Genomic DNA, 1,153,433 nt, shown 5'->3' with positions numbered 1-1,153,433 from the left:
TCTTTAGCAGAAAGCTTTGTCTTATTGAATCTGCAGGCAGAAAAGGAAAATCCTTCACATCTTGAGATGTGGTGAGTGTATAAATTGATATGCAGGTGCCATGTCCCTGGCCTGCTGACTGCTGGGTCAACAAAGTCTTCTGCCTGCATTTTTATGACTCTGGTTTTGGTGGTAAAAGGATGGTCTCTCACAACCTAAGACCTTTCTTTCGGCCAAAACACTGACCAAAGTTACATCATTCATCCACATTTATTATATGTTTAATTATGTCTTGCAAAAAAAGATGTCTTGGAATTCTAATCCCAGTACCTTAGAATGTGACCTCATTTGGAAGTAAGATCTTTAGAGAGGTTTTCAAATTAAAATGAGGTCATTAGGGTGAGCTCTAACCCAACTGGACAAATCCTTTAGACAAAGGGGGATATGTGGACACTGAGATAGACACAGAGAATGCTGTGTGAAGACTGGAGTTATGGTGCCACAAGGCAAGGAATTACCAGAAGCTAGAAGAGAAGCCTGGAATTGATCCTTCCCTAACAGCTTTCAGAGGTAGAACAGCCTTGCTAAACTAGGTCTTCTAGCTTCCAGAACTGTGAGACAATAAATATTTGTTGTTTAAGTCACTCGGTTTGTGGCACTTTGTTAAGGCATCCCTAGCAATTTAATACAACTTCCCAGATTAGAGAATTTGTAAGTAATATTTTGCATTCTTACAGCTAAACAATTTTTAATTATTTGCAAAGGGCAAAACATACAGTATCAAATTACTAGCTCTCAGGAAATGGTGTTTGATGCTATTGGCCTTGAAGGATCAATGGGAGTTCAAAAGTCAAAGACTCTGGGGTGGGGGCGAGGCAAGGAAACAAGAGAAACAAAGATGTACAAGTAAATGTAGAACGTACTGCAGAAATAAAAATAATAAACTTTATTTGGAGTGTACATGTAAGTGCTCGGGAGCATTGAGAGAAAACACTGTAGAGTAATGCTACCATCACACTGACAAGGGCCTTGAACACCAGATAGAAGGTTTTGTGCACATGGGCGCCTGGATGGCTCAGTTGGCTGAGCATCTGACTTTGGCTCAGGTCATGATCTCACCATTTGTGAGCTCAAGCCCAGTATTGGGCTCTCTACTGTCAGCATGGAACCCAATTTGGATCTTCTGTCCCCCTCTCTCTTTGCCCCTCCCCCACTCACGTGCACCTCTCTCAAAAATAATAAATAAGCATTTTTTTTTTCAAAAGGTTTTGTGCACAAACTGGCACTTAGCAGGCCGCTGGCAGATGACTGTTCTTAAGCAAGGGTGTTACAATACCAGAAATGTGTCTGAAGAGGCACCTCTAACAGCATGTTCTGGAATAGATTAGTCTGGGGGAAAGACTGGAAGCAGAGACTGAGCTGAGAAGTGATTGAAATAGCCCAGGGAAGTGATGGTGGGGGGTGATTCCATTGGGGACAGAAAGAATGAGGCTCCAGAAGCATTACCACAAGGGAAGAGAGATATGCAGGAACTTCAGGCATGTGACAGACTTGATGTGGAAATGTTTTTAGGCATGTGGGATTTTCTGGCCTATTACATCACACACCTCAGTGTACCTGGGCATAAATAAAGCTGGCCTGAAGAGGTTCTGCAGTTACAAAGAGAATCAGGATTCTTACCCACCAGGATTCAAGTGGGAAACCCCCAATGATATTTATAACCTGGGGCATTCAGGAAATGTGACAAGGGACATGGCACTGTGTGAAACCAGTCAAGCAGCTGTGCTTAACACATCGATATCATAAGGTATGCACACATGAGCAAGAGCATCTAGAATCTTTCAATTCTACCCAAAGGCATCTGCTACACTGACCACTTATACAATCTAGTCAGGAGTCACCTGACATATGCCTGAAGTATCATCTAAGTTATTTCCCTTCTGTACAAAACAGCCATTTGTTAGTTTTCACACTTCAATCATCTTTTTATCACTTTCTCCCCCCAGCCAAAATAAACCCACAGCAAAGCAGGACAACTCTCTTTGGAAATACAGAAAAGTCACAGGTCTCATCAATGACTGGAGCTTTCCTCATCTACAGTGCATGACAGCTGCCTAATCTGCTTGGGCAGCTCAGTGCTCACAGGTAAGTTAGATGTGACAGTGCCAACTGGATGGATTATAGTGTTCAACATCAGGTCACCCTTTCACTTGAAACTCTTTGTGAATATGGACAAGTCTGGAGCCACAGAAGCAGTGTAATCCTTCGCCCTGGGCTCTGCAGGCTGAGCCAGCTCTATATGGCTGCCTGGCTCCCTCCTCCAGGCATTAGACATCACTCACCTGGTTTCTAAGTCCTGTCCTGAGGACATAGCTTTTGTCTGCTGATAGGAAAGTCCAAGTGTGGGAGTCCCGTATTAGAGGATACTAGGGGCTATGAGCTGCTGTTCTGAGGAGCTACCATCACTGAGGGGAAGACAGCAGCTCCCTCAGCTACCCTGTAAGGCAATCTGGAATCCTAGTTGCTCACAGAGCTGAATTCTGCATCTGGTTCGTACCTTCCTAACAAATGCATAAGAACAAGACCTTAGCTTATTTCCACTGCCATCATCGTAACCTCAAAAATGCAGAGCTGAAGCATTTTTTAACAAAAGCAATTTGCACAAAGGATAAAGGATTTGATGATCATGAATAAAATAACATATATTCTACTGTTTCTCAGGGGTCCATTGGAAGGCAGTCCCAAAGTAAAGTTCAGAAAATGATTAAATATGTGAATGTAGTGAACCAGGCACACATTTACCCTTGTAGCAAACAACAGATCCTATCTCTGATAACCTTGGGAGTTGTGAAATTCACAACACACTACCGCTAATGAATGTATTGTGTATGTGTGTGTGTGTGTTCGGGAGGAGGAGAAGGAAGAAGGGAGGGAGGAAGGGAGGGAAGAGAGAGAGAGAGAGAAGAATGAGACAGGCAGAGAAAACAGTGGTAACAGATGGAGACAGATTCCTCCTGGCTTTGCAGTTTTTGGTTCTAGCAATTTGTGAATCTTTACTTCATTGCTGCCCTTGTATCCTAAAACATACCCTTGTATCCTTTTGTGATTTCCCCCTTTTGTTTTGGCTAGCTCAAGTAGGTTTCAGTTGTTTACAGTCCAAGAGTCTTAGCATGTTGTGGGTGTTTCTCATGGTGGACCAAGCTAATTTTCACTAAAATATAATTACAGCAGCCTTTTTTCAAATTCTCTGAAAAAATGTAACTTAATGAACGATCTTGATTTTACGTTTTTCTCTCATAATTTATTTCTCAAACCACTGGCACTTGTGACGTCTTGCCTGGTTGTGAGCACTAGCAGATGACAAAATGAACAAGCTGAGAAATGTTAATAGGAAAACTGAGAAATAGTCCCTTGTTCTTAGTGTACGACTTGTTTCACCAGATGGTAAAAATAATTCTGTATTGTGTATATGTATTTACATGTACACATAAAATTTATGTCTGTAACACGGTCTGATCTTCTGCTGGTAAAGTAGATCCCAGCTTATATGTTAGAATTAAACAGACCAATAGGGGTTTTTGGCACCTGACCAAGTTTGGGAACCGCTGCCTTAGATTAACCTAAATCTCCCGTTTCCTTCATTCTCACCTCTCTGAGGGCACTGCAGAGTCATATGGGCTCCAATCTGTCTCTCCCACGACTGTTTTATCCCCTGCCGGCCCAATCTTGAGGCTTTCACTATGGGAGCATCCTCATAATGCACACTGGCACTGCACATGCACAGGGTGTCTGTTGTGTATGGTGGAGAGGAACAGAGCCTCGATGCATGTTTAATTGGGAAAGGAGCTGTTCCTCACAATGACCTTGGGGGTTGGAGTCCACACTGGAAGAAGAGCTATAGCATAGATATCTCAGAGGTTTGCTCAACCTTGGGTCAGTCTCTATGAAGAACACCTACTCATTAGACTGTTTCTTTGTCTTGCTTAGAGATGCCAGTATTTTTTGTTAGGATTGTAGATGGGGTTTAGGGTGTCTTATTAAATATAATACAATTTTTCATATCAATTAAACATAGGGCTCACTCATTAGATGCTTTTTATAAAATGTCTATTGAACTTCCCATACTGTTCTGATAATAAAGGATAATTTTTATGTTTGTGGAATTTAAGACTATGTTGATTTTTTTCTTACTATTCATATGTTTTAATGAAGAGTTAAATGCTAATTATCGAATCTCCCTTTTTGTGAAGATCTCTGTTGCTCATGTAGATAACTGGCAAGTTCAATATTAATGAAGCTTAGTTTCCATAAATAAGGAAATCTGGCAATTATAACTCTATTTGCTAAAATTTCAAAGGAGCCAGTTTTCCCATGGGAAGGTCATTTATTTATTCATTCTAATTTGGCATTTAAAATGCTGTTGTTTATTGGATCTTCCTCATAGTTCTTGTGGTTTAGAAAATCACACTGCTCTAAACGGAGTCCCTTTCTTTTATTTGGTATTTTTAGACAGCATTCAGTTAGACAAAACCTTTATCTTTAAAACTAATTTTCCCCTAAGTTCTCTGCTACATTAATATATTTGAGAATTTTGTTTTTGTAGAGCTAGTATGTTAGGGTAAACATGAAATATTTTAATAAAATCTTTATATTAAATGTTGATTTCTAGACATAAATTTAGCATATGTTATTTTGGCTTGTAGTTTTCATTTTTCCCTCTCTGACTCCCTACTCTGTTACCTCTAGTTATTCTGGGCCTTTCCCCTAGTGGGCCTGCTCTTCTCCCTAGTGGTTCCCTCCTGTCTAAAGCTTCTCTGTGCTAATGGGAGGATAAAGGATAAGGATGGAGTGGACAAGCACCATTCAGGAGTTATTCAAAGTGATCATGCCTGGACCCAGCCTCAGATATTTGATTCAGGTGGTCTGGGGTGATACCCAACATGCATATTCATAAAAAGCTCTCCAGGTAATTCTTACATACTCCCCTAGTTTGGAATTATTGCTCTCACGACTCCCTCTGTTATTGGTATAGCCACCCAGTATCTTTTTTCTTTTCAATTTCTACAATTAAAACTTATAGAACTATTTATACATAGGGCTTATGTAAGTTCTATCTAGTATTTCCTAATGCCAATTCACTTAATATACTGCATTCAAGTGAATTTTATTAAAATACTTTGTATTTATTCTTATTGTAAAGTAGTATCTATCATAAAATTTTCAAAACTCAGAAGTATAAATATGATATGTAAAGCGAAGTTACTTATAATCATATCCCCAGATCTAACCAGACCTAATCAGGAAAATAGAAACCACATGGCTATTTAAAATAGAAGGAGTGGGGCACCTGGCTGGTTTAGTCCACAGACCATGCAACTCTTGATCTCAGGCTTGTGAGTTTGAACCCCATGTTGTGTGTAAAGATTACTTAAAAAATAAGACTTTTTTAAAACAATAAAATAAAGGAACTTAATGCAGGTACTTCATTATAGCAGTAATGGAAGAGGATGAGAAGTTTACTAGGGCTCAGTGAGGTAACTCAGTGATTAGTGCTTTCAGGAAGTTACTAAGGTCCCAAACTGAGAGAAAAAGGAAGAGGCAGTGCTACCACTGCCTCAGGGGCCAGGGTCACCTAGGGGGAGCTAAGAAGAGATGCCAAAGAAGTGAGGTAGCTGTTGTGGGAGAAATCTAAGGAAAAAAAGTGGAGAAAACACCTGGCTTTTCTTTCCACCCACTCTTCAGTCTTACATGCCGAATCCAGCCTGTGGGATTAGCCCCACTATGATACTGAGCAGGGAAAAGGCATACAAAATGGGTGTGAGGGCAAAAAGGCATTACCACTATTCACAGTTTTCTGTACGAGTGATTATTTCAAAGTATGGTTCTGATTACACAACTACACATTAATAACTGCTCTTTGGCTTTGCATTAATGCCTATATAAAACCAAATTCATAGATCTTCCAAAGTATGGTATTTTCCAAACTTCATAATCTTCTCTCCTCTTCTTAAATATGCACCATGTTTTGTTCATGGCATCCTCTCTTTCAAAAAGGTCTCCCTGACCCTGCCTCAATTACCTATATTTTCTTTTAGACCCACTTAAAGTCTTATCTCCCATATGAAGTATCTTCTAATCACCAGAGCTCTTTGTGAATATTTCTTTCACAGAACTATATTTGTTGCTGGTCTTGCTCATTTAGCATATTGCAAAATCTATTTTTATCACATTGTATGAGTTTTTTAGGTATCTGTCCTATTTCTACAACTAGTTTTTTAATGACCTTGGAGGCAAAGACTGTCCATATAGCTTTTTGCATTCCCAGAATATAGTTCAATGCCCATAACATGGTGAATATTCAATACGTTTACATTGTGGTTGATACTTTTATTCCAACTGCAACTGTGATTGGAAGAATTTTTGGAACTTTTTCAAGTATACAGAGACAGTCATTTTTATGTCTCTCAATAAAGTTCTAATGTACAAATAGCCAGATGGAAATGATAAACTTCAATCAATTCAGGGAATTATGTTAATCACAGATGAAATCAATCTAACTAAAGCTGTGACCCAACCCCACCTAAAGTTGACTGTAGGAGAAATCTAAACTACTAATACTTTATCTTATTGTAACTACCATACAATTATCATACAGAGAAAAAGGAAATAAACAATATAAAATACTAAGATAATTGGTCTCCAACAAGATTTTGTTTTACATAATGTTCAGAATACAAGAAGGAGGAAAGTATGACGTATAATCAAGAGAAAATATAGCAAATGGAAGCAGATACATGATGACTCAGTTTTAAGAATTAAACACTTAAAAAATATTATGAATGTATTCAAGAATTTATAAGGAATACAGGATGATAGGTGGGGTATTTTAGGAAACAAAACTATTAAAAAAGAACCAAATGGAAATTCTTTAGTTGAAAAATTCAATATATATATACATACATATAACACATACATACGCACATATATATACATACATATAATACACACATATATAACATACATATATATAATAAAATAAAATCAGTGAGTATGCTAATAGCATTTTGGATGTTACATAAGAAAGAACAGACTTCAAGATAGATCAATAGGAATTACTCAAGCTGAAACAGAGTAAGATTTAAAAAAAAGAACTAATCATCAATAACGTGTGAGAAAATATGAAGAGGTCGAACATACATACAATTGGAGTTCTGAAAAGTGAGGAAAGAATGAGACAGAAATATACTTGAATAAATACTTGCTGAAATTTCTCCAAATAACAAAATACCATAGACTTGGTGACTTAAACAACAGAAATGTATTTCCCACAATTCTGGAAGCTGGGAAGTCCAATATCAAGAAGATTCTGACCAATTCAATCCTGATAATAGCTTACTTCCTGGCTTGTAAACAACTGCCTTCTCACTTTATCCTCACATAGACTTTCCTTGGTGCTTGTATTCAGAGAGGGAGAGATCTCTTTCTTCCTCTTCTTTTTCGATTTTTTAAATTTTTTTATTAAAAAAATTTTCTTTTAACGTTTATCTATTTTTGAGACAGAGAGAGACAGAGCATGAGCAAGGGAGGGGCAGAGAGAGAGGGAGACACAGAATCTGAAACAGGCTCCAGGCTCTGAGCTGTCAGCACAGAGCCCAACGCAGGGCTCAGACTCATGGACTGTGAGATCATGACCTGAGCTGAAGTTGGATGCTTAATTGACTGAGCCACCCAGATGCCCCTTCTTTTTTTTTTTTTTTTTTTTAATTTTTTTAAGTTTATTTATTTTGAGAAAGCGAGACAACCAGCACGGGAGGGGCAGGGAGAGAGGGGACAGATGATCCGAACCAGTCTCCGCACTGACAGCAGAGAGACTGATGCGGGGCTGGAACTCACAAACCGTGAGACCATGACTTGAGCTGAAATCGGATGCTTAACCACAAAGCCACCCAGGTGCCCCTTTCTTCCTCTTCTTATAAGGACACCAATCCTATTACATTAGGACTCTACCCTTATGACCTCATTTAACCTGAATTACCTCCTAAAGGCCCTTTCTCCAAAAACTACAACAATGGGTATTAGCATTTCAACATATGAACTTTGAGGGACACAATTCAGTCCATAGCAGGTATATTCATCCAACAGAATACTACAAACAATAAAAAGGAAAGAATTACTGATTTTCACAGACATTATGAGTGAAAGAAGCCACATATGAAGGAGTAAGTATATTTTATTCCATTTAGATGGTGACAGAAATCAAAGAGTATTTGACTATGAGTGTTGGGGGTGGGGTGGGTGGTTAACTGGGAAGGGGGCACAAGGGAAACTTCTGGGGTAATGGCAATGCTATGTCTGAATTGGGGTGATAGTTACATGGGTGTATATATTTGTCAAAATATATGACTGTACACTTAATACCTGTGTATTTTATTGCATGTATATTCCATCTTAAAAAAAAAAAAAAGGCAACTAAGAACAAATAGCTGTGTTAAGTTCTACCTGAACAAGAAAGGCAATCTTCTTTGGTGAGTTTGATGTACTCCTAGGTTAGGAAGTGCTATCCATACAGATTTTTCCATTTTAAATGTTTTTACAAATGATGAAGGAGTTAGGGTTTTCAGATCAATACATATTTAGTGTGTGCCTATATACAATAGATTCTCCAATTCACAGATGCAAATGTGAGGAAGGGACTTGTTCCAGGGCACATTACCAACCAATTATGGGATGGACACCCCATTTCTAGTTTCCAAGTTTAGACTATTTGGTATTTTTTTAAGTCTATTAATTTAGAGAGAGAGAGTGTGAGAGAGAGAACAGGGGAGTGGGGGAGAGAGAGAAAGAGAGAGAGAGAGAGAGAGAGAGAGAGAGAGAGAGAGAATCCCAAAAAGGCTCTGCACTGCCAGTGCAGAGCCTGACGTGGGGCTTGGACTCACAAACCATAAGATCATGACCTGAGGTGAAATCAAGAGTTGGATGCTTAACCAGCTGAGCCACCCAGGTACCCCAAGACTATTTGCTATTAAAGAAAAAAAATAGTATAGCACATCAAGTAGGTATAAAGAGGTTCAGAGACTTGCTGTCTCTCAGGATATAATCCTAAAGTGACATTTGAGTTGTGAGGAACAATTTAGGAACGGATTTTCTGTGGTGCTGAAAAAGGCTTGTGCTGACCACACAGAGGCAAGGAATGTGATCTCAGCAGAAAGTGTCTCCAACCTTCAGCACCCCTCTCTGTCCTGTAATTCTACCCGGGTATTTCTGAGACTCTCAAGTCTTTCCTTCTACAGAAGGGCTTTTTCAAGCTTAACCTCTGAAGCACCAGATCCACCATTAGCATATTCCTTTCTAAGACGTTTGTTTTCAAAGACGTTTCACCACACATCTTTGAATTCTTTGGGGGCAGGGATCACGGCTCATACAACTAGCATAACAGTGGGGGCTGAATGTTTGTGGCATCACTGTAGGTATTTAACAACAAAGAGTCTGTCCTCATTTCCATCAGCGGCAGCTTGCACTGTTACGCAAGCACTTTGACGCAGCTTCATGAACTGCAGAATTAAATCTGCAACCACAAAAAAAAGACGCTGATTTCTCATGGCCCTTTTGTAACTTCAGGAAGATTTTGAGAAGTCTCTAAATTAAATTTAACTGTTGAGCACAGGGTGAACTTAAAACCCTCATCTGTTTTAAGTCATTCCCTTCCTCCCATACGCTGTACACTCATACAGGGTCTGAATCGTAAGTGTTTTGGCTGAAGACATATGCTCTGTGTGAAAGGCCAAGGAACCCAAGGGGCTGAAATTACTTTACTGCCTGCATCACCACATTCCTTTTCTTTGAATTCACTCCGATGAAAACCACTGAGTAGATGTAGAATGTCCTGCACAGAGCAGTGGGGTCCCATCAGGCCACAAAGGTGGGCGGAAAGAGCACAGCCCCACAAGGAATGTTTGGCATTATTATTCAGGAAGGAAAACAGGAACACGGTAAGAAAAACATATTTCTCAACAACAATATGCTAAAAATCTACTTCGAAATGAGGGTGTAATTGACATCTACCTTGAAGCCAAACCCCATGGTGATTAATTTTTAAAATTTGTGTTCTGGTATTGACTGTACCAATTATCTCACTGGTACTCACTGAACCTTCCTGGACACAAGGGAAATACATTTGTTAAACAGGATAACTGCTGTAACAAGCCACTGATATTTGGGTAGAGGGGATGTCTGTGATAAGGAGAGTTCATATCTTGCTCATATCACAGTCTAATGAGGGTAAGGAGGGAATAGGAAGTTATACGCCAGAGGTTTATGGGCTAGGTCTAGCAGTATCTGACATCATTTCTGCCCACATTCTGCTGGCCATAACTGAGTCATATGGCTTCAACCAACTTCAGAGGAAGCTGGAAAATGTGGTTTAGTTTTAGGCCTAGAAGAAAAAAGAGTCTTCATGAACATACAGCATTGCTTCCACCATATTACACAATAGTAGGTGGAAATAAGATAAATGATATCCTTACTAAGATACTTAAACATCTACTGACAAGTGGGAAAAAGAGCATGTTACATTCTAATCTTCTCATTCTAGTAAGGTGGATTCTGGGGATATCGATTGCAGACAATGGCCCAGTCACTCTTGTACCACCTTCATGACCAATGCCTATTCCTGAACCTACAATTTGACAACTGGCATTGATTATATAATGGTTGCACAGAACAGACGTTTGCTGCAGTACTAAAATCATATTTTGAGAGCTGTGCAAATCCTTTAGCTGATCAGAAGACAGGACAGTGGACTTCATCACAGGATTTCTGAACTCTTGTTGTATTCCTCTACTTTCTAATATTATACCACTAAAGCAGAGTTATTAGTCAATTTATACCACTGTAATTAAAACTGGAGATAGTAAAGATCAGTAAGAAAATAACACCTTCAAATTTCTGTTTTACTAGTTAAATGGTAGCAGTTCCAAAACTAAGTCAGAAGCACATGTTAGGAATGAGGTCCTCAACAGGTGCAGGTGCACATGATAGGAGACAGAAAGAAAAGTAGGTCCAGATCTAGAAGTCTGGGCAGAAAAGAAAGACATGGCTGAAAGCCCTTAGCAGCATGGGAGGAGCCTGAGGGTATAGGGATCCCTGGAAAAGTTGGAAGTAGGGAGAAAGTTCCATAAGCAAAGTTCTTAGGTGTTATTTTAGGTGTCTGAAGGCAGGTACCATAGGCATTTCCAACTTGACTGACCTCCCTTGATCTCAATGCAATATATGGGCTAAGGACTAATGAATTCCTTATACTCATCCCTCAACTGGATTCTCATGGCTGATCAGGCAGTCAAAATGTATGGGCACTGTTTTAGGCCATGCTTCAAACCATCTTGAAGTTTCCTTGGAGGTTCTTTATCAAAGACCTGGCATGGAGCTGCAGGATTATAGTAGTCACACTGGTGATAACTAGAAATCTAGGTCATCATCTCTTCCTGCCAGAGCTGTCACTCCCAGGAAAGTCATGATTTCATTTCCTAATAAGATGTAGCATTCTGTTCCAAGGGCATTTTTAGTTCTCACTGCTCTGTATGTTGTACTATGCACTGACTAAATAATTGTAAGAGGTCTTGGCCTGCACATTCCCATGTGGTTAATTGCAACAGCATGTGGCAGAAGCCCTTACTGAATATGTAATCTGATGCCACTAATGTGATGGTGTCAGGTGCATAAAATGCTCCAGATAGTTGGATTTTTTTTCCTGTGGAATAAATTACTTCATTGGGAGTTTGGAAACTTGCCCAATAGTTTTTGAGAACAGGGGAAAGTTCTTTCTTTGCCATTAAAGCCCTTAGGACTTCTTGCAAATAAAAGCCCCTCTATGGGCACCTGGCTGGCTCAGTTGGTAGAGCATGCAACTCTTTTTTTACATTTTTTAAAATGTTATTTATTTCTGAGACAGGGAGAGACAGAGCATGAGTGGGAGAGGGGCAGAGAGAGAGAGAGAGACACAGAATCAGAAGCAGGGTCCAGGCTCTGAGCTGTTAGCACAGAGCCCAACGCGGGGCTTGAACACACAAGCTGTGAGATCATGACCTGAGCCGAAATTGGTCACTCAACTGACTGAGCCACCCAGGCACCCCAAGCATGCAACTCTTGGTCTTGGAGTTGTGAGTTTAAGTCCCATATTGGGGGTAGAGTTTACTTTAAAAAACTCAATGAAATTGAAAAAAAAAAACACACACACACATACACACAAAATGGAAAAAAATCAATAAAAGCCCCTCTAATATGGGCCTGTATGAGAGAATGTTCCACTGCACAAATATGTTCTCTGCACTTTGTTTATTAAAATTTTTTTAAGTTTATTTATTTTGAGAGAAACACAGAAGAGAGCAAGCGGGGAAGGGACAGAGAGAGAGGGAAAGAGAGAGTCCCAAGCAGGCTCTGGGCTGTCAGCACAGAGCCCGACATGCGGGCTTGAACTCACAAACCATGACATCATGACCTGAGCTGAAACCAAGAGTTGAATGCTTAACTGACTGAGCCACTCAGATGCCCCTGCACTTTATGTAGGCAGAAGGAAGAGAAGGATGGAAGGAAGGTGTCTGGAAACCCCACACGGGTGATGAAGATAAAAGTGTGATTGAGAGAAAAGAGCAAGAGAAGAGGAAAGGCTAGTAGGCCTCACAAGCAGGGAGGAGAAAGTAACATACAGAGAGCCACTTTGAGAGAAAGGGCTAAGTGCATTTCATTCACTTGAAATGAATGTAAGAAATGTAAAAATCACTCCACAAATATGAAGCCCGAAGTCAGAAAAGGAATTCCTTATCAGATGCCATAAGTTAGACCAACACAGAGATATCATCATTACCAGTGGGTAAGTCACACAGCCTCCCTCGGTTTCAATTACCTCATATGCAAGATGGGGGCAATAACAGAATCTACCTAAGAGAATTATTGTGAGATTTCCAAGAGATAATATATGTGAAGACCTTAGCACAGAACTTGTCACAGGTGGGGAGTTAAATCCAGTTTAGTGATGATAACAGTGATGTTGATAAAAATGATGGAAGGCACTGAAGAAGATGCCAAAAGAGTCAAGCCAATGAATTCTACTTTAAACCAATGAAATGCATTACTGGGACATGTCCAGCCCCACACAAAAAGCTATATGGTAGCTATAGCTACAGTTTATTTGCAGATTTTCCACCTCCATTGCAATCCCACAATCCTGAACACATGGAGAAAGGAGGACATAAAAAGAGAAATGCCAGCACCTGCATGTTTGGAATATACAGTTACAGTGATGGAGGAAACATCAAAAAAATAATCTTTTACGGAGAATTGCATTTAAACATCCATGACAGATGAGTGTCTACCCTGTTCTTATGGACTTCTAAAGGTGTGCCTTTTCTTTTTAATAGCTGGGTTCTAATTATCTAGATGTTTAACTTAAACACCATTTAAATCTGGTTCTGATCTCCCTGGCAATGTACAACAGCTGGAATTCTAGAAAATAATCCATGACCCATAGGGTTAGAAGATAGGAATAACATCCATACTATAACCTAGCTGTGCTAAACCAGGCTTAACACAGATTCCTAAAGGTGAGCTTAAGGTCAGGTGTCATCTGCCTTCAATCAGGGATGTTTGTGGGGGAAACGAGAAGCGTGTCATGCCACAATGCAGTCCAGATGTCTGAAGAACCTCCAGGGAAGAGAACAAGAGGCAATAATTCAAAGCAGGTGGAGTTCAAGGTGACTCATGTGGGCAGCTCTGGATTGGTCCATGCTGACACCAAAATGGTCAGAAAAGAGTAGAAGTCCCATAGTGGAGGCTGTGTCTGGACAGTCCCTTTGGGACTCTTTTGAGGAACATGCTTTGATCCATGGTAGAGCTGAACATGAATTCAGCTATGAGGGGGCCTACTGTTGCTTCCATGAACTCCTTCAGAGTTCTCTTTTGCAGGCCTTCCTCACCTCTATGGACCTCCACCAGATTCTCCCTGGGGTCTCCATCCACCTCTGAAATCAAGAAAAACAAATCTGAACGCTGGGCTATAATCAGAGTCTGACTCATGGTACATGCAGCCCAAGGATGTCTCTTCAGGTGTTACATACCACATGTCCTGATAATCTACCAGCAATCCTCCCCACAAAACAAACAAACAAACAAACAAGAACAGTTTCCCTGACTCATATTCATATGTTCCAACATGTGGATCTTTTCTAATTACTTGAATCTCTCATTATTTCTGTTTTAGTTGTATCGTTTTCTGGGGGTCCTTAAACATATAATTTGTATCTGGCTAGGGAAAGAGAGTCCACGTATCTTTTATTTTTTTTCTCCATTGCCTTAAACCGTACTAACACCGTAAGTGAATGGCAAATGCTTGTTGAGCCCATGAATGAATGAGGCATTTAAAAAAAGCTTCTACCTTTTTCTTACACTTATTTTTATTTCAGATTCCAGACCAGGGCTTTAATTCACCAATATGCTTTCACACAGCTGGATGCAATACCCTTGGTTTCCTGGTACCATCTGCTGGCTAAGTCATCCCCTAAAGGCCAAAAAACACAAAACAAAAGGAGCATTGGAAAAGGGGGAAGGAGATATGGAAAGTGGACAGGAAGAGGTGTTTAAGGGAAATGGTGTACATTAGTAGATGTCACAGAGATTTATTTCTTTTTCTATGGGGATTTACTCTAGTAACCAAACTCTGCTTTCAGGATTTTTTTCCAAAAACTGCCTGGAGCATTTATCATTTGCAATGAGGACTGCTTAATTGGCAAAACTTTCCTTCTGAGATTTGGATTCAGACTTTAGACTTGAAACATTAAGAGGAGCAACACCTTGGCATTGCGTGGAGAATGCTTAGGGTGGAGGAGGGAGTTCAAAATAATTTGTCTTGATACCTTTCACAAAAGCATTGTTTCTCCCACTTCTCATCCCTGGAGCAACCACATCAAGGAAGCGTAAGGGGTGAAGGCCTTAGACCCTCTGTGTGGTGGGGAAATGCAAGAGATCTGAGCTCTTGGCATGTGTTTTAGGCCACATTTTGGGACCAGTGCCCAGACAACAGGTCCTGTAGTGTTCTTGAGGGTACACCCTCAGTGTGAAGGCTCCCAGGATTGCCAACCAGCAGTGAAACACTTGCACGAGCTATACTCTTAGGAGACAATAAATCCTCTCTGATTAATTCCAGACCACCACTCCTTTGCCAGTCGGAGATGTAATTTTCGTCAAAAATATTTTTGAAGATGGAAAGTGCTTTGAAGAATTTAAAAAAGGTAAGTCATTAAAAAACTTTTTTTGCAGGGTATCTATTTATTCTATAAATAAGTATGCCATAAAGGTGATTTTATGACCTTTTTGTTTGGATACCATCAATAAAAATATAGGATAGTAATTATCATAACCTTAAAGTAGAGGAAAATCAAATGATACAAAGGAGGTTATTGAGAAATTTAGCAAAACACAAGTCTGTGAGTTAGTAAACAAGCATTTATAGAGATTTCACAAGAAATGAAAGAAATCTGAATTCTATTCTCCAATAAAAAATATTCATCTTAGTTAGGGTACCACTAGCTGCTATAATCCACAAACACCACAATTTCACTAGCTTTCATAAGAAACATTGTTTTTGCTCATGTCCAATATTGTGGCTATTACTCAACAGAGCAGAGGGTGAAAGGTGCGATTGTTATTCAGGGATCCAGGCTCAGATGATCTGCTATATTCAAAACATACCTTCTGAGGATGCCCTGGATACCAACACAAGCCAATGGATGGGGAAAGAGAGATCACAGAAGGAATATGTGCTTCTGACATGTAACACTTCTGCTCAGATTCTACTGGTTAGTTCTCATCACAGGCCCCACCCAAATGGGCATAGGGCTGAGAGCATAGTCCCTGGCTAGGCAGCCAACTCCTTGCCAAAACTGTCTATTCTGGAAAGGGGAGTTAAAATTCACTGGAAGACAGTTAGGCAACTCTTCCATGAGAAGAATTAGGAAATGTGTTGAAATAGAGGAAGCAATGAAGTCAAGTTTTTAAAAACTATTTTAGAGTTCTTGCTCTGCCAACCATTGCCCTCCCATCTGTCCCCCACCCCTCTGGAAGATTTAGTCTCCTTGGTCAACAGTCCTCATTTACGAAGTCAAGATCACAATAACAGCTCAGAGGATGGCAGTGAGGCCTAAATATAACATTAAATGTGTGAGTCTTTGTGAACAAGAAAGGGCTACCTGGTGCTCCTGCAGCTATGGGTAAGCAGAGCTGATTTTTTAAAATTAGATTTGCTACATATTTTTGAAGGCTTACTATTCAAGCCATTGGCTAATTCATGACTAAAGAAAAATAGGTTTCTGCAGCTTATATGATGTTTCTTAATTATTACATGAGAAAAGACAGTGAATTTTAAGAAGTACAATTTGGAAATTTGGGGTTGGGTAATGGAAAGGAAGTCTAGTTTCTAATTGCAGCTCTGACACTGGCCAGCTGACTGACTGCAAGCTGGCCACTTCATCTGTCTGGGCTTGAATTTCCTCAGAGGCAAAAAGAGAGTGGTTAGCTAAATGGTCCTTTCCAGATCATGAATGAGATATTCTGAAGAGGAAACTCATCTAAATGACTCACTCACATTATCAAATCACAATCATGAGGAGGTCAGCAGAGAAAAAATACCCAAATTATGTCAATTTAGGGGTAGTATTTTTACAACTTGAGGAAAAAAAACAATTCATTTTCTAATCTCTTAGTGGAATGACTTAATTACTATATTTAGACAGGTCAAGTGTTTCAAAACTTTGTTGTATCATCTGCCCCCAAACTTTCTTTCTGGTTTTGCTTTTACATGTTTCTTGAGCTAATATGGGGCAAAAAGTACGTAAAATATAGATATGACTGTGTAGACATGATTTCAATGGCATGTGAGCATAAAACTTTGACAAAAAAAATTCCCCCTTCATAAATTAGATATAATGATTTGGAAAGAGAGATTTAGACCAGATAGACATCTTATGTGATTGAACTGATATCCATGTTAAGAAAAGAATGTTCACACATGCTTAATTTCTTCTGTAGACACTGATGCAAAACTTCTGGTTCATAAGTTAATACTCAAGGCAGCTCTGTGATCCTAGTAGATACCGAACAGTTGATAAAGATAATGAAATACATCAGCAATTAACAACTACTAGTGATACTTTCTTTTAGTTCTTGTTTTTCTAAACTGTTAATCATGGCCATCTAATTACTTAAGACATTTTATTCATTACATGCATAATCATTCTTATTAAACTAGCAGTATAGCCTGGGCTTGGTATAGCAGTATAGCCTCTCTGACTCTCAACTTCTTTATCTGTAAAATGGGGATAGTTTTTTTTCTTTTGGAGTTATTGTACTACTGTTTGAATTAGAGATAGTATATATAAAATGCCTGGTACAGGTCTGGTACATGGAAGAGGATCAATAAATGGCAATTATTAACTACTTTTATTATATAAACTATGATCACCTATCTTGTGCTGTTTGTACTATGCAAATAAAGGTTAAAAGAGAGCCAAGAAATGGTCCTAGGGTGTACAGTCTAGATGGAGAGACAGGGCAGGCTAATAAACACACAGGCTGCCATTTGCCAAGTGCCAAACTTCTCTTAATAATGATGCCCTTATTATAGAGACAGCCAGTGTGACTGGCAGGTATTTCATAATGTAGTCATCATACCTAAATAACAGCCATTACCCAAATTTTATTTCTGGATGGCCCTTTTATTTGCATAAAATTTTGTTGGTGCTTTGTAACATGCTCTATGGTAACAATGGGGGACCAGTCAATTTTCTTCCATTTTACAGAGTGAGAACTGAGCTGGAAAATATCCAATATTTTTGTAAGATTATGAATGAGGGGCTTTGCAGATAGAGAATCAGAAAGCAGATGTGTTGATACCTATGCGTGTGTTCATCTTTCTGTCCCACTGGAGTTCAGAGGACTAAGATTCACTTAAGAACGGAGCCTTATTTTTCTGTCTCTTAAAATTCATTGCATTTACTCTAAAAACACTGATGGTTCTAATGAACACTGGAAACTGCCTCCACCTTTCATCTCCTTGAAATCATGCCAGAAAAAGCCTCCAGCATGCTCAACTCTAGTTTACGTTTTCTAAAGTTTCTTCCTCCCTGGATGATGATAGTGAGAATCATCACTTGTTAACACACAGATGACTCCAGAAATTTCTGCACTTCAAAGTGAATCCTTTATTCACCTGAGTGTTTAACTGTGTCAATGTGCTCTCATTATCAGATTTAATTGAATAATTCAACAAGGAAATGTGCCCAGTGCACACATTATACAGATGTGTTTGCCAAAGTTATCTTGGCTTGTGGGAGAGAACAACCCTCTGATGCCCTGAGTTATTCAGAAAGGCCATCACAGATGTCAACATATGATGGAGACAGACACCCATGGCAATATGTGAATATCAAAATCATCCCTAGTTTATTCTCCCATCACATTGATGGTATGCTGCTCTTGTGCTGGAGTTACAGAAGTGAACAGCTGGTCACAAGGAAGTTGTACTTATTCTCTCACTGGATGGTATGTTATTCTTAGTCAACATAAAGCTTGTCAAGAGGAGCTGTTCACTAAGGTCAAGTAGGAAGCCTTGCATGTGGGAAGACCTTGTTAGGTTCTTGACTTGCAAGTAGAAACCAACTAAAACATTTCTGACCTAATGGGAAGATATAGATATATTTCCATTGCATTTACCCAAGTGTGGTTGTAAAAACTATACAATGCAAAGTGTTTTTCTTTGCTAATTCATATAGAGACTTGATTAAACTGGACAATCAGATATATCTAAGTTTAATTAAACCTATTATATACCACATAAAATAGAGAACATACAAAAATCATTTACTATAAGACCACTGTATTAATCAGCTTTTTGCTGCAATAATGGTATGTAACAAACAGCCCCCTATATTTCAGTTGACCTTTTAACAACAGACATTAAACAACAAACATTTCTTGCTTATAGGTCTGTGGCTACGTTACAGCTCAGCTAGACTTGGTTGGCCTGGCTTTGGCTGCACTTGGTACCAGGATGTGGGTTGGATTCAGGTCTATTCCATATGTTTCTTCATTCTGGGACTCAGAATGAAGAAACTGGCTCCCTGGGACAATATCTTTTCATTGTGGATGGCAAGAATACAAGAGGGCAAACCTAACCACACATCACATTAGAAGTCTAGTTGAATGTAGTTCCCATTATGTCCTCTTACATTTTATTGGCGAAAGCAAATCACCTGGCCAAACTCCAAGCTATTGACATTGGGAAGCATCTCTGCTAAAAATATGTCCAGGTTGAGGGGGACAGAAAGAATGGTGAAGAAATAATATAATTTATCATACCTGGTTATTGTAAGCTGCTGAATGAAGTTTAGGTCAACTGAACCACAAGGAAATTCAACCAATCAGAATCAATGGTGATTTTTTTTTAAAAAAAGGTATTTTTAATTCCCTTTAAATCATTATGGCATGTGATTTCCTTTCCATGAATCAACAGCTTTCAGGGATTCAGAGCCAGAAGATATGTATCTTAGAACAATAAATCATTGCTCAGCCTCAAATTAGGCTTTTTGAATCTCTCATAAGATAATAATTTTAAAGGTCAGATTTTGTGGAAGAGAAAACAGTTTTCCAAATTCCAAAAAATCCTCTTTAACATACCAAAAACAGAGCTTGGGAATCTGAATGTCATTTTTTTTTTTAAGATACGGGTAGAAAGTGCTTACGATAAGACAAAAAGGAAATTCCTAACTGCCAGGGAGGAAATGGCACCTCTGGGTCTTAGGGGTGGGAGATTGAAGACGGGCAAATCATCATACAGGTAGGGCCTGGCAAGCCCTCCTGGATAAGGGGCAGAATTAACATATTCAGATAGGTGGGGAAATTTTGAAAACAGTGAAGCTTGTCCCCAGTGCACAACACTATTATCTCGAGCCCTTTTTGAGAAGCTTCCTGTTCAGCCTAATGCTAGAGCAATACTTCTTTCAGGAAGTAGATATATACATATATGAATTTATATATGTGTGTGTATAAAGAGATTTTATTCAAGGAATTTCAACTGGCAGGTTCAATTGAAAGGCAGACTGGAATGCTGAATATTTCTCAGGTAGGAGTTGATGCTGTAGTCTTGAGGAGGCAGAATTTCTTCTTCCTCAGTGAAACCTTAATGTTGCTTTTAATGTCTTTCAATTTATTGGATGAAGCCCATCCAAATTATTGAAGATAATTTCCTTTCCTTGAAGTCAACAGACTGTAGATCTACAAAATACCTTCACCATAACACCAAGATTAGTATTTGAATAACTGGGAACAATGCTTAGCCAAGCTGACACATAAAACTAACCATCACAAGCAACAGCTGAACGAAATCTTTGATGTCTAGGTAGGAATTCCTAGCACTCCTGCTTTCACATGGTCTGTATTTGGTATATAAGAATCCAGAAATTCCCAACTAAGACTGTTCTAAGAGATGAAAGATGATGGCATAAAGTCCCATTTAAATTCTCTGAGCATCATTTCTAAGGCCTCCATTTGCTCAAATTTCTTTCTTTCTACATTTCTTAAAATATTTATTTTTAAGAAAGAGAGACAGAGTGTGAGTGGGGGAGGGGTAGAGGGAGGGAGACACAGAGCTTGAAGCAGGCTCCAGGCTCTGCGCTGTCAGCACAGAGCCTGATATGGGGCTCAAACTCGCAAACCCAGAGATCATAACCAGAGCCGAAGTCGGACACTTAACTGACTAAGCCATCCAGGTACCCCTCAAATTTCTTAGGACTAGTGTAGATAACAGAGGAGACAGGCTTGAGTTTTTCTAGAGGTCCAAGTGTGTGGTCAAGACCACATTAATTTCATCTCTAAACTATCAGGCTTCTCTGCAAGATCAGGCTGTTATAGGTGAGTTTTGTTGGTTTATGAATCTATTTTCCATTTAGGATTTAGAATAGAAATGTCAACATAGGACTTTCTAGTTTAAGAGTATAGTTGAACAATCATGTTTTAATATATAGTGTGGGGTTTCTTCTGCTTGGACTTTATAGTAATAAGATGCAATCAATATGGGACACTGTCTATAATTTTATTTATTAGCACTTATATAAATGATACCATAATTACATAATTTTTGTATCTTATATATATTGAAGCAATTGCCCCATTTGATTTTAGCATATATTATATTTAATTATGATCATACAAGTTTGTGAGTATAATTTTAAAATAAATGGGGACTGTTTCCATCAAGCCTCACTGATGGAACTGTCATCAGCATTCTTTTAAAATGCAAAAATGTACAGGGGTGCCTGTGTGACTCAGTCGGTTAGGCATCCAACTTCAGCTCAGGTCATGATCTCACGGTTTGTGAGTTCGAGCCCCACATCAGGCTCCACACTGACAGTTTAGAGCTTGGAGCCTTCTTCAGATTCTGTGTCTCTATCTTTATCAGCCCTTCCCCACCTTGCTCTCTCTCTCTCAATAATAAATAAACATTAAAAATTTTTTTAAATAAATAAAATGCAAAAATGAGTCAAATATCACTGTATATAGAATTGATGAAAAAAGGCTTCAAAAGGATGAAAATGAACATTTCAAATAGATTTTTATTCATTTTTAGTTTTTTTTAAGTTTATTTATTTTGGGAGTGGGGGAGGGGCAGAGAGAAAGAGAAAGAGAGAGAGGGAGGGAAGGGAAGAGGGAGAGGGAGAGGGAGAGGGAGAGGGAGAGGGAGAGGGAGAGGGAGAGGGAGAGGGAGAGGGAGAACCCTAAGCAGGTTCTGTGCTGTCAGCATGGAGTTCAATTCAGGGCACGATCCCATAAACCACAAGATCATTATCTGAGCTGAAATCAGTCACTTAACTGACTGAGCCACTCAGCTGCCCCTCTGATTGATTTTTAAAAAGCAAACTGTAAAGAAAATATAACAGCCATGGACATTTTTTTCTTAATAAAAATTTTTGAATAAAGCAAAAATTAGTAGAACTAGGTAGATTGGACCTTATCAAAATGGAAAAAAATTGTGTTTCAAAGGACACCATCAAGAAAGTGAAAAGATAACTTACAGAATGGGAGATAATATTTGTAAGTCATATAACTTATAATGGGCTGGTATCTAGAATGTACAAATACCTCTAAAAACTCAATAATAAAAAAACTAATTTAGAATTAGGCAAATAATTTAAATAGCCATTTCTCCAAATATATACAAATTGCCAATAAGCACATTAAAAAGATAATAAATATTATTAGTCATTAAGGAAATGTAAATTAAAACCACAGTGATACCACTTCACACCCACCAGCATATATGTGGCTAAAATATATATATAGCCAAGAAGACAGAAAATAACAAGTGTTGGTGAGGATGTGGAAAAATTAGAACCCTCACTTACTGATGATGGGAATGTAACATGGTGCAATCACTTTGAAAAAGAGTTTGGCATTTACTCAAAATGTTACATATACAGCTACCATGTGACCTAGAAATTCCAGTCCTACTATATACCCAAGAGAAACAAAAGCATGTATCTATACAAAAACATATACACGAAGATTCATAAAAGCCTACTCATTACAGCTAAAAAGGAGAAACAACACAAGTGTCTACCAACTGAGGAATGCAGTGTATCCATATAATGAAATATTATTTGGCAATAAAAAGAATGAAATACTGATACATGCTACAACACAGATGGTCCTTGGAAACATAATGATAAGTGAAAGAACCCAGGCAGAAAAGTCCATGTACTGTATTCTCCATTTATAGAAAAAGAGAGTAGATCAGTGATTATCAGGGTTTGGGGAGAGGAGAGAGAATGGGCAGTGACCACTAATGGGTATGGGGTTTCTTTGGGGTGGAAATAGTCTGGAATTAGAATGGCACAATATCTAAATACCCTAAAACTCTCTGAATTATATACTTTATGGTATGAGAATAGTATGCAAATAAAAAAATAACTTGTAGAACTATAAGGATATAAAACCAATAATGATAAAGGAAAACTCTATCTCACTTTGTTTACAGATTGGCAGATCAAGAAGATAATAAGAATAAAGAATATTGAAATGGCATAATCAACAAGCTTGAGTTGACTGATTTCTTTTTAACTTTGTGCACCCTAGAAAAGATAATTTATATTATTTCCAAATACATACAGAATCATATACAATGATTCACTAATACAAGATTAATCATGTATTAGTAGAAATATGAAATAAAAATTGCAAGAGCTTATCACATATAGCCACATTCACTGGTAACAATACAGTAAGATTAGAAATCAATGAATTAACTGGATTTAAAAGAATGATCTGTACACTGGAAAAACACTTCTAAATAACTCTTGGTTCAAGAAAAATAAAAATTAAGCTACAAAATATTTTGTAACTAAATAGCAGCAAAAATAATTTATACCAAATCTTAGAGGAAGCAGCCAAATAGAGAATTAACAAAAATTTTAAAATCTTAAATGTAATTTTATTTGAGGATATAGGAAGTAATGAAAAGAAACTAAGTTTTAAATTAAAGGAAAGAGAAGGAAGGAATTATTAAAGAGAAATGTTAAGGGAACCCAAATGGAAACATAATGAGCAAAGATAATCACAAAATTAAATCTCATTATTTGGAAATATTCATAGTCAAACACCAAAAGATAGACATTCACAGGAATCAAAGAAAAAAACAGCTACCCAAATAACAAGATTAGGAACAAAAATGGAATATACCTAGGGGAATAAAATATTATAAGAAGGAACACCAATAAATGTGAATATCAATGAAATGGACACTTTTTTAAAAAATTAATTAATTTATGTTTTATTTAACTCCAAGTTAGTTAACATACAGTGTAATACCGCTTCAGGAATAGAATTTAGTGATTCATTACTTACATACAACACCCAGTGCTCATCCCAACAAGTGCCCATCAACCGTTTAGCCCATTCTCCTACGCAACACCCCTCCAGCCACCCTTACAGTTTGTTCTCTGTATTTAAGAGTCTCTTATGGGGGCGCCTGGGTAGCTCAGTCGGTTAAGCGTCCGACTTCGGCTCAGGTCACGATCTCACGGTCCGTGAGTTCGAGCCTCGTGTCGGGCTCTGGGCTGATGGCCCAGAGCCTGGAGCCTGCTTCCGATTCTGTGTCTCCCTCTCTCTCTGCCCCTCCCCTGTTCATGCTCTGTCTCTGTCTCAAAAATAAATAAACGTTAAAAAAAAAATTAAAAAAAAAAAAGAGTCTCTTATGGTCTGCCTCCCTCTCTGTTTTTATCTTATTTTTCCCTCCCTTCCCCTATGTTCATCTATTTTGTTTCTTAAATTACACATATGAGTAAAATCATATGATACTTGTCTTTCTCTGAATGACTTATTTTGCTTAGCATAATACATTCTAGTTCCATCCACTGTTGCAAATGGCAAGATTTCATTCTTTTTGATTACCAAGTAATATTCCATTGTATGTATGTATACCATACTTTCTTTCTCCATTCATCAGTAGACGGACATTTGGGCTTTTCCCATAATTTAGCTACTGCTGATAGTGCTGCTATAAAGATCAGGGTGCATGTGCCCCTTAGAATCAGCATTTTTGTATCCTCCGGATAAATACTTTGTAGCGCAATTGGTAGGTCATAGGGTAGCTCTATTTTTAATTTTTTGAGGAATCTCCATACTGTTCTCCAAAATGGTTGTACCAATTTGCATTCCCACTGTGCAAAAGGGTTCCCCTTCTCTGCATCCTTGCCAACATCTGTTATTTCCTGAGTTGTTAATTTTAGCCATTATGACAAGTGTGAGATGGTTTTGATTTGTAATTCCCTGATGATGAGTGATGTTGAGCATTTTTTCATGTGTCTATTAGCCATCTAGATGTCTTCTTTGGAAAAAGTGTCTGTTCAAGTCCTTTTCCCATTTCTTCACTGGATTATTTACTTTTCTGAGTATTGAGTTCGATAAATTCTTTATATATTTTGGATACTAACCGTTTATCTGATATGTCATTTGCAAATATCTTCTCCCATTCCATTGGTTGCCTTTAGTTTTCTTGATTATTTCCTTTGCTGTGCAGAAGTTTTTTTTATCTTGATGAAGTCTCATGTTTGATTTTGTTTCCCTTGCCTCTGGAGACATGTCTAGTAAGAAATTGCTGTGGCTGAGGTCAAAGAGGTTGCTGCCTATTTTCTCCTCTAGGATTTTGATGGTTTCCTGTCTTACATTCAGGTCTTACATCTACTTTGAGTTTATTTTTGTGTATGGTCTAAGAAAGGGGTCCAGATTCATTCTTCTGCATGTTGCTGTCCAGTTTTCCCAACACCATTTGCTGAAGATACTGTCTTTTTTCCATTGGGTATTCTTTTCCTGCTTTGTGGAAAATTAATTGGCCATACATTCTGACACATTAATTCAGCAAAGTTGTAGGCTATAAAATCAATGTAAATAAATCAGTTGCATTTATATACAAAAATGAAGGAGCAGAAAGAGAAATCAAGTTATCGATCTCATTAACAATTACACCAAAAACCAGAAGATACTTAGGAATAAACCTAACCAAAGAGGTAAAAGATCTGTACACTGAAAACTGTAGAAAGCTTATGAAAGAAATTGAAGAAAACACAAAGAAATGGAAAAACGTTCCATGCTCATGGATTGGAAGAACAAATATTGTTAAAATGTCTATACTACCCAGAGCAATCTACACATTCAATGCAATCTCTATCAAAATAACACCAGCATTCTTCACAGAGGTAGAACAAATAATTCTAAAATTTATGGAACCAGAAAGACCCCAAATAGCCAAGTAACAATGAAAAAGAAAACCAAAGCTGGAGGCATCACAATTCTGGGCTTCAAGCTGTATTAAAAATCTGTAATCATCAAGACAGTATGGTACTGGCACAAAAACAGACACATAGATCAATGGAACAGAAAAGAGAACCCAGAAAAGAATACTTTTTGAGAAAATGTAAATTATAGGGGCACCTGGGTGTTTCAGTTGGTTAAGCCAACTTCAGCTCAGGTCATGATCTCATAGTTTGTGGGTTTGATCCCTGTGTCGGGCTCTGTGCTGACAGCTCAGAGCCTGGAGCCCGCTTCAGATTCTGTGTCTCCCTCTCTCTCTGATCCTCCCCCGCTCACACTCTGTCTCTTTCTGTCTCGCAAAAATGAGTAAATGTTAAAAAAAATTTTTTTACAGTGAATTACAAAGACTGGCCCAGTAAGATACTTGAATAGACCAAGACCAGAAAAAAAATCAGAATAGTTACTGATGTGTCTTTGCCAATGGCACTACGGTATCTGCTGTCAACTCTTCAAACAATACATACAGTCAACTCTTATTATTTGTGGTAGTAATGCTCTGTAAAGTTACTACTAACTGAATTAATGAATTCTGAATCATTGAAGGGGAAATACAGAATTAGATTCCTGTGAGCCTCTGGCCACAACATTTTCATCAAGTGATCAATACATAGTTTTGTTTTATGTATTTTTTCTTTTTAAAGACACTTTTTAAAATATTTATTGTTAATTCACTAACACTGAACTCATGGCCAACAGCACAAAAACTTAGGCCTGAACAAAACTTATTTAACATACACATCACAGTCTTCTTGTACTAAGAACAATAGACAACATGCCAGCACCACGCTTGGGGGCCATTTTAAACCAAAAAATCACCAACATAAAAAAAGCACAAAAATGCAAAAAACATGGCACTAAGTAAACTACAGAAAAGACACTTGATCACAGTATTAGAGCTAAAACAAGAAGGCAGGGCATTGCCTTGTTCAACTTCCACTGGAAATGTGCATGTAGGGCGACTCAAATTTTTTACCTCTCTATGTTTGCAAAAGACTATGAAATCAATGTAAGTACTGGTTTTGGGGTTACAAATCAATTTTAGTCTGTAGGTAAATTCACAAATACAGAATGCACAAATAATGAGGATCAACTGTAAATTCTCATGTATCAAATTGCTCCAAGACAGAAAAATGAGGAATTATGCCACTCAGCTAAACCCTGATGCCAAATAGGGCTGAGGACCACACAAGAAAAGAAAATTATAGGCTCACTGTGTTATAAACAAAGAATCTAAAATGTTATATAAAATATTACTAAATTGAATCCAGTGGGAGATTAAAAGAACAAAATATTAGTAATATGTTTAGCTAAAGAATCCAAGGATGGTTCAAAACCAGAAAATATATTGGTATATTAATTAATACTTTAAAGAAATAAAACAGCACTAACTCAATAGGTGCAGAAAAAGTACTGATAATTTTAACATTCAATCATGACGAAAAATTTTCTACAAATTTCTTAGCAAAACAGGACTTGCTGTAACACTTGGCCAACAGCTTGAAGATAAGGTCAACATAGAAGTATATAACAAAGCAAAGAGACTTTCAAAGCAGAGCTGGAATTTGACATGCTGTACCTGTTGCCACTCTAACTTGGAATTTCCTGGAATGTAAAATAATACATTCTTATATTATTCAAGCTAATTTTAGTCATGTGTTTTGGTAACTTCCTAATATGAAAAGCAAGACCTAAAACAGTCAATAATTTCAGATGATATGATTACCTACCTAAAAAAAAAAAGAATCTCATATCATAACTACTGGAACCAATAAGAAGATTTCATAAAGTGGCCACACATAGGAATGATATCTAATAATCAATAGCTTGAGCATCATCATAAACTTTGAGCAAATTTTTAAAAAATTTATCAAAAAGGCAATAACCATAAAGAAAAATAATAGATTATACTAAAATAAAAGAAATAGTGAGTCCTCAGTGAGAGAAAATATTGGCAATAGATATACCCAAGATATACAAAGAGCTCCTATAAAGCAATAAGAATAATACAGACAACACAAAAGAAAAATGAACAAAAGGCTTAAAAAGGTACTTCACAAATGATATCCAAATGATCAATGCACACTTGGAAATATATCTGGCTTTATCAGTCATCAGAGAAGAGTAAAATTAAATCTATGGTATGACAGTACTACACACTTTACACTAAATTGCTATAACGAAAAGGGTACAGAATACCAAGTATTGGCAGGGGTGCAAAATAATATCGATGGGTTATGTACTAAATGAAACTGGAACTTTCATACACTGATAGTAGAACTATAAATCTGGTCAACCACTGTAAACATCTGTTTGACAGTATCTATTAAATTTATGACTAAGCCATACCCTCCCAGGCATGTAACCAACAAAAATGCATAAGTAAGTTCAAGTGTACAAGACATGTTTATAGAATGCTTCTAGAAGTACTATTTGTAATAGCCCCAAACTACCCAATGACCATAAAAATAGGGTGGATAAATAAATTGTGATACATTAACAACTAAAAAATACTACTAAGCAATAAGAATGTACAAATACCAGCTACACATAATAAGGCTGAATCTTGCAAACATAATATGGGATGAGAGAAGCCAGACATGAAAGAGTTCACAATGTCTGAGTTGATTTAAATGAAATTCAAAAACATGTAAAATTTTCCATGGTGTTAGAAATTAGGATATTGGTTACCCTTGGTGTGGAGGCAGTGGTAGAAAGGGGGCATGAAGGAGGCATCTTTTCGTAACCTGAGTGTTATAGTGAATTTGTGAAACTGTAATAAACTATATACTCTCAGGAAGATAAACTTTTCTTCAATAAAACTATCCCCCAAAGACTACTGCAATAAAACAAAACAAAAACCAAGAACTTTCCTATGCACAATCAATAATCAGTTAGTAAATATATTAGAAGAAAATATCTCATTCAAAATAGGAATACAAATATGACATACCTAGTAACAAATCTATAGGAAATTTTATACACACCTTTGAAAACAATTTTTTTTAGTAAATAAAGATATATATACTATGTTCATAGATGAGAAAACTCCCTGTAGTTCAATAGCTCAGTCATGCCTGCAGAAATCTGGCTGCAATGAGAACAACGCTTCTGCTATTCCCCTCAACATGTACGTCTCTGAGATGAGAGATGGATTATTGCCAGCTCTGAGACTTAGAACAGTTCAGATTATTGAAGAATCTCACATTTAATGGAAGGTCAAGAAGAGAAGAAAATATATGGATGTTACCTAACATTCTACTTGACAAAAAATAAAGAGAAATTGAAACTTTCTAACCAGTACCTGTGTCCTGGTATGTAATTTCCATTTCAATGTATCTATAAAAAGATCAAAATTTGTGTAGTCCAGAAAGGATAAATAGCTCTAATTCTGGCATCTGCAAAGATAATACAAATCTGCAAATAATACATATTCTGCTAGATATTAAGGCACACTAGAGAACTCTAGAAGTTTAAACAGTGTGGAATTATCACAGGAATAGGCAAATTAACCAATGGAATAGAGAATTAGTAAAAAGACTCACATAATCACACTCAAACCTATGCTTAGTAGGACTAACTGACTTAATTGATCACTAACTAAATTGAATTGAATGCTATCAACTAAATGAGATATAACATTATTATGGGTCACCCACATTGTTTCTCTATAACTGCTTTACCTCTGAATTCTAGTTTTAGAACAGATTCAACTGAAGCAAACTATACTGAATACTATGCCTCATTATAAATGTTCAAGTGATATTAAATAAAATATTTATTATTGTCCCTAAACACTATTTTTCTATATTCCATTTTTAATTGGTTTGTGTTCCTTAAAAATGAAAAAAAAATCACAATTTCTAAGAAAGATCATAAAAATCAATCTTATTATACAAACTATCTTTGTGGTAGAAACTGACATGAGTGAATACTAATGGGTTGAGTATTAAAGAGCTGTGGGTTGGTAGGGGCATCAGTCCATAGGTAGGTGGGGCTCTTGGTTTGCTACTGCCCTCACCAGTTGATACACAGACAATCAGAGAGGACCCTATGCTGGCCGCACGGCTGGATTCTGCTCCCTGTGCCTGTTTGATTCTCAACTCTGCAGGGAATCATTAGAAACATGAATTCACAAAATTCATTGAGCCTAATACATGTAGGGCACTGGAATATGTTTGAGGAAATGTTTCTGACTGTGAAAATATCCACAATTTAATCAAAGGGGATAAAGACAAACAAAAAAAAAATTGCAACTGGAAGCCCTGCTTCCAACAGTGTAAGTCACAAGTATCCTCTGGAATTTGGATAAAGCCAGGCCATTTTAATCTGGCCCTGCAGCTGGGAGAAGTTTGCAATTATTCCCTAATTAGCCCTGAGATGTTATATATTGACTTTTTTTTTCCTTCTCAAATTGAATATGCAATGCCATTACTATTTGTAATAAAATAGATCTAAATTACAGTTAATACACATAAGAAATTCCTGCTTGTGGCCAAGAGGAGAGCATACTGCACACACAAAAATGAGGAAGGTCCATCACTTAGCTAAATGCTGTGGAAAACTAGAAAAGGCAGCATAGTGGGTAAGGGACTTGCAGAAAGGTGAGATCCTATTCTCTGAGAACAAAGCTAGTGAGAAACAGGATGCAAGGCTTAGAAATGTCAGGGGGCATGTGGAACTGATTCCTTTTGAGAAATTTAAAATGTTTTGCAAACATAGATTATGTTATTATTTTTTAATATGGACTTTTTTTTTTTTTTTTTACCTTGCCCACTGAGTGGCATCTTATATTATAGTAAATAATGAAAAGAGTGATGTCAGTTCCCCTGTTCTCTGTTCTGTGATGGGGCAAAACAGTTCTCAAGCTTATGTAATAAGATGATCCATATGTGGTACTGATGTCAGAAATAAAAAAGGCAAAAGGAGCCTCTTCTTGCTTTTCCATTGCCAGTTAAGTACATATCTTATGATTTGATTTACATTTTATGACGAGTTTTTCCTTACCACGTTTACAGATGACTTTGAGATAATAAAAGTTTCCTTATATTAGAACAAAGACAAAGCTTCAGAGAGAAAATGTATCTGGATGTTTCATTCCCATAACATTTCTACCCTTGAAACTAATCTAAATGCAAAACTGGATTTCCAACAATGTAAAGGAAAGCAAGCACTGCTGAGAGCCCAAAAGAGCCCCAAATTGTCAAAGAGAGGAAATTCCTTTCTTTTCCATAGAGGATCAATCATCTTGAAATGCCTGCTCCTAATACTGGTAGCAGTGAAATAATCATTCACCTGATATAGTGTTTCTTAATGCTAGGGTATGTGCACTTTCTTCCTGAAGTCTAAGTTGTCTAAACTATAAATCACATCAAAGAGAAATCAGGGCAGTAGCTAAATATTCTGATAGAAAATCCTTCAAAAGTCTACATTATATAATAATTTTGTTGAAATTTGCCTGTCTTATGCATACAATATTTTGCAAGTTTTAGATAATCTCTATTTCCCTTTTCTTTGTCTGCTTGTTTTGGTGACTTTAGGTTAAAAATAAAACAAAAACAGAAGAAATAATTGTATCCAAAGCCATATGTCTAATTATTTTCTCATGATAGTACTTATTTTTCATTAAATTTCATTTTTCATTAAATTTCAAAGTCACTCAAGTAATCCATATTCATTGGGATAAATTAGAAAACACAGATAAACAGAAAGAAAAAAATAAGCATATCAAATAATATCAAAAGTCATCAACTAAAGATAATAGACATTTTGCTACAATCTATTCAGATGCTTTTCTATTCATGTAAATTTCTGTATGAGGGATTTCAGTGGGCTTCTTCTAGACACAGCTACATTTTTTCAGCTGGCCTTTTTCTTTAAAAAAAAAATTTTTTTTTTTAACATTTTCTTATTTTTGAGAGAGAGTGAGTCAGAGTGCGACCGGGGGAGGGACAGAGATAGAGGGAGACACAGAATCCAAAACAGGCTCCAGGCCCGGAGCTGTCAGTACAGAGCCAACATGGGGCTTGAACTGCGAGACCATGACCTGAGCTAAAGTCGGACACTTAACCAACGAAACCACCCAGGCGCCCCAGCCTTTTTCTTTTTAAATTTGATATAAGTATCTTTCCAGGTCAATACATATACTTTTAACATTAGTTTTAATAGTTTTATTTAATCCTTTAGAGTCCTCTATTTCATTTTTATTTTCATTCAACTAAGTATTTTATGTCCATATAATTTCTTCTTTAATCCATTGGTTAGTTAAGAGTGTGTTGTTTAATTTCTGTATATTTACAAATTACAGTTTTCCTTCTGTTACTGATTTCTAGTTTCATTCTATTGTGGTCTGAGAAGATACTTTGTATAATTTCAATCTTTTAAAATTTGTTGAGACTCCTTTTGTGACCTAATATATATTCTAATTTGGAGAATGTTCCAAGTGCACTTGAGAAGAATGTGTACAATGTTCTGTATATGTCTTTTGGATCTAGTTGGTCTATAATATTGTTCCAGTCCTCTTTTTTCCTTATTAAAATTCTGTCTAGTTATTTTATCTATTATTGTAAGTGGCATATGTAAGTCTCCAACTATTAATCTATAACTACTCATTGCTTCCTTCAATTCTGTCAATTTTTGCTTCATTTATGTTAGGGCTCTGTTAGGTGTGTATATAATTATTATGCCTTCTTAATATATTGACCCTTTTGTCAATTTATAATACCTTTGTGTAATAATTTTTGACATAAAATCTATTTTATCTGATATTAGTATAACAACCCCAGCTTTCTTTTGGTTACTATTTCCATGGAATATATATTTTCCATTCCTTTACATTCAATCTATTTGTGTCTTTGGATCTAAGGTGAGTCTATTATACACAGTATATAGTTGGATCATTTTAACCCATTCTGTCAACCTTTGTCTTTTAATTGGAGAGTTTAATCCATTTACATACAAAGTGACTAACTCTCTGGGAATTAAGTTCTTATCTCTGTCCCTATCAGCACCAGGAATCCACACCAAGGATGTGGGCTATTGTCCTCAAGGTTGTTGTTGTGCCAGGGAAGGCAGGGTGGGACAAAGTTAAGTTAAAACACCACAAAACTTTCCCACTGGTTTCAGTTGCCCCTTTCTTAAGCATTTAAATGGCTGCTGTAAATCTTCGATTATCTTCCATAGTTCTGACAAAATTGATTCTGACAGTTCTTCTAGCCAGGATTTCTGTTGAGGGATGGGCCCTTGGGGTTCCCCATTCTGCCATTTTTGCTGTCATTCTTTTAAAATATTCTTTCCCATTATATGTTATTCTAACCTTAACTTATTTAACAAATATCATATTTGTGGATATTTATGATGACTTAAAATTAGGGCTATTATAAATAACACTATGGTGAACACTTTTATAGCCAGAATTTATATATATTATTTCTCTATGATAATTCCTATATGAGAAATGCTATATTTTAGGAATAAAATGATATAAATTTAGAATCTTATTAGATAGATGACATTTAACATTAGCATAGAGGGAAAAAGTCCCAGAGTCCTATTAATATATCAGGAGTCAAATCTTATCCCTGTTAGGGCATTATGGTGAGGCATTTGAGTGAATTAGTATTTATTCAATTGCAACTTGTTTGACTCTTTCCTTAAAATAACCAATTTCAAATATGAGTTGTTGTGCATGAGTCAGATCTCTAGTGCTCTAGTGGAGGCTGAAGTTGTACACTAACACTAAAGACCCTGCTGTGCATTAAAGACAAGAGAGGGAATAGAACCCATGAACTCCAGACGATTTCTAATCGAAAGGTGATTTCCAGCCACCCAGAGGCAAGAGGCCTGAATGCCTAGGTTAATTCATCTACAGAGCACCATCAGAAAGGCCCACTCAAAATACCATTTAAAAAACCAAAATGTTACAAAGCATAAGGTGAACTGTGTCTATAAACAATTATACCTCTGAATAATTTATGCTTAAAATATTAATACAGTATCTGTAGTAAACTCGTAGAAGGTATTCAATAAATTCAATACATCCTTCTTTCCTTCCTGATAATCCTCTGCTGAGTCCCTTCAACCTCTCCTTCCTACTAGCAATGACAAGCTCTATATCTATCTATAGAGCAAAACCATTTTGTCACTCACATGTTATTCTATAATTGGAAACTCTAGCCATATAGTAGTCTACCTTTTTTTATATACTGCAGCTATTTATATTTTATTCTCTTGTTCCTTACTGGACAAAACCAATCACAAACATAACTTGGATTGGAGGATTCATTCCTATGGGTAACCATGCTTGAGTTTTGACACTCAAGATTCATTATATTTTTCCATCTTCTTACTTTAACATGATATAATTTGTCTTTTAATTGATTTTAACAACAAAGAGAATATTTTTGAGTAGGAAGTCAAAGTGAAAGAAAAGTATATTCCTTTCTCCTATGTGTTGAGTGGGATCTGGGATTTTACATCCTACTTCTGGTCAAAATCCCCTTCACACCAATGGAATTCTGCAAATGGGGAGAGTCAGATATGCTGGGCAAACATTACCCCAGAAAACCTTTTGGCTGTTGGTGACGTTAGAAATCTTTTGCAAACCTGCAAAAATCATTCTACTTTTGGATGTAGTATGGTGCTGATTCAACTCCAAAATGCTATGGATCAAAGTATTTCAAGACCAATTTTCAAATTCCAGAGAAGGCTTACAGTATAGGCTTTTGAAGAGGAGGTTAAAGAAGTTGTCTTTTCTATTATTAATCTCCTGTTATATTTTCCCCCAGAATTACTGTAGAGACAAATTATGAATTAGAAATAGGAAATGAATTTAATTAAATTCTGTCTAGCACCTGTTTGCATCCTTCCACCTATTTCTTCTAACTTGTACTTGACCATAAGCATCATTATCATTTTTTCAAGGGTGCTCTGTATGAGAATAAATGGTTATGTCTCCCAAGAGAAGGAAAGCATCATTTATCAAACAGCCTAAACTCTATTCCTATTTGTTCTTCCATTCATTATTTATGAATTGTCCTGTGTACATTAGGACCTAAGCTACATGGTGATGGAAGAGGTATGTATAATTTTCAAAGAATTAATGTTATATCAGAAATTCAGGGTCAGCATGCTATTTCTGCCAGATACCATGGAAATATCCAAGGTAATGTTTAACCTTTCACACTTTATAATTAAATTCAATGAAAATTAAAACGCACAAATTTGAATTCATTCAGATTGTACTGTGAATAACTGTTAAAACTTGTTTTAATTTTCACTTTTCATCCAGTTATTTGGGAAAGGTTTACTTCAGCTTCAGTCTGAAATGTGGAAGCAAAGTGGCTTAGATGTGCTGCTTGAGAGTGAAAGTATCTTATTCATGTGTAAAAGTCTCTTTTCTAGTGGGTCAGGTGTTAAAACAAATAATTACTCAATGAAATATGTACTTATTGATAATTTTTTATGGATAACAATTAAGAAATGTTGACAGTATCTTCCTTTAATTTTCCAATTTCTGACAGGGGTACCAAAACGTTCAAGGAGGGTTTATATAATCACAGCTCAACTAGAAAAAGGAAGCACTATAATTCCTCCTAGGAAACAGTATTCTTGCTGATCCAGGAAATTTCAAAATTTGGCTCTTTGCATTTGTACCAAAACATTACAGAGATTTTTGGAATCAAGTTGCTAAAACCTTGGGTGGCTCATTCATCTTCAGTAATAACATCGAGATTTACTGAATGAGCTAGCCAGAAGCAGTAGGAAGAAATTGCCCACAATTCGGTACAGCATTTTTGTAACAGACAAAATGTCAAGTTAAAAAAAAAAAACTGTCGGTTATGAAATTGCAGCACACTTTTCCTCCACAAATAAAGCCCAGTGTGACATTTTATATAAGTTGCATTTCAGAAAACAAGGAAATGGCATCTTTTATCTCTAACTAGGCTCTGGAATTAATTTGCTCTTTTTTACTTGCATCAATATATTTGTCCTCCAATGGCATATGTTTCATCAGGGCAACCATGTGGAAAACTCATATACAAAGAAGTAATTGTTTCTTGCAAGGGCAGGGTGAACAGGGCATTAATGTAATTTTGATGACAGAAAAAGTACTTTGTTATAACAGAGAGCATAATAATGAAGAGACTTATAGAGGACCTGGGTTTGTCGGTCTATGGATTTCTTCCATGGTAGAGTAGTAAAGTTGGCTCAACCATTTTAAACAGCTAAGTACAGTACGAATATTTCTTATTACTTCTTCCCTCTGAATGGAGTAGCTTACAGCAATTTTAGGAGGTTTTAAAGATTTTATAAAGGTTTTGTAATGCAGACTTGGTCCAATCGGGTAACAATGACATGCAGTTGTTTGTATCTTCAGTGGTTTTTAAGTGTGTAAGAGACATACTCCATAATGAAGTTCATCAGCCTTTGGGATACAGGATAAACCTATTGAATAATTTGTAGCAACACTAAAGAGAAATTATATCTAGAAATGGGGATTTATGTGGTGATTGAGTTCTTATGGATATAGTACAAGAAAATAAAGATGAAGATATTGACAATATTTTAATAGAAATGAGTGAGGTTATAAGGGCTAATCCATACATATTTCAGGATTGTAAGAAAATAAAAATGGTGGAGAGGGAAGCTCAGTGGAGGAACAATCAGGAGACTGGATTCTAATGCCAATTTAGCAACTGAGCCACCTAGAGCAAGTGACCGATGGTGGGGATAATAATGCTTGTCCAAGTTATTTCATATAGCAGTTACAACATGAGCCATGTGTTAAATAATAATAAAGTTCTTTGAAATTTAGAAATTACCCATCAGTTATTTCAGAGCAAGTTTAACAACCAGAGGTAGACAGACAGATCTTGCCTAAAAAAAAAAAAAAAAAAAAAAAAAAAAAAAGACAAAGGTGTACCTTCAATAATTTAGCATTCCATTAAAATCTAAGTTGTATCACCTATTAAATCTCGATCTGTTTCCTGAGGTAACATGGGTTTCCATGTTAAACTTCAGCTTTAACATACCCTTTTATGCAGTATATGGCATCACAACTTCATTGTAGGTCTCTGGCAAGGATGATTGAGAGTTGTTGATGGAGGCTCAAAATGTACATTAAGGGAAAATGTATGTCTTCTAGTGTACTCTCTTTGTGAATTCAGCTTCAGGGTAATGTGGGGATTTTAGAAAGATCTTTACTATCAAGTGGATTTCTGAAAGCTGACTGGCTATGTGTTGGGCAGAATCAGACCCCCCCCGGCTAACATAGTCCTAAATGGAAAGACATACAAATGGAATGAGTTAAATAGAATTATTTTCTAATACAATATGATTACTTCCTGAGAAGATAGTTCAATTCAAAGTCTTTATGGATCAGGTCAGAGTAATCATTATTAACCAAAAATGGATTAATCAAAATGTTGCCAAGTTGAGCTTTGGTGGGTCCACCTTATTAGGAAATGATTAATTTATAATCAGCTTACTAATTTTCATTTCTTTGTGTTCAAAGAAAGGTTTTGTTGGTTAAACATAATTGCATGAAATCTTAGCTTGATTATGAATTTTCTTAAACTTCTACCTTGCTTCTGCTGACTTATCCTAAGTCCAAATAGTGGAATTCAAAGCTCTTTTCATAAGCTGTGAAACCTCAGAATTTTGGAAATTTAATGCATCATTGTATTTTATTCCTCCAAAACTTAATTCTGTGATTTCCTCTTCCCTTTCAATTTAGAAAGAGAATTACTTAAGAACCAAGAGAAAGATCGTTTGACAATACTTCAGTCCAACAGGAAGTTCTGTAAATATCCAAAGAAACCTCACTCGTCAAATATTGCCAAGTTTTTTTGCAGACTCAAGATATTGTGATAGTCATAATCAGCTCAATTCCCTCCTCCTTTGCCATTTAGAGTTCCCACTGTCAAAAATAAAATTAAAAATAATTTGAAAAAGTAGGAAAAGAGAAATCATGAATCATTAGTTGGGGTTGGAACACGTCAGTTGTTTATCCTCTATAATTTTATTTTCCTTGAATGGTTGGGTGGGGACAATAGATTGAAAGACCATTTAGAGTCAAGATTCCGGGTTATACTTTTATTTCTGTGTTCTTCCATCGAGTTGAATTTCCCTATCAACCAAATACTGAGATTCTGAGTGTACTGTTAGACAAATGTTTATATAGGCTTAAGATTCTTGGATTAAAGATGCTATAAAGGAAAAGAATATTATTGTTATTACTCATGAGAAATAGTTTTAGTGCTGATTTTGGCAGAGTCTGGCTGCCTTCATGTTGGCTAACAAAGAAAAGTCAACACAAATTCTTCAAGCACATTTCTCTGCACTAGGTACTAACAGCATAAGAGCTATCAGGCTGGGAATTAAAAACATTTCCTTTAGAAATATGTAACTGAATAAAAGCAGTCTTTCTCATGAAAATAACACAAGTAATTTGCCTACTCTTGATTAACTATCTGGTAGATTGTTGGGCACTAGCAGATACTCAAAAAAGACTTTTTGATGAATTCCTACCCACTCCACCCCCAACCTGGTTAATTTTATCCTTTAACCAACCCACCTGAAATAAGCAGATTATCCAGAAAGAGTCTTTTAATAATAATAAAGTATTATTATTATATTTCTCTACTTTGAGATCCACATTTCCTTCCAGAGAAATTTATAAGGAATGGCCATATATCAGTAAAACCACAAGCTTTGAAACATTCTCACAGAAATGAGAGTGTGAGGATGGATTATCAATTATTAAGAGTTTATGTCACTCAAATTTTTAATTAGGATACTTTCAGCTACAGGTTAACAGAAAACTTCTATTAAGCAGGTTAAAATAATTTATTATTTTCCAGAAACACAGTTTCTCAGGGTTTTAACTCCACCTCTCTAACATCTCCCTTAGCTCTGCAATGCTTACATATGGATTCCTTCTCAAGTAGACGTCAAGATGCCTGTAGCAGTTTTGGGCATCACATCTAAACATAACTCTGTCCAGAGGAAGAAAAAAGGCCATGTCTTCTTTCTGAAATTTTGGGAGCAAGAAAATCCTTCCCAGAAACCTCAGTTCTTCCTAGCAGACCTTCCCCCATCAATCATTGGCTAGAATCAGGTCACATGCCTTTCCTAAACCACACAATAGCAAGGTGAAAGGGATGATCATTATTGGTAAGCTAACAGAGAAGCATTTATGCTGGAAGACTCCCGCCATGATACCTTTACCTGAGTATTTAATTCCAATCTCTATAACGTAAATCCTCTTAAGTACGTATTCCATAATTTATCAATCCAGAATACACTCTAATTTGAGTATGTTTTTGAGTATATTGAAGTTGCCAACTTTAATAACCAAGACATTAAAATCATCTAGTATTAAGAGTTTCTCTTCACATAATCTATTTTATGGATTCTACAAGAATAAAACTAAGGATATAATAAAAAAGATACAAAGTGTCCTTAGCTTTAAGTATCTTCACTACAGGCTCTGGGACTTCTCAACCATTGTGACTTCTCAAATGCCAAGACAAAGAAGCAGATAGGAAGGGCAGGGGAAAATGATTATCCCTATATTAAGACCTTAAACCCCTGTATGCCAAAATAATTTTTACTGGTCAAATTAATTACACTAGAATAATAATAACAGCACTGGACAGGGAGAGACATGGGGAACATCTAGCATTGCCGTAGGCAGATGTATTTTCTTATAACCAAAGAACTTTGCTCTATTGGACCTTATTCTTAGGAATAACAAGAGGTTCTGCGCTGGAGTCTCCAATGCTCCTTTTACCCTAAAAAAACATGACATTGTGTCCTTTAATATCTGCTATCTTTCCTTGAAAGGAGCTACTAACAAGAAGAGAAATTGCTTCCAAGCAGATAACCTTAGAGAAAACAATCCCAAATGAACAGGACTCAGCTTGATCATCTCTGAAATAATTGGGTACAGCCTCTCTGAATGACCCCATGACCAAAAGCATTGTTATTTATAAGGTCCAGAAGAAATACAGTGTCTCGATCTCAAATACCTTTATCAGTATGTACACAGTAGAGGACAGAGGAAAAGGAAGAATCTTTTATGGGAAAATATAAATAAGATAATATGGAAAACACTGCATTTTTCAACTCTTTTTAATTTATGAAGCATTTCTATTTGCTCATCGGATCTTCACCACAATCTGATGAGACAGAAAGAAGATATGTTATGGTCTTCATATTACAATTGAAGAATGAGACTCAGCCCAGAAATATAAAGTTATACTGGCAGAGCAACAGAGTTGGTTCTTTTCAATACAGAACTATCTCTAGGGAATTTTACCTATTTTTTAAACCATTAAGGAGCTCTTTTTTTTTTTTTTTTTTTTTTTTTTTTGTAAGATGCTTTTAACTATAGGAACTGTTATACAAACAACTTCTACAAAGTATTGATTGGTTGGGATTCTCATTTATTCTGACTACCTTACCATGTGCCATGGATGCTTAATTATGTCTCCATACTGAAGTATGTTTATTCATATCTCCTGGATCTTCCCTCTAATTTGAAGATTTTTCTGGTTGTGAGATATTTTGATCTTGAGTTTAAATCTCTTCTTTAGATTTAGAGTTAAATGATTATTCTAATCTTTCTAATTCTATGCCTTTAAAACAGGAAATAGAATAACCTAAGAGTTTAAGAGCAAGGCATTTGCCCCATTCCCCACTTAATGCCTTCTTGGCAGGCTACCTAATAGAGTTTTTCACAAAACTACCTGCATAATCAGAGACAGAAATAATTTATGTTACTCCAAGGACTTTCCAGTTACTACACTATTTAGCTATAAAATTTCCAGGACAGATGAACACTGCTTTTTAAAGGCACCTTAAATACCACTATTCTTAATCTTTTAACGTGTTATCAGTTGGGCTAAGTAAATTCACCAATTTGAATTATTATGAATCCATGCTCATGCCAGGCACTTAAGGAGAAAAAGAACTTTCAGAAATGGTAATTTAACCACTCCGCTTTTTTGGTGATTTAACCCTCTTGGTGCAAGAAAAGAAATGCCAATATGGAGGATGGAAACAAGTCCTGGCAGGTAACAGTCAAACCAATGTTTTCTCCACAGACCATGATGATACTTGTAATTACTGTCACCTAAATCAAAATGATTAAAGTAAAATCATGTCCTTCCAGATGCTCAGCATACACTTCCTCACAGTAAATTAAAGTCACCATTAAGCATATGAAATGCCTATAATTTGAACCACAGCTGCAAGAAAAGTCACTCAGTTGTGAATTTGTTAGACCATATGTTATTGTACCAGTGTGGGTTTTCTTTCCCAAGACCCCAATTGCCTCCACTGGGATAATTTCTAAAAGACTGACATTGACTTGTACTCACAACTACTCCATGACTAAGAGGTAGCAAATTAAATGTAACAACAACAAAAAAACTCCTTTGGAAAATAGAAACTTTTAAAAATAGAATTAGTCCCATGTTTCAGGTTTGAACTGCTGAAAAGAGTCTACTGTTTACCATAAACCTATCTCCCCCCCCCCCCACCCCAACATACATCAATAGCATCAAGATGTGGATAGCTTGTTATAGATGATTTTAGGATAATTCTAAAAACCACTGTTTAAAACACCATTTCCATTTTTTCCCACAAATAGAGCTATTTGCCAAATATACAGATTTAACTATGACATGGTTTCTCGCAAGTGTCCAAGTTTCTCTTCCAATGGAGAAATAGGCAAATGGTAGTCAAACAATCAAAGAAAGAAGTGAGACAGGGCAGCTGGAAAGTCCACAAAGAGAAGAATCATTCTTTGAATTACTAAATTGGATCTCCCTGTTGACTAGCTTCAAAATGTTAGAGAAACTCATGAGTCTTCTTGGATGATTCACTAAGAACTAGCATAGAAGGTTCTTCTATAGATGCCTCAATCATTTTAAGAGCCTAGAAATTAAACTGTCTCTTGAACAGCCTATCAAGAAAGCACTTCCTACCAGTTAATTGTATAAAATGATATATAAAAATGGAAATTTGAACTAGTAAAAATTCAAAATTTGAAAATTGAAGTATATTCTGATTATCGTATAAGGTACTTTCTATAAACCAGGTAATGTATCTTTTATATGCACTTTAGTCTGGGATAATGATGGAGAAAGCTGGGACTGGTTATTGAATATATATTCTTCAAATGACTCTCCATTTGGTATTTTGGCAATATGTATGTCACGTATTCTATCTTTCTAGGCATCTTTTCCAACATTTTTGCAATTTCTAAGTCATAGTCTAATAATCAATAATGCTATTCTTACAGACTGGAGACCAATTTCCATGTAGATAAAATTGCATACTTCTCCTTCTATAAAGCTCTGATTCTCACACCAATACATGTTAGAATCAGTTAAGAAGTTTCTGTAAGAAAAAAATGCCAGCACTTGAGCCTAACATTAAGGACAATTAAAATGACAATCTTTGGGCATGTAACCCGATTATCAGTACGTTTTAAAAGCTTTCCAGGTGACGCTAATGTGCAGCCAGGGTTGGGAACCTCCAATTTGGTCTAACCCATTACTTTATAGATGGGAATATGGGAGTTCAGAGAAGTGTGTTGTTCTAGGTAATAAAGCTTAGTTAATGTCAGAGTTAAGATTAATACCTCTGTCTGCCTATATGTGCAGCCAAGTTTTTATGTCATGTGTAATATCACCTAGCATGTTTAACTTTATTATTAACTCTTTGCAAATTTACATACAATAAAATGTATACATTTTAATATGCAGTTTGATGAGTTTTGTTTTATTGTCTATAACTATGTAATCACCTCCCTAATCAAGATATGGAACATTTCCAGCACCCCACAAAGTTTCCTTATGCATCTTTGCAGTCAATTCTACTCTACCTCCTGCCATAGGAACCCTAATTCTATTACTACAGATTTTAGTTTCACTTGTTTTATATCTTTATGTAAATGGAGTGGGGTGAGGAAAATGCAGTATGTGTTCTTTTGTCTGCCTTCTTTTACTTAAATGTTTTTGAGATTCATCCGTGTTGTTGCTTGTATTAATAATTCTTCCTTTTTATTGTTAAGTAATATTTTTTGTATGAGTATACCAAAATATATAAATACCCATTTATCTGTAGACGTATTTTTAAGTTGTTTTTAGTTTGGGGTTATTATAAATAAAACTGCTATGAATACTCATGTAAAAGACTTTCTATGGACATGTTTTCTTTTCTGGGTAAATGCTCAAGAGTTGACTTACTGAGTCACATGTTAAGTTTATATTTAACTATATAAAAAATTGTCACATTTTTTAAAAAAATTTTTTTAATGTTTATTTATTCTTGAGGGAGAGAGAAACAGAGTGTGAATGTGGGAGGGGCAGAGAGAGAGAGGAAGTCACAGAATCTGAAGGAGGCTCCAGGCTCTGAGCTGTCAGCACAGAGCACAACACAGGGCTCAAACCCACGAACTATGAGATCATAACCTGAGGTGAAGTCAGACACTCAACTGACTGAGCCACCCAGGTGTCCCTTGTCACACTGTTTTCTAAAGGGGTTGTACCATTCTACATTCCCACTAGAAACTATAAGAATTCCAGTTGCTACATATTCTCTCCAACACTTGGTATTAGTTTTCTACTACTGCCATAATAATTTGCCACAAGGTTGGAGGGTAAAGCAATGCAAATTTATTATCTTCTAGTTCTGTAAAGCCAGAATTCTGACATAGATCTCACTGAGCTAAAACCAAAGAGTTGGCAAGGCTCTGTTTCTTTCTCAGGGCTCTGGGGGAGAACCAATTACCTACTCATTCAGGGTGCTGGCAGAACTCAGTTACTTGATGTTGTAGGATCAAGATTCTCATTTTCTCACTCACTGTACACTGAGGATTGTTCTTTTCTAGAGGTTCCTCAATTCCTCGGCTTACAGCCATCTTCCTCTGTCTTCAAAGCCAGGAACCACCAGTGAGTTGAGATCGTTTCCCATCATATTTCTCTGACCCATTATTCTGCCTCACTTTTAAGAGTTTATAGGATTAGATTGAATCTGTTCAAATAATCCAGGATGATCTCCCTATTTCAATTCCATCTGTGACCTTCATTCTTTTTTGCTATACAATATAACATATTCACAAGTCCCAGATATTAGGATATGGAAATCTTTGTGAGACCACATTCTGTCTGCTGTACTCCCACCCCAGACCTTGAGGCTATTATTGTCATTCCTTTAACTTCTATATCTATTACAAACTCCACTTAACAATATTATTAATTTTTCTTTAAAATCAGTTGTCTTTCGGGGCGCCTGGGTGGCGCAGTCGGTTAAGCATCCGACTTCAGCCAGGTCACGATCTCGCGGTCCATGAGTTTGAGCCCCGCGTCAGGCTCTGGGCTGATGGCTCAGAGCCTGGAGCCCGTTTCCGATTCTGTGTCTCCCTCTCTCTCTGCCCCTCCCCCGTTCATGCTCTGTCTCTCTCTGTCCCAAAAATAAATAAACGTTGAAAAAATAAAATTAAAAAAAAAAATAAAATCAGTTGTCTTTCATAAAAGGCCACAGATTGTATAATTTCATTTACATTAGATGTGAGAATAGGCAAATTGAGAGACACAGAAAATAGCTTAGTGCTTTCAAGGGGCTGGGTGAATGAGTGGAGGATGGGGAGGACTGCTAGTGGGTACAGCACCACTTTTCAAGGTGATGAAATGTTCTGGGATTAGACAGTGGTGATAGTTTCACAACCTTGTGAACGTATTTGAAACTACTGTACACTAGGGGTGCCTGGGTGGCTCAGTTGGTTGACAGTCCAACTTCAGCTCAGGTCATGATCTCACAGCTTGTGAGTTCAAGCCCCGCATCGGGCTCTGTGCTCAGAGCCTGCAGCCTGCTTTGGATTCTGTGTCTCCCTCTCTCTCTGCCCCTCCCCTGCTCTCACTCTGTTTCTCTCTGTCTCTCAAAAATAAATAAACATTAAAAAAAAATTTTAAAAACCCTACTGTACACTACACTTTAAAAGGGTGAACTTTATGGTATGCAAATTATATCTTAACTGGAAAAAGAGAGAGAAAAACACTTGTCTTAGAAGGAAATTATGAGGAGAAAAACAGCTTTTTTACCAGTCTCTCTCTACAAGGAATCAGCCCAACTGCCCTGTTTCTGGCACTGCCACATACTGTACTGGAAGCTATAGTGAGCAATCCTGGTAACAGGAAGTATAAATACCTGACTGGAGGTTAAACTATAGATACAAGCCCAGTTCAAAAAGAATAATGAAGTTAATATTTGAAGATAACTCCATTACTTCTTTTTAGTTTAAGGTTAAGCCATATATATATATATATGATAAAAATATATGTAGTGTATAAGGTACATTAATCTCTAACATATAGCTTAATATATTTTTACATATACCATTATGGCTTCTTTTTCTTTCACTGTAGCACTGACTAAACCTCAAATAAAATACTGAAGAGAAATGGTAATAGTATATACATCCTTGTCTTATTCCTGACCTCAAAGGGAAAGCATTCAATATTTCACCTGTAAGGGTAATGTTAGTTACAGATATTTATTTATTTATTTGTTTATCTATTTATTTAAGAGTGTGTGCAAAAGAGCATGGGAGGGGCAAGGGAAGAGAGAAAGATCTTATGCAGAGTCCCACACAAGGCTCGATCTCACAACCATGAGATCATGACCTGAGCTGAAATCAAGAGTTGGGCATTTAATTGCCCCAGGTATAGGCTTTTTTTAGTTTTTAGTCTATCAGGTTAAGAAAGCATCTTTCTATTCCTAGCTTGCTCTTTGTTTAGTTTTTAATAATCTTAATAACTTATTACCATGTAGAAACAAATCCACAGTGTCTTAGATATAGCATAAAACTTAATCACTTAATAAATATTAACTTCAGGAAAATAAGATACAGTCCTTGACCTGTACCACCTCATGGTCAAAATGTTGTGGGATTAATGACGAGACAGAAACTGACTTTAATAGAAAGGAATCAAGGACGGATTCAGAGAAAGTATCTGAGCCAAATCTTGCAGGCAGACAAGGTGAGGAAAGGACATTCTGGATAGAAGTCATAGCTTGAAGATGTGAAAGAACATGGGACTATGAAAGCCATCAAAATATTTTAGAAAGATCATTCTGCTGACAGGGCAGGTGGTGAAATACATAATGGATGATTACAGTTGAAAAGCTAATTAGGAAGCCAATGGTGAGGATCTGAAATAAGGGAGATATGCTCAAGAGAAAAGGGTATTATATAGTGAGCTTTAGGGAGTAGGAACAACTCACCTGATGGTCTTCGAGGTAGAGAATGAGGGAGAGGAGGAAATCAGTGTTTCCTTCCCAGTTACCTAGGTGACTGGTGATCTAAACTAAACCTACAGAGGATTTCAAAAGGTTCAGTTCTGGATATGCTGAATCTGAGAAAGGCCACCAAGTGGGATGTCTAAAAGGAAGCTGAAAATGTTGGCCTCACACTCCTGATTATGATTTAGGATCAGTCCTGGTGAAGTCTCTGATCCAGAAGATGGATTACTAAAATAAATCCAGGATTGGTGCTAATAATTTGAGGGATTTACAGCAAACTATAGATCTAGAAGGGCTGTCAGGCACCATGCTTTCCCCCATTTAGTAGTTAGGATCTTTAACCCACATGCAGTCTGGCCATTGGAGGGTTCCAAGCCCCCTTACATCACTCTTTTCTGGGCCTTGGTCGTGAATTATTTTCATCATTGTCCTTTGGCCCTTAATTTATTTTGACCTCTGACCCAGCTATCCTGGCCTGTACCTAACTTTAACACAAATATGGAAGAACCCTCTTGAGGACGGATTCTACTCCAATACAACCAAACAAAAACTCAAATGCAATTCTAGGAGACATAGAAGAGCTCTGTGGATGACCTCTGAAGGCATTCTTGAATGAGTGGCATGGGACTTAAACAGTGTATCACATACCCAAATAACTTAAAATTTCTCTTTGCCATTCATCACTTTAAAGACTACATCAATACATCAACTGCCTAAAAATCTCTAAAAATCTCTTCTCTTTCCCTCTCTCACATTTTCTCAATACTCACTGCTGTAGTCTATTCCCTGCTACTTTGGTCTCCATTTCTACATGGATAGTGTATATATAAATATAAACACAAATATAAATATATTAAATAAGATAAACACACACACCATGAATCATTACTGATCCCCAAATCTCTTCCCAGGGGAAGGATGAGAAGAAATAGGAATACATTAGGTATCTGTGTGCTTAGTTGAAATGTGGTAACTAAATGCAGATCAGCACTTGGCTAACAACCACTGGAGAAAGTAGGGGGTCTTGCATGGAAAATTCACCAAGGTTTGGGATTAAAGAAGGCAGGCTGCTGGGAGTGGGAAGTGAAGGTGAGCAGGAAGAAGATAGCCATGCCAAATAGCACAGCTGGAATGTTAGACTTTGTAGGACGGAAAGGTTTACAAAGCACACCAAGGAAGAACTCTAGACATAACTGTTGACTGATAGAGCCCATTCTTGTCTCTCTTACAATGGGCTGTGGGAGGAAATAAGGAAATTCCATCCTGCTTGGTGAAGTAGTCTCAGCCATAAGGGCTTATGGTTTCCCTGTAGAGATCATCAATGTGCGGGAACATGTGTATTTGGTGGGGTGGCCAGGAAACCCCTTACAGAGTGATTGGGAAATCATGACCTTTCTTGTCTTAAACACTCCCTGCCTGGCTAGGCTTCCCCAGACCAAATACAAACACCAAAATTTAATGAAAGAATGCACATTCCTTTTAGAAAAGGTCAGGAAGTTCTCAATGAGCAGTATCACCTGGAAACACCAGATATTGTTTCCCTACTACCACAAAAGGGTGTGATGGGCACTTACAGACTGATCTTCAGAAGGAAGGTGTACTCCACATGGATTATCCCTCTTTTCTAACCCCTTTTCACTTTCCCCAATTTCCTCTCCTGTTGTCTTATAGCTCTTCTAGACCCCTAGTCCAGTGTCCACATCCACCTTTCATGAATCTTCACTGGAGTTTCCTCCCCTCTGTTCTTTCTGGTGTAATAAAATCAAGCTTTTCAGGCTTTGGAGACTCCAAAGAGAAAGAAGCATGATCTGAATTTACCCAATGAAGAGAGAGAAAGTGTCTTGATTCAATTTCCTTACCAGCCGACTTCCTCTGGCTCTAAGAAGCGAGCATATTCATCAATGCAAGCATTCATTTTCACTCACCACACACTCCCTCCAACCCCACCCCAAAGGCCTCACAGACTATCTCATATGAAGAAAGCATATTTCATGTAATGCTGACATCATCATGCTAAGGAGCATTTGGCCCCCACCAATAGGAGAGTCACAACTTGAGTATGAATGACTCCATTTATTATGAATGGCTCCATCTGCAGGTGGCTTTCACTCCAATTAGGCTCTTCTTTCATGAAGGAAATAGACCAGCACACATGTGTTAGGTCTCAGTCCATTTTGCAACAATAGCTGCCATTTATTGATATGTAATTCACTTTGCCACTTAATCCTATGTGATCCTCACAGTGACCCAGCAAGGTTCATATTGTTAAATACTTCATGAAGAAACTGAGGCTCAAAGATTTAGAAAATTGTCCAAGGTCTCATACATGGTGAACAATGAAGCTGGTATTTGAGCCCAGATCTAGCTGTCTCCAAAATCCATGATCATAACACTGTATTGTGCTACCTCTTAGCATGAGGTGAGCAGAGATGAAACCAAAGGAAATATCACAGGACTCTGGACTTTTAAAACAGATGCCTATGTGCTTGTTAGCTTTTTAGGGGGAAAAGTGAAGCAGAATCCTTTACTCTTCCCTTCCTCCCTTTCTCTCTTCCTTTCATTATAAAAGGCTGAAAGTAAACACAGAAGAATCAGAAATAATGGTGTAAAACTGCTTCAAACCAATCTCTGGGTAAATAGCTATGAAAATATTCAGTTGCTTTATGATCCCATTTAGAGTTAACATTATATTTATAGCCTTTTCCCTGAATACACATTAAGGTAATATTGAACTTTTGGTAAAAATTATATCATACATCTGTGCTGACAGCTTGTTTCCTGAACACAAATCTTTATCTACTACTTTCAGCTTTCAATATTTTCTCCAAAGATGTAAGTTAGGACATTAAAAGGTCCAGAAATAAACGTAAAACAGATGGGATTAGATTTCTGTGGGGAATGACAGCCATACTGAATTTAATGGAAACCAAGCTAGAAAGAGGTCTGAGAGGAAAACCCATGAAGCATACATAGGAAGGACCGTGGCTTGGGATGGAATCTCAAGAGTGTACATCTGACTTATAATTGCAAGTTGCCCTTGAAGTTGGGTGTTCTTTAAGATGTAATTAAGCGATTGGTCATGGGACCTTACTATGATACAGGGCAAATATTTTCAGTCACTGAACTGATGAATAGCCAAGCACTGACATTTTGTGAGTTTAGTATTTATTTCTTTCATTTCCCTTCTTAAGCAAGTGAAGAGCCTGGGGCTCTCATGAAGAAAGAGGTCCCAAGATCTGTGGCTAAGGCACTGGATGTGCCTGTGGTCATGGAGCAAAGGGGAAGTACTGGACTGAACTGAACTCAGGGAACAAAAGCCCACTGAAGTTTGAAGGATCAGCAAAAGGCTTGGCCTTTCTGGTTCAGGAGACTGAACTTGGAGGCTAATGCAAGGTAGATAGAGGGACTCTTTTCTGGAGTCTTAGCTAATAGCCAAGAAGAAAGGTACAGGGGGAGTCTACAATTAGTACAGGATGGTTATGGGCAACAGCATACATCCTAAGACAATACAAGTGAACTTTTTTCTTTCCTGTTTATTCAATCCCTACCTCTCAATTGTATTATTGCCACAAATATTTAAATATCCTCTGGCCTCTATTTAATAAGAAAAGAATTCCTATTTAATGTTGTTTTCCTTTCATCCACGATCCCTCCCTTTTTTCTTCATAATGAAATTTGTCAAAACTCTATATCCTCACATTTCCTCATATTCCATTAACGATCCATTTCATTGGATGGCCTTTGTTCCTCCACTCTAACAAAATGGCTCTTTCTAGACTTACCTGTGACCATGATACTGCTAAATTCATCAGAAAAATTTTAGCTCTCATCCTGTTTGGTACTCAGCAGCATTAACCCCCACCCCTTTACCAGTGATCACTCTATCCATCTTGAAACACCCTCTTCCCTTGGCTTCTAGTCCCCTCCTCCCCTTACCCACTCTTCAGGTTTTCCTGTACCTCTCTGGCTGCTCTTAATCAGCTTTGTTGCCAGCTTATTCTCCTCCAATCACTAAATGTTAGAGTTGGCTAGAGGTCAGTGTCAGACCCTCTTTTTTTCATGTTTTACTCTTCTGCTAGGCCATCTCATCCCTTCCTATGACCTGAATATCCAGTGCTAATAGACCTCTTCTCTGAGTCCTAGATGGATATCTGCTTATGCCATATCTTCTCTTGGATCTAAGGTATATTATGTGTAAGCCTAAATTCACTATCTTTTATTTCACATGTGGTTTTCTCAATGAATGGCATTGCTATTTACCCAGTTGCTTAAAAGCTATGTGGAAGTCATTCTTGACACTTCCTCCTTCCTTGCACCACATACCCCCAATTCATTAACAAGTAATACAGACTTTTATGTCTTAAATGCATCCTCAATCCTTTCATTTCCATTCTCCTTTATCTACACAGTCAATATGATTTCTCACCATGGATCAATGCAATAGCATCTCAACCTCACTTTTACTAATCCCTCTCATCCAGTCTATGTATCTTTTCAAAAAATAAATCTGACCACATTCTTACGTTCCTACCTTCATGTGTGGTTAAAGCCATTCAAAAGCCATCTTTTGCTTTGGGGTTAAAGAGCCATATCCTTAACATACTCTATAAAGCCATCCATAATCTGGCCTCTACTTACCTTGCTCCTCTTCTAACTCCACTCTTCCCTCATATTCTTCAGCACATGACCTTCTTTTTATTTCTTGATCCCTCCATGTTTTCTCTTCCTGAAGAAAGAGACACACATATTTTCCCCTTGTCCTAGAACACTCTCCAATCACCCTTCATTTGTCCATAGCAGACTCTTGCAGAAGACCAGTATGCCCTTGCAATTAATACTTTGAAGAAGTAAAATGCTGACCTACTTTCTAAGTCTGTTGCACTGAGTGAACCCTAAGTAGATCCACATGCTTTTAATAATGCTCACGTCATTTTCATTCCTCAGATAAGCCAAAAATTTTTAAAAAGGCAACATAAAACAATAAAATTTCCTTGGAGTTTACTGATTTCTTTATATTTAACAGACTATTGCAGATTAGCAAAGATTTAAGTTGGGTAATTCTTAACTAGATAACTAGAAAGGTTTAAGCAAAGACTAGTTGCTCAGAGATATGAAACGATTCTATATTTTATAGCAACATTTGCAATAAATGTTATTTCCTTAGCATACACTTTAAAATGATATTGACCAGAAGCAAGTAAAAGAAAACCCTCAGCCTCTGGCCCTCTTGGTATCAAACAAGTTGAAATAATAGCTCTTGGTCCTAAGAAAAGGCTGTCTAAGCAGACAAGGAGAACGAGTTAATGAGATCCTGTAATCTGATCCCCAGCAGTCATGGACAGCTACTCTCAAGGCACTAATGAACCCTACACCTTTACAGATCATGGATCTACAGAATCTAACCCCAGTGGGTGCAGGCAAGTCTCGACCATCGAAATGGTTTTGCTGGTGTAAATAACAGGGATCTGTTATCATGAGATTACCTGTCTTTAAAATGCCTATTTATCTTCATTATGTTGCTTTTCAGGGGAAGAAGGAAAGGGTGAGTGTTGGTGTGTAAGATAATGGAGTTAGGACAGGAAAATGGCATCTCTGACCCAAAGTGAACACTGCTTTAACTCAGTGGGTTTTTTCAACAGCCAGACGGAGTCCATAATGTTGACTGTCAGTGTTGTATTTTCTTTAGTACTATAAGTATTCAGCAAAATACAACAAAGATGAATTCATACCTGGGATTTCAACGTCATAGTTTGTGCAAGAGAATAAGATGTCAATTTCAATCTGGTCATTTTCATTCACTCATGCACTCATCTAGTCATCCATTCACCAAATACCTCAGTAACTACATGCCTAGCCCTATGCAAGATAAATTATTAAAATAAAAGTGACTAAAAACATAATATATACTACAAAGTGGAAGTAAAAGTTACCACAAAGAAAAATAAAAGGAACAACCTGCTTCAGAGACAGACAGATGGCTTTTACACCAACATGTGAAGAATAAAATGGAGCCAGCCATTCAAAGTAGGAGATGCAATGGGGTTAGGTGATCAATTTCATTTTTTTTATCTTGATTTTAATATGAAATTTAAATATGAAAGGAAATATAATTATGAAATACTCTTTTAATCAAAATCAAATACTTCCAAAATATATAAAGAAAAAAGTGGGGGAGGAGCCATGATGGTGGAACAGCATGGAAGTTTTTTGTGTGTCTCGAGTCCATGAAATACAGCCAGACCAACACTAAACCATCCTGCACACCTAGAAAACTGATTGGAGGATTAACACAACATCTGCACAACCTGAACCACAGAATTCAGGACCTACATGGTGAGGAGAGATGACCTTGGGGAGAGAGAAGACGCAGAGGACAGGGAGCTGCTTTTGCATGGGGAGGGAGGACAGAGACTAGGGGTGGGGGGTTGGGGAGAATATGGGAAAAGCACCCCTCCCCAAAAACAGCTGGAGAGAAAGTGGAAAATTGGAAACAGCCACAGGGACTGAACTAAAAAGGGAGAAAGGAGAGGGTTTAAATTCCATTAAGACTGTAAACAGGAAGAATGCAGAGTCTGAAACTCTGCAGCTCAATACCTAGCAGTGCTCTGGTGGGAAGGGTGAATCCCCAGGAACAGAGTGGGGTCCAGGAAGTTCTCAGGCCACACAGGGAGAAGCGGTTCCACTGCTGGAAGGACACTTGGTAGAGCAGACCCCAGAGAATGGCCACACTTGCTGGTGCTGGTACAAGGTCACTGTGGGGTGAAGCCTGGTACCAGATGTGTGTTGTGATTTTCCATAATCCCTGAGGCACTAGTGCTACACTGTCTCGCGAACTTTTTCTGGGGTGGGCTGGCACCTAGCCTCAGTCTCTGGGCACTGGCAGCAGCACGGTCCCACAAGTGTTCCTGGGTGCAGCTGGCACCTGGCCATTGCTCTGTGAGACCCTCTGCAGAGGGGCTTATTAGGTCAAAGCCACAGTCCCTCAGAAGTTGGGGGCTGGGGAAGACAGCCACATTTGAGACAAAACTCAGGAGGGAGGTGCTGTCTCAGGCTTGGTTACGGAGTGTGTGGAAGCGGGGAGTGGACAGAAGCCGAAGATGAAAGATGGTTACGTGACTGCTGATTGGGGAGAGCAGAGTTCTGATACTAGAGACTGAGTAGCTGGGAGACACCATTTTCACCGCTCCTGCACATGCGTATGCGCACCTACAAGTGCCACAACAATCCACCCCAGCAGGCTAGAAGCGCCATCTAGTGGAGAACAGAGCCGTTACACTAAGCCCCGCCCAACTGGGCCAACCTTGCTCTTCAAGAAAACAAGACTCACCACCTGCTTAGTTTATGGACTACAAAGCCCTTCATAGTTTGACTTCTAGGGGAAAACAAAGTAATTTCAGTCCTACTTCAGTCTGTTAGCTGGTCCATTTATTCAATTTTCTTTCTTTCTTTCTTTTTTCCCTTTCATTTCTTTTCTTTTTCTTGAATACAGAAAGAGAAAAAATTCATTTTTATTTTCAATTTTTATAAAAATATTTTTAATTTTTTTCTACTATATTTTTTACTTTTGTGTAAGTTTTTTCAAATTCTATTTCACTTCCATCATTTCATTGTAGTCTACTTCAGTGTATTCATTTTTTCAAACTTTCAAATGATTTCTTTTTTTTCCCCCTTTTTTCTCTAATCTATCAAGCCACTTTCAACACCCAGACCAAAACACACCTAGGATTTAGGATGATTTATTTGATTTTAATTTTGTGTGTGCGTGTCTGTTTTTAATTTTTTAATTTTTATTTTTTTAATTTTAATTTTGTCTACCTCATCAATTCCTTTTCTCCCTTCAAAATGACAAAACAAAGGAATTCACCCCAAAAGAAAGAGCATGAAGAAATGACAGCCAGGGATTTAACCAACACAGATACAAGCAAGATGTCTGACCAGAATTTAAGAATACTAGCTGGAGTCAAAAACAGATTAGAATCCCTTTCTGCAGAGATAAAACAAGTAAAAGCTAGTAAGGATGAAATAAATGCTATAACTGAGCTGCAATCTCGAATGGATGCTGCAGTGGCAAGGACAGTGAGGGAGAACAGAGAATCAGTGATATAGAGGACAAACTTATAGAGAATAATGAAGCAGAAAAAAAGAGGGAGATTAAGGCAAAAGAGCATGATTTAAGAATTAGAGAAATCAGCGACTCATTAAAAAGGAACAACATCAGAATCATAGGGGTCCCAGAAGAGGAAGAGAGAGATTTAGGGGTAGAAGGGTTATGTGAGCCAATCATAGCGGAAAACTTTCCTAACCTGGGAAAGACACAGACATCAAAATCCAGGAAGCACAGAGGACTCCCATTAGATTCCACAAAAACTGACCATCAACAAGGTATATCATAGTCAAATTAATAAAATACTCAGGCAAGGAGAGAATCATGAAAGCAGCAAGGGAAAAAAAAGTCAACCTACAAGGGAAGACAGATCAGGTTTGCAGCAGACCTATCCACAGAAACTTGGCAGGCCAGAAAGGAGTGGCAGGATATATTCACTGTGCTGAATCAGAAAAATATGCAGCCAAGAATTCTTTATCCAGCAAGACTCATTCAAAATAGAAGGAGAGATAAAAAGTTTCCCAGACAAACAAAAATTAAAGGAGTCTGTGACCACTAAACCAGCCCTGCAAGAAATTTTAAGGGGGACTCTCTGAGGGGACAAAAGATGGAAAAAAAAAGTAAATAAATAAATAAATACCAAAAGCAACAAAGATTAGAAAGGACCAGAGAACACCACCAGAAACTCCAACTCTACAAGCAACATAATGGCAATAAATTCGTATCTTTCAGTTCTCACTCTAAACGCCAATGGACTCAATGCTCCAATCAAAAGGCATAGGGTAACAGAATGGATAAAAAAATGAGATCCATCTATATTCTGTTCACAGGAGACCCACTTTAGACCTAAAGACACCTTCAGATTGAAAGTAAGGGGATGGAGAACCCTCTATCATGCTAATGGTCTCCAAAAGAAAGCCAGAGTAGCCATACTTATATCAGACAATCTAGACTTTAAAACAAAGACTGTATCAAGAGATGATGAAGGGCATTATATAATAATTAAGGGGTCTACTCACCAAGAAGACCTAACAATTGTAAACATTTCTTTGCCAAATGTGAAAGCATCCAAATATATAAATCAATTAATCACAAACATAAAGAAACTAACTGCTAATAATACCACAATAGTAGGAGACTTCAACACCCCACTCACAACAATGGACAGATCATCTAATCAAAAAATCAACAAGGAAACAATGGCTTTGAATGACACACTGGACCAGATAGACTTAACAGATATATTCAGAACATTTCATCCTAAAGCAGCGAAATACACATTCTTCTCCAGTGCACATGGAACATTCTCCAGAATAGACCACATACTGGGACACAAATTAGCCCTCAGCAAGTACAAAAAGACTGAGATCACACCATGCATATTTTCAGACCACAACGCTATGAACTCGAGATCAACCACAAGAACAAATTTGGAAAGGTAACAAATACTTGGAGACTGAACAACATCCTACTAACGAATGAATGGGTCAACCAAGAAGTTAAAGAGGAAATTAAAAAGTATATGGAAGCCAATAAAAGTGGTAACACCACAACCCAAAACCTCCGAGATGCAGCAAAGGCGGTCATAAGAGGAAAGTAGATAGCAATCCAGGCCTTCCTAAAGAAGGAAGATCTCAGATACACAACCTAACCTCATGCCTTAAAGAGCTGGTAAAAGAACAGCAAATAAAACCCCAAACCAGCAGAAGGCGGGAAATAATAAGGATTAGAGCAGAAATTACTGCTATTGAAACAAAAAAAACAGTAGAACAGACCAATGAAACCAGAAGCTTGTTCTTTGAAAGAATTAACAAAACTGATAAACCATTAGCCAGTTTGATCAAAAAGAAAAAGGAAAGGACCCAAATAAATAAAATCAAGAATGGAAGAGGAGAGATCACAATTAACACAGCAGAAATAAAAAAAATAATAAGAGAATATTATGAGAAACTATGTGCCAATAAAATGGGCAATCTGGAAGACATGGAAAAATTCCTAGAAACATATACACTACAAAAACTGAAACAGGAAGAAACAGAAAATTTGAACAGACCCATAACCAGTAAAGAAATCGAATTAGTAATCAAAAATTTGCCAAAAACAAGAGTCCAGGGCCAAATGGCTTTCCAGGGGAATTCTACCAAACATTTAAGGAAGAATTAACACCTATTCTCTTGAAGCTGTTCCCAAAAATAGAAATGGAAGGAAAACTTCCAAACTCTGTGAGGCCAGCATTACCTTGATTCCAAAACCAGACAGAGACCCCACTAAAAAGGAGAACTATAGACCAATTTCTCTGATGAACATGGATGCAAAAATCCTCAACAAGATATTAGCCAACTGGATCCAACAATACATTAAAACAATTATTCAAAATGACCCAGTGGGATTTATACCTGGGATGCAGGGCTGGTTCAATATCCACAGAACAATTAACGTGATTCATCACATCAATAAAAGAAAGGACAAGAACCACATGATCCTCTCAATAGATGCAGAGAAAGAATTTGACAAAATACAGCATCCTTTCTCGATAAAAACCCTCAAACAGTAGGGATAGAAGGATCATACCTCCAGATCATAAAAGCCATGTATGAATGACCCAATGCTAATACCATCCTCAATAGGGAAAACTGAGAGCTTTCCCCCTAAGGTCAGGAACAAGACAGGGATGTCCACTCTCGCCACTGTTATTTAACATAGCATTGGAAGTCATAGCCTCTGCAATCAGACAACACAAAGAAATAAAAGGCATCCAAATCGGCCAGGAGGAGGTCAAACTTTCACTCTTGCCAGATCATGATACTCTATATGGAAAACCCAAAAGATTCCACCAAAAAACTGCTAGAATTGATTCATGAATTCAGCAAAGTTGCAGGATATAAAAACAATGCACAGAAATCAGTTGCATTCCCATACACCAACAATGAAGCGACAGAAAGAGAAATTAAGGAATTGATCCCATTTACAGTTGCACAAAAACCCATAAGACACCTAGGAATAAATCTAACCAAAGAGGTGAAAAATCTATACACTGAAAACTACAGAAAACTTATGAAAGAAATTGAAGAAGGCACACAATAAAAATGGAAAAAGATTCCATGCTCCTGGATAGGAAGAACAAGTATTGTTAAAATGTCAATACTACCCAAAGCAATCTACGTATTCAATGCAATCCATATCAAAATAACACCAGCATTCTTCACAGAGCTAGAACAAATAATCCTAAAATTTGTATGGAACCAGAAAAGACCCCGAATAGCCAAAGCAATCTTGAAAAGGAAAACCAAACCAGGAAGCATCACAATCCCAGACTTCAAGCTATACTACAAAGCTGTAATTATCAAGACAGTATGGTACTGGCACAAAAACAGACCCTCAGATCAATGGAACAGAACAGAGAACCCAGAAATAGACCCACAAACATATGGCCAACTAATCTTTGACAAAGCAGCAAAGAATACCCAATGGAATAAAGACAGTCTCTTCAGCAAGTCATGCTGGGAAAAACTGGACAGTAACATGCAGAAGAATGAACCTGGACCACTTTCTTACACCATACACAAAAATACACTCAAATGGATGAAAGACCTAAATGTAAGACAGGAAGCCATCAAAATCCTTGAGGAGAAAGCAGGCAAAAACCTCTCTGATCTTGGCTGCAGCAACTTCTTACTCAACACGTCTCTGGAGGCAAGGGAAACAAAAGCAAAAATGAGCTACTGGGACCTTATCAAAATAAAAAGCTTCTGCACTGGGAAGGAAACAGTCAGCAAAACTAAAAGACAACTGACAGAATGGGAGAAGATATTTGCAAACGACATATCAGATAAAGGGTTAGTATCCAAAATCTATATAGAACTTACCAAACTCAACACCCAAAAAACAGAATCCAGTGAAGAAACCGGCAAAAGACATGCATAGACACTTCTCCAAAGAAGATATCCAGATGGCCAACCGACACATGAAAAAATGTTCAACATCACTCATCATCCAGGAAATACACATCAAAACCACAATGAGATACCACCCCTCACCTGTCAGAATGGCTAACATGAACAACTCAGGCAACAACAGATGTTGACAAGGAAGCAGAGAAAGAGGATCTCTTTTGTACTGCTGGTGGGAATGCAAACTGGTGCAGCTACTCTGGAAAACAGTATGGAGGTTTCTCAGAAAATTAAAAGCAGAACTACCCTATGACCCAGCAATTGCACTACTAGGTATTTATCCAAGGGATACAGGGATGCTGTTTCGAAGGGACACATGCACCCCCATGTTTATAGCAGCACTATCAACAATAGCCAAAGTATGGAAAGAGCCCAAATGTCCACTGATGGATGAATGGTTAAAGAAGATGTGGCATATATATACAATGGAGTATTACTCGGCAATCAAAAAGAATGAAATCTTGCCATTTGCAACTATGTGGATGGAACTGGAGAATATTATGCTAAGCGAAATTAGCCAGAGAAAGACAAATATATGACTTCACTCATATAAGGACTTTAAGACACAGAACAGATGAACATAAGGGAATGGAATCAAAAATAATATAAAAAGAGGGAGGGGGACAAAACATAAGAGACTTTTAAATATGGATAACAGAGGGTTACTGGAGGGGTTGTGGGAGGGGGGATGGGCTAAATGGGTAAGGGGCACTAAGGAATCTACTCCTGAAATCATTGTTGCGCTATATTCTAACTAATTTGGATGTAAATTAAAAAAATTTTTTAAGTGAAAAAGAAAATAAAAAGTGACTGCTTTTTGCCTGTCTACCTACAAAAATTCCATTCTCTAGAAGGAAGTATGGTTAACAGGTGGGGTGTATTTGAAGAATTCTTACCCGATCATTTCCCATCTGGAAGTATACGAACTGTTAGGCTCTTTCTTCGGAAACAATGAACAGACTGAGTGTAAAGTAACAAAGAAAGCATATTACTGATATCAGAATATCTTTGCAGTATCTTAGTATGCTTCCAATTGCATGATAATTTGCATCTGTGAATAATCAGGGGACATAAAGTTCTGTACAATCTGCATTCTGATAATCATGTTTCCAGATCTTTCAGAAACTTACTTGAAATAAAGTTTATAAACTGTTATCTTTCTGAAACTCACTAGAGCTAGTAAAAATTTTTACTGCTTATTTTGGCAGCTCAAATCTCAGTTTGGGGTCATTCAAGTTGCCTTTGCTTTAGCTCACATTTGATTGATTTTGCAATGTTGGTAAATAAGAAATTTTTTTTAAAAAGCCCCCAAAGTGGACATAAAGGCCTATCACATTACTAAATGATAACAAACAGATGACACTCAGAATATCTAATCAATAGTACTCTGTATTTCACTAGATCAAAAATATACTTCAAAACAGACTTGATTCATTTTAAAAGTAGAGTAAAAGATAAAAGTCAATTAGAGACTCATGATATATCCCCTGAGGAGAAATAAATCCAAATTTCTAAAATCGAGGATGTTGAGCTAGCTCAGTTTCATGTGAACTGCAAAGTATCTCAGGACCAAGAGGTATTTATTTCCTAACATGAAGTGTTATATGCAGTGAACCTGAATTATAAGGAGTTCTGGGCCTCAGAGGAAGCCCAACCACAGGGAAAGGAAATTCATGGTCCAAAGACACATCTCCTTGACCTACCAAGAAAAGGTACACAAAATAATATCTAACTTATTTTTTAACTATCTACAGAATTGTTAAATATCTCACATGTAGAAAAGTGATAAAATTTAAATATGTGTTTAATAAGTGTCACCTATATGACTATAAACCAGATCAAGAAACCATTACCAATATCCCTACAGAAAACAAACTGACGGTTGCCAGAGGGGAGGAGGTGGAGGATTGGCAAAATGGGTGAAGCGGAGATACATGCTTCCAGCTATTGAATAATAGATCATGGGAATAAAGGGAACAGCATAAGGATAATAATCAATGGTATTATAATAGTGTTGTATGGTAGCTACTATCTACACTTGTGATGAAAATAGCAAAACGCATAAGTTTATCTAATCACTATGTTCTATACCTGAAACTAATGTAACGTGTGTCAACTATACTCAAAAAAAAAAAAAAAAAAAAGAAACTATTACCAATAGCCCAAAAGCTCCCCTGGGATCCCTTCCCAATCCCAATCTCCTTCCTTCCCTCAAAGGCTACCATTTCCTGACTTTTCTAGTTATCACCACTTCTCTTAATACTTTTGCCACTGAATTATATATCCCTAAACTCTAGAGTGTAATGATGTCTGTTTGTGAATTTTATATAAATAGATTGATACTATAAGTGTTCTTTTGTGTCTCATTATCTAGTAAGGCATGTCATTTGTCTAGATTCTACTAAAGTTAGAGCCATTTTCTCCTTCTAGACAATACTGCACTTTGATTCTTTTTAAAAACATAATGGGGTATAAATTATATGACATTAAGATACAGACACTGATCAGAGAATTTTACTTTCCCTTTATGTCTTATCAAGTAGAATGCCAGGGAGTATCCATATTTTATAGTTGTCTCCAACTCTCTGCTAAATGTGAGATTCTTCTACAGACTGACTCTGACCTACTCTGAGTCCTAGAGCTGGCACTGTTCTCCCATGATAGAATGGACCACAGATGGCTGGTTCACACTTCCAGCCAAGTTTCTGTAAGCATGACTGTAAGCTACTGAATTGCAGGGAGTTCTTTTTGTCTATGAACATTGTATACATCTTCATTTATTCAAAAAAATCTTATTTTCAGACATGTCTTGAAAAATTTTTATAGGAATGTTCTTTAGTGTTCAAACTTTTTATAATACTATAAGCATGATCTTTTCTTCTATTACATATTATTTGTGCTGTTACTTATTTTTATTGCATCAAATTTTTGGGAGGGCATTCACTGAAGAAAAATATATTGCTATAGACTGAATATTTGTATCTTATCTAAATTCATATGCTGAAACCTAATTCCCCAATGTGATGATATGTGGATGTGAGACTTTTGGGAGGTGATTAGCTCATGAATGGGATTAGTGACCCTATAAAAGAGACATCAATGATAGAACATGATCCACATTACAAACACTGGCTCCTGTTAGTCTAGTTTGGGAACAATGATGGGAGCACTAATGGAGAACAGCTGGGTTTCACTGGTATTTTCCTCCTCTCCTATCCCAGGCAGCCCTCTGCTCACCTTCTGAGACATCAACATTTCCCTTAGTGATATATGTGGGGGAAAATGTAGTTAGAGACTCCTAGGGAACCACTCTGTTGTCAAAGTTATAAAAACAAAAAACAAAACAAAACAAAAAACTACTGTCTTAATCATGTCCTTCTCTTGCATGCCTCCCATAAGGATGTTTCAGTGCTTTGAACAAAAGCTGGTCTGAATACAAATGCTATTATGGGAATCTTTACAAATCTACCACAATTTGGGCAAGAATTCTTCCAAATCTCTCACAATCACAGTAAGGCAACGGGCTTATGGTTCTTCAATTGATTTTCAATATCTTCTCTGTATCTTTCAAGTTAGTATTCAAAAGTTGTCTTTTTTAAAGTAGTATCTTTGGGGCGCCTGGGTGGCGCAGTCGGTTGGGCGTCCGACTTCAGCCAGGTCACGATCTCGCGGTCCGTGAGTTCGAGCCCCGCGTCAGGCTCTGGGCTGATGGCTCAGAGCCTGGAGCCTGTTTCCGATTCTGTGTCTCCCTCTCTCTCTGCCCCTCCCCCGTTCATGCTCTGTCTCTCTCTGTCCCAAATAAATAAATAAACGTTGAAAAAAAAATTAAAAAAAAATAAATAAAGTAGTATCTTTGTTAAGGAAAGCTTTTCATTAAAGGTACCAGAGAGTTATTAAAGATCTCTGAGGTAATAATGGGTGACTGAATGAGGCTGCCCATAAAAACCCTATAAATCTTTTTATCTAAGGGATTTGTCTCTTCAGTTTCCAAACTATTCAATCTATGTTGCCTTTATGAAGAACTTTCATTAAGTTGGTCTCTACCTGCAGTACCACTGAAAATAAACCACTGTAGTGTTTCTGCAGTGAAATCATTGGCATCCCATTCATTTCTAAGCCTTACACTATTTGTCACCTTTTCAAGCTACCAGACAGACACTCAAAACTCATTTTTATGTGAGCACATTCTATTACTCTCTTCTTGTCAAGTGATGCTTCTGTTTCTTCCTCGGGAAACTGAGTGCCGGGAGCCCAAATATAGGGTCCTATTATAAACCATACTACCCAACTGCAACTATGCTTTGCTTTGCTATGAAATAAAGGAAAACAAAGCCAGCCACTTGTACTAAGAGATTTAAGTATCTGTTCCATCATCTTATGATCATGGATTTCCTCTTGACTAGGTTTCAGTCAAGAGACAGATAAGCCAATCAAACATATAGTGAATATTAGAATCCAGAAGCTAAATGATGATGAAGAGATAAATCGCCCTGTTGGGCTCATATAGCCAGGTCTCATGAAGCAGATAGATCTCAGAATAATCATTAGAAGTAATCACAGGGAGAGATAATGGGAGACATTGTCCTGACATCCTTCTTTCTAGCCAAGGTTTACATGTAACGTTTTTTTTATAAGCAGTCTGTCGTTGTGACCTTCTGAGTAACACATTGTTGGCACCTGGGTCATGGCAACAATCAGACACTTTGATCATTGGTTGGCCAAATAAAATCGCAACATTCTGCAGTGATTTTCTTTTTTTAAAATAATTTTTAAATGTTTATTTATTTTGAGAGAGAGAGAAAGAGAGAGTGAGGAGGGGAGGGGCAGAGAGAGAGGGAGACACAGAATCTGAAGCAGGCTTCGGGCTGTGAGCGGTCAGCAATCGAGCCCAATACAGGGTTCGAACTCATGAGTCATAAGATCATGACCTGAGCCGAAGTAGGACACTCAACAGACTGAGCCACCCAGGTGCCCCTGCAGTGATTTTATTCTAAGCCCATTCTAAGCCCATATGGGATAGGTATTTTGCCATATTCTCTTGAGCAGTACAAAACACTGAGAACCTATCAGCATCTTAAATCTAGTACAATGCATGGCATGCAGTTGAAACAACAAATGTTTATTGAATTAATGTGACTGAATGACACAGTGAATTTGATTCTCCCCCAAAGATCTTCTAGTCTTCAGTTTGCTGTTACAGGACTGACCTCTTGTCTGAGGAAGGGAATTTAAAATCAGAGTTCTCTGAGAAGTTTCCACTCTACTCCCCTAACTGTTTGGTCTTAGCCAGAAGACCCCAATTCCCAATTACAAATGGGATAAGAGCCAACACAACCCCCAGGGCTAGTCTGATGGAAGGAGCTCTGTTCAGAACTGTGAGAATTCCAAAGTCAGGGAAATGGGTCAAACTCAGAGTTGCTGGGGGCAGTCTATGGATTAGTTTCTAATAATGCAGAAAGAGGAATCAGAATAGATACCCCACACCCAGAGTCAGGAGAGGATGTGGGAGGCCAGGAAAAAGATCAAGAAAAGATGGGGATCAAGAAACCAGAGAGTCAAGAAAAAGGCAGAGCTTGGTGAGTAAGTGGAGGTCATATATGGTTACCTAAGTTCTTTGCATGTCTGTGGCAGGTGGTGTGGGAAGGGCTACTAGGCCTGGCAAGCTAAGGACAGTGGGGCAGGGCAGACACATCCTGGAACACTATATACTCACCACCTGGTTTTTAGTAACTTGAATGGTGAGCCTAGGCTCAGTCTACAGGTCAGTGGACTTGGACTTGGTGGGCTTTTAGATCTAGGACCAAGATGTAGCAAAAAACTTGTCCTTCATTTCTTCATGAAGCCTTAGGGAAAAGGACATGGGTGAATGTAAGTCGAGAGAAGAGAATGAGCTATTAGTGCCTAAGATGACTCAGTAATAATAAAGCCAGGCTTATAGCTCCAGATTTTTTTAAATTAAGCTTCAAAAATCAACATACTGTATTTCTCAAGAGGAAAAGACAATGAAAATTACCTATCTAGTAGTTTTCCTAAATTAATTCACTACTTGGAAACTAATAGCTCTATGATTAATTTTTCTGACTAAATCTCGATTTCTTCCATGCAAATCTGCCCATCAAGTTACTATGACGCCCAACCAGTATGTAATATAAAATATAATACAATATTAGAATGGGGGTTCTAATTACTATTTAGAAGTGCCAGTCAGAAAATAATCATGCTTATAGCCATCATCTTGTGGAAAAAGAAAAATCCCTCAAGTATTAGCAATAAATAAGTTGTCTTTTCACCTCTTTGTGAGAAATCTTGGCTTGGGACATTCCAAGACTCAAATGAAGATGCCCCTTCCTCTCCTGGGGCCTTTTCCTTCAGTCACTGGGGGCAGCTGGCGGCACAGCTGGGGGCAGCTGGGGGCACACCCAGCACTGACAGTATCTCTAGTACCTTTATGTGGCACTCTCCTCTAGGACCCTGGGATTTTTTGAGCCAGATGGGACTAACTCAGCATCTCTTTAGGGGAAGAGGAGCTTCCAATTTCCATCTTCTTTTGCCTTGCTCCTCAGTGCACCAGAGCCCAGTAAGAAAATGAAACTGCCTAACTATGTTTGACTCTGTTATTGAAATGTGAAATGTGTGAATAGAGTAAGAAGCTCCATTTGTTTAATTAATATCCCGAACTACACTGTGCCTTGTTAATTTCCATGTTGATAATGCTACAGTTGGCAGACACATCTTTGTTTTTTTCCTTTTTCCCTAGACCTGTTCTTTTTCTTCTTTTCTTTGTGTAAAGGGTATGTACTGGCTTTGTGAAATCCCTGTAGCAAGTTGTGAATGATGTATGAAGTGAAAAGTCTTTACTCAGGGCACAGTCGGAAGACAGAAAGTGCTGTGCATTCACTGCTGGGCTGAGTTTTTGACTGTGTGCTGGAGTCAGAAGATATCCCACATTCATCCTACACTGCCTCAAAATCCCAGGAGTTCTCAACTGGGTGGCATGGGGCATAGTCCTACAGAAAGGCAGAGAGATGAATTTATTGACCTCCAAAGGTCCTTCTTGGCACTGTGATTCTGCATGCACTCCAGGTAGGTTTTTTCCCAGTATTTTAAACAAAAGAACAAGAATAGGAATCCAGAGTCTGAGTCCAGAGTGTAGAAAATTAACCCATTCCCTGGCCTGTGAAACAGGAAGATGGAGAAGGAGGTTGGTAATTATCAACTTTCCACAAGCTAATATCACTTGGAGAGCATATGTTTCTATACCTCAGCTTGAGAGAAAGTATTTTTATGCCCTGTGGGGCCAAAAAAAAAAGAGCTAGCCTTGTAGTTTATGCACTATTTTCCTTTCAAGGAATCAGAACTCTATGAGAGTTATCACAATTTTCTTGTGAGCTGAGTGTCACATTGGTGCATGATCTAAAATTATCCCATGTTTCAAAACTAGATACCTAATTATCTGACAAACATAGAATCAATTTGACGTTATCCACAGTTGACTTATAGATTCATGGATTAACTATGGTTCAGGTGCAGCAGGGATGTGGGGGCACAGACCTATGGGGAAGGGGAGCTGAATAATTAGTCACTGGCTAATTATTGCTAACTGTAACTTCCTTGAAGACAAACAGAAGGGGTTAGGAGATCAGCTCTGTTTGCAAGGAATCGAAGCAGAAAAGACAAGGTCCTCCCACTCAGTCTCTTACTCATTTCTTCCTCCTAACAGCAAGCCCAGAAATCTCAAGCCTTGAGTCCTCTCTTTTAGGTAGGGGGGGGGAGGCAGGGAGAAGAAGCAAACAACTATTCCTTAAGTGTTAAGCAATTTTTGGGAGTGAGCCAGTTGTAGATCATGTTGTTCCTTAACAACATTTATGACAATACTGAATGACTAAGCTATAACTCTAGTTTTGTTTCTATGCTTAAGTTTTCACTTTACATGACTACCCTTCCATTCCTCTCTCAATCTCATTTACCTAGTCCAATGAGGGTTGACTACTTTACCTCTCTCATCTCAGAAGATGGGCAATTATTATCCAAGCTGACAGAAACACGGACTTTCAAAATTTCACTCTTTCCCAAACTCCTCAGGAATTAATGATTAGGTTTTACACATTCCATTCAAAGTCAGACTATCTTTAGATACATGACTGAAGAAAGGATAAACTGGTGGCCTACCATTCTCTCAGCCTTGTATTTGAGTGACACATCCTGTACCTGCATTCACAACGAGTGTAGTGAACCTAGGAAAGACCCATGAGGAAGCAAGTGGCCTTAAATAAAGTATAGTTAAACTTGAGAGAAAATATTTTTACGCCTTGTGGGGCCAAAAAAAGAGCTAGCCTTGTGGGTCCTTTAATCCTGAAGACAAGAAAACAGAGACACGGCAATAGTTTTCAAGATAAGAGATTCCAGAGAATATGGGGAGCAGTGGTATTGAAATAATTCTGGAAAGAAGGAATGAGCTCAATGAACAGCCGGGAGATTTGTGTGAGAGTCATGATAAATCATTCACCTAACTCTTACCAGCTCTTGCCTTTGATTATGAAGAGGTTTCATTTTATTCTTTGGATCAGTTATTCCTGGGTACTTATAATAATAGAAAATTCTCAGAAGGGGAATATCTTGTAAAATAGTTAGGGGTAGAAACTTTTGAGGACTTAAAGGAATATTATTGCCCATAAGAACAGAAAGCAGATATTACTTACAGCTCCAAACAGTGTGGTGAATCTGTTTGGGGAAAATAGGTAGTCTGTATTCATGCATGATTTTCTGTGTTGTGGTAAAATGGTATTAGGGCTTTTCAAGTCCCCATTTCATAATTTTTCTTGTTCCATGCCATTTGCCCTTACCTCCTTTCCAAATGGATCTTGGTGTCTGCAAGCTTCTTGCACATACCTCTGAATTCTATTTCAAAATTTCTCCCTCTATCACTTTTGAAGACTGTTAAGTGCTATTTATCCATCAACTAACTGCCTGCCAACATTCCAGCCATCAAATGACTAAACCAAAAGAGGGGGTGATAGTAGAGGAAACTGACCTGACATTTAAGTTAAAACAATCCATTGTATCTCCAAGAGGAAGATACAATCTTAGGGCTCCTGTATGGCTGGAATATATTTTCTTACTGAGACTTTTATTCATTTTAAGTAGCACGGAAAATAACTGGTCCAGAGAATAAAATGAAACCTCTCTGTAAAAAAAGCAAGTGCCTTAAGCAAAGGTGGTAACAAACCTTGAGACACAGGTTTGTCTGCACTCAAAATTCAGCAGGGTTCTATCACTGAGCACATCATGAAAATATGAATTAAATTTTACAAATAAAGACTGTAGGCTCTGGGTCCATTAGAAGCATATTTAACTGTCAAGATACAAAACACTTTTCTCTCTAGTAGTAAAGATCAAACAGAAAATGTTTGATCCTGAATGCAAATCCTGAGTGCAAATTTACCCTCTCTCTTTACCAATAGATCATTTCCAACAACAAAACAAACGCATAAGGAAGCAGTTGAAAGCCTCACAGCCTTACAGTCACGCCTCGATGGCAGGAATAGACAGACCTGTCATAATGCCACTGCTTGGGCTCATCAATGGCAGGCACAGGCAATGAATTTCACTGAGTTTATTTCTAGCATCATTCTTAAAACATTCAACACACAAATCACATCCTCCGAACAGTAGTACTTGATGGAAGCACAACTTATTCACACCCTCAGCAGCGAGAGATCGTGCCAGTCCATGACTTGGGAGATTGTAGAGTGCTCCTCCAAGCTTCACGCCAGCCCTCAGTGATTTCTTACAGATATTTACTTTTGCACATGGCATATAGAACATTAAAAGGGTTTTGAAAAATCCCTCAGTTTTTTAAGTTCTGAAGGATTATTAACTTCAAAGTCTGAAGAAATGTCGCCCTTCTATCTTTGGAAATGCCAGGAGCCTTTGCATATCCCTACCACAGTACCAAGCAACCCCCAGCAGAGAAGAACGATTACTGCCTCGGTGGCGAGAGGATGGCTTTTGATCTCTTAACATATTGGAAATTACTTAAAGGTAAGCCATCTGCTAGCTGAGGAACAAAAACAGATTACATCACACCCTGCTAGAAAGATTGTGTTAAATCCTGTATATCAAGGCTTTTAATAATTCTATATTAAGTCAGCTAATAGGATTAGGTACACATTTTCTTTAGGCTTATTTCCTCAACTATTAAAAAAAACTTTTTGTGTGTGTTTGACGATCTGCAAAATTCAAGAGTATTCCACTGTGAATAAAAAGGGTTCTTTCAAGAGGAAGCATTTCTTTGGATCACCACTGCTCTCCAAAGAGATGTACAGCAGAAGTGCCTTTCCAGAGCAGTTTTTTTTTTTTGGGGGGGGAGGGTAAATCAGTTCATTTCTGTTATTGCTAATATGATTTATTGCCTGTGTACTACAAACCTTCATACCTCCATTATTTTTCAGCTGGTCAGGGGTAGGATCCAGGATCATGGGTGAGGTAAGGTCCCCTCAATACTAGCAATTAGTGGTAACAGTGGTTGACCATGGTGTGCCACCAGCACTGAGGGTGATAAAGGAATAAGCCTTGGTTAATAAGAGTTTAAAGCATCTATAAGACTGGACAGTCCAAGCCTTGAACTCTAAAGTTATGCAACACAAGAAATTCTGTATTCTAAAATTACACGCAGCCCAAACCAAACATACTGTCTTCCCTGTCTGTGGTAAACTCCAGGTCATGGGACTATTAGAATATATTCACTTGGTGACATGTGGGGAATAAAAAGAAAGGGCCTTCTTCATCCTTTGGCCCTTCTTTCATTAATTTGGCTAGTGTTATTCTACAATCTGAGAGCATTAAATATGCACATGACATAAATTAACCTCCATTCATTGCATCTAAATCTTTCATAAGAGGTTCATTTACTCCCTCTGTGATACTGAGAGTTACATAAAGTTTTCACAGTGAAAGCAACAAATACCTTTACCTGTCAGTGGTTCTTAAAGTAGTTCTTTAAAACAAAAAAAAAAAGGTCTCTCTTCTAAGAAAAGGTAGTTCTTATCTTGATGACAAAAGGTTACAAATTATTATTGAGAGCTGAATACAGGATTAAACATATTTAGAAACCAACTTAATGTGTTGCATATTTAAAACACTTGAGAAGATTTCATTGTTACATTTCCAAAAGATTACTAGAAATAATTGCCATGATTTTGTCTTAATTATTGAATCAAACAGGGTAATATGAATTTAATGAGAAAGGAAACCATAAAATCAATAGCCCATTTAGTTACTGTATATTATACCTTGCTGAAATGGTCTAAGCTTTCTTTGTGCACTCTTTACAAATAAAATAAGCACAATTAATAATAAATCTGGTGTGCCTGTGTGGCTCAGTTGGTTCATTCCACTCTTGATCTCAGCTCAGGTCATGATGTCACCCTGAGATCAAGCCCTGCATTGGTCTCTATGCTGGGCATGAAGCCTGCTTAAGATTCTTTCCCTCTCTCTCTCTGCCCTTCCCCTGATCTCTCCCTCTTTGCTCTCTGCCCTTCCCCTGATCTCTCTCTCTCTCAAAATAAATAAATAAGTAAATCTAGCACTAGCTACCATATATTGAGGTATTTTGTTTGTTAGCACTTTGAAAATATTGCCAGTAATCCTAGTAGGGTTTTCTGAGAGGTGAATGTTATCACTTTCTGTTTACTGGTGAGAAAACAGAAACTCAAAGTGGTTTAAAAGTACCTGCAGCAATTAAGGAATAAGGAACCAAATTAGGGTTTGATACCAAAATCTATATCCTTTCTGTCAACATCTGGTTGATCTCAGACTGACAGGTGCCAAGAGGTCAGACATAATCTTGCTTTTTACACTGTGACTTGATTCAGCTTTGTGTCTAATCTCTGAATGAATGGACAGAATGATGCCATGTCCTTTGAGATGCTTAGGATTCAGTCAGGGGATCTCACATTATGCTCCTTCAGGCCAGTCTCTACTATGCTTCTTCAGGATACTGATGTTCCTTCCATTAGTTTGAGGTACCCAAACGAAATACTGGAAGTCTTTTCCCAGGCCACAGAATTTCTGTCATTAGCCATCAGCTTCTGAACTAAGAATTACCTTTAGAATCAAAATATAGATCTATTAATTTCATTCAGATTTAAATACTTGCCCCAGACTACTACATGTATTAGACTGCTAAAAAATAGAGGAATTACCACAAGCATAATGCCATTCTGATTTGATGACTACTACTAAAACATGAGAACTCCTTCTAAAAATGCCATTTATTCTTGTATTAACATTTTCTTATTTTTCACAGCTCTAACCTCTAATATAACTCAAGCACCAGGAACTCACTTAGCATGTGTTCAATGGCCTTCTATGGTTGACTACACATCTCTCACATTGCTTGATAAAGATTATGGCCCCAATATAGTGAATCAACTCTATTTTTTGTTGCTGTTATTATTGATTCAACCATGGCCTTAATCATAGTTACCCATCACTCCAAAAATGTGGTTTAATCCTACTCTGCAACACGCCGTCTGGGAATATGAAGGATTTTATTAAAGTCTGCCCTTGCTTAGTTAGACTCCTAGAAATAAATCAGCAGCCATGTTGTATAAGGGAAAAAGCAGAAAAGAGCCTTGTTGATTTCCTATCTCAGCCTTCATTTGAAGCAAGTTACTTATTCCCTTTGAGCCTCAGTTTCCTCATGTAGAAAGTGAGAACAGCATCTACCTTCCAGAGTTCCAAGTACAGCAATTTATATTAAAAAGAACCAGAATATAGTAGGCACTGAACAAAGGTAGTTACTGTCATCATCTTTCATAATAATGACTGATGGTTCATAGTGCTAGCATTCATAATAAAAATTATAATCATCATGCAGTTTTGTTTCCTATTAGATACACTACATAAGAAAACCTAACATTCAGTGGTAACACCATAACAGAATCTAAGTAGAGTGCAAGTTTTCCCAGCCTCCTGCTGTTATCTAGCTTCCTATCGAACAGATATAACCCTGGGGACAGATGACCATCAGAGGCCATGCCAGCTAAAAGCTTGGCTACCACTTTCACCTCCATTTGCATTGGATCAAGTCAATGTGCTTTCAGCTTCCACAAGTATAAAAAGCCAGCAAACCAATAAAGCTCTTATAGTCTCACACAGTCTTATTAAGTATCTAATCTATTTCAATACCTGCCAGCAGGTATGGAATATTAGAATGTGCATACCAGGAATCCACTGCAGTCTTGAATCAGTGACCTTGACTCAGAAATGACATTTTGTATATCAAAATAGACTGGTGTATAACATTCTAAAAGACAGGAATGGCCTTCAGCTAATACAGATCAATTTCCACTCAGCTTCAGCCACCATCTAATTACTGCTGACTTCTTTAACCTTTCTCACTTCCTTTATGGATTATATTTCTCTCCACTCTACCGCCATTTGCTTTATTTGGTGACATATCAAACTTAAAATTATATGATAAGGTTTCACATTTTTCTTCTTATGTTTTTTATTGTGCTGAATTTATTTAGAAACAAATTATTTTCTGAAGGAGAAGAACTTTTAATGAACTGACTTTTTTCTTTACCTCTATATTCACTTCTTACATCTTGATTTGTTAAAAAGAATACTCTGATTTCCTCCATCACATGTTTCACAATGATGGAACCCTACCACTGTCTTTAACATTACCATAGTATATTAGCCTGTATAGAAGTATATTGTATACTAAAGTATACAATATAATAAATATATTAGCCTGTATAGAAGTATATTGTATACTAAAGTATACAATATAATAAATTGTATATAAGTATACAAGTATAATAAATTGCACATTAAAAGGAAAAACTAAACCTTAAAGTGAAAACAAACCACTAGTATTGCAAAGGGGGTTACTGGAGTGACAGAAGGAATTGTCTTCTTTCTGAATCCTCACTTTTATCATCACTGATTTAGGCACTGAACTTGAACTTTAATTTTTTTTTTAACGTTTATTTATTTTTTAGACAGAGAGAGATAGAGCATGAATGGGGGAGGGTCAGAGAGAGAGGGAGACACAGAATCTGAAACAGGCTCCAGGCTCTGAGCTGTCCGCACAGAGCCCGATGCAGGGCTCAAACCCACGAACTGTGAGATCGTGACCTGAGCTGAAGTCGGAGGCTTAGCCGACTGAGCCACCCAGGCGCCCCATGAACTTGAACTTTAGACTCAGACACTTCTTGGGCCAAAACCTGGCTTTGCTACTCATAAGCTGTAGGTTCTTTGGCAAGATGCTTAAACCATCTCCCTAACTGGAAAATAGAAATAATTATTTGACCTCTAAAGATCATCATGATGATTAAATAAAATGAAATTATGTAAAGTGCCTGGCATATAAATTCTCTCTCAGCAAATAAGTACATTTGAAACCTACCAGTGGGACAGCAGCCTGGACTAGGGTCTCCTGAAAGGGGAGCCTGAGGCAAAAGCTTCTGTATTACTACTTTTCTGGCTTGCAAGGAGCAAGAGTGGGGGGGGGGGGCGGCAAGAGGAATGAAGCAGAGAATAAGTATGCAAAATCAAGAGAACTGCCACTAAGGTAGTCTTCCTGATACTGGATATACTCCTTCATGGTCATATTCTGGAGCAGGAGCTCTAGCTCCACATAGTCATCAAGACTGTCTACAACTGCCTATACAACAACTCCCTTATTTGCTGCTGGCTCACTAGCATGAAGAGTCCACACTGTGGTAGTTCACAGTTCAAGTTCAGTGGAACTTTTTCTGTGTACCTGGTAGAAGTGGCCCTCCCACTTCTTCACCCCATAGTAGAAACCAGAACCTTAAGTTTGTAGGGACAGAAAGTACAAATTTCACAAGGGAGTTGCTGTCCTTACAGTGTGGATATAAGCTGCCTTTGATCTTTCCTCCTTATGGGCATTGAGGATAACACATTCACCAGTTTCACTGTCTCATACCTAGTACCAGAGGCCCTTTTAATCCAATTGAAAGAAAGATAACCACATCTGGCACAGTAGATGTGACTAGGGCCACCACCTGGTTAACTTTATGACGGTTCTATATCATTCTTCATGATTCCCTCAGGATTATTCAGGGCCAGACAGGTAAATTGAACCAGGAATATGATGGTGACTATCACATTTGTATCCTTCAAGTCTGATAGTGACATTAAGCTCTGCAATTCCTCCTGGAATGCAGTGCTGTTTCTGTTCTACAATCTTGGCCAGGGATAGCAGTTTCAGAGGCTTCTACTAGGCCCTTCCTACCAGCTGATGTATTATCCCAATGATATACTCAGAATATAAGAAATAACCTCAAGATGGGTGTGTGAATACTTTGCACCCACCGTGAGACAACCGTGGGCCAAAACTCCACTGTGATGATGTAGCTCCAATGAGCTCCCACTCTTACTGGAGATGCCTGGTGGCACTTCAGATCCCTTGGTATCATTTCAGCCCTGATTCTTTAACAGACTTTAAAGGTCCTGAGTTTTCCCCTTCAACAGTGCAAGAGTTACTCTAACAAATGGCCACAGGTCATTTGGGGGAAAAATCAGAGAAATATTTCCTGTATATACTTATGGTTACATTGAAGAGTCTTTCCTCAAGGGATTCTGGGCTTCCCACTAATCACTGAACTATGGCTCCATGAATGGATTTAGATCTGGAAATTGAGTGATGGGCTTTCTACCACAATTGTTGATATTAGCATTCTTTTCACCAAGCTTCAAGACACATCTCAACAGACTATTACAGCTGCTTCCTGGGCTTCTTTTGTAGGATATCAAATCCAAAACATGGATGGGTAACCCACACCAGTATATTTTCCTCTATCCTTGAGTTGAAGACCCTCAAACTCCATTCCTACACATGTAGTATCTATTCTTAGCAGGTCACATTAGCAAATTTCTGCAATTGTTTTGGTATGTAAGCTATTCCCTCCAGGAGTAGAGCTTGGGCTGGGTTGAGACTTTACCTTGGTCAACAGTTTAGAGGTTGTAAAGAATGCTAGGGGCATATCTTAAGGAGAAAAATTATCGTTTTATGAGGCATTTGCTTTAGGGTAAGTCTTAGCCCTGGCTCCTCAGAAAGTAGAGCTTGAACAAAAGTCTTACATCATACAACTTTGTTAAGAAGTATAATTCAGAAGGAGGAATATGGAGTATCAAGCAGAGGAGGACGGAGGAAAATACAAGAATGCTGATCAAACCAGCTATTGCTATGTTCAACTTACTGCTTGGTGTTGCAAGACCATCTCTGAGAAGCCCGATAACAGCTTCTTAGGACAATCTCTCTGGGAGCCAAGGGGGAAATAAAACAATTCATGGGGTCCTATTACCTATTGGTCAAATTTTTATCCCATGGGGTGCTACCCGCTTTGCATTTCTAGGTTGTATTTGCCTGGGTGCCTAGCAGGGTCCTGTGGCATTCTAAGTGTCTGCATTAACCTTTGGCAGGAAGTGCAAAGTAAGGGTATAGAGCATATCACTGTCAGGTTGAGCCTGAAATTACGTAAAACTAGTCACTACAGTAGCAGCTAGAATTACAGACAGGAAAGACAGAAAAAACTGGAAGTGGTGCATGCCAGGTGTGTGATACAAGAGTGTTTCCAGATTCCTTGGGTAAGAAGTCACTTAGCATTACAGAAGCACTCTCCCTGTTTCCATATTATCTCAAACAAACAAATAAAGAAAATAGCTGGGGTTCCTGGGCAGCTCAGTTGGTTAGGCATCTGACTCTTGTTTTTGGCTCAGGCCATGATCTCAGGTTGTGAGATCAAGCCCTGCATCAGGCTCCATGCTGGGCGAGGAGGCTGCTTAAGATTCTCTCTCTCTCTACATCTACCCACTCAACTCCCATTTGCACACATGTGAGCACATACATATACTCCCTCTAAAAAAAAAAAAAAAAAAAAGAAAGAAAGAAAGAAAAGAAAAAGAAAAAGAAAAAAAGGAAAAGGAAATAGTTAGACAGAAAGTAAGTAAAAGTTAATGGCCTATGAGCTCACTCAGTTTTCCCTCCAAAAATAATCTGGTTATGGAGTAACCTATGGCTCCTTTTACTCCCCTATCAGGGTGGGTAGTGTTAGTCCTATAAGAAGAAAACTGAAGCTCAGACAGGCTGTGCTTTACAGAGTTAACAGAGCAAGTAAGTGGCAGATCTGGAGCCATAATCTAATTTATTTACCCAGAAAGTATTTGTTTTGGTGAACCATAGAGCCAATTCATCTTTTCTCTCCTCTCTAGAAATTCTTTCTCATGACTTTCAGCTTTGTAAGTATGCTCCCATAAGACTTGTTTGTATACTAAAATGAGTCTTGAAGCTAGGGTACTAAAATAAGTTGGACTTTAAAACATTATCTGTGGTGTTCTATCTTCAATTTTATCTTCCTCAGTTTGTTTGCTGGTTTTCAGTGTGGAAGAAACTTGAGTGGAGGTAACAAATGAGGATGGTCCAAACTGGTAGCAACACATCAACCACGTCTATATGACAGCAAGTCCTGTTCTGCTATTTGTATTTAGTCCATTACTTCTGAATGAATCTAACCTGCCCTGCAGGGTTAATGCCATCTAACCCTGCATTTCTCTCAGCCTCTAGGTGGTTACCCAGACATAGCAGCTGCTCCATGAAACTTTGTTGAAAGAATACAGAAAAAGCCCTCCCTAAACATATGAGGAAGCATCCTCCTTTTCCCCCTCAGGGCTAAGGCAAGCTCTGCAGGCCACATATTTTATAAAATACCCTTTGCTAAATGAAGTAATTTTCAACTGAGTAGAGTAACCTTAGACATTAGGAAGACAATTAGTAAGGACTTTGTACAAAAGGATTATTATATAACCCTCCTGAGGATTTCATGACATCTCGAGCTTCTTTTTAAAATATCAAGTACACATATGATGGTACAAGGCAGCTAAGAAAATATAAAGATTCAACTGTCTTTTTTCTAAAAGCTCTACTAGTTTTGTAGCAGCACTAAAAGAGTCCTTGGAAGGGTACGTGTAATTTACCTCTGGGCTTGGGAATGTGAGACTGGTGTCATTAGCCAGTTCTTCCCTGGGTGACTTGTAACCATTTCTGTACAGTCACCTCCTTTGTGGTTAATGAGCCCCAGGAGTGGGAGCTGTTAAATACACTTACCAAGAGTTAAACTCCACTGTGCTTCCTGCCTCTACTGCAGTAGTCAGTGCTGAGCAGGGGAAAACAGGAGTCTTGACTTTTTTCCAAGGGTTGAGTCACCCACAATGAGACACTGCTTTCATCAGAACCTTTGATGCTATTGCTGTTTTCACTTTTTCTGTAGATATTTTCCAAGACTTCCCATCAGTAATGGAGAACCCTCAAAATCAGTGGGAACCAGCTGATTTTTCCTAATTTATTCTGAGTTTTTGGAACCTTCAGCACCATTCCCAAACCAATGCAAGGTGTATTGGTATAGTGATGGGGTTACAGTGATGGGGCCTGGAGCCTGGCTGCCTGTGTTGAAATCTGCTTCTGCCACTTACTGATTGTGTGACAGTGGATTTGTTACTTACCCTTTCCATACCTTAGTTTTCTTCTCTATAAAATGTAGACATAAATAGGGTGCACCTAATAGGATCATTGTTAAGACATAAACAGATAAATATAGGTAAAACACATAGCTCAGCACCTGACACATGGTAAGTGCTCAATTAACAGGAGTTATTACTCTTAGACACTGTAAGCTCGAATCACTTCCCAATGCCTTCTGTGAGTGCATTTGAGAAATGGATCACAAGAAACAGCTTCCCTGAAAAGATTTGGTTGTGAAAAGAACACATTCCTAGAATTGGTTTGAATTTTTCAGGTCTCATATCTTTTCCTCTTATGAAAAAGGAGGTCAATATTCCTTTAAGACGGGCAGGTACTGTTCATCACAAATCAGAGAGAATTTAAGTGAATATTCCTTCCTGCATATTTCCTCAAAGGATCAGTTCTTCTTTGGGGTAAGTACCAGACTCCATCTAAGAAACCTTATTCACATGGGGCCACCCTCTCTCCACCCTGAATTGGCAGTGTATACAATGCAGTCACTCTAGGCTTTCACCACAGTGTGAATTATTTTCTCAAAGAGGAAAGCAACAAGAGGATAGGGTCAACATTGTTCAGCAGAATGGTCTTTAGTAATAGTCCTTAGTAACTCTGTTATTAAAGGGAATTCACCATTTGAGCCAACCAAACCATTTCTTTCTTTGGGCAGCATCTCTCTTGCAGTCCACATTTATGACCACTGAATCAAACCCAGCATAAGGTGGTGTATCTAAAACATAAGTAAAAATAGATTTATACACAAACACTCATATATAAAATACTTCTAGGTATGTAGGTACACGTATGGTAGATATGTATATATAACGTATATGCCTTTTTATATAGAGAGAGGCTTGGTCTTTTATTTTGCTTGCAGCAAGTTCTTATCTACCCTTGGTCTAATAATTAAACAATTAAGGTTCATTTACAATAATTAAACATTACAACAAAGCAGTAAGTAGGCATTAACTCACTTGAGAAATATGTTCTATTTTAGAGCCAGCACAACAACATAGTAGCCAAAGTCAGAAAAGCATTCGAATTTGGCTCATGGCTCAGTGTTAGTTAGCATCCTTGGAGACAGACAAGTCTCCAGTTACTACACCAGAAATATGAAAGGCCCCACAATCAGTCTGAACCAGTAGGAATGTTATCACCACTATGCTTAGTTTCAATTGTAAGTAGTTCAGGAGATGCCAATTCTTGTGCCATCTTGAAGATTAGGAAGAGGGTGTGCATTTGCCCAGCTTTTCGCCAAGCATTAATTAGGATTCTTCATTTATCTTAAACTCCATTGTGTGAAATATTAAGACTGCTGGGCTTCAATTAGAGGAAGGAAAATCTTGGTCTTCTTATCTGCTCATCCAACATGAGCTCAAAGATACCTTACAAATTTCAGCTTCGGAACCCGAGAAGTTTAGGGTTGCACTGCCCATATGGCTCCTGAGAGGAGAGAAGTGAGAAACTTAAAGTGACCACACTCGAGCCCAAATCACCTGGCCAGTTCTTTGTCTGCTGTGTGCTGCCCCAGCCCTGCCTGCAGCTGTGACTGATTAGGGCTGGGTGAAGATCATACCAGTTATAAGTTGCTGCTGCTGCTATTGATGACAGTTACAATATAATAATTGTTATGCTTGATTAGACAACTATTATTTACAATATAATGTTTCTGGTATTACAGTTTGACTTTAAAGCATATACTCTTAAGGGCTATATTAAATTGCCCATGTAACCTTATCATGTTCCAGTGTATTAAATCCCTTACTGGTTATCTATAAGATCTTGAGGAAAAGGAACACATAATATTAAAGTTTGCTAAGATAAATGATCTGTCAAAATACAGAGTTTTTGTAACAGAGGTGGGGTGATGTTAGTGAGAGGAGCTATTTATGAAGGTCAAACACTAATCAGATGCTACTATGAGGGTGCTATTAGCCATTCAGCAACAAAAATGATAAGGGGGTGTCCAAGAAATAAGATATAGGGATGAAAGGTCCTCACAGACTGAAATTTTCCATAGACAGAAATTGCTTGGGTTGCAGCTTCACCCCAACTATTGGGGTTCAATTTGAAGCCCTAGTCCAAACCTGCCTGGGAAGAAGACACTATTTTTTGATTAATTCTAGTAGTTTTAGTAATATTAGATAGGTTTATTTTATACAACAACTTCATAAATAAATCAGGGCAAATATTCTAAGGGTGCAAAGTCATTGTCAGTGCTACAGTTACCAGACAACTTGTATTACATCTCTCAGCTGTAATCAGGGTATGAAAAGGACTTGTGAAAGCTTAAGAGATAAAGTGGAAAAGCAGAATTCTCAAACATGGGTTTTGTTCTCTAAAAATCATCATGTTTTCTATACTAGGGTTCCTACTCAATACCAAAGAGGTTATGGGTAATCATACTCCCATACCCACAACTTTGTCAATGACTACCATCAACACCAGCTGACATAAGTTGGTGATGAATCAAATATGGCTGGCCATGGACTGGTTGCCAATTAAACACTGTAAAACTCTTAGTCTTTGCCCAGGTTCCTTGTCACTAATAACAGAAACCAGAGCAAGAAGATGTCTGTCTTTCTCTGGTGTGAAACTGGAATTCCGGAGGAAAGACTTTTCTCATCTGCCTCCTCCAGAAAAGATATCAGAAATAGCACTGTGGTGAAAGCAGAAAACAAAGTAGAGGTGTTGGGGTCTGAAGAATGCATGAAAGTTACTACTTGACCCTTTGTCTGCAGACTAAGGCAATTTGGTTTGAAATAACCAGGATTTTTTAAATGCCTCTCTAGAGCCAAAATATGCCACCATATCAAATGTTAAATCATAAGATTGGAACACAGAGGCATGCAAACTCTTTTTTAAAGTTGGCATTATATAATGCCATATATATATATATATATATATATATATATATATATATATGAACCTTTTGTTCTTTAACAAACAGTTCTCACCAACATTCAGAAATAATTTAAAGCTGACCAGTTGCACAAGGGAAAATGAGAAGGGGAAATGGATGGTGGTACAGAGAAGTGTGAAGGGAGACAAGTCCTACTATAAGCTCACAGTCTAGAGCCTCAGGTTTATAGGCCTTCCAGAATTAAGAGAAGGTTCCACATCTTTTGAATCAAGTCAGACCAAGGGACAACTCAGTCACTCCATTCTCAGTTTAAGGTCTTCAAAAATCCTTTTTTTAAGCTCTGATTTTTTAAATTAATTAGTTAATTTTTTAATTTACACCCAAGTTAGTAAGCATATAGTGCAACAATGATTACAGGAGTAGATTCCTTAATGCCCCTTACCCATTTAGCACACCCCCCACAACCCCTCCAGCAACCCTCTGTTTGTTCTCTATATTTGAGTCTCTATATTTTCGTCCCCCTCCCTGTTTTTATATTATTTTTGCTTCCCTTCTCTCATATTCATCTGTTTTATATCTTACAGTCCTCATATAAGTGAAGTCATATGATATTTGTCTGCTCTAATTTCACTTAGCATAATACTCTCTAGTTCCATTCACGTAGTTGCAAATGGCAAGATTTCATTCCTTTTGATTGCTGAGTAATACTCCATTGTATATATATACCACATCTTCTTTAACCATTCATCCATTGATGGACATTTGGGCTCTTTCCATACTTTGGCTATTGTTGATAGTGCTTCTATAAACATTGGGGTGCATATGTCCCTTCGAAACAGCACACCTGTATCCCCTGGATAAATACCTAGTAGTGCAATTGCTGGGTCATAGGGTAGTTCTATTTTTAATTTTTTGAGGAACCTCCATACTGTTTTCCAGAGTGGCTGCACCAGTGTGCATTCCACCAGCAGTGCAAAAGAGATCCTCTTTCTCCGCATCCTTGTCAACATCTATTGTTGCCTGAGTTGTTAATGTTAGCTATTCTGACAGGTGGTATCTCATGGTGGTTTTGATTTGTAGTTCCCTGATGATGAGTGATGTTGAGCATTTTTTCATGTGTCTGTTAGCTATCTGCATGTCTTCTTTGGAGAAGTGTCTATTCATGTCTTTTGCCCATTTCTTCACTGGGTTATTTGTTTTTTGGGTGTTGAGTTTGATAAGTTCTTTATAGATTTTAGATACTAACCCTTTATCTGATATGTCGTTTGCAAATATCTTCTCCCATTCTGTCAGTTGCCTTTTAGTTTTGCTGACTGTTTCCTTCCCAGTGCAGAAGCTTTTTATTTTGATGAGGTCCCAGTAGTTCATTTTTGCTTTTGTTTCCCTTGCCTCCAGAGATATGTTGAGTAAGAAGTTGCTGCAGCCGAGGTCAAAGAGGTTTTTGCCTGTTAAAGCTCTGATTTTTAACGTCCAGCTGACATTTTTATTGTGATTTAACATTCCATTCTTCAAAATGTTTTCAGGAAATTAATGTTTGGCCTACTTGATAGATTGCCAATTTGCGGCAGGGCTGCAAGGATGATGGCCACTGTGTTTCCCTTTAATTCTTTCCAATACCAAAGATGTCATGTGGAGACGGTTATTTACCATGATTCTAGTCCCAACAACAGTGAGAGATCTCCTTAACAGAATCAAGTGAGAAGGCTATGGGGTAGTTACCCAGGAGCCTGTGCTCATAGCTTTTTTCCAAAGAGGCCTCAGTTTCCTCATATGTAAAAGGACAGGAATAGCTTTCTTGTGATCCCTTTCCAACTCTAATGTGAAGTCTTTACAAAGAGTTAGTCTATTCCCCTGAATGTCTATAGTACCTTACTTCTTGAGGTGCTCAAAACATAGTTTCTCATTCATTTCTGCCACGTAAGACATGTAAGACTAACCACATAACTTTAGTTTAAGGAGTTAAAAGTGAGAGCTAGAAACTTTTTTTTTCATGTGACAGTAAAAATAAGAGACAGGACCAAAATGCTAAGTAACTCAGTGTTAGTCCTGAGTGAAAGTGATTCAGGAAAGTCCATCTTTGGCCTGTACTCAAATCCCACTTATGACTGTTCCTTGTTACCTACAGAAAGGTTATTATTCTCTGTTATAGTAGTGATTTTTTAAAACCATTCTCAGGTTTTAAATACACTGTATTTGAATAGAGTCTAAAAAGTGAAAAAAAATTGTCATGATCCTAAGGTAAATCTTAGGAAAGATAGGTACTTTGAGCAGAGAGTCTGACCTACTAACAAATGCATAGGCTACCACGCTCTGCCTTCATGTCTCCACTCACCTTCATGAATAAAATCCAGAGACAGTGATTGGAAGTAAACAAAATACAAAAGTCTTCCCTTCCTTCCTATAACAGCCTCTCCAGGTTGGCAACTCCTTTTTCCCAGAAATCATCACAACAAGGAAATGGGTACCATAACCCAGACCTTTCTGTCTCCTCATGTACTTCTGCATCCATCCCTCAAAATTCTTTCAAGGTTTTCTGATTGTCTCTTACTTGCTGCTTCTCTAAGAAGAAACTATGCCCAATAGTAACCTAAGCTATATCTGATCAGTGCAAACGTTATTAATTTCATTAATCTACTTCTAACTGCCTTTCCTATATATGAAGGGAAAATCAAAGCTCTGGGAAATAAACTACAAATAGCCCCACAATAGTAGCAGGATGGCATTTCAAAAGAAGGCATCAAAGAAAGCTCACCAACAGTGATACTTTTTCCTAATGGTTCTGGAAGGATAATTAAGTTGTTTATCACCTTTGATGCTTATAACCCTAACACAGGTGTTCCCTAGAAACCAATTAAAAATACTTACAGCTGATAAAGAGTGCCTCTTAGCTCAACAAATTTACTAATAATTCCAATCCCATTTGGAAAAAAAATCTTGTCAGGTCTTTTGACACCAAAAGGCAACTTTCACACTCATTTACACTTCAGTGCCCATAGTGATAAGCACACACAGGGTATTTACTCAGTCTCCCTTGATCTCAATAGTGGAGTCCTCCAGAAAGCTTCCCTTGGCTATTGAATGACAACTTTAGTTTCAAAGTATGAATTGTGCTCAGTAGCTTGCAATTTCCTTTGAAAGGAAATAGACTAGGATTTCTCAGATGATACCTTTGCCTAATTGTCAGGAAATAATGGTGCCTTGAATCTATTGCTCTCACTTTGTAACTTTCATGGACACCAACTTGATTATTTTTAATTTCAAGGACTCATGAAAGAGGAAAATGGTAATAGATTATTTCTGTGGCCAACTCATAAAAGGTGGCTCTCAGTGGACAGTATGGTCAGGACACATGTGTTTCCCTATATGACAGCAGTTGGTCTGCCAAGCCCCCAACCCTGGTGCCATCCATATCCATTGACTAGTATGTTGGAACCTGTCTATAGTAGGCCTTTCAGACACAATTGAAAAGTTCATTGAGAAAGTCCCCAATTCTTGTGTTTGGAGGTTCACTGGTTCTCTTGTGGGCAGTTTTCTGGTTGACTGGTGGACTACTTTTTAACTCCCTTCATCTGCTTCAGCCTCATTCTGATCGAGTCCTCCATGCTTTTGGAACTACAGTAATTCTCAGGTCATTTTCTTTCTCATTATTCTCTCTCCAGTTGGGCAAGAAGTGTGACTCTGGATGGAGGCACTCCCTCCTACCTCTGCCATTAAATAACTGTGTGACTTTGGTCATTTCCTTCTTCTCTCTGAACACTCACTTCCTTATTTGAAGGGAGAGAATTAGACCAGATGATATGTGAAGGACCTTTTAGCTCTCAATTTTTATATGATGTTTTTGGCAGATGGTAGATGGCTGATGGCAGATTTTCATACAAAACATTATTTCTTAATAATCATCTTGCAAACTTGTTATTTTGTTATCAGTTTCTCATCTAGCCCTCCTGAATATAGAGTTGCATTTAAGAAGCCCATTCCTGGCCAGCACTGATGCAGTTGAGAAAATGAGGAAGACAACAGCATGAGATAAAACTGGAAAGAGAGAAAAAATGGAGACAAACCAAGAAATAGACTCTTAACTATAGAGAACAAACTGATAGTTACCAGAGGGAAGGTTGGAGGGAGAATGGGTGAAAGAGATGGTGTGGATTAAGGAGTACGTGATGAGCACGGGTGTTGTATGGATGGAAGTGTTGAATCAGTAGATTGTATACCTGAAACTAATATAACATTGTATGTTAACTCTACTGGAATTAATTTTTTTTTTTAAGACTCGAAAGAGAGGTTGGAGCCTCCTATGGAACCAATGAAGAATTTTCAACAGGTAGAAAAGTCACTTTAGATGTAAATGTGGAAAACAGATTAGAAGGAGGCCTGAGTTAGTAAATGTAGCTCTTTTGGTTAAGAAGCCACAGCAGTGCTCTAGCAAAAGGTAATACTCCTTTGTAGTAAGTGACTATGGAAATAGAAAGAAATGAATGGATTCAAGAGCTATTTGGGAGGTGAGATTTACAGGAGTTGAGGATGACAACTAGTTTTCAGGTTTATGCCATTAGATGCATGGAGGGGTCATTCACCCAAGATGTGGAACAACAGTAGAGGACTAAGAGTAGGGTAGCAGAGATGTCTTAAAATCAGTCTTAGACAACTGACTTTGAGATCACTTTTGGACATCCTATGGAGATGCCAACTAGGCAACTGGATATATAGGTCTAGAACTAAGAGGCATTTTAGGCTGGATGTACAAATTTGGGAGTCATCAGCAAATAAATGGTCATTGAAGCCCTGGGCATAGATGAAATTACTTGGGAGAGAGAACATTGAGAGAAGAAGCACTAGACTAACTCCAAATTTCAATGGCCAGGTAGGGAAGGATCAACTGGCAATGGAATGATTATGGAGGTAGAGGAAAACCAGGAAAGTGCAGTTCCTGTGAAATAAAGGGCTTATTTCATGAAGCAAGGAGTGGTCAATAACATTAACTCTTGTTGAGAGATTAGGTAGGGGTAAAAAATGTTAATGTGATTTAATGACATGAAGTAACTGGTGACCTTAGAGCTGTTTTGGTGGAATAAGACTAGAGCCAGACTGGAGTGGGAAGAGGAGGAACTAAGAGATAAAGTCACAGGGACAAGTTTTAAGACCTCTTACAAAAGCTGGTTCTGAGAACCAGAGAGATGAAGAGAGTTGGTAAGAGAGATAAAGGAGTAGATCTAGGGTGACTGTGGGTTGACAATTACTTTAAAAGAAGAGAGACTCAAGCATATTTTTATTCAATAAACATTCATAGGACACACCTAGTGCTAAGCCCTGTTTTAGGCAATAGGGATGCAGCAAAGAATTTGAAAATCCCTGCTGCTATGGAATCTACATGCTAGTGAGAAGACAGAGGAACAGGCAATAAACAAACATATGAGTATATAATACACTCAGTGGTGATAATGTATGCAGAAAAATAAAGGAAGGTGACAGAAACTATCTGGAGGAGGGAGTACTATTTACACAGTGGATGGTTAAGAAAGAACTCTGATGTACGGTTGTCAGATTTACCAAATATAGATACAGGATTCCCAGTTACATTAGAATTTCAGGTAAACCACAAATACATTTTCAGTATAAGTATATTCAATGCAATATTTGGAACATACTGATACTAAAATATTACTTATCGTTTATCCTGTATTTAATCTGGCAAGCCCACTCCGGTGGGATGACATTTTCAACATTTAATGTCAGTTTGGGAACTCTCTGGTTAAAAGGATCAGTTGACTATAAAGGAGAGAAAGGAGGCTTTACTCAAGAGTGGTATAAAGTCCGTGAGGATCATTAAGGGATGGATCCAAAGCCCAGGTGGAAGGGGTTACCCTAGACAAGAGTAGGAAGAGGGGATGCATACGTATGGGCAATGGTTTATGAGCATGGTAGGAGGAAGGGGAAGGCTTCCTGGGTGAACACATTAGAAAAGCAGGGGCTGAGAGGGAGAGATGTGTGGGAAAGGGAATAGACTGTAGGGTGAAGAGAACTGAGACATGAAAAGAGGAAGAACATGAGTTGGTCTGACAGGATGCTCTAAGGCCATGAATGAAGTTGATTACTTGGTCTCCATCACCATTTACTGAGCACACTGAAGGTGGGATCTACCCTGAAGTTCAATCTACTCTCCCCATCACACTCCCCACCTCTACCCCCAGACCCCCCACTCTCAGTGACAGAACTTGCTAAATACTTACTCCCAGCATCTTTGCCTTAGGGGTTCTGCAGAGAATTGGGCCCATTAAGCATTTAAGCTATTTTCCTTTAGTTGGAAAGATTGCTGCCACTGTAGAAGCAACTTTAATAGCCCTACTTAGGAATGGAGATAAATTTGAAGATAACATCAAAAGAGCCATTTATGAAGCGTTTAATTTTGACACTAACTTCATCTACACAGCCTGAAGTAAACTGGAGATTTGGCAATTAACCCACTAATTTGAACAATATTGACAGTCAGTCTGCATAAATAACACAGGGGACTTGACTTTTTGGTTTTTAGCTTTGTCTCTGTTGTGTTTAGGTCTCCGCCTTTTACATGGTCCTTCAATGTGGCATCTTTCCTTGTTTTATTTGTACACATTGCATTTAAGGGGCAAATCATTTTGAACAAGTTGAAACGTATTTTATTCATTATTAACACTCTACATTTCAAAATCATATTGTTGCATTCTTAACAAGCATAATAATTGCTTTGCATTATTTCATTTATATGCAGAACATTTTTACAACATGTGCTTTCATGTTTCATAAACACGAGGCTGAATACAGAACTCCTTTCCAGAGTGAGAGTAACGAATGTAACCTTTCGTGTGAAGATTGGCTTCCATGGACCATTACAGTGCTCCCATCCGTGCAAATCAAGAGCTCAGCAGGCAGCAGCATTTAGTGACATTTCCCTCCCACCTACAAACACTAGAGTGCACGTGAGATCAGTGTTCAACAGGAGACGTATAAAAGTTCACCAATCGAGAAAAGATCTATTTGGGGTGGAGGTAATTCAGTGCAAAGAGCTTCACTCTTCCCTTCTTTCAGGGTAAGCACAACACTGGGAACTTTCAGAGGCATATTTTAGAACTGTGTCTGGATGAGTTTAAATAGAAGGGACTATCAGAAAACTTTAATCAGTGACCTACAACCAAAAATTGGGGGGGGGGGGGGGGCAGGATGGGTAAATTTGATATTCAAATATTTGATATTTGGCCTTGTCGGCTTCCTGGGGTCCTGTTCTCTGTGGATCTTTCCCTGGATGCACTTTTACATCATGTAGAACTGGGTTTCCACACTGTTTGTAACCATCGCATACAAATGCAGCTTTAAGCAAAAGCCAGTCTTCCAGAGTTTGCAGAGGGAGCGGGGAGGATAGAAAACTTTTCTCCTGGCCACATTAGGAAATGTTGTCTTGTACATGTGGGAGAGAAGGACTGGGGCTGAGCTAGCCTTCTGGATGTTTCTATAAAAAATCACTGTGGTTGATCAAAATCCTATGAGAAACTGCTGCCTGGCTGTGGCTGGGATCGTATCTTCCACTGAGTTGAGAATTCAGATGTGAAAGAGAACAGTTCATCTTGTCCACTTGTCCCCTAAGCTGTTGCACTGGGCCACACTGGTGAGTCGCAATCACTTGGGAACAAAGTGCCAAAGTTTTACACATCCAGAGATTAAAGATGATCCCTAATGTCAATGTCATTTTCCCTCACTTGTATTCCCTTGTGTTTTCTTGACTGGGATACAAAGTGAAGTTGCCACTTCTTACAGCTTTTGTATGTCGTGACTGCGAGCTGTGTGTGAACGATATCCACCATGAAAGATATGTAGGAATAAAAGCTGAAAATGATCGTCACCGTTAGTAGAAGGCTGCGTCATGTCCAGAGCCTGCTGGTGGGGGTCTAGGTTCTGCTGCAACACCCCTTCCATTTGGGGGACATGACCTCAGAGATCTAACAGGCAACCTATGATTTTGTACTTTTACCAGAGTGGTGGGTACTAGCAGAGGCCACCTACCCTTGAACCTCTGTTTTTCAGCCCTTGGAAAAGAAAAAAAGCTGCGTTTTTTGTTTGTTTGTTTGTTTTTTGTTTTTGGAGATTGCAAACCAAATATCCCAACTCTATCTTTAGGAGAGGGCCCCATTAAGTGTCACTGCTTTCCCTAAGTCCTGGGAATAAGACAAATTCTGTTGTATACCACCTTTCATGTTTGCCCAGAGAAAATTATGTGGAAAATGCTCCAATTAATCTATGTTAATTAGCTCACACGAGGAACTAGGAAAATTAAGGCCACGACACACATATTCCTCTTATAAGCAGACTTGTGGCCCTAATACACAGGTAAGAACTTTATTGCTCCATTTTGTTTTAAATTTGTAGATAGTATATCAGAGATAGAAAATTCAGCTTCCATTTTCCTAGAAAAAAATTCCAATTCTGTCCCCTAACCAAAAGACCTCCTGATATTCCACTTCTACTACAGAGGCAATTTAAAACAAAATAAAACAAATATAACATAGACACATATACAAAGCAAACAAAATGTTCATCTTGATTCCATGTATCAGATGATATCAATACATCTTTCTTTCACATACTTCATGGTTTTTAACCTTCAGTTCTGTTTTACTTACAAGAAAGGTGTAGGATTTTAAAAACTTATTTCAGAATATATGTTGTCAACTGAATAAATGGAGGCTACTCATTAGATAAAAACAGATTTCCCCCTTTGAGAGAACCCATTAGACATTGCATTGTACATTCAATTATGAACAGAGAGACTATCACTTCTTTTTATATATACTTCAAAAAGTACAGTTAAATTATGGGTGGCTGAACTATTTTGTGTTTTTCTACAGTTTTCAAATGAAAAACTTTCAAAAATATTGTCTTCATTTTAAGGATGAAAAATCAAGGCTCAGAAATTTAAAATGACTTTTGCAAAGTCATGCAACTTACTCCTAGAATCCAAGCCTCCTGGTTCTCCAGCTGCTGCTTTGGCTACCATATCCCAGAACAGAGCAGCTGAACTGTACAGTAGATTGGGGAATATCACACGCTTCAAACTACCCTTTGGTGTTAAGACTTCTTGGTCTACACTGGTGGTGTTTTAGCCTAGTTAATATATAAAAATATAAAAGTTGTTAAATGCCTGTATTTTCTCCTTCTGGGAAGAAGGTAGCCTAGTTGACTGTGTCCAGATGGAAATTCAGAAGTTTGTGTTCCTACCGAAGTTGCATGTGTTGGGTAAGCCACTGAACACTGTATCTCAGTTTCCTCACCTGTGAAAATATTGTGCTGACCTACTTTCTAGGGATAGCTGGGTGAGCTATTTCATGATTCAACACTGCTTTGAAAATACAAAGCTCCATTGAAATTGTTTGTCAAGAGTTCCTCCTGTCTTACCCCTTCCTTCTCATGCCCTTCTCTGGCATGTAAGCCCTGCAGACTTGGTATTTTTCTAGGTCTGAACTAAAAGTCTACAAAATTAACCAGTAATTTTCAAATTGGAAATATGTCGTTTGGTATTTGGCTCAAGTAAGAATGGAGTCATTATTTTTCCCAAACGTGAATGCAAAATGTGTGTGTGTGTGTGTGTGTGTGTGTGTGTGTGTGTGTGTGTAACCCAACCAGGTAGGAGCCCACTGGGCCTAAAGGCACTTTCATAGGGGCACTTTCCCTGGCTTCATTTGACACTGTGAGGCTTAACATCACCTGGACAGTAAGAATTAGTGGTACAGCCTAAAGTGGGAAGACAGCTTTGTCTTCTGTCTCCCCTCATTCACTTCCCCTGCTTCTCTGTCAGTGGGAGGGGAAGTAGAGACAAAGTATCAACAAAGAACCATGGAAATAAAGAAGAAAAGGAGATCAGGGAAGGTAAGCCAAGAGTTTGCATGAGCTGTTTTCAACAACTAAAATATCGTTGAGTGAAAGGAAAAGCCTCCACCAAGAACAGTTTCTTCTTCTTCCACCCCACCTCAAACCCTGACAGTGCTGACAGATGATGAAAAGGCGATGTGGGTGGTCACATTATAGGCTCACACCCGTGAAATGCTAAAACCCAGGTATGACATGGATTGGAGGGATCCCAGCCTTCTAAGTTACATCTGGAATCCTCTTCACTTTCTCTCCCTTCTTTCATATTTGAATATTTTCAAAAATCTCTCAATGTTGATCTTGAGTTTTTGGTTAGTGAAAATGTTTTTTCTCCATATATTTCACTTTCCTTGGGCCATAAACATCTTGTAACTCTCCCAATACCTACAACAGTATTCTGTGTATAACAGGCAATTGTGAACGACTAATAAAAATAGTTCTAGAAGTTATCCAGTGTATGCCAATTGTTCTGTGATTCTGGGATTACATCTACAGCTTACTCTGGCAATGTGTATACTTTTGTTTATGGGGATTTCTTTGGTTAATAATCATACCTAGCATACTTGTGAAGATCCTATAAAAACAGTCTTAAGAAAACAGAATTAATCCTTCTTTTCTGACATGCTCTCATATTCTTTTAAGTTGTTCTCTCAGATTTTTGAGGAAGAAAGAAACCCCTATGGTCTTCTAGTCCAGTTGCCCACTGGGTTTCCATAGTCCTTCCTCAACTTCTCCCTGAGATGGGCTCCCAGTCTCTGGTTGAAGCCCTCCAGGGACAGGGGCCACAATACCTCCTGAGTCAGTCCTTTCCCTCTTTGAACAGCTCTATCTCATAGAAAGGTCTCTACTACATTGAGTGGAAATATGCCCACCCTCGATTTCTGCCTCATGTAACCAGGGAGAGTAAGCCTAATGACTCTCATGTGTCTCCTCCATCTCATACACCACCCCCAAGTCTTCTCTCCTCCTAGCTAAACAGTCTTGCTTCCTTCCAGCAAACAGCTGCTTGGCTCCAACAGGTGTCACGCCCTGTGGGACAGAGATGAAATCCTATGACTCCTAGAACCCTGGAACAGGCATATTTATGGAATAAATGTGAGTATTATACATCTCCTCTCCTCTGCACTCAATGAGCCCATACCCAGTACTTCTGCTGAGGGCAGGAACTCCAAGTGTGTGCCCAGGCAACTTTTTAAAAAAAATTTTTTTTAATATTTATTTTTGAGAGAGAGAGAGAGAGTGAGCGCACAAGCAGGTAAAGGGCAGAGAGAGAGGAAAACACAGAATCAGAATCCAAAGCAGACTCCAGGCTCTGAGCTGTCAGCACAGAGCCTGACACGGGGCTCAAACTCACGAACTGTGAGATCAGGACCTGAGCTGAAGTTGGACACCTAACCAACTGAGCCAACTAGGTGCCCCCCAGGCAACTTATTACACTACAGCCTCTACCCTAGGAGCTTATAATTCAAAGTATGAGGAGAAGCACATTTTCCTCTAATGTAAGATCCAGGTTTAATTTAACTAGTAATGGTAAATACAAGTCACCTAAATGTTTTGGGATATGGTACACAACATGGTGAGAGACCATCAAAGTTCTTCATCATTGGAGATGACATAAAGACAGCCAGAGAAAACAAACCAAGTCTGAATAAAGCCAGGCTAGTGAGGGTTTTGTTTCTTGTTTTGTTTTAAAGTTAGTCATAGAATTATGGCCTATAGAGGCTAAAATACTTAACACATCACCAACTCCATTCCTTAACTAATGAAGGCAAAATAATTAGGTAGTATCTTCTGTTCTCTTAGGGCTCATGCAGAAAATGTTTCGACTTAGGACAGCTTGGTTAAAACTACACTAGACATATTTAAGTGTAACTTTACATGAACTATCCTATAATCTCTGATCCTGGGGGAAATAACCGTAAGAATAAATGGCAACAAATGACCTCCAACATACAAATGCACGACAAATAAAACTCAAAAATGTAGTACAGGGTCCTCTGCCTTTGGTACATTTCCTTCCCTCCTCTCTCTACCAGGCATTGGGCTAGGCACTGGGGATACAGAGTGAACAAGCTCTGGTATCTGCCTCGACCTCAGAGTCGAGATGGGGTAAAGAATCAGCTGTGAAAATGCAGTGTGCTGACTGCTGGAATGGAGGGTACTGAGGCATATAGAGGAGGAGAGGAGGGACAAAGGTCTAGGGTGATGAGGGTGGGATGGAAGCTTTAAGACACACCTGGTTCTTAAACCGAATTTAGCAAGATGAGTAGGAGGCAGCCTGATAGTTGAAGGAAAGAAGGGCATTAAGGGCAGAAGGAACAGCACATCCGGGAGGTAGCAGGTAGGAGAAAATCAAGAAGGAGAGAATGTCAAATGGCACAAATGTTTAAAAACATGTTCTTAAAAACAAATCCTTGCGTAAGTGCCAAGAATGCTCATGGAATAGGGATGCCTGGGTGGCTCAGTCAGCTTAAAGAGTCCAACTCTTGGTTTTAGTTCAGGTCATGATCTGGTGGTTCATGAGTTCGAGTTCCGAGTCAGGCTCTGACTGATAGTGCAGAGCCTGCTTGGGAGTCTCTTGCTCTCTGCCCCTCCCCTGCTTGCTCTCTGCTCTCTTTATAGCAGGACTGAAACGTGTTCCCTGACTACTGACAGGCCCCAAGGCTCCTGTCTCTGCAACAAGCCTATAGCAATTGGAGCATCAATTGTATGAAATTGCACATGGGAGACCTAGGAGACCCTCAAATTCAGCCTTCTTCCCAATGTGGGAAGCTTTCTATGGCCTTCTAATTGGGGACATTCAGTCTAAGGTTGGTCACTTCCAGAGTCAAGGAACCATACCAAATCTCACCAGTTTCAGTGCTTAACCAATTAACTGGCCACCAATTTCAGTGGCCAACCCAATTTCAGTGGTTAGCATGTTTTTCTTTACAGAGAGAGAGAGATTGGGACCTGATATTTGAGAAAAGATACCCCTGATTCTACGTACCTTAACTTCAGAATGTGGCTTTCCCTACTTGTTGGAATTGTTCTCCACTTCATCTTGGGCCTGCAGTACCCGGTAACTCACAACAGCTACTATATATTGAACACCGAGTATGTGTCAGACTCTAGATTAGTGTCAGGGGCTTCATGTATACTTCCTCAGTTAATCCTCTCAGCAACCCTTATTAAGATACCCTTATACAGATACAGTTCTTTGTTTTTGTAAACCACAGAAACTGATTCAGCTAACTTATGCAGGAACACAATCTATTGGAAAAACATAGGGTAGCTCATAGAATTCAAGAAGCTCAAAAACCAGGCCCCAAGAAGGAACAGCAACCTGATGGCTCAGGAAATGTGGGCGGCTGATGGACAGTCCCTTCATAAAGTCATCCTCAGAAGCAATCAGGTTCAAATGTTTTCCATGCTTGGATCACCCTACTCAGGATTATAATTCCAGGGAGGCAAAATTTGACTGTCCAGGGGTAGTCAGGCTACAGTGACTGACACCATGACTCTACCTGACTTGGGGAAAATGGAGATGCTTTTATTAGAACAGGGAAAGGGAAATATGATTGGACATAAATGACAGCTCTTCATTAGTATAGGTGATGAGGTGATGTTTTTTCCCTTACGCAGATCAGAAAGCTGCAACTCAGAGAAGCCAAGCAACTCTCCCAAGATTACATAGACAATAAGTGACATGCCCAGGATTTCAACCAAGGCCTTCCAGACTCCGAAGTCCATTTACCTCCCTTTCTTTCTGGCTGCCTGTTTGCCTAGTAGGCTGAAACTTTGCTATTGGTCCTAGAGCTGGGGCAGTCTCCTCAGTTCTCATCCCAGTTCCTAGGTGATGGTTCCAGAAACATCTTTCTGTCCTTACATAAGCTTATCTTGCTGTGAGGAAATAACCATGCTCTGCTACCATAATGGGAGACAAGAGAAACTACAGTATGTCTCTCCAATGTCTATCCATTGACTGTTTTGCCTTGGGAGCAACATATAATACTCCCTTCTCCATATGCTGACCTTCCAAATATGTGAAAAGAGCTATCTGTCCCACCCAGATCTTCTCTTCATAAAGCTAAATATCCCTGTTCCTTTAATGATTCCTAATACTGCTATCCCATAAAACCACATGGGGATAATTTCCATATGTTGGCTAATTCTCCAAGACTTACATCAGATGAGAATCTGGCCCTGAATGAAAAGAAACCATTTCCTCTTGCTTTCTCTTTCTGATTCATTAGATTTCATATAAACCTTTCTGATGACTACCTGCTGTTTTCAGATTCAGCTGCAACCCAATATGACTCACGAGGCAAAATTCTCATTCTTCAGTCTTCATTTATCTTTTCCCACCAACCCTGGGCCCCCAAAAATACCCTTCAGAAACCACAGTGAATGGGCAATAATTGTCCATGAAAAACACCAAGTCTGATTCCTTTCCATGTTTTTAGTTTGTATGTAGTCATATGACATTTTAAAACCAAGGTTATTGTTGAACAGAAATAATTTCAAGTTTGAACAGCTGTAATCACATCCTCCAGAGAAAATACCCTGAAGGGCTGTTGAAGGTGTTGTATGCCAGATCCTCCCCCCAAATCTCTTCAATTGTTCTTTCCATTAAAAAAAAAGTAGAGACTGAAAATTATTTTGAAGTGTTGAGTTTTTGTAAAGCATTTCCTCACAAAGATATTAGTTGTATTGTTTCTGAAACAAAGTATCTGATTATAGAAACAGTCATGGAACCTCAAAGCTTGAGCTGGAAGAAAGAGAAAAAAAGAACTGCAAATGTAGGGAAATAAGGTCAGGATTTTTCTGGTCAGAGTCTTAGAGCCAGACAACTCAGAAGACTGGAGCTGTCCTGGTCTAGAATTAAATAAGTACTGAAAGAGCTGCACTGAATGAAACCATGTCCTAGGCTCAGCATGTGATCAGCCAGAGTCAAATACTTCCATCCTTTTGCTCTTCAGAAGATGATTCAAAATCCACTATTTATGATCTACACATCACAGAAAATGAACTGAACTCAAACAGTGACATTTATTGTCTGGGCTCTGCCATCAACGAACTATGTATCTTTGGACAAATTACTATGTGATTTTGAAGATCCCTTCCCCCACACCATTGGTCAGTGACCATTTCTCTAGGGAGATGATCTTTAAGAATGAGTCTGCGGGGGCGCCTGGGTGGCGCAGTCGGTTGGGCGTCCGACTTCAGCCAGGTCACGATCTCGCGGTCCGTGAGTTCGAGCCCCGCGTCAGGCTCTGGGCTGATGGCTCAGAGCCTGGAGCCTGTTTCCGATTCTGTGTCTCCCTCTCTCTCTGCCCCTCCCCCGTTCATGCTCTGTCTCTCTCTGTCCCAAAAATAAATAAACGTTGAAAAAAAAAATTAAAAAAAAAAAAAAAAAAGAATGAGTCTGCGGTGGGGCGCCTGGGTGGCGCAGTCGGTTAAGCGTCCGACTTCAGCCAGGTCACGATCTCGCGGTCCATGAGTTCGAGCCCCGCGTCAGGCTCTGGGCTGATGGCTCAGAGCCTGGAGCCTGTTTCCGATTCTGTGTCTCCTTCTCTCTCTGCCCCTCCCCCATTCATGCTCTGTCTCTCTCTGTCCCAAAAATAAATAAACGTTGAAAAAAAAAAAAAAAAAAGAATGAGTCTGCGGTAAGAAGAAGGGACAGTTTCTATTTCTACATTGTGCTGTTCCATCTAGAATAGAGGGACAGAGAGTTTCTCCCAGCTCTCTCTTTGACTAGACTTAGTATGTGCCGGCTGAAGAATAAATTGCTAAATGGAGCTGGTTGCTTCTGTGGTCACTGGCCATCAGGTTTATGGAATGATGAACCTCAGAATTGGAAGGCTCATTAGAAGTCATCTTGTACAAACCTTTGCCTGATGCAAAAATGCCTTCACAAGACCACTGAGCAGTGGTGTTTAATATAGTGGGTACTTCAACACATTGGGGTAGGGCTCCTACGACTTCCAAAGAAGCTCAGTTGGTTCTAAGATGGTTCTAAATGTTACACCTTTTCTATATTGAACATAAATCCACCATCTGTTGGTCTAGAGTCAAGGAGAATAATATTTGCAATGTCCCTAAACTTTCCAGTATCTTTCAACTGCTATTCTTATCACATAATTCCCAGACTTTTCAATTCCTTGGTCACTTTTTTAGCACACAGCTCACTTTGTTGAAATCCCTCATGTATAATTAGAATCTAATCCTTCCACTGGGTAAGCATCCCAGTCATGTAGAAGTCTAGAGTTTAAGCTTTATGAAGGCAAGAGCTGTATTTGTTTCATCAGCAACTAATAATGCCTAAAACACTGAAGGTAAACAAAAAATATTCTCTGGGGGTGCCTGAGTGACTCAGTTAAGTGTCTGACTTCTGTTTTCAGCTCAGGTCTGATCTCATGGTCAAAAGATCGAGCCCCACATCAGGCTCTGCACTAAGCAAGGGAGACTGTTTGTGATTCTCTTTCTCCCTCTCTCTGCCTCTCCCCTACTCATGTGTGCATGCACAAAATAAACATTTTAAAAGATTCTCCAAATGAATGACTCTTTGACCTTCTATACAAGGAATGTCAAAAGTCCATTTTCCCCCTAATGAATGGGAAATCATGCCCTTTGTGTTTTAATTTGAATAAAAGAATAGCTCTAGGAGGTAGAGCCAGATTAGACTTGCTGGAAGGCTGATAGCTTATTATACTTTAAAATGTTAAACTACATGGAAACATCAATACCAGAGAATAATTCAAACATTGGGCAACTTTGCCTCAACTTGTGTTGTACTGATATTTGCCAGTACCTTTGTGATTCATACAACTTTCTAGGATCTTTTGATTAACAAGAGAAAAATTCATAAATCAGCAAGAAGAACTACTTTGAAATTGTGCCTTACTTGGAATATTAAGAAATCACCTAAATTTGCAGAAGACCACCCCTGGTACCTGGCTACATAGCTGAACTGGGTAATTCACTAATTGCATCGCTGTGTACCCCTCTAAGTGACTTTGGGATGGGTGTTTGTGTAAGTGATTCCACTGGAATGAACTATAGCTGTCAAATTTTTTATGTCCACTTGAAAAGCACAGAACACAAAAGCCCTGTGAGTTCATCTCAACATTTCCAGGCTCCATGAACAGACTTTGGCTTGTCCTAGACCAAGAGGAGATTCAGGTCTTGTCTCCACCACACCCAAATGCAATACAGGACTTAACTCTCTGGGAAGTGCTGTCAATCAGCAGGCACCTCCCAGTGAGGGCAAGAAAATAACCTATTAATGGGATTTACTATCCCTCCTACCACTTCCAGTTTTAGTAAAATTAAGTTAATGTGAACATATTTTTCGGTAGTACACTCACAGTGGGCTTGCTCTCACCAGATTTCTGTGTGTATCCGTGTGTGTACATGTGCACTTAGTTTCGTTTTACAATTTCACAAATAGCAAGGAGACTGCAGAAGGCATGGTCAATCAGTCCTCCAGTTCTGGCAAAGAATTACAAACCAAAGGAAATTAGCTTAAAAGCTTTTTTGGCCCCTCATATTATTATTAAGCTAAGCCTAATGAGGATATGGGGGGCGGGGGGGGGGGAAGGAGACAGTATACCATCCAAAAAAATGAACTTGAAACTATTTAGAGACATGGTATATATAGTTTCTATTTAAAAAAGTGAGTTCTCAATACCTTCTTCTTTTCCTAAGGTTTGAAATAATCCTTAAAGCCAATATAATTACAGCATTTATTTCTAGTCAACATTTCTTTTGTTAGCTTTCTCCAACCTCAACCTTGTATATCCTCCAACACTAGAAACCACCTCATTTAAACTAAAAAAAAAAAAAAAATACTGTAAAACAAAAAGAAAAAAACCCTTAATCATATATGGTTCTAATTTTTAGTGAAGACCAACGGTTTATTATAGAAAACAGAAACTAAGTAACTAACAACAAAATCTGTTCTCTACTTGGTGATCCTGGGCTGACCCTTTCCTAACATGACTTCTATTGTTGTAACTGAGAAGCAATACCTATTGAGGGACAGGATTCTGTCCATAAAGAAATTATCATAATTCACAGTGAAGATTAAATGTTTACTAACAAGCTTTTCACTTTTCCTAAACTTCCTAGACCAAAACTTCACTAGACTCTATCTCTGCAATGTCCACAGAAGGATTTCACCAAGAGTTTTGGCTGTCTTTCTTCCAGTTCCTATTGCTGTTGGTTGGAATTCTCCAAGGCAGTCTGACTCACTCTAGAGACTGAGAATAATGGCTTCTGCATTGTGAAGTTCAAGGCTTCTATAAAACAAGGCCAGACAGTGTAACCACAACTGGTTAAATAAAGGCCCAGAGGAAAGGGCAAAATAATTATGGGGAAAACTCCCCAGTTTTATGCAGGACTTGTTGATTTCAGTTTTCTTTTTTGCTTTTATTCAAATAAAAGGTTTAGTGTAAGGTGTTTACATGTGCCTTCTTGACCTTCCAAGTGATTACTGAAATGTATGCAGTGGGAAGACTTTAATCCCAAACTATCTATCTCTACAGCATCAGATCATTACAATTTTTTGGTACACGGAGGACAAGCAAAGAGCAAAACACTCCATTGTAACGGTATTTACTTGTTTATAAGTATGTCTCTCCTACTCAGCTGGAAACTTTATCAAAGGCAAGAACTGTGCCCTTTGTTTCTTTTATCCCCAAAGCCTTGTTGAATGCCTGGTACATAGCCAATAAATATTTGTCGAATTAATCCACAAAGGTAAATTGAAAGTACACCATTAGCGTTAATTGTTATTACTGGCAAGACCTTCTGTAGGCAAGAAAATGGGCCCACTATGGCTCTGGTAACCACTGTGTCTTTTGAGGTCCAACATTAAGCCCTGTTTCATTCTTCTTGCCAAGCATGGAGCCTAAGAAGGCCTCAGTTTGATTTCCATATTTGGATCATGCTGAGTGCAGACCCCAATTCTATAATCCATTTCCTTCTGAGGCTGTTGGCATCTCTGGAGTCAGGAAGTAACATCTGCTTCAGTGAGCTGATTACCAATGAGAAAAAAGAGGTAAAGGCCAGCATTAGGTGGGGTCTGGCTTAGCTTCAAAGCAGGCATATGGCTTGTATCTTAATGAGAGAGTTTACATATTCAGGAAAGATACATCTGAAGGGCAAATTAACTGGTTCAAGACCAAGTGCATAAATAAAATGTTGCTGATTAGATTTCTCTAAGTCAATGGCAAACTATCTAGTAAAATCCCTCATTTCTCTGTTTCTCTCAGTTTCCGCTGCATCACTTTAGTTGGGGCTTTGGTTGCCTCAAGGCTGGATTACTACAGTGGTTCCTCACGTGATCTACTTCTGCTGGATGTCTCTTTGCACCAAATCTGATCCACAAACCATAATGTTAATCTCCCTAAAACACCATTTTCATCTGCTCAAAAACCATCAAGGTTTTCCCTCTAGTCTTGGCATTCAGGTATTCTCTTGAGGGTCTGGTCTTAATCCACATTTTCATTCTCCCTCACAACAGAGTTCCAATCCAGATCTCCATCCCACCAGCCTGGTTTGTCCACACATTCATACACAGTCTCCTGATGCCTTTCTGCTATCTTTGTCTTATTTGCTTACAAAGTCCTACTTACATTGCTTTACTTTTCCAAGTGCTTCCCACCCTTCTAGGCTCAGTTCCAGCCCCATCTATTCCACAAGGCCTTCTGCCATCATTCCAGCCATCAACAATACTTCCATCTCTGAACAATTAAAGAACTACAGAACACTGGGAAGGGACTAATGTGTATCTACATTTTAAAGATCCCTTTTCAAATATCCTTTATTCAAACATAATTCAGTGGGGTAAAAGCCTAGGTTCTTTAGAAACCTCAGTGTTCAATGTGGAGACCTCCTGTGATACAAAGAAGAGACTCAACCTAATCAGATAAAACTAGTATGGCTGGATGGGATGCTCTACCCACTTCATCCTCTTTGTCCCTTCCCATTGTTGTCCCTTTTAATTATAACACTGCATTAAATAAGTGAGTGGTATCAGAAAAAGGCTTTAGTCTCGGAGAATTCTACTCTGAAATATGGGAGGTTCCAGGTAAAAAGGTTCTGCTAATTTGGATCTGGATGGCAATAGCTTGAAATGGAACTAATGGTTTGATATAGGGAGTGGTGGCAGCATGAAGCTGAGTTCCCCAAAGAGAAATGCAAAGAAAAACATGGAGAAGGGAATCCCAAGGGAAAAGGTATTCCCAGGCATCCATGCAAGGCAGAGACAACACAGCAGAGGGTGGCTTGAGGAATACAACAATGACAACAAAAATCTGCCCTATCCTTTGAACTCTATATTGATTTATGGGCAGCTATGAGTGAGACTGGATTATTCCTGGTGGTGGACGGATCAGGTACTCATTTTCAGGAGATGTAGAGAATACTCAAGCCTGTAAAGGACTAGAGCTGTGGGCTTTGTCAAAGAGATTCTCCTATGGAAACAGGAGGGGGAGGTGGTCTGGTGGCGGTAGAGATGAACATGACATGAGAGGAAAATCCAGCTGAATGGTTCATGCAGCCATAAGAGAATGGAAGAACATTTATCTAATGGCAGCTACATATATTTTAGTGGAAATGCCTAGAAGAAAATATCCTCAAAAGTGCTAGACCAGGGTGCCTGGGTGTCTCAGTCAGTTGAGCATCCAACTCTCAGTTTCAGCTCAGGTCATGATGTTGGGGTTGATAGGATCAAGCCCCACGCCAGGTTCTGTGCTGACAGCATGGAGCCTGCTTGGGATTTTCTCTCTCTGCCCCTTCCCCTAGTGTGTGCTCTCACATGTGCTTTCACTCTCTCTCTCTCAAAATAAATGAACTTAAACATTTTTTTGTAAAAAGTGCCAGACTTAAACCTAAAGTCTAACCCTTGTCACTTATTCCATGAGCATTTTTTTAAAGTTTATTTATTTATTTTGAGAGAGAGATAGAGAGCAAGCGGGGGAGGGGCAGAGAGCAAGAGACTCCCAAGCAGGCTCTGCACTATCAGTCAGAGCCTGACTCGGAACTCGAACTCATGAACCACCAGATCATGACCTGAACTAAAACCAAGAGTTGGACTCTTTAAGCTGACTGAGCCACCCAGGCATCCCTATTCCATGAGCATTCTTGGCACTTACGCAAGGATTTGTTTTTAAGAACACGTTTTTAAAACATTTTTGATGGCTACCCAAACTAAAAAATATCTTACACAAGCTAATGATTAATGAAAAAAAAAATACTAAGGTAAATACTATGCATTTTGATTATTTTCTAATCTGATAAGGTCTTTTCAACTTAAAAAATGCTGATCAAAACCTATCTCCCTCTCGCTCTCCCTCTCTCTCTCTTCCTCTGGAGAAGAGGAAGTGGCTTCATGACCCACTAAGGAGAAAACTATGTTAGAGCATTTATGCACGGCTGACTTTGAAGACCATAAGACAAGAGTTGAGAGAGACTGAGACCTAGTTCCAAGAATGCTCTAAGGAATTGCCAGGAATACCATTGGTGGATGGTTGTAAAGTCTTCTTATAACTTAAAACAATTTTTTTTTAATTTTAATTTGAGAGAGAGAGAGAGAGAGCGCGCACATGTACTCAAGTGGGGGAGGAGCAGAGAGAGAGGGAGAGACAGAATCCCATGCAGGCTCTGTGCTGTCAGTGAGGAGCTTGACATGGGCATCAATCCAATGACCCTAGGATCATGACCTGAGCCAAAATCTAGAGTGGGACGCTTACCCAACTGAACTACCCAGCTGCCCCTTATAACTGTTAAACTATATCCTTTATTGCTTTGACCCTGTAGGTGGAGGCAAACTCCTTGAGAAACTACACAAGGGTGGAGGGACTGATTAGGGACATGGGAGTAACCTAGAATCTGAGAGTCTGCATTTCATGCCACAGTGGTCCTTGGAGGGAGAATAGATGTTCATAGCAGACCAAAGCTCACTCTCAGAAGGCAGGACCATGTCTTTGTATCCTCTTTAGCACTCAATATGTTCCTATTCACTTTACATAGTAAAATGACCATGCATTTTGAGATTAATATATTCTAGAATACTGGCTTTTAAATTTTAAAAAAGTGCTCTTTCTCATGATAAACATGTGCTCACATTTCTGATCATACACCCTAGACTTTCTCTTATCTACCTTTCCATTGGTGATTACCTGATCTAGAATATTAATAGAAGAGGAAACGAGCATTTGTTAAAAATCATTAAGCTTTAAGCATCAGTGGGGTGCCTGGGTGGCTCAGTCAGTTAAGAATCTGACTTTGGCTTAGGTCATGCATGATCTCATGGCTCATGGGTTTGAACCCCACGTTGAGCTCTGTGCTGATAGCTCAGAGCCTGGAGCCTGCTTCGGATTCTGTGTCTCCCTCCACCACTTGCACTCTGTCTCATTCTCAAAAATAAACAAACATTAAAAAAAAGATACTATAAAGAGCTTCAAGCATATAGTACAATTGAACTCCTTCGAATTGTTCAGCAATTTTATGAAATAGGGACTATTTTCCCCATTTTAGATGAAAAACTGGAACTCTGTGAGGGTAGGAGATTTAATGATTAAGGACCCAGCACGAGGATAATTCAGAGCCAGGTTCTGAACCCACATCTGGATGATTCTGAAGCCTATGTTCTTTCCAGACCTTCAGAACAAGTAATATAAGGAAATCAGGACTTAATGGTCTGGTGAGATAAATACTGATCTGGATACAGGGATTAGCTCTCTCAAAGTTCTCCTTGTAACCTGGGCATATTGGTCAACCTCCTTGAGTCTTGGCTTTTCCATTTCTAAAATGGGGATCATGCTCTCCTCACAATAGGAACACTGTGATGATTAAATGAGACAATTTACATGAATTATAAACTGTGGACTATTTTATAAAAGATACCATTTAATGCCATGTCTTTCTATAGGGAGTGATGATAAATGTCATAACTTTTGAAAATTATCTAGCAGCCTGCCTAAAAAATGATATATGCTCAATAAATATTTGTTTCTTTTTCTTCTTTCTTAAGACATTATGTGAGAAATCCACACTGAAGCAACCCAATACAACCATGTAGGTTATTTTGGCAAGATCCAAGGCAAACATACCAAGTGGTACCCACTTGGGGCAGGGAGAAGCAGAGCTTGAAAGCCCAACTTTAGAACATACATGCTCACTGATTTACTTCTACTTTGGAATCCTGTCTAAAGATTACATGAGTGACACCCAATGGTGAAGGTTTAAGTTCAGGTTGCCTAGCAGCAATTTCAGAAAGGACTTCTTTGCATTTGGAAAATAAATGGGATCCTGGCTCAAGCAGCAATTCCATTCCTGTTCATCTTGGGTAAACCTAGCATTATGCATTAACTTGGGGGAAGATCAAGGGACAGGAGATAGCTTTGTTCCTATTCAAATTAAGGGTTATTACAGATATTAAACTGATTTCCAGTATTAGTAGGTGTCATCTTCTTCAAATGTCTCCCTGTTCTCCTGATGCCTCAACTCCTCCTCACTACCACAGTATACGATAGTGTATTACAGATTTCACAACTAGACTCTCTTGGTCACCTGGAAATCAGAGGGCCAAGGGAATGAAGGCCTGCTCTTTCAAATCCTCTATCTTGTCCAGCATTTCTGCCATCACTGCTGGATTTCCAAGATAATCACTTATAAGTCACATTCCTTTTTCCTGTCACTTCTTAAGTTCATTTCATAGGTGTCTTCCTCTATTTATGTACTCTGTTCCCAAGTTCATACAGAAGCTCTGCTTGAGAGTATTGCTGAAGAGAATTCTTAGCCCTGGCTCACATGAAACAGAATAGAAGAAATCTGTTCAACTCCCTGCTAAGGGCCAATTTCAAGATGGGGTAGAGAGAACATTTTACTGTTTGAGACGAAATGGATCCTCTGCCACTGAAAAGATCCCATGGGCAAGGCTGGAAGGTCTAATGTTCTCTCTCTCAGGGTTGTGAGAAACAGGTGAGCTACTAGAGGTAAACACACCTTGTAAATCATAAAATATTTTACAAATGCAAGAGAGGTTTTGTGACAGAGAGTAGAGAGCCCAAGACTCATTCCTCTCCTTTCCTATGCTCTGACTGGCAGAGAATAGATGTAAAGATAATAAATCAAAAAGAACCAAGTGTAGACTTTGCAAATGACAGAGAAAACACCCAACATGCCTCAAAATACAGGGATTGGTAATATCTGCATTAGAGAACACAATGTGGGCCTGAGGTCAACATGGAATTACTCTAACACTGTCTTGAATCCAGGCCATTAGATTTACCTGACTGGCGACTCAGTCTATAGAACAGGCTCTAAACCCATTTACCCAATCAGCTGTGGACCTGGGAGCAGAAAAGAGGACTTCATCAACTACAGTGGGGAGAGAATCTACCACCAAAAAAGAAAAGAAAAAAAAAAAAACCAAACCACAGCCCATAAATGATATGGGTTCTGACCAATCATCTCACTTTCTCCTATTGGGAGGAGGGACCTGGGTGAGTGAAGAAAGGTCCCTAACAGTCCTCAAGGGAAGAGAGGGGAGAGGCAAATGGAAATATAGTGGGTGGAGTGGGAGATAAATGTTCTCTCTTTCTCAACATTCCTTGCAAGGGACAAGCATCATGATTTATATTTCTCCGTGCAAAGCAAAGAGATTCATAATTCATTTGGGTAACTAACTTTTCTGTTGCATCTTAGTCTTTCAATTATCCTCCCTAGATTTGATTCACTATGATTAGTTTGGAACTGTACTGTAACTAAAAGTACAAGTTCAGTAGCAAAAGTGATAAAGATCAAGAAGTTCCTAATGGGTGGGTAAGAGAGAGGTAAAGAGCATTTAGGTTGTTTTAATGAGTTATGGTTACCCAATATATTATATCCACTTGCAGTAACAAAAGACCCTAAGAGCGATTAAAAAGCCTTATTCTTAAAATTCTTATCGAAAAATAATTTTGTTATGATCTTAAATTTGATAGCCACAACCCCCTTTTCTCATTGAAACAACTTTTTTTTTGTAACACAGGTTTTCTCAGGGAGACAATAATCATATTATAGCTGACTATATTTTGTTCATCGAATATTTGCTATGTATCTGCCATGTGTTAGACACCATGAGGGATTCAGAATTGAACAAAATACAGTTTATGCTCTAAATAGCCATTAGGAGAGGAAATGGAAAGCCAATAATAATGTGAGCTAAGTATATAGAGCTATAAATCAGATTAGAATGGGTAAGTGCTCAGAGGAGGGTATATTAAGTAATTGGGTGATTAGTAATTTGGGTAGGACTTTGGGAAGAACAGAAAGATCAAGCGAGGCCTTCAGGGAGGAGGGAGCATTTGAGCTGTCTTTGAAAGGGGGGTATTATTTAGACATATAAAGAGAATAAGTAGATGTGATAGGGGAAAGGAGTAGTGAGAAAGGCCCTGAATGGCATGTAAATCATAAAGAGAGAGTAGCTCTGGCTGACTAGATAGTGGGGCTCACCAAGGGAAACATGATATAAAAAGCTAAGTGGAAACAATATAGAGGAGAACCCTCCAGCCCGGCCAGGGAGTTTGGACTACACCTTTCCCACTGGCAGTGGGGCTTTGTAACAAACCTGGGAGCAAACTTCAGGATCTCTTGCCTGTTTGGTATGGATAAACCTTGGCTTTTCCCCCAAAGGACTGGAGGTGGAGGGAGGCTCTTTGGAAGGCTATCATAATTGTCCAGGCAGGTTTTATGTTTGCCTGACCTAGGGTGGTAGATGTGAGGACCACAAGTAGGGAATGAATGGGAAATGTAGTGTTCAGAGAGAACACGTGATGGGATTTGATACACTTGATGTCAACCCAGAAAATGCCATGACCCATTTACTTTAACAGAGAGTCCCCTCAGCAATGTACTTTGTAAATCATTTTTTTTTAACGTTTATTTATTATTGAAAGACAGACAGAGTCAGAGCGTGAGCAGGGGAGGGGCAGAGAGAGAGGGAGACACAGAATCTGAAGTAGGCTCCAGGCTCTGAGCTGTCAGCACAGAGCCCGACTCAGGGCTTGAACTCACAGATCGCAAGATCATGACCTGAGCCGAAATCGGATGCTTAACCAACTAAGCCACTCAGGAGCCCCTATAAATCAGTTTTTATTGAGAATAAAAATAAAATTATTTCACTAAATACAAACTGACTTCAACCCACTGATTTTCAAGCACTGCTTACTGTGCTGCCCATTTTCAGAGATACAGAACACTGTAGACAGCAACTCGCCAGGAGTTTGAAACCTGGCTCTCCAACTCAGCTTGCCCCCAAGCTGCCCTTGTTTCACCCTTTCACATAGAGGGCTGCCAGTGCCATTTCCTTTGCACAAAGGGTCTCATGGCTATAAAATAGTTTGAGAATCACTAACTAATCCAAACTTCACAAATGAAGAAACTCCAAGGACACCACAATTTCTGGACTTTAGGTCAGATCACAAAAGAAATAGATAATAAATCCCCATTCAATATGCTGAATTCTCAATTTTGCTTTCAATGCTGTAATTCCTGCTGTGTCATTATTATTCTGTTTTTCATCTTGGCACAATATTAACATAAGAGCTGGTTATAGATTTATCAGTGTTCAGATGTGGAAAAATCAATCATTTACAAAAATAATGCCAGCGTCTAGATAGAAAGCTGCAGAGCCACTACTGTAGAAAAGAAGGAGAAATTCTTTCCTGGATGTTCTCTATCTTGTTTAATTATTTGTGTGCAGTATCTTTTTACCCAAATAGCTAATATTCCATTAACAATTCACATTACTGAGTCAGGTAATTATGAATTTCTGTTTGTGGCTGGGAAAGTTTTTTTTTTTAAATAATTATAACCCACTAATCCTCATGGGAGGTTGTTGGCATAATCAAGAGATAATTTAGAAATCCAAAAATGGGTCTGAAAGGTCAAAGAGAGAAGATAAGTAAAATGTATTATCCTTTTAACAAACTCATGGCCCTGAAGATATCTGAAAATGCTAATAGTATTACACAAATTATTAAATTTATAAAGAGGATTAATGGAATGCAGCTTTGGCAAAATTTAGTTGAGCTCTTTTGGTATGTCTCACATTTTGTGATGACACTAATGTGTGTTTTAGCCTCCCTTCTCACACCGTACTAGGGTTTCTCAAACTCTAATGCACATACAGATCAGCAGGGTATCTTGTCAAAATGCAGACTGTGATTTAGTAGGTGTAGATGGGACCTGGGTTTCGGATGATGCAGCTAGCCCAGGGACTACATTTCAAGTAGTAAGTCTGTAGATACTGCTCCATTCTGACCCTATGGAGTCTGGCCATTTACACTGGACTTCTTACATCCACACTGCAGACAATTTTTTCTCAAAAAAGTGCTCCTAAAATTCTAGGAAATAGTGGTTACTGCTGAGGGGATATGGTAGGGTCAAGAAATAGACTCAAACATGGCTAGGACACTGTACCACTCACTCTGCAGTTTCATTTCTATGGGTTTGACATATAGACTATTGTATGAACAAAGAGCTCCAATGCTTGAAAGGGAAAAATATCTGGAAATGATGGCTCTAGACTTTTCCATATTCTCTTCTCTTCAAAGAAAGCTAATATTTTCTGAGAATTTATAGTGTACCAGGTCTATGCAAAGGAATTGCCCAAGGTCACATATATGAGAAACAGTGCAGAAGACAGGATGGGATCCGTGAGCTGTCTCATTTTACCTAAGCCTATGCTATTCCACATGCACCATGCTTCCCTTCCATTCTGCTTCTATGTTGCATCCTAGCCTCAAGGAGCCTAGAGCTCTGCTTTCTCTGGTAAGAGCTAAACATTATGAGAAACTATTCAATACTTGCTAGTGGATTCTATAAAGAAACAGTGGGGATGAAATTCAACACACAAATATCAATGGTATTTATATATATATAAATAATGAAAAATTGGAAGCTAAAATTAAAAAATATATAATTTAAAATAGCTCCAAAAATGGAAACACTTAATTATAAATCTAACAACTGTAACTATGTAACAACTATAACTAACATGCTCAGTTGTTCCATGTTCAGGTACAAAATGCTGTCAAAAGAAATCGAGGAAGACCTGCATAAATGAAAAGACATACTGTGTACATGTTTTGGAAGATTCAACAGAGCAAATATGTTGGTTTTCCCAAAGTACATTATAGCTTTAAACAATATCAATAAAAATCCCAGCAGAACTATTTTGTAGATATAGACAAGCTGATTCTAAAATTTATATGGAAGAGAAAACGAATTAGAAGAACTAAAATAATTTTGAAAAAGAAGAATAAAGTTGTACCTCTTTGGTGTCAGATGTTTAGAATTTACTATAAAGCTATAGTAATTAAGGGGTGCCTGGGAGGCTCAGTCAGTTAAGCGTCCAACCTCGGCTCAGGTCATGATCTCATGGTTCATGGGTTCGAGCCCCATGTTGGGCTCTCTGCCGACAGCTCGGAGCCTGGGGCCTGCTTCGGATTCTGTGTCTCCCTCTCTGCCCCTCCCCTGCTTGTGCTCTGTCTGTCTCTCAAAAATAAGTAAATGTTAAAAAAAAAAAAACTACAGTAATTAAGATGGTTTGAAATTGGCAAGGAGATAGATACACTTGAATCAAGGGAACAAAACAGAGTCCAGAAATAGACATATATAAATACAGCTATTTGATTTCTGACAAAATCAACTGACAAAAGCAATTCAATTTTCAACAAATGGTTTGGGACAATTGGCCTTTCATATGTAAAAATATGACTTGACCCAAACCTCACACCTTATGCAAAATGGATCATAGATTTAAATGTGAAACATTAAACTACTAAAGTTTGAGAAGAAAATATAAGAGAAAATTTTCATGACCTGGAGGTAGATGCTAAGTTCTTACAAATGACACCAAAAATACCGTCCATGTAATAAAAATGTGATAAACTAGCCCTCACCAAAATTTAGAGAACTTTTGCTGTGTCAAAGACACTGTCAAGAGAATAAAAAGACAAGCTGCAGGGCAGAAAAAATATTCGCAAATCACATGACAAAGGACTTGTATGACAAAGGACTTGTATGCAGCATATATAAACAACCTCAGAACTCAATAAAAAGACAACAGAAACTCAAATTAAAAATGGGTAAAGGAGTTCAACAGACACTTCACTAAAGGATAAAAGGATGATAGGGATGCCTGGGTGGCTCAGTTGGTTAAGCATCCAACTTCAGCTCAGGTCATGATCTCACAGTTCATGGGTTCCAGCCCCCGTGTCGGGCTCTGTGCTGACAACTCAGAGCCTGGAGCTTGCTTCAGATTCTGTGTCTCCCTCTCCCTCTACCCCTCCCCTGCTTGTGCTGTCTCCCCCTGTCTCTCAAAAATAAACATTAAAAGGGGTGCCTGGGTGGCGCAGTCGGTTGAGCGTCCGACTTCAGCCAGGTCACGATCTCGCAGTCCGTGAGTTCGAGCCCCGCGTCAGGCTCTGGGCTGATGGCTCAGAGCCTGGAGCCTGTTTCCGATTCTGTGTCTCCCTCTCTCTCTGCCCCTCCCCCGTTCATGCTCTGTCTCTCTGTGTCCCAAAAATAAATAAACGTTGAAAAAAAAAATAAACATTAAAAAAAATTTAAAGGATATAAGGATGATGAATAAGCACATGAGAGATGTTAAGCGTTATTACCCAGTAAAGAGATGCAAATTCAAATCATGATTCAAAACTGCTGCATACCTGTTAGAATGGCTTAAAATAAAACTACTTGGAATAGCAAGTACTGACAAAGATACAGAGCAAGTGAGATTCTCATACATTGCTGGTGGGAATGCAAAATGATATAACCACTCCAGACGGTGGTCTTGGTAGTTTCTTACAAAAGTACTATATGACTCAGCTCTTTTATTCCTGGGTACTGAGAGAAATGAAAACATATCCACACAAAGACCTTTATAAAAAAAAGCTCATAGCTGTTTTACTAATAACAGCCAAGGCCTGAAAATCACCCAAATGTTCTATCTTTCAGCAGATGAAGGCCTAAATTGTGATAAATCTATACAAAGGAATACTACTAAGCAATAAAAAGCAATAGACTATTGATAAATGCAACAAGTTCAATGAATCTCAAAGACAGCATACTGAGAAAAGAAACTATTTCAAAAAGGTTATATACTGTATGATTCCATTTACATGACCTTTTTTTAAAGTTTATTTCTTTATTTTGAGAGGGAGAGCGAGAGAGAGCACGTGGAAGGGGCAGAGAGAGAGGGAGAGAGAGAATCCCAAGTAGGCTCTGCACTGTCAGCACAGAACCTGACACAGGTTCAGGTCATGAGATCGTGACCTGAATCAAAATCAAGAGTCGGATGCTTAACTGACTGAGCCACCCAGGGGCCCCTGTATGACATTCTTGAAAAGACAAAACTACAAAGATGGAGAACAGATCAGTGGTTAAGGGTAGGAGAAAATGTGACTATAAAGGGATAGCATGGGGAGCTTTTGGGGGGTGATGGAACGGTTCTGGATGCTGTTTATGGTGGTGGCTACATAATCTATACATGTGTTAAAATTCATAGAAATGCACACCAAAAGGAAAGAAACTCAAATTTAAGGAATGATAATTTAAAAAATAATACTAATTTAAAAAGAAACAGTGGTATGAAATAAATTTCAAAAACTTTCTTGTTCTGGTAACAGTATTTGTAGAGGTCAAACTAGTTCTGCTGAAAGTAGTTTTTCAACTATGAAATCATAGGGGAAAATGGAAATTTTATGTTCTGTGGGATTTTTTTGTTCTAATTATGCAATAAATGGATATAGCAAAGAAAGTCTCCCCTGAAGAACACAATAGACAGAGAGAGTAGGAGACCAAGAGATCTCAGAATACTCTCAACTTTTTTTATTTGGTTTGTGAGTCCAGATGAGTATTCTAACATTCAGATTTGCAAGTGTAAAGGGGCTGAAAGAATTGAGTACATTAGTGGCTGGCCCATTAGACCAGTAGAGAACAAAATGTGTTACTCTTTGAGGACTGGAAATTTTGTGGATGAGCAAAGGTGAAGGCATTCTAATTTTCAATTACTTATTATAGTATTTATATCCTTTCTCATTAATCATATCTCTCAATACTATTACATCAACATAGGCAAATAGAGAATACTATCTCTTTATGGGAATACTTTAATGAAAAGTAATATATTTAAAGACAGAGATCAGGTTGTTAATCCATTCCATTTCCCTGGTACCCCCAAAACTGGGGGAGTAGAGGCTTGGCAATTTGATACCACTGGACCCTATTGTGAGTTGTGAGAACTGTAGGCATAACAAACTTCTATATCTGGGATCAGCAAACTATGCTTTATGGCCCACAAGCTAAAAAATTTTTTTTTTTGTATTTTAAAAGGCTTGTACAAAAAAAAATAAAAATAGGGACGCCAGGTTGGCTCAGCTGGTTGAGTGTCCAACTTTGACTTGGGTCATGATCTTGCAGTTCCTCGATTCAAGCCCCATGTCGGGCTCTGCGCTGACAGCTTGGAGCCTGTAGCCTGCTTCAGAGTCTGTGTCTCCCTCCTTTTTTTGTCTCTCCCCTGCTCACACTCTGTCTCTCTCAAAAATAAACCTTAAGAAAATTTTTTAAATAAAAATAATGAGGAATATATGACACAAACAATGTATATCTTAGAAAGTTTAAATTATTATTTGCCCCTTTAGAAAAAGAATGCTGATTCCTGCTCCATTCCTGATTTAAATTTTTTTTTTTTTCAGCGTTTATTTATTTTTTGGGACAGAGAGAGACAGAGCATGAATGGGGGAGGGGCGGGGAGGGGCAGAGAGAGTGAGAGACACAGAATCGGAAACAGGCTCCAGGTTCTGAGCCATCAGCCCAGAGCCTGACGCGGGGCTCAAACTCACGGACCGCAAGATCGTGACCTGGCTGAAGTCGGACGCTTAACCGACTGCGCCACCCAGGCGCCCCAGCCATTCCTGATTTAAAATCAAACCAAATCAACTCAGCCAGAACTCAGTCAACTCTGCCTACTTAGTCAGAAGTAGGACTAGATGGGTGTTTTTTCAACCTTTTAAAGTGTATCTATAAAAAATCTACAAGTAACATCATACCAAATTGTGAAAATCTGAATGTTTTCCCTCTAACATCAGAAAAAGGGCATGGATGTCCATTATTCCTACTTCTATTCAGTATTGTACCAGAAGTTCCTGTCAGTTAAATAAGGCAAAGAAAAAAAAAATTAAAGGCACACAGATTGGAAAGGAAGAAATAAATCTGTCTTTAGTCACAGATGACATTAGAATCTAACTAGAAAATTCTATGGAATCTACCAAAAACCTTTAATAAGCAAGTTTAGAACAGTTACAAGACTCCAAATATAAAAATTAATTGTATGTCAATGTATTAGCAAAAACAATTAGAACTTCAATTTTAAAATTTTCAGTAACATCAAAATATGAATACTTAGGGACCAACTACACAAAACATGAAACATGGAAGAAGGAGACTAAAGAAGACTTAAATACTTAGCTATAATGTGCCCATGAATCAATATTATTAAAATGTCAATTTTACCTAAATTGATTTCTAGATTCGATGCAAACCAAACTGAAATTCCATCAGGCTCTTTTGGACAGCCTGAGAAACTGCTTATGGTATATATGAAAATGCAAAGGTTCCTGATAGCCAAGGTACCTTTTTAAAAGGATAGAGTTGGCTGAGTTATACTACCTGCTAAATATTTTTAAAAACAAACAAAAAAACCTATGAAAGCAAACCAAGAAAGGTAATGACCCTCATCACACTTTGCAATTATGAGGGTATATTGAAATAGGTTTTTCAGTTCTGGTACTGCATTTTAAGACACACGCTACAAACATAAAGATGGGTGATGTATCTAAATATCACACCATTTTAGAAACTGTTGAAGTAACTAGTAATATCTAACATGGAAAAGAAAATTATTTATTAAGGAGACCCCATAACTATATTAAAAAAAATACAGGTCCATCAAAATAGGAGATATATTTTACTACTTCTGTGCAGCTCCAGAGGAAACAGCCTGAAGATACAGGAGTCAGAGGGTAGACTTAAGCTCAGAACAATAAGAACTTTCTAAAATGGAATGGGCTGCTTCGTAAGGTGGTGAGCTCACCATGGCTGGCATATAAGCAGATGGTGAAAGACATTTGTCATGTATGATCTGTGGAAACTAAACCAATGTTTCTCAAAGTACAGTCTGAGGTACACTTCCACAGTAAGTTTGCTAAAAGCTTAGATAGATTCTTAGGTCCTGTTGCAGATGGTAAATGCTATTCTCTAGGGAACAGACCTGGACTCTACACTTTAACAACCTCTGCAGGTGATTTTTATGTTCATTAAATTTGGAAATAGCTGGCTGAGATGACAGACAGGGATCCTTCATTTTGTTGGGTTAATAGCAGAGTCTTCCTATAATTTGTAATTAATTCTGCACCCTAAACAAATCCATGTCAAATGAAACTTTGGGAAATGTTGAATAGTGGGATGACTCAATGTATTGTCATAAGTATGATGGTTATCATGCTGGAGCATCATGACTGCATACTGACTGCTATCTCTGCTTTTATGCCAGGGTTTTAGCACTCTATGGAACCATTTGTAGCCTGACATCCAGAAAAAAACACCAAGGGAATGGCTTCACCACAGGGTACATTATGGCTGTGACACAGACTACCTTGGGCTGTTGACTCAGCTTATTTTCAAAGTCACAACTCCTGGCTAGAGTAGTCTGCAAAGAAGATCCCTAAATATAGTTCATGAACTTAGGGTTACATCCATAAAAACAGTAACGTTTTTCATTTTCAAGTTAAAAAAGAACAAACAATTACCACCTGAAATCTAAATATAGTCTCATGGCAGAAAGAAACATACCATTTAGCTACATTGCACATACAATTATACTCCCTGTAAACACTATTTAAAACATCTCTATCCTCACATCATTCCTGAGTATACAGCAGCCACAAAAAGCACAGAAGTTCTCTCACAAAAAAATAGGGGACAATTTTGCTAATCAATTTTATACGCAGTTTAATTAGTAGATGTTTACATATTTACCATTGTTGGGTCTCTGGATTAATTGGTTATTTTTATCATTATGAAATGACCTTTACCTCTGGTAATATTCTAGCTTGAAGTCAACTTTATCTGATATTAATATGGTTACCAACTTTTTTTATACTTAGTATGCACAGGGTGTATCTTTTTCCACCCTTTAACTTTCAACCCTGTATCTCTATATTTAAAGTACCTCTCCTCTAAACAGCATATATTTGGGTCTCGGTTGTTACATTGCTTTGTTTTTCACAGTCTAACAATCTCTGCCTCCTAACTGCAGTGCTTAATCCATCTACAGTTCGTCTAATTATTGATATAATTGGCTTTAAGCCTACCATCTTTATTTGTCCCCCTTCTGTTGTTTCTCTATTCCTGTGTTTTGTGGTAAACAAGTAATGTTTAGGATTTCATTCCATATTCTCCTCTACTGACTTTTTATCTATGCCTCTTTATATATTTTTCTAGGAATTACACATGCTTAATCTATCACAGTCTATGTTGAATTAATATTTTACTTACGGATATGTACTTTATGGATAATGTAAACACTTTACAAAAGTATAATTCCACTTATACCCTGGCCCTTATTTTGTGCTATTCTTTTCATATATTTTATTCCTACATATAACTTTCTGCAATAAATTATTTGCTTTAATTACTAGTTGGCTTATAAAGATTTTTTAAAAAGGAAAAATAGTATCTTATAATTCCCCACATATTTACTATTACTCATATTCTTTCTTCCTATAGATGTAAATTTCCAACTTCTATCATTTCCCCTTTGAAGAATTTTTAGCACTTTTAGATTTAAAAAAATTTTAAGTTTTAGACATTTGGAACCATTAGCAGTTTTTTTAGTCAGTTTTGCTGGTGCAAATGTTCTCAACTTTGACCTGTCTAAAAATGTCTCTATTTCACTTTAATTTTTAAGATATTTCACTAGATATAAAATTTTAGATGATAAGTTTTAAATTTCTCATTCCATTGTCTTCTGGCTTCCATTGCTTTTGAAGTCAGCAGTTATTATAACCACTGCCCTCCATATTTAATGAGTCATCTTCTCTGTGTAAAGATTTTTTTTAATCATTTTTTTCAGCAGCTTGTCTATGATGTTCCTAGATGTGGTTATCTTTATATTTATCCTGCTGGGGTTCTTAATGTTAATCTATTGGGGTTCATTCAACATCTCTGATCCATGGGATGCTGGGTTTATTTTTTTAATCAACTTTAAAAATACTGAACCATTATTTAACTATTTTTTCTTTTTCTATTCTTTCTCTCCTCTCCTTCTGAAAATCAATTTAAACCTAGATGAGGTCACCTAATACAGACCCACATATCATCGAGACTTCATTTTTCTCCCAATGTTATTTCTCTCTGCATTTCATTTTGGATAATTTCTATTGATCTGCCTTCAAGTTCCCTGATATTTTTTTATGTTTTCTTTATATGGTGTTGATTCCATTTAATGATTTTTTTAAAATGTCAGATAACATATCTTTCAGTTTTAGGATTTCAATTTGGTTCCTTTCCAATCTTTAAACCTCTCCTAAAATTCCTAACTCATAATTCCAATAGCTGGGTCGCTTGTCCATCTGCTTCTAATTGATTTTTCTCTTGACTATGCATCACAATAAAAAAATGTTTGCATGTCTAGTAATTTTTAATTATTGAAATTATATATTATACAGACTATTCTGTGATCTTCTGATCTTGTTTGTTCAAGCAAGCATTAAAATTACTAACTTTACCATTAACTTCTGGAGGCCTGGTTTTATCCTTTACTGCATCTATTTTTCATCTTTCCTTAGTTCTGGGGCGAACCCATTAGTTATGTGTTCTTTACTCTAAAGGTCTCTCTGGTATTTCAATGAGAATTCCAAAAAGTTTACCACACTCTTTTAACTTTTCAAGACTCAAACTCCAAACTGTTTCCTCTGTGGTGCCAGATGCTACAATCTTCCCTCAGCTCTTTCAGCCACCTAGATGTCATTTTCTCATTGGGATATCTGGAATTGCACTCATGCCTGTACTGCTCAGAAGTTGGTTAAGGATTTGAATGGATTTTATATGCAGAATTTAGGCCCCTCCTCACCATGGCTTCTTCCCTTCTGTGATCCCCACCCTCAATTTCCAGCCATTCTGTCTACCCCACACTCTATTCTCTGATCCTTCAGACCAAAAACAAACTAGCAAACAACAAAAACAAGCAAACAAACAAACAAACCCCTGAGTTTTTTTGCTTGAGTTCTAGCACACCATGTAGCATACAGCCTGGAAATCTCCTCAGGGGATAAACTCCCTTCTGTCATGGGAGTCACAGGAATCAAACTCCCTTCTGTCATGTCAGTGTTTCTGCCTACTTCTGGTCCTTGTCCAGGGCCTTAAAATATATTTCTTTTTCTCTCCAGTATCTACAAGAGCACTAGTCTCAATACAAGTTATTCTTCCCCTGAAGGAATTGGGACCCCAACACACAATTTTGATCTCAATTACCTCAATTCCTTCACAGTATCTTTTTCTAGGGACCATTTCCTAGCCCTGGTTTAGCGATTTCCATCTAATGATGTATGCAACTGCTCCAAACTCCTTGTAACTCTCAAAACGATTATCCTCTGCTATAAACAGCCAATCCAATTAAAGGTTTATCACTTTAATCATCTTCTGTTTTTATTTTAAAGGAATTTATTATATAACAAAACTCAGAACATATGTCTAAAACAAAGCTCCAACAAATCAGTGTAACTATCTTTAGGCACAAAATAACTCCTTCTTCGTATAATTTGCCACTGAATATTTTTCAAGAATGTTCTCCAGTTCTTATTTCCTATCTTTTACGTTTCAGATCAGACATTCCTCCTTTAGAAACTTCCTCTGATCCTCTTCTCCTCCACAATAGCTTTGTCTAGCTTTATCATCATAGTTACCATACTGTTTTAATAAATGCAAATTTAAGGCCATGCTGGCGTCCCACAAGTTTTTCTAGGTAGTGTTTTGTGGTCATTCAGTTCTAAATATTTCATAAGTTCCATTATTACTTCTTCTCTGATTCATGAATATTTATAAGATAATTTTCATATCCAAATATATGGGTTTGGGGGGCTCTTTTGTTGTTGATGTCTAATATTATTGCATTGTAGAAAGTGAATGTGTTCGGTGTTACTGACTGGTATTTCTTAGGGATTTTTTTGTAGTCAATGTTTTCAATGTGTACTTGAAAAAATGTGAATTCTTTATTTGAGGAATATAGGCTTCTATATAGGTCTTCTTTAAGCTGGCCCGTTCCTTATGTCATTTAAAATATCCATATCTTTACCAAATTTTTATTTTTTCATCAGTTTATCAAAGGGGCATGCCAAAGTATTGCCCTTTAAGATAAACTGGTTTAATTTATTTTGTAAGTTAGGAGCCTGTCTTATTTATTTGGAACACACAAATTCAGCACTGCCATTGCTTCCTTGTGAACAGCTCTTCAGTTATTAAATTATGACCTTCTTTATTCCAAATGATGCTTTTTGGCCTTAGTATTGCTTCTCCAGCAAAATTAGTCTTTATCTGTTTCATCTTTTCTCATCCCTTTCAATCTATAAGCATCCTCATGTTTTAGGTATATCTCTTGTAAACAGCACATACATGGACTGTTTCTTAAAAATAATCTAACTTCATCTGTCTACATTTAATGAATTTACAATGCATCTAAGATTTTTCTGCTATTTTTTCTACTTATTATGTCTTTTCTTATTTATTATGTCTTTGCTTATTTCTTCCCTGCTTATTAGATCACTCTAGTGTTTTTTAATCCTTTCTATGTACTTGTTTAAATTATACATCTTTTCTTTTCCTATTCTTTGAGTGTTACTCTTAAATTTGCTCAAAGTCTAGAATAAGTCTATCTCTATCTTCCTCCTAAATAATACCAGGAATGTGAAGTTTATAATTTCAGTCTCTCCCACCCTCTTTGTACATGTTATCTAGCATTTTAGTTTATTAACTGAACAACTCCTTAATTGACCTTTTCTTTAAAAAAAGAAAAAAAAAAACAGTGCTTCTTTAGATTTACAAACACATTTACAAATTTCTTTACTCATCATCCTTTCTTGATTTTTTTTACTTAGGGCACAAAATTCCTATTTCTTGAAGGATATTCATTAATAGTCATTTTGGAAAGGGTTTAAAGTTGGTAAACTCGCTCAATCTGTTTCTCTGAAAATGCTTTTTGTTTTTATTTCATCCTACACTGAATAATAATCAAGTTTGGTATATTATTCTAAATTAATACTTACTTCCTCTCAGGATCTTGAATATATTATTCTGTTATTCTGTGATATCTATTGTTGGTAATGAGGAGCCTACTGTCAGTTTATTTTGCAGTTCCTATATAGATAATCACACACTATTTTACAAAGTTTCATATTCTTTTATTCCACACATCCCTCAAAACAGTGCTACTTAAATTTTTTTTAGACGAGGGAGGGTTTACACAGTTTTGTGAGTATCTGATGGCAGAAGTCACTCCTACATTCCCTTCCATACAAAATCAAAAGATTCAGAGATCCTTTGAAGTTTATCTTTGAATACTATTATGAATCTCTGCCTAAAACTGCCCTAAAACAAGAGAGTCCTCAATAAATAGATGTTAAACTAATTAATTAATGGATGCAAGTCTGGATGAGTGAAGCAATGAATCCTGAGTAATCCCAGGAAATGCCATTATTTCCAACATTCTTGTCAGTTATTCCTGTTAACATTTCTGAGAAGGATTCTTTCTTTGCCCATTAATGTGAATGTTATCATTTGAATAGAAAAATGGAACAAATATCACTTCTTAGAGATACATTTCTACTTTAAAATATTTTGATTATTAATATAAAATAGATATGAAAAAGATATAAAAGGTTAAAAAAAGCCAAGGTTTGCTTTTTAAAGTTTCCAAAGCATTTCTATATATATTGCTTTAATTCATTGGTCATCAAATAAACCCAGTGAATTAAGAATTGCTGTCTTCATTTTTTGCAGCTGAGGCAACCAAAGCTGGAAGATAATTTGAGCCACTTGCTTAAAGTTATACAACCAGATAGCTGGATTCAACTCAGATTTTCATTCTGTTCTCTGATTTCTTTTTGCCTGCTCTTTACTTTTCATCCTTCATTCTCCTTGCCACAGAATGGCTAGATACCAGTGTTAAGCATATGTGTACCTCAGCAAGGGCAGCCATAATAAGAGGGAGGGCATCCCCAAGCCTCCACAGTGGAGCTTCAGCCCTGAGAAGCCCTTGAGTGTGTGCCACATGGACTAAAGAGAAAAGGGAGAAAGGCCTGAGCTATTCTCCAGAACCATGCTGTGTGCTACAAAACACTGGATGATAAACATCCACAGAGACTTTTCCCACCCACAAGATGACCTTGAATATGACCTCTTCCTCCAACCCTAACCTTTCCTCCCAAGGCCTATTACTGGAGTCCTTTCCATTAGACCTATTGTTCTCTCTTCCTTACTTTGTACCACCCTTTATTTTTTTAATATAATTTATTGTCAACTTGGCTAACATACAGTGTATATAGTATGTTCTTGGTTTTGGGAGTAGGTTCCTGTGGTTTAATGCTTACATACAATACCCAGTGCTCATCCCAACAAGTGCCCTCCACTGCACTGCCCTTTAAAATTTAGCAGGCATCAGTTACAATTCTTTCAAACATTCATCCATAGTGCTTTCCTCTAGTGGCTGATAGGAGTGCAAACTGGTACAACTGTTCAAGGAAACTGGCAGTATCTACTAAAGTTAAAGATACACACATCCTACCACCCAGAACTTCCCCTTGTACATACTATAGATCTAAGTGAAATGTGTGTATGCATTTACCAAGATAGGTGTAAAATGTTTACTATCAGCTTTATTCGTAACATCCCTGAACTAGAAACTATTAAAACACCTACCAACAGTAGAATGATAAACAGATTGTAGTGTATTCACCCAATGGGATACCATACAGCAATGAGAATGGACAAACTGCAACAATACAGATGAATTTTACAAACATGAAAGCAGCTAGGCACAAAAGGACACACACTGTATGATTTCATTCAAATTTAGTATAAAACAGGTATAATTCATCTCCGTTGATAGAAGTCAGGATAGTAGCTACCCTTGGAGGGAGTAGAAATTGGAAGGGAGACAAATGAGGTTTCTGGGGTCCCAGAGATATTCTTTCTTTGCTTTGGGTACTGGTTATATGAGATCATTCACTTGTAAACTGTACAATTATGATATTTGTACTTCTCTATATGTATATTATAAATCAAGTTAAAATATTAACCTTTACCCATACTAGACAATTTAAATATACACGTCCAAGACTTAGATACACTATACAAATGTATATACTAGTTATATGCTTGTCCATTATGGATGGATTTCAAGGCCCTAATCCATTCCTCTAAAAAAAAAGTCAAAGTAAGTCACTAGCTGAAACCAGAGCTGTGACTTTAACTTGTTCATTTCATGAAATATTATATTAGCGGCCTCCCACCAAACCACACCAAGATCAGTAAAGGAATTATGTAAATACAATAGCCAGCCCTGATGAAACAGCAATTATATATCTTAGCAGCTGTGTACTTCTGTTCACGTTAGATAATTAGCCAGAAAATTGTTTGCATAATTATTTTATGGAGCATTTGGTGATTTAACCATTTAACTCTGAAGACTTATCCAGAAGTCATTAAGCCATTTAAAGTGGTAGAGATCACAGTTGGTGCTATTTCAGCACACAAAACAAAACCCAAATGGCTTCAGAATTCCATGGATCTCTTCTGTGTAACCAATCATTGCAGTTGGCAGGTCCAAGATGGCTTTTGCTTTTTAAATTTTATTATTTTCTCTCTAAAGGACATATGCGTCAACTCTTTTAAAATGATACACAACCAAAATGAGTTCTAGGGCCTGCCACTGCTCTTTCTGATTAGATGAAAGTGTACATGAATCACTGCCTTGGTTATTAAATCCATGTGCTTCGTTCCCTATTTGTGAATAGGAAACACTGAAAAAGAGAAATCAAGAGAGGTTGCAAAGGGAGGCAAAAGGAGAGAAGGGAAAACTGACCCTGGAGGTAGGTTTTAAAAATAGTTCTTGGGGCACATGGGTGGCTCAGTCAGTTGAGCGCTGGATTCTTGATTTTGGCTCAGGTCATGATCCCAGGGTCGTGGGATTGAGCCCCGCATCAGCGTGGAGCCTGCTTATGATTCTCTCCCTCCCTCTCTCCCTTCCTCCCTCTCTCCCTCCCTCTCTCCCTCCCTCTCTCTCCCTCTGTCCCTGTCCTCCACTCATGCTGTCTCTAAAAAAAAGTACTTCTGGTCCACCAAAAGTGCAGCCAACCTTATAACATTTTGGGAACTGTTCTGCACACTATTAATGTCACAGTAACAATATATTTGGTGATATGAAGCTTCAATAGGGAGTATTTCCTCTCCTTCCCCCCACCACCCTGGTTTTTTTGGTCAAGATGGGAGTGTTGGTTTACCTGAATAACTTGCTTCTGTATACCTGGCAACATATTAAACTAAGTCATTGATGGAGGCATGCTGCCTTATTATAGCATTGAGCTTGGGGTCCAAATACTTGCATGCAAGTTCTAACTAGTTCCTCTCATAATGTGTAACTTCTCAAAGCCTCAGTCCTTGCTTCTGAAATGGGAATACTGGAGTCAATTAAAGTGGTGCTTAGAGTTCAAATTGGAATCAAACTGCATATGCTCATATCTCAGCCCTGCCCTTACTAGCTCTATAAACTTGAGCTTGTCATCATTTAAACTCTCTCCAGTTCTGGATAATTTTAACAGAGCCTTCTCTCACATGGTGGCTAAGTATTAGATGAGTTACTGCATGTATGTGAACCACTTAGAACTGCCAGGTACAGAAAAAGCACTTTGTAAGTGAATTCCGTTGTTATTTTTACTTCTAATTGTTGTTTGGCAGAATGAAATAATATTGTATATATGAAAAGTGCTACTAAAACCATAAATCCTAGAAAAAAAATGACTCCCACAGCCATGACATTTCCTAAGAATAACCCACTCACTATTCTCCAGGGAACAAGTCAGAAGAAACTCAAAATCAAAATTTACTAAGCACAAGTTCAGGTTAGTACTCCCTAGGGAAGGAAACCCAACTGCATGACTGTGAGCAATTAATTAAGTCTTCTCAGAGAACCCACCTCAAGTGTAGCTCATCTGGAAGATAGTGACTGAAAAGTTAAGCCCAGAAAAAAAGAACAAATGACGGGCAACTATTGCTCACAAGACAGAGTCTGGCGTTTTTAAAACCACCCCTTGAGAGTTACTGCTAATGGGTACGGGAATTTCCTTTTTGGGGTGATATAAAGATTCTAAAATTGATTGTAGTGATGGTTGCACAACTCTGAATATGCTACTACTAAACTGTACACTTTAATTGGGCAGAATGTATGGCATGTGGACTACGTCTCAATAAATCTGTTATATGGGGAGAATACCCAACTCCTCCTTGTATTGCAACTCATATCATGGATTTGTTAAAAGAGACAGAGAGACAGAGAGAAATATGAATGCATTTGGCTTCCCCTGGAATGGAGTGTGGCTGCCAGTGCCACAGCTGGGCTCAGCAGTTGCAGTCTGGGCCATCGAAATGACCAAGGCAGGTACTGCAGACCGTAGCAGCCTCAAATCCCCAGTAGATCCTGGGCGGACAGAAAAGAATGCCAATTTCTTTCTTTAAAAAATTTCCCCCATCTGTTTCTAAATAATAAAGTAGGATCTGAAAGGAAAAGGCCAACCCCACAGGTGAGTTCTGTCAGACAGAATGGTGGACTCTCCCAAGGGTGACTCAGAGAGAGAGGAGCAGGGTGAGCACCCATGGTGAGAAGACGTGCCATCAGGGCAGGGCCTCCTCCTGGACAGGTGTCTGCAGAGCTGAAGGGACAGCTCTCAAGCTGTCTGCATTGTCATAGGGTCTTCTGAGGGAGAGAGAGACTGAGCTCTCACATGGTGGCTTCTTGCCCTTCTGACAGGCTCCCAACGGGTCACCACTTCAGTTCAGAAGTGGGGCTCAAAGCTTAGGCCCCTGCCAGAAGCAAAAGTTAACAATTTCCAAAGTAAACAATATGAAGGCATCATAAAGAGATCCACAGACATGAAAAAACAAAAGCTCCGCAAAAAGCTCCCAGAACAAACCACCAGACTGCAGTCTCAGGGATGGGAGGAAGATGGTATAAGAGGTTCTCTGGGGACTGGCAGGGGGCCAGTTTGTCCCAGTGCCAGCTTGGAGGACTGTGTGGAAGAGTTCTCTCCCAGAGTAAGTGGAAGGAATTGTTAAACACGAAGTGAGTTTCAGAGACACCCAGAGAGAACAAGTCCGGTCTTGAGGAATCCAGGCCCTGTCACGGGGCTGCTTCAATGCCTTAAAGTGCACCCTTCTTACACATGGCTTTGTGGAGAGAAGAACTTTAATAGTATGCCTTTGTTATTTTTAGCCAAAGGTTACAAGAAGTAGCAAGTTCCAAACTATTTTTAAAGGTGAAACTACTGGGTAGAAGTTTGAGGAGAAACACAATATTTAAATGGTCTCAAAGTATCTCCCCAAAAGGTTAGTATTATTACAAAGAGAACAATAGCATCACAGGATGGTGTAATAGGACAAGTTGACATCAGATCATTTCTGGTACCAAACATTGAGAAAAAGCTAACATATCTTCTATAATATTCCTGCCAATTATGTACAACCTGAAAACAGTTATAAGGAAACATTAGACAAATCCAAATTAAGGGCCATTCTACAAAATCAGTGGCCTATATACTCTTCAAAAATGTCAAAGTACTAACAGACCAGGAAAGAAAGAGGAAGAGTTCAAGATTAAAGAAAACTAAAGAGACCAAAGACAATGCCTGCTTCTGGATTGAATTCCTTTGTCAGAAAGGACAAATGATGGTATTTGAAGAAGGTCTAAGGATTAGATAATTGTGTAGTAACAGTGTTAATTTCATGATCATAATAATTTTACTGTGTTTATGTAAGAAAATACCCTTGTTTTTAGAAAGAACACTGAAGTATGTGGGGGCAGAGAGGCTTCGTATCTGCAACTTGTTCTCAAATGATTTTAGAAAATAGTAATGATAATAATCACATATAATTAGATAATAAAACAACTGCACAAAATGTTAACACTTGAGGAATTTGTGTGAAAGGTACATTAGATCCTTTGTACTATCATTGTACCCCTTGTGAGTTTGAAATATTTCAAAATAAGCAGTTTTTAAAATACATTGAATTTACCAGGAGAAAAAAATGAAATAAATCCTACATGGCCCTGCTGAACTGAGTTTTGTCTGTAGACTCCAAACGGAGGATGCAGATTTGGATAAAGTGCTTCTCATGGAGGCTCCACAGGCTGCACTGTATTCCTGGTGGAGCCCTGGAATTCCAGAGAAGTCTTTTCCAGGAGGCTGCTCTGTGGATTGCTAAACTCATCCCTTCCCCCAAAGGGAGCCAAATGGTTTTAATGGTTAGGAGAATGTGAAACACTCCCTTGACACTCAACATTTGGAAATAATATCTAATGTGATAGAGAGGCCGGGGACCTTGTCCAAGGAAATTATTTCCCATCCTCCCTCTGTGTGAGGCATCGAAGGGCTGTTGTTTTGGATTATTAAGAATAATGAGATGCAGATGAGAACTTGAATTACAAAGCTATAGACTCCTGAAATATTTTCTTACTGTATCTCAGCTACCTCCTCCTCCTCCTTGTCCAATTTTCTTTTTGTCTGTTTTATGTTTATGAGTTCATTAAATGCTATCCCCAAGACAATGTAGAAAGAACCTAAGGACTTTGTAATTCATCATTTGCCAAATGCTTTTAGGAACGTCAATATAACATTTTCCTTCCACCCGCTGCCCTCACCCCCTGCAAGTTGTATTTTTAACTGGTAAAAGGAATAAAACAGAAAGGAAGGGAATATATTTAACAAGTGATTTACACCAGTATCTCATTTAAGCCTCTCACAGTCTTAGAAGGTAGGTGAAAACATTCATCAACCAATGGAAATGGAAACCATTTAGCCTCAGAGAGGGTAAGAAGAGGCTAACACCACACAAATGATAAGGAACAGAGCAGGGATTCAATAGCCAGCTTTGTTTAACTGAGGCCTATGCTGTTTCCACTTCACTGTTTAATACCAAGAAAATCTGACTTGGTCATTTCTCTTTAAAAATAGCATTTTTTTTCTAATTCTAGGGCAATCATATACTAAAAACATGGGAAATGTAGAGAACATAGAAAACAACAGTAAAAAAATTCTAGCATTATTACTCACAGTTAATCTACATGGTTTGGAAATCAAGGCTAATTAAAAATAGCACTACATTTATCAACAATTTGTATTAACAATCTAAATCTGATATTGGGTATCTTTGCTTATTTAAGTAAATCAAGTTTCAGAAAAATATGCATTTTACGTAATGCTGACTGAAACTTTCCTTTTTAGTTATGAGATCTCCTCCATCTGGCAGGGATATGAAAACATCAACTTTCTGAACAAAGAAGTTGGACTACATGATCTGAAAGAACCCCTTTACCTCTAAGGGGACTTAACAAGGGCTGTGTTTATGTATATATGTTTCACCTTTGCTGTTAACCTGGCTTTCTAACTGGATAGTCACAGTGTTTCTATATCTAAGGCAGTATTGGAAACGTCTACCCAATGACAAAAAGACATTTTGAATATGACACCAATCCATCAGTCCTTTCTAAATCTGTCTGAACAGCATACAGAGTGGTTAAGAAAATGTGCTTCAGAGTCAGACACTCCTGCAACCCAGTTTGAGTTCTACTACTTTATAGTTGTAAAATGCTGGGCAAGTTATTAAATCTCTCTAGGTCTCCTTCTCTCTTCCATAAAATGGAGGTAATCAGAAAGAATAATTGAAGGTAATTCAATGAGAAAATGTATATATATAGGTCTTGGCATAGTTCCCAACACACAGGAAGTACCTAGCAAATATTTCCTATTATCAATAAATGCTGAGATTAAGGTGAGTAGGTAGCATCCCGAAGTGAAATAAGTGTCATTTCTGAAGTAAGATAGGAAGAGGTCAAATTCTGGCATGGTTTTCCTACTTACAAGCTATGTGATCTTGGTCAAATAAAAGACTTTACATGCTTCAGTTTCATCATGTGTCAAATATGGTAATAGTGGCTCAAATCCAGGTCAGTTTGACTCACAAGCTCATGGTTTCAACTACTACACTGCAGTGGTAAAACTGACTCCTGCAGGGTTGATGTTTGTGTAGCACTCCGTAGTGAAAGTGATACCTAGATTAATTCAGTATCAGCAGACATGGTATTGACAGAAGTAGTAGTCATTGTTGTAGTCACAATCTTATTCACCATCACCATCATTCAGTGGTATAGGATCGTATTGAGAAATGAGTGATTGAGGTTGAACAAACTGACAGGATCCAGCCGGTCACAACCACTCCAGCTCCAGTTTTCCACCCATTTATTGAAGAAAACATTGGGGGAGAGTAGGATCATAGGTTTGTTTCTGTGTAGCCACCCCCCAAGGAGAAGTGACTGAAAACCATTTGAAATCTACCTTTCAAATTCTGAAACTGATGAAATCCTTTAGGATACCCTGGTTCTGAGCCACTTAACTTCTCTGACCCTGTTTTCCTACATCCCCAACTCCTGGCAGGGGCCACTTCCCCCTGTGTACCCTGAATACCTAGGACAGTGCTTGACCCTAGAATAAGGATGTATGTCTGTGCTTGAATACTGAAGAAACAGAGGAAAATAGATCCCCACCAATGCATCTACCCTCTTACTATTAATCAAAAACACTGAGCAGAGGTCACTCACCAGCTCTATTCTTGCAGCTCCTCACAGAGTAGAGAATGCCAAGGTTGTTCCACACCATTAGGTATAGACGAAATTGGCCAATAAATCTGAAAATGATGCAAAAACGCAGAATCTCTGAATTCCCATGGGAAAGCCAGCTCAGCCTCCCTCCTGTGCTCACAGGACTGGAACGTGATATCCATGAGGAAGCATTTAGCTTGACCATGTTGGTGAAGCCTAGCCCCCTCAAATGTTTCTCCATGCTGCCCACCAGACAACCACTGGGGATATTTTTTAGCATCAATGGTCTCACGGTAGCCCCTAGTTTTGTGCCTGTGTATCACATTATCCCTTTCTCCTCAATTCATATCATTATCATCATCATCATCACTATCCATTGCCTTTATTAAGGACCCATCTTTGGGCACTGGGATGTCTACACAGTTGATCAGCTCCATTCCTGCTCTAACATGATACAAAAATGCTTCCCACACATCCCAGTCCCCAGGTGTCTTCACCACCTGTTTTATCTGGTTACACACACACACACACACACACACACACACACACACCCCACTCACTCACAACTCACTATTTTCAACCAAGAGGTAGAGAGCTAGTTAATATACAAACGTCACCAGAGATTGGGAGCCCATTGAAGCCATTTCAGTCCAGATTCTCCTGTCAATTCTTTGGGGTTGGGGGATTTAGAAGCAGACACTTGCAATATGTTAGGTTGGAAGGGGGAAGGCTGAGTGAGATAAAGGTCTGGAACAAGGAGCAGGCCTAGAATACACCACTGTGGGAGGACTTGGGGGAAGGCAAGTGTCTTCAAAGTCACACTTTATGCAGACCCAGCCTGCTGCTGCCCCCAAGATATTTGGAATAGGACCCAGATAGTCATCCCCCAAACTGGGCTCAAATGGAAAAGACACTGAAAATGAAGTCAATGTGAGTGACAGCATTTCTTCAGGCAAAATCTTCCACACCAGATGGGAGAATGTGTGTCGCCATTAGCAGAGGCCAAAATTTCTCAGGGCCACATAGAATCAAGGCTTGGGTATGGCTATGGAGGGACAGTTCTCAGAGTCTTAACCTATAGGTCTGTCCACACTTCACAGTGTACTTAGAGACAGCCCCAAAGGAGGTGCAGTCTAAAAGGGCTCCTCCTGCTGGCTGAACTTCACACACCCAACACCTTGCAGTAGCACCAGGACTGGAAAGGTAGGGAAAAGCAAAATTGGTGAGGAGAAAATATCTTTATTCTTGTAGGAAGAAAGATTTTCTGTTGAACTGCTCTTAGGGTGTCAGCAATCTCGTTATTGATTTCCCCTGGCAAAGACTTAGGTCACAAGGCTATTGTTTCTAATGCAGCCAGCCTCATGGTCCTCTCAGACCACCTTCATCTGGGTGGATGGCAGTGCCATCTTAACCCTGATTTCCTGATGGCATATTTCCTGTCCTTGCTCTTGTGTGAAATAATAGTTCTCTTTTTGGCTGGGTTTCCAAGAAGCCGGAAATGCTGCTGTCTGACTTCTTGAACTAACGAGTTCACTATTGGGACAGCATAACTAAAAACTGGTGCTTGGGATATCTTGGCTCACTCTCGAAGGGTGTTGTTTATGAGACTGCCTTAAACAGTGATCAGAGAAAGACAGCAGAAGAGCTATAAAAAGAACTACGAATAGTCATTGGGGTGGAGGGATGGAAAAAACTTTAATCTTACTGAGGAGTCCCTAAACAACATTACTAAACTTCAAAAGTGCAAAGACACTTCAAGAGGTTGTTGTTTTAAAGTCAAAGGAAAACCAAACAGAAACTAATATGGGAAAGTGTTTGAATGAAGAGGTGCTGTACCTGACTTGCAGGAATGACTTTCAAGGTCCCAAAGATAGGGAGAGTGGGAATTGCTCTTTTTAAGATTTTAGAAATTTTCATCTTGCTGTTCTTGTAAAGGGAAAGCAAGTCTGTCCTTGAGAGAACTTGTAAGACAGCCTTCTCTTTAAAAAAATGCTCTGAAAACAGTTAAGTGCCACAAAACTTTGAAAGAACTGAGATCAACTTGGTGTTTGACAAAGCTAATATAAGAATGGTAATCAATCCCTTGGCAATGGAAATTTTAAATTTAAAATAAGCTTCAACAAAGCCTTTGAACCTTCAAACATTTTATCCTTAAGAAATTAATGGGTCCCTGAAGAAGTCACATTTCCTTTTCTGTTTCTGTAATATATACTTCAATTACATTAATCAACAATGCAGCAAAATAACTGACACCAACCAACTTCCAAGTCGCATTTCCAAATGCTCCTTTTCTTCAGCAGAGACTTGGCATTTGAAGATAGCTAATTGAGGTTTATATAAGCATGAATAAATATTTGGTGAAACTGGATTTTCCCATCCGTTGTCACCTTTGCTCACCCCAGAATGGTTTCCCATCCTTATTTCCCTTTTGCTGTCATTTCTGTTGAGTGTGATAAACTATCTTACTGAAAGAGATATTATGTTAAAATCTTCCTTCTGCAGTATCTGTAAAACACTCATCAGATGTGTCTCTCTTTTTTTTTAACTTATTGGCAAGTTGGCTAACATACAGTGTAGTCTTGGCTTCAGGAGTAGATTCCCGTGATTCATCACTTACATACAACACCCAGTGCTCACCCCAACAAGTGTCCTCCTCAATGCCCATCACCCACCTCTCCCACCCCCTCAACCACCACCCCAGTCAACTCTCAGTTTGTTCTCTGTATTTAAGAGTTTCTTATGGTTTGCCTCCCTCTCTGTTTATAACTTACTTTTCTTTCCCTTCACCTATGGTCTTCTGTTAAGTTTCTCAAATTCCACATATTAGTGAAATCATATGATGTCTTTCTCTGACTTATTTCACTTAGCATAATACTCTCCAGTTCCATCCACGTTGTTGTAAATGGCAAGATTCCATTCTTTTTCATAGCCAAGTAATATTCCATTATATATCTATACCACCAGATGTGTCTCCTTTTAAAGCAAATAGAATTGTGAGACATTTTGTTTTTCCCCACTGAAAAATCAGCTGACATTTTCCGAGTTCCCTGTGCTTTCCTCTGCTCTGGACAAAACAAAACACCAAGTTTCATGACAGTCATCTTTTTGGATGTGATGTTCCTTGAAAATTGCTTTTCCCCACCTACCCTCAAGTCTATCCCTAGTAGAGTTTTGGCTTCATAACTTTCCTCAAAGAAAGTGACTCCAAGGGCTCCAAAGAAAGTGACTCCAAGTGACTCCAAGGGCTTCATAACTTTCCTCAAAGAAAGTGACTCCAATTTTGGTGTTCTCTTTCTTCTCTAAGAAATAGAAACCTTAAAAACAAAAGTCTCTAAGTATTAGTTCTACTAGTGTAGTATTTTATACATATACACACACACAAAAGAACTTTAATTTTCCATGTGGGTATATGCCTTTCTATTTGGGAATAATCACTATCTTCCATCTTCCAGTGGAAGGTCATTTCTCCTTTTTGCTAACGACCTGTAAGAAAACAGCTCCTGACACTGTGCATGCTGCAAAGACAGTCAGCCTTGCTTTGGAGTTTTTTCAGCCACTGTTGGACATTTCCACATCTACCATCTCCTCTCTCAAGTCATGGATACTGAGTTCATTTTACTAAGACCCGGGCCTTATCCATCATCTTCAAAAACAATCTGATAAATTGGCCCTTCCTAAGGTGAATTACCTCTCCCAGGGACTTCTGAATTTTAATGGGAAACCTCCTGAGGGAAAAAAAAATTAGTTTCTAAGGTGGAATTAGCTTCATAGGGCAGTATAAGAGATTTTTTAATAGGTCATGGAATAAGTTAGACCCTTGAGTCACATCAACTCAGCAGCTTAAACTCATATTCACAGGCTGGCTTATCCTTTATAAAAATAATTATGGATTATCAACTATTTCATAAGTTCTATTATTCACAGTTCAATACACTATGAGAGAATTCCACATAACAGATCTGATGCATGGTTGATACTTCAATGGTTACTCATTTTGTTTTTAATCTTCTAGTCACTGAAGAACAAATCAGAACATGTGGAACCACACAAACAAATCAGCCGTACATGTGGTTGGATTTTTCACTTTCCCCATGGGTGTTTTTGTCGAACAGCTAAAGAGACATGGAAATCTGCAATTTAGTTGTCACTGTTGAGAGATCTCTCTATGGTCTTATCTTGCTATTCTTTGCTTCGCTGGAATCAAGAGACTTGAGTCTCTTCCCTCTTGTTCCTAGGGAGGGAGAAGGGCTTTTCATGTGATCTTTTATTTCAAGCCTAAAATACCACTTTTGTTGTTACATACCTGTGTTTTGGTTACTTTATATATAGAATATATATATATATATATATATATATATATATATATATATAATGGCAATACATGTAAACAGACCAAGCTGGATAAGACTATTTGCCTACAAAATTGCACGCAAAGAGAAACTGTTCTGATGCAAATCTGCACTGGAATTGGAAACTGGAATTCAACTGCAGGCTTCTATGTGCAGAGGTAGGTTCAGACCATCCCCAGAATTTGCCTATCAGCGAAGGAAATACTGCACATTCAGCTACCTAACTTGGCCACAAGCAAAGCTCAACACTTCCAGAATCTCTGGGAAAATGAGATGGTACATATTCTTAGCAGGAGCTGACAATTAAGCAGAGTGAACAATCATACGAGGCAGGGGAGAGGGTGTTCATGCTGCTTAGCCACATGCCTCAGGTGCCGGGAGTGTGAGGCCAAGGGCCAAATGCTTTCAACCACCCAAGAAGCCAGGGATCCTGAAATCTGTAACCCTATGGCATGTTATTCTGTTTGTTATCATAGAGACTGCCCTATTCCTTCCAACTATTTCCTCTGGCATGATAAGGATTTTGTGAGGTGCCAGGGGAGATATAATTCATTAGAATCAAGTAATGATTTGTAACATTTAAACTATTCCATTAAACCAGGAAGCAGGTCAGAAACTAACCTTTAAATATAGCCAAGGGAGAAAGTCAGCCCAGCAGCTTAAAATATATATCTTTTGCAGGAAGCAAGGAGCATATAATTAGCTGTAATTTCTGCAACTGCAGTCAGGAAGCTTTATTTTTTGGCTGATAGGCAGTGTTATCTCCTGATGGCCTGGGAAACCAAATCCTAGGGTTACAATCCTGGCTCCCGCATGGACCCTTGTGGGTGGCTTCTGGGGTGAAATGGCAAAGGAGCAAAAGAAAGGAATGGGCAGGGTGGGGTCAGGAGCTGGAGAAATTACAGCAAAGGATCTGGGTGATAGCCACTCTGATTCTTCTGCAAGGAGTCTGAATTTTGTGAATTATATTTAAACATATTCTGATTTCCAATGCTATCATTACCCTAAGATATTTCTAAGGCTTAATATATTGGGTAAAAGCTATACTTTTTGGCTCCTGCTGGTAGTTGTGGAAAAGTTAAATGTGCTACTGTTAGAGGATCACTTTTATTTTTGATGGTTTCCACAAGGATAGATTTTTTTTTTTCCAGTGGACAAGTCTCAGCCTAGTAGAGGCATTAAAAATTAGTAAAGGTGGAAATGCTTTGAAACATTTGATCTCTTCTCAAGGAAGCTGAGCAGAGGGGCGGGGAGTCCCTCAGGAAGCCTTGCTGTGTGGAAGCATATACACCAACAATGAGATTTTCTTCAATACCTCCTATGGCCTTGTTTCTCCCTTCTAAGCCAGGGAAAAAATTCCAGCTCTCCTCTCTGACATTTGATGTAAATCTGAAGTCTCAGGGGAGGCCATGGAGGCTCAGATAGGGGGCAACAGAGCAAAAACAGCAACATGTCAGTAAATAAATCTGACTTTTGTCCATTCTGGCTAATCCTGGTTTGGTTTGCTGGGAAGTGAGTGCCGTTGCTTTTGTTTTTCTGTAAATTGTCAAATCCTGCCAACCTTGCCCTCTGAACCAGATCAACCAATGAATCATCCAACAAATACTTGAACTAACAGTAATCCACCCTGTCCTTAACCAAAGAACCAATGACAGTAACTGTCATTAAAAAAAATTATATCATTTATATAACATATCTCCCAGTTATTTATCAGGATTCTGCAGTGTATTAAACCTCTTTTCTAATTATTTATAAAAAGAATTCTGCAGTCCACTTGGGAAAGAAGAGATATAATTTTAAATGATTTAAATCTCTAAGAATAGTGTAGGCTTAGGGTAGCACCAGAAAAGCCCTAAATACCATTTCTCTCTTCTGCTTCCTGGGATGAGCTCCCTTTGATGGGGATCACGTTCAGATGTGTATTGTACTGATATTCCCCAGATAACACATCTTGAATTACAAACTCAAGCATCTTCTGGATACCGAGAAAGGAAGGATAAAGCAATAAGGTGAACAAACACTCATTAGATGAGAAATGGAAAAGCAAGGGTGCATCTTTCCAGGGACCTCCATTGCCAGCATTTATCCTACAACACCCACAGTATACAAATAATTGCCTCCGATCTCTGATGTAGTCAGATAAATCTGCTCACAACCCCTCAGAAACAGCTGAGACTGTTTCTCAGATGGCTCCCATTTCTTCCACAGCAGCTGCTCGTCTGCTCATCTAGAATGTAACAGTTCTGTGCTGTCCTCCAGAGTACAGCGGCATTGTCTCAGCTATGAATAAATCATTAACCTTATTTTATTAATAAGGCAAAGCTAACAATACTTCCAACCTGGCCCTGCTCTTCCTTTCCAGCAGTGCCTCAGAAATGAGAGGCACACTGTTCTTCCCGTGCATGTGGGGAAGGGCTGTAAGCTTCCAGGATGCAGCTTACAAGATCTGGGGGAAAAGCATGAGCCAGCTGCGGACAGATGAAGCCTAACTCTAAAGGCTCAGAGGTCTGCAACTGAAGAGAGAGTTGCTTTAAAGAGAGACAGTTACCCTGGGACATCCACTGCTTCCCTGGGACCATGGGAGGGGAGGGAGCTCTTCAGTGTCATGGGAGAGAGTTTGGGGAAGGAGGCAGAGCAGAGGAACAACTTACCTCAGTGTTGTTTTTATAAATAATTGAGTTTTTTACATTTTTGCTTAATAAGTAATATTTTAATATCATAACCCTGTCTTAATACAACTTCAAATTGTCTCCACACCCTGAAACAGGTGAAACTAGACTCTAGGCTTTGTTTTAAAAAAGTCTATCAATTTATAAAAGACCTTGCTATGTCATCAGTTCAGTTATACTGTTTACTATATTTCTTATTGTACACAGGCCTCTTTTGGAGACAAACGATAGAAACCTCACTTACTAAATTTAAGCAAAAAAAAAAAAAAAAGAGAGAAAGAGAGAGAGAGAGAAGCTGTTGACTTAGGTAATGAAAACTTAAAGAGGTGGCACAGATGTTAAGCATGGGCTAAATCCAGGAGTTCAAAGAATGTCATCAGATTGTTCTCTTTCTTTAGACTCCATTTTCAGGCAGACTCTCCCTCATGGTGACCACCATTGGGAGACTGTTGAGGTTTTTGGACACGCAGCTGCCCTCTGGACTAGCAGAGAAAAGGACTTTAATACTTGACATTTCCATGTGAGCTCTGATAAGGAGCTCAATCTTGGAAACTTCTCAGAACCCCCAAACTGCTCTTCCTCAAGTCTCCTCACTCAGCAAATAACCCACACCCTGACCTAGGGCCCCACCACGATCCTTAGAGCCATTCTTGGTTCCTCTTTCCTTTATTGCCATTCCAAACCATCAGCAAGTCCTATCAGATCTTCAAAATGTTTATGGGCCAAACTGCCTGTCACCATTTCTGTCACTACCACCTTCTGAGTCACAAATATCTCTTATCTGGACCAGTGAGGAAGTCAAAAGGTAGTGACCTGTCTCTTTACCGACACTCTTGACCCACTAAAATCCATTGTCCATGCTTAACTATAATGATAGTTTTCAAAACCATGTCCTCATCTTCTTAAAATGTTCTAGATTTATTTTCTCACTGTTCTGAAGGCTACAATTCTGAAATCAAGATGTTGATAAGGTTGCTTCTTTCTGGAAACTCTATTTCGCATCTCTCTCCTGGCTTCTCAAGGATAACAGCCATCCTTAGTGCTCCTAGGTTTGGAGTGCATCATTCCAATCTCTTCCTGACTCCATCATCACATAGATTTCTCTCTGTGTCTCTGTGTCCAATCTCCCCCCTATGAGAACACCAGTCATTAAATTAGGGCCCACATAAGCCAGTATGACCTCATCTCAGCTTGATTACATCTATAAAGATCCTATTGCCGACTAAGGTCACATTCACAGGCACCAGGGGCTAAGATGGAGAATATCTTTGGGGAGACACAATTCAACAGTATACCCTCTAGCCTCCTTAAAATTCACATCTGTCCCATAAGCAAAATACATTTTCTTCCTCCCCAAATCCTTAAAAGTCTTAACCTATTCTAACATCTACTCTAAATCTAAAATCCCATCTAAATGTAATCTACTCAAAAAGTCCCAATCTCATCCCCTAAATCAACTCAATCAGATAGAGATGAGACTCTGGGCATGGTCCATACTGGAGCCATATTACTCTCCATCTGTGGATCTGTGAAACTTAGAAAGCAAGTTATCTGCTTCCAAATTACAATGGTGGGACACTTTAGGTATTCCCATTCCAAAGGGTGGAAATTGGGAGGAAAAAAAGGAAACAGTTTCCAAATAAGCCAGAAAGCCTGCAGGAAAAATTCCAATAGGTTTCAAGGGCCAGGCTTCCTTGGAAATGAGACTGAAGGGAGGTTAGCATGTACTAAAAGGAGAAAATGAAACCCATCTGAAAACAAACTACTAATTTTTACATGTTGCTGAGGATGAAACCTGAGGAGGGTCCCTTGGACTGGCTTCAGCTACACCTACAGCTGCAAATACTCTGGCAGCCCCAGAGCTGCCCTCAAGGCCAGCAGAAGGTAAGGAAGGAGAAAGTCCTGCAGCAGGTAAACTGTTTATACTTGAGATTAGGGGATAAGCAAGGCTGACTTCATAGGTGTGCAACCTGTATCATTCACAAGGCCCCACACTTAGAAGGGCCCCAAAATTGGCTGAATGTTCTTCTGTAAGCATCTTGAAATTTAAGAATTTCAAATATTAAGATACTTGAATGATGATCCCCATATTCTTTTTTTACACTGCCCCCCCCAAATTGTGTGCCTGGTCCAGTGTAATCACTGCCCCCAAGCTTTCTTATGACAATTTTTTTAATACAGAAGAGGAAAAAATGAAATCTATCAGATTATTGACACAATTATTTCTGAGATTAAGGTAATTTTTCATTTTCTTCTTTTTGATTAATGAATATGCCTTACTCATATAAGAAAAAAATATCTAATTTTGTAAATATTGAGGGGCACCTGGGTGGCTCAGTTGGTTGAGCGTCTGACTCTTGATTTCGGCTCAGGTCATGATCCCAGGGTTGTGGGATCCACATCAGGCTTCATGTTGAGTGTGGGGCCTTCTCGGGATTCATTCTCTCTCACTCTCTCTCTCTCCCTCCCTCCCTCCCTCTCCCTCTGCCCATCTCCCCTGCTTGCACTTGTTTTCTCTCTCTAAAGAAAAAAAATGTAATTATTGATATGGAAATACCACAGAAATAAATTTTCTTCTAAAGTATCTTTTCCATCTTGAGTTCAACTAGAATGAGTCCTATAAGCCTTGTTTTCCATGCAGAGTTCATTGGGAAGAAGTCACCTGTTGGAAGGAAGTTGTGCCAGGCAAGAAAACTCCCCTTGGAGACATCAGATGCATGGAGGGTCCAAGAAAGTTATGCCTGCAAGATCCTCAAGCTGTCTCCACATAGTGTTCTCTGAAGAAAGGAAAGATAAACATACCTCCAAACACTTGCAACCTGTTTCTTTATGAAGACCTAACCACTGAATTGTCTCTGTCCCAAATTGCAAAAGTGTTGTAAAGGAAAATCATATACCTCTGCCAATGGGCCTTGCTACATGCTTTTAAGTCCAGTATCAGCTGGGCCTAGTGCTCTGCAGCATACCAGATCCCTTTATTTGGAAACAGTTACCATTTTCCACAGCACATGCCAAACTTAACTCTGCCCTTCTCCACCTTGAGTAAATAATCATTCTTCTAACTACCCCAAGAAAATGAAGAGCATTCTGCATGAATTGCACAGCCTCTCCTTCAAGTTTTTCTTTACTTTAAAATGTTTCCTTCTCCTCTGGCTCCTACATCTTAACTTCCAAATAAATAAGGTTCTGTTTCTCTTTTCATATAATAACATAATGCCATCCTTACCTAAAGTACATTTTCAGTATAAGAAACCCAAGGTCACCTTCAATTCTTTGCCACATGTCTGCAGGATTAAAGAAAAAAAATCCCTATTCATCTGTGGCTATCTTTTCATCCTTTGGGGGTAACTGATGCTTATATATATGCAAGTTAACATGCTTTAATCTATTTATGAATTAGCTGTTTTTGTCTAAGGGCAGAGCTCACTTTCCCGATTTTTTTTGTCACTGGTGTTACTCTGGCTGTCTATGGCAGCCAGTCTCTAGGATGGCCCTCAATGAACCACACCTCTCAGTACTCACAGCATTGTGTGGTAAGTCTTTTAAATCTGGGCTGACGCTGTCATTTGCTTTAAACAACAGAATATGATGACAGTAACACTGTGCCAGCTAGGTCTAAGACTTCAAGAGACCTAGTAGCTTTTGCTTTTGATCTCTTGAGATTCAGATATCAGAAGCCCATTTAAAGAAGGTCAAGCTAGCAGCACAGTGAGATGAACATGGAGATAGAAAGATGTCTCAGATGTCTGCCAATGTCTGAGATGAATGGAGTCATCTTGGATGATCCAGTCCAAGTCACCTTCTCTCACCACATGAGAGACTGAGAGAAGAACTGCCCAGCTGAGCCCAGTCAACTAACAGAATTGTAAGAGATAATAAAATTGTTGTTTTAAGTTCCTAAATTTTGGGATGGCTTTGCTAATCAGTAGAAAATAACTGCTCTCTTTAGCAATCTCCTCCAGGTAGCTAGCTTCTCAACACTCCCATCACCTATTACCTAGTCTATGCCAGGTAGCCATAAGCAGTCCACATACTGAATAAATGAATTCCAAGTGGATGGAATTCCAAAATATATCTTTGCTTATACAGCTTGAATTACTTTTGAGAAGCTCCTTTTCAACATTTTAAGGCCCAACCCTGGGCTGCCATTCAAACATTCGCCAATGATCTTATAATTTTGGCAGTTGTATTTTGCCTGACATTTCTGTGGGCATAATTTATATTTAAACTATTTCAGTACGGATATAGTCGTTGTCTAAAACATATAACATCGTTTACAATTAATGTGTTATGATTGCTGTGAATGCCTCATCTGATACTGAGGTAATTCATAAATGATAGGATGTAACCATTATCCTACGGTTCAGGCTGTTCTATAAGCATATTATTTCTAGCAATGTGTTGCAGGCTTTTGAAAGTAATAATCTACAGTGCATGCCAGGGGAAAATGCCAATTTGGAGGCTTGAAAGAAAAATGTAACCAACTACCATATTTGTTAGCATTTTCAGATACCAAAATCTTAGTGAAATTTCAAATACCATCCATTTCTTCAGGCCTCTACATACCAATAGACTAACATTATAAATTTGCAGGTTCTTGCCTGAATATTAGGAATATCTAGGGAGTCTGCAGTAAGGATCTCACGTCCACTCTAGCAGACATTCCTACTTCTCCACCATCTTTCCCCAGGCATCTAATGGCACTCCGCCATAATCTCCCAGAACAGATGTTTCTCCTCAGCTGAGGCACCAGAACCCTCTACATGCCAAACCATTCAGTGTTCTGTTTCATTTCACATTCTGTTAAGTAGATGCATAGCTATGCTCCTTGGGCATAAAATTTTTTTAAATTTTCCTAAAACAAATTTCTAAATTTTCCTCACTGCTTCCTTACCTACCAAAGAACTCCCATTTAAATTCATTAGGCATCAGAGAAGATTCATCTTCAAGGACACAAAGTGACCGACACCATTCTGTTCTTGGGGCTGCTCCCCACCCCCATCACCCTGAAGTTCCATTACCAGGTCACACTTTTCAAGCCTCCTCTTTCCTTCAGAATAGGTTCTCCCTCTTCTGAAACAATCTTCTGGCAGAGCTACCCTACCAGCTCAGAAATGCCCAGCGGGCCTGAATCAAAATCATATGCCAACTTAGGTTCAGAGGAAGCCTCCCACTGCAAAAACATGGTAAATAACTGCATGAGACACTGAAGACCCAAAACGTAGGCATAGTTCACCAACATTCCCCTAGGGGGAATGCAGAAGCATGGAAGAGGGAGACTAGAGGCTAGATGTATTCCCAACTTACTCACTCACTTGTTGGATAACTCAGGCAAGTTAGTGAACTCCTCTCAGTCTCAGTTCCTCAATGATACCAGTGATATCAGCCCATAACTTGGTCTAAGGATTAAGCAGACATAGTTTTCCTTCTTTATGTGCAGATAACACCCATTCTGGAGAGAGATGTAGACTTTGATGAACCACAGCAGGTTCCCTTCTCAGCAAAGCACATGATGTAATGATGTAGCAAGAACAGGTGGGTAGACTAGGCCTTAGAAGATAGGCATGCAAACAGCAAAGCAACAAAATGCAAGTGCAGGACAGAGAACTGTGGCTTTCTTTGGTAAGACAAGGTACATGAAAAAGAAACATTCCATGGAAGATATCAAAAATAACTTCTCCTGAACTTCCTAGGGGGCTATGATAGGAGTTTTTTTCTGGGGGGGGGGGCTGGGATTAAGATGGAAAAAAAATTATTCCCTTGGATGGTATGAACTGAAGGTATCCTCTTAAGACCAAAGTCCGGTTTGTCTTCCTAAGACCAGATGGGCTCTATCTAATAAAAACAGCAACTACTATATGGAGCATTTACTACATGCCAGATGCTGAGCTAAGCATTTTATATGTATTAATGTATTAAGTGTAGTACATTTAATCATGGCATCAACCCCCTAATATTACCATTGTCATTCCCATTTTAATGACGAGAAACCTGAAGTATCAAAGGATAAGCATCTTGCCCAAGATCCATAGCTGGTGAGGTGCAGAAGTAGGATTGAAATTTAAATGATCTGGGCAATCCACACACACACACACACACACACATGAACCATGAGTGCTGTTTCCTGTTAGTGATGTTCTACCCTCACCTCTGAACTCTGATTCCATCCACAGCATCCAAATCCCATATTTCTTCCCCACAGAAACTTATACCTGACATCACCTACCTGCACTCCATCTCCTTCACCAAAACAGCACATTTACAGTCATGTGTGCAGTTTGTATTATCTTCTGACTGATGTCTGGTTCTCCTGACAGACTGTGAGCTTCTTTTTTTTTTTTTTTTTTTTTTAATTTTTTTTTTCAACGTTTATTTATTTTTGGGACAGAGAGAGACAGAGCATGAACGGGGGAGGGGCAGAGAGAGAGGGAGACACAGAATCGGAAACGGGCTCCAGGCTCTGAGCCATCAGCCCAGAGCCTGACGCGGGGCTCGAACTCAAGGACCGCGAGATCGTGACCTGGCTGAAGTCGGACGCTTAACCGACTGCGCCACCCAGGCGCCCCCAGACTGTGAGCTTCTTGAGAGGAGGGATTAAATGTTATTGGTTGTCTTTGTATCTCCAGTAGCCAGCACTGGGCTCAAAAATATTTGTTGAATGAATAAAAGAATTATTTAAATGAATAATCCAAGAGCACTTAAATCATGTGGCTACAAAGTTTCTCAACCCCCACACTCATGACATTTTGACCTGGATAACTCTTTGTTGTGGGGGATTGGCCTGTGCATTATAGGATGTTTAGCTACATCCCTTACCTCTACCCACCATATGCCAGTAGCACCCCCCCAGTTGAGACAATCAAAAACATTTCCAGACATGTCAAAATCCTCCTCTATTGAGAACCACTGTTTGGTATTAAGTCCCCACAGACTGAATGGCCACTATCACAGCTCTGACCAGCAGTTACTGTCCCTAGATTTCTTGAGATTATAAAATATGCTATGTGGAAACATTAAACCTAATATAGGTATAATGTTTAGGAAAGCTTCATGCACATAGCAAGCACTACTGTAATTTTTAGTTATTGGTGCTCTTTTTGTTGCTATCATCATAACAGGAAAGGCAGGTTGAAGGGAATGGTGGTGTGGACAACTAAAGATTTAGGGAGAGAGTCTCCTGATTTTAGATAATCAAAACCGGGACTCCGCTGTATAAGGTCCAGTCGTCAGTGACCAACTCCAGTAGCCATGGCCAGCAGTAGGAGCTTTGTAAACACAGTCAAAACATGAGTCTTGTCCAGGCAGCAAATAAAATCATCCGGAAAAAATTAATTGCTCTCACTGAGTTTCTATTAAAAAGCCATTCTGAGTATGTGATAACTTTCCTATTCTTGTAATTAATCCTTTTCACTGTAGTCTCGGGTGTCTCCTGCCTTGATGCAATGGAGCCACTGGGCTTACTGAAGAACACATCTCATGTCAAACAGGCTGTGGCGTGAGAAAGAAAAAATAGGTCTGCATGAGAGCAGGAAAAAAGTTCAGGAGGAAGTGCAAAAGGCCCAAACTGTAAAAAGAATCATCTGTTTTGTTGCCCAATTTCTCATAATGAGTCAACAAGTAGGCACATCTTTTCTGATGACTGAGTAAAAAACAGTAAGTCATAGAAACTGAAGTGCTAACACCTATGTGCAGTAAACACTGGGACTCATTCCAGAAACAACCACAAAGGACTTTCAGGTGACATGGAGACACTAAGATGCTACGGTACTCGCTGAGACAGACTGTGAACTGCTAGGTAAAATCCAAGACTGACAGACAGTCAGGGTTCAATGGCATCAGATACTTTAAACCAAGAAATGTTAAAAATTCAGGGAACAAGAGAACATAGGGCTCGCAAAGAGATTTTGCTACTCTCATTAAAAGCATCGTGTCAGCTTGGTAATGCTTACAGACTTAGTAAGGCCACATTGGGGTTTCATAGGTCAGAGCTGTGAAGAAATCCACTCACAGCAGTGAAAGGACCACTTTTTTTTATATGCCCACTTAACTTGCCTGTGTCTCAGTTTCTGAAATCACAGCTGTGTTACATATGGTTTTACCTTTTTTGCATATGATACTTATTTTCGTTTAGAGAGGTGGGTATTATTGTCCTTAATTAATAGGTAAAATTGAGGGTCTCAGAGGCTAAGTTATTTGTCTCAAGTCCCATAAATAGACATAGGTACAACAGGCTATTTCAAGTCCTGTACTCTTTCTAAAATCCTGCTGAAAACCAGAGACTGGCTTTCTGAGGCCTCTTTCAGCTCCAAAATTCCATGACTTTATGGGTTCTCTATTTTTGAAAGCATATCTGGTCCTTAATGTTTTCCTTCCTTCATCCTGGAAGGGGTTTAAATTATCAGAGGCAGAGAGGCTCTGTTTCTCCCTACCACTGCTTGTTCCTTTTTGGTTCCAACCAGTTTAGAAGACCTGGAGATGGGCCCAAATGCCTGTTCCAGACGAAAGTATAGATTGAAAAGCTTGCCTCAGAGAAAAGTGCCACAGAGGGTAAGTTAGCTGTGCGAAAGGACAATCTAGATTGACATCAAAAGAGGCCAGAGCTGACTAGAGACAGTCTAGACCTTGTGGCCTTTTATGGGTGAATGGGGAGAACAATCTGAGTTTGCAAGCTCAATGAGATGATACTCCCTTCAGAACAGCTGGAAAGAGGCCACCCCAGTATCTTCCACATCCAACCAGTCCTTCACACACAAGCCAGATGAGCTCCCAAAAAAATACACCATGTTGCTTCCTGGCTGAAACAACCGCATGGGGTTTGGGCAACTTTTAGCAAAATCCAAAATCCCTAGCACAGCCTCTAAGCTCCTCCAGAAACGTATTCCTTGTTCTTTCTCCAGCACTAACTTCTCCCATGTGCCTTATATTCAGATTGCATTGGAATTCTTGCTCTTCTTCCAACAAGGTATTGGCTGCTGACTGTTGGTTCCTCTCCATCATGTGAAATGCCCCTAGCCAGCAAGATCCAGACCAAAGTCATCTCCTGTGTGAGCACTTTGAGTACTTGGATTCTACTTATGGAAAGATCAACTACTTTGGATTATCATTCTATTTCTTTCTCTCCACCCTTAGTCCATATCTTGTTTGTGTTATCATGTCGCTGAGCTTGAAGGAGGTGCTCAATAAGTCTATGAGTAAATGCAAAAGTGATAGAAAGAGTTGATCAAATGAAGTAAGAAGAAATCAGAGCATACTCTCTGATTGTACCTTGTCTTCTTTGCCTCTGTCCTCAACCCTGTATTTTGGTATTGCTTCATTTGTATTAGAATGAATTAATAATATTGGTCGACTTATATTAGAATTTATTAATTACTTTAGGTTCCCTATGAATGAGGGACTATCAAGTCTATCTACAAAGCCCCTTGCACAAGCAAGTAATCAGGAAACTGTTTTGTTTTTAATTTTTTTAATGTTTACTTATTTTTGAGAGGGCGGGTGCAGAGAGGGAGACACAGAATTGGAAGCAGGCTCCAGGCTCTGAACTGTCAGCACAGAACCCAACATGGGGCAAGAACCCAAAAACTGTGAGATCATGGCCTGAGCCGAAGTCGGACGCTCAACCAACTGAGCCACCCAGGTGCCCATCAAGAAACTGCTTTTTCCTTTAAAACTCTAAACGAGGATTCCAGAATCACAATAATTGTAATGTCTGGCACCCACGTCATGCCCTTCCAAGTGTCCATCAACAAAGTGCTGCATTCTGCAATCTAACAACCTCTCCTCCCTTAATTTTCTCCTCCTAACCTAAAGTGAACGTTCAGGGATGGTTTCTTAAACTGAGAGGCTCTGTGGCCAGTCTCTAGAGGTTCAACCTCTAAATGATTTCCAATGGGATCACTTGTCACTGGGGATAAGACATAACCCCATAAGACATAAGACAATGGTCTTAATCCCTACCATGCTCAGGACCTTTTCCTCCCTTACAGGTTGCACTTTCCCATGGCAGCTTTCTGGAATTAATTCCTTGACTTTTACTTTTCTGCCCTTGATACAGGATTAGACAATGCACACTCAAAGCTAGACTAGCTGAGGAAGAACACAGATGATGAGATTTATGCATTAAATACGAAGCAGGGTATATTCTGACAGGCTGGAAAAGAACCATGGATAGTGATGGGTCCAATGTGCACACACATTGCACATTGCTCAGCAGGAGCCTTCATATTCCACGCAGCCTAGGTGCACAGTTAGGTACATTACTAGGCAGACATGAACGTGAAATGTTATTTTCAGAGAGCACAATTTGCTTCCTTTATTTAAAGAAAAGTATATATGGAGTAATCAAATAGAACTGTGTTTGAGTTCAGGCTCCACAATTTTCTATGAGACTGTGAGAGAATCATCCAATTTTTTCAGGTCTCGGTTTCCTCATACGTGAAATGGGTACATACCTTATTGGATAACACAAGCAAAGCACTTACCATAAAGTTTAGAGTTCTCAGTAAATTCAACCATCATTGTCATTATCATCGTCATTATTATGATGCTTAAATTTCAAATTAGGGCAAGTAACTTCAAAAGAAAAATTTTAAGCCAGGAAAACATTCCCTGCTCTCTTTTTTTCAAGGTTAGTGAAAGCATAATGTTTCTCTTGAAATATATCTGGACTATTTCATAATTAGGGGGCACTATTCACTAAATTGTGGCTACCATGAAGAACAACTGGTATCCCAATTCTGCCTGCCACTGTTCTGTGGGAAGGCAGCTAATATTTACACAGAATCTTCTCTTTTGTGTCATCTCATCTGGTCTAGCTATGAATGTGTATTGCCTAATGTTATATTTGGGGGGCAACCGAGTGATGTAATTTGGACTAGAAGCTCTGGATGCTCTCCTAAGGCTAAAGTCAAGACATTATACTTCTCTTGCACCCCTTATGATGCAGAGCACAGAAGGGACACAAATAGGTAAGAACTGTATTTTATAACAAGGTATGAATGACATTCTGTTACAAAGACCCTGGGCCATATTTCTGTAACACTGCCTTCTATGATGCCAAGAATAAACAAGAAACCCCAAGCACTCTGCTACTTTCACAGGTAGCTCAGGGAAAAATCACATCACTTTGGTGTCATGCTAATCTGAATATGAATCCTTCCCCACCAAGAATTAGTACAACTCAGATAATTTAGCCACTCTGGAGCTGGATGATACAGTAGGCTATGGTATTGAATTATGTGACATATGTAATTAGTACATTGCTTGGCACATAATAGGTGCTCAGCTAATTACAGGATTTTTTTTTTTTTAAACCCCTTCCTTCTGCATAAGAAAACAAGACATCATGAGAGAAAAGGAAAATTATCCTTATGGGATGCAGTTCAAAAAGGACCATTCAGATAGGGAGAGGAGCCAAAATTGTCTACAAGATTATTTTAGAACAGGTCATGGGTTCTCAATTCAGAAAAAAAAAATGAACTTTTAAAGCCATATAGCCAACTTAAGGCACATTTTTTTTGTATTTGCAAACATTAAAAAATTTTTGCTTTCACACATTAAAAGCCAAGATTAAACTATTCTGAGTATAGGATTTGTTCCCTGAGTTATGGAGGGGTCTATGCTTAGTCTATGGCTCCATAAATATTAATGAACGGCCCAGATACCAGATGATAATGGCAGTGGAGCTGGGCTAGTTCTCACGCCTTATGTTTGCACCCGGAGGGGCTGGCTATGATTCCATGTTTAAAGAACTGAGCTTGACGATACAAAATATCAGGCTGTGTGATGAATGTCTTCCCACTACTAAACAACAAACTCTATGAAAACTCATAACCATACACAGACACATGCACTTAAATCATTAAAAATCAACTGGTTGAATTTACACAAGTGTAAACCGTGCCAGAATTTCAGTTTTGCTAGTGGGACTATGCTTTTTTTGCCTTAATCTGATTATTTTGCTGATGTCTAAAAAGCCTACATAAGGTGGTTTCTCTGAAAAGTGGCTACTGTCCCTAATTTTCCCCACCTTATAGCAATGTGTCCCATACTTTTCTGTCACAATAACTCCTTCTCCATCTCTCCCTGCATCCACACATGACATTTATTCATAAGACTATGGATATGTTTCGTTAGCAACAGGCTAAGAAACTTTGAACCTATAGCTGCATGTGTCTTCATGACATACACCTTCACATGTGCATGGCCTGAATACACATGCCGCCTGATGTGGGTCAGTTTTCAGATGGAATGGGGATGAGCCACTCGATGCCTCTGTCTTGCATACACATTACACTGTCCATAGGAATCATCTGTTTTGCAGTTTAAACTCTGAAGCAAATCTAACATATATGCCTGCCTACAAACTACCCCAAATTCACCATGCCCACACAGAATGATAAGATTGAAATCACAAAATTACAACTGAAAACCACAAAGAAACTTGAAGAGATGACCATTCACAATATTACTTTTTAACAACAAATAACTAAAACCCAGGAACTATAAAAGGACAATGAATTTGACAAAATACTCATCTGTCTATAGAATGGCTTTTCCTTCTAGAAAAGTCTTACATCATAATCAGATATTTTTTTCTGTGCCATAGAAAGGGAGGAAATAAATTTATAAGCATTACTTGAAAATAGAAAAAACCCACAATGGATGCATCCATGATACTTACCATTAATAAGACTTTCTAGAAGACAACATGAGAACACATAACCAAACTTCAAACATTCACAATTTTCAAATCAACAAGTCCACTTATAGTAATTTATCCTAAAGATGTCATAAAATGTGCAAAGATATACCCACCAGTACTTTATAATAATGAGAAAGAAACCATATAATTAACACTAAGAAGTCATTTGAGAGAATGACATAAAACATAGTCATAGGCATGGGAATTTGGCTATGATATGTTTCTAAAAGAAAAATTTGATTTTTGAAAAAAATATGCATGCTTGTTTATGCTTTTGTGTGTCTACGCATATACATGGATAGAAAAATATCTAGAAAGATACTTATGAAAGTATTATGTGGGCTATCACTGGATAGTACGATTAGAAGTTATTTTCACTTCTTTATACCTTTTGCATTGTATAAACTGCTTGGAAAGAGAACAAAATTAAAACTATTTAAATTTGGGGGGAAACACATAACAATACGGACTACACAATTATTACTGCCAAACTGAATATGTTAAAGTCAACCAGAAAAATATATACCACAGAATTTGGAGGGCTTAGTGTAGCAACCAGCCATGCCCAGTGACATGGTGAGGATTTGAGGAAATCACGAGTGTAGAAAAGACCTGGAGTTTTCCTATTTGTGTCACTCGACATATAGCCTTGTCTCATTAGTGACTTCATATTTGCCACCTCCCTCCACCTTCCCCTATACTTATGGGCAGGCTGCTGGTGATTGATGGTCTCTCTATTGCCAGAAAGATGAGCTGAGCTGTCAGGGGAATGGAGGTGAAAAGGAAGAGGAGAGTGTTCCACAAGGGAGATGACATCCAGGAAAGTATGCCCACGTACCATATGCCTACTTCATCCAGAAATGCATTAACTCATTAGGACACATCCAGGTAAAACATCTAATACAGGCCAATTAGTGTTCCACTGCAACAAAACAAAACAAATAAACAACAGGCACAGAAACTAAATCTAACCTTTGTTTTTTTCTCTTTTTTCTATTCCTTTCTTCTCCCCCCCTCCCCCATCTCTCCATTTGTCTCTCTCTTTCTCTCTGCCAAATTTCAAACACCCTGTATAATCTGCCATATGGGCCAAGCCATCCCTGGAGAGAGATGCTAAGCCTTTCCTAGTGTCAGATTGTCATATTTAAATATAAAAGTTTCTTTTCCCCCTGCATTCTGGTGCTGGAACTGGAGTAAGTCCATTTTGCACACCCCTGGCCACAGTCATGACTAGCATGCAATCTGTGCCTCCCAACCCTTCTACAAGCATCTCTAATCTGATGTGCTGCCTTATATCCAACCTGCTTTGGTCTCAGACACTCTGCCAGGCATATGATGGGTCAGTTAAAGCTGCACCCCCAGCAGAGACAGAGCATGTAGATTTTATTTAAAAGTAACGGCTATCCATTCAAGAGGTAATGTTGTCATCCTGGCCAGGCCTGGATCCAATGTGTGTTGGAGAACATGAAAGGACCCCCGGCTACAACAACGAATCATCACACACTAATATAACCCAGTCAGGTACACTGCTATTTCTTGCCATTTCTTTTTCTCATATGAAAGTTGCCATCATTTCCACACATTTTGCAATGATAAAAGTAGTCCCATTACTGCCTATCTTGTAGGGATGGAGGAGCATTTTATAACTTGGTTTAGACAACTTTGAAGTTACTTCCACAAATCTCTCTCCACCCCAAATCTATCCTTTTTTTTTTCTTTAAAAATAAGTATTATGTCCTTTTCTGTGTCAAACAAACAAAGTCTTGACAAATAGCCAAGGCGTTATGGGCTCTGCTTCATTTTTAATTTTGAAAATGGAATTAGGAAACTCAAACCATGACTCTTTCAAAGCAATTTGGAGGCAAGCCATTACCAGATTAATTGGATGTAGTCAAAGCAACAACTCATTCAAAATAGAAGGAACCAGAGTTAGGTAGAGACCCTACAGCCCCATGTCTCTGGAATTTCCACCACTCATGGATCCAGAGAAGTCTAGACCACTTGCTTTCAGACCTGGAACACAAGAGCCAGTGTAAAGAGGGATCAGGGTTCATATGTTGTTAAGTTTGTTGTTGTTGTGTACTTTAACAATACAGCTAATAATTAGGTTTCTTTATGAAATGTTCATTTCCCCCTGTGTGATTCTCACAAGACTCAGAGGTGAAAGGGAAACAATCAAATATGCAGTAACTACATATACTGTTGGATTTTACAGACTTTCTCCTCTCCTTTCAGGAGTTTCTATTACTTTCACCTCTCAGGTACATTATACTGTGTTTGAGAAATAAAAAGGGGAAAGAATAAAGTGTTTGCCATCAACTAATCCAGCAATAGTAATTGGTAATAACATTCATAGATATTAACCTACAGCGCTGGGCCACACAGAAATGAGTGAGATTAGCCCCATTTCAGTTACAATAACAACAGGAACCAGGCCCGTGTGTTTAGATCTTAGTGGAAGCACAGTACAGATAGCAAAGCAAGTTTAGATTCAATGATCAGAAAGGAATGGAGCCCTCCTCCCCGCCCCCCCCCCCAAAAAAAATGAAATGATTGCCAGTGGTGGCTTGCCCTTGGTTCTAACAGTTAGGAGGCAAGTATTTTTGCAAAAAGAATCTTGGGAAGCAAAATGAAAATAAATTACTACAGTTCTAGGCATTCCTTCTGCCTGGGCAATGGTGCTCTTCTACATAATCCTCAGAAGAATGGATGGCTCAAAAACAAAACAGAACATATTAGAGGGGGGCCTGGGTGGCTCAGTCAGTTAAGCATCCAACTTCGTCTCAGGTCATGATCTCCCAGTTCACAGGTTCAAGCTCCACGTGGGTGGGGCTCTGTGCTGACAGCTCAGAGCCTGGAGACTGCTTCAGATTCTGTGTCTCCCTCTTGCTCTGCCCCTCCCCCATTTGTGTGTGCTGTCTCTCTCTCTCAAAAATAAATAAAACATTTAAAAAATTTAAAAAAAATAGAACATGTTAGAGGGTCATATTTGCATGGCCCTGAATGAAATAATTTAGGTCTCCCAAACTGGTGTCTAAGGTGTAATAAAGGCTTTAGAAACTACCTTGCAATATTTCTAGTCCTTTCTCTCTACAATTTAGTCACAACACAAAAACTCAAGTTGTAATAGAATTCTCTAAAATAAACTACACTGGAAAGTGGAAATCAATACTGGGAACTTAAAAGAAAATAAATGTCTATTTAGCTTTTATACCACCCTGAAAAAAGCAACCCTGAAGAAATCTGTTCACTTGGATTTGAGAATCTGAAATCTACATTTTCTTACCTCTGCCAAGTTAATCCCATCCCTCCCCTCCACTCCCACTCACAGTCCTTTATGATTTCCTCCTTCCTTTACACCCAAAGGCAGAAGTGAAGTGTGAAAAACTGTTTAAGTACCCTTAACTTACCCAGAGAGGAAACTATCTGACCGGTTTTTTTATTCCATGATATTAAAGTAATTCATCTGAGTTTGTGCTAATGACAGTAAATCTCTTGTGCTGACAAGCTGTGGTCAATTATCCTTTCTACAGCCTTTTAAATCCAAAGCACTAGGAAATGCGTCAGTGTTGGAAACTTGTGGCTTGCTAATTCAAAGGAAACAGCCAACCCGCTTGGGCAGCCCTCTAGGTGTACCACCGTGTTCCTCGCCCCTAAACAGCTCCCTTAGGAGCCTGCAAATGCTGAGGCACTTCCACTGGAATTTACATGGACGGAGGAAACGGTTTAAATCAAGTGGTGTGTTATTTATCTCTATAATGAGTGGTTTAACAGTGACAATTAGGAAGGAAATTCTACAAGCCTGAACTCCAGTTACTTATTACTGCCACTGAAAGTCAATTAAAGTGTCCAAGTAATTACAGGGATTGGGATCATCTGTCATCTGGTAAATCACATTAGAGGGAAGAGGTACTTGGTTTGTTTTGAAAGCGTGTGATCTAGTCACCATCATGTTGGTTAATTTTCGGACAAGGGAATGTGTGAGGGAACTTGCCCCTCACATCTGCAGATCCGATCACCTGGAAAGCAACAGAAGTGTTCGCTGGATTTCCATCCAGGCTCAGTGGCTGTGCAAAGGAGCGAGTAGGCCAGGAGGTGGGTGTGGAGGGGCCAGCTCTTCCACACAAGTCATCCAGGACAATGTTCTTCAACTTAGAATCTTCACGTGGCACCCTCTTCTTTCTCATGCTCCTGCTATATCAAGACCTTATTCTCTTGCCCCCTTCAGGCCCACCTGCTCTCCCACCATCTCTAATGCCTCTTCTGTCATCTCAATCAGTTCACTGTATCACAAACATTCCCATCACGATTTAAACCACTTCTGTGCCTTCTCCACTTGCTATGTAAGATGCATTCCCCTCCTCTCTACTGTCTGTCCAAACCCTCTTCACCCTTCAAAGCTCAGCCAGAGTCTTCACTCCTCCTTCATGTAGAATACAATACCAGACCTCTCCTTTTATGAATTGCCTATGGAATTTTTTTTTAATAAAGGGCTGTTTAAAAATGTTTGTTTATTTTTGAGAGAGACAGAGCACAAGCATGGGAAGAGGAGAGAGAGAAGACACAGGCTCCAGATTCCATACTGTCAGCACAGAGCCTGATGTGGGGCTTGAACTCACAAACTGAGAGATCATGACCTGAGCCAAAGTCAGACACTGAACCGAATGAGCCACCCAGGTGCCCCTTGCCTATGGAATTCTAAGTTTATCGTTCAGTGGTCCTCAGACTGTGAACACCCAGCAGGGTCTACAGCTTCAGTCTCCACTTTTTGCACAGCATCTGTGATACACTTCCACTCCCAAGTGGGAACTCCCTGATCCTTGGTTCCTTACGTTGCTGAGTTTGTTGAAATGGCCAGGCCTAGCTGGCATTCCTTCAATTGTTCATCCTTCCTTTATTATTCAGAAGCATGCTTTGAAGGGCTGTTTAGAGCAGGACACCAGAACTATGGCTCCTAAGTTTGAATCCAGTGCTTCCTCTCCCACCACATTGCCTCGATGGAAAACTGCGTTTGCTCACACCACCCTGCACAAATTAAGGAGTCTCTCAATGCTCATCATTCCTTCCTTGGCCAACATTTGCAGGAAAATGATCATAAAAGCACACATAAATATAGAAAAAATGAATTCTCTCTCCTGTGGGTCTACACGGCTCCCCTCAGAGCATTCTTAGATCAACCAGGAGACAGAGAGAGGAAAATATTTTCAAATGATCTTCCAAATGAGCTCAAGGCTTCCACAGGGTTCAAGTTTGGTTCAGGGGATAGGCAAAACTTGGGCCAGCCAGCTATGTTTAGGGTCAGCCAGGCTTTGGGGTCAGCTGGCTATGTTCGGGTTGAGTCAAGAACACTTGCTGCTCTTCACATCCCAAGACAGATATTGGAATTTTAACCTTCCTTCTTGCAGCCTCTTTATGTTTTACAAGTTCATTTCATCTCAGAGTAAGGCTCCCCAGAGGATCTATTTTCTCATCCTTCCCTTCCATGGCATGTCTTTCAGTAGCTCCTGTTCAGCACCTGTGGTGTTTAGAATTCATAATTCCACTAGCATTTGCTCCCAAAATGTTGTTTAAAAATGAAAATACTGCATATATCCAGAGAAACTGACCAGGAGGAATCAAGAAGTCTGACCAATGGGAAAAATCCGTACAACGTTTTCTTTAAAGCTTGTCAATATTTTCTACAAGAAATACTTCCCATAACAAAGCACTGAAAATAAAATGTTCTTGGACATCAAACATAAAGGCAGGACTGACAAGCTCAATGGCATCAGATGGTATCAAAGGACTCTTACAACCTTTTAATGGCTCAAGTTCCCTGACACTCATCAGCACATAGTACTGAAACTATCGAACCAGCCTCGCAACACCCACATCACCAATTAGAGCATCTAAGTTCAGCACAGGCCAGGGTTGTGTTGTGTCTCCTCATTGGGTAGCACAGTGACTGGCACACAGTGGGCCCACCATAAATTTGCACAATAAATATTTAGTCACTATTGGGTTATATAAACAGCGTGCTAGGTGTGGGGATTTAAAAATACCAAGATACACAGTTCCCATCTTCAAGAAGTTCAAACCCTGGCATGTGATTCCCAAACCTGAGTGAGCATCAGAATTGTTCAGGAAGCTATAAAACTAAAGAAATCCAGACATTGCCTTCAGAGATTCTAATTCTGTAGGTCTGGGTAGGGGCCCAGAATTCCTTATTTTTAATAAGCTTCCAAGACACCTTTGATGAGTAGCCAAATTGGTAACTCTTAGTCTACTGGGTGGATAATAAAGCCTTATGTTTTTACATCTCTTTTCCTACATATGAAGTGTTTTCATATCCATTATCTCACTTGATTCCTACTCTGAGTAGAGTAACATACCCTGAAGTTTACAAATGAGGATGTGAAGCTTACAAAGTTCAAAAAGTGGCAAAGTCAGAGCCTGGATTTGAACCCAGGACTTCTATCCACAAACTCATCAGTGTTTCCTTCTCACCAACTTCCCTTTGAGAAGAATGGCCCAAGTTAGCTCTGTCAGGTAAAGAACAGCAAACCTTAGGTCAATGCACAGCTAGGATGTTGAGATCTCTTCTTAGGCTTTTTGGAAGAAACAGAAAAATATTGCCTTCTCCACCTACCCACCTACCTCAGCCTCAGCTGAAACATCCCTTGGCCTGGATTCTGCTGTTAAGCTTTAAAATCTGTGAAGGCACACAGACCAATTATCTGAAGAGGGCGCTGGACACAGTGAACCCTTCTAAATAGTGACTCCAATGGATTAAGTATTCTTTTTTAGTGTCAGCTTTAACTTGCTCATCTCATCTTTTTAAAGAGAGGCAAGATATGCCTGCCTGTTAATGATATCACTGGTATTTTGAGTGCCTTCCTTAAAAACATCGTTGGGACATCAGGATTGCATGCCTTTAAATATATTCATTTAGTCTAGCAAGATGCCATGTCTTTCTGATAAGATGAAAAAATGAATGTAATCTAATATTCTTTTTTCTCTAATATTCTTAACAACAATGAATAGTTTAACCTGTAAAAATGATTAGCTAACTGGTGAAAGTATGTCCCAAAGAAATGGAAATCTGATAAGTTTTTCAGAAACAAATTTAATAAAACATTATTCATAATTTTACTACAAAATGAGTTTGAGGGGTGCCTGGGTAGCTCAGTTGGTTGAGCTTCTCACTCTTGATTTTGGCTGAAGTCATGATCTCATGGTTCATGGGATCAAGCCCCACATCAGGCTCTGCTCTGACAGTAGGAAGTCTGCTAAGGATTCTCTCTCTCCTCCCCGCCTCTCTCTGCCCCTCCCCCACCTCAAATCAAACATTAAAAAAAAAAAAAAAAAAGAAAAATGAGTTTGAATTTGGGAACAGACCTGAAAGTGACATTGCTCTCTTGAATAATATTCTCTAGACACAGCTATCTTAAAGATTTCACTAATTTGGATCAAGAAAAGTTAATTTTCTTGTTTTTAGATAATGGCAGTTAACTGAAATGACCTTAGAATGTGGCTAGCTTCTCTTTTGATTAACATGGAATTACTGTATATAGATTTTATGTCTTGATTCCTCCATGAAGAATTAATGTATTAATTTCAAATGTAAAAAATGTCTTATTTCTTTATTGTCAAAAATAAAAAGACATGTCCTTGTACTGGGGTACTGGTCAAGCAACCTACTAAGCAAATAAAAGTAGAACTTTTTTCAAAACACTGTTATAAATTTTTGTTTGTTAGTGTGATTTTGAAAATAGTCTGATATGATGTGGAACCAGATCTGTTAGATAGAGTGGTTTAATACTTTTAATAACATTTTATAGTAATATTTTGGGTGACTTACAACTATAGTGAAGAGACAAATTTCCTTTTTGGCTCAGAGATAACTCTACTAAAGAGAAATTTTTTAATGTTTGGAGAAAAGGTAGTACCAGCAGAAGACACAAAACGTGGGTACTTATGCATGACTGCCTTCAGGCAGCTGTCATCTGAACTTAAAGATTATGAGATGTTCACTTACAAATCATTGGTTCAAGAACAGGATAGGAGAGCTCATGTTTAAAATCTCTAATGTTTAATATATCTGGTCATAAAGGATGAGAAGTTTTATTAAGAAAATAAAAGCACTTTTTTCCCTTTTTGCAAACAATACCAGAGTGAAATTATTCTAAGTTCATATCTTAGGCAAAGAATCTTAAGTGCTTTTTATTTTCCAGGTTTAAAAAAAATCTATACCCCACAACCCAACATTTCTTTCTATGCCTAAGAAATTAATTTCTCACCACTCACCAAAGTCATTCCAGGGTTTGTCAAAAATTTTAATGCAAGGGATATATGATATAGGAACACTGGCATATACATGCTACAATTAGTTAAGAAGTATTTTCTTTGTATATAAGTAACTGAGCTGTCCATTAAAAACTATAAAAAAGAAAGCCTGAAAATTTGATAGTCTTTGATTTAAAAGAAGTTGATGTTAGCTGTCTTCATTATTAGTATACTTATCTGTTAAGGTTCATCAAAAGAAACTCTGAATATTTCCATTTTTATAACTTTATTGTGCATATAATGGACCTAAAATAAGCTGCATATATTTAAGTGTATAATTTAATAAATTTTGTCATAGGTAAACATCCATGAGACTGTCACCACAATCAGTATAATGAACATAGCCATCACCCCCAAAAGCTTCCTCATGCCCATTTGTAATCCCTCCCTCCTCAGACAACCCACTAACTTGCTTTCAGAAATGATAGTTCTGTTTATAGCCCAAAGTTCCCTACTATTATTGTATTACTATCAATTATTTCCGTTATGTTTGTTATTAGCTGTTTTGTGTATTTGAGTACTTTCATGTTGGGTGCACAAATATTTACAACTGTTTTATCTTCTTGTTGGATTGTTCCACTTATGATTATATAACGTCCTTTGTCTCTCATTACAGTCTTTGTTTTAAAGTCTAATTTGCCCATGGGGTGCCTGGGTGGCACAGATGGTTGAGCCTCTGACTTCGGCTCAGGTCATGATCTCATGGCTCATGAGTTTGAGCCCTGCATCGGGCTCTGTGCTGACAGCTCAGAGCCTGGAGCCTGCTTCAGATTCTGTGTCTCCCTCTCTCTGTCTGCCCCTAATCCACTCGCATTCTGTCTGTCTCTCTCAAAAGTAAAAAAAAAATATTTAAAAAAATGTTAAGTCTAATTTGTCCAATACTCAGCTTTCTTTTCACTTTCATTTGTCTGATAAATGCTTTTCCATTCTTTCACTTTCAATCTGCATGTGTATTTAAGTCTGAAATGAGTCTCTTGTAGGCAGCATAGAGATGGGTCTTGCTTTTTCCTTCATCCTATGTCTTTTGATGGGAGCATTTAGACGATTTACATTCAAAGAAATTGTTGATAGGTATGTACTTATTGCCATTTTGTTACTTGCTTTATGGTTATTGTTGTAGTTCTCTGTTCCTTTCTTGCTCTCTTCCTCACAGTTTGCAGGCTTGAATTAGTGTTATACCTGTATTCTTTTCTCTTTACTTTTTGCATATCTATTACTGGTTTTTTTTGTTTGTGCTTACCCTTAGGTTTATATATAACATCTTATGCATATAATAGTCTATATTAAGTTGATGGTCGTTTAAGTTTGAACCCATTCTTTACTTTTCTCCTCCCACATTTTTAGGTATATGGTGTTGTACTTTACATCCTTTCATTTTGTGAATCCCTGAAACGTTTCTTTTTTTACAGATACACTTAATTGTATTGCTTTTGTGCTTCCTACTTTTCTTACTCCTACTTATGGTCTTTCCTTTCCATCAAAAAAGTGCCTTTTAACATTTCTTCTTATGGGTGGGGGGGAAGAGAGAGGGAAGCAAACCATAAGAGACTCTTAATAGGGAACTGAGGGTTGATGGATAGAGGTGGGTGGGGGATGGGCTAGATGGGTGATGGGTATTAAGGAGAGCAGTTGTTACGATGAGCACTGAGTGTTACATGTAAGTGATGAATCACCGACTTCTACTCCTGAAACCAATATGGCACTGTATGTTAACTAGAATTGAAATAAAAATTTAATAAATAATAAATGAAAATTTTTTAAAAAAGAATTTTTTTCTTGCAGGGTTGGTTTAGTGATCATTAATTCCTTTTACTTTTTGTTTGTCTGGGAAACTCTATCTCTCTATTCTCAATGAATTTGGTGCTTCAGGGGTATCTCCTATGTGTGTTGCATGCATCCTACTGATGTGGCTGAGCTGTATTTGCCTTTAGTGCTGTCACCTGCAAGGGCTTGCTTTGCCTGTTGTGAGCAGAGTTTGCTCCCTGTGTTCTCAGTGGGCCAGTCTGGGGCTGCCTTAGGCTTGCATTGAGTCAGACCAGATGTTTGCCAGAGGTGCAACAGCACCAAACTGCAGGACGCCCTCCCTGTGTTGTCCCCTGAGAAGTTTTAGATGATGGGTAGGGCCTGCAGTCAGACAGAGGTCTTCCTCCAGTAGGGCAAGAGTCTTTCTGCAGTGGTGCTGGCTCCTGTTGGGGCTGCCTCCACAATGCCAGGTTTGTGGCACTGCTTTGGATGGACTCCTACCAAGGGTGTGTTGGAGGGAATGGGTCTGCAAGAGAATGCAGGTGTGGGGCATCATTGTCACCAAAGTTTGCAGCAGTCTGCTACAGGAGGGGACCTGAAGCCACTGGAATACTCCTGTCCAGGCCCGGGTTGAGGGGTTGGTCCACAGAAGAGTGGGGGGTGGGGGAGGAAGGGCACACTGTTAGCAAGATAGATGTACAGTGCTTGCACAGCAGTGGCTCCCACTGCTGTCCACGGATCTAGGTTAGGGAGAAGGGAGAGAAATGGGACCCACCAGCTCCTTTGTTCCTATTCCTGGAGAATTCTCCAAAGATCCCTGCCCCTCCAGCACACCTCAGAGACTGGTAAACAAATCTCCTTCCCATATGCCCCAGGCATTTTTCAAACTGTTGCAGCTGTGTCTCAGCAGAGCTGTTTGTTGTGCTGTCTCTTTAAAGGCAGGGACTCAGTTTCCTCTTGCTCTCTAGCTCTCCCAGAGCCAAAGTTGTTGATTTTTAAAGTTCCAGGTGTTAAGCTCCAATGATTGTAAGAACTCAAGAAGTTAGGGTCCTCTGGTATTCAAAGCCAAATGTTAAGGGGATTTGTCTTCCCAGTGTGGGTCCCCTGTGCCTGGGGTGGGTTCTGTTCCTCTTCCTCTCTCTGCACCCACTGCATCCTTTCATCCCTACAGACAGTCTCACAGGTCCATACCCTCTTCAGTGTAGCCTCTTCTCTAAATTTAGCTGTGGTGAGTCAGTTCTGACAGTCTTCAGGTCCTTTTCTGGGTTATTTACACTGATGTAGATATTATCCAGGTGTATCCATGGGACCAAGTGAGCTTAGAATCCTCCTACTCCACCATCTTCCCTGGAATTCCCAGATATTCCATTTATTCATTGAAATTCATTATGTGGATATACCAGATTTTTAAAAAATCCATTCACCTGTTGATGACCATCTCAAAAATCTGAGCTATTTCTAATTTTTATTTTTATTAATAAGGTTGCTCAAACACTTATATATAAATCTATGTATAAATATATGCTTTCTTTTCTCTTGGGTCATAGATAAGTGTATGTTTAATTTTTTAAGAAACTGCCAAACTGTTTTCCAAAACAGATGTACCATTTTACATTCCCACCAGCACTGTTTAAGATTTCTGGTTACTGTACATCCTCTAGAACACTTGGTAGTCAGGTTTTTCCAATTTTAGAATTTTAGCCACTCTAATGGGTGCAAAGTGATATCTCATTATGGTTTTGATTTGCATTTCCAAATGGCTAATGATGTTGAGCATCTTTTCATGGGTTGTTTTTTTTTTTTTTGGCATCTGTATTTCTTTTTTAGTAAAGTGTCTGTTTAAATCCCACCAAATTTTATTGGTTTATCTCACTAATTATTTGTAAGATACACACACACGTATCTGTACATACATATATACATACATCTGTACATACATACACACATATATATACATACATACATATTCTTACATATATACATATATACATGTTTGTCAGATGTATATTTTGCAAGTATTTTCTTCTAAGCAATGGCTTTTTTTCATAACAATGTTGTTTAAAAAGCAAAAGGTTTTAATTTATTGATTTTTATTTTGGGTTTTGGACTTTTAGTGTCATGTTTAAGAAGTCTTTTACCAAATCCAAGGTCACTAAGATTTTCGCCTATATTTTCTTCTAGAAGTTTTATACCTTTAACTCTTATATTTTGGACTATGAGCCATTTTGAGTTAAATTTTGTATATGACATGAGTTAAAGGTCAAGGTGTATTTTATTTTTGCATAAAGCTACCCAACTGTTCCAGCACCATTTACTGAAAAGATGATCATTTCTCCATTAAATTGCCTTATCTACTTTATCCAAAATCAACTGACTACATAGACACTCTCTACTGAAGAGAAAGTCCCTATTAAGTAGAGTCTACTGCACTGATCTATGTTTACACCAATACTATACTAAATACTATACTAACTTTTTACTATGTAAAAAATCCTACAAAATCTCCAATTTAGTGTAGGAAGGATCCACTGATCTATGTTTACACCAATACTATACCAAATACTATACTAATTTTTTACTATGTAAAAAATCCTACAAAATCTCCAATTTAGTGTAGGAAGGATCCACTGATCTATGTTTACACCAATACTATACCAAATACTATACTAATTTTTTACTATGTAAAAAATCCTACAAAATCTCCAATTTAGTGTAGGAAGGATCCACTGATCTATGTTTACACCAATACTATACCAAATACTATACTAATTTTTTACTATGTAAAAAATCCTACAAAATCTCCAATTTAGTGTGGGAAGGATGGATGACTTAATAAATTGATTAGTATAATTGTTTAATAAAGAAGAAATATAGTGAACTCCTTATCTCAAGCTGTATACAAAAAGCAATTCCAAATGGAATAATACCTAAAGAAAAGCAAAATTTCTAAGTTTTCAGGGAAAATAAAGGAGTATTTTTATGACCATGGGATAAGGAATAATTCCATAAATAATTCCACAAAGCCACAAACCATAATAAAAAAATCCCTGACAAATGCAACTACATTAAAATGACAACTTTTTGTATGACAAAAGATGCTATAAAAATAAAATATAAACCACAGATTTATGCAGTTACATGCAACACACAGAACTGACCAAGTATTTATAACCAGAATATGTAAAGAATGCTTATAAATCAATAAGAAAAAAACAACCCAATAGAAAAATAAGCAATGGGTATAAAGATGCATTCACAGAAGAATAAAAGTGTCATTTCACATATTAAAAGATGTCAACCTCAATTTTAATCAGACAGAAAAGCTCAGGTTAAAACAATATCATTGTATTTTTCAGTAATCAGATCAGCAAAAATTCGAAAGCTTAATCATCTAACATACTGGTTCCATCACCTCCAGGAATTTGGGTCCATATGTTAGAGAAAATCTCATCATCTTCACCAGGACAGTCCAAAAACAGTATTATAAAAATTTTCCTAGCTGAACACATTTGGATCTATAGTAGGTGAGAGGAACATTCCAATGCTGGTTGAGCAAAGGCTTTGGATCCTTTTTTTTTTTTTTTAAGTTTATTTTTTATTTGAGAAAGAGATAGTGCAAGTTGGGGAGGGGCAGAAAGAGGGGGATACAGAGAATCCCAAGCAGGCTCCATGCTGTCAGCACAGAGTCCAAGTGGGGGAAGAGAGGTGGCTCAAACCCACAAACCATGAGATCATGGCCTTAGCCAAAACCAAGAGTCAGACACTTAACCGACTGAGCCACCCAGGTGCCTATCTCTGGTTTTTTTTTTTTTTTTTTTTTAAATAAATAAATTTATTCACTGCCTTCTAAAAAAGACATAGATTTCCCCCATCCCAATTTTCCTCCCTTAAATTCTCTCTGGTTCTTCATTCTCCTCAGTTCTTGTGAAATTTTCCATGGATTTCTCTAAAAGGCAAAACCAAGCAAGCAAAGAATATACCTTCTTTAATAAGTTTTATTTCCCTACTCTCTATTAAGTTTTATATTTCACCATGGGCAGATGTATTAACCAGCTTGAGTGTGTGGCTTCTTTGATACGTAAACTGAGATGCCCTGATTTTTTGGCTTAGCATTTGATGTAGATAACCCTGACAGACACATGGCAAACAAAAAAATAGATTTTTTTTTTTTGGAAACAGGCTATTTCCACTCCCTTTCTATCCTAATAGTCTTATATTCCTCCATTCTTCCTCCCAACTCCAATCTTCCCTGAGTTCCATCTCTAAGCTCATCACATATTACCCCAAGAATAATTCTTCTCCCTTCATTCTTTTCTGTACTCTCATCTCTCACCAGGTCTATTCTCCTCCCCCCCCCCCATCCACTTGCTCCCTCAGACAAAGATTTTGACACCTCTCCCTTTCCCCTCAGTGAGAGACATAGAGTACTACACAAGAGACAATGTAATAGTATGAAGGCACAGACTTCAGACTCTGGATTCAAATCTGGGCTCTATATTCATAGACTCTTGAAAGTTTAGTGCTAGAAAGACTTGCAGAGCTTATCTCATCCAACCCTCTCCTTTCAAGATGGAGAAAATGAAATCCAGAGATCTTAGATTATTCACTCAAGATCACTCACCAGGATGAATGCAGAGATGGGATAGAATCCAATCCCTTAACCCTCATCGCAGCTCTTGCCAATCACTACTTGAGAGTGGGCGGCAAACTTGTCCAGAGTCAAAATCACTCCATGTATTGTAAGAGACAGTTTTAAAAGAAATATATAGTAATTTCCTCATAAAATTATTCCTAACCACATCTAGTAGCCTAAAAATGTTAGCATACAATCTTCTCACCAATAAAATGAAATTCTTATAGGTAACTATTACAATATTTGGGAGTAAATATTTGGGAGTAAATTTGGGAGTAGATTCACAACATTATTGAGTTTTCAAAACAAAAGAGGAAAATATTTATATATTTGGCTATGTGAAAACTAAAATTTTGGTCTGGCAGAAGACATTGTACATTAGAATTTTTTTTAAATGAGACAAATTAGGAAAAAATGACAGGCTATATGACAGGCAGTGAATTGATATGATTCACTTGATATATAACAAGCTACTACAAATTACCAGGAAAAACAAGATGACCCTGGAAGAAAATAGGGAAGGGGATGTACAAGCATGTCCCAGATAAAGAAACACACATAACCATTAAGCAGAAGGAAAGAGTTTCAACCCACTAATATTTAAAGAATCACATCTTAAAACAATGAAATCTATATTTACCTCAGAGACTGACAAATGTTTGAAAAATAACATCCCACACCTTGGTTAGGCTGTGGAAAAAGGGGTCCTTTCATATTTGTTGTTGCTGTGAGCCTAGTACTGACACAACTTTCCTGGAGACCAATTTGGCAATTTCTATGAAAATTCTATGAAATTTTTGACCCAGAAATGCCTTTGCCATGAACTTATTTTACAAAAATATCTACCCAAATGCCTAAACATACTGTTACAAAGATGTACACTACAGGCTAGGTGGTGATATCAAAAATGGGGAAATAAACTGGGAAATGTCCACCCATCAATGAATAGTTTAAAAATAAACACAACTATACTCTGCTGTTTTAAAAAGAATGAGGTTACTCTAAATATACTACCCGGAAAAGTGCCAATGACATATTAAGTGAAAAGGCTAGGGTAAGGCAATATGCATAGAATGATCCTATTTTGTAAAAGTGGGGAAGGGGGCAATAGGTGTTTAAATGTACACGGAAGAAAGTTTTACTCACAATCTTTAGTTTAAATGACAGAACTGAGGGGCGCTTGGGTGGCTCAGTTGGTTGAGTGTCCGACTTCGGCTCCAGTCATAATCTTGCAGTTCATGAGTTCGAGCCCCACGTTGGGCTCTGTGCTGACAGCTCAGAGCCTGGAGACTGCTTTGGATTCTGTGTCTCCCTCTCTGCCCCTCCCCTGCTCGTGCTCTGTCTCTCTCCCTCTCTCAAAAATAAATATTTTAAAAAATTTAAAACAATAAAAATAAAAATAAATGACAGAACTGAGCAGAATAAGCATAAGCTAAAAAGGGGGGTTTGGCTCATATCACTATGAACCTGTAAGTAGAACTGGCCCAAGAAGTAGCTGGATCTGGGAGTTCAGGCAATGTCCTCAGTTTCTCCACTGATTCTGCCTCCCTCCATGTTTTGTCCTCATTCTTTTTCATCCCACATAGCCGTCTCCCTCACATAGTTAAAAAATATGGCCATTGGCAATCTAACTTCAGATCTTCCTGAGAGAATCATCTGCAAGAACAGGAGATAGAATTTCCTGCCAGCTATCACAAAAAACCTCAGGGAGGGCTCTGAAAGTTTGCTCCCAAGCCAGTGAGGGATCAAACTCTTTCTGGGAGCAATGACTAGAGCCAGAGTCAGGACTCATTCTCAATGAGAAGTGAGGCTCCTGATTCCATCTTTGGGAGCAGTGGCGGCACAGAGTGTCAGCGGTTCCCCACAGAAGAAATTCTGGTAAACAACCTCTGTGTCTACTACACAATGGACATCATTAATAACAATAACTTTAGGAAGTTGGTTACTATTGTAATTGAAAAATGCAAAGGCTGGAATTACAGAAAATAGGATTTGAAAAATCCTCAGCAAACCAGTAGTCCTATCTCACCCCTGATCAGGTGGGCTTTTAAGATTTATAAGAAGAAAATACACACACACACACACACACACACACACACACACACACACACACACATTTTCCATTAGCTTTTCCATTATTTAGGCAAAATCAAAATGTACCCTACGTCTTTCTTGGCAACAAAGTAGTTAATTTCTTCTGGGAAGATACCAGAAAAGGAATTCTTATTGAAGAGGCTGATTCAACCTTTTCTGCGAGCACAGGCTTATATTTTGTGAGATAAGCAGCAGGAAGGCACAGGCTTGGGGTGAGTGCTGAGACGGCTCTGTGTGTGCTTGTCCTAGAGCCCCCCTCAGGGCAGGAGGACTGAGGGCAGGACCAGCCTCACTGCTCTCCTACAGCCCCTGGGCCTTCAGACAGCTTCTGAACCAGCTGTAAATGTCCCCAGAATAGATTTTTCTCTCCAGAAACCAGTTAGTGCCCTCTCTCTACACACTGGCAGCTGAATGCCTCTTTCCCCCACTTCAGCTCCCACTATAGGCACGTTAAAAAAAAAAAACCAGGAATGCAAGACCTAATAGTTAAACTCATTAGTCTAGATTCCACAAATCCAGCATTTGAGATAAATCAGATAGGAACTATAATGAATTTCCTGTATTTATTATCTCTGAATAAAAGATTTATTTTGCAAATTATAGTATGAATAAGACTGCAGAGGAATGGAGAAAGCCACTTTTCAAGCATCCTTCACTATTTCAGAAGTATACAACAGGTAATTAACCGATAAACCAATGACTAATTATAAATCATGGCTGTCTATTCAATCAAAAAAAGTGTTTTTTAATCTTCTCCTGGATACATTGTAGCCTGGTTCCTAGTTCTACATATCATCAAAAATAATAAAACAAGATATAATTCAGAATGTTTTACGAATTCAGATTACTGGACAGTTTTTATTATAGGATGGCTAAGACTAATTTTCAGATGTGATATCTGGCATAGTTACAGTGTTAAGACTTTTGAGTCAAATAGGTCTGACTTAAGTTTGGGTTCTACCCTTTAAGAACACTGTGGGCAAGTTGCTTGCCTCTCTGAACCTTGGCTTGCTCATTTGTATGATGGGATAATAACACCTACGTTATAGAATTACGTGAGTATTCAATGGCAAACTTGGCACATAGTAATTCATTGAGAAGTATTAGCCTTTAATATTTTCAGTCACATATTTTATTTATTTATTAAGTTTATTTATTTATTTTGAGAGAGACAGAGACAGCATGAGTAGGGGAGGGGCAGAGAGAGAGGGAAACAGAGAATCCCACGCAGCCTGCACACTGTCAGCAGGGAGTGCAATGTTGGGCTCAAACCCACGAAACCAAAACCATAAGATCCTGCCCTGAGCCAAAACCAAGAGTCAAATACTTAAATCAACTGAGCCACCCAGGCACCCCAGTCGCATATTTTTTTTAAATGTACCTGACTCTCAGGGTGCCTGGCTGGCTCAGTCAGAGGAACATGTGACTCTTATTCTCAGGGTTAGGAGTTCAAGCCCCATGCTGGGTATAGAGATTAAATAAATAAAACTTAAAAATAACAAATAAATGAATTAATTAATGAATGTACCTGACTCTCCTAGATCCCTAAGACATTTCCTTTTTAAAATTTTGGTTTAGTGAGAACAGAATAGTGTGAGTACAGAATAGAGCTGGCCCTAAAGACACATAGGCCAAGTGCTCAACTGAACACTTCTTTGTTTAGTATAACAGGCCATGTAATATCTGAAGGCAAAAACCTATCCTCTGACTCAATCTCTCAATATCTCAGTTCATTGATTTTACAGGATCTGTGGATTCTTTTCTTAAGAAAGCAACCTTCCCTATTATCTGTACAAAGTCTTCTCCATAGAATTAGGCAGTACAGGTATCCCCAACTTTTTGAAAGTTCATTACACCAATTCACTTTTACAAAAGACCTACATTAGTACCTGATTTGCTAATCGAAAGAAATCCAAAGAGAATTTTTGCTTTTATGAAAAAAAGGAGAAAAGCAAAAAATGAGCATTCAGTGTTTGTTTTGCAGAACTGTTGTAGATGCAGCGCACACTTTGAGCGGCAGTAAGTGGCCCCGTCAAGCTCCTTCCCTGGGAACTATACTCACTATCTCAGCATCAAGCCTCCATAGCTTTGAACTGTGTCTGTGAGCATCTGTGCTTTATCTGAATTTATTTTATGTACCAGTTAGCAAGATGTGTCCTCAAGTACTAGAAAAGTTATGTTTTAGATTTAGGAACCCTCAAAAACTTTCCCATATAAATTAATGGTAATTGCTTCTGTGCTTTATGCCTTTTCAGCTTAGAAAAGTTTTCATAATAATGCTCTACTTTCAGATAACAGGAAAAACCTGTATTTTAATCTCTTCAAGACCACCAGCATAGATTGTTCCCATTTCAACAATATCCTACTGTGTGGCATGGGTAAGCACATGACAACACTGAGTGATGGGTTAGGAAATCATGAGGAGATCAAGCAACCCCAATAAAGTGGAATAAGTGGCAAGAAAGTAAAATGACAAGTGACAAATTGGGAAAAAAGATTTGGCACATACATAACAAGTAAAGGCTATAAAGTACTAATATCAGAATGTAAAAGAGACCTTACAAATCAATCAGAAATATCAAACAATGCAACAACAGATGAATGAATTTAGGTTATCTCCTGCCACGGCACAAAAGAAATTCAAAGGCTCAAGAACATATGAAAAGAAGCCAAGCCTCATCAAGAATCAGGAAATGGAAATGAAAGCACCAGTGGCTCACCACTTTTGACTACCAGATTTACAAAAGTTAAAACTACTGATAAATAGCTAATGTTAAGAATTTCAAGAAATGGGTATTCTTGTAAATGAATATTTGTTTTCTATTACTGCAGTAACAAATTGCTATAAACTTACTTAAAACAACATGAAGGTATTATCTTACAGTTCTGTAAGTCAGAAGGCCAATACATGTCTCACTGGGCTAACATCAAGGGGTCAACTGGGCTGCATTCCTTTCTGAAAGAGGCTCTAGGACAGGGATGCATTTCCTTGCCTCTTCAGCTTCTGAAGGACACCAGCATACCTGGCCTCCTTCATCCATTTTTAAAGCCAACAATATTATATCCCTCTGATCATTCTTCTATAGCCACATGACCCTTTCTGACCATAGCTGGGAAAGATTCACTGCTTATTTAAGGAATCTGGTAATTAGATTGGGCCCAATAAAATAATCCAGAACAATCTCCCCATTTCAAGGTCCTTAACCTTTTTTGTTTTTTTAGTTTTTTTAATGTTTATTTATTTTTGAAAGAGAGAAAGAGTTAGCGGGGGAGGGGCAGAGAGAGAGAGAGAGAGAGAGAGAGAGGGAGACACAGGATCTGAAGCAGGCTCCAGGCTCTTAGCGGTCAGTACAGAGCCCCACGAGGGGCTTGAACTCAGCGGCTGTGAGATCATGACCTCAGCAGAAGTCAGACACTTAAGCAACTGAGCCACCCAGGTGCCCCTCAAGGTCCTTAATCTTAATCACATCTACAAAGTTCCTTTTGCCAAGTAAAGTAACATAGTCACAGGTTCTCAGAATTAGGAAATGAACATCTTTGAAAGGAGGCATTTTCTGCCTGTCATACTAATAGTGATAGTATAGTCTATTTGCATGACAGTTTGGCAATATATGCATACCCATTGACCAGCAATTTGACATTTGAATATCTATCCTACAGAAACAATACACATTTGCATAAAATGTATGTCCAAAGATGTTCATTACAGCATCATTTGTGAAAGCTAGAGATTAAAACAAATACCATTCAAAAAAGGATATTTAAGTAAATTATGATACGTCCATATTACGCTACTAGGTAGCAGTTAAAAATACAGGTAGATATGTGCCGATACTAAAAGATCTCTAAAACATATTGTCAAGTGAAAAAAAAGAAAAACAAGTTGAAGATATATTAAAATAAAAATCTTAATTTAGGGGCGCCTGAGTGGCGCAGTCGGTTAAGTGTCCGACTTCGGCTCAGGTCACGATCTCGCGGTCCGTGAGTTCGAGCCCCGCGTCAGGCTCTGGGCTGATGGCTCGGAGCCTGGAGCCTGTTTCCGATTCTGTGTCTCCCTCTCTCTCTGCCCCTCCCCCGTTCATGCTCTGTCTCTCTCTGTCCCAAAAATAAATAAACGTTGAAAAAAAAATTAAAAAAAAAAAATTTTAATTTAAACTTAAAGAATTTGAAAAGTGTCTAGGAGGATCCCCATCAAAACTTTGAGGAGAATGGATTTGAGGATAGGGGGTGAACTTTTTCTGAGAGAGCAACAGACAGAGATGGGTACCTATATCTCTATATATCTAATGGTCAAATTTTCCTAGGATTATATTCATATATTGTATTTTAAAAAATATTTAATTGCTTAAAAAACAAAGAGTGGGCTGGACTATGTGACTTGAGCTTATTCACTTTATCCCTCTAGGCTTGTATTAACCAGTCTGTAAATTTAAGGGGTTAAACACCGGTCTTCTAATTTCCAACTTTAGATTTTATAAGTAGACTCAGCAAAAAAATAAAATTAACTCAAATTGGTTGCATTTTGGTCATTTGTGAAAAGGAAAACAGTAATTTATTTATTGATTTTTCAAATCATGTTCTAAATCTTCTGGAATGGTCTTGACTTTAAATATTTTAAGCTTTGATTCTATAAATATATTAATGCTTGTCAAATTATATGATTCCATTAGGATTCAGGAAATATTATCTCCACAGGCATTCTAATGCACTGCTGGTGGTAATTTAAATTAGTACATCCTTTCTGAAAAAGCAAATCACAACAGATGAAAGCTTTAAAGCAGTTTAATCTTTGACTTAGAATAAAGTTAAAGGTGTGGGATTACTAAGAAGAAAATTAGAAGCAACTCTAAATATCCAAAATAGGGAAATGGTTCAATAAATTAAGCTGTTTGTGCAGGGGATATTATTACACAGTCACTGAATATATCTCAAATAAATGTTAACAGAGAAATTTACAATAAAATTTGAGTGAAAAAATAGATGTGTATGTATTTCCTGTCCATTATAGAAGTTTTATGCATATGGTCTTAAAATAAAGATGGGAAGGGAGTGTACCAAAATGTTAATGATGGTTAACCCTAGCTTGTGATTTTTAAGATACTTTGAGGAAATTTTCCAATCAGAAAGATTAGAACTGAACTAGTGTTACTTTTATAATAATAAAATTTTGAATGGTCTCTCTACTTATAAATTACAATAAGCTCTTCAAATGAAACTTTTCACTACGCGGTTATAGAAGAATTCACTATTTCTCAACATTTGGAAAATCATCTCTTTTTCTTCCTTCTTTCTGCTTGCTTTGGGTTTATGCTTCTTTTCTACTTTCTTAAGGTAGAAAGTTGTTATTGACTTGAGATCTTTCTTTTTAAATATAGGTTGTTAGAGCTATAAATTTCCTTCTAAGCACCAATATAGCTGTACCCTACAGTTTTTAATATGATGGGCATGTTCTCACAGTACTTTCTAACTTCCCCTTTTGATTTCTTCTCTGACCCGTTGGTTACCTAGAATCGTTTGCTTGTTTTAACTTGCACATAATTGTGAATTTTCCATGTTTTCTTTTGGTATTTTTTTCTAATTCAATATTGCTGTGGTCAGAAAATACATTTTGTGTGATTTCAGTCCTCTTTAATGTACTGAGACTCGTTCTGTGGCTAAAATATGGTCTATCCTGGAGGCTATTCCATGTGAATTTGAGAAGAATGTGTATGTTGCTGCTGTTGACTGAAGTGTTCTATAGATGTCTGGTAGGTCTAGTTGGTTTATAGTGTTGCTCAAGTCTTCCATTTCCATATTGATCTTCTGCCTCATCTTTCTTTTATTGAAAATGGGATACTGAGTTCTCCAGCTATGATTGCTGAATTGTCTATTGCTCCTTTCAATTCAGTTTTTGCTTTATGTACTTTGCCTTCTGTTGTAAGACACATATGTTTGCAATTGCTATGTCTTGATTTCCTTTACATGGACTCTTTTATCATTATAAAATGATCTTTTTTTAATCTCTAGTGACAATTTTTGTCTTAAAGTCTATTTTTTCTTATATTAGTGTATCACTCCAGCTTTCTATTGGTTATTGCTTGTATAGTATACTTTCCTATCCTTTTTGCATTCAACTTATTTGCATCTTTGAATATAAAGTGTGTCTCTGGTAGGCAGAAGGTAGTAGGATCATTTTTTAAATCTATCCTGCCAATCTCTGGCTTCTTAAGCAGGGATCACAGCAGCTCCATTTCACATAGGAGGTTTTGAAGAAGGCATCCCCATTCACTGAGTTTCCCCAGTTTTCATTTGGCAGCTCATAAGGTGATTTTATGTGCAACTGAAGAAATGTAAAACCGTTTCCCACAGTGTTTTAAACAAGCTATAATGCATTTTCAGATAAAAAGGGCTATGGGGAGATTTCCTGACAAGCTTGAATAAAGGTAGAAATTTCAATTTTTTATGAGATTCTTTAAGCACTGACTTTAAGGAGGCAGCAGCAGGCTCACTCTTGCTAGCTATGAGTACACTGTAACTCCCAAGCTAAAGGGGGGTAAATGAGCATTCCAGGGTCTGCAAAAATGAAAAAAAATATATGTGCAATTTGTGTGCCACAGAAGAAATTATTCAAGTTTTATCAGTAAATGGGAAAGGCAAATCATCTTGTATATACACATTTACACATACACACACACTTACGTAAGGTATAATACATCATCTTGTAGTACAATGATATTTGGTCATGGGCTGAAATGGAAAGTATGGCTGACATGTGGTAGTTTCTATATGGTTTTCCAAACCATATGTATCAGTTTGATTAAAAATAGCTTGGTGTTGGTGTTAGGCAGACCTGAACTTGAGTCATGGTGTGGCCACTTACTCTCAATGTGACTTGATAACTTCGTCTTTTAATCATTTTATCTCTCTGTGCCTCAATTTCTTCAACTGAAAAATAGATTTAAATTTGGCACCCACCTCAGAGCAACTGACAAAATGAATCAATGGGATTAGCTATTGCTAGTAATACAGATATTAATAAAAAGTGGTAGCAGCAACTATTTTGAGCACCTGCTACTAGGGCCTACAGACAAATGGTAAATGGAATATAGTGAACCCATTTGATTCAAATGTGCTTCAATATAAGTCTGAGAAATGAGGGATAATGACATACAGAATTCTGATGCAGATCAAAGCAAATCTCATTGGAATTTTTAGACGAATTGGGGACAATAGGATTAAAGTAGAAATAGAATTGGGAGTTGGAATGTGTCTAGTTACAGTTTTCAACATACTATAAAGAAAATGGCTTTTTAAATTTTTTTTTGCAAATATCCACTGTACTTGTACTTTCTTCAATACCCTAAAGAAATTCTATTAATATTAGTTGGTCTTTCAATTCAAAAAAAGATTACCTCCATTTTTTACAACAAAAGTTTCTTTAAAATTATATGTAAAAATATTTGTAAAATAAATTATGTTTTAAATGGTTCTGAATGAGCTTTGTGCTTTTTAGTCATCATGTTTTGTTAACTTCACTTCCTACTTAAAATATGTTCCCATCTCTTCTCTGTCAGCTCAAATCCTATCCTCAAAAATGTTTCAGGATCACCACCAACACCACTTCTCTGAACCTTCTCTAAGATCATCCCAATCCTCAGCTTTTTCCCTCTCACGTGAATTACTATAGAATCTGCATTTAATTACACAAATTCAACAAGCAACTGTTGACCAATTACAATCAGTGAGGCAATGGAATTGGTGCTGGAGACATAAATATGAACAAGACAGTCCCTGCCCTCCTCTTAGGGAATACAGACTCCAGTCGCAGGAGATAGACATACTGAAATAATTATTACTCCAAGGAATATTTTTATAAAATGAAGGGCACATTTGCAGAGAAATACTTCAACAGAAAAAAATTAGCAATTAATTTGTCTTTTTGATAAATCTGGGTTTTCATCTGAAGCACAGAGCTTTTATTTTATTTTTTTTCAGAGATAGGAAAGTGGTCATTTAAAAGTAAGTAGTTTTGGGTTTTCTGTTTCTACTGAGGGAGAAAAACACCTTTATATGAAAACTTCTCTTTTTATTTTGAGAAAGCATTTTAACATGCATTTTGATTATGCAAAGGTAAAGTTAAAATGCTATTCTGGAACAGGGACAGGAGGGACTATAAGTAGCCAACTACTTTGCATAAAGATGCAAATATTTGACTTTACCATGGAAAGAGTAACATCTTGTATAAATTAGCTTTTGCCACAATAATGGTGCATAACAAACAACCTCAAAATGCAGGGACTGAAAAAAATTATTTTCACAGATCTGTGACTCAGCTGGGCTGATTTTGCTTCACATTGCAGGTCTGCAGATCTAGGTCTTTCCCACATGTCTTTCATCCTCCTTGGTCCCAGTGGGCTATTCAGGACACATTCTTCTCATGGTGATGGCAAAGGCACATCAAGGGGCAAGCCCAACCACATAAGCACTTTTCCAGCTGAATTTTGCATTGCAGCTGCTAACATACCATTAACCAAAGTAAAACACATGGCTGAGCCTATAGTCAAGAGACAAGGAAATACACACTACCTTCAGTAGGAGAGAATACCAAACTACAAGGCAAAAGGTATGGATACAGGAAATGATGAAAAACTGGGTACAATAATTCAATCTATCAGACATCTTCATAAAGATATTGCCTGAAATGTGTTTCACACTGAGGGAAAGAGTTGGGGCTTAGAGCTCCTCTTGTTAGACCAGAGTCTTTGAGAGATACAGCAAAGACATGTCTGGAACAGAAGATAAACAATCATCACAAAGCAAGAGCAGGCAGGAACTAACAAGTGTTGGCTGTGGCCATTTCGCTACACCCAAGTTCCTTGGTAGAGTTCGTTAAATGCTACTATTTGATACTAGCTGGGCTTGGGGTAGTTATGACAGGCCCATGAACAAAGCAAAGTCAGGAACATTGAACAGACAACCTATTTTTGGAATGATTATAGCATTCAACTACAGTAAGATGCCTGGTCAAGAAGACAAGCAACAAGAATGGACTGTGGGAAACATGAGATTTCTTCCAGGGTTTTTAGAAATATTCCAGGCAGAGAACACTAGACTTTCTGCTAATAAGAGTCTGTCTATGCACAAAGCGTCTGCCTATGCAATATCACATTTGAGTAATAACTATGAAGCAGGACATAATAGGGTCTGCCTACTTCAAGCAGCTTTATTAGTGACATTATTAATTAAAACTTGTCTGTTTTAGACTAGTGTAAGTTTTAGTCAATTCCTGAGCCTCTTAGCCAAAACTCATTTGTTTGGATACAAAAGTAACACTTCCTGTAGGCTTAGGTCCCACATCACATAATCACTTGTATCTCTTATCATTTATTCAGTCTGTAAATATGAAACTCAAACTATACACAAGATAAAGTTATGTTAAGACAAAGTCTCTAATTTTAAATTATCAGTCCATATAAGGTGATAACACTGTAAGACAGAAGATGCAAAGTGTGTAAGTGTTTTGAAAGCAGAGGCACACTATATAATGAAAATACTGATCTATAAAAATCTAAAACAAACCTGATCATAGTAACAAATATCTTATGTTTTTAAATGGAGTGTGGCAATCAGTAAATAGCTGGCTTAATATTCAGCTATGCTTAGCATGTGTCATCTAAATGTTGGAATCCATCATGAAACTCCCAATGAAGAATATACCACAGAAACCCAAAGAATTATTATTCATTTGCATATATTTGTTCAAAAGCCAATCAGAGAGTTCTTACTATGTGCCAGACACGCACGTGCACACGCGCGCGCGCGCGCGCACACACACACACACACACACACACACACAAAGGAAACAGCCGTGAACAAAATGCACAAGAGCTCTGACTTCCAGTTGGTTGAGGGAGGAGACAAAAAAAATTACCAAGCAAACAAATAAAATGAAGAAATACATTTTAGAAAAACCTAATTGCTACAAAGAAATTTAAAAACGGGTGCTATGATGGAGCACAGTGGGAAGAGCTACTTTCTACCAGGTTGTCAGAGAAGCCCTCTCTGAAGAGGTACACTTTGATTGAATTGTGACCTAAATGGAGCTAATTGTGCAAAGATGATCTGCCACAAAAGCACTACAAGCACAAGGAATAGCAACTGCAAAGGGTTTTAAATGGATATGACATTGGCAATTGGAAACATTAGCTCTTAACATTTATTTCCTTTTATTTCTTGCTTAGTTTAATAAAATCAGTTTGCAATCACTTATAATAATGGAGAGAGCCAATGACTGTTTTAGCCCACGACTCGTTTATATTTATCAGTATTTTTAGATTTGTAGATTTGGTAGACACTAGAAAAAGACTGACATTTTTTTAAGTTTAATACATTCTTAAAGTACAAAATATATAAAGAACTCCTACAACTCAACAGCAAAACAACCCAAATGATCTGATTTTAGAATGGGCAGAAGAGAGGCACCTGAGTGCCTCAGTCAGTTAAGCATTGGACTTCGGCTCAGGTCATGATCTCACAGTTTGTGAGCTGGAGCCCTACATCAAGCTCTCTGCTGTCAACGCAGAGCCTGCTTCTGATCCTCCTTCTCTCTCTCTGCCCCTCCTCCACTCATGCTCGCCCTCTCTCAAAAATAAATAAACATTAAAAAATTAAAAAATAAAATAAAATGGGCAGACGATCTGAGTAGACATTTTTCCAAAGACATACAGATGGCCAACGAGTACATGAAAAGGTGCTCAACATCACTAATCATCAGGGAAATGCAAATCAAAACCACAATGAAGTATCACCTCACACCTGTCAGAATGCCTAATATCAAAAAGACAAAAGATAACAAGTGTTGGTAAGGATGTGGAGAAAAAGGAACCCATGTGTACTGTTGGTGGGAATGTAAACTGATGCAGCCACTAGGGAAAACAGTGGGGAGGTTCCTCAAAAAATTAAAAAGACAAATACCATAAGATCCAGCAGTTCCACTTCTAGGTATTTATCCAAAGGAGAAAAAACCTCACTAATTCAAAAAGATATATGTGCCCCCATGTACGTTGCTGCATTATTTACAATAGCCGAGACAATGGAAATAACCAAAGTGTTCGTGGTAAGTGAAGTCAGAGAACAGCAAATACTGTATAATCTCATATGCAGAATCTTAAAAAAACAAAACAAAAAAATGAAAAAAACCCCACAAAAAACTGAACTCATAGGCGTAGAGAATCGATTGATGGTTGCTAGAAGTAGGGGGTGGGTGTGGGGGTTCAAAATGGATAAGGGGGTCAAAAGGCACAAACTTCCAGTTAGAAAATAGGTTGTCAGCATGTAATGTGACCACAGTTAATAACACCGTATCGTATACTTCAAAGTTGCTAAAAGAACAAATCTTAAAAGTTCCCATCACAAGCACAAGAAAAAAATTTTTGTAAGTATGCATGAGGGTGGATGCTAAGTAGACTTATTGTGGTGATCATTTTACAATATATACAAATAATGAATCATGTTGTACACCTGAAACCAATACAATGTTCTGTCCTTTGTACCCCAATAAAAATATTTTTATTTTAAAAGAATAAAACCGTAGCATGAAACGCCAACTCTGAGAAAAATGGGGAAGCTGTCCAACTACCCCACCTGGTTTTACCCTTTTGCTTTACAGTTTATCACTTCACACTTGAGGGAGGCAAAATCGCCTCTTCACCCATGAAAACTAGCCCAGCAGAACCTTCCGTCCTTCACTTTCTCTAAACTTGCTCCTCAGAGCACCTTCCTGAAGTGCTGAAGACTTCTCAGTGATGGGAAGAACAAAGTAGCAGACGAAGGTAAAAAAAATTCTTTGGAAATGTTCACTTACCCCAGTGGTGAGGATGGATGCCAAATCTTCCCGTCCAGTTTCCCAAAGACTGCGGGCTGCTGAAAAGAGCTTCCATCAGGTGCCGAGCCGCGTCTCCCTCACAAGGTGGAAAATGGCCCACAGCTGACTAGTTTTTTGCCCTAGCCCGATGGGTGAGAGCTAAGAGCTCTGCACTTATGAAGCCACAATGCAGACACCAGATTTCAAGTGTGAAAGGATTTCAGCCTAAAATCGGACGAGACACCACGAATTTGAGAATTCCACCTAGGCGCCCTCGAATATACTAAAGTATCCGGTGGCTGATTCTCGTTAAGGCCTGATTTACGAAAAGCTGGAACCTGTTTCCTGACCAATGAGCATCCGCGAAGCACCTCTTCCGTCATCCTCAAACCAATGAGCTTATTGCTTACATCTGGCTGACTTCCACACCCTTTGCACTCTTTGCCCATAAAAACAGCCTGCTCCAAATTTCAAGGGCTTCTCTGTAGCTTGTTACAGTTCACGTTTCGTGAATTGCAATTTTTCTGCTAGTCCGAATAAACTCAATTTCTGGTAACTTACCCCAGTTTATCTCTTTATTTAGGTTGACACTCGATAACTGATTGTAAACTGTCTTTGTATCTATAGCAAACATCTGTTAAAGTAATGAATGAATAAGTGACCACATAACTCTATAGGTGAGTGAAGAAAAGTTCAAATAAAACATGGGACAATAATAAATATCCCCAATGTTTTTATTGTTCAAGATTTATTTTTGCAACCTAAGAGTATGGCCAAGCTAGTTTCTGTCTTATACCAAATTTCCTGGCTCCATCCCACTCTATTTAGGACCAACTCCATCAAGCTGAAATAGGTGGTTTAAACCACAACATGTCAAAAGAAAATCCATAGCACTTTAAAGAAAAGTTCTTCCTCCATCAGGCAAACATTTTAAGAGTGTTAATTGGAACAAATTTTATATTGCAATCTTTTGTCATGTTGTAAAATAATACTTAACCTACTGCAGAGACTTTGGTGTTGAGAAGGCATTGTAGTTGGCAAAATGTAGGTGAAAAGAGAATAATGGTTGTGTTCCTTTTTTAAGGGAACTTAATTGATTCTTGCGTATGTAAAAAGATGACAGAGTCTAAAAACTGTTATGCAGATTTAAAATTCAGATATTTCCAAACTAAAGTTGGCAAAATGGTAGCCTAAGAGATCATGCTATTCTCCTTGACAGATTCATTTACTGTGTAAAGAAAATGCATAATCTTAATGTGTTAGATCCTAGTAAGTTTTGGAGACTTGATTTCACACCAGACCCTCTGATTGCAATTTAAATAAATAAGAAATCCAGGTCCCCTAGGTGGCTCAGTCGGGTAAGCTTCCGACTTCAGCTCAGGTCATGATCTCACGGTTTGTGAGTTCAAGCCCCGTGTCAGGCTCTGTGCTGACAGCTCAGAGCCTGGAGCCTGTTTCAGATTCTGTGTCTCCCTCTCTCTCTGACCCTCCCCCGTTCATGCTCTGTCTCTCTCTGTCTCAAAAATAAATAAACGTTAAAATTTTTTTTAAATAAATAAATAAATTAGAAATCCATACCAGTTAGTTCCCCAACTCAAGAGCCAATTGTTAAAATTTCAGGAATTTTGTGAACCAGTTGTAAAAACACCCATAATTTTAAATAAAATTATATAAACTTACAATAAATAAAAAATAAGACAAAGGTAATACTCAAAACTCATTTCCTAGTAATTTACTACATTTAACTATTATTTGTGCTCTCAAGGTTATATGCATCCATTATGTCTGTATGGAGAAAACATATATAAAAGCATGTTCAATAGAATATCACATTAAAATTAACCATTGTGAGAGGTGCTTGGGTGGCTTAATCTGTTGAGAATCCGACTCTTGATATCAGCTCAGGTCTTGATCTCAGGGTTGTGAGTTCAAGCCCCTTATTGGGCTCCATGCTGGGCACTGGATGTGGAGCCTACTTAAAATTTAAAAAAATATGCCCATAGTGGGAGTACTAACTCAAGGAAATTAGAGAGCACTTTAAATCAGGGCTTAATTTGCTGTCTTCTTGATTGTCCAGACCCCGCCCCCCGCCCCACCAAAAAAAAGTAATGAGAAGATAGTATGGAATGAACTTAAAAGTATGTCTGATGAATACATTGGAGAGTCAGTTGTTAGTTACCAGAATACACTGTAGGGATTCAAGATTTTCAGGGTTCTTTGCTGTTCCCTCTGCTTAGAATGTTCTTCCTTCCCATGACTTAAGGCCTCCTTCTTTTTAGATCTTGGCTCAAAAGTTTCCTTCTCTATAGAGCATTGTTTGAGCATGCTATTGAAAATTGCAGTGTTTCCCCCCAATATACACATATCCTAGCATTCTCTACCTCTCTTTCCTCACCTGTCACTTCGCTCTGTGCCCCCTGGCTACCTATTGCCTTTCTGAGGTCTGAGCAACCTTGTTGTGGCATTGGTAAAACACTTCTTTTACTTTCTTTTCCCCAACAAGTATATTCCCACAGCAATACTAAGAAATGAGAATGGCTACTGCTCAGTTTGTCCATCCCCCACTTCTAACCCATCCAACCCTCTCACCCTCGCCACCAAATGATAAAGTAATTTTTCTCAACACTGGAAAGCAACTGAGAAAAAAAACTAATAGGAAACTCTGATTAAAGCACATGAGGAGAAAATGATTTTAAGCGGCTGGAGCTGTGTGCTCACAAACAACTGGCTCTCTATGAGGCAGTTTTGCTTCCCTCTTCTGCAAGAACCTGCTTTCCTTAGCAAAATCTTCTCCGGGTAGGTCAAGCCTTATTTCTGAGGGCTCCTTGACTAATGCAGGTGTTTGTTTAATGGTTGTAACGCCTGTCTCCCCGGCTGGATTCGCATGCTTTCATACTTGAAAAGGGTCTCTTTAAATCTTTTCAATCTGTTTTTCCCAGCAGATTAGTAGGAGCATGAGCTCAGGCTCTGGAACATGGGGTAGGGAAGAAGTTTAAGCAAACTTCTTACAGTTCAGCTCTCCATGTAAGTTAAAAACCAACACAATATTTCAGATCTGAGGAAAAGAGAAATGACATCTTTTCTATGCTATGCAGTAAGTGCACATCACAGTTTTCTCAGTCAAAAAAACACAGGCATTTCCAACATGTAACTATAGGCATGGCCATTTACAAGAGTTGGATACATGATGCCTTTTCTGGCACATCTATTTTCCTTCCACTTGACTTTCCACTTCCTTTTCACAGCCAACCCCCCACCATGCCCATTCCAACACACACTGTCCTCCATGCTCCAATTGACAAATTAAAGTGTTTCTGCTGGGAGCTATATATTCCACTGGATGACAGGAGTTCACCATTGGAGTTCATGCAGCTGAAATATCCAGATGGTTGTCATAATTCTTCACTTTACTTTTCAGTACCTTGCTATTCTTTCTCATTTTATCTATCATCAAAACAGTTTTAAAAGCCATCTTCTCCAAAGAATGGAAAAGTGTAGCTTCAAGTAAGGCATTATAAACCAAAACTGGAAATTGTACTTGACTTTAGAAAGCAATTTCTTTAAAACAAATATTGACTAAAGAAAGGAAGTTAACATATCTCTTAAAATGTTTGCCTTTTCTCTATGAATGGGCTTATTTATTAAAGGTTTTGAATAAATATTTATGGAACACCTACTATGTGTCAGACATTTTTCTTGGCACTTAGTATATCTAAAGAAGTAAACTGAAGACCCTGACACTGTGAGAATATACATTTCAGATAGGAATGATGATAATAAACACAAACATAATAAAATAAGTGAATTGCATAGATTATTAGAAGCTTCCTACATGATACGGGAAGCTTTCCCAAATGATGGGGGGAAAGAAGAATGAGAAGACACAGTAAAGAGGATCAGGAGAACAGGAGATGTTGGGGGTGCATTATAAAATAGGGTTACCAGGCAGGCTCTATTGAGAAGGTAACATTCATAAAATGAGTAGAAGAGCTTTTCAGGCTAAAGTAACAGCCAGCACAAAGGCCCTAAGGTGGGAATTTGCCTGGCATATTTGAGGAACATCATGGAGACCAATGTGACTGCAGTGGAGTGAATTCAGAGAGAGGAAAAGAAGAAGTCTCAGATACGGAACTGAGGTCAGGACACACAGGGCCTAATATACTGTTGTAAGGATTTTGGCTTTCACTCTGAGTGAACTGGAGATGCTTTAGAAGATTCTGAGCAAAGATATAATCTGATCACATTTAGATTTAAAAGATGCACTCTGGTTTCTGTGCTGAGAGTAGATGGTGGGAGAGACAAGGATGGAAACATCAAAATAGGTTAGGAAACTGGTAATGGTGGTTCAGACCAAGGTGGTAACAGAGGTGGTATTGAGAAATGGTCAAGCTCTAGGTATATGATGAAGACAGAACAAGAACTTTTCTGATGAACTGGATATACAGTGTGAGAAAAGATAAAGGTCAAAGTTGATGCCAAAGTTGTGGCCTCAGCCCCAGGAAGATGGTGTTGCCATCAACTGAGACAGGGACAGCTGTAGGAGGTGCTAGTGCAGGGGCCATATCAGGTGTTCAGTTTTTGACATGTTCAATCTGAGACAACCAAAGGAAGATATGATAGGCCATTACATGTGACCCTGGATATCAGGAGAGAGGTCTGGGATGAAGAGATAAACTCAGGAGTCTTAGGCATTTAAGTGGTATTTAGAGTCATGAGTTTAGATGCAATCACCACCGAAGTAAGTATCGGCAGAGAAGAGAGGAGGACCAAGGCCTGAGACACAGGAGACCTCCAACTTTAAGAGATCAGGTAGGAGAGGAAAAACCAGTGAGACTGAGAAGAAGCAACTAGTAAGTTTGGAGGAAATCCCAGAGAGTGTGATATTCCAGAAGACAAATGAAGAAAGGTTAAGTATATGAGAAGTGAGAATTCACCATTGGATTTAGCAGTGGGTAAGTCTTTAATGAGCTTGACAAGCACGTTTCAGTGAAGTAGTGGAAAGAGGCAAAAATTTGATTGAAGAGTATTCAAGAGAGAAAAGAAGGAAAAAAATCAGAAATGGCAAGTAGAGGCATCTCTTTCAACAAATTATGCTGTAAAGAACCCAAGGGAATGGGTGATGGCTTAAGGGAAAGATGGGAGAATACCTGCATGTTTGGGTGCTACTGGAAATGATCCAGTAGAAAATGAACATTTTAATGATATAAGAAAGAGAAGGATAACTGCTAAAGCAAGTGGGTGAGAAGGGATGGGATTGGGTACACAGCTGGAAAGGCTGGCTTTTGCTAGGAGCATGGATGCTCATCTTTGACAGCAGGTAGGGTACTGGCATATGGGGGGAAGATGTGAGTGTGGAGAGGTGATTGTAAGGGTCAGTGGAAGTTCTCTTCTAATTGCTTCAGTTCTCTAGGGAAAACAGGATGTAATATCATCATCCAAGATGATAAAGATTTGGGGAAGAGAGATTGGCGATTTGAGGGGAGAGAAGAAGGTAGCAAATAGTCAATGAGTAGGGAAGCAAATGGACTAGAGAGGTATAGAACAGTTACTATGAGCACTAAGGATTGATTGGGTTTGTGCTGATGAATTTAAAGCGAGGGACGCCTGGATGGCTCAGTTGATTGAGCACCCAACTCTTGATTTCAGCTCAACTCATGATCCCACATGCTGAGCATGGAGCCTGCTTTAGATCCTCTCTCTTTCTCCCTCTGCCACTCCCCCACTTACATGCACTCTCACTCTCTCTCTAAAATAAAAAAAGAAACAAAGTGAGAACAATCAGCTTTGTTGTATTCTCTAGCCATGTTAGTTACCCAGGTGTAGGTACAGAGGAGGCAAAGAGTTGGATTTAAGCAGCATTGCAGTTTCGCCAAACAAACACTACAAAGCAGGAATGGAGAGCAAAATTGAAGGTGTGTACATGGTTGAATGTTGTAGATGAAATTCAGCTGGTTGAAGGGGTGCCAGGACAGGAAGGGAGCAAGAGGTAGTGAAGAAGTGGTAAAATTGGAGGTCCTGGTAGAGTCAAAGAATTATAGTCAGAACACTAGAGGGGGTGATCTGGAAAGTCAGGAGATGTTGGTCAGGGTAGGATATGTGATACTGAGAGAGTGAGAGTGACATGTTTTCACAGGGGTTTCCCATGGGAATGGTTGACTACAGAAGGGTAGGGCAATGCCACTAGGGAAAAAGAGATCAGAGGTTTGAGAACCCTAGACCTTGAAAGGAACATTCACTGTGTATTGAAATCATTAAGGTAACATCCCCAGTGGAAAATTAAGGTAAACAAAGTTATGGAACAACTGTGCAATGAAATATTATGCAGTTGTAGAAACAGAATTTTGGAAAAATATTTATTTTTTAATATTGATTTATTTTCAATGAGAGAGAGAGAGTGGGGTGCCTGGGTGGCTCAGTCGGTTAAGCATCTGACTTCGGCTCAGGTCATGATCTCACAGCTCATGAGTTCGAGCCCCATGTTGGTCTCTGTGCTAATAGCTCAGAGCCTGGAACCTGCTTCAGATTCTGTGCCTCCCTCTCTCTCTCTGCCCTTCCAATGCTTGTTCACTGTCTCTCCCTCTCTTTCTCAAGTATAAAATAAACATTAAAAAATTTCTTTAGGGGTGTCCGGGTGGCTTGGTCAGTTAAGCGTCCGACTTCGGCTCAGGTCATGATCTCACAGTCCGTGAGTTCAAGCCCCGCGTCGGGCTCTGTGCTGACAGCTCAGAGCCTGGAGCCTGTTTCAGATTCTGTGTCTCCCTCTCTCTCTGCCCCTCCCCTGTTCATGCTCTGTCTCTCTCTGTCTCAAAAATAAATAAATGTTTAAAAAATTTTTTTTCTTTAAAAAATGAGAGAGAGGGAGGGAGAGAGAGAGAGAGAGCATAGGAGGGGCAGAGAGAGAGGGAGAGAGAGAATCCCAAGCAGGCTCCTCACTGTCAGCACAGAGCCCAACGTGCGGCTTGATCGCACAGCTGTGAGATCATAACCTGGGCCGAAATCAAGAGTCAGATGCTTAACCAAATGAACTACCCAAGCACCCCAGAAAAATATTTAAAGATATTACAAAATGATGAAAGAATATTAAGGGGGGGAAGCCAAGATACATGATTCTATATGCAGTACAATCTCATTACTTTAATAGATATCTTTATGCTTAAAGAAAAGACTAGAGAGAGATAAAGTCAAATGTCAAGGAGGGTTATCTCTATGTGAAATTCATTTTTTCTTTTTTCTTAAGTTTATTTATTTATTTTGAGAGAGACAGAGACAGTGCAAATGGGGGAGGAGCAGAGAAAGGGAGAGAGAATCCCAAGCAGGCTCCACACCACCAGCACAGAGCCCAGTGTGGGGCTCAAACCCATGAAGCTGTGAGATCATGACCTCAGCCAAAACCAAGAGTCAGATGCTCAACTGACTGAGCCACCCAGGCCCTTCATTTTTTTCTTTATATTTCTTGTGATTTTCTAAATTTCTACCAAAAAAGCAAAAAAAAAAAAAAAAGTATAGTGACAAAAAGCAACAAAATGGAGTAAACATTATAGTTCTAATGCATTAAATTTCCTAGGAGCATTTTCCAAAATTAAAAAAAAAAAATTAGCCTGACCTCCACATTTCCCACTATCTTCTCAATGGTAGTTTACATAGGTTATGTGAAATATGACACGATTTAGTGACAAATGTTTGAATTTTCTTTCATCTTCAGAGGAAGTTTTTTTATATGATAGAATTTTTTTTCAGTCAATTGGGACTCCGGGAATTTGCTTTTCTGTCCAAAAGTTCTATAAATGGATGTTCAAATTTGAAATGATCTTTCCTTCTAGATAGGACAAATGGCTTTTACAGAAGATATGGGAACACAGTAGCTCTGTTTTGAAAGCTTTGAGCATCTAGATCTGGCATGGAGAGCCAGAATGGTTGTAATTTAGGTTACTTCTGCTGCCATTCAAGGCTAAGCTGGGAAACAAGGCTTTTAATGGAGGGATGGAGGGATCTTTGTCCCTTATTAAGCCACATTCTGGCTGGACATTTTTAGAGAGAATGCAGTTAATTTTAAATTTGTAAGAAAGTCTGGCTTAAAGTACAGGCGCACACACACACACACACACACTCACACTCACCTTCCCACAAGAATGAGTAATTGTCTGTTTGTAAGCCTAGTGATTGTCTTAATATCGTTTCACTTTTACTTCCAGCTTTTTCCAAAGAATTTGTTTCCTGACCTATTAAAAGAAACTACAGGGGAAAAGAAAAAGACTTCCTTTTGACTCTCAGTTGAATAGATTTCAACCAATCCTTATCTCTAACACCCTCTGTGGTGTCATGTGGACAACAGGGTAATAGGTTAGGGAAGATATTATAAGAAAAGATTTAGGGTTGAACTAAATGACATAATCTCATACTGACTCAGCCTGAGAAACAAATCCTGTTTACCATTTTAAAGATTTATTTTTAATATGTAAGTTTAAAGAAGAAAACTTTTATTTTTACTTTAAAGCAATTTATAATACAGTTGACAAGAAAAAACTAAAAGGCAAAGATGATTGAACTTTACCATTAAAAGTTTGTGTGTCCAATCTTTTCCCACAGAAAAGTCTCTGGGGGTAATTTTGAGGGGAAAAACAGCATTTTCTAAAATCTGAAAAAATATCAGTTTTAAACATGAAATTTCATAAATCATAAAGGTCTAGAATCACACTGCTGTTTCCCCATTTCCTTTAAATCTTTGGCATCCTTGTTCAAAAACCTAGTGCCTACAGCCTGGCCAGGGAGGGAGATGGGGATGATCACCTGTAAAAGACTGCCCACATCTCATTTTGCCATTCCCTCTATCCCTAACTAAAAACCAAGGCAAGTGAAAGTGAAAACCCCTATTTTTATATCATTTATATTAGACCTTCCATTCAAAAAACCAAGTTTCAAGTGTCTAGGCAACTTACAGCCCTTCTCATATTAATTCCACTTTTTTTTCATTACACTTTTCTGGTAGCATAAATAGTTTAAAAGGAAGGAAGATCTGAGAATGTAGAGCCCAATCTCACAGAGTAGGAATGCACGTGACTTACCCAAGGTCATGAGGCTGAATAGGAACACTTAAATGAAACCCAAAAATTCTCTTCTGTGCAAGTATCTACAATATACATTCTCCCCTTACACACACACACACGTACACACACACACACACACACACACACAGTCCTTTGCAAAGTCTTCAAGTGGCTCTACATTAAGAATTGAAAGAAGCAAAAACTAAAAACTTAGTTATAGTTACTGGCTCAACCATTTGCCCTTTATAAACCGCAGTTCTTTATTATTTATTTAAATGTAACATTTCAATTGCATGAGTTCAGACACTTTGTATTCTGAGCAATCCTAAATGTACAAATATTTTTAAATTATATGTTAAGTAAAAAAATCTTGTCTTTGATGTATTAACATTGAATTTTTCTATTTCTTCCCATGCCCATTCATAATATTTCTACTGATTCTAAGTGGAGTAAGAACTTGGTTGTAAAATCCAAAAATGCCAAGAACCTCTGGCTTGTATGATCTAAGATAAATGGAAGTTTGTGCAACTAACATGATTTTGGCAAAAACCTAATTTTTTAACTAAAAGAGACATATAATTATAAAGAAGCTGTTTATATTAGAAGTAAAAATCTACAATAATAATAACAAGTATTTACTAAGTGATTATTATGTGCCAGACACTGTGCCTTAGTGTTTACATATATTGTCTCATTTAATATTTCCAACAATCCCATGGGGAAGCTACTATTCCTATGCTCATTTTATAGACAAGGGAAATGGAAAAATTATGGAATTTGCCAAGATAACAAGCTAGTAAGTAGCAGAGTTGAGATTGGAACCAGGAAGTCTTAACTACTCCTTCAACCAGATAGTATAGAACAGTTATTAGCAAATTAGAAAAGTATGCTTTGGTGGGAGTTCAGTTTTCAGTTAAATGGTCTGCATACTTAATTTATGGCTGATACTGTGGTTAACACCATATCCCCTTTGGAAATGTTACTTGTCAAGCATAGGAGAGTATAGTAGTTGTGCTTGCTCTTCTGTTCCCAAGACTCATTTTTAAAAATTCCGCCAATACGTTAAGATAGCAATAATGGAAAACATTAATTACATAATCAAACCATTAGGTTAAGAGTCTACACAAACATGACCTACCAACTTTCCAAGCTGATGGTAGAAATTAATGGGCTGATGGACTTTAACCATTGCATACAAACAACCCAACGTGCCCCTGTAAATCATTATTGAACTCATTACTCATTACAGATTGTACTTCTCATTATCATGCCACATGTAAAATCTCAATAAGATTTGCCTGACATCCAAACCAACTCTTATAGCTCAAGTAGCACGTTTCTCTGGTATGTCAGCCTGCTGCAGGTGTTTCTCTATCACAATGAATAATTATATCAAACAAAGACAAGAAATATTCTAAAGCTGACAAAACCACACATCTGAAATCTGTATTTTCTACCTCTTGGGAAATTAAAATCTACAAGTATAGGGGCTTCAGTGCCCATGTCTTGCGGCCATTCCAGGTTTATAAAGAAAGATATTTTCTTTGCAAGCCCAAAGATTGCAATAATACAGGAAATTAAACTGTATTTATAGACCGGACACCAGAATGCCAGCATGCTCTCTTAGCTCTCTGAATCTCCCAACAAAAACAAAAACACTAGGAATCAAACGGGTGAGCAATAAATGACAAGTGTTTTGACAGCTCTAGAATACTTTGAGGTATTTTTAGCATATTTCTGAGTCGTATTAGCTTAACCTGTAATAGAATATAAATGAGCCCATATGGCACAGATGTAATTATGTTCCATGCGAGAAATCCCTGTGGTAGGTTGGGGAGGGGAGCCGGGGGAGAAGAATACACCAGCCCCACCCCCCTCCCCATCCTCTCCCCCTCACCACATGTGCCTTCTGGAGGGCATGATTTACACATCATTTGCATTGAGAAGAATATGAAGAAACACAATGCTAACAACACAGTACTGAAAAGGGTAAAAGAAAGATTGGGGATCCCTAGGGGTGCTGCTCTCTGTGACTGACATCCAGTTAGGAGCAGAGGAAGCTTCCCCTCGGGATCACATTTGATGAAGCGATCTTTGATTATGTGGGCACAGCAATCATAAGGCGTAATTATTATTACTGCAAGAGAATGGGCAACAAATCTCCGGGGAAAGCCTCTGTCACAGACACTTTGCTGGCGCACACTGGAAGCAAATGTTCTCCCAAGGATCATTTTCATTCCAACCTGATATTTAGCTGAAGCTTCTTTGACTACCAGTCATGAAACATTAAATATAGATTAGAGCCAGAGAGATGTTGAAAGTTGAAATTCACCGGAGGTGCACGCTTGTGTCCTTGAGAAACAACCCTGAATGCTGTCCAGATGTTGCATCAGCAAGGCAGAAAGGTCCCAAGCTGCAAGGAAGCCACAACAGAAGAGAGAGGGGGATGTTTAGTATTCTACCGGCCTTCTGTTTGGTTTATTTGTACTACATTAATTTAGCAGAGAATCCTAACAGGCTTTTAGTGGTGGATGTTGCAAAGTGTTCACTATCCTGAAAGAATGGAGAAATGCTTTTGTGCCAAGGAAGGGAGTAATTCAAAGCACGTAATTGATTTTCCACCATTTCAAACTGTGATAAGACTAAGGCCTAGCAACAGAAACATATGTTAGCAGTTTTGTCTGTGTTTCTCAATGAATCCACAAAAAAGAGCCCCCCTCATAACTTGTAGATAGTTAACTTGCTTTGAACATCTCACTATACATTAACAGACACTTGTGGTGGAATTTGGAATAAATTGGTCTGCTTTAGAAGAGTTTGCAGAAGGGCAGCTGTACTGTAAAGCAAAATTTATCCCCCAGGTGTGTGTTGGGAACACCTCTTCTGTTTCCTTGTTGAATTGTGGGTGCTGTGTGCTGCTTATCTGGGAGGCTCTCCTGATCCCCAATTGCCCCCCCCCCCACTTTTGCAGAACACGAATCAGAGGGAGGCTCTCCTGGTATAAGTTAGAAGCATATAACTCGCGCTGTTCAGGGAAGACGCTTGCTCCCTAGCTGTCCCAGTGAACCAGAGATATTAAATGAGTCACCCTAGAGGAGGGAAATAGAGTTAGAGGAGATAGATAAGGAGATGGGGGTGGGGGGCAGGCAGGATTGGAAGTGAGATCCAGAAATTCCTTGCTGATGAGGGCTGCCAAGTGCTGGCTTGGATGAACAAAGGATTTTTCATTCCCACAGACCTTTAGAAACAGAAGGTACTGGTTTGTTCCTCTTGTCTTTCTAGAAGCGAAGAATTGAATTGAATTGAATGACATGCTAACCCCCTACACCTCACTTCCAGCTCTAAGATTTTAACTTTCTATCAAACTAGCTCACAGGATTTCTGGATCTGTCCCCTACCAAAAAAAAAAAAAAGGGGAAAACTAAAAGCTTTGTCTGAAGTTGCAAATCACTGGGGGGTCTCATCATTGCTTCAGGGCCTAAGGTGATCATTAACAGTCTGCAAGGCAAGTGCCCGAGGCACAAGGAAGCAGGGAGGCACAGAGTGACTCTTACCTTATATGCATCCTTCCTGTGAATCACATGGAGGCCACTTTGGCAGTGTTGATTCTTGTGTTTACACTGCTGGTGGAAATAATAGATTTGTGTTGAATAAACCTGAAGTCACATTAAACAAATACAATTCACCAAAAAGGGGGGAGGGGGAAGCCAGTCTCTACCAATTTTTATCAACCTTTGTTTCACTTCTATAAGAACCCTGGTAACTGGGCACAACAGTAACCTCAAGAAATATTGCCATAGTCTATCAATGGAATACCCTTCCTATAATAGTTCTAGGGTGGGGGCGGGGTTGAAGAATGGAATGGGAAATGTCTCACCAGATAGAAGCCCTTTGAGTTGGATCTTAAAGGATGAAAAGGATTTTTCTGGGTGAATGAGGTTGGGGGAGTGCGGTGCTATGGACAACATTCCTATAGTTGGAATGGCACATGCAAACAGAGGCTCGGAATTGTAAGTTGTCAGGAAACTGCAAATACTCTGGTATGGTTAGAAGGTAGTATATAAGAGAGATGTTAAAAGGAGAAACTGAAGGGGTAGATGGTGACCATCCTCAGGAGTTTCCTGCCACTGAAGGCTTTTGAGTAGAGGTGGAACAAGGATTCTGCAGGAGCGGTCAGCTCAGTTAGATGGGATTATAGCAATCCCCATGGGAGAGGATGAGCTACTGAACTAGTCCATTAACAGTGTGAATGGAGAATATAGAATGGATAGGAGAGAAGTTAAGGTGGCAGAATCTACTGTATTCAGAATGTGAGGAATGAGGGAAAAGGGGAGTCTAGGATGATTTTCAGGTACAATAAGCAAATAATTGAAATGTCATCTCCACATTGATTATTGGGTTACTCAAGTTGCAACTTTTATGTTCTTGTGTTTGATTCTCATTTGATTGGGGGAGGCTTGACTTGGAATTCCCAGGTAGCCTCTGAGGAGTCAGCAAAGGGAAGGCACACAAAGGAAGGTGTGGGAAGCAGGCATTCATGCCAGGAGACTCAAGATTGTGGACAGTGGGGGAAGGTGAGTATAACCACTGATACAGGCATTTAGGAAGGAACTATAACAAAATGTATTAAAAGTCTTTAAAATTATTATACTTTTGACCAACAAATTACAATTGTGGGAATCTATCCTAAGGAAATGACCTGACTACTCAAATTCTGTGCAAATGTTCACTGCAGCATTATTGTAATGGGAAAAACTTCTTAATGATCAATAATTGAAGCATAGTTACATAATTGCTCCAGAAGTAGTTGACACAGTTACATAAGAGAACAAAATGAATAAAAATTGGAAAAGAGGAGGTAAAATACTCCTAATTCACATAAGAGATGGATATCTATATGGAAAACATCAAGAGAATCAACTAAAAAACTACTATAAGTAATTAGAATATTCAGTAAAATGACAGATTACAAAATTTGTAAAAAAATGTTCACAATGATTACATATGATACACAGAAAATACAACACAATGAAAAAAATGTCATTTGCTAAAGGGACATAAAATGATTAAAAAACTAAAGAGAAATATCCTAACTGAAAAAAAAAAATTAAATAGCCTATTTGGTGAAAAAATGATTCAACAAGATAAGGAAGTCAGTTCTTCTTAAACCAAACTGTAAATTTCATAAGCTTCTGAGTAAAGATACTAGCAGAGTGGTGATGGTAATTTTGGGGTGTTTTGTTTTTCTTTTCCAAGGGGCGAAATTATTTTAAAGTTCACAAGAGGGGGGAAGTCGTTCAATAATGGCCTGGAGATTTTTATAAAATCAAAAGTAATGGAGACTAACCTTATGCTGCCATAATATTTCAATAAATAAAACCCTTATGCACTGGTAATTAAATATATGGTCAGACCAATGGGAGAAAATTGTAAGTTTGGAGTAGAACTGAATATACACTGGAATTTAGCCTATGATAACAGTCCAGCATTATTCTGGTGTTAAATTCCAATGAGATGGTGGCCCCTTCAGAAGCAGCCTTATAGTATTTCAAAATTCAGTGGATTTTGAGTGAGTAATTGCTTACTTATTGGGGAACATTATAATTTGGTCCTGTTCTTTACGATGAGTGTATTTGTGTCAATACAAGGGTTTTTAACCAATTATTGTATATAATTAAATCACTATTTGTATTTGTATGTAACTGGATACCTGGTGAGCAGCATACGTGTGACATTTTGCTTAATGCAGACATTCTTGGGCACCCAAAGAAACAAAGCCATTACATTATCATCTTTAGCAAAAGGTTTGATAGGTGAGGCATTTAAAACTTCTGGCTAAAATAAGGTTTGGGGATTATTAACGGATTTAATTTCTGCAAGCCAGCCCCATGACACATTACCATGGCTAGCTAAGCATTAACTGGATTTTCCATCCATGTCCCATATTGTTGGGCTCAACCTTAACTTGTCAGCTTGGGCAAATCCCTTAACCCCTGTAAGCCTCAGTTTCTTCCTCTGTCAAATGCAGGGGTTAGGAAAATTGATCCCTCTAGGCCCTTCTTACTCAAAGCTTCTGTTATTCTGGCTACAGCAGCCAGCTACCATCCTCTGTTGCACTAAGCATAAGGTGAAACAAAAGAAATATGCTTAGTAAAAAACAGTGCGGACATTTTACAGAAAGTGGTTACCACTGAAGAACCATGATTTCCAAGTGTTTTTGAGACTGCAATTCAATGTTTAAAAAAAAAGAACAAGAAAAAAAAGAGCATGCATCTCAATATTTATAAATGCACTTACTTGTAAATTATACACATTTATTGCTATTGATGTGTGTGTATGTTTATGTGTATATGTATTAAGGTATATTGTAGTGACATGTTCACTTAAACACATCCAAAAATATGAAACTAAAAATCCTAACATTTTTTTCCATGCCCCAGTGGATCATGTATATCCTCTGGAACTGCTACTTTAGAGAACAGAACTGGTTTGTTTTTCATTTAGTATATTTAATGGAGAGCTAACTTGTAGGACCCGGAGGTTTTTCTATCTAGTGGCAAAAAGACAAAATACTGAAAATAAGTTTGTTTTTCAGCTTGACAGATGCCACCAACTAATTTGTGGTTGAGAGGTAGCCGAATGATGATTTAAAAAAATTCCTGAATCTGAAGTCAGAAAACCATGGGTTGAATCCCCATCTCCAGGGGCTTCCACCACAATTCTTGCATATTAATTCTTTGTGCCTTGGTTTCTTCATGTATTGAATAGAGTTATTATTATATGCCCTACATAGCTCATAGCAACATATATAGAGTGACTAGATATATTTATATATTATTGAAACTAGATTATATATATATATATCATACAAATGTAAAGTGTAAGAATTATTATTACCAAATACACAAATAGCATAAATTCCAACCCACCTTCACCTTATACAACTGTCTTCATTCTTACACACATGTAACCTCACCAAAGAGTACCATGTACTGTATACTAAATTGATAAATCTTCTATTAGGAAAAAAACCAGAGCATTAGAGTGGCAAACCTTCTGAAAATAATGCTGATTTTCTCATCTTTGTAACAAGATTTATTCCCAGGTAAAAAATAGCTATTTTGGTAACAGGGACCTCCTACATGTTCTGTTCACATCCTGCACCCTCCACCCCTCAACCTTACCATCCAGCAGCTATCCACTTCTCCCTGGCAGGATGGGTCTACCACTTCCAGGGCACTGTCCCATGATCAGATGATCTCTGTGCCCTGTTATCACACATATCTGCCCTGTGGTCCATTCTCTCTGAATTCTGCCATCTCCTCCCTGGAAGAACAGTATCCTTGGGAACATGATACAAATGCCATTTACTGTTGGTAGGTATGACATCCTGCCCCAAGGACACTTGCATTTAAGCAGAGAATAGAGAGCTGAACATATCATGTATGAAGTCAAAAAATAATGAACTGATGGTTGGATTGTAAACAAGAGCCTGGCAAGTGGTGGTGGGGGAAGCATTTGACTTCAGCTCCCAACTCATCGCCATTGCCTCTATTAATCTCCAGCTCCCTCAGAACTCACCCTGCCTCCCATAATCCCTAATCCTGGAAGTCAAGATCAAGCCTGGGCCCAGGAGACAAGGACTACAGCACGTTTGGCAACTGTTTTTCCCTACAATCAGGTGGTGGGACTCAGAATAAACTGCTGTTACATTTTCTCCAATTCAGGGGAGCCCACTACTGGGCTCCTTCATTGTTCCTTAATCTCCCTGGATGTCAACCTCCCTGCCTTCCAACTGATGGCAGCTAAGATTTATTGACCACTTGCTATGTGCCAGGTTCTATTGTAAGTACTATACATGTTTGAACTCATGCAATCCTCACGACCCTGTGACACTGAAATTATATATCAGAATGGAATATCCAGCTGAATATCAATCCTGGGCACAGGTACTATTAATATCCCCATTTTAGGGGCACGAGGGTGGCTCAGTTGATTTCTGTTCAGGTCATGATCTCACCATTAGTGAGCTTGAACCTGGGCCCAGTCTCTGCACTGACAGCTCAGAGCCTTTTTGGGATTCTCTCTTTCCCTCTCTCTCTGCCCCTCCCCCACTTGCTTGAGTGTGCATGTACACACACATGCTCTCTCTTTCAGAAGTAAATAAATAAGCATTAAAACATTTCCATTTTAAAAATGAAGAAATATCCTTTTATAAAACAACTACTTTTATACAGCATATAGCTTCTACTATATGCCAGGTGCTATTACAGGCCCTATGTATACTCCTGTGAACACAATACAAAAAAACAACCCTCAGAGATCTTCAATTATTAGGAAGGTTAATAAAGATAATTTTTAGGAAGACTTTTGGCAGAGATCTTAAATCAGACAAGACAGCTACCTCTGCTGCCAGGCCTTGACTTTGCAGTTGATAGCTGCTTATCAACTTTTGTAGAGTAATCAGACTTCCAGTGGACTGGAGCCCTGCTTCCTCTCATATGCAGCATCACCTCCAGCTTTATTTGCACTCTGTGGGCTCTGAGGAGCCAAACTGCTGAATCTCTTCTCTCTCACAAAGGAATCCGTTCAAGGAAGTGGGCTTGGACAATGGCAGAAGACTGTGTAGTTTTATCTGAATGAGTCATATGGACAGAAGAGAGGTTGATTTCCAACAAAGAAACTTTTTAGAAGTTATAAAGTCACTTCAAAGGAACGAAAACAAAACAAAACAAAAGCATGCTTTGCACTGGAAACTCCTAGCTACATGTTAGAATTCACTAAAGACAAAACCCCAACTTGGTTTAAAAACAGAAGCAACTTCTCTTTGTGAATATAGAACAAAGTAAACTAGGATCTTGATCTTGAGGGTACTCTATAAAGAAATTTTCTACCATTAGCGTCTTGATAGGACTTAGGTGGCCAGTCATGATGAAAAGCATTGTGTTTCTAAACTTGACTCCCAGGCTTTTAACATAAAAATGTCCCTTTGGACCTTGAAAGCCAACTATCTCAGAGAGAAGGCACCAAAGAGAGTAAAACTAAATAACTAACGTGGGGCATACCATAACTGCTGGGACAGTGTGACAATGCGGAGCAAGGTAGGGCACTTTGGGGTAGCAGGTGACTGATGAACAATTTGCAGACAACTTCCTAGGCTATAACGTAGGACTGGGGAGGTACTAAGGTCACCATAACAATGGAAATATTATGCTTCCGTCTTTGCTTGTCACTCACCTGAGACATTACTCTCCTTTTTTCATTTAGATATGTAAGTTACATGATTTTATATATTTTTTTGATTTAAAATATATATGCTTAGGATAAAACTGCAAACATTACAAAACTAACAGAGTTGGAAATGACAGTTCTTCCTGTGTGACTATACTTTCTTTTTTTTAATTTTTTTTAATGTTTATTAATTTTTGAGACACAGAGAGACAGAGCATGAGTGGGGGAGGGGCAGAGAGAGAGGGAGACACAGAATCTGAAACAGGCTCCAGGCTCTGAGCAGTCAGCAAAGAGCCCGACGCGGGGCTCGAACTCACAGACCATGAGATCATGACCTGAGCCGAAGTCAGAAGCTCAACCGACTGAGCCACCCAGGCGCCCCAATATACTTTCTAATTTGTCCAGGACAGTCTTGTTTTACATCTGTTATCTTATTATTAGTAGCACACCCTTCATTCTCAAAGTCATTCCTGTTTGGATGACGAACCATATGTCACCCTATTCATAACCTTCACCCTAGACCTCACTATGGTTATCTCTTTTAGTTCATTTCTAAAATACACCTTCACCCACTAATTTCAAGAACTCTGAAGAGTAACTCACATGTGCTCAAGAACATGGTCCTCAGAGTTATTAAATGATGGCCACCATTTCCCTCTTTCTGAGATGCACTTCTGAAGCTTGCAGCATCCCATGGAGCTTCACCTGCAATCTTTCTAATGTCCCATCAGCACCGGGTCACTTCTTTTTAATGTCAAAACCAGTCAGTTCCCTCTGCACTGATGATGCTGTGACATGTTAGCTCTAGTGAAGCAAATGCACCCAAACTGCCAGAGCTGTCAATGAGCCAACACTTTCAGCAACAGAGTCACAATGAACTTCATTAAAGCAGGGCACATCCTTCATGATGCGCTTTGTCAATGCAGTGAGGAAGCACGCTACGTATCTTTATAGACTTTAATGAAAACAAAACTTTTGGTTTTCATCCTCAGGCTGTCTTCTTGGTAGGCTTTAGGTACAATTCCATGGGGATCCATTCAAGGGCAGTATACTTGTACATCCCACTCCTGATACTCTGGCACTAATCTTCCACCATGCTGGTGGGATTTGACTCTCAGCCTAAGGTGAGTTGTTTCCCAGGAGGTGAGTTGGTCCTCATTAAGACAGAATTCTGCCTGTGCTCTAGTTATGCAGGCATGTATGAGTCACAGTGTGATCTCATTTGCCACATGCAATAATTTCTTAATCTATTTATATCCTTGGTCCCTATTCTCTTTACCTTCTGCCTCATTTTTCCCCTCCCTCTTCCACATTTTCTTTTGACAGTTTTCTGATCCCTAGGTATTTTAGTAGTGGAGTATTTGTTCATTTTCTTAATTCTTATACTTTATTTTTTATGTTAGTGGAAGAAAGCAGGAGAAAAAAATCTTTGTTCTGTGGAAGGATACCTCTTTCCAACTGTGAATTTCTAGAGAACAGGACCATGTCATAGCACAAGTCCAATGCCTTGTGCACATAAGGCCTTAATAACTGCTATTCTGACTCAGAAAATAAAGCTCAGGATTTATAATAAATCCTTCATATTATTAACTTTTTGACAGAACGTAAATATAGATGTCAAGATATTAAAAACATTGGGTGGGTTCAGGAATTATAGATGCGGGTTTTCTTTCATGGCATCCAATAGCTAACCTTTCCCCAAAAGGAAAGAAAGCAGACAGGACAGGATTTTTGTCTCTTCAGCATCTGCTAACAGAAAACCTACATTTCATTAGGGCTGCTTATGCGAATGTATGTTAAGAAGCAAACCATATTTGAATAACTTCAGTTTGGGTAGTTTTCCACTTCTTACAGTTTTTTGCCCTAGTGTTCCAGAAGTTTCTCTTGTCAGTTAGCCAGTAGCTGGCTGTTGCATCCTGATGATATGTTCAAACATAAGGATTCAGTGTAAGGTCAACAAAAAGGCTCTCTCAGATCCGGAGGGAGCTCGCACGGCCTGCCCACATTCCTGCACACTACAGCTCCATGTTTCCTAAGACCCTGGCTTAGTTTGCCAAATGGGACAAGTTAAGATAATTTTAAGCAGCCTTAAATTGCACTGCAGCGTTTTGTATGAAGGAACTGAAATCCTGTGCTAATTAGGAATATTTATATCATGGGGATGTCTTGCAGAGTAGAATTTTTAAAAACCAAATTATACTGAGTTCTCACCATAACACTCTGCTTAGACTTCCCACTGTGGGACCTCCTTTGGGGTGTGAGTGGCTTCTAAAAAGATCCTTTTAATGCTTCAGGAATACAAAACCTTGAATAGTGCCTGAGATGCCCAAATTGATTCAGCATTGCAGCCGAGAGTATTGTAGAGAGCTCAAGACAACAAATAAAAATAAACCTTGGAATGATTAAATTCTAAACTAACATTGTATTTACTAATAAATTATTAGATACCTTATTTTAATGAAATGGTCCTATCAGAAAAACAATTTGATCTGCTCACTGCCTTAACATTCCCTGAAACAATGCCTCTTGCTACTATGAGATTGTCACAGCCCCTCTTTTTAACAAAACAGATCTAGTGGTAGAACCACATGAAAGAACATAGTATTTATACATATTATGTAATTGATCTAAAGAAGACTTGACCCAAATAAAACTTTAGCCAGGCAACGTGTTAAGCTGTTGAGATACTAAATAAAGCAGTGACTATCAATTGGTAAGGAAAAGAGGTAACTCTACAAACTATTAATTTTTTTAATGTTTATTTATTTTTGAGAGACAGAGACAGAGAGACAGAGTGCAAACAGGGAAGGGGCAGAGAGAGAGTGAGACAGAATCCAAAGCAGTCTCCAGGCTCTGAGTTGGCAGCACGAGCTAGATGCAGGGCTTGAACTCACAAACTGCAAGATCATGACCTGAGCTAAAGTCGGATGCTTAACCGACTGAGCCACCCAGGCGCCCCTACAAACTATTACATAAAATGCGTAAACTCTAAGATACTGAATGTACAGGGTGCTACATAAGTGCATAGGAAGGACACATAACTGCTAATTATGTGTCTTTGGGGGTCCAGGAGACATATCAGGCAGAGAACACATATATTAAATGATGGCAAATTTTTCCAAAGCTCTTGAAAGCTTTGGTGGGGGGTAGAGAGAGAGATAAGTGTCATATTTTTAGAACTATGAATTAGAAGAACAACACAAATTTCCCGATAAATAATTAGACGTACTGGATTTTTTTTTTCTTCGGCACTCAATACATAATTACATTAAAAAGGCAAACACACATGTTTCACATTATCCTTCCATACACAGCTGACATCAAACTGGTTGATAAGAGTGATATGACAGATGACAAAATTTAAACTGAAATTTATCATTTTAGTCTGGCAAGATGAAGTTATTTTCCCTGAAGGAAACAGAATTACATTTATTTGGAATACAAATAAAGGCTTACATTTAGATTAGAAAACGGAAGCTGAGGAAAACCTGGTTTGGAGAGCAGATGGGCATTTTGCACACCAATAGACTAAAATCCGAAAAACATATTTTCATTCTGGGAGTCACTTATGAAGAGGAACAGCAACAACTGACCTATATTCATGGGAGGGTAGTAAGTCAGGAGTGATTGATGTAATCTATTTGACACAACCACCCTTTCTTGAGTACCCGCTTTGTGCCAGGCCTGAGGATATGAAAATGAAGACACTTCCCTCCTGTGAAACCAATCACTGTCCACTGGGGAAGGCTGACACATAAATGAATCACAGTGATAAATTCTATACAATACTTGCTTAAAAAGTGCTATGGGAACACAGAGAGAGGAAAATTAATTCTGTCTGGGGGCATTAAGGACCCACCAAGAAAAAAAGAACATGAGTTTGGCCTGGAAGACTGGAATTTGAATTTTCTCAGTGGTAACTGAGGGCAGGCGAACGGGGGAATAAATAAAGACTTGGCAGGCAGAAGGAAGTGAGAGGCTAATTTTAGCTCTTCTATCATCTGGAATAGTCAGCAATGAAAAGGACTGTATCAAGATTCAGTATCTTCTTGAGACCGGAGGGATCACACAGAGAATAGAGAGTGACTCTACAACAGTCAGTAAAAGATTCTAAATTGTTTGTAGTCTTAGGAGCATTATGAATTTTACAGTTTGTCACTTTATACTTTGGCTCCTAGGAAGCTCAAAGACAATTTTAACCCACTTCTGGTGAGTATACAAGCCTAATGACACACGTGTTGCATATAACAAGTTACCTGTTTCTACACACTGAAAACAGTAAGTTCCACTACTAATAGTAATACTTTATCTTTTTCCACATTTATGTTATACTACACATTTTGATAAGCCATATCCATCCTTTTTATTAATATTATATTAACGCATCCTTAATATTAATATTAGCCTGATATATAAATAGATAGGTAAACTATGAACTAATTCTAGTGTTGCTTTGTTTTTTCAGTTTATTTAGAGGCATGAAAACCATCATGACTTTCTTTTTTCACCATTGAATTGTTTCAAAATAATGAAAAATGAAAATGCAAACCAAAACCACATTGAGATACCATTTCATACTTATTAAAATGGCTACAAAAAAAAAACAATAACAAGTGTTGGCAAGGAGGTGAAGTAATTCGAAATTACAATGTTGGTGGGATGGTGAAGCCACTTTGCAAAACTGTTTAGTAGCTCCTCAAAAAATTAAACATAGAATTACCATGTGACCCAGCACCACTCTAAGTTTTTTTACACAATAGAATTAAAAGCCTATGCCCCCACACAATTGACGAGGATGTGGAGAAAGGGGAACCCTCTTACACTGTTGGTGGAAATGCATACTGGGGCAGCCACTCTGGAGAACAGTATGGAGGCTCCTCAAAAAGTCAAAAATGAAACTACCTGATGACCCAGCAATCACACTACCAGGTATTTACACAAAGAATACAAAAATACCAATTCAAAGGGATATGTGCATCCCAATGTTTACTGCAGCATTACCTATAATGGCCAAATTATGGAAATAGCCCAAATGTCCATCGACTGATGAATGGATAAAGAAGGGGTGGTGTATACACACACATACACACACACACACGCACAACGGATTATTGCTCAGCCATAAAAAAAGAATGAAATCTTGCCATTTGCAACACTATAGATGGAGCTAGGGAGTATTATGCTAAGTGAAATAAGTCAGTCAGAGAAAGCCAAACAACATACAATTTCACTCATATGTGGGCTTTATGAAACAAAACAAATGACCAAAGGAAAAAAATAGAGAGGCAAACCAAGAAATAAGACTCTTAACTATGGAGAACAAACTGATGGTTACCAGAGGGGAGGTGGGTGGGAGATGGGTGAAATAGGTGATGGGAATTAAGGAGTGTGCTTGTTATGATGAACACTGGATGATGTATGGAAATGTTGAATCATTATATTGTACACCTGAAACCAATATTTCACCACATGTTAGCTAACTGGAATTTAAATAAAAATTTTAAAAAAGATTTAGGAAATGGCTGTTTAATTACTTTTTTTCTTATTAACCATGAACTTTCTTTTGAATTAGTATTAAGACTATTAATAGGTAGTTAGATTTAATAAATATTTTGAAATTTAATATCCATCTTTATTTAGATGATGAAAATATTTTAATAATAAAATTATCAAAAATTATTTTTGTATTCCCTAGCTAGACGCTAACATGATAGTCACCATACTTGGAGGAGGTATTTCTTCCAAGCATGTTCCCAGGACAAAGAAAAAGGCTGCTTGAAATTTTCCAAGCTCCAGTAAGTTCTGTGGAATAAAATTACTTCATTCTAAAAAGATGTGACTGTCCTCTCCCCTGTACTGTAATTATTCTTTCCTATGAAGCAAGTTCTTAACATGTTTAAGACAACATGAGTTTAGATATCTCAGGCTTGGGTTTGTTTTTATAATCTTGTAAAATCAGTTGGGATATAGTTTAGCCCCATTTTACTCACGTTTCCCAGTTACCTGGATTAATTGATGTGAACAACAACAGTGGTGCTTTGAAGCACTCAGGTACAACAGTGGAAATGATCACATTTCTTAGTGGATGAATGAATTTCTCTTTCATAAAGCTTTGTTTATGCAAATAAATAGAGTATTACCTTGATTAGTGAATTCCCTGGGAAGTAAGGGCCTTCTAAGAAGTCACTTGTATTAAAAACCTAAACAAACAAAATCGGAAAGGATGGGAAGGTGAGCTGCCTGAGAAGCCTCCAAGGTCAGCTTCTGCCAATGGCTGCTCCACTGAAAGCGAATAGGTCCTGCCTGTGGGAAACTGGTACCTTTTGAAGTCCCACCTCTGCCTGACCATCAAGCCTCCACCTGCTGTACTGTCTCCCTCTCTATGTTGTTACCACAAGCTGTCTCTAAGAAAGAGACAATATACATCCTTCTTCCCTACCTAGTGTTTGGTGAACTAATTCGATTCTGAAAGCCTTCTTTTTTTGTAAAGTTTATTTATTTATTTTGAGAGAGAGAGAGAGAGAGCGCAAATAAGCAGGGGAGGGGCAGACAGAGGGGAAGAGAAAGAGAATCCCAAACAGGATCCATACTGCCAGTGCAGAGTCCTATGCCGGACTTGAACCCATCAACTGTGAGATCATGACCTGCACCAAAATCAAGAGACAGATGCTCAACTGGCTCAGCCAGTGAAGCACCCCTAGATTCTGAAAGTCTTCTAACTAAAGGGACAATTCTAAGTTAAGCTTTAACCTCTAGTTATGAAATCAAGGCCCTATCTTTTTATTTAAAAAAAAAAGTAAAATTAAAAGAATTTGAGACCTGGGCAAACCACTCCATGGCTTTGAAGAGGGGCCTGTCAGGCATACCAGCCTGGCCCCTGGCTGTTCCTGATTTAGATCTTTGGGGAAAAGACAATTCAGGCAGGACAGGTCTGCTCCCTGCTGACAGTCCAAAAAAGTTACTTCTCATAGATTGAGGTCCTGAATCCAGTGAAGTTTCCACAACTTTATAAGAGGAGGTGTGCAAGTGAAAGGAATGGGTAGGGACTTGCCTTGAAGTTGTGTTTGCTAAACACTGCATAAAACTTGAGAAACATGGGGAGAGGCTGATGGAGCAGAGAGTCCTACTACCATCATCACTCCTGTATATCTTGTCACCAATTTCACTCAAGATCACCCTGCCCCTACTTGGGTCTGCTAGTGTGTTTCTTCTCTAAGTCATCTTTATTATTCGACTGAGTACTATCGGTCCCTTACTCGTTTCTTTAGCTTTACTTAGCGCAGTGTTTCAAAAAGCACAAGAACCTCTAGTATGCAAACCACCAGAATGGAGGTTCCTGAATCCCTCCCTGGCCAACAAAGTCAGTCTCTAAAACAGAGGCCAGAAATCTTCATATTTAATAAGCTCCTTGAATGATTCTTAAGTATACTCAATTTTAAGAATTCTTAGTATCCATTGCCACCTGTGATAAATAGTGTATATTTTGAAGATCATCCGATTTTAACATTGAATTAGGTTTCACTATAACTTGCCTTAGCTGAGATCTTTAAGCATACCCTACACCTCTTATGCTAATTCAACATGGCTCTAATGAAACAAATGTTTAAACACATGGCTATTTATACAGCCATTACTGCATTCAGGTGACCCTTTTCTGTTACTGAATTATCCCTACTTGGGGAAAAAAGGTTATAGAGAGCATGAATGGTGTAAAACTTTTAAAGAAAATAAATGATAGTGGTATTAGACAATCACTTTGTAGATGTTAACTCATTACTGATTTCTAGAAATTCTGCCATATCTTTATATAATCCCTGAAAATTTTGGTGCTTGCAAATAATGCATATTTGGAGATTCCTATGAATATTTGAAATCCTTCTTCTTATATAGCTGCCGAAAAAGGCATATTTTTTCAGACAGATTTATATGTATATGGGAGGAAAATGTGTACTTTTAGCCATAACAGTCTAGATAGAAAAAAATCTTGCAGTTGGTTTCAAGTGTAGACTCAAAATTACATTTTAGAGAACATTTTTAAAAATGCATTTGTAATGCCAGAAAAATTTCTTCTCCAAAAGTGTCAACATAACATTTTAAACTAGGGCAGGTGTATTCATTACCTGAATTTGTATAAAATGCAACCCAGGCAACTGAGAATTTTCTTTTTCTAAAAAACATTTAAATTAAAAATCATGAGAAAAAAATTCCCTATAAACATAATGGTAACTTCATAAAGAATTAAAATCTATAATCGCAGCTAGAAATACAGATCAGATTAATCAGAGATGTGATGAACTATGTCCACTATCTCTCACATGTAGCCCTTCATCAAAAGGCAAAAGTGCAATCATTTGAAAGATGTGTTTCTCGGGAAAACCATAAAGTTATATCACCTGTAATAAAAGTGGTGGGCTTATATGTGTTCACTTGGGAGAAGATGGTTGACATCAGTCATTCTCCATCTCTTTCTGACCTATTTCTGGGACAGACACAAAACATGAATCTAGAGGGATATGTATTGAAACGACACATAGGGCAACATAAAGGGTAGCAAAGGGGAGGATGTGTAGCAAGGAAGAGGAAGAAAGATGACATCTGGAATATAAAGAAATCTATAGAGTTAGAGGATTAGGACTGCAGACTGCTTAACAGAAAATGAGGTAAAGGGAGAGGGGAAATCAATGAGGAATTGGCCATTGACAGAAGCATACTTTGAGAGAATGAAATGGAGAACAGAAGAAATTCAGGAAGCCGGTTTTTAAAAAACAGAATTGTAAAGAACGAGAATGTGGCGGGAATACTTCTAAAAGAAAGATCCTCTAGCTGTTTCCAACAGCTAAACATAGATGTAGCAGATAGAATAATGGTCCTCAAAGATGTCCATGCTCTAATCCTCAAAACCTTATCCTGTGTCAACCTAATCATATGAGTCCTTAAAAGCAGAGGACCATTCCCAATTAGAGAGAATCAGATAGTAAGAGAAAAAACTTGACCCAATATCGCTGGCTTTGAAGATGGAGGAAGCATGCCATGAGCCATGGGGGTGGCCTCTAGAAGCTGGAAAAGGCAAGGAAATGGATTTTCCCTTAGAACCTTCAGAAAGAAACATAGCTATGCAACACTTTGATTTTAGCCCAATGAGACCAATGTCAGACCTCTGACCTATAGAATTATAAGATAATAAATTTGTGTTTTTTAAATTTTTTAATGCTTATTTATTTTTGAGAGAGAGAGAGAGAGAGCGAGCAGGGGAGGGGCAGAGAGAAAGGGAGACACAGAATCCGAAGCAGGATCCAGGCTCTGAGCTGTCAGCACAGAGCCCGATGCAGGGCTTGGACTCACAAACCACGAGATCATGACCTGACCTGAAGCCGGCTGCTCAACCCACTGAGCCATCCAGGTACCCCAATAAATTTGTGTTTTTAAAGTTTCTGGTAATTTGTTACAGTGGCGATAGAAAATCAATACACTAGACCACAGGAGCGACCAAGGTACCAAAATGGCTAGCTGCTGTTTCTAAATGAGGAACTGATGTCATAACCAATCAACCACTTTGATACAAGCCCTAAACCCTGCTCAAATTCATGCATCAAAATACATTTAGTATGCTTCAGTGGTATCAGAGACAATTTTCATAACTGCTATTGAATAAGTTCCCTTTGGCAATATAGTCAACAAGGACAAACATAGGACTCCTGCAATTCTTCAATTAGTTATCAATCCAGTAAAGGAGCATATTTCTAAAAGTAAATTATGAGTCTCTTTCTGGTCATAATTTACCCTGTCCTCAAAGGGCTGTTGCCATGTTACCCAAGTGTACAACTTACCAATTAGATCAGAACTGTCAGCAACCATAAAGAAATTGAATTTGAAATAGTATATCACAAAGCAGGCATGAATGCATAGAAATGCACTTATGCTTTAAGAGCAATATCATTAATTGATTAATATACAGAACATTATTTGTGTCATTTATCCTCAAGGCTGCCCATTAGCTTAATCTTTTATCTGAATAAGTCTTGTAAAACATGCTTATCCTAAAAAGAGGATACAGAAAAAATAAGGCATTAGTTTGCATTATGCTGTTTCAATTTCCACCAGTGATAATGGTGGGTTGTAGAAGGATGAAAAGAAGGGAGAGGAAATCACAGGAGACGAGAGAGTAGAGGTGGAGGGGTGATGGAGAAGAATAGGGAAAAAAGAAGAGATATTTTGCTATAACAGAATACCACAGACTTGGTGACTTAAACAGTCAATAAAATATCTGCTTTTATTATTTTCTTCTAGACAGGAACATACAGTATTATAATTTCAGTGGGAAGAAATCTGTAAATAACATTAAACAATATATTTTATTGACTGTTATGGGCTGAGTGTTTGCTTCCCTCAAAATTCATATGTTGAAACCTTACCCCCCTCCATGTGGTAGGATTTGGAGGTGGGATGTTGAGGAGATAATGAGGTTTAAACTCTGTCACGAGTATGGGACCCTCATGATTAGTGCCCTTAGAAGAGAGATCTCTCTCCACCCCCATGGGGGCCATGGGAGCACACAGCAAGGGTGTTGGCTGTCTGTAAACCAGGAAGCAGGATCAGAAACCAAATCTCCTGGTACCTTGATATTGAACATCCCAGGCCCCAGAACTAGGAGAAATGTCTGCTGTTTAAGGCACCAAGTCTGTGGTGTTTTGTTACAGCAGCCCAAGCAGATGAATACATTGACTACTGCTATGCAATATCATCAAGCCATTTGTCAATTAAACAAAATTTGTAGGTCAAAAGTAAAGCACATGCCGTAGACACAAGGAAATACATATTTTTTTCCTCAATTCTATTTTGTAATTCTAATATATTTTATAATTTAAAAATATCTATTTCACAATTTTCAGTATATCCCACTAGACCAGGGTTTCTCAACTTTGGCACTTTGGATCAGATCATTCTTTGTTAGGAGTTGTCGTGTGCTCTGCAAAATGTTTAGTAGCCTTTCTGGCCTCTACTCACTAAATACCCATAAGAAGTCCACATGTCAGTCATGACAATAAAAAACATGTTCAGGTATTGTCAAATGTCTCTTGGGGGTAAAACTGACCCCTGTTGAGAACCACAGTTCTAGAAATGAATGTGTAGGTACCTCCTGAAATAATTACATATTCTTCACATCTTTTTTATTCCTCTACATTGAGTTTAATTAAAAGATAGCAAGAGGGGCACCTGGGTGGCTCAGTTGGTTAAGCATCTGACTTCAGCTCAGGTCATGATCTCACAGCTTGTGAGTTTGAGCCCCGCATCAGGCTCTGTGCTGACAGCTGAGAGCCTGGAGCCTGATTTGAATTCTGTGTTTCTTTCTCTCTCTGCCCCTCCCCCCACTCATGCTCTGTCTCTCTCTGTCTCACAAAAGTGAATAAATGTTAAAAAAAAAAAAAAAGATAGCAAGAATAGTACTTTGTTTCAACAACAAAGGCAGTGAAGTTTTATGTGCACTGTAGAAAGGATGATAGGAATATGAGAAGGATAAACTCGATATAAAAAGTGTCAACCAACTCTGAGGAGTTTTCATGGGAACAGAAAGACTATGGATTGCATGTTCCACACACTGCATTCTACAAATCCCAATAACCATGTGGAATCTTAAGTTTATCTTCTTTTCCCCTCCTGTAGATACTTTTTGTTTTGGGAAAAGTATGGGTGCTAAACCTACTTACCTCTGAGAGAAAGTACGACAATTAAATTAAATGTTGAGTTTTAGCCATTTGTGGTAATCCCTCTTGAGTCTGTAATCTCATTACAGTGGACTGTATTATTATACAGGAAAACAAAATAAATATATGCAAAAACCTAACAGTTCCTTACAATCTTATAAACTTTAACATCAATTAAAAAAAAACTTTATTCATTCCAGGGGAATACTTTTGAGATTTTTTTAAAGTAAAAACATTCACTTAACCTGATTTCATGAGTAGCAAGAATGGGTCTCAGTGGTCAGTGAGATTCCTGTATCTATGCCCCATTTCTTCAGGAGGCAGAAGGCAGAATGGCCAAGATATCAATGTGGTGTGCACCATTGTATCTTCATGTTCCATTCAGCTTCGGTTACAAAGGGCTGTGTTCATTGCCTTTTCATCTGGTAACAAAAAGGCCTAAAACTGCAGTGGAATACTTTTAATGCTGGACCAGTGACCACCACAGAAGCTTTTACTCTATCTTGGAAGCATAATTTACTCCATAAGTCAGGGTGATTCACCATCCCAGCTTCCGTAGGGCTTTCCTGGTTTTACCATCGAAAGTCCAACATCCCAAGAAACCCCTCAGCCCTGGGCAAACCTAAACTATGCATTATCCTGAGTTTTGAGTCTTTGACAGAGGATTTATTGAAGGTAACTTGAAAAAAAAATCCAAGAGTTGGAAAGATAAGGTCAAGAATAGTCTCTAAATCTACTTTTAAGGAAAAAAAACCCCAACTCTTCTAACAACCAAGTAGCATTGGCATTTGGAATATGCATTTAACTAGCCTGTATGACTTCCAGGTATTTGCTGCTGTGTTTGTGAAGATGAGCATTTCCAAGGGCAAGAGAACAATCTGTCTCAGAGTGTTTCATTTAAGCAAGGACACGCTGCCAACTTGAAAGGAAATAAAGGCCACACTTTGTCTATGGGGGGATCCTGCAGTTATTCCCCTGCAAATTTAATTCAAACAGGTATTGAGATCTGAAACATGGAGATATCCACAAATTAGAGGATACTTGGTTTTTAAAAAGGAAAGAAAAGAAATCCAGGCCACAGAGAACTATCTCAAAGCTGCAATAGCGGTTCCTTTTCATGTTCATCACTGTATTCCTATGAACATGTTTTGAAAGTCTACACTGTGAATAAAATTATTTGAGGTCTTCATATGAAATATGCATATTATAAATTTTAGAACTTAAAATTGTCTTCAAGTCAATTTTATTTAAAAAATAGCATGTGTGTAAAATGTGCAAAATTAGTGCTATTCCAATACTTGACTTTAAAAATTATTAGTTATACAAATATGCCACCCAACTAGTTTATTGGTGATTCCCTTACAAAATGCATTATTTGAATTTTATCACTCAAAAATATACCTCTTTAGAATATCACCATCTTAAAATAAAAAGATTTAAAGTAATCTCTATTGAAAAATATCTTATTTTTTCAAGCAATTTAAGATTCTGTTTGACTTATAAGACTGATGACCCTCAGAATATTTATCCTATGTTCATTGCAGGATTTGCTTATGGATTGTACTTGAGCCAATCCATTACATGAGAAAGATTTCTATGAGAAATCCTTTAATGTGACCTGTTACTTGGGTCCCAAATCAACTTATAAACAAAATCTCCAACAGGAGAATCTTAAACAAGAACTTGATTCTATAATGGAGTAGAGACAGTTGTCATCACAGATCATGATACTACTTAAGGAAATTGGCCTAGAGTCTGTCTTTTAATCACTAGGTTCCAAGTAAGCTGTTTTATTACTATAATTACTATGGTTTAATAAATCCATTGTCAAAAGCTATGACCAAAGTGAATAGAAATATTGAAGCACAAAAAGTTTATGAAAATTTGAGTCATGATTGAAGCTCAACTACTGTTTTTCAAATTCTAGGGACCACTGGCATCTGCCAACAGTTCAAACTACAGATATAAATCTTAGGTGTCACCAAAAAAAAACACCTTTTTTTGCCACATCCCTTGTAAGACCTCATTTCAAATGTAAAGGCCATAAAATAAAAGCCTTGGATTTAAGGTAGTGTTGCAATTTCTTTTTAGTAATGTAACCGGAGAATTCTTACATGTAGTCCACATCTTATTTTGGCTCCTAAAGATTAATCCTCCAAGACTTTGAAGTTACTATGTTCCATGAAGTATTCAGTAACAACATAGCTAGTGTCCACCTCAAGACATATGTGATGACCACATTCTGATTCTTATCTCTCAAGCCCCAGTTACACAGAATGTTATAATCAGAAATGTATCAGAGATACCCAGTGCAATACCACTGGTTTCAATTAATTGCATGTGTGTTGCACAAAATGTGGCTTATAGCCAATCAACAGATTAGTAAGTAATAAAGGCAAGAGTAGCCAGAGTTGAACACAAACACACACACACACACACACACACGCACACACACACTAAAAATATGGCATCTTTTTAAAAAAACAAATTTTTTTTTTTAAAGACCAAAACATGGTATCATTGAAAGTGATCTGAAGCCACCCAAGTCCTCTAAGTTTGTGGTTTAGGCAATTTTTTTAATTGGCCACCAGCTCTTCATTGTGGTCTCCTTTCCTAGTTACATGCTGGACTTTAGGAATGATGGAACTATAGCAGAAGCCTTCATTGCTCAGGGAGACAAAAGGACCAGGACTGTAAACCCAGGCTGACAAGTGACAACCCCAGACTAACTGAAAAATCTGGTCCAGCTGTTTTGCATATGTTTGACACTGGCTGGCTCTGAGATTAAAAATGTGACTTTCTGCTCCCACAAAGTTTAAGTGAAAAATGGCTCTTTAAAAAAAAGAGCATCAGAAGGCTTTCATAATCTGTATACATTTACTATAAAAGCTAAATCAAGCACACCGTGGGGGGAAAATTGACTTCAACTGATAACTGGTTAAAAAAAAAATAGGCAAACCAAACCATCTGAAAATAGGGTTTGTCATGGAAACAGCATGCTAATGGGACCATATTCCCGGTACCTATACGGTTTTCCAGGAAAGTCTTGTTTTGCCATGAGTACCTAAAGAAACAAAAGAATACACTGGCTTTCTATATGCTACACAATTTTAAATAAGTTGCTTCCTAAAAACAAAGCCTGGTGGTGACTTGAAAATTTTGTCTTTTAAGGCATTTAATTCCAGCATTATAAAACCTTTCTGCATCAAATTTATAGTTGCATCATTTTAAGGACATCCACAATAAGAATGCTTTGTATTTATTTCATGGATTGAGACTAATAATCTTAAAATTTTTTCCCCCAGAAATCATCTGATTGAAATACCTAGAGAGGAGATATGTTTTAATTTGCCCTGAGAATTCCTTTTTTAAAATGTCTATACAACAAAACCTGCTCAGATATCTACTAGAGATTAATGAAACAAAGAAAAAAAGAACATAAAATTGCATCTTGCTATGTGAAATTGAATGCTGTATTTTCAATTAGATTTAATATTTTCATTTGCCTTAAAATAAATAATGATAATGACTTAAAAGACAATGAATTGCATTATAACCATGAAAGTAACTCTATTGCATCAATGGTCTTCATTTTAGTTCCTTGTCATTTTATCACAAAATATTTTCATGGGAAAATTTAATATAAATATTTTTAGTCTATAAAAGAATAAGAGACTTGTTTTCCAAAGGTATTGGAGGTTTTTCATCTGATGTTTTCCATTTCTCATAACCTTATTTCCATATTGTAATATATATAAGTAAACTTTGCACCTCTATTTTATAAAAATTAGTGTGTGTATATTATGTATATATAGATATAATATAGATTTTATATATATATATATATATGTATATATACACACACACCCACACACATATATATAAATTCTGACTAAGAGTAGACCAACTAGATAATTTCTCTGGAAAAGGTTCCTTGAACAATATAAAAATGGGGTCTTCCAAAGCAAACAACAAAAACAACCTTATACACCCAACTACTGTTTAAAATGCTTATAAACACACAGTTAACCATTTATTGATTGCCTATTTATGGTTTTGGAATATCCAAGATTATGAAAAAGACAATACCTCAAAAAAATCATGACCAAGGTGATGCCTGATGATTTAAATAAACTTCCATATGATAAAAAGTCATGTAAATTTACCCCTTGAAAGAAAAAAAAGACTTTAATATTAAAATTAGAGTTCTCTTTTTAATAATCCTCTCAGTAAAGAAATAATTTGGAAACTTCTATTTTATATTGTTACTATCATGAAAGCAGATGATGTCTAGGAACTTGGCAATGTCAGTTGCAACATTGCAAGTAGGATACATCTTTGGAAGGGCTCGTCTGAATGTTTAAGGATAGACTTTTCCATTGAATTCCTGAATTTGGGACTGGCTATGAGACACTATAAAATGTAAAGATAGTTCAGACAGTTCCAGTTCTGTTATTTTCAGGCACAAAAACCATATAATTTTGTACAAAACTTTGATTTTTTTTATTTGTGAAATTAAAAATATGGTATTTTATATATATATAAACTTCTATTCCTCTATAAATATAGATGATTTTGTGATAGTGAACAGAATAAATGCATACCAAATCCAAAGACCATTGTCATTTTAGGGTATGACAGACATAGATAAATTTAGGTCCTAAGTACTGGCATTTAGATAAACTCTTAAAATTTAAAACAATACAATCAGGAGGCTTGCTTTTCTCTTTTCCACAGAGAACTAAAGTGAATATTATTAAATGGCTTTGAAAGATTTACACTTGACGCATTTCTGTAAATCCAAAAAGGAGCACACACTGTCCCTTTACCATGCATGCCCATGTTTTGTTTATTTCAGGATCTAACCCCACCAATTATTCCACCTCCTTTACCTCCTGGAATCCTACAAGGTTATTTTCAATGATGTGGATTGTTCCTCCCTCAGATTGTGTTGCTGAATAATCATAATAATATGTTGAAAGTATACAACTTTTACATTTTAAACTTTTTTATATATGTCTAATTATTATTTAAAAATAATAAAAAGCACTTCATTTTGAGAAAGTCCATTACACTGAAATCTCCTTCAAGTGTTCCTATTCAGCTTACGTTCTGCTATCCAGTTAAGGAAAGCAAAGATCAACTCCTTAACAAAGCTTTCCAGGTGACCTAATGTTTCCATTTTACAGAAAGGTAAAATCTAAATGTGGGCTGTCTCAGTCCTAGAGGCAGTTTGCCAGGCATCCGTATGCAATTAGAATTAACATTTTATAAACCCCATCTTCAGTCTCTCCTGACCCACACAAAGCTCCAAGCCTCTTCCCAAATCTCAGCAACCACATCTTTCCATGATGCTGGCCAAACCCATACCAGGTTTTAGACACTAGAGAATGAAATGAGATCATCCACCAAAAATTAGACTTGAAAAAGTTTGGCACTGGTTATCCCACTCACCCTCTAACCAACTTACGTAGGAGGGAATGCCTGGGCTTTGGAGGCCAGTGTGGAAGGAGGCTGGGACTGCCACAGCCCACATCTGTGGACCTCCTTGAAGCTAGGAGTTAAGGTTCTCTACAGTGAAAAATTCAGTTTCAATAAAGGGGCAAGGCCTTCACAATCTGCGCCCCCCCCCCCCCCTCACAAGGGCACACTCGGGATGGGCAGGGGTCTACCCCCGGATCTGGAAGCTCTGTGGAGTTCTATATCTAAAGAGGCCCGACCCCAAGCAATGAAGGAAAGGAAGGAGCAGAAAGCGGAGGCGGTAAGTGACCTGGGCCGCGCAGTCCCACAGGCAGCCCCACACACACCCCGACTGCCGCAAGGAGGGGCGCGCCAGAACAAGCAAGAGCACCGTGAGCTCCGGTTTTACCTCTGCAGTACTTTGAAAAGGCAAAGGAAAAGCCTGAAATGGGTAAACCGCCCTAAATAATTAAAACTTAAAACAACAAAAAAGGAAAAGGCAGAAAAAGGAAAACGCGTGACCGGTCATCATTTAAATACAAATATACTTACAAAAATCTTACACAGGCTATTTACAATCATAAAAGCGTACAGTCCTGGTACCAGAGAGTGAGAACCAGAGTGGTCTGTCCATCCCCCCTGTGGCAGTTGGGCCCTCCAGTCCGTTTGCCCCAAGGGACCAAAGCTTTTGCAGGAGCTGTGTTGTTGAAAGGAGCCTGCGAAAAGTGAATGGCTAGTGAGAAAGCCTCGAGTAGCCAGGCTTGGCAAGAGTTCCATGGGGCCAGCTTTATGGGAGTGGCTGGGACGAAGCCGACGGCTGGGAATGGGCTGAACCCCCAGGTCTCAGACGGTGGTCTCCCCCTGTTTGCTGTTGGTGAGCCTGGTATAGAACTTCCTCCAGGAGTTGAGGGTCTTGCCGGACCAGATCCAGAAGCCTGACGTGATGCCCACGATCAGCGTCATAAGGTACTTGATCATGAAGACTGTGAAGTCCGGGCTCATGGGCGGGTGCGGCGGGGCGCCTCCACCCGCCTGGAGGTGGGGGCAGGGGATGGCGTAGCTCTTGCAGCTCTGGGCCACCCAGCTGCGCTCCCACTGGTCCCGGAAGGCCTGCTCATAGAAGTAGCAGGCGATGACAATAGTGGCTGGCACCGTGTAAAGCACGCTGAAAACGCCGATGCGCACCATGAGCTTCTCCAGCTTCTCGGTCTTGGTGCCGTCGTGCTTCATGATGGTGCGAATGCGGAAGAGGGACACGAAGCCGGCCAACAAAAAAGACGTGCCGATGAACAGGTACACGAAGAGTGGCGCCAGCACGAAGCCGCGCAGCGCGTCCACATTGTTGAGCCCTACGAAGCACACCCCGCTCAGCACATCGCCGTCCACCTGGCCCAGCGCCAGGATGGTGATGGTCTTGATGGCCGGAACGGCCCAGGCGGCCAGGTGAAAATATTGCGAGTTAGCCTCGATGGCTTCGTGACCCCACTTCATGCCCGCTGCCAGGAACCAGGTGAGCGACAGGATCACCCACCAGATGGAGCTGGCCATGCTGAAGAAGTAAAGCATCATGAAGAGGATGGTGCAGCCCTCCTTCTTGGTGCCCTGCGCCACTGTGCGTGCCCCGTCCTCGGAGAACTTGTCGTTACACACCACTCGGTCCTCCAGCAGGAAGCCGGCGATGTAGGCCACGGCCACTGCCGTGTAGCAGCCGGACAGGAAGATGATGGGCCGCTCCGGGTAGCTGAAGCGCCGCATGTCCACCAGGTACGTTAGCACCGTGAAAAGCGTGGAGGCGCAGCACAGCACCGACCAGATGCCGATCCAGGTGCGCGAGAAGCGCAGCTCCTCGGGCCCAAAGTACATAAGCCCGTACACCTTGGTCGGCTCACAGGGCGCACCGCAGTCCTTCTCCCCCAGGAAGTGGTAGTTGAGGTAGGAGGGCACCTTGAGGGCGCGCGGGCAAGAGAACTTGCCACGCTCCGACGCGCCGGAGCCCCCCGGGAAGCCGCCGCCACGGTGCCCCCCGCCGCCGTGCTGAGGGTTGCTGGTCCAGAACTCCGGGAGCAACGAGGGCGTCGGGGTGCCCTTGTCCGACGTATTTTGGCCCACGCACAGCTCGCCGGCGCCGTGCACCGGGAACTTCTCACACTTGAGCGTGTCAGGCCACTGGAAGCCGAACTTGTTCATGAGCGCCTCGCAGCCCTGGCGCGCACGCTCGCACAGGGAGCGGCAGGGCGGCAGAGCCTGCTCCAGCACCGTGCACACTGGCGCGTACATAGAGCACAAGAAGAACTTGAGTTCCGCCGAGCACTGCACCTTCACCAAGGGGTAGAACTGGTGCACCTCGAGGCCCGCATCCTCTTGGTTCGTGTGGCCCAAAAGGTTGGGCATGATGGTCTGGTTGTACGCGATGTCTGTGCACAGCGGGATGGAGATGGGCTGGCAGTAGCCGTGGTCCGGGATAGAGATGCCCCGCTCGCCGTTGTACTGTTGCCCGCCCTGCTGCTGCTGAGGCGGCGGCGGTGGGGGCTGCTGCCCCGGCCCGGGCCCCTGGCCCGGCCCCTGGCCCACTGCCTGCGCCCGGACCCCCAGCAGCAGCGGAACCTCCAGCAGCCAAAGCAGTAGCAGGAGCCGGCGCGCCAAGCGCCCGGAGTCAGCTGGGGGGCGGCGGCGGCGGCGGCGGTGGCTCTCCGCATCTCCGCTCCCTTCCGCCACCGGTCCAGCTGGGAGCGCCCCGGCATAAAGTTCCCAGCTCGCGCCGCCGCCGCCGGCGGCGGCCCAGGACTTCTTAGGCGCCTCCTCTTCAGCCATACTTTCTCGGCTCCTTTCTTGGCGCCGCCCGGCTGAGGCTGGCAGTGGCGCGGCCGGCGGCGGCTCCCCCTGCGTCCGGGGAGATCTCCTCCGCGCCGGTGCCCTCCGTCGAGCCCGAGCTGCGCTCAGCCCGCTCTCCCGGCTCCCGCTCCAAGTCCCGCAGCCGCCGCCGCCGCGGAAACTTGCGATTCATGAAGCGTGGGCGGCGGGTAGAGCCCGGGTGGCTCCGGCGCGCCGGGGTCGCGTCCCGCCTTCCTGGCCCTCGGCTCGCTGGCTCCCGGCTGGCGGCGCCGCGCTAGTGGCCACGGCCCCGTAGAGCGCGCAACTCTCGGCAGCCCAGCAGCCTCGGCTCCCCCCTGCGCCTCCGCCTCCTTCTCCGCCGCCGCCGCCTGACCATTTGTGTCAATCCCTCAACTCGCTCATTCTCCACTCCCTCGCGCGCCCTCGGACCGGTTTCCAGGCGCCCCGCAGTCTGTCTTTCACCAGGAGGGAGGAGCCTTGAAACCGACGCGGAACTGGAGGCTCAGGGACCGTCGCCCAATCGCGGCACTGGCTTCCCCGCGCAAAGGGCACCCGCCGCCTGCTTCCCTGAGCGAAAGTCGGCCGCTGGCGGGAGGAGGAGGGGGCGGGAGGAGGAGGAAGTAGTAGTGGTGGCAGAGGCACCGCTCCGGCACAAAGAGTGGGTTTGCTATGAAGCGGGACAGGCTTGGTTGCTTTTGCTTTTGCGGAAGAAAGGGCGAGCACTAGTAGGAGAATGGTACCATATGCTGCTGGGGATAATGAATAGGAGTCGGCGGACCTCGGGACTCAGCTTTTCTTTTATCCATTTTCATGTTTAAAAATCCTGCTCTTAACTCTGGTTACAAACAGCAAGCCGAGCACCGCGATCAGGACAGATGCCGTTGACTTCAGGAGCGCAGGGCTTCCTTTGAGTTTATGTCTATCGAGGTTTGGTTTCAAATATTACTCTAATAAGTCCAAGAGCTCTCAGGCTGGGCTTGGCGGGCTTTGGACGCGCCATTTCCCCCAAGGAGAAGTTCACGGGATTGCTGTCAAATGAAGAACAAGAACAAAACACAAACACAAACTTTGACGGAATTGAAAAAGTAAAGCCAGGTGCGCCATCCGCTACTATTATCTTTCTTGTAGTCCCCTTTTCTCCTCTGTGATCGAGTCAGAAACAGAAGCAAAGGGAGAGAACCATTAAATATTTAGAGAGAAAAACTTGAGAATGCGACGACCTCTCTTCGGGAGCGTCCTCCCTGCCCAAGCCTCCAGAAGTGCCTCGGACCCGGAGGAGCAACGCCAGCGACCAACCTGAGCTGTGGGGGAGCTATTGGAGCCTTCCAGGGCCGGGACGTCCACGGCACAGGGGCAACTCCTGGGAGTGTCAAACTGGGCCTGTTAGGAGCCAGGCTGGGCTGCAGCGTGGTCTTCCACTGGTGTGCGGACCTGGGGATGCCAGTTTAGCAAACAGCGAAGCCTGAAAGCAAAAGAGCTAACTGCACGTTCCCTTCCTAATTACAAACAACACAATTCATCTCAGCCTCCTTACAATCTTGTTGTTTCTGCGTAAGGTTTTTTTAAAACGACGTTTTAACAACATGACTCAGTTTTATCAGTAAAGTGCCATTGTATTGTTAATTCTATCTAGGATTTGTTGACCTATGATTAGATTTTCAGGATACTTTTCTACAATTTTTTTTCTATCTTTTGCTTATCCATCCATTTGTTTAATACATACTTAGGAAGCACCTCTTAGGTTATAAGCGATATTAGGTAGTAGACTGCAAAGAGATGTATAAGACATGGCCCAGCCTTACAGGAAGTCATAGTACAGTAGGGCATAGAAAGGTAGATCAGTTATCTTGTCGCCCATCCCAAAGCTGAATGAGCACAGTGGAAGCAGCCAGCCAATGGAAATGGGTGAGAAGTGTTCTGATAGAGAGGTGGGTGGAAGGTGCAAAAGACAGAGGCTCTATAGTGCTTAAAGTGCCAAATGGAGTGGGGGTGAGGAGTGAGGGTGCCTGAGATATCTCAAGGAAGGCAGGAGAAAGTTTTAGTCCATACTAAAAAGTTTGGGCTGAATAATCTACAGACAATAGGAAGCTATTGAGGGTCACTTTCTCCCACATATACAGCAGGGTGGCTTCAGAAGGACTGTGAAAGATGGAACCTGGACCACGTTGTCATTGGGAAGCTTGAACATTAGTCTAGACATAAAGGTCACTACTTAAGATGGGTGTTGCTTGTACCATATACTAACAGGGCACTGAAGATCATCACTATGCATGTTGGTGTCTCTAAAGGATGTGCAGCTGTATCTTTACCTGATAAACCAAAATGACATCTATTTGTCTTAGGTACATATGTTATTGTTCTTTAAATATTCATGCACATAGCAAATTCATAAAATATATATTTCTTTTAAAGTATTTCTGGATTCCTAGTACCTGTTTTTTTTTTTAAGAAAATGCAACAGGTACTAAATGTACAACAGGTTCCATTTGTGAGTGTGTGTATGTGTGTTGACAATAATTCATGTAAGATTTTAATATTGAAAAGGAGGTGCTCTCTGAGGTCCTTTGAGCCCTCACAGTCCGTAAATGTTCATTTTACCTTCCAGCATTCCAGCCCACAGTCTCCCAGGGACACTTTTTCTCTAGCCTTCTGCCCTGATGCTCATTCTTCTGCTGATAGTATCCCATGCTTAGAAACTTTACCAAGACAACTTCCTTCTACCATTCCTCTCGTATAAAGACTTATCTGTCTGGTGTTCCGTTCTCTCAAGGTCATCATTGGTGAAGCATCACATGCATTAAGCATCACATGCATTAAGCACCCATCAACACCACTGCTCCAAACCCTCTTCTCCCCCCAACAAATAGGGCATAGGGATTAAGGCAGAGTGCTCGGTTCTGTTCCTCAGAGTAGGTGACACTCTCTTGCTTCAAAAGTTGTTGTATTGAAATTCTTGAGCTTAGTTTACCCTCCACTGGACAGTGAAGTTTACTAGGGAGGAGGCTCAGACATGCTATCAGAGTTAAAAAAAAAAAAAAAAAGTCATTCTTGCTGGATCATGGCACTGGAAGGAACCAGATATCATCTAGGAACTAGTGAATTTTCTCCTCTTACAGTGAAGAATATTATACCCAGAAAAGTTAAAGAATGAACTTCAGGTAAAATGGCCTTGTTTGGTTTGAATTTCATTAGATGCTTATTTTAACCTTTTTTATGTTCTTTTGAGTAGTTATAATGCTTTTAATTTAAAAAAAAAGAGTCAGTTTTCTGTAGTTTTCTCTCAGACTGTGTAAAAAAAGGCCTTGTAAAATTAAAAAAAAAATCATTTCCTGAGAGTTGTCTTCCAAAGTAAAAAAACCTAGATCTTCTATTTATTTTATAGCAATCCAGTATTTCATTTATTAAACATATCTGATATAGAGGAAGCTATTAAAATCAAGAACAGTTCAGAGTTGTTGTAACCCATTACAATTAGTGTTATGGAAAGTCTTTTGGGGAGGTGACGCAGGCTGTGGATAACATAATGTTAGAAGAGAAATATGAGCAGCATATTTTTACCTTAATCTAAAATATAGTATTTTCTCAGGATGTGGAAATGTTTGAGATCCATAGATAAAAATGACTAAATAAGTATGAACTATTATGAACTTTGCAATAAAAATATTTCAATTAGGCAAAAACTATAAACATAACCCAGTTTCTCCTTGAAATTGGTTCTTCAAGCTTCAGACTCAGTCAAGTTTTCTTATATCAAAGATCTTGTTTTATCAGTCCTTTCCCAAATCTTCTGAAGTTTCTCCAGACTACTTATGTCAGGTTGAATGTGGATAATTCCCAGGGCTAGAGATCCAGTTCCAATTACATACAGTTGAGTGCACATGGACACGCAAGCAGTTAGGTGAAGTCTCCACAGGCAACCTGGCAGACCTTGAAATTTTAGGTGAGTTGTTTTGTTGTTGGCTTGTGGGTGACAGGTTTGAATTATCTTTGTTGAATAACAGAGATTATAATACGGGCTAAGACTATATTTTTTGAGCAGCTATTGTAGGTATTTGGCATTTTTTTCCTTAATGTACCCTATGTATGCTACATTTTGTCACGTAAATTTTACCACTCTTTGAGGCAAGGTACTAATTATTATTTTCTTTTAATAGATGAAGAATCAATGCTCAAAGTAGTTAAGCAACTTGTCCAAGTCTCTATAGCCAGTTAGTACCAGGGTAGGCCTTGTGTCAGACCAAAGTCAATGGACTTCCATTGAATAAACATGTCTATCCTAAAAATTATGGAAGAAAATGTGGTTTCTGAGATGTGCAGATTGGTGATGCCTCAGTATTTAACATAGTTTTCTATACCAGGATAATAGGGATAACACCTCTGGGACTCAGAATATAAATATTTTTCTTGACCCTCATGCTCTGTAGAATGCAGTTTAAGAAATGCTGGGTTAGGGGCGCCTGGGTGACTCAGTAGGTTAAGCGTCTGACTTCGCCTCAGGTTATGATCTCACGGTTTGTGGGTTCGAGCCCCACATCAGGCTCTGAGCTGTCAGCATAGAGCCTGGAGCCTGCTTCAGATTCTGTGTCTTCCTCTTTCTCTGCCCCTCCCCCGCTTGCACTCTGTCTCTCTCTCTTTCAAAAATAAATAAACATTTAAAAATTAAAAAAAAAAAAAGAAATACTGGGTTAGACCTAATATACTTTGAAACTATAAGATTGGATTTTCACCTCTGTATCACTTTTGTATGTCAGGAGTTCAGTCTTCTCTTTGAATTCCTAGTGAAGAGATATTGATTGGTTAGGGAGCTGAGAGTGATAGAGAAACCCCAGACTATGCTATTGCCTTCTACCTGGGAGGCATCACCTAGGAGTCTATCATACTGCCTTTGCAGACACTGTAGGTTAGAGACACTGTCTAAGCTTTCACCCTAAATCTCTACCTTATTCCTTCTTGAATTTCCAACCCAGGAATTTCTGCATAAGCTAATTCTTATCTTCCCAAACCCCTGTATTCTTTTGCAACCATTCTAAAACTGTCTTTTCTTTTTTCCTTTTTCCCTTCATTCTTAAACAAATATGCTCTTGACATTGGTGAGATAGTTTTTGGATTCATTTATACACAGAGCCTCAATTTATAAACTCTCTTTGAAAGGTCCATCTTTAAAATAAAGATGCTTTTCCTAAAACAACTTATCAAAAGAGACAGTTTGATTATCTTGACTTTTATCTTACTTCTAGCTGATTCATAGTAAGACCCTAAACTGACTTATCTTTTGAGGGTCAGCTATGATTTGTTAGAATGTACATTTTAACCATGGTAAGACTCAAAATTTTAATATAGAAGGGTGTAGATATAAATACAAATCATGGATTCTTTGTACACAAATCTCACAAAACACATCTAAAAAAATAGAAGTGTAAAAGGAAAGAGAAATCATCACTGAATTATCATCAGCAAAGTTGGATAATAATTACCCCCATTCGTCCTGTAATTCGAAGATTAAAGTAAAAAAGTATAAAAAGTATAAAAGTATAAAAACTAAATGTATTACTTAAATACCAGTTTCTCCAAAAGACCAGATGGAAAGAGCTGTCTCATGACTCTGCTTTAATTACTCTGTTGTCATTATGCAATTGGAAATAGTGTATACTATCTGGGAAAACTTTTGCAAAACATATAGGCATTTGTGTTGGATTTAAAATGTAGTCCTCTGTGAGGCTCTGGGCAAGAAATATAGATGATCCCTTGTAAATTAAAACCTTATGTTTCATGAGCTAAAAGAGGCCCCTCTGATTGGCTAAGATGTGGGGAGCAGACTTTGGAATCATTTTGGTGCAGAAAGAAGTTTTTAAGAGAACAAGTAAATCTTGTGCCTCTGTGAGCAAGCCTCTCTGCTCTCATTTCTGGGCAGCTTGACATTTTTTTGTGTATAGGGGAAATAATGTTGTGCATGTTTTAAAAACAGCATAATCAAATTATTTTTTATTTGTTTTTTTTTGTTGTTGTTGTTGTTTCTTGCCTTAACCTGAATCTTATGACTGAAAGTATCATGGAAGTCAATCCATGGTTTCTAAAGTATTAGTACAAATTCTTCTTAAAATACCATCTTTGGGATTATGATTAAGAACAAATGGAACATGCAACCAGGCATTTCATTTCAGATCTGACAACATTTCTTTGGCCATGGTAAAGAAAGGCACTGGGCTATTTGTACTTCATTAGACATCTAAGACTAAAAAGATCCTAATATTTGAAAAAAGTAAAAGAGAAAGAAAAACATTTTTTCCCATGAAAGTTATCATCATATCATAGTACCTGACTTAATCTTCATGACAATGCTGCTGCAGATAGCAAGATCCTCAGTTAAGACACAGAAATAGAAGCTTAAGACATTGACTTGCTCACACAGCCTATCAGTAGGGGAACCAGAATTCAAATGCAGTTACCACCTGCATTACCATGGTAGCATGCCAAGGGAAACAAGATAAATTCCATAACTTTTGTAACCTAATTAAAGAAAATTCATTAGGGAACACAAAATTCTGCCAAGAACCTAACTCTAAGACAATTATTAGGGATGTTTTAGTATAAAGGATATCAAATGCCATAGGGCAATGTCAGATGGCCATTTCTCATATCCGCCCATTATAAAAACCTAGATATAATGGTGTATCTTAGGTGGGGAAAGGTGTTTCCGTAAGGAGACAAAAAAAAAAAAAAAGAAAAAGAAAAAGAAAAAATAGACCAAAAGTGTAGCTTTCCTGTGATCTGATTTGATGGGGTACACCCTTAGGGGATGAACTCGCCATTCTTACATTTTTCTGCAACAGAAGAAAGTCCTGGACTTTGGAGTATTCTTCAGTGCTGGGTGAAAGGGACTTCTTTTATCTCAGTGAGTTTTCTTACTTCCCTGAGCCTCAGTTTCCTCATTTATAAAATTAGGGTGATGATCTAAATGGTTATAGTATATCTTGCTGGCTTTAATATTCTGTATTTCTGATCACAACAAAGAAGTATGCATATTTACATTTAAAAGTCAGAATATTAATCAATAGGCAAGTGCATTTGATAAAACTGCCTCAGCATATTGATTTTAGGAATCTCTGCATTATTGATCTGATAGGTTGGAACGCAATCGGGGTCTATTTAAACCAAGGGTTTTTCTTTTCAGCTTTCATTTCCCCTCAGCTCTCTCTAGAACAGAAGTAAGAGAAGTCTCTGCTACATGGGCTAGTGTGCTTCCCCTCAGGGCCTTGGAGTCTGTGGAGTTTATACGGCATTCTGTTTGCTGCCAGCCCTTCAGATTAACACAGGGATCTTAGCTTAGAAAGAAGAGAGTAAACTTTGCCATCATTAAAAATTGATATATATTTAGAAAGCATGCACACAGATCAAGATTGGATCTGATGATTTTGATATAGTTTATTTTCCCTTTTACCCCATGACTATCTCTAAATCCGTTATTTTCTAAATGTGCCATATACCTATTGCTATGTAATAAACCACCCCAAATTTAGTGGCATAAAATGATAGCCATTCTATTATGCTCATGATTCATGGACTCAAGAATTTGGACAGGGACAGTGGGAATGACTCATCTATACACCACAAAATCAGGGGACTCAGCAGGGAGGATTCCAACAGCTAGGGGGTGACTCAGGCAGTTGAGGGCCAGAACAGTTGGGGCTGGAGGATTCACTTCCAAAATGACTGGCCCGTAAGCAGGGATGGCTGGCCTCTGATGTTACTGATGTTACTCTGATGTTACTTCTCCATGGAAGCCTAGGGATAGTCAGACTTGGTACATGGCAGTTCAGTGCTCCAGCAAATGAGGCAGAAACTGCATGTTCTTTCATGACTTAGGATTGGAAGCCACATAGTGTCATTTCCAACGTATTCTACTGGTCAAAGCAGTCACAAGCTTGATCAGATTCAAATGGAAGGGACATAGATACTGCTTCGAGGGGAGCAGTGTTAAAGGATTTGTAGCAATTTCTAAAACCTACCATGTGAAAGACATCTGAATCTATAAAATAATTTTATTTTATATTCCAGGCTTAAATATAGCTATAATAAGAACATCTACTGAGTATTTACTATGTGCTACTTAGTTCTCCTGTTCATTCTGTGAGGGATGTCCTATTATTATCTTCATTTCACAGAAGAGGGAAATGAGGCTTAGAGAGAATTAGGAACTAGCCATACCCTAATGAACAGGTAGGTGAAGGTAGATTTGAACCATGGCTGCTTGGTTATAGAGTATAGGAGCTTAACCACTGGGCTATATAATTTCTGCTTGGCTAACTGCAGTAAAGCTTTTTAAGAACTCTTAGACAAAAAATTTAAAGCTACAGGCCCTCACCAAAACTGAAAAAAATGTTTTGGATAAAATTGCTATTAAAACAGATTTTGTGGTCTCGGACTCACAGCAATTGAACAAAACGTCTCACCTCTATATAGACACCTGTATGTTGGCAGAGTAGCTCCCGACAGGATTGGACAAGTTTGAACTGGCAGAGCCAGAATCTTCCCCAAGAAGAATGGGGTGAGTCATGAAGCTTGAGGGTTACTGTATTGTGACTGCCAGGAAATCAGGCTTTCGTCTTTGACTCTCAGTTGGATATCATTGCAAAGTTCAAAGATGGTTTTGCACGGTATCGCAAATTAGGAATTAGGCTGTTATCAAGATATAATCTAATGCAAAGTTGCATTAGGGCAATTATAAAGTAGATAGTTTAAGCACAGAAGTAAAAAGCTCTCATTTTTTGAACTCAATTTTCACACATCAGGCCAAGTTATCTGGCAGGTTCGCATTCTAAAAAAAAAATAATAATTACAAAGAGACACACCTTTGTGATGGATTAAAAAACCTGTGTTCTGCAGGAATTCTTACTAGAATACCCCAGCATGCACCTAAGATAGTGTTACCCTTGTGACACCAGACTGGAACTGCTAAGAGCTTGAGGATCAGGAGGCAGCCCTAGAACTCTGTGTGGATTTAGAACTATTATGGATACTGAAACTTCAACTCTGCCAGACCTGTTTCCAGGGAATTGTTGTAGACAGGAAATGAGATCTCCCCTGGACCCTCATTTCCATCCACCTCCAGCTGCTCTCCCTGCTGCAAAGGGCCGTCAGAGATGCTCTGTGCTCACATACTGACCAGCAGAGACTCTCCCAGCCTCGTTCCTGCTGCGAAGCTGCCCTCTCACCAGTCTGTTTATGATGGTCCACACAGCCCTGCAGGGTCCACTGCTTCATAGAGCTACCATCCTCCTCTCCTGTACTGCCTAAATTTAGAAAGATTTTTCCACCTATAGTAAGAAAGCTCCTTCAGCTAATCTTGGCATCCAAAGGTAAACAGGGTCTTTGTACTTTACTCTTTCTGCCATCAGATAATACAGGATATTTTCCAAAGGGTGAGCTATGTGACTACTTGAGTAGACAATAGCATTCAAAGCATTTCTCACCAACATGGAATCTAAACCCACAATGGATTCCTCAAGCCTCCTGCTCAACCACAGTGAAGTCTCTTCCCAAAGAGCCTCATCAGTTTGGTACTTCTATTTCTTTTCTTTTTTGTAATTAAAAAAAATTTTTTTTTGTTTTAGTTTAGAGAGAAAGACAGAGAGAGCATGTGAATGGGGTAGAGGGCAGAGGGAGAGAGAGAGAATCTTAAGCAGACTCCACACTCAGCATGGTGCCTAACTCAGGGCTCCATCCTACAACCCTGGGATCATGACCTGAGCCAAATTCAAGAGTCAGATGCTCAACTGACTGAGCCACCTAGGTGCCCCTATTTTCATTCAATAAATATTTACGGAGCATTTTCCATGTGCCAAGCCCTCTGCTTGGTGTTCAAGATATAAGACCAAACAAGGCAGACATCTTTCCTGTCTTCCCAGAGCTTTCAATCTAGCACCGAAAATGACACAGAACAAATACACCACTCATGATACATGCATGCATGAGTCCATTCCAGTTGGTATAAATTATGTTAAGTCTTTGGTTGGGAGTTATAGACAACTCTGGATAGCTTCATTGAAGAAAGGGATACATGGAAAGGTCATAGATGTGTCTAACAGGATACAAGGAGGAGATAATTAAGTGCAAGAATCAAATTAGCTCTACCTCTTTGCTAGGAGTTTATGGATTTTCCTTCCGATGTGCTTCATTAATGTGATTTAGTTATCGAAAGTCCAAATCTTTCAGTTCAAAAGAGAATGTCTTTCATCCATCTTGAGTGTAGTGTCTGCCACTGGACTAATTGATCAGAGCTAGGGAAGCTGGTCTTCATGTACAGACATGGTTGTTGGGGGTCACCCCTGAATAATGGGTTAAGACCCCAGAAGAGGTGAGGCAGCTCTGCAAAATTATTTATAAAGCAGAAGTAGGAATTTCCCCAAGAACATCTGACCTAATTTTGGGTAAATTTCACTATGGATGAGGAATATAAACCCATCAACTAAAGGATGAAGAGGAGCTAGCTAAGCCAAAAGGGAAAGTGTGGGGAGGAGACAGAGCAAACAGGAATGGTGCAAAAACTCATAAGAAGGAGCAAGACATATTTGAGGACCCATGAAAAGGCTGAATTATAGCCAACAGTATATCTGAACTCTGGTGGACTAGTGGTCTTATCTTGAGCCCCACAACTCTTTCATTAGCCCTCCCAGGAAGCCAGTGAAACTCCTGGTGGCCAATAAGGGCATTCCCTGGGCAGGGCATCCAGAGAAGGCTCATCTCTACCGTTAGTAATAGACACGTAATAGTTGTTAACACCTTTGATTTATGGCTGCTTTTGCCTTACAGAAATACTCTTCAAATTCACAGAAATGTATTGGCTTTTATTTTTGAAAAAAAAATATTGATTAAGATTCACCTTACTTACTTTCTCTAGATTTTATAGATATGTCACCTGATCTATGTTTCTGTAGAACAGACCTATATAAATTCTAGCTAAATTTTAAATAGTTTTTAAAGCAGCTCTTGAATTTTAATAGTATATAAAATTCCTGTTCATTAATCTAAGGCCAAAAATTGAGCTATTTTGTTCTTTTGGAGAAATAGTTACTATTAGGACTTACATAAGATGATCTGACCCAGATTTGTTAACACTTTAAGGAATAATTTCCAATAGCTGTTGTGATAGCTGTGGTGATTTGAGCTGAGTAAATGTGGAGGTCTGCAGTAGGTTAAAGATAGCCACAAATTCCTTGCCATTCTTTGAATTAAGTGATGGAGACTATTTCCCCTCCCCTTGAATCTGAGTTGGTCTTGAGATTGGCTTTGATCAGGAGTACAACAAAGAGGAAGCGATACTGTGCTAATTGCAAGCGTAAGCCTTCAAACACAAGCAGCTTCTGATTTTGTGTTCTTGGAAGCCAGCTGCAATGTGGTCAAGATTACTGAATGATGAGAGGGAACTCAGAAAGGTCCTAGAGCTGAGGTACTATCTTGTTCATTCCAGAGCCTGCCATACTCCCAATGGGCTACAGCCCCTGAGTGATCTTAGTTACACCCCGTGAGCAGAACTGCCCAACTGAGCCCAGTCAATCCACAGAATTGTAAGACATATTGTGTTTTTCTTGTTTTAAGCTATTCAGCTTTGGGGTGATTTGTTACACAGCATAGCCACTAAAGAGATCCCATGTGGATTTCTTTTCTATTTCTTTAGGAGGCAATGGATTTTGTGTTGTTTTTGTTTCTTTGTTTGGAGGCCTTTTTAAAGTTTATTTATTTATTTTGAGAGAAAGAGAGAAAAAGAGAGCAAGGGAGGGGCAGAGAGAGAGGGAAAGAATCCCAATCCTGCGCTGAGAGCATGGAGCCTGATGCAGGGCTCATTCTCACAAACCGTGAGATTGTGACCTGAGCTGAAATCAAGAGTTGAATGCTCAGTGGACTGAGCCACTCAGGAGTACCTGTATTGGGGTCTTTTTAAAAGCATTTTTTGTTTTACTAATATTTTTTTACTGTTTTACTAAAAATCAATAATAAAAAATCATATAGCAAAAAAATATATCTTCCTCACACTCCTTTCTCTTAGTCTCCCTGTTTCACTCCCAGAGGCAAGCACTTTGGAAGTTCCTTAGGTATTTAAATATAAGCATGAACATGTATTGTCTTTTTTTTGCATTTCTGTTTTTACATGCAGATGGTAAGTTATCATACACATGGTTTTATGCTTTCTTCTCATCACTTACCAATGTATTTTAGAGGTAGCTCCATAGTTAACACACATAAAGCTACCTCAGTCTTCTTAATGGTTACATAAAATTCTCTCACATGAGGCACCATAATTTGTTTAACTAGTCCTCTATTCATGAGTGTTTGCTTCTAATCATTTATTATGAGCAAAGCTGCAAAAATACTCTGGATCTATATCATTTTGCACATATGGAAATATACGAATATGTTCCTAGAAAGGAAATTATTGGGCCAAAGATTACACGTATTTTAATTTTTATAGCTCTTACCAAATTGTTCTCCATATAAGTAGTACCAAATTATACTCTCACCAGCAAAAGGTGAGAATGCCTGTATTCCCACACATTGCCTAACAGATCTAGACCAAATACCTTTATTGTTTGTGATAGTTTTTCAGTTGACTCTCTAAGATGTTCTGATAACCATGATTTTACCTCCTCCCCTTTGCTATTTTATATTTTATTTCTTTCTCTTATCTAATTGTGTTGGCAAGTACTTTTAGAATAATATTAAATAATACTTGTGTTATCAAGCATAATTGTCCTATTCTTGATCTAATGAGCATACTTCTACTGTTTTCCCACTAAGGATTAAGTTGACATTTGAGATGAGAGACATTTATTTTGTCATGTTAAGGAAACACTATCCATCCATTCCTAATATTGAGAGCTGTTTTTAGAAAAGATGTTCAGTTTTATCAAATTTCAATGTGGCTTGAAATTTCAATGGTTATGTAGAATAACCATATGAGTTTTATCTCTTTCAATCTATAAATATGTTGAATTATATTAATAAATTTCCTAATACTGAGATATCCTTCTATTCTTAGAGTGAGCCTCATACACTTGGTCATGACATATTAGTCTTCTCATATTTTTTCTGTTTCCTGTTTGCTAAAATTTTTATTTAGGGCATTGAATTTTTTATTTGTAAATAAAATTGATCTGTTTTTTTCAAGGAAACTTGACAAAATATTCCATCAGACACAAGAATAGTAACAACGTGATGGATAAATCACCAAATGAGAAATTCTAGAGAATAGATAAAACACTGAGGACTAAATTTCGGAGAATATCTATGTTTTAGGGCAGGAGGAAGAATGTGAGTAAATGGAACGAACTGCAAAGAGACAAAAGTCAGACCTTAATGTCCTAGAAGCCAGCAAAGAGAGTGTGCCATGAAGAATGGGAAGGTGTAGAGGAAACGAAAAGGCTTAAATCTTTTGGCGGATAAAGGGAAATGTGCCCGTGAAGCATACAGTGGGGTGGGAGTGTCGGGGGAGATGTTTGTGACTGATGGAGTGTGGTTCTCAAGGAGAGGGACTTGGGGAGAGAAATCCAGAAAATCCAGCAGTAAGGACAACCAAAGAAGCTCAAATCAAGCAATTGGATTCTAGTCAAGTAGAGGTAAAGATCTTATGCAGAGGAGGAGAGAGCCAATGCTTGCAATAATGACCTATTTGGTGGAACATCAATTATAAATAATAGTAATAAATAGGAAGACTAAGTATAAAAGATAAGAAATCACAAATGGTAATTCACTGCAATTGTCCCAGCAAAAGAGAAAAATAATCAATTTCCTACAGAAGGCATTTATTTTATTTTTTTAGTTTATTTATTTATTTTGAGAAAGAGAGAGTGCATGTGCATGTGAGCTGGGGAGGGGCAGAGAGAGATGGTGGTGGGGGGTGGAGAGAGAGATAGAGAGGGAGAGAGAGAGATTGAGAGAGAGAGAGAGAGAGAGAGAGAGAGAATCCCAAGCAGGCTGTGTGCTGTCAGCATAGAGCCTGACACGGGGCTCAATGTCATGAATCATGAGATCATGATCTGAGCTGAAATCAAGAGTTGGACACTTAACTGACTGAGCCACCCAGGCGCCCCTATAGAAGACATTTAATAGAGAAAGTAAAAGTTGGCAATTTGACCTCCAGGGTCCAACGTCTAGCCCTTATATTACTCATCTGAGTGAACTGCCTTTTCATTCCTTCTTTAGTGGAACTAATTCTCCAGCACACAATGTCTATAACCAGGGGACAAAGAACACATTCCTGAAACAAGCGAGATGGATCTTCTTTGAATCTAAAGGTTCCCTGCACTCAGGCAGTGGGCAGCATCTGGGCAAGGAAACAAGTACAGGTCCAAGGTGTGGTAGGAGTGGCCACATGGGAGCCCTTCTTTTGATGATGCTGGAAAGTCTATTTCATGTTCCCTCAAACAGGAGAAGGGAGCTGAACATGAAGTCACTGTTTTCTAGTGTCCTGTCTGTTATCCTAAGGAGGAACTGTTCTGATTTTTATTGGTTTAAATGCCTAAGTTTAGTAATGATATCACCAGAAGGTATTAAGCTTCATATGAGATGAGATCATTTATAGGGCTTATTAACATGACACTGGACATATTTTGCTACTGTAGTTCATTAGCTGGGTAACTGTGGACAAGTTTATTGAATGACCCTGAGCCTCAGTTTCTCATCTGTAAAATGGCACTTATAAAAATCGTTTCCCTGATTATCTCACTGGGCTGTTGTGTAAGGATCAAATAAGATAATGAATATATAGAGCACAGTGAAAACACTCTCCAAACATAAGGTGTATTGCATAAGTCTCCTGTGAAAAATAGCTTTGCTTACTGTAAAAACTCATCCCAATTCTGGGATACACTGGTGGGAGAATTTCACTGCCTTCTTTTTCCAAGAAGAAATGAAATGAAAAAAGAAAAATGAATGAAAAAAGGATTTCCTTTCTTCCATACTTTTGGAAGATGACTTCAAAGACTCTGAATGGAATGGAATGATGATTGATATGGATTGAAAGTCTCTTTTCCAGTCACTCTGCTAGAATATCTAATATTCTATATCTAATATTTGGCTGGTCATCTATTTAGAATATAAACACACTTGGAGTGGGGACAGAATCATTGACTACATGGGAAGATTATGCCCAGAATAGGATTAAAAGGATAACCACTGACAGGAAAACAAAACAAAACAAAACAAAACAAAAACAAACAAAACCAAAAACAAAACCCTTTGACTGGCATGGGAGAGAGACATATTTTCAAAAAAAAACCCCAAACTATTAAAAAGCTTGCAGCTACAGAATGTTCAGTTTAAAGGCATGAACTCAAGAACCAGATTGAGTGAATTTGAATCCTAGCTCTCCCACTTACCAGATGTGGGACATTTAGGCAAAGTTGTCTAGCTTCCTTACTTTCCTTCCTTGTACACTAAGGAACATAATGGTACTTAGAAATTTATAAAACATTTGGAACAATGCCTGGTACATAAAGATATGTGTAAGATATCTGGCAGATGGTATTTAGTATGTCAGACTCTGGCATTAGACCTCTATGTTTGTTTACTAGTTAGAGAAGGCACATGTCATTGAGTCCACCCGGAATGCAAAGTTTAAAGAGCCTATGAGTTTACAGAACTAAATGTAAATATTTTTAGAGACATTCCCTGCATTTGGTGTGAAACCCAGACACAAACACATCACAGACACTTTTCTTTAGACAACATCAAACCGGGTTTGAGATCTGTGATCTCAGATCTGCTCTCAGACTGGGCAATGCATTTAACCTCTTCACGCCTCAGCTCCTCTCTCTGTAGTAATGCAATGAAAAAATGCTTGCTTCACAAGGGTGTCATGAAGTTGAAAATGAGATAACATTTATAAAACTCTTAGTGCTTGCTGGGAGAGGCGCCACCTAAACGTGCAGATTGTAATTATTAACAACATCTCATAACCTAATGGAGACTGGCTTGAATGCTATTATCTTATTAAACAGCCAAATCCAATCTCAGAAATGACAATGCTGGGGGGTTGGTCAGTTAGGAACATAGCACCAGACAGTTTCTTGCATGAAAGCTGTTGAGAAGGCGCCACCAGACTCTACTGTGTTAAAACTTGCTAGTAGCATGACCCGGATTCCCCCTGGGGCAGGAATCTCTAAGAGAGCTTAAGCATTTCACAAATATGGCTCTCTCGGGGTTGCCCTCTGTGATTCCTGATCATTATCAAGTCCATAGGAATCTGGAGCGAGGAGATTTGGAGCGTGAGTTTCCTGCCTGAAATTCATTAGCCACATGGGCTCACAAAGCTTTTTAGAGTAGCTTAAAATTTTGTGGAACCAATAATGTTAATCTTCTCCTGACTGTTCCAGGTTTACATGAGATAGACATTAGGTGACAAATGCTCAATGAGTAAATTAATAGACTGAGAGAAGCAGAAAATCTTCCTATGAAATTCTACTAATCAAGGGGGGCAGAATATTCTAAAACGAAAGACACATACAATTGGTGATAAGCAAGGTGATTTTAGGTGGGACATAGATGCATATTATATGCACACACACACACACATAGATGTGTACATATATATACACACAAAGTATACATATACCTACATATGTGTATATATGTGTGTGTATGTGTATAAAGCCAAATATTAGGACATGAAACCTGTGCATTCATAGATATTATTGCTTAGGACAAAGGTAAAGTGGGTAGTTGAAAAAGATTATTGGTAGTTGGTAGTTAGGAAAAATATATTTGTCTTAAAAATTAGGCAATTAGTAATAACAGAAAATAATGTAGTTTTTATAGCAAAAATTGCAACTACAGTTAAGGAAATACCATCTTAGAAGAAAGATAAGAGAGCCTCTGTTCCTTGGTTTCAAATTTCTGAGTATGGGATTTAGATCCCAGGGCAGAATTTAGAGAACAGTGATTTCTTACATCTGGATTGATCGCCCCTGTTTGTAAAGCCCCTTTTCATGCTGTTGCTTATTTTCAGGTCAGGCACAATTATTTTTGTTTAATAGATCAGGAAACGGACTAAGTGTCCTTGAAGAGTTGTGCAAGAGCAAGCTGGCAAGTGAATAAAAATCTGCATATGTTGTAATACTGTTTAGGGAAAAGAATCATATGCTAACTAGTTTTTACAAAGTGGAGAACTGTTTACTAAAACCAGCGGTCATTCATTTAACTCCTTGGAAACCTGCATTGCTAATGGTGGTTCTGTTTATCCAGGGCCTTTCATCTACCATTTGCTGGACACAGTGCTGGGAACTGAGAGCTCAGAGGGGATCACCTGGCCTGTTATTTCAGGAGCTTAAATCTGGCCACAGGTTACACACTGCCAGCTCACTTTTACTTGAATAGTAGGGTGTTATGTTTTTAAAAAATGTATTGTTAGTATTTAAGAACCTGGAAATTTCACATAAAAATCTGGTGTCTGGCTTAGCTTAAAACCATGTGAGGATCTCCCAAAACCACATCCTGGGTTCCTGGTTAGTTGGCCTTTGGTGAGGCCCATGTACCCTCCAGACTGACACAGTCCTTAGCTGGAATCACATCTCTTTCTCGCATTCACCTTGGAGAGCCCAGGTGTGGAAAGCGATGCAGACAAGTCATCAAGTGTTACAAATCCGCCCTCTCCAGGGAATGATAGAGTAAGCAAGGTGGACATTAGCCTAAAATGTAAAAAACACAAATCGGTAGAAATCAACCATGTTTTCATAGAACCTAAGGTGAAATATTAAAATACATAATACATCATGTTGTCTGCAAAATATTCTTAAATGCTAAGGCTGTTTACAAAATTCTTCCACGTAATTTACTATTTCCACCATGACTTTGAGAAAGAGACTAGGCAGGAATTATTATCTACATTTTATTGGTTAGAAAATTGAATGTCTAAGATTGAAAGAGGTGTCCTAGAAACAGAGCCTGAGACAAGGATTTGAGTGCAGGCAATTTCTTGAGCAGGAAAACCTTACCAAGGGAAGGAGTGAAGCAGGGTGAAGAAGGTGAAGGGCATGGGCTCAGGGAGAGGCTACTCTGGCCTGGGCCATGGTCAGAGGGTGCCCTGGAGCATTAACCACACCACAGAATTGCTCCCTCCTGGGCTCAGGGTGTCAGCCTTTGGTACACTTATCAATCAGCCATTAGCTGTGGCCTCCCCCTACCAACTTCCAGGGTGAGGTGGCTCCTCTTATATTAGTCCACGACAACTTTCCCCCATGTGGGGTCTTATGTAAGTCTTTAGCAGCCAACAGTCAGAAGAGTGGGGGTGGGGGAGGGGTAGGGATTCAGCAGTCTAATAAAGGGGATGTGGGAGGGGGCACCATAACAGCAGCTTTGAAAATACTGAACATGTGGCTATTCACAGTGAGATTCAACTACTAACACTCTTAGGCAGTGTAGACAGACAGACACACACACACAGACACACACACACACACACACACACACATGCACATACACGCCATACACAATATGTCTCAGGAGGTGGCAATTTCAGAAAATATACCAGGTTCTTCCCAAAACCAGAAAGTTCTCAGTCTACATTTTGAGAAACTGAAAAGTGGTTCTACCTTTATAAAATCCAGTTTCACAGCGTATTCTGTGTAAACTATGGAAATTGAAAATTAAAGTCTAAGATTTTATAAATCAGTAGATAATATCAAGTATATCTGTAGAATATACATATCATGCACATTGATATACATATACATATTTACACATGTATAGAATATATATGTATGGATATATAGTATATGTATGGATATAAATATAGATATATGGTGTGATTGTTAATGTTTGTTTGGGAAAAATATCTTGCCACAGAAAATGGAAAGCATTGTGTTCAAAGCGTTTAGAAAATAAATTCTCCTTCGACAGAGCCTAGCCCCTTGGGATTTGTCATAAGAAGGAAGAAAGAATTTCCAAGAAATACCAAGTTGTCCTTCTGGCATTTTCCTACTTTGTTCTGAAACAATTTGAGCTCAGAAGCACATTTCATCAACTATAGAAGTTATAGGCTTTGCTAAGTGTGAATAGAAGAGAAAAAATGAGATGCGTCGTTTTATTTTTAACCTTAAAATGAATTTTAGATAGAAATATAATAGAATTCTCCTTATTAAAGGATGCTAATTATGTGTACATCATTCACAATTGATGGGACATTGTCAATATTAGCAATTGTGGCAGACCAGGGAGAGAATAAACAGGCAAAAGTCCAAGATAGAATACAGTTTATTTTATTTCTTCCCTGATTTTTTTTCTTTCCATAACACCTTCCAGTTGCCATCCCAAAGCTATTATCATAACTGAATATTTTACATAATGGAAAGCCCAGGCACCTCAGATCTCCTTTTGCATGACAAATGCTTAATTAGAAAAATAATAGGATGGAAATGAAATTGGTATTTACTATGACTGGAACAGAGAAGTGTCCTGGAGAAGAAGAAAATTCAGTTTTAATTCACCAAAGGCAAAAAAGGAAAAAAAAAAGCAAGCAAGCAAGAAAATCTTACATGATGAATAGTGGAAACAAATCAGAGGCCAATGTGTTGCTTGTGCCTATAACTGGGATAGAAACTCTCTCTCACACACGTACATACACATACACACACGCACACAAACACACACACACAAAGAATGTGATACTAAAGTTAAGTTGAAGAAGTCCTTTTTAATCGCTTGTGAAAAGTCAGGCCCTCTAAACGCTGCATTTCCAGCAGATTAGATAAAGTGTACACCAAATTAGTGTATCTTCCAATTCTGCGCTGCATTAACAACCTAATTATAACTGTGAAATAATTCAGTGTGGAACCATATGCTAAAATATGGTAATTGCTCTGGCATGTTTTTGAAGAACTAGTTGTATTTTCCTGCGTCTCTTTGAGTTGTTGTTGCTTATTTGTTGCCTTTGGCCAGTGATCAGAGGCCACAGGCTCTTCCTTGCCCCAGCGTATGAAAACTACATAAATTCCCCCCTTGCATTTATTTGCAGATTCTCATTTCTTTAACAGGAATACACTTTGTCACACAAAAGTAGGCATGGTTCTACACAGGTTGGACTCCTGAATCCTTTGTCCATCTCAGTCCTGCTCTTCTAAAGCAATCTAAAATGTGCATGGGGGTGGTGATGGGTATTGAAGAGGGCATCTTTTGGGATGAACACTGGGTGTTGTATGGAAACCAATGTGACAATAAATTTCATATATTTAAAAAAAATTTAAAAAATGTGCATGGGTGTACAGTTTGTCAGAATTCTTTTTGGGGAACATGTACAAAAAGTAGGAAGACTTGAATTATTCGCTAAAATGCTGGGCCATAGAATATTATGTGCATTTCAGTCCATTGGAGTTGATGTCATTAAGGTTATTCCACAGTTGGTTGTTCTCATTTTGTGTTTTCTTGTCTTTTTTTTTAATTAAGACTTCATATTTTTTGAGAAGTTTTAGGTTTAGTTCAGAGATTTTCCATATACCTCTTGCCCCACACATGCGTAGTTTCCTGTTATCAACATCACTCATCTGAGTGGTACATTTTTAAACAAGGATGAACCTGCACTGATACACTATAAGCACTCAAATTCCAATTTACATTATAGGTCACTCTGTGTGTTAGACAAATACATAGTGACAGAGATCCATCATTATAATATCATACAGCATATTTTCGCTGCCCTAAAAATCCTCTGCGAGCTGCCTATTCATCCTCTTCACCTGTCTGGCAACGCCTGATCTTTTTACTGTCTCCATTGTTTTGTCTTTTCCAGAATGTTGTATAGTTGGAATCGTATACTATGTAGACTTCTCAGGTTGAATTATTTTACCTAGTAATATACATTTAAAGTTCCTCCATATTTTTTCAGGGCTTGATAGCTCATTTCATTTTAGTGCTAAAGAATATTCCAGTCTGGGTGTGCCACAGTTTATTTATCCATTTACCTACTGAAAGACATCTTGGTTGCTTCCAAGTTCTGGGATTTATGAGTAAAGCTGCTATAAATAACCATGTGCATGTTATGTTTACTTTAAAATTTTTTTGCTTCTCATAGACCAAGGATAAATTAAGACCACCACATGAGATAGGCTATTCAGATTATTGGCTATGAATTTTGTTGCCTTCAAAATGCTACATAGCAAGTCCTCAACATGGGAATGTCTCAGTAATTTCTTTGTGTGTGTGCCCAATTTCACCTGTCACCATCCCACCAGACTTTGGCCCAATTTTTTATTGGGAAAAGTATGAAGATAGGGCCTATCTCTGCCTATCTATAAATAAATATGAAATTACACAGAATAAACCTCTTGAGTCCCACCTTTCTCTTCAAGCTAAGTTGTCTGAGGTATATACTGTTTGGCATTTGCCACTTAGTATTCTTAGTGTCAAATCCAAGAACGAGGAGATGATTCTATGTATCAATCAATGAACATCTTCACTGTGACAACCATATGACTCATATTTCTTGCTTGGTCAGAATATCTGTCCAGCTTCACGTATTACCTTTGAATGAGGGCAGTGACAGGACTGCAATGGTTGGGCCATGGGTTTGTCGTATAGGTGAGAAGTCAGAAACTATTCCAATCCATTCATTGTGCCATTCAATATTCTTTTGCTAAGTGCCTACTGCTACACTAGGCTCTGGGAGTTGAAAACAAAATGAAATTTAGTGTAGGGTGTGGGAGGGCAAGGTAACGCCAGACAGATTTGCAGATATGACATCAAAAGGAGCCCTGGAGGCTGAGCTGTAGGTGCAATGAGGGAAGGAGGCCCTGGGGCATGAAGCTTCATGGGAAAAGCAGTGGGAGATCCCTTCCTTTCTGTTCCTATCACCGATGCCCAAATTCTGGCCAATATTCCTTCTTACCAGGACTGCTGATTGACTAATATTTCCCTGTCCCCAATTCTATGCCTGCAAAGCCATCCTTCTTGCTATTGCCAGAATGGTTTTTCCAAGATGCAAATCAAGCAGCTTGCCTTCACTTTGAGGACCATGGCCACACTCATCAGCAAGGTCTCCCCATAAGCTGGCTGTGCCTGCCTCTCTCCATGCTTTACCCCACACTTATGTTCTGGCAAAAGTAAACACTTGGGTGCCTATCACACTGGACCACTTGGGATTCTTCCCTCCATTCAGCCTGTGCTTAAGATTCTGGACTTAGCTGCCACACAGCTCTGGGTCTGACTGTGGGGTCTGCTGCTTCCAAGCTCTACGACTGTGAGAAATTTTGACACATGAGCCTCAGTCTGTGAAGTGGGGATGGTAATAGAATCTGCTTCACAGCAGTTGTGGGAATTAAATAATGAATGTATAACACATGTTAAGTTCCTAATCTGTAATAGCTGTTCAACATATTTACCTATTCCTACTATTTTTTTAATTTAAGACTTAGGTTAGGCTTAATCTTTTCAGGAACTTTTCCTTGTTCTGCCTCCAATTTCATAGGCTTCTCTTCAGTGTTCCTCATTACCCTGGGTATTGCTCCTATTGTAGCGGACTCTAAATATTGTCCTGCATCCAAATTATTGTTTCAGACTGTGAACCTCATGGGGGCAGAGACTGTGTCTTTCTGGTCATTCCTGGACCCAGTGTCTGGCATCATGCCTAGCAGTAAGCAGTGTTCTGTTTGTGTTTGTACATTGAGTGGACACAGCCCTGAGAAGGCAGCTGAGGCAGGAAGGGGCAGGCATATGCTTTGCGTTGCAGAGGGGGCTTCTGTAGCCACAGCCAAGAATGCAGGCCAGTCAGGAGATGGAGTCACAGAGGGTCAGGCATCCTAGTATTTGCCCACAAGATAAAGATGGCAGAATCCATCAAGTGTCTGGACAACAATCTCAGAACCCAGTGGTAGGATGGGGAGCCCAAAGCTTCCTGAGGCCCGTCTCTCTCTGCTCCTTTTGCGGCGGAGGCCCTATAGGTTCATCCTGACTAGAGGTGGCGTGGGGGTGGGCAGGAAGCAGGGCAATTTTGTCACAACAGACACTGAAAAAGGAAATCCTGGGAAATCAGCAACACCTTCTCTGCTCAATTAACATTTTCTTTTTATAATTAGAAATATTGTGGAAAGAAAGGATGTCTTCCTTTTTGGAAAGTTCCATATTAGTGACCCACAGAGAAAGAGTCATTTCAGTTACGTAGCCTGCACTATGGCTTTGCTGTTCCAAATTTTGACTTGAAGAAAGAAAAAGATTCTGAAATGGTCATGAACCTTTGCAGGTGTTCTGGCTTAGCCTTAACCTCACAGAATAGGGCGGCGGGTTGAAAAGGAATGTAACCTCAGCAGAGATGAGCCTCCCTTCTGCTTATGGGTCACAAAATTTATGTCCATCTTTTATGGGCAGTCCTGGCTTGGGTGTCCTTTTCCATATGACCAACAGGAAACAAACAGAAAGTCAGACAGACAGAGAGGCAGGAAGTTCTGAGAGCTGCTTCATGGTTATTGTTACTAGGGAAACCAATTCTTTAGTATTCATATGTTCAGCAGACGGCTGCTCTGAATCTCCGAGGCTGAGACGATATCACAGAATGGCACAAGGGAGAAGAAGGGATGAAAACAGCCAAACAGATAAATATGGAAACTGTTTAAGAATATGTTGGTAATTTAGCCATCATCTGTGCTTTCTAGCGGCTTTAAAAATGAGATCATTGCCAGCATCAAATGCTTTAAAGAGTGATCAGGAGCACGTCTTCCCTCTGCATTTATATAATCATATTCACATAGTATCCACATACTTGGAAGAAAAGGGGACAAAGATCCTTGAGATCTGGTTCCATTTTGAGAAAAATCATCATTGTGTGAAAAGGGTCCCTGAAATTTAGCTCTATCTCTTATCCCCATTCAGAAATGCTTTTCCTTAAGTATCCAAAGATGGAGGTGGTAAATGTATTGTTAATGACCTCCAATTTTCTCTAGCAGAATATGGGAGCATTTGCCATGGTTGCTGAGCATCACTACCCAACTGTAAGAAAAGTCAGTCCCATGGAAGTCCCAGTGCCAAAAGGACACCCATAATCCTGCTGACTGACCTGTGGGTGGCAAACGTCTTAAGAATATGAAGGAGTGAAGTCAGGGAACATGGAACCCTGCATTGCTTATCAGACTAAGGTAGAAGATACTAGAGAGAGAATATACTCCTTACCTTCACTGAGCCCCGATCATCAAAATGATGCTCAGTGAGTCTTGCATTTGAGATTGTGGCCAACTAGCAAGTCTTCTAATGAGAATCCAGGGAAGAGGATATCTGAGAACTCCTTCTCTCATAGAAAAATAATATAAACTCGAAACACTTCTCAAGTGAAAAACAATGCCATGCCCCTTCACCTTTTGTCTCCGTGGTCTAGGGGAAACATTTGGGGGATTCTATGGACATCTCTTGTTTGGAGATACAAGTATCCACTGAATTAGATCATCATTAATATCCCACTATAAGGTCATGTCACTGGCATCCTTTCCCATACCCAATTAGCATTAATTGAGCATATCTGCATTCAAAGCCCTCTGTTGGATGCGGTCAGAGATGTGAAAATGACTATGACACAGCCTCATAATTCAAAGAACCCACAATCTAATTGATGGAAAACAGTGAAAAATGTAAATCTGAGCAGTTGACAACTTTCCTTAACATTCTTAAAAATTCATCATATGACCTGAATTTCCCTGGCCCCTGTCCAACTCTCCTCTGTTTCTGTGGCCCCAGCCCACTCCCCTCCTGACACTGGCTTCTGCAGCTTTCCAGCTCCCGTATACTCTGAAAGTTCAGATCTCAATTCTAAAGTCACTTCATCCGGGAAGCTTTTCCTCATTCCCCAGCTCAGCCCCCTGTTGTTTCATCTCATTCTACTCTCTTTTTGCTCTACTGTGCTAACTGCAGTAGGACCACCTATTTATGTGGCTGTTTGATACTGGCTGTCCTTCCCATTAGACTCCACATTTCATGGAAGCCAAGGCTGAGGCAGCTTTTGCTCATCACTGAGTCCTCATGCCCATCATAGAGCCTAGTACAGAGTTGGCTCTTGGCAAATATTTTTCTTTCTTTCTTTCTTTCTTTCTTTCTTTCTTTCTTTCTTTCTCTCTCTTTCTTTGGAGAGAACATATGAGCAGGGGTGGAACAGAGGGAGAGAGAGAACCTCAAGCAGGCTTCATGCCATGACCTGAGCCAAAATCAAGAGTCAGGTGTTCAACCGACTGAGTCACCCAGGTGCCCTGACAAATATTTCTTAAAAAAATATATGTTTATAATGAAATCAGTTAGAAGGTAATAGAAACAAGACCTTGAAGCAGAGGGTTTTTAAACACTGTGGCTGGGGGTGGTTATTTCTTTTCCAAATGTATGCTATGTACCATGTGCCCTGCACACAGAATGCTTGTGAAATGAATGAATGAGTGAATGAATGAAGTAGAAAAAAAAATCTCTCATTTTTCTCTTTGTTTGTTTATATGATTCTACTTTACATAAACAGTTATGTTCAAAAGGCTTTCTTCTTTTTTGGTGCTATAATCTTGTGAAAAATTGTTTAAAAAGAAACAATAACTAGTCAAAAATCCAGGATCTAGCTGAGCAACACTTCTTTGCCATTTCCACCAAAACCAGATTCTGGATTATAAACCTCTGTAGCAAAACACAGGACAACTTCAATTTTGTAAGAGAGAACTCCTGGCTGCTTGGCTGACCCAAGAAGCTTCTCTCATAGGTCCTTAGAGCTGTACCTACAGTTCGTTTTTTTTTTTTTTTCTTTTTTGATTAATTGAGTCATTCATTGATTTATTCGACACACATTTATTGAGTATCCACTGTATACTAGTTACTGGGCTATGGTATCCACTAGACACCAGGGAAAAAGACATTCAAAACTTCTGGCAGTTAAGTTGGGAAACTAGATCTATAAATAGATGATCCCACCCTAGCGGCAGACTTGGGAAACAATGCCTTGAGTACTCAGTACTTCCCCAGTTGTAGCACTGGTCAGACTCATTATCCTACTTCTAATGGCTGTGAGCTCCACAAAAGCAAGCCTGCTTTTAGCTTATCCATCTTTGCACCTCCAGCAACTAGCACTATCCCTGGCACCTAGTGGGCTTTCAGTAAACACTTATCTATTGACTAACTGTAGCTAACATTTCTTATATGAGCCAAACCCTGTGTTCGGCATGTTAATGTGCATCACCTCATTTAATCCTCATACCACCATTCTGATGTAGTTGTTATTATTATCTCCATTTTACACATGAGGAAACTGAGGCACAGAGAAGCTGAGAAGCTTGACAAGGACAGGCAGCAAGCAAAGTGACAGAGCCAACTTTCTACTGAGGTCTGTCTGATGTATAATCACCATGTGTTCCTGCTTTTCTAGTGGGTTGAGCCATAGGATATTGCTGACATTTGCTCCTTTGGGCCACAGAAATAGCAAATGTATAAGTAGATAAGTAATATATAAATACTTATAACCTAATATAAGTAGATGAAATAAAGTAAATGAAAGGTTATAAATGGGGTGCTGGGGAAGCAGAGCAGAGACAAGTCAGGGATGGCTTCCTGGGGCAGCTTTGCAGAATGGCTAGGGATTAACCATCATTTTACGTGGAAGGAGGGGAGCAGCATGGGCACTTACATACTCCCTAACTCAACATGTTTGTTTTGGGTCCACCGTGGGCCAGACCCTGTGCTCATGCAGAGAGCAAGCAGAGCTTGGAGTCATGCAGCAAGGACAATCATAATGAAATGGGGGTATTAAAATGCTCTAGTACAATGCCCTAGAATACACAGGAAAAGCCTAGATGTGAGAACAGGTCAGTGCTTCAGGTAGGAGCAAAAGATACTGGGCAGAGGAACAAGAGGAGAGGAAGTGGGTCCCACCAGAAAGGGCCCTGATGCCTGGCATGGACTGGACACAGAATGCAGGAGACACCAACGGAGAGTGTGCAGCAGAAGAGGGCTTCCAAAGATTCCCTCAACTACATCACGGAGGAGGATTTGGAAGGGGATGCATGGGCAGCAGGAAGAGCGCTTGAAGCTGTTTTGGGTGTAAATTGAGAGCTTGAGTCTCACAGGGACAGTGGAAACACTGATGCTCAAGGCCAATGAAATTTACAGTAAACACCGAGAATTATCAGTTTCTCTAGATATCCTGTGAAACACAGATGTTCTGATTTATTTTGCTTAAATCTCTAGAAAACCTCAACTATCTTTCTACACAAAGAATCTATATACCAGGTATCTCTTTGTGCTAGGTTCCCTCCTTGAAACCCTTTAGATGTGTTTCAGTTTGGGTTCCCTGGCTGCTAGAAGTTGTTTGTTTTAACATTTATGTTCATGGAGGAAGAGGTTTTGATCAAAGATTATGGAACTCCATCTCTTCCAAATCCAGATCTGTTTCTCAGTTCCACATGTCTCCTTGAATAGAGTCAAGAACTTCTATTCTGGCTCTTAATGTTTGCAGTATGATTTTTTTTTAATGTTTACTTATTTACGTTGAGAGAGAGAGCAAGCAAGGGAGAGGGAGAGAGAGAATCCTAAGCAGGCTCCAAGCTGTCAGTGCAGAGCCTGATGTGGGACTCGATCCTATGAACTGTGAGATGGTGACCTCAGTTGAAATCGAGAGTTGGATGCTCAGCTGACTAGGCCACCCAGGGGCCCCTGAGTATGATTCTTGAATTTGCTGCCTCAGATTTCCTCTGTTCTATCTCTTATGACAGACATGGGCCAGTTTTGCTCCCCATTGGCATTCAAACAGATGTAAACATCCCAGATACCAGGGAAAATATCATGGAGCCTGTTCAGCATTATGACATAGCTCTGTAACCCCCCCCCCCAATATGTCCACTATAGTGAAAGCTATTAATAATTTTTAGAGGATATGCAGATTTAGATTTTAAAAATCAACCACAGAAAGTATTTTTATATAGAACAGGCTGACTTCTACATATATCTTTAAAAAAGTATGTTATAATGTACTTGGCAAAGGTCAATCAAACTTGACCAAGTTTGTCATAAACAGATAAAATGAGACATTAAAACATTAAGACAATTCAGCAAAAGGCCATATTCTGGTTAAGTGCATGATCATACATTCAAATATGTTCTTTGAGATTCTCTGTTCAAAAGTAGAGCTTGACCATTGGGCTTTCCCTGTTTAAAATTAAGGCAGTCTGTTAGCCTGGCTACTCTGTCTGGTCATGAACAAACTTTTTGGATAGAGGTGACTGGCTGTCAATCTCATCTGCCATTCTTGGAGGCTGAGCAGAAAGTTAGTTATAGGGTTGCTAATTGGTAACTTTTATCCCAGCATTAGCTTTCTATTGCTGCTATAATTCCCATGATCTTAGCCAACAAAATTCCCCCTAAAACAATGAAGCTTCTTTACTTCCTGAAGGTAAATCTAAAAAAGTACCCTTGTGGGAAATAGTCACCTCTAATGTCCCATTTACCGCAGATGGCTGCAGCGATTCGAATCCTCTAAAAGAGCAACAATGAAGATTGATGTTGCCATCTGTCTCTGGTAGATTTAAATGTTTATGTCCCCCATAGCTGTAGGGTTTTGGCAGCAATGTTGTTGATATCCAAGAAGGAAAGATGTAATTAAAGTTAAGAGACTAAGAGCTAGAAGTTGATTTGATTTGATATAATATTTTGTCATTGTAGCCTGCTGCTTCTCTTTCTCTATCTTTTTTCTTCTGCCCCACTTGCTGACTTTTTCCCCCATTCATCTGATCTACACCAAATCAGTGACCTGTGAGGTTTACCTTAGCTGAGTCTCTATCAAAACTTTTCAAATTCCCAGCAACGCTGGTAACAGTGGGGAAAAGGAAGTGAACAATGTGGCGTGGAGGCAGTTCCGTGAATGACAGAATCTTAGCATTCAAAACAATAACAAGGACACCACAAAAAAACTTTGAATGAAAATTCCCCTCACAGCTCCCTCCAAAGCTTTGTGGATTTCAATCATTTCTTCTTTGGTTGCCAGTACAGTAATCTTTGGATTACTCAAAGATCTTTCACATTTTCTGCACAATTTATTTTAATATAAATTATTCACTGAATAAAAAATGTATACAAAATCTCTACGTTTTTTCCTCTGGAGTAACTCACTGTCCCTAAGGATGTGAACAATGGGATTTGTGTTTGAGAAAGTTGTTAAAAATAAGTCTTAAGCTTTAGGAATGGTTCACATGTGACTCAGTTATTTTTAAAAATAAATAAATAAAGCCTGGGGAGAGTAGGGGGCAGAGGGAGAATGGTTTCAGAAGGAAAAGAACAAGCAATCCATTTTAATGAATTGCAAGACAGTCTAAATATAGAAAAGAAGACTCCAGTCATCTCTGAAGCTTGAACATAACTCCTTTGCATCCCCCCCCAACCCATATATATACTTTCATTTGTCAGCCTGTAAAGAAAAATCTCTGCACTCCTAGAATTTCTCTCTGCTTTGAAAATTGATTGTACACTATCTTAGCTAGGGCTACAAAACTTGCATTCCACACAGCCAAAACCTTAAAGAAAAGAGATTTTGTTGCCTTAAATGAAGTGGGTTCAAAAACTAGATTTTCTGTCCTGAAAGGTGTTATTTTAGTCCCCCATGAGGCATTTAAAGCTAGACAATTGCTTATTTAATCCTTTGGCACAACAGGGTTTTAAAAAATTAGTATGAAAAAGCTACTTACTCAGGCTAAGTCAAATCCAAGCATTAGCGAGTCTTAGAGGCTAGAGATGGAGAGAGTGCTGCTTGTTGGCTACTTGAGGAGGGTTCTTTTTCCTCTGGGACAGTGGCTGCTTGGCTTTTGGAAGCAGGAAGCTAAAAAGGGATGACAACAAAACTCTGTATAACACATGGTTTCCTGTGAGGCAAGTGGGGCTCCAGGCAGTTATCACCTCCAGATTCAAAAGCAATAGGGTAGGGCTAACGTTTCCCAAGTGCTGATGGGGGACAGCATTCAGCTGCAGATAATTTTAAAAACAGAGACCTAACGCCCAGAATTCCAGGAAAATCACAGTCTTGGATTTTCTCCCAGTCTACCAAACTCATCCTGATCAGCAAGCAAATACACACTAAGACAGTGCCTGTATGTTGTTTAACCCCAGAGGTGTGGTGGTTTTAACACAAGTCTGGAAATGATTTGAAACATCTCTCCTAAAGAGATGGCATCTAATTCTCCTTTCTTTAAATATTGGGCTGGCCTTCTAATTAAGAGTAGGTAGCAGGAGTGATTCTATGTGGCTTTTAAGGTCATTTGTCAAAAGTGATACAGTGTCTGCCTGGCTGTCTCTCCAAGAGACTTGGAGCATGGATACCACCATGCCAGAGAAATTGCAGAGAGGGACAATAGAGACCCAGTAGGCTCAGTCCCGGCCATGCAAGTATTCCCAGTCCATGGGCCAGATATGTGAGCAAAGCAGCCTTTGAGTTGGCCCCAAATCCAGTAATATCTGAGATCTTGAGTCAGAACCATCCAAACAGACCCAGAATGCTGAATCCACAGAAACGATGAAAGAGAAAACAGGTGAATGCTATTTTTAGGTGACTAATTCTGAAGGTGATTTGTTTCACAACAATAGATTAGTGGAAATGTCTTGGTACTTAGAAGCAAAGCATTGCCGTAGTGGAAGTTAAAACATGTGGCCCTGGTTTGGGACCTGGGTGGGGGCTGGAGGGTGGAGATTAGAGGAGCTTTGGAGAGGCTGTGGGTGAAGGACTGAAGGAAAGTGAGGAAAGTATTGGCAGCTGGAGGAGAGAAGACTCTGGTCCTCAGGTGTAGGCAGTTTACACCAGTGGTAACATGGAAAATAGAAAATGTACCTAATGGATTCATGACCCAGTAAGGTTTCCAGACACAGTATTGAAGGTGCCTCCTGATCCTTCTATGAGAGGAGAGAGATGACGTACAAAAAAAAAAAAAAAAAAAAAAAAAAAAAAAAAAAAAAAACAAAAAAACAAAAACAATGTTAAATAAAAGAGCCAAGACTGTAGGAGTTCAAAAAATAAAACTATTTCTCAGTTCCATCCTCTCCAGATGGCAGATGAGGCTAAAATTAAAATATGTAATTACCACCTAACGATGAAGGTAGCACTGTGACTTTAGAAGCCTTTGTTTAGACCTCACACAGATTGAAAGCAGTACTATTCTTTCAAATAGCCAAAAGTCCCTCTAAAAGGGCATGCCTTTTAGATGTCTCCATTAACAGAAATGTTTCTAAAAATCTTAAGGGCACAGTTCCACGGTAGCCTTAGAGGGAGTCTAAGGTAGGAAAAAGCTTATCTCAGTGAGATTTGTAGATGTGTTTTTTTGTCTAATGAAGTGAATCTCAACAAGGTTGAGGGGAAACATTTTTTTTTTTTTTTTTTTTTTTTTTTAGAGAGAGAGAGACAGAGACAGAATGAGAGTGGGTTAGGGGCAGAGAGGGAGACACAGAATCTGAATCAGGCTCCAGGCTCCGAGCTGTCAGCACAGAGCCCGATGTGGGTTCGAACTCCTGAGCTGGGAGACCACGACCTGAGGCCAGGTGGGCGGCTCAACCAGCTGAGCCACCCAGGCGCCCCAAGGGGAAAAAACGTTTTAAAAAGACTTGTGCTAATGAAAACATTGCCAGCTCAGGCTAAAAGGGACAAGAGGTAGTATACAATGAAAAGAGGCTTTTGGGTTCCTAAAATTCTCTGGGAAAGAAGCAGGCTGAGAAAACTGCTCAGCTATAAAGATGGGGTACATTTTCTAGAACATCAAGAATAATTCAGAGGGAGGAACAACACTCAGCTGTAATCAAGGAACTTGGTTGGGGCACCTGGGTGGCTCAAGATCTGACTCTTGATTTTGGCTCAGATCATGATCTCGAGGTTCATGAGATGGAGTCTGTGTCAGGCTCTGAGCTGACAGCAAGGGGCCTTGCTTGGGATTCTTTCTCTCCCTCTCTCTCTCTCTGCCTCTCCTGAGTGCACGCATACATTCTTTCTCCCTCGCTGGATTTCGGAATTGCTATAGCCTGATTACCTGATTGACACAGACTTCTGAATGTCTATAGTGGTTAATCCATGCCTCTTACCAAAGTATGCTGGGTGGGGGAGCAATACCTTTTCACTTTAGTCCACAGATGTTCAGATCAAGAACAGGATTCAGGAGGTTGTAACTGAATATCTGCACCTACAGAGCAGCACCTGAACGTGATTTGGATGATGGGTGACCAGACCTTGAATCTGGGATGGATGCCTTCCGGATGAGAAATTTAGGGGTCTCAGGAGGGGTTGAGAGTATTTACATGTGGGATCAATATAAATAACTTTTGGCTAGAGGGCAGATTGTTATAATTTTAAAATGTGTCCACAATTTTTTGCCATTTTTTCCATTGGATGGTGGAATCTAATTCTCCTCCCTGCAAATATAGGCTGGCCTTACTGACTCGCTTCAACAAATAGAATACTAGGTCACAAAAAGCAATGGGGCTTCCACCTACTTCTCTTGGTGCATATTGTTTGGAGCCCTGAGCCACCATATAAAATGTCCAGCTAACCTGAGCCCCATGCTTAAGAGACCTTGTGGAGAAACCACATTAAGTTAGTGATGCTCTGTTCTAGCTGTTTCACCTCCTAGCTCTGGCATCAGATATGTGAGTGATGAGACTTTAAAGATGATTCCAGCTAAGCCACCATCTGACTACAGACTCATGAGAAATCACAAGTCAGAACCACTCAGCCAAACTGCTCCTGAACTCCTGCCATAGAAATTGTGAGAGATGATAAATGGCTGTCATTTGAGAACACAGAATTTTAGGGCGATTTGCTATACAGCAATAGACAACTGGAACAAGGAGGGTACCAGTCACATTTCATTCTCTCTGAATGGGAACCCCTGGAGTTCTTCAGTAAGACTCTATCATAGGAGTCTGTGCAGACTCAGTAGTAAGTGTTGGCCAGCATCTCTGGGCTTTGTCCATATTACTTGGTCCTCACTTTTTCTCTCCTACTCTCTGGTTTTCTACTTCCATTTGATACTATGCCTTAACTTCATCTGATAATGAAGCTTCAAGGTTAGTCCTTAAGAATCTGGTGCCCTGGCTTCGCTAATCTCTTTTGAGTATTCTAGTCTAGTTTACCCTGGGAGTTCCCCTTAATGCCACCCTGATATCAACAAGACAGCACATGGAGGCCCCTTCTCAGCACATCCCACATTCTTTCTGCATTGTGGGGAAGGTGGGGCACCACACATCCAAGTTCCATTTTCACCATGTGCAAACAGCTGCCTGTCTACTCCTCAGTATGGAACAAGGCTTTCCTCCAGGTTTTCCAGCTGAACCCTGTACCCAACCGAGCCACTAATGACAGGACCTCAGTCACCAGCTAATGACTTCCATGCAAAGGCAGAAAGATTTTAGTCAAGATGCACCTGTACTCTTGGGGTCTGTTTACTGGCTCACAAAATGAGATTAACAAAAATAGCATGATTCTGATAATAAACTTATAAATAAATTTGGTCATGAAGTGACATGGGATGAACAGTAATGGGGATCCTTAAATGACATTTACAGAGAACCATGTTTGGTTTTTAATGTTGGTAAAAACTGAAAGCATACAACCTCACCTGGATGTTAATGACCAACAGCAGAAAGAAAAATATTACTTTCTTCTGCCTACTGTGAATTCTCTGGTACGCATGGCAGACAATTGGTGCAGAGACTGAACGGTAATTTAGCCTCCTCCCCCAGGGTGTGGCTCTCCTCTGCAATCAGTAAGACAAGCAGATCAGAACACATGTTGTAACTCTGGTGTCCATGTGAGAGGTACATGGATTCAGTATGCTCTCGCTACTTTACAAAACATGGAAAAGACATGGGAATTTCAGTTTTAGCTTTGTGAAGATATAGGAAATAACTTGCCAATAGGCTCCCCTCAAATTGAGTGTCTTTCAAATGATTTGCAATTTGAATAGAATCTTCAGGTGGAGAGGGCGGAGGAGAAATCAGAGACAAACAGACCAGATAGAGTGTTATGTACCTAAACTTTCCTCCAGAGCGGTTCACTGTCATGGCTGAACATTGGAATCACTTGAGGAGATTTTAATTTGTTTTTACAGTTTATTTATTTATTTGAGGGAGAGAGAAAGGGGGTGGGGGGAGAACGATAAGAGAAGGGCAGGGAGAGGGAGAGAGAAAGAGAACCCCAAGCAGGCTCTGTATGCTGTGCTGAGCCCAACATGGGACTGGATCTCATGATTGTGAGATCATGACCTACGTGGAAATCAAGAGATGGATGCCTAACTGACTGAGCCATCCAGGTGCCTTTTTAATTTTTTTTAATTTTTAAAAGTATTTATTTAATTTTCAGACAGAGAGAGAGAGAGAGAGAGCACGTGAGCGTGGGAGGGGCAGAGAGAGGAGAGAGAGGATCTGAAGTGGGCTCCATGCTGACAGTGTGGAGCCTGATGTGGGGCTCGAACTCATGAACTGCAAGATCATGACCTGAGCTGAAGTTGGATGCTTAACTGACTGAGCCACCCAGGTACCCCAAGTTTAAAAAATTTTTTTTTTTAATTTTAGAGAGAGGAGAGAAAGAGCACAAGTAGGGAGAAGGGCAGAGGAAGAGAGAGAATCCAAGCAATCTCCATGCTCAGCGAGCACAGAGCCCACCACCCTAGGATCACAACCTGAGCCAAAATCAAGAGTCAGATGCTCTACCAACTGAGCCACCCAGGTGCCCCTGAGGAGATTTAAAAAGTACACACACCTAGACTGTCACCTCGGAGACTATGATTCAGTAGGAATATTTAGAAAGTTCTCCAGGTGTAGGAACCCCTGCCTCTGTGAGCTCCTGAAGACAACCTGAAATCTTTCCTCTTTGGCTTCTGTTTCTTCCACAGAGCCAGGTTCGTGCAGAGTCACACATAGTATACACACAGTATGTTCATGTGGTTTGGAGGATTCTAAAAACTTTCTTAGGAAGGTAAACAATATTCCATTCCACTCTTGTTTTATCTGTATTATCCTTTAAAAACTGATTTATTAAAAAAAATTGTTAAGCACTGGGCCTTGGTCACCATTGTCAGTCTTGAAGGCAAAGAGATTGAAAAAAGACTTGTATTGTTACTATTTTCAATGTGATGTGGGGACTTGGAAGAAGGGGGAATTGTTTCGAGAGGAGTACTGGAATGTTTTTCAAGAGACTTTTTGAACAGGGTCTTAAAAGGATTAATAGGAATTTGGCTGCTGGAAAAACAGGAAAAGGCATTCTCATCAGAGGGAACAGTGTGTGCAGAAGAACAGGGCCATGAGAAGGTCTGGAACGTCCAGGGATCACTGGGAAGGTGAGCACAGATGGAGGATGTGTGTGTGGAGAGGTGGGAAGTGAGCCTGCAGAGAAAGGGGAAAACATAAAAAAAAAAAAAAGACCTGATTTGTACAGTTTGCCCATTTCTGTAGTGTATATACTCCCATCTGATTTCAGGTTATCAGTGATTTAAGTACTGACTCAAAAAATTCCTACATATAAAACAGTCGGTTTTTGTGAACTGGTACCAGCTGTTTCCAGTACATGACTGACAGGAGGCCAGATCCTTTAATTCCAAGAGATAGGCTAAAACAAGTTTCTGCCCTTTTGTCACAATGGTTCTGCTTCACATTATGAGGCCCACTTCTATGGGTTTGGAGTAGAGTGGGTCAATGAAATAAATGCACAAAAGACTTGAAAACCCTGGAACTAATTCTCAGGCTCTTATCACCATCAACATTACCCTTAAATGCAGGCAAGAGGGGCTTCTGTTCTTTTTTTTTTTTTTTTTTCCCCTGTTCTGGTTCCCATCTTTAAAGGGTCTGGCTCTGATGTTCTGCAGGCATAGCACTCCCACCCCCCACCCGAGAATGAGGACTCCATGGTACAATGCCCAACAGGAACTTACCTCCTCCCACTCCTACTCCATGCACTCCAGACGTCTGGGACTCTGGAATTCTCTCCGTATATGGAGGTCTTCTCCCAAACCTCCTTCCCTGAAGATTAGCACCTGATCCCCAAGGCCTGGCCAAGGAAGAACTGCTTGCCAAGGTAGGGCAGAGTACAGATGTGGGGCTGGCTAGGGGGTGTCCATACATGTGCATGTGTAGCCCCTCCCTCTGGATACACACTCCTAGAGAGATAGGAGTGGGAAGTGTAAAGCACAGAGAAGGCTTAGACCAGGTTGTCCTCATGCTGACACGGTTTGGTGAAGAACTTCAAGGAATTCTAAGTGCAACCCTGACTTTCTAGGTTAGTATGGACACATTTGTCAGGGTAAGAGAATAGAATATATTTGACAATTTGTTAGTTGGATTTATATTTTTAAAGATTTAGAGATAAGGTATGTGGGCCTCCGTTTTGACTCTATCCTGGGCCCAGCAAATGCCAGGAACGGGTTCCCTGTTACCTCCCTGTTACCACAGCTATATATATACACATTTTTCCCCCCACGGCTATATTTTAAGTCAAGGTAAGCAACCTAGAGACCCCAGGCAAATTCTTGCCCGCTGTATGTTTTTATAGACGCTGTGAGCTAAAAATGGGTTTTGCATTTACAAATAGTGTTTAAAAATCAAAAGAAAAATGTTTCATGATTTGTGAAAATCATATGCAATTCAAACTTCAGTGCCCATGAATTGTTTGGCACACAGCCAAACTCATTCATATGTGTGTATTGTGCACGGCTGCTTTCATGCTATGACAGCAGACCAAGAAGTTGTGACAGAGACTGTAGGGCCTGGAAAGCTGAATATATTTACTGTGTGGTTCTTGGAGGAAATGTTTGCCTACTCTACCCTTAGAGTAGCCACAGACAGGAAGAAAGAAGAGTGCAGCCGTCCTTACGTGTAAGGCTCTGCTCAACAGTCACCTGTTGGGTTTCCCAAACAGACCAATGCCAGGGCCCCACTCTCAATATTTTTAGGATAAATTGGTCTGGGGTTCAGGTGTTTTTGAGACATCCCCATGATTCTTTTTTTTTTTTTAATTTTTTTTTTTCAACGTTTATTTATTTTTGGGACAGAGAGAGACAGAGCATGAACGGGGGAGGGGCAGAGAGAGAAGGAGACACAGAATCGGAAACAGGCTCCAGGCTCTGAGCCATCAGCCCAGAGCCTGACGCGGGGCTCGAACTCACAGACCGCGAGATTGTGACCTGGCTGAAGTCGGACGCTTAACCGACTGCGCCACCCAGGCGCCCCTGAGACATCCCCATGATTCTAATGAGAGCCAGGGCTGTGAGCCACTGGGCTCAGAGAATGGGTGCATGAGGATCTGAGTTCCCCAAATGTAAGGCAGAATAAGGTTGCGAGAATTGTGCCTGCTTTCCCCAAGGACCCGAGCGGACTACAGCCTTTCTTTGAGGACACAAGTTCCCCAGTTACCTGATTAGGCTGAAGGTGGAGCGAGGGAGAAGGGTCATTGTTTCGCGCTGTGCTATGACATATAAAGTTAAGTTTCATTTCTACTTCTCGAAATCCTTAGGCTGTAGCTCAAACACACATCCCTGGGTTAGTCCAGGACTGTGTGCCTCTGTCAGGCAGGCCCACCTTGGACTGCGGTGGCACACACCTTTGCAGGGGCCCCTGCTGTGTCACTTCTCAGGATACACTCCAGTAGGGAACCTTTACCCCATCTTTGCAGCGTGCCCTCCATAATTATTGGTGGTCTCTCAGGGAAGGAGAAAAAAGACAACTCTATCAGAATCCCATTCTCCACCAGCACACTCAGAACCATTGGCAGAGGCTGGCGCTGGGGCTGCAAGGCTGCTCCGAGCTATTATTGTGCCTGGCTCTCTCTCAGCAGGACTCGACGCAGACAATATAGTACACCGAGAGCATGGGGGATGAACAGTAAATACGAGGCCTTGGATTTTTTTTAATCTTGTCAGTTTTCCCCTGATTTGTGTCCTTTATCCTAGCCCCCTCTGCTGTATAAGCTTCTCAAAGCTAATGCCCATAACGCCACCACCCACTGGTAGCAGCAGGCTGCTGGGCCGCTCTGGGGTTCTCATTGCGGAGATTTACAATGCCCACCATTATTCAGCAACTGTACGTGTTAACCTAGTGGCAAAGGGTTGCTCCAACACCTTCCCCTCTGGTTTCTCTTTACTCTGGGGGCCAACAGCAACTCTAGGAGTGCCGCCCTCCTGACTCGTAACTGCTTGCCTCAGCCAGCACACATCACATCCTCCAACCTGGCAGGGCTAGAATAGCTCTGCAGAAAAAGAAGAGAACGTTGGGCAATTATGGAGCTGAGAGAAGACTGTCATCTCGACTGCCACATTTAAAAAGTTAAAAATATTTCTCAAAGCCATTCCTTTGGCCTCTTGTAGATACTAGCCCTCTTCCTCCTTCTTTCTTTTATTAAGAGCTCATAGGACTAAATCACATGGTGAAGCTCTAAAATATGAGCCCACTGCTGAGGCTTGTGGCAATGACCTCAACAGTGGGCATGTGTGCTCCCGTCACTGTTGGAAGCAGGACGGTGGCATACATTTTACTGCCTTGAAACAACTTCCAGAAACAAGTTATTCTTTTGACGCTTCTGTAATTCTAATCAGCTTCCAGGCTGATTTATATGGCTCCCATTTAAGGGAGAAATTCACCTATTATCTCTGCCTTGGCTACCACGAAGTCTGCCTTTTCACAATCTCTTGTCTCAGAATCCACTGGTGGTGCCAGGACCATGTGCAAATGCACATGTCCTTGGCATCAGTGACTTGCTGCTTCAGGGGAAACAGCAGGGGCAGGGGGGGCTGAAGATGTGGTGGCCCCATGAGCTTCTCTGGAATGGAACATGCATCAGCTGAGGACACTTACTTTTGGTTTTGTGAGAATGTTAAGCTTGTGAAGGGCTTACAAACTGAAATCACAGAAGTGGTAGGAGAGGAGCAAGAGAAGGAAAACCTGAAGCGGCTGCTGGTGAATGAGGGTCTCTTCCCGGGAGAAAGCCAGGGGCCCTGAGGCATCCTAACATAAAACTTGAACCTCAGTTTTTGTCTTGAAGGGTAAACATTTTAAAATCACCAAATACCATATCTATAAATTGATGACCGTACCTGGCACAAACACTGTTAGCAGTTTATGAAACCATTAGGGGTTTGTCTGTGGTTTTGAAGCTGACAGATCCGACAAGGAGGAGGAGGTGATGACAGCAATGTGACTGGCTTCCTGAGGTGGCATTGTCAATCAAAATGGAGGCCCTAAAGCCCTGCCCATTCAGGTGCAGGCACCCACTGGATGGTGTTCAGGGAAGTGTGCTCAGCCCAGGGAAAGATGCTTTGGTAGAATGTGGGCATGTTATGGCTTTGATTTGTATTCGGAGGAGGGTAGCCTACTCACCTCATCTTAGAATATGTACAAAATAATTGAGAAAGAGGCAATCAAAGATAAATAGGATGGTCATTAAGCAAAACCAGATACACAACACGTGTGGTGGATGTCATTCAGGAGCTGTGGAATTGTGAAGATCATGGAACTCACAGGCTTATTTTACATAGCCTCCACCCTTTTACCCAAGTTTGACATAGCATGTCAAAAAAAGGGAGGGTTTGGGGTGCCTGGCTGGCTCAGTGGGTGGAGCATGCAACTCTTGACCTCAGGGTTGAAGGTGTGAGCCCCACACTGGGTGTAAAAATTACTTAAAAAATAAAAATCTTAAAAAAAAAGCAGGGGGGGCGGGTAGGGTTTAACACACTCCTAGAACATTCCAGGTAACTCACTCCTTCCCACATCCAAGAGCCTTATAGGTTTCTTCTCTCATTTCATTCTCAGAATGACTGTGTCTAGGAGTTTTTAAGACAATGTTTCTTTGACACAGTACTGTGGTGTTATTTGGCACCCACCAAGAACATGTAGCAAGAAAATGTACAGAGATTCTGCTATACTTTATTCCATATCATGTTACAAGAAAACAACAGTGACAGCTGACAAACCATTACATCTTTCATAATACAGACAAATTACACTTGGTAACAAATATGCAACATTATTCCATTCTCCTTACTATGTTTCATTTTGGAGTATAATAGTTTTCTGAATGATGCTAACACATTTCTTAGGTACCGACCTCCTGCTAGAAAGTACACATCTCAGTGTATCATACAAAAAAAAAAGATAAAAGAAAAATTAAAAAAGTCCACTTCCAACTAGAGAATGTCAATTTTGTATGTGCCTCTAAAATATGCTGCTGTGGGAAGGGGAATGAAAATAGGAGATTGGTTATTTTACTTGAGACATTTTTTGGTTGTTTTTGGTGTATGAGAAATTTGCAAGGCAGTAACATATATGGTTTCCTCTGCCTATAAGCCAGTAAGAGAGATAAAAGTTATGTGCAATTATGCAGCATATTCCTACGGATGGGGGGGGGTAGGCAATAATCTACCCCAGTATGTACAGCCTAAACATCCTCTTATGTAACAAAGATTACAAAACCAGTATTATTCACAGATGAGTCTCTCAAATAGACACATAAGCTAGGGTATTAATTACACTGGCTGTCATGTACACACTGAGGAGAGGATACCAAGAGGCTTTGCTCTCTCTGCAAACCTGGAGGCTACCCTGGAAACTTTTCTTATCACTCTTGGGAGGTAGAAATAGCTTCTCACCCTTATATCAGTGGATGGACAGCCACCCCTGTCTTATGCCCCTTGTTTTTTCTTTGAGCACTGCAAAACATTTTTGCATGTCCTGTGTATCTTGCATTTTTAAGTCAACCAAACTGTTCCTTTAAGGAAATGAAGTCCCAATTTTTCTTTCAGATACTATGTGTGCATTGATGTTGCATTCATACCGTCACCATGCTAATGTGTTCCTACTATTCCAGCTGTACGAATTCAAACTAATCCTTCATATAAAAATAATCTCACAAAACATTCCATTGCTTTCTCAATAGAATAATAAATCTGCTAATGAACATGTTCTGTAATGATTTTCATGGCTGCCCTCAGTGGGAGAAGGCAGGGGAGAGGAGGAGGGAGGACGGATTGCCAATAGGAGAGGAAAGGGGAGAGAGACAAAGCAAACTTTGGATTTCCTGTACTGATAACAAGGACGGGGAACTACAAACCTCCTAAATGAGACCTTCTGAGACATACATCTCTGTAAAAAACAGATATCCCCCCAATACTGAGTATTATGCTTCAATTCCAGAGAGAAGCTGCTTATATATCTCTGAATGACACTAACATTCCTAATTGAAGTCTTTTTTAATATTAAATATTTTCAAATGTTCAAATTAGAAAGCTTATTAAATAGCAAGATTTAATCATCAGCTGCTCTTGATTTAAAGTTAGTAAAATACAAAAGTTATGCCTCTCCCCCAAATAAATAATTCAAAATAAACCACAGACAAGGCCATTCTTGATTGCATGTAAAATTTTCTCCCCATATTTATCTTAAGGAATCCTAATTTCAGCATATGTTAAAATACAGCCAAAGACTTCCAATGGGTTGGAATGTCCGAAAGAAGAATGGGAAAGATTTCTAGGTAGCAACTAGTAAACATTCTAGTCTTGGGTAACTTTTGCTCTCTTTAAAATTAATTAGCAAACAATTCCTTGCTTTGCACCTATAAGTTTTCAATGAATGCCACTTCTGAATAGGCTGGATTGTGACCTTGGCATGTTACGTCCCACTCCAGGGAAGGTACACTTTTAACACTTAGAAGTTCTGGGTCCAATTTCTTAGGAATGCTGGCTTTGACTGTCGAGAACCTTTCCCCTCACATGACTCTCAGAAGATGCCTTTGTCAAACTGGCTCATAACTCCTAGTCTCGATCCTAAAAAAGTGCGACACATTTCAAGTTCTCAGTCTCTCCTCCTTTCTGACTAATAGGAAAATGTAGAACGACATACATGGAAGTATTTCCATAGGAATTGGTGTTCTGAGGGGCTAGGTTTCATGCTTTATATGAAGTTTCCTAAATGCCCACTTGGCCTCAGTATTATTTGGGGTTATGCAGTGAGGCCGGCCCCACTGGGAGAAGGCCTACATCAGGCAGGTCTCCCTCCGCATCAAAGCACAACGTGTGCCCAGTCCACTTTTCCCTCCTTGTCACATACGTGCCTTCATCCTTCAAGGTCCCTCATCATCTTAACAAGGGAAGCTGGGCCTTTCTTTTTCCCTTGCCATCTTGAAAGCAAGACTCCCACATGGGTTCTGCAACCTGTGTTCAAACAGTTTTTCCAGGAGACTGTTTAAAGTTAAGGTCCCCAATGGTGTCTTCCAATCAGCTTGGAATGTTTTAAAAAATGTAATTTAAAGGTGCTTTGGTGTAAGTGAGCAAACTTTTAACTCTGGATAACTTTGTAATTTGCTTTTTTAACTGTTAACTAGCCAATATGGCTTTCAGGGCTCATCCAGCAGAGACAATTCATTTGCACCCAGGTTTTAAGCATTCTGTTCCTCACTCTTTTCTCCTCCATTTAGAAAACACTCCTGAAGCATAACAGAGTGGATGGAAAATATAAGATGTTGACAAGACCCAGAAAACATGTAAAAGGTTACCTCCATTTCCAGAGGTTGAAAAGTAAGCAATTTATCCCTGTCTTTGTTCTGAATGCTTGATGTTAGTTTCTTTACTTCCAACCTACTTGGAAAACAGTCATGCTATGTGGCTTAAAATGCTAAGCAGATTCCGATATCCTATATACACGTGCAGTTATTTCCAAGAGAAAACCACATTTGCAAATGTCCTCAAAAGGTAAGCAACAAGTGGGGCCCCACAGCCAGGGACCAAGTTGTCAAGTCGGTCTGAGAACATGGGTTTGCTGTAGCTAAAAATTTCCTTCCTAGTGGTTGCAAAATGTGCACTGCTCTCAAAGAAAACACACATTGTTTTATGCCACTATGTGGCTTTCAAGTACAGACATTACTGAAGAAGTGTGAACACCAAATGTGTTGTCTTAATGTATTTAAGACATGGCTGGTGAAAGCATAAAAACCTTTACAGAGACGCTGTGCTGCAGAGGGAAATCAAACAAAATCAAACACAAAAGACTGAAAAGAATACATGCCATGTATCAGTAAGCAAAGCTTAATCTTCACATAGTTCTTGGAAATCACAAGGTATCCAAATGCGTGCAAGGTTTTAAATAAATTGCAGAGAAAACAGGGTCTTGCCAGCTTCAATTTTCTTGTAAGTGAAATCCACCACAGGGAGGGGAAGGAAAGTGATCCGTGATTCCCTTCGTATTATTGGCCACTTCATTAATGTTTTTTTTTTTTTTTCTTCCCAGAATGATGACAACTTAATCCTGGAAGGAGGAAAAGAGAAAATTGCTATACATAAAAAAAAAAAAAACAAAAAAAACTTACATCATTCATTTTTTCTAAATTACATGAGACATCAAAATTGGCCAGGCCAAAGTGAGCCTATCCGTTTTCTCCACAGCCACCCCGAGCACACATTTCGGAGGCAGAGTACTCTCCTTCACCAAAACAGCTCTTATAATATGATAAACAAATGTTCTGACTACACTTTTTCCCTTAAAATAACTTAACTCCATGAATGTAAATGGTCTAACTTCTTCTTGGATTATTTAGAGAAAAAGAAATTCAGCAAATTTCCTTCCCCAAATCATTAGTAGTGATACTGGTCTTAATTAAGTGCCTGTAGTATCATACAGACCATTAAAAGGACATATCCTCATGCTCATTTTTATGAACATGAAATAGAAAAATGGATCACATACATGCTTTAAAAAAATCCAGCTGTATATAATGCCTTGGTTGCCTATTATCAGACCTACTTTCAGCAGAATGAAAATTGGCCAGTATGACCTGAATTGCCAGTCTCTTCCCAACATCCTGCCTATGACTGTGTGTTTCCAATGGTGCCTGCTTAAGCTCGGTAACTACTTCCGTGTGAACAGTTCAAGAAGAAAGAAGGAATGTTCCCTCTGTTCCTCTTCACATTTCTCTTTGGTCCTTAAACATTGTCATGGAGTCCTAGGATGGGAAAGAAATGTCTTGCCAGGAAGGATGAAAAGGAACACTCCCAGGATCATGTCACACAGCCCAGGGATTCCAGCTCCACTGAATTCCAGAACCAACTCATCATCTCCATTTAGAAGCTCAAGGTCACCGAGGCCTGGTCAGGCCTGCTTGTCCCCTTCTATAGTGCCACATGGTCATCCTCCCAAGCAGAGAAGGAACCTTGATCTTTTGTTGAGACCTCACCGCACAGCTGTCCTCCTGCTGCACACACATGCAGGCTGTCGTGCCAAGAACTTCACTGATGTGTGGTGCTACTCTGACCAAGAGAGCAGAAAGTTCCAGCCTCACAGTTAGGAACAGCACACTCCTGACTCTCTACTCATTTCCTCCACTTAGTATGGAAGGGTAACCTTCCATCTTTTCTTTTTCATTGAGGTGAAATTCATAGAACATAAAATTAACCATTTTAAAGCATATGATGTAGTGGCATTTTGGACACTCACAATATTATGCAAACATCACATCTAGTTGCAAAACATTTTTGCTACCCTCAAAGCAGTCCTCATATTCTTGAAGCAGTCACTCCCATTCTCCTCTTGCCCCAGCCCCTGGCAACCGTTAACCTGCTTTCAGTCTTTATGTATTCACCTCTTCTGGATATTTCATACAAACAGAATCCTACAATACGTGACCTGTTGTGTTGGACTTCTTCCACTTAGCACAATCCATCCATGTTGGAGCATGTATCAGTACTCCATTCTTTTTTATGCCCAATAATATTCCATTTTGTTCATCCATTCATGAGCTGATGTGTATATGGACTGTTTTTACCTTTTTGCTATTATGAATAGTGCTGCTATGAACATTCACGGACAAGTATTTAAACACCTGTTGTCTATTCTTTTGGGTAAATACCCAGGGGTGGAATTGCTGTGTCATATGGAAATTTTATATTTAACTTTTTGAGAATTGGAAAACTATTTTCCACAGTGGCTGCATCATTTTTTATTCCTACCAGTGATACACTAAGGTTCCAATTTCTCTACAACACCCTTGCCAATATTTGTTATTTTCTGTTTTTGCCTTTTTTTTTTTTTTGGATTATAGACATCTTACTGGGGTGAACTGGTACCTCATTATGGTTCTGATTTGCATTTACCTAATGATGAGTTAGGTTGAGCACCTTTTCATGTGCTTGATGAACATTTGTATATCTTCTTTGGAGAATATATATTCCAGGTCCTTTGCCCATTTTTAAATTAGGTTGTCTTTTTGTGTTGAGTTGTAGGACTCTTTATATATTTTGATGTTAATCCCTTGATTTGCAAATATTTACTCCCATTTTGTGGATTATCTTTTTACTGTGTTGATAGTGTTCTTTCAAGCACAAAATATTTTAATTAGGATGAAGTCCAATTTATCCATTTTTTTTCTTTTGTTGCTTGTGGTTTTGGTGTCATATCTAAAAATCCAATGTCAAATCTAAGGTTATGAATACTTCTGCTTTCTTCTAATAGTTTTAGTTACTACATTTAGATCTTCAATCCATTTTGAGTTAAACTTTGTTTATGGTATTACATAGAGATAACATTCCATTCTTAAGAGTTCCCTATCCTCAGTGACTGACACAAATGTAAACAAAAGCCCTTACCTTAAGTTTCTGGGAGAGACCTGGGGGTGGAGTGAGAAGCCTGGTTGGATGGATATCACACATAGGCCCTTTGCTATCACTAAGTCAAAACTCCTCAGGTATTTTCTCAAATACTTGCTGCTTGTGGCTCACTTGGCCAGCCAGCCCTCACCCCTGCCAGGTTGCCCAGATATGCCTTTATCAAACCTTTTTTTAAAAAAAAAATATTTATTTTTGAGAGAGCATGAGCAGGGGAGGGGCAGAGAGAGAAGGAGACACAGAATCTGAAGCAGGCTCCAGGCTCTGAGCTGTCAGCATAGAGCCCCACACAATGCTCAAACTCACAAACTGCGAGACTATGACCTGAGCCCAAGTCCGATGCTTAACCGACTGAGCCACCCAGGCCCCCCAAACCTCTCTCTCTCTCTCTCTCTCTTTTAAATGTTTATTTATATATTTTGAGAGAGAGAGAGAGTGAGCAGGGGGAGGAAGAGAGAGAGAGAAAGGATAGAGAGACAATCCCAAGGAGGTTCTGTGCTGTCAGCACTGAGTTCAATACGGGGCTCAATCTTAGAAATTGTGAGATCTTGGGGCACCTGGGTGGCGCAGTCGGTTAAGCGTCCAACTTCAGCCAGGTCACGATCTCGCGGTCCGTGAGTTCGAGCCCCGCGTCACAGGCTCTGGGCTGATGGCTCAGAGCCTGGAGCCTGTTTCCGATTCTGTGTCTCCCTCTCTCTCTGCCCCTCCCCCGTTCATGCTCTGTCTCTCTCTGTCCCAAAAATAAATAAACGTTGAAAAAAAAAATTTTTTTTTTAAAAAAGAAATTGTGAGATCATAACCCAAGCTGAAATCAAGAGTTGGATGGTTAACTGACTGAGCCACCCAGGCACCCTGATCAAACCTTTTCTTAAATAAGTCACCACCCTAGCAAAAATAACTAAATGAGAACAACTGCGTTTGTCCCATCCCACCTTGTTCTTCCAGGGAAATGAAGTAAATCCATCTTTTCTTCTACCTGTTGCTCCCACATAATCATGCATTCTGACTTGTGCACTGACATCTTTCCTGAGGCCCATGACATCAAAGACAGAGAACACTTGTCCCCGCAGCATTTCAAACACACCTGTCCACAGGCATCTTCAGGTGGTACCCAACCCTGCTACCAAACTTGACATTTTTATTAAGCAGATGAAAAAAATGCTCTTTGTCTTCCATGTTGCTTCGACAGAGATTTCATCTCTTCCAGGAAGCCTGCCCACCTTGGACAAATGGGAAAGTGGGGGGTTTGTCTTAACATGAGCTTACCTAGGCATGGAGTTCCTACAACCACACACAAATGATATATAGTTGACCCTTGAACAATGTAGGGATTGGGGCACTGGCTCCATGCACAGCTGAAAATCTGCGTAGAACTTTTGACTCCCCCAAAAAGTAACTACTAACTGCCTACTGTTGATTGGAAGATATACTGGTAACATGAACAGTTGATTAACACATATTTTGTATATGCATTATGCACTGTATTCCCACAATATGGTAAGCTAGAGAAGAGGAAATGTTATCAGGAAAACCATAAGGAACAGAAAATACATTTACAGTAGTGTTCTACATTTATCAAAAAAATCAGCAATGAAATAGACTTGAGTAGTTCAAACTTGCGTTGTTCAAGGGCCAACTGCTGCCAATGGCTGGCTTTCCTCCATTCTACCACTTTCATCAACTGAATGCAGACCTGGTTCCCAGGCTGACCTCCTAAACGAGTGACTTAATTTAGTCCCTCCAGGGTGGGGACATTTCCTGCGAGGGAGCAAGTAAGGAGGCAGGTGGCATCATTATGTTTCTGATTAAGCTTGGTTTTGTTAACTACTGTGTCCCTACAGTAGAGCCAAGATACCCTGCTCAGATATTCAGTAAACCACTGCTGAATGAATAGGAAAGGAGAGGGTAGAATCTGAAAATTTGGGAGTGGAATATATTTTTAGGTGTAGAGTTCCCTCATGGCACATTGACTGAGGGCAAACGCTGTGCCTGTACTCTTACTGAAAGAGCACAGTGCTGGGTACAGAGTCAGACATCGGCAGAAACACCACTGGCCAAGAAAGGTGGGTCTTGTGGGACAAACTTTTTTTTTAACCTCATGACATTCTGTTTGAATGATCTGATTTTCAGTATATCTGATCTGACATAATAATAAACTATGTAGTCACCATGAGCCAGGGCATGTTACTATCCTGTTTGGTTGATACGCAACTTTTTTTTTGGCCATTGCTGGTGTTTGTCTTTGCCTTTGTCCTGATTCTTCGAGTGTAATTTCTAGAAGAATAGCATGTGCCTAACCCAGGGCATAAACAGAATTGGATATTAAAGGATAATGCGTAATAGTAATTGGATAATAAATGGTGAACATGGTGATTATGGATAAGTCCATTACTTATGTTTGGGCTCAGACATTTATTTTTTTATTTTTTTTTATTGCTTTTTTTTTTTATGAAATTTATTGACAAATTGATTTCCATACAACACCCAGTGCTCATCCCAAAAGGTGCCCTCCTCAATACCCATCACCCACCCTCCCCTCCCTCCCACCCCCCATCAACCCTCAGTTTGTTCTCAGTTTTTAACAGTCTCTTATGCTTTGGGGCTCAGACATTTAATGAAAAGAGCCAGTAATAAAAAAGAAGGGCAGTGCCAATGAGAGCTAGCCTCTTTTCCATCTCTGTGAGATGACTCTGTAGACCATATTGTGCCGAGTACCCTGCCTGACACTGTTCATCAGCGGCATGGGACAGCCTTTCTCCCTCCTTGGGCAGCATCAGCATCAGTTTCAGTTTTCAAGGACTATAAGGTGCATCAATTTACTGCTAGAAGAATTCTTCAAGATCTAAATGTAATCATACATTTGACGTGTGGGGAGGTAGGTGGAAGGAGTGATGGTAAACGACATTCACAGAGAAGCAAAATATAATAGCAACATAAATCCTTCCCTTACATTTAATTGATTATTAAAATAGACCACATATGCAACACAAATGAACAGTGACTATGACTTACAAGCTCAACTAAGTGCACATCAACATATAAGTCTATATATCATCAGATTAATGGGTGCCATTTTTACCTTGCTTTCTGCTTCTGCAATGTTCTTTCTCTAGAAATGAATGTTTTAAACAAGAAATTGGATTTTATTGATAAAATCCCTATTCAGAAATATCTACATAGAGCTTCTCAGCTATAAATATTAATTAATTGGATCGCTGGTACCCATAATGCAACTTTGTTCTGACCCATGTGCCCTATGAACTAGATATTTTTTGGATTCAATTTTCTTAAAACCAACTGTCAGCATCATGTGATGGAGGAGATGAAAAATGAAAATGAGCAGTCCCGCTGTGCAGGTGGGTGACCTGTGGGAGAGAGTCTGCCTGGTAGGATTTTTACACGAACCATCAGACACAGACCAATTGATTAGATCATCTCATACCCGCCACCAACTAGGCTCAAGAGACTAATTAGAGAGAGTACTGCCTGCGCAGGCACCCCATTGACACCTAATTTGCTCAGCCAAAGCCTTTGGGGAAAATGTATTATCTCTGCAGCTGCACTTCATGCATTTCTGATTTGAGGCATAAGCAAGGAGTGCTTCATCACTCTTTTGAGCAAACTGAATGTAGAAGCCCTTAAGTGCTAAATGCAAGCAAACAGACCCAAATTAAAAACGGGCCAGGCTCTTTCTAATTCCCTCTGTGCTCCCCATTAAATCTCTGTGTGTACATACACACACACCCCTCCACACACACATGCAGTTTACACTCCGGCGGGACCATACAGCTGAAGACCCCAGCTCAGGGTGCTTCTATGTGATCAGATGGCCTTTCTTCCACTAGCCTATTTACCCACTCTAAGGTTTTGTGTTTGTTTTATTGTCTTTTTTTGTCCCCCCTGCTGCATTACCTCTCTGCGAAGTATTCTTCTTTTTTTCTACAGGAAGACTCTGGCCCATTTTTTTCTCCTCTAAGCCTCACTGGAGAGAAGCGATTATTTTGATTCCAAATTAAAACAACTGTAGGTTTTCCTTTCATCGCCTAAATTGTGAACAGGATATTCACCAGGATGTATGTGAAACTGTAGGGTAATCCGCTCATTTCTGTTTGAGAGACTCTTTGTTAAGGTGCTAACAGAGAGGGAAGAATTATTAAAATTTGACAGAAGGAAAGCTGCCTCACAATGGCAAAGATGGTATAGAATTATGAAATAATTATCTTCAAGAAAAAACAATATATGTCATTTGACCAAGTTTAGCTTTTATCTGTTTATCTGAAATAAAACCAATTCCAATCTTCTTTTCAAATGTAGAAACCAAACCACTGGTACAGGAGTCATTTAAAGATAGATAGGTAATTAATTACATGCTTTAAAAAAAAGGAATAAAATTAAAAATTCAGACAATGTGGAAAAATTAGGTTAGCTTTGTGCCAAATCTAGTTACTAATTTTATGCCTTTCTATTCACATGTTAGAAAAATTATTTTACCCACATGTTCTGGTAAATTACAATTCTGCTTTGTAATTTTTACACTTATCTTATTCTTAAGAACTCAATAAAGATATTTTAGCTAGCTACTTTTCTTTTTTAAGTTTATTTATTTATTTTGAGAGAGTGTGTGTACAAGCAGGGGAGGATGCAGAGAGAGAATCCCAAGCATGGAGCCCCCATGCGGGACTTGATCCCGTGAAATCTGAGATCATGACCTGAGCCAAAATTAAGAGTTGGACACTTAATCTGACTGAGTCACCTGCCCCTTAGTTTCTACTTTTATACCAGCATTCAAAACTGGCCTAAATTGTCAAATGATAGTCAAAGGATTACAGTGGCCACCTTAGTGAATATCTTTCTGAAGGTAAATGGAAAGTGGTTATAAGGGAGATGTCTGAAAATAGTTAGAAAAGCAGGGCCTTAACTAACACATATAACTGTCTATAGAATTTATTCTGATATTATGGAAAACATAGTCCAGAAAGCTCCCCCTCCTCAAGTACCACATTAAAAAGATTTCATGTGGAAAATATCCAGGAAAGTAAAAACCTACCAGGCTGTGCTGCCTTGAGTTTAATTTTGCTTAAAATACTAAGAAAAACAATGAAATTAATCTTTTGTACTTAATTCATCTTCAAGCAGCATTCACTACTTATAGAAAATTAACTCCAGAAATAAGCCTGCTAAACCCTAAGCAATAGGCAAGCATGGATCTCTCTGAAGTAAGTATGTGCATATATATATATATATATATATATATATATATACACATATATATATATACACACACACACATATACATACATATATATGTATATATATATATATGAATGAATATATATGGCACATATATTCATTTTTATATATAGAACACATATACTCAAGTTTCATACTGTAGATTCTATATAAATGTTAGACTCAAAATGGTTAAGTTTTAATCTTTATAGTGATTTCAGAAAATCTGGGGACAGCTTAATTTCTTCGTTGTTTTGAGTGACTTTAATTATGTCATGATTTGGCTAGAAATATAGTTTTCTTGCAGAAAATTTGAAATCAGTGTTTTCCAGTTCTCTGACATTGCACTGAAGCTCCTTGGGAGCTTCCTGAAGGAAGTAGAAAATCAGTCAAACCTACTTCTGTAACTTATTTCTGACTTATGATAATCGTGTTTCTTCCCCATCCCTCCACCCCCCAGAAGAGAACACATCTTTGAGACCAGCAAGAGAATATTAATTAAAATGAATGCAGAGATAGACAGGCTTTGTTTTAAGCTTAACAGAAGGTCCATCATTCAAAATAGCTCAAATCCTTTAAGTTGAAAGCCGTTTAGTAACATCCATATGGATGCACAAGGCACTAATTGCAGTGACTTTGCACATTTTAAGCTTCATGCCAAAGTGGAGATTTTAATTAAAAAATTTTAGGCAAAGCTATAAGTCTCACATTTCAAACAGAGCATTTCTAACACAAGGAAACTTAACATATCATTTTAATAATCATCACTATCAATGAACATTTATTGAAATCCCCATTAAAAACCAGGCATTGTATGATGTATAATTAGTGGTAACTGAAAAGAATGCTGGTGTGACTGTTTATTAAATCAGATTTATGTAAATGTAAAAGACTAGTCATATTTTAGACACATGTGGATGGCAATTCTAGGAGCATGTCCTGTCTCAGTGAAGGTCAAGAGAAGTGCAGGGAGACAAGGAAAGTACTGATCTGGATCTTCTAAGAGCATCCAAGACACAAACCGTCTTTTACAAAATCTTTTATAAAATCGTATCTGTATAATCATGTGTCCACATATACAAATACATAACTGTGAGGTTTGAAATAGCTCACTGAAATAATTTTAATGACAAAATTAAGAATAGAAGACCCTTTACCAAATGGGACTTGTTCTTTCCAAGGATTTCACATTTGAAGCTTTATTTGCTCAGCATACCTTTATAACTGACTGGCTGCCAAGTGGGATAAGTTAATTAAACAGGATTCAGACTCTTTCACCTTCCTTATATATTACGGTCCTACTAAACTATATTTAAATAAACCAAATACAAAGCTATATAGACAAGCAGTGTGCAAATTTTTTACAACTTAAAACAAACACATACAAATATAAAACTACTTCTAAGTATTTAGCAGTCAGAGAAACACGAGGATTCATGTCTGACTTTCATTAAAAGATCTGAGAGGAGATCTGAGACTTCATTTTGGGTGGAATTTTTTCTTTCAAATGAAAACCTGCCTAGTACTATTATCCATAGTGTTGAAGAAGAAGAAGTTTTCATGCTAAGGGTTTTGATTTCAATATAATATGATCACCTACAATGTCATTCTGTCTAGTGAACCATTGTATTGCAGAAATCTGCAAAGCTAAAACATAAATTTCTGTGGTCGAAGTTAGATTACAAAGGATGGATAAAGAACGGTGTCAGCAGAAACCAGAAGTCAGATGGTTTCATGTGAGAGATGTAGATTTACTGTTGAAGTTTTGAGCCACCAAGTCACGGCAGCCACATGCCAGAGACATAAAAACAGTTGCACGTGAGTTGAAGAGGTGCATGGTACCGTACCTACCATCCACTTACCCACATGCTTCCGCTTGGCTTGGCTTGGCCACATGCTCTGGCTTGGAATTCACTGTTTATTGCACACATCTTCTTGATATTAGCACATTTTGCTCTGCCATCCAAAATTCTATACCTTTAACCCTTCCATCAATCTTCTTTCACCTGTAAGCTATGCTAGTATTTTTATTAGTGTTTTTACTGCTTTTGTGAGTCCTATGTGCTTTAGACTGAATGTTTGTATGCTCCCCAAATTCCTATGTTGAAACCTAATCCCCAGTGTGATGGTATTTCCAGATGGAATCTTTGGGAGATGATTAGATCATGAGGGTGGAACTCACATGAATGGGATTAGTGCCCTTATTAAAGAGACCCTAGAGAGCTCTCTCACCCCTTCATCATGTGAAGACACAGGAAAGAAGTGAAAGAGGGTCCAGACATGAATCTGCTGGTGCCATGGACTTCCAGCCTCCTGAATGGTGGGAAATAAATTTCTGTTGTTTATAAAGCCTCCGTTTTGTGGTATTCTGTTATAGCAGCCTTAATAGACTGAGACATTATGGTTACCAAATTGAAAAAAAAATCTTACTCTGTTTTTTTTCCATAAGTCATATAATTTTTACTGAGGTATTCTGCTGAACACAGGTAGGAAAATGGACATCATATTCTAGCCGAAACATCTATTCTTGTGGAGCACATTCTGATATTGTCACAGAATGACACATCGTAGACACTATCATAGCAACATTTTTTTCCTGAGAAGGGTCCAAACAAGGACGGGGGGATGCGGATGCTGGACAGCCAGCTCACCGGGCATCGACCTCTGCCCACGTATCAGCCTCACAATGTGAACAGGGCCAATGAACAACTTCCCTATGAAGACCAAGGACAAATCACTAAGTGCTGAGTCATGGAAACTAAGATGATCTACATGTAAAGTCATCTGATACGCATCTCCACAAAATTACAACTAAAGTATTTTGGTACTGGTTATACTGCTATAACTAGTTACTATATCTTTTTTTTTTAAGATTTTGTTTTTAAGTAATCTTCACCCCCAATGTGGGGCTTGAACTCACAGCTCCGAGATTAAGAGTTGCATGCTCTATTGACTGAGCCAGTCTGGCACTCCATAAGTTGCTATATCTAATAGCCAAGATGAGCTCTGAGAGACAGAATTACAGAACACATGTCATGAGAAATAAATACTAGCATTTTGTGCTCAGGTAGCATCTTCTCTCAAAGTATATTTCCATTAATTCTCTCATTAAATGAAAGTGCCTTAAAAAATAGGACCACAACCATAAGAACAGATTTTATAAAATGGAGTTGTGTGTGTGTGTGTGTGTGTGTGTGTGTGTTTAAATTCTACTCCTTTAGTCACTGGTTCAATGTCCTCTGGCATAGCTGCAGCAAGAGGTTATGTTCCAGGTTTAAATACCCCTGCATTCACTAGAGGAGCCACAGCATTTCGAAGAATGAGGGGGTACCAACTGTGATGTGGTTTGCCAGGACTGAGGAGGGTTTCTAGGATGGAGGACTCTCAGTTTTAAAACTGGAGCAAATCACAATGAATTGGTCACCCTCACAGAAACAACAGGGTTGACAAGTTGCTACTTCCAACTTTATAAAAACAGAGCCAGCAAACTCGGCACTTTACTACACAAACTAAGACATGCTGACGCTCTGGTCTCAAAATGTGTGTCACAAAGTGTTACAAATGCTAAATACCGAGAGTGGCAAAAGATCTGCTGAAAAGAGGGTGGGATCTGGGCTTTCCTCCTCTCAGTCTCCAAGGGATTTTTCATCTCTCCTTGAGTGTTTTAGACCTTCCTCTGTTAGTTCTTCTTCTTTTTTTTTTTTTTTTACTGAAGCCATGGTAGGTCCAATTCTGCTCTAATGCGGTTGTTGAATTCAAACCCATCAGCTTGTTCTCTACCATAATTCTCAGTTGTACTTTCAATAAATTCATCTATTTAAATTCACACATGCCTGAGCAGGATGGCTTGGAGGAGGAGGCTAAGACTGCCATTCTCAAATGACAAGAAGTGCAAATACTGCCTGATACTCTGCTGCACAGGACACCCCTTCCCCACCCCCATATCAATCACCACCCACCAGAAAGATGCCTTAGGTACTCATTAAATAGTTTGCTCACTTGTGTCTTTATATTTGCATATGCATTTAAAAGGAAAAGGCAAAACAAATGTGCAATAACTCCTAGCTTCACTGCTCTGCTGTCCTTTGTAAGTCAAACATGATTTACTGTTTTTGATTAGCCCATGACCTCAGACAGACTTTCAAATTGCAGCATTTGGAGCTCTGAAATACTGTCATATCTTTTAAACAGCAACCGCAATAAATTAGAAAACATCATCACTATGCTCTTTCCTTGATTCACTGTGGTTGCACATCGTGGACTAGGAGTTTCAGCTCATTAAAAATGTGAAGGCTGTAATGTCTGATGAATAAGACACTCACATCAACACAACTGGTTTCCTCCTAGTATAAAACAATTAAAGTGCCAACAGCTCAGTGGTTTAGCGGCAGAGCAAAGAACAGCACTTGCAGGGCTGGGTCAATCTCTCCCTTCCAATGGTAACAAAGCTGGAGAATGCAGGGACAGTAGCTGGCACACACAGGCTCATGGGATTAGGGGATGCTTCATGCTTTTTTAGTGGCCACTTGTGGTGGACTGAAACAAAAGCACCAATGGAATTAGGGGAATCGAGCTCTTACTGTGGGAGGCAATGCAACACTTTTTCACCTTGTCCTAAACCAGAATCCCACACACAGTGGTTAAGTCAGGAATGTGACATCCTCCCTTCCACACCTGTGAGCAGAGTACATCCAGAAAGATCTTATTTCCTCTTCACACAGATGCTAAAGAACAGAGTCATGTCTTGTCTGTTTGTTTTCCAGTCTGCTGGCATTAAAATTGTACCTAAGCACCTATCACGTCTCATGATGCTCTGTTAAGTCCTTTCAAAAGTTCTGACTTTGAACACTGGGGCCATTTGGAAAAAACAAAACAAAAACAAAAACAAACACTGATCTAGTGACTTTGTTGCTTTCAGGGGGTAAAATCATTCCAGTTCCATTTTCAACGTAATAATTAGATGTACATTGTAAGAAATATAAAAATGTGGGGGAAAAACACACCCACCCTCATTAGCTTCACTAAGCTGTTTTGGTTATGTGTCTCTTGCAATTCTTCCATTTGGTGGCTCTGCATGAGATGTCATGCACAATGAGCAGGGCCTGAGATGCTAAAATGGAAAAGCTCTTTTGTTTTCTAATTACTGACCTCCAGAGTTTTAGTGCTAGAGTTTATATAATCAATTACATAGGGCCAGAGTTCTCATAATTAATTATTGAGTACCTTGGTGCAAGCAGGATGTAAAACCACTCATACTTGGATTAACATGGTAAAGTAAAATCTTGTCTTTCTCAGTACTTTCTTAAGAAAAATTATAATGTATTGATTTTAGGCATAAAGCAGAGAGAAATTACTAGGAATAATGCTGTGAAATGAAGCAAAGAAATATTTAGAGAGACTAGGAAACAATTAATGGCAACAAGAGCTTTCTGTTACAAAAGTATGCGTGCAATCACAGTCACTGTTTGGAGGGCTATCTTTCTAAGCACTACACATATATCACAGTAATCCGTCTTGATATAAAATCTTTTCACTTGAAATTTGAAAATATGTACATTTACTTCTAGGTACTAATGAATTGCCTCCAAATTATTTATTTATTTAATTTTTAGAAGTAGGCTCCACATCCAACATGGGGCTTGAACTCACAACCCTGAGATTGAGAGTCACATTCTCTACTGACTGAGCCAGCCAGGTTCCCCTAAGAATTGCCTCCAAATTGAATCAATAAATATCTAAGTTGTAAAATCAACTTAGATAAAATCTGTAAAATCAGATTTTGTAAAATTTTGTAAAATCAAAATTCACTCCTTTTCACTCTTATTCTGTCTGTGGTGCCTTTTACAATTGTGTGTACTCTAAATATTATGATTATATACTTATTACAATTTTATTAAAATTTTCAAACACAGTTGCATGCATTCTAAATATGATCACATATTTTTTCAAACCTACAGAAAAACAAAAGAATTATACAGTGAATATCCACATATCCACTATATAGATCCTGCAATAAACATTTTGACATATTTGCCTTGTAATATATCTATTCATCTGCCTATGGTTCTATCCATCCATTAATCCATCCTATTATTTATCAGTACACTTCACCTCTAAATATACATGTAATTAATTACACCCTTATATATATTTATGTTTTTAAGGTAAATCTTACAATAAAATGCAAAAAACTTAACTGCATCATTTTATGAGTTTTTAACGAGATTACACAGGAAATGTCACATTGCTATGTAACAGAAAATATCAGGTTTTAAAAAAATTTTTTTAAATGTTTATTATTTTAAGAGAAAGAGAGATAGACACAGTGTGAGTGGGGGACGGGCAGGGAAAGAGGGAGACACAGAATCCAAAGCAGGCTTCAGGCTCTGAGCCGTCAGCACAGAGCCTGACACGGGGCTCAAACTCATGAGCTGTGAGATCATGACCTGAGCCCAAGTTGGACGCTCAACCGACTAAGCCACCCAGGTGTCCCAGAAAACATCAGTTTTAATTCAGAATCTGAGATTATGATGTTTCTCACCAACAAAAAAATGTCTTTAATGTACCTCCTCTTTCCTACTCTCACCAATTCCTCAGTGGGCAAAACACTGATAAATGCAACTGCCAATAGGAGAACAGGCACAGAGTACTTGGACTGTGATGATTCTTAACACTTTGTGAGTCACTGCCAAACTGAAGAACCAGGTGAACACCAAGAATTCTCTCTAGAAAACGACATCTTTATAATTACAGTCAGGTTTTTTTCCATACAGTCTAAGTTGGCTCACCGACTTTGTGAATTCCATTAGTAGGTCCAGGGACCCCAGTCAAGGATCTCAGGATTAGACTGTCAGAATGTTGAACCATCAAGGAGCATTTCCACCATCTAGCCACAATTTTAGAGCATACTGCAGAGGAAATAGCTTCTGTGAAAGTTAAGTACTTGAAGGTAATTCCTTTTGGACAACTGGCACAGTCTAGGGAGACTTCTATTAAGGGGGAAAAGGCTTACATGATTTCCTACACTCTCCCTCAATGATCAAAATACAACCAACCAAAACAAAACAAAACAAAACAAAACAAAACAAAACAAAAATCTCATTCAGTCTATGGGTTGTGTTCCTTCAAGAAAGATGGAACCTGGGCCATTCTATCTGATGAAGGCAACTGCTGCAAGAGAAGCATAAATGGGAGGTGTGGATCCCAGCATAGGGATCTAAATAGATGATCCTCAGAAACATGAGGAGCTGAATCAAAGATTCTTTCCCCCGACACAATCCTTCATTCTTCACTTCTTTTCTTCTTTATTAAAGTCATTATCAGTGATGTACCAACATTAATGCAGGATAACAGATAAATAGAAATGAATTCCATTGTACCCATTCTTCACTTTATTTCATATGCCGTATTTATTTTATCATTGTGAAAATAAACATTATTGAGAGCTTCTCATAGCTTTGTCAATGACCCTGAACTCTTATTTTTCCTTTTAAGGTAAAAAATAGTATCAGCCAAGAATTTGCAATTGTTTCTAATATGGCCACCTACGTTTTCTCTCTCAGAGAGGCCTGCAGTTAGATCCTCTCTGAGGACTCACCTGAGCAGTTAGAGAGGATTTATTGTGCCTCTGGCCCCCCACCTGCAAAAGGCAGGCATTTTACATTTTATGGTTGAGAAAGCTGCAGCTGTTAGAGAAATATTTCATATTCTTATGTTCTGGACAAAGTTTTGTTTTTCTTACCAATCACAGTGTTTTTTCTTATCAGAAGACCAACCCATGGTCTCCTGTATCTGCTCTTTACAGACTGATCTGCCTTCTGTGGTCTTACTTTGGTTTTGTCATTTCAGAATTGTGGCATAACAGAACTTGGTCTGGAAGCTTGGCATACTAATGACTCTTGCTCACTTTCATCTTCTTGGTTAAACTCTATCTACACTTGTACCCTATTCATCCTAGGCACATGAATTATTTGCTCCTTCTTTCCTAAGAGACAAGAAAGGTTTATGGTTTATGGTGTCTCTCTGGGACCTGGGGTGGTCTGCAGGTGTGGAAGAGCCTGCAGATCTTCAGGAACCCATTAAGGAGAGAAAAGGAAAGTGTGGAATCAGGGATGACTCTTCTCCCAGTTAGCACAAGATCACCATGGCAAGCACACCTAAATCTCCTTCTACCTTGCTCTTTCCCATTGATCTGCTTGCTGGTTTGGGTGCCCAGGGGAATTTGCACAGAATTGCTTTAGTTCTCTGATCCACATAATTTTACTTTTATTCAACTTAATTTTATACCATTTCTTTCCTTGAGTGATAATAAAGAAGGGAGTAAGAGCTTCAAATTTAAAGTATCCACACATTTTGACCACAGTTTTGTACCTGATCAGATGCAACTAGGCCATTCCTCATTTCTCCTTCTTGAAGCTTTGCATTTCTTTTTCCTTTGATCTCCCTCTCCTCAACGCACTTATACACACATGCACACCATTTGAATGACAACTGGTGGTATTCTTGAGGGAACATTCTGAAGAGAAATTCTAAACATATAGAAGGGATCCCAAGCATCTTGCAAACTCATAACACTTCTACAATTAAGCCAAAGTAGAGGAAGTTTAAGGAAAAACTGGATTCGGCATAATGAAATCTAAACTTTTTTCATTTATATGAAAAGTATAAATAATAGGGAGATTCACTTCCTTTACTTTTAAGCAACAAGAACACAGGATGTTCTTCAGAGGTTCTAAGGGAATGGAGGGATAGAAAACCTTGCTATGATTGTTTTAGTGGCTTGTGAAGCCTCAACAAAAGCCAAAGACAAGAACACAATGCCAATAGTGAGACCAGACACCAACCAGTGAGACCAGTTCCTACTACCAGGAGCTGAGCACAAAGGTGGAGTCCAGGGGCTATGAAGCCATCTGCATGGGGCAGACATACTACATGTGATGATGTACAGAGGACTGTGGAGGAATTCACTCGGGCTGCAGTTTGCAACCCTCTTCAGACCCAGAAGCATGGGGCTTGATCTCAAGACACACGTGAGACCCAGCTGGTTTCACTTTGACACCATCTCTTCCCTCACTTTCTTTTCTTATTGAAATCCTTGACCTATGTTCCTTTCCATGCTTGACACTCACACAAGGCTCTCATTTTTGCCCCCAGACTTGTTTTCCTCCCTTGGGATTTTTTTTGAATATCTCTGGGATCTAAGGAAATAACAGGAATGACTTTTCATCCTTCCCTAGAAATACTTTATGTTATCTCTAATGTTTGCTAACATTTCTGTGGCAGTCATTAGTGCACTATGTACTAATTTCCAGTTCTCTGTCTTCTGTACCTTCAGTGGAATGCCCTTCCTATCTTCTCTGGAAGTTAGGCATGGACACTCAACATGCTCTGACCAATGAACTGTGCACAACTGCGTGGCTGCTTCATCTTGGGCCAGTAATCATCTTGTCACATTTCTTTCCCCTGCCAAGGTGACTGAGGAGGGACATATGGAGATGTAGCCTCTGTTAGCTTGTGTCTCTTACAGAGCCCCCGATGACTCATATTAGATATAAAATGTGAGTAAGAAATAAACATCTGTTATGGTAAGCCACAGCAAAACCTAGCCTATCCTGAAAGATACATGCCCATGATGTATAATTTGGATCATAAGTCCTTGGATAAAAACTGCAACTTATCAATTCTTTAAAACAATCCTAGTGAAGTGGTTGGTTTTGCCATCTTTATTCCAATAGGGAAAAGGAATGGTGGAGAATACACATAATTTACTTAAGGACTCACAACTAGTAAGTGGCAAAGTTGGAACCTGCACCCAGATTTTCTTACTCCAAATCCCATACTCTTTCCAACTCCACTGTGATGGCATTTAGCTCTTAAATGATATAGACAGGAGAGAAGATTCACTTCTGAAAAGTAATAGAACAGAATTTGAGAAGGTAATGAGAAAGATACTATAAGTCATATAAGAAAACCCATGATTTTATGCTAAATAAATAGTGTTGGATACATCTGTCAAGCTTTATAGTGTTTTATTTTTGCTTGTGTTTCTTCCTTCTGGCAAGAGAAAAATTTCCAGGTATCTGGTGAAAAAATTGGGATTCTCATATGAATACCATTCTTAGTTGGGGAAGTGGAACTTAGGATAATTGAAGCTTTGCTAAATATCCTTATGTTTAAGAGAAAATTGTTTAGAAAAAAAGGAAGAAGTAAGATATGTTTCATGCTGAACACTGTATATCCAAATGAATTATTTTGGCAATGATATCTATTCAAGGCATTAGTGATGAACTGAAATTATAAAGAGGAAATAGAGAGATAGGACAAGGACATCAAAACAGAAATAATCATGAGTGTCAAATATGACTCAACCTCTTTAACTACAAACACATAAAACACATGTATGAAAAAAGAAAATAAAATAACTGCATACTTTAAGGCACTTTGGTCATTACTAAATTAAAGATGAACCCTTTAAATTTAACATGCTCTTACTGACATCCTCTTGTTTACAGAAAGGAAAGTAGGCTTGAATCTCTTATCTCTAAAGTGATCAACAATTATACAACATAATGATATTCTGTTGTTCCATAGTTATACCTTATTTTGAGGTATGAGGCAATAAGGCAATGGAATTCTTGTCTTCATCCAATGACTATTTATTTATAACCATATTCTATAATGAGCACCAAGTCAAAGGATTTGGACTTGGTAATTTTTATTTAAAACTTTAACTAGAGATTCTGAAATTCTTATTCTAAACATGATAATGGTATGTTTCCTATGTCATTCCTATGATATTGCTTTCAGTTGCTTAGTTTGGGAAGAGATAAACAGTAGTCTCTACTACTTCTCAAGTCTATCAAGAGTTGATTAACACTTCCATTTTGTTACATTGTTCATCATCAGTAATCATAGGTATGAGTTTAAATACATAAAAGAAATTCAAGTGTGACTTTTTAAAATCTTCATTTCATTATGGGAAACAAAATTTCTTAAAAAAATTACAATCTGAGACAATAAATCTCAGAATTCAGGGATCACTCGATAGATGTTGGTTCACTTACTCTTTCTGATGTGAAAATTATGACAATCTTTAACAAATAAAGGTGATATTTCAAATAAAAAGAAGAAGAATTATGGGACTAATGGTGAAAGGAACATTACCCTGTTCATAAATATGTTTGGAAGAAGTTGCTAACTGTCTTAAGAGATTTCCACATACTCTTTGTGACATTTGCCCTTACTAAAGTTTGGGTTTAGAACTAACACTGAAGTAGCTGTTATTGATTCTCATGCATCTTAACTGCAATATGAAAAAAGAGAGGGATGTCTTAATTGGGACATATGGCAAAGAGCTTACCAGAGGAGTACTTAACAGTATTTAACTATATTTTCAAATAAAAATGGAGCAAGTTATTACAAGGACAAAGAGTATTATTATTATGTTTAAAAGAATTAGAATTATGTTTAAAAGATTTAGAAAGTTTATTTATTTGCACTACCAGAGCAGATTTATTTATGTATTTATTTATTTATTATATGAAATTTATTGCCAAATTGGTTGCCCACCCCCCATCAACCCCTCAGTTTGTTCTCAGTATTTAAGAGTCGCTGATGGTTTGCCTCCTTCCCTCTCTGTAACTTTTTTTTCCCCTTCCCCTTACCCCTGGTCTTCTGTTGAGTTTCTCAGGATCCACACATGAGTGAAAATATATGGTATCTGTCTTTCTCTGCCTGACTTATTTCACTTAGCATAACACTCTCCAGTTCCATCCACGTTGCTTCAAATGGCCAGATTTCATTCTTTCTCATTGCCAAGTAGTATTCTATTGCATATATAAACCACATCTTCTTTATCCATTCATCAGTTGATGAACATTTAGGCTCTTTCCATAATTTGGCTATTGTTGAAAGTGCTGCTGTAAACATTGGGGTACAAGTGCCCCTATGCATCAGCACTCCTGTATCCCTTGGGTAAATTCCTAGCAGTGCTATTGCTGGGTCATAGGGTAGATCTAGTTTGAATTTTTTGAGGAACCTCCACACTGTTTTCCAGATCAGCTGCACCAGTTTGCATTCCTACCAACAGTGCAAGAGGGTTCCCATTTCTCCACATCCTCTCCAGCATCTATAGTCTCCTGATTTGTTCATTTTAGCCACTCTGACTGGCGTGAGGTGGTATCAGTGGGGTTTTGATTTGTATTTCCCTGATGAGGAGTGACTCTGAGCATCTTTTCATGTGCCTGTTGGCCATATGGATGTCTTCTTTAGACAAGTGTCTATTCATGTCTTCTGCCCATTTCTTCACTGGATTATTTGTTATTTTTTTGGGTGTGGAGTTCGGTGAGTTCTTTATCGATTTTGGATACCAGCCCTTTATCCAAAATGTCATTTGCAAATATCTCTTCCCATTCCATCAGTTGCCTTTTAGTTTTGTTGGTTGTTCCCTTTGCAGTGCAGAAGATTTTTATCATGATGAGGTCCCAATAGTTCGTTTTTGCTTTTAATTCCCTTGCCTTTGGAGATGGGTCAAGTAAGAAATTGCTGAGACTGAGGTCAGAAATATTTTTTCCTGCTTTCTCCTCTAGGGTTTTGGTGGTTTCCTGTCTCACATTCAGGTCCTTCATCCATTTTGAGTTTATCTTTGTGAATGGTGTAAGAAAGTGGTCTAGTTTCATTCTTCTGCATGTTGCTGTCCAGTTCTCCCAGCACCATTTGTTAAAGAGACTGTCTTTTTTCCATTGGATATTTTTTCCTGCTTTGTCAAAGATTAGTTGGCAATACATTTGTGGGTCCAATTCTGGAGTCCCTATTCCATTGGTCTATGTGTCTGTTTTTGTGCCAATACCATGCTGTCTTGATGATTACAGCTTTGTAGTAGAGGCTAAAGTCTGGGATTGTGATGTCTCTTGCTTTGGTCTTCTTCAAAATTACTTTGGCTATTCGGGGTCTTTTGTGGTTCCATACAAATTTTAGGATTGCTTGTTCTAGCTTTGAGAAGAATGCTGGTGCAATTTTGATTGGGATTATTTTGAATGTGTAGATTGCTTTTGGTAGTATTGACATTTTAACAATATTTATTCTTCTAATCCATGAGCATGGAATGTTTTTCCATTTCTTTGTATCAATTTCCTTCATAAGTTTTCTATAGTTTTCAGCGTACAGATCTATTACATCTTTGGTTAGGTTTATTCCTAGCTATTTTATGATTCTTGGTGCAATTATGAATGGGATCAGTTTCTTTATTTGTCTTTCTGTTGCTTACTAGTGTATTAGAATGCAACTGATTTCTGTACATTAATTTTGTATCCTGCGACTTTGCTGAATTCATGTATCATTTTTAGCTGACTTTTGGTGGATTTAAAGAGATGTGATGACATAGACATAATTATGTACTGTTTTTAATAACTTAACTGTTCTCTACCAATGTGTCATTTAATCCTGATCCCATTCTCATGCTTTAATTGAGCTAATATTTCACCTTTAACCTGCTTTTGAAAGTATTTCTTCCTGCAGCCTTATTGTACTTCTGTTTTTTTTTTTCAGGAGTGTTAAATCTTCAGTAATATAAAATCTCACATGCATATTTTTCCCTTAAAGGATATAACCAACTAACCTTCAAATATAATATTTTAATTATCACAGATTCTATGGGGTCAGTAATAGTCCAGGACTCTCGATATCTAAATTCTGGCTCTTTCTCTGTCTCAGAATTTAAAGAAAACACACACACACAAAATCACCTTTGGATTTGTGTGATTGCTGAAAGAAAGACTATAGTCAAATGTGTCCCTCTGGTGAGGAACATTAATCCATACAAATGTTTTTTTTTTTTTTTTTTCCCCAAAGAGAAGGATTCACTCAAAAGCAGTTTTTCAGACTTTACCATAAACTTGGAAGACAAAACTTTTATATACAGTGTACAATGAACGGACAATTAGCAGCTATCCAGCCTACCTGAGAGCCTTCTATTCCAGGGTAGAGGCTGCTCCTCCTTTCAAAGGAACCCTGTGAAAATGTGGAGGAACTGGAATCCTCATACATTGCTGGTGGGAATGTTAAATAATGCAGCCACTTTAAGGTTCATAGCAACATTATTCATAATAGCCAAAAAGTGGAAACAACCCAAACGTCTGTCAACTGAAGAATGGAGAAATAAAATGTTTAAGAATAGAATGGAGTATTACTTTGAAAACAAAAAAGAAAAGAAAGAAAGAGAATACTGATGCATGCTGCAACACGGGTGAACCCTGAAAACATTATGCTGAGTGAAAGAAACCAGTCACAAAAGACCACATATTGTATGATTCCATTGATGTGAAATGTCTAGAATTTCAAATCCACAGAAACAGCAAGTAGATTAGTGGCTGTCTGGGGTAATGGGGGTTGTAGGGATATGTGAATGTGGAGTGACAGCTAATGGCTACACGGTTTCTTTTTAGGGTGATGAAAATGTTCTGGAATTAAGATTGTGGTGATGTTTGCACAACTCTGCGAATATACTAAAAACCACTGAACTGCATACTTTAAATGGGTGAATTTTATGCTCTGTGAAATATATTTCAATGAAGTTGTAATACAGAATTCTGTGCCCTTTCCAGGGACAAAGTCTAAAACCATAACTTTGGAAGTAATTTGCCCATTTTATAATGATGAAGATGAGGATGATGATGACAATGATATATCGGTAGTTGTACAGAAGTAATATATAAGACTTTCCATTCTACTAATACTAACAGAAAGTGGTTATATTTAGTGAGTGAGATTATGGAGTATATTCTCTTTACATTATGTACTTTCATCATTTTTAAATTTGTATATTGAACATATGTTATTTCTGTAATGAGAAAAAAAGTTGAGTATCAGAGTTTTTAAGAAAAGTTTTAAACTAGGAGCTCTGGGGAAGGGGCTATTGCTGGGGAAGATGGCTAAAACTGAACTGGGATTTATAGGGTGGGTAGAATTGGATGGAGAAAGGCCAAGGGGAGGGCAACAGCTTTCTAAGTAGTTCTTTGATTTCTAACATCACTGCTTACTTTCTCTGGACTCTGAGGGTGGAGATGTGTCTGTCTTATTTACCACTGAATCCTCAAGATCTATAATGGTGTCTAGAATATAGGAAGTGCTCAATGAATGTTAACTGAATCCACGAACAAATATCTATTGCTAGAGTCCTTTTCTTAAAATACAGAGGACAATTGGGGTTACCACATGCAATATAGGTGTGCCTTTATACAAATTAGAAAAAGATGTTCCCTTCTCCTAGTTCCTCTCTAGAACTTATGTCTTGGAAAGTCAGTCATGAATTCACCCATGACCTGCTTGAACCCTGCTTCTTGGCTAACCTCCTTTCTTATGGCCCCACCCCCAACTGCATATAGGATAAAATGAATGTGCCTGGAACAGGCAATCAAAACTCTTCTCAGTAACACCCGAACTTTTCTGCCTCATCATAACCCTTTCCAACACCTATTTTGTGCTTAAGCCACAGTAATCCAATGCTTCTATGTGTTGGTTCTCATTACTGCCTTCATCCCAACAATTCAGTGTTTCTATGCCAAATACCTACCATTTAATAAAGATGAGCCCTCCACATTCTGACACTACTCTCAGTGACTGTCCAACACCTGCCCTTTTGTCCTCACATGTTCCCATTCTGACTCTCCTTCCATTTGACTCTTCACTCCTTCTTCATTTGAAGTTTTATTCCTGTTCATGGGATTTAGATCAGGTTTTGAGTGTGAGGTAGGCACACCAGTTTTTGACTTTGAGCTTTCTCCTTTCTTTGGTCTGGTCTTGGTCCCCTCTGGACAATTTCCTTGGCCCCTCTAGACAAACTGTCAGCTTGCCTCAGGTGGAATCTGCAGTCACTTCCCTCTCTCTAACTTACCCAGCACATTGTACAAACCATTATGAAACTGTGACCATATCATGTTATATTTTTCCCTGTCATATTTCCAACCTTTAGACTTTTGGAACTTCTAATGGAAGGAACTATATCTTAATATTAGGCACTTAGCATTATGCCTGGCATATATATAGCAGGTGTTTAATGAATTAGTGTGGAGAAAATGAATAAATGAAACATGGAGACAGAGAATGGTCTTAGGAAAGAAAGTGGGACTTTTGGGATCTAGGAAGATGGAGTCAGACTGTGAAGGATGTTGAAATCCAAACAGAAGAGGCTAGACTGGTGATAGAAAGAAATAAAGGGTCACTTTAGAACACTGAGAAGGGAAATGACATGATGCAAACAGCATTTTGGAAGACTTATTATGTGTCACCATCAGGGTGGAAGGGAACAAGGGGGAGCCTGTAGTCATGGCAAGCACTCAATAAATGTTTGTTGTTTGGTTGGTGGCGCCCAGAGACACACTTCCAGAAATACAGGTGTGAGGTGAGAGAATGAAGAAAAGCACAGAAATTCAAGAGACCATTCAAAGCAAAGACATGAGGGTCTCACAGGCTTATAGGAAATGCAGAGCAAAGAAGAGTAGAACCACTGCGAGCAGAGCAGAGCTGTACCACAGACCAGGAAAGAAAAGCTGGGAGGGGAAACCAGCTTGGAAAGGGGAGAGCCCAGCTTTGAGTATCTGCAGTTGTGGCGGCTGGTCTGTGTGCACACGTGTGTTTATGTGACTGTGTAGTAAGGCACGTCTGTGACACAAACCTCTTGCTGTTCCAGTAAGTCCTCCCTCCCACTGTGCACCACCCCCATACTGGGTTTCGTTTTCAGCCAAGAAAAACAAAATTACTCATAAAATTAATGGAAACAATCTGCCTTTTCCTTGCCATAGAGGGATTTTTTTTCTTAATTACTTTTTTTTATGCCTTTGAATCATATATCCTGTAGCTTGATTAAATCCCTTAGAAGTCAACTAAGCATTAGAGGTTTGCAGCGTGAACCTCAGAGCTGGTGTTTACTTGCCATGTATAAACAGATACACTGTGGAAAGCTGCACTTCAGTGAGGGTAATGCATGCACGCTTTCCCTCTCTGGTGCAAAATTTATTCCTCGGTCTTTTCAGGGAAATAAGATCTGGTTAAAATGTCAGTAAAAACTGAGTCTCTGGATAATCTCTCAATGTAAAGTTAGATTTTCTAATGTGATCTCTTATATTTCTATAGGTCTTTCCTTGAAAAAAAAAGTGCATTCCATCTACATTTTTTCCTTTTGGTTCTCTCAAATTCTCCTTAAGGAGGCATGACAGGTGGCACAATCCTCATCTGAAAGATATTTCCTGATAGAAACTGAGGACATTAAGGAACTTTCCAGCCCCAGTTTGTGGGGCTGAAGCCAGGTCTTAACTGTAAGACCAAGTTCTCTCTATTCCAACCTCCTACCTCCTAAGCCCCTGAGTGCAAAAGTGACGACATATTTTTCAGCAATTGGAAAAACTAAGGGAAATCTTGGACAGAGGCTGCAGATAATAGGGCACTAGGGTCGTAAATATAGACCCTAACTTGGCTGCCATTAGGCACTTGCCAAGGCCCAAGTGCATGCCACATGAAAGCTTCATGACAGATGGTTCATGTCTGTCTCCAGTCCCTCCTGGATTCTCAGAAAAAAATGGACTTGGTTGCCAGTGAACACTTGACTAATCAGGTTCTCCCATTTGTCTTCACAGTCTGTTCTTTTGTTCACAGCCCATAGCTTCATACCTAAAACCTCTGTCATCTCCAGGCCTGATGACAACAGCTTTATTATTAAAAGGATCTCCTCATTGTAGAAGTTACAAAGGAACAAAAAAGCAATGAAACTCATCCATAATTCTACTTGATCTAGAGAAAAACACTGTTAACGTTTTGCTTATATTTTTCTGTCTTATTTCCATGCATATAGAGTATATTTTAGTTATTGAAATGCAGTTGTACTATACATAGCTGCTTTGCAACTTGTTTCTGTCACTTAAAGGCATAGAATAAATAATAAATAAAGTAATAAGTACTACTTTAATGACTATTTAAAAGCTATAGCATGAACTGCATTATTATTTAAACTTTTCATCAAAACTAAGTAAACTCCTTGAAGGCAGGAGAGCTGTGGATTTATAATGCATTTTGCATTGCAAGCATCTAGCAAAGCACCTTTTATGATAACACCTATGATGTTTACTAGAGGGAGTCATCTGGTTGAATTAATCATATGGTTGTGTTTTGGTATCTTAGCTGACAAGGAGAATCTGAAGACTGGATCCATTCTGAATGATCCTATTACATATTTAACTAAATGGTCATGAACTCTTGGTATTTGAGTACAATAAAAATAATTCAAGGGTATAAAGTTGTATATTTAATGACAGTGTTGGATACTACTGATTTCTCAAATATATAATTCTAAATCCAAATCACACTGAACCCTTGCCCCAGTCTCTTTCATGCTAGGTCAGCAGCAAGGACAGGAATTAATAAAGTTGGGAAAGCACATAAGAAATCCAGTAAGTTCTGCATCCACTGGGCATCAGTGAGGTCCTTTGGCTTAGGCCCAGCTACAGGGATGTGCAGAATACCTATGTCCTAGATGGTCATTGATTAGCCTTTGGATAATACTTATTGTTTGGCATAACTGGGAGGAAAGTAAATTTGCCTAAACACTAAAATAACACTAAAATAAAATAACAGTAAACAACAACCACAACGAAATCAAAAATACTTTTAAGGGTCTAAGGGGTCAACATTCCATACATTTATGTTGCATTTCTAGGATTGAAATCTGATCATTTTAATAGCCTTCATCCTTTTTTTTGCTTGACCACTCCATAAATGCTTTTGTTAAACTACATATTCCTCTGCATATTTTAAAGTTGAAATAGTATATTTTTATCATAAATTTCTTTTTAAAAATGTTTATTTATTTTGAGGGGGGAGGGGACAGAGAGACAGAGAGGGAGAGAGAGAATACCAAGCAGGCTCTGCAATGTCAGTGCAGAGCCCAACGCAGGGCTCGATTCCACGAACTGTGAGATCATGACCTGAGCTGAAATCAGGAGTCCAATACCTAACTGACTGAGCCACCCAGGCGCCCCATCATAAATTTCAATGGTAGCAAAGGATGTAATGTTTGGCTTATTGAAAATATTGACATTTTAAGCTAAAGATTCTACATCATTCTTTAAAGTGGGTCCAGTGGAATATAACTATATTGGATCTACCATACTTCATTAAAAAGTACATGAATAAATTATTCTTTAACAGTTGGAAATTTTACATCACACATTTTTCTCATTATCTTGTACTTCCATTGCACTTTCCTAAAAGAATTTTATCCTAATATAATTCATTCTTATCCTAGAATGTCTTTATCACTCTATCATACTCTATAACATAAATATGTACAGGAATTTTAATTTAGTTAAAAATTTCCCAAGAAAACTGATCAAAGTGACACAATATAAAAACATTGAAAATAATTATTAAAAATAAAACTAAACTTTTATTGAAAATGCATCTCTTAGTAAGGCAGATGAGGGTGGCGTCCCTTTCCCTAAGTTAGTTGGTGTATCCCTACAAGAATAGTATTTATTATTAGAATGAAGCAGCAGGTGTTCTCAAGAAGATGGATTTAGGACAGAATAGGAAATTAGGAAAAAGTCTGTGTGTAGAGGGGCAGATTCATCCTACTTTGAGAAGCAGGAATGATCACTCAGGGCCAGATTATGTAGGGCTCCACATTCTCCAGCCAGTGGGACTGACTGGAGAAGGGAGTGACTGACCAGATTGGTGTTTTGGAAAGAAAACTCTCTTAGTTGTGAGGAAGATGGATGGTGGTGAGAAATAGGAGTAGGAGTAACTAGAGACAGAGAAACAATTACGGAAGCAGAGGAGGAAGAAAGAGGGCCTCAACTAAGGCTAGAAGACAAGGAGGAGTATAGAAAAGCAAATGGACTTTAAGACAATATTTAGAAAGGACTGACAGACCTTGGTGGCTAACTCCATATCTGGTTAAGAGACAGGGCACGTTATGGAGGGTGCTGAGCTTTCCAGCACTGATGGTGACAGAATTGTCATTGATAGTGACAGAATTACTGGATGGAAAAGGGAATATAGAATCTTCCACTGAAGGGAGTTCTCACTGTCTCACTCATGTTTGTTTCTACACCACCTAACAGTGAATAAATGAAAAAGTTTGTCAGTGCATTTGTCCTCACTAACTCCAAGTTCAATAATAAGATGGTACCTCTAGGCAGGATTTAAAGTTTATTTTATGATAAAATTTGTAGGCTGTATGTAACTGACTCTTAATAATAAAACAACAACCTAAAATCTAGGCCACTTGTTGAAAATAATCGTATGCATTAAGAAAAAAACTAAAAATATTTTTAAGAGACAATATAAAATGAAGTTAGTAAAAGATTAAAATTAGGCAGTTTGGCTAAAATTAGACACAGCATCAAGGAAGTTAATTCCATGTGTCATTATGTATTTACATTTCAAAGGAGACTATAGTTTAAAGTGACATCAAAAAAAAAGGTTTTGGGGAGCATGGGTGGCTCAGTTAAGTGTCTGATTTCAGCTCAGGTCATGATCCCGTGGTTCATGGGTTTGAGCCCTGAGTCGGGCTCTGTGCTGACATCTCAGAGCCTGAAGCCTGTTTCGGATTCTGTGTCTCCCTCTCTTTCTGCCTCTCCTTCACTCACGCTCTGTCTCTCTGTCTCAAAAATAAATAAATATTTTTAAAAAGATTAAAAAAATTATTCCATTTGGTCAAAAAAATCACCTTTTAGCTCATATAACACTAGTCATGGTAGCTACGGAGAGAAAGTCTGCTTCAGTTGGGAAACTACCTAAAAAAAAAAGAGTTCTGGAGATGGATGGTGGTAATGGTTTGTGAATATATTTTATACCACTGAACTGTACACTTAAAAGTGGGCAAGTAGGTAAATTTTACATTATGTGTATTTCACCACAATAAAAAAAAAGATGGGAAAAAATTGGATTGAAAACTGTGGAATTCAAAAACCAGTTTTTTAAAAAAAGTTATTTGGTTATAATATACTACCTAAAATCATTTTCCCTTTTTATTTGGTATATTCTTCATTATAAAAAATTAAATACAACCCCTTCCCAACTGTCCCTCAAATAAATAACTGTATTTCTCTCTCTCAAAAAAAAAATACAAACACAAGCAACTAAAATGATTTTTTAATTAACAAATCAATTTTCACTAAAGTGAAATGATCTAATTGTATCTTTCCACTTAAAAACTGTCTTCCTATGCGGACAGTATTAATATTGTGTTCTTTAAACTATTCTAAATGTTATTTTATATTAGAAAACCTGCAAATTTATAATGCATATGGTCTTTTACACACACACACACACACACACACACACACACAGTCATTTATTTGCATTGTCATCAGAACTAAAGGGCAAATTTTGGCACACTTACCCGAATCATTCATGAGACTGAACAATAAAACACTTAAGAGCAAATATTTTCTCTGTATATAAAACTAATACGTAGGTACATAGTTGTAAAGCACCACAGGTTTGTGGGGAAAAATATACTAAAATAAGCATTTATCCTTATTTTTAGGCCTATGATGAAGTTTGACTCCAGTCTTTTCCATACCTGTGAACACACAGGGAACAACTTATCATAACATCACCATCTGACCTCTAAGGAACAGCGCATGTCACCACAGAGCAAAAGTGCTGGCGAAACATTTATCTAGATGAAAGACCTCAAGCAGTTAACCTGCTCAGCAGAGGCAATGCAACCAGGCAACAGGATAATGACCTCTATCCAAATGTGGAAGGTACATCAATTTAATACCCTGACAGCTTGACAAAAGATGATGGCAGCTCAGCAGGAAAACATTAGCCATGATAATGCAGGGTACTGTATGTGAAAAGAATAAATTATAAAGCACAATGCTATTTGGGCCGAGTAGGGATTTTTTTTTTTTTAACCAACTTTATATTTAGGATGGTAGTCATGCCTAAAGCCTCCTTCCATTCTTTTCTACCTGAAGAATATCCTGATAAAAGGAAAAAGGCAGTGTGGATTAAATTGATAGCTTAAAAACAAATCGAATTTCCTAACTAACCCAGGAGGCTCTGCACATCATCTCTGGCAGGCTTGTTACTTTTCAGAGTGGAAAAATCCGGGTAATGGCAAACCGGCTTAATCCATTTGAAAAAGACAGGTAACTAACTCAAAATAGTGTGGACAAGACCAGGCTTCCTGTGTGTGTTATTTTATTTTACTTTTAAAGGGGAGAAGGTACTTGGCACACTTTGGGGGTGCTACTGATCTTTAGCTCTAAAATTTCCCCGCTGCAAATTCAGTTTTTAAAAAAGCAGTTTAATTCTAGAGTGGTAGCATGATCATGCTTGTATGTTTATTCAAGGACCTTTACTCTGTGACAGGGGTTCAGCCTGTGAGGTTTTCTCTACACATGGCAGGCAGCTGTCAGAACCAGTGTGAGGGGTGAAAGGGCAGCCCGGCTGCTCTGTTAAATCACGGGGTTCCATCAACATCTCAGAATTCCTGCCGAGTGGGAGCTGGGAGACCACAGATTAGAGTACACTGGAGTGTGTATATTAGGTCACTCAGTGTCTATCAAAGCGATATCACGCCGGTGAGCTGTACAATAGATTTTACTGTGTTCTGTTCAAAGAAAATGTAAGGAAAGTGGACATGTGTGTAGCAGACCACAGCTGAACACTGAATTCTTCTTGTCTTTAAATGGAAGGATTTATTATCCACAAGATGAACGAAGAAGAGGGGCACAATCAATAACTGTGGAAATCGTGCAAAGCTGGTGGTTTTATTCAGCTCTTGGAAATGACTGCTCAGCAGATGTGTGATGGAGCAGTCCAGGGGCTGTGATGGAGGCCCAGCCCAGTCGAGGTCTGGGTTATGACTGTGGCCTTGGAGTATGAACTTGCTTTACGATCTTGGATGGTCACTTCACCTCAGTTTCATAAAACTTCAGTGTCCTCATTTGTAAATTGGAAATAATAACAATACCTATGCTATCTACCTCCCAAAATGGGTAAACAAAAAATAGATTCGTAAATGAGAAAGGACTTTTCAAAAGTTGAAAGGAATATGGCATGATGGTATAATGTATGTATTTTAAAAATGAAATGTAACTTGTATTAATGGCTATTTGGTCTACATATAAAAATGGAAAATACCTACTCCTTCAATACTTATTGCTTAATTCCTTTTTTATTTTTTTATTTATTTATTTATTTAAAAAAATTTTTTTTTCAACGTTTATTTATTTTTTGGGACAGAGAGAGACAGAGCATGAACGGGGGAGGGGCAGAGAGAGAGAGACACACAGAATCGGAAACAGGCTCCAGGCTCTGAGCCATCAGCCCAGAGCCTGACGCGGGGCTCGAACTCACGGACCGCGAGATCGTGACCTGGCTGAAGTCGGATGCTTAACCGACTGCGCCACCCAGGCGCCCCGCTTAATTCCTTTTTTAAATAATTTTTTTAACATTTATTTATTATTGAGAGATAGAGGGACACAGAACGTGAGCAGGGGAGGGGCAGAGAGAGAGAGAGGGAGACACAGAGTCTGAAGCAGGCTCCAGGCTCTGAACTGTCAGCATAGAGCCTGACGTGGGGTTTCAACTCACCAATCGCAAGATCATAATCTGAGCTGAAGTCGGACGCTTAACCAACTGAGCCACCCAGGCACCCCTGCTTAATTCCTTTTTTTAAAAAAGCGTATTTATTTTGAGAAAGAGAGAGTGCAAGTGGGGGAGAGGCATAGAGAGAGGGAGAATCTCAAGCAGTCTCCATGCTGTCAGCACAGAGCCCAACGTGGGGCTCAGACTCAAGAAACTGTGAGATCATGACCTGAGCTGAAATCAAGAGTCGAATGCTTAGCTGACTGAGCCACCCAGGCGCCCCTCTTAATTCCTTTCTAACAGAGAAAACTTATATGTTTCTCAAGAAATCATGTCTTTAACAAGATAACGGATATAAGGTGAATGGCACCATGCCTGACAGGTAAAGTGAAATTTTAAAGAGCTTAAACATTTTGTTTAATATTTTATTTCTCAATTAGGACTTATGCAAAGGCCTCCTCTACTGTAATAAGCAACCACGTGAGTTTATATTAATAACAACAGCTAACACAAACAAAATGGTTTCTATGTACTAGGTACTGTTCTAACCACTTTATGAAAGTTAATTTACTTAATTCACATAAGCAGGTATAAAGTGGCCCCAATTATCAGCTTGGAGGCTCGATCACCTGATCTTACAAAAAATATTAAGTTCTGCACTATGATCTCCTTTTGGCCCAAGTACATTTTCTAATCTTGTAAAGTGTGAAAAGCCAACAACCTTCTACAAAATGCCTTTGTTTCTTACCTATGAAATAGATACTATTTTTTCAACATTTTTTTAGAGATGAGAATAGTATACCCCAAGAAGTTAAAGTGCTTTGCAAAGCAACCCACTAGCTGACCCAGGATTCACACACTGTGCTGCCTCTCTTTGCATCAAAGGAGCCCAAAGCCCCTGTTACCTGGGGGGCAATGTCATCATGGCCACTTGGTCAGTTTAGAACCCAAAACAGACATCAGATTGAGACCTAATTAGTTACCTAGGAAATAGCCCAAAAGGAAACACAGCATTGAGAGTGGGTTCATAGCCTTGTCTACATTATAGCAATTGGTTGGGTAGTGAGTTGCTTTAGTGTGAATTCAGCAATGGTCACCATGTCACAAATGCACCTCCCAGACAAGGGAGTTGAAAAGATCCTTATGGCCTTATGTCTACATTCACCTAGGTGAAATGTACTTCTAACATTTGCCATTCTGAATGCAGAAAAGATACCATATAATGAGGCAAATGTGGGGATCTCTGTCTTTTCTTTTTTCAATTAGAAAATTTTTTTCACCATTATTTGGAAACAAATCCTTGAAAATCTTTAAAAGACAGTAAAGAAATTCTTAGATTGAATTCCATTTTGTCTGTTTGTTACTGGATGACAAAAGGGTGTGAAATACAAACAGGCATCTATAGAGCTGCATGGAATAGCTTTGTAGCTTTCCCTTCAATAAATTCAGAGATTGTCTTTGTATCCAGTGACCTTTTAGGGGGAATTTAAAATAAAAAAAATCAAAAGACACAGTACAATTTGTCTATACCAAAGACCCAATTATAATTCTCAGCCTCATCTTTTATGGTTACCTCTCAAAATTGAGCTTCAGTGAGCAAGAACTGAGAACTATTCCTCTTTTCTGAATTATATTCTCAAGTGAAATAAGAATCTGGGTGCTTCCTTTCCAGCCCTTGTGGATGAATGCCCTCATTGGTGATTGATTCTTTAATGAGCTTCACCAGCAGGTCCAGGAGCACAGACGCTGCCCAGCTCTCTAAATTTTAATAAGTAATCACTTCAGATGCAGATTGGGCTGTGTTGTTGGAACAGGTTGGAGAAACCAGTGAGTATGAACGACATAAACTGAAATTGAGATGCATTTACAAACACATTCCCATGTTCTCAGAGACCTTATAAACCAAAAGGGAAAATGCCAAATGACTTGGATGGTAAAACCAGCCCCAACCATCAGCTTCTAGGATGGATCAGCATCTGGTTAAAAAATATAAGGCTCTGTGTTATGGTCCTATTATTGGTTAAATTTATTTTTGTCTAATGTTTATTTATTTTTGAGAGAGACAGAGCACAAGCAGGGGAGGGGCAGAGACAGAAAGGGAGGTACAGAATCTGAAGGAGGCTCCAGGCTCTGAGCTGTCAGCACTGAACCTGACGCAGGGCTTGATTGAACCCAAGAACCGTGAGATCGTGACCTGAGCTAAAGTCGGACGCTTAACCAACTGAGCCACCCAGGCGCCCCAGGGTTAAATTCATTTTCTAATCTTGCAAAATGTAAATGGAAAGGCATCCAACCGCCTTCTACAAAACAATTTCATCTCATAGATTTTGTCATCAGGAGGGCAGCTAAAGCCTGCTGCATTGCTTTAAAAAAATTAATTAACAGGCACTTCAAGTTCAGCCACTTTGCAAGGCCATCCTATTTATTCATAAATTTTATTAATTCTGAAGTCAGTTGCTCCTCAATGGTGTATTTATGTTCAACTAGGTCAGGTCCACTGGGATGATATTTGGTCTTTCACAGCTGACACACAGGGCCTGTATGGGCAGCAGGCTCAAGCTACCAAACACACTTCCTTTCCTAAGGTATGACTACATGAATTTGTTAGACTTTTGTGAAAAAATTCTGTATGGAAACCCAGATATGTATTTCACGAGACTCTACATGAGACCTTCTACACACAAGGCTGTCACTGACATGTTGCCTCCTGATTAGGGAAACAGGCATTTGGCAAACAGTTCATTTGTGGTGGTTTGTGGGGCTCAGTAGAGTTAACAGTGAAGGGTACCGACAAGGAAACAGTGAAAACAGCTCTTTGTGTTACATTAGTTTGCTCAAAAAGTATGCACTTGTTGGCCAAACCTACAAACCACATATTTTCAAGCATGTTGCAACAGAATAAAATTTAGTAAAGACTTAGGTGAGATAAAAAAGAAAAAAATCATGCTTATATTCCTCAATAATGCCATGACTAACTGACTAACTTTGAGTATGATGATGCTATAGAGAGACCTTTAAAAATCAAAACAATGCATAGGCAATGGGCATTTAAAATGTTCAAGTGCACGTTAAGAGTCTCGTTTCTCCTTTCAGTAAAAGCGGTGCATGGCTTACTTTGAGAACTATTCAAGCCATCCCCAGTCGATGGGTAAACATTTATAAGCCTTTGGGATCTCCACTTTCTTGGTCTTCCTGCTCTCTGATTTTACTTAGAGGAATATGTGAACGCTATTCCCTCTTGAAGCTGTTATTAGCCAGAACTCACTGATAATGATTTAGCACAGGATATTAGAGTTGAAAGGGGCTTCCAGAGACCAAAACTCTATCCTTATTTTAGAGAAAGGGAGCCAGAGGCTTCACAGAGATTAGGTGACATGCTCAAAGTCACAGCTAGTAGGTGATGAGATTAGAGTTAGTCCAAAACCCATGTCTTTGGGCTCCTAATATGATACTCATTCACCCTATCACCCTCAATGTGATGAAAGACAGATAAATGACACCAATTCCTTACAGTTTCTAAGTCAGCACATGATTATTAGAAACTGTTGACTCTGTGAGTTCTCTGAGGTTAGAAGAAATGCAATGCATCCTAAATGTCACAGGCCTGGAAGTAATCAAAAGGAAGCTGAATGTTAGTTGCTACTCTGCATAATGCTTGCAACATATCTGTGGTCGGTTGCAATATATTATTAGAGCTTGGGTTTTGTTGTGACTGTATGAACCAAGCCACACAGGGAATGCTGAAGAGTGATCACAAAAATACCTTTCTTTCCCTACTGTCCCTCAAGCAGCAGGGATCAAATAACTGTTTCTCAGCTGTCTGTCGTTTAAACAAAAATATCTCCTTCACTCTACATGTATCTGTGGCAACTTGGTGTTGCTTCCTCTTCTCTGTTCTGTTCTATTTTTTAGACCCCAACCTTGGATCACCAGGGGATACTGGGACTAGAAAAGACCTGACATGATGTTTTACAAATTTATCTCAGATTCCTTCAGTGCGTCACAGTTTGTGTTCAATAACGGCAGGCAGTGTAGAGCAGGCAGGCAGGGAGTGGCCTGCAACTGGATTTTGGGCTTGCAGAATCCTCGACCGCCAAGCTTGATGCTCGAAGGGCTTTTCACTCCAAGTATGGCAGTTTCCATCCGTATTTTGGGCCAGCTGCTTACGCCAACATTGCAATAATGTGTTTTATTCATCTGCAGCATAGTCAAGCCTTTCTACAGTTGTCTAGGAAATCACAGATGAGACTTGGAGGGGCCATATTGAGTCTATGCTACTTCCTAAGTGCACACAAATCCCCCAGTTCTTCTCCCCTGACTGTGGCCTGGCCACTTACTAACCCAGCATGTTTCTTTTCTTCTCTCTCTTTAAAAAAAATTTTTTTTTATTTTAGAGAGAGCGAGAGCATGTTCATAAGGGGAGAGAGGCAGAGAAAGAGAGAGAAAATCTTAAGTAGGCTCCACGTTCAGCGTAGAGCCTGATCCCACAACCCTGGGATGGTGACCTGAGCAGAAATCAAGTCGGAGGTTCAACCAACTGAGCCACCCAGGTGCCCCTAGCTGGGCATGTTTCTTAATCTAACTTTGCCCGAGTGGCCTCATGCGTAAAATGAATATAGACAATAATAGTAGTTCTCCTTTAGGGTTGTTCTGGGGATTTAATAAGTAATTAAAGTGCATGACTTACACAGGATCTGGCATCTAAACATCATATAAATATTAGTTATAATTATTATTTCTACTCCACAAAGTTAAGACTTCCTTATAGTTTTGGATCTCAGTTGGCTGTGATTACTTTTACATCCGTAAAGGAATGGCTTGTTAAACTAACGAACATCATACAGCTATACCATAATTGATTCAACCATTCACCTGTTATTGGACATTTAGTGTGTTTCCAATGTTCTGCTATGTAGATAATGTTGTATACTAGCTGCACTTCTAGGAATCTATGCTTACAGCTTCCCTATGAGGTAGATGTGCTTAATACTGCCATCTCCCAAATAAGGGAACTGAGACTTAGACGATATAAATACAATATGATCACACAACTAGTTAAGTGTTACATGTAAGACTCAAGCCCATGTTTTTGGATTTCAAAACCTTAATGAACTCCTTATGCATGTTCTTATCCAAAATGGTTATAATAGCAACTAGTTTGTGCACCTAAAGTTGCAAGCCTCATTTAACTAAATTTTTTCTTATATTGACCATCTCATTCCTCAATAATTCAGAATAACTGCAGTGTTATTTTCCTTTTCAGCCTAAACTCCTCAACTTATTTATTTATTTATTTATTTGAAGTTTATTTATTTTGAGAGAGAGAGAGAGAGCATGGGGGAGGGGCAGAGAGAGAGAGAGAGAGAGAGACAGAGACAAAGACAGAGAGAGAGAGAGAGAGAGAGAGAGAGAGACTCCCAAGCAGGCTATGCACTGTAAGCACAGAGCCCGATGTGGGGGTTGAATCCACAAACTGTAAGATCATGACTGGACCAAAACCAAGAGTCAGATACTCAATTGGCTGAGATACCCAGGCATCCCTAAACTCCTCAATTTTGAACACTCAAGTTGTTATTAGGAATGCTTATGTTGCAAAACCACCAGCAGCTTCACAAAACCTTGTTCTGGCTTCTAAAGGACCTGAACACTTCCTTGCACCAGTTTATTCCAGACTCTCTGGACCAGCAAGACATGGGGTGGACATGAAGAGCAATTTCAGGGACTCAAAAGAGACAATATAATTACATTCCAGCAAGGAGATAAGGAGAATCTTCTTTGCTACTTGCACTGGCCACAGGCTTATACAGCAGACTTAATACAACCTGACCAGCTACCTTGTTAGGGGGAAGTTCCTGCCATTGCTATGGGAGCAGTGTGAACAAATCCCGTGGGTGCTACTTTTAGGAACATGCAGATACATCTGGTTTTTTTGAAAACGTAGATATTAATTGGGGAACAATTATGTAAGTATGCTAAAGACATAATTTGTATAATTGTATGCACAACGTTTCCCAGAGAAAGGAGTCTGGAATGGCTTTGACAATGCTGTACATCCCAACTGAGACTGTCCACTCGGACTACATGTCTCTTCTCCCAAGAGGGCTTATGACCATAATAATGGGTAAAATTTATAGATCACTTACTATGTGCCTGACAATATTCTAAGTACTTTATATGTCTTAACTCCATTTCACTCTCATGACAACCCTATGTGGTAGATAGTTATTATTACTATTATTTTCTCCATTTTATACATGAGGAACCAGAGGTGTGAAGAGGGTAAATAACTTATCCAGGTTACACAGTCAGTAAGTCTAAGGCTGGGATTTGAACCTGGCAGTCTGACCCTGGGGCCTTTGCTCTTTGTCACTACCCTAGGCCAATGGATGCTCTTGGTCCCTGGCTCCCTTGTCCCCTGCCCTTCCAACCCAGTTCACAGTAACTTGCTCTCATTCACCCTTCCAGTCTGCTCCTCAACTGGTGCCTTCACAGGGCCACACTCTAGAGCTTGGACTCCCTGGGCTCCTGCCTCCCACTTCTCCCTTCCTCTCCAAAAGTCTTTCTACCCCTCCCATGAGGCTGTCCCTCACATGGAAAAGAATGTAAAGGTATCACTGAACTAACAACAAAACCACTTCCCTTTAACATAAGGCTTAAATGATTTGCTAGGATTGCATAGAGAAGAAACATTTAGTAAAAAAAAAAAATGAAAAGGTACTTATTAAATCAAATACATCATTTTAGAGAAAATGGTGCTTAAAGAGAACGCTGTACCCAGTGCAATTTCTTGTACACACACAAGGCAAGAAATAAATATGTATGGAGTAACTGAATGAATGAAGTCAACTTGGGACTCTGGGATTTGAACAGAAGTTTTTGAAAACTTAAACTTGGATGTTTTTGTTGGATTGCTTTAAGAAGATGCTCTGGTGCCCGAAAGACCATTTTGTCAGAATATATATAATCTAATGTTTCCATATGTTATAAAGTCCTCCATTGAGGGTTTTCCAGCAAGTCTGTCCAGGCTAATGCCACTTGCCTGCCAAAGAAGGCAGTGACTGTGCTCTTTTATGTGCCTCTCTTTCACGAGTTTTAAAAAAAATAACAAACATTTCAGACACCACGAGAAAAATTAATCTTTCTTAAGTATCAAGCTTGGAGAAGGCAGAATAGCTAATTTGCTTCTCAACTTCTTCAGTGGAGATTTTCTGACTTCAGTGCTACATGAAAAATGTAGTTATAGTTCATGTTGGCATGCCATTTTTGAACTGTTAATAGAAATTATTGACACAAAAATTAAAAAAAAGACCAATATTTTATTTCTTATGTTCTAGCTATGCGCTGAAAGCTAAGAAGACTTACCAGTATCTATAGCTTTGTTGTTTTACTATTCAGCTTAACTATTTATTTTCCAATCATAGGTTGGATTTTAAAAGCCATCTTAAGCTCGTTTTGTGTGTGTGTGTGTGTGTGTGTGTGTGTGTGTGTGCGCGCGCGCGCGTCTGCCTCAAGGTGTTTTGAAACAGTAAAGGCCAGGATTTATTGATATGAGAGTATAATTAAAATAATAAAGAGGTAGACTGACTCAGTTGTCAAAGTTTGATTTTGGTACCTTTGCTCCACAGCTGTTTTAGTTAGTCCCTCACAAAAAAATAGCTTGAGCTGTTATCTTGAATGAAAATACAAACTTATTTCTCATTCTGCTCTGGTGTTGTAGAAAAATGCACTGCTTTGAGCAACAAACTTTGCATTTCAAGAATCTCACCACTAAGGCTTTTCTCAGGATATACTGTAAATTATACAGCAAATGTCTTAATTTCTAAAAGAAGTAAATTCAGATTTTCAGCATTATGTTCTACTCTAAGAAACCTGCCCTCTCACCATCTGCCTGTGCTGCCCTGTGCATACACATACCCTGACTGCCCCACCACGGACTCTGTGCTGGGGCAGCTCCTGCCTGAGCCCTGTCCCCCCACCCTCTTCCAACCCACAATATCCATAAACCTGCCAACACGTCTAGATTCAGATCAAACCCTACCTCCATTAGGAGTGTTCCAGCCAGGAGCAGTGTCTCCCCAACCAGAGTGTCCACACTGATGAGACTTGTCTTTCCATGGTTTATGTGGGACTCCATCTCCCTTCCCAATTAGAGACTGTAAAACCCCTGGGATCAGGGCTCTGGGGACAGTCAATAATTTATCTTTTGTATTATGTATAAATTTGTAAACTGCCCTCAATCACAAGGCAAATGAACTGTGGCATGAATACACAATGTCTATGATAGGATTCATACGGATTTGTTATGTGTAGCTTATCAGAGTAATCATATTATTGTGTAGTGATAACTTATGCTCTGGAAAACACATTAACATCCACGTACATAGGTGGAGTTGACAAATACATTACAGTAAAGGGAATGAAAAAAGGAAATAGTAAGTATGGAATATACCGGAGGGGCCTGAAATAAAGAAAATCTTTAACAATGTACACAGCATATGGTAAACATTTGATTACCTATAAACCTGGACAAGTAAAATGAATGGAGAACTAGGAACTCAATGTGGACTATAGGTTTCAGTCATCTGTTGCACTAAAGATTTCCACACAAGTATTTATGGGCCACAAGTTGCTTATTTAAATTTATTGCCCCTCCCTGTCATAATACACCTTTATATGTATATTACCCAGGTGGTAGCTGGAAGCTTTTCTTTAGATCTGGGTAAAACAGGCAATTCCTCAGCCCACGAGAGTCCACAATTCCCAAGATTTCTGTAAATTCCAGGGACGGGGGTGATGCTTATGCTGCTATGGCCCAGGGCTCCAGGGCTCTCCCACCTGCTGGGACGTGTACACTGAAACTCAGCTCACAACAGATGCAGTTAGAGGAATCTGCTGAAGATCTGGGGAAGGCCGAGCCAAGAACACATGGTCTTATGCCACTCAGATGGCTCTTTTCTCCCTATTCTGCTTTTTTCCCCTTTTCATATTCTCCATCCTGGATAAAGTGATTCAGATATTTTAGAGAAAATCTTGGCACCATCCCATTCGTCCAACTGAGGTAGATCTTGTTTCTAAATATAACCTCTAATCAATATTTCTTCAGATGAAAGTAGAGTCCTTCTTGAGAGCCATTTTGATCCTGGCTGTAAACATTGTAAACATGTCTTCCTATTACACTCATGTATTAAAAAAGTAGGATATGATCAAAAAGCTCGAAACTAGAGGGGAACCAGGGGCACATAGAACCCTACTGCTCTATCTCTGAAGCTCCCTTACCATTTGTGACTGAAGTCACAGTTGTCCTATAAACTCCAACATAGGCATATTCTAGACTCTATCATCAAGTGGAATTGGGAACGTCCCATCCTAGACTGGTAATTCTGATTTTGTGCTATTTTTTTTTATTGTTGTTAGATGCACAACTCAGACTTACATGCAATTTTGTTTTCTTCCCTCTCTGCTTGAGGCCACCATGCTTTCCAACCCATGGGACAGTCTCACTTTTACCTTGCCCCTGCACAGTGTCTGCTCCCATGTGTACAGACAGCAAAGTTGGGACACAGCTTTAGATAATATGGGCTTTGAATAGCTGACCTACACGTGTAATGGATAATTAGATCTGCTTTAGATTTCACATTATTTCCAAATTTCCAAGTGTTCAGGATTCTCATGATGCTGAGTTATTCACCTCTACAGAAAGCTCTCTTTTTCACCATTGAAGGAGTGAAGAGAATAGGTAGAAAGGCAGTAAGTGACTACACCTCAGAAAATAAGAGCAGATAATAGCATTACCATGCTGAATGGCTCAGCCAGTAAATCAATCTATGGCTGTGATGCTGTCAGATATGAGCACCTGAAGTAGCCCATTCCATACCTTCTAACCACCTTCATTGTTTCTTGGCAACACTGCCCTCACAATTTGTTTTTACTTAAAAAACACAGTATCCCGTAGTCATGACACCAAGCCAACGTTTTCTGTTTCCAGTTAAGGGAAATATAAAGATGCCAGAAAATATTTGTCCAAACAGGGCTGTTTTTCATTAGAAGGGTAGTTTTAGAGCCCGGTTACTGCAATATCAACTCTGTATTGTTCTATGACCATGAAGCACACAACTGAAATTGGCGTTTTTTTTTTTTTTCTATTAGCAGCATATCACATTTGTTGGGTATTAAAGAAAGTGTTCACAGATATTAAAAGTTTTTCTCCTCCTGGGAAACGCACATCATTGAAAATGCAACATAATTTCCATTCTCTTTTGGAGTCCTTAAGTTTAAGACTGTAATTTTTTGGAGGTACTTCAAGTTAGCCAGCATATTAAATATCTGCTCCTCACCCTTTACCTCATGCATAACCTGACTTTATCGAAGCTGGAGAAAGATGGTAACCCTTTTCCCATCAGTTCTTTACCTCTGACAGGGCAGAAAGATCACTCACTATATACACCTGCTCTAGAGTGGACTCTCATGGTCCTCTTCTTCTATAGCATTTTTCAATATCATGTAACTAATCTTGGAAAGGACAGATTACTTTGCAGAGAACACCACTTAGGAATTAGAGAATGTTCCGCATTAAAGGAAATCAGTATGTAAGTTGTGACCAATTCCACATTTCCAATGTAACAAGTCTGGAAGTGCCATGCCCAACTGGAATGTCAGAAACTTCTAAGTTTGGCAAACGGCTATTGTGAAAGAAACAGGAAGCTTCTTGGGAGCTGTGGAATTCATCATGGCTTTGGAGAAAAATAGTAGCATCACAGATGTTAAGTGCCAGACCAGATGCTTCTGTGGCCATGATGAACTCCAGAGTGATGAGCCAGGCGGTCAAATCGAGAGTGCTCATGGTGAAGTGGAGCTCCACATTGAATTACTTTTGGATGACAAGGACAGTAGCACTACTTATGGTTTGTTCAAGGCATTAGAATCAGACATTAACTCCCATCTGTCCAACCATCCTGTCAGGTCAGCATATAAGAGTGTCAAGCACTTTCCTTGAACCAGGCAAGTGCTAGTCCAAGTGCCTTACATGGGTCACTTCAGTCACTCCTCATCACAAGTCATGAGGTATGATTATGGTTACTATCACTGTCTAGATGGAGAAGTGGCTCTGTTCCCAAGGCCACAGTCAATAAGTGTCAGAACCTGAACAATTGGTTCTGAAACCAGAACTCCTAATGGCCATGCTGCAGTGCCTTGATGCCTCTCAGGTAATATGAGGCACTTGACTTCCCTCCTCTCAATGAATTTTCCAACAGCTTTGTGAGGTCAGTATTAACTATCCTTACTTGGATAAAGAAAGGATAGTTCTTTAGAAAGAGAAAACAAACAAAGAAAACAAACCTCCAAGAGACTTTGGGACTTGCCCCTGGACACACAGTGAGAAATGATGCTTTTGGGATTTGAATCCAGGTCTGTATGAATCTCAAGTACAACTAGAAGCACTATGTGTCTCACATGCCATAGTGAGCCTGTTGCTTGTCATGGATAAAAACTGGCGGTAGCTGGAGTTTAGGTGCTCACATGTCAAAATCTCAGGGGAACATGAGATCTTTTCAGCTAGAAACTGCTTTTCATACTTATACACATCTTTTCTTCTTATAGAGAAAACATGAAACATGTGATCCAGCAATTTCTCCAATGAACATTATCTTCCACTGTAGGCTGGACCCAAATTCAAAATTCTCTGTCCACATGTTTCACTGTTTGAAATGTTTTTGAGCACTTAAGATACCTAAGTCACATGGGTAGAAATTAATCAATGGAGACATGTAATGCACAAGATATGGAAATAATAGCTGCTTAAATTAAAATATAGGTTGCATCATCCAAATGAAGGCTGATCCAAAAATGGCATGTCAAACCACTAACATTTCTTTAACTGCTATTTATTTGCATGTTCTCTAGTTTTGTCTACAGTGTTTTCATGGATTTGCTCATGCTCCAGTGCTGGGCGTGCCAAGAGCTCAGTGCTGTATAAATAGTTTCAAATGCACAGAATGTGATGGAAATCTCATTTGAAACCATATGGCCTTTCACAAATGCTCCAAATGGCCACTACTCAAAGGTACAAGATTTAAAAAGTAATCCTGCCACCATTAAAAATATATGAATAAATAAACGATGGCAATGACTTCCTTTTCCCTACTGGATTTGTGGACGGGTTAGGGAGTATGAATTGCTTCTGCTCTGTGGCTGATTTTCAGTTCAGATAACTCATCTTTATTCATTTCCTTTCAGTCGTGATGAGCCATATTGAGAGCAGCTGTAGGCAAGAAAAAAAAAAAAAGGATCTCCTCACTCCCTCCTTTAAATCCTTGTCAAGCAGCCGTTATAAAGAATCCATCTGGGCTCAGTGCTTTGCTGGGCACCCAAGAAATAATAGAAAACAGGAGAAACAGAAAGTTTAAGCTGAATCTAACAAAGAGATTTAAAAATTACCCAAACACATGTTTTGGGGAAAAAATCAACCTCAGGATGATTTAATGCAAAGTTGGGTAGTCCAGGCCTAAAGGAAAAGCACACTTTAAATTAAATTCAAAACCAGACCAAACCAAAGTGTACTTGGAAGGTGATGGGAAACACCAATAGGCAGGTAACTAGTAAGGAGAAGTCTGGTGGCCAATTCTAGTGAGAGTTACTTATAAAGTTAGAAGGTGATAGGTGAGTGTCAATAAGCCAAGCTCTAAAATGTAATAAGAGTGAAATGATTATGGGGAAACAACTTGCACAAAGTGGAATGAAATAAGAAATGATTTACTTTAATAATTGAGATTTTATATCAGAAAAAGTCTTTCCAGGTTTAAGCGGCAAATGAATCGGGGATCAAAACTCATTTTTTTTTAAATTTTGGATAAATGATGAATTTTTTTTGGATCTGAGATAGAAAGCAAATGCTTTTGACATTTTACTTAAAATGATTTCATCTGTTTTAATACATAAACCCAACAGAAATCTTGTTTATGGATCATTCTACTATACTTCAATGACACAAAAATGGCTTCAGTTTCAAAGGGGAGAGTTGGCAAGTGATTACTGCATAAAATATCGCAGTCTTGTTTGTTTTACAGCATTTTTGTTCATGCGTTTTTAATGGTTACATGAACCAAATGCTTAGGCAGCTGTGCTGAAGATGGAATGAATGAGAAACAAAGATCTGCTAGAGGGCAAGCTGGAAGACTAACTGCTTTGCAGCTTTTCTTGAAATATAACTAACAGAGCAAGGAAGAATTCTAAATAGTGTTTGAAAATGACCAAGAAAGCACAGTGACTAAAATTCACAAAACAAGTTTTAAGAAGCTAGAAGGAAAAGTCAACCGAAGAACTGTCAGAATACACAAAGAAAATCCAAACTCTCTTGCTTTCCATTTATTAGCTAGAATTAGCAATGGCTTTTACTTCCCATCATCTCTGAACTCTGCCATTTTGGCACTGCTGAGTCCCCTCTCCCTTGTGACCTTAACTCTTCCATAGCTTCTACAATTTGCTTCTCTATCTACCTCTGCAATCTTCTCCATCTCTGTGGCTGGATCGGTTTTCTATCTGGCTTCTTTCCATCTCCACTTACCTCCTACAGTCCAGGGTCCTAAGCCTTGCTCTCTCCTGGGAGTCCCTTTATTTTTATATCACCATGTCACTTCTGATCATTCCTAAAATCTACATGGCCTTCCTCAGTATCCACTCTGCAACCTACAGGCACCAGCCTCTGTCCCTCTGCCACTGTGTCAACTTCAGTATGGACAGAGTCAACCTCCATCACTAAGAGATCCATCCTCCAGGCTTAAAATTGTGACTCACTTTTTTTTTTTTTAACTTTTTTCTCTCCCTTGGTCAGTATATACAATCAGTCCTACTGATTCATCAAAAATTTATCTCTGTATTTTTCCTTTCATTAATGGGACTTAGGCTCTCACCAATTCACACCTAAATTATTTCCACAATAATACTAATAACAACTCAGTAGTGTCAACTTTCATGAGCCAAGCATTGCTCTGAATGCTTCTTATGAATTATATCATTATACAGGAAGAAATTAAGCGCAGAGATGAATTTATCTGCCTGAGGTCACACAACAAAGCAGAGCCACGATTTGAACCAAAGCTGTCTAATCATAACATTCTTTAGCACTCTGTTGAATGGTTTCTCACAGAATCTCTCATCCAAGCCATGTTGCACACTACATCCACTTTATTTTTCTAAAATAGTGTCTAAGGGGCACCTGGATGGCTCAGTAGGTACAGCACAGGACTCTCAATCTCAGGGTCATGAGTTCAAGCCTCACATTGGTCGTGGAGCCTACTTAAAAAACAAATAAAATAAAATAAAATCGTGTTTTAAATGCAGTTATCTGTATTAGCAACCTCAATTATCCATACCCATGGGCTCAAAATTTGAGTTAAATTTTATGGAAACTTACCTTAAGGAAATAATTACTTGTGTATGGGAAGATTTATATACATGGATCTTCACTGTAACATGATTTACAACAGTTCAAAATTGGAAACACCTTTAATGTTCAATGGCTGGTTAAACAGAATTATGACGCATTTATATGAGGAAACACACGGTATTAGAAATGACATTGCAGAAGAGTATTTGGTGACACGGGAAAATGTTTAAGATTTACTCAGTGGAAAAAAATAGGTTATAGAAGTTATATAGAGTATGAATCCAATTTTGTGGGGGGGAAAAAGGCAAAACAAAAACAAAAACAAAAAACCAAATACACCAAATGTTAACCAAAATTGTTTTGAGGTATTGGGACTGTAAGGGATTTATTTTCATGTTTCTCCAACATTTTATAATGAATATATGATGTATTATAATCAGAGATCGCTCCCATGGTAAATGTTATTTAAAAAACAATATTTATATCTCCTGACTACAGTGTCATTCCCTTGCTCAAGGACAAAATAGTAAATACTTACTGTCTGTTATAGTAGGTTGAAAATTTCCATGCCTTTAATGAAGCCCCTTTGTCTAAGGCTTCTTAGTTCTTCAATCCCAACCTCTATGCCTTTCCAGGAGAATGACTCCAGCCATATAGGATTTCATTAGGCTTCCTTTTTGCATGCCCACCAACTCTGCAATTGGTCAAAGCCCAGCCAGGGCCTCACATCACTCACTCCTGACCAATGCAGATGCACCCACCAATCCTGGATTCTTAGACTATAACTTGGATTTATTTATAAATGTTTGGTATTTCTTTCTAGTTTTACCATGTCTGGAAAATGGCACTCAACCTGTAGGCCACATAGTCATTATAAAAGTCATCATTACCATACACAAGTCAGGCAAGTGGTAAAAATGTTTCCTCCATTTAGTGCTTTAGTTTTATTATTTACACGCTAGCTTTAGCTGCTATTCTCTGTCTCCTGCACCATGTCTTTCACACTCGGGCTATGGTACTTCCTACCTAAATTAAAGTGATATATTTACATGTATGTTTCCCTTGCTCAATTGTCAGTTCCTTGAATGCAGTAAAAATACATAATCGAGTTTTACTGCCCCAGCACATAACATTTAGTAGTACTTAATAAACATTTATTGAATGAATGGCAGACTAGCAGAAATAGGTAAATCTGTATCTAAAATAAATATAAGTTGTTTGAGGAAAATACTGAGAGCAACTTTCCCATGATTTATGATTGGACTATAATACCAGCACCAGAAATGATTAAAATATTCATGAATGAAATTGTTAAGGTAAAAAATAATTCCTATCTCCAGTTAGCTTTGCCAGATACCTAAGAGATGGATAAAAGTGAACATGAAAATAAAATGTAAGACTTACACATCATTCTGATTTTTTATACCAGAAGACTGTTCCTATCTAGAGATTTAGCGATAAAATGGGTGGGAGGAGGAGGAGGAAAAAATAATTTTCACTGATTGTGAAACTTATCAAATGGCAACTCCACTTGCCACTTTTTTCCACTATATTCTAAATTACTCTAAACTTGCCATGTATCTGTGGAGACCGAAAGATCATACCACAATTCACAAGACGTAACACTGTATGAATAAGTGGTCTATATATGGGGAACTATAATTTTTCTGTGGAACTTTGGAGAAGTTGCAACCACACAAGGAAAGTGATTGGTTAATATAGCCAATCAAGCCACTGGTTGTGTTTCAGAATACCATAATCCCAAACACACAGGCGTGGTTTTATATAATACATGGGTATAACTCCAACAGGGTCTGCATGCTCTAAGGATTCTCCCATCTCTTGTTGGCCCTAATTTCCATTTCTTTAGACTACTTCACTTCTCTTTGAGCTCAACAGGCCATAACATTACATCATAAGTGGGTAAAACTGAGACTCATCTTTCCATCTTAGCGACCATATAAAGTAGATATTTAACTACCAGTGGATTCTGTCATCCTGGATCAAAGGAAGAATATGCAGGGAAAAAAAAAGGGAAGCATTTTTCCTCTTCTTAATCTACGGGATAATGAACAAAAGTGCCCTTTGAGATCAAATGAGGAACATCAAGAGGAAAGCCATTCCAAACTAGTTGTTATTTATATTGTAAAAACATGGCAAAAATTATTAAAATAGAACTGCTAAGAAATCAACCAGAGAAATAAAAATCAGGGAATTAAAAAATCTATAGTTTTAAATGGAACCCCAGTATAACTTTAAATTTAGGGAAAGTTGTCCCCCCCCCCCCTTTATAGGCTAACCACATTCCCTCAGGCTTTTACCAGGTGAAGGTAACGTTTTGTGTTTTGTGTGCACGAGAGCATAATGAGATCCACAGTTATCTGGATTTGAATTACAATGAGCCACTTTTAATAGGTCCATTCTGTATCAGGGATATGATGTGAAACGAATGGACTCTGGGAATGAGGAGACTCCCATTGGACCTATAACTGTCAGCAAATCAGACTCACTTTAGAACTGAGAATTTGAGTTCTTTGCTTGGTACTATGAGATAGCTTGAAGACCTGTGTTTGGGTGAGGAGGGTGTAAGGGCAGGGGCAGAACGCTAGAGCAGAAGCCAATGGAATAGCCTCCACAAAGGAACTCTAGTTTTAAGAACAAATTATGCCTGCTTAATGGGATATAAAATCCTTGGGACATTGCAGGCATTCAATATCAAATATTAATAGTGATACTCTGTCCTTTAGTGGAGAGTTTTCCATATAAACAAAATTAAAAAAATACTTTATGCATTAATGAGGCAAATAATCAAGGAATATGAATCTTATGTTTATTATACTAAACTCTATTTGGATTAATGTCCTAAAAGCCATAGGTGCACCAAAACCTATATTCTAATACTCTTTAAAGAGATACAATTGAGGGTGCCTGGGTGGCTCAATCAGTTAAGTGTCAGACTTTCGATCTCAGCTCAGGTCATGATATGATTTGTGGGATCAAGCTCCACATTGGGCTCTGCCTTGACAGCATGGAACCTGCTTTAGATTCTGTGTCTCCCTCACTCTCTGCCCCTCCCCTGCTCATGCGCTCTCTCTCAAACTAAATAAATAAACATGAAAAAATAAAAAAAAATAAAGAGACACAATTGTATTATCTTTTAGTATGCAGAAACTAGAAGAGGGCTAATTTTATCAAGCAGAGGTCCTTCACTGGTTCACTTGAACTTAGCACATTAACAGTGGTTTCAACATGCTTGAAAACAGGTTTTTAAATAGGATAAATACTGTCCTTGATGTTCCTCTTCAGAAACCTTTACTGACTTAGTAAACTACTTTTCATGGATGGAGGAAAAGCCAAATTCACTAGGCCATTTCACTTACCAAAAATTAAAACACACACACACACACACACACACACACACACACAAACACCCAGTACCTAAACATTAAGCTTTTCTAGTATTTTAGATCAACATGTAAAAAAAAAAATCACTGTCTGAAAAAGAATGTAAATATATTACATTCCTGTAGGATAGAGCAGCAAAAATAAATAGATTGACTACATTTCACCTAAATACATAATTAATAAGTTGATCTAACATATTTTGATTTAAAGGGAAACTTAGAAAGGGGAATTGTATTTAAGGAAATGCTTTAAACACAAAGTGTCTCCTCGTAAACAAGTAGCAGGCAGGAGGTCTTACATCTATGGCATTAAACGGGTTAAGTGCACAATCCCAACTGGAGGATGTTGTAATTTTTTAGATTTATGAATTGGCCAGGCCACTCAGCATCTTGAACGCAATAGACGCTATCTAGATCTGTCCCTTACCTGCTGGGAAGAGACAATTCCCCTCACACTTGGAACCCCGAAGCCCGTTAAGCTGCCTGCTCTGTAACCTTGGTAGCTGGACCCTACACAATTCTTCATCTCTTGCCACTGGGCCTCACTAAATAAAAAACTATGGTGCCTTGTTAGTCAACAACTGAGCGTGAAATCACTACACTGCAATCCCCTACTCTCTGAGTCAATCAATTCTTCCTGCCATTATGGATCTGGATGCATCGGGTCAATAAGGAGAGGGGGAGAAAATGGAGCGGAATAAAAAGAGGGGGACGGAAACACACCCAAACAGCATACTTAATTCCATATAGTGAAATTAGTTAGTGCATTCATATAAAACAGTTTAGAGCTGGCTAACAAAACCAAGGCATTTGCTATTTAATGTCGTCATCAGGCTTTGAACTTGCCCAGGACAGAATGGGGAAAACTATGGAGACAGATATGCGGCAAAGAAACAAGCTTTTGTCAGGTCTAAATTGCTAACAGATTAGAGCGTGTTTGACAAGGCACTGAGATTGTAACATATGTTCTTTTTAAGAAGTATTAACATTTCATGCATTAGCTACATGCTAACTGAGAAAGCCTGAACCACTAAGAACTATTAGATGTCATTTGCAGTAGTCAGCAGCTCTCCATGCTTGGAATCCTGTGTGAGCCTTCAACAGGGGACAGAAGATGCAGGGAAGGTGGAGAGGAGGGGAGGAAAGTCAGAAAGGACAGAATGCAAAGAAAGAGGCTGTGCCACGTGCTGAAAGTGGTGCTAACTTTTTTCTTGAAGAAGCTCCCAAATGTTCAGAAGAGGGGTGCAGAAGAGGGAAGGAATATTTTGACATAAAGTTCTTTTCAGCATTTTATCCCACTTAAATAACATCTCCTACCTATTACTACTTTCTTAGTTGGAGAGCTGTTCACTCCATATCCTGAAATGGCCCTTTGGCTCACATTTCCCCAAATGGTTCTTTGTCTGGAGGGCAAAACTGTTTTATGGCAGAAATCAGAGTGTTGAATAAATATTATTATTAAAAACGACCTAGGACTACTGGTCCATCCAGAGCACTCAAAAATCATTAGGCCTTTACTACAGGGCCCAGGCTTCCTAATTGTAAAGTTTCACATATAGTGTGTTATGGTTGCTTTTACAGAAAATTTCAACAACTTTTGCTGTTAGTCTACAGGCCCCTTATGGATAGCAGCTATATCTTGTCTGCACAATGCCTGGCAAATAGTAAGGACTGGATGAACATTTGTTGACTTGTATTTATATGAAGGGAATGGAAAACATAAAATAATACCTCTAAGCAAGGAGTCCTGCCAGCAGCATTGTCTACCCATCCCTCTTCCATGGTCCTACCGTCCTCCTGGCCATGGTCTGTTGCACTCCCAGGCATAACTGACTGCAGTTCTCATTATCGGGCAAGGATCACTGATTGCTCTTGTCTTCCCTAGAAGACTGCAGTGTCCCTAAGGTTGGGCACTAAGACTTACTTGACTTTGTGGCCTAAACATCCAGAACAGGGGCATACTGATAGGGCACCAAAACTAATTATTACCTGACAAACTTCATACCCGCCAGACGAGTTACCATCCTATTTTATTAAAGGCGCTGGAAATGGAGAACTCCTATCTCAGTAAAATGTAATTATGTGCACATCATTATCTGATTTGAAAATTCTTTTAAAATGAGTTCTTATTTTGTATCATACAGCTTAATTTTATTATTCACATGTTATTCAGAATCCAGGGATTGTTACTGATCATATTTGTACATGTGTGTACATATTTGTTGTATATGTAGATAGAAAGGTATTCAAAGAGATATGGAGATAACAAACTTTAAACCCCAGGTCCCTTTTCACTTCTTGACTGACTCCCTGATGCTGATTTTAACGTTAAACATGCTCCTTTTAAAGTTAAACAGAATTCTAAACATAGCTTAGAAGGAATAAAAGCTATGAAGTATTATCATACCAAAAGAGAAATAATTTCAGAGTTGGTTGTTATTTTGGATTATTTATGCACCTATCCAGATTTTTATGGGAAAAAAAGAGTTTGATTTTGATCCTGGGACTCATAATCTGACTTCATTGATAGCAAATTAGTACAATCTAGGATATGGTAGAAGATATTTACCATATATGCAAACATAATCTGTTAGGAGAAAAGCAATGTGGCTTATATATAGAGAGAGGGCATGACTCTTCAGTCATTGTGAGTTATTTGAGAAGGTAACTAAGCAGGGCACATCATTTATTTAAACTTTTAAAGCTCTTTGACAAGGTTCCACATCAAAGATGGTTTATAAAAACGGAGTGAACATGGGATTGGGAAAGTGTTTTCTCATGGAGAGAGGAGTTGATTTAAGATGGGAAATAATGACAAGAACCAACCTTTTTCATCAGAGAAGTGTTATATGTAACCGACAGACAGCATTAGCTGGATTTTCTTTTTAATATTAAAAGTTATCTTGGAGAGAGAAGCACACTGAAAGAAAGAAGGAAGGAAAGAAAGAAAAGAGAAGAAAAGCAAAGAGAAAAGAAAAAAAGAAAAAAGAAAAGGAATGAAGGAGGGAAGGTAGATCTGCATGACGTATCTGCCTCTTTCATGTGATAAAACCATGGGAAGATTGTGTGTGTGTGTGTGTGTGTGTGTGTGTGTGTGTGAGAGAGAGAGAGAGAGAGAGAGAGAGAGAGAGAGAGAGAGAGGAAAGAGACAAGAGGAGAGAGAAAGAGAAGAGCTGCTGGAGGTGGGGTGGAGGGTGACAAGCAGATGATGCTCTTATCAACGCACCAAAGTGGCATAACTGCTCCCACCCAACATGGACAAGTTTGATGACTATGTCCTACAAGACATCTGATTAGAAAAGTCTGGTGAAACTGAGGAAATAAAATATTCTAAGTATTATTTTTAAAAATGGAGGGAAAAAAATCTCATTGGTGTGTGTGTGTGTGTGTGTGTGTGTAATGAAAGAACAATGGAGGCAGACAGAGATAGAAAAATTGTTCAGCAAGGAAAAAACACAAGTTGAGAGGAGTGACTGGAAAAGTTTATAGTCACAGAGGATTTACAGGGGGCGGGCGGGGGTGGTATCCCCTATGCTCACTGTTTGAATAGTAAGGGGGGTGGTATCCACTATGCTCACTGTCTGAATAGTAAAGCCAGGTAAACCCCTTTGAAGTTTAAAAGGCTCTTTTAGGACACCCGATAGGATGTGCTTAGATTTACACAATAGGTGGCTCTTCAAGAGAAAGCATCCAGGGAAAATGTGAAATACGCTTAAGAAGTTTGAGATATTTGGGAGGCTAGATTCTTAACAGGTTAACAAAGCAAATGAGGAGCTTCAGGTTGCACCCCCAGCTTTTGAACTTCCCCTCCTCTCCCTTCCACAGAAAGAGGAAGAGTGGCAGGCCTGGAAGAGCCATGGCTTCCATTCTCTCGATTTAATGCAGAAAATTGAGCGTGGATTGTGAATGTTGCATCAGGATTACTGTTATCAACCTTAGTCACTAATGACCCAATTTGGGAGCAAGAGGAGTAGAGGGGAGAAGGTTCCAGTCAAGCAACAGTACTGTCTGAAGATGCAAAATATCTTTTTTGAGGTAATTAAAAATTTTTTTTTGGCGACTTTAAAGACTGGTTTCTTATGTGCAGTGCAGCATAGAACAGCTTGTAGGCTGCAGATCAATAAATTCCAGTTAACTTTCAAGTCATGTCGGCATGCAGCCCTGACTGGTTTATTAATTTAAATTTCAGCCCTCTAAAAAGGTATGTCTAAAGAAATAAGGCACTATGAGGATGGTACTGAGATTGCTCAATCAGAACAGGCCTTTGCATATATTGGTTATCCACATCAACAGGAAATCGTAAACCACTGAAGAGAATAGATCACCCCTCCTTCTGTCTCATTTGGTTAGTGTTTTTCTTAGGAACCCTGAGAACCATTTCTTTTTGTTTTTAACAGTACTTGATCTCTGAACAACAAATACCTTATGGCTTTCCTCACGCACACTTCAGCAACTAGTTAAGAACAAAAAAGGTGAAAACGAAAAGAGAGTAACACTATCTCAAGGTTTAAATCTCTTCGTAGGGAGGGAGGAAGGTCTGCCAGTCTCCTTTCTCTCTTCCCTGCCACGATGTCTCTGGAATGGACCAAACAGTAAGGATTTGGCCTAGAAGTGAAAAGTGAGGAACAGCTTATGCTTTTGCTACAATCGTCTCTTCCTTGCTTTCTTACCTTTGATTGTTCACTTTGTTTGCTCTTGCTACACATTTTTTAAAAGCCCTCAAATATCTGTCAGTGGATGATCCCTTTTGTGGACTTGCTCCAGGCATCAGGACATTCTGGAATCCCTGCTCCAAAATGACTAGTATTTTAAGAGGTACAGACTAATTTTACTGTGCCCCAAATTATTATGATAGCACAGCTGCGGTTCAAACAATGCATCCTCAAACTAAATGGCTTCTGGATGATCTGTGTTCACTTTTCCCTTACACTGACATAAATAAGAACAAGCTGCTGGAATCCATGAAAACTGGTCAGAGACAAAGGCTGCACATGAATTCTGCACCTACAAGATTTTTATTGTGAAAGAAGTATTTATGAAGTGCTAATACCATTTGAATTCGGCCCATGTAATAGTATCTTAAGTATATGTTTAAAAAAACAAGTGTTAGGATGTGACTCTTGATCCTGGGGTCACTGAGTTTGAGCCCCACATTGGGTATAGAGCTTACACAAATTACAAATAATAAGTAAACTTAAAAAAATAACACACAACTCCCCAAAACCCACAAGTGCTTACATAGAAATCCTAGATGTTTTCAGATCAATTGGGCCTTCATGAGATTTATATAGAACATTACTATCATTTTACTAATAACTGTGATATGTATTTTAAGAGCTAACTGAAACAATATGGAACTTACGGCAAATTTTCTTGTTGAGAAATTTAGACTAAAGACAGATTTACACTTTTTTATTTCTGACTGCATTCAGTTTTAATCAAGGTTTCTAGAGCTTCTCACTAACAGTGAAATTGTATTTAAATAGGGCCTTTAGGGTTTTCGAGTTACAGATTAATTAACTCAATTTGGACAGGGTTTTGGGGGCAACTGTAGCTCTCGTGTCTCTAATTTTATCTCCAGAGGTAGTCAATGTTCCTCTAGACATTAGCAACTAAATAATTGCATAGGCTTAGACGGATTATGATTGAAACATCTCAAGTAAAGCAGACTTGTTAGAAGTCAGAATAAGACCAGTGTTGAGTACAAGGATAACATGCTATTATTTCACATTTCTAGCACCTTGCTGATCTGGGCTATGAATGCAGCTGTACCACTCAGCTGGGGGATGTGGGGGATATGAATGAATGGCTCATGTATGTTTCCCCCTCTGTAAACTGGGGATGAGAACACCTAAGTCACAAGGCAGTTGTGAGGACTAAGTGAGAGTATTTGTGTAAAGTGTCCACCATTGATGCCTGGCACACAGTGAGTGCTCAGTAAGTCAAAGGCTGTCACTATTACTATTATAAACCTGAGTACCATGTTTTATCGTGCATAGGAAAGTTTTCTAGAAATCAAAGGCAAAGAGAAAGGATCAGGAAAAGAGTAGCACATGCTTGTTCAGACAATACAATGAATACTCTTTGATCAGATTTTCTTTCCTGCCTTTCTCCAGGTACCCATGCACCCATTCACGCATGTTGTTGAGGCCATTACATTTCTTGCGACTTCATACATAACCTGGACTTTTTAGGTTCTCTGCGCCTTTAAATCCCCCTCTCTGGAAGCCTGTTTCTGACTATAACTATTCTACCTAGTCTTCAAGCTTTAGCTCACATAATATCTTCTCCATGAAGCATTCCCTGACTCAGTGAGGTCTGTCCCTGCTGTTTTCCTTGCCCTGAATTTACATTTGTATAATTATACTTTTTGTATTTTACCTTGAGCTAGTTAGTAGTCATCTATATCTTATGTCATTTAATGCACTTAAGCCACTTGACAATAAGGAACCACTGTCATAGATTGAATGGTTTATGTTACTCAAAATTCATATATAGAAGTCCTAACCTCCAATGTGATGGCACTTGGGGTTGGGGCCTTTGGGAGGTAATTAGGTGAGATGAGTTCATGAGGGTGGGGCCCCATGATGACAGTAGTGTCCTTACAGGAGAGGAAGAGAGACCAGAGCTCTCCCTCTTGCTTTCTCCGCCATGTGAGGACACAGTGTGAAGGTGGACGCCTATAAGCCAGGAAGAGAGTTCTCTCACCAGGAACCAAATATGCCAGAACCTTACTCTTGGACTTTCTATGCTTCCAGAACAGTGAGAAATAAGTGCCTGGTGTTTAAACCCACCCATTCTGTGGTATTTTGTTATGGCAGCCTGAGCAAACATAACCGTGTCATTATATAGCTCACACATCTATATGTGATTTGTTAGCATTTAATAAATGTTTGCGAATTGTCTTCTGGTTCTCATTCATCTGGGCCATTTATTTCCATGAATATTTTTCTTCCCTGGAAACTTGTTGTATTCTTTTCAGTTTGCTCCTGGTTCCCCAGCAACTAAATGCAAATATTTCACCCTGTGTACAACACTCTGTTAAATGCTATGGAATATATCAACCTTACCTCAAAAAAGCTTTATGGTCCCCTTGGAAATGGAAGATAAGCACATATAATGGTAAAATAAATCTGACTAATTATCACACAGAAAAGATTCTAAGACAGGCCCAATAAGGGCCAAGGAGGTAACCTTTGTGAGTGAAGCATGCTACATTAAATTTTTTATGGCTTTTTAAAAAAAGTATATTTATTTATTTTTAGAGAGAGAGAAACAAAGCACACAAGTAGGGGAGGGGTAGAGAGAGAGGGAGAGAGAGAGAATCCCAAGCAGGCTCTGCACTGCCAGCACAGTGCCCGATGTGGGGCTCAAACTCACGAACCATGAGACTATGACCTGAGCTGAAGTCAAAAGCTGGACGCTTAACCAACTGAGCCACCCAGGTGCCCCTATATTAATTTATATAAAGAAATATGCTCTCACCAATTTTTCTTCAACAAAAAGCCCCTCTGGCTAATTTTAAATTTTGGCCATTAGGACAGAAACATGGTTATAAGTAATGTTTCACTTGTCTTTTACTTCTACTGTAAGAAGAACAATAGCAAAAAGGCGAGGGTAAGAATCACGTGCTTCCTAGCCTCATTGGCAGAGGGACAGGCTGCAGCGGCAGAGGTTGTGGCAAACTTCAGAGCACGGCCTCTTCTAAAGAAGGTGCTGCTCAGCCCCAGCTATTCACTGCAGTTAGAGAATGCCTGGAGTGGCTCAATCTTCCTTTTCTTTTTAATGAGACACAGAAAAAAATGGATTTTTATGTAAAATCCATGTAGTTTTAATCACTGGATCTTAATTTTAAACATTTAAACACACTGTTTTAAGCAAATATGTGTATGGCCGATGTCTACTAAAGGCTTTCACGTTACAGCCCTCATGGTGTTTTGGAAAATCAGAGAAAGACAAACAACTTGCAGTGTGGAACTCTGCACAGAAAAGAGGTCTGGAGAAGATTGCGACTGGGACACACCTACAACTTATTTCTGGTTTTTCTGACCTCTCTCTCTGTTGTCTTTACCCAGAGTGCAGTAACAGTGATCCCGTTTTTGAACCTTTATGTTGACCTCATCAGAGCACCATCTTGCTGCAGGCACCCAAATCTCTGATTCCGCTTTTAATTGCCCACTTTCTAATGATACACCAACCTAAACTGAAGCACACTTTTACTTTTCATGCCCAGACGTGCTCTCACTCTCCCCACCTACTGCCTGTACCTCCAGAGTTCTTCCAGACCACCAGGGAAGGTACCATGTGGTCAATGCTCTAGTCTCACAATGTGGGAGGCAATTCTAATTTTTCTCGTCTATCTCCTCCAACTCCAACCACATGACTACATCACATTAACGATTTTTTTTAATGTTTATTTATTTTTGAAAGAGCGAGACAGAAACAGAGCAAGAGCCGGAGAGGGCAGAGAGAAAGGGAGACACAGAATCCGAAGCAGGCTCCAGGCTCCTAGCTGTCAGCACAGAACCCTGATATGGGGATTGAACCCACGGACCTCTAGATCATGACCTGAGCCAAAGTCGGAACTCAACCGACTGAGCCACACAGGTGCCCTGACATTAACGATTTCTTTGGAATGATTTTGAACAACCCCTTATTGAGGGTCATGAAACTTAAATAATCGTCCTTAAAGACTGTTTCCACTTTGAGTTCTTTGCTTCACTCAAGTAAATTCCTGCCATCCTCTGCATGCAACACGTTCCCTTCTACTTTCGTCTTCTGCTGATAACAAAAAAGAGTCTCTTGAATATCTCTTCCCAATTTCCACTAATCCCCTTTCTTCATCCACATTAAAACTATCATACCAAACTGAACCCTGATTTGTTCTTCCTTTTGTCATGATCATGTAGGATTTGTGCCAAGAAATATGTTGCATTGTAAGGATTTCTAGATTTTTGTTTTGTTTTAGTAAAAGAAATGGAAAGACAAAAAATAATTATCATAGAAGAGTTCAAGTAAATATGTGTTTTGTTTTATCACAGACTTCATGGAATTTGGGATTCATGAAAGCTATGGAACACTTGTTACAAATCAAGCAAGCCACTGTGCTAAATGCTTGACATTTATCATCCCATTTGATCTCAAGTCCCTGATAAAATAGGCACTATTCTTAGTCCTGATTGACAGATGGGAAAAACTGAGGCTTAGTAGGTTAAGACTTAGCTCAGGTCACAGAGCTGGTGAGTAGTGCAGTAAAGCCTCAAGGCCCAGGCTGCTGGTCCAAGGCAAAGACCCTACTAAGCCCTATTCTACACGGCTTCCCTGAGTCACAAGAGCTGCCTATACCGAGTGAAATCTACTACTAACAGGCTGATATTTTTTTTTTATTAAAAATTTTTTTTTACATTTTAATTTATTTTTGAGAGACAGAGCACAAGTGGGGGGAGGGGCAGAGAGAGAATGAGACATAGAATCTGAAGCAGGCTTCAGGAGCTCAGAGGAGCTCAGCACAGAGCCTGATGCGGGGTTCGAACTCACAAAGTGTGAGATCATGACCTGAGTGGAAGTCGGACGCTTAACCAACTGAGCCACCCAGGCACCCTCTAACAGGCTGATATTAAGATTAATGCAATGAATGACTGATAAAATGTCCACTAACATACGGTTAAAAGAAAGGAAGCCCATAATTGTTTCACATATTTTGCATATAGGCAAAACAGAACTCATAATTAAACACCAGAGTGCAACCTTAGATCCCAGCTTTCAGGACACTGTGTGTCAATCATGTCAAAGGTAGAAAAAGTGCCTGCTAAACCTATTCTAACTCTCCAAAGGAAGTCAAATAAAATGCACTTTTAGGGAAGTCCGTTTGTTTTCTTCTTATTTGTTTCTATTAAAGAGACTGGCTCTCCCCTCAACACTCAGTTCTCCAAGGACCTTTTTTGGGCATGCAAGGCTGCCTGGCTCCTTCTCACTCATGTCACCAATGCTCACTTCTGCCTTTGGTCCCTCCCTAATGAATCAGACAGGAAACGTGCAGGGAGAAGGACTCGTTGCTTTCCCCTTTTTAAACTGTAAGACTGTTTAAAATCCATTCTGATTTAGTGTTGTCCTGGTTATATGCTAAGTCTCAGAGTTTTCTATGGGATTAAGTAGGGAAACTGCATTTCAACTTTAGAAAGAAAAAAAAAAAAAAAAAAAACCAACCCAAGCAACTGAAGGCTGGATGATTTCCCAAGTCCTCCCTAGAACAGAAAAGCAAAATAATGCCTGATCTGGCCCTGGCAGCTACTGTACTTAGCTCTAAAAAATCCCAAGAAGGGACCTGGGAAATCATTTATTCAAACTTTTGGCCACTGCATCCTTTGTTTAAAAGATATCTTAGGAGAAGAACATAACGAATGCAGCAGATTAAAGTGCAGCTACTTTGATGGAGAGAGTGATGGACTTGGAGTCCTGCCCAGTGTCAACCTCCTTCCCCCTCTGCCTCCCAAGAAAAACCTCGAAGGGGATCAGAGGAGCAGCCACTGGCTTTCAAACTTGTTTTGGCCACAACTCACTGCAAAAACACATTTTATTAAGTGACTAGTACAGGTGCATCTGAACACACACACACAGCTGAGACAAAACTTCCATGACACAATACTCTTATCACTACCTGTGTCATCTGACATACTTCTTTCTGATCTCATCTCTTCCATTTAAGAAACACGATTTCCAGTCCACTAGATGCTGTCTCTGCACGTTAAGGGAGTTGAAAAACACTGCATTCAATGACAACCTTAGAAATAATTCTATAGATTAGAAAATTTTGCTCTTGTATGCATTTCCCGTCTCTGAGGAACCAATGAGGAAAAAGTGCAGTAAGAAGTGGCAAGCGGAGGCACTAACTTTGGGATGCAGGGCTAATTCACTTGATCCAGGAAGGGCAGATTCCCTTTGTAGGGAGTTGGGAATGCTGACCTACAGTGATGGCTGGTCTTTTTTCTCATGACACATCATGGGACAAGGCCACAGAGATTTCCACCACACGGACCAGAAAAGCAGGGAAAGTCAGAAGCTAGGCAACAAGAAAAAGGAGGAGAGACAGCGAGTCTGTGTTTGAGTCTCTGCTTCCAGTTTATGGCCAAGGCTCAGTTTTTTTTTTTTTAAATTTATTTTTAATGTTTATTTTATTTTTGACCCAGAGACAGAGCATGAGCAGGAGAAGGGCAGAGAGGGAGGGAGACACAGTATCCAAAGCAGGCTCCAGGCTCTGAGCTGTCAGTACAGAGCCCGACACAGGGCTTGAACCCACAAACCATGAGACCATGACCTGAGCTGAAGTTGGACGCTTAACCGACTGAGTCACCCAGGCTTCCCAGTCAAGGCTCACTTTTATTTTTGTCCTTGATTCTATAAAACATCCGATATCTTGTAATTTACCATTTTATTTTTAAAAGAAGCAGAGAGGAAAAGAAATCACAGCACAGTCATGACAGTTTGAAAATAAGTTGTCATTAATATACATAAAATCTATTAATGCTACAAAATCATCACCAACACAAGAAAAAAACCCATTCCTTTATAAGAACAACACAGAAGATATTTCTGGTGGATTTGAAAAAAGCGAAAGAGAATGCAAACATGTATTTGTGGAAAGAATTCCCAACATCTACTCCTTTTCCACCCGTAGGATTGTTGACTGACTAGGCGAATACAGTGGGAGCCACAGAATTCAAAGGTTTGACTGAACTTTCTTCACTAACTTGAAAGATCCATTTCAAATACTATTTATTTAAATGTGTGTCCTTTTTCATTTTTCATTTTAGCAAGAGGCTGCAGGAAATACACTTAAAAAAAAACAACCATCTAGACATGGTAAACTTATAACAAGGAAGGCTTCAGACATATGTACTTCCACACCAAATTACAAAATGGGCTTTTATAAATTTCTTTCTACAAAAATAAATAAGAGAAAGTAATAAAAAAAGATAAAGCCCTCATACAGAATTGCAGCAATTATATCCCCACAGCTACACTATAACCCAAAACTTTGCAAACGCTTTGATTATTGAACCATGGCTGAAGTGAATAATTTGCTTTTCACTAAGAAAACAAGCACATTCATTCTCACCACAATGGAGAGAGGCAGTTTTAATTAAACCTTATCAAAAGATGAATAAAGAATAAACTCAATACCCATTCCACAGAACTCTATTTTCGTCTGTTTAGTTTAAGCTTGCCATGTTCGTGCAATAATTATCCACTGTCCAAGGAATGCTGCAGTTGTGTTAATGTTGGTAAAGATTTAATTAGCTCAATTATCTGGAGAGTATTGAAGTGAGGCTCAGCACAGTACAAATTTCTTCAGGCTTTATACATACCTCTGATCAAAATACATGAAACTGAAATCTAAGTGAACAAAAGACTCTTACTTCTACAGTTCTACTATTGAAACAGTTCCATACTTCATAATTTTATTACTCCAACTGAAAAAGAAAAAAAAAGAACCCTTAGTATAAGTCTTTAGAAGTACAACTCATAAGTAAAGGCTTATCTTGCATGTGTGGGTGTGTGTGTGTGTGTGTGTGTGTGCACAGTTAACTTCCTAATCTGTAAATATGTTCTTAGGAAGTTAATTAAATTTGTCTTGTAGATAAATATTAATACCAAAGTCCAGTCCTTTTAAAAACTTTTTATCTTTCCACTGTAGCCTACATATATTACGCTTTTCCCAGAAAATGAAGCATTTAAAAAGTATTGAAAGTGTGGTAACACAGACAACTGTTTCAATCTGTCAGACATCAGGGACAGACAGTAGGGTTCATTTCAGAAAACAGATTGGCCCCCAGCGGCCTGACCTTCCTGGTGGGAAAGAGAACACAGCGCTGTGCTTGACAAGCTCAGCAACAAAGAGGTATATTCAGGTCCCCCCCCCCCCCCCCCCGCAATTCAGACACGCTTCTCAGGGAAAAATGCAAAGCAGGAGAAAGAAATGCACCACTTTCAGCAAAGCAGAGTTTACTTAGTTCGGAGACAAGGATCTCAACAATAACAAAAAATAACGTACTTAGGAAAGTAGCAAGCACTGTTTTATCCACTCATCTATAACTTCAGAATGCTCTAATCTGGCCATTGCCAATGTCTTAACATCCAACCTCACCTGTAATCCACACTCACTGGCATTATAACATCAGTGAAAACCCGAACAGATGATTATCCTGATAAAAGCTTTCTTAATAACTTTACCAATGAAGAGGGCATAACTTTTCTCTCAGAAGCTGGCTCATGCTAATTTCAAAGTAAGCTTTCTCTTTGTTTGTACATGTTACAGGTTTTGCCTTTATTTTGAAACTTAAACGAACATTTCCTTGTGTTGTAGACCCTCAAACAGATTTTTCATTGCTTTTTTTAATTTTGAATTTGTATAGGGTCTTCTATGCTTCTTCCTTCTCCAAAGGAGTCAAAATCCAGCAGAAGTGTCAACAACAATAAAAAAATTTGATAAAGTAATATTTTTAATAAAAAAAGTCTCAGGCTAAATTAGTTGCTGTATATTAATACATAGTTTTCCCCTAACCTCCAAGGTCAAGTTTTATTGTATATCCTGCTTAGTCAGCTAACAAGCCATGTTTAGTTTGTATGTTTTGAATTCTATATGTGGAGATATATACATATATATACACACACACATATATATGTATACATATATATGTATACATACACACACATATATATACATATATATGTATACACACATACATACACACATATATATGTATACACACATATATACGCCTATATATATGTAAGATAAAAGGCACTCACAACTGACCACATTATCCTTATAAACAAGTACACTCCTGTTTTTTTAAGCTTAGATTCTGTGTTTTAGTACATACTTTCCTTAACTGTAAGGATTATGAGCACTTAGGCTCAAACCAACTAGCGCAGTTGAAACAAGTCTTGATTTCTGACCCATAAATATCATGCTGATTTATCACATAAATAGGCATTGCAAATACACACTCCTCACTATGAACATGTGGACTATTAGAAAAACTTAACGCTGAAGATCAGACCATTGTATATATGGACTGTATAAGTCCATCACAGTTTATAAAAGAAGGCATAGTTTTGACGATTGGACACACACCACAATCATAAGCTCATGCTGCCGAGTAAAAGATAAGGTTTGTCAGGTGGTGAGAAAACTTTCTGCTTGGTAGTCCAAATAATATGCCTCAACTTTAGATTTAAACACTTCAGTCTCAGAAAATTCTGTGAGGAAATGGGGCAAAAAAAATGATTCATGGCAATCAAAACTTGTCTTTTTTTTGTCTGCCATGCTTTTTTGAACCATCTTTTTTTGGGGGATTATGTTAAGGAGTTCTTTGAGCTGGCAAAGAAAGACACAAGTATGGGTTGGTTTTACCTTGTTTTCTAGCCTGCAAACACTTTTATGGTATGACTCACTCAGTGTGGCTCGAAAGACATCCTTGGAGCTTCAGAGTATTTTGTACAAGAACAAAGGGGGCTTGGGTTCAGTTTGCAACACGAGTCATTTTTACCACACAAATTCCCTTCTTTTGTGCTGGCAAAGGGGGATACTTTGAGCCCTTGGGGTTTAGAAGATCTTCAAACGGACAATAGTGTGCAAACAACCCTCAAGAACATAACTTTACTAGAACAACCTCAAGGCTGAGACCAAGGCTTTGAGACAGGCCCCTTCAGATTTCCTTCTGCTCTCCACCCGAACAAAGCCTGCCTGACAATACTGAAATCTCCTTCTTTCTTTGGATTAAACCCCCTTTGCAGGAAAAGTATGCAAATGCCATCCGTGGCTCCCTTGTCTGAGGCTACTCTCCCCCAGCTATCTTTGCTCTGTCTGGCTTCCCCAGCAGACCATCAACAGCCTGACGCAGACCAGCCTCCCAATTCACATCCTTCACAGCTCTGACAGTCTGCTCCCTGGGCCTGCCACTGCCTCTAAAAGGGGCTCATTTAGTCGTAATTAACTATTCCCTGCATATTTCCTAAGGTATGGTAATTGTGCTAAAAGCCAACAAGTGAGGCATTCATTCTAGTTCTCATTTAAATCTTTTTTCCCCCTCAGCAGTCTCCCTCCCTCTGCCTTCTTTCCACCCCACTCGGCCACCCTCTCTCCACTCGCCACACACATACACTTTTCTCTTTTCGCCCCTCCCAGGGAATATTTCAAGTCAAGTGATGGAATGAAGGTAGAAATCAGAAACTATAGGAAAACAGACAGTTCAAAAAGCAAAGCTTACTGAGTGGTGAAGCACTGCATGGGAAGTCACAAAGAAAGTGAGAAAGAAGTAAAAATGAAACAAATTGTTTAGTTGACACACATATATAAAATGTATAAATATAAAAATATATGTAGTGTATAGATACGATATAAAAATTCTACAAACACATTTTTCTTCCCCTATATATTTTCTTCTCAAAGTTTATTTTCACCCTGTATTACAGATAAAAGGTATAAAAAAAAAGGTAATGATTTTGTCTCCCCTGCCTTTCTTCTTTATCCTTAAGCTGTAGACAAGATAGAGATAAGGTCAACCAAGCAATTTCTGACCTCTTGCAAGCATTTCAGGTCCTGGCAAGTGGGCAGTGGACCACTGAACATTGTATTATGTTTTTGCAGGCAGACCAACATTATCATGATCAGGAGAAATTTGGGGGATGAGGTGAGGTGGTAAATTATTTGCCTTGAAGACTCTCTATCAGCCTTGAGCTGTTGACTTTTGTTAAATGGATTTAAATGGAAAACAGTCATGGCTTCCCTACAATATCTCCATCCTCTCAACACAAAAAACAATGTTGTGCAATTAGTTTTGGCATAAAGAAGGAGGTAATGTTTCATTAAAAAAAAGACTCAAAAAGCAGGCTTTTGAAAAATTTATTCAGATAAGCAATAAGTGCAGAATCTGGCATTCAAAATTTTTATTCTGATGTGAATACTTTAGCTCTTCTATTTGCTTTGGCTAAATTATGTTTCCATGCTGTTCCTTAATCATCTGGACACTGCTATTTCTAGTGTTAATTTACCAACATTTCTTAAAAGTAATAGAAAATACTTTAAATGTTAAATTATTAAATGCTCTGTTGTTATAAATGAGTTTATTTGGCTTGGCATTTGACTCTTCATCAGATACTACTATCTATAGAGGAAAGTCCAGTAATGAGAGAACATCAAAGAAGTTGGACCCATTCAAGATGGCGCCGAGGTTGGAATTATAGTGAGAACTTACCATGGCTATAAGCTGTAAATTAACTAACTTTCTTAGTTAGGCAATAACATTTATAAATCCATTTTTCTCTGCTAAACCATGGATATGCCAGTTTAATGTATTTCTGTTGTCATTTTTCCTCACACATAAGTATTACATGTATAAGCAGCATATTCTACTTTTTTTACATTATCATATGTATTTCTCCATGTTTATTACCTTTATGACTATAATTTTTAGGATATTTATAATATCCCATCTAGTTTGGTATACTTTACTCACTAATTTCCTTTAAAAATATTTAAGCGGTCAATTCTAAATAATTTATGTTTACTCTGTCTTATGTTAGTTGTTTTGACATTTTTTTTTCTTTGTCATCAGTGTCACCATGATCAAAAATGTTACTGAGTTACTAAATACTAGGGATTGAGGAAGGCGCCTGTTGGGATGAGCACTGGGTGTTGTATGAAAACCAATGTGACAATAAGTTTCATTTAAAAAAATGTATTTCCTCATATTTATAAAAAAAAGAAGTTGGTTAGACACACTTTAATATTTTCAAATACTTAACCATTTATTTGGATTTAGGCAAAAATGGGCAGGAGAAGTCATGTTTCCTCTTATTGGAACTTAAAACTAATAAATATCAGTTTGAATATATTCATGAAAACAGCTGCTGAGTGTGAACCACATTACAAGTAAGACCATGATGACACTAAATTCTTAAACATTTCTTTCAGTTTTGAAAATTGTCTTTTTTTTAATTGAAATATAGTTGATAGGCAATATTAGATTAGTTTCAGGTATACAATATAGCAATTCCATAAATCTATATTATAAACATATATAATATACATAAATACATGTATATATTTATAAACATATTTTATGAAATGCTCACCTTGATAAGTATAGTTACCATCTGTCACCATACAAAATTATTAAAATACTAAAAAAAAAACTATGTTAAATTTTTATCCCTGGAAAACCAGTTATCTCACTTTTTAGTTTCTGCATTTCCCTTAAATGGAGTTAGTGTATCAATACTGAGATTCTACATATTCACAAAACTTAAATTAAGGGAGTCATTATTCATTTTACAAAAAGATATGTAAACAAAGAAAGCATATTGTTTCAACTAAAATAATTCCTGCATAACTTTCCAAGGAGTATATTATGTACATGTTGGATATGTTGAATCATACCTATAGTAGATTCACAACATTTTAGGGCTAAACGATGAATAGGTTTTCAGTCAAAAAGAAGGTTAAGCATTGGTGTAATTTCTAATACTCTAATTTTATGTTAGATGTCAATGTGAATGGAATTTCATGCATTTTCTTTACTTATTTTCAAAACATGATTTACCATAAGAAGTTCAAAGAAAAGAAAAAAAAAGTACTACATCCTTTTCAAGTTGTTATATGATCCTTCAAGGATCTTCCCAGCTTTAAGATGTTTTGATTCTTCTGTGTCTGACCAGGAAGTCGTATATATTTCCCCGTGGGCAATCACATTAAAATCCAAACTCTTTAGCATCATTCCAGACCCTTCACAATCCAGCTTCAAATCTCATTTTCAGTCTCGTCCCTTCTCACTCCTCCTATCCACGCTCTTTAGCTTTACCAGACCATTACTTATGATGCTACACTTTGTGCCATGGCTTTGCTCTCAGTGTTTCCTCTGCATGAAAACACACTTCTCCTCCTTCATGCCCACGAAAAATATAATTCCTCCTTTGGCTCAAAATCTCTTCCTTTGTGAGACCATTCCAAGCTCTTCTGGCAGAATTAATTTTTACCTCATTTGTCCCCTCACGTATCTTCACGTAAATATCTACCATAGCCTTTATCATCCTGAAATATAATGTTCCTATATGTGTTTCTGAACTGTGAGGATCTTGAAACTAGAAACTCATTCACTACTTCCTAGCACCAACAGAATGGCTACTCAAAAAATATTTGCTATAAGACAGGAGATTATAGTATGGTGCGTTAGTTGGAATATTCACTAATTCAGTCAACATTTTAAAAATATTTAATGAAACTATTTAATAAGAGATGCTTAAATACAGAGAACAAACTGAGGGTTGATGGGGGGGAGGGGAGAAGGGAAAATGGGTGATGGGCATTGAAGAGGGCACTTGTTGGGATGAGCACTGGATGTTGTATGTAAGCGATGAATCATGGGAATCTAGCTCCCAAACCAGGAGCACCCTGTAAACACTGTATGTTAGCTAATTTGACAATAAATTATGTAAAAAAAATTAATGAGCATAAATTACATGCCACACTAAGAAATGGAGATAAAATTGTGAAATGAGGATAAAATGTAAACAGATTCCTATATTGTGAGATTTAGATTCTAGTGGGGGAAGGCAGACAAATCACAGGAGACTTCAGTACAGAGGGGCTGAAACTTTGGCCTTATTCCCAACATATCTAAAGTACCTATACATTTATTCATGTTCACGAAATATGTTTCACTCTCTGTCAGACGTGTTGCTGAATTCTATCACTGATCATGAGTCAGAGGCTGGAACATTTCTGAATTCTTAACTCAGACACTGTCCTGTTAGTGACTCCTCTCCTCCATATCTACCCATTTTCAATTAGAAGGTCTGAGCCTTGAGAGTAATTTTCCCCCTCTCTCCTGATTCTGACATAAGGCAGCTCTGTTCTCAGCTCAGTGACTCATCTTGAGTTTCTTCCATTTGATTGAGAACTTGTCCCAGACTTCCTGCTTCTCTGACTTTACTTTCTGAGGGTCACATTGGCTTTAAAACCTTACCTATCTTAACCTAGTGATCAAGGTCAATGTGACTGGTGTAAGTACATGTGGATACCATGTACTTCCTAACATGATGTGAGAAGAGCCCTTCATCTGGGTGGTACTCTTCCCTGAAATCCATCACTGCGAGAAAACATCATGAGGGACATTCTACAAAATACCTGAAAAGTACAAAGTACTCTTCAAAACTATCAAGGTCATCAAAAACAAGAGAATATTGAGAAACTGTCACAGACCACATGAGAGTAAAGAGACATGATGATTAAATGCAATGTACTACCTGGATGGGATTCTGAACAGAAGGACAGGAATATGAAAACAGGTGAGCGACAAATACAGTTAAAACTTAGTTCATAGTATGGTACTGGCCTTAATTTCTTAAGCTGATAAATGTACCATGGTTATAAAGGTTGTTAATATTAGAAGTTGGGTGAAGGGTATAGCTTTCTGCACTGGCTTTACAACTCTTTTGTAAATCTAAAAATATTTCAAAATAAAGAGCTAAAAAAATGCAACCATAATCTTACCACTACTCATGCTGAGTAGTTACTTTTAATTCTGAACCCCCCCAAATGCACGCAGATTTCCAGAAGTTACCCTCATAGTAGTGGGCAGGGAAAGACCTGAGTCCATTCTTGTGGAAGAAGTTGAACTTACATCGAGTATGATCAGGGTACGGTACTGAAAGTCCTCCTAAGTCCTATAAACAAGCTATGTAAAATGGCTTGATGCTTTAGTGTCATTTTGTCAGAACCTCTCCATGCAAGGTCAAAACTAATGCACACAGGGGTGCCTGGGTGGCTAGTCATTTAGGCATCCGACTTCAGCTCAGGTCATGATCTTGAGGTTCCCAAGTTTGAGCCTTGCATCAGGCTCTGCGCTGAGAGCTCAGAGCCTGGAGCCTGTTTCCGATTCTGTGTCTCCCTCTCTCTTTGACCCTCCCCTGCTCATGCTCTGTCTCTCTCTCTCTCAAAAATAAACAAAAATATTTAAAACAACAACAAAAAACTAATGCATATGAAAAAGGGAGATTTACAGTCCAAAAAACTAATATATAGAAAAATTCTCTTAAGAATTTGGCCTACTGGGGCACCTGACTGGCTCAGTCAGTTAAGCATCCAACTCCTGGTTTCTTTTTTTCTTTTTTCTTTTTTAATATGGAGTTTATTGCCAATTTGGTTTCCATACAACACCAAGTGCTCATCCCAACAGGTGCCCTCCTCAATGCCCATCACCCACCCTCCCCTTCCTCCAACCCCCCATCAACCCACAGTTTATTCTCAGTTTTTAAGAGTCTCTGATGGTTTGGCTCTCTCCCTAACTTTTTTTTCCCCTTCCCCTCTCACATGGTCTTCTGTTAAGTTTCTCAGGATCCACATAAGAGTGAAAACATATGGTATCTTTCTCTGTACGACTTATTTCACTTAGCATAACACTCTCCAGTTCCATCTATGTTGCTACAAATGGCCAGATTTCATTCTTTCTCATTGCCAAGTAGTATTCCACTGTGTATATAAACCAGTTTCTTTATCTATTGTTGAAAGTGCTGCTACAAACATTGGGGTACAAGTGCCCCCATGCATCACCACTCCTGTATCTCTTACGTAAATTCCTAGCAGTGCTATTGCTGGGTCATAGGGTAGATCTAGTTTGAATTTTTTGAGGAACCTCCACACTGTTTTCCATAGTGGCTGCACCAGTTTGCATTCCCACCAACAGTGCAAGAGGGTTCCCGTTTCTCCACATCCTCTCCAGCATCTATAGTCTCCTGATTTGTTCATTTTAGCCACTCTGACTGGCGTGAGGTGGTATCAGTGGGGTTTTGATTTGTATTTCCCTGATGAGGAGCGACGTTGAGCATCTTTTCATGTGCCTGTTGGCCATCTGGATGTCTTCTTTAGACAAGTGTCTATTCATGTCTTCTGCCCATTTCTTCATTGGATTATTTGCTTTTTTGTGGGTGTGGAGTTCGGTGAGTTCTTTATTGATTTTGGATACTAGCCCTTTGTCTGATATGTCATTTGCAAATATATCTTCCCATTCCATCGGTTGCCTTTTAGTTTTGTTGATTGTTTCTTTTGCTGTGCAGAAGCTTTTTACCTTGATGAGGTCCCAACAGTTCCTTATTGCTTTTAATTCCCTTGCCTTTGGAGATGTGTTAAGTAACAAATTGCTGCGGCTGAGGTCACAGAGGCTTTTTCCTGCTTTCTCCTCTAGGGTTTTGATGGTTTCCTGTCTCACATTCAGGTCCTTCATCCATTTTGAGTTTATCTTTGTGAATGGTGTAAGAAAGTGGTCTAGTTTCATTCTTCTGCATGTTGCTGTCCAGTTCTCCCAGCACCATTTGTTAAAGAGACTGTCTTTTTTCCATTGGATTCTTTCCTTCTTTGTCAAAGATTAGGTGGCCGTACATTTGTGGGTCCAATTCTGGAGTCTCTATTCTATTCCATTGGTCTATGTGTCTGTTTTTGTGCCAATACCATGCTGTCTTGATGATTACAGCTTTGTAGTAGAGGCTAAAGTCTGGGATTGTGATGTCTCTTGCTTTGGTCTTCTTCAAAATTACTTTGGCTATTCGGGGTCTTTTGTGGTTCCATACAAATTTTAGGATTGCTTGTTCTAGCTTCGAGAAGAATGCTGGTGCAATTTTGATTGGGATTGCATTGAATGTGTAGATAGCTTTGGGTAGTATTGACATTTTGACAATATTTATTCTTCCAATCAATGAGCATGGAATGTTTTTCCATTTCTTTGTATCTTCTTTAATTTCCTTCATAAGTTTTCTATAGTTTTCAGCATACAGATCTTTTACATCTTTGGTTAGATTTATTCCTAGGTATTTTATGCTTCTTGGTGCAATTGTGAATGGGATCAGTTTCTTTATTTGTCTTTCTGTTGCTTCATTATTAGTGTATAAGAATGCAAATGATTTCTGTACATTAATTTTGTATCCTGAGACTTTGCTGAATTCATGTATCAGTTCTAGCAGACTTTTGGTGGAGTTTATCGGATTTTCCATGTATAATATCACGTCATCTGCAAAAAGTGAAAGCTTGACTTCATCTTTGCCAATTTTGATGCCTTTGACTTTCTTTTGTTGTCAACTCCTGGTTTCAGCTCAGGTCATGATCTTGTGGTTCATGGGTTCAAGCCCTACACTGTACTCTGAGCTGACAATGTGGGAGTCTACTTGGGAAGCTCTCTCTCTCCCTCTCTCCTATTTGTGCTCTCTCTCTCAAAATAAATACATTAAAAAAAAATTGAGGGAGGAGGTAAGATGGCCGAACAGCATGGAAGTTTTTTGTGTGTCTTGCATCCATGAAATACAGCCAGACCAACACTAAACCATCCTACACACATAGAAAACTAATTGGAGGATTAACAACAATCTGCACCACCTGAACCACAGAAATCAGCAGGTACGTGGCACGGAGAGGTGAATGTTGGGAGAGAAAAGCCGGCAGCGGGCAGGGAGCCGCTTTTGCAGGTGGAGAGAGGACAGAGACTGCGGGGGGTGGGGGGGGGGTTGGGAGGAGAATACGGGAAAAACACCCCTCCCCAAAAGCAGCTGGAGAGAAAGTGGAAAATTGGAAACAGCCACAGAGACTAAACTAAAAATGGAGAAAGGAGAAAGGAGAGGGTTTAAATTCCATTAAGACTGCAAACAAGGGGAGCACAAAGTCTCCAACTCCGCAGCTCGATACCTGATGGTGCTCTGGTGGGAAGGGCGAATCCCCAGGAACAGAGTGGGGTCCGGGAGGTTCTTGGACCACATGGGGAAAAGCAGTTCCACTGGTGGAAGGACATTTGGTGGAGACTGTTGAAGCCACCTGGTCCCAGCAGACCCCAGAAAACGGGGGCGCTGGTGCTGGAACAAGGTCATTAAGGGTGAAGCCTGGTGCCAGATGTGTGTTGTAATTTTCCATAACCCCTGAGGTGCTGCTGCTACACTATCTCGCAATCTTTTTCTGTGGTGGGCTGGCACCTGGCTGCAGTCTCAGGGCACCGGCACAGCAGGGACCCGCAAGTGCTCCTGGGTGCAGCTGGCATTTGGCCATTGCTCTGTGAGACCCTCCCACAGAGGGGTGGAACAGGTCAAGGCTCAGTCCTTCAGAAGTAAGGGGCCGGGGAAAACAGCCACATCTGAGACAAAAGTTGGAAGAGAGGTACTGCCTGGGGCTTGGTTTCGGGCAGTGAAGAAGTGGAGAGTGGACGAAAGCTGAAGACAGAGGATGGGTGCACGATTGCTGATCGGGGAGGACAGAGTTCTGATACTAGAGACAGGGTAGCTGGGTGACGCCATTTTCACCGCTCCCACGCATGCACATACGCACCTACGAACTCCACAACACTCTACCCCAGTAGGCTAGCAGCGCCATCTAGTGGAGAATGAAGCCGTTATGCTGAGCCCCGCCCAACTGGGCCAACCTTGCTCTTCAAGAACACAAGTCTCACAGCCTACTTAGTTTATAGACTATAAAGCACTTCATAGTCTGACTTCTATGGGAAAACAAAGTAATTTCAGTCCTATTTCAATCTGTTAGCAGGTCCATCTATTCATCTTTTTTTCTTTTTCATTTCTTTTTCTTGAATACAGAAAGAGAAAAAATTCATTTTTGTTTTCAATTTTTATTGAAAATATTTTCCTTTAAATTTTTACTATTTTTTTGTGTAAATATTTTCATATTCTATTTTACTTCCATCATTTTATTTTAGTCTACTTCAGTTATTCACTTTTTCAAAATTTCAAATGATTTCCTTTTTTTCTTCTTTTCTCCTTTTCGTTTCTTTTCTTTTTCTTGAATGCAGAAAGAGAAAAACTTCATTTTTATTTTCAATATTTATTAAAAATTTTTAAAAATTTTTTACTATATTTTTTGCTTTTATGTAAATTTTTCAAATTCTATTTCACTTCCATCATTTTAGTCTACTACAGTGTATTCACTTTTTAAAATTTTCAAATGACTTTTTTCTTTTCTCTTTTTTCTTTTTCATTTCTTTTCTTTTTCTTGAATACAGAAAGAGAAGAAATTCATTTTTATTTTAATTTTTATGAAAAATATTTTCCTTTAATTTTTTTCTACTATATTTTTTACTTTTGTGTCATTTTTTTCAAATTCTATTTTACTCCCATCATCTCATTTTAGTCTACTTCAGTGTATTCATTTTTTCAAATTCTCAAACGATTTCCTTCCCCCCCTTTTTTTCTCTAATCTGTCAAACCACTTTCAACACCCAGACCAAAACACACCTAGGATCTAGCATCATATTAGATTTTGTGTGTGTGTGTATGTGTGATTAATTTTTTAATTTTAACATTTTTTAATTTTAATTTTTTTAATTTTAATTTTTCTACCTCATTAATTCCTTTTCTCCCTTCAAAATGACAAAATGAAGGAATTCATCCCAAAAGAAAGAGCACGAATAAACGACAGCCAGGGATTTAACTAACACAGATACAAGCAAGATGTCTGAACCATAATTTAGAATCACGATAATTAGAATACTAGCTAGAGTCAAAAATAGATTAGAATCCCTTTCTGCAGAGATAAAACAAGTAAAAGCTAGTCAGAATGAAATTAAAAATGCTATAACTGAGCTGCAATCACAGATGGATGAAGCGGCGGCGAGGATGGATGAGGCAGAACAGAGAATCAGCGATATAGAGGACAAACTTATAGAGAATAATGAAGCAGAAAAAAAGAGGGAGATTAAGGTAAAAGAGCATGATTTAAGAATTAGAGAAATCGGTGACTCATTAAAAAGGAACAACATCAGAATCATAGGGGTCCCAGAAGAGGAAGAGAGAGAAATAGGGGTAGAAGGGTTATGTGAGAAAATCATAGTGGAAAACTTTCCTAACCTGGGGAAAGACACAAACATCAAAATCCAGGCAGCACAGAGGACCCCCATTAGATTAAACAAAAACTGACCATCAGCAAGGCATATCATAGTCAAATTCACAAAATACTCAGGCAAGGAAAGAATCATGAGAGCAGCAAGGGGAAAAAAGTCCCTAACCTACAAGGGAAGACAGATCAGGTTTGCAGCAGACCTATCCACAGAAACTTGGCAGGCCAGAAAGGAGTGGCAGGATATAGTCAATGTGCTGAATCAGAAAAATATGCAGCCAAGAATTCTTTACCCAGCAAGGCTGTCATTCAAAATAGAGAGATAAAAAGTTTCCCAGACAAACAAAAATTAAAGGAGTTTGTGACCACTAAACCAGCCCTGCAAGAAATTTTAAGGGGGACTCTCTGAGGGGAGAAAAGATGGGGAAAAAATATATATGTATATGTATATGTATATGTATATGTATATGTAAATACCAAAAGCAACAAAGATTAGAAAAGACCAGAGAACACCACCAGACACTCCAACTCTACAAGCACCATACTGACAATAAATTCATATCTTTCAGTACTTACTCTAAACGTCATTGGACTCGATCCTCTAATCAAAAGACAGAGGGTAACAGAATGGATAAGAAAACAAGATCCATCTATATGCTGTTTACAAGAGACCCACTTTAGACCTAAAAATACCTTCAGATTGAAAATGAGGGGATGGAGAACTATCTATAATGCTAATGGTCAACAAAAGAAAGCCGGAGTAGCCATACTTATATCAGACAATCTAGACTTTAAAATAAAGACTGTATCAAGAGATGCGGAAGGGCATTATATCATAATCAAGGGGTCTATCTGCCTAGAAGACCTAACAATTGTAAACATTTATGTGCCAAATGTGAGAGCACCCAGATATATGAATCAATTAATCACAAACATAAAGACATTCATCGATAGTAATACCATAATAGTAGGAGAGACTTCAACACCCCACTCACAGCAATGGACAGATCATCTAATAAAAAAATCAACAAGGAAACCATGGCTTTGAATGACACACTGGACCAGATGGACTTAACAGATATATTCAGAACATTTCATCCTAAAGCAGCACAATATACATTCTTCTCCAGTGCACATGGAACATTCTCCGGAATAGACCATATATACTGGGACACAAATCAGCCCTAAGTAAGTACAAAAAGATCGAGATCATACCATGCATATTTTCAGACCACAATGCTATGAAAGTCAAAATCAACCACAAGAAAAAATTTGGAAAGGTAACAAATACTTGGAGACTGAAGAACATCCTACTAAAGAATGAATGGGCTAACCAACAAGTTAAAGAGGAAATTAAAAAGTATATGGAAGTCAATGAAAATGATAACGCCACAACCCAAAACCTCTGGGACACAGCAAAGGTGGTCATAAGAGGAGAGTATATAGCAATCCAGGCCTTCCTAAAGAAGGAAGAAAGAGCTCAGATATACAACCTAACCTTACGCCTTAAGGAGCTGGAAAAGGAACAGCAAATAAAACCCCAAACCAGCAGAAGAGAGGAAATAAAGATTAGAGCAGAAACTAATGCTACCAAAACCAAAAAAACAGTAGAACAGATCAATGAAACCAGAGGCTGGTTCTTTGAAAGAATTAACAAAATTGATAAACCACTAGCCAGTTTGATCAAAAAGAAAAAGGAAAGGACCCAAATAAATAAAATCAAGAATGGAAGAGGAGAGATCACAATTAACACAGCAGAAATAAAAAAAATAATAAGAGAATATTATGAGCAACTATATGCCAATGAAATGGGCAATTTGGAAGACATGGACAAATTCCTAGAAACATATACACTACAACAACTGAAACAGGAAGAAACAGAAAATTTGAACAGACCCATAACCAGTAAAGAAATCAAATTAGTAATCAAAAATCTGCCAAAAAACAAGAGTCCAGGGCCAGATGGCTTTCCAGGGGAATTCTAGCAAACATTTAAGGAAGAGTTAACACCTATTCTCTTGAAGGTGTTCCAAAAATAGAAATGGAAGGAAAACTTCCAACCTCTTTCTATGAAGCCAGCATTACCTTGATTCCAAAACCAGACAGAGACCCCACTGAAAAGAACTATAGACCAATTTCTCTGATGAACATGGATGCAAAAATCCTCAACAAGATATTAGCCAACTGGATCCAACAATACGGTTAAAAAAATTATTCACCACGACCAAGTGGGATTTATACTGGGATGCGGGGCTGATTCAATATCTGCAAAACAATTAATGTGATTCATCACATCAATAAAAGAAAGGACAAGAACCATATGATCCTCTCAATAGATGCAAAGAAAGCATTTGACAAAATACAGCATCCTTTCTTGATAAAAACCCTCAGGAAAGTAGGGATAGAAGGAGCATACCTTGAGATCATGAAAGCCATGTATGAATGACCCAATGCTAATATCCTCAATGGTGAAAAACTGAGAGCTTGCCCCCTAAGGTCAGGAACAAGACAGGGATGTCCACTCTCTCCACTGTAATTCAACATAGTATTAGAAGTCTTAGCCTCTGCAATGAGACAACACAAAGAAATAAAAGGCATCCAAATCAGCCAGGAGGAGGTCAAACTTTCACTCTTTGCAGATGACATGATACTCTATATGGAAAACCCAAAAGATTCCACCAAATAAGTGCTAGAATTGATTCATGAATTCAGCAAAGTTGCAGGATATACAATCAATGCACAGAAATCAGTTGCATTCCTATACACCAGTAATGAAGCGACAGAAAGAGAAATCGAGGAATCGATCCTATTTATAGTTGCACAAAAATCCATAAGATACCTAGGAATAAATCCAACCAAAGAGGTGAAAAATCTATACACTGAAAACTATAGAAAGCTTATGAAAGAAATTGAAGAAGACATAAAAAAATGGAAAAAGACTCCATGCTCCTGGATAGGAAGAACAAATGTTAAAATGTGGATACTACCCAAAGCAATCTACATATTTAATGCAATCCCTAATAAAATAACACCAGCATTCTTCACAGAGCTAGAACAAACAATCCTAAAATTTGTATGGAACCAGAAAAGACCCCGAATAGCCAAAGCAATCTTGAAAAAGAAAACCAAAGCAGGAGGCATCAACAATCCCAGACTTCAAGCTATACTACAAAACTGTAATCATCAAGACAGTATGGTACTGGCCCAAGAACAGACACTCAGATCAATGAAACGGAATAGAGAACCCGGAAATGGACCCACAAACATATGGCCAACTAATCTTTGACAAAGCAGCAAAGAATATCCAATGGAATAAAGACAGTCTCTTCAGCAAGTCGTGCTGGGAAAACTGGACAGCGACATGCAGAAGAATGAACCTGGATCACTTTCTTACACCAGACACAAAAATAAACTCAAAATGGATGAAAGACCTCAATGTAAGACAGGAAGCCATCAAAATCCTTGAGGAGAAAGCAGGCAAAAACCTCTCTGATCTTGGCTGCAGCAACTTCTTACTCAACACGTCTCTGGAGGCAAGAGAAACAAAAGCAAAAATGAGCTACTGGGACCTCATCAAATATAAAAAGCTTCTGCACAGCAAAGGAAACAATCAGCAAAACCAAAAGGCAACCGACAGAATGGGAGAAGATATTTGCAAATGACATATCAGCTAAAGGGTTAGTATCAAAAATCTATAAAGAATTTATCAAACTCAACACCCAAAAAACAAATAATCCAGTGAAGAAATGGGCAAAAGACATAAATAGACACTTCTGCAAAGAAGATATCCAGATGGCTAACCAACACATGAAAAAATGCTCAACATCACTCATCATCAGGGAAATAGAAATCAAAACTACAATGAGATACCACCTTACACCTGTCAGAACGGCTAACATTAACAATTCAGACAACAGATGTTGGTGAGGATGCAGAGAAAGAGGATCTGTTTTGCATTGTTGGTGGGAATGCAAGCTGGTGCAGCCACTCTGGAAAACAGTATGGAGTTTCCTCAAAAAATTAAAAATAGAACTACCCTACGACCCAGCAATTTCACTACTAGGTATTTATTCAAGGGATATAGGTATGCTGTTTTGAAGGGACACATGCACCCCCATGTTTATAGCAGCACTATCAAGAACAGCCAAAGTATGGATAGAGCCCAAATGTCCATCGATGGATGAATGGATAAAGAAGATATGGTATATACATACAATGGAGTATTACTCGGTAATCAAAAAGAATGAAATCTTGCCATTTGCAACTATGTAGATGGAACTGGATGGTATTATGCTACGTGAAATTAGTCAGAGAAAGACAAAAATTCTATGACTTCACTCATATGAGGACTGGAAGAGACAAAACAGATGAACATAAGGGAAGGGAAACAAAAATAATATAAAAATAGGGAGGGGGACAAAACAGAAGAGACTCATAAATATGGAGAACAAACTGAGGGTTACAGGAGGGATTGTGGGAGGGGGGATTGGCTAAATGGGTAAGGGGCACTAAGGAATCTACTTCTGAAATCATTGTTGCACTATATGCTAACTAATTTGGATATAGATTTTAAAAAATAAAAAATAAAACAAGATAAAAAAATTTTAAAAAACCACAAGAATTGGCTTACTAATCGCCAAGGGTATAGTAAATGGTACTCTGCTATGATTTTCAAATGGTGTCTGTGTGAACACAAGAATGAGAATTTGTACCCATTGTAAATTGAAAAACTGTGATATTTAATTAGATGGTTAGACTGGGATAATCTTATAATGAAAGAAAACTTCCCCAAATAGTAATTTATTCAAAGGGGAAAAATATTACCAACATAACTGGCATGTTAGAGTTAATGAATAGCACTGCTAATATAGAGTATTGACTTTCACAAATTTTGGCCTTAAAGGACATTTTACACTCTTAAAAAGTATAGAGGACCCCCCCCATAATCTTTTGTTTATATGCATTATAGCCTTTGACATTTACCATATTTCATATTTGATATTAAAATTGATAATTTAAAATATTAATTTATTAATTCATTAAAAACAGATTACATGTTAACATGAAATTTTTTTAATAAAAGTAACTATACTTTCCAAACAGAAAAGTGAGGGGATGGCACTACTTTATAATAATGCAGATTTTTAAAAAATGTCTAGCTGAATATAAAACAGTTGGGATTCTCATAACTGCTTCTGCATTTAATCTGTCCTATGATATGTTGTTTTGGTTGAAGCAACTGAAGAAAACATGGGCTCTCACAGATACACAGTTGGAAAAGAAAAAAAAGTATTTAATAGCCCCTTCAGATAATCTTAGATATATACTCTTTTATACTACAACAAAACTCAACAAGTGGTAATTTCTTAAGGGTCAGTTGCATTGGGAAATCTGAAATGGTATCAATGAATTCTTTGTATTCTGTTATTTTAAAATCTGCTGGTTTATTTCATACTTCCAGTGAATATTTTTTCCATGTAATGACTTTCTAAAATCATGCATTGGTAATTTGGAAAATACTGATGCAATGAGTTATACAGATTTTTCAAACAATGACCTACTTCCCGATGCAATATAAAAACATCACATTTGTGTAATCACCACCTACCTCACTTGAGAAGTGTTTGGGAAATTGTCAAGCTCACAGGAGTATATAAAGTTGTCTATAGTTTCCCCAAATTCTAATTTTCTATTGAAAGCTTTAATTTTATCACTGACAGCAAATGCTGTCAGTGGTTTTCTTTGGGTGACAGACTCACTTTTTTTTCATTTTTGAGAAGATGTCTGCCAGGAAAAAAAAAACAGCTAGTAAACCTTACAACTCAAACACCTGCACCAGAGCTTTTCCTTGAGATAGTCACAGTAATTAGATATACAAATATGGCTTACACAAACTTCCCAGTTAGTCACACAGAATATTAAGAAGACGTTTACTCAAAGGGAGAGGTTTACAAAAATTAATAATTTTTAGGTCTTCATAAAGAACATTATTAAGCAAATCTGCCTCTGGAAAACAATTATGTAGTGGTAACAACAACAACGACAACAAAATATCACACCATGATTCATGCTGAGGAGCCAGGAGTTTTACTTACCATTGCTTTTGCACCACTACTGAAAATGTCAACACCGTGCAAAAGGCAAAGGACATCTTAGCTTTATTATGAAAATAATTTTGACCCCCATGGAGCCCCTGGGGATTCCCCCGAGTCTACAGCCCACACGTTGAGAACTGCTGATACAGAGGACAGTTATGAGGATACCATTTCTTTTCTTCGGAACCAAGGGACCTTATGGGAGGGGAACCCACACATCTGAAGGTGAAACTTTTAACAATGAGATCACTCAATCTAAAAGAAAACATTCAACAAAGGGGATGACAAACATAAGAACGACAGTATCATACTATTTCAGTTAATGGAGAGAAGATTCATTGAGAAGAATGTAAAACAGTGGAGACTGTACAAAGTCTGTGAAAGCAGAGCCCACTGTGGAAGGCCAAGTTGAGGGCAGGGAATGGAGAAGAGGGTGGGAAATGAGATCAGGCGCACAGAAATACCACCATGCACCCCTGGGTCTGCACGGCCTGACATCTCTGGCTTGCCCATCTTGAGAGGGAAGGGCATCTGAGTTGAAAAGCTAGTCTGAACACTGGGAAATCCACTTGTAGACGACCAGTCTCAATTCTCTTCTTAAAATAATTCTTTGACAGTGCTTTCTCTCAAAGTAGTTGATTTATTCATTTTTTTCTAACACATCTGTCAGTTATTAACAAATTGAGTTACTGTGGCAGAATAAAAAAATCTTAACTTTAGGTGAACCATTTCAAATAGTATTTCATTTTTTTTCCCCCAAAGGCCAGCTTCTGGACCACACAATGAAACTCCCAAATGAGGGGATGAGTGGATTCGCAGTGATGTTTAAATTTTTACATTTGACAAAACTAATGCAGTATATCTTGACAGCTATATTCAGTAGCTTAATGCTAAGCTTTTTATGCTGAATACAGAACAGAATGAATTTTCCACCAGTGTTTTGACTAGGAGGTTTTAAGATTCCTAGTCACTTAAGACAGCAGTCTGAGGCTGCTTGATAAAAACAAGCACTGGCTATTTCATAACTGCCTCATAAAAGGTCTCAATATTTAAGAGAAAAGAGAAACTCAGGGCAGAGACATTTTGAAAATATATATTTTAACCAAAATCTGGATGCTAAGCAAACATCCTTTAGTAAACACCCAGAAAGAGTTGCAGCTGTGGTATTTGTGACTTAAAATAACAAGATGAAGATCTCCAAGTAAAAGATAAATGATATCGTAAAAGTTTCTTATCAAAAGAAAATACATTTTCTGATGGAATTTATGTAGAGGGACGCTTTACACTGAAGTCCATTTAATACACTGTAGAAATACTGGAACCTTTAAATTTGGAGTTCAGTTTGAATACATGCTAGGCATTATTCTTTTCTGTTTTGCTACTACATTCTCTTTTTACAAACTACAGATTAATTTTTCCTGTAAGGACACCTTTTTGGGTTTAGTTTTGTCTGTGACTACGACTACTGTAAGTTGTTGGCTTTATGGCAGAATATCAAATTCTAGATGAACTGACAAGTAGGCAGTAATGAAATAGGAGAGCTTCCCCCTTTAAAAAAAAATTACAACTTTAACATTATGCCAAAATATGATACAGTCCTATTCTAAAATATATATACATATTTTCATATGGATTAGATCTACATGTCCCAAAGGGCAAATGCTCTCTTCTACAAATGAGATGGCAGGAGAATCGAGAGCCCTGGTTTGATTTGTGCAGCCTAGCAAACCACTGAAGATAAACACCAGCCCTGTTATAATTCAGTATGCAACTGAGCTAGTCTTCCACACCAGCCGAGGAAAAAAAAAAATCCTTCTTCTTTTCTCAAGTTGCCCATTTCTATCCGTTTCTGTCGAATTGCCACAATTGCCCAGATAAAACATTTGAGAGTATGTCAGCTTTAATTAATGTAACATGACCTGATCATTTCCACAGTTAAGAATAAAGAAGTTTGCATTCTTTAAATCCAAACCTCAACCTGGAGATTATGCTAAGTTGCTTCATTCATAGTCCATACTTCTCTGCTCATGTCAGGAGGACAGCATTTGTCCCCTCTAGTGATAAACAAATTATACATGAAATCAATTCCACTTCACAATCATTTTCCCTATTGGGTATTATCTTTCCTTCTCTGCTCCCTCCAGTTAAGCCCACATCCTGTAACTTGCTAATGAGCTGGGGGCTTTCTGTTCCAGGTGGCACCCCCTGCCTCGAAGTCATGACATTTCCCATTTCGAATGCTGCTGGCATTTTTCGACAGCTCCTGCTAACTAGCCTTTTTGACCTGCACTAAGAGGAACTCATCTGATCGAATCCTCTAACCTGCCAATCATTCCAGCAAATGATCTTCACAGTCACTCCCAAGGCAGGAATGGGGAAGAAAAAAAAAAAAAAAAAAAGGAAATGCGAACGAGGAGAATGAGGGAGTAGGCAAGCGGTTGCCTCTGCCTCTGCAGCTACCTAATGAGAATACTTTAAGTCTCTGAGGCAGCTGAAACACTGAAAAACTGGTGGGAAAATTAGGACACAACTGAATGCCTGGCTCTGTAATTACTGATTTCTTTCCATCCTGAGATCATTTTGAGAGCAACACCTCTGAGATGTGCCAGTTTCTAGAGAACACAAGAACACCCAACCTTACGTAGAGAAGATAGATTTATTTCTCCTGCCACTATCAATATGCAATTCTCATAATCCCACTCTGCCAAACAGCATCCTTTGCAGAATTAATTATGTGCTATAAGCTTGTTAAGTGTGCATTTATTTGTAAACTAGGGATGATTATCATGTTTGCCACAATGAAGAAAGGACTTCTTTTTTTTCCTAGGCATATTTTAGATGTTGCCACCATTTAGGGGTGTTGATTTTTACACATTTACATGAAAACAAACAGGTATGGTGGAGGCTGGCTTTGTGCTCAGGGAGGATTTAACACTGACAACATAGGACAATCTGGACATTCTTAATTAACGAAGATAAAATAATTTTTTCCTTCCAGATTTTTCTTGCCTGTGCACAGTTTATTCAGTGGGTTCCCAGCCCACAGAATAACCCAATTACATTAGGAAGAAAGAGCCAGTACATGACTCTTTGACAGTGGATCACAACTCTAGATATGTCAGTATGAAGTAGATTTGTTGACCAACGAATGATACAATATAATTATGTGTTATCATTACACCATTGTATGTAATAATGTAAAATAAATACTGTACATGATTTAATTGCACGTGATAATCACACATCTTTCCTCATTTATAGTAATTAGGCCAATAGCCCCATTTACAGTAATTATTATATGTAATTGAGGGCATTTTACTAATTGCATTGAAAATGATAATCCAGAGCAATTAAAAATCCAAGGGCACTATACATAATGCAAACTACATTAAAAGAATGGTGATAATTTAAAGGAAAAAAAATCACCTAATATGGAAGTTAATAGTACAGTAATGGATTCCACGCATGGCATACATGGCGATATCTATTAAGAGGTAAATTTCTGTCCATTTCTGCAACTTTGGTATTGTTTTTGTACTAGAACTTGCATATTATGTCCTTAGGTAGAAAAATAATCCTTTGAATAATCTATGATGTTATCCTAACAACTCTAGGACTGTTGAAAAATTATTCTACTTGGCTGTGTGAGAGTATAGTGTGAGTGTGTGTGTGTGTGTGTGCACGTGTGCATGCCATGGTAAACATCTCTCCTAAATTCCAAAAGAGACTCAGTAAATTATTCATTTGCACAACCAATTTGATGTTCTTAAAAGCTTTATTCATGGAAGCATCTCAGAGTATTGCAAACATTTTGTTAAATATACTTGTAATAATTTAGCTAAAATGTTTAACTTTGTTAGACTTGAAATACATTCGGGTTGCAGTTTTCATTACATTTGCTCTCTCTCTGGAATTTTAATGTGTTTAAGGACCTGAATCCCTGGCTTTTGTCCCAGGGTCTATCCCTCCCTGATCCCACTCCCTGTTTCTACCCAGACAAAGCTTCCATGTGAGGAATATCTCAGGAGGAGTGATGAGCATCTGTGGGACAATGGGAATAGTTTTCGAGCTTCTTTTTGCCTTCCCTTCTCGACATTGTCATTTAGACATTGTCCTCCATGCATTCAAATGTCATCCTAGACCATCAGCCCACTTCAACTCAAACAGCCTCCTTTTATGCTCAGACACTTCTTAGAGCATCCGCAGACCACAAAGACTGTCTAGTGGGACTCAGCTGCTATCCTGGTATTAATAATACAATACAGTGCACTTAGGGCATAGATGATTCCCTCTGTATCCCAAATTCATAAGAATCAACATTAAATGAAAGGGAAAAATAGAGCACCTGAACTGATTATAACTACTTGTTATATGTGACTGCTAACTTCGTAATAGTTTGGCCAAGCATTCTAACAGATATCTTGCTTACTAGCCACACCACATCTCATGCCCATTACTTATAAGAAAGCTTCATTCACATTATGCTGCTGGCTAAATAGTCCCTCAGAAATTAATTTGGGTTTTCAAAAGACAGAAGATGCAAGTTGCAGTGCCTTCCCCCACCGTCACTCCACAATTTGAAAGCTCATCTGACCTGGATAATTGAATCACAAAAATATAGCTAATTTTTGAGCATGGACTGATGAACCAATTTGTGGAACATCACACCAGTTTCTTCCTCTTTTACCCATTTTGCTTTTCAAAACTCTCAGAGAAAGAAAAAAGAAGAGCAAGGGCAAATTTTAATTTTTAATTAAAAAAATGTCACTCTGAATTCTGCTTTTTAAGAAAAGCACACTGAAATAGTTAAAGGTACTGGAGCATCATGTGAGTAAAAACAATGGTTTAGAAAAACAATGTGTATGTACACGTGTGTCTGTATGTGTGTGTCTGAGAGACAGAGACAGGAAGGGATGGAGGGAGAGAAAATGAATATGATAAAGCGAATGTAGTAAAATGCAAACATTTGGGGAAAGCAGGTGAAGGGTATCAGGAATTCTATGTACTGCTCTTGTAACTTTTCTAGAAGTCCAAAATTATGCCAATATAAAAAATACTTTCAAAAATTCACCTTGGATGAGGCATGATATATTTAACTTTATTTTCATTCTGCTTTGTGACAATCCCAGGACATAATTAAGCAGATTAGACAGTAAAGGCCTTCAAGTCCTTTGCTAATCCATTCATAGGGTTGGTAGTGGTAATGCAGTCTATAGATCAGAGGTGACCCAAGGAAAGGGAGGGGTGGAGAGGCAGAGAAGGAAGGGAGAGGAGAGAAGGACAGCGTCCGTAGCCCCCTATTTTGCATCAGAGTTTAGAGCAGGTAAGAGACTCTCCAGGATGGAGGGAAGCTAAGGAAAGGGGGTCGGGGGTGGGATGGGGAAACCACCAAACATTTCAGCCTCTTCTCAATCTGGTGTTCATAACATGCATTATGCATTTGTGGTTTGAAGTACTGTTGATTTCCCGATAAGATGTAGTTTTTCATCTGCAGCAATGTAGGGGTAATGACAAAAACCAGGATTCTTTCAGATAAAACCTGTGAGGGACAGGAATGTTTGTTTCCTCCTCTGCCTGTTATTTCCACAACTATTGTCAACTGTATGAAATAACAGAGATAATAAAACTGTAGTTGTTTGATAGGAAAAAAAAAATCTGTAGGGTCATGCAGAAAATAAGTTCTTGCAGAAAAAGACCCAGAAAACTTCCTGTTGCTGAAGGAAAGCTATAACCAATACTTGAATTTCTTACACTGTTGTAAGTATTAATGAGTATTATCTCCTTCTGGGTCTGTAGTTGAGAAAATGCAACATCGCTTAGAAAGAACTTTCGACAAAAATATCACACAATGAGGATGTTGTTACACCATTAAAATTAGAATGTCCCTCTGTCCTTGTTTTTTCCCTTGGTAGCATACAGTCCAGGGAAGGTGCCTCCTGGCTATACTCCATGCTTTGTAGAAGCTTCCGAGACTTCTAAACCCAGAGCCATCCTCTGAGCGGTTCCTTAAGAAGAGGTTGGCCCAGTTCACAGCTCAGCAGACTGGATCAGGGCTCAGTGCTGGGCCTACAGCAATCTACAGTCAGCCAACAGCTTATGGAGTGACTGATACAACAGCCTTGCTCAAAGCATACTTTTCACGATGATGCTAATGCCAATCAGAGCTGCTTGTGAGGAAGAGTTGAATCCGAGTAAAAGAGCTCAGTGATAGACTGCCCCAGAAATAGAGACAAAGGGAAACAACAGAAGCAGGGTTCATGAATAAGCAGAAACAAGTCGGCAGGAGCCCTGAGATGAAGAGAAGATGAAAATGTTAGTTGAGAAAGTGAGCTGCCATCGTGTCACAGCACAGAGGACAGGAGCAGTTACCAGAGCTGAGTGGTGGTTAAGATGGCCAGTGAAGTGAAGCTCTTATTGGATTCTGATGGACGCTCAGTCTTTGTGAGGCTGTCTGTGCAGCAGCTTAGACTGGTGGCCTTGTTCTTCCTACCCTCCTGAAGCAACCTCAACAAAGACCACTGCTAACTGAAGAAACCTGACCATGTCCCCTTCCCCTGGAAGATACCAACACCCACTTTCTCTTGGTCTCTCCTGATCCCGTGGCATGGCTCTCTCCAATCATCTGTCTCTGGCCCTCTCACCCTGCCGCCTGTCTTCTCACTTGAAGGCATCCATTCCTCAGACGTTTCAAGCTTTCCTTAAATGGCTATAATCTAGAACTGAAGCATATTTTTACTGACTGAATTTAGTTTAATTTTTCTGACCCCTTGTTTGGAAGTCAGGTAGGGGAAATGCTTGTCACCAGAGCTGTCTGATACAGGGCGCTGTGATGCTGGAAGGATTCTTTATCTGCCCTGTCCAGTAAAGTGGCCACTGGTCATGTGTGGCTAATGAGTACCTGAAACATGGTTCTGCTATTGAGGAAACAAAATTATAATTTAATTTTAATTAATTAAAAATTAAATGTAAATAGCCACATGTGGCTTAATGGTTACTTTGTTTGTCTTCTCTCAGAAGAATAGGGAAAGGAAAGGAAGGGAAGGGATGAATTTTTCTAGTCTGTCCTTATACAGTCCTGATCCAAATAAGTTGATTATTTTACTTCATAAATATATAGTTCTTGAATATTTACTGAAGATGTCATAATATGTGGTTAAAGGGCTACCTGTATTAACATCCTTTGGGATTCCTCAAAGTGCTCATTCATGGACTCTGGGAACCTGTATTTTAAAAAGCTCCTCAGGGTGTGAGAACACCTGCTCTACTGAATGTTCAGTTAGTGATGCCAGAGGGCCTTAAGCACAAATGCATTATATTCTGTCTGGAGTTTATTTTCTTTAAAAATCTTTATCTTATTTAATTAAAATTCTGAAGCAATTTATGCATTCTACTCTGTTTACCTGGCAGCCTACTTTTAGGAAATTACTGCTTGATGACTGAGTCAACACATTTTTTTCATTGTCACATAATATTTCATGTTGATTAGGAAAGATAATATGCTATAAGGCAAGAAGGTCACCAAAATATGTATGAGGTTAACTTCTTGCACTTGAACCAAATATAATATTTTGATGTACTAGACTGATATTTGTATATTTATTATGGATTCAATAGGGTCTGAACACCAACTGATTCACTGAAAAGAGATGTTCCTTAATGAGCACATAGCATTTCAAAAAAAAAAAATCTGCCTGAAAGATTAGAGGCCATTCTTATCCCTGTATTCAGCAAAAGGAGTAGACAGACTGACCAGGTGCTTCCTGTCTCAATTAATTTGTAATTTTTATTTAGTTTTTAAGATTTTATTTTTTACAGTAATCTCTACACCCAATGTGGGGCCCGAACTTAAAACCCTGAGATCAAGAGTTGCATCCTCCACCAAATGAGCCAGCCGGGATGTCCCATTCCTGTTTCAATTTAGAATGACTGGAAAATTAAGCTCAGCATCAGGGAGTGTCTGGTATTGCTATGTGCAAATATAAGTGATGCAAATGAATGTGATACTCAATATAGCTTCTGGTCTTTTCATTGAGGGAAATTTCAATGCACAGTCTCTCAGACTTTAGGATGGTCTTTACCCTTCAATACTGATAAAAAGAGTGGGGACAACCTATAAAATCATTAGTCTAAATATCTTTAGAGGATAACAAAATGTAGGAAGCACAGTATTTTGATCATCCACTGGCACCTATCCCATTTTAAACTTAGGTGCATGTAGTTTTCTTTTCATTTAATTTGGTTACAAGACTCTGAAACCAAAATTACTTTTTGCTGCAAAGAAAAATGCTTCTCATTAGCTTTTCCACTAAGGCCACTTTATGCAAATCCAGTATTATTAACTAAATAATTGAAATGGCCTTCGTATGCAAGTTTAGAGACAGTTTGGCATTGAGGTAGAGGAGGAAAATTAGGACTTAAAACACTCCCTTCTACTCAGTCTTCCAAACATTTTAAAGAAGTGATGCAATGCATTTTCCACACTGACTCTGTGCAACCCCCTGAAGAGAGGTGGCTGAAATGCTAGATTACAGTTTTAGCCTCACTGGGCCCTCAACTTCTTTCCTACCCCTTGTCTTCCCAATCTCTCTGGGGTTTACAAAGAACTGGGACATTTGAGGAAGATTTAACATGCCACAGCTTGCTCTAAACAGTTAGTTAATTCATCAACAACAAAATCAAAATCTAGGGAATTACATGTTTTTCTGTATGAATACTCTTATTTATGGTAGACTTTTTATTCTGTCATGTCTACAATATAGACATTAATATTCAGCTATTGGTCAGAAAAACTTCCATTGTTCAGATGTATCAGGCCAATGTACTGCATTATTTGCTCTCTAAGACAGCCTCATGTAGTAAAATTAAAAACCCACAAAGGTGAGAAATTAAAATGGTTTCTTTTTCTGCTGACAGAAAACTCTTAGAATCCAGCTTCTCTGCAGCTTTTTTTAAAGTTTATTTATTTTGAGAGAGAGGTTGCATGTGAGTGAGGGAGGGGCAGAGAGAGAGAATTCCAAGCAGGCTCTGCACTGTCAGTGTAGAGCCCGAAGCAGGGCTCAAACTCTGGAACCATGAGATCGTGACTTGACCCAAAATCGAGTCAGATGCTTAACTGACTGAGCCATCCAGGGGCCCCGCCCTGCAGCTTTTCAGAGAAAAGAAAACATAGATGTTTCTTCAATATAATGTTGAATGAAGCCGAGGTATTTGGATTTGGAAGAAAGCAACAAAAACAATAAATCTGAGCTTTGAAAGTTTATGTGATATGGAGAAAACTCATAGAGAACATATTTGTATCATTATCAAATAATTCTAGAAGAAGCAGTTCCTATAACCTTAAATCTATTTTAAAAAGATATACTGCAAAGAAAATACATTTTTGTAAGGGCTTTCGAATACTAATGATTGCAGTTCTGAGCACCTCTTTTAAAGCCTCTTTCCAATTAGTAACTTTTGAGACCTTATGGGCAATGCTTCTGTCCAGTCAGCTTGATTTATTTTTGCCAGGAGAAGCTGACCTGGAAGACCTTCTAGCAGCTTTGACTGGCTAGACTCAGGTCAGAAAGATCCTAAAAGAGCAGAGAAGAAAAGACACACAGCTCTGTGACCAAAGTTCAAACTTGCTGTATGGGAAGCAGCACCAATAAAGTTCACCTTTTGTTTTGTTTTACTGAACTGGCTACTGGATTTATAAAGCCAGGGGCCCTCATGATGGTAATACAGGTTAAATGCTTTGAAAAGCATGTGCTACAAACCTAATGAATTAAAACCGGTCTCAGAACCAGGAAGTAACTCAGCTTACTCTGTGTGACCAACTGAAATTCAGAATGGGAGTACAAACACCATTGAGGGAATGAAGTTGTGCTTCTAGGTAACTTTTTACCCAGTGGGGGGAAATAACCTGAAGAATGAAGAATCTTACTCTTATGTATGTAGTAGCAAGTCTATTAGTAACATTTTCTGACTGGCATTTATACACCTTGTTTTATCTGGGGATCTTTCACCCCCAACCATTCATAAATCACCACCCTACTCCCAAGAGGTCAAAATTTGCCCCCACATTGAATGTGTGCAAAAGCTGAGTCCCCAACATAGCTCAAGGTATTGGCAAATCACCCAGAAGACAACGCGGACAGTATAATTTGTTCTTTTTGCCATGCTGGCAATTGACCCTGTTAACATATTTCATGTTAAGAGGCAGAAGGAAGACAGACTCTTGCAATGCTGTCTATCTAGATCCTTCCATTCACCAGAACATTTAATTATTGAACATCCACATGAGCAAGGAGCAAATATGGGATAGCAAATTAAAAAAAGCCCTCCCCACGAAAAAGTGTGTTCTCTATTTACTTCAGTTATGTTAAACAGAAAGATATATATATAGGCATAAAATAAAAAAAAAAAAAAAACCAGACATTTCCATCTGGTAATAAAGACACAGCTTTTCAGAATTTGCTGTCTTATACTTGTTTCTGTGAAGCATGTGTGTCTGTAACAGGCCAGCATGCTAGAGATCGCCTTGTTTGGATTATGCTTTTTCTCTGCAGAATAGTAAAGGTCAAAGAATCGAATAGGAAAAAAGAAAAGCTTCATCATGATAAGGTCTGTACTAGGGGCCATGTAGGAATCAAAAGTGAGCTAAGTGGCCCACACAGCAGCTAAGCTAAACTAGGGAGCACACATCCTTTCCAAGGGAAGCAGCCATGATTCAGTTATACGTATAAAATTCTGGCAGGAATGTGAGTGCAGTATTGCCAGAGTTGCTGATTTAAAAAAAAAATGCCAAGAATCCAGACTCTGTAAAATCTCTCCATTTTAAAATGAAAGCAACTAATTTAAAAAATTGTGTGGGCCAAATAAAGCAAGTCTGTGACTTAGAATATCGCTCAAGGTTAACCTTTTTCTAACCTCCAGAAAGAATGTGTGAGTAGTTAAAATGATTTGCTTATAATTGCAATGGTTTGTTTATGACTGCATAAATAAAATACAATTTTGGCCAGGATCTAGTAGGTACCTAAATATATGACTAACTGTACTCTCCTTAGTAGAACCTGTGATCAATGCCATAATGAACATAGAGATTCATAAGACATTTAGGGGAAAAAATCAATCTGAAATATTTCATGTAAAAGATCTGTTCAATATCTATTCATTATTACTTTCCAGGCAAAGTAGGTCATCTTACCTGTGCTCTCTTGAGAATGTTGTGCTCATCAGTGTTTGCTATTTGATAGACTTTTGCCATAACTATTGTTTTTCCCAAAGGCCCGCATGCTTTCTCCAGCTTCTGGCTGCAATCTTACGTTTGGGACGGTAAAAATAGAAGACACTGTGGACAGAATGAAAAGTTGCCATTTATATATTATGTTATAGATATGCTTACAAACTTTCATTTTAGAAAATGGAGACTGAGATGCAATTCTAGATGTCCTGCACAGGGAACATCGTGGTATGTGTTGGTCACTGAAAAGTCAAGTGGTAACAGCCACAGACACATTTACACAGATTTATACACACATATGATATCATGATATCATGAAGTAATATTCATGCTCATATTTCTCCGATCTAGAAAAATTAACTTGGGTTGTAAACAACATATCTTGCCCTTTCTTTATGCCATTCTTTCGCTCATTCACTGGAGAAATATTTATTGAGCCCCACACTGTTCTAGGTATTTTGGAATCCTGTAGTGTATAAATCAGAATGAAAAGAAATCCCTGTTCTTATTGATTCCATTTCAGAGAGACAGATGATAAGCAATCAAACAAATATATCAGCTAGTAGTAAGTGTTATGAAGAAAAATAAAGCATGGAAAAGAAACCAGAAATGCGAGTGGAAGAAGGTCAGTGAAGGCTTTCTTGATAAGGTACACTTGAGCAGACACTCAAGGAGGTGAGAGAGCAAGCCATGCACATATTTTGAGGATAAGCAAGCATAAACTATAGGAAGAGGAAACAACAGGAGAAGACACTAAGGAGAAAGGAAAGAAGCAGGCAAAACAGAAGGGTGCTGTCAAAATACAGGTGAAAGAACATGGTGAGTGACGTGGGGCAGGGTGATAGCAGTGAAGAAGGGAGGAATGGTGTGTGTGTGTGTGTGTGTGTGTGTGTGTGTGTGTGCATGTGTGCGTGCATGTGTTTATTTTTTTTCTAGAGAGAGAACAGGGAAGGGGCAGAGAGAGAGAGAGAGAGAGAGAGAGAATCCCAAGCAGGCTCTGCACTGTCAGCACAGAGCCTGATGTGGGGCTTGAACTCATGAACTGTGAGATTATGACCTGAGACAAAATCAAGAGTCGGACGCTTAACTGACTGAGCCACCCAGGCATCCCCACCCCACCAACTTTTAAAAATTTTTATTTATTTATTTATTTATTTATTTATTTATTTATTTGAGAGAGAGAGAGAGAGAGAGAGAGAGAGAGAGAGAGAGAGAAAGAGAGCAAGGGAGGGGCAGAGAGAAGGAATGGTGTGTTCTAGCACCAACACGGTCTGTGGAAGGATTGGGTTGGAGTGTGACAAAAGAGGAGCCATCAAGGACAACTTTCACCAGTTGGAAGAATGATGTTGCCATTTATTGACAAGGGGAAACATACGGGAGGAGCAGGTCTGGAAGAGAAGATCAGGAGTTCAATTTTGGTAGTATTCAATTTGAGATGCCTACTAGAGGGTCACATGTACATGTTGAGTAGTTGCTCGAATATGCAAGTCTGGAGCCAAGAAAGGTGGGACTGGAGATAGAAATCTGGAAGCTGTCAGTGTGTAGATGATACTTAAATCATGAGACTGAATGAGATCATGTAGGCTCTAGGGAGTGTATGCAGATAGAAAGATCTGAGGATTATGCTCCAGGGCACTCTAAAAGTGAGAGGTCTGGCAGATGAGAACTCCACAAAGAAGTCTGAAAGGGACAGTTTAGGGAGGCAAAAGGAAAGCCATGAAAGAGTCCTGTCCTGGAATCCAAGTGAAGGAAATGTTACTAGGAAGGGATAGTAGACAGTTGTGTTGGATTCTGTTGATGGACTGAGATGAGGGCTGGGAAAAGACCAGGACGGAGACTTTGAGAACATCAGTTCCAGAGTGTTGGGCACCAAAGCCTAGTTCAGAAGGATTCACAAGAGGGGGGCCTGGGTGGCTCAGTTGGTTAAAGTGCCCAATTCTTCATTTCAGCTCAGGTCATGATCTCACGGTTCATGAGAACGAGCCCCATGACAGACTCTTAGCTGACAGTGCAGAGCCTGCTTGGGATTTCTCTCTCCCTCTCTCTATCCCTCTTCTACCTACTCTCTCTCTCCCAAAATAAATAAACTTAAAAAAAAAAAAAAGGATTCACAAGAGAATGGAAGTCTAGGAACTGGAAACAGCAAATACATTTGAACTGGTTATGTTTGTTTTATTTTTTTTAATTTTTACTTATATTTATACATTTTTATTCTTATTTATTTACCTACTTTTAAGAAGACAGTGTGGAGCTACATTAATGGCCTGATGTTGTTTTAGGATAATACATAGGAATGAGTAGGAAAACTTATAAACCTTAGAGCTGGAAAGGTCCTTAGGGACCACTGGGTCTCTAAATAAGAAATCAGAAATCCACAGAGACCAAGGCATTTGCCCAAAGTTGCCCAGCTAGTTACCACGTGGAGCTGAAGCTAGAACCCAGGTGGTCTGATTCCCAGTTCAGGGCTCTTCTCGCTGCATCAATTTGTTGGCCTTCTTTTACTGCAGATCTGAGTTTTGTGAATTAGCAAATGAATGTAATATAATCAAGGACTCTCTGCTATGAAGTGTATTTTGTTCATTTACTTTGACAAGGGTAGTTCAGCTTCAATAATTTATGTAACTTGATAGTATACACAGGAGAATGCCCTGTGGTGTATTTGGGAAAAGTAATGAATTTCTTCTAAATCAGCCCTCCGTTTACTTCCCTGCAATTAAATTTCTGTGAAGAAGTGGGGCAAGGCTGTTGGGGTTTCAGGACAGAGGGAGAATGACAGGGTGCCACCGAATTAGCCAGCTTTAACTACCAGATCCCCAGGTATCACTATTCTTGCTCGATAAATTTATAATTCCCCCTTTGGTGGCACACTAACACATTACTTCTAAGTTCTGGTATTATGTAAACTGGTGAGATTTTAAGTGACAGCACAAGAAAGAAAGATATTATATTGTTAAATGTTCTTCCAAAGCAAATAAGTGTCTGACATAAGCATACAACTTACTTTCTATATTAATCCATGGAACAACTGCATGCTTTGTGTAACCAGATTCTATAACACTTGACACTCTTCTCGCAGAGTCTGATATAATAAAGTAGGCCAAGAAGGCTCTTTTAATTTATTTTTGTTCCATTTTCTCCTTTTAACCTGGCTTTGCTTCTGCTTGCATAAGTATTTTCCTTTTGTGGACATTCTTTTAAAAAAAATGCTATAAACTATCTTTAAGAATGTAGGCATTGTGGACTGAATTGTGTTCCTCCCAAATTCGTATGTTGAAGCCTTCATCCCCAGTGTGATGGTATTTGGAGATGGGGTCTTTAGGGTGATAATTTGGGTTAGATGAGGTCGTGAGGGTGAGGCCCACATGATGACATTTGCGGCTTTGTAAGAAGAGGGAGAGAGGGAGAGACAGAGATCGATCTCTCTGCCATGTGAGGATATAGCAAGATGGCTTTCTGCAAGCCTGGAAGAGGCTTTGCCAGGAACAAAATATGCCAGCACCTTAATTGTGGACATCCCAGTCTCCAGAACTATGAGAAATAAATGTTAATTGTTTAAGCCCCCACAGTCTAGGTATATTTTGTTATAGCAGCCTGAGCGGACCAATACAGGGAGGTTCCTGGAATTGATGAACCTAAACCAGTACTTGGTTGCTTAATACAATCCATTCATTGGTTCTGCAACACTTCTTCCCAGGTGGACCTCCTTCCAAATCCCCTTGAAAAGGAAGCACATGAGGGTAACGCCCTTGCTGCTGCCATTTGCCAGGTGGTGAACTTTTAGAAGACTCAATACCAATGTGAAATTTAATTTGAATAATTTCTAAATATAGTCTGCAGAATATTAACCTAGATAACAGAGTCCCCGAAAGCAGTCATTTCACCTTGGTTCCCGAAGTTCCCAAAGCCTAGGAATTTTGTTTTGTAAACATGTTTACAAGGACCACCACGTTGTTCTAAATGGAAATGGCTATAGTATTTAATACTGGGATTTTCCTTTCTTGCGACTGGATTTATGCTTCATAATGATTATCTACTAGACACAGAAATAGCATTTCTGTGACTCAAAATTGTTACCGGAGGCATTTAGCAGAATCTTGCTTTAAAAATATAATGATTTTTCATCTTTATTCTCCCCCCTTCAAAAGGTTTCACTGCTCCTGATGTTTAACGTTATGCAAAGACGTGTTTCTGCCAATGAATATCGCCTTATGGTTATGCTTCTGCAAATAGCCTGCTGTGAGCTGATAAAGGGATTAATGCAGCCAAAATTCTTAATCTGTGAAATTACAAATTAAATTCTCATATTAAAAATACCACCCTGAGGTATTTTTTGTGGTTTTAATTCCCCTCTGGTGTTCTGCATACATTGTGCTTGTTAATGACGAGGACAAGGCTGTCTCCGGTGGCAGCCTGCTGCCGAGTGATAATGTGCAGGCATTTACTTACTGATAGAAACTGGATTTAACCACTGGCTGATAAACTAAGTGGCAAGTGGGTAATAAGTCCATATTAACAGAAAAGTACCACTACAGAATTCAGAATTCATAGACCATCAAAATCCTGGCTTAAACTCAATCATCGAGTCAGATGGGATTGAGATGTCACCAAGGAGGAGTGATATTAAGTTACAAGTTATACTAAATAGGAAAACAAACCATATGTTTGAATTTGATGAGCCAAAAACTAATGGGCCCATTTATATCTCTTTTTCTCAGTATAGGAAGATGGATCACTAATTCATTATTTTTCCATAGAAATTTTATCTTTAAAAAAAATGGGAATAGCTAGCATAATGGTCAGTGGGTAGAGTTTTAGAAAGAAAGTAGGGCAGAGTATAGAATAAATATGGGTTGGGAATATATAAAATGTTAAGGAAGACTTACTAAGCATAAGGGGGAGTAGTGGATTAATATATCTATAGACAGTTTAGGGTAAAAAAAAAAGAAATTCAAATTAAATGTGGGATATCAAAAATGATTTAGGGTAGAAATACCCAGAGGAGTTGTTACTTGGGACTTAGCTGCAAAATAAAGGGTGATGTTGTCAAGGAGAATCTAATACTACAATGGGAGAAAAAGTTTAAAGTCTAGGAGATTAAATAACTATGTTATGTACCAATAAATAACTTTATGTTATGTATGGTAAGTATGTACCCAAGGATTAATAAATATATTATAAATATCTATGCATACATGCAGTATATTAATTTTTAAGGCAGTCAGAAAAGAGTGTGGGAAGGAATATGTAGAATTGGCATTTGGAAAAGAACGCATCGCCATTGAACAAAAATGTTCTTACTGCAATAGTGTTTCGCAAAATTTCACAAGAATTCTGTTTCACACTTTGGAAGAAAGATGAGATCCTCCCAGCCATAAATCTCCCAAATATTTAAAATGTAATTGAAAAAGGCTGTGTAAATATGAACACTTTTGTAAAAACCAAACAAAAACCCACCCAGGAATGTGTTTTGTTTTAAAAAGATCCAGAGAGGAGCTGTCTGTATGAATACCAAAAGCATTTGTAGTTAAAATGAATTACAAGTCTTCGGTTCCTACATGTCAATTCAGTGCATTAGCCAATTGCCAACTCTTTGTCAGCTCACTGCATAGCAGCCCTTTTTACCGTTATTGTTACAACCAAGATGGTCTCTGAGAATCAAACAAAAATGAATCATTTCTCCTCTGTGTGCTGCAGCCAGTTAAAAAGTACTCCATGCATGAAGCACTAAATATGTAAATCATATTTTCCTTTTCCTTTATGACTGCTCAGATCATTCTTTTGGACACATACATAATCAAATACAAAGACATGCAGTTGCAGACTGCAGAGCAGAGATAGCAAAAAAGGAATCCATTTTCTTCCTCTGTCTGGTAAGCTAGGAATTGAATGGCAGGATTCCACTAAATATATACACACATGACTCCCTTTCCCTCATTCTCTCTCTCTCTATCTCTCACTAGCCCTCCCCCAACCCCTGCATATAAATACATACACACACATATATGTGTACATGTAATGAGTATGCAAACATACATAATCTTGCATATGCACACATAAAAACATGAACCTTATATAAATATGTTACACATAGATGCTACAATGATACGGCTTCTTTGATTGGATGTTTCAGATTTGTCATACTCACTATCAGTCAGTTCCCATAGCCGTGGGGGCAGGTCACTAAAATACTCGTGGCTCAAGGCAGCCTGTGCTGATAGTCTGTTCTTTGGGGAACACTGTAGGAGCTTGGAGGCCAGATCCTCTGCATAATTCACATAGCTGAGTCTGAAAACACAAGCAAAAAAGAGAGAAATCAGACCAAACAAGAAAATCCACTAAATAAGACATAAAGTTCACCTAATTGTTTTTGGAACTTATTTATTCCTGGCCAAAAAGCAAGTTAAATTATCTGCTGAAAATAAAAAGAAGCAGAATTCATGTTGGTTCTCAGAGTATCTGTTAATTTAAACTAGCTTTTACTCTCGATATCTCCGTTTCATTGATTTAAAACATTTCTGGTATAAGTAAAGGGTTGATACTTTCAGGATAGAACAAGGTGCCGAGATAGAAAATTTCAGGAGATAATTTATCAAAGAGTTACCAGCATTTGTTCACAGAATCTACCTATTGCATACACATCTGGATACATTTATAGGAAAGTTAATACAAAATAATTAGAAGAATTAAAATAAAACTACTATTAAGTTCTCTAGTTACTAAAGTTACTTTTCCTCTAAGAATTTACATTTTATTACATTGAATATAAAATTATTGGCATAAGTACCCTGTCACATATCAACAATCATAATATTAACATGAAGTTAACAAAGGGAATATGTATAACCCACATGGGGCTGAATTAATTCAAGATGATCATTAAAACAATGGTAGATAGAAACTATGTGTCTTAAGATTACCAAAGAAGCAGAGAAGTCAAATCTCCCATGTGGTACAACTTCCAAATGCATACCAGATCACACAGTCCAGCCCGGCCTTGGTTTTCGTGGAATCTCTATTTCACAACTCAGCACAATCAAGCTCAGATAATTAACATAAAAATGATAATAGAAGTATTCCTGATAATGGCTGACATTGATGGATAGTTGAACACGTGTCAAGCACCTTCGTAGGCACTTTCCACACACCCTTGTATTTATTTAGTTGACCAAGGGAACTCTGTTTCCATCTAATAGCAGTGCAAGTGGATTACTCAATTAGCACGTTGAGTGGATTTAAACCCATCTACAATTACTTGACTCTGAAGTGGTTTGCATTTGTTTCAGAAAATTTCTAAAGGCAACCCGTGGATTCCTGAGTGTCTGCTGTAACAAGGTGCAATAAAGGACACTGACTCTCAGAAAGAGCCAGAAAGTGTGAGGGCAAGTTGCATCTGCTGGTGAGTATTTTTTCAAAAGTCTTGAAGCTACTAAGCACATGGTCAATGAACTTTCTTCAATAACCAACAATTCTCCCCCTTCTTGTACTCAAGCTGCTCTTCAGCATTGATTTAAAATTGTTATAGGGGAGGGGAGGATTGAAAGTGAGGAAGAGGAAAGGAGGTAATGAATTCGGGGAGCAAAAGAAGCAGGGAAAGAGCAAAGAAAAATACTACTTGGAGGACCCCCCCTAAGAGGCCTCTCTAAGTCTTCATAAATGAAGGTCTTACAGATGGGTTCAGTATTTGCTGTAGTGGCTGTTTAAAAAACAACTTATCAGTGGATTGGTTTTAAATGTCTCAGCCTGGAAAAGACAAATTTGTCCACAGGGAAAGGAAGCATTCTCTAAATTCTCTACAGTTTGTTTGTTTTTTTTCTCCTTTCCTTTAAGAGGGGCCACAGCCATCCATATTATTGCTTCCTCTTCCTAAGATTTTCATTATTATAAACTTCATTAACATCTTTTAAAATACCAAAGGCAAAGTTTGAGATTAGGTAAAGTTCATGGTAAAAGCTGCACTTATATTGAATATACATTTTATATATAATCATGGTGAACATGATCATTGGTATCAATTTTACATAGCTTTGATGAAACAGAACAACAGTGCCAGACTGAGACTAGATTTGAGTTTTGGGGCTTAATTCTGTTACAAGAGTGATGAACCACCTTATGTCTACAGTCCTTCCAGCTCCAATATGCAATGAATGACAATCTGTATAACTGTCGATTACATTCAGACTTAGTGCATATAATACCTAAATAGAAAGAATTAACTGATATAAGACAATTCCATTTCACCTTCCCCAAATGGACTAACGTCAAACCTTAAGGTTGATGAGATAATCAAATGCTTATTTGTGATATGCAGGCTATATACAAATATTTAAATTATCACAAAATTATTTTAATTTAGAATGCTTGCTATTTCCTCATTTGCATTTCAAGAACCACTTTTATTCCAACTCTCCACATTTTCAACATCACCGTCTGTCATTTCATGAACCACTTTCTGAGTCCATCCAAGTTGTTTGAGATATGACACTTCCAGGATACCTTATTTGGATATCTTCTCCCAAGCCATAAGTGCACGTTATCAGAATGCCAGAACGATTTGGTTGTCTTCACTTTCTATTTAAAAATCTTCCCTTGTAATTCCATTAAATTTTGTTTTATATATTCTAGAGCTGGGTAATTTAATGTGTAATAGTTTAGCACTTTTATCTTTCCCTGGTAAATTTAGTCTTTAATCTCTCTGTAGTGAACTTCTTTATTTTCAGTAAAGCTTTTGGACTAACGTTCATTTTTTTTTTCTTATATTCATTTAATGACCTCAGCTTTTGTTTAGTACTTGCCTGGTGTACCTTTGTCATTTTCTTACTTTTAATGTTTCCTATCCATAATTTTAAGATACCTCTTTCACAAATAGTATATAGCTGGATTTAATATTTATCCAAGGAGAAAATTTAGTCCATTTACAGTTTGTGATTACTGACATATTTGGAATTACTACTAACATCTTAATACTGCATTCTATTTTATTCTTATGTTTTTTTCTCTTTTCCTGCCTTCTTTTAAATTGAATTTTAAAACTGAAGATCTCAATCCTCTATTTTAGAAGTTACGCATTCTATTTCTATCTGTTTAATGATTACTCTTAGCTTTTTCTTTCTTTCTTCTTTCTTATTTCAGTATTTATTTAGATGTTTAAACTCTTGCAACTAAGTTTTTACAAGCTGATGGACACTGACAAATTGTTTTTCCTGAAGAACTGTAATTATACATTCCAGACATTATAAATATATGATTGAACATTAATACCCAGCACCAATTGTCTTACCAATAAATATTGTTACACAGATCAACAGGAAAATAAAATATTAGACATCTACTCAATTCATTAGCAGAAACTAAATTCTTTTTTTACAAGATTGGGAGAGAAGGAAAAAGTTCACACTTTTAACAACAGAAGTTGGCAAGCAACTTCCAATAAAAATAGGAAAAAATTACAGAATTTTCAGAAATTTTATGATTAAGAATTATTTGAGCTACAAGAACAAAGCACGTTTACTTTAAAAACAAGTATTTACTAAAAGGCATATTCAATATGTCCTACACAAGACAAGCACTACTTTTTACTAAAAGCACTTAACAGCTCACTCTCACCCTTTCCACCCTCTCTTTTAACTTGCATCCCAAAGTGCAAACATTCAATTAACTTTAAGACGTTTCTGTCTGGAGATGTTAAAGATATGTGCTTCTGTTACAATGTGGACTTTATGTGAACTTTTCAACCAGAGGTTTGTGATTTTCAAAATGGAGGTTTTCATAATAACACAAAATGAGATTTATAGAAAGATGTTAAAAAATCATTATAAGACTTGGTTAAAAGCCAACAAAATCAGTGGTTACACAACCTGATGAATACCATTTTAAATGTGAGAGACATAAACATAAAGTAGCAGGCAAATAGCCATATGGGCCCTACCGTCAATGTGTGAAATGACTGAAGGGATAAACCACAGAAGATCTAGATTGTTTTCCGTAGTTCTGAATTGTAATTTTGTAGATATTAATAACATTCAAGTATCGTGGCTGGGTATTTTGGCACCCAATCTCTTAAAATTTTTTATATATTGATAAGATTCTGGCATGTGAATAGATGTGAAGAAGACTTATAACTCAAACTGCACGCTTTCAGGAAAGGTCAACTGATAAAAACTGATAAGCATGTTTTAAATGCTGAACAGCAAGAATCCTTTGCTAAGTTTCCAAACAGGCCGATGATAATCCAAACACAGAGGCTGCAACTCTGCCAAGCTTGAAGCCTGATAAAACTGCTTATCAATACTCCTATGAAAGCTTCATTAGATTTACCATTCACCAAGCTTATGTGTTGGCTAATAATGTATGATAAACTGGGTCCTGTCTTAAGCTCCATTTCCAAGGCAATACCATCAGTAGACCAGTTTTATTGACTGTAGCCGCAGTTTTTATGACTACTGGTATCTATGAAGTACAGCTGGATTTTAGGACAAAAAGTTGCTTGCTTTTAAAAGCTCTAATTTGTCTAATAAACTTTGCTGCACCTTTATATTTCATGCCACCTTCAATTAGTGCTAGGACAACCAGATTAGAGCTCTCCCAAGACCCCCAACATGATGACAGTGACACAACAGCCAGGTTCTTCAAGAAACGTCATTTTTATGAAACCTAACAAGTCCTCAACAGCCTGTCTGGATGGTAGTGCACCACCCCCAGATGGTCAGTCCAGAACCTGGATGCCTTCTTTCTCCAAAAGAGCAGTGTGGTCAGGTTGCTTCACATATCCTTACTATGTGGTAATGCCAGACTTTTTAAGTTTCTCTATAAATTTGTTTAGGGTCACACTGCTTAGACTGTCCAGTGTATGACTTCACAAGAGTTGGTCAGTTCATCTGAGCCATATGTAGTTAAAAAACACTCAACCGGATTATGAGAAATTAAAAAAAAAAGAATATAGAATATAGAAGTGATGTAAAGAAACTGTAGTCTACTTCAATATACTAACTATACTTGGAACTCTCCGTGCTTTGAGTGAAAAGTTGGGAGTAATGGGAAATGAAATGAACCCCCAAGCAAGCAGCAGCAATTTTTTAATCCAGTAATGAGGCAAGAGAAAGGAAGTTCCCCCAGGTTTAGCCCATCTAGGTCAGAAAGCTTGTAAAATGCTTTCCTGATTTTAAACCCACCCTCCTGTGTCCTAGTTAACTCGTCTCATGGAGCTTCTTGGTGGAACAGTAATGAATTTCTATAGTTCACTTGTATGTACAGAGGTTGTGCTGTGTTCTTAACAGGTCTCCACCGCCCTTCAGAACTTAATAAATATGTGACCAAGAGCACCACAGAGCTGCCCAATCTGCAGTCAGGGGTGTCCTCTTTTGGGGTCAGTTGGTTTTGTTTTGTTTTTGTTTTTTACCATCAAGGATCTCAGAAGAACCTTCCACACTTTACACCTTCACCCTCAGTTCTAGTGGGCAGCTCCTTAACTTTTGAACATTTCTCTTTAACTGTTTAACGTTTAAACTGTAGCTTCACCTTCCTGCTGAATGATACAAGAACATGGGAACACCTCACTTCTTGTGATACTAGTCCCATGTTTCATGTGGGATTGTCTCATGTTTTATTCCTATTTTCTGTGATTTTCAAAAACACACATATTAAATGATGCTATTATTATTACTTAGATTTACTGATGTTTATAACTTATTTAATCACCTTTCTTTTCATGTTTCATACATTCCTTCTCTTCCTTAGTTTTTTTGTATTTGAAATATACATGTCAGAAGTTCTTTCCACGATGAAAGAACTTAGTGGCAAATTCTCTCCGTTTTGTTTTCGTACAGGATAACAGTTTCGCTGCAGATATAACTGCAGGTTCAAAGCCTTTCCCCCTAACTCTGAAGATATTATTTCACTGGCTTCTGTTGTTGCCGCTGCCAGCTCTTATCTTCCTCCTTTTAGGATTGCAGTGTAAGGTGTTCTTTTGATTTCACCTGCTTGGTATTCAGTGTTTCCTGAATATGAGGCTTCATGTCTTTCAACAATCCTGGAAAAAATCTCAGTCATTACTTTTCTTTTTTTTTCTTTAATTTTTTTAACGTTTATTTATTTTTGAGACAGAGAGAGACAGAGCATGAATGGGGGAAGGTCAGAGAGAGAGAGAGGGAGACACAGAATCTGAAACAGGCTCCAGGCTCTGAGCTGTCAGCACAGAGCCCGACGCGGGGCTTGAACTCATGAACTGCGAGATCATGACCTGAGCCGGAGTCGGATGCTTAACTGACTGAGCCACCCAGGTGCCCCATCAGTCATTACTTTTCAAATATTGCTTATCCCCCCATTCTCTCCCTTCTCTCATTTTGTAACCACAACGTAATGCCATCTTCCAAAATTTTCCATGCCTTTACTTGTTCTTTCATATTTTCCTTCTGTCCCTCCCTGTGCTCTCCATTCTGAGCAATTACTTCAGAGCTATCTTCCAGTTCAACTAATTCTCTAATAAGCTGCATCTAATAGGCTGTTTTCCTTGTTCATTTTGTTTTTAGAAGTTCTTTTTAAGTCTTTGACAAATATGTGTGTCCAGTTTTGATGACTTCTTGTTCAAGTTTTAGATTTGATCTTTTCTTTCTTTATAGCATTTTAAATATAGCTATGCTCTGTGTCTCATAATTTCCAATATCTGAGGTTCTGGGTGAGGTGGCCAATTTTGTTGCTTTTGCTACTGACCCTCACTCACAATGACTTTTTCTCAGATGTTTTATAATTCTGGATTGTGAGCTCATGCTTGGCTAATGTTAATCTGTGGGAATCCTGAGGGGACTGGGTTGAGAATATCTTTCTCCATAGGGATTTTCTTTTGCTTCTGCCAAGAGCCCTGAGGCTCTCTTAACACTTAGGCACTCCAAGTTCTTTCTGTTGGCTTCTGCGACCATGTGAGTTCTGTAAATTTAAATCTAAAATTCTAGAATTTTCAGGGGACTTTTTCATCCCCATCCAGAGCCAAGGCCAACACAGTTGTCCTTGCCAGTCTCTCAGTTGGAAGCAGATGTTTTTCAGCCAGCCCATTACTGAGGTTGAAGTGTTTTGAGCGTCTTGACTATGTGGGGAATCTGGATTCCTATGCTGTGCCTTTCTCAGGCCCAAAGCTTTGTTTCCTGACCCCGAAATGGTTCCGCGTTCCTGTTTTAACAATATCTCCAGGGTAGCTGCAACTTTAATACTTACTTATCACTCTGGTTTCTTCATGCTTGATGCCTGGAGATTTCAATTAATGTTATGTTGGTTCAGCTATACATATGCATTTGAAAGCATGTGCTTGTTGTATCTTCTCCAGCATTTTAGGTCAATTTTTGTGCTAGTAGGAGAGACTTGTCCCTGCCATAAGCATTTATTTATAATCTTTTCAATCTAATTAGTTACTATAAAATCATCTATACTTGTAATGTTTAGGACTTTCTCTCTGGAATCACTATATCAGTGTTGTTTCCCTACTTAAAAACAAACAAACAAACAAACAAACAAAACAACAATTACTTCTTTTACATCACCTCCATGAAGCCTCAAAATCAGCTAACTGAAGTTGTTTTAGGCAAATGTTCTTTCACCACTCAACTTTATATGTCAGTCTCAAATGCACTGCCTAAATGAAAGAAACCAAAGGCTACATACATACTCAATAATTCCACTTATATGACATTTTGGAAAAGGCAAAATTATAGAAATTAAAGAGTGGTTGTCAGAAGCTGGGTGTGGGAAGGGTTAACAAAGGGCACAAGAGAATTTTTTCAGATGGTTCTACATCTTGATTATGAAGGATGTACATCAGGCCATCTAGAGATGTGAGATGGTAGGATCAGGGGAACTCGCCAAGGAAATTCAGCAGAGGGAACAGTGCAGAGAGATGAATTGTTGCAGATGGTCACCAGGAACATTCAACCCTTAGGGGTGGACAGCTGACTCTTGTGAGTGGCTGACATCAGGACTTCCATGTCTTGGCAGGGGGCAGTGTGCAATGGCTCAGGGGATGTCCTGACAAATGGGGAGGTGCTCCTGACAGTGGTGAGGCCTTCCCACTGATTTCAGTGCTTGATCCCACGTCACCAAGCGGGGACCAGCCTCTGGCTGTCGGACTGTGCCTATCAGCTGGGAGGGTGGATTCAGGGAGCTCCATGTTCATGAAGGGTCACATAAACATGGTAGGGTATGCGGGACAGAGGAATTTCGTGTTCATTCCATATTCATTTTTTAAAAAGTAAAAGATGTTTTTTGTTTGTGGAAACTCTCTGAAAAACCTAAGGAATTTTAAAATTATAAATCTAGATGACAATGAAAAGAAACAATTTCTACTGAATTCAGAATGTGTGTGGAGAGCACCTTATGAATAAGTTTCAAACAAATGCTTTTAGTATAGTTGAAAATAATGGTATGTTGCTATTCTAATCATAATGAATATTTTTCACTTTCCTAGTTCTTATCCATACCCACACAACACACACACACACACACACACACACACACACACACACTTTACTTGCATTAAAAAGAAAGATATGAAAGAAGGTGACATGAAGAGTAAATGACTGCCTCAGACCAGGGGTATGGAGCAGGATGTTTCCTTTATTCCAGGTGCTGGTCAGTTTCTGCACCTCAAGAATGAGGAAGATGGAACACATGGTCTTTGAAGGCTGTCTAGCTCTAAGGTTATATGCCCTCAATCTAGGAAGAACCTCATTGTGAGCTAGACGCAGGGAGGGTTAGCACAGCCACACTTGCCTGCTATCACGAACCTACCAGAATGTCCCCCCTTGTCACCAGTGAGATGATCTAACGTGCCTCTCTTCACTCAACCTGTCAACTAACTGCCTTGAAAGCTCACCTAAGTTTCTAAGTCATCCTGAAAACAAAGAGCAAAGTGAATCCGAGTGTTTTGCCAGATTAAAGGAGACTGATAAAGTGGAGAAGACAGAAATGAAGGTGAAGGATGAATATGATGGGGCAGAAAAGAGACAGAGTGGAGCTATGGTGAGGCAGCAAGGGCTACTTCCTATAAGGCATGCTTCCCAGTGTAGCCTGGGAATAGGACATCTGCTGAATGACTGAGTGTTTATGTGAGGACACAGTATATCGACTATTACACCTATAGAAATTTTACTTTACCTGAGAAACATGCATATAAAAAGCAATCAGTTTTGAGCAAAAACATCTTAAGGTCAAGTCCCAGTCCTTAAGGTACATCTTCAAAGTATACATCTCTTAGGGGTGCCTGGGTGGCTCAGTCAGTTAAGTGTCTGACTTTGGTTCAGGTCATGATCTTGCAGTTCATGAGTTTGAGCCCTGTGTCAGGCTCTGTGCTGACAGCTCAGAGCCTGGAGCCTGCTTCAGATTGCGTCTCCCTCTCTCTCTTTCCTTCAATTTTCTCTTTCTCCCTTTCTTTCTTTCCTTTTTCTTTCTTTCAGTGAGAAGGAAATTGGTTCTTGTCTTTTTAAAGGTACATCAAACTACCAGAACAAGTTTTTTTTGGTTGTTTTTTTTTTTTTTTTTTTTTTTCACTGTAATTTGAAGACACTTCCTCTAAAATTAATGATATATCTGCTTTTGGAACAACTAAGACAAGTCACATTTTTCACCTTCCAAATATCTCTATAAAAATCTTCACTGGGATTTATTAATATTTTAGCTAATGAAAACTAGACATACAAAGTAGAGATGTAATAGGTTCCATCTATTTAGAGCATTCAATGGAGATACTACCTTCTATATAACAGTTGAAGAGGAAGTAAAAGGGAACAAAAATTTCTAGACTATTCCTTCCTGCATTCTATGATGGCACAGAACTACATACACTGTGGGCCTGTATGTGGAGCATTCTATGTGCTTGGTCTCACAGGAAATAGAGCAACCCGAGTGAGATGCTGAAGGTCTCTACATTCACGCTTGACTCACTCACTGTCACTCTTCACAGGGCAAAGCTGGGGCCCTGGGTCCTTTCATTTGACAGTACACATACTGTCACTGTGGCAAAGATGCCAACGTGGGCATTGGCCACTGGATTACACAGCAATTAATCTCTTGCAAATGATTTGTGAAGAAGCCCACCCACCCATAAAGGCAGGCTGTTTCCTCAACTGTACTGACCAGGACTGTCAGATGCAGTATTCTTTCTTGTCTACACATCAAAAGCAGAATGCTCATTTAATTACCTTCTTATCAAAGCTTTTGACTTAGAGGGAGGACTGTGGTCATAAAACCGCTCTGATTTTTCAAAAAGTGACTTATGTTTAGAAAATAGGCTTAAATGTATTCATTTTGCAAAGAGGGGTCAGTAATTTGTCAAGCAGAGCATGAAGGAAACCCCTGACATTGGAATAAACTTTTGGGGAAGATAAAAACTAATAAGGAAAGGTTTAAGCCTGGGCAGTGAACTTCTCAACCCCAGGTGCTAGGCTGTGCAATGAAAAGAGAGGCAAGACTCTTAGTTACATTAATACTGAACACACAGTTATTTAATGCTGAGACTTTCTTTGTCAATGCACTGCTATAGAAAAAAAAAATTTAATGAGATTCCTCCCCTCAAGGTAAGCAGATAACATTTTATTATCAGTTTCCATAAATAGGTTGTGTTTTGTTGTGCATAGAAAATTGTTCAGTTCTCATTCATTTATTCTGGTGAAACTGTTTAATGACACAATCTCCCACGGAAGACACTCATTCCTATAGTGGTCAGTTCACCTGACCGTCAAAATATTGTATCATGATAATGCTATAGATAAGGAACTCTACAGTTTACAAAATGCCTTCATGTGTATTATTTTATTTGATCTAGATAATCAAAGGGTCAAAATGAAGAGTATCTAGGTTTGTGACTCTTGAGTCTTAGTGTCCATTACATGTCACACCAAAGATTTAGTACTAATACCATACATGCCTATACACCTACAAGATGTGTGTTACCAAGTTGGTAAGAGGGCTATTGGGTTATTTTAAAGTTTTCCTTACGGGCACCTGACATTTTTCTATATTTCTCTTTTTTTCTATAATTCTGAACTCTATTTCTGTAGAAATACTCTTTCTATATTCTTGTTAACACCCGCATGGCCCAATATTAAATAAAGACAACAAAGAGAGTCCAGCTTTTACATGGATAAGATGAATAGAGCCCAAAGTTAGTCATGTTAATTCATACTTCTCAGTCTCTCCTTCATCTCTAACCCTTACTCAGTACATAGTTGCTATTACAGTAAACTCTATCTGGTGGAAAAGTACACAAAATGCTGGAGAGTCCTCAGCAGGATATGAATCAATCAAGTTCTTGAAAACACTACCACTGACACTCAAGAGTATTATAAATGCCAAAAAAGTGGACCAGAAAGAGGAAAATATTAAATTCTTGTCTTGGACTTTAGAGCTTAGTTAGATAGTATTTATCCCAAATTTCCTAGCTTTGATTTTATTTATTACTATTTTCTACCCTCCCTGGAAAACAAACGTCTTTGCGATGTTTAAGTTCACTCCAAAATCATATAAAAAGTGGTCTGGCTTTTACAAATTGGTTAATTTATCACATGATTATACTAGCCTTTCCTAGGTACTCATATGAAGCTATAGATTATACTTAGCATTTCCCATGTACTAATATGAAGCTATAGATTTTCATGTTTACATTTTATAAATCTACTGATACAGATATCATAAAATATTCGTGGAGATAAACTAAGTGAGCCTCTTGCTATATTATTTTCAACAAAAGCTATTGTGTATTTAAGCTTATTTTTACTTAACTACTACAAAGACAGACCATGCTTTCATTTAACCTGTTTATACAAAGGAGATGGTTAACTAGTTCACTACATTATTTTTGCAGACATTCTATGTTAATTTCCTCTCCAATTCTTCTCAGTGCCTAGTAGCAGTTACTTTTTTTAGTTGTAAAGTCTTATTCATTTATTTATTTATTTATAATTTTTTTAATGTTTATTTATTTTTGAGAGACAGGAGAGAGAGCAAAAGCAGGAGAGGGGCAGAGAGAGACAGGGAGACATAGAATCTGAAGCAGGCTCCAGGCTCCAAGCTGTTAACACAGAGCCCCACACAGGGCTCGAATCCATGGACCATGAGATCATGACCTGAGCCAAAGTTGAACACTTAACCAACTGAACCACCCAGGTGCCCTGTAAAGTTTTATTTTTTAATAGCTTATATGTAACTCATATGTACTCAACCTCTAATTCTGTCTAAATAATATAATTTTTAAAAATTTTTTCTAAGATTTGTTAGAGCTCACCAAACATTGACATTTTTCTTCTATAGGAATGGTACAAACCTGTCAGGCATTATACTTGTACCTCAGTTATGTTTTAGAAAAGATTCATAGTTTTAGTGGACTAGTGATTATATGATTCTATGCTTTTGTTGAGTATTTTACTTTAATAATGTGGTTTACAGCAGAAGAGGCACAAATAATTACTTTTTAATCCTCTGACTGAAGGACATGAGAGAAAAGGATACTTTATTTCAACAAAAGAAATGAGTAAAAATATATTAATAATAACTAACCCTTGTAAACAGAAGGATAAAACTTACAGAATACTTAAAATTCTAAACTCACAAGTCAGTATAGAATACCCACAAAACCCAAAGGATGTGCATTCAACAGAATTGATTTTCAACATCCAAGTTATTTTGTTTATTGTTATATCCAATCATAAACACTAGACCTTCATAACCACACAACCATAACCACATGACCTTCCCTGTGTGGAATTCCATTGTTAGCTCAAGGACATCAGGCAACTTGTAACCTTTCCAACTTCTGATTATAGATCAGGATAAAATTAATAACTCTCTTCTACTTCACAGGACTGCTGTGAAGATTGACCTTTGCTTACCATAACTTGCTTAAATAGATCATCAGATTATTTTACCTGTTTCAGAAATTTTCAAAATGTCTTTATGAAATCAAGAGTGAAGCAAATTGTTAATGAATGTTCTACCCTTGTGACATTTTTGACATTTATGCTATTTAGACAATAAAGATGATCCAATTTTCCTGAATTCTAAGTGACTGATTATAGCACTGTTTCTTCTGAAAAAGACAATTCTCATTTTTGATGATAAAAGATTGCATCGGGAGTTTAAATTCAAATCTTCATTTATAAAAAGAATTAATGCATACAATAAAAAATTAATGCATATTAAACCTTAGCAATGGCTTATGTTTTACATTTTAGATAGATATGTTCTAAATATTTAGTCCAAATTATATGGACAGTATGAAAAACATTTTGACTACAAAAGGCTGCAAAACTGTTTAACTTATTGGTGCATCTATATTATGTTAAATTGAGTTAATGGAAACTGGTTAACTTCACAGCCTCTTATTCCTCAGAAACCCTACGGAAGTTACAAATCTCATCATCAGAGGCAGTTTTGGAAGCTGATATCTGCTTCACCAGAATGGAACGGTGCATCCTCTGACTATAAACAGTGCTAAAAATAGCTCCCGAAAGGTATCATTTTGCGTGATATTATTTCACCAAAAGAGAAGAAAAATATATCTTTAATCCTGAACAAAACCTCTTCAAAGTTTATGTTCTCAATAAACCTTTCACTGAAAACTGCAAATATAACGTAGTAATGCAATAAATGCCCTAACAAATATATCAGATTTTTCACTTAATGCTTTTTACAGGCTTAAACCAAATGGAGTAAAAGGAAATCACCTTTTACAGTCTGACTCCTACAGGAAGAATGCCTTGCTGTTACGCTTTTTAAAGAAGGCATGGTGAATTTATATCAATTTTGGTGAATCTTGGGGCTTGATAAAAGAAAGAAAAATACCAGCACAGTTAACATTCCACAGAACTCACTTCACATGTTTATTTCCTTAGAGACTGGACATGATCCAAGATATTAAGAAAAACATAAAAAGAAAAATAATGAAGGTAAAAGATGTACAATTTAGCACCCATGCTAATATAGATGTTCCCTTATTCCTTAAAAAAAATTGTCATCTTGTAGACTAAGGGTATTATATGGTTAGGATTAGAGAAAATCACTAAAACCAGTGCTCCCATTTAAATCAATACGAAAGAAAATTTGGTTAGGTCAGAGCTTATTATGGGTTGTTGAATTTTAGTTAAGGCAAATGAACACTATATTTTCTGGGGATTCTTTTTTTTTTTTTTTTAATTTTTTTTTCAACGTTTATTTATTTTTGGGACAGAGAGAGACAGAGCATGAACGGGGGAGGGGCAGAGAGAGAGGGAGACACAGAATCGGAAACAGGCTCCAGGCTCTGAGCCATCAGCCCAGAGCCCGACGCGGGGCTCGAACACACGGACCGCGAGATCGTGACCTGGCTGAAGTCGGACGCTTAACCGACTGCGCCACCCAGGCGCCCCTATTTTCTGGGGATTCTAACTTCAGCTTCTTTATTTTATATTGCAGATATTGCATCTGGTCTTGAAAATATATGACTTCATTATGATGTGAAAAAGAACTGTATGCTTATGTCCAAAACGAGAATTGGGTTAGACCTGTCAAATATTTGGACATCCTTTATAAAGGGCCTGATGATCCTTGGGAAGAAAAGTCAAAATATCTTTCAGTGTTTATTGCTCTTGCAAGGAGCCTCCCATCTTCCCTGTCAGAGCGTTTCTTCTAGAGTCTACTCTGAATCACTTGCCTGTTGAACTATCTGATGCCCCCTGATTATCACAAACGACGTGACCAGCCAGCAAATGACACCCTTGTTCTAAATACTGTGGGCAAGTATACAAAGGAGGACAGAGCATTTGTGGATCATTTACTATGTGCTAGAGACTCTTTGCGCTGTCTATTCCGCATGCTGAGCCATGAGATGATCATCACTGTCCCTCCTTACATGTGAGGAAACTGAGGCTCAGAAAGGAGGAGCAGCACAGCCAAGGTCACACAGCAAAGTCAGGGGCAGAGCATGTTATGTGCCTCAACTGCTGATGCTCTCTCCTGTGCATCATCCTTCTGAAGGCTTGATTTGTACCTTTTTTTCCTCATTATAGAAGTAAGACACAGTCAGTCTAGAGAATTCAGAAAATCCTGAAACAAGTAAAGGAAAATAAAAACATCTCCTAAGTCTACAATCTGGAAGTAATGAGTTTTTATCAGTTAGATGTGTTTACTCCTGTGTGTATAGGTCTGAGCAAATATAGCATTTTACTGCTTTGTAATTTTTATCACCTTATATATATTTTACATGATAAAATTTTCTTTCAAAACCTGAATTTTAAAAGCTCTCTTTAAACCCCTGAAAGTCAAACTCAAGTTCATATTGAGGTCATATTAGCTTTTTGTTTTCCCTCTAGTGAAGAAAAAAAGATTACTGCCAACAAATTTGGACATCCATAAATATTTTTTTCCTGTTGAGGGTGTATGCTTTTTTTTTTTAAACCATGGGGTATTTACTTTTCAATCACTATTCCCTAAATATTATAGTTAGTTTTACCAAATCTCCATATGGAAAAACACGATTGTAGGCATCTTATATGAAGTCAAGTCCTGGTGATGCATTCAGCTTCATGACTGTCATACTGGGATGCTAGGATGAAATCTTTTTTTTTTTCACTTTACTACACAGTTCTCCTTTTAATATACTGCACTTGTTTTCACAATGTTTCCTGCACCAAGAACTTCCATTAAGAGGAGAAAATAAGACCTCAAGGATAGGGGAAAAACTATTGGTATTTCTTGCATACTCATGGGTACAGATGTAGAAGTTAGGTGGGAATTAAAATCAGTATTTATTATCACAGTTTCTGAGGTTCAAGAATCCTAGGGCAGCTTAACTGGGTAATTCTGGCTCAGGATCTCTCACAAGGTTGCAGTCAAGTTTATGCCCAGAGCCAGTCATTTGAAGCTTGATTGGGCTTGGTGAATCCCCTCCCAGTATGGCTCACTCGCATGGCTGTTGGCAAGAGGTCTTAGGTCCTCACCATGTGGGTCTTTTCATAGGGCTGTTCACATGACATGGCAGCTGGCTTCTGCAGAGCCAGTGATTAGCGAGAAAGGGGGGCAGTCAGAGCTAAGGAAGGAGCTGAAGTCTTTTACAACCTAACTCGAACACTAATGTGCCATCACTTCTGCCCTATGCTATTGGTCACCAAGACCAAACCTGGTACAAGGTGGGAAAGACTACCCAAGGGTGGAAAGACCAAAAGACAGGGATCACTGGGGGCCCTGTGGGGGTTACTGAACCATGCTGATGATTACAAAAGGTGTCTAGGTTTTTAAAAATTGTGTATATATATATATATATATATGCTAAAATTTGTCATTTTAAGCATTTTCATGTATGCATTTCAGTGGCATTAATTATATTCACAATATTGTTCAACCATTACCAATGTCTATTTCAAAATCCTTTTGTTATCCCAAACAGAAACTCTACACTAATTAAGTAACATATTTTTCTTATTAAAATACCATGACAGTATTAAAGATAATTTTCAGAAAGTAGAAAAAAAATCACCCCAAATTCTACCACTCTAACACAACAGTTTTCATCTTGTATATTACATTTCAGTCACAGTTCACAGATTTGTGTGTGTGTGTTTATTTATTTTGAGAGAGAGAGAGAGAGAGCCAGTGAGTGGGGGAAGGACAGGGAGAGAGGGAGAGAGAGAGAGAATCCGAAGCAAGCTCCACGCTGTCAGCACAGAGTCCAATGCAGGGATTGATCTCATGAACCATAAGATCATGACCTGAACGGAAATCAAGAGTCGGACATTTAACTGACTGAGCCACCCAGGAACCCCTAAATCAAATTTCTTGACAGTGCCATGAATGAATATCTTTACAGCTTTTAACACATTTCCATTATATGTTCCATGTTGTTTATCAGTTTATAGTGCCCTTGGCAGTAAATAAATGGATCCACTTCTCTATAACCTCACCAGCACTGGTGTTTCAGAAGGAAGAGGTTATGCACCTGGGGGACTGGGGGGCTACTGAAGGGCTGTTGGATGGAGACATAGGAACCACCGAGGCAGCTTTTTGATTTTTTAAAGTACTGCATTAAAACATTATTTATCTTGATTACTCAGTTCTTTTTTGGTGCCACCTTAAATTCTGAACCCAAGGTGAGTGCTTTCCTTGCCTCATCCTAGTCTCAGCCCTGTTACATAAAAAACAGCAAATGAGGGATATATTCACTTGCTCTTGAGGCTACAATATAATTGAAGGAGGGGAAATAAACTTTCTAAAAGAAGCTTAAATGTTCCTATCAGAAAAGTGTGGAAAACTTTTTGAGAGTTATTTTGGGATTAAATGAGATAATTCAGACAAAAGCATACGGCATGCCATAGCATAGGCACATCCATGTGCACCATGAACACACACAGTTGTTAGTATTTAATAATAAACATTCCTGTTAATTTTCCATGACTTCCATCCATGAAAAAAATTAAACTGACCTACTAAATGCAGTAAAAGAAGTTTTCTCTAAATCAGACTATATCCCTGAAAATCCTTTGGTAGAAAACACCTCATAGGGAAATTTACAACTGGAAAAAATAAAAGCTTCAAGGTCATGAATAAACTTATACCAAAGCCAATTCAAACCAAAACACACAAAAAACAACTCATTTTTTAAAACGCTCATCAAATAAAACAATGATAGAGCATCTTAAGTAAAAATATGTTGAATATCATTTTACATACCTAAAGATAGATACGTTTTCTCGATAGATATGCTTCAGGAATGATTTAATTTCAAGAAGATTTTGTAAATGTGTTTTGTTGTGTTACATATCAAGGTATACTCCCCTCTTGGCCAATCTCCCCTTTATTCTATGTTTTCCCTCTTTATAACGGTCTAATATCTTCCTCATTATGTGGCCCACCATGACTGGTTCCTGGCCTATTTTGTATGTCTTGATTTTCTCTCGCCTAGCAGGCACTTGGTTGCTGACCTCAAATCCACATTATCAAGACTACAATAAAAAGCATGTCTTCTACCTGGTCATCCTCATTCCTCTTTTTCTTTTCCCAACCCTTATGTTCAAATGGTCCCCAAGTACAGTGACTCACAAACATGTGAATCAGCGCCCTCAGAACTGTAGAATATCAAATTGTTGGCTACTAGAATTCTGACTTACTGCAACATGTGTTTGGAGAGGGATTACTGTAATTTCTTACGTGGCCTGGGCTAAAGTTAGCATGGAGAAAACATTTGTTTGTGTTTGATTTGGTTTTGCGGTTCAAGCCCTAGAAAATAATTTATTCTACTCTGTGATGTGATGAATGCTACAAATATGAGAACCCATCAGAGGAGAGATCTTTAAATTTTTAGAAAAAAGTATTTCATATTTCAATCAAAAGATAACATTTATTCCTATATGAGAGTATGTAATTTAAGGAGTGATTTTTAGCAACAAATGTGTAGGGTGTATTCTAACTCAAGAAGAGTTAAGAACTGGTATTTTACAGTCTTCTCCTAGTTCTTAGCCCTTGCCTTTGACCTTGTATTTTTTTCTCTCTGTACCTATATAAATCTGCACATCTTTGCATCATTATCAAATAGCCTAGGTGTTTATGGAATTTACAAATGGCTATTCCCCGCACAGAAATAGTTGCTATGTAATAGATACTTCTGTCTAATGGTTTCTCTGCAGATAACACAAATGTCCATTAACAGAAAGCCTACCACTCTTAGACTGGCAGGGAATGGCTTTGTGCATGGGAACCCAGTCCTAAAGCTGTCAGCATTGACAGAAACGTCATGATCCCTCCCTATTTTGTTCTGTTGTTACTTGAGATATAGGGATGCCTAGGCTTTTCCAAGAGGATGGTTTCTTTTTTTTCTTTTTTTAGTTTTTTAAAATGTTTATTTATATTTAAGAGAGAGGGAGAGAAAGACAGTGCATGAGCAGGGGAGGGGCAGAGAGAGAGACGAGACAGAATCTGAAGCAGGCTCCAGGCTCTGTGCTGTCAGTGTAGAGCCCAATGCGGAGTTCAAACTCCGGGACTGTGAGATCATGACCTGAGCTAAAGTCAGACGCTTAACTGACTGAGCCACCCAGATGCCCCCGCCAAGAGGAAGGTTTCTTAAAGAAAAATGTGGCTACCAAGCAGCCCTTCTTTTGTTTCTCATTATGTAGAAGAGGTTGTGGAGCTGGGGGCATGGGTGCTATAAAGGGTGGTTTGATGGGGAGCACAGAATAAGGTAAGGCTATCTTTACTGAAATGAGCACGACCTTTGAGTTGCACATTCCTTTATTCCTGCCTTTAATGCCACATTTGGCTCTTATGGAAAATGATTTATAATGGAAGGGCTATCATTCCATATCCATGACTTAAAGAAACCTCAAACTGACTTAACTGTTAGAGCTGGTTATTTGCTTGAGTACTAATTCCATCTTTACATATTAAATAAAAGAAAGATAACTGAATAAAGTTGAAAAGCTGCATATTTATTATCCTCTGGGGTCCAACTACTTGTAATTGCCAGGTATATGTAGGTAAGGGTATTTTCAGGCAGAAGCTAGTGGTACAATACAAACTATTAAAAAAAAAGTCTCCTTATGTCTTCAAACCAACAATATCAGTATAATATAGGAAACTGAAGATATGCATTTGCACATTGTGTATAAAAATACAGAAGCATTTGAAAGAATTATTACTTGGGAACTTATGAGAAAATTTTCAAAAGAACATCGAGGTCACTTTATAATGGATGGAACAAGCACAGGCTTTATTTTCAGTCAGTGTAAAGAATTATTTCATACAGAGAGACAGAGTGTGGGGGGCGCACTCCAAATTAAGGAATAAGCTTGTTTGTGGCTTGACACATTTTAGCATATTCTTAAATTTTATTTCTACATTTAGGAAAATCTAGGGGCAATGGGTGGCTTAGTCAGTTGAGTGTCCGGCTTCAGTTCAGGTCATGATCTCACAGCTCATGAGTCTGAGCCCTGCATCATGCTCTGTGCAGACAGCTCGGAACCTGGAGCCTGCTTCGGATTCTGTGTCTCCCACTCTCTCTGCCCATCCCCCACACATGCTCTTTCTCTCAAAAATAAACAAACATTAAAAAAATTAAAAAAAAAGAAAATCTAGACATCACGATGTGATCAAACTGAGATGGTGACATGTTAGATGCCCAGAGGAATAGTGCTGCTGAAATGCCAGGCTTTAAAACTCCATTCTGGATATCCAAGAGAGATATGCTCAATATTCAACAAAATCAAAGAATTGGAAAATCGGAAATCTCTCAGATGTTCTGAGAGAAAGAAATCCTGGGGCAGAGTCTGAGGATGTGGATTTAAGCCTACAGCTCTATGAGAAAGAATAAGCAAGGGACTAAAAGTCTGGGTAGTAGACTTTTAGCTACAAGATCTAATCTACCTCACAATATATTCTGGTAAAACATTTATTATGAACTGATCAGAATTCATGCACTATTCTGCACTGTTCAATTTGGTGACCACAAACCACATGTGAGTATGTAAATTAATTAAAATTAAATAAGATAAAAATTCAATTCCTCAATTACACTAACCATATTTTAAGTTAAAGAACAGCCATGTGTGGCTAGGAGCTACCATACTGGACTGTGCAGATATAAAATATTTTTATCAATGCATAAACATCTATTGCACAGTGCTGTTCTATGCCCTTTCAAGATTTGCTGCAACTTCTAGAAATTTCTAAAATTTAAACCAATTGTGTAGTTTATACACTGGGAAGATTTGATTCTTTAGATGAGAAGTAGAGACTGGGTTGAGAAAATTAGTGAATGCAGTTATACAGAAGAGGTCTGGCTGGGTCAGTGATTACTCTAAAAATGTGCTCGCCATTAAGAGAAAGAGCCTAAAGTCACGATGGATGGAAGATGTCCCTGTGGAAATCTTCTTCACTTTCTTGGGGGAGAATAAGAGACATCAGATTTTTTTCAGGGGTCACAACCTAAAAATAAAGATGTGAGGTAGCAGAATTCTGGAATAGAGCAAAGCCTAATTTGACCACCAAATAAAATCACAACTGCTGGTGTAATTCAACTCAAATTCTAAACTTCAGTTAAGGGTGACAAGAAATGAGAGACAAATGGAAAAATCACATTTGTATTCATGTGTAAATAAAATGATGTGTTCCATTCTATTCAGAGGCAAAGGCATGGAATCTGGTGTAATCCTTAATCAAGTAGCCTGCAAAGTACCTGAGACAATAATGACATCCGCCATCTAAGCAGATACCTAAAGTGGCAGACAATCAAAGCATGGGGAAGCTCTGACTTCTCTACTAGAGATATCTTACTTGTTTTGCTAAAGGAAAAAAAAAAAAAAATCAGTGGCTTATCTCACTTTTTCTTTCCCCAGAACATGCTGCCCTCTACAGGCCACATGGATATGCACATACATAAAGATCTGCATGATTAAGGGTTCAGTTATATCCAAATTAATAGGATCAGCAGCAAAGCTATAATGAAAATGAGGGGAAGCAGTTATAGTTGTCTGAAAGCTTTAGGATCAAGTCAAGAAACAATCAACACTTATAAGCCTCTAATAAACCTTACTTCTTCAGCTGACATAACTCTGAGAAATCATAAACAGTACTGTAGTCCTATTATGGAATTTTCTTGGAGAAGCTTAAAAGTATGTTGACAGTCGACTTTCTTTTGTTTTAACTAGGGAGGGGAAAGTGCAGAAGAGAGAGGAAGAAAAATGGTTACTGTGGTTTGAGAGCTTTCACTAACATCTCCAAAGTATACCAGTTTTGATCTAAAACTCAATATATTAAGACTAGGCTCTAAGTTGGAAAATAAAAGCCAATGAATTTAATGGACTATACATGATTTTATCCCTGTTATGAGTTTAATTTTTAAACCTTGGCTGCAGTGAAGTGGTCAAAATACAGCCTAAGAAATGAGACCTATCCTTTATCTTGACTTCAGATCAATTATTCCCCAACAGTCATGCCATAAACACTCTCTCTCTCTCTCTCTCTCTCTCTCTCTCACACACACACACACACACACACACACACACACACAGCTGCTATGTTTATTGGTGTTGTCAGTAAAGGATTTAGCTGGACAAACATCACAAAGATGATGACTGATTTAATTGAATTTATGATCAAATGTTTTCCATTGCAGGAAGAGTGGGAAATCACTTATGGGGCGATTTGAATAATTTAAGGGAAATTCTCTATTTGGCATTATGTTTGTATATCAAGTCTTGAGGGATTACATACAGCTGAGGTCTAGCAGAGAACTCACATACAGATACACAAAGATATGCTCTGTGACAAATGCAACAAGGGCCAGAATATTGTTCCTTTGTGTTGATACTTCTATTCACTTATATCTCATTTATAGTCTGATTAAGGACATCCACATACATATATAAGACTTCAACTGTAAACTGCCACTAGGTTCTTTTGCGATCCCCAAAATGTCCAAATGATCTAAAAATGCTCTTTTAGATAAGACAAAGGATAATTGGTTTGGGGGTTGTATCCTTGTCTGTTTAGGGCATTTTAAGGTATCTTTGTTGTTGTTGTTGTTGTTGTTGTTGTTGTTGTTGTTAAAGACATAATGAAATCTATTATTAAAATCACTTCCATGATGAATATGACCAGGTAACATGAGATTTGTGCTTTAGGGTATGGACTCTAAAGTTCAATGTCTGAAAGAAAAAGGCCAAGTTACCTTTGCAATTCCCTACTGGTTTGCTCCTTGGTGATGACAGATGTACCAAATGAAGGCCATGCTCCCAGCCTTCATTCATTATGTTTCTAGGGATAAGTTGTCCACCCGCCCCATTAAAAACCCCAAAACAGCAAGAATAATTATTTTTGGTCTCACCACTCATCTCTGGGTCCAGTGGACACCCAGAACTAACACACCTGGTGTAGTCTTACCTATAAGTCCATGTATGAAGAGCATGACAGGAAAGCTCCAACAGATGCTTTGAACTTGATAACAGTGTCCATGGGTTTCTTTCAATATAATTAGGAAAACTGTCTAGTAGATGTGTTTAAAGACTTAGGATAAATCAAAGTTCTACATTAATTATGTACAATGCTATTTGTTAACATATCACTCTTAGGAAGGAGCTGCTGAGAATCAGGGAATCTTGTTTCTATATAAGAAGTATTTCTTTTTAATGATTTGGTGACCAAGCAGTTCAGCATGTGCTCCTAAGAAGGTAGAAGAAATAGTCCAGAAGATGTCTGGGGACCCTGTATAGCAGTGGGACTCATGTTCAAGAACTGTTGCTTATTTGGAACTGAATGAAACAATCTAACTGGCAGGGGAGGACAGGGTGTGCTGAGAAACAAGAGGGAGGTAAGCTAATGTTGGCCAATGGTGCCCCATCATGAACACTCATGCTTTATTCAATCCTCACAATAATCCTGCCAAGGGTTTTAAAAACTAAACAACTGGGGCTCAGATTGATTAGTGAGCTTCCTAAACATTATACCATTGAGTAGCATATCTAGGACTGGAACTTGAACCCTGTGATGCCAAATCACACGGACTTCAGGCATTTTATTCCCATTTGGCCAACTATGAGTTTTTGCAGCCTTCCTTCTTCTTTTCTATTCTTTCTTGGTTCATATCAAAAGTATTTATTGACTGTGTATTCTTTCTTACAAGGTCAGTAGGACCATCATCTACACAGCAGATATCAGATGTACACATCAACATAAATAGTCTATTAACTATATCTCTACAATTGGTGGAAGTTGTGCCCAGTTTTATAGAAAGTCTCCCCATATAATGAGGTTTGCCCAATCCTAATTTTCATGATAACTGACCAAAGAAAAGTGTGGAGTGGGTGAGGTGGATACAAAAGACAATGTTGTTAAAATCATCTCTTTCTCCAGTGACTTTTTAAAAATTTTTTATTTATTAAATTTTTTTTAATGTTTATTTCTGAGAGAGGGAGATAGAGTGCAAGCAGGGGAGGGGAGACAGAGAGGGAGACACAGAATCTGAAGCAGGCTCTAGTCTCTGAGCTGTCAGCACAGAGCCTGACGTGGGGCTTGAACCCATGGACCATGAGATCATGACCTGAGCCAAAGTTGGGACACTTAACCAACTGAGCCACCCAGGTACCCCTCCAGTGACTTTTTATGTTCATCTTAATTTTGAGGCTAACGGTTCACTAAACTCATAAACATTTTCTTTAAAAAAAATTTTTTTTTAATGTTTATTTATTTCGGAGACAGAGAGAGACAGAGCAGGAGCAGGGGAGGAGCAGAGAGAGAGGGAGACACAGAATCCGAAGCAGGCTTCAGGCTCAGAACTGTCAGCACGGAGCCCAATGTAGGGCTTGAACTCACAAACTGTGAGATCATGACCTGAGCCGAAGTCAATCGGTCAACCAACTGAGCCACCCAGGCGCCCCAACTCATAAATATTTTCTTAAACCAAAAGAAAATGATAAAAATAAGTGTTGAGTTTTTTTCATATCCAGTTTTTTTTAAATAAATAAAGAGCAGTGAAAACTGCATTTCAGTTTATGTTTCACTTTTTAAAATGTGGTAATTTTCAATATTCTGAAGCTGAATAATTAACATATGTACCCATGGGGTCCATGGGAAGCTTATTTAGAAAGTGGAGATCCTCAATAGCATCTCCTATGTGGTGAAGAGGAAACTAAGCCTTTATGATATTTTCTGAGTAGAGTTAGGGTAGATCAAGGGGGCCGGGAACAACAGCAGAGAGGTGAATTCTTGAGGGAGTTCAAAAAGGGGAGAGAGCTGTGTGTCTAACCCCTAGCAGTTCCCAACAGAAAAGAGAGAGCGGGAACAGAGAAGGAGAAAGGAATAGAGACACTTGCAACAGGCAGTGCCCCTCAGGAGGGAACAGCGTGGCTTCTTGAGGGGAGGAGGAGGGGAAGGAATGTCTGCTTGATGTTCTTTGATAGTTTTACTAGTCCCTCTGCAGATTTATTACACTTATTGGGTCCCCCAGAGCTATTATTTTCTCAGTGTTTACAAATAAAAGACAGGGGTGAGAAGCAAAAATATAAAGGAAGATCTCTGGATACTTGAGCACAAAATGCCAAGAACTCAAACGCATAGACTTTCCAAAGCATCAGACATCCACACTTGTACTACACTGGTGGGCACTGAAAATAAATGAATAGTTTACATGTTGAGCTACAACTGTGCTGCCCAATATGGTAGTTACCTATGGCTATTCACATTAAATTAATTAAGGTTAAATAAACTTTAAAATTCAGTTCCTAAGTCACTCTAGCCACATGTCAGGTGATCAATAGCCATAGGAGGTTAGTGGCTGCTGCACTGGGCAGTCCAGATAGAGAAGATTTGCATCAATGAAGAAGGCTGTATTGGACAGCACTGACCTAAAGGGGACAGAAATGCTAAGCCAAAGTTTCAGATATTTCAGAGACTATGGACTTTCTGGAGAATAATCTCTTTTTTTTTTCCTCTATTCAGGAGGTAGAAAATGATTTCTTCCTTATTTTGGGGATACCTAATGTGAACCGGGCAACATGGAGCCACCAGAGTCAGAGTGACATCTGTGCTTGTCACTAGATAAGTCAGAGATCAGATGGAACAGACTGTGTCTGACCTGGTGAAGGCTGGGATTGCCCCCTCTGCTCCACCTTACCCCATGACTCATCACTGAATAGGAAACCCCAGTATCCACTTGTGGAGAGCAGAATGGCCCCAAAGATGTCCACTCACTAATCCCTGAAGCCTGTGAATATGCTACTTTCCATGGCAAAAGGGACTCTGCAGATGTTATTAAGGTTGCAGATCTTAAAACAGAGAGATTAACCTGGATAATACGGGCAGGCCTTTAGAAGCTAAGAACTTTCTCCTACTGAAGGCAGAAGAGATAGGGCAGGAGGGGAAGTGAGAGAGTTACGAAGCAATGAGAAAGACTCCTGCCATTGACTGGTTTGAAGCAGGAGGGGGCAGTGTGATGAGGAAACAGACGGCCTTTGGTTGCTGGGTGAGAGTTCCTGCTGACAACCAGTAAGGAAAAGAGGGCTCAGCCCTCTGGCCACTAGGGACTGAATTTTGCCCACAGTCTAAATAAGCCTGCAAACAGATTTTTCCTCCACCCCTCCAGATAGGGCCCAGACCTACCGATAGCTGAGTTTGGCCTTGTGAGACCCAGAGCAAAGAAACCAGCTGAGCCCATCTAAATTCCAGCTCAAGAGAACCGTGAGATAATACTTCTGTGGTGTTTTACACCAAAATATTTATGGTAATTTGTTATGGCAGCCACAGAACACAAACACACCATTTTAGATTTTGGAGAAGCAGAACTTCAGTTCACACATGCTTCTAGAATCTGTTTCGGGAAACAGTTCAAGAAAGCCTAATTCTATGTGTTGCCCTCCTTTCACAGAAACAGGCAGCCCAGCTGCTCCTGGAAACCCTGTGCCACTTCAGAAGCATGGCTGGATTTTATTCCTTAATGAGCTGGATGGCAGAAAGAAGGTATTAGCTGCACCATAAGTATGTACTTGGGGATGAGGACTCCAACACATCATTTAAAAAGCTGAAAAACAATAGCCATTGCCAGGTCCCAAGCCTGGCACGTACTGCCAATTAGTAAGAGAGAAGATGGATATTTTCTGTCTATCAGAAGTGGAACAAAAAACTTGTGCTTAACGGATAACGAATAGCATGGGGTTTGCCCTTGGCCATCACCAGGGGTTATTAATGATAGCAAATTCTTTGCTACCACAAGAAAGACATGGACAAGATATCTGGCAATGGCACAAAATGACAGAGGATAACCTCCTGGGGGAAGTGGGAGCTGTGTGGAATAGGGTACTAATGTCACTAGCAGGGTCTGTATGGGTGGCCAGGAGGCCTGTCATCTCTAGCACTTAAGATTGTCACGAACCCGCCTTTATCCCGATGGCGCATTATCCAGCAGTGGGCACAGGGGAGGCCTGAGTTGATGTGTGTGGTCAGCCTGCCACAAACACTTTCCCCAGGAAAGAAGTCAGATTTCTATTCCAGCCCAGCTCTCTTGCTGCTGAAAACCCAGACTGGAAATGAATTGCATCATTTCCCAGAAGAGATCTCCATGACCAAGATTGTAATAAGAACAAAACAAATAAGATATTGATCCACGTGAATATAAGGGTTATTAAACTGATACTTCTTTCCTAAAATTCACTTTGGGGCATACATTCCAAGTTGTAGTTTTCCATAGCATCGATCATTTGACCTCACTGAGCATGTTTTCTTTTTTTTAAGCTATATAGAGATAGTAGTATGTGTCCTGACTACTTCCCAAGATTGTTAAAAAAGACATGAGGATGTGAAAACATACAATAAAGCAAATTCTATATCGCAAAAGGCTGCCCAAGTGTTAATTACCATGGCTACCCCATCACAACTCTGACTACGGGGCAAGGAGGGTATGTTAGGCCTTTGACTATGTATGTTTTATATGTTATCATATCTATGCTATTGCTACTATTAGTAACCAGGTCTGGGCCTTTGGCAATTTCCCAACTTTCTCTTGCCTAGCTTTCTCTGTGTCCTCCTGGCACCTGCCCTGACCCATATCTCTGGACAGCCCTTGATACTGTCTTCTTCGGGGCTCTCTAGGACTCCCACCAGCACCTGGACTCCTCTTTTCCTTTTCAAAAATATAGTTTTCAATTTTCTAGAAGAACCGTTCTCTGTGAGGTGGCAAGGGGTTTAACAGATCTGGTAAACATCACACCTACATGTTGCTTTCAGTAGCTGAAATAGTGAATCACTCTTGTGAAAATGAATGTTCCCAGAAATTCCTCTGAATTGCGGCTTTGGGGCCTCCAAATGACACCATGCACGGGTGTCCAAGATCAGGACAGACACCTGTGTGATCTGATTATCCAAGTGTTGCAAACTCTATTTCCAAGGGTGTCATGAGGAATTGCACCCCCTGTAGCCTCCTGAAGCTGGGCTCACATCCACGAGCCAGGCAGGGAAGAGCTGCAGCTCCAACTCATCCTGGGGTTAAGAGAATGGAATTCCAAAAATGTCTGCTGTAGAGCTTGTCACCCCAATATATCCAGGCCTAAAAAAAGTGCATTGATAATGTACAGAATAATTTCTTTGGAAATACTGGGGGAAGAAATCTCCAGGCACTAAATAAATTAAAACTGTTACTTTGAAGTAAATAGACTTATAACAAAAATGATCAACAATGAAAAAAAATGTGGAAGTGGAGGACGGACTTCAGAATCTGGCTCAGCTCAACTGCTCCTCCTAGTGCCAAAAGCCATTCTTATGTTCCTCTCACACTGTTAAGCTGGTACAGAAATGGATAGTTCTAACTTGCTTTGCAATATATTCTTATTTTGGAAAATTTCAGATCAACTTAGAACAATAAGGCAGAGTAGAAAAAGAGGGCTTCTGGTTTCTTGAGAAGGCACTGATTTAAATCTTAATTGAACATAGTCAGATGTTGCCATAAGAAAAACAGGGAATCAGCAACATAAATTACAGAGAGAAGTTTACATTTTTCTTTTAAATATTATTTTATTTTTTTTTTTATTTTTTTTCAATGTTTATTTATTTTTGGGACAGAGAGAGACAGAGCATGAACGGGCGAGGGGCAGAGAGAGAGGGAGACACAGAATCGGAAACAGGCTCCAGGCTCTGAGCCATCAGCCCAGAGCCCGACACGGGGCTCGAACTCACAGACCGCGAGATCGTGACCTGGCTGAAGTCGGACGCTTAACCGACTGCGCCACCCAGGCGCCCCTTAAATATTATTTTAAAGACTATGTTTTATGCACATGTAACATGGATCTAGCAAGTCATCTATAAAATATGTTCTGAAAGTTAACCATTGAATGAGAGAACATATTCAAGGAAAGTTCAAGAATACAAATTTAGGAAACACTTCAATCTTCTAAGTCAGGGTTTGTCACTGTTGGTGCATTCAGATATATGCAGGTCAATGTCTTCTTGTCTATCTTTGCATTTCCACTAAGGGAGCTTCATTACAATGACTCTGTACTTATTACGCATTTTAAAGAATCAATGCTTTCAATTCTTAGAGGATAAATTCAGTTGGACCTACCTATCAAGGAGGATTATAAATCAAACCAGAGCACGTAGGTGGAGAGAGCAGGATGAGGTTGCCCTACACCTATTTGAGTCTGTGGACATGTATTACTTTATCAACCATGAGCTGTTCTTTCCAAATATGTCTTCTGTGACAGGGTGGTTTATCTTGGGTTCTCTTTTTGCTCCGTTCAAACCCCTCAAATTGTTCAGCTGTTAAAAAGTTCCAAAACAAGCAAATGTGTTCCTGGAATCCTACCCTTAACATTGCTGGAGAGCATATACTAAGGCTGCTTCTCCAGCCAAAATAATAAAAGATCTTTTAAGTGGCTGAAATTCTTGGTTGATTGCATATACATGCCAATGTCAGACAACTCTAAATAGAGAGATTTGGAAGAAAAATAGGGAGAGTTTTATAACTCCAATGAAATAAAATGGAATGTTTTGAAGGAGGTCAGAAAACAGTACATGTATTTATATAAAATTAAGATTTGTCTCCCTTTAATCCAAAATCCCCTTTTAAACAGGAAGAGCCCACGCAATTCGTGCATGTCCAATATAGGGGAATAAAAGTACTTTCTTTTCTTTATTAATATATATTTATTAATCTCAATCCTGTAATTAAGATTTCTTCTTTATATTATCCTTTTGAGTTTAGATATCTGCTGCATCTTTTGATATTTTTCTCCCATTACTGCATTGTTTCCCCAGAATACTTAAAAAAATCCTTCAAAGGATAAAATTATGCCCATGGTTACTGGTATAAACGAAGTCAGCAGGGAATTGTATTGGCGTTACCTAGGGCAGGCTTGGCCCCCAAATAAACTGGGTCACTTGTTACAGCTGTTCAAAGAGATTCAAGGATTCATTTCTCAAGAAATTCTTACTCTTTTAGGCAGGTTAACAGATCCACTAGCTTTAATAGCTGAGTTAATATGTATTTTTAAATACATTGCTATTTAATTTTAAGCAGTGACTTACTTTTTTATATTAACCTACCCGTCTTCTATTAACCCATCTAAATTGAATTCAAATTAGTTCTTGCAAATTAGTTTCCTTTATTTTGAACCTATTACTGCTATATATGAGAATTTACCGATTGCTCGTTTCGTAATTGTGCTTGTAGACAAGCAAATTCGTTTGTAGTGATGGAGAAAGCCAGCACTTGCTTACGAGTCTTTAAATGCAGTTCTTCTGAACTTAGAGCTCATTCCGAAGTGAGGGATGTTGAAATGTCTATGATGGTTGCAAGGTCGCAAGTCCATTTGGATGAAGAATCAATAACAAATTAATGTCTCTGAATTTTCAGTTTTCTGGAAATTTCATTGGGTTTTAATGGGCTAGAGGCTATTGCTTGGCTCTAAGGATTCAGTAGGTAACACTGGGATACCAGAAAGTAGTATTTTTATAACATTTTTAGTGATATTTTATTACTTAGTGTTTTCTGAAATAACTCCTTAAGGCAACAAAAAATAAGACTTATGGGGACTTAAAAAATAGCTTGATTCTAAGCAAATTATGTTTATAATTTAAAAATCTTACCTCAAGCTAACAGCTTTTAATAGTTTCCCTAACATGTTTTAAAAGTAATCTAAGGGTAGGACCCAGTTTATTAAATGCTTTTGTAATTTCTTTTTAAAAAGCATATGTGATGTTAGAGATTAAAAGAAAAACATTAGCTATAATTCTACCAGCTCATTAAAAAAGACTTTACAAGAAAATGTAAGATTTCCTTCAGTATTTTATTTTTTATTAAAAATAATTTAAGTTTTATTAATTTGTTTTTGAGAGAAAAGGAAAGCGAGAGAGTGAGTGCATGACCAGGGGAGAGGCAGAGACAGAGAGAATCCCAAGCAGGTTCCAATGACAGCTCAGAGCGCCACATGGAGCTCGAACCCATGAACAGTGAGACAGATCATGACCTGAGTAGAAAACAAGAGTCAGACGCTCAACCGACTGAGCCACCCAGGTGCCTCTCCTTCAGTATTTCAGACCCTGGCTTTGGTAGAAAAATTATAAATCCTATGTTCATAGAAAATGCAATTAATAAATATCACTGAAGTTATATCTTAAAGAGAAAACTGTTTTCTTATTTTGTGAAAAATCGTATTCTGAAGAATTCTTACTTGCCCTTAAGAATAAAAGCATCTTTTAAGAAAATACCTAGCATCTTTTAAGAAAAATTTAAAGGAGATTGTGCATGATGCACATAGTTTTTAAAATGTCTAAAATGTCAACACCAGAGGATTCTACATCCTGATTTCCATCAATGAAATTAACTACTTTTGTTATAACATGAACAACTCTCAGAGAAAAGTGAGTATCAAGTCTTAGGTGGTCAGAATGAAGTGAAGCAATGCAAAGCTTGAATACTATTTCAATTTTACTTTTCTTTTACCTCGTTTCTCCCAGAGTAGAGTAATGTAAATGGCTAGAAGTACCTTCTCTGAGAGGCATCTCACTAGTGACTATGGAAGGCAGAATGAGAAAGGCCCTTCACCTGGGCATGTATGCTAGACTGTTTGTGATGGCAGGTGGTGCTGAATACAAGTCACAAAAATGAACGACTGAAATGCGCCATGTGGAAATGAATGGGGTCATAACCACAAGAGGATGGCGGAAGAAATATCATTCAGCATTGTCTACAGACACCCCTCTCCCATCTTTTGTAGACGATTCTAAGTGGATAAGATCTGCCATTTATTTTCCTGGGCAATTTGGAGGTCATTCTAGCTTTGTCCCTCTGATGGAAGGAAATGGAGGTTCTCTAAATTGAAGGCTATTTGCCACAAACGCTACGTGTAGATTCGGCAGATATTCCTGTTACTTCAAAGATGGGGTTAGAAATTCAATTGCTTTATAAAAGATTGTCTCATACAATGGTTACCTGGTTGGACAAAACTTTTTGAGCAATATGAGAGAATGTGTTTGATCATTTAATTAAGGTAGGAACTGTATACTGTATATATTATCTGGTGTATGAAAGCACTTAATTAAAATGTTAGACCGCTGATCAGTAAAGAGGGGGAGGTGGAAGGGCAAAAGAGTGAGGAACACACACAGAATGTTCCCAGAAGACGGCATGCCTCCCAGAGGAGACTACAGATAATAAGAACTAACTCTTCAAATGGCAAATGCAAAGCCTTGTGTTAGACAAAAATAATTATTCCAGTGCTCTTCTAAGATGGATTTAATAAAAACAAACTGCCAAATCTTTCAAATAAACCACTGCAGAGTTTCACGTACTCATTCCATGAGTTCCCTTACAATAAGCTGTCCACTGTATCTACTGACAACACCGATTAAAGGCATTTTTATTATAAAAAGGTTTTTTCTTATTTTTTTATTTTTATAATTGATGGTGTCTAAAATTAAATATGTCATAACAGTAAAAACTAAGGCAATAATACTGAAGTCCTCATAGACAAAAATTTGTTATGACACTTTAAAAATTTTTAAATCAAAGCAGTTCCAGTTACTTTTTCCCCAGCATAATGCTTGAAATATGATATCCACAACTAACAAGAGTGACTCAATTACTCTGCTTTCCAACTTTCAATGGTTTACTAACAGGTTGGCTTGCAATAAAAGACCTATGATTAACTTGAGAAACTCAGATCTTCAGATTTCATCAAATTTCAAAACCAATAAATAAAACTATTTCAACAAGATGAGATGAGAGAACAGAAATCAAATAAACAGATGACATATATTTCAAGCAATATAGGTACTTAGTTTTCCAAGAAGGCCTAGGGGAACAATAGATAAACTGAAAAAATGTGAAAGATCAATTTTATCTTGCTCAGAGGTGTTCACCAACATTATTTAGATTAGAATCAGTCATTAAATTGCACTTAAATGCTATTTTGCTGATGCTAAAATATTTCTTGAATTTAGTTACAAGAAGACTGAACCCAGTGAATTTTAGGATTTATCATTTCGAAGCAATGCCATGTTGCTCTCAGAACCCAAACTCATATATAACAGCATTGGCTTAGGCTCAACATGGTGGCTGGTGCATAGTTATGGCTTAACAACTGTTTAATGGTTAAATGAATGGAGAAATGGATATTTGGATGAACAAATGAAACAAATGTCAAGACAAACTTATTTGGAGACTTTAGAAATTGAGAGAGGGACTGAGAGAAAAAGAGAGAGAAAACAAGCATAAACGGTATACGGACTTACTTATTCCACGCTTGCCTAAGGTTTTTAGAGCTGTACAGGGTAAAGCGTTCTGAAATAAAAAAGAAAGATGATAAACAATCTTTGTTTCCGATGTATAATTTGCAAATATGTTTTTTAAAAAAGCTCAACTTTTATAAAGATAGCGTCTGATTTAGTGATGAGTACACTAGCCACACTACATCTTCATCTTTAGATCAGGCAGTTACGAAGAATAAAACAGGAAAATCTTAACATTGTAAATATGAAGCATTGTTTTCTTATGTGTAGGGTGATTTATTTAGTAATCTGTTTCCTAGTAATTATTTCTGAGAATAACTAAGTTTTAATTGAGTTGAAAAAGAAACACAAATTCCAAACCTCCAAACTGTAAGTAGTTTGAAGAACATTGACACATCAGTGAAGTGAGAGCCGCTGTTTTCATTATGAAGACATCTCTAACCAAATACAGTAGTGCTGGTTCTCCTTTCTTACACTACTTGGTATTTATACATGCTCAAAGTCAAACTACTAATGTCCTATAATGTATATTTACATTCATCATTGAATCATCTTTATTATATTTTTAAATTAAGATGTAGTATGTTTTACCATGTTAAACAATAAAGTAGCACACACCTCTCCTGCTCCTTATTATTTTTTTAATAATTTTTTTAATGTTTATTTATTTTTGAGAGAGACAGAGTGTGAGCAGGGGAGGGGCAGAGAGAGGGAGAGACACAGAATCTGAAGCAGGCTCCAGGCTCCGAGCTGTCAGCACAGAGTCTGACACGAGGCTTGAACTCACAAGCTGTGAGATCATGACCTGAGCCGAAGTCAGATGCTTAACCGACTGAGCCACCCAGGCACCCCTCCTGCTCCTTGTTTTTGACTCCTGAAAATATAGCAATTGTTAATGGCTTGGGTATGTCTCTTTCCACATATTTCTTTATGTTTATAAACACAAACCCATATATACACACAAATATATGTACTATTTTAATTTTAAAATGGATTGCACAGTAAACATTCTCTGAATTTTTTAAGGTACTTAATAATACAGAGCAAACAGTCCTTTAAATCAAGAAAATAGATGTAATACTTGTTTTAAAACTGTATAATATTACACAGGATAGAAGTACCATAGTTTTTGACCATTCTCCTACTGATGAAAATTTGGTAGCTTCCAGTTCCTTTTCCCTTAAAAACAATGCTTCAAAAAATATCCTTGCACATCTACCTCTGTATACTAATGTTTTCATTTTTATAAGACAGATTTCTCCATATAGAACAGCTTGACAACTGGTATGCACATTTTACATTTTAATAGATGCTGACATACTACTTTTCATATTCCTACCAGCAATGAAAAAATGTGTCTCTATACTATGCATCCCTGGAATGCAAGGATGGTTTCATACATGCAAATGAATCAATGTGATATACATTAATAGAATATAAAAAATAAAAATCACATTATTATCTCAACAGATGCAGGAAAAGCACTTGACAAAATTCAACATCTATTCATGATAAAAACTCTTAACAAACTGGGTATAGAAGGAATATACCACAATATAGAAAAGGCCATATATGACAAGTCCACAGCTAATAATCATTCTCAATCAGGGAAAGCAGAAAGCTTTTCTTCTAAAATCAGGAATAAGACAAGGATACCCACTCTCAGCATTCCTATTCAACATGCTACTAAAAGTCTGATCATGAGCAATCAGGAAAAAAAAAAAAGGAAGAAAGAAAGAAAGAAAAAGAAATAAAAGGCATCTGAAGTGGAAAGGAAGTAGTAAGACTGTCTCTGTTTCTAGACGACCTGATTTTATACAGAGAACATCTTAAAGACTCCACCAAAAAACCATTAGAATAAACAAATCCAGTAAAGTTGCAGAACACAAAATCAATACATAAAAGTCAGAAAAGTTGTGTTTCTATATAATAATACTGAATTATCTGAAAAAGAAATAAATAAAACAGTTGCATTTATAACAGCATCAAAAACATGAAATGCCTAGGAATAATTTTAACCAAGGAGGTAAAAGATCTGTACACTGAAAATTACTAAAATACTGATGAAAGAGATTGAAGACATAAATAAATGTAAAGGAATCCTGTGTTTATGGATTGGAAGAAATAATATCATAAAAGGTTCATATTACCCAACATCACCTAAGGTCTAATACTATACTATTAGAATACTATTTTACTATTTTTTAATAAAAACAAAAACATGAACAAAATAGTCCTAAAATGTGTATGGAACCACAAAAGACCCCAAATAGTCAAAGTAATCTTGAGAACAAAGAACAAAGCTAGAGTAATTACACTTTATGATTTAAAACTATCTTATAAAGTTACAGTAATCAAAACAGTACAGTAGTAGCATAAAGACAGACACATAGACTAACAGAACAAAAATGAAAGTCCAGAATTAAACTTGTGCTCTATGGTCAACTTATATTTGACAAGAGAGCCAAAATACTCAATGGAGGAAAGATAATCTCTTCAATAAATGGTACTGGGAAAACCGGATATTCACATGCAAAAGAATGACACTGGACCCCTATTTAAACCATGCATGAAAATTAACTCAAAAAGCATTAAAGACTTACATTTAAGACCTGAAAGTAGAGATGAAAACATAGGGAAAAAGCTCCTAGACACTTTATGGATACGACACCCAAAGCACAAGCAACAAAAGCAAAAATAAACAAGTGAGACCACAACAAAGTAAAAACCTTCTGCACAGCAAAAGAAACCATCAACAAAATGAAAAGGTAACCTACAGAATGGGAGAAAATATTTGCAAACCACATATCTGATAAGAGGTTAACATGCAAATTATATAAAGAACTCATATAACTCAACAGCAAAAAACAAAAACAAAAACAAAAACAAACAATCTAATTAAGAGGTGGGCAAAGGACCTGAAAAGACATTTTTCCAAGGAAGATATTCAACTGGCCAACAAGTACATGAAAAAGTGCTCAACATTACTAATCTTCAGGGAAATGTGAATCAAAACCACAATGAGATATCACATCACACAAGCTAGCATGGCAATTATCAAAACACCAGAATAACAAGTGCTGGCGAGAATGTGGAGAATGGGGAATGTTTATACACTGTTGGTGGGAATGTAAACTGGTGCAGCCACTTTACAGTATGAAGGTTCTTCAAAAAATTAAAAACAGAACTACCATATGATCCAGCAATTCCACCTCTGGGTATGTATCTGAAGGAAATGAAATGATTAGAAGAGAGATTTCTGCACTCTTATGTTTACTGCAACATTATTCACAACAGCCAAGATATGGTAACAACCTAAGTGCCCACTGATGAATGAATGGATGAAAAAAAATGCGTACATACACATTCACATACAATGGATATTATTCAGCCATAAAAATAAAGGAAATTCTGATATTTGTGACAACATGAATGGACCTTGAGGGCATTATGCTAAGTGAAATAAATCAAAGAAAGACAAATACTGTATGATCTCACTTATATGTGGAATCTAAAAAAAACCCCTGAACTCATAAAAGAGAACAGACTGGCGGTTGACAGTGGCAAGGGGTGTGAGGTAGAGAAACAGATGAAAAGCAGTCAAAGGGTATAAATTTCCAGTCATAAAATGGATAAATTCTGGGGACTTAATGGAAAGCATAGTGATTTTAGTTAACAATATTGCATTGTATATTTAAAACTTGCCAAGAGAGTAGATCTTAAAAGTTCTCACCACAGTGGGGAGACTGGGTGACTCAGTTGGTTAAGTGCGACTCTTGACTTTGGCTCAGGTCATGATCTCATGATTCATGAGATCCAGCCCTGCGTTGGACTCTGCAGGATTTGGTCTTGGGACTCTCTCTCTCTCCCTCTTTCTCTGCCCCTCTCTCAAGTGCATGCTCTTTCTCTCTCTCTCTCTCAAAAATAAACATTAAAAATAAAGTTCTCACCACAGACACACAAAGATCGTAATTATGTGAAGTGATGGATGTGTGAATTAAACTTACTGTGGTATCATCTTGTAATATATATATATATGTATATGAATATATATAAAATCACACCTTAAACTTGCACAATGCTATATGTCAATTATATCTCAATGAAACTGGGGAAAAAAGTGTTCTGCAAAGTAAAACAGGAGATATAATGTAGACTGACCAGTATGAGAGGGACACTTTAGATCAGGTGATGAGGGAAGGGGAGTTTCAAACAAAATAGTCAGTCAACAAAATAAAGTTCCCATTGGAAATCTGGTTGGAGTTTCATTAAAATATATATTTATCTGAAAAGAATGACATAAAATCTTTGTATATATTAATATGGTATGTCTTTTCATTTAGACAGGATTTGTGTGTATGTCCTCCAATAAAATTAAATGGTTTCTTTTTCATATTGATCCTGTTTCTTTTTAAAAATTGAATACCTAAAGGCTTAATTTTGCTTAATATTGGTTGGTATCTTTTTTCAGTGTTGTCTGCTTTTAATTACAAGATTTTAAAGGAGATAATCTAAATGTTGATATTGCTTTGGGACGGTATGTTTCCTGTGTAAGAACAACCATTTGATAAGAAGAACAAAAATAAATTTAAGAACATACTCAGCTTACTATTTTTTTAATGTTTATTTATTTATTTATTGAGAGAGAGGGGGGGGGGGGAAGAGAGAACAAGGACATGTCGGAGAGGGGCAAGAGAAATTCCAAGCAGGCTCTGCACTTTCAGCACAGAGCCCAATGCAGGGCTCGAACTCACAAACTGTAAGATCATGACTTGAACCAAAACCAAGAGTCGGATGTTTAACCGACAGCCACCCAGGCGCCCCTCAGCCTCCTATTTTTAAACACAGAGTTTATCGAAATGGAATGACTGGAAGCAATGATTCATTAGTTCAACTACTATTTATTGAGCAACTACTGTGTCCTTGGTGTACTTCTTGGGGCTGAGGCTATAGAAGGGAACCACACAGAAAACCTACATGCAAGCAGGTAGTTCATATTCCAGCCAGGACGTGCAAGGCTGGAGTGGGTCTGCAGGACAGGTGGCTGGAGCAGATAGTGTAGGAGAGGCAAGTGGAGGCTGAGACAGAGAAGGTGCCCAAGGGCAGAAGACTGGCTCACATAGAGCCATTGTGGCCTGAGGGACACTATCTAGACATTTTTTAAGGACCATTCTGGCTCCTCTTTGGAAAATATACTATCAAAAGCGAGGGTGGAAGCAGGAAGACCAAAAAAAGTTTATTACAACTGTATGGAAGAGAGTTGATGTGCTTTGGGCTATAGTAACAGAGTGCCTGCAGTGAGAAGGGGTCAGTCTGCAACTCATTAAAAGGCAGAGCAATAAGATTTATTGATGAATTGGGTATAGGGTATGATAGAAAAGTAGGAGTTAAGATGACTATAGAGCATTTACTGATCTTCAATTTCCAGGTTTCAAAGATTTAGAATTTCATATTCAACTCAAATATTACCCTGAGAATACATTAATCTTTCCAGGCTGATTCAGAAAGTACTTACAGTTTTCATGGAGTTTCAGAGTCATCATTCAAGCAGGGATAAATGTTAAAATATTTAATAACCTGCAAGGCATGGGCACTGACCAATCAGAGCAGAAACTAGTCATTATGCTATAATGGTGTGCATTCGCTGAAGATCAGGCCTTGTTACAAATATCTATTGTTCTAAAGCTCTAGGTGAAAGTGCTCACCAACAATTATATATTTATATGTCTCAAAAGATCATCTAATGCCTGAGTTTATTCTCCACTAGACTGTATTATAAAGTCACAACATAATTCAGCCAGTTGGTGTAGAGCAGAAATTTAAAGGCATATTCTAGGTTTGAGGATTAACTGACAAAGAAAGGAGAAATGGGGAGAACAGTTCTTTTTATAAAGTCTTTAAAAAATTATTATTATCTAAAGTCTGGTATTAAAAAAGCAAGATATATTTTAAAAATTAATTACATCAAATGTTCTTGTAAAACAAATTTGATCTCCTTAACTTTGTACTCCCCACAAAGTAATTTAAATAATTTGCTATGATTTCAGGAGGAACAAGAATTCCATTACAGATAAAATTAATACAATCTTGCATTTACAAGTAAATTATTAGTCTTAGCAATTAATGACTGCACATAAATATTAGTTCTAAGAATTGCCTCTATTTAGAGTTTGACAGGATATGCTAATAGAAAATTTTTTCAGAAGTACAATATGTCAGATTTAGCAATGCATAAAAGAGCCAAAATTGAAATATGCCATATGAAAGAAGAAAAAATAAGGAAGAATGACGTGTTCCTATGTCTACCTTCCATCACTGTTCACATAGACTCAATTCTTTTAGCAAATGTTACCTGGGCACCTGCCTGGATACCAGGAGCTGCACTGGACACAGAAATGAGTAAGTCCTGGTTTTAGATCAGTGGCACAGAAACGCAAATAAAGAATTACAAACACAGGGTGAACAGTGCTGCAATGTGGATATGGACATAGTCCCTTGGGAGCCCAGAGGCAGAGCCACTGTTTCTTTTCCAAATGAAGGCAGGATAAACTCAAATATCTGAAGCTAGCCCCACTAAAACACAGAAGCTGCTCTCTTGTATCCAATACCTCTCAGATCTTAACTGCCAAAGTACACAATTTCAAATGGAGGGCTCGCTCACATTTTTTTTTGCATTACATTTATCATTATATGAAAAAATTAGATTTTAAAAACGATTTCCATTATGAATAAAAGTAATGTTCCATTAGAACAAACACAACATAATTAGTCATGCAAGTTTTAAAAACAAAAAGGTGCTGAAATCAGTGCTCCAAATCACTAACAGGTATGTTTAATAAAATATTCGACTGCCTCTGAATAATTTTATCAGATGATTCACAGTTATTTGCATATGAGTGTTTTACACTGTTCTGCTTTAAGTTTACTCTGTCAGTTACCACTTTAATGTCAGCTTTCTCTTTCCAATTATGCTTAAACTAGAAGTTTAGAATGTTGTGATTTAAAGCATTGGCTAACTCTGAGCATAACTGAGGAGTGCAATTAATTTAAACCTGCAGGCTGATTTTCACCTTCTCGTCTTATTGCAGGGACACTGCGGAGGATGATCACACACAGTGGGAGACCAGGGAGGAGAGCTGGGGCACAGAAGAAATCACATGCTATGCGATATGATGGGGGTGAGAAGACAGAAAACTGGAAAGGTTTTCCCTCAAACTGCCGCAATTTGTTGAAATTCCACAGGAAAACAACTGGAGAACAATGACACGCATTCTAGTTTCCCAGCTCTTAAGAGCCAAATCTGCAATAGCTTGAGGCATTATGAAAGCATATTTTAACCCACAGGAAGAGAAAACCTAAATTGGAATTTACTCATTTGCTATAGGTATGTACTGTAGACATCGGGAAAATAATTTCAATTAATTTTTCCCCTCATTTCTTTCTCACCAGTTTTATGTTTGTTTGTTTTGTATCTTAAGGGATACTGCTGTGTTTTTAACTTCAATGACAAGAAAGCATATGAGTAAATAGTTAAATCAACCAACCAGTTAAAAACCTCAAGTATGTTCAAAGGACTTGAGAGGTGAAATCAGGGTTTGTAAACCAACACTTTTCTTTCTTTTTGGGGGAGGGGCAGCAATAAGAAGAGATCTTAAAAAGTCTAAAACTTTAGTTTATCTTTTGCAAACAGATTTAATATCATCCAATGTAAATAACACCATAGAATAAGTCTTTTATAAGTTAATATAAAAATGAGTATGTCCAAAATGCCATAGGAAATGTTGGATGTACTAGATAATTAACTCCTCTAAATGCAAACATTCACAATTTAAATCTTTTAGGATTATTTTATATTTTAACAGATACATTTACTCTTTCTTACTGAGCTTGTAAGAAAGTAGTAATAATTTCATCTAAGAACTGTGGCCATTCTACTACCTGGCAGAGGTGGTGAACCTGAGGCCTTTCTTAGGATTATTTCAGTGAGGCAAAAAGGCTCTGGTTCTTTAGAAGGTGAACAATGAACACAGTTATGAATCACTCTGGTGACATTTCATTTTTAATTTTTTTTACGTTCATTTATTTTTGAGAGAGAGAGTGTGAGCAGAGAAGGGGCAGAGAGAGAGGGAGACACAGAATCCGAAGCAGGCTCCAGGCTCTGAGCTGTCAGCACAGATCCTGTCACGGGGCTCAAACTCACAAACCTTGAGATCATGATTTGAGCCAAAGTCGGACGCTTAACGACTGAGCCACCCAGGCGCCCCCACTCTGGTGACATGTCAATCACTCTTATTACTTGTTGATGTAACATATAATATTCTTAAATCCTTTAGGATAGGAGGCATGAGTATTCTCTCTCTCATTTATTCTACAAATATTTATCATGTGCCTACTGTCTGCCAGGGCCTGTTCTAGCACTGTGGACATATAGTAATGCATAAAACATGTCATCATAAGTAGCCCACAGTAAAACATGGGACTGATACTAATGGATCATCAATAAAAGAAAACTGTATTTACAAGTATGTGCAAGAATTTTCATGCACTTTACTTTCTTTTATTAGGAAAACTGAGCCAGTGCTGAACATTTCAGTTGATAGTCCGATCAGGACATAGAAAAGCCGGGTTTAAACTATCTATCTACAGCTCTTAGAACAGAAGTAAAGCAACACTCCTGCACAGAAGATGAGAGTTTACCCCAGACAGAGAGGGCTAAACTTGTTGCAAAATAAGGGGATTTTAAATATTTCAACTCCAAAAAAGCAGAGTGACCCAAATGGGCAGTTTAGAAATAATGTGTATGTTTGCAAAACTGCAATTCAGTTTTAACACACGTGATATCCCCAAAGTACATTATGACTGAGATTTGATACAGCTCCAGTGTTATCAACCAGAGGTTGTGACATGACATATTAATGCTGAACAGAACTCCACTGTCGCTGTCACCCAGAGGGCTATCTCAAAATGCTGAGCAGTCACCCTCAGGAGACTGAAGCACTCTGACCCACCCTGGCTGCAGCAGATCAGCTTTTAATTCCTAACAGGGTGAGTTTTAAAATAAGTAATCTCTGAGCAACTTTCGGAAACAAACGTTCTACTATATTCATTAAATATTTTTACTTCTCATGTCTTGGCTTTTCTTTTTTTTTTTTTTTAACGTTTATTTATTTTTGAGACAGAGAGAGACAGAGCATGAACGGGGGAGGGGCAGAGAGAGGGAGACACAGAATCTGAAGCAGGCTCCAGGCTCCGAGCCATCAGCCCAGAGCCCGACGCGGGGCTCGAATTCACGGACCGCGAGATCGTGACCTGAGTTGAAGTCGGACGCTTAACCGACTGAGCCACCCAGGCGCCCCTGTCTTGGCTTTTCTAACACACACACAAATGTGGCTTTGTGAGTGCGTATTCTCTGATGGTCTTCAAACTATCCAACCTAAAAGTCATGGAACACTTCCCTTTCCATACACTGTTTTTCTCTAGAGAAGTAAAGTTTAACCATAAAAGTTTAATCATATGAAAGTCTACAGTGTACTATTCATAAATAAGAACATATCTCTACAGCTCCCAGAAAAGAAAGGAAAAGAAAGGTTTTGCATCTTACTCTCCATGGGTCCCCACTCACACCTCCATCTAAACTCTCCTAAGGGAGAAAGAGAGGGCACTCAGCACCTCCCCCAGGCAGTGTGAGCAATCAGGTAGTCTAACTGCTTCATTGTATGTATGAGTAAACTGAGGTTGGAAAAGTTGAGTGGCCTGAGGCCATGATGCAGGCTAGTGGCAGAAGAGGAACCAGGACTCTGCTCCCAGTCTACTTACTGTTCTTTACTGAAGAGCCGGGATACCCAAGCCTCCTATATTTGATATTTAGCAAACATTTTTTGTATATTAAGTAGTTTGCAAATAGGAATTCACTTTAGTCTTCATGCCAACACTATGGGGGAGGGGCTATGGTTACCTCCATTTTACACATAGAGAAACTGAGGTAGCAAGACACCGGGCACCATGTCCATGTTACACAGCTCACAAATAGTAGAGCTGGGATTTTTTTAAGTTTACTTACTGAGAGAGAGAGAGAGAGAGAGAGAGAGAGAGACAGCATGTGTGGGGAGGGGCAGAGAGAGAGGGAGAGAGAGAATCCCAAGCAGACTCCACACCATCAGCACGAAGCCCAATGTGGGGCTCGAACCCACAAAATCATGACATCATGACCTGAGCTGAAGAGTCAGACACTTAACCGACTGGGCCACCCAGGCACCCCTGGAGCTGGGATTTGAACCCAGACAGTCTCGATGTGGAGTCCATGCTCTTAGCCACTATGCTGTAACACCTTTCTGTGTCTCTGTTGGAAGAGACTTGACATTTGACCTCAACAATGCACAAAGCCAGCAGCAGCACAAAGAGATCAAAGCTTCTGTAACCAGCAATACAAAACATGCACACTTCCAAGTATATGACATTCTGGAAAAGGCAAAACTACAGAGACTGTAAAAAGATCAGTGGTTGCCAGGGTTAGGGGAGAGGAAGGGAAGAGTGGGCCGTGCACAGAGGACTCTTCAGGGTGAAATTATTCTATATGATACTGTAACAGTGAATACATGCCATTATACATTTGTCCAAACCCAATGAATGTGCAATGTTCACCAAGAGTGAACTTTAACATAAATGATGGACTCTGGGTTATAATGATGTGTCAGGGTAGGTTCATTGATTATAACAGATTTACTACTCTCATGGGGGGCTTGTGGATAACAGGGAAGCTGGGAAGCTGTGACTTTGTGCAGACAGGGTATATATGGAAAATCTCTCTACCTTCTGCTCAGTTTTGCTGTGAAAAAAAAAAAAGTGCTATAAAAAAGTCTTAAAAAAACATGCACACAAACAATACTCTCCCCACTCCCATTGCATTTTCCATATGCTGTCAGTGCATTAGCTTTTTGCCTAGAAGAGCATATCTGTCTTGTGTTCATACGAAATGCCAGACAATGTCTTCCAGGTTCTAGTACCTTGGACATAATACTTAAAAACAACAACAACAACAACAACAACAACCTTTTGGTGTCTCAGTTTCTCTCTATCACAGGTGGGAGTAGTGACAGTACCTACTTTGTAAATTTACTGTGAGTGTTCAATAAGGAAATGCCTCTCAAGAGCTGATAAGAGTGTCTGAAGCACAATAAACATTCAATACTTGCTAGCTATTACCACTACTATCACAGCTATTATTGATATGTTTGAAAAACTGACCATCTTGCATCATGAAGTTATCCCTACCCAAGGCAGACATACTGCATATTGAAAGCAGTATTACTCTAGGGAGGGTAAATACTCAAGTTTTCCTGAAGTGCCCCTTTTGAGGTGACAGTTAGAGAAATGAATAAAAATCACAGACACTTTAATACTTTTCTAAATCCTTACATGTAATTCTGTGATTTTTAATGCACTAGTGGAGAGCAAGGATTAGTATTCTGAGAGAATACTGATTGTCCTTTTTAACAATCGAGAGATTATTAGTTGGATTTATAAAGCTGGCTCTAGAGGTGAAAGCGTCTGCATACATACACATGTATGTTCTTTCTTAATAATCTCCAATGCAAACATTATCATTGTCTGTCAGCTACAAAGATGTTCTGACAGCGCTGTCTCAAGGACAAGTGTAAGTGAAGGAGATTTCCTCAGGTCTTACAACTGAGCTAATTATTAGTCGTCAGTCTATCATGCCTTACTTGGATATTTGGGGGTGAAATATTACTTGCATCATAAATAAATAAATAAAGATCTTTCCTTTAACCTCTATACCAGGAGAATAGTTATTATTCCATAGTCATGGATTTGTCTTGCAGGAGCCATATGATAATGGTCTGAAGAGTTTTTAAAATCAACATCATTTTAAACAAATCAAGGCTGATTCACTTATTTTAGTCAGGGGTAGCTGATAAGCCTAGAAGTCATAAACCCTAGTATGGGAGATTAGATCATTATTAAGCAAATATTTCTTCTCGTCCTTCTCTTCACCCCCACTTCAGGTGTGGGGTTTGCATCTCTGCCCCATGGATATGACATTTGGCGTGAACAATGGATGTCAGTGGTATTGACACAGTGGAGGTTTGAAATGTGTCTGTGGCATTGTGCTCTCCCTGTCTTGTCACAGGAAGAGCACTATTTCATAGCTGCCATTCCAAGGAGGATGAGAGATGTGTGGAAAGACCAGAACCCAACCTGCATCTATCTTGGAGGAGAACCCTGCAAAAAACCAGGACAAGATCAGCTGAAACCCAGCTCACCACACAGGTATGAGCAATTAACAACTTGTCTGTGTTTGGCACTGACTTAGCAGTGGTTTTTTTTTTTTTTCTGAATCCTATCATGGCAGCATCGACTGCTGTGTGTGGTTCTGGCCCCATGCTACCTTGTGGGGCTTTCCTCACAGAGCTTCAGCTTCATGCATCTTCCTGTCTTTGGCCCTCTTTTGATGACCTCCTGAGAGAATGTACATGAAAGCATTTGGCAAACAGTCAAAAACTGTACAATGCAAATAGCATCACCAGTCAACTAGCACCTCGATGTTCTGTCATTATTCTGTGTTTCTAAGAAGTCTCAAATGCTAAAAATTTTTCACAAATTCTCAAATTACGAGCACCATACTGTTCTCTGTGCACTTCTAAAGTCCCAGGGACAGAGAAGACAAAATCCTTCCTTCATCATACCCTTGGTTCAATCACTTAGTCATGAATCTCTCACAGTTGTGTAGAATTACTGCTGAGGATGGTTAACTGTGCAAGGCTTAGACCTGTGGGGTCCCACTCCTTACCTGGAGACACAATTAACTACTCAAGGTACTGTGGTCAAAAAGAGGTTAGAGTGGGAGACAGCCAAAACATAAGAGACTGTTAAAAACTGAGAACAAACTGAGGGTTGATGGGGGGTGGGAGGGAGGGGAGGGTGGGTGATGAGTATTGAGGAGGGCAGCTTTTGGGATGAGCACTGGGTGTTGTATGGAAACCAATTTGACAATAAATTTCATATATTAAAAAAAAAAAAGTACTGTGGTCAGACCCCACTTGCACATAGGAATCAATTTGTCTTGTTTTAGATCTGAACTTCCAATTATCTGTCTACCTTCCTAAGGTCTTGAGTTTTAAAGTTTCTGGAAACATGTTTAAAAGTTCAGGGTCAGGGTACATGGAGGACCTTTCGCAAAGCATAGATTTCTAGTTATACATTTGCCGGCATTATGGTGAACAGGATAAATATAAAACATCAAAGCAACAAAGCAATAAAACAACAAAGCAGTAACATAAAACAACAAAGCAATGACAAGCGTATGGCTGGTTTACGGTAATGTGAATGGCATTATAACAACTCAAGTGTTCTATTTTTTAAAGGAGATGACAATTATTTCAGTACCTTGAAAATCATCCATATCTTCATTTGATTCTGATCTCACTTGTAGGCTAAATTTCTAGTTCTCTTCTTAGACATGATGTTAACCAATGACACACATTGGACAGAATACAAGGATTTTAGTTCTTTGAGGGTGGGCAGTAGGATTATTAAAGAGATGGAGAAATCTTTACTTGGTGACTGGCATTCCAGACAACTTTGGTGAGATGAGGTGTGGATAATTCCCCAACTGAATTTTATGAACTTCCAAGAGTGGGAGTAATGAAACCAGTCTACTTAGGATTTCATTTCGTTTTGTTTTGTTTTGATAAGGCTGCAATCAGAAGAACTTCATTTCTCCTTGAAATTGTAATCTTATTACATTTTCTTTGGCATTTTCTAGACGCTCTGCTAATTTCTATCATTATTGATGCCCTCTAGTGAAAATATATGGGAAATTCTTCAAGTAGATACAGAGAAAATAAGTACAGATAGTCCCTGCTTTGCACTAAAATGGGTTTCTACAATTCATAAAGGTATTTCCCCCCCCACAGATCTGCCTCCTGGGGAGGAACTGAACCGTTATTTTATGTTTTTTAGTGATTATCAAGATTTTGGGCTGTTTCTTATTTTTATTTTATAGCATGGGCCATTTCTATGGCTTATTTCAAAACACATCCTTGGTCGTCAGCTCTATCCCCCATGTCTATGGCATCACTGTTAACTGCTGTGACAATAATTTCCCCCAAGCTCATGCTGTCCGTTATAGATCCTTCTCAACCCAGAGCTGTAGACAAAAATTTCCAGTCAAGAGGACTTCATGCTTTTTAGGTGCGGCCCCTTTCCATCTGTGCAATAAGTGCTGTTTTGTAGCCAGTGGGTCCTTTTGAAAACATAGAACATCAGCTTCCTTCTCTGCTCAAAAACCTTCCCTGCTCAGTGATTTCTTCTTAGACTTCAAATAAAATCCTAACTCCTCACCTTGGCCTTCCAGAACCCACCCCTATGAATCACCTGTGGCTTTTCATGGTCACATTTCTCCAGCCACACCAAATTGTAAGCTTTCTGCTCTCTGGTTCTCCATTAGCGCATAAGCTCCACACGGAAAGAGGTTTTATCTGCTTTACTCACAACTGTGTCTTCAGGCCCTACAGTGCTACCTGGCACGTAGTGGCGGACTTGATAAGAATCCGAACCACGACAGTATCTGAAGCACGTTACTGCTGATTGAATGTGGCCTCTCAATGTTGGCATGCTCTCCCCCACTTGCAGCGACCTGTGACCTCCCAGCATTACTGCCACAATCAGAGAGTGCGAAAAAATAAAGGCAATCTTCCCTTCCTGTCATGTTTAACCTTTTCTAAATCTTTCTCTGTTTTATAAAGTTCACTTCATTCGTAAATTTACTCATTAACTGGCTTTTTCACTATGTGACCAGAGTGGCATTTATTGGTGGGAGGAGGAACTACAAAGTTGGAGGAGATGGAGGTTGATGGTGGGTGGAGAGAGTCTAAATGTCCTAATCCTTAGGCGGACCCATGGAGTTTTTAGCAATAAAATCTGAGATAAGAGACAGATATTTGCATAATAATTTTTAAAGTCCACTTTTATAACCATCACATAGTTATACTCTTGTGCACCCAGATGTAACCTATGGTCATTACAGTTGCTATCAATCAATATAAAAAAAAAGGCATAAAAAATGATTCTTGAGATAAAGCATAAAGAGTGAGTGGGAAAAGAAATACCAGGCAGAGGACACTATATAAATGGTACAAAATATTATTTTGTAGTTACATGCCTTTAGCAGCTTAAAAGTACTTTTATATCAATTATACAGTTAGCTCAAATCTTCTTAAGGATAGGTAGAATAAAAGAAAATACAAAGTGAAAAAGAGAATGTAAAATAGATTATCTCATTTAATTTCCATAGGACTTTGTGAGTGGGATGGAGCAGACATTATTCTTCTGCAAGAGCCAGGAAGATGTCTCTGCATGTCCACAGGGGTTCCCTGACTAAAGGTGTGGTCTCTGAAGGAGAACATCCTGGCATGAAGATGTCCTCCTTTCAATCTTCCTGCACTGAATATTCCACACAACAGTTTCTGCTTTTCTCTCAACCTTCTTTTTTTTTTCAATTTCTTTTTAACGTTTATTTGTTATTGAGAGACAGAAACAGAGTGTGAGCAGGGGCGGGGCAGAGAGAGAGGGAGACACAAAATCCGAAACAGGCTCCAGGCTCTGAGCTGTCAGCACAGAGCCTGACGCGGGGCTCAAAAGTCACCAACCGTGAGATTATGACCTGAGCTGAAGTCGGTCGCTTAACTGACTGAGCCACTCAGGCGCCCCTTTCCATCACCTTCTTAAAGACTAGGGGAAAGCCAAGAATGTGAGTCAAGGCTAAGGGTCCAAACTTCCTTAGCTCTGCATTCATGAAACTGGGTAATTCCCGTAATATGTACTAAGGACTGAATATCTGAAGCTAAACATCCACAGGGGGCCTTTTGGGGTTGACAATTTACTGGAAGCACAGGGTTAAGGGCTTAAAAAGATGCCCCTCTTAGCAGGTGGAGGATGGTTCTCGTATCTATAAGAAGGTATAGATCTTCCCAAGGTGACGCAAGGCAGGGCTGAGGAAAGCCTAACAGTTCTCCCTCATACCCTTGTGTTCAGGAAAACGATTTGAAGATAGGGGTGAGAATACCAGGTTGGGAACTGGTAACCCGTGTGGGGTTGAGTTTTGATTCCACTACATCCTGGAGATGTAGCCTTGGGCAAGCCACCCAATCTCTCTGTGCTTCAGTTTCTTGTCTGTAAAATGGGATAAAAGTTTTAGGGCAACAACATTATAATAACTCACAGTTATTCTAAATACCAATTGAGGTAATACATTAAAATGCTTTGTAAATAATAAAATGCCACATAAAATGTAAGGTGTTGTCACCATGGCATCCTATTTCTGAAAGAATTTATATGTTCCCTCTGGAATTAAGTCTGGATTTAGCTTTTGGGCCCCAGTCAGGCCTGTGAATAGGCAGGACTTGAGAAGTTCTTCACCCAATTATAAGTCATAGTATCTATCTATATTTTTAGATTTCTTTTATTTCTTTTCTATTATCCTCATATTTTTAGATTTCTTTTATTTCTTTTCTATTATCCTCATGCTCTGCACATACTTTTATTCATTTCTTTTTTAAAAAAGTTAAGTATAATTTACAACACAATGTTACATTAGTTTCAGGCGAATAAACATAATTCAACATCTGCATACATTATGTTGTCCTCACAAGTGTAGTGGCCTTTTGTCCCCATACAACACTTTTACAATACAATTGACTATATTCCCTGTGTTGTGTTTTTATTCCCATGACTAACTCATTCCATAGCTGGAAGCCTGTATCTCCCACTCCCCTTCACCCATTTTGCTCCCCCCACACTCTTGCCTCTGGCAATCATCAGTCTGCTCTCTGTATTTATGGGTCTATTTCTGCTTTTCATTTATTCATTTGTTTTTTATTTTTATTTTTTCAAGTTTTTATTTAAATCCCAGTTTGTTAACATACAGGGTAATATTCGTTTCAGGTGTAGAAACAAATACTTGCAGGTGTATGTAGTGATTCATTACTTACATACAACACCCAGTGCCCATCACAAGTGCCTTCCTTAGTGCCCATCACCCAGTTGGCCCATAACCTTCCCGCCTCCCCTCTGGCAACCAACCCCATTTAAGTGAAATCATATGGTATTTGTCTTTCTCTGTCTGTAACTAAGTCCATATTTAAATGTTGCCTTCAAGGTCAATATGTCTGTGGGCTTAGTTTTGGGCACAGAATATTTAAAATACTACCATTCTGCAATTTGCCTCTGATGGCAAATTTTTCTTTTATTTCACTTCATTCATTGAAAAACATTCTATCTTCATCAAATTTTCCTTAATCAAACAGCTTCTTGTATTAGATAACTTTTTCAAAGGAATAATATCACTTTAGAAATGCTCTGTACTCTAGCTTGATTTGGGAACATAGATATATTTTAATCTAAATTTTATTTCTTTTAATTGCTTATGGTCTAGCAACATTTTTTCTTTCTGAATTTTACAGTGCTTTCCTTTTTTAAACTCCTGAATAATATTTTGTCACTAACTGAATGCTGTTTGAATGCCCCTTTTGTTGGAAGCACTTAAGAGATGAATAAAAGTATCATACGTTGAAGTCTCCATGTTATTTTGAGGCCAAACCTCTTTATACAAAGTGGTATTTGTGGTTCTATGTATTTCACTAAATCCAGAGATCAGATCCTCTCTAGTTTTCTGTTATTTTCTTTATAGACTAACTGTCAATACAACTCTCATTGGAAAAAAGTCAATGAGAAATCATGATACAGTAATTAGGGTACAGATCCAGTAGCATGATCTTCCATGGTATATGCTGGGAAAAAAAAAAGAGCACTGAAATGAAACCCAGGAAGACTTAGGGTCTACCTCCACTTTGGAAAAGCCTCTTCACGTCTCTGATCTCAGGTTCCTAACCTTACAAGGGAGGCTCTAACGTTCAATTTGCTTAAATAGTTACAGCACAACCAAAACAGTGCTTATGCTCCCAGCCCCGAGGGTCTTCCTCAACAGAAGGAAATTCCAAAGTCTTCTCAGCACTCCAGTCACCCACCCCGATTCCACCAGCCTGGAGAGCCTCCAATGTCTACCTATGTTCTACCCTGATTTAGGATTATCACAAACCTGCAAAGCATAAAACAACACATCAAATATGTATGCGACGTGTTTTTTTTTAAAAACCGTAATGCTAACTCTGTCTTATATAACAAAGAATTTCAGGGATCATTTCACCGGAGACATATAAACCATGTTGCCTCTGTCAAAGCAAAGGAGCGGTAGGCGAGGCAGGCAGGAGAAAGTGATCCTGGGATTCATGTGGGGAAGCTTCTTACTATCTCAGAGGGAAACCAAGGCACAGAGGCTTGTGTGCAAGTGTCCCATTAACGTGTAACTATGAAACAAGCAAAGCGAAAATTGTCTTAGTTTTACAGTGGGCTTTTACTTTGTGTTAGGGAATGGGGCTTGGCCTCTGATGAATCTAATATAATCAGACACGAGAGAATTACTGAAGTGCTAAGAATAACCTCTTGCCTCTGAGGCTGGCCCTCAGCAAGCGTCTGAGCATGGTGATAAAAGGAGACACTGATGTAAAAGAGGGAGACGGGGGAGAGGAAGGAAAAAGGGGACGGAGAGATCCCTACTTTTAGACCATATACCACAGAACCACAGAACTTTTCTTTGAGGGAAAAGACACAGGAAAGCAATAGGTTCAAAGCAACAGACTCACTTCCCACTTCTTTGAAGAGAAATTTAAATAGAAGGAAATGATGGAAAAATAGCACCTCCCACAGTTAGACTCCTTATTATATGTAACACAAACGTGTATGTATAATTGTGTGCACGTGTGTGTTACATATTGACTTATTTATTTTATGCAGCAGTGGCCTGTCCTGGCTGCCTGGTTGCTATGGGAATAAGCAAATTCCCATAGGAGGTTAAGGAATGAGGTTGAGGAATTTGGTGTCAGCAGAAATGTTAAGAGCAGAAGAGGATATATACAGGCTGAATACTAAAGAAAAAGACCCAGATGTTACCCAATTGTTCTTTTAATATTTTGGCAATTGTTCTTAAAAATGTTTCTCTAGTTTTGCCATACTTTCCAAGGGAAAACCATGTTAAGTTCTCTCCTAAACCAAGAAGTTGAGAAGGTAACGTGGTTTTATTCATGGCACATTTATCTCTCTCTTAGACTCCTGCCACAGTCTCCTCGCTGGTCTCCCTGCTTGTGCCTGGGCCCCCATTCTCAACACAAGAGACAGGGTAATCTTAGTAAACTACAATCCAGGTCGTGTGCAGACTTGTTCAAAATCTTCCAGCACTTTCTATCTGGTTCAGAGTACATGGTGATGGAATCCTATTAGCACAGTACTTGCTGTGTCTGACCTGATTTTATACTCTCCTCTTCCCACTTTAGGACCTCTTTGTACTTGCTGTTCTGTCTGGAAAGTTCTTCCTGCAAATATTTTCGTGGCCCTCTCTCTCTCATGTCCTGGAGTAAAATGTCATCTTTTCAGCGAGGTCTTCTTTGATTACATTAAAATTTAAAATTGTGAAGTGCCCCCATTTCTTCCTCTATTTCCCTCCAGAGTACTCACTGCCACATAGTATACTATATATTTTATGTATTACATGTGTCTCCTATCTGTCAGGGATCTTGTGTGGTTTTTTTTCACTGCAATATCCCCACTCCCTAGCCACACACATGGTACTCAATAAATATTGTTGAATAAATAAAGAAATTGGACTTATTCTATAGAAGTTAACTATAAGGATAAGTTAATTAAAAAAACAATAACAAAAAAGGCCTTTTAGGTAATTAGAGTAGAATATGTTAAAAGCAAGAGACGCAACTTTGTAGCTTTTATTCATGACCTTGATCATAGCTATAAAATAACTCATTTGAACAGTTTTCTTAAAAGGTACATATATAGAAATTTGTACATATATTTCTAATAGCAACTGATCTTTTAAAAAATGTAATGACTGCGCTGTTCTAAACCACCATAGCTTTTGTTCTCATGAGGCAAAATTTATTCAGTTAAGCAAGTCAAGTAAGATATGAGAGTGAGAATTCTTTTCAAAATTGCTTTCTTCAATATGTAAAGAACCCATAGAAATTGATAAGAAAACAACATACAACTCAAGTGTAAATTGGGTAAAAGATATTAACTATTCGCAGGAAAGGAAATTAAAGTGATCTTCAAACATATGAAAAGATGCTCAACCTCATATAAAAAGGAGAATGAAATTAAAAGTTGTGTTGAGATTCCGTTTGTCACCTAACAGACTGGCAAACTCTAAAAATTCTGAAATGGAGAAGCAGCATTCTCATATATTGCTGGTAATATATTATATTATGTATATATCTCATATATTGCTGGCCAACTGGCACCATTTCTTTGGACAGCAATTTGACAGAGTGCTCAAAATTACGATTTTGTATATGTATTGATATTTAAGCCTACCTCTGGTAATTTATCCTTCAAGATATACCTGCATGCATGCAACATGTGTATATATATATATATGTATACATATATATATACACACACATATATACGTGTATATATACATATACACATATGTACAGGGTTATGATATTTATAATAGCAAAAGTCTGGAAACAACCCAAATGTCGATAAGGAGGGAATTGGTTCAATCCATACAATGGAAAACAATGCACTGGCTTCCTCTATACAATAATAGGACAAGACTTACAGGATGCATTCATGAGACAAGAAAGACCCAAAATTGTGTTTAATATTGGAAAGTAATAAAATGGGGGCCTGTGGTGGGGGCAGTGGTTCTGGGGAAGTGGGAGGATGGCAGACAGGGTTGGGAAGGCTTTGCATCTTCTTTTTCATATTATTTGATATCTTGAGTTGCTTAAATTTATTAGCTATTAAAAAATTAAGCCAAGTATGTATGATCTAGTGACCACACTCCTTGGTAGCTGCCCAAACGAGCTGGAAGCTTATGTCCATACAAAAACCTGCACACAGGTATTTATAGCATTTTTATTCATAACTGCCAAAACTTAAAACAATTAAGGTGTCCTTCAGTAGGTGGATGGATAAGTAAACTGAAATATATCACGATAATGGGATATTTAGCACTAAGAAGAAATCAAGCCATGAGGAAACATGAAGACAATTTCAGTGCATATTACTAAGTGAAAGAAGCCAATCTGAAAAGGCAACACCCTGTATGATTTCAACTTTATGACATTCTGGAAAAGGCAAAACTATGGAGACAATTTTAAAAAAAGTGGTGGGGCGCCTGGGTGGCTCAGTTGGTTAAGTGTCCAATTTCAGCTCAGGTCATGATCTTGCAGTTTGTGAGTTCGAGGTCCGCATTGGGCTCTGCGCTGACAGCTCAGAGTCTGGAGCCTGCTTCGGATTCTGTGTCTCCCCATCTCTCTGCCTCTTCCATACTCATGCTCTGCCCCTCTCTGTCTCTCAATAATAAATAAGCATTAAAAAATTAAAAAAAATAAATTTAAAAAGTGGTTGCTAGGGGTTAGGAGGTTAGGGAGGAAGGACAGGCAAAGCACAGAGGATCTTTAGGGCAGTTAAACTACTCTATAGGATACTATTATGGTGCATATATGTCATTATATATTGGTCCAAACCCACAGAACACACAACACCAACAGTGAACCCCAATGTATACTATGATGATGATGATGATGTGTCAGTTTAGGTTTATCAAACTGTAACAAAAGCACCACTCTAGTGGGAGATGTTGATAATGGGTGTGTATGTGGGACAGGCATATAGGAGCAACCTTTGTACATCCTGCTCAATTTTGCTATGAGGCTAATACTGACCTAAAAAAATATCTATTAAAAGTATATCCTTAAGGTTCAAGCTCTTTTGCTTTCCCTCTGACTTTCTAAGGCACTCTTTGGGGGTAGTATAAGGAGCTACAGAGTGGGGGGCGGGGGCAGGTAGCCCCTAGCACTGGTATTTTTCTCCTCTAGGAATGCATTTCTTCTTCCCCTGGAGGAGGAAGTCCAGGAAGTCAGAGACCAGGACTCCCCTGATGGTCTGATTGAGTTTATTTATTGAGAGAGAGACTGAGAACACAGGGGAGGGGCAGAGAGAGAGGGAAGAGAATCCCAAGCAGTCTCTGCCCTGACAGTACACAGCCCAACCCGGGGCTCTAACTCACAAACCCTGAGCTCATGACCTGAGCCGAAATCAAGAGTCGGTCTAAGCCACCCAGACGTCCCCAGGTTTACTCTTATCCACAAGCCCCAAGCTTTGCGTGGAATATCTTTCTCGTTTTCAGTATCCATGCCTTTTACCATCTAAATGTGTCCTTCTGGTTCCCTGTCACCTTTTATGTATGGTCTGTCTTGACACTTGTACATAATATTAAATAACTTAAACACACACTATCTTAATTTACCTATGTTCTACACTCGAAAAGTCATATAAAGAGTGTCTGTTTTAAACACTGAGTATAATTCAGGGCAACAAATATTTATTGAACACTAAAATACGAACTATGCACAGTCCCTGATCTCATAAAGTTCCCAATCTGTTAGCCTAACTTGCACTACATCATAGTACTTTCCAGAACACATTTAATAAATGCTTTTGTACCTTGTTGATGAAGATTAATTCTAGTCACCCCAAAATAAACATATTACTCCATCTTTTCTAGTGAAGAAACTTGGCAGGCAAAAATGACTGTCTTAATTACTCCTCTCTGCATCTAACTTCATTTATTTAAAATCTTTTTGTATTCTCCTCTATTTTATTTTCCTAGGACTTGAGATTTTAGATACCAACATGGGGAAGCTAACCTTCTTTCACAGCCCACATTTGGAACATTTATAAAGAGCCGTGTTCTCAGATTCCATTAGGAACAGCTGGAGCAGTTAAAGGGTACTTCTCGCTTGGTTAAAAAAAAAGAAGGAAAAAAATCCATCTTAAATTGTTAAGTTTCTATAGTCTTTCAGAACATAGAAGCTAACTTAAAATTTTCAGTAAGAGTACAAAGAGTCCTCGGGGCAGCCCAAGAAGATAGAAGAATTCTCAGCACACTGTACACTTTCAGAAGAAAAATACTGAGAATAAAAATAGTTTCCTAACTCAGTCATTCTTTGGGATTGATAATTTATTCCTGATGGTTCCCAAAAAAAGGGGAAGAGGAGCAAGAGAATAAACTTGGCTCCCATAACAGAAATTATTCATAGTTCTTTTCCTCATAAAATAATGGACTATTAGATCTTCTATAAAATCCCTTTCAGTAATTTTTTTGTAGGTCTGCACTTTATAATCTATGTTTTGTGACAGAGAAAAGAGAAAAAAAAACCAAGAGAATTATTTCACAATAATTCACACCATTGATTTTCATTAAATTTCCAATTCCAAACTTTTCATGTGTCCTATAAAAATTTTAAATTACCACGTTTCAGATTCTTTCTCTAAAGTGCAATCATTAGAACTGAAAGTTTCTTCACTGCCACCTACTGGTGAAGAAAAAAATGACAATTTATTTTAAAGGTTTGGCATTTTTCTCAGATTTTCCAGTTCAGAGGTTTAAATATTTTACACTAAAAAAAGACTGCATCCTGTCCAACAGACATTCAAAACATTTTGTATGTTGAAACTCAAACTAATCAACTGTATATCAGTAGTTTTTAAAAAACAAATCAAAATGTAAAGTTTTCGTTTTTACAATTTAATTCTTTTCCTAGTATTTTTATAAGGAATCACGCAGACCGATCATAGTACCCTGATTTAAATTTTGTTTTATAGACATGGATGTTGGTCTGATGACAAAATAGTTACATTAAGATTAGCCAGGGGCGCCTGGGTGGCGCAGTCGGTTAAGCGTCCGACTTCAGCCAGGTCACGATCTCGCGGTCCGTGAGTTCGAGCCCCGCGTCGGGCTCTGGGCTGATGGCTCAGAGCCTGGAGCCTGTTTCCGATTCTGTGTCTCCCTCTCTCTCTGCCCCTCCCCCGTTCGTGCTCTGTCTCTCTCTGTCCCAAAAATAAATAAACGTTGAAAAAAAAAAATTTTAATAAAAAAAAAAAAAAAAAAAGATTAGCCAGTCAACTCAAAGGAGGTACATACGGTGAAAATCTCTCATGAGGAATGCCATTAATTCCATCTTTACAGACAAATAAACTGTAAAAACAAAAGGGCACCTCCACTAATAGGCAGGATACACAATGGCAAGTAACCAGGATTTTTCAAGGTATAATATATACGCTTGAAGGGGAACACGTATCTATCTACTATGCACAGAGGAAGCACTTAGTCATTTGTAATTAATGAAACATACCTGGCTTAAAATGTGGTAAAGAATGAACTCCAGGCCACGTGTCCTCATTTGGCGTTCCGAGAACCTGGTAGAGAGCAGGAAATTGTGGAAACAGACTTATTATTTCCAAAGCACTCAAAACTCTCCAGTGTAGAAAAACAGTACACTACATATGATGAAACTCTGGATTTTTTTCCATGATCGTGTGCCAGGGATTTTATTTCAGTACAAACAAACCCCAAACTAAAAACTAAAGAGCCACCCAAGATGAATGTCTGCATTTGAACAAATGCAGCTGAACACAGTAAGCTTAATCTGCTGCATTTTATCAACTCCAAACTTACTGGGTAGGCTAAGGTCTCAAATGATAACTTATTAGCTCCACAGAGCTGAACAGAGTACGTGTATGTGCCTCATGATTCCTGCATGAGCTGTTGTCCTTCACTCCAGTATCAGATGTCTGATCATTTAACAGTTGTAAGAATTCTGTCATTTCTCCCCCCAAATCCTCTGAATAGGATCACAATGTTTCAAAGAAGCAGGACAGACAGCTTGGGACACTCATTCTCTAATGGCCATATTGCTCATTTCAGTTAACATGTTTGTGTGGCTTAGGATTTCCTCATCCCCAAATACGGCCCTCCCTACACATGTTCCTCTCTTCATCCACATTTTCACCTTCTTTCTCCATCTATTTTTCTATCACCACAATGTTTGATCTGGCTGAAGGGCAATCGCTGCTCACATAAAACTGGGTTCGCTCCATGTGAACATTCAGGTCGACCAGCGGTCGCTGTTACACTCCATGATCACGGTAAATCACAGATTGAGAACAGTGGAGTTGGAGGGTTAGGAGCTCACCCCTGGAGACAGATTTCTTGGGTTCAAATCCTTGCTCCCCTACTTACTAGTCATGTGATCATGGGCAAGAAATAGCCTCACAGAGGTTCCTCACTGAACTGAACTTTCAATTTCCTCCTTTGTAAACTGGGGATGACAACACCTACCTCGTTTGTGGCGAGAGCACTACCCGGCATGAGTAAGCACTATGTAAGTACTAGATATTACTCAAAGTACCCCCAGAAAACAGGGTCAGGTCAGGGAGGCACTGGCCATGGGGGAGAATATAGTGACCACCTCCATGTTCAGGGGAGTCAGTGCCACATGCTGTATGTTAACTCAAACTATGATGGACCAACACGCACAATGTAACAGGTTAGAAAGGGCAAGAGATAAAGCCAGAAGCTGGCAAAAGAGGAGGAATGACAGAGATCATGGAAGGAAATTAAGATATTCTACTTTATCTGAGGACTAGCATGTACTCCTAGGCAATAAGGAAATACAGAGCTCTGATTATTTATGTATTTATTTAGTAGGGGACAGGGCTGTCATGTCAAAGGGTGGCGCACATACAGTGAGTGTTTCACTCACCGCTTCCTACTCTAGTGAATCAGGATTAAATACATTATTACATTCCCCCACAGAATGTAATACTGAATCTGGGTTCTGGAATGAGATAATATTATTCTTTTTAACTGTAACTGGTTAATTTTTGCAAGCACTAAACAAGAGTAACATCAATAGGCACATCTACACAAAGAAAGCCACACTATGGATGGGCTGGATGGGCGGGGGGGGAGTGGTTGTAAGATAGGAAAGGAGACAAAGACACCATGTCTGACACGAACTACTGCAGTAACAGTGTCTGCAAAAGGCACTTCCTCTTCTTTTCAAAAAATTTATTTTTTATTAAAATTTTTTTTAAGTATTTTAATATATTTATTCATTTTGAAAGACAGAGAGCATGGGAGGGGCAGAGAGAGAGGCAGAGGGAGAGAACCCCAAGCAGGTCTCCTCACTGTCAGCACAGAGCCTGATATAGGGCTCAAACTCATGAACCAATGAGATTATGACTTGGGCTGAAACCAAGAGCGAGATGCTTAACCAACTGAGTCACCAGGTGCCCCAGTACTTCCCCCCTTTTTCCCCACTAATTCCAACTATTATTTCAAGACAGGGAGACAACCAGTGCACACAGCTCATCTGAGTGATGCTCCACTTTGAGCTTCCACTAAAATCCGCAAGAAAGTCGTGAAGGACGTTAGCAACTAAAGGGAGGACCTTTCAGCTCAAAACCATGATTTGATCACAACCAATCCATCACATATGACACAGACCCTCTAATGGTTTTAAAAGCAACAGAAAGTCCAGCCAGAACTTGGACCTTTTTCTCTCACTTTTAGTAAAGATAGGGGTATGACCCTGACTATACCTGTTTCTACAAAACCTGTTTGTGTTACCAAAACTTCTTCATAGGCACTATTCCTGTCCATACCCAGTGTTCTGTTTCAAAGTGATTATCAAATATTATGGCTGTCTCATAAAAGTCATCTGCAAAGAGAAAATCCGTAAGACTTTTAAAAAAATTATTATTATAGTGTTGACTGATGAGACTACACACCTCAATTTCTTCCTGCCTACAACTCCTGGGCCATTTGCACAAGAAATACAATGTGGACAGAAAGTGGGCAAAGGAAAACAAGAGTTAAAAATCAGTCTTGCTTCCTGTGAAAGCCTTTTTGGGAAGGCAATCTAGGTTAAAGGTATGGTTACAGATGAAAAGCTATGTGTGCTCGGAAGAAAATGGGTGTATGTTGTCTCTGATGTCAGATTTTCATTTATATTAGTTGACTAAGACACTTTTTGTTAAAGTTTATTTGTTCAGTTTGAGAGAGAGAGAGAGAGATAAAGAGAGAGAGACCGACCAGAGGAGGAGGAGAGAGAGAATCCCAAGTAGGCTCTGGGCTGTCAGTGCAGAGCCTGATGTAAGACTTGATCTCATGACCATGAGACATGACCTGAGCTGAAACCAAGAGTCAGACGCTTAACCAACTCTGCCACCCAGGTGCCCACCAAGACACTTTTAAGTTAGAAAAAGAGGTATTCTCTAAAAGTAAAAAGTAATCTTTTGCAAATACAGTGCAGAAGAAAATAGCACCATCAACATTTCAGATGTGGTCCCACATCTGTAAATAGGCAGATTGATAAGGTCTGAGGGGCTTTCAGTTTTCAAATGACAGACATGCCATACGTTAAAAAGTCTTCTACATAGTCATTTAAGCAGCTTCCCCTGAAATCTGTGCCTGTGGCTGGTACATTGCCCTGTTCCTTCATTGGTTCATCTCTTCATAGGCTAACATTTACTGTGTTCATCACAGAAGACAGAAGGATGAGACTGGGGCTCTGCCTGGAGTCTGCCTCCAGTAAGGCAGCTGAACTGGGGCAACAATGGGCTGCCTTCAACACAAGTGCTTTCTCAGAAGTTTGGGGAGAGGGAGGTGACAGTCCAGAGTGGAGGTGTGCCTGAGTCCCCCTGGGGCCAGGGAGAAAAGCGACATGGGAACATCGAGTATTGGTTGGCCAAGTACAGAGAAGGGGCATAGGGGCAGGGGATGGGGACAGCAGAGGACTCTGGTTATAAGGAAAGGCTGTGTCAAAATACTTTCAGTTCTCCAAATTCTCATGCTGCTCGTGCCTCCATGCCTTCTCACAGTGGCTTTCTCTTCTGGAATGCCCTGCCGACCACTGGCCAGGTTAACTCCTACTTCTTTTTCTAGCTTCAGCTCATGGGCTCATGAAAGACTTTCTGGCATTTTTGGTCCACGTTGCATGCTGTGATCCTTGTGATCTCTGAGGGTTTTGTTCAGTCTCCTTATACGGCCTACTCGCAGCCTTACAATTGTTAGATTACTGGTCTATCTCCGCACTGCACAGTAGACATCAGAGTGGAGAGAGCAGTATTCATCTTTAGATCCCTAGTGTCTACTATGTGCCTGGCACCAAATATGCACTCAGTAAATGCTGACCAAATGAGTGAATGGCGTGTCTGGGCTACAGAGTGAAGTCTGGTGTCACTGGACTGTTGGCTGGGTTATGGAATGGGAGGCTAGGGCCAGATACCGAATAAATGGGGCCTGCATTTTATCTCAGTCTCAGGTTTTTTCAGACTGCAGGTCACATGACCCCTGGCAGGGGCGGGGAAGGGGGGGGCTGTAAATTTCATGCAGTGTTGACATCAGCATTTTTATAAAGATGAAAACAACAGATAGTATCAGAAGGTAACAACGTACATGTTAAAGATGCATGTTGTTTTGTGAAACTTATTCATGTTATATCTGTGCACGTATATGTATATGTGTGCGTTGTGAGTCATGATGTAAAATGTACTTGTTACCACTTAAGAGCCATTTTATAGGGAATAAGAAGCTATTAGTTAAAAATCAAGAATGTAGGTGATAAAGCAGGTTTGGGGGTGAGGGAAATGAGTTTAATTCTGACCTTATTAAATGGTAGAAAGGTCTGCAGATCAAGATAGGGGATGTGTAAAGAGCTGCTGGAAATACAGATACAGATCTCAGGAGAGGGATCAAAATCGAGAAAAACATGTGGAACTCTTTAGCATATTTATGGTAATAGAAAGTAAATGCCAAAGTATAAGCTACAAAATGGTCTTACTTCCCTATAATGAATATAGGGATACACAGTTTCCAGAAGGGTGTCTCTGTGATTTCCTGGACTTTTAACATCTGTTAAGAAAAACAAGGGACAATCTCACCTTCTCAGTAGAGGTTTATACTGTCTGACCCTGATGAACTATGATTTAATGACCCCAAACTTAACTCTTCTGGGCTTACTTATACACTGACGGGTCCGGCATAGATCCCACCCATCACGTCGGCCTCTATGATGAGCAGAGGAAGATGCTGAGAAAAAAGAGGGTCTCTCTGCTGAAATACCTACTTTATAAGTAACAGAAGAAAAGCAGATTCTAAAGTTCAAAAGCTAAGAGCTCAAGAACTAGTGCTTGTCAGAAATACTTACTTACCCTTCCAAATTTTTAACAGTTCCACGAATTCCCACATTTCCCAGTTTCTGCTTTTGTATAGGTCCCAGGGCTGCTAAAAATGGGTCCATAGGTTTTTCCTGAAGAACACCCATGGTTTATGCAGAACAAGGACTGTTAATGATTTTCCTGGCCAAGAGGTCAGAGGAGTCTCTCACAGAGACTCTGGCACAGAGGAACTCTGTCCAATCAGGATAAATCTGGCCAACCAACTCTGGCCAATCAAGATAAAACTGGCTCACACAAGTATGTGCTAATGCGGCAATGTGGAATGTGCTGGACTCCCACTTTTGAGTTTGCAGTTGTGTGAGCTGGGCATTCTGTGGCAGTGCTGGCGATTTCAAGTTGACTTAGCAATGAATCGAAGGCAATGGAGAACAACCAAATGGCTTTGGTTTGGCTTTTAAACCTCAACTCTGAAAGTCCATACATACAACATCTCTAAAATAACAAGTGCTTCACAGCTGTACTACTTTAGGTTCTGGAAGATTTTTTTCCTAATGTTTATTTATTTGAGAGAGAGAGAGAGAGAGAGAGAGAGAGAGAGAGAGATGGAACACAAGTGTGGGAGGGGCAGAGAGAGAGGGAAACAGAATCAGAAGCAGGTTCCAGGCTCTGAGCTGTCAACACAGAGCCCAACTTGGGGCTCGAACCCATGAACCATGAGGTCATGACCTGAGCCTAAGTCAGATGCTTAAGTGACTGAGCTACCCAGGTGCCCCAAGTTCTGGAAGATTTTTTATGATCCCTCAGTGAGAAGTCCTAAATGAAGCTTGTGAAGAAACTCAGCAGAACTGAGCTTGGCTATTACACACTGCACTCTGGAACAGATGGCATAAAGTTCAAAGATGACCCACAGAAAAAAAGAACTTCCTAACTTTCCTCCTTCCTGTGTGTGCTCTATCAGGAAAAATAGTTATCAAGTGGGTGGAGCTGGGATTCAAAATCAGATTAGTTTGACTACGCTCTTCAGAGCTGTACTATCTCACTCCCAGGAGGATCTGAAAGAGCAACGTGGCTCAGATGGTGTTAAATGATAACATGGCCCAGACTCCAGAGGTTATGGGTATGAGGAACGAGGACTTCTTCATTCTCCTCTCTCTTCCAGTCCAACACACACATACACTCACACACATAGACACACATGCACACACGCTTGCACACACACACACACACACACACACACACACACACACACGGGACCAGGTACCAACTTCTTCACCATTTTCATCAGTGACTTAAAGAACATCATAGAAAAAGGTATTACATTCTCAGATGACACAATAGGAAAGATATGAAATATTCTGGGGCGCCTGGGTGGCTTGGTCAGTTAAGCGTCCGACTTCGGCTCAGGTCATGATCTCACGGTCCGTGAGTTCGAGCCCCGCGTTGGTCTCTGTGCCGACAGCTCAGAGCCTGGAGCCTGTTTCAGATTCTGTGTCTCCCTCTCTCTCTGCTCCTCCCCTGTTCATGCTCTGTCTCTCTCTGTCTCAAAAATAAATAAACTTTAAAAAAAATAAAATAAAAAGGATATGAAATATTCTGAAGGCTGAGCCAGGATTAAAAAATATTTAATCAGGTAGGAACAACTGGACAAGCCCAACACAGGAACACCTAATAGCAATAAACATGAAGTCTGGGACCTAGGTTCTATTACTTGTTTGAGATGGAAAGACTTAGCAGGCAACAATTTGTATAACCAAGGACTCATGGTTTTTAGCTGAGTACAAATTCTATGAGACCACTCGGTGGAAATGAAAGGAGATTGGAGTATTCTGACTTTAAGATAGCCCCCAAATCCCTGCCTGCTGGTGTTTACACTCCTCCCCTGGACTGTGGATGGAACCAGTGACTTGCTTTTAACCAACAGAATATGGCAAAAGTGAGAAGATGTCACTTCTGTGATGACAACGTGTAGGATGCCAGCCCTCATCTTGCTGGGAGACTCTCTCCCTTGTTGGCTTTGAGGGAGCAAGCAGTCGTGCTGGGAAAGCCGTAAGACAAAGACCTGGAGGTACCTTCAGACAATAGCCAACAAAACTCAAGGCCCCCAGTCTAATAGCTCGCAAGAAACTGAATGCTGTCAACAACCACGTGATCTTAGAAGTGAATCCTTCCCTAGTCCCAGTGAATCCAATCCATAAGACTGCAGGCCCAGGTGACATCGTGATTGCAACCCTGTAAGCACCTGAAGCAGAGCACCAGCTAAGCCATGCCTGGATACCTGACGGACCAGAACTGAGATGACAAATGTGTGTTAAGTGGCTAAGTTTGTGGTAATATTGTTCTATAGCGATAAACCACTAGTACAGATTAAATCACTGAATCATACTAGTCAGCACATCTGGATTGCTGGCATTGCTGTGCCAATGCCAGGTGCTGCCTGGGAAGAGGGACAAAGATAAATAACTGTCTTCTACAGGATGTACCCAGAAAGGTCAAGGGGTGGTGGACATATGTCCCATAGGTGGCTTGGAAATGTTTACCCTTGATGACAAAGAAATGGTTTGGAACATCACCTCCAACAGATCAAGTACTGCAATGTCAATCGGGGACTGATCTATGCGGTACTGAGTCAGCTGGAAAACAACGGCCAGTGGGTTAAGATATTAATATACAACAAAGAAGGGCACGCTAATGATAAGAACTGTACAAATTGTAATGGCAGCCTTATGAGGTTTAATTAGAGCTGAGCGTTGGACTGCACTATATTCTGCATTCAGATATAATAAGGATCGAATTCTGCCTCCACTGACACAAGGATTATCTGTGGTAAAATTGTGATACAATATTACAACAAATAGCTTACAAGATTAGATTATGCATTTACATCTACCTTTGTTTTTATGTGGCCATAATGATAACTTGCAGGATAGATAAGGAGAAGAAAGTTGATTAGGAAAAGGGTGTGAGTAGATGAAGGAGGGTAGAGAAAATATGGATGAAAGCTTTCCTTCCCTATTTTCTATCCAAAGTAAGTATCAATATTAATTATTTTGCAGGGAACCAGAAAAAATCAATGGCTGATATCAGAATCTTTTCTGGCAGCATGATAAGCAGATACATGCATGTATGTAGTGTGTGTATACACGTATATGATACGTGTATGTGTGTGGATATGCACACACACAGAGATTGAGCCTCTCTTCCCTCATTCCCCAGGCTTTATATACAGTGCCACTAGGCAAGGGGTTAGGGCTTTACACTGTTCATTTTTGGCAATGGACAATGGCATACAGGTTGTATGTGGGACTAGAAAAGCTGCCTTAAGATGCTGTGATTCTGGGCTGTGTTTCAGAGGTCAGAACCAGTAGTAAGATTCTGCAGAGCAGCAACCTTTACTGAGAAGGGCCAGCAGGGGGAGCCACTAAACTGAGAAAATGAAAAGCTGCCTGGAGCTTCAGAAAGCTGCTTGAATATTTAATCAGTGGCTCAACTGCTGAATTAAAAGAGATGGTGTTTCCAAAATATTGTGCAGAGTTTTCAACATGGCAAGGGTCCAGATGGGAAGGAACCGAAATAAATAAAGGACAACTCTTTGATTTCTACTTAAAGTGAATTAAATTCATCTGCTAGAAGGTAAAGGTCTGGCTTGGGGCGCTTAGCTGCCCATGGAATCATCTGGGAGGCATAAAAACAAACAAACAAAAAACACGTTAAAAAACACAGTAAGGACTGGGACCCACCCCAATGATTCTGATTTAACTGGCTGGCACTGTAGCCTAGGTATGAGGAATTTTCTAAAGCTCCCTGGTGATTCTAATGTCAGCAAGGGCTGGAACTGACTGGTCCAATCTAACCAGGCCATCTCTCAGAGGCCCTCGGTTGTTAGATGGTTTACAGATTTTTTTTTTTTTTTTAAGTCTTCTGCCTGGATCCAAAGGGCCACACAAGATTTTCAGCAGATAAATGAACAGAATAAGCAGCTGGTTGTCAGACAAATTAGAGGAGAACTAAAAAAATAAATTTGACACTATTCCAGAAAACGCTCTTCACTGGAGCATTCTGCATGGAGAGCAGCTCATTTAAAATATATTTTCCTCTAACTAAATTTTCATTCTTCCCCCTCCTCCTTCTCTCCTACTGTTTCTATTCCCTGTCTCCCTAAACCCTGACTCCCTCATGGATTTCACTCTCATCTCAACTGCTTTTCCCTTCTTTTCACTGAGTGATGTTACCGTTGACAAGGCTTCAGCCTGTCAGTCCCCAGCTGTGCACTGTGGGAGCCCCAGTGAAGGAAGTATACGTGCACGCTGGTCAGGACCCCGCGGGTGGAGGCTGCAGAGGCTGGAGGAGGGCAATGTTGCCAAGCAGATGCAACGCAGTGAGGCTGACTGAAGAAGCAGCGGCATGAAATGTGGAAAAATGAACCCAGGGAGAGGGACCCGGAGGCAGGAGCCCAGATGCTGGAGCCTTGCTACTCAAAACATGGTCCATGAACGAGCAGCATCAGCACCACCTGCAGAAAGCAGCTCAGGCTCCACCTGACGAATCAGAATCTGTAACTCAACAAGAACCATGGGTGAAATGTGAGAAACGCTGCTTTAAAGAGTACGTTCTACCTGGATTTTTCAACCTAAAAGGCACAAGCAGTAGAGAGGAAATTCTGGTCACAGGTACACCTTCATCCAGAGCACCTAGGTAAGATTATCTGTTCAGGTAGGCTTTGGAAAGGGGGGTGGGTCGTGGGCAACTTCCAGTTCAGCGGTGCTGGCACCTCATCAGGAATTACTGCAGATGACGGTGATTTCATGACTGGCTCGGCATTCTGTGCCTTGGAGCTCATCCCCCACACCTGCTCTCCTGTCCTCACTTTAACAGTCTCCTAGCCTAGGTGTTTCTTATGGCAAGAGGATTAGAATAATTTCTGGAAACAGGCTTAACGCAACAATCCACTGATGCTCTTAACTTCAGCTGTAAACTTGAGGCCAGTTAAAATTCTACGATACACACACGTGTCATATATGACACATACCGCAGGCCCAAATTGATCACCTTTTTCTTTTTCTCGAATGAAAGTAGTTTTCCTATTTTCTGAGCATTAACTGTGCACAAAGCAATGTGCTGACTACAGGGAGACACAAAGATGCAAAACTGTAGCTTTTGTCTTCAAAAATGGAGTATTTCGGGGGCACCTGGGTGGCTCAGTCATTTGTGTCCGACTTCGGCTCAGGTCATGATTTCATGGTTCATGAGTTTAAGCCCCTGTGCTGACAACTCAGAGCCTGGAGCCTGCTTTGGATTCTGTGTCTCTCTCACTCTCTGCTCCTTCCCCGCTCATGCTCTGTCTTTCAAAAATAAATAAACGTTAAGAAATTTTTAAAAATGTAGTATTTTAAATATTCATTTTTATTAAATTACAATTAAAAATGGCAAAGCTACCGAACTGATTTGTAACACTATGAAACTCTGACATCCTTAAGTATGTTTTAGAAGATTACATGCAGATACTGATGACTGCATTTAAGGCCCATCTGGATAATCTAGTTTAATCTCTGTATTTCAAGATCCTTAATATAATCCCATATAGAAAAACCTATTTTCCAAATAAGGTAAAATTACAGGTACAGAGATTAGGGTCTGATATTTTTAGGTGTTCCTTATTCAGCCTACTCCAGAGTAAAATTATCATTTACAAAATATTCTTTATACCTGATAATCAAAATGGGTATTTTATATAAACAAGACACACAGTAAAAGAACAAGCTATGGGAACATGTCTACTTTCAGCAATAATAACCTCACGTAAGTTGCTGTACTATTTGCAATTTCACACCTATTAATTGATGAGTTATGACCAACCCAATAAAATAGGACAATATTAGCTGCTTCACAGATGAGAAAACTATACTGCAAAGAAGGTTGATCTGGATAGGTCCCCTAGAAGAGAAAAACAGCACCAGGACACAACCTGGATTTGTATCTGGTGCCCTTCCCACATCATCACTCAGATGCCAGCACATTATTAATAGGTTAATTCATCTCTGTTGACTCTAAAAGCAATTTATGTATGCAAGACCAGCAAAGACCAACAGACCAAAGCTGGGTGCTCAGCCAAGCATCCTCACTAACTAAGCGTTGCTGTGCTCCTGCTGACCCACTGGGCATACCTAGATTGGTTTCAAAGTCAAAGATATTTCCACACAGCTATTTACTAACAAAACTGATTTTGTCACTCATTCTTATTCCAACCTGACAAAAATAATAGAATTGCTTATTCCTCACACTGAGGAAAAAAGGGTGTATTTATTTATTTTTTCTTTCTTTAAACCTAGTGCACAGAATTTTGTTTTAATTAATGTAATAAGCACCTATGAGCTCACCACCCCAGACAAAGACTATAGGTTATTTACCAGCAGCCACATCTAATCCGGTAGCTCAGGCCCCATGCAATCATCCAGCCATTCCCACCTGAGGTAAGTTGCACTTTGAATCATGTTCATTATTCTCTACCCTTTGTTTTTATATCATTCTATTGTCCTTATAAGGATTATGGAGTATTTTTATTTTAATTATTTAAAATTTTATATTCAGGATATAATCCCATAGCTAATCTTTTGGAATTTCTTCCCCCACTTAACATTATATTGCTAAGATTCATCCAGACTCTTGTGTAATTATAATGTTCCTGGCATGTTATTCATCCACTCTCTTACTGATGAGCATTTATGTTATTGATCAGTCTGCCCAGCATTCAGAAAAGAAAACTGCATTAGGTAAAAATGGCAAGGTGAAAGCTTAGCAGTGATCTTTTCCCTTTAGGACTATAAAATTCCTGAATGCAAAAATTAAATATCGGCACCTAAAATGGAATTGTTCTCTAATAGTTTGAGAGATGCTTGGGACTCACAATATATATGTCCCCAAAGAAATGATTCTCTATGTGGTGGCTGATGCACAGAAGGCTGTTATATTCATAAGAAATCGAAAAAACACTACAGAGCCGAACCGGCCCATACACCAGCATTTCCAATAAAAATGCAGCCAGCGTGGCAACTGCAACTCTTCGTATGGAGGTGGCCAGGAAGCAGGACAGGGCCCCCGTCCCTGAGACTCCCCAAGCTCTATCTTGAGGCAGCAACTCCGGGGCAGAGGAGAAAGAACAGACTGGCCTGAGGCTTCTGAGCCCAGAGAGGTGCCTGGCTGGAGATGGAGGCCAAGAACAGAAAGGGAGCTGTGTGGCTTGAGAGAAGTGACAAACACTGGAAGGGGTATGGGGTGGTCAGAAAGTGAATCATTTTCTCTGCATTTTTTAGCACTGGGTTAATGGGGAGCAACAGCAAGGTGGGGTTTGCAGGCTGCCCGCAGGGTGTCTCTGCCGGGGGGACAGGCTTGGATTTCGTTTCTCCTCTCTACCTGTTCACTTCTTCTTTCATGGAGACGCCTTCCTGCGCTTAGAGTGGGGCACTGGAGAGAGAGCCCCTGGAAATGGTGGAGGGCTTTGAAAGGAGGTTTCCCCTCTCCCATGTTGCTGTGTCTGCGGTGGTGGGGAGCAGGAGAGCAGGACAAAGCCTCACACGCTGCACTGGGAGTGAAGGCTGTGCTTCTATTGGAAGTATGTAGGTCAGAGCCTGCCTACCAAAGGAAATCTATACATTTACCTGTTCCAAAAAAAGATGCTGTTATTTTTAGAGCTTTGAATGGGGTATGCAGGAATGTGTGAGTTACAACTAAACCTCTGCTAAGTTTACTGGCAGGAAGGCTGTTAAAAAATTTAGGTCAAGATAGTTCTATAGAATGTGCTGCATTTACAGTATTTTATTACGTTTTTTGCAACTGTATATATACTATTTAAGTATCATTAACTATAGTTTAACTATATAGCTATAGAATGTAACTACTGAACTATAATTTAACCATGATTTCAAAATATATATATATATATATATTATTATGTATTATTCATAAAAAGTTACTGGGAACCTGTTTTTGCCAAGGACTATGCCAGAAGCTAGGATACAACTGTGGAAAAGACAATCCCTGATAAAGGGTGATGTTTATGATCAGCCTATATCCACTGGGCCCCCCAGGCCTACTGCTGGTCAGGAATGCAGTCCCACTCCTACTCTCTTGGCAATTGACATGCAATCCCATAGACTTTCACCTACAAATGGGCTACTGACTTGTAACAGATTCAGTGGGTCAAGAACCGGTATTTAGAATACTGAGGTCAAAATCTGGTATTCATAATCTACAATTAGTAAATTACTTAGAGTTGAAAATGAGGCATCGTCTCAGGAAGCATGCCTGCTACTCAAGTTCTGACAACGCTGGATCTTCCTGACAACCACTGGTACACTGAGAGAGGGGGGGGTTCTGTGGTTCTCTGGACAACACTGAGCTGTGGGTTGGTCACCCACATGGTTAACCAATGTTAAATTGGTTATAAATTTCAATTGCTGTTATGCTTAAGTTTAAATTTTAAACTGGTGTTAATTTAGCCTCATCAGCACCAGCTTAGCTTATTGTGAGCTATCTGGTTAAGTTCACATTATATTTTAATGCACTGATGCATCAATGGTATATCTGGCAATTATTTTCCAATAACTAGAAATTACAACAGTTACGCATTGTGGGTTATATATGAATCAGCCAGAAGATTCATATTAAAGCATATAGATGCCTAATTCCTCCTCACCCCTTAATCAGTTTTTTTTTTTTCAAACACTTATTGCCATGGACTAAATGTGCCATCTATACCTTCAAAACATCTGGATTAATGCATCAAAAAAACATTACAAAGGTAGCTTATTATTTTCAGCAAAGGATCGATTTTTCTAAAAGTTAGGGGTCTGGACATTGACATGGTGTGGCCTCCTTAGACTCTCAAGAAGGCAGCATCTCATCCATCATCCCCTCTGTGCTGTGCCCCTGTCATCCTGCTAACAGGCTGCAGGGGACAAAGAACAGCCTTGCAAGACTGCTGGTCAACAAACAGGAGCAAAAAGGCCAGTCTAACCAGGGCGCAAAATCTTCTAATGACCATGTTCACTAAAAAGGTAGGTAACAATCCTTTCGAAAAGCTCACCTAGGTTTTTTAATATTCAGCCACATCTGCCTTACTGTTCCTTATCATTATGATAGGCTCAGAGGGCAACAAGTTGAGGAACAGAGACTGAGGGTGGTAGGCATTTTTGAAAGATAAAGAATTAGGATTTCTGGCCAATGGCACTGCCACCTGGAGTGCTGTGGACTCATTCTTTTAGTATATATAAAACTCATAAAGGAAAAAAATGCTCACTGCCACTCTTATTTTCCTACATTGCTTTAAAGATAGTGTATAGGCAGTTAGCTCACTCTTAATTGGACAAGGTTGTCCTTGGTAGATGTCTTTCAGACTACATTGTAATTTACAGACAGAGCCATTATGTCTTTCTTTCGCCTACTAGCCTTGTCAAAAGGAGGCAGCAACCATATGATCAAGGTCATCTGCAGTCCCTTAAAGAACCACCCTGGGTCCAAGAACCAGATACATCATCTTCAGCACTTTTTTCACCTCATGTACCATGCTTGCATAAGTGCAATTTAATGAGACCGAAGTCCTAACACTCACTGTCTTCTACTAAGTTATTCACGGTGTAAGCCTTAAACCACCTCCTACTTGAACTGATGAGCAAGGTTTCCCCAAGATGCCACTGAAAATTTATTTTTCTATCTTTGGACAATCCTTTGGTAGATACCCATCTCCTCCTTAATAGGTGGTTCTGTCGTTGAATTCAGAATTAAGAGATCTGAACAAAGTGGTGGGTACAAATAGAGTACGGTGCAAGGCAATTCAGATTTGTTATAGTATGTTCACAATATGTAACAGAATCTGATCCTCTTATTAACATGCACTATGAAAAGCTTAGTTACTAGATTAGAAACAAATACTTTGAAAACACACAGACCCTCCCACCCCTGACCAAGAAGACCTCACTTTTTGAAGATGATGCCAGTGGTGATGCAAATGAGCACCCCAAACACCTCAAGACATATATCCCCAGTTCTTAACTTACTTTAAAATCATTCAAAATTGCATTTGAGGCCAGGCTACACTGTGTTTGGAGTGAAGGGAGGGTAGAAAACTCTTAGCTGGCTGGGTAGAAGGAATGTGCACAAATATGGGCTTCAGAGGGGCATACATGGAAGATGAGAACATTAAGTACTCAGGTTGCTACTAAACTAGGAAGAGGTATTTGGAGAGTGCCAGAAACTGGGAATATAATCCTAATATGATGAGTGAACTCATTTCTTCCTTATCCTTGATAACCTCTGTGTGTCACGTGTTTACCCCATTTACCTCTGAAGATAGTAAATAGTCACACCACACGATACAAGACAATCCATCACATGAAATTAGCTTAACTAATCAGCTATACTGCTCAGTGATTAACAGACTGTCCACCAGATCTGGGCTTAGGTGTTGGTCTGCCATTCACATACCAACCACAGGATCTTGGTAGGCACAATGACAAGAGTGTGGCCTCTGAGATCAATCTATCTGCACTCAAATCCCAACTGAAATATTTTGAAAGCTGTAATTTAACCTCTTTTATTCTAGTTGACTTCCCCATGCCTCAGTTTCCTCTGTTAAACAGGGATAACAGTGCCTAACTCTTTGGGTTGTTGGTCAGAAAACGAGATAAGGTTAATACATGTAAAGTACTTAGCATACCATGTGACACATGACAGTGAATGTTAGCTGCTACTGCTCAATCACTATCATCATAATCATTATCATCCTGATGTGTTGCTTTGCTTCTCTCAGATACACTTTCCTGTTACAGTTATGGGATAGTAACAACACCTATTTCACAACACTGTGAGAGTTAAATGAGGTAATACATAAAAGATAATTACCATGGTGCTTTGTTAGTTAACAGTAATAGTAACAGTAGTAATAATAATGAAATAATTTGTCTAGGCATTTCCCCATTGTGGGTTCTATTCAGAAAACCTTTATGTCCTTGTGACTATTTAGCATCTTTGAGAAATCTAGTTTCTAAGCCAAAATATGACTTAAATTTTTTTCTGATTTATTCCATAGACTCATCCTGTCCATTTATAATCCCATCAGGAGTGTGAGAGTGCTCGTTCAGTTTTGCCAGGAGTAGGAATGATCCTTCCGAAAAATTTTCCCTGAATGATTATAAGTGTTGTGGAAGCTCTGAAAATCAGCTGTCTGGGAACACCACCACCACCACTGTGACCAACAAAAATCAAACTGGAAGTTTAGCCCCCAACAATATAGGAAGCAGATTCATGGAGCAGATGCACTTGTTATGAAAACAGTAAATCATGCGTACTGATAAATGAATGAGACTTGATAAGGACATCGTATCCTACTGTGTGAGAAGGTGGTGCTGTAATGTGAAAAATACAATCTCATGAAGTACGTTGTGTCCTCAAAAGGACAAGGGGATCAATAAAAAACACAGTTCGCATACTCCCAGCAAAAAACCGGGTGTTAGCACTTCTGAAGGATTTGGCTGTTTCATGAGATGAAAAATGTCTACTTCGAGGCCTTAAAATATTGATGCCCTAAAGAGTTCTTCCCTACTGCCACACAGCATCCGTCTTAGAACAGATCATGGTGAGAGGCTCCAGAGGCCAAGGGAATAAGTTAAGGGGATGCTGCTTCTCACTGTGCAGGAAATAATTCTTCTTAAGAGGCCATATATCAGTCCAGAAAAAGCTGACAAGCTTTTTAAAAAATACAACAGAAACAAACTAAAAGCGATTCATTCCTGTCATCTTCTTTACATCTTGAACTCAAATTAAAAAAAAATTGCCAATAAAAATATACAAGTCTGTGTGTCTTATAGTAACTAGGTATCCATATCTGCATGTGTATAAATTCCAGTGCAATCCCCAGAGATCTCCTATGACATAAGTAATGGTAACATGTTTGCCTCTGGAGAGTGAAACCTGGTGCTGGGGTACCAGGGTAAGAGATGTAGTTATATTTTTTCCATTATGTACTGTTTGAGCTTTAAAAAAATTATGCATGTTTTAATTGTTTTTTTAAAATTCATGATAACTATGTAAATAAATAGATATATAAAATGTATTGGGACATTTGGTGACATCTGTACACATTTTTTTGTAGTCACAATTGGTGGAGGGCTCGTCACTGGTAGTTAGCAGATGGAGACCAAGTCTGCTGTTAAACAGCCTACAATGCAGAGGACAGCCCCCTACAACCAAGAATATCCAGCTCAAAAGGTCAACAGTGCTGCTGTTGAGAAAACTCTAAATGATGGACCCTTACATACAGAACATAAACACTCAGAGTATGAATTATATAAACAACTACTACAGTGGACTCTTGGCTCCTTATCACTCCAGACAGAGTATATCATCCAAAGAGACAGGACATGGAGTTGATCTACAGACCCAACACCTCCCACTCTCAAGCAGTTTCCTGCCTGCTTGGGGAGAAGCAGTTTTCATCAGTGGCTCTTGGCAGGGGAAGCAGTAACAGCAAGATCTGGACCCTTCCTGTTGCGTCAAGCACCTTGGAGAGATGACCATAAGGTCCTCTCTTCATGGGCCTGTGTGGGTGGGAGAGGGTAATCAGGAGCTGCATTGTTCCAATTATTCTTGTTTAAACAAGTCTGGTTAAAAGCCATTCACACACTACATCTCAAATACAGAACTAGCAGCTGTATTCAAACTTTGTATTATAATCTGGTCGTACCATCCAATTGTTTATTTGAGACCACAAGCTTCAATTAATTTAGGGGACAGTATGGTGATCAAAGGAGAAAAGTTTCTTACAAATCAGTATTTGTTTAGAGGGTCTTGTGTCCTTCCAAAGATTCCTTGTCAAGGCAACACACAAAACTTCAAATAATGAAGTACTTCATGGCTTTTGCACTGATGACAACATAAAGGAAGAATGACTCTTGCCTCCTTGAACCATATCATCTATTTAGCTTAATTTCAACTTGTCCTGATATTATGCTTTCCTTTTTTTAGTAAGTGATATTTTTATCCGTGTTTAATTTTGCATTATACTGTATTATAACAAAATCATAAAATGTTTGAGCTAAAAGGGATCTTAAAAATCACCTAACAAAATCCTCACATTTTATAGATAATAAAAATAGCTACTCAGATACACATTTCTCTGTAGTCGGTATTGTTCTAAGTGATTTCCTTCTATTAATTCCTTTAATCCTCAAAACCATCTGATGATGTAGATATCACTACAGTCACTCCCATTTTACTGATGAGGAAATGGAGACACAGAGAGATTAAGTATGCCACATGTTCTGGCAGAAAGAATTCTAAGATGACCTTCAATTAATCATGCCCTTGTATAAACCTCTCTGACTGAATGCAGGCAGAAACTGTGACTTGCTTCTAGTCCACGGTATGTGACAATGGAGATGGGAGGAAAGTCATTCTCATGGTTATGTTATGTTATGTTATGTTATGTTATGTTATGTTATGTTATGTTATGTAAGACTATCCTGGTAGACTGGAGAGAGAGTAGACTGGAGAGAGATTCTCCCACTGGCCTTGAAGAAGCAAGCTGCCATGTTGTGAGAGGAACTACAAGGAAACCACAAGGCAAGGAACTATGGGGGTCTCTACTACCAGAGAGCAGCCCCTGGCTCACAGCAAGAAAGTGAGGACATCTTTCCTACCATCATAAGGAACTGAGTTCTGCCAACTATCACATGGAATTGAAAGAAGATCCCAAGCTCCAGAAAGGAATACAGTCTGAGCCAACACCCAGACTCCAGCCTTGTGAGACCATGATCAGAGCTAAGCGTGCCTGGATTCCTGCCCCACACAAACTGTGAGGTAACAGATATATGTAGTTTGAAGGCACTAAGTTTGTGGGAATTTGTTATGCAGCCATGGAAAAATGATAGACATGTCCAGGGTCACAAAGCAAATAAAAGCAAGAGCAGAATTCAAACTCTGATGGTCAGGCTCTGCTATCCATCCCCACAAACATAACCACAAACAACAGATCATTCATTAATAGTGACATCTCTGGAGCAGAGAGAGGTGAATTATTTTACTTACCCTATGTAATCTCCCTTCCTTGCACTTTTTACACTCTGACATATTACACACTCATGAATGCATGCGCACACACACACACACACACACACACACACACACACACACATTTACTGTATATCTCTGACCAGCACATGAGATACGTATGGGCAAGGATTTCCAACAGTTTTGTTCACTGTTATGGTCCCATCACCTAGAACATTGCCTGGTACCAAGTATATGGTAACATTATTTTTTTTAAATTTTATTATTTTTAAAAATGTTTATTTATTTTGAGAGAGAGTGTGTGTGTGTGAAAGTGAGCAGGGGAGGAGTAGAGAAAGAGACAGAGTCCCAAGCAGGCTCTGTGCTGTCAGCACAGAGCCCAACGCAGGGGTTGAACTCATGAACCGTGAGATCATGGCCTGAGCTGAAATGAAGAGTTGGATGCTTAACTGACTGAGCCACCCAGGTGCCCCACCCAATGTGGGGCCCGAACTCACAACCCTGAGATCGAGTTGCATGCTCCACTGACTGAGCCAGTCAGGCACCCCTGGTAAAATTATTTGTTGAATGCCATGAATGAATGTAATCATGGAGAAGCTGTGGCTTGGAGACTTGCTCAAAAGTCCTCATTAGTTAGTGGCAAAGCCAGACGTGCTGATTATATTACTAATCTTAATTCTTCACCCCTTCCTAGAATGGCACCCTCTGCCATATGACTTTGTACTTCTTTTATGGCGCTTTGACTTGTTTCGCCAAGGAATGGGGTGGGACGAAAGGGGTGGTTGCAAACTTAGAAGGTAGCACATGTTTCCATTCACCCTTCTTGCTCTTCTGTCATTGCCAGAGAAAAGCATGCCCTGATTAGCCCACTGGTCCAAGGAGAGTGATAAATATGTAGAGCAAATGTGGACTCAACCTATAGATGATGAGCTGTGCATATATCAGCCAGCCCCAACTAACCCATGAGTATTTGAAAGAATAAACAATTGTTGTAAGCTGCTGAATTTTGAGGTGGTTTGCTATATAGCATTAAGATGGAATAGGAAGAGTTCTTTGCAGTCCTAGTCCACCTGAGGTCTTATTAACATGGAATTTCACAGCAGTGATGTTCGGGGGAAGAAATCCCTAAAGTAGTGGAGAAAGATATAATTAGCGCCTTAATAGTCCTTTTGTTGACTATAGGATGCTTCCTAACTATTATGCTAAAAGCAGTTTTTAGGACAGAACATACCAAAGATCATAATTCTGCTAAAATAACAAAACCAACACATAAATGCACTCCTGAAATTAAGGCATTACGAAAAATTATACAAGATTAAAGGGAGAATGGAGGTGTGAATTGGAGCCAGAAGTTCAATAGCTAAGAAAGCCCAGGTCAATATAGAGCTGACAATGGTTAATCATCTACTTTCAAGATCTGAAAAGACTAAAAAGGGTTTGAATTTTTGTAGCCTGCAGTCTCTGACTATACTTTAAAATACAGTATTATTGTCCATAATTCAGTCAAAATTGAAAAAAGATCAAAGCCAGGTCTATTTGGTGTAATTTTCCCTGGGTAAGAGTATAGAAAGAGCGTCAAAGCTTAATATCAGCGACATGAAAGAGGAAGTTCCATGAAGCTATTAGTTGGATGGAGCTGTCCATTCACAGAGTTGAGCCAGCCCCCTGGGACTGATGCAGAAAATGTGGGTAGAAGAAGGCTTAGCACAGAGGCTGCTCCCTCTATGCTAATAAGAACAGCAGAGTTATTCTCACCTATTGGGGCTACCATATGCCAGGCTCCTTCTACTAGAAACTCTTTTTATATACAGTATCTACAGTGATCATAATGATCCTAACAAGTTAGGTACTCTTGTGTTCATGATATGGACAAGGCTCAGAAAGGGAAGTTTATTGCAGAAGACAAACAGCTAGTAAATGGGAGGATGAGAGAGAGCTCTGACCACCAAGGCCAAGGCTCTTTCTGCAACATCATGGTGCTTCTTGGGTTTCTGAACAAAGACAGTTTCCTTTCCTTTCTTTTTCTTCTGGTTTCTTTTGTAATGAGGATTTCAAATTTATCCAGTCTGTATCTATTCATCAAAATGTCATGAACTATATAGTAGATTTACTCAGAAATACCACTGTCCCCATTGCCACTGTATAGGAAACACTGTCATATTTACTTGTTTACTCTTTGTCAGCAAAACCTCTGGCTGAGACAAAGCCAATCTAATTTGGTTTCATCCAAGCCCTGGGATTAGATGAAGTTGGTTAGTAGCACCGTTCTTTAGTTATGGAAATAATCTGGAAAGCTGTCTAACTTTTGCACACTGGTGGCCCTGTAATTCAAAATGCTGTTATCTCTGTGTACAGATTCACCTACTCACGGAACAAGAGTAATAATAGAATACACTAGTTTGGCTCTTCTAACAGAGCTCTTTGAAGGCAGAGCCTTTCCAGAAGCGCTGACACTCATCTATCATAACACATTGCCCATGTGCCCTGCTTATGTCAAGCAGAAACATGTATTCAAGCAGCTGAAGTGATCAATAATAGCAATACACAGACCAACTGTCCAGCATTGGAGGAAGCATCACCAAGCATATAGCCTACTGCTGAGCGGAAAGTTTACATGAAAGCTGGCCAGGTAGTTAATTTCTCATTTTAAAAGGGCTCTTCTCAGGGCTCCTGGGGTGGCTCAGTCAGTTAAGCATCCGACTTTGGCTCAGGTCATGATCTCTCAGTTCATGAGTTCAAGCCCCATATCGGGCTCTGTGCCCCCAGCTCAGAGTCTGGAGCCTGCTTTGGATTCTGTGTCTCCCTCTCTCTCTGACCCTCCCCTGCTCACACATGCTCTCTCTTTCTCAAAAATAAATATTAAAAAAATTAAAAGGGCACTTCTCTCTACAAACTTTAACTTTCAACTGAAAAAATTGTTATTAAAATATCATATGCAAATAGCAAAACAATAATTAAAAGTGTGTGCATGTGTATACATATGTATACACACACACACACACACACACACACATATGCAGTATATAAGAGTATTCTATAACAAGTGAGTCTGTTAGTATAGCCCCAGTCCTGAACTCTTTAGGAAAAACACCATCTACAAATGCTCTGTGCACTACCTGGACATCATATCATGTCCATTTGTTCAGCCATTCTCTCTTCCTTCCACTAATGGACACTTAGGCCTATTTTGTACTTTCCTTTTTCCTTTTACATATCTTGAAAATCTTTCCATATTGGAGAAAACAGTGGGGTATAAAGTCTTAGGTCAGTCTCTTTTGAAAAGTAGAATATATCACACTCAGAACTATTAACTTCAGAGCAAACAGACCTGAGTCCTTAAACCACTTTTTCTCATTACAAATGGATTCCAACAGACAAAGTGAAGAAAGGAAACATCACTGGGGACCTAAGAACAGACAAACAAGAGTCCCATCGGGATTCAGACTGCCTTCTTCTTTGATATAGGGATTGTGTTTCTGATTTCCTTTTCCTCTTTTTCTTAACAGGAACAATAGGCATATTGACGTTTGTGGGAGGCTTTAACAAAGGTCCCTTATAGGTCACTTTCTGTGCCTCTACAGTACTGGTGCATGTGAAGTTAGTACAGACAATGCTTTGTTTAGTTTTGTTTGAAAGTTTGGCAGATAGAAAAAAAAAGCCATTCGCGCACCCCCCCCATTCCACCTATAGAATCTAGTTTCTAAAACCTTAAAACTTACCATAAATGATGAATATAACGGGCATCTAGCATACATAGTAACATAGGATGTACCGCAGCAGGGCCCAAGATAAACGATTTGTTATTCAGGTTTCAAACTCACCCTGCAATTCTGCTTCTGACCTGGATTGCAAATCTCTCTGCAAGTACTTACTGAAGATCTGATAGGACAGGGGACTCGGTTAGGTGGGCTGGGAGGAACAATAAAAATGCACAACATTTCAACAGAGGGTGACAGTCCAGGTGGGGTCATGTGGCACATGTTAAACAATTAGAGTATAATCTATGAGGAATAAAATTAATACATGTAAATATCCATCTAGGTGACTGTACCACCTATGATAATGGCTTGATGGACTTTCAGCAATGCTTGAGAGCATGTTTGGAATAGTCTGCCTTAAAAACGAGTGATACACAAAATTCAGTACTAGAGGCCTGAAGGGCTGCCAGGAATCATGGCAAAATGAGAGGCATGTGTAAAAAAATGACTGGTAGAAACATGCTAGAGTATTATGCTTTTGCCAGCAGAGAAAACACATCAGGTGTCAAATAACTGCCAAACTATAGTTCACAAGAACAGAAGCTCTAACCTTTAGGCATGGTTCTGCAGGTGGAGATTTGGCTAGAGGGCTGCTTTTTCCACAGGCGGCTCCCTGTGGCTCCACCCAAGATCCTCCAATGTGATACTAGCAGGGGTCTATTTATTTAATGATGGTTAGGATAGGCATTGCTCAATTTAGGTCAGTAATCTATTTCTGAAAAGCCAAAGTTCTGCATGAAAATGCTAACTGGGAGCCTATTTCTCAGTACATATGTACTTACTTAATTTATTAAAAATTTTTTTTTCAACGTTTATATTTGAGAGAAAGAGGCAGAGTGTGAGTGGGAAAGGGGCAGAGAAGGAGACACGGAATCAGAGGCAGGCTGCAGGCTCTGAGCTGTCAGCACAGAGCCCAACGTGGGGCTTGAACCCACGAGCTGCGAGACCATGACCTGAGCTGAAGTTGGACACTCAACTGACTGAGCCACCCAGGTGCCCCAATTTATTTATTTGTTTAAACTGAAGTACGGTTGACACATGATGTCACATTAGTTTCAGGTGTATAATATAATGATTTCACAAAGCGATACATTTTGCTATGCTTACCACAAGCGTAGCATCTGTCACCATGCAATGCTAGTGCAATACCACTGACTATATTTCCAGTTACTTAAAAATTTTTTAAGTTTATTTACTTATTTTGAGAGAGAAAGAGAGTGACCACAAGTGGGGGAGGGGCACAGAGAAGGACAGACAGAATCTCAAGCAGGTTCCACACCACCAACACAGAGCCTGATGCGGGGCTCGAACTCACCAACCATGAGATCATGACCTGAGCCAAGATCAAGAGTTGGACATTTGACCAACTGTGCCACCCAGGTGCCCCTATTTCCAATTACTTTAAATGGGAGAAATTTTTATATGCTACATGTCAACCCAAACCCCCCACCAATTTCTTAAAATGTACTTAAAACACAGTAATCTGCTAATATATGTAACTAACTTTTATTTTAGGATACTTCATGTGAAAGCAAGCAAATGTTTTACAGGATATTCATATGTATTTTTGTATGTAAACACAGAACTGAATCTTACCTACACATTCCATGAAATAAGGTATACAAAATCTGGCTGGAAAAAAATAAATAAATAAAACTGTCCACTGGGAAGAGAAATGCTGCTGGGTGTATCTGCAATTATTGTGAGCAATACTGGGTGCAGATGGCATATAGGATAAGTGAGTAAGGAGGAATTAGTAAAGGAAGAGCTTCCTGAGGCTGCAGACCCCATAGCAGCAAGGAATGTACATAACATGGATAAGGGAGTGAAAAAAGCAGGGAGTGCCTTGAGGAAGGAGTGATGGCCTGGAGAGAAAAAAGAGATAAAGAATGAGCTTGGTAAATAGGAGGCCTTGGTGAGGAGTAACACCAGATTTGATAAAAACAATGGGCGAGTGAGTTTGAGTAAGATGAGAAGAGATCAAGGTGCTGGGACTTCACCTAATGTAGGAAGACAACAAGCAAGAGCACAAATAGACTGAGGCAAAGTCAAATGACTCAGGACACAGAACATTCTTTGTTGGGTGAAGACAGCATGCTAGAAGGGAAATACACTAAGTATATAAATAAAGATTAGTGACAGTGAATAGGACTCCAAAAACTTAGTTTCAAGGATTATGAGTTTTAATATGAATAAGAAACAAACTGAAGACTTTGAGAACTGAAAGGAGCTATCACAGTTGCCCCAGTCAACAGTGAATCATTATACATGGTTGACTTATACAGCTGGGCAAGTGGGCACTCAGGAACTAGCACCTGAGCCAGGCTGTCCCCTCACACATTCCAGGGCACACACCACAGCAGAATTTAACATTTACATCTCAAATCAAATGTCTGTGTTTGTAACCATAAAAACAACTAACCTTCATTAGTAGTAACTTAGCTTAATTAAGACAATTAACCTAAGGTAAGTTTGTCTAAAATATTAGTTTCTTTTATGCTTAAAAATCCATACCCTTGGTTAGTATAACTGTCACTAATATATCACTTTTAGTCTGATGACAACATATGGTCTTCTAATAAAGAGGAGGAAAACAAAATTTTCATCATTGTATGCAATGGCATATTTAACGCTAAAGAGTTGGTTAACATTTATAAAAAATCTTGGAAGGGGGCACTTGTGTGGCTCAGTGTGGTTAAGCATCTGACTCTTGATCCCAGCTCAGGCCTTGATCTCAGGGTTGTGAGTTCAAGACCCACAATGGTCTCCACGCTGGGTGTGGAGCCTACTTAAAATATAAAAAGTAAAAAAAAAATTAAAAATCTTGGAAAAAGGACATGGGCTAAAACATCATCTAAACATGATCTTATGTTTTGACTCCAAAAAAAAAAAAAAAAAAGAAATTCATAAAGTAATCTCTATTTCTGTTCCAGATTACCTTTGTGTTTCAGTTTTCCCATGTGTATGGTGAAGTGTTAAATTACAAAAGGGAAAATCCCTGAAATATAAACTAATCTGAGGAAGAAAGGAGCGCCAAATGGTGGACAGCATCACATAAACAAAACAAAGGAAGTTTGTTTTGCAGTTAAATTATGTTCTCTGCTTCCCTAAGCCCAACTGTCCTCATACCAGGGTAATGAGTATTATAACTTGGGTCACCTCATGTGTGACTTCAAAAATCAGTGTTGGATTCTAATAAAGTTTAGTGATAGAGCCAGCAGAAAGACAATAAATGTCATTTAGTGTGATGTCTTAAGGTTCTAATATCTTGACAACTAACAAAAATGTCATCTGCTTAAACACCAGAAGAGTTTATGTGTGATACTCTCAGCACATCTGTAACTATACAAGAAAATAAAATTAGGTCACCTACTTTTCAGTCCAATTTTCCAATTTTGAATAGTTATTTCACTAGTCACACAGATTTATGCAGGGCTGAACACACTCTAGCATTCTCTACTTTGCAGTGCTAACCCTCTTTAGATTGAGTCTTAATTATATGTTACCTCAAATTAACTTTGTTATATAAAGTTTGTGATTATTATAGTCAGACACGAAGATTCTCCTAACTCAGAACCACCTTTTCTTACCTCAAGGCAAATCAAGGAGAGGAAACAGGAATGAAAACACAAGGATAATGAGACTGTGTTCTAGATAAAGATCTTTCCTTAAAAACATTGGTACATTGATAGGATAAGAAAATAGGTTTCAACCAGGCTGGAGTTATTTATGAAGAACAGAAGCTCAGAGTAGGCCAGAGTAACATTTTAAAAGAAAAAGAAAAAAGGTCTCCTGTGGAAAATAACCTAGCAGTTTCCTTTGATGATTTCTACAATGTCGTTCTTTAAACTTGACTCAGTTTCTGGGCTTATAAAATTTTGAGAGGCATAGGTAAAATAAAATACAAAGAAGTTTTAATAAATGGTGGAAGCCAGTAGATGTAAGCAAAGAATAATTCGCTGTCAGAAAGCAAGACTCGAAGTAGAAAGGGTGAAAAATCGATTCGTTCAACAATAGCTGATGTGTAGGCATCTAACTACCCATAGAACAAATCAGGAGTTCTGCTAAGACCTCCCTGAGGGAGGCACTGGACAGAAACCCAGGAAGAGGAAATAAAAGGAGTAAAGGAAGAAGGGAATTTGGGTTTTGTTGACTTTAAATCTGAGCGTGTGTTTGGAAACTTCTGGGGTTGTGAAGACTTGATGTCTCTCCTACTGGCTTTGATATATCAAGTTGAGAAGTAAGAATTTAACACCGTTGGGGAGTCCGAGGCACATGTTGGGCTGTGTGCTGACAGCTCAGAGCCTGGAGCCTGCTTCAGATTCTGTGTATCCCTCTCTCTCTGCCCCTCCCCTGCTTGCACTGTGTCTCTCTCTCTTTCTCTCTAAAATAAATAAACATTAAAAAAATAATAAAAAAAGAAAGAAGTAAGAATTTAACCAATTCATGCCCATGTAATCGCTGCTATTTGGCAATGAAGGAAGAAGGTAAATTCAGAAGCATGGGTGGTAGTAAACCACGAAATCCCAGGAAAGCCCTGCTCAGAAATGCTCCGTTGTCTGACATGTATTACTTACTGTCACACCCTCTCAGCGAGTTGTATGTTTTTCTTTCACTTACACACCACCCATTTACTTGTATGTATGTGTGTGCGACACACAAATACATGCACATATGTGACTCTATATTCATTCTTGAAAAATATTTATTACATACCTAGCAGCATGCTGAATGCTGGGGGTGGGGGGCATGAAGAAACAGTCACAACTTCCAGCCAAGATCAAGTAAGAAAGACCAAACTTACCCTCCTGGCTGTAACAACTACAACACCAATGAAAACATGAAATAATGTAATAATGATTCTCAACTATTTAAATATCAGGCAATGACAGACAGTGATTCCTGAGAGATGGGAAATACAATGAAATCTATTATTGATCCAATTTATTGCCTGGAGAAAATTTTGGGTCACGATGAAAAGAGGGGGAAAAAACAACAGAGCAAACTTCAGTTAAGTACTGATCAATACAGGGGCACCTGAATGACTCTGTCAGTTGAGTGTATGATTTCAGCTCAGGTCATGATCTCACAGACTGGGAGTTCGAGCCCCGTGTTGGTCTCTGTGCTGACAGCTCAGAGCCTGGAGCCTGCTTCAGATTCCATGTCTCCCTCTCTCTCCTGCCCCTAACACACTTGCATTCTGTCAATCTCTCTCTCTCTCTCTCTGCCCCTAACACACTTGCATTCTGTCAATCTCTCTCTCTCAAAAATAAACATTAAAAAAATTTTTAAGTACTGATCAATACATAAAATTAAGGAAAATACTCAATGCTAGAGAAAGAATCACCCAAACAATTAGAGGAAACAATGCCCAGAACTCATGCAAAGTTGAGAAAAGGAAATATTTCTGATAGCCAGAAGGAAAACCTCAAAATTCACAAGGCATGTTTACAGTACTAAGAATGACCTTGCTTCAGTATTGGAGAAAAACTCACCATAGGCTAAATGTAGCTTGAGTCCTGCTATCAAAACTTAAAAGCAAGATCTGAAATGATGAAACTATTTCAAGTAATTTGACCATGTCATAGAACAAGCTGAAGAATGTTTTGCAATATAAAAACATACAAGATCTGGCAAGAAAAAATTCACAATGTATGGCATTGAGTAAAAAATTACCAGGCACACAAAGAAGGAGGAAGATACAACTATAATGAGATGAAAAAAACAATTAAAAAAAACCCCCAAACTGACCCAGAAATAACAAATACTGCAGAATTTGTAGAAAAGAAAATTATTACATAGGCATTCCATATGTCAAAAAGCTAGATGAAAGACTGCACATGTTAAGTAAAGACAGGGAAGAGATAAAAAACCAAACTTCTAGAGATAAAATCTACAACATGTGAGATGATAAACGCACTGGATGAGATTAATGACTGAGTAGACAGTGAAGAAGAAAAGATGAGTAAACTTGAAGACATAGCAACCGAAATGCTCTGAATTAAAACACGGAGACAAAAGAGAAAAGGAAAAAGATTATCAGTGAATCATGCGACACTCAGTGAATCAAGTGGCCAACTAAACATGTAATTGCAATCTCCAAAGGAGAGGAATGAGGGGGGAGGCAGAATAAAATATGTTTAAAACAAATTTTCCTAATTTGATGAAAATTACAAACTAACATGTAAGAAATTAAATAAACTCTAAGCAGAAAAGCATGATGAAAGCACACCAAAATACCACATAATCAAATTATTTGAAACGAGAGGTGAGAAATCTTAAAAGCAACACAGATAAAGATGATAATATATATATCGTTTTGTCCAAGATGATACAAGATGGTATGATCATCTTAATAGATGACAAAAAAATATTTGACAAGATCCAACATCCACTCTTAATAACAATTTTCCACAAGCTAGGAATAAAAAAGAACTTCCTGAACCTGATAAAGAATGTCTGTTAAACATCACTCCTCATCAGGGAAATACAAATAAAAACCAAACTGAGATACCACCTCATGCCAGTCAGAGTGGCTAAAATGAACAAATCAGGAGACTACAGATGCTGGAGAGGATGTGGAGAAACAGGAACCCTCTTGCACTGTTGGTGGGAATGCAAACTGGTGCAGCCACTCTAGAAAACCTTTGTGGAGGTTCCTCAAAAAATTAAAAATAGATCTACCCTATGACCCAGCAATAGTACTGCTAGGAATTCACCCAAGGGATATAGGGATACAGGAAATGATGCATAAGGGCACTTGTACCCCAATATTTACAGCCGCACTTTCAACAATAGCCAAATTATGGAAAGAGCCTAAATGTCCATCAACTGACAAATGGATAAAGAAGATGTGGTTTATATATCCAATGGAATACTACTTGGCAATGAGAAAGAATGAAATCTGGCCATTTGTAGCAACGTGGATGGAACTGGAGAGTGTTAAGTGAAATAAGTCAGGCAGAGAAAGACAGATACCATATGTTTTCACTCATATGTGGATCCTGAGAAACTTAACAGAAGACCAGGGGGGAGGGGATGGGGGGGAAAAAAGAAGTTACAGAGAGGGAAGTAGGCAAACCATAAGAGACTCTTAAAAACTGAAAACAAACTGAGGTTTGATGGGGGGTGGGGGAGAGGGGAGAGGGGGAGTTGGGGGTTGAGGAGGGCACCTGTTGGGATGAGCACTATTGTATGGAAACCAATTTGACAATAAATTACATATAAAAAATAAATAAAAACATTTTAAAAAGAAATAAAAGAATGTCTGTTAAAAAAAAATACAAAAACCAAAACCAAAAAACTTAAGCTAGTGTCATTCATAATGGTCAAAGACTAAATGCTTTCCCCCTAAGATCAAAAACAAGGATGTCCACTCTTGCCACTTTTACTCAATATTTTACTGGAGGTTCTAGCCCATGCAATTGGGTGAAAAAAAGAAATAAAAGGACTACATGCTGGGAAGGAAAAAGAAAAACTACGTATTCACAAATAACATGATTATTTACATTAAAAAAAACTTATGGAATCTACCAAAAAGCTACTGGAATAAGTTGATTTTAACAAAGTTGCAAGATACAAGATCAAGATACAAAAATCAATTGTATTTTTGTATACTAGCAATAAACAATAGAAATTTTAAACAAAAACTTTAATTTACAATAGCATAAAAATATTAAATAGCTATAAATCTGCCAAAAGATACACAAGACCTGTACATTGAAAACTACAAAACATTGCTCAGAGAAACTGAAGACTTAAATAAATGGAGAGCTATCCTATGCTTATGGATTAGGAGACTCAAGATTATTAAAATACCAATTATCTCCAAAATGATCCATAAATTAAACATAATCCCAAATACCCAGCAAGCTTTTTGTGGAAACTGACCAGCAGATTTTAAAATTCACATGGGAATGCAAAGGATCTAGACTAGCCAATCAACTTTGAAAAAGAACAAAGTGGAAGCACTTACATAGCCAGACTATGACTCATTATAAAATTACAGTAATTAACACAATGTGGTATTGGCATCAAAATGGAAGAGTCCTAACCTAATACTTACACATACATGGTCAATTGATTTTCAATAAAGTTGCAAAGGCAATTCTGCAGATAGGATAGTCTTTTTGCAAATGGTACTGAACAGCTGTAAAACTATATAAGGAACTTTGATCTATCTCTGGCACCACATTCAAAAATTAACTAACAACAGATCAGAGACCTAAATATAAAACCTAAAGCTATAACTTCTAGAAATCACAGAAGAAAATTTTTGTGACCAAGAAATAAGCCCAACATTTCTTTGGTCTTCAACAAAATTATGTACTACTGCTCTTCAAAAGAAACTATTAAGTGAACAAAAAGACAAGCCAGGAACTGGAAAAAAATTCTCCTAAATCATATATCTGATAAATTCTCTATATATCTAAGCATTTTTCTATATAGAATACACACCTAGTAAAATGTCTAAAATTAAAGATGTGGACATGGAACTTTCATATGCTGACAGTGGCAGCGTAAAATGCTACAACCTGGGAAAACGGATTGGCAGGTTTTTAAAAAGTTAAACACCCACCAGATGATCCAGCCTTTCCATTCTTAGGTATTTAGCCAAGGAAAAAGGAAATGCTGGCCATATAAGGACTTATTAATAGCAGCTTTGTTTGTAATAACCAGACACACCAAAACTGGAAATAACCAAAATGTCAACAAGTGAATGGATAACCTAATTGTGGTATATCCACACAATGGGATATAGGTAATTCAGCAACAGAAAAAGAACGAACTACTGATACTACAGACAAACAACACAGATAAATATAAAAATAGTTAAGTTCCCTGACAAAAACAGAACCCCTCTCTTCAAAAAAGAGTCTATGCTCTATATTCCATTTATACAAAATTTAAGAAAATGCAAACGAATCTATTGTGACAGGAAGCAGATAAGTGGTTGTCTGGGAATGAAGGGGGTGGGGATACAGGGAAGGGTAGGGAGATAACAAACAGGTGTGAAGAAACTTCTGTGGATGATGGGTATGTTCACTGTCCTGATTGTGATGATGGTTTCATGGGTATATACACATGGCGACACTTAATCGTACACTTTAAATATCGCATGTCAATTATATTTCAAAAGCAACTTAAACTCTTTCAAAAGAGATATGGCCTCAAGAAGTGAAAATAAGGCATAAAATGAAATTTTGCACTCTTGTTCCAGGGTAGACTTTCTAAGAATTTAGTTAATTCAATATTCTCTCTTAAATATAAAATCATCATACATTCCAAAAATGTTATTTAAAACATCAGAGGTAATTAAGTATTCTGACAGTAACAAGGAAAAGGTAATTGAATTTGCTTTTTCAAACTTCAAATTCTCCTTCACTCACTTTGATAGGCTCCAATCCCTTCAAGATTATGGTTTTAATGTTGTTTAGATAAAAACAAACAAACAAACAAACAAACAAACAAACTACTGCCCAATAGGCATTGGAGGATATAATGCAAACAAGGGAGGGAGGGACGAAGGAAGGAAAGAGAAAAATTAATAACAAACACACAAGAATGAATGCTGTTAAACGTAGTCTGAATTTAAGGAAGTTCCATTTTGGCTTTTATTCTAAACTTGAATCAAAAGCTGCAGTCCTGGGGCGCCTGGGTGGCGCAGTCGGTTAAGCGTCTGACTTCAGCCAGGTCAAGATCTCGCGGTCCGTGAGTTCGAGCCCCGCGTCGGGCTCTGGGCTGATGGCTCCGAGCCTGGAGCCTGTTTCCGATTCTGTGTCTCCCTCTCTCTCTGCCCCTCCCCCGTTCATGCTCTGTCTCTCTCTGTCCCAAAAATAAATAAAAAACGTTGAAAAAAAAATTAAAAAAAAAAAAAAAGCTGCAGTCCTTGTTCAGGTAGCCATTTGTTCATTTTCCTTCACCTGCCTGTCTTTCTCTCACCCTTTATTACTCTGATTATCCATCCTGCCACACTACACTCACAATTTCAGGTGGCTAGCTGGCTTCACCTTGAGTCAGCTAAATTGCGTGAAATGTCAAACAACAAATTCCCTAGTGGAGTTACTGCAGCGAAAGCAGACACCAACCACTATCCATGTTTTCTGGCCTTCTTGCTCCCCTGGCTCACATTCCCAGACCTTCTGCAAGGCTCTGGTGTGCCCAGAATGAGCAATGCTATTTCAGCAGTAGGACATTCAAAGAGGCAAAGGTCTTTTTTGGGGAGGCCACCGCCATTCCTACCTGAACTAACACATGGTGACCACAACAGGCTGCAAATAATACATGGAATATTTCAAAGGTTGTGTTTAAAGTGAAAAAAAAAATAAGGATGTAAAATTGTATATTTTCACAAAAGGATTTCAACCATGAAAAATACTGACAGATGGATTAAAATGAGACATGTATAAAAAAGAAAATAAAGGAGATGTTAGGGTTCCCCCACCACTCCTGTTTTCACTGTCTTTAATGGTGTCATATTGTCTTATAAGGGAAAAAAAAACCAAATAGTTTATTGACAGCTGCTAGCATGAAGGCTTTTTGATTCTATCCAGCTGAAATGAATCTGAGGCTTCTATTCATCTGGGAAAAAAAAGGAAAAATAACAAGTTTATTTTGCTCCTGTGGTGGGTGGCTGTAGCTGCCATGGATCTGTTTGACTGTCAATTACTGGTAACAGTTATCTGATTGTTACACATTTTATAAAAGCATCTAGCAGTGTTCTGTCTGGAAATGTATATATACTGTTTAGAAAAAAAACAAAACAAAACCGATCATAACTGTATCTCTTGTTCCATAGGATACAGACATCTGACCCTCGTTAATTTAGCAATATGGCCCATACCTCACTACAAGCACCGTGCTGTTGCAACTCCCAAGAAGGTCTGGTCAGAATACTGTCCCCAGGGAATAATGCTACTGTGGTAAATTATCTAAGACAGGAAACAAACTTTTGTTGGGTTTACTCTGTCTGAAGAGTGGCAGAACATTCCACTACAAAGTATGACACTTTCGTAGAATGACTTTTATGCTGAGCCACTTGAGAATCAGCAAATGCCAGCAGAGGCTCTCTCTGAACTCCCCTCATCTGCATAAAGACAAATCCTCTAAAAGCAAGTTAATTGTCATAAATTCCCTCCTTGAAAGGAAGCTTCATCAGCCATGAAAGACTGACTTTTACCATAGGACAGTAGAAGTAGACACCACACAGAGACCAACTTCATCACAAACTATCATACTTTCCACCTATTCTTTTAAGGGCCCATTTATCTTTCCTAAAAATAATTTATTCTCCTCTAAGAGGCCTACATCTTTCCTCTCCTTTCCCTATTAAGGACGTATTTAGGAATGAATTCTAAGCCACCCAGGAGAGTTAGGAATTTTTCCCTGGGTATCATCCATATATACATGGGGTATGGATGTTAATAAACTTGTTCCTTTTTGTCTTGTTAGTCTTTCATTACATGGGTTTCAGCTAAGAACTCAGAAGGGTAGAGGGAAAATTATTTCTCCTTCTCTACAATTCTAGCTCAGGAAAACAAATCATGGGCTAAATGATAACACTGACAAGTTCCAACAGGAGCTTCTGGGGAGAATCAGTAATCCTTGCATCAGAGTGGGACAGGAGAGCACATGCATCCTTGTTAAGGGGGAGTATTAAATGGACCAACATTTTTGGAGATGATTTGTCAAAATTTATAAAAAGTTTCAAGATGCACCTAGCAGTCTTCAGGGAATCATTTCTGCAGAGATAACGTATGACTGCATAAAGCTCTGGGTATAAACTAGGATGTTCCTGCAGCAGACTTTCTTCCATGATGGTAGGAACCTGGGAACTACCTAAATTTTCAGGACTAGGTGGGATAAATATGTAACAGCCAGAGAATGGATCACGATGATGTGGTTAACAGAAAATGGAGCAAGTTGAAAATAATGTTTGCAACATTTTTTTTGGTGAAACACTCATCACTCACAATACATACTATTTGTGTGAATGACTGCATAAGCACAGGAGAAAGAATATGCTTGATATTTTTAACAAAAGTACCAGAGACAGGATTGCAGTGCTTCTGGAGGAAATTTTAACTTCTAAATTTACATAATTCCAACGTATGTGGAATTTAGAGTGCTTTTTAATTTAATAAATCAAAAAAGACAAAAAGATCAAACAAATTTAAATAAATGGAATGGGACATTGACACAGAGAGCAAATGCTAAGAACAATGGGATGTGATCAAATTAAGAAAACAAATTTGGTACTATAGGTGTTGGTAGTAGGGAATTTCTATCACAAAGAATATATATAACGTTTTTTTCTGGAGAAAAAGAAATGAGCACATGTTAAATGACTTTTCCTTCCCTCCCTCTCCCCATCAACTACCCAGAATCCAAGTTTCTGGATAAATGCAGCTTAGGCAGCAGACACATTGGAATTTTAAAGAACAATTAAAAGAAGGGACCTTTGGGGAAAGGTAGTTTCAACATTCAGTTACACCTTTAAGAGCTAAAGAGAGCTCTGGGGGGAAAAAAAGTTCTAAGCTCCTTTTCAGATTAAAATAGGCATGGTTATGCTAATTCTGAACACTGCCAGCAGGCTAGAGCAGTCTAAGTTCCCAGAGGCCCTGTAGTATAGGGCGCTGCCTGTCTGCGGGGTCCAGCAGTGTCCGCCTGCGGGGATGGCTGACACCATCCCGCTGCAGAGTTCCTGGACTAGCCTATAGCCATCACCGCCTCTAGGGTGGGACGAGGACAAGACTGGGTGTCTTTATGAACTGCTTCAGAACTTAAACCACAGCCACCCACATCACCATCTGTTTAGTGCCATGTGGACCCTAAAAGAAAAATCCGGTTTGGTCCTAAAAATACTATTTGCCTCATAAAGAACCGGCTCCTAGGCTTGTGCCTCACAAGCCTCTGTTTTACATAACATTAATTAGAGATGCTAATTCTGTGTCAGAATGGTACAGCGGCCACACCCTGGAATGTGAAATTGTAAACTGTAAAATTCTGCCAAAATGTGTCATTTTATCCAAGTGCAGCAAACTCAGCTTTAAATCGCTTATGTTCTGAGGCTCTGTGGCCATGAGTTCTAACTGTGCTGGAGTTGTACTCTTGCTCTTCCTTTGACTTATAACGTGTAAGGTTTTTTTCTCCTTTATTTAATAATAATAACATTTAATAAAATTAGCAGATGTGTTCACAGATGACTTAAAAGGAAATAAGATCCCTGAAATCGTTAATAAGTACTCAGGGCAGAAGTGAAGGATGGTTTCCTTTATCAATGTAATGCTACCCAGTTTCAAGTGCCTGCATAGGATACTGGAATATTTCTCCCTTGCCAGCTGGCACAATACTGTTTGTCAGTAGATGGCGCTGAAGACCCTGGAGGAAGAAGGATCTTAGCTTCATGCAGTGGCACATGACTTCCATCAGTGTACCTGCCAGGTCACCCAATGGTGCTCCCTTCTAGTTTTCCAACGTTAGCCAGAGGTTTCCTAACTGCCCACCAAACCCAAGAGGGTAGTTCCTGCTTGCAATGCCTTGCCCACTAGCCTAGGCCCACGGGCAGCCCAGAGGAAGGTTCCCAACTAGCTAGCCTTGGTCATCAGTTCCATGCACCAGCCTGTCCTGTGGTTGTGGACCAGCTCAGGACTGGGACAACCAATGAGCTTTTCTGCCAGCCAGTGGGCTGCAGCCACACCTTTTCCAATTAGATCTGAACCCCAAATCTGAACCCCAATTAGATCTGAAACCCTTTCCAAGTTTGTTCCTTCCTTCGGTTCTCTACATCAGCTTTAGGATATTCTTTAGAATTCTTTTCTATACTCTCTTAATAGTAAATTTCTTATAAATAGTTAATAATGCTTTATATTAAGCCATCCTTGTTCAAATTAGTGTGATTATTGACTCCAGATTAGATCCTGACTAACAACCAGCCATTGAAGAATGTAGCAACTTTGAGCCTCAAATAGGCTCTTACTGCAGTTCAATAATTTCATTATTCATCTCTCATTGTCAGTCTGGCACATTGCTCACCATGTTATTTCAGACTTTCTCTTGTGTCCTTTAGATTCCAGTTCATCTAACTTACCAACAACTTACTACCAGAAGATGACATCAACTGATAGTCTTTAAGGAAGAGTCTTCCTTCAAGTCCATTAAAAAAAAAACAAAAAACAAAAGGGGCGCCTGGGTGGCTCAGTCGGTTGAGCGTCCGGCTTCGACTCAGGTCATGATCTCGCAGTCTGTGAGTTCGAGCCCTGCATCGGGCTCTGTGCTGACAGCTCAAAGCCTGGGGCCTGCTTCGGATTCTGTGTCCCCCTCTCTTTCTGCCCCTCCCCCACTCATGCTCTGTCTCCCTCTGTCTCAGAAATAAATAAACATTAAAAAAAATTTAAAAAAAACAAAAAAACAAAAACTTGTATTGTCCTACTATTGATCTTGCTTATATTCAGCTTAAAAGAAAAAGTAGAAATTGCTCCTTGCCAATACCACCATTCCCTCAGTCTGATACATAACACACTTGTTCTTTATTCTAGATATCATCAATCAGGACCTTTCTTACAGTTGTTGCCTTATCTTTTCTTTGTCTCAACAGGTCTGGAGATCAATTTTGGGAGACATCACAATAATATTGAGTCTTCTAGTTGATGAACATGGTATATCCTTCAATTTATGTAAATCTTTTAAAATTTCATTCCATAGTATTTTATAATTTGCAGAATACAAATGCTGAACATATTTTATTGGATATATAACTCTAGGTATTTCATTATTTTGATGTATTTTAAATGGTATTTTAAAACTTCAGATTATTTGTTGCTAGTATGTAAAAATGCAATTGATTTTTGTATACTGTTTTTTCTGGGGTTTTTTTTTGTTGTTGCTTCCTAGAATTTTCTACATAGTTAAGCATGTTGTTTGTGTATCTTTAGGTCTTTTTTTTTTTTGTCTTATTGAACTTGCCTCCAGTAACATGCTGAATGGGAGTAAGGGGAGTGGACGACATACTTGCTTTGTTCTGAAAGTCAGAGTCAAAGCATTCAGAATTTCACCATTGCATATATTGTTTTTTTGTAGATATCTCTAGTCCATTCTCTTGTATTCCTAGCTTAATGAGAGTTCTGCTGATAAATGGGTATTGAATTTTAGTTAATTATTTTTCTGTGTCTAGTGAGATCATCATATGGATGAACTTATGGACACACCAGCTTGAACTGAGAAAAAAAAAAGCCACCTATTTTTCTTTGGGATATGCTATTTTTGCCTCCTTTGAAGTAGCCAAACCAATCTGCTAACTAATAATTTTTGCTACCATTTGAAAGTCAGGGGAATGTTCTTAGATATCTAAGCACATGAATCAGTCAGGAGACTGCATGTATGAGGCTAGAACTCAGCTCTTGATACCCCATGGTATGTTAACTACGTGTTTCCTGTCTTTCTCCCTGGCCAGATTGTGACATTCTTGAAGACAGAGACAATGCTTTATTTATTTGTGCATCCTGGGCTCTAATACAATATCTGTCAGAAAGTAGATATTCAATAAATATTGATTTAATTAGTCCACAAATCCTTAGTTTTACTGAAAGGCAATTCATACTATGAGCTATGAAAAAATTGCTATGGGATTAAAATATTTATCTGTATTACACAGTGACCAAAATAACCAAATAACTAAAGGAAACCAGAAGACAAGGATAAATATTTTAATGAAGGCAATATATTTAAAATATTGAGGCATAAAGGAACCCTTATGACATTAGTGTTAAAATATATAGATATTATGCACATAAAATAACTACGTGGAGAAAATTAAAAATTTTGGAGACACCATAAAGATCATCTAGCCCAGTGGTTCTCAAACTATGTTCACTGGAGTCCTACAATTTCCTTCAGGCATATCAAGGCTATTGTGGGAGTGAAGAATAGAAGCTAAGCAGGTGCAATTTGGAGTCTCAGGATTATAGCTGAGATTTCATTTAAAAAAACTATATTACCAAAAAAATGTTTTGAAAGCTATGCATACTTTAACCTCATTCCATAGGTGAAGAAACTGAATCCTACTTAAACATATCCAATTATAAATAAAAATAGGATGAGAAGTTGGGTTTTCCCAAAGCCAGTCCAGAGATCATGAGATTTCATTCCAGAATTTATCTAAAAGAATCCTTGACATACTTTTATATTTATTACCTATCACTTCTTAGGGTCATAATTCTATAAAATTATTATGGGTTGTAAAGTGATATACTAGGCTTAAACACAGTGTGATGCAAAGAGAAAGAGATTTGAAGACAACAATTGGGTTTAAGCTCTCTATCTACAGTTATGGGAAAGCTTTATGTGTGAGTTGTTTTAATGGAGGCAGTACAAAGCATTCCGGTCAACTGATTTTGTTCCTCAGACATCACTAGGAGGTGAATACACAAATTCCCACAATGTATCCTAATTTCCCCTTGGGGCATCAGTGGAATTAATTAAATACTACTCAGAAGAAAAGGACAGAGTGATAGGATAAAAAGAAAGCATCTTTTTATATTCACATTTGAAAAAAGTATCGCCTTCCCCAAGAAAGGAAAAAATAAAAAGCAGATCTACCACTGAAGGTACCTTGATGTTATGTTTTCTTATCACTCTATTATTTCTCCAGCAGGTTATGCTGCAACACACTGTGGATAAAATCTCTTCATTTGCGTTCTTCTTTCTTTTCTGAGTGAATTTTTTATCTTATCATCTGAAACGACAGGCTGGTATTATCAAAGCTGTGTATCCTGAGAGTCAGTAGCAGGACTGAATTTCCTTTTTTCATTATTTTTGGTAGAACACACAGACCTTAGGGGTAAGCTATCAGCACCAATATGTCTTCAAATTCTTACTGGTCTCCTTAAGGGGAAAAGAAGATAATTAATCTGTCATCCTAGACAGTGTACTACCATTCCTTTACAATATCTAAAAGCCTATTTCATTGGGATAAAATTCTGTCATAAATAGATGAACCAGAACAAAAGAAAAGGAAGCATTTCTAACCAAAAGCTGATGAAGAGCATAAAAGTAAATATTGAGTTTTCAAAAATTCTGAGACTAAAAACTAAAAGCAATAACAAATAAAGAATAACATTTTTGCCTGCTGGTTTCACTTTCCATTTCAACATTTAGTTACATATTTCTGAAAACTGATCTGCCATATGACTCTTGCTCTCATATATTCTATTCCAGTGAAGACCAAAAAATATGAATAAAACGACTTAGAAATGTATTGATTTGAAAATGTGTAATCTTCTTAGTTAATATGTCAAACTCATGGTAGTTTCCTGAAGCACACCGAAGTAATCTGAATCATTCCCTTTATAAGTTGCTCTTTTGAAGTTGCCACTAAATGTGAAGACCTCACTTAGATAGAATACTTCCTTTTTTTGAGGGTTTGGGAAAGAGCCTCAAAACGAATTCTTATCTTTGTCTTTTTCTATTTTCTAAAATGCCCTAAATATTGTCACAAGCAGCCATAAAGCATAAAAATTTATCAGAGAGCAGCCTGGGGTATGTGGGAGGAACAAAGTCAGAGTACTCTTGTTTGACATTGGAGCGGCACCTTAATGAGTGACTTATACCAATGGGAATCTCAGCATTTTTTTCTGTACCTGCAGGAGTAGCCAAGTCCTTCTAATACTTTCTTGGATCCTATCCCAATGCTATAAACATAAGGCTTGGCTTGTCAGGCCCAGCTGACATCAGTGGAAACAAACTGGAATAAATGTGCACATCAGCGAGAAGTAAAGCACAGCTGTTTTGGGGGCAAGATCACATGAGAAGAGACAGTAAAATATTGAGCAGTGAAATGGAAGTAGCCTGTCGAAGACATGTCTGTAGATCTTTTTACTTTAATAGATGGTTTTGAACACTAAACTCAAATTATAGGCTAGATTCCTGGCATTTGTCAAACTCAGTTCTTGGGTCAGGCCCACCAGTGGATGGTAAGTCACAAGTCAGGAGGAAATGAGCATTCTGTTGTGTTTCATTCAGCTCTCTAACTTTCTGAGCAAAGAATTAGTAAGCAGTTGGCTTATTTTTTTTTTTAAACCCAGCTTGCTTCTTGTATCATTTTTATGAATAAAATCATTTCTTTGGAAACTAGAAGACAAAGAAATATAAATATTAGTAGAGAAAATAAAAGCATTTCATTGAATACCTCAGTCATTTTTTTTTCAAATTGGTGTTAAAGAATGCTAAAGTGGTGGCTGAGACAAAATGGTTTACCAGTAAATAATAATTCACTATTTGTAAGTCAGAAAATATTTATGTTTTTAAAAAATAAGCCACTCTCTGTCTTAAAACTCGAAGGTAAAAGATTCATTCTTTTCTAAGTTTATTTATTTTGAGATAAAGAGAGAGAGAAAGCATGAGCAGGGGAAGGGCAAAAAGAGAGGGGGAGAGAGAGAGAGAGAGAGAGAGAGAGAGAGAGAGAGAGAATCCCAAGCAGGCTTCATGCTGTCCATGCAGAGTCCAACATGGGGCTTGAACTCACAAACCATGAGGTCACGACCTGAACCAAAGAGTCATTATTTCCTATAAAAGTCACTGAGCTTTGTGTGATGGATAATATAATATAGCGCCTCGTACTTTTTAGAAGTAATGTTGATACAGGTCTGCTCAACTAAATGAATGCTCCCATTGTAGCCAATTCATACCAACTCAAATACACAGGAAGAAAAATGATCATTGGCAATGCTCCACATCCCTCCCCCCTTCTCCCAAAGTACTGATTATGGATAGGTTTTTAATGCCTCACATTGATCTTGTTACTATACCATTAGCTCCTTTGTTTCCGTGGCTGGATTTTATTTATCTTGGTATCTCCTGCCCCATCCAGCACACCTACCATTACATTGCCAAGCAATGAATATTGTTATTGCCCAAGTGTCTATTCCCTTCCACATAGTGGCTCGCTGACAGAAAGAAGATAAAACTCCTGAAAGGGGAATCTTACATTTGACTCAGCAGAGGAAAATGGATTTTTGCAGACAGTATTATGCTTTGATGCATCTAGAGTATTTTTTTTCTAAGACCTTATTTTATAGAGTAGATTCAAGTTCATAGCAAAACTGAGCAGAAGATACACAGGGTTCCTCTGTAAAAGCATCAATTTTATTGCTTGCAAAAATTGAGCTTAATACAAATAGTACTACATTTGTTTAATTTTTTTTTGGCTAGAGAGTTATAATTTTATTAAAGCTAACACATTTCCCATGTCATAGCTAATTTGACATCATGGCATATTAAGAGATCAAAATTATAAGACAAGCCACTCTGTATGTTGATTATTTATGTCTAAAAACATTTTTCACTATAAGAGAGAAAATTAATAAGGAATTGGCAATCAAATTTATTTCCTTTATGATTTTAGCTTCCTGACTTCATCAGTATGGCACTCCTAGTTCTGAATAATAAAAAGAAAACTCAACAAAAATTTTGCCAAACTTCTTCAAAATAGAAATTCACTGAAGCCCACTGTCAGGTGTATCATGGACACTCACAACTGCTGAATGAACTGAATCACCCAAGAGTCAATATTACAATCAAAATGTGCACATATCACTATTCCATATGATAGATAAACAGTATTTTATCTTATTGGGAGTAAAATGGGATCTGAGATAGGAACCTAATATTTTTTTCCAAAAAAGATTTGATTAACACCTTCCAGCTCTTTACTTTTCACTTGGCTAACAGGAAACATTTTTAATACTGGAAGTTACTTACAACAAACTGATAGTGTTTTGTTCTACTGAGCTTCAATAAAAAGGACTCTGCATTCAAATGTTACATGTCATCTGCTGCTAGTGATTTACACATTATTAGAACAAGGAACTGCAAAAGGAAAACCTAAAGGAAAATATGAACGTACGTCTATTTTTAAGCAAGTAAAGAAAAGGAGAAAAACTTGAGTTTAAATTTCAAAGTGGTTCTTAATGCCATCCCCATAAAGTTTCCTCAAAAGACACATTTTAAAAAGAAGACAGTGAAGTTTAAGAAATGCAATAATTTATCCACAATAATTCTATCATCATGAGTCAATATCTCTGCAGTGTCAGAGTGCATGTTAATGCTTCATTTGCATAAAGTTCTCTGTTCCCCACCCATCCTTCCAAATACTAAACTGTACTGCGGGAAAATTAAGGGGAGAAGAGCAAAAACAATAGCCAATAAGGTCAGAACTGAAAGGAGACAGCAGAGAGGTTTGTGTAGAGACCAAAAGGTCCAATGAGAGGAAAGAGCATGTGTAATTGGTAAATCAGAGAAGAATTCACTGGGGGGAGAGGGGGACATTTCTAGTATTTAGAAGGAGGGGTCGTATTTGGACATTAGACGTAAGAGAAGAGGAGCTCCTGGCAGGTGTGAAGGCACTAGAATTCTGTAGCATGGGTTGTGTACCCAAACCAATTCTTGCATCTTTACCAGGGGTTGATTAGCATGAAAGGCCAGAGTGACATTTCATCTTGTCCTGGAGAAGCATATATTCCCAGAGACTCAAGTTTGCTGACAATTTTAATATCTAGAAGTTATTCAAAGTGAACAGAAGACTGAGTTACATCAGGCACTATAATAAGAAAAAATTCCTTGAATGGTACATTTAAAATTGATACTTCTCAATACTTCTCCAGTACAACTAAACTCACAAACAAAGAGATTTTAGGAAGAACACAAAAATGTCACAGCCTACACATTACACAGAAAACATGACTGTTATTGTCAGAAGAGATGAGTGAGACAGAGGACGAATGAAGCTCCAAGGTCAGATAACCTGTTAACTTGACTTCATATAAAATTGTTCTCTAGGGGACTTGCTCCAATGACTTGAGTAGATTATTTTATAAGATAAATTTTAATCAAACAGCCATTGCTTTTTATCAAGATATATGATAATGAGACATGAGATCAATTTAGGATAGAATGTTTTGAGAAGGTTTTAGAAAAATTGTTTTTTCCTTGTAGGGAGTTGGGCAGGAAATGATACAAGGTCAGATTTTAAATGAACCCATGCCTCACAAAAAGATTAACAGTGTGGACAGATTTATCTTTGTGGGTAAAGTCTTGTAAGGCATAAGAAAATGTAAGTTGCAAAATGAGGGAGAGAAACAGCGTATTAATCAAGTGATCCAGCCAGACAGAAGTTATAGTGCCAGGATATAATGATTACAACTCTTTGTTTGCTTGTGTTCATATTCTAATAACAGTCATCTAATATTCTTTTTTAAATTTTTTTAATGTTTATTTTTGAGAGAGAGAGACAGAATGTGAGCAGGGGAGGTTCAGAGAGAGAGGGAGACACAGAATCAAAGCAGGCTCCAGGCTTTGAGCTGTCAGCACAGAGTCTGACATGGGGATTGAACTCACAAACAGCAAGATGATGACGTGAGTTGAAGTTGGATGCTTATACTGACTGAGCTATCCAGGTGCCCCAGACATCTAATATTCTTAACACAAAGCCATGTGAAAGACACTCCCAAATATACTTGTTATATGGGCAGGTCTCTTGAGGGTCATATTAAAAGTACCCCTATAAGAAACATAGGCTCAGTCTGACTGAATAGTGATTTCTACATTCTGGATAGGGTATCTGCACCAACGAGGTTTTTAGATTGTCCTATCAGGCCAGAAAATTTAAAACATCCATAGTGTTTCAAGGCAGGACAGGTACCTTAAAAAAATTTTTTTTGATGTTTATTTTATTATACTTTTTTTGAGAGAGAGAGAGACAGAGTATGAGTGGGGGAGGGGCAGAGAGAGAGGGAGACACAGAATCTGAAGCAGGCTCCAGGCTCTGAGCTGTCAGCACAGAGCCTGACTCGGGGCTCAAACTCATGGACCTTGACATCGTGACCTGAGCTGAAGTCGGATACTTAACCAACTGAGCCTCCAGGCACCCCTGGACATGTACCTTTTAGAGTTGATGTTCTTAATCAAGAGGACTCATTAACCAAGGCCTTCTTGTTTATTAGAATGCATATGGTCCCATCCTTGGAGATTGATTCGGAAGGCCCCTAGTGAGGCCCAAAGAATGAATATACAGGAAATGATTCCCAAGTCACTCTAACACACACTCCTGGTTATGAATCAGAGCAAAAACAACAAAACAACAAATACAAAACAAAAAAGTATTTTTGTGGAAGAGTCATCAGATTTAGAATTTGAGCTCAGTTCTGGTACTTATGAAACATGTCTTTCTTAGGGAAGTTCATATAATCTTTGAAGACAATTCCCTCAACTGTCTAACTAGAGTAATAGTATCTCCCCTTTCTTGGTCATGGGACCAAAGGAGATGTAGTAGTTATATATTGCTGTAGAACAAGTCATTCCAAAACTTAGGGGCTTTAAGTAACAAACATTTATTATCTCACAGTTTTTGTTGGTCAGGAACCCAGGCCCACCTTAGCTGGGTACCTCTGGCTCAGGGTATCTCACAAGGCACCAAGGAAACTATTACCTATGACTGTGTTCTCACATGAAAGCTCAAATGGGGGAGGATCTACTTCCAAGCTCACTCACAGAACTAATGAAGCTATTACGAACCCTTTGGTCTTCACTGGCTGCCGGCTGGAAACATCAGTTTTGTGACTAGTGGGTTCCTCCACAGAACAACCTATAAGATGTGGACTGGTTCCCCTCAGAGTCAATCAATGATGAGAATGTGGAGAAAGGAGAACACCCTTATACTCTTGGTGAGAATGCAAACTGGTGCAACCACTGTGGAAAACAGGATGGAAGTTCCTCAGAAAGTTAAAAATAGAACTACCCTATAACCCAACAATTGCACTACTATGTATTTACCCAAAGGATACAAAAATACTGATTCGAAGGGGCACATGCACCCCAATGTTTACAGCAGCATTACCAACAATAGCCAAATTATGGAAACAGCCCAAATGTCAATTGACTGATGAATGGATAAAGAAGATACACACACACACACACACACACACACACACACACACACACACACATATATATATACACGTACACACACACACACATATATATATATACATGTATACATGTATATATATATATGTGTGTGTGTGTGTACGTGTATATATATATATGTCACATTCTCTCTCTCTCTCTCTCTCTCTCTCTCTCTCTATATATATATATATATCACATATACACACAATAGAATATTATTCCACCATTAAAAAGAATGAAATCTTTCATTTGCAACAACATAGATGGAACTAGAGTGTATTATGTTAAGTAAAATAGTTAGAGAAAGACAAACCATATGATTCTACTCATATATGGAATTTAAGAAACAAACAGATGAACATAGGAGAAGGGGAAAAAAAGAGAAGGAAGCAAACCCTAAGAGACTCTTAACTACACAGAACAAATTGAGGGTTAACGGAGGGAGATGGGTGGGGGATGGGCTAAATGGGTGGTGGGTATTAAGGCAGGCACTTGTGATGAGCACTGGGTATTACATGTAAGTGATGAATCACTAAGTTCTACACCTAAAACCAAATTTACCATATATGTTAACTAACTAGAATTTAAATAAGAACTTGAAAATTAAATAAAAAGACTAGTCAGTCAGTGAGACAGTAAGAGAGCAGAGAAAGTAGTAATCTTTTTGTAACTAATATCACATCAAATATCTCATCACTTTTGCCATAGTCCATAAGAAGCAAATCTCTGGGTCCAGCTGACACTCAAGGGGAAGGGATTACACAAGGGCATAAATACCAGGAGGTGGAGATCACTAGAAACCATCTTAGATGCTGCCTACCACAAGAGATAACATAGGTGAGACTGTGAAGAATAAAAGACTTACATGCTGAAGCACATTGCAAATGGGAAAAAAAATGGCAGAATTTGAGTTATAAAAATCTACTTTGTGGATAACATTCTGTCTGAGGATTTGCTAAGAAGTGTCACCACCTCCTCTCTTGTCCTCAGATATGTCACACTATGGCTTCTTTTTCACCATCTTTTTTAGTCTGACACATCTGTGAACCTGTTAGTCAAGTAAGGAAGAAAAGGAGGGTGAGCAAATGAGGGCCCTCATGACCTACCAAGTAACACCCTGTGACAATTCACGCTTTCATTTATCACAGGAAGCAGTACTGTAATGGCTATAAAGAGTATGGGAGTGGAAAAACAACCAAAAAGAAAATTTAGGAGCTTGATCAAATTTTTCCCAGATTGTTTTTCCCAGAAAGCTGTTTATCAGCCTGACTTGGTGATATGCCCTAATGAAAATTTATGTGACCAGTGTTGCAGTTTTAAACCATGGCTCCAGCATTCTTGACACTTTTCCCATCTAGAACTGGCGTCTATGTCCCTTCCCCTTGGCTCTGGGTGGGGGAATGTGACTGCTTTGATGGATAGAGAGAGTTATTGTGTGACTTCTGAGGTTAAGTTAAGAGAAACCATGCAGTTTCAATCTGGTCCTCTTAGGACACCCATTCTTGGAACCCAACTTATACCATGAGGAAGCTCAAACTAACCCACATGAAGAAAATCCATGTACGACCTCAAGACTCAATGAAGAGAGATGTTTGTCCAATCCCCAACTGCTCTGGCTCCTGACTGTTTCTGCTCCAGTCACCATCTGTCTGCATCCATCTGAGAGACCCCAAGTCCAGAACAGCCCGGACTCTCCCTTACTGAATTCCTGACCCTGAAACTATGGCAAATAATTAAAAAAAAAAGATTGTTGTTGATTTAACCCAAAGTTTTGAAGTGGTTACATGACAAGAGATAACTGCAGTAGTCAGTGAGTAGTCCTATACTGACAATAAAGTCACAGATAACAAAAATGTTACACAGGTAACATAAAACAGGGAGATATTACGTTCAAACATTTCTAAGACATTTAAGAGTGTTAGACCACAGATGCGTACCTCCAGAAAAGTCTTTGGTAAAGACTACTATAATTTGGAAATATTTAAAGGTGGATGGATATATTTAAAAGAAATCCTGTGTAAATAGGAAATTGATACAAATCAGAGAAACTAGAAATACAGCATTTTTATTTCTATAATAATGTCTCAAATTGACAACTGATTAACAAATGTTGTCAGCAACTACCTTCTTCTCTTGTTAATGCCAGTTAGAAACCATTTGGCATTACACCAACATTGCAAATACTATCCATTCCCCTCAACATCTATCCTCCCATATATGCATGTCACTGTTAGTCACCCCCCTTCATTTCCCAATCGTGTAGATCATGATGCCTTTACATTCCTTTTTACTTCTCTACAATATTTACTTAAATCTTCCTTTCTTCTTTCTTATCTTTCAGCAAAACTAATGTTTCATCCACATTGTCAAGGCACCCATCTGCTCTTGCCTATTCCAATACTTTGATCCATCAAATGTGCTTTCTTGTATCTTTGGCGTCCTTTACCTTACAAACATCCTAGTCTTCATTATTTTAAAAATATTTATGACATATTATAAAATTTATAAATCTTGATTTTTAAAATGACCTTAAGTTGACATCTAATCACCTTCCCTCAGCCACTTCTCAAAGAAGTTGTCTATACTCAGTGTTCCCAATTTTCACTCACTCTTTAAGCCCACTGTAATGTGACTTCAAATAGCCAACACCGTTGGCACTATTCCCTTAGAAGTTACCAGCGAGTGGGCTCTTCTCAGCACCATCTTCCAGTGACCTCACTGTAGTATTTGATGCAGTTGATGCATCTTTCCTTCTTGAAATTCCTCTACTTTTGCCTTTCCAAAAAAGAAAAAAAAGTGCTTTCTGGCTCTCTGAATTCTCTATATATTCCTTCTCTTTTCTCTTCTTTACGCTATCATCTACTCTCCAAAACAGAACATTTCCCACTATCTTCTGTCTATACCACTATTTCTGGTGAACTAAATCGGGAAGCTCAAATCCCTAGCTCCAGCATAACTCCAACCTGAAACATACACAGGGATGTACTTTCAACTAACTTTCTTGATTCGTTCAGATGTCTGAATAGTAGCAGATACAGTCCTTCACGCAGTGAGGACTTCTCACAGAAGGAAATGCTTTACATGAAGGAAGTCGAAGTAACAAGAGCATCAGAAATCACATCAACGCACTAGCAACAAGGATACTTAATTCACCAAATTCTGGCTTGAGAACTCTGATTTTGATACTGCTATCATTAAGGAAACACAAATTGATACTCCCTCCACCTGAATGATCCCCAATATCTGCATGTCTTGTGCCTTCACTACCTTCACTGGATGCACAAGTATCACCTTGTAAGAGAGACCTTCCCAGAACACGGTATGTAAAGTAGCATCTCTCCTGCAACACTTATGAGACACATTATGCATTTATTTGCTTCTTATTTATCTTCCTTCATAAGAATACAGGTTAAATGAAAACAGGGACTTTGTTTTTTGCACTGCTATCTCCCCAGAATGGGGAAGAGCACGTAGCCCATGGTAACCACACAACAAATATTTGTTGAAAATATTAATAACTTCATGAAAAAGTGAATGATTTAATGAAAATATTCTAATTTTCCATTTATAGAAAGTTTGTAACACTATAATGCAAATGCCAGAATACTCATGGTAAACATACTTTTTCACCAAGTGAGCTAATTCAAATTTCTACAAAACAACCAGCTAATATTCAAATAAAAGTTTCTTTGCAAAATTAATCGGATTGACTATTCTATAGTGATCTGTTCTACTGTCCTTTGTTTCTCTTATGACAAATGACCCTACTGAAGTTTGCTACCAAAATTTCTATTACCTTATTAATTAGTACAGAACTTTTCTTTTTATGAATATCCAGAGAATATCTCCATGTATGAATCACTCAAGTGTTATTTCTCTAATATCTTCATTTTCACCAGATTTCTCTGCATCATTTTTCTTCCAATTGGTCTTTTTTTCCCAGAGAACCTTGACCTGACAGGATCTTGAGATATCATTCGTCCAGGAGTTTTCAACCTTTCTTTCAGCAGTGAGATATATTTCACACACAAAATCTTAATGACAGCAGAGACGAGAGTGGAGGGGCTCAAACCGTGCTTCTCTTGAGCTCCCACCTCACTTTCCCCTGAGACACTGAGGAGAAGCATGTCTCCTTTGAACACCATGGACAGTCTAAACTTTTCTAATTAAACCCAGATGTATTTTCTGTGTTGACTCTTCCATTCCTCTGACAGGAAACTCTTCCTGTCTTTGGTCTAAAAGCATTTAATGAGCAAATACAGTGTGCCACATATTATACAGGCAGTGTGAGGAACACGCAGAGGGAACACAGACAGGAAGCACTCCTAACTTCACCCACTAGCTAAACAGACCTGAACTGATCTATAGTTTCCCTGGAGGGAGTGATTCCCTCCCCCCGGCCCGGCCTTTCTTATCCTTCACTTCTTTGCTATTCACCCTTACACTGGCTTTCATGTCACTGCACTGATTCTCTCCTGGCTTAGCTCCCTACTTGTCACCTCCCATAAACCATGCACGTCTGTAAGGCTTAAGCAGTGCTCACTGCATTTCCCCCTCCACCATTATTCAAGAGCTAGTAGCATTTGGGACCCAACACTGATCCCTTGAGTTTCATCCTTCTCCTGATTCTGTTCTGTATGATGTGTGGACATCCCCACCTGGGGTCGCCTGCTGCCATATGAAGTCCAGTAACCTGAGCTGTCTTTTTCTTCCCCTCCACAGGGACTCCTTTTCAATGTCCCCATCTACACTTTGCTTCCCAAGCTTGAAATTCTGAAGTTATTTTTGACTCCTTTCTCTTCTGTATCATTTATATCCAAGATATATCACAACAGTTTTGTAACGAAATCCTTCTTTTTTTTTTACTTGTTTCATTATTTTTATTTTTTAAAATATTTTTCAAAATTTACTTATTTAAATTCAAGTTAGTTGACATACAGTGTAGTATTGGTTTCAGGAGTAGAATCCGGTGATTCATCACTTACATAACACCCAGTACTCATACCAACAAGTGCCCTCCTTAATGCCCTTCACCCATTTAGCCCATTCCTCCTCCCCACCCCCCACCAGCAACCCTCAGTTTGTTCTCTGTATTTTAGAGTCTCTTATGGCTTGTCTCCATGTTTTTATCTTATTTTTACTTCCCTTCCCCTATGTCCATCTGTTTCTGAAATTCCACAGATGAGTGAAATCATATGATACTTGTCCTTCTGTGATTGACTTATTGTGCTTATTAGCATAATACACTGTAGTTCCATCCACATTGTTGCAAATGGCAAGATTTCATGCTTTTTGATGGCTGAGCAGTATTTCATTGTATATGTATACCACATCTTCTTTATCCAATCATTATTTGATGGACATTTGGGCTCTTTCTGTAATTTGGCTATTGTTGATAGAGCTGCTATAACCATTGGGGTGCATGTACCCCCTTGAATCAGCATTTTTGTATCCTTTGGATAAATACCTAGTAGTGTAATTGTTGAGTTGTAGGGTAGTTCTATTTTTAGTTTTTTGAGGAACCTCCATACTGTTACTAGACATGTCTTTGGAGGCAAGGACACAAAAACAAACTGAGCTATTGGGACCTCATCAAGATAAGAAGCTTCTGCACAGCAAAGGAAATAGTCAACAAAACTAAAAGGCAACCAATGGAATGGGAGAAGATATTTGCAAATGACATATCAGATAAAGGGTTTGTATCTGAAATCTATGAAGAACTTATCAAACTCAACACCCAAAAACAAATAATGCAATGAAGAAACAGGCAAAAGACATGAATAGACACTTCTCCAAAGAAGACATCCAGATGTCTAACAGACACATGAAAACATGCTCAGTATCACTTTTCCTCAGAAAAATACAAATCCAAATCACAATGAGACACCATCTCACACCTGACAGAGTGGCTAAAATTAACAACACAGGAAACAACAGATGTTGATGAGGATGCGGAGAAAGAGGAACACTTTTGTGCTATTTGTGGGAATGCAACAATATCCTTCCGATGTGACTTTCTGGAAGCTGTTCAAATGTAGCCCATATGACAGTACTTTCGAGGTGAGCAGGGACTGTGTCTTACCACCGCCCATAGGCACAGTGCCTGGCACAGAATAGGTGGCTAATAATCCTTGCTGAAAGAAGAACTGAATGGGATAATAATATGTGATGCTTAGTGTAGCATAAAAAGTGCAAGCAAATTCCTTAGTAACAGGGCAGTGCGTTAGTACATTTGGGCACATTTATAAGATATTGCAGTATAATTAAAATAGTATTTTCAAATACATATTAATGGCTTGGAAACTGCACACTATTTAATGTGAAAATAAAGAGAAGTTGGATACAAAACCCATAAATTTATTATTAACCTAATAGTGAAAACCTAGAAAAGAAAATACAAAAATGCTTAATACTGCTTATCTTTGGATAGTGATTTTCATTTAATTTCATACTGTTTTTTAATTTTTCTAACTGCTTTAGTTTGTATAAACTTAACACTGTGAAAAAGATTGCAGCCACTGATAATGCCTATTGATAAGGCTTGGAAGAAACATGTACAAATTAAAAGAAGCATTTGTTCCAAGGTGGAGGTTTTATAATTTATCTCTTCCACTTTGTTTTTCTAAAATTGACTTTAAAAATTATTATTTAATATTTTCAATATCCTCAGCCCCAACCTATATTGCTTAGTTCTCTACTTCTGTAAGTGTTTATACAGCTTGAGTTTAATCATCATATCATACTGTATTAATTTTCCTAAAATGTCATTTTAACATTATTACTCTGGTTAAAAAAAATTATATTATCTCCTTATTACTTCATAGATAAAAATAGGGTAAAAGTCCTCAATCTATCAAAGTTCAGTGTTGAACATCCAATTTCACCTTCCACCATACAGGACAGACTCCTACTGTCCCCACTGCACTTTTATACAATTACCTGATGTCCCCTGTCTCCCTTATTCCACTTCAAATCTTATCCTCTATTCAATGCTTGACAAAAATTTTCTTAGCAATTTTCTCTTTAAACACCCACAGCCCTTATGCGTAATCCTGTAATTCCATGCATTTTTTTGTAATTAAGAAAGGTTAGATCTGTAAGACATTGTTGAAATCAGTTAGTTCAACTTCTCCCTTTACAGATGCAGAAACAACACTCCAATTAGAAAAGGTGACTTATTCAGGGATGGAAAACAACAATTAGGATTAGCACCCAATATTTAACATTTCGAGTTCAGTATCTTAACTAGTAGTACAGGATCTGCCCCTGTTACTGGGTCTCCCTTCAGCTGACCAGCTGCTGAGCAATTGTTCATGACTTTATTCTTAAAAATATGTCTTGCCTGCCCACCTTGATTGTCATCAATTTCCCCAGGGCAGACACCATGGTGTACAATTCCTTTACATCTCCATTGTGTCTAGTGCTGCAAAGTGAGTGCTGAAGAAGTATGCCAGAAGTGACCTCAAGCAAATCCAATAATGGTGCTGATGATACAATCTGTGATCCCAACAGTCCATCTTAACAGTGTGGCTCCTACATCTCTTCGGATGGGAACAGCCATCAAAAGTAATGGCCACCAGTTTTCTCTTACTTTCTATATGGCTGTTCTAGCCAGTCCAGAAGTCACAGGGTTATCGTTCTAGCTAAGATCCTGGAAACAGAGCCAGGATGGGGAAACAAGGACTGGAACTGAATCTAAAGACTTCATTTCTACAGTTAGTCCCCTGCCAAACACAGAGGCTTAAGGAAGATTTTGACTCAAAAGCCAGGCTGGTAAATCATTTTTAAAGTTTCAAGTGGCTCTTTTTACACACACACACACACACACACACACACACACACACACGCACTTTTAAATTCTGAATGGCATATGTATGAGGAAGAGGAACATTTTAGCAACTGTACCAATCAATTAATGCACAACAGGTTAACAAACAACTGGTGAAGAAATTTCATTGCAAGCCAGAAGACCTAGAAAATGGGGAAAGGTGACCTCCTCAGGGTTATCAACATTCAAAGGCAGGGAGATCAAGCGCAGGTCTCCACAACAAACTCATGCCAGCTTCTGTCATGGCTGCTGTACATTGGGCCACAAGCCACACAAACCCAGAGGCGTCTGTCAAAGGTCCCAGGCAGCTGTGCAAGCATTCCCTGCCATTTGTTCAGCTGCTGTGAAGTGAGTGAGCCGCATATTCCCAGGGTTCCACCAAGTGGATTTCTTTTTCAATTCAGAACAATGTGATTAGAATACAAATTTTTTTTATTAGTTCTGATTTTGTCACTCTGAATATAGATTTACCAGGATGAATACATCTACTGCTTATTTTTGCAGCTAATGGAGGTGAATAGAATACATCATGCTGCACTAAAAAGTAGGTAATGCTGAGGAAATGAATATAAATCACTCTTTTCACCTAACAGAAGAGTTACTGCTTAGAGAAGTAGGTGCCCATTCACCTGGCAATTCAAAATGTCTTGAATACAATTTGTCTAACCTCCATCACTTCCCTTCTTTCTTGCATATGAGCACCACAATTTCAAGGAAAATGATTTAATGGTGAAATCTCAGATTGTAGCATAGCCAGCTCACCTAATATATATCAATATAGTTATTATGTTGCAGAAATAAACTCAATGGACTTGTTAAAAATGTGAACTGCTCCTTTCCACTGAAGGAGGGAAAGAGAAAAACAAGAAAAATAAAACCTTCAGAAGAGAAATATAAGGGCTTTACTGGCTGATCTTTGTTGCCTTTCATATTTGTTATAAAGACTCAGTGTGTGGGAGTTAATTATATTAGTTATCTTGGGTAATAAGCTATTAATTGTGTTCTTCAAAGTTATCAACCACCTTTCTATACACAGTTCACAGGCGAATGAATGGATTTAATCCCTGTAGTAAAATACAAAACAAACCAAATAATCCCATGTTTCATGACTTCTCAAAGTTGATTATCTCTTTGGCCATGCTTTACCAGAGGCCAGATATACAACTGCCACTTTAGAAAAGAGTCTCCGGCAATTTATATGAGAAGCCTGTGAAAGTGGATTTAATCGCCCTTTAACAGTAATTCTGATTCAGACCAGACATAAAAGATCACCAAAGAAAAGCATTTTTTCCCAGTGATTCAACCATACTGGGTGAGCAAAATTTCTTCTTCCAATGACTGCACAACTCCCAAGAGAGTCTTCTTGTTTCATGGGACATAGAGCTAACTTTTGCAAATTTAAACAATTTGGTAGAGGAACTAAGTATTTAAGATGGTAACATTTACTGTCACAAGAAGTTTATAGATTCTTTTCTTTTTGGTCATATCTGATTCTTCTGAGTAAAACATAGTATTATTTAATTCTAAAGCAGCAATTGTATATAGATAATGATCTTTATCTCCTAATTACCAAAGGGACGTTTCACTTGTTAAAAACATTACATATGTAAAAAAAAAACTGGAGTAAATGAAGAAATTATTAGCATCAATCATGATGTTTATCTGCATTTAAAGGGTCTCTGTGCTCTAACAAAAGCAAATCGTTTATAGTACCAATATTCCTATGGGAAATCTTCAATGATTTATTTCTTTGACTTATTAAAAGCCTAGTCATAGCTCAAAGGTCTCTGAATACCCATAAAATTAGGAAATTATTGCCATAAAATTAAAAGAAATAGCAAAATCTGCAAACAGGAAGCAATCCAACAAGATAGTACCTATTAGAAATCACTGCATTATAAAAATAATATATAAAAATGAAAACTTTGACTAAGCTATAGCAATAAACAATGCTCTTATGAAACTCATTGTTTGGTTCTATTGCTATAGCATACATCTCATCTATATAACCATTTTCTTTTCTTTCAAATTCATCCTGAAATAATGTATACACGAAGATATTTCTTTCTATGTGATTCTCTTTTGAAGTTAACAAGGTTATATAAGCATTACTCAATAATTATCAGACAGTGAACAGTTAGGTTGAATGTAAAGTTTAGGAAATTAATCTCAGAATATAATTAAGTGGTATTATTGTTATAGTTGAGCTTCAAATAAATTAAAAGGCTAAATATTTGAAGATATGTTTTAGCATAAAAATCTATATGATCAAGCCATAACCCATTAATATTCCCTCTCCTACTATTTTTCTCAATGATAAAAAATAAACAAATTTATTATGTTTTTAAGAAAATAGTTCTGGAAAATTCTTTAAAATACTTGAATGAAAACAAAAGCTTAAGTAGAAAATAGGAAAAGAAAATATTTATAAAAACTGTACCTTTATGCAAAGGACCACAAAATATTAATAAATAAATACAATTTATTCTTAGATGGGAAAGCTCCATTTTATATATTTTTGTCCTAATCTACAGTCTCAGTACAGCCTAGGTCAACTCAGTAAGAGATATTCTTAGGGACAGAGAGAATGAAGTGTTTCGCGACTTTAGATGAAAGGATCAAAGTTTAAGAATAGTCAATAAATTTATGAAAATTAAATGTTATTGAATTAAGGACTTTGAATTCTAATAATTATTTTTAACTAAGAGGATCACTATGCACGGATGTATCTGGCAGCACCAAGCTACTAATACGGGACTGATTAAGCAAATAATGTCTCATCCACACAATGAAACAGTCCTTTCTCATTAAGAATGATAAATTTCAAGATTCATTTTTCAATGAAAGGTGTTAATTACATATTGTTAAGTGAAAAAATAAAGTTACAAAAAGTATATAAAATATGATTCAATTTTTCTTAATGTGTAGAAATGGAGGTTACATATAAAAACACTGCATGTAGTTTTCTCTGCTTCATAGGACAAAGGGTGATTTTTCATCTTTTATACTTTCTGGTATTGGAAATTTTCTGTACAAAGATGCATTATTTTTATAATCATAAGACATTACTTAAACATTCTGTGTGGGAATTTATGGATAAAAAATAATTAAGTAAAACTTAAAGGAAAGTGGATACAGAGAGCTTCTGGGAGAAGAAATCAATATGGCAACACCTAGAAGGTTTTTATATTAGAGACTCTGATATTTGTCCATCTGCTATAATTTACAGGATCTTCTGGGATATGGGATACAGCATGGAGGAATCACTTGTGCTTTGATTTCCAAGTTTCCATTGTCCATTGTTTCTATTCATTTTACTGCTGATGTCAAGGTGAACACAGTAGTGATGGAGTCTCAGTTCATGTCACTGCACCTTCCTGGGTCCTTATACTTAATATGAAAGCTGAATTTAATGCTGCATTTGCATAACTAAATGAATAAGTACATCTCTTGGTATGGTCCATACTGAAATTTGCCCCAGTGAGTTCATACAGGAGTTTTATTAAAGAAGGGAAAAGTATGATAATGTGATTGACTGCTACAATGCACATAGCTTGCATCCTTCTAGCAGAGCCCTTAATTTGCCTAGTTCTGATTCCATGTTTTAAATAATAGGTTTATATGAATATTAGCTAATGTGGAAGTTCTACTGAATAAAAATATTCAGTATAAAATGATTCAATAAAAATAATAATTTATGGGGTATTAGTTATGTGCCAGGCATAGCTCTAAAAGCATTTTATGTGTATAAATCCATTATTCCCCAAAACAACCTATGAGGTGAGTGCTATTATTAGCCTTCATTTCTCCCAAGGAAAACTACGGCTCAGATAACTACATCCTTGCCCAAGATGATAAACCCAGAGCAGGTGATAAACTCAGATCATCTGGCACCAGAACACATTTTATTTTCTCTTTATGCAGATTTTTAAAAATTGAAATGCTTTGCATTTGAGAACAGTTTTAGGTTTATAGGAAAGTTGAAAAATGGTAGAGAATTCCTGTATACCCCTCACCACTCTCCTATACTGTTACAAACCTTAAATTAAATGGTGCATTTGTCACAACTAAATGTATGCTGATGTTTACTAAACTGCACACTTTACCTGGATTTCACTAGTTTTCCCTACGGTTCTTTCTCTGTTCCAGGATTCCATTCAGGATACCACGTGACATTGAGTTGTCATGTCTCCCTAGCCTCCTCTGGGCTATGACAATTTCTTAGACTTTGTTTTTGATGACCTTGACAGTGTTGAGGAATACCAGTCAGGAATTTTGTAGAATGTCCCTCAATTTGGGTTTGTGTGATGTGTTTTTCGTGATTAGACTGGGGTTACTGTTTTGAGAGGAAGGCCACAGAGCTGAAGTGGCATTCTCAGCACATTATATCAAAGGTATGTGCTACCAGCATGACTAATCTTTGATGATGCTAGCCTTAAAGATCTGGCTAAGGTAATTTGCCAGTTCTCCATTTTAAAGTTACTCCCCTTTTTCCATGCTCCATTTGACAGAAAAAAAGTTACCAATCAAAGCCCACATTTAAGTGGGTAGGGATGGGATGGAGTTAAGCTCCATCTATACAAATTGGGGGGGCATCTATATAAATTGCTGAAGTTCTTCTGCTAGAGCCCTCAATTTTAACCAACTATTCTATGTTGCTGCTGACTTCCTATTGTTTCCTACCATTCTGGCATATTATTCATGTGCAGTAGTTTAAAAACACAACACTTACCTAATTTCCTGCTTTTTCAAAGCAAATATATATTAGAATTAAATGTGACAACCAATAAACTTGTTTAAAATTATTTTCCACTATCACTGTATAATTTGTCATGAAGGGATGAATTAGAAACCATTTTTTCTCAGCAGCACTCTGTAAAGAACTTACCAGAAATATTCGTTCAAGTTGATCCTGAATGTCTTTCATTCCTGGAAAAGCAGCAACTCCTTGGATCATTTCAACAAAGATGCAGCCAACACCCCTAAAGAGAGAAGAAAGCATTGTACAAAAACTCCAACGTATTCTGGAAAATTAAATCTGGGATTAGAACATCTACTCCAGGAGAAACAATGAATAAATAACATTCTTTTTTTTTTTAAATATAATTTATTGTCAAGTTGGCTACCATGCAGTGTATACAGTGTACTCTTGGTTTTGGGGGTAGATTCCGTGATTCATTGCCTACATACAACTCTCAGTGCTCATCCCAACAAGTGCCCTCCTCAGCGCCCATCACCCATTTTCCCGTCTCCCCTGCCCCCCATCAACCCTCAGTTTGTTCTCTGTATTTAAGAGTCTCTTATGGTTTGCCTCCCTCTCTCTCTGTTTGTAACTATTTTTTCCCCTTCCCTTCCCTCATGGTCTTCTGTTAAGTTTCTCAAGTTCCACATGCGAATGAAAACATGTATCTGTCTGTCTTTCTCTGACTGACTTATTTCACATTGCTGACAATGGCAGGATTTCATACTTTCTCATTTTAACAAAAGCCAAATTATGGAAAGAGCCTAAATGTCCATCAACTGATGAATGGATAAAGATGTGGTTTATGTATACAGTGGAATAACATTCTTTAATGAGTACAAAGGGCTGCGCCACATCCATCTAAATCCTACATGTTTCCTTTCCCTCCATGTCTATTGCCCTGAAAGGTCTCAAATCTCTAAACAGATGCAACTACCCTGGGCTCAGACAATCATGGCAACCAGTAAAATATAATGCTTCGTGGCTCCACCTTATTTACAGGAAACCATCAAGAAACTCCTTAGCCTAATATAGAAAGCTGCCAGTCTTTTTCGAATATCCTTTTCCAACCCCATTTCATGAATTCATAATATATTGTCCTCTCTAGCTGTCCAAGGGTTCTCAAACCTCTTTTTGCATCAAAATTATCTGGGAGGAACTTTTAAAAACTGCATATGATCGAAACACAAACAGCAGGGGCGCCTGGGTGGCGCAGTCGGTTAAGCGTCCGACTTCAGCCAGGTCACGATCTCGCGGTCCGTGAGTTCGAGCCCCGCGTCGGGCTCTGGGCTGATGGCTCAGAGCCTGGAGCCTGTTTCCCATTCTGTGTCTCTCTCTCTCTCTGCCCCTCCCCCGTTCATGCTCTGTCTCTCTCTGTCCCAAAAATAAATAAACGTTGAAAAAAAATTTTTTTTAAAAAATAAAAAAAAAAAAAAAGAAACACAAACAGCAGAGATCCTGTTTCAATCAGTCTAGGTTGGATCCCAGGTGTTGACTCAGGCTGCTTGGGTGATTCAGGGTAGCTACCGTGAGTTTCCCTGAGCTGGACTGATCTGCCCATGGGCCAAGAATAAACCTATACAGCTTGACCCAAACTACTTCACTACCCACAACTCCTTCCTTCATTTATTTGTTCTTAACATATAAATCTAATTCAGTATAACTCTAATAAAGACACCAGGGTTTGGTCACAAAGCTTACAATTAAAGCTGTCATAAAATGCAATGTGTTCAAACTCTCCTACAGGAATAATTACCAGGTAAGAAAATATATGAAACATCCACCCATGTTCATATATCCTTTAATTCTTTTCAACTCAAAATTTCCAAATTTATGCTGCAGATGTGTGATTTCTCCACCACAAATCAAAATAAGATTTTAAGCAGAATTGAAGATTCTTTGTAACTATGATTATGGAGGGACAACTTTTTTTAAGTTTATTTATTTCAAGAGAGTGTGTGAGAACATGGGTTGGGGAGGGTAGAGAGGGAGAGGGAGAGAGAGAATCCCAAGCAAGCTCCATCCATGCCGTTAGCGCAGAACCCGGTACAGGGCTCCATCTCATGAACTGTGAGATCATGACCTGAGTCAAAATCAAGAGTTGGATGCTTAACTGACTGAGCCACCCAGGTGCTCCTGGAGGGACAACTTTTTAAGGTTGGAGGTCAAATAATTTGGGAGTTCTTAATTTGAAAAAGAATACATTATGAATAAAAAAGTAAGTACAAAAGCAAACTCCAAAGGAGAAAATAAATCAAAAGAAATCACAAATTTTTAAAAGCTAACAAATATGACAATGTCAAATTCAGAAAAGTAACATATTTATGAACTGACATGTGTCTCTAATAAATTTCTTTCTCCAATTCTAGCTGCATAATCTTTGATTACGTCTTTTAGGGCAATTCGATAATATCATTTTCTATAAATGGTGACCAAACCCTTGTGTCTTTAACTTATTTCAGATCCCCTAGAAGTTACGGACAAGGGACCTACTTCTCTATAATGGCTGCAGTTATCACAGTTGTATACAATGTACTGAAGTAAAGAATTAATACATTTGCAGAAATCTCTTCTCTATTATAGCACATAATTTCTATCTGAATTAAACACTGACAGTAAATAGAGTTAAAATGACTAAAAACAAATAAATGTTTTTTTTAAATATCATAAAAGTAATTCCATTTAAATAGTAAAGAATTAATTATAAAATCAGTGTTCCACACAGATTGGGTTTAACACAAGTTGTTTTCACTTAAGATTTGAGACACAACATCCATATTGAGAATTGTTTTATTAGCATGTTAAAATGCAATGATATTCTTATAAATATCAGGGCTTCAACATCTTAGGTCTCAGATTTCAATTTAGTGGTTTTCCAAATGTTTATGCCAATAATTCTTTTCTAAGACTATTGACCTACATTTCTACTGTCTTCTTATTCACATTTACATAAAGTATCTTGGTTCTTAAATAGCTACCAGCACTTTCCTTTTTTTTTTTTTTTTTTTAACATTCAGAATATACTCTGTATTCACTACTATTTGGCTTTAGTCTTTCCCAGCATAAGCTGCAACTCTGAGCATGTGGACCCTCAACAGGAGCCACAGCTGCGCCCACTGTGTACCCCGCTAAGCTGGCTGGTGAGGTAACCATTATACACACTTACAGAAATGCCTTTATCACTACTTGTGTTGGTCCATAGCATCTCCATAATATGATACTTAGAACAATTAAGAGATAAATCTAGCTGCAATTTTACTTAGGTGGAATATGATGATATAGCATTTCCATAGGCTCTTATCTGCTTAGCCGGTGGAGGGACATGGACTATCACTTCTAATGGATGTTTCTGACGACATCACTTGCCAAAGATGTGTGAGAGCATACTAATAAGCCTGAGAGAATTATACTTAAAGGATTTATAAAAGGAGATAGAATGCACAAGAAAATTAAAAAGTAGAAGTGTCAAACATATCAACATATTAGAGCATAGCAAAATACTTAATTATTGGAGCTGTCTTATTGCCAAACAGCAATAGAAGCCCTTCAGTATAATATGAAGGGATTATTGCCTGATTTACCTCCCCCAACTCTTTCTACCCTCCATTACCCTACATGCTCTCTCTTGATGGAGTAAGTTGACTGCCATGAGGTTTACTGAGAAAGAATTTAACCACTTAAGTTCTATACTTATGACATATAATCTTATTTCAGGAAATGTCTCCTTTAACTTGTTGCTTTTTTCAACAATTTGAATAATTATGTAATTATCACCCACACAGTCTAAATTTTTCAAGAATAAGAACTGGTCACAAAGCTTACAATTAAAGCTGTCATAAAATGCAGTGTGTTCAAACTCTCATACAGGATTAGTTACCAGGTAAGATAATATATGAAACACCCACCCATGCTCATATATCCTTTAATTCTTTTCAACTCAAAATTTCCAAAGTTAATTTATGCTGCAGATGTGTGATTTCTTCACCACAAATCAAAATAAGATTTCAAGCAGAATTGAAAATTCTTTGTAATTATGACTAGGAGGGACTTTTATTTGTTTTGTTTTGTTTTTTTGAGAGAGAATGACAGCATGGGTCGGGGAGGGGCAGACAGAGAGAGGGAGAAGAGAATCCTAAGCAGGCTCCACACTGTTAGCTCAGAGCCGGATGCAGGGCTCGATCTAAGGAACTGTGAGATCATGACCTGAGCTAAAATCAAGAGTTGGATGCTTAACCGACTGAGCCACCCAGGTGCTCCTGGAGGGACAATTTTTTAAGGTTGAAGGTCAAACAATTTGGGAGTCCTTAATTTGAAAAAGAATACAATATTATGAATAAAAAATTAAGTACAAAAGTGAACTCTGAATGAGAAAATAAATCAAAAGAAATCACAAATATTTAAAAGCTAACAAATATGACAAATAATGTTAAATTCAGAAAAACATAACATATTAAATGACACACCTCCCTAATAAATTTCTTTCCAATTCTGGCTGCATAATCTTTGATTACTTCTTCTAGGATAATTCGATAACATCATTTTGTATAAAGAGAATACAGAGATAACTTAATCTTTCCTCTACCATAATGATGACTTTCTTTTCTGACAGTATAGAAAAGTTTTCTTTTTTTTCAGCTTAACTTCTAATTGGCAGAGTCACGTAAACTTTTAGGACTGTTGTCAATTTGGGGAAAACTATCAAGTTCCCTTCAAGTATGTCTATATACTATAAACACAAAAATTCTACAACATTCTACATAATTCCCATGATAAATATCAAAGGAGCACAGGAGGATATATTCAGCCCAATGTGGAGAGCGAGGAAGAACTTGCACTCCTGAAGTCTTATTAGACTAGAAGAGGGGACCCTGGTGGGTTAGGGCTGATGGCACAGTAGTGGGAATGGGGCATTCCAGCAGAGAAAACAGGACCCGATACATGAAGAATCTTCAGGGAGCCAAATGCTGTTCAGATGGCTAGGCTTAGAAAATGGAAGAGAAAGTTAAAAGAGAGCAGAATTCCATACACTAGGCTAAGAACTCTGTCTACTATTCTTAGGCTAGGACTCAACTTTTTTCTGCATCTTAGGATTCATGATGGATGAAGCTCACCAACTGGATATATAAGTAAAAATCCAGATTACAGGCAGATTGGGAGATAAAACAGTCTTGAGGACAGAAGCAACTACAACCATTGGTTGTAAAGCCACCTCATTCTTTTCCACTCATGGCAGCCAATGAATGAGACTAGCGGTGGTATAAGCCCTCTCTCTACTGGGCAGTGAGGGGTCACATACAATAATGAAGAGGCACCCACAAACTACAGACCACAAGCCAAATCGTGCTCAGTGCCTGTTTTTATAACAGCCTATAAGCTAAGAATGGCTTCTGCATTTTTAAGTGGTTGAAAAAAAATCAAAAGAAGAATATTTGGTGATATATGAACATTACACAAAATTCAAATTTCAGTGTTCAGAAATAAGGTTTTATTAGAACCCTACCGCACACTGATTTATGTGTTGTCTATGCTGCCTTCTCAATCTCACAACAGAGTTGAAAACCTGCTACACATGCCCTGAAAAGCCAGATATGTACTATCTGATCCTTCACAGACAAAGTTTACCAAACCCTGATTTATGTTACACTTCACTTAACTAAAAGCATACTTATAAATAGAAGAAATCACCTTCATCAGTTATGCAGAAAAAAATAAGAGAAATTATATATTATGATAATTTGTGAAAAAGTTAATAAAAAATAAAAGTTAATAAAGAAATAATAGAAAAAGTTAATAATAGAAATAAAAAAATAATAATAGAAAGCTCTCGAATATGATCTCGTTTTTCACTATTTTCCTCAGCAGTTTTCCTGTGGTAGATATGCTTTAAATGCTTCCACGCATTTTGCCAAAACTCTGGTAGATTATTAAAACGTAATTGAAGATGGATATTTTAATCTTAAAATATTTTTTTCCATCTTACAGTATTTTTAACTGAGAAATAAACTGGGAGCAAATGTGTAGGGTGGTTTTTAATAACAGTGCTTATACAACCAGTTCCACAAAAACTTCTCAAAATAGAGGGTTTGGTGAGTTGATCTGAATAATGGGTAGGTTGGAAGGAGAATTTACTTTTATGAACTTTTTTTAGAAGTTTTTGTTTTGTCCAAATTTTATTGCATGGAAGTACTATCTTTTATTTTTCTAAACATTAGGAAATTTTACCTGATAAATGAAAATAAATATGATATAAATATAAGGTTGCTGCGTTCTGAAATGATTTCAAGCTATTTCCTTTTCATCTTCCCTCTCTCTATCCACATCTAACATCGTGTCCCTGTGTTGATAAAAGGAGAGGAATTAGATTTTTAAAATCATATCTTGAGGTTTTTCTACCTTACAACTAAGAACGGAGATTTGTGACAGTGAAGTCCCCACATGTTCAACAATTTCACATCACACCTCTATCCATGAGATTTCTCCTGTCCAGTCATGTTTCTCTGCTGTCTGTTCCTGAAACACGCCGTCCTCCTCCTCACTTCAGGGTCTGTGTGTGAGCTCTTGTTCCCTCCTCCCAGGATGCATTTCCCCTCTCTCTATGCATGGAGAAGTGCTTCTTGTTAGTTAGGGCTCAGCTCAAATGGCTCCTTTCACAGATGTCTTTCGCAGCCACCATATGTAAGGCAGGTTTCCCCTTACTGCCGAGGTCCCATGTTTGTTTCCTTCATAACATTCAAAGGATGTTAACTTGTCTTTGCACATGGCAAGATTATGGCACAGCATAGCCTATACATTTGAGTATGTGCATAGAGGACAGCAACCCACACAGGTCACACTATCACCTTCAGGGGAGATCTGTTCCTTCTCACACAGACTTCCTAATTGCAAGTCAGGAGGCCTCTACTCTAGATGGAAGACCAAGACTGGGGACAAAGTTGTGTTCATTGTCTTGCTCCCAGAGTAAGAGCAGAATGTCAGCACACAGTAAGGGCTCAAAACTATTTGTTGACTGAATAAATCAAAAGCAATGCAACCCTTCCTCCTCTCCCCCTACTCCTGAGTAAGAGCTGAACTTAGCAACCTGCTTCCAAAGATAGGGTATGGAAGTGGGGATGGGAGATAGATAATGAATTTGGAGAAAAACGGCCAACAGGGAAGTGGATAATGACAAGGGAGAAAAACAGCAAAGAAGACCTTGACAATGTAATCAAGGTTAACATCATCAGTGGTAAGTCTTGTTGATAGCGAGTACCCTTGATGTGATGTGATGTGATGAGAATATCACTTCACCTCTGTCTTTCTTGCCATTAGATGAACCCAAATTGAGGGTCATTCTACAAAATGCCTGACTGGTACTTCTCAAAACTGTCAAGGTCATGAAAAACAAAGAAAATCTGATAAACTATTATAACATTTGACAACTACATGTAATGTGGTAACCAGGATGGGATCCTAAAATACAAAAAACAGGGTGCCTGGCTGGCTCAGTTGGAAGAGCATGTGATTCTCGACCTCTGGGTTGTGAGTTCAAGCTCCATGTTGTGTACAGAGGTTACTTAAATGAATAAACTTAAAAAAAAAACTCACTAAATACAAAAAAGAAATTAAGGAAAAACTAGTGAAGTCAAAACAAAGGTCTTTAGTTAACAGCAATGTAACATCGTGGGTTAGCCAGTTGAGACAAATATGCTATATGTACATTTAGTAATAATGCATATAGTACATATAGTAATAATGTAAGACTTTAACAATAGGGGAAACCAGGTGAGGAGTATATAGGGATTCTCTTATTTTCTATAAACCTAAAATTATTCTAAATTAAAAGTTTATTTTTTTGAAAAAAGGCAAAATGAAGAAGGACTGCATCTCCTTGGGACACTTTATAGAATTAGTCACTTTAAATAGAAGAGCCTTAACATTTTGAGTTTTCACCATATGAGAAAAAAAGAACCTCTATACATTTTGATGAACTCTTCCTTGGAAGCGCATGAGCCATCTAGAACTGCAGGCTAGACTGTGAAACATCAGTTAAGGTTCAACCTGAAATAACTTGGGCAGCAAACTAATCAGAGATTAATTTTGATATAAAGGCATTTGAAAACTGATATACATACTCTTTGGCAAAGGAATTCAAGAAGAAAAATTTATCTGTATTACTAAGTTTGCAGCATTAGCAGCGAGTGTGAATGCAGAGAAAAAATGGGATTCCCAGAGAAGGGGCAAAATACTTTTTCTCCATCACATTAGGGAACAGCAAATCTTGCTGCCACTTCTCTGGGGAGGCTTCCTGATCTCTCAGACTGGGTTAGGTCCCCTAACTCCATGCTTCTTGTGTTAGTTCCTACAACTGTAATATATATACTTATAAATGGATTAGCCACTGTCATGGTTCTTAGAACCAGAAGTTGGTCTCCTACTTTTAAAGATACAGTTCAAATGAGTCAAAGTGGTTATGGCAATAGAGCAGTCCTCCCAGACCTGAATAAAATAGGGTTGGGCACTACAGTCACCAGTTAAGATTCACTGTAATGTACCTATTCATTAAAGTCCTGTTGGATAACTTTATATCTTTCAACTAAAATAAGCATTAATTAGATCCATCAGCTCTTATACTCAAATAATATCTGCATTTGACACATGGCATTTCAAGGGGAGTATACTCAATTTTCTCATGAAGACATTAATATTATGAGATGTTAATTAACTGAATAAATGATTATCTCACCTGAAGAAGTATAAAACAGGACCTAGAGGTTATTATTTTTCTGCTTGGCATTAATCTTATTCTGGTCAGCAATCAATAGTTTGGTTCAGTCCCAGTACACAATGCAGAAAGACTTTAATATTTTAAAATACAGTGCAATTAAAATCTCAAAAAAAAAAAAAAACTCTGCCGGATTTTAGCTAATCTTACCCATTTATTAGCAAAGGCTTGAGATTCCTGAGGATAGAGAGCTGTAAGCAGAAGGTGACAGTTTCATTCTCAAGTAGCAAAGCTTAAGCACAGGGCTTGGGAAGGATCATGGCACAGTGTAGCCTGTGCATTTGAGTATGTGCACAGAGGACAGCGACCCACCAAGCTCACACTATCACCTTGAAGGGAGATCTGTTCCTTCTCATACAGACTTCCCTAATTGAAAGTTAGGAGGCCTCCAGTTCAGAGAATCATTGAGAACCATTCAGAATGATCTGCATATCAAAGATTTGGATAGAAGGCTGTAGATAAAGACAGTGCCCAGCTGCTTCTGGCAGGAAGAAAGCAGATGAGCAGGACCATAACTCACTGCAAGTTAGGTCTTTTGTCTTTGTCTTACAACATTAGGCTGGTACCAGAAATCTCCTCAAAGCCTATGTGTCCATCAATAAAAAAGCATCTGAAGCTTTGCTTCTCACCCTTTACTGTGTATGCCAATCACGTGGGGATCTTAGTAGAACGAAGATGCTGACTGACTAGGTCTGGGCTGAGGCCTGAGATCTTGCATTTCTAACAAGCCTCTGAGGCAATGAAGATGCTACAGGTCACAGGACCAGAAACTGAGGAACATGAATCTAAAGGAACCTAGGTTGAAAGAAATTTTATAATTCAGGTTAATTCTTGGAATGTGTATTCAGGTTCCAGCCAAAGGGACAACAAAGAAACAGCAGACTGGTGAGATAAATTAGATTGAATGCTGGATTCAATCTGAATTTTACACACAGGAATGCAATACTAACTCAGACAGGTTCCACATTAATTAACCTAGTAGGTAATTTTATTTAGCCATTGTTCACTGAAATATTCCATTATGCAATTAGAGCTAGTACGATTTGATGCACCAAGGTGGCCATTTATTTATGTCACTTTTCTCTGCTGGAATGTATGTTTTTATAAAATGGACCAAAGAGTTTTGTTCCCTAGGAGGCTAGCTTCTAAAAGATGAAAATTAAAAAAAAATTTTTTTTGCTTTAACTTGTAAGAAAACTTATTACATGTAACAGATGTGATCTTTTCACATTGGCATTTGCAGTGTTTGAAAAGTGAAAGATTAAAAAATTACATTCCACATGCCCTTGGTGACTATTGAAGGAACTGAATTGATTAAACTGTCACTCATCATTTACTATGTGGTTAGTGGTTCATTAGGCACAGATAGGCACAATATATCTTAGTCAAATACTTCTGTGGAGTACTTGGCTCTCAAGAAATGAAAACAAAACCAAGCCAAACCCTAGATTGTGTGTAAAAGCCCATCTTGGAAAACATTCAATTCAAAACAATAGACCTTTTATACAAGGGGAAACTCTTAAGATCTATTTTTCAAGCTATGAAACGACTTAAAAAGTTATACTTACAAATTAACCATATCAGAACAAAAATTAAACAAAAGCAAAGAATGAAGTACAGGAAGTTAATATAGTTCAGTAAGGTCAAGGCCCAGGGTGACCTGCTGCTGACTTGGGAGGAGAAGCCAGGCAGATGAATGGAAGCCACCTTCCCAGCATCCATACCTAAAATAAGACTTAGAAGAAGATCAGGAAGCCCACCCATCTTAAAGTACCAATGGCATTAATGTTCCTTACGTTACAATAATTTAATATCTATCTATCTATCTATCTATCTATCTATCTATCTATCTAAGTATATACATTCCATTATACATATATTCTCATGTGTGTGTATTTTTAATCATATCACTTTTGCTTTCTGGTCCAGTTACCTGATGTAGAAATTCAGGAATCATCTGAAACCCTTGCCTTTCCCATATTACTCTCATTCAATCATCAAGCTGTCATATCCTAACTATTCCTAAATATTTCTCCATTCAGGTCTCCAACCACTTTCTCCCTCCCTCCATTCCCTCCTTTTTCTCAACTGCTTCTTAAACTCTGTCCTTCTTCCTTACCCACAAATATCTGCTGTTTCACCCCACGGTGGGATACTTTTGTCCACGGCATGGCCTAAGTGTTCCTCAGCCCAAAGTTTTGTCAACTTTGAGAGATGGGTTTGACATGTCAGCCCAAGTAATTACTTCTTGGTGACCCTTCTTTGGCCTCCCCCCTCTCCTCAAGTAACCACCAAGGATAGTTTTATCACCTTTGCCTCTGAGCTGCCACTGTACTAACTGCATACCTGTGTTATAGCTTGCCACACTGCCTTTCCCCCTGACTTTGATGGAATGGATGGATCTTTTCTATCTTTGTAAGTCTGAGGACCTGATCCAGTGTCTGGTACAAAATTGCTGTTCAAGGTAGGCCTGCCTGGCTCAGTCGGTAAACCATCTGACTCTTTATCTCAGGGTTGTGAGTTCAAGCACCAGGTTGGGTGTGGAGCTTCCTTAAAAGAAGAAAAGTGTCCAATAAAATCCTTAAATTGAATGAATGAATGAATGAATGAATGAATTGCATAAGCTGTCTGAGAAGTGTACCTAAACTGCAGTAGAAACGAACTTGATTTAGAACTAATATTATTATATTAAATGCAACAACAACAAAAAAATCAGTTCAGCAAAATATCTAAACCAAATTTCACCGAAATATCTAAACCCTAACTTCATTTGTAAGGCACTCTGAAGGAATTCCAGCGATCTCCATGGAAACCTCTGGTTCAGTGGTACAATTTACTTGAATGCTAAAATCTAAAGCTGGAGGAACTTTATTTTTATTAAAAATTTTTTTTTAACATTTATTTATTTTTGAGACAGAGCATGAACAGGGGAGGGTCAGAGAGAAGAAGACACAGAATCTGAAGCAGGCTCCAGGCTCTTAGCTGTCAGCACAGAGCCCGACGTAGGGCTAGAACTCATGGACCGCCAGATCATGACCTGAGCTGAAGTCGGCTGCTCAACCGACTGAGCCACCCAGGCGCCCCATGCTGGAGGAACTTTAGATGATGCTTAAGACAATGTCTTGATTTTTACATGTAAGGAAACTGTACTACATCTTTAAATGTCTTCATTTCAGTCCCAGAACCTGAAACTGTGACTGAATCCTGGGCCAATGATCCCTCCATGATGTCAGACTGCCTCCCCAGTTAGAACATTTCTACTTGGTTGGGCAGGTCAGATTAGAAAAAGAAGGAATAAAGATGGCAAACTGGTTCTTATTACTCGTGACACAAATGCTAACAAGAATAAAAATAAAACCCAAAATCAAAGCTTCAAAATTAAGGTGCAAGCAGAGAAAACAATTAAACTATCCTTAAAAACTAAAGTCTATCACCATTGTCCACATACTGTAAATAAGACTGTTGTCAACATTTAAAAATGTTTGAAAATTCAAATCAGACTCCCATAGATAATGAAGATCAGAGATAAAAATCTTAACAGCTATGGTTATATAGATAAATGGGAATATTTGGACTAGGAACATTGAGAAACTAGTCACAATTAATATGAAAATGGAAACAGGAAACACCCTTACTGAGGACTACTATAAGGAAAAAAAATGTAAGACTCAAATATTGCATTGGATAGCAAAAACATTTTATTTCTTATACTATGGAACAATACAGGAAGAGAGAAATCCCATTTGATTGGTCATTTAAAATGCTACCAGTGAAAGCACTTTTTGAAGGAATAACTGTAGACCAGGCAGGACAAGAGAAAACAAATTAATAAGCCTTGCACATCTTTAATTTATTTATATGACAGCTGATGCAGAACAAGAAAATTGTAAGATTTCTCCTTGCAATTGTATTAATCCTCCTGCAATAATGTGAAATGAGGAATCAGGAAAAAAATGTTCATAGGTATTCTCTTAAAGATCAAAGCAAATGACATATTCAAATCTTTTTAGAGAAACCACCATATCTGCATATCACGAAGAGAAATCATTGCGGAAACCTTCGTGTAAATTACTCTATTATTCCATGAGGAGAATTCTGAACTTCAATTTAGAGTGGTGAGCTGCTATAGTTAGTTCCAGTCATCACATGGCACAGTTGAACTTTGATGGGCCATGGGTAAGAATGTTGGAATAGGCACTACGAAGATATATTACTGGATGGATGATATCTGACAGTAAAATATTTGACAACAATCTGATATCTTAAGTAAAAGGAAGACCTGAAGGCAAAAACATCCATTTTTGGGTGAAGTCTGTGGGTTTTGTGGAATATTTTCAAAGATGTGCCCTGGAATGTGGCTGTGCAGATTAGACAATTGGTAGCACCAGTGGGTGCTGCTTGAGGTCAAGGACCAGGTCTTCTTCACTCTTGAAACTCTGGACATTCTGTAAGGTTTTGTTGAATGAATAAATGAATGAACAAAGAGACCCCATCCTGTGCAAGGGAGATCTTTGTGGGAAGGATGCTGCCCTAGGACCCCAGAGGCTTTTTTTGTTTTTGTTGTTTTTTCCCTGTGCCACCACCAACCACCTAATGTGGGCAACATAACCAAGGACCCTCAGATTTGGGGGAGAGGGCACAAGGAGTTAAAATGGCCATAAAATAACAACACAACAAAATTATGAATTGATTTTACTGAGTTGCTAAATCTCTGAAACAGTTTCTAAATTAAACATGTTAGGATTAAACGACAAATAGATGAAAATTTATAGAGTTAACATAATAAAGTTTTAAAATTTGTTGAGTTTATGTTAGGCTCTGAATATATACTGTTTTCAGAAGCAAACATGGTAAAAGCTAGTAATCAAGGAAAAAAAAAACCACTGAATTATCAATGAGAAAGAATAGAAAAGCCTTGCCAAGCTCTACAGAAAATGCAATTATGCAAACATCCCATTCTTAGAATCTACTGTCTATGGAAATACAGAGAAACATAAAATGTCATAGCAAAGGATGAACAACTCACATGTGTATAAGAAAATAGGGAGCTACTCAGATTCTGGTTTTTGTTTTAAATGTTTTTATTATTTTAATTTTTGAGACAGAGACAGAGCATGAGCAGGGGAGGGGCAGAGAGACACAGAATCTGAAGCAGGCGCCAGGCTCTGAGCTGTCAGCACTGAGCCCAACATGGTGCTTGAACCCATGAACCACAAGATCATGCCCTGAGCAGAAGTCAGATGCTCAACCAACTGAGCCACCCAGGCGCCCCTCAGATTCTGTTTTTAGTAACATCATGCTTCAGCTATGGGCCTATCTGAAGGTACGTGCAGCAACCTCTCCAGCCCAAGACCTCACGCATCTCATGTTGGGGGGAAGGGACTATTCACCACCTCCCGGCCTCCTGTCTGTGTCTCCAGGCCCTGATGCACAGCCTGCCAGACCCCCAGTCCAGTCCTCTCCCTTCTATTCCTACTTTGGTTAGAGCCAGAAGGAATGAAGCCGGGGCACCTAGAGACTAGAGCAGGGAAGCGGATAGGAGAGGCACCTAGAAGTGTTCTGTATAGGCTGAGTTTTTAGCAGGGATGGAGGGCCCTTAAGACACCCGAGGGAAACCTGAAAAGAAGGGGAGGGAGTAGGAGGAGAGAACTTGAGATCTAGCTGCTCTCCTTTCGGCCTCAGAAGGGTGACAGAAATGGGGAGCAGAGGACAGGACTACCAGATGTATGGCCTCAGCCCTTCATGTCTTAATACTAAGTCTACCTCCCTGCCCCCCATCCCAGCATTGGGCCATGGTTGCTGGACCTGGGGCTTGTTGTTTTTCAGTATTATAAGCATGCCAACAACACCATAAAGCATTTGGAGTATGAAAAAAAAAATGAAGTGCCTGTCACAGACTATGATTAAGTTTTGTTTATTTTTTAAATGGAATTTGGCAGGCTGTTTTTGGCCACTCATAGTTAAGTTTGACTTTAATTCTTTTCCAATTATTGTATTATTTCTTTCTATCCATGAATGACATCTTTTACCAATACGAATCTAAGGACACTACATTTGAAGACCAAAACTGAAGAAAAAAAATTACAAACATCAAGATTTCTCAATTATACAATATGGTATCTAAAATCAAGAAAGCCACTGGTACAATTAAATTGTATTAATTCATATGGCAATATACCAGTAAATTAAAGAACACTCCAGATAGTGTAGTATCCTGAGGAATTAATTCACAAATGTCATAACAGTATAGAAGTCTCTACTTCCATCCTTCAATGAACAGTATCAAGTAGACATTCAAATCCCTTTACTAACCACAGTCACACAATGATATTTATACAAGCTCCTAGTTTTCCTACAATTAGATTTCCATTCAATCATGTCCTTCCTGTACACATAAGTTAACAGTCTACCCTTTCACCTTCATTGGATTAGAAACTTTATACTGAATGAAACATTTGTTGGAAGAGTTTCACTAATTGCTTTTGCTTGTTTTAATAGCAAGTTTATGTTGGATTCACACAGACCATTGATCCAAAGGACTGCTTTCTGCAGTCAATTCTTTAAATTCATGTAAAATTTTCATCTTGTTAACAACTATCACTTCACGTTCTATTCCCTTTCATCACTAGCTCATCAAAAGCCATAGAGATTTCTTTTTAAGTTTGTTTTCATAAATAAAGCTGTCATGATTCACTAACAGTTAGATGGTAAAGGTGACAAATTTCCACTGCCACACTAAGATACCGGCAGTCAAGAGGCTGCTGCCTGCACTATGCTGTTTGATTGGCTGCTACACATTAGCACCTACAACTCAAATCTGTGTCCAAGCAAAATCACAAAATTCTACAGAGCAAGGACCTTAGGAGTCAACTGTCCATAGTTAAAGCCACAAATATTAAATTATCAACAACAGTAGAACATGTGGTAAAATGTGCGCAGACCTTCTTCACCAAAGTGACCAAAGTGTCAGTTAAGGAATACATTTTAAAGAAGGATAAAATAAATAGATGAGGAAGCACAAGTGGATGAGAAAAAACTTTTTTTTTAGAAGATGTGGATGAAGATGTGGGAAATCTAAGTTGACCATAGGCAGTTACTACTTCAAGTTATAGGCAGACTATTTACTCAGGACAACTCGGGACTTGGAGATACAGGTTCTAGAAAGTGTGAAATGAGTCTACAACTGGAAGTAGAGTGGAGAACTGGAAGTTTATGCAAAGAAATAGACCCACAGGTCTTCTCTGACCATCTGGGTGTTTATTCTCTGGAGAAATTAAATCCAGAAGGCCTCAAATTGAGAATAAAAGAGATTACGGTGAGGTACAGAGCTGAAAAAAAGGGAAACTAAGTGAAAAACATGTATACTGGTCTCTGTAACCATCAGCACCCCTCTCCTTTCTTGCCTTGAGGATGCCAGATGCCAGGAATCAGCATCTGAGGAAGAACAAAGGCTAGGATTTCAGACATTGACATTTGGGGATCTCCCAATGAAAAGTTTAGCTTTTTGACTCAACGATATGTAATAAACTGATCGGTCAGCTGGTGCCCCCTAGGTATACAGATTTGTAGTACCTCATTTATGAAAGTAAATGGACAGGCCAGGATTCCCTCCTCCCCCAATGCTGTATTTGAGGAGAGCTTCTAATAGAAACCAGAGAAAAAGGAAGTGGGTACTTACATATTGGTAACTGAATTTTTCAGAAAAACCAAAGGTTTACAAGATAAAAAGTTGTAAAGCAAGGGGCACCTGAGTGACTCAGTCTGTTGAGCATCTGACCTCAGCTCAGGTCATGATCTTGAAGTTTGTGAGTTCAAGCCCCAAATCAGGTTCACTGCTGTCAGCTTGTCAGTGAGGAGCCAGCTTTGGACCCACTGTCCCTCTCTCTGTGCCTCCCCACCGCCCACTGACTTGTGCTCTCCCAACAATAAATAAATATTTTTTAAAAGTTATAAATAAAAAATATTTTTAAAAATTTGGATTAAGCTAGGAGCTTCAATACCAAACTATGATAAATTTTCCAAAAAGTGAAGACCGAGAATATGGAAGGAAATAAATTTTAAAAAACTAAGAGATTTTCTAAAAACTAATATATGTATGTCTTTATATTGAAGAAATCTACCCAGCTCCAGTTGAAAAAAACAACCAAAGCACAGTATCATGAAATTTCAGTATATCAGGAGTAGAGAGAAAAGTCTAATATTTTCTAGAGAAAAAGTATGAGGGGGCATACTACCAATGACTGCGAGAAAGAATAGAATCAGATTCTCAGTAACAATAGTAGAAGTGCTAAAGAAATTAAGCAATGCTTTCAAAATTCTGAGGGTGGAAAAAACTAATTATATATCCAGCCAAAGTTTAAAATTAATCATATGTGAGAGTGGAATAAAGACATTTTCAGAAAACTTAGAATTTGAAAATTGTATCTCTAATGCATTCTTTCTGAGTACTAAAGAAGGAAGACATGGAGTCCAGGAAATATGGGATCTGGAACCAGTAAAGGTCCAGAAGGAAAATGAATCTAACCCAGAACAGACCTTAATGAGGTGATTACTTACAGAGGTGTAAGGGAACCAATAAGACATAGTGAAACACTAAAAGGCTAGCAACAGCAGGAAGCCATTACCTGCTTTAGAGCTAACAGCCATTATTCTCCCTAGAATTAAGAAGGCCAAGTATTACTGGAAGCTATTAACAACTAGAATCATGGAAGAAGGGCATACCCACAGAAGTTATAGTCAGTCATTTCCAGAAATATGGACTAAAGGAAAAGAATTAAGGAAGACATATTCAGTCTACTTCTCCCTGTCCATTACCTGAACCAAGCTGGAAACCAGCAGCCAATGGCAGCTTGGAGGATAAGTTAGGGGTTAGCGTCCAGGACTAGGGCCTGGCACAAATGGACAGAGCCACAGATTTGGAGCGAAAACAAAGACTATCTGGACCTATATCATAGTAGAGGATCATATGGAAGCACAATGTGACAGATATCAGCTCTGCTAAAGCAAGGAATCAGAGAGCTGAGAGGAATGTTTTATGAAGCTGAGGGAGGGAGGTGTCAAGAAAATCAATGGGATTAATAGATTGATGATGTGATTGAGCATTTGAAAATTTTTTTCATATGTAATTGACAAATATCTTTACACCTATCATAAGAATAATAATAACAAAGACAACTAGTTGTAGAAATCACAGACAATTATAAAGTCCAAGAAAACCAAAGGTTACACAAGAAGAATACATCATCTATGAATACTACTTGACTTACCATGATAATATTAATATTAATATGTCAAACTATGATACAGATCTTTATGGGAGCATAAGTGAAGCTGGAGAGGGGTAATGGTGATGAAAGAAAATTACATCTCATCTACCATAAACCCTACTTAGTAGTTAATCTAAAATACTCAATCAATAAATAGCAATATAAATATAAAACTGAAATATTTAACAGACCTATGGAGGTAGATATGAAAAGAGTGAAAGCCCTTGCCTCTGGGAAATAAGAGGGTTAAGTATGGTAAGGCAGAAGATTATGTTTTTGCTATTATACTGTTGTGGTCCTTATTAGTTATACCTGAAATAGTTTTTTGATTGGAAACTGAAGGATAGTTAAGGGATTAGTCAACAAAAATCACATGTAAGGAGTGCAGCAGAGACAGAACCTAATTTAGGCTTTAATGTGTTTCTACTACACACTTGCCTCTCCTTAACACAGCAAACCACTGCTAGTTACATGATTACAGAAATGATTTCTGATTTCTACATGAATAAAAACACAAATCAAAACATAAAAGGTGCTAGTGTATAGCCAATTTTCTCTAAATTTGGAGGACTTAATTTATATATTTCCAAATTAAACACACACACACACACACACACACACACACACACGAAAGTAAGATGAGAACATCATAGGTCAAAATTTCTTTCTAATTCTCTAGACACAGACAGTATGTTAATCTCCCTAAAACCAAATATAGAATCCTCCATTTCTCCAATATATCCTGTAGCCGTTGAATGCTATACTTCAATAGAAATGCAATATATTTGGGTTAGCTGATTAACATACTAAGAGCTGACAAGGAAACTATTCTCAGCATTTGTGGAGTCTTACATTTCCTAAAGAATTTCACATTCAATCACCTCTTGCAATTCTCAAAAACTAATGAGGCAGTTGAATATATGCAGGGCTTTCTTAATATTGTGAAATGTAGTCATTGTGATGGCTATTCAAACTCATCCAAAAATCAGTTTGTAGGTAGCCATTTACTGTGCCAACTTTGATAGAAACAGATAAATTTTAATTTGTTTTAAAAATATTAGTAGTGAAGATACATATAATGCCTCATTTTATATGTTAGTATTTAGCTAAATTCTCACTAATAAATGACCAACATATCCATTAAAACACACATACACATGTTTCTCTCACAAACACACATGATGAACAACTATGGGATGTAAAAATCATAACCCATGCTAAGCTTTTGATAGAAAAAAATAGAACGGACTCCTTCTGCACTCAAAATCCATAGCTAAATTTAACACTTTGGTAACCACTCTCTAAGCCATAATAATCTCAGAGAATGTACTTTTGGAGATGATTCATTATCAAGCAATGTAATAGAGTTTCTGCATAGGCATCTTGAGTTTGTAGCCATAGTCCCTTGGGTCTGAATTAAGCACTCAAAGGCATTAGGCTCTTCTGACAACTAGTATTTGGCCAATTATGCTCTAGTGCTTTATGAGAAAGATGGCCAGATGTCCCAGTTTAAATCTCTGTTTTATACCCACCTGCCCTAGCAGAAATACTATTAACTTTCAAAGATATCCTGGTAAGGATGATATTCTACATGGTCTTTCTAATTTTAGGGACTTCAGTAGTAGAATGGGCTCAGAAACCATGGCTGTCCCATAAGTTCAGCTTTCAACCACCCAGATTCCTGATGATACCCTGTTCTTTTGTTATGTTCTATTGCATTGTCAGAGGCTATGCCAACGAGTCACTGGATCATGTATTATTCAACAGTTCTCAAGAGCTCTTAAAGAGTTGTTACTTTTGACAGTGATTAATTTGAATCCTCCTTGGTCTTATGAACTGATTAATAAGAAGTGTGTAAATAATGTGACAGATAGATGACTTTATGAACTCCTGAAGTGCAATTCTCATTCTTACTACCATTCTTTTTGAATGGAGTCATCATTTTAGCAGAAGTGGTAAATGAGTAATGGTTAGAGTTGGGAAAAATACATGTCCAGCACAGATATTGGCTCATGAAAAATGTATTCAATCCAATGAATCCACGTTGTAAGTTATTTCAAAGAAAATTCCTCCTGAATAAACGCATAACACAGAACACTGACATGAGGGGAGAAGGCAGTCCACAGCCTGCTGATGTGCGAGTGAAAGCCACCTACTTTATTGAAGCATGTAAAGGATCCAAAAGATTAGAGCATAACTAAATATAAAAATGGATTGAATGTATTGAGTTTTAGAATCACGTTACTAGTGAAATAAAAACCAATTTCTTATAAATCACCTTAAGAGATAAGCATATATGTTGTAAAAAGAAAAGGTTTTGCAGTGAGTTAGCCCTAAGTTTGCATGTTGTCTCTACTTACTAATTAAAAGACCTCTACTATCTTATTTAGTCCGTCTGTGTTTTGTTGCCTTCTACTGTGTCATGCTGTAGTAGATTAGTAATCAAAATGCTAAGAGAAACTTAGAAAACAGTCTGTGTCCAATAAAGTATTTATTATTTGTACTATTATTATTACTATTAAGACTCAATTATTATTACTACTATCACTCAGTTACTCAAGGCAGAGACCTCATATAGAACAAATTTATTTTCAGGGTGGGGGTGATAGTAGAATTCATTTATGCTTCTCTCTCATAAAACACTGGTAAAACAAACCTGCAGTCCCAGGAAATCTTATTTATAACAAAAATTTCCTTGGTTCAAGAGTGATCGTTAAGAACGACAGAAATCTGCATGTTGCCAATATGTATGGTGATTAGACTTATTTAATAAAAAGCAAAGCTAAATGGCCTTATAATATTCAATAAATAGGCAATTTCTTTTCAGATATATGCAAAATCAATTTGGAAGCAGACATTTTTTCTATATATCAAGACTGGTATGGGAGTTTTTCCTAACCACCCAGCTGCTACAATGTTAAATAAATTAATTTTAATCTTAATCAGAGATGTAATAGAGAAAAGGGTGATTTAATATGCAATCTCATTACATTTGACAGGCTTATTTATAAATGATTTGCCCCACATTTTGACAAGCATAGTTAATATGTTAATTAGCTTTTAAAAAGATGATGACGGGAAGAGAATGGCAGGCTCTCCTTCACACATCATGTTGGGGAGGGCTGTCACTGATTCCACAAGGTAGGGCCACTACATATTGTGGCCCCAGAAGCACTGTCATGTGGCTGAGATACTATTACTTCTTAGCTACATTAGTCACCTTCTGTTAAAAATTAATCCCTTGTAAGTAATCCCAAGTGACCTTCCACTTTAGAAAACAAAGGCCGCTCTAAACATATTTATGAGATTCTCTAAAGAAACAGAAAGCTTATGCAGAGCAATGACCTCCACGGCTAGAGCAGAACTCCCTGACAGGGGAGGAACTACGCAGATAAGCTGCTTTTCACATCTGCACTTCTCATAATGTGGTTCTCAGTACTCTGTAAGCCTTTTGGTTTAGAAGCTTAAAGATGAATTCCTATGCCTTGACTTTCAAAGAGTGACAAAATCCAAGAATTAAGAGAAGTTATACACGAGACAACGTCCAATTTGATTCCTCTGCCTAAATCCTCTTTCATGGAGGGAGACAAAGGTATCAAAACCTGTGTCTCCTGCTGTGTTCTGGAATCGCACAGTATGTTTATACCTTGCCACGGTGCTGGAGACCCAGTGCAGTAAATCATAACACGGTGAGCTCTGATTTTCCGTCACTTGCTGCCAATGTTAATGCGTATGTGTCTTCATTAATATTTTTACTGCCTGCGGCTATTTAAACAGAAAACTGGAAAATGTAACACTGTGTAGGGATCGTTAGTTTTTAGTTACTACCCTACTGCCCCAGGATGGTAAATGAACTGTAAAAATCGCCTGAACCCACTACCACCTGCCTCCCCGCTATTGTTCATGCATTCATATTTGCACTTCTCCTTGGTGCAGCTGAGCCATGACTCAATTACAGTCCCATTTCCAGTTCTGTGAATACCCGGCATCGATGTCATTGATTATGCAAAAATCAGTGCCCTGTGAACTTCTCTCTAACTGGAAAAATATATACACTTTATTGGACTTAGAGGATAATAACAAAATGGCTTTTAGAAAACGGCTTGGAATGAAATCAGAGTGAGAATGACAGGCATAGCATAGACATAACTCAGATTTTAGGGCTTGAAAATGAAAAGCCATTAAGCATGAGAACTGCTCAAATACAACACATTTACTATTTGGTTTTGGCAATGAATAATCTTGGCATGTAGACAAAAGGGCATTTGGGGTCTTCTACTTTGTATCAGTTTTCCTCCCTTCCACTTAAATAACAGTCTTCCTCTTATGCTTCATTATGTCTCTGTGTAAAGCAAATTAATAGAAAGTACCCAAGCCTTCTTCAAGAGGATGAACACATGCACACACAGATGTCAAAGAAAAAAAAGGTGGGTGCCCCAGGTTGGGGCACAGGCTGGAAATCAAATACTACATACCAGAAACAGAAATATCAGCAAGTCATAATCCATGTGGTTCCTTGTACGTTAAAGAGCACTTTTAAAGGTTTGGAAAAAATTAGCCACTAGTGTATAAAAAACAGCTTCTTCCGATTATGAGGGTAGAGTCTTAACTGAACTGCCAAGCACTAAGACAAGACTGGCCCCAAGCCACAAATATTTCCAAACTATGTTCTATCAGTAGAGTCCTTAACTGACCTCACTGAAAGACAACCTAGAATTTTCATACTTGAAAAAGAGAAAAATAGTCCGTAACTCGAGAATATTAATTAATGCTTATTTATATATCCAACTCCCAATGGTGAGGCAAGAAGGAGGAAGGGAATGAGAAAGTTAGTAACTGATATCCTGATGTAGTAACTGACCTTTATTTCCAACCTTTTCCTCCATTACCACTAATGATCAAAATATGTATTTTGCCCAAGCCCCTGACTAGCCTTGGGGGAAAAAAGTAATTGTGTAAACAAACAAACAAAGAAAACTGTGATGAAAAAATGAATTAGCTTAGCTCCTTAATAATAGATGGTCACCTTTGTTCTCTGGGTTTTGGAATATGCATTACGATGGTATTAGATTTATTATAAGGCATCACAAAATTTATGACAATAGATTTTAGGCTGTTTGATGATCCAGATTCTTTTATAGCTCTATTGAAAGCTACAGATCTACACCCCATAAAAATAAATATATTCATGTGTACGCAAAATGTTGCATATATTTTCAGTGGTTTCACAGATCCTGAAATCCTATTCTTGGGCAGGGGGGTGGTGGTTGCTGGAACCTAAATTAAGAAAATCTACATTGTGCCCTACATCACAAGGAACTTGATTGTTTTCTCACTGTAAAATGTTTGGATCAAAAACATCAGGACAGAAGCCAGGCCCCTCATTACAGCCTAATTTACTGAAAGCCAAGATTACTGAGGGAAGAACAATGAAGTAAGTACATGGCAGGAAGATAAATAACACATGGGGAAGTTTTATCGAGGTCATAAACATTATAAGGACATGTAGCTGAATTCTGCATATGGGGGCATAATCATTCATGGAAGATGATTCCTAGGATAAAATAGCACAAGTGTTATGTGAGTTGTTTTACTTTGAACACAATTTTGAGTCTAGAAAAGAGATTTTTCTACTAATAGAGGACATTTTCAAGTCACTAAGAAGCCTTTCCTGAGTACTAAAAATAAGATTATTCCCAGGGTGCCTGGATGGCTCAGTTGGTTAAGCATCCAACTCTTGGTTTCAGCTCAGGTCATGATCTCACAGTTCATGGGATCAAGCCCTGCGCTCTCAAGCACAGAACCTGTTTGGGATTCTCCCCCCCCCCCCGTCCCCCCTCTCTCTGCCCCTCCCCTGCTCATGCTCTCTCTCAAAATAAATAAATAAACTTAAAAAAAAGAATATTCTCTTATTTGATTATTTGATTTAGATCACACTGGATTGGGAGCTCATTATACTTTATAATTAATCATAATTATCCATTAAAACTTATTAATCTTTGGGCTTCCTAAACAGGTTTTTAAGTTTTGCTAAACCATTGTGTGAAACCGAGACTCTGTTGAAATTAAACTTATTGTGATATTTTCAAAAAGTAATTGTTTTATATCATTTAGGTTATTTGTACCCAGCTTTCTAGAGTGTACTGCACCAAATTTAGTGCCTACACCAAAATTTTCGGACCAGTTAATTTGAGCTTTGTTGTTGAACTTAAACATGTTTCCTACTACTTCCAACCTATACTACTGTTTAGAGATATATACCTCCTTGTTATAAAACAGAGCTGCAAATTGAGACCCTTAGAGAGAAAAACCATTGTACTGACAGAAAAATACTTCTGCCCCTTGTCCCTCAAGAACCATTACCAGACACCATCTGCAAGGGAGCCTTTGATTAAGGAATATTCTCAATCATGCTTTAAAAAAAAAAAAAATCCAGCAATACTGCCACACACAGGCAAACACTGCTGCACCATTAATCTTCATTCAAACTATTAGAATGTTTGTCTGGGCATGACCCAGACCAGGCATTACAGATAGATTAGCTAGAGTAAATCTTCCATTTCTCACCACATGTCAAGGCAGGTGGAATATTCTGTTGAGCCCAGGAGGACATCTGGAGGTCTGTACCACAAGGTAACGACTTCATTGGAGTATGTGTGGCTAGGGACAGATTTTGCTCTTGCAAGACCTGTGGAATACAGGAAACATAAAGAAGTTGATAGGCATTAATAGAACAAGGGAATTTAAATTTGAATGTTCACAGTTTTAAAAGGTCAAACATGACACTGTAATACAGAATCACAAATGCCATGTCAAGGTTACTAGAAAGGCTGGGGAAGGTATATTGTGTTCTACCTGTTTCAAATAATGCTAATAACTGATAGATCAATTGTTTTCCTACTGAAGCATCATAAATCTGATAAGTCCTAGAAGAGTAAACAAATAATTCATAAATGATTAGATATTACACAGAAGCTTAGAAATCTCTTTGACTTTCCAAAGAATGTTCTATAGAATTCTAGTTCTGAGGGTTATAAGTAAGTGCTACAGAAAAAGATTCCAAGGTCAAATCATTTTGGGAAAAGATGGTTTAACAAGTTAAAAGTTAAAACAGGTCTTCATACTGTACTACTTCTCAGTGTTCTTAATTATTCTAATGTGTATTGTGAATCTGAAAGAAGAGAATATGATGCTTTTCTCAAAGGGTTTTTCCAAAGCTTCTTTTTCTTTCAGTGTTCTGTTAAATGCTCTGTGGGAAACATTTATTTAGGAAGATCATTTGAAAACCACCTAAATAAATAATTATAAAGGAATACTTAAATATGAAACAATGGGATGACGAGGTCTAGTATAATAAATAAAAATGTTTCCTAAGAATTTAAAAATGGAGAAAATGGTCATAGTATGTTGTGCTAGATTATGTGCAGTTTGACCTCATAACCATAAAGACTTTAGCATTAAAAAAAAAGAATGGCAGAAAATATTTGAATGTCTTCAGTGGCTAGCTCTGGAAAATGGGATCATTCAGTTTTGTTCTTCACTTAATACACTCTTCTCAATTTTTTCCCCAAGTTTCCTACAATAAATATATAATTTCTTTTAAAAATCACAAAATCTATAAATGTTCTTTTTAAAAGAAAAAAATTCAGCTTTCTATCTGGGTATGTTCATTAATGACAAGTGAAAAGTATTATTTATCACTGTGAGGCTCAAAGCACATGTACCATTTTTACAATAAATGTACCATAACATTTATTTTAATGTTCTGACAATTTAAATTCTTAAGTAGTACTTAGGGACATAATTTTTTTCCTGTTTATTAAATACTTGATAGTCCCTTAACTGTATTATATGAAAATGTTAAAATTAAGAGGACAACTGATGAGAAATTTCTAATTAATTCAACTATGGTTAGAGTAACTCAATTTTTTCTCTAACACAGGTTTTATAATAAAACAATAGTATATTATAAATTGTTTCAAGTTTATAAGTATTCCATATCAACATGTACAAACTAACACACACATACTTATATATGTTCTCCAACTTTTCTATACATGAGTGGAACAACTATTTTTAATAACAGATTTCCATAATAACCTCTACTTCTTTTCTCTGCAAAGTTTGATCCTATCTCAATTCAGGTAAAACTGAACAATAGATAGGACAATCAGAATGGTAAAGTGTTTCCAAAATTTAATAATCCCATCAGAAGATTTAATTCCTCAAATTAGCATGTTTCTACACACAGACCAAAGAAGTACAAGTCCTGAAATAGGTTCTGACTTGTTCCATATGCTCTTGTCAAGTGAAATGGGATGCCAAAAACATTCAGGCTGGATTCCCTTGGTTTTTCTGAGGCCCTGTTGACAGAAAGCTAGGCTAGAGGGATAGGAGAATGAAAAAAATCTGAGATTTTCTTTGACAGCTCAAAAGACCAGGCTGGTTATAGAAAATTGTGGTATTTCCCATTTCAAAGAGAGAATAAAAACCTCAAAATAAGCTAGAAATAGTATAAATCTAAATAATTATGCGATTTTAGGTCCATTATGTTCACTCCGAATGTAAGTTTGTAAAACTGGTTAAATACATCTGAAAAATATAAAAAGAAAAAAATTCTTTGTTTCCATTATTGTCCTCCTTCCCATATGTTTATTAGGTCAAGGACTACGCAAACACCATTCATATGGGTCATATAACGTCTCAAATCAAGAGTGAAAATGAATTTGCAGTATCTAGCTTTTTAATGTATTAAGATAGTTTCTTAAAATGGTTTGCATGTTAATGTGCCATATTGAAGAATGTTACTATATTTTTAAGAAACACTCTTTATCGCTTGAGAAAAACTTTTCTATCCTCTTACTTTGATACAGTCAATTAAGACATTTTCTTGTGGAAATGGTCCTGTATGTTGATAAACAAAAGGCTTTAACCCTGAAAATATGTCTGTTCAGTTAAAAAGATTAGTAAATCCCGAAGTTTTTCAGGGAGGGAACAAATTATTAAAACAATGAATCAAAAAAAAAAAGTATACCTTGAAGTAGGATATAACTACATTGTTAATCCATATTTTGGTAAAGATATTGCTATGTATTTACAGTCATGCATCAAAACACGCTTACTCATGCAGAATTTATTAAACCGCATCCTCCAGTTGAAGGAAAACTGTAGGACAGGATTAATTAGCACAGCATGTGTGAAAGCTTTCTTTCTCTGTTCCTTGTCAGTTGCTATGGTTACACTACAGGAAGAGAGCTACACTACCTTTAAAAAAGGATGAAGTTCATGGGTTATTATCAAAACTTCTTATATTAATGTTTAGTTTGAATTAAAGAGTCAAAAAGCAAAGTGAAATGCTAAACAGATGGGTACAGGTTATTTGCACACTGCCACTTTGACGGAGCATGTGCATAAGAAAGGGGACATCTAAAATGGCTTACATAACAATTCATCATATCCCACTTTAAGAGGTTACCATTTCTAACTAAAGAAAAACCCTAGGACAGAGCAAAAAAAAAAAAAAAATCCTGATATTTAAGTCCTATTGCCAATTATCCAAAGTTGGGCAACCTTGATACTACCTAGCACAGAAGCATCTGAGATTTCCAGAAGAGTGAAGCTTTGCAGTTAATGTCTTACCCAATGAAAGAATTCCACTACATATATCTATGGTTATCCAACATCTGCTGCCACCTTGAACCTGGTTCTCTCCTCTGGGACGGACACAGAATAAATCATGTGACAATGCTTCCAACATTTGTGCCGAACAGACCAGTTGTTCAGCATCAATCAATAGACACTCATCAGGCCTTATCTGCAGTGGACACTGTTGGCCACCCCTCTTTTAAATTTACTCATTTGACTTTTTGGATAGAGAAAAGTTAACAGGAGTGTCTTGGTCTCCATCTAGGATCTTTCCCTACATGCCCTTAACTGCTGGTTTTGGCTAGGGTTATAGAGTCAAACCAGTCCTTTCTCAAGTGTATGGAGGTAACTGTGGCTAGTGCCATGTTTTAACATCATCCAGAGGCGATTTCTCACAAGATTTTACCTCCAGCTCACATTTGTCCACAGGTTTAGGTCTGGGGCTATGCAATTCCTTACTAGGCATAGGTATAAAGATATTGTACAGGCACTCAACATGACCCAACTACAAGTCCCTACAGTCATGTGCAGGGAATATGCCATGAGTCCAAGAATAAATGCATTTCACTGCTTCAGGTTCCAAAAATGATTAAAAAAATTCTTTTAGCTGTACACAGATATACATTAGATTTCATGTTCCATGTACAAATTCCAGTGAATCCCTTGTGCAGACAGTTTAATTGGGCAGGGATTGAGTAACCTCTAATTCTATGAATAAAATTGCTAAACCTACCATAGGGGTACAAGGATGGTAATTCCCATGTCTCTGCTCAACTCTTTGACCAAGGAATTGAGAAATAACTGGCAACAATGACTTGTTTCTTTCTAATTATTTAGAATGGCAAAAGCTAGATGGACTTGCAAAAACCAACTGAAACATGATATAAAAGCATAGCTTCCACCATTTCCCAGAGGACATGCCACTGTTCTGTGCTTGTCAGTAGTTTTGTTTTTATATCAGAGTAACTCCTATACCCCCCCTCAACATATCTCATTTCCCAAACAAAATAATCAGAAAGAGTGTCTTGCTCTTAATCACAAAATCAGTATTTCTAGGACAGCAGCGCTTTTCTTCACAATTTGATTCCAAACAGACATAAAATCCTTGGGTACTATTTTACCATCTGGCAGTTAGTCTGGAAAGGGAAAGACTTCTCTATTCCATGTGCCAGTCCATAGAGTAAGGGCAGAGAAAGGCTTTTATGTATTTTTTTCCATTCCACAGTCCTGGGAACTGGTCAGAGACTTCTTTTCTCATATAAATTTTTAATGGAGTCCCCTCCCTCCTAGAGGATTTATATTAATACCTTATGATGTGCTAAAGCAGTTTGAAAGTTCTTTACTGCTGCTCTTAGAATGTACCAATAAACAACCATCATACAAAACAAAACAAAAAGTATTTTCTTCTGGTGTTCTCCAGAGTTCTGGCTTTAACCTCTTCCCTCTGCACCTGGTAAGTTTTCCTGGGTGATCTGAGTTATTCTCATGGCTTCAGTTACTGTCTATATGCTAATGACCCCAAATAAATATCTCTAGCATCAATATTCCCCTAAAACTTTATATTTTTATATTAAAAAGCCCACTTAGATCTTACGTAGGTATCACAAATATTTTTCCTGTCTGCAATTCTCCCACCAATGTTATCTCCTCCAATGTTCTAGAATTTACCACCAAACATCACCATCCATTATTCAACAAAGCCAGAAGGCTTGTTTCATTGTAGGCTCCTTCCATTTACAAAATTACAGAACTCAATGGATTTTACTTTATAATTTCCCTTTTCTTCTTCCTTCTTCTTAGGTCCCCCTCATCTTTTGCTGGATTGTTACACTAACCGAAAGTCTGTCCATGGCAAACAATTATCAATTTCAAAATACTTTCTAAACAATAAAAAAAATCTACATTTGTTGAAATTAATTAATAGAAAGTTATAATTTGTTTGGAACACTCTTCAGTGTGAAACTTAATAAAAGATTTCAATGTCCAATCTTTCCCCATAAGCACTATGAAAGTTGGACATTCTCCAATCCCCTTGCCCATTTTTGCCATCATAGGAAGCACGAAATGTGGGTATTTGAGGTTATTTTCATACATTTAATATCACCTGGTATTACTTAAAGTGGAAAAAAAGTTTTAGGATACAATTATAATATCCTTTTCTTTCCTTTGATGAAACATCTTTGTTTTCTTTTTTGTCCAGATTTCTATTTTAACAGAAGCTAGTCTTTGCAGGATTCCAAAAATCCGTTAAGAATGTTTTGATTGGCATTTGTTAGAGTTTTTCAACTGAATAGGAGTAATCTTTGAAAATAAATTCTAATAAAATCAAGTCCAGAAGCCATTTTAACATGCTAATGCAATATTTTATTTTACTCTGATTTTATTTAATTATCTTTGATTTTTTAAAGCTAATAAATTATGCCTAATTACTACCTATCCTAAAGGGCATAGATTTTTTATCTTTCCTTTTATTTTTTTATTTTTATTTAAATTTAAGTTAGTTAACATATAATGTAGCCTTGGTTTCAGGAGTAGAACCCAGTGATTCGTCTCTTACATATGACATCTAGTGCTAATCCCTAAGAGTGCCCTCTTTAATGCCCATCACCCATTTAACCCATCTCCCTACCCATCTCCCCTACAGCAACCTCAGTTTATTCTCTGTATTTAAGAGTCTCTTATGGTTTGTTTTCCTCTCTGTTTTTATCTCATTTTTCCTTTGCTTTCCCTAAGTTCATCTGTTGTGTTTCTTAAATTCCACATATGAGTGAAATTGTATGTCTTTCTCTGACTGATTTCGCTTAGCATAATACACTAGTTCCACCCACATTGTTGAAAATAGCAAGATTTCACTCTTTTGATCACCCAGTAGTATTCCATTGCATATATATACCACATCTTCTTTATCCATTCATCAGTCGATGGACATTTGAGCTCTTTCCATAATTTGGCTATTGTTGATAGTGCTACCATAAACACTGGGGTGTATGTGCCCCTTCAAAATAGCATTTTTGTATCCTTTGGGTAAATACCTACTAAGGCAATTGCTGGGTCATAGGGTAGTTTTATTTTAATTTTTTGAAGAACCTCCATACCGTTTTCCAGAGTGGCTATATCAGTTTTCATTCCCATCAACAGTGCAAAAGGGTTCGCCTTTCTCTGCATCCTCGACAACATCTGTTGTTGCCAAAGTTGTTAATTTTAGCCATTCTGACAGGCGTGAGGTGGTATCTCATGGTGGTTTTTATTTGTATTTCCCTGATGATGAGTGATGTTGACCATCTTTTCATACGTCTGTTAGCCATCTGGATGTCTTCTTTGAAAAAGTGTCTATTTAGGGGCGCCTGGGTGGCTCAGTTGGTTAAGCGTCCAACTTCGGCTCAGGTCATGATCTCACAGTGTGAGTTCGAGCCCCCCATGGGGCTCTGTACTGTCAGATCAGAGCCCGGAGACTGCTTCAGATTCTGTGTCTCCCTCTCTCTCTGCCCCTCCCCTGCTCGTACTCTGTCTCTCTCTGTCTCTCAATAATAAATAAATGTTAAAAAAAAAGAAGAAAAAAAAAGTGTCTATGTCTTTAGCCCATTTCTTCATTGAATTTGGTAAGTTCTTTACAGATTTCGGGTACTAATCTTTTATCAGATATGTCATTTGCAAATACCTGTTCTCATTTAGTTTTGTTGTTTCCTTCACTGTGCAGAAGCTTTTTATCTTGATGAGGTCCCAATAGTTCATTTTTGCTTTTGTTTTTCTTGCCTCCAGAGACATGTCTAGTAAGAAGTTTCTGTGACCGAGGTCACAGGTTGCTGCCTGTTTTCTCCTGTAGAATTTTGGTGGTTTCCTATCTCACATTTGGCTCTTTCATCCATTTTGAATTTGTTTTTATGTATGGTGTAAGAAAGTGATCCAGGTTCATTCTTCTGCATGTCGCTGTCCAGTTTTTCCAGCACCATTTGCTACAGAAACTGTCATTTTTTCCATTGGTTACTCTTTACTGTTTGTTGAAGATTAGTTGGCCATATACTTGTGGATCCATTTCTGGGTTCTCTATTCTATTCCATTGATTTATGTATCTGTTTTTGTGCCAGTACCATACTGTCTTAACGATTACAGCTTTGTAATAATAGCTTGAAGTCTGGAATTATGATGCCTCCAGTTTTGGTTTCCTTTTCAATAATACTTCAGCTATTTGGGGTCTTTTCTGGTTCCAAACAAATTTTAGGATTGTTTGTTCTACCTCTGTGAAGAATGCTGGTGTTATTTTGATAGGGATCACATGGAATGTGTAGATTGCTTTGGGTAGTATCTATATGCTGAAAACTATAGAAAGCTTATGAACGGACTTGAAGTAGACACAAATAAATGGAAAAACATTCCATGCTCATGGATTGGAAGAACAAATGTTGTTAAAATGGAGATACTATCCAAAGCTACCTTTCATTTTAAATAACAGAAATGATCATAACATTTTAATACAGACATTCTAAACAAGAAAAATTATTCAAATAATTAAATTTCATATATAGGAGAATTTTGTTTTCTATTTTATATAGAAGATAAAAACAATATACTTCTCTGGGCAATTCTGCTTTATATGAAACCAATAGATGTGATGATGGTAAGACCAATTAGTCAGAATCCTTTGGCTGACTACCATATGAGAAATATGCTATTGTTGTCTGAGCATTAGCCTGCATACTGGAAGACTTGCAAAATGAAAAAACGAAGTGCCTTATAGTGGTCCTGACACTAACTAATTAGTTGTGTCTCACTGATTAAGTGACTTAAGCTTTCTTGCTATGTTATGTGTAAAATAAGGGGGCTGAGATCAGATTTCTCAAGCACCCGTGAGTCGGCCACCTGCCTTTGTAAATAAATTTTGCCAGAACACAGGTATACCCATTCATTCAATGTTATCTGTTGCTGTTTTTGTGCTCAACACCATAGCTGAGTATTTGGCAGAGATTATGACCCATAGGCTATATTTGGTATCTGGTATTTTAAGAAAGTTTGTTGACCCATGGGTGAGAGCAAAGCAACTTTGAGTCCATTCAAGTACTAAAACTCGGTGATCCTAAGGAAATATTACTAAAAACCTTGTTCATTAAATGTATGAAGATCATATAAGTTCAAGTTCTTAAAAAGGCTTTCAAGTAAATAATTCCACCTCAGTGATCCTCTTCCATCACATCTGCATTAACAGAGAATGCAAAGTCATTTTCCGTACAGTGGATCATCACTCTCACAGCTCAGTGCCTTACATTCCATGTTCTAGTTTCTGCTTCTCTTAGTGAGACTCATAGTTATTCCAATGCTAGATGACAACACAATATAGAAAATGAATTTCATAATCAGACTAATTTGGCAATTTACATGAATCTCTGTATCCATGCTGATTTTCTTTCCCAATAAATTAGAGGAAAAACATACTAAGTTCATCATAAGAATATCAGTTTTAAATCAAGACATAGTACTCAGAAATTTTAGGCCATGTGGTTATAAATACGTATTAATATATACCCCAAATATTATATGAGTATGCAGTGGTATGTGTTAAAGAAAGATTGTTAAATAATCACAACTATAACGAGGTCAAATTAGGTAAAAATAATTATGATTTTATGCCAGACGTATCCTTTGTGCTTAAACGGAAAGAAGGCAATATATAAAGATGACATTATCATACATATATAGCATTTGAAATGACAACATAAGCTCTCATTAATTTTTAGCTTTTAAAGGGAATAAGATTTAGAGTGAGTGTTCCTCTGGAAGGCCTATGAGAAAATCATTCCCATTTCTTTCCTAAAACACCTAAAATTTTTTTAAAAGTCAGGGGTGGGGTAATACAGTATTTTTACCTGATTTTACTAAGGATAATACTAAAATATGAAAAAAAATCAGTGATCAATGAATATGCTGGTGCTTATAATATAGAGGCAAACCTGATGAGAATTTAATGAGAAGTTACAATCTGTTAGGTTTTTAGATATACGATCTCATTTACGCATTGCAACAACTTAGAAGGAAGCATGATTATTAATATCCTAATTTAACAGAAAGGAAACTAATTTACCCCAGGTCACACAGTAATAAGTGGCCATGCTAGGATGTGAATACAGGCAGTGCCACTGCATCCTCAGGAAGACTGGGGACCTGGGAACAAATGTTCTCAGATGTTCCTGGGATACATCTAGATGGAGTGGCATAGACTGAGTGACTCCCAAGTCCAGAGTGGTGGAAGGTCAGCCTGCTGGGAGAGGAACAGCAACAGGGTGAGGATAGGAAAGAGAAGTGAGGAGAAAACACAAGCTGGTTTTACTGGAAGGAGGTTCCAAAAATATGAGTAAATGAGAGAAAATGACCAGTGTTGTGTGGGGAGCCTCAGACAACAATCACACCATGGGCCCTCCAGGAAAAGAGACCTTTGAAAAGGAAGTACTTTGGAGAAATGCTCAGAAACCTTCAGTCAGGTTCTGATTGCTGGAATTTTGATTCTAACTGCTGGAATGAGAGCAGCTCTCACCTGCTGTTTTGTTTGTCTGCTTTAAAGTGGAAAGTGGCAGAAAGCAGTAGCCCCAGAAATGGAGCAGTTAGCCAGAGACTGTGATAACTTAGAAAGGAATAGCTAGAATTTTTTTTAAAAGGCGGATGTGAGCGGGGCTATTCATCTTGCAGGGCTCTAAGGGTCCCCCATTTTCCCCCAGAAATCTCAAACGTGGATGTTGTTAAAGCTAATCTGTAGGATATGTAATGAAACAAGAAAAAGCTCTTCTGAAGTATCCTTACTGATGTGGATTTTTTTTAACTGAGAGGTTTTTATGTGTTTACAACAATAAGTGTCCAAATGAATCCGTTCAAATTAATGAGGCAATTATTGAGCCAAATGAAGGGAAAAAAGGTTTGGGTCATACTGAATATATATTTTTTATTTTATGGTTGCTACCCAATTTTTGTGAACTATTTTCTCCTGTGCTTTTAGTTTTTTTTCTTTTCTCTTTATATTATTTGAGCAGAGGTCGAGTTATACTTTGGGGTCTCCATACTATACTCAATACAGGATTCCAGACATAATTAGAAGAAAACGTCTACTAAAAGACATGCACACTTTGACTTTATTTTGATGATTTTAAAACATGTTTTGTGATACCTGGTGACATTCTTAGTTGCCATGTAATTGGAGTTGGGTGTCACTAATACAGTAAATAAATAAACTTCAAATCTCTATAAGAAGGTATATGGAGCATTTGGGGAATATTTTCAAAGATACATTAATTCCATGAAATAAATATGTTTCACAATCACTGCAGAGATGAGTCATGGAGCTTTCGTGCTGGAAAGGATCTAAGACAATCTGTACCTTCTATAATATTATCTTTTTTTTGAGAGAGAGAGAGAGAGAGAGAGAGAGAGAGAGAGAAAGCAGGGGAAGGGCAGAGGTAGAGGGATAAGGGAGAGAGAGAATCTTAAGCTGGGTGTGGAGCCTGACACAGGGCTCAACCTCACCTGGTGAGATCATGACCTGAGTCAAAATCAAGAGTCAGATGCTTAACCGACTGAGCCACTCAGTCGGCCCATTGTTATCACTTGGGTGGCCCATTGTTATCACTTTTTATGAGAAGGACAGGGAGGTCCACAGTTCCGTCCATTTGACCTCCACTGCATCAAATCCATCCTTTTCTTTCTGTCCTCACTGACACTGACTGCCACTTTAGTTCCTTAAACTTGCCTTTCTGGGCCTTGAATCTATGGAAGAGCTCCTAGCGGGTCATGCAGCCAGCACGTTTGCCCTTCCTAATCCTTTTCCCTAGTCTGAGGAAGAGACATTTCCTTGCAGTGTGTAAGAGCTTCCTCTGTGCGGTCAGGTGGGATCACCATGTACAAGCTATCTGATTTGGGGTAAGTGGCTTAGCCTAGCTGAGTTTCACCTGTTTCCTCTGTGAAATCCATGTAGTAACTCTGCTAGATATCCTCCATTTAACTCGGCCCCCTGACCTCAAATTGGGTTTGACCAGTGGGAAGCCCACTGACCAAAGATCAGAGGACCAGATGGAAGGAAAACAGCAATATTGGTGTCTCTATCTGTACTCCCCCTTACCACCCCCTGCTCCCTGGTTCCTTCCCAGCTTGACAGGTAAATGGCAATGGCTAAGTTCTCCCTTGAAAAGCTGCTGCTCTTGCTCATTGGGTTCCAGAATCATTTTCTCTCTTAATCCCTCAGGGGAGTAGTGGTAAAGGCTCCACACTATCGCTAGCCTACAGGGGTTTTGCATCTTTAACCCTGCCCACAGTTTCACAAATAGTGCCTGCATCAGACTCTCCTCCATCACCCCAATTGAGCTGCCCTTTGTTCCCCTCTAGGATCCCTGATACAACGACCATACCTGATTTAGGGTGTTTGTGTGAATTAAATGAGAAATGCATGGAAAATGCTTCATAGTGCACTTGGTCCATAGTAACACTCAAAACATACTGGCTGTCACCATTAACTAAAACACCATCTGATCCATCACTTCTCTGCTAAAGAGCTTAATGGATTCTCTGGGCTTTATCCTGTATGTCCAAAATCCAAAGAATCCCCTTGCTATTACTCCAGCCTTGCTTCTTCCCATTGCTTCCTTTTTATGTTCTAGCCAAATTACCTGTAATTATCTGCTTTCACATCAGTTTCTTTGAACCACATGGTCTCCTATCTTGGAATACCAAACTCAGCTAATGAACTCCTACACGTCCTTCAAAACTATACTCTGGCCAAGTCCTCCAGCAGCTTCCCTGACTTGTCCTCCCCTCCCTGGTCCAGGTAATGGTAATGAGCCTTCCTCTTCTCTGACTGACTGAAGCCCTGAGCTTGCATGGACTTCCCAAGTCATTCATTTCCATGTCACACCCCATCTGCCCCACATCAGGCTGCAGTTTTCTTGAAGGTAGGACTATGGGCCATTTACCTTTCTGTCACCAGCTCCTGGCATAGTGTCTGGCCCACAGTGAGTCTATTGTTGGACTGACATGTATGGTGGGAACAGACACCTATCCACAAACCCCTGAGACAGTGTTCCTATAGCAGGTGGCATGTGTATATCATCCTGACCAACAGGGAGAAAGAACCAACCCATCTGATCCAGAGTACCTCTTATTTTACCTGTTTTATACCTTGAGACTTTTTGTCAGATCTCAATAGAAAACCTGTCCCTAGATTTTAAAATGTTTAAAAACATAATGTGAGTGGGGCGGCTGGGTGGCTCAGTCAGTGACGCGTCCTGCTCTTGGTTTCAGCTCAGGTCATGATCTCATATTTCAGGAGTTCAAGCCCCATGTAAGACTCTGAGCTGAGGGTGTGGAGCCTGCTTGAGATTTTCTCACTGCCTCTCTCTCTGCCCCTCCCCCACTCGCATGCATGCATTCTCTCTCTCTCACTCTCTCTCAAAAAAATTTAAAAAGATAAAAAATAAAACGATAATGTAACAGTGAATCACATAAAAGTTCATGATCCTGTTTTTGGTTGTTATTAAGAAGTAAACCCAAAACATACATAAGATTCTTTAATTCCTTAAGAATGCTCAAGTCTGTATTAAATACAGATACAAAGAGATATCATACCATAAAGCTACTGAAATACAACCTACTGGTTCGTAATAAGTGATGGATATACTTCTCTAACAAACTGTATGATTTCTCAAACTTTAATATATTTAAAATTTAGATAAATAAAACCTCACAAATTAATCAATCTATCCTCTAAATTTTTATAGGACATGTTGTTCTCCATTCATCTCACTTGGCAGTAAGTATATAAAACTATTTTATTCAACTTTTTTTCTCTCTGTTTATGTCTCCATCTATAAGTTCTCTATGAGTGAGATTCATTTCTTACAACTGCCCCTTTCCTTAACACCACTCTGCACCTCTTCTGCATGCTGACATAACCCCAAGGCTTCTGTAAAATGCAGTAATTAAACAAAACTCGGTCTGTCTAAAGCACATGTGGACAGGGAATCAATTTGCCTTTGCTTACTAGGATCCCAGACTACAAACTAGAGGACTCAGATGTATTAAACCAGCTTAGAGCCCAACTACAACACCAGGTTTCTCTGATTCTGGATGGCACCCTCTCTGCCTCTCAAAGACTTAATTTAAGCAGAGAAAGAGGTGTGCCCAGACCTGAGAGTTTCTTTAATAATAAAAAAAAAAAAACCTTGATGAGCAGAAGTACAAAAACACTCATTTCAAAGCTTCCAGCTGTTCAGTTTTTCTAAAGGAAGAGAACTGAATTTACCTTTGAGGCTGACTGTGTCTTTATTCTAAGAAAACCAACCTAATGGCAATTTCTGTTATATAAAGGTAAAGCAAGTCCCTACCTACTATTCTGGGGTAAGCTGTGAAATTAACCTGCATCTTGATGTTTCAAACAGAGCAAAGGGTTTAATGTAAACTGGATGCATGTTTTGGAAAAGCTAATGGGTTTCTCAGGCTCTGTGGTTTCTCTGAGGAAGATGTTTGCTGCCTTGGGGAACACAGAGGACCCCCTAGTTCTTGATTAGCAGTTTTCAGGAACCCAGAGGACTGGAGAAAGGGGATGTGGTGAGATGTGGTAACATTTAAGTCTAAATGCCACCATGGGTACTGATATTGGAGTGTTGGTTATGTTTTGGTATAAATATTAAGTGCTCTGATTATTTATTGGGGCTGCAGGCTCAGTACCAATCCTGTGGCTAGGGGGTGGAAGGTGGACCCCAAGATCTGAAATTAGATCTACCAGAGGCCTCAGATTCTCACGAGTTGGGAGCTTCCTCTTTCTGGAGGCTAGGGACCTGATTTTCCAGGTAGCATCCCTGGGTACACTCACTTTGGGGAAGGAGAAGCCAGCCTTAGGCAGATGGAAACGAGGAAGAGATAAACAGGGAGGGGATCCTTTGCCTCTACATTGAGGAGGGTCCTCTAGGTTCTGAACGGAGAACTTTAAATAGAAGCAAGTGGTACCCCTTCCCTACCCAGGCCCGGCCCTGCCCATCCCCTGATGCTCAACTTTCATAAAGCCTTGTTGGAAATGATAGTCTGATGTTGGCTGTACTATAGCAGCCTATGGGAAGGGTCTGCATAACTTAAAGGAGGCCAGAACGGTCATCGTTGTGCAAAATGCCAGGGAGGAGTCAGCCATGGCACAAAGCCATCATTAGAGGCACTTTTATGGTGGCATCAAGAGGAAGAGCAGAGTGAAGGAAAATGAAGCACCTGTTTCAGAACAATAGGATACCCACAGCACTCGGGCAAATAACCAGGGCCCATGCCGAGGAGCTCCAATGTGCTGTGGTCATCACTATAAAGGTACCAAGTCATAAAGAAATCTAGGGGGAAGGGTGCCTGGGTGACTCAGTTGGTTAAGTGTCTGACTTTGGTTAAGGTCATGACCTTATGGTTCGTGGGTTTGAGCCCCACATCAGGCTCTGTGCTGACAGGTGTGGTGAGGAGGCCCACGAAGTGGGGGGCAAAGCACTAGCATGCACTTGCTGCACCCTTATTTGCTGCATGACCTTCACTGCTACTTCCCACCTCTAATTCTAATTCCGACCCACCTCCAAACTCTTCCCTGAACCCCAAGGTCAGAAGGTATTCCTCCTTGCCATGAACCTCCACAAGATGCAGCTGTACCTCTGATTTGTCACCTTGTACTTTACCTTTGAGTATCAATGTCACTAACTTATTTAAGGCAGAGGCCATGTCTGATTCTTGGAGTTCCCTAAGACCAGCACAGGACCTAGAATGTGAAAGGTGTTTACTGAATTGACTGATTGAACTAAACTTGGAAGTCACTCAGGGTGTCTCACAAGTTTCAGAGAGTGACCAATGGCACCTTTTATTCTGGGTGTTTATCCTATATTTATCCACCCAAAGACTTGTGTGACACTGTTTCTAGCAAAAGACTAAAAATAACCTCAAATTCCGGAAGGAAAGTAGGTAAATAAATTATGGCACAGCTTACAAAATGCAGCCAATGAAGCCAATAAATCTATATGGAGCCAACAATAATAAATTGTTAAGAGAAAAAGGCAAAATAAAGAACAGTGGGTATGCCACACAATATTTGCATTAAAAAATATGTGCTTACACATGTGTATTCTATCTTGGAAAAGAAACCCAAGAAATAGGTAAAGGCAACTGCCTATGGGGAGAGAAATAAGAAAATAGGAGGGAGAAGAAAACTTAATTTTCACTCTACCCCCCCTTTTGTTCTCTAAAATGTGTATTACTGGGGTGCCTGGGTGGCTCAGTCGGTTATTAAGCATCCGACTTCAGCTCAGGTCATGATCTCACAGTTCATGGGTTTGAGCCCCGCGTCGGGCTCTGTGCTGACAGCTGGGAGCCTGGACCCTGCTTTGGATTCTGTGACTCCCTCTCTATCTGCTCCTCCCCCACTCACGCTCTCTCTCTCCCTCAAAAATAAATAAACATTAAAAAAAAATTTTAATGTGTATTACTGTGTGCATGTTACTTACAAACAAACAAACTTGCTTTTAGAAGAGAGAAAGAAAAAGGTCAAATGAGTCCTCACCCAGCCATGTGTATTCATAGCACCCCTTTCCTGCCTCCACCCTCAGATTCTAGTGTATTTCTTTATACTTTATAATGTGAGTCCTAAAATAGTGATCCGATGTAAATGACAGGCTTTCCTGGTATGGCAGGGAAACTCATGGCTGGCAGCAATGAGCTAATGACTGGGTAGAACAAGTTGAAATAAACTATTATTTAAATATTCTCACCACTCCAAACCAAGTTGTCTTCTAAAGCGCAGGCTTGTCTGCCTAATAGCCAGTTTAGCTACGAAGACCTAGGATAAACTTGCATGAGCAATTTGAATCACCAAGCAACTCTGAAGTTTTTAAAAAAAAATCTTCCTTGAAGGGAAATTTACTCGCAAGTATAATACTTAAAGTAGATTTCCTTAGGATGAAAGTGTCAAAACTGCCCAAAGCAGCTAGTATTAATTTTTTTTTATAATTCATACAATGGAGTTTTCATTTCTACATCTAATTTAACCACAGGAAGGCATGCTGCTCTAAATAACCAGAAATAATGGATATAAGAATATAGGTTGGTAGATTTTAAGAAGTTCGAACTCAGACTTAGCAACCTGACAATCTATTTATCTTCATTTGTCAGCAAACATCACACATGCTAAGTTTGAGAGGACCAAGAATGTTCCCAGAAGCCTGCCACAGTTTTAAAAGAGCTGTCAGCAATAAAACATAAACTCATCTTATCCTTCAAGAATTACAGACAGAAACCTAACATTTGAAGCACATGTCCTTGTCAGAATCTGTTATATATACTTTAAATATTCCCCTCTTGTCAGTCCAAATAGCTTGTTCTTCCAGGCATTTATCTTCATCAATAAAGCTTTACTTGGAATCTTTAACCGTAGCTTTAAATTTAGAGACTATCTTTTTTATTTAAAAATTTTTTTCATGTTTATATATTTTTGAGAAAGAGAGAGAGAGAGAGAGAGCGCAAGTGGGGGAGGGGCAGAGAGAGAAGGAGACAGAATCCAAAGCAGGCACCAGGCTCTGAGCTGTCAGCACAGAGCCCAACATGGGGCTCGATTCCATGAACCAGGAGATCATGACCTAAGCCAAAGTTGGACATTTAACTGAGTCACCCCGGTGCCCCTAAATTTAGAAACTATCTTCAAACCAAATGTGAGTTCCAGAATCATAAGGTGCTCTTCAGTTTGCTTTCTTTTTTTTTTAAATTTTTTCTTTAATGTTTATATATTTTTGAGAGAGACAGAAACAGAGCTTGAGCAGGGGAAGGTCAGAGAGAGAGGGAGACACAGAATCCTAAGCAGGCTCCAGGCTCCGAGCTGTCAGCATAGAGCCCGATGCGGGGCTTGAACCCATGGACAGTGAGATCATGACCTGAGCCGAAGTTGGAAGCCCAACCAACTGAGCCATCCAGGCGCCCCACTATCTTTCTTTTTAATTGATCTCATTGTTTCTTTCATTAAATATTTCATTAACTGTGTTATTAAACTGTTATTTCATTAAATACGTTCATCAACTGGGACAGCTGATAAACTAATGATGGCTTGATGAGAAAATTCACCAAGTCAATAAAATCATATGGCCCTAAAAAGCAATGTATGTACTGTTAAAAACTATAGTATGTTTTTTTTTAAAGAAAAATGTTATTATGTAAATATACATTGAAAGCTGTGAGATATGTAAACAAGTACTATATTAGCAAAGAAGGATAATCAGTAATGTTTATTTTCCTCTAAAGCTGTCTATGACACCTATTTTAAAAGAAAGAACATATCATTTATAACTATAAAGGTTAACATATAAAAATACAAAAAATCATGCTATGTTAGTGGTAAAAAACAGAATTCATGTTAACAATGATATAATTGGTACCATATGAAAATATGTATTCATGTAGTTGAGGAACTGAAGGCATTTAGAAAATTTTAAAATAGCTACTGTGATTAAGGTCACAAGACCATCAGTAAATGTTTTTAGTTTTTTTTTATTTGGCATTGTTATTGTCAATGTTTAGAAAAACATATAGACAGAGTAATAGGGAAAGGATTGTGCATTTTCTTCTTGTGTAATGTAAAGATACTTGTCAAGATCTGCCATGGATTTATCGACCTCATAAGTGGGGTTTTATTTCTGGACTCTGTTCTGTTCCATTGATCTATATGTCTATTTTTGTGCCATTACCATACTGTTTTGGTTACTATAGCTTTGTAGTAGACCTTGAAATCTGGGATTGTGACATCTCCAGCTTTCTTTTTCTTTTTCAAGATTGCTTTGGCTATTCAGGGTCTTTTGTGGTTCCATACAATATTAGGATTATATGTCCTAGTTCTGTGAAAAATGTTATTGGTGTTTTGCATTAAATCTGTAGATTGTTTTGGGAATCATATCCATGAGCATGGAATACCTTCCCATTTGTTTGTGTCATCTTCAATTTCTTTCATCAATGTTTTACAGTTTTTGGAGTACAGATCTTTTACCTCCTTGGTTATTTCTAAGTATTGTATTATTTTTGGTGCAATTGTAAATGGAGTTATTTTCTTAATTTCTCGTTCTGCTACTTCATTATTAGTATACAGAAATGCAGCAGATTTCTGTATATTAATTTTGTATCTTACAACTTTATGGAAATCATTTATTAGTTCTAACAGTTTTTTTGGTGGAGTCTTTAGGGTTGTCTACATATAGTATGTCATCTGAAAATAGTTAAAGTTCTACTTCTTCTTTGTCAATCTGAATGCTTTTTCTTTTTCTTGTCTTATTGCTGTGGCTAGGAATGCGGTACTATGTTGAATAAAAGTTATGAAAGAGAAATCCCTGTCTTGTTCCTGATCTTAAAGGAAAAACTCTTATCTTTTTATCATTGAGTATGGTGTTGACTGTGAGTTTTCCATATATGACCTTTATTTCATTGAGGTATGTTCTTCTAATCTTTTTTTGCTGGGAGTTTTTACTATGAATGGATACTGTATGTTGTCAAATGCTTTTCTGCATCTATTGAGATAATCATATGGTTTTTAGCCTTTCTCTTGTTAATGTGACATATCATGTTGATTGATTCAGGAATACTGAATCACCCTTGTATTCCAGGAATAAATACTACTTGATTGTGGTGAATGATTTTTTAAAAGTATTGTTGGATTTGGTTTGCTAATACTTGTTGAGGCTTTTATGTCTATGTTCATCAGAAATATTGGCTTGTTTTCTTTTTTGGTAGCATCTTTCTCTGGTTTTGGTAGCAGAGTCATGCTGCCTGAATTGAATGAATTTGGAAGTTTTCCTGCCTCTTCTTTTTTTGGAATAGTTTGAGAAGGATAGGTATTTTTCTAAAGAAGATATACAGATGGACAACAGACACATGAAAAATGCTCAACATTATCCATCATTAGGAAAATGCAAATTAAATCCACAATGAGGTATCACTTCACCTATCAGAGTTGGGAAAATAAAAAACACAAGAAATAACAAATGTTGGAGAGGATGTGGAGAAAAAGAAACCTTGTGCACTGTTGATAGGAATGCAAATTATTACAGCCACAGCACTAAACAGTTTGGAGGTTCTTCAAAAAATTAAAAATAAAGGCGCCTGCATGGCTCAGTGGGGTACCTGGGTGGCTCAGTCAGTTAAGCGCCCCACCTTCAGCTCAGGTCATGATCTCATGGTTTGTGGGTTCAAGCCCCACATTAGGCTTTGTGTGGACAGCTCACAGAAGGAGCCTGCTTCGGATTCTGTGTCTCCCTCTCTCTCTGCCCCTTCTCCACTCATGCTGTGTCTCTCTCTCAAAAATAAATAAACATTAAAAAAATTTGTAATTAAAAATAGAATTAACAGATGATCTAGTAATTCCACTGCTGGGTATTTACCCAAAGAAAATAAAAACACTAATTTAAAAAGATATATACACCCCTATTTTAACTGCAGCTTATTTACAGTAGCCAATATATGGAAGCAACCCAATTGTCCATTTATAGATGAATGGATAAAGAACTGGAATATATAAACAATGGAATATTAGTCAGCCATGAAAAATGAAATCTTGCCACTTGTAACAATATGAATGGACCTGGAAGGTATAATGCTAAGTGAAATAAGTCAGTCAGAAAAAGAGAAATACCATATGACTTCACTCATATGTAGAATTTAAGAAACAAAGCAAAAAAACAAGCAAAGAAAAAAAGAGACAAACAAAAAGCTCAGACTCTTAAATACAGAGAACAAACTGGTGGTTATCAAAGGAGACGTGGGGTAGAAATACGAAATAGATAAAGGGGATTAGAACACATTATCTTGATAAGCACAGAGAAATGTACAGGATTGCAAAAAATATATATATTAGACTTTCTGAAAGCATTAAAAATTTTCACCATTCGTCTTCCTTACTATCTAGTCACAGTTCTTGGGATGCTTACAATAAGAAAGGTAATAAATCTTCATTCCAGATAAGGCTGGCAGTCATAATAGTTCTGTATTTGTTGGGTTTTTTAAATTTTTTCATGGTCAAAGCAGAAGTTTACTTTGCAATTAGCAGAAGTATTTTTAAAGAAATGGCCACCAACTGTATAAACATATGGTAAAAATACAGTAGACTTAATTAGGAGAATAGTTTTTAAGGTACATTTAAAAATATTGAAATATGGAATTTAGAGCTTAAAGGCCATTAAATCTTGTCTTATTTTTTTAATTTACAGAAAATAAAATTGACTATTTAAATCTTTAGTCCAAGGTCCAATAGCTAATTAGTGAAAATCTTAGTACGTGAACTTCTCCTATCCATTCTTTTTATTAAAGAGCCGGCCTTTTTGCTGCCATCTCTGCCCAAGGAAAGGGCTTCCAGAGAAGACATGTGTTTCCTGGCCTCTCAGCCCTGGACTTTGCTGCGAACCTTGGCTTCTGCCACTGTTCTAGCCTAGAGGATTGGGAAAATGGACCAGGACTTACTCTCACAGCTTTGGCCTCCCCAGATCTGTCAACAGGCTCTGGATGACAAACTGTATGTTGCAGACACCTGGCTCAGTACCCTGTCCCCATCCAGGGGCCTATCTGTGCAGGGACTGGGCCTGGCCCAGGTTGTGCCCAAATGGCAGCAGGTTCTAGCTGGTAGGAGGCCAGCAAAATGAGTGCTGAAACTCTTGTCCTGCAGCCCCGAGGCCTGCCAGGCACTGGCACCAAGTGCCTTCCCAGATGCATGTGTCTAAAGGTGGAACTCAGAGACTGAAACTGGAGGACAAGCAAGTGTTAGATGGAAACAAGTCTGCCTAGAATAGCCTGTGGGCTAAATAAGAATAAAGCAAGTGGACCATCAGATCAGCAGCTGCTTCAAGGCCATTTTGGAAAGAGGCTGGGGATAAATAAATAATAAAAAAATATAACCAAACAGTTGCCATCTGCTACTGTTGCCACTACCTAATTGACATTTAACCAACTCTCTGGTTTGCTGCCCACATGTCCACCAATATATTTGACCCTGGCTAAACAGTACAAGCTCTATTCTTTGTCATGTTATTATAGAGGAATTGTAACTAATTACCATTGTAGAAACTAACCTACCTTTACTTAAATGGGACCCTATTCCTATCCTTGTCTCAGAAACCTCATGAAATCCTACTCTTCCTTTGAAAAGACTTCTTTAGGCTGACTCCTCTAATTCTCCCAAGGAAAACAGTGTGGCACTCTTTTGTAGGCTTCCAATTATGCACAGAGAAGTCATCCATTGGAAAATAGTATAATTAGTGGCATAACTTGTCTAATTTCTCAGTGAGCCACTTGAAAACAACTTACAGACTCACTTAACTTCTCAACCTTCCATTTTGTTATCTGGAAAAGAAGGCTTATGCAAAGATTATATATGTAAGATTATGTAAGGCAGAGTGCTCACCCAGCATCTGACTCAAGTACCAGTCAATAAGGCTGACTTCTCATCACTATTTGTCATCAGCAGCATCATTACCAATATCCTTTAGACATCTCTACACCCTCCCATAAGGCTTTACATACTTGGTTAACTGCTATGTCTTAAGAAAAGTCATATCACACAGTGTAATTACCATGAGATAACTGGATAGTAGTTTTTATAACCAACAGTAGCTGGCAGATTCTAATGTAGTTCCGACACCCCCCCGCCTCCTAATACCCATGCTTTGTGGAATCCCTTCCGCCTCTGTGTTGACTGTGGATGGGACCTGTTACTGTTTCTAAAAAACAGATATGGCAGAGGCTGTAAGTTCTGTCTTGCTGCAGACTCACTTGATTGCCTTCTTGGTTTGCATACTCTGATGAAGCAAGTGGCCATGTTGGAGAGGTCCACGTGGCAAGGAACTGAGGGTGGCCTCAGGCCAACAGCCCTGAGTCCAACAGACTGCAAGGAACTAAATTCTGCCAACAACCATGTAAACTTGCAAGAGATCCTTTCCCAGTAGAACCCTTTAGATGACACCTTGACTGCAGCCAGGTGAGAGACCTGGAGGCAGAGTCATCCAGCTGAGCCACCGCCCACATTCCTAACCCGCAGAAACTAGGAGATCATAAACATGGGTTGTTTTAGCAGCTTAGTTTGTGGCAATTGTTAAACACTAATATATAATTAATTTACCAACATTTTCCCAACTTATATTCCAGAGAGTCAAAAATGTGTCCTTAATCAAAAAGATCTGAGAGATGTGACACCAGATTTTATTTTAACTGTAGGAAGGTCAAGGGCCTTTAATCACTAGGTTAATATACACTGCAAGTTCACTGGGTCTGGGAGGAGGGAAAGACATATATGAAGCTTACCCTAAACTGATTTTGACCAAGGAAAATTAATTAATTTTACAAATGATCTTTCATTAATATATGGACCCACAGTTTCAGAAATGCCTTTTTTGGATTTATAGTAGCAGTAAAAGAAAGAACAACCAAAAGCTGGCTCTGAATGCCTCTGTTAAGAGGGCAGGACAAGTGTGTAAAGGGGACAATAGGCATCCACCTAACAGGGGTGGGGGAACTGACAGGCTCCTCCTAAAAATAACAGAGATGAAAAAGTTTCACTTCCAACGCTTCCAATAGTCATTAAGCCTCTAAATATACCAAGCATGATGCTTGTATGAGCAAAACAAATTACCTACTGGGTTTCTCAACAAAACAATTTATGACTGTGAAGAAGACAAAACAATAGTTGTCATTCATTCTTCCCTCTTCCTTCCCCCATCAGACCAGTGATGCACATCACCTGTCACCAGCATCGACAGGTGACTGCCCTTGGGCCAGAGGTGGGAAGGGGCAGCTTGGAGAATGAAAGGTTAAGTGGGAAAATAAGTCTATTTGACTTTATATATATATATATATAATATATATTATATATATATATATGAAAAAGGGTTTTGGCTCTGTTTTTTAATACCTTCCTGATTTCTAGAGATTTTTATCTATGGCAATGAAAGGGCAAGTTGCATGTATTAGAATGTTTTGCTACTTCAATGTCTAAGCTTTCAATGAACAGATAGCGCCTTAGAGCTGGATGGTACAAGTACTGCTTATTTTGGCATTCACTTAGTGATTCAAAGACAATTTCAAATTTGCATCCAAATTTCTCTATGTTTTGGAGGGAGATCAAAAAGCTCATTTATAGCTATTCCCATTGATAAAGTGCTGGACAGCAAAACACATTTACCTGTAATTTTCATTAAAAATTTTTAAAAATGTTTTTTCATTTATTTTGATTGGGGAGGGGAGGGGGGAGAGAAAGAAGGAGAGAGAGGGAAAGAGAGAATGTGAGAGAGAAAGAGAGCACATGTGGAGCAGGGGCAGAGACAGAGAGAGAAAGAGAATCCCAAGCAGGCTCTGCATTGTCAGCTCAGAGCCCGATGCAAGACTTGATCTCATCAACTATGAGATCATGACCTGAGCCAAAATCCAGGGCTGGATGCTTAACTGACTGAGCCACCCAGGCACCCCTATAATTTTCATATTTAAAAGATCACTGGTCATAGTAAAAAAAATCAGAACTACTTGAACATTCTTCATGTTATTTAAAAGACATGAAAGAAGTCAGGATCTTCCAAGATGACTTCAGGATGAACTGTTTTCAAGCCTACAGACTGAACAGAAATGCCAAAGTTAAAATATCAGTCAATCGAATACCCACACTGAGCTAATATTAGAAGCACAAATCAATGTTCTCACATTAAAAAGGGGGTAATGAGACCTGTAGTGCCCACTTCACAGGGTAATAAGGGTAACATAAAATAAGATCTACAAAATCACTTCATGAACTTATAAAGGCTGCTATTATATTATTATTAGAAATGATAGAGTTTGAATCAATGCCATTTCCTAAAAGCATCTAATGTCAAGTGCTTCTGATACAATGTTTCAATGATTCAAGGACTACAGTGTTCCCAATGTTGAATTCAATAGTCAAAAATGAAAATGCTTCCTGCCACTGGAGTCCAGAACGACTTCTACATCGTGTACCTGGCAAAATACTCATCTTTTGCATCAACACTGTACAACAAACAGCACAGATACCCAGATCCAGAGAAGGTCACAGACCTGTCACTTACAAAAAAAGATGGTAAAACAAGCAATTCTAAAATTTAAGAAGTGACTAAGTTTGCTGTCATAGCCAATGCTGACAAAATGCAGTGTACTGGTATTTTTACTGGAATGGACACATGCTACCAAGACCTTGATTTATGAATTTGCTAAGGCATCTACCATAACCTTAAATCATTTGTTTTGGCAACCTATGCACAACTTTTCTTGGAGACTACAAGTGTGTCCCTTAATTTATGCATTTTTCTAGCTGTATGTTTTTCCTCTTGAGATTTTACAGACTGGTCAAATGAACTTTGACGTCAAATCTAATTAAAAAAAAAAAGAAAGAAAAAGAGAAAGAAAAAACGGCCACAAGTCTTAGAACACAAGGTATAAGGGTCCTCCACTGTTTTCTTATAAACTCTGTTTTACAAAGCACTGAACCTCTGAAGACTCTTAAAAATCCATATGCCACTTCTCATTGAGATTTCTGCATTACCTGACCATGTAAAAGTAAGTCCTGCAGCAAGATCTACCCCTGAGAGACTTCGGACACTGACACTGCACACGAGTAGTGTTCTCATAGTATTCAAGGATGTAGTCATTTCTTTATTAAGTGTGTAGTAAGGGATAATTAGACTTTTCATTGGGGCTGATTTTCCTTGTGGTTCACAAAATTTTCTTATCTCACAGGTCTTTCCTGCTGAAACATTGGCAGAGCATTCAGGTACTGTTTATGAGGAGAAAATGTATCATACCAGCAGATTCTTGGTTAATTAACAAAGTGTCTGCCTCATAAAAGAACTTACATGATGTGTAATCTTATTCTCAAAGAATGACACTAATGGTACAAATCTATCATAAAAATTTTGTCACAAGAATTAGTCCCTCTTATTCATTATCTTGGTCCTTTACCAAGGAAGCTAAACTGAGTCACAATGTGATAGATATACTTTAAAATCTGAACTACAAACCACAGAAAGTTTTTAATAGTGATTTGTAGAGAATTACTTTGAACATTCTACCTTGGCCAGTAATTATACTTTATATAGACAAATGACAATTTCCATAAAATATACAAGACAATGATGTAAAAATCAGATCATTTAAAAAAGTTAGCCTTGGGGCATCTCCACATAATACAGTAATTAATTATTCCAAAATGGTAACTACAAGATGGTAAAGAAAGCTGAGAGCAGAGTTGCGGGAACGATGTGCCATGACTCTCCACTGTAAACCAGCCATGAGCACTGTGGGGTACGTGAGAGGCACTCAGGAAAAATCTGTTAAATGAATTGTTGAATAATATCCCATATTATATCCTATGCTACACATTAAAAACAAATAACATTTTGAAACACGTAAACCCTAAACCCTGAAAGGGTAACAACAGACATCTATACAGATTGTCTCATAAGCCAGGCACTGTCCTTCAGTGATTTGTAAGCATTAATTTATTCAAGTCTCCTAACAATTTTGTGAGGTACCCAGTATAACTATCATCACCCTTATTTTCAAACAGGTAAACTAAGGCACAGAGAATTTAAGTAATTCATCCAAGGACACATGATTTGTAAACCGCAGAGGCAAGATTCAAACTCAGGCATGTGGCTCCAGAATCTGCACCCTAACCATGTCCGGAACATTTTATTTCATCTTATCTTTCACTTGGATATATTTACTTCCATGTAAAACATTTTCTTTTTTTTTCTTTTTTTTAATTTTTTTTTAACGTTTATTTATTTTTGAGACAGAGAGAGACAGAGCATGAATGGGGGAGGGTCACAGACAGAAGGAGACACAGAATCTGAAACAGGCTCCAGGCTCTGAGCTGTCAGCACAGAGTCCGACGCGGGGCTCGAACTCACGGGACCATGAGATCATGACCTGAGCCAAAGTCGGACGCTTAACCGACTGAGCCACCCAGGCACCCCATGTAAAACATTTCTATTTCAGATCTAAATGGTTTTACATAGTACTTCTGTTATGGCTCCACCTGGCCTGGAGTTGTGCATTATTTATTCCCAACGTGTGGAAAAGGCAAGATTTGAACAGATGATTTCTCCCACTGGGAGGCATCAGGGGCATTTTTCAACTACTGCCCAGCATGGCTGAGTCATAAGGGGAACATTGTTAAAGCCAACTCAGCCTTCTTCTGTCCACAGGGCTTCTCAATGCTTTAATTTCTCCCAGGATATAATTAAAGAGAGTGGTTCCTTCTAATTCATAAATTAACAAGGCTCCATTCCAACTTGTATTTCCAATGAGGTTTCCTGCAGGTCTACTGTGAGAATCGTTCTTTATATTGTTTTTAGCAGTTCCCCCAAGATGTGCATGCTAATTCTAATGTTAGGACTGATGGATTCCTGACAAGGATCACACTGTTCATCTGACACAGATTCTTAGAACAGGAGAGGCTCTTTTGAACAAGACATCTAGTTAGCTTTCTTATAAGTTTGGGGAAAAACATGTGTATGCTTTAAGTAAGTTAACAAAAGTTTATTGGGTACCACACTAGGGCTCTAGAGACACAAGCAACAATAATAATAATTTAACACATCACTTACTAAGTAACAGGCACAATGTTAATTTATTTTCCATTGCCGGGCCAAAGTGTACACATTTTTAAAAAAATGTTTACTTCTTTATTTTGATAGAGTGTGCACAAGCAGGGAAGGGGCAGAGAAACAGGGAGAGAGAGAATCAGAGGCAGGCTTCATGCTGTCAGCACAGAGCCTGATGCAGGGCTCAATCTCATGAACTGTGAAATTTATGATCTGAGCCAGATCAGGAGTCAGATACTTAACTGACTGAAACATCCAGGTGCCCCAAGTGTATACATCAATTTGGACAAGACAATCTCTGAGTTTCCTTCAAAATCCAGAGAAAATCTGAAATTAAAAATTCTGGAAATGTGAATGTAGTGGATTTTCTTACACAATTATACAGATTTATGTCAACTTTCCTCTCATAGATTTGCTGCTTTTATCAAAAACAAAAATAACAAAACTTTCCCAGTGACATGACTCTATCAACAATTGGATAAAGACTTTGAAAGCATACATTCTGCTTCCAACTCTTTGAGCGAAAAGCTGCCACATCATATATTTATTTGTTTATTGTTTCTTTTAACATCAATAGTAGTGATTCTTATTAATGCTCCCAATTTATTTCAATAGGTTGAGAGCTTACCAGCAACTTTTCAGAAACCATCACAGCCTTATAATCTTGCAATCTTTGATTTTTCTTATGCCTCTCTTTATACGTTTCTTGTCCCATTCTCGTGTGGAGAGCACTCAATTTAGCCAACTCGTTGACCCCTTTCACCCACTGCTCCTGGGCTGGTTCTGAGCGCAATTTTCACAGCTAACATTAGCTGGTTGTTGTTTCACACAATAGATTTCTTAGCTGGCAGTTCCAACTCCAAAACTGGAAAGAAAACCCAAACACTCCAAACTGCGTTTTACACCAATATCCTTCCAGATTAAAAATCAGAACGTCAAATAACTTGACAGACATTTAACTGAGAGACGTTCCATTTTAAGGTGTTGAATTTTAGCAAAAAGTCATATTATTTTAGAAACACAAACTTGATTATACACATCAAGGTTATTTTTATAGTATATGGTAAAATAGACTTTTTTCAGACATGTATCTAAAATTCCTAAGCAACACAGATCACTAGTTCTTATTTTTTTTTAATTCTTTAATTTTCTAGTACTTTCTCTTAATTTTTTAATTCATTTTTTAATGTTTATTTATTTTGAGAGAGAGAGTGTGTGCACAAACAGGGAGGGGCAGAGACAGAGAGGGAGAGCAAGAATTACAAGTAGGCTCCATGCTGTCAGCGCAGAGCCTGACATGGGGCTGGAACTCACAAACTGTGAGACCATGACCTAAGCTGAAATCAAGAGTTGGATGCTTAACCAACTGAGCCACCCAGGTGCCCTATAGTACTTTCCTTTACTAAAATGAAAAAAGAAAAGTCCTAGCTTCTTATGTTTACCTATTACACAGAAGATATTATTCAAGGTAAGAAGAAAATTTTAATATTAATATAATATGCACTATTCCAGAAGTAAGTAAACAAACACATATGGCATTTTAGAAACCTTAGAAAACAAAAGAGGGAAAGCAACTAATACTGAAATGATAGTATTAAAGTGAGTAAAAAAAATCAAGATGACAAATTTTTTTAAGTATGTCTAACTTTCAGAATTTACAATATATCTCAGATCTTCCATAGTAGCCAGTTTTTCTAGCTGCCAGTAAAAATTTTTGAAAACACACGCTTTAGACTACATGAAACACTATCATCCAAGATTCTATTATAAATCAGGTCTACTGACATTGTATCAGTGGAGTTTGGTGTTGGCTTCATTTTAAAATGTGGCTTCTTAGACAGTAAAGCACAGGAGACATGGGAAGATACATAATTAAGGGACATTAGTGAATTGTTAAACTCTAAGCAACTTTTATACTTACCTATAGGTTAACAAACCTCATGTTCAAGTGTAATCATTGTCCTGAATAGCGTGTGAGTGTTACATGATTCTAAGGTTTGTTTCCCTGCCCCACTTGCCAACATCACCTACAATTCTTCCACTCTTGTCATCACCACCATCACTCAGTGTCCAGCCCCCTCCCCCCACATGCGGGTTTTTTTCTAAGAACACACTGGTAATTTCACTCAGATCCTTCATCACTTATCCGATTTACTGCCAACAATTCTGCCCTCATATGTATAGTAAAAATATATAATAGTTTTGCATATTGAAATCCTGTGCCCAGAAGGTTTCCATCCATGGGGAGAATGAGATGATCAGCCCAATTTGGAGCAGTCTGTTCTGCATTTTAAGATGTCTCATTACCCCACAATGGCATGATTTGGCTAAGAATGAACTAGCACTCTTTTGAATTTCCTCATTTCCATGGAGTTGGAAGCTGCCATTCTTAGCAATCAACCCCCATCCACACTGCTTCAATCTGCTTTATGGTGACTGAACAGAGAAGTGTCTCATAGACACTCATAGTGTCTCATAGAGTAGAATATGCTATGAGTTAGAATTCGTATATTTCCTCTTCTTCCCATTTACAGCTTGTAAAAACCCATATAGATGAGATTTTAGAGGATTTTTAGGGCAGTGAAACTCTTCTGTATGATACTATAATGGCAAATACATCATTATAATTTGTCAAAACCCAAAGAATGTATGACACCAAGAGTAACCCTAATGTAAACTATAGACTCTGGGTGATACTGACATATCTGCGTAGGTTCATCAAGGGTCACAAATGTACCGGTCTGGTGGGGGATGTTGATAACTATATGCCTCTGTGGGGATGGGAGTACATGTGAATTCTGTATACTTTCTGCTCAATTTTACTGTGCATCTAAAACCACTCTAAAAGATATAGACTATTTAAAAGGAGAAAAAATTGTCTCAAATATGTAACATGTTAGCATACCTGTGATAGGGAGAAGTTACATTGTGATAGGACAAAACAGAAAAACAATATAATTAAATGTTATCCTCATTGTCATTATTCCCCTTGAATGTCAGAAAACTTTTCAAAGGGATGAGTGGGATATAAATAAGATTTAATAATGGAGCTGAATGAGAATTTTATGATCAGAGAGAAGGCAATTTTTAAATCAACATTTCTTTTTCAAAAGGGTAACCACATCCTTAAAAGAGTGAGTCAGGGAAAATAACTGTCTCATTCACATGTCAATCAAAATTATTTCTAACATGCAATCTTTTTTTTTTTTTTTTTTTAAATAAATTTTTTTTTTTTCAACGTTTATTTATTTTTGGACAGAGAGAGACAGAGCATAAACGGGGGAGGGGCAGAGAGAGAGGGAAACACAGAATCGGAAACAGGCTCCAGGCTCTGAGCCATCAGCCCAGAGTCCGACGCGGGGCTCGAACTCACGGACCGCGAGATCGTGACCTGGCTGAAGTCGGACGCTTAACCGACTGCGCCACCCAGGCGCCCCACTAACATGCAATCTTGATCATCTCTTTGATAGATTTTAGATGTGCACATTCTCATTTCGAGTTTTAATGAAGTCTAGAAAAATTATGGAAAAGCTGATCTTCCTTTGGTTCATACTGCAGCATCAATTGCTCTAAAAATAGTCTCCGGTTTTCAGATGTATATGAAAACAAGCATCTGAACTTTGCATTAAAACTACTCATGCGTTGGGGCGCCTGGTGGCGCAGTCGGTTGGGCGTCCGACTTCAGCCAGGTCATGATCTCGCGGTCCGTGAGTTCGAGCCCCGCGTCAGGCTCTGGGCTGATGGCTCAGAGCCTGGAGCCTGTTTCTGATTCTGTGTCTCCCTCTCTCTCTGCCACCTCCCCCGTTCATGCTCTGTCTCTCTCTGTCCCAAAAATAAATAAACGTTGAAAAAAAATTAAAAAAAAAAAAATAAAACTACTCATGCGTTAACTGCCGAGAAAGCCTTTTGAAAGCAGAGTGACACCTCACTGGAAAAATATGGTTAATTCTGCTAATAGAAAATATATTCTGAAACAAAGATACAGTAAAATGGAAGCCTACAGGCCATAACAAATGGCTAAGTTATACCTAACCTTGAATTTGTAACTATGGCTTCCACGGTGAATTTTATATGCTAATGATAAAAAAAATAGTTAAAGGTCTATACTTTTGGGACTAACAGGCATTTATTCAGAGGCTTTCTATTTATCAAACTGACAGACTCTACTCTGCATCTGAAAGCAGCTGATTTCCTCCTGTTTTCAACTATTCCCTACGTGAATTCTGAGAGGCACATTACAAACAAACTCTGCACTGACCATGGCCTCTGCAGAGTTATATCTCTGGTGTGTTCCGCAGATTAATCTAAAATGTGATTTACAATAATTTCCTTTCTTAAATCGAGACAAGGAACAGCCTGGAGGGGGAAACTACCAACACTAGGAAGGTAGTATTTTAGACCTCTGGTGGGAAAAAGACCTGTCCAATTTTACTTGATTAAAACCACAGAGCTGTTTAACATGGTTCCTAGGTTGGGAAATCCAGTAAAAAAACATAAGTGAAAGCTTACGTGCTTATATTACAGAGTTCATACTGTTTCTTTTTTACAGGGGCAAATTCAGCCCAGCTGTCTTTCCACGTAGTTAGGCATGACCCTTTATAACAGTGGGAGACTAGCCAGAAAATGTGGATGACACCATCATCGCCTTGAAGGGACTGCAGGAAACCACAATTCTACAGACTCATCTATTTTGTTTTAATCTCATTTACATGGAAATACACCCTTAAGTTTCATACTATTATACTGCAAATGAACATCAATTTCTCGGTGAATTATTTATGCATTTACTTGTCATACTTCAATAATTTTCTTTTAATGTGATCTCAGTGCATATTTAAAAGTGTGGCTCTCATCTATTGGAATTTCCAGAAGATAGAATAAAAATATTAGATTCAAGGGAGGATGGTGTTACACTGATTCCAGATTCAGTGGACTGATTTTTAATCACGAGCAAATATCTGGTTATTAGAAAATAAATTAATAATTTCAGAAATGAACAACATAAAAAAAAAAAAACAGCACAGGAAAGGATCTTGGAAAGTACCTGTTCAATGCTCTTATTTTTCAGTTGAGGAGCCTAAGGACCAGAAGGAATAAATGACTTCTTGAAAGTCACAGGCTAGTTATAGACAGAGCCTGCTCCCCTAATTCAATAATCAGTACATTTTGCCCTCAACAACAGTGTAACTAGACGACCACTTAAGGCCTACAGAGTAGGAACTTCAAATCTTACACACCTTTTTGTGTATGTTTTACACTCACTCAATGACTTATTTCTGCAGTCCAAGGTTACAAACATAGTAAATGCAAGTGGGTATGTAGGGCCTATGTGTAAGAGCTTCAAAGCAATCCTGAGGCTCCAATACCATCAAACTCATTTAACTTTTGACTATGCCAGCCAAGAAAGCACTGATGAAGAGAAAATTAGTTCGTAAACTGCTGGTTTACCAAAGCAAATCTTCACACTAATACTCTATTTAGTCACGCATATTTTTAATTCACGCAACCAATAATTACTGAGGGCCTACTATGTGTTAAGTGTGGTTATAGACATAACACAGACAAGAGTGAGAAAGACAAGCTGAGTCCATGACCTTACAGAACTTAAATCAAGTAGTGGATAAAAAAAATGAAACAGATACACAAAATAAAGTAATTTCAGTGCACTATAAGTGCTATTGAAGAAGTTAACTGGATGATAGTAATGGGAAAGGTTCTATTTTTAGAAAGGTGGCCTCTTTATAAATAGGTGATATATGATCTATGATCTGTTTGATTAGAAAGAGATAGCCATGTGGCAAACAGGAAGAGAAGAGTATTCCATGCAAAGGGAAAGATGGAGTCAAAGAGGCTCTCTGATGTGTGAATGGGTTTGCGGTTTGGTTGTACCACCAGAGGCGCAGAGCACAAGGTGGTGAAGACACAGGTGGATGAAGATTTGAAATATTTTTTTCATACAGGTAATGGAAAGATGAACTTTTTTTTAGAAATTTAGAAATCTATACAATTTTATTATTTTATTTATATGGGCAGGACAGACTTCTGCATTAGGAAAGCCATAGTGATTCTAAATCATGTATAATTTACTCATTCAAAATGCATATAGAAAACAAGGCCCAGATAAACACTTAAATACAACTTTGCTAACAAGAAAAAGTAGACACAGCATTTTTTGTGTGTAGCTGGACTTCAGAATTACAATCCACTTAAATCTGAATGGGTCTACAAATACATGATTGTCTGGTTTACTTTGTCCAGCAAGTAAAATCTCTTCAATACTATTGCTGACCTCACTTGTTACTACTGAATTCGTCAAATGACAAAGTGTTCTTTAAACCATGTAATGTGCTTTCTTTTTAATATCAGTGCAATCTATTTCTATTACAGCATGGGTGTCATATTTGTTGTATAGAGAAAATATATATAATGGTTTGCTAGAATTATTGATCTATGTACATACACCGATCAATAATTTACTAGAAAAATAGGCAGCTCTTTAAGGTAAAGCATCTATATGTATAAATACAAAGAAGACCTTGGGGCTACCTGAGACTGAAGGCTATGAATCAAGCTTCTGAATCCCAGTTTTGCAATCAGTTACCTCTCTGTTCAGGTCTCTCTCAAAAATATGTTACTATACCATACTAGGTTGAAGAGAATAAAACAAAAATTTCTAAGTGTCTAGTGCACAGAATAAATTCAATAAATTTCAGTGTCCCCCCCCCCACCTATGCCAAGTATTTCTTCTAATAAAAATAGTATTTACAATATAGGACCTATATTCAGATTTCATTTGTCTCGTTTAATCAATTTTCGCATAGGAAAAAAAAAGTTAGGACAAAGGAACTGCTTCTAAAGCTCTGTATACATCAAAGTCTGAATGAAGGCCTAGTGTTTCTAATTGTTCTGTGCCTGGAAGCATCCCATTTTGACTGCCTAGCTTCTCCACAGTTTTTACTGTGCTTCCTTCATCTCAGACATAAACACGTGCCCAAGTGCAGTAAATCACAGTTAATTGTATGTCTTAAGTTAAAAGACAAAAATAATGCACAATTAATTGGGGGGAAATTGTCAGTTGGTGGCTGAGTCTCGCTCATTACACTTTGCACACAGGATGCACGCCAAGTATGTGTTCCTGGCAAGGAGACTGAATCCGTGACACCGAGGTGAGGTGCTGCACGGCACAACCTTTCTGCAGAGCAGTCTGGTACAAAGATTCAAGTGCTTTAGAATACTCAACACTGCAACTGCACCACACGTGGCTTCCTACAAGCCTATAAACACGTTCAGCACAGGACTGCACCCAACAGTGAAATGTAGCAAGCACTATAATGTTCAATGATAAGGGACTGAAGAAAGAGACTAGGTTTTGGCCATTAAAGGAAAAATCTAAGACCTAAGCTGTTATAAATGAGTTTTTCACATTTAATAACATGAGAAAATGTTCACGACATATTTCATAGGTGAAAATTGTTTACGAAACAATATGTTTTGAGAAAGAAAAGTGCAGAGGGTGAGGGGAAAAGTACTTGGAAAAGAGAAAATGAAAATATTAATGCTTGCTTTGAGCATCCCTAAATTTCCTAATTTTCTAAGTCACTTTCTAAATTGTTCAAAATTGCATTTCAATTTATTTCTGAATCTGATATTATAAAATGTCCATTTTAAAGATCCATAAGAATCTTTTAAGATGAACTTACCTGACAGTTATAATAAAAACGTTGTCATAAAATTCAAAAATAATACCCAGTTAAGCACTTACATATAATCATTATACCCTTAATTATACAGACAAAATCAACTTTGTAAAATGTGTTTTATAAATATACAGGAAAACTATGTTCAATAGACTTAAATGTTCAATGCAATTTCATACTCCAACATATACCTTATAGTATATTAACACACCAGAAGAAAATCACTATAAATCCTTATTAATTCACTGACATTGATAAACTACAAAATATGTTTACAGCAAATCCAATAACTCTAAATTTGAGGAACTACAAATCTCTCCTCGACCCACCAACTCTCCCATTGTTTTCTACTCCGTAATAGAAAGCCTTTACATCTGGCCACTTTATATCTGGAGTATGAAACTGCATTGAACATTTATTATTTTGATGCTAAAATTTGGCAATAAACCACACACACACACACACACACACACACACACATACACGCGGAGTTTTATCATTTCTACCAACTAGATGAAGATAAATGACAGTTGTGCAATATATCACTCGTTAAATACTAACTTTTGTTCTATTTCAATTTTAGAAGGAAAGGATATATAAAACCCAACAGAGCAGATTTGTTCCAAAGGTACTGAATGGTCTACTAACCTTGAAATAAGAAATAAACATTTCTTGCTCTTTTATTTATTGAAAGGTGGGGTGGGAAAAGATAATCATTTTTCAGCAAAAGCGTATATTTCAACCTCAGGCATGTTTACGTCCCGAGGGTAATATTTCCATTCCACTCTTAATGGAACAAATTTCTAATCAGACTATGTATTCAAAAATAATTGAGGCAATGCACTGTCAACATATCATGCTGCCATCAGCATCCCTGGTGCCGGGAATCAACTCAGCACCCTCTCTGCTGTGACAGAGCCAGGGTAACGCAGGAATGTCACCCTTGATGAAGGGAGGGGAGCCAGCATGGATGACACAAAGGTTCTGCTCCCTTTTGTGTGCTCAACACAGAGTTTGGAGAAAGCTTCTAAGCTGCAAGAGACCAAGCTTAAAACTTTAAGGAAGGGATGACTTATAATGACTTAAAACCACAGCTTTTAAATCAGAATCTGTGTCTACTTTTACAAAATTATTGAGAAATCTTGAAACAGTCATTTCTGGAAAGCTTAACACTGGCCCTAGATTTTTAAATTATTAAAACTGTAGGGCAACATATACTACTGAATATATTTTGGAATGCCCCCCGCCAAAGTCCAGAGGCTTAAATTAAGGTTTCTTCAGGTCTGACAATATATTGATAATTGTTGAAGCTGGGTGATGGGTAATGAGGGGTCCTTATACTATCCTTCTACTTTTGAATGTGTTTGATATTTTTATAAGAAAAAGTGAAAAAAAATAGATTTCTTTTAATATAGTTTATGCTCAAAATTTTACTGCCTTCTCCTTTGGAAATATATGAGATCTGATTTATGTTTATGATTATTCAAGACTCTAAAAAGCAGTGTGAATGTTTTAAAAATCCACTAAGCATGATGTTGATCATAAAAAAAAAAAATTCCTTCACTCCTGATAAAATTTTACCATGATCTATAATGATAGAAGAAGCACACCTAAACAAATGGAGTGCCACCATCTGCCTGGCATTCTTACAGTGTGACAAAATAGACTGGTAATTAACTGCTTTCCTACCGAAATCTGCCAGCTTTAACTCCCCCGTGTCACTGATCAGAAGGTTCTGTGGTTTCAGGTCTCTGTGCAAAATATAACGCTGGTGGATGTAAGACAGCCCTCGCAGCAACTGAAATAAAAACAACTGAAAAAACAGGGAGACAAAAGTTAAAATCTGAACACAGATAAATGCCAGTTTCCACACAGTCTGCCAACTACTTGTATTTAGTAAAAATGGGTACCGATCACTAAATTTCCTACCCAAATTATTTAGAGAACATGCATAAAAGTATGGGAATCTCTAATTCGTTAACAAGTAAATCTGAAAATTGCTACCAACTTATGTCAACCCAGAGTGATACCCTCCTCAGCCAGAAATCGAGAATCCAATCGGCACTCTATGAATTAAGCAAAATGTAAAGAATCAATTCTTTGTAACATCTGATTTCCTCAGGCTTATATTGATGCTTGAGACAGAGAAAAAGATCTATCCATAACATTATCAAAAGATGTAGAATTTTTTACCTAATTTATGTAAATGTGCACATATTTAATTCTACAAAAATGACATAAACATGTTATCCAATGATTCACCCACTGACATGCTTTAAGCAATGGAAAGATAAGATAATTTCAAATAATTAAAGCGAAAGTCACATGGCCCAATTAATACTACATTGTAATTATACTGCTTTTGCACATATGGCCATAGAGATTAGGCTGTTGCCTAAAGACAGACATGCACCTTCACTAATTACAAAGCAGACCTATCCTAAGGAAACAGAAAACAGAGAAACCAAGAATTCAAGAGCAATACTTTTGTAGGAAATAATTTTAAAAACTGACTTAAGGCCTTCTCTGGTTTCACACTGGATCACATCAAATGTTTCTACTTTGATAATAACAAAATGTGATTTGCGAGGGTTACCAAAATCCTATTTATGAAAAAGGAAATATTTTAAAATAACTCACCTAACAAATAATCCTAATAATTTCTAGTTTTAAAAACTGCTCTTTTAAAACAAAATAAAAATGGTATTCCAGTCTATATATTTAGCTAGTAACAAAAAGCTGTCTCAGGGAAATTTTAAATGAGTTAGTTGTCAAAGGTTGATGATAGAAGGATTCCAGAATATTTAAATGGAAAGGATTGGCAACTCCTTGAGAGCCCCTGGAAGCTAGCATTTCTGGAATATTTTCCACCTAACTGGGGGCTAGAAAAGCCAGGTATATTTTTTACAGGGTGGATACCTTGAAATCACAGTGAGACAAATTCATTTCAGATCTTTGTATTGATGACATATGCTATGGAGCAGTGAAGGCCTACGATCAGTCTTTCCAGAATCTAAGCATCAGAAAGGAAAAGTCTGTTCTGTGTTAGCCTAGATTGAATTAGTGGCTCGAGAACCTCAGGAAGCAAACATCTCTCTAGACTCCTCCTCTCAACCCTTCCTGTGTAGCAGATGGAAAGACTTAACACCATCACCAGCAGCTTCCAGCTTCACTTTTCACTCCTAATAACCCCTGCATCCTGAAGCCTAATGCTTTCAATTTTGAAGAAAATCCATACTCTCAGTTTTACAAGGGAGAAAGTGAGCAAATAAAGTTACTTTGTGTTTTCAAAAGCTTTAAACAAAAAGGCAAAAGCAGGCCACATAACAAATACATTTGATTTCAAAATAAACTGATTTTAAAAAGGAAGTTTGGCCTTCCGCAAGGTGCTAACTGACCTTAGGGGCCTACTAGACACTTACCAGAATGTGATTGTCCATTTAACTGTGGCAATGAGTTTTAATTTAACAGAGAGCAAGTACCAGGTGCCATTCTATGTATGTATCATAGAATACAACCTCATTTAATCGCTGCAACAATTCTAGTGAAAGAGGTACTACTATTATCTCTGTATTAGTGATGAGGAAACTAAGCACAGTTTCTCAAAGTTGTACAGCAATAAATGCTGGAGCCAGGACTCAAACCCAGGCAGTTTGATTCCAAAGTCCACAATCTTAACCACTTCACTATAGGAATCTTGGCCAGAAATCAACACAGGCAGGCAAAATGTTGGCATAGAAGCTGCTTCCTCCCACTGACAGAATGAGGTCTGGGTGTGTAATAGCACAGCCTTCAAGGCTGGCTATAGCTGGGTGCCCAGGAGTCATCACTCCATGCTCCTTGATTTCAAGCAATCTTGCCCAACCCCACACTCTGAGCACACTGCTCTTCAAACCTTTACCTTTATTCCTGCCTCTCTTCTGACAAAAAAAGCTCCCTTTCCCCTTTGTCTGTTATTCTCCATGCATTTCTTAAGTCTCACTTCAAGAACTGCTCCTCCTTGACCACCTCCCCAGGCCTTCACTCCCTCTACAGGTGCATGTGAGGTGCTCCCCCTCTGTGCTTCAGGGGCAGCCTTTGCCTGTGTCTACAGTATACGGTATTTTCCTGCCTCCCAGACTGTGTGCTTTAACCACCCTCCTAACCTGGGGACACAGGTGACACTCCTATACCAGTAATGTGAATACAGAACTGAATGTAGAGAGATCTGGATGAAGCATATACAAAAACAATGGACAGGAAACCATGCAATGGGGTTTTCTAGATGCTAAGTGTAGAAATGGGTAAATCAGGCAGTCCCAAAGGGCTCTTCTTTTAATACCTTTACTAATTAGTGAAAATATATAATCCTCATGCTAATATGGAAGCTATTAAAATGGAATATCATATTAAAGGAGATTAAGAAAACTGGTGTCAGGGAAGGATGCAACTACACACTCCAATTACAATTGTGTACATGATAAACTAAGCCCAGACATTACATACCGCCTCAAACATTGTTATAGCCCTAAACGTATTTTAGCTCTTTGAGCAATGCACAAGTTAAGTCAGAACAAATCTCCATAGAATAAATTCATTCAGGATTTACTAAGGGCCAACCTGTGCCATGTCAGGTGCTGTCAAGCAAGACGGATGCAAAGATGAATAAGGTATTAGATGTAGTCCCTGGACTCCAGAAGTTCACAACCCACTAGGTATGAGAGACACATAAACAGATGGCTACCACTTAAAGTTAAGTCTGCACTGCAACAGTAAAGCAAACTGAGTGTACCATAGGCACAGAGGAGGGAGGGTCTAGCTAAAATTTAAAAAAAAAGTAGAATTAATCCTGCCATAATATGAATAGCAGGCTATGGAAGAGATAAATCACAGGAAACTTGTCACTCTGAAAAGAGAATTCATCACACATAAAATTTTAATAGGAAATCAAATTGAACAGTCATTAGATGCACAAGGTGAAACGACCAAGCAAGCAGGTCACTAGATAAATTAAGAAGAAAAACCCATATAAATAAAAAGACAATATATGAAACCATAAACCTACCAACTCACCATCACAAAAGTAATGGTGGCAATAGGGACCACAGCAGACTTCACTAAAAACATTAGAAAAATATGGGTTAAAAGTCCATAACTTAATGGGCTTAAGAGAGTATGCACTGCCAGCCAGGGGAAGGATGTGGGTAGCAGTGGCCATGCTCAGTTAAACACAAGGCTATGCTCTTTGGAAAGGTCTTGAGAATTCACATGTTACGGAATCTCTTCCGTTAGGCAAGCAGGCAAATACCTAACTTCACCACATAAATTTTTGAGAAAGCCACTTGACTTGATTGTATAAATCATTGCACAATAAGCTACACTTGATCATTTTGAAAACCAGAGGACACTGTGAGAAGAAGGAGGACCACCAAAGAGTAAAATTCATTGTGGGTATTTGCTAACAAAACTTGGTAAATGTGGATGGAATCTCAGATACAAAAAGAAGGGGCCTAATAATAATTGAGGGCAAATTCTAGTTTAAAAGCTGTTTCAAGCACTCTTGCATATAACATTTAATCCTTTTCATCAATAATCCTGTATTTTTTCTTTTCTCTTAAATAAGAAAGCTGTAGCTCTAAATGCACAAGAAACTTACTCAAAGTCATCCAAACCATCACACAGCGCCTGTGAACTTTCCATTACACCTCCTCATCTTAAATGAGGTTGATGCTTGGTAAATGCATGGATGAATACAGACACATGCCCAATATAATGAAAGTGCTTTAATAAGTGAACCCAAGTTTGTAGAAGTCTCAATTAGCATATTATGTAATGAGCATATGATTCCTAGATTTGTTTCTGCTATTTAAAATCCTCTCAGCAATTAATAACATAACTTTAGGTACTGAAGTTGATAAGTATTACCGACAGATGTGAAACTCTCTTCCCATCTTTCTATGTAGTAGCCATAAGGCCTTCCTAAGAATACTTTGTCACCTCAGGATATCCTCTTCAACTTTATAAAAGGATTCCTCCAAATTCTTCAATATGATCACTGAGGATTTATACTCTAGTTTGAATATGTTCACTTTCTGCAGTACAAACCCCAATGGGAAAATGCCTTAAATAGCAATGATCTGATGAACAGGGACACTTCTGCCAGCACCAGATCTATCTATAGCTCAGTTGTCTTGTCATCCCCAGCAGGAAACAGCTCATATTCTCAGTGCCATGGTATATACTTCTCAGGAATACTTCGAATACTTCATCCATTCCCTTATGGAACTCTTTAGGGTTTAAGCAGGTAAAAAAACAAAAACAAAAACAAAAAACAAACAAGATAGGCCTTTAATCAAAACTTTTTAAGTCAGGAAAAAGCACACATTATTGGACTCGATATGTTTTATTACTCAGAAGAATTCCTGGCGCTGGCAGTGAGCAACAAGATTTATACTCCCCACCCCCATCTTTCAAAGTCTAAAGATGTGTGATCAGATGGGTTTTTTTTGAAATTTATTGTCAAATTGGTTTCCATACAACACCCAGTGCTCATCCCAAAAGGTGCCCTCCTCAATACCCACCACCCACCCTCCGCTCCCTCCCACACCCCACCAACCCTCAGTTTGTTCTCAGTTTTTAAGAGTCTCTTATGCTTTGGCTCTCTCCCACTCTAACCTCTCTTTTTTTTTTTTTTCCTTCCCCTCCCCCATGGGTTTCTGTTAAGTTTCTCAGGATCCACATAAGAGTGAAACCATATGGTATCTGTCTTTCTCTGTATCGCTTATTTCACTTAGCATAACACGCTCCAGTTCCATCCACGTTGATACAAAGGGCCATATTTCATTCTTTCTCATTGCCACGTAGTACTCCATTGTGTATATAAACCACAATTTCGTTATCCATTCATCAGTTGATGGACATTTAGGCTCTTTCCATAATTTGGCTATTGTTGAGAGTGCTGCTATAAACATTGGGGTACAAGTGCCCCTATGCATCAGTACTCCTGTATCCCTTGGGTAAATTCCTAGCAGTGCTACTGCTCGGTCATAGGGTAGGTCTATTTTTAATTTTTGAGGAACCTCCACACTGTTTTCCAGAGTGGCTGCACCACTTAGCATTCCCACCAACAGTGCAAGAGGGTTCCCATTTCTCTACATCCTCGCCAGCATCTATAGTCTCCTGATTTGTTCATTTTGGCCACCCTGACTGGCATGAGGTGATATCTGAGTGTGGTTTTGATTTGTATTTCCCTGATAAGGAGCGACGTTGAGCATCTTTTCATGTGCCTGTTGGCCATCCGGATGTCTTCTTTAGATAAGTGTCTATTCATGTTTTCTGCCCATTTCTTCACTGGGTTATTTGTTTTTCAGGTGTGGAGTTTGGTGAGCTCTTTATAGATTTTGGATACTAGCCCTTTATCCAAAACGTCATTTGCAAATATCTTTTCCCATTCCGTTGGTTGCCTTTTAGTATTGTTGGTTATTTCCTTTGCTGTGCAGAAGGTTTTTATCTTCATAAGGTCCCAGTAGTTCCTTTTTGCTTTTAATTCCCTTGCCTTTGGGGATGTGTCGAGTAAGAGATTGCTACGACTGAGGTCAGAAAGGTGTTTTCCTGCTTTCTCCTCTAGGGTTTTGATGGTTTCCTGTCTCACATTCAGGTCCTTTATCCATTTGGAGTTTATTTTTGTGAAGGGTGTGAGAAAGTGGTCTGGTTTCAACCTTCTGCATGTTGCTGTCCAGTTCTCCCAGCACCATTTGTTAAAGAGATGTCTTTTTTCCATTGGATGTTCTTTCCTGCTTTGTCAAAGATGAGTTGGCCATACATTTGTGGGTCTAGTTCTGGGGTTTCTATTCTATTCCATTGGTCTATGTGTCTGTTTTTGTGCCAGTACCATGCTGTCTTGATGATGACAGCTTTGTAGTAGAAGCTAAAGTCTGGGATTGTGATGCCTCCTGCTTTGGTCTTCTTCAAAATTACTTTGGCTATTTGGGGCCTTTTGTGGTTCCATATGAATTTTAGGATTGCTTGTTCTAGCTTTGAGAAGAATGCTGGTGCAATTTTGATTGGGATTGCATTGTATGTGTAGACAGCTTTGGGTAGTATTGACATTTTGACAATATTTATTCTTCCAATCCATGAGCACGGAATGTCTTTCCATTTCTTTATATCTTCTTCAATTTCCTTCATAAGCTTTCTATAGTTTTCAGCATACAGATCCTTTACATCTTTGGTTATATTTATTCCTAGGTATTTTATGCTTCTTGGTGCAATTGTGAATGGGATCATTTTCTTTATTTGTCTTTCTGTTGCTTCATTATTAGTGTATAAGATTCCAACTGATTTCTGTACATTGATTTTGTATCCTGCAACTTTGCTAAATTCATGTATCAGTTCTAGCAGACTTCTGGTGGAGTCTATCGGATTTTCCACGTATAGTATCATGTCATCTGCAAAAAGTGAAAGCTTAACTTCGTCTTTGCCAATTTTGATGCCTTTGATTTCCTTTTGTTGTCTGGTTGCTGATGCTAGAACTTCCAACACTATGATAAACAATAGCAGTGAGAGTGGACATCCCTGTCATGTTCCTGATCTCAGGGAAAAAGCTCTCAGTTTTTCCCCATTGAGGATGATGTTAGCTGTGGGCTTTTCATAAATGGCTTTTATGATCTTTAAGTATGTTCCTTCCACCCGACTTTCTCGAGGGTTTTTATTAAGAAAGGATGCTGAATTTTGTCAAATGCCTTTTCTGCATCGATTGACAGGATCATATGGTTCTTATCTTTTCTTTTATTAATGTGATGTATCACGTTGATTGATTTGCAAATGTTGAACCAGGCCTGCATCCCAGGAATGAATCCCACTTGATCATGGTGAATAATTCTTTTTATATGCTGTTGAATTCGATTTGCTAGTATCTTATTGAGAATTTTTGCATCCATATTCATCAGGGATATTGGCCTGTAGTTCTCTTTTTTTACTGGGTCTCTGTCTGATTTAGGAATCAAAGTAATACAGGCTTCATAGAATGAGTCTGGAAGTTTTCCTTCCCTTTCCATTCTTTGGAATAGCTTGAGAAGGATAGGTATTATCTCTGCTTTAAACGTCTGGTAGAACTCTCCTGGGAAGCCATCTGGTCCTGGAGTCTTATGTGTTGGGAGATTTTTGATAACTGATTCAATTTCTTCGCTGGTTATGGGTCTGTTCAAGCTTTCTATTTCCTCCTGATTGAGTGTTGGAAGTGTGTGGGTGTTCAGGAATTTGTCCATTTCTTCCAGGTTGTCCAGTTTGTTGGCATATAATTTTTTCATAGTATTCCCTGATAATTGCTTGTATCTCTGAAGGACTGGCTGTAATAATTCCATTTTCATTCATGATTTTATCTATTTGGGTCATCTCCCTTTTCTTTTTGAGAAGCCTGGCTAGAGGTTTATCAATTTTGTTTATTTTTTCAAAAAAACAACTCTTAGTTTCATTGATCTGCTCTACAGTTTTTTTACATTCTATATTGTTTATTTCTGCTCTGATCTTTATTATTTCTCTTCTTCTGCTGGGTTTGGGGTGTCTTTGCTGCTCTGCTTCTATTTCCTTTAGGTGTGCTGTTAGATTTTGTATTTGGGATTTTTCTTGTTTCTTGAGATAGGCCTGGATTGCAATGTATTTTCCTCTCAGGACTGCCTTCGCTGCATCCCAAAGTGTTTGGATTGTTGTATTTTCATTTTCATTTGTTTCCATATATTTTTTAATTTCTTCTCTAATTGCCTGGTTGACCCACTCATTCTTTAGTAGGGCGTTCTTTAACCTCCATGCTTTTGGAGGTTTTCCAGACTTTTTCCTGTGGCTGATTTCAAGCTTCATAGCATTGTGGTCTGAAAGTATGCATGGTATGATCTCAATTCTTGTGTACTTATGAAGGGCTGTTTTGTGACCCAGTATGTGATCTACCTTGGAGAATGTTCCATGTGCACTCGAGAAGAAAGTATATTTGTTGCTTTGGGATGCAGACTTACAATATATCTGTCAAGTCCATCTGATCCAATGTATCATTCAGGGCCCTTGTTTCTTTATTGACCATATGTCTAGATGATCTATTCATTGTTGTAAGTGGGGTGTTAAAGTCCCCTACAATTACCACATTCTTACCAATAAGGTTGCTTATGTTTGTGAGTAATTGTTTTATATATTTGGGGGCTCCCATATTCGGTGCATAGATATTTATAATTGTTAGCTCTTCCTGATGGATAGACCCTGTAATTATTATATAATGCCCTTCTTCATCTCTTGTTAAAGAATTTAATTTAAAGTCTAGTTTGTCTGATATAAGTATGGCTACTCGAGCTCTCTTTTGACTTCCAGTAGCATGATAAATAGTTCTCCATCCCCTCACTTTCAATCTGAAGGTGTCCTCAGGTCTAAAATGAGTCTCTTGTAGACAGCAAATAGATGGGTCTTGTTTTTTATCCATTCTGATACCCTATGTCTTTTGGTTGGTGCATTTAGTCCATTTACATTCAGTGTTATTATAGAAAGATACGGGTCTAGAGTCATTGTGATGTCCATAGGTTTCATGCTTGTAGCAATGTCTCTGGTACTTTGTCTCACAGGATCCCCCTTAGGAACTCTTGTAGGGCTGGTTTAGTGGTGATGAATTCCTTCAGTTTTTGTTTGTTTGGGAAGACCTTTATCTCTCCTTCTATTCTAAATGACAGATTTGCTGGATAAATGATTCTCGGCTGCTTATTTTTTCTGTTCATCACATTGAAGATCTCCTGCCATTCCTTTCTGGCCTGCCAAGTTTCAGTAGAGAGATCGGTCACGAGTCTTATAGGTCTCCCTTTATATGTTAGAGCACGTTTATCCCTAGCTGCTCAGACTTTTCTCTTTATCCTTGTATTCTGCCAGTTTCACTATGATGTCGTGCAGAAGATCGATTCAAGTTACGTCTGAAGGGAGTTCTCTGTGCCTCTTGGATTTCAATGCCTTTTTCCTTCCCCAGATCAGGGAAGTTCTCAGCTATTATTTCTTCAAGTGCACCTTCAGCACCTTTCCCTCTCTCTTCCTCCTCTGGAATACCAATTATGCGTATATTATTTCTCTTTAGCGCATCACTTATTTCTCTAATTTTCCCCTCATACTCCTGGATTTTTTTATCTCTCTTTTTCTCAGCATCCTCTTTTTCCATAATTTTTTCTTCCAGTTCACCTATTCTCTCCTCTGCCTCTTCAATCCGAGCTGTGGTCATTTCCATTTTATTTTGCAGTTCATTTATAGCATTTTTTAGCTCCTCATGACTGTCCCTTAGTCCCTTGATTTCTGTAGCAATAGATTCTCTGCTGTCCTCTATACTGTTTTCAAGCCCAGCGATTAATTTTATGACTATTATTCTAAATTCACTTTCTGTTATATTGTTTAAATCCTTTTTGATCAGTTCATTAGCTGTTGTTATTTCCTGGAGTTTCTTTTGAGGGAAATTCTTCCGTTTCGTCATTTTGGATAGTTCCTGGAGTGGTGGGGAACTGCGGGGCACTTCCCCTGTGCTGTCCTGAATAACTTGCGTTGGTGGGCGGGGCCGCAGTCAGACCTGATGTCTGCCCCCAGCCCACCGCTGGGGCCACAGTCAGACTGGTGTGTACCTTCTCTTCCCCTCTCCTAGGGGTGGGATTCACTGTGGGGTGGCATGGCCCGTCTGGGCTACTTGCACACTGCCAGGTTTGTGGTGCTGGGGATCTGGCATATTAGCTGGGGTGGATGGGCAAGGTGCACAGGGGTGGGAGGGGCAGGCTCAGCTTGCTTATCCTTCCGTGATCCACTTAGGGAGGGGCCCTGCGGCATGCAGAGGGAGTCAGACCTGCTGCCGAGGGATGGATCTGCAGAAGCACAATGTTGGGTGTTTGCGTGGTGCAAGCAAGTTCCCTGGCAGGAACTGGTTCCCTTTGAGATTTTGGCTGGGGGATGGGCGAGGGAGATGGCGCTGGCGAGCGCCTTTGTTCCCCGCCAACCTGAGCTCTGTCCTCCCGGGGCTCAGCAACTCTCCCTCCCTTTGTCCTCCAGCCTTCCCGCTTTCCGATCAGAGCTGTTAACTTATGACCTCCCAGACGCTAAGTCTAAGTTGCGCTTGCTGTCAGAACACAGTCAGTCAGGCCCCTCTGCTTTTGCCAGCTAGACTCGGGGGCTCTGCTTGGCTGGCAGGCTGCCCCTCGGCCCCAGCTCCCTCCCGCCAGTCTGTGGAGCGCGCACCGCCTCACCGCCCTTCCTACCCTCTTCCGTGGGACTCTCGTCTGCGCTTGGCTCTGGCGACTCCGTTCTGCTAATCCTCTGGCGGTTTTCTGAGTTATTTAGGCAGGTGTAGGTGGAATCTAAGTTATCAGCAGGACGCTCGGTGAGCCCAGCGTCCTCCTACGCCGCCATCTTCCCCTCCTCCAATCCCAGATGTTCTTTATCTCAATGTTTACAGTCATTAGGTTTTGCGAATGGTCTGAAACGCATGCATTATTTAATATCTGTGGTTCCACTTAATGTGAGACTAAGCACAGTGAACATCTTATAGATTGTCATGGGTCAACTTTCTTTGAGGAATGTCTAGAGTCTCTTGGGGCTTACAGAAAGCTTATTAGAACTATTAGCAATGGACCCTATGTCTTATGGTATACAACCAGTTCTTACAAAGACATTTAGTTCACATACTTTTTTTGCCTTCTGGGGGCCAAGTTTAACATCTCTGTATCTTAAATCTCTCATCTCTGTAACTTAAATGACTGGTTGAGTCTTAGTTATCTTTAACAGTCATTCACATTGTGATATTGTATCATTTCATAATTTTATCAATAACAGAAGAGTATAATAACTGCCACTTATTAAGTGATTACTATGACAGACATTGCACTAAGTGTTTTACACTCATTTAGGTAATTTAATCCTCCCAACACTTCTGCCAGATAGATGCTATTATCCCTATTTCACAGATAAAGAAACAAAGGCTCAGAGAAATTAAATGAATTGGCCAAAGGGACACCTAGCAAGTAAGAGGTAATACTAATATTTGAACCTATTGTTGTCTTGCTCTGACACTCAAAATTAAGAGTACTGCTTATGTACTGTTTGATTTTTTTTTCAGTATGTGTACTATTTGAATAGCTATATATTGTGTGAATCTAAGGCCAGAAAATATGACAATGGCAAATAAACCAAAGTTGTACATGGGCAATAAATACTTGAAATAATATGTTTAACAACTGTATTGTTTAAAAACCCATAGGCTATGCAAACATGAAATTATGCAGACATCAAGCTTTCTAGAGATGAAAAATAATTAGAAACTTTGAGTTTATGTGATAAATGTCAAAATATTTTATAATATACATCAGAGAATGGTTTCATTACAAGAGTAGGTCTTCTTCAATTTTTAAAGGCCACAGTATGATTCATCATGATTCATTTCACTTAGGTGACGTTCAAATGTGCAAATACCTGATGCAAATACCAAATCCTAATTTCGAATACAATATACAGAACTCGTGCCAAACAGTTTCTATTTTATAAAACATCATCGCAGTTTGATGTGTTAAAGTTTTTAAAAAGAATAATTAGAATGTTACATAGAGATGTAAGGGAGACAGAAATAAATATTATGGTATAATTTGTGTCACTTTAGACACACTTGATGGTGTGAAATGTATTACTGGATGGTGTAAAACACAGACATTCATGCCCAGGCATCAGGTTGTAGGTATGTACTTTTTTGCCACGTACTACAGACAGGTGCAGCTTTTGGAATATCTGAGTAGCAGGGGGAACTTGTCTTGCCACTTTTTGTCCTTTTTGAGATCTTTCATTCAATGGTCTTCTCCTTTGCTCTACTCCTTCAAGGTACTGAGATACATAACATTTTATCATTTCAAGAAAATGTAACAGCTATTTAATACACATTGTCTAAAATATTTAAACATTAATATCTTATTCCTAAAGAGGATGTATTTCTGGAGAGGAAGAACTCCAAAAATGAGAACTGCTGGGACTTGGGAAAGCTCTTCGGGGAAAGATTTTACACACTTCCTGTGATCTTTGAGCATACCAGGTAAATTGGCCACCCACTCTGTCTTCTCTTCTAGCCTCAGGGCAATGGTAGATATCAAGCAAGGTGTTGTTCAAGACACAGAGACACCCGCCTTAAGCAGGCAGATTGAAACCTTGGGAACCAGAGCTGGGATATTTAAAAGGAGTCAAAAGGGATTGAAAGACAGATCTTTGTTTTGCCAAGTTCCCTGAAAGAAGTTCTAATATAGTAAGTAGGTTTCCACATTATTAGGGTTTGTGTATATAATGAAGCAAGCTGGTAAGGCTGAGGGTGAGAATTTTCCCTTTAATAAAGTTGGTCAAAACCCTAAAATTAGTACTAGAAATATTCCCCAGATAACTAGAAAGAAGATAGTCAAACTTAAGCTATTGGCTTTAATAGTTATCCAACATAAGTTTCCAAGAAAAAAACTGAAACAGTTGTTTCAAGGAATTTGGATCATATAATCTTCTTAAGACCTGTTGTTATGAGGTTTCTACTTGTCAATACAGTTCAGAGTTATAAAACTGACCTCATTGATATGTACTTTTTAGAACTAAAAGAAATTGCATGAAATACAAGTTTTTCTCAACTACATTTGTGAATGTATGCTTGCTACTCTCCCCTAACTAAAGGGTCTTTCTTTTTTTTACACACAATGAATAGTAATAAATGAAGTTTAAAATGATTTTAATGCCTAAAGTAACATCCTAGACACTAAGTCAACATGAATTGTCTTAATATCAATTGATAAGATATGAATACAACTTTTTAAAAAAGATAGGGGGATGGCTGAGAAATAAATCTATGCTTATATGGTCAATTAATCTATGACAAAAGAGGCAAGCGTATACAATGAAAAAATGACAGTGTCTTACACTCAGATCAATGGAACAGAATAGAGAACCCAGAAATAGACCCACAAACGAATGGCCAACTCATCTTTGACAAAGCAGAAAATATCCAATGGAATAAAGACAGTCTGTTCAGCAAGTGATGCTGGGAAAACTGGACAGCAACATGCAGAAAAAAGAACCTGGACCACTTTCTTACACCATACCCAAAAATAAACTCAAAATGGGTGAAAGACCTAAACATGAGAGAGGAAGCCATCAAAATCCTCGAGGAGAAAGCAGGCAACAGCCTCTTTGATCTTGGCCGCAGCAACTTCTTACTCAACATGTCTCCAGAGGCAAGGGAAACAAAAGCAAAAATGAACTATTAGGACCTGTCAAAATAAAAAGCTTATACACAGTGAAGGAAACAATCAGCAAAACTAAAAGGCAACCGACAGAATGGGAGAAGATATTTGCAAATGACATATCAGATAAAGGGTTAGTATCCAAAATTTACAAAGAACTTATCAAACTCAACACCCAAAAAACAAATAATCCAGTGAAGAAATGGACAAAGACATAAATAGACACTTCTCCAAAGAAGACATCCAGATGGCCAACTGACACATGCAAAAATGCTCAACATCACTCATCATCAGGGAAATACAAATCAGAACCACAATGAGATACCACCTCACGCCTGTCACAATGGCTAACATGAAAAACTCAGGCAACAACAGATGTTGGCGAGGATGCAGAGAAACAGGATCTCTTTTGCACTGCTGGTGGGAATGCAAACTGGTGCAGCCACTCTGGAAAACAGTATGGAAGTTCCTCAAAAAATTAAAAATAGAACTACCCTGTGACCCAGCAACTGCACTACTAGGTATTTACCCAAGGGATACAGGTGTGCTGTTTCGAAAGGATACATGCATCCCAGTGTTTATAACAGCACTATCAACAATAGCCAAAGTATGGAAAGAGCCCAAATGTCCATCGATGGATGAACAGATAAAGAAGATATGAAAAAAAATATAAGAAGATATGGTATGTATATATATATATATATATATATATATATATATATATATACACACACACACAATGGAGTATTACTCAGCAATCAAGAAGAATGAAATCTTTCCATTAACAACTACATGGATGGAACTAGAGGGTATTATGCTAAGCAAAATTAGTCAGTCAGAGCAAGACAACTATCATATAACTTCACTCATATGAGGACTTTAAGAAACAAAACAGATGAACATAAGGGAAGGGAAGCAAAAATAATATAGAAACAGGGAGGGGGACGAAACATAAGAGACTCTTAAATATAGAGAACAAACAGAAGGTTGCTGGAGCGGTGGTGGGAGGGGGGATGGGCTAAATGGGTAAGGGGCATTAAGGAATCAATCTACTCCTGTAATCATTGTTGCACTATATGCTAACTAACTTGGAGGTAAATTAAAAAAAATTAAAAAAAAATAATAATTTTTTTAAAAAGACAGTGTCTTAAATAAATGATCCAGGAAAAACTGGCCAACTACATGCAAAAGAACGAAGCTGGACTACTTCCTTACACCATAAACAAAAATAAACTCAAAATGGATTAAAGACCTAAATGTGAGACCTGAAACCATGAAACTCCTAGAAGAGAACACAAACAGTAATCTTTGACATTGTTCTACAGAAACATTTTTCTAGACATGTCTCTTCAGGCAAGGGAAACAAAAGCAAAAATAAACTATTTGGACTACACCAAAATAAAAAGCTTCTGCACAGCAAAGGAAACCATCAATGAAACAAAAAGGCAGCCTACTGAAATGAAAGATGATATTTGAAAATGATCTGATAAGGGTTTTATATCCAAAATATATGTAGAATTTATATAATACCAAAAAACCCAATTAACCCAATTAAGAAGTGAGCAGAGGACTTAAATAGACATTTTTCAAAAGAAGACATACAGATGGCCAACAGATACATGAGGTTCGACATCACTCATCATCAGGGAAAGGCAAATCAAAACCACAATGAGATATCAACCTACACCTGTCAGAACGGCTAGAATCAAAAAGACAAGAAATAACAAGTATTGGCAAGAACTGGAGAAAAAGAAACCTTTGTACACTGTTGGTGGGAGTGCTAACCAATGGAACCACTATGGAAAATAGTATGGATGCACTAAAAAAAAATTGAAAATACAAATATCATGTAATCCAGTAATTCTACTACTGGGTATTTATCTAAAGAAAATGAAAATACTAATTAAAAAAGATATATGGACCCGTATGTTTTATTGCAGCATTATTTACAATAGCCAAGATATGGAAGCAAACCAAGTGTCCACTGACAGATGAATGGATGAAGAAGTATACATACATACATACAATGGGATATTACTCAGCCATAAAAAATGAGATCTTGGCATCTGTGACAACATGGATGGACCTAGAGGGTATTATGCTAAGTGAAAGACAAATACCATATGATTCACTTACATATGGAATCTAAAAACAAAACAAATGAGCAAACAAAAAAAGTAGAAATAGACCCATAAATAGGAAATTGGTGGTTGCCCGAGAAGAGGGGAATAGGGAGATGGGCAAAATGGGTGAAGGGGAGTGAGAGGTCCTGACTTTCAGATAAAAACGCAATAAAATTACAAAAAAAAAAAAGTGTGTGTGTGAGAGAGATGCAGACTGAAAAACTGGCAAAGGTGATAAACATTGAGTCTAAGGGTCTTAGAGAAAGCTTCTATGTATAAGCTGTAGCACTGAGAAAAAGAAATTTCAAATGGAATGCAGGAAACACTTTGAATTTGGATACAGTGATCAAAAGACCTCTCTTTACATCCTCTCAGATAGGTCTCAAATAATAGGAATGGATACATTATGACAAAACATTAATGAGATGTACTGGCTAGTCACATGAAGGCTGTACCTGTGCAAAAAAATTACAAATATCTTTGGTAGTGTGTACATAACTCTATTACTCAGCCTGATTTCCCTCCTGGGTCCTCTTGTTTGCCTTGGAAAACATGCAAACAAAGAGGTCAAGTGCAGGATCCATCTTAACCCTTAAAGGGGAGAGAGGCAAAGTGAATGGCTTAAGCTTAAAACCCAGGAAGGTGTATTCCCACTGGGTACTCCCCAAGCTGGGTGATTCCATTTACGATCATCTTCCATCTCAACAAAATATCATATGGCATTCTTCTGATGGTTTTACTTCATAAATCTTTGGGGTGATTTCTTTTAAATCCAGGTTTCAAAGCACTTCTAAGAAAGAGTCTGTTGTTTAATTACCTGCCTTGATTCCTTTGTCTGATCCAAACTGTTACAAGCAGATAAGCAAGCATATGATGCCAAAGATACAAACGACATGATCTGAACGGCGGAAAGTGGGCCCCACATCTTAACCAGAAATTCACTGCTTAGAGCCCCTGTGAACGTCGAGCACAATATGAATCAACACATGAAGCTGCACTTTCTTTTACTGTTAATCCTTCACTTTCTAGATAGGGAAGATTATTTTGTTATAGCAAAAATAGGATTAAAATGTTCAAAAGAAACCTGGACAGGTGCTGAGACTAAAGCACTCATTAATGCCTTCATGAAATAATCCTATTTCTCAAAATACAGAATGAGAAAAGCCTCTATATAGTCACAGTAATGCATAGTAGGAAATCATTACCAGCTAAATGAGAGCTCTAATGTAGAATATAGAGAAAATCAGGTGCTATCTGATTTTCTATCTGAACATTAGAAAGTCTCATTTAGGAATCAATTCTCGGTGCCATCTGTATAAGACAGTCTTAATTTGGCATAACATTATTCTGTCTGTTATACACCTGCTTGTTCCCTGGACTATGAAAGGAAAATAGCAGTTTTTCAAGCATAATAATCCTAATATCTTTTTAATTAATATAGATATTGAAATTAAAAAAATAAAACTCAGCTATATGCCAGTAGCATGTCAGATATTTCAGAGAACAAGGTACAGTATTCATAACCGCTTGGATTATTTTGGATTATCCAAAACAATTTTGTTGAAAAAATGCAAATGGTTTTTTTGAAAGGAATCTTCTTGCAAAGCCATTAAGATAACATGGATATGAAGGTACGTTACAGAAAAATACAGGAAGATCCAATGTCATCAATAAGATTCATGCATCTACATTTCTAGATATCACCTGGAGACAGCATTAATTAATCTTTTTTATGAACCTTAATTTTTTTTAGTCTCTCATGATTATCAATTTTTAAAGAACACATGAAACATTGAATGAAGGGTAAAATTTAGGCTGTTATGGTCATTTTCTTTACCTCAATGATCAACCTGTAAATCACTGAAAATTATAAATTGAAGAACTAACACAAGTTCTGCATTCGACTCAACGATGATAGCCAAAACCTAATAATATTTATAGTTAATGGCTTAAAAGGGGGAAAAATAAACTATCTTTCCCCCCAAATTCTAACTAGTTTCTGACATACCAATTATGTTCTAGCAATTGCTTGCTATACCTTTAATCATCATAAATATTTATAACAAGGACAATGTCCTCAGGCTTTTGATTGAGATTTTAAATTGCCCTCTAAGTAATTAATTGCTAAAATTACCCATTTGTCTAAAATTGATATTATGCTAAGAAACAAACCATTAGTTAATAGTGAATATTTATTTCACAATGTCATGTTGAGAACAGATATATTTTGTGGGCAAAATAGCAAATGATTCTAGAAATTTAGTTAACATTGACAATTTTTGTTATGAGTTTATTTTTTGTTGTGAGTTTACTATTATTTTTTTGTTATGAGTTTACTTCCGTATTTACCAGGAATATACATCAAGAAAGATAAACTTTAACAGATGTTTCGCTGAGAATTAGCATAAAATTACTGTAGAATTCCATGCCTTATTATGAAATCACAAATTATGTATCATTCCAGTTGTTCTTTTCTCTTTCATTTTTCAATGATCTATCATGTTTGTAATGCTTAAAATTCTATCTGATTCACATTAAAGAACAATCTCAATTCTTAGGTACATGACATCCCACAGTATTACTGTAAACAAGGATATATGAAATCTAAACAAAAATATTCACATTTTTAGGATCCAAGACAAATGCTTTACATATATTTTTATGCTGCCCAATAATCAAACTAAAAGTCAAAATTGCCAGATTTAGAAACAAAAAGGTCTGATCACTGTACTTTCCTTCTGTTCCCTGTAATGAATATTCAGTATCTACAACATTCCAAACATTTAATGATCTACAAGCTATTTAGGTAAACACAGAGCTCTGGAGTTACTAAAGAATATGCTCTTTTAACATAAAAGTGGATCTCACCTGGTTTTCCCATCTCCTTAAATTTATAAAGAACCATTACAAGGTCTTATTTTAGCTCAACTGTTTTTTTTTTTTAAATTAACATCTCAGCCTTATGAACAGCTGTTAACTTAGTAAATATTATTCTTATGCTCTTCATTTTGCATTTATAGATTTAAGTGACAATAAATATCACAACGTGAAAAAAATGCATTAATATATCAAACAGAAATACCTGTGGGACATCTGTCACTATGTCACATTCAGACTACTTTGAGAATAATTTCACCTGCAGTGCAGATCCTAAATGTAACCCTGGAGGAGGGCATTGTGTCTAAGCAGGTGAAGAAAAGCCAGTGCATAATTAGGTGAGTGGCCTCCCATGGAAACCAACATGGTAATAAGGGCCGTCTGCTTCCGTGCATGGCAATTCAGATGCCAAAACACAGGCATTAACAAGCTGCATTCTATTTTTTAACTTCCCACGCCCTCAGAGAAGATAAGAGTACTATCTTCAATATGAAAATGATGATAAAACTATGTGACTGAGTGCATATAAAGTTAAATAATAAGCTACTTACAGTAATTTAATGTATTAATCATGTAGTGTAGGGAGAAGAACATTGGACAGAGTCAAAAAACCTTTTCTAGGATACTAATCCTGGAAGGAGCTTGCCTGGCTATAGCAGAATCACTCAGAGGTATTTTTCCTTTTTAATTTTACCAACATTAACATTTAAATTATTATGACTATGTAAATATTATTTAGACCTGAGCCATTTAGTTTACTGTGAATACTTTTACCCCCCACCCCCACCCCCACCCAATAATTTGGTTTTCCTGGTGTTACTGATGATCTAGTTCTTTTGTTTAATGGTTTGTTTTCCTTTGGTTAGTTTTCTTTGCAGTTAGTGCTAATTCAACACCAAACTCTTTTCCCATCTCATAAATCTTCTCAAACACATTAGGTATTTTACCTAACAATTTCCTCTTCTTGGAAATCTCTCCTGGAAACCCCTGACCTGCTCCAACTGGACCAGTGGATTACTCTCCCAGACTAATGCATAACTGTCATCCTGGGATTCTTTTCAGCATTGTCCTGAAAACCTCCTGCATCTCTCTCTGTGGTAGCCTCTGTTTCTTGGTTTCTTTGTCTTCTCTGCCTTGGTTTATACCCTGAATTCTAGTGGAGTACATCCTCAAGCAGCTTCCTGAGAAAGGATGCACAGTGGGCATTATGTTCAACTTTTTGAACATCTGAAAATAATTACTTTACCTTCACAATTGATAGTTTGTATAGAATACTAGGTTGAGAGAATAATTTTATTTATTTATTTATTTTAAGTAAGCTCTAAACTCAATATAGGGCTTGAAATCATGATCATGAGATCAAGAGTCACATGCTCTACTGACTGAGCCAGCCAGGCTCCCTGAGGGAATAATTTTAAATACGAACTTTCAAGCCACTGTCCCACTGCTGTCTCCCTTCCAGTGTTGCTGCTGAAAAGGCTAAGGCCACTATAATTCTATCACAGTAAAGCCGTTTCCTTTTGTAGGATTTTTCTTCAAAACCAGCGTTCTAAAATTTTGCAATAAGGAATCTTATTGTCAGTCTATTTTCATTAAATATTATGGGCATTTAATGGACCCTCTTAATCTTGAAATTCACATCCTCCACAGCTGGAAAAAGTGTAGTTGAATGACTATTACTTTGATGATTCCTCCTGCATATTTTCTCCAATTATTCAGAGGTTGGATCCCCTGGACTGGACCTCTAATTTTTTTTTTTGATACTTTCTTTCTCATTTTTCAGATCTGTGCTTTATACTCTATTTTCTGGAAAACTTCTTTACCTTTATCACCCATGTTTTTTTGTTATTTTTTATGTCTTTCATCATATTTGTTTAAGGCTTATTTTTGAGAGGCAGAGAGAGTGCATGCATGCATGCAAGTGGAGGAGGGGCAGAAACAGAGGGAGACAGGATCCAAAGCTGGTTCTGCACTACCAGCACAGAGTGCAACACAGGGCTCAAACTCATAAACTGTGAGATCATGACCTGAGCCAAAATCAAGAGGCAGACGCTCAGCTGACGGAACCACTCAGGCACCACTCTGTCATCATATTGTTAATTTCTAAAGCAACCTTCTGTTCGCTAAGTTCCTTTTTTAAAAAAAATAACTTATTCTTATTTTATAGATATACTATAGTTCTTATACATCTTTGAGAGTATTGATAATTTTTTGATGTCTTCTTTACAATCTTTCTCTAATTTAATGCACACAACTTTGCTTCCTCCAAGTTACTTATGTCAAAGGAGGTCTTTGCTGTAGAGTTGCCTGGATTCTTTAGGTCTGTTCTCTTGGACTGATCAGATTCTTCACAAAAGACACTTCCAATTTTCAACCTTGAAGCATGGGTCTGACACCTATTTTTTGAAGCACCACAGGCCAGACCCTGTCTCTCATGCTCTTCCCCATCCCCACCTACTGGCCCAGCCCCTGTCCACAGTGATCACCCCACCGGCAGAGTGAAGAGCAGCAGAGGCAGGCTGTAAGTCTGTGAGAGGGTGACAGGCCAGGGTTGTTAGCAAGCACACATGTCCTCCACAGGTAAAGCCATGCAGGGTCACAGGGAGAGCAAGGGGACACTGTGGATCATGGGAGGCAACCTGGGCTCTCAGCACTGGGTCTGAGCAAATGCCCACCTCTTCCTACTTAAAGGAATTTTTAAATATTATTCTGAATTTGGAAGAGAGGAGAGAATATATATACATTTAAATCTTTGCAGGTGACTCTGCCATGGAGCCACGTTTGAAGACCTTTAAACGACTACTGAGATTTCCTGTACACGTAAATATTTCGAGAAGTAAGACTTTCCAGTACATTTTGGCAAATCCTCAAGGAGCCGAGATTTCTTTTTTTTTTTTAATTAATTAATTAATTAATTAATTTATTTATTTATTTTTCAATGTATGAAATTTATTGTCAAATTGGTTTCCATACAACACCCAGTGCTCATCCCAAAAGGTGCCCTCCTCAATACCCATCACCCACCCTTCCCTCCCTCCCACCCCCCATCAACCCTCAGTTTGTTCTCAGTTTTTAAGAGTCTCTTATGCTTTGAAGGAGCTGAGATTTCAATAGCTATGTGTAAAGGGATACTATACATCAATACATTTTGCTGACTTTCAGTTATTCAAAATGGTATAAGAAGAGGTAAATCACATCACTCTCTTTTAAAGGCAAAAATGTAGTGAGGCATCAATCTGTGATCACATCAAGCAACTTCTGAGTATATATAATTCCTGCTCTATATGACTAATATCCAGACTCACTGTATATGTTCCATCCAATTTCTGTGACATTATTTCTATTCTGACTGCACAATGAATTCACCATTAAGTTTCTCACCACAGCCTAGGAAGGCACTAACTATTAAACCATGTTTACTGCCATGGCACAACAAGGGCTGGGAATAGGTAGCAAACGCTAGGTATTTGAAGAACAACGAATGACCATGGAATAAAAGAAAAGCTTGAAAAACTTGGATAAGAGTTGTTGAAACATGATTTCAAGTACATACTAGTTGCTGAAAAACGGCAACCTAGAAGTCAAGTTCCTCGAGACCACTAGGAGATAAAGGAAAAATAAAATGTAATGGAAAAAGCAGAACTTACAAATGCCACAAAAATCACCAGTGACACTGGCCTGAGTATGGTGAACATGGTGATGCTTTGTGGAATAAGCTTTTTTCTTTGTTTCACCAACAAAAATTTCCACCAATACTTAGCTCATAACTAATGACACACAGAGGGTTGATAAGAAAACCAAGCAAGAATAATAAAAATCCAGTGATGTCATGGTTCTTTTTGAAAAGGTTCAGTCAGCTCTTTAATCTCAATCTTGTCACTGAACTTGGAAGTCAAGAAGTCAAAGTTTGCTCAGAGCAGCTGTTGATTTTCACTGAGATTGGCAGGCTCAGCCCCCTAGAGCTGAGCCCCCTGGGTCCCCTAGAGCTGAAGGTCTCACTAATTGGGTTCTCTACAGATCTCCAGGGTTAAAGTAGGAAACAAGAGTAAGGATGTATTGTACTATTGGTTTTGAACCTAATCAACCCTAAGAAGAGAACATTTAATGTGTAAATAAGAGAACTTAAAATGTTTCAATGTTTAGGAAAAAAAAACAAAATTATGTTCATGTTATGATATTAATGTTTGGAGTTGGACTTAAACATGGCCAAGATTGATGAAACGAGTCTTTCCATCTGTTAAAATTTCTTCCCCAATTTAAGACTAAATAATTGTTTATGTCAACAGATACTGATTTTGAAGAAAAATGAACAAAGAATTTAAATTATTTATCTATCATAAATATCTAAGATAAATTATTTATCTATCAATAAAACAAAAAACAACCAAAAAGAGCTATATGAAACAACAGACTATATTGATTCTATTATTGATTCTATTATTTGTCTAAAACCATATTGATTCTATTATTTGTCTAAAACACAGTGCTATTTCAGAATTGCTACAAGTTCCTGCATTTTAAAATTATACAACATAGGGGTGCCTGGATGGCTCAGAGATGAGCGTCTACCTTCGGCTCAGGTCATGATCTCACAATCAGAGCTTACGTTGGGCTCTGTGCTGACAGTTCAGAGCCTGGAGCCTGCTTCAGATTCTCCCTCTCTCTCTCTGCCCCTCCCCCCAGTCACACTCTGCTCCCACTGTCTCTCAAAAATGAATAAACATTAAAAAATTTTTTTAATTAAAAAAGTTATACAACATAACTGGCCACCATAAAAATCATCATTAATACCACAAATATTAACAATCACCTCCAACGTATTAAAAATAAGAAAATCAACATTAGAAAAATAGGTAATGTATAAGAACAGGCAATGTAATTACAAATAGTCAAGATCTTAACATGTGAAAAGATACTTGATGTCACTAGCAGCCAAGAAAACACTAACATAAAAGGTATTCCAATTTTACTTATCAGAATGGCAAAAATTAAAATGATTGGTTATGGTCAATGCTCATGAGAGTAAAGAAAAACAGTCCTCCTATAATTTACAAACTTGTGGGCAAATGTTCCAGTCAAATTCATTAAAACTGAAATCTTGTCTCTTAGTAAAGAAAATCCATTAACTAGATATATAAAAGAAGTAAGAATGTAAAGGTTTCATACTATTATTTACCCTAGAATTCATTGCAATAGCAACATTCTAGAAACAAGCCAAGATCCATGAATAAGAAACAGTTGAAAATTATGGTTTTTTCATACTATGGACTCATATGCAGTTTTCAGGAAGATTAAACTACAATCATACATTGATTTTAAAGGATATCCATGATACATATTTTAAAAAGACATACAATAACATGTTGTTTTTATAGAGCAAAATAAACACACACAAAATACCATACGTGCATATATATTTTTATAAGCAAAGAGAAAAGTACAAAAGAAACATGCCTGCTGCAAAGAGCGGTGTCAATAGATAATGCCTAGGAAGAAATGGGCAGAATTTTTCTTTACATACATCCATATCACTCAATTGATTCTCAGGATCATGAAAGGTAGTCATTTGAATTACAGAATGTGAGCACATCATTAAACCTTCATATATAACTTTGGTATCTTCTGACGCTCTCACAGATGTCAAGAAAGAATCTCCTATTTGAAGCATGAAATTTTGAAACAATTTCCAAGATGGGTGCTAGGTCAGATGTTAGAAAAACTTAGTTCTTTTGACACATAGCAATCCAATTTGTAATAAAAGAAATGAAGGAGAGCAGTAGGAAACTGTTATCTGTTTGTACATACAAATAAAATATGTACTATGAACCCACCATAACGTTTTGGATCATAGTATTTTGTACTGAAACTTACTGATACTTTAGTATGAAGTTCTAAGGGAGAGCTACCTGAAACTCTCTTCTCTTAAAAACAGTGTTAAAACAGCATTCCAGTGGATCTCACTTATTATTAGCATGAAACAAAAATAGAATTAAATCTAAATAATAATATTCCAGTGAAAAGACTTAATGTTTAAACATAGTTTCCAATCACTCAAGAGAGCACTAACCATGGTTTACTTCAATATCACTTCTCTTTACACAACAATTTTTTTAAGTTATGGTAGAGAGATTAGACTTTGATGAAAAAAAAAATACACATGAAGAATGCTAACCGCTGGCTTAAAAAGATCTTTTCCTACCTTCACATTATCTGGATGCAGCCCCCCAGGGTGCTTGTCCATGTACTGACATAAATCAGTGTGCTGGAAGAAAAAGGGGAAAATGTATTAACATCCCTCTGGCTATAACATGATGAATCAATATTTTTCTACTTCAAAGTCACTATTGCCTTCTGAACAAAGCAAATATAAGACAAGTGGGTGGATTTTTTCTTTGTATGTAGCCGAATGCTTCTCCGCCCTCTCGTTTTTAACCACAATTGAATCATTTACCTTTATCTTTAGGCTCTGTTTTGTATTACACATAATCTGTGTATTAGAAGGTATCCATGTCCATAATTTAAGTGCCTAATTTCCTCCTCATTGAAAATATATTTTTTAGCAAAACAAAACAAAACAAAGCTTAACTGTAAATATGGGTACCATACCTGAAAAAAACTAAACCAAAACACATACACATAACACACACTAAACCAATTACATTGCCAATTATCTTGTATTTTTCAAGTGCAAATGCAGGTTACGATTATTTATTTTGTATGAGATAAGAATACTACAAATATATCATTCTAGCAAAATTAATCACTATTTACTTAAAATTCTCATAACTATATTCATTAAAAAAATAATTTTCAGGTTTCCAGAACTCCTGAATGTATCTGCCAAAATATATTTTTAAATGAATAGAAACACTTTCAAAATTATAAATTAAGACAAATATATCAGGTATAACTTTTTTTAAAGTTTTTATTTAAATTCCACTTAGTTAACATAGAGGGTAGTATTAGTCTCAGGTGTAGAGTTTAGTGATTCAACCTTTACATAAAACAGCCATGCTTATCACAGCATGTAACTTAAAAGGAATATTTCTAAGTAACATTTTTTGCTGTTACTCTTTTAAAAATATCCCCAGCTCAATTTGCCTACAACTGTATTTATTTTCATCTTAATGCTTCTTATGTTGATATAATGAATTATATAGAAATTTGAAAAAACATGTAGAGTTGCTATTCCAATTTTTCTTCTCTTATTAGAGGGTACTATAAGATTTATAACATTGAAACATTTTATCATTCTGGAAAAGCCACTGAACATGAGTATTTATGCCCCATTATCAAGCTTCAATTATTGAAGAATTTAGAGTTTATGTTATATTCAAGAATCTTGCTACAGTCATGGTAACAGGTCAGACTCCTTTATTGCATGCCAGGTTGGTACTGCTGAGGATACAGAACAAAATTTAGCATGCATTGATTATTCACTGTGCACTTCTTGAGCCTTTCTTGTGTTCCAGGCACTACACTAGTCACTAAAGACACAGAATTAAATTAAACAGTTGCAAAAAGAAAAAACAAAAACAAAAGCAAAAGCAAAAAAAAAAAAAAAAAAAAAACAAACAAAACAAACAAACAAAACAGAAAACAAAACAAAAAAACCCAGACATGCCAATAATTATAATAAAGTATGTTATATATTATTTTAAGAACAGTACTGGGTAATGTTTGAGGGCATAGTAAGGGGAATTTATTGTGGTGTAGAGACTTTGGAAAAGTCTCTCAAAGAAGTTACACTTGAATAGAGAATGAAAGAAGCCAACTGAAGGGCAACAGGACAGAAGAAATGCTCTTAGATATGTTCTAAGACAATATTGCCTTTATCTTAGACCACACCAAAGGTGTTTAGCTTCCAAATCAAAGTCAAACTCCATGAGGACAGAAACTATGTTTAATTTGGAAATTATTGCCTCTTTGGCCCAACAAAATGTCAAACACAGAGAAGAGCTTAATACAGGTGGAAATAGTTTTACATATAGTATAGCTTACTTAAAAAATACTCTAAAAGATAATTATGAGTTCCATGGAGTTTTTCCTGAGTGACTATATAAAAGTTTGATATCATGCATTTACCAAACTGAGGAATGAATTCTGGTTCCCAAATTGCCATTCTGTAACTCCATATTGTTAATTCCTCTCTCCTTTCGAATATGGCTAACACCTCCCTTAAAGAAGACTTCTGAAGAACAAATAAAATAGTACATGAGATAGGGGCACCTGGGTGGCTCAGCTGGTTGAGCGACTGACTTCAGCTCAGGTCATGATCTCACGGTTTGTGAGTTTGAGCCCCGCATCGGACTCTGTGCTGACAGCTCAGAGCCTGGAGCCTGCTTCGGATTCTGTGTCTCCCTCTCTCTCTCTGCCCCTCCCCTACTCATGCTCTGTCTCTCCCTGTCTCAGAAATAAATAAACATTAAAAAAAAATAGTACATGAGAAAGTACTTTTCACCTATAAAATGATATACAAAAATAAGGTATCATTTAAAATATTGCCCATTATATAACAGAATCCACAGAGGAAGAACTGTATCTAATTTGTTCACTGCTTCACACACAACAAATAAAATGATAAATAGAAAGTATATCAATAATTATATATCCATGACATGTTAAAAATTCCTAATAAAAAATATAAAATCTCAGGCGCCTGGGTGGCTCAGTCAGTCGGGCATCTGACTTCTGCTCAGGTCATGATTTCACAGCTCATGAGTTTGAGCCCCGCATCAGGCTCTGTGCTGACAGCTTGGAGCCTGGAGCCTGCTTTGGATTCTGTCTCCCTCTCTCTCTCTGCTCCTCCCTCGCTCATACTCTGTCTCTCTCTCCTTCAAAAATAAATAAACATTAAACATTTTTTTAAATGTAAAATCTCAGTTTACAAAACAAGAAAATCCAATTCATGTTATTTCCAAGATATAATCTAGAAACCATAAGCAACAAAAACTTTGAAAATAAAAAATGTTATATTTTATTTTATACTTCATACTTACATATTTATATTGTTATTTATACGGATAATATTAATAAAAAAGAATAATCATATCAATGTAAATATCAGACATAATAGAATTCAAGGAAAATGTATTAAACATTATGTACTTAACAACATGGCATACCAATATATACCAAAAGTTGGTAAAAATAAAAGAAGAAACTGATAATTTCACAAAATCTTCAGGGGCTTAGCTTACTTAATTCAAGGATCAACAAACAGAATTTACCAGGAAAAAAAAAAGGAACGTTATAAGGAATATGAATAACACAATTAAATAGCATGTTTACTTTTGTGCCCAGTAAACTCATGCTACACGTTTTTTAAATAAGAATGGCACACTCAAAAACTTAATGTATTAGACACAGATAAAGACTTAAAAGTTAGAAAGCAGAAGTCATATTCTCTTCCCACAACTAAATAAAATTAACATCAAAATGTACTGTATTTCATCAACCCTATGACCTACAATTCTTTTTTATCTCTGACATTGGAACAATAGCATGAATCTCCTATTTTCCAGGCAGTATTTGGACTACAGTTGTCATTGCCTGTGTTAGAGCAAACTTTTTAGTTTGCTTTATTTGAGGGATTATTTGTAACTCTGATGGCATGGGTCATCAACAAGAAATGTAAGGACCATCTGAGGGTAAAATATGGAAGCATGAGATGTAACTGTTATCCTCAGATGGTCCTTACATTTCTTGTAAACCATTTATTAAAAAATTTCAGGTAAGATTTTATGAAAAGTGCCAAAATTAATATCTGTAGGGCTCTTTTAGTGGGCATGAAAAACTCTGATAAGAAAGCACTAAATCACAGTTTAATTGAGCATTTTTATCTTTCTTACTAGTACATCAAGGAATGTTTCTTCTAGTCAATGGGGTCTTAAGTTCCATGACAGCAGGGATAAAATAAAAATGGAGAAAATCAGTTAAAGGGAGAGAATAAGAAAAGGAGGAACAAAGAAAATCTATTTTTCTAGAAATTAAAAAAAAAATTTAAAAGCCCCAAAATGTTTAAATTATTTAAAAATGAAAGATAGTGAGATACAACATAAATTTCAAAGCAATGGAAAATGGCCAGAGTATTACTGAACAGGGTCAGGGACATTTAAACCTTTGCCCAAAGCAATCTACATATTCAATGCAATCCCTATCAAAATAACACCAGCATTCTTCACAGAGCTAAAAGGAACAATCCTAAAATTTATATGGAACCAGAAAAGACCCCGAACAGCCAAAGCAATGCAATCTACATATTCAATGCAATCCCTATCAAAATAACACCAGTATTCTTCACAGAGCTAAAAGAAACAATCCTAAAATTTATATGGAACCAAAAAAGACCCCGAACAGCCAAAGCAATCTTGGAAAAGAAAACCAAAGCTAGAGGCATCACAATCCTAGACTTCAAGCTGTATTACAAAGCTGTAATCATCCAGACAGTATGTACTGGCACAAAAACAGACACTCAGGTCAATGGAACAGAATAGAGAATCCAGAAATGGACCCACAAACGTATGGTCAACTCATCTTTGACAAAGCAGAAAAGAATATTCAATGGAATAAAGGCAATCTCTTCAGCAACCGGTGCTGGGAAAACTGGACGACGACATGCAGAAGAATGAACCTGGACCACTTTCTTACACCATATACAAAAATACTCAAAATGGATGAAAGACCTAAACCCAAGACAGGAAAAATCAAAATCCTTGAGGAGAAAGAAGGCAACAATCTCTTTGACCTTGGCCACAGTAACTTCTTATTCAACGTGTCTCCGGAGGCAAGGGAAACAAAAGCAAAAATGAACTATTGGGACCTCATCAAACTAAAAAGCTTCTACACAGCAAAGGAAACAATCAGCAAAACTAAAAGGCAACTGACAGAATGGGAGAAGATATTTGCAAATGACATATCAGATAAAGGGTTAGTATCAAAAATCTATAAAGAACTTATCAAACTCAACACCCCTCAAAAAAATTATCTCGTGAAGAAATGGACAAAATACATGAATAGACACTTCTCCAAAGAAGACATACAGATGGCCAACAGACGCATGAAAAAATGCTCAACATCACTCATCATCCGGGAAATACAACATAAGTAAATCTATTAATGTGAACTTCTAAAATTAACAAAGAAGTGGAATGGTGTAGGGTACAAAATTTTCACAGTATTATATATCTGACATTTAGATTTAATGCTAATTTTGTATAAATAAGATTTATTACATGCCGATTTTGCATAATAAATAAGACAAGGTCTCTGCTCTCATAAAGCTTATATTCTGTGGATTGTACATACTTGTGAATTATTTTAATTTTTTTCCAAAAGACATATTCAAGCTTGTTGCTTAAAATTTTAAAAATTCCACATGAGTGAAATCATACAGTATTTGTTTTTCTATGACTTATTTTGGTTAGCATAATACTCTCTAGCTCCTTCCATGTAGTTGCAAATGGCCAACTATATCTCACAATAGATATATGTATCTTACAACGTCTTTATCCATTCATCAGTAGATGGAATTTAAGAAACAAAACATGAACATAGTGGGAAACAGCAGAGAGAGGCAAATCATAAAACAGACTCTTACCTATGGAGAACGACCTGAGGGTTGCTGAAAGGGAGGTGGGTGGGAGGATGGGTAAAATAGGTGATGGGGATCAAGGATGAGCACTGGGTGTAATAAGTACATGATGAATCACTAAAATCTATACCTGAAACTAATATTATACTGTATGTTAACCAATGGGAATTTAAATAAAAACTTGGAATAAAAATAAATAAATAAAGCTAAAAAACAAACAAACAAACAAACCTATGAGGAAGGAAACATATCAGGAGTGGGGGGAAAATATTCCTGATCCTCAACATACACAGATATCCTTCTAAGTATATAACCAATGACATTAGCATTATGAATTGCAGGAAGTAGGCTTCTCCAAAATGAAGTGTTGGGAAACTTTTTACATTTATTCATTTAAATTCAACTTAGTTAACATGCAGTGTAGTATTGGTTTCATAAAGAATTTTCCAAACCTTCTAAATTTCAAAACTCATATTTCCTTAGATGTATGGCATCAAAATGTGTGTGTGTCTGCATATATATCACATGCATATACACATGGCTGTCTAGCTGTATAACCTTGGGCAGGTTAGATAACCTCTATATATCAGAATCTTCTTGTGTATAATTAGAATTATCCTAATACACCTACCTCAAATGGATAATATGAAAATTAATGATTAAAAATCATAATGGTTTCAGAATACTACCCAGCACATAGTAGATGCTACAGATGGTAATGACGATGATGATGATGATGATGATGATGATTTTATGTGGTGTGTTTACAATAGTGGGGGTTTGGGCAGGATTACAATTAAAAATGGAATGATAAATACGGTCAGAAAACTGGAACTCCTAGGGGTAGCACTGCATCCTTATTATGTTCTTCCTGTCTATTTAACCAGACATTCCTATTCACACTCCACCACTCTCTATACACAGCCAGTGAGACTACATCTAGCCAATATGCAATGAACCTCAGACTGCTCTGGGTGATCAGGGGCAAGACTCTGCAGAATCTCGGATGGAAAAAGAAAGAAGAGATAGTAAAAGGTACCACTTTGTACCTTAGCACTCTTCTGTTCTACCTGCATTAAAAATGGTTTATCCACGGGATACAGGTGTGCTGTTTCGAAGGGACACATGCACCCCCATGTTTATAGCAGCACTATCAACAATAGCCAAAGTATGGAAAGAGCCCAAATGTCCATCGATGGATGAATGGATAAAGAAAATGTGGTATATACATACAGTGGAGTATTACAATCAAAAAGAATGAAATCTTGCCATTTGCAACTACGTGGATGGAACTGGAGGGTGTTATGCTAAGTGAAATTAGTCAGAGAAAGACACATATCATATGACTTCACTCATATGAGGACTTTAAGAGACAAAACAGATGAACGTAAGGGAACGGAAATAAAAATAATATAAAAACAGGGAGGGGGACAAAACAGAAGAGACTCATAAATATGGAGAACAAACTGAGGGTTTCTGGAGGGGTTATAGGAGGGGGGTGGGCTAAATGGGTAAGGGGCATTAAGGAATCTACTCCTGAAATCATTGTTTCACTATATGCTAATTTGGATGTAAATTTTAAAAAAGAAAAAAGAAAATTTTAGAAAAAGAAAAAAGAAAAAATGGTTTCTTCTCTCTTTCCCTACCCGTCCCTCCCTCCCTCTCTCTGTTTTTATACATAGTAGCATGCTTAGATCTTCATTAGATGTGCCTAACTTACAAATTTAATTACATCTCTTCTTTCTCATTTCTCTCTTTAGTTCCACCCATTGGATTATAGGACTCTTATCTTTGCACTGGTCCAGAAATACAATACTAAAGTTAACAATAATGCTAGAAGGTACTTCTTTGTCATTCCATTTTTTAAAGTCATCCTAGGTTTAAAGAGAAGGCTCTTATGGCATATGACCAACAGATCAGTATCCCCTGATGAGACACGGATAATCTCAGATTCATCTGGCTTGATCTCTGGCTATTTCTTATTCTGATACTAAAAGAAGCAGGTCACTTAGACTAGATGCCTGGTGAATGAAGATCACACAAATTCCTCTTCACCCTCCCATCTCTATCTTGGCTCTTGGCTGACACTCCTCTTTCCCTCACTACATTATGCCTCACCTCATGTTGCAACACCTCCCTCTATTCAATCCATCACTGCTGCTGTTCTTCAGGGTAATGCCTTTAGAAGCACTTGTGTTTGATAGGTGTACACCTGAATACCTAAGAACACTTCATCAATCTTCCATGTAGTGGATGGTTTTAAATGAAGCTACCAAGTATGGCTAGACTTACAGACCAAGCAGGAGACACAGTGAGAGCAGAAAAGGCTCCAAAGGCTCAGTCCCCACACTAGCATATATTTCTTTCAAAATGAGTTTCCTCCTTCCTCACTGTCAATTACCCATCAGGTACCATTTACTTGGTTATTAACATAGGCATCTCTGGGAAAACATAGCTGAAATCCTAACACCCTGAACAATAAATGCTGTCTGTAAAGGAGTTTGCCATTTTTGTAATTTGGGTTTTCCCATACTGATTTGATTACTTGGTGGCTGGATCACTTTAGAAGGCAGGAGAAAAATCTCCCTTTATAAAAAGGCAGGATATAGGAAGACCACAACAAATTGGAAAGACTTTTTATTCATAAGCACTTTGACACAGTAGAGCCTCTATTAATTTCAATCATATGTAGACCTGGGAACTGCATCACTAGCAGCCATGAGATTTAAAGGGAAAGACATGAAAGAAAACTACAAAGATAAATTATGGATATAACGACCATTTCAAAACAGGCCCAAGTGGAGAAGAGACCTTTAAAAGAGGACAGGGAAGAGAGGCCAGCCAGAAGAAAAGACGAGAAACAAGCTAGAGTATGAAACTCAGCTCTTCATATTTTCCACTCTCCAGCCCTTACTCTGTTTGAAACTGACTTTGGCTCAGGAGAAAGCAGCACTATCCCTCCACTGAGATCCACTGGGAAAAAGGTTCTCTGGAAACCACAAACTCAGACACTTCTTGCACATGAAATGTTACCTATTCCAGGGCAGAAACAAGTACAAGTCAACTGTGAAGTAGGCTTCACCATTCGGTATGTGCTTACGTTTCTTTTTAAACAACATAGTAGCCATGAAGTGGGGTCTTCCAATTGCTAGATTCTCAAATAATCAAGACATCAAGTCCTTCAGAGAAATTATGTTTTAGCATTAGCACTGGCTTTCAGACTGAGCTTTCCTCCTCAAAAAGGAATCCAAATAAAGCCCCTTCCCAAACACATGCATTTGTTTCCATTTTCCTATAATGTTAAGTATAGTGTCCACTATATTTGGCAGCTAATTTTGATGTTCTTCAGAAGCACTGCCAAAATATGACGTTGAAAATAGCACAACCCTATTTTTAGCACCTAGGCTAAAAATAAGAAAGTTTTTCCACGGGGATAACCAACAGAAATCCTCATTTTTAAGTTATGTTAAGTTTAGCCTCCACAGCCTTTGCTTCTGTTTCCTTTACTTTTCCATTTTAACAGTGAGAGGAGAGTCAGTATATTTAAGCCTGGTATAATTTTTACAACATTAAAAAAAAACCTACTTCACAAGGGTAAGAATATGAAAAGATTCCATAAGATAATGACAACTTCTGAATTTCTTTATTCTTCAGGGATAGGCTTACTTTATGTTTAAATGCCAAGGTTCAGCTATAGTTGCATTTTGAAATTAATGAAAATTTGATTTTATAAAACAAAAAAAGTGAGAAGATGATAAAGAAAAAAGATGGGATTTGTTAACAACTAGTTGATAAACATGTGCAAGTTGGAAGCATAAAAATATAGATAGAGCTCTCCTCTCCCTGACTGTTGATTATTTACGAAGCTCTCTCATCCTCATCAGTCTGATTCTAGACACTCCAATTTCTTCCACGTAAGTGACTCATTATAAAGAACCTTTAAATAATACTGACTGGTAAGAGGTCACATTAAAAAAACCCGCAAATTTCAAAGAACAAGAGCAATTATTTCCACTCTTTGGTGATAGTGCATGTGGTCCCCAAATTAATGGCTACAACAGTAACTGCCAGTGTGACCAAGACAATGACTATGGCAGATGTTTACTTGTGATGCTTACTCTATTACTGGCTAATGTCACCTTCATTACCATTGTCCCGTATCTTAAACACACCACAGGCATTCTAACTAAAACCACACTTGAAGGGTAGCTGTGAACTTTGGTAGAACTCACTGTCATTTTAGTTTTTAATCTATTTCACCTGCAGCTCATTAACGTCACGTAATTCACTGGGGAATAGTTGCTGCTGGAGGCAACTGAAGAAAACAGAGAAGTTGAGCCCTCCTTTCTTTTACAGCAATCAATGCCATTCTCCTCTAGCTATAATCTCTGTTTTAATCAGCCTACATTGCTGTAAGAATTAATACATCAAATTACTGAGCAGGTAGTTTCAAACTGCTCTGATATGAAGTCCACAGGTTTAAATTGACTTTGAAATTGCATTTTCTTCCCATTAAGCTTTATAGTACTCATCTATTTCATTCCCAAATCATAATTAATGAAATTTTAATGCTGCTAGTTCCAACATGTGAGTATCATTCATTAGTGGGAAAAAAAATAAAAACATTAACCAACTTTACGTTTAAAACAAAATCACAGCCATTTAAGATGCTTTATAGAGGAAGTCAGTATATACCAAAGGGGCCCATTTTTAAAACAGTGGTTAAAATATAAAACTGTCAGTATTCTCTCAAATGCTATTTAGCCTTTATGCTTATACACTGAAATCCCTTATCTTTAACTACAAAAAACAAGACATTCATGAATAAGTACAAAAGTGCTATCTCTTCCTTCTGAAGTAGAAATTCTAATTACTACTAGATTATTGTGCCTCAAGTTGCATCATGGGACACGGTATGACAAAAGAGGCAACATGGTCTTTCAATCTATTCCATCATCACCTAAAGATAAGTTCTCAAGTAGAATACTCTCAAATATTCAATTGTTCCTGCACAGAATTATTTTACATATTACAAAGCCTGTTTCTGGGTTATTTTTACTTGGTTTTGAGCCACTTAGGAAATGTTTTAAATTCTATCCAGTAAACCACACGTATTCCCTGGGGAGGGCAGAGATGGCTCACACACACAGTAGTTCAAACTACATAAAAATCCTCCCATAGCTATCACGGTGCTGTGGTTCATTCCTAATTAAGTTCCCTATTTAAAAAATCATATAATGCCTTCTCCTTCTCCTTTCCGGTCATAATAAACCTATATTGGACTTTGCTATCCCATAATTCTGCCTAACTGGTTTCAGTTGCCATTTCTGATTCCAAATTGCATGGGCAGCCTGAGGCTGGTAACTGGAATAGGAAGCATTTCCAACCACATTCCCATCATGTAAAACCAGCAACCTGAAAGATCTTTTAAAACAAAAAACTTACTATTTGACTTCTGGCAATGACACTACGGATGGACAGATTATATAGCTCTATTCAGGCAGTAAGACTGTTGTGAGCCATTCTTCTCTGATAAAAATAATGCAGACATTCATGCTCTAAGAAACAATTCAAGTGTCTGAAGTAGTTTCAATATTGTAATGGCCTATTCATACAAGGAATAAATATCTATATCCATATCTCTAAATCTATAATTTATTTAGTTTATAAAACTTCTAGAATGTATACATTATTTTCCTCTTAAAATTAAATAAATTCAAAGTATAAATTTGGAAAGTTTCAAGAAACTTGGGGCAGAGGGGGTGAGATCTTCCAGAAGTAGAGCATTGTGGTTCTACAGAAGGATATGTTATTCCTGCATCAGAAGAATGTGTAAAATGTTTTCTCTTCCAACAGTAAAGGGAAGAGCTACCAGTATGGTTTATATGTCCTCTGGGAAACCATTCACAAGACTAAACCATATAATAAATTTTAATGGAGTCAAATAGACACTTTAAAAAGATGTTCATATTATTTTGAAGCCAGTTTGATTTTCAAAAGGAAAAATAAAAAGCCAATGGGTATAAAGAATGGAATGCTCTGATCATCCAACATCCTCCAAACTTTGGGGAAAGAAAAAGAGGTTAACAAAGTGGGCCACATAAAATGTTTTGGAGTCAAAGCATGAGATCAAAGAGAAAAGAAGTGAAATAGTTTTCAGGAGTATCAGCTCTGAAAACACCTTCTGGAGCTGCCCTGCTAGAAATAGGGAGATGCTGAAATTATAGGATAAAAGCAACATGAGGGAGAAAAGTTAGAAACAGAGAACTAAAATGGAAAAGAGGACAGAAAAAGGGCAATAAAGAGGGAATGGAGGTAAAAGAATCAAAGGTTCAGGTCTGAGACCTTTGCTAGCTGCAAAGCAGGAAAAGGGATTTTTGTCTTAGTTTTTTGTTTTTTAATAATATTGGTTCTAAGAGGTAAGAGTACTGATCATACCAGATGTATGGTTCAAAAAACTTTAGAAATTATACTGTAATAAGGTTCAGGTTCATGTTTTTCTAATTTTAAAAACAGTAATTCTGGAACACATAATTCAATGAAAATATTAAACAATTATAATTTGCTAAATTGTCACCTGACTTCTTGGCATAAGAAATGAAAATCAAATATACATTTTCCAAATCTTAGAATGAGTAAAGTATTATAAAATGTATTATAACGAATAAAAGCTATTCACTATTTAGGAGTTCAGTGATGACTTTGAGGGAAATAAGAATGACAGTCAAATAAATGTGACTAATACTCTTCTTTTTCTTACCTAAAATGAAACACTTATAACCTTGTTCATATCACTTGATCCAGTAGTAGAAATATTAGGAAATATTAGAAAATGTTAGAAATAGAAATATTAGAAATATTAGGAAACGCAGAGGGATATATTAGAAGTAATGCTATTAAGATTTTATAATGCAAAATACTTTGGAGTTCTTAAATGTGGTTCTTAAATATCTATTTATTTATGAAGCAAGGGTTGTGGGCTATAGAGTCTCAAATAGGGATACATAAAAAACCCTTGAATTAGACAAATGGTTTTAAAAATAAATGTATATTACAAAGGTAGAGCTCATTTAAATCTTCTTGGTTGGTGGAAATACACAGAGTATAAAAGGACAAAGCTTTCAGAGAAAGTCCTGGTAAACAATGAAGTATCTGAAATGTCTGTTGGTTATACATGATAAGAAAGGCAATTTATATTGCTATTCTTGTAGCACACCTGAAGCATGCAACATTTGCGTGCTTATATAATTATTAGGCACAACTGTAATTATTTCAATATAGTACATAAAGGAGCAAAGTAATTTAGATTTCTCAAGCTCAGTGAGTACAAGAATCTCACCAACATTATTTTTTAAATGCAAGTTTTTACCTGAAGACTATGATGCTCTGAAATGCAAGAAACTGAGGAGTAGTAAAATATATTGTTAAAAATCCTGAAAATTGTAAAAGCTTGGTTTCAAGTGGCTCTTTTATTTTTTTAATTATTTTTAATGTATTTATTTAAATTCAAGTTCGTTAACACACAGTGTAGCACTGGTTTCAGGAATAGAACCCAATGATTCATCATTTACATGTAACACCCAGTGCTCATTCTTAAAAGTGCCCTCCTTGGAGGCCTGGGTGGCTCCGTCGGTTAAGCGCCCACCTTCGGCTCAGGTCATGATCTCGCAGTCTGTGAGTTCGAACTCCGTGTCTGGCTCTATGCTGACAGCCCAGAGCCTGAAGCCTGCTTCGGATTCTATGTCTCCCTTTGCCTGCTCACACTCCATCTCTCCCTCTCAAAAATAAATAAACACTAAAAAAAATTTTTTAAAGTGCCCTCCTTAATGACCACCACCCATTTAGCCCATTAACCCACTCACCTTCCCTCCAAAACCCTCAGTTTGTTCTCTGTACTTAAGAGTCTCTAACAGTTTGCCTCCCTCTATTTATCTTATTTTTTCCTTGCCTTCTTCTCTGTTCATCTGCTTTGTTTTCTTAAATCCCACATATGAGTGAAATCATGATATTTGTCTTTGACTGACTTTCATTATTTTTGATATTGCTCTTTTAATAGCAAAGAATAAGACCTCAGATCACCGAAGGAATGGGGGGAAATCCCAAATTCATGAATCCTCGTATTCTGATCACTGCCAAAAGTTAAAATGGAACACAAATTCTAAAGTATTTCTTTTTTTCAGGATCTATAGCCAAAAGTCAAACTGCTGATTTATCTATCATAAAAAAATCTGTCAAAGATCCGATCATCATTTTATTTTTTTCATCTTTTTTGTTACTGGCTTTGCTCAATCCATGGACAAAGAAAATGTGCTTAATTCTTTGCTATGCATAGCATGAAATTAAAGATACCCTAAAAAAGAACTTTTACTTTTTTCTTAGTCATTATACACTTGCAGACTTGCCAGGATAATAACTTTCCCAGGAGCCTGACATATTTGGCAGATATAGTTGATGTTTTGAATATGAATCCTGAAACTTCAAGAAGCAAAGACCAACATTACTGCTCCTCATGATATGTTTTAAGCTTTTATGCCAAAATCTAGTTATGTATTCAGTGAATCAGAGCTAAAAATATCTTTTCAATCTCTTGACTTAGTGCAATTTGCCATAAAAGGGTTACTGGAAAGAAATTTCAAGAGAAAAAATAAACTCTCACCAAGTCTGTCTAGGTAGTGGTTTCCTGATGTTGTGGTTGAAAACACCATTTGAAAGACAGTCTTAGCAAAATGTCAGGGAAGATAATGGTGCTCAAATTTAAAACGATTATGAAAAAAATCAGAAAATCATACTGGAAAAATTTTGGACAAAATATCTAAATGTTTACTTCTAAATAAATTAGCAGGAATTATCATACTCAACACAGGAAGGTGGTTATAATGATTTCTATCAAGAAAAACAGAGCAGAGGGGCGCCTGGGTGGCTCAGTCAGTTGAGTGTCCAACTTTGGCTGAGGTCATGAACTCGCAGGTTGTAGGTTCGAGCCCTGCATCCGGCTCTGTGCTGACAGCTCTGAACCTGAAGCCTTCTTCAGATTCTGTGTCTCCCTCTCTTTCTCTCTCTCTCTCTCTCTCTCTCTCTCTCTCTCTCTCTGCCTATCCCCAACTTGCACTCTGTCCCTCTCTCAAAAATAAATGAACATTAAAAAAAGAAGAAGAAAAACAGAGCAGAAACAATACATGACATGGAAGGTGACCACATTTGTCCTTGATCCTTGACACTATTTATGATATAAAAGCTCATGGTAAGCAAGATGATTTAGTGCCCTCACTGATAAAACATGTGGCTTTTAAAAGTTAAAAGGCCAGAACCAAGTATTCAATAATTTGAATTTGTTTTATTAAGAATTATAAATTTATCCAAGATTTAAAATTATATCAAAGAAAAGCATGGGATTTTTATATTAAGACAAAGGGCACATGAATTTTAAAACGTGGATAAACACTGATACATAGCTACATTTATTGATTTGGGAAAATGGTAGAACTTCCGCAAGTTTTTTTAAAAGGTTAACAATAGCATATGCAGTATTTCAGTATAGTATACTTACAAATAAACATACACACATACACACACACACACACACACAACATGATTCGGAGTATGAGTCATAAAAAAAAAGTCTTGAAATACAACACACGATAGTAATGGCTTTCTCTGGGGTGGCTGGATACTAAGTAACTTGGGGTGTATCAGTCGGGATAGGACAGATTATATATGCTGCGATAATCACTTTTTCTCACAATTTACTGGCCAAAGAAATCCATATTACCAGACATAAGTTCAAAATGCAAAGGAAGTATGTCCTACAGGTATTGGGATCCAACTATTAAAGAAGAATAATACAGTATTCTACATGAGGCAAAAAATACTCAAACTTTCCCTCTGATAATATGGTAAGACTATTAAATACTTTAATTCCAGTGTAGTTAACACACAATGTTATGTTAGTTTCAGGTGTACAATATAGTGATCCAACACTTTCACACAACACCTGGTGCTTATCGTTGCACTGAGTTTTAAAAGAACCTGTGTCAAGGATTTACTAACTTCAAAGGCATGATACAGTTTTATGAACTTAATTATTTCTCATCTAAAGTTACTTTTTCTAGAAATTTCTGCTATAATGTGTATTTTTTCCCCCTCTGAACATCTTTTGATTTTCTGATATAATGTTTGGTATACTTGGATACTTACGTCAGAACCCCATATTCAAACTGTAACTTCCCTAAAAGAGAACAAATCCCTGTTAAATTGAAGGGTTAATTTTTTTTTAAGTAATCTTTATGGCTCTGTGTCATAGGCTGGGTTCTCCAGATAGAGTTTGGGGGTAATATGCTTATTATATAAAAGAAATATGTTTATTAGGTGGAAGGAAGGATCAGGAAGTAGGATTAGACAAAGGAAGTCAAAGTGTGATGCAGGCCAATAAAGCCTTGGCCAAGGTAGCATCAGAGCCATACTGCATTGAGCAGGAATGACCAGGTCTTTATATTCCCAACTCACACAGTCACCAGATGCAGGATGCTTGGAGGAAGACATGGCCTCATTTGAGGTGGGTCTCTGCAGATCCAGGAGCTGCTGACAGGGGACTGTCATTAGGCATTAGGCACTGTCAGCAGGCATTCCAGTGACCATATTTCCTATCACTAGGAAGCAAGTCTTCCTTTAAAGGAGGATATAGACCCCATGTCTCTGAGTCTGTCATAGTCTGTAAGTGTGTTTAAATGAAAAACTTTAAAAAAACCTCTACATTTCTCTGTCTCTTTCTGTCTCTCTGTCTCTCTCTCTTTCACACACACACACACACACACACACACACACACACACGTGTCTGATGCATCTACTCTACAGAAATAACCATATCAATTTGGCAAATATTTATAGAAATCCCACTGTAATTTTACTACGAGAACCAGCCCCTGCCTTCAGGGAGACTAGCTGCCCATTCATCTTACACGGATGTCATGATGACAAACAAGAATGATCATGTTGCCCTTTTTTACCCTTTACAAGATACAATCCAGTTCATGGTATTTTTACTTGGACTAAATCGTAATGAAACAAAACAAAACAAAACAAAAAAAAACCCCAAAACCTTAGTCCTTTCTTTTCTTCTAATAAATATCGTTACTAATCATCTCTCCCCATGCCTCTTCTCCCTAGCATTGTTGACTTTCTATCCTATTGTTAGACTTAGATATCTTTCCTTAGTATACTTCCTAGAGTTCTAGCTAAGAACTACTCAAATTTTTATCTTTCCATTGATGCTTTTAACTCCATTATCCAAGTCAAAAGGGTAGAGTAATACAAGAGGGAAAAGAGAGAACCAACTTGATCTTCCAAATGTCCTTCATGATGGCTGAAATGAAAACTAATGACTGAGATCCAAAGAGCCTTAAAACAAAGATCGCATAATCAAGAGAAAAGGGAAAACCCAGAAGATGGAAAATTCTTACTTAGCAAATAGCTGCCATGACAAATTAGTTTCTCAGTTTCTGAATAAGCATCTGTTGGGGATTTATAACTGGACTTGTATCTGCCAGTGAGAAAAAAGTCACTCCCTTGAAGTTGGATCACTTCAACTTAGACCATTAAAAAAGTTCATTTTCTCAAAAGAAGGGTTTCTAATTATAAACAGCAATCAAAAACATAATGAGTGTGGCTAAACAAGTAAGCTATATGTTAATAACTAAATTTAAAAATCAGAACCTTTCACAATTGTTTATTTTCTTATACATACACTTACATTGTGAAAACGTGCTTATTGGCTTTAAAATATTATCAAATTGGGGCACCTGGGTGGCTTAGTCGGTTAAGTGTCCAACTTTGGCTCAAGTCATGATCTCACGGTTTGTGAGTTCAAGCCCTGCATCAGGCTCTGTGCTGTCAGTTCAGAGCCTGCAGCTTGCTTAAGATTCTGTGTCTCCCTCTCTCTTTGCCCCTCCCCCCACTCTTGCTCTGTCTCTGTCTCTCAAAAAATGAATAAATGTTAAAAAAATAAAAAAATAAAATATTATCAAACGCATGAATGTATACTTATACAGTATATCAACATCCACGATCATCATAACAAATTATAACAAAAAACGAACAAACAAAATAATGACTAACTGACCAATTAACAAGCAAAAATACTTTCGGTCAAGATAGGACATCCTAATAAAGGAATACTCACACTTTACACACTGCTCATGTGCCTAAAATTTTACTGATAGGACAATAATCTAATAACAGTTAATTCAAGTATCTTCACTTCTACCACTAGCCTTGTCACATTTGATAAACTCTGACAATTGATAAATAGTGAAGATTTATATGCTTTGCAAACATCAATGTGAAAAAAATTTAATTACACAGTGATTTACACAACGACAAGCTTGAACACATTTGTTCATATTTAAACTTAGTAAGAACTTATGAGATTCCCAGGTAAAGATGGAAAACTGAACATACACACCTCCTTTGTACCCTCTTGAATCCCACACCAAATTTCAAAAGCTCCAAAACAGATGGTAGCATATTTAGCATAGAAAAACACAAACAAACAAACAAACAAACAAATTATTTATTAAACTGGCAGAGGCAAAACCCTAGAAGCAGCCCTATCTGTACAACAGAACAACCAAAAGGCTCAGGGGTTAGTGGCACCAGGATGTGGGAATGAATGGAAGGTCTATACATGGAGGTCTACAATGTGAAAGACTGGTTGGCTGAAAGTCTTTCCAGAAGTTTTTTAATCTTTAGATCCCCTTCCCACTTGGCTGATGTATAAAACTGCCTCTCTCAATCCTAGAGAGGGTAAAACAAAGTGTCTAAACTGGAAAACACAACGAGTTAAGGACAGGGATACCATCCTGAAACAGGAAAATCACGTAAGGTCCTATACCCCACTCTGCTTCCAGAACATTGGCAGCTAGGCCTCTCTCCTCCAGGCAGGAGTTCAGAAGAATCTTCAGTGGGAATCTTTCAGCACTGCAGGAAAGATTCATACTAATATCAAAGATTTCACAACAACAGGGCTTAGTCAGTTCCTACAGTGAAATGAATGGGGAACCAGCCACCCACACACATGAAGCTCCCATCTTTAAGACTGTTACTGTACCACTTTTATTTTTTTTTAATTTTTAATTTAATTAATTTTATTTTAGAGAGAGCAAGAGCAGGGAGAGAGAGAGAATTTTAAGCAAGTTCCATGCTCAGCATGGAGCCCAACACGGGGCTCAATCCCACGACCATGGAATCATGACCTGAGCCGAAATCAAGAGTCAGATGCACAACCTACTGAACCACCCAGGCACCCCACTGTACCACCTTTAATTATGACCAGACAGCCAAGAGTCACCAGCTATCAAGCCAAAGCTTCTCATATTGAAGACAGAGACCAGAACAAAGTGAAAGAAAAATAGTAATAGCTTGGTAGAAACAGAGAAAATACTGTTAGGAAAGCTTTAAAAGGCTATTATTGGGGCGCCTGGGTGGCTCAGTCGGTTACGTGTCCGACTTCGGCTCAGGTCATGATCTCGCGGTCCATGAGTTCGAGCCCTGCGTCGGGCTCTGTGCTGACAGCTCAGAGCCTGGAGCCTGTTTCAGATTCTGTGTCTCCCTCTCTCGCTGACCCTCCCCCGTTCGTGCTGTGTCTCTGTCTCAAAAATAAATAAACGTTAAAAAAATTTTTTAAAAAGGCTATTATTAATATTTTCAGGAGGTAAAAGATACTGCCACCTTGAAACAAGATAAGGATATTACAAAATGGAATATTCTGAGAACAGAAAGCTATCTTAGAAATAATATTAAAATTTAAAACCCTCAACAGCACAGATGAAATACTAAGGTGAGAAAATGTCCCTTAAAGCTTGGCTGAAAGAAAAATAATTAGAAAATAGGAAAGAAAAGACAAGAAAATTAGAAGAGCAACACAGGAGGTTCAACAGTTAAATAATGAAAGACCCAAAGAAGAAAGAGAAAATGAAGGGGCAAATCATAACAAAATAATTTACGATAATTTCTTGAAACGGAAAGACATATGTGCACTAAAAAAAGCTCACTGTCATTATTTGGGAGGGAAATTCAAAGAAAATGACAATAAGAAACCACCAAATATCCACTTGTAATAAGAAAGACAATACCAAGTATTGTTGAGGTTGTGGGAAAACTGGAACCCCCAAACCCTGCTGGTCAGATTGTAAGATGGGGTATCCACTTTGAAAAATAGCTGGACAGTTTTTTAAAAACATACAGAGTCATCAGATGATTAATGTGGTACATTCACATCATGGAATATTACATAAAAAAGAATGAAGTACTGATACATGCTAAAACAGATGAGCATCAAAACATTATGCTAAGTGAAAGAAGCCTATCACAGAAAGTCACATATGAAGGATTCCATTTATATGAAATGTCCAGGAAAACCCAAAGAGACATGAAGTAGATTAGTGTTTTCCAGGGGTTGGAAAGGTAGAGATTTCAAAGGGACTGCTAATGGGTAGGGGGCTTCTGGGTAGGTTGATAAAATTTTCTAAAATTAGATCGTAATGATGGTCCCAAAATCTGTGAATATACTGAAAACAAACGAATTATACACACTGTAAAAGAGTGAATTCTGTTACATGAATTATTTCTCAATAAAACTGTAAAAAACAAAAGAAGAAGAAGAAGAAGAAGAAGAAGAAGAAGAAGAAGAAGAAGAAGAAGAAGAAGAAGAAGAAGAAGAAGAAGAAGAAGAAGAAGAAGAAGAAGAAATAGGAGAAAGAGAGGAATGTAAAGACATGTTTCCAGATTGAAAAGGTGCAAATTAAAAGTTGTATGCTGGTCTATTTTTTTACTTCATTATGAAACTTTAGAACAACTGCAAATAAAGAAAACTGTTTTAACAGAAATAGTGAAAATTAGGCAACAATAAAGCAACTGTATTGAAATTCTAATGAAATTATTTCCAACTAAGAATTCTGTATCTAGTCAAAATGTCAATCAAACATGAGTGCAGAATAAAGACATTTTCAGAAATGCAACATCTCAAAAAAACAAAACAAAACAAACAAAACAAAAAACACAAATCTTCCACACACTCTTGTCCAGGAAGCTATTAGAAACTGTGTTCTCACAAAATAAAACAACATGAGATGGAGGGTGAAACATCTCCACCCCAGAAGAGAGTGGTAGGGCATCCCAAAAAACCAGAGAAGAGAGATGCACCAGGCAAGACTTGAAAAGGTCTTAAATTGATGGTAGAAATGAAAAATGGGAAATTATTATTAATTTCAGGGAAGCCTACATGCCTCATCTACAAACAAGATTTATACTGCAGCGCCTGGGTGGCTCAATCGGTTGGGCGTCCGACTCTTGATTTTGGCTCAGGTCATGATCCCAGGGTCATAGGATTGAGCCCTGCATCAGGCTCCATGCTGAGCATGAAGCCTACTTGGGGATTCTCTCTCTCTCTCTCCCTCTGCCCCTCTCCCCTCTTCATGCTCTCTCACTCTTTCTCTAAAATAATAAAAAAAAAAATTATATTGGCATAATAATGTAAATGCCAAACTTCTGATCTTATCAAAATTATAATGGCCCTACACTGGAAGCATAAGATGATGGGAGAACGGCAAGACAGATGGGTTCACTTGTTGAAAATGGAATAATGAAAAAAAACCCCACTAAGTTCAGGTTTTCCACTGTAGGAGTCAATGGATGATGCCAAAAGGTGAATAACAAGAGGTGGTAATAAAAGAAAGAGAGTCTTACTAGATTTTCAGAGGAAAATCCACAAGGATCACCTAAAAGACTGGAAAGTAAAAACTGCTGTTTTTTATAGTAAACCATGAAACTAATTGACTCTTTATATGCATATGATGTATAACTCACATAAAAACAGTAGTCACATCAACAAAAATAATGATTCAAACCTGGAGTGGATTTCACCCCCTTTAACAAAGCACAAGACACATATTAGATTAAAACATTATATGATGTTAATTAAATATTCTTGAAATGCAAGAAATAATGGCAGCAACAACACCAACAAAATAAAATGAGGAGAAAATCCTAAGCGGTCATTATATTGCAATGTATTTATCAAATTACTGATCCTGAACACTAGTGAGAAGCTGCAGACACTTCGTATTGAATGATATAAAATAATGTATATTTTCTCACTGAGAGATAAATTTGCTAATAATTTTTTCTTCAACTACTTCATGTTCTAATCAAACACAATGTGAAGGTAACTGGAATTATTGATCTTGGGTACCTTCATCAGATGGCAACTTCAGTACCTTAGCTGGAATGTTACTCTACTCTCTCTGAGTCGACCATTATTGTCAGTCTTATTACATCTAATGCATCAGTCTCCTGCCTCCGCCTGCCCCCCGAAACATGCTCAGTTTTTTCAAGATTGTTTTCTTAAGAAAAACTGAAGTAATTCCTGTGAGGAAAAAAAATCCAAAAAAGTAATATGCAAAATACGTTCTTTCCTTGTCAAAGGAATTCTCTTTTTATTTCTGTTCTTACTTTCCCTATGCTCTCCTTCCAACAGTAAAGTCTCTTTTTCAGTATACTCTTTAAAAAATTAAAAAGCCCATAGACGCGAAGTGAGTTCTCATAAAAGCAGTCACATCTATAGAAAGGTACTCATAACTGTATGTTCTTGTGGATAACCAGGCTTTTACTACAGCAACAATTCGAGACCGCATACACTTCCATCTTAAATCGTGCAAATTAAAATACTAAACTATGATTAGGACTTCCTAATATGGATGGCAATGATATGAAATAAAACTAGAACACAGAGAAGAGAGGTATGATATCAACTGAAAAAATAAACTACAATCCCAGCACCCAACATGATAGTGAAAAAACATAGTGGAAAATGACTCAAAAAGATCGGGATTCTTTGTGACATGAGAAAAAGCCATTAGGGTAAAGGACAGAAAAGAAGTTAATTGACTTTGTCCTACCAATTAGACAAAATGAGAAGTTTATAACGGAGCACTGATTGAAAGCAAGCTTGTTTCGTTTTCCTTTCTTTAGTTCATCCTTATGCTTCAGAATTCTTCTATCTTACACCGCCTGCACGTTCAGTCATCCACAATGTTTACATCTGTTCATGTTCGCTGCTCAGATCTGAATGACAACTCACCCCTCTTCGGAATATAAGATCACAGTATGACACTTCATAACCAGTTCTCCATACATGAAACTAAAACATTCTTGAAATTCTTCCATAAAGAAAAGTCCATGAGTCAAATTTGCTTTTCTTACTGTTTTCCCTAAAACACAAATGTGTTCCAATCCCACAATACAGGAAGATCTGTGACAGCAACTTATTACCCAAATGGCACACAGACACTATCTAGCCTAAGATCACAGTCCTTGACAAGACTTCAGCCTCATTAAAAGCAACGGATATATATTTGTATCTCTAGAGCTCAAGGATAATCCCTGGAAAACAGTTCTTACATGTTGGAGGAGAAAAATGAATGAAGGAATGAAGGAACGAATGAACGAATGAATAAGTGAATGCTCATAACAAGTTGTGTTTCTCCTTCCAAAAATTATGCCAAATGAAATGAGTTCACATAACAGTTGCAAAAACTTGGTCAATCCTTTGCTATATAAAGTTTAAGCCACTTGGATTCACACTTCACACAGGAGATGGTATTATGTAGTCACTGGAAAGGGCATACATGGAGTATCTGACACCTTAGCATGAAATTCTTCATCTGCAAAATGGAGAAACCTTCTACTTACTTCATGGTTTTGGTTGGGACAACATGAAATAACATACCTAAATTACGTTATTTCAATTGCCCTATATAGCGTACAGGTTAGGAACCCTTCCTACAGTATTTCTGATATGGATCCACCTACCCTCTATTTGAATACTTTTAGTGGTAAGACATTCATTACACTTTGAGACACTGAAGTTAACTTACAAGTAACACAAAACATTAGCAAATCTTTCCCAGGATTAAGCCAAGACTAGCCTCCCCAGAATTCTCACACTTGGCTTTCCTATCCTGTCTGCAATACATACATTACCTTTCTTCTAGTCTCTAGTATGCCTAATCCTCCAGAATAAGTCTTCCTGGCACCATAACTGGTGATATACATGGTTCACAGACCTCCTGCCATCCTAGGTGCATGCTCCTGTTTGCTTCCCTTCGTTGAGGCAAAGAAATTACTAGTCTTTTTCATATGAACTATTTTGAAGTTAACTTTCCTCCATCCTGTTTCTCCATATTAGCTTGGGCTTGTTTATTGTTTTTTAACCAAAAACATTGTTTTACTTATCCTACAGCAATTCAGACTGTAGTTTCTACTCATCATTTTGTCAGATTCTTTTGTCAGATTCTGTTTTGACCCCTGATTCCATCACCCCAAGTGTTAATTATGGCTCCCAGCTATGAAACCCACAAATAGATCAAGCACATCATCACCATGTCTTCATCTGAGTCATTAATAAAAATTTCAAACAGAACAAGGTCAAAGAAAGTGCCCTCCAGCATACCCTCATAAACTTTTCTCCACCCCGATGTCAATTCATTAATCAATAGGCTTTGGGTGAAGTTGTTTATCCAGTAATAAACTGAAAGAATAATAATCTTCTAACATCTGGATTTCAATTTTATTCTAAGGATGTCATGAGTCCTTGCCACAAGCTTTACTGAAATCAGGAAATAACACTGCTACTTACTAAAAGGGAATGAAGATTATTAGACTTTAATGTCCAAAAATCTAGTTTTGAATTTCATTAATGCTCTATAGGGTGCTTACACCTCTATAGATTCAAGAGCTTAGTTCCCCACCACCTGTTAAAAACCACCTTCATTCTTGATTGTTCAAAGATTATACACAATAGTTCTATGAATACACCACCTGTGATTCTTTTCACATTCTAGATGCAATTTATCCAGGACTACATCTTAAGCTTATTCTAGTGGATGTTCATGAGGTGTTTTTTGGGGAGAGGGGATTGGAAAGAGCACGGGAGTGAAGTGTCTTCTGTACACGAATGTATTACCTATGTTTGAAGATCCCCTGCTTTATGGCTTTTGGTGGAAGGCAAGGCCCAGCTGCTGTTGCAAAAGCCACTCTCTGAGGGGCGTGTGCAGTCAAAACATGGACATGAGACCTAGTGTCACTTAACCAAACACAACCAACTCTAACTCAGCAGTAAGCGCTAACAACCCATAGAATCAGGGAGAATATCCATGCTGTTTTGTCATCGTCAGCAGAGGTAATAACATCCAGTTACCCAGGACAGTCAGGACAGTGAAATAAGAGACCATGTCTGGAGTCAACATTCCTAGTGGCAACAGTCCCCTAGCATGGTTTTGGCTCTGGTCTGGCTATCCAGCTTCTCACTGCTCCTGCTGATTTTTAAATTCTTCCCAGCAGGTCTGTCAGCCACATGATAGCCTCTCAATAACTTTTCTGTTTAATTCAGCCAAAGAGAATTTCTGTTGCTTGCAAGAGAGAACTCTGACTGGTACATTTGTTCAGAGCAGCCAGACCCTTTAATTCCTCTGACACAACTAGGTGGTTTCTGACTATCCCATTGTCTGAGGCCCGCTCTCATTGCTATGGAGTCAGATTTGCTCTAAGTCTTCTGCTTGGAAGAATATTTGCTTTGAGAAAAAAAAAAGACTCTAGATGAAAACTGAAGATGGAATATAGATAAAGTAAAGAAAAATAAAGAAAAAATTTTCTTAATAAAGAAATATTTTGAAACATGAATTAGTAGTTCTGCTTTCTCTCAGTTGTCTGCCTTAACTGGTGAAACTATTATAATCTTTTGTTCTTCCCGCTTCAAATATCACTCACTCATTCATATCAAAAACATTTGCTAAGTACCTATCACCAGACACGCTGCTAGGCACTGGAGAGGCAGCCCCTGCTCTGCTCTTGCGTTCAGTCTCAGATGAAACAGCTTTATCTGAGTTCATGAATAGTTTCCTTTCTTACTGGTGTTTTCTTTTCAGTATCCTTTCGTTGATAGTTCTTCATCATTATGACCCTTAATGGTAGAATGTCCCAGTATTCAGTCCATAAGATTCTCTTCCACTTTCTCTGCTCATTCATGCATATGGTGTTTTAATTACTGAGTATATACAACAAACTAACCCTAAACTTAATGGCTTAAAACAACAACCATCTTATCATTTCTCACAATTCTTGGGTTGCAAATTCAGAAAAGGCATAGCAGGGACAATCACCATGTGATACTTGTGAGCATGGAATACGGCCCCCTCCCACTCCCCAAATGGCTTCTTCAATCACAGATCTGGCAGCCAGCAGCTAGGCTGGCTGGGCAAATCGCTTGGTTAGAGTCTTGTACCTAGAGCCTAACTTCACACTGTGTTTCAGGTTCTCAGTTTTCTTCCACACCATCCAGAGCCTCTGGCTCTCCATCTAGCCTCTTCAGCAGGACAACTGGAATTCTAACACGGCTGGTCAGTTTGCCCCAGAGCACAAAAGAGAAGCTGTCAGGACTACAACTGGCACAGTGTCACTTCCACCATATTGCTTTATTGGCTAGAGCAAGCCACAAGCCCAGTCTAGATTAAGGGGTAAGGATCGCACAAGGGTGTGAGTATACAAAGACATGGTTCACTTAGGGTCACTAGGGAAACAGTCACCATACTCGGTGATCCCATACAATCACCTTGTCAAATAATATCTACAGCCCAGGCAACTTCCAAATTTCTACCCTGGATCTCTTTCCAAAATTCCAGACTCATGCACCCAACTGCCTTGTGACATGTTCACTTGCATATGCAATACACATGTCAACCTGTTTGAATGTGAGCTGTGTTCTTCCCCACACTGCTCCTTCTGCAGTCTGTCCCATCTTTCCTCACAGCAGCTCCACAATTAGAGTTGCCCAAGTCCAGATCCCTGGGGTCATTCCTGACTGCTCTTCATCTCTCAAACACCACATCAAATTCTATCGGCTCATCCTTGAAAACAGATCCTGAATCCAACCACTTGCCTCAAATATATGTGTGTTCCTCCTATATCTCCTTCAGATTTTGTCCCTAAATACTTCTCACCTTCTCAGCAAGGCCTCCCCTAAATACTCCCATTTAAAGTTGTACGTGCATGCACATGTGCACATGTATTTTATCTCATAGGAAGCAGAAACATATTCAACTGCCCCAAGATAGTTTAATCTGGAAACCAGAACAGTGAGGGAGAGCTACAGTTTTTGAGAACAGATGTGGTTTAAAATCATGCAAATTAAAGCATTCCTCATAGATTTAGAAATCAAAATGTATGAGGTAGAGAAAACAAATAATGAGGTAAATTGTGTGGCAGGGGGGAAAGACAGAACGTAACTCTCAGCTGCCGTTCCCATATTTGAACATCACCCACATCTCAGACCATCATATAAAAATGTGAAGATGGTTCTTTATCCTAACACCAGCTATCTACAAGATGAGATGGGAGAACAAGGGTCTTGGCACAGAAGTCTTAGCTTTTACTCTTATAACTTATCTGAGTGATTTTACTTGGAAGTCTCTAAGCATTATTTTTCCTCATCAATAAAAAACTGGGTAACAAAAAGCCAAAACTGAGTAGTAACAATATGTGATTTAAGTATCTTAAAGGGCTAAAGATGGAATCTCATAGAATAACATGTATAAGAGAGTATTTTGTAGAATAAAAGTACTATAAGAATAACTTATGTGAATTTTGATGATACATCAATCACTTTACATAATTTTTGGAGACAGCTTTTTTCATGTGTAATATAGATTGTTTTTACATAATGTTACACATTAGTTTTGAGTATTTTACTAGTTTTACAGCACAGCAAAAAAAATAAAGTGATTGTTCCAATGAATATAGTGTTTGTTGCTTTTTTTCCTATATATAATAAATATGCAATGAAGAGTTCTGCTACACATACTTTGATCTCATGTTATAAAAACCACAACAGAACAGTTATGCACTTTAATAGTAATATATATTTACATGATCACATGTATTATTAGTATTCGTATTTCCACTGATGGAATCTGTTTTAAAATGTTCAGCATGGGGGTGCCTGGCGGCTCAGTCAGTTGAGCATCCGACTTCAGCTCAGGTCATGATCTCGCGGTTTGTGAGTTTGAGCCCCGTGTGGGGCTCTGTGCTGATAGCTCAGAGCCTGGAGCCTACTTCGGATTCTGTGTCTCCTTCTCTCTCTCTGCCCCTCCCCAACTTGTGCTCTGTCTCTCAAAAATAAATAAATGTAAAAAAATTTTGTTAATAAAAAAAATAAAATTTTCAGCATAGTGTTAAATAGGTTAATGTGGCACTTGTATTTGGGAAAGGAGGGAAGGAAAGAAGGAAGGAAGGAAGGAAGGAAGGAAGGAAGGAAGGAAGGAAGGAAGGAAGGAAGGAAGGAAGGGAAAGAAAGAAAGAAAGAAAGAAAGAAAGAAAGAAAGAAAGAAAGAAAGAAGCAGGGAGGGAGGAAGGGAGGAAGATGGGAGGGAAGGAGGGTGGGAGGGAAGGAGGGACAGACCGTAGTTGCTCAACTTTCTATTTAAGTAGAAAAAAATTGTTTGCACTTTCACTATTTTCTATAGTAATTCTCTTCCAACCTTCTAATGCATGTAGGAAGAAAGAGAGCTATAACAATGTCTTACACCACTGTATAATAAGATATATTTTTCAAGCTAACTGAGTCATTCCTTGGTGAAAATGCTCTTTCACATTTGACAACAATGACATGAAGGTAGTACTCAAAACAGCACACATTACCGGGGTCCATGTGCTACTTGACTGAGACATGGGCAAATTGAGCAGCATGTTTCCCAGGATGTTTCCAACCTTGCAGCTCACAGATTATATCTACACATTTTGAAAGTGTATAAGAATCTAAATTTTGGACATTTTAGGAGCTTTCCACAGTACATAAGAGACAGCCTACACTAGCAATATCTTATTATCCACTTAACAGTTTTCATAATGACCTCCAAAGTCATTTCTTCCAGTATTCTTTCACATCACTAACAGCTCATCATTTATTCCGTTATTCTGGCCCCCTCGCCAGGCTTTTGTGTAACCTAGAATGTCATTCATGGGAATAACACAAAGTAGCTAGGCTTTGAGTTCTCTTTTAAAGCAAAGAACAGAAATACATGTACACAGTTTGTACACTATCATAAATAAGAATCTTCCACTTCGTGGAACTCAAATTACATAGGAATCTTAAAAAAAAACCTTGAACACTTAACTAAAATCCAAAGAAAAAATCCAATAGTACCTAGTTAATCTTAAATAATTTTTCCTTTCTTTCATGTCTAGGGTTTCAATGGTCATAGTATATGGATTTTTCTTACACAGTTTAACTTCCTCATTTCTCTTCCTCAAAAAAAAAAGGTACTATTAATTACATGGAAGTATAAAATCAACACTTTTTAGAAAAACAACTTTGAAGTTAACAATTTTTAAATACGGTAATATTACTAAGTTTAGGAAAGTATACATTAAAATGTTTGGTATTGATTTTAGGGCTTGCTAAATAACAAGGTTCTGTGTGTGTGTGTGTGTGTGTGTGTGCGCGCGCGCAAGTGTTTTAAGGGCAATACTATAATTTATAAGTTTGCTTTTTAAACTATTTTTTAATGTTTATTTATTTATTTTTTGAGAGAGAGACAGAGACAGAGAGAGAGAGAGCTGGGGAGGAGCAGAGAGAGAGGGAGAAAAAGAAATGCCAAGCAGGCTTTGCACTGTGAACATAGAACCCAATATGGGACTTGAACCCACAACTGTGAGATCATGACCTGAGTCAAAACCAAGAGTCAGACGCTTAACCAACTAAGCCACCCAGGCACCCCTGTAAGTTTGTTTTATGGAAACTTAAAACATTTCATAATTAAAATAAAATCTTAAATAACTAGGCTTTTGACCAGTCCATAAAAGTCATTTAAACAACAAAGCAGTTTATCTGTATATTTAGGATTTAACTGCCCTCAGGATCGTAAGAGCAGGATAAGGGAGGGTTGTGGAAAGAAAAAGAAAATTTCTTCTTTTCCTCCTCTGACCAAAAGCTCAATCTAAGTAAAGTTGTAAAAATAAATAGGAGATACAACATTACAATTGGGAATCAGAATAATATGGGTCTGAGTCTGTTTTACATGCATGCTACAAGATCCTGGAAAAGTACCTAATCTCCCTAATCCTTAGTTTTCTCCTTTGTAAAGTGCTGATATTCATAGTTCCATGAGGCTGTTGAGAATATAAAAATGATAATGAATGTAAAACCCCCAGCACAATGCTTGGCCTAGAACTCAATAAATTTTAGTTGCTGATTTTTAGTATTGTGGTCATAATTGTCTGAAATATTCTTTCACCTCCCTTTCTGATCTATCACTCATCATCCCAGGCCCTCAGTGCCCTCCTGTTTCCTAGCCTACATCCCTCACCTAGATCTGCTCTAATTCCCAAGGCATTTCATGCTTTGAAATTACTATTGCCTTTCTACTGCTATGAAACACACCAGAAAAGAGCAGAATTTATTTCTGCTAAATACTGTGAAGAAAGCAATCTGATTAATCCATTAAAATATGTACTAGCTTTAATCTTCCTTGAGATATGAGTATGTGTATAAACAACAACCAACAACAACAACAACAAAAACAGTATAAAAAATAAAACCCGTAGGAAATATTCAAGGGAGTTATTTTTATACTGGATACTTGCCACATAGTCAGACCAAAGCTGCCAAGGAATCGACATCTCCTCCACTCTAATTGGGAAGACTCCTATAAGATATTTCTACAGCCTGGAGCTCTTCCCCACCCCTACCCCAAGTCTGATTTCAGAGATCCATTGAAACATTCTACTTAAAATAAACAAAGCCCAAACAAACTTCAGCTGTAGCAACAAAAAGTACTTCACCCAAGAAAGCCAAAGGATAGGAGATGAAAGCAGAAAAAGACAAAGGAAAGGAAGAAGGCAAAGGACAATGGGGAAGTGAGGAAATGGTGGAGTGGGGAACCAAGCAGAGGCAAGGCAGGGCAGTCCTAAACCATAAATGACACATACTTGCCCTATTCTCTGAAAGTGAACAGGTTAAGCTTATCTCCCCAAGAGAAGTCAGGAAGAAAAATGTTGCTTGAAAAGTACCGTATATGTCCACACTATACTATGTGGTTGACTGACCAGGGATGCTCCAAAAGAATTGGGACCAGGGAAAATTTCCCTCACACAAAGAAGAGTGATTGTTTAAAAGTCAGTCTTAATCAGTTAGCAAATACTGCAGGACATGTTTAAAAGTCAGCCTTAATCAATTAGCAAATATTTCAGGACAGTGAATTTCTTTCAGGTGGCAATGTCCACAGAATAGAAAATCATCAAACGACATGTGATCTGAAACACACATTTTTAGCCTCACAAATATATTTAGTTTTCTTTTAAGATTTGGAGGACATATTTTCATATTATTTCTGTTAGTTTCTCTATTAATGTAAATGATTTTGGAGGCAAAACTACTTTTATTCCTTTTAGCTTAATTATCTAATTTTGGAGGAGGGAATAAGTACATTTTTGAAATCTATTTTCCATAAAATATAAAAGTTAGTCAAGTATACTAAGAAAAATCTAGATTTAATTGCAATATTGCAACTAGGCCTACTGGAAAACAGGAACAAAAATTCCAATTCTAAACCAACTGAATATGTTATTGACTCCAAAATCACTGATTAAACAAAAGAAATTATATTTGCATTGATGTGTGAATCTGCATCCATTCTTGGTAGCATGTAATATATTCAACTGCTCAGCTTTAGCCGTCCTTGTAGTCACATTACCATATTATTCAAATGTATCTATCATTTATATGTAAATAGAGAAGAGAAATGGCTTCTTCATAAGACAACAATTTTCAAATGATAAACAGACACAGGCAGACATTAGCAAGATAAAAATGCTGCAAATATGCATTCTATTATATATTTTAAAAAAAGGAAACTATTTCAAATTTTTAAAAAAGTAGTGTGGTAATTACAAAATGGGATACTAATACATTCACAATACCAACAGCTACTCTTCTCAATAAAAGTCTCCACCGATGTCATTTGTATCTTATAAATTACATGTTCTCAGATCCATCTGTGAAAATTGGGATGTTAATTATCATGGTTACATTTCATGATTCCACAGTTAAATGCTGAAGTGGTGCTACATAAATACCATATGTTTTTCTAAGAGAAATGGAGAAAGATTAATTACGAGTTCAAGTCCAAGTCTTCCAGCAGTAATACTCTCAGCACAATAAGATCATTACATTGTGTGCTATGCAAATTGGAAGTTTTAATTAATAGCTGAAATACCAACTGAGGGGGAAAACTATGAAGTCTAAATTGTAAGTATCAGGCTTTCCTCCATGAAAACAACAACAATAAAAAAAACCCACAACCTTAATAAGGATGCTTCTGAAAAACCAGGTTACAAGTCCAAAGGAAAAATAAATTGTGAACTTCCTTTGATGGAATGATCACCACTGTGCTGTTTAATCCTATTTGATAAACCAAAAAATTACAGCACATCAAAGTAACAACAGGTTATAAAGAGATAATATATCCATTATATATTTATGCTTATAAATATATATCTATATCTATAAATAATATATCTTAACATTTTTCTGGATTTTTCAAAACTATGCAAAGTTACTGGATGAAATACTCACTTCAGTATATAGCAACCTAAATAAGAAACTCTATGATAATATTACAAGAATTTTATTTATACTTATAAAATCTGAATTCTTATTTTACTCACCACATATTCAAACACAAGTGTCAGCGTCTCCTTGGTGTGGATGATGTCATGAAGCAGCACTATGTTAGCATGTTTTAGTCCTTTTAACAGAGAGGCTGTAAAACAAAATAGAAAAAGAGACAATGCGTAACAATCAACTGATATATTTCATCATCATTTTTCCATATCAATATCTATTTTTCCATTTTCCAAGCCAAAAACTATTCAGAATCAAGGACAGAGGAACAGGGTTTTCATTTAGATGAAGATCCCCCAAGTATTTCACTTATTTGTTAATGACCTCTAGGTAGAGTCCACTATAAGCAGAGGACATACTTGGTATGATTTCAATTGTTTGAAATTTGTTAAGGTTTGTTTTATTATAAGGATATGCTTGATCTTGGTATACATGCCAGATGTATAGAGAATATATATTCTGCTGAACTTGGGTGGAAAGTTCTATAAATGCCAATTAGATTCTGTTGGTTGATCGTGTCCTTGAATTCTTCTATACACTTGCTATTTTCTGCATAATGGTTGTATTAGTGACTAAGAGAATTGTAATTGGGGATTTGTCAATTTCTCATTTGGATTCTGCCAGTTTTTGCTTTGTGTATTTTGAAGCTTTGGTGTTTACTAGATATACATTTGGAATTGCTATGTTTTCTTTGTGAACTGGCTCCTATATCCACATATAATGTCTCTCTTTGCCTTTGGTAATTTTCTTACCTCTGGGCCTGTTTTGTCAGATATTAATATAACCACTTCAGCTTACTTTTGATGGTGTATCTGTTTACATCTTTTAACCTACCAAAATCATTATATTTGAATATATAAGTGTTTTATAGACAACATATCATTGGGCCATGTGTTTTTTAAATCCATTCTGTCATGGGGTGCCTGAGTGGCTCAGTCAGTTAAGTATCTGACTTCAGCTGAGGTTATGATTTTGCGGTCTGTGAGTTCAAGCCCCATGTCGGGCTCTGTGCTGACAGCTCAGAGCCTGGAGCCTGCTTAAGATTCTGTGTCACCCACCCTCTCTCTCTGCTCCTCCCCCACTCATGCTGTTTCTGTCTCTCAAAAATAAATAAATGTTAAAAAAAATTTAAATCCATTTTGCCAATCTCTTTTAAGTGATATTTAGGCCATTTATATCTAATGTAAATATTAGTATACTGGGTCACCTGACATTTGAATCTATTTTCCCTTGGACATCATGTAATTTACACTTCATTTCCAATTTGACTTTTCTTCTGTATTTCCTGGGAGTTCAATTAACTTACTTCATTTCATTTTGGTTTTTGTACATTTTTCTTCTGAGCTTTTATATTACCAATTCAAGGTGGGATTTTTAGGTTTCATACACCCAAGAGCCTGAATGAGAAAATTTAATTTAGATTACCATATTGTGTACAGTTTTCTTTAATTTATGGCTTTTTTTTATTTGAGAGAGAGAGAGAGAGAGAGAGCGCGAACACATGAGTGGGGGAGAAGGGCGGAGGGAGGGAGAGGGAAAGGGAGAAGGAGAGGGAGAGAGAGAGAGAATCTTAAGCAGGCTCAGCGTGGAGCTCAATGCAGAGCCCATAATCCCAAAACCCTAAGATCATGACTTGAGCCAAAATCAAGAGTTGGACACTTAACCAACTGACTTGCCCAAGAGCCCCTATGGTTGTTTTTTGAAAAGCATTTTTATGAGCTGAAATGCATTGTTTCATATTTTCTGAGTTTTTACAGCAGTTTTATACAGATGTATTTGATCTATTTCTATTCATCCAAAGTGCTGTGCTCTTAGTTTGAGAGTCCTCTCTTCTCTCTGCTATGTAGTTATTACGGATGGTACAGGTGGGAGAAAGGGACAGAGTTTGGGGTGTTTTGTTTCTTTTTCATTTCTATAGGATCCTTAATTTCTCCTTTGTCTTTCCTTCTTTACTTTCACTGCCATGTCTTCAAGGGGTACTACCCTTTTGCTATATATCTGAATCTCTCCCATAGGCAATACTTTCCAATGCTTGCCAGTTCCAATCCCATTCAGTTTTGATCTTTTCTATAGTCATTGCTGTGAACTACATGGAGACCCAGTTTTCTCTTTCCAGACTGATTCTGTCTGTGCTTTCATCTCAGCTCTCCACATCCCTCTATTCTTTTTCACAGTCTCTTAAACCTGTCTAAAGCTTCCCTTGTCCCATTCTGCAACCACAGACTTGTGGCATCTCCTAATGTTTTTAAAGATGTGGGTCATGTGCACTTTTATTTGGTCTCTCTGTTGGATTTATAACTTTTGGAGAAGTGGGAGTGGAAGGATTCAAGACTAGGCAGCCATCATTCACTGTCCTCTAAACTTCATGTCCAAGATGAAAGCCTGATACATAGTAGCAACTCAATAAATTTACTGATTGTCATTCATTTAGGTTCCCCAGTGGGGACGGGGACACACACACACACACACACACACACACACACACACACACTTTGAATATTCCTTGAAAGAGTCTGTTACCATCTGGCAACTCCTCCTCCTTCGATTTATCTTCCTTTTACTATACGACCAGCACTAGCCCCAGATCTCAGTCTATTAACAGATAACACTCATTTTTTTTCTTTCTTTCTTTTTTTTTTTTTTTTTTGGTAAACTCATTTTCAACACAAGGCCCTTTGATATCTACCCTTCCAAAAATTCAGAGAAGACTGGCTAACACTGTTGTCAATTTCAAGATCTGGGCAAGGAATAGCTGATTCTACCTCTTAAATTCCATTCCTTCCTCCACACAAGGCTCTTCTTTTTTTTTTTTAATTAAAAAAGGGAATGAGACAACTCCACTCCCCCCATAATCAGACTCACTGCAACACTGCTTACCACAAATAAATGAATACCTTTAGATTTCCCTTTTTATAAATAATACCACAAAGGACATAACCGGGTTTTATATATATATATATATATATATATATATATATATATATATATATACACACACACACACACACACACACACACACACACACACATATATATATTCCTTTAGAATTATCTCCCTATGATGAATCGTGAAAAATGGAACTGCAGAGTAAAAAGACATGAAATATTTACAAGACATTACTTATTAATTAAATAATAAGTGGATTTAGTCTCACATCTTTCAAACCCTGTTAAGAATAAAAGAACCATGGAAGACAGGAAAAAAATATGCACATAATAATGCACCATGGAAGTAACCAATCTTATCAAATAACCAAAACCCCTATTAAGTAGGTATATGAGAATTTTATATACTATAAGCACAAGTATTAATTTAAGGATAAACTCTTTTTCATCCCTCAGTAAGACCAGAAATAAACAGAATTATTTCCCCCTAGATCAGTGACCATTCGAGCACGATACTCAAAGAACAGGAGTTTCCCTCTATCATTATTTATTTTAATTAATCTTCAATTTTTGTTTTTGGTATACAAACTGAAGAGAAAAACAAAAAAAATATTTTGCATGTGTTCTGTCAAGAACTTGTAATCATTCATTTATTCATCAAGAATTTATTAAGAACCTAGTTCCTGACACTGGTGGCCCCTGGATAAATTCTTGATACCCAATAATACTGCAAAACCACATCTTTTAAAAAAGATTTCTAACACTAAGCATAAATCCTAATTTAAATCTTGGACTTTGGGTGATAATGACGTGTTAGTGTAGGTTCATCAGTTGTAATGAATGTACCGTTCTGGTGAGAGATGTTGATATCAGGGGAGGCATAGGGGAAGCAATGGGGAAGAGGTAAGTGGTGGTGGGCAGGAGTTATATGAGAACTCTCTGCACCTGCCACTCAATTTTGCTGTGAACCTAAACCTGTATTAAAAAAATAAAGTCTACAAGTATTTCACTTTCAATGGAAGTTTGTATATTACATGAAAGAAACAGAGACTCTTATTTTTTACGTCAAAATACCAATTTGGAGATATTTTATTTACATTTTTCTAGTTACAACTAAATGGACAAAATTATAGTATTAAATAGTACAAAGCATTACTTTGGAGGATTTTACAGTTTTAAATATAACATTACCAGTTGTTATACAATTATAGCATAATTTTAACCATTTTGGGGGGAATCTTTGTTACACTGAAAGTTGTACATAAAGTGTCTAAATGAACAATTCTTGTATCTTTTGTTAAAAAAGAGAACTGTATTAAAATAGCTTCATGCTCTCTTTTAAAAAAAAAAATAAATAAAGTCTAGGGGCATCTAGGTGGTTCAGTCGGTTAAGCATCTGACTTCAGCTCAGGCAATGGACTCTGGTCATGATCTCATAGTCTGTTGAGTTCAAGCCCTGCATCAGGCTCTGTGCTTACAGCTTAGAACCTAGAGCCTGCTTCAGATTTCTGTGTATTCCTCTCTCTCCACCCCTCACCTGCTCACACTCTGTCTCTGTCACTCTCTCTCAAAAACTAAAATTAAAATTAAAAAAAATTTTTTTAAATAAATAAAGTCTATTGGGGTACCTGGGTGGCTCAGTTGGTTAAGTGTCTGATTCTTGGTTTAGGCTCAGGTCATGATCTTATGGCTCATGAGTTGTATCCCCACATCTGGTTCTGCACTGACAGTGCAGAGCCTGCTTAGGATTCTCTCTCTCCAAATCTCCCTGTCCCTCCCTTGCTCAGGCTCTATTTCTCTCTCTCTCTCTCTCTCTCTCTCTCTCTCTCTCAAAATAAATAAACATTAAAAAAATAATAAAGTCTATTAAAAAATAAAAATAAAGAGATGTACCCATGTTCTAACATACTTAAAAAAAGCAAGTCTGGAGTATTTACTATTTTATTCAGAAGAAAAATGATATTTTAGAGATGTAATCACCATACAAAACGGGCTGCAGTAGGCATCTCCCTGAATGGCAGAGAAGGCATACAGACCAAGTTCTAGGATGACCTTAATGAATGCGAGCAGTTATGAGAGCTATTGTTATCGCTATGAATTTCTATAGATTTCTCCATGCAAAACTGTTTCAGGACCATATAATATATCGTTAATCCCAAGATAAACTTGAATAACCATATATTTGGTCCAAAGAAGGCCATTAAGAAAGAGAATTAACTCGTGTGGCTGGTTCCAACACTGGAAGACAACAAGAGGTGTGTTCCCTCTGAAACTGGGTTAGTAGCAGCAGCATGTAGACCAAGACCAGAGAAGTCCAAGCTGCCACGGAAAGACCTTCTTCCTCTTACATGTGTCCACCATGGGCAGGTTAGCTTTACACGCTAAAAACCTTGGGGCGCCTGGGTGGCTTAGTCGGTTAAGTGTACGACTCTTGATATTGGCTCAGGTCATGATCCCAGGATTGTGGGATCATGCCCCAAGACCGGCTATGCACTGAGCATGGAGCCTGCTTGGGGTTCTCTCTCTCCCTCTCTCTCTTCCTCTCCCTAGCTCGTGCGTGTGCTTGCATACACTCTCTCTCCCTCATAATAAACACTGAAAATAAACCTTATAGAAATAACATCTACAAATTTATTCTACCTGAGTTTTGTAAATTAGCACACCTGAGAAAATAATTACAACAATAAAATCACAGTACACGAACAGTGAAGGAACAACCATTATATAGACTTACGATAGTTTTGTATTATTAATTTCAGTAATTTATAATCTTTAATTATTCAACTAGCTCATCAGCCTTTAACAATTAAAACTTTATTAAATAGCTAGCTTTCAGATATTAATCTGGGGGCCAATTTCACATTTGCTCATTTTAAAAAGGATACTTGCCCCTGCACTAGTCCTCTGAGGCTGATTGATCCTCAGAGATCAATATTTCAAACCACAAGAGGGTATTTGAAAATGATGGTCAGATATGGTACTTCATACCTATCCAGTGCAGAATGCATACATGTGAAATGAATCAAGGACTTAAAGAAAACATGTTGCCTGAAAGGAACCTGGCTTTGTGAGGCAAGTTTTGTAAATACATCATACAATAGGATCTGTACAACCTTGTCCAATTTCATTTTTCAACTTATCCTCTTAGCCTGTCAAATTCAGTAATGATCCATCCTTATCAGCAACAACTCCAGAAAGGTACTGAAATTTCCACTAAATTAAGAATCCCATGCCTTGAGGATTCTTTGCCTTAGGATTTTTTTTTTAACCACCCCTCCATGCACCTCCACCATATTACTTACTGCCTTTCTCTCATCACTTACACCTAAATTGTTGCTCATTTCTCAAAGTAATGTCTCCACACTCGTCATTTCCCATGGCATTTCCCCCACAATTTCAGTAAAACTGAATTCCTGCCATCATTCATCTTGGGGGAAAAAATGTTGTTTTTTTTTTCCTCCTGACAGTGACTAATAAAAGAGTCATGTCATGTTTCATATATTTTTGACCACTTCTACATGAAGACTCAAAGTCTCTATATTTCTTTTTAATAAGTCTCAATTATTACACATTTTAGATTTCTCTTTTTTTTAATGTGTATTTATTATTTTTGAGAGAGAGAGAGACAGAGACAGAGACAGAGACAGAGAGAGAGACAGAGTGTGAATGGGGGAAGGGCAGAGAGAGAGGGAGACACAGAATCCAAAGCAGGCTTCAGGCTCCAGCAGCCTGACGCGGGGCCCAAACACACAAACTTCTACCTGAGTGGAAGTCAGATGCTTAACCGACTGAAACGCCCAGGTGCCCTACAGATTTCAGATTTCTAAATACATTTATATACACTTTTAAAGTACGCTATCACTTAAATAAGTACCAATATCTGTATTTGAAAGCAAACCCTCTTTCTTTTCAGATTTACATAGCTAATTTGCATTTAAAAAAGGATAGAGCCACTAATTTCATAGCTGATGGCAGACAAACAGCATTGAAGGGCAGAAACCAGTCTATGATATCTATCAACATCAGGGAAGGTGACAGACCTGACTAGCTCTGAGGCTGCCAATGCAGCAGCCACTGCTCCCAGCAAGTTGCCAGAAACTGTAATTCCTGCTGTTATCAAGGCAAGTGAGTCTCCTGGGCTGCCAAGTCAGACCAGTGATTAGCACCTACAAGTTCTAAAACCAATATGTCTCCCTTTTCAAGACAAACACTGTCAAAATAATACCCCATGTAATCCTAATAATATCACGGGTATACCACATGTTATTTTCCCATCGTTTGCTGACAAACAAATCCCGTAACGTTAGCGTTAGTAATTCCAGCATGCTTGGTTTCTCCACAAATTTTAAACATATGGCAACATTTTAAATTCATTTCATCAGTGAGGTTTGAAACAGTTCAATTGTACCTTGTAGACTTGTAATTTAGGGCTGAGGGCAAAATTCTAACAACAGTTTAAAGAATGTGATGTTGAAACAATACAAAAACAGAAAAACACTGCTGCTTATAAAAATAATTGTGCCTCTGACAAAATCCCAGTAGGAAAAAGGACACAAGGAGCCTCCCTGAGTCTGGTAGCAGGATTCGGATACCCGCTTATCAGCCATATTGAAACCTTCACCTCCCACTTTGAGAACAAACCTCTTCAATTTCCACTCTGACTTGGAAGAGATAAATATCACCTATATTCTGATTTATCATGATTAAATAAATTCTGATTTAATAGAAGAGTTCAGAGTATGTTCATTTCATCGAGCTCCCACTATAGTGGCTATTTTAAAAAGCAATGTTAATGGAGAAAAGGACAAAACCCTTCTTTAATATGTAAGTTTTGTAGATCATTATTTGATACCCTACCAGGAAAGGAAAGACCACAAACAAACACAACCTATCCTTTCTCACTCCCCCTTTAGCCTCTGGAAAGAAATAGTATATTCACATTTCCCTCTCTCTCTTTTTTTTTTTTTTTTAATTTTTTTTTTCAACGTTTATTTATTTTTGGGACAGAGAGAGACAGAGCATGAATGGGGGAGGGGCAGAGAGAGAGGGAGACACAGAATCGGAAACAGGCTCCAGGCTCCGAGCCATCAGCCCAGAGCCTGACGCGGGGCTCGAACTCACGGACCGCGAGATCGTGACCTGGCTGAAGTCGGACGCTTAACCGACTGCGCCACCCAGGCACCCCCTCTCTCTTTTTTTTTAAATGTGTTCTTTTCCAGAGGGGTAGATGGAGAACCTGACGTTTCTAAAAGACAAAAATTACTACTAATTAAACCCAAGAAGCCAACCATATCTCAAGCTACAACTAAAATAGACATGAACTTTTTTCTTTAAGCTCACAGCTAGATAGCTCTGTGGGCTGCTGAAATTCACTTTATACTAGAAATAATAAGACTACTTACTTTCAATGAGATGTTACTTGCCAGTGCATTCTAAATATTTTCATAGCTGAAATATTCTGAGTGGAAAAAAAAACACAAAGAAACAAAAAATAAAGCAATACATGCAGAGAAAAGACAAGATTGCTTGTGTAACTGTGTCTCAGAAGACCAGATGATCTAGACAGAGAAAGGAACAGATATGCAGCTCCCAGGTTAACTTGTGCACAGTTCTGCAAGGTATGCTGGCTAGGTCAGCTACATAGCAGGAGAAATACTATAGTTTTACCTAGTTCCAGACCTTTCCTCTAATGATGTTCTAATATGAAAAATACACACACACACACACACACACACACACACACACACACACACACATACACTCATAAACTAACAAATGAAAAAGTAAAAGAATTAAGTTAAAAAATGGAACTGTATCTTTGATTCCATTTTTTGCTTTTTATACTTTTATACACACACATATACAGAGAGTCAACTCTGTTATGGGGAAAAGAGGTCATGGAAAACCCAAAACACAAAGTCAAAATGTGATACCACACAAACTTAATTTAGCTAAGATTACATTCCAGATTTGGAGACCTGTTTCTTGACCACCAGTATCATCCAAACATGGAAAGGTAATACAACATATTAGGAATACTTTATAAATATCACATAAATTGTTTCCTATCCATCAAAAAGTCTACTGTTTTTGCTTGCTCCAGAACTAAGTTTTTCTATTTGGGGACAGACCAAAATTCAAGCACACTGCATATTCCTCCTGCTTTGCTCCACTCCTAATTTCCCCAACATCACAAACCTGAAGCACGATACTAGAAATGACAGACTCCACCATTCCCCCTTGCCATCAATATGTCTTTACCCACACTTGACTACTGGCAAAGAGCAGTCAGTGGGGGGCTATTTTCACACTGCAGCCTCACATCCACATCGAATGTTTACTAAATCACTTCAAAGAACAGATTCCTCTAAAAGTATAGCTGAACCACATAAAACTGCCAATATTTGACATTTTTGACCTACTAACACAGCAATTTCACATGGTTCAACCTAAGAGTTTACCTGGCTCAAAATGATTTTAACTTTTCCACAAATGCATTGTTACTTTTACCACTGCAAACTTTCAAACCAATTAATCTGCCACCAAATGGCTAAGAACCCACTCTGCATAGGAAAAAAGAAAAAAGTCTCTGCTTATCAAACTATGGTTACAGCTGAAGGGAGGAATACAGAAACAATTTCATTTTCTACATGTACCTTTCTATATCATTTGAATTGTTGATGAGACAGATATACTCTTTTTATAGTAAAAAAGAGATCTTGAAAAGTTCTTTATTACAAGTGGATTGGCTACAGAGCATTGCCATAGCACTAAAAATGGCATACAGATGCTTAACTACACAATTAATATGCAACTACAATACAACTACATTAATGAATCATTAGTGCAATGTGATTCTGCACTATGAATCCCTCCTCATTACTAATCCCTCCTCACTAGGGTATTGGTGTAAATCCTTGCATTATTAGGGTCCATTTTCCTATCTTGGAACACTGCAGGCCCCATATCAGCCTCCAATTTGTTCGCATATCACATGATAATCCAAACTGTTAAAACTGTTTCTTGTCTAAAGACTATACCCCTGAATGAAGATTAACGTACTCACCAAAAAAGATTCCTGGTTTTCTTGTCTCCAATTACTCCCAGATGAACCTGTAAATGACCCACCAGCTGCCTTTCCATGCTCTAGCTCATCTTGTTCCTATTTGCCACTAGAAAGATCCACACATGTATGTGAAAGTACGTGAAAGTAGACATGTGGTTTTCTCAGATGTAAACATCTTGGTAGTAACTTCTACAGAAACAAATCTTGCTAAGTGACAGGTTTGGGAATAGTGGCGGTCATGCTCCACGTACTACCATCTTAAGGCAGAAAAGAGACAACGCAGGAGCTGAGGGTTTCTGGAAGACTTAACAGAAGAGCTGGTTTCCATCTGGCTATAACAACTAAGTTTACAAGCTATTAGGTGGTTTGCTGTATTTGAACTACTTTATACTTTATTACATGTGGGCTACATGTATAGTCAGTAAGAATACCACAAAGTATGCAATAAAAAAAGATATGTGGTTGGGCCACTTTATGTCTCCTGGTTAAGAAGAACAAATATTGATATCATAATAGCTATCACTATGTGACTAGACTTAACCTCTCCTTACATGAAAATATGTGAATAGCTCTTATATAGTTCACAAAAATAAACAGAAGTCTAAAGTAAGAAAATATTTTCTTTGCCATGGCTTCAAGCCCCAGTACATAGGGGCCAGCACATAGGACACTTGAGTTTGCAAGATACCACTCAAAGGGTGGAACACAGTCAGATTCCTTCACAAAGTGGGGTAATGTTGCAGCTTATTTCCAGACACAATGGACTCAACCACCCTTCGTTAGGAATTAGGCTGTTTGTATGACCAGAGCCACTGCTACAGGCCCATCGCGGGATGTTTCTAAAAGTGTGGTGGTCCTTCAATGATTCAATGACCCACATCAACTGCTATTGAGGCAAATTCATTAGGCTCTATCCCACAGCTACCAAATCCAAATCAATGGAGGATGGGACCTAAGAATCATCCAAGAGATATTTATTTAATATCTACTGTGTGCCAATCAATAGACACAGGAGAAACACAGACAAAACTCCTATCCCTGTGAAGCCTGCATTCTATATTTTGACCCAGCTTTCTATTCAATGCTTATGCATCAAGCTTAAACATCACTGTGCTATGGTTCTGATATGGAATGTGATCATGCAATCATCTCGGCAGGAAACTGCTGGGGGAATGGGTAGCATGTTTATGGTGTGTGTGTGTGTGTGTGTGTGTGTGTGCATGCACATGCCTATGCATGTGTTTATGCACTTAGTTTCACTGCAATCAACTCACTGTTCCACAGGCAAATCAAAAGAAACAGCAAGACAGTTTGTATACCTAGTTAGTATCTATTTTTCTCTCTCACTCTCTCTCTCTCTTACACACACACACACACACACACACACACACACACACATGCTGAAATAGATGCCACTGAAAGATAAAGGTCTTGGGCTACAAGTAGAGAGAATTCTTTATTCTAAAAATTTGATGGTATTTTGATATGTATTTTTTCCTGTTCAGTTAAAAAAAAATAAAAACATCAACTCATAAAGCTTTTTAATATAAATCAAATGTTGATAAAGTCATCATTATATGGACCTTTCAATCCCACAACAATTTTTGAAATCTGTGAAAGAATAAGGTTTTGTGCAAAATTCTTGCAATAAGCATCGCATCAGAACCAGTGCTTTGAGAAGCAAATATAATAGAAATACTATAAACTGATGATGAGCACAGAAGGAAGAAGAAAGGAAAGACTGTAAAAAAATGAATATGAGCACAGAAGAAGAAAGGAAAGACTGTAAAAAAATGAATATGAATTTTGGTTATTCTTACCCTTGAATATCCCCTGAATTGAAATTTCAAACATACCACTACTTGATTTGACTTAATAACATAGTCAAAGCTATAAAAATTTCGAATCACAGCTTAATTCAGTAGCAAGTACACAGTCCCACAGCATCGGTTAACCTTCTGGCAGGCAATGACCTCCAACCTTCCCATGACAAAACTCAGTGAACTGTTCCTAGGCCTGGACAAGGCCTTGAAATCCTTCATCCTGCCTCCAATCAGCAGTGGCCCTGGTGGGGACCCAAGTTTGCCTGGGCCCTGCTGAGTGAGCTCCGTCACTGATGGGAAGGTCCCTGATACCCTGCTCCCCTCCCACCAGTGCTTCCTCCCTCTCAGTGTGCAGTGATGCTTGAGCACTGATGACACAGCACCTGGTCCACTCCAGCACCACTCACATGGTTAGGGGCTGTACACGACATTTAATGCAAGAAAGGTAATCAAGGGTTCAGTCAGGGATTGCCTTCCGATCGTACAGACGCATGACCAGTAAGTCCCAGTCTCTGAGTGCTCTCATTCCTCTCCTGGCAACTGCAGCATTTGAAGGAGATTTTTCTATATATGGAAGTATACAAACGCAAGACAGGAAAACCAATATACCTATAACGGTTGGAGTGATATCTCATGTGTTCAGTATTCAAAAGTATATGATGGGGAAAATAAAATTGTTTATACAAAGTTCCACAGGCAACATGTTATTGGATGAATTTGAGGAGAGTGTCCTCCTGACCTTTTCTGAAAGTAAGGACTTCCTAAATCTCTGCACTACAGAAGCCACTTCAATACAAAAACAGTAAGAACAGCTTTTTAAAATCTTAATAGAGTCTCAGATTGTCTTCTTTAAAGTCACTATCTACTTGTTCAAACCTGGCAACATCTTAGAAGTGGTTGCTTTCATGTACCGTATTACACACTTGCTTAACATAAAACATTTCTCTACGAGGAGAGCTATATGAGTGAAGTGAAAGACAAGTAAGTTGTATATTATACACTTTATGTTTCTAAATTTGCAAGGCTACTTCAGATTGTCATGGCAGTTTAAAAAAAAATGCCATTTTTTTTTTTGATGGAGCGCCTGGGTGGCTCAGTCGTTACATATCTGACTTCCGCTCATGTCATGATGTCACAGTTTGCAGGTTCGAGCCCCACAGGGCTCTGTACTGACAACTCAGAGCCTGGAGCCTGCTTTGGATTCTGTCTCCCTCTCTCTCTCTGCCCCTCCCCCACTCACGTTCTGTCTCTCTCTCTCTCTCTCTCTCTCTCTCTCTCTCTCTGTCTCAAAAATAAATAAACATTTTTTTAAATGCCATTTGAGAAAATTAAAAAGGGGAAGAAAACTATATACTCCACTATGGTCTCAAGTTTTGCACCTCTATCTCCACCAGAGGAATGTGATCATGCAATCATCTCGGCAGGAAACTGCTGGACTCCTGACACTTGAGCCTCAGATACTGTGACCGTGCAGGGGTTTTTCTTAGTGTCTCTCTAAGGTACACTTGTACCTGGTACTGACAACAGTTTCTGCTCATATGACCTGCCTTTCTCTAGAAGAAGGCAGCACCTGAGAACTCTGGCAAGCACATCGTCGTTGGCTTCACCATCATTTTCTCAAATGTATTCTAACCCCTACTAACCCCCATTTCCCTAATAAAAATTCATCTTGCTTCCTGCACATTATACACATGTACATACACATACATGTAAAACCTTAGTGTGTTAAATATATGTATGATTTGACTTATGCACAGGGGGACTGACCCATCGTGCACACCAGAAGCAGTTTGCACAGAACAGTGAAGCTAAGCGTCACCTCCAGGTGTATAATCCAACCCTTTGTGTGAAAATTGAGGAAACCAAATATACAGAAGTATGGCCACAGGGTTCCTGACTCCCACTACAGTACAACGCTCTTTCTGAATCAAAATAAGCATCATTTACTTCTCTCACTGTCTTGGTTTTCTTGTCTTCTTTCCTAGTGCTTTGCTGTGGTCATGGTTTCTCCTTATCTTCATATCTAACCAGGTGTGGAGGGCAACCCCCTCCAAAAAAAACCAAAAAACCCTGAAGCTGCAAAGACTGGAGGCCACCAGAGGTACCTGTGCAGGTGTTCAGCTGAGGCATCACCACCTGGACTAAAGAGGTTTAAAAATCTGTAGTATTAAGAAGAGAGCTAAAGGGGAAACTGCTATTCAAATTGTCCGTCAGATCAAGGCTCTTCTCTTCTTAAAACCTTTCAATGGCCACTTAGCAGGACTCATGGGCATAATAGGGCCCTCAATGGAGCTCCCCTCTGCTCCCCCAACCCTTCACCACACTCTGAACTTCAGCCGCACAGCGTGTCTGAAGAGCTGGGGTCTCCACGTGCTCTCACGTCTATGGGATGTTCCTCTGTCTTCCATCGTCTCTCCCATAGCCTTAGAGTCACACGGTCCTACCAACTCTTCATATCTCACCCTGGCTATCACTTCCTTTGGAAGTCTCTGCTGACCTCCAAGGCACAAGTTAGGGGTATTTTCGATGAGCCCCTCCACACTGTGAGGCATCCTGTCCCAGTGTTAGAATTACCTGATTCCCTATTTCTACCTGCCTGTATCCCCCATCACTCCTTATTTGCTCTTACTCCAGCTGTGCTCATAGCATGCAATTCAGTGCTGAGTTTAGAGAAGATGCCTGTTAAGTGCAGAATGAATAATGCATGCATAAATAAGAAAAATAAAATCCTTAAATGATCTTCCTTAAATTGCCGCAAGCGGCACACTTCCTAGTATTGCACTCTGCTGTGGGTTGGTTATCTTATGATAATGTGTTTAGTTCAGCCTGGATGTGTTGATTGAAATAAATGTGTTCTCATCGTGTAATAACTGACAAACACACTGAGGCTATACATTTCACTGAATTTTAAAAAGAAGCAAAGAAGCATCCTATAGGATGCCATTAGCAGCTTCCCTTTTGTAAGTAGGTGAAATGCTGTGTGCTAATGCTATAACTAAAAATTCATTATTTTATTTCCATTCACATTTCAGATTATGGAGAGATGGTAAAAGATTTGCTTGAAATTGTACTTCAAAAAGCTCATGTTAGAAACTACTATTATATCCTAACATTTTACCAGGAATGAGATAAGCTCAATAAACAATAAGGCAACATCAATGACAAAAGAAAAGGTTGTCATACATGGGTTTACAGTAGAGTGAAATCCAACCCACAGACTTGGTTTATTGGCTTGTGCATTGTTTTAGAAATTTATTAAGTATTTTAAAACTGAAGGATTTCACATAAAATGCACCACACTTTGGCATTTCTAGAAAAGCCCAATGTAGATAAAAGCTGTGTGTCCAGAGCTACACAGTTGGCCCCTTATATAAGACATCACTGCTACGCTTCCCTACCCTCCTTGTCCCCCAAGAGTGGCAGAGGCTCCTATAGTCTGATACCTGATGGACCTTTAAGTTTGAGGTCTCTGAATCAATATCTGACTGTCACATGTAAGAGTCCATTACCTTGATTGCATAAGCTAAAGTAACAATTATGAAGAAATTGGAAGCTGCCAATTCAAAGTGGGTTTTATGAGTCCCACAAACCACAGAGTAAGAAAGGGGACTAGAAGGAGAACAAGGAAAATGTTATTACAGCAAGATCACAATTCCTACCAAAGAATAGACGGAAATGAAATTATAACCATTTTTAAATTGCTCATCTCAAAGCCCCACTGAGACCCACTAGGTAGAATAGGAACCCCTTGGGACTTTTAGCACAGGACTTTTTTTATATGTCATCTTGAATACAGATTCATTGACTGATAGATCCAAACGGGTCTTGGAGGACCTTCAGTGCAACTGATGCAGTTTTAGATGAGAATATTATAGCCCAGAGACATTGTCAAAAGTCATACAATTTGGTACATCACTTCTCCTTTCTAGCCCTCTTTTTTCCCAATTCATTCTCAGAGATTGAGGGAAAATGACAGGTAGGCATTAAAAATCTGATATTTACATCCTTAGAAATGAGAAATAAAGAAACAAAACGGACATATTCAAGGTAGCAACAGTAGCCAACAGCCGAACTGGGCCAAGAGCCAGATCTCTAATTTACAAACCATTATACCTGTAAAACTGAGGAGTTTAAAGTCTGAGAGAACTACACACGATGTTTGTGATGGCCTGGCAGACCCCATCCCCCAAGACGCGAACAAAGGACTGAACTGGGAGGAAGGCAATCATCAGGGAGGAAACCTAAAGCATGAAACTCAGAGCAAATTAATCCAAATAATATTTAACACTGACAAGGATGTAAGGAAATAAATACACTCAGACACTATTTGAAGTCAGATGTTACTGAGGGGGAGAGAAGACTGGTCAACACCTATTAAAAATTAAAATACTTCTCATAGGCCTTAAATCAGCATTTCTCCTGGGAATTTATAGACATAGATGCAGAAATAAGCAAAGACACATTAATAAGAATGTTTTGTTTTGTTCTTAGTAAACAGTAAAATTTGAAATATTCTAAACTGCTCACTGTGTCCTGGCTAAATAAAATTCATGTAACAAGTAAAAACTGTTTAGCTATTAAAAGGAATGCAATACTTCTATAAGTACTAACAACAAAACATGTCTAAGATATACTCAGGGGGGAACATCAACTTGAAAGCAGTATGTATTTAAAAGGGAAGTAAGAGGGAGTAGTAATACTCCAGAAGCTATGAACAGAGAGCTCTGGGCTGAATGACACTGGGCTCAGGAGATAAAGTACGGGTGGAGTGTTAGTTTACTTTTTCTCTTACATTCACTATTAAGTTTAATGTTTTTTACTTAGGTCATCTATTATTTAATATTATAAGTATAGCTAATAAAAAATTAATGAAAAAAATTCAAAATTCTTCCATTTTTTATAGGTATCTATTTAACCAAATAATTATTCATTCATTCAACTAACATTTATCAAACACCTACGATCTGTTTGTGATTGTCTAACCTTGGAAGATGCGGAAGAGTACTGCAAGTGCTGGAGGACTTTTAAGATTTTACTCTTCTAGCAATACAAGCCAAAATCATACTGTGCTTGCATTAGCTATGGAGCAGACAAGCATCCAAGAACAACTTCATATTGCTTGGTATGAACTGCCTAGAGAAATGTTTGATGAGTACAATTACCAGCCCTGCTTTCCCAAGATAAAGCAACGGAACAAAAATTAGTAAGTTTCCTTGCCACACCCTACATCCCCCCCTCCAAATCTTCTGATGGAAGTCTTGGGAGGAGAGAAGGTAAGGAGAAATAAAGTTCTGCTTGCCCTCCATCCATTCATATATAACAGCTATGGGGAAATGGACCAGTCAGAAAGTGAAAGGGCTCTCTGACAAGGATAAGGGGAAATGAAAGATCAGGAATCTCTATGGAGGCTGAGCCCCAATGTGAGACTGTGGGGTTCCATTTTGGTTAGATGATGCTCATATGAATCACCTCATAAAACCAAGACAAGCGATTGAGCCACAACCAGGTGACGACTGATCACACCCACAGCTGGCCATTCTTATCCTCTGCCCTGATTACAACTAACCTATGCTGGCATGGTGAACTGGGCAACTGACTGTTTGTATGTTTTTCCTCTTTTCCTGCTACTTCAACAAATAAATAGATTTCTTTGTCCCATTTTAATACCTGAAGTACCGCTCAGTTTGATGGAAATGTGCAAATGAGCTACTTTTGGCAAGCTGAGATAACCTCCTGTAAATGTTCCTGGAGCTAATGCAGAGAATGGCCATCAAAAGCACAGACTGTGGCAACTCAGAGAAGAATCTTACCTAGATCCTCACGTGAGGCAAAACTTTTACACTCAAGTGGGTAAGAACGGACACACAAGTAACTCTGCTATCACAGATCTCTATACATGCTATAGGGAGTAGCAACTGAATGACTGAAATACTGAGGCAAAGAAGCGGAAAAAGAAATAATTTCCAATTGGACCAAATCTTGTAATTGCTCTAGAAAAAAGTACAGATGTGCTATATGGAGATAGAGTATTCTAAGTTCAAGAAACTTGATTGTGGGAAAAGAACAAGAATCATAAATGAAGAAATATTATATAGTTTATTTTGTCTGAAAACAAAATGTCTGAAGAGAAGTAATGGGGACAACAGTTGAGACAAAGGTTGTGTCCCCATTGCTCAGGTTCGTATGGAATTCAGTCATTATTATATACAACTAAGAACAAAGGGTTGATCAGGACCTAAATAAACTTCTAGAAGGTTCATCCAACAGGAATTGAATAGATTGCTGCCCAAAAGGAAGGAGTCCTTTCATATATGACTATCTGAATGTACTATTCTAGTGACAACTTGACAGAACAGCTGTTGATAGATAGGAACAAGATTACCAACTGCCATCCTAGCTCAGTGACATAATAGTGTCACCATGGGAGAAAAACAATTGTCATTTTATTTTTTCAGAAAAACTCATGTAAGTATTATAATAACTGAAATGAAAAAAGTACGTGTCTAATAAAAGGTTAGCATTGAGTAGTGCCTGTTACCTGTCATATAAGTAATATAATTTACTATAACAAGTCTTATGAGGAGGTTTGTTGAGAATGTATTATTCAAATGAATGACACCAGAAAAGGAAGCTAGCAGAAACAATCTCCCCTTGCCTACATGTTGTATATTTGAAATTGGACATTTTGTTTCCTGCTAGTTTTAAATTACCACTTCATTTTGAAGAAAAATGAATTACAAAAAGGATTCAAATAAGGAACTTATTCAATTTTCTGATGGAAATTTCTCCTAGAAAATGATGTTTCCATTTAATTATTTTAAAAGATAAAGAGTAAACCAAAATCTTTAAAATAGGTGGCATAAAAACAATAATGTCCAAAAATGTTTAAACACATTTATGTTATTTCTATCATTTCAATACCTTCAAAAATATAGAAGATATCACTTAAAACCTCAGAGAAATATGTAATGCCACACTTGCTTATAAAATGTTAAGAATGTTCATCAATAAATGTTTACTGAGTGACTCTTATGTGGGAGGCACTGGGCCAGAGATAACAGTGAACAAAAGACAAAAATAAGCAAAGATCCTGCTCTCAACATGCTTATATTTTTGTCAGGAGAGATAACCAAAACAAAAAAGAAAGAAAAAAAGCAGGGGGAGAGGGGAGAAAGTGTAACATATGTAGTTGTTACAGTGTGATAAGTAATAAAAAGAAAAATAAGGGACTCCATGCTGGCGGTTTCTCTTTCCTTGCTGGACACGAACAAGGGAGCATTTAGCCAGAGGCTGCCATGTTGGGACTGACCAAAGGCTTACCATTTTAACGTTTATTTATTTTTGAGACAGAGAGAGACAGAGCATGAACGGGGGAGAGGCAGAGAGAGAGGGAGACACAGAATCAGAAGCAGGCTCCAGGCTCTGAGCCATCAGCCCAGAGCCCGACGCGGGGCTCGAACTCACGGACCGCGAGATCGTGACCTGGGCTAAAGTCGGACATCTAACCGACTGAGCCACCCAGGAGCCCCTGGCTTACCATTTTAGAATGAAGCTAACACTAAGGAGGGACCTACTCAGAGATGGGGGAGCAGGGATTACCACACAACATCGGGAGTGCGACATTTCCTCTGGACTTCTAATTGTGTGAGATAATGTATCTTTCGTTTTCATTTAAACTATTTGAGTGAAGGTGGTCTGTGATATGCAGTAGAAAAATCCTGGCAGTGACACTTTCTTATCTGTCATTTGTTGACTTCAGAGAGGGTTGTGATCACATAAACCGCAGATCTGGAGTTTAGAAATGAAACCTGACCATTCTTACCATCTTTTCTGGGAAAAACTGTGCCAACAGACTATGAACGAAAGCCAGAAAACAGAATTTTCTACCTAGAAGTTCTGAGAAGATAATTTAGCTTCATCCTTCATTTTCAAGGAAAGACCAAAACCCAGCACAGAAATTTGGAAGCTCCATTTCCTAACGCTAACCCCTAATCCCACTGCCCTTTCACCACCTAATCTAGATAAAAACAATGCTGGTTGACAGGGAGTTTTCAGATCTTCTCAATCAAACCCCTCATTTTGTAGATTAAAGCTTGAGATCCTGGGAAGTTAACCCCCTTCACCAAGGTCAGGGTTTACTGAAAGTAGATTTTGAACTCACCTCTCCTCACTCCTGATCCTGACTATACTTCCACAGGATGACTCTCTTGAGGCCCTACTATTGATTGTCTATACAATTAGTGATTAAGATGCTGTTTAATTTTTTCAAAATCTTTCTGGCTGAACTTACTGCTCTCTTGCTCTGTTATATACCTGTTGCTAAGGGCAGTACAGGGAGCAATGGGAATATTTTGAAAAATCCATTAGATTTTAAACTACAAAGCCATAGTCATAACTTGGTAGCTCTGTGAAAACAGGATGGAAATGCTTACCTCTTCCTTAGTAAAAGTTTCAAGAATGTCACATCAATAGAAGATTGGTGATGGCATATAGTTCAGTAGAAATTATGCTACCCTATACACATCATAGACAAAAACTTCATTACCAGAGGTAATGAAAACGTACATGTCTAATAAGAGGTTAGCACTGAGTGGTGCCTGTTACTTGTCATATAAATAATCTCATTTACTATAACAAATCTTATGAGGAGGTTTGTTGGGAGTGAGTGCAAATGAATGATCAGGAAAGAGAGCTAGCAGAAACAATCACTGCTTGCCCACACACTGCACATTTGAAACTGGACATTTTATTTCCTGCTAGTTTTAAATTACCACTTCATTATGAGGGGAAAAAATGGATTACAAAAGATATTCAAATAAGGAACTTTCTCTATCCAGACTGGTTTCAGGCTATTGGATCCCCTTACACAATGCCCTTACAAGGATTTTCCTCCCTCTAAACAGGAGGTAGACTTTGGCTTCCGGAACAGAAAGTTCCCAAGAGACTGCTCCTGGCACTCTTATGCACAGGGGAACTCCCTTCATTTCCAGGGAACTGTTTCAGGCAACCTCCCCAAAAAGGTCTAAGGCCAAAGGATCCCCTGCCACCATCCTAGCACTGAGCCAGAGCCACAGGTAGCTTTTATACCCAGAATGCTTTTCATTCAAGAATATGACTAGATATGTGGCTTTTCCTAACAAATATCATGCTTAAAATTCAGAGCTATACAAATATCTCTCAAATATAGAAGGTCAGCCTACTAAGATGGAAATAGTTAATTCCCAGTGGTTTAAGAAGATGAGCATCAATTAACTTTCATGCAAAAAATAATCAACTCATTAGTCATTTTTTTCTGATAAAGATGCAAAATTAATCTAAAAATATCAAGATGAATAACTACTTTTAAAACTGAAACTCGCATCAGTGTGATAAATACATATAACTTACTTGTATTAATGGTTTAATACATTAAACCACAAATGTGTGCTTTTTAAAGGAAAAAAAAGGGACTGAAATTAATGATTAACACGCCAAAATATTAGAGCTGAAAGAGAAATAGCATTATTTGATGTAAATTTTTGGCTTATATCAAAATCATATAACCTCTAAACAAAAATCAGTAGATGTCGTTCATGCTGAAGAAGATGGGAATTTAAGGAGGTATTACAATTTCTCTCGTCTACTTAAAATAAGCAAACTCGACAATTAACAGAACACTTTTTATAATACAAAAATAATACCTTGGTCCCAATAAAACCAAGTGGGAAAATCATAATCACTTTGCAAACCTTTCCATTAAAAGCAACATTAGCAATAAGGCTGTTTGGTATTCATACGACAAAGCTGCACTACGGCTCTCCACAAATGGCGTGACACCTCTTACCTAGTAGGATCACACCCCAATCCAACTCAGACACTAGCAGAAGGATTAACAAGGTTTACAAAGTAGGATTTCAGGTCCTAATCGTTATCTTCTGGTTAAAAGAGTGCTCGGTGCTAGCCACTTGTTAATTATGATATCAAGTTTTACAACCAACACTGCCAACTGTGGGTGTGTGTGTACGTGTGTGCATGCGCAGATGCACTGAAGTGTGTGTGTTTAACTGCCAGATTGTATCCAACACACTCTAATTCTTCCAAGAGAAAGATGTCTCCTGTTTCAGAAGCCAGTTCTAGCAGCTGCTTTCTCCAATCTGTGCTGCTTGTTCCTAACCCACTTCTGTGCTGCCTTTGTCTTCCTAAAGCTGTATCACCAAATTACTTTTCTGACCCAGACTCTCACTGCCTTCTTTTGCACAGCTCACTACTAAGTAAAGATTTCTCAGGGCGTCTGGGTGGCTCAGTTGGTTAACTGTCCAACTTCAGCTCAGGTCATGATCTCACAGTTCGTGGGTTCGAGCCCCGCACTGGGCTCTGTGCTGACAGCTTAGAGCCTGGAGTCTACTTCAGATTCTTTATCCCTCTCTCTCTGCTCCTCCCCTGCTCACACTCTGTCTCTCTCTCTCAAAAATAAATAAACATAAAAAAAATTAAAACAAAAAAAAAGAAGTACCCTGTAGGGCCACCTTGATTTTGGCCCAGGTCATGTTCTCACAGTTCGTGAGTTCAAGCCCTGCTGTCAGCACAGAGCCTGCTAGATATTCTCTCTCTCCCTCTCTCTGTCCCTCCTCCACTAGCACACACTCTCTCTTTCAAACTAAACTTTAAAAAATAAAATAAATAAAATAAAATAATATAAGAAGTACCCTATATCAACCATATCTTCTAATCCTGCCACCTCCCTTAGTTTCTCTGAGGAAAGCCAACAGCTGGGTATGTACAATGCAAACACCATCATTCAGCCAGCAACTTTATATGCAGGTGCTGCTGTAGGTGAAGTTTCCTACAGAGGCAACTAAGAAACATGTTGAGTCACTCTCAAAACTCTAACAATATTCTGTATTGCTTTTATTTTTAAATCATAGGCCTTATTTTTTAGAGTAGTTTTAGGTTTATGGAAAAATTGAGCAGCAAGTTCAAAGGGTTCCCATACACTCCTTCTTCTCCCCCAACTCCCCAGTTTCTCCTATTAACATGCATTAATGTGCATTAATGTGCTACATTTGTTGCAACTGCTAGATTACTATTAATCATTGTTGTTAATTAAGGTCCATAGATCACATTCACTCTTTATGTTATACATGGTATGGGTTCTGACAAATGTGTCTACTATTACATTATTAAACAGATTAGTAGTATCACTACCCTAAAAATTCCGACTTTTATTTTGTAGTTTTTTTAAGTTTATTTATTTATTTTTGAGAGAGAGAAAGGGCAAGAGAGCATGGGGAAGGGGCAGAGAGAGACAGAGAGAATCCCAAGCAGGCTCCAAGTGTGGAGCCTGACACAGGGCTTGATCTTACGAACCATAAGATCATGACCTCGAGCCAAGATCAAGAGTCTGATGCTTAACCAACTGAGCCAGATCAGTGCCCCTTTTATTTTTTAAATAGGAATAATGTGTTTCACTGTAACTATGAAATTAAAAAAATAGTCATTGCCAAAAAAAAATCTTTTGAAACAATTTCAAAAGTTAAAAAGCAAAAAAATCTATCATAACCTCAGCTGGTAGATAACGACAATTTGTTGCCTTTCCTTCTTTTTTTTTTCTATACATATGCCACCGTATCATCATAGATGTATGTATCAACACATATGGTGTGTGTGTGTGTGTGTGTGTGTGTGTGTGTGTGTGTGTGTGTGTCTTGTATCTTTTTATTCACTTACATTTTCATTTAAAGACATAGGGTCAATGAAAAAGTAAAGGAAAATCCCTCAGAATTTCTACAAATGCAGTATTGATTAAACTTCTCAATGCAGTCCACCTGTAGCTCCTCAGTATATGAGAACCCACTGGTTGAGTAATTTGACTCAGTACGAATTCATACAACTCTTCAGAGCTTCTGCATTGCTCTACATTGAATTCAGACTACGAATGTGCCCGTATGTTTCCATTCTCCACTCAGTAGCCCTGCCCCAGGAAAGCCAGGGGTGGGAGAGACCAAGTTAGGAGACCTGCTCTTCCTGCCTCCCCAAGTCTCAAAATATCAAAAGGCGTTTATGATTAATTTTAGGAGAATATCCCATTCTGGTTGTTCTGTTGGATACTTTTGGCAGGTCACTATCAGGCTTCAAAGAAAATTAAAAGCTTTCTAATATTTTTATGTTTAATTACCATGTACTTTCGAAACTTTATGGTTCAAATGATAGGTAAGACTTGAGCTCCAGTCATCCTGTGTCTTGAAAATCATTCTGCCAGTCTCCCTAATGGGAATAACTACCCCCACTATCTTTTTTAGTCATTTAAAATACAAAGAGGCTTTGAAAGAAAGATAGGGAGTTGCTAGGCCAGAAAAGACAGAGGAGAAAAGAACATTTTGGCTTGAAAGGCTGACAGCTTCCGGTGACAGTGACAAGGTAATGAGACAGCCAGTCCCTCTTAGAAGGAAACAGACATAGCCCATCCTCAGAATCAAGTTATTTCCAGCCTTTCATCCATCCATCCTTAAGTTTAAATGATAGCTTAACTCTCACCCTTCATTCTTTTTATTTCCAGATGTCTATAAATTTTGGTTGCACTGAACTGAATGTCCCAGCAAGCAAACCTGTGTGTCAGTACAGAAAGGAAGGATGAAGAATCATTATCATGCTAAGAAACAATTTCAAAAAGAATAAATTCACTATTCAAAAGCATTCATAACACATTCCACTTTGGTTCTCAACAAAAACTATGCATAAAACTCTATTATCTGCAATTATATTTCACTAAAAACAATGATTTATCCTAGATGAGTAAAGGTAAGCACAGAGTTCAGTGATGCTGTTGGGAAGAAGTCTGAAAAATAACCAGAAAATACAAGTATTTGTTTCTTACATGTAATATGTGGTTTCTATAAGATGTTTGTAAGATTCCTGAGGCACAAATCCTCCATTCATTTCTGAATCTTGAAAAACACATCACAGTAAGTAGATACCATTGAAGTCCTATATTGCAGGGAAAAGAACAGACAGGATAGGAGGCAATAAGCAAATGGGCTCCCCTGCTTACAACCTTTGCTACTAGAAAGCTATCTTTCTATGAATTCCCACCACACTGCAACAGCAAGACTATTCATTATGACTAATGAACTTCTTTGTAGAGAGGCAAGGGACATAAGGATAGCCAGAAAAGCACAGAATTAGAACTGTGGAGATCAAGCTATAGTCTACATTTGACACCATAAACTATGCAACCCTGAGTAAATGAATTAACCTCTGAGACTGGATTCACTTCCTCAACTCTTAAATGAATGAATGAGACCAAATGTCAACATTTTTTTTCACCCAAACTTTCTATAAATTTTCTTATTTGATCACCAGCCTATCTGCCACAGTCAAGAAAATTAGGATCAATGGATGTTATAGAATTTGTGTTATGGAAACAACAGGTTTTTCAAGCTTTTCAAATAACACGTTTTCCCTACCTATCACACTTCTGATAATGCAACCTACTACAGGCTTGAAAAACACTCTAATGTTTATTTATTTTGAGAAAGAGAGACAGACAGACAGAGTGTGAGCAGGGGAGGGGCAGAAGGAGGGAGACACAGAATCTGAAGCAGGCTCCAGGCTCTGAGCTGTCAGCACAGAGCCCAACACTGGGCTTGAACTCACGAACCATGAGATCACGACCTGAGCCGAAATCAGACACTTAACTGACTGAGCCACCCAGGCACCCCCTTGAAAATCACTCTAGAAAAAGATGTTCAATATGCCTTCTGACACTAATGTTTTGAGAATCTGTAAATATAAGGTTCTTTCTACAAAACCCAGGCACACCTCAGGCCAGAGACATGTGGTGCCTACACATCCCTGTGAATCTGTCTGTCCAACTGCCCTGACTAGGGCAAGCAGAAGCCAGTAGGAAAATTCAAAGAAAGACAAGCTCTTTGGACTTCTAAATTCATCTTTGATAATCTGGCCATGCTCTTTTGGGTCCAACATGTCCTTCTGTACAGAAATAACATCCAGCCTCTGAGTATAATCCAGAGGGCAACAAAAAAGATAGAAGCTTTTATGGGGCAGTGGCAATTGGTCCACCTCCATTCCCCTCTTTGTAATCTGTGATGCCTCTGGTATCGTGTTCTAAGATACGAAGATTATCATTCTGCATTTTAGAATTTTATTTCATTTGCAAGTATTACTTAAAAAATATATTTGCAGAAGCATACCACATCTTAAAACAAACTCTCCATGGCATAGAAATTTCTCTCACATAAACTTTGCACTTGATCACAGCGCCCAAGAATAATCACTGCTCTATAGTCCACAGAAGGGAAGAAAAATGGCTCAGTTGTTTCATTAAACTCAAGAACAGAGTCTTAATCTGTGTACCACAAGAAAATACCAGGTGTTCCAGAAAACCCTGATGCCAATTCTTTTATCACTTTGTATTTTCCTGATGAGAGATGGTTGATTGCTTACCTCATATTTCAAAAGTCTGCAATCTAGAAGAGGTTACTATTGTACTTGCTGTTCATAGCTGGAGAAACACTACATACGTAAACACACACACACACACACACACACAAGTACTGTACTAGTACTGTATTACTGTATGTGGCCTAGTAGGAGGTGAGAAAGAGGCAAGAGGAGATAAGGAAAGTAAATAGTAATAGTGGAAGTACTTGTGAAATAATAGGATTATCTCCCATTTATACAGCACTTGACTGTTAACAAGCTTGACTTTCATTATCATTGTCTTGTTCAGAGTCTTTCTTTCATACAGTAGGTGCACCTATGTTCATTGTCTCCATCATCTACTGCTCTTGTCAAAGGCAAACTCAATCAACTTTCCTTTCACTTCCAGCAATGATCTGTTCTCTCTCACAATTTATACTTGCTATCTTTTTGTTTGTTTATTTATTTATTTTGAGAGACAGAGACACAGCACAAGCAGGGGAGGGACAGAGAGAGAGGCAGAGAGAGAGAATCCCAAGCAGGTTCTGCACTGTCAGCACAGAGCCTGATGCGGGGCTCAAACTCATAAACTGCTAGATCATGACCTGAGCTGTAATCAAGAGTGGGACGCTTAACCAATTGAGCCACCCAGGCACTCCACACTTGCTCTCTTCCTACCAGATCATGGCCATTACACATACCCTAGCATCATCTTAAAACATTCTTCCTTGGCTTCAGGTTCTCCATCCCCCACCTGCCACTCTTAACAACCACCAACAAGAGGTTACTCTTCAGAGAGATGCCAATCCTTGCTGATTCCTTTGACCATCTTCTGCTTGGTCCACAACCTATTCTAATTTGGCTTCCATCTTTTTCATTATTTCTAGTCAATTTCTGACTCTTTAAAAACGCTTGACAAATGTGACTACTCTCTCCTTCAATATCTTTATTCTTTTTTTTATCTCTCATTAACCTAACACTCTCCTCAGTCACCTTTGCCACCTCTTCCTCCTTCTCCTCCTACATCTCTTCTTCCTCCTATGACTGATGTCTAAACACTGGGCTCCATCCTGGGCCATCCTTTCTGGTTACATTCAATCCTCGAATTATCTCTTCTATTTCTGTGGTTTTAAAGACCAGCTATTCTGGTTTTTCCCTTTGGCTTATGTGTCTCCTTGAGCACCAGCAGCCTTATACATCCAACTGCCAACTAGACATCTCAACTTACATGACTGACAAATCCTGGATTTCCCCCAGATCTGCCCCCAAACCTGTTACTCCCACAGTGAAATGCTATACAAACAAAACCTAGGAGCTGGCCTTGATTCCTATTTTACTCTTATCTGCTGAATCAATCCAGCAGTAAGGCACATTAGTAGTACCACAAAAATATATTCACACTCCATACTTTCTTTCCTATCTCCATACTATCACCTTACCAACATCTCTCTTTCAGGGCTACTAAAAATAAAAATGCAAAGTAGTCCTTTAAAACTTAAATCAGGTTATATCATTACCTTAAAAATAAGCAAACAAACCCTTTAATTTCTTCTCAATTAACCAACGGCTTCCCATTACACTCATAATAAAATCACAACTTTTTTTTTTTTTAATTTTTTTTTCAACGTTTATTTATTTTTGGGACAGAGAGAGACAGATCATGAACGGGGGAGGGGCAGAGAGAGAGGGAGACACAGAATCGGAAACAGGCTCCAGGCTCCGAGCCATCAGCCCAGAGCCTGACGCGGGGCTCGAACTCACGGACCGCGAGATCGTGACCTGGCTGAAGTCGGACGCTTAACCGACTGCGCCACCCAGGCGCCCCAAATCACAACTTTTTATACACAAGGTCCTACTTTACCTAACTGCTCCCCCTGCCTTGGTCTCTACACTTTAGCCTCCAGCCTCACTTGTTTTTTACTAGTCTTCAAAAAAGTCAATTTCCACGTAAGACATTTTCCCATTGTTTCAACAAATCTATGTGATAATTAGAACTTTGTTCTCAAAGAACACCTATTTGTATTGTTGATTAATATTTTTTTTACGTAATTTCCAGGAAGATATAATAATTGTGTATGCTAAGGGATAGAAAATAGAGACACAATTCCCACTAATTGATTCCATCTTATTTTTGGATCATTTACTTACACAGGTCCTTACAATAAAGTTTCAGAAAGCCATTCATCTTTTTTGACCATAAGACTATAAGAGGACAACCATCAAAAGCTTATAATGATTTAATCACCATCAAGTTCACTGCCTGAACAATTTTGTGAGGAGGCAATTGGGTAAGTTGGTCTAAATGTTTCTTTTTTTTTTTTTAATGTTTGTTTATTTTGAGAGAGAGAGCAAGAGAACAAGCAGGGAGGGACAGAGAGAGAATCCCACATAGGCTCCACATTGTCATTTCAGAGTCCTACTTGAGGCTTGATCTCACAAGTTGTGAGATCAGGACCTGAGCGGAAATCAAGAGTCAGACATTCAATTAACTGAGCTACACAGGTGCCCCTCATCTAATGGTTTTAAATTGTTAAGATCATGACAACTATCATGCAGTCTCCAAAGTTTACATTTTTAAAGGAATTTGAAAGAAGATGTAACTCAAATTTATAAAAGGTATAAGGTTTTTGTTTATCTCCACAACAAAAACAAATTTAACCAAAATGGCTGGATCTATTTTTATATCCTTCTAGGAAAATCTTACCAGCTTGGGGGTGGGGGTGGGGTTTGGAGAGATATTAATACATAAAATGCTATTTAATATTATGTAGGTTTTGAAGCCATTCTAATGATACACTAAAATACATCTTGCCATCATCCTGTCATACTGATATTTTCCTATCCAAACTCTCTAACCCAAGCAGAAATCAAGCACAACCAACCCCCATGCTATCATAACTAGACTCCTCTCTACTCACATCAACCAAATAAACAAAAAATCAACTCCATCATATTGTCTAATTGTGCCACTCATGTTCACATTCATATTCTAACTAGACACAAGCATCTTAAAGACAGAGACTATGCCTTATAATTCCTGTTGGACTCTCATAACAGTGGCTGCAAATATCAAAATTAAAACATGAGATCCCTGTACCTAAGCATCAACGATTCTGATTCAGCATATGTGGCATGTGCCCTAGAATCTGTGTGGAATCATGCTCCCAATGCTACTCAAGGGATCTGATGTCCACAATGTTTGAGAATCATGGCCCAGAGCCCTTACATGGTATTCATATCAGTCATTGCTGAACTAATGGTTTAAAAAATTTTAGAAATGTAGTTTCCAACATCAATCAACAAAGAGTGTTTGTAGAACATGCATGAGATCTGAAATAAGCCCGTAAAACAGTAAGTGGCAGATCAAAAGCTATACCCAGGCCTGGTAATGCTGAATCCCACAATCTCACTACTCTGCTACTCCTCCTGAGAAAAGACAAGGGCAGAGTCAAGAGCTAAGCACTGACACGGTGGATGACAAGGTGAGGGCTGGAGGTGTGGGTAGCAGATGGCTGCAAGCGTGAAAAGAACTGCACAGGCACCACTGACAGCTCTAGAAACATCCTCTAAGTCCTAACCCATATGACCTTTCTCATCTCCACTGATCCACCCTAGGGACAGTAACCCATAACCCTGAGTGCCTTTCTCTTAAAGAACTTCTTCAAAGCCTTTTACATAAGCTCCTCTTCATGACCTATGTTCTCAAGCTAAAGTGTTTTTATCAAACCTGATCTCAGGCCTAGAGCTGCTTAAGATAAGGTAGGGAAAATATTTTGTATACTCTATGGCACTGTTCAAACATAAGTGCTTATTTCAACTGTAATGATACTTTAATATTTAGCAATATATTCTTTTTTTTTTCATCCTGGATATTTTAAAAATTCAAACTGATTTAAGGGATTTTCAGGTATGTTTTTTTAAACACTTTTATCTTTTAAATACTGAGTATTTTACTATAAATCACTCTGCAATATCAAGTGGCTTAAAAAAAAACACTTTAAATGGCAATGTCTAATGTAAATTCCATGCTAAAGATGACAGGTTACTTTAGCAACCCTAAGTCTGCAAATAATTTCAAGCATTCCATTTTATTCTCAGCTTTGTGCTTATATTACTAATTTTACTTCTGGGTTTACATAACATATGTGAGATATGAGGGAAACTAAATCAATCAGTTAAGGGCCCAATGACAGTGTGGTAATCAGACCCTCTTATATATAACTTACAGCAGACTCCCCTTGGCCACTTCATCACTGAAGAGGGGTACAAACAGCTGGGAGGTAAGTAGGAGGGTTACAGTGAGTAAGTAAGACAAGGTCAAGGGAAGCAAAATGAATCTGAAAGAATTAAAATGCCTCAGAGACTTAAACCTCCATCAGGCCATCATTCATTCAATAAGTATTTATTGAGTACTTGCTAAGGGTCAAACACGGGATAAAGCTGTAAACTAGGCAAGCAATGCCCTGTTTTTACTGGGCTTTCATCCCAATGAGGAAGAAACTCATTCATTCATTCATTCATTCATTCAGCAAGTATGTTGTATTGTAAGTGTTACTGAACACTTACTGGTGCTAGGAATTATTTGATAGGTGCTGGGGACATAGTGAAGAACTTGTAATGATAAAGAAATATACAGGACAATGCCAGCTATTGGTAAAGACTATGAATAAAAATTAATCAGCAAAAGACCACAGATTGACAGGGACTAGGGTACAGTGTGTGTGTTGGGAGTAGGAGGGAGAGAAAGAGAAGGAGTTTACATTTGAAAAGGTGATCAGAGGTACTCTCTGAATATGTCTCTGAGGAACTAATCTTAGATGTGAAGGGCATGCTAGTATTTGGAGCTGCAGCAAGAGGCAGAGTAAGTCCGAAGATCCTAAGGTGGAAACTTCATGTGTGCTATGTGGTCAAAGAACAACAAGGAGGCCAGTCTAGTTAAGGACACAGAGCAGATATGAGGGTGGAAAGAAGCCAGCATCTAACATACAGGAAAAGAATCTTTATTTCAGTCTAGCACCATTAAAACCACTGGATGGTTGATAGTGGTATAATAACTATGTAATTGATGTTTTAATACAATGCCAACTGCTGTACAGAAGATAAACTGTGGATGGAGGTGGGGTTTACTGTGGAAGAAAAGAAAAAATCAAGAGGCTATTTATTTAACAGTAAATCCCAAGCTGGAGAGATAATGGCAGCCAAGAATGTGGTGAGAAATTGTTAGATTCCAGATCTAATCTACAGGTGGAGCCAACAGAATTTATTGATGGACTAGATGTCAAGGGCTGAGAGAAAGAGACAAGTCAATCCTAATAACCTAATCTAAAAACTGTACTTTGTAACGAATCTTTTGTAAAAGGCAGAGTTGTATTTGAAACTCACTCTGCCACTTACAGGACAATACATTTATATCCAATATAAATGTCACATGAAACCTCAACTATCTGACTTCTAAAGAGACACTGGTTCTTCACCTTTTCTTAATAAGTTTGATTCATGATCACTGTTCTCTCAGTGCGTCATTCAACAAGCAGATGAGTATCTCTATGAGAGATAGCTGGAAACTCAGTCAACATAGCTGTCACAAGCAAGGTGTCATTGTTGTGGCTAGAGACAGATGGCGGTGTGAGAAACAGAGGAATTGAAGTAGAATTAGATTAAAAGAGCTTTAAGAGTTCTGACTTAACAAGACAGGAAAAATGAAAAGAACACAAAATTCCATGACAAGGTGAAGAGATTGGCTGAAGGAAGTTAAGGGTCTCCTAATTTTAAGATTACAGATTCAAATGAGATAAAAGAATTACTTAAGAGTAGAGCTCTGGAATCCTTCAGTTGTGATATGAACGGTATAAAATGGTGCAGCAGGTCCATGAGTGGCTGGGGGAGAGTGCCCCTGTGTGTCCAACTCGCAGCCCTCCACCAGGTCTCAGATCTCTGGCCGGTAAGTCACTTAATTTGCTTTATATAACAAGCCTGCTCTTCCTGTGATGATAATTCTAAATTACTCAAGGTGATAAGAACTCTGGGAATGTTTCATTTTAAATAGAGACACAAAGAACAAATCAAATCCACAGTATTAAAACCTATGATGTTAACTTTAGGAATCAATGTGTAATCAATTGGACAAAGTTTGATATTTAGTTGATAGAGTTTTTATTATGTTTAAGATAGTTTGATATATTAACAAACTATGCTTGTAATTTGAATTTAATTTATTTCAAATTTATGAATTTAAATTGAAAGGTATAAGAGTTTTTATACTACAGTCTCACCAGCATCAGAATTCTTAAGATGAATTGTATTTATAAATGTGGTTTTATTATGTTTACAGGAGTAATTTAAGCACTTGGAGAAGTTCTGGTTGTTAGATAAAGGCATGTCTAAAAAGAACTAATTATAGTAGATTTATAAATGCAGTTTAAAAGTATTTATGGGAATTTAATTAACCAGACCTGTAATTGGGCCTGATTAAAGCTGTCTATTGTTACTCCTCTGAATTGTTTTCAACTATAACCGAACAGAAAAACATCCTTCCGGCTGCTCCCCATAGACTTTTTACCCACTGGCAAGAGACAGGCTGGCATTTGCAAACTTTTGCTGGACACTGTAGGAAAGAAATATTTGCCAACCCAAAATGTGACTCTTTGGCCTGTAGATTATTTTAGGTGATTATTTTTAAAAAACAAAAGGCTCAGGGACAACCTTTGACCCTCTCCCAACTATGTAAAAGAATTTAGAGAGAAGATCTGCTCCAGGAAGGGAGCTATCACCATAGGTAACTCCAGTACAATATGAACTGGTGTGGTAGACAGGGAGGAATTTACTGAAGTCCGTGTGTTAAAATTCTTCTCTGTGTCCTATTGCTTCTGTATGGCCCAGCAAACATTTGTTTACCAAACATTTACTCTTTTTCATCTTCCTGTGAATTGTTTTCCTTCCCTTAGAAATCCTAGACCCCTACCACCTTCTCCTCAACTGTGGATGGCATAAAAGCCTCAACTGCTTGACTGCCGGTGGGCCTCATATTCTTATGGCGGTCCCATACGTACATAATTAAATTTTATTTTCTCTTCCTAATCTGTCTCAATTTAAAATTTTTTTAATTTTTATTTATTTTTGAGAGAGAGTGTGTGAGCAGAAGAGGGGTAGGGGGAGCCGGACACAGAATCTGAAGCATGATCCAGGCTCTGAGCTGTCAGCACAGAGCCTGAAGTGGAGCTCAAACCCATGAACCATGAGATCATGACCCGAGCCAAAGTCGGACACTTAACCAACTGACCTGCCCAGGCGCCCCATGTCTGAAGTCAATTTAATTCTTACACCAGCCAAAAGAATCTTGAAGGGTAGAATAAAATTTTTCTCCCCAATAATCCATACTTTAAACTATAAATAGTCAATCTTCCCCATTCCCAACCTCTTACCTCTTACTTCCATAGGAAGTGATGAGTTTATCTTGACCCTCATCTATACACTCAGGCTCTACTTGCTGTCTAGGTAAAAAGAACTCAAGTACTCAAAGGAACTGAAAACTTATGTCATCACAAAATCCTGCACAAGAACGTTTAGAGTAGCTTTACTCATAGTTGCCAGAAGTTGGATGTAAATAAAATGTCCTTCAGTAGATGAATGGATAACTAAACTGTGTCACATTCATACAATGGAATATTACTCAGTGCTAAAATGAAATGAGCTATCAAGACCTGAAAAGACCTAGAGGGACCTTAAATGCATATTAGCAAGTGAAACAAGTCACTCTGAAAAGGCTGAATACTCTCTGGTTCCAACTATTCGATATTCTTGAAAAGGCAAATTATATAGACAGCAAAACATCAGTCACTGCCAGCAGTTGGGACAGGGAGTGAAGGGATTGGGAAGATGAACAAATGAAGAACAGGGGATTTTTTAGGGTAAAACTGTTGTCTGTGAGACTGTAATGATGGGTACATGTCCTTATATATTTGGCAAAATATTTGGCAAAACCCATAAAACTGTGCAATTGAAATCAATGCTTCATTCAAGAATTCGGTCAAAGGAGTGGACTAACAGCCTACAAAGCTTTTTGGTTGTTAAATTATAGCATTTAAGAGCTTCCCTCTAAATTTCTGGAGGTTGAACTCAGAAATTTACATACAATCCACTCCAATAACTGGAATCAATTGGCATCCTTGCCTAACTTTTCTGGAAGGCATTCTTCTAAGATAGCTATGATTGTAAAGGCAATGTCTTGACATTTCTATCTATATGACTAATCAAGTCTTTAATTGAAAAGACAAAACTGCTAGGAGTTTTGACTAACAGAAGCATAACTACTCCATTCTGTATGAGTTTTGTGTTAATCTACCCTCAAAGGGTCCTTTCCAAAATGTGACTATTAAAATTTTTAAACAATGATAAATAAATTTATGATACAGAAATTCTGTCAAACAGAATTAGTCCTATTAATAAAACAGCTTATTAAAAATATTCAGTTATTTATAAAGTCCCTAATATTAACAGTTCATACTATCTGAGAAAGAAATATATTTGCTATGATTTCCATATCAGGCTATCTCTAAAAACAAACAAACAAACAAACAAAAAACAAAACAAAGAAACAACAGTCATTCAAACAATTTGATCTAAAAATAATCACTTCCAAGATCAGTTTGTATACCCATGTCTCTGCTACTAATACCACAGCAAAAAAGTCCAGGGCAACAACTACTGTGAGCATGAAATAAATGTTATCTAGCTCTGAAGAAGTCCCTCTAAGAGTACTTGAATTTAATTTTTAGAAATAATTACACTATGGTTTTAGTGGTTTTCATAAGGCATTTTACTTAAAGAGATGATTTGAGAAGAACTAAATAGTGCCATTATCTCTCATCTTCACAAAAATTTTCCAGGAGGGCCCCAGAGGCCTTTTATGAACCTCAATTGCTAAATTGGAGGCATCCTCCATTAAATTAGCAAGCTCCGGCCCAAGTCGGATGCATGCTTACATAGAAACACAATCACAGACCCACAGCTGGCTGCATTTCAGGCTGCGAATTAGAGCACAAAGCATGGGAGTACAGTCTCTATCTCCTGGCTACACTGTGAAACTCAAGTCACTTTAGCTGAGTATATAAACTTCAGTTATGTACATAATCCCATTCTTTATGAATAGGCTTCAAGTAATTCAGATGTTAATTTGGCCATGAGTCCTGAACTGAAGCCAAAATTCCAACAGCATAGGCTGCACAACTAAAGGTAACCTTTCATGATTTCCTGAGGAGAATTTAATTGCTTGTTTGAGCCAAGAAGGGCATAAACTGCAAATCTACCAAAACAACTTAATCAGCAAATATTTGAAATATGGCCAGCAAGAGCATTTCCATCCTTGTGGCCATCTGACGCAATGCGATCACTGGCTATTTTTAATACTATTTTAAATTATTAATGTTGCTATATATATTATTATATCATCATCACCATTATCATTATTATCATCATCATCAAGTCTATTACTTATGCTATTAACAAAAATAACTTACTTTGTAGCACTTTACAATTTCATAAACCCTGGAGATGATTACAATAGCCCCTAGAGCAAAATGACAAAGTACATTATTTCTTGATCCTCTTTAAAGATACTCTAAGAAACAAATGCCCAGCTTTGTTGAGTAACTTGTCCACAGACACACAGCGGCTAACAAGAGGCAAGGGCTTAAAACCAGTTCATCCCACTCCATAACCACATTCTTTCCACTACCAAGCTACCTTTCATTAGTTATTGTCCTGTTGGGATTGAAGAGAAAAAAGGTAGAATTACTGATTCCCCAACTGAATCACAGGTAGCAACTGTTTCCAAAACAATTCTGGTACTATCCCATATGCATACTGTGTTCACTCTTAGGATAATCGAGATGGCTAGGAGGGTTTTGGACACAGGCCCCACTCCTTCACTAATTGTGTGGTTGTGGGTAGACTGTGACCCTTCCTGGAAGCTTTGGCTTTTCTCACTTATCAAATGGAGATAATGCCAGTTATACCTCACAGGGTAGTTGTATAGACTAGATGAAATAATACATACAAAGCTGGAAGTCAAGTGCCCAGCTCAGAACCTATGCAGAACCAATGTTGTCATCATTATGATTGATTTTCCAGAACTCTGCTCTAGGCATACCTTCCTCTGTGAATATCAGCCTTCCCTGACAAAGCCCATCTCACAAGGATCTTCATTTACTTTGGATTCTCCATGTATTTATGAGAGCTTTGTAATACTTGCTAATATATAGCCACAAAGTTGTTTAGTTCTTTCACAAAATTTTGCGTCACTATTCGAAGAGGAAGGATTTCTTCCTTCTATTTACCTTTATCTCCCAACAGACAAGAAGTGCTTAGTATGTGATACCTTTAATGAAATACTGTGCATTCAAGAAAACAATATGGAAATGCATGTCCTCTCTGTTCCAGTCCCACATCATCACAGCCTTTAATCGAACACTTACTGGATCTGAGTTTTACAATCATTATGTCTGTCCTCACAAGAATCTTGCATATGAAGAGACCATTGTTACCACCCTTTCAGAGAAAGCTTAAACAATTTGCCCAAGTTCCCATACTTACTAAGTGCCAGACTCCAGACTGGAGATTAGATTTGGCTGATCCAAACCTACTCTTTCACTCTAAGGCTTGCTACCTGCACTTCTCCTGGTTTTCCTTTCCAATTTTGTTACATTAACTTACACCACCGAAGGAAAAGTGAAAAAGTCCAACAGAGTCTCTTTCCTCTGTTGCTGGAAGTCTTTGTACCACAAAAAAAGGGCATCCATGTTGAATGATATAGCCAAAAAAACCCCCAAATAATAGTAGTTTCCTCTACTTTAACCTTCCCTGCTCAGATATTTTGAAGAGTTCAGTGGGAGATGCCTTTTCAAAAGATTAATTATTATTCTATCTACAACACCGAAGGAAAGTTATGATCAACTGTCCTCTCGTTGTGAATGTAAAACAAAAGTAAAGACATTTCCTTTGGGGTAGGAAGAATTAATAAGACATAAGGAAAAATAATCTGATAACTAGGCTCTATTAAAAGGAAAATTCAAGACTTAAAACAAAAGGTTCTTTATTATTAATATACAATGATGTCCAGCAGCAGATGGATGGGTTCAAATGTCCTCACACTCTTCCCTAGAGCCACCATGATGTGGGTGAACAAAGAGGGCCATGTTTATGACTCCCCCCTTTCTGTTACCTCTAAATCAGTACTTCTGGGAAGAGCACCATATGCCCCTATCCACAGAAGAGCTTATAAAGTGATCCGCTTGGCCAAGAAGAGAGTTAATTTTTTAAAACTTTCTATCAGAAAATATTAACATACATATAAATAACTACCAATGATAAGTACAAGGCTCACATCCATGTAATCAGCACCAGATGAAGAAATGAAGAATTCCTAGCATTCTAGAAACTTCCTTGTGTGCTCTTCTGAAGACAATTCCTCCAGGAGTTAGCACTATCCTGATTATAACACCGTAGATTAGTTTTGCTGGGTTTTGTAAGAATTATCACATGTTCTTTTGTGTCTGACTATTTTTAGCCAGCATTATTCTGTTGTATGTAAATGTTGTTCATTCACTGATACAGGTAAGTTTTGAAGGGGAGAGTTGGCCAGAAGGATGCTCAATGGTGTTGCCCTGTGGAGGCTGTTCTGTGGATAAAGGAAGAAGTGTAGCTGAGGGAGGAAGGTATAGAGGGGAGCATCATACTTAGATCTCAGTTATCATGACAGGAAGAAAATTCCTAAAAGGAAATTGGAATCACAGGGAAGGAACACCAGGATTCACTGGTCCCAGCACAGTATGAGGGAGTGAACTGGGACAAGAGGGTGAGGAAACTGCTATTAACTCATAAGTTTACTTCAAGTCATCCATGCAGGAGCCACACAAACCCCGTACAAACATGTAACACTGAAACCCAGAAAAGGTCATCCCTTGAGCTCACATACAATCTTTCCAGAAAACTCGCTCTATCCCTCCATCTTATCTCATCACTCTCAATATTAGTTGTTTTCTTGTTTTCTGTTTTTTTGTTTAAGTTTGTTTTTTTGGTTTTGGAGTATTTTCTCTGTGCTGCTTACAAAAACAACTGGGAAATAAAATAGCCACCCAATAAGCCTCTCATATGAGACTAGCATTCCAGTAGATTCTGTCAAGAATACCAAAGAAATCAAATAGAAGTCTCACCTTCCAAAATAATTAATGTTAAAGACATGAATAGCACCCACATACAAAGCTACTGAAGAAATATAAGAAGTGTACAATGAGGTGCAGAGTAGTACAGAATAGTACTAACTGTATGCAGGACTCATAAACTGAGTTTAAAAACAGAACAGAAGACCTGGAGGAGAGGGATGTTGCGGGTGGAGGACCCCAGAAGCACAGGCCTGAAGGAAGATGTGGAATAGACAGACAGTGGGTAGGCAGGGATGCCAAGGTGGCTACAGAGCAGACTTCACTGGCGGGGCCACAGTGAGGGAACCCTTCCTGAACTGGAGGGTAGGGAGGCCAGATGGTGAGAAACTGCATTTAGTAACAGCTAGGGGGAGGCCACATAATGGGTCATGGAGGGGCCCTTGAAGTCAGGCAAAGACATTTACCTCAAGGAAGCAGCCAGTAAGGGAAGCACTTCAGGCTCCTAGAGGAAAATGAAATGCTCAGTGTGACCACAGTGCACCTGGGGGGCTCACAGCCCTGTCAGTACCAGCTCACCCATTCCTCAACTGCCGCTCCACAGCTGTGTCCTTTGTTGAGAAGAGTCTTTAACAGCAGGAACTGCCTACCCCCCAGTTCATGCCTCTTCTCACGGTGTGACTTGCTCAGAGACCGGCATTTGAGAAGGCAGAAAGGAAGACACTAACATGGTGGTTGCAGACCAAAGGATAGCACAAAGGAGATGAAATTGGAGGCCTTAGAAGTGGAGCATATCAGGGTTTCCCTGGAAGAGTTAAGGGGGTTTAAGGGTCTGGCCCTTTTTCTCAATTTGCCACAACTCTGGAGACCCATCTCAACTCTGGAGCACTCTGGAGGCTCAGCTGAGGCTTCTGGTACAATTTCCCTGTAGTCAACTTCTCTCTCTACCCAACTGTGCCTTCCTCACATCCTTGCAGGTTTATCTCCTGAAGCACGCCCCCATTAACCTGCATGCAGCTCTGCCTCTGAGCCTGTTTCCAGGGACCCGTGGTTAAAGAGGACTAATCCGGCAGCACAAGGTAAGAAATACTGAAAAAAGGGAAAATGAATCAGAGAGCCCCAGAAAGGAAATTATTTCGGGACCTTTACACTTTATATCTAGATAAAAAGAGCAAAGAAGATGAAAAGGAAAGGGATGAAAATGGTGGCCATTTTGGTGAACACTGTACAGATCACTTAGGAAGAGAGAGAGGAGTCTAATATAACACGACCCTGGTGGAGACAGCCTGATTTCTTTCAGTCAATGAAATCAATGCTAACCCTGAATGCAATGGGATCATTGACCCGTGGCATTCAAAACAGAGTTCGATTTGGTCATGTTGAGTTGGAGACAGTAGCAGTACATTCAATAAGAGTTATAGAAGGTTGTCTGAATTTGGGGGATGAAATAGTCGAGGCTAGAGATGTGGATTTGGGAAATCAGCATGAAGAGGTGGCAGCTGATACCATGAGGGTAGATGAGCTTTCATGAGGATGTGAGGAGAGTCAAGTCCATATGTGTGCAGGATGCCCACATGAAGCAGCAACAGGAGAAGACCTCCCAAGAGAAGAGAAGGGACTTCAAGATGTCAGATTTGGCAAATAAACACACAACACGAGGTGCCTACTTAAATACTGCATGGGTCATACAGTTCTTCAGTGGTAGCAGCAAACAGTGTCAAATTAAAAAATGGTGTTAAAGATGACCCAAAATTTGAAAAGGTAGTAAGTTTTTGTTCAGTGAAGGTCACTGATAGATAACCTTTAAGGGAAAACATTCTAGTTTTTAATTTGAAAAATTCTATAAAAGATTAATTGATTTCTATGTTTGAAATACCATGCATGCTTTCTAAACGTAATGTGACTTCTGATTAAATTACTCTTTTAACAAAATTATCTCAAAGGGGGTAATTTCATTGCCTCTTAAGAGAGAGGGCAAATGTTCAACATGAGAAGTCTCCCTCTTCCTACTGAGGGAATTTAACATTCCTCAAAAAGCTGGAAGCTCTCAAAAGACTGGTTTGCTACATTATTATATGCATTATAAATGACCATATAAAACCTTAAAGAAATGTCTTTTCTCTTTTTTCTAAAGGCTACAAATTGCTTAGAGTGATTACATGAACTCAGGGGGCCCACAGCAATTAGAAAGAAGACAGCTTCCTACATGTTTATTTCTATGAAATTAAAAGAAATCACACTCATCAGGGAAATGAAAAACATGAATTGCACTTATTAAACATGAGTTATCTAAAATAAGCTTTTAATTTTCAGAGATATCAGTGTATATATTTATGTGCATGTGTACAGAAAGAACTGTATCCTGAAAATATGAACATTAAAAAAAGCTTGCTAGATACCCTGTGAGTCACATATGCATAACAAATCACTTCAGTTATTCTTGTAAACAAAGAAAAATAAACATTCTTCAAAACAACAGTCTTTGGGTTTGAAAATCTCAGCTCTTGACTGTCATTTCAAATTTGCTTTTGCATTATACTTCATCTCTAAAATATAAAAGACCATATACTGCCCTCCAATGACACATAAAAGCTTCCACTAACAACTCCATGCACCAACCAAAGCAATAAATCACCAACTTAAGGATTTGCCGAGATGCTTTATGAAGCCCAAAAGCAATACCCAGGTTTATCAAATCATTGAAATAATATGCCCACATATTTCTCTGGTCATATATTTGCTCCAAGTACAGCAATATGTACAATAACATGACAGCAAATGAAAGGTTTGGGTAACACATTATATATGTACCCACAAAAGATTGCCCCATTTGTTCTTTGTGGGTTTTAAGATTGTTTTATTTAAAATATTTTAGATTGACGAAGCTTTTACTTAACAAAGTAAAGCAGGACTTCCTCTCAAATATTGCATATTTAATACCAGCAATTTTTTCCATCTTGTGCATAAAATTTAAAGTTGAGGGAAAATATCCCTAACAAACCAAGTTTACTATATTTTCGTGACTTTATTTTTAATGGTTTAGGTAAATCTGAAATTACAATAGCATAGGCTTGTTGGCTCAGTATTGTCAATAATCTACTACTGAGGTAAAAATCTGGAAACACAGAAAGTATCTAGAAGTACCATTTTTCAACCTGGAGCTAAGATACTGGAAGTCTCCTATTCTGAAAACTTCCAAGTATGCATTTGTTAGAAAACAAAATTGTGTGATAAGCAGCTATGCTTTCATATTTTTCTATTTTCAGTTTGATTTAGCTCCCATGATAGAGCAACACTTTAAAAATAATTTCTTTTGCACTGATTACCCCACCATGTACAGTATCAATAAGTTCTGCTATATTAATCATTAATCACTTTGTGAAATAGTAGGATGACTATAGTAGTAGATCAATCTATGTTCCCAAAATTTGGTAATTGGTGAATCCCTGTCAGGCAAGTTTCAGTTGTCTTCTTAGTGTTGTTCATGATTCTGCTTAAGAGGACTAAAGAAGGAAATCTGGAGTAGGAGCTGGGGTTCTAGTCTGTGGCTCTGGGCCAGTGAAATAGCAAATCACTTAAAGGTAAAGTCTTAACCACTATAATCCTGCTCTGAGAAGTAGCACATCCCAGTAGAAAGAGCTGTCCTGTAGAGTCAGATGGACCTGGGTTTCAATCCATCTGGTAATCAGTCTTTCAGGTTTACAATCTGCTGGTTGGAATGGATAGGTGGTATGAGTTATTGGTTCCCTTTACTACCACTAACCATCTACAACATTTTAGATGTATTAACATAAGAGGAGCAGAAGGAAAGACCTACTCTATATCTAGATCAACCTTCGAAGTCCCCAAGAGAGTGGAAATGTTTAACTGCTTCCCACAAGACTTACAATCTTTATAAAAATCTTATAGAATAATTAAAGGAATTTAGAAAGCAAAGTCACAGACAACTATTTATTAAATGACTATTATGCATTCATATCTTTTAAAAAACACTATGTAGGTCATCTTAAACAAACCCAATCAATCTGCTGCTCATCATGGAAACTGCTTCAAATCTCTGACCGGAAAAAAAAAAAAAAAAAAAGTCCCTGCAGAAAAATTAATCCTGGTCTTTATCAAGAAAATTTTATAATCATAAGTACTTCTGTGAAACCAAACTGTCGTCATTAAAACTGACCCCTGCTGATGGTTCCTGCCCACACTAGCCCTAAACTTTAGGACAGAAGGAAGGAGAATTCACTCACAGAAGACAGAACCATTGCCAAGTTCTTGCTTATTATTTCCCTTAATTCTTTTTCTTGGGCCCTGTTCAAATTGTTAGGGCTTTTAAAAAGTGCTATTATCAGTTCAATTCTTATGAGTATATTCAAGGACTTGACTGAGATGGCATGTGTCCAAAAAATATAAATGTCCTACACTAAAACTTCCTGTAACTTTCTACTTCTAAACTTTTCCCACAATAAACTATAGTATGTTTTCTCCACACATGGTATTAATTTGCTTTTTTAAAAATTAAACCAGGAATTATTTGATGGTCTTTTCAAGAGTTCCACCACATTCCAAAATGTCAGAAGAAAATGAGAAATACAGAGAAACCTAAATGACGTAGCTTTTTGGCACATTTCACCAAGATCAGATATAATCTGCGGTGAGAAACATATTTTAAAAATGTGATTCACTGCCAGATCTCTGACCACCTTCTCTATGGTAATGACTCACAGGACTCTCACTCCAGACCTGAACTCTCCTGATCTTGGTAGTTCAAACAACCTACTCTACTCTCTGGGACTCAGTTTGTTCTTTTGTGCAACAAAGGAACCAGATGACAATAATCACTAAAGTTCTCAGCTCTACAGTCCTATGTTGAGTGATTTTTACTGAGATAAAGAGCTATCACCTCAAGTTCGGCATATGTAAATAACATCTATTCAATCTCTCTAACCCTAAAATTGTTGCCACTTCCAGCTTCCTGTTTCTGTAAATGGTTCTGTCCTCCTCAACTCCCCTTAAGACACTCAAATTGTTCTTGGCTCCTTACTAATCCCCTCGACTAGACACATGCTTCCTTTTCAGTGTCTTGTTCTATATTCTCTTTCCCATGCTTCATGACATACACTTATGGATCCCTGGGTCTCTAGGGTTTTTTCCTCATCAATTATCCCAGACACCCTGGCCATATTGATGATCCGGCATCAACAAACTCATGCTATAGTAACACGTGACAGTGACAAAAAACATTTCAAAAAACCTCAGAAGTCCTAGAAACTAACACTTTGCATAGAACATACACCCAGATTATCTTTTAGTAGAATAACAGTGAACAAAACAACAGCCAGAGTTTTCAACAGAAAACGTTTAGGGGCAACACACCCACGGTCAAGAGATTTAAATTCCTTGGGGCACCTGGGTGGCTCAGTCTCTTGAGCATCTAACTCTTGATTTTGGCTCAGGTCATCATCCCAGGGTCATGGGTCCCAGGGGCCCTAAGCTCCACACTCATCATGGAGCCTGCTTAATGCTTAAGATTCTCTCTCTCCCTCTCCCTCTCTTCCTCTCGCTCTCGCTCTCTCGCCCTCCCTCCCTCCCTGTTTCCCTCTGCCCCTTTCCCTTGCTTGAGTGCTCCCTCTCTCTCAAAAAAAAAAAAAAAAAAAAAAAAAAAAAAAAGATTTAAATTCCTCTCTGCCAGTGAGTCTAGTGATAGGGTTGGGTGGGGTGGAGAAGAGGTATTTCCTACCTTAGGCAGCTACCCTGGCAGGCATGCCTTTCTCTGTTCATTTCTTTGTATATGAATCCTACCTATCTGCTATGGTCGGTGCTCTCTTTTCAAAATTCGTATGTTGTAATCCTAACATCCAAAGGTGACTGGATCAGGAGGTGGGGCTTTTGGGAGGTAAATTTCATGTCCTTAAAAAAAAGATCCCCACAGAGGTTTCTTCCACCCTATTAGAGTATAAGGAGAAGTCAGAGACCTGGAAAAGGCCCTCCCCCGACCATACCGACACCCCCATCTCAGATTTACAGCCTCCAGAACCGTGAGCTATGTCTGCTGTTTATAAGCTACCAGGTCTCTGGTATTTTGTTACAGCAGCCTGAATAAATTACCCACTATCATTTAAGTTCAGTCCAAATCCCATCTCTTCCACCACCACACCAGAGATCTCTTTATCTTCTAATTCAAAAACTACCATGGCACTTTTCATTACTGCTTAAATTACATTACAATGCTAACTGGACTCTGGGTTTTAGTTCCATTTCACTGACAATAGGGAAAGATCTAGGCTATCACTAAGTCAATGCTTGCTTCACATCACAACCCTGTATATAAAAGGCCCAGGGGGTATATAAAGTATATATAGGCCCAAGGGGTTACAGATAGTTTACAATTAAACACAACTGACTGTATCATAAAGTATAACGTAAATGTTAGAACTAAATGAAAAGAGGTAAGTATATAGGCGAAAAAACAACAACAAAAGAAGCAAGCCAGGGGCTCCTGGGCGGCTCACTCGTTTTAAGCACTTGACTTGACTCAGGTCATGATCTCATGGTTAATGAGTTCAAGCCCCACGACAGGCTCTGTGCTGACAGCTCAGAGCCTGGAGCCTGCTTTGAATTCTGTGTCTCCTTCTCTCTCTGCCCCTCCCCCACTTGTGTTCTCTCATGCTTTTAAAAATAAATAAATATTTTTTAAGTGAAAAACAACAGCAGCAGCAGCAACAACAACAACAACAACAAAGAACAACAACAACAACAACAAAGCAAGCCAAACCAGCGCAGAAAGAAAAGGATTATTTCTGTGAAAGCCAGCAAGGTTTCTGGGAAGAGAGAGCACTTTAACAAGTTCTTCAAAGATGGTGAAAGCAGAGTTGCGGAGAGGCTGGGAGGACTCAGGCTTGAGAAAGGGCAAGGAACCTTCCTTCCTTCAAGACAGAGCTTCCCAGCCTGCTCCTGCACTCTGGGGTCCTAGGAGTTCAACCTGTCAGTTGTCATTTTCAGTCAGCTTCTTGGCTGCATAAATTACACAGTGATACCTTGCACGTACTGGGTTATTTGATCGCACTAAACAAACAGTATGTTGTGATTAAAGTTGTTTGTCAAAAACTGACAGCAGTGACATAAGACTTCAAAAGGCTTTTCAGTGCAACCTTGCAGGGCGTCTCTTTTCCTCCTTTCCAGTGGTGAGGGCAGGTCAATTCGACAAGGCTGCTATTCCTTGTCCTCTGCCTTCCTGGAATGATGAGGCTGTAGCAGCACTGATGTCAACGCTGCCAACTAGAAGACAACTTCTGACAAGTCACTGGAATGACTTTTTTTTTAAGTTCTGATGTAAAATGTGACCCAACAACATTGCTCAGGTGCAACCGTGTCCATCATTAGGTTAACCAAGAGTTTTCCTCTCACTCTTCTGCCAACATGTAATTACAGTCCTATAATTCAGCTGACCACATGTTTATTTTTCTCCACTAATAAATTTTAAGTTCTTTAAAAATGGGAGGGGTCAGTTTTTACAGTCAACAAAATAAGTTTTACTTCTGACAATAAAAATAACACAAGTTTAGAAGAACTGGAAGAAAGAGACAATGATTTTATAGATTTTACAATGTAATAATTAATTATTCATGAATAATTAAACACTTCATGATCACTAGTGTTAACTCATTGCCTTCTATTTTTAGCTAAGCCTATAAATACACATTTTAATAAAATTAGGAGAAAATTTATTTGAGGTATAATTGATAAACCATAAAATATACCCACTGTAAGTATAAAATTTAATGATTTTTAGTGAATTTACAGAGTTCTACTGCCAATACAACTCAGATTTGTCAAATCATGAAAACAATCTAGCACAGGAACAATTTCATTTCACCTGAGAGTGGGTGACAGCTTACAGTCAATGCCCACTCCCAGCTCTAGCTGCAGGCAACCATGGGTCTGTTTTCTATCCTCATAGATTTGGCTCGTCTGGGAACTGTATGTATACACAACCAGGCTTATATAACCAAACACAATGTTTCTGAGGTTCAAACATGCTGAACCATGTTATCAGTAGTCAACTTCTTTTTACTGCTGTATGGATATTTGACATTTTGTTTATCAATTTGAAAGTTGACAGACATTTGGATTGTTTCCTTATTTTTGACTATTCAGCCTGGTAATGTTAGGAGCATTCATGTACACGTCTTTGTGCACAAGTATGATTTCCTTTTTCCTGGGGAGATGATATGATACCCAGAAGTGGAAATGCTGGGTTGAATGGTAATCTCATATTCAATTTTTAAAAACTGATAAAATGTTTTTCAAAGTGGCTGCACCATTTGATATTCCCACCAGCAAAGTGTGAGGGTTCCAGTTTATCCACATCCTTTGTCAACAATTGGTATTGTTGGTCTTCTTGACTAATATGGTCACATCTTACTATGTTTTTCTCTTTTTTCTTATTACTTTTTTTTTAATATGAAATTTACTGTCAAATTGGTTTCCATACAACACCCAGTGCTCATCCTAACATGTGCCTCTCAATGCCCATCACCCACTTTCCCCGCCCTCTCACCCCCCATCAACCCACAGTTTATTCTCAGTTTTTAAGAGTCTCTTATGGTTTGGCTCCCTCCCTCTCTAACTTTTTTTTTCCTTCCCCTCCCCCACAGTCTTCTGTTAAGCTTCTCAGGATCCACGTAAGAGTGAAAACACATGGTATGTCTTTCTCTGTATGACTTATTTCACTTAGTATAACACTCTCCAGTTCCATCCACATTGCTACAAAAGGCCATATTTCATTCCTTCTCATTGCCACGCAGTATTTCATTGTGTATATAAACCACAATTTCTTTATCCATTCATCAGTTGATGGACATTTAGGTTCTGTCCATAGTTTGGCTACTGTTGAAAGTACTGCTATAAACATTGGGGTACAAGTGCTCCTATGCATCATTTCCTGTATCCCTGTATCCCTTGGTTAAATTCCTAGCAGTGCTATTGCTGGGTCATAGGGTAGATCTATTTTTAATTTTTTGAGGAACCTCCACACTGTTTTCCAGAGTGGCTGCACCACTTTGCATTCCCACCAATAGTGCAAGAGGGTTTCCATTTCTCCACATCCTCGCCAGCATCTATAGTCTCCTGATTTGTTCATTTTGGCCAGTCTCACTGGCGTGAGGTGATATCTCAGTGTGGTTTTGATTTGTATTTCCCTGATGAGGAGTGACGTTGAGCATCTTTTCATGTGCCTGTTGGCCATCTGGATGTCTTCTTTAGAGAAGTGTCTATTCATATTTTCTGCCCATTTCTTCACTGGATTCTTTGTTTTTCGGGTGTGGAGTTTGGTGAGTTCTTTATAGATTTTGGATACTAGCCCTTTGTCTGATATGTCTTTTGCAAATATCTCTTCCCATTCCGTCGGATGCCTTTCAGTTTTGTTGATTGTTTCTTTTGCTGTGCAGAAGCTTTTTATCTTCATGAGGTCCCAATAGTTCATTTTTGCTTTTAATTCCCTTGCCTTTGGAGATGGGTCAAGTAAGAAATTGCTGCGGCTGAGGTCAGAGAGGTTTTTTCCTGCTATCTTCTCTAGGGTTTTGATGGTTTCTTTCCTGTCTCACATTCAGGTCCTTTATCCACTTTGAGTTTGTTTTTGTGAGAGAAAGTGGTCTGGTTTCAACCTTCTGCATGTTGCTGTCCAGCTCTCCCAGCACCATTTGTTAAAGAGACTTTTTTTTTTCCATTGGATATTCTTTCCTGCTTTGTTAAAGATTAGTTGGCCATACTTTTGTGGGTCCAATTCTGGAGTCTCTATTCTATTCCATTGGTCTATGTGTCTGTTTTTGTGCCAACACCATGCTGTCTTGATGATTACAGCTTTGTAGTAGAGGCTAAAGTCTGGGATTGTGATGCCTCCCGCTTTGGTCTTCTTCAATATTACTTTGACTATTAGGGGTCTTTTGTGGTTCCACATGAATTTTAGGATTGCTTATTCTAGCTTCGAGAAGAATGCTGGTGCAATTTTGATTGGGATTGCATTGAATGTGTAGATTGCTTTGGGTAGCATTGACACTTCTTCCCTGGGGAATTCTACCAGACATTTAAAGCAGAGATAATACCTATCCTTCTCAAGCTGTTCCAAAAAACAGAAAGGGAAGGAAAACTTCCAGATTCATTCTATGAAGCCAACATTACTTTGATTCCCAAACCAGACGGAGACCCAGCAAAAAATGAGAACTACAGGCCAATATCCCTGATGAATATGGATACAAAAATTCTCAACAACATACCAGCAAATCGAATTCAACATCATATAAAAATAATTATTCACCATGATCAAGTGGGATTCATTTCTAGGATGCAGGGCTGGTTCAACATTCGCAAATCAATCAATGTGATACATCACATTAATACAAGAAAAGATAAGAACCATATGATCCTGTCAATCGATACAGAAAAAGCATTTGACAAAATTCAGCATCCTTTCTTAAAAAAAACCCTCGAGAAAGTCGGGATAGAAGGAATATAATTAAGCATCATAAAAGCCATTTATGAAAAGCCCACAGCTAATATCATCCTCCATGGGGAAAAACGGAGAGCTTCCCTCCCGAGATCAGTAACACAACAGGGATGTCCACTCTCACCGCTGTTGTTTAACATAGTGTTGGAAGTTCTAGCATCAGCAATCAGACAACAGAAGAAATCAAAGGCATCAAAATTGGCAAAGATGAAGTCAAGCTTTCACTTTTTGCAGATGACATGATATTATACGTGGAAAACCCGACAGACTCCACCAAAAGTCTGCTAGAACTGATACATGAATTCAGCAAAGTCGCAGGATACAAAATGAATGTACAGAAATCAGTTGCATTCTTATACACTAATAATGAAGCAACAGAAAGACAAATAAAGAAACTGATCCCATTCGCAATTGCACCAAGAATCATAAAATACCGAGGAATCAACCTACCCAAAGATGTAAAAGATCTGTATGCTGAAAACTATAGAAAGCTTATGAAGGAAATTGAAGAAGATACAAAGAAATGGAAAAACATTCCGTACTCATGCATTGGTTTTTTCATTTAGTACATGACTAGCAACTTTGAGCATCGCTTCCTGGGCTTTTTAGCCACTGATACGTATTCTTTGGTGAAATATATATTCAAATTATTTTCCCATTTAAAAATCGGGGGAGGTCTTCTAACTGTTGAGTTTTGGAACTTTTTATATAATTTTTATATTTTGGATATAAATCTTTTATCAGATATAATATTTGAGAATATTTTCTCCTAATTTGTGGTTAATCTGAAAATATCTTTAACTTTCATTTTTGAAGGGTATTTTTTGTTAGATGTGGAATTTTGGATTTACAGGTTGTTTTGTTTTGTTTTGTTTTTAAGCAGTTTGAATGTTATTGCATTGCCTCCTGCCTTCACCAGTTTAGATAACAGGTTAGATCTTAAACGTACATTTTTTTTTTCCTCCTGAATGTAATGAGTTGCTTTCTCCTATTGCTTTCAAGTTTTTCTCTTTGTCTTCAACAATTAGACTATGATGGTTCTAAGTGTGGGTCTCTTTTTGTTTCTCGTAATTGGAGTTCATTTATCTTCTTGAATTGATAGATTAACTCTATTTTTCAACAATTTTAGCAAGTTTTTGGCTATTATTCCTTCAAATATGTTTTTGCTCCCTCTCTCTCTCCTCTCTTTCTGAGACTGTCAAGTTCCTTTCCAATATACATGACATATATATTTTTTAATGAATATTAAAGTCTCCTTGTTTACTATTGTCCTTGACTGTTCCTCTACATTAAAGGATATACCTTAATCTTGATCTTTAAGATAAATTACATTAAATTCTGTTAGTACTCAAGGAACTGGTCATGAATTAATTAATGTTCAGAGTTTGTCACCCTTTGACTATTTCTATTAATAGATCATACATAGTTTATTTAGGCAGCAACAATGCAACTTCTGAGAAGTAACAGAGTTGCCAGTGGATTGAATTTTTACAAAGCAACTTGTAGTAGCATTGATAATACTGTCAATAAAAGCAGTTTACACATACCTTATGGACTTCCATGACTTTCTTACATTAGAAATTCTGAAGGGAAGAAAGTACCATCCTTGAAACAAACATTTCAGTTAAAAGACCCCAGTTAAAATCCTAACTTGTTTACTAGTAATTTGTGTGACACAGAACAATTTATTATCTCCAGGCCTCAATTACCTCCTCTGTAATATGGAGATATTAATATATGTATATAACACAGGATTGTTGTGAGAATTAAATGAGACAGTATTTTTAGAAGGTGAGCATAGTAGGTACTGAAAAAGTCTATGGAGAATTTTAGCCAATTATAAATGCCTTCAGATTAGAACTAGTTACATAATGCTAAAAAATATTTTAAATATAAATATATAATAGCTCAATTTATATTTCCAATAAAATATTTATATTTCCAAATATAATTTGTAATCTCTATTTCCATATAAAATAGAACAAAATGCAATATAAAATTTTTAGAGACGTAAAGCAGACAAAAAATAAGTTACTTCATTAAAAACCTTTATCCTTTAAAATTAAAGACATGCAAAAGAAAACATACATACGATTTTCATAGTTTTTAAAGTCATATGATCTAACAGCTTGCAAATTTTTTGTTGATATCAGTTGGCAGACACCCATCAAATTACCCACACTTACAAAGAATAACAATTTTGGCAATTTACATAAGCTTACTTAGAATCAAAGTCTAGACTCATGGATTTTTATCTTCCATTAGAAAAAAAAAAAAGTCTGTCAATTGTCAATTGCTCTGAAGCAATTCATGTTAATTTTTTCAGTGACAGACATAAAGGATTATTATTAGAGGGTTTAAAAAATATTTTAAACACAATAAATGTGCAGCACAGTAGAGCATATGTGTATGAAGCATACTGATGATACAATTAAGGATCCTTTATCCAGGTAATGATTCATAATGGTACTATTACTTTAATCGTGAAGCTATAAGTTGATATAGTTTCAAAGATGAAGAAACTTCTGATTAAATACATTAAGTGACTCACTTATGATCATGTAGCTAGTGGCATAGTCTTCACCAAGACTCGACATTTAACGACTTGCTATATGGAGATTTCCCAACTCCACCTGTCTGCTTAGCAGCCTGAAATGAATCCATATACAATTTTGATCATAGATGTTTCTGTCTCAAAAGTGGTGCAGTACAGCAGAAAAAAAAAAAAAATAAAGGATTTGGAGTTTATTCACCCACCTATTCATTCACTCACTCACTGAACATGTACTGAGTGACTATCAGGTGTCAGGCACTGGCCCGGGAACTGGGTAGAAGATCCAAGCTGGACTCCAAATTTGCCACTTATTTGTATGACTTTGGACAAAAATCTCTTTAGATCTCAGCTTCTTAATTACTAAAACGAAGATAACATCAATCTTCTTTGCAAAGTTGAAAGAGTGATGAGATCATGTACTTGGAAGTGTTGGGTAAGGCTCCCAATTTAGCTACAACCGATGCGTTATCTAAACTTCACCCTCATATAAACAATTGCCACATGAAGACCAGATCTCAAACTTAACATGTCAGGATTGAATTTATTATCTTTCCCTTTATGTAACCTCCCCTGCTCTGTACTGTCTTTCTTATTATTAGTTCCACTATCTAATAACTATTCATGAGTGCCCAAATCCTGGACTATTCTGAATATCCTCATCTCCATCAAGCTCCATGTCCAGTCAAATGCCAAGCCCTACCAGGTATCCCTCTTGAGTCCTTGCCAAACACACCCATCTCCTGCCAAGGCCTTTCTACAGAGCCTCATCATTTTTTGCCCTAAGCACTTCAATATCTTTTAGTCCCTCTAAACTAGTTGCATTACCTGACCTAGAAATAGGGAGATTCAGTAAAGATCTGCATGTGGAAAGGCCAGACTCCCTACAACCTCTATCTCTTACCAATCCCCAAATTGTGGGCAGAAAACTTAAATCCTCTGGACAAGACATTAAATAATCCTTTCCTATAGAAACTTAAGCCTCTTTCCAAGAAAAGATTCCCACATAGTGACAACTGAGGGGCTGTGAGAAAAAAAAACTGGCTAGCCCACCTCAGTCACCCTACAGTGAAGCTCACCAGCCAACATTCCCTACCCAAGAACCCAGAGCTTCCAGTCAGCATATTAGTATCTCATTGTTAAATATGAGTTGATGATCAAGATCTCCAAGCAGCTGACAGATACTTCCAACAATAAACAGAACAAAACAGGGGCACCTGGGTGGCTCAGTCAGTTAAGCATTAGACTCTTGATTTCAGCTCAGGTCATGATCTCATGGTTGAGTTCAAGCCCCACATTGGGCTCTGAGCTGGCAGTGCAGAGCCAGCTTGGGATTCTCTCTTTCTCTCCTTCTCCCCGCAACATGTGCTCTCTCCCATGCTCGCTCGCTCTCTCTCTCTCTCTCTCTCTCTCTCTCAAATAAATAGGGGCACCTGGGTGGCTCAGTTGTTAAGCACAGACTCTTGATTTCGGCTCAGGTCATGATCACTCAGGTCGTGAGTTCAAGCCCAGTGTCGGGCTCTCTGCTGACAGTGTGGAGCCTGCTTGGGATTCTGTCTCATTCTCTCTCTGCCCCTCACCCCACCTCTCTCCCTCCCTCTCTCTCTCTCTCTCTCAAAAATAAATAAATAAATAAACATTAAAAAAGTAAAATGGATATTAAAAAAAAAACAGAACAAAACAGATAAACAGACAAAATAAAACAGAGGCAGTAACAGAAAAAAAATTCAAAGGTACTATACACTTACTTTCAAGGAGATATGAGACAAAAATTGTTTTGCTTTGTTTTGTTTTGTTTGTTTGTTTTTTTTGTTTTAAATAAGCATCACACCCAGTGGGGAGCCCAACACTGGGCTTGCACTCAGGACCCTGAGATCAAGACCTGATCTGAGATCAGGAGTTGGAGCCCAAACACAATAACTCTTGATCTTTTGCAAATTTTGTTTGAGTTTACCATCCAAATCATACCCTGAACTTTTAATCTTTGTTAATGTATTTTTTATTTCCAAGAAATATCCATGCTTCCTTGATTATTTCTATTTTGTGGCCTCATGTTTATATTTAATGAATGGAACAGCCCAACAATCTTACGAGGTTAGAAGTATTTTTATCCTTCTTTTACAGGTGGGGAAATTGAGGCACAGAAAGTTTAACAGGCTTGTTCAAAATCACACTTAAGGATGGAGGTCAAGTTTGAATCCAGGCAGTTGGGCTTCAGAGCCCAGGCTCTTAACCACAAGGTAAAATGGATTCTTGCTGGTCATTTATCCAATTGGTTAACAACAACCTTAACAGTCAAACATGTAGCCTGAACACTACCAGCATGCAATTGAGAAATCCCTGGACAAGGTGATCTCTAAAATCTAACTTAACTTCCTAATTAGCTCATACAGGATTAATATATCTCAAACATTTTGACACAATTAGTGCCTTTAATAAATGCCCATAAAACACCAGAATTCAGAAATTTCTAAGCTGAGCACAGAATTGCTGAATCCTAAGAATGATTAAGACCCTTGAAAGAGACCTCATTTAATTTGTCACCCACTGCGTAAGGTCAGATGTTGCAATAGCATAAGGAAAAGACTCAGTAAGAATTGTGGTTATAATCCGCTTATTAATCCAGTAATCATTACAAGATGATGAACAATTCAAAACACTGACATTGATAAAATATAAACAGGGGAACAAATGGCTGCCCTGTCTCCCCCTCCCCAGCGCTGCTGTCTAAGATTATGTTCCAGGAACCCCTCGTCTCATCAGTGCCCACCTTCTTGGTTCAGTTTCTAGGAGGCCAAGTGAGAGATTCCAAGTCAAGGAAGAAGGAAGAAATGGACGTCTCCCAAAAATACATGTCCAGGAGAACCTCAAAATGTGACACTATTTGCAAATAGGACATAATTAGCTAAGTTAAGATGAAGCGATACTCCACTGGGGCAGGCGCCAAATCCAACAACTGGTGTCCTTATAAAAACCGGAGGAGACACACAAGGAAGAAGGCCATATGAAGACAGAGGCAGAAATTGTAATAATGCAGCAGCAAGGCAAGGAATATCAAGAATTGCTGGAAGCCACTGGAAGCTAGGAAGAGACACTAGCCTCCAGAACTTTGGGAGAATAAATTTCTGTTCTTTTAAGCCACTAAGTCTGTGGCAATTTATTAAGGCAGCCCTAGGAAAGTAATACAACACCTCAAACATGAAATGCAAAACGCAAAACTCAGATTGATTAATTACCAACTAAATCATACCTAAAGATATTAAACCTGACATTCAGTCTTTGCAAGCAATCATATCAGACACCTGCAAGAAAAAAAAATCGTGTGGTTAAAAAAACCCAACAAAAATAAATAAAGAGGCTGTGGTATATGACAGATGTGATGAAGAAAATCAAATAGTAGTCAAACACCAAAATTTTTAATGGCTCAGTTAAAAGCAGCCTTATTTTCTTTTTCATAACTAACAAATTTCTAAAAATAATATCAATAGCTTAGATACCAAACTGACTGTACTATAAGACTTACCAAACTTACCATACTATTAAATAAATGTATACCATATATTTAACATATACCATATACATCATACATATATATTATACTATTAAAAATATTTTGGCTATATACTTAAATTACAATTATATAATTGATTGGCAATTAAAGGATCAACTATTCGTTTTCCTAGCAATTTGTTTCCAAATGAAAGAGGTTATCTTTCTTTCTTAATGCCCTCTTTGATTTTTTATCTACCTTTGCCTTCTTGAGTATCTTAATTTTTATTAGAAAACTACAATGCTCCCCTAATAGAATGGATTTTTTTTTCCTCCAAGGCAAGAAATCAACTGAGGAATAAACCAAAGAAAAGATTCAGTTTCTGAAAAAGGGTAGAGAGAGGAATAGAGAGAAAAGCTGAGTGAAACATATGAGACTATTCAGATGTGTATTTTTAAAAATATACACATGCAAATGATGAGTTCCATACTATATAGTTTACCATCACAGGGTTCTTTTCCTTCTGCATGCTTACATACTACTTTCCCTTAACTTACACTCATGGAGCCATTTCTCCTCTCCTGTTGTTGACCTTCCCCTGTTCTACATGGAGGTTGCTCCCCTATTGTTAATGAATAGTGTGCTTTTGCTTTTATAAAAAAGCTTTTTCACTACATCCCCCCAAAAGACTTTTGTTTACCTTAATTTAATGGCAATAAGGCAACCCTCTGCATGAAACAAAAATGAAGCATGAATTCAAATTTTCTACTTAAAATCTCTGTTTTAGAGTGTATGTTTGAGTGTGGACTCAAGTGCGACTGTCCAGGTTGAACTTTTAGTTTTACCACACACTAGCTGTGACCTTGGGCAAGTGACTTAATGTCTCCATGGCTCTCACTTTAAAATGGAAATAATGAGGGGTGCCTGGCTGGTTCAGTTGGAAGAGCATGCAACTCTTGATCTCGGGATTGTGAGTTCGAGCCCCATATTGGATCTAGAGATTACTTTAAAAAATTAACTTAAAAATTAGAAATAATGAAAATGCACACCTTAGAGGGTTTCATGGGGATTAAATGGGACAAGGCCCTAGCTGTATATGTATAGTACATAAGCACATACTAAATATTGTCCATTGATACTGTTAGTATTTTAATTTTTGTTCTTTTAGAATATCTAGATTTCTCTTTAACATAGTTCTTGGCAAAGGAAACTATTAGATATTCAAAAATTCACAAAAGATGATACTTGGTTCCCTTACTTCCATTCTTTCTCTGGGCAAATCTAAGACAAAAAAAAAACAACAACTGTTGAACATCTAGAATATAATATCACAGAGTAAGAATACAGACATTCTGAAGTTGTTTCTAAAGATGGGATATCCTAAGAGACTTATCTACTCGCTTTCAAACCATCCCAGTATCTCAGATATCCTAGTATCTCCTGACTCTATCAATACCATCAAAACCACAATGATATCATATAAAAATAAGAAAGAGAAAAACCAGCCATCGTACTGCTGCTTAATTCTTCTTAGCTGCCATTGAAAATAGAATGAGTCTTAAAGCACCTGAACCCAAATTAAGCCAGTAAGCCCTCTAGCTCTGAGATAAAATTCAAAGTCCACCTTTGGACATAAATCCAGGTAAGATTAGAGTTGCTGACAAGTACTTCTACTTTAGGTGAAAATTATGTGTTAAAATCTAAATTCCCAGGTAAGCTTATACGTGGCAAGCAGCCACTTGAAGACTACTTTTCTGGGCATACTGCTTTCCTACTTTGAAATCTCCCTGCTGTTGACATTTTGTGAGTGAGGAAATGGACCAAAACAGCAGAAAAGAGGCAAACTCAAATTAAAGTGCTTCATCTCAATTGAACAAGCCATGCCACACACTCATCAATGTAAAGATGTAAACATGAACATGTCCCAGACATCACTCACCGTCATCCTAAATCTTTCAAGGTCTGCCACCAGATACACAGAGGAGTTATTGTGCGTGAATTATTAATAGCAAAGGGGAGCAATGGTGGGGCACCTGGGTGGCTCACACTGTTAAGTGTCCGACTCTTGATCTCAGCTCAGGTCTTGATCTCAGGGTGGTGAGTTCAAGCCCCGCACTGGACACCCGCATGGGGTGTGAAGCCTACTCAAGAAAAAAAAAAAAAAAAAAAAAAAAAGGAGCAATGGTACTACTTTTTGCTTCCACACACACATAGCAGAAATAATAAGAAAAATAAGACTATGAAAGGTGGAATGAGAAGGTAAAAGGGGAGAAAATCACCAAAACTGACTGAGCATTTACTTTTTCTTACTATAGGATCATCTCCATTAAACATCATCAAGAAATCAGATTGTATTAGGCAACTGCAAAATATTTTACTCAATGGAAAACACAATGTCGTTTTGTGATCTGTTCCTCCAGGCCTCGACAATTCTTGTGGCATTCCTTGATTTCTATGGTATTCAAAACTCTGAGTTTGGGAAATCAAAACCATAACATAGAGGGAAATGGTTCGTACTAAATGGCACAAACCAACTCCCGTATTCCACAACCAGGGTTACTGAGGCCTAAAGCCATTACATGGTGTTACAGATGGAATTGTGTCCCCAAAATTCATATGTTGAAGTCCTAACCCAGAACCTCAGAATGTGACTGTACTTGAATAGAGGGGGTTTTCAGAGGTAATAAGTTAAAGTGAGATAATGAGAGTGGGCACTAATCCAGTATGACTGGTGTCCTTATGAGAAAAAGAAACTGAACACAGGTACAGAGGGAAGATGATGTGAACACACAGAGAGAAGACGGCCATCTATAAGCCAAGGAGAAAGTCTTGAAACACATCCTTCCCTCATGGCTTTCTGAGGGAGGAGCTGGATACCTTGACCTCAGACTTCTAGCCCTCAGAACTATGATATAATAAATTTTTGTTGTTTAAGCAACTCAGCCTGTGGCACTTTGTTACAGGAGTCCTAGAAAGCTAATACAGGTGACTTGTCCCATATTGTCTGGTAGGTGATGAAAAACAGAGCCAGAATGAAACTCAGACTTCCAGACCTTACTCTCAATGGGGCTTTCCACCTCACTACACTCCCTTCCAACTTAACTCACCGTTTTCACTCAAAATCCTCTCCCACAGAAATCTCATACTTATTCAATGTGCTAAGGACCATGTTAAATATATACTGTTTATGCTGAACTCTCATGAGCTATGCTCCCACATCACCAAGAAGACATTTTCATATAGACATCTCATGAACTCAGAATGTCTAAAACCCAAATCCATTACCCAACAGAGTTAATAGGACACCATTTCGGAATCTGAGAAAGTCTAGGGACAAGATCCAACTCTTTGGACAAAGTCATCTAACCTCTCTAAGCCTCACTTCCATATTTATATTACAGATTCTATGAAGAGTATAAACCCTATCCAAAAACGCTTCAACGGGCTAATGTGAAGATTACATTAGATAACAGCCCTTTCAAACTGTAAAGTGTTAAAAGCAACACTAACTATTTCTCTCTCTGGAACCTCTTTTTTTTTTTTTTTTTTTTTTTTTTTTTATTCAAACTCAAAACCATTTATGTTTCCCTCTCAAATAATCTATAACCTATAATTCACCTTGCTCTGGCATTTCTTTCTCTACAAATCATTTTTTTGTCACCACTTTCTAATAAATCCAGATCCTCATAGTTTCAAATCTGCACAACTTTGAATGGCTGATTTATCAGCGTCAGGCTCCTCCTCATCTAATCTATACCATATCCTAATATCAGATTTATCTTCCTAATACACTCAGCTCAAAAGGCTTCAGAGGCTCTCTAATCCACAAAACAAGGTCCTAGCTACAGAGCCTCTTGCATTCTATAATAAAACAGCTTCCCAGGGCCAGTCCCCAAGCTTATCTGGGGATACCTAGGGTGGCACCAACAGCAAATGCAGATTCGTAAATTCTAGTGTGTGCCCTATTTGTTAGGGAGCATGACGGCTGCGAGTTTCATTTTGCTCCTGCTACTTTCTTGGCCCAGCATCTCTTTGCCCCTTTACTACTCCCTAACACTCAAGGTCTACCATAGTTAAATAGTACTTCACCTTGCCTCCCTCCAGAGGTCGATTGGAACCATTGCTCATCTCAGGTAGACCTAGCACTCTTTTTATACAACAAATATTTTATAAAGATGCCTTTACAACTAGGAAATGAGATTCATAGATACCAGGACCTGCACACACACATGATTTTAATATTTATACATAGAATTTCTAATATACATATTGATATATCCTATTTGTAACTAGAATGCAAAAAGAGAAATAAAAACTAATTTATAATAATGTATTTAAATATATAAATAGTCAGGCATGACTATATTATAAAACATAATGAAGGACGGTGCTCACATCTATATATAGAATCAGCGGGAACACAAACAATACAAATGCAGGCTGATCAAGAGTGTGGTATTAGTGACTTAAATAACATAAGCAGTACTGTCATTAGTTACATAATTTTTCAAAATGGTGAATAAATTTGAATATAGTTTTAAACAAAGCAAAGTAGCATTTTCCTTTGATTTACACTGTAGTTATATTCCTGCAATTTTGGTACATATTAAATGTATGCAGAACATAGTTTGTGTTTACACGTGAAATAGTTGGGTTATAGTCTTAGACATATATAAACAAGTTTTCACCTGCATGAATGCTCGGTAGGACATTTAAAAGGGTAAATGAGACTTGGGACAACAGTTCACTGTATTAAAGCAGAGGCTGATAAACTCTGTAGAGAGCCAGACAGTATATGCTTTAGGTTTTGTGAACTATACGCTGTTACAAACCACTTGACTCTAAGAAAGTAGATGGAGACAGTACATAAATGGGAATGCTGTGTTCAAATAAAACTTTATTTACAAAAACTGGCAGCGGGCCTCAGACTGCACTATGCCTATCTCTGTATTAGCATGCCTATATATTGTAGAATGCCCAGCTCCTAATGCCAGATGCACTATCCAATTACTGTGATGACAAAAACAGCCCCTATGGAACAACAACCATTCCAACCCCCCAAATGAGAACTCTTGGCCTAACTATTTCTATTCACTGCATTTGGCAAAGGCATTGAGCATTCTGGTGTCAGTTCCCTTTCTATACCTGTCTGGATTGCAACTTCTTTTTTTTTTTTTTTTTAATTTTTTTTTTCAACGTTTATTTATTTTTGGGACAGAGAGAGACAGAGCATGAACGGGGGAGGGGCAGAGAGAGAGGGAGACACAGAATCGGAAACAGGCTCCAGGCTCTGAGCCATCAGCCCAGAGCCTGACACGGGGCTCGAACACACGGACCGCGAGATCGTGACCTGGCTGAAGTCGGACGCCCAACCGACTGCGCCACCCAGGCGCCCCTGGATTGCAACTTCTAAATCTACTCTTCACTGTTTATCTCTCTTATGCCTAGTTCAAGACCTATCTGACACCTTACCTCACTTGACTAATGGAGGAATTTCTTTAGGACTTATAATCTTTCAAAAATGATTTGGCATTGATATCCCACATCATATTATTTCTCTACTTATATATTATCTATATGCTCTGCCTCCCAACTGGAAGGCAGATACCTTGAGGGCAGAGACTATGTTTAACACTCAGTCATATTTGTAGACTCTAGTTTAATGATTTTCCTCAAGTCACACAATAAACGCAAAGATTACCATGCTAGATGTTGAGGATACAGCAGTGAGCAATCAGACAGGGTCCCTGATTTTATGAATATTATATACTAGCAGAAAGGAGTGAAAATAATTAATTTCATATTCCATAAGAACTATAAAGAAAATAAATACATGCTGACATGGTGAGTAAAGAAGGGGAAGATGAAGGTCAACTGCCATTTTAGACAGGATGGCCAAAGGAAATTTCTCTGAAAAGAGGACATTACATAAGACACATGACATATGAGAAGAGCCAGGGAAGAGCATTCCAACCACAGGGAACAGCATGTTCCCTGACATAGGAAATCTTGTGGCAAGCTTGAGGGAAAAAATGGGTCATACAGTGTTTAAAACTGAGGTTTTTAAATAAGGAGTGACAACATTAATAGGATTTCAGTTTTTGAAAAGATTATACTGGTTACAGGGTAGAGAAGAGATAGTAGGAAGGTAAGAGGGTAAGTGTAGAGCACAATTAAGAAGCTACTGCAGAGGTCCAAACTAGAACTGATGATACCCAGGACTGGGGGTAGCAGTAAAAAAGAGAAAGTAGTGGTGCCTAGGTGGTTCAGGTGGTTAAGCGTCTGACTCTTGATCTTGGCTCAGGTCATGATCTCATGGTTCATGAGTTCAAGTACTGGATCAGGCTCCTTGCTGACAGCATGGAACATGCTTGGGATTCTGTCTTTCCCTCTCTTTGTCCCTCCCCTAGTCTTTCTCTCTCAAAATAAATAAACAAACTTAAAAAAAAGAAAAAGTAGACAGATTTGAGGTTATCTTTTAGAGAAGTAACTTAGAGGACTCATTCTTGGACTAGATCTGTGGAGGAGGCTCACTGGGTGGTGCCATTAATAATATGGAGAGAAAAATGGCTTGAGTTATGGTGGAGGTCCAGGAGTTCCATTTGGATATGTTAACTTTGGGATGACTGTTATCCAATGATTGATTTCTAAAGGTTGAACCAGCTTTGCATTCCTGGAATAGACTTACGTGGTAGTGATATATTATCATTCTCATATATTACTGGGTTCAAGCATAAATGTCAGGTAGGCAGACGGAAATAGAGACAGAGACAGGGTCATAGCTAAAGAGAGGCATGTATAAGACATTAGCTTATAGTTGCTATTTAAACTCATGAAGCAAATAAAACCATATGGAGAAAGAGTGTCGATTAGAGAAAAGAAGGCCACTTTCCTGTTCTAAAACACCCTAATATTTGGAGAAGGAGCTAGCACAAGTGAAAGAGAGAAAGCTCCCTATTTGGAAAATCTGTTTTCACAGAAGAGAATGTATTAATCATGTAGGATCTGCTAAAATGTTGGATAAAATCAGAGAAATGTCTGTTTGATTTTGCAACAGAAGGTCATTAATGAGCTTTACAAGAACATTTTCAGTTAAGTAGGAATGATGGAAACCAAATGCAAGTGGTATGAAAAGCAGAATGAGAGGTAAGAGAGTGAAAAAAGAGAAAGGAGGCCTCTCAAAAATAAACATAAATCATAAGGAGAGTTATGAGAAACAAATCAGATCAGTGACAGACCACATTTAATTCACAATACCTTAATAATACTATTGTGGTAAATGTATTTTATTTAAAATAAAAATTATTTACAATAAATTTAAAAATTTATTTATTGCAATAAGTCACTCATAGTTATCTTGTGGACCAGGTACAGTTCCTTCAATGCAAAAAATAAAACAAAGTCTTCTTGAGATAACTTGAGATAACTTGAGACAAATTATCTTGAGATAATTTGTACTTTTCAAAATGTAATGGAGGTGTAGTATAATGCTAAGTGAAATAAGTCAGAGAAAGACAAATACCATATGATTTCACTTATATTTGGAATTTAAGAAAAAAATGAACAAAGAGAAACAAAACAACCCAAAAAACAGACTCTTAACTATACAGAACAAACTGATGGCTACCAGAGAGGAGATCAGTGGGGGGATGGGTGAAATAGGTGAAGGAAGAGGATTAAGAATATGCTTATCATGAGGAGCACTGAGTAATGCATAGAATTGTTGAATCACTATATAGTACATCTGAAACTAATATAAAACAATGTTAAGTATGCTGGAATTAAAATTTTTTAAAAGCATAGTGGGGGTAAAGCTGTTAATACCAAAAGTTCTGAAACTGAACTGAAAAGTTCCCACTAATAAAAAGATATTTTATTCTCTTGAGAGTAGAGAAACTATGTGCAAATGGAGCAAAATATAAAGCAATTTTATTTCATAAAAATTAAAAATATATATGAAACAAATTATATAATAAATGGAATTTTTAGAAAAATGACAGAATGAAAGAAAATATTACAAGATATATGATGCTAATATATAAAGAGTATCTATAAATCAATAAGAAAAACCAATAGAAAATATAATAAAGGACAGGAACAAAGAAATCAAAAGAGAAAAAATACAAATGACTAATAAGATAGCATGAACCCATCATTTGTAAGCACTTTTCATAAAAGTCATGAGTATAATGTAATGCTAGATTAATCAATGTGTAGTTTAGAAACACTGCAAACAAAACCAAGCATATAAAATTCCTCAGTTATAGTCTCACCATCAATACACAGCAGGAGGTTTTTTCCCCTCATCTGAGTATATGGGAGGATTGTCTTATTTTATTGAACATGACTTGATACGATTGCAGGAGGTACTGATTTTTAAATTTCAGTTTATACATTCCAATGTATATCTAACCATATAATTTACAAACTCAGCATATCCAGAAGTGAGTAATATTTAAACAGCCATAAGCATCAAGCAAACTCAAAAGATAAAGAGAAAATGCCTACCTTCCCTGATAGCTGTAAAAGGTGTACCTTCTTCTTCTTGCAGCCTGATCACCTTCAGGGCTACCAACTTCCCATTTACTCTGGCAGAAACAAAAGAAAAGATGAGAAGCGAATCCGTGAAAATATGTTCCCGTTATGGCTCTAATTTCCTTACAATTTATATTTTATGCATTTTTGCACTGAAAATGTCAATGACTCAATTATTCCACCACAACAAGGTTAATTTCAGTAAGGCTGGGAATTTTATATCATCATCATAAATATTCACATTTTAAATATTCACATTTTAAACATTCACATTTAAAATATTCACTTGCCTCGTCCAAGATTTAACCGGTTTTCTGTAATTCACTTTATGTTTCCTCCAGAATGAAACTAGTGCTTATCAAAATCATCACACTTGATCAATTATTCTCAGATTAATTAGAAATCAAGGAGTCAAAATAACTCTCTCCCGTAGTTTTTCCAATTGCTCCTTTGTTTCCTAGGCTGAAATGTCTTCATCTTCAGTCTTAAACTGAGGTCATTCAATCCCAAGGTCTGAAACTCCACACTCAGCCTTCTCTCCTCATTTCCCTCTTCCCTTTTCCCTGTTCTTTCTCTCTCTCCATATCACCCATTCCTCCCTTTCTCATTTTTTTTTTTTACTAGAGCCTCCTAAAATTATATTTGGTCTGATTGTGTCTTGTGATACATACAGTATATCATCAAAATAAAAGTTATGAATATTTTACTATTATAAGATTACACAAGACTTATTCAAAGCAGATGGTTCTTCCAGACGCATTCTAAATATGTAGTGGCTCTAATTAAAAGTAAGAGTGCGCTAGGCAGATAACTTTTTTATCTAGTAAATTCTGTTAACAAAAGCATGACTATCTATACTGGTCTTCTAGTTGAATGCTCTACTTTCTACTTTATTAGACCTAGCAGCATACGCGGTTAAGAATAGGGAAAACAAGCACACATTAAAAGTGTAAAAGATCCAAGAAGGCATTTGATGAAAGGAAAATCTCCCTGCTACATGCTCCTTCAGTCATCCAGCTCCCAGCATGAGGTTACCAGTTACTGTTGTTCATTTATACACACAGACACACACACACACACACATGCACACAAACACACACACACACACACACACACACACACGGCAGAATGCCATATAGAATATAGTGTACATTGTTTTTAATAAATTTGGGGACTGCCTTATAAATTCATAGAGAAAATCTTCTTCCGCTTTTGAAAGACCACAGAGTACTCCTTTGTATAAATATAGTACACTTTATTTATCCCAGTCTTCCACAGATGGTCATTTAACATATTCCCAATTTTTGCTACTAAAACAATGATGGCAATAAATATTCTTGGACATGTAATTTCACCCATGTAAAAATATATCTGTAAGATAAATTCCTAAAAGTGGAACTGCAAGATCAAAATGTAGGTGCATATCTAAATTCTAATTCTGATGAATATTGGGAAATTATCCTATGTGGAGGCTCTATCAATTTACACTTCCAATGGCAAATGATAGGCACGCCTGTTACCCCTTCACTTGTACTATGCTACCAACCACTGACTCTGTCAATCTGATAGATAAAAATGGTTTCTCATTGCAGTTTAAACTGCAACAAAAAGTCTTCAGAGCTTATGAAACCAGCAAACAAGAACTCATGTGGTCCAGAGAATCCAGTGCCTAAGTCTAAAATAAGGAATGTGAATGTCTCCTTTTTAAGAACTGTATCCAATTGGTCTTTTTTTGCTCAAAAAAAAAAAAAACAAAAAAAAAAAAACAAAAAAAAACAAAACTGCTACAGACACAACTTGAAAAGTCCAAGGAATTCATCACAGCCCAGCCATCTTAGTGGCATTCCTTGTCGCACTGATTATTGGAATACATTATTGGCTACAGTCATGGGATAAGGAGATCTGATTATAAAGTTCCACAGTGTGCCATCTTCTCAAGGTTAAGAGTTGTGTTTATTTTCTCTCGTCTTTCATCTGGGATGACAGGCCAACTGCTTTTCTGCTCTGCATCTCTTCTCTCTTTGTACATTACCTTGATTTCTCCAATCCTGACTGCACTCCAGGTACCCAGGTGCAGGCCAAAAATTGCTACGCACATGGAGTTCAACTGGAGACTGGACCTTGAGCTCTCACTTTGTCCTTTATGACTAAGGGGGGGGGGGGGGCTTTGGCGGGGCTGGAGGCTGGGATGCAGTCAGTGCTGACATCTGCACAGATTTTTCTCAGCCCAGTTGAGCTCATCACTGGCTCCCCAGGGGAGGCAGAAACTGATTCCGGGAACTGCTTGGAACTTTCCCCTCATTTACAGATATTTTCCCCTCACCCATAAAAAAACACACACAACCTTCTTCCCACAAAGCTTTTCTATTTCCCCTGAGATCGTTAACTTATATGCACCATGAACTGAATTCTAGAATACAGGGAATTCATGTTTTTAAAGATTATATACTTAACACACTCTCAGATCATGAAACGATAATTCATTTCCCTATGATACACTGAAACGAGATAAACCTTCAACTGAACCAATATTTATTCTTTAAATGCAACTAGAGACAGAACACCTTTAAATAATTTCATAGACTAACGTGCATTATTTTTGTGGTGAAAAAGATTTTGAACCTATTACTATAATAACTGCATAAAAATACAAGATCCAGGTTGATGGAATTCGGATTCTAAAGCATAATTCTCTATGAATTGAAAATCCATGCACTAATTTCTTATAGTTATGATAATCATAACAGTTAAAAACACTGAGTTTTATGTATTACATCACATAACACTAAAAATTTCCTGAAATTTTATAGTAGACTCTTAACTCCAGGCATGAAGTAACATTTTTCTGTTTTGTTAACTGTTATGTGTCCAGTGTCTAAAACTGCTTGGTACAGAGTACACTCTCAAAAACTTTTATTGAATGAATGAATATTACTAATGTCAATATACTGATAATTCCTTTCTTATACCTGAAAGGTAACTCAAGAATAAAGTATAATAATTATTGTTTTCAAAAGTTTCAGAAATCCCAAAATTCAATAAAGTTTTCAGTGTCTTCTTTCATGTCTGGTTTAAGTATTTATTTTCTTTTTTTCAAATTAAACGTGTAGTCTCTTTGATTTTGATGCATGTGGATATGATAAGTTTTCATTTCCCCAAAGTTTTAGTTTATAGAGTGCTTTGGTAGTTAATCCCTTTGCACCCAACAGCCGTGTTTCAAAACCCCACTACCCTTAAATAATCTGAGCCTGGACTACTCACCAAGTATCTCCCTTTTCTTCAGCTGCTTTACTGGTCTCCCATTAGGAATCACATTGATTATCAAATTGCTCTTTAACCTTAGCATCACTGTGACTTCTCTGTTCTTAATTAGTTTTTCTCTACCTGTCTGGACATTCACCAACTACTGAATCCCTCAGTTCTAAAGCCTAGTAAAAACATTAAGTCACTGGCTCCACCTTTGGGGGAAAAATAACATTACTAACTTTCTAATGTTTAACTTTGATGCATTTTTTTAGCCTTTAGCATATAGACTAAAATACTTGAAATTCCAAGTTACTAACTCTAACAAAATGTCATTTTTTAAAGATATCAAAAGAAGATACTTGTTATTCTATGTAAATAACATCGAATAATAACGTAGAAAAGAACACGTTTGTATCTAGTAACTACCTTGTGTAGTTTAAACTATTTTATTAAAGATTCAAAACATATTCTTCAAACATTGATTTCAGTTCTGTAGAATAATTACAACTCTAAATGAATCAATAAATTAAGGCTGTTTACAGGAAAACACTGAAGATTCCTCTTTAATAAGTCTCATTAATTAAATCAAAAGCTAATGAATAGAAGGCAGTTTCTTATGCTTTGGCTCTCTCCCACTCTAACCTCTCTCCTTTTTTTTTTCCTTCCCCTCCTCCATGGGTTTCTGTTAAGTTTCTCAGGATCCACATAAGAGTGAAACCATATGGTATCTGTCTTTCTCGGTATGGCTTATTTCACTTAGCACAACACTCTCCAGTTCCATCCCCGTGGCTACAAAGGGCCATATTTCATTCTTTCTCATTGCCACGTAGTACTCCATTGTGTATATAAACCACAATTTTTTTATCCATTCATCTGCTGATGGACATTTAGGCTCTTTCCATAGTTTGGCTATTGTTGAGAGTGCTGCTATGAACATTGGGGTACAAGTGCCCCTATGCATCAGTACTCCTGTATCCCTTGGGTAAATTCCTAGCAGTGCTACTGCTGGGTCATAGGGTAGGTCTATTTTTAATTTTCTGAGGACCTCCACACTGTTTTCCAGAGTGGCTGTACCAGTTTGCATTCCCACCAATAGTGCAAGAGGGTTCCCGTTTCTCCACATCCTCTCCAGCATCTATAGTCTCCTGATTTGTTCATTTTGGCCACTCTGACTGGAGTGAGGTGATATCTGAGTGTGGTTTTGATTTGTATTTCCCTGATGAGGAGCGACACAGGGCTGGTTCAACATTCGCAAATCAATCAATGTGATACATCACGTTAATAAAAGAAAAGATAAGAACCATATGATCCTGTCAATTGATGCAGAAAAGGCCTTTGACAAAATTCAGCATCCTTTCTTAATAAAAATCCTTGAGAAAGTCGGGATAGAAGGAACATACTTAAAGATCATAAAAGCCATTTATGAAAAGCCCACAGCTAACATCATCCTCAATGGGGAAAAAACTGAGAGCTTTTTCCCTGAGATCAGGATCATGACAGGGATGTCCTCTGTCACTGCTGTTGTTTAACATAGGTCATCTTTGAAAAGAGTGTCCATGTGCTAGCACCTTAAGAAATTATGTCTAGATGATACAAAGGAAATTAAGGCAATATACCTAAAAGAAATTTAATGTACTCTGGAAAATTTAATATATTCTGCCTCTCTTCTATTATGACTTTGTCTCAAGAGAAACTGCGAGGAAATAATACCAAGTACAGACAGATACAATGCTTGCTTCCTTACTGTATTCATCTAGAAGCAACAGAAGGCAATGTGGATACTACTCAGGAAGTGACAGTGGCAAGCTAGAGTGTATCAAGGACAATATATTGGGCTGAATTTATAAATTTTCAGCAAAGTCATTAAAAACATTTTAAAGATACTATTTTTTTTTTAATTTTTTTTCAACGTTTATTTATTTTTGGGACAGAGAGAGACAGAGCATGAACGGGGGAGGGGCAGAGAGAGAGGGAGACACAGAGTCGGAAACAGGCTCCAGGCTCTGAGCCATCAGCCCAGAGCCCGACGCGGGGCTCGAACTCCCGGACCGCGAGATCGTGACCTGGCTGAAGTCGGACGCTTAACCGACTGCGCCACCCAGGCGCCCCTTAAAGATACTATTAATAGGGCTTCTTTTATTAATTCCCTCTTAAGACACTGATTAAAGTGCTGACTATATTGTACTACATTTATACTTCAAAAATTTACAATTTAACTAAATACTTGTCTTGCTATCTCCACCTAAATTCAATTTTTATTCAGGGGAAAATGAGAAATCATCTCAATAGTATTAAATCTTTACAATTCTGCAACATCCTAAAAGTGCTATTTACTATGTTTTGCTATGGAAAAATAAATTAGAATTTCAAGGTAAGTTGCCAGGAATTACACTTCATCCTAATCTTCATAAAAATAATAGACAGAGAAGAGGAAGACTAATGCTATTTCTATTAAATTAATTTCTTTTTCTTGGGGCGCCTGGGTGGCTCAGTCAGTTGAGCTACTGACTTTGGCTCAGGTCATGATCTCATGGTTTGTGAGTTTGAGCCCGACGTCGGCTCTGTGCTGACAGCTCAGAGCCTGGAGCCTGCTTCTGATTCTGTGTCTCCCATTCTCTCTCTGCCCCTGCCCCACTCATGCTCTGTTTCTCTCTGTCTCAGAAATAAACATTAAAAAAATTTTTTTAATAAATAAATAAATAAAATTAATTTCTTTTTCTAATAAAATCCAAAGATGAAAAAGAGTATAGTATAATGGCTATTTATTAGAATGAGACCAACGATGCAAAACGTCTGAGGACTTAATGCAATAAGAAAAGGGTCTGTTCAAGCAATAATTATAACCTTTTATAAAAGAATGATTGCTACTAAAGCATAATTCATCATTAGCAATGTTTCATCAAATATACGAACTCATGATACTTTGAATCAAATTTAGAGTGACATATATTGTTCACGGGAGAAAACAGAATAATTACATTTCAACAATTTTAAGCCAGCCAACTCTGCACCTTTCCAAAAATAAAATATGTCAACAAAGGATTTGAGAGTCATTACCTTGCAGGCAGAAGTGACCTGAATGATCATTCAGGCTCCCAAGCAAAAAGATCTTCCCTGATCTGACTGTCTCTCCTTGTCCTCACTCCCTAGAACAAAGCAGCCCCTCAAAAGACTTGATGGAACACACCTCCCCTAAAACACCCCAAATTTTTTAGTTCTTACGTTCAGCCAAAATTTGCTTCCTGTAACTTTCTCTCTCTGATTCAAGTTCTGAATCCTCAAAAACTAAACTAAATGTTCTTCCATAAAATTAATTGATGTAATTAATTAAAACTTAATTAAGTTTTAATATCCTGCCCCTAACTCAACAATGATTCTGTGCTTAGGATAAAGGATGAACAACACAGACATGATCCCTGCACTTAGGTCTTACCAAGGAGACAGACATTAAGTGTCAAAGAGAAGGAGGAGGGTCTCACCCATCGAAGATGGAACAATTTAATCAACTATTATCTGTGACTGAATGTTATGAAATATATTTAAATAAGTAAGTTAATAATGAGACAAAAAAAAAATAACCACAGGAGTCTTATTTGGAGGGCACTACACAACCATATCATAGTTTCAAAACTGTTGAAGAAAAGATATCAAGCATTTGCCTTCCCTTTTCATATACGGTGTCCTTCAATCTAACCAGGTAGTTGATATGTGGAAGTTTCTTTTTATAGATGCACTGCATATAACAAATGAAGAATGATAGAATTTGAATAACACAATTCTTTTTTTTTTAAGTTTATTTATTTTGAGAGAGCAGGGAGGAGAAGCAGAGAGGGAAAGAGAGAAACCCAAGCAGGCTTCACACTGTCAGTGCAGAGCCTGATGCAGGGCTTGAACCCATGAACTGTGAGATCATGACCTGAACCAAAATCAAGAATCAGACACTTTTAACCAACTGAGCCACCCAGGATCCCCTTAAATAACACCATTCTTAACCATACTTACTTAATGGACTATTAATGGTTGCTAAAAACATAAAAAGAGGCTACCAGATATCATACACCTCCTGATGGAAACACTCATTCCCGCCATGGAACAGATCCCCCCTGAATGTGACCGAATCTCAATCTAACTACTTATTTTAAGGAGATAATGTAACAAGTTAAATGATACCATTGGGACACAACAGAAAAATTTAGAATATAGGATAAAGGAAAAAGAATAAAGGAAAAATGAACCTGTCTCTTCAACAAATAAATCCGAAGGGTAAAAGCAATAAGAGAGGAACCAAAAGACTAAAAGAGATGGAACGACTGTACAAAAGCTCAGAGGCAGAGAACAGGGAGTGTTAAACAAAAATATAAGAAGGAAAGAGTGACAGGAGCTGGTTAAGGAGGCACTTGGAAAGAGGAATAGAAGCGCAAGATTAGGGAGGTCCTTAAGAGCCACAGAAAAGATTGGTTTAAAAAACAGAAACAAAAAAGAGAGGTGCCTCGGTGGTTCAGTTGGTTAAGCGTCTGACTCAATTTCTGCTCAGGTAATGATCTTGTGGTTTGTGAGATCAAGCCCCGCATCAGGCTCTGTGCTGACAGTGCAGAGCCTGCTTGGAATTCTCTCTCTCTCTCTCTCTCTCTCTCTCTCTCTGCCCCTCACTCGCTCTTACTCTAAATAAGTAAATAAATAAATAAATAAATAAATAAACTTAAAAAAAAGAAAATAAAAACAAACAAAACACCCAAAACACTGGGGGAATCCAAAGAAAGGAAATGTTATAATTAAATTATAAATGAATAAACAAACACAAAGTATCTGCAGCTCACTCACTATGGTGTAGAGAATGGCCTGAAGGAACACAACAGTGGGAGCAAGGGAGGGAGGTCAGGAGCTGTTGCAGTGGTCTCAGGGAAAGATGGTGGCCGCACAAAACCAGTGTATTGATAAGAGGAATTAGAAAAAGGAAAATGATACTCTGAAGACAGAAATAACAACCTGTGAGGATAAATGGCATTGGGCATAGGGAATGGTGCAAAGGATGATTCCAAATGTTCTGACTTCAGTGTCTGGGGTGGACACAGGTACCATTTAGAATTGACGGAAAGGAAAGAAGAGGAGATTGTAAACAGAGTACCAAGGAGTCTGGGAGCGCCCCCAGTGGAGACACATAGTAAGTACTGGTATTTGTGGATCTGGATCTCAGCACACAAGTCGAGACTAGACATAAATATTTGTGAATCATTTGGAGGACTTCCAGGGAAGTAATAACCTCAAGAGACAGCCAGTTTTCTGTTGAAGCAGAAGTTAAGGAAACTTCAGAAAGAGGTAAAGGATATGTTTGTTGATCAGAGGATGATGCTCTAGATCTAGAAGACAGAGAAGGATCCCGAAGGACAGGGGAAAGGGACAGTGTAAAAGATATAGTGAGAAATAAAGGGGGTAAGGTCAGAGAGATAGCAGATGATCAGGGAGTATATACCTTGGGTAGTGCCCATGGTGAGCAGTGATGCAAGCAGAGGAGACTCCATCCTGACAGTCCCTAGGAAGCAGGCGGAATGGGGGCTGCTGCTTTGGCTGCCCCTCAGCACAGCTGCCCCTCAGCCTTAGGCAAAGCATGGAGAGGGCCTGGGCCAGCCTCTGCAGCTGTGTGGAAATTAAGGCGCAAGTTCTCAATGCTGGCTACATTCTAGAATCAACTGGGAAGCTTTAAAACATATCCATGCCTGGCCCCACCCCTGATTTATTTGGGGGTGGGATGGGGTCCTGGCATCTGTATTTTTAAAAACACCCTTGGGTGTTGGGAAACACTCTGTTAAACCTTCAAGTTCCTACATCAACTTCTCATTGCCTCTCTTCCTTTGTCTGTTCTCAAACACACTGAAGTCTCTTTTTTCACTATAAGCATTAAAAAAATACTCAGCTATTTGAAATAGTTGAATAGCCCCCACAGTCTTGGTTGCAAGCTTGTGAGAAGTCTCTGCTGATTAGCCCCTTTTGAAATGTGATTGCCAGGACGTACACGCTACGAGATGTGGTCTGGTAAGTGTTGAGTGGACTGGGGTAGGACCCTGTCCTGTTCCATAAACTGAACGTACTTGTGCTACTTTGGTCTAAGCATGTTTTAAACTATGGGAGCCACAAAAATCTGTAAACTCTTATTATTCTTGCCAACAACTAAAACCTCTGAGTTTTCATGTACACTAGAATCACACCATTTCTAACTTGCCCTATGCCTCATAATTCACTTTTTAAACATGATTTCAGGAGCTTGATTTATCCCTAATAAAATTCCAACTTGTCAGCAGCAACCAACTGCTCATGCCTCTCATGTATGTTCTAAATTCCAATCCTGATTTTGATGGACCCTAGGTGCCCAGCCTTCTCTGTGTCCTAATCTGAGGTAGGAATGAAAACACTGAACAGGATGAGGCCCAAGGCAGTGCCCTTGGACACCACACTCTTGACCCTCACCCGATCCACCTTTCTGGGGACCCAGCTTCATTAATTGTCTTCTCTTTCTTCCTCTTTCTTTTTCTGTCTCCTCCCTCTTCTTTTCACTTCCAGTCTCTCCAATGCATCTAGTCCTTCCTTTCCGTCTGTCCCAGACCACTGCACTGACCAACTACTTCTACCACTGGACTGTGCTAAAAAAATGTGCATCTGGCACACAATTAGGGCTCAGTAGTGAACAAATGAGTCAACCTCTTATCATGGAAAAGAGGTACTAGAAACCCTACTGCTGTTAGGTATCCTTAACCAGCCTGTTTTAAATCCACCACCAGCAATAGCACAGCCCTCAAGTGCCTATCACACTTTTATCTGTCAGAACATAAATAGCCACATTTACCCATATTTGAAAAACAAATATACAATAATCTATAGTGTTTCGCTCCACCAGCTTAACAATCTGATCAGAAAAAGGAATTAGTTATTTAGAGATAACACGATTTTTATGAACTCTAAAATCACTATTCTATTTTCTGACTACTCAGAAATCATCCATGTGATATTCTGTCCTAAAATATCACACTGGAGAAGGGGGAATGAGAAGGGGATGCGGGGAGAAGGTCACACCATTTCCCCTGGATCTGGTTCACAGAATCCATTGTCTCCTGCGAATATGTGGACGTCTCCAGGATGGTAATGCCTCTCCAGGATGGTAATGCTTCATAGCTCCTCAAGGATGACAGACAGTGATGAGACACTCTCAACGCCCTATTTCTTCAAAATTCAGTGCAACAATCATATCAAGTCTTAAATCAAAACTCCTCTGAGAACCATAGTACTATCAAACTTCCCAAGACACTTGATAATTTAATTCACTCCTGTATCTGTTCTACATCTTGGTGCTGAGAGCTAACTCACTTGGTAGCAGTGACGTTCGCAAAACAGCTGCTGAGTAACTGCGCTGTTCTCTACCACTTTTCACCCCACTGGTGTCGTCTGTGTGTCAATTCCAAATCTTACCCCCTTCCTGGGTTTCTGATGCTTCCTCTCCTTCCTTCACTGAGCTACACCCTGTATTGTGTTGATCTGGCGTGTGTTGGTTCGGATTTGAGAGACTCTCATCATCCCTTCTGATGCATTCACCTTTCGGAGTCCTAGGGCAATGGACTGTACCCTTCTCCATATTCTTCTGGAATACCTCCAAATGCAAAGAAACATTTTGGAGAGAGCAAGAAGGTCACATGCATGCAGCCTTTGAGGAGACTGCCTTCCAGAGAAGAAATAAGACAGTATCAAGCAAATAAAATGCAAGGTGAGCAAAGGTTAACTTAAGTTGCTTAAAAAATGAATAAAATAAAATAAAATAAAAGTAATGTAAAGGAATTAAAGACAAGGAGTGGAAGAACTGTTGACATATCAAAAAATAGGGGGGGAGGGCAAAGCTTGGAAAAGATGACCAGGACACCCACAGATGTAAAGGTAGTTGATTACACATACTGCTGACATTACTAGAGAGGGGCATGTTTATTTGGTGAGATGGGAGAATTTCATAAGAACAGAAGTAAAAAATGTAGTTCATTACAAGTTTTCAGAAATTGATTTTTCACATAGTGAGATTTGAAACTTACTGTGTTAATTAGTCCTACAAATTTTTCTCCATAACACCCACCAATTTATCTCCCTAAACATGCAACACCCAGGTGTGCTCATACACACTGAAACCTAAGGATGAAGGGATGGTGTGAAGGTAAAGAAAAAAAAGAAGAAGTTGGCTTTTTCCCTGTTTTTCCCTAGTCCTGCTTTCAAGCACACTTATCTGGGGAAACATATTAGTGCCGTCTTTGAAAAGGCTGCATTTTACATTTCTAGAAAACTCAAATTTTCTCCTTCTGAGGTCAAGCTGCCACTTCAAATAGATTTTTATCTTCAGAAGCTTTTTCCCATGGAAAAGGCTTCAAAAATCAGAAAAGAAATGGATATATTTTTTGATGATATCATCTTTCCCTATCTTGTATTACATTATTTTATAGCTTATGCTTATATACTATATATCATACTATATCTAAATATAAAAAATTGATTCCACTCATTCATAACTTTCTTTTTAAAAAGTCTAACTACAGCACCACCATCAGAGTGAGCCATTAACATGAGCTGGGATTAAAGAAGATGAAGTCTGATGCTCAACCTTAGAGCACCGCAAGCTTCCCGGTTCAAAGATACGTTTAAACCATAATGTTCCCATTTCTTTAATGGAGTCAGAAGTGCTCACCATTCTCCAGTTGAGGCACACATGTTCAGTAGCATAAGAGAAAAGTCAAGCTTCCACTCTTAGGAAAAAAAGCATCTCAAAAAACTTAAATGAGATCCACCAAAAAGCACATTACTGATTTACCACAAGGCTTTACGGAATCCCCAAATACTCGTTGCCAAGTAGTGTCAACCACAGAGATCTTGCATTTTCCATTCAAACATAGCCATACAAAATTAAGTGACGTTTGGAACAGCAGGATAAAACAATTAAAACAGCCCTGAAGAGCCATTAAGGCAGGGGTATTCAGAGTTCAGTCTATTTCTACCCATTCTAATAAAGACACACACACACACACACACACACACACACACACACACACACACATCCAGTTTATGTTACAACCAGCATAGCAAGCTAGTATTTTCTTTTTTTGGTTTGGCTGCAAAGGCCCATGGAGAACCAACAAAGATAATTATTAAGATAACTTGGTTAAAGGATTAAGACTTACATCAAGTCAAGGATTATAAGTGATTTTTATTTTCTCCATTAAAATGTATTACTGTCATAATTATAGAAAATATGTCACTATTAAATACCTTTAAAATGAAATTTTAAAATAATATCAAGCAAAGTCAAATGTATCTAGTTTGAATGAAGTCTTTTATGACAAAAAGGACTGGAGAAAGTGGAGAACAATGCTTAGGCATCATGAATTACTGCATCTAAATGACTATTCTAAAAATAAAAGTGGCATTAAAATGGACTGCTTTACAGGCAAGCAGGGTGCCAAAGTAAAAAAATGATTCAATTAAACACAGAGTTGAAAACAATCTACCTACACATGTTGAGGATCAGAGTTTATGTTAATTCATGTATTACGAAAGAGCTGATTAAAGAAAGACATTTATAAAAATTATGTATAATTGATATAATAAGATCTATACTAGTCTTACTTCCAAAACCTAGCAATAGAGCCAGAGTACAAATTAGCCTGATTTGGAATCAAATGGTTTTATACACAGTCAGTAAGCTTAAAATCAAAATAGTTGTCTTTAAGCCAAAAACAGCACTTGTATTGACCATCACTATTGTTAAAGTACCTATAGTGTGACAGGCCCTAGGCCAAGGACTTTATTTTCACTGTCTCACTTAATCCCTATAACAAATTTGCATGATAGATACTATTGTTATTTCCACTTTATAAAGAAACTGAGGCACAGTTCCAAATCACACAACCAGAAAAGGCAGCATCAGAATTTTCAGGAGGCTGGACTTCAGAACCCATACTTGTACATTCCCTATGGGGGGAGCAATAATTATAGTGTGAACCACAGAAGAAAGGTACGTGATCCACACCCTCATATTCCTCCTTCATTCTACAAAGATGCTCTGCTTATCAGTATACTTTTTTTCAGATACTTCTGATCTAATTATTTATTGTCAAAGCAATGTCACTATTCTTTGTGTCTTCTAATAATATTTTACAAACCTCAAAATAGATCAATATATGTTAAAATGGCATTAATTAGTCTTATCTTAATTGTAAAAGTAACACATTTAGGGCAGAATGGTTGGCAAATACAGAAAACACTTTATATCAGTGATAATCCCATTACTCAGAGGTAAATTTGTTAACATGTGCATGTATCTTCTAGACTTTTTTTTCTGTGTGTAGATTTTTTTTTAATGGCATCCCACTTTCATATTTGGTCATTTTCTTTTTTGTTGTGGTTTAATAATATATCCTTTTACTGGATGAGATGAAACAAAAGTCCAGGAAGCCTCAAGTTCAAACAAGCTCACGTTTCCCTTTTAAGGAAAATGGCCCCAGTACTTCTTTCTTTCATAAATTTCCACCACTTTCATTGTGATTTATTGGTGAAAGCAACCCCACTGGTCAAGCAATAGAGACCTGACCAAGGAAGCAAGTATAGGCCTGATGACCACATGGGGGCAGAACCTTTGGGGCACAGTTCCTTGAGTTGTCCTGGCTGGAATTTAGTGTAATGGGAGTCCTCCACATCCAGTGACTGAAAGCAAGCAATCAAATCATCTCCAGGATAGATACACTAGAAGATTTCACTCTATGAACCCAGACCCATGACCTTAGATTTGGAAGAATTCAGATCCATGGTAATCAAATATGTAGTTGAAGAAAGAACTTCCTCTGCCCTGACTACAAATCTCTACTCGTAAGTGCCATCTGTCCAAATCTCTACTCAACACTTAAAGAGTGTGATCACAGCATCCTTAAACACTTTCCCCAATCATTACATAGTTAATGTTTATTAGTTGAGCAGATATTAATAGCACTGTGACAGGTGCTGAAGAGTAAGATATATATGTATAAGAGTACATGATATACATATGAATATAAGTTACATACTTATGAGGAAGTAAAGGACATAGAAATCAAGGCAGTAACTGAGCCATGAAAAAAAGAAAAGAAAAAATTATTCTGACATTGGTTTAAGTGGTAAGGTTTATTCAAGACTATTGTAATAGCAAAGACAGAGATAGGGCTGAAATCTGAATACAAGAACAAGAGGGGATTTATAACAAATGAGCAGGTAGAGAGCCATTTATGGGTGGATGGAAAATTACTAAGAGGTAACATCAAGGACAGGTGGAATTCTTCCTAAACGGATCTAACAAGATTTTTGCTAAGGGCAGGCCAGAGCAACCAGATAGAAAGGGTGGGGAGATTTTATCTAAAGGGACTTGGCAGGATTCTTGCTAAGACTAGGCGGAGAAGGCCTGGAGAGGCTTTGTGCAAGGGGTTGAGGAAGACTGTGGCAAAGCCATGGTCTAGTCAAGAAGAGGGCTTAGAGGAGCATAGCTTAAGTTTAATCAAGGACAGTGTCTTTTCAGAAGCCAGGAAAGTCTCACAGTATGAGTGGGACTTGAGTTGGACCTTCAACATAGGATAGGCTGTGGACAGGTGAAAAGGGGAGGTAAGCTACTTACACAGAGGGATCTATGAACAAAGATGCAGAAGGAGGTGGAGAGACACACTTAAAGTACAGACAGCAAAAACTAGGGAATCAGTAGAACATAAAGAGCAGACCCAAGGTGGATGCCACGTCCCCTACAGGACTGATCCAGTAATTAGATATTTGATCTTGCAGGACATCAACATTTTTATTGCCTGCTACACTTTTTTTTAGAGTAGAGCTTTCAATGAAGTAAAAGCTAGCATATCAACAACGTTCATCCAAAAAGTTAAATATACATTCCTAACCAATAAAGTCAATTTAACTAAGCTTATAAGTCTACTAAATGTACTTCATGACATATAGATTAAAACAGACTATGAAATTAATGTTTATAAATATATATTAAAATTAAAACATACTAAAAAATTAATAAAATTCTAGGATTTAAACTGTAGCTATGTATACATACTATAAAATATTTGGTGGCAAATCTTTATCGTAAAGACAAAGAAAGCCAAATACACAATCCACCTATGCTGCCTGCAGGGCTTGTAAGCAATAACATGTGTGTTTATCACCATCAAACAAGACATTAGCATCCTTTTCCTAAAGAGGATTCTTTTTACCAAGTTTAGTGCTACAAAATAAGGAAAACCAACAAGGTCTTAACCAAAAGACTATTCAATAATGTTAAGTCTCAGCCACCAAATCTAGCTTCCAGTAAGAAATCTAATTTCTGTTCAGTGTGACAACATAATTTAGCCACTTTGAGAAGAAACCATGTTGAACGGCTTTTCCTCCTACTAAATGGCTTTTGTGGAGTCTGACTTCAACAAGCACTGCATGCATGAATGAATGATGTCAACTACTTCAAACAAGGGCTAAACCAGTAAACAGCTACAAATAGGACAGATTTCATGAGCTTTCCCTGATAGAATTATCTGTATAACTAAGGAATCACAAGTTAGCTTTCCTAAATGTCTCTCCTTCGTGTGTGTTAATCTTCTCAGACATAAACAGAAAGTTTCCCGATACGATTTTCAAGTTCAAAATGAGTGTTGGAGAATGAAGTCTCTGACTTCAGGAGCAACATATACTGGAAAGTAATTAGACACTGACTCAGTTTTCGCCTAGAATGAGGAATGGATACAAACATCATGACTCTCCCCAACTGTAGCAGATGAGAAATCTCATCCAGTTGAGGAATTCTCTTCCACAATAGCACCTTATATACAAATCCTAGTCCAGAAAAGAAATAAGACCTTAGCTAGTATAATATTTTATCTTATAATAAGTAAAAAAAGGTAATATATCTGTAAATTGGGTACATTGAATATATATCTAAATCTTTCTATGTCAAATACCTCCAAATAAAATAGTCACTTAGTATTTATTTATCATTCTCTTTTTTTCTAAGACTTATTTTATACAATTTCCTTGTTAAAAAGTGGAATGTAGTTATATATACACACATGTATACACATGTATATGTACATCTGTAGTGATATATAGTATCTATATGTGTAGTAATATAAGACTTATTACAAAAAATAAACACTATGAACCTAATGTCCTGTGTCCATGGTAGATAAACATCTTTGATTATAACACATAGGATTACTGTTCCTTATTTCTTGGTTTTTAAATACACAAATATTTAAAGAAAACACATACTTTATTTTCTTCTTTTTACTATGATCTTAAAATCCAGACCACTAATTATTCAACTGGACTCAGATTATGAATTTTGCAAAGTGAGCAAGAATAATTAATTATGTGTCAGAGAAGCATCCAATCATTATACTACAAAAACTCATTCATTTTGAATGACTATGGGAAAAGTATGACTGAATTATAAAGAATATTTGGAAAAACAGGGAAATTTACTCATTTCAGATAGATGGAATGACTCCAACTTTGAAGTGGAATAGGAAAGTGACAGATAAAAAGTTGAGACACCCAAGTTTTTAGGGCAACAATGTTGTTACTCAGGAGTATAAACTTAGGCCCATCATTCAACCTGTCAACACTGCTCTCTCCAACTTTCAAAGACAATCTCTGTTACCTGCATTTTCTTTTACATATATACTTACATCACTATGTGCATATTCATATGTTATATGAGTATATGTAACACAAGGGAAAGTTTTTGAAAAGTAGAAAGGGAAATATAATTAGGAAGACTGATTACCAAGTGGCTACTAACATTGTCCCTATGTAGAGATCTGGCCAAGTCAGCTTCAAAAATTCCCTTTGTGATGCAGCATCATTCACATAGCTATATTTATTAGATAAAATAACCTTAAATACAGTTATTCTCTCCAGCGCTTATTAATTAAACAAGCCCTTTTACTAACAGATGGGTCAATGGTAAACTAGCTCAGGTCACACAAGCTATTAAAAAAATTATTTAAAATTTAATCAAGTCATCTGAAAGTTTATGTGAATAAATTACATACAGACAATATAAATGCACCTGCTTAGACACCAGTACATAAGGAAGTGACTAAAAAGAACAAAGAAAAATTAACAAGAAAATTTGGCAAGACTTTCAAAGGCCACAACAGGTAGAATAATTTTCCCCTCTTAATTCAATTTTAAATGCTTAACTGCATTCACAGCTAGTGCTGGGAATATACTTTGGGTGGGGGCTCAAGGGTGCTGAGTTTCTGATTTGCTCAAAAATCTATTTGAAATAATTGCTTATTCAAGGTACATCTATCACTATAATATTAGTTCCTCCTTTATGAGAAAGACAAGGGTTGTAAATGTGCTGGCAGGTCAGGAGTTATATTTGCCACATGAGTAGAATAAAAAAGGAGTAAGAGAAATGGGTATCATCAAATCTTGGGCTGATGTCCATAATGAGAAGGCAGCAATGGAATGGAAAACCCCGTCCAAAATAACAGTATCCAAAGAAAGGAAAAGGGAAGCAGTGAGTGTTCTATTCCATGCAGCCCCTTCTATGTGGAAAGCCACAAATCACCTGCGTGAAGTGAAATGAGTGGAAACAGCTATGCTGTCACTGTGGAGTTGCCTGGAACAGTGGAGAATATGGATGGCAAATGACTAAAGAGAAACGGCAACAGAGGCACAGAGGGAAGATACAAGAATCATAGGAGTAATTGACTCTGTACCCTATGGTTGATCATTAACAAAAGGGTAGAGTAAGCACAGATTTTAATTTTTTCTCAAAATAAAATAAGTAAGTAAAAAAATAAAAGGAGATAAAAATTAAGAACTCAGCTCTAGAGGTCGGCTGACTGAGTCTGAGTCCTGGCTCTGCCACTTAGCTATGGGATTGTGGGCAAGTTACTCAATCTTTATCAGTTTCTGTATCTGTAAAAAGGGAGAAATAATCTCCTTTCAAAACTTTTCTAGAATTGTTATAAGAAAAAAAGAAAAAGATCATAGCCAGCATTCATTTCACATCTACTACGTTCAAAACCATGTTCTAAACACTCCAAATGCATTCATTCATATATATTCTTCACAGCTGTATGAAATAAATTCTAATATTTGCCCTATTTTCATAGGTGACAAGATGAAGCTTAGCCAAGTGTTCCATAATATTAGCTTTACTTCATGACCCTAAATTACAAAAAGAAAGGTAGTACTGAGAGAGAGAGAGAGAGAGAGAGAGAGAGAGAGAGAGAGATTCACAAAAATACAGTCATTAAAAAATCACAACTAGTATCAATGAGGAGAAAGGGGCCAAACAGAGAAACCCATGTGCTACACAGAGAGCTCAATGATGTAATTACATTTTTTAAAAACACAAAAACCAAAAAGATACTTAACAATAATAATACTTTTATAGGTCTAAGTCCTCCATGAGATGAAACTGGCAATAAAAACAACTATTTCAGGAGCTCCTTGGTGGCTCAGTTGGTTAAGCATCTGACTTTGGCTCAGGTCATGATCTCACGGGTCATGAGTTTGAGCCCTGCATTGGGCTCTGTGCCGACAGCTCAGAGCCTAGAGCCTGCTTTGGATTCTACGTCTCCCGCCCCTGCTCGCTCTCTGTGTCTCTCTGTCTCTCTCTCCAAAATGAATAAATGTTAAAGTATATATATAAAGCAACTATTTCAGATTGACATATTATTAAAACATTAAAGAGGGAGACCCGTTATCAAAGACATGTGTAATAAAGTTCAAGCAACAGAGAAAATAGAGTTCTTCAAATTTCCTCATCAAGAATATACTTCAGAATATATACTCCTCATCAAGAATACACCTGGGTGGCTCAGTTGGTTAAGCATCCAACTTTTTTTTTCAAGCTTATTTATTTAATTTGAGAGAGACAGAGACAGCATGAGCTGGGGAAAGGGGCAGAGAGAGAGGGAGAGAGAGAATCCCAAGCAGGCTCCACACAGCCAGCGCAGAGCCTGATGTGGGGCCTAAACTCACCAACCATGAGATCTTGACCTGAGCTTAAATAGAGAGTTGGCCACTTAACTGACTGAGTCACCCAGGTGCCCTAAGCTGCTGATTCTTGATTTCAGCTCAGGTCATGATCCCAGGGTCAGGGGACGGAGCCCCCGTGTTGAGCTCCAAGCTGGACACGGAGCCTGCTTAAGATTCTCTCTCCCGCTGCCCCTCCCCACCCCCACCGTGTATGCATGTGTACTCTCTCACAGAAAGAAAGAAAGAAAGAAAGAAAGAAAGAAAGAAAGAAAGAAAGAAAGAAAGAAAGAAAGACTATATTTCATGTTTTTCCTTGGTCATTTTCTCTCTCTCTTTCACTGATGCCTGGGTCCTAATCTATATACATACCAGATTCTTTCCCATCTGTTTTAAAACTAAAATGATGAAAAATACTTCTGTCCTTTCTTCTTTTCCTTCCCTTTGCTCCCCTGGTCCCTGCATTTCAGCCTCCATTCTTCCTCTCTCTTTAATCCAAAGCAATTAGGTCTCTATTCCCACTGGTCCCCTACACATACCAAACAAAAACTTTCGTAACTGCAAGTTTAGTGGATTCTTTTCAGAACTTCTCTTTTCAGGACCCGGCTGAGTTTTTCACATTATCACCCATATTCCTCTGCAACTCTCTGCCTTCCTCAGCATCTGGCTGGTCTTCTGGCTACCCCTCCAGTCAATCCCTCTCATATTCTTTGGTTCCTCTTTTGTCCAACTCTGACTATTGGTATTCTATTATTTCACCTCTTCTATTTCATTCAGAGATGAAATTCATTCTATTTTAATAATCCTCCACGCTTTACTTTGGGCACAGTCCCAGGTGCCCTCAACTCACCAGATCTTAGCACTAAAACCTTCCTGGGGACATAAGGCAAACAAAGACAACAAAAACAAAAACAAATACTCCCACTTAACTGTCACTCTGTTTAACCTAGCCCATTGCTTTCTCATTAGGAATTCAGCTTCCTCTGGGATCCCCAATAGGCCTTGTTCATAACATTTATTTGGTTTTTCAGTATCTCCATTTCCCTCTTACTTCTCCTAAGGGGTTTCATCATACAAAAAGCCTTTGGTTGCTTTTCTGCTTCCTCAGGGGCTTTTTTGTCTGTCTGTACCTGTGCTCGTTGCCAAGCTGCTTCAGAATTCACTCTCTTGTCTCACACATCAGGCCAATAAGGAATGACTTCTATGTTATTCTCTGTTGAGTTACAACAGGGCTTTCAACTATTCACCGGAAGTTCCTTGTGTTTTACAATTTCCCCTCAACTCAGATAATGCTGGTGGATCTGTAGGATCATTGATTTAAATCCCTGAAAAGACAGACCGTTACAAATACAGCAATCCCAAGGAGACCATTTTGAACCAGAGACAGAATTATTTTTCAAATTTGCAAAAATTTGTTTATACAGGGAAATGTATGTTTGTTTACTTGAATCCCAGAAGAAAGAGAGCACATATTTGCTTGGTAATCAACCATTAAGCATGAAAAAAGTTTCATGTCTAAAATCTTTAAATTTCCTTTCTGTCTTGAGATTTTTTTTTTTAAGCTCAGATATGTTACTGCATAAAAGTCACTGAACGAGTACTATTGTTTTTCCATTTTCAGATTCTACTGACAAAGGTAGATATCACTCTCCATCCAGTTCATTATAATGAGGCAACAAACGAGAGCCTGAAGTTGAAATTCCCAGGAAACCCAAACATACTTAAGGAAAGAATAAGATCAAGCCTCACTCCTTTCTCCAAAGCCTTCTTTTCTGATCTTGGCCTACCAGATGTCATATTCCTCAAAAATCACCCTAAAATCAACAGTGTCTACTATCCAAATTTTGCACTTGATTACTTTATGCAGTTTATCATTCTAGATTTTTCAAGTACTTGCCATCTCTCCATTATTATAATAGTATAGTATACTCCTTTTGTATGCATCGATGCTAAATAAATTATAAGCATCTGACTAAAACTCACTCATGCTTTGAGCTCTAACAGCACTTGATTTCACCCAAGTCTTAGCTTCCTCATTAATTCCTATTTCAAATTTCCAGCATTTCCACTATCTTGAATTACTCTGAGCTACCATCTATATTATGAGCAGTAAGGGATCTGAGTAGGTCATTTGAATTTTAGAATGATGTTTCTACTTCACAAAAATCATGACATCTAGACTCCTTTCCTTGCTGTTCAAGAGAATGTGCTGTACCTAAAGGTTATTAATCAGCCATGAAACTTCTTAAATTAATCGACAAATCCTTCATTAGAGATTCAATGACAATTACAAACAAATTTTAAAAAGCTCCCTAAGGTTCACGGAAATTAACATTTCTAATTACTCAGTTGAATTTCATAATAAAATACCTTAAACAAATTATGTTTTTTGGCAAAATGCTTTATCAAGTCTCTAGAGGAATAAAGCATTATATACGTAAGGTGATCGTATATTTTATCATCCAAATGGAGACACTAAATGGTAAAAACATTGAATTTGTAAAAAGAAATGCTATTAATAACAACACAAAGACAACAAGCAAAAACCAGGACTGTCCTAGGCAAACCAGGACATAAGGTCCCCTCTACATATGGCACCTAAACACCAAACTGAGTCCTTGTTCTCAAGAATATGTCTAAAATTTAGTGAGTTTAATCCAAAAAGGTGTCAGAGAATATGTGGTCAGAAAAGATAACTGGAAGAACTCTGTGCAAAGGTGAGAGCAAAGATGTAACTCTAGACTAAAATGACACCCAAATTGTATTGTGCGGTATTAAAACATAGCCCCACATTCTCTGATATTCCTCGTTGAGAGGTACAGTCTATGTTTCCCACCCTTGAATCTGGTCTCTCAGAACACTGGATCAATAAAGTAGGTGAAAGTGACACTGCCCCAGCTCTGGGCACTGGCCTTAACACGTCGGCAGCTTCCACTTGCTGTATCTCGGTAGTGCTGTTTAGATCACCTATTCCTCACTGATCTCTTTGCCCGTTTGATCCATCAGTTACTGACACAAGGGAGTTAAATGGATCTGTCCACTTCTCCTTTCAGTTCTATCAGTTTTTGCCGCCCATAGTTTGACACACATTAAGAATCATTATGTCTTCTTGTGAAATTAATACCTCTATCATTATGTGATACCTCTTTTTATCCTCATGGGCTTCTGAATCATCAGGAAGTGTCTACTCAGTCTGAAATTAATATAACTACTCCAGCTTTCTTTCAAATACTGTTAGTATGGCATTTTTTTTTTCTATATCAATTTACCTTTAATCCAAGTCTTTATATTTAAGGTAGGTTTCTTATAAACAACATAGAGTTGGGTCTTGTTTTTTAATCCACACTGACAATCTCTGCCTTTTAATGGGTGTATTTAGACCAACTATACCCTAAGTGATTTGGACATAGGTATATTAATACCTACCTTGTTTGTAACTGTTTTTATTGTATTTGTCCTTTTTTTGTTTATTCCTTTTCTGCCTCCTCTGATTTTAACTGAGCATTTTATATGATTCTATTTTATATCTTCTTAGCATATCAATTTTATTTTTTGAAATCTTCACAGTGGTTGTCCTTCACAGTTGCACATTTCTAAGTCTAGTTTCAAATAATACTATATCAGTCATGTGTAGCTTTGTACCTTCTAAGAGAGTGCTCTCCTTGCCATCACTCACCCTGTGTGATACTGCTGTCACAGATTTCACTTACCCAGATGCTATAATCACCCAATACATTGTTGCTATTATTGCTTTAAATACACATTGCATTTCTACTTCAACTAGATGAGAATAAAAGATTGTACGTTACGTTTCTTTACTTCTTCTCAGACACTCTTCTTTATAGAGATCCAAGTTTCTAACCTGTATCATTTTCATTTTGCTTAAAGTACTTTTAAAATTTCTTAAAAAAAAACAAGTCTACTGCCAATGAATTCTCTTCAGTTTTTATTTCAGAAGACTTCTATTTCTCCTTCACCTTTGAAAGGCATTTATTGGATATAGAATTCTAAATTGGTGATTTTTAAAACTATTTTTTTTTTCAACGTTTATTTATTTTTGGGACAGAGAGAGACAGAGCATGAAAGGGGGAGGGGCAGAGAGAGAGGGAGACACAGAATCGGAAACAGGCTCCAGGCTCTGAGCCATCAGCCCAGAGCCCGACGCGGGGCTCGAACTCACGGACCACGAGATCGTGACCTGGCTGAAGTCGGACGCTTAACCGACTGCGCCACCCAGGCGCCCCATTTTAAAACTATTTTCTTAAGTATTTCACACCATTCCCTTCTTGATTTCATGGTTTCAGATGAGAAGTCTGATGTAATTCTTATCCTTGCTCCTCTGTAGGTAAAGTATTTTTTCTTCTAGCTTCATTCAAGATTTTCTCTTTGCCTCTGTTTCTCTGCAGACTGAATAGGATATGCCTAGGTGTAGGGGGATTTTATTTTTGTTTTTCAGTTTTGTTTACACATAAGTATATACTTGGTGTGCTCTGAGATTCATGGGTCTGTGGTGTGGTGTCTGTCATAAATTCTGGAAAAGTCTTCTGCTATTTTTACCTCAAATACTTCTGCTCAATTCTTCTGCTGATATTCCAATTATGCATGTGTTACACTTTTTGATATTATCCCACAGTTCTCAGATGTTATATTTTTTATATAAATTTATTTATTTATTTTTAGAGAGAGACAGTGAGTGGGGAAAGGGAAGAGAGACAGGGAGAGGAAGAATCCCAAGCAGGCTCCATGCTGTCAGCACGGAGCCCTCTGCAGGACTCCATCCCATGAACCATAAGATCACGATCTGAACCAAAATCAAGAGTCAGATGCTTTAAGCAACTGAGCCACCCAGGCGCCTCTCAGATGTCCTGTTTTTCTTTTTCTTCTTCTTTCTCGCATTTCAGCTGAGGAGGTTTTTGCTGACCTGTATTCACGTTCTTTGACCCTTTCTTCAGCTGCGTCTACTGAGTACATCAAAAGCATCTTTCATTTCCGTTATAGCAGGTTTTTTTAAATTCTCTTTTGATTCTTTCTTAGATTCTTTCTCATTTCTCTGTTTACATTACCCATCTTTTCTTGCATTTTGTCTACTTTTTCCACTTGAACCCTAAATATATTAATCACAGTTATTTTAATTTCCCTCTCTGATAATTCCAACATCTGTGCCATATCTGAGGCTGGTTGTGATGCCTGTGTTCCCTTTCCAGGCTGTATTTTTTTCTAACCTTTTGGAATGCCCTATAACTTTGTGCTAAAAGCCAAACATGAGGATTTATGTTAATCCGGCTAAGAGTTATGCTGTGTTTACTGTTCACTGTAACAATAGGTACCAGAGACTTCAAATTATTCTAGTGTTGCTGTTTTTTTACTCCTCCTGACTTGAGGTTTCCATTAGTACTCCTCTTCATGGAGAGTCTGTGTCTTGCAACTCTCAGCTATCACCTGCTGTTATTATGCTGGAACCCTGTTGGCATTGTGGTAATGTATGAGGGAGTGTGAACGTTCTCAAATCTTCTGAGTGAGCCTGATTTCTTTTAGTGAGCCTGCATCGTGGGATGTGACCTTCACAAGCATTTCTCCAGTGGCATAGCTCTTCTTTTTTCCCTTTCAACCCCCTACTTCCTTCCCTGACTGCAGTGTTCCCAATCTACTTCCTTGAGGCCCTGACCATTACTGACTCTGGTTTCCCCCACTTATGTGAGGCAGAAAGGCTGGAAAGAGTCTGAGTGGGAGAGACTCCCTTCCACCACCTGGGATAAGGCTTCTAGCAAAGATTTTTCCCCACAGAACAGGTTTCTGTGATGGATAACACTCTGCGTGTATCTGATGGTGATTATTCTTCCTCTTCCCGTACCAGAGCAACAAGGGGATTTTCCATGATTTCCACTGTGAGAACCCTATGGGGGTTCCTGGAGGCAAAGCCCAAGAAAGTGTGGGGACATCCCTAAGACTATGGCCCCCAAGAGTTTTCACCCTCATGCTAGATCACACCCCTTCCCCATCAACGCATAAAAATTACCAAGTATCCTTCCCAGTTTATGGCTCCACCAGCTTGTGCTCCCACTGAGGAGATCTGGGCTATGTCTATCTGGATATGTCTGTCTCTCCAGAGTTTAGTACAGCAGTTTGCCCTGTGGCCTCCGTTCTCTGATGAACTGAACCAAAGTTGCTGATGTTCAGCTCACCTAGTCCTTTCTCCTTGTAAGAATGGGAGCATCAGCTTCCAAGCTCTTTATATGTTGGAACTGAAGCTAAAAGTCTCACTTCCTATGTTTTGGGATGCTCACTCAGAGAACCCAGAGAACTCTAAGAGAGCCCAAGGCACATGAAGAGTCAGCACCAACTTGCCAGCCATGTAAGCCATGCTGGCAACGGATCCCTCGCATCTCATTCAACTGCACAAAATGATAGCAAATGAAGAAGAAACAAACTTTTCCCACCCTTCTCCAATTGCAGATTCATAAGCAAAATAAATGATAGCTGCTGTCTTAAGTCTCTAAGTTTTGGGGTGATTCCTTTTGCAATGATATATAAGCAGAACATCCCTAACATGATCTTCAAGGCCTTGCAGATTTCTCAAAATTCAATTCACACCAATCTCCCCTGAACATACCCCATGTCACATGGGGCTCTTGGCATCTGTACAACACACCAAGCTTTCCTTGGGGTCTGTCCCTACACTTTACCTGGTTGGTCACATCTTATTCAGATCTAAGAGTAAATGTCCCCTCCTCAGCGAGGCTGCCACTGTCCATCCATATAAAGCAGGCTTATTGCTCACCCCTCCTTCTCATGCAAATTACCCACCACTCTCTATCTTAATTCTTTCTCATAGCTCTCTTTTCTTTTATGCAATTTAAATTACAGATGTGTCTGCTGACTTAATTAGTTTTTTCTCCCCTACTAAGCAGAATAGGCAGCATAAAAATAAGAACTTAGTTTTGCTTACCATTACATATCAATTCCCTGGCCCAGTACACAGAACACACCAGGGTCTTGGTAAATGCCTCTAAAGGAGGAAGCTCTTTTACTAGGCATGGAAGGGAGGAAGGAAGGAAGGAAGGAAGGAAGGAAAAGGGAGGGAGCGAGGGAGGGAGCGAGGGAGGAAGAAAGAGAGAGGGAAGGGAAGGGAAGGGAAGGGAAGGAAGGAAGGAAGGAAGGAAGGAAGGAAGGAAGGAAGGAAGGGAAAGGGAGGGAGGGAGGGAGAGAGAGAGAGAGAGAGAGAGGAAGAAAGAGGGAGGGAAGGGAAGGGAAAAAAGGAAGGAAGGAAGGAAGGAAGGAAGGAAGGAAGGAAGGAAGGAAGGAAGGGAAAGGGAGGGAGAGAGAGAGGAAGAAAGAGGGAGGGAAGGGAAGGGAAGGGAAGGGAAGGGAAGGGAAGGGAAGGAAAGGGAAAAAAAGAAGGAAGGAAGGAGGGAAGGAAGAGAGAGGGAGGGAGGGAGAAAGAAAGAGGGAGGGAAGGGAAGGGAAAAAAGGAAGGAAGGAAGGAAGGAAGGAAGAGAGAGGAAGAGAGAGGGGAAGAAAGAAGGAGGGAAGGGATGGAGGGAGGAAAGGAAGGAAGACAGAGGAAGAAAGAAAAAGGGAAGAAAGAAAGAGAGAAAGAGAAAGAAAAGAAAAGAAAGAAAAGAAAGAAAGAAAGAAAGAGAAAGAGGGAGGGAGGGAGAGAAGAGAGGAAGGAAGGAAGGAAGGAAGGAAGGAAGGAAGGAAGGAAGGAAAAAGGAAGAAAAACATGAACTGCCTCTATGCACTCCTTGTTCAGACCATGGCTTCTCGACCTTGGCCCTACTGACACTTTGAGCCAAACAATTATTTCTTGTGAGAGGCTGTCCTATTCATTTGTAGGACATTTCACAGCATCCCCTGCCTCTTGATGCCAGTAACACCACCACCACTCCCTCAGTTGTGAAAAACAAAACTGTTTCCAGATGTTTCAAATGTCTCCTGGGGAGCAAAATCAAGAACCAGTTGAGAACCACTGATTTAGAATGGAAAGATGCTACTTTCCCAGCATCCCGGTTGAAACTAAAAGAATCACGATAATAATGAAGCAACTCAGGGATGTGGATATGCTTTAAACTGAAACCATTCTTATCCATATATCCTTCTCCTGGCCCTCTTCAGAAACCACTTAAACTGAACCATGGGGGCGATATCCAAGATGCCTGGACATTACAATAATTGGAAATTCCACACTTTTTCAAAAAATTCCTCCACTAACCAAAAAAATGCTTCAATTTTCACCAGCTGGGCATGTCTGATATATGACCACAATTCTGAAGACATCAAATATCACAGATTCTTTTGAGAGTCTCCAAGTCAAATGATCAAAGAACTCTGATAATAAAAATGGCTAACAGAGACCAATACATTTAAACATTGTCTAACAGGAAAGTTATTCCTATACCGTTTAGTCTAGTAATTGAAATCATACTTCTCACCTAAACAATATCCCCATTGTCATTTTTGTCAAAAAGATTAGGCATTGTTTGCTTATCTGCTGCAAACTAAATGAAACCAGCTGTGCCAATGAACCAGCCTCCAATGCCTTGTCTTCTTCCTCTAAAGGAAGTCAGAGCTGAATCTGCAATAAGAAGAGACTTTAGGGTTTTTAGAATTAGTAGATGTGGTGGGTGGGCTATTATCCTCCTTGGCTTAGGTAAGGATAAGAATTCTACTGTTTCAACTTTCACCTAGACACAAAGAACCCTGGATCTGAAAGGTAAAAGGAATAAACTCATTTACTTCCTTAGCTTTTTTCTTTTTAATCCAGTTCCTCTAGTCGTACATACATTGTAACCCTGTATTTTGTGCCTTAAATTATAAGCTAACACTGACAACATTATCATACTATGATGCCATTTTCATACCCTGTGATTAATAATGTGGACACAGGCTCGATCTTTAATGCAAATGGTGATAATAAGCTTTGGCCTGTGGACTCAAAGTCTAAAAGAAAATCAGAGCAGGCCTAATGAGAAACAGAGACTGGGCCTCAGGAGCATCCTGCAGCAGAGCTCATAAAATGTAATCAGATTTGCCTCTTTTGTACCGAGTTCCCATTTGTGGGTAGGCAGCCTCTCAGGATGCTAGAAATCAGCATGACAATCCAGGTGTCAACACTTAAGATGGAAACTTCAGTGAACCGGGAGTTCAGTGTTTTCCATCTGGGGATTTCTGATTTTTAGCATTCTTCAAACTCCTCCTGATAGTGTTTCAATGGAGTTGACCTTCAGGGCAAGCAGTAAGAGCCACCTCTTTAATCTCACATATTCTGAAAAGGTGGTTAACTGCCACAGCCTTTCTTCTTGCTGCTGCTTGTTTTAATTAACAGCATTTCTTCCCCCCTATTTCTCCTGGGGCTTTCAAGAGCTCTTTGAAATGTGTTTAGTATAGTTCAGTCTTGGTTTGGCATAGTCTCTCAATTTATGAGGTCGTTTCATTCAAGTTCAATTATTCAGCACAAATTGGCAGAATGAAATGCTAAAAGAAGATTGGCACTTTCAATCACATAAATCTCATGTTACATAAAGTGAGCAAATTCCTCCATTGTTCTTATTGACCTCTGAGATAACAATTTACGGCTGGCACAAACCAGTGTGGGCAGGCTTCTCTGCTTAGCAGGCTCCCGCAGGAGTAAGGCTTTGGCAACATCACCTCAACAGAAACTGAAGATAAGCAGAAAAAAATGACCAGAAATCAGGACCATCTGTAGGCTGACTTGGTCTAAATAAGTCCAATGCTCTAATTCCAGAGATGGAACAAAGACCTGGCTTTTCCTTTTCTAAGTGACATGAAGTATGGGAAAATCAAAAGCCTCACATCCTCCCTAGATAAGTAGGAAAGAAAGGAGAGGACTCTGTTCTAGACAAAAGGAAAGGTTCATAACTTCTCAGCACTCGTGGCAGGTGAAGAAACCTGAGGGGGGGGTGGGGGGAGGTGGAGAGCTCAGGTGTCTAAGAGAGACTTGGGTGTACTCTGCCTACAGATTCCAGTTCATTGAGGAGCGTGTGGTCCCCACCACATCTCAAGACTGAGGTGCTGTGGTCACAGCTCTTATCTACATCAGCCAGGTATTTATGGGGGCTCACACATAAACGACCCACCAACCCTGCCCAATTACATTGCTTAAAGCCAATTCCACTTTGGGGCGCCTGGGTGGCTCAGACTCTTGATTTTGGCTCAGGTTATGATCTCAGGATCAAGCCCCACATATGATTCTGTGCAGACAGTCTGCTTGGGATTTTCTCTCTCTCTCTCTCTCAAAATAAATAAACTTAAAAAAAAAAACCCAGTTCAACACTTAAACATAATATTTTTTGCTTAATCAAAATTTGCACAATAATCCAAATGAATCAGTTTGCTTTTACTTTGACAAATTCAGTGGAAAGTCTGACAACAAAGGGTGAAAGTCTCACTATATTTGCTTGGAGACCACAGCCCAAGACAACTGTCCCAAGGATTCCTATGAATACATGCAGTGATGAGGGAGGCTTGATTTAAAAGCAATGAGGCTTAGCATTATCCTCTGCAGTTCCATCCATGCCATTGCAAATGGCAAGATTTCATTCTTTTTTATGCAAAGCAAGTCAGAGAAAGACAAATACCCTATGATTTCACTCATATGTGGAATTTAAGAAACCAAACAAATGAGCAAAGGAAAAAAAGTAAGCGAGATTGAGAGAGAGAAAAATCAAGAAACAGACTCTTAATTATAGAGAACAAACTGATGGTTACCAGAGGGGAGATGGCTGGGGGGATGGGCTAAACAGGTGATGGGGATGAGAGTACTTGTCTTGATGAGGACTGGGTGATGTATGGGAGTGGTGAATTACTATATTGTATACCTGAAAAGAACATAACCCTGTATGCTACCTGGAATTAAAATAAATTTTTTTAATTAAAAAAAAAATAAAAGCACATGAGACTGTGAGTTTGATCAGTCACCCCTGGAGAGAACATATTTTAAATGCTTTAGTCAACATCATCCTCTCTTTCTTCCTTTTGAAAACCCCATGCCATTTTACCTGGGCCTTTGTTACTGTATTCTAGCTCATATCAAATATACTACATTCTAACTTCTATAGAATTAGGTATGTGGACCATCTGCCTTCAAGACTGTGAAGTCTCCTAAGGTCAAAATCCACATGTGATTCATCTCTTCTTCAACTACAGTATAAAAAGGGCATAAAAACAACATAATAAACACTTGTCATTGGTTGAATAAGCTCAAAAAAATGTTAACAAGTCTCTTAATATATACAAGTCCCTGGGATGGGGAGCCTGAATGGTTCAGTCGGTTGAGTGTCCGACTCTTGGTTAAGGCTCAGGTCATGATCTCACAACTCATGAGTTTGAGCCTCAAGTCACACTCCACATTGATGGCTTGGAGCCTGCTTGGGATTCTCCGTCTCCCTCTTTCTCTGCCCCTCTACTGCTCATGCTCATGTGCACACGCTCGCTCGCTCTCTCTCTCTCCCTCTCTCTCTCTCTCTCTCTCTCTCAAAATTAAATAAATAGACACTTTAAAAAATCCCTTCAAAGGTCCCTGAAAGCTAAAAAGATGATTTTGAGGTTCTAAAGACAATTTTAAATGCAAATTAATATACAATGCATAATTTCTTTAATCTTATATTAAATGTTACAGGGATTTAAAAGAGAGAACATAATCAGGAAACCAAACCAGGATAGAGATCAGTAGTCAGAGTGATGATAAAATGTCTCCCTTCCTCAAATATGAACACACACACACACACACACACAGAGAGAGAGAGAGAGAGAGAGAGAGAGAGAGAGAGAGAGAGAAAGCATCTTCAAATGGAAGAACACTGGTTTAAGAAAAAACAATCTCTACTCAAATATGGAAATGTGGGAAGTCCAAAGCTTTTATTAAAAAAATTAAAAAGCTTAGTTGTGAGTGTTGTATGTTGACATGATTGCAGTACCAGTCATATTCTCTAGAACCAAGCTCATTATCAACAGGGCTACACAGTATAGAAATCTTAGTCAATTTCTCCCCAATCTATATGCCTCTACAAGAATAAGAAACTGAAAACAATTCAAGGTAATAAAAAGCCTCTCTATTCCTTCTAAATTTTCCAAAGCATAGCTAACAGCAACTCCATCTAAGTCAACAAGTACACAAACCTTTTGGGGGTGGAGAGGACAATATCTTTTGATTGTATTATTTAAAGAAGAACTATGAAATAAAAGATGACATAATATATACCATAAGTAGTAAAAAAAAAAAAAAAAAACATACACATACTGTCATGAATTTAGTGCCAAATTAGTGAGGTTTGAAATGCACAAGTGTTATGGATTGATTATGTCCTCCAAAAAAGGTATATTGGAGTTTTAGTCTCTAATACCTCAGAATGTGATGTAAGTTCTTTGGAAATAGGGTCTTTACAGAGGTAATCGAGTTACAATGAACTCATTAGGGTGGGCCCTAATCCAATATGATCTCTGTCCTTACAAAAAGGGAAAATTTGGATACAGACACACACACAGAGAGAGAGAGAGAGAGAGAGAGAGAGAGAGAGAGAGAGAGAGAGAGAACATCATGGGAACATGAAGGCAGAGATTGAGGTGATGCACCCACAAGCTAGAAGTGCCAAAGATTGCCAGCACACTGCAGAGACTAGGAGAGAAACAGGGAACAGATTCTCCCCTACAGAACCAACCCTCAGAAGGCACTAATTCTGCCGACACTTTGGTCTTAGACTTTTAGCTTCCAGAACTGTGAAAATACAAGTTTTTGTTGTTTAAGCCACCCTATATGTGGTACTTTGTTTGGGCAGCCCCAGCAAATTAATACAATGAGGTTCATGGCAAAATCCAAACTTGACACGTGTAAATCAAGGCATATATGTAAAATGCTCACAGACTAAAAAATAGTGAGATCCCTACAAATGCCAGGCAGTTTTACCGCAAGACAATGATAGCTGCTCTCAGAGAAGATGCAAAAGATAACGTTTAAAGATAAAGGTAGGGGTGCAGACATTGCTGGGAGAATGGTGAGGAGTCACAACACTTGGCTGGCTATTTAAATTACAGCAGTTCAGGGGACACATCAAACAAACTCAGCTCTCAAGCCTTACTAGATGGCACCTAACTATTGTGCTCTGGCCTAACCCCACCACCTTCAAGCAAGCAAGCACAGACAGCCTGTCATCTCTTAAAGCAGGTGAGTGGTCAATGGCTTTCATCTCCAGCTGGAGGAAATTAAATGCTGCATGTGACCAGCAGCCTTGAAACTGCTTGAGAAATGCTGACGAGATATATTTAGGCTTGCTGGAGTAAAGAGTATTAACTGTCCAGAACTGTCCGTCTCAAAGATTGCAGATACTTAAAAGGCAGTCTTTTCTTTTATTCAAGCATAATAAATGAAGGATTTTTCAACTATCTCCAAGATTTTGACATAAATCTTACAGTTAAACATTTAATAGAGTTATTAACTTACACTTGGATATCAGCTGAGTATATCTTTTTTGGGAAGGCACTTCAAAGTAATTGGTGTGTTTCCTTATAATGAAATAATATGTTTGCTTCTGTTTGATTCATGATTACCACAAGCCAGAGCATATGTGAGAACCATCTGGAATATTCAACAAGGACCAAGGCTTTCCAAGGCAGGCCTTATACTGTTGAAGCAGTGTTGTCTAATGGTTAGGAAAAGAATGGCTTCAAACCAGAGAGATGTGAGCCAAAAAAAAAACTTTGCCACTAACCAACTGTACACACTTGGACAAGTAGCAAAAACCCATCACACACCAAGATTCCTAGTCAAATGGAGATGATAACAATAGGAACTATCTTATAGGACATTGTGAGGAATAAGTAAGAGAATGGATATGATATATAATGATATACATTACACAGAATAATTGCTTAATCCAGTGTAGTTATCCTTATATTATAAACATTAAATGTAAGTAATTTTTATAAATTAGAGAAATCAATATTTTTACTTAAGAAAGAATATAAAGTTTGACATACAACCTCTATTGAAATTTGCTCAATAATGCTCAAGCACCCTAGTTAAGTCATTGACAGCCCTCTAGACTTGGTTTGGTTTTTTATTCCCCATCATGTTTATTTTTCATTCAAAGTTTTTAAAAAGACTTTTTTTGCAAATATCTAAAATCCCAAAGTTAATACTACTATTTTTGACTTCTATTATTCCTGCGTCCTCACTTACATATCTTCCTTTGTCAGAAGTATTTCTTCATCCTCTTGAAAACCATAAGCAAAGGTACAAGACTACATTCCAGAAAAGCCAAAGATTAACAAAATGGCCAAAATGTCTAATTATATGTTTAGAATGATCCTTCAGAGAATTTCCTTCTACACGTTTCTATGTAATTAATTAGGTTAAAGTTTCCTATCTTCCATAATAACTTAAAAGGGACAAAAACAGGGATGGTTCAGAAAATTATTTTTCAACATTATTTGGTAATAAGGTTATTAAGGTAAAACAAAGCTTGAATCTCCTACAATTGTTTGAAAAATAGCATTATATTTCTACATGCCACTGAATACAGTAACTCCGTGCTCTTAATCAATAAGAGAGAGGGAGGAGGCCTATCAGAAACACAGAGGGTAAGCTCTTTAAGAATACAAATTTGTGCCTGACCGCAGGATAGCATGGGGGTGGGGTGGAAGACAAGAACAGGAGGGAAGGGTTGTTTCTCCAAAGTGAAAACTATATGTAGCATGATGCCAAAGTACACAGGTAGGAAAAAAGAAAAAGTTTGTGTTTTTTTTAAATTTAGTGACTTCTGAAAGATGAAGTAAAAGTTCAATCTAAAAAGACGCAAGGATGGCTAATACATTTAGCTTTGTCAAATCAGTACTCTTCTTCATAAGCAAACATTAAATCACCAAGAGAAATTAATCGTATCATTCACCTAGAAATGAATTCTCATTCTAGGGTTTCGGCTCCAATGTCGGGGGGGAGGGGGAGGGTAGGACAGAAAAGATAAATTGGACAAGTCTGCAAACTGTTTGGTAGCAGAGAAAACCAATTCTGCTGACTTTTACACTTCCTAAAACAACAACAACAAAAGCTGAGAAGGGAAAATCTATTGTCATTTTAAATGAGAATTAATTAAATTATTTAATATTATTAACTATTAATAATTAGTATTGAGAGAGCAGGTACATTTTAAATGTGAAATATTCAAAAATGAATGAACTTACTTGCTTTTTCCTTTGTAAACTGTAGCATAAGATCCTTCCCCTAGTTTTTCCAGTTTTTCATATGAGTCAGCTTTTCCAAATTTGGGACTGGTTGGCTAAAAATGGAGCAGAGGGTAAACAAAACAGATTGTATCAAACTAATTAACAATAAATAGGCCAATTTTGCTAAAAATGTAGATTCTGACTCTGTAAATAACTTTTTTCTAAGAATACTTATTCTAAAAAACAACATAACATCTATTCAGGATACAAAACTCAGAAGATGCAGGTGAACAGAACATAGGGTAGAAAGTTTAAATAAGCTATCCACCAAGACAGAACCACTGTTAATATTTTGACATCTCTCCACATTGCTGCAAATGGCAGGATTTCACAGGAGGGCACTTGCTGGGATGAGCACTGGGTGTTGTATGTAAGTGATGAATCACGGGAATTTACCCCCAAAACCAAGAGCACACTGTATACACTGTATATTAGCCAACTTGACAACAAATTATATCAATATATATATATATCAATGTATATATATATCAATATATATATATATTGATGTATATATGTATATTTTGATACCTCTTCTTCCAGCACTATGTGCTAAAGACTGCTTTATTACATAAAAGTAGGATTACGCTATACATACTGAGTGTAATCTGCTGTTTTTTCCACTCGATATATTATGAGTATTTTCCATGTCATTATATAATCTTCTAAATTAGGAGCTGGCTAATCCAACCTACCACCTGTTTATCTCACAAACTTAGAAAAGTTTCTACTTTTTAATGGGGGGTGGTGGTCAAAAGAAGAATAAAATTTCATAGCATGAGAAGACTACATATGCAAATGAAATTTTAATGTCCACAAAGTTTATTAGAGTGCATTCATGCATGTTCATATACACATAGTCATATGACTTGCAAGCTATTACAGAGTCGCAGCTGCAACAGAGATGATATAGCCAACAAAACTGAAACTATTTACTATCTGACCCCTGTTGCAAATCATGACTGTATAATATTCAGCCATTTAAAGGCTCCTCCAATATCTCTTAGCAATAATGCAAACAGATAATCACATCAACCAATAACCTTGATTACAATAAACATAAATGAACAAATTTCTTCTCTTAATAGAAACTTTTCAGACCAAAAAAAACAAAGAAAGTCTAGCAATATGCTCTCCAGAAGAGACAGAATTAAAATAAGTAAACCTGAACATAAAGGAGTAAAGGGAAAATACAGCAAAAAAAAAAAAAAAAGTAATTTTACAAAATAGTGCATTAAAGCAATAATGAAGACAAACAAGATAGAATTCATAAAACAACAAATAGATTAAAGTTGTATATCCCATAAAAATGTATATTAGAATCCACAAAGAAATTTAATAATCATGAAGGAGTATGAGTCAACTAACATAGTTTTGGAACATATCAAACAGCTGCTAATAGCAATAAAATGAGAAATTGTCAAATTCACAGTGATAATTGGCAACAAACATACATCACTCAGACATCAACAAAGCAAGCAAACAAATGAAGGATTTATAGTCTTGAATATTAGAATTACCACTTTAATCTAATACACATATTAATATATATTCCTTTCAAGCACACATTTTAATTCATAAAAAAATGACCATAGATTAAGCCACAAAGAAAATATCAATATTCAAAACTGCAGGAACATTTTAAGTTACTTTTTCTAAACACAATGCAATAAAATTAGCAATTAAGAACAAAAGGAAACATATATTTTAGGCATGTGAGTTAAAAAGAAAATCAAATTTGAAAATTCATAAATAAATATGTGGCACTTAGGACATGACATTTTAAAGCCCAGGGGATACAGCCAAATCAATACGTACAAGAAAATGTACATATATATGAACATACAAGAAGAAAGGTTGAAAGTAATATGAATTAGACATAATAGGAGAGGATTAATAAAGACAACGGACCACGTATTCTTTTCTTCAAGAAACTTGTAAGGTATAAACATGTGTTGAGCTGAATCAAGTAAAACTTAATGGAAAATTACATTCAAAATCGCCTGACTAGTCCTGTGTGGGTAATGTTCTCATGCATTTTTCATCACCGGGAAACAGCTTGTGAATGTCACACTTTACCATCACCCTTCTGAGCCCAAGTTTTAAATAGAAATTTTAAAACCTATATTAAACTTCAGTATAAAATGATCTTCAATGGGGAAAATATTGTGTTCACAGTTCCACTCTAAATTATTTAAAATTAGAATGAAAAGTCTGTGTTTGCTTTTGTGCTCCTTTAAGAATAAATCTAATCTAAGTTAAAGAAAAAAGCAGCAGCAGAAAATTACCTCTTTTCTCCTATTAGGAGATAAACTGCTAATGCGTACTTATAGCAAGTACAAGACATAGTCACACAAAACTGGTACAAGAATGGGAAGTCAGTATTTTCTCTTCCTGAAAAGGCACAAATAATTTTCTAAAAATGATATATTTCATTCTTCATAAACTGTCTTATATATTAGAGCTGGTATAATTGTTTTAGGATATAGATCACACTAAATGTACTACTTAAAGAAAGTGAATTGAGGAAATTAGAAAAACAAAGAGAATACACTTTCAAAAAAAAAAAAAAAAAAACAATGAACACCCTCATTTGTCCATAAGAAAAATCAAGTAAAAGAAGATGCTAATGGCACAAAGTAGTCTATTTATTTAATTAAATGGATTTGGATGCATTAACTGCCATGGTGAAAGTATACCCTATTAATACTGTGATGGCAGAAAATTAATATTTGCCACATTGGATGGTAAAACAATCAATGTTATTTTCCCTGTGAAACTGATATGGATACATTGTGGAAATACACTATAATCTAAGATCAATCATGCTAGCTTCATAGCTCCATTCACATGTAATGTCTCTCTAAACATTTCTATCTTCAAAAGAACGGGTCTATGGAATAGGCCATGTCTATGAGATAGACTGAGCTTTAGTCTTGTAAAGTCAATCCCCTATTTTAAGTAAACAGAACCGTTCTGATCTCTAATTAGTATGCATAGAAATAAGGAATCCAACTGCTAAGTCATCAAAGAGGCCAATAATAAAATACTTCCCATCAAATGAGTGAAATTAAGAATAATTCAGAAGGAACGGTCTTATTTTATTTGATAATTAAAGTTCAGGCCTTTGGTTTGTCTATTTTTTTCTTGCAACTTTTTAAAATCATATTTAAGTAAAGATGCTAGATCAAACCAATATGTAGTTAGTACTAAATATTATCTTTGGCTCTTTGCTGTCAGGTGCATGAGTGGATTAGAAACAATTTTATGGGGCAACTATTCTCTGTTTATCACTTCCCTACTTAGAGTGCAGGCTTGAGATAGCACTTTAGAGAATTGGAAATACAGAGGGCTAATCAGCAATTACCAACCAATACTAACTGCACAGAGATGTGCAATCTAGTGAAATAATATAAATACATTTTTTTAACAGAATAAAGGTACAGAGACCATCAATTGTCTGGACCAGTGGAGGGGAACATTGGCACAGATAATGAAAAAATGAAGATAATATTCCAGCTGAATGGTGTCTGCCACCCTGCCATGAAGGACATGCTCATGGCCCTTGCTAGCTCTAGTTCATGGTTTGTGTAATTAACAGTGACAGCTAGTTAATATCAAGTGTTTGCTATGTGCCTGGCTTTGAGCTAATCACTTCAAATACATTATCTAACTTTAATCCCTGTAACACCACCCTGAGGTTGGTTCTGTTAGTATCCTCACTTGAACATGAGCAAGTTAAAGACTGGAGAAGTAAAATAATTCATCTAACATCCTATAGCTAATGGCAGAGCTAGAATTCAAACCAAGTTAATTAGAATCAAGAACCTATTTTTTTTACCACTACTGCACTGGAAGAATCTTCCCATGGAGACCTAACTCTCATGGAAGAGGCATTAAATTCTTCTTGAATTTATCATCTACTGAAACCCCATTCCTAGAAGCAGGGATGTGTTTTTTAACTATATTTTTATAAACCGCATGAGAATACTTCAATGTTCATTCTAATGACACCATGACATGGCTATAACAATGTCTGGAATTTCATACTGAATTCACTGAAAATGATTTTAACCTTGATAAATAACCCCTTGCTTAGCATTACTGATGATGCCCTAAATTGCAGGCAAACCACAATAACAATCATTGCACTACTACTGTATTATACTATAATTTTGAGAGTGGATGTGAGGGTAAGGTGGGAAGGATTCAATCAGAACCACGTAGCCTCATTAAATGAGAATTTCAAGTGAAATATGCCTTTGCTCATTTTTTTTTCTGCCTTTGATTTCAGAAAGAGGCTCTATCATCCTGTATTTCTAGCCCTATTACACAGTCACACTAAAGTAATCCACACTTGATGGATAACTTGGTTACAAAATAGATCTAGATGCCACACAGAGAGATAGATCCAAGCACCACAGGTGGTTACAACATGACAAGGGGGCTTGGTTCTATCTGGAAATGTTCAAGTCCCCACAAGAAGAAGGCAATGCCAAGATAAGACCCACCCCCGCTCCCCCCAAGGATAAACACCTGAGAACTAAAGTAGGACTCTCATGTTTCTCATGTTTGCACCTTCTTCCCCTCTCTTCAGATTGGGCCTATCATGGGATATAGATTTTTCTAGAGATGGGAGGAGACAAATTTGGAGGACTTGGTGGAATATAAAGAGGACCTTACTCTAAATATGAATTTCTGAAAATATGTTCTCTTTAAGCTTAGTTTATGATAACGCAGCTTAATGAAATCCCTTCTAAATTGGGCTAGCAAGAAAGGCAATGTCCCACAGCACTTCCAATTGCTCTAGCCATTGAGGAGCACAGCTGGGTTGGAGGAGGTGGGAGGAAAAGGGGAAGAAAAGCTTGTCTTGTCAGTGACAGTATTAAATGCTACCCAGGGACTAGACCCAGGAAGAGTAGGCACTCAAGATTAATGTCTGAAATAAATAAAATCTGTCAAATTACCTCTTGAAAGATACCAATTCAATTAAAATCACATTCTTTAGATCCCGCCTGAATTTTAAAGTGCCACTATCTAGACAAATTCAGGAAGTACAGGTGAATGTGATGGTCTCCGTGGTCAAGGTCCTCTTGGCTTCTTGATTTCAGTCATGATTCCTACCATAGACAATGACCAGTAATGTCAGTGCAGAGATATATACCCAGTTGGGAAGACGTGGCATTACACAATATATCTACCACAGTATTTCCAAGAGACAGGAATGGTATCCTGTTTTCCTCACTAAAATACAGGCTCAGCACCATGCCACTTCTGTTCACTTTCTCCCTCATTCTCAACTGTGCCCTTGAGGCCTATTCAAGATAACTAATACTTCAAAAAATAACAATAAAATAAAGATATGGCATTAAACCTGCTGGCTCTTGGGTAAAGGGAGTGTTCCGATGCCTATCAGCCTTTACAAATCTTTATAATAATATCTGTCCTAAAACCCACGCCAGTGGGTGTGAAACAATCAAACCCATACACTATCAGATGGCATATAAAGTGGCAAAACACAAAAATTGTTACTGCCTCCATTTTCTGCCCCATGAAGAAGAATCCAAAGGAAAATAATCTTTCCATTTAAAAGAGAGAGAGAGAGAGAGAGACAGTATCATAAAATACCCTCTTCCATCGCAATAGGGGAGAGAACAAAAAGGTAGTAGGTAAAAAGGACTCGGAATAAAACAGAATATTACAGCATCATTCTAAAGAGAAAAAGAAACCATTTCCAGCTTGAGGAGAAAAGAGCAAAGACGTTTTTTCCAAGGCATATTGAATGGAGGCAAAAACCCCTATAAAGAAAAGAAGCAAAGCAGTTTCCACACAAAGTAAGTGGCCTGATATATAAGAAAGACTTCCCAGGGTAGAACAGGAAAGGGTAAGCCCAGTAAGAAACTCAGGAAAGAGAATCTAAACGAAGTTAACAATAGGAGAGAATCAGTATAAATTTATAGTTAAACATAGTAGTTTTAACACAGGTATTAATCTCTCCCCCTCACCAATCTGTACTAAATTGACAGTCAAGTTATAACTCACAAGGGCAAACAGAATGAGTAAGAAGAAGATTGCAGACAAGATAGATACAAACAAAAATTAGGAGACTGGAGGCAAATGGATGGTAGGTCACTGACCAGGACGATGACCAAAGGCATAAACCAATTAAGAACAAACTCAGTTCATACTCCAGAATTCCAGAAACACTCAAGAATTAGAAGCTGAACTTTAACGAGGGGCCAAAAACAAAGTGCTTAGTTGGAATGAGTTTAAGGAACAGGTCCTTTCCCAGGAACTTGACTTTCTGGATCAGGTGTCTGCCCTTCCCTGATCCTCGCAGAGGCTTATTCTCTGAAAAGGGTGAACCAGACAGGCTCAGAACTGGGACAGACACCAAGCACAGTGGAAATCAGGATGAAGAGCCATATTGAATGAAAACAAAGCACAAGACAGTCTGTGCAGAACTGGGAGACACTGGGAGACACTTGAACATCTCAGAAAAATAGCAGTTAGGCTTTTGTATCCTAAAAAATAGATCTGTAAATTTACTCAGCCAAGGAAAAAGATGGATTGATCCTGACATGTGATAGCCTTCCTATGAAATGACTAGGTCTTTACTGCTATTGCCTATGCTGAGCCCTGCCTGTTGACAAGCACTGATGGCACAAAGAACTTCCTATCACCTTGTTTGTTACATTACTAATAATATGAACTCAGCCAACAGTTCTATCCAAAGGCATGATCTAGACTCACCAAAATTAAAAATCTTAACAGGCAAGGCAGAGACCAAAACAAATAAACAGAAACAAAGAACTCAAAGGAAACTGGAGATAATTCAGGAAGTACAGTAAAATAATTCCTCAAAATTTCTCTAAGCTATGTTTAGTATCTTCAAAAACATATGAGGCAACATATTATTCATTGAAAAAGAACAGATTCATTAAAATTTTTTTTTAATGTTTGTTTATTTTTCAGAGAGAAAGAGACAGAGTATGAGAGGGGGAGGGGCAGAGACAGGGGGTGACAGAATCCAAAGCAGGCTCCAGGCTCTGAGCTGTCAGCACAGAGCCCAATGCAGGGCTCGAACCCATGAACTGTGAGATGACCAGAGCCAAAGTTGGATGTTTAACTAAGCCACCCAGATGCCGCTGAACAGGTTGATTTTAAAAAGAACATATGAATAAGAAAGAGCTTCTGGAAGTAAATGTCAGCAACAATTAAAAATTTAACTGAAATGTTAAAATTTTTTTAAATATCCATAAAGCAGAGGAAATCAAAAAGAAAATGAATATACAATAAAACAATAGTTTCTGAAATTGAAAGAAATTAATTTCAAAATTGAAAAGATCCCCTAAGTCCCAAGAAAAAGGTACACATCAGGGATGAAAGGAAAGTCTTAGAAGTTTCCATAAAGAAAAAAAGCAGATCACAAAGAATGAATTAGGAATCAGAATAGTCTATGGCTTTAAATAACAATATAGGGACAAAGCAATGTCTTCAAAAGGCTATGAAAAAATTTATTTTCTAAACTAGAATCCTAAACACAGATTATTAATCAAGTTGCCAAGTATGAATAAAAGCATAGGTGTATGGCAATGACACAAACCAAGAACAAGACATATGACCCAGAGCTTAGGTATTTAACACAAAAATGATGGAAAAGAAACTTCTCAAGAAGATGGTGAAGGGAAGCCTCAGGACAGCAGGCTTGGAGATCTACTAGTCCAGACTGGATTAGAAGGAATGACAACATCAAGGACAATCTCAGGGGGAAGAAAAACTGACAGGTTCCTTGATTCTGACTTGTTTCAGAAGTTTTATAATGTTACCAGATAGTCTGGAACCTCAATTTGTGATTGTAATTATAATAATTCATAGGAGGCAATTATGACTAAGAAAATCTAAAAGTTATGCAAAGAAGGATAGAGTTGTTGAATCACTTTGTTGTACACCTAAAACTAATGTAACATTGTGTGAACAACTGTATGTCAAGAAAAAATAAATTTTAAAAAGTTATTCATAGAACAGCGTGGCTGGGTGGCTCAGTTGGATGCGCGTCCCGTTCTTAATTTCAGCTCAGGTCATGATCACATGTATGGTAAGACTGAACCCTGAGTCAGGCTCTGCACTAACAGCACGAAGCCTGCTTGGGACTCTGCCTCTCCCCCTCTTGCTTTCTCTCTCTCTCACTCAGAATAAATAAACTTAAAAAAAAAGTTATTCAAGGGTCACCTAGGGTGCTCAGTAGGTTGAGCATCCTACTTTGGCTCAGGTCATGATCTCAGGGTTCATGAATTCAAGCCTCACTCACATCAGACTCACTGCTGTCAGACCCACTTTGGATTCTCTATCCCCCGTTTCTGCCCATCCCCCACTTGCACTCTCTCAAAAATAAACATTAAAAAAAAGTTATTCAAGGAAGGAAATTTAACCATAGCATATCATGTTGTCTTGCTATGAACAGCATTTATAGCATCATAAGATGGCAAATACTACTTATTAAAAGCCAAAAAGTAGAGGCAATATATTTGGGGACAAGACATAGCAGAGAAAATCCTCTCCCAAATCTAGAGGCTTGTTCAGATTCAGGTTTAATTTTGTTGGTGTTTTGTGTTAACTTCCACTAGGACATCATAATGTTTGGCTGTCTCTCTTTTGGTGATGTTAGTAGGTATTGACAATCATTACCTATATATATTAACTTGTCAGGGATTACCAAATTGTGATTCCTAAAGACACGATCCTTTCTTTATTTATTAGTGGGATTATTTCTAAAAGAGAAATTCACCCTCCCCCATCAAAACTAGGTAAATTTGAGGTAAATTTTATATAGGAATCACAGAAAATAAATGCTTAGTCATTTGCTTTTTTACCAGTTTTCAACAATGATTCTTGTTTTTATAAAGATTTCTCTTGGGTTTCGTATGTTAATTTATAACATCATATCTCTAATTTTTCCCATTGCTTAGAGTATTTCCATTGATTCCTTTGGACTTTCCAGATATGTCATCAAAAATCTGCAAATAAAGATAATTTCACCTCCTAGGTTGCTTTCATTATCTGTAAACATGTTACTCTGCTCTTTTTTCTTTTTCTTTTTTTCATTGTTTTGTATGGGATTTAACCAATAATTTTTCTATTGGCTAGTTTTAGCAAAATGAACTATTCAGTAGTTTAAGATAGGGGTGTGGCCAAGATACCTTTTCTAGCTTCCTAGAATAAAGTTCTTTCATCTTTTTCATGAAGTTAAAAAAATTAAGAAAATCTAGCACACACTCTTCCCCCATCTGTTTTGCCCCAACACTTCGTTCTGGATCATCCATTTCCTCTTTCCCTGTTGAACATGACCTGCACAGAAGTCTACTTCAACACTTCTATTCAGTACAGGGATCTGTCCTGGAAAGGTGCTTCAATTTGTCTTTCTAGAGAAGTCACAAAAAGGCCAGCAGACCACTCTAATATCAGTAGACCACCATGGTCTCCTTGCACTTATCTACTCACAGAAGCAATCCAAGTCCCTCCCAGTTGCTGCTATCACTGTCCTAAGAAGGACCCAACAAGCTGCAGTGTGTACCTGATCATAACGGTAACGGGGGCTTTCTCTGACACAGCCTTCCCTGAGCTTCCAATCTCACACTTTCTGATGACACGCAGTTCTGAAAACTATTAATGTGTTCCCCTCACTCCTATTTTGAGGTTCATGAGTTACATTTTCACCTGTATTTGTTGTCATTATCCACTGGTTTTGGTTTTACTCTACTCGTTGTTCCAATCACAAGAGGAGTTCAAAATCTATTCCACTGCAATACTCCCAGACTCCTCTATTTGATCTTTTAAGCTATGTTCAAGCATTACTTTAATAAAGATAAAATTTAGCTTTAGAGAGAAAGAGATACCAGAAGCATTAAGCAAGACTCAACTTTCCTTAATAAGAATTGAAATTAATTCCTTATTAAATATTAAAAATATTGAAATTCCATTGTTATCATTCATAGTGCAACAGACAAAATGACTTAAAACCACATGACCCCTAGCAGCAACAAGCATACCCAGCACCCACATCTTGGTTTCTAACTACCACTTTCCAATGAAAGGAACTGAGATTCTTTGGAGAATGGCTAGTTTTAGGTCTGGGGCTGGGAAAATACAATATAAGTCAAAAGTGTCTTGTAGGATCAGAAAGTAAGGAAATATTCAAAAAACAGAGGGATGAAGACATCTCAAAAGGACACATGACCCAACCTAAATGAGTTCCCAATGACTAAAGTAGGAAGAATCTGAGCAACAAAAGAAGTAACTTACCAGTAGATTATAACTAGTATTACAGATAAAATACAGGACAACTAGTTAAATTTAAATTTCAGGTAAACAGGAAATAATTTTTTAGTATAAATATGTTACATTGCAATATCTAAAAATACCAGTTTCTATACACCATTTAAAGGCTGACATATAACAATACTTTTTAATGCTTATTTATATATTTTGAAAGAGAACACACATGAGTGGGGGAGAAACAGAGAGAGAGGGGGAGGGAGAGAATCTCAAGCAGGCTCCATGTTGAGAGTGCGGAGCCTGACACAGGACTCAATCTCACAAATCATGAGATCACAACCAGAGCCGAAATCAAGAGTCGGATGTTTAACTGACTGAGCCACCCAGGTGCCCTGACGTGTAATAGTATGAAGATAACTATAGAGTAAAACGCATATAATTCTCTTTCCATAACATAGGCTTAATCATTCTCAACAACTTCTTTCATTTCTTCTAAATGTCACTAAAAGTTCTCCCAGGAGTTAGGGATATATCTATGACCTAGATAGATGTTACCTTGCACTCACAGGCCAGTTTGGGGAAAAAAACCAAACAAACAGATAATCAATGATCCTAACAAATGCTGCATTGATAGTATTTATTTCAGCTTCATTAACACAAAATGTGACAAGATTTGTGCAGTGTCACACAAGTGTCAATACTTTCCTAGCAGTTGACATTTCTGGCTCTGTTTTACCCTCATCAAATTTAATATTTAATATTTGTGAAATGGCATGTTGCTTAGCAAGATGATAGAATCAAAATTCTCTTAGCATTCTCCTCTTAGCTTTTAAACTGTTAGAACATCACTCAAAGGTTCTTAACTGTAAGTTAAATTCGAAAATTAATTTTTAAAATTTTTTGATATTTATTTATTTATTTATTTAGAGAGGGAGGGAGGGAGGGAGCACAAGCGGAGGAGGGGCAGAGAGAGAGGAAAAGAGAGAATCCCAAGTGGGCTCTGCACTGCCAGCACAGAGCCTGACATGGGTCTCGAACTCACAAACTGAGATCATAACCTGAGACGAAACCAAGAATAGGATGCTTAGTCAACTAAGCCACCCATGCACACCTGAAAACTACTTAATTTTAGAAGATCATAAGGTTTTTTAGAAGGTTAAACACAGGCCAGTTTTGGTAATATAAGTTTCAGTAAATATTTTACAGTCAAAAAGCATTCACCTCAAAACATTATACCTCCTTAAGTCTAAAGGCAGGACTTGCCTTAATACAGTGTGAGTTTAGAAAATTTCAATATGATGAATAGGATTTCTCTTTAAGAAGATCAATTTTAGGGTGTTGGGGGGCTCAGTTGGTTAAATGCCCGACTCCTGATTTAGGCTCAGGTTGTGTGATCTCACAGTTTGTAAGACAGAGCCCCACATCGGGCTCTGTGCTGACAGAGTGAAGCCTGCTTGGGATTCACTCTCCCTCTCTCTCTCCCCTTCCCTCTGCTAGTGCCCTCTCTCTTTGTGTCTCTCAAAATAAACATTTTTTTAAAAGATCAATTTCAACATCTACCTCTTAAATTTTAAAATATTTGCACTGAAAACAAACTCGTATAAGACAAGTGAACAAAATTTAACACGAATTCTGAAGTGATATTCTTTGTCATTTGTGAATTTGCCAAACTTAAATCTATCTTTACGGCCCACAAAAACAGGGAAGTTCAATATCCTTTGCAAGGGTTTGAAATAGCAAAGGATCTTTAATTACAAATTCCTCTACCTGGAAACAACTAGGAAAAAAAAAAAAAAGAATTTTCCAAAAATAAGTTGAATCATCTGTCATTTGCCTGCTGGGTCCTTATGAATAAAGAGTCTGTATATAGATTGCGTGCTCTCTCTCTCCCCCAAAACATTAAACCACCCTGTGAGAGAATGCATAATCATGCACTGATAAAGCCTCTTGCCCTCTTCCAGCACAGCAAGGTACAACTCTAAGAGGGATACTGCGGTTTCCTGCTGATAAAGAAGACTGTACTTACCGAGCTGGGGCTGGAGTGCCGCCTAACTTTTGGTGACTCTTTGCCAGTGGAGGAGGACTTGAAGTTAATGCAAGCATTGTTCTCGGAATGCACCCTCTTTACTTGATTAGCTGGTTTCTCAAATGGGTCAAAAGTGCTCTGTGTCCTCTGAACCCTGACTTTTTTATCCTCAGGAATTGTGTCCAGGGGTTTGATCACTGAGTCCATTCCCTGGCAGTTCCGTGTAGACATCTTTGTGACACATATCTAGGAAAGAAGAAAAACAAATTCAGAACTCTCCACTGAAATTTTAATATCACTAAACACGCAATTTATTATTCTAGAAAACATGCCAATTTCCATTTCAGGAAATACCCAGAAAGGCCACATTCTAAAAACTATACCAGCTTAAATCCCAATATGAAAAATTCTTCATAATCACTATGCTTATATTCATTTAGGGCAGACACTAAAAATGCTATCCATAAAATGAGAAGCTTAAGGTTCAGACTACTAGTGACCTAAGAAGGTTCTTGAACCCCATCACATGTTTTACCATCTGCCTGCAAGTGGGATTACTCTGAATCATTAGGAAGTTGGACAACTTGCCTTAATAATAATTGTTTTTTAAAAAAATCAGTTGAGCGAAATTAGATGGGCATTTTAACTGATGGGTCATCATAGAAGCAGCTAGCACAGCTAGTGAAAAAGGTCATCATGTTTTTCAAAAGTACATCTGTCCCCATCCTAAATTCATCTCCAAACTGGAATCTAAAACTTGAGCATATAAAAGAACTAATGGTTAGAGATGTTGAAAAATTGAAAACAGTGTTTTTTTTCTAATACCAAAACTAATGGATGCAAAGAAATAATACTGTAAAAGAGAAACACGGAATAACTTTCATTTCAAAATCCACAAGACCCCTACTTGCTTCCCAACTTCCCTCACTCTCTTCCTACCCTGCCTGCCCTACTCTCTCAATTTATTTTAGTTTCTCTAACTTTTGCCCCATTGTTTTCCACTTTATGTTCTAAACCTTTTGTTCTTCCTGTACTCTGAACACTTTGTTGTTCTTATTAAATAACTTTATGGCTTCTGGCTTGTTTGTGAAGCTAGGTAAACTCTCTCATTCTCTCTAGAGAAAAGGCAACTCTGAAACTGCTTTTAAAGGTTTTTTTTTTTTTTCTTGCTGTGAAAAGTCTCCATGTCTTTATTTTAAAAATCAGGAAAACAGAAGACATTTAAGAAAACCCTGGGCAGTTAAAAAGAAAAATACAAAGTATTTGAGTGTTATATATAGGATGATTCCATATGAGGAGCACATGTGTCTAGTGTGTGACTAGATACAGATAGATACAGATACAGATATATATGAAGACACACAAGTACAGATCTAGATACAAATATGTGTATATGTATGTATGAACACAGTAAAGGGTACAGAAGAAAACACCAAAACTGTTAACATAAGATACCTCTAGACATATGGAACTAAATTGGTAAAGGGTAAGATTATTAATTATTTATAGACCCTGTATTGTTTGAATTGCATAATAAACATATCTGGCAATGTAATTTTTGAAAACTGCTAAAGTAGGAAGGTATGTTTAACTAAATTATGCCCTTTCTTAAAATTTTTTAAACAAACAAAAAAAAGTTTAATTAAATCTTAAGCATCAACTCTATCCTACAAGTATATCTCAACTGCAAAGCACAGGTTGAATTTTAATTAAGTCAAATGAGAAGGATATCATCATAAAACTGTTGAAGATGTCTTAGAAATACTTAAGACAGATTTAGTGATAAATCTGACAAAATGTGTGCAGGATCTATATACAGAACTTACAAAACATGGCTGAGAGGAGTAAAGAAAAAAGGAAAAGAAACCAATTCATGGGTCTTTCAACTGACTGTGACACTTTCAGGAAGAAGCTAATCTCTGTTTCAGCCATAAAATATTACCAGTTTCTTACTTAACTTAAAAGGAGATTTACATATGCATATATAAAGCAAATGAGGTAAGGAATGTATATAAAATGATAATATAAAAAGATGTACATGTGGACTGAATTGATACACGGATAACAGGAAAATGGTGACTATATTTGGACTCCAACTCTATCCTTGAAGATAGCACCAGGAAGCAGAGTGCCACAGAAACATCTCCTACTTTTGCAAAAGGAGACTACAGAGCTCACCCTGCATTCCATTTAACCTGATATTCTACTTTTTATTCAAGGTCCTTGAACTATCTTAGTAAAATATATTTTATCACATAGAATATTAGCTTTTCTCTATATAGGAAAATATGTGAAAACCTTTTTCTAGATATAGGGGGGAACTTTATGCTGGAAAAATTGGTAACACATGGAGACCAACACAGCCACAGCAACAAATATTAGCAAAGGCTAAATGACAAATGTCACTTCATCATGTCAGCAGAAAAAGAAGAGTTCTAAGGGCACCATCAAAGTTGAAAGAATAAACTTAATTCTTTTTTTTTTAATTTTTTTTTTCAACGTTTATTTATTTTTGGGACAGAGAGACAGAGCATGAACGGGGGAGGGGCAGAGAGAGAGGGAGACACAGAATCGGAAACAGGCTCCAGGCTCTGAGCCATCAGCCCAGAGCCTGACGCGGGGCTCGAACTCACGGACCGCGAGATCGTGACCTGGCTGAAGTCGGACGCTTAACCGACTGCGCCACCCAGGCGCCCCAAACTTAATTCTTAACAAGTTCATGAAACTGCATAAACTCATATAAACCTGTCATTTGCTGCTCTTTGTGCTACCAGTTCTCACAAAGCTAAGACTCACAAGATTACTTGTGAAGTTTAGGAGACAGAGGGACTCCAACTGGAAATCTCGATAAATTCTCTGAGTCTATACAATTTAAATAAGAGAAATTGTTAGAGAATCTACTGCAAGTAAGGTCTTATCTCCTTCCTCATATTTTATATCAAGGGTCCTACATTTATTTATATGTTCAGTCAGGTAGCCTCTCATTTTATAGATCTAACTATAGCATACTTGATAATTGTAAACATCAGTGTGACCTATGCCCCTAGGAAAACCAGCCTCTCTAAAGTATTCTACCATTAAAACAAAAGAGTGGCAGCCTTTTCCTAATTTTTAAGATGAAAAAGTATTCCTTTTTTAAGTTTATTTATCTTGAGAGAGAGAGAGAGAGAGAGAGAGAGAGGCAAGTGGGAAAGGGGTAGAGAAAGAGGGAGAGAGAATCCCAAGCAGTCTCCATGCTGTCAGAGCCTGACATGGGACTTGATCTCAATAACCCAGAGATCACTTTCTGAGTCACAATCACTGAGCCACCCACATGCCCCAAGGAAAAAGTTATTTCAACAACATTTTCTGAACTGAAATATTTCCCACATTCTTAAGCACTTCACATTTATCATTTTTGTCATCTACTAACAAACAACAAAATACAAGTAGAAACTATCATTAACATAAAATAAACTACTTGGAAATAGTATACTTATGTGGAAACATGCCTATGGTTGTGATCTTATTCACTACATTCATCATATAATTTCTTGCTAGTTAGGTTGTAGTTCATATGATAATTTTAAATATTTCAGTATCCCATCGCGGTTTGCAGAGTACCATATTTTCCAGGTATCCCATCAGCAGAACACACCTGAGGCTCACTATCTTCTTATCCAGTTCCATGCAGGCAAGAATGTTGTCTACATTACTGCACCCTTTTCCTACAGTGCCTCACCTGGTGCCTGGCCCACACGAAAGTTCAATAAGGTTCCGTCTAATTATCATCAGATCTAAGAAAGTTCAGTCAAAGAAATAGTCTGGCTCTGTTGCTAAAAGTACCGAATCTCTGAAACATTTATTATTTAAAAGCTATTGTCAGAAAGACAGTAGTCCTGACAGGAAAAATAATAAACATACATGTATATGCATAAAATGTATTAACAAAAGATTTTTTTAACTACAAGCTCATTGTGATAGAATTTTAAAATGACACTCAATGTCCCTCACCTTTGGAAGGCAGCTATGCTCATGACTATACCCTAAATGCAATGTCTCTCACCTTTGAATAATCCCCTCCCTTTTGAGTGTGAATATGATGAGATCACTCCCATGATTATATTGTGTGATATGGCAAACGAGAGATTATCCTGAGTGGGCCTGACCTAGTGAGGCAAGCTCTTTAAAAGCAGAGAGTTTTTGGGGCGCCTGGGTGGCTCAGTCAGTTGAGTGTCTGGCTTCGGCTCAGGTCATGATCTCACAGTCTGTGAGTTCGAGCCCCGCGTCGGGTTCTGGGCTGACAGCTCAGAGCCTGGAGCCTGCTTCTGATTCTGTGTCTCCCTCTCTCTCTCTGCCCCTCCCCTGCTCATGCTCTGCCTTTCTCTGTCTCAAAAATAAATAAAAACATTAAAAAAATTTTTTTAAAAGCAGAGAGTTTTCTCCAGCTAGTCGCCGAAGTAAAAGAGAGATGTGATGTGGGCATCCTGGAAGAAAGCAAACATTTCATGCCGTGAACTGAAACGGAGACCACACGGCACAGCACTGTGAGCAGCCTCTAAGAGCTGAGAGTGCTCGCTGGCTAACAACTAGCAGGAAAATGGGGACTGTGCTCCTGTTATAACCACAAGAAAATTATTTCTGCCAACCACAGTGATTGAGAGGATCGTGAGCCCCACGTAAGAACTACAAGCATGCCCAACATCTTGATTTCGAGTGAGCCCAAGGGCAGAAAAACCAGCCGTGTTGCTCCTGGACTACAGAAACTGAGCTAAGAAGGTAGTAAGTTTGTGGTGATATGTTACACAGCAATAGAAAACTAATATGCTTACTTTACTGAAATTGTTTAAAGTACTTTGATATTTGAGCAGAATGTTCTTAGGAACATGTCGCAGATACCATTTCCTGAATTTGATATACTGTATCAGATTCAGGAGAAAATAAGTGATGATTCTTATGACTACTATCAGTAAATGACCATATATCACGAGTTTTCTGCAGGATGTAACTCCATCGGCATTATAACATCCACAAACAAGTTCTCTACATAATTGAGTTTATACACAATTAATCTTGGTCTCCATTTTGCCTGGGGTTTATGTGAATAACATCATTATCAGCACCTGCTTTGTACATGTATCTTCATCCAGGAAAGTAATCTATACTTGAATTTTCCACATAGGGCAGAGTGACCTCTCTGGAAAAGTTTCAAGTTTCCAACATTTGGGACAAACAACTTAAACGTGATCTAGCTAGCTCTGTTAACCACAAGCAGAAAAGAAAGTAGGATCCAGATCCTTCATAAAGATATAGGGAACCAGCCTTGTTGACCTCATGAGCTTGTCAGGCGACTCACCCTGCAGACCCCCAAAAGAGGAAAGGGTTAGGTCTAGAGAAAGATGCAGGCAAGATGAACTAAGAATAGTACTCATTTCCCCTAGAAAGCTGCAATTTCTGGCAGCTCATTGAATAAAATTATTGAAGAACCCAGGTTATGTGAAGAGAAGAGTACTAGCAATGAAAGAACATTCTAGAAGTCAGATTATACCCAGGTGCTACTGTGCAAGTCTTCATCTGATTCATTCTACAGCCTCTCAGCAATCTAAATAAACATTCCCCCTGCCAAATAGAATCACTTTGTTCCCTCAACAAAATGCTTATGGTCAGTGCAGTAGAAAGTCTTGATGATACACATAATCTGACACTATAACAAAAATCAAGGACAGAAGCATGATAGGTCAAATTGGGAAGAATCAATGGGAACCGTTCCATAACCTCAAAAAGGCAGAGTTTTCCAACAACCAAACAGTAGCTCTTTGAAGCCTTACTAACTTTCATGTGTACCCCTAGTGTCCAGATTTTGGTCTATGTTCCAATTCTTCACTATGAAAAAAGAGGAATCCTTGAAAAGTAACCTGACTCTAGTTCACAGGGTAGGAAACACAAAACAGCTGTGAAATATCCAGCTGTTACCAGAAAACTAGGATCCTTTTAGAAATGTCATGGGCAATGCTAGAAGGGACAAAGGAGTCTGCCTATAGGGATTCCTAATAGCCAAATGGTGGTTATGTATTTGCCCAGCACCAGAAAAATAAAATTATGGTTAAGTGGAACAAGCTGAGTTATTGGAAGACCATAAGTTCAATATGATTTCAAAAGAGGGAAGTTAATATAAAGGGCAAAGGGCAGTTATAAAATAAAAGAAGCATGAATATAATAGGATATGGTTGGTTTTAATACATGGAACTGCATTAAGGAGTAAGGCAACTGGTGCTAGAAAAAGTAGGAACTGTACCCCAAAAACAGGAATGATTGGCCAGGGTCTGTAGAGCCCTAGGCAGCACAAGTGTAGAAAGAGCAGCAACACAGCATGCTCTAATAACAGACCAAAGAGTATGTGATGTTGCCTAAGCAATGTTTTACAAAGAATATGTCTAGTGGAGAGACACCAGACTACAAAGAAAACTTATGTGAAACCGAAGAGGGAGGCATTTTTTGGAAATGAGTTAAATTGTAATAACTAAGTGAAATTTAACCCTTCAAAAGAAGACTCAACTGACTGCTAACCAGTGACTCAGATCTGAATCACTTTGGAAAAAGCAACCAAGACCCCAATGTTGTTACTCAGATCCTATAACCTCTGCTATCTAAGAAGGCTCTGTTTTATTTGTGGATCTGTAAAGAGTACACCACCCCAAGAAGAGTCAAAAAATAGTACTGAAACCCCTTGGAAATAATTTAAATAAGTGGATCTATAACCCTATAGAAGGTATAGAGAAGGTATAAAAAGACACACAGAAATAATAAAATTAATTAAACCCACAATGTTGGTGTTTTAAATAGGATGAGTATAAGTAGAGTAATATAATTTGCAATAATCATATTTGTGCTTGTTTTCTTTATTTAAGGTATCTGAATTATGTTAAAATAATCAGTCACAGTAAATTAGTGTTTGAAATTAAGGGAATTTAATTAAGTCAGTAATCCATGCTTAACTGTACTGAGACAAACTGGTTTCCAAAATTGCATTTATCAGCTATACATTTTTTAAGAACATAGGCACTTGTCTAAGTACGAAGGCCATAGGATGTTCCAGGCACAGAAGACCCTTGGACATTCTGTAACCATCAGCTTTCACTGTCCTTACACATACTTTGTTAGTGCCCTCCACACAGGGCACACCAAATCATAGAATTCCTCCCACACCAAGCCATGTTCCCACTATATTATTGTTCAAGATTCCTTTTTCGCATGTGGCTGTCAAGTGTTCCCAGCACCACTTATTAAACAGACTTTTTCCCATTGTATATTCCTGCCTCCATTGTCACAGATTAACTGACCATATAAATGGGCATTTATTTCTGGGCTATTACATTTTATTGATCTATATATCTGGTTTTGTGCCAGTACTGTACTGTTTTAATTACTATAGCTTTGTAGTATAGCTTGAAATCTAGGAGTGTGAAACCTCCAGCTTTGTTCTTCTTTCTCAAAATGGTTTTGGTTATTTCGGGTCATATATGGTTCCATACAAATTTTAGTATTATTTATTCTAGTACTATGAAAAATGCCATTGACATTTTGATAGAGATTTTGCTGAACCTGTAGATTGCTTTGAGTAGTATACACATTTTAACAACATTAATACTTCCAATCCATGAGCACTGTATATCTTTCCATTTATTTGCATCATCTTCAATTTCTTTCATCAATGTCTTAACTGTTTTTAGAGTATTAGGTCTTTCACTTCCTTGGTTAAGTTTATTCCTAGTTATTTTATTGGGGTTTTTTTGATACAAATGTAAATGGGACTGTTTTCTTAAATTCTCTTTCTGATAGTTATTAGTGTATACAAACACAACACGTTTCTGTATACTGATTTTGTATCCTGAAAATTTACTAAATTCATTTATCAGTTCTAATAGATTTTTCATGGAAGGTTTAGGATTTTCTATATATAGTATCATATCTCTAAATACAGTTTTACTTCTTATTTTCCAACTTGGATGCCTTTTATTTCTTTTTCTTGCCTAATTGTTATGGCCAGGACTTACAATACTGTTAAATAAAAGTGGCAAGAGTGGGCATCCTTGTTTTGTTTCTTCTTTTTTTTTTTTTTTAATTCATGCTAGTTAAAATACAGTGTAGTCTTGGCTTCAGGAATAGAACCCAGTGATTTATCTCTTACATATGACACCCAGTGCTCATCCCAAAAAGTGCCCTCCATAATGACTATCACTGATTTAACCCATCCCCCCACCCACCACCCCTCCAGCAACCTTTAGCTTGTTCTCTGTAGTTGAGAGTCTCTTATGGTTTGCCTCCCTCTCTTTATTTATTTTTTCTTCCCTTCCCCTACATTATTTATTTTGTTTCTCAAATTCCACATATGAGTGAAATTATATATTTGTCTTTCTCTAACTTATTTCACTTAGCATAATACCCTCTAGTTCCATCCACGTTGTTGTAAATGGCAAGATTTAACTCTTTTTCATCGCCACGTAGTATTCCTGTGTGTGTGTGTGTGTGTGTGTGTGTACACACACACATACATACATACATACCACATCTTTATCCATTCATCAGGCAATGGACATTGGGCTCTTTCCATAATTTGGCTATTGTTGGTAGTGCTGCTATAAACACAGGGGTGCATGTGCCCCTCAAGTCAGCATTTTTTGTATCTTTGTCTCGTTTCTCATCTTAAAGGAAAAGCTTTCAGCTTTTCAACTTGAGTATGACATTAGCTGTGGGTCTGTCATACATTGCTTTTATTACGTTGAGGTAATTCCCTCTGTACCCACTTGTTTAAGAATTTTTATCTTAAATTGGTGTTGAATTTTGTCAAAGGCTTTTCCTGCAGCTGAGATGCATCATATGATTTTTATGCTTTGTTCTGTTAATGTGACAGATCTGTTTCCACAGGCAAGAACAAAAGTGGCAACAAATGAAATTACATCAAACTAAAAAGCTATTATACCATCAACAAATAAAAAGATAACCTACTAAATGGGAGAAGATATTTGCAAATGATATATCCAATAAGGGATTAACATCCAAAATATATCTTTATAGAACTCATATAACCCAATATCAAAACCAAAGACAATTTGAATAAAATATGGGTTAATAAACCCATTAATAAACTGAATAAACATTTTTCCAAAGAAGACATAGAAACAGCCTACAGGTACATGAAAAGGGAAATGCAAATCAAAACCACAATGAGATAGCACTTCTCCACTGTCAGAATGGCTATTATCAAAAAGACAAGAAATAACAAGTGTTGGTGAGAATGTGTAGAAAAGGGAACTCTTGTCCACTGCTGGTGTGAATGTTAATTTGTTGAAGCCATTGTGGAATACAGTTTAGAGATTACTCAGAAAATTAAAACTATAAATACCATATGATCCAGCAAGTCCACTTCCAGGTATTTATCCAAAGAAAACAAAAACACTAGTCTAAAAAGACATATGCACACCATGTATATCAAAGCATTATTTACAATAGCCAAGAGACATAAACAACCTAAATCTCCTTCAGTAGATGAGTGGATAAAGAGGGTGTTTTATATACAGTGTAAGTATATAAATATCATGGAATATTATTCAGCCATACAAAAGAAGGAAATCTGGTCATCTGCAACAATATGAGTCAATCTAGAGGGTATTATGCTAATTGGAATAAGTCAGACAGGGAAAGACAAACACCGTCTGTTTTCACTTATATGTGGGATCTAAAAAACAAAACAAAGGAACAAATGAAATAGAAACAGATTCACAGATACAAAAGACAAACAGATGGTTGCCAGAAAGGAAGCGGGTAGGGGGATAGACAAACTAGGTAAAGGGAATTAAGAGGTACAATCTTTTAATTATAAAATAAGACATGGGGATGTACAGCATAGGGAATATAGTCAATAATATTGCAGCAACTTTGTATGGTGACAGATGGTGACTAAAACTATTGTGGTGACCATTTCATTGTATATATACATAACAAATCACTATGTTATTCACCTAAAACTAATACAAAATTATATGTCAATTCTTCTTCATTTAAAGAAGGCTCTTCTCAAAAATTACCTTTGCTCAGACGCTCCTGTTGATTAGATCCCACTCACCATTTAGTTTGCTCCAATATTTTACATACCCTGGATTATAATTATTCTTTTTGTGATACTTTAACCTCAACAACTTGACCATCTCCTCCAATTGGCAAAGACTGTGTTTTCTATTTATTTTATAGCCCAAGAGCACCTTTACCTTCAAATCTCCAATTGAAGGGTCTAGCAAAGGTTTTTGGCTAATTTAGGGAAAGTAACAGTTTTACATAAATTAAGAGTGGTTTTTTCAATTCACAGGGTCACAAGAAAACACCTTTGGTATCCATTCCCAAGGCCCATCACAGGAAATAGTTGTGCTATCAGTACTGCCTGGAAATAACAGACATTCCAATATTAACAGGAATAAGGCTTTGTCTTCTATATGACTGCATTTTTGTTCCTTGGTCTTGTTGATGAGAAAACTAAAGTGACAAAATTTACATAAGCAGGGATGTTTCAAGGTAGTGGTAGATAGAGAAAAAAGAAGAAATCATCACAAATACCCAAATAAACTTCTGTTATTTTATTTTTTCCAGTAAATTCAACAGAACCTGGAATTCAAACAAGGTTAGAGATGTACCCACAAATTTGGGTGTTCATCGGAATCAATTATTTTAGTTCACATGTCATTAACAGGGGTTTGAACATTAGCTGTCAGACTCAAAACTCAGTAAAAATGGTTAGAAATTCAAATAGTGTTGGAGGCTCCAAAAGTCACAGTTTGACCTATGATTTTAGCTTGGAGCTATGTAAAATCCAGACAACTGTCTACCAAACTCACAGCAGTGGATCTGAAAGAGCACAACTTAATTCAGTTAAGGTTGGCATTCATTTCAAGTGAATTCATTCAGGCTGAAAATTGTCCCTTTAAATCAACCATTTTCTGGTGATCGGCATTTTACTCAGTTCATGGTGTGATCTTGTCCACTTCTTCACCGCACACTCTTCATGAAGACAGACATTAGGGTAAGAACTGGTTTAAAGGACTCCAAGCTGACCCACAGCAAATACTGTATTATGCATCAGGCAATAAAATAGGTCATGGTCTTTTGACACTCATGGTAGAAACATCCATGACAGGTCCAATACAAAACTGGCAAATATAAATGGGCAAAAATCTTGATACTAAAACAACCTCTTATATTTGTTTGCCCCCTCATCCACTACCCTGTGAGAGTTTGATGGGCTTCTCCTATTCACTGTCTCCTCTCAAAATCTCCCAATAATAATTTAAGGAAAAAGCTATTGTCAGTCGTCTACAAATTTTTGAACACTTAAACCAAAATATAACCTCTCCCAGAATTACTTAAACTTTAAGCATTATAGAATAAAAAGCTTCATTCCCTTTTAAAAGGAATTTCAGCTATAGAGGCATAGGTGGGCAAGGTATTCTGGTGGGAGGGGAGCTAGTGAGGTGAGTAGGAAGAATTTCTAATGCTACTGGCATCATAACCCTTGACAGCTGCCTTCATCTCTAACCTAACTTACAATATCTACAAGTATGTTCACTCTCTTTGACTGTGGCCATCTTTTTCTCACATGTGTGCATGTCCGTGTGTGTGTGTGTGTGTGTGTGTGTGTGTGTGTAAAGGTGGCAGTGTGGTTACATGAAGATATGGGATGGGTTATCTATATGTACATAAAGGGATATATGCATGAGTGTATTTTTACATACAGCTATGTTTTATTGGAACCAAGCTCTTGCCTAAAATCACCTTCAGAACATTAGCAAACATACAGGCAAGCCTGCTGCCCACATAAGTCACATAGCGACTTAGATTAAGTCACTTAAACTCTGAATCTCAGTCTTCTCGTCTGTAAAATGATACAGCTGGCGTAAATAGCTCTTAATACCTTCTAAAACTTGACTGTTCTATTATAAACTCTAGGCAGCAGTTTATAGCTGAAAATGATTTTAAATAGATCAACTGGCCAGACACATAAATTCACTTCTTTGTGCTTCCTTTTATGTTCCATTTCCCTTAAGATTTTAGGTTTAGCAAGCAGGCAGCCAGGTTCACACCACGAACACTTCTCCTGATCTCTCCAGTCTCTGTGGGTCTCCCTTCACTCCAAAATCCTGGCATTGTTTCTCAGTGATGGCATCCTGGGCCTTTGGCTGACAAATTATTTGCAAGCAGCATGATGCAGCAGGTCACATGGTAGGATGTTTGGCAACCCTCGTTCTGTCTACTAAATGCCAGTCGTGTCCTTATGTCACTGACACAACCAAAAATGCCCACACAAAAGAACATCGTCATCTTTAGATTGTACTTCATAATCTGTCACTTAAATATATGCTGTCTTACATGCTTTCATATAAACCACTGTGTAACTTATTTTCATGTGTTCGGTTTATTCTGCTGGGATGGGAGGAGGTCTTTGTTTTGCTCTATTATGTGTTCATTATATTTCTGTGACCAGACTGTAAACACCTTGAACACAGAAATCATTATCTTCCTTTCCTTTAAATGCTCCCCAAAGCCCAAAAGATGGCATGAAATGGGTGTTCTGTTAATATTCACTCAAAGATGGAAGGTTTTCCTTACTATGAGCTGTCCCCTTTAACTAAACATAGGCCAGTTAAAAAATTAGTCCTACCTACATAACAATGAGGCACTTTCTGAGCCTAGATCTCTTCCAATGAAAAGGCTTTCACCAGCTGTTCCTACTCACCAGAATTCAATGTCTATTACTGTGATTTAATTTAAAAATGCTTATTTTTCTACTGATTTCTTTGGGGTCTGACCTAATTTCATTTAAACCCTGAATCCACTGGCTAACGGACACAGTTGAATGGACGATTCTTGAGGACACTACATTCCTTTATGTCACTTCAGTGACTATAGTTTTGTTATGACCCTTACTGGGCTTCAAGGCTTACCACCAAGAGGCTTGATAATTGTTTTGCTAGTTTTATCATGAAATATTTACGTGGTCTTCTCAGCAGCTTAACCTTTAATATATATTACTAAAATAATTTGTTAGTTGATTTCCCTTCTGTTATAATTATATTCCTGACTTAGATACACATGATATAGTCTGCTTACAGGTTTGCAAAGATAGATGCTTTTATTTACTAACTTCCAGGTTCTTGATTTCATCCAAACCATAATGATGGATTTAACATAAAGTTTAATGAACTGTGTGAACACACACAGTAAGGACAAAAATGCCCTCTTGATTGTTGGCTGTGGCCTATATAGATAGGTTTTTTGGAATGTAGCTACCTTTGGGAATCAGGATTTTATCTGGAATATTGTCTAATATTCTGCAGTGGACCAGCAGCACTGGCAATGCCTGGGATCTCAGCCCACCCCCCTTAAGTCCTACTGAGTCAAAACCTGTGTTTTAACAAAATCCCCAGGGGATTGGTGTGTATGTAAAAAGTTTGAGGTGCAGTGCTCTAAACCATATAATGGTAGATTCTGCTGGTATGGCCAAATAAGAGATCGAGATTGTGCGAGAGGTCAGGAGTTTTAGAGGCTAAATTTGTTTCAAACTCTCGGTACCACAAGTGATAATCATTTCAATATTCCTTGTGTAAGATTTTTACTCAAACTTCCCGCAAAAGATCGTGGCAATTTCAGCTAATCCTTTAATATAAATTTGAACTCTAAAATAAAATTGTCCAATAAGGTATACCCAACTTATTTATAAATTTTTTTAAAGTAATGGGATCAGGGGCACGTGGGTGGCTCAGTCAGTTAAGCGTCTGACTTCGGCTCAGGTCATGATCTCACGGTTTATGAGTTTGAGCCCTGCATCAGGCTCTGTGCTGACAGCTCAGAGTCTGGAGCCTGCTTCAGATTCTGTATCTCATTCTCTCTCTGCCCCTCCTCCACTTGTGCTCTGCCTCCTCTGTCTCTCAAAAATAAATAAATGTAAAAAAAATCTTTTTAAAGCAATGGGATCAGAGTAAGCAATAAGCATAGAATAAAGAATATACATGGGTCACAACAGCATACTTAACATTACCTCCTGTGTAGAAATTTGTGAATTTACGTATTTCTAATACAGAAGCACTGTTTTGCCACTGGCTACCATATCTATGAAAAAAACATTGCCACAAAATTATTCTAAGGAGATTTGAACCCAGAATATTACTTTGCTCTTTATTTACCAGAGTTTATTTGGTAGCTTTAAAAAAACAGAAACAAAATTTTTAAAGGAACCTAACGTTTGCAAAGAGTACCACATAGCCTAAAGGTCCTCCCCTGGGAGGAAAAAAAAGACCAGCCCTTTGCCTATATGAAATACTAAACACGTCCTACCCCAGATTGGACAAGGGACATGAACTCCTATTCACAAGCAGAAGGGCACAGCAATTCTGCAGAAGTTTGGGTGTCACTGTTTCCACTAAAAACATACTAAATATTCCAAAAGGGTCAAGAGGAGGAAAAAAAAAAAAGGTATGTGAATTTTCTTTTTTTTTTTTAATGTCTATTTATTTATTTTGAGAGGGAGCATGAACGGGGAGGGGAGAGAGAATCCCAAGCAGGCTCCACGATGTCAGCACAGAGACTGATACAGGATTTGATCTCATGAATGATGAGATCATGACCTGAGCTGAAATCAAGAGTCAGAAGCTTAACCAACTGAGCCACCCAGGCATGCTGGATATGTGAATTTTCTGACTGTCATTTGACATTCATAATTATAAGCTGGTTAAAATTCTATCATGGAAAAAAACATAGCATTCATATCATATGGCCAAATGAATACATTGGGAGGTGAAATATTAGAATTGATATCAATATTACCTAATATCTACCCTCTCCCATTTATAGCCAGAGGGCTCAGAAAGGGGGCACATGATATGAGAATCCCCATAACGCAGTAAGGGAGTGGCTTTGTTGAGATTCCGCAAAGCAAAAGCCTATTCCAACCTACAAAATTCCCACAGCTGCAGTGAGGAATTAGAATACCCATTCTCGACAAAACAGAAGAATCAAGCTACACAAAGTGGCTCACAACGCATGGCTAATTAGTGTCTTCATCAAGACACTATTCCCTTACAGCTCTTATTCTAGAAAAGAAAAAGTCTGGTCTGCAAATAGGGACCTTTTTACCCCTCTCTCATAGAATGTACAGGTTTAAATATAGCTTTTCTTCTTATTCTGGTTTGTCCTGGGTCCTAACCTCAGAAAGGGAAACCAGAATGTGTTTTCAAAGGACCCCACATCATGCAGAGTTATGAGATAACCTGGCAAGAAGGAGTAATATTACCTACAGCAATTTAAAAATATCTACCATGGCAGAAGTACTAATAATCAGAAAACAGATCAGGCTGAACTCAGATTCACAGTTGTCTGAAATGATTAACATGGTCCAGGATGCTTTCCACCTATATACATACGCTCACTGTTTGAGGGTTTTTTGGATTTGTTTGTTTGTTTCATATCATGAGGACCAGAGAAACTGTCATTTGTCTCATTGTGCACATGATAGTCTCAGGTATTTTCTGAATTCTGTTTTGTTTCTCTTCTGAGTTTCATTGCACCATCCATAGCGTCTTTGTACTAAGCCAGGCTGGTTCTTCCTTTATACGTATACCTTTCAAATATCTGTAGCTCGCTATTCTGTCCCTCATGTAAGATAAAGCATCCACAAGGCATAATAACATTAAAAATGGAAACTGAAAAAACACACTACTGGAGGTGCTGACTGATCCATTAGGGCCTGAATTTCTTTCCCCTGGTAACCATATGAACAGCATTTAAAAATAAAGATTATAAATATTTTTAAATTCCTTCCCTGAAGGAAAAATAAAATTGTGTACTATCTTTTTACTCTAAAACAGATGGCTATATAAATAAGTACAACTTCTATATCCTCACCTACGATACCCATCTTTTTAATAAAATTTAGATTATTAATGCTTTAATAATAATTTAGTGACTCATCTCAGAGTGATGTTATAAAGTTTAAAAGTTTAATGTTTTTATTCTAATAAAATAAATTGCGATGCAAACCTGACCAAAGAATTCAGAAAAATATAGGGCATCACTCAATATAGGATTGACTTTTGAAGCGCCTCAGATTTTCAGAGAATCATATATGGGTCACTAACCACACAGAGCTTATGAAGAGAAACACAGGGAACAGTGAACCTTTGGAGAGAAAATGGAAGTATCTTTCAATGCAGCTTTAACAAGTGGTCCATCTATTGTAAAGAGCTAAAATTTCAGCAATAATAAATCTGACAGCAATCCATTAATAATAAAGTCCTAACTGATTTCATGACAACCGGTTCTGTAAATCTTTCCTATGACTGACAAAAGTCAATAGTGACTCCGAACGGAGAGAGTGAAGGTGAATAGAACAGACCAGTTGGATACACATATCCTGCTGCTTGGCTGCCACCTAAAAATAAGCACTAATGCTTCCAGAAACATGCCACTGTCCTCTTTGTATTCTAGCTAGACCTCATTTAGCTGAGGAGTAAGCCATGGGGGCAAACTTATCTCAGTTAGGTGGAAGAGGAAGTTTATGGAACATATACCTTTCTAAAAAACCTACCAGATGATCAATGGATAAATCTTCTTTTTATCCACTCAAACATAAGAACACTAAGAATTGCCAAATATGCTCAATAATCAAACGAACTGGAAAAGGATCTTGGGCAAGATAAATGCAAGTTGATTGAAAAGAGAGATGGCAATTAAGGATTTCTAGATGACAATGATAATGATGAGGGTTATTATTGAGCTCTTATTATATGACAGCTACTATGAAAGATGCTTTATAAGTAGTTCCTAAATCTCTACAACCAACCCATGAGGTATGATTACTATTTCAATTTTACAGATGAGTAAATTGAGGCACACAAGAATTAAGTAGCATGTCCAATACCATGAAGAGAGTAAGCACTGGAAATGAGATTTATTCCAAGACTCTGACTACAAAGCCCAACCTCTTGACCACTGGGTTGTCTTCCTTACATGTTCCCTGGGATTTACATTTTGAGAGAAATAAGCAAAGAACAGACCTGGTCTGTAACACTTTTCTCTTTCGTCCTTTTCCTGGTGCAAAAGAATGTACTTTTAAAGCTGAGCAGAATAGGTGCTCTGTGGTTTAAGGCTTTCTGACCCATTCTCCCCTCATCTCTCACTATTTCTACCACCACCACCCAAACTTAACATGCCTTTAACTACACTGATTCTGAATCAGCCTCACATCAAAAGTCAAGGCTGAACAGCAAGGTAGTTAGGGGGCGAAAGCATTAAGATCATTAAAAAGGACAGGCTGATGGGAAAGATGGAATAACTTAGGTATTAGACATTGCCATATTGAATCTTCCTCTCCCATATACGTTTGTGTTTCCTGAATAGTATGTTAAAGGCATGGACATAAACCGCTAACTGATCTAATTTATGAATCATCAAATCAGTTGATGGCAGATAAATAGATAGCTCTGGGAGCCTTAACTTGTTTTCTAAAAAGGATTCTTTATCCAACAAACAAACAAACAAACAAACAAACAAAAACAACCCATCTGGATTTAAGATAAGCAGTATCAGGGAGAAATCCAAGAAAGAGAATGCTACATTGATAAAACCAGGTTTACCCTATCCAATGGAAAACTGCTTAATATGGCAAAAAGTTTACACTCTCTCCTATCCCTCTCTGCCCAACTCAGAAGACACATGTTTTTAGATGGAGTGTCCACTGAAAGAAGGCTTGCAGTAGGTATCAGGAAACTGAGTAAAGTCTCACTTTCCCATTGGTTGAATGAATGGTGATGAGCCAATTAGACAACACACTTGCTGAAGAACCTTCCAATTCTAAGAGTCTTCCAATTCTATAAGAGGACCTCAACATGATCAGATAGAATAAGGGAAATGAAGCAGAGTGGGTGAAATCCGAATGTTAATAATGGCAAAAGCCACAGTCCAGCCTTCCATTGAATATATCAGCTGTCTGTTGTTCTCTATCACCAAAGAACTGACATGAAAATCTAAGTAGCCCAATTACCACGCTCAATTACCAGGCCAAGTAAAGAATCCAAATGTAATACCCTCAGTATTACATAGATCATACCCTCAGTGCATTTCTATTCTTCATTCCTTGCTCCTCCCCATAGGCTTTTAGTTTTAGTATATCTAAAGTACCTACTATGGTGCCCAAATGGAAACTTGCTGTAGTGAAATCATATCAGGGGTAGGGAATTCTGGTGTTTCCCATGTAAAAAAGCATATATTAAAAAGTAATGAAATTCTGGCACAGGCTACAACACAGACAAACCCTGAAAGTATGCTAAGTGAAATCAACCAAACACAAAAGGATAAGTACTATATGATTCCACTTGATGAGGTACGTAGAATAGGCAAATTCATAGACACAGAAAATAGGCTAGAGATTACCAGGGATGGAGGGAGAGAAAATAGGGAGTTACTATTTAATGGGTACAGAGTTTTTCTGTATGGATGATAGAAAAAGTTCTGGAAATGGATAGCAGTGATGGTAGGAAAATATTGTGAAAGTACTTATTGCCAATGAATTGTACACTTGAAAATGGTTAAAAAGATAAGTTTTGTGTTATGCACATTTTATACCACAATCAAAAATGAAAAAAAAAAAACCTGCTCTAAAATTTCTCCTTGAAATATTTTTAGAAAGAGTACATGGTAAGTTCCATGAGGACAGGCACTAGATATTTTTTATTCACTGTGCCAGAGTAGCTATACTGTTACACAGTAGACTCTCTATAAATGTTTGTTTAATAAATAAGTGATTAAAAGAAAATAGAAGGAGTCTCCTAAGGAGAAAATATAATATTTAAAAAGCATCAAATTTACTTATTCATGAGAAAGAATAAAAAGCATATTCCAGAGAAAAATACTAATGCCACTCTATCTAAGCTCCCTCAGGGAAGGGAGAGTATCACTTCATTGGTACTTCCTCACAGCAGGTCTTACAATGTTTTATACATAGTAGATGGCTAATAAATGTTTGCAGAATGAAGAATTAAAAAGTACATGATTGTAAAATCAATGTTATTTAACAGCCCTCCCTTCCCCTTTTTAAAAATTACTTACTTTTTGCAAATATACAATTTCTTCTGTAATAGGGTGAAAAAACAAACCTCATGGCTTATACAAAGTGAAGGTAAAAATATAAACAGCTAGAACATATCACTCTCAGAAAAACAACAATAACAACAAACACAGAGCACATCATCTGAACAGAAAAAAAGTTGTTTTTAGGAAAAGAACAACTGAAGTATGGAAAAGAACAGCTTATAGTCCACATCGACTTTTTAGAAAGTAATAGTTAAAATACAAGAAAACTTAAATTATCTTTGGAAGAAATCCAAACATTCACTTCCAGAAAGCAACGCCCCACCTTTACAATCAATAGTTGAGTAAACATAGAAGGATGTTTAAGGCTCCCAGTTGCCCGCCCCCTACCAAAAAAAAAAAAAAAAAATTCTCTCACTTGTCTATCAAGTAATCAGGTGTTCTTTCTTAAAAATACTAATGTCACAAAATTATATACAACTGGCTTATGGCCAGCATGCTACAGCAAGTTACTGATGATTTTCTCAACTGATATTCACTATCTACATCATTTACATTTTACATGATTTGCTGAGTTAAAGTATACATAAGTGGAATATTTCTAAAGCAAAAAAATCAAATGCTGACCCCCTTAGCATTCAGCATCTATATAGGATATGGATCCTAATAAATTCACCAGAACCCTGTAAGGTAGTAGTCTCACATTGAACAATATTATAAAAACATGTTCTTCAACTTCAACTGTCCCCCACCCCCAATACTGTGTGCCAATTAACAAAGGAAATAGAAATTCAACCCCTGTAGATATCAAGGTTTACATTTCTGTCTCTCAACTGTTATCTTCATCATAAGCAGGTAAGCATCATTTTGGAGTCGCCTGCCTGCTGTCCTAGTCCTTCATGCATGCAGGGGTTCTGCATTAGCATCCAAAATGCCAGCGGTCTACTATTAAAGCCAGCACTTCAAGCAGAACTGTATGAAGGATTATCGCTTCCGTACATGAAAGCATAACCACTACAGGTGTAATGATGCAAAATACCAGCACACTGACCTCTGCCAGGCAGCACAGACTTAAAGCAGGTACATTTCTGTGCTCCAGAAGGGAAGGGGGTGGAATGAGCAAGGAGGAAACCCCCTATCCCTAATATATTAGAGATGCTTATTCCACTCAGATCCTATCCAACAAATTCATGGACATCAGTTTACCCAAATGAAAGAAGTGGTCTCCCGTCCTTCACTGGCTTGAATCAGAGGGCATTCAGCCAAGCAAAGCCAGGCAAAACAATCTGTAAGATCTCTTTAAGCTGTAATAAATAAGACGAGTTTCAGAAGAAATAACACTCAGCTATGGCAAAGAAGCACAGACGCTAAACCTTTCCCTCATCACTGCTACCGGTGTTTACAAACTACAAGCAGTAGCCTTGGGAGCCTCAAGAGACTCTCCATGAGTAACCTCCTGTCAGATCCCTAATTTAAATACCCCCTTGATCAATCTGTGATGTTTCTGGCGGTTAAATAGGAAGGGGGTGAGTAAAATGACATGCATAAAATGAATCCTTTTCAAGTTGTAAATGAGTGAGTCAGGATTCAGACTCGCCGAGATGCTCCAAATTAAAACCCCTGCTCTAATTTTAAGCATGCTCCGTCTTACCGTTCTGCTGTTGTCTCTCTCAGGCTGGATTCACCTGGAACTCTTTAACATGTCTCTAGCAATGTGTTTGCACCAGGCCAGGCTCACACAGCAACTGAATTCACATCTTTCTGCACTAGCAAGCTGAAATGGTACGGCCGTACTACAACCAAGAAAGGGGGAAGCAAAAGCAAAAAAAAAAAAAAAAAAAAGAAAGAAAAAAGAAAAGAAAAAAAACCACACACACACACACACACACACACAAAACAGAAATCACCTAAGAGAAGCTAATCTCAGTGGAATAAGACCAAAAATAGTTAAGAATACAAAGGACATGCTAACATTTCAGTATCAATAGCTTTAACAGTTCATTTTTCCCAAAAAACCTAGTTGTGTTTTTTTTTTTTTCTCCAAACACGATGGACTTGCCTGTGGAGTTCCCAGGAAGGCAGAGTAACCAGGCTCTGCAGCAGCATTGCAGCCAAAGTAACCGTGCATATGCTGTCCAGGCAATTCACAACACACTGTCTCTTCAGAAAGATATTGATTTGCAATGCAGGGATGCTTCAAACAAATACAGAATGGAAGCCAAACAGCTAACGGTGATTGCATAGGAGGAAAAACATTTAATCAAGGGGATGTACCTCATCATACTCAACTCAATTTTTTAAAAGCATTGGAGGAAGCCAGTAAGTATCTTGAGTGACAATCCTATTAAACAATAATCTGAGGTCCTATAGAAGGCCAATGAAGGCTACCATCATTCGTACTGAAAAAGCCACTAAAATAGTTTAATGTGTCTATGTGTATATATTTGTCATATGCAAATGGGGCATAATGAAAAATCTAAAATAACCATGCACCAAATAAATGAGGTTAAAAATGCACAGGTGTAGCACTTACAAACCCAAAGTGATAAAATACATAGTTATGTGCCTACAGAATTCTTGGTTAGAAGGGTTAGAGCTTATACCACTCTCAAAAGTAAAATGCCAACACAAACCAGATCTCACAATCCTTAGGTTAATTGTGTCAAGTCATACCACACAGTGCTGGGTGCTGGGTGGCAAGGAAGAATGCCACAATGCTACTCTTATAGCGACCCCTACAGGATTGAGGTTGATCTACAATCCGTCTTTGTTGAAAGAACTTCCCAGCCTCAGAAAATAGAATTACAAAAGGGTATAAATTAGGTAAGACACAAAGATACAACTGAGATATACTTTAGGCAAGAAATTTTAAAAGTCAAGTGTGAAATCTGACCTCACAGATATTTACTTAATTAAGAGATTAAAGTACAGAGGAGGAAACTGCTGTGTCAATGGTGAGTAGACGATATTCTCACAGCCCACAAGACTGGGTGCACTTACAGTCAGAGATCTCAGGGAAAAGCGTTTTCCTCTCACACCCTAATTGATTTAAAGAAATCATTTCCTACCCCCCATTTACAAACCATCTTCATCTTCATCCTTTTGAATAACACTGTGAACATACTGAACTTCACTTTTTTTCTGCAACACAAAAGCTCATTCAAAAATCTCACAAAAAGTTCTTCAAACACAACTATTATGAACCTTTTTTTTTTCAACAAAGCCAAGAGAGAAAGCTACCTCCTTGCTATCTGAAAACCACTGAGTTACATGAGCATCATTTCTGCAGAAGGGACTTCATTCCAATAAACATTTCAAGAATCTGAGGTTTTGTTTGTGATTGCTCTACCCTCCAGCCCACAAAGACTCTCCTTCTTCAGAACCAACAGCACTTCTTCTTTAAATCATTTCAGAGCTAATCATATGCTTTCTCAAAACTCTTGTTCACATTTCCCCCAATTTTAAGGTCCTTGAGGAACAAACTCTATCAACTGCTCCTTTTTTTATTGCCCAACGGCATATAACACAATGCTAGCCATCTAGAAAATACTAAATAAATATTTAAAATAATTAATAAATTTACCAACTCCATATTTTAGGGCTTAGATAATCTATCCTCTTCCCCCATCACTCCCTGAAAAATATCCATATTAGAAGTGTTATCTTCAGTCACTTGGTCTAAGCAGTGCCTATAGCTTTTTTCCTATAGAGTTGGCAGCTAAGGGCATGTAGAATGTTCATGTTCATGAAGCTATCCTGTATAAGAACGAACAAACTTAACACAATAAAGTTTCTCCTTTATTTTTTCATGTATTCACTCAATAAACATATGCTGATACACACAGCAATGTGAACAGCCATGTTTTCTCTGCATTCAAGGAACCCAGTGAATGGTTAAAAATAAAACAAGTGATTATAATATACTGAAATGTGTGTTTTGAGAGGACTTAGCTGGGTACAAATAAGGGTGGCTCAGAGAAGACTTCACTGAGGAGGCAGCATGAAGCTCAGTCTTCTAGGCACTGTCCAGGCACTAAGGAACAGCAGGACAGGACAAAAGGATCAGGGCCTGAAACTGGAAGCTGTCCAAGGAAACCACCAAGCAGTAAGTAGAGTGATGGCAGCTGTGAAGGCTGAGGGAAAGATGGAGCAATACCACAGCATGACAGACCTGTATGCCATGCTGAGAAGTTAGGGATCTTATCTTACAGGAAGTTGCCATTTAATCCAACAGGAAGGCGCTAAAGGACTATAAACAGAATAGCAGCTAGATGGGATTTTTCATTTTACAACAGGGTAATAGTATTGAACGGTCTAGAGGGGTACGGGGGAGGCTACTCGGAAGACTAAGACAATAGTTCAGTCAAGGTCCTGAACCAAAGCAACAAAAATGGAGGTGGAAAGACAAAGGAGGTGAGAGACATTCACGATGCATTACTTGTTGCATGACTGGACAGGAGGTCTAATGGAAAAGGAATATCCAGCATGGCCCTGAATTCTTAGTACAATTAGGTGAAAGGTGGAAACATAAACTAAAGAAATGGATACAGGAAGAACAAAAGCTTGAGGAGGAGGGAAAATTATCATGATTTCAATTTTTACATGTTGAGTTTTAGGTACCTTTGGAACATCCAAGTGGACATGTTTAGTGGGCAACTACATAAGGGTATGGAGCCAAGAAAAAAAATGGTCAAAAGTTCAGTTATGTGTCTTTGGTTAGGGTCTCCTAGAAATAGAACTGAGCCAGGATTATTGTTCACCTAATTTACTGAAGACAAGCTCAGAGAAAAGGAGTGAGGAGTCGGACAGGCAGGATGGGAGAAAGCAAGGAAGTGTGGTGTCAGAGGAAACAACCACAGCCAACGTTAGTCCCACCTGAAGCAAGACGGCTGGCCTTGTGTGACTCTGGACTGGTCATCACTGACTGAGGCCTGGACAGGAAGGGCTTCTGTTTCACCTGGGTACCCACTGACCAAGCAGATCTGGGCAGGGTACCCTCAGCGCTCACCACTCTATGTTTCAGCCACAGTGGATAATTTTTTTCTTTTCCTTGAAGGTGATTCCTCAGGAATCTGTGCTGCTCTCACTACCTAGAATGTTCTTCCTCAGATAATCCTGGCCGACTCCCTCTCATTACTCAGTTGGTTTTCAGTAATCTCCTCAGAGGCCTTCCCTGGCTTCCCCCTTCTGTCATTGCTCCTCCCTCACCATCACCTTGCACTGTTTTTGTTCCACTGTCTCATTTATTTATTTGTCTTCTGCCCCCACTAGCATATAAATGGCTCCAGAGCATGGACTTGTACTCATTTCTTCTCTGCACCTCCCTAGCCCCTAAGAGAGCACTCAGTACCTGTTGAATAAATATTAGGAAGAGCTGCTGCTGATGACAGTCGTTAAGACAAATTCTGTGAGCTCTCGTAGAGTGGAAACGGATGGGGGGCCTTGAGGAATGTATGGGAAGAATTTGTGGGTAAAATACAGTTTCACATATGTATATTGCTCTACAAGTTTGGCCATACAGCAGAAGTGAAAATAGAGGCTAGAAGGCAAAGCTGCAGGTAATTAATCATTATGTTCATGTCATACAAGATTCACAATCCACTACTATTAAGAATATCTTTATTATAGGACATTGAAATGTATGTGAAACCACATTGTGGAAGAACAGTAATAGAGGTTAAAATAAAGGGTCTATCTACAAAAGTCTTTCGTGAAAACATCATGCCAGTGGATATACAGGAAAAAATAAAAACAAAAACTGATGGGGGGGGGGGGGCGGAAAGCTAGAATCTGACCTCTATTTGTTTAGGTCATTTCTGCAGGAAAACAAAAATTGATCCCTCGAACTATCTGCCTTTATATGTGATTTTTTAAAATTAAAAAATGTTTTACACTTCCCTGACTTTTCAAATGAAATATAACAAACCCAGTCCAATCTTCAACTGATGATTGGGTCAATTATGAACATTAGTGACAGCCATCAGGGTTTAACAGAGAGTCTACAGGGACCTTGGCTCTTACTCTCAAGACCTGACATCTGTGCATTCCTCTGCTTCATTTTTATGGTTCACTCCCTCTTTGCCATCAGGCTCTCCTTCTTAAGGTTCTGAATGCGCCACCTCTTGCTAACACCACCACACTCTTCTCAGTTTTGCCACAGTTCCTCAACTATCCCTACACTTGGGCAACTAGTTAAACAGGCTTACCAGAACACTATGAATAGAGGTTTTAATCAATAGGCAGCTAAAAAGCAGGACTAGGAATTTTCTCCTGAGTTGAAAAGTACTAGTCCAGTCACCCACCAACCGCAGGCTGTACACAATAGGCTCTGTGGTACATCTCACCTGGGTAGAAGCTCTTGTTTCGTATCAACCTACCTGGAGCCATCTCAGATAGGAGAGGCTGTCAGATGCCTGACCTTCACATAAGTATAGTCTTAAAGACAGATTGTCTCCCAACCCAAAAAAAGAACATGGACAAAAGAAGTAACTGAAGAAAGGGATTTTAAAAAAGCCTTATTTTTAACCAAAAAAGGAAAAAGAAACATTAAATAAGGAAACTTTTTAAATATTAGGAAAGGGGAAAGAGAAAAGTCTACTTTATGCATATAAATCTAATAAAATAAGTTTACCTTATGAATTAATTTCAATAAAATTTTAAGTCTAAAGGAAGAGAAAATAATTTATTATGAAAAGTGATTGAGGGGCACCTGGGTGGCGCAGTCGGTTGAGCGTCCGACTTCAGCCAGGTCACGATCTCACGGTCCGTGAGTTCGAGCCCCGCGTCAGGCTCTGGGCTGATGGCTCGGAGCCTGGAGCCTGTTTCCGATTCTGTGTCTCCCTCTCTCTCTGCCCCTCCCCCGTTCATGCTCTGTCTCTGTCTGTCCCAAAAATAACGTTGAAAAAAAAAAATTAAAAAAAAAAAAAGTGATTGAGAAAAGACAGAGATTTCCCAAAAAAGAGGTTGAATTTCAAATTATTATAGTTCCATGTAACCCTAGCAATTTCTTTCTATTGTAAATTTTTACAGTGGAAGTTCATGTTATGATTGATTTTTAAATGTTCATGAGGTTTTTAGTAAACCCAAACCTTATTTTTGTAATAAACTCTGAATATTTCATGACTTCATTCTTCTCTACTAATGCCAGACATTGCTTAGACTTCCATATATTCAAAGAAATGTTATTTATTTAAAATACTTTTTAGGGGTACCTGGGTGGCTCAGTCAGTTAAGTGACTGACCGGCTCAGGTCATGATCTCACAGTTCATGAGTTCGACCCCCACATCGGACTCTGTGCTGACAGCTCAGAGCCTAGAACCTGCTTTGGATTCTGTGTCTCCCTCTCTCTTTCTGCCCCTCCCCTGCTCTGGCTCTGTCTGTCTCAAAAATAAATAAACATTAAAAATATAAAATAAAAAACTTTCTAAATATCTAAAATATCCATACATCATTCATGGAATTTCATGGAAACTTTAGGAATTTCTTCCTAATATTTACACAACTTTAAGTGATTCTGGAGGAGGGAAAAAATGAACTAATTTTACTTGTAAATACAGGTAATTCTACCACAACACAATAAATCTGTTCCTGAAAAATGTTGCATCCTGTTAAATTGCATCCTAAAAATATGAGAGCTTATGGGGAAAATAAAATTGAGGGCAGACCATTCGAAATCCACACATCCAGAGCAAAAATAAAAATGAAATAACCCTAACACATACACACACACACGCACACACACTCACAGGACATATCCTCATCTGTGCCTTCCCTAGAGTGCTGACACTGGTTTTTGTAGACAACAGATATTCCATATTTGTTTCTTGGCTAGAGATAAATCCTATGCTGGTCACTATGAACTGCAGAAAATACGTCTAGGTGAAAAAAAGTTCAGTTATGAACATCATCTAGGTCGGAAATTAAAAGCCCAAAGATAGACCTATAGCAGGGAAACTTTAGATTATGTGTGTTAAAAAGCAGTATGGGGGCGCCTGGGTGGCGCAGTCGGTTAAGCGTCCGACTTCAGCCAGGTCACGATCTCGCGGTCCGTGAGTTCGAGCCCCGCGTCGGGCTCTGGGCTGATGGCTCAGAGCCTGGAGCCTGTTTCCGATTCTGTGTCTCCCTCTCTCTCTGCCCCTCCCCCGTTCATGCTCTGTCTCTCTCTGTCCCAAAAATAAATAAACGTTGAAAAAAAAAAATTAAAAAAAAAAAAAAAAAGCAGTATGGAAGGCTGACTATCATGAGTCTAATAACAGAAACAGGTAGATACAGATTACAATAACAAAAAGGCAAGCCTTATTTTTGCCTCTATTTTAAAAATCTGATGTCTGGGGCACCAGGGTGGTTCAGTTGGTTGAGTGTTCGACTTCAGCTCAGGTCATGATCTCACAGTTCTGGGATTTGAGCCCCGCGTCCGGCTCTGTGCCGACACCTCAGAGCCTGGAGCCTGCTTCAGATTCTGTCTCCCTCTCTCTGCCCATCCCCTGCTCACACACACACACACACACACACACACACACTCTCTCTCTCTCTCTCTCTCTCTCTCTCTCTCTTTCTTTCTCTCTCTCTCTCTCTGAAAATAAATAAACATTTAAAAAAGTTTTTTTTTTTAATCTGATGTCTGATCACAGTTCTGCTTGTAACCAAGAGTTCAGTCTACTCCTTCTTAGGGAACAATTTTTCTCCTTCCTGTATGTTGTATTTTCTGGTTGTATATCCTCAATTACCCTGGATAACAACTTGCCTACAACTCAGTCTTTGCTTCTCAGTTAAACTTTTAATCCTTGGCACATAAGATTTGCATCTGCATTAAAACAATATGGTTTCTATATATACCTACACATATAAAAAATATGATTTCTATATACATGCCTACATACCCTTATGTATTTATTATTTATTCAAGTAACATATAAAATGCTTAGGTATTCACATGGCCTAGTGTAGTTTTTCCTACTCTCGCCCTTGCAAAATCAATCAGAGTTTTGATGTGCTACCATGCCCCAAGTATGTGAAAAGGAGCAGAATACCCAGGTGTAAAAGTGATCTTACTATGACCATATTAAGGGAAGAACAGTATCAGAGAGTTCTAGATGTGTAGCACTAATATGATCTTACAAATGTGAATTAAATTATAAGATTTCAGTGGCAGACACAAAATCCTCAGGTAGAAGCAAGAAGAAAGGCAAAAAGCATTGAGAAAAGATGTGAGGGTTTTCTCTCTTCCTGATGTCAGGATGCCAGTATGAAGAGGCTACAAATCCAGGACCATCAAAAAAGCTGCTTAAGGAGCGAAGTCTCTCTTAAAAAAAAAAAAAAAAAAAAAAAAAAAAAAAAAGGACTTAAGTTTTTTATGTTAACTATGAAAAGGGAAGAAAAAGTTTTCTAGTTCAGGGTTATGTCAGCTTTATTGCTTTTAGGAACTTTAGACCAGCTTTCTAAAATTCTACTTACAGAAAATCAGGAAAATCCCAAAGGAAGAAAACTTTTTAACTGAGCTTGCAAAAAGACACACAGAAATAATTTTAAATCATCTTTGACATTTTTTAAGCTAGAAATTCCTTGCCACTGATCTAGTATATACTGTAAATATCAAAATAAGAAGGATTTATTAAATAATTTTCTTCCTTTGTCTCACTCTATACCCCTAAAAAATAAAATAGGAAGCAGGGCCATAGAAAAGAATGGATAACAATGCTGTACATTCAGCAATAAGCATGATAAGGAAAAGATAACCAACTGAAGAAACTCAAGACTGAAATTAAAATATGTGCTCCTATGTAATTTAATTAAGTTGCCTTTGGCCAATGTCTTGTTATTTGCCTTTTCAAGCTAATGCTGGTATAATTTATATCATTCTGTGGTTTTCTTTTTCAGCTTTAAAATGTATTTATTTATTTTAAACATTTTTTAAACATATAATTTATTGTCAAGTTAGGTAACCTACAGTATATACACTGTATATATACTATAGAGTATAGTATATACTTTTATATATATACTATATAGTATATACTTTTACATATATACTATTTTATATATACAGTATATATAGTATATATACAGTGTATATACTATATACTGTATAGTACAGTGGCTTCGGAAGTAGATACCCATGACTCATCACTTAACATACAATATCCAGTGCTCCTCCCAACAAGTGCCCTCCTTAATGCCCATCACCCATTTTCCCACCCCGCAACTCCCTACCCTCATCAACCCTCAGTTTGCTCTCTGTACTTAACAGTCTCTTATGGTTTGCCTCCCTCTCCATTTGAAACCACATGCACATCACCTTCAAAGAACTGAAAGCAAACCAAAGTAATCATTTGTCTAAGGAAGCACTGTCATATGATCATATAACTAGTCCAATCTCACTAGTGTAACAGAGGATAAGGTTCAAGGAAAAAATGTACAAGAGACAGGGATATTAACAGTTGTGAAATGCTTTCACTCCTACATTCTTTTCGGATCCAGTAAAACACCAAGAACAGCAGCATTCAAGTACTGTTTGAATCCTTTCAGCTACTCCTTGTGGAATGCATTACTTGAATGATTATTTAAAAAAGCTGGTTCCTGGAGTGCCCCCCCCCCCACCCGACACCATCTGCTACAGTCTAGGGCGGGCTGTGCCCTATCCAGGACCAGACCAGGGACCCAATCTAAGCCCATTGTTCCCTGGGACTCTTCCAACCAGAGTGATTGGACACTACCACTCTACTCCTGATGGTGGCAAAGCAGAGACAGCAACATCTTAGAAGCTACTAGTCAGTGTCAGTGTCTCAAGCCCTAGAGAAGATGGACTGAAATCCTGAAACTACCAAATAGTAAAAGTAGAGAATAAGGGCAAGAGACAACACTGATAACATGGAAGCCCTGGTCCCCACCACTGAAGTCCCTGCCACCACCTGACTCTTTCTTTTCCTTTTATTTGTCTATTTTTTATTTATTTATTTTTATTTTTTTAATGAAATTTATTGTCAAATTGGTTTCCATACAACACCCAGTGCTCATCCCAACAGGTGCCCTCCTCAATACCCATCACCCACCCTCCCCTCCCTCCCTTCATGCCCAGTGCAGAGCCCAATGCAGAGCTCGAACTCATGACCCTGAGATTAAGACCTGAGCTGAGATAAAGAGTCGGATACTTAAGTGACTTAGCCACTCAGGCGCCCCTACCTTTCTGAAATGTGACTGTTCAGCCCTTGCTTCTATCCTGCCACACTATCCTCCCCATAAATCCTATTTTTCCCTCCAACCACTTCCACTTGATTTTCAGTTGCTCGTAAGGAAGAGTACTTGTGCACGTGGAAATACAAAAGGATGGGGAGTTACTGTGAAGCACTAACGCTGGAGCAAGAGCTAAGAAACTTAATAGACATGCTGCTTTAAACTCCAGGAAAAGGAGATTTAAGGTTGATGACTCATATGATGGTAGGAAAGGACAGGTCTAATAGCAGCCAACTGCTTTTACAAAGCTACTTCACATATCTATTGCACAAACTAATAATTCTATAAACTTGTACTAAATTATCACATATATTCAATTTTTAAATTTGTTCTTATAATTTACAGGAGAAGTTGTATAACTGCCATAAGATATTGAGTATTACCCACTAATCAGGTATCTGCACCTGTAGAAAGCCTAAATACTTAGATCAATTGGTTTAACTAGGCATACAAGTTGCCGTGACAGCATGTATTTAATTTTAGGCACAATACATAAATGATACTAAACTGATTTCGCCTTGCACATACCATTTATAAACTGCTGGTAAATATCATTACCAATATGTAGCAAAGAAATGTCACTGGAATTACAGAAAGGAAATCAGTTCGTTACACCAACCCTAGGCTTTAAAGGCTTTCTCGCCATGAAGGAAAGAGAGTTATTAAAAATTAAACAAGTAACAACAAGGGAATTTTAGAAAAAGTCACAAAAGTACACTAGGGACTTGTGGAGTATGTAAAGAAAGTGTCAAGAAGACATAGAGTAAACTATGCTTTCTGCATTTCATTACCAAATGATTTTTTTCATGTTCTATTCATTTACCAACCATTTATTGAGCTTTGTGTTAAGCACTATAGGTGGTATAAAGATGAATGAGACACAATCGCTATTCTCACAGACACTTATACACATTAAGTATAATACAAGAAATAATTGCTATCGAAGACATAAAAGAAAATACTACAGGAACTCAGAATGAGGGAAGCCTCACAGATAAAGCAAAACTGTCAGATTTTCACTTTAGGTAATCAAGTTCTGAATACCAAAGTCACAAAGAATTCAATAGGTAAGATGTCCAGGGGAAAAACGTATACCTAAAAACTAGCTATGATCACTCTCAGCACAGAATTGTTATCTCTGTCTGGATGTAATTTGATAATTTAACAAAGAACCTCTGTAATATCAAAGAAGTACAGCCTAGAAGAGCTGAATAATTTCCATGATTTGAACCCTCATGAACAATGGTTCTTTTCTCCCCTTTGGCGGAAGATTATTTGGATGGACTCCAGGGACTCCAAGTACACTGCCTGCCCATCTGGTTCAAAGATGTGTTTTTTCCTAGTCACCCACAAGGCAGACAACCAAACTCTTTTTCTATATTCCTTACAGAAAATTGAGTTTTGAGAATTGTTACAGCAGCTAGTCTTGGGCAACTTGGAGACCTTCCTTAGCTCTCATTCTTCTTCCCAGTTTTGATTCTTATTTAGGGAAGTTGATGGTTTACTGATCACAACACACAGGGCCAGACTGATTAAATTGATTTTATCCATCCTCCACGGCAGCACCTGATTCCCTATATAGTCACTGTTTTCTTCTAACCATTCAAAGAAGCTTCAATTCATATAAAAGTTCACATAAAACAAAACTCATACTTCCTGAAGGAACCCAACACAACCAGTTCCTTCTATGGGCACATAGTAACTACAGCCTTAGGAAGACCACCTGACTTCAAGGAACCCCAACTGGGTACAGAACTTGAGCAAGATACCTAACTTATGGGAATAATAATAATAATAATAATAATAATAATAATAATAATTCAATACCTTAGAGGGTTGTTGTGAGGCTAAATGGTATATAAACTGCTTAGAACAGCATTCAGTAAAACAAAGGCTTTTATAACCCAGTGATAAGCATAATGCATTGAGGAGAGTTCAGACACTAAGCCTTTAGGCACCTCAGACACTCCTGGGGCTCATACTTCTGCATGAGGTCTGGTACTGGTCTGGGTTCTCTTGGTTCAGATCAGCCTGGGCAATTCCTACTGTAGCAGCTGTGGGCTGTCATGTTCATTTTCTCAGTCACTCTTTATGTCCATCAATTCCTATTGATTCTTCTCCAGTATCTATATTTCTATTTCTATTGCAATTGCTATTGCACTGTGCTTTTGTACCATCCATTAAATTCAACTACTTTTTTAACAGCAATATGTACTACCCTACAGCCTTTCTTGATATTTCCTTTGGCTAAAGGTAGAAGGAGCTATATATAGTTCTCTATGAGTTTTAATGAGAAAGCTTAGCTCACTCTCATTCCTCCTCCTTACTCCCCATTCCTCACTCCCCTCCCCCTCCAGACTTTCTTCCTTTTCTATCATGTTTCTCCATTATAACTACAAAGCTGCAGCTTAAGAGTCAACTTAAAACTGACAACCCATGGTTAAATAATGAAATTTCAAAGACAAGGTTTAACGAACAGATTAGAATGATAGCAAGAGATTTTACCACCATCAGGACACGCAAGGGAAATTTAGTGAATATCAAATGCTAGAAGAGGTAAACTTTACATTTTCCAACAGGAAAATCAGCCACATAATGTATTCATACCTGGCTGCCACCGGAAACTCTGGACAAGAGAAAATTAGAAAACAAAAACTCATCAAGAATCAATTTTGCAAGGAGCAACCAAGCAACTTTTCAAATAAACAGCTCTAAATTGGCAGGCACACATTTCCAAAAGAATTGGGGGGTGTTTTTAGATAATTGATGCCAATCAGGAAGCAAGACTCTGTATTCTGAGACTGCACTAAACAAAATGTTCTATCTGATCAAAGAAGGAATAAAATTCTGAGGCATCAGCTTTCAAAACATACACAAATAATTTGCTCTCTTATTAAAATTAAAATCTATGATGATATCTAGAAGCAGAGTCTACCCACATGTGCTAAACCTCAGTCAGAAGAACTCACCACCTTCCTTCTCTTTCTCTCATTTATCAAAGTATTTTACTTCTATGTGCAAGTAGCATAAAGTAATAGAACAAAGAAGATTCATCTTAATAGTAGGTAAGATAATTTATAGGCAAACTTCATTACTGTGCTATCATTGCAATTAGCATGAAATTAAATCAAAAATATAAACAGTAACAAAAAGTAATTAGTGTTAGATACAAGCACAAGTGAAAATACCACCACCACAGGACTCTGAAGATGAGTCCTTCTCCAAGATATTCCCCCCACACACTGAAAATATAAGGTAAGCATATAACTGCAAGGACAATTAATTTTAACTAAAACTAACCTTACCTATCAGAACAAGCATCAAGTAGCCATGTATTAGCTAATTTTCTTCAAGTATTATATAAGAACTTTTTTTTTTTTAACACTCGGCATGTCTATCCAACACTTCTTTTTACTGGGAACATGTTTGATTCTTTCAACTCCATTTAGATATTCTAAAAGAATTGGAATCCTGTAACTGCCATCAATTTTGCCTCAGACATACAGGTCCTCTTTAAAATTTTTACTCTGAAATTACTTGTAGGTTTATAGAAAGGTCTCACACAGGGAAGTTCAGCTTTATATCAGTTCAAAGACACCATCTAACACCTGAAAAGTTAAAAGAAAAAAGTCATTGTAACTGTACCAAAATCTGATACCTTAAAAAAAGATTTTAATACCATAAAGAATGTAATAAGCCCTATCTTTTTCAATGAAAATTTTCTCATGTTTATAGGGACTATAGATATTAGAGCTAAGAACTGCTTCAGCTAAAGTATGTCTTCTTGTTTCACAAAAAGAGGGGAGAGGAATGAAACTACCATTATTCACAAAGTTACCATCTACCTTAAATCTGTCTTGACCCTGCAGCACCCCCTAGCTATAAGCTTCATTACTCTGTTCCCCATTAGCCAGAAATCTTCAAAAATAGTTAACCCCAATTAGCTCAGCTACATCCCTTGCTTTCATTATCCTGCTAAAAAAACAAAAACAAAAACAAAATCTGAGTATAACTGACATATAACATTGTAGTAGTTCTAGGTTTGCAATCTCATGATTTGACATATGTTTATATTGGAAAATGAAAGTCACCCATCAGACATGGCAATGATTTTCTGAGGCACCAAAAGCAAAAACTGACTTTCATTCTTAAATTTAATCAGGCTTCTGTCCTCTCCACTCCAACAACGGTCAGCAGACCTCACCTGAACCTCTTAAGCAGCAACTGACATAACTGATCACCTCCTCCTTCCTGAAACTCTCTTCACTTGGGCTCCATGTCTAACTTTCTTCCTGCTTCATTGGCTCTGCTTCTACATCTCCTTTGCTGGAGGTTCCTTTTCTTCCCAGCTTCTAAAGATGAAGGTGTCCCAAGACTGGGATATGGATCTCTTTTCATCTCTGTCTCTACTCCCTCCTTAGGGGATCTTAAATGTCATGGTTTAAATGTCATCGATACACTAAAAGTTCCCCAAATTATCTCTCTAGGCATACCTCTCCCTTGTCCCAGACTCATATGTTCAGTTGTTTATATGACAATTCCTTTTGGATATCTAATATGAATCTCACACTTATCAGGTCCAAAACCAAATTCCTGATCTCATACCCTTCCAACCCCAATAGTCTGCATCTCAGTAAACGGCCCTACCATTAATACAACTTGATTTCTCTAATCACAAATCTGCAACACTTTGCTCTCTTTGATATCCTACACCCAATCCAACAGCTAGTTCTCTTGGTGCTATTTTCAGAACGTATTTTAAATGTGACAACTTCTCAGCACCACCACTACTTCCATCCCAGTGTAAGCCACCAAGTATCTCTGGATGATCACAGCAGCCTTGTAACTTGTCTTTATGCTGCTATTCTGGTATTCTTCCCCCTGCCCTAGTCTAGACAGACAACCAGGGTTTTAGAAAGTATTACTGTCCCTCTCAAAACCTAAGTGTTTCTAACTTAGAATAAAATGCTACCCCTGATCCGTGACTGGCAAGGTGCTGCTTTTCTGACCTTCTCACCAGTCCCCTTGTTCTCTGTACTCCAGCCACCCAAAGCTTGTTCTTGTTTCTTAAGAGCATGAAGCCCCTCTATATCTCAAAGCCACTGCACTCTCTTGTTCCAGATATTCTCCCAGTTCGCTCCCTTCCTTCTTTCAGATCCACACTCAAACGTCACCCTCAAAAATGCTTTCCCTGACCACTTCATTAACACTTCTCCTCATGTGTCTTTTTCCCCTTCCCTTGCTTTGCTTCACATTCCTTAAACCTCTTCCTAACCACTTTACTTCTGCTTATTATCTTCCTGTCATCCCCACTAAAGTAAATAAATGTTTCATGGTGGCAGGGAGTTCTCTGCCTTGCTTACTCTTAAATCTCTAGGGCCAAACACAGTACCTGGCAAATAGGTGCTCAATAAATATTTGTTGGATGAATACATGAATAATCATTTCTATACTCTTATTCACTGCTTATGAGGATTGAGAATATATATTTCAATTGTTTATTATTTAATATATATGGTATAATGCCAAAAGGAGCCACTAAATATTTCCCAAGTTATATGTTTAGAGCCTCATAATGTTGGCTGGGGGATGGTTAGACAGAAAGAGCAGCATGGGCACAACAAATGAGGTAGGAAATATTTTAACATATTTATAGAACTATGGGTAGTTCCCTACAGGAAATCTGAGGAGAGAAGGGGAGAAGGAAGTAGGATGGGTGAAGGATGAGGCTTGGGATAAGACTGAAAGCAGACAACGGACAATTGTGAAGGGTCTTGTGTGCCGGCTTGAGTTTTAGGTGTTATCCTGTAAGCAACAAGAAGTCATGAACAAGGAAACAGCAGTTTTATTTGGGACAAATTATTCTGGCCACATGAGATTATATATCCCACATAACCATGTCTCCTCATAGTTGAAATAGCAACTTATCTGCTCAAGGTCTGCATAGAAATAAGACATACCACACAAGTCTTAAATGATTATTTAACCCCTTATCATTCATACCCAAAAGGTACTCATAGTTTGCTCACAAACCTTTAACTAATTATCTCAATGAGACATTTCTCGGCACGTTCCTACCTTTAATTTTCCCAATGAAACATTTCTCAGCATGTTCCTATTTGAATATTTTCCACTTTTAATCAATTAGCTCTTCAATTCAAGAACATTTACATGATAGTCTTTAATTAATGCACACAGATTCTCACATATACACAGTAAATCCATTAACTTACTTATAATACTAAAAGTTAATACTACATTGGGCAGTGAAATATTCAACAAGAAAGTTCAATGATTTTTTTCTAATTAGTAAAAACTGGCATCTGATCAGCTACCAGAATAGTCTAGAGTCTGCCCAATACAAACTTCAAATCAGTTGGTCCAGATATAAAAAGTCCCATATTTTTAAGGTTAAAAACATAAGTGTGATTTTCATATTTAATATTTGCTTGTATAGGAAAATTAATACAGAACAAGTATTATCAGTCCACTGCGTTTCTTTTTTAATAAGATGTAATTAATGTTAAATGGGTTTGTTTTCATTGGTTTTTTAAATCATTGTTTGCCTTCTATTCCTCCTGGCTTTCTATGTATCCTTAGTGTTTGTAATGTAATCGCTAGTTTCCCTCTTTTCCTAGATCTTACTCTCAGCATCTCGTTTAACAGTTACTCCATCTTTGCTTCAAAAAACATATACCCAACTGCCATTACAGGTCTGGCACGGTGCCAAGCACTAAGATGCAAAAGTGAAGAGATAAGAGCTCCACCCCGAAGTAGATTCTGATGACAGCGATCTATTCTTCCTTCCTTGCCACCCTTTGACCATCCTTTTGGTGTGAACTATGGCTTTAATTTATATGACTCACCTGTGTCTGCCCTTGCTTCCTGAAGCAAATGACTTAATTCCAATGACACATTTGTTCTGCCTCACTGATCTTTCTTACATTAGCATCCTTACATTACACATCCATTTTAAAAGGAAGTAAAATCACTCAGGTAAATGAACAATGTGTGATATCAGAGCCAGCTTAAACAACTTCTCTCCACTCACTAAGCAGGTTTATGATTAATGTCAAGTCAGAGACGAACTAGAAAGGGGGATCATAAAGAAGGATGAATAAAGGCAGGGGACCTAAAGTCAACGACCAAGTAGATGTTTTCTCACTGGACTTCATTTCTTGTGTGCCTGGGACGTCCACTGAATTGGGATAAAGAAGCAACACAGCACAATTACACTGTAGCACAAACTAGTTCAATTTCTGCTCTTCTGGTCCACATCCCTGATGAGCCCTTCCCGGAAGTTCCCTACCAATGCAACTTGAGTGTACAGTGTTACAGAGACAGCCAAAAAGAACAGTATCTGCACAAGATTTCATTACAAAGATTCAACATAGGGGAGAATGGGGAAACCTCTGAAGACGTCTGCCCCCAGGTAGGAACACGTACAAAGTGGGTTCTAGTCTTGGCCTGTTTCCTCCAAGTGTGTGGGCATCACAGACTAGGGTCCACTTAGGATCTATTACAGGACTCACCACCAGTGTATATATAACTTACACAACTTGTGCTCAATAAATACTTAAGTATGAAGGAGTGCCAATGTTTTAAATTTTAAAAACGACCTTTAGACATCAACCTTAATATTTACATTCAACAGAAGTCGTCACATTTTAAATACCTGTGGGAAGAATACACAAACCATTTCAAAATGGAAAAAAGCAAATATGTACAAAATCTGAAATACTTCCTATAACAGTATGAAAAAGAAATCTGGCTTTTCACACATAGGCTAAATGAACTATTCTTTCGTTCATATGCTTCACATTTTTATGCACCTTTTCCTACTACACCCTACAAGCTACAGAACCCTGCTGGCAAAATGCTTCTCTCTAGGGAAAATCTTTTTTTTTAACTTGATAGAAGAAATGCCGTGAATTTAAAGCAGGTTTTCTTTCTCATCATAGCAGTGCAGTGGCCTCTATGCAAAATATAATGAAAAATGCAAGTCAATGCTATAAGGTAGAAAATGAAACTGGGTTTGTATCTACAAAGATATCAGATCTATAACTTTAGAGACCACACAAGTGAAACAAAGAAAATATAAAATAATCTCATGCATTTAGAAACCTCTCCCAATAATCATAATTTTCAAGGACCAAGATACTACTGGGAAGCCAATTCTGATAACCTGCCTTCTTCCCAAATTTCCAAATTGTCAAAGCAGATATATAGAAATGCTGGTATAACAAAAATACGATAAAAAATAACTAGTATATAGACTCTACTTGATATTGCATCCCCAAAGATTTGTAAGCCACAGTAAATTCAGAAATTACTTCCACAAAAAGGGCATCAGACTGAGACTAAAAAAGAGCAAGTCCAGTCTAATTTGCTAAATTCGTGAAGAGTATTCTATAGTTAGTGACTTGACTACAGAGCTGTATGATCATGGGTAGGAGGGGTTCTCAAGATCATCACCTCTCCTTCATAAAACTGGCCAACGTAGCAGTGTGGAATGGACAGTGGTTGACTTCATGATCGAAGATGTAGCAAGGAAGCATAACCCTTTGTCCCTGTCTCCAAGGTTGTGAATGGTAGACTTTAAGAGCTAAAAGTAACCACCTGGGACTTAAACCCAAAGAGAAAAATCTTTTCCTGTAACTATGAGAAGGATCATCTTTATCCTGAAGGCTATGAGAAACACTGAAAGGGATTTAGCAGTGAGGAGTATGGTCACATTTGAGTTTTAAAAAGATCAATAGCAAGAATTTTGAGGATGGATTTTAGAAGTATTGGATGAGTCACTGAAGCCAAATAGGGCACTACCGTGCAAGTATAGGTTAGAGAGGAAAACTAAAACTGAGGTGACAGGAATAGAAAAGAAATTTGGACACACTTAGGATATGAAATCAATAAGATGAGTATGTGAAGGAGAGGAAGATGCTGCTGCTGCTGATGAACATGACAGCAACTAATACTATTATCACTAAAAGGTACTCAGTGCTTCAGTGTGCCTGTCATTATACTAAATGCTTGCTCATATTATCTCATTTAATCCCACTGACCCTCCTAGGAGGTGTGTACTATTATTCTCATTTTCCATAGGAGAAAAATGAAGCCTAAAGAGGTTGGGCAGCATGTCCAAGGTCACATAAGTAGTTCAACCAGGATTCAAGCCTGAGTCTGCTGATGCCAAAGCCTGTTGCCAAATTGTTTCTTACACACCAAATCTCCCAGAATTCTGAATTCATGGGTAATTGGAAAGCAATATTTACCTACAAGTACCTACTTTTTATTATCAGACACTTTAATGCCATATTATTCCTCATATTCTGGTTTCTGTGATGGTGCAATCTTTCAGTCATGTTAGTCTCCTTAACACAACACATGGTGGGCGCCATGTTGGCATTGGACACAAAAAGGGATATTCTGTGCTTTTGTCTGAGCTCTGTGGACTTGTAGCTGCTCTGGGATTAAATAGTATAGAGTCATCAATCCAGCACTCTCATCTTCTAAGGCAGGAACGAGATAATCTGCACTCCATTGCCTCGAAGGCTTCTCATCTTTTCCCAAGTTGATACTAGATCTGAGTAATTCTGGTATTTATCCACTGACCTCCAAATGTGGGAAGGTTCAACATCACACTGTCTATCAAAGTCTAATATCCATTGTGCATATGTGAGAACCTCACAAAGAGAAAAAATATGGCTATTCCAAGTTGAAGGCATAAAAATTTATTTTACCACTTCTGAAAATGGGCCTTCCAACCCAGCCTCTCATAGTCCTACAATGTGTGTAGTTACAGATAGAAAAGGGTATAACCCTGTGCTGGAGGAATCCGTTAGGTTTTGGTCAATAATGCATACCTTTGAGACATTTAAGGTATTGTATCTCCTGCCTTCTCTGTGGTTCTCTGGCCATAGGGGGATTATAAAATCTCTTAGGTTACTACCAAATCAGATTGATTTTATCTGCCTTTAAGACATTCAAAGGCCCTCAATAATGCCAGAGGGAGTCCTATTTCCATGAGTACTAGCTGAAAACCTTTAATGTCTACCCTGGTTTAGGTAAAGACTGAAGGGGAGCTGTCAGAGCTTCATGCTGAGGCACAGCAATCACTCTGGTAGTAGTTACTATTTTAAGTCATAGTGGTGAAAATGATGGGCTCAGGATCTAGACTGCCTGTGTTCACAGCATGACTCCACTATTCACCAGCTGTGTGACTTCCAACAAATTCCTTCACTTCTCTGAGGCTTCCTCACCAGAATATGGGGACAATAACAGCACCAACTTCAGATGATTGTTGTGAGAATTAAATTAGTTGATCTTTGTGAAGGATTTAAGACAGTGCCTTGCACACAGCAAATACTACACATGCATTTACTGCATACAGCAAAAATTTAAAAAATAAAAACAATTCTGTACTTTTGCCAATGCAGAAACAGTGAGATAAAAAAATAATTATGTTCAAAAGTTAATTAACCTTCAAATACAATGGTTTATACCTATATATCAATATAAGAAATATACTACAGCAAAGAAACTGCTTTTATATAAATGCATTATTCCTTGTTTAGGAGAGATATACAAAAATGTGCTAAATCTATATCATATATAGAAAACAAATACAAGGAGGAGTTGGTCTATTTTTTATTAGGCTCCAAATAAGAAGATAACCTCAAATACACGACTTAGCCAAACAAAAATATAAAATGGTCCTTCTGTATTTTCACCTGCCTACATAGATTTAAGTCACATGACCACCAAAGATTAAACTTATCTTTAAAAATTCATAGGGTAATAATTGTGAACTTTCATGGAACTTTCATGGAATAGTTCCCTCATACAGAAAAAACACATACTGATCAAACCTATAAGCTATAAAATTGATCTTTAGTAATAGAATCTATAAAAAAAAAAAATTATGGTGGTCAGCAAGAATCGCATAGCCATTTTTCAAGATGCCCACATCTCTAAAGTGTTCATTAGGCAGTAAAAGAGAGGTAGTAAAGGAGACAAAATATGCCTGAGGGTATACTCTTTTATTTTTTGCCATTTTTTCCTTTCTTTTGTTTTTGTTTGTTTTTTGTTTTTTTGTTTGTTTGTTTGTTTTAGGGGGAAGATAATCCAGGTAGAAAGAATGGTGATTATATACTTCCGACATCTAAAAATGCAAAGGTTGTCTTTAAACACACTAAATTCTAATCACTATTCCACTATTTAAGGTTTCATTAACTTTCAATTCTGTGTCCTGCTAGTTTTGTATGCACACACAGCACCATCTTTCAAAACATTTTATGCCCAGACTATTCCAGATGTGATTTTTAAGGTGAAAGGTGAATAGTGAAATACTTATGATATAGCAAGATAAAAAAAAAAAAATTCAAACAGCTGAAGGGGACATCTGGTTAAACATGGCAGATTAACCACTCAGACCTTTTTGTTTCCTTTCTTCTAAAAATACATGCCCGTAAAGGAATAAAAAGGATATAAACCTACCAGGACAAAGAGAAAGTTAGGAACATTTCAACAGTGCTGGAGGAGCACTTACTGGTTTGACAGAGCAGAGAAAGCTGCTGGTCAAGTGTCTGTCAAGGGGTTACCAATGAGATGTGAGCCAATTCATGCACAAAACTCAGGCCAAGTAAACCAAGGACAGAGAGTGAGGAACAGAACCATAAACAGGGAAGCTGGCTGAAGTCACTCTACAGTGCAACTGAAACTCCTAGGCCTCTGCAAGGCAGCCAGGTTATTCTCTGGAGAAACTGATCTTTGGGGGCATAAGGATCAGAGTTACCACCAAGGGAAAGTAGATTGAGAATCAAGACAACCCAGAAGGACTAAGTAAGAATTTGCCAAGTGAAAAATAGTAGGACTCATAGATCTACTCCCTGATCTGCTCCCACAAAGAGGGTTCAATTTTCCCAACCAAGAGGTTAAGAGTCTCCTCTGAAAAATTAACTTCTCTACAAAGAAAAACTTCACATTTAAAAATACCCTTGATGAAACAACTGCTTGCTACTTCAACAACAGACAAACAAAACAACCTATCAATAAGCTACACACAGAGAGAGGTGCTAATCAACATGTCAGGACTCATTCTTAAAAAACACTTGACAGAAAATGATAACCACATATTTAAGAAGAGCCTCCAATATAAAGAGCAACATACCAAAATAATCAGGGGGAAAATGGGAGGGGGTGTCTAGATGTAACACAAACATTGCATAGAACAGAATACTTTAAAAAGAACCATTCTATTTTTTAAGCCATATTTAATATCGCCTAGAGAATAATAATTTCAATACAATAGAATCTATAATTAATATCTTCAGAGAAAGATTATCACATATATAAAATAAGAATTTATGTAAGTAAAAATAAGAATCTATGTAAAGTACATCATCAGTAATCAAGAAAGAGATCTCTGACATTAAAAAATTAAAGTATGGAGTTGGTTGGACCCACAATTATATGGTGAACTCATCTTTGACAAAGCAAGAAAGAATATCCAATGGAAAAAAGACAGTCTCTTCAACAAATGGTTTGGGGAAAGTGGATGGCAACATAAAGAAAGAAACTGGACCACTTTCTTATACCATACACAAAAATAAATTCAAAAATGATGAGAAACCTAAATGTGAGAGAGGAAACCATCAAAATCCTAGAGAACACAGTCAACAACCTCTTTGACCTTGGCTGCAGCAACTTCTCACTAGCCACATTGTCAAAGGCAAGGGAAACAAAAGCAAACAGGAACTACTAGGAATTCATCAAGATAAAAAGCTTCTGCAAAGCAAAGGAAACAATTAGCAAAACTAAAAGGCAGACTACGCAATGGGAGAAGATATTTACAAATGGCATATCTGATGAAGGGTTAGTATCCAAAATCTATAAAGAACTTATCAAACTCAGCACCCAAAAAACAAACAACCCAGTTAAGAAATGGGCAGAAGACATGAATAGACACTTTCCCAAAGACATCCAGATGGCTAACAGACACATGAAAAGGTGTTCAACATCACTCACCATCAGCAAAATACATATCAAGACCACAATATCATCTCATACCTGTCAGAATGGCTAAAATTAACAACACAAGAAACAACAGGTGTTGGTAAGGATGCAGAGAAAGGGGAACCCTCTTGCACTGCTGGGTGGGAATGCAAACTGGTACAGCCACTCTGAAAAACAGTATGAAAATTCCTCAGAAATCTAAAAATAGATCTACTCTATGATCCAGCAAGTGCACTATTAAGTATTTACCCAAAGGATTCAAAAATACACATTCAAAGGGATACATGCACCCCAATGTTTATAGCAGCATTGTCAATAATAGCCAAACTATGGAAAGAGTCCAAATGTCCATCAACTGATGAAGAGGTAAAGAAGAAGTGGTGTGTGTGTGTGTGTGTGTGTGTGTGTAATAGAATATTACTCAGCCATCAAAAAGAATTATTCCATTTGGAATTATTCCATTTGCAATATGTATATGGAGCTAGAATGTATTATGCTAAGCAAAATACGTCAATCAGAGAAAAATAAATACCATATTATTTCATACATATGTGGAATTTAAGAAACAAAACAGATGAACACGTGGGACGGGGTGGGGAGATTGGGAGAAGAGAGGGAAACAAACAACAAGAGACTCTTAACTACAGAGAACAAACTAAAAGTTGACAGACAGAGGTAGGTGGGAGATGGGATAGATGCATGATGGGTATTAAGAAGGGCATTTGTCGTGACAAGCACTGAGTATTGTATATAAGTGATGAGTCACTGAATTCTATTCCTGAAACCAATATTGCACTGTATGTTAACTAACAAAAATTTAAATAAAGCATGGAGTTGGAAAACTAAGTCAAGGAAACCTCCTAGAGAACAGAAACAAAAGACCAAAGGATGGGAAATGCAAGTGAACAAATAAGAATATTAAAATACCACTCCCATAATCCAGAAGATTCCAAATTTAACTAACAGGAGTTTCAGAAAGTATAGGGAAAAGACAAAGAGAAATGATTACAAAGTAACAAAACCAGAAAATTTCCCAGAACAAACACAAAACGTCTCCAGGATTCATCCCAGAACCAAAGGCTACAAAAGTCTTCAGATTCAAAAAAATCCATCAAGTGCACAGCCCAATGAATGAAAGAGAGAGAGAAAAGGAGTCTTATTATAAGGCAAACTATTATGAAATTGCATCACATTAGAAATAATAATATATAAAATATCCAAAAAAAATTTTTAAGATACATATACACATAATATAAATTAGCAATTACAATGGCAAAGAGTTTTTGGAAGTGAGAATGGAATCTAGAAAACAATATAGAGCATTTATTTTTAAAATCTAGGGGAAAAAAGTATTTTAAACATAGAATTCTATACCCAGCCAAGCTATCATTCAATTGTGAGAACAGAAATAAAGGCAGCTTCAGCCATGAAAGGAACAAAAATTTAGCAACCCATATTCTTTTCCTTAGGAAACTACTGATTGAATGTTCTATCAAACAGGAAGCAGAAGGCATGGAATCTTCATTCTGGCAACCCAACATGATGGAGCACTGAGGGAAGTCCCATGATAATGGAGATTCTACAAGCCTAGAATAAGCCATGTAGCCTGGAGCTAGAAAAGTGGAAGCTATGAGACAGATATCTCCAAAAGCATTTAGTCATTTAAAAGATTGCCAGTACATCTGGGAGGGGAAAAAAAAGGATAGGGAATTTAGAAAAGTAAGCAAATGCAGAACAAGTATTAATCATTAGCTCAATTTAAAACAAAAAGTTCTACACAAATGGCAAAACACAATACTTATAGTAAACACGGATGTCTTCATAATGAATAATACACACTACTTATTTTAATAAGAATGGTGATATAACCTAGAAATACTAGAGAAACAGTAAAAAAAAACAGTTGAATGGTATTGTCTACATAGATTAGGGCTGGTAGAGGGAGACAAGAAACTGAGGGTATTCATGGGAAATAAGACACTCCCATGCTTTTTTCTTTTTTCTTTTTCACAATCATCCATTTAGCATGATTGGACATTTTATTTTATTTTTACTTTTATTTACCTATTTATTGAGTATATCTTTTTTTTAATTTAAATCCAAGTTAGTTAACATATAGTGTAATAATTGTTTCAAGAGTAGAATTTAGTGATTCATTACTTACATAACACCCCATGCTCATCCCAACAAGTGCCCTCCTTAATGCCCATCACCCATCTAACCCATCCCTATACCGAACACTCCTCCAGCAACCCTCAGTCTGTGATTTGACATTTTAATGCTCTATATTTTTGTGTTAGATTTTTTAAAGATGATCTTTAAAAATAAGTGTATGAGAGGGATGCTGTTCAATAGGCATAGAATTTGTTTTGCAGGATAAGAGTTCTAGAGATCTGTTGCACAACAATGTGAATATAGCTAACACAACTGGACTATACTCTTCAAAACAGTTAAGATGGTAAATTTTATGTTATGTGGTTTTTTTTACAATTAAAAAAAAATAAGGTGAAAAAAATTAAGTCAAAGGAAAAGCATTTCACATTTGCTAAACAAGTTCAAATTTAACTGTAAGCCTCTTAGTTGCCATGATAAATGACATGATTGAGCATTCATAAAGATTTTAAAAATAAAGCCAATAAGCCATTATCCTCAAGAGAAGTGCAACAAATCCTGATCTGAGAAACAAGAAAAACTTGTGACAAGGACTTCTCTAAAATGATACTATATAATTAAAGAATATCCCTTTTTAGCAAGTACAGCAATATCTAATTAACTTTCAAAGTATCTATTGGGAGTGAATAGATTTTTGATATACAATATTTCAGACAAATAAAAAGGCCCCCACTTCCTGAGGTTTGGGAAGCGGGAACAGTCACAGTGCCAGGCAGTCCAGGCAGGAGGCAGAGGACAGTACGGGCCCAGTGCCTTCTCCCCAGCACAGTCTCCAGCAGGCAGAGCCCTCATGTACTCTCATTAGTCCACATCATTAGTCTACTGATGAGTGAAAGACTAAACTTGGCACATGAAAAGTTGTTGGCTCTTAAGGAGTATCAATGTACAATGTGCCAAAGCTGAGGTTGAATGAAAGTCAATGTCTAAAAACTGAAAATCCCTTCAGGACTAATTTTCCTGAGGGGCTTATAAGCTAGTTTTGAATTAATATAAAAACAGAATTACAAACAAACAAACAAAAATTGAGCAACTGTGGCATCATTTTGGGATAAACACATAGCTATCCAATGTAGATAATACTTAAAATATAAGTCCCTAACAGATAGATATGTATGGAATGTCTGGGTATATTTATCTAAAACCAAACCAATAAAACAAACAAAAACACACCCTCTTGGCTTATAGAGAAAAAAGTGTTAGCTGGAACAATGACATAAGGAAGCAAGCCAGAAATATGAGTTTCTAAATATTTGCCATCATGCGAATCTTGAAAACAATTCTAGGGGTGCCTGGATGGCTCAGTCGGTTGAGCGTCAGACTCTTGGGTTTTGGCTCAGGTCATGATCTCACAATTTATGAGATCAAGCCCTGCATGGGGCTCTATGCTGACAGCATGGAATCTGCTTGGGATTCTCTCTCTCTCTCCCTCTCTCTTTCTGCTCCTCCACTTCTCCCATGCACACACACTCTCTCTTGCTCTCAAAATAAATAAAGTTTTTAAAAAATAATAATAATAATTCCAGTGGTGCCTGCGTGGCTCAGTCGGTTAAGGGTCCGACTCTTGGTTTCGGCTCAGGTCACGATCTCACGGTTTCATGAATTCAAGCCCAGGGTCGGGCTCAGCACTGGCAACATGGGGCCTACATGGGATTCTCTCTCTCTCTCTCTCTCTCTCTCTCTCTCTGCCCCTCCCCCACACACGCTGTCTCTCTCTCAGAATGAACAAACTTAAAATGAATGAATGAATGAATAAATAAATAAATAAATGTAATCATTCCAAATATAAAATGCATGTATTTCACAAACTGGAGCAGTCCATGACTCATTTTTCTTTATTTTTTATATCTTTAAGTAACACACACGTTCTCATGGGATTATACAAAGAAATGTGCACCCTTTCCCTCAAACTCAACACATTTGAATCCTGGAACACAACAATCCTGGCACAGACTCCTTCAACAGTCTCCTCAAAGGTAACTTGATTGTGACTCTATCATTCAAGTTATTCAGACCCAAAACCTTAACAATTCTAATTTGATATCCAATATGTTAGCAAATCATGTTGACTCTACCATCAAAGTAAATTAGGACTCCAACCACTCCCCAGTCTCTCCAGAGCACCCACTCTAGTTGGATGGTGATCAGATCCACCAACATCTTATAGATTACTGTAGGAACCTCTTAACTGGTCTCCTGCTGCTCCCTACTGTCTTTTGTCAGAATAGCTAATGAAATGGTTCTTTTAAAATGGAAAGCACATCACTTCACTCTGCTCAAAAACTTCCAATGGCTTCCCATTTCATTAAGAATATAAGTGGCCCACAAGGCCCTATATGATGTTGTTTGCTTCTGACTTTATTTCTACTACTCCTCTTTGCTCACTCTGTGTCGCCCACAAGGACTTCCTTGCTGCTGCTTCTAACTGAAATATTCTTCCCCCATCCAACCACATGGCTCACTCCTTCATGGCCTCCAAGTCTACTCAAAAGTTTCATTTCCTGTCAAGTCTTCTCTGACTATCCTATTTAAATTTGCAAATCTTCCTATGTATTCTCTTGCTTTATTTTTCCCCACAGTACTTACCAATGTCAGACAAATAAAGTTCACCTATGTGTTTATTACCTGCCTCCTGTCCTAATTAAGTTCGATGGCAGGGATTTTTGTCTGTTTTTGTTCACTGCTGTATCCTCATGGTTTAGAACTGAGATAAACATATACTAGATATTCAGTATGTATTTGTAAATGAAGTGATTTCTATCTGCAAATTACGAAACTGCATGTGACCAAATAGTACAATTTTAGACCTTTTCAAGAAACGTTTTCAATTATAATTATTACCATAAATAAAATGAAATAGAAAATCACAACACAGAGTACAGTGAGAACTTAAATCTGAGTATTGAGACAATTGTAGTCACACTTATAATTAAACTTACAGGCTTTTTCTGTTTTATTTTTATTTATTTACTTTCTAACTAATCTATGTCGAAATAAGTCCTTACAGGAGTAATTATTGTAATGCATCTTTTTGATGCTCTTAAGGTATATAGATGCAAAAATAATCTCTTACAACTGAGTGGAAAATTCTATATAGTTACCATGTATCAATTTTTAATTCCATGTTAATTTCTTTTTAAAGTAATGTATGTGATTGCTCCAAAAATGACACACAGCTAAAGGATTCTTTATTCTGTAGCTAGAGAACGCCATCTGGCTCAATATGAGAGAAACCACACTATTATATTGAATACTGTTACAAATAGGAGTATTTAGTGTTTCTAACGGAATTTCCTTCATAGATGAAATAAAGGTGTGGTATTTAATTAAATTCATTTAAGAAACACTTCCTAAATAGAAAACTGCATAGACCTAGTGAAATAAGTTAATAATAACAACACGAGGTAGCTCTGTTTTACATGAATTGCTGTATTTAATCTGTACACAAATCCCTTAAGGTTGGTAGATACTGCTGTTATTCCCATTTTGCAGGTGAGGAAAACTAGAGCACTGAGAAAGTAAGCCACTTAATAGGAATCCTAGTAAAGCTGGAATTCAAACTGGAACACACCGTATCAAAACCACATGCTTAAGTGCTATACTATCTGCCTTTTCCAAGACAGCAAATGCCAAGAAAACCCACCTTACATGCCTGTCACAACATTAAAAATAGGCTGATATCTGCCTAGAGAATTTACAGTCTAAAGATGTGGGCCCTCAATTTTGACAGTACACCGCTTTATTAAAAATGAAGATGCTCAGGGGCACCTGGGTGGCTCAATCAGTTGAGCGACCAACTTCGGCTCAGGTCATAATCTCACAGCTCATGTGTTCGAGCCCCGCATCAGGCTCTGTGCTGACAGCTCGGAGCCTGGAGCCTGGAGCCTGCTTTGAATTCTGTGTCTCCCTCTCTCTCTGCCCCTAACCCATTTGCATTCTGTCTCTGTCTCCCTCAAAAATAAATAAACATTAAAAAAAAATTTTAAATAAAGATGCTCAGAATAATCAGGTTCATCTAATGCAGTTTCATATGTATCCATAATAAAGTGCATCAACTTTAGAAATTTTATGTATCTTAATTTTTTTTAAGATTTTATTTTTAAGTAATTTCTACACTCAAGGTGGGGTTTGAACTTACATATGATCAAGAGTTGTATGCTCTACCAAGTGAGCCAGCCAGGTACCCCTAACTTTATATATTTTAAATAAAACCTAAAAATGTAAGTTCAAGCATCACTTAACTACATGAGTCTAAGAGACTCAATCAATCATGCAATGCTGAAATTCTATAAAAATTGTTTCAAAGAAGACCCAAAGTTTCTCTTCTTATGGATCATCAAAGGATGATTTCCATGTGATTTAAAACCTATTAGCAACTTTCAAATTCTTCCATCCACTCAGCAAACAATGATTAAGTGCCTAGAACCTATGTAGGGAGGGATCCAAAAATAGATAAGGTATATTCCATGTCTTCAAAGTAACTGAGAAAATTTCATGGATTTTCAAATATTATTTTGAGGTAAAATCCCTCAGTTAGGGAACCCCAGTATATAAACACTGAATATCCACAAGCACTCTGTCCCCAAGAACCACAGATCTGCTGCTCTTCCCCAAGGAAGAGTCTTCTAGTCAGCAACTAAACTACCCTGTGTTAGCAGCTTCCCCTGATGACCAGTACAGGAAAGTCTAAATTGTTAAAATGCCTTTAGTCTTTCTCCTCATGGGAGACCAAGGATTCACAGACTATAGGTCACTTAATCATGTGTTTTTATTTTCATTCCTGCATACCCTCCCAACTTTAATCCTTTCCTCCATTTTCTGTCCCTTCTTGCTGAACAACTTAAAGAAATTCTCTACCCACACCCAGCCTCCCTAAACATCCCTTCAGTCCACATATAAAATAACAAATAATTCTGATAATAGATAAACATAAAGGTAGTGTTTAATCTGTACCAGTACCAAATTTTTTTAAACCATAAATTTGAGGTAAATCATTAAAATCAGCACCACCATCTTCTATGGCTCCTGAAAACAACCACAGATCCCTTTAAGAACACCACATGTCTCTTTCTACCTTTTCAACCACATTTCCCCATATTTGCTTCTCCTGGAGTGCCAGGATTCAAGATAATCATAGAAATGACTCCAACAATCATATGAGCACTGTATCGTAACTGTCTTTTCAACCTGTCTGAAAATCAGGGCGCTGACAGTGCAGAGCAGAGTTCAAGCTCCGAAAGGTAAACACGATGGGAGGGCAAGAGACTGACTTCTCTGCCTTGTTAATTTAGGTTTGCAGGGCGCCTTGGAGACTCAGTCGGTTAAGCATCCGACTTTGACTCCGGTCATGATCTCATAGCTCACCCATGAGTTTGAGCCCCACATCAGGCTCTGCGCTGACAGCTTAGAGCCTGGAGCTTGCTTTGGATGATATGTCTCCCTCTCTCTCCGCCCCTCCCCTGCTCATGCTCTGTCTCTCTTTCAAAAATAAATAAACATTTAAAAGAAAGCAATTAAGTTAATGTTGCAACCCTGAACACATTGTCTGGTAGATTTTAGGAGCAGGGTCATTTTGGTGGGTGGGATGGAGGAAAGAAAAGAAGGAAGGAGAAAGGAAAAGGAAGAAAAGAACTCTGCAAATTCATTAAGATTTATGAGTTGGTGCTGTAATCTAATCACATTGTAAATATTGTTTCTACACATGAGTGCCATTTGAAACTGTCTCTGAAGTCAGGCAGATTTTAGTGTCTACTATCAGAAAAATTCTGTCTTAGGACGGCCACCCTCTAGGTCATTATGTATTATCATTTTTATTACAATAATAATTTTCAATATATCATGTTTACTTGCAATATACTGTGTTCTCCCGTGTACTTTTGCAATAACCGGTTAGCGGTTAGTATTTTGTTAATAGCTGTTACTTTCATTGCACGTGAATTATTGACTTAATGCTTTAGCACATGTGATTGTTATGCCATTTCCATGTGCTATATAAATTTTTTTTCAACGTTTTTATTTATTTTTGGGACAGAGAGAGACAGAGCATGAACGGGGGAGGGGCAGAGAGAGAGGGAGACACAGAATCGGAAACAGGCTCCAGGCTCTGAGCCATCAGCCCAGAGCCCAACGCGGGGCTTGAACTCACGGACCGCGAGATCGTGACCTGGCTGAAGTCGGACGCTTAACCGACTGCGCCACCCAGGTGCCCCACCATGTGCTATATAAACAATGAAAAAACAATTATTTATAAAGCAGAAATTAAAGAGATTTTTAATTAAATAATTTAATAGTAGACACATGGTAATGGTTAATTACGACTTAAGTAAAAAAAAATAAATAAGTCTTCATGTTAGGTTTTTAAACATGATCACAAGGTGACATATTATTTCTATTTCTATTCCCATTTCTTCTTTATTTTCTTAGGTGCCATTGCTGACTTCCATTATAAATCTGTATACACTGATCTATGATCCCAGGTGTCAAAAACAGATACTGGATGTCTACAGGAAACCTATGAAGCAATAATTTTATTCAGTTCATTTTAGATGCAGGAAAGGGTCATAGGAACGTGTTGTACATGTGTATTCTGACTGCTCTGTGATTACCACAATCCAACCTGGATTTTCTGAACTCCCCTCTTCATAGTTTCCTTATGGTCTGAGCTTTTTAACTTTATACTTTGTCATTCTAATATTGTTGGTATTGATTTAGGTGACACTGGGAAAAAAGGAATCATAATTCTAAGTCACATTTGTCGGTGTCAAATCTGGTGACTTAAATCAAGTATTTACTGGCAGTATTTCTGTCCTTTACTGCTTCCAGATGCAGCAACTGTTCCTACTTGTTTTAGACCATCAGCAAAAGATGCCACAATTTCACAGTTTTATCAGAGTATCTCAGAAATTAAGATCCATGTTAAGTTTCCTCACTCCAGACAAATAATGTCTTTCTCCTTCAAATTCCTTTGTAAAAAGTGAATTCGTTCTTAAAGGTAAAATGCTATGTTTTAATACCTGCCTAAATCCTTCCTTGGGCCATGGGCAGGACTGTGGCCAAAGCACTCAGAGGTAAAGCCCTTTCTAGTTATCAAGACATTCCAAAAACCTAGCACACTGCTCCCTATTTCCCCATCTCACTACACATTTAGTCATTAATATGCATCTAGATCAGTTCTTGCCCTCATGCCGCATAATTATTCCTATTTCAGTACCACCACTCCCACCTTTTCCTGTGCCTTCCTTTTTCACCTTTCTCCCAAACCCTGTTCACCCATCAGAACCCAAATTAAATCCCACCTCCTAAAGTAAAGCCCTTTTCCTCACAGTCTTATTTTCATCAACGTCCCTCAACCCAAAAGTCCAGTAGCCCAGAGCTTCTTCTTACCCAGGCTGACTTTCAAACCAGCTTTAAACAGACCCTTAACATTGGTTGATTAATGTAAGAGACCCATGTTGAAGATGATATTTTAGGTTTGAAGGGGGAAAAAAGGAACATATTTCACTAGCCATCCCTTAAATCTTTCTACTTCTCATGTTTACATGGGGTTTGCAGCCCACCCAGATCATGGCTTAAGAAATACTGAAATGTCGTTTCAATAAATTAGCCCACCTGCCCTGATGTGAATGGTTCGATCTAGCTGCAAGTTAACATTTCTAAATTGCATAAGTCACAGCTGTTGCTTTAAAAAAGAAAAAAAAAATCATTCACCATTAGATCATGCTGTCACTCATTAGAGGCCGCCATGATAAATGGGTTTTAAAGTCTTTCTTCCTCCCTGGTCTTTAGTTCATGAACGATTTGCTATTTGGGTAGAATTTTCATTTTCTTTTGTTCATACAATATAATGAAGCCACATTACTCACTTAAAATTCACTTTAAGCACAACATATTATTTAATATATGGAAGATTTTAATTAAAGGCAAAATAATCTACTGACTTCAACAAATCTCTATCTCAGGGTTGGTAGCCACTAGTAGCAATTTGGACTTATCATTTTCACCACAGCATCTTAATTTTAGAAAATAATGACAGGAGCACCTGGGTGACTCAGTTGGTTAAGCATCTGACTTCGGCTCCAGTCATGATCTCAGTTTGTGAGTTCAAGCTCTGCATTGGGCTATCTACTGTCAGCACCGAGCCCACCTTGGATCCTCTGTCCCCTCCTGTCTCTCTGCCCCTTCCCCCTCTCAAAAATAAACATTAAAAAAAAGAAGAATGACAGAAATACTGTTAATATCATCTTGTGCACTCCACATAACAGTTTTTGGGTATCCCATTTAGTTGACAATATTTACTAGTACTTATACAGGGAGATGGGATACACTGAAGAACAGAGAGACTCCTCTTTTAATAGGATACACTGACTTCAGGTCCTAACGAGGATACTCTGCACAACACACCTTTCTTACAGACCATGTCTTCCAAGAGAGTCTCAAAAAATAAAGAACACCATACTATATATAATTCATTTTCACAAGTTCATTCCCTAAATTCATTTACATTAGGATATGGTTGACATTTTGATCAATAAGTCAAAAGCTGCTGAAAATGGTAATGATCCAAGACACTTTTTCCCTGAATTAAATTGCTTTTCCAAAAGGCACTTTGAAATTTTACCCAATTGGAAAGAGAAGGCAAAATATTTATTCAGAGGTGAATGATTGAATATTTGGAAATTATAGAGAATAAACTGAAAAAATCTACTGGTAACAAAAAATACAGTACAAAAACATGTCAAAAACTAAAAGTCATATTTATAATGGCAATTAACATTTGTTGAGAACTATGCACTAATTCCTTTACAATACCACCTTATTTAAATTCTAAACAATCCCCATGAGACAGCTACAACTATTATCTCCTTAGAGATGAGAAAGTTGGGGCAAGCAATGTGCCCAAAGACACACACTATGCTACATGGTTTGTTAAAGTTGGTATATAGACTACAACAGCTTTCTTCAACTGTTAAAACAACAGAAAATATAGTTGAATAAAAAGTATAATCAAAATATCAGAAAAGAAACAAAATATCAGGAAATAAATAATATAAAGAAATCCATAGTACCTGTACAAGGAAAACTAGAAAATGCAAATAAGAAACAGAGACAAAAACAAATAACTGAAGACACACTTTGAAGGAAAAGACTTAAATATACTACAAATAGCAATTCTTCCTAAATTAATTTTAAATACAATGTCATGCTAGTGGACAAAAAATCTCAACAGGAAATGATCCTAATTTTAAAAAGAAGTTCTAATATTTATTGAAAGACTAAATGTTTGGTAAGTGTATTATCATGTTTTGGTAATTAAAAGAAAGTGGTACTGACACAGGAAAAGAAAGACAATCGATGTAATATTATCCTCTAGATACAGGCCCAAGTACTTATAGAGAATTCATTTGCGTAATGGTGGCACTTCACAGCAGTGGGGAAAAGATGGGTCATTCAATAAATGTCATTGAGGACACTGAAAAGCAATTTAAAAGAAAGGGAAAGATGTGTTCCCTACTCAGACCTTATACTAAATAAACTTTAGATAATTAAAAAGTATAAATGCAAAAAAAATGAAACTATAGAAAGACAATATGTGAATATTTTTCTCATATTAGTATGGGGAAAACTTTTATAAACCAGTCCCAATCAAAGATTTGCTACCTTGATGGGGCGCCTGGGTGGCGCAGTCGTTTAAGCGTCCGACTTCAGCCAGGTCACGATCTCGCGGGTCCGTGAGTTCGAGTCCCCGCGTCAGGCTCTGGGCTAATGGCTCGGAGCCTGGAGCCTGTTTCCGATTCTGTGTCTCCCTCTCTCTCTGCCCCTCCCCCGTTCATGCTCTGTCTCTCTCTGTCCCAAAAATAAATAAACATTGAAAAAAAAATTAAAAAAAAAAAAAAGATTTGCTACCTTGAAAATAAAAAGAAATCATTGTGTATATTCGAAGAAAAATGACAAGCTGGAAAAAAAAAACTATTTGCTAGTTAGATATGGAAAGCAAAGATTACTGTGCCTAGAAATGCAATTAACTCTTAAAATAATAGAAAAAAAATTACTCCCCCAATGGAAAAATTGGCAAGGCTAGGAACACACATACACACACACAAAAGCAAATGACAAGCAAATGAAAATACTTCAACTTTATTAGAAATCAAAGTAATACAAATAAAATCAAAATATTTTCATCCCATCAATATAAGTAAAAGCTAAGAATGTCCAGAAATTGCAATGGTATGGGGCTCTCATACAAATAGCTTGGTACAATCTTTCTGGAGAATAGTTTGGCATTTCCATTAAAACATAATTTCACATTGACTTAGAATCCTCCCAAAATATATTCTGAGGGATGAAACATATATAAAGATATACATACATGACGTAAATCACACAGCCTTGACTTTAATAGCAAGGAAAAACAAAGGAATCTAACTGTCTATAACCAGGGACTTAGCTAAATAAATAATGATGCATCACAACTGGGATCTTAAATCAAGTATTTAATGGTTTTAAAAGATGTTCATAACAGGGGCTCCTGGATGGCTCAGTCAGTTGAAGCATCCTTAAGCCTCTGACTCTTGTTTTCAGCTCAGGTCATGATCTCATAGTTTGTGAGTTGAGCCCCACATTGAGCTCTGCATTGAAAATGTGAATGCTTGGGATTCTCTCTCTCTCTCTCTCTCTCTCTCTCGCTCTCTCTCTCTCTAAAATAAGTAAATAAACTTAAAAAAAAAGATGTCCATAACATTTTTTGACAAAATAGCAGATCCTCTATCATATAAAATTTACCCCAAACAAGTAGGTGGAAGAAAAAAACAGAAACAGAAATTGAGTTTGAGTGGGAAATAAAATAGAAACCTCAGGACTGAGCATTTGGGGGGAGAAAGAAGATTAAATGGAGGATTTTCTAAGACTATAAATTGCCAGAATTAATGCTAAAGATGTAGCAAAGCTGATAGATACCATGTAAGAAATTTAAGTCATCAAGATCTATCTTCCCAAAAGGTACAAGACTCAGTGGCTTTGGGGCAAGTGCTACTGAATCTTCATGAAACAGATAATTCCTTAATCATTGGCATAGCCCTCTTACCCAAACGTAATGCAAATTTTAGAATCCTAAATCAGTTTCATTTATGAATATGAATATAAAATTCCTAAAAACACTGGAAAATGAAATTTAAGATGAAATAGGATGTATTCCAAGACTGTAAGGCTGTTCCAACGTTAGGAAAATATATGAAACTACATATTAACACTAATGGGTCCAATGAATATCAAAGAAGATCTATAACAATTAAAAAAATGGTAACTTTAAGATAGTCCTGCTACTTTAAAAACCAGCCAACTATTAATAAAAGAAAAGTATTTAACATGATGAAAAGACTCAAAAGAACAGCAACACTGCTTAAAGATGATAGCAGAACAAAGTTTTTGTATAGGAATGCTAGTTCCTTGGGACTTTATTAAAAAGTTAAGGGTGGGGCACCTGGGTGGCTCAGTCTGTTAGGCGTCCAACTTCACCTCAGGTCATGATCTCACAGTTGGTGAGTTTGAGCCCCATATCAGGCTCTGTGCTCACAGCTTAAAGCCTGGAGCCTGCTTCAGATTCTATGTCTCCCTCCCCTCCCTGCCCCTCTCATCCTCGTGCTCTCTCTCTCTCTTTCTCTCTCTCAAAAATAAATATTTTTTTAAAAATAAAAACAATAAATAAAAAGTTAAGGGTGGAAATAGGGGGAAAGTTTCTCAGACACTTTAATATGCTCATGTTCACAGAATATTATAATTGGAAAAGGTCAGTATTAGACAAACTCATTTCTGTTATCAGGCACAAATGGCCTCATTGGGAGTGTATGACTGGAATCTGAAATTAAACATTGTATGTACACTAGACAGACAGGTTTTAAAGAACCATAAACATGACATGGTGGTGATAAATATGTCTCCCAGTTCTCCATTCACTTCCCTTCAAAAGATGGATTCTCATTCCCTTTCTCTTCACTGTGGGCAAAACAAGGAAGATGGATGGTTGCCCACATAGGGTTTAGGAAGTAGGAATAGGGTGGAAAGGACATTAGAAGGAGGGATACTTTTCTGAGTATATCTTTTTCTGTAGTTTTAACTTTTGGAAGCATATAAATGTTACTAATATTCAAAAAATAGAATTAAATAAACAAGGGCAAGGAGAGAGGACTAAAACTGAAAGCAAACTGAAAACATATCATCACCCCAAATTGTATTTTAAATAAATGATCTAACCACATTGCCAACATCAAAAAGATGGAGGAAGAGGACAAGGGGGAGGTGAATGGGGAGAACGACTCACACAATTATGAACACTGTTCTCTGGTTGGAAAGAGGGAAGGGGCAGCGAACTGTAAACAACCATAAGTTCATTTTATTAGGTTTGATATAGTGACAGGGAAAAACAATTCTGAAACTTCAGATATATACAGATTTTAGCAAATGAGTACCTATACAAAGTCCTTGGGAGCTAGGGTTCTTACCATGGAAGAAGAGAGATACAATATGAAGTGAAGAACACAAAGAAAGGAATCTATGAGTATGGGTTAGAACTTGGGTTTGGTGTGAACTCAAGATTTCTATATGCATATGTGGATTGTGAATTATATATGCATGTAGATATAACACATGCATGTAAATCTTTTTCTACCTCTGTCTGCTCAAAAGGCTGAAAAGCAGATTCCCCAGAAGAAATGAACACATCACCCACAATCTGGGTTTCTAACACCATTTGCCACTCAAAAGAATTGAGGGCTCCTTGGGGAAATGCTGGAGCAGAAAGGCATAAAATGAGCCCTTAACACCTAGTTGCATCAGAAAGTCAGAAAGAGCTAAATGAAATGGCTGGCATATCCACAAAGGCACAGGAGCCAGCTTGAAGAGGTTCCACTACTGACTCAGACAATTTGAGCACCAAAATAACTTCTGAGATAGTAATGAATTATAAACCATAGAGGGATAGAGGGAGAAATGGTAAACTATGAGTTCACACAATAATAAGTAGATAAAGAAACGAAAGAGAAAAGAGGGAGGCTCTTGCTTACACAAGAAGGCCCAGTGCTGATGGGTCAGCACAAAGGGAAATCATCATTCTGCAATCACCACAGTAAAGAATGATCAATGGATACTAAGTCTACGGATAAATATTTTGATGAAGAACAAGATCTTTTGCATGAAAAGAACATGTCTCCTCACATATTGCCTATTAGTAGGAAGGGAAAAAATAAATTTAGAAATCAGCTAAACACCTGAGTGGATGATCAAATATTAACTCAAAACTGAGAAGCAGATGGACATCATGTGCTCCAGATGTGAAAACCCTGAGGACACATCATTAGTTATGAAATATTCCAGCAGGGAACACATAGCATAACCTGAATCTCAGTGAGGAGAAACATCACACAAACATAACATGAGGGATGTTCCATTTTTTTAAAATAGAATAAAAGCTATATATTAAAAATATCAATGTCATAAAATATGCATTGTTCCAAATTTAAAGGACTAAAAAGACATGACAACTATTGCAAACTGGACTCTAGGCTGGTACTGCACTGGAGGAGGGGTGGAAATGCCATAAAAAGAGGTAATTAGATCAAGTGTTGAAACTGGAAAATTAGGGGCGCCTGGGTTGCGCAGTCGGTTCAGCGTCCGACTGTTCAGCCAGGTCTGATCTCACGGTCCGTGGTTCGAGCCCCGCATCGGGCTCTGGGCTGATGGCCCAGAGCCTGGAGCCTGTTTCCGATTCTGTGTCTCCCTCTCTCTGCCCCTCCCCCGTTCATGCTCTGTCTCGCTCTGATCCCAAAAAATAAACAAAACGTTGAAAAAATTAAAAAAAAAAAAAGAAACTGGAAAATAGACCATAGATTAGATCTAAAGTATTGTGTCAATGTTAAACATACTGAAGTTGATAACTGCACTTGTGGTAATGTAAGAAAACATTCTTATTCTTTGGAAATATATACTATCTTATATGCAACTTAGTCTCAAATAGTTCAGGAAAAAACTGTGTGTGTGTGTGTGGGTATGTGCACACGTGCATGTGTACAAAGAGGGAGAGAGAGGGGGTGCCTGGGTGGCGCAGTCGGTTAAGCGTCCGACTTCAGCCAGGTCACGATCTCGCGGTCCGTGAGTTCGAGCCCCGCGTTGGGCTCTGGGCTGATGGCTCAGAGCCTGGAGCCTGTTTCCGATTCTGTGTCTCCCTCTCTCTCTGCCCCTCCCCCGTTCACGCTCTGTCTCTCTCTGTCCCAAAATAAATAACGTTGAAAAAAAATTATTAAAAAATAAATAAATAAATAAATAAAAATTAAAAAAAAAGAGAGGGAGAGAGAGAAGAGAGAGAATCTATATTTATCTATCTGTACACACACATTAGATAGCTAACTAGACAGGCAGATAGGACAATAACAAGCAAATGGTAAAGGATATTTTAAAGTTCTTGTACTAATTCTTAACATTTATGTAAGTTCAAATTATTTCCAAATAAAAGGTTAAAAATGTATTTAGCTTGCTTCTACATATAAAAGAAATGCCTTCTTTTAGATACTTACACATTCTTCCTGAAAGCTTTTTTGGTTATTACTGTTTTGTAGATATTTCTTATTAGGTAATGAATATGTAAACACTAATAGTCAGGGACTCTATCTGAATTAAAAATAATAAAGTAATGAAGCTCAAATATAACCTAAGTTACATAAAAAATACAAGTAAGTAATGTTAAAATGTAAATATAAGTTACCCCCTGATACCACTACTAAATGAACCAGGCAAAAAAATGTTATTTAAGGTAACACACACACACACACACACACACACACACACACACACACACACAGCATAATGTATTCCTTAAATATTTTACTTAATTCTTATAAATAACCATTCACACAGGTACCTTTTGAAATAAAATGAAGAATTTTTCTTTGAAGATGGTCCCAGGAATTCAGTCTCTTCTCTTCCCCACATTAACTTAACCATTGAACAACATTTACAAATTCCACTACTGAATTTCATAAGGGAAGACTTAAAGACACTTGAGCTAAAGTCTTCTAAATTTGTACACTCTTTAGAGCTATCTCTCCTATACCCAAGTCAATGGGGAAAAAATAAATGTTTAGAACATGCCCTGTATCATATCTTTCAACACATTTAACTTACTTTCATAGCAACACCCACTTCTTTCTTTATGCACTTACATTTTACCAGTTTATTGTTACATAATTATATTATATTAGAAACACAAGTACAATTATCAAAAATATGTAGGTAACCAGTGAGCAGAGATGTGTGGGCATCCTAGAAAGTAAAGTAACCGAGCACTGCCAGTCAGTATGTCTCAGAAGGAGTGAAGGGGTTGGGGGGTGGGGGGAGGGACTCTGCTAATCTCTGAGTCTATTAAGTGGAGATCAGTTATGAGAATGTCTGGTAGATACGCAAATGGAGTCACCTCTACCAAGCATGTAATGAAAATATTTGCCTCAAACAAGAGAACTTAGCACTTCATGAATAGTTCTTAGTTTGCCAGGAGTGCACAGGGATTAAAGTGACATTTGATTGAGTTTATAGGCAAGTAGGCTCAGTTTAAGAGCCTCCCTGTTTTCTTACAGACTAGCAATATAAGAGAACAGAAATGTCTGATGCTAGATAATATACAATCATTTGAAATTTGTGCTCCAAGTAGTCAATTTTAAAGTACTTCATAATACACACACACACACACACACACACACACACTAAAAGGGAATAACAAGAGCATAGGACAAGAGGGGAGTTAAAACTCTGACTCTGATCCTCTCCCATAAAATAAATCCAAGCATCCATACTTTCAAACATGTACACTGTGCCCAAATGTAGGTATTAGTCTCTGCATGGAAACTATAAAAAGGATTTTAATTTCCAACAAAGTTTTGGGGAAAACGTGTTAACTGTGTAGACAGTTATATTCTCAAGGACAACAGCCAGGCAAAGCTGAAATACGGTTTGCCCACAAAGTTTTAAACCATGAAAAATGAGTTATTCGGTCCTCTAATTTGTGGTCACAATTGCATCTCCTATTAGAAATATGTTCCTATAAGACAATGAGAATTCAGGGTACCCAGAACTAATTTCTATCACCCACCTCTTGTCTACCTTCAAGGACTCAAAGGGATAAAAATGTCCAAGCACTCCAGCAGCTGGTCTGAATCAGGACATGTTATGCACATGTGATATGTGACAATGACACAGGCACTTAATGTGCTGCCCTGTTATGTATGAACTGCCTATAGAGGGAATTTGATTAATTTGCCCAATAGATTTCCAACACACAGCAGACTCTTTGAAAGCAAGACAAATAGAAACTCATTCTGTCTGACTCCAGGGTCTCATCTGGCTTCTTCTACACCATGATTTTAAATTATTATTCATGCTATATTTTATTCTTCCAATCAATGAAAGAATGGTGTTCTTCTATCCACATTGTTTATGGATAAAGAAATTCAATATATTAAATAATATTTGACAACCTAAGATAACAAAATAAACTGAGTATTTTTTAATCAGACCTTAGAAAATATGTCTAATGATGCAAGAAAATCAAGTTCACCTCAAAAGAGGCTGTCATAAAATTCAAAGCAGATATAAACTGATGTCCTTCATGATGTCATTAGTTGAACTAATATTTCACAACACAAGGAAATTCAGATGCTACACATGACTAGACGCTTTCTTATTCAGTTCTCAAATTATCATATGTATATGTATGTATATGTTTTATGTATGCATAGACATTAAATATGTAAATCTCTGTATACATGCATACACAAATATACATATATGTGCGTAAAGTATGTATAAGCTAATAGATATACAAATATATATAAACAAAAATTATATATATATACAAAAGGAAGATGCTAATGCTACTCTCATTACTCAACTTACCCAGAATCATTTTTAATCACATCTAAAGCACTAGGAGAAAGATAATGAAGATAACGGCCTCTGAGAGCCACAGCACATTTCTGACGTGCAGACATCCATCCTCCACAGTCTGAGGCAGCCTCTTCAATAGCCTATGGTAGCTATGAATCTATATATCAAAGATTACCTAAAAATTCATTCTTAAAAATGAGAGATTCAATGATTTATACAGCAAATCATGTAACATAGCTGCACTATGCCAACAAACGTAGATTGACTTGTAAAAAGGAAAACTTCCTCCTCTGATTCAATAAATCTACTGGGGTCATTAAGAGCATTTCTTGCACATCCACAATGTGCAGAGTATTTTAAGAGGTTGAAAAAATTATACAGGTTAGATCTTTCTTCATTCTTTGCAATATGACCTATAACTCTCTTAAACACCAGTGTTTCTGGAAGGACCTGGCGTTTCTAGAGGTCCTTGGAAGGAATAAACAATTAGACAAAACGTACATTTATTCAGTTTGAGATAATTCCCATTTTGGGCTATTAAAGAGACAATATATTACCTAACTTAATAAGGCATTAGTATTATTATAAAACACAAATGGAAATATTTTGCACATATTATCAGAAAAATTAATCTTAAGTAACAAGCTTTAAAATGTTGTCTGAATAGGGAACTGAAAGTATTTTTTTAATTCAAGTTAATTCAGTTAATACATTTTAAGCTGACCACACAATATTATCTCTGAGCTAGCTTTCTTAAGAATTGTTCCCAACTCTCTTTGCAGCTCTTCCTAATACAATTCCTTGGGAAACAATTTAGGTGAATGATCAGTCTCTTGTTCTTTGTATTTCAAATACAGAAATCTGTGAGCTCTTTCTTAAATGACTGATGATGTTGTGTTTTGCATCCCCAGAATCTGACACATGATAAGTAGTGCCCAGTGTATGTCTGATGAATAAATGAATGGATAATGAATGAATGAATGAATGAACCGATGTACAACGAACCTATGATTATTTCTGCATTTATATGAAGATGACCCTGCTCTCTGCTCTTATGTAATCCTTCTTCATTAAATCCCACACCTCTAAAAGGAAGAAAAGTGATGTTATATACTACGGGCTCCTCAAAATATATCTGAATAGCAAGTTACCCTCAAACTGAAGAGATTAAAAAAATGACATTAAAAAAAGAAATTCATCCGACCCATCAGTTATTCCAATAACAGTGGTGACATAAAATGGCTAAACACAATACAACCCTCAAAACATCCATAGTCTAGTGGGGAAGATATAAACATAAATAATAATGCAAGCAGTAATTATTCCCCTGCTTCTTGCTATTACTCTTCCCTCTCTAAAGCTCCAGGCCAGGTTATTTGCTCATGTACCAATTAATGAGACTGTGAAGGGTCTCAGCAACCAATAGCTTGCTTTTACCCCAAGCCCTGGCCAAGAGTACCAGGCAAACCACTTCCACTTTCTCCCCTCTGCTAGTCCCTCTGCCCAGCCTTATAGAATCCACCAAGTGCCTGTTTTCCAAAGCTGTGGCTCCATTTCAGATTCTGAACCTAAGTGACCTCCCTTAAAGCCACCACATTACATGCTTCTAACAGTGCTGTTCTCCAACAAAAACCACCCCTTTGCTCCACTTCACTCTTACATCAGCTAATAACCAGAGACCAGAAGCTCTGCTCCTAATCATTCAAACTCAACAATGTTTACACTCATCACTGAGTCACAGCCTTTCTGACCCAACTGCTGACTCTGCCAAAGAGGCGCCTCCGCAGTCCAGCTGCTTGCCAGGCACACAGCTGGCACCACTGGGCATCTTCCTAATCCATTCCCCTGACAGCCTAAAGAAACAACATGCCCTGGAGTGGGGCCACGAATGCATCAACCAAAGAGACCTGACATTCATTACACTTGCCCCCATCTCCCTTTCCATAAACAAAGTGATAAAATCACAAATGTCACTAAAATGGAAAAATCAAGTCATCTTAGGCACCAACATCGACTTCAGAGGAAACAGGCTTGATTATACATGCATCAGGGCACAGATGGTAGACTTCCCTCCTCCTATTCACAAGAAGAAAAGAACAGCTTCCAAGAAATATATTATGTATTCTTCTCCATCACCTCGAAAAGGCAGAGTGATTTGGTGTTTTTCTCTTTCATGAGTACACAGAAGAGACCTCAGTAAAATGATTACCCGGTTAGACTTCCGGGACAGAACTGAAGCCATGATTTCATGAAGATCATTGTATTTTCTTTAAATAACAAACTGCCGACAACACCCTAAGTGTGAAAATGACTACAGGATTTCAGTGGCATAATTTTAAGACACCTTTGTCTGGGAAAAAGAAAAGTATAAAATTAATCTGAAGTCGACTATTTTGAACATCTCAAGTTTCACAGTAAGTTTTATAGAAGCCCATAAATCTAGGGGGAAATTGGCAGGTAGGTGAACGACAGGAAATTATATTTCAGGGATCATTATTTGCAACTCTGACTGTGTAAACAAGATTACAAACCACAGAGTTCACAGGCTGATAGCACAATATTCTCTTAGTGTGTATTTGTCTAAGTATTTATAATGCCAAGTGGATCTGGAGAGGTCAGAATTTTCTTGTTTGTTTCTAAAATAAACAGTAACATGCCAAATTTAGAAGTATAGCCTAAAATGTTTGCTAGAATTTCCCCCACTGGTCTATGTCCAGGTAAATAAAAACAAAATGTACACTGGTACCTATATACACCATTTCTTCTCATTCTTCAAGGTGTTGCAAACTCAGAGCACATAAAAAACCTGGTATAAAACTGAATAAAAATCAGACAGCATGTATGGCTAGTTTCTTTGGTTCTATTTGTGGCCCTGCCCTTTTTTATTTGAAGAGCCGTAAAGCATTTAGGGACAAGCACACCAGGGCCCCTGCACTAGCTGTTGCCTCTGTCAGCACTTCTTTTCCCCTGACATCCCCTGACCACTCCTGCATGGTCTTCTGGTCATTTTTCCAAAGTCAGTTTCTCAGAAAAGTCCCCCCTGACCACTCCATCAAAAAGGTAAGTTTCCCTTCCACCACCAACAGAAACACCTCCTATCTCCCTTCCAAACATAATTTCCTTTACTTATTAGCAAGTGCTACCATCACACATAACCACATATATTGTATATTTTGTTTATTGTTTATTGCTTCTCTACTAAAATTTAAGCTCTATGAGGGCTGGGTTTGCATCTGATTTGCTACTACATTTCCAATGCCCAAAAGAGTGACAGACAGACACTAGGTGTTCAACAACACATATTTCCTGAATAAGTGAATGAATCTACAAAGATTGTTCTTAGACTGGTCTCCCAGTTTTCCTTCTGGACAAGCTGTGCATTCTGCTAACCTTACCTTCCAGGACCTTTGCCTCACCAAAAGTTCTTAGCATACAGCCTCACCACCCATCCCCTCCCAGTTTTCTTCTTTGTGCATTCATTGTTTTAGGTCTTATTAAAAATGGACTTTTATTAAAGCAATCTGAAATGTTTGTGAAAACAAGCAGAATGTAAAGAAATTAATAACTATAGAAACGAGATCATGGTTGCTGTGATAGGTTCGCTTTCTCTGTTTTGCATCTTTCTGCAATCTCTGAATCATGTTATAAGCTCACAGAGAAGTTGCTGATACTTAACCCATACAGAAAATAACCAATTTGTGTATCTCCTTGCATACACAAAAAAGAGAACAAATTATGTTGGTGTATTCAATTGGTTCTATTTCTGAGTATAATTCAAGAAGATGCTATTTAAAAGTTAAGTATATAAACCCTTTAATAGAGTTACAGTTGACTGGTTATTTTATAGAGCCAGTCCTTTCCTATCAACTTCATGATACCTCCTAATTAAACTACTGTTACTTTGCTAGCAACAGCCAAATTAACATTTCAAGAAAAAAGTTATAAATAGTCTATGCCAACATTGGGAGTAGGTGTGGGGGAGGGAGAGGGGTTATATTCAGACTGTAAAAAGCAAAGCATCCAAACAGAAGAAAATAAAAGAAGTTTGAAAACAGAATTAAAGGCCAGACTAGCCACACCAAGAATTAGAAAGTGTTACAATGCCTATAATAAATAAAAAAGCAGTTTTGGCAAAAGAATACACACACAGATCAATGGAAGATAACACCTGAAGAAAAGAAATGCTACTATATATAAAAGGTTAGTATGTGGAAAAGGAAGGTTGAATGGGCAGGATTCCAGGCTTTCTGATCCTCAAAACCCTCGCCAACCCCATCTCAGTACTAATGAGATCCATGATATGGATAAGCCCATATGGTTACCCCCACCATAGCCAAATACTACGTAATGAGAATAAACTGTACTCAATAAATGGGGCTCCTAAAATCAACTACTGGGGAGAAGCAGTACCATTTAAACTTCTTCTATGCCATGTACCAAAATAAATCCAGATGGACAGGACTGGTTTCTACCTTCAAACTGGAGTGGAATGCCCTTCTAGGCAGGGAAGGAGAGTTTAGTGAAGTACCTGGCTTGGTCCCTCAGCTAGAATGGGGGTGCTGAGAGCGGTCTTGGGTTTTCCAGGAGGTCTGGAGCTGCCAATGTGCAGGGGAGGGGGAGGGGCAGTGCTTCCTAGGGGAGGCAAAGGTGTAACTATGGTTTCTATTCACCATTTGTAAAACTGCCTAGATGAAATGTTTGGGAAAAGATGCTTGCACAGACCACAATTATGCATTTTATGATATTTTTTAGCCCTCTGAGAAGAGAATCATCCCTAAAACATCTAAATCTAAAAGTTTAAATTTGTTTTACCATCCCATTTCCAAGTATAATTATGGAAGCAAATTAAGCTGCTGAAGTTAGTCTAAAGCTCATTTCTCTTCTCACCTTGCACATCTCTACAACCACAGAAATTCACCTTTTATATTATTCTAGAGGAATCTGTGGTTCGACCTTTCCTACCTGATTGTCTTTCTCAAGCTATGACTATGATCTGTCTAGACTGATAGGATTTGTTCAGGTTGAAACCTCCAATCTAAACTGACAATCCCACCAAGTGATCCTAGCCACCTCCACCGGCCAGAGGCCCAACTCTGCCCACTCTACGTCATGATCCCACCCTGGCAGACCCACAGTCCGATAATGAACACACGGCTTTGTTTTAAAGGCTGTACTTCTCTTCTTGCTATAGATAACCACGTTCTTAAAATACTGTTCTATCTTTGGAAACAGCCTTTTCATAAGCCTCATTCAAAATTTCCTTGCAATTTTAGAGCCCTCTTCATTATGAACAATAGACTTTCTCACTATAGAACGAAGGTCCAAGACAGCCAACTTAGTTAAATGCCCAAATGTCAGAGTGTTTCCATAATAAAGCATTCATTCCAATGCAATCAGCATGACTGAACAGTCCTATAAAAAACCATAGTGGTGTATATATGGAGTGACAAACAAGTTGTTAATACAGTTTATTAGATCCCTGATATCTATAAAAATAAGTTTTAACTTTGATATAAACTCAGTGGATGTCAAATACTTAAGCACATCAATTATAGTATTCCATTATTTTATTGGTGCAATCAGTAGTAACTATGAAAGCAAAGCACCATGTGTTACATGACAAATAAGGACTGATGTTTACAGTTTTGTGATTTATGAAAGATGGACTTGTGGTTATTTACATACAATTTTTTTCCAGTGTGGTGACGTATGTTGCAATAATCATCATGCTGAAGCCAGAGACTTCTAGAAAAATCTTGTCAACAAGCACCATCTACTGTGTCCCTCTGGGCAATGGACTAATCAATTTTAAGAGTTTCTTCCAAATTCTATAGCTTTAGTATAATGAAGTAAGCAATTTTCATAACATCTATAAGAAGACAATAATTAATTCATGTTCACTAAACAGTAACCTGTCATTTAAAATGTCATGTGCTGGGGCGCCTGGGTGGCGCAGTCGGTTAAGCGTCCGACTTCAGCCAGGTCACGATCTCGCGGTCTGTGAGTTCGAGCCCCGCGTCGGGCTCTGGGCTGATGGCTCAGAGCCTGGAGCCTGTTTCCGATTCTGTGTCTCCCTCTCTCTCTGCCCCTCACCCGTTCATGCTCTGTCTCTCTCTGTCCCAAAAATAAATAAAAACGTTGAAAAAAAAATTTAAAAAAAAAATAAAAAAAAAATAAAATGTCATGTGCAGGGGCACCTGGGTGGCTCAGTTGGTTAAGCATCCAAATCTTGATTTCAGCTTAAGTCATGATCTCATGGTTGTGAGATCAAAGACCCTCTTTGAGCCCCTCTTCGAGCCCTGTGGTGGATCCACGCTTGGCTTGGAGCCTGCTTAGATTCTCTGTCCCCCTCTTCCTCTCTGCCCTTCCCCTGCTCACATTCCCTCTCTTTCTCTCTCTCTCAAAAATAATAATAATAAAAATAATAATAATAATAAAATGTCATTTGTATAGTGAAAGTATACTGAGAAAACTTGTGTAAAATCTGCATTAATGGTAACACTAGAACTAAGATTTTAAACTCTAGTAAAATATATTATTTCAACACCAAGAACTTCATCTTTCCACATAAAGTTCCACCTATTCCACTCCAGGTTTTCTGTTTCGTAGTTGGTTAACAAAATGAAAAAGCTAGTCAAAATATAAATACAAATAGCTCAGAAGACAGCAGCAATAATATAATTTCATAGAAAAACATTTAATTCTGTTCAACTGACAAGATTTAGTAGTTTGTTGTGTAAACATTATTTTATATTGCTTCTCTAATCAAAAGGGGAATGGGTGGCATTAAAAAAAATACACACATTCACATCGAGTACTATACAATAGTGATTATGATGGTAACAAAAATTAGTGAGCAAAAATTTAAACTATTTTATAATGTGGCAAAAATCCAGGCTCACATTTTCTAAAAACTCAAATTTGAGTGTGACATCTTTGAAGTCTTTACTGACCCTTCCAGGACAAGGGCATCATCCCCTCTTCTTTCTCTAATCACTGGTAACCCCATGATGGTATTTAACAAACTGCTAATTTCATCTACTTACTGCCCCTCCTTGCTCCTTGCAAATCACTAGCACAGAGCCTCACAGTGTCTGAGGGAAGAATGTCCTCTCCCCGAGGCACAGTGAGGTGATAAGAGTGTGGGAACCACTGTCTTGGACAGAGCTGTGTATAAGGAAATAAACTTAATAATTCCTCAGAATGGAACCACTTTAAGTTCCAGCTCCATAACTTGAAATAAAATCAGTTTCCTGAATTTTATATCTACTCCTTAGAAGTAAATCACAGTTTTTGTGGTATAAAAGGTCAATCAGCATGGAAACTATGGCAAATTAAATGTTTCTGACATATTGGCTGGAATAGTTCCCCACTGACTTGTTATTACATCCATGCAAGAATAAAACGTATTACACAAATGTTTATAGCAACAGCATTCCGAATAGCCAAGAGGTGAAACCAACACAAATGCATATCAACTGATGAATGGATAAACAAAATATGATATATCCATACAATGAAACACCATTAGGCCATAAAAAGGAATGCACGGCACAAAACAGACCCTCAGATCAATGGAACAGAATAGAGAACCCAAAAATGGACCCACAAACGTATGGCCAACTAACCTTTGACAATTCAGGAAAGAATATCCAGTGGAATAAAGATAGTCTCTTCAGCAAGTGGTGCTGAGAAAACTTGGACAGCAACATGCAGGAAAAGGAACCTGGGCCACTTTCTTACACCATACACAAAAATAAACTCAAAATGGGTGAAAGACCTAAGCCTAAGACAGGAAGCCATCAAAATCCTCGAGAAGAAAGCAGGCAAAAACCTCTTCAACCCTGGCCACAGCAACTTCTTACTCACATGTCTCCAGAAGCAAGGGAAACAAAAGCAAAAAATGAATTATTGGGACCTCATCAAAAAAAAAGCTTCTGCACAGCGAAGGAAACAATCAGCAAAACTAAAAGGCAAACGACAGAATGGGAGAAGATATTTGCAAATGACATATCAGATAAAGGGTTAGTATCAAAAATCTATAAAGAACTTATCAAACTGAACACCCCCCAAAAAAACAAATAATCCAGTGAAAAATGAGCAAAAGACATGAAGACACTTCTCCAAAGAAGACATCCAGATGGTCAACTGACACATGAAAAAATGCTCAATATCACTCATCATCTGGGAAATAAAAATCAAAACCACAGTGAGATACCACCTCACGTCTGTGAGAATGGCTAAAATTAACAACTCAGGCAACAACAGATGTTGGTGAGGATGCGGAGAAAGAGGATCTCTTTTGCACTGCTGGTAGGAATGCAAACTGGTGCAGCCACTCTGGAAAACAGTATGGAGGTTCCTCAAAAAATTAATAATTGAACTACCCTATGACCCAACAATTGCACTACTAGGTATTTATCCATGGGATACAGCTGAGCTGTTTCAAAGGGGCACATGTACCCCAATGTTTATAGCAGCACTATCAACAATAACCAAAGTATGAAAGAGCCCAAATGTCCAACATGGATGAATGGATAAAGAAGATGAGGTATGTATATATATATATATATACATATATATACATACCTCATCTTCTACATATATATATACACACACACACACACACACACACACAATGGACTATTACTCGGCAATCCAAAAGAATGAAATCTTGCCATTTGCAACTACGAAATGGATGTAACTAGAGAGTATTATGCTAAGCAAAATTAGTAAGAGAAAGACAAATATCATATGACGTCACTCATATGAGGACTTCAAGATACAAAACAGATGAATATAGGGTAAAAAAGGAAAATAATATAAAAACAGGGAGAGGGATGAAACATAAAGAACTCTTAAATATGGAGAACAAACAGAGGGTTACTGGAAGGACTGTGGGAGGGGGATGGGCTAAATGGGTAAGGGGCATTAAGGAATCTACTCCTGAAATAATTATAGCACTACATGCTAACTAACTTGGATGTAAATTCAAAAATAAATGAGTAAATAAAAGTAAAAATAAGGAATGCAATACTGATACATGCTGCAACATGAAGGAAGCTTGTAAACATTATGTTAAATGAAACAAGATATACACAAAAGGCCACATATTGCAACTATATGATTTCCATTATATAAAAGTGTCCAGGGGGCGCCTGGGTGGCTCAGTCGGTTAAGCGTCTGACTTCAGCTCAGGTCATGATCTCGCTGGTCCATGGGTTAGAGCCCCGCGTCGGGCTCTGTGCTGACAGCTCAAAGCCTGGAGCCTGTTTCAGATTCTGTGTCTCCCTCTTTCTCTGACCCTCCCCTGTTCATGCTCTCTCTCTCTCTGTCTCAAAAATAAAAAATAAATGTTAAAAAAAATTTTTTTTTTAAAAAAAGTGTCCAGAATAGCAAGTCTAGAGAGACAGAAAGTATCTTAGAGGTTGCTTAGGCCTTGGGGGAGGGGAGGAGGCAAAGACCAATTGAGATGTGATGGTAAAACCCATGAAGTTTCTTTTTGAGGTGCAACATTCTAAAATTTATTGGAGTAATGGTTGCACAACTCTGTGAATGTGCTAAAATCCACTCACTGTATCCTTGAAATGGATGAATTACAAAGTATGTGAATTATACCTAAATAAATGATTTTCTATATTCCTATACTCTTATGTCCCTGCTTTATTCAGATTTCACCTCTTCCAGTCACCTTTTCACGGCAAGGTCCAAGTAATTCGAAAAGTTACCTTTTCCTCCCACTTATCTCCCAAAATAAACTACATTCGACATGAGGATAACTGACAGGCTATTCTATTCTCAAAGCTCTGACAAATGGCTCCTGGACACCAAAGAGAACAGAATAATCTACAGCCGAGCTTCAACACAGTTGTCCTTTTGTGTCATCCTCAGTTTTAGACAGCAAACCTTTAGTGAGCACGTGTCATGCTGATTTAGTTTTTGGTTTTTACATACCACTAGTAAATGTGCCAAAGGAACTCCTGATTTGTTAGGCAAGTTTCATAACCACAAGGAATGGCAAGCTCATTATAAACAATGCCACTGAGGATAGGGAAAGATCCGAGAAATAAGCAGTGGTGGTACATACCAAAGTTGCCCAGAGAAGAGGGAGGAAAGAACATTACCCTTCCTCCCACAGCTCCATCAGCTATCCCCCCTTTCATCACCCAAAATAAGGTACAAATCGAGAAAATGTAGTCTTGCTCTCCAAATGAAACTTCAAGATAAGTCATCTTGATTGCCACATAGATTTCCCCTTCTGAGCCTCTTCTGTATAAAGATTTTAAGTGCCCACCACTGGACAGCAGAAAAAAAAATTTTTTTAACTTTTCTTTTTTATTATGTTTGCTTAAATCTTAACCTTCCCATACGTACTTCTGATAATCTCATTCAAAGCTACAGTGAGTCTGTAATACCTTCTAATTACGGAGATTGCAGAGGAGAAAAAACGGTAGCTCAGTAAAGAAAAATTAAAAAAAAAAAATCTCACTAAGAGGCAGAAAAAAAGAATCTGTGACTCTAATAATTGCTTCATCTCAAATTCAGTATGCTGGAAATCCTGTGTGCTGCAAAATAGGTGTGCTGCCAATCTACACAAGGACCACAACTTCCCAGCCTGACTTAACAGGCACAGGGAGGACCATCTGGATGAAAATGGCAGCCATCCAGCCATTCCAGTGGAGTCCGAGTACCAAACTCAAATGATGAAAACATCCAGCTGGCAATTTGCTAAACAAAAAGCTCATGCACATAAATTCTCCCCTATTCTTTACATTTTCCTCGAGAATTTTACTGCAAACCGACCAGCTTTTGTTAAGAAAGGAGTTGTTTCTTAGCAACAAGGCCTCAACAGAAGATATGAATATACCAAAAAGAACTATCTCCCTTCTTAGGTTGGCAAGTTCATGAAAGCAGAAAGATATCTTCAGCTTCTAGCATTCTGTCTATAACAACCACAACTCCTTCAGCTGCAAACTCAAGAGGAATATACAGACTCATGTATCTGAAAGCTTCAGGGCAAAGTTACATTCAGCTGTTCAATGAGGGTTAAGAAGCCATCTCTCAGCTCACCTTTCCATTCATGCTGCCTTTACAAACAGGCAGACCTCTTTCTGGCAATAAGACAGTGGAACTTGCCAGCTATACCTAGCTTTCTTTTTCCCACTACATTACAGGTATCTCAATCATGACTTTTTTGGGTCTGTTTGCATTTCTGAACCAAGTCAGCACGATTTGCCCACTTCTTGAACAGGAGTATATGTGTAAGGTCAGCCTATAGACAGATACTGTGCGGAGGGGACTCCACAAAGTGTCATTTCCAGAAAACAGAAGAGTAGGCAAGAAAAGCAAAAACAGCAGATGTCCATTACAACGTGGTTGTTTGCTTAATTAAATGTAATCACATGTGCAATAGAGACTTTGTCCTCTCATAGACTCTGATTATACTACTCCATAGTATACAAATGGATTCTAATGAATTATGTCATGATAGGTAAGGATGGAGAAGTTTGGAATGGAGGGTGGGGCACACAAGGAGATGGCGACAAAGGGAAAATAACTATCTTCTTAGGTCACTCTGAAGGCTGAAACTAACATTTTACTCTTAAGAGTATGGTCCCTTCCCTACCCTACATACAAAAATTAGCTAGAAATGTATCAAAGACCTAAGTATAAGAGCTAAAACTGTAAAATTCTCAGGAAAAGTCATAGGCATAAACCTACATGACCTTGGATTAAACAATGGTTTCTTAAGTATGATACCAAAACCACAAGCAACAAAAGGAAAAAAAATAGGTAAACTGGGCTTGATTAAATTTTTAAAATTTTGTGCTTCAAAGGACACTATCAAGAAAGTGAAATGATACCAAAGAATGGCATAAAATATTTGCAACCAATATATCTGATAAAGGACTAGTACTCAGGATATATAAAGAATTCTTGCAACCCAATAATAAAAAGACAAACCGCCCGCTTAAAAAACTATGAAAGGATTTGAATACCTATTTCTCCAAAGAAGATATACAAATGATCAATATCCAGATGAAAAGGTGCTCAACATCATTATTCATTAGGGAAATACAAACCAAAGCCACAATGGAGATACACTTCACAATCCACTCAAATGGCTAAAAACCTAACAGACAGTAACACGTTATCAGTGAGGATGTGGACAACTGGAATCCTCACATACTGCTGGTAGGAATGTAAAATGTTGCCATCACTTTGTAAAACAGTTTGGCAGTTCCTCAAAAATTATACATACAGTTACCATATGACCCAGGCAATTCCATTCTTAGGGATATACAGAAGAGAAACGAAAACATATCGGCACAAAAACTTTTACATGAATATCCATAAGAGCATTTTTTTTTTTTAGTAATAACCAAAAAGTGGAAACATCCCAAATCCACTCACAGAGACCACCTAGTGCCAAAACAGGCAAAATCTAGAGAGAAAAATTAGGTTAGTGGGGAGAGGAGAAAATGGAGAGTGACTGCTAATGTACAGGTTTCTTTTGGACGGTGATAAAAATGTTCTGGAATTAGATAGTGGTGATTATTGCATAACTTTATGAATATCCTAAAAACCACTGGCTTGCACATTGAAGAGTGAATTTTATGGTATAGTGAATTATACCTTGATTTTTTTTTTAAGTTTGAACACCAGACTGGATATTAGACTTACCAAAGAATTATTACAATTTTCATAAGTATAACAATATTATTGTGGTGATATAAGGCAACATTCCCTTTTATGAAGATGCACACTGAAGAGTGTAAAGTGAAATGACATGATTGTCTTGGACATGCTTTAGAATAGTTCAGCAACAAAAAACAGAGGGTAGATGATAAAGAATAAAAGTCACAAAATATTAGTAACTGTTGAAGCTGGATAATAGGTATATGTGGGTTTCAACATACCCTCCTCTTTATTTTTATGTGTTTGAAATTTTTCAAAGAAAAATTGTTAAGAGATTGTAATATAAATTGCAATTTTTGTTTTTGGACACTATGTGACAATTAGGCCAGCCACAGCTCTAAAGGGTCTCCATTGATAATGTAAGTATTGACATACTCAAACCAAGTCATGAAATCCATTGAAAGAATGGACAAAATCTTTCTTTTTTTTCATTACTTCTAGGACATTCCTTCCTAAGATACTTCCTCTTATTAACCAAAACCATACTTTAAGGCACTATTTTCCAAAACTATACTCCCAAATCAGGCATTCCTCAAAACAGGAACAGATGTTCTCAAACAAAAGGGTTCCATTATCAAATAAGTTTGAGAAACACTGGGTCAAACAAAGTTAAACATTTGCTACACTAATTCTCAAAGTCGTTAAAATGTCCATGTGTACTATGAGTCATCCAAAATGGGCTATAATATGCTTAATTGGGAGACTCATGTAAATCCACTTATTTATACAGCAACCCTTGGCAAAGAATCAGAATCACTTCTGAGCCTGACGTTAATATAATTTTTGTCTGTTTTTTAAGATCCACCCTGAACTACAGCTTATGAAATGCTGACTTAGAGATAAGAAATATTTTGCTTACAAAATCTATTTGAGCTGAATCTGGAAATCAGAGAAGCTAACCAGACAACACTATATTTAAGGCAGGAATAACAGATACAGGGATGCAAAAGCAAAGGGACTCATAAAGCATTTGGGAACTGAAGGTAGCCCCCTATTATTGAAAGACAGGAATACATGAGGCCATGAGGGCTGGCAGAAGATGAGGCCGAAGGGGCAGAAAGGGGTCAGAAAGAGAAGGACTTTGCTGGGCTACTAAGTTTGGAAAGCCACCAAAGGACTAAACAGAGGAGTTATGTAGTCAAGCTGGTAATTCCTTTAGCTTTCCCTGAGTAGATACACATCTACGCTGACGCATGATGATATGCCTCTGAATAAGTCACATGTGCCACATCAGATCTGATTTGCTAAATGAAGCAGCTTCCTCTTCCACATTTATAATGATTGAATTTAGCCCAGGTGTAATTCAACTAGAGCAGTATTACTACTATTCCAACTCAGCCTACCATCAGCTAAAAATGCAGAAATCTTAAATGTTCAATTCTCCTATAATGCACACATGGAAACTACCTCTACAGAATCTCTGTTTTCCCCCTGATGCTGGATGTCTAGAAAGAAGAGAAAACTTCCAGGGTATACTGCTACTTGAAGAACGTCCCCTCGTTACTTAAAAGCTACTCTGGGGGCGCTGGGTGGCTCAGTCGGTTGAGCGTCCAACTTCAGCTCAGGTCACGATCTCGCGGTCCGCAGGTTCGAGCCCACGTCGGGCTCTGGGCTGATGGCTGAGAGCCGGAGCATGCTTCCGATTCTGTGCTCTTCCTCCTCTCTGCCCCTCCCCTGTTCATGCTGTGTCTCTTTCTGTCTCAAAATAAATAAACGTTAAAAAAAAAATTTAAAAGCTACTCTGTCATCATTTCCCTCTTGGACTTTCAATTATCAATCTTGAGTGAACTGAGGTTAAAAATGGTCCACCCTTGCTGCCTGACTAGAGAGTTTTCTTTTAACTGGTTTGTTTGTCATCCATTGTGCCCTTCCAAGAAAATAAATTAATTAAGTTAAGATATTCAAAATCTACTGAGTTAACATAAAGTTTGAATTTCTGATTTCCTAGAGCTATTTTTGTAAAGATCTGACAATACGGAGCTGTAGATTTTTGTACATATAAACAGCTAGAAATGAAAAATAACAGCACCCCCTCCCCTTAGATGAGCCTTCCAAATATAACAAACAATCCACTCACCCTGCACTTTTGTGCATTACATTCAGGCAATGTGGACTATGATGCCTGGTTTTACTTTTACTGAGTAGGATTATGCTGATCTAAATATCATCCCCCATAAATGTATCCAGTCTATCAAGTTAAATACTAACACAGGATAATTAACAATAAAAAACATATCACCAATTAAAAGAACAAGCAAATAGATTCTCCAGGCATCTGGTGGATGTAATTATATAAAATGCAGTAATTGCGCAGTTGAATAATGACCTTGCTAAGTAAAATGCGGACTCGGATTCTTTTTCCTTGAGTAAAACATTTTAGGATTCAAGACGGAGCTAAGCTGATCAACCTGAGATTTATCAGAATTTACTCTCAAAAGTAAAGTTCCCCAGATCTGTACAATTTCTCTCAAGCCAGAACAGACTGTATTGCTATGATCTTGCAATGGGTTGTCACTGATGCATGGAGGTAATGTCCAATTGAAGATAAAGGCCGTAACAACATTTACGATGTGATAAACTTTATCAAATGTATTAAGTTCTTACCTCTTTCAAAAAGGCAAAGAAACATTTATGCTGGATGTGAGTATGGCTTTCAATATATCCAGCTAGAGAAACAAGGGGAACTTGAGGAGATATTTGCTGTTCTTTTTTAGCCTTCAGTGGGGGATTATCTGTGACAATCCAACGTCATAATTATCAGATAAATATCTAACACAGGTAAGGCCTCCAAAATTTCATTAACTGTGGAGTTGTCCATTTTCTAATGGAAAGAGAAGAGTCACCCTGTCTTTGCTTGTGATCTTAAGTCTGGAAACATGCTTTATTCCTTTCCTTTGATTTGCTGCACACTGAAGTTCAACCACTTGCTCCATGGGGTTAAATGTGCCACAGATTCGGATGGCTGCAGAAAATATCTAAGATCCTTCGAGTTCTGTGCCACATAAAGTTTGGAGAAATAAATCATTACAGTCCCTTGCAAAAGTAACCAATCATAGAGGAAAAATACATGTGTCTTGACCTGTCTCACAGCATCTTGAACATTTTTTTCTTTAATATTCATTAGTTCAGAACTAGTACACTTTAGCAACTTCCGCTGACCTTAACCATTCCTTACCCATACCCAGACCATTTTTTCCTACTTTCAGTTAGACTTTAAGCTACTTAAGGGTTAAAACCAAATTTGTGCCATTCACTATGCTCCCAGAACCTAGCATAGCACCTGCCACAATGTGTAATAAATACTGAATGAATGAATGGTCTTTAAATACTATTAACAACATAATTTTAAGCAACAGAGAAAAATTCATTTAGAAAGTTTTGACACAGAATGTGAAAAATAAGAAACTGTTACATGTGTTACAAAACACATATTACAAAATATTATATTTTAAAGCCCTCTGGATTGATAGTGTAAACAATTTTCACTGGCTTCAGACTCTATAACTGTAAAAACTAAAGATTTCTTTAAAAGCAATTTCTATTCTGTGGAGAAAAGTACTATAAAATGCAAGCATTATCAAGGAGCTCTTGAACCATGAAAATGACAGAAATTGTTTTCGCTTTATTAAAGGTGATTGAAGGGGTGTAATGAATTTTAGAGATACTCTGAATGAAAGAATATGGACCAGAATCTTAAGCAGAATTCCGCTAATAAAAATTCAAGGACTGGGATATCTCTAGTTTCTTATGCTACAACAACAGAGATGAAGGAACAATGGCTTTCCCTCAGAGATCAGAGGCCTAGAAAGCATTAACACAGAGGTGCTAGCTGAGATTAAAACCAGTGAATGAGAAAAAAGAGATGAAGGACACTGGCCGGTGTTTGGATAAACTGTGGTTACCTGGATAAACCGTGGCAAGAACTGATTCCAGTCAAACAACTACAAAGAACAGAGAGCCCAAGATCCAAACTATGATTATCTGGTGCCAAAGTCTCTCCATTTTTCAAACTCTTAATATAAGCAAAATCACAAGATGACTGTTTAAACCTCTCTATGGATCCACCTCTCCTAACCTGGGTTTTAAAAAAATTAAAAGGCCACTTCCAGCACATAATCCTAACCACTCATGGTCACATAGCACCTGTTGTGTTTCAAACAACTGCTATAGTGAGTGCCTTTGTGTAAGTATTAGCTCATAGCATCCTTGAGTTTTGCATGCGGAGGTAGGATGCGAGTTCTTAAATGCAGATTTTACTGTTTGGGGAAACGGAGGCACGGAGAGGTTAAGTAACTGCAGGATCACTCTTCTAGTAGGTCCTCGGGTCTTTTGATAACCATTCCTCCATATCATTCAAATCAAGTGTTGAAATGAGTATGCACCATCAGGTGCACAGATGGGTTTCTTTAAATGCCCAGGCAGGTCCTGGCTTCTTCAAGGGCATCCGACATGGGGAGACCAAGGGAGTATGACTCATGTTTCACTGGCACAGGAATGGCGTGAGTGCCTGGTCAGATTCGACCACCCATCTGCTCTGTCACTTTGCACAAGTCATCTAGTTTCTCAGGGTCTCAGCTTGGACACCTATAAAAATGAGTAGCTTGTGAAAATGGTATTGAGGAGGGCACCTTTTGGGATGAGCACTGGGTGTGTATGGAAACCAATTTGTCAATAAATTTCATATATATAAAAAAAAATAAAAAATAAAAAAATAAAATAAATAAAAAAATAAAAAATAAAAAATGGTATCAGAATTTCTTCCAGTTCTAGATGTCTGTGGTTTAAATCAACAGGCTTGCACAACAATACTCCTAAACTACAAAACATGTGGGGGGGGGGGTGGGGTGGGGTGGAAATCTGGGCATGAACAGTGATCTAATTTGTTGATTAGTAAATATAAATTAATAGTAACCTATATGAGTAAAATATATCACCCTAGTTCCAATCACCCAGAAGTTAATAGCTATTTTTCAAATTTCCCAAAGTTAGAATTACAAGCTTAGTGTATTCCTCAAAGTACCTACAAAATTGGTCAGAATAAAGAGCATGAACTTTTTGCACCAAGTGAGGTGACCTCATGGAGATCAGTGCCAATTTTTCTTACTCCTTTGTTGAAATACAATTTTGTTTTTCTTTCCTGGAAGTGTTCTAAGACTTGCCAGACACAGCTCTAGCAATAGCATATTTAATCCTACTGTAAGGCAGGTAGAGTGCTTTGATGACTCCTGGGGCAGCTGGTGCAGTAGCTGCCAGACCCCAAGACCTCGCCTCGAGCAGCTGGAAGGCCAGTCAGTCTTGCAGTAGAGATAGAGCAGCCTCTTGTATAAAAGCAATCAATACATTTATAACCCCCAGACTTTCAAGTGACAACAGAAGGTTCAACTCCCAGCAACAGTGGCTTGTGGTAACAAAATCAGGATTAAAAGTAAAGACTGCTAGTAAAGTCCCAGAGCACAAGGGTTAGAAATCCTTTAAACCAGTCACCAGATGACTTACAGTGATAAGGTCATGTCATACTAACCTGGTAATAATAGCAAGAGTTCGGGTGAATGCCACCAGACACAGAAGGCATGCAGTTATAATACAAGGGTTATCGAGTATTTTGAGTTCAAGACCTGTCCACTTAAAGGCCAATTTCACCCTAAAACCAGCACACAGGGCGCCTGGGGCGCAGTCGGTAAGCGTCCGACTGCTCAGCCGGTCACGATCTCGCAGTCCGTTGAGTTCGAGCCCCGCGTCGGGCTCTGGGCTGATGGCTCAGAGCCTGGAGCCTGTTTCTGATACTGTGTCTCCCTCTCTCTCTGCCCCTCCCCCGTTCATGCTCTGTCTCTCTCTGTCCCAAAAAATAATACACGTTGAAAAAAAAAATTAAAAACAAAAAAACAAAACCAGCACACATTCCAAAGAACTTGTAACAACAGGTTTCAGATAAGCCTAAGCCAAGTTCAGCACTAGGCTCTCGAGTACAGCTGTGCAATGCCATGCACTGCACAATTCCAGGGGTACATAAACTATCTATGATATTGCCCCCTGGAGTTATGCACTACAGTGACCCTCAGCACACTTTTAAAATAACAACAAAGCTAGAAAAAGGAGCAGCAGTAGCTACAAGTACCTTTTGCCAAGAGAAACTGCAAAATATATTAGTTTTTTAAGTAGAGCTTGCTCAAAGAGCAAATCTCAGCCTCCTCAAAAGTTTTCACGGGACTCCTATGCAGACATAGAATTCAACTCACCTGTTGTCTTAACATTCTTCTGGGAAAGGATTCGAGTCACTGGGAAATGACCCAATGACCAACATCTGTTCAACCTCTGGGTACCAAGTGGTATGGCTGCGGCAATGCGCAGTAGCTTCACCTCATGGTTTGCCAGTTCTACCTTCTTAGACTCAGGAACCAATGTTTTGCAGCTGGGCTATAAGAAAATATTCAAGAAAAGGAGCATTTTCTCCTAATAGGTACATTCACCAGATACGTTAAGGGTAAAGGTTAGTGCACATTTCCCCAGGGGACTTAGTCAAATTTCACTAAAATTAACCCAACTAAGAAAGGTCATTCAGAACTTATGAGAAAGTCTAACAGCAGAGCATGTTAAATGGAAGGTTGTTACTTTTCTGTTATCTGAAGAGATCTCAAGATCAGGGTCTTTGAAAGTCCACTGAAACTGGATTACAGATTTTAGATCACAACTAGAACAGAAAATATGCACTTATCTGAGTTATATTACACTGAAGTGTATGTATATTATATATCAATACATGTTATTTTACCTGCTAAAGATTTTTGACACCAGAAAATTCTCTTACACCTCTCCAACGGCACTTAGCACAGTGCTAGGAACACCTTATCACTTAATGCTATCAGGTACCAAACATGAAACTAGTAGTTTATATGTACTATGCATACATCATCACAGCAATGCTATGAGTAGGCATGATTATTATTCCCATATTAAAGAAGAAAAGTGAGGCTCAGAGAGGTTAATAACTCAGCTGAGACACGAGCTAGTAAATCATACAGCCAATACTTGATTGACCCTTCTAGGAAGTCTGGATGTTAGAATCCTGTGCCTCTTTGCCATTGCATTGTTCTTTATCAAACATTCTACACACTCAATAAATGTTGCTGGAATGTTTACACAGGGCTCACTTCATTACAAAAGTACTTTGAACCATTATCTTTCCCTAAATAGAGGGACATTTACTTTATGTCTCTGATGCCATTAATTTACTTTTTGTCATTGATGCTTTAATAGTAAGAATTTAATATTCTTGAAAAATTGTATGAAAGCTCAATCATTACCCAATATTTCACAAAAATTTCCCAATTAGTGGAGTCCAAGTTAATATGGTTGTACTTTTACTGTACGGAGCCGATTAACAGCTCATCCTTGGTGAAAAATGTACCACTCTGGTGAGTGATTTTGATAAGAAGGGAGGCCATCTATGATGTGTGAGGGCAGAGGGTATATGTGAAATCTCTGTATCTTCCTCTCAATTGTACTGTAAACCTGAAACTATTCTAAATAAAAATCTTAAAACAAAACAACAAGGAGTCAACCCAAAAGATTTACACACACACACTCGCACATGCAATCCCAAGCTCCAGGATTCCACCCCATCGGAGGACCCCAGCCTGCAGAGTTCTTTCTGAACCACGTGAAACATTCCACATCCCTTTGTATCATTCTTGGAACCCTTTCCTTCATTTCTGCTTTATATCATCATTTGCATAAGCTCCTTAAAGACAAGAATAACATACATATGTTTATGATTTTCTTAGCACCTAGAACAGAAAATGCACAATCGGAAATACCTATATTCAACAGGGGAAATTAGGAAAAGTTCACAAGTGTGGAGATTCTTACCTCAGGATTGTTGCTTCCTTTTTAAATTGACTACACTATAATTCAGAGTTATATTCTTGTAGGCCAAAGTACATCATAACCTTATTTAATAAGATCATTTCTGGCAACATTCACAGAGTTAAACTATGCATATTTTCAAAAAGTAGTTTCAGACTTCTGTCATCTCAGCAAGAAATGTCTACTTACTGAAAAAAAAAAAAAGCTTACATTGCCTTAAAATTCTGCTTTCTTGCACACAGATCAGCAGAGAGGCATGTAGCCCAACCCTTTAGGGTCTGAACACAGTAAAAGCCTAGAAAAGTGTCATAAACCAACAGAAAACTTTCCTGTATCAAGTTCACTAAATTTTCCCTACAGCTATATCATATACTTACTCAGAAGTAAAAAAGTCATATTTCAACTGATATTCTACCAACACATCTATAGACTCCCTACTACCACACTGTATTGGGAATAGAGCTTAAATAACTACCAATCTATATATTTTTTTCAAACAAAAGTATGAAGAAAGTTATAAGAGGAAGAGTGTCATCCATTTGTTTAATCCCAAAATGTATGTGCAGAAATGTGAAACATGTATTGATTATTTTTTTTAATGTTTTATGTGATACTAAAGGAGGGTACCAGATACATTATTATTGTTATCTTGAATCTACACTCCACTGCAACCCTAATTCGCTAGTGGACAGAAACCATAAGAAAAAAACAGAGAACAACCACATTTATCAAAAATAACTACCCCTGCCTCAGAAATGCTAAACATAGAGTAACCACAGGGACCCCAGCAACTCTACTCCTAAGTATGTACTCAAGCAAAATGAAAGCATTATGTCCCCACAAAAACTTGTACATGAATGTTTACAGCAGCATTATTCATAATAACTAAGAAGTGGTAATATCCACGTCTCCACCAACTGATGTATGAGTAAACAAAATGTGGCATATCCATGTAATGTAGTATTATTCAACCATAAAAAGGAATGAAGTACTGATATATACTTCAACAAGGATGAACCTTGAAAACATTATGTTAAATGAAAGAAGCCAATCACCAAGACCATATAGTAGCATATGATTACATTTATGTGAAATCTTCAGAATAGGGAATCTATGCAGAAAGAAATATGGTTGCCAGGCGCTGGGAGGGAAACTGCTGGTGGGCATGGAGTTCCATTTGGGGTGATGAAAATATTATAAACTTTGATATAATCAGAAGAAAACATCAGACAAACCCAAATAGAGGTGTTCTACAAATAAATTGTCACAATTTGAACCAAAATTACATCCTGTGACAAAACAGAAAGAGCAAGGGGGAGTATCTCTATGACCTGGGTTGAGTTACTTATGCTCCCTGGCCTTGGGCCCCTCCCAGGTAAAAGAGGAGCTCACAGAGTTGTTATAGATTATAAAAATTAAATATCAGTGAAATCTCTAGCACAACGTAAACAAATGGGTCATTTTTACTTGTGTTGTTTTGCTACATCTGCCGGAACATTAAGATAAAATTTAAGGCAAGCCTTTAGTAACCAAATGACTCAGCTTGTGTTGTGCTACCACATATCCATGTGGTTATTTAATTTAATGTATTAAAATTAAGAATTTAGTTTCTCAGTCCCATAACCCACATTTCAACAGCACTTAATAGTCACTAGCATCTAGTAACTATAGTATTAGCACAGATCCAGAAAAAATACCAAAAGCATGAATTTCTGTAGGTCTAGATTTTTCCCATCCCGTCCACTAGAGACCTAAAGATGCTCAAAAGAACTATCACGTGTTAACCTTATTATCCCGTTTTAACTTCGTACATCTAACTAAGAAACTGCTAGCATCACCTACTTGAAAGTTCTGTCATGACAGTAAATAAGATGGAGGGAAAAAATGATCACTGAAATTTCCAAAATATATTTCAAACAAGAAAGAAACAAAAATAATCAAACTGCAAATAAGGGTCCTTATCACAGTGAATGGTCTGGGCTATCAAATAAGCACTTTCAAGTGGTAAAAACTATGATATATTACTACAGAACAAAAAGAGAAGGAATTAAGTAAATGAGCAACAGTGATCTCTGCCATCAGCCAAAGTTTGTGACACCAATTTTCCTCCCCCATAAATTATTTTTTTTAGGAAAATAGTTTAAAATACCTTTCTCAGAGAAATATCATATGACTTCACTCATATGAGACAATAAGATACAAAACAGGATGAACATAAGGGAAGGGAACAAAAATAATATAAAACAGGGAGGGGGACAAAACATAAGAGACTCTTAAATATGGAGAACAGAGGGTTACTGGAGGGGGTGCGGGAGGGGGGATGGCTAAATGGTAAGGGAGGCATTAAGGAGTCTACTCCTGAAATCATTGTTGCACTACATGCTAACTAACTTGGATGTAAATTAAAAAATAAATAATTTTTTTAAAGGAGAAAAATGAAAATATCTGCTTCTCTGCACCTATTTCCAATTCACACATTATCTGTTGATGTAAAACACAGGAGGCTTAAATCTCCAAGAGCAGTGAACGTTGTGTGATATTTTAACCGGTTAACTTTCTATGAAACACAAACAAAAATATTTTATAAAATATAAACAATCTTCTTGTTTATGATTTTATTAATAATTATAAGAAATTAGAAAGCCATTCCTCAATGTGTCTCACTTTTATTATCACATTGGATGCTCTGAAACTACATGCAGAATGTTGCAGGCTGGAATAGTTCCAGTAAGGCAGGAAAACCTGGATCAAGAAGCTTAGTGTAAGTGCTCTTCAGAAAATATGGAGAAGCACCTGTCCACTTTCATTTAGGCTAAGGAAGATTCTGAGCCACTGTGCATGATGTCTGTATATCATACAAAATGATACAAAATGTTCAGATACAAAATGATAATGAGTCCAAAACTATGATGGAATATTGAATAATAATGCAAATATCCCCCACTACAACTCAAATGCTTCACATACAAGACACATTACCTCTACAAAGGAGCTAAATGGAGTTCTCAAAAGAAAAAGGGTGAGCATTTGGCTTTAAAGTGAGTGCACTTTGCTTGCCTTATTCCAGCTGGAATACAGCCAGCAATTATGCCTGGCAAGTTGCAAGGCACTTTCCCCTGGGAAGCTTTAAGGTGCTTTAAAAACATAGGCTAATCCACCTTTATAATATCCCAGGCAGCAGAGATAGGCTTGGTACTCTCTAAAACACAAAAGTTGAAGTGATTTTCTGAAGTTATACCACTCAGGAGTTTTGAGATGGGAATTTGTATGTTCTGGCTCAGCACCCACATACACTGAACCAGAAGATTTAAACAGACCACTAGAAACCATGAGGGTGTTTCAGCGTGAGTCAGTCTCCGAAGAAAGGCTGGCAAATTCCCAGGATGTCAGACCCCTTGGCAGAATTATTGGTGGCCACAGGAAGTGTTGAAAGAATGGCTCTTTGCTTACTCAAAAGCAAGGAAGAGCCACATTAACATCCCAAAGATGTGTTCATACACGAGATATGCATTTGTAATGTGTTTACTCTCCTCAATTTGAAAGAAGTCATCATGTAAATTGCTCATATAAATTACAAAACAGATAAGTATTTTATACTTGATTTAGTATATCAGGCATTCAGTTTGTATTTCAACTCTAATTCTCAGGTTCTACATAAAGTATGTGATTAATTAGGTGATTAATTCAGCCTCAGTGTGGCTGGCAAGGAAGCCAGTATGTGACCTTGGTTCTGACTAGTTCAAAGAAACCCCTTTCAGGATTAGAGACTGGACTTCACATATGAGAATGTGCAGTTTACTCCAGAAATACTTCCTTTTCCTGTATTATCTTTTGATGTTATGTACTTGCCTCAGCGCTCATCTAATTAACCACATCATTATAACAGGGTGAGAACCGAACATGGCAGAGACAAAAACTACACTTTCCTAGCTGTTTAAAAACAAAAAACAAACAAAAAACCTAGCTTGATAGACCTCCCCAATGTCCACTTACCTCTTAAATTCTGAGACACCAGTCCAAGACTTATATTCACACAAAAACCTGCACACAAATGTTTACAGCAGCTTTATTCATAGTTGCCAACATCTGAAAGCAGATATCCTTCAGTAGATAAATGGATAAACTGTGGTACATCAGTACAATGGAATATTACTCAGCAATAAAAAGAAATGAGCTATCAAGACCACAAAATACAGGAAGAAACCTAAAATGCATATTGCCAAGTAAAAGAAGCTGATCTGAAGACAGAATTATATATATATATATATATCTATATATATATATATATATATATATATTCTGGAAATATATAGGAAAGCAGGGAGGGAAGGAGGAAGGAAGGAAAGGAGGGAAGAGGGAGGGAGGAAGGAAGGAAAGAAGAAAGGAAAAAAGAATGGATGGAAGGAAGGAAGGGAAAGGAGGAAGGCCTTACAAGTATTTTCTCACATCAGTCTCAACAGGAAACACAAGATACACTCAAAATGGGTGCAATACATTCAACTGAGTTTGATCAAGAGAAAACTATTAATCCGAGGGAGGAGGATTAGTGCTACTAAGTGGGGAATCCCTACCCATCTGTGCTGGAAGGGTCAAGGAGTGAGGTGACTCTTGGAATTCGGAGACAGAGATGGAGACAGAGGGCACAGAGGGAGGATTGGAGGAGAGGGGGTGCTATGGAGCCAATAGGAGACTTAGTGGAGAAGAGCTGGAGGACTAAACACCCAGCATCATTCTCCACTGCCCTCAGATTTCCTGAGTTCTCCCCATCAGTCAAATCTGTCTGCAAGCCAAAGGGCAAGGGTGTTCACTGGTGTAATCCATACAAGTCACCCACTCAGGCACAGAGTAGGCTGGAGAAGAATGGACAGGGATCCAGGGGAGTAAACAGAAGGCATCTGGCATATCTTAGAACACAAATGCACACAAGCACAACACAAGTGCACACAACTTTCACTTCCACCCATTATACTCTTTATTTGGTGGGGGGGGAGGGGTTTGCAAGTGAGCAAGAGGCAAAGAGAGAGAGGGAGGGAAAGAGAGAGAGAGAGGAGGGAGAGAGAGAGAGAGAAGCAGGGCTCACCCAAAGTGGGGCTTGTGGTTTTACCTAAAGCAGGGCTCAGCAGGGCTCACCCAATGAGGGGCTCGAGCTCACCTGATGTGGGACTCGAACCCACGAACTGTGAGATCATTACCTGAGCCGGAGTCAGATGCTTAATGACTGAACCAATGAGGCACTCCTACCCATTACAGTCTTCAGATTCACTCTCTGTAGGTGTTTATCCTCATACTTCTAAGTCTCAGATTCACCACTTGCCAAATAGGACTAACTAGAGGAACTGCTTAAGATTTGTAAGGATTAAATGAGACAACATCAAGTGCTTAGTGTCTATATACCGGAAGCCCTGTTTTTACATGCCCCACTACACACACTTAAGTACAGTTTTTATCACATCATCTTACACTTATTTTGCTCCCATAGCTGTTTAGTGTATGTGTTCTATCTCCCGAGGTACATAGTATAGTCTTTCAAGACAGGCAAGAGCTGGGTCATTCACTCTTTTGCTGTCTCCCCATGCACCTACCTAATATAGTGCTGTGTAAACAGAGCAACAAGATAAATGTTTACTAAAACAAACAAACCACAAAACCCCTCTAATAAAAGTATAAAGGTTTAGTGAATTTGTTCACCTGCAAAACAGAAGTATCACTAATGAAATCACTAGCTGTTTTCTTCTGGTCTAGAAAAATGCTCACTTGATTCATAAGTTAATATAATTATGCTTCCTCATGCAGAAATCCTCCTGATATAAAATTGAAGTAATTCAGCAGATACACCTTTTCAGCCAGTGCTTCCAATTTTAATATGTACAAACTATAAAGCATTCCCACTGGGGATAATAAGAAAAAGAGAAAACTGCGGAGTTGGGAGAAGGGAAGAAAGGAGAGAGCAGAGCAGGAATAAAAATCTCCGGAAAGAGAAAGGAAGAGGGAAAATAAGTGCAGGTCCAACAGCCGCCCACCAATGGGCAGTGTCTATGAGGTCAGAGGCTCAAAATGCAGGTGCTTAGGAAAGCCCCAGGTAGAGCCAACGACAGAAGTTATACTCCCTTGTACTGGGAATGAATGAAGAAAGTACTGTTGTTAAGTAGATTGAAGAAAATTGCTTAGGCATCTCAGATAACTTGCATCTCTAAGACCACTATCGAAACAAGCCAAGTAGGGATCCTGGAGGCCTGTTTATGAGTACAGATCCATAAAATGAAGTTAACAACTATGAGCACTAACAATCAGAAAAGCCCTAAACATCTGGACAGAGAACCAGGTGAAGGACCGTGACCTCTAGCTATGACCTTGCAAGAAAGAAAACTTAACCATGAACAAGTCACAGTAATTATGAGGGATGACACATCCAGAAACCCAAATAACTCTTTCAATCAGTGGGAAAACAGAAATCTGAGACATAAGGTATTTTAAATGGCAGACCTTTAATAGAAGAAAGTGATTACACAGGTGCTGGGAGACAGAATGAGTAAGCAGAAACAGAGACATAACCCCAATATTAGTAACTGTTAGAAACAGCTACAACCTTGGGACTGAAGAAATAAAAGGGAAGATGCGGGGCTATCAGAGCCTGGGTGCTCAGAGTAGGAACTGGTAAAAGGACTGTAAGGAGGGAAGGGGGAACAGGACACAGTATAACTGACATTTGGACCTTGGTTGGGGCCATGGCAAAGTTGATACTAAAATGCCTAAGAGCGGCACCTGAGAGGCTCAATCAGTTGAGTGCCTGACTCTTGGTTTCAGCTCGGGTCATGATCCAGGGTGGTGAGAGCAAGCCCCATATTGGGCTCTGTGCTGGGCATGGAGGCTGCTTGGGATTCTCTTCCCGTCTGTCTGTCTCTCTCTCTCTCTCTCTCTCTCTCTCTTAAAAAAAAAATCCTAAAGAAACTATTAGCTGGCCACAAGAGAAAGGCTGCTGACAGGAGAGGAAAACAGCAAAATCCTCCCCACTCCCCTACATTTCAATCTCCAACCAGTGTCTCCTACTGCCAGAAACCAACAGGAATCCAGCTGGCAAAGGGAAATCTGGGAAGTGGATTTCACAGAGCTTCAGACCCAGCCTTACAAAACAAAGTAGAAAATGGTGGGCTTGACGCTGAAGACACAAATAAATAGCCAGCACAATTTGATATCTATATTTTCCCTATTTGGTTTCAAGTTCCTCAATCTGAGAGCTCTCCAATATGTGTTTTCCAAGAACCTAACTCTGATTTCTGAGTGTTAATGTCATGAAGGTTTTGTGACTAAGAACAAGTTGAAATATTTCACTAGAACTCCATTCCTCTGTCAGGATTATAAATCTATTTCCTATTTATTTCGGCCAGAATTTTCATACAGAAATACTGTTATAATTGAGAACACCGCCCAAATACAACAATTTCTTCCAACAAAGAAAAATTCTTAATAAATTCTTAGCATGTCCAAAATCTGTTTAAATATCTCTTAATTCTCTGACACAAAGAACTGGCTTCTATATTGTAATGAGATTTGGGGCCCCTGAGAGAAGCGTATTTTGTTTTGCAGGTAAGAGAGATGTGAATCTTTGGGGGCTAGAGGGTAGTCGCTCTCCAAGAAAGCACCCAATGATCCCTGCCGCCTATGAGTCACACTCTTGTGTAGTCCCCTCCCATGCTAAATAGGGCTGACCTGTGTAACTGACAGGATATTGCAGAAATGACCATGTGTGACTTCTGAGGTCATAAAAGACACTACAGATGCCATCTTGCTTTCTCTTCCGTTACGCACCCTGGGAGAAGCGGGCTGCCAGAATTTGAAGACATTCTCTGTAGCTCTACACAGATGTTCATGTGGCCATGAACCGAGGCCTTCTGCCATCAGCCATGTGAGCAAGCCATGGTGCAAGCACACCAGGCCAGTCCAGCCTTCAGATGACTGCAGCTCCCAGCAACATCTTGACTATAACCTCCAAGACACCCACAGCCAGAACCACCCAGCTAGGCTGCTCCAAATTCCTGACCAAAAGAAACTCTAATTTACTCTAATTAAACCTTAATTAACAGATGTTTATTGTTGTTTTAAGGCATATATTTACAGATAACTTATTGTACAGCAATAACAAACATCCCCTCAAAAAGCCCTCCTTGGTTATGTTCTCTCATTCCTTAGTCAGATGGACAAGATTCACTTAACATGCCTTGCTCCTGGTCCCCTCATTGGGCCTAAGGAATCTTCCAGCCTCATTAATGTGGTTTATTTAAAGAGTCCAGCTGCTCCCACCCTCTCTATCTATTCCACTACTCTTTTAACATATCTTGAATTTTCTGTCAACCAAAGCCAACAGAGGAATTAGATGCCCATGAGGTTTTAAGCCCCCTAATACTGGAAGCATTCAAGGGGATGATCAAGATTACAAAAAAAAAAAAAAAAAATTACACCAATTGGAAGGTGGGACTGTATGACCTCCAAGGTCTCTAATAACACAAGTCTCTGTGTGTCCCCAACCCCAACCAAACCAAGCAGCAATTATCATCAAGTATAGCTAAGTATTGAAAGTAGCCTGGAATTCCCAGAAAAAAAGAAAAAAAAGAGAGAGAGAATAGTTCATAAACTTAAGATGCTCAACCTAACTAGTAATTAAAGTAATGCAGATTTAAAAAAAACCAGGAAAGGGGCGCCTGGGTGGCGCAGTCGGTTAGGCGTCCGACTTCAGCCAGGTCACGATCTCGCGGTCCGTGAGTTCGAGCCCCGCGTCAGGCTCTGGGCTGATGGCTCGGAGCCTGGAGCCTGTTTGTGATTCTGTGTCTCCCTCTCTCTCTGCCCCTCCCCTGTTCATGCTCTGTTTCTCTCTGTCCCAAAAATAAATAAACGTTGAAAAAAAAAAAAAACAAACCAGGAAAGCATTAATTTTCATGGGCCAGGCTGAAAAAATCTGCAAGTTTCAGGAAACACATCAGGGCAAAGAATAGAGACACAGACATGATAGGTGAGAGTGTGGATCAGGGCATATGCTCTTTGAAAGGTAACCTGGCAAAATATATTATACCTTTAACTGTCCATAGCCTATGTGACTCGGCACTCCCAGGTGTGAACAAAACTATCCGGTCACCTCTGTTTGTAAGGATAAAATTCTCTAAGTGGCCTAAATGTTCATCAATTTTAAAAATGGGTAAATAAATTGTAGTGCAGCATTACAATAAAGAGCATGCAACTTATAAACAGAATTAGTTGGATCTACATATGGGCAAATATGAAACTCCCTCAAAAGAAACTGTTAGGGAGAAAAACAAAATATGTCCCAACTGCATAAAAATAACGAGGGGCATATAAACATAGAAAATGTCAGAAAGGAGTTTTTAAAATGCTGTTCACAGATGCCTCTAGGGAGGAGTACTAGGGACCTGGGAGGAGAAAAACATGCTACTGTTATTCTCTTTTGTACTGCATGCATATATTCCTTTTTTTTTTTTTTTTTTTTTTTTTTTTTTTTTTTTTTTTAAGTAAGGGGAAGAGCTTGGGCGGGGGGGGGGGGGCAGCGGGGGGTGGAGAGAGAAGAAAAGAATAAAAGGTTTAAGTTATAGTTATTTTCAACTAATTTTATAATGCAGTCCAAAGTAGCCAGAGTCTGCCTTTGGGCTTAAAACACTCAACATGCACATCCAACCGTTAAAAATCATCTCCAGGAGAAAAAGGTCCTTCACACTGTCAAGTGTGCCTCCCACTAATTAGAGAATGAAAGCTCTTTTGCCATCTTAATGCAAACCACTAACTCAAGGACTGGAGGCATCCCCAAGATGAACATCCTCCTGCTGTAAGCTTTGTGACTCATGAACTGTGATAGAATTGCCTTTCTTTGAATGTTTAGGCAAAGAGTGGCAAGGTTAAAGAAATAAAAAGAAGTCAGCATTCATCTTACTAACCGGTGGGCGTCATCCAGAGCACATAACTGCTGTCAAAAAGCTGGCTGCTCCTGCCTACTGCCTCTACCCATAAATGTCAGATGTGATTTTCTTCTCCATTGACCAAACCCTTTCTGAGACTAAGTGACCACTTCCCAGACCAGTGATCTGCTTAAAAGAAGTCTAGTAAGTAGCCGTTAATTATTCTGTGTGTGTGACATAGACGGGAAACCGATGTAGGACAACATGCTTCCAAAAAGTACATTCCTTTTCTTTTCTGGCAAATACGTTAAAGATGAGAACTTTATGTCTTAAAATAGGCTTGTATTTGCTAACAGGTGAGGGCACTTTAGTTCATCTAACTACAAATAAATTATAGCTGTTTAAAAACATTCATTTAAGTGACATCAAATGTGTTATAACCTATTTAAAAAGGAGGAAAATACCCAGAATTTTCCTAATAAATTATTTAAGCAATGCTATCATGAGACTCGATAGAAAACCCCCTAAACAACCTTACCAACACCTTCTCCCAGATGTTGAGATTCTTTCTCAACTCACACCTGGCAAATGTCTAGAATTTTAGAACTCCTTTTGAGTTTCAGAAAAAAAGGGGAGGAGGTGGGCTGCAGAACCAGTCTAACCAGTTTCTTTTGGAGCTTTTAAATCATTTTAAGGTTGTTAAAAAGGGAATTTTTTTTTAATAATTAAAAATGAGATTTATTTATATGGGGCGCCTGGGTGGCGCAGTCGGTTAAGCGTCCGACTTCAGCCAGGTCACGATCTCGCGGTCCGTGAGTTTGAGCCCCGCGTCAGGCTCTGGGCTGATGGCTCGGAGCCTGGAGCCTGTTTCCAATTCTGTGTCTCCCTCTCTCTCTGCCCCTCCCCCGTTCATGCTCTGTCTCTCTCTGTCCCAAAAATAAATAAACGTTGAAAAAAAATTTTTTTTTAAAAAAATGAGATTTATTTATAGACTGATACATTGTAAATCAAAGACAGGCCCAAAGTTAGTTTCCACAGTCAAAACACTAATGGCCTGAAAAAACTGAGGAGTTGCTTAAGAAAAGGCCAAGTGTCCAAAGTAATAATATTTAGAAAACCTTCCCACTATCATAATTTGTACAGATACATACATAAACATGTTGAAAAGGACACATGTAACCCCTAATCTCCACAAGTCTATATAATGTAAATTCTGAGACTGGGACACTCATCCTTTCCTATAAAATGCCTGCCACAGGGCAGGTGCTCACTAAAATCAAAGGAGCTCTTTTGACAAAGGCATCTACTTTCTTAGAGGTAAGAAGTCTAAAGTTCATAACTATCTACCTTGGTTTTTTTTTTTTTTTTTTTTTTTTTTTTTTTGTCTAACCTTTAGCAAAAGTAAAAGCTAAATGAACAGAATGTTTTGAAATAACATGAACATATAGTCTCATTACATTTTTTAATTCAATAAATTATAATAAGCATCAATCCATGCTCGTTGAATGTTTAAGTATAAATTATAAATTAAACTGGCCTTTGGTGGCCACTGCAGGAATGTGATAACCTCTGGGCTGTACTGCCCAAATGGGTGTCCAAGAAATGATGTTCCATGACAAATCACTTGGGTTGCCCCTGGGAAATGATTTGAGAAACATGAAGGTAAAGTTAAACAAGTTTCTTCACTGAAGGATTTCTGAAACTTAAGTATTAAATGTGCAACCACCAAGAAGAGGATATAAGTTTGCCAAGCTTATTTGAGCAGAAAAACACTTTGTAATCTACACATATGGTTACTGTTGGGTCTTTATCCCCATTACAATTTGTAAATGAACTACATAGAGCTGTTGCCTCAAATTGGACACAAGCTCAACAGGGATTTATAGACTCCCTTCCCAGCACTGAAACCTGAGGCAAGTTACTTAATTCATCAGATTCCTTACTTGTAAAATGGAAATAAAGATATGACTTAACTCACACTTCGAAGAAAAGAAACCCAAAATTGATATATATTAAGCAGTCAATAATTGCTGTATTATCATTATGCCTGTCTTAGACTGCCCAGGCTGTCACAACAAAACCATGGGCGACTTCAACAACAGTTCTGGAGGCTGGGAAGTCCAAGACCAAACTCTGGCAAGGTTCAGTTTCCAGTGAGGACTCCCTTCTTGGCTTGCAGATGACCACCACCTTCTCACTGTGTCCTCACATTGGAGGGAGGGAGAGAGGGGGGGGAGAGAGAGAGAGAGAGAGAGAGAGAGAGAGAGAGAGAGAGAGAGAGAGAAAGCTGTCCAGCGTGTCGTCCAATAATAACACTAACCCTATCCGAGCAGAGCCCCCCTTTTTGCCTCATTTAATTTTACTTCCATAAAGGCCCTATCTCCAAATACAGTCACATTGAGGATTAAGGCTTCAGCACAGGAGTTTGGGGGGGACCATAATTCAGTCCATAGCAAGTCCATTCCCATTTGAGTTCCAGTCTTCTCACTTCTTAGTATCAACTCTATTGCTGAAAGAATAAAAATCTCAAGCTGTTGAGATGTGAACACATTTGTCCCTTTACTGGCACCAGAGATCCATGGAGCATAATATTGTTGGTTTGGTTCTGGGTCAAATAAATTAAGCCACTTTACTTTGAGAAGATGGGAAAGAAAAGGGATATGATTTCCTGGTTTCCTAACTCAGGCATCAGAATACCAGGCTGTATCATCATAAAGGGGTCCGACAAAAAAAAAAAAAAGAGCATAGGTGTGGGAAATATGGGCTCCACATATATTTCACAACTCTTCTCATCACACGGTGGAAAACCACTTTCAGAAACAAGATTTGGCTACTGTTAGATCAGCCAAATCTATAACTTTATGAATTAAGAAATTTCCATATGGCGCACATCAAAACAAGTAATCATAATCCTATGTGATGAGAATGTAAAAGATGAAAAGCAACTAAAATTTATAAAGTCAAAGAACAGACTAAAATAAAGTGTTTGTCTTAAACATGACAAAAATTAACACTTATGTTAATATTTGATAGAATACAAAGAGTGGAAGCATATTTAAAATCAACAACAACTGCGTGTACTAGTGAATAAACAGGAAATGCAAAGGAGCTGACCAGGGAACTTCTGGAGACTTCTTGCTCACCCCATTCAGAATGCCCTCTCTCTGTCCCTCATCTCTCCTCCAAGCAAAGGATGGTTCACCTTCCAAGCTGCGCACATATACCACCTCCCCTCCTACACTGGCCCATCTCCCAGGTTCCTCCTCAAACACCTTTTTATACTGTGATTGAAGCCCTCATTTTACCTACTGTAATTATCTCCCCCTGAGAGACAAAATTTTCTGGAATGCACAGGCTAAATAATCAGTCTTTTTCATCTTTGTATCTCCAGTAACTAGCCCAAGTCCTGACACAGAGTGGGTATTCAGAAAATGCGCTCTGAATAAATAAAATGCTTATCATTCATGAGGTAATAATAGGAAACAAACACAGGTTTCAAAACAGCTTAGTCAAAGAAATATAATGTAAAGAAACTTTTCCTACAATAAGGAACATTACATATTTAGCACAAGGGTAAAATTTTATCTTAAATGACAAAAAATGCTTCAATCTTTCAGAAAAGTGACATGGCAATACCTATTAAAATCTCAACAATCTATTCATTCCAGAGAGTCAGCTAGGATTATTTTCCAAAGGAAACAGCCAAAAGAAAAAAAATAAATAAACTACTAAAGTGTCACAGAAACTTTCATTATTTAAAATATCAAAATATAAGAAAGTCCTTAAATAGGAGGAGAATGAGCAAAGTATCATGCATTAACTCAGTGAAATATTATACAACCAAAGAACTGATACTTTAGGACTACAGAAATTTGGTGCACTATTTTTTTTTTTCACTTTTTAAGGTTACATTTGGAACACTTCATCATTAATGTATTTAAATGGTGCAAAGTACATATGTCACTTCTGCCATATTGCAAACATGGACATTTTAAAAATAAAACTATTACATTATTTCTTTAAACAGTTCTACTGAAGTGCAATTCACATTCATACAATTTACCCATTTAAAGTATATGGTTCAGTGGTTTTTAGTATATTCACAAAGTTGTGCAAACATCAACACAATCAATTTTGAGCATTTTCATTACCACAAAAAGAAAGCTCACATTTCATGGTTGTCAGTCCCCAATCCTCTCATGGCCCTCCCACCCAGCCCTTCGCAACCATCAATCTACTTCCTGTCTCCACAGAGTTGCCTATTTTGGACATGCTTTTGAACGGAATCATACAATATGTACTCCCCTGTGACTAGTGTATGTGATTAGCATAATGTTATCAAGGTTTATTCACGTCATTTCACCTATCAGTATTTCATTTCTTTTTATTAACTAATAATATACTACATTTTACTTATCAGTTCACCAGTTGATGGACATGTGAACTGTTCTCACTTTGCGGCTATTATGAATAATGCTGCTCTGAACATTTATAAAGAAGCTTTTGTGTGGACATGTTCTTATTTCTCTTGGGTATATACTTAGAGGTAGAATTACTGGATCAAATCATAACTCTATGTTTAACTATTTGAGGAACTACAGACTATTTTCCAAAGCAGCTGCACCATACAAATCCTCACCAAAACTTGTCATTGTCTTTTTTATTCTAGTCATCTGAGTAGGTATGAGGTAGTACTTACTGTGGTTTTGACTTGCAATTCTCTGATAGCTAATGATGCTGAGCATCTTTTCATATGTTTATTGGTCATCTGCATATCTTCTTTGGAGAAATGTCTACTCAGATCCTTTGTCAATTTTTAATTGGATTGTCTTTTTATTATTGAGATGTAGTACTTCTTCATACAATCTGGATACTAGTCCCTTATAAGATATACAATGCATAAAAATGTTCACCCATTCTGTGGGCCGTCTTTTCAATTTCTTAACATTATTCTTTTAAATGTGTCCAGAGAAGCCTAAATACCATGGAGATTTCATTCTTACCATAATCCATATAAAACATACATGAACAAGTACTAAGAAAATTTACACCACTCCTTTTTCCCCTTGAAATTGTATTTCATTCCTCTTTTCCCTCAGAACTTCATCCTAATATATTTATGCTTGGAAGTCTTTTATTGATTTATGAATACTCTACACACTTCTCTGCAACAAGAAGTTTCATACATATTTCAGAATTTTTAAATGCCTTTGACTTCCTGTGAAAACATAACTCTAAGCTTTAATATTTTTCTTCTGGATTCAGTTAATATAATTCTTTTTCTATTTTTTTAATTTTTCTATTTTTATTATAAATTATGATAATTATTAATATGGATACAATACATATGATGTTTACTGTGACAAACAGTTGTTAATCAGAAGGAATACATGTATTTGGCAATGCATTGCTTAATAGGATGGATGGGGTAAGGGATGGTTAAGAGGCCTTAAGATTCGTCTGGCTCAAAACTATGAAATGGTCCATCCTTCATTTGATGATCAGGGCTTTGGAAACCTGGGGCCAATATGCCACAGCGAGGTTACAGATGGAGGAGAATGGGGTTTTTCTGTAAAACAGGAAAAGTCTGTGGTAGAAGGGAACATGGGAAAGGAGAGTCTGCATGATGCCCAGATGTAGGTGTGTTTTCAGGGAGATGAATTTTCAGAAAGAATACCTCAAAAGTTAAGGACCTGAAAAGAGATTCTCTTAAAACTATCTAGACTACCTATCTCTTGGAAAGTCTCTTTGCACTCGCCCAAGTGTACATGTTCCCCAATTGGAAGATAGCTGCATTAGAGGGTCTTATACTCCCTGAAATGATTATGTATAATGAATATTTGTTTTAGGACACAAAGTCTCTCTTTAAAAAAATTTTTTAAGGTTTATTTATTTTTGACAGAGAGAGAGAGAGACAGAGCATGAGTGGGGGAGGGGCAGAGAGAGAGGGAGACAGAATCCGAAGCAGGCTCCAGGCTCCAAGCTGTCAGCACAGAGCTCCACACGGGGCTCGAACTCACAGACCACGAGATCATGACCTGAGCTGAAGTCAGACGCTCAACCAACTGGGCCACCCAGGCGCCCCTAAAGTCTCTCTTTGATAACACCTCTATCTAAACAAGACAGAAGTGTTATCTTGGGTGGAGAAAGCAACTTACTTTCTCCAATATCTCATAATAAAATAGGATGGGTCAAAGCAGTAGTCGAGACATTTCAAATAACAAAAAAGGTTTGTGTTCAGCAGTTCATAAGAAGAGATCTAACTGTGTATTAAATTTATGTCATTTTCTTTTACCCTAAAAGTTTGATGGCTTCAAGTCACTTGCTACACTAGACAACAATATACAAATAAACCTAAAATAGCTACTTTTAAAATCATACTTAAATTTGACAAGAGCTTATGCCTGGGTTAATACTGCTTATACTCATCTAAATGTCACTTTGACAAACTACATGTTTGCCTTGATGACATCTCCCCCTAGGCATATTATGGTGCTTCCATTAACTCCGGTGTTATCTTTGTAGCAGGAGAATATGCCTAATTGTTTTCAGAATATTCATAATTTACAAGGCTTCTCTCTGTGGTCTTGATTCAGAATCGCTCATAAGATTGAGGGGAAAGATCCCTGCACAGATGCTATCCAGTGTGTGTGTGTGTGTGTGTGTGTAATTATTATTAATTTCAAAGAATAAAGTGTTCTCTTTGAAGCAAATGTTTAATAGTTATGATCCAAATTTTAGATGAAAATGTTACCTTATGAAGTATACAATAAAAAAGATGTAGGGGCGCCTGGGTGGCGCAGTCGGTTAAGCGTCCGACTTCAGCCAGGTCACGATCTCGCGGTCCGTGAGTTCGAGCCCCGCGTCAGGCTCTGGGCTCATGGTTCAGAGCCTGGAGCCTGTTTCCGATTCTGTGTCTCCCTCTCTCTCTGCCCCTCCCCCTTTCATGCTCTGTCTCTCTCTGTCCCAAAAATAAATAAACGTTGAAAAAAAAGATGTTACAACAACCTTGGGCAACATGGAAAAACTTTGCAAATATGCAATCATGGAAGACTATAAACTCAACAATTCCATTCAACAGCATTTATTAAAAACCTACCTTGAATAAGACTCTGTGATAGACATATGGAGGAAAAACACACTTCAGCCCTTGATTCTAACGCCAAACTGGCATCACAAAATACACAAAGAATCTGAGAGTTACCAAGGGACTTGTGACCCAAATATTTATCCCCAAACTTAGGTCGTCAGAATTCAAAAATATTCTCTGGGGAACCAATGACTTATACAATCAGTTCTATAGTCAAATATTCCTCCCTATCTGCTCTCCTGTCAGTGGCATGAAAATTCAAACAAATCAGCTACAAATCTTGCAAAACAGACAATATTTTATGAGAATAATGAAAGTGATTTTTGGAAAACTGCTTTTCACATACAAGACCACAGAAAATGAGGATCTCAGGATCCTCTTTATAATTAACAATTAAAGATGTAAACAATCTATAATTTCATTTATGCTTTCAAAGAGAATGAAATGATTTACAAATTTTTTAAGTCTCTTGGAAAAATAAATACAAAGGATCTTCTTTATAATCATGCTTAAACAAGGGGCAATGTATGTCTTATCATAAAATTTCAGAATATCAAAAAAAAACACTTTATTTTTTTCTAAAAAGTAGCACATAGTTGCAAATAAAACCCAGGAACAAACTTTATTTTCATGATTATTAGTTTGTTTTCTATAAGACCAAATTCCAATTAAACCCTCAATACCTATGAGACATGAATCCATCTTAAAAGGATTCACCTTTAGTGAACTTTTTCTAGTGCCAATTACCCTTGAGCCAGCCTCCTATATCTTTCTAGTTCCAATTAATGAGGAACATTCTAGCCAGCTAAGCCAACTGGAATTATTTGTGTTCGAAGGGGCTTTCTGCTGTGGAACGTACCGCCATCTTTCTCCAACTAAGTCCCAGGAGCCTTTCCTGGCACCACGTATACACTGTGTGCTCCCCTGCAGCCTTTGTGCCTCATAGCCCACCCAAGCCAACTGCTGAGAAAGACACACAATCTCCCCAGTTTGTGGGCCTTAATGGTTTTTTTTTAATGTTTATTTACTTATTTTTGAGAGAGAGAAAGAGTGCATGCATACAAAGGCGGGGGAGGAGCAGAGAGGGAGGGAGACACAAAATCCAAAGCAGGCTCCAGGCTCTAAGCTGTCAGCACACAGCCTGACACAGGGCTTGAACTCACAAACCAAGAGATCATGACCTGATCTGAAGTTGTATGCTTAATCGACTGGGCCACCCAGGTGCTCAATGGGTTTTACTGTTAATCACTCTCTAACAGACAAATATGTAAGTGTCCAAAAACTCTCAAAATAATGGCCCCTGGTCTAAGTATCTGAAATTCTTCTTGGAAAGCTAAAACATAATCCACTTTTATTCACTCAACAAACTTGAACTTTAACTCATTAAAACATCCCCACTACCACTACCAGCACTCCCCATATCCTATCACATGACAGCATTTGGCAAATCCCTTCCTCCATGAGGGTCTGTCTTCCCAGACTGAAAATGCAAGGGAACCGCAACAGTGGCTCTCAGGTGAGCAGTCTGCCTTTCGCAAGGGTTCTGGACAGACAATTACCAAGTCAGCTAGGGCGTTTCACCGCGCATTCTGTAATTCACGAAACATGACAACTTGTATGATGTACATCACCCAGCGAATTCAGAGACATTAAATGAGTGGTTTGGAGAAATCAGCCGAAGCCAGAATGCAAGAATGCTGGATTCCATGATGCTCCATAAGGACAGAGGTTTTCAGCTCTATCAGATCAGTGCCACCCTTTGACAGCAAACGTTTGAAATCCAGAGATAGTGATTACACACATAGACAGAAAATTGTAATATAAAGGGGAGTAATTTTCACTGTCATTCAAGTGTGTAAACTATATGTATGCACATGTATGTATACTTTAATATGTAAACAAACATAACTACAATAAATAATTTAATGAAGTAGTAGGATGCCTGCAACCATATTTAATGATTAAATTTGATTTTAAAAGACATTCATCTGTGGGAATGCAAGCTGGTGCAGCCACTCTGGAAAACAGTATGGAGGTTCCTCAAAAAACTAAAAATAGAACTACCCTACAACCCAGCAACTGCACTACTAGGCATTTATCCATGGGATACAGGTGTGCTGTTTTGAAGGGACACATGCACCCCCATGTTTATAGCAGCACTATCAACAATAGCCAAAGTATGGAAAGAGCCCAAATGTCCATCGATGGATGAATGGATAAAGAAGATGTGGTATACATACACAATGGAGTATTACTCAGCAATCAAGAGGAATGAAATCTTGCCATTTGCAACTATGTGGATGGAACTGGAGGGTATTATACTAAGTGAAATTAGTCAGAGAAAGACAAAAATCATATGACTTCACACATATGAGGACTTTAAGAGACAAAACAGATGAACATAAGGGAAGGGAAACAAAAATCATAAAAACAGGGAGGGGGACAAAACAGAAGAGACTCAAATATGGAGAACAAACTGAGGGTTACAGGAGGGGTTGTGGGAGGGGGGACGGGCTAAATGGGTAAGGGGCACTAAGGAATCTACTCCTGAAATTATTGTTGCACTATATGCTAACTAATTTGGATGTAAATTTTAAAAAATAAAAAATAAAACAAGTTAAAATTAAAAAAAAAAAGACATTCATCTGAATATTTTCAATATTCTGTAAAGGACATTTTAAAATAAGGGTTGACGGGGCGCCTGGGTGGCGCAGTCGGTTAAGCGTCCGACTTCAGCCAGGTCACGATCTCGCGGTCCGTGAGTTCGAGCCCCGCGTCAGGCTCTGGGCTGATGGCTCAGAGCCTGGAGCCTGTTTCCGATTCTGTGTCTCCCTCTCTCTCTGCCCCTCCCCCGTTCATGCTCTGTCTCTCTCTGTCCCAAAAATAAAATAAATGTTGAAAAAAAAAATTAAAAAAAATAAATAAATAAAATAAAATAAGGGTTGAATATGTATGTGTGTACATGTATGTATATCCATATTATCACACTACCCACAAATGTGTACTGGTACAATTTAAATACCAGAAACAGCACTGCTACTGGTGATGGGATTTGTCAAAATGGTGGACCTGTCCATGGGATAGCACCAAAAAATCAAGCACAACTTCTGACATACTTAGCAATTACATTCCCGAAATTTTCAGAATATATTAAAACTGGGCCCCCAAAAAGGTTTTGTTTCATATGTTGCACAGGGTTAGGTTTTTCATCAACTGAATCTCCAATAGGGACATTCTAAAATTATGCAGAATGCATAGAATAAGCTTTCACTGGATGGCTGTTTTTTGTATACTCTCCAGAATCCTCTGATCCTCCACCCATGAAACACCAGTAGCACATTCCATTATTTTGGACAAGCAAAGTTAGTTCCCACCGGTTTCCAAAACACTCCCTGAGGAGGGGCAGTACCACTCTCACTAAGACCCACTGAATAAGACTTTCCCAAAACCACTGACTGGGGCCTAACAGGGTATCAGACACAGTGCTAGGCAGTAGGGAGAAATATACGGCTTAGAGCACAGTGGGGAAAGTGGCATTAAACAACTATCCAAGTAATTCTATCAATACAAAATACTGTGAGTGCTATAAAAGAAAATTATAAACTGATAATTTAGGTGGTGGGGTAGCATCAGACTTTAGTAGTTTGTGGATCAGTAAAATTGTTTCTTTAATTAGCTTGGAGACATAAATAGGTTTGTCAGTGTTTTAATTTTGCAATGAAAGTTTTTTTTTTAATGATAACTACCATTTACAATCACCATGGTAACAAGAAGGAAAGAAATTATTTTTGAATTTATAAAAACATAAAACAAAAGCGGTGGAAAATCTCACTTTACTACATTATGATTTTTCTCTTTTGCTGAAGTTTGATAAAAACTTATCAAAGATTGGCATTTTTGTTACCATAATATAAGATCATTACGACTCAAGTGTGGTCTGTGGACCAGCAGCATCAGAATCACCTGAGAATTTTTGAAAAATGCAAAGTCACAGGCCCCACTTCATTCCTATGCATCAAAATCCCACTTTAATAAGATCCCCAGGTGATTCTCACCCACATTGAAGTTTGAGAAACACTGTACCAGAATAGATTATACTGACCTTCCTAATGGCTGAAATTCAGCCATAACCATCTACATTTCAGACTCAGTAATGGTCTTTAACACTCAATAACCATTTTCTCAAAGAAGCTAATTGACGGGTCCTGGAAAAATGAGGACACAAGATGAAGCATCAAGCATATGAGCCAGCATCCTAAACATCAATCACCTTTCACCCTTTAAACCTCATGACCTTGAAAAGTCATGGGGGATGAGGAGCACAGAAAGACAGTGAAGTGTCAATCACAAACAACATTCCCAGCTTTGCAGTAGCCTTGAGCAGCATAAAACTGAGTGCCACAGCTTCTAGGTGAGAGAATGCATCCAGGGACTGTGCTAAACGCTGAGTCTTGTTCTGAGTGCTAAGTACTGCCATGAGACAGAGCAATTTTTATCACTAGCAGTCAGTAAGTCAGCCCACTGTTTAGAGGACTTGACACATGCTGCTTTGAACTCATGTTTTACGATATTTCATCCCACAATAGCTTTTCTAACAAAGGAAATCTCTCTAGATACATGTTAATTATGGGCAAAGACATGAGGTACAGATTCATGCCTGTTTTCTAAGCCACTGTGATGGGGAAATAACTGCCAGTACAATGCAATGCCCCTCTGAGACATAAGAAAAGTTCCAGTATAGATCCGTGGTGACATATGACATATGGCCACATATGGCTACTGACCACATGAATGTGGTTACTCCAAACAGATAAGCTGTAAGTATAAAATATACAAATAGATTTTGCAAACTTAGTACAAAAAAATTATAAAATATATCAATAATTTTATACTGATTACATGCCCAAATTATAATATTTTGATATGTTGGGCTAAATCATACATACTAAAATTAAAATAACCGATTTCTTTTACTTCTGTAATATGACTACTACAAAACTTTTAATTGTATGTGACTTGCATTAGTTCTGTTGGACAGTGCTAGTCTAGAAGCTCATTAGAATGATACATGCATCAACCATAACTTAAAAAAAATTATGCAGACAGTTATATCCTAATTTTTTTTTTCAACGTTTATTTATTTTTGGGACAGAGAGAGACAGAGCATGAACGGGGGAGGGGCAGAGAGAGAGGGAGACACAGAATCGGAAACAGGCTCCAGGCTCTGAGCCATCAGCCCAGAGCCCGATGCGGGGCTCGAACTCACGCACCGCGAGATCGTGACCTGGCTGAAGTCGGACGCTTAACCGACTGCGCCACCCAGGCGCCCCCAGACAGTTATATCCTAAACCTTAGAGGATACCTGAAGAAAACATGTACTTAGGCAGCAACCAAATACAAAGGCGCCGGAAGAGGTGTTCAGATTTTTTTTAACAAATGCTGATAAACGGACCCCTTTCTGAAATGTCTGCATGGGGGGGAGGGAGTATGAATTTGTATCCAAAAAGAGAGAAATATCAAGTGTTTAATAAAAATAGACAAAGGAGAGGAGTTGTAGAAATTGAAGTGCACTGAAGTGCAATCGTAGTGATGATGACTTCTCTCAGAGACTAGGAATGCAGAGGAGTGGAAAAGATAAACAAATTCCACTGACAATAGCCAATAATTTCCTGGCCTAAGCCAGTCAGATAACTAAGCCTTCCCAACGCTCTATAAAATGGGGAAGGTGAAACCACAGTCTTAGCACTTGAGTCAGATCAAGAAAGGTGCTACACTTGGAAAACAGCCAGAGGCGGACCATATTGATTTGGAGGGAGGGAAGTATAAATTAAAATGAACTCACAGCTCAACTCACAGCTCATCTTCCAGGGTACAGAGAAAAACAGAAAAACTTCCATGGAATTAAACAATAGATTCAAAAATCATTTCCTTTAATACGAAGACCTCCACACACACAGCGGTGTTAAAACAATATCCCCAACACTGGAAAATGGTGCTGGGTCAGTTTGGGAAGGAGACTACGAATATGAAGCAAGCAAAGTAGCCAAAGCCATCTCCAATCTGGGCAGATTCCTCTCATTCCTGGCCCCTGGAACAATCCCATCACTTAGGAAATCTGGATCTCTGCCAACACGCTGCTTCTGCAGGCTGCTGGGGGATGGGTGAGGGTGGAAATGTCTGGGCAGCTGGCTTTTATCACAAAGCCTTCTCTCTTCGAAAGGCTTATAATGAATTTCCTAGACATGATATAACACAGTATTTTAAGTGATTAACAGTACAAAAAGATCACATTTAAAAAAAATAAATATCTAAGGTGTAAGGGGCCAATAACTACATGAATGAAATCTGATAAAATACGAAAACATTATATGCTAGTGATTTTTAAATGCCTTTCATTAGCCTTAATCTTAACAAATCTATATAGAAGAAAAAGAAAATAACATGTTGAGCACTTAACAGAGGCACCAGGCACTTCCCTACCTTAACTCACTTAAAAATAACTAACTTCTAATAGGGAATTCACCTTGAGCCACTCACTGTTCTAAGGAGTTTACGTGTATTAAAACTCATGTGATTCTAACAACCCTACAAGGCAGGTATTAGTATTATCCCCCTGTTCCAGATGCACGGGGAGGTTAGGTATCACACAGTCCAGAAGTGCTGGAGCCTGGACATGACTGCGGATTTATGACACCTGGCTGCTCGGCTGGAGCACCCCGACTTCTCGCCCAATCTATGAAGCTGCCTCACAGCCTCTACTCTCAGATAACGATACTCAGACACTGGGATCCAGAGACTTATTGTACATCATGACAAAGCTACTAAGTGGCAGAACACGGATTCAAATCCATATCCAACACTAACTTCTTCCCATCAACAGCTTCCTGTTTTCACCAAAGCCTTGCCGGGGTTTATAATGCTGTCCAAAATATCGTACTGTCTTCTTATTCTCTAGAGGATTGTTGCTAGCCACTTCTCCTTTCTTCCCTCTTTTTTTTTTTTTATTTTTTTAAAATTTTTTTTTTCAATGTTTATTTATTTTTGGGACAGAGAGAGACAGAGCATGAACGGGGGAGGGGCAGAGAGAGAGGGAGACACAGAATCGGAAACAGGCTCCAGGCTCTGAGCCATCAGCCCAGAGCCCGACGCGGGGCTCGAACTCACGGACCGCGAGATCGTGACCTGGCTGAAGTCGGACGCTTAACCGACTGCGCCACCCAGGCGCCCCTCCTCCTTTCTTCCCTCTTAGCCAAGCTGTCAATATTCGTACCATAGTTTGAGCTGGTGACTCTTGAGGCATCTGAAGAATACAAAATAGGATTTATGCTCTTCACAGCTATGTAAATTCAAGCATTCAGGTCTGTAAGTCTGTCACGGAATATACGGAAAGTAAAAAGCATTTGTCTGAATGGACAAATTAGTGGGTACCTTGTATTATTTGTCAGTAATGTTAAAATACTGAGGCAATAACTATCATTTTGAAATCCATATTTCTAGGGTATTTAGGCCACAGCCTCCCCTAGTCTGATCCTGAATGCAATGCCCTTAAATCCTGACTTCGTCAGGTGAAGCAGAATAATGAGGTGAAGGTAGGAGGGCAGTAAACCTGGTCTCCAGACCCAGCTCCACTGTGAGAACAGAAAATTGTGGCCTGGGGCACAGTGCTCACCTTCTTGGAACACAATTTCCTCCCCTACAAAACAGGGATGAAAATACTTATCCACTGCTTCACAGGGTTGTTGCAAGAATTTTCTGAAATAACATATGAAATTGTTTTGTGAACTCTGAAGCCCTATAAAATCTACTATGATTATGCAGTGCCACTTTTGCCTGCAGGAGCCAGCATGCATAGGGGCTTCAGGACTTCTGATGACGGCAAAGAGGGAGACAGAGGTCCGTCCCTCTAACACCACATACTCAGTAACTCAACCCTCTAGGTGAAATCATCACTGGATTTCAAGGTGCAGGAGTTGTGTTTTTAAACAAGATAAAAGATAATAAGCACTGATTTAAATAAAAAGCTTGAAAACTCCAGGAAGACATAATCACCACCATAACTGCCACCCTAATCAAGTCTCCAAGGGACAGTTGAGAATGCTCTGGGGGAACTTTCATTGCTAGACCTTCTGATCAAGTGCAAGATACTGGAAATTTTACCTTCAAATCATTTTAAAAAGAATTGACATGCACAATGCTTAGCTGTTTTACTATTTTTTAAGAATCTGGGGGGGGGGGAAGACTCAAGAAAACAAACCTAACACCTTAAAATCTAATGTTCAGAACATTTCAGATTTTCCTTTTCAGATTTTTTTTTCCCTCCTTTTTTCACACTATCAACATGCCAGTATCTGGGTCTGCAATCAACTCCGCCAAAAAGATGCATTTATGGAGAACAGCTCTTTAAAGAGAGGAGCAAAATAACTAAAGATCTTCGAATTCAACTACAGTAACAGCTGCCCCTCTTTTAAAATAAAAGATGTCTAATTATTAGTATTCATGCGGTCAGACTATACCCTCAGAAGGCACAGATCCACTCTTTCAGTCCACAACAGAAATCCTTTTAAGCCATTCGACATCCTGCACTGTGCAGTTTTAGACCTGCACATATGTCTCAGTTTGGGGGGGGGCAGGGGATTCATATGATTACAAACTCTAGAAAAAAAATTAAGAAGACAAAGAAAGATGGCAAAATTAAAAAATGAATAAAAGAAACAGAATTTAAAATATATATGTATGTGTGTGTGTGTGTATTACAAGGAAGCCAGTAAGCTGACAAATGGCACGCTACTACATTAATAATGGTAAGTATGAATATTCATTACACAATAGTCATAAATAGAATGAAGGAAAACCAGAGTGCAGACGGGGCAAAAACTCAGAAAGCTTTTTAAAGAGAAGGAAAGACAAAGAATGAAGGAAGCAAAGAAAACACACACAACCTCGGAGAACACTATTTAAGTAAGGGTCTCTGGGTAGAAACTTTGATCTAAGATAAGATAGGACAGTAAAGAAGGAATTTCCTTAAACAAAGGTAAATAAATAAACAGTATAAACTACCCAGAATGACAGGAAGTGCTTTCAGTAAAAACAATCAGGGTAGTCTTTGCTTAGGATGTTAAGGATTAGAATAATACATCTCCCAAACCACTGATAAAGTTGCTGAAACTGCCCTACCCCACCATACCTTCACTCCCCGCTTAGAGAAGGGACAGCCCCAGGTGAAAACCCAATGCGCTAACGTGCAATCTCCAACGCTTGATTGTTATATATCTTGAGAACGAGGAGGAAAAAATCAAAGCCACAAAGAGAATTAACCCCTAAACATGTGCTCATGGACCACAGCTTGATTTTCCCCTCCCATTACAAGCTAGAGACTTCTTGAAAAGGCCACCACAGTGAGTCTGTTTTTTCTAGAAGATAGTTTCAAGATAAGTACAGAAAATCCTTAAAGTACTAAATGAGTAAAAACACTGCCACAAAAATGAACAGTCACTCTATGTTCTTTAAAAACATGCTGATTATTCTAAACTGTTTCCAAAAAAACAATAGGGGCAAAAAAGGCACGGGTACAAAATTACTGACACCACACAACATCTGGCCTGTAGTTTTTAATTAGACAAGAAAAAATCCTGAAGGCAAATGCCACAGGATTGATAGAAGTGGAGTGAGCACCTACTCTAAGTAGGAAAATCAATTTATTTGCAGCACTCTCATTTTGTTTCTCAATTAGTCCTGAGGCCAAGGGCTACCCTAACACACTCTTCGCATTAATTTGCAACTTAAAAGTTACACAATTCAGCAATAAATGTAATGCAATCATCATTTAAATGCAAGGAACTTTCAAGGCTCCTTTTAAAAGGCCACAGTCCAGGGGTCACCCCCCACCAACTTTAGCTGGGGGCCAGGGGGCTGTCCAGGTTCCCCCAAGTTTCCTTACTTCACTAGCCCTGTGACCCTCATCAGTTGCTTCACTGCTCAAGATCTCAGTTTCCCCATCGGTAAAAGGAGAAATAATAATGCCAACATTATTGGGAAGATTAAATAATGTGTTTTTATTTTATTTTATTTATATTTAAGGGTTTTTTAATGTGTTTAAGAGGATTTTTTGTTATTCATTTAAATCCAAGTTAGTTAACATATAGTGTAATAATGATTTCAGGAATAGAATTTAGTGATTCATCACTTACATAAAACAAACAGCCAGTGCTCATCCCAACAAGTGTCCTCCTTAATGCCCATCGCCATTTAGCCCATCCCCCCACCCAACACCCCACTAGCAACCCTCAGTTTGCTCTCTGTATTTAAGAGTCTCTTATGGTTTGTCTCTCTCTCTGTTTTTATCTTATTTTTGCTTCCCTTCCCTATGTTCATCTGTTGTACTTCTTAAATTCCACATGGATGAAATTATATATTTGTCTTTCTCTGACTTATTTTCCTTAGCATAATACACTCTAGTTCCATCCATGTTGTTGCAAATGGCAAGACTTCATTTTTCTTGATCACTGAGTAATACTCCATTGTAGATATATACCACATCTTTATCCATTCATCAGTCAATGGACATTGGGCTGTCTCTATACTTTGGCTATTGTCAACAGTGCTGTTATAAACATTGGGGTGCACATGCCCCTTTGAATCAGCATTTTTATATCCTCTGGATAAATACCTAATAGTGCAATGGCTACGTTGTAGGTAGTTCTTAATTTTTTGAGGAACCTCAAAACACTCTGCTGTTTTCCAGAGTGGCTACACCAGTTTGTATTTTATATTTAAGGGGTTTTTTTAAATGTCATTATTAATAAACGATTGTTGAATTTCTACAGCATTGTGAAAAATAAAGAAGAAAGAAATCCTATATCTGAATTATGGAAATAAACTTAACCAAAAACTATTGTCCATTTATTCTTTCAGGCAACACTTACTCAGCACATACCAGGTCCAAAGCACTATTTGAACAAATGAGATACAGAGGGAGGTAGAAATGCACCTCTGCCCCCCCCCAGAACCACATGCTCCCATAGGGGAAAAAAGAGGTGACTGCAAGGATGCAAATATCTGCTCAGACAACACGTCCCAAGATCTTGATTATACATGCCAATGAGGGGAGAACATCCTAATGAGAAAATACCCCAATTCATCAACTCATGGACAGCGAATACAGAATAGGGACAAAAGGGCTAGCCTTGCCAAGACCATGATTAGGTTCCAGTGAAAATGTTGGTAACCAACAAAGAGAACCACGGAGACATCATCAGAGCCTACAGAGAAGGCACTGACCTAGAAATGGGAAAGCATGGGAAGATATTCCTCCCTCTGTACATAGGGTAATCACAGATCTTTCTGGAAATTCCTGTCACCAAATGCACACTGTAGATGTGACATGTGTGAGTGCTGTCTGCTACTAAAGCATTGGTTAATAATGTTCACAAATGCAGAGCTTCGATCTTCCAGGATATAAAATCCTATCCACCAAAGCCCATCTGGTTGACAAACGCCACCAGTAGAGATGACTTTCTGCCAGATCCAGTCAGCACATGGTCATGGCAAGGCCACTATGGTAGAGGAGGAAGGGAATAGTGGCAGAAGGAAGCTAAGTTTGGATTTCAAAGCCTCAGTTTCTCCCATCTTTAAAATGAGGAGGTTCCCAAAATTAGATCACTAGTGTCCCACGATAAAGCTAGGCAGGCACCACGTGACCCTCAACTTGAGGGAAAAAGAAGGATGACAGAAATATCACCACGTGTGATGGAAGCCATAAGTGGCACAATCAAGTTGTATGAAGGAGAGTACCTGCTATGTGCCAAGACCTGTTAAAGAATTTACAGGCATTATTTGATTAAACTTCACAATAACCCCACCAGGTAGAGATTATGATCCTTGTACAGTGAAGGAAAAGGAGGCGCCTAGATTGTCTGTAGGGGGAATGGCACAACCCAGCTGGAAGATGGCGGAGCAAGAGCCCAAAGCTCCTCTTCCTGTGATTCCTACTCACCACCCTCAGGGGAAGTGCAGGGTGGAAAGGCGTGGGTTCACAGCCTGGTAGAAGACACAGAGCACAACCACAGACAGCCAGCACCAATCAGTTAATCACTCAAAAATAAATGAACTCTTGAAGAAAAACACCCGGTCCACCAAACACTGAATCAGTGTTTGTGTGTTCCTGTGACTCATCTCCAAACAGGTGATCCTCACTGATCCTCAAAATAGTGGTAGATGTCCCACTACAAGTTCATAAACATTTTTCAGGTTTCTGACTAGATAAGAATACCATGCACTAATTGCACCATCTTGCAGGACACACCTGTGGGTGTCACCACAGAAATATTTAATATACAGACTTTTAAGAGAAAAGGCACGTCAAAAAGATACTAAAGAGGCATACAGTATCTCTTTTTTAAAAACATATAAATTTAAACATTCCTCAAAACAACCTTCAAGCAATTAAACCTAATCATCAGTTCTCTCTGACACAGATTGCTTTAAAAACTCAGCAACAAAACTTACTCTACCCTTTGGTTATTAAATGTCTAGAGAAGTTGAAAAAATCAATATTTTACGTTCATTAAAATTTTTTATGTTGAAAAACACTCATCTGAGACCTAAAGAAAAATAACAGCTTTCATTTAGAAACTTACAAGCATCAGGAGAAAAGAACTAATAGAAGAAAGGAAGAGATTAAAAAATCGTTTGCAGATGACATGATTACATACCTAGAAAACCCAAAGGAAACCCCTGAAAAATGCTGGAACCAACAGAGCTTAGTAAAATAGCAAAACAGAAAAGAAATATATAAAATTCTACAGGAACAAGAACAATAAAAATTGATTCTCATTCTTAATTAGCAATTTATTTTTAAGAGAGGTCTAGGAATAACATGAATGACAAAAAAACCAAGGCATAAAGATTAAGAAAACTATAATGTACTTTATGAAAAGATCTTTATTTAGAAAAGAAAAAACTTGGACAGTAGTGGGACAAACCATGTTCCTACATAGAAAAAAAAATGTAAACTGAAAAGGATATTCTGTTAAAAGTATTGCAAAGAAGATTTTTTAATAAATATAAAAATTTTCAGGGTGCCTGGGTGGCTCAGTCAGTTAAGCAACCGACTCTTGATTTTGGCTCAGGTCATGGTCTCACAGTTTGTGGGATCGAGCCCTGTGTCAGGCTCTCCACTGACAGCGTGGGGGTTGCTTGGGATTCTCTCTCTCTCTGTGCCTCCCCTGATCATGTGGTCTCTCTCTCTTCAAAACAAGTAAACTTTTTTAACTTTTTAAAAAATAAATTGAAATTTAATTTTTCTAAATTTTCAATTTTTTACATGATCTGTATTTTTTATCTTTTCATTAATGACCAGATGTTATTTTATATGTAAAAATAGAACAGTATTATAAGTAAGAAAAATAAAAATAAAAAAGTAAATGTAATCTTTGAGTTTCAAGGCTACATTTCAATCAAATTTCCAGTTTTCATAAATCTCCAATGTGTCAGCTGAGTTACTGAAAGTAAGTTTAACAAAATTGAGCAGTAAACACAGAAAAAGAGGAAAAAAAACTGACAAGTTCATTTTTTTTACCCTCCTTTACTCTCAAAATAAATGTAATTTGAAGTAAAACAAACAAACAAACAAAACAGGTGTTATGACCGAGATCAGCAGCATATCATACCTGCCACAGAGACAGAGTATCATACCTGCTACTGGCCTCAGAGACAAAATGCCCAAATGGAAGTGGAAACTAGACACAGGCTCTCCCATGTAAGTTAAATGCTCCCCAAACAAATAGCAGGAAGGGCTGGCAAATACATTCATTTTTAAAGTAAATATTAACTTTAATGAGCTTGGTGACTGGCAAACTGATTCTGCTCTCTTGATATTTTCCCTTCCCTGATCCTTCTCATCAAAAAGAAAAAGAAAACACTGAAAAGGCACAAACTCTCCTACTCTGAGCCCAATGTGTACCAGAGAAGAATCTAAAATTACTCTATATGTTTCTGCCCTCAAGTCTTCCTTATTCTACCAGCTGTAAAAAAAAAAAAAAAAAAAAAAAAAAGACAGTGTAAATGAAACAATATATTTGCCAGAACTAGTCCACGAAATGCAGGGGGGGTCATAATGCTGGTAATTGTAGAACTGGGGCCAATCACTATCCAACATCAGCATCTCCTGCCTACTGCTTTGCTCTTCTTCTTCCCTTGCCCACATCCACCAGTCATGAACCAGAAAAAGAACTGTGCCTGTCCCAGTTGGGAAAGATGGTGCAAGCGGCCAAAAGGTCATCGACAACCTGGACCCTCTGCCCTGGCTGCCAAAGGGTTCAGGGCAAAAGAAGCATGGTGGCTGGTGGTTGAACTATTTGCTTCAGACAAGATGGAGCTAACTGTCTCCACCAAGACCAAGCAGTCTCAGGGAGAAAAAAAGGAAAGAAGAAACCCCAGTGATGTTAGAAGTATAGGAAAAAAGAGACAGAAAAAACTGGTCTGTTTCTGTCCTCAGCTCTCAGGTTACCAATAAAAAGGAATTCAAAGTATTCAATGTCTCTCTCTCTATGCCCACTTAAAATCTTTCTTTCTCCGGCTACAATGTAAATATCAAAAATATCTGCCTTTTTCTGCTGTCTTCAATCTTCACAAAGACTTTGGCTGTTACAATATGAAATAAAAATGAAGCGAGAGTCGCTTCACATGCACAAGCATATATATAGTCAGGATTTGGAAAAAAGAATTGGGTTTATTATCTGACATTTTCTGTTTAATATTAACTACTTGCCCTGGTCAAAGAGGCAATTTTATACCCACTGGAAGATCTAACACTGTTTTCTGAATGTGCCAGTTAAAACACATGCCAGCATTGAGCTCATCATACCTCCCAGCTGGAACCAATCTGTAGGTAGGCTGGTGATCCATGGTACCTCATCCAATCATGACTCTTCCATAGCCTAAAACTGTGTGCAGAGCCCCAGTGTCTAGCTGGAAATCTGTATTAAACTATTACTACCAGAATGATCAAGTTTATAACTCAAACAATTCCATTCAATCCCCACCCAAATCCAGATAAAAATGGAAATACAAGCACAGTTTTAGCATAACCTTGAAACTGAAAGCAAAATGCAGTGAATAATTCAGACAAGAGACCTTCTTGATCTCACACTAACCATATTTCTCTTCAGCAACCTATTTAATCTTCCCCGACCTCAGTTTCCAAAATAAGTGTAACTTGGTTCAAAAATGACACAGATCTACTGCAGGAATCTTTTAAGTTTACTTGTTTTTATTCCTTATTAGGAAAATAATTCATCTATTAGAATTACTACCAAACATCAGTTGCTTCTTTGTAAGAACTTTGGGTCCTATCCCCATCTATATACCACATACCACACCCATAGTGCCTGTGTGTTGTTTCTCCCTTCTCCTGGGAAGCAACCCAGTAAAATGCTAAGCACATGCTAGAGTAAGACAGACTGTGTTGCAATCATGGATTAAACTCCTGTATAGCTGAGGGGCTTTGAGCAAGTCACAACTTCAATAAACCTCTATTTCCAAATTACCTTTTTGTTATATTTTCTTTTTTCAGATGTTTCCCCCATACAGGAATACATATGTTTCACAAAGTAGAGATCATATTCTATATGCAATGGTTGTTTTCACTGAACACTGTAAGTTTTATTTTATGCTTTTAATATTTAAGATATATAAATATATATGAATATATACAATATATAAAATTATCTGTAATGAGCATGGTCACTTTCTTAATAGCAAAGTATTAAAATTATTCAGTGGAAAATATGTAACTGTGATAAGAAGTAAAAATTCTGAACCTGAAAAAAAATCTAAGTTGAGTTCAATATGCCATATTATATCGCCTAAAAAAAAACTATTCAAATGCAAGGAAATGTATATATAAGAAGATAAAAGGAAAATAAAGGTAATGTTGTATCTATTAAAAGCGAATCACCCAAAATTGTGGTTATCCAATTAATGTCATTAATATGAGTTTTAAGATTTTTACCTTCTAATAACTGCAGAGAAATTAATGTAAAAGCAAACCAGCATATCTTACAAAGTATATACTTGTCTATTTCTTCCTTTTGTGACTAAAGCACCTTTTTGTTGCACATGCAGCACATCATTTAGATAAAGTAATCCAAACCTCTTGGGGAAAGTTCTGAGCTCAATTAGGGCATCAAGGGACAGGCCATATGTTACAAAGCCTCTGGCACACCTGAACCCCAATATCTAATGACCCAAGGATGCTCATTTATAAAATTAAATAGTCGCTCTTTTAAGAGTAGAGAATCAAGTACTGCAGATCATTCTCCATCATTTCATTTGAAGACAATGTAAAGAGAACTACACAACTAAAGAAGGTTTAAATAAATGAACACCTACAACACAAAAGATGTAATTCATGCCTTGAATGACTACTACTAACACTCAATTTTATCTCATCAATCTTATCTCTTATTTCTTTTTTAATTAATGAAATTTTTATTAAAATTGAAAAAAAACTAACTTCTTATTCACTTTTCTGTTGTAGAATAATGTCTACCTAGCCCCTTCCTTGTTAAAAAAAAAAAAAAAAAAGCTTGATCCCTATCTTAGTCTTCTTTTAGCTAGAATATCTAGAATATTGAAATATAAAAAAAATACACAATTTAGAACCAAGACTGTATTTTCTGAGCCAAAAATCAGGATGCAGAACCTGAAATCAAGAGCTCTTAAAAAAAAAAAAAATCAGACTGCATGTGACTATACCAGTGTCCATCTTCAACTCCATTCTAATAGTTCAATAATAGATATTTCAGAAAAGTGGCTCTCAATCATTTTCGTCATCTGAACACATCTGTGGGATATGACATACTCTCAAAAAATAACCCTGGCTAACTGCAGCAGCAGTTGTCTCAAAGCATGTGATTTGGGTAGGGAAAGTGCACTGAAATCTTCAGGAAGCTTTTAGAAACTCACCATCCACACTCGTCACTGTTTTATAGAGCTAGTACAATCTCCTTTTTTGAAAAATCCTTTAAAATAGAACAAATAAGGCTCTGAAGTAACTAAGTCATAGTCATAACTCAGCTTTAAGGCATATAACAGTCCAGAGGAACAGACTAATTTGTATCCACCAAGACAAATGTGATGGGTGCCATGGCACATTCCCATGGACAAACTCTAGAATATGCTGAATTCCTGGTATATATCAAAAAAAAAAAGAGAGAGAAAGAGGATGCCATCAATCTGCTCTCCATTTTTTTTTAAAGGAAACTGCTTACTTCAACATTTCAGCTGATAAGAACACAGAATTATAATATGTTTGAGGTCACTTAGAGTAGAATGCTAATTCCCAGACACTGAATATGAAGATACCTTTTAGACATCACACTTTACAGACATCTCACATGAAGAGTATCCTAAGATTGAGAAAACACAAATAAGTACGTGGAATTGGTCACTCCAAGACTCTCTTCAATTCCAAGTCTCTTTTAATACTCATGAGTCTGACTTGCCAGCTTAGAAAAATGTGTATCAGTGAAAAGTCAAATAAGTACTCTATCTGACATAATTTAGTCTGAGTATACAATTACATGCTACAATAAATTTTTCTACATTAGTCATAAAAGCCTTAAAAATGTTTTGTCTACACATTCCTTACCCATGCCTATAACATTTAATATCACGAAATTTAGAATTTAGGGTAGCTATTCAGAAAGACTTACACAAAAAACTACTAATCACATCACTTAAAAATTAAGCACATAATGTTGCCCCAGACATTGTAGTACAGACTACTGCCATATTTTTAGATCATAAGAAAAAAAATTTAAAGAAAATCCCCAGACTCATATGCTTAAAACAAAGAAAAGAAAGAAAGAAAGGGGTGGGAGGGGGAGGAGGGAAGAAAGAAGGGAGAGAGAGGAAAAAAGAAAAGAGAAAAGAGAGAAGAAAATTTAAAAACTAAATAATATTTTGAAAGAATAACCAGAACCAACTTTATATACTAAAAATAAAATAGATTCAGAAGGAAAAACTGAATAATCCTTCAATTATTATCTTTACATAGTGAAAGAGCTCCTTCAAGAAACCTGACACTGATGCATCCTGGAGGAATCAAGCTGGCAAAATGGAGAGCAATTTGCTGGTTCCAATTTTTTGTAATTATGCCTTTTGTAAATTTTATGACACAGAGAATAAGAAGAGTTAATTGTGTTTTAGACTATTAAAAAAATTCAAAGAATGTATTTCTCAGAAAAGGATTACTTAGAAAGGTATGTCTGTCACATTGATATAAAGGTCAGCACACTCCAGATCAAGTACAGACTATGATTCCAGTCCTCCGAAAGCCCTGACCCTTTGGTTTAGCTCATTTCAATTATTATTATGGTGCCTAAAGTAAGAGGCGGTCTGAAACGCAACCAAACCATTTAAGGATTTGTAGATTATAAATCAGCAGTTCAGGGGCGCCTGGGTGGCTCAGTCGGTTGAGTGACCGACTTCGGCTCAGGTCATGATCTCACGGTTTGTGAGTTTGAGCCCCGCGTCGGGCTCTGTGCTGACTGCTCAGAGCCTGGAGCCTGCTTCTGATTCTGTGTCCCCCTCTCTCTCTGCCCCTCCTCCATTCATGCTCTGTCTCTCTCTCAGAAATAAATAAACATTAAAAAATAAATAAATAAATAAATCAGCGGTTCAAATTTCAGTCAGAAGGAAAATGGTATAACATATTCCCTGTAGCTGGGCCCATTTTGTTCTTGAAGAATATCATAAGTACCTAGGTTGTACTTAAAGAAAAAAAAAAAAAAACTAAAAAAAACTCTCTACACCAACAGTCGGCTCTTTACAAAAGAATTCAAACATGCAAATCAAAGCACACCCCACAAGGAAACACCAACCACCCTTAAAGGAGAGACTTGCTACTGGTTAACGGGCCCTGCCATCAGGGTGCACAGTGCCCACCAAGAGAAACCCTACTCATGCTTTCAACTCCTGTAACATTCTGTCTTCTGGGGATTAAGAATGTGGAAGTGACTAATTCTCCCAAATGTCATACATTTTACATTTTGTGACATGTACTTCCTCTCTGAATTTTTACAGCACTACCCAGACACTCTAGCCACTGTCTGGGACTAGACAAAATTATTGTAATTATGTGTACCATAATTAGGGAGACAGTAAATGTGATCAAACATTTATAGAAAGGAAAAACTAAAGCACAGAAAGTTTTAAGAACCCAGAAATCTCAACTAAATTCCAATGATAGAATAAAGGAGGAAGTGAGGTTCTTTTTCAGATGGTTCTTTTTCAAACGCTGCATTTGAAAAACTACTACGTACCAGATTACTGGCACAATCCAAGAATAGTCTGTATATTTCTAGACTTCTTGCATGGGACAGGTTCATGTCATCCAGGGATGTCAGACATGACCATGGTGAAAAGAAAACAGGATATACTGTAACATAAAATCTTACTATAAAGAGAGTGAAGTTGAATTTGTGCCCAGACCCAACATTTCGAGATGATAGGAGCCAGTCAAGATGTGCTTGTCAGTGGGATTAAATTCTGTGAGACTGATGAGATTAAGAGTCAGGGTCAGAGCATATTCAGAGCCTAATAAAACAGACATCAACAATTGTTTCCTGTACAAATCTTTGAATAAGGAAACATCACGACAAGAAAGACATGTTAGGAAGGCTGGAGCAGAAGAGTGAGAGATGGAACAGTGAGACCAATTAAGAGGTTATTGGGATAAAAAAGGTAAAAGTGATAAAGTCCTGAACTGATACGGTGTCAGCTGGTGATAATGAAGGCATGAAAATCAGAGATGACTGATGAGGATGGAAAGGTGGGCAAGAGATAGATCATGGAAGGACTTGAAGGCCAAGTTAAGAGTCTGAACTTGAACCTGCAGCTAACAGGGAGCCTTTAAAGTATTAAGCAAGAGAAAAGCATTTCAGATCTGTCACTCTGCGGGAACAGGAGGCAAGCTGTAGGCAGGGAAGCCAGTAAGAAGATGACCACACGTCCAGGCAAGAGAGGATGAAGCTGAAGTGTGAGCCTGCCTCAGCAGTGGGAAGGGAAATGGCAGGAGGCAACGAGGACCAAGCCAATGCCAGGATGTGGTGCTTGGGGCGAAGCTCAGGACAGTGTCAGGTTGCTTCTGCCTTGGAAAATCACTAAGATAACAAAGAGAAAAGGCACAGGCTGAGGAGTACTTGGTATGTGCCGAGACTGAGATGACTACGAGATAAAGAGGCAGGAACATCAAATGGGCAGCTGCATATCTGGGTTCAGAACAGAAAGCGGGCTCAGCCACACTCATGGGAGTATAATAAGGGAGTAGCCAAAAGGAAGGAGTAGGAACAGACATACTGCTCGAGGAGGGCATGAAAAAAATGATCACAGTGGACAGAGGGCTTCCATTAGCACAGAAGAGACAGGGAACACTTAACTGTGCTCAGAGCCTAGGGTGAAACACCTGTAAGAAAGAAGAGACACAATAAGAAAGAATAAGTAGATAAGGAAATACAGAATCAATTACACAGATTTTGGAGTGAAAGCAGGGAAAGGAGTGAAGAGGAAAGGAGGACGAATTAGCCTAGAACAGGAGAAAAGACACATCCTCCTCTGAAGTTGGAAAAAAGGAAATAAAATTGGAGCAAGTGAAGGTACATGTGCAGGCAAGGTGCTGACGCCTAACAGCATTAAGTGTTGTAGGAAGTTGGAGGGTGTTATGAGTTTTGGATTGTGTACACCAAAAATTCTTCTTAACCATACCCCTCGCCCCCAACCTCCAAATGTGATCTTATTTGGAAACAGAGTCAGTGCGGATGTAATTAGTCAAATTAAGACGAGGTCATACTGGAGTGGGGTGGGCCCCTAACTCAATACAACCAATGTCCTTGTTAAAAGGGAAAAGTTGGAAAAACACACCCTCATTAAGGGAAGGTGATGTGAAGACACACAGGGAGAAGAAGGCCATCTATAAGCTAAGAGGAGAGGCCTGGAACGTATCCTTCCCTCACATCCTTCGGAAGGAGCCAACCTTGCCCACACTTTGATTACAGACTTCTGGTCTTCAGAACTGTGAGACAATACATTTCTGTTGTTTGAGCCACCCAGTCTGTGGGACTTTTCTACAACTCCAGCAAACCAACACAGAGTGGAAAGTCATCTATGAAAGGAAGGAGGGGTAGAGGAGGGTTGCTAGAAGGATTGAGGGAAGTGGAAAGGTTTCAGCAGGAAACAGGCCAGCCACACAGGGCAAGACTGTACACAGTTGCCTTAGGTTCCAGCTAAGGCCAGAGATGATAAATTTATTTACAGAGTGGTTTCCTCAAGCAGCTCTTGGCAGCCGGTGGGCAGAGGGGGAAAAGATGCCAGGTCAAAATCAAGGTCTGGCGGAGTAGATTACAAGCAAAACACAAAGGGATACGGCCACTGAGGATACTGGCAAGGGAATGATGTACCATGAGTGAACAGAGAAGGAAACAGGAGGGGTATGGGCAGAGAACGGGTGGTCTGGAAACAGGGAACCCACAAAGAAGATATAAAAGGAGTACAGCAGGAGTGAGGAAGCTCACAGGGAAAGACAGTTACTGGGATTTAGTATTTTAGATGAGGAAGTCAGGGAAGTCGGAAGCTAGACAGCTGTATACAATGTATACATTATTCACACAGACACAGGGGCCTCAGACCATGATGGTAGTTAGGTGAGAAGAAAACTGCAACAGCTCCCACCACCCTCAATGCATGGAAAAATAATGACCAGGAATATCCCCAAATCATATTTGTACTTTGACTCCTAGAATCTGGTTCTCAGAAAAATCACTGCTGTGTTTATATCTCCAGTATTACAGTTACATATTTATACAAAACAACAAAGAGGGGCATGGCCTAGAAGCAGAGGTCAATGCATCTGACCCCCCCCATCTATCTCACAAAATTATTATATTAAGCAGAGAGGAAGCAAGTTACCTATAAAAATGTACCTGAGGAAGTTACAGATCAGATGCAAAAATGTTAAGACATTTTATATGCTTTGTACACATTTCCTTAGGATACAAAAATTAAAATAGCTGTAAAATGCAAAAATATGTGTTGGCAGCCCCTTCTACTTTGCAAACAGGAAACAAATGACCAGAGCACAGAAAATTAAAAAGCTCGTAAATGACCAATTCCCCCCCCCTACAAAAAAAAGTGCTTAATTATCTGGATTATATACGATAAACAAACAAACAAACAAACAAACCTCTCTGCATTTCCAAGGTTTATTTCAACCACTAGAATTTTTGTATTTCTTAGTAAAGAGCCAAGCATACTCAACACTTTGTTCTGGCAACTCATCTGAGCTAAAATAACAGAGGCATGAAGCATAACTAAAACTACACAACTTAACCTTTTTAATTTAAACACAAGAACAATTCATGATTGCTGTGGCTTTAGACATTTCCAACCCTTTCTAAACACACATATTTATACTCACTTAGAACTTTTTACTTCCACAGTTCAAAAGGCTTTATACATAGTACTTTTACACTGGGAGAGATTAACTGTATTTTCTGACTGTTCATATTTTAGGTATCATTTTGAAACAAATTACTAATTTAAAAAAATAAGATTCAAAACTTCCCTGAAGTCATAGTATATTATGGCACAGGGAAAATGAGGCCACTCGGGAGACATGGCCTAAGACATCTACTGGGGACAAAAAGGTGAGAAAGAATTTGGAAAGTTCTGCAACTTTACACAAGGATATAAGGATATCCTTATAAATGGTTAGTCCACCCATCAAAAGTATAGATTAAACTTAGAGAACAAAAACGCTTCATATTTTAATCAGCGCCCAGATACAATATGAATGAAGAGCGAAATGATCGTCCTCTCTCCAAATAGGATGGGCTTCAACAAAATTTCCTATTCGAACAAAGTTGCCTAGTGTAAACATCCCTCAATACTTAACTTCCAAAGTGTCTCATTCTCTCTCTACAACAAGCAATAGCACACTATTCATGAATATAATTCCAAGCTGCTTATAAAAATCTGCAGTCATGGCACTTCAGCCTATTGAAGAATGAAAGAATAATAAGTCTTTCAAATAGGTCCACGTCTCTTTTTCTCCTCTGTTCAAGGTCAAACATTTACACACACCCTATAGAAATCCTCTAGGAATCAGGGAATAGCAACTAAGGTCCAGCTCCAGGCACTCTGGAGGAGGCCACTCCTTGAGGTAAGGAGTCCTCTGCCTCATAAATACTGAGTAGGAAGAGAGATGCCACACCTTGATGCATATCTAAGAAGCTGATTCAGTACCCAGGTTTCAAGACTCGAATCTTAACTAAATTCCAACACAGAAGTCCTCCAACTGCCAAAGAAAAGTGAGTTCAAGAAAACTTCTAACACTGCAATCTGAGGATGATCATAGAACTTAGTGACTTCTTGCGTATTTAATCACAAATGCAATGTCCTTTTCTGGGATCTTAGTAAAACTGTAAGTGCATGTTGACTGTTAGGTAGGATTTTATTTTACATTTAAAGATAGATAGGGTGCCTGGGTGGCTCAGTTGGTTAAGTGTCTGACTTCTGCTCAGGTCACAATCTCACAGTTCAAGCCCTGTGTATAGTTCTGTGAGGACAGCTTGGAGCCTGGTGCCTGCTTCAGATTCTGTGTCTCCTTCTCTCTCTGCCCCTCCCCTCCTCGAGCTCGCTCGCTCTCTCTCTCTCCCTCTCTCCCCCAAATATAAAAAATAAAGAACATTAAAAAATAAAATAAAATAGATTCTCCCTCCCCCTATGGGGTGCTTGGGTGGCTCAGTCAGTTAAGCGACCGTCTTCAGGTCAGGTCAAGATCTCAGCTTATGGGTTTGAGCCCTGCATCAGACCCTGCGCTGACAGCTCAGAGCCTGGAGCCTGCTTCAAATTCTGTGTCTCCTTCTCTCTCTGCCCCACCCCGGCTCGTGCTCGCTCTCTTTCTCTCTCCCTCTCTTTCTGTGTGTCTCTCAAAAATGAATAAAGGTTTAAAACAATTTAAAGATAAAAAGCAACTTGAAGATGATCCTCTCTGACTGGCTTTACAAATGAGAAAACTGAATGGCTAGAAATTGGCAAAGGAGAATCCACATTGTCTGACAGTTCAACATTCTCTCTACTTATTGACAATATATATTTACTCACATTCAACAGATATTTACTGAATGTTTTACCATGTGCAAGACACATGAGGGATTACAAAGCTGAATGTAGTCATCCTCTCAAGGAATCTAAAAACTGGTGAGTTTCAAACAAAAAAAAATGGTGGGTTTCACAGTTTTAATATGTAAATCGTCACACGAAGTCTCATATGGTATTGTAGAGGAATATCTGAAAATAACTCTCCTCATAGCCCCAATTCTTAATTTCAAACTAAATCTTTCTTTCCTCCTTGTAGCCCTTCCAAATACAGAAGGTGATGTCATGGTGAGAGCATCGGTGAAGAGAAGGATGATGATGACAACGAAGACAAGGGCAATGGGAATACCAACTATGAGACATTTACTATGTGCCCATCACTCTTCTGTAACCTTCATATACTTAGCTTATTTAATCTTCGCAACAATCTTAGGAGGGAGATAAACATCTCTAACTTATAAGAGACTTGGAAAAAGTAAGTCAATTGCCCCTGAAAAGGTAGCTGAGTTAGGGTTTACACCCAGGCATGCCTTTACTACTACCATCTCCCAGGAGCCTGACCCTGGCACTTCCCATAATTAACTGGAAACTCCTGGGCCCCTCTGGACCTCAATTTCTTCATCCGTGAAATGATGAAGTTGGCCCCGTGATTTCCAACATCTCCTCCAGGTGTACCATTCTGTGATTTACTAACTTGAGTTTTGTTTTTTTGTTTTTGTTTTTGTTTTTTTGTTTGTTTTTGTTTTTGTTTTTACCAATCTCTTGTACAGAGGAAGGAAAACACTTTGTAAAAGCTAGAGAAAATTTTGCCCCATATTACAAAATCCAGACCTTTGTGCAATGGTTTCCAGGTAAAGGAGGGTGGGTAGTAACCAGCTTCACATACACATCCTTCCCTAACTTTCATCTAGGTTCCAGCCTCAGATTTTTTGGAAAGCTAATCTCACAGCCACATGACAAAATAACAATCATTAACAATGGCATTTAAACTAAACAGGAGGTTTTTCAAATTCCTAATAATGATTAGGAGTCATCTGTAACAACATGGGAAAATACCACATTTTGGGTTAAAAGAAAAAAGCAGCATATAATAAATGGCTTATGTTTTTTTGTTTCTAAACATAGGGAAAGAAACAAGAACATTCAACAGTGGTTGTAGCTAGGTAATAGGATTGGGAGACTTTTCTCCTTTTCCTTATTTTTCTCTTTTATGTAAGCTTACATTACCTCCATAAATTAGAGGGGAGACATTTCTTTACAAACAGAGAAAAAGTACCAAATATTCTCCAATTGATTTCTTCTGAGAAGAAAACATACTCTCCTAAAAACATCTCAGTAACACTGCAGAAATTCCAGAAATACAGGTTTAGAGGAGAACATCATTATTACCAACTATAGATGGGGAAGAAAATATTCCTTTATTGGTTTAGGTCTAGAATAACTAAGCTTTACAGGATGTTTCAGGAATGCTGGAAGGAGAAGTTGTTTTGTAGTCCAGGGACACGTGGCTTTGTAGAGCTGGGCCCCAGGAAAAAAGGAACAGGTGCAACAGACAAAGAGGCAGACCATGAGAGCCAAATGTCACTGGCCCCATCCAGAAATCCCAATCTGGAGCAGGTTCTCCCTGAGTGGTCCTGCCCTGCACCACAGCCAACCACATGGCCAAGGGGATTTCCACAAGCACAAATGTCCTCACTTCTCTGAAGCAGTACAGCAGTGAGAGAACAGGTAGCTTATTTCACAGAAACTGCAACTGTTAAATCAAACAACCACAACCAAACTAATCTATGCTTCATTAGGCTGCAGGATAAGCACACTGTGTATATACTTTTGTGTTCATATATAAACTCACTACACACACACACACACACACACACACACACACACACACAGCCCAATTTACAACACATGTCAATTACTGTGGCTTTGGATGGTGACAATGAAACACTTCACTCTATAGCACTCCTGAGAATATTTTGTAAACACATTGTCTGTCTGGTGATTCCCACTGATACCACAAAAAACTCAGGAAAGAGTTACAATTTAAAAATCACGTTCAAAATGCTATTAATTACATATGGACCCCCTCTTGGAAGACTTTTTTGCTACTTTGTAGCAAGTAGGTAAAGACAGATCTGATATACAAAGGATAGGAAAACTAGAACAGGAAGGTCAGCCCCTCCTTTGGGAATCTGATAGACAATAAGTGGCATCAACATCGCATCACATCCTGATTCAGTGCAGGGCTGCAGGGAGCTGGGGTGCCCAACTTACCAACAACTCCAGACTTGCCCGAAGCACGTACCTCACAATGGGCTTCTCCAGTACTACCACCATTAAGGGGTCAATAACACAAAGGCCTGGGGGTATTTTTGCTAATTTAAAAAGACATATTTCTGTTGACTGCCACCAATATTCATTCAAATAATTAAAGCTGAAAAATAATACAACTATAGAGATGTCATCTCTTCTTTTTTTAAGGCATTTTTTTCTGCTTCTTAAGTGTGAAGTTGGCACCTATTAAGTATACCCAGAAGTAATTAAATACATCCAACATAAGATAAAGAAATTTAACCTACCTCATCAAAGGTGGTGTCCTCTTTCTTCAAAGCTGTAAAACAAAAAGGGAAAGGAAGAAGTTATTGTGAAACATCTCAAGGAAACTAAGTATCTAAGTTCTAGAAAACAGAAAGAAAACAAAGCAGTATGGTGTTTTCATTTCAGAAAGTAAAACTGTACCCCAACCTGAATAACAATGTTATGACACAAATAGGAAAACTACAAATGAGACAGAGAATTGCACAGCATGCTTCTTTGTGAGACACTTTCATAAATATGTAAATGGACTATCCTCCCAAGTATGGAAAAGAAGAATGTATATCTTTCCCCTATCTCTTCTTTAGTAGGAAAACATTTTAATGAAAAGTATGAAAGAATCAAAAAGTAATCTTAAAGAAATGTCCCCTTCAGCTTCTGGGTTTTATGCATATGTCATTATGCACGGTGTGTGGTCCTCCCAAACCAATTGTCAGGATGACACCCACTCTGCACAGTGCCCTGAATGAGATTCCCATACCGAGAGAGGTTTAAATACAGTAATGAAAGACTAAGCATGTTAAACTAAGCACTGCAGAGACATAATTCAAACATTTCAACATGATCAATTTTATAACGAATATCACCAAAGGAAACAATGCATTCAGAATGTCGTATGGGAATTGGCAAATGCTCAAAATTTATTTAAATATGCATGGAATCAGAATTGGCATTCTATTACTCTAAAGAGAGAGAAGTAAGTATTTCATGCATAGTTGGCAAACACCCTAGTTCCTTAAATCCTACAATTACTTAGAATGTTTCATATTAAGGAGAATGCACAAAGGAGCTAATTTAGCTGAAACCACTAGCTGGAGACATGTTCCTAATTTATAGAATTGTGCATAGGTGTTTACCGTCTGTACTGGACAGTTCTAGTCAGGATAGAAGCACTTGTGTTGCTCTTACTTGGAAAGCTATGTTCTGACAAAAGCAATGGAAAACAAATTATGTTGGGAATCAATCTCTGAGAGAAGTCATGTGCTTATTAAATGGAAGCTACCATACCAGAGCTTATATTATATAATGTAACAATCTTGAAAAGTATATTTTCTGTTTCATACCATAGACTTGTCTTTTTAAACATCACGAAGTATGTAGTTGCGGTGAATTAAGGGGGGTGAGGGTAGATTGAGGGAAATAAAGTGTTTCTAAAAGTTCAATTCTTAGTTTTCCTCTTTTTACCTAAGAAGCTGATCTGTACCAAATTTCTCTACTGACTTTATTAGAGGACAACTACTTCTAAATGAAAAATAAAAAGACAGCCCTTTATACCATTCTCAAATGGCTTATCTTACATTCAATTACTTACACACATTTTATTATATATTTCCCTTTAACTTACACTAACTCTAAAATAAGCTATTTTGAGGGGCGCCTGAGTGGCTCAGTCGGTTAAGCGTCCAACTTCGGCTCAGGTCATGATCTCATGGTTCGTGAGTTCGAGCCCCGCGTCAGGCTCTGGGCTGATAGCTTCTGTGTCTCCCTCTGTCTGCCCCTCCCCTGCTTGTACTCTGTCTCTTGCATTGTCTCAAAAGTAAATACACATTAAAAAAATTAAAATAAGCTATTTTGATAGAAAGCTGTAAGATCCTCAATGATTCTTAAAGACTATTTTTAACTTAGAACGTAAAACTTCTAATCTAGAAGGCTTTCTTTAAATATCAGTCAACAATGTTACTAAACTCCCACCCTCACTCCCTCAAACCTAAGGCATATCTTCTAATTAACATACTTGAGTAGTGATTCCAAGATAAAATATTAGTGACCTACATAAATATAGGCAAGTTGTTCCATCTTAAAATTTTTTTCTAATAAGAAATGATTAGCTCACTGATTTCAAATACAAAGTCAATCATTGTGCAGCCACATACCTAGCTCATTTAACAAAAATTAATGAAAGATTATGTGGCTGTCATGTAAGATGCAAAGCTAAAGCAGCAAGCTTATAAATCACAGCACAAACTTCCTGTATTTTCTTTACTTTGGACGTAATAAAAGTTTAGTCTTGGGTTTTCCTAAGCAAAGCATCCAATAAGAACTACAGTTGATAACTACCCCTCGGGTAACTGCAAACACAGAATGAAGACCCTCACACTGAGAGATAAAGAAAGCAAGAAACTAAATTGTCTTTGACATCCTGACTGGACTATTTCTTTCTTGCCCCCAAATCCTGCCAATTCCTTCAACATTCTGGATAAAGGGGTAGGGTCTGCAGGTAGAAAGAAATGGAAGAAATACTAGAGGAAATTGCAGGTGTATTTTCTAAGATATAAGGAGCAGAAAGCTAGATTCTCTCCCATGCACACTATTCTCAAGCCCAAGATATCTTAGGGGAGAACATTTTAAGACCAAAAAATCTATGACTTCAGTAACTCTTCACTGGTGGATCGACACTTTATATAGTTTCTTATAAATATGGAATCCTTGCTTGAACAGCAGTTAACAGTAACAACAAAGGCCAATTAAATACATCTCTGCCAAATATTTACCAGGTCATTGATGAATAATAAACTATTACCCAAACAAGCACGCAACATCTCATTATTGATTACATTCCCCGATTGTCATTAATCATTCATGTAAATGTAAACTCACAATTGTCTTCAAAGATATCATGGAATACCAAGTATATTACACTTTTATGGGTTAACAAAGGTGTATGTATACATTGAATCATTTGAGATAATCAGGTAGTCTATTTAGTCCTCTGCTCGGACACTGCTTCCTCTAGAGAGCTTGCCATGCTCTCACCAAGACTAAAGTGGTGTCCCTCCTATGTTCTCCAACAGCAAATTGTGCTAATTTTCTTGGTAAAATTTGTCATTCTATATTGTCAATGCCCTTTCACTGGCCTGTCTTCTCATAAAAGTCCTTGCGGACTGGTACCAATGGCCACTGAAACTGAATGTCAGCACAATATCTCGCACATAGGAGGTACTCAATAATTATTTGTTGAATTAATTATGTCTACTTCAAAGGCCAAAAGACAGCCTCTTGCCTTTTGAGACACACTAAAGTGTTGGCATATGAAAACCATACACTATTTTCTCTCATGAAAGGATCATAGATATAAATTCCATTTCCTAGTTTTCAAATTAAAATCTTTTGAAACTACATTGGAAGAAGACATGGTACTGTATTTACATTTTGTGTCTGAACCTTTAACCTTAAGAATGGACTTATCAAATGACAGCTGGACTCTACATTACACACATACAGAACAAAGTAACAAACCCAAAATTTCGGCCTCTTCCTCTCATTCAGTTCTCTCACAAACTACATCTTTTAAAAAAATGGTGTACACGGGCTTCACCTCAAATATCACAGAGTATAAACTTCCTTTCTCTGGGAGTTAATCCAAACAAGTGTGAAGAAATGCATTCAAATGACTACGAAGAAATGACAGTTTGACCTAATCTTACACAGAAAGCATTCCTCCTCCTAAGCTATCATTCAAAAATAAAAAGAAACAGGAAAGAAAAGAGGAAAAGGATTTTAACATAAACTTTTTAACAACTAAATTCCCATTTCTCTTTATTTATGTTAAGCAAAATAAAAAAAAAAAAACTCGTGAGACAACAACAGTAATTCCTAAATAAGTGAACACACTGACATTATTTAGCAGAAAACCATAAATACTCACCACTGAAATCAGTGGATGACTTTGAAATCCAATTACACCCATCTTGTAAAAGAACTGTAACTATGTTGTAGTCACTCCCTGGCAGATGTCATAAATTAGAGTGCTATGGCTTGAAAGCCAGTGTGTTTTATTAGACCTTATATAATATAGTAATCTCAGATCAGCTGTATTGGGGTGGGTAGCGACAAAGCTGGTATGACCATTTACGTGTGGATGAATTAAACATCAGCGTTGCCGCTCTTATACAGTCCAAATGGTTATTAACAATAAACTGATTGAATATCACATACTTTCAAAAGTTGTGCTCATTTTCTATAGATGAACGGTTAACTTCTCAGGACTAAACAACGATACTGTATATTTTATCCTATAACAAGCTACACTTTTGAATCATACCAAAAAAGCAAAATGAAGTCAGTATGTTTACTTCAAAAGCCATCATAGATTGGTTAAACGGAATGCATATACAGAGATGTTGGATTACTCACCAAGAATAAACCATTCACTCTGTGATCTCATGAAGTACCAATGAAGAAAGGGGGGAGACAGGGGATACATAGAGAAACTGGAAGGAATAGTAACGGCCCCCATTATTGATCTTCACATGTAACATCTTGCACTAGATATTTTACGTATTCTATGGGATTTAATCGTCACAACAACTGTAAGAAAATGTATACATGTGGACTCTAAGGTTGAGGGATATTCTGCTAGTTGACCAAGACACACAGCAAGCTGGGAAAACAGGGTTCAAACCCAGACCAGACTAACTCCAAAGTCCATCCTGTTTTAATACGGTAAAGTCAGTAACCACTTCTTCCCTTCTCTTTCTTCCCACCTAGAAAATCAATTATGTCAATATGATGCAATCACCAATAATGATAATAACATATTATGAACATCTCTTGAGTCTACACTACATACTGCACAAGACATCATATGCGTTATTTCCCTAAGTGCCAATATCAAAACTGAGTTGTACATGAAAAACTGAAGCTCAGGGGCGCCTGGGTGGCTCAGCAGGTTAAGCATCCAACTTTGGTTCAGGTCATGATCTCACGGTTTGTGGGTTCAAATCGCACGTCAGGCTCTGTGCTGACAGCTCAGAGCCTGGAGACTGCTTCAAATTATTTGTCTCCCTCTCCCTCTGCCCCTCCCCCATTCACAAGCTGTCTCTCTGTCTCCCTCTCAAAAATAAACAAACATTAAAAAAATTAAAAAAAAAAAAACAAAACAACTGAAGCTCAGAAGGTGAGGGACCTGTCCAAGGTCACACTGCTGCATGTGGCAAGACGGGAAATCTCCAGTGGTCTGACACAGCCCACACCCTTAATCTATGCACTATACAATCCCATAGTAAAAACCCCATTCCATAGTCTTGAGCACCTTAAAACCTTTACATAACCAAATTCGTTTTATTGCTTTTTGATGTTGCAAACATCAAACATTGTTATAATGTTTCTTATAACATTAAGAAAGTACTCAGATAACAAAGATTAAATTTTCTGCAGTCCCACTTCACACGTATGTCTTGAGTTTGACATACAATCATAACCACATAAAACCTCTTTATCTCTTTACAGTATTCCAGAATGGGACTTGCTATTCAGAATCATGACTTTCCTTCAATACAAGAAATAATCAGTTAGGTTCACTGCACTGTACTGTTTCTGAAAGAAGGAAGTAAAATCTACTAGATCATAGAAGACATTTTAACAAGTGTTGGAATCAAAAGGAGTTTCACATCACTAAATCTCAGTAAGCTAGAAAATCCAATTAACTGTAATACCCCATTCGCCAGCATTGTAGTTAATCCAAATTTTACTGATTGTCGATCAAAATCTTAAAATTGCTTAAAAATAAGGAATTTTTGTATTAATGTCCTTGGTTTCTTACTGAGATTCAACTGCAATGAATTATTTAACACAAAACTGGAAGGGCTCCAACAGAGTCATTAGCATTAGTAAATATACAGTTAATGTGTTTTAGAACAGGGCTTAATGGACTCCAGAACCCACCTCTGTGATGCTTTGGGTCCCAGGTTGAACATTCTCCTTAAAAATGCACACCAACTGAACACCTTGCTCTCTCACACTCTTGGCTTCAAACTTCATTTGCATGTAGGAACTCTTCAAATGCATCCCTAACTCGTGAGAGTGAAACTGCAACTATCCAATACATGCAATAAGTAAAACCAAGATTAAATGTTGGTTTCACACCATAACTTTACAGTCATTTCGGAAAGATTTTGTGTACCAATAGAAAATTTTTAAACCCAACACAAAGAAAACTAGGCTAAATTTTGATCCATATTTCCTCTTGCTTGAAGAAAGTTTGCATATTTTACAGTGTGCTTATATAATGATTTTTTTTACAGGAATGGATGGATGGATGAATGACTCCAATACTCATATTCACCCCAGGGGTTTATTTTAAGGAATTAAGCACTTTATGCTTAATTTCCATTAACACCTTCATTAACATGGATGACATGTTAAACAAGTGAAACAAAGGCTAGAAAGCTTCTTAGGGAATCCGAGGGGTTATTTTTAGTGCTTGTAGGATTTTCTTGCTGAAAACAGTTACCTGCATAAATGAAAGTTCTAATGTTAGAGGAGGCAGCTACCGTCTTAAGGTTAAAAGGGGTTTTCTATGGCTAACCCTAAAAAGCTAGCAAACCCACTCCACATAATACTGTTGTCACCCTGTTATAGTCCGTGACATGGATTTATTCTTAAATGTCCTAAACATTTCTCAGTCGGTTTTTATTTGTGTATCAGTTGGTTGGTTTAAAGACAATAGCCCCGGAGCTGTAGTAAATGTAAGAAGTTCTGGGGACTTATTCCTAAATGTTCAGACAAGTTCACAGCGCGCATTTATTTGCTGCAATGGAAAGATTCAGAGAGCTTGGGACAGAACAGCCGAATCTCGCTTTCGAGGACCCGAAGTACCGAACAAAAGGTCCCAAGGTATCTGTCCCACTTCCCTTTAGGTTGGATGTGTGAAACAATACGAAGGAACAGCTCAACGTTTCACCAATTTCCAAAGCTAAATTATTGACTAAACACCCCAGAGCGAAACCTGCGCGCAAAAAAAAATAAAAAAAATAAAAAAATAACAAGTGACCCAGGCGGCCGCTCAGCCCTGTGCGCAGCGGGGCCCGGGGCGTCCCATCGCCAGTCCAACGCGGGCGCGAAAGGCGGAGCGCTAGTGGCGAGGAGAGGAAACCCAAACTGTGGGCTTTAAGATCATCCACAAATGATCCCCTAGATCCCGAGGGAGAGGGGTGTCTCTCCTTTCCATTGTCGCCCTACCCCCAGGTCCGGGTACTGTTCCCTCCACCGTCCGCGCGCAGCACACTCTACACCAGCCCCGGGTGGTCGCCGCTTTGGTGATGCCAGAAGCTCGGGGCGGAGGAGCAGGCGCCGGGGGCGTCCGGCCCGGTGCCCGGGGCAGCGCGCCACTCACCGATGCGGCTGAAACTCTCCGACAAAGTTCTCCGCAACTTCTTCATCTTGCCGATCTTCTCGGCCGGCTGCGGCTCAATGAGGTCGCACATCTGGGCGACGCGGGGCTCCGGCAACTTCCCCAAACTGGTCCAGAGCGGAGCGCAGACAACAGCGAGGGCGCGCGGCAAGAAGGCGGCGCCTCCTCCTCCTCCTCCTCCACCTCCTCCTCCGGCCAGGAGGCGACGCGCTGGGCTCAGGAGGCGAGTGGCGAGCTGCAGGCTCTGCTCCGGCCTGGGCCGCGGCTGGGCGGGCGGGGGCGTTCTACGTGGTGCCGGGGGCGGCCGCCATCGCCGCAGCCGCGGTGGCCCCGCGCCGCGCCGCCGCCGCCCGGCTCATTTTCCCTCCTTTGTAACCGAGAGCAGCGCGGCCGGCGGCCGACAGCGGGGGTGGCGCGGCCGGAGGCGGGGCGGGGACGGGCTGGGAACAAGGTGCGGGAGCCGGGGGTCGCCGGAGCGCGCGGGGCACAGGCGGGGAGAAGTTCTCAGCCCCGAGTTTCGGGCGTTAGGGAGAAAGAGCCGCGGCGCGGAACCGCCACCCGCCCCGCCCTAACCGCCCCTCCCGCCGCTTCCGCCCCGCCTCCCCCTTGGCAAAGGACCCGGGCTCGGGACCCCAGGGGGACCTTGGCTCCCCGGCTCGGAGTCCGCGTCCTCGGCGGGCCTCTAGCCCCGCTCGCGCCCCCGCGGCGCCCCCTCCCGGCCGCCCCCGCGCGCCTCCCCCGGCCCTGCCCGCCCCGCCCGCGCGCTCCAGGACCCAGGCCGTTGGAGGGCCTCGAACAGGCAGGGCTGGGAGCGGGCCCCTTCTGGGGACTCCTCCTCGCGCTTTGGGGAAGCCACCCAAGGAAAGGCTCTGGATCTCGGTCGTTTATGACTGATTTTCTCCTTGCCACGAACGCGTGTGAAAAGGGCGAGGACCTGGGGGGAGGGGGTGGCCACCACCACTACCTCTGGGTCCGGGGAGTGGAAAGGCCTCGGAGACGCACTCAGGTTTGAGGGCGACTTTTTCTTTTCCCAGTTTTGCTAGGGAGGTTGTTAAATTGGGCCCGTTTTTTAGGGGAGTCAAGTGCAAAGGCAGAAGCGTCAACTGTAACCCCCCGAGGCACGGTTAAGTGCTGTTTCCTTCACTGTGCCACACTGAGTGACTGATGGGAATGTAGATGCAGCTGATTTCTGATATAAATACCCAGTTCTATAGTAAATAGCAATGGGATTCTAGAATGTATTACCAATTCTGGAATATATTGGTAATCTAGAATTACCAATATATTCCAGAATTGGTAATTCTAGATTGCCGATTCTAGATTACCAATTCTAGCATGTATTTCTAAATTGGAAGACTTGGAGCCAAAAAAGATTCCGACCTCCTCTTCCCCGGCCTCAAAAAATAAATTTTAAAAAGGAGGACGTTGGGGGAGGCTTTATAAAATCCCAAAACAAACAGTTCAGGCAGCAAACACACATCGTCTTCATTCTATTAAAACGTGGTGCAGCGAACACTCCAAACATCACTCTCCCAAGGGAGAGAGAAGGAAGATGGGGGAGGGACTGAATGTTGATTTGGGGCCAGCAAACTCCTTATGAATAGAAATTTAGTAATCTTGAGTCATCTGGCTGTGTAAGTAATAAGAGCTTGTGAGTGTGTGACAATGCTGTTTGGTTTAAAGGAAGTTTTGGGGAGTTTGTGTTTTGTTAAAAGATTTTTATCTTAAAACAAAAACTAGCCCCCTGCCTTCCTTAAATTGTGAGGTAGAACACTTCGACTTGTTCTCCTCTGCACTGAGCATATTATAGGGTCTTGATAGATGGCAGCTGATAACGGACAGGAAGTCAAGCCAAGCAAAGGAGGGTGGGGAATTCATCAAGATGCAAGAAGGCTGGGTCCTAGTGACCATAATTAGATATTATAGACAGCACCAAGTATGGCCTCAGACAGGAAAAAGTTTGACTTTTACCACTTCCTCAGATTACTTAGGGAGAAAGTTATCAGCAGCTATGAATGAAAAAACAAAAGCAACCAATTAAAATACTGATGGGTTCTATCTACCGAGTCAACAAAGTTGAAGAAATAGTTACTAATGTAATAAGCTTTGAGTACTGTGTGTCTGTGGCTATCCTATTCACTCTGACAATGACTAGTTCATATAGGTAAATATACATATAGCTACAGATACAGATTCTCCATTTTACCTCCCCAGTATTTAGTATTTCCAACCTTTTTATTTTTTTTTTCAAAAAATTTTTTTCCACATTTATTTATTTTTGGGACAGAGAGAGACAGAGCATGAACGGGGGAGGGGCAGAGAGAGAGGGAGACACAGAATCGGAAACAGGCTCCAGGCTCTGAGCCATCAGCCCAGAGCCCGACGCGGGGCTCAAACTCACGGACCGCGAGATCGTGACCTGGCTGAAGTCGGACGCTTAACCGACTGCACCACCCAGGCGCCCCTAGTATTTCCAACCTTTTTAAAGGTCAACTTCTGCTTGAATAAATCATGGTATATGCATACAAAGGTATAGTAAGCAAACACTTTTTTTAGATAAGTCAATATGTATTGATGTGTAAATATGTCTAGGGTAAGCAAATTTATCATTAAATCATTTGTGGGGAAAAATATACAGATGTATGTTTCCACATGCACAGAAAATTTCTCCAGAAACAGAACAAAGAACGATTAAGTGTGCATACCCAGAACAAACAGAACATGTCCTTTGCCCTTATACCTTTAAGTACAATTTGAATGTTTTACCCAAAGAACACATTACTTATAAATACTAATAAAAATACTAATTTAAAACATAAAAATAATATTTACTTCATTTTTACCTACCCTACTCCAAAACTTCTGCTTTCGCATCTCCAAAATAAACCTCACCTCATTACAATAGTATTCCTAACAGGAGAGATAGTGGTTAGTAATGGACCAAATAAACCTTGTCAATTATGAATAACCAACTTCCCGTTATATGCTTAACAACTTCCTTTGTTGGTTATATATTAAAATTACTAATTTTGTAAGAAACTGTGACACAAAGGAGGACATTTTTAACTGGATAGTTTTAAAATGTATACACTTAATAGGAATCATCTCTTTACACAGTTATTTGTTTCACTTATGTCTTTATCCTACATTTTTAAGTTCCCTGAGGGAAGGGAGTCTGTATACAAAAAGTACAATGTTTATTTCATAGTGAGTGTAAGCTAAAAATTTTTTTAACGTGTATTCATTTTTGAGAGATGGAGGAAGAGAGAGCATGAGTGGGGGAGGGGCAGAAAGAGAGAGACACACACAGAATCCAAAGCAGCAGAGCCTGATGCAGGGCTCGAACCCACAGACCATGAGATCATGACCTGAGCTGAAGTCGGACACTTAACCAACTGAGCCACCTAGGTGCCTCATCACAGTGGATGTAAATTAAATGTCAAGTGAATGTAGAATGTATCGCTGCCCCTGAGAAGTGATGTGTTGTCCTCAGAAACAAAGATGACTATCCAGCATCTGTGTGGCATATGTATTTTCAGTGGGAGGATGGATCTGTGCCAGTCCTCCATCCAAACTTCTGGTTCACAAGGTTATAGTTTGGCTGGACTGAATTAAAGGTGCAGTATCTGAATACAAACACATAAACTTACCTAGAGGCTGAACCCAACATGAGTTGACCTTAATCAAATTCATCGATTAAAGCATGCATATATATTAATTAGGCCTTGAGGAGTAGCAACAGTGGCTGGACATCCACCACAACTCATGGGTTCTAGTCCCTACTCTAAATGTTGTGTGGCCTTAAATAAAGTTACTTACCCACTTTCTTATCTATAAAAAAAAAAGGGGGAGGGGGCTTGAACTAGATAACCTCCAGGGTCATTCATTCCTGCAAAATTCTGATTTTAAGTTGAATGGTGAAATTTCTCCTCTCCCAGCTTATGTACTAAAAGGTAGATTTATTAATGAGGAGTAATTAACATGCAAGTAAGATGGACAAAGACCATCGACAAAAATTAGGTAAAATTTAAGATACATTATTTCTAGTTCTGCTATACATTAATTACGCTTTTATTATAAATGTATCTTGCCCATATAAGAAAAATAGCAGGCTAATATGCTGGCAGTAAATTTTAAGGGAATGAATCCTACTCCAAAGAAGATAAATTATAGAGGATTTGATTAGAATCTATAATCTAGCAAAAGGAGAAAACAGACTTACTGACCTGAAACGGTATGAAAAGATATTATCAGTAAAATAAAATCTATGAAACAAGGATGTCAAGTATGTAGGGAATAGAGTGGGAAAGCAAAATTAAAAAGAGAAAATGTATGTTTATTAATGTAAAATTTTAGAATTTAACCAAAGGGTAAATATTAAGACATACAGTCAGGTTGTAATTATTGAAGTGGTGGAAATTTACCTAATTAAATATCCTCTTAGAAATCTAAATAGTCACCCTAGTTAATTATTTTTAGGATCAAGTATTATCCTCCTTTTTTGAACACAGCCAGCAGGAACTGAAGTAGCACAAGTTTAAGTGACTTATACAAAGTTCCCAGTGAGTCATCAGTGAAACTGGCACATGGAATCCAAAACTCTTGTCACCAACTTTTGGTTAATGTCTAGCCTTAAGGGTTCCCCCCCTTTTTTTTTGACATAGAGCAAATTAAAATAAAAAAGGGAAGGGGTGGGGCGCCTGGGTGGCTCAGTCGGTTAAGGGTCCGACTTCAGCCAGGTCACGATCTCGCGGTCCGGGAGTTCGAGCCCCGCGTCGGGCTCTGGGCTGATGGCTCAGAGCCTGGAGCCTGTTTCCGATTCTGTGTCTCCCTCTCTCTCTGCCCCTCCCCCATTCATGCTCTGTCTCTCTCTGTCCCAAAAATAAATAAACGTTGAAAAAAAAAATTAAAAAAAAAAGGGAAGGGGAATGAAGGGTTCTTATATCCACACTTAGGTAAATGGAGCTCCCCATCCTTCCCCCTCCCTGTCTATCCACTACCCATTGCCTAGTGACTCCTAATTTCAATCCCTTTCACATTTACAGGAATCATTCTTGTTGCCACAAACATCCAGGCTTGTGCAGAACTAAGACCTGTATTTGTCTAATTGTTTTATAGGTAATTCTCTGTTTGTTCATCATATATTTCAAGAGACCTAAGGACCTAAATAAATTGATCTACTTGCAAATGGCTGTAGTATGAACAAAGAAGCTGCCAAAACATCCAAATGATGTCACTATTAATTAGCTCAGAATAGTTTTGAAGAAAATAAACTACCAGGGTCAAAGCATGCATTGAAATACTGGTGAACTGCCCTGTCCTATTAAACCATGTTTAAATATTAATGTTACCTTGTTCCTGTTTTCAATTATTATATAATTTGTACAATGGAAGTCCATAGAAGAAAATACCAACCATGACATAACTCACTGAATCATGCTGTTTGGTGTTATTTGTGTGTGTGATACAGATGTGTCATCAAGAAAGGGTCCTCATTTATGACTGTCATCAATTTCAGTGCATCATGTTGCAGATCCATCAGAATTAAACTTCAGGGACCAGTCCTTTAATTGAATTCTGAACATGGATGTGAAAATGGTCAGAAACAAATGTTTTAGTGAACCAAAACCTTATGCCTTTTGGTCAGTACAGACAAGTCCTGTTAGGAACAATATGTTCAGAAATGCAGCTCTTGTATCAAAAACACCCTAATCTTTCTTTCCAAGGCACTTGACAGTTCATCTGCATTCACATGCCTATTCTAATCAAGTGCTTCTAAGCCAAAAAAAGTGTCCATAGGATAATTATGTTGATGGTGTCATCAGACATATCACATTCCCTAGCAAAACTCACTATTTATTATTTTTAAATGTAATTGAAATACTTATGGTTTTATAATGTGCTATAAATTGATGCTTTCATTTTAACCCATACTACTCCAAGAGACATTATCATTACCACCGTGTTACAAAAGGAAATGAGCCTAGCGATGCCTAGATGCCACCCCCAAAATCATCACACAGCTTCCAGTTTTAGATTGAGACACAGTTTTGTTACTAAAAACTTTTCTTTTATAAAGAAATTTTGTGTCATGATATATGACATTTTCTTTTTCTTTTGATACACTTTGGGTATAATCATGGTTGTCCTTTTGGAAAGAAAGAACTATTCCAAAGCAGAGAAAGTTCTAAAAACAAACTCAAGCAGCTTAATGGATAGATAAAAACTCCTAAATTCCAGTACTATATTTTCTTTTTTCATACCTTATGGGAAAATATTAAAGGTGTGGTATTCAAAGGTAATACAATTGACTTTGAAAAAGAGGCTCCTGGGGCGCCTGGGTGGCGCAGTCGGTTAAGCGTCCGACTTCAGCCAGGTCACGATCTCGCGGTCCGTGAGTTCGAGCCCCGCGTCAGGCTCTGGGCTGATGGCTCAGAGGCTGGAGCCTGTTTCCGATTCTGTGTCTCCCTCTCTCTCTGCCCCTCCCCCGTTCATGCTCTGTCTCTCTCTGCCCCAAAAATAAATAAAAACGTTGAAAAAAAGAAAAAAAAAAAGAAAAAGAGGCTCCTTTCTACTCGGTGCTTGTAAATGAGCTAAACATTCTAAAACTATCACTTATTGGGCCGTTGCAGCACGCATCAGAGTAGTGGATTCATAAAATGTAATTTGGTCATAACTAACATTTAATATAATATTCTTCACCTATGAGAATGAGTCATACCAAAATTACTTGGTGTCTTAGTCTGTTTGGGCTGCTATAAGTGGAATACCATAGACTGGGTGGCTTTTTTTTTTAATTTTTTTTTAATGTTTATTTATTTTTGAGACAGAGAGAGACAGAGCATGAATGGGGGAGGGTCAGAGAGAGAGGAAGACACAGAATCTGAAGCAGGCTCCAGGCTCTGAGCTGTCAGCACAGAGCCCGACGCGGGGCTTGAACTCACGGACCGTGAGATCATGACCTGAGCCGAAGTCGGACACTTAACCGACTGAGCCACCCAGGCGCCCCGACTGGGTGGCTTTTAAACAACAGAAATTTATTTTCCACAGTTCTGGAGGCTGAAAGTCAAATCAGGAAACCAGTATGGTTGACTTCAGCTGAGAACTCTCTTCCAAGGTGAAGACCGTCAACTTCTCACTGTTGAGAAGTGGGGAGGGAGCTCCCTGGGACATCTTTTACAAGGGCACTAATCTCATTCATGAGAGCTTCATACTTATAATCTAATCATCTCCCAAAGACCCTCCAAATACCATCGTATTGGGGATTGTTTCAACATATGAATTTTGGGGAAACACAAACATTCAATCTGTGCATTTGGGGAGCATTTTCAAAGGATCATTCTAGAGCATCCTAGGCAGAGACTGGAGAAGCAGGAGGAGAAAGGGGCACATATAGATTGAAAAAGACTCCAAGATGATTCTTGTACAACCCCCAACAAGTAGTAAGAATCATTGATTTAGTCCCTTAAATGGCAACATGATGGTTGTTATTTGATGAAAGCCAGATAGGGAAGACAACATAGAAATATTCATGGAGCATAAAAGACAGTAATGCTGGAGAGGTAACATCCTAGGTGTGTTTCAAATGGTAAAACAGAAACCAGGGATAGGAGCCATAAGATACTCTCAGTTCTAGAACCTTTTGTAAGGGCCTATATAGTATCACCAATCCTCTGCTTCTTCATCTGTAAACAACAGAGAGAGAATTGTTCTGGTCCTACCAGCCAAAAATTATCTCCTTTTCCTAATCAAATATATTTGATTTCTTCTAATTACAAACCAAAAAAACAGACATAGGCCAATTGAGTTGAACAGAAAGGATTGAGAGAAACGTTTTCTAGTACTATCTCTATTCTCTTATCATAAGCAAGTAATTTTACTTGACTTCATTTGTGTAATTATCAAATGCTTTTTTAAATTTAAATTCTAGTTAGTTAACATACAGTGTATTATTAGTTTCAGGTATAGAATTTAGTGATTCATTGCTTACATATAATACCTGATGCTCGTTACAAGTGCACTCCTTAGTCCCCATCATCTGTTTAACCCATTTTCCACCACCACCCCCCACCTTCCCTCTGGTAACTATCAGTTTGTTCTCTACAGTTAGGTGTCTATTTCTTGGTCAAATACACTTTGATACTTACCATGTCCCAAGCACTGTGCTAGGAGCAGGATATACTGCAGTGAAAGAGGTGGAGCACAGTCATAGCCCCTGCCTGCACAGAGCCTGCAGACTAGTGAGGGAAAATGAAAAGTGACCCGTTTTATTTTTTTAAGTTTATTTATTAATTTTGAGAGAGAGAGAGCACTTGTGCACACGTGAGTGGGGGAGGGCCAGAGAGAGAGGAAAGAGAGAACCCCAAGCAGGCTCCCCATTGTTAGTACAGAGCCCCACTCAGAGCTCAATCTCACAAAACATGAGATCATGACCTGAGCCAAAATCAAGAGCTGGATGCTTAACCGATTGAGCCACCCAGGCGCACCCCCTCCCCATTTTAAAACAGAGGAAGAACTGGGTGCTATCGATACCGTGCATCAGAGAGATTTCTCTTGCTTCTGAAGGTCAGAGATGTCCACCACATAAATTGAGACCTGAAAGATCCACAGAAGTAGTCAGGTGACAGGCAGGAGTTCCTGGAAGAGAAATCAGCACTTGGGGCCAGATGGCATAGGAAGAACATAGTGCATTCAAGAAACTGAAAGATGGTCTGAATATAGAACAGATATGAAATAGTCTGGTGAATTTGACAAGGACCAAAAAGTAGACACTTTAGTAATCATGTAGTAAAGGCTATGTATGTTTTAGTTACTATTAGAAATGTCAGACAACACTCATGGTACTTTCTGTTCCTCTTAAAAACCCACCAAGCTATAGTGAATGGACTTTTTTAAGCAAAAGTACACATGCAGGTAGATAATAAAAGAAGAAACCAAAACAATTTTGGAAGCTGGAAAAATCGTAATTGAGTAGTTATTGACTTGTCAGTCCCAAGAAAGCTGAATCCTAAGCCAGCAGTTGCCAGGGCTGAGAGGCAACCTACTGAAGGTTGATAACTGAATGTCAAGACACTTAACTTTCTTTCCTCACCTTCTTCCCATAGTTCTGACCAACCAATTGTCCTACAGTGAAACCCACATTTGACAGGCCCAACCATGTAAATTGAGTTGCCTAAAACTTTTTAGTGCCTGTTTCCTAGACATAGGCAGACAGTCAAAAATCTCCAGACAGCTGATGGAATATTCTAATAAGAAAGAGGCCAAAACTAACATAGAAAAGCAACCAGGAAGAAATAAAGACTATGCAGGAGTGGGAGAGGGAGGGTATTAGTATCTTCAAAGATTCAAAGACAGTGAAATACTATAAGATACTGCAGTTATTAGACAAGAACAGGATGCTACAAATGGTTTTAAAAGTAGCGGCCAGGGGGCAAAATGGATTCTTGGATATTAAAAATATCATGGTATAAAATAAAACTTCAGGTGAAGGTTTAAAACATAAAGATGAGGAACTATCCCAGGAAGTAAAAAAAAAAAAAAGAAAAAGAAAAAAAAAGATGGGAAGTAAACAAAAAGAGAAGAGAGATTTTTTTTTTAAGTTTTATTTATTTTTGAGACAGAGAGAGACAGAGCATGAACGGGGGAGGGGCAGAGAAAGAGGGAGACACAGAATCGGAAGCAGGCTCCAGTCTCTGAGCCATCAGCCCAGAGCCGACGCGGGGCTCGAACTCACTGATGGCGAGATCATAAACTGAGCTGAAGTCGGACGCTTAACTGACTGAGCCACCCAGGCGCCCCTGAGAGATTTTTTTTTACATGAGTAGGTACAGACTAGTCCAGGAAGTTCAATATCTGAATAATGGGAGTTCCAGAAAGAGAGAATGGAGAAAATGGAGGGGAGAAATTATCAAGGAAATTTCCTGGAATGAAAGGACATGACTTCCCCAATTGAAACAGTCTATTGAGCTCCCAAGACAATGGATGAAAACAGACCTACACAGAGACACATCATTATAAAATTGCAAAATCCTGTGGACAAATAGAATATTCTAAAAACACTCAGAAAAGAAAAACAAGATTCTAAAAAGAATTAGGGACCAGAATGACTTCAGACATCTCAATAGCCACACTGGATGCTAGAAAATAGTAGAAGAAAGTAACTTGTAATGTAGAGTTCCCCAGCCAAATTATTCCTTAAGTGGGAAGGTAGAATATACATTTTTCAGACATGGAAAGATAAAAAATGTTGCTTTATAGGTCATTTCTCAGGAAGCTATCAGAGGATTTGTTCAACCAAAATAAGAAAAGAGAAAATGGAATCCAGGAAATGAGATTCTAATGCATGAGTAAGGATGATGGTGAAGGGAAAATCTAAGACCACAGCTCTGAAGGAAGCTCAAAGACCAACAAATCTGGTGGACTAGAGTGGGACAGAGGCCCTGGGGGAAAGATCATTGAGAAAATGGCATGGATAGAATAACTGATGTTTAAAGTATGTTGAGGGAAAATTTACGAAACTGAGGGTGTGGACAGTTTAGGAATGTATTAATGATAAATATGTAGAAAGTACACAGTTCAGTGCCCAGAGGTAGGCATGATCACCCGCTCAGGAATTTATTTGACTGTCCAGACACAATGCACCCACCAGTGAATATAAATGAGGTATATTTAGTAATAACACTAAGATGGGGGCTCCCAGGAGGGAAAGGGTTCATTCAGGGGTCTGGTGAGAGAGTGAGCAAAGGGCTAGGAGTAGTCTAGGGCTTTCACTGTGGTTAAAGGGTAGAATCAGCATGGTGGGGATTCCACCTCGCATGGGCTAGAGCCTGAGCTATATTTGAAATTCCTGTCAACTCTTAGAGGTAAAGGCCTATACAGTTCTTCTACTTTTGGTTGCCCAGATGTGGGGGAGATAGAAAAGATGAGTGGAGATTGAAAACTGTCAACAAACATCAAAAATGGCCTCTTTATTACAAAACCAAGTTACAGGGGGGCAGGGGGAAGACTGTAATTAACTCAAGAAAAAAACAAAAGTTGAACAGGAAGGGAAAATTTTCATAGCATAGTATATGCTGTGATTTACAAAGTCCTATCAGTACAGATACTAAATGCAATATAATTAAGTTACAGCCACATTGAGAAGATGAAGAATGGGAAGTGTTCATGTATGTGATAGGTATCATAGGAGTTGGTGAAAATAAGCTGAATCTTCAACTTTTAGAATTGGAAGTCATTGACTTTTTTTTTAAATAGCAATATAAACATGTTCTTTAGGGATATGGAAATGATTCCAAAGGAGTCAGGTAAAATAATTAACAGTGGTTGCCTCTTGGGAGCTGAAGCATAAGAGATGACATATAGTAATGTGGGACAGGGTATGTTGGAGGACTGCTGTTTTGTTTGTTTATAACAAGTATGTATGTATAACTTTTTGAACACACATAATTAAATTACCCCCAAGTTTGACTTTATCCTTAAAGGTAATGGGGAGCTATGAATCAGCTTGCAGCTCTAAACAATGAGGCTGTGGCATGATAGTGAGATCAAATTTGCATTTTTTAAAATTTTTTTTAACGTTTATTTATTTTTGAGACAGAGAGAGACAGAGCATGAACAGGGGAGGGTCAGAGAGAGGGAGACACAGAATCTGAGACAGGCTCCAGGCTCTGAGCTGTCAGCACAGAGCCCGGCGCGGGGCTTGAGCTCACTGACCGTGAGATCATGACCTGAGCCGAAGTTGGCCACTTAACCTACTGAGCCACCCAGGCACCCCCAAATTTGCATTTTATTAAGATTATTCTAGTTATTTTGTAGAGAACAATTAGAGGGAAGAAAGAATGGATACAGACGTGTCTATTAGGAAGCTTAATCTAGCCCAGAATCTAGACAGGAAGTGATGTTGGCCTGGATTCAGATATGGCAACAGAAGTAGGTAAAAGACAGATTTGTGAGTATTTTGTGGTTGATTGGACTGTGGTCTGGAAGAGGAAAAATTCAAGACTCATACTGCATTTTCTGGCTTGGACAAGGGGTGGGTGGGGGCCATTCATTAAGATAGGACATCCATAAGAGGAGCAGGTTTGGAGGAAGTGGAATGGTTTTAAGTATTGGCTATCCAAGCAGAATGGCTATAAGGATACTGCAGATATGGACCTAGAGCTCAGGAGAGAAAGCTGGGCTGGAGACATAGATTTGGAATCAGCAGCATAGGATAACAATTGAAATCTAGGAGTGGGTGAGATTGCTCAGGGAGTGGGTGTCGAGTAACCAGCATCAAAAGCAGAGCCTGAAGGAACATAAACAAGGGCATAAGGAGAGGAGTCAGCAAAGGGAAATGAGAGAGAACAAGCAGAGAAGTGGTAGGAAGGCCTATGTACTATGGAAGTCAGATAAAAAGTTTAACATTATCCAATAAAGTCAAAAGGGTGACTTGAGAGATGGAAACAAATGCACTGGAGGGGCAAAGGGAAGGGCCATGTCTGTGGAGCAGTGGGCCAGTTTGCAGTGTACCTATGAGCCAAGGCATTCATTTTAATCTGTTTAACAGATAATAATAGAGATAGCAAGCAGACATGCTGGAATTTGATCTCAAGGGTCTAACTCCAGAATGTACACTCTAAGCATCATACTATACCCTCTAAGTGATCTGCCATAAATAACACTATTCACTCATCCATTCAACAAGCCTGCTGTGTGCCAGGCACTATTCCAGGTGCTAGTGACCGACAGTGTGCAAAGCAATGCCCCTGAACTCACAGGTAGATAGTAACCTTCCATTGGAGGAGATAGTAAACAAATTTAAAAATTCAAGTATATTTTCAGTACTTAGTGTAATGAACCCTAAGAAAGCAGGGTAAGTTGCTTGACAGTGGCTAGAGAAAATTGTTATTTCAGATCATAGGTCTTCCTAAGATGATATTTCAGCAAAAACCTGCATAAATTCAGTGAACAAGCATGAAAAGATGCATTCCAGGCTGAAGGAAGTGGAAGTGACACCATCTGAGGCAGGGCAGAGGCAGGAGTGGGTGCAGAAAGATCAAGGAGAAATTGGTAAGCCATAAAGTTGTTAAGGGAGGCAGACCTATATCATGTTCAGCCTCAGAGGTAAGACTTTAGCTGTTGTTCTTTTTTTCAGTTTATTTTTTAATGTTTTTTTTATTTTTTTATTTTTGAGAGAGAAAGAGAGAGCACAAGCACCAGCAGGACAGGGGCAAAGAGAGAGGGGGACAGAGGATCTGAAGCGGGCTCTGCACTGACAGCAGCAAGCCGAATGTAGGTCTCGAACTCACGAACCCTGAGATCATGACCTGAGCTGAAGTCAGATGCTCGACCAACTGAGCCATCGAGGCTCCCTATTAGGTTTATTTGTTTATTTTGAGAGAGAGCTCTTGAGTGAGGGAAGGGCAGAGAGAGAATCCCAAACAGGCTGCACTCAATGTGGAGCCAGATACAGTACTCCATCTCACGACAGTGAGATCATGACCTGAGCCAATATCAAGTCAGATGCTTAACTGACAGAGCCACCCAGGCACCCCAGAGTTTAGCTGTTGTTCTAAGAATGATAAGAAGTCTTGGGAAGATTTTGAACAGACCAGTGATAAACTCTGACTCACATTTTATTAACTTGTAAGAGAGCCCAGACTTTGGATTCTGTGACCCTCGCTCTTTACATTATTATCTAGAATTGAGATGCCATGTGGCTACCAAGCACTTGAAATTTGCCCAGTCTAACTTGATACATACTCTAAGTGTTAAATACACCCCAGATTTCAAAGACTTGGTACTGGGGTGCCTGGATGGCTTAGTCGGTTGACTGTCCAACTCTTGGTTTTGGCTCAGGTCATGATATCACGGTTTGTGAGTTCAAGCCCTGTGTCTGGCTCCGTGCTGACAGTGCAGAGCCTGCTTGGGATTCTCTCTCTCTCCTTCTCTCTCTGCCCCTCCCTCTCTCACTTTCTCTGTCACGCTCTCTAAAAAGTAAATAAAAAAACTTTAAAAAAAAAAGTCTTGGTACCAACAATAGAATAGATCTCATAAACAATTATTTATATTCACTGTACGTTGAAATTATGATATTTTAGATATATAGGCTTGAATAAAATATAACATTCAGATTAATTTCACCTACTTCTTTTTGACTTTTTAAAAGATGTAGCTACTAGAAAATTTTAAATTTCATATGTGGCTTGTGTTATATTTTTATTAGACAGCCCTAGTCTAGACAACTTCCCTTCTGTTCTCAGCTTCATAATGCAGTGAAGACAAATGAAATAACTTGTGTAGGGCATTTTGAGTTTTCTTAAGGAAACACATTATGTAACAACAAGATAAATTATTGAGGATGATAGTCAGCCAAAAAATGTACCATTCTTTATAAGCCAAAGATAATGTTACTGACTTGGTTGTGGTTTTGTGTTGTTTTTCCAACAGTGGTGATGAGTTTGCACAAAGTCATCTGTAATGTTTCTCTCCCCACCCATTCCACCCCCTCCTTATGCTCCCTTATAACTAAAACAGCATGTTTTTTAAATACCTGTCCCAGGTTAAGAATGCAGTTCTCCAGCCATGGAAAGTTTTCTCTGTGCAAAGCACCCAGTCCTATATAGGTTTGAACCTCAGTCTATTTAATGTGAAATTCTAATTGTCTGGTATACCCAGCAAGCAGCTTCCAAATGTCAATAATTATATCTATAATCATAATAATAAAATACTCTTGGTTTCTTATATTTAATTTGAAATATAGTCGATTAGAATGTACTCTTACTGAAAAAATTGACACACAAGCTTTGACCAAGAAATTTGTTTTTCTTTGTGAGTTTGTATCTGTGAAAATTCTCACAATGTTATAAATTAAATCATATTTTGATTTACATACTGTAGCGTTAAAAATATTATTATAAGACATTGGGCTTATTGGGGATGATATATTACTCTATCTGAGGTCTTGAATACCAGTAAGAAAACATAAGCATCAGATGGACCCTCCTTCATCTCTGCCTACTCACTTCTCCTCCCACTTTCTTGTTTTCTCCTGACAGGTAGATGACAGGCCTTCACTCTCAATTTTCAGTCTCTACTGTTAAGCTCTGGATTCATTTTCCTTCTCAAGGACGTAACTCGCTGCTTTGCCTAACCTTTCTCTCCTCCGTGTCACAATCTCCTACTCTACTGGATCATCTCCATCAGCAACAAACAGCTTTGAAATCTCTCATCTTTAAGCACACACACACACCTCCCTTGTCCCCACATTTCCTTCCCTAAACGTTATAGTTTCTCTACTTCTCTTTATGGCAAAATCTTTCAAAAGGGTTGCCTATAACTCTGCTTCCATTTCTTCATCTCCCATTCATTCTTCAATGTACTAGTTAGGTTTCCTTCCCCCTGCTGAAATCACTCTTGTCAAGAGCAAGCTAAGACCTTCATGAAACCAAATGCAAAAGACCTCTCTGTCCTCATCTTATAGTGCTCTCAGAGTACTTGTGATTATGTGATACAGTTGGCTACACCTTGAAGTTGAAATACTCTTGGCTTCCATGATGCTATACTCTGGTTTCCCACCTATCCAATTGGTTACTCATTCTCAATCCCCTTACCAGCTCCTGTGTTTCTATCAGACACCTAAATGTTGAGGACCCTCAGATTCCTTGGCCTCTTCTCTTTATCTACTCTTTTTGTAGGTCCTTTCAATCATTCTCATAACTTTAATAGCCATCTAAATGCTGACAATCCCCAAATGTATGCCCCAAATGTAAAGTCCAGATCCATATACCCATAAGTTGAGTCTCAACTACATATCTCAAACTTTACATGTCTACAAATAAAATACTGATGTATTCTTCTCATACTAAAAGTAATAAGAATATGGGACACCTGGGTGGCCCAGTCAGTTAAACAACCAACTCTTGATTTCAGCTCAGATTATGATCTCATGGTTTCATGAGTTCGAGCCCTTTGTGGGGTTCTACACACTGACCTCACACAGAATCTACTTGGGATTCTGTCTCTCCCTCTCTCTCTGCCCCTCCCCCACTGACGGTCTCAAAATAAATAAATAAACTTAAAAAAATTAAAGTAGTAAGAATAGTAGTAAGACAAGGAGGAGAAGAAGGAAAGGGATAAAAAGGAAGGAAGGAAAGAGGAAGAAAGGGAAGAAGGATCAAAAGATGAATTACATCTTTGCTCTAACCAAAAATCAAGATGCCCCTTAATTCCCATATTTAATCGTATTTATAATATGATTAACTATATTTAATCCATCAGCAAACTATGTCTTGCTGAGCTCCAAAATGTCTCTTTTCCTTCTATTCATCTCCACCACCACGACTCTAGATCAGGGCATCATTATCTCTCACTTAGACTATTGCTATATCCTCCCAACTGACCTCCCTGTCTCTGCTCTCATACCTGCCCAATTCATTTTCATTTTAGCCAAAGGGATCTTTTTAAACCATGAAAGTTCATGTCACTCTCCTGTTTAAACTGTTCCATCGTTTGACAACTTCCTACTGCCCTTGGAATGAAATCCAAACACCTGTCACTCACAGCTCCACATAGTTCATCCCCAGCCTAACTCCCCCTACCGCCCCAACTCTTCTTCATCTTGGGGTTTTATACTTGCTAATGTTTATACCTGGAATGCTCGCTAACTCTAACCTCCTCCTCTCATTTGAATGACAGGCTTCTTTTCATCTGAGTCTCAATTAAAATGCCATCTCAGAGAGACTTCCAGCTTACCCATTTTCAAGCAACCTTGCTCATTTATTTTTTCACAAAGCCTTGCTTGTTTCCCTCCTTGTATTTCCCACAATTCTGATTGCATACTTTTGTATTTTGCTTTCTTGACTCTCATCCCTTGCCCCTCCCTCTTCATTCCAGATAAGAGGACTGAAATGCTGGTTGGGATAAGACACTGGATGCTGTAGCCATGCCCCTCCTTTCTCCCTTCCTTTGGAAGCCAGCTTGTCTACTGAGTGTGTATCTGTCTGCCTGCCCTTGTCAGGAGTTTCACAAGAACAAGCCTGTGCTAGTTCACTGCCTGTGGCTGAGTGTGAAGCCCAGTTCAGGCCTAAAGTATTAGGAACCCTACTGTGTGATGATACAACTAAGCTATGACCACAGCAACTCCATCAGAAAGAACGCTGACATTTTGATCTAGATCTCAATATCTTTGGACATCAGGTAGAGAAGAGAGGGGTGCTATATTGACCCATATAAATACAAATATCTCTTTACTGAAATGAATGGAAATCTAGGCCTGTGGCATTTCAATCTTCTAAAGAAATGGTATCCTGACTTTAAACCATACACATGTTAGTCCTAATAAGTGGGGGGGGGGGGGGAATGACTAACAAAATAAAAGCAGAGATGTTCTGATTACAGTAGTGATTATATTCATTACTACTTTTTACGTAGCAAGTAACAGGAAGCTCAATTCAGGTTAACAAGCAATAAGAAAAAATCATTGGTTCACATAACTGAATATTGGGGAATTTATCCTCATCAGGGAGAGGCTAATCCTAGATCGAATGACTATGACCAGTTCCCAGGTTTTTTCTATTTCTTGGCTCTGCCAAGAGCTCTGAGTAGCTCAAGATGGGAAAAAGAAACTGTACTACAAACAAATAATGTTTAAGAGACCTCTGCCCTTGTGGTTCAAAGATGGCTACCAGAGATTCCTGGAGTTACTTGTTTTCACTCGTGTCCAGCAGCAAAGAAAGCATCTCTGTCAGTACCATCTGCCAAAACATATATTTAAAATTTTTTAAATGTTTTCTTTCTCTCTAGCAGTGTGGGCAAAATCTCTTGGATTGAATCATGTGTTATCTTGAACTAATCAATTCTACAGTCAGAAACATCAGATTCCAGGTCTTACATGCAGAGCAGAGATGGGATCAACCACTAAAAGCATGTGACTGAGAATAAGCTGGGGGTATTCTTGCTGGAGAAAGTGAAGAATAGGTTTTGAATGGAGGCAACCAATCAATGTCTGCATAAGCCTAAGAGGCTTGAATAACTGTAGCCTGATTTACAGCCCTTCTGTGTGGATTCAATCTCTTATAATATACAACCCCCCTCTCTATATTCCAGAGTATTTGTGATCTTCCTTTCTTCTCTTTCTTTCTTCTTTCTTTCTTTCTTTCTTCCTTTCTTTCTCCCTCCCTCCCTCCCTCCCTCCTTCCCTCTCTTTCCTCCTTCCTTCTTCCCTTCCTTCCTTTCTTTCTTTTCTTTTTTCTTCCTTTCTTTCTTTCTCTTTCTCTCTCTCCCTCCCTCCCTCTCTCTCTCCCTTCTTTTCTCTCTTTCTTTCTCTCTTTCTTTCTAACTGAATTGGCCAGGATAAACATCTGTGCCCATATTGTTGTCCTATTTACAAGGCCCTAGGGGAGCTCTTTGGAATAGTTTAAAAGTTTTAAATTTTAAGAAAATGTGTACTAAATATGGGAAGGAAAAAGACCCATTTCACAGGACAAATGTAAAAGACTAGCCACAGTGTTTATCACCCATGCCAAGTTCTAAAGTGCCAAATGAGCAAAGGCTTAGAAAAACAAATGCAAGAGACCAGGGTCTTCAACTGGGGGATTGGAGGTATGTGGTCTCCCTGGGGCCCGGGTGGGGCAGAAGGTGGGGGTAAGTGGCCATGGATTGTTTCAGATAAACATTCCTAAAATGGAATGACCCAAGAAAGCTCCTGTGGTCAAGGCTAAATTAGGCTGTCTCTCCTTTCCTCTCTCCTGGGCTTTTATCACCTGATAATAAAAAGGACTACCTCACACTCATCCCAAACCTACTAAGTCATTGCCTGGGGTGGAAAAACCTTTAGGGTGCTCAAGAAAGGGTGAATGAAATGACTCTAATGATAGGGAAACTAATCCTTTTGCAAGTCAGATAGACTCCAATTCTCTGCTTTCCACAAAGGGAAGGATAAGAGTTGTCAGATGAGAGATTACTAGAACTAATCTTGATGATAGATTACCATGTTATTTTTGGCATATAACTGAGAAGAATTCAAGGAATTGAGTCCTATTACTGAAACAAAACTCTAACATTTCTATTTATTTATGTAGGTGAAGAGTTTCTCAGCACTTGTTCTGATCTACACATCTTACATTGAGCATTGATGCCTAAGCCTGTTTTATCGATTCCTGAATACCTGGGGCTTTACTCATCTCACTAAAGAACTGCAATCCCAATACAATTTTACATTTCATGTCTAGTAATTATTCATCAATACTTATAATACATTTATGCTATTTTGATAAATTGTGTAGACTTTTCTAACACTTAGGACCTTATGGTCACAGAAAAATTTTTAATGATTTCCTTTTATTGACATATTTTCATTACATAGAAGCATGTTACTCATGAAATATTTTAAAGTATAAAAATATATTAGGAAATGGAATGGAAATATAATTTCAAGAAGAAAAACAAACAAAAGACAATTTCGTACGGGTAAAGAAGAACTTATTTACATATACTTAAAATGTATGATAGGGCATCAAATCACTATAGTATTTAGATTCTACTAGATAGTTATCAAATAGTGATGTGACAGTTTATTTTTAAATGTCATTATGTATAATGTGTTGGAATTTATATGTATATTTGCAACTCTTTCAGTGTCATGAAGAATTTTAGGCACCAACTTAGAAATGTGGTGAGAAATTTACTGCTTCTTAAAATATTTTTAGGAGTACTTGAGTGCAAATGACTAGAGACAATGAAAGGAGAAAATTATGTTAGACAAGAAAATGAGCAAGGAAAGAACAGGCCCACTGTTGAGACTGATAGCACAGTGAAATATGATGACAAAGGACCTGTCTGTGCACATTTGTTTTTGTGTCCTTTATCAAAGTGAAAGATCTAACAAAGAATGATTGAATGGACATTGGTAAAGGGGAAGAGAAGTTCAAGATGGAAAAAGAAATTGTAAGAGTGTACCCCATCTCCCCTGGGTAGTAAGAATAATAAGGATTTAAATCAGCCAGGATTGGGGCAGCTAGGTAGCTCATTTGGTTGAGCATCTAACTCTTGGTTTCAGCTCAGTCATAATCTCAGACTCATGGGATTGAGGGGCACCTGGGTGGCTCAGTTGGTTAAGTGTCTGACTTCAGCTCAGGTCATGATCTCAAGGTTTGTAAGTTCGAGCCCTGCATCGGGCTCTGTGCTGACAGTTCAGAGCCCGGAGCCTGCTTCAGATTCTGTCTTCCTCTCTCTGTCCCTCCCTTTCTCGCATTCTGTCTCTCTTTCTCTCAAAAATAAATAAACATTAAAAAAATAATAATTTAAAGCCTAGGGTCATGCGATCAAGCCCTTCATGGGGCTCTGTGCTGGTAAGCATGGAGCCTGCTTGAGATTTTCTCTATCCCTTTGTCCCTCTCCCCCACTTGTGCATGTGCTCTCTCTCTAAAATACAAAAATTTTAAACAATTAAATCAGCATGGATTGACTCAGAATTCAGACTCTGCCACTTCTCATCTATGTGACCATGGGCAAGATGCTTAAGCCCCTCATGTGTATTATGGGCATACTGTGACACAGGTTAAATTTTATAGAATGCAAAGTGCTTTGCTCAGAGTCAAGCATGACAATACATAAATAGTGGCTATTGTAATTATGTAGCTGTGGGCTTTGGAGCAACTTATCCACCTTGAGCTTCACTTCCCTCCTCTCTACCACAATTATAATAACATCTACCTACTAGGATTACCGTGAGGATTAAACTGATAATAAACCCGAGAACACTTATAATATAAAGAAGGCATTCAGTAAAATTAGTTCTTTCCCCACTTCTTTCTCTAGCTTCCTATTGATTTAGACAATTCTATGGACCCCTGATGGGACATGATGAAAAACAATCTATTTCCAAATACTAATTTATAAAATACTGTATTACTTTTATTGTGTCTACTGGTAAAGAGACTAAATCTGAAATGATTCTTTTTCTTGTTGATTAAAGAGACCAAGGTCTCATATTACAAATGACCCTACCCTTATAGATATGACCTTTCTGCCTTACTAGCAAATCTCATTAATGACAAAATTATTCTCATGAAATTGTGAAAGGCAAATATGTTGCTGATCTATGACCACATAATCAATCCTCTCATAAAAAGGACTTCCTCACAAAGAAAAAAATTCCTCCCAAGTGTTTCCTTTTCTCTTATGCGTGAAAAGATAAAGCATTTATTAATTTGTGGGAATAAATGTTGTTCATTAATGTGATTCACTTATTTTAGACAGCACCAAATATGGCCTCTCTTTGTAGTTTTGATACAAAACAAAGCCTGGTTAAGATGAGCCAGGATGCCGGGAAAGGAATTGGGGAACCAAGTTTAATGGAAAAGGCAGGGAAGGTGTCTAAAACCACTTCCTCCACTTTAAACTGTGTGATAATGTCTATTCAGCTGTTTTCAGAAATAGGCTGCCAAGTTGTTGTTCCCCGTTGAGGGGAGGGGTGTAGTGACCCTGAAGAGTCAAAATGCATAGGAAGGCTCCATAGCGGTCAGGATCCCAGCAGGAAACAAATGTCATGATAATAGGATTCCTGTACATCTGTGGAGTTCAGTGAGACTCAAAGCAAGTACACGGTAAAGCATATCACATCCATGACTGATTAAACCCTAAAATGCCTCCTTCCATTTGAACTAAAATTTGCTCCGAATGAGTGAAAGAAGTATGTTTGAAGCAGGATAGTAGGTATGTGGGCATCCATTATACTAGTCTGTCTATATTTGTCCATGTTTGAAATTGTCTATGGTGAAATATATAAAAACAAAGAGAAGAGTGTAACAGACAGACTAATCGAAGTCATGCAAAGCTGTGGGCAGGAATTAAAAAAGAACTAGGGAAGGTGAAGTCTCTGTCTTTTGCTTCCACCCCCACCTCCACCCCTTGGAGTGGCAACAATGGGAAATGCTAGAACAGCAGTTTGAAGGCACAAGGGAAAGAACCCAACTCCTCGCACCCAGGGAGACCAGAAACTCTAGGAAAGGGCCACTTCTCAGGAATTGTGGCCTTTGGTGGCGGAATGCAGCTGCTGGCAACCAAGGCCCAGCACATACTCTGCAGCTCAGTGCAAAGTGACAAAAGCAAGAAATGAAATGCTGTTAAAGGTCCCAAATTATAAAGCTTTAGCTTTTCTTCCACAGTCTCTCTTCCTTCTCTCTTGACCAGTCATGGTTTTAAATGTTTCAATTGAAAACCTTTCTAAATGAAGAAAAATTGGAAGTTTAAATTATTAACATGAATTTTGCCATTTACAGTGTACAATATTTATTTATTTATTTATTTATTTATTTATTTATTTATTTATTTTTGGTTTACTTACTTACTTACTTAAGCAATCTCTACATTCAACATGGGGCTCAAACTCAAAACCCGGAGATCAAGAGTTACATGCTCTTCCTACAGAGCCATCAGGCGCCCCTACCATGTGCAATGTTCATTTTAGATGCAACATGAGAGCATTTAACACATGCAGGATCACTGAAACGAAACAATTTGTATTTCATAGTTTGTATGTACATATGTATTTTTTTAATTAGAAAAATATAAACACTGCACAAAAGTAACCCGTTTGTTTATTTCACTTCTTTATAATACACACATTGTACTGACACTGTGCCTTTGGCTTACTGATGAGCAAAGAGGAACTAAAAAGAAAAGCAACTGTGGATTGTCCTATCTTTCTCTTTCTTTCTATGGCATCACTTTTAGTGTAAGTGGTTGGCTAATACAGTGAAGTAACATGAGTAATAAAGGATATGGTAAGAGTTCTTTGGTTGTTTGTGTTTCTTAGAATGGTATTCATTACCTTTTTTCTGAATTTGAAGCAAATTTTAGTTCAAATGGAAGGAGGCATTTTAGGGTTTAATCAGTCATGGATGTGATATGCTTTACCTTGTACTTGCTTTGAGTCTCACTGAACTCCACAGATGTACAGGAATCCTATTATCATGAGGCACTGGAGATGCTATATGCAAATGGTGCAACCAGAAATGGCAGAAACATATAATGCATATCTCCTCTGTTCATGTATCAGACCTCACTAACAAAACACATGTTCAAAGATAGAATTAGGAATTTCAAAATTGTGTCAGCAAAGCATTAAGTCAAGTATGGGACCCTTCTCAGCATGTGGCCCTATTGACTACACAGGTTTCACACTCTGCTGCCAACCCGATGACCAGGCAAGGAAGGAGCCAGGGTATCAGTGCCTTTTATTCTAGTTGCCCCACCTCCCATAGGTATCCTCACTGGTGGATCCTGTTAGAAAGCAAGGGATCCAGGGATGCATACAAGGAGAATAGTCTCCTGAGTTACAGACTAGGGGAGAGAGGGTGGAGACGGGGTCTGGAGGGACAAACAGAATACCCAAAACAGACTGCTAGCTCTCATATCTCTTTCCAAAAATTGCAGTTCCTACTTAATTCAGCTAAGATAACAAGGACCAGGTGGGCCCCAGGTGTGGCTCCAGATGTTTATGGGGGCTTACGCTGATGCAGTTTTGTGAGCCCTCTACAAACATTAATTAATTAAAAGTGCAAATATAAACTCAGTATAAACTGGCTATTTATTTAGAATGAGAAAAGAAACCACAGTAAAATATTGGAGCTTGAAAGGTTCAAGTCCTCTTCTTCTGAGGTCTCTAGGAAATATACCAAAAATGTCCTACACAGACATGCTTCCTGATTGCACCCTGGATTCCCTCCCCTCCTAGAACACTCTACAACTCCAAGCAACTCCCACCACTCACAGGGGCCTGGGGAATTGAGGAGACTTGAAGATTAAACTTTATTAGCTTTATGATAAGTTTCTCTGTAGGCCCCAAAACCTAGAACATAGAATTAAATGACTGTGGAGCAGAAGCATTTCCTAGCGGGCAAAAATTGTGGGCCCTTGAGCCGTGATGTGACTCCTTCCCCTATTACACATGCCAGAGGCAGTGAGCACAGAGTTTGGGCTCCTCTGATCTAACGCTTTTTCACTGTAGTCAGGAAATTCCATGAAGGTTCAGATACACTATATAGGAAACTGAGGAGGCAGTGGATAGTCATGGCCACTCCTTTGCATCCTTTATTTATTATCTATCGCTTGCACTGCTTGTTGGCTAAGTTGGAATAAGCCAAAGGGAAAACAACGTTAGGACTCATTGTTCTTGGTCACCTTCAAATCCTGACCAGACTCTGTGGCCTAATCAACAGGTTCTTCTGTAGGCAAAAAATATTATTGGGCTTTCCTCATAGCAGCCAAGGCAACAGTAGGGCCATTTAGATTCAGAAAAAAAAGAAGCAACAGTTCAATTAGATAAAAGGGTTGCCCTGGATACAGTCCTGGGGTCTGCACAGGAGCCCAAGGGAGGAGGGAAATAGGTGGATGAGGACAAAAGAAAGGAATTACAGGTATATTTAGGAAACTGCAAAGATGATAGAGAAAGATTTCAAACTTTGCTAGGGCTCTGGGGTTGGTGAACTCACTATTTGCTATTGATAAGCATGGGGGAAGCTGCTGATATCTGAACTAAGAACGTGGGCTTAACGTGAGAGCATTTGATCTAAATAAGATAGCACTTAAGTCCATAAGTTCAAATCTTGATCTTAGTTTTTCAAAGCTATTAGACTTTGGTCAAGAAACAACTCATTCTCTCTGTGCCTCAGTTTTCTCATCTGTAAGATGAAGGTAAATTACATTAAATTACATTATGTCGAGCCACAACACATTATCTTATCATGTTGTATTATATGGAGCTCACCTCATAGTGTTGTGTGAGAATTAGATAAGCAAATCCTTACAAACACCACCACTTATAATAGTTCTTAGTACATGTGAGATAATAGAAAATATCTATATTGGTCTCTGCCCACAGTTCCTGGCACAGAGTTCCTAAAATCCTTGCAATTTCCTAAGTGATAAGGGCATTAGGAACATCTTCTGTTCCAATATTTGGTCTTTGACCACAATTCCTGACACAGAGCTCCCACATCCCTTGAAATGTCTTGGATGATGGCAGTGTATTTTTTGTTGTTGTTGTTCTAACAAGGTGACTCTTAGCGGGCACCTGGAGGGCAGGCTGGTCACCGGAAGACCAAGCCACAATTAGAAGCTTGGATTGTCAGCCTACCTTCTAGTCTCTAGAGAAGGGAGAGATCTGAACATGAAGTTAGTGATTGTTCATGCCTCCATGATGAAGCTTCCATAAAAATCCCCAAAGTACAGGGTCTATAGAGCTTTTAGGTTGGTGAACACATGCAGTGCTGGGGGAAGACATGGAAGCCCCATGCCCCTTCCTCCATACCATGTCCTCCCTGTCTCTTCCACCTGGATGCTCATTTGTATCTTTCATCATATACTCTAATAAACTGGTAAACAGAAGCAAGTGTTTTCCTGAGTTCTGCGAGGTGTTCTAGCAAATAACTGAATCGAAGGGAGAGGAGGACCTGGGAACCTGTGGAATCTGAAGCCATCTCCAGGTAGATAGTGTCAGAATTTATTTAACTTGTAGGACACCCAGCTGGTGTCACAGAATTTCTTGGTGGGGGGAAAACTCCACACATCTGGTGTCAGAAGTGCTGTGAGTGAGGTAGTAAGTAGTGTGAGAGTAAAAGATACACAGGAGGAGTGGTATAGCTTTTTCTTACACATTACACAATTAGTGCTCAATAAAAGTGAGAAATTATTACTATGAAAAATGGTTCCAAATATAGCACTTACACACATTTGGGCAATATTTAAAGCTGTACAATTTCTGAAACAGATGAGGAATTTGATCCATTTGTTTTTATTAAATAATTTTACAAAAATTATCATTTTGAATGGATGGATGTTTTCACATTTAATCTCTAGCCAAAGTTAAGTATTGTAAAATTTTCATTAATAAAACACAGTCACTTCTTCTTTTAAAAACAAACAAACAGGGGCGCCTGGGCGGCTCAGTCGGTTAAGCGGCCGACTTCAGCTCAGGTCACAATCTCACGGTCCGTGAGTTCGAGCCCCGCGTCGGGCTCTGGGCTGATGGCTCAGAGCCTGGAGCCTGCTTCCGATTCTGTGTCTCCCTCTCTCTCTGCCCCTCCCCCGTTCATGCTCTGTCTCTGTCTCAAAAATAAATAAAACGTTAAAAAAATTTTAAAAACAAACAAACAAAACACAATAATTTCTGAACTTTTCTCACCAAAAAGCAGAGGCACATTTTACCTCTTCATATCTTGCAGGTAATTTTTCCTGGCCCACCATTCCCAGACACTGAGGAAATATTTTATTTTCTTTTTTAACTTCAGTCAATTTATATACTGACATATGGAGATTAGATGGAATAGCAGATTCCGCTGAGCAAAGAGCTAGCTGCGTTCTTTGCTCAAGAATGGTAACTTTAGCTTAGAATCAAGTTTGAGTAAAATAATTTAGAAAATGTTAGGGAGGTTTGCTTATCAGTCTTGTTTGATTCTAGAGGTTGAGTTGAAATAAAGCTGTAAGAGTGAGACTTTCTCGATTCTTATACACCTCTAAGCAAGCACATCACATAACCTCCTTGACTTCCATGTCCTTATTCACTAACGGATAATGGGGAAAGTGTTGCCTCATTTCACCCCCAAGGTTTTTGTGAGGATTAAAAGGAAAGAATTGTTTTAAAAAACTGAAAATGCATAGCTGCATGCAAAAGAATGAAACTGGACAACTTTCTTACACCATACACAAAAATAAATTCAAAATGGATTAAAGGCCTAAATCTAAGTCCCCAAACCATGAAACTCCTAAAAAATATACAGGTAGTAATCTCTTGGACATCAGCATTAGCAACGTTTTTCTGGATATGCCTCCGTAGGCAAAAGAAACAAAAGCAAACTATTGGGACAACATCAAACTAAAAAGCTTCTGCACATCAAAGGAAACCATCAAGAAAACAAAAAGGCAACCTAGATATGAAGTTAATATTGAAAATATATAAAGAACTCATACAAACCAGCACCAAAAAATAATAATGATAATAACCTAATTAAAAATGCTCAAAAGACATGAACAGATACTTCTCCAAAGAAGACATGCTGATGGCCAACAGACACACTAAAAGATGCTCAACATCACCAATCATTAGGTAAATGCAAATCAAAACCACAATCATACTAGTCAAAATGGCTGGTATCAAAAAGACAAACAATGGCAAGTGGTGAGAAGGATGTGGAAAAGAGGGAATCCCCATAAACTGTTGGTGGGAATGTAAATTAGTGCAGTACTATGGAAACAGTATGGAGGTTCCTACAAAAAATTAAAAATAGAAATACCATATGATCCACTAATTCTACTGCTGGGTATTTACCCAAAGAAAATACAAACACTAATATGAAAAGATATATACATCCCTGTGTTTACTGCATCATTATTTACAGTAGCCAATATATGGAAGCAACCTAAGTGACCACTGATAGATGAGTGGAATAAGATATGGTATACATATATACAATGAAATATTACTCAGCCATAAACAAGAATGAGATCTTGTCATTCGCAACAACATGAATAGACCTAGAGGGTATCATGCTAAGCAAAATAAGTCACACAAATAAATAAGTCAGAGATATGATTTCACTTATATGTGGAATCTTAAGAAACAAAACAAATAAACAAAAATAGACTCATAAATACAGAGAACCAACTGGTATTACCAGAGTGGGGGGAGTGGAGAGATGGGCAAAATAGGTAAAGGGTTTTAAGAAGTACAAACATCCAGTTATAAAATAAGTAAGTCTTGGGGATAAAAAGTATAGCATAAGAAGTATAGTCAACAATATTGTAATAACATTGATTAGTGACAGATGGTGAGCATCGTGTAACTTACAGAATTATTGAATCACTGTTGTACACCTGAAACTAAAATAACATTGTATGCCAACTGCACAATTAAAAAAAAAAAACAAAAGCACTCTATAAATGCAAGAATTTACTCAAAAAACTTTTTTCTTACCCAATTTCTTTTTTGCATGTCATTCAACAGCAGGCAGACTGGATTATGTCAGGAGCAACAGTCCTGAATTAATCTGATTCACGTCTTTAAAGTGCTCTTATCAATATCTATAAAAGAAAAATCAATTTGATTAATCAACTGGAATTCTTTTTTTGGGACGGTGGCAATTTTAAATACAGTTTTATTTAAGACATTGCATTTTCCACTTAACAAGAGAGTGTTTATTAAGTGCAATGTCATTTCCTTTCCCAGTAACATATTCCAAATTCAAGTATTGAGAATGCCCAGTTTATTTACTATAGCAGCTCGACTTAAATTTTATTCATTTTTAATGTTTTGTTCATTTTTGAGAGATAGACTGTGAGCGGGGGAGGGGCAGAAAGAGGGAGACACAGAATCCGAAGTGGGCTCCAGGCTCTGAGTGGTCAGCAGAGCTCCATGAGAGGCTCGAACTCACTGACCGTGAGATCGTGACCTGAGCCGAAGTCAGACGCTTAACCGTCTGAACCACCCAGGCACCTCAACTGTACCAGCTTGACTTTTAAACTGCCATGGACTTTGCTATGAATTTGGGTCCTTGAAGTGTTTTGTGTGGAGCAAGGCTAGACCTATTCTCGGGTTAGCAACCTCTTCAATGGTGAGCCTAGAGGAGGCACCATCTGAAGGAGGAACTCCACCACCAGGAAAGCCCCCAGGCATTCCTCCAGACATGCCTCCTGCCTTGCCTCCTGCATTCTGGTACAGCTTGGTAATGAAGGGGTTGCAGACTTTCTCCAGCTCTTCCTGCTGATGTTCAAATTCTTCCTTCTCTGCAGTCTGGTTTTTATCAAGTCAGTTGATGATTTCATTACACTTGTCAAGAATCTTCTCTTTGTTCTCATCGTTGATTTTGCCCTGAGTTTTTTTCATTTTTCAACAATTGCTTTCATGTTGAATGCATAAGATTCAAGCAAGTTTAAACTCACAGGCATACTTCCTTGCCCCTCTGTGGCATTCCTCAGATTCAAGTCACTTTTGATACTGATGTTAATGACATCCTCAATGTCTCTGCCGTGGATAAGAGCAGGAAAAGAGAACAAGATTACCTTCGATGGCAACAAGGGCCGCTTGAGCAAAGAAGGCATTGAGTGCATGGTCCAGGAAACTGAGAAGTATGAAGCTAAAGATGAGAAGCAGCAGAACAAGGTGTCTTCCAAGAATTCACTTGAATCTTCTGGAGTTCTCTATTATTCATTAAAAATAAATGAGGCCTGGCCAATAACAGGTACTGAATAAATGTTTGTTGAATGAATTCAGAAGTGCCATAACTTAAAACATTTGATAAGATTCCACTTGCAAGGCTGTTAAAAGTCAAAACAGTGGCTAAAAGAACCCTGTTACTAGGGAAACACAATTTTTTTGTGAAGAGAGAGTTGAATAAGAATAAGAACCACAGTGTAGTAGTAAATGTTCTTCTGGCAGAATCAATCACTGTGGTGATTACCAACATTATTTAGCACGTCTATTAAAAAAAGAGTGCAAGGTAAAAGTAAAAATGTGAAGATGGTGTTAAACTCTTCATTGTTATATATTACAGCACAATGTTGGACCAAAAAATGCACATACATTTCATAAAATCTGTGAGAAACCAGGACATTTGCAATGTGCACAGGCATAGAATAGTGAATCTCTGAGGGTGACAGTGATAAATAATCTCAAATAATACACTGAAGACCTAGAAAAGGGTTAAAGGAGTCATTATGGAAGATACTGGTAATGCTGGCTATAACTCATGAAGAAGGTTGAGAAACAAAAAGACTTGTCCTTTTTTGGGGGGTTTTCTTACATTGTCTTAGCAAGGACTGTCTTCTACCATCTGTCTTCAATATTTGTTTCCACATTTTGTAACTCTTCGATAGCATTTTTTTTTCTTTTTTTAAACAGCTTTATTGAGATACAATTCTCACATACCACGTAATTCACCCATTTAAACGTGTACTATTCAATGGGTTTTTGTATATTCACACAATTGTGCAACCACTAGCACCATTTAATTCCAGAACATTCTCATCACCCCTACAAAAAACTCCTACCTATAAGCAGTTGCTCCCTATTCTCCCTCCCCACAAGACATCCATTAAGTGACTTTCTACCTCCATAAATTTGCCTATTCTGGACATTTCACAATTCTGGACACATACCATATGTGGTCTTTTGTGATTGGCTTCTTTCACTTAGCATAACATTTTCAAGGTTCATCCTATTGCAGCATGTATCAGTATTCCACTTCTTTTTATTGCTGAGCACTATTCCATTGTATGGATATACCACACTTTATTTATCCTTAGATAAGTTGATATAAGTTGACAGCCAGAAATTTGGGTTGTTTTCACAATTATAAATGCTACTGCTATGAACATTTGTGTACAAGTTTTTGGGTGGAGATATGTTTCCATTTCTCTTGGGCATGTACTTGTGAGTAGAATGACTGGATCATACAGTAACCCTCTGTAAACTTTTTTTTTTTAATTTTCTTTTTTAATGTTTACTTATTTTTGAGGGAGACGGAGAGAGAGGGAGGGAAGGAGGGTGAGCAGGAGAGGGGCAGAGAGAGGGAGATACAGAATCTGAAGCAGGCTCCAGGCTCCAAGCTGTCAGCACAGAGTCCAACACGGGGCTCAAACTCACAAACCGGGAGATCATGACCTGAGCTGAAGTCGGCGCTTAACTGACTGAGTCACTCAGGTGGCCCTCAACTTTTTTTTTTCCTTAAAGTTTATTTACTTATTTTGAGAGAGACAGAGAGAGTGCTAGCAGGGGAGGGGCAGAGAAAGAGAAGAATCCAGGCAGGCTCTGAACTGTCAGCACACAGCCTGTGTGGGGCTCCAAATCACAAAACCATGAAATCATGACCTCAGCCAAAATCAAGAGTTGGCGGCTTAACAGACTGAACCACCCAGGTGCCCTGACTCTGTGTCAACTTTTTAAAACACTTTTAAAAACTTGAGATTGTAATTCACATCCCGGAAAATTCACCATTTTAAGTGTAACACTTTACAGGGTTTTCGTATATTCATAAGGCTATGCAACCATCATCAACATCTGAGTCTAGAAAAAATTTCACCACCCTAGATGGAAACCTTGCACTCATTATCCTTGAATTAATGCTGGATCAATAAGCCTAGAGTCCTCTACTCTTTCTTCTGCCTTGGGAAAATGATTTAAAACATTGTCCTTTTTATTCAAATTGAAGTATCAACTGTGTACTTGTAAAAAGAAAAGCATACTGACTTTTAAAAATAATGAATTTATAGAGGTATAATTCACATACATAAACTTTGCTCATTTAAGTGTACAATTTAGTGGGTTTTAGTTCACTCACAAAATTGTGCTATCACTACCACCATCAAATTCAGGAATATTTTCATCATGCCAAAAAGAAGCCTTGTACTTATTAGTAGTTACCTCCATCTTCCCCTCCCCTTGGCCTCTGGCAACCACTAACTTACTCTCTGTCTCTATAGATTTTCCTATTATAGATTATGATTGACTTTTAGGGGAATAAAAGAGGATTCTTATACTATGTTCACTGACCACTTCTTTGAAGCATAAATCATTTGGTTATACACACACATACATGTACACACACACACATACCTATTGCTGTTATCATTACTGACATTTTCATACCTCCATACCACTGTCCTGTACTCACAGATGAGCTCAGCACCTGTCAAAATACCAGTGTGGGGAAAAATACTGACACCATATGGCAGAATATTGGTATCCTCAAGAGAGGAATTTACTGCATTATCTCCCTAGTGATCATATAATTACAAACTAAAATAATACAACTTTTTAAATCAAACATATTTTTTCAAAAGAGAATTTAAACACCATAACATGCAACATTGCTAAGGATGTAAGGAAAGAGGCATTCTTTTATTTTAAGTTTATTTATTTATTTTGAGAGAGAGAGAGAGTGCACGCAGGGAAGGGCAGACAGAAGGAGACAAAGGATCTGAAGCAGGTTCTGTGCTGAGAGCAGAGAGCCTGATGAGGGCCTTAAACTCATGAACTCTTGAACTCTTGAACTCACAAACTCAAGAACTGTGAGATCATAACCTGAGCCAAAGTCAGACACAAAACTGACTAAGCCACCCAGGTGCCCCAGGAAAGAGGCATTCTTATATGTTGTCAGTTGAAATTTAAGGTGTTACATTCCTAAAGGCCACTTGGCCAGAAGTAGCAAAAAATTTTAAATTAGGGGACCCTGGATGGCTCAGTTGGTTAAGTGACTGACTTTGGCTCAGGTCATGATCTCACAGCTCATGAGTTCGAGCCCTGCATAGGGTTCTGTGCTGACAGCTCAGAGCCTGGAGCCTGCTTCAGATTCTGTGTCTCCCTCTCTCTCTGCCCCTTTCCCGCTTACACTCTGTCCTCTCTCTCTCTCAAAAATAAATGAACATTAAAAATATTTTTTAAAACAAAAAAAATCTTTAAATTAGCATAATTTTTGATCCAGAAATTTCACTTTAAGGAATTTATTCTAAAGAAATTTTCTTAGTAACCTTTAAAGATGTATGTAAAGGATTGTTCATTATCTTATCAGTATTTAAAATACCAAAAAAAAAAAAAAACAAGAAACAATCTAAATATTGTTTAAATGAAAGAGGTTAGTTACTTAACTTACCAAAAGGCCATATGATCAATTACAACGCTACTGTTAAAAATTATATGGAGGGTCTTTGAGAGAGGGGGCCAAGACGGCAGAACAGCATGGAAGTCTTTTGCGTCTCTCATTCATGAAATACAGCCAGATAAACACTAAACCATCCTGCACATCTAGAAAACTGATTTGAAGATTAACACACTCGAAGATATGCACAACTTGAACCATAGAACTCAGCAGGCGTGCAGCATGGAGAGATGAATTGGGGGAGAGAGAAGCCACAGAGGGCAGGAAGCTGTTGTTGCTTGCAGAGAGAGGATGGAGACGGGGAAGAGTACGGGAAAAACACCCTCCCCCCCAAAGCAGCTGGAGTGAAAAAGTGGAAACAGCCACAGGGACTGAACAAAAAAGGGAGAAAGGAGAAAGTAGAGGGTTTAAATTCCATTAAGGTTCTATAAACAGGGGAGCACAGAGTCTGAAACTCTGCAGCTCAATACCTGGTGGTGCTCTGGTGGGAAGGGCAAATCCCCAGAAGCAGAGAGAAAGGACCAAGAGGTCCTTGGGCCACACAGGGAGAGGTGGTTCCCCTGCTGGGAGGATATTTGGTAGAGGCTGTGTGGTACCCCCACAGGGAAAGGTCCCAATCGACCCTAGAGAACAACCACATTTTCTGGTGCCAGAACAAAAACATTAAGGGTGAAACCTGGTGCCAGATGTGTGTTGTGATTTACCATAATCCCTGAAATGCTGCTGCTACACAATAGCATGAACTTTTTCTGAGGCGGGCTGGCACCCAGACACAGTCTCTGGGCATCAGCAGCAGCACAGTCCCACAAATGTTCCTGGGGGGAGGCGGGCACCTGGCTATTGCTCAGTGAGACCTTCCCCAAGAAGGTCTGAGCAGGTCAAAGTCGCAGTCCCTTAGAAGTGAGGGGTTGGGAAACACAGCCACATCTGAGATAAAACTCGGGAGGGAGGTGCCACCTGGTCATGGACAGTGTAAACACGGGGAGTGGATGGAAGCTAGAGACAAAGGAGGGGTGTGTGATTGTTGGTGGGAGAGAACAGAGTTCTGATACTAGAGACTGAGTAGCTGGGTGATGCCATTTTCACCCCTCCTGCCCATGAGCATACACAGCTACAAGCACCACAACAATCCACCCCAGTAAGCTAAGCAGTGCCATCTAGTTGAGAATGGAGCTGTAATCCTAAACCCTGCTCAATTGGACCAACCTCGCTCTTCAGGAATACCACAAGTCTCTCAGTTGGCTTAGTATACAGACTATAAAGTGCTTCACACTTTGACTTCTAGGGCAAACCAATGTAATTTCAATCATATTTCACTCTGTTCGCTTGTCCACCTATTCAATTTTCTTTTCTTTTATTATTCTTGCATACAAAAAGAAAAAAATTATTTTTACTTTAAATTGTTATTAAAAATATTTTTCTTTAAATTTTTTCTACTATATTTTTTACTTTTTTGTAAATTTTTCAAATTCTATTTTACTTCCATCATTTCATTTTATTCTATTTCATTGTATTCATTTGTTCAAATTTTCAAACGTTTTCCTTTTTTTCTTTCTTTTTTCTTTTTCTTTCTTTTCATTTTTCATTTCTTGTCTTTCCTTTTTTTTCTCTAATCTATCAAGCTCCTATCGACAACCAGACCAAAACACATCTAGGATCTAGCATCATTTATTTGATTTTTTTGTGTGTTGTTTTAATTTTTTAATTTTAATTTTTTTGACCTTATTAATTCCTTTTCTTCCTTCAAAATGTTGAAATGAAGGAATCTTCCCAAAATAAAAAGCAGGAAGAAATGATAGCCAGGGACTTAATAAACACAGATACAAGCAAGATGTCTGAACTAGAATTTAGAATCACGATAATAAGAATATTAGCTGGGGTTGAAAATGGATTAGAATTCCTTTTTGTGGAGATAAAAGGAGTAAAAGCTAGTCAGGATGAAATTAAAAATGCCATAACTGAGCTGCAATCTCGAATGGATGCCATGTCAGCAAGGATTGCTACAGAGGGCAAATTTATGGAGAATAATGAAGCAGAAAAAAAAGAGGAAGACTAAGGCAAAAGAGCATGATTTAAGAATTAGAGAAATGAGTGACTCATTAAAAAGGAACAACATCAGAATCATAGGGGTCCCAAAAGATGATGAGAGAGAAAAAGGGGTAGAAGGGTTATGTGAGTAAATCATAGCAGAAAAGTTTCCTAACCCGGGGAAAGACACTGACATCAAAATCCAGGAAGCACAGAGGACTCCATTAGATTCAATAAAAACCAGCCATAAACAAGGCATATCAGAGTCAAATTCACAAAATACTCGGGCAAGGAAAGAATCATGAAAGCAGCAAGGGGAAAAAAAGTCCTTAACCTACAGGGGAAGACAGATGAGGTTTGAAGCACACCTATCCACAGAAACTTGGCAGACCAGACAGGAATGGCAGGATATATTCACTGTGCTGAATCAGAAAAATATGCAGCCAAGAATTCTTTATCCAGCAAGGCTGTCATTTAAAGTTTCCCAGACACCTAAATGTCCATCAACTGATGAATGGATAAAGAAATTGTGGTTTATATACACAATGGAGTACTATGTGGCAATGAGAAAGAATGAAATATGGCCCTTTGTAGCAACATGGATGGAACTGGAGAGTGTGATGCTAAGTGAAATAAGTCATACAGAGAAAGACAGTTACCATATATTTTCACTCTTATATGGATCCTGAGAAACTTAAGAGAAACCCATGGGGGAGGAGAAGGAAAAAAAAAGAAGAGGTTAGAGTGGGAGAGAGCCAAAGCATATGAGACTCTTAAAAACTGAGAACAAACTGAGGGTTGATGCGGAGTGGGAGGGAGGGGAGGGTAAGTGATGGGCATTGAAGAGGGCATCTTTTGGGATGAGCACTGGGTGTTGTATGGAAACCAATTTGACAATAAATTTCATATATTAAAAAAAAATTTCCCAGACAAACAAAAATTAAAGGAGTTTGTGACCACTAACCCAGTCCTGCAAGAAATTTTAAGGGGGATTCTCTGAAGGGAGAAAAGATGGAAGGGAAAAAAAAGACCAGAAGCAACAAAGATTAGAAGGGACCAGAGAACACCACCAGAAACTCCAACTCCACAGGCAACATAATGGCAATAAATTCATATCGTTCAGTACTCACTCTAAACATCAATGGGCTAAATGCTCTAATCAAAAGATACAGGTAACAGAATGAATAGGAAAGCAAGATCCATATATATGCTGTTTATAAGAGACCCACTTTAGACCTAAAGACACCTTCAGATTGAAAGTAAGGGGATGGAGAACCATCTATCATGCTAATGGTTGACAAAAGAAAGCCAGAGTAGCCATGCTTATATCAGACAACCTAGACTTTAAAATAAAGACTGCAACAAGAGAGGAATAAGGGCATTATATCATAATTAAGGGATCTATCCACCAAGAAGACCTAACAATTGTAAACATTTATGTGCCAAATGTGAGAGCACCCAAAAATATAAATCAATTAATCACAAACATAAAGAAATTCATTGATAGTAATACCATAACAGTAGGAGACTGCAACACCCCACTCACAGCAATGGACAGATCATCTAATCAAAAAAATCAACAAGGAAGCAATGGGTTTGAATGACACATTGGATGGATGGACTTAACAGATATATTCAGAAAATTTCATCCTAAAGCAGTGGAATACACACTCTTCTCCAGTGCACATGGAACATTCTCCAGAATAGATTATATACTAGGACACAAATCAGCCCTCAGCAAGTACAAAAAGATCGAGATCATACTGTGCATATTTACAGACCACAATACTATGAAACTCAAAATCAACCACAAGAAAAATGTGGGAAGGTAACAAATACTAGGAGACTAAAAACAATCCTACTAAAGAATGAATGGGCTAACCAAGAAGTTAAAGAGGAAATTAAAAAGTACACGGAAGCCAAAGAAAATGATAACACCACAGCCCAAAACCTCTGGGATACAGCAAAGGCAGTCATAAGAGGGAAATATATAGCAATCCAGGCTTTCCTAAAGAAGGAAGAAAGGTCTCAGATACACAACCTAACCTTACATCTTAAAGAGCTGGAAAAGAACAGCAAGTAAAACTCAAAGCCAGAAGAACACAAGAAATAATAAAGATTAGAGCAGAAATCTATGCTATTGAAAGCAAAAAACAAGCAAAAAACAAAAAAACAAAACAAAAAACAAAACCAGTAGAAAGGATCAATGAAACCAGAAGCTGGTTCTTTGAAAGAATTAACAAAATTGATAAACCCCTAGTCAGTTTGATCAAAAAGAAAAAGGAAAGGACCCAAATAAATAAAATCAAGAATGAAAGAGGAGAGATCACAACCAACACAGCAGAAATAAAAACAATAATAAGAGAATATTATGAGCAACTATATGACAATAAAATGGGCAATCTGGAAGAAATGGACAAATTACTAGAAACATATACACTACCAAAATTGAAACAGGAAGAAATAGAAAATTTGAACAGACTCATAACCAGTAAAGAAATCAAACTAGTAATTACAAATCTCCCAAAAACCAGGAGTCCAGGGCCAGATAGCTTTCCAGGGGAATTCTACCAAACATTTAAAGAGGAGTTAACATCTATTCTCTTGAAGCTGTTTTCCCAAAAATATAAATGGAAGGAAAACTTTCCAACTCTTTCTTTTTATTTTATTTATTTATTTATTTATTTATTTATTTATTTTTATTATTTTTTTCAATATATGAAATTTATTGTCAAATTGGTTTCCATACAATACCCAGTGCTCATTCCAAAAGGTGCCCTCCTCAATACCCATCACCCACCCTCCCCTCCCTCCCACCCCCCATCAACCCTCAGTTTGTTCTCAGTTTTTAACAGTCTCTTATGCTTTGGCTCTCCCCCACTCTAACCTCTTTTTTTTTTTTTTCCTTCCCCTCCTCCATGGGTTTCTGTTAAGTTTCTCAGGATCCATATAAGAGTGAAAACATATGGTATCTGTCTTTCTCTGTATGGCTTATTTCACTTTGCATCACACTCTCCAGTTCCATCCACGTTGCTACAAAGGGCCATATTTCGTTCTTTCTCAATGCCATGTAGTACTCCATTGTGTATATAAACCACAATTTCTTTATCCATTCATCAGTTGATGGACATTTAGGCTCTTTCCATAATTTGGCTATTGTTGAGAGTGCTGCTATGAACATTGGGGTACAAGTGCCCCTATGCATCAGTACTCCTGTATCCCTTGGGTAAATTCCTAGCAGTGCTATTGCTGGGTCATAGGGTAGGTCTATTTTTAATTTTCTGAGGAACCTCCACACTGCTTTCCAGAGTGGCTGCACCAATTTGCATTCCCACCAACAGTGCAAGAGGGTTGCCGTTTCTCCACCTCCTCTCCAGCATCTATAGTCTCCTGATTTGTTCATTTTGGCCATTCTGACTGGCGTGAGGTGATATCTGAGTGTGGTTTTGATTTGTATTTCCCTGATAAGGAGCGACATTGAGCATCTTTTCATGTGCCTGTTGGCCATCCGGATGTCTTCTTTAGAGAAGTGTCTATTCATGTCAAACTCTTTCTATGAAGCCAGTATTACCTTGATTCCAAAATCAAAGACCCTACTAAAAAGAACTATAGAACAATTTCCCTGATGAACATGGATGCAAAATCCTCAACAAGGTATTAGCTAACCAGATCCAAGAATACATTAAAAAATTTTTCACCATGAAAAATCACCCACCAAGTGGGACTTATATCTGGGATGCAAGGCTGGTTCAATATCCACAAAACAATCAGTGTGATACATCACATCAGTAAAAGAAAGGACAAGAACCACATGATCCTCTCAATAGATGCAGAGAAAGCATTTGACAAAATACAGCATCCTTTCTTGATAAAAACCTTCAAGAAAGTAGGGATAGAAGGATCATACCTCAAGATCATAAAAGCCATATATGAATGACCCAATGCTAATATCATCTTCAATGGGGAAAAACTGAGAGCTTTCCCCCTAAGGTCAGGAACAAGACAGGGATGTCCATTCTCGCCACTGTTATTCAACATAGTATTGAAAGTCTTAGCCTCTGCAATCAGACAACACAAAGAAATAAAAAGAATCCGAATCTGTCAGGAGGAGGTCACACTTTCACTCTTTGCAGATGACATGATACTCTATGTAGAAAACCCAAAAGATTCCACCAAAAAATGGCTAGAACTTATCCATGGATTCAGCAAAGTTGCAGGATATAAAATCAATGCACAGAAGTCAGTTGCCTTCCTATACACCAATAATGAAGCAACAGAAAGAGAAATCAAGGAATCGATCCCATGGACAATTGCACCAAAACCCATAAAATACCTAGGAATAAATCTACCCAAAAAGGTGAAAAAATCTATACACAGCTTAGTAAAGAAATTGAAGAAGACACAAAAAAATGGAAAAAATATTCCATGCTCCTGGATAGGAAGAACAAAGATTGTTAAAATGTCAATACTACCCAAAGCAATCTACATATTCAATGCAACACCTATCAAAATAACACCAGCATTTTTCACAGAGCTAGAACAAACAATCCTAAAATTTGTATGGAACCAGAAAAGATCCCAAATATTCAAAGCAACCTTTAAAAAGAAAACCAAAGCTGGAGGCATCACAATTCTGGACTTTAAGCTGTATTACAAAGCTGTAATCATCAAGACAGTATGGTATTGGCACAAAAACGGACACTCAGATCAATGGAACAGAATAGAGAACCCAAAAATGGACCCACAAATATGTCGCCAACTCATCTTTGACAAAGCAGAAAAGAATATCCAATGGAATAAAGACAGTCTTTTCAGCAAATGGTGCTGGAAAAACTGAACAGCGACATGCAGAAAAAGGAACCTGGACCACTTTCTTACACCATACACAAAAATAAACTCAAAATGGATGAAAGACCTAGATGTAAGACAGGAAGCCATCAAAATGCTCGAGGAGAAAGCAGGCAAAAACCTTTTGACCTTGGCCACAGCAACTTCTTACTCAATGTGTCTGTGGAGGCAAGGGAAACAAAAGCAAAAATGAACTATTGGGACCTCATCAAAATAAAAACTTCTGCACAGCGAAGGAAACAATCAGCAAAACTAAAAGGCAACTGATGGAATGGGAGAAGATATTTGCAAACGACATATCAGATAAAGGGTTAGTATCCAAAATGTATAAAGAACATATCAAACTCAAACCCAAACAACAAATATTCTAGTGAAGAAATGGGCAAAAGACATGAATAGACACTTCTCCAAAGAAGACATCCACATGGCCAACTGACACATGAAAAAATGCTCAACATCACTCATCATCAAGGAAATACAAATCAAAACCATAATGAGATACCACCTCATACCAGTCAGAATGGCTAACATGAACAACTCAGGCAACAAGAGATGTTGGCGAGGATGCGGAGAGAGAGAATCTCTTTTGCATTGCTGGTAGGAATACAATCTGGTGCAGCCACTCTGGAAAACAGTATGGAGGTTCCTCAAAAAAATTAAAAATAGAACTGCCCTATGACCCAGCAATTGCAAAACTAAGTATTTATCCAGGGATACAGGTATGTTGTTTCGAAGGGGCACATGCACCCCAATGTTTATAGCAGCACTATCAACAATAGCCAAAGTATGAAAAAAGCCCAAATGTCCATCAATGGATAAATGGATAAAGAATATGTGGTATGAAATTAGCAGATGATGACATTAAAACAGCCCTTAGAAATATGCTCCAAAACAAAACATGGACATAGTGAGGAGTATAAAGGAAGATATCAAACCAACCAAATGGAACTTCTAGACATGAAAATTCTGATACCTAAAATTAAAATTTCACTGGATAGGATTAACAACATATTAGACTCTGCAAAATAAAAGACCTGTGAACCTGAATACATAGCAATAGAAACTACCCAAAATAAAGCACATGGGGAAAAAAAATACACATAGCACCTATGACCTGTGGGACAGTATCAAGCAATACACATAAGTGGCATTCAGAAAAGGGGAGAAGAAGAGACAAAAAAATATTTGAAGAAAAGGCCAATTTTTTCCAAAATTGAAAAAAAATTTAACCTACACACACAAAGTCCAATGAACCCCACAAAGAAGAAACATAAGGAAAATGCTATCAGGGTACCTTACAATTAAATCACTGAAAATCAGGGGAGCCTGGGTGGTACTCGGCAATCAAAAAGAATGAAATCTTGCCATTTGCAACTATGTGGATGGAACTAGAGGGTATTATGCTAAGCAAAATTAGTCAGAGAAAGACAAACATCATATGACTTTACTCATATGAGGACTTTAAGATACAAAACAGATGAACATAAGGGAAGGGAAGCAAAAATAATATAAAAACAGGGAGGGGGACAAAAATCTTAAGGGACTCTTCAATATGGGGAACAAACAGAGGGTTGTTGGAAGGGTTGTGGGAGAGGGGATGGGCTAAATTGGTAAGGGGCATTAAGGAATCTACTCCTGAAATCATTGTTGCACTATATGCTAACTAACTTGGATGTAAACTAAAAAATAAATAAATTATTTAAAAAAATATTGAGGGCCTTCAATGAACAGTGGAATTTGAAATTAAAAACATGACACTATTTATGGTAGTACCCCCAAAATGAAATACTTAGATATAAATCTAACAAAATATGTAAAAGATATGTATGAGGAAAACTATAAAACTCTGATGAATGAAATCAAAGAACTAAATAAATGGAGAGATATTCTGTGTTCATGGATAGGAAGACTCAATATTGCCAAGATGTCAGTTCTTTCCAATTTGATCTATAGATTCAATGCAATCCTAATCAAAATCCCAACAAGTTATTTAGTGGATATCAAAAAAAAAAAAAAAAAAAAGGATTTCAAAGTTTATATGCAGAGGGAAAAGACCCAGAACAGCCAATACAATATTAAAGGAGAAGACAAAGTTTGAGGACTAATATTACCTAGAGTTAAGACGTACTATAAAGCTGTAGCAATTAACACAAAGTGATATTGGCAAAAGAATAGACAAAGAGATCAGTGGAACAGAATAGAAAGCCTGGAAATATACCCATGTAATGTAGTTAAACTGATTTTTGACAAAGGAGCACAAAGGAGCAAAGGCAACACAGTAGAGCAAAGGTAGTCTTTTCAACAAATGGTGCTGGAAACAACTAGACATTCTTATGCAAAAATAATGAATCTAGACAGACTTTACACCCTTCATTAAAATTAATGCAAAATGGATCCTAAATGTAAAATGCAAAATTATAAAACTCCTAGAAGATAACATAGGAGAAAACCTAGCTGACATTAGGTGTGGTGATTACTTTTTAGATACACCAGCAAAGGCACAATCCATGAAAGAAATAACTAATAAGCTGGATTCCACTAAAATTAAAAACTTTTGCTCTGTGAACAATGATGTCAAGTGAATGAGAAGACAAGCCTGGGTGAAAATATTTACAAAGACACATCTGATAAGGGACTGCTATTCAAAATATACAAAGAAAACTTAAAACACAATAGGAAAACAAACACAATTTTTAAAAAAGGGCCAAATGCATATGGTGGGTGTTCCAGACATAGACTCTCCCCCACGCACATCAAAATAAAACAAAATCTTAGGTAATAGGGCAGCAGAGAGCCAAGAGCAGGTCTAAATAGCTGACACTGTGCCTAGCCAAAACTCCCTGATTTTAATTATTACAGATGGAGTTGAAAGGTTACCTAATGCCCTGGGAACTGCTACCCCACCCACTTATTACTATAATAACCATAGGTTTTCATTTCTTCTCTGATCAATAATTCTATGCCTGAATTCTAAAGATATATCAGCTGCTCTAACATTCCATTGATAAATGGTTTGAATCAGTGTCAGAAGCATTATTCCTAGAGTCTTGAGTTACTGTATCAAAAGAATCTGGCTTCCCAAGAAGCTTCTAGGACCCTGGATGTTTAGGGGCATGGAAAGTTAGAACTGAGACTGGAGTCCCATTAACTCTCATATGATCACTGCCAGTCCATGAACTATTGACTACTGGTCCCTGAAGACATAAATACCGAAGTTGAAAGTAAGTAATCTAGAAACTTCTATAACAATTTGACATTGCCACATCCTAGTGATATTAATCACCTACACACACCCTTTCCAGGACTCATGTGCAGTGTTGTAATTATTTCCCATTTTTTTTACCATGTGTTTACTGATTATATTTTTTTGAAGTGTCATTCTATGCCTGTTTCATCTAAAAATTAAATATTTGGGTCTCAAAAAAATAAAAATAAAAGTGAGCCAAAGAATTTAACAGATACCTCACCAAAGAAGGTATACAGATGGCAAATAAGAATATGAAAAGATGCTTCATGTCACACGTCATCAGGAAAATGCAAATTAAAACAACAATGAAATATCACTAGATATCTATTAGAATGGCCAAAATTTAGAACACTGATAACACCAAATGCTGGCGAAGATGTGGAACAAGAGGAACTCTCATTCACTGCTGGTGGGAATGCAAAATGGTGCACCCACTTTGGAAGACAGTTTGGCAGTTTCTTACAAAACTAAACGTACTCTTACTATGCCATCCAGAAATTGTGCTCTGGTATTTACCCAAAGGAGTTGAAAACATATGTCCACACAAAAACCTGCACATGGATATTTATAGTAGCTTTATTCATAATTGCCCAAACTTGGAAGCAATCAAGATGTCCTTCAGTAGGTAAATGGATAAATAAACTCTGGTACATCCAGACAATGAAATATTACTCAGTGCTAAAAAATAATGAGCTATCAAACCATGAAAAGATGTGGAGGAACCTTAAATGTGATTACCAAGTTAAAGAAGCCAATCTGAAAAGACTGCACACTGGATAATTCCAAATATATGACATTCTGGAAAAAGCAAAATTATAGATACAGTAAAAAAAAATTAGGGGTTGCTGGACTGGGCTGCAGAGAGAGATTAACACGTGGAGCACAGAGGATTTTCAGGTCAGTGAATATACTTTGTATGATATCATAATGATGGCTATGTGCCATCACACCACAAGTGTATGTACTCTTGTCCAAACCCATAGAATGCACACCACCATGAGTGAACCCTAAGATAAACTATTGATTTTAGGTAATTATGAGCTGTCAATGTATGTTCATCAATTGTAACAAGTGTACCACTCTGGTGGGAGGATGTTGATAATGGGGGAGGCCATGCATGTATAGGGGCAAAGGAGTCCCAATTTTGCTGTGAACCTAAAATTATTCTGAAAATGAAGTCTTTTTCTTTGAATGTTTATTTATTTATTTTGATAGAGAGAGGAGGGGCAGAGAGAGAGGGAGACAGAGAATCCCAAGGAGGCTCTGGGCTGTCAGCACAGAGCCAGACATGGGGCTCAAATCCACAAACCATGAAGTCATGACCTGAGCTGAAATCAAGAGTCAGACTCTTAACTGACAGAGCCATCCAGGAGCCCCTAAAAAAATCAAGTCTTTAAAACAAAAACTATATAGAGGGAAAATATTTGGTGACTTGAAAAAATGTTCACAATCCTTAATTAAGTGAACAAAAACTGGCTAGAAAGTTAAATATTAAACCAACATTATAAAAATTTGGAGTTATGTATAGCCAAGAGAGAAAAGATAGTAAAAGAGAACTTGTAAAATTCATCTGCAGGTGAGAGAACTTGGGATCAATCTTGTGTAGGTGCTACAAAATTCAATCACATCTCCATTATTATAGAAATATCACTTTATTACTTTAAACTGAGCTCAACTTGCTGTGAGATCCCATTTCCAATGATGGTGAAAACACTTAATCTTGCCAATTATATGTAGCTTAGTTATTTTCAGCATAAAATTGAGTCCCTTTTGGCAAATACCCAGTTAAAGTTGGCTTACTATTTTATTATTACAAAGTGTGAACTCTGTCCCCATTTCTCAAGATTTCTTGCATTCCCTCCCTTCTCAGGATCTCTGGGGGATGGGGCAGTTTTCAGAACATAATGGCATCAGGGGCAGGACACTGGCTCCTGGTTCTTCCTTGCTGGCTCTGACTGAGCATAGGTGAGGGGTGTCTTGTCCCATCTTGAGTGCCTGGACAGTGTGACTTACAGTCTCTTCACTTGGCAAACATTGTTAAGGACCTATGATTGTTCCTTCTATACCCTCCTTCCCTACCTCATCACTCCATCATGCCCTTGACGTAGTTCACCTCAGCCCTCTTGGAGAAGTTGATGTCCCTCTGCCACCTAGCCCCCAGGATCCCCTTACAGTGACTTCTGGCAGGTCACTAGCTCAATCCTTAGATGCAAATTTGTATCTTCTCTCTGCCTCTTGTAGGCTTGGAAGAACTTGGGGGAGAGGTATCTTCTTTAGCCTCCCTTTCTGTCTAAAAATGAGACACGGACAGCCTACTCTACCTTGGAAGCCTCATGCTATCTTCAAGACCTCTGAATGGCAACCTCCTCCCAGATACCTAGACGGAAGGAAGACAAGCCTCTGCTGTTAATGCCAAAAATTTTCTAGAAGCCTCTATTCTTCTCAGTTTTTGAAGAGGATGAGAGGTGGAAAAACACCCAGTCTCTGTATTGTCTCTCCTCTCTTCTTCTTGCCCTTCTCTTTTCTTCCCTTTCTCTCCCTTCTCACTATGGGTGGAAGATGGCTGTGGATCATCCAGGTGGATACAAAAGCCTGAAGTTCTGGGAGGCGGTCAGGGCTTAACGTACAAATTTGTAGGGGCGCCTGGGTGGCTCAGTTGATTGAGCGTCTGACTTTGGCTCAGGTCATAATCTCCTGGTTCATGAGTTTGAGCCCCACATTGGGCTTGCTATTATCAGCCTGTCGGTACAGAGCCTGCTTCAGATCCTCTGTCTCCCTCTCTCTGCCCTGCCCTTGCTTGCACTCTCCCCAAAGTAAATAAATAAATAAATATTGAAAAAAACAAATTTGTAAGGTATCAGCATAGAGGTGATGGTTAAGGCTGAGGGGCTCATCAATGAGAAGAGATCATGGTCCAGGGCAGAGTCCTAAGATTCATATTTTTTTTTTTTTTTACACTTTTTAAATGTTTATTTATTTTTGAGACAGAGAGAGACAGAGCGCGAGTGGGAGACACAGAATCCAAAGCAAGCACCAAGGTCCAAACTGTTGGCACAGAGCCCGACACGGGGCTGGAACTCCAGCCAGGAGATCATGACCCGAACCGAAGTTGGAAGTTTAACCGATTGAGCCACCCAGGCGCCCCTGAGATTCATATTTTCTTATTTAGAAGCCACAAGAGTAGCAATGACTTTTCTTCAGAAGCTCTGACATATTACAAGATAAATAACATAAATCATGTGAAAGAGGAAAGGCTTCATCTTTTACTTTGTTGAAAGGTAGTTGCTAACCAGCAATTAGGGCTTTAGGAAGGGAAACAGCATGAGCCTATGTGTACTCTCATCATAGAAATGGCCAACAGGAAGGGCTGAGGAAATCTATCAGTCTTTTAAAAATGAAGCTGCCCCTATTGTAAAGATCCCGCAAACAATTTTATATATTCTAGAAGGAAGATCTTTGAACTGAGAATTCTTCACTCAGAAAGTTTCTTTTCCATTACCAAAGAGAAAGGACCCCTTTCTGAAGATTGTCTTTGAGGTTTAGAGGTCTGTGAGGATGGATGGATGGATGGATGGATAAATAGGTGTGTGGATGGGTATGCAGAAGGTACATGTTGGCTACATGAAAACATGAAAGTCTCCAGAAATGTTAGTCTCTTAAGAATTTATAGTTAATTACTTAATTGAAACAACAAATAATTATGGAATATCAACCTCCTGGCCACCATGTTTGTCAAGGTCCTTAAAGTACATGTTCTTGTCCTTAACCTCATGGAGTATTCAAACAAAAGGCATAGACAAAAGCAAACAACTACATATATCAATTATTTAAAATTATAAAAAAATACTTTAAAGAGAATCATCATTATCTTAATTTTCATTTTTTAAGTGTTTATTTTGAGACAGAGAGAAAGAGAGCAAGCAAGCACAAGTGGGGGAGGGGCAAAGAGAGAGGGAGAGAAAATCCCAAGCAGTCTCTGCACTGTCAGCGTAGAGCCTGATGCAAGGCTCCATCTCATGACTGTGAGATCATGACCTGAGCTGAAATCAAGAGTCACATGCTTAACCAACTGAACTACCTCTTAATTTTCATTTTTAAAAATATTTATCTTATTTTTTTGAGAGGGAGGGAGAGAGAGAGAGAGAGAGAGAGCAGGGGAGGGGCAGAGAGAGGGAGACACAGAATCCAAAGCAGGCTCCAGGCTCTGAGCTGTCAGCACAGAGTCTGACCCGGGTCTCACACCTATAAACCATGAGATCATGACCTGAGCCAAAGGCAGATGCTTAACTGACTAAGCCACCCAGACGCCCCTTAATTTTCATTTTTAATTCCATGAAATTAGAAAGACGTTAGTGGTGTCAATTACTTCTTTCTTAGGAAAAGCACTGTCTACTACAGAGAAGAAAACCTAAGACTACATTTAAAAAATTTTAACATTGGCTAAGTCACTTGACCTCTTGGCCAATTTTGCTGCTGCTAAAAAATGGAAAGGGGATTTTAATTCACATTCATATTTGAAGATCAACTAAAAAGTACATGGAATATAAAATACACAAATATGCTGAACTCTTAAACATCTGTTATAATTGAAATTTTAAAATATTTTACTAAATTTGTCTTTTTTCACTTGCTTTCCTCTATATAGCATCTAACTTATTGGAAATACTTAAAAAATAAATACTACTATACTGTTTTAAGTATCCATCACTATTGTACTAAGCTGCCCTCTGGTGGTTTTCAATTTAGTCAATATCTTTACCTTAGTATCTGATGTGTGGTACATTTAAGTTACTATAGTTTGTTTAATACTATATTAATTCCTACTTTCTATATGAACTTATTTGGCAGGGCCTTTGAAATACTCATGTAAAAGAATGGAGGCTGGCTACTGTCCAGAACAGAGAAAAACAATTAGTAAATTCATGAAGACAAGTTTGTATTTCCAATGTAATGAATTATCACTTATTAGCAATGTTTCTGTTATTGTCATTATAAAACAGGACTGACTAATATGAGCCTCAGTCATTAAGTACAGAATATAATCACTAAAACACCTGGAAAGCAAAATATATTTATTTAGTACTATTCCCTAATACATATTAAAGGCTCTCACATCACATAATAAAACTAACCTCTGCAATGAAAGTAAAAAATATTCTCATTAATGAACAGGCTAAATGTTTTTCACTATCCAAATAATTTGAAATCTAAAACTATCTTTTAACTTCCTGCCAAAGATAACCATGAAGTGCCTATTGAAAAAGATAGTTCTAGTCAAACCAGTGTCTTCTCTTTTGCTACTAAGATGGAAATTGTCAATCACATTTGTTTTATTTCATTGAACTTTCTCTAGAATTATTGTAATGTATGAAATGACCTTGATTATGAGAATAATATATTTTTACCATAAGAGTTTAAAAGTTAAAGCATCATTCAAATTTTCCATCTATAATTATTCTTTTCAGTGAAGGCAAGATCTATTTAGACACATTTAATTATTTATCTTCTTACATGTACTCAGCATTCAGGGAAAAGAAATCCACATTATATGAGATTAAATATTTTTAGTTCATATATTTATTAGGCATTTGAGACCTTCTGTGTGCCTAACCCTGTATGGCCTGCATTCTAGAAAAGAAGGTCATTCCAGAAAAGAAGCTCAAATATATTTTAAGCTGTTTCACCATCATGGGAATTAGTACTTGAGACAAAAAATGCTTCAGTAGTTTAGGAAAGAATTGAGAGCTATGTTAGCTGCAGGGAGGAATAACAGTTTCACAGAGGAAATGGCACTTGAACTGGACTGTGATGGATTGGTGGGATTTGGGTAGCAAGGGATAAAATTTTGAAGCTATTTCAGGTCAGAAAATAAAGATAAACAAAACACATAAGGGGATCACACATTGGTGAAAAGCACTGAAGGAAAAGAATTGAAAATCCATCATTTTCTAAGAAGAATCTACCGTATGTTATAGTTGAATATGTAAGTTAAAATAAGTCTGCAGCTATGTTTAGCAAAATTCAGAAGAGTCATGGCAACAATAGTTTTCCCTGATTAGATAACACTTAAACTGCCATTCATCACCACCATTGAATAACTGACCATTGGTAGAATTAGTAGGATCAGTGGATCAATGGTTATAACAGAGGCAAAATGCAGTTATTTATATTATTTTAAGCTCCTCAAGTTTTCAAAAACCGAGATATCACTTAACTAGAGGGAAATGCATAGATCCTATATGTACAATTCCATCAATTTTGACAAAACTCACACGAGGGATAAAATGTTCTGTCATGGCAGAAAGTTCTCTCAGCCCATCCCCAGTCATTCTCCACCACCTCCACCCCCAAGCAACCACTGATCTGATTTCTGTAACCGCAGATTAGTTTTGCCAGTTTTTGAACTTCATGTAAGTGAAATCATATAGTAGCTACTCTTTTGAGTCTGGTTTCTTTTACTAGAGCATCATGCTGTGAGACTCCTCTTTGTTGTTGTATCAATAGTTAGTCCCATTTTATTGCTGAGTTGTATTCCACTCTATGAATATATCCCAGTTGGTTTGCCCATTCTGTTTATGGATACCTGCGATGGTTTGAATCTAGAACTACTAGGAATCAAAAGTCTATGAACTTTTGCATATAGGTGTCTGTATAGTCATCCTTTCATTTTCACTGCAGTGTATATGTAGGAGTGGGATCACTGAATGTACGGTAACTATATGCTTAATTTTATAAGAAACTGCCGAACAATTTCCCAGAGTAGTTATATCATCTTATACATGCACTAGCAAACTATAAGAGAGTTTAGGGATTTTATTCTCCTTATTTTTAGCCATTCTAGTGGGTGTGCAGTATCTCGCTGTGGTTTCAAATTACATGAGAAGGGTGTCTGGGTGGCTCAGTCAGTTAAGCGTCTGACTTTTGCTCAGGTCATGATCTCGCAGCTCATGAGTGTGAGCCCCACATTGGGCTCTGTGCTGACAGCTCAGAGCCTGGAGCCTGCTTTGGATTCTATGTCTCCATCTCTCTCTGCCCCTCACAGCTTGTGCTCTGTCTCTCTCAAAAATAAACATTAAAAAAATTAAAATAATATAAAAAATAAATAAAATAAAATTATATGAGAACTTGATGTCCAGCATCTTTCCAGCCCTGATTGGCCATTTATGAATATTTTTTATGAAGTGTCTATTCAAATCTTTTTGCCTTTTTAAATATTTTATTTTATTTTATTTTATTTTATTTTATTGAGAGAGCATGTGGGTGGGAAGAGGGCCAGAGGGAGAGAGAGAGAATCTTAAACAGGCTCCATGCTCAGCACGGAGCCCAACACAGGGTTTGATTCCACGACCCTAGGATCATGACCTGAGCTGAAATCAGGAGTTGGATGCTCAACCAACTGAGCCACCCAGGCGCCCCTTCACCTATTTTTAAGATTGGGTTTTTAAAATTACTATTAAGTTGTAGGTATTCTTTACACATTTTGAGTGCAAGGGTTTGGTTGGATGTATGTGTTGCAAATATATTCTCCCAGTCTGTGGCTTGTCTATTCATTCTCTTAGCAGTGTCTTTTGAAAGTGTTTAACTTTAATGAACACTGATTTACCAATTCTTGTTTTCTTTTGCCAGTTACTGCTTTCTGTGCTTTCCTCAGTAAATCTTTGCCTATGCCAAGATTGCAAAGGTATTTTCCTATGATTTCTTCTAGAAGCTTTACAGTTTTCACTTTTATGTGTAGGTTTATAATCCATTTCGAATTAATTTTTGTATATGGCGTGAGGTGTAAGTTGACCTTCATTTTCTTCCCTACTGAGTATCTATTTGTTACCTCATTGCCTAATGAAATGACTTTGTTCAAGTTTAATTTCACTGAAATTATGTCAAGAAGCAGGAAACTTTTGCAAGATACTGAAAAAAGGAAATGAGGAATAAAAAAGGGCACTTGGTTCATACTTGAGTCATTCTTTGTACTCATAGAGCAAACACGCACAAATGATCACTAATGTTTTTTTTTTTAATACAGCCATCGCACATATGAATTTCTGACAGTTGGATCTATATCCTGAATGAGTGAACAAAAGTATTTTATGGGGAAAGTGTTCTCTACCTGCAGCACAACTTTAGCTTTTTTTTTTTTTTTGAAACCCTGCAGCATCTATTTCACTATGTGCCTCCGAAGGCAAGTAAATTTGTGGGAGGAGGGGAGTGGCGATTAGAGACTTTCAGTGAACCTTTTGCCTATGCAAAGGGAAAGCCAAAATCTCTTCTAGACTGGAGAGTTTCAACGACTCCAAGGAGCTAGACTCCAAATGAGACCCACGAGGTGGAGTGGGCTTTGCACGGGGACAAGAGAAGAAAACTAGATTTTTCTGTCTTTGTGCTCTGGGTAGGTGCTAATTTGGAAGAGACATAAACATGGCACAGAAGGCAGGGGTCGATGGTGAGGGCAGGTGAAGTGCTTTCAGCAACACGTTAAGGAATAGAATCAAAGGTCAGGATATTCCTTGGGAAAGGTGTAGCTATGAATTCCTGAAGCACTTGTGTCTAGTGGCTGGTTTTCTTCAAGTGTTTCCATTCCATAGATCCCCAAGTCTTTGCCAAAGTTATAGTTAATTCTTGCTTTGGGAAATTAAGACAGGGGTTATATTTCAGCTTGGAGTGAAATTGAAAAGTGTAGGGAGAAGCAATCTCAAAAAGGCAGCCTGTGAAAAGCCTAATAAATCAACTGAAAAACTTTGCAAGCAGAATACAAACCACAGAGAGAACACCACGTGTTTGGTTCACATGTAACATTCCAATTCATGTGAAGCACTGTGTCTTTATTGTTAGGATTTCTATGTTTTCAAGAAGGAAATTTACATCTAGGAGAGGTTTAATTATTGAGGCAAAAAGTAGGGCCACACACATGATTTGACCTTTTTTAAACTGGTTTGAAAGGTGAAAGCTATGTAAAGTTACGACAGTAATTCTACAGCACAACAGCTGTATTCAATGGGGTGAACCTTAAATTGTCTTACAAAAGACCATCTAAATGAGTGCTTTCATGCTTCTTGACCTTTAATGTTCATCCCCAAACTAATATAATGTTATATGTCAGTTATACCTCAATGAAAAAAGCTTTAATGTTCATATAAATAATCTGAGAATTTTATAAAAATGTAGATTCTGATTTGGTAGTACTAGGATGGGACCTAAGAGTCTGTATTTTCAACAAGACCAAAGTAGTGGTTCTCAAAGTATGGTCCCAAGATCAGCAGCATCAGTACCATTTGGGATGTGGTTCGAATGCAGACTCTCAGGCCCCACTTCAGAATTACTGTATTGGAAGCTCCAGAGATGGGATCCAACAATCTGTGACTTAACAGGCCCTCCATGTGATTCTGATGCACATTCAAGTTGGAGAGCCACTGCTCCAGAGTTGCACTGTTGATATCCACTAGTCACAGGTATAAATTTGAAATGTATACAATTAAATAAAAGTTCAATTCTTCAGAAGCACTAGCCACATTTAAAATACTCACTAGCCACATGGGACTAATGGCTACCCTATTGAACAAAGAAGACAGACAAAGGGGACATTTCCATCATTGCAACAAGAAGTTCTATTGGACAGTGCAGAGTACTATTTGCAATCCTGGCTTCACACTGGAATCACACAGTGAGTTTTTTTTTAAGTATCATCGCCTGGACTCACACCAGAACAATTGAGTCAGAATCTCTGGGGGTGGGATCTTAATCCTGAAGTAAGTAATTATAAATACTGCAAAGAAGGAAGAGGTATGATATGAAGTGTGTTGTGTGTTTTAGGAACTGACAGCAGAGGAATCTAGGGGGCAGGAAAAATCTCCCTGGACAAAGGACATTTAAGTAGAGAATGATGAATAGGAGGTTTTTTTTAGAACAGGAAGGATGAGAAGTTTCCCAAACAGAACGATATGTCCAAAAGCTCATAAGCAAAAGAGATTATATTGAGTTCCAGGAACTGAATGAAGCTCAGAATGGTTAGAGTGTGTGGTAGCACAGGAGATAGGTTTCAGAGGTTACTGGAGACGAGATCTCGCTAGGCGTTATAAAGTAAACTTATATCCCATTTTCCCAGATAGTCTCAGTTTACATACCTGTTCCTTCATAATTATTAATATTACTCCCTTTCACTCTCCAAAGTGCCTCACTTGGATGATAAATTAAGTGGTCACATTACCTATATATTGTGACATTAAAATCTGACTTTATCCTAAGGGCAATAGGAAGACATTGAAGAATTTAAAGCAGGGAATTGACTCTTTTAAAGTGTTTTGAGGGGCGCCTGGGTGGCTCAGTCGGTTAAGCGGCCGACTTCGGCTCAGGTCATGATCTCGCGGTCCATGAGTTCGAGCCCCGCGTCGGGCTCTGGGCTGACAGCTCAGAGCCTGGAGCCTGTTTCGGATTCTGTGTCTCCCTCTCTCTGACCCTCCCCCTTTCATGCTCGGACTCTCTCTGTCTCAAAAATAAATAAATGCTAAAAAAATAAAAATAAAAAAAAAATAAAGTGTCTTGAAACGATGCCTTAGACCGCAGAGAGAACAATGAGTTGGAAAGCAGTTGAAAGGCTGCCATAATTATCCAGGCAAGAGATAAAGGTGTCCTGGCCATGGCTGTGGTGTTGCAAATGGAAAGAAGTGGACAAAATTGTAAACTATTAAGAAAAGAGAAAGGTAACAAATGAGTATATGGACAGATGGAAGTCAAGTTGACTACTTTTCTAGTTTGGATAAAAATGGTCAAATGGTAATATCACTTGATTTGGTAGAAGGAAAAAAAAAGGAAGAATGGGGGTGATACTTAATGATAAGTTTAGTTCTGTATTTGCTGAGAGGAGCTGTTGGATATATGTGTTTGGAGCAAAGGAAGTACCTGGGGATATCAATTTGGGATTCATTAGGAAATAAGATTGCCAAGTGGAGTGTATAGAGTGAGAAGTACAGACAACCTGGGGCTGAGCCCTGAGAAGCACAAGCTTTTAGAACAGAGTAAAAGAGCCTACAAAAGAGGCTGAAATGGAATGTTTGAAAAGACAGGAGGAAAACCAGAGAGTCTTGTATAATTGTTAGTAAAGAAGGAAGATATTTTTCTGAGAAATGACGTGTACTGAATGTCAAGCAAAAAAAAAAAGGTATGAAAATTACATGGGAGACATAGGGGAGAGAAGTTTCTGTGGAATTTGTGGGACTGAAGACTACATTGCAGTGGAATGAATAGCGGGTAAAAGGAGTGGAAAGAAAATGAAAGGAAGGGAAATTCAGCACATGCAGATAAGTCAAGAAATTTGGCTCTAGGGGCACCTGGGTGGCTCAGTTGGTTAAGTGTCTGACTTTGGCTCAAGTCATGTAAGTGTCACAGTTTGTGAGTTAGAGCCCTGCATCAGGCTCTGTGCTGACAGCTCAGAGCCTGGAGCCTGCTTCAGATTTTGTGTCTTCCTCTCTCTCTCTGCCCCTCCCCTGCTCATGCTATGTCTCTCTCTTTCTCAAAAAAATAAATAAAAACATTTTTAAAAAAGAGAAATTTTGGCTCTAAAAAGAATGGAGAAATATAGCTGTAGCTATAAGGGAAATTGGAATTGAAGATTTTCTTTAAAAAAAACATTTTTCTCTGTACATGTAATTGCTATTTAGGAGGGGATAGAGACAGAAGGTTTGAAGATGTGGACAAGAGAAGCAGGTGAGAAGGATTCAGAGCATAGATGAAAACTGTATGGTTATCTATTGCTACATAATAAATTACTCTCAAATTTAGCAGCATAAAACAGCAAATACTTATTATCTCACAGTTCCTGTATGTCAGAAACCAGGGCAATGTTTAACTTGGAGAACTGGGCTCAAGGTCTCTCATGGAGTTGCTGTGAGGATATTTACTTATACTGTGGTCTCATCTGATGACTCAACAGTGGAGAAAGGGAGAGATCTGTTTCTAAACTTGCTAATGTGGTTTTTGTGAGCATTCACTTCCTCCACAGGCTCTTGGACTAAGAGTCTCTGTTCCTTGCAGGCTGTCAGCCAGAGGCCTCCCTAGGCACATGAACCTCTCCATAAGGCAGCTCACAACATAGCAGCTGGCTTCCTTCAGGGTCAATACGTGAGAGAGCAAGAGAGAACTAGTGAATACCCCAAACAGAAGTCAGAACATTTTTAACAACAAGTGACATTCTGTTACTTTCACTGTATTCTATTTGTTGGAGTAAGTCACTTATGTCTTTGGAGGGATACCACAAGGGCATGAATATCAATAAGTGGAGATCCTTGGGAGCCATCTTACAGACCACCTGCCACAGAATGATTACCTTTAAGCAGAAGAGGGAGATTTCTTCTATGGTAATAGAAAGAAAGGGGAAAGAAATGGATCTAGATTCATTTTGCATAACTACAGAGAGAATGGAGAAAGTGCTTTACAGATGGCTTGTATTTTCCATGCCAAGTAAGCCATACAGTCTTTTCCTGAGAGTAAATAAAGACTTGGAGTTTTGGTAGTAGAGAAGGTTAAAAAAGTCATTGTTGAGAATAAGAGAAAGAAGTGAATTCAGAAACAGAAGATTGACAGGGAATGCTGTCAGCCCAGCTGAAGTGGGTACCTACAAATTTACAGTGAAATCAATCTGCCTAATAGGGTGATTTTTCTCCAGCAGCACCTAGTAATAGGCAAAGGGAAGTGCTCCATTGCTACTTTCTGATGATTGCCTGCTTTCTCTTAGGGGGACGTGGAAGGCATAAAAAAATTGCTGAGGCTGATACCAAAATTTATATAACCATAAACTGGACAAAATAGCTGCCAGTTTCAGAGTCTAAAAAAAGGAACATGTCACACAGAATTTCATTTGCCACAAAATTCAGAGACAGGTTAGCACAGAATAGGCCAGGCTGGAAAGTTATGTGCCATAAAAGTTGTCTGTTTATCTGCCTTCAGTGGAATTCATGCTTGCTGAAGATAGTTAAACCCATCAGCCACAGAAGAGTGTTAGAAGTTTGTCATTGATTATTTTGGAAAAGATTGACTTATGAAAATCCCCCAAAATGAATTTTTGAGGTAATAGGTCCACCTGTTTACCTTTTGGATGAAATCTAATTAAAGCTCTATTCTAATGCTTTTGTTTCTCGTATATAAAATTCAGCTCTATCCCAAGAAGAATGAAACACTTCCCCAGATGAAAAGCTTGGTTTCAGGGAGTGTGTATTACCCTTTTGCTGTTGGTTCTCAGGCAAGTGACTGAATCATATGTCAGCTTCCTGGACGTGCTTGGCCACTGAAGTGGATGGAAGGCTCTGAGAAAAACTAACATACAGAGTACTGTCTCCCACCCTTGTGTGTATGTGTTGTTGGATTGAGAAAGTGAAAATGTTTGGGCTCCATAGTCTGACATCACTCAGCCTTGCCTCACCTCTTCTGTTATATTTAAGTACCTAGTGAACAAGGGACACCCAAAGACTAGAACATAAAAAGGCAATCTAAAGCAAAAGGAGATAAAATTTTGTTCCTCTGGAGAAAGCTTAAAGTGAAGACACTAATGTGGAGAAGATAAGCAGTTGGATTTCTCTATAGTTGAGATTTTCTCAGTCTGAAGGACAGGGAAACAAAGTAGTTTAGCATTAGAGAATGGTTGACACCTTGGTCATGATAGGGTAGGACACAAAGGCAGGAGGGACGGAGAGTCATGGAAGAGAATAGAATTGTGGCTGGATGGATGGTGTTGATAAAGCAAATGAGAGGTGTTAAAAGTCACTGAACAATGGGCTAGAAGGGGAAGCAGTTGTAGCCCTAAAACTGGCTTTGAATTCATAATCTCTGGGAGTTCTAGACTGTTATCCTGGTAAAATGGGCTGTGCCTACTTAACTGCTATGCATGACATGGATTATATGGGAGAAGACTTTACAAATTCCTGTGCTTTTGCTGACAATTAATTCACATTTTTTTCCCTGTAGAATGAGGACTCCTAACTATCTTTTAAGAGGAATACAACAGCCAAAATATTCCTGGATGATCACTAGACTTGCCAATTGAGAGAGCTTAAATTATATAACAGGTGAAATCCTTCCTGACACAAGATTGCCCTTCAAACAATATATTCCTTCCAAATACCTTCTCCTTACAATGAAAGGAATATCAATAAGTGGAGAAAACTCAGAAAATTCATTTATCCATTTATCCATTCATTCAGTGAAAACATAGTGAGCTTTGATGGCTTTGTTGGGGTCACAGGCATACAACAATGAATATGACAGATAATGTGTCTGTTTTTGTGGGCCCTGCTTTCTAGTGAGGGAGACTGTTAAGTAAAAAGCATCAAAATTTGAGTTAAGGAAAAAATGAGCAAGGCAATGAGATGGAGAATGACTGCTGGGGCTGGGGGTGGGGAATGGAGCATTCCATTCCTCATGAGCCTCATGAGTAGATAAGGTGCTCAGAGAAGGGCCTCTTAGAGGAGGTAACATTTGAGCTGAGATCTGAATACTGAGAAGGGGTCAGTCAGGATCTGGGAGAAGGGCATGTTAAGCAAAAGTAATAACTGCCAAGCCCTTAAGGTGGAAGAATGTTAGTCTATGCTAGGAATTGTCCAAAGCCCAGTGGGACTGGAGTTGAATGAGCCAAGCAAAGAGCCATCAGAGATCAAGTCATAACAGATGACAAAGGCAGGACCATGAAGGACCTTGCAGACTGTGGGAAGGGTTGGGATTTTGTTCCAGGTGCAACGGAATACCATATTGAGATTTTAAGCAAGGGAGACACATGGTTTGGTTCACATTCTTAAAAGATGACTTTGGTTGTTCAGTGAGCAATGAATAAGGAGGAGTATGAGGAAATATAAAAAGAAAGTCAAATCAAATATTCTTCCAAAATTGTAATTCTAACGTAGATACAATTTTGTGTCTACTTCTTTCATCCTATATCATAAGGACACAACCGTGTCATTAAAAGTCATTTGAAATAATTTTTTAAATGAATGCATGAAAGTCTTGTCTGTGCCTTACCTTAGTCTATTTCCCCTATTATTGGAAATTAACTTATTCCTAGTTTTATCTGTTTTAACTATGACAACCATAATTATTATATTCTTATTTAATCTTTGGCTACATTTTCCACTTCATTAGGATCCATTCCTAAATGTGGAATGAGACTACAGAATCAAAAGACATGAGTGCTGGGTTGTTCTATTGTCCACTTGGTTACGCTGGGAACTATATCACCCAGAATTCCTTACCCTGCACACTTAGAGGTAGAATTGACCAAACGAAGAACTTGTGAAGTTTGGGCAACAGAAGTGAGGCAGCAGCTTGGCTTACTCTCTGTAAGCCATTTATCCATTTATCCATTCATTGTTGTCAGAAACTTAGATGCTTGGCAGGTTCCAGATTGTCCCCAATCTTCTCCTGGCACCTTGGCACCCAGCCCTTCTTCCTGTCCCTTGGCCTTGTAGATGGACAGTGGCCCGAGATCAGCCACCCTATAGCTGGGGATCCTCATAGGTAATGGCCTCCCAGAGATATCCCCACAAATCCCCTTTGGCATGTCTACATCAGTTTCTCTGATTTGCTCTGCCTTGCCCACCCACCCCAGTGCTTAAGTATTGGTTAGTGACTCCTTTTTTGATTCTCAAACACCCATCTGGGCTGTCCCCACAACTTACAGCTCTATTCACATAATGAATCCCATTTTCTGTAACCCTCATCATAGTTCTACCTGCCTACTGGTTCTATTAGTACAATTTATGAGTATTTTGATGGTTCTTGTTGCATATTGTCACCTTGCTTTCCTGAAAACTCATAAGCAGTTTTAGGCCCACCAAAAGTTTGTGAAAATGCTATCTCATCACTCTTTCAACAGTATTGATGCTTCAAGTCACTTTCAATTTTATGAGGAAAGGTTGGTATCTAGTGTCTAGTTTTAATTTGTTTCTCTTTGATTACTGATGAAGTTGAACTATTTTTTTTCTGTGATACATTAATACTTCCTGCCCCACCTTTTTTTTTTAATTGGGGACCATTACCACGTTTGTAAAGATTTTTGAAAACTTTGAGAAAACTTTGTAGCAATTATATTCACACTTCTTTCTTTCTGTCCATCTTTTCATTTGTTGGTACTTCCTGCCTAAATTCTTTTATAGGTCATAAGGTTGTCACTGGGTATGGTGGTGATGGTGGTGGTGGTGGTGGTGTGTGTGTGTGTATTTAGTTTTTGGGTTTTTGTTTTGTTTTGTTTTGAGAAAGAGATAGAGTGAGTGTGAGAATAGGGGAGAGGGGCAGAGGGAGAGAGAATCTTAAGCAGGTTCCACACTCAGTGCAAAGCCCGACACAGGGCTTCATCCCACAGTCGTGGGAACGTGACCTGAGCTGAAATCAAGAGCTAGATGCTCAACTGACTGAGCCACCCAGGTGCCCTATGTGTTTAGTTTTGATATCATAGCTCAATGTGGTCAATTTATAAATCAGTAGACAGGTGAATCAGAGCTTTCAGATAGAAAACAACACAAGTCAAATCTGCTGAACTCAAGGACAATGGAATTAATTATATGAAAACTCATAGAATTTATATAAATCTTTGGAGGTCTGGGCCTAGGTTCAATGAGCAGAATGCCAGTGCAGAAACAGGTAAATCCTATGGATGCTGGTTTTATTTGCACTCTGTTCAAGATTTAAATTCCCAGGAATTAGCTTTACGTTGACCTAGCTTACATCAAGTACTGGCCCCCAGCTCCATCTGGTTGTAGAATAAAAGACTCTGGTGAAAAGAGCTTCCAAAAGGCCCCTTTCTCATCCATACTGGCAGAGAAGTGACCTTAATGTACAATTTACCAGGAGTATTTCCAAAGCAGAAGAAGTAATTTCCCAAAGGAAACTGGGTGCTGTTAAGAAGGGGGAATGGTTGCTGGGTAGCCAAAGCCCAAGTACCCATAAGCAAAATCTAGCTGTCTCAAGGACTTTTTCACTGATATTGATTGCAGAGTAAACAAATTTTGGAATCTCAGATTTCTTTTTACACAGAAGTATTTTATGAACTATCATTTAGAAACCTATCTAGGAAATAAAGTAAATGGATTTCCCTTTTAATTTATCATCTGAACTTTGTGGCTTTCAATGACCACTGGTAGATCAAAACTTTTGATTGAAATATTTTGCATGGTTCATTAATTTGAGCCCGACATTGGGCTCTATGCTGATGTTGCAGAACCTGCTTGGGATTCTGTCTCTCTTTCTCTCTGCCCCTCTCCTGCCTGTGCACGCACATTCTCTCTCTCCCCCCAAAATAATCTTTAAAAAATATTTTTAAAACTTTATGAAATATTTTGCATGCATTTATCATACCATATAGGAAAACCTCGTGGCTAAAAAAAAAAAAAAAAAAACCTATACAATCCTATGGTAACAATTTCTAATATGTGTGACACTTTTTCTAAAAGGACTATTTCTTTAAAAGGACATTTTACTAAAAAATAGAAGAGTTTAATAGGGTTAGCAAGCCCTGCCAATAACCTTCAGTCTCTTTTATACATTTCTCCTTAAAACAAAACAAAACAAAACAACAACACATACCTTATTTTATGGTTACACAGTTAAAATATCAATGTATATCATCAGACAACTGTGAAGCTGGCCCTTTTCCAACTTGTAATTATGGCAATTACTTTCCAGTTGGAATGAGCAATAAAACCCAGTTTTCTCAATTGCTGGTTGAAAGCAAGTACTTGTTTGGCAGGTAAGTGGGCACTGTAAATAGGAAAGTCACTTTGAAAAGAAGCTAAAACCTGAATTTATAATTAATTTGGAATTTAAAAATAAAAGACTAAGAGGGTACTTCTATAACACGAAGAACTAGAATAAGGACTTAAAAAGCTCTGGAAACCCAGGCAGTTTCTTTCTCATTTGCTCCCTCTCTCTGGGATTTGGTCTCTGGCTTCTACCTTTCTGTGCATCTCCATCTTTTTCCATCTCTTTCTTTATGCCAGCCTTGGCTGCTTCTGTGCCTAGTGCCCCTTTCTCACTTACTACATTACATATAAAGTTATTGCCTATTTATGGCCTTTGTCCCCATTAATTGTCCCCTAATATCCTTCTGCTCTTTTATCACAGGGAATCGTGTTCTGGTGATGCCCACAGCTACTTCGATATGGACATTTTTTTTCAGCCTTCCTTGAAGCCCCTGGTGGATTTATGAATTTCTTTTGACTAGAAATAATAAGTGTAACTTCCAAGTCGTGCCCTTAAAAGGAGTGTGCATTTCCCTTTCCTCCTTCCTACAGGTTGTGATGTGGTGATGTGGAGAAGATGGTGAGAACCAGAGGATCCCCACCCTGGGCCCAGAGAGGAAGCCAGTGGACAGCACAGTCGTCCACTAGGCCTGTTCTGTTCACCTCAGAACTCTAACATGGGAGAGAAATCTCCACCCTTTCTACTGGGAGGTTTCTTTGTCACAGAGGCTTAAACAGTGTTCTGAATGAAAGATGTCCTTCAAGAGTTGAACCTTTATGAGGGTAAAGCTGTTCCCGACCTTTTAAATAACTCCTATTAGGCACTCAAAAAAATATTGGCTAAGTGTTCTTATGGGCTGCAGTGTCCTCCCACCCCTACCCCAAATTAGTATGTTGAAGTCCTAACCCTCCAGTAGTCCAGAATGGGACTTTATTTGGAAATAGGATATTAAAGAGATGATTAAGGCTGAGTGATGTCATTAGGATGGCCCTAATCCAATAGGGCTGGTGTCCTTATAAGAAGGGAAATATGGACACAAGCACAGAGGAAAGGCCATGCGAAGACACAGGGGAAAACACAGCCATCTATAAGCCAACGAGAGAGGCCTCTGAAGAAACCAGCCCCGCCAACACCCTGATTTAGGACTTCTGGCCTCCAGAGCTAGGCAACAATACATTTCTTATGTTTAAGCCCCCCAGTCTGTGCCACTTTGTAACGGCAGCTGTAGCAAACGGATGTTTAAATGATAAGGAGGCTTTTTTTTTAACAAAAAAAGTTTGTTTTTGTTTTCTATTTTATTTTTAAAAATTTTTTAACGTTTATTTACTTTGAGAGAGACAGACTGAGCGTGAGCAGGGGAGGGGCAGAGACAGAGGGAGACACAGAATCTGAAGGAGGCTCCAGGCTCCAAACTGTCAGCACTGAGCCTGACGTGGGGTTTGAACTCCTGAGCCGCGAGATCATGAACTGAGCCGAAGTCGGACGCAAAACCGACTGAGCCACTCAGGCACCCCTATTTTTTCTTTTACATAAAAGAAGGTTGGGGCGCCTGGGTGGCGCAGTCGGTTAAGCGTCCGACTTCAGCCAGGTCACGATCTCGCGGTCCGTGAGTTCGAGCCCCGCGTCGGGCTCTGGGCTGATGGCCCAGAGCCTGGAGCCTGCTTCCGATTCTGTGTCTCCCTCTCTCTCTGCCCCTCCCCCGTTCATGCTCTGTCTCTCTCTGTCCCAAAAATAAATAAACGTTGAAAAAAAAATTTAAAAAAAACATAAATAAATAAATAAAAGAAGGTATGCGGTGAATCAAAGTTAGAAAAAAAGGGCAGATTGAAAATATTTATTTTCTTGTTCTTATTCAAGGACAACTTCAATGTACGTGAGAATCACTGAAATAGAATGCATACAGACCATACGGACCATTAAAACCAAGAAGTAAAGTTCAATATTTTCAAGTTGCCTGATTGTTTGAGTCACTGTAGACTTTAGCAATTGACTAGAAATCTAATTATTGCTGAGAAATTCAGGGTAAAGATCTTTATTTTAAAATCCTATGAACATTGGAAATTACACCACAGCAAAAATGACTGCTTTAAATAGGACATTCTTGTACTTTCTTATTCAAGAGCAAATTCTTGTGTAAGTGACAATAATTGCAGAATTTCAGGATATACTCAGACCAAAACAAGTCACTCTTAAGAATTTCTTTAGAGTTTAATGAGCTGAAAATCCATGACTACACACAAATTAGAAGACAAACTTTTATAAATCATACATTTGTTAAGAATTTCCATTTGAAATAGAAAAAAACTATTGGAGCTAGCCTAAAGAGGAAAAAAACCTATATTTTATTGGAGGTCTACAGGGAATTTCTCTGAGCTAATAAGCAAGAACTGGGGGAGGGGGGGCGGGCTCAGGTGAGAGTAGAACTAGCAACTGAGAGCTGTGAAGAGTCTTGGCCATCACTCTTGCTTTGTGTGTGCAAGTCTCTCTCTGCTCTTTCATCTTGATCTCTCATCTATGCTCCTTTGCTCATCAATTTTATTCCTTCTCCTGGTCCCTTTACATGGTCCCTTTACAAGGCCTCCTGGCCTTTACATGGCCAATGGTGAATGGGGTGGTGGTAAGGCATGTGTACAAATAGAGCAGACACATCCTCCATCTATGGGAACAGGGAACATTGTCTCTTAGATAACTAGGGATTAGTTGTAGTTGTGCTAAAATCCTGAAAAGTTTATGTTATTATAATCACTTTTAAAAATCTACATTCATGACCCTATGCTCAACATTTTCTTGGTTAAAAAAAATCACACATTTCATTGGGGCATAGTTTCATAGGGAAAATAGGGATGCATCAACTGAAACTATAAAGTACTGTATTTTATTTCCTTCCTTCCTTCCTTCCTTCTTTCCTTCCATGTATTATCATGTAGTGTACCATATGACCTCAAGAAGTTCATTTCTAGGGTTTAGAGTCTCTGCTAGGGGGCCAGAATTCTGGGCTGACCATTTATTAACTGGTACTAACATCAGATAGGTCATTGGACATGGGAACTAGGAAACAAAATTGTTTGTACACAAATATACATCTTCTTAAATTGTGACTTCAACCTGTCAATAAACAGAAGAACAAGTTTTCAGAGTAGGAGTACTTATTTCCTTTCTACCTTTCTACCTGTAGGTATGAGGCAGACTGGTACCTAGGCATGGAACCCCTGCCCCACCAGGGTATAGTGTTGGGGGTAGGGGAACTCTCTTATTTACAGAGATTGGTTAGATCAAGGTTAATCCCACAGTCTTAGGAAGCAGAGCAACTCAGACATGAGTCATTGACACAAGACCATCAAGAAATCTATCAGACATGATTCTTTCAGTTGGCAAGTAACAGAAACCTCATCCCAAATTGGTTTCAGCAAAAACCAAATGTATCAGCTCAGAAAATGGACACTCCCAGGAAAGGGTTGGTTTTAGGTGTGGTTTATATGGAGTCTCATATGATATAACCATAACCTTGTTATCTCCATCTCTTGGTTTGGCTTGTTATTCTTTGTCATGTTGTATTTATTCTAAGACAGGTCCTACCCTCATGGTTGTAAGATGGTTTCCTGCATATAAGTGCTACCCTTAGATCCAGACAATAGGATCCCCTCCCCTGGACCTTGCACTATAGACAGCTCTTCTCTGACTCTCCTCCAGCCATGCTCCTCCCATGGTGCAAAGAGCCTCTGAGCCAAAGGCATGTACTTCCGTAGAATCTTCTCATATCCCTCGAGGCCACAAGAATTCTCTGCCAAAAATCTCCCAGCTAATTCTCAGCCCTATGTGGGCCTCTTCCTAGAGTCTATCCACCTAAGGGTGAACTAAATGTGCCAATTTGCACACCTTTATGTCCAAGAGTTAGTTGTTTCCAGAGGATGTGTATAGGATTCAGATGAACAGGCTGAAGTGTTCATATATGGCTTCTTAGTCCTCTTGTGGTACAGAAATGAGGCAGGAGTGAGATAAGGAGATAAGCCAAAGTATGTGTGATCTTTTCATGTTCCAAATTAGAAATCTAGGTCTAAAAATCTGAACCTGAACTTAAAGGTCATTTTGAAAATAAATTCATTCAGACAGGATAAAAGAATAATTTGTATTTAACATTGTGCTTGATTTTATAATCTTTACATTATTTAGGCACACAGTTCTATGTTTAGAACACAGATCTCTATTTGTTCTATTGTTCTGTGACCTGCAAATATTAAGATCAAACTTGCTTCACTTACAACCTTTCAGGTTTAAATTTAACCAAAGGAGAAAAATAGCAACTATCCTACAACTTCCAGAGGAAATCCTACCAGTTTTTCTGCTTGGGTCATTTGAGGTCACATTCCTACCCCTGAACCAATCAGCTATCTTGGGTCTCAAACTCCAACCCCACAGGGCTTAGAACAGAGGCCCACCCTGTCTATTTGACTAAAATAGGTGAAGGGTGAATCTCAAACCAAATTTAGGACTGCTTCTTAAAGGAGGAAGATGTTTAAGCCAGGAGACCAGCCATAATACTGGAAAATACTGTCTGGTGATCAGTTCTAGGATATTGAGGACTGGTTTTATAGGATGGCCTGGCAAGACCTGTTTGATCCTAGGAAGAGAGGCATTACTAATAGGTTAGGAAGGTGAGAAGGCAAACAGGACAAGTGAGGCAGAAGCTGCTGTATCCATGGACAAGCCAGTCAGGGGAAAGAGGAAAGGAGAAAGAATGTTCTAGCTCAGGAAAGGCCAAGCATCCAAAGCACAGCAGAGACTCCAGGCTTGTCAAAAAGAGATGTTTGAGGGAACAGCTCAGGAGTTCAGGTCTGGTATGACGAGCTAACTCTGCAAAGCTTGCAGACAGTCTGCAGAATTTATGATTAGACAGAATTATGGGTGGAATTATGCCTGTGAATCGAAGGAATCCTTTGAAAAGACAAAGGAGAGGAAATGAGGCAGGGGAATGGAAATGGTCTGGCTTCCCCTATCATTACTTTCAATGAGAAGACTCTGGTCAGAGAAAAGCTGGTGGTTCAACAGTGATATTTGCAATGTTAGAACCATTATGACCAACACAGAGTTTGAACATTTTTTAAAAAGCATCATGTGAGAGTATTATCAGTTTTAAGATTCCCAAGTCATGTTTACATTTGCTCTGCAATAATTCATAACATTCTAAGCCAGGTAGCTTTTATTAATAGGCAAAAGCATTCAATGTACAGTACTATCATTATATAGATGGGGAACTAAGGTACAATTTAAGCCACAAATTGCAGGATTTACTACCAACCCCTTCCTACCACTATCTCTATCACTTGCTTCTATGGGTTTCTATGATGATGTCTACATTTCAATTGGCTTAATTGTCTGCTATAACACTTTAACTCTTGTATAAAATAAAAGCATAGTACCTTGTATATTACAGGGACTCATTAAATATTTGATTTATATGGAAGAAAGTAAACTAGCCTTTGCTAATTTCCTAATTCATATCATTATTCATAGAAATTTGAGCCTGGAAAAATATTTCAAGAGTACTCTTATCCATATTTTCCATCTTTTCTAGACAGAGGAGAATCCCATCTCAGAGGTTAACTGCCTTATGCAGGCCTTTCAAGCGCAGGTGTTGGACTAATGGGAACATCCCAAGACATGAAAATCACCACTTCTTTGCCCACACATATGGCAGGCTTCAGAGGGATTAGTACTTAAAAACTTTATTTTCAATCATAACTTGCAAACATTGATAGTTGTTTTTGAAAACAGAAAAAAAAATTCCATTGGGGAAAATGTTTATTTTTCAGGAATTCTCATAGTGGGTTAGGCCTTGCATTTCATTTAGCTTAAAACCCCATTTGATGCAAAATCCCTTTTTCTTTTGCCTTGAAAATAATAGTAAGTTATTGAAAGGTCAGGCAATTCTGAAATGTGAACAAACTCAGACCAAGAGAAAATGGCTTTGAAACACTAGATACAAGTTAACAGGTAGTAGCAACAACACTGCAGAAAGCAAAAGAGGTAGAATGGTCCCTGTGACCTCCTGGTGCAAAAGACAAATCCATTTCATCTCATTTCTGTGGAAATTCAAAATCGTAAAGTCAGGGTAGCATGAAAATCACCAAGTTACATAAGACTAATATGAAGGTATAATGAATGGCCCAAAGAAAAGTGAGTGAGGTGAGATGGCCTGGCTTGGCCCATCTCTTTTTTTATATTGTGATCAATATAATAACAGGAAAGTTGGGAATGCCTGCCTAAGCTCTGCTATTCAGCACTTATTTGAGTTTCTTACCAATTATTTCTTCGATCATGTCAATACTAAGCACATATCAGCTTTTGATATTTGGAATGTTTGGAAATCTTTTAATAGCTTGGCCCTAGGCAACTTCTAAAACTCATGTTTCTAGAAATACATTGAAAAAAAAAAAACATGTCAGAGTTCACTGAGGTTTGCATTCTCTGGGTTATATATTTTCACCAGCAAGAAGTGTTGAGTAACTTTAGTGAAATGGTTTATAGATTGTGAGAACCATGGGATGATAATAGAGCTGAAGGTCCCAGAAGGATCAAGTCAAAAATTCATCTTCCTCATTTTATAGTTGAGAAAACTGAGGCCCGCATCCATCTTCAAGATCATTTGGCTGGTTAGTAGCAACCCCAGGCTGGATCATGTAGTGGCTCAATGACATCATCAAGGACCTAGGTTCTTTCCAATGTTCAGGTTTGCTCTTCTCTAAGTATCAACTTTTTCCAGACTTGTTTGTCTCATGATAGGAAAGTAGTGGAAGCAGCTCTGGGAATCACATCTAGATATAATACTGCCCAGCTGAAAAAGAGGAAGCTGTCTTTTTTGTGTCCTATGTAAGAGTAAGAAACCCTTTCCTAGAAACTTCCAGTAGATTTCTCATTTCTAATTGGTCAGAACTGGGTCATGTGTCCTTTCTAAAGCAATTATTGGCAATGAAGGTAAGAATGCCCTAGACCAGTTAGGATTTACTCTCTAGGGCTGGGCATTGGAGCAGCCTCTCTTGAGGAAATGGCCACATAAAGGACTGCTATTTGAACAAAATCCGTTATTTTAACATATATCTATAGGGAAATAGATACTGAATAGGCAACCAGTAGAATCATCTACACTCTGCAAGTAGCTCAGAGCCTCAAGTAACAGCTGAAGATAATTGAAAATGATTTATTTTAGAAACCTACAGAGAATTTCTTTGCTATTTCTTGCTCTACTATGCCTATTTTTTTTTCTTCTTTCCTATCTGCCTTACTACTTTCTCCCTCCTTCTGCTTCTCCTGAACTGGCTATGAATCAAAATTAGTCTACCACTTTGACGGCCTACTGTGTGTAAAGCATCATATTAATGTAACAATCTTTGAGGAGTGTTTATTAAAATGCTATAAGCCATATTACTTAAAAGCCAGTTTATTATTTTTTATTAATCAATTTCTAACTAAATTGCTACTTAATATCAAAGATTTGTTTGTTTCTTTCTTTTTATCCTGGTAATAAAAAAAATCTTCCACAGAGAAAAGATTTCCACTGAGTTGCTGGCACCAAAATACATAAAAATCCCCTTCAATGCATGGATATTTTTTCATTGTATCTCAATATATTACTATCTTCTACTGGTCATTTCATTCCATAATCAAAATTACATTCTCCACTAGAAGGTCTTTTGTTTCCTTAAAATCCACTATAGCTTCTTGTCCCAAAGACCATATTGGTACCACTGAACTAACTGAAAAGGATCAGTTGCTTTGTGTCCCAAAACTTGCTGGAATATTGAAATGAGTATTATTCTTTAGCTCTGAAGGAGTCTAATGTGAATAATCATGAATTATGACATAAATTTATGAGATGATCATAAATAAGATGATTATTTTTTAACATAATAATCCTTCATTAAAGATAGGCCAGTTCTTTCACATACATTTTTCAGGAAAGAAAAAACTAGCTAAGTCTCCATAGAAATATTTACCATTTTTATGCCTTTTTGTAGATTGTTTCTAAATCTTAGTTTTCTTTTTGTTAAAATTAAAAAAATAAAAATACAAAGGATAGGGTCATCCTATAATTTACTGTCCAACTGGAGTATTTCTTGCATGTTTTTCTTCAGGGAATCTTTCAGGCTTTCTTGGGGGGAAGATTTGGGTTTTTTTAAATTTTTTAAACGTTTGTTTTTAAGAGAGAGAGAGAGACAGAGTGCAAGCAGGGGAGGGGCAGAGAGAGAGGGAGACACAAAATCCAAAGCAGGCTCCAGGCTCTGAGCTGTCAGCACAGAGCCCAGTGTGGGGCTCAAATTCACGAACCATGAGATCATGACCTGAGCTGAAGTCAGACGCTTAACTGACTGAGCCACCCAGGTGCCCCAAGGGGGGAGAAGATATTTTGATTGAAGTATAACATATATGAAGAAAAGTACACATAATTGTAAGTGAATTGTCACAAACTGAATAAATCTATGAAACCAATATCCAAGTTAAAAATCTATGAAATCAGCATCCAGATTAAGAAAGAATATTACCAACATTCAAGCTGAAATACCTTTGAAAGTGAAAGGTGGCATTTTTTAAAATGTGTAATTGAGGTATAATTGATACATAATAAACTTCACCTATTTAATTGTACAGTTTGGTAAGTTTTGACATATACTTGTGAAATTATTGCCACAGTCAAGATAATAAACATCTTCAAAAGTCCTTGTGCCACTTTGTAGTCTCTCCTTTCATCTCCCTTTTCTAACCCCAGGCAACCACTGATCTCATTTTGATCACAAGTTTGCTTTTTTAAACTTTTATATAAACAGAATCATATACTATGTCCTTTTTTTGTTTGACTTCTTTTACAAAGAGATTCTTACATGTTTTGTGAATCAATAGTTTCTTCCTATTTGTTTCTGAGTAGTGTTCCACCGTATGGCTATACTATAATTTGTCTATTGTCTTATTGATGAACATTTGGGTTTCCAGTTTGGAGTTATTACAAATAAAACTCCTATGAACATTCATGCAGAAGTATTGGTATCGGCATATGTATTCATTTTTCATATGTAAACATCTAGGCATAAAATGGCTGGGTGATATGGTAGGTGTGTTTAAGTTTTTAAGAAACTATCAGATAATTTTCCAGAGTAGTCACACCATTTTATATTCTTTACAGCAATGTATTAAAAGTATAGTTTCTCTACATCTTCATATTCAGCAACAATTGGTATGATCAGTGTTTATAATTTGAGCCATTCTAGTGAGTGTTTCATGGCATCTCATTTTGGCTTTAATTTGCATTCTCCTAATGACTAATGACGGTGAACATGTTTTCATGTGCTTATTGAGGGAGTTCTACTCTTATTTACCCCAAGACAGCAGGTATAAAGTAGAACAGTCCTGGGAAAATTGGGATATATGGTGACCTAAACAAACAGAAATGAAAGATTTATTTGCAGATATTGCAATTATCTTACATTTTTGGAATAAATACCACTTGATCCTAACATACATGATATACCACATTAACAAAATGAAGGGTAAAAATCATATGATCATTTCAATAGATGCAGAAAAGCACTTGACAAAATTCAATATCCACTCATGATTAAAAAAAAAAAAACTCTTTCAGAAAACCAGATATAGAAGGAATGTACCTCAACATAATAAAGGCTGTATATAATAAACCCACAGCTAACATCATGTTCAACAATGATAAGTCAGAAGATTTTCCTCTAAGATCAGGAACAACACAAGGATATCCCCTTTTGCCACTTAAAAATTTTTTTTTCGTGTTTATTTATTTTTGAGACAGGAGAGACAGAGCATGAACAGGGGAGGGTCAGAGAGAGGGAGACACAGAATCGGAAACAGGCTCCAGGCTCTGAGCTGTCAGCACAGAGCCCGACGCGGGGCTGGAACTCACGGACCGCAAAATCATGACCCGAGCCGAAGACAGCCGCTTAACCGACTGAGCCACCCAGGCGCCCCCGCCACTTTTAATCAACATGGTACTGGAAGGCCTAGACAGAGAAATCAGGCAAAAAGGAGAAAAAAAAGTAAAAATAAAGAAAGAAAAGGCATCCAAATTGGAAAGGAATCTATTTGTTGATGACATCAGATTACATATATAGAAAACCCTAAAGACTCTACCAAAAACTGTTAGAACTAATAAATGAATTCAGTAAAGTTGCAGGATACAAAAACAATACTTAAAAATCAGTTGCATTTCTACATACTAATAAACTATCAGAAAGGAAAATTAAGAACAATGCATTGACAATCGTATCATAAAGAATAAAATACTTATGATTTAACCAAGGAGGTGAAAGGCTTATAGACTAAAAACTATAAAAAACTGATGAAAGAAACTGAAAACACAAATAAATTGAAAACTACTCCAAGCTCATGTTTTGGAAGAATTAATATGGTTAAAATGCTTGTACTACCCAGGCTTAGTTGTTAAGCATCTGACTTCAGCTCAGGTCTTGATATCACAGTTTGTGAGCTCGAGCCCCGCTTCAGGTGAGCTCGAGCCCTGCTTTGGGTAAAACATGAGCCCCACCTCGTGTGATCCTGCTTCTCTCTGTCTCTCCTCTCACTCTCTCTTTATTTCTGCCCTTTCCTCACTTGCACCCTCTCTCTCTCTCTCTCAAAAAAAAAAAAAAAAAAAAAAAAAACAAAAAAAAACAACAATGCTTGTACCAACCAATGTACAGATTCAGTGCAATTCTTATCAAAATCCTAATGACATTTTTCACCAAATAGAACAAACAATCCTAAAATTTGTATGAAACCATAAAAGACTGAATAGCCAAAGCAATCTTGAGAAAGAACAAAGCTGGAGGCATCATACTTCCTGATTTCAACATATATTACAAGCTTTAGTCATCAAAACAGTATGGTACTGCCATTAAAATAGACATAGATCAATGGAACAGAATAGAGAGCCCAGAAATAAATCCACACATATATGGCCAATTAATTCATGACAAAGTAGCCATGAATATAGAGTGGGGAAAGGATAGTTTCTTCAACAAATGGTGTTGGGAAAACTGGACAGCCACATGCAAAAGAACGAAAGTGGACCCTTATCTTACACCATTCACAACAATCAATTCAAAATGGCTTAAAGATGTGAATGTAAGACCTGAAACCATAAAACTCCTAGAAGAAGACATAGGTGGTAAACTCCTTGAGTTTGCTCTTGGTGATGATTTTTTTTTTAATTTGACACCAAAAGCAAAGGCAACAAAAGCAAAATTTAAAAAGTGGAACCACATTAAACTAAAAAGCTTCCACACAACAAAAGAAATCATTAACAAAAAGAAAATGCAACTTGCAGAATGGGATAAAATAACTGCAAATAATATATCCAATAAGGAGTTAATATCTAAAACACATAAAGAATTCACACAATTCAATAGCAAAAAATGAACAATCCAATAATATATGAGCAGAAGAACTCAATATACATTTTCCCAAAGAAAACAAATGGCCAACTGGTAAATGAAAAGGTGCTTGGCATTATAAATTATCAGGGATATACAAATCAAAACCACAGTGAAATATCACCTTGCACCTGTTAAAATGACTATTATCAAAAAGACAGGAGATAATAAGGATAACCCTTTATGCACTGTTACTAGGAATGTAAATGTGCAGCCATTATGGAAAACAGTATGAAGCTTCCTCAAAAAACTAAAATACAGAACGACCATATGATCCAGCAATTCCACTTCTGGGTATTTGAAGAAAATGAAATCACTACATCAAAAGACATCTGCACCCCCATGTTCACTGAAGCATTATTTACGATAGCCAAGACATGGGAGCAACTTAAGTGTTCACGGACAGATGAATAGATAAAGAAAATGTAGTGTACATATACAGTACAACACTATCCAACCATAAAAAAGAAGGAAATCCTGCCACTTGCAACAACATGGATGGACCTTAAGGGCATTATGTTGAGTGAAGTCAGACTGAGAAAGACAAATTCTGTATGATCTTACTTACATGAGGAATCTAAAAAACTGAACTCACAAGCACAGAGGGCAGATTGGTAGTTCCCAGAATCGGGAAGTGGAAAGGGGGCAAAACAGATGAAGGTACTCAAAAGGTAGAAACTTCCAGTTATAAAATAAATAAGTTCTGGGTCTCTAATTTACAGCATGGTGACTATAGTTGACAATACTATACTCCACATTTGAAAGTTGCTAAGAAAGTAGACCTTAAAAGTTTTCATCACAAGAAAAATAAATTGTAACTATATAAGGTGACAGATGTTAATTACATTTATTGTGGCAATTGTTTTACAATACATACATATATCAAATCATTATGTTGTATACGAAATATAATACAAGGTCATAAGTCAATTATATCTCAATAAAACTGAAGGGAAAAAAAGAAAAGTGAAAGAGGTAATGGGAGAGGAATATGGGGAAAGAAGAAAAAAGCCTCTTGGGTTATAAGATCGTGACAATGCTTTGTTATCATAAAGTTACGCAAAATTTTATCTTTGTTATTACATAAGTTAATAATTAAATTGTTTAATTTTCTCCCAAAGGAGAAGAATGGCAAAAATTATATTCTTGATTAAAGGATCTGAGGGTCACTATTTTTATAAAAGTTAGCAAAATGCTATGTTTAAATTTTTTTTAACGTTTTTTTTTTTATTATTTATTCTTGAGACAGAGACAGAGCATGAACAGGGGAGGGTCAGAGGGAGGGAGACACAGAATCTGAAACAGGCTCCACGCTCTGAGCTGTCAGCACAGAGCCCGACACGGGGCTCGAACTCATGGACCGCGAGATCATGACCTGAGCTGAAGTCGGCCGCTTAACTGACTGAGCCACCCAGGCGCCCCCAAAATGCTATGTTTAAAATGTATATTTTAGGGGCGCCTGGGTGGCGCAGTCGGTTAAGCGTCCGACTTCAGCCAGGTCACGATCTCGCGGTCCGTGAGTTCGAGCCCCGCGTCAGGCTCCGGGCTGATGGCTCGGAGCCTGGAGCCTGTTTCCGATTCTGTGTCTCCCTCTCACTCTGCCCCTCCCCCGTTCATGCTCTGTCTCTCTCTGTCCCAAAAATAAATAAACATTGAAAAAAAAATTAAAAAAAAAATAAAATAAAATGTATATTTTAAAATCCAGGATATTAGGTAATATTTTTATATGCAGTGCTGTTATTGAAATTATTCTGAACAACCTATAATACTTTGTACATAGTAGGGTCTCAAATGTTGGTTAGGAACAAACACTAGGATTAAACATTAGCCTTCCTAATGGCTTTGGTATTTGATTTCCAGATGATTTCCAGATGACACATATTATTATATACATTTACATATAAATATATATCAACTGGCATATACAGTAACACTTCAAAAAGTACATACTAAATGTATAATATAGTAACCATCTCATAACATTGTACTTAATGTGGCTCAGTTTCACAGACCAGTGTCAATGGTTCTTTCTCCTAAAGCAATTCTAGCCTTTCTTTTTTCTTTAGTGCAACAAAGCAAATGTGTAAGATTATAGAATGCTGAGGCCTCTTTTGGAGAAACTTTGCCAGGCACCTTTGAGGAGACAATTGGAGAGAATGAGAGACATTTGATTAAGCATTTTGAACTATAGGTGTTTTGTTCTTCTGCACTTCTTGTAATAGAGAGAGAGAGAGAGCGAACAAGCCATACTGGCAATTGCAGATGTTTATAAATACTCAGATTTTTTTTGGTTACAATTATCTTTTCAAGTGAAATAACCGCTGTCTATAGGGTAGAGCAGTAAGTTTATGCAGGAGAACATGAAAATATCCTATTAAATTAGTTAGAATCTATATCTACAGGGCATGATATTCAGGGCATTATGTGATATTTTTATATGCAGTGTTGTTATTGAAATGATTCTGAATAACCCAGAATGCTTTGTACATAGTAGTATCAAATGTTGTTAGGATTAAATACTAAGATTAAAAACATTAGCCTTCCTAATGGCTTTAGTATTTGATTTCCAGATGACTAGAAGACTGCCTTTAATGTAATCATATGTGCTTTGAGATTTTCACAGTGATGAACAAAGAAAACATTTGAGCTGAAAGTCACTAGAAGTGGTTTGAACCATAAAAAATGGTAATAAAAAGTAAACCTATCCTTAACTTGACAACCAAGCATGAATTTTTCTGGTTTTCTGTTGTATAGTTGAGAAAGCATTTCCTCCAGAATTGCTCAGTTTCAATGACAGAAAGTTTTTTCTAACACAAAAACCTCTTTCTTATATGACTTTAGACAAATTTAAATAAAATTTTTTAGCTATAATGTCAGAGAGAAGCAGCTTTCTATGAGACAAAAGTTGTGTCCTTCCAAGCTTAGCTCCACTTATTAAAACCAGATGATTTGGGGCAATTCATTCGGCTGCGGTGAGCTTGCTTTTCAAAAGCTGGTTTTTATCTATACAGTTCGGGCACTAGTACCTGTTTATCTCAAAGGATTCATTTAGAAAATGAGAAAACCACCCCTTCCTTGAAGAAATCTGTCAGAATCACAAATAATTTAGGGTCAGGGCTGAATTAAGACTAGGTCTCCAAGTCTAAAACTGGGTCTCCTCTTCCAAACATAACACTAAATCTCATGAGGTAAGACAAAGAAGTTTGGATAATTAGTATGAAATTTCAGTTCACAGCTGGTTAAATTGATCTGTCTTGATCCCTCTCCAGATTGTAGCTTCCTAAGCTGAAAACCACACAAAGTTCCAAATTGATGACTCTCTCTCTCTCTCTCTGAATCTAGGCACCTTTCCCTCTTTTCTAAATTCACTTCTCTCACTTTGTCCAAAGCCAATATTTCTTGGAGTCCTCTTGAATCATCATTACCTATGCAAATCAAGAGTTTTCTGAAACTCGACTAAGCTAAGAAGATGTCTCTCCAGTAAGAATCAAACAGGACGTTACAAAGGGGAGAGTAAGGTTTTTGGCCAGAATAATGCCAGATGGGGGGAAGACCCTTAGGAAGAATTAATCAGATTCAATGTCAATTTATATGCTGTTCACTTTAAACCCCACTATGGATATAGTTAGGCCAGAATTATAAATGAAAATCATTGAAAGCCTCAGTGCTTCCTGGGCCACTGGTACTTCCAAATCACTGCATTCTTTCAAAATAATCACCATGGAAAACTCAAAGCTTTTTTCAATTGCTGACACCATTTTGGATTTTTCTTTACAAACTGCTATCGTAAGTTAGTTTGGGTCCCCTCTTTTTCTCCTTGGTTTTTCATTTTTCCTCTCCTGTGCACACAAGTTATTTACAGTCTAAACCTGACTTTGACCAAAAATGGGTTGTCTGCAACAGTTACCTGTTCATCACATATGGCTCTGAATGCCTTTCTGCCTTTTCAAAAACAAATTCTTGGTTCCCATTTCTCAGCTATCTTCCAAGAGTGATGGCCTGCCACTACTGAAGATATACTTTAAATGTTTTACAGACTTTTAAGGATATTTCAAAGGAAGAGGTCCAAAGACATTTTAAATAATATCAGTAGCACTGAAATAAGTGAGTAATTTCCAAGAGTGAATACTCTCAATGGAGAAAATTAATTTCAGTACTTAACTTTAATGTTTGTTAAAAGAGGAGTCAAGGGGCACCTGGGTGGCTCAGTCAGTTGAGCTTCCAACTTCAGCTCAGGTCATGATCTCACGGTCTGTGAGTTCAAGCCCTGCGTCGGGCTCTGTGCTGACAGCTCAGAGCCTGGAGTCTGCTTCAGATTCTGTGTCTCCCTTTCTCTCTGTCCCTCCCCCGTTCATGTTCTATCTCTCTCTGTCTCAAAAATAAATAAACATTAAAAAAAATAAAATAAAAGAGGAGTCAAAAAAATCAGTCAAATTAAATTTTTGTTATACTTTATATATGGATACACACTATGCATGCACATGTATGTATATAATCCTAGAACCTCTTGCATATATTTATTTATCAATTTATTTTTATTTTATTTTATTTTATTTTATTTTATTTTATTTTATTTTATTTTATTTCTAGAGAGAGAGATCACACAAGTGGGGTGGAGGAGCAGAGGGAGAAAGAGAGAGAGAGAGAGAGAGAGAGAGAGATAGAGAGAGAGAGAGAAAATCTTAAGCAGGCTCCATGCTCAGTGCAGAGCTCGAACCAGGGCTTAATCCCAGGACCCTGGGATCATGACCTGAGCCAAAATCAAGAGTCTGATGCTCAACCAACTGAGTTACCCAAGCGCCCCATGACCTCTTCCATACTTTTAAAGGAAGAGTTAAAATTGAAAAACAGCAGAAGAAAAGCCAGCATGTAAAATGCCATGGGAGGGAATACCCGCTGAGAAAATATAAATAGAAAAGAGATCTGACAGACTTCCTTCATAATTTTACCCAGTAAATCAGTGATGGAAATAAAAAGGTTGTAAAAAGCAATAGCATTTCAATATTTTTTAACATATTTAAAGGCTCCGACTCAATAGTAAACCTGTTAGGAATATGAAAACCTAGAAAAACCCTTTGTTTTTTCAACAATCAACTTCAATATGCATTTTATTCCATTACTTTACTTGTTGGTTTTAATTAGCAAAGTGTTAGGAGTAAGTTTTAACTTTATCAACTTTAAATTTTATGTCTTATTGATATACTTGGAAAGACTGCATTTATGTTTCATCTAGGTGTTTCATTTGTTACATGCCACTGAAAATTCAGTAATCATAAACGCAAAACCTTTTACTCCTAAAGCACATACACAGGGTCTTTTTAATAATTCAGAGAGTTTTCTACAATGATGAAGTCATACTGATGAGCTCAATAGAAAAATTCTAATACTATTAAATATAACTTAAATAATTCACTGTAGAAGCCAGGCATAATGGAGCAAGAAAAATAAATTCCAAGTGCTCAAAATATTTTGCTTTTTCTCATGCCAAGGCATATTTCTTAAATCATAGTGACAATTTTTCCTGTCTTTTGTTGGAGTACATGACAGCTATTCATATACTGGAGCAGGTGCCAAAGATAAATGCTTCCCTATTAAAGTCAAGAATGTCAGCATTCTGTGTGCAATGATGGGCAGCCCTCTATCGTTTTTGCATAAGATATCTCCTGGGAAACCTACCACCAGACCTTATTACTACACTATCAACTTACTCTCAGCTCAAACTGTTATTCTTCAAAGACAGTCAGCTGAGTTGCACTTTACTTTTTTAGATTCTTTGATAGATGATGAAAGAAAAAAGTCAAACAGAGCACAAGAGAACAAGGTTATTTATAATTCTATTTACCACCAAAGAAATAAAAAATCACTAGTCCTTTAAATACAGTATTTCATGATATGTCAATAATCATTCAATGTGATTATATAAAGTGAGAAAAAAATGAAAAAAGTCGGTAAATAATTTTTGTAAATATAGAATTATGGTAGATTCAGAATTAATTAATTAGAGCCAGTAAGGAAGAAATTAATTGAAAATTCTATTGTGATTACAATAAATAAATAAAACATGGCTTAATATTTTTTATTTCTTTTGGTGTCTATTTATAGAAGTCCTTTTTCAGGTGGTTATAAATCAAGAGCCATACTCGGGTTGTGTAATTAAAGAATAATTTTGTTTTTCACTATTGGAGGTGACATGACATTCTACAGAAAATAACAGTACACACTGAACTGTTTCGAACTATGAAGTGAAACTGAAGTTATGGTGAAAGGAGAAAAGGATGAAACTCCCCCAAAGACATTGATTAATGAGATTTTGAAAGGTTTGTGAAAATGGCCATATGTAGAGTAACACAAAATGGATAGTTTTAACATTCTGAAAATCAGCATGCTTCGGAGATATGAATCTTTTTAATAAAAAAGATATAGTTAAAGCTGGCAATTTATAAACAGTAAAACAAGTACATCTTCTGGTTATTCTTCCAACTTTTTCTATATATAAACATATCACCTTTACTTAGAATTAGAAGAATAAAGCTTCAGTCTGTAACAAGTTTAATAAAACTTGAATTTCCTGGGCCCCATTTGTCTGTTCACCTGAGTACCAGTACTGCATTTACAACTAAAGAATGAGGCTGAGGGGTGACTGGGTGGCTCAGTCGGTTGAGCGTCCGACTTTGGCTCAGGTCATGATTTCGCGGTTCGTGAGTTCGAGCCCCACGTCGGGCTCTGTGCTGACAGCTCAGAGCCTGGAGCCTGCTTCAGATTCTGTGTCCCCTTCTCTCTCTGCCCCACCCCTGCTTGTGTTCTGTCTCTCTCTGTCTTTCAAAAATGAATATACATAAAAAAAATTAAAAACAAAAAGAATGAGCCTGAATGGGTTCACATTACATGATAAACCCTGAGAAAGCCTAAAAACATATCACTAAAAAACATATCACTAAAAAAATTCATAAAGGGAAATTGAGAGTTCTAAAGGAGTATATTCCTTTCACAGTGAGGTTCAATATCCACCCTAGGGTGTGTGTGTATTTGTGTATATTATAGTAATTAATATATGTTAATATATAATATTATATATATTTGTGTGTGTATGTGTGTGTGTATATATATATATATATATACACACACATATATATATATATATATGTGTATATATATATGACTATATTCCTTTCACAGTGAGGTTTAATATCCACCCTAGGGTGTGTGTATTATATCAGTTAATATACATTAATATAATATATAATATTATATACTTGTGTGTGTATATATACATATATATGAAATCTTGCTATTGCAAAAACATGGGTAAACCTGGAGGATACTATGCTAAGTGAATAAGTCTGCCAGAGAAAGACAAATACTATATTATCTCATTTATAAATGGGGTCTGAAAAAAAAAAAAAGCCAAACTCACAGAAACAGAGAGTAAAACGGTGGTTACCAGGCTAGTTAGTGGGTGAGTGGGGAGAAAGAAGATGGTCATAGGGTACAAACCTTCAATCATAATATGAATAAATTCTGGAGATGCGATGTATAGCATGGTGAATATAGTAAATAATACTGTATTTAATATTTCATACTTGAACTTTGCTATGAGAGTAGTCTTAAACATTCTCATCACACACATATACAAAGGTAACTGTGAGGCTGATGGATGTACTAAGTAACCTGATTGTGGTAATCACTTAACAGCGTATACCTATATCAAATCGTCACTTTGAGTATATTCAATTTTACTAGTCACTTGTTCCTCAATAAAGTAGAGGACAATAAAAGAAGGATAAACTCCAGGAGATGAACTGAAGCGGAAATGTACAGGACATTCTATCTCCTGAGACAGAAGAGAGCCTCAATTGACTAGATGGACTATTACCTCATAGGGAAAAAACAGAGGAAGTTCTTGGATTTTGGTGGAACAAGACAGATTTCTTATTTCTGTATTGCTATTTCAGATTTTTTAAATGTTTGTTTATTTATCTTGAGAGAGAGAGTGCAAGTGGGGGAAGGACAGAGAAAGAGAGAGAGAGAGAATCCCAAGCAGGCTCCACAATGTCAGCGCAGAGCCCAATGCGGGATTGAACTCATGAAGCGTGAGATCATGACCTGAGCCAAAGTCAAAAGTCGGACACTTAACCAACTGAGCCACTCAGGTACCCCAACTATTTCAGTTCTTTAATCAAAGTCAAAATTTCTGCCTAGCATAGAAATAAATCTTTGATCCAGTGCAAGATCTATCTTGCAGGATGTTACAGCCACCTCAACTTAGACAAATTTTGACTTCCCCTAGCTCAAGTAATGCCAGACTTGATATCTTGGGAGGAAATGGCTAAATGTATAATCAAGCTTTATTCATCCCCATTATGACAATAGATCATTTTCTTCATAATTTTTGGTATCAGAAGATCCTCCCTCCCCTGTCAAATTTAACTTAAGTCATATTAGTTTTATATCAAAGAAATGCAAATATCAACAATAGTTTAGCAACAATATCAAATATAAGTTTATGTTTTATTTTCCAAATTTTGCCTAATAGGTAGAAGTTTAAAAAAAAAGTTGCTGAAGCACATTTATTAATTAATGTATGAAAAAACTACTGAATTTTAATGAAGAAACTACCTGGTATTGAAAAAAGCCTGGCATAATTTTATTTAAAAATCCTCTAGTATTTTCCTTAAGTTGTTAAGAGTCTTCATCTCTTTTATTTTAAAGTATCTATAGCATTAAAAATATATTGTCATTAATCCACTCAAAATTTCATCACCACAGATTCTAACAATACAATCATTACTTCAGATTTGCTATTATAGGGAATATTTTGAATAGTGGAACAGTTATAGTAATAAATACAAACAAAATTAGAATTAGAGTGTTTACTGTCCGGTAACACTGATTAGAAAATAGTAATGTCATACATAATCCTAGAGTATAGCCTCTAATCCTTATGCCATTTATAATTTTATGTTGTGTGCTTGAACATCCTATATTTTACCACTTTATGTTCAAAGGAAAGAACAGTAAGATTGTAAAACTAGCTAGGAAGGAGATTATTTAAAAGTTTTAGGGGCGCCTGGGTGGCGCAGTCGGTTAAGCGTCCGACTTCAACCAGGTCACGATCTCGCAGTCCGTGAGTTCGAGCCCCGCATCGGGCTCTGGGCTGATGGCTCGGAGCCTGGAGCCTGTTTCCGATTCTGTGTCTCCCTCTCTCTCTGCCCCTCCCCCGTTCATGCTCCGTCTCTCTCTGTCCCAAAAATAAATAAACGTTGAAAAATCCTGATTTTTAAAAAAAAAAAAAAAAAGTTTTAAAAAAAGTTATAAATTAACCATAAAATCTTATCTCAAGAGATTTTTCAACTCTTATAATCTCAAATTACTGAACAAGTCATAATGTAAAAGTAATGAAATACTCTACAAAAATGTTCAATAGAATTTAAAATTCTAACTTAAGGGAATTCGAAAGTTCATTTTCAAAGAGGCTGTAGGGATGATTAAAATCCTGAAGGAAGCCTGAAAGAAAAAGGACACGGTCATTATTGAAAATGTAATACAATGTTAACTCTCAAGTTTCATGTTTAGACTAGAAAGCTTAAGTTCAAGGCCTTTACACCAATTTTTATAAAACTGTAATGTTTTCCAACTCATGGTCCATCTATTGAAAAGCTGTACATGGCTAACAATGATTATCAGCTCAAGTTAGTCACACACACAGGGCTAAATTGGAAATGAAAGGCTTCTTCAATTACCAAAACTAACATAAATGACTTATTTCCTTCTCCTGACATGAAAGGAAAAGAGTTAAAAGTTTGTGAAGGATAGCATTTATGCACCCTGCACTAAGGTCAGAGAGCTCACTCAGCACAAATATTCCCTGAAAAGGTTCAGCTCGGCAGAAAAGAAACCATCTATTCCAAAAGGTCACCACGTCAGCTTGACTTTTTGTCTGCTATGAGAAAATACTGTCAAAGTTGGTTACCGTAAGGCAGCAGCTGTTCTATTGGACGACACCTTCCAAAAGAGAACAGTTTCTTATATGCACCAGTGCAACTCCACGACTTCAGACTATTCCTGGTCTTCTCTGACACCATTCTTAGTCACAATCCCATGGCTTTACTCTTCCATCTCAAATACCTACTCCCCTACATTAATGTAGGCTTAAACCCAGCTGAAAGTCACACGCTGTCAGTCAGGTCCTTCTAACGGCCCATGATCCCAGCCTCCGTCTCCAGCTCAACCCCTTGCTCACTCCAGCCATGCTGAACTTTCTCCAACAGCCCAAGCTCCGTCTCACCCGAGGCTCCACCTGGTAACGTTGCTTCCCCTTACTATGTTCCTACCTGACTCCCTGTCATATTTTGGTCTTTGCTTAAATTCCACTCCCATAAAGAGGCCCTTCCTATTTGTCTTAGGCCAGGTTCCTCACTTTTTCTTCCCCCAATTTCAGTCCCATCTTTTCTACTCAGCAGTATCACACTGTTTAATTATATTCCTTTGCTCCTCACTTTGTTTTGTATCTAGACTGGGATCGTTGTCTTTCTTTCCCCCACTCCCCAGCTTTCCTGAGATATAATTGGCATATAACACTGTGTAAATTTAAGGGGTGCAGTGTGTTGATTTGATACTTACATATTGCAAAATGATTACCACCATAGTCTTAGCTAACCCCTCCATCACCTCACATAATTACCATTTCTTTTTTGTGTCAGTTCTACTCTCTTAGCAACTCTCAAGTATATAATACAGTATTATTAGCTACAATCACCATGCCATACATTGGACACTTTTGTCCATTTTATATACAACGTATATATTGTCCATTTTATATACAACGTATCTCCAATCCCTGGCACACAGCAAAATGCAATAAATGCTTATTCAATCCTACCTTGCCCTGTTTTCTAACTCTTTGGTTCTTATCAGAATCAGCTAAGCGAAATGAGCTCATCATTCACTCAATTGTATTTCTATTATTCGAGTTAACATGTATACCTACTATATGGCAGAAACTGTAAGGTGCTACTGTACAGGTATTATTTACTTAGTGTTTATTCTATGCCAGGCACTGCTATACATACTTTATATAGATGTTATCTCATTGTATCACAATCATATAAACAAGCAACTATTTTATCCCTATTTTAAAGATGAGGAAATTGAGACATAGAGAGGTTTTAATGTGCCCAAAACATCCTAAGCAGAAAGTGATAGAGCTGAGATTTCCACCTTTCGATATGTAACAGAAGAAAGGGAAAAGGAAAGTGAGATGGAAATTCAAGGGGAAAAGGTAACATCTGCTTAAGAGAGACAAGGAAAATTTGAATGAAGGTGGCATTAAGGTGAGATTTGAAAAAAAATTAGAGTTTCCATAAATAAATACCAGGAATTCATGCAAGAGGCCCTTATCAGAAAGAAAATAGTGAGAACGAAGATACAGGGAAAAGAGATATCAAGTTTGTACAAGAAATAGATACAGTGAAGTTTTTACATGCCACCCCATCTCTTGAGCCCAAATAGAGAGGAGTCCTTCCCTTATCACTGAGAATTTATCTGTGGTCAAAAAGAAATAAAAATATAATCAAGATTTTAAAATAATAATTACTTTGGACCTATTCTCTAAGTTTTTGGTAATCTTCCCCAGTTCAGTATCTATATCTGGTGGCTATTTTTTCAGCAACTGGATTTTAAGTTTTTTGATGGTAGGCACCACGTCTTACATTTTTTCAGAGGGGTTATGAAAGCTGACTCTTGAAAATATCAGTGGACAAGAGGAAAAGTCAGAGAAGACTAGAGAGAGTATAGGCACTGCACATAAGTGATATCAATGGTATAGTGATAAAACATCATCCTTGTGTTCAAGGGGTTTATATTCTGACACAGAGATGAAATGATTGGTGTAAAGTCTACAAAGGGCTAGAGTACTAGAATTCTGCAAAGCAAAATCATTTTAAAATTAATTCTAGTAGGTATTTAAATTATAACAGTATTTTCCAAGAGTGATAATACACACAGCATTTTCAAGACTGAGAACAGCACATTTCAGGAATAAAAGGCACAGCATAATAGAGTCAATGGTACAGTAACAGCATTGTATAATGATAGATGGAGGCTACACTTGCGTTGAGCATAGCACAATGTACAGGGTTGTCAAATCACTACATTGTACACCTGAAACCACTGCAACATTGTATGTCAACTATACTTCAATAAAAACGTTTTAATTAAGAAAGAAATAAAATAAATTAATCTATTCTGTATTTGGGTTATTAAAAAATAAAGTTAACCTAATGAGTCATAAAAAAAAACCAGTAAATTTCTTTGATAAGTAGTACTTGTAAATGTTTCTCTGCGTCAATTAGTCACATGAACAGTGGAGAGTCTCATCTAAAACTTTATTAATGTGGTTACCATAAATTCCCCTGAGTGAATAATTCAACTCAGCATCTGCTTTTTATGTTCCCTGCCTGTGGCCTTCTATAATCAAAGTTCTTGACTGGAGAAATTTAAATAACTTTTTTCCTCTTATAGTAAAAAGCAATTACTTTCAATTCCCTTTACATATTCCCACCATATTCCCATTAGAACATTTATCTAAAGTCCCAAACAACCGAATACACACAGACACACACAGGCACACACCCATACTTAACACTTGTATTAGGGAGGAAAGGGCTGAGTTGAAGATGTGTGATCATTCTCCCTTATATATCCTGTTGAATGCACAAAAATGTTTTTGCATTTCATTCGTTCACTCTAGTGAGCCCAACATCCAACTTCATTTTACAAGTCTTGACACTGGAAAACTGTGCTACAAAACCATGTGGAGTCATTTGCCTTTTTTTTTTTTTTTAAGTTACGATAAACAGGGTTCTGATAACCATGGAAATCTAGAGTTTTCATGATACTTTAGAAAGCATCTGATCAAGGGAAGACCAACTTAGACACAGTATTCCCTAACCCTTCCAAAGTGTAGATATTGCTACTAGATACCAGTGTTCTTTCCCACTGGGTCTGGGCATTGCTCAGATTCCTCTTCCACATGATGCTCCAGACAACCTCTATCCTGTAAGATAAACCATTTATTGTGCATGACTGTTCTCAAAGGATAGAAAATGTGTCCTGCAATTTAAGGCATTTTAGAAAGCTATAATCTATTTTCAGCTACCATAGTGCCTAATATTTAGCAAAGTGCTCCTTAGTATCCCGAAACATCTTAATAGTATAAACGCATCACTGCAGTTTACAAAACAGACTATGTGTATGGGCAACTTTTGCCTGTGCCATGCATATGGCACACTCCTGAGGGCCTTGATCCTACACCTCAGCATTACTGTATCCTGGCTCACTCACTCTGTGGGTTGCTCCTCCATCTTCTTGCCACACCCTAGATCAAGGCCATCCTGGAGGATCCATCCTTTCCCTTCTTTTCTCACACTCCACAGTGACTCTCACCCAAACCCATAGCTTCATCTTCATTTAGTTCTCTAGCTCAAATTTCCCACACTCAGACCCATGCTCCAAACTCTTTTTTTTTTTTTTTTTAGTTTTATTTACTTAAGTAATCTCTACACCCAATGTGGAGCTTGAACTCATGACCCCGAGATCACACCCAATGTGGAGCTTGAACTCATGACCCTGAGATCAAGAGTCTCATGGTCCTCTGACTGAGCCAGCCAGGCATGCTCCACCCACCCCCCTCGCCCCATGCTCCCTACTCTTGATTGGAGTTCCTACATGCGTCTCTTGTGACTACCACAAATTCCACATGAAAACTTCATCCTTCTCACCAAAACTTGCTTGTCCTTCCTCCTGTTTCCCCTCTTTATATTAATAGCATCATTATCTTCCAATCATCCAAGCTGGAAACCTTGGAGTCTCCTTCAAATCCTCTTTCTCACTCTCTACTTCCAAATAATGACTAGGACTTGTGAATTCTAATCTGAAATGCCATTCAAATCTGTCCCCTCCTCCAAATTTCCACCATCCTTGTTTAAGCTTTCATCTGTGCCCACTTTTATGCCTGGCACTTTTCTGGTATCTGGTCGTCTTGCCTGAATCTCTTCTCTCTAAGCCATCCATCCATCCCATCTCCCCATTCCTCCACTAATACCATCAAGGTATGTTTCCTTACAAATTTGATTATTATTCCCCACCTCCACTACAAAGTGCCTCTACATTCTTTCAAAGTAAAGTCAATGTCTCCTACTACCTTTAAAATAAAGCGCAAATTCCTACGTGTGGATTTCAGGGTTCTCCACAAATAAAGATGAGGTGCCTTTCTCAACGAAGTGTTGTGATTTAAAGTTCAGACTCTGGAGCCAGATTGCCCAGCTTTGTGATATTATGCAGGACTACTGCACACACCAGTGCAGGCTGAAGATCCCAGGGGAGGCATCTGGCTGAGGGATGAAGGGTGAACAGGAATAGAATACACTGCTCACCAAGCTGTGTCTCAGCCCAGGACCACTACAGTTGCAGAGGAAGTGGTATCATTCTCTATTTCCCATAAAGGCAACATAGGGTTCCATTTCCTTATCTTTTATAGATAAGGTGATGCTAATACTAAGATATCTTATGGACTTGCTGTGAAGATTCAATGAATTAACACATGTAAATCTCTTAGAACAATGCCAGGTACATGGTAAGTGCCCAATAAGGGTCAGCTATTAATCCTACACCTTCCCTGTTCCTTATACTTTAAATAAATTGCAGGATTTACTATTTTACTCACATATAATCTGTGCTTTTTCACCTTCATGGGTTTCATTGCTCATTCTGCTTTCTCCTCCAAAAATTCTCTCCCCTAACAACTCCAATCTCTGCCTGTAGATATGCTGTCCATCCCCAAACTCAGCTGAGCTGCCACAATGGCCACTGTTTAGTACTACTTGATCCTGCAAACACAGGTTCTCTAGACTTTAACTCAACTCTCAGGCACCTATGGGATGGAGCCTAATATATTCTATACTATGGAAATTTATACTCATCTCAAGGTCTTATATTCCTTAAAAATTTTTAAAGTGTCTTAAGTTACCTGTAAGGTTCCTTTATATATTTCCAAGTACCTACAGAACTATACCGACATAATAGGTCCATTACATGCAATAATAGAACCATTTATTGAGTACCTACTATGTGCCAGGTACTATAAAAAAGTGCTTTACATACAGTATTTAAGTTACTTCTCATACAACTTTTAAAGTGTTATCATTTCCCTTTTATATAGGAAGACTTAGTATTTAAATAATTTGCTAAGTATTAAATAGCTAACAAGTGATGGGCAGAGAGTAGAACCCAGGAACTTGCTGGTTTAGGGACTGTACTCTTTCTACTTCATGGTGGTATTTTGTTTGGCTCCTTCTCTTGATCGGGAGCTACCATTTATTGATTATATATTACATTTCAGGAGCTTTTCCTATGTTATGGTTATTATGTACCTTCATACATGGTTATTATTATTCCTATATGCATAAGGAAATCAAAGCTCAGAGATGTTAAGCTATTTACCTTAGATCTCACAGTTAACGAATTCCAGATACAACTATTTTTCTTAAATTTATTTTTAATGTGGGGCGCCTGGGTGGCGCAGTCGGTTAAGCGTCCGACTTCAGCCAGGTCATGATCTCGCGGTCCGTGAGTTCGAGCCCCGCGTCAGGCTCTGGGCTGATGGCTCAGAGCCTGGAGCCTGTTTCCGATTCTGTGTCTCCCTCTCTCTCTGCCCCTCCCCCGTTCATGCTCTGTCTCTCTCTGTCCCAAAAATAAATAAACGTTGAAAAAAAATTTTTTTTAAATAAATAAATTTATTTTTAATGTTTACTTATTTTTGGGAGAGAGAGAGACAGAGCACAAGCAGGGGAGGGGCAGAGAGAGAGAGAGAGGGAGACATATAATCCCAAGCAGGCTCCAGGCTCTGAGCTGTCAGCACAGAACCCGACATAAGACTGCAACCCATGAACCGTGAGATCATGACCTGAGCCAAAGTCGGATGCTTGACCAACTGAGCCACCCAGGTACCCCCAGATGCAACTTTTAAAAATGGTTCCATGACTCCCCTGTCCACCCCCTCAAAAAAAAAAAGGCACTTGTCATATTTTAGGAGTCCCTTGAGAAAAAAATACTATTGCCTTTATTATTATTATTGTTATTACTATCATATTTTACTTGTCACAAGGTTTAATTTATATGGTTCTACTTCATTGAGACATCCTTTTGATAGAACCATCACTGTATACACTTATGGACAAAAAATATTCCTGACTTATATTTGTCAATTTTTGTCTTTATGTATTGACTACATAATCCTACTTATTATAAATAACTTGGCAAAAAAAATGCTGTACCTCCAAGGATTTGATGGAGTTTTACATTGAAATGATCGTGATATAAGATAAAAGTTATTGATATAAAATGACTGTTTATATAAATAACACCAGGTCAGGACTATATTGAAGGATCTATATTTAGTATGTGTCATTATTAGTTTCACCAGATCATTATGTTTTGCCTGGTACTTTTGTTGCTTTCCAGCTACTTCAAAGGTTAAGATAAAATACTACATCTAAAGAAACAAGTAGCTACAAATACCAAAATGAATCTGAAATAAATGCACAGAGAGAAGAGAGAGCAAAGGAAAAGTACAGGATTAAAATTAGCCATTAGACAGGCGCCTGGGTGGCTCAGTAGGTTAAGTGTCCAACTTTCAGTTTCAGCTCAGTTCATGATCTCACAGTTTCATGGGTTCAAGCCCCGCATCAGACTCTGTGCTGACAGTGCAGAGCTTGGTTGGGATTCTCTCTGTCCCTGTCTCTCTGCCCCTCCCCCACTCATGTTGTCTCTGTCTCTTTCAAAATAAATAAATAAACTTAAAAAAAAAGAATTAGCCATTAGATTTTAAAGGAATACAGAAATATAATTTTGAAAAAACAAATTAAGGGATGGAGATTTTACTAGAAATTGCCTGACTTATTTTTGAGAAAATAATAATACCAAATTAACGTGTATGCAGTAACTACTAACATAATTAAAAGATACTTAAAATATAGATATTATTTAATGTTACATGACTTGAATATCATTATTCAATTTTGCTAGTGCTCACTATTTGGGAAAATCCTATCAGTTTTGAGGAGAAAAAAAGTGCAAGTGAACGTTGAAAATTAATAAAAACAAAGTCTTCCTTAGCAAAGAAATAACTCCAAAAGAATATCCCTCCATTATAAAAGTACTAGTTTCTAGAGCTTCTGGAGGATTCTGAGTAAAACTAGACACACTTGCAATGCATTATAAATGTGTAATTACCATTTAAATGGAGGGAGAAAAACTGGTGAGTGAAAGGAGAAAAAGGCATTTTCTTACAGCCAACCAGACGCTGGCATTTCAGGCAATGATCATCTGATCTACAGAGTCAGGTTAACAAAGCTATTGTCATTCTGCCACTCACCCTCAGCCTTTTTAACTGTCGCTCTCCCCCACCAGAAGGAAACACAGGTTACATCTTTCTCCTTGATTATCAGTCACAATTTGCTCACTAGGCCCTGGTATGCCTAATAAAAAGACAGCTAAGAGACCTAAAGACTTCTCTTGATTCTTCCTTTGTAATTACTTGGGCACCCAAATTACAAGAGTGAATGAAATTCTGAAGCAAATCCCTACTGGCCGTACAATCATAACAATTGTTAGGATCCTCTCCTCTCACCTACAGTCCAACAAAGGCTTTTCTTACTAACGTCCTTGTTTGCAGAATTGGCCAGGCAGCAACTTAGATGTGAAAAAACACTGCCTTATTCCAAAAAGGGATTGAACATGTAGATATCAAAACTCTGGAAAACTATCAAATGTGTTTTTACTGGATAGCTGCAAAATAAAGTATAAGAGGGTAAAAGATTTGTCAAAAGTCACACAAATTAAGTGGAAAGACCCCATTCCCTGTCACATGAATATTCCAGAAGTTGAATCCCTTCCTTTGGGTTGCTGCCACATTTCTTACCATGAGATTAGCTACTTCTTATGATGTGTTTGTCAAAACCCATTCGGATTTATCAGGGTGGCACATGTTGGTTGGATTAATCATTGCTTCTATTTAAAAAAACTGATTATTTCTGAAGTAAGCATATAAATGTGAAGCATGAAAAACCTAGTAAATCATGAAGTGAAAGGCTGTGCATACATGATCAACCATGTGACAAAAGTGATAGGATTAATGTTACATATGGCTACTTTATTCTAGCTTTCTCTTTGTATATTCTTTTGCCTATTTGGTATCTTTAAAAAAATTATCACAAAGCAGTGTAACAACTTAGGCAAACACTGGTTAGCCCTTCAGTGGTCTTTTTTTGCCATCTAAATCAGAGTTCCACAAACTATGGCTCAGACCAAATCTGGCCCTCTGCATGTTTTTGTAAATAAGATACTATTGAAACACAGTTATGTACATTCACTTATGTATTGTCTATGGCTGATTTTTCACAATGACCACAAAGCTGAGTAGACGATAAGGCCTCGAAAGCCTAAAGCATTTACTATCTGGCCCTTTATAGAAAATGTTCACCATTCTGTGATCTGAACTGTTCCTTCTCTTAGTGTTCTAGAAGAAAATTTTACTCTCTGGCCACAGTCTAGTCCATCACTCTCTGTCCCTTTAGATATGCTTATTTCTACTTCCCCAAGATATCCCGTTTTTCAATTACCTTCTTTTTCTAATAAACCTACTATTATCAATTTATATATCTTTCCATTTCACTGTCACAACATAATTTCATTCCAAAATTTATTTAACCTGAAAATACAGTTGGTCACATTGACTCAGTCTGTGCACTGGGTCAAATCATCATCATCATCATCATCATCACCATCACCATCAATTCAATAACAATGGAAAGATAGAATTTAAAGAAATTTAAGTACTTACTTAAATTATAAAGAAAGTACTAAAGTGACGAAGGAGGATTTTAAGGAGCACCTGAACATTTCACAGTTCTATCTTCCCAGCATCACTATTCTTAGTACTCTCCCAAATCAATGACAGCTGCTGTGGTAGATGCTAGGGTGCACTGCCTGACTTCCCTTTCGGGATCAAGGCACTCATTCTTCCAGCTGCCAGGCACGTTCATTCTCTCTCTCTCTCAAAATTAATAAATAAACTTTTTTAAAAAGCCTGTTTTTGGAGAGCATCCCACATCTAATGATGGTTGATATAGGAGTTTGGGCTCCTTTGCCTCAATTAGGGAGGCCATCTAGGTTCCAGAGCTCAACTATTCCCCCTGCCCAAGTCGGCTTCTCTTTATCTTACAAGTGTTGTTCCTACAAGCATTCCCCCAATAAATCTGTGCAGGCCAATCTTTGCCTCAAAGTCTATTCAGCAGGGAACCCATTTAAGACAGCTGCTTTCTTCAAAGGCTTTCTCACCCACTTCTCATCACCCAGACGAAAGCTCCCCCAGTCCCAGTCTTTCTTGCTCTTTATGTCTCTCTCCTCATAGTTCTATGTCCTACCAAGGCTGGTCAATTCCTTTTCCCTCAATAGAGCTCACCATCTTTTCTTTAAATTTGCTAACAAGATATGAAAAAGAATCTGTAAATAGTCCTATAATTTGTGCTAGTCTGTTTTAATGTCTAACATAATGTCTAATGCTGCCATATAGAAGACAGTTTTGGACTGGAATATCAGGCCTAAGTGTTTAAATGTTTAACTGTTTTATTTTTAACAGAATATCTAATCAAAAAGCATTAAAAATTGTGTCTTTTACATTACGCATTTAAAAGTCTTTATATAATCATTAAAGCAACAACTGTATAATGAAAGCTCTTCTGCAATAATTTTGCCCCTGCACTGGCATTTTGATTCAAAATGAAATGTTCTGGTACAAAAGTTGGACAACAGGGCAGCATAAGAAGACACAAAATATTTTTAAACAATCTTAATATCATCAAGTTCCTCTTTGGTGAGTCTGCTTCTGGAAAGAAGGAAGGAAGGAAGGAAGGAAGGAAGGAAGGAAGGAAGGAAGGAAAAGAGAAAGAAAGAAAGAAGGAAGAAAGACTGGGGAGGGGAAGTGAGAGGAAGGGAAAACCAAACTGAAAGAAAATCAAGAGGAAATCATTTGTAAATTCATGAATTACTTTGCAAGCAGTACACACACACACAAAGCCAAATTAGTAACTCCTTTCATCTAAGTGACAGTCCCTAGCTGTTCATCATCCAGCAAGATAGAGATGTTGATAAGAGGGTCCTAGCACCGGATGAGGGTTTGGGCATAATGACCTTTGTATGCTGAGATGTAAGGGCTATGATTCTGTGACTATGCTAGTAACATTGGTAGTAACAGCATTGAGGAAAATTCTAAAAATTTTGTGTAAAATCTCATTTTGTCCTCAGAGCTACCCAATGATTTGTCACTATGATTAAATAATATTAACAAATGAGTAAACTAAGGCACAGACAGATTAAGTTAGTTGTCCAATATGACATACTTAGTAAACAAAACCCAGATTTCAACTAAGTCGGCCTGAATGAGGAGCTATCGTATCTCCTTTATCTGCTGCCTTATATTACATGTTTTCAGGCACTGGAAATCATTTACATTTTACAGATTTGGTTTCCGCCTACTTTCTTAATAACTCTGATTACATTTCTTAGAAGTTGCTTAATAGGAGGAAGGAAAGGCCATGCAGACAATGCATACAATATAATTTGGAACCTTACCATTGAAGAAACTCCCTCTTTCTCACTCTGGAAGATCTGTCTTTTTCAGTTATCTATTCATCATATTCTATGAAAAAAGAAAATCAATTTACCTGTTCAAAGTCTTTCTAAAAAGTCAGGGATGACTTACCTAACTTATAAAATACTAAACACAGAGTCTTAAGGCATTTACAACTTCGGTATGAATTTAACAGAGGAAAAGGTCAAATATTAGGTGATGACCACAAGACTAGTAGTCTCCAGTGACAGAAAACCTGTGGATGTTTAATGAATCCATAACCTCAGCAAATCATCTTCTGAATTCACTTTCTAGCGAAGTATAGAAACAAGGACCAAGAGGGGTGATATTACCACCACTCCTGGAAAATAACTGTGGTTGAGGAGCATCATGGTCAAATAACAGAGAGTGTATAATTTTTTTTTTTTACAGATTCCTTACTTTCCTACTCCACAAATCAGAAGTCTGTTTATTCTATGTCTCAAATAAATGCTCCTAAGACTACCACATGCAAATAGATTGGTTACCAGTAACCTCCCAATTTGTAAATCCAAAAGACAACCATGAATTTCTCTCCCTCCATATTCAGACCCTCCTTTTTTGATCTCTATAACACCACTGTCTCCCATTTTTCCATCTTCAATTCCTTTTGATGAATCCTGTCTCCTTTACTCAATCCCTTTAATGCAGGCATTCTCCCTGGGTTTGCAGATTATTCACTTGGGTGAAAAATAATCCTGTCTTGTGAATTTGATTACATTGTATTTCCTACAATGAATCTAGTGTAACTAATTGTTCTCAATCTGTGAATAGATAACTGTTTCTACCAAAACAAATAAATTCCCAACCTTGTGCTCTTTTCAGAGCATTTCTCCTAGCCCAGTTTGCTGTGAAGTTTTAAACGGAGGGAGAAAAAAAATGAAACACAGAACTATTCTCTGCAGTCCTCTGGTTTGATTTCAATCCCAGGAAGCAGCAATCACCCTGCACTTCAGCTCCCCAACTCAAATGGCTTTTTGGAACAGTTTACAATCCTGTTACCACCAACACAATTTCAACATAAGAAGCTCCAGAAATTGGCAATGGAGTATGAATGTGCTTGACATTTCCTCCTTACCCTTACAAGGTTTACCTTGCTTCTGGTTCAGATTTAGTATTCAGTCCTGGAGGGCCAAAACAGCACACTAACCTGGATGCCTCTCACCCAAGTTATTTGTTTTTTTTTCTTTTTTTTTTTTTTTTTTCAATGTTTATTTATTTTTGGGACAGAGAGAGACAGAGCATGAACGGGGGAGGGGCAGAGAGAGAGGGAGACACAGAATCGGAAACAGGCTCCAGGCTCCGAGCCATCAGCCCAGAGCCCGACGCGGGGCTCGAACTCACGGACCGCGAGATCGTGACCTGGCTGAAGTCGGACGCTTAACCGACTGCGCCACCCAGGCGCCCCTCACCCAAGTTATTTGTAATGGTAATTATAAAGCACTTTGTAGGACTGTTTCTTCAGTCATATTCTGATCTAAAAATTTTTATAGTCCTACTACCCAGGTGAAAAGGGGTGCGAAGTGTACAGTTCTGATTTCATTTGGGGTTCTAGGACCCAGGCCTGGGTAGCAGGAGAGTAGGAGGACCTGCCAAGGAGCTGTGCATGATGAGTTGATGGCGGTCAAGACTGGAGTTCTGTTAAGTAAGGGAAAGTTTAAAGAATCAAGCTGAGAAGAGTAGATAGAGGGTCAGTCAACTAGGTGAGATGAAGTAAATTAATGTGGGGAGTGCTTGCAAGGATTCCTCAAGGAAAAGTCATCTGCTGTTGAGCTGCTTTTGTGGAGTGGGAGACGGGGTAATTGAGAAAGCTATAAATACCCAATATGGGTTGGAGATTTTTACCTCTCTCTAGCAACATTGTGGTTTTAGCCATCTTAGATGAACTGTAGAGGTTATAAAAATGTGTCTTAGAAATTAGAACAAAGAAATCTGCTGCCATGTTTCGCACTCATACTTTAATTTTGATGTCTGGAATAAGTAAGGGCAAGACTCCTAACTTTGGGTTACTGAGAGTCTGGGACATCCCATCAGATAAATGAAAACACTTGCCAGCAGCTATAGTCCCACGGTGAATATAAACTTCCAGCAATGCAGACCGCAGCTCTGTTCAAAATGATTAACTTAGAATTAATTAGGTTTATGCTCAGAATAGTTAAGGTTATAATTGAAATCACAGTGGACCTTTGAACAACATGCAGGTTTGGGGTGCTAACTGCATGATTGAAAATTCATGTATAACTTTTGACTCCCCCAAAACTTAACTACTAATAGATGACTATTGATAAGAAGCCATACCGATAACATAAACAGTGGATTAACACAAATTTTTTATGTTATATGTATTATACACTGGATTCTAACAATAAAGTCAGCTAAAAAATGTAATTGAGAAAATCATAAGGAAGAGAAGATACACTTATAGTACTACACTGTACTGATTGAAAAAAATCTTCACATAAGTGGACTCACATAGTTCAAACCTGTGTTGTTTAAGGGTCGACTGTATTTCATTTCATTAGACTGCACTCAACACAATTTTTTATTACCATTGCTTTATTAACTTAAATGCTCTCTTTATTTATCCACCAGGAGAATTTTAGTGTTTGATTAAGAACAACACAATTACAATACGTGAAATATCAATGAAAATATCAATAAGTTAGCAGCAGAATTAACAATTGCTTGCTTACTTGTCTGTGTCCCCTTAGTAGGATATAAGCTCCACGAAAGTGAGGGTTTAATCTTTCCTAGTAAGTGACAACAACACTGCCTAGAGCATAATAGATACTCAATAAATATTTGCTGAAATAAATGAGAGTCAAGGAGGCACTGAGTACATTAGTAGTTAAACGTTTATATTCTCCAACATTTGGAACTTTTAAAAGTGCTTTAACTTTTAAATCATATCTGCTGAATAACAAGAATATTAGATCAAATAGAGTAATCAATATTTTAATGCTCCATTAGTCATTCAAAGGTATTTTTTAAATGAAAGATGGATGTTTCTGGAATGCAACCAGGATCTTTGGATTATGAAGTGCAATAAGTCCTTAATAAGACAAATTCCTCTAACAGAATACAGTGTTCATTGAATTAACAAGGTCTAGGAGATCTCTAAAAGAAACTGAAAAAGAAGCGATGGTGAGTGAATAGCAGAGCTAACCAGAACTGACTATAATTGTTGAACCATATTTGCAGAGATGCTTCTAAGTTTTCTTTTTAAACTGTATACAAAAGAAGCCTCAGTGATATATATTGGCTCAGGTCCCTACTCTCTGGTGGGAATAATTTGCCAGTTTACTCAGCGCTATACAAAAAAGGTGATAACACTTTTAAGACCCCAGGATCCTGGGGAGAAAATATAAAAAGGAAAAGAACAATATATTTGCCACAGACTCTTAAGCACACATGTAATATACCCTATTGGTTATTCCTTCTGGATATGTTTTTGTCCCAGGGGTAAAAAAATAAGAAATCATCTTCCATCTTTTGTTAAGTTTATTTAATTTTTTGAGAGAGAGGGATAAAGCACTGGGGTGGGGGGGGTGGGGGCACACAGACACACAGACGGAGAGAGAGAATCCCAAGCAGGCTCCACACTGCCAGCGCAGAGCCCAACATGGGGCTCAAACTCATGAACCGTGAGATTATGACCTCAGTGGAAACCAAGAGTTGGATGCTTAACCACTGAGCCACCCACGCGCCCCATCTTCCATCTTATCTTTTATTCCTGTTTCTTAATAAGGAAAAGACATAAAGCCTCAAAGTCAAAATACATGAAGCCCTAGACAAAGTAGAGGCCTCAGGTAAGCAAACAAAACATTTGGCTAACCCTTATCTTTTTATGAGCATGTTTTCCTTACAGATGAATCTATTACTCTGCACCTATCTTGTTTATGGGCCTTTCTATCTTGTCTATGGGTCCTTCTTGGAAAAGGTGTACACTACAAGGAAAGAAAATAATAGCATGCCAGGCTAATGGAGAATGAAGAAAAAATTTTTGGCATGTATGGACTATGGAAACACTCTCTATACCTTCTGTATACCTTTCTATACCTCCTTTTGAAAAAGTTGCTTGAGGATCTACTCCAGTAAAAGGGAAAAAAAGAATCTTAAAAAGAGGAAGATACAGGATCTAAAAAATTCTTTTAACCCAGTAGAGCAGTAAAAAGAAACTAATGTTTATAATTAGAACAAGAACTCAGAAGACTTTTAGAAGAGTGTCTATAAATTAAAAAGGAGGGGCACCTGAGTAGCTCAGTTAGTAGAGCATCTGACTTCAGCTTAGGTCATGAAATTGTGGTTCATGAGTTCGAGCTCTGCGTCAGTCTCTGTGCTGACAGCTCAGAGCCTGAAGCCTGCTTTGGATTCTGTGTCTCCCTCTCCCTCTGTTCCTCCCTCTGCTCACACTTGGTCTCTGTGTCTCTCAAAAATAAATAAAGATTAAAAAAAAATTTTAAGATAAAAAAGGAGAATAATTTTCCAAATACTAAGATGAATGATCACAATGATGGGAATAAATATGCATGTCTGTCCTTGACAGGAAATAATGAAGGTAATTAAAAATCCTAGAAAATGCAGAAGCTATATAAGAAAGTCACATTGTAAACATGAAACAATATGAAATATAGCATGATTTTTTAGAAATGGAGACTAAGGAAGATAATCTATTTGATCTAGACACTAGATAATTCTCTTTCAAGTAATACAGGTTAGTGACATAGAATCACATTTCCTATTTCCACTTTGGTCTTTACTAAACAATATTCATACAATCCTGATATGTTTTATTATTTGTATTATTCTTAAATTTTTATATTCAAACTATAGAATATACATTTCAAAATATAAAGATAAATTACAGAAGTAAATATTATATACTTGATAAGGCCAAATGAGTGAGAAAGCTTATAGAGTTTAGGAGATGGAGGAGAAGATACATAGAAGTACAGGGTTCCACATTTTCTTATTTAAATAACAGGGGAAGAATTGATGGATATAGAAATAGAGCACTAACTGGAACTCAAAGTAATGAAGTCAATCAAGTTGAAATGATAACCAACAGAAGAAATGCTAGCAATCTTCACAGCTAATAATGAAAAACCGTAGTTAAAATTCAAAAATAACAAAATGATAATAACCTCTAAGAACAAAATAACATCAGAAAAATAGGATAGTGCAAGATAAATTTTCAGCTTTCATGCTGGGGAGTCAATAGATTAACATCTGAAGTTAAGAAAAGGAGCCATAACCACATTGTTCAAATACAGGAAGTAATCAAAAGAACTACATTAGAATCATACTAGAAGGATTGCTTCTAGTATCTAGTGTGGGAGGTGTCAGAGGCAGACAAGGGGTGGGAAAGTTGAACTTTCCTTTTCATTTCATAATTTTCTGTTACCTTCTGAGTGTTTTTTCTTATCATATATATGTTATTTTTTATTACATAAAAAGGGTAAAACATTTCCTGATAACTAGCTTAGCATTCTCTTCAGTGATATTATCCCCAACTGCATTCTTACTAAAAATAAAATGAACATATTCCTGCAGGTAATAGTGATAGGTGCAATAATACCAAATGAGCCCTGTAATTAATATTATGACGAGTAGAAGCATCAGGAATCCAAACATGTCAACTGAAATGTATGAAAAGAAATATATTTTAAGTTAACAGAAGAACAATAATTTCTTATATTTTTGTCTTTTCTAGTATCATACAGTTTGATTCTTAGATACAAATTAACAAGTTATTGAAAATGATATACATCACATACTCCAATAAAACTACTTTAACACCACAATCACCAACATTAGAAAATTATCTGAGCTGCTAAAGGAGCTAGCATTCAAAGTCTTTCATCTCCAAATTAGTGAACTGTTAGGACACTGACATTTTTTTCTGTATTTTGTCTCTAAACTCATTTCAGGCAGCATCTCAACAGAAAATAGCAGATGCCTTAGGCTGCTGTTTTGGTAAAGATGCATGTAGATAGCAGGGGAAGTTTTGTTGTTTGAGTTCAGGAGTTCCTTATCAAAGAGACAACAAATGTTTGCTGAGAAAGCAGACTTCTAGCATTTATAAATTCCACCTCTCCCCGCCCCCCCCCCACATGATCATAGTGTATACTTGTAAAATGCAACTACAAGGGCAGAACATGAAATAGAAACTAGACTTCCCATTGATACTAAATATATGAACTATAACTTGTTTATAAGCTCTTTGCTACAATCAGTTATGATTTAAATATACCTGATAGCACCTGAAGAAAAAAAAATAGGGACTTGAGGGCAAAATTCATGTTTTTTTCACTTCAGTTAAGAAACAAACATAAATTCTATTTTGGGTTTTCTCACATAGTTAGGGTTTACCTGGAAAGCTTTTCATTTGGCCTTTTTTGAAAAGTCCTTAAAAGGTTCTAGTGCATTTCCCTGCTTTGGTAAGTACCATATAACAAACCCAAAACACAACATTACAGATACAAAGATGATTAAAATTTGTTAAGTCCTAGGGAGTCACTGTTCTGAATGGCAATTCGCAGTATAGAATATATTAGTTGAAGAAATGTAAGTTATAGTATGGTACTGGGCCCAATATGTCCTCACCCCAAGACCATATAAGAAACTCCTGGAGTTTCTAAAACAACATAAGAATACAAACTTCCCTTCACTGGGTAATGATTATCATACATTAAAGTATGTTAGAAATGAAATTTAAAGTTTTTAATAATTGGTATGGCAAGGTACCCAACAATCAGAATGAATGTTGACCTAGCTTGAACCAACACTGGCTGGAAACAACCAGTATCAGCCTGTATCCAGGGAAACACCAATAAAAAGATTTGCTATATTTTTAATAAGGCAGATATAATAATTTATAATCCTCTAAATGTAGTTAAATACAGTATTTGCAAGTTAACTGAAAAAAAAGTACATAAAAATTCAAACATGGATAACTCACTTCTATAGTTTAACCAATACACAGAAATGAATCAACACCCAAAATATGGAAAACACATTTTTTTGCAAGCCCTTTCTTCACTGCACCAAAAACACTGTATTTGGAAAGAAAACAAAATAAAAGCAACATCCAAGTGTAATAACTACAATTCCAATAAGTTTTCAGTACTAGTTCCATTAGTATTCCATAAATAACAGCTATCATAATTACCATCACCATCATTATTCTTTTAATTATTATTATTATCATTATTGGAAATAGACGCTGTTGATGATCTCCCCTTTACCAGGCCCATCCGTTCACACCGACGATGCAATGAATTTTGGATGCTAATGGCTCAAAATGCTCTTCTCCTTGAATTGTACTTGGTGGATGGGGACCTTGTTGCCTGTGAGGTTACATCCGCCTCTGCCAATAACTGACAGATACATGGGGTTCCAATCAGTGGGCGTCCTTGTCTCAAGGCAGAGACAACTCTGTTATGTGATTTTTTGCCTCAGGGTTGTCCATGATTCAGGCCAAGTGTAGACTTTAGCAGAGACCACATCTTCTCTTGGCTCTTGTTCCTTACTTGCCCTGAGTCCCTTACTCCATAGAATTTTGCTAAAGAGGAGCCATTCAACCAATTTGTCAATAAATTTCATATATATAAAAAATAATAATAATAAATAAATAAATAAATAAATAAAAAGAAATCACATGTATCTGAATCCCTTTCTCAGGCTCTACATTTAGAGAACTAAACCTGAGACATTATTTCACAAAGTAGTAATAACGACTTCAGTAGATAGGGTTTGTTTGGTTCCTCTCTTCCCTCTCTCTCTCTCTCTCTCTCTCTCCTCCCTCCAATACTTGCTCCCATTCCCCTAAGTGTCTATAGCACTTACTCTGGGGATTACATGTGGGCTTGGTGGGGCTGTCAACCAGCCATGCCTCATGACCGTCTCCCTTCTGCTCATTATCCCTTCTGCTCATTATCTGCTTATGTTCAGATAATCACATGAAAATAGGAAAAGTGAATTCTAAGTCCCTTGCTGAAGTAAGCAAAAGGAAAGTACAAAGGCGGAAACCATTGTGGGAGATAAGACTAGATAGACTCTTGAAGAGTAAAAAAATGAAGACAGGGCGGTAAAAATGGCTGTCATGTAAATAGGGCCTACTATGTGACAGGAACCAATCTAAGATCTTTATATATATTAACTCATTTCATCCTTATGATAACCTGTAAATTAGGAAAAATTATTCCCACTTGATAAATGAGGACAGTAAGGCACAGAACAGTCAAACGACTTACATAAGGTCACACACCTAGTAAACAGGGGGAGCTTGGATTCTAGCCTAATCAGTCTGGTTCTGTGCTGGTAACCAATCCTGCAAGACTGATCCCAGGCCCCTCCCAATCACTTCTTGTTGAACATCCTGAAAACAGCAGCCATAATGACTCACTCCAACATAACGAACCACCCCTCAGACACTACCTGAGAACAGGAGGTATATATCAAAGGCCAGCTATTGTTTCATGTTAACCAACACCAAAGGTCAAATGGAGCCACTTAGGTTGAATGGGTTCTGTGCTCTTGGACTGTTGCTTAAAGACTAGAACTGCAAAGTTAAAGCCTAGATTCAAGGGTTGTAGCCCACAGACTTCAAAGTCAAAGCCTAGATTCACGGGTTGTAGCCCACAGACTTCTAACCTTGGTTAACAGTTCTAAGAGTCTCTAGTAATCAAATCCATGCCATTTTACAGTAGGTCTTTATGGGAGATAAATTGCCAGAAAAACCTGACCCTATCAGACAGGACCTTGTGGTTACTCAGTACTAAGCTGATTCCCAGGCCCCAGGAACTAAGTCCACATCAGGTGAGCTCCTAAAGCAGTACAGTCTCCAGAAGAGACACTCTTTCCTGTGCCTCTCTCTGATGGAGGCTCAGAGAACAATGGAAAAGGGAACTCGTCCACAGGTCAAGCCTAGGGCAGCCAGATTGGTGACCAATAACTCACTGCTTGGCCAGGGAAACTCAGTAGAACATTTGCACATCATGTACACAGCTCTGAGATTCCAGAAGATCTGGAGGGTAATAACTGACAATGACTTTCGGTAAGTACAATTTTAGTTGAGGGTTATTTGCATTATTTTGCCAGGAGCATTTTTTAAAATGTGGATATGGGTCTTAAAAAGTCAAAGTGTGAAGTACAGTAGACTAAAGTAGTTTTTGGGGGGTTTGGTGTGTTTTTTTTGTTGTTGTTGTTTTTGTTTTTGTTTTACTGTTTTGATCAGCTTGTGTCACCATCCTTGTCCTCCTGGCAACTAGATCTTCTCTCTTTTGTAGCCATCTTCCCTCAGGTCTATGTGGTTCTGCAGATGTCAATCAGCATCTATACTACCACTTCTATACTACTGGAATCATCTGACCCAGGCAGTGGTATTCAGGGTAGCTTATCTCACTGGCCCAGTAACTAGTGCTGGAGTGGACATTAGATCCAAATAAAGCCAATTAGAATCTCCTGTGAAGTTGTATACAGACATTGGAAGGGATCTGCTAGGAACCAGGCTCTTTCCGAGCTATATGGAAAATGTCCACTTTTGCCATAGGACAAAATGAAGCCAAAACTTTGAGGGAAGCAGAGCTAAAAGATGAAAAGAGAGGAAACGGGAATAAAATCCCTGGAGATTTAGCTGTGCGTGATGCCAAGGCTACTCCTGGACTTCCCAATTTTATGAGTCAATAAAGTCAGTTTGAATTGGGTTTCTGTTTATTAAATTAGAGTTGGGCTTCTATAACTTACCACAAAAAGATTTAACAAATACCTTAACTAAAACTAAAAAATCTTCAAAGAGTCTTCACACGATCCAGAGGAAGAACATAATATATTCAACATCCTTAAATTGGTAATGCATAAGTTAGGATAAATTACATGATTTTTTTATAGCTATGAAAATGACCCACATAAATACAAAGCCATGCCAACCAGACTCTCAAGAGAGTGACAACTGAGAAGTCAGCTAAAAGACTTTAAAATGATGGTGAAGAGTGCTCCATTGGAAAACTAGAGTATTCTTTTTAGAGTAGAATTCTATTCTAATAAGCTTATATGGACATGAAAATTGACATTTTTATAAGAAAATATTATTAAAATGAAAACAAATGCAGAAAGGGGAGGATACATAACGTTTAGTGGTTTGTTAACATTGTGTAAACCAAACAATTTAATATTATACTTACAAAAATTATTAAATGACCTTACTGTGCAAAGGGAGATTTTAAAGTAGTGGACATTGGGGGTGCCTAGGTGGCTCTGTCGGTTAAGTGTCTGACTTCGGCTCAAGCCATGATCTCATGATTTGTGGGTTTGAGCCCTGCGTTGGGATCTGTGCTGACAGCTCAGAGCCTGGAGCTTGCTTTGGATTCTATGTCTCCCTCTCTCTCTCTGCCTCTCCCCTGCTTGCACTCTGTCTGTCTCTCTCTCAAAAATAAAGAAAATACTAAAAAAAAGAAAAAAAGAATAGGGGGTGGGAGAATTAAAAAAAAGTTATAAAGAAAGAAAGAGAGAGAGAGAGAGAGAGAGAGAAAGAAAGAAAGAAAGAAAAGAAAAGAAAAGAAAAGAAAAGAAAAGAAAAGAAAAGAAAAGAAAAGAAAAGAAAAGAAAGAAAGAAGTGGACATTGGGAGGATCAAAAGAGCATTTACTCATTATTTATGGGCAAATACCAAATTCAGGAGAGGTTACGTGGATATATAAAGCACTGAATTTGCTTTCTAGAGAGTGTCAATTTAATTAGTAGGTATAATATGTACACTTTACAAAAAACAAAATCTCTTAAGTGGAAGAATAATATAATTCCAAAAGGAATGGAACAGATATAAAATGTAATAGAAGTTCAGAAGAGAAAGTATTGATGTCTAGTTGCAATAACTAGATAAGATTTCTTCCAGGGAGGAGGCAGAATTTGGTCTGAGCCTTGAGGAGAAGGTAAAATCTGCACAGGAAAGAACAGGGTCTTTGGCTCAAGTCATGATCCCAGGGTTGTGGGATTGAGCGCTGCATCTAGCTCCATGCTGAGCCTAGAGCCTGCTTAAGATTCTCTCTCTCTTTCTCTCTCTCTCTCTCTCTCTCTCTCTCTCTCTCTCTCTCTCATTCTCTCTCTCTCTTGCTCTCAAAACAAAACAAAACAAAACAAAAATGCTTAGGTGTATGAGGACAGACCAGGAAGATGAGTTGAAATAGAGAGGTAAGAAAACACAAAAGAAGGTTTGGCTTTGTTTTTTCCATCGTGTCTGTACTCAGAAAGAAAGGAACCAATGCAAAGAAATAGACTGAATTTGTCATAGAGGGAGCAAGAAAATGAGAAAGGTTCTCAGTTTGTGAATATGCATGTATTTTCAAGTATGATGCATGAATGGAGGTAAAGACTAAGAAATTATCCTTGGTGCTGAGAACCGACTTCTTAAGGGGGAAAAGAGCATAAGAGAAAAGATTTTGTTTGTTCAGAAAATGAGAGAACTTGAACCTGACAGATGGCCTTAAATTTCTCAAAAAAAAAAAAAAAAATTCGACCTCTAGATGGATGGTTATGCCAAGAGCAGATAAGGGAAATGGTTGCCTTGGAAAATAATCCATGAAACTGGTTCTCCACATTTTGTTTTTCAGCTGACTCTTGACAGGTGATATCCATGTGTTCATTGGCATATCCAGATTTGGATCCATGACCCTATCTACCTCTCCTACTCCAAGCCCTAATACACTCACACATGTAGGCACCACACACAATTTTTCAGAAAAATAATATCAAAGTAGGCATTTTTGAGGGATGTGAGCTATGGCATTTATAAGTGCATTTCACAAGCAAGTAAGTTAATGGTCATTTCTTATGAACTGTGCAGTAGATAAGGTAGTATATGAAAGATTCAAAAAAAACCCATTGGGTTTGCTGTAGCTTTATTTATTTCTGTCCCAAGCAATAATCCATATCAAGATGCAATGAAAGAGAAAGATGTGATTATGGAGAAAACCTAGAACCTACTCAACTGCAAAAACTCAGTTTTCTAAATTGTCATTAGCAAAAAAAAAAAATACTTATGACAAGTTTTGTCATTGTGACACCATGATTGAAAAGTATCATTCTAAGGATTCAACAGTGACATATGATTCTCAAGAGCAATGACAGCCAGGTGAGAGTTAGCACTAAGTTTCTTAGCATGGTTTTTGAAATTTTATTTCTAATGAAGAAAAGTTATCAACACAAATATAATGTTTTTCATATGCTGTGTTTATGAGCTATGTGTTGGGAGTAGTACTGAAAATGAGTTACTTTTTATGGACTTGTTTTTGGTAAGAATGTTTTCTAACTCTAAAAAGGCTAGTCATATACTACTGAATCACAAGGAAATGTTTCAGATAGAATCTGAGGAAGATTCCCTTACAGTTAAGAAAAATAAGCATATCATTTATCATTAAAACTGGAATCTTTTGGGGAATGTAAAGGAGTTGGTATAATAATTTCACTAAATTAAAAGTGATGAGCACCACCATAAAATAGGACAGTCCTAAGCAAAGGACATCTGTTCCAGTTCCTCACAGTGCAAGAACTAAGATGTTCTTGGTTGCTTCATGAATTGCCATTTATAAATTCTGGCACTCCCTCTCAGAGCATGGGAGGTGGTAGACACTGTCCCTGAAAGTCTGGGAGAGGGGAGGGGATCTTTTTCCAAAAGATGACACCCCAAGTCTTTGTTGATCTTATGAAATTATCCCTTAGCTCACTTCTATGAGGTACTGGGAATATATTAAAAATTACACTCAAATAATCATATCCCCAGGATTGCCATAATGGCTTCTGTCTGTAAATATTTCAAGATAAAATTCTGTATCTTGCTACATTATAGAGTATATTAAATATGACTTAAATACCTTCTAATGGTTCGAGTGTTAACTCAAATCAATAGTTATCAAAAATTGTCATGTTCTGGGAAATGTGTGAGGTTGTTAGAGACACAAAGATGAGTAAAACATGCACTCTATCCTCAGGGAACTGAGAATGGGAGAAAGGTAAATATGCAAACAGTTTATATGATATGAGTTGCAATTCAAAAATGTACATGTTCAAGTTCCCAAAATACAGAAATACAGGAGAATTTAAGAAGAAAGGGAAAATGGATAAGAATGAGTAACAATGACAGAAATTTTATCAGTTTGGGGAGTAAAGTTTGCACCCAGAGGCTCTATTTTTGTCTATAAAATTAAGAGAAAAACTCATCTGTTGATAATGAGTGAATGTGAGATAACATTGGAACGCTAAGGATGGTAACAAAGTTTTGGAATTGCTGCTGTGGGAAATTTTAGGAAATGTTGCTAACCAAAGGCAAGAAATGTGTAGCACTGAAGCTCAGGTGAGACCAGAAGCTGTGAATGTGTAGCTGCACTAATGCAGACTTTGATGTAATATGCTCCAGCAACAATAGGCTAATAATGCAGAGCAAATGAAAAGCCAGACCATAGGACTAATCAGGGAATGTAGATTCAACACAGTTACAGATGAGAAGGCAAGGGCATTAATGTAGTAGTGGTTTTTTCAACCTCCAGTGGAATAAAACAACGGGTACAGGCAAGGATCATCAAGGCTGCTAACATCACAAAATGTTCAACAAACTTATTTGCTTTCTAATGAAAATCTTCAGCATGAGATATTCCTGCCAAAAAATTAAACTGAAGCTGATCAAGCCTCGATATCTAATTACTAGTTTACAATAACAAAAAATAGGGTAAAAGAGAACATGATAAAGCACATTTTGGGGATGTGACCAGCAAAATCCGGATTGTGGGAAATGTAATAGAACAAACAATTAAGTTTCTACAACAAATAAGTTGCTATAAGAAAAAAGAGGGAGAAGGGACATATAGATAAAAAGAGATTTAAGGACTATATCAGCCAACTGCAATGTATAGACTTCATTCAAATGAACTTTAAAATTGAACTTTAAAAAATTATGAAATAAGAGAAATGTGATTATTTTCCTGGATGCTTGATGATATTAAGAAGTTATTCATTTTTAGGTATAATAATAGATTTGTGATACTTTAAAGCAAAGCATCTATTCTATATATACATAAACACACACACACACACACACACACACACACACACACACACACACTAAGAGCAAGAGCCAGAGAAGGAGAGAGAGGGAAAAGGGCAGTGAGAAATACTTGCAAGTAAAATGATATGGTATCCAGATCCTTATTTGTTTCAAAATAATCCATTTTGACAGGGAGAGGACATACATGAAATAAGATTGGCCAAGATGGATCTTGTGGATCAGTTTTATCATACCATTTTCTTTGCTTTCATATGTTGAAAATTTCCATTGTAACATGCAAAAAAATGTAGAAGAGTATTTCATCCAAGTAAACAGCCATGAGAATTCACAGGAAGGAAGGGAGTCCATAGGAGAGGGCCAATAATCTGAGGGAAAAATGAGAGATTAAAGGACTAGAGGGCAGTGCTGCTGAGGCCAAAATGTACAGTGTCAGGGGAATGAGAATGTAAGAGGCATTGTATGTTGTGCAAGGTTCAGGGTATGGCCATGGAAGTGACTTCTCAATGCACAGAGCTGAGGAAGTCAGGAGCTGGAGAAACCAAGTGTGTCTGAACCTTCACCAAGTTTGGAAAGCACGTAAGGTGATGTCAGGAATTGGGTGGAGAAGTCCATGAGCCAGAAGCCCAGGGCCCCGTTAGATGAAGGAGCGACCTTGATGAAGAAGGGGAACAGGTGCATTGGAATGGTGCATTGGAATGATGCATCCAGATCACCATTATAGATACCAGTTACTACAGTATGCCCTTTTCTAATTAGTGATTTCATGTCTCTCTGTCTTTGGTGTTAACTGCCGGTTCTCCAATACAGGTTATGGTAGAATAGTGTTGTGAGAGTTGCTGCAAAGCTCTCTGCAACACCATTTCCCTAATTTCTTATGGCATTTCTGCTTTTTTCCAAATCTGAAGTGAAGAATAATGATGTCAGCTGCCTAATCATCAGAGAAAGGACTTTACATTGTGGTTAAGGAACAGTGTCTCATCCTTTCTAGTTTTGGGGAAATAGAGTAGCAAGGAGATTTTCACTGCATCTCAAAGGGCTTATCTTTTCCTTGACTTACAAAATTTCTTCTCAAAGTCAGTATAATCTTCTCAAACAAAAAACTGTTTTGTTTTTAAGCATAATTTTCTAGAAGGAAGTACATGTTTGTACTAAATTATGTCCATTATTTATTTCCAGATCCTCAAAGAATCGCTTGAAATGCTAAAATACATCTTAATAACTGCTATTAGTCATTCCTATTATAAAAATATTGTATAAAATAAAGTTTAACATATCTTTTAGATTACAACTATATATAGTATGACTTTATAATATTCCCAAGACAATTTCCCCATATATAACTTAACTTACTTTTTTATCTTCTGTGCACAATTGACAATTTTTCTTTACAGCACATGCTATAAAAAATTAAGGGCAAAAATGTAAATGCAAAGACTACTTGTTGCTTAGTTTTATATAAAAATGCATTTCATTTAGTCATTTCTCTTTCATGGCATACTCATCCACACCCCAGTGTTTTATTTCATGATTTTCATATATCTAGACACTTTCCCCATTGGTACTGTTTAAATCCTAATTCTTTCTTACTTTCTATCATTGCTTGGAAAAACATGAAATGGCATCATCCAACTTTGATTAGCCAAGTAAGTTCTAAAAAATAACTTCCAAAAAACAGTAAGAACTTAAATTGGCAATATCACTGCATATTTACAACATCACACTTTAAATACCTCTTTTAGTAATTCCTTTGTTAATCAGCATGGTTTTACCAAGATATTCCTGGCTAACTAGTCCATTCAATACTAAAAAACTTAATTCTCCATCTTGTGCCACAACGTTTTAAAAACTTCCCCCAGATGAAGATTTTCATTCTTCTTGTTTCATGACAAAATAATATAACTTAAATTTGAAAGTTCTAGAATAAAAACTGTAAGTCTGAAAAAAATTTTTGATGTCTCTTTTTCTTACTCCAACATCTCTGTAAAGTAAGTAGAGTCTGGAATTAATACCCCACCTTTCATGTGATACGATAATAATAAAGTCACTCTATTACTTTGGGGGCAGGGTTCATAAGCTCAATTTCGAACTACAGATCTAATTTGGCTGGGAAAAGAATTACAATAGATTTTCAAATTAAGTATTACTTCCCCCTACCCAAAAGTATCCCTGGAGTCCCAGGGGAAGTTGAGTAAAAGGCAAGGTAGATGAGAAAGATTCTACTGCTTCAGCTATGTTGGGGACAGGTGCTTTCAGGCTTACTTCAGGAGGCAGGAGCAGGGAAACAAAAGGCATATGTCTTAGCCACCATTCTCCAAATTCTAGTCACTTCCCACGCTTTTTTTTTTCTGCAGCTAAAGTTTTTTAGAAGAATTTTAGATTTACAGAAAAATTTCAAAGAATATACAGAAAGTTCCTGTATACCTCTTACTGTTTCCCCCATGGCTAACATCTTACATTGTCATGGTACGTTTATCAAAACTAAGAAACCAACACCAATACATTACTTTTTAACTAAACTCCAAATTTTACTAGGATTTCATTGGTTTTTTAAAGTTTTTTTAATGTTTATTTATTTTTGAGAGAGAGGGAGAGTGTGTGAACAAGGGGGGTTGTAGAGTGAGATGGAGACACAGAATCCGAAGAAGGCTCTGGCCCCTGAGGGGTCAGCACAGAGCCCGATGTTGGGCTGGAACTCACAGACCGTGAGATCATGACCCGATCTGAAGTCGGACACTTAACCAACTGAGCCACCCAGGTGCACCACATTGGTTTTTATACTAATGTTCTTTTTCTGTTCCAAGATCTAGGATCCCACATTGCATTTGATCATCATGTCTCCTCTAGTCTGTGACAGCTTCTCAGCCTTTCCTTGTTTTTCATGACCCTGACAGTTTTGAACCTTGTTGGCCAAATATTTTGTAGGATGTCCCTCAATTTGAATTTGTCTGATTTTTTTTTATCATAATTAGACTGAAAACCTGGGTTTGGGGGAAGAATAGTGCAAAGGTGAAGTTGCCTTATCACATTACATCAGCATGTACATGATATCAAATGGTTTTATGTAGCTTTTTTATATTTATATACATTAGAGAAAGTTGAAGACATAGGACTGCTGCTAGCACTAGTTGAAGCAGGGCATCCTTGTGTAAACTAGGAAAAGGTTGCATCTCTGAAAGAAAAGGCTAGAAAAAATGCAAAACCTTCTGCGCAGGCCACAGCCAGGAATCAATCCAGCTAAATGGGAAACATAAATTGGCTTTCACTCTAAGACCACATGGAATCCTTATTAAGAAATTTATAAACATAAATGCTTACTTGTGAGCATTTATAACCAGTCTTCACAATCCTGAAAGATTTGAAATCCTGGAATCCTGAAAGCCACTTTATTGATGAAGAAACTGACTTCAGAAAAGTCAAATAACATATTCAAGTTCACCTGCTAATAATGACAGAGTGTGGATTTGAGCTCTTTGACTGCCAGCACCTCTCCTTTCTCCTGGGAAATATAACCCATCTTTCCTTTGCAGGACTGCTCCTTCTTAGCATTAGACACATGGTATAATTGGTGACCTGCCCTCTCTTACCCAAACTCCATGGTCCCAGCCAGGCATCTAAGGGCTGTACACCTGAAACAAACTGAGCTAATCCCAGACCACACTCACTGGTCCAGGGAGAGGAAATGTGACCAGTCAGGCCAATGAGAATCTTCCACTGATGATTTATAAATTAAAACTTGAGGGTTAAGAAGTGGCAGGGAGCCACTTTCTCTTTGTTTGGTAAGCTGAGAAGATGGAGCTGCCAGTGACCATGAAAGATGTTCTGAGGAAGAAGCTAATAGGACAAAATAAATTGATAGCAGAGGAAAGGAGAGAAAACAGAAGGAGAAATAAGGAGCTGATGGTGATTCATTTCTCAGGTCCCATGCATTCCTACTCTTGATTCACTTACGTTTCTCTTATAGGTAAAATCTTGGTTTCTTACACTGCACCCAGAACATTCCAGTTAATATAAAGTCCACATATTTGTTTCTTTCCAGTAAATCCTGATGTTTCCCTTCTTTCATCCCTTCTACCTTTTTTCCAAAATTAAAACAATTATCTTTATGTAGTTATAAAAGTGATACATGTTCAATATAAGAATATGCACACATTAAGAACACACTGAAATTCCACCATTAAGAAAAACTCTGATCTTCATCTTAAGCAAATTATTTTCATGATCCCCACTTAAATTTTGCCATCATTCTGAATGACTCCACCATGAATTCTTAAACTCCCATATTTTATTCTCTGCTTAGAATCTTCTTTTCCTCTCTTACTTGCATTTTGACCTTACTCAGAACTTCACTTTCCCTGACCTTTCCATTGTTTTCCAAATCTGTTTGTCTTTCATGGACTCATTTCATTTTCTTTAGCCTGACCCTCATGTCAGTGAATGACCTGATGTGGTCCTTCTCAGAAATTTAGATTAAACATTTGCATAACTAACCTTATCTATAGTCTTTGTAGCCCTTATTGGAGAACCAATGAGGACCAGCTAACCTACATGATCATGTTTTACATGAAGCAATAGGTTCTTTCTTTCACTCTATTCCTGAAGAAAGAGGTACTTGCTCTTTACACAGCCAGATACAGATTCTTCCCTTACCCTAAAGCTTAATTTTTGTATATCTATATTCTATCTAGTCAATTCCATCCTCTTGATTACATTTTTTTTCACAACTTCTGCAGCATCATTGTCTTCTAGTTCTCCCGGAACATCTCTGACCATTCTTTTTGAATTTCCTTGACTGGTTCAACTTCCTCTCATCAATGTCTAAAATGTTGCTATTCCACAAAAGTGCCATCTTGGTCCCGTCTCCCATGAGTGATCTCAATTTGAAACACCTAGGGATGCCAGGCATCACATATATTATGCCAGATATCAAAACAGGATCTTTCTGTTTGACTTGATATTGCAATGAGTTAATAAATTAATAATTTAAAAAATAAAACAATCAGACAAGTTGATTCTAATGTTTATCTGGAAGGGGAATTGTTTTAAGAACAGCTAAGAGGGAAAAAAAAAACAATGGGGGCAGATCACAAGGTTTTATATATTATAATTCTCTATACTATATCCTTAGATTTTATATACTTGATCTGTTGATTTCTGATATAGCATGTAAAGGATCCCAGGTGGTTTGTAATTTGTCAAAATGCTCTTTATTCTATCAACTTTGCTGTATATACTCAAAACTTGTATAATAAAGCTCCGTAGTCATCTTCATGTACTGTGGGCTATAATATGAGCACAAAATATTACTTCTACTTAAAAGATTTACTTATATTCTATTTTATCTAATATTAATATTGCTATACTTGCTTTCTTTTCAGTAGCATTTTGAAAGGTTTATTTTATTCCATAAATTTATTCTTTGTGCCTTTATTTCCTCTAATGGTTTTGAAGTCACACTTCTTGTTTCTACTTATATGTAAACTATTATTTTAAAAATTTTGAGAGATATATTTATATGCCTCTTTTTAATCTGCCTAGTCAGGATCTAACATTCTCTACATCTACAAGAGCCTATATGCTTTTGATTTTTCGTTTTCCCTCCCCACACCACTTCCCAGGTAGATGTCAACTGGAATGCTAATTACTATTAAATGCTTATCACTTATTATAAATTATTTTTATATTTAAATTGCTGTTGACTTTCTATCAATCATTTAGAATTGACTCAAAGTTATTGGTTTCTTTATTTACTACTCTTTCTTGAATTCTACATTTCCTTTGGCTCATTTGCATTTTGCTAATATATCTTTTTGAGTGTGTATTTCAGAGAGGGTCTGTGAGTGATAGTAATCACTCTGAGTACATGACATAGAAACTTAGTACTGGGAATTGGGTGTGCAGGTGATGGAAGAAACCGAGGAGTCTGCCAGGGAAAGACAGTGAAACCTCACTTCCTCCCAGATACCAGCACCCCCTAGGCTAGAGGAGAGGAAGACGACAGTTAACAGCCCAAAGAATATTATACTTTAGAGTATAAATGATAAATATTCCTGTATGTTCACCATTAGCAGAAATATATGGGTACTTACAGAAATAAGGAGAAAGCCTGGAAACCTTGCCTCATATTCAAATTATTTAGCCTTCAATGTATTCCCTCAGAGAAATCTGCCTTTTTATCTCATTCTCAGATATTTTACTTTGAGACCAGTTTCACGGAATCTATTTCTTATTTGGTGGTTTCCCTAGCTCAGAGCACTTGTAGGGAAGTTTTCATTTGTTCCTTAGCATTTTATTCTAGGGGAAATTATTCTTATTCTGCATGCTATCATACTCCTTAATTTCATTATTTGTTTTGTTAGCTAAGCAATGTTTCCATAGTTGCTCGGTTGTCTGTTTTCATCTTACTAATGCTTGGATAGCTGTGTTCAGATATTCTATGTGTGCTGATTTGGTGTAGGTGATACCTTGACCACCTTCCAACTATCCTTGAGATATTTTTCTGAGAAACTACAGTTTTATGGTATTTTTATGTTCTATTCATTCTGTTGTTCTCAGTACCTGACAAAGGGAAAGAACTCAGGTGAGGCTGTGCCAGACTTTGTTAGAATATCTGGGTTCTACACTTTCTTCTGGGGTTTTGTCATTTTCCTTTGCCAGGATTCTAGCTAATTAGAGGTATTTCCCATTTCCATAAAGGGGACTGTAGATCTGCCCTGAAATTGAGCTTGCTGCCCAGGGACAGATGTTTCCATCAGAGACAGATGCGTTGTTCAGTTTTTACTTTTCCCTTATTTCTCCTCTGCAACCATTTCCTTTGTTATTCTTCAGAACAGAGTGAAGTACAGGAAACACACTCAGTTTGCATCTCTCTAGTTCCAGGAGTATTCATGGAAATTCTTGGAACTTAGTCACCAGTTCTTCTAAAGGGTGATAGTGGTATTTGGAGCATTGTCAGGCTATACTATTCTATTCTCTCTTTTTTATGTTTTTATTTTTTAATTTTTGTTATTTTTTAAATGTTTATTTATTTATTTTGGGAGACAGAGAGAGAGAGAGAGAGGGAGAGAGACAGCAGTGGAGGGGCAGAGAGAGAAAAAGGGGGAGAGAGAGAATTCCAAGTAGGCTCCGTACCATCAGCACAGAGCCTGACATGGGGCTCTAACCCAGAAACCATGAGATCATGACCTGAGCTGAAATCAAGAGGTGGACGCTTAACCAACTGAACCACCCAGGCGCTCTATTTTTAAGAGAGAGAGCCCCTGAACACACAATCAGAGGAGGTACAGAGAGACAGGGAGAAAGAGAATCCCAGGCAGGTTCCACACTGTCAGCACAGAGACCGATGCAGGGCTCAGGAATGATGAGATCATGACCTGAGCTGAAATCAAGAGTCTGACACTTAATCAACTAAGCCACCCAGTTGCCCCTATGCTATTCTATTCTGTTGTAGAATCTTTGATTTGTTTTCCTTGGTTGCCACATGTTTTTAGACTATGTTCCTTAGTTGTTTGGTTGCTTCTGGTGAAAGAATTTGTCTATATTTTGGTGTGATTTTTCATTCATTCATTAGATATTGGGGGAAAAGATTCCTAACCCAAAATTCCAAGTACAACTGTAACTTCTTAGCAAATTCCTAATTGAGCTCTCAAATCTAAGTGAACATTAGGGTTAAAAGCTCTGGGGATCAAAGCAACATGCTTTGGAGTAGGTCTCAGTTGTGGGTTCATTCACAAAGTCCTGTGGGAAAGGCCTATTCACTCAGAGTGCTAGGAAGGATGGAGGTGGGGAACTCAGTGAGGGGTTAGAATCAATTTCTGTTTTGGAGCTGAAGGAATCAAGATGTCTAAGAAACCATATCCTTGTTAGATGGGAAGGTTGAATACAAGCACAAAAGGGAAATGCCTCAGGCTAGGAAGCAAACATTCAGGGGAGGCCCAGGACAGATTGAACCAAGCTTTCCTTCACAAAGGAAAGCCTTTTCTTCAGAAACCTTGAACAGGGTTGTTCAGCCCTAGAAGTGAACTAACTAGAATCAGAAACTTCAGTCTTTGGAGACCAGACTATGTTATCTGTAATTCTTGATTTGTTTTTGTTCACTTTCTTTTTGTTCTTCATCAGCATTTAAATAAAGTCTTTTGAAAAAGTCCAGTATGACTCCAGTTTGCTAGGGAACTAAAGGAAGGGTTTGTTTCCATGCTTGGCCTATGTTTTCAGGCACTGTTTGTGGGGAGAACATGGTGGGAATAGAACACTGTTCCTCTTGGAATATGTATGGAGATGACCAAGAAGTCAAAAGAGAAAAATCTATGGGAAAGATGAAATCAAAAGAAACAAACTAGGCCTTTTGATTCAGCCTCTCCCTACTCCCCATCATCTCAAAGGGGGAGTCTCATTTCAGAGACTCAAAGCTGAGAGCTTTGGGTTTGGTTTTAGTAAGGAAGACTGATTCCCTTACAGATATTAACATTCTTTTAGACTCCAGAAACCAGACAGCTGTAATCCTTACAGTTTTTATACAAATGGCAATCTTGGCTTTACAGGACATTTTCCAAATAATTCAAATCCTAATTCACCCCTTATTCTCTCTATACAATTTCAATTTAGGATACTAAAAACCTTATTTCCAGGTTCATGAATTCAACTCAGCATGAATTTTAACATCAAAATTTCTTCAGTTGGGAAATCCCAGGGAAATCTTCAAGGGAAATCTTCAGACCAAAGTAAGTCTTTCTTGAGACACAAATTAAGCAGGGGCACCTGGATGGCTCAGGCAGTTAAGCATGCAACTTCAGCTCAGGTCATGATCTCGTGGTTCGTGGGTTTGAGCCCTACATTGGACTCTGTGCTGACAGCTCAGAGCCTGGAGCCTGCTTCCAATTCTGTGTCTCCCTCTCTGTCTTCCCCTCCCCTGCTCACGCTCTGTCTCTGTCTCTCTCATAAATAAATAAACATTTAAAAAAAAGACACAAATTAAGCAGTTTATTAATTAAAACCTTAAAAAACCAAGAAAGACTAGCTATGGCTATTCAGCAGAGTCTGATTAGAGCAAAACCCAACAGCTTATTCACAGCATAAACATGTGCTATAGGTCACACAAAAAGGGAGGGTGGAGGGGCCACATGCTTTCCCAATATTTTAAACTGTTTTAATCCAGTCTTCACATTTCTGATAAAGCAAATCAATATGAGTCCAATTAAACTGGATTTCACCAAAAATATCAAGGGCTTTTAAAAATATCTTCCTGCCAACACTAAATGAAACTTTAAAGATGAAAATTTCAGCCTGCCATAGTGGCACAACCAAAAGGAAACATGGTGGCAGGGGTGTGTGTAGGGATCAACCCCTCAGCTCGGGATGGCTCACCATCATCCAGAGACTTTGGTCTCTGCTTGCCCCTCTGTCTGGAGATTTGGGAAAAGTGATTCTCTGAGAAGCTGATAAGCAGCTGAATGAGAAAGAGGGAGAGGAAAACTGGCAAGAGGATTTGGCCCCATGCCCGCGGCCAGCACATCACTCCTCCAGCCTGGGTTCAGCCAGTTCTAGGCCAGTCAGACCTTGGTGGGCTTGGACAGGCACCCCCATCAGGGACTATGACCCAACAAAATCATAGTACCTTGAGAGGCAGCCCCTTCTGATCCCTTGACCCTAGCATAATTCGCAGAACCTTAGAACTTGTAGTGTTCTGGCCAGAATGCAGAATGTTGGTAATACAATCCTGGTTTGTCCTGGGCTAAGGCTTCCTAGGGCCCTGACCACTAGGTAAAGTTCTCCCACTGGACTTGATAGACACCTGCTACCCCAGTACTTTTGGAGCAAGGCCTGGATTCTAATGCCTACCTATAGCATGGAAAGCAATTATACCTTTCTGTGCTCTTTTCCTCAGATATAAATGAATGTATTGTGCACCCCATCCATTTGGGGTCATTGTGCTATAGATAAGGGGTGAAGCTCATAGCTCTGTACATCCTTGATTTTCTGCTTGACTAGTCCCTGAACCTATGGCATGCTCTAATGTAGTTTCCCAAAGCATGGTGTATTTTAAGTGGCACGCAGATGATGAGTATCTTTTACTTTCAGAGTTGTCAATTTACTTTTAATGTGTATTGGAAAATTGTAACTAGTAAGTATAGTGATATCATGGCAATAACATAAACTTTTCTTTTAAAATATATCTATGTTAGGGGCACCTGGGTGACTCAGTCGGTTAAGTGTCCGACTTCGACTCAGGTCAATCTTGCGGTTTGTGGGTTCGAGCCCCACGTGGGGCTCTGTGCTGACAGCTCGGAGACTAGAGCTTGCTTCAGATTCTGTGTCTCTCCATCTCTCGGCCCCTCCTCTGATCATGCTCTGTGCCTCTCTGTCTCTCAATAACAAGTAAACGTTAAAAAAAATTTTTTTAATATAGATATGTTAAAATGTCGAGTTTCAGGGGTACCTGGGTGGCTCAGTCGGTTAAGCATCTGACTCTTGATTTTGACTCAGGCCATAATCACACAGTCATGAGATCAAGCCCAGCATCAGGCTCCACATGGAGCGTGGGGCCTGCTTAAGATTCTCTCTTTCTCCCTCTGCCTATCTGCCCTGCTCTTTCTCTCTCAAAATAAATAAATAAACATTTTTTTAATGTCAAGTTCCAGAAATAGAAATCATGCAAAATTTAAAGGATATGACAAAATTGTTTATGTGGTTCCAGAATGACTGAAATTTGAGGAATATTGCCCCAGTGAGGGGGATGGAGGAGAGGACGGGGCATGGAAATTGCCCTTCACTGGGGCCTACCTTGTTTTGTTTTTCAAAAATGGAGTGGTCCCAGCACTGCACATTCCTGGCATACTGATCTAAACTGCACCCTGAGGACTATGATCTCATACTGATTATAAAGATGGAGATGGGCAAGAGTGTGCAGAGTTGAGGCTTTTTCCTTGCCTATCTGCAATGCAGAGGACAGACCGAGGATTATTAGCTATAATATGAAAAGTGTTCTTATAGACTGACAAGGATGAAAAAGAAGAAAAACAATAGGAAAATGGACCAAAGATGTAAAGATTCTATCTATAGAAAAGCAAATCCAAGCGTTCCCATGAATGTGTGAAAATATGCTAGAACTAGGAAATTGTAAATTGAAGTAATAATTAGCTAGGCACTTTGTATCCATCAGGTTGGCAAAAATATTAAAACAAAGCTAACCAACATTGCTGGTGATGATGTGGGAGAAAAGTACCATTTTATACTTTTGGTGGAACTGTGAGTTGTTATAATGTCTTTGGATAGCAACCTGGCAACAACAGTTAAAATTAAAAATACATACATTTTTATGTGCATGTTTTGTTTGGGAATTCGCCCTCCCACCGCTGCTCAGTTCTCATGGTATGAGTGGGGCCCCAATATCTATCTTGTAATTGGGTGAAACCTAGACCCGAAAAAAAATCATAACTGGTATTTCCCTGCTATAATGAGGTGGTGGGCATACGGCCCAAGCTAACCCAATCCAAATCAATCTTAGGGCTTTGCTAGAAATGTTAGGACAAAGATGCTTATCTTCATCTGGATTCAAACTTGAAAGGATTTAATCCCTATAGCTGCTAAAAGTCATCTTGAGATCATGTAGCCTATGGCTGTGAAAATAGTCCAGTTTAGAGCATAAGTGACTTGATGGCCTCTGCTATTATCCCTCAGATTCCTCCATCATATACATACCTAAGTCATGCTTCCTACAGGCTGCTCTTAGTCAAAACTAAACATGCTAAGAATGCTAATGCAGAATGCCTTTAGTGGAAGATTTTGGCTTGAGGACTCCCCATCAATCTGACTGGAACTTCTTAGAACTAGGCTGTCCTCTGAAACTCTCCAAACAAATCTTCACTCCTTCCCCTCTCCTTTACAGGATACATCCTTGTATCACCATTTAAGATTCTCTACACCTTCACTAGCTCCCTCTCCTTTATCTTTCCCAAATGTTTCCCCAATAAACCTCCTGCACTTCTACTCCCATCTTGGCAGCTGATCCTTGAAGAACACAAACTAATACAAATACTACTAGAAGTGTTCTAAGAAAACAAATGGTAAGATAAAGCTTTGAAACTGGTTCAGTTACTATCCAATAGATAAAAAAGATGCCATCTTGAGTAGTATGTGGAGCATGAATAGTTTCTGAAAGGAGATGACAGCCGAATTGTTAAAAAAAAATTCACGGGTGGTAAAATATTTTCCATTTAGGAAAATGAACTGATGGAGAGGAATATCCTGGCAGGTGTAATGATTCAATCATTTGAAATATATGGGGGAGTGGACCCCTACAAGGACGGCAGAATGGATTGGTTATAGAGTTGTATTGATGCCCTGCAGAGGGGGATAATGAGAAACCAGGGGCCACTGACTATCAGTTAAAGACTAAGTGGGAAAGGCAGAGGACCTCTTTGGTAGCCTTTATCCCCTATCCTGGGAATTGACACAACTAAGCAGCAGACTAAGAACCAGATAGTGACAGAGTTCCAGAGATATTTATGTGTCCAGCCGGGCAGGTCTCATGCTAAGGCCAGAATTCTTGCTGGGAAAACTTGGTTGAAACATGGCTTCTGTGTTTAAGTACCACCACCTGGCTTCTACTACTTTGGAAACCTCATTAATCCCACGGATATTAATGAGCCCAATTCTGTGACTGACTCTACTGTCAGTTTTGGTTTATAGAAGAGAGACACTGAACTTCTTAGTGATGCAGTTCCCTTTTTACCACCACATTCCTGATGGCATTCATAAATGGATGGATGCTCCGGAGGATGTGATGCTGACTCTGCAGGTGCCCCTGAAATCTCAGAGCTTGTAGAAGTGGACTCGCCATATGCTAGAAAATAAGATGTTTCAAGAAGTGTCCTCATAGGAGCTCCCCATGCCCCTTCTCCTGGCTGATACGCCAAAAACTACAGTTAAATCTCAGTACAATCTAGATGAGGACATGCTAGGCAAGATAACAGAGAGAAAAAATTATATTCCATAGTATAATTAGTTTGTATTGGCAGGAGTCAATGACTACCACTGAAAATGAATTTTGAAGATGCTTGATCAAGGGGCTGGAATGTTAAACTGGGCTTTCATAGGTCATGGGATTTAATACCCTGGCAAGACCCCAGAGGAAGGGGCAAACTCATTATTAGGGTGACTTTTAGAAGCCTGAAGAAAGTGATGGCCAATCTTGAGGAAAAGGGGGTAATGCCTGAGTTGCCTACACAGGAGGGTAGAGGAAGGAATAAAACCACTGAGAGAATTGGGGGTTACTGAAGTACATATATTTATTATGTGAGGTCATAAAAACCACTAGATGATTATGTTCCAGGAGAGGGTCCAGAGAAAACATCAAGGCCAGCAGGAACATGCTGCTAAAAGGGCACCAGTGTCACTAAGTAGTTCAGTGATGGTGACCATCAATTTAATATAGACTGTTATGTAAAAACCGAATAGTAATCGTAAATCAAAAACCAGTAACAGATATGCCAAAAATAAAAAGAAAGGAATCCAAGTGTATCACTAAAGAAAGCCAACTAATCATGAGAGAAGAGAGCAAGAGAAGAAAGGAACAGAGATGAACTACAAAAACAACCATAAAACAAGTAACAAAATGGCAATAAATATCTACCTACCAATAAATAAATATCTACCTATCAATTAACACCCCAGTTACATTAATAGACAGATCATCCAAACAGAAAATGAATAAGGAAGGCTTTGAATGACACAGTGGACCAGATCAACTTAACAGACATATTTAACATTCCATCCCAAATCATCAGAATACACATTCTATTCAAGTGCACATGGAATATTCTCCAGAATACATCACATGTTAGGCCATAAAACAAGTCTCAACAAATTCAAAAAGATCAAAGTCATTCCATGCATCTTTTCTGATGAAAACCCTATGAAACTAGAAATCAACCACAAGAAAAAAATCTAGAAAGAACACAAGTACATGGAGGTTAGATAAAATGCCACTAAACAATGAGTGGTTAATCAAGACAACAAATAGGAAATAAAAAAAAAATACATGGAGACAAATGAAAATGAAAATACAATGGTCCAAAATCTTTAGGCTACAGCAAAAGCTGTTATAAGGGGGAAGTTTAGAGCAATACAGGTCTACCTCAAAAAGCAAGAAAATTATCAAATAAACAAACTAATCTTACACCTAAAGGGGCCAGAAAAACAAACAAAAACCAAAAATAGTGGAATAAAGGAAATAATAAAGATTAGAGCAGAATAAATGAAATAGAAACTAAAAAAAATAAATAAATCAATGAAACCAGGAGCTCGTTCTTTGAAAAGATCAACAAAATTGATATATTTTTAGCCAGATTCAGAAAGAAAGAAAGAAAGAAAGAAAGAAAGAAAGAAAGAAAGAAAGAAAGAAAGTCAAACAAAATCAGAAATGAAAGAGGAGAAATAATAAGTGACATCCCAGAAATACAAAGGATTATAAGAGATTACTATAAATAATTATATCCCAACAAATTGGATAACCTAGAAGAAATGGATAAATTCCTAGAAACATATAACTTACCAAAACTGAGTTAGGAAGAAACAGAAAATATGAACAGACTTATTACCAGCAATGACATCGACTCAGTAATCAAAAAACTTCCAACAAACAAAAGCCCAGGACCAGATGGCTTCACAGGCAAATTCTACCAAACATTTAAAAAAGAGTTAGGGACACCTGGGTGGCTCAGTCAGTTAAGCTGCTGACTCTTGATTTTGGCTCAGGTCATGACCTCACAGTTTGTCAGCTCTTGGCTTGGGATTCTCTCTCTCCCCCTCTCTCTCTGCCCCTCCCCTGCTTGCAGGCGTGCGTACGCGCTCTCTCTCTCTCTCTCTCTCTCTCTCTCTCTCAAAATAAATACACTTAAAAAAATAAAGAAGTGTTAATAACTATTCATCTCAAAGCATTTCAAAAAAATAGAAAAGGAAGGAAAATTTCAAAATTCATTCTCCAAGGCATGCTGATACCAAAGCCAGACAAAGACACTACAAAGAGAGAGAGAGAGAGAGAGAGAGAGAGAGAAGAGACAGAGAGAGAACTACATGCCAATATCTCTGAGGAATACAGATGTAAAAATCATCAACAAAGTATTAGCAAACTGAATCCAACAATACTTTTTAAAAAATCATTCACCACAATCAAGTGGGATTTATTCCCAGGATGCAAAGGTAGTTCAATATTCACAAATCCATCAATGTGATACATCACATTAACAAGAAAAAGGATAAAATCCATATGATCATTTCAATAGATGCAGAAAAAGCACTTGACAAAGTAAAACATCCATTTATGACAAAAACCCTCAACAAAGTAGGTTTAGAGAGAACATACCTCAACATAATACAGGCTATATATGAAACCCCAGAGCAAACATCATACTTAATGGTGAAAACTGAGAGCTTTCCCCCTAAGATCAGGAACATAAGAATGTCTACTCTCACCACTTTTATGCAACATAGTACTGGAAGTCCTAGCCATAGCAATCAGGAAATATTGGAATATTTCCTGGAAAAAAGGAATAAAAGGCATCCAAATTGGTACGAAAGGAGTAAAACCTTTCTTGCAGGTGACATGATACTCTATGTAGAAAACCCTAAAGACTCCACCAAAAAAACTACTTGAACTGATAAATAAGTTCAGTAAAGTTGCAGGATACAAAATCAATGCACAGAAGTCCACTGCATTTCTACACACTAATAATAAAACAACAGAAATTAAGAAAGCAATCCTATTTTCCATTGCACCAAAAAAGAATAAAATACATAAGAATAAACTTAACCAGTATACTCTAAAAGCTATAAAACATTGATGACAGAAATTGAAAGTGACACAAAGAAATGGAAACATATCTCATGCTCATGGGACTGGAAGAGCAATATTGTTAACATGTCCATACTACACCAAGCAATCCACAGACTTAATGCAATCCCTATGAAATACCAATAGCGCTTTTCACAGAACTAGAACAAATAATCCTAAAATGTGTAGGGAACCACAAAAGACCCAGAATAGCCAAAACAATCTTGAAAAAGAAAAACAAAGGTGAGGTATCACAATTCCAGATTTCAAGTTATAAGACAAAGCTGTAGCAATCAAAACAGTATGATACTGGCACAAAAATAGACACATAGATTAACTGAATAGAACAGAAAGCCCAGAAACAAATCTGTGATTATAGTCAATTAATCTTTGACAAAAGAGGCAAGAATATGCAATAGGAAGCCATTTGTTCAACAAAAGGTGCTGGGAAAACTGGAGAGCTGCATGAAAAGAATGAAACTAGACCACTTTCTTGCACCATACACAAAAATAAGCTCAAAATGGATTAAAGACCTAAATGAGACTTGAAATCATAAAAATCCTAGAAGAGAGAGGCAGTAATTTCTCTGATATTGGCCATAGATAAAAAACATTTTTCTAGATAGGTCTCCTGAGGCAAGAGAAATAAAAGCAAAAATAAACTACTGGAACTACATCAAAAAAAGCTTCTGCAAAGTGAAGGAAATAACCAAAAAATCTAAAAGACAACCTACTGAATGGGAGAAGCTAATTGCAAATGACATATCCAATAAGAATTAGTATCTAAAATATATCGGGAACTTATAAAACTCAACACCCCAAAGCCAAATAATCCAATTAAAATGGACAGAAGACATGAATAGAAATTTCTCTAAGGAAGACATACAGATGGCCAACAGACACGTGAAAAGATGCTCTACATTACTCATCTCAGGAAAATGTGAATCAAAACTACAATGGGATATCACCTCACACCTGTCAGAATGGCTAAAATCAAAAACACAAGAAACACAAGTGTTGGTGAAGATGTGGAGAAAAGGAACCTTTTGGTACTATTAGTGGGAATGCAAACCTGTGCAGCCACTGTGGAAAATAATATGGAGGTTCCTCAAAGAGTTAAAATAGAACTACCCTATGATCCAGTAATTGCACTACTAGATACTAGCCAAAAATTACAAAAAACACTAATTGAAAGGGATACATGAACTAATATGTTATTGCAGCATTATTATAATATCCAAGATATGGAAGCATCCCAGTGTCCCATTCAACTGATGAATAAATGAAATTGTGGTGTGTGTATATGTGTGTGTGTATATATATATATATTATCTATATAATATATATATGATTTTTTTCAGCCATAAAAAAGAAGAAACCTTTCCCATTTTCAGGTGACATGGATAGAGCTAGAGAGTATAATGGTAAGTAAAATAAGTCAGTCAGAGAAAGACAAGTACTACATGATTTCACTCATATATGGAATTAAGAAACAAATGAACAAAAGAAAATAGAGAAAGACCAACCAAGAAATACACTCTTAACTACAAAGACAAACTGAGTAACCAGAGGATAAGTGGGTGGGAGGATGGGTAAAACTGGTTGAAGGAATTAAGAGTACACTTATGGTGATGGAGCACTGAGTAATGTACAGAATTGTTGATCACTATATTGTACACCTGAAACTAACATAAAATTGTAGTTAAGTATACTGGAATTAAAATAAAAAAACTTTAAATAAGAAAGAAGAAAGAAAGAAAGAAAGAAGAAAGAAGAAAGAAAAGAAAGAAAAGAAAGAAAAGATAGAAAAGAAGAAAGAAAGAAAGAAAAGATAGGTAACACTTCTATTTAGAACCTTCCATCTTACTCAGAGTAATACCCAAGCTTTTTACAAACAGCTGACATCTACGTGATCTGACACTTCCCCACCTTGCTTGCCTCTCTGCCTCATCTACTATTACTGTCCTCCTGTGTGATTAGGCTACAGCCATGATGGCATCTTTTCTGTTTCTCAGATATACCAGGCATACTGTAAGCTCAGAGCCTTTATGGCGGCTGGAACACACTTCCTTCAGATAGCCCCTCAGTTAACTCCCTCAGGTCTTCCAAGTCTTTGCTTAAATGGCATCTTCTTAGTGAGGCTTAACTTGAACCATCTCAGAGAATACTGGAACCCACACCTCTTCATACCAGCAATCCCAATTCCTTTACTAAGCTCTATTGCTTCCAGGCATTGTATTATCTAAAATACTGTATAATTTACTTCATATGTTATCACTTTCTTCCTTTCTCCTGTCCACCATAATATACGATCCATGGAGTCGGGGTTTTTTTCTCCTTTGTTTACTGATATAACCCAAACATTAGAATAGTACCCAGCACGTAGTAGCTGTTCAATAAATAGTTTTTAAAATTAAGTCTATATCCCAAATCATTTATCACCATAGTTCTGGTTTTATATTGCAAGTTCCTTTTATTTTTTTAATTTTTTTTTTTATTTTTTATTTTTGGGACAGAGAGAGACAGAGCATGAACGGGGGAGGGGCAGAGAGAGAGGGAGACACAGAATCGGAAACAGGCTCCAGGCTCTGAGCCATCAGCCCAGAGCCGACGCGGGGCTCGAACTCACGGACCGCGAGATCGTGACCTGGCTGAAGTCGGACGCGTAACCGACTGCGCCACCCAGGCGCCCCTATTTTTTTAATTTTTAAAAATGTTGATTTGCTTATTTAGAGAGAGAAAGAGTGTGAGTGGGAGAGGAGCAGAGAGAGGAGAGAGAATCCTAAGCAAGCTCTGCACTGTCAGCACACAGCCTGATGCAGGGCTTGATCTCACAAACCATGAGATCATGACTTGAGCCAAAATCAAGAGTTGACACTTAACCAACTAAGCTAGCTACCTAGGCACCCCATCACAAGTTCCTTTTAGAAATCTCTACCTGAATGTCCTTCAGATACCTTAAATTCATTACATTCAAAGTCAGAGTCATCTTCCTATAGGGGCCAAGGGCAGGCCACCCCAAGGTGGACTACTTTGGCATGATGATTATTCTGAAGGCAATCGAGACCCTGCAGTCTCGAGGGATACTTCTGCCCCTCCCTTAACTACAGAGATGAATCTAAATTGGGGAGTCTCTCCCAGAATAAGGGTTAATAGTAGAGATAAATTTTATCTGAGTGACCCATCTGTATGGCAGAGCAAACATCTAATTAACAAACATCTGCTTTTCTTATCACCCTACGAAGTGCATTCCTTTCCTCTGAAGTCCCAGACCCTTACCCCCTTTCTCCCTAGCTCAGGATGACATATACACCTCATTTTGCCCAACTGTCTTTGGAATTTCCATATGTGTGCGGATTCCCTGTACAAACACTGTTAAATTTGATTTTCTGTTAATCTTTCTTGTATCATTTTGATTTCTAGTCCAGCTAGAAGGACCCTTGAAGGGGACAGGAATTCTTGCTCTCTGACATTCTCTATCAAATTTGTTCTTCCTCCTGTTTTCTGAATTTGATTCATAACATTAATATCTATCCAGTCACCTAGGAGAGAAGCCTCAAAGTCATTCCTCATTTCAAGTTTTAGAACAAATTCCTAGCCCTTTCCTAATGCTAACAGGCATTTATTGTATTAATTAAGATCCTTTAGCCTTAGTCTCTTGCATTAGTCTTCCAGGGATCATTGTCCAATCGTTAGTGCATAAGCCTGCTCAGGCTGCCATAAAAAAATACCACAGACTAGGTGGCATAAACAACATAAGTTTATTTCTCACAGTTCTGGAGGCTAGAAATCCAAACTCAAGGGCTGGTTTCTCCTGAGGCCCCTCTCCTTGGCTTGCAGATGGTCACTTTCATGCCGTGTCCTCACATAGCCTTTCCTCTGTGCATGCATACTCCTGGGGTGTCTTCCTCATCCCATAAGGACACCAGTCCTGTTTGATTAATGCCTCTCCCTTATGACCTCATTTAACCTCCCTCAAAGTCCCTGTCTCCAAATACAGTCACAGTGAGAGGCTAGGACTTCAAGAGATGAATTTTAGGAGACACAATTCAGTCCCCAGTAGTAAAGGCATCATGTTTTTCCCCCATCACGTGATTCTTTCTTTGTCCTTTAGAATTACTTTTACCATTCCTTGCACACAGGAAAAATTTGTGTTTTTTTTTTTCTACTTTGCATTTTCCCAAATCACCTTTACTCTTGCCTTTATCGAAAGCAAATGTGGGCCTATTAAAATAGTTTTTCTTCGGGGCGCCTGGGTGGAGCAGTCGGTTAAGCGTCCGACTTCAGCCAGGTCACGATCTCGCGGTCCGTGAGTTCGAGCCCCGCGTCGGGCTCTGGGCTGATGGCTCAGAGCCTGGAGCCTGTTTCCGATTCTGTGTCTCCCTCTCTCTCTGCCCCTCCCCCGTTCATGCTCTGTCTCTCTCTGTCCCAAAAATAAATAAAAACGTGGAAAAAAATTAAAAAAAAATAGTTTTTCTTCAACTCTTTAACAGCTTTTGCATTTATCAGGTAGACAGAATTCATGTTCGTATAACATTTTAAAAATAGAGAAAAATAGCTCTTTTAGGTTTTGGTCACCAATTTCAATGTGTGTGTGTTGTGGGGAAGGGATCCTCAACACCAACAAACAATGCTCTGGACACCAGCTAGGTTTCTATAATTCAACTCAATTCTGACATTAGCTACCCAGAGATCGCATCCAGATTCCACAAGTTAAGGGTTCAGTCTTACAAGATGTCCCCACAAACTTCAGATACCAGTCACAAACCCAGGTTATCACCTGTGCTTCTGACCAACCAACTATACATTAGAGGTTTCCACAGCTTCCTCCTTGAGTTTGATTAATTTGCTAGAGCAGCTCACAGAACTCAGAGAAACACTTTACTTACTAGATCACTCAAGATATAAATCAGGAACAGCCAGATGGAAGAGATGCATAGGGCAAGGTATGGGGAAAGAACACAGAGCTTCTATGCCCTCCCTAGGCTTGCCTCTCTCCCCAAATCTCCAAAGGTTCACAAACCTGGGAGCTTTTGAACCTAGTCCTTTTGAATTTTTACAAAGGCTTCATGATATGATATAGGTATGATTGATTAAACTTTGGCCACTGGCAATTGATTCAACCTTCAGCCCATCTCCCTTTCCTAGAGGTGAGGGGATGTGGTGGGGTGTGGGGTGGAGGAGTAGAACTGAAAGTTCCAACCCTCCAATCACAGGGCTGGCTGGTTCTCCTGGCTAGCCAGCCCCCATCTCTAGGTGCATTCTCAAAGTCACCTCATTGACATAACAAAAGAAAACTTTATGGCTCTCCTCACTTAGGAAATCCCAAGGGTTTTAGGTAGCTCTGAGCCAGAAATATGGATGAAGACCAAATCTATATTTCTTATTATAAATCACTGTACCACAATTGTTAACTGACTCAAAAAAAGAACAATGCACAGCCCTGAATGACTGACATGATTGCTAATGCCATCTGTTGGTGGCAACAGAAACATGTTTTCAGCTGGGATAATAACTTTGCTTAAATCTACCAAAGTATATGTGTAGAACATTTAAAGGTATAGAAACCTCCATATTATCTTTCTTGACCTTCTGTATTCCTTCTTTCTGTGTCAGTCAAGACTCCAGCAAGAGGGTTAAATGAAGAAAGTCGATTAGGGGACTGAACAATGAGGTGTGGGCAGGAATAACAAGAACAAGGGATAGTGAAGCACCTGGGAACTGCCAACAAAGGGAAGCTATTACCAGTCCTGAAACGGAGGGCAAAGTGGGACCAGAGAGGCTAAAATCTGGAGAGAACTGGAGAGGAACTGGCTGGTAGGAGCTGTGGTCATAAAGTATAGGAAACACAGTTGGGCTGAGGGAATAGAAGGAATAAATATCCCTTCGTCTCTCTTCTACTATCTATCCTCCTAAAGCCAGAGGGGCAAAGAAACTCATCTTGTATTATGGATACTTATTTTATGTGTTTGGTTCTCTATATTGATCCCAGATTGAATTCTTACATGTCTCATTTATGATGGTAAGTATTCCAGTACCCATACATATATAAGAAGAACTCTTTTAAAAAAAATTGTTTTTAATGTTTATTTTTATTAAAAATTTTTTTTTTTTTCAACATTTATTTATTTTTGGGACAGAGAGAGACAGAGCATGAACGGGGGAGGGGCAGAGAGAGAGGGAGACACAGAATCGGAAACAGGCTCCAGGCTCCGAGCCATCAGCCCAGAGCCCAACGCGGGGCTCGAACTCACGGACCGCGAGATCGTGACCTGGCTGAAGTCGGACGCTTAACCGACTGCGCCACCCAGGTGCCCCTTTAATGTTTATTTTTGAGAGAGAGAGAGTGCTAACGAGTGGAGGAAGGGCAGAGAGAAAGGGAGACACAGAATCCAAAGCAGGCTCCAGGCCCTGAGTTGTCAGCACAGAGCCCAACGTGGGGCTTGAACTCACTAACTGTCATATCATGATCTGAGACAAAGTCGGACACTTAACCGACTGAACCACCCATGTGCCCCAATAAACATTTTTCTAAATAAATAAATGAATGAATGCTTATTGTCTGTTCCCTGGTTTAAAAATCTTGCTGGGGTAAAAAGGGCAAAGTATCCTATTTTATCTTATGTCTTAATGCCCAGTGAATTTCATCTGGTTCCTGAATACAATAAGGCAAACATGATAGTTTTTCTTGATCCCCAGCTATAAGTTTATGTGAGAAATAAATTTAAATACCAGACTGTCAGAGAGTTTGTCTCATGGTTTGGCTTTTAAAAATAAAATTTTCAGCATATTTTAAAATAAGACTAGCTCACTTATCTTTGCTTCTAGCTTTAAAAATCCACACTTTTAAATGGAAGTGATGAATTTATCTCCAAAAGAAGCACTGAAGTCAATACTTAAAACATTCAAATGTAGTTTCAAAGTCAAACTTTAATAACTAAACAGCTTGTTGAAAGCCAGCAGACAAAAATTTTCCGGGATACTACAGATTAATTAATGAGCACTATTAAAGTCAAGGTCTAGGCCCCTTCCCGCAACACACAGAAATTATGTTATGGTGACCATATTCCTTTGTTCTGAACATTATACCTGTCAATCTCTGAGCCATGGAAGTCCTCTGAAATGACATCTGAGACAAATAAGCAAGTGTACTCATCACTTGCTACCCAATTACTATAGTTGGCTTCATAACAGGACTGCATCAATGTTTTCAGTAGTACTGCGATAGTCAAGCAGATAGTTCTCCAAATGTCCTGTTCCCTTTTACATGCCCAACCAGGGGGAAGAGAGCATGGTGGAGATTGTTTTCTTGGTATTTTGTTGTTCTAGAAAAAGGTTTATCGTCTATTAGACATTTTGGAGTGCACATATACCATGAAAAGGACATTTTGATGGAAAACGTACATTCTGGTTGGTTATTGTTGTTAAGTGCGTTGTTCAGCAAATGTTCTGCTATATTGAGTTTCAGGCATCAGTTGAATTATATCATGGTGAAATTTGTGATTAAGGTAAGCTAACTCAAAATGACAAGCCAAGGGCTTTTAAAACCCACATTTCAATGAAATCTGGCAGCACAAAAACAGCTGCTCTAAGTCTGCTCCTCTAATATTTCAAAGGAAGAATAGCAGTGGATTTCTGATACCATATGTGCCAACTGCAGAAATTCTAGAACAGCCTGAGAGACCTGGGTGAAAGGTCACACTCTACCTTATACAGATGGCACATTTAATTATTAAAGAGCAATTTTAATCATTTAATCATTCCAGACCCTGAAATGAAAGGTCTTCTCAGATATCTTGAAGATTGTTGCAACCTAAACTCTGCTGTCAAACTTCTATAGAGCCAGTAAATAGCATATGTGATTTCATATCCTAATTTGATTTACATTTTCATGTGAGTTAATTTTGTTTTGCAGGCTTTAAAAGACATTTCATGGGGAAAAAAAATTGAAGGTCATGTCTTTGGCAGAGAATTTGTCTACCCCTGCAGGAAAATTAAATCTAAATCCTTGCTTCGGACTTAAATCAGACTCCAATTCCTCAGGAGGATGGCTAAGTGGTCCCTTTTTTCCAGCAGAGCTGCAAACAGCTCTGCTGGAAAATTGTGCAACTAGCCTCAAAAAGGTTTTCAAGAAAATTTCCTTAGTTTTTGTTCATTACAAAAAATTAACAACCCCAGCAAAGCGTCTGGTATGTAGTGTTCAGTAATTGTTAGGCCATCCTCTCATCCTCTCAGCAAATGCATGCATGCACACATTCACACCCATACACTGGAATTCAAATTTAGTAATTTGGTAAGAATCATGGAATAAAATTGAGGATAATTCCAGCAATCAAAGGACAAAATCAAATGCAAATCAAAGGACAAAATCAAGTGCAAATCTTGGAATTAGTATGTCTAAATAAGAAATTTACTGTTAAAATAAGAAAATTACTCTTTCTGATTCAACAATAATAGCAAATATTTTTTGATAACTTATATGTCAGGCACTGTGCTATGCTCTTAACATGTTAATGCTCATAACAGCTCAGATGGAAAAGTGCTATAATTATCTCCATTTTATAAATGAGGAACCTGAGGTACAAAGAGGTTAAGAGACCTGTTAAGTTCACATTACTGATAAATGGAGCAAGGATGCAAAACCAGGTCACTGAAATTTTAAAACCCACAATTGTATCGATACCCTCCAGCTAAAGACCACCAGGAATATACCTGAATTTGAATGAACTGGGTATATTTCTTATTACAGAGAAGGAAGATGTACAACAGGGTGTTTGAAAGCAGTTATTAAAGGATTTGGTCTTCTGTTTGGGGAAGGGCTTAAGGAAGTGAGACTTTTCTCTGGATTGGATGCTCTCAGGAAATGGGGGTAATGCTATGAATGGGTACCTTAATCAATCTTATGAAGGAGGGAAGACGGGAGGGCTGTAAGTGGTAAAGCAGCAGTGGTCACTCAGATTAGCCAGGATAGGGACATAGAGGGTCATAGTAAAGTAGGAAGAAGAATCAGGATTTGAACCCAGGTGGTTCACTCTGGAGTCGGTACATTACCTGCCTTACAGGCAAAAACAACAGAAAGAGCAAAAGATGCAAAAAATGATGGGAGAGATGTTTTGGAGAGAAACTTCCTTGGCTATGTAGTCGAGCAGAGGCGTCAAAGTGGGAGACAGACACCATAGAACTCCCTCGTGGGAGCTAAATGCTCTAACAATAGTCTGAAGTTAAAAAAAAAAAAAAAGTCACTTTATAGGACCTATTTGCTTTCCTGGAAGCCATCTAGGTCAATCTACCCACAAGTACCCACCAAACAGATTCTTCTCAGTTTTAAAAGGCTTAGCCCCATTATTTATGTGTGTGATAAGGCTACTTTCTTCAAGAGGACTCAGGTCCCTCCTGGCAGCCTGATGTCCCCAGTGAACTTGATGGATGCTCCCCTCCACACATTCTCAGGGCCACTTTCAGAGGAGTTATCTCCTTTTGGGGTCTGAGATCCCTTTGGTACCACTGCCAGGAGGCTCTCTCAGGAGACTGCTGCACTGAGCTCTGATAAAAGCATGTGGGAAAGAAGTGAAATGTGTCATCCTGCAGAGCAGTTCTGCCCTTTGCTTGGGTAAAAAAACCATGATTTCCTTTGGGAAGTTCTCTTCCCTAGCACATATAGTTCCAGAAGGACATGGAAATGAAGGTGCCCTCCCTGCCGCCCTCCTTCAATTCACCAGCAACACATACCAAGGAGTGGCCACACACAACATGAGTCAGGCAAGTGAGTCTCTCTTTCCAGGAGTCTGAATCTTGAATGGAGTAACACAGACAGGAATTATGTGTAGATTCGACATGCGTCAGTTCTCTGCAGAGGCATTCATTCATTTCTAGTTGCCTAGATTCCCAAAACTGCCTTCATCCCTTTCCCTTCATCAACATCTCCTTTGACTCTCTGAGCTGTCTAGAATATTTCCAATATTTTTTTGCTTAAGTTAGTCAGTTCCTATTTGCATCCTAAGAAGCCGAGTTGAAATGTAGATTTTATTTGATGATGTCTTCTATTGAGCAGAGTTTTGGAAAAACGTCCTTTAAAGATGTCGGTTCAAAATAATGAGAAAAGACATACAGTTAAAGCTCTGACTCCCAGTTCACATGGAAACCAGAGTAGACGTGCCCAGGAGACTTGTTTTATTAAGACTACTGGTCTTTGCTCCGTACTGACAGGTGATCAGAATAAATGGCCACAAAGATAATGTGTCTTTGACCTTGATTTTCATTATGCAGCTCTATGAAAAGAAACTTTTCTTTTCAATGGGAGCAGATGATGTTAAGTTCATAGCTCATCTCCAACTTATTTTATTGAAAAACAAAAAGAGAACACCTTTATTTCAACTTAACAGAGAAATCTGATTAGGAGCTTCCTAAATCTAAAGACTATTTCTCCAAAAAGTCCACTGTTGTATAAAATCACAGATATTCTTAAGTGGGACAATATGCTCTTCTTGAAATAACAGTGACCCATTTACTTCCAAGGCTTGAAGCTTATGGTGCTGCATTTGAAGTCACACCAAGCAATCCTCTGAGACTCTGAAGTCTTAGTGTAACTGAGTAAGAAAAGAACATAGTCATAACTATACCTTTTGAAAAACATTCTGGATGGGAAATAGGAGGCATTTCCTGAATATCTGCATCGGAATATATGCTTGTAGATACTGGAGAGTGATTTTATTTTAGAAATCAGATATCCTTGGAGATTTTTATTCTGTAAAGTAGCAGGTCACACTACTTTACATATGACCATTTAAAAATATGACCATTTAAAAATGCTTGTCTGTGCTTATTTTCAGATGACTGCCCACATGGAAAATCCAAGAGAATCTACAAGCTATTAAAACTAATAAATGATCTCAGAAAGTTTCCTTAATCCCAAACCAATAGTGTTCTCATATACCAGTCATGACCAATTAGAAAATGTAATTGAAATGAAAATCCTATCCACAATATCACAAAAACTAAAGGCATAAATCTATTAACTTTCAATATCAAAATAAATCCCAAAACAACACTGAGTTTAAAAAAAAACAAATTGCAGAATGGCAGATACAAGATATTTATATAAATGATAAAATTTAACTTTTTATATAAATACAAAAAATATTATATTTAAAGCAATTTAAATGCAAAAGTACTATATAAATATTTATGGATTAATATACAAAATGTAGTTTTCTGGTTCTACCTGTGGGTAATGCAAGAAAAGAATGGGACTGGGGAAACCCAGGGATTTTACTGCTTAAGAAAATATCTGAAGCAAACATGGCAAAATGGTAAGGTATGTTGTAGGTGGATTATTATTATCCTCTCTAAAAGATCATCATTGGCCGCCACCGCCACTAGCGTGCGTGCTGGTCAACGGAAGGGCTGGGCCTGTGCTTTCTCCTCCTTCCTCCCCTCCTCTCACTCCGTCTACCCTGCCGCTGGGACCCCGTGTCATCGCCCGCCCCGAGCACGATGCGCCCCAAAAAGGGAGGTGATGGAATTAAACCGCCCCCAATCATTGGAAGATTTGGAACCTCCTTGAAAATTGGTATTGTTGGATTGCCAAATGCTGGGAAATCTACCTTCTTCAATGTATTAACCAATAGTCAGGCTTCAGCAGAAAACTTCCCATTCTGCACTATTGATCCTAATGAGAGCAGAGTACCTGTGCCAGATGAAAGGTTTGACTTTGCCAGTACCACAAACCAGCAAGCAAAATTCCTGCCTTTCTAAATGTAGTGGATATTGCTGGGCTTGTGAAAGGAGCTCACAATGGGCAAGGCCTTGGGAAATGCCTTTTTATCTCCTATCAGTGCCTGTGATGGAATCTTTCATCTAACACGTGCTTTTGAAGATGATGATATCAGGCATGTTGAAGGAAGTGTAGATCCTATTCGAGATACAGAAATAATACACGAAGAGCTTCAGCTTAAAGATGAGGAAATGATTGGGCCCATTATAGATAAAGTAGGAAAAGTGGCTGTGAGAGGAGGAGATAAAAAATTAAAACCTGAATATGATATAATGGGCAAAGTCAAATCCTGGGTTATAGATCAAAAGAAACCTGTTCTCTTCTATCATGATTGGAATGACAAAGAGATTGAAGTGTTGAATAAACACTTATTTCTTACTTCAAAACCAATGGTCTACTTGGTTAATCTTTCTGAAAAAGACTACATTAGAAAGAAAAACAAATGGTTGATAAAAATTAAAGAGTGGGTGAACAAGTATGACCCAGGTGCCTTGGTCATTCCTTTTAGTGGGGCCTTGAAACTCAAGTTGCAAGAATTGAGTGCTGAGGAGAGACAGAAGTATCTGGAAGCGAACATGATACCAAGCGCTTTGCCAAAGATCATTAAGGCTGGGTTTGCAGCACTCCAACTAGAATACTTTTTCACTGCAGGCCCAGATGAAGTATGTGAATGGACCATCAGGAAAGGGATGAAGGCTCCTCAAGCTGCAGGAAAGATTCACACAGATTTTGAAAAAGGATTCATTATGGCTGAAGTAATGAAATACGAAGATTTTAAAGAGGAAGGTTCTGAAAATGCGGTCAAGGCTGCTGGAAAGTACAGACAACAAGGCAGAAATTACATTGTCAAAGATGGAGATATTATCTTCTTCAAACTTAATATACCTCAGCAACCTAAGAAGAAATAAATTTTATTGTTCAGATAAATGTACAACTTCCAAAAAGGGATAGGATTTCTTTTAATTAAAATTTCTGAAAACTGAGGGACAAATACAGTTGGGGGATGGGAATCTTCTAAAAACAGAATTATTTTTGTTTTAAAATTAAAACACTGTGTACCTCCAATGAAATGCAAGTTCACTAAATGTGAACAGCTTTGCTTTTCACATAAATAAGACCCTAGTCCAAATTGTAGAGGCTTTTCAGGAACCATATTACTCTCATGATACTTCATTAATCCCCATCACGGATGCCAAGCCTGACACATTTGACGGTGAGGACAATGTGGCTTCCTCCTTTTTGAATCTATGGATAATGCATGTTTTACAGTACTTCAGATGTCTACACTCAATAAAACATTTGACAAAACCAAAAAAAAAAGATCATAATTATTCTCTATAACTTTATCTTTCATAACAAAATGTTTTAAAATATTATTGTAACTGTGAGGAACAGAACAAAAATTTTCCTTATTGTTCCCTTATGCCAAGTGGAGAATCTGAGAATGAAATAAGAATCAGTCTAAATGTGTGGATGAATTTGTTGTTCCTAAAAACTTTACCAGCAATGTAGCCAGCAGATGAAGTTGTTATGCATGAAATAACTTGGGACCTATGTGACCAGAGTCGATGCTCTTTAAATAAACATCCATCTATGTTTCCCCTTATGGAAAAACTTCTCCCTCAAGCTTTTATAAAACAGAGGTGGCAATGCTGGTCCTGGACAAAGAGGAGAGGGAAACGTCCTGAGTCTTGGTGCCAATCTTAACCACTCATTACTTGGTGACCTTGGAGAAGTTACTTTCTCCTGTCTCCAGTTTCTTCATTTGTAAACTGTGAGTATTCCATTTCCCTTTCTCACTAGCTTGTTATGTAGATAATACATATATATATATATATATATATATATATATATATATATATATATTACTGCTTCCTGCTATAAAATGTTGGAGGATTCTGTGTACACAGTTTTCACTGATTTCCAGACCGAATTTCACAGAAAGCCAAATATAGTTAAGTTGTTGGGAAGTGCAAATACAATCACTTTTTGGAGAAAAAGGGTAGAAGCTTCCTAATACTAAAGGTTCACTATCAAGAAACTGATAATTTGTAAACAGGATTTAATCCTGAGGATTATCTTTGGAAGAAAATGTATGGAAGTGTTTGTTATTTTAGTGCCTTTTCTTAACTTACCAAAGAACTTTATTTGAAGAATTTCATTCTTCTCTTATCAGACTAAGATGTTTGATAGAAATTAAGATGCCTTCAGTTATTTTTGTTGGGATAAAGGCTAACCTCTGAAATTTACTTTAATTGGAAAAAGAATGTCAACTATTTTCATATTTTTATCTGCAGATGTAGAAAGGCAATGGTTAAAAGCAATAACTCAGTAGTTCCGCTGGGTTTGAAACCAGACTTTGCCACTTACAATTGGATGCCAAATAATTTAACCTCTCTGCTTCAGTCTCTTCCTCAGTAAAATGGGGATGATGATGGTACCTACCTTTAGGCTATTGGGGTTTTAGGGAAGACAATCCTAACTCTCTCTTCAGGTGGATCTAGGTTTTGTGAGGCCTTAAGTTTATATTTTTGAAGAGACTCTTTAAGAGCAAGAATTTAACATTATTTTTAAAAAAAATTTTAATGTTTATTTATTTTTGAGATGGAGAGAGAGAGACAGAGTGAGAGCAGGGGAGGGGCAGAGAGAGAGGGAGACACAGAATCCGAAGCAGGCTCCAGACCCTGAGCTGTCAGCCCAGAGCCAGACATGTGGCTCAAACCCACAAACCTCAAGATCATGACCTGAGCCAAAGTTGGATGCTCAACTGAATGAGCCACCCAGGTACCCTAAGAATTTAATATTATATATACGAAATAAGTTATAAGGTCATAAAAGGAGTCCTGAAGCTTAAGCTTTATTAGCTTCTTGGTATACCTACCTCTGCTTTCCTCCACTCTCCAGGCCAAGAACCAACAGAGAAAGTAGACACAAAAGTCACAGTTGGAGATCAAAACACAGTCAAGCAATCTATTGTTTACAATTCAAAATCCAAAAAGTCCTAAAATCCAAAAGTATTTTTGTAACTCATTTAGCAGAAAAATCCAATATCATCTGAACTCATTTGACAATAAAATCTGATGTGATGTGATATGGTCTTAATTTATCCCACTCAGTGTGACTATTCATACCTTTTAGTGCAGAAATAATAGTGTTTAATACTGGACAACTGTCCCAGAAACTATCATTGAATCATATAATCTTTCTAAAATCTGAAAATTTCTAAAGTTTGAAACCCACCCACCTGCTCCCAGGAACTTCAGATAAGAGACTGTGGACAGTGTCAGGTTTATTACTGACAAAGCTGAACTGAGGAATACATCAGAACCCCAGAAGTACAAGGGCTCTCCATAGCAAGCTTAGTGTGCAGAGGGGCAGAGAACGCCACCTTCCTGGCCTGGAGAACAAGCCTTCCTGAGGAAGCAGCTGCAGCTGCCTTCCCTTCTCTCAAACTCACCAACTCTCCCAGACTTGTCCAGAGGAGAAAGAAGTTACTGAGGGGGCAGATTTGAGAAGCCCAAAGAATTACTCCCAAATGTTTCCCTCCCAGGGAGTCACATGGAAACATGGGAGGCAGGAATACAAGTTCCACACTAGCAGTGGGGTTATGGTGAAGATGAAATAAAACCATGACTTAAAAAGCTTAGCTTTGTTCCTGACCCCACAGGAAGTCTCAGTATCTGCTACCGTCACAGATAAATCTCCTGCACCTGAGTAATTTCCCTCTGGACTCAATCTCAGGACAATGTGGCCCTTTCCAACTCTGGTTTCTTTCTTGTGGTGTGAGGAAGCTGCTTGCAAGAGTTAGTATCACCCTCAAGAACAGTGCTGGTCCTTAAGGGATAGATTTCATTTTATCACTCTTTATCTCTTATTTTCTTTGTTCTGATTTCTTTGCTTGTTTATTTTACATTCTATGTTATCTGGCTATTTTATTTATCTTTAAACCTGAGTTTTTACTAACCACTTTAAATCCTCTTGGGAACAGGGTGAGTATAAAGATACAAACAATTTTTAAGTAATTCAAAGAACAACAGAAGTATTTGCTACTTATTCCACATAAAACATAGATGAAATCAGTCAAATATGGAGGAGAAATCCAAGGATTAAGAGGTTTTGCATGACTGAAATTTGGTGAGAGAAATAACTTTCATGTCAGATATTTTTGTATCCAATTATCTTCTGGCTCCATGAACCAGAAATTTCTCCTTTTAAAGGTGTTAATGAAGTATATCATCTTATTTTATAAGAAATGTCTGATGAATCAAACTTTTTAAGAACGAAATCGGTCAATGGAGTAGAGAATAGACAGAAAGGCAGTGCTAGATCTTTAGGTGAATAAAACATAAGCTATATGAAATCATACTTAAGGTAACTTACAGAGATCTATATAGAAGAGGTAATCAATGATGACATATTTTTTTTACTTTTTATAATCATAAATATATGTGCACTGTACAGTGATTAAAAATAGAAATTAATACAAAAGAAAACAATAAGAGTTACCTAAATTCCTCAACTCCAAGTTCATTAATATTTAGGTGCATATCCAGTCATTTTTATTTGCATATTTTTCTTTTATTTTCTAAACAGGGATCACATTTTACTTATTATTTTACAACTTGTTTTTTCAGCTAACTATAGATCCTAAATATCTTCCCAGGGTATTAAATATTCCTTTAAAATAATTGTTATAATACCTGTTCATAGTAGTATATTAAAATAGTAGAGAACGTATTGAGAAAAAAGTAAAATTCTGCTTATCTTACCAATATCCCATTTCAAATATGACATAAAACTAAAATTATAAAGGGAAAATTCCTTACTCCATAAAAATTTAAAACTTTGCAAAGTAAAAAACAATCACAAGGCGCCTAGGTGGCTCAGTCGGTTATGTGTTGGACTCAATCTCAGCTCACGACATGATCTAGTGGTTTGTGGGATTGAGCCCCACGTTGGGTTGTACAATGACAACATGGAGCCTACTTGGGATTCTCTCTCTCACCACCCTCTCTCTCTTCACCTCTCCCTCTTGTGTTCACACACACTCTCTCTCTCTCTCAAAATAAATAAATTAAAAAAAAAGACAATCACAAAGTATAAACAATAAATGACAAACTGGGAAAAATGTTTTCCATGCAAATGACAAATAAGTGACTAATTTCCTCAATATGCAGAACCTTTTATACACACACACACACACACACACACACACCATGGTGAAAGATCAGTAAATTTCTAAAAATGGGATAAAGATGTGGGTTGGCATGTCATTGATAAAGAAATACAAGTGGCCAAACAAAATAAAAAAGAAAAGAAAAACAAGCCTTAAGAGGATGAACTGAACCTTTTATACAGAAGGTTAAAACAAAAATGAACACATTTAATAATACTCATTGTTGGGATGATGTGAAGAACTATTCTCAGAGTGGAAGTGTAAATTGGTGCAACCTTCTTTGAATGGTCAATTGGCAATATCAACATTCTAAATACAGACATCTTTTCAATCAGTAATTTCACTACTTGGTCTTTGTCCCTTGTAATTAAATACATGAAGATATTTGTTACAGTATTGTATGAATGGCAAGTTCCCATATTAAATGAATTTAAGGAAAATAACATATGAAACCATTCACTGGAATTACTTAGTTTAACCACTAGATGTCACAATTGTTACACAAAAATTTAGCTACAGCTAGGTAAATAGAATTTGAAGGTTGGAATAAACTTTCCATATATGTTCTTTCACTTTAAAAGAATTGGTGCTTGATAAATATGGGAAAATATGGAATAAACTTTCCATATATGCTCCTTCACCTTAAAATAATTGGCACCTGGGTGGCCTAGTTGGTTAAGCAACTGACCCTTGATTTAGGCTCAGGGTAGGATCTCACGGTTTGTGAGATCAGGCCCCATGTCAGGCTGCATGCTGACAGTGCAAAGCCTGCTTGGGATTCTCCCTCTCCCCCTCTCTCTCTGTCCCACCCCTGCTCATGTGCTCTCTCTCTCTCTCAAAATAAATAAACTTTAAAAAATTAAATTAAATTAAATTAAAAATAATTGCAACTCTAAAACAAGAACTATTTTGCGTATCACTAGGTACTTTGCAAAATAGAGTATTTCACAAAGTGATCTTCAAGTTATCTTTTAAAAATATTCTTCTCATAAAGTCTCAAGTATTCATATGCTTTGACAAGGCTTTAGCTTAAAATGCACTATAACTGGGTAGGCTCACATGGTCTGATTTGGGAGTTTCCAGGAGAAATTCAGGCTTCAAATAATCTTACCTCTTACATGAATAATACCTAAAACTCCACTGTTGCTGATTAATTTTGAGAAAGTTAAGAGTTTCCAATATTTAGCAGTGGCATATTAACTGTAAAATACCTCTGGATGGAGTGACCCCTCGAGGACTTACTGCTGATTAAAAATCCACTGGGTTGGCCCAGGAAGAGATGAGGTGGGATGACAGCACACTAGGAAGAGGTGGCTCTTAGTCTGGGCTTTGTGTGTCTCCTGTATTGTCCTTTAACTCACTATGACACAATTCACTGCGATCTTACTACTGAGAAGTATGAATAGCCCAGGAAACCTAAGACCTTAAACAACATTCAGCTTATCAAAACCCATACTGTCACAGGGATTTCCTACTGTTCTTCTATGAAGTTGCATATTTTATGTTGATCTAAAATAAATAAGCACAAATATGTTAGGAAGCAGATGTCACTGATTTGTTTATGTACTCATAAACTAATTGCTAAGGCAAATATTAAAACCAAACCTATATTTAGTTTCTGATTAAGGAGTTCCACATATAAAAATTGCATGGAGACACAGGGCTAAATAAATGTTTGGTCTTATAATAAAAATTTCTTCATCAAAGAAAGAAACAGGAGAGCCAAGTTGAACAGGAAAACAATCAACAGTGTCAGGTGATAACTTTTAGAAATAGCTGCTCATTAATTTAGGTTTATATCAAGTATAAAATAAAATCATAATAATGAAAAGGGCTGAGAAGGTCTTACCTTGGCAGACCAAAATGTGGCATACCAAACCTGAATATGCAGCTTTTTAATCATCTTTCATTTGAAAGGCGTTATGTTAACAAAATGATATTTGTAAGCATATTTAGCCATAGATACCAGCAAATTCCTAATACCTTCTGTTCGTGGTACATCCCACAATTTTCAAAGCAGGTTTATATACCTTATTTTATTTTCTCCTGAAGAATTACTTTTTTTGCATTCATGTAAAAAATATTAACAGCCTATTTATCAACTTTCTCTAGCCTATCTATAAGTTCAACTAGATCAAATATCTTTAACCTTAGGCACTTCAGAAAGAAGAAACCAAATTTACCTATTGAGTTTGTGGACAAATTTTTTGAAGCTAGAAATGACATCAGTGCCCTGTCCCCCATCCCCCTTCCCCTGGCGTCAGGGTAGAACCTACTCACAGCTCTGGCACACATCTCCTTCAGATGGCTTACAGCTGATGAAATAGGAATGCCTCTTCATGAACCATGGCATGTTCCATATGTCCTGCCTCATTAGGACTGCATCTTTTCCCTAATGTTACTGGAAAACAGGGCAATAGTTCTAAACTGGCTAAGGGCTGGGTCCTTTTCTTTTTAAAATTTTTCTTCTATGTCACATTATTGGAGAGCTGTGCAAATACAGACCCTTCTCTCTTATAGACCAGGAGTCTTCTAAGTAGAACGCACCCATGATGATCCACTAGGGCAGGGGTCAGCAAATTCCAGCTCAGCCAAGTCTAGCCCACCACTGGTTTTTCTTTTTACTTTTTTCTATTGTTTAATTAACATATATATATTATAAATATATTATAAATATAAATATATAATAGAATTATTTATATAAATATATATTTATAAATATATTATATTTATATATTAAATATAATATTATATATTTATTTATATAAATATTATATAAATTTAAAATATATTAAATATATTTATATATTTATATGAATATATTATATTATATATTTATATTTATTTTATATATAATATAAAATTTACCACCTTCACCATTTTTTTTAAATTTTTTTTTAACGTTTATTTATTTTTGAGACAGAGAGAGACAGAGCATGAACGGGGGAGGGTCAGAGAGAGAGGGAGACACAGAATCTGAAACAGGCTCTAGGCTCTGAGCTGTCAGCACAGAGCCCGACGCGGGGCTCGAACTCACGGACCGCAAGATCATGACCTGAGCCGAAGTCGGACGCCCAACCGACTGAGCCACCCAGGCGCCCCTCACCTTCACCATTTTTAAGTGGTTCAGTGGTACTGCATCTGGTTCAGTGGTACTGAATATATTCCTAATGTGCAACCATCACCAAGGGTTGGGTCTTTGGAGAGTCTCCATCACCCACCCCAACTCCTGTACATCAGAGCAGAGTCAACTTTTCACTGCCCCCATCCCAACACTGCTACATTACAAGTATTCTCATTCCCATATTTGCCTCTAAAATCCTAGAAGTAGGGGTAGGTCTCAAAACCATTGGCTCAATTACTTTATCTTACCTAGGAAGGATAGATTAACAACAACACACTTATGGTTATATTGTGTTCCTTGGATTCATAATGCATTTTTGAATGAAAACATACTTATTATACAAATCCAAACATTAGCATAGACTTAGCTCTTGTTTTCTTTGGGAAGACAGCCATCTACATCTTCCATCTACAAAGGAAGATTCTGATACACAATATGATACTTTATGGCTTATGGTAACAGTAAGCCAGAACTTAAAGAAATACCCACTGGACCCTCTCAACTACCCTTTGAAATAAGTAAGACAAATGTTATTGGTCTCAACACACAGATTTGGAAACTGAGAAATAAGAATATGGAGTTCCAGATGCCGACCCAAAGTTGTGCATCTGGTAAGAAAAAGATGTAGAATTGTAGAGATCTCAGTTCTTCTGACTTCTGCTGCATCTTACTGGAAAAGGAGATGAGAGAGATGGCTGGATCTCATATCTATGTATATCTCTTAACCAACTTACTGGATTTTTTTTTTCTCTCAAGTCCACCAAGGTATTGAAATCACTCCCTCTCAATTTCCATATACAATTGATTCTCATCATTGGTCAATTCCATATTTGTAAATTTGCCTACTCGCTAAAATTTATTTGTAACCCCCAAATCAATAATCATGGGCTTTCATGGTCATCCCTGGAAAACAAATAGAGTAAAAAATTCAAATAGCCCAACTTGCATGTTCCCAGCTGAGGTCAAAAAGGGCAACACTGCCTTCCTGTTACAGCCCTCATATTATAAAGAAGTGTCTTTTTTGCAATCTTTTTAGTGCCATGTTTGTCACATTTTTGTTTTTGTTTTTTATTAGGGATTTTACCATTTAAAAGTCCCCCCAAGCATAGTGATAAAGTGCTTTCTAGTTTTCCTAAGTGCAAGAGAACTGTTATATGCTTTATGGAGAAAACGTGTGTTAGGTAAGCTTTGCTCAAGTGAGTTACAGTGCTGTTGGCCATGAGTTCAATATTAATGAATCAGTGATATATTAAGTAAGGTGTTTTTAAACAGAAATACACATAAAACAAAGTTATAGAGACATTGACTGATGAAAATATTATGGCCAGAGCTTTCCAGGAACCTAAGTCTGTATTTTTCCCAGGAGTAATGGGTCATTATTCACTAATTCATTGTTCACAGTGACTTGAAAGAAAATAACTACCATTGAATTCCTGGGTAGCTCAGTCGGTTAAGTGTCTAATTTTGGATCAGGTCATGATCTCACAGTTAGTGGGTTTGAGCCCTGCATCAGGCTCTGGATTTTCTCTCCCTCTCTCCCTTTGTCCCTCCCCTGCTCGTATTCTCTCTCTCAAAACAAGTGAACTTTAAAAAAATATATTAAAAAACATTTCAACCTGCTCCTTCTCCACCCCCAAGACTTTCTAATTCCCTTTAAAAAAAAAGAATTCAACTACCATGAATAATGAGAATTTACTGTAGACACAATCTCTTATGTGTTGGTTTGAGGTATATTATGTCAATCTTGTGTAATGTCAGAACCTGTCTTGGTTCCCAGTCCTCTCCCCACAGTAAGGACAACTTGAGCTGGTCAAGGTAGAACTTAAGGTTTGATTTGGGTTTGGTAAATTGGTGCTCCAGTATCACTCTTTCTTCCAAAGTAAAGAAGTAAATGCACTTCCCTGATTGCAGCTATTTGGGGGCTGGCTTAAAAGATGAGGCAATTTGTTTAGTCACCTTATATGGTGACTAAATTCAAATTTATATTCCCTCCAACCAGAGAACAGGCCTGCTGCTTGCTGCTTTGATAGTGGAGACAGTAGAAAATCCTGTCCCAGGCTACCAGAAAGGGCACCATAATATATATGTGTGTGTGTGTGTGTGTGTGTGTGTGTGTGTGTGTGTGTGTATCCTATATATATATATCCATATATATATATATATCTCCAAATATATCCTATATGTGTATATATCCATATATATCCTATATATATGTATATATATGTACATATATATACACACACACATTTAAAAAATTTTTTTACCAGAAAGGACACCATAATATATATATGTGTGTGTGTGTGTGCGTGTGTGTGTGTGTATTTATTGCTTTTCTTAAATTTTTAAAAAATTTTTAATGCTTATTTACTTTTGAGAGAGAGAGAGAGAGAGCACAAGTTGGAGAGAGGCAGAGAGAGAGGGAAACACAGAATATGAAGCAGGCTCCAGGCTCTGAGCTGTCAGCACAGAGCCCAACACAGGGCTCGAACTCACGAACCGTGAGATCATGACCTGAGCCGAAGTCCAACGCTTAACCGACTCAGCCACCCAGGCGCCCCTATTTCTTGATCATATATCTAGTCACTTTCATATCTTCTGGGGGAATTGGGGACACTCACTGAATTCCTTATTTCTGTAGTGGAATCATGAAAAACGTAACTACTCTATGTGAAGTAGCTAATACTTAAGAAGACTGTTAATTTCTCTACTAAAGGCTCCAACTAAAGAAATAGGAAGGCATGAGGATCCTAGCAAAAGTGACAGCAGTGCCAATGTAAATCCATAACCACCAGTAAAATGTAAAGAAAAATAGAATTCTGTTTTTATAAAGATACGTACTTTTATGACCAGCACTGACATCAATTAGGATCTGATCTAGACTTGGCTTTTATGAATAATAATCATTGTAAGGCCAGGCATACTGTACTTGGTGCTTTATCTGCATTCTTTCACAATGATGTCTAAGCCTCATAATAATAACCCTAGGGGGTAGATGGCTTTGTCTTTGTTGTAGATGGAAATCTGAGGTTCCGAGGGTAATTTTCCCACTGCATACAAGTAAGAGACAGTTTGGATAGAATCCCGAATCTGCCTGCCTTCAAACTGGTGTATTGCTTTTCCCAGAGTGACTTCATGGAGGATTGGCTAGATATCTGTGGGGCCCAGCACAAAATAAAGCAGGGCCCCTTCTTCAAAAATTAAGAATTTCAAGGCAGTAACCACAGAATATTCCACCAAAGAGTGGGCCCTTCTAAACAAATGGCCTTGTTGCTGCACAGGTCTCATACCTATGAAGCCCATCCTGCCCCTATGTCACAATGCATTCCAAAAGCACAGATCTAGTGAAAATTTGGGCAGGGGGTGCTCCTATTTGTCCTTGTTGGTATGATTCATGTCTATGCTACCATGCAAGCATTACTAATTTCTCTTGGCAGCCTTAGTGACTTTGCTCCTAACAAAAATTTCAGAGGCATCTGTAGAAACAAAAACAAATACGTAAACACAGAAAGGCTGCCAGTTGCTTGCTATGCCACTGACAACAGCAGGGGTTTTAAGTAAAACAGAAGAGTGAGATGATTTTTTTTATTTGCCAGTGGTTTTCTCTTTGGAGAATCTTAAAAGTTTGATTCCTTTGCTTCCTTAACACTCATATACTTTTGTTCTCTGAACAAACTGAATTTTTGTTCATCATTATTTCACAGTATCATTTCTAAGGACACAGCATTTCACTTGACTTGAGCTGAACTACATACAGGTAATTCTGACACAAGGTCTTAGGACTCCCTTAATTCTTGCTCTGTTCTCTGTCAAAGCTAGCTGAATTCATGGGCATTGTGGTTCTACCTGGGAAAATTTATCAGTTTCCTCCATTCCACTTTTACATTTATGGCTTTCTCACTTTAGTGCCTAACAAGGTATACAAGCTGGGTGGGAACAGAAGCAACCTAAAAGGAGTAAGAAAAGTTAGCTTTTGATGTTTTCCATTGCTGAGCCATCCCTCCACTCAGGTTACATTTTCTCCTATGAATCTCTTTTATTCCCCAACCAAGGAGCTCAGTGTCCTTAGGCTGATAGCATAAGGTCTCAAGCCTCCATGTCTGGCCCCTTTTCAAGGCAAGTGTTAGGAGAGCAATCAAGTTAAATTCACTGTCATGAAATGTCTTTATAATTCAGTTTCCCTCTCTGCACCCTTATCTCACAACTGCTGCCACAGGCTTTGTCTCTTGCTATTTGTTTTTACTAGAGGGAGGGATTACTTGTCAACTCAACTGCCTAATGAGTCTTAGAATCAGCTATTTCCTCTTCCACATGGGAAACTATCCCTTTTATTTTCTTCCTGTAGGACTGGATGTAATCAGATAGTTAGATAAAAACAAATTATGTATTTTTTATAAGTATGGTTTATTCATTCCTGGTAACCATAAAACAACATAACCACTATATACATATTAATCTGGCAGTACATGTATTTAATTTCTATTTCAAACTCTGTCTATGACTGTTCTTCAGGTCCCTTCCCCCCCCTCCCCGCCCCCCCGGTAACAAATGTAGCCACTTACAATCTAACCAAAATTAAAACTCTGCTCCCACTCTAAGCTCAAATCTTTCTCACCACCCACTCGCAATATACACACTTCAGATTAGGCTGTTTTACCACACTTGAGCAATATTCAACACTTTTCAAGGGAATCTGGGGTCACGAGAGATTTTTTTCTGACATGGAGCAATGGAAACTCACAATATCTTTCAGAGCAAAAAAAAAAACCCCAGGTACTCTTCAAGACTGGTCCCCTGAATTTGTTCTATGCTTTTTGCATTCGTCATCTATTGCTGTATAACAAACCTGAAACTTAGCATCTTACAATAAGAGATATTATTTCAGTTTGTGTGGTCAGGAAGCTGGAGGCAGCTTGCTGGATAATTCTGGCTTGGTGTCTCTCAATCAGGTTGCAATCAAGATGTTGATTGATCAGGAATGCAGTCATCTAAAGGCTTGACTGCAGTTGAGGAAATTTGCTTCCAACACGACTGGCAAGTTGCTACTGACTATTGGTAGGGGGCCTCAATTCTTCCTGTATTAACCATAGGGTTGTCCATGTCACAACATGGCAGCTATCTTCCTCCAGAGAAAGTGATGTAAGAGGGACAGCCAGAAGCTACAGTGTCCTTTATGATCTTAACCTCAGAAGTCACACACTATCATTTTTGCAAAATGTTATTGAAAACACAGATCAACCCTGCTCAGTGTGGCATGGGACCACAAAAAGGTATGCATGCTGGGAAAGAAGGATCATTGGGGGCCCATCTTAAAGGCCAGCTATCCTCATGGCACTCTATCACATAGGAAATACAAACTCCTTGAATAAAGCATGTGACCAAAAAGCATGTGACTGAAGAGGTATTCCCTATTATTTATTATTGAATTTGTATTCTTTGTTACACATTACACTTGTGAGATATTTTTAGTATCAATAATCACTAAAAGTCTGAAAGCAATAGGTCCAGGGAAAAAAATCCCCTTCTAAGTAACTCCTCTGTCACTATGCTATGCCAGTGAGTTTGCTTTGGCTGGCTCTATATTCTTTGACGTACTCCTATATTACTGACAAGATCTTCCATTCAGATTTAAGGCAAGAGCTTAGATTCTGTTCTGAAGGGTAGTTGCTGAATTATTTTTTTAAGTTTATTTATTCTGAGAGAAAGAGGGAGAGAGAAAGAGAGAGAGAGAGAGAGAGCAAGCGAGGGAGGGGCACAGAGAGGAAGGGAGAGATTGAGAATCCCAAGCAGGCTCTGCACTGTCAGCACAGAGCTGGATGCAGGGCTGGAACTCATGAACTGTGAGATCATGACCTGAGCAAAGTCAGACACTTAAGCAATTAAGCCACCCAGGTGCCCCCTGAATTATTTTAAGTAGGGAAAAGGCTAAGTCATATTTGCATTCTATCAGGTTTATTCTGTTACCTGTGCATAGGATGGATTGGTGGTGCAAAGGGAGACAGAGCAATACTGGAGACAGACCTGTTAAGAGTCTATTTCAGAGTCTTTTTATCACAGGTGAAGTTCTACAGTTTTCAGCACTATCATTCCTAAATTTCCTCATCAACTACACTGAAGCTCAACAAGTTGAAAGAAAAAAAGAAAAAGTCCTAACTTCTAGCATTTGCCAATTTCTGGAGCATACATACTTCCAACATGGCCAATTTCAAACCACCAACATGATGTCATGGGACAGGGAGTTGGGAAGATATATATGCACAATTGGCCAGTACCTCCTGGCTCCAGCATCCACTGTTACTTTTGAGGTTTTTTTTTTTCTTAATGCTTATTTATTTTTATTTTTATTTATTTATTTATTTTTTAATTTTTTTTCAACGTTTTTTATTTATTTTGGGACAGAGAGAGACAGAGCATGAACGGGGAGGGGCAGAGAGAGAGGGAGACACAGAATCGGAAACAGGCTCCAGGCTCCGAGCCATCAGCCCAGAGCCTGACGCGGGGCTCGAACTCACGGACCGCGAGATCGTGACCTGGCTGAAGTCGGACGCCTAACCGACTGCGCCACCCAGGAGCCCCAATTTATTTATTTTTTTTAACGTTTATTTATTTTTGAGACAGAGACAGAGCATGAACAGGGGAGGAGCAGAGAGAGAGGGAGACACAGAATCCGAAACAGGCTCCAGGCTCTGAGCTGTCAACACAGAGCCGGACGCGGGGCTCGAACTCACAGACCGTGAGATCATGACCTGAGCCGAAGTCGGACGCTTAACCGACCAAGCCACCCAGGCGCCCCTGCTTATTTATTTTTAAAGAGATAGAGGGTGAGCGGGTAAAGGGCAGAGAGACAGAGAGGGAGACACAGAGAAGTGTAACACAGTTGAAGTATCAACAATGCCTTTTCCCTTAATGAGCAGCAGCTATTACCTTTTTCTATAAAGTAAAACTCTGGAGACCTGCATATATATTCTTTCTATAGAGGATTTTAATGAACAAGGACCACTCAAAATTCTGATTACTAGATTCCTGCTAAGGCTGCCCAGTCACACTGAGTTTTTCATGCAAAATAAGGAAAATTTTCTCTTTTTCTCATCATCTCCAGAGGTGCCTGGGTGGCGCAGTCGGTTAAGCGTCTGACTTCAGCCAGGTCACGATCTCGCGGTCCGTGAGTTCGAGTCCCGCGTCAGGCTCTGGGCGGATGGCTCAGAGCCTGGAGCCTGTTTCCGATTCTGTGTCTCCCTCTCTCTCTGCCCCTCCCCTGTTCATGCTCTGTCTCTCTCTGTCCCAAAAATAAATAAACGTTGAAAAAAAATTAAAAAAAAAAAAAGAATTTGTTTTATACAACAGTCTGGAAAGTTGGTATATTTCCAAACAAAACACAATAAACAAACCCAAATTCCTCATTAATAGTGGATTTGGATATGAATATCAGGCAGGCAACAGTTGTGCTTTTTCTACTTGAATTCTACAATCCTGCAGAGGTTTAGAAGAACCTTTCTGAAGTAGAGGGTGGGGAGACACCCAGCAGGTACAGGGAGAGTGACCTTCTCCTAGAAAGCTTCCTCCAAATGTCAGAGATGGAGAGCAAGGGGAGAGAGCCCTATAAACTAACAGGTCAGTATGTTTTGGACTGAAGATATTTTCCTAATGAATGGAAATGGGACAGCTAATTAAGAACCAGGTCCTGTGGTTTTGTGACTTTGATTTACATCTCTTCTGGAAGGGATCTTCCCTTTTTAGTTTTTCAGTATGGAAGACCTGATACAAGCTCTTCAAAATCCCTCCTAAAAGAGTTACTGCACACAATATTTTGGAGACAACTTAGAATGTAAGTCTTAATTGCCTTTTAAAATTTTTATTTATATCTTTAAAGTGGTTTTTTTTAACATTTATTTATTTTTGAGAGATAGAGACAGAGCGTGAAGTGGGGAGGGGCAGAGAGAGGGAGACACAGAATCCAAAGCAGGCTCCAGGCTCCGAGCTGTCAGTAGAGAGCCTGATGCAGGGCTCGAACTCACAAACTGTGAGATCATGACCTGAGCTGAAGTCAGACGCTTAACTGACTGAGCCACCCAGGTGCCCCAATATATTTTTAAATGTTTATTTTATTCATTTATTTAGAGAGAGAGTGAGAGAACTGAGGAAGGGCAGATAGGAGGGAGAGAATCCCAAGCAGGCTCCGAGCTGCAGCACAGAGCCAGACGGAGGGCTCAAACTCACAAACCATGAGATCTTGACCTGAGCCAAAATTAAGAGCCAAACGCTTAACCAACTGAGCCACCCAGGTGCCCCCTTTGCCTTTTTTATAAAATGGAAGAAGTGGGAATCAGGAACAGGAGAAGAAAACAAAAAGCAAAAACAGAACTGACAAGCTGCAAAATTCCTCAAGATTAGTCACAAGCTATGTATTTTTTATGGCAACACCACAAAAGCAATGGTGTGTCCTTATTGCAACATATCAGGAGATGTTGGTCTTATTATTGATAATATATGTGATCACTCAGTTAAGGCTGTGTTTGGCAATTTTATCCACTATAAAGTTAGTATTCTCCCCTTGGAAAATAATAAGTCATTTGTAGACTTATTGAGTATTTTGAGACTCAGTAAGTATGTTGGTTTTCATCAAACTCTCACAAACTAACTTTAGTTCTATTAATATTTTCCTAACTCCATCTTCTTCTCTATATTTACTTCTTGGTATTTTACTATAATAAACAGCTTTTCTTTCTTTCTATTTATATCAGCACAGACACACAAAATTTGGATTTATTCAATGGATCAGAACCCATTACTATTCATTTTGATGCTCAGATTGTCAGGTATGGCCAGTGGGAACCTCTTCAAGCTGGCTCCTATATAATTTGTCAAGTCTCCATCATTCTTTGAGCATTTTCTACTTTCTGGAAGAGAAAGATATGCTGGGCTTGTCTTGTACTTTGCCTATCCCAGGGCTGGAATCTGTCTTTTCTCATAGGAGATCTGTTTAGGGTGTATTTATAAAACAGGTCTTGGATAGTGGTTGCCAGTAAGCTGTATTTCTCATTTATGGTTGGTAAATCAGTCTCTTGTGAATTTGGTTTGCATTAAGGAATTCTCCAGCACTCAGTCTTCCTCACTGAACCTGTCCAACTGAGGGGCAGACTCTGAATTGTAGTGTTAGCGTATTCAGCTGGGGATGCCCAACCTGTAGCAGCTTCCGATTTCCAGTGCAATGTATGGCTCTTCCATCTAAGGTACTACCACAGAGCGGGGATTCAGTGAAGAGTGCATATGAGAAGCATCCCAGAAGGCTATAATCCAAAAACTAAAAGCCCATCCCAGGCTTCAGAAATTTTAAGGTGACTTACCTATCAGGACCACTTCTGGAAACCTCATGTTCTGAAGAATAAGGAAACACCCTCCTATTTAACCATTTGAGAACTCTCAGTCTTCAGGAACACAGACCATGAGAAAACTCCATTGATGAGGCAAATCTGGCACATTAACTTCATTCAGTGCTTTCTTGTGGAACGTTGAAATAGTCCAGTGAACTCCTAGGACCACTCTTAAAATGGGTGAAGGGTCTTGATGCTTCTGGAATAATAAATCCATGTTTTCCAATTCCTTTCCAATTGCTATTCTATAGGGCTTTAAATGGGCTGTATCTTTTCCAATTTATATATATTTGAGAAACATCTCTCAAAACATTTTCCCTTAAAGCATTGAGGAAAAGGAAACAAAAACTTGTAAAAATACATCTTTTAATAAACATCAAGAAATACAGTGCAGTTTCACTGAGGTTTTACATTGCAGTTTACAACAAACATTATCTATTATAGTGTATAATTACAAGTAAAGTAAACTCAAGAGTGGTTCTTTTTTTTTTCCTCCCATGGCTGGATAAACCAAATCTGGTGCATCATATCACATTTAAGGTTGTTTTCCAAGCTGGATTCTGTAAAAGGCCCTTAACATTAATAACTTGTAACAACAACAAAAAAACATATCCCCCATCACAATGATAGCTTGATGAGTACTCAAAAACTACTAAAAAGAAATGTAAATACTTGCTTTCCTTTGATGGCTTTTAAGAATAGGTATTGATAGCAAATCTGAAATATTAAAGACAATAAGGGAAACAGCTGTTTCTTTTGCCTAGTATATCCATAATAAATACTAATTTGAGTCTACAGATTATGAAAAGACTGCAAAAAATGCTTACAGGAAAAGCTGCACATTTATATTTATGATCGCACGGACTAAAACATGTCTAGTGTATTAATGGTTGAATCTGCTTTTCTTTAACATTGTTTATACAAAGAACAGGAAGATGGTAGAATTCTTGACACTTCTGGACAAATTTAGTGAGAGAGGGGACTGATATTAATTAGCACAGGAGTAAATTAATATTAATCTCAAAATTCTACTTGCCATTGTTTTGGAGTGATCAAGATTCAGCTACATCTGCGAAGAGTAAAAAGGAATGGAACTGAAGGTAATCAGAAGCTATAACTAAAAAAACCATAGTTTTGCATGCTTTATACTGATGGCATTTAAAAAGTTTACAACTGGATTTATTTGCTATATACATAAACTAGTGCTGTAATTGTGGGGGGTGGAGGGGGGGTGGGGAAGAACCACTTACATCCACAGAAGTACCAGAATCATATCCAGATTTGCAAAGAGGCATAATAACCACCTGTTTACCATGCAACTAGCTGTTTGTGAAATATGTAATGGTTAATAAAACAAAATCCTTATGAACATAGTACTAATGTGTAGCAAATTATACCAATTAAGTCAGCAGCTCAAATTCATAAGGGTAAAGACCCAATTTCCCTGAATTTCTAAGCATTCATCTTGGTGTTAACATGGTTGTACCTAAATATTACCCCTTTAGAGGAAAGATCTTAAATATTCCTCCCTCTTCAATACATCATCATACTCTCAGAGGTGAGAAGGAAACGATTTAATTTCCCTACCAATTTTGTCCATTCTCATGAATCCGACAGTGTCATTACAGTGTCTAGGCTAAGGTAGGTGCTCTAAAAGATCCAATGAACTGAATTTCTAAGTTCCAGAATATTGCTGGTATTGTACAATAAGCCTGTCTGCTAGAAAGCCACGTCGCTGGTTGAAATATATTCCTGGATCAATGACTGAGAAATTAAGACCAGCTGCCAATAAAGTCAGACTGTTCCCTGTTGTTTAACAGTTTGATTTTCTTTATTATATTAAAATTTCTTAGTGGATGGGACCTGATCTCATACTTTTCATGTATTCTCTATAGCACCCACTAAAGTGTTGAGCAAAGATATACGCTCAAGGAAATAATCAGTGACAAGGGCAGGAACTGAATCAAGAGTGAATGTGGTCATGGTGAAGCCATAACTTACTTCACTCATTCAAAAGGCAGTCACCAGAGTGAATCTCTGATATTGTCGCCAAAGAACAGATGCTCGTCCCCTACCACTGTCTAAAAGAGAACCAACCACTTGGGCCTCTTTCTTTCTTTCTCTTTGTCACTAAGAGATTATACAGGTGCATGAGTATTACTTGGTGGATGCTATCTGAAAAAAAATAAGGCTTTTCTGCCTCAGAGAGGAAGCACCAATCCATCGCATGGCCCCATTTTAACTCTAATAATACAATTTACAGAATCATTAACTTTTAAAATTATGTTAAATGTTATCCATACTAGTAGTTATTTAAAATGTTAGGCTTATTCTCTCTGCCATCACTTAAAATGCATTTTACTTTTAAACACTGCCATGAGGTAGAAGATAAGGAACTCACAAAAGAAAGTAATCTTCAAAATACCAAACTCTATTCAATACAATTAGCCCCGAGAGAAAGGTAAGAAAAGTTACAGCCTTAAGCTGGTAGACTGACTACTGTTAAAACATTACCCTTACCTGAAAGAAATTTCTTATATTTGAAATTGCCCTTCTTCCCAGTTTAAGGTATTATGGAAAAAGGACAATACACATTCTGAAATACTCATAAAGATCATGTACAACAGCCTCTCTTAGCCATCATTTTTTTACTTTACCATGTTGTTCTAAATCACCTCAACTGAGACACAGGTCCTTTCCACTTGAATAACTGATTAGATATCAACATAGAGGTTAAAAATCCTTCTAGCATAAGAAGCAAGATAAAAGGAATGATTCACATTTGAAATAATGTACTTTTCATAAAACTAGCAGCACTTCATTCTACTGGGACATACAAATTTGGCTTCATTGGTCAGAAACAAAGAAAAATGTATATAGGTCTAAAACAGCTCCTTGTACAAGGGAAATGTGAGGCTACAAGTTTTCTCTGAGAACTAACTACTTCCCCATTAGGTGGTATGTGAAACTACTGGAATGTCAATTTCGATGGCAGAGAGGCGAGAGCGTGCTGAATAGGGCTGTGAGTAAGTATGCATACTGGGAGGATGGGAATACAGCGGTTGCCAGAAAGGAGAAGGCAAAGATTTGCATGCACAGTACCAAATAAACAGTAGAAGGGAAGTCATAAACAGGCCCCCAGCACTAGCCATAGTGACATACACTGCGTAGTCAAATGTAAAGACTGGCTCAAATTTCTTGTTCAGATGAATGTTATAAAAGATGACCCAGATGGATGGGGAGAGGCTCACAGTACCTGCCAGGAAGAACAGCAGCCCAGCCACCAGATGGCAGCCTGCACTATTGACCAGACACTTGGCCAGTTTGATGTTGGGCACTGAGGACCTGAAGGCCGTGTTACACATTCCAATCAGGCAGAGCAGCAGGGCACCCATTGCAATCAGGATGCTGAGAGGCAGGGCAAACTGGAGGACCCGCAAGTCCAGCTGGTCAACTGATGAGTACCAAGTAGTGTCATACATCAGGCAGTCACTGCTCCCATCATATCGGGCACACTTCACCCACAGGCCAGTGTAAACAGTCAGATTCTTCTCATTTCTGTTGAATGTGATCAGTCGTAATTTCCTCCAGTTGGGAAGCAGAGTCCCCGCAAAGAGGCCTGCTACCGAGGCGATTCCACACAGGAAGGAGAGGACTGTGGCTGCATGGACATCCCGACAGCCCATGGCAGGCAGGCTTGTGCAGTACTGTCAGTCAGACTAGGGGTGACACACAAGAGGACAAATCATGAGGGGACAATAGGAGAGCAGAGCAGGAAGGGTGGTGCTGATTGGCAGCACAACTAGTGATGTCAATGCAAAGAGGGAAATTCTGTCCCTGTTTCCTATGTATAATATGAATGTATATAAACACATATGCATGTGACCTCAGAGCACAGGTACACTCACATATGCTTAGTTACCACTGCCTGGGTCATGTAGCAGCTGAAGTTGTTGAACACGAGTACTTTTCTTCAAATATGAGTATTTTCAAGAAATATTGGGTTTTCAAGAAATATTGAACATGAGTATTTTTCTGCAAATCAGAAGAACCATCAAAATAATTTCAAATTCTCTTAACATCACATCTTAAAGTCTCTCAGTTGTCACTAATCACTCATTCAACGTACATATATGAAGTACTTTAATGTGTCCGGCCTTTAAATATACTGGGTTGGAGGACTCATAACTGTCAACTATAAAAAAACACAAACTCAGCCTCCAATGCTCATGAAATGTAAAATGAAACTAGCATGCGGCTGAGGTGAAGGCAGCTCATAAAAGACAAAGATGTAGGGAAAGAAGCATTACAAGACAGCAGACTGGCTGAGGAGGGACTCTGAGCCAGACTGCTAGCATTCTAATCCCCACTTCCTCATTTACTAACCAAGTGACCTTGGGTCAGCTACAGAACTTCTCTGTAATTCATTTTCCTCATCTGTAAAATGGAAAAATAATAGTACCTACCTCGCAGAGTTCTTTTAAGTATTCAGTGAGTTAATATAATGTCCAGTACTTAAAACATGTCTGGCATGTTGGTAAGAGCAATTCAAGTGTTAACTACTTCTTAGCACTCAGTGACCAGCTCAGTGCCTGGCACACGGAGCAGTTTAAAGAATGTTTGCTGAATAAACATTAAATAAGAAAAAGCAACATCTAACATCTCATTCCTATATACTAGCCACACTGATAATTACAAAATCTAAACGAACTCCTCTCCAATGAGTTAGTCAAATGAAAAGAAGAGAACAAAGACCCCTGAAATTAGTCTGCTCAACTACTTCCTGGCCGATTCAAGCTGACTTGCATGCTTTTCAGGTTATTACAGTAGTGGTTATTGGTTATTATACAATTAGTGCTCATATAAGATGAATGCAAAGATTCTTGAAGTTATGAGAACCTATATATCTCTACCAATGCTATTGTAAGAAAAGGAAAAAAAAAAAAAAAAAGTAGCCAGGCCTTTCTCTCATTGCAAATTAAAAGGCTGTGTGTGTTCTTGGGGTGCCTGGGTGGCTCAGTCAGTTGAGCGTCCGACTTCAGCTCAGGTCATGATCTCACGGTTCGTGGGTTCAAGCCCTGCATCAGGCTCTGTGCTGACAGCTTGGAGCCTGTGGCCTGCTTCTGATTCTCTCTCTGCCCCTCCCCTGCTCATTCTCTGTTTCTCTCTCTCAAAAATAAATAAATGTAAAAACAAAAAAATTTAAATAAATAAATAAATGACTGTGTTCTTTCTCTGTATATGACAAAGTACAAGAACCAGTATCTTATTCAGCTTTAAGAGTCTGAAACTCACTTTCCAAACCACTCAAATGTATTTTCTCTGCCTTCTATCATACCTCCAATGAGGCAACACAACAGACTAATAAGGCAGCACATTTACTTCTTTTAGTCAGATAATGATGAAGGGGCATCTTCATGATACATACTGTATGTATGTGTTCAGAGTACCCATCATCCTTTGCAGAGTCAAATATTATCTGCTGCGATGGTGGAGCAGCATTCCCAGGAGTTCAGGGGCCAGAAAGATCAAAATGCTAAACTGGGTTAGGACTTGATCAAATGTGTTTGAATGGGAAGGCATAATGTTCTTTAGGAAACAACATATTTGCATATTAATATAATCACATAAACTAGGAATAACTTTACTAGCAGAAAACATATAGGTATGTATACATACCTATATAACTGTACAATATAAAATCAAAGTGTAAGCACAAGTGAATCATTTTTCAAAGTCTTCAAGCTAAACATAATTAGTTCTGAGTTTCTCCATTAATATTAGTTTACTACTTGTTTATTATGTTGCCTTCTGTCAAGATTACCAGAAGTAGAAATTGTTTATGAATATGTTACAGATGAAAAAAACAAAGGAATTATAGTCTGAATTTATATTTTTCATTCAAATTGGGGGGAAAAACTGTCTTGCTTAATTTTAGCAACCAACCACCTTGTTCCAGCAATGGAAACTGTGGTGCAGGTTTGAGGATGTTTATACTGGAAAAGGCTACTAATGATGTCACGCTCCAAATTTCAGCTTCTTGTTGATTTTCGTTCATTTACCTGTCTCCCCCATATGCTGTTACCAACTTGCACAGTACCTGGCACATAAGTCATTCTGGCAATACTGGAATAAATAAGTACTGGGCACTATTAGTCTACTGGTAATGTAGAACTGGACAAGGAAGTAGTTATTATAAGTAATAATTCATTCAATGAATTGATTTATTCAACTCAGTATTTAGCACAAGCAAAATACCCTAGATTGACACTGAGGCCACTAAGATCTGGACCTTGCTCCAATGTGTTAAAAATCAGACTGAGAGAAAGAATATGCTGCTTTATGAGAACTCAAAATGCTAACAATTATATGATTACTACCTATCAACTGTATTGTTAGATATTAAGGAAAGTGAACCAGTAAGGTACCTGTTCATAAAAATGTATCATCCAGGGTTAGAAAAAGACTGAGCAATGAAAGAGAATGATGATTTGATTAAAGTTGTGAAGACTCAAGAAAAAAGGTTCCTTCTGTTTCTCTCAAAGCCTCAAAACTCCTTTAGGCAATGCGCTCAGCATCCTAACCCAATCACAAATTCCCTCTTGCTTTCAGAGATAGGGGTCAAAAACTTGGAGTATCAATATAATTGAGATTTCTCCAATCAAGCTGTCTTGTGCCACTAATTCCTACAATACAAAGGGAGTAAGAAACAAGATCAGAATGAATGACTTTAATATTAATAAATAAATTTCTGTAGTTCTTAGACTATAGACTATCAAATGACGCTAATGAACAGAGGTGGGTCAATATTTACTTTGGGATCAAGTGTGTGAATATTTATACTGCATCAAATCAACACACATGTTATATCAGTCCCCTGAACTTGCTTTTACTGAAGCATTCTTAGCTCAGACCCCAGAGATTGAGTAGAAGTCCTAATTTACACAGCCAACAAGAAATGCAATGGCATTTTTCACATGGGAAATACTATTAACCTCAATTCTTTAGCTAATTTCAACCTCAGTGCTGGAATTAATGTCCTTGCTCTTTGTAACTTTCTTTGGTTGCTTTACTTTTTATGACCTGTTCTTAACTCCACATATGCATGATTTGATGTCATATATCTCACTAGAGGGATGAAATAACTTTTAATAGGGATAGTTAGGAAAAGGAATGTTTAATGATTTAAAACTGAAAATAATGCTCTCAGGTTAGGATTTGTTCATATTAAGAGGGTGAAAGATCTCTACTCTTGTGCTATGCCAATTAATTCTTAATCCAAAATAATTAAACACAAATCTGATTATTTCACTTTTTTTTAAGATTTTAAGTAATCTCTACACTCAACATGAGGCTCAAATGCATAACCTTGAGATTAAGAGTTGCATGCTCCACCGACAGAGCCAGCCAGATGCCCCTTGCTACATTTCTTACATTCAATGGCTTCCTTTTTCCCTCAGAATACAGTTTCTAAGTTTCAAAACTTTCCCATGTTTTCCAAAGTTTCAAATCCCACCATCTGGTTCCTGCCAAATTCTCAATATCCTTATTGTATCAGCTTCCCATCTAACATGCTACAGACTATGTAGCCATACTGCTTTTAACCCTTCAAATTTTGCACATTTATTTATTTATTTATGTTTTTATTTTTGAGAGAGAGACAGAGTGTGAGTGGGGGAGGAGCAGAGAGAGAGGGGGACACAGAATCTGAAGCAGGCTCCAGGCTCTGAGCTGTCAGCACAGAGCCCAACATGGGGCTCGAACTCACAAACTGTGAGATCATGACCTGAGCTGAAGTCGGACACTTACTGACTGAGCCCCAAATTTTGCACTTTTAAATTTGGCTAAAGGCTTTAGTTCATGCTATTTTTCCTTCTAGGACTTCCTTAATTTCATTCTATTCTTTGCTTACCTAACAGGTATTCATCTTTCTAATTTCCAAGGAGGCTGGCCCCAAACCTGTTTTCTCTTCCCCTATCCTTAACCTCCCCACCGGCCCTGGTTATATGATCTGAAAGCACCTTTGTACTTTTTCTTTGGTAGCAGTGATTATGCTTATAATTCCTCATTCAACATTTATCTTTCCTACCAGACTGAATTCCAGGAGGACAGAGAGCCTTCTCTTTTATTCTGTCCCACACTGGTACACAGAAGACACTCAATTATTTGTTAAAGAAATAAACAAACAAATAAATGTAAGGTCCACATGGGTATAGTCATGATCCAGAGAGAAGGTCACAAATTTGCTCTGTTATCAGTTTCTTTCATTCATTCACTCACTTACTCATTCATTCATTCATACCCTGTGTTTTGAAGTCTCCAAGTTGCTTCTAGACCATGCCTCCGCTTTCCACTCTTACGTGACCAGTCTCTCCTATTTTTTTAAAACAAAGTTCATTTTCTTGCCCTAAAAACTTCCCAAGATAAACGAGGCCATTCCCAAGTATTTACATAGAGACTATTCTTCTAGAAATAAATATCTAAGATTGGCAACACTAGTTAACTTCCATAGTGGTCAATGGATCAATCAATTACGACAGTGTTGAACCTGGTGTTTTCAACTTAATAGGTATGTTACTAGTGGATATACTCCTTTATTAAGAGTGGTTAATATATCAAATTAATGTTCATGAAAGCAAAACTATTTTTAAAGCAAAACTATTTTATTTGTACTTAGATTTTCTTTTTAAAAGAGCAATGGAGAAAAAAAAAAGATAAACACCTTTTTGTCACATGAAAATCCCTTATTAGGGACTGTAGAAAGTATGTAAGGTTAAAAACACACTAACAAATCTAAGTAGCACTCCTGAACACCAGCTAGGTCAAATATACAGGTGTCTGGGCTTTTTGTTTCCATCTAAGAGGCAACCTGGTATTACAGTCCCAGCAACCAAAGACCCAAATGCCAGTCACAACCTGGGCAAGTCATCTATGTCCTCTGAACTCAAATATCTCACCTATAAAATGCCATCCAAGGTAGCTGTAAGACCATGAACAGTAAAACCCTTTGTAAAACAGAGTATGGTCAGAAATTTAAGTTTATAATGATTACTAGTGGGCTTATTTATTTTCTTTACCTAGGAACACACTTTTCTTCCGGATCTTAGCAAACAATCACACATGGTTACAGCCATAAAACAATAATAACAGAGCATTCTCTTTAGAGTAGTTACTGAGCACATCAAATGAAGTCTCTGTTTCAAAACAAGCACTTCACATTTGTCATCTATCTGTTCCATGGTGACTTTCAGAGAAGTAGATGGATAAAATTTGGTACGCAGTTAAAGGTGATCAAATGTATCATTTCAAATAAAAATATTTTCAAAAAGATATCTATGGTTTTGAATAGTGTTCAAAGAAGTCTAAGGGAGGAATAATGGCTAACAGCTTTAGGAATTCACAGACCCATCACTATGTAATTTTTTCAGGGATAATCCCAGGAATAGCTATATGAGAACACATGTGTAACAGCAGCTACATTAATTCTTGATGGTAACACTAGCAGTCCCTTCTACCAGTAATTTGAGTTATTTTAGAAACTGTAGGTCAATCATTGCACTCACAAGGGAGATCTATCTTATAACTTTATTTTGCTGAACAAGAGAAAAACATGACATCTCATATATGGTGGAAAAAGGAAAAGGAGTAAAATCAAAGAATGTACTTACTCTTTGAAGTACTTGACAGCTCTAAAACAACTTTAATCAACTTAGAAGAAATATATGCACATCTGAATAGACAGTAGAGATGATCTGGGCCTAAAGAAATAGGGAAAATGTCCCAAATTAACATGATACTTCTCTAAATTAAGTGTGTATATGTATACACACACACATATAACGTACACACACATATATATAACGGATTTTTTAGATCCTTCTGATGATTACGAATAAGGAGAGCCAAGGAAACACTGTGCAGTTAGTTGTCTTGAAAGTAAAAGAAATTTGTTTCTTTTGTACCTTTTATTTTTTTTTTATTTTTTTTTTCAACGTTTATTTATTTTTGGGACAGGGAGAGACAGAGCATGAACGGGGGAGGGGCAGAGAGAGAGGGAGACACAGAATGGGAAACAGGCTCCAGGCTCCGAGCCATCAGCCCAGAGCCTGACGCGGGGCTCGAACTCACGGACCGAGAGATGGTGACCTGGCTGAAGTCGGACGCTTAACCGACTGCGCCACCCAGGCGCCCCTCTTTTGTACCTTTTAAAAGAATACTGATAACAAAACTAGGCTGAACAAAAGTTGATCTGCATTGTGCATCCTAAACTTTGCAACTAATTTACAATTCCACCAATGGCTCTATCTGCCATTTAAGTATGTTACCATAGATCTATTTTAAGCATCAACAACTTCCTTTTCAAACTATTTACCACAATAGGTAGGACGAGGATACAAACTTGTAAAAGCTTCAGAACTTCCTGGATAAGGCATTTATCACTAGCCCTATTATTATTATTATTATATAGAATGTTGTCCTCAACAGTCTGCACAGAAGAGATTTCAATCAAATTGTAATTTTTCTTTTCTAAATGTATGTTTCTTGAGTTAATATCATAGAATTCCTCACTCCAAATTAAGGTAAGTTGATTTACAATTAAAGACACACACTAGCATCCCTGACTTTTCATTTTAAGTGGGGTCACCAAATCTGGCCTTCCTCTAACGTGGTGACAGCCCCCTCCAAGGCGTTATTACACACAACTTGGGCTTCAGAGGATACCAAGCTTCCAGAAAAACCCGCACTCCTTCTCCTTTCCTTCAAGCCCTGTCCTTAGAAGCATCAGAGCTAGCAGAAAGAAAGAGAGAAAAAGAAGGGGGAAAAAAAGCTCTCCTGGTTAGAGCCAATGGAAAGAGACCGCAACAGTGACTGTGAACAAGCCCATCCCTGGAACACTGAGTGGGTCTGAACCAAGAGCAGGTCATCATTACACAACCAGCTGGTGATTCAAAAATAGCAACTTCCAGCTCCACACCTCACACCCCGCTAGCCAAGCCCAAGCCCTTGGCTGCTGCGGCAAGACACCTCGACATTTCCATACTCCTCTGTACAAAATAATTTTTTAAAGCCTTATAAAATACCTCCTCACTCAATTTTCACGTCCACAGATGTGGTCAACAGTTTTCAGGGTCCCTGATTCTCTTCGACTTAGCTATTTTACACAAAATCCTCCACTATTTATGCAAAGGACCCAGATTCTTGACGTCCACAGATGTGGTCAACAGTTTTCGGGGTTCCTGATTCCCTTCCACTTAGCTATTTTACACAAAATCCTCCACTATTTATGCAAAAGACCCGGATTCTTGACCACACCTACCTGTTTCTCACATCCAAGACATTTCACTCGCCGACACTGAGGAGCTTCTTAAAGCGTTTCCCTCGCGGCGTCCCAGGAAGTGCGTCCCCAGCGAGCCGCACCGGAGGCTTCTGGGAGCTTAGTCAGGTTCTCCCGAGACCCTAATCAGGAATGCCCTGAATGACTGAGAGACTACAATTCCCAGAAACCACGGGGACGCCGGCCGCAGGCAACATCCTGCGACCACCTCTCGCCGATCTCCCCAACCTCCAGCCACCTTATTCCTCTTGCACCTTCAGTTCCGTCCAGGTTTCAGTTACAGGTGTTTAAAAAAAAAAAAAAAAATGTTAAACGAAACAGAAGTAAAAATAATTTTGAGTTGGGTGCTCAAGTAAATATTTACTACTAAATGTGATCTCCCCTTAAGATTTGTTAGCAAAAATCCTTACATACTTTTTTTCATAAAACATTTATGGAGTCACAAAAAGGAAAACAGCTCGAATTGATTTGGAATATTTTCAAAGATAAAGAATTTGAATGGTACAATGAACACCCATACACTTACGCTCTAGATTCAACAATTATCAACATTTGCCACATTTATCTTCTCTCCACTTATATGTATGTGATCACTATGATGATAGGCATCGTGACAGTTCAGCATCCTTTGTTTTAAAATTTTAAAAACATATTTAGCTGCTTTGTTTTATATGGGGTTTTGCTACATATTAGTTGGGTTGCCTTGGGCAAGTTACTTCCCTCTGAGGTTATCTGTAATGAGGATAAGATTACCTGCATCATAAAATTGTCTTGAAAATTAAAGGGACTTAATACAGGCAAAGCGCTGAGCACGTAACTGGCTATTAGATATTTGAACTAACTCTACTCTTCTGCACAATTTCAACATCCTGTCCCTTTCTTTGTGGCTTCTCCTAAATATGAATTACTGTATTTGTGGATATCTGAATTAAAATAAAGGTTTCAGAAGTCTTGTATTGGACAGATCTGATTTCTTTTTCATATATAAAGGATGTTGAAGTGTCATGATGCCTACTAATTTCAAATGATCACACAAATAGAAATAAAGTAAATGTGGCAAATGTTAGTAATTGTTGAATCTAGAGAGAGGAAGTATATGGGTGTTAATTTACCATTCCAATTCTCTGTATCTTTAAACATTTTCAAATAAAAAGTTTGAAAAAAGCATCATAGTTTTAAACAAAAGTAAAGAATGGCATCCATCCATCCCTATCCCACTCTGCCCCTGTACTTAACTTGGGCAAGTTAAGTAACCTCCTTGTGGCTCAGAATCTTATCTAAAAATAATGGTAAGGATTGAATGAGTTACTATACATAGAGAAGTTTACAACAGTGTCTGACACTGGTTTTTGTTGTTGTTGTTTTTAACCATTTTCCATTTTGTGTTGCTCGAGGGAATTTTGTTAGTGATAGAAAAGGGTGAAAGTCTACTATCCACTATTACTACCTTCCCATCTGCCATACTGCTTCAGAGGATGGATAGAGCTATCTAAGACCAGAAGCAATCTAATCCTAAAACTAGACCTAGAAATGTAATTATGAGAAAGAATATTCGACCTCAGTGATGGATGATGGCAATATGACACAGCATAACTCACTTCTTTGCTCTGAACTTCAGCTCTTTCATCTAAAAAACTGAATTGAATCCCATAACTGTATACAAAATCATTTTATAATTTATTTCCTCATCACTAATGAATACTACCTGGTTAGCAGACGTTAGCTGGGATGAATATGTAATTGATTATAATAAAAAAGTAACAGCACCAAAAGGAAGGGATGACAACACTATTTTTAAACTAATTGGTAAGTTCATGTCTATGGTTAACCTGGCCTTTGGTATAGCAAAGATGGAACAAAATGCATATGCACACACCTTGGTGGGACTAGAATATTGGAACATCATTCCCAGAAGTACTCTAGGAAAGACTTTAGATCAGCAGTTAAGAATCCTGGCTTTCGATTCTTTTCTCAAACGAGACTCCTTCCCCCCCCAGTCATGGAGACTTTTCAAGGAGTAAGTCAAATCCTTAAAAAAATTCACTGCAATCTCTCGCCACCAAAATTCTACAAAGGTCTGCTTACTGTATTAGTTTCCTATTGTTGCTGTAACAAATTACCACAAAATTCAGTGTCTTAAAATTACACAAATTTATTATCTTACAGTTCCGAAGGTCAGAAACCTGACACAGATCTCACTGGGTTAAACTAAAGGTGTTGGTAGGGCTGCATTCTTCTCTGAAAGCTTGAGGAAAGGTTCTGTTTCCTTGTCTTCTCAGCTTCCTGAGGACACCTGCATTCTTTGGCTTATGGCCCCCTTCCATTTTCAAACTCAGCAATGGCTGGTTGAGTCTCTCAACATCTGAATCACATCACTCAGACATTCTTCTGTAACCCTCTGTCATCTTTTAAGAACTCTTATGATTACATTTGACCTATTTGCACCACCCAGGATAATTTACTCTATGGTCATCAGATGAGCAACCTTAATTCTCCCTTGCCACATAACAGAGCATATTCACAGCATATTCTTGAGATGAGGATGAGGACATCTTTAGGAGACCATTATTCTGCCTGCCACAGTCACTAATAACTCCTTTCCGTTGCATCCAAGGGTCTCTTTTGGGTTCCGAATTGTCTTCCACCTCCTTCAGGTCCACATTGCACAGTTCTGACTGCCTCTCCCCCCCACACCCACCCCGAACTCTGCTTTCTCGTTTTTGGAAATATCAACATTTCTACCCTACTGATTTACCTGATTTGTTCCCTGTCCACCTGTTGCTTTCACGTTCTCCTCCCCATTCCCCAATTATCAAAAGTCTCTGTCCTTGGGGCCCTCTCTATCAATAAACACTTCTTCAAAGGGTAACCTGAAATCTTCAAATCCACATGTCTGGCCAAGACTTTTCATAACTTTAGGACTATTTCTAATTACCAGCTCATATTGTTAATTGCCATTAACTTTAATTTCAGCATTCTCCAAATATAAGTTAATAATTATACTCCTTATGGTTTCCAACATTCCTTATTTTGTCAGCGGTTTCCCTTTATTTCTTATCTGTTTTTGAAATCTTCATACTTTTTAGTTAAATTAGGGACCACATCTTAACTCTTCCTTTGGAATATCCATTTGCTCTTTTTTCACTACAAAGAATTGTCACAATCCTATTTAAGCCCTTGTCTCCTCATATTAAGATATGTGCAACAATTTCCTTATGTATATATTGCCAACTTAAAAATAATAGAGAACATTATTTCTTACATTCCAAACACGTTTTCCATGAATCATCTAATTTAATCACAATAACTCCACATTAATGACAAATAAATTGAGATGCAGAGAGGTTAAATGATATGCTCAAAATTAATAAGTAGTTTGTGGTAGGTATTCCCAAAAAGTAGCTGTTACCATTCAGAACTTTCCAGATCAGGGCAGTCTCATTATTTTGGATTTGTGTCTAAAACTGTACTTTTTTGAAATGCCCGTTGAAGCTATTCTGAACTTGGAATGGCTTTCAACTATCCTCTTTTCTCACTCAAATCCTTTCACCCTTATCTGAATAATTTTATCTTCTCTAGATTATACACGTCAATTCCAAATTGGGAAGCAACTAGCACATATTATTCCCTTTTTATGTTTTAGTCATAGCTCACCATAATATTTCCATGACTAAAACTCAACAAATACAGATTAATTTAAAAATTTCCCTATATACTATGTTTTAGAGGAGTCACATAAAAAATACTATTAATTGGGAAGTTGGGAAATGTAGAGAGAAAAGTAGGAAAGTATTATGGGTAGAACATATTCCTCAAAAGTTCCAATGTTGGGAGTCCTAACTCTTTCAACATACCTCAGGATGAGACAGGGTCTTTACAGAGTAATGAAGTTAAAAAGAGGTCATTATGGTGAGCCGTATTCAATCATGATTTGTTTCCTTATAAAATGGAAAAATTTGGAGACAACCACACACACACAATGCCATGTAGATGATGGCAGAAATTGGGGTGTTGCTTCTATAAGCCAAGGAACACCGAAGTTGACTAGCAAACCACTAGAAGCTAGGCAGGTAACACAAAAGAGATTCTTTCCCAACAGCTCTCAGAAAGAACCACCTTGATCTCCAATTTTTAGTTTCCAGAATTGTGGCACAATATATTTCTGTTAAGTCCTTCAGTTTATGGTACTTTGTTACAGTATCCTTAGCAAACAAATACAGGAAATAAGGGAAGAACGTTCTGGATAATCAAGCAGTGAGCTGTCATTTTAAAAATGGTTAGAACTTTGTAATCTACTATAAAAGAGGTAGGATGAACGCCCATGTTTTTAGTCTTAATACAGTTACTGGTGAATAGGGGAGGGAAGGGAATTGAACAAAAGAATTGGTTTAAAGTGGCATAACTGAAGGCGTCTTTGTGTAATTGAATTCAGGTGCTAAGTCTTTGTCATTTACCATGCCCAGAACCCCCTCCTTTGATCACCACTGTTTTTAACCCAGTTTTTACAGATAAACCTGTATAAACTTTTGATGAACGTGCTACAAATTTGGCAGTATGGCATTAGTGGTTCTTTAAAGCAGGTGACTTTTTCTGGTTTCTATTTTTATAGGAAAGGCCATGTGTACACATTACATTGTTCTTATAATTTCTGTTGACTTCGAAGTAGTACCAGTTCATGGAAAGATTTGTTTCTGAAACTGAGGCTTATTACAGAGTACTCTTCTTTTGCCTCATTAGGATTTGGTTGACCAGAGACTTTTATTTACTGTCATCTAATGATGTTTCAAATCCATTCAAAGCCATAAGCTTTTACTCAGCACCTGCTCTTGATTTCAAGTACCATTTTCAACCTCCCTCAATTTGTAGCAAACCATATACAATAAAACTGAAGGAATATTTTAGCTTTATAATTATATCCTTTTTCTTATTATAAGAGAATTACACCATGGTCTTCTTAAAGCCTTTTATATTGGAATAATAACAGTAATAATGTTTGATAACAAATAAGAAAATGAAGCCACTGGTGAGAAGATATTGGCAATTTCAGAAAAATATATTGAAATATGTGCCATGAACAAAGGAAGCTTTTGTCCTTCATTTTCGACTTTCAATGCATTTGGAGTTTATAAAATAAATAGAAAAGAAAAACAAACTTTGCCATATATTGCTCCAAAATTAGTTATAATATAAACCGTATAGGCTGATCTTCAAATTTTAAGTATTTCAGAGGACAAGGACATGATTCAAATAATAGCTACGCTTCACATAGCCTAGTATCTGGGCAACCCAATGAATTTAATTTCTATTACAAATACATTAACTACTAACTAAGCAACAGTTATATAATGAGAAACAGAATAAGTACAAAATTTAGAACTGCCTAAAATTAATGATTGGTGATGGCTAGAAATGGTAGTGGATATTGTCCCTGGCTTTTTCATTCTTTTGATAGCCAAGTGAGGTAATAACCCCACCTGTTACTCCTGAATACTCACAGGGAAATACTACAACTTTCCAACATATATGCTTTTCTCTCTCCTATTCTCATTTCTTTTACCTACCTGACTTTGCTTTTCCTTCAGCTGGCTTGTGACACCCAACTTAAGGCTAGAGAGACTCCTGATACTTTCCCTCTATTTGCCAAGCTCCAATCACAAAACAAAATGCTACCCTTAAGTAGCTGTTTAAAAAAATAAAATTTTCATTATTGTTTAACTTTGCAGTAAATATTACAGCATGTTGTCTGCCAACATTTATTAACTATGTTTATTTAAATGACTTAATTACAAGGTATAAACTCTTGTAAGGCAAAGACTTTAAATTATAAAATACATTAGTCTCTCAAAAAGGTTAAAAAAACCCCAAACTCTCATGTACCCACCACCAAACTTAATAAGTGACCCAAAGGCAATATAGTGTAGTGTTTAAAAGAGATAATATGTGTGAAAATCTCAGCACAGTGTCCAGCATATGGAAACATTACTGTGTTAGATATTATGAATACCAGCACGATCATGTACTCAATCAAACAAAATTTCTGGATTTGTTTCACTTGTCTATTCCATAAGGAGACAGATTTAAACTGAATCTGATACTCAAGGGTTTAAAAATATACATTAAATTCATTTCACAATTTGGTCTTCAAACAAAATGTTACCATGTTTTTGAAATAAGATGTCCTCTGTGCAAGGTTTACAATTTAGACTACTGCTTTCACTGCTGCTTTGAAACATTTTTTTTTAAATTGTATTCTGTATGCTTCATTTTTTTAATAGCTGTTATCTATAGATTTAAAGTAATCTCAATGCCCAATGTGAGGCTTGAACTCACGACCCTGAGATCAAGAGTTGCATGCTCCACTGACAGAAACAGCCAGACACCTGAAACATTATTTTAAATGTAACTAAAAGATATTACAAATTTCTAGAGAGAATCTACCTTTATTAAGTTTTTTTTCTTTTATCTGAACTTTGCAAACCCTGTGAAACTACTTGGAAAATACTCCATGTATTTATGTACATTTTTGGAAAGAAAAAAAAATCTTTAGCTTTCATTAACTTTCTCAAAGAAATCTCTGTACTCCCTCCTCCCAAAGCAAATGAATACTGAGCAAAGATATGTAACTTTACAATAAAGCTAACTAGATAAAAGCTTAAATAACTTTGACCTCAATTTTCCCATTATGACTTTTTTCCCAATTATATACATGTTTACCACTTAAAAGAAAACATTAATTTTCCATAAAGTTCATGTTGGTATGATAATAATATGGATATATATTGCAAAAATAATGTTATAGGTTTCTGGAATATTCTTGTTCACAGGTGACATCTTCAAAGCACAGATCCAACTTCACAGTATGATCTGCTTAATACTTAACGTGCTGATGCTACAAACTTGTAATTCATGACGGTAAATGAATCTGACACAAGCTCTTCAAGAACTACTGGGACGTGGTAAAAATTTACTATACATAGCACATTGATAGTCTGGCTATTCAGTAATATAAAAATTAAGTCTTCCAGGGGCGCCTGGGTAGCTTATTTGGTTAAATGTCTGACTTAAGCTCAGGTCATGTTCTTACAGTTTGTGAGTTCGAGCCCCTGGTTGGGCCCTATGTGGACAGCTCAGAGCCTGGAGTCTGCTTCAGATTCTGTGTCTCCCTCACTCTTTCTGCCCCTCCCCCACTCATGCTCTGTCTCTGTCTTCTCTCTCTAAAACTAAAATAAATAAATAAATAAATAAATAAATAAATAAATCTTCCAAAAAGTATATATATTTTGAAAGGTAAAAATGACAAAAAATCTTGCTTAAGGACAAAATAAATGGCATCTGAGATGTTAGTATATTTATTTCAAGATAAATCTTTACTTTTTAAAATGTATGTTTGATAAAATAAAAAGGGATCCAGATTTTCTCCTTCTGTTTAGAATAAAAATTAACCATCAACTTTTCAGTAACTAGAAGATACAAATAATGGAACATTATAGTGAGTTACATAACACAGTGCTTCAGTTAGTTGTGGAGTAGTAACCTTGGCATTGCTGACAGAGGAAATAAGAGTTCCTCTTAATCCTCAGCACACATCTACTATCCTTTGCCACAGCAGAAAATAAGATTATGGTGTCAGAACTTCAGAAATTTACCTGATGAAACTGTCCTCACATTACTACTTGTTTATATTTAGGAAATAATAAGAGTAAAATAGAAAAATGACACTAAAGTTATAAATGTAAAACATGCCCATATGAAACATGGTCCTAACGATCAGTACAGATGTTCAAATTCTGCATGTTCTCCTCACTCTTAATTCTTTGTTGTAAAGTGGAACCAGACCATTCTAATTTCCCAGTTTCTGCTACTGAATGTAAGTAAGATCCATAGGGAAGCAGATCCTGTCTGCTTTTTCAACCCTATACATGCTGTGCCTTGCATAGTGCCTAACATAGCAGAAACAATAAATACCTGTGCCATGAAGAAAAAAGAAATACAAAAGAAAGCCAGTGATCTGGGGCTTAGAATGAGAGGTGGGAGTGGGGAACAAAAAGTAGAACAAATAAAAGTGAATAATGCTTGTAAAAACTCATTCACAGTGTCATATCAGAAGAAATTTAAGTAGAATATTGACATATTTATTTAATACTTATTGCTATATGTAAAGGCTTCACTAAGCCTTAAATTCCAAAATAATTTGTAATAATTTAAAAGCGGCTTTGAAGAATATTTTTTTTTGCACTTTGGGTTATAATATTTATGTATGTATGTATGTATGTATTTAATTTTAAATTTACTCTTTTTAATTTACATCCAAGTTAGTTAGCATATAGTGCAACAAGGATTTCAGGAGTAGATTCCCTTAATGCCCCTTACCCATTTGGCCCATCTCCCTTCCCTCCAACCCTCCAGTAACCCTATGTTTGTTCTCCATATTTAAGAGTCTTTTATGTTTTGTCTCCCTCCCTGTTTTTATATTATTTTTGTTTCCCTTCCCTTATGTTCATCTGTTTTGTATCTTGAAGTCCTTATATGAGGGAAGTCATATTTGTCTTTTTCTAATTTCACTTAGCATAATACCCTCTAGTTCCATCCACATAGTTGCAAATGGCAAGATTTCATTCTTTTTGATTGCTGAGTAATACCACATCTTCTTTATCCATTCATCCATCGATGGACATTTGGGCTCTTTCCATACTTTGGCTATTGTTGATAGTGCTGCTATAAACATTGGGGTGCATGTGCCCTTTGAAACAGCATACCTGTATCCCTTGGATAAATGCCTAGTAGTGTAATTGCTGGGTCGTAGGGTAGTTCTATTTTTAATTTTTTGAGGAATCTCCATCCTTTTTTCCAGAGTGGCTGCACCAGTTTGCATTCCCACCAGCCGTGCAAAAGAGATCCTCTTTCTCCACATCTTTGCCAACATCTGTTGCTGCCTGAGTTGTTAACGTTAGCCATTCCGACGGGTGTGAAGTGGTATCTCACTGTGGTTCTGATTTGTATTTCCCTGATGATTAGTGATGTGGAGCATTTTTTCATGTCATTTGGCCATGTGTGTATCTTCCTTGGAGAAGTGTCCATTCATGTCTTTTGCCCATTTCTTCACTGGATTATTTGTTTTTTGGGTGTTGAGTTGGTAAGTTCTTTATAGATTTTGGATACTAACCCTTTATCTGATGTGTCATTTGCAAATATCTTCTCCCATTCTGTCGGTTGCCTTTTAGTTTTGCTGATTGTTTCCTTTGCTGTATAGCTTTTTATTTTGATGAAGTCCCAATAGTTCATTTTGCTTTTGTTCCCCTTGCCTCCAGAGACATGCTAAGAAGTTGCTGCAGGGGTGCCTGGGTGGCTCAGTTGGTTAAGCGTCCAATTTCGGCTCAGGTCATGATCTATTGGTTTGTGAGTTCGAGCCCCACATTGGGCTCTGTGCTGACAGTTCAGAGCCTGGAACCTGCTTCAGATTCTATGTCTCCCTCTCTCTCTGCCCCTCCCCTGCTCATGCTCTGTCAATAAATAAACATTAAAAAAAAATTAAAAAGAAATGGGGCACCTGGGTGGCTCAGTTGGTTAAGTGTCCGACTTTGGCTCAGGTCATGATCTTGCAGTTCATGAGTTCAAGCCCCACGTCGGGCTCTGTGCTGGCGGCTCATAGCCTGGAGCCTGCTTCGGATTCTGTGTGTCCCTTTCTCTCTGCCCCTCCCCTGCTCATGCTCTGTCTCTCAAAAATAAATGATGAAAAAAAAAAAATTTAAGAAGCTGCTGCGGCCAAAGTCAAAGAGGTTTTGCCTGCTTTCTCTTCAAGCATTTTAATGGCTCCCTGTTTTACATTTAGGTCTTCCATCCATTTTGAGTTTATTTTTGTGTATGGTGCAAGGAATTGGTCCAGGTTCATTTTTCTGCATGTCGCTGTCCAGTTTTCCCAGCACTACCTGCTGAAGAGACTGTCTTTATTCCATTGGATATTCTTTTCTGCTTTGTCAAAGATGAGTTGGCCATACGTTTGTGGGTCTATTTCTGGGTTCTCTATTCTGTTCCATTGATCTGAGTGTTTGTTTTTGTGTTAGTACCATACTGTCTTGATGATTACAGCTTAGTAAATACAGCTTGAAGTCCATGAAGAATAATTCTTGAAAGCTAATTAACTTGACACTGTATGTTAGCCAATTTGACAATAAGTTATGTTTTAAAAAAAGCTAATTAACTTGCTACTATTTAAAAAAAAACCTTAGGTTTACATAATGAACTCATTTGGGTAAAAAGATAAATGAATAAAAAATTCTGCCAGAATATAAGAAACTATTAACAGTGGTTTTCTCTGGGAAGGACCGGATGGCCCCAGAGAAAGATGGGAACTTTTCTTTTTCCCTTTATATGCTTTGCACTGTTTAAATTTTTTTTTTTTTTTTTACAATGAATATATATATATATATATATATATATATATAATGAAACTAATTAAGATATATATGCTTTGCACTGTTCAAATTTTTTTTACAATGAACATGTATACTATAATGAAACTAATTAAGAAAAAATACCCAATTTGAATTTTTGAAACTACAACAGAAATTTAGAAATTTTAATCTCTTTAGAATATATTGATGATTGATAATACTGTTTAAAGTTTACACTTCTTATTACTTCTCTTTACTAAAATATGAGAATAGACAACAAAACAGATATGGGCACAACAAAATGAGATACACCAGTCTGATCCAAAGCAGGAAAAAATACTTACACTTAAGAAAGAAAAATGTCTAAAAGGTAAAATTACAAACATCTACCTGCTAGTTTCTGTTAAATATTATCAGTGATCTTCACTACAACTGAACATAAGTTGAAATTTAGGGTTCTGAGGTTTTCCAATTAAACGAACTATCACATATTTAGTAGAATCAGGTACAAGACAGACTCAAAAACAAAACCTAGTTGCTCATTCTAATAATATCCTAGGATAAAAAAATTTCTCTCTCTCTCTCTCTCTCTCTCTCTCTCTCTATATATATATATATATATAAATAAATGACCTCACTAGAGACATCATAATACAGGAATATCAGGATTTTGTTTTAGGTGAATTGGCCATAAAATTACAAATTGTCATTTTTAGCTTTAAGTTACTTTTTTACTATCAATGCACTTAACTACAAAACAAGAAAGTATGGTTCTTGAATGATGGCATATATATCAGAAGGTTAATAATAACTAACCTAAAAAAACAGGTCTTTGAAATGAACACAATTTCTATATCTTATTTATTTATTTTACTTATTTATTTTTTTGAAAGAGTGTGTGTCTGTGCATGCATGCGTGTGAGCAAGGGAGAAACAGAGAGAATGAGAGAGAGAATCCCAAGTAGGCTCCATGCTGTCAGTGCAGAACCTGACACGGAGCTCAATCTCACAAACCGCGAGATCACAATCTGAGCCTAAACCAAGAGTCAGACACTTAACCGAATGAGCCACACAGGGGCCCCTTGATATCATTTTTAATAGATTTAAATTACATCTATCTGGGACTAGTAACACCATTCTTTGGTGGTGGCTCATTATAAGATATTGTATTAGAAATCTGTAAATTAAGCAACTGTTTCTTATGATATGCACCATTTTCCTGGTTGGCATGTTCATCCAGAGATTTTCTTATATAGTTCTTTAATTCTTCAATTCCTTCTCCCGTAATTGCAGAGATGGGGATGATGTGTTGGAACTCCACAGTCCTCTCTGGAATCATGTTTTTCTTAAATAAATGCAAAAAATCTGAAACAGAGAAACTCAAAACTAAGCTGATTTTCATGGTCTTTGAAAAGAAGTTAAAATTATGTTAGAGGTTTGATTTATGAACCAAAAACTTGGCATTTTTAATTCTTTTTTTCCTTCCCTCATTAATAAGCTCTCAGAATCTTTTGTTTTTACAAATGACAATGATAAGATTCTTTGCACATGATAGGTGCTTAGCAAATATTTGTTGGATGAATAGGTTTTAAACCAAATTAAGAATATATTAAAGATAAATCATATATGATTTACTTACAGAAGCAATAAATTTGGTTTTCTTGGAGAGTTCAATGAAGTCAGACAACATATGTCTGAAAGACATTATGTATAAAAATAACATCATTCACGAGTGGGACATTCTAGCTTGCCTCAGTATATAGGTGGCCTTTAGCTTCCCTAAAATACAGACTTATCACTAGTGGTAGGAGCCATACTAAAACTGAAAAGGGTGTGGGGACAGTTCAAGGGTAGATGATTTCAGATGAGTCTGGTTTATCACCCCAAAGGGACTGACATATTACTTTTTGTCCACTTCCCTGCCTCCAAGACAATGGGCGGGGGAATGGCACCCTGATGGGATGGGTTAACATGGGTTAACAGAAAGGCTAGAATGGGAGAGACTGGACAAGCTAACATGGAGCTTGGTTTCTGAGATTCATATGCCCCCAAAGAAATCTAAAGAAGCTAACTCAGGAATTATCACTGAGGGGACTATGTTTTGTTTTACGACAGTCCAAAATAGGCACAAACCCTTGAGTTACCCTCCCTTCTGATACCTCCTCTAAAAATTCCCTTTTCTGCAAGAACAATTAGCAAACAGATCTAATGACTTCATAAAGCAAGTGACATTAAGGAATGAAGATTATTGAGTAGTTCCAAGGGTATTTATATTCTAAGAGTAATTTATTAACTTAAGGTCATCTCCAATACATAAATGACACAGTGGAAAGATTTTTGAGAGGAGAGAAAGGATCTTCTGGTGCTTTCTGCTAGTCCTAGTACACTAGAGTTTATTTTCCCCAATTTTTGTGCCAAGGATAAAAACAGAAAAGTTAGTACCATTTACAAACATATTAGCCACCTTCCGTCCACCCTACTTTTCCTCATTTGTGAAGAGGTCCTCTACTAGCTTCAGAAAAGTGAAAGCATCATCACTGTAGGATACAAAGTGTTCTGCAAAGGTCAATATTCAAAACTGTAGAGAGTCTCTTTAAGTTCCTTTAGACAAAGTGGTCCATTTAGGAACAAATTTTCAAACAAATAAATCCTTTTACAGTAACAGCTTCTATTATTCTATGTAACACATACACAGGTATTCAAGTTCTTTTTAGAAGATTAGTACCCTTCAGAGACCTATAGAGCTAGCATTGCAAAGATACATACTTCTTTAAAACTATCTGCTCTGGTTTTAAATTTGTGGTGTATTAGGGTAATGAAGTTCTAGAACTTGTTAAGTACGTTAAAGTAAAAGAATTTACAGGTAAGATGTTGACTTTTTCCTCTTCTGATCCAAATCCCATTAATTCTTTAAGGGCCCAGTTTAAGTTTTACTTCTTCATGAAGCCTGACCTCTTCTTTCGTCTCTTCTAATTTACTGTCCACATCACAAGTCTGAAACTTGATTATATTACAGTGTTAAAGTTTCATATGGTATGCATTCTTTCTTCATACTTTTTTTAAGAGTAGAACTGGCAGTTTTCTTATCCATTGATTATACCATTGAGCGATCTCTGCACACAAGAGGTAATCATTAAATTGACATTAAATGAACAAATGTATTTACCTTTAGGATTCTGGAGTTGATTCATCAGTACATGGAACATATCTTGGGCACCTGGCAAGTCCATTTTATTAATTGCCAGGAGTGCAGGTTTTGTCTGAAGTTCCTCTTTGTACAACTCCAACTCCTTTAAATAAAAAAAGAAAAACCAAACAATTGTATTAAAATATCTGTATAGATCACCTATTTGGTAATATCTTTACTATGCAGGCCTGGGTAATCAATCTACAGCCCACTCACATTCCTGAAATGCAATAAACCCCAACAACCACAAAACTAAATGATAAAATTCATAAAATGCTTACTGGTTAGGTCATGTGTTAATATATTTTAATTCAAATAATTCAATATATTTAAATTCAAATTGAATTTAATTCCAATATTTTAATTCAAAATCACAGTTGTGATTTTGTGCCAAGGTCCAAATACAGATATCTAGACATCTATTAAGCACACTGATAAAATTCAGAAGCAAATAATGACAACTTAATGTTATACTTGTATTATTCTTGGAAAAAGTAAGTGTACTTAGGAGTAAATCTTCATAACCATGGAGTAGGCAAAGGTTTCTTAGCTATGACACCAATACACAAGCAAAAGAAAAAACAGACAAACGGAACTTCATTAAAATGTAAAATTCTGTGCTTCAAAAAAATATAAAGAAAATGAAGACAACTGATGGAGTAATGGGTTGGGGTGCCTGGGTGGCTTAGTAGGTTAAGTGTCTGACTCTTGGTTTTGGCTCAGGTCACGATTTCAGTTTTTGAACTCAAGCCCGCATCAGGCTCTGTGCTGACAGTGCAGAGCCTGCTGGGGATTCTCTCTGTCTCCTTCTTTCCCTGCCCCTCCCCTGCCTGTGCTTGCTCTCGCATGCTGTCTCTCTCAAAATAAATAAATAAAAACTTAAAAAAAAAAAAAAAAGTGGAGAAAACTGACAGAATGGGAGAAAATATTTGTGAATCATATATCTGGTAGGGATTTATTTCCAAAATATAAAGAACTGTTACAACTCAGCATAAAAAGACAAGTAACCCAATTAAAAATTGGGCAAAGTATTCTGAATAGACATTACTCCAAAGACATACAAATGGCTAATAAGCACATGAAAAGATGTTCAACATCATTAATCATTAGAGAAATGCAGATCAAAACCATAATGAAATACCACTTCACACCCACTAAGATAACTAAAATAAAAAAGACAGACAATAACAAATGTTGGCATTCACGTGGAAAAAATGGAATGCCTCACATAACATTGCTAGTGCGACTATAAAATAGTACGATGATACAGCCACTCTGTTAAAGTCTGGCAGTTCCTCAAAGTGTTAAACATTGATTTCCCATATTATCTAGCGACTCTAGTCCTAGGTATATACCCAAGAGAAATGAAAACATGTCTGTACAATAACCTGTATTCAAATGCTCACAGAAGCATTATTCATAATAGACAAAAATTAACAAGGATATAAGATATAAAAAGTCCTGGAGGTAAGAGACATCATGCTGTGTTAAAGAGAAATCATACGGCTGATAATAGAAAGTAAGGCAGGAAGGGCACAGATGAACTGCTAGGTAGGAGCCAACTCTTGCCAGACCTCAAAAACCATGTTCAGGGTAAGATGTTAACCTAACAGCAGTGGGGGACCATTGAAGCATTTTAAACAAGGAAAAAACATCAGCTTGATTCTTTCACAAAGATCACTCCAGTTGCCAAATAAAAAATGGACTAGAGAATGGTATAATAATAGCCATTATATGGTGACAGATGGAGGCTACACTTGTGGTGAGCACAGCATATTATATAGAGTTGTTGAATCACTATGTTGTACATCTGAAAATAATATAACTTTGTGTGTCAACTAAATTTCAATTAAAAAAAAATGGACTAGAGTGAGGTGAGACTGGAAACAAGGAGATTACATTCTAGTGAAGGGGGGTTGATTGTAACAGTGTGGATGAAGATAAGTAGATGAATTTCAGAGAGATTTAAGATATAGAACTGACAGGGCTTAATGCAGGTGGTGAGAAAGATAGAATCAAGACCAACACGCAGGTTTCTGGTTTATATACCCAGTAAAGTTCTTGGGGAAGATGAAGAGTTAAAAAAAAAAAAAAAGTTAGTTTTATACTAACTAAAATAACTAAGTTATTTTATAAGTCTGATAACTTAATGGGACATCCAATCAAAGATATCTATTAGACAGCTGATCGAAAGCACAACCAAAAGATCTAAGCATCAGAAACAGATTTGGCAGTCATCAGTATATTAACTGTAACCAAATGCTACTTAAACAATGAACAGGAAAGAGCACAAAAAATAGACGAAGAAACAATCTAAAAAGTAGGAATAAAAGTTCAAGCAAAATAAAGTCTGAGAAATATGTAACAAGGATTTGGAACCAAACAAGATTTTATTGGTTGTAACAGTTTGAAGAGTGGGTTAACAGAGAAGAACTGGAGAAAGTAGGTTTAGATAATTCTTTGACATCAAAGCTTCAAGAAGTAGAGGTGGAACATATATTTATTCTAATTATCTGTTATTTAATACAGTCCTATACGCCTACATATTAGACCAAATGCAGAACACAGTAAAACAGAAAACCTACTTTTGTAAGAAGTATTATGGTTTCAAAGGCAGTTCTGTATTGAGTTTGGGAAGAAAGTTGAAATCCAGAAATATCGACCTAAAAAAAGATGGAAAGAGACAGTCTCTAACATAAAAACAACACAAAAAGTTATAAATTTCTGTTTTGAAATGTTTTACTCTCTCAAGTTAAAAACAATTTCTCAACCTATACACTACTGGTAATTTAGTAATTCAAAATAAGTAAGAGAAACTGTGGTGTTAGGATAGCTATAATTATTCTGATAAAATTACAATCATTAATGAAATGAGAAAGCAGTATAGATAAGGTAATTTGTATGTACTTATACAGATAATCTAATGTATGGCTTTAGCACCACAAATGAAGTAGGAAAGAGATACTATACAACATAGCAGAATGTTGACAATCTTAAGGAATTAAACCTTGAAAAGTAGAGCCAAATTTACATCTGATACAGTAATGCCATTTCCACCCCTACAATATAATTGAATTATTTACTGTATTTGACCCCCATTTAAACACTTAGTGGAATAATATATGATACTACCTTATCTTTAAAACTTATTGCCATAAACAATTTCTAGGAAAACTAAACTCATTGATTTTCACATTCATTTGTATATTACATTGGTATGCATATGACTTACAACAAAAAGTAGTTGTCTAGTTCTTTCTATATGCTTGAGGAATTTGTGGCCCATTCCTTTGTTCATATGCGCTCCTTCTATTAAACCAGGAAGATCAGCTACTGATATCTAATACAAAGTTAAATGGTTTGATGAAAAAGAAAACAGTTATATCCACAGAATTTCATATTTCAAATATAAATAGTTTCTAATTTGTGATTACCACTGACTCTTTATAAAGCCAAGATACCTTTATAACAAAATAAATGTTCTAAGAATCAAAATACTTTGTTATCAAAAATTAGAGTCCCAGTTTTACTTATTAATCTAATAATCTAAGAATTCTAGGGATTAGTTTAACATTAATAACATAAATCCTTTTTAGAATTACATTAATTATATTGTTCAATATGAACCTGTCATAGAATTTCAACTTTGTAAATTCTTAAAAGTACAGAAGGATATTAATTCAGCATTTACTTAGTATAGCTCTGTCATTTCAAGTTTTAAATTCTATATGTAATTGATTATTTGGCACTATTGTTCCTTTTTTGTTCATGTTCTACCAGGAGGACTACTGAAGATTCTTGATAAGTAAAGGACATAATGTTCCTATAACTCCTTTTTGAAATGTTAACCATTAATTTACATTTGTGGTTTTCAAAACTCACTGCACATTATAAACACCCAGGGATCTTTGACAAAGTAGAGATGCCCAAGCCCTACCACTAAGGAATTTGGTTTCAAATCTCTGGAGCTCAGGCTTCATTTATCATTGTTCTGCTGAAGCCATCCAGTTAATTCTGATGTGCAGTAATTGATGAGAAGCACTGCTCTACACAAACTGCCCATGTGGATAGGATTTCAGAATTTTAAAGGCAATTATGGCTAAGTGACAAAGTAGTTACCTATACAAAATACAACAGAGGTCTCATGTCCTAAATTTTTTTTCATGTCCTAAAATTTTGTTTGGAGGTTCTCCACTGAGAATTTTGTTATTGAGAATTAAGTTTCCCTTAAAATTTACAATGTACTCTTTTCCTCTAAATATTGCTCTCCAGGGGCGCCTGGGTGGCGCAGTCGGTTAAGCGTCCGACTTCAGCCAGGTCACGATCTCGCGGTCCGTGAGTTCGAGCCCCGCGTCAGGCTCTGGGCTGATGGCTCGGAGCCTGGAGCCTGTTTCCGATTCTGTGTCTCCCTCTCTCTCTGCCTCTCCCCCGTTCATGCTCTGTCTCTCTCTGTCCCAAAAATAAATAAACGTTGAAAAAAAAAAATTGAAAAAAAAAAAATAAATATTGCTCTCCATATTCATATTATCCTGCATTTGTAACTTTATTATTTAATATTCTGTATAATTGTTGGAAGCATTTCATTTTTTACTGTTATATCACTATTAAAAATGAATATAAATCTTAATGTCTTTTTTTTTTTTCAACTTTTTTATTTATTTTTGGGACAGAGAGAGACAGAGCATGAACAGGGGAGGGGCAGAGAGGGGGAGACACAGAATCGGAAACAGGCTCCAGCCTCTGAGCCATCAGCCCAGAGCCTGACGCGGGGCTCGAACTCACAGACCGCGAGATCGTGACCTGGCTGAAGTCGAACGCTTAACTGACTGCGCCACCCAGGCGCCCCAATCTTAATATCTTTTAATTAGGTCAGTGGATTATATAAAACTACACTGATACATCATCACCTTAAGTCCATACTTTACATTAGAGTTCACTTTTGGTGTTGTATACTGTATGGGCTTTGACAAACATATAACATGCATCCACCAGCACAGTATCATACACAATAGTCTCACTGCCCTATAAATCGTCTGTGCTCTTCTATTCATTCTTTCTGTCCCCTTAATTCTTGGTAACCAGTGATTTTTTTGTTATGTCCATAGTTTTGCCTTTTACCAGAATGTCACATAGTTAGAATCATACTGTATGCAGTCTTTTCAGATTGGCTTCTTTCAGTTAGTAATATGCATTTAAGGCTCTTCCATGTCTTTTCATGGCTTGATAGCTCAATTCTTTTTAATGTTAAATAATATTCCATTATTACCACAATTTATTTATCCATTCACCTGCTGAAGCATATCATGACTACTTCCAAGTTTTGGCACTTATGAATATGACTGGTACAAACATCCATGTGCAGGTTTTTGTGTGTATGTTAAGTTTTCAATTCATTTGGGTAAATACTAAGGAGCACAATTATTGATCATACAGTATACATTTTAAAAGTTTTGTTACTTCCATTTTTATTTATTTTTACTCTAATTATTCAAACTATCTATAGTTCTTCCTTATCAAGGAAAAATAACTTAATAGCTAGACCAGAATCCTCTTCAATTAAAACCTTTTTTTTTTTTTTTTTTTTTTTTAGAAAGAGAAAGTTGGAATAAAATCAATTCCATGAACTTTAGAAAATGCTTTTAGGAAACAAAAATCAATAATCAAATATGGCAGTAAAATATGGAATTGCAATGAGAACAAACAGAGATCAAAGAGATAAAGAAGATAGGGGGCGCCTGGGTGGCGCAGTCGGTTAAGCGTCCGACTTCAGCCAGGTCACGATCTTGCGGTCCGTGAGTTCGAGCCCCGCGTCAGGCTCTGGGCTGATGGCTCAGAGCCTGGAGCCTGTTTCCGATTCTGTGTCTCCCTCTCTCTCTGCCCCTCCCCCGTTCATGCTCTGTCTCTCTCTGTCCCAAAAATAAATAAACGTTGAAAAAAAAAAAAAATTAAAAAAAAAAAAAAGAAGATAGGATGCTGTAATGATAAACTGGACCTAAAATTTGGAAGGAGAAGGAAGTTATATTCTTATACAATATTTTACTATGATTGCAGTCAATAGAATTGAATTGTTAATGGTTCCATTTACCAAAACCAAAATCCTGGTAATTTTTCTCCCCCTAACACCACAGAAACAATAAAATATTACAAAGTCCAAGTGCCAAAAGCAAGTACTTTCCCTTCTAACCAACTGTGTTACTTTAAAAATACTCACCTGTCTGAAATCATTATACACAATCTTTCCAAGTTCAGGCTGTAATGTTGTAACTGAAAGAAAAAACAATAAATTAAGGCTAGAATAAAGGCTGGTACTCTCAAAATTGTCTTAGCCTCATGTATAAAATAAATAATATTTCTTTTTTGTGAACAATTTAATTCAGATTATGTTCTCATTTGTTGGAATGGAAAATATAATTATAATCTGCATAGCCATAGATCTAATATAATTAGAGGGCTTCAAAGTTCTTTTATTGTACTTTAAGGATTGTGGTAAAGGTGTTGGTGGGTAGAGGAGAATTTAGGTTTCTATCACTGGGTCTATGGATGAAACTTCTCTAGTCCTTTTCTCATTCAGTTATCCTCAAGCCTCATCAGTTTAGAAACTAGCCTCCTTCCTACAACTCTGAGCTTTTCTTCCTCTTTCCTTCTCAAGAGTCCCTGTATCATAACAATAAATATTGGTTATGTAATTTATAGCAATTAGTCCAAAATTAATTCTACTCCCTCAGAGTCTAATTTTAGAATGGCTTTTATTTTCCAGGTTAATATATGTTTTGTATCTTTTTGTTTAATGATGGCAAAGATTCTATCACATTCATTCATTAGTCTAAACCTTCATTATATTTCATCTAACTACTGCAATAGCATATTTTTCCCAGACCAATTTTCTGACCCATGCCATTCCATTCTCTATATATTATATTCAGAGAGATGTTTTTTTCTTTTTTCAACGTTTATTTATTTTTGGGACAGAGAGAGACAGAGCATGAACGGGGGAGGGGCAGAGAGAGAGGGAGACACAGAATCGGAAACAGGCTCCAGGCTCTGAGCCATCAGCCCAGAGCCTGACGCGGGGCTCGAACTCACGGACCGCGAGATCGTGACCTGGCTGAAGTCAGACGCTTAACCGACTGCGCCACCCAGGCGCCCCCAGAGAGATGTTTTTGAAAAGCAAATCTAATCATTTTATCCTTCTTTCCCTTACTACATGCTCTCTAGACACACAAATCTCCCTGCTACTACAGAGCTTTTCTGTACATGCTATTTCCTCTAGCTGAAACACCTTTCACATCCACTGTGTGTCACTGATTCACTCATGTATTCTTTACACCTCAGCCCTAGCATCACACTTTCCCAAAGGAGTTTTAAGCAGCCACCTACACTCTTTCATAGAATATTATATTCCCTCATAGTCATGTGTGATATATGTGCCTTCCCCTACTAGTCTGTAAGCTCAGTAAGAGTCAGAACGGTATCTGTTTCTGCTTACCAATCTTTGTAACTCTAGTACCTACTGTAGTTCACAGAAATAAATACTTGCTAAATGAAAGTATAGTGCTTAATAAAGGGTAGATGCTCATAAAATCGTAATTAAATTAAATAAATGATTATGCAACAGAGAAATAAATGCAACAAAGCAAGTGCCTAACAAGTGCTAGGAACTTTGCTGAGGGCTACAGAGGTTTCAAGGATTAATGGGAAATGCATGTATTCTATCGGCCAAGAGTTTTTAAACTAAAGCGACGTCAGAGTTGTCATTTTATTCATACTCAAAGGAAGTGCGGTCTTTAAAAGTGTACCTACACACATTAAAATATACAACAAATTATACTTACATGCATAATCTGCGATTGCAGGTTTTGCATGAGAAACCTGACTTAGCAAAGAGGATTTTCCTGCATTTGGGAATCTGAAATGGAAAAATAAAATAATGTATTAAAACAAGTATTATTAATACTTGCTTATCTCTGAATTTTTAACACCTCAGGAAGTAGATTTCTTGGATATTTTCTGAGAATAAAAGTAGAATATAAATTAAAAATAATCTTGAAAAACTTGAGCAACAAAATATACATATGAAAAAATTAAAAACAAATTCATGCTGTACACTAGAGATGTTTTAGTATCTCTGAGAGTAAATAATTCAATTATCTTTAAAAAACCTGCAAATCATAGGAAAACAAAAAGAAACTAATAAAAATATCTATAATCCACTAATTGTAGCCAAATAATGACAAAATATTGATTATACTGCTTTATAGATTTTCTTTTAAACATTTTATATGAACATTTCCAAATACATACAAAAGTGGAGAGAAGTAATGCATCCCATTTAGCCATCACCTAGCTTCAACAAATAACACATTCCCAAAACTTTTTTAAAGCTGGTTTGTTTGAACAGGGACCCACACAAGGTCCGTGCATTACAACTGGTTGATGTATCTGTTAAATTTCTTATGGTAAAGGTCCTCCATCTTGTTTCCCCTCTGCAATTTTATTTTTAAGGAAACTGGGTCATTTGTCCTATAGCAGCATTTGTTTCCCATAGTCTGGATTTTTTTTGTTGTTGTTGGCACCCCCATGATGTCCTTTAGCATGCTCCTTGTGCCCCAGATTTTCTATAAATTGTTAGTTTGATATAAAGCCTTGATCAGGTTTAGTTTTGATTTTTTTTTCCTGAAAGACTACTTTCATAGTTAGTTGGCCTGCTTTTTAAACTGAATAATACATGATGAACACCTTTCAAGGCCCACTGTAATTTACTTAACTAATTTCCTATTGTTAAGCATTTAGGTTATCTCCCAATTTTTTATTAGGAATAACACACAAAAAAATATGTATAGCTAGAAAGACATATATCAACAGTACAGTCACCTGCATGTGCTAGAATTAATAAACAACTATTTTTGGCAAATTTTCTTTCAGCATTTACTTATCTATTCATTATCTAGCTTTTTTCTTAAAACTTTAAATACTACAGTTATTTTCGTTGAACTTTTACACACACTTTAACCTCCTTCTTGAGATACATTTCTTGATGAGAAAATGCTGAATTAAAATAGCTGTTTATTGTAGGGGCACCTGGGTGCTCAGTCAGTTAACTGTCCAACTCTTGATCTCGGCTCAGGTCATGATCTCATGGTTGGTGAGATCACACCTCGCATTGGGCTCTGTGTTAACAGTAAAGAGCCTGCTTGGGATTCTCTCTCTCCCTTGCTCTCTGCCCCTTCCCTGCTCATGTGCACTCTCTCTAAGTAAATGAATAAACTTTAAAAAATAAATAAATAAAATAAAATAAAAAATAGATGTCTGTTTTAAAGGCTTTTATTTTATTGCTAAATTTACCTTAAGAAAGGCCCACCATATAAGGAAGAAAGTACTAGGAACAGGCATCACTTAAGAGAGGATTCCTCAGTTCCATTCAGGTATTTTCATTATATTTATCCAAAAAATATTTATTAAGCATTAATTTATATCAAGCAATATACTAGGCATCAAAAATAAAGCAATCAAGGAGATAAATGTGATCCCTGCTTTTACGCTTTTCACTGAAATTGGAAAAAGTTCTTCTTTCAAAACCTGCCAAACTTGCACTTGGAATAATGGTGTAATACTTTGGAAATATTAATATGAAATCCTACATAAATTCTATAGAAAATTATTCTATAAGAATTCAATAAAAATTCTACCTCTTAGTAGAACTCTTTTAACTTTAAAAATAAATCTAATTAAAATATCTTATTAAATAGATCTTCCTACAATGAATTTAGAATAAAATGTGAGATTTTTTAATGACTCATTTTCCTGTGGAAATACAGTCATCTTTTATCTTATTATACTCACTCAGACTCTTATAACTTTTTTAAAAATTTTATTTATTTATTTAAAATAATCTCTACACCCAACGTGGGGCTCAAATGCATGACCCTAAGATCAAGAGTTGCATGCTCTTCCAAATGAGCCAGCCAGGTGCCCCTCGTGTAACTTTTTGAAAAGCAAATTGAAAAAAAAAGGAAAGCAAATTGCAATCATTTTTATCCATGATTATCACTAACTGAACTTATTTCTTTCCATTATCTTCATATTTTCATAATAGTATTAAACATAGAAAAATGCCAGCAACTATTTCCAAAGAGATCAAAATAAGAGAAGAGAAAGAACGCTAATGATTGAAGAACTGATACTTGAGAGTTTTCCTGGGAAGTACTTAACAAAAACTTTAGAAGCTGAAATCTAACCTATGCAAAGATCAGATTTGACAACAGCCATACAAGTATGTTAGTTATATGACACCTTTCTTCTAAGGTTCAGTTCATTCCTGAAACCAGCAAACAGGTATCTGTTTATGCTGATATTCATAGCAATAACTTTTTAATAATAGGTGCCTAATTTAAAAGTACTAAAATACATATGTTAAGTATTGTATGTAAGAAACATGATGCTTTTAAAAAAAAAAAAAAAGATGAATGCCTGGGTGGCTTAGTCAGTTAAGCATCCGACTTTGGCTCAGGTCATGATCTCACAGTTTGTGACTTTGAGCCCCACATGGAGTTCTGTGCTGACAGCTCAGAACCTGGAATCTGCTTCAGATTCTGTGTCTCCCTCTCTCTCTCTGCCCCTCTCCTGCTCTCTCTCGCTCTCTCTCAAAACACTAAAAAAAAATTAAAAAAAAGAAACTTGATGCTTTATATTGACTAATATCATATCTCTGAAAAGCTTAATATTTCACTATATGTACTCCCAATAAGTTGACAATATAATGATGATAATGATGGCAACTACAAATTGTTCATTGAGCATTCATAAATCCAAGGCATATATTATGCCGTAAATGTGTTATCTTACTCACCAGCAATATTTTACCAACATCTAAATCCACTATTAAAAATGGGAAAGGCTTACAGATGTTCTACAATCTATCCAACACCATCCAGGTGGCCTCCAAAGAATATGAGATTCTAACCCAAACAGTCTCTCACTTGAGTCTCCCATCCTCATTCCAACTTTACTACTCAGCCTTGTGAGGCTGTTCTTAGTCTGTAGAGGTGTCTCTATGGAACTTGAAACACATTTTTGTGTCAAATGAGACTGTAAATGGCTATATTCTCAGTCCACAAAACCCTACTAAACCCAAAACATTGTGAAATATATACAGTTAATATAGAACCTATGGCTCATAACTAAGGTTTATGGAAAAGACTAAATGTGAACACCAGAATCACATCTTTCCCTGTTATAATGTCAACAGGAATGGGGCCTTTATGAACTCTAAGCCATTGCTGTTAAGACCTAGTAGCTAGACAGGCATGGCAAGAGGTAAGGGATTCAGACTGAGGAGTCTGGTAAAGAAGCAGTGAAATCGCTGGAGTGGAAAATAAAAAGAGCTTAGAAAGAAGCTATGTAAGGTGAGGAATGGAACTGGCAGTTTCAAGTAAAGCCAGCAATAAGGCAGTCTTCCCTACCGTTTTCCTAGGTATTCTATCTGACTACTGTGTAATGCTAAAGTGGGGCCAGGGAGAAAGGGACAGGAGAAATGTAATGTTAAAATTTTCCCTTCATTTTTCTCCTTTCTATCTTGCTATCCATCCCCCTCTGGTCAGGTGTCAGCACTGCAAACCCTACAGCTAAATAGCACTGCTTGATGAAAGAATGGAAGCTGGTGAAGGAGGACAACATTGTGGGGGCTGCAGTACTGAGAATGGACAGATCCTAAGTAGAACAAGAAGGACAGGGAAACAGTCATAGCAAGATCCAACTTGGTGCACAATAGGATCTAAGTCTGATGGTTGAGATGGTCTGGATTGGCCTTTAGCCACCTGATTAATAAAATATCAGTATCTCTATTAAGATTTGTAAGAGTGGGGCGCCTGGGTGGCGCAGTCGGTTAAGCGTCCGACTTCAGCCAGGTCACGATCTCGCGGTCCATGAGTTCGAGCCCCGCGTCAGGCTCTGGGCTGATGGCTCAGAGCCTGGAGCCTGTTTCCGATTCTGTGTCTCCCTCTCTCTCTGCCCCTCCCCCGTTCATGTTCTGTCTCTCTCTGTCCCAAAAATAAATAAACGTTGAAAAAAAAAATTAAAAAAAAAAAAAAAAAAAGATTTGTAAGAGTATCTCAATCATTTTATTCTTTTCTTTTTACTTTCTCCTATACGTTTCTTAAAATGTGGTTTGGATTTGTAATTTTATTCCTTAATATCTGGTAACATTTTTTACCTTCTTATACTATTGCATTTGATTTTTTTCTTTGTTGATTCATCCTCTAAGATTCCCACTAGCCTACTTAATTGCTATGATCTTCCTTTCTTTTTAAAAATAAATATTAACTATGAAACTCTGTTTTTGCAATATGAAAGTGACTATATTTAGCAGCATTTCTCAAGTATACAAACAATGCACAAAGTCCATAAATTTATTCCATAAGTAACACTGGTCCCAAATTACCATTTATATTTAATTCCTACTCATGAACTCTCACTCTCAAATTATAAAAATAAAAATATAAATGATACTTACCCTACTAGGCCTATATCAGCTATAAGTTTTAGATCAAGGTGAATGACTCGTTTCTGGCCTTTCAATGGTAAGAAATTTGTAAGTAATTTACCACCAATACCTCCTTCAGCTACCAAAATTCTGTCCTTCTCTTTATTGAGTTCTCCTTAAAAACACAGAGAAAGATACTTAGAGAAAAGATTACTAAGTGGAGCTAATCAGTAATGACATTTTTTTGTTTATAAACAGATGCCAGAAAATTCCAGTTTATAAATCTACAGGACTAAACCAATGGGTTAAGATTCTATTAAAAGTTTGATCCCAGAAAACATTTTGTAAGCAGTTTGATTAGAGGCTAGTTATATATTTTAAAACTGAGTAAATACTCTTCTATATTTATAATAATTTTAAATTTAGCAGTTAATTTTGATAATGTTTATATTAAGTTTTAAAAATATTTTATAAATTAGCAGTTGAAATAGTTTTGTTTTGTTTTTTTTAAATGTTTATTTATTTTTGAGAGAGCGCAAACAGGGGAGGAAGAGAGAGAGGGGGACAAAGGATCCGAAGCAGGCTTGGGGCTGACACCAGCAAACTCAATGTGGGGCTTGAACTCATGAACTGGAAGATCATGACCTTAGCCGAAGTTGGACACTCAACTGACAGACTCTTGATTTGGGCTCAGGTCATGATTACATAGTTGTGATACTGAGCCTCACTCAACGCTGAGTATGCAGCCTGAGTGGGATTCTCTCTCTCCCTCTCCCTAGCTCATGGGCTTTAAATAAATAAATGAATAAATAAATAAATAAGCAAGCAAGCAAGCAAGCAAGCTGAAAAAAAATTCTGAAATTCAAGAGAAGCTATGCCCCACAGCTCCCAAACAATTTTAGAAAATATGCATTTTTCTCAACCTTAGAATCTACAATACACTTACCTATAATTTTACCATTTTCATCAGTTACTGAAATACCCACAGGTACAGGAATTTCACAGTCTTTTCCTCTGGAGCCTTTCAGTGCATTAACACTACAAAAAAATAAAGCTAAATCAAAACAGAGAAAACCCACTATATCAAATGGTCTATGCCCAACCAAATATAATGGTTTACAAAGACTAGCAACAAAGTTTTCTTGTTAATGCAGATGTTAAGTGGCCAAATATCTGTGGAAGAGAAAACTGTCCCTAATTGTTTGCTTGCAGTTTAGACTATCACATAAATTTAACAAAAATAAAATAATAAAAACAAATAATACATAATGATTTAAGTTACCAAGCTAATCACCAAAAGTCATTTTAACCCATAATGAAGTAAAATACTGTATATCTGAAGAGATCATTGCTACAACACAAATAAGCTAGAAATAAAAGGAAAACCCACTGAATAAGAAAGATTTTAACTCTGATCTCAAATAAAGAGTACACTAATTATAGGAGGCTCATCTGACTAGTCTCATACTGTTCATGAAAAAATTAATTGGTATAAACTTTTAACTAGCAATTCTACTTCTGGAAATTTATCCTAAAAAAAAAAAAAATGAACAACCATATAAAATACTATATACACAAGGATATATATTACATTGTGACTATAACAGTAAAAATATCTATAATTACCTCAATAAGTGAATGACAAACGTTATGTTATTTCCAGTAGTATATTAGTATGCAGCTATTTTGAACAATTGTCCGGTGTGGAAAAAAAACGTTAAGTGAAAAGAAAAGGTCAGAAAATACTGTGCTCTCACTTTTGTACCCCAAAATTTTAAATACATCCATATAATTACAAGCTGTCACAAGTCAATTTGCATAAATGTACATAAAAGTCTTAGAAAAGTCAAGAAATGATTAATAGTGGTTACCTATGGGTGGAAGAATTATAGGTGACTGACTTCTTTTTTCACATCTTTTTACTTTATCTGATATTTTTACAATGAGCTTGAATTATATAGAGCCAAAATGAACAAAAATATACAAAGAGATTAGACTATACAGTTACATAATAACTATACTAAGGCTATTACATAATCATCTACTACTTTTTCAGCCAATAATATGTCCCAGGCACTATTAACAGCTTTATTTTTTTAATGTTTATTTGGAGAGAGAGCGTGAGCAAAAGCACATACAAACGAGCACAAACTGAGGAAGGGCAGAGAGAGAGAGAGTCCCAGGAGATACTGTAATGGAATCACGAGTAACTTGTATCACCTGCAGGAAATTACTTTCCATCTGGCACCAATGTATAAATTCCACTTGCACCCCCCCCCCACTTTGCTTACACACACGTTAATGATGACTATCTGATTTGTTTTCTTCACGTTCACCACATGTGTAAGATCTTGTTTTCTCCACTTTCATGTGTGTAAGCTCTTGTTTTCCTCATGTTCACCAGGTGAGTAATATCTTGTGAGCTCAATAAAAACAGAGATAAAACTCCTGTTCCAGGCCCTTGTCTTCTCCTGGACATTAACTTCTCTCATATTCAATTCTGCATCCATTTGCTTACTGGACAAGAGAGAACTCCAGACTCACAGTCTGCAGCATAGAAATTTTAACATTTAAGAGAAAGAGGATCTCTTTTGCATCGTTGGTGGGAATGCAAGCTGGTGCAGCCACTCTGGAAAACAGTATGGAGGTTCCTCAAAAAATTAAAAATAGAACTACCCTATGACCCAACAATTGCACTACTAGGTATTTATCCAAGTAGTTGTCAATTTTCAATTGCAACTCAATAAGAAATAATACAGATACTCACACACAAATTCACAGTCGTGTGTGTGTGTATGACTTTAAAGTTTTGTGAAACTGTATTTAATAGGTGATACATGATACTGTTTCCTATTCTTTTTATTTGAAATCTAATGAATTGATTTTAAAATCCTAATGCAATGTTTTTCAAACATTCACAGAATGTGTGACATTCATACAGTCACAACCAGCATTTAAAACAAGATATGTGATCACTTCAACAATATGAATGTATAGAACAATGCCACAGAACTGTACATTCAAAAATGGTTAAGGGGCGCTTGAGTGGCTCAGTCAGTTAAGCGTCCAACTTTGGCTCAAGTCATGATCTCATGGTCCGTGAGTTCGAGCCCTGCATCGGGCTCTGTGCTGACAGCTCAGAGCCTGGAGCCTGCTTTGGATTCTGTGTCTCCCCCTTTCTCTGCTCCACCCTCACTCACACTCTGTCTCCTCTCTCTCTCAAAACATAAACATTGAAAAAAAATTTTTTAATGGTTAAAAGAAATTTCATGTTATAATGTATATTTTCCCACAAGAAAACAACAATGTACAATATGCCACAGAATAGAACAGAAAATAGACATAACATACATAGTCGGGTAAAGTCTAAAATGTTTCTCACTATGGATGGCAGTAAAACTCATTTGAAAGTAGCACAATAAAGAACGGAAAGACACAGTCTGAAAACACTGACTTAGAGCACTTAAAAGGAAGTCTAATAATCGAGATCTTCTTCCCAGGACTAACTTTTTCACCTCCCCAAAATTAAAGCACATGAACAATTTTTAAAGGAAAAGAAGGGAGTTAAGATTTACATTCAATAGGGAACAAATCTCTTCAGATGGAATTAAGTGAGTTTTGTCTGAAAAACAGAAAATGAGGAGGTGAAGGTAGGTGGGGGGGGGGGGGGAATTGGCAACAAAATACTGATAAAACTTGGTTGTTTGGGGTAAGGACATAGACTGGTTGGAAAGTACTATATTCTTGAGGTAAAATGGGGGATAAATGAAGCAATGTGTAGATATTAGTGCATAAAAAAAATTCTCTGTAGTAAATATTAAACTCCAAAAAAATATTTCAAAAAGTTAAAATACCAATCTATTCTCAAATCAATCATTCATGATTTTAACTGATTTATACAAAGTTTTTGAACTGAAATTTACAAAGCGATACCTTAAACTCAGAGCATGATACACCATACCCCATTGTAGGAGTTCATCTTTGAGTCTACTACATGTAAGGCATTAGTTTATTCTTGATTCTCAAAAAGTGTGTTATCCCTGTTAGCACTGCAAAATGAAAACAAATGAGAGCTCAATTTCATCAATTCAAGAGTCTCATCTTTTGGTTCTATAACCAGAAACCAGATGTCAGATAAGGTAACTTGAAAATCACTTGTAGATTTCTGAGTTGACACAAACAACACTGAACAACTAATTACAAAAACACTGAACACTGCGTAACATAGTGGGCCATAAAAATGCATCTCCTAGACCTGACTGCAGGGAACATAACTGACCTATGGTCCAGCTGCTGTGCTCTGAAATCTTAAAGAGATGATGCTTCTTGCAGTCTACTTCCAGCCAATGACTGGGTACAGCAGGGTTACTAAGGCAACCCCTTTGTAGCAAACTAAGATTCCTCTGATGGGCAACTTTTGATTAAGGAATCACCATCAGCTGTGCCTAAACTTTCTTAGAACTACAGAGCAGACTAAAACTTTGCCCTTCCTACTCTCCTTCATAAGGCATTAGACCTGCAAAGTGGTCAGACAGCTTTCCCAACTACCCCTCAGGTCCCTCCCGAATTTGCCTTTACAGGTGTTTAAGTGTTTTCCCCAAAAAATCTCTCATTCAGCTCATCCTACCTTGGTACCTACTTCTTGTAGGACCCAAATTTAGACACATGAAGACATAATTCACAGAGCTATAAAATAAATTCTGGCATTCAGTAAGTTTATTCAACTTCGTGACTTAATTTACCTGAACTCTACAAGATAAACAAGACTGTCACCTCCTCCTTAGCTTCTATGACACTAAATCTCTCCTGACTCTCTATTTTAGATCACATCTTCTGCTTCTTTCCCTTAAATGTTGGTGAATAATAGAATTTGATCCTCAATCCTTTACTCTTCTGTAATACACTTACCCTGGTCCATACTTATGATCAACAAATTTATCGCTAGACCTGACCATATTCCTGAATGACAGACCTATATTTTAAGTGCTTGCTTATATCTTTATAGACCCTTCAAACCCCCTTCCTCTACATCTCAGTTGCCACTTTCTACCATAATCCTTCTCAAAGAATGATACTACTATCTACCTACTACTCAAGTCAAAACCAGGAAGTTATCCTTGATTCATTTTTCTCCTTCAGTACTGCCATCAATCACGAAGTCTAACTTATTTCACTTTTTTAACCTAGCTCTAATCCATCCATCTGTCAATCCAATCCATCATTCAGCTAATGTTAACTGAATATCTACTATGTACCAATCACTGTACTATACATCTGGGGAGAAATGATGATCTAAACTCTTCTCTGCTCTCATGGACCTCAACAGTAGACTGGTAAGAGAGCAGACAGTAATCATTATGTGAAAAATGGAAAATTATAACTGTGACAAGTTTTATGAATTAGAACCTACACATGTGAGTAGGTATGGGAATTATGACTTAATCAGAGAAATCAGGAAAGACTTGAGCTTAAATCTAAAGGATTCATAGGAAGCAACCAGATGAAGGTGAGGAAAAAGTATTACAGGAGAGATAACACAAACAAAGGACCAGTGATAGAAGACAAATACCACTATAAGATACTAAAAGAAAGCCAACATGGCTGGAATGCAGAAAACATAGAATGTAGAAGGGAATGTAGAGGGCCTGTACCTAGAAAGATAGGTACAGGCCAGACCTTGAGAACTTCGTCACTTACAAAATATTGCGAAATTCTGTAAATTGGCCTCAATCAACACGTCCAATCCATTCTTTAACCAATTATCCCTAGAGTGATCTTCCTAAACGTTAATGTATTGTCACTTGCCTATTTAAAATCCTTCAATGGCTTCCGGTCACTCTAAGATAATATTCAAACTGTAACACAGTATATCAGATCCTTCATAATCTGGACTACAATGTCTTTATTTTATTTTATTTTTTTAATATATGAAATTTATTGTCAAATTGGTTTCCATACAACACCCAGTGCTCATCCCAAAAGGTGCCCTCCTCAATACCCATCACCCACACTCCCCTCCCTCCCACCCCTCATCAACCCTGTTTGTTCTCAGTTTTTAACAGTCTCTTATGTTTTGGCTCTCTCCCACTCTAACCTCTTTTTTTTTTTTTTCCTTCCCTTCCCCCATGGGTTTCTGTTAAGTTTCTTAGGATCCACATAAGAGTGAAACCATATGGTATCTGTCTTTCTCTGTATGGCTTATTTCACTTAGCATCACACTCTCCAGTTCCATCCACGTTGCTACAAAAGGCCATATTTCATTCTTTCTCATTGCCACGTAGTATTCCATTGTGTTTATAAACCACAATTTCTTTATCCATTCATCAGTTGATGGACATTTAGGCTCTTTCCATAATTTGGCTATTGTTGAGAGTGCTGCTATAAACATTGGGGTACAAGTGCCCCTATGCATCAGTACTCCTGTATCCCTTGGATAAATTCCTAGCAGTGCTATTGCTGGGTCATGGGGTAGGTCTATGTTTAATTTTCTGAGGAACCTCCACACTGCTTTCCAGAGCGGCTGCACCAATTTGCATTCCCACCAACAGTGCAAGAGGGTTGCCGTTTCTCCACCTCCTCTCCAGCATCTATAGTCTCCTGATTTGTTCATTTTGGCCACTCTGTACAATGTCTTTATTTTAAAACAAGCTGCCCCACTTGTACCACAGTTATGCTAGAAATATTTATTATGTCACCAAACAGCTTGTTCCCTCCTAACCAGTGACTTTATAAATGTTGTACACTTGCCAACACACCTTTTCCTGCCTTGATTGTCTGGCAACATCCTATTCCCCTTTCAAGACTTGGTTCAAGCACCACTTCCAAAATCTAGGTAACTGAGTAAGATTTTTCTTCAATTTCTTTATAATAGAAGAAAAAGGTTTTTTCCCATATTTTGAGAGCAACATATATTCCATAAAAAAAATAACAAAAATTTGCAAAAAATAAAGGGAATATTTTGATGTCACAGAGAAAAGACCAAAACAAGCCAAAGGAAAATACACAAGAGACAGATCAGTGAAACAGGTTCTAAACCTTAAGATCCTGGCAGAACTACTGGTGACGGTGGGGTGGGTAGCACAGTTGAGATTTGAAGAAGTTTTCCCAAAGACTGTCAATGACAATTTAATTTTAGAAGAAAATAGTGGGGATTCAGATCATTTTCTGTTTCTACAGAGAAGTACAAAAGAATATAAACAGACATTGCGAGAAGAAAATAAAAATGTTTAAGAGTCTCAAAACATTGCATAGTCTCTACCTTTTATCCTCACTAGAGCTAATTATTGTAGATGTTTGCTCAGTTATGAATAGAGGATATAATTTATTTCAAATTACCAATTCAATTTTTATCTTCTAACTTTTTTTTCCCCTGGGAAAAATTTTCAAAAATCAAAGTCATTCAGGCAATACTTACCGACTATTTGCTCCTTCTCCAGCCACAAACCGTTTCTGAGGATATTTGTCTTTAAGTTGTTTTAAAGTCATTTTCTTATGGGCTACAACCCAGACGTCACCACCTTTTCCACCTTCTCCACCTAAACGAGGGTAACCCATTCCACCACTTCCTCCCCGGGTGAAGAGTCTTAGGTTATCAATGAAGTTTCCATACTTTAAAGACAGAGAGAGAGCATTAAGATACCAAACATGCTTACCAACTTAGAACTCCTTTCTAGTCCTTTGCTGCCACTAAAGCTCCTAAAAAAAATCAATACCGCTTTGTGAATTCCAAATCCATAATCTTTTCTTAGTTCATCTCTGGTCTGACCTCCCTTTCCCCTCTGATTAACTCCTCTAATACCTCTTTTTTTCAATGATCAATTATTGTTCCACTTTTTGTCTGAAGGTTTATGACATTGTCCCACTTTTCAATCTAGACTTTTTCCTCTGGGTGACCTCAGACCATACCAGCTAACTATCACCTGGGTGAGATATTCTCTATGCCTAGTTGTTGAACATTTCCACCAGGAGGTAAGCTTAATAGTCTAAAGCAACTAAGGGCAAAACCCACTACTTAATTTATATTTGAAACCCCTTAAATAATCACCTTTTCCTAGATATTAGTCGAAAATATAATAATCACATCAGATACAACATGATAATATGAAAACACAAACTTTTCCTCAGGTAAATTCTGTTCCCCCAGTGTTCTTGCAAATAATGGAACCACAGTTTATCTAGTCATTGAGACTACGTAGGGGAATCTCTGACTATACCTGCTTCTTTCCCCAAAGCTCTATTTATTTTTCCTTTCTGGTACAACTTAGTATCTTGACCATCATATTAGCTCCTAAAATGCTCTTGCTGTGTTTAGTCATTCCTTCCTCAACCCATTCTTTGTCTTGCTGCCTGAACTATTTTTCTGAAAATGGGTCTGATCTCTATGTTTCTCCCAATTAAAAAACCGTTCATGTTTTTTTTTTTTTTTAGTTTTTGCTGTTTATGAAATTGTCTAAAATTCTCAGTAGTCAAAGCTCTTAACCTACCTTTCCAGTTTCATTTTTGTTCCTTCAACCTCACCTATCTCTCCTTCCTCACTCTGCTCTGTCCATGACCTACTGTCACATCTCCGTGCCACTGTTCATTTTTTTCCTTCAAAGTCATTTGTTCTTTTCTATCATAAACCTACCTACATGTCCTATTTTCTGATATCTTTGTTAATGCTGCTAACTAACACCACTAACTTTGCTGGGATTTCTCAGCAGTTAGATCTTATCTCTTATTACACCCTTTGAAAACTTACACTGCATTTAGTGTTTACTTGTTTCCCTCACTAAACTTCTTGTAGGTAAAGATCCTATGTATTAACCTCTCAATTATCAAAATTCCTTACAGAGTAATGTCTTAAATTCATGGCCCTTAGTCATTTAGCATAGTTTAAATATCAACAACATCTGGGAACGTTTTTTTAAACTACACAGTCCACTGACCATTCTGCTATACTCTGGAGGAGGGGATGAGGATAGGTCTCACCAGGATTATTTAGAAAAAATTCCCTTGGTGATTCTGATGCAGTTTAGATCTCAGATTGCAGTGGATAGGTACACAACAAAGATTCATATATTAGTCTTTGAGTATGCAAACATAGTCATGAAATAGGATGTTGTAAGGAAACAAGGTAGAAGGAATATGGAAAAGAACTTGAGGAATAGACAAAGTATTTTTCTCTGAGGGTGAAGAACTTATGCTTTGATTCTTCCAGGCTATGCCAGAAATGCATCACATAAAAGTGAATAGATTCCCCTTGCAAACAACATGGGGAGGAAGTGACTGTTCATGGCAACCATGCCCTTCGTGACTTACCCACCCCCCCAAAAAATGTAGCAGTTTCTTTTTAGTTGAAGAATTAGTTACCTCACATGCCCAAGTACTACCTTTCACAAGTCTCTTTTCTTTTGACTACCTATTTTTTGAAAAATAGAGGGTTGGATAAAGTATAATTCAGAGATATTACTCATACCTCTACCTCCAATAAAAAGAAAGTTTCTGTTTTTAAAGTTCCGTTCAACAGGTGCCACATTTTTTACTCCTCCAAATTCATCAGACTCAGAAGTTTAGAAAGCAAACTTAGGAGTATCTGACTCTTTGTTGTTTAATAATGCCGGTTAAGTTTCAAAAAAACATTACTAGGAAAGCTCTTAAAGAGATTTTTTTTTTTATTTGGAGCAACTATATTTTTACAGAAATGATTCTACAACAGGCACTGCATACAAAGTGAGAGAAATTTCTTGCAAGAAGGAAGCCAATTACATTACTTTCGTTTTCTGATGAAAAGTCTTTAGAAAGCTCTTAAAAACCGTGAACTTGAGGAAAACTTTTATAAGACAAGGCTATGTATATTACTACCTAAAAGAAAGAAGACACGCTATTTGAGCCAAAAGAAAAAGTCAACCTTACACGGTACGTATACTATATTGCATATCTAAAACCTAATTTCCTTAGCTCCCCATTCCATGTGCACACAATTCTCCTGAAGAACCTCCACACCTGGGCCCCCAAACAACAGTTCTAACCATTCCAGGTAGATACATTCTTCCCACTTCTCAAAAGCCAAGTCTGACTCCGAAGGACTGAGAGGAGAAAACTACAGTAGAACAAGAAGGAAAAAGGCCCCCAGAAAGAAAAAGGGGAGGGAGGAAAGGGGAACCAAAGGTGGGGCTACAGGCACCAATCTGTCGAGCTTCAGGCTGAGAGGCACCAGTCACGGACCTTTCTGAACCACACGCTACCGCACCGCACCATGACTGCGACGTTCTAGGGCTGACTCCCTCGAAAGTGTACACACGGACTCACCGCGCGAAAGTTTTACGTCACCGTTGCCGCCAACGCGATATTTCCTCCGCATGGGTCAGCGGAGACGGTGCATGCGCTGTATGATGGACTCCCACCAACTGGCACAGGCGCAGGCGCTGAGCGGCTTGCCTTAATGGTAGGTGGGAAAAAGTGACTTCTGTTTAGGCGTAAAGCAGCGAAAAACACTGAGAAAATGTCGAGGGGCACTGTGGCAAAGGACAATCGGGTGCACAGTGGATATCTCAGGAATGAATACTTTGCATGGGAAGGGACTGGAGACTGAAAGGCCGCGAAGGAATTTTTCCGCTAATTGAGGAAACCAAAGGTACCACAGAGTCTTCACTTGGTGAAGCGGAGTGGAAAAAACAAACACACACACACGAGAAGAACCACCAACAGACAATAAAACCAAACGCGTAAAAGACAGAAATTGAGCGGCGAAAGAAGAGGCCGAAAGGCTGTTCGTTCATTGACGAGTTGAGTAATCTAGTAAAAGCCCGGAGACAATGCATTTAAAACTTGGGACACATGTGTCAGGACCTGAGGTCTGTAACAATTTCATTGTGTGTAGTGGAGAAGGGAATTTGTCTTCAACCGTTTGTGAGACAGTAGCTTCTTGGAGGTGTGTAGACAGGGGGCTTTCTCCACCTCACGTCTGAAGCGTGCGGTTGGGAGAATTAGCATACTTTTTCTCTGCCGGGACAGGACCTGCAGAGAGTGGCCAGATCTCAGCCGCTTCACTCACCTCCTCTCCCCATGGCCTTCTGTAATTAAAAAAAAAAAAATCTACAGCCAAGTTAGGCGACCCTGAACCACGTTGCTAGTCGTACAGTAATCTTTCTTAACCACTCCGGCTCTTTATTTCTGAAATCCTTTTCATACTTCTACCCCTCATTTATGAAAGTGATTGTTTGGAAATACAAAATGTGAAGAAAAAAAAAAAGCCCTCTCTGTTGCTCTTTTGCTATTGAACCTCACTCCGCCCTACTAGTCAATAAAGTTGGGATTGTTGTTTCACCTGTGATTAATTAATCAGAACATTAGGTTGTTAGTATGTAGAAACTTAGTTTAATCTTGATAATTTTTGCTGCCATTTGGATTACTGTCTTCACTGGGTCTTTCTGTTCTGTCAGACCAGTGTGAAGCCCAATCTATTTATTTTCTAAATTTTTTTTTCTTGTTAGTGGACACAAGCCAAAATGATTTTCTTTCCCATAATATATACACAGGAAAATGATAACAGCAAATTAAAAACAAATGAGAAAATGATATTAAAACATCCTAAAATACAGAGGAACGTTATGTACTATAAGCAAAGGAGAAAGCGTATTTTGTTTGAACAAAACATGGTCAGAGCCTGAGAAATGTATTACAGCTCTGGTTATCAGATAGCAAAAGAAACATGAAACTAGAAACTGTCCCCTTAAAAATGTGCAGATAAAATGAACATGAGGTGAAATGACCCAAGGCATTATCCAGACCTGATGCAGAAGTCATTATTGGACAAAAAATTACTACCTCTGCCATTGAGAAGACAAAACACCTTACCCATTGCTGCTAAGAAGATAAAAGTATAGGAAAAACATTAAACTTAGTGGCATTAGAGAATTTGGCATAATAGGCATGATAGTCCCAAATGAGCCATTGGCATAACTCACAATTTGATTTCAAAAAAATCTTTAATATAAGCTAGAGTTATTCTAACAAAAAATTTTAATAAGCATTTCATTTTGAAATAAATTTAAATTTGCAAAAAGTTATAAAATAGCCCAAAGACCTTTCATATACCATTTACTCAGCTTGCCCTAATGTTAACCATTTGTCAAAACTGTGGAATTTATGTTGGTACAATATGATAGACTTTACTTGATCTCTTTACTTTTTCAACTACAACCTTTTTCTGTTCCAGAATATAATCTTGGACACCACATTACATTTAATCTGATAAATATTTTAGTGTAGCTATTATTTTAAGTGTAAAATGAACAAATATATAATTAACAAATCTAAAATTTTATGATTTTGTACTGTTTAATTTTGTCAGCAGACTAAAATGAGAACTAACTTGATTATTTGCTTTATAGTTTATCTAAATTGATCTTTTGCCCTCTCACCTTCTATTAATTAGATTCCTACCTTTTGTCTATCATGCTTTTGGTTCTTTCCAAGAGAAGTCAACATAACTAAGTTAAAGGGTCTATATGTGAAACTGCAAAGATAGAGTCTGTCATCAATTTTATACCACTCTCTAGGGTATTCACTAATTTCCTGGAAATGCCAGCCTCTTCTCTATACCAAAAACTAATTTCCCAGGATACATAAGGGAACTCCTAATGTGGTGTTTTCTCCTCCAACAGGCCTCTTTATTTTCCTCTTTTTTTCCTCTCATATCAAAACTTAGCAAGCCTACAGCTTATTTCCTGAGGATATTTCCAAGGACAGGCTAGCCATTCTGACAAAATAATTGTGTCAAGATGTTGCTAGGTGAAATTGGCATAAAGTTACTCCTACTAAAGATATGTACTCAATGGCTTCCGGTTACTTCATTGAGGAGAAATAACTCCATTGCTGGAATTTTCAGGTACCATGGCAAGTCGCTGGAAGAGGTTTTTGGTGGATGGGCAGGTCTTCCAGATCTGCTTAAGGCAGATGCTTCCTGTGATATCAATCACAGGCCTAAACCAGGATGGACTTGGAGCTAGATGGGAAAGAAGGAGGTTAAGCATGTAAATAAATAAATCTGTTTCTTATTTTTTTTAATTAAAAAATTCTTTTTCATGTTTATTTTTGAGAGAGAGATAGAGAGAGAGAGAGAGAGAGAGAGAGAGAGAGAGAGAGAGCATGAGCAGGCAAGGGGCAAAGAGAGAGGAAGACACAGAATCCGAAGCAGGCTCCAGACTCTGAGCTGTCAGCACAGATTCTGACATGGGGCTCGAACTCCCAAACTGTGAGATCATGATCTGAGCTGAAATCAGACGCTTAACTGACTGAGCTACCCAGGCGCCTCAAGCCTGTTTCTTTTTATAAAACTACTCAGATTTGCAGGAAATTTCATATATAACACATAATTGAAAATATAGTTCTATATTATATTATAGTACTACAAAAATAAACAGTTTTATATTATTCATCTCATTTCTCTCTATTAATGATAGTTACTCAGGAGGTGAATAGCTTATCCCAGAATTTGCTCTGAATTAACTTTCTGATACTCCATCATCTACAGTTTTTTTTTTTAGCATCTACAGTTTTTATGAATATTATGTTACAAGCAGTAATCATTAGATTAGATTTACTAGTACTTACTAATAAAATGTTTTCTGTCTGCATTTCCTTTTCCAGAGTCACCCCAAGGACAAAATGTTGAAATAATAGTTTGTTTTTAGTATTCTTAACCTTCCCTTTTTGCACTCCTCCCCCTGCCCTCCACTGCCGACACTATAATTACTTTTAACTACAGGTACTAAGTACCCTTCTGCTATCCTCTCGCAGTACCTGTGAAAACTGGATCTCAGACATGAATATGATACCTGTATTTTACAACCTGACATGATTTTAACCCAATGTGTTAATTCTCTCAGGGCATCTGCTTTTAGTTTTTTATCTCTATTTGTGGAATGAACAAAAGGCCCTAACTTCTACTAAAACAATTTAAAGTTTTACTGTGGGAGATCCTCCAGTGGGGGAATATATGGAAAGAGTAAGGTTTCAGTATAACAGAAGGTGGCAGCTTATATTGCTTCTATAAGATTCATTCTAAACTTAATTATTTTATTGATTCTATAGTGAAATTGTTATCAGGCTTCACTAGTTTTCATGTACAGAGGAAATAATTTAACCCAAAGGTCTTTTTCACTGTAATCCTTTATCCATATGATCTCCAGAGGTGTTTCATTCCGTCTTAAACATAATGCATTTGATCATATCACTGTTTTCAAGATCCCCTTATGATCTTAGAATGACTGCTATTGTTCCAGACATCATATCCATGTTCCAGGTGGGAACAGTTATAAAATTTCTTTCTTGGAAGTTCCATGCTTATGTCTCATTGCTACCTCTATCTTGAAAAGCTCTTTTTTTAATTTTTTTTTTATTTTTAATAAGCTGGTTACTTTGTCATCTCTAGCTGTTTAGATGTATATGTCTTATTCTTTTTATATTTCCTAACAGGGTCCATTTGGCCCAGGCCTCAGACTCAATATATGCACCCTGCATTGGTTAATTTATTCTTAAGAAAGATGGTGGCTATATTGCTAACTCCTATGACATATGAATCACCTGAAGTGGAGCACAGAGTTATTCTTGTTATCCTCATAACATAAATTCTTTTAGTTTCATGCCATTAAAAATATTGTTACTCTGAGAACAATTATTAATTGGGGTCTGAAACTCAGTGATTAAATCAAGTTCTCCTAGGTAATAAGGGCAAATAGATTGAACAAATGAGAGCCATATACCAGTTAAGGTTCATCTTTCTAGATTAAAATGTAGTACTGTCAAACTGAGGGCCTCTGGCCATGTAATTATTGCCCTGAAACAAAACCCATGTGAAGAAAAATAGTAGATTTATTGCCTTTCTTCCTAGGGATTTATAGTTTGTTCCTTCTTTCATTCACATAACAATTACTGAATTCCAAATTTATCCCACATACTCATCTGTGGGCTGGAACACTGCCATGGTTACTGGAATAACTGAGCAAGAATAAGCAGAGTAGTTGTATTAATGAAAGCAAGAAGTAAATACTAATATTTCTGATACCTGAATTCATAGTGAGTGGAGAAACTTATTCCTATTGAACATGATTTTGCTTTGTTCTTAATGCACCCTGTTTTTAATTTGAAGAATGTTTTGAAAGGTTATTTTCTTAGAAATATTTGTAGAAATCCTAAGAAATGGTTGAATCATGTTTTTAAGACCCCCAGTGTCAACCACCTGTACTAGAAGGATAAAAGTATTTTAAGGGGCTTCCACTATACTATGAGTCATTGATTGCTCTCTTTTTAATACTTTCTTGTAATCATCTACAGGTATAAGAATGGCCGTGGAATTATCAGAAGGACCTTTGATAATACTGCTTCCTGCTTATCCAAAACAAGAGCACTCATACAGCAGGAAATTCAGTAATATATTCAAGATTCTCATTTATCTAACACATTTTCTTTGTTGCTTGTTACTGATACTTGCTGAACAATATACACTTAACAGTAAAATAGAATTCTTAGATAATTTGAATAATAATACAAAATAAGGAAACAAATATTTATATTAACATACTCATGTATTATTTTAAGTCTTTATTATTACCTCATCATAAATTAATCATCTAGAATATTCTCTTGTAGGAGGAGGTATTGTAAGAACATGTTAAGTCATTGTCCTATTGTTACCGAAACCTAAGTTCAGCTGCCCATCAGTTGAAAGGCCAATACTCAAGATATGAGTTTTGATTGGAAAGGAATATGAGTTTTATTCAGGAGGCCAGCCACCTGGGAAGAAGGTGGACTCTTGTCCAAAGGCCAGCTCCTAGGTTTCTACCTGGCCCAGAGTTTAAATGGGTTTAATCAGTTAAGGGAGTATGGTGGTCTGTGACACTTCTTGATTACATGCAGACTCGATGATGCCAGCTACGGAGTTATCTTGGTACTCGGAAATATTGCAGGAAATTCTGGTTTTTTGGTGTCCAGGACTGATTGTGCAAGAAGTCTTGTTCCTAGGTACCAGACGGTGGTTGGGCAAGAGCACTCTTATTTTTGCAAAGGAGGGGAAGGTGTATAGATTCACAGAGGTCAGTAAAGTCATTTGTGTGATTTTAACCAGAAAAAAACATTTTGCTAAAAGATTGCTGGGCTAAACAGAAAGCCAAGGTGGCTTCAAGCAGACATGCTGGCCTCAGTGGCCTGGGAAAGTTTTGGCTCCTTATTCCCCGAGGCCAGTGGTCTGCAAATATCAAAGAAAGAAAATTAGTTCTGTTACAGATGAAGGGCCTTAAGTCAGCAGGCAAGGAGTGTGTTAACTTGAAGCAAGTTAGCCCTTAAGACCAGCTGGAGTGCTGTTACACTATACGTGTGTGTTAGACTATCACTCCACACGTGGTAAGCTACAGCTTTGGAATGGAATAGCATTTGTGCACATTGCACCCATTCTATAGCCTGCATAAACACGTGGCAGAGACTGTACTCTGAGAAGGTGAACAACACATAACTTATTAGAGGACATGGTTGTGTGTGTAGAAATGAAGTGTATTAAGAACCTATTTTGTTCAAGAGTTGTATAGAACATAAAAAAATATAGAGTTTTTTAATCTTTCTAAAGGGCCATAGACACCTCTAAAGAGATAATTTTAAAACATTGAATTTGTAATAATTCTGGTTGGACTTTAAATTCATTCATTTAGTTCATTCATTTAACTAAATTCATTCATTTAAATTCATTGATTCATTCAATCTGTCTTTTCCAACAGCACTAAATTTCTCATTTGATTACTGCAGAGCTCCCAGAAATTTCGGTATTCATTTCTGATACCTATTTCCCTATCTCCCTTTCACTCTTCAACCTACTAGAACTTTATTTATGTTCTTAGTATTTCATTAAAATTGCACTCACTGGGCCCTTTTCTCAGTTCATATTTTATGTGATCTGGAAATGGCTATTAGTGAGGCAATTACAGTTATCGGATATTTTCCCAATTTTAATGACCAAACTGACAAGAGAGAAAAAAATGAAGATATCAAAAGGTAATATAGAACTTTTGATTTTATATAATTATTTTATGTAATTATTAGTAAGAAAAATTAGGCTCAAACCCCAATGTGTAACAAAACTCAGTGAAAAACAACCCAGTTTGGCAATTAGAGCTAAGCATTGGCCCCCCTGACCTAACAGAATGCTAAAAAAGTTACTGATGAGTCAAAATGAGGTGGCAATAGTTGAACAATGGAAAGGATGAGTCTGTATCTAGGGCAAGTACAAGTTCTTGGGAGCCTTTTAGGGTAGAATTGGTTTAAGACTTATATGTGAGTGGTTTTGTTTTTTTTTTTAATTACTTTTACATGGAACAAACTCTAAGCATAAGACCTAACAAAACACATTTTTTTTTTTTTTTTTGCTTCCCATTATCTCTTTAAATCTTTCCAGTAGTGGGAGTTTTCCTCCACTATTAAATTAGAGTTCCAGGATTTATTTTCTACTCACTCTTAGATAATAAACATTCCTTAAAAACATTTTCAGGGCCCAAACAGTCTGGATTCAGAAATTAGAGTGTTGGTTCTTGTATAATAATCAAAACTCTCCATTTAATTCAAAGTTACAGTTTTCCTCCTTCTTTCAGCTAGTGCTGATCTTAGGTGCCATTTTGCTGACCTTGACTTCAGGCCATTCTAGATTTGGAGCATGAGACAGAGGAAGAAAAGATAATAAGAATATATTTACTTGAACTTGGCTTTGGTGGGCTAGATTTGAGTTCCTGGGTTAGCAGGTATTTAGAGCTAACTCTTTCATGGATGCTTTTATGGGTACTTAGAAGAGTCCTACCACTGAGGTCTCTCACCTCTTGTTCCCTAGTAGATAAATCTGTGTTTGAACACTTCTTTGATATTCTTTCCTATGAGAATCCTATTCTAGATCCTATCCTTATGGATGGACCCCTTGATCCCTTTCAGTAGGTCTATTGAACTGAATCCAGGTGGAGCTCTTCTTCATATATGGCCACCTCCAGTCATGGAAACTCTCACATAGACTTTACCTTGGCAAATTAGAGTGCAGGCCAATATCCAAACAATAGAAACTCTTCTCCTTTAGCACCATAGCAATTGGTGAGCCAATTTCTTGACTTCTTGATTTCTCTGGACAGAAATCAGACTACTCATTATGCCTCACCACTGTAGGAGTAAAGCAGTGTGCTCTCTCAGTAGGCTTCTTGGAGGCCTCTGCACATCCAAATGAAAGTGAGGAAAGTGAACAGGTATTCCCTGTTCTCTGCCCATTGGGGATGGAAGACCTCAGAGGTCCAAGAGTTTTGTGACCATTTTCTTCAAAATATGAATTTGCTCACTATATTGTACACTTGAAACTAATATACCATTGTGCATTAATTATACTGGAATTAATAATAAAGGAAAAGAAATCTGAATTTGAGTCTGACACCTTACTTTAGTATGAAGTGGTCGACTTCTTACTACTTCTTGATGTGTCAGCTATACTTGTCAATGTCCTCAGATATTTCTTTTTTGGGAAATATGAAATTTAATATGAATTGAATCGACCAAAACATGAACACATTATTTCTTTTTTCTCTACATGAACTTTTGTCATCTTCTTTTTATTTTATTTTATTTTATTTTATTTTATTTTATTTTATTTTATTTTATTTTATGTATGTATTTATTTTTAATTTATATCCAAGTTTGTTAGCATATAGTGCAACAATGATTTCAGGAATAGATTCCAGTGATTCATCCCCTATGTATAACCCCCAGTGCTCATCCTTACAAGTGTCTTCCTTAATGCCCTTTACCCATTTAGGCCATCCCCTCACCCACAACCCTTCAGGCAACCCTCAGTTTGTTCTCTGTATTTAAGAGTCTCTTATGTTTTGTCCCCCTCCCTGTTTTTGTATTGTTTTGCTTCCCTTCCCTTATGTTCATCTGTTTTGTATCTTAAAGTCCTCATAGGAGTGAAGTCATAAGATATTTGTATTTCTCTGACTTATTTTGCTTAGCATAATACCCTATAGTTCCATCCGTGCAGTTGCAAATGGCAAGATTTCATTCTTTCTGATTGCCAAGTAATACTCCTGTATACCACCTCTTCTTATCCATTCATCCATTGATGGAAATTTGGTCTCTTTCCATACTTTGGCTATTGTTGATAGTGCTGCTATAAACATTGGGGTGCATGTGTCCCTTCAAAACAGCATACATATACTGAACATAACAGCATTATCCCTTGGATTAATACCTAGTAGCGCAATTGCTGGATCATAGGGCAGTTCTATTTTAACCTTTTGAGGAACCTCCATACTGTTTCCAGAGTGGCTGTGCCAGTTTGAATACCCACCATTTCTCTGCATCCTTGCCAACACCTGTTGTTGCCTGAGTTGTTCGTGTTAGCCATTCTGATAGGTGTCAGGTGGTATCTCACTGTGATAATGATTTGTATTTCCCTGATGATGAGTGATGTTGAGCATTTTTTCATGTGTGGGTTAGCCATCTGGATGTCTTTGGAGAACTGTCTGTTCATGTCTTTTGCCCATTTCTTCACTGGATTATTTGTTTTTTGGGTTTGAGTTTGATAAGTTCTCTATAGATTTTGGATGCTAAATGTCATTTGCAAATATCTTCTGCCATTCTGTCGGTTGCCTTTTAGTTTTCCTGATTGCTTCCTTTGCTGAGCAGAAGCTTTTATTTTGATGAGGTCCCAATAGTTTATTTTTGGTTTTGTTTCCCTTGCCCCCAGAGACATGTTGAGTAAGAAGTTGCTGCGGCCAAGGTCAAACAGGTTTTTACCTGCTTTCTCCTCTAGGATTTTGATGGCTTCCTGTGTTAGGTTTACGTGGTCTTTCATCCATTTTGAGTTTATTTTTGTGTATGGTGTAAGAAAGTGGTCCAGGTCCATTCTTCTGCATGTCACTGTCCAGTTTTCCCAGCACCACTTGCTGAGGAGACTGTCCTTATTCACTGGATATTCTTTCCTGCTTTGTCAAAGATTAGTTGGCCATACATTTGTGGGGCCATTTCTGGCTTCTCTGTTCTGTTCCATTGATCTGAGTGTTTGTTTTTGCACCAGTACCATACTGTCTTGATGATTACTGCTTTGTAATACAGCTTGAAGTCTGGATTGGGATGCCTCCAGTTTTGTTTTTCTTTTCAGGGTTGCTTTGGCTTTTTGGGGTCTTTTCTGGTTCCATACAAATTTTAGGATTGTTTGTTCTAGCTCTGTGAAGAATGCTGGTGTTATTTTGATAGGGATTGCACTGAATATGTAGAGTGCTTTGGCTAGTATTAACATTTTACAATATTTGTTCTTCCAATCTGTGAGCATGGGATTTTTTCCATTTTTGTGTCTTCTTCAATTTCTTTCATAAGCTTCTATAGTTTCAGTGTATAGATTTTTCACCTCTTTGGTTAGGTTTATTCCTATATTTTATGGGTTTTGGTGCAATTGTAAATGGATCGATTCTTTGACTTCTCTTTCTGTTGCTTCATTACTGGTGTATAGAAATGCCAACTGATTTCTTTGCATTGGTTTTTATATCCTGTCATTTCTCTTCTTAATAATATCTTCATTAATAATATAGTTGTGGGGAACTAAAGAATGTGTTAATATGAATTTTTTTCTCTTTACAACTTTTCTGTTACAATAACATATTTATTTGTGGATGAAATTTCCTCCCTTGTTATCATTTTTTCCCCTTCTGAAATGTGAAGGAATTAATAATCCTTCAAGTAAACCTCTATAGACTGATGTTGGACTATAAGAACTGCTCTCTTGTATGCCATTCATTTCAAATTTGGACTTCTCTTTGCCTACTGTGTCAGGAATGATTACATCTCTTCATTAAGGAAATTATCTCTCATATGAAATGTCATCTTAGAAAAAAAATGTTAATATTGTCATTTGTCTTGCCATGTAAGACTTCTGACAGAATATTCTCCAATAGATTAAAGGTGTTTTCTTTTATCATAGAAAATGGTGTCTTATAGCTGATGAATGCATTTTGTTAAAGAAGGTGAGATCTGTCATGTATGGAAATTACAGCTCAAAGAGGAGAGAAAACAACTACATCACTTTTGTATTACTTCCTTCTAATATACTAAAGTGTTGCACAAGAAAACAAAGATTACTACTTATAAAACATTACTCTGAAGCTAGATATAAAAGGCTGTAACAGAATTAAAGAGGACATAAAATTGAATAATCTTGATCCATTTTATTTACATAGGCAGATAGGAATTGCGACTGAGTCAAAGCTATGATCCGCCCCAGATCAACATTTTACTAACAGTAGCCAAGTTGATAAAAAACTGTTATGCAAGTGCTAGTCATAATATCTGAGAATTTCAGGTGAAATTGTAGGGTGGTTGGAATCAGAAAGTTGAATTCATGGAGTTGTTTTGTCCCATCACATTTTGTAAGTCTTAAATACATCCAACTTCACTTCATGTCTTTTTAAATAGGGCCATGATTGGGGTTGAGGTGAATCACTGTCTTCTTTCTCATGGTATTTTTGTGAAGGGCATGACTGGTAATTTTATGTCTATTCAGCTGTAACTATGGTTTCTAGAATTTCTTTCCCTTTAGTAGTTTCAATTTAGAGTTGGCCATTAAAGATATTGCATGAGGGGCACCTGGGTGGCTTAGTCGGTTGGGTGTCTGACTGGCTCAGGTCATGATCTCACGGTTCGTGAGTTTGAGCCCCGCGTTGGGCTCTGTGCTGACAGGTTGGAGCCTGGAGCCTGCTTCGGATTCTGTATCTCCCTCTCTCTGCTCCTCCCCCATTCACGCTCTGCCTCTCTCTCTCTCTCCCAAAAATAAATAAAGCATAAAAAAAAATTATTGCATGAGATTTGGAAGGGGGCAGCAACAGCCATTATATTCAGAAGGTTGATTCAGGGCCCCAGGCAACATTGCTCGATACATGCATACTTGCACGTTTGTGAACTTGTGTGTGTGTGGTTACTGATGTGCTGGTTCACCATGTTCACATGGATTAGCACCCAGTCCCACGGTTTCTCTAGCTCCCATGAGATCTCCTTCAGCTTTTCCAGTTCCTGGGCATGGATAGCAAGATGGTCAAAGGCAGCAACTTCTTCTGCAGGTCCAAGGAGCTTCCTTGGAGTTTGACATAAGTGACCAGCATGGGTTCCAGTTTGTACTTATGGAAGAAAAATGTATTCTTACTTTACCCTACTGTCTGTCCAGCTTTTATTCCTGACTCTCTGACCTACTGACTTACAATGACTTTAGAACCTCCCCCTCACCTCCCCCAGACACAAAGGCAATTACCTTCCACAGAGTTTTTCACACCTCTTTTTGTGGTCCATTGTAATTGCCTTTTCTCTAATCTTCCAACTATTTGCATTCTGATCTTTCATTCCTCACCTTCTCTCACAATTGTGTAAATTCTAAAACCTATAGTAAATCTCTTATTCCACAGTGTTCTGTTTTCCCAATTGAAATGCAGCTAACATATTGCCTATTATAGAAAGGATCACAAGAGATACCCTTAGTTATACCTCAGTGGGAGAGCTCAAAAAACCCCAAGGTAAAAGATGTCCCTTGGACATGGCAAATAAGTGTCTGTTTAGCTTGGCAAGGGAGACCAGGAAGGCCACTGCATAGCCTACACCAAGGAATGCCAAAATATCTTAAATATAACAAGGAAATTAAAAAGGAATCCAGAAGTTTTTCAGACCTACCTTATATGTATTTATATTCTCAATGAAATAAAAAGACTAACTCTTAAATGTGCCCTTTTCTTTACATGTTTTAAATTCTCTAATAACTTAATCTCTATTCTCTGCTTTCACGTAATTGCAGATGCAAAAGAAAGGAAAAAGAAAAGCCAGAAGGCAAGATGCTAAGAAGTGCCTAACTTTATTTTCCAAAGTTCTAAACTTGTGCATGCTCCCACTTAAAGTCTGTGTGAACATATACACTAAGTTTTCATTCCATTTAAGGCCATTCAAGGATCCCTGTCTTGGTTATTAGCATCATCATTCATGTAACTGATAAAGCCAAAATCCTCAGTCAATCTTGTTTCCAACTCTTCCTGGCTTCTCACATCCAAACCATCAGTGAATCTGACCAAACTTAAATATTTCCAAGTTCCAATAACCTCTCACCACCTTCACTCTTACACTTACTTACCTTCTTCTTGTACTATAGTAAAAGCCTCTTAGTTGATAACCCTGCTTCTACCCTTGACCCCTTTGGTCCATGCTCTACAGAGTGGTCTGTGGGAGCCTTTGAACATATAAATCAGATAATTTTCTTTTCTATCTTAAAATTTGCCAGCATCTGCCAATTGCAACTAGGATAAAATCCACAGTTTTAAGGTCCCACATGTCCTGGCCTCTGGCAATTTGTCTATGATGCTCTCTTGAACACATTAAGTGTGTACCCATTTTGCTAGCTTTCCCTCTGCTTGGCATGTTCTAACACATGCCAAGTGTTGTCTTACCTTGTCTTATCTTCTTGGCCAACTGTTACCACTTCAGCCCCAACATAAAATGTCATCTTTTCAGAGATCTCTTCTGGAACCCCTATGTCTAAGATAGTGACCTATAAGTCACTTTGTTTTTTAAACTTTTATAAATCTTGCCACTGTCTGCAATAATCCCTATTATTTGTAAGTTGTTAATTTATTGTCTGTCTCTCTCCCCTAGGGCCTTGTCTACTTGTTTGCCAGTGCAACCCCATAACCTAGCTCAGCACCTGGCAAGAAGTGTTTATCAAGTGTTTTTGAATGAATGGTGATTTTCCTTTATAAAAAAAATATGAAATTTGTTTATAGTGTTATAATTACATTCCTAGTTTTTAGAACATGTTCTTATAGAAACTTACAGAAACCTGTACATATTTACTGTGAAGACTTATATTGCCTGCCTGTAATGGGAATCTGGATTGTTTAGAATCACAGTGATTAAAAATAACAAGAATCTGTAGTTTCCTTTTCCAACTGCTGTCTAAATGCCTCCTGTACCAGCATATCATTCTTCCTATAACTGTCCCCTTCAGGAAGCTGGTCCATCATTATGGGAAACATGTAAACCCCTGAACCCTAAAACTGTCCTTTGACTTTTCTGCCCTTAAATTTACCATGGTGTTGCCTGGCCCACAATTTTTCCCAATTAGTCATACTTTGTTTTTTATTGGCTGTGTTTTTGATGATGTCCAATCCACTTTAGGTCTTTTAAATGGTAACTCCCCCCAAAAAAATGAAATCTAGGGGGCTGAATGTGCTATGTTACTCAGAGATTCTAGCAAAAAATTAACATAAGATATGAATTTGAAAACACTATTTCCTCTAATCTCAAAAAGACTAAGCATCAAATCATTCTCTATCTCTACCCAGCATAGTTTAGAGGAACCCAATAGTCATAGTCTGTAAAATAGTTCCAGGAAGCTTCTCTGTATCTATTATTTCAGAATTCACAGATAGATCTAGATCTAGATCCCAATCACCTCTAAGAAAATCCACCACATCTAATAGGGAAACTCTAAAATACAGTGCTCTATTCTTATTAGTATAATACAGATAAACTTTTTAATTACTTAATTGTATAGGGAAGTCATAATTACTAGATTTGTGAACATTTGTAGTCCATCTCTTCTCCTTGAAAATTGGCCTACACTTAAGAGAAAGGATTCTTTTTTTCTTTCTTTTTTTTTTTTGGTCACTTGGGGCTATCATTTGGTCTCCTAAATTCAAGTGTAGGTCTAAACAAACACACTTTCTGAAACCAGAAAGGCTATGTGCAGCTACATAATAAAAAGCTACAGAAGCAAGAAAGAGAAAAGGTGGTAAGAAAGGGCATACAGGGAAACTGTCAGAGAAGTTTTGGGAGGCAGGGAGCTCAGAGTGGAGAAGAATTAGAGTTTCTGGGAATAGCTATGGTTTTAGGGAACATTAAGAGGAATGGTGATAGACTAAGAAGGTTTTAAGAAAGCACTCTCTCCCTTTGACATTTTCTGTCAGTGAGAATACCTACACTACTGGGCACTGAATGTGTGTCTAGTCTGGGTCATGTGGAGTACCAGATGACCTGATCCAACCCGAATAAAGATTGTATTCGTGTTATATTAGTTTGCCATTTGACTTTGCAGAACAGTTCTTCTTTATGCCTGGTATCTTTTTCTGTTGCTGGACGTTGTTCTTTACTCTTTTGCATTCTTCTTCATTCTCTGTCTGGTTCCTGGTGTACAGCCTTCCCTTGTGCCTGCACTGTGGACCTACAGAGAAGGCGCACAAAGGGAGCTGCAACCCTCTGGGTACAGAAGCTTCACTTCCTAGAGTGTTGGTTAATGCATTCTGTTTTCAACTCTTATCGTTGTAAAGAGATTTAGCAGTAAAGTGTGGCTCTAGATTATTTTATTCTTATACAATATTTATACTTAGACACTTTGCCAGATAATCCCATCTGCTTCTTAATAGGTCTCTCATTTTTAGTTAAAATAATTGTTTCAACTACTTTTCATAAATAGGGCCTTTACTGCCCAGAATTCTATACCCTATCATGGTGTTAGATAACCCAGATTTCCAATTTTCCTTAAATTTGGGTATAATTTTACTTGTTTCATACTGAACCTAGCATTTAGTTGAAACTTCCAATAGAAAGGAAATTTCACAATTGAGATAAATGTGGAGATGTAGCACCCAGATCTCTTCAAGGAAGAACATGTTGCCTCACCTTCTGAGAGTGATATTAACAAATAGCCTTTGGCTGTAGGCCCCTTCAAGGATTTTCTCAGCTGCAAAAGCCATTTTGCCCAAGGTTGTATCCATCCAGACATGGTCTTCCAATAACTAACAGAGGAAGGGATAAAAGGGATGACCCATTTGACAACATGGCTAACCAGTGGGCCATTTCAGCTTCAGCACTTCCCATGGAGTTCACTGAAAACACTGGGAATTCATCACAGCTCAGCTTTTCCTTCTGCCCAGTCCTGCTTCCTTTCCCTCCATCCTACATGTATTGATCCCAAGATCACTCCCTAACAAACATTCTGTCCCGCAAATGCTATCACAGAACCTGCCTCCTGGAGAAGTCAACCTGTGACAGTGATTCTTAAGGTTCAAAAAACATTCTGCTTATTGAGAAGAGATGTAAAGCCTAATTTTTTCTTCAAAACTAGGAAATCATTGCTAATTTTTAAGTACAAGTAAAGGTTAAAAGGTTACTACTAATGTAGGTCTTTGCTTTCAAAATATCTGCTTACTTTTCTTATATATAACATTTTTTTCTTTTAAAAATTAAACATTTTAATCCTTTCACTGCTTAAAGATTTTTATGGTATGAGGACATAAGTTTATGAGGAAATTAATTGCGAATAGTTAGATATTTGCTTTCATTTTAGTAGTATTTTCAATGGAGCCCATAATAATTTAGAATTTCTAGTGATTTGGATGGAGCATTAATTGCTGTCTATGAGAAAATCATGAATAGAATTTTAAAATGCTTTAATATGAATAAAATGTCCTTAGAATGTATTCCATTTTAAAATCACTCTTTTTTTATTACAAAGTAATACAACTCAAAATATTATAAATAAAGGAAAAAAAAAACCCTTAAATTCTATCATCCAGAGAAGTAACAATTACTTATTTTTGTATATGTTATTTTAGCTTTTGGAATAGACATTAATATTAGATGATCTTTTTGTATGTGTGTATGCTAATTTCAGTTTTAAGATACTTAATAAAATATATCTTTTCTGAAGCTCTGTTTTTAGCACTTTGCTAGCAAAGTCCTTAAAAAGTAATGAAAAGTTATAACATTTCTCTGGCAATATTTTATAATATAGAATTTTGACTAACACTGGGTGTCACTCCAATGAATTCAAACTAGTGATATTTATTACACTTAAGAAAGTTCCCTGGGGCGCCTGGGTGGCTCAGTCGGTTAGGTGTCCGACTTCAGCTCAGGTCATGATCTCGCGGTCCGTGAGCTCGAGCCCCGCATCGGGCTCTGTGCTGATAGCTTGGAGCCTGGAGCCTGCTTCGGATTCTGTGACTCCTTCTCTCTCTGCCCCTCCCCTCTCACTTGTCTCTCTTTCAAAAACAAGTAAACATCAAAAAAAATTAAAAAAAAAAAAAGAAAATTCCCTTAATTGTTGTGTTGGGCTCTGTGCTGAGCCTGCTTATGATTCTTTGTCTCCTTTTGTCCCTCTCCCCTGCTTGCACTCAATCTCTCTCTCTCTGTCTCAAACAACAAAATTTTTTGAAGAAGTCACCAGATGAATTTAACAACAGAATGTAGATGACAAAACAGAGCCAGCAATATTGAAGATAAGTCAATAGAAATTAACCTGAAGAACACAAAAAATGTTGAAATAAAAATAAACAGTAAACACATATCAAAAAGTCTAAGATGCATGTAACTGGGGGTCTCAGAAGAAGATGAGAGAGAGGAAAAATGGGCAGAAACAATATCTAAGGAAAACATGGCTGAGTATTTTCCAAATTTGGTGAAAGATATAAATTTACACATTCAAGAAGTACAACAAACCCAATAGTATAAATACAAAGAAAACACCTATCATAAAGAATTGGCTGGCCTTTGTCCCTGGTTCCTAGGAGGTAACCTCTAAGTCTTTGGAATTTCTTTGAATGACAGGAATGTCTTTATTATTTATTATGGTCCCCTGGGACCTTACTTGAGTTTATGCTAATGAGAGGACTCAGGATGGGGGCTGGCCACACCAGAAAGATTAACTATGTAATTTACATGTAACCATGTAATTCTGAAAGATGTCAGAGAACCATAGTACATTGCATACAAGGGAGCCCACTGTCAACATATACTTTTAGTTTTCTTTATCTGAAAATATATTTTATTTCACCCTTATTCTTGTAAGATCATTTTCACAAGATGTAGAAATTCTGAGTTGATATGGTTTTGTTCCCCTCTCCCCTCCACCACTTTAAAGATGATGTTCCACCTGTTTTCTAGTCTGCATTACTTTTATGATGAGAAGCTGTCAATCATTCAGTTCATAATTCCCTTGTATGTAATGTACCATTGTTCTCTGCCATCTTTTAGAATGTGTTACTTTTCTAAAATTTAATGATAATATGCCTAGTTGTGTGTACTACAACTACAACTCTAATGCTCAGTACCCAGATTTAGGTCAAATTTCACAAGTTAAGGGCACAATCCTCCCCTCACTTCAGAAATCATCTGAAATTCCAGGCTTCCTAGACCACCTGTGCTTTTGACCCACTAGCTATATATTTAAGGGTTCCCACTACCCTTAAAGTTCTACAATTCACTAGAATGACTCATGGAACTCAGGGAAGCCCTATATTTATAACTACAGTTCTTTCTACAAGAAATATTAGGGAGGCTCTTCAGGCTAAAGAGAAATAAAAACATGTAAATTTAGGTCTTGGCAGAGAGGGGGAATGAAGAGCACTGGAAATTATAACATTGTATCATGAGGTTTATAATGTACATAGATGTAGTACATTTGACAACTTTAGCAAAAAGGATGCAAGGGTGAGTAAACTACTTTGTAAGATTTCTACATGTTACATGAATCAATTCAATATTAATCCTAAATATCCTGTGAAAAGTGAAGGATACATATTGTGATCCTTAACCACTACAAAATAATGCAAAGAGGTAAAATTAGGATTCTGGAATACATAATATTTGTATACTTTCTATATTGCAGCTAAACTAAAGATAAAGTAAACCTAAAATATTTTATTTCTTTTTCTTCTTAAACAATGTCAACAATATTTTCTACTAATTTTTTGGCAAGAGTAAGGATTAGTGATTTTTTTCAACTTTTCTCCTGAACTTTTTCTCTTATTTCCAGAGACAGTATTCTGTTCATCTTTGTCTCTGTGTTCCTGAAAAAATTATGCCTTCTAATTTCCCTTCAATTAGTCACAGTCAAGGAGTGCTTGTTTTCTCTGCAAGGTACTTATTGGTTTCAACTTCATTTCCTGCTCTTTCTCCCTAAGGTCATTGAATCACATTTTGATAAATACATCATTATTAAGGTTTACTAGAGGCAATTGCAATTGTAGATGTTTTAAATTAATGTCTTTCATTATAATGAGTCAGAAGATCAATGAATTGGAAAATTATTTTTTTTTAATTTTATTTTATTTTATTTATTTATTTTTTTATATATATGAAATTTATTGACAAATTGGTTTCCATACAACACCCAGTGCTCATCCCAAAAGGTGCCCTCCTCAATACCCATCACCCACCCTCCCCTCCCTCCCACCCCCCATCAACCCTCAGTTTGTTCTCAGTTTTTAAGAGTCTCTTATGCTTTGGCTCTCTCCCACTCTAACCTCTTTGAAACTAGACCACTTTCTCACACCATTTACAAAAATAAACTCAAAATGGATAAAGGACCTAAATGTGAGACAGGAAACCATCAAAACCTTAGAGGAGAAAGCAGGAAAAGACCTCTCTGACCTCAGCCGTAGCAATCTCTTACTCGACACATCCCCAAAGGCAAGGGAATTAAAAGCAAAAGTGAATTACTGGGACCTTATGAAGATAAAAGCTTCTGCACAGCAAAGGAAACAACCAACAAAACTAAAAGGCAACCAACGGATGGGAAAAGATATTTGCAAATGACATATCAGACAAAGGGCTAGTATCTAAAATCTATAAAGAGCTCACCAAACTCCACACCCGAAAAACAAATAACCCAGTGAAGAAATGGGCAGAAAACATGAATAGACACTTCTCTAAAGAAGACATCCAGATGGCCAACAGGCACATGAAAAGATGTTCAGCGTCGCTCCTTATCAGGGAAATACAAATCAAAACCACACTCAGGTATCACCTCACGCCAGTCAGAGTGGCCAAAATGAACAAATCAGGAGACTATAGATGCTGGAGAGGATGTGGAGAAACGGGAACCCTCTTGCACTGTTGGTGGGATGCAAATTGGTGCAGCCGCTCTGGAAAGCAGTGTGGAGGTTCCTCAGAAAATTAAAAATAGACCTACCCTATGACCCAGCAATAGCACTGCTAGGAATTTATCCAAGGGATACAGGAGTACTGATGCATAGGGGCACTTGTACCCCAATGTTTATAGCAGCACTCTCAACAATAGCCAAATTATGGAAAGAGCCTAAATGTCCAAACTGATGAATGGATAAAGAAATTGTGGTATATATCACAATGGAGTACTATGTGGCAATGAGAAAAAATGAAATATGGCCTTTTGTAGCAACGTGGATGGAACTGGAGAGTGTAATGCTAAGTGAAATAAGCCATACAGAGAAAGACAGATACCACATGGTTTCACTCTTATGTGGATCCTGAGAAACTAAACAGGAACCCATGGGGGGGGAAGGAAAAAAAAATTATTCTTTTTGTAGGTATTCAGCATTAGTCAGTCAACATGTCCCTGCTGTGTGTGTGGAGTGCTCTTCTAAATTCTGTGGGGTGTGATGATGGCAGTACTTCCTGGAGAAGCATGCTGTATAAAGGAGAACTGGAATAAACACAAGTGTGACAGAACTGCAACTAAGTGATTGGAAGGTAGGAAGAATGGTGGTTTGGGGGGAATGACTAGGCTACTACTGGCCTGACTAAACCAGGCAGTCTTCACAGGCAACACTAGAGTTCTGCAAGACTTGGGTTTGACAGATCTTCCCACATGGAGGGAATATGATGGATATGAAGTAGAAATGAGCTAAAAATATTTATTGAGTGCCTATTGTATTATATGCCAGTAACTAGAAAAATATGAAATAAACATAGTATTTTTTATAAACTAGTAGGAAAGATGACACGTGTTTTCATAGAAAAAAAGACAACATAGGTAGTATAGATGCCAAATACAAATAGGAATAGATGCCAAGGAACGTAATGAAAATGAACACCTAGTTGCAGAAGTAAGACTGAATTAAGTAGAAGGGACTTTGAAGTAGGTTAGGGCCTAACGTGACAGAAAATGAGAGATGCTCTATCATACAACTCAGAGATGGAGTCTCTGGATGGCCAGGGTTGTGCTGCAAACAGATGATCATGATAGGATGGTGATGAATATACTGCTGCCGGTGACGGTGATTTTAATAAAAATAATGCATGTCTTTGAAAACATATCTGCTTAGTTGAAGGTTTTGCTTTGGATATAATGATAAATTAGTTGGATTAGTTAACTTGGCTTTACAGATACTGACTGTTAAATCTAAACTTCTGCATGAATTTTTCATAGCTATTTTAAAATGATTGTGTGTTTTTGAATTTCACTACTGCGCCTTCTTTTGCCAAATGAAATATCTCATTTCAAGACCAGTTCTCCTAACCTTCTCTAAAGTGTTGACTAACTGCGATTCCTCTCCTCCTCCTCCTCCTCCTTCCTCCCTCCTCCTCCTCCCTCTCCTCTTCCTTCTTCTCTTTTCCTTTCTCCTTTCTTCTTCTTCTTCTTCCTCTCTTTCATCCTCCTCCTCTTCCTCCTCCTCCTGCTCTTCCTCTTTCTGCCTTCTCCTTTTTTTTTCCTATTATTAAGTAGGCTCCATGACCAATGTTAGACTTGAACTCATGCCCCTGAGACCAATAGTTATATACATACTCTACCAGGCACCCCTGCTTCTTGAATTATATCTTCTGTTTTAGTCTGTTTGGGCTGCTATAACAAAATACCAAAGACTGGGTAATTACTGTGTCCTCACATGTTAGAAGGCACTAAGGATCTCTCTGGAGCCCATTTTATAAAACACTAATCTCATTCATGAGGGTTCCATCCTCATGACTTAAGTCTCTCCAAGGCCTAGTGCCATCACCTTTATGGGTTAGGACCTCAACATATGAATTTTGGGGGGACACAAACATTCAGATCATAGCATCCTCCCTTCGGTTCTGTGATATTATACTATCCTAGAGCTTATATAGACTGAGTGCTCTTTCTCTCCTTCCTTCATTGATTCCATTTGCAGTTCATAGACTCCCTAAATTTGGGCATAGTCCTCCATCTTCTCAACTGTATCTTATCAATGTATATTCTCAAAGCAGCAATTTTCTATCAAAATAGAGACCTTTCAACTTAATTATATTTCTAGCTAAATTTTAGATATTCCAGAAAATCCAAAATCAATTCTAATGCAACAAATACTAAATCAAACTTATCCTCCCCACTAATCACCTCCCTTTCCATCTTTCATATTTGTTATTGTCACCCCCATAAGCAGGTATGCTAAAAACATTAGTTTTCTTTTCTTTCCATTTCAAATCATTGTGACCAGTCAGCAAGTTTTGTCTTTCTGTATTTGAAATATATTAGGCTCTCATTATCCTAACACTTTTATTATACACTATTCAATAATAGAAAGGAATATACAAAACATACATATGTTGGAAACCATAGTCATAATGACTAATCAATCCACCATTCATTGAAGCTCTTTATACATTCTTCTAGATCTTTTTTTTTTTTTTTAATGTCTATTTATTTTTGAGGGAGAGCAAGCAAGTGCACATGGGAGGGGCAGAGAGAGAGAGAGAGAGAGAGAGAGAGAGAGAGGCAGAGACAGAGGATCAGAATCAGGCTCTGTGATGACAGTAGAGAGCCTGAGGCAGAGCTCAAACTCCCAAACTGTGAGGTCATGACCTGAGCCAAAGGTTGGACGCTTAACTGACTAAGCCATCCAGTGTGCCCCCACTCTTTCTAGATCTCGTTCCCTGTATACCCAAACTTAACCATTCTCCTGAATTTCATGTTAATCATGTTCTTACTATTAAAATTATTTTATAATACATTGTTTGTAAAGAAAATATGGTTTCATTTTGTTTGTCTTTGAAATTTATAAAAACGGTATTTTCTGAAAATTATTTTTTCATCTATAATGAGTATAGCTGGAGTCTATTCATTATCACTACACAAGTAACATCCTAGTGTGAGAACTAATCACAGTAATTTATCCTTTCTTCTGTTAATGGTCATTTTGACTGTTTCTAAGTTTTTTTGCTTTTATGAACAGTGTTGCTAAGAATATTCCATTCTAGTTATGTCTCTTGGTACCCACATGCAAGACTTTCTTCAAGATATATATATTCCTGGAGGGGTGCCTAGGTGGCTCAGTCAGTTGAGCATCCAACTTCAGCTCAGGTCATAATCTTACAGTTTGTGGTTTTAAGCCCCACATTGGGCTCTGTGGTGACAGCTCAGAGCCTAGAGCCTGCTTTGGATTCTGTGTCTCTGTCTCTCTCTGACCTTCCCTGCATGTGCTTTGCCTTTCTCTGTCTCTCAAAAATAAATAAATATTAAAAAATTAAATACACACATACACACACACACACACACACACACACACACACTCCTGGAGTGAAAGACATCTTGCTGCTTGTTCAAATTACAAGATAGTGCCAACTTGTGTTCTAGACTAATCAAATCAATTCATGCTTTCTTAGCTGTGTGACAGTGCCCTGTTGCTTCATGTGATGGTTAATTATATGAGTAATTTGACTGGGACATTGGGTACCCAGATATTTGGTTACACAGGAATTTCTGTGTGAATCTATTAGAGTGTTCTTGGATGAGATGAGCTTTTGAATTGGTAAACTGAGCAAAGAAGGTTGGTTGCCTTCTTCCATGTGGGTGGGCATCATCCAATCTCTTGGGGGTCTAAATAGAACAAAAAGGCAGAGGGAGAGAGAATTGCCTGACTTATTGAGGTGGGATATTTGTTTTCTTTCTTTCCCTTGGATTGGGACTTAGTCCTGTTGACTCTCCTGGTTCTCAGGTCTTTGGACTTGGACTGAAACTACACCATCAGATTTCCTGGATCATCAGCTTATAGAAGGCAGATCATGAGATGTCTGAGCCTCCATAATCACATGAGCTAATTCCTTGTAATAAATCTCTTTAAATATATAAAGTCATATATATATTTTTTCTATGTTTCTCTGGAGGACCCTGACTAATATACTTTACATGCTCACCAATACTTGGATATTGCTAGACTTCTTTATTTTTGCAGCCTGAAAGGTATTAGTTCATATCTGATTGTGGTCTTAATTTACACTTTCTGCTTGCAGTAAGGTTATGAATATGTTTATGTATTCATTCATTATGTTTTATTTATAAAATGGCTCTTTAAGCCTTTTGCTGAGTTTTCTATTATGGTATCTGTGCTTTTCTTGTTGATTCCATGGAAAACTCTTGGATCCTAACTGCAATCTGTTTGTGGTTTTGTGTACTGTAATTATTGTCTCCCAGATTACAGTTATTTTTTATTTTTACTTATGATGTCTTGTGATTAACAGAACACTAATTTAAATTTAGTTAAATATAGTAATTTTTATGGTTGGCACTACTTGTATTTTGTGTAAGAAATTCTTACCAAACTCAAGATCAGAAAGATAGTCTGCTGAATTTCTTCTTAAAGTTGTAATGCTTTGTTTTCACATTTAAATTCTTAATTTACCTGTGATTGATTTTTGTGATAGTATGAGGTAGAAATCCACTTTTATTTTCTCCAAATGGATAACCAATTTTCCTAGCCTTATTTATTGAAGAAACCACTGTTTTCCTACAGATCTACTATATTGATTTTATCACATACACAGTCTCCATAAATGTGTAGGTCTGTCTCCAGGCTGTTTAACCTACTCCATTGTCGATTTATCTATTTCTGAGGCAATAGCACCCTATTTAATTACCTGTGAGTCCCTCTTTTTTTTTTAATGTTTTTTTATTTATTTTTGACAGAGAGAGAGAGAGAGAGAGAGAGACAGAGCATGAGCGAGGGAGGCGCAGAGAGAGAGGGAGAGACAGAATCGAGAGAGAGAGAGAGACAGAGACAGAGCATGAGCGAGGGAGGCGCAGAGAGAGAGGGAGAGACAGAATCGAGAGAGAGAGAGAGAGAGAGAGACAGAGCATGAGCGAGGGAGGCGCAGAGAGAGAGGGAGAGACAGAATCTGAAGAGACAGAATCAGGCTCCAGGCTCTGAGCTGTCAGCACAGAGCCTGACGCGGTGCTTGAACTCACAAACTGCGAGATCATGACCTGAGTCGAAGTCAGACGCTCAACTGACTGAACCACCCAGGCACCCCACATTCTTTCCTCTTTAATCGTTAAATTCAGACCATATATGTTTATTGTGATTATTGATTTAGTTCTTCCCATTTTAAATGTGCTTTCTACTTGTCATTTTTTCTATGCTTTTTTTCACCTCTATTCTTGCTTTCTTGAGTTCCTATTTGTTAACCTGTTTTTCTTTCTTTTTAAAAAATATATATTCAACTTTATTTCATTAGCAAAATTCATTTAAGCCACATGGTGGCCATAATGCTATGTCCTGAGCTGGCTAACCATCCCACGTCCCTCAGACCAGTGTATGAACATAACACTATGTTGAAGAAGGGACTTTAACATGTGAAACAATGAGACTTGGACACTGACTACTCCCTCATCCCCCTCCCTATAGCCAACCCACACCACTGCTTCAACTGTTATCTGCACATAGACAAGCTCTCATGGAAGAGAGGCTGGACACCAAATAAGATGACCATAGGTTACCCAAGTCCAAAGGAACTCTTGGCAGATGTTGAGGAAACAATGACGAAAATGACACCATCTCCCAAAAGCTGAATGTGAAGCACAAACTGCCGTCTAAGAGATGTCAGAGCCATGTTGCCAAGGGCAGCAAATCTTACAGCAGAACCCCAGGGAGAAGAGTGACATCACTCCGTCCCACAGTTATAGGCAACACACTCACACCTAATGTATTAAACAGGCTCTTTATCCCGGACAAGGAACATCCAGAGAGAGAGGCCCTTTAAGGAACAATTAATAATTCTGATAACACTAATACTCTCATCTTGCTTTCCAGCCATTTGACACCGGATGGATATGCTTAGGTCAGTGTTCCAAGGTTATAGCTGGTGGAGGGAGGTCTTATCCACACCCCACACCTCTGGAAGGCGCTTGGAGCTGTGTGCCAGTTAGTTGACCTCTGGTGGTCTAGGAGCTCCCAGGAAACAGGTTCTCCAGTAAGCCCCCAGGGACTCCCTCAGTCTAATAAAGATGGAGAGCAGAGTCAGCACCACACCTAAGAGTAGAGGTTCAACACTAGGCTTATGGCTGAGATGATACTACTCCTTGTAGAGTAGCAGAGCTGTCTTCTGCTTCTGGAACTTCTCTGGATTCTCCAGGAGGAAGGGCCTGCAGTGGCCTGCTCGCTGTAACAGTGGGTCATGTTAGAGTTGGGAGAAAAGTCAGTCAACCCTAGATGACTCAAAGGACAAAAATGTAGCCTACAGCAAGCACAGAGGAAGGACTGCCTATACTGCTCACAAATCATCTCTGTTTTTCGTATTCAGTTTTTACTTTCCACCTGTTCAAAAGCTTTGTTCTTTATTTCTGTCATTTAGAAACTACCAAAGAATTTTACATATATATTTAACAACCGTTACAAAGTGTAATTCAGTATCTATATCTTACCTTTCACCATACATATTTATTGACAAATTCCAAATTTACTATGTCTCACTTTTCTAATCCTCCTCTTTTTTTTTTTTCTCCTCTGCTTTCTTTTCCTTACCCTTTGATTCTTCTTTCTCTTTTATTCCCTTCTTTCCTGGAGATTTCACTTTCTTGATTACTCAACAATAATTTTAAAAAAGTACATTTGTCCATCATTTAGGCAGTTTCTATTTACAATGCAGCAGTGGACCCTGGAGAGAAATCAGTCACATTGTAGATATGTTTTTTCATTGACTTGAGGGTAGAACCAAGAGCAGAATTTCTGGATCATTTTCAGGTTAAAGAAATTATGCCAGTTTTCTTCTATGGTGCTTATACTTACTAGCTGACATTCTTCTCAAAAGTATATGAAATATTCATTTGCTCAAAATTGCTAACATTGTATAATATCAAATGCTTCAATTTTTGTTAAACTTTAATGAGAGAAAACAATGCATTATATCCTTGAATGTGAGCATCTTTTCTCATATATACTGGATTTGGGGTATTACTCTTCTGTGAATTGATGATTTATATCCTTAGTATATAGGAGTGGAATGCCCCAAGGCCCAGTCAAATTGGACAACAGCTTGGTGGTTGAAGAATTCTTTGGGAGAGTGCAGGGTTTAAACTTCAGATAGAATGCTGAATGTTGGATTAGGTAACTTTTAATGTCTCTGCTAACTTTAAGAGGCCATGGTTAATAGTGGACTGAAATGCCTGGAAACCTAGAGCTGAAGAAAATCTGGTATGAGATGGATTTGTGTGTGTTTACCTAATCAGAGTAAATGACTCACTTTGCAGTTCTGTTTTGTAAGGAGCTAGTCCTAGAGATGGAAGGGACACGGAAGGGTATTGCCAGGGCAAGACTAATAATGATGGCTGCACTCATATAATGAGGAGGGCAGAGTGCAGCTTTTTGTATAATGGTAGAGTTGGGAAAGTGAGCTTTAGGGAAGACAACTGCTGGGAAATTGGCTGTTGAGTTTGGCCCATAATCTTAACCATCCCAGCTCAAGAACCAGTGAGGAAAGGGTGACCTGCTTAAGGGTAAGTTGGATTAAGACAACTAGCTTTGGGTTGGTTTCCCTTACAGCTCCATGTGATGATTGCTTTTGGGATTTGGGGATAGAAGTCAGACTTAAACATATAGTACAAACGATGTGTCAAGGCTGAGATTGATGCACAATATACAGATATTTAAGGGACTTGCCCAAAGTCTTCATTCTACCAAAGACTAAAGAAAACTATCTTCTCAAAGTTAAACACTGTGTATTTAGGTAGAGGGGAAGATACGTTGGAATGTGTATGTGTTACTATCAATAATTTAAATGGTGCTTCGCTAGAGGTTAGAACTCATCAAGGAGGTTCATTTCAATAGGGTCCATAGCCTTATGAAAGTTTTTCTCTGGATAGGAGAATAGGGTGTGAAGGCTGGGTGGGTGCAGGGAGGAGACAGCTGGAATATATAGTGGACTGACTGCGGTGATGGATTTTCTCAAAGGCAGAAAGGTAGAAGGGAGGGGGGAGGGCGAGGAAGACCTGAGCAACTGTAATTTCAAAATTGGGAGGAGGGCATGACAGGAGCAGCAACAGAGGGCAGGGAGTGGCGGGTCCAGTGGGTGCCCAGTGTAGGAAGGTGGGCAAGATGAGAGCTGGGTCTCGGCAGCGTGACCACCCACTCTCTGCCCCCTCACTCTTTCCCTAGAAAAGGAGCGTGGTTTCGGGCTGCGCGCTGACTAGGGCGCCACTCGCGAGGCCGCAACAGAGCCCGCAGCGCCGCCATCGGCGAGCCAGAGCCTTCCAGCCCCGGAGCATCGAACTGCGGACACCCTTCAGCTGGGCGAGTTTGAGGTGCTCGCGGCGCGCGTAGAGGATCGCGTGGAGGGCAGCTTCCCGCCTTTCGCCTGCCACTGGGGTGGGACCTGGTTGGGCAGGGGGTGGGAGCCGGGAGGGCCGGCTTCTGGAGCCTTCTGAGTCCTCTTATCCCTACCTGGCAGGAGCCGCCTGCAACCTTCGAGTGAGCTCGGCGCGCACAGAACACCGCGCTGGACGCGCGCCTCGGCGCAGACAAGAGGTACTCCATTTCCGCTCGGGCTCCCTCTTCCGAGCGAGTCCAGATGACCCTACCTGGAGGAGGGCACTGGTCGGGAGTGTAACCTGAAATTCTCGTGGAAGAAAATTCTCAGGCCCAAGCCAGTCATTTCCTTTTAGAACTTCTATCATACATTTGACACTGCCAGCTCAGTTTGGGAATCTGCACAGATTTTGACGATGTGAAAAGACCTGAATAAGCAAAGTTTTTTGTTTTGTTTTTTTCTTTTGTCTCTTTACCCTAAATTATTTTGGAGGAGATGTCAGACGGTGGTATATGGGTAAGGAGGTGGTGAGTCTTCTGGATTTGTCCCCCCTCTCCACTCCTCGGCCTTGGCTGTCAAGGTTTGTCAGGACTTTTCCAATGCCAGCTCTGTAGCAATCAAAGCCAATTTAGTCCTTGATGTCCACTCATGTAGCCAGTTTACTGAGTGATGATTTGGCAGGGAAACTTGAGCAAAGACCATTAGAAAAAAGGCAAGATTTTGCTGAATGTCATTGGCCCTACACTATGTCATATTAGCTCATATCACCTTTATTGTCTTCCTGCTCCTAAAGGTATGTCCGTTTAATCTTCTGCAAACAGATCCTGAACAACCTGAGAGTAGCCAGGGACCCACCAGACATCAGTGCATAACAAATATTTTTCAATGAATAGAAATGGAAGAAGTGTCAGTAACTTTGAAACTTTAAATGGTGCTCGAACATCCAACACCACTTGGGTTAATAGATTGGTTACATCTAAAATTTAGGGGAAAAAACACCTTTTTCTCATGGTTACACATGGAATAGCCTGTTCTGATTCACTTAGTTGGAATGTGTTGTGGTGGGAGTCTTAGATACGGACACAGGAGACCTGAGAATGTGCATAGCCATATCAGTTGAGAATTTTTCTAATTTGTAAAGGTTGGAGCATATGTTTTTAAAGATTTCTTTCAGGGGTGTCTGGGTGGCTTACTCAGTTAAGCATCCAACTTCAACTCAGGTCATGATCTCACGGCTCATGAGTTCGAGCCCCACATCAGGCTCTGTGCTGACAGCTCTGAGCCTGGAGCCTACTTAAGATTCTGTGTCTCCCTCTCTCTCTGCCTCTCCCCTGCTTGTGCTGTGTCTCTCTTTCTAAAATAAATAAACATTAAACAAAATTTAAAACAAAGATTTCTTTCAGCTCTAAAAGTCTGTGATGAAATGAATCCATCACATCTTCAAAAACAAGTATTGCATTTCAGTGGCTGCTGAAGACTTTATCAGAACATTGGTAAATAGATTGTAACTGTATCTTTTCAAAACAAGGTTTGAGAGTCAGCAACTTAGAGGAAAATCAACAAGTACATAGCAGACAAATTTGGCTTGATCAAAAACACATACATGTCTTTGTAAAATTTTAGGTTTAAATAGATCATTGAATAATTTTCTTTTTAACTTAAAAATATATTCCCTCATTTTTTTTTTCTCTATAGAAAATGGGTTTTGCCACAAGAGGACGGTTCTACCTACCACTGGGCTGCATGATGCTGATCAATCTGATTAATGCTGACTTTGAATTTCAAAAGGGGGTGCTTGCCAGTATCAGCCCAGGCATCACAGAAGATATTGATTTCCAATGCTGGAATTCTTGCTCTTTGACATTGATAGATCTCAAGGAACTCAAGATACAGCACAATGTGGACGCTTTCTGGAATTTCATGTTGTTTTTGCAAAAATCCCAGCGGCCTAGACATTATAATGTCTTCTTAAGCATAGCTCAGGATTTCTGGGACATGTATATAGACTGCTTGCTCTCACGATCTCATGGAATGGGCAGAAGACAGGTGATGCCTCCCAAGTATAATTTTCCGCAGAACAGGAGGTAATTTAAATGTATACTTAAGAGAATAGAAGTTTAGTTTTCTTTATTTTTTTGAGTTTTTATTTTGAGAGAGAGAGAGAGAGAGAAAGAGACAGAGGGAGAGAGAGAATCCTAAGCAGGCTCCGTGCTGTCAGCACAGAGCCCCACATGGGGCTCTAACTCACCTACCATATCATGACCTGAGCCGAAGTTGGACGCTTAACCCACTGAACCACCCAGGTGCCCCCAGCAGTTCAGCCTTCTTAAAAATTCAACATTTAATCATTTTTGCCAATAAGCTAGCAAATTTGCCTTATTTTTTCCTAATGATTGACTTTGATTTTCATTTTTACTGATTTTATATTATTTAGAAACCGCAGGAGCTCTGATGTACAGACACATGATCTAAATGATCTTGAGATATAATACATTTGGTAGATCATTAAAATTATTACCTTATTTTTTCCCACAAATAGTTCATGAGAAATCTGTTTAACATCATAGTTATTCATATTGCATTTATTGAAGAAATTTTAAAGATAGGACATATAATTAGGCTTTTTAAATTAAGTTTTTCAATAGGGTTATTTAAAAGGATGAAATCTTAAAAGTCATTTTATAGTGAGTATTAACACTTTCTCCTCTCTAATATTATAGGACTGGATTTTACAAAACATGAGTTTTACATAGAAGATAGAGAACATGGAAAAAACCTCAAGCAAAGTGACATCAACCTGAAGGTTTAATTCTGTCAGTATTTCTGAAGTCAAATATTTCTTATAGTATTTATCAAAATTGTTATTTCTAGTTCTTTAATATTTATGAAAGTTGTATTTTTGTTGATGTGATGTGTAAATGCTTTATGGCTATTGAATTAGCATTTCCATCTTTTCAGGTAATTTGTCAATATTTTTTTTATTTGGAAGGCATATCTGTAAAGCATCTTTAAAGAAAACATTTAAAATGCAAATGCAATATATTATTAAATATAATAGTTGAGGGAGTAATGCTGTGACTAATTTTTTAAGGTATCTTATACGTAATATTGACTTTAAATTGTGCCAAAATAAATGCCAGTATTGTCCTAAAAAGTAATATTTGATTTTGATGTCATGTACTGAGTGGCTTCTGAAATGTGCATTTCATCTCCAAGCCATCCTATATATTAAAGTGTTTTTCTATGCATTAAGGACTAAAATTTTTTACGTTCTCACTTTTATTGGCTTAATTAAAAAAAAAACAAACAGAAAGGTAGTAAGAAACTTCATTTTAGTAAAGTGAAGTTTGGTAGAATTTTGGTTTTTAGGTACTAGCTCAGTTTTTCTTTTTAAATGTATTTCCTACATACATCTCACATCTTATTCCAAAGAGGATGTGAAGCTTTAAAAATACATAACAAACAATAGGATAACATGAAGTAGATGAGGAAATTTAGATGATGGGAAATAAAGACAGGAAACTAATAATATGTAGTTGTATTTTGGATGAATACTTTTAAATGCATGTTATAAAAGCCTATACCTTTGATAAAAAGGTAGCTGTAAGTTTGGTCTGAGTTTTCTACTTCTAAAGGTGAAGGACTCATGAGCATTTTCAAGATTCACACTTAAAAAGTTTTTTTTTTTTTTAATGTTTATTCATTTTGAGAGGGAGAGAGAGGAGGAGAGAATCCCAAGCAGGCTCCACACTGTTAGCACAGAGTCCTACATGGAGCTTGACTCAGGAACTGAGATCAGGATCTGAGCTGACATCAAAAGTGGGATGCTTAACTGACTGAGCCATGCAGGTGCCCTCACTCTGTTGATAAGAAAAACCAAACAACATGTTTAGGAGAAGCCCAGCCTTTGCTAGGACTAAAAACCAATAAAGATGACAGGTTTTCATAATGGCTACCATGGGATACAGCACTGTGTTTTCAAGTATCCTGGCAATGACAGATTCCCTTCAATGCAAGCTGATGTCACCACACCCAAACTCAATTAAATATAAATAATTTTAAAAGTAGCAAAAATAATACTGAACAAATGGGCAACTGTCCGATGATTTGACTTGATCCAAGAATAAACATTAAATGGTGGAGTGGGGGCTGACATTCTTTGAGTTATGGATCACTTTGAAATTCTGATGAAGCTATAGACACTTTCACAAGGAGTTTTATGTACACAGTGTCATCATTTTGTGTATGATTTTGGGGGGAGGGGTCCATGAACCCCAGGTTAAGACTCTCCAATATTAAAGAATAAATGGTTTGCATGGCTTTCAAGTATTATTTTATAAAAATTATTTCATATAACTGAGTTTTGTATAATGAGGTTCTAGATAATATAAGGTTGTCAGTCTAATAAATTCCTATATTGAAAATATTTTATCTTGCCAATTAAGGACAGATCCCTAAGCTCATAAAATTAGCTGGTTGGAGGGTGGGTCTTATGCTCAGATGACCAGAAAGATACATAAAAAACTGCCCATGGGGCGCCTGGATGGCTCGGTCGGTTAAGCGTCCGACTTCGGCTCAGGTCATGATCTCATGGTCCGTGAGTTCGAGCCCCGCATCGGGCTCTGTGCTGACAGCTCAGAGCCTGGAGCCTGCTTCCGATTCTCTGTCTCCCTCTCTCTCTGCCCCTCCCCTGTTCATGCTCTGTCTCTCTCTGTCTCAAAAATAAATAAACGTTAAAAATTTTTTTTTTTTTTTTTAAAAACTGCCTAATTCATTTCCTGCAGGTGGAGGCATAGGGTCATGACTTTCCTTAGAGGATATTTCTCTTTTACAACCTGTGGGTAAATGATTGAAGCTCAAAAATTCAATGTCATATAGCAAAACCAGATAATTTTAGCCTAAAAAATTGTTCAACTAGTTGTTATCAATCATAGTTGTCATACAAATTTTTATTGCAGCAATTATTAACTTTTCAGTGTTAATAAAATTAATTGTTAGCCATCCAAAATAGGTTAATTGAAAATGGCTTCCTAGATCACCTAACTGAATTAACAGGCTACATTGGATTATTAAAAATAGTAAAAAGGACATTTGCCAAAACGGGCAGTCTGGTTTTAGAGCAGTTCATCTTAAGTCTTTTTGCTGGTACTTAGATACCATGTTCTGTTAAAAATCCCCTCCCTCCCCAGCAATTTTTGGCACAAATCATGCCATTTTTATATAGAAAGATATATTATTATGTTTTCATCGTTCATTCATTCACAAAAACATATTGAGCTTGTAGGTATACTGCTGAATAATCCTTGACTCACAGAGCTGCCATTGCAGTGGGACAAAGGTACAGTAGGAACTAATACACTAATTCAAAAACAATTTTATGATATGAAAATGTAAGTTAAAAAAAGAGAAATGGTGGTCAAATATGATTGAGTGGGGGACAATATGTATTTCTCTTTTGCCCTGTTCAAAATCATCTGACTAGATCATTCAAAAGATCATTTTTTTAAACTTTAAATAAACTTTATTTTAGAATAGTTTTAAGTTTGCAGAAAAGTTGCAAGGATAATGCAGAGATCTTGTATACTCCTCACCTATTTTTTTCCTATTGTTAACTTTTTACATTAGTATGGTATATTTGTCATAACTAATGGTCCACTACTGATACATTATTAACCAAACTTCATATTTTATTTGGATTTCACTAGTTTTTCCCCGATATCCTTTTTCTGTTCCAGGATCCCATCCAGGACTCCATAATATATTAAGGCATCATGTCTCCTTAGGCTCTAAGAAGGTGTTTTCATTCAATGACCTTGACAGTTTTGAGTGCTGATAAGGTATGTTACAGAATATCCAATTTGGGTTTGCTTGTTTTTCTTACAGTTAGACTGAATTTATAGGATTTTTGGGTGAAGACCACAGAAGTAAAGTACTGTTCTCAATACTTCAGATCAAGGGTATATGCTATCAACATAAGTTATCACTGATGATGTTTAACCTTGGCTAAGGTAGTGTATCCCAGGTTTCTCCGCTATAATGTTACTTTCTCTTCTGTTTCTATATTGTATTCTTTGGAAGCAAGTCACTAAGTATAACCCGCATGTAAGAGAATGGAAAGTAATGTTCCACATGCTGAAGGAGGGAATATCTACATAAATTATCTGTAGATAATTTATATGGGAGATTTGTCTGCCCTCACTCCCCCCCTTCTTCTTCCTTCATTCCTTTTCTTTCATCATTTATCATATCATTCGTCATCATATCAGTAGGAACTTAACAGACATTTATTTATACTTTGGGTTATAATCCAGTACTACTACATTACTTATTTTGTTGCTGAAATTGTTCCAGCTTTGGTCATTGGGAGCTCTATAGGATGTTCCAGACTCATCTTGTGTATTTCTGCCCCATCCCCAGAACCAGCCATTTCTCCAAGGAGCCCTGGTTTCTTTTATTGGAGAATATTATCAGAAATCAAGATCTAGGCACTAGGTGTATCTATAGAATTTTGACCTGATAGTACCAGGCCAATTCCTGACTGTCAGGGGCTGCTTTTCTCTTTCTCAGAAAGCATCTTTGACTGTAAACTCAATATAAGCAACTATGAAACATAACTGCTAATGAAACTAATGTAAGCTTAGGTTCTGTTGGCAGAAAGTATGTAAAAATGAGGAATACTGTTTTCATTATAACCTCCATGGGACCTACAACACCTGGAAATTTTTGTTTAGTTTGTCTGGTCACAGTTTAAAGGAAAATTAATAAATGGTGGCACTTCAGAAGGGGCTAGCCAGATTCATAAAGTCTGGAATGATTAAATAAGAATGATTACAGAAGGGGCACCTAGGTGGCTCAGTCGGTTAAGCATCCAACTTTGGCTCAGGTCTTGATCTTATGGTTTATGGGTTTGAGCCCCATGTCAAGCTCTATGCTGACAGCTTAGAGCAGCTTACAGCCTGGAGCCTACTTCGGACTCTGTGTCTCCCTCTCTCTCTGCCTGCTCACACTCTGTCTCTCTATCTCTCCAAAAATAAACATTAAAAAAAAGAGGAATGATTACAGAAAATAGATATTTGACCGGAAAAGACTTAGGCTGAACACAATAGTTTTTTTCCTGTGATATGAAACATATCTTGTGCTCCAGAAGACAGAGGAAGAGATGAGTTATTCACCTAATTATTCACTGGTTTTCATCCAATATAAGCAAGAACTGGCTAATAGAGTTTAACCATGGGATGAGCTCCCTCATGTGGTAAAAATCTCATTATTGAAGCATGTTGAAACCATTTCATCTGTATTTACTAAACTCCATTTTTATTCTTTTGACTCTCTTTGAATTTCGTTTATTAGCAAAAGTTTCAGTTTGAGAGCTTGAAATTTTGTCTCAACTGACTCATGGAAGAAAACATATTGTCTGCCTTTCAGCCAGGCTGGATGGACTAGAGGGCTCAAGATTGGTGTAGGAGCACAGGATGTGAGGAGAGACAGAGACCTATTATAGTTAGTGACATTGTCATACTGGTTCACTTGCTCACTACAAAGGTGGCTGGAATTGTAATATGCAAACACAATGCACATCTGTCTACCAAGGTTAATTGTCTGTATGAAGCAACACTATCCTCCATCCACCTACATTTATTTAGCTGTTAAATGGCTGCTAGGTAACAACCTGCCCTATTTTACCTTTCCTCTTCCTGATGGGTAAGATCTACACAGCAGAGGGGAAAGGTCCAGCGATATCACAGACTACTTTGTAGTCTGTCCTAATCAGTTTGGAGATATCGCATTGTACTAGATACAAAAAATTATATTCAACCAAGTAATATCAATTCTATTTCTACACAGTGTTTATGTAATCAGTTAATGTATTTATGTCTTAAATACTTAAAATTCATTTTGGATAAGGTCTATTACTGTTATGGAGTAAATACATGTGAACTACCTTAATATATCTGTGTTTAGCATTACCTGTATTTTGTTGGCTGAATCTTCCTTTTGAGCTCAGAACTTTGCTGCATTTGCAGAGCTCAAGGGAAAGGCTGTCAGGAGCTGGGGCCACCATTACACTGATTTAATGATTTATTTACTGAAGTGTTGGTTTCAATAATGAATGAATGTAGTTTCTACCTTGTGCTTAGGGAGCTTAGCATCTGAGGAAGAAGCATATAGTCTACAAAATGAGGCAAGATTTGTTGTTCTTAGCCATGAACACTTCATTTTGATTGTGTGTGTATCTGACATACTTGAGGTGTATCTGTTGCTTTTTTGTATGGACATCTCATCAATGCGTGTTCTTATCCACATCTTTTCTTGACCCAGTAACTACTCTTTCATGGACTCTTTGTGCTTAGGGCTTCCTGTCAAGAAGAGGAACAAATTATGATTTCTAATATCTTGGTGGTGGTGGTGGTAATAAAGAAAAGGATTCGGGAGAGACAAAGCTGCATGGTAAGCTGATGCATGTTATCTATTCTTGTGGGCCACAAGGAGAATAGGCAGCTGGGCCAGGATTAGAAGCTGCTGGCCAATGGTATACTGTCAACTCATTTTAATTAGAACATGAAAAACGTTGCACTTTCTCCCCTTTTTGCAGATGCTACTACCTTCACAGATGGGGATAATGGAAAGTTTCTGGTGGAATGTGAGATGAGGTAAGAGGAGGAGAAGGGAGGAGGAAGTTGCAGGAGGTGGGTCCAGTGGGGTGATGGAGCCTTCTCTTATTTGATAACATGGACTCTATGCAGGTCTTCCCAACTTTGGATTCAGTAGCATCATGTTGGTAGCTTGTAACTGGTCACAGTGGGAGTATTTACACCATGCAAATTGGCAAACACTACAAATAAGGGCTATTTCCTCTTGAAGAACCAGTTGCTACACAATTACGAGTATACTGCTGAGTGTGCCTATGGGCCTAGAATCTAGACTCAAATACCAGCATATTTTCCTATTAAAGAAAACAGGTTCTTGTCTCTCCCTATCCTGGACATGAATTCAACTTTGTGGCTTCCCTGGAGTTTATGGGAATGGAGACAGTCTATGGAAACCTCATAATTGCATACATACATGGACACTCTGTTCCACATCCAGCATTAAGGCATCTATCTCCTGTTTTGTTGGAAAGATATCTCCACCACCAAAGGAGGGAAAACACTTCCCAACCCTCCCCTTCCCTTCCCCATTAAAGAAGAAAATAGCATTAGAATTAACTTTGCATATTTATATATTAAGAGTAAAACCATCTGTATTTTTATTTTTGTTGTTTAGCTCATGAATAACATTTGCTTTTTATAACAGACTTAATTTATTTTACTTTGACCAACAAATTGTTGCAAATGTTTTTTCTGCCCAGTACTTACATGTACATATGATAACAATATCCTGATTTTCCAGTCCATCTCTATATTTTGTTTGGAGTTGGCCTGCTTCTGGCTCTGGGAGTAGCCAGTACTTAGATCTGGCCAAAGTCATGGTGGATGGCTTCAATGGGCATGTGACCAATCAAGGGTCCCAACATGTGGAGGCAGTTGCAGAGATTGTGGAGAGACAGGCATGTATTTTTCTGTACTGGGTATCAATTTGGGAAATTATAATCCAGTAGCTGCTAGGGAAGGAGATTCTACTCAGAGCTTTAGTCCCTGGATCCAACAATGCCTGCAGTCTTATTTACTCCTAGATTTGATAGCTACAGAGTGCCCGTAAAAGTTTTTATTGGCTTAAACCAGATGGAGTAGTCATGCAACCAAAGGAGTTTTAACTGATACTATATGTTTTACAATTAAGAGAATTAGCAATCTTTCGAAAGAAATTGATGAAAGCTCTTCTGATGCCAAATGTTGATATTTTCAGTACAAATAGTGTGTGCTTACTTTTATTTTTTCTTAGTATTTCCTACAAAAATATTCCAAAATATTTGCTTTATAATTATAAATAAACATGTATTTAACTAAAATAAGCAGACTTTATTTCAGACAGTCTGTATACTGTCTTATGTAGGAGCGATCTTCTTTGGCTCATTCACAGTTTTGGCTGCTCTCACCCTTTGTAAGGCTCCTCCTCGAATAGGCAGTTTTTTAAGAGCAATGTCTGTATCAGCCAGAGGTCCTCCCAGTAATCGGGCAGGAGTGCTTTCCACTGTTACTACCCGACCAGAAGGCACCTGGAAAAGCAAAAGGTATATATCTAAGAGTTCATTTGCAAAATTTTCCAATAAGAGAGAAACCCATTCATCCTTTAGCTGACTTTGGAAAAGATACCAAATTATAGCAGTTTCTTGGAAATCCTGGAAGGCTGATCTGGTCTAAACCAGTACTGGGTGAGAGTGGAGGTACTTTAGAGATAAATATGCCTTAACTATGGGAAATGTGACCAGTGAAAAGAACAAATATGAGACAAAACCCCATGGAAATAACATTCTATGGAGACTAAATTCAGTATCTACTAAGAAAAGTCATGAAGCAAAAACCCTTACCGTTGTGTTAAGGCCTTTAATATCTGTCCTATGAAATATTGCATTTGGAGGTTGCCCACTGTATCTAGAGGATTCTATAGCTTTTTCCTGAAGCCTCTTTGCTTTCTGAAGATTTTTAAATTAGAAAGAAAGTAGTATTAATTTCTATTAAAGCATTAACCATTGTACTTAGAATGAAGTATATGAAATACATTTAATTGTGCCTGGCTTATACTTAGAGTGTTCATTAAGTAGCCCTGTAACCTACACTTACTCACTTAGGCTCAAAAGATCATTATTAGTAAGTTATATCTTTTATACAACGCAGAAGACACCAGTCACCTAAAAACATTACTGAAATTTCCAGAGGTACCAGTCATATATGACCAAGGAATAAGGCGGTCCTAAGGAAATCATGTTCAATTTTTAGCACATAATTTAATAAGCTACTAACTTGGGTGATGCATATTTTCAAAATATTTTTCATAAATTAAACTAATCAGAACACTTAAATGCTTCAAACAGAATAATATAAATTGTATAAGTGTATATTGCACTTATATTAAAAAATTTTTAAGTTTATTTATTTATTTTTGGGGGGGAGAGAGAGAGAGAGAGAGAGTGAGCGAGCGAGCACGCACACACAAGAACCATGGAGGGGCAGAAAGAGAGGAAGAGAGAATCCCAAGCAGGCTCTGCCCTACCAGCACAGAGCCTAATGTGGGACTCAAACCCATGTACTGCAAGATCATGACCTGAGCTAAAATCAAGAGTTGGACACTTAATCACTGAGCCACCCAGATGCCCCTGTTGCACCTATAGTTAAACTCAATAGTTGAAGCACTGCCACAAGTGAAATTCAAGGTAACAAATGATCTGCATTCTTAAACAAATGAGGGGATGAATTTCATTAATTATTCCTTAAAAGTACAGATAGTTGTGAGGATGTTTTATAAGTTGGGAAGAATTTTTATTGAGAAGGGGGAGACATGGTACCTCAAGTGAGCTTTTGTTCTTAACTTTGGTTTTGCTACCTTAATGTGGTTTCACTATTTTCAGGGCCTAACTTAACATTCAACAATTTCATATCTAGTGGAAGAACTGTAACATTACATAAAAGCATATCCAAAGTATTAATGGAAAAAGTGGGAAAAGTTTATATATAAAAAAAGTTTACATAAAAGCATATCCAAAAGTATTAATAGAAAAAGGAGGTTTTGGAAATACTTGCTGCTTCTCACATATCTCAAGTAAACATTCAATATTATAAACTTTTTAGATTAGTGTCTAACTTATTCCTGAAACAGCTTATCACATTTTTCCAAAGGGATGTTTCTTCTCAATTCTCATTTAAGCTTTAATATAACGTTACTTTTGATGGTCATGGAAGGGAAATACCCTTAGGGGAGAGAGTACAGACAATTATTTTTTCTGTCCTTCACTCTACTTCTTAAAGTAATGACCAATGAATAAGAAGACTCAAAGTGGAAAGTAGGAGCACATTTCTCCTGCTCATTGCTGGCTAACTATCATCTCCTTTATGCAATCCAGGAAATTATCCTTGATTCCCATTGCTAGATCAAATAAAACTCCAAGTAGTGTCTTCTGTAATATGAAAATGCATAGTTTCACTTATTATCCTGCATTGCGTGTGAGGATCTAACAGTGTTGGTATTCTATAGAAAGGTCAGCAGAAGGGGTTCCTGGGGGGCTCAGTCAGTTAAGCGTCTGACTTCAGCTCAGGTCATGATCTCGTGGTCTGTGAGTTTGAGCCCTGCGTCAGGCCCTGTGCTGACAGCTCAGAGCCTGGAGCCTGCTTCGGATTCTGTGTCTCCCTCTCTCTCTGCTCCTCCCCCACTCATGCTCTGTCTCTCTCTCTAAAAAAAAAAATGAATAAACATTAAAAAAAAAAAAAAAGATCAGCAGAAGAGGCAAATGAATATTCCTGAAAAAGTCTGTTTGTCTGAGTTGACTATTTGTTGTGGATATCACAAGATTTTAAAAGTCCTACCTTTAAAGTTTTAGCATTTGATGTTCTGGCCAAGAAATTTTCCCATGATTTACTAGCCAGTTCTCTTTGCTTGTGTGTGGCTTGTATCTGAAATGAGAAAGATAAGTAAGAATTCCAGTTTCTATGGAAGAATACCAAAGCACTTTTTTAAAGCCCTTACTTTGAAGGAAGACCTAGATTTTGCCAATGTAAATTTTAGAATGACTAGCAGAGGATTAGAATATTCAGAGTTCAGCAAAAGTCTAAATATGGAGGAAAAATCCTTCCTTCACTATGTGGCTAAGGTTTGAACTGTTTTCCATGAAATGTAATATAAAATTGTTGTTATAAAAATATAAAATATAAAATAACAATAATCATTCTCCAAAGACTGATTGCTTTATGTGATTATCACTTGTGAAGACACATCATAATCCAGAACAAGCTAAGTAAACGACCCAACGGCAAATTCACGGGAGAAAATAAAGAGATTCCTACTGCCACTGATAATAGTTTACGCGAGGTTACTTCAGGAAAACTACTAATTTGTGACTGTAGCAATTTAACACAAGCAGTTTTGTGAGAGTGCCCTGTTGGTTGTGGTGATGCAGTCTAGGGAGGTAACCACTAACTGCAGGCTATTTCTAAATTATAGAAACAATTCTCAACAGGCTATTTACTAAATTATAATCAGAGGACACATGCCCTTAGCATATATTATTAAATTTATGAATTATGAACCTAAGTATTTAATTAAACAACTACTTAAAAATAAATGGGGTCAAAGCCATGATAACAAATCAAAAATGACCAACAAATCAACAGTTGTTAGTCCACACAGCAGACATTCTGCCATTCTACGGAACTAATGAGGCAGCAGGACTTCCAAGAGGGCTCTCCCGCTTAAGAGAAATAAATTACTTAAATGGCAACATCTATGCAATAAAACCTCTTAAAACTTTCAAGCAAATTGGTGTCTAAGATGGAGCAGAATTCACAGGTGGATGCAGACAGAATTCCTACTAGGCTGTAGATACAAACGTTTAATAGACTATGTGAAAGATCAGACAATAGAAAACTTTGGAAATCACCTTAAAGAGTTGTAAACATTTAATTGTAATCATAAAGGGTCACCAACCAGAAGTGGGGAATCTGCATCACCTTTGTATCTGGAGACAAGCTAAATAGCTACTTAACCTATTTGTTCAAAAACTTCTGTTGTATTCAGTTTCTGACTGAACACAAAGCTTTAGGAGAATGGTTTATATTTTCCTGGAAGGTTTATCTGGTTAAAGTCAGAGGCCAGCTTACCTCTGGATTTTTAGATAGAACATTCATTGTAAGTTTTATGGTACTGAAATGAGGATGGAGCTTTATGGATATGCCTATGGTTGGCATGCCAGTAAGGGCCTATCACAGACGGATGGATGAGGGCCAACTTTCCCAGTGAGGTTAAATGTACAGTCACAGAGATACACTATCAGACACAATTTGCCAAGTGTATACCCTTAAATAGACCACAATTTTTGGAACTGAAAAATGTATCTCAGTTGTCTATTTTTTAAAATGTAAGCCTGTGGAAATCAAATTACAATGCCATAAATTCATAGTGAATATAGTAATTGAGTCTCAGGCTCTTAACTCCATGGTTTCTTTAAAAATTTCACAAGAACACTGAAAATAACTATAAGAAAAAACTACACAATAACTCTAAGTGCTGAAACACAAGTCAGGCAAATATATCCCCTGGTCAACTAGCTTATACAATGAAATTATCTTCTGCCTTAAAAGTATATGTGACTTACTTTTGCATATACTTTTTGTTCATTTTGCACATCTTGGTGTGCTTGGCTTTCAATCATCTCACTTTGAAGAGAGGCAACCATCTTTCCAATATTTTCTGATGCTGTTGTAATAGCTTCCAAAATTTTTTTATCTGTAGTGACTGGTCTTAACTTTTCTAATTTTATTTCTTCATAGATTTCATTCCATATTTCTCCAATCTGTTATAATAAAGTTTAAGTTTAAAAAGTTAAATTAACCAAAAATAAATGATATAATTTTAGGTAATCCTTTATTTGGGTGGTTGTTCCAAAGTTAACACCTACTGAACCACCCTTTCCCATCTTACTACTTGGGAATAAGTGCATTGGGAATAATTTGAGGCAATAGTTACATTTGAGTATTCAGAAGAAATTTATTAAATGTTTTATAGTGATAAGGTATTTGTGGATGAGGCTCTACTACCTAAGTCTAGTTCACTGTCATTGTCACTGCCCTCTGGTTTATAGTCACACTGTTTTCATAGTTGCAGAAACTGCTGCTTTAGTCTCATCCTCTGGAACTACTGATGTTTTCCTCCCCAAACCCATGTATTAAAAAATGAGTTAAGGAGTGCTTGGCTGGCTCAGTCCATAGAGCATGCGACTTTTGATCTCAAGAGTCGTGAGTTCAAGTCACACACTAGGTATGGAGCCTACTTAAATAAAAAATAAAGAATATAAATTGCTTGAAAGAAAAAAAAAATCTAAGTCAGGCTGAACTTGTAGGACATTGAGCATGGGGATTCCTGGGAATCTAGAGTCCTGTCTCTTGCCCCTTATTTTCTACCTAAGACTGAATCGTAAGCTGTTAAAACTCCATGGTTTCATCATACTGACAGCTCATATTCTAGGTTGTCTGGAAATTAATGTGCTTGAGTATGCTTATATTTGCAGAAAAATTTATATATCCAGGATTGGGAAGAAAAGGAGCTTTGTTTTCATTTGCAAATAGGTTTATTCATTGGCAACATTCAAATATATAATACTAATATTAGTAGAAGAAAATGTACTTAAAAAGACATTGCTGACACTTCAAAAGCATTTATTTGCCAATAAAGATATAACCATCAGGGTGAGCAACCTAATATCCTTTAACTGATATTTGATTACCATATAAACTAATAATAAAATCTTTAATAAATATTAATTGATTTTAATAAGCAATAATTCATTAATAATTCAATTAATTATAGCTCCTAATGCTCTATAAACAGAAGAAATTATATTTTAAAAATTCTGTAAAACTTCTGAATGCCTCTGTCAGTAACATCCATCTTCTTTTATAAATAGTTAGATGAAATCATATCCTATGGAAAATAGCCAGTTAATTAATTGCATGTTTCTGGAACAGTATCAGATGCAAAATGGAAAATAAAAACTATACAGTACATGGTTGACTGCTTACAATACATGGTTGACTGCTTACAACTATGAATATAGATCTTTTATTTCCCAATTGATTTTTTTTTTGTCATATCAGAGTGTAATAACAAGATTATAAGAAAGTACTCACTTTAAAATCAAGGTATCTATGTATGATACAAAGAGTGACAAAATCTTCAGCAGATAGGCCAGGTAAATTTTCAAAATCTAAACAAAGTTTATAAAGAGAGAATTACTGTAACAAAGCAAGTAATTCCAAAAAAAAAAATAATAACCCCATATATCTATCATAAAAACTAATGCAAACAGTTATTTTTGTTTCATCTTGATTATGGAAAAGTTAGTTTTGTGAGCTTTTGGCTTCCTCCTATAAGAAACCTCTGCCAGGTCATCCTTATTGAGTCACTGCTGTGGTTAAGACAATGATACTGTATTTTCAGAGGCTGAATAATGTTTGAGTACCTTTTCCCTTAATAGGAAGCAAGGACTAAAAAAAAAAAAAAAGAAAAGAAAAGGGAAAAAAAGAAGGACTTTAAAAATGCAAGTATTTCAGAATTCTTGTGTTTAAGCCTAATCATCTAAACTAACCACTTTTAATCCTGGCTGCACCTAGAACTGCCTCGGGAGCTTTGAAAAATGCTGATGCCTGGGCTCCATACCCAGAGATTCTGATTGTAATTCATCAAGGGTGTAGGCTGGACATTAGAGTAACAATGAAACATGCATTTATCTGTATCAGGGGACTTTTTGATCATGTCTGAAAAATAGACTCCAAAGCAAAATGAACTTGCACACTCTGCAAAACAGAGGCTCTTATGAATGTGACAAGTAGCTTCTTACCTAGTTTGCCCAGCACAGCATAAATTTTTGCTCTGATATTCTCGGCAACATCCATAATTGCAATAGTTGGGCAGTTTGCAGGCAGTGGCATGATTTTTTGCTCTTCTTGGAAACTAGTAAATAGAGGTTTCTTTGTATCTACTCATTGCATATCATGAAAACATAGAAAGGACAGGTAAAAACATTAGTAAATTAATTCAATTTGAAATTTTACTCCAGACATAGAATATATATTATAAAATAGTGCATTGTATATGGTTATTCTTGTGAAAGCATAAGTAATCCAGTTATTCCCCATTCTATGTCAAAATTTAGAGCTTTTTTGTTATTCACGTACAATATGAAAATTTCACAAAATAACTATTTTAGGGGTGCCTGGGTGGCTCAGTCAGTTAAGTGTCTGACTCTTGATTTTGGCTCAGGTCATGATCTCAAGGTTCATGGGTTTGAGCCCTGAATCGGGCTCTGTGCTGACAGGGCAGAGCCTGCTTGGAATTCTCTCTTCCTCTCTCTGCCCCTCTCACGCTCTTCTCTCTCAAAATAAATAAATAAACATTAAAAAATTACTTTTGGGGTGCCTGGGTGGCTTAGTCGGTTAAGCATCTGACTCTTGATTTCAACTCAGGTCAAGATCTCACAGTTCGGGGTTCAAGCCCTACGTCGGCCTCTACAGTGGTGGCGTGGAGGCTGCTTGGGATCCTCTCTCTCCCTTTCTCTGCCCCTCCCCTGCTCATGCTCTCTCTCACTCTCAAAATATATAAATACACTTAAAAAAATAAAAGTGATTCATCACTTATATACAACACCCAGCGCTTCTCATAAGTGCCCTCCTTAATAGCCATCACTCATCTAGCCCATTATCCCCACCTCCCTCCATCAACTCTCAGTTTGTTCTCTATCATTAAGAGTCTCTTGTGGTTTGTTTCCCTCTCTTCTCTTCCCCCACCCCTTTCCATATGTTTGTTTGTTTTGTTTCTTAAATTCCACATATGGGTGAAATCATATAGTATTTGTCTTTCTGTGATTGACTTATGTTGCTTATTAGCACAATATATTTTTACTCCACGTCATTGCAAATGATAAGATTTCATTCTTTTTGATGGCTGAGTAATATTTCACTGTATATATATACATACTACCTCTTCTTTATCCATCAGTTGATGGACATTTGGGCTCTTTCCATAGTTTGGCTATTATTGAGCATACTGCTGTAAACATTGGGGAGCACATACCCCCTTCAAATCTGTATTTTTGTATCCTTTGGGTAAACACCTAATAGTGAAATTGCTGGATTGTAGGGTAGATCTATTCTTAGTTTTTTTGAGGAATCTCCATACTGTTCTACAGAGTGGCTACACCAGTTTGCATTCCCACTAACAGTGCAAGAGAGTTCCTGTTTCTCTGCATCCTCACAAACACCTGTTTCTTGTGTTGTTAATTTTAGCCATTCTCACAGGTGGGAAGTGATATCTCATTGTGGTTTTGATTTGTATTTCCCTGATGATGAGGGATATTGAGCAACATTTCATGTGTCTGTTGGCCATCTGGATGTCTTCTTTGGGAAAGTGTCTATTCATGTCTTCTGCCTATTTTTTAACTGGATTATTTGTTTTTTGGATGTTGGGTTTTATAAATTCTGTATACATTCTAGATACTAACCCTTTATCAGATATGTCATTTGCAAATTATCTTCTCCCATTCAGTCAGTTGCCTTTTAGTTTTGATTGTTTCCTTCGCTGTACAGAAGCTTTTTATCTTGATGAAGTGCACGTTTGCTTTTTGTCCCTTGCCTTCAGCCACGTGTCTACTAAGAAGTTGCTGTGGCCAAGGTCAAAGAGGTTGCTGCCTGTGTTCTCACATTTAGGTATTACATCCATTTTGAGTTTATTTTTGTGTGTGGCGTAAGCATGTGTATGGTGTATGCATGTCACTCTCCGGTTTTACCAACACCATTTGCTGAATATACTGTCTTTTTTTCCATTGGATATTCTTTTCTACTTCGTTGAAGATGAACTAACCATATAGTTCGGTGCATTTCTGAGTTTTCTCCTCTGTCCCATTGATCTATGTATCTGTTTTTGTGCCAGTACCATAGTGTCTTGATGACCACAGCTTTGTAATACAGCTTTAAATCTAATGTGGATGAATCTTAAGAACACTATTGAGGGGCGCCTGGGTGGCGCAGTCGGTTAAGCGTCCGACTTCAGCCAGGTCACGATCTCGCGGTCCGTGAGTTCGAGCCCCGCGTCGGGCTCTGGGCTGATGGCTCAGAGCCTGGAGCCTGTTTCCGATTCTGTGTCTCCCTCTCTCTCTGCCCCTCCCCCGTTCATGCTCTGTCTCTCTCTGTCCCAAAAATAAATTAAAAAGTTGAAAAAAAAAATTAAAAAAAAAAAAAAAAAAAAAGAACACTATTGAATAGAAGAGATCCAGTTGTGCTTGGAAAGGGTCTATGAGTAGGGTCTTTCTGGGGTGTTTACAATAGATCATTTCTCTTTGTTTTTCCTTTAAAAATAATTCCTATTGTGGTTTAACTTACATGCAATAAAATTATTGTAACATTTTATATATCTGTTACATATACATATGCAATGTATAATGTAAACTGTGTATTAGTCACATAGATGTTGACTTTATAATAATTCATTAGACTATTCATTTGTAAAAAAAAAAGTAAACTGCATGAATATGAATCAACAGAAATATGCAAAATACTATACAGGCACTCTATTTATATCCCCAATTTTATCAGTAAATGAAATGGGTTGAATCTATTTGTAAAAGCAGGTAACTCAAAGGAACTTCTTTAGGACATGGTGTTAGGTTTTGTTTGGTTTTGAGTTAAACAATATAATCAAATACCACTTCCTGAAAATATCTATAAAAATATGAATCTGCTGATAATATACTTTTCTTCCATTCATTCAGAATTTATGATAGCAAGTTCTTCAAACTCTTGTGAAAAGAACCTTAAACAAAGGGGTGAAAGTTCTCATACTTCCCTCATATCTTAAAGATCTCTTTCTAAAAATATGGGTTAGGGGCGCCTGGGTGGCGCAGTCGGTTAAGCGTCCGACTTCAGCCAGGTCACGATCTCGCGGTCCGGGAGTTCGAGCCCCGCGTCGGGCTCTGGGCTGATGGCTCAGAGCCTGGAGCCTGTTTCCGATTCTGTGTCTCCCTCTCTCTCTGCCCCTCCCCTGTTCATGCTCTGTCTCTCTCTGTCCCCAAAATAAATAAACGTTGAAAAAAAAAATTAAAAATATGGGTTAAAGATGATGAAGTCCTATGGATGTAATTAACAGGGTGGTGGCTATTCTAACAATATTTTATTATATATTTGAAAGTTGCTGAGAGTAGTTCTTAAAAGTTCCATCACAAGAAAAAGATTGTAACTGTGTGGTGACGAATGTTAACTAAACTTATTGTGGTAATAATTTTGTAATGTATAAAAAACTAAAAAACTAATGCAACGTAAAATTCAATTATATCTCAATTAAAAATATGCATCTAATTGCTATTATAACAGTTATAAATACACTTACCAATGATCATCCCATGTTTATCACGTTTTACTCCTAGTTCTTTTTCTTCCTTTCTCCATAATTTAATTAAAAGACTAGCAGCTGTCTGGTCCTTCTTCCCTCGCCAAGTATTAACATGAGCCGTAGTTTTGGGATTATCACAAAATTCAACCATTATTCCAAGTACTAGATTACAGAATTTTTTTTGGTTCAACTTTTGCAAGGAAACAGGAAAGAAAAAAATGCAATAAATTTAAAAAATTATTACCTTCAAAAAAGAAAACAAACATTTGTATTACTGATGAGTAACTTTCTTCTAAATGACTGCCTTAAAATTCAGACTTAAGTATGATTTGGGACAATCTCTTGTTAAAAAGTATGTTTTGAAACATTAAGAATTAGAAAATATAAAAAGAAAAAGATTCAATATAATTCTGACATAGTCATGAATATATGTCATGACCAAAATGTAATGATTAGGTTCAGTCAGAAAAAGAGAGATTATAAAAATAAATGAAGATGTTCATTTTAGGTAAAGCAATGGCAACAGTACTATACATAGTTCACTGTATTTATAGGATCTTTCCAATTTACATGATTTATTATGGTTTATAAAGACTCATATTAACTATAATCTCATTGTGATTAAGAAAATAACTGATGGTAATTCCAAGTGGAAGTCATATATGAAAATAGATACAAATAAGATATAATTTTGTATTTTGAAAATCAGCATCCAAAACAGTAAGCATTTAAGAAAAATCATCAAGCATATTCCTTTGTTTTGCTACTAGTTTTCAGCAAACCAAAATTTAGGTATAGAAAATTCCATCCAGAATAATAGCCTCCTCCACACAATAATTTGTGTCTGAAATATTTTTTGTTGATTAACTCATAGTATACCACTAATAGAATATAGCAAAGGAAACATGTAACCTGTTGTTTGAACTGCAAACATTATCAGTTTCCTCTTTTATTAAATGAAAGATTATAGTATTACCTGCTTTAAAGAGTTATTATGATGAATTATACAAGACTGCCTGGCACATAGAAAGTTCTAAATAATATGTAACATAATTAGCAATTATTGCATACTGAATAAATATTTTAGCAGATTGTATTAAGCAGAACCCTCAATTGAGTTTTTTATTCCTATACATCACTTTCAGGAAAAAGGGGCAAATGTCAAAGGTTGGAGTTGATCTAAAAATTTCATTAAAGAATATTTTTTATCTGTAATTAACTTGATTGGTTTGATCCACATTAAGTACAATCTAATAATTATATTCATATTAATAGAAAACACTTACATGGTAAAAATATGTCAGGCACTATTCCAAATAAGTGTGTATGTGTGTGTATGTGTCTGTCTGTCTATACACACACACACACACACACACACACACACACACACACGTGCACACGCATATATAATCACTCATATAAATCTCCCAACAGTGCACGGGGTAGATACTGTTATCTCTTTTATAGATGAAGAAACATATTACAGAGATGTTAAATACTTGTCCAAGGTACACAGCTAACAAGTATTGGAGGCCTCAATCAGACTGATTGCAGCCTATGCTCATAACCATTGTGCTATATATGGCTTCTCCTAGCAGTCTTCTTCATGCCTTTCCATCAGAGAAACCCTAGTGGTGAAGGAGAGTGAACACAATTGAGAAATGTCTGTGAACTTTTTATATAATCTTAAATATTCCTATAGAATTTATTATTTTATAATTATTTTTTAATGTTGATTTTTTGGGAGAGAGAGAGAACACAAGCGAGATCATGACCTGAGGCTTCACCAACTGAGCCACCCAGGTGCCCCTATTATGTAACTCCCTACTTTTGAGTCTTTAAATAAAAACAAGATTCTAGGAAGATATGCCAAGTTAATTCTGTGACTTTGAGAATCTCCTGACACATCACCATGTGTCTCTGGGCACACTTGTACTCTCATCAGAGAAGCATGGTGAGGTATACATCATTTAGTAGAGCCACACATATATCCTTCCATATTATGTCCAATATCTCTGAATTTTCCAAGGGTTTCTGGTCATGATTCATTCCTGTTTATCAAAGTTTATCATTATTTATGTTTTGTATGTAATTTTTTATATCTAATGAGTTTGCTCTCCTATCTGTAATGCCAACTAATTTTCTTTCAGAGAGATGAAGGGACACAAATAACTGTAGTACATTTGCTAAATCCAAGTAAGTTCATTATTCTGTTAATAAAATCATGAATGGTGGCAATCACAGGCAGGGACAGAATATCTCTCAAAGTTTTACTGAAACCAAAATAACTTTTCCTCCCACATTGTCTTGACTATGGACTTACTTAGAATTCAGGCCAGTAGAAAATGACTTTGAGGATAATTGAGGGTCTTTGCCATTCTTCATTGGTATTAGATGGCAACTATATTTCCTGACAGGCTTAATATATCCATTCCTGTTCATTCTGTGAAATGGTCTATGACATACTAATTCCTCGCATAACCTACAAGCTATACACAATTCTTAAAAAATACTGATCTTTACTCCTTTGTGTAATGTAGCCCTTAACTTTTAATACTAAAAGAAGCTAGAAGTTATCAATAATGATTATACATTTTGATATTGTCTAGCACTTCACACACTATTTCCTTAAAGGTTGGTGGGGAAAAGAAATCCCATAAAACAAATTATCTTCTGTTATGTGTTTGTGAGTTCTGACCTAAGTACACTGGTTTCTTCAGAGGAGGGATTTTCAGAGCTTTTATCTATACAAATGCAAATTATGATCTCCAGGTGAGATTTTGTTTAATGTTTATTTCTTTATTTTTGAGAGAGTGGGAGAGTGAGCACAACTGGGGGAAGGATGGAGGGAGGGAGGGAGACACAGAATCTAAAGCAGGCTCCAGGCTCCAAGCTGTCAGTTCAGAGCCTAATGCAGGGCTTGAACCCATGAACCGTGAGACCATGACCTGAGCCAAATCAGACACTTAACTGACTGAGCCACCAAGATTTTATTTAAAACAAACATTTAAACATGATTTGGGGACACATTTAATTACAGAATAGTGTTCTGTGGCACTTAGCTTTGGAAAGCTTTAATAAAGACATATTATTATTAGTATTTTATAATTGTTAACAATCATACTTACTGCCAGTAAATCCAAAAGGAGAAAAATGCCTTCCTTTTCAAGAAAATAATCCTCTAAGGGATAACATCCCAAAATACAGCACCTTAAATAAAAAGGAAGTTATTCCTTTAACAAGGATTCTACTATCTATATATATTGTCTACTTCTATATTTTTGACTATGTTAGATGCCTCATTTAAGAGAAATCATGTATAAGAGAGAGTTTTCTGTGACTGACTTATTTCACTTAGCATAGTGTCTTCCAGGTCCATCCATGTTGCTATAAATAGGATTTTCTTTTTTAAGGCTGAGTAATATTCCATAGTGTGTATATATACCATATTTTCTTATCCATTCATCTATTGATGGAACATTTGGGTTGTTTCCATATCCTGGTTATTGTGAATAGTGCTGCAATGAACATGGGACTGCAGCTATTTCTTCAAGATCCTGATTTCAATTCTCTTGGATATATACGTAGAAGAGGGATTACTGGATCAGGTGGTAGTTCTATTTTTAATTTTGTGAGGAACCTCCATACTGTTTTCCATAGTGGCTGCACCACTTGGCATTCCTAACAATGTCAAGAGAGTCTCTTTTCTCCATATTCTTGCCAACATTTCTATATCTATATATCTCTCTATATATATCTACCTACCTGTCTATCTATTTACCTATTTTTGTTTTGAATAACCACCCTAGCAGGTATAAGGTGATATCTCATTGTGGTTTTGATTTGCATTTTCCTGATGATTAGTTGTTCCATATGAATTTTTAGGATTGTGTTTTCTATTTCTGTAAAAAATATCTTTAGGATTTAATAGGGATTACATGGAGCTATACATCACTTTGACTAGTATGACATTTAAACAATATTAATTATCCCAATCCATGAACACAAGAAGTCCTTCCATTTATTTGTATCTGCTTTCATTTCTTTCATCAGTGCTTTATAGTTTTCAGGGTTTAAGTCTTTTACTTCCTAAGTACTATGTTTTTTCCTAAGTACTTTATTCTTTTTGGTGCTATTCTCTTTGATGCTCTTTACTTAATTTTCTTTTTGCATAGTTCATTATTGGTGTAAAGAAATGCAACTGATTTTTGTAGATGAGTTTGTATCTTGAAACTTTATAAGCTCATGTAAGCTCATGTAAGCTCATCAAGAGATAATTTTACTTCTTTTTTTCTGATTTAGATGCCTTTTATTTCTTTTTCTTGCCTAATTGCTCTGGCTAGTACTTACAGTATTGAGTAGAAATAGTGAGAGTGGGTATCTTTGCCTGGTTGTAGATCTTAAAGGAAAAGCTTTTAGCTTTCCACCATTGAGTATAATGTGGGTTTTTCATCTATGGCCTTTATTGTGTTAAGGCAAGTTCCTTCTCTACCTAATTTGTTGAGAGTTTGTTTTTATCATGAAAGGGTGTTGAATTTTGTCACATGCATTTTTTCTAGAACTGAGATGATTGTGATTTTTGTTCTTCATTGTGTTAATGTGGTATATCACACTGATTGATTTGCTTGTATTGAGCAATTCTTGCATGCCAAGGATAAATCCCACTTGGTAATGGTGTATGATCCTTTTAATTTGTTGTTGAATTCAGTTTGCTAATATTTTCTATAGGACTTTTGCTTCTATGATCCTCAGGAATATTGCTCTGTAGTTTTTCTTTTCTTATAGTATCTTTGTGTGGCTTTGGTATCATGGTGATGCTGGCCTCATAAAATGATTTTGGAAGTGTTCCCTTTTCTATATTTTGGAAGAATTTAAGGATTGTATTAATTCTTCTTTAAATGTTTGGTAAATTTCAACTGTGAAGCTCTCAAGTCCTGAGCTGTTTTTGTTCGGAGGTTTGTTTTTTGTTTTTTAGAGAGGGAGAGAGAGCACAAGCTGGGGAGAGGGGCAGAGGAAGAGAAAGAAAGAGAGAGAGAGAATCTTGAGCAGACTTCACGCTGAGCACAGAGCCCAACACGGGCTTAGTCTCACTATTGGGAGATTATAACCTGAGCCAAAATCAAGAGTCAGACACTTAACTGACTCAGCCACCTAGGTGTTCCAGGAGGTTTTTGATTACTGATTGAATCTCCTTATTGTTATTGGTTTTTTCAGGCTTTCTAATTCTTCTTGATTCAGTCTTGGTGGGTTGTATGTTTCTAGGAATTTTATCTATTTCTTCTATATTGTACAATTTGTTGGCATAGAGTTGTTCATAATAATCCCTTATGATCTTTTTTATTTCTATGGCATCTGTTGTGATATGTTGTTTCATTTACATCATTTATTTTGAATCATCTTCCTTCTTTTTCTTCGTCTAGTTAGTGCTTTGTAGACTTTGATATCTTTTCAAAACAAACCAGCTCTTATTTTTCTGGATTTCTTCCCAATCCCTCATTTATTTCTGTTCTAATCTTTATTATTTTCTTTATTCTGCCAACTTTGAGCTTAGTTTGTTCTTCCTTTACTAGTTCCTTTATGTGTAAAGTTAGGTTGTTTGAATCATTCTTCTTTTCTATCTAGGTATTTATCCCCATAAACTTCCCTCTTAGCACTGCTGTTGCTGTATCACATAAGTTTTGTTATGCTGTACTTTCATTTTAGTTTGTCTTGAGAAATTTCTAATTTTCCTTTTGCTTTTGTCTTTGACCCAGTGGTAGTTCAAGAGTGTGTTAATTCCCATGCATTTGTGAATTTTCCTAATTTCCATTTGGTATTGATTTCTAGTTTTCTTCCATTGTGGTCAGAAAAGATATTTTGAATGATTTAAGTCTTCTTAAATTTGTTAAGACTTGTTTGTGACCTTGTAGGCAGAACCAGCCCCCCATCCTGTGGTTATCTAGGCGCTCTCCAAAAACTACCTCATTGACATAAACTCAGATGTGGTTGAAAGGGGCTTGTTATATATAACAAAAGACACAGCCTTCAAAAGTTATTACTCTGGAGCTATTACAGGAACTGAGAATAAAAGACCAAATATTGTAACAAAAGATGTTCTCATTGCTCTTTGTGTTAGATCTATAGTCAGTTTTTCCCCCCAGATATGCTGCAGTGGGGCTGTCATGAATCCCACCCAAGCAGAAAAAAAGAAATATGTTAAGTGTTAATGATATTTGAAACTCAAGTAATTTTCTCCAAGACAAAATTTCAAAAATTAATGTTAAGAAAAGCAATATTTATTTATTTATTGCTCTTTAGGAATGCTAAGACATTTGGGGAAAAATATTGGTTAGGAAATACCTAATCAATTGGTTTTTGACTCTTCAAAGAGGAAATGAGTGAGGAACTGTGTGAGTAAAAGTAGATGCTTGTGTTTTTCCAGACCAGGCCAAAATGGAATGGATTCAAATCACAAAAACAAGAATTTAAGTTTATATACAAACTTGTATCCTGAGTTACAGACAAGATTGCTTTCCAAAGGATGTTAGTAAATATCATTTCTGGACTATTGAAAAGAAAAAGGCAAAAAGGCAAAAAAAAAAAAAAAGGGGGCATTGGAAGAGTTATCTTTATGGTGTGATTTTAAGGGAAGAAATTTTTTTTTATGAATTTAGCAAAACTTATTGAAGCTTAAATTGTGGTACAAAAATACATTTCAACTGATTTAAGAGAGAAATTATTGCAACAAAATTTTCCCTCCTCTATCATACACACTAGAGTTAATTTCAATTATTATCCAATCTATAGTTTTAATTGTTCTAGGCTTTTATTCCATACAAATTTGTGCAGTTTTAAAAAATTAGATAGAAATCTTAAATCTATTTAAAAAAATCAGACCTCAAGCCAACAAATGTCATGAGGTAATTTTCTTGTATTATAGTTCTAACTTGGTTACAGTAATACTCACCAAATGCTGTCCAGTGTACTAAAAAGAAGTACATTATAGCCTAATCCACTCTGAAACTTCATAGGGTCGGTTTTCATTACATGAAGAATTATATCCACTCCTTCTGTTCCGAAAATTTCCTAAGAGATTTATTTAAAATTATGTTTTGAAATAATCTCATCCTTTTCTATTTCATTTTGTCCCCTAAAACTTTTTCTACCAGAGAAGCAGAAAACACTGTTACTTTATTACACAATTTTTTGAATTAATACTCAGTCTCAGGAGTTTAGGACAAATTATTATAAAGCTAATCATTTTAAGAAAGGGCATCAATCACTATGCTAGCTTAATGTCTCTTTATAATTTTTATTTTTCCCCTTTTTTTAAAAAAAAATAAACCATAAGCTTGCCCCATGATTTTCTTCCACATTATAATGAATGTAGTCCAATATCCTGTCAGATGAATGCTAGATAGCAAAAACTAATTTAAGAGGCTAAAATTCTATCATGGAAGATTTTTTAATGCTCCCAAGAGAGAAATATACATACATATATGTATACATAATATATTTCTCTCATATATATATGAGACTCATATAAGGTTTTGTAAAACCTTTAATAATTTATATCAAGTTATTACCAGTTAATATTTCTCCCTTAACAATTACCTTTCCCATTGCTTTGTTGTTCAGTTCTGCTACCCAGTAAGCAAGACTATGAGCATTTTTCCAGAAGAACACAGGCACAGGATGACAGAATAGAAGGAAAAGTTGCACCAAAGCTCAGAGCGAGGTGTGGATTTACTGTTCTTGCTGGCTTTCCCTAAAACCCCTCTATTGAAAACTTCATAATCTTTAATTTTTATCTTTCCAATTGTATCTTTTGCTATTTATCAATCTTAGAGACTCAGAGTTTGTTATAGAGTTAAAAAAGATCAAAGGGAATTAAGCTCTTTTTTTCTAATTTTTAATTCTAGTTATGAACTCAATTTTCTCCAAGTTTTTATTTAAATTCCACTTAGTTAACACAGTGTAATATTAGTTTAAGGTGTAGAATTCAGTCATTCATCACTTACATACAGCACCCAGGGTTTCACACAAGTGCTCCTTAATGCCCATCACCCTGAATCAAATGTAAACTCAAAAAACATTTATAATGCTACAGCCACTTTGCAAGAACTGTTTTCCAGTTTCTTAAAAACAGACACCTATTTTATGAACCATTAATTGCACTCCTAGGTATTTAGGAGAAATGAAAGAATGATGTCCACAAAAAGACAACTATAAAAATGTTCACTGAAGCTTTATACATAATAGTCCCAAATGGAACAACCTAAGTGTTTATCAATAGGGGAATGGATAAAAAAAATTTGGTATATTCAAGGAGTGAAATACTATTCAGCAGTAAAAAGGAATGAACTGCTGATACCTACAACAATATCAATATATTTCAGAAATATAATGCTGGATGACAGAAACCAGTTATAAAACAGTAAATACTATGTGGTTCCATTCATATAAAGTAAATAAATAGGCAATACTAACTTAAGGGGATAGAAATCAGAATAGTGGTTACCTGAAGGCAAGTGGGGGTATGGTTGCTAAGGGGCATGAAAGAATTTTATAGGGATGGGGCACCTGGGTGGCTTAGTCAGTTAAGCATTTAACTCTTGATTTTGGCTCAGGTCATGATCTCACAGATGTGGGATCAAGCCCCACGTCAGGCTCTGTGGAGAGCATGGAGCCTGCTTGGAATTCTCCCTCTCTGTCCCTCCCCTGCGAGTGCTTGCTCTCTCTCTCTCTCTCTCTCCCTCTGTCTCTCAAAAATAAATAAATTAAAAAAAAAAAGAATTTTATAGTGAGATAACAATAGTCTGTTTTAATTGGGGTACTGGTTAAATGGGTATATACATTCATCAAAACCTATCAAAATATACACAAAATATATATTTTATCGTATATAAGAATACTCTACAAAAAAGAATATTAAAACGTCACAGGATTAAAAAAACACCAACATTTATGGACACCAAGAAAAAGTTGAGGAGGAGGAGTTAAGGTGGCAGACGAGTAGGGGGACCAGGATTTCCCTCCTCCCTCAAACACAGCTATATTGAGGTTAGAGCATTTGGAACACCAGGAAATCAATCTGGCGGGGGGCGGGGGGGTAGCAGAAGGATCGCCACGGGTTGCGGGAGACAGCTTAGTGGGTCAGAGGTGCATGTATGCAAACTGGGGGAGATAAAACAGTGTAGGCATGGAGGGGAAGGAACCTCTTCTTTGGAGAGACAAAAGGGAAAGACAGGCCGTGGAATTGTGGTATTGTGTTAGTACAAGAGTAAAACCTCTCCAGACCACAGACTGGGGAGTGAGAAATATGGAGAGTGCCAGTTTATACCTTGCAAACAGCGCCAGGAGCTGAGGATCAGAGTTTTCAAAATTGTGTGGCTTTCTTCAGACTGACAAATTCCTAGACACTCACACACTACCAAAACTCAAACAGGAAGAAATAGAAAATTGGATCAGACCCATAACCAGCAAAGAAACTAAATTGGTTATCAAACATCTCCTAACAAGTAAGAGTCCTGGGCTAGATGGCTTCCCAAGGGAATTATGCCAGATATTTAAAGCAGAGTTAATACCTATTCTTCTCAAACTGTTCCAACAAATAAAAATGGAAGGAAAGCTTCCAGACTCATTCTAGAAAGCCAGAATTACCTTGATTCCCAAATCAAACAAAGACCCTACTAGAAAGGAGAATTACAGGCCAATATCCTTGATGAACATGGATGCAAAAATTCTCAACAAGATACTAGCCAATCAAATTCAATAGCATATAGAAAGAATTATTCACCGTGATCAAGTGGGATTTGTTCCTGGGCTGCAGGGCTGGTTCAATATTCACAAATCAATCAATGTGATACATCACATTAACAGAAGAAAGGATAAGAACCATATGATCCTGTCAATAGATGCATAAAAAGCATGACAAAATACAGCATCCTTTCTTAATAAAAACCCTCAAGAAAGTCAGGATAGAAGGAATATACCATAACATCATAAAAGCCATATATGAAAGGCCCTAATACCATCCTCAATGGGGAAAAACTGAGAGCTTTCCTCATGAGATCAGGAATACAACAGGGATGTCCACTCTCACCATTGTTGCTTAACCTGGTGTTGGAAGTTCTAGCCTCAGCAATCAGACAACAAAATGAAATAAAAGGCATCCAAATTGGCAAAGAAGTGAAACTTACACTCTTTGCAGATGACACGATACTCTATGTGGAAAACCCAAAAGACTCTACCAAAAACTGCTAGAACTGATACAGGAATTCAGCCAAGTCTTAGGATATAAAATCAATGTACAGAAATCGGTTATATTTATATACATCAATAATGTAGCAACAGAAAGAGATATCAGGGAATCAATCCTATTTACAATTGCACCAAAACCCATAAAATACCTAGGAATAAACCTAACCAAAGAGATGAAAAATCTATACACTGAAAACTATGAAAAGCTTATGAAAGAAATTGAAGACACAAATAAAAAGGAAAAATATTCCATGCTCATGGACTAGAAGAATAAATATTGTTAAAATGTCAATACTACCCAAAGCAGTCTACGTATTCAGTGCAATCCCTATCAAAGCATTCTTCACAGAGCTAGAACAAACAATCCTAAAATTTGAATGGAACCACAAAAGTACCTGAATAATCAAAGTAATGTTGAAAAAGAAAACCAAAGGTAGAGGCATCACAATCCTGGACTTTCTCCTGTTTATTACAAAGCTGTAACCATCAACACAGTACGGTATTGGCACAAAAACAGACACATCGACCAATGAATAGAGAATCCAGAACTGGACACACAAATCCTTTGTCCTTTGACAAAGCAGGAAAGGGTATCCAATGGAAAAAAGACAGTGTCTTTAGCAAATGGTGAGGGGAGAACTGGACAGCAACATACAGAAGGAAGCTGGACCACTTTCTTACACCATACACAAAATAAATTCAGAATAGATAAAAGACCTAAATGTGAGACAGGCAACCATTAAAATCCTACAGTAGAAAACAGGCAGCAACTTCTTTGATCTCGGCCACAGCAACTTACTTACATGTCTCTGAATGCAAGGGAAGTAAAAGCAAAAATGAATTATTGGTACCTCATCAAGACAAAAAGCTTCTGCACTGCAAAGGAAATGATCAACAAAACTCAAAGGCAACCAACAGAATGAGAGAAGATATTTGCAAATGGCCAATCAGATAAAGGGTTAGTATCCAAAATCTATAAAGAACTTAGCAAACTCAACACATGAAAAACAGATAATCCAGTGAAGAAGTAGGCAGAAGACATCAATAGACACTTTCCCAAGAAAAGACATCCACATGGCTAATATGCACATGAAAAAGATGCTCAACATCACATATCATCAGGGAAATAGAAAACAAAACCATAATGAGATACCACCTCATACCAGTCAGAATGGCTAAAATTAACAACTCAGGAAACAACAGATGTTGGCAAGGATGTGGAGAAAGGAGAACCCTCTTGCACTATTGGTGGGAATGCTAACTGGTGCAGCCACTCTGGAAAAAAGTGTGGAGTTTCTTCAAAAAATTAAAAATAGAATTACCCTACATCCCAGCAATTGCACTACTAGGAATTTTTCCAAAGGATACAGGAGTGCTGACTTGAAGGGGCACATGCACCCCAATGTTTATAGCAGTGAAATTAACAATAGCCAAATTGTGGAAGAGCCCAAATATCCATCAACTGATGAATGGATAAAGAAATTGTGGTATATATACACAATGGAATACTATGTGGCAATGAGAAAAAATGAAATATGGCCTTTTGTAGCAACGTGGATGGAACTGGAGAGTGTAATGCTAAGTGAAATAAGCCATACAGAGAAAGACAGATACCATATGGTTTCACTCTTATGTGGATCCTGAGAAACTTAACAGGAACCCATGGGGGAGGGGAAGGAAAAAAAAAAAAAAAAGAGGTTAGAGTGGGAGAGAGCCAAAGCATAAGAGACTGTTAAAAACTGAGAACAAACTGAGGGTTGATGGGGGGTGGGAGGGAGGGGAGGGTGGGTGATGGGTATTGAGGAGGGCACCTTTTGGGATGAGCACTGGGTGTTGTATGGAAACCAATTTGTCAATAAATTTCATATATATATATATAAAAAAAGGAAAAAAAAAAGAAGATGTGGTATATATACATATAATGGAATACTACTCTGTGATGAAAAAGAATGAAATCCTGCAACAACACAGATGGAACTGGAGGGTATTATGCTAACTGAAATAAGTCAGTTAGAGAAAGGCAGGTATATGATTTCATTTATATGTGGTATTTGAGAAACTTAACAGATGATCATAGGGGAAGGGTAGGAAAAATAAGATAAAAACAGGGAGGTAAACCAAAAGAGACTCTTAAATACAGAACAAACTGAGGATTGATGGAGGTGGGTAAAATGGGTGATGGGCTTTAAGGAGGCCACTTGTTGGGATGAGCACTGGGTATATATGGGAGTAATGAATCACTGGAATCTACTCCTGAAGCCAAGACTACACTCTATGTTAGCTAACTTGAGATTAAGAAAAAAAAAAAAAAAGAGTTCATAGTGCTAGGTGATTGGGAGATCTGAACAAAACTTGGATTCATAGGCATACTTACCTTTCTAGGAATATGATGTTCACAAAGACCAGATAAGATAAGTAATATATCAGATTGAATTTCCAAAACAATGGCTTCTTCTTTGTCATGAGACTTGATTATATTTTTAAAAACTCCTAGTATGAAAAAAATTGAAAGAATGTAAACTTACTGGACATTGTATTTTTATTTTGATCAATTACTGTTTTGAAATCTCTTCTTAAAAAAAGAAAAAAAAATTCCTTACAAAATTTCAGCTAGAGCAACTATTTTAAAAGGGGCTGTTTTCATTGCACAGTTACTTAGAAGCTGTAGACAGATGATGATAAAGGGACTCTTTGACTACAATCAGTAGCCCCATATGTAGAGCATGTCTACTACAGAATTAATGGAGTGACATTAAAAGATGCCCTAACAACCTGATACTTTGCCCAGCAAACAAAACTCTTTAGAAATATACAGAGTGCCATGAGGCAGAGATGAGTCCTGCTGCAAATATATGACTAAAATGCCTGATCCCAACTTGCTCATCTCCTTATGGTTAACAGGGTCAATTTTAGGCAAAGGTAGATATCTCTAAATATGTTTTTATTTTTCTGTTACTTTTTTCTGCATTTTCTCCTTATGTCTACCTGGAGGTGTCTTCAACAACTTTAGATAGCAGTATTCCCATGTCCTTTGAAATCTCTCCTCTGCTTTTAATAAAAATTTAGAAAGATTGGAAAAGAGCCACTTACAGTGATGGAATGACAGTCACAATAAAATTTTGCCTCAAAAAGAAGTTTTCCTTCAAGCTTTAAATGAGGAACAAAAGTCATTGCTTCTCTGTTAAAGAAGTCCTTGGCATTAGCAGGAAGGGGTGGAGTTATGTTCCAAACAAAGTAAGAGGGCCACACAAATCACAGCTTATTTCCATAGCTAGCCCTGAAGGGATGATTTTTGGTCCCATTAGAACGAAGGACAGGTGCTGGATCAGTCTCTAGGGGGCTAGTTGAGCATGCTGGAGGCCCAGTTTAGGAGCATGCCAGGGACAGATGGGCCAATGCTCCTTTATTAGGAACACCTAGGAATTCAATCTCATTAGCCAGAGGTCAGATTCTCCTTTCTAGAGGATTTCATTTGCCTTCCTACTTGAGTGCAGGTATGTTACTTTTTATGTTGTCTATCCCATATGTTAATATTGAATTATTTCCTTCATATTTCAGTATCTTTTAGCTCCTTGCCTTTATCCTCTCCTTGTTCTATTCTCTTTTTTTTTTTAATGTTTATTTTTGACAGAGAGGGAGAGAGAGAGAGAGAGAGCGCGTGCATTGTGGGGGGGTGGGCGGGGGTGCAGAGAGAGGGAGACACAGAATCTGAAACAGACTCCAGGCTCTGAGCTGTCAGCACAGAGTTGGGGCTCGAACTCATGGACTGTGAGATCATGACCTGAGCCGAAGTCAGATGCTCAACCGACAGAGTCACCCAGTCGCCCTCTCCTTGTTCTAAGTCATCAGATATATTTATTCCAGGTTCCTTTTCCTAATACATCATTATACTTAACTTCCCTAATCAAAACCACTAATGGCTCCCCATGCCTAAAGACAATGCTATTCAAAACTCTAGCTTGGCTCCTAACTAGACATATATCTCATATTATTTGTTTTCATAAAATGTTTATTTTCAATTTGTTTTTTATTACTTTTAAATTGAAGTATAGTTGATGCATATGTTCAGTTTTATGAAGACTTCACTTAAGCTAGTTCAGCACACATTATCATACATATTTTGACACCATGTCTCTGCCCCTGCTCTTCCCTTGCTTGAAAAACCATCTCTTTTATTTTTCTGTCTCAAAACTAGCTTTACCCTCCTACCCAAGCTCAATAAAGCTTCCGGCTTACCTGCCAAGATTACCCAGCCTTAAAAACTATTGATAACCTCTTAGTTTCTGTGGTATTTACTCTCTGTATTACTCATTAGGGGCCTTACTGATGGTGTTAGGTAACACATGCTATTTTTCTATGATAGACATCTTTTCTTTTGTTCTCATTAAGGCCAAGGTCCTGTGCCTGCACAAAGAGTATTATAAACATTTGCATTTACAATGCAATTACTATTTGTTGAACAAACTATTTGTTGAGCCTTCTGTTGGATTAAGGGAAGGCCACTACTGCCTCTAAGAACTCACATGATAAAGATCAGCTTCTTTCAAGTTAAAGGGAAAGGATTTTAAGAAGAAAAGAATCCTTCTACATTTGTTTTCCCGTGTCTCTACCCCACTTCCTACACAGGTAAGATTAATACTCCTTCCTGGACATATGAAAAATTGTATTTTCTAGACGCTATCCAGTTAGGCTGGTACTGAGTTCTGTACAATGGAATGTGCATAGAAGTGATAATATCTACTTTTGGGTTTGGTCATCCTGAGTAAAGTCATCAAGAGAGTGAGTGTTTTTGCTTAGCACCCTTCTCAATATCCTCATTTTTTTTTTTAATTTTTTTCAACGTTTTTATTTATTTTTGGGACAGAGAGAGACAGAGCATGAACGGGGGAGGAGCAGAGAGAGAGGGAGACACAGAATCGGAAACAGGCTCCAGGCTCCGAGCCATCAGCCCAGAGCCCGACGCGGGGCTCGAACTCACGGACCGCGAGATCGTGACCTGGCTGAAGGCGGACGCTCAACCGACTGCGCCACCCAGGCGCCCCTCAATATCCTCATTTTAAAAGGCACCGCTATTAAAGGGTACCACTCTACTCCACTAATGATGGAAGAGTAGGCACTTTAACTTAACATTTAGAAGAGTTTTTGAGTAGGCATTTGTAATTAATTGACATCCAACAAATTATCTCTTACTCATGAGACAATTTTTGAATTTGAATATAACCAAAATAGCTCTTTTCAAAGTCAGGAAAGGTTAGGGCCAGAGGACTATTTATTTCTTAACTAGAAAAAGGTAAAAAGCTTTTAAGGTGTTCTGAGTTTATACTGAGCTCACATGTATGTACTTTGGGGTAAGGTGATTCAACAGTCAAATCTAAGTTGAAAATCAAGGATATGGGGCACCTGGGTGGCTCAGTCAGTTAAGCATCCGACTGGCTCAGATTATGATCTCATAGTTCATGGGTTCTAGCCCCACGTCAGGGGCTCTAAGCTGACAGCTCAGAACCTGGAGCCTGCTTCAGATTCTGTGTCTCTCTCTCTCTCCCTCTCCCCTGCGCGCTCTCTCTCTCTCCCTCAAATAGCCCCCTCAAAAATGAACATTGTTTTTTTTTAAATCAAGGATATCCTGATATTTCATAACAGAAAAGAATATCCTATGTACATATCTGTATATCCCAGCATACCAGTGTTCTGGTATGTCAGATACACTGGAAAATGGAATGTTATCCTCTTCCTGGCCAAAAAGTAGTGATCTTATTACTAGAAAAATGAAACAGTAGCCCATTACAAAAAAAAAAAAAAAAAAGATAATCCTAAATGAAATAGTATCTGAATTGAGTAAACAGATGTTTACAGAATGAGTGATCATGATGTTTTAGTAAAGACAAACTGTCTTATATAGCAACAATATGAAACAAAAATCAAGAGAATATTCAGGGGTTTTTAAGCTATAAAGACAAAATAAATTTGTAAGAAATATTTCAAGCAAAACCTCTAGTTTATAAACATTCTACTTTCATAAGTATACAAACATGTTATGTTTACCTATCAGTTGCTGAATTGTTCCCTTTTCACAAAGATCATTGTTTATAGTCTCATCCTCAAGGTAGACCATGGCTCTCAAGAGTCTTAAACTGTAACGCATCTGGGCAAACTTGTTGCCACGGCCACCTGTACCATGGTAACTATTACCATGACTAAAGAAGGAATCTGTGGAGAAATATTAATAATTTAATACTTTGTATCAACTTACAGCATAAAACATTTCAAATAAAATAGAATACATCAAATACCTTATATATGTATGCTTAATTTTAAAAAGATGTTAAAATTTTGTCATACTTGTTTTTTTTAGAGAAATAAATAGTATCCTTTCCCCCTTCTCCTTCTCTTCCCAGAATGGAAATATGCTTTAAAATTTTACTCAAATGTATCATATTGTGTGTATCTGTGGTAACTTGCTACTATTCTTCAGCATTACGGTTTTTAAAGTAGTCACACTCTTACAGACTGAAATATTTAATTGCTTTCAACATTCATTTTATAAATAAATCACAGTTTATCCATTCAGTAGTACAAACTGCTACAGTGAACATTCTGGTTCATGTCTCTTATTCCCACTGAGAAAGGTTTTGCCAAGTGACACCAGAATCATATAGGATATACCCACATTGAATTTTACTTAAATTCCTAAATTGCTTCCCAAAGTGGTTATATGGATACAATGTATAAGACCAATAGATTTTCCCCAATCTGTTAAATGGAAAATGATAGTTTGTTGTTATTTGAATTTGCATTTCTCTGAGTACCAATAGGGTTTAATATCTTTTAATGTTTTTTTCCTTTTTTTAAATTTGAGATTTTGTGATTTGGCAGTCCCTATTCTTTGTCACCTTCTCTACAGAGTTATTTTCTTCTTGAGTTCTTTATGAGCCAGGACTCTAATCTTTTATTATTCACAGAAGTGGTAAATGTATTCTCTCAATTTGTAGATTGTTACTTTATTCAGATTTAGTCACACAGGCAATTCTAAATTTTACATGCATTCATCTTAAATTTATTATTAAATGCATTCATCTTCTGTATAGTTTAGGCTCTTCTGGTTTTTAAGTCTTTCCCTACCCTGTTATCATGAAGATATTTTCCCATGTTTTCTTCTAAGATTTTTACAGTTTAACTTTTCACATTTTGGGCTTTAATTTATTTTGCATTTCATTTTTTTTTAACAAGGTGAAAGAACCTAATTTTTATTTTCACTGAAAGCAATATCATCTCTGATAATGCCAACCTCCCATATATTCTATTTTCATTGATCTATTCCTTGTCTAATACCGTACAGTTTAAATTACTATAGCTTTATGGTAGGTCTTGGTAAATAGCAAGGCTAGTTCTCCTTTCTTTTTTACAATAATATGCATTCTTTAAGAGGTTCTTTAGGGGTACCTGGGTGGCCCAGTCAGTTAATTGTCCATCTCTCGATTTTGGCTCAGGTTGTGATCTCACAATTGTGAGATCGAGCCCCATGTTGGGCGCACACCTAGTGTTAGCACTGCTTGGGATTCTCTCCCTCTCTCTCTCTGCCCCTCTCCTGCTTGTGTGTGCTCTCTCTCTCAAAATAAATAAATAAACATTTAAAAAAAATAAAAGTGTCTTTAGAAGTAGCGTTTTGTTTAAAGCTAAAATAACATTCAAAAAAGTACTGTTGTGAGTATTGTGTATAGGTTAAAAATGGGTTTCTGGAGCTAGAATGCCTGCATTAAATCCTGGATGTGCCACTCCCTGTGTGACCAAGAACATGTTATTTATTTTTTTTTATTTAAAAAATTTTTTTTAAATGTTTATTTATTTTTGACAGAGAGAAACAGAGCATGAGCAGGGGAGGGTCAGAGAGAGAGGGAGACACAGAATCCAAGGCAGGCTCCAGGCTCTGATCTGTCAGGGGCTCAAACCCACAGATTGTGAGATCATGACCTCAGCTGAAGTCGGACACTCAACCAACTTAGCCACCCAGGCGCCCCTGTTATTTAACTTTTTTGATTAAGTTCTACCCATCTGACCAACAGGGATAGAAATAGTACCTATAACCCCTAGATTTGTTGTGAAGACTAAATGAATTAATACTTGTTAGGTGTTTAAGGCCTTCCACACAGTAGGTACTCAATAACTGTTAGCTATAAGTTTTCCTCATGTTAGGCAGCATTTCCTCTTTTTCCTTATAATCTTTTGTAAACATAAATGATATAAAGAATAGACTGAAGAACTGTTTTATTTAATGCACAGCAGTTTACCAAGAAAAAAATTAGTAACTCAGCATATTAGAAAATAGATGATAAAAAAAATCAGCTATAATTTTTTCCCTCTCTCATGGATATATGATTTTCTTGATCTACTGAAAATGTATCATACCAAATTATTTCTAGAGCAAAATTACTACCAGAAAAGAATGCAGTATCTTCCTTATAAACGTTTTTTTTTTTTTTTAAAGAAAGTCATTTCTTATTTCCTTTCTGAGAATGATGAGAATTGAAATAAAGTATTTGTACAAATTGGGAGTTTGCTAATTTGGTAGGCTATTTGTGGAGTCATTACTTCTGGCTGGAGATTTTAAGCTCCATGAAGGTAGAGATTTTATGTTTTTGAACATAAATGTATCTTTAGCAGCTAAAACAATATCTATACCCAATAAGTATTCGACAAATATTTGTTGAATAATTAAAATATTTCCAGGACTTAGTATAATTGTTGGATAAGCCTAATGATAAAAAATTTAAATCAGGTTATATGAATGATTTCTTTTACTGAGAGGTACGCGTTACCTATAGTTAGGATATTTACTAATGTGTCAGACTTTAAATGAAATCTCAGATTTTTTCCCTTAAAACAACATGTAAACACATGAATATATTTACATGAATATAAATCACAAGAAACCAGATATATATTTTTATTTCTTTGCTTTAATTAATTTTCTTTTTCTATGCATATATTGAGAGTTCCGTTGAAATTTGTAAATTAGAATTTTCACAGGGATCACTCACCTTCACTCTCACACCATTGTAAGAATGCAAGGACTCGAGCATTTCCCTGACACAACATATACTCTTCTGTTAGTAAAGGAGCCACTGATGACAAAGTGGCAATTGCGTGCAGTTGTAATTCTTCATACTGTGCTGCAGACCATTCAATTGTTTTGTGTTTCTCAGGTTTTTTAACATAGGTTAACAAAGCCAAGATAACTTTGCCATCAATTAATAGCTATGAGAAAGGGCAAAAAGTACTTTATTAGAAGCATAATTAGAACAGTTTTATTTAATCTAAGAAAATTAAAAATTTCCAATATTATGTTTTATTATGATCATTAAAAAATTATTTCCTTCCTAAAGATCCCAGCCTATGTTAAATAGCAAAACAAAAAACAAAAACAAAAACAGCAATTGGCTATGATCCCCTTTATCTGGGATATGCACTCTCTAGCTGACAATTATATAAAGCAAGTATTAATGTTTTCATATATGCTGCTTATATATGTAATTTAGCTTCTGCCTATTATTATTTTTTTTCAACGTTTATTTATTTTTGGGACAGAGAGAGACAGAGCATGAACGGGGGAGGGGCAGAGAGAGAGGGAGACACAGAATCGGAAACAGGCTCCAGGCTCTGAGCCATCAGCCCAGAGCCCGACGCGGGGCTCAAACTCACGGACCGTGAGATCGTGACCTGGCTGAAGTCGGACACTTAACCGACTGCGCCACCCAGGCGCCCCGCTTCTGCCTATTATTAAACCACAGTAGCAGAAAATTTGGAGCAAACAAACTGCTGCCATTTCTCTCTTGCCTTCACTTTTTGAAAAAGAAACACTTCACAGACTCAATTGTATACTATAAACAAATCAATTTTATCCAGAATAATGACTATGGCTAACTTTTAAGCACCTGCAATATAACTTATATAAATTTTCTATTCAATGAATTCCACTCAGGTCACAAGCCATATTTATAATTACATGCCTAGAATTTTAAAATGGTACTGAATCCATTATTTCACTAAAACAGAACAAAAATGTATAGCTATTAGAATAGGACAATGTTGACAGTTGACAATTGTCAATGTTATAGCTAATTCTTTTTCTTTTCTTTTCTTTTTTCTTTTCTGTTTTTAGAGAGAGTGTGTGTCAGCAGAGGAGAGGGGCAGAGGTGGGGGGAGAGAGAGAGAATCTCAAGCAGGCTCCACACTGAGCTCAGAGTCCAACACAGGGCATGATCCCACAACCCTGGGATCATGACCTGAGCTGAAATCAAGAGTTGGACACACAACTGACTGAGCCACCAGGTGCCCCACGGCTAATTCTGATTGATGCTTATATATGGTTCACAAGATAGCAACACATGATATGCTATATTCTATTCAATTTTCTTTTCATTTGGTATTCTTTTTTATTTAAATTTTTTTTAACATTTATTCATTTTTTGATAGAGACAGAGCATGAGTGGGATAGGGGCAGAGAGAGAGGGAGACACAGAATCTGAAGCAGGCTCCAGGCTCTGAACTGACAGCACAGAGACCGACGCGGGGCTCAAACTCACGGACCATGAGATCATGACCTGAGCCAAAGTTGGATGCCCAACCGACTAAGCCACCCAGGCGCCCCTTCATTTGGTATTATTCTATAAAGATTTTTTCACAATAACATCTATTATTATTTTCTAAATTTTCTACTAGTCCATGTGGAATGAACACAAGATGTAGATGTGAGAAAATAGGAATAAGAACAACAGCTAGTTCTAGCATTACTATAAGTACTAAGTAGATAATGTTTTCTTAATTTTTTCAATGTATGTATTTTTGAGAGAGAGAGAGAGAGAGAGAGAGAGAGCGAGCAATTGGGGGAGGTGCAGAGAGAGAGAGGGACACAGGATCCGAAGCAGGCTCCAGGTTCTGAGTTGTCAGCACAGAGCCAGACGGGGGACTGAAACTCATGGACCCTGAGCCGAAGTGGGGAGCTTAGCCGACTGAGCCACGCAGGTGCCCCTAAGTGGATGTTTTCAAAATACTCCATGAACTTCAAATAATAGGACATATATTTATCATCATTACTATTAATGGACCACAAACTTACAACATAAAACAAATTAGTTGATTCCACTGCTTACATACTGTATTAAGAATCTCACCACAGTTGTTATGCTGTTTGACTCTGTTGTCAATTAAAATTGGTTTATAAATTGTAGTGTACATTTTGTCTCCATAGCTATCATTTTAATAGTTATAGAAGACTCCACTGTACTAATAAAACTATATTTTATGGAATGATTTTCTATTTGGCAATTCAGAAAATACACTTAGTTTCTATAGAGTATATATTTTTGATGTAAATAATAAAGCTATGGGACACCTGGGTGGCTCAGTCAGTTAAGCGTCTGACTTCAGCTCAGGTCATGATCTCATGGCTGGTGGGTTCAAGCCCCATATCAGGTTCTGTGCTGACAGCTCAGAGCATGGAGTCTGCTTTGGATTCTGTGTCTACCTCTCTCTCTGCCCCTCCCCCATTTGTGCTCTGTCGCTCTTTCTCTCAAAAATAAGTAAAACACTAAAAAATTTTTTAAAAAAAGCCATAACTTTAAAGACAATTTTTCTTTCTCTGGGCTTTTTTAGTGTGTGTGTATGTTTTTCAAAGTTGTAATACCGAAAAATCCTGAGCTCCTTTAACCCTCATAATAATTCCATGAGGTAGGTGTTATACCCATTTTGAAATTAAGATATCTGGGATTTTTAGAAACTAGACAGCCTCTGTGGAATCACGTTGCTAGAAAATGGCAGCAATGCATTCTGCCTGACTAAAGCCTTAGTCCTAATATGATCAGAGACAGACTATTAGGCTGGATGGGCCTATATGGATTTTCTTTAATTTTTTTTCTTATTCAAGAGATCTAAATACATAAATAAATTAGTAAGGTTCTCCTGCTTTTATTTGGCTTATGTGGTTTAAATTTAGGTAAATTCACTGTTTATTAAACAGGTAATCAAAAGAAATTTTGCAAAGATGAAATTCTGCCCAATAAAAGTTACTTTCTATAGTAAACCTATGTGTTGATGAAAGATTTGCAGTCATGAGTTTTAAAAAGTTACACTACAAAGTGAGGCAATTTTAGCTTTGTTTTGATTGTTTTTCTTTTTACCTGTATAGTAGGTAAATCTTTACACAAGATCACAATTATATTGAATAGCAGTTTCTTCAACTCAAAATCTTCATAGGAATTAGAAAGCTTAAGACCTTTTACCAAAGGATTTTGACTTTTAACTGTTAGGAGAAAAAAAAAAGAAAATAACAGCTAAAATAATGTATAAAACTCATCAGGATAATTATAGGTTGAAAGCTTTATAGTTTTTACCTTCATTAAAAGTTGCAAATAGTATCAAATCCCTGGTAAAGCCACATTCCTAATAATAAATACACAGAAGGATGATTTAATTAGATGGAAGTTACAGATGTCTATATTTACTTAATATTTAACTATCTTTATCAGATTCCCTTTGTCATTTATTTGACTTCATAAACTACTCACAACAGAAAGGGATGAAAGCAAGAAATGTGAAGCCAGATAAACTTGTAATTTATTTAATATAAACTTCCTTCTGTTGGTTCTAAGAAATATTTTTATATTACTCTATATTTTATAGGATGCTATTTAAAATTTGGTAAGAACCCAAAATGTATTAAGACTATAAATTACTCGTGTAATTTATTATTTATACCCTTAAGTGACAAAATGAGGGAGAAAGATGTTATTTTCGACAGCTTTTCTTCTTAAACAACCCTGCTTGCCACCTTTACCCCAACCAATCTCATGATGTCAAAGGTTTGGTCAAGAGATAACATAACATTTCCTAGTTAACATTAAAAGCCCTGAAGAATAAACAGAATTGCAAACATTTCAGCATGAGGTAACTCATTACTGACAGAGATATCCTAATTGGACTTTGTAATTAGGGAGAGTTTACAGGGACAAACCCTGGGCTTTAGAGCTTGCAGCATTTCATTTGTACTGCTTTAGGATCCATATAGTTTCTTTAAAAAAAAACTTTTTTTAATGTTTATTTTTGACAGAGAAAGAGACAGAGTACGAGCCGGGGAGGAGCAGAGAGAGAGGGAGACACAGAATCTGGAGTGAAGTCCAGGCTCTGAGCTGTCAGCACAGAGCCTGATGTGGGGCTCGAACTCACAAGCTGTGAGATCATGACCTGAGTCGAAGTCGAAGTCGGATGCTTAACCGACTGAGCCACCCAAATGCCCCCCTATAGTTTGTTTAAATGTGAAGATGTTATATGACCCATAAAATGCACCTGGATGTTTGCAAAGATGCTAATGAGAACTTATTAACTAGCCAGGGGCTTCCAGAGAAACATACAGGTCTACCCATACATTGCAGCCTTGAGTAGGAAGCTATGGAGGATTGTTGCCCCATTTGCACATTATAAATTCCATGACTGTTCTTTGTTGGGATCATTTGATAACCATTGATATGAGACTGAGGCCTTCGCTCCCGAATTTTCTTTAAGTACAACTTAGAAAGTGTGTGGCTGATATGTGAATGTCATTGCCAAAGATCTCCACTCTGGGGTGTCAATCATTCAGTAAGGCTCAGCTTCTGGGATGGCAGAGTAGCTCCCATAAAAAACCTTTCTTCAGGTAACAATCATAAACCCTGACCAAAATATAAAAACAATGGTTTTGTGACCAAAACCAAGCAGATGCTGGAAGGGACTCAGAACTTTGAGGAAAGAAATGGATTTCCCATTTTTTAAAAAATGCAAACTGCATGGGTTTCCCTTTTTTAAAAAAATGGCTTTTAGACTGAGGCCAGGCCCTAGTCTACACCTTGTATGGATGATACAACTCAGAGTAAAGCTGTAATCTTAGTGGTTTGAAGACTCAGAGGGCAGAGGTAATTTCAGGGCAACTGCTACTACTGGAATGTGAAAAGAGAAATCCCACATAAAGGAGAGAGCCACAGAAAGGGAACCTCAACTTCTGTGTATAAACTCCCAAATCTCTGGCTAATGCCTGAATCATGCCAGGGCAGGGAATTCTCAAGCATCCCAAGTGAGGCCAAAAGAAATGAACTCAGATTTGACCTGTCATCCACCATAGGGATGAGTAGCCAAACTAAATGCCTATTAATACAAAAAAAGTATATACTTGTCAGAGGAGTACACCCGAATCCATGGTATAGATGCTCATAATAAACCAAAAGACAGGAACTCTCAGCAGAGAAATATAAACTATAAAAAAGGAAACAAAAATTTTTAAAAAATCCCAAAAATGTAACATCTGAAATAAAAATGTACTGGATGGAATTAATAACAGAATGAAGAGGATAGAAAAAAAAAAAAAGTCAGTGAATTTACATATATAGACCAATACAAATTATTGAATTTGAAGAATAGAAAAATTATTGAAAAAAGTGAACAGAGCCTCATGACAAACATACATGTAATCTGAATTACAGAAGAAGAGGAGAGAGAGAGGGGCTGAAAAAAATACTTGAATAATGGCCCAAAATTCTCCCAATTTAGTAAAATTAAATACTCAGGAAGCTCTATGAATGAACCTCAAGCAGGATAAACAAACACAAAGAAAACCACATCTTGGCACATCATAGTGAAACTTTTGAAGACCAAAGATAGAGTGAAAATCTTGAAAAACAGCCAGAAAGAAATGTGATACACTGTCCATGGGGAAACAAGTTGAAATAATAAATATTTCTTATCAGAAACAATGGAAACCAGAAGATGCTAAAAGATAAAAATGTTCAACTTAAGAATTCTATATTCTGTGAACACAGACCTCAATAATTAAGCTGAATTAAGGATATTCTCAGATAAAAGAAACTAAGGGAATTTACTGCCAGCAGCCAGCAGATCTCCATCACAAGAAATGGCAAAGGAAATTCTTTAGGTGAAAGAGAAATGATGCCAGATATAAACTCATATTATCAGAAAGCAAAGTAACGTATCATAAATGGTAAATATGTAAGTAAATTATAAAATATTAAGAGAATCTCAAGTTTCCAAAAGGTTGCAAAGAAGAACTGGCAGAGTGCAAGGGTATCGGTGACCATAATGACATTACAATATACCTGGGCATCACAACAAAGTTCATAACTATTACAACACAGTTTAGGACTCCTTCCCCCCATACCAACTACTTCCACAATTAAAATTAATGCAATTTGATTCATACTTACAATCATTGGTGCTCCAGGATTTTGAGCTATAATTGTAGTGATTACTAATATATCATTTCTAAGCTGACGATCATAATGACTAAAACCTCTCATAAACAGATTTTTAAATACTTCCTTCAAAGTCCTAGAAAGCAAAATCATATCTTTAAAACATATTTTTGTAAATGCTACTTAAGTGTCTACCAACAAAAGCCCCATTTTTATTTTTATTTGTTAATGCTTATTTATTTTTGAGAGATAGAACACAATCAGGGGAAGGGCAGAGAGAGGAAGACAGCAGATCCGAAGTGGGCTATGCATTGTTAGCACAGAGCCTGATGCAGTGCTCAAACTTACAAACCCCAAGATCATGACCTGAGCTGAAGTCTGAGGCTTAACAGACTAAGCCACCCAGGCACCTCCCCCATTTTCATATTATACTATTCATTTCAAAGTATTTGTAATCTTTTCTACATTTCCAAATCTGCCTCTACATAGGATTCAAATCTCTATCACATAAGAATCCATCAATCCAAATCTATACAAGGTGGGTACAGTGCTCTAAAATAAAGATTAATTCATATCATTTTCCTTTGTAAACTACTTAAAGGCTTTTCTTTGTCGTTAATATTAAAAAGTCCTATACCTCCTTACCAAGGCTAATCAAGCCTTTCATGTTATGGTCCCTGCTAATTAGCTTCATCTCTCCCTATTTTACTATTTTCTGCTCTCGATATATTGAATTTCTTTCAGTTTTTTTTTTTTTTTTTTTAATGTTGCTAGGTTCTATTTTCACTTCTGTTCCCCTGTCTAGGACGCAAAACTCTTCTCTGTTGCCAATTCACATTTATCATTCAGATACCAAATTAAGGTTCATCAGGAAGTATTTATTAACTCTCTAAATCTACATCAGGTTTCCTGTACAATGGGCATTTGTTGCTTTGCTTTCTAGCACTCATTTGTCCTTCTTCTTCGTTCTCTTCTTTCTTCTCTTTGTTTTGTTCTCCTTTCTTCTTCCTCCTCCTTCTTTTTCTTCTCATTATTATTATTACTATTGAAAGATTTTATTTTTTAAAGTAATCTCTACACCCATTGTGGGGCTTGAACTCACAACCATGAGATCAAGAGTCTCATGATGTACTGAATGACCCAGCCAGGTGCCCCTCACTTGCCCTTCTTATGATAACACTACCCTTATTTTTATTTGGGCATTTACTCTTTCCCCATTTTTGGTCTTGCAAAGATGCCTTCAGCTTCCTTTTAGCCAGAACATTTCTTTGTCACTAGTAATTCATTCTGGAATGGCATATAGCCAATCCAGACTACGCAGGGCCTACAGGGACTCAATTCGAAATATTTTCTTTGGACTTTCAGAATAGCAAGTCTTTTCTGCTTCATTTGGGGTTGTGATGATATGAACGTACACTTCCTAGGTCTCACCATGTGGATCTTGGGAATAAAGATAACACACTGGAAGACTGCAAAGGGATGACGAGGGCCCAACTCCTTTTATTTGCTGAGCCTTGACTACAACTGCCCACGAAACAAGTTTTATCCTTGACTTTGTAGTTACATAAGCCCATAAATATCCTAAATGGTTTAAATCTGTTGGTCTGGGTGTGCTGATTCACTCTTTTCTAAAGAACATGTAGCATCTTGTGATAATGTCTTTCATAACATTTAGTTGCTATTGATTTGTCCATCTCCTAACATCATACAAATTCCATGAAAGCAGAGACCATGTCTGTATTGCTTTCATTTGTATTTCTATGGCCTAGAGGTGAAGTTGGCACAGAGAAGACAATTACTTGATGAATAAATAAGTAACTTAAAGGCTCACTTATATTTCTTGTTAATGCTTATTGCAACATCTGGAAGACAGTAAGTACTCAAAAATAAGTTTAGTGAATGAACAAATGAAGTAGTTCTTTTAAATGTATAATTTTACTTTATACTTATTCAGAGACATAACTTAGTTTTAATTAATCTACTTTAAAAGCTTTCCAAATAGAAAAAAAATGGCTTGATGTGCAGATGCATTTATACCACAGCATAAAAGTGATGTCCTGAAACATAGCCATTACATGACTCAAAAGCCTAATTAAACACATATTCAAACAAGGATGTTAGTGATGTCACTGGCTATCATTTTAAGGTTAAAAAGCATTCCTATCTAACTACATACTTACAGCAAACATTCCAAGTTACTAAGCTGTTGTATGATTTCTTCCTTTGAAGATTTTTCCAATAAGTTCCAAAGTATTTCTGATGAACGAAACAGAAGCTGTCCAGAGGGATCTGGGTCATTGAGGTGGGCACAGATTCCACTGGCTGCTTGGGCTTTCATCATTAAAGTACAATTAACTTCTTAAAATAAATTTAAAAGTTATTTATGTTGTATAGTCTTGACATTGTTAAATAAAAACAAAAAAGTTGAGAATGAAGTATTTAAATTTAATAATATACAAACCAGAAGTTGAAAGATGTTGCAGAGCTTTAAGTACCCAAAGCTTCTCAACAAGTTGATTTTCAAGTAAGGCCAATGACTGGACCATTTTTTTTGCCAATCCTCCAACTTCAGCCATCTTAATCTTGTATGATGAACTTGCTTGCTGGTAACCTAAAAACAATTAGTTAAAAAATATGTACAGTTATTTCACATAGTAATCATCTATGTTCAGACAAAGGAATGAGTAATTTATTATTATAAACAACAGCAATAACAACTTAAAAAGTGTATGGCATTTTAAAATGGTATAGCACAAGGACAGGCAAACTTTTTCTGTAAAAGGCCAAGTAATAAGTATTTTAGGTTTTGCAAGTTATAAGGTTTCTGTCTCAAATACTCAACTCTGCTACCATAGCACAAAAACAAGCATAAGTAATACAGAAAATAAATGGATGTAGCTGTGTTCCAATAAACCTTTATTTACAGTGGGCTGATTTTAGCTTTGGGGTCCATAGTTTGCTGGTCCCTGGTGTAAAATTTGAAATAGGACCGCAGATCCGAGGGGGCACATCTTGAATTCTAAAAAGGAGCAAAATATTTCTCATTTGTCCATAGATATGCCTCCCCACAAAGAAAAGTGGTATGATTACAAATACTAAATGTTTTCACTATTTAAGTCAATGCATTACTTCAGTTGCTTTCAAGGAAAAATGATGATGTGACATGACAGTGACATAAGTGAAAATATAATGCTGTTTTGATAAATGCTAGTGAATAAAATGGTATTTTAGGAAAGTGTGATTCTTGGCAATGCATAAGAATTTCCTTCTGCCTTAGTTCCTATGAGAAACATTACCTCCTCTTTTGACATAATTGCACAGGTGCCTGCCTGACTACATTCAATGAGAAACATTAAATAAACATTAGAGGGTACTTGCTCACTTGATGCAGCTATTTCCTCTCTTGGTGCTGTGAGTTATCTAGCTCCCTGACTTCTTCACTTTTGAAACCAATGAAGTTCTTTGACTTTGCCATAGTTCTGAGAGGTCTGTCAGTTTGTGTTATCTTTCTGAATCTCATCTTTGGCAATGGACAAGGCCCTGTTCATTTCTGGGATGGGCTCTCTATGGTATACCCTAGTTACTTACTTTAGGAATTTAAAAAGTATGGAGAAGAAAAAAAAAAAGAGTATGGAGAGGAAAGCAAAAATTGCCTGTAATTTCACTATCAAGAGATAGCAACATTAAGATTTTGGTATATTTCTTGCTAATATTTTTAATGTACGCATATAATTTTAACAATATACTTATATGTGGAATTTTATATTCGATTGCAGCCACTAAACATTTTTTTTTTATTTATTTTTTTATTTTTTTAAATTTTTTTTTTTCAACGTTTATTTATTTTCGGGACAGAGAGAGACAGAGCATGAACAGGGGAGGGGCAGAGAGAGAGGGAGACACAGAATCGGAAACAGGCTCCAGGCTCTGAGCCATCAGCCCAGAGCCCGACGCAGGGCTCGAACTCACGGACCGCGAGATCGTGACCTGGCTGAAGTCGGACGCTTAACCGACTGCGCCACCCAGGCGCCCCACCACTAAACATTTTTTAAGATTCTCCCCATTCTGTAAAATATTTTCCCAAATCATGATTTTTAATTCCATACTAATCTATCATATGGATGGACCAAAATGTACTTTTAAACTCCCTATATCTTTTTCTATTGAGTTCTATTTCTGTGGAAGCACATAGTAATATTAAGGCTCATGGACTGGATTCCTGTCTCCAGGGCTGTCTCTTAAATTGTTCTACTGAGGACTTTTCTCTGTGGTTCCAGATGTCCAGCCATGCCTACCACTAAAAACCAACTGTGTGACAGTGAGAGCATTGCCTAGGGCTCCTAAATTTTGGAGCCTGATTAAATTAAGGTCAGCCTCACCACACTTTAACTACTCTGTTTTATCTTAGACATCATTTGTCACTCTTTCTTTCTATCTTAAAGGGTGCCTGTCTCTTGCCAAGGTTAACCCTATCCCTGTGCTCTTAATTCCATCCTCTTCATGCTTTCTTTGGGACTTTCACCCTCCCATTTTCGAGTTACTAGCTTCTTGTTGTGTCTACAAACCTCACTTTCCCCTCTCCTATAAACAAATAAAAAGCAGTAAAACCCAAATATCCCTCTTTGATCTTCCTACCAGCTCAGCTCTTCTCCATCTTCTTCTTTTTTCTTCACCACCTGATCTCACAATTTAAGTAAGCATTCACTGCCTCTACTCCCTTACTCCCCCTGCCTCTCTTCTGACAATCCCATACCTGCCCTGACCACCTCATGGCAATACATCTACCAAAGGCTAGCTACAACTTTTCAGGTACCATATTAATTTGGCCTTTTCATTCATCAATCACCGAAGCCTTTACTACAGTATTCGATGCTAAAACCGCTTCTTCCTTCATCAAATTTTTCATTCATTGGTGCCTAACACATAACAGTCCTGAGGTTTTCTTTCTCCTCATTGAGCCTTTCACTGCTGATTTCTTTGGGTCATTTTTTTCCACATGTCAATATGGGCACTGTCCATGCTGCCATTCTTGCTCCTTGGCTATTCATATGCTTTATCTCCAGGCAAACTGAACTATCCTGATGGCTTCAACTTTCATCTCTATTTGTATAAATTCCAAACCTATATTTCTGGTCTATTCTAAGTATCCATTGTCTACTATCTACCAAACACTTCTACCTGTCTATATCACCAATAATTCAAATGTGACATTTAATAATCTCCTTACTCTGTGCTTCAGAGGTCTTTCCATTTTCCTTAGTCATAAGTAATCTTTCTTTACTACCATAGCTTATTTCCTCATCTCTTAAGAAACATATCACTTAAATTATTTATGTCTTCTCTCTCTTCCTATACTGATTATAAATTATAGAAACTATGAAGGTAGGAACTATGTCCTAAATAATATCATCCACAATGCAAGTGCCCCCTGGCTTGATACCACCCATTTCAGTATGACTCATTTTACCATTATATATTAAGATTCCTTAGCTATAATATACAGAACTTTCTTCCCAAAGATGAGTGAGAATGTTATTAGCATTTAGAATTTAACATCTAATTGGGTGGAAAAGATATTGTGAATAATTATAGAAGAGTTAGAGAAACAATAAATAATATCATTAACAGTATTAAATAACATTAATAATAATAATTACAATTAAACTAATTTAGGCATTACTTTTAAAACTGTATCCTAAATATTTAGTATTAGAATAAAAATATGCAAATAATTATATATATATATGTATATCTATACATATATGTGTGTGTATCTATCTATATACATATACACATACATACATATATATCCTTCTTATAAAGGTCATGGATTTAATGATTTCTTTGGAGTCTTCCAGAACAACAGACAATATCTTAAGAGTAATTGGGTGAGGTTTTCCAAGAACCACTGACTCATCAAGACCCCTGGCTCTAGGGCGTAAGTGACTTATGGAGATGTGCACAGGACCACAATCCTCAATAAAAACCACAGGCCCCAAGCAAAGACAAGACTCATTCTTCTTTCCTTTCTGAGTCTCCCAGATGCTCTATCCATATTTACACTCTATGTCTTCAATAAACTCTGCTCTTACTACCTCTCAGCTTGTGTTTGAGTCCTGTGGGAATACCTCTGGGTCCTTGGATCCCACTAGCTTGCATCAATCCCACCATGTCTTTTTAGGTTCAAAGAGACAGAATAATGTTTTGTAGACGTAAGTTGTTACTAAAAGACCATTGAAAACTTCACCTGTAATATGCTTCTTTAGTGGTTCTGCATGATAGAAGTCAACAATACACTTACAAATTTGTATCCTCAATTCAGAATTTGGTATTTTCATTAATTCACCTGCCAGAAAGATAAATGAATGCTATTTAATAACACTGTCATAAGTTTATTTACAAATTTAAATGTGTGAGTAATATGATTAAAAATATCCTCACTGGAAATTCAAGCTGGATCATGTATTTTATACATGCACACACATACACAACATCCATACATGAAATACCTTGGATCTATCCTTATAACATTTGGCCCCTCAATCAACTCAACCTCTTCTTCCCAAGGAGCAAGGAATGGTGATTAATAGCAAAAATGCTGGAACCAGATGGTTTTAAGATTAAATACTGGCTCTGCCATTTACTACCTATGTAAACTTGTATGTTTGAACCAGATGGTTTTAAGATTAAATACTGGCTCTGCCATTTACTACCTATGTAAACTTGTATGTTTTCTCATCTATAAAATTTGTATAACAACAGTTTCCACTTTAAAGATTGCTGTGGGGATTAAATGAGTTAATATGAGAAAAAGCTGAGAATAGAGTCTGGCATATAATAAGTTACTATTATTATTTTGGCAAGATATGGGTTATACATACACACACATATGCACATGTGTGTGTGTGTGTGTGTGTGTGTGTGTGTCCCAACTGGAGACTGGAGTTGGGAGAATCAACTTCAGGGCTGAACCAGATCTTGGTGGAATCTGTGAGGGAAACAGATAATGAGGTGTTCCTGGAAGATCTGTGATTTGCATTAGGATTTGCACAATGTTCACCTCTGGGAGTGGTCAGTGAGTAGGGACACAAATGGACCAAAGGAGAAAGCACATAGGAAAGCTTCACACTTGCTTTAGGAGTATCTATCTGCAAAAAATACCACTAAAATAAAAAAAAGAAGAAGAAGAAGAAGAAAAGAAGACAATTTCCAGATGATTCCCTTAATTTTTTGAACACTTCCTTTTATGTTGAAAAATCATTACATTTTGGAAAAACTTAGTCAACAGAAACAACTAAACTTTTCCAACAAAACTAAACAAGTTTACGGGAAATTCTAAGGTTTCTCATCTGCTCCCCACCCTTTTAGTTCTTGTAAGTTTAGATCATTTCTCATGGTTTCCTGTTTTATCTCAGGACAGAGTACCAACATTTTCCCTCATACGTTTCCAAAATCCTGCTCTTGAATCAGAAATAATTATCACTTAGAAGAAAAAAGTAATATGACTTACTACTAGGTAGAAGCTGGAAGTTATTAGTAAAAATGAACATTTGTTCAACCCCTTATACTCTATACAATTATTTTAGCTTAAAACTCATCTTTTCAGCAATTAAAAAATAAGGGACAGGACAGTAGTATTTGCAGTCAGTAATCAGTGAAGGTAGCTCATTTTAAGCAAAGAGTTCATACTTCCTTCACTCTTCTATAGGCAGGCAAGCAGTTATTCAGCAAAGACCAGACTGACACAGTAATAAAGAGCCATGTATTTATCATACAAATGCCTGCCAACACTCTTATGGAGGCAACATTTAAAAACAATAAGGGCAATAGAGGCATTTTTTAATGTTATCATCCAAACATGCATCTTTTTTTTTTTTTAATGTTTATTTATTTTGAGAAAGAGAGAGAAAGGGAGAGGGGCAAAGAGATAGGGAAAGAGAGTATCCCAAGCAGGCTCTGTGCTTGGGCCCAGTCCCACAAACCATGAGATCATGACCTGATCTGAAATCACAAGTCAGATGCTTAACTGAGTCACCCAGGTGCCCCCAAACCTACATCTTTTATGTATTAATGTTATCATGTCCTCCTTTGGGTTGGCTTCCCATTGTAAATTTCCTCTGATGGTAGAGATTCACAGAGTTCAAGTTTCGTATTAGTTTCCAGCCTGCCTGCTCCTTAAGGTCATCTTATCTAACTCCCCACATTTATTCTAATTTCCTCGACACCCTTACTCCATTCTAGCCCATAATAATTTCTCCCAGAATCTACCATAGAAGACTAATGAAACTTATTTAGATATAAAAGGATGTCTCACCATTTTATGATTTTATATAAAATTTTAGATTATTTAATGAACAATTTGGATCCCAATGATTCTAGCAATCAATTAGACTAGCAATTATGAGAGTTTAACATTGAAAACATTTTTGTGATTACTGAGAGGAACACATGTCTGATTTACAAAAAAAGTTAAATATTTCAACAAACTAAATAACATCAAGACAAATAAACATCTGCCAGTCCTTAAATTAAGGAACACAGAATCTTGTTGGTATTATAAAATGCCTAAGTGGATAATAACAAAAATTATCATCAAGCACGCTATGATTAATTCCCAACCAAAAACAAGAAAAGAACCTACATTTGAGGGACTCTAAGACTTAGTATATAAGACACTTTTTTCTTGACAGTAGGGCCTGTCATATGTTACACCCCTCTACCTTAAGGAAATCTTAACTTACCCAGAAGAGCGATTGAATTAGCAGTATCTTCAGCATATGTTATTTCATCCGATACTTTCTTTTTCAAAAATGGCAAGCTTCAATAAGAATGAAGAACAAATGAATTATGTTTAATAAAGTCTGTAAAAGTCTGTAAAGTATGAGAAATCTTCCTTTCTAAAGAAAACAATGAAAATAATATCCTATTCTGTAGCCCTGGGAGAATTGGCAACCATCAAAAAAATTTTTGTTTCTAACTAAGTGACCAAAAGGAAAATAGGCTTATAAAAATAAAGAGAGATGGACATAAAAGGCAAAGGTTAAGAAAGCCATCTTGCAACACTGTATAAATAAAAAACTTAAGAATCCTCTTTTCTCTCTGAAGGCAAAGTAATAATGGATTACACGTATACCTCTATCAAAATTAGGAAGACACTGAATAATCAGATACAAATCACAGACCTCGGCTTACCTAGAACCTGAAAACTGCTCTGCTCAGGGGCTTTTAAAGTTCTGAAAATCTGATAGATGAATGGTCTATTTGTTCTCAAAGGTTAGTGACCTTTTCCTTATTAACTGGATTTTCCTTATTAACTGGATTAACTGGATCCTTGTTACCATCCACAAAATAACAAATACACTTTTTAAGACTCTAAAGAATCCAAGTTAACAAATATTAATTATATTAGACTTCTATTTCACAGCTACTATAAGCAAAGCTATTTGAAAATAATTTATTTAAAAATCATAAAAAGCAGGGCATTCAAACCTAAGTCATTAGTCTAAATGTGAAAGGAGAGATAAAGGTTATTTCTTAAATACAAAATATTAACTATTTTGGCATTTCATGAGTTCAAAATTTCAATCTCCTGTACTATATAAAGTATAATATATCCTCTCTATAGGACTTTTAATTCATGCTTTTCAAGAAAAATTTAAAGATATTTCAAGGGAAAGCTTTGAAAAGCACAATTTTATAAATGCCACAGAGATTCATTTTTTAGTGTTTGTTAGAACTTTTCATTTGAAACCAATAACTTATTACTTGTTATCCAGCTCGTTGTTGAATCTCTAAAGTGAAGAACTCTAAAATTACTTTTTGTCCTCAAACTTTTCTACCAAAGAAAACAACCTAAAAGATAAATCTAGAAAAGTTCCCCCCAAAAGGTTATGAAAATAATATGCATTATATCTCTGATGTAGTGAGAAAAACATAGGCACCAAAAACAGAAAGGCTAGGTTTTATTTTTTATTTTCAATGTTTTTATCTCCCAAAAATGTCTTGAGGAAAGAATCAATCATGTGAGGGTGAGGTATGGAGAAATGCAGGATGAAAGCAGAAATTATGAAAGAAAACTATTAAATAATTTGAATAATTATGAAATATGAGGGAAAGTGAAGAGTGCAATTCAAGTCTGTCATATTATGTAAGGAAATATTCAGTTGCAGCTTTCACACAGAACCAGTTCTTGGTCAAGCTCCATAAGAGCATTGCTGTTGAAAGTAATGCTTATAAACCTGGTATTCTAGGACTTGCAGAGCCTCAGAATTTGAAATGGTAACAATATAATCCACATCAATATCATAATTTGCAATTAGTACATTAAAAAAAAGAGAGAGAGGGAGGGAGCCAAACCATAAGAGACTCTTAACAACTGAGAATAAACTGAGGGTTGATGGGGGGTGGGAGGGAAGGGAAAGTGGGTGATGGGCATTGAGGAGGGCACCTGTTGAGATGAGCACTGGGTGTTGTATGGAAACCAATTTGACAATAAATTTCATATTAAAAAAAAAAGTTCTTTAAAAGCACCAGAGTAATAATTTACTTCTTTTTTTTTTTTTCATGGTCTGTATTAAAAAGTAAGGTATGGTAAAGGTATTCAATAAATGATTTTTGATTATTTTATTTCAGATATCAAAGAAATTAAATGTATATAGTTATAAAATTTTAAAATATTATTGCTACTAAACCTAAAAGTGAGAGTTAAAACTACCATATATATATGCTCCTACTAGTGTTATTTGTGTATTAAAAGAAACATGCTATTTAAAAAGTTGAATTGTTAGAAAGATTTAGAAGGTTAAATTATCAGAAAGGTTTATTCCTACTTTGAGAAATCTCCTCTACTATATTATATTGAAACCTAAAAATGGATGTCTTGATTAGCTACTATGTGGCAGCAAGGAAGCAGAAGATATTCCTAGTTGCCCCAAATGGGTAAAGAAACAATAGTATGGAGGACAGAATATATTAATTTTATAATGCTGACCTCTAATTTACATTTAAAATATATATACCAAAAATAACTGGTGACATTTTATTCTTCATCGGAATTTGAAAAATCAATAAAACATGACTCAGAAGTTAATATATCTTTGAGAGCCAAATTTTCTAAACAGAGAAAAAAATACTAGGCAAACTATTTAGTATTGTTCATAAATTTTCTCAAAAATTCTCTAAAAAAATCATAATTTCTTGCTTTCATCTCACATTTATCATTCACTTGAGAGCAACTTATTGTGAGAAAAAATTTTTATATAGTTTAATCTCTTGTGGCTAGAATCTCCCATTACAATAAAATTGACCACCTCTGAAATATCAACTGGAATCAAGTGATCCAGTGAAGTTTTTGAGTTCTTTATCACATACTATACCATGATGCATATCTTTGTAATATAAAATAAAATATAATAATATGCTACATGCTAATGTAAAATAAAGTTAAAGAAAAAAACTTACCCACATAATTTTAGGATATTAAATGCAGATTCTATAAAGTGGGGCTGGTTTTCAATTTTTTCTGCACACAGATTCAGAATTTTAAATATTTGTGCTAAATCCCTTAGGGGCTTTAATATTTTTAGTTAAGAAATAAAATTAAGGTTAATATTTTTATTAACATACCCTATAGCACTTCTCTCAAGAAAGTCTATAGAATTCCATCTATTTTGTTAAATGTGGTTGACACTTATTTTTTATTTTTTGACACTTTTAATTATACTAATTTTGAAGTCTAAAGAGGAAAACTTGGAACCATATATTTTTTAGGAATATTATTTAATTTTTGTCTCAGTAATTGCTTATTCAAAATATTATTTTCCCTTACCACACCTTTAGAATTTGATTACCAACTACTACACCATGGATTCAGCTGATCAATAACTTACTATTGGCAATAAGAAATAACACATAGAAAAAAATAATAGCTCAATTTTATACTTTGTTTTTCCCCCACCCACACACAAAACATACACTGCTCCAGAATAAGCAACCCAAACCTACCTTATTTATTTTATTAACATTATTCAGATGCATGTTCTTTTATGTTGTAAATTGGCTGAGATTTTATTTCATTTAAAACTCATGAAATGAGGGGCACCTGGGTGGCTCAGTCAGTTAAGCATCCAGCTTCAGCTCAGGTCATGATCCCATGGTTAGTGAGTTCGATCCCTGCATGGGGCTCTGTGCTGACAGTGGGGAGCCTGGAGCCTGCTTCAAGTTCTGTGTCTCCCTCTCTGTCTGCCCCTTGCCCACTCATTCTGTCTCTCTCTCAAAAATGAATAAACATTAAGAAAAAACTAATGAAATAAAAATTTTGCTTTGATATTAGTCTAAAAGCAAAATTTATCTTCTCTAAATCTTGAGGTAACAGCACCTTTTATCTATTTAAAAACCCCAATTGGTGGGTGCCTGGGTGGCTCAGTCAGTTAAGCATCCAACTTTGGTTCGGGTCATGACCTCATGGTTGGTGGGTTTGAGCCCCACATCAGGCTCTCTGCTGTCACCACAAAGCTTGCTTTGGATCCTCTGTCCTCTTTCTTTACCCCTACCTGGCTTTGCTCCCACTCTGTCCCTTTCAAAAATAGATGAACATTAAAAACAAACAAACAGGGGCGCCTGGGTGGCGCAGTCGGTTAAGCGTCCGACTTCAGCCAGGTCACAATCTCGCGCTCCGTGAGTTCGAGCCCCGCGTCGGGCTCTGGGCTGATGGCTCAGAGCCTGGAGCCTGTTTCCGATTCTGTGTCTCCCTCTCTCTCTGCCCCTCCCCCGTTCATGCTCTGTGTCTCTCTGTCCCAAAAATAAATAAACGTTGAAAAAAAAAATTAAAAAAAAAATAAATAAAAACAAACAAACAAACAAACAAACAAAACCCCACCTGGTGCATAACAGCCAGTTCTGGAACTCTGTTACCAATCTGGTAAGATGACTACAGGGAGTGAGAGTTTCCTGTGACAATTGCACTGCCTTTTATAATAGCTAATATATGCAAAGGTTAAAACAGTAACAACAACAACAATAACCCAACAATAAACTGGTTCTTAAACACAGTTTTGAGCTGCACTGGTTTCCACATATTCTGATCAGGGTGGTATATACAGTGGAAATAATATATTTATACAATGTTTTGCAGGTTATCAAGCACCTGCATGTACATTATCTAGCCTTCCTAACAACATGATGAGGTGCTGTTATCCCGATTTTCTTAAGAGGTGGAGAAGTTAGTACGTTTATCAACAGTACAAATAATCAGGTAAATTGGTAAAAATAAGACTTTGACTTGACCCTCCTAACTACATCCATTGGGGCACCTGTAAAGTGACTCTTTTGGCACAGGTCATAATCTCACAGTTGTGAGATCAAGCCCTGCATTGGGCTCAGCGTGGAGCACAGAGCCTACTTGGGATTTTCTCTCTCTCCCTCTCTCACTGCCTCTCTCCCCTGCTTGTGCTCCTTCTCTCTCAAAATAAATAAATATACTTTTTAAAAATTGCCATTATCTGTGCAGAGTTAATCGCATTATAGTATTTCTTCAATTTTATATTCCCTGGTAAACAAAAAATATAATTCTGTGAAAAATACACAATGTTAGATATTTTCTGTGGTAGACAGAATAATGGATTGCCCAAAGTTGTCCGTACCTTAATTCCTAGAACTTGGAATGCAAATGTTACCTTACATGGCAAAGGGACTTTTCAGATGTGATTACGTTAAAAGCCTTGAGATGGGACTGTTATCCGAGATTATCCAGGTAGGCCCAAAGTAATCACAGGGGTTCTACATGGGAAAGAGAGAGGCAAGAGAGGATCACAAAAGATGTGACCACAGAAGCAGAGATGAGAGTGGTGTTACTCTGAGGAAGGGGCCATGAGCCAAGGAATGCCGGCCACCTTAAAAGCTGGGAAAAGCAAAGACAGGGATTCACATCTAGAGCCTTCAGAAGGAACCAGCCCTGCCAACACCTGACGTCAGCCCAGTGAGGCTGATTTTGGACTTGTGACCTCAAGAACTGTAAGAAAAAGCTTTAGGATGTTTGGTGACACTAAGTTTGGGGTAATTTGTTATAGCAGCAAGAGGAAATGAATACATTTTCTAATAAAAATTCTCCCATTTCAGGATAAATGAAACAAACCCATAAAGATCTAGATACAGATATAGATATATGTAAAGGATACAAGTCCATTCTGATAACACTGCACCAGTTTCTTGACAGATTTAAGTTGTTCTTCTTCTAAATCATCCTAAAACAAGTTATCTATTTTAGTTCTTTTGTACTGTTAAATATGTGGAGATATTAAAAATTTTCCTGAATATAAAAAGAAAGTAAATTGAAACTGTTAATTATTAAATTACTATATTATAACACAAGCATTATAAAATATTTCCGCAAACAGTGAAGGTAAAAATAAATATATCATTTAAATTTGATTAGGAAGGGGCACCTGGGTGGCTCAGTTGGTTAAGTGTCTGACTTCGGCTCAGGTCATGATCTCACAGTTCGTGGATCCGAGCCCTGTGTTGGGCTTGGCTCCGGGCTGACAGCTCAGAGCCTGGAGCCTGCTTCAGATTCCATATTTCCCTCTCTCTCTGTCCCTCCCCTGTTCGCACTTTCTCTCAAAAATGAATAAACGTTAAAAATATTTTTTTTAATTTGATTAGGAAATTGAGAATCAAAACTAGATTAATATAAAAGCAGCATTTGTTTCCATTAATAATATTAACAATACCTGAATTCACTGAGCATTTTTCTATGCCATGCACCATTATGCTCTATTGATACATGTCATTTAATTAATTTTTAAAATAACCCTATTAGGAAGGTACCATTACTATCTCTATTTTCCAGAATAGGAAACTCAAGTGGAAACGCTAATTTGTCCAAAATCACCTAGCTAGTAACTGAAGGTGTTAGGAGTCAAAGTTGGCTATCTGACTGTAGAAATTGTATTTTTAACCTCTAAACCAAGCCCAGTGTAATGGCACAAACATCTTCAGCAAATTAAAACAAAACTCAAAAAACAAAACAAAACAAAGAAACAAAAACAAAACTCAATACAGTGATATGTTTGTTTTCATAACTGAATCACACTGTCCTTTTAAAGTTCTTAAATTGTTCATAAGAAGCTGTGGCATTTTCTATACATTTTTTTTTTTGGTCTACCTTTATTTAAAAACTAGTTGGAACTCTATGTAGTTGGGTTTTCTTTTTTTTAATGAAGGCACATTCAAAATTAAAAATAACTTTCACAACAAACACAGCCAGCAAGAGATAAATTATTCTTATAAGGGCCATTATTATTATTGTGCTTTTTCTCTATGTGAAAATATGAGACTAAAAAATGCTAACACAGTAACTAAATTTTTGGCCTACTAATCACTAGACACTTTTTTTGATTGACTCTACCATGATCAACCCATTTTCCACATATTAAAAGCATGAAATCTTCATCCTGTAGTCATGTTATAGTGTGTGCTGGCTTTTAGGCATGCAATCGATTCTTGGGTAATGTCAGGAGAGTGTGGTGTGTGAGCATGCATGAGATGCATTTATTATCCTTCCTCCCAATGCCTACACTCTCCACTTTGGGTCTCAGATCTGAAATAATTTTATTTCCATTCCATTCTGTATAAGATCCCTCTCAAAGTAGATTAACTTATGAATATGTCTGAGTGTGTATATATCCAGATTTCATGTCAGGAAATTTTAAGTAGTAGATCATGAATCACTTCTTCTACTCTTGTTCCCCACATCCTTTTTGGTAACAAGCAATTAATAGAGGCTGGAGGAGTCTTCCTGTACTCTTGATACCTTCTGTTTATATCTACCATGGATTTGTCCATCCCACAAAACCAAATGAAATCTCCTCCAGCCTCCATACCAGGTAAAACACAGTCATACTAAATTTAAACAGTCCTTGAATATGAGAGATGTTCCTATTTGAAATGTTTTCAACAAAAAGGAATAAACAAGACTTATTTTGGGGGAATACATGTTACCTTTCAGGGAAATCATAGTTTATAAGTGATACAGTAGAGAAATTTTCTCTCAAAGCTTACTTTATCAGTTTCTTCAAGGAGTTTGATGACGCGATTTAGGTCCATGGTCTTGAAAGCACCCTAAAAAACATACAACTCTTACAATTCTGTGTCATGAGAATCAAGAAATCACATCAAACACACTATTTTTCTATGATATTATCCCTCAGCAACTTAAAAGTATCTTATGACAAAAAGATAGTGAGGAGAAAGGGATAATGGAGGGATGGGCAAAATGGGTGAAGGGGAGTTAGAGATAGAGACCTTCAGCTATGGAGTAAGTTACAGGGATGAAAAGTACATACAGCATAAGAAATAGAGTGAATGGTATTCTAACAGTATTGCATGGTGACAGACAACAGCTACACTTGTGATGAGCATAGCATTAAGTATACACTTGTGGAATGACTATGTTGTACACCTGAAACTAATGCAACATTACATGTGAACTATACTTCAATTTCTATAAAAGATATGGAGGGGAGAATGAAAAGCAGATGAGACCTTATAGGAGTAAATAAATTTTGGAGTTGGAAAAAATAATAAAAATGCCTCTTGAATTCTAGTATTATAATATTATGGTCTTTAAATTTCAAAACACCTGTAATAATCGCACTTCCATGCTTTGGAAAATGAAATGATCCGGTACATATATATTCCACATCCCACACATGCACAATATATTGAGTTTGTCTATGCAGATATACATAAGACTTGCTTCTAAACTACAGGTAGGAGATCATCTTCCTGAACTAGGTATCCCCTTTCTCAGTTGGTACCAGCATTCTTACAGTCATCAACATTAGAAAACAGAATGTCCAAGTTCTATAGATTTTACATTTTAAATATTTCTTGAGCATAACTGATTTATTCACAGAGTTGTGAAGGTATCCTGCTGTTCTCAGTGCCTATACTCTCCCACCCTTCATCATGGTCCTCTACTCTATGGTGAATAATAAAACTCAATTCTGAACATAACCCATCTAAATCATTCAGTTACTCTCCATTAGTGCCCCTCACCCCTCCTCTATTTTCCTTCCCTTGGTTAAACCCCACGGGTGCTTCAAAACTCAGCTCAGATATTGCCTCCCCAAGGGAAGGAAAAAGATAGAACAAATGTCCTTCCTTTGTGCTCCCATAGCACCCTAAGTTCTTTATCCACTACAATTCCGATCATGGCTCTAGAATGGTTTGCATGTTTATCCCCCACCACACCCTCCCCAACGCTCACTCAAGGCAAAGACTTTTGTTTTCTGGCACCCCAGCTCCAGAAACTGGGCCTGGCATATGAAGTTATTGGTAGGTAAGCGGAGAAGGAAACAGGAAGTGCTATCATCCCAAATTTAAGTACTTATACAAAAATCTCCACATTTTAAATTCAGTTTTGGGGATTAATGCTTTGTTGCATGACGTTTTCTTCCCCCCTTTTTTTTAACCTTTTTTAAGTTTATTAATTTATTTTGAGAGAGAGAGCACGCACATCAGCACAGAGACCACTTCAGATCCTCTGTCCCCCTCTCTCTGCCCCTTCCCTGCTCATGTGGGCTTTCTCTCTCTCAAAAATAAATAAACATTAAAAAATGTTTTAAATAAAAAAATAACTTCAAAAAAATTATATAAAAGATGACGATATAAAAAAATTCAAAAGGGAAAGAAAATCCTACTTATTCCTATCATCTAAATACATCTACTTTTATATATAATTTTGTTTTTATATATTTATTTTTATACGCTGTTTTTGTTTACATGTATAAATATATAATTTAACTTAGTGTTAACACCATTGTATTTTGATTTCTAAATCTATAATACATATCTTTCCCTATGTCTACATAGATATTATTCTATTGCCTCTTAAGTCTAGAATTTCCTTTCTTTTCACAATTACAAATTCATATATTCTAATCTCAGGCAATATCTTTCAAAAACAATTTTCAGGGGTGCCTGTGTGGCTCAGTTGGTCAGGTGTCCTGCTCTTGGTTTCGGCTTAGGTTGTGAACTCATGGCTCGAGTTCGAGCCCCACATCCGGCTCCACAGTATCGGTGCAGAGACCTGCTTAAGATTCTCTCTCTGTCTTTTTCAAATAAATAAACTTAAAAAAAACAAACAAAAAAACAATTTTCAGTAAAGTGTTCTATTTTTAAGTTTGTAGGGTAAGTATCTGAGTGAGTTTATTAACTCCAAATGCTTTTTACCAAAAAAATTAATAATCAAAAAAGATTTCCCAAATACTGATCTTTACCTGGTATTATGGTTATCCTTAAAAACTGTTATATTTTACTGTTAAATTGTTCAAATTATTAAATTGACTGTTACCAAAAAAGTTGATGAATAATAGAATTTTGTCTTTTAAGATTTGAGTTCAGTGCCATCTGCCACTACCTCAGTTGTCTTCTTTCTTCCTCTTGGAAAAAAGAGGTTTTTGTTTTCAGATTTTCTGCAATATTGTTTTTGAAGGTTGGAAAGCATATTGAAATGAAAAGTCAATGCAACATTTTCTTTTTAATACCTGCACGTATTATCAGAATTGTTTTTCCCAAGTGAGCAGGTATAACTTTTATTAACAGAGAGTAGTGAAGGTTAAAGCATAGATTCCTTTCAGATTTATGTTGATTACTTCATGCTACTCTGTGTGTTACTTGCTTAGCATATATTGTATTTTTAAGATTTCTCTTGCCCTCCCTCCTTTAGCCCGTTCCTCCTTCCATCAATATTTAGAAGCAGCTTCTATGTTTCAGAAACTGTGCTAAGTGTGGGGAACAACACTGCTCTGACCTCAAGTAGCTATCAGTCTGGCATGGAATACAAGTAATACAGATAAAAAGCTACAAAATGCTCCCTGGATGCTGAAAGACGTGCTCTGGAAGCACACAGACTGGAAGCACAGAAGGCATGACACAGTTGCTGTAAAAAGTAATTGGCAGGGAGAGGTGAGAAGGAGTAGGATCTGTGAGATGAACTGAAGGTTTGAGAGGTGGAGACAGGGAGTAGCATATGTGAAGGCCTGGAGGCAAAAGAAAAGGCATTTTGAGGATGGGGAGGAAGATATAGTGCAAAGGATAGTGGCTACAGATGATGCTAATTGGGTAAGTAGAGGTCAAATCATGAATAATAATAATGATCATAACAATGATGGTGATGTCTATTTCCAGGTACAGTTAGTTGTACTTTCCACGTATTTGCTAATTGAATTGTATGAGGTAGATGCTATTATTAACCCCACTTTACAGAATGCCTTGTACGTATCCTATGCTAAAGATCTTCAAAAATATTGAATGGTTTGAGAGACTGGATATATAAACAGACAATGGCCAGACTACATATGGCAACAGAACTCTAGCCTGTAATCTCTGCAGCAACCAAACCCAGGAGCCATTTGCTCAGGAAAGTCAGAAGTTGGCAATGATTGCCAGATTCCCTATTTTTTGCCCCTCATATTGCTATGTAGGACCACCAGAGAAACCCAAATATGCTTCCCAAATCAATCACATAGAATGCCCTGTTTGTAGCTAGCCCACCTCCAGCTTCCCCATGGCAACAACCTCCAAACAGAGCATACCAGAAGCTTTCCCTTTTTTCACTACAAAGCTTCCCTGCCTGCCTTAGAGTCTCTGCCAAATGTAAGTAATGCTGGCTGACTTCCTATATAGCAAGCTCTGTATATTAAATAGTGCCTGCTTATTCTCATCAGGGTGGTCTTTATTTCCACAGGCTTTAACCAGAGGAGTGTAACAATAAAAAGGCAATTTTGTTTGCTGAGTAGAGACTGAACTGGAAAGGTCTAGGCTGAACTGGAAAGGAGGTAGGAGACATCTGTAACTTGAGGCCGTGACTAAGGTACTGGCAACCCAGGCCGACAACAGGGAATGGAAGGAAAAACATCAAGGAGGTAGAGTCTGTGGGACTTAAAGAGTGATTTGATTTGGTGGGAGAGAGAGGAAAAGGTGATGATGCTCCTGGGCTTGGGCAATTATAGAAGTAGTGTCACCCTTTGCTGAGACAGGGAAGGCTGGAGGAAGAGGCCTGTGTTGAGGCTGGAGATAAGTTAAATTGGGGGGTAGAGATTTCCAAATCAGAGACTTAAAGTAATAATTGGAAGAGTTTGGGTAAATGAGATCACACAGCAGAATGAAGGAAAAGAGGACATACAGATGTAAACATGAAAATAACTGCTGTTAACATAAGATGTTTATAGAGAATTGTAAAAACATTTAACAAAACATTTTAAGATCAAGTCTAATAAACTGTTTTGAAGAAAATTAGACCTTTACTTACAGTTACAGGATAAATTTATTTTCCCATTTTACCAAGGGACATGTCAAAGGAGAGAAATCCTGCTCATTTGATACATGGTTATGGGGAAAGGAACTAACATTTACTGTGGTCCTTTTATGTGTCTGTCTCTGGCACTTTATATCCTTTTTTTTTTTTTTTCCCTAAGTAGGTTCCGTGCCCAACATGGAGCTTGAACTCACAACCCTGAGATCAAGAGTTGCATCTTCTACCAACAGAGCCAGGCAGGCCCCTCCACCCCCTTTTTTAAACTTTATATCTTAAGTAGTCCTCGACTTTACCATATAGAGTTGATGAAACTGGGGCATTGAGACCTAACTTGTTAAGGTCACATAGCTAGTACCTGGGCTAGCAGGTCTGTCTGATGCAGGAGTGCTGGTTCTTTGCACCTTAGTTCTCTGCCTGACTTCTCAACTGACCACTGAGGTTATTTCTAGCAATTACCCCAAAACCAGGGTAGGCAATTTTAAGGACAGTCCATGGCAGTATTACATACAGTGGCAGGATAGGACTTCAACTAGAAGATTGTGGAGGTTCTCAGAGGAAGAGCAAATTTGGGCAAGGAAGCTAAGCCATGATACCTATGCCAAGTAATCACAATTTATTTATTCCACAAACATTTTTGAGTATCTACACTGTGTCAGACATTGTTCTAGTTGCTAAGGATATGGTATTGAATAAAACACAAAATCTCCTGCTTTCCTATGACATCAATATGTTTTGTCTTGCACAGCAAAGAAAACCATCAAGAAAACAAAAAGGCAACCTACTGAATGGGAAAAGATATTTGCAAATGATATATCTGATAAGGGGTTAATATCCAAAATATATAAAGAACTTTTACAACTCAACAGCAAAAATCCCCAAATAATCCAATTAAAAAACATGCAGAGGACCTAAATAGAATACATTTCTAAAGACATATAAATGACCAACAGATACATGAAAAGATCCTCAATATCACTAATCATCAGGGAAATACAAATCAAAACCACAGTGAGCTATCACCTTATACCTGTCAGAATGGCTAAAAACAAGCAAAAAAAAAAAAAAAAGACAAGAAATTACAAGTGTTGGTGAGGATGTGGAGAAAAAGGAATCCTCCTACACTGTTGGCAATAACATAAATTGGTACAGTATGGAGGTTCCTCAAAAAGTTACAAATATAAGAACTATCACATGATCCAATAATTACACTACTGGGAATTTACCCAAAGAAAACAAAAACACTGATTTGAAAAGATATATGCACCTCTATGCTTATTGTAGCATTGTAATGTTTACAATAGTCAAGATATGGAAGCAACCTAAGTATCCACTGATAGACAAATGGATAAGGAAGATTTGGTATATACATGTAATGGAATATTACACAGCCATAAAAAGTATGAGATTGTGCCATTTGTGACTACACAGATGGACCTAGAGGGTATTATGCTAAATGAATTAAGTCAGACTGAGAAAGACAAATACCATATGATTTTACTCACATGTGGAATCTAACAAAAAACAAATGCATAGGGGCACCTGGGTGGCTCAGTCGGTTACATGTTTGACTTTAGCTCAGGTCATGATCTCAGAATTCATGGGTTCAAGCCCCACATCAGGCTCTGGGCTGACAGGTCGGAGCCTGGAACCTGCTTCAGATTTTGTCTCCCTCTCTCTCTGCCCCTCCCCTTCCCCTGCTCACACTGTCTCTCTCTCTCTCTCTCTCTCTCTAAAATGAAAAAATAAAACAAATGAATAAATCAACAAATAAAAAGCAGAATCAGACCTATAAATACAGAGAACAAACTGATGGTTGCCAATGGAGAGAAGGTGGGTGAGGGAAAGGATAGAAAAAATGGGTGAAGGGAAGTGGGAGATACAGGCTTCCAGTTCTGGAATGAATAAGTCACAGGGATGAAACAGAGAATATAATCAATGATATTGTAACAGCATTGTGTGGTGGCGGATGGTAACTACACTTGTGAGCACAGCATAATATACATACTTGTCAAATCACTATGTTGTACACTTGAAACTAATGTAACATCATGTTACCTATAATCATATAAAAGTTTTTTAATGTTTATTTTATTTTTGAGAGAGACAGACAGAGAGAGACAGAACACGAGTGGAGGAGGGGCAGATAGAGGGAGACACAGAATCCAAAGCAGGCTCCAAGCTCTGAGCTGTTAGCACATAGCCTGACGGTGGGGGTGCTCCATCTCAGACCACGAGATCATGACCTGAGCCAAAGGTGGACACCTAACCGACTGAGCCACCAGGTACCCCACAAATAAAAAAATTTAAAGTGAATTAATATGCTTTGGAGGAGACAAAAATCACTGTTACATAGTTTACTACAAGATGACATATCTTTGGAGGAAAGAAAGTAGGAAGTGTTAAGATGCTTAAGCAACGGTCAGCAAAAGACTCACAGAGAGGGTAACATTTCAGCAAAGTCTTGAAGGAGGTATGAAAAATAGGGGAAAACTCCCAGGCAATGGGCACACCAAGTGCATAGGCCCTCAGGCAGAGGTATAAAATACACCCGGCAAGGTTGAAGAGAAGCCAGGAGGCCAGTGTGGAACACAAAAGGCTTTGTAAGTTATTTATATGAACTTAAATTTCTACTCTGAGCTCGAGTCAAGGAAGGAAGGACACATAGTTATTAAGATATATTTCCTACACTTAAGGAATCCATATTCTAGGGAAAGAGGCAAAATTTAGACAAACGAAACAGTTGCCAACATAACACAAGTGATAATTAGGTGACAAATGGTGTGACTGAGACCTAGGACTATATTCATTTATGAGAAGATCTGTGAGGGTGAAAATAAATGCTTCCTATTGGGAGAGTACTTTACGTTGGAGAGTTGGGAGGTAGGGTAAGGTTTAAATTCAGAAAAGGGGGAAGGGCATTCATTTAGTAAATATTTAATATCACCTCCTGTGTACCATATATTGTGCCGTGCTACTGGGGAATACTGGAAGATTATGGGGGACACCACAGGAAAAGACAACAGGCAAGAATTCTATCTTCTTGGAGGTGGCACTAAACTGAGCATCTGGTACAGATTAAGTACAAATAATACATTGGGAAACCCTGAAAACACAACAGAGAAGTAGACCTGAGGCACTTTAGGGAAGGCAGAGACCTTGGATATCATCTAGTTCAGTGGTTTTGAGGCTAAAAATCACTCGAGAGAGTTTTAAAAAAATAAATTTATTTATTTTGAAAAAGAAAGAATGAGAGAGAGTGAGTGAGTGGGTGGGCACAAGCAGAGGAGGGGCAGAGAGAAGGAGACAGAATCCCAAGCAGGCTCCACATCATCAGGGCAGAGCCTGATATGGGGCTTGAACTCACAAATGGAGAGATCATGACGGGAGCTGAGACCAAGAGTCGGATGCTTAACCGACTGAGCCACCCAGCCCCTTGAGACAGCTTTTTAAAAAGTACCAGACTCCACATTGGGGATTATGAGTCAGTAAATCTGGGTTAGGAATGAGCTATGTACAGTTTTTTGAACCCCTCAGATGACTATGATGGTCACCCAGGTTTGAGGCACCCTCCTCTCAAACAGGCTTGCTTTATAGAAAATAGAGTATTAAGTGATTTGATCAGGGTAATTCTGTGTGGTGACATAAGCGATAAGAAACTACTGTGGAATCCTGAAAGAGGGGTGAGGCTCAGAGGGAGGAAGGAGGACCATAAAGTGGTATTTATGGAAAGCAGTTTGGGAAGAGATGAAGAGGTGCTGACTAGAAGGATGTGACATTCATCCAAGATCAACTGAAGCTTTGTGGTGACAGGAAAAGAGAGCAAGTAGTTCTTTCAAACTCCATTTGGCATCTCTTGTTTTTTAACACACAGTCTGGAACAGTGGGGGGTAGGGTTGGAATTTTGTTTTATTTTTGTTATTATTTTGTTTTATAATCTGAATCCACATGAAACTACTTCCTACAGCTATTCAGGGGTTAAGTGTTGTGAAATTCTGTAGCACTGTTCATACTTTACTGCAGCTATAATAAATTAAGCATTGCTACTTCAGGTGGGAAATGAGGTCCTTCAGCCAGTAGCAATGACATCACCTGGAAACCTGTTAGAAAAGCAGAATCCGGGGCTCCTCCCCAGCCCTACAGAATCACAGTCTGATCTTGATAAGATCCCCAGGTTTTCCAAATGGACGTTAAAGTTTGAGAAGCACCTCTAGAGGGCTTCTGATTCTTTAGAATGAGAACAACATTAAAACAAATAGGAAATTGGGGCGCCTGGGTGGCTCAGTCAGTTAGGCATCCAACTGTTGATTTCTGCTCGGGTCATGGTCTCATGGTTGGTGGGTTTGAGCCCTGCCTTGGGCTCCGCCCTAATAGCATGGAGCCTGCTTGGGTTTCTCTCCCCCTGTCTCTGGCCCTCCCCCACTCATGCGCTCTCACTCGCTCACTCGCTCTCTCTCAAAATAAATAATTTTAAAAATAGGACATAGATAAAGGTAAACAATTTGTGATTTCAAGCATAGAATGGAGCTGACTTAAAGCACTGAGGTAGACTCTCCAAAGTCACTTTTAGCTACCAGTATATACTTACTGTCTCTCAAGTGTTCCAAGGGTTCCATGAGTCTTTCCTCTACTGGTCTGAGGCAGAGGTCTAAAAGGTTATCATTTCAATGATGGCAAAGATGGCTAGACCTCACTCCGATTAAAGAGACTAAGTAACTCTCAGTTAACTTCTCATGGCCTCATTTGTAAGAACTACAAAGAATACCCAAAAAGGTTGAGTGATCATTTCTCCTAGCTCTAAAAAAGTTTTTATCTCATTTCTTTTGGTAGAAACTGCCTTCTCCAGTACTTTGAAAAATATTAATGCTTCTCCAAGTACTTATTAACAAGCTAGGAACTCCAATTAATACGAAAATAGTTCTACCTGAAAGAGAATCCAAGGCTCTGTAAGGAGGGGTAATAATGAAAGAAAAGGAAAAAAGAAAGGGAAAAGGGAAGGGAGAAAGTACACACACATATATACAGGTTTACTAGTTTTGCTTTACTTGATATGTTGTGGACTATTCTGGCTTTGGCCTGTTAAAAGCATTTCCCTTTTTTTTTTTTCTTTTTAACCCATGCTAGCCTGCCTCGTGTAACTTTGCCCCCCATCCCTGCCACCTCTTTTACAGCGAGTGAAGGAACAAGAGCCCTTAGATACCAAATTCACCTACTTCTCAGTTGTGCCCGGTTCCTGGGACAATGGCGGTAACGATGAGCCCCCCCTGCAGCCTTGGGAGTGGAGAGCTGCTGCTCCTGAAAGTCTTTCTTCTCCCTACCCTATTGGAATACGTCCACAAAACTGATAAGGTAAATTCCCCGTTCCTCCTCATGCAAAAGTGCTGTTGCCCACAGTTAAAACCGTGCAAATGTCAGAGAGTCCTCAGGGAGTTCAATCTTATTCCCAAAGAAGAGGTCCCCAGTCAACTGGCCACTCCCAAGGAACTCTCCAAGGTTCCAGGATGTGGACGTAGGAGACAGGGTTCCTGACGCAGCCTGGGACTCGCAAAACCTCCACAGGAATTCCCATAGTGACCCCACGTCATCAGTGTGAAGAGGTAGGGTAGGATTCCTCCAGAGAATTCACGCTTTAGGGTTTGATCAATACTCTCTAGGGAGGGGCAATGGAACCCTAGTATGAAACAAACGACGTGGAGTTTACAAACACTTCCGCCACGAATGGAGATCCAGCCGAGGGTTCCGAAGTGAAGTATCTCAACAGACCAACTTAGAAGAACTAATTTTGTATTCCTAATAAAAATAAACTCAAAACCAAATACAAGTAAAGTAAAATATGTAAATTCTGTTCTCTCTCAACTCCGGATCCATAACCAGCCTCCAATTTCATATGAAAATGAGGCTACTTTCTAATTTTGACAGATTTTCCTTCCCTCCAGGTGTAGGTTTTAAAGTGGGAGCTAATTTAAACACGAGAGAACATCACTTAATAACAGGTATCTACGTACAAGCCCATTGCAAACAAAATGCTCATTAAATCCATGATTTTGCTACAAACGTGTCCTTTCCTCCCACGCCCTTCGTGGTCACACTTTTCGAAGACAAGCGGCAAAACCTCGCTTATTCTGTTTAGTGGGACGGTCCGGGAGAACCTCGCGCCACAGTCCCCAGACAGGTTGGCTGACGACAGCTGGACCCTCCCTCCGGCGGCAGTTCTCTGAAGGATCGGCGTTGCCTCGGGAACCTCGGTCCCGCGGGCTCCGACTGTTTCCACTTTCGGCCCCCATTTCCGCCCTTTGCTGCCCCCAGGCCTCTCCCCGCGCCCCCCAGATCCCAACCTCCCCTCCACACTTCCCAAAGCACAGACACCCGACCATACCTGTGCGTCCTCGTCCTCCGTCACCACCCCGACCACCGGGATTTGGCGAGGGCTGCTGGACCTGTTCCTGCGGCCCGGTTCCGGGACCTCGGAGGTCCCCGCGGCCTCAGCTACCGACATGGCTGAAGTGGGAGGGAGGGAGGGATGGGGGGCGGGGGTGGTCCTCCAGTCCTAAACAGTTCCCTTATCCTCAAGATCCACAGAGTCCCCCCCACCAAGAAGAGAAAGCCGCCGGAGAGCCGCTAGGGTCGCGAAAAGCCTCGGGAGTCCGGCAGTGGCCTCGGCCACCACGACGCCACCCTTATTATCAAGCCACCGCAGCCCACCCGCGGACTTCGGCTCCCGCGGGCTGGCGGGTTGTTAACAAGACAGAGCGTTGCTAGGGGCGGGGTCGGGGGCGGCAGAAGCGTCGGCTCCTACGGAAGCCTGGGGAGCCAAACTACCTCAAACCCTAAAGGCACCTCCAAGTTGCGAGTAGCTCAGTTTGGTCGCTGGCGGGAGGGAGGCGGGAGTAGACGACCCCGGTACGTGGCAGTGGCGTGTTAGCTTGGCGTCTTGTGTTCTCAGTCTTGCTAGTTTGCGCCAGGCCTTAAAGTAAAGCAAGAGTGGGTGGAGAGATGAGGGGTGGATGTGGGTTGTAAGAGTGATGGATGATGGATAGGTAGTTTTAGAGGTGGAGCAGTTATCTCACCTCAGAGGAGTGACCCGTGTCACCTACAATCCCTGCCTTTTCCCTCTTCTGTGCTTTCGTGGCTCTACCAGATAGTTAAATAACAAACAAGGCATAGTACACAGTGTTAGAGGTTTTGAGTCAAATCATGGAATCTAGAGCAAGTTAACCCCTGGAAGCCCCCACGTTCCCCCTTTTCTCATAAATTTTTAACATTTCTTGTCAACAGGATTGCTGTGAGAAGACAGAATGAGATGGTAGTTTGCAGATTGGCGTTTTGCACTTAAGTACCCAGGTAAATGGTCAATATTATCATTATCTTTATTATTACTCTTATCTATCCATTGTATCCTGAGTGATGACACGAGGGTCACGACTTTAATGGAAAGCTGCTTATGACAATCATCAGTATAACTTAATCACCCCAAAGGCCATGGCTATGAAAATATCTTAAAGTCCTTTAAACCTTTTCATCTTTTTTTAGCCTGAAGAAACTCTTCAAGATTCATATGTGTTTTTATATTATCTATAAAGTTTATTGCCTTAAAAATTACAGAAAACAAACTGCATGAAAATAACTTTCACTTCACCTCTCAGCATTTCTCTCTTCATTTGTAGAATGAGCTGGTCGATCAGTCATTTCTAAGTTTCTTTAACCAGTTCAGACACTGAATGACATTTCTGATGACACAAATAAAAAGAAATGGAAAAACTAGATTGGACATGCCAGCACTTGATGTAAATCATAGCCAAAGAAACCAAGCTTTTTTGAAAGAGAACTGAGCGTTTCTAGTCTCCATTTCCTCACTTATATTCATTCTTCCACTTTCCTCATCCTTTATCCCCTGAAAGTGCCCTGGGGTCACCACTACATGTGGCCGAAGTCTGTGGACCCTTTCTTGTCCTCATCTTGTATGTATCTCTAGTATTTCTCCCCTTCTTGAAACTCCCTTGCCTGGACTTCAGCTCTCTTTTTGTTTTCCTTTTATCTTTACTCATTGGCGTTTTTAGAGCTCCTTGAAGGCCTTAACACCTAGAGGTGGGTCCAATAGGTGTAAGATTGCTATTACTCCAGGAGAGTATAAAGGTTGTGTCAAGTGTATTAACATGAGCTAAATTGCTGTTGCACATTCCAAGTAAACTATATCAAAAGGAGACTGAAATCACTTGAGTAAACACAAGGGGATCCTGTGAGAATGGCACCCAAAACCAAGATAGTAGTGGAGAGCTGACAGTCGGATGATTTGTTTAATCTTTTGTGTATTGAGCCTGGCATCTCCGGATGAGTAAAGATGAAGAGGAGGGACTGTCAAAAAAAATTTTCCACTTAAAGCGAAGTTTATCTGGGAGTTATCAACTGACTATAGTGTTTCAGCACAAAAGGTGAATCTGATGAGAATCCATAAACCTCGGTGACTGGAAAGTCACACTCTCCTCACTGGACTTAATTGCAGACACTTTCCTAACAAATGAACAAAAAGATTTTTATTTTACTTTAATTGTTTACAAATCTATATATTCATTCTGTCCCATATCCACAGTACCAGTTCCCAATGCTTAATTAGCATGACTACTGTGAACGCTCCCTTTCTAGCACTTAAAAACTCTTTTCCTGCTCAGTGAGTGAAGCCAGTGAAATTCTTCATAGGAAGGGGTTCCCTTACCTAGGAAATTAATAGATTCAACTTTGTAATTTTTTTTTTAGCTCTAATGGTATTTGTTTTTGTTTGTTTTTAATCTTTTTAATGTTTTATTTTATTTTTGAGAGAGAGAGACAGTGTGAGTGGTGGAGGGGCAGAGAGGAAGACACATAATCTGAAGCAGGCTCCAGGCTCTAAGCTGTCAGTACAGAGCCTGTCACAGGGCTCAATCCCACAAACCACGAGATCATGACCTGAGTTGCAGTCAGACACTTAACCCACTGAGCCACCCAGGTGCCCCTAATGGTATTTGTTTTTATTATTTGACAAATGAGAGGCAACCAGGATGGAAATCCTAACACCCCACATGCAAGCCATCTTGAGTGAATTATTTGTTATTTCAGGAAGGTTCCAAGCTTCTTCCTGCATTACCTTTGCATATTGTTGTACATGGGACTGTCTTCAAATATCTAGCTCCCTGTGAAACCCAGCTCATGTGACTTTTTGGGGGAACCTTCTTTACATCCTCTGTTGGATGCCACTTTGTCATTATGGTTTTGTTCTTACCACATACTTAATGGTGTTTATTGACTCAGGTGCCCAACCCCTTCCTTCTAGAGACTTTGAAAGCAAGGAAAGTCACTTCCCCAGATTTGCACCCCAACCCCTCAGCATAGTATCTAGAATAATGTTTCTGAAAGCTTAACATGCATCAGAATAATTTGGAAAACTAATTAAAACCGACTGTCTGCACCACACCTCCTGAGTCAGCTTCAGTTAAGCCTAGGGGAGGTCCAAGGATTTGCATGTGTAACAAGTTCCTAAGTGATGTTATGCTCTTGGTCAGGCTAATGGTACTCAACAAATGTACATTAAAGATTTCAACGATTATAAATTGGTTTTTAAATTTTAACTGAAGCCAAATTAAGGCATTTCATAAGTTACCCAGAGTAAGGTAAATTATAAGTCCTTGCTGCTCGAAATGGGTCCTTGAACTACCTACATAGGCATTGTTAGGTAGTTAGGGGCTTGTTAGGATACAGAAGTTCTACCCAGGATGGACCTCCTGAATCAGAATCTCCATTTTAACCAGACTGCCAGGTGATTAGTGTGCATATTGAAATTGAGAAGCACTGGTCTAGCGTGATGCGTGTATATTTTCATTAATGTTTGGGAGTAGTTTTAACGATCTCCATAAAATTGGCTTTCACTGAGTATCCATCCGTGTATTTTCCATTTCCTTTGTTTTCTTACTGGTGATAATATTTGTTTTTCTTTTTGTTAAGTGCACCAAGTTTAAGATTTTAAAAAGCTTTAATTGTTTATATTAGGTAATGAATTTAATTTTTTTTGATATTTTATTTATTTTTGAGAGAGAGAGACTGAGCACAAGTGGGGGAGGGGCAGAGAGAGAAGGAGACAAAATCCGAAGCAGGCTCCAGGCTCTGAGCTGTCAGCACAGAGCCCAGTGTGGGGCTCAAACTCATGAGCTATGAGCTCATGACCTGAGCCAAAGTCGGATGCTCAACTGACAGAGCCACCCAGGGCCCCGGTAATGGATTTAAGTTTAATCATTCACTGAACCTTTTAAAATGTATTGTTTGAAGACTCTAAGTTAAGAGCATAGGACAGTTTCCTGACACCACAACACAGAAGGATCTAAGGGTAAAATGACTAACTATTGAAATGGTAAATTATCTCAGCAAAAAGATAAATTAATAGTAGAGAAATGTATGAGAAATAAATTATGGAGAATAGAAATGTTTCAGTCTGATAACAATTTTGCAGAATTAAACATCTGTTTAGTTACAAATTGCAATTCCTTAAAAGCAGCTATAGATTGAAGATTAACTTGACATTTTAATAATATGTTGTCCTATGTACATTTTTTACTTTTAAAATAAAGCTAAGTATATTATTTATTTATTTATTTTTTGGTTCTAGTTCAGATTTTTTTTTAACGTTTCAAGTTTTTATTTAAATTCTGGTTAACCTATAGCATAATACTGATTTTAGAAATAGAATTTAATGATTCATCACTTACATATAACACCCAGTGCTCACACAACTGCCCTCCTTAATGCCCATCACCCATTTAGCCCATCCCCCACCCACCTTTCTCCATCAGAAAGTTTGTTCTCTGTCATTAAGAGTCTGTCTTATGGTTTGCCTCCCTCTAGTTTTCTTTCCCCTATGTTCATCTGTTTAGTTTCTTAAATTCCACACGAGTGAAATCAGGGTATTTGTCTTTCTCTGCCTTACTTTGTTTAGTGTAATACACCAAGCTTCATCCATGTTGTTACAAATGGCAAGATTTCATTCTTTTTGATGGCTGGGTAATATTCCATTGTGTATGTGTGCGCACACACACATACACACACACACACACACACACACACACACGCACACACACCACTTCTTTATCCATTCATCAATCAATGGACATTTGGGCTCTTTCCATAATTTGGCTATTGTCGATAATGCTGCTATAAACATTGGGGTGCATGTGCCCCTTTGAATCAGTATTTTTGTATATTTTGGGTAAATACCTGGTAGTGCAATTGCTGGGTCATAGGGTAGTTCTATGTTCAACTTTTTGAGGAACCTCCATACTGTTTTCCAGAGTGGCCATACCAGTTTGCATTCCCACTGAAACTAAGGATATTTTGAACATTAATAAATGTAGTATTAAGAAATAACATTGTTCTTCTGATATTTTTTCCTGATACTTGTTTGCACACTGCCTAATTAAGCAGTATTTAGTAAAATTGTAATTATTCATTAGCACAACTTAAGAATGTTTCTAGTAAGTATTTTAGATTACATATGAATTTGTAGTCTCTAAATAATGCCAGATGTTCCAAATGTTCAAACAAATGTTATTCTTTTGTGAGTCAGAGTAATTAATTTTAAATAGAATTTTTATAGCACATAAGAAATGTAATTAGAGTATAGTCTTTGTAGGTTAGCTTTAGGGGAATTATGTAACAGAAAGAAAACATATAAAGCTGGCATTTTATCTACTTCAGTGTTTTAAAAAATCTTTCAGTTTGTGACAGAAACAAAGCTTAAAAGAGAAACAAAAATAATTACCTCTTTCTGACAGAATCATTAGTGCAAATTTGGGAGTAATAAATACATGGGACAGAACAAAAGTAAAAGATCAGCCACCTCTGCAGTCAACTATTCTAATAAAAAATGTACTAATAATCCAAATTGCAAGTGACTTTTAAATAGGAAGATAGAAGAGCTATTCATGTTTAATGGAGAAACTAAATGGTAATATGTAAATGAAATGAATTTATGGAGTGATTTGTACCTAACCAAAGCTTCAGTCCTGTGACTTAGGAATATTCCATGAAATGAAAATGTTCTCCAGCTTTTAGAACTAAAAAGAACTATTGTGTTCACATGGTGGGGGTTACAGTGTAGTAAACCCAGGATTATTGTGGAGCAGGATTAATCAGACAAGTTTATTCCAATGACATTAATTATTCAAGGTTTATAACTGACTTGACTTGCTCCAATTCCATGGACTCTGTATTAATTTGCTAGGGCTGCCAAAATAAATACCACAGACTGGGTGGCTTATACAACAGAAATTTTATTTTCTCACAGTCTGGAGGCTAGAAGTCCATAAGGTGTCCAAAATTGGTTTCATTCTTGAGGCCTCTCTCCTTGGCTTGTAGGTGGACATTTTGTCCCTTTGTCATCACATGGTCTTCCCTCAGTGTCTTTATCTCCTTTTTATTTTTAATGTTTATTTATTTTGAGAGAGAGAGAGAGAGAACGGGAGAGAGAGAGAGAGTGGAGGAGGGCCAGAGACGGGGAGAGAGAATCCCAGGCAGGCTCTGCGCTGTCAGCACAGAGTCCAATGCGGGGCTTGTTCTTAGGAGCCATGAGCTCATGCATGACCTGAGCAGAAATCAAGAGTCAGAGGCTTAACCAACTGAGCCACCCAGGTGCCCCTTTATCTCCTCTTCTTTTAAGGACACCAGTTATCCTTGGATTAGGGCCCACCCATATGACCTCATTTTACCTTAAATACCTCTTTAAAGGTCCTATGAATTAATATGAATTTTAGGGGGATTTAATTCATCCCATAACAGATCCCAACATACTTTGGGCTATAATTTGAATTCTTCTAAGAACAAATTAAAGGATAGAATATGCTTAGTTAAGGCAATACTGGTATTCTTACCTATAGGACATTGATTATTTCTCACAGAAATGACAAATGACTATTCTGATTTAACAATCACTATACATTTGATCTACATGTATCTGTCCCTGGGAGATGCATCCACTCTCAGAGCTTTCAAGTGATCTGGATTTTGAGCCTGCAGGGCCCTGTGTGCGACTTTGTCAACATTATTTATGTCATGTCGCATTTTCCATTTGAAGAATCCTCTACCAAAGTTAATTTGCCAGCCTAGGTTCCCTAGAGCCTGCCTTAAACAAACAAACAAACAAACAAACAAACAAACAAACAAACATTTACTTGCTGCCACTTTATTAGTGGGCACTCTCTCTGGGAAGCAGATGAGGAAAAGATAGAAGTTGAGGCAGGCAAATATAGGTGTTACTTGAGCTGGCCATAGCTTTGGAACAAATGCAGCCAATTGCTCAGTCTTTTATGATGTTTTCATGGAGGCCTTAAGCATTATTATACTGTGGAATAGCTAGCTTATCTGCGGGAAATGAAGGGAGAATTTATCTACCAGCTCCCTCTTGTGCTGCATCTCTTTGGTCAAAGATCACTCCTCAGGGAGAGTTGCCAGATTTAGCAACAAAAAAGTCCCGTGCAATTGTAATAGAATTAAATAAAAAATTATTCATTGTTTGTCTGCATTTCAAATTTAACTGCGTGTCTTGTATTTTGCCTGGCAACCCTACTCTCAGGACATTAACGCCCATGCATTCCCTGGCAGCTGTCAGGGAAGCCAGAGCTTCCACAGATCCTGCGCACAGGCACCAAGGTTGGTTTCTCCTCAGTACAGCAGTGTGGCGATGGTGGCAGCCAGGAAGCAAGGCAGGAGGTAGAGACAGTGATGGGGAGGGGTGTGGGCAGGAGGATGCAGGCACAGCTGCATGCATGTGGGGTGATAAATAACATAATTTTCTCTAAAGATGAGTCAGCATTCATTATCTCATTAGTATCTTCAGGACCATACTGCATTAGACACACTGGGAATACAGCAGTGAATAAGATACAGTTTCTGCTTACAGAATACAGCTCAACTATTATGTTGAGTCCTGGTTTAAAGATACTTAACACTAGTGAAATGAAATCATATTTTTTTAATTTTTTAAATGTTTTTATTTATTTTTGAGACAGAGAGAGACACAGCATGAGCAGGGGAGGGGCAGAGAGAGAGGGAGACACAGAATCCGAAGCAGGCTCCAGGCTCCGAGCTGTCAGCACAGAGCCCGATGTGGGGCTCGAACTCATGGACTGCAAGATCATGGCCTGAGCTGAAGTTGGATGGACGCTCAACCTACTGAGCCACCCAGGCACCCCTGAAATAATTTTTTTTTAAAGTTTAAGTAACCTCTACATTCCACGTGGGGCTTGAACCCACAACCCCGAGATCAAGAGTCACACGCTTTTCTGACTGATCACCCAGGTGCCCTGAAATAATTTTTAAAATACCACCTCATTAGATAGATATCTTCCTAAATGACTACTTTGGCAAAAACGAACAAACAAAACCTCCAAAAGCCCAAAACTATTTCATGTATTGCTTTCCAGATGCTTCTAGAAAGAAACAGACGGCCTTCATCAAATACGGGAAGTCTTATTCAGTAAGAAAGAAAAATCCATTTGTATGTAACACTTCAAAAAAGAGATTAAAACACATTAAATAATACTTTTTATTTAGATGCAGATCTATGAGAATGATATAAAAAATGGCATGTAATTTGATAGCGATATTTTAGCTATTACAGAGTTTCAGCAAATAGCTATTACACAGTTATAAAGAAAACAATATTTTCCAAGCAGATACAAAATATCAAATGAAAGATCAAAGGCAAGAAAATGAGTATCATTAATTAACAATGGAAAATCAATTCCAATTTGAATTGCACATTATCCTTGAAAAACTTTTAAAGATAAGAATTATTGCAGTCTAGTTCATTCAGTGTTAAATAGAATCATGACAAAGAACAGAAGACCAGAATGGATTAGTCTGACTTCATATAAAGAAACCCAAATGCACAGTGAGTTAAATACAGGCAGAGGGAGTCAAATAGTGAAGTAGAAGTTGTCAAGATCTTTTTAGTTTCTAATAGGCTTTCCTTAGGGTGTGGCCTTGGTCCTCTTAGACTTTTGCCAGGTCTCCTATTGTATCCACAATTACGGCAGCAAGATGGAGGAATAAGATAAAGAACACATGCTGCTTTTCTTTGAAGAGACTTCCAGGAAGTCAACCACAGTGCCCCTACATCTCACTGACCAACTCTCAGTCTCATTGTTACACCCAACTGCCAGGGCAGTTGAGTAATGTGATGGACAGCAGCTTTTAAAGAAGTAGGGTAACCAGACATTGGGAGACAACTTCCAGGCCCTGTGTAGGCTGAATGTCTGCAAAGCTATGAAAGACCTTCAAGGAAAATCTTAAGAGAATTAAGATTGAAGTTGACAATTTGAAGTCATAAAAAAGCACCTTTCTTAGTGATTTAATTTAGCCTGTCCAGCCATGGGGAGAGTCCTATATGTATAGTCTGCTCTAATTGTGTATGACTGCATGATAGAAAGCCAGTGATTTGGAAAGTTAAAAAAATCTCGGTATGTTTGTGTGTTAGGCTGAACTAACCAAAATACTGTTTTTGGTATCATATGGACAGAATCTGTGATTATTAGCACTTTATAATTTTCTTGCATTAAAAAAATTAAAGAACCCATTCATTCCTATAAAATCCACTGTTCAAAGGTAACAACAGACTGTGTTTCCACTAAAATCAGTACATGTTCATTTAGAGCAATTACATATACTGAATATCCACCAGAATATTTTTTTTACTCACTTATAAACAATTAAGGGTAGAGCATCTCATTTTCAGGATGACACATCACAAATAGAAATGTTAACACTGGATCAAGGCATGAGCACATGTAGCAATGCTTTAGGCAAAAATTCACAAAATAATTTCAACACCACATTTTAGGCTATTTGAATACTTATTTCAAACAGAGATTCTCTAGGCTGACACAGGTTCAGTGTTTATAATATTCCTAAAGAAATACTTATGAGTTACATTTATGGTACTTTATTTAAAATATCACATAAGAAACCTTTACATTTCACAAATAAACCTCTATTTGGGGGAAAAACTCTTTGTACAGAATTTATTATGAAATAGTTTAATGGCAAAAGGCAATTAAAAAGAATTAAAATTTTATCATATTATGTAAGAGATAAACAATACAAAAATCAGATATGATATTCTTGAAGCCCTTTTACACAAGTAATTTTCATAATTTGAAAGTATGAATATATCTTAAATTGCTATTATCAAATTAATGTTGAAAGTAAAATTCCTTAATCAAGTCAAGATTATGCTAATTTACAAGAAATTAATCAGATAGTTTAAAACGGAGTTCACTAGCCAATACTGTATGTAGCAGAAAATAATTATCTCATAAATACCTATAAATATAATTTCTTCATACCTTAAAATATTTTAAAATTTAAATAAAAATCTCTATATGTAGACAATCTGGGCTAAATTTCCATATGTGCTTTGAAAAATATATGTTAGCATGAATATATTCTTATTTAAACATGATTTTAAATATTCTTCATAGAGGAGACATATGAAATCTGCACACAAAAGCTAAGTAGCATGATTCAGCCTGTGATTACTTCCCTGTTAGGAAGAAACTTACTTAGTTTTTTTGCATAGGATTAAGACTGGGTATATTTTCTACATTCTTATAATTTTCTCAGGGGCACTTCTCAAAATACAAACCCCTACTAAAGTTCCTACCACTTTCTCACATCTAGCAAGAGCAGAATTCAGTTCTACTTCTGAGGCCAGAGTAATGATTAAAAAAAAAAAAGTGATTATGAGAAATAATGATTAAGAAAAAAAAATCAGGTAGAAAATGGTAAAATAAAGCAATTAAGAGTCAATTAAATAAATTAAAAGTCAATATTTTTGCAGTATTAGAAAGGTTTTTAAACATTTAGAATTAGAATTAGAATGCATATATTACATTTATTCTAAAACTTCAAAATTATTTCATCTTTGTAGTACTGAAAAAGAATTTATCATTTGAAACAAAAGTTATATACTATATACATTTTCATAAAGTTTGTTTTTTCACATTTTCAAAGGCCCCATTTATCTGTAATAGTGTTATATTATTGGCTACTTAATATACACATGCAACAATATAATTCAATAGTCATATAGCTTTTAAAAATGTCTCATTGTATTTTCACATTAAATGGTGAAAGCAATGGTCTTGACAGAGGGTAACTTGAGGAACAAACTGAAAATATGCTATTAATTTCACTAGTGTGCTACAACAGTGTATGGGTGTTTCCCTTTAAAAGTTATCACCCAAGGTAGTTCCTACTAAAAACTAGCAAGGAAATGATTATGAAGAGGGAAAAAATAGAATTAAAATTTTAAAAAGGGAGAGCTCAATTAAGAAGTACAAGATACTAAAATTCACCAAGAAGAGAACACCAGAGAATCATGAGTGATTTACCAAATTGACAGGGTGCAGTAGGAGGGAAAGAGCCAATGATGGGAAAGGTAGCCTCCACTAAATAGAACTTTTATTTTGGCAGTTGCATTCAGCAGTACTTCAGTGGGTATAAGTTTAGAAATGTTATAATTTCAGGATATATAATTACATAATGCATATAATTGTATCTTATCTGCAGTTTTCTATTTTAATAAGGAAGGAACAAATGAAAAAAATGTAGGGCATTCTAATCAAAGTTTGAACAAAATGCAATTTTAATGTGGAGTGTCAGCACTGAAAATTTTTATGAATAATTTGTATGATTATATGTCTCTAGAGTAGATTTATAATTAATCACTTTTCTTAATATCCTTCATGCTTCCAAACTGCTCCCTCATGAATGGTTGAACAGGCAGGAGGACTTCTCAGGGAGAGAAAAAAGGGATGACCAACTCTTCAGGGACTTTTAAGATTCTGCAGGTCCTTAGCCATTCGTTAAAACTGCTATGGTCCTACCCTGCTGGAGTCCCTCACTGCATAGGGTCATATGGACTGCCATAGGTCTCCAGGGTCAGGTCCCAAGCAAGAGCCTCTTGCAAGGTGAGGAACTGTAGATTATCCCACAATCAATAATAAATTTATGACTGTAATATTTTCATATATTTTTGATACCCACAACACACTGTGAAGAATGTCAGTGCCTTTACTGACAAAAGAGGAAGCATCTAGATTGGCATCATGATGGTAATGAATGCATAAGGATGGAGCAGGGGCCATTAGCCTAGTGGTTAAAACCGTAGCCTCGGAAATATGACTGTCTACATATTAAATGCTGGCTCTGGCTCTTACTAACTGTGTGACCTTGGGCAAATTGCTTTTCTGTCCTTCTGTTTTCTCCTATGTAAAATGAGGATATAACAACCTCTGTCATGGAGTTGTAAATATTAGATGGGACAGTACGAGTAAAGTGCTTAGAACAGTGCCTGGCATATTATAATCCCTCAGTGAACATCAGTAAAATCATATACCAGAGAGAGTGGGGACTGGCTAATGTACAACAACATAGATCAGCTGACAAACAACCCCTTGTGTATAAACTTAATACCCTCCCTGTCACTAGAAACAACTGTAAGATTCCCTGGATTGGTACTATAGTAGAAAAATCAGTTTTGGAAGCCAAATATCACGGTCTTCTCCGAAATCAACATATTAATATGCAAATGAAACTGCTCTGTAAAAAGATAAGGAATGAAATCTTTCATAAGGTACATATTATCAGTATGTATTTCATGTCTCCTTTGCATTTCAAATACGTCAGATTCAATTTGTTTTTTTTTAATTTGTGTTTGTTCACAAAGCACACTGGTTCATACAATTAATTACATTCTTCAAACCCTATCTTATGAGAAAAATATAGGAATGTTACCATTCACCCTTACCTAGATGCTAATGTCACATGTCCTTTCTTAAAGTTAATGTATGATTATGTGTTTCTATTTCTTAAGCTGGATGACAATTAAAACCTTAAGTAAGCTTCAGGAAAAAAAAATGCATCCATTCAATTATATTAACACTTAAAATTCTGCTGATTTGTAAAGTTTTTTTAACATTAGGTTATATCTATATTATTCGCCATAAATATTTTTGCCTGATTATGGAATACAGTTTATTAAAATAACAAGAGTGTTATGGTTGTGTAAAACAAAACATATAAGTTGACCACAAAAATTCATATTGCCAAAATTGATCTCTGTGAAAATTAATTTCAAGAAAGTTCTGCCACTAATTTGATTGAGATCTTACTGTAAGGATTTCAGCCCACGTCAGTTTGACAATGCACTTGCAAATGAACATAAAGGAAGTCATAAAAATAATGGCATGAGCAGAATTCTATATGGCATCAATGAGCACCATTTATCATCACATTACTGTAACCCTCTCTGGTGAGAGATGAGGAACTGCTCCTCCAATACCTTCTTCCAGAAATTGGCTCTTTTCCCAACCTTTTTTAATTCTCTTTAGCTTTCGGCTTATGCATGGAAGGAGTAAAATGATCTTACCCAGAATTACAACTGAGGGCAAAACAAGAGCAAGAACAAAGTTTGGTGGTGTATAAAACCTGTAGTACTCTTCTTCAAAAGCTCGTTTCCATCCGTAAATTAAAACATGGAAAGTACTTATGAGCAGAGCAACGTATCCAAGCGTAGACTTGGGTAGAGGAGGAAGAAAAAGAAACAAAGTATAAGAAGTTATTCAAACTCATAAATTAACCTATCCAGCTACACCCATGTTTACAGTGTGCTAAAACTATTTTATCTTAAATTATTGAGCTACTCTTTGTGCTCTCCTGAATTAAAGAATTTTAATATCTTCATATATTTCATATATATTTATTTATATATTTGCACATCTTATACAAATAAGACCATACTGCATATAGCTTGATACTGTGATTATTTTATATCAAGAACTTTCTCCTCATGTCATGAAACATGAAAAAATTGACCCTAATGTTATGTAATATCCCACTGAATGGATGTTACAATTTACTTGACTTTTTTGTTTACTCATTTACTCTGTTTCCAACAGATCATTTACTCTGTTTCCAACTTTCCTCAACTATAAGCCCTTCTCTATATCTTGGTTTATTTTCTTATAACTTGTTTCTAATAGTGGGATTACTGGTGAAAACATCTGGGTTTTCCTTAAGGATACTGATGAAAACTGCCAAACTTCTTTATGAAGGTTATCCACATTTCCACCAGTTGTGTGTATTAAAAAAATATTATGTATGTATGTGTGTGTGTGAATGCTGAAGGGCATTCTTATTCATATACACTCCCCCCACACACCCTGCCTCACATAAATATACTAGTTGAAAGTAAACATGTAAATATTGAACATGAAAAATATTATAGTATTAGTATATAATATGAATAGCATTTCAAACATGTGGCTTTATTGACCACATTAAATGAAATTTATATTAAGAGTACTTCTGTTAGTTTATAGGTGGAAATCTAAAAGGCCAGCATTCTGGGTTCCCTAAATTATTATGTTTGATTGCTTACTTTGACAAAATGGTCTGTGTAACATTACATCAGTATAACGATGTAATGTCTAACTTCACTGGGAAAGGATCAACTAGCAGAAAATTGTCCTGTTTGGCAGTTACTCATCTCTATTTAATGATAATTTGCATCCGTCTAACACCCTTTATCAGAGGGCCTTCTATCTCTTTTCAGATGTGATTAAGCTAACAACAGGAAAAGTTTTCACATTTTCTTGCCTTCAAAAAGGAAAAGTTAATTTAGACAGGGATATGCCCTTAACTTAAATGAGTTCTTTAGATGAATTGAGCAAATAGGCAAAAACAAAACAAAACAAAATTTAGTGTACTACCCAATGACAGTCATCCACATATTGTGCTATAAACCATTTGGATACAACCAGTCCTGATTTTGTGATAATATAGGTAGGGTCTAAGTTTGAATTACATGTTTTAAAAATAGGCAAATTTATTAAATAACCATTACTGGAGAAGGTGAATTGTTTATTAAAGAACACAGTGCTACTTTGAAAACCCTTTATATGTACTCATATACATATATATACAACTCATATATTAAATACATATACTAACAAGATCCGTAAGGCTGGTTGCTTGTCATAACCCAGCAGCCCAGTTACCTAATTTGCCACTGCTTGTGTTTGTGTGTATACACACACCTTTCTTTTACAATATTCAGACTCACCTTCTCCCCAACTTGAATTCAAATTAATGAGATTTTTCTAGAAAGATCAAGGTGGCTCAAAATGTGAAATAATTATTCACTCATTGGTCTAATAACAAACTGACTTTTGGCACTAAACTTGATCTAAACTTACCCATCCCCACTTTCATTTTTTTTCTTTTTAAAATAACCTTAACCCGTAACATAGTAAGCAGTGCTATCAGAGTCTTCTAGTAGAATCCTGTACTGGTCTTTTACTAACTAAACCCAAATGGTCCTAAGCTGGCTTCCAGCAGTTTTTGTTCCTTGAGCTAGATGTATAAATGCAGCCCCAAAGGCACTCTTTTATAAGAAGCATATTTAAAATTAAACTGTATTTAACACTTAAATTTTATGCCACCCAATCCCTCAACCCACATACCTGAATAAAACTGAATTCCCTCCAGTTTAAAGCGTTGCTCACTGAAGGGATAGAGGTGACTGCCAGGAGGGAGAGTAAGCCAAGGCTCATTATGCCAAAGGAGATATACATTTCAATCCTCCAAACTTCTTCCTCGTTCCAAGAGTTCTCAATATTTGCATGAACCTAATGAGAGCAAATTTGAATTTCTTTTATTTGGCAGAACATTAACTGATTCAGCACAGTTCACTCTTGGCATGAGAATACATCATATATGGATATATTCAAGTTGCATTATTTCAATTTAAGACTATGATGGAGAACCTATTAGTGGATGTTATTGTTCCAGGTGTGGGGAAAAGAGAAGAGGGAGTTAAATAAAAGGAGGACTAAGATTCTCTCTTTCCTTGCATGTGTGTAAGGGGGTGAGTAAATCTACCATCTGCATTATAATTCACCACCATTCCTGGCCTGAAGTCCCAAGACCATGAATGCCAAGTGGTTGGTTCCAAGGTGACATAAAAAACATACTGGCAGTTACAATTAGTTTTGAGAGACTTCTCCAAGTTGGTTTAAACTCGGTTAAATATTTTGGATACATTCTGGTCTTAGATCAAATTAGAACTCAGGAAGAGAATTTCTAAATTATGCCTCTATCTTCCTCTCTCCATGAAGAATATTTATATGTTAATTTATCTCTTTTTTCTTAACTTCTTTTCTTCAGGAAGCTGAGATTTCCATATGGATAAAATCATACCGAACGCAAATATTTATTCTCTTGAATTGCCTCATCAATATACTTTTCCAACTATTCAATTGCCTCACTTGGATATAGTACTTTTCCAAATGTCTTTCCCTTACATTGATAATACATATATAATCAAGTCAGACTTGATTAACTCTGAATATGTGGTATTCTGCACAGGGATTACTTTTAGAATTGTCTATTTACTTAAAAAAAGGTTTATTTACATGTAAACAATATGATTAGAGTATACATATATACTCTAAACCCAAGTTTAGACTCCCAAGGGTTGGACTCCTTGGGTTAAAGCTTTGTTTTAAATAAAATCTGTTCGTGGATAACAGACTCTAACTTAAAACAGTTTAACTTTGTCCAGTTCCAGTTAACCAAACAAACTTGAAATAAAAAAAGAAAAGCTAGTTCTGAGCATGAGGTCCCTGGAACAATCATACCAACATCCCGAAGAAAGCCACAGAGCTCCTCTGTGGAAAAAGGCTCTTGTTTGATACCTTTTTTGACATCTATACAACAATACAGAACAAGGACATACCTCGGTAGGACATACCTACAGCTTACAACCTGGATCTACCTGGCCTCCTGGTTCATTCATTCATCCCACAAATACACTTTGGGAGTGCCTTACTATATGCCAGGCACAGTTCTAGGCATTAGGCATCTATCAGTGAACAAAATGGACAAAGGTCCCTCCCCTCATGAAATAATGTTCTGATAAGAGGAGGCAGACAACAGTAAATATAATCAACAAGGAAAACATAAAGTGTATTAGGAGATGATAAATGCTATTGAAAAGAGTGAAGGTAGAGCAGAGGAGGAGGGACTGGAGGGAGGAGGAAGAGTCTAGGGGTTGAATCAGAAGCGCATAGCAGAATTTAAAAGGGTGTCCAGGCTCAGCGTCCCTGAGGAGGTGAGATCTGAGCAAACAACTTAACAACCAGTGAGGGAGCTGGTGCAGCAGATAGCAAAGCCTTAGCATTCAGTTAGGGGAAGGGGTATTTTTACAGAGACAATGGCTTGAAGAACATCAATTTACCAAATTTTTTTCAAATAACTTTAGGTTGAAATTGTTGAAACAGGCCTAAGTATCTAGTGCTACAAAGCTGGATCATGATGCCTTGGTTCCTTATAAAACGCAAAAGCTCACATTTGTTTTGGTGCAGTGTCCTTGGCTGTCACAGGTAAATGCTACAGCAGATAACTTCAGTGAAACCCTTTACGTTACATTTGCTCAGTGGGAATTATTGAGGAAAATCATACTTGGCTCCATCATTAAGCTCCTTCCATGAAGCTTTCCCTGAGATTTTCTTGAAGAGCTAAGTGCTATAAAGGTTCACCTGAGTAACTAAAGCTTCACCAAAGTATCTTTTCAGCTTTTTTGATATCAAAAGCCTTACAAATGTATGTCTCCTGATCTTGGCTTCCTATTCTGTTTTGTATTTTCACTAGTTGTAATTTTGTCGCATATGTTTACTGAGAGATGCCTCATTGTTCCATGGAACATGGCCCATCATAAAACATTAACTCATGTTTAATGCTGAAAACAATCACTGCAATCATAACATCAAAAAAAAAAAATGGAAGAATTGAATCCTTTATTTCTGTTCTTACTCTTCAAAGAAAGGTATAGTAGCAGTTTTTATCCTAAATGATTTTGGATCAGCCACGTAATTCTTAAACAGAAACACTGTGTGAAGAATAATTCTTTCCCCTCCCTAAATATACCAAAATTTCTATTATAAGATGTGTAAAAGCTCACACTACTTTAAATCTTACATTTTACAGATATACTGATAAGGTATTTTACTAGTATCCAGTAAATAATGAGCACATTCCATACCTGCTGATAAGCCATGTTGAGAAACAAGTATCTCTCTGACCTTCTCATTGGTAAGCAGAGGCTGTAGGCAACATGGACTGAAGCGAAGAAAAAACTTAGTAATCCAAGCTGTTTTCTACACTGTAACCAGGTCTCCAACCAAGGTGGAAATTTCCTATATTTGGTGCCGTAATAAAGCTGATACGCAGCTGCCAGGAGACCTGCTAGGTATACCAGGGACAGCAAAGTAATGGCAACTATGGGCAAGGTTTTATTCACAATCTCAATAGGAATCTTGTAAAAGTCACTCTGCTGGTTTCTAGCATATGGGTGTATCACATCTCTGACAAAGGAATAAAGAAAGAAAAACGTGGCTAGACTTATGGCTACCACCACTGGCCCTCTCCAGAGAGTAAATAGTCGCAGGGGTAAATTTTCAATCTCCCTGGCTGATGATAATGATCCCAAGTCAACAGGAATGAAATTCAGCTGACGGGCAAGTTCAATAACCTGTTGTCGAGCTTGAATATTGTTGCTGCATATATAGACCTGCGGCAAAAACAAAAGACTCATCATTACTATTGTTTGTAAAAATGGTGACAGTGACGATCCATGCTCCACTTCACCCATGGAATGTCATTTGTGACGACCTTGAGGGATGCAAAAAGTTAAGGAGGTAAAGCATTTATTAACATATTTGTCTATTTATTAATAGGTTAAAACTGTCATAGAAACAACAAAGTCCTTGCTACCTGTGATGACCTGAAAATAAAATGCAGAACAATCCTGCTAGAGCCTGGGATCGGGAAGTCCTCACGGGAAGAAAGCCAGGAGGAAAGAAAGGTTTCTAGACCACGTGTTTCGGCAGCAGTGGCACGGTAAGGTTGAGGTGGAGTTTGGGCTGCTGGCCCTCTCCTGCCCACTCCAGCTCTCACTCTCACAGGTATCAGGGTGGGGTTGGCTTCCTGGACTTTCGAGGACAATATTCAGTTCTAGGACTGTAGCGATTCTGTCTAGTAGAGGGATTACAAGTACTGTCCTTTATAGATATTCAGCAAGAGAGAAGATGGGCATGAACTCTGGGTGGTTGAATTTGCAATTAAAATCTCTAACTTATGTCACAATGACATACTATTTATAAAATTTATCTTTGTTTTAGAAACTGATTGACCAAGTATCTGAAGAACCATGAATCTCAAGTTATTATTATTATTATATTACTTCACTGGTCAGAATATGAAATTCTTTCATCTGTAAATAGTGATACTATACCTATGTGGGGGAAAAATGGTATTATAAGGTTTAGTTAATTTAAATAGTAAAGCAACTGCCATTTTCTAACACTAAGATGTTACCTCTATATAACATAATGACGTGATGGCTTGGGGGGTGAAGGTGGACTTTCAAACTACACAAACCTCTTAGGTAAATTACTGTAATTGAGAATTCAACAAGTATTTGTGAATTGTCACCAATTCACTGCTGAAGTGAGCCAGTATAACTTACGGGGAGGTCATCTTACGCAGGGCTAGAAAAATATTGCTATAAAATCTCTGGGTAATGTTTGGGGAAAACAAATCCCTAAATATATCCCTGAAGATGTTTATATAAGGTCTCTGGAACAGACCACACTAAAATATTTGCATGCTAAAATTTGCATTATGCTAATAATGTAGAGCTCTTCCAATTATTAATTCTACTTAACATTAACCAGAGGAGTAACAGACTCTATACTATTATACAAATGTTCACAAATTTCTAAAATGGAGTGGGGAAGAATACATATTCCAAAGAAATAAGGAAAAGCATTCTAAGGTAATTTATTACAGTTTTGACAATGGTGACTTTTTTTTTTTTTTTTACTTCTTGTTAAAAAACCCTAAAGTAATAAAATTTAATTATAGATATAACCTATAAACTATAACATTTATTTAAATTTAAATAAATTTAAAATTTATTTAATTTATAAACCTAAATGTATAAATCCAACTTTTGTAATAAAGGCAGAGGGCCAAGAAATACAAACAAAACTATTTCTGTAACTCACTTTAAATTTAATTATTTGTTCCACAGTTGTTGTTAATGAATTAAAATTATCAAGGGGTGTCTGGGTGGCTCAGTTGGTTAAACATCCGACTGTTGATTTCAGCTCAGGTCATGATCTCACAGTTCATGAATTCAAGCCCCACACTGGGCTCTGTGCTGACAGAGCCTCTCTGCTCCTCCTCTCTCTCTGCTCCTCCCCTGCTTGCTCTCTCTCTCTCTCAAAATAAATGAATAAATAACAATTATCACAATTATGGGCAAAGGATTAAATTTAGGTTTAAATTTAAATTTGGTATGTATCCATTCCTAAACTTTGATAGATATACAAAAGAAAAAAGGATTTAGAAATGACCTTTGGAAAGCTGGAAAGTATATAATCTTTTCCAACTCTTCCAAATCAAAGACCTGAAAGTGAATGGTTATCATGACTGGATATGCATGCAGTGGTATAATACTTGAATTTATTTCTTAAGGCACTTAATCTAAGGCATAAACTGTCTTTATCGACAAAAATAATAAAAGTCTTTTACCACCATGCTTAACTATGATGCATGACTACACCTTTAAAAGATTTTTAAGGTGCACTATTTTACACGTTTACTTCTAAAGGTTCTCATTCCATATAGGCATTGATGGAGCTCCCCATCTGCTTTATTCTCAGGTTGAACTAGATTGAACCCATATACTAAAAAAGAACCTAAGAAATCCAGCCTGCCTCTCCACACAGATTAAAATTTACACTTTAAATAAAATGGGCTGCACTATTTTAAATTCTATGAAGAATCTATGTAAAGTAAAAAGGTACTACTAAAGAATTCTTCTTGAGGATCCTACTAAATAGTGTTTCATATGCAGATGGAATCCTGTTATCAAACAGCTGCCAGGAAGGAGAAGGGAGGAAGAAAGTTTGGGAGATAGAGGAAGAAAAAAGATATGTTTGTTATTGTTTCTGTTTTTGTGGAAGCCAGGAGAGACTCAAGGCAATGTGGCCCATTATTCATCAGCCAACTTTGCCTTTCCCTGAATTAGCTGGTGACAGGAAAAGTCAAGTGACAGGAAAATACAAGTAATTTTCTTAGCTTTCCACATTATTTTATAGGGGTAGAAATGTGCCCTTACAAGGTCAGGACACGATTTTTCAGATGCTCCTATACAGTTTTCAAAATGATAATCCTTGGAGAGTCAGAATTTGCTTTTTAGAAGTATGACATTTTTTTCACCACTTAAATTAGGGATTAGGAGGTACAAACTTCTAGTTATAGAATAAGTAAGTCATGGAGATGAAAGTAGAGATAGGGAACATAGTCGATAGTATGGTACTAATGTGTGGTGACAGATGGTGACTGCACTTCTCGTGGTGAGCACTGAGTAATGTACTGAATTGTCAGATCACCATGTTGTACACCTGAAACTAACAGAACACTGTATGTCAACTATACTTCAATAATTAAAACAAAGAAAAGAAAATTTAAAAACAAATTAAAAAAAAAACACAAAAAATACATACCTGCCGGCTGGCATCCTTAGGTCCTAACTGAAGTGCCCAAGCTGAGACAACATTAAAGCCTTTGACAATCAGGGAATCTGGGAATAATGAAGCCAAATATTCAGCGTTGGATTCTGGATATTGATTTATCCTCATGTTATTGCTCACATCAATCAGGATTTTACCCACAAGCAGATGTCTCAGGTCCCACAGGGAGGTGTAATGTTCTCTATGTATAGCAATAAATATTATATTTGTTTTTGTCAGAGCATCTTCATGATGAGTGACATCTACCACATGAGGAAAAAATTCGGAAGCAAACTTAGGATTTCTACTTCCTATAACCACATGATAGCCACATCTAATAAGTCGAATCGTCAGCGATTTGGCAAAATCCCCACTTCCAATGACACCCACGGTGACCTTCCTTGCATCTTTGATACCATTGATGCCATTAGGCAAAAAAGTTTCGCTAAGGTTCTTAGGGCTTCCCATCATAGAGATCGATTCCATGATACAGGCTCTTTCAAGATCACCAGAGATATCCTAGGGGAGAGAAAATAAAATCTTCATCAATTACTTATGACCAAACATTCAAACACTTCTAGACATTAAAATACTACCTCTCATTTCTAGAGGTGAAATATTTTGGCAAGGTGTATAAAACCTAGAACCCAGCAAGACACAATTTGTAAGCTAAAAAAGGATGTCAAAGTAGAAAAATGAACTGTCACAAAGTTGATATGCTAAAGTGTGGCTTCTAAATTTTTAATGGACACATGAATCACCCAAGAATCTTATTAAAATGCAGATTCTGACTCAGTAGGTCTGGAGTGAGGCCCAAGATTCTCCATTTCTAACAAGGTGATGCTGATGCTGCTGGTCTGCTGACCCCTCGTTGAGCAGCAAGACACCATGGCACAAAAGGAACCAGACTGAAGTTTTCACCTAGAAACATGGTTCTAACAAGTCTGATTCCCCAGTTTGGCAACAGATCAGAGGGAACCAATCAGAAATGCCACTAGAGGTAGAGGGGACCGTGCTGGCATGTGACAGCTCACATGACAACAGAAGACAAAAAAGCCACAAAAAACTATTTAAACTAAAACTGGCTAGAATCATTTAGGATGGAGTCAATCAATGATCCTATACACCTCCACAGCTAATGAGTGACTTTATTCTTAAATGAGAGATAAATCAGCTAATAAAAAATGAACCCCTGCATTTAAATAAGAGTTAAAGAAAAACAGGCTTTAAAATATAACAAAGGATTCCACTGACTTCTGTCATTCACCCTATATCCTATACTTTACTGAGAAAGACAGCTTTCCGATGAAAACGGGGTTAGTAATGTGTTTATGGTCTTAAATTACACAACACTTATGAAATCTTTTTCTTCCCCTTTTATTGGTTGGCTTCACAGAATAGGATGCCGTTTATTTTCCCTGAAAAAATTTATCAAATTCTTTTTTACTTAAGT

The 1,153,433-nt window shown here is 37.9% G+C and overlaps 8 protein-coding genes across 13 annotated transcripts; 2 read left to right on the top strand and 6 right to left on the bottom strand.

The window, feature by feature from the left end:
• Positions 1 to 210,073: 210,073 nt before the first annotated feature.
• Positions 210,074 to 213,601, bottom strand: FZD1 (frizzled class receptor 1). The gene has a single exon (XM_030307923.1). The coding sequence runs from the start codon at positions 213,120 to 213,122 to the stop codon at positions 211,155 to 211,157; it is 1,968 nt and encodes a 655-aa protein (XP_030163783.1). The 5' UTR covers positions 213,123 to 213,601; the 3' UTR covers positions 210,074 to 211,154.
• A 104,070-nt stretch (positions 213,602 to 317,671) lies between these two features.
• On the bottom strand, positions 317,672 to 831,040 carry CDK14 (cyclin dependent kinase 14). Of its 3 annotated transcripts, XM_030307919.1 has the most exons (15): positions 830,827 to 831,040; positions 823,697 to 823,728; positions 696,968 to 697,213; positions 684,625 to 684,719; positions 650,125 to 650,204; positions 586,774 to 586,868; positions 554,611 to 554,673; positions 529,871 to 529,994; positions 493,798 to 493,918; positions 469,351 to 469,444; positions 411,029 to 411,092; positions 386,739 to 386,787; positions 353,674 to 353,813; positions 347,493 to 347,636; positions 317,672 to 317,802 (listed from the first exon to the last, which is right to left on the bottom strand). In XM_030307919.1, the coding sequence occupies exons 1-14, from the start codon at positions 830,915 to 830,917 to the stop codon at positions 347,521 to 347,523; spliced, it is 1,410 nt and encodes a 469-aa protein (XP_030163779.1). In that variant the 5' UTR covers positions 830,918 to 831,040; the 3' UTR covers positions 317,672 to 317,802; positions 347,493 to 347,520. The 3 variants fall into 3 exon arrangements, with proteins under 3 accessions (XP_030163779.1, XP_030163780.1, XP_030163781.1); XM_030307920.1 differs by lacking the exons at positions 823,697 to 823,728; positions 830,827 to 831,040 and adding an exon at positions 717,726 to 717,843; XM_030307921.1 differs by lacking the exons at positions 823,697 to 823,728; positions 830,827 to 831,040 and adding an exon at positions 717,281 to 717,336.
• Positions 831,041 to 964,823: 133,783 nt separating this feature from the next.
• On the top strand, positions 964,824 to 966,202 carry LOC115500351 (obg-like ATPase 1). The gene is given in 3 exon segments (XM_032592522.1): positions 964,824 to 965,069; positions 965,072 to 965,166; positions 965,168 to 966,202. Coding segments are annotated over 3 exon segments (1,185 nt in total). The 5' UTR covers positions 964,824 to 964,855; the 3' UTR covers positions 966,044 to 966,202.
• A 16,950-nt stretch (positions 966,203 to 983,152) lies between these two features.
• CLDN12 (claudin 12) lies at positions 983,153 to 994,460 on the bottom strand. The gene is made up of 3 exons (XM_030307917.1): positions 994,121 to 994,460; positions 992,472 to 992,561; positions 983,153 to 986,522 (listed from the first exon to the last, which is right to left on the bottom strand). The coding sequence occupies exon 3, from the start codon at positions 986,487 to 986,489 to the stop codon at positions 985,755 to 985,757; it is 735 nt and encodes a 244-aa protein (XP_030163777.1). The 5' UTR covers positions 986,490 to 986,522; positions 992,472 to 992,561; positions 994,121 to 994,460; the 3' UTR covers positions 983,153 to 985,754.
• Positions 994,461 to 1,005,565: 11,105 nt separating this feature from the next.
• Positions 1,005,566 to 1,030,474, bottom strand: GTPBP10 (GTP binding protein 10). Of its 2 annotated transcripts, XM_030307915.1 has the most exons (10): positions 1,030,401 to 1,030,474; positions 1,027,609 to 1,027,802; positions 1,021,141 to 1,021,232; positions 1,020,225 to 1,020,369; positions 1,015,549 to 1,015,622; positions 1,013,928 to 1,013,980; positions 1,010,949 to 1,011,056; positions 1,010,302 to 1,010,379; positions 1,007,696 to 1,007,819; positions 1,005,566 to 1,005,894 (listed from the first exon to the last, which is right to left on the bottom strand). In XM_030307915.1, the coding sequence occupies exons 1-10, from the start codon at positions 1,030,431 to 1,030,433 to the stop codon at positions 1,005,644 to 1,005,646; spliced, it is 1,152 nt and encodes a 383-aa protein (XP_030163775.1). In that variant the 5' UTR covers positions 1,030,434 to 1,030,474; the 3' UTR covers positions 1,005,566 to 1,005,643. The 2 variants fall into 2 exon arrangements, with proteins under 2 accessions (XP_030163775.1, XP_030163776.1); XM_030307916.1 differs by lacking the exons at positions 1,010,302 to 1,010,379; positions 1,010,949 to 1,011,056.
• A 29,734-nt stretch (positions 1,030,475 to 1,060,208) lies between these two features.
• On the top strand, positions 1,060,209 to 1,060,598 carry FAM237B (family with sequence similarity 237 member B). The gene has a single exon (XM_036064256.1). The coding sequence runs from the start codon at positions 1,060,209 to 1,060,211 to the stop codon at positions 1,060,596 to 1,060,598; it is 390 nt and encodes a 129-aa protein (XP_035920149.1).
• Positions 1,060,599 to 1,068,200: 7,602 nt separating this feature from the next.
• On the bottom strand, positions 1,068,201 to 1,131,056 carry CFAP69 (cilia and flagella associated protein 69). Of its 3 annotated transcripts, none has more exons than XM_030307909.1 (23): positions 1,130,698 to 1,131,056; positions 1,120,064 to 1,120,123; positions 1,118,182 to 1,118,247; positions 1,115,468 to 1,115,577; positions 1,112,749 to 1,112,825; positions 1,110,255 to 1,110,353; positions 1,106,469 to 1,106,618; positions 1,106,188 to 1,106,365; positions 1,104,020 to 1,104,143; positions 1,101,164 to 1,101,212; positions 1,100,951 to 1,101,072; positions 1,097,813 to 1,098,029; positions 1,094,820 to 1,094,984; positions 1,091,152 to 1,091,267; positions 1,085,482 to 1,085,600; positions 1,081,664 to 1,081,745; positions 1,078,533 to 1,078,725; positions 1,074,994 to 1,075,131; positions 1,074,284 to 1,074,360; positions 1,072,753 to 1,072,950; positions 1,070,969 to 1,071,055; positions 1,068,979 to 1,069,083; positions 1,068,201 to 1,068,666 (listed from the first exon to the last, which is right to left on the bottom strand). In XM_030307909.1, exons 1-23 carry the CDS (start codon positions 1,130,815 to 1,130,817, stop codon positions 1,068,496 to 1,068,498), a joined length of 2,823 nt encoding a protein of 940 aa, XP_030163769.1. In that variant the 5' UTR covers positions 1,130,818 to 1,131,056; the 3' UTR covers positions 1,068,201 to 1,068,495. The 3 variants fall into 3 exon arrangements, with proteins under 3 accessions (XP_030163769.1, XP_030163770.1, XP_030163771.1); XM_030307910.1 differs by having other exon boundaries at positions 1,106,188 to 1,106,362; XM_030307911.1 differs by lacking the exon at positions 1,068,979 to 1,069,083.
• A 10,276-nt stretch (positions 1,131,057 to 1,141,332) lies between these two features.
• Positions 1,141,333 to 1,152,495, bottom strand: STEAP2 (STEAP2 metalloreductase). The gene is made up of 4 exons (XM_032592398.1): positions 1,151,975 to 1,152,495; positions 1,148,443 to 1,148,970; positions 1,145,864 to 1,146,028; positions 1,141,333 to 1,143,916 (listed from the first exon to the last, which is right to left on the bottom strand). Exons 1-4 carry the CDS (start codon positions 1,152,464 to 1,152,466, stop codon positions 1,143,629 to 1,143,631), a joined length of 1,473 nt encoding a protein of 490 aa, XP_032448289.1. The 5' UTR covers positions 1,152,467 to 1,152,495; the 3' UTR covers positions 1,141,333 to 1,143,628.
• Between the last annotated feature and the right edge of the window lie 938 nt (positions 1,152,496 to 1,153,433).

This window comes from Lynx canadensis, chromosome A2, assembly GCF_007474595.2.
Source record: "Lynx canadensis isolate LIC74 chromosome A2, mLynCan4.pri.v2, whole genome shotgun sequence".
Lineage (NCBI taxonomy): Eukaryota > Metazoa > Chordata > Mammalia > Carnivora > Felidae > Lynx > Lynx canadensis.
The sequence above is the reverse complement of the archived record's forward strand: the minus strand, read 5'-3'. Positions and strand labels throughout refer to the sequence as shown.

What these genes read in the sequence shown, in the direction of transcription:
- FZD1 (XM_030307923.1), bottom strand. Translation starts at nt 213,122, where the DNA reads ATGGCTGAAGAGGAGGCGCCTAAGAAGTCCTGGGCCGCCGCCGGCGGC.
- CDK14 (XM_030307919.1), bottom strand. Translation starts at nt 830,917, where the DNA reads ATGTGCGACCTCATTGAGCCGCAGCCGGCCGAGAAGATCGGCAAGATG. An exon ending in TCCACCTGCCTTGACATGTG is followed by an intron (nt 469,445 to 493,797) that starts GTGAGAAATGGA and finishes TTCTCTCTTTAG; the next exon opens with GGGTGTTGGCTGCATCTTTG. An exon ending in CTTAGGCAAGCGTGGAATAA is followed by an intron (nt 353,814 to 386,738) that starts GTAAGTCCGTAT and finishes TTGTGTTTTCAG; the next exon opens with ACTCAGCTATGTGAATTATG.
- CLDN12 (XM_030307917.1), bottom strand. Translation starts at nt 986,489, where the DNA reads ATGGGCTGTCGGGATGTCCATGCAGCCACAGTCCTCTCCTTCCTGTGT.
- GTPBP10 (XM_030307915.1), bottom strand. Translation starts at nt 1,030,433, where the DNA reads ATGGTGCGGTGCGGTAGCGTGTGGTTCAGAAAG. An exon ending in CTAGACAACTACTTTTTGTT is followed by an intron (nt 1,010,380 to 1,010,948) that starts GTAAGTCATATG and finishes ATCTTTTTTTAG; the next exon opens with GTCGATATTTCTGGATTTCA. An exon ending in CCATAATACTTCTTACAAAA is followed by an intron (nt 1,007,820 to 1,010,301) that starts GTAGGTTTTCTG and finishes TTTTATTTAAAG; the next exon opens with GAGTTGGAGTTGTACAAAGA.
- FAM237B (XM_036064256.1), top strand. Translation starts at nt 1,060,209, where the DNA reads ATGGGTTTTGCCACAAGAGGACGGTTCTACCTACCACTGGGCTGCATG.
- CFAP69 (XM_030307909.1), bottom strand. Translation starts at nt 1,130,817, where the DNA reads ATGTCGGTAGCTGAGGCCGCGGGGACCTCCGAGGTCCCGGAACCGGGC. An exon ending in AGTGTTATCAGAATGGACTT is followed by an intron (nt 1,115,578 to 1,118,181) that starts GTATCCTTTACA and finishes AAAATATTAAAG; the next exon opens with CCCCTAAGGGATTTAGCACA. An exon ending in ATAGATACCTTGATTTTAAA is followed by an intron (nt 1,072,951 to 1,074,283) that starts GTGAGTACTTTC and finishes TTATTATAACAG; the next exon opens with ATTGGAGAAATATGGAATGA.
- STEAP2 (XM_032592398.1), bottom strand. Translation starts at nt 1,152,466, where the DNA reads ATGGAATCGATCTCTATGATGGGAAGCCCTAAGAACCTTAGCGAAACT. An exon ending in TCAACATGGCTTATCAGCAG is followed by an intron (nt 1,146,029 to 1,148,442) that starts GTATGGAATGTG and finishes TGCTCTCATTAG; the next exon opens with GTTCATGCAAATATTGAGAA. An exon ending in GGGAATTCAGTTTTATTCAG is followed by an intron (nt 1,143,917 to 1,145,863) that starts GTATGTGGGTTG and finishes CCTCTACCCAAG; the next exon opens with TCTACGCTTGGATACGTTGC.